Consider the following 1141206-nt stretch of genomic DNA (forward strand, 5'->3'; position numbering starts at 1 on the left):
GTCTGGGGGCCTGGATACCAGATGAAAATGGATATTAGCGGATGACTCTAGAGTTCCAAATATCCGCTCCTTCATCTTGAAGGCTCCCAATGTACTTTACAAAACTATATAGACAGAGGACCACTGATGTGCCACCACTGCTAGGCTGGAGAGAAGCAGGAAGTCAACTTGTACCGATGACAACCAGCTCAGTACATCTTGTGCAGCAAAGTGGAGCAATCAAAACTTTGGCTAAGGACACAGATAACAACACCTCCAGTGTTGACCCAAAGCAGGTATCTCAATAGAGGAGAAGTTCTCATCTGAAATTTTCCATGCACAGTGTAACATATGGAACAAATTTATCTGTCTAAGGAAGCTGAAGAGTTGAGCCAGCTCTGCAGAGATTTGAACTTGTGGTTCCAGAGAACTTAAGTATTTCCCTTCTGAGGACTTGGACTGCTGAATCACATAAGTTGGGGAATTAACATTATGATCATCATCTTTCTTACTCACCTTTACTTGTGAGAGGTGGCACAGTAAAGCACTGAGCATATGACTGGGAGCAGGGAAAGTGAAGATTCATAGATTTAAGGCCAGAAATGATCATTATGGTCATTAGCCTGAACTCTGTTTCCATCTAAGTCATTTCAGTTCTCTGCCTTATTTTTCCCATCTGTAAATTGGGGATAATATTAATAATAAGCACTCAGAAAGGTGCTCTAATAAGAGATGAGATCATGCATCCTACTGAAAAACTAACTACAACAATCCTCAAAAAAACAAAATGTGAACTTGAATAAGTTACAATTATCCTAATGAAATACATACAATATAACGTGTGAATAGGTGGTGGTGTGCTGATGGATACTACTGAGTTGGCAAGCAAAATGAGTATATTGATGATTTACTAGATTTGAGAGAATTATGGAAAATATTTTCTGAAAATCTCTCTTATGTGAAAATGAACGTTACTTCAATTGTGTTTGTAACCCTTTTACATCTACTTTTCACGAGCACATAAGCACTCAAGCTTTACTAGTACAAATACAGGGGTAAGGGTTTTTTTAAAAGTTTGAATGCTCAATTATTCACTAAAAGCACATTTCAAACCATGCATTCAATTGTAAATTTTGCAATTCTGTTAACTAACAGTTCAGCTTGTAAGTCAGTCACACGGAATTGTTTCTTCTGCCTGACTGGATAATCAATAGAACTGACACAGTATGAACAGCAAATATTACAATTGAACACAGTCTAAAATTCATGCCATATTGGTCTATTTCATATATCACTTGAACAGGTTTTTTTTTTTTTTTTTTTTTTTAAGTAAGTGCCAATGGCCCCTAGAGATACAGTGAAAAATCTTTTAAAAAACTAAAAATTGAGATAGTTACATAATTTACATGGGTTAGTGTGACTTGGGTATTAGATTGCAATACTTACAGTTTGATCCACAGGCCAAGAATTATTTACTGAAAAGACTCCTGAACATATCCAAAAAAAAGGGAATGCATTTGCACTGTCTGTGTTCTGTTCACAGACAGCTCCTGAGCATTTAAAAAAAAAAAGTGAAATTCCATGAATAAATTATTCACGCCTCTCTAAAACCTTCTTCACCAGGGTGAAGAGAAGTTCAGGTTTTAGGGAGGCAGCTTTGGTCTGGTGTCCAAGGTACAGAACTGGGAGCCACTTGGACAAGTCACTTTACTTTGCTTGTTTCCTCACCTCTTTGTAAAGCACTTGGACACTGACAGATGAAAATGTGCAATGTATGGGTTAGTTATTACAATGAATGTCTGTAAAGTGCTTGGAGAGCGGAAGGGTGATTGAAGGGTTACTGCACTAGCCTAGGTCTTGAGAGAACTGGGTTCAAGTTCCTGCTCTGCTACAGACTTTCTGTGGGACCTTGGGCATGTAATTTAGTCTCACTGTGCCTCTGTTTCCCCATCTGTAAAATGGGGCTAATAACACTACCCTGTCTCCCAGAGGGTTGTGAGGACAGAGATGTGGCAAAGCATGGGTGAGGTGTTCATTTTGCAGTGGATGTAACAATGCCGTTGTCATTATGGCAATGAAGAATAAATGTCTAGTATTTCTATATCACACTTAGATAGATTACGATTATAAACAGATTACAAATTTTTTTTTTTTAAAAAGGCATGAATCGCTTTTATTTCAAATTAACTGATCAGCGCCCCCTAGAAATTGTGAGGCACTTAGATACTACAGTAACAGAAGCTAAAGTACCACCTTAGACAGATATGAAAGGTACCACTGGCCCAATATTACAGATTAGCCCTCTTGTGAAAAGGGGCTGCAGGATTAGACCTTCTAGGCAGACAAATTATTGTTAATAAAAGAATGTTTGTGGGCAGAGCTCTCTGTAACAATTATTGTTTTATTTGAACTGATGCCTTAAAACCTGAATGGCATTTTTCTGCTAGGATGTGGGGTTGGTTGGGGTAAAGCAAATCAGGTTGTTATTTAAAAAAATTAGCCAGTAGAATGTCAATTTAATAAAGTGACATTTTACTAGGTTATTTTTTTAAAATGATAAATGTCCCCTATCTGGACAAAGCAAAGTAGCTGGCCAGATTCATCTTTCTGGTTTATAATACAGGAAAACAACAGGAAATGAATAGTCACAAAACAATTATGATTTCATGAATAAGATAATCAAAACATGGATATTTCATCTATAATATCACAGATGTCTTCTTGACAACTACCGTTTTAGCAATTACATTGCCTCCTGCAAATATTTTTTTTCCTCCACAAGCATTTTCCACATTTAGTAGAAGATTGAATCATCTAGATGTAGACAGTAAATAGCTACAATTCCATGAATGGTTGATTACTGTGTGTCTATGTGGTGGTGCAGTTTCACATCTCCAGGCAAAGCAGTAATGTTAATCTCAAGGGTAATTAACAATGGCAGGAAGCAAGCATCAAGAGTGAAATAAAAATGTTAGTTTTAACGAAATTTTTGAAAATTGTGACCATCTCAGTTCACAGGCTAGAACTCCACAAAAGCCTACATTTTAAATTTCTAATATTTATTGTCTATAAAAACCTTCCATTTGTTAGCCAGGAACTTTTATAGTAACAGTTACAATTAAAAAACCCTTAAATTCCAGAATCAGAGAGGTAGCCGTGTTAGTCTGGTTCTGTAAAAGCAACAAAGAATCCTGTGGCACCTTATAGACTAACAGACGTTTTGCAGCATGAGCTTTAGGATTCTTTGCTGCTTTTAAATTCCAGAGTAACACTGAAAGGTTTCATTAGTTCTGCAAATAGCTTCTACTCCATCTTTTTATCATCATCATCGTCTGTATTACCCTAGCTGGAGCCCAAGTCATGGGCTAGGACCCTGTGGTGCTAGGGCCTGGTGAATATTTACAAACATCTTGCATTTCAAAATGGTGTAAGGTAATTTAGTCCTCATAAAATGTTTCCAGCATGCATAAGACCCACATATGTGGAATGTTTTACTTTATGCAATGGCCAAGCTATAAAATGTGATATTGGAGCATATTACAACCCTTTATCAAGGTGGGAAAAAAATGGGTCTGATTCACCACTGCATAATTAATACCTGTGTAACGCCACTAAAATTATGGAGTATGGCAATATTGCTCCAGTTCCCAGTGGGCAGCTGTCCACAATAAAACCCCCCAAGATTAGCCCTGCCATAAGAAAACATGCCAAGAAACGAATGAACCATGGAGACTGAACCTGAGCCCCAAGGTAGTACATACTGAATTAACTGGTTAAACAATTAAAACTATATCTATTTGGGAAAAATAGGTCTTAAGACAGGATTCTCATTTCACACATGCGAATGATTTCAGAAGTTTGTACTACTTCCCATTTGTTACTTTGTCCAAAAAGCACCCTACATTTTTACAATATAGAGTTCTGCATTAGTGGCAAAATTAGTAGCGTTATACCAGTATTACACTGGTGTAACACAGTAGCAAATATTACCCATTATTAGGGCCCTACTTAATTCATGGACATGAAAAACGCATCATGGACCATGAAATCTGGTCTCCCCCCATGAAATCTGGTCTTTTGTGTGCTTTTACCCTATACTGGGGAGACCAGCGTTTCTCAAACTGGGGGTCCTGATGCAAAAGGGAGTTGCAGGGAGGTTACAAGTTTATTTTATGGGGGTCATGATATTGCCTCCTTTACTTCTGCACTGCTTTCACAGCTGGGCGGCCGGTGAATGGCGGCTGTTAGCCGGCTGCCTAGCTCTGAAGGCAGCGCCCCGCCAGCAGCAGTGCAGAAGTAAGGGCAGCAATACCATACCATGCCACACCTACTTCAGCGCTGCTGCCTTTAGAGTTGGGCAGCCAGAGTAGCGGCTGCTGACTGAGGGCCCAGCTCTGCAGGCATCAGCGCAGAAGTAAGGGTGGCAATACCATACCATACCATCCTTACTCCTGCACTGGTGCTGGTGGCAGCTCTGCCTTCAGAGCTGGGCTCCCGGCCAGCAGTTGCCGCTCTCCAGCTGCCCAGCTCTGAAGGCAGTGCCACCAGCAGCGCGGAAGTAAGGGTAGCAGTACCACAACCCGCTCACAACTCCTTTATGGGTCAGGACCCCTACAATTACAACACTGTGAAATTTCAGTTTTAAATAGCTGAAATCATGACATTTATGATTTTTTTAAATCCTATGACTGTGAAATTGACCAAAATGGACCGGTGGTAGGGCCCTACCTATTATCTTTTACTTAAACTGAGCAAGCGGGCATGCCTGTGACACCTATGAACCCTAATTACACAGCTTAGCTGCATTGCTAGTCTTGCGCCTTCACCTGTACAAGAAAGATCATAAAAGCACTTAGAGCAGTGAGATGAAAACTGAACCTAACCAGTAATGAATATAGAATCAGGAGGAGTATTCAGAAAAATCAAAATGATGTTTAATTCAAACAAAGCCAAAGAACAGGACTCAGTGGATAAGAAACAATTAGATGCTATTAAGGATGACTTTGACAATTTTCTTTCAAACCAGGAAAATTAGATAAATACAATAATTGCATCTGCATGGGAGAGTGAAGAGAAAGCACCCACTCAACTTGAAGAAAAGAAGGTTGATAGACTACCTGTCCTATGTCATGCCAGCAACGATGCATGGCTCAGAAACATGGGCACTTATGTAACGATACTTGGAATATGTATAAAGTAACTCAGAAATGAAGTGCATCGGGAGAGCCGCTCAGGTGGCCAAATCATCCACCATCATCTACATACACAGCCTGCCATCGGAGAATCTTAAGTCTTTATTGCTTCTAAAGCACATTAAGCTACACAATACTCCATAGAGCAGGCATTAGTATCCCTATATTGAACATAGTGGGGAAAACTAGCCAGGGGTAGACATAAGTGTAGTTGCCAGTGATGAAGATAAAGAGAAGACTATGGAGCCTTTCTTTGAGGGACAAGGATATGTGGTAAAACAAGATGTGCGTATTGCATAATGAAAACGTCAACAAAGCCATTTTCATGATGATGAATGTAATTCTTAATGAAAACTCAGAATGTCTCTTTGGTTTCTATATCAGCATATGACAATTACAGACTGAGACTCAGCGTCCTCCCATGTTACAGGCTACAGTCTGCCTATGCCAAAGTCCAGGAGATTCTGATAACCAGTACAAAGCTCATGGAGCATGCAATGACATTCCATTTATTACAGAAAAACAAAGCTGGGGTTATAAAGATTACACCAGTAAGTTAATTCATTTGCTTTGCGTTTCAGAGCTCAGCATTCATCTTAAATAACCCTGGCTTATTCACACCCTCTGTGCTCCCTATTTATTTTAACCTTCTAATTAACAACCCAGTAAGTTGCACACCTGCATTAAATGCATCCTCTGACCCTAGCACTGTAGGCATTAACCCTATTTTAGAGCCATTGGCATCCTATTGAGCTCACTTTACAAAATCGACTGAAGGGCTGATGAAAATAGGACAGCAAAGACAATGATTGAGGCATCACATCCTAGTAGACATAAAGCTATTCCCCCCTCCCCACCTACCCCTCAAAGATACCTATCAGAAAGTTCCCCTCTACTGGATTGTCAACTATTAATACCTAGCTCGTAAAATTCTTTAAAATACATGTCAAACAAAATGACATCAATTAAACTTAACATCTTCATTTTTTTTTAAACTTCTATTTTTTTTTTAAATATAGAATGGTAGGGGAAAAGGAAGTTCTTGGAAACATGTTACCTTTAATGCAGAGATTAATATGGAAATAAGTGTGATTTTAGCATCTCTGGTAGTTTAATTTTTCTTTAAAAAATTCTGATGACTCATTTGTGAAAATACACAGGAAAAGTGCTAGGTTCATCAAACTTAGCAGCAGCAGAACTATTCAGTGCAAAAAATGCTAACAAGATTTTCCATTCATATGCCTCGTGCTTACATATCACCACTCTTCCTGGTTTTTGCTCATTCCATAGCCTAACCTTCTCTCTCTCCCATCCTTTTCCCCCACCACTCTCGCTGCTTTTCATCACCAATCACTTTCCTTCTAGCACCCCTGCTGTCCCAAACCGCAACCCTTCACTTTTCCATCTGCCCAATCCCCTCCTTGTCCCACACCCACCTGTCCCCACTACACGCTCCTACGTTTTGTCTCTAACCTAGCATGTAAATAACGCCACCCCATACCTCCAACCTCGTCCTGCCACCGTGAAAGACAAACCATCACTATGCGTGACCAATGCTCTCAGTGTGGAATACTTGGGTTTTGTTGCAGGTCATGGAAGAACTGAAATGTTATAACAGTTTTTAAGTATAAAAGCTGATTTTAAAAATACTTTCTTACTCTAAATAAGCCAGCTTTGCAATCTGTTATACATTGGAGGGAGCTGGGGTTGTGAGGAAAGGAGAGTGCTCTTGTCTGGGACTTTCACGGGGCACAAGGAGAAGGTGGATTGGGGGATGGAAAGGTGGGTCCCTCCCATACACAATTAATGCTGGGGCTGGCAACCCTCTTCCCTCCCACCACAACTAGTTCAAGCAGATCTCAGAGCCTCTCCTGTCTGGGCTCCTCTGCTTCTGCGCCTCTCTCTTTGCGTTCCAAGAAGCAGGACAGGCCAGCGAGGGAGGGAGCCTAGTTTTCCAGGAGGGCAGAAAGAATTTAGAAAATAGAGGCTGAATTTTTCACAGAAGGAGGGCAACACCCCAGCCTGTTAAAAGCTGAAAAACCCGGGGAATGTTCAAACCCCACTCCCATCATATATATATATAGCGGTTCAGCCTGTTCCCTCTCTCATGCCTCACCTTCCCCCAAACCAGTCAGCTCTTGGGCTTCCTCCCTCAGAACCACTCTGTTGTTTGAGGGGCATGTGCCCCAGACCTGCCTCTAGCTCCTTCCTCTTTAGCTGTTGCTCCCTGTCCAGGGACTGCTACCTGGGTATGTGGTTCGTTGAGACAGGGTGCTTGAGGCAAAACAAACCACAAACAAGATATGTTTTATAATGCCAAGCAATCTCACTAACTTGTATTGCTTATTTCTGTTCCTATGTTCTCCCCACTTCTCTCTGTTGTCTGCCTGGTCACACCTTGTCCTTATTCACAGCCAGTTTGATTTCCTTATCCATGTTAAGCAGCATAGCAGAGTAGCCTTATTGACTCAGTGGGGTCACTCATGGGCAGGGTATCAGACTCTGGCCTTTCGACTGTAAGGCCCAGATGTTCAAAGCTGTTTAGGCATCTAAATCCCATTGAGATCAATAGAGTTAGGTAAACAAATACTCCTCAGGATGTGGGCCTAAGCTTCTTGGGACAGGGATCATCTCTCCCTATCATCTGACAAGTACTTAGTACACAGTTGGAGCATTGTATCAATAAAGATGTAATAATTCTGAAGCGGCTTCTAAAGGATTAACAGTACATGCAGCAAGTGAAGAGACCAGAATGTCTGTAAGCTGAATCTGTGCTTTATGATCTGCTTCAGCTCCCAAGAGGAGTCTTAGTGATGGATTGTAAAAGATGACGCAGCTGACAACAGCCAGATCTCTTTCAGCATTGATAATTATGATTGAGCCAACTGTTCTTAAACAGGGAGCACCAGAATAGCTGAAGAGCTTTTCAACTCAGGAGCCAGACAAATAGTTTCCTGTTTAAATTCCTGCTTACACTGAAGAAGGGTCTGTTTGGTCTCTTTCTAGTAGCCACCTGAGGACTTAGATTGCAGCTTTTTACTCTGTGGCCCTCGTACCCCGTTAAGTGTAATACATTGCACAACAGCAGTGTTCCACATGTGGTGTAAGCTACCCACTGCTTAATAAGGTGCGCCAAATCCGGGCCAGGGGCACACAGGGTCGAATCCTGCTCACATTCAAGTCAATGGCAAAATGTCATGTCATTTTATTGATGTAGGATCAGGCCCATAACTGCTTGTAAAATTAAGCAACTGGGGGATAGTAACCCAATTAATGTCCCCCTCCTTTCTAGATTTTGGCCACCCAAGATGCCCTCTCTTGGGTTTAACAGGCAATTAAGGCTACATTCCAGCAAAATGCTTAAGCACATACTTAAATTTAAACTTTTCTTCAATGGAATTACTCACATGCTTAAAATACTTTGCTGGATCAGGACCTTAAACTCCATCTTCGGTATTGGTCAGTAAAGTATTTCACCATAAAAATGGAGCCATTCTGATCAAGAAACATCTTTTTCTTTTTTGGAGAGTAACTACTGTATCTACAATACTTGGGCATCTCAGCTTCAGCCTTGAGAACTGGTTTCTGCATTTCCTACACATGCTTAAATATTAGGTTCAGGTAGCACACATTTTGTTTGTGTTCATTCTAAATGGACAAAAAATACTGAGTGATTTTCCATCACAGCTGAGACGAGCTATATAGTATAGGTCAATACAATGTGGACACAGCTCTGAAAAGACCCTGATTGGTGAACACATTAGGAACACTGAAGATTGTTATTATCCTCACTAGCTGAGTCACAGTGGTCTCGCATAAGAGTAACCATCAAGCTTTTTGTTTTCAATTATTCTCATCCCCCAATCATTCATTTTAGCAGTCTGTAGAACAAGTGGAAATAGTCTCTCAGAGGTGAGGCCAATTATGCCTTTGCTACATTCATTCATTCAAAATGAAAAGCTCGATAAAGCTATTATTTTAAAGCTTAGGGTGATCACAGGGAACAATGTACTTGAGAGCAACTTGAGCCGAGATTTGCAGACACCTCTCAGTATGACCTGTTAGAGAGACTAGACCTCTTTTCCATTATAAATATCACAAAGGGGACCTCATAAAGAGCAATTATATTAATACATCAAGTCTCTTGAAATGCTCACACATCATGGGCCAACATTTTCAAAGTTGTGCACATGGATTTGCACTTAATTTGTGTGCACAATCAATAATTGCATGCAATAATTACATTTTCACTTTATACGAATGCCTATCAGTTGACTTGCATAAGCAATTACAGCAACTGCATGTACAAATTAGCATACAAATAAGTATGCTTTTTCATAAAGAGGTCTCAAAATCTGGGCCCTGTTGTCCAAACTTGGGGAGGCTTCCATTAAGCTTACAGAAATATTTATGTGAAATGAGTTGGTGGCCCCAGCCTGGCTCCTATTCATCAGCTGTCCACATCATCAAAACCATCACCTTTACAACAAAAATTGGCATTAATTCAGTGTCTTACCAGCTGGCAGTTAAGAGGAGCCAGGGATGGAACAAACAAACATACTAACTATGGTTGGGTAGTGAAGGGAAACTTGCATGACTTTTGTCTGTTCTATGGATAAAGGAACGCAGTTTTCATGGCTGTCAATTCAACAGATGGCAAATGCTTTAAAATATTATGTGAAATGAAGTAAGTTTAGATAGGTATTTTGTTAGTAACACAAGATAAGAAATATGTAGGACTTAAGTACATTGAATACATATATTTTAACAAAGGCACTGCCAGAAATCTGACTTTTCCCTATCTTGATACTTGAAAAAGTATCATAATTTTCTGTATTTGTTTTTGAAGTAGTATTTCATGGCTGTTTTCTTTTTCAAACTTTACACCAACCCAACACTCATGAGCAATCTAGAACAACTCAGCGGGTTTGCACAAGGAATAAAGCAAGGAAACCGTCTGTTTCAGGTGCCTAGGGAATTATTGTAAATAGGGCAGGATGTAAAACCATTTTTAAAAATGACGAAAATAGTTTAATAGCGTACCAGAGGCAAATATCTAGCTTTCATGTAATTTGGTTCCTTCTCTAGGTTAATGTTCAAGCAGCAGCACTTATTCTCACTGTTGAAAGTCAATTGATAGTAAAAGATTTCAGCTTGGTCTCAAGCCTTATTATAATGAGCTCTGTATTGAACGCCTTTCACAGTCATAAGTTTTACCTTTTTGAAAGGTATCTTATAAAGTTGCATTATTTTACCCACCTATAGTCCCATTAACTTCCACAGAACTATGTACATGAGTAAGGGCTGCAACATCATGATCTACATGCATGCTGGTACTATAACCCTTGCCTTTTACCCTCAAAATGATTTACAAACATCAAGTGATAGTTCCTCCTAGCAATGAGTGACTGCCCCGTTTTTTCAAGCTGGGGAAATGGAAGCAAAGATAAACCCCTCTTCCAGAACCACAGGAATCCATATTAGAACCAGGATTACAACTCAAAAAATCCTGACTCCCTGTTCTCATCATAGTCCAGGCCTCTCTTTACAGCATGTCTTCACAAAAGGCCAATTGTCCAAGTTTAGAACAGCTTTTGAGACCATGTCGTTCGGCTGCTGAAGACATTCCCCCTTGGGTACATGTGCTACGCATACAGGGATAATTGTGTCCATTCAGAACAGCATTTCATTCGGCAACAGTACAAACAAGTTACTCACAATGCCCATGGAGAAACTAAACAAACCAGAAATTTAAAGCCGGCAAAACAGTAACAAAAATTAAAGAAGTAAATCTGTCTACAGCATTTTTTTATTAAAAAGTAGAAATCATTGCCAATCTACTGGATACTGTAAAATCATAGAATATCAGGGTTGGAAGGGAGTTCAGGAGGTCATCTAGTCCAACCCCCTGCTCAAAGCAGGATCAATCCCCAACTAAATCATCCCAGCCCCTATTTTCTTGAAATTATCTCATTTGTAGGAATTCAGCAAACTGCAGCAGTGTTAAATTGCACAGCACTTTAGGAAGCACATTCCTTCAAACAGTACTAAGTATGGCAGAGATTCTGCTAGCTCTCATTAGTTTCATATAAAGAACTAAAAGCTCATGCTAAACAGGGCTGGCAGATCATCTAGCTGGAAACTACTATTCTGTGACCTAGTTAAATTAGACAGGAGTAGCGAAATGTAGTTCCCTTGATTAAACGAGGAACCTAACCACTGAGCAAACACAGCAGCAAGGGGGAAGACAGGACTGCAAAAACTGAACAAAAATATGGCTTGTACTTAACTGCTCTTGCATTAATTTCTGTAGCCCTTCTGAAAAATTAAAAGGGAGACTAGCCATTAATATAAGTAAAATTGCAGAATGTTGAAACAAAATATATTTAAAGCTTTTCTAATATCAAATACTGCTTTAGTTACGACTTCAATTCACATTAAAAAGAGGGTCATTCTCAGAAGATGAAATAAGATCTCCATCTCTTCCATCCAGGTTCCTGTGAACTTGCAACATGGAGATAATAAGGTAGACTTCAAGGACTTCAGTGCGGAAAACAGTGAGATACAGGAGATCAGATACAGTAACTCCTTGCTTAAGGTTGTAGTTATGTTCCTGAAAAATGCGCCTTTAAGCAAAATGATGTTAAGCAAAGCCAATTTCCCCATAAGAATTAATGTAACTAGGGGGATTAGGTTCCAGGGAAAATTTTTTTCACCAGACCAAAAAAAACCTATATATTATACAGATATACACACAGTATATGCTTTAAACAATTTAATACTGTTCACAGCTATGATGATTGTGAAGCTTGGTTGAGGTGGTGAAGTTAGAGGGTGGAAGAGGGAGGGATATTTCCCAGGAAATGCCTTGCTGCTAAATGATGAACTAGCACTCGACTGAGCTCTCAAGGGTTAACACGTTGTTAATTTAGCCTCTCACACAAGTCAGCATGAACATGAGGGCAGGGAGACAGCATAGCAGACAGAGACAGACACACACACCTTGTGTGTAGGGGAGAGAGAGATACACACTGCCCCTTTAAGTAAGCTGACCCACTCTTAAGTGCATTGTCTTTTTAAGTGGATCAGGAAGTTGAGACAGCAGCTGCTGCCCAGGCTCTCTCTGTCTCTTTCCATCCCTGTCCCCTCCCTGCTCTATATGGAGAAGGGGTAAGCGGGGTGCAAGAGCAGGGGGGAGGGGAACACCCTGACATTAGCCCCCGCCTTCCTCCCTGCACAGCAAGCAGGAGTCTCTGGGAGCAGCTCCCAGGCAGAGGGCAGGAGCAGCACATGGCAGTGTGGGGAGGGACAGCTGAACTGCCCAGCAATTGATAGCCTGCTGGGTGGCTGCGGCACAGGGAATTTAGGGGAGTGGGGAGCTGATGGGGGGGCTGTTGGTCCACCCTGGTTACAAGCCCCCACCAGCTAGCTGCAATGGGCTGCTCTTCCTGCAAGTAGTGGACAAAACAGGCAGCTGCCAAATGACCTTAGAAGGAAGCATTGCACAACTTTAAACGAGCATGTTCCCTAATTGATCAGCAACGTAACAACGTTAACTGGGACGACTTTAAATGAGAAGTTACTGTAGTAGGAAAAGGGAGCAATGCAAGGACACCATGAAGTGAGACTGGGAGCAGATCTTGCAGTATGTGCCAACTTTGCAGATAGCATATTTTATTTGCAACAGTTCATTTTATTTTTCTTTCACCCGATCAGTTTTCTCCTACATTTCCACTGGTGAGACTAGTTTCCTTTGTGAACCTAGTATTTTCAGCTAAAACATGTAGATTACAGCACAGGTACCTTGGACATTGACTCTGCTGGAAGTTAGTTTCCATCACCAGTTCTTATCCAATATTTACCCTATTAACTCCATCATACTTTGTACACCTTGGGGATACTTTCTGATTTTCATTAGAGATGGGGCAAAGACTTGAAAGTTTTCTAGCCTCCTGATCACTGTTATACATTGCAAAGCATCACTTGTTCTACAAAGAGTCTAAATAAGTAAAATTTTCCTGACTGAATAAACTATTAGGGGCACCAGTATTTTGAATGCTCAGCTAATTTAGGGACCTATTCTGTCACCCTTAATAATACTTCACTCTACAAGGAGTCCCACTGAAATCAACAAAGCTGTTTGTGGAAAAAGATACTAAAGAAGCAAAGATGAGAGAAAATGGCCCTTAAAAAGTGTAATGTTTCTAGCCCAATGTTTTAAAATACCAACAGATTTAGGGCTATTGAGCACTTTTTTCTACTGGATGAAGGGAAACATGCCCTTATGAAACCACTCTGAAGCTAATCATATGAACACACAATGAAGAACATCACATTGGCATCTCAGAGCACAATCAGCTACTTGTTATAGACAAAAACTAATTTAGTCAGTATAATACCTTGTTAAACTACTTAGCAACCTTCTAGCACAGAAATAGGTTTCAGAGAAAGAATTTCTCAAAGGTGGGATTGCTCGTTATGCTCTGATTGCATATTACTATGCAGAATATTCATAAGAACTGGCGTTATGGAAAAAAGCTCCGATGTACACAGGCCTTAAAGGGTATGTCTCCACTGCAATGTAAGCCCAAGGTTTGAACTCAAGCTCAAGCCTAATCCTCCCAGTCTACACACAAATTGTGCTAACACAGAGCTCAGATCTAGGGGCCCAGGACCCCATGGTGGTGGAGGGTCCGATTCTGAGTCAAGCCAGAACCCAGGGTTCAAGCCCTACTACTTTGCACTATAGGCACAGCCTCACTGGACTTGCGCTCTGGGAATCCAACAAAAGTTAACCACAATCCCACAGACTGAACTTCTGTGTCCTCTGGACAGTCAAGTTTGCTAGACAGTTTTCCCACACTGCAGCACAAACAAAGTGCTTGAGTGGCCACATTCTGGGAGGGCACTAGGTCTTGGGCTGGCATAATGCAGTGCAGATGCTGAAGCCCCAGGTTGGGACCCAGTGTTTGACAATTCCTAACTTGGGGTTACAAATGAGTGTAGATGCTCAAGCCCTAGGTTAACAAACCCAGGATTTGCTAACTCCAGTTCTACTACTAACCCTGAGCTTACATTGCAGCACAGAACATACCTTAACAGGGACCCCATCAATTTAAAAGCTAGTCCATTAAGAACCCATCCAGAGCTAAAGTAGTTCCACTGCGCACCCCTGCCAACTTTGGTGGTCTGACAATATTTCCCTGTTTTTCTCGTGTTGCCGTGTGGAAAAACCCACACAAACAAAAGAGACAGTGAAACTATACACAAAGTACTATCAAGTACACAGAGCAAAAAAACAGAAAATAAAGGCAAAATAGTGTGTCTAATTTTTTTCAGTTACAGAAATATTAGGTGTTACTGAGAATAAATATATTTCAGAGAAATTAGATTCTAAGGTGAACCATATCCCTTCAAAGTGAGTATTACATTTAAACTTGATTCCACTTAAACTAGTTTCTGACACAGCTTACCTGGCCAACATGGACTGGACCAAGCTGTAAGATTAGTATTTTGAAGCCATGTTTCAAGCAGGATCATGATGAAACCAAGTTCAGAAGTGTTCCCAAATTCTGTTTAAAAGCTAGGGCAGAGTAGAACTTCAGGACCCATCTATTCTACAAGTGCAATCATAGCAGGAGATTCATAGTACAACATGGCTGCCCTTCAATAGGCCATTCAAAGCCTGAGTGTGGTTTGGGAAACAGCTAAAGTGTTTCCTGTAGACCAAAATCCTAGTTCGATTGAAGTCAATGGGAGTTTTGCCATTGAGCTGAATGGGACCTGTAAAGTTGTCCCTGCTTGCTTTGCCAGAAACAACTGGGGAGGTACATATACATGTAGCGTCTATACTTAAATTTTAGTATCTCTAACTGGAGCACGATGAGAAGGATTGAATGGTACCTTTCTTACCAAGAGACCAAGACAGCACACTAATATATGGGATGAAGTTGGCAGGGACAATTAAACAGTTCTTCCCTAAACAATTACACAAACCACAACCGCCACTACCCCACACTACTCGCTGCTAATGGAAGAATCCATTGAGTGTTCCATCACACGAGATTCACCTCTTTTCTTAAAAGGAGAGTGTAAAAGCTAATAGAGCAGGGATACAATTAACCCACCTTTTCCCCCCACTCCCAGATTTCTTAGGCCTTAAATTACAACTGTAGTTCACAAGATATACTGCGCTTTAAAGCACCTAAAAAGTGTTTGCGGAGCACATGTAGCACTGCTAAGTGGCATGGATTTGTACAATACAATGGTAACAGAAAGGGAGGCTTGGAAGTCCCTGTTTTGATATGACCAGAATACTGGTCAGCCAAAATCTGAATACTTAGTTTGCACAGCAGCAGTGACAAGTGGCTTTAAAATGACAGATTTGTACTTGATAGTGTCTAAAGCAATGTTTCTCAAATGTGGCCACAAGTGACTTTTCTTGCAGCCACAGCCTCCTGGGCAGTGATTGGGGGGCGGGGGGCAGTCAGCAAAGCAGCAGATCCCTCCCCTAGGGCTGCCAGCAATGGTTGGGCCCTGCCCACCTCTGGTGACAGAAAAGCTGGAGGAACAGATAGCCAGTGAGTTCCCCACCTTCCCAAGGCTGGTGAGGTCAGGCTCCAGCTCTGGGATGGTGGGTGGCAGGCTCCAGCCATGGGGCTTCAGGCTCCATATCCCAGCCATACAATGGTGGGCTCTGGCCCCAAGGTCACCGCTGCAGTCTGAGGCCACCAAAAAAAAAAAACTGTTGTGAGAACCCCTGGTCTAAAGTAATGTTAGCATACTGGTTCTTGACGTTAATCCCCATCCATTCCCTTCTCCTGAAGAACCCTACTAGCAAAGCCTGAAGTGGCTCCGCATCCAGCTGGGTGAAGTAGTGCCATACAGCTGCGCCCCACATTTAGACTGATGCTAATGTCGTAGTTGGACATGAAGGATGCAGGAAGTGAGAAAAAGTGTAAGGGGCACTTGGAGACATGGTCCACCTCTCTCTCATACGAGGATACATTTTTCACTTACCTTTCTTTGGCCTGTTTTCTTAATTTCACAAAAACATCTGGGTCTGTAATCATATTTAGCATACATATAGGTTCCATGCTTGGATCACTATATAGCCATTAATAATCCTCACAACGTGCATGTGAGGTAGGTAATTAAATGTTCTCCCTATTTTATAAGATAGGAAAACAGGCAGTGAGCTAAACAGATTTCACTGTGTCTCAGAATGAAAGAAAACATGATTGGAGGGAAGATTAAAAAAATTGGGTTTGTTCAGTCTGAAGAAGAGAAGACTGAGAGGGGACATGATAACAGTTTTCAAGTAGGTAAAAGGATATTACAAGGAGAGAGAAAAATTGTTCTCCTTAACTGCTGAGAATAGGACAAGAAGCAATGGGTTTAAATTGCAGCAAGGGCAGTTTAGGTTGGACAATAGGAAAAACTTCTTAACTATTAGGATGGTTAAGCACTGGAATAAATTGCCCAAGGAGGTTGTGGTATCTCCATCACTGGAGATGTTTAAAATCAGGTTAGACAAACACCTGTCAGGGACGGCCTAGGTCGGGGTGGGCAAACTTTTGGGCCTGAGGGTCACATTGGGGAATAGAAATTGTATGATGGGCCATGAATGCTCACAAAATTGGGGTTGGGGTGCAGGAGGGGGTGAGGGGTCCGGGGTGGGACTGAGGATGAGGAGTTTGGGGTGTAGGAGGGTGCTCTGGGCTGGGACAGAGGGGTTTGGAGGGGGAAATCAGGGCAGGGGCAAAGGTGCGGGAAGTGGTGCAGGTGCCGGTTGGGGGTGTGGGCTCTGGTGTGGGGCTGGGGATGAGAGGTTTGGGGTGCAGGAGGATGCTCTGTGCTGGGATCGAGGGGTTTGGAGAGCAGGACAGGGATCAGCACTGGGGCAGGGGTTTGGGGAGAGGCTCAGGGTGCAGGCTCCAAGCGGCGCTTACCTCTAGTGGCTCCCAGAAGCAGTGGCACGTCCCTTCTCTGGCTCCTAGGCTTGGGGCAGCGCCGGAGTGGGGCCGAGCCGCATGGCGCAGCCCCTGACACGGCGCTTCAGCAGGAGCTCATGGAGTGACTTCAAATGGCTCACAGGCCAGATCCGGCTTGCGGGCCGTAGTTTGCCCACCCCTGGTCTAGGTAATACTTAGTCCTGCCATGAGTGCAGGAGACTGGACTAAATGACCTCTCAAGGTCCCTTCCAGTCCTACGATTCTATAATTGTTTTGGATGAACAATAAGGGGCATAGCTCTTCTTTTACATTATATACATAGATCTTTGCACCGGAGTAACTAGGGACCTGATTCAAATCTGCTTCATACTAAATAGCAAAACAAGACCAGCAATGAAAATATGTGTAACTGAACCCAGCAACTGCCTCCATCATCAGCACCACTTTGGTTTTGATAGCTCTCTTTGGCTCAGATTTATTAGGATGGAAGACCAACAAATTACAAAGTGTGTTTACCAAGGAATATCAGTACATGGTTGGCAACCACATGGCTGCTAAGAGCTTCAGTGGCACAAAAAGACCACCAGGGATGGACACCAGTGAACACCCAGCAAGACTGTCTTAAGGGCATAGCTAGAGATTGATCCAGGTGGTACTCAATCTACAAGGAGGCTACATCTCAGATTTGCCTTGATTATTCTTCAAAGCCGATAGCCCCAAACCTTCCTGGTGTTTCCTAAAAAAAACATTTGTAAAAACAAAAAACAGCTGTTGATTCTGTATTTTGATATTACATTTTCCCCCCAAGTGACAGGTGACTGGCTGGGCAGTGTAGAAATGGTAATGGAGGAAGTGAGTCCATACACAAGATGATGACTGGGCTGAATGAGCCACTCTTGTAAGGATGTGCTCCTCATAAATGTTAGCCATGCTTGGGAATATACATATTATGCAAAATTTGTGTGCATATCAGTTGAAGTTCAGAGAATTGTCACCTTCCCTATAGTGGAGGGGGGAGTTATTAAAAAAGAGCACTGCAGCTGATTTTTATCCTCCTCAGTAACTCGCACTATTGCAGTTAGAGGAGAGGTGATGGCTGATGTTAAATTTAAACCTTAAAAATATCCGCAGCATGAAATCTTCACTGTCAGCTAAATAAGCTTAGTTAAAAACTAATACTATTTTAGGGAATAAATGTTTCCATTTGGTCTAATAAAATATATTATAAAAACATCCTCTAACTGTCCTTAAGACCTGTCCTTTTAATTCCTTGAAAAGTGAAGCTGTATATTATAAGATGGAATGTTTGCAAGCTCTGATGGTTGTCACTGTATTTTCTTGATATAATAAAAAAAATATAGGGTGTTCACAACTTCAGATTACTGGCCTGGAAGTAAAAAATTAATCTGATTCTTTTTATAGTCCATCATCCTTAGAAATAAATGCTGAACCAAGAACGATGGTCTCGCCTAACTTCTCATGTGTGTCTTATTCTCAGTATGCCAATAGCATATTAGAATTCTCTATGGAAAGAGATCAACACGTGGTCTCCCAGTGTAGGCTTTATAGAGGAACAGCAGCGTCTGCTCATAAAAGGCTACTTATACAAACAATCCATTTGGGGGAAACTGCTTCGCCGTTGAGATTAAAGGTCATCATTCTGCCTATGATGAACATGAAAGGATAGTACCATTACAGCAACTTCTGTTTCTCCTCTTGAGGCTCAACCATCAGGACAGCAATATTAATAGTCTCACAGACATACAAAAATATACCTGGGCAAAGTACATGCACAAGAGACTACTTCTGAGGAAGAAATGACTTAATGAAAGGCAAATGAACAGGAACACTGTCCACAAAAGAAAACAGGTGGAAAGAGAACATTTCCTGTCTGTGAAAATATAGCCCTAGCCGACTTTATTACAACCATCAGGCAGATATAGCTCCCAGTACAATTTGTGCAACCTATGATCACTTTAAAAGACTAGTTATCACTCCGGGACTAAAAAATTGTCTAGTATAACCTACTGTAAACCAGAATTTGTAAGCTAGTTTCCCTAGGTGATAGGCCAATTTGTTACGCACATCACCACTACAAGTCTCAAGCTTTTTCCAACAAAATTTAAAGGCCTCAAAAATAGGAGATGTTTATAGTTCAATTTGTTTGGTGCAGTAATCAAGAACAAATCTACAGCGTGTTGTGTCCTGTGCCCCATGCTTCTCGCACACATACATCATAAGAACAGCCATACTGGGTCAGACCAAAGGTCCATCTAGCCCAGTATCCTGTCTTCCGACAGTGGCCAATGCCAGGTGCCCCAGAGGGAATGAACAGAACAAGTAATCAAGTGATCCATTCCCTGTCTCCCATTCCCAGTTTCTGGCAAACAGAGGCTGAGGATATCATCCCTGCCTATTCTGGCTAAAAGCCATTGATGGACCTATCCTCCATTATCTAGTTATTTTTTAACCCTGTTATAGTCTTGGCCTTCACAACATCCTCTGGCAAAGAGTTCCACAGGTTGAACATCCTGCGATAAATGATGTTGTTTTCCTCCTCCATTCAGCCTAGGGCTCACGGGAGCACCGGTTCCTACCATTTGACTGGGTTTTGTCTACGTGATTGTTCAGTATTTACATAAGCATCATACAAATCTCTTAGGTGCAACAATAATGCCTCCAGATTGTCTCCTGTCAATGCAGATAGTGGGATGACTCTCTGCTCCACTCGCTCCTTAAGAAGTAATAAGTTAGCCTTCGACTGAGGAAGATCAATCTTATTCCCAATTACAGCATGAGGTCTCTTCGACAACCCCTCTTCATACTGCTCCAGTTCATATTTTAAGTCTTGGAGCTGAATCCATGGCTCAGACACAGACAGATCCACCACAAATAAGAGAAAGCGGCAGTGTTCTATGTGCCTCAGAAAGGCCAATCCAAGGCCCTTGTTTAGATGAGCTCCTCTTATTATACCAGGAACATCAGCAACTATAAATGAGAAAGAAGCGAATGTGAACACAACATGTTTAACTTAAAGAGGTTCTATTTGTCTGTCTGTCAGTCTAGCTATTTATATAGCTCCCTTTCAATGTAGTCTCTAAGAAGGCATTGCATGAGTTTGTCTGTCTGTCTCCTGCAGCCCTGAAAAAAAAATCAAGTAATTTTACCAGAGATGCTGAATTCAGCTCAGAAGTCTAAGGTCAAAAGTACATACATGAAATACAATACAAGGTTTAAAATTTATTTCACATTTACATCAGGTTTGTAGTTCCCTAGAACTAGTAAGCTCCTAGAGTGTCATTTTTACAGTTTTATTTTACTGTCTCAAGCAGGGACATAAAGGGAGACAATCAGATGTCTCAACTAAAAGTAGTAATTATTATATAAACAAAATCTTGTAACACATACCTGCCACTTGTTCATAGTCCTGGTAGTGAACAATGCCTACATGTGGATTTAAGGTTGTGAACGGGTAGGGAGCCACTGCAGGCTTTGCATTGGAGATTGCTCGCAAAAGTGATGACTTCCCAGCATTGGGGAATCCCACCTGGAACACAAATATTCAACAAGGCCACAATTCCAGATTAACCAAAATTGAGAGAGAGAGAGGGATTACTTGCAAATATATATCGAGGATTCTTTAGTAGTTCTCATAACTCAGAGACCTGTACAGCCATTTATGCACAAATGCATCAGTTTTGCATACTCACATCTAAAGATATCTGGGTGCCCATTTTTCTCTATTTTTAAGTTTTCCATTATATCATTAAAATATGAGCTTTCTATACAAGCATGAACAAGTCTTACTCATAACCTGCATTTATTACTTTAAAAGACCCATCTCCGGTGGGTCAACCACTTGTCAGGTATGTATTTATTTTCAAATTCCAAAAAATAGTGACCATACATTATAAAATCTACTTGATTCTGACATAAGGCTTGTCATTTTTAACATGGACAGGATTTTCCATGCCATGGATATTGGCGGACCTATCATACATCTGACTACTAGGAGTAATTATCACCCATGGGCCTTCCCCAGAATCAATCATCTCATTTGGACTGTAAGGTAACAGAACTACAATATGCTCTGTGGGTAAACTAACATTATTCTCTTTATTCTTCTATTGCAGTCTCTCTCGGAGTCTAGTTCCCCCTCACTCCTAAAGCCTACATCTTGAAATACTTTCCTAGGCAGTCTATGATTGCTGGGAGGAATGGCCTTAGAACAGCTTTAGGATATCCTGTCTGATACAGACAAGTGTGCGCAGAGTCAAAAGCACTTACACGAAACTGAATCACATTTTCCAGCCTGCTGGGGATAATCATTCTGAATAACTGCCATAATAAGTATAGTAGAGATCTGGACACTCATGGATTCACCTTGTCAATTTAAGGCCCGATAATGCTCCTATTAAAAGGCAGTGGCAAAATTCCCATTGGCTTCTATGGGCACAAGCTAGGACTCAAAATGCTGGATTAAGTGCTGCCAATTTAAGACCCAGAGTAGATTGTCCAGGCTTAGATACAGCTAAGTTTATTGAACCAGCCATGCTGGTTCATTTCTTTTTCTTTACAAAGCTCTTCTGGGCCAGACAAATGTTGCAAGATACATGCACTGTACGTACTGTTGTAAAATAAGGGTTTGTTCAACAGCTCCAACTATAAATTGACTTAGTATTAGCATACCATTCAAACATAAATACTAAGGCAAAATTTACATATCTGAAACCTATACAAAGTTTAAAACCAACAACAATGCAAAGTAAAGATAGACTGAAAGGTGATTATGTTTTTGTTAAAAAGGGATGTTATTTAAGAGCCATAAGTGTTCCTTGATGGTTTCTAGTTGTAACATGCTGTCTCAGTGCATGTCATCATGTCTCCCAGAAACCGCTTGTCCAATTACTTTAAAAGCAACATACAAAAGTTCTCCTTCAGTGGCAGAAGCCCTTAAGTGCCAAAGATTGGGGGTTTGATCCCTGATGATAACTTGGCTGCCTGTATACATTCAAGTCCTCTGTTATGTCAAGACATATTCTAGAGAGACATTTATGGGAGACTGTTTTATTATTGCAATGATTATTGAAGCCTGTACCTTGTTTCCTGTTGATTTGGCATGAAGCCTTTTACCAAATAGATATGGCATCAAGTTATATATAAAGCAGTAGCAAAAAAGTGACAGAAGGGCAAATCACTCAGGATACTCCTCTACTAAGTAATCATTGGCATTCATCTCCCACACAAACTTGCTGAGAGAACAACAAAATATAACAAAGCAACATTCTTTCGTCAGCTAGTCAAGTGACATCCTGGAAGTGTATACCAAAGGTTAATAAAACAAAAAAAGGCAATACCCACCAGCCCTGCATGTGCCATAGTCTTGAGCTCCAGATGGAGGACTCTTTCCTGACCTGATTCTCCTAGAGTAGCTGTCATTGGTGCTCGATTCTCATTGGACAGAAAGAACCGGTTACCCTTCCCTCCAGTTCCTCCATAGGCGGCAACATATTCTTCGCCATGCTGAGCAAGATCAGCCACAATTTTCCCATCCGCCTTAACTAGAGTGCCTAAAGGAACCTTGAAAAGAGAGATAATCCTAAGCAAAAACAAAACTATGAAAGTTCAAATACTTAACAGTACTATTCAGCTGTTCCCGGCAGCTGTGGATGTTTTCAGGGTCTAGCTAACACCACAACCCTCCATCTCCCAGCTGGATGAAAGTGTGAAAAGAGTCATTAGGACCCAGATCTAGCAGGAGAGGCCAAATAAGCACTCTCACTCTAGACCCAAACAGCACTGACAAACTGTTTAAATGTTGGATATTTAGAACTTTAATGGTACCATACTTTTTTTTTGGCCTTTTTGTGTTCCTAGTCCCAGGTATCACAAAGTGGTGGTGAACCAATTCAAGATACTAACATAAGCAGATTAGGGATCATACTGGGTAGCTAAAAAGGTAAGAATGATTTATATTTTAAAACAAATTAAAAAATAAGGAAGCTGCAACAGACATATAAGCAGACAGGGAATTTGTTTAATTAAAAAAACTGAACCAAGGTGATGCATTACTATTACCACCTTGCTGGGGTGTGCATGCGCGTGTGTGGTTTGTCTGGGTTTTGTCTTCCACTCTACTTGAAAAGTGCTTACTTGATTTTGGGCATGACCACAAATAAATAATCATCAATACATAAAGTCACACCCCAACAACTGATAGCTCCAAAACAGACTCTGCTGGTTGACTTTATGGATAACACTAAATACAGGTATAAATCTTAGGGCCGTATCTACCGTAGGCAAAAAAGGTGCTTTTTAATGTGTGTTAGCTAGTGTATTAAAGTCTTAGTGGAGACAAGGCAAGTTATAGTTTTAAATATAGTAGCTGGTCAACGTAAACCCTAGCTTATTAAAAAGATATATCTTTCTTTCTAGAAAAGACAAGGCTTAGAAGCAAGGAAAGCCTCCCTTAATTTGTGCTAATAAACCATACGATAAAGGGCGAAATCTGTTCTCACCTGGGATCTGCAGACAAACTGTCAGAACAAACAACATTGCTAGAATATATAGTCATGAGCTTGGAAAGCATAGTAGGGATTGGCATCAAAATGGACATGTCCCAAGTTGTGTGTGTGATTGCACTGCCTAAATGAATTCTAGAAGTGAGTATTTGTTTTAGCGAGATGCAGCATGCTCTTTCAGAGAGGTTCTGGTGTGTGAACAAGGAGAACAAAGCGGTTTGGTCATGCCTGTGTGTGAACTAGCCCAGATGCTATGAACACTCACTTTGACTAGTCCCACTAGGACTACTCACATGCATAAAGTTACTCACACAGGTAAGCTTTTGCAGGACTGAGGCCTGAATTCTCACATAAAACTTTCTAAGTAGTCAGCAACAGTATCTTACTTTAATATATGTGTATCCACCATTGACTCCGTAACAGTTTTTGCTTCTCCCTCTTTCTCCATCAAAGCCTCGATATAATGGGAGGACTGAAGCCAGTGATTTGATTTGCTGGTCAGCTATAAAGCAAAACACACGCTTTAAAAACATTCTTATGTTAAAAGAAAAACAGTAGAATTATCTTTTGACCACTTTATCCTTTTCAGTGTAGCACAGACAGAAGTATTCCATCAGCTAGTGTGAGAGTCCAAGGGAGGTATATTATGTCAATTCTATTAAAGTAAAACTCCACCGTTTTATTTATATGCTTGTTTATAAAGTATAGCAACAATGGAAGTTGCCCATCCAAAGCTCTGTAAACCCACTACAAAACAAATTTCTTAACCAATAAAGAACATTTCACAGTAATCAATCCATTGCTAGTCACTGAGTTCACAATGTGAGGACTAATAAAATCAATTTAAATTTCTCCCTTTGACAAGTTACTTTGTTTTTAACGGTTTCAGAGTAGTTTTTAAAATGTTTCACAAAGAGTCTGGACTTTTTTATTTTTTTAAATCATGCCACACAAGCTGTGATCTTATCAAGCTGTCTTATTCTGTTTATACAGGACCCATCACAATGGAGTCTACTCTAATACAACTAATAATAATTTCACAAGCTATCCTGGATCAGACTTGGTCTGTAGAAGACAAGGAAACTTCCAAGAAACATCCAAACCACTCTCCAAAGTAGTGCTGGCACTATATAGGTGCTATGTATTATTATCCAGTTGAAGGGAATCCCTTCTTAATCAGTAGTGATGAATCAGTAACTCAGTAGTGATGAATCAGTAATTAGTAACTCTACTAACGTAGAATGTGTAATTGGAATTGTTGCCTTTTGGAGGAGTACTAAAATCAGATCCTGATCACTTGCGGTCATTAGAAAGCACAGTATTAATGTTGGGCAAATTCCAATTTGCAAAATTACATTTTCTCTCATTGTAGTCTTCCTACAGCCCAGCCTCAATGGGATTTGGAATTCCTCACTGCCTGTTTTATGTTGTGTAGTGCTGATAAGGTCGTTTAAAAAAAAAAAAAGTTGTATTTCACAACAGAAGTGGAGGCATGTCTGTGATGGATGAAGTTACTGTTGTCAATGTAGTTTGTAAAACTCTTGAGATGCTTCAGAATGCAACATGCCATAGAAGTGTAAGGATGAAAGGAAGTATTGTAATGTGACTAAACACTAAAAAAAAAAAGTATTTTTAAGCTTAAATATCAAACTTTTAAAAAAAATGGATTCTTTACAAGCACCAGAAGGGAATGTCTGATTTATTTGATTTATTCTACAGCCTTCCAGTGCCAACACTGGTGCACACAGTGGAAACTAGTTTCTTCCATTTCCCTCTGCCATTTGTTGCTGCTTCCATCTGCTTTATGGTGTTGACAATGAGTGTTCTGCCCTCCCTGCCAAGGATTCTTCTTAAGGTTTCTCTTGGGCACTCATTTCCTCAAATCAGTTGGTATCCACTTGACAGCTTCGCTTCATAGGGGAATCTGTGTTGGTATCTGGAGTACATGCCCCAAATATATCCAAACACTTCCTTCTTATTCTGGTGGGAACGAGCAGCTGATTGCTGATTTCTCAGATCTCTTTGTTGGGGATGAAGTCTTTCCAACCAACCCCCAGAATCTTTCATAGGCACTTATTTTTAAAGGTGTCCAGTTTTCTATTTAATGTTTGATAGAAAATGTAAGCTCTTCAGCTCCGGGAGCCATGTTAGTGCTGAGACTGAGAATTTTCAATTCAAATCTAGTTTTCTTCTGGTGTTCTAGATCTTTGATTTCTACACATTGTCGAGGTTAGTAAATGCTGTGGAGGCCTTTCCTGGAGGTCACTTCCTTCTTGTGGACTCTATTGGACAATATGCTGCTGCCTAGGTAGGTGCATTTTCTACTTTCTTGATGGCTTTTGCCTTCTAATGTGATGTTACTATTTGACTTCTGGGTTTCAAGGAAGTTTTAGCATAACTAATTTTGAACCCTGGTAGTCTGCTATTTTTCCCAGGTTGTCTATCTTTGTAACTTCTTATGCGTTTCACTCAGTAGTGAAATATCATCAGCAAAGTCTAAGTCTTCTAGACACTTGCCATCTACCCATGCTATATCAGTGTGTGTTGCTAATACACTTCTTTATCCAGTCTCTGGCTATGCCAAACAAGAGAAGTGATAAAATGCAGCCCTGTTTCATGCCATGATGAACGACTCTGTTATCTGGCTATTCAACCTTACAGAGAATTTTGCACAGCTACACATGGCCTTGATGTTGACAACTTTAGCTGGGACTCCATAGGACTGAGGAATATTCTGCAATGTATTTCCCCCTCCCCCCCCAAGGCTATCAAATGCCTTTTGAAAAAAAAATCAAAAACTGATAAGGAGAGAACTTGCCAGTCTATTCATTCTTCTAAGAGGATTACTAGTGAGTATCTGATCAACACAGGATCTCCTGGGCCTTAGTTCTGCCTATTCTTCTAAACTTTGCATCCACTGCTGCTTCATCCTGGGTAGTGTCACAGCCGCCTTACCCTACAATAGAGAGTAGCATAACTCCTCTCTAGTTGTTAAAGTCAGTATGACGACACTTTTGGGGGTATTATGACAATGATTCCATGTTTCTGCTGGTCCCAAGGGATCTCTTTTCCCCAAACTTCATTAAATTATTCTGAACGTAATAATTTGCATTTCATTCAAAGTTAAGATACTGATTGGAAATTAAGCAGGAAGGTTTGTTTTCCTCTTTCAATCTATGAATAAAAACGAGGTGAGAGAGGATGAGCTCTACTACTTCTTAAATCTTGAAAGACATGGTGACCAAAAACAACCAGTTCAACTCACTAACTCCAGATACTTCCTTTTTTAAATAAATCAATTAGTTTTAAATGCAAAACCTGTTTTGATTAACTTCCTTTTTTCCTTATGTATCCAGCAAATTTCAGGTAGTTTTATTTAACTAATCAAAAACAAATGTTCAAATACTGTTTTTGTGCATTTTTAAATGAATTCTAATTTCCATCCAAATGCAACTTGACACAAATCATAAATAAAAAAGGAATCTAGTAAATAAGAAATGTCATTTTCCATTTTTATCATAAAAAGTGTTAAAAATGAATCTTAATAAATGTATGTTAAGCTATATAATTGCTTAAATAAATGTGTATAGATATAGTATATCCTGCTGGTTATCAAAAAGTACCCAATTTAGTGTCAAGGCTATATTTAGTTACAAATCAATATGTTTAATGTTTAGCAGCCAATCAGAATAAACCTTTCTTTAGGAAAATAACTACAAAGTACAAACGCAAAACAAGTTTAAAATCATCGATTTAAATCAACCTAGGGAAATTCTGTTTTGAGTGTTCCACAATGTTATGCCAATTAGTAGTTTCAAGTCTGTTTTAAAGGTCATACACACTTAAAAATGGATATAGTGTATTTTATTCTTCTCGGATTCTTACACCACTCTCATTCATACTGTAGTACCGGAGAGTCTTCCAGAAGTGTATTAAGAAACACGACTAGCATCTGTCATATTTGTTCTTTTTCTCCTCCAAGAGGTTATGTTAGATTTTTTTAGTATTTATCTAGCTTACACTTTTGTAGCATTTTATCTTTGCTGTGCCACACATTTTTATTACTAAAGGCAAGGTCAAAGAAGCGCACCTGGAATGTGTGTGTTTAGTTCTATAAAGAATAAATGTTGGCTTTACTCCCTGCGTCAGGAGCAATCTGTGTCAGTGTGGGACGATGACAGAGTACTTAAGCATTTTCCGAGGCATATGCTATGAGATATTAAAAAGGCATTAGATTTTCAAATCAGTTTGACCTAAAGTATTTTCTAGCTAGATCATGTAAGAATATCAGTGTCATTCACATCCCCTTTGCAGTGGCTATCCTTGGAAGTATTGCAAAGAACAGATGGAGTGAAGAAAAAGAAAAACATTTTCCTGTCATATATATTTATTAGTTCTATCATTCAAACTCAGTTTGCGGAAAGACATCAGAAATACCTTTAAACAAAAGGACAATATTTAACAAGCCATCCCTTAATCTGTGGTATACAAGACCAAAAGAATATGCAACTTTTACCTTTCAAAATAACATGGCCCCCATCTCCTCCGTTTCCACCATCAGGACCTCCAAACTCTTTTCTAGGCTCACTGTGGAAAGAGTTAATACCCTGTCCTCCGCGGCCTCCAATCACACACACTCTTCGATGATCTACAAAATATCGGGTCTGCAATGGAGAGATGGTTTCATATGATTTCTCTACAGTTTAGTGAAACATTATCAGACCTCTGTTTCAACAACCTGAAGGTTTCTACAAAACATAGCTATCTTTAAACGCCAGGAATTCCAATTTCCATTTGAAAATCAAAACCTATAGCATAGCTACAGTTCAGACATCAACCAAAGAAAGCCTATTAACCTAGCAATTATTTTGAAGGATGTACACAGAATCACACATGTTAAGAGACCCTTAAAACACAAACATCTAACATACATCTTTGAATTTCCACTGGCAAAGAATTCCAGAGAGAAGATGCTCAAAGATCATCCTCCTTAACTACGTATATTAGGAAACTATTAAAATGATAATGAACATCTACTGAAAAAAGAAAAAATGGGTGAGGTAATATCTGGACTAACTTCTGAAGGTGAAAGAGACAAGATCTGAAGCTTACACAGACCTCTTCTTTGACTGAAAGAAGCGAGGAAACTCAGTAACCTAGGTAGTTGGCAGTACATGGGAAATTTTTTAAAGACCAGTCTAAGCATATTTAAAAGTCTGTATGCTCCATACTGACTAAATTTAGAGAGTTTCCAGCCTCTGCTCTGACCTGGAATTTGTAAGAACTTTTCCAACAGAGTAGGAAAAACTGAAGGCATTTTGTGCATAGAGTCCAAAAAGAGTGCAGTGAACTATGGATGATACAAGGAAGATATGTGGGTCTCAGCAGCACTAGGATATAAAAATAGCAAGCTGTAATAATATTGTAAAGATGAAACTGTTCTCTGGCACAAGCTAGTGGAGACTGAACCTCAATATTTGGCATTAGATTTCTGCAATAATAAGCAGCTAAACTCCTTACTGCTTATCTGAAATATTTGAACCTCAAGCCTACAAACCTGGGCTGGAAATTTACAGGAGACTCTCTGAAGAGAACCTCTGGGCAGAGACTGAATCTTTCTTATATGATTGTACAGTAGCTAGCACAATCCTGATTTGGAAGCTCTGTGTACTTTTGCAATGCAAATAGTATCACCTAGCACTTTTGTTCTACTCATGAGCACAAAATGGAAGGAACGAGGCATTCAAATATTTGAGAAATGAGTAGATTTGGTTCTCATACAGTACATGAGCTAAAGTTTGCATAATGGATGAAGGGGAGGGCTATTTTCTGGTATCAGTTCACTACTCCCTACTCCAATGATGCTATTCTTCATGCAAACTTCAATCTTCATTTAATAAGACAGAACAGTCCGATGTTCCAACACATCGAGAATTTAAGGAAAGGTCTTTCTTGGGAAGGGAGCAGGGTGGGGATCACTAAATACTTCCCATAGGCAGTGGTACAATGGTTAAAGCAGGAAACAGCGTGAAGAGTCTTAGATTCTTAGAGTCCAAATCTGCCACTGATTTATTGCATTACCTTGGGCAAGTCATTTTAACTTCTCTATGTACAATAGGGTTAATTATACTTATCCACCAACCTTTGGAAAATTTTCTGGAGATCCTCAGATGAAAAGTGCTATAAAAGTATTGGCATGTACATACGTATTTTCTTGTGTGTCAAGATGTAGAGAAAAATTTACTTACAAATGGTAATACAAGAATCTAGTAACATGCCAAGGGACTTTACAATCAGATGGAGAATGGCAGATATTTTTTAAAATATTTAAATAGCTTGAGTGGTGAAAAATTGTTACTAGTAAAGTGACACACAAGCACCTGAGAAAAATCCAATTCTTCAATAACCAAAATTCCTTTTGCGCAGTCACCAGTACAGCAGAACCTCAGCATTACGAACACCAGAGTTACTTCCAGTTCCAAATGAGGTATCAGGCAGCAGCAGACACAAAATAAATAAATAAAATAAAAAGCAAACATAATAAACTAACAACAAAAATAAAGGGAAAAGTTTAAAAAAAGATTTGTCCAGGAAACTATTTCTCTACTTGTCATTTAAATTAAGATGGTTAAAAGCAGAATTTTTCTTCTGCATAGTAAAGTTTCAAAGCTCTATTAAGTCTGTTGTAAACTTTTGAAAGAACAACCAAAATGTTTTGTTCAGAGTTACGAACAACCTCCATTCTCGAGGGGTTTGTAACGCTGAGGTTCTATCATAAAAATGTGACCGTTGCTAAAAAGCCTTCTTTTTCAAATGTAGTTAGCACCACCAAATGGCAAAATTGCAAACTGCTGTTTTAAAATTAACTAGATGCAATTATTGATTATAAAAAATGAATTCATTTCCCTGCAGCTGAAATATAGAACCAAAAGGAAGCACCTAAACAAAAATGAGAAAGCCTATGATTAACTAGTCATTAAATCTAGGCAATTTGGGAGCTACATAATTTCTTTTACAAAAAACAAGCAAAACACTAATTGAACTTTAAAGTGGAAACTGTCTAAAAAAACAATAATGTTATTTTTCCAACCCAAAAGAGAATTATGATCATTAAAACCTCTACAGCAGTGGTTCTCAACCTTTCCAGACTACTGTACCCCTTTCAGGAGTCTGATTTGTCTTGCATACCCCCAAGTTTCACCTAATTTAAAAACTACTTGCTTACAAAACCAGCCATAAAAATACAAGTGTCTGAGCACACTATTACTGAAAAGTTGCTTACGTTCTCATTTTTGCCATATAATTATAAAATAAATCATTTGAAATATAAATATGGTACTTACATTTTAGTATACAGGAGTAGTATAAACAAGTCGTATGAAATTTTAGTTAGTATTGACTTCGCTAGTGCTTTTTATGTAGCCTGTTGTAAAACTAGGCAAATATCTAGATGAGTTGATGTACCCCCTGGAAGACCTCTGAGCACCCCCGGGGTACATGTAGCCCTGGTTGAGAACCACTGCTCTACAGTGAAGCAACTCCTATAGCTACTACTACCATTGAAGTCATCATGAATAATGTTCACTGTGAACTGAGATTTTTATTACACGAAATACTTATTTACAACTATTTTTTCCACTATTCAAAAAGTTAATTATATTTCATAAAAATATTTCCTTATAATGTCAACGGTAAGTGGGGAATATACACAAAACACTCATCTCTGGGAGTGGTGTATTCATTTAGCATACTGCAAGTTCTTTGAACATATGGTAGGTTAGCCATTCTGAATTTTAGTTTAGACTTTACCAGCTTCTTTTCTGATATTGCTCTTTTTTGTTTCAGCCGTTGATTTTTTGCACACTTTGCACAGCTTGTGGAAAGAATCCTCTGCCAGCTCTTAAACTGCTGCAATAAGTAAATCTGTATATGTGGTGAATATGCAGGTCTCCATTGCCGTAAGTGGTCCAACAAAGCCCATGTTCTTGATGACAAGATTTTAGATCCCAGCATATCCACCTAGAAAGTGAAAATTATAGACAAAGGAACACCACTAACTAAAATTTACCTTTGTGGCTCTAGAAACAACTGTTCCACATGCAAATCAAGAGATCAAAAAAATCAGTTTACATAATGAACACATAATGTGTTAGGAACACAAGGTCCAAGGATTGATAAATATTTAACAAATATTTTCTTACTCAAATCGCTGTAATATCCTTCTGAGAGTCAGACACCAAACACATATTACCACCCCTAAACTGATTTCCCATCACTAATGCCTGTGCACATGCATTCATTACTGCACGGCTGTTCAAAAGCATAGACTATATATAATATGCAGACCCTCTAGCGCAGTGGTTCTCAGACTTTTGTACTGGTGACCCCTTTCACAAGCAAGAATCTGAGTGTGACCCCCCCACACACACACACATTAAAAACACCTTTAAATATATTTAAGACCATTACAAATGCTGGAGGAAAAGCGGGGTCTGGGGTGGAGGCTGACAGCTTGTGACCCCGCCCCCATGTAATTACCTCACAACCCCCTGAGGGGTCCCAATCCCCAGTTTGAGAACCCCACTCAGCAGCAGAGAGCCAGCCCCTGCACCCCCTCTGCCGCCCCAGAGCCCCCCCCACTGCCCCAGAGCCCCCTCCGCCCCAGAGCCAGCCCCTGCACCCCCCCGCTACCCCAGAGCCCCGTCCGCCCCGAGAGCCAGCCCCTGCACCCCCCCGCTGTACCCCAGAGCCCCGTCTGCTCCAGAGCCCCCTCCACCCCAGAGCCAGCCCCTGCGCCCCCTGTACCCCAGAGCCCCCTCCACCCCAGAGCCAGCCCCTGCGCCCCCCTGTACCCCAGAGCCCCCTCCACCCCAGAGCCAGCCCCTGCGCCCCCCGTATCCCAGAGCCCCCTCCACCCCAGAGCCAGCCCCTGCTCCCCCCCACTGCCCCAGAGCCCCCTCCACCCCAGAGCCAGCCCCTACGCCCCCCCACTGCCCCAGAGCCCCCTCCGCCCCAGAGCCAGCCCCTACGCCCCCCCACTGCCCCAGAGCCCCCTCCGCCCCAGAGCCAGCCCCTACGCCCCCCCACTGCCCCAGAGCCAGCCCCATCCTCTCTTCCCCAAATCCAACCCCCCCCCCAGCACCCACCAACTGCGAGGAACGTCTCCGTGATGGACCCGCCCACTGGTATCACGTTTTCTTGGACGCAGAGGTCACGAGCTCACGCAAATTACGCCATCGCCCCTCAGTTTGGCGCACGCGCAGTTCTCTCCCTTTCCTCCCCCTCCCCTAGGTAAGAAAAGCGCGGGGAAAGGATTGCGGTCAAATGCGAGCCCCGCCTAACGGCGCCGGGCGGGTTCGAGCCGCGCGGTCCCTTCCCCTCTTGGCTTTCAGCCGGCGTAATGCTCCCCCCTCCGACATCGCGCCCGTAAGCACGCAGGAGCCTGGGGCTGGGCGAAGAACCAGCTCATTAGGTGGCCTCCAGTCCTGGCCCTGCCCACGGAGCTCGGGGTCTGGCCCCAGCCCTGGGGATGAGTCTGGGGGGACTGGCGGCTGGGCCCCAGGCACAAGCAGAGGGAGTCCTGTGGAGAGAGCAGCCGGCATGTTCTCTGCCCGGAGATGGCCCTGTGCGTGTTCAAAAGCAGCTGTACAAATTCCTTGCTGGGCAGACGCTGATTCTGCGTTAGAAACGACCTAGGGCAGTGGGTCCCAAACGGGGGTTTGCAAAATGTTACAGGGGGTTCTTGGGGGGGGGGGAATCCCTAATGGCAGACAGAGCTGTCCCTAGGGACCCCAGGCAGGAGGGGGCCAGCAGCCCAGAGCCCCTAGACGTCCAAGAGCCAAGCCGAGCAAAGCAAGCGTATCTGTCACGCTGAGGAGATTTAAACTTCAAGACGCCTTATAAGAAATGGAAAGGGAGGTGGATATTTTTTGCTGTTTTTAAAATTAAATAGGCAGCTAGTATTGTTTTTAAAATTATTATGAAGAACAAGTTTAAGCTTTGTTGTAATGTGTGTTGTTTGCCTGGACTGCTCAAGACCTGAATGCAGGGCTGGTGTAACCACTAGGCGGCTGCTTAGGATGCCAAGATTTGGGGGCACCAAAAAGCAGTGTCTGGCATCATGGCAGTCAACTGAGTGGGGCAGGGTGGGGAGAGAGGCCTCCATAACCTGCCCCCGCAGCGAGGGGCGCCACGCAGGATGGTCAGTGGGAGCCTGTCACGAAGCGAGGAGACAGCTGACCGGGCATGGCGACCAGCACGGCCAAGGGACAGAGCTGTTGGGGGAGGCAGGATGCAGTCCTGAGTTCAGGTGAGCTTTGCCCTCCAGTGCGCCGTGCCTGGGGCCGGGCGCAGGCACCTCCTGGCACGAGGGAAAGTGAAAGTAAACCCTGGAGGGGAAAGGGCTGGCGCAGGTGCCACTTCCAAACACCACCCCCCTCCCCGGTGGCACTGTACCAACGTGGGGAGCCAGCCCTGATCCCCAGGGAGATCCTCACCTGCTCCCTGGGAGAGCCGGGCTCTGCCCTCCTTGCCCCTGGGTCCCCCCCGCCGGAGGGTGAAGTACTCAGAGCCTGGGAACGTTTAGAGACCCTGCAAGCTGGGGGCAGTCTCAGCCTCTCTTGCTCATAGGTTCCCCCAGGCCAGAAGGGACCGTTGTGATCATCTCCTCTGACCCCCTTGTATGAATTCTAATGAACAATGCCACATTATGCAGTATTCATTTTTGAAAGTTTATAATAAGCGATGCTCTGGGAGTAGGGAGGGGGGCGCAAGGTGGAAGTTTTGCTTGGGCACAAAATATCCTTGCACCGGCCCTGCCTGAATGCTTCTGTAGGAGGAACTATGAGGTGGCTTCTTAAATACCTTCATGCTGTTTCACATCTGATACTCCTTGATGAAACATAGGAGCCTTGTCTTATAACAGACTTATTTAAAGTGATACAAGCTATGAAAGTGAGATCTTGGAAGAGTGTTGTCATTTTCATAATGTAATAAAAATACTGTAATGATAAATAATAGTGTGTAATAAGCATGTCACAAAAACAAATTTTCTATTTCCAAGATCACTGCTTTTATAATTTAGGCTCAGGTAAAGTAGAAAATCCCTGGAAATACATCTCTACCCTGATATAACGGTGTCCTCAGGAGCCAAAAAATCTTACCACGTTATAGGTGGAATCGTGTTATATTGAACTTGCTCTGATCTGCTGGAGTATGCAGCCCTGCCCCCCCCCCCCTCCCCCCGGAGCACTGCTTTACCGCATTATATCCAAATTTGTGTTATATCGGGTTGCATTATATTGGGGTAGAGGTGTATTCATTTTTAGGAGGGGGTTTGTGAGACTTGACATTTTAGTTAAAGGGGTTCATAGGTTGTTAAAGTTTGGGAACCACTGATCTAGAGCTTTGTCTGAGGGCCCTGAAATCGTCAGTGCTTTCTCTTGTGTTATCTTATCAGGCTCTTGAAATAGAGCCCTGGCCTGGCAAAGATGGGCTTAACTTCACTCCTGGGATATGATGACACAGCAGCTGGGAGGATGCTTCCCACCACATTAGATGCATGCTGGCTCCCAATAAGGTAGTGCACTTAAAAATAGCAGTGATACCAGGGTGGTTGGAACTAGCCACCTGAATCCAATCTTGCCTGCCCCCCAGGTATATATTTGGACACTAGCCTGAGCAACTGCCTGGCTGCCATGGCCACCCTGCTATTTTTAGTGTGCTAGCTAGAGTAGAGCTAGCACGTTTGTCTACCCAGGGTCAGAATTAACCTTTTGGTGCTGTGCAGACCTACCCATTGGAAGGACTGCCATTGACGTCACTAGATGGACTTGCAATGCATAAAGTTAAGCATGTGCATAAATCTTTGCAATATCAGAGCTTTCATCTTCATCTTTTGGGCCTGAGCCTGCTCCCATTAATATCATTAGGAGTTTTACCTTTGACATCAGTGAAAGCAGGGGACTTATCTGCAACATTAAGTTACAGTCTATCCTCCAGAGACAGCCTGCTTCTTGCTTGCATATATATATACCTGCCCCTGGAAATTTCCACTACATGTATCCGACGAAGTGGGTATTCACCCATGAAAGCTCATGCTCCAATACGTCTGTCAGTCTATAAGGTGCCACAGGACTCTCTGCTGCTTTTACAGATCCAGACTAACACGGCTACCCCTCTGATAGTGGAGGATATAACGCTGTCCTCAGGAGCCAAAAAATCTTACCACGTTATAGGTGAAACCGCGTTATACTGAACTTGCTTTGATCCACCAGAGCATGCAGCCCCACCCCCCTCCCCCCCAGGAGCGCTGCTTTACCGCGTTATATCCAAATTTGTGTTATATCTGGTTGCGTTATATCGGGGTAGAGGTGTATAATGCTTGATCTTTGCACATTGAACAAAATTTAGAAGGGATTCTCAAACGGGGTTGGGAACCCTCAGGGGGTGGTGAGGTTATTACATGGGGGGTTGCGAGCTGTCAGCCTCCACCCCAAACCCTGCTTTGCCTCTAACATGTATAATGGTGTTAAATAAATTAAAAAGTGTTTTTAATTTATAAGGGGGGTCGCACTCAGAGGCTTGCTATGTGAAAGGGGTCACCAGTACAAAAGTTTCAGAAACACTGACTTAGAACATCTGAAAACTGTAGTAAGTGTTTTTACATGCAATGAGCTTTACCTAAAGACTATCAGGGGAGGGAGTGTGATGAGGCATTGATTCCAAAAAGTCTGCAATAAAAACTGAATCTCCCATTGTTATTACACTGGTCCTTTTTTAAAAAGTCTTTGCATCATAGGAAAAGTACCATCAATAGGCTTCATAATCAGTTCATTTTAACCTAAACCAGTTTCAAGCATTCTGTATTACAAAACAGAAAATGATACAATTAATGAAAAAAGTCAAAATGCTGGCATCACTTTTTGTTTCCACATTAATACATAAAAATGGACAACACATTAAATAAACATTTTGTTATTAACAATTAGAAATATTAACACCAAAAATCATGTATAAATTAGGAAATAAATGTACAAACTATTTCCAAAGTGCTCTTTCAAATACAGTATATACACAACATTCAAGAAATTCTTAATGTAAGACATTTCAGATAGAAGTAATGTTGCTGTTTAATTTTTTTTAAATGTTGTTCATATTCTCTCAAAAGGATTATATTAGCACTTTCAAAAACCACATAAAAGGCATATTTCCAAGCTGGCAAGGAACAATATTGCATTTTCCTGGCTATCTGTAACATTAACATAGATTAAAAAAAAAATCCTCATACTTCTTTTCTGTGCCTTATCTGATATTTAAAAGTACTCAGTTGTATGAAAACACCAGCAGGAAGGAAAAGAGAAATAAAGAATGAATAAAAATGCTAACTCCATTTCACTGATCAGCAATTAGAAGTGTTAATGCTGCAAGGGCAGAGCTTGAACAACATTTAATAATAAACCATTTAGCTATCAAGTATTAAGATTTTCCTTTTCAAGAAAAACAAATCCAAACCTGAAGCGTGATATCTAAATTTTCTGGGTGGTGTTAGTTTTCAGAATATAAAAATTCCACAACTCAAAATATAATCCAATAAACACTTCAAAAGGAGAAAACTCACAGAAGATATATTTAACTCTATACTCTGAAAGTTCCAGTTAACCTTAAGTTAATATTTCACTTTTTAAAAAAATTTATATTAAATAAATTTTAGCCATTTTAACCCTTTAGTCACAGACAATTTAGACATATTTTACTCAGCAGTAAAAATCCCATTTTTTAAAAAAATGTAAAACTGAATATAAACTACTTTTTACTTTTATTGTTCATGTTGGCTTTTAAGTACCACTGTCCCTATATTTCTCATTCTCCCTCTATAGGTTTTCCTTTAATGGTTGAATCCCATTAACAATCACCTTTCCATATGCATAATGAATGTTCATTGTTAAAGCTGAATTACTGATTTTTCCTTTGAAACAAAGATGGATTTTTTACACCAATTCTAAATTACTTCTATCAAGCTACTAGAGAAAAGCAAAAGCGATGAATAACTGCAGAAAAAGTCAATTTGATAACCTGATTTTATTTACGGTTATAATGCTTGCTAGAAAATCTGAACTAGTAGGGCAATGGAAGAACCAGAAATTAAAGAGCAAACAACTGGCTACCTGGGAAATTTGGCATGAATATTTATAAGTTGTGATAAAATTTGGAGTAGCATATTTAAGACTGGAATGTGGTCACATATTTGTCAGCTAAACATGATATGAAGCAATACTGATTTCTAGTAGACTTACAGATTCATTCCCAGAGTTTTCTTTTATTTCTTTTACCCATGACATATACCATACTTAAACCATACTTTCATGGATCTATAAAAGGTGCTTCTGGATATTCATATTTCCTTGAAAACAGGTTTTGATCATCTCTTCACCTTTTACTACAAAAATGTGGAATTGTGCAGATATTACATTAGAAGACATGGGTAATTAGCGACATAAATTTGCTGAGCATAATGTCCTCAGCAAATGAAATATTACTTCAATTGTTTTTATTTTTGTCTTATAGTGTGGAAATTGATTCAACATAAAGAATGCCCCCGTCTCCATACCGTAAAGTAGTACATTTGAGAGCCATGGATTTCAGAGGCTCGCATATACAACAGGTAAACTGCAATGTATCCAGTTAAACATAGGTTCATAACCTACATTAGAATAACTGCATGGGCAGAGATGTGACTGAGTGATCTTTGTATTTAGCTGGATTGCAGAATATCCTAGCTGTTTCCCAGATCTGGGCACATCATAACTCTGATCAAATGACCCCTAAGCTATTTAGAAACATCAAGAATGGGAAAAAAAACCTCTGCATTGTATCAACATACATACTATACACAGCACCAAATATATCAAACCATTAAAGCATTGTCTTGTTACCAGTAGTGCACTGCTTCATATCCAGCATGAAATGAACACTGTTCACATACAGACGCTGCTTTGTGCTAAGGGGTAACCAACATATTACAATTAATCAAAACTGCCAGTACATCCAGTTCAAAAGATGGATATACTATTGAAATGAATCAGATACAGGAGCTTCTCCCTTTATTGCTGGTAGTTTCCATATTGACCCTGTTAAAAATTACAAAATACGACACATTAGAAGATAATATCATTTCTGTGTCATGCACTCAGGGGGACTGGATGAAACTATTATCTTTTGGCTTACAAAACTGGATGGGCCCAATAATGCATTGCCAATACTAGGGAATCCAATGTGAGTATATGACAATGGATCTGGGTCTTCAACCTCATAGCTTCTCTTGTGTGCAAGAAAAAGCTGATTTCTTCCAAGGCAGAGCTTCCTGAAAAAGGCTAATCCAGACCCTTTACGGCAGAAATTAAGATAATTTACCTGCTCATAGCCATAAGGCCTCTGTTGTTGGGCAGATGGTCCTGTCTGAGAAGCTCTGTAACTTCCATATTGCTGCCCCTGTCCCTGTTGGTAGCTGGAATACTGTGAAGAAGCTCCTTGTGCGGGACCTGCAAAGGAAAGATAGCAAGAACTGTAAGAGGCCAGTATGGCTCTATCAGAAGCTTTTTAATTACCTAAAAATCAAAAAGGAATCCTACAAAAAGTGGAAACATAGATGAATTGATCAGTACAAAAGAGTAGTACAAGCAGGTATGGACAAAATCAGAAAAGCGAAAGCACAAAATGAGTCACACCTTAAAAGGGACATAAAAGGCAATAAGAAGAGGTTCTTTAAATATATTAGAATCAAAAGAAAAAGGAAAGAAGGAAAGTTCAGGCCCTCTGCTTAACAGGGAAAGAGAGATAATAACTGACCACATCAAGAAGACTGAGGTGTTTAAAACCTATTTTGCTTGCTCCACTAAAAAGATTGATTAATGGTGATCAGATACTCAACCCAATTAATGTTAACAAGATGGAAGGAATGCAAGTCAAAATAGAGAAAGAACAGGTTAAAGAATATTTAGATAAGTTAAATGTATTAAAATAAGAAGGGCCTGATGAAATTCATCCTAGTGTATTTAAGAAACTAGTTGAAGCAATCTCAGAACTGTCACAATTATTTTCGAGATCTTATGGAAGATGGGTGACCTCCCAGAGGGCTGGCGAAGAGCAAACATACTACTTCTCTTTAAGAATGGGAGCAAAGAAGACACAGGGAATTATAGACCAGTCAGCCTAACTTTGATGCCTGGAAAGATACTGGAACAAATTAAACAATCAGTTTGTACTAGCCTAGTGGATGGAAACAATAGATGTGATATATCTTGATTTAAAGAAGACTGTTAACTCAGTCCCACATGCCATTCTAATAAGCAAACTAGAGAAATGTTGTCTAGATGAAATTTCTCTAAGGTGAGTACACAACTGTTGAAAGAATACTTGGAGAATAGTTATCAATGGTTTGCTATCAAATTGAGAGGACGTATCTAGTGGGATACCATGGGGTCAGTCCTGAGTCCAGTTTTATTTAATAATTTTCATTAATGACTTGGATAATGGAGTGGAGTATATGCTGATAAAATTTGCAGTGGGGCTCGGGCGGCGCTTTCATGTGTCCAGGGCTCCGGCTGCTGTGGGGAGCCCAGAGCCCTTTAGATCCTGCTGGAGCCCTGCTGCTGCTACCCTGGGGCTGCGGAAGTGGGGCTCCACCGGCGATTTAAAGGTCTGGGGCTCCCTGCAGCAGCTGGAGCCCGGAGCTCTTTAAATCACCGCCAGAGCCCTGCCGCCCCTCCCCCGATATAATGGGGTTTCAGCTATAACGCGGTAGGGATTTTTGGCTCCCCACGACTATGTTATAGTGGGGTAGAGGTGTACCTATAATGCTGCCAAGGTCAGCAAGACCCTGAAGTAATGTACGTTGTAAGTGCCAGTCAGGCAAATCAAAGCTGCTTTTTCCCACAAATGGTCCTTCACGTCCTTTCTCAAACCCTAGGGATATTTCTATTACTTATTGCTTTTTATGCCAATCTCAAAGCCCTGTGACGTGGTCACCATCCTGTGGCTGAGCATGTTCAGACCATTGCTCTTAGAGACCATGAACACCACTACTTGCTGATCAGCAATATGAAATGCTCTCTTCATTTGAGGGACTCAGAGTGCTGCTTCTAAAGTACCCTAATCTGAGTAGAGAGACCATGACCAGCTATCAAGCCTGGATTCTTTACATGGTAGTGGAGAGCATCATCATTTTGTGAGCAGAATGGCCCAAAAATTTCTCGTTTAGTGTGCTAGTGCAAGAATATTCAGATCACATTCAATCCTTTTTCCTCAGCAATTGACAGTAAAGCATATATGCTATTACAAGAAATCTATGTGAGGTGGCAGTGATTTTGTGGGATTCCTTCCATTTTACATTATATAAAAATTTCACATTTATGAAGCCTGAGCACTAGTATAATAACCCACCACCCAAACCTGTAAAAAAGGCAATAATGTGGGGAATAAACATGCTGTCTGTCTACCCAGCTTTCCCAGCCCTTGGTGTCAAGGAGTCAGAGATCCTGTATGATGTGTGATAACATCCACTGGGCTGAACCAGATACTACATGTGTTATAAGTTAAAGCTGGTGCCTTGAGCTACAAAGGGAGATAGACAATTTATCTGTTTGTTCCTAGGTACAGAATGGACAAATTTATACCAAGGATTGCAAACACAAGACATGCCAAAGAAGACTTCCTCACCATATCCAGGTTGTTGTCCTGGATAGTTTTGCTGATTTGGGTACTGTTGCTGTGAATATGTTTGCTGTTGCGCAGCTCCCTGTTGGTATCCTGCCTGTGGCTGGCTATACTGGGAATTTCCTAGAAAGGGGAAGATTGATATAGTTTATGTACAGACTCAGCAGCTGTCCCAATATAGTTGCTGTTCACGCTGAAAATAACTGAATGAGGTTTGTTGATATGAAAAGGGTATTCCTTTAAAAAAGAGCCTGCCTTCCACTATATTTTACTCATCAGTAAAGAGGAGGTTATTCCTCTAGTTATTTTTAGCTCATTTGAAGAGGCTGTGTTTGTTTCACGTATGAAAAAAGTTTTCTTTAAGAAGTCTACATGCACATTCTCCCCTCTCCCTCCCACCAGCTGCTCCCTTTTCCTCTTACATTTTAAACATCAGCTCTCTTTTAATCAAAAATTTAAAAATAAAATATATGTTTTAAAAGAGCACAATAACTTTGTTTCCACACATTACAAATTAGGAAAAATATACACTCCTAATTATATATTTTTCTTTTGATAACACATAAAGACCAAGTAAAGTCTATTCCAGGGGAGGCCAAACTGTGGCTTGTGAGCCTCATGCGGTTCTTTTACAGTTAAAATGCAGCTCTTGGAGCCTCTCATGTCTCCCCATTCTCTGCCTACCAGACTGATTGGGGGAGCTTGGGGCTTCAGCCCTTCGGCGAGGTGGTGGAGCTAGGGGCTTCTGTCCAGCAGAGAGTGGAGTCTAGGGGTCTCAGCCCCATGGGAGGCACCTGCCAGGGCTTGGGGCTTCAGCAGAAATGGGGCTGAAGTCCCGAGCTTTGGCAGGCAAGCCCTGCGGGGATGAAGCCCTGAGACCACCCCAGGCCCCACATGACAGAAGCCTCTAGCCCCACCACCCCGCTGAAAGGCTGCAGCCCCAGGCCCCGGCAGGCACACCCCAGCTCTCAAACTTCTGAAGATTGTAGTATGCAGCTCTGGTCAGTAAGTTTGGCCATCCCTGGTCTATTCAAGTGCACATCCTACAGTTTGTACACAGTCATATTCATGTATTTATTTGGATACTCATAGTATCTAGCATTCTTTAAGAAAACTGACTTTTAAATTTGTGGGTGATCAAAATTTCCCCAATATACCCCAGCCTATTTGAACTGCAAAGGCTTATCCTTAATTCACTAAATTTTATTTTCCATTAAGTTGATATTTTGGCTTTCCTCTAGTTTGTGGTAATCTACAAAAAGCAAGTGGGTTGAAAAGGAAACATTACCACACAAAGCTTCTGTGTGACCAAAACATTGGGCCTGAATCTTCACTCCTTTACAGCTGGTAGTCATTACACTGATGTAAAGTGGGTATAAAATGTTACCCAATCAGAACAGTAGCATTTAACGGCCATTTTATCCAGGTATAAAGAACTACACAAGGTGTGAGGCAAACAAGTATCAGGCGTGTTGACTTTTAAGGAAAATAAAACATAATAGAAGTTAAGGCTAAACCACTGTGGTTTGAATTAATTACTGCACAATGGAGAAACTCTGATCGCTTAAAATAATAAAGAAATTTACTTCATGTTCTATCTTCCTACGTGTTTTTGTAAGACAGATTTTCAGAAATGACATGTATTTTAGATTGCAGGGATCACTTACCTTCAGTACTGTGTTGAATTCTGACACTGGTTACCAGGTTTATTTTATTTTAATATATATATTAAAATTGTTGTAGCTTGGAAAGTTACAAGATTAATTGACTACTTCAGTTTAAGGTATATTTTATGGCGGTTTTTTGCCACTCTGTTTTTCTCACTGTTTTCTTTTGGAGATTAATATGTCTAATTCACTTAGTAATAACATGATGAATTTACTTTCTGTTTTGCAGCTTTTTCTATCCTTTCTTGAGTGCTGTCAATAGGGGGCAGCTGATAATGAATCACGCACAGGGGAATTCCAACTCTCATAATATAATTAACTCAAAATATGCTGGACATTGGAGAGTTGCCAGAGGCAGTTCCTTGTTCCTCAAAAGGAAGTCCTATACAGAATTGTTCATTACACACAAGCTAATTTTAGAATGTATAATTAATTTAAAAGGGACACTGTAAAATTTGGGTGGCCCAAAATTTGACCTGCCTTTTTATTTTTAAGTTAGAGGGGCTTCACCAACCAATTCTTCACAGGGAAAACCCTGACTCAAAGGTCTACACTGCAGTGTAAGCCCAGGGTTAGTAGAATTCGAATTAGCAGATCCTGGGTTTAATGTAGGGTTTGAGCATCTACACTCATTTGTAACTCATTGTTGAACCCTGGGCCCCAACATGGGGTCTGTCTACATTGTATTATGCAGGCCCGAATGCAACCACCCATATCTGAGACTTCCTAGTGCCCTCACAAAATGTGGCTGCTCTAGCCGTTTGTTCATAGTGAAGTGTGGGAAAACATGACCGTGCAGCAAACTTGACTGTCCAGAGGACAAAGGAAGTACGTCAGTGGGATGCTTTTGGTGGACTACCTGAGCATGAGTCCAGATTGCGTATACACTGCAAAGCAATAGGCTCGAACTGTGAGTCCCAGCTTGACTCAGGGTCAGACCCTCCATCCCCGTGGAGTCCTGGGTCCATGCTCTGGATTAGTGTGGTTTGTGTGTAGATGGAAGGAGGGTAGGCTTGAGCCTGAATTCAAACCCTGGTCTTACATTGCATGATAGACATACCCTAAGTCTCCACAACATAGAGCCCACCAAAACTGTGTGACCTGCCTGCTATGCAGGCAGATGTTAACAATTATATAGATTCTGAAAAGAAAGATCCCATCCTTCCCTGGAGTGGGTCTGTTAGCTAAGGAGCAGAACTAAGAGTGAACTGAAGAATTCCCAACAACCCCTCACACATGAAAATTTTGGGGATATGGTCCCTCTGTTCTTCCCACTTTTCACCACTGGAGCAGCCCTATTCTAAATAAACACAGTTAACAGTCTTAGGATGGACAGAGAAGGCTGAGACAACTACAAAGCTCAGCTGTTTTATGTGGCCAACAGGGTTTACATGATGTATATACCAGGAGTCAGGATTTGGCCCTGTATGATTTTGTTTTAAAGCAAATGTGCTTTCTCTTTAAAACAAGAAATTCAGTCACCCAGCATTCAGAGGATTAAATACTACCTTATAATGCACACTGTAATTCCTATATGCTTCAATAGGAGTTATACATTAGAATTTTATGGATGAAATTGATCCATAATGAACAACCCTATACTATGCAAATAGTCTAATAATAAAGAAAAATCAGTAAGGAAACACTTCATTTTCAAACTTCCACAGGGTTACTGTAAAACACAGTAGTGGGTTAAAAACTAAAATGATATTTTAGAAAACATTTCAGATACCTTGACAGAGTCCTCCTGAAATGACTTAGAGTAGTTACTATTTTCATTCAGATATTTAATTATATTCATAACTTTCAACCCAGCTCTATAAATAGATTATATTTAAAATCTGTTTTACTCTTTAGAATCAGATTTTGTTTTTCAAAAACATGCAAAGTGCATTGGCTTTAATTTGCAATTTGTTGAATCCTAGATCTGCATAAATCCCATTTCTTGTGGAGCTCACAGTAGGGGCAGATGGGATGTAAGGGGTTGTTTATTCATCTACATCACTGAACATGCAAATAACCAGCCTACCCCGAAATGGATAGCTTTTCTAATCAAAAACTGTCCCAAAGGTAAAAGAAGAGAGTCTCGATGACAAGAGTGCCAGGACACAACAGCTGGCGTCCCAAGAAGCCCTCCCACTGTATTTGCTTTCAGTTCATAAATAATAATATTCTTTATTCATATTTCCAAGGAAAATAAGGCATTTCATTGTTATGGGACCTACAATTTTTTATTGGAACTATTAAAACATTTAAAGGGAAATCCAGTTTGCAAATTTGCAAACAACAAAATGAACGAAGTCTCTACATAAAAGTTGGTTTCCTCAGATGAGATGTCGTAGTAATTTAATTTAAGTGATTCTAGTGATTGAGCTTCCAAAAATGTTCAGGCAATGGGGTCATTAAATTGGCTGAAAATTCTACCATTCCTTTCTGGAATAAATATGCTGAATCTTGCTGAAATGACATAGTGATATAGTGTCACTATTATCAAGGAGGAAAATAAACCTCATTATACTGAAATTAAATTATCTCAGCCAATCAGTAGTGCAGGAGGCTGTGGCACTACTGATGTGTGATATTCAGGTTTTTCTCATGCTTGATTTGCAAAATCACAGTGGTACAGATTTTCAAAGGCATTTAGGTGCCTGACTCCCATTAACTTTCAAGGGAAGTTAGATACCTACTTTAAAATCTTTCCCTATATGATAATTTCTCAATAACTGTACTGTGAATATACAAATCTTTCTACTCTAACTGCTATAATCCCTTTGCTCCAGGTGGTTCCTGTGGTAAAAAATTTGCCTGCAACAAAGGTACCTGCTACCGTCTCTTCATCTTAAACAGACTAACTCCAACATTTATATGAAAGAAAAAGCATATTAAAAAGCAAAGGAAATGTGGCTGTCATAGTGGTGACGGTGAAATTGTAAGGTTTCTTTTTAATGTTAAAATCCTTTGATTAATTTCACTCACAACCATTTCTCTCCTCTCTTATCCTCCCTCTTTGTTCCCTGTTGGCCAGCAAGGCGTTTATCCCCAGAATAACTGATATATATTTGTTTACTTGCCGTTTTGAAACATAATGAAACAAAAAATATTAGTTATTCAAGGGAGAAGAGCTTCCTTGACCTGTAAAAAGGGAGTGAGTCAGGGTAGGGAAATGAAATAAGAGAACAGGAGGAGGAAATGAGGAGAGAGAATAATACTTTGGAGCAGTTTGATAGCCTATACCAGTTTTTGTATTTTTTCCCTCTTTCTAATTTTAAGTTTGAATATTTAATTATACATTAAATAGTAATAACTCAAGTGCTTCCTGTTAACTTGATAGGAACAACAGGCCTGATTCCACAGCCTTTACTCATCTCAGTAGTCCCAATTATTTAAGCTGCTGGGTCTTCTTTATATTTACTTCTACTGCGCCTCATTATTTGCTCTGCTTCCAATTTTAGTGCTGTCTGAAAATTAAGAAATATGAGGCCATCATTTCATCTCAGTTACAGGTGTGAAACCCCATTCATTTGTGCTTTTGGCCAGTTGGCTTTTCACAATACCTAAAGACCAATATGCCTTCCCTCAATTTGAAAAAAAGTTTCTATCTATAGCGACTATTTGTTCCCTAATCTTAAGCCATTTTTCTAACTCTCGCACCTTAGTTTACTTCCCCCACAATGATCTCTGACCTTAACAATTAATATATTAAGAGCCACTTATATCTCAATTTAAAGTTAAATGAAAACACCATACAGCATGTTTTTTAAGAAAAGAAATAATTGTGGTATTATAGCTAATATTTCCTCACACATAAAAAACTTTCTAATATCTAACACTATAACTGCAGCTAGTTCAGCTACACATGTTCTGTTGTCAGCAATGTGTTGTTTAGTAGTGCACACAAGGCTTATATGTGAGCTAGTAATCATTAACCTACATAGTCACTAACATTATCTAATGTTGTGCATAGTGTTTTGAGATATATATAATATAAAAGTTGCTATACATAACTAAATTCTATTTTATAGACACTTCTGAGTAACGTTCAATATAGGAAAATATTTTAGTCTAGCAGCTGAGCAGTGTTTGAATTCTGCAGAAATGCTATAAAACAGTTTTCATATTTTTCCTAAGTAGACTTAGTACTTTATGTAGCTTAGAGCTTTTGTTTGCATAGATTGCAAATATATCTTCTCACCTCCTTCATAGTAATGCTGTGTGGAGTCCTCAAATGACCTGTCATAGCTCTGCTCGGTATAGGATGACTGCTGATATGCATAATCACCATGACCTGCAATCAGACAGTAAGAAAGAGACAAAATGGACAATGTTAATCAAAAAGGTTCATCTGAGCCATAGTTTGTTTTGGCACATGTATTATATAATTGTTTGTGTTTGTATTACAATGTAGAGAGTACCTATTATGTTTTATACATAATTAAATAATTACACACACACACACACACACACACACTTTAAAGTCAGATAGCTTCACAGATTAGGCCAAAAGAAAGAAAGAGCTCAAGTGGGCAAATCTGAGGTAGATAGCTTGCTGGTGAAAATGACAATGCATTTGCCAAGTCTGAAGTAGCACTCCTTGCTAAACTGAGTGTGTACCCTAGCCCAGGAATTCTCGGGTAGGCTTTCTGCTCTTTTCAGGATGCAGTTGATAATGGTGCTACGATGAACATGTGTACACAGAATCGTATGTATTGGGAACAGGAGTTGCTGGCATTTCAGGTTGGAAACAAATCTTATAGGTTATTTGGTTTCCAATTTTTTAACTCTTGGATGTGGCTGTCGTACAACTCAGTACCACATCAAGCTCTGCTGCATCAATTTTAGAGTTACTATTACTCAGCAAAATTACCATCTGGATAATATTGCTGGTTCATGGGCTCTGATGAGCCTTGTCCATGGCTGTACTGTTCACTGTAATACTCCTCCTGCCCCATGTACTGTTGAGAGGAACCTGTAAACCAAAAGGAAAGAGAGAGAGAGAGAGTTTTAAGTAGCCCATGAACCCAAAGGGAGATTTTTCATTATTTAGATATTCTTGAAGTGAACAGTGTTTTCTTCTGGGAGAAATCACTTGAGTTTTATATGTTCAGAACTGTTTCAAAGATGTTTTTTCTCATTGGAAAGGAAAACTGCTTTTGCTAAATCTGAGAATGAAAGTTTAATTTAATATTAGAATTGTATAGTTGTCATAATAGAGCAAGAAAAACCCTACCAGCTGACATAATTAATCTACTTGCCTGAGTTGCCCAATAGCATAAAACCTAAAGGAATCCTGTGCATAACAATATAGTTAGCATTAAATGTCTATGAGTATCCAATCAGAAAATAAACCAAAATGTCATAATTTAAATTCATTTTACATCAGAATTGGTCTAGCAGTTTCTTCACTTTATATAATGGTTTCCAAGATGTTTTCAGTCACGACTGATAGTGGTGAAATTATCCTTTGGTGCCTATTGGAAATAATTTTCATAATAATTTTATTAAGGCTTATCACCACTCAGTTTCCATACAAACATTCCTTTATTAATCCAAAGGCCACTTGATGTTGGTTATATCCAAAATATCAATACAAGCATACACACCCTAATATTCTATACCCTACTAACACTACAGTTATAAGCACTGGCCAAAACACTTACAACAGGTGCAAGCCCAGGAGGTACCTTCCTATCATGGCGTGACACGAGGGGTTAAAGAAAGTTCTGACAAAAACTACTAAAGATCCTTGCTTTTTATACACTATAACAAACAAGTGATGTCATTGCTGGTTATTGGACCTTACCCAAAGACAGAAAAGGGAGTCATAGGACTACACCTTGCACTTGGTTTCCAATTAACCATGCTTCCCTATTTCCAAGCCTTAAATAAGGTAATGCTGGTATTTAGGGTCACTACAAATTTAACCCAAACAATTCTTCTCTTTCTCATGTTTTTATTCTTTGAGCTTTTTGCTCATGCTAACATTCAAACTCAAAATCATAATTTACTTAGTTCCAATGTAGGCCCATATACAAAATATAAATCTATATTTATAACCGAAATCTCATTTGCAGAGACCTCTTCCTTATTAAGAACACTACCACATTGGGACTAATGGCCTGATCCAAAGCCCACTGCAGTAAACTGAAAGAATTTCATTGACTTTGTCGACTCAATCATTTCTGAACTTTAGAAATGGAAAGCTATGAAAATAAAACTAGAGCAAAACCTTATTGACATTCTACTTGCACCTTTCACCCTGTCTGGCATTTCCTGTCTTATCAACTTTCACTAAGGTCCCTCATTTCCAGATCATTATGGCTTCTGTGGCATATTTGTCTGTGACAGCAGGAATGGTGGGGTAGCCATCTTTCTGGAACTGAATAATACACCATACCTTGCTGAGAAGGTCTGTAAGGGCCCATGGGTCGCTGACCCATCATGCTGTTGCCTTGATTGCTCTGACTCATCATGGCAATGGAGGACTGTCCTTGGTAATGTTGGCTCCCTCCTTGTGCCGAGTTGTAGTGGGATGTTGCCGCTTGCTGGTGCATCATGGAGACTACATAGAACATAGGTAAAATTGTTTTCTAAAGGGATATCACAATTCTTTTCCTACTCTTTTTTGAAAATAACTAAAATCAGCCAGTTTAGTTTTAAAGTTGCATTCAGATCATCATTCAGTGAATCCTCCATGAGGGGGACAGGGGGAAAAAAAAAAGACAGAAATTGTTTACTTTTTCCCAGTGTGCATATTTAACTTTTCTACATTCTAATCTGAACCCATATGCTGATAACATAATCAATTCATACCATTATTTTTCTGTCAGGTATTTTAAAATACATCTGATCTCAATAAATAGCAGAAATAATTTCTGCAACATGACTACGGAAAAGGGCCCTGTACGAGGAAACTGAAATATTTATTCTTCTTCACCTGCACCCTTATCTTCAGCTGCATTTTTTCTTTAACCAACTTTCCCTTTCCTCTTCTACCTTATTTATAGGCCTGATGACTACAGAATTTAAGTAAATTGAAGTTATAGTATTTTTTTTTCTGATTTTCACATTACTTCCTTGAAATAATTCTTTAGTATCTGATATGCTATTCATTACTTGGTGGTGAACATTTTTAAGAGACAGGGACAGATTCTCCATTGCCCTCTGGCCCCTTTGTGCCACTCCAGCAATGTGAAAGGCCTGTAAAGGGAGTGGAAATATCCACTGAGGAATATCACCAGCATGGACAACTTCTTTAGCTGGCATAACTATTCTTTAACAGCTCCTCTCACAGCTCAGAACATATGGGCGATATGTGTTGGGTCCGTCACGGTATGACCAGAGTGCTGCTGCACTCTGGATATTCACTCCTTCCACCACACGCTGAGGGCCATAGGAAACAGAATGGAAGTTAGAGTGACACTGAGGCTATTTTGACTTATTGTGAGTCCAGAAAATACTGAACACAAAGGTAGCTTAAAACCACGTCTTCTCCTGCATCTCTGCTCCCGTGCAGGAATAGAGTTACAGAGAGTATTTACAGCACATTTTCACATGTTGTGCATCTTTGAAGCCACTGAAAAGTCCTTTCAATCCCAAAAGGAAAGGGAACCTTACCTGGGTTAGACTGCATGCTGATATTTGTTCGAGAGACGTAATTGCCTATTGACCCCTGGCCTTGCATTGGCACGTTCTGAGATGCAGGCACTGTATGGCTATAACCAGGCCCAGTTCCATGGCTGCTCACCGTCATACTCAGAGAGGTTGTGGGCATTGTATTCTGGCCTGACTGCTGCATAGACACATGATTAGGACCTAATAGATCACAACAAGAAGAGTGATGGTGTTATTGACAACCTACGCTGAGTATAAAAAAAATTAGTGCTTACCTGGATTCTTGTTATGGTACCTAGGAAGGGATATATATATATAAATATTTTATATACCAAAGGCCATAAAATAAAAAAATAATACTACCCCCCCAATCCCCAACATTAAAACCCCTGTTAGTTACAAACAGCCAAACCTACCACCTACTGTCTGTTATAAAGCTATGCTGAACCTTGTCCTAAAGATTACCAAACTTGGCTTTGCTGAATGGCAAGCAGGAACAAATTTCAGAAGTGAAGGCTCTCCAACTAGAAGGCTCTGCCAGCTTTTCCTAAGACAGAGGCAGCTCTAATAGTCGGCCTGGCTGACAAATGCCAGCTGTGGCTTCAGCCACTAAACTGAATCAAGAACTCTGGGAGTGTCCGAGCCCTTCAATAGCTCAGGTGTTCCCTGACTAGGTTCAACCCCTGCTTCCTGCTTCCCCTGAAGGTTATCAGCTAACCCTCTCTTGTAACGGGTGTTGTTGGGAGGACCCAACAGTGGCTGGCAGCTCCTCTATGCTGCTATTGCATCAAACACAACTGCTCTGTGCCCAGCAGCAGTACCAAACAGACTTTCTCCTCTGCGAGTGTTTAAAAAGATAGAAGAACATACCCAGGGACCCTGATGCCAGATGGGCAGTGGGAGAGAGGAGCTAGCTGGATCGGGAGGGAGGGTGGTGAGGTATCACAAGGCCCCATAAAGGGGGGAGTGGGAAGAGAGGAAATGGAGGAAGAGGTCCCTCAGCAAGCCCATCATATAAGGAGAAAGGGGGCCCCACCAAACCTAATTAGAGTAGAAAGGAAAGAAGGGATGATGGCACTCACCCTGCCTCTGTACTGCCTCTACAGCTATCACATCCTCTTCCTTCTCTCTTCCCCTAGCTTGATTGAAGATACCCAGTAGTTTCAGAGGGAAAATTCTCCAAAACACCATGCTAGCCCCTACTACCGTGACCATTGTCCTTCTCTTCCCAGTTCATTTGCTGACTTGACCCCTGCGCCAGGAGTTCAACCTTTGGGATTCATACTAACAGTATCTTGCTAATTGTGACTGGGACACTGTATGTGGTTGCTTGGCTGATTTTGCTTTTATAGAGGTCTGTAAAAGCCCAATCCAAAGTTCACTGAAGTCAACACAGAGACTCCTACTGACTTCAGTGGGTTTTGGATTGGGCCCTAAAGAAAGACAACAAGGTTTCATAGGGGCCTCTGAGCCAACCCATATACTAAATACAAGTTTTCTTCAGTGAACAACCAAAAATGTAGAGCTCTGTATTACCAGGCCTGTCCTTAAGCATAAACAACACAAAGTGATTTCCTGGCACCCACACTTTTTGGGGGTGATCCCACAGTTCTTTCCTGACTTGGCAATTTATGAATTCCTGATCTCCTCTCATGATGGTGAGAGGGGTAGAAACTCCCAGTTTTCCTTTGCAGTTGTATGATACAAGAAAGAAACTCATAACTTCATTCAACTCTCCAGCAGCATGGAGCCTCACTCTTGCTCAGGGTCACCCAGTTGATAAAGCTGACCTTGTTCTTTCATACACATAGCTGTAAGTTGTGGTCAATTATCTGTAGTCTAATAAAAGCCAACAGTCAATAAGCATAGCTATCAATATGCTGTGGTTGTACCCAGGGGCTGTAAGCACTGTCCTACTTACCTTATCATACGTTTAATTATCTTAGCTCTTACTGTTATTGGATAACTAACTTCAATGATGCAGAACCCCGTCCTTATTTCATATCCAGTATTGCTCTTAATTCTTTTAACAACTTTTTGCAAACTTAGTCATATTTATTGTGCACTGTTTCACGTTGTTGCAAGACCATTTAGATGGAGACACATGCAGGATCTCCAGATAAGAAAATGTTTTCATGTTATTTTGATTTAATTGATATTAATTTTATTTACAGTCTGAATGGCATCTTAAAGTTTTTTGAATACCAGTTTTCCTTAGGTATTCTTAAAGTATTTACAAATATTGAAATGAGAAAACTTGCTGGAGAATGTTTTATTTCATCCCTTATAGAGCGACTATGGGCCAGATTCTCAGCAAGAGTAAACTGGTATAGTTCTGTTGAAGTCAGTGGAGCTATTCCAATTTACGGCTGCTGAAGTCTGACCCTACAGTTATGTATGTCTTATAAAGCTGATACTTGTTCTTCAGCGGAACAGAAAACAACATGGAATTTGAATGAAGAATGGAGTTTGTAATCTCTCTGAATGAAAGTGCTTCTGCTGATGGATCTTACAAATACTGCAGGTTGAATTAACTACAGTATTGATAACTCTTGCAATATTTGTTGGTTTTCTTAAAGCCCAAGATCCCAGAGTTACGTTATTACATGAGAATCTCAGCTTTCATTTAAAAAACAGTGTTTCTGGCACTCATAGTTGCAGATAAAAACTTGAAAACATGACCCAAATGTACATGAAGCTTGAAAAACAGAAGGCAATAAAAAAAAAAGCACCTAACATTTTTTTTTAAATCTTGCGATTTTTGTAAACCAACCTTGTGATTTCTGGGGTCTGATTCAGGATTTTTGAAGGCATGGGATTAACAATACTGCGATTGACCACGAGTAGTAAGGCTGACAGACTTTACAAACTGCACCAGTAGAGCTTGTAGACTGGCTGTTTAAGTTTGGTGGTTTTAGCTGTACATCCAAGGCCTGAGAAATAACTAACTTCCAATTGGTGTATCAGGTGGCCTATCTGAAATGCTAGTGGTAGTTTCTGTCCATTTCCTAGTAGACTGTTGTCCCATCACCAAAATCAGCATCACACTTGGCACGCTTGCTAGCAGTCTTATGAGAGATGTTAAGGATTGAAGAGATGTTGGGAACTGAACTACCTTCTCACTTCTAGAGGGGATCCTTCTAAGACCTGACTGAGGATAATGGAGGGTCAGTGTGCAGAAGCTTGTATTGCTGCCCCCTATGCTGTACCTGTGATGCTAAGTAAACAGAGAACTTTAGTTCTATATTGCTGCCACTCAAACACTTTCAAAAATACTAGAGCTTCCATTTTCAGAATTGCATGTACATTTGTGTACCCAGTTCGCAAACATTACTATCAGTCAATGGTTGTTCAATGCCCTATAGGAAATTAATTTGTCAGTCTTAGTCTAGATCCCAATGGACTGGTGTTCTCATCACAATATCAACTGGCACTAATCAACTGCTTTGCTGACATTCTCAGCAGAGGCAAAGGATTGACTGGGCATTGAGACTAAACTACCTTCTCACCCCCGGAAGTGAGTCCCCTTAGGTCAGGGTTGACGCACTTTGGTGGGGCAACTCAGGGTAAGCTTACGCTGCTGCTGCCCTTGCTGATACCTGTTCTGTGGATAAATAGAGGACTTCAGTCTCCAGGGCTGTCAGACACACACACAAATGTAAGGAAAAAAACAACAACAATAATGAAAATGTAGATTCTTAGTGCACAGAACAATCCTCGCTGACTGAGGATTTCTGTTGTTACTGAGTACCACGCAGGAAGAACACTGCAATAGGAAGGCCCAGAATAAATTTTAAAAGTCCAGTTCTTTAAACTGCAAAACTATTCTAAGTAGGACTCTCATCCATTAATTTACAGAGACACTAGTAAGTTTAACAAAAAAAAAGTTGAGTAGTTTCATGACATACATCTGCCTAATAGTCCTCCTGCCAATGTTTGTGGAACAATCACGTTTTCCTATTTTTAAAAACTGTTCTTTTTCCTTTCTAACACTTTGTGAAAGACCAAAGCAAAGGGAGAAAACTAACTAAATGATTATGAAGTGGAATAGTGAAACTTACCATACATCAAATGTTAAATATATGAAGTAAACAAAATGCAAAATAGAAAAAAAATCTCTTTTCTTTCAGTTACATTCATTCATGGTGCTTTTGCAACAACATGGGTATAAAAAAATTCATACAGAAGTGCATTTTTTAAGTTTACAGTTTTCCATTAAAAGATCTATGTAAGCTATTTGGTTATACTATACAACATTTTAAAGGCTACTCTAAAAAAAAGAGAAGACTAATGTAACTGCATTTTATTTTTGAAAGGGTACTTATCTTAGAAAAACTCTGAAGTCTGAGGACTTTGATCTTGCAGTTTTTACTCATGCAAACAATCCCTGCTCACCCTATCCATCCCTTTGACCTTTATGGGGCTGCTTGCATGAGTGCAAAAGGGTTGCAACATACAACTCAATGTATGTTTATTATTAAAACTATTATGGTATTTAATTTTGAGATATCTTTTTATTGGTGATTTTCATTGCACGTTTTAAAATATTTTGTTTCATATTTATTTCCCCTACATAAATCAATTAAGTGGGCTGGAGCCCTTGCAGAATCCAAGCAGCAGTATAAACTGTAGCCATTTTGTGAATATTTCAGCATGTGCCTGAAATTCCCATGTGGCTGAAAGGTGAGTTACAGAGCTGTAAAAGACCTCTTCTAAGTATATTCTGCATTAATGATTTTGTTGCTGGGCAACCAAAAAGCAGCACAAAGGGGAACAGAGCTCACCATTGCTAATCTGACTCTGCATGAGGGAGGAAGGAGGAAGGCCTGTCCCAATTGCATCACTGAGATTGCTCTGTGAATGGAGAGATTGGTTGGATGCACTCTGAGTCATTCCTCCTGGGCCCAAATTCATGTTTTGCGTTGGTGGCTGCAAACAACAAGAAGGGGAAGCAGATTTTTGGTTAGGTTTTAATTAGAAAAATAATAACCCTGAAACTAACCTTTTTATGAATACAAAGTGACTCATCTGAACGTGTGCTTCCAGATTTTAATCTTACAGATTTGGGGCCTGATCCTTCAAACCTTTATCATATAAGTATTCCTTATAGATTAAATTCAGCCGGGTGCAGAGCTAGGGTGACCAGATGTCCTGATTTTATAGGGACAGTCCTGATTTTGGGGGCTTTTTTCTTATATAGGCACCTATTATCCCCGACCCCCGTCCCGGTTTTTTACACTTGCTATCTGGTCACCCTATGCAGAGCAGACTGCGTAAGGCACATGCCCCCTAGTGCCTAAATGAAGCACGGTCCTTGTGAATTTCATCCTATGCCAGTAGCATCACTGAAGTCAGTGAAACTACATACATGGGCAAGGACTACTCACATAAGAAAGGGTTTGCAGGAATTAACCTTTATAAAGCACATTTTTAGTTATGGTGCTGTGTATATGATACTTTCTAAATCAATTAGGTTAGCAAGAAATTCACTGCAGAATTAAAACACAAACAGAGAGCCTGATCCTGTCAATTTACTCAAACAAAACTCTCATTTAAATCAATGAGAATTTTGCCTGAGTAAGGGCATTAAATCTGACCACGAGTCTACAAAACATCTTCAGAACAATTCTAGTTTTGATCTTTGATTTATGTAAGAAATGCAAGTTATATTAAGGAAAACTGGCTTGATCAGTCTTAAGTATTTACTTACATGGAGAACAAAAATTTTATAAAAGAGAGCTCTTCAGCAGATAAAGGTATAACATGGTCCAGTGTCTGGAAGCTGAATCTAGACAAATTCAGACTTGAAATAAGGTGCAATTTTTAACAATAAGGGTAATTAGCCACTGGAACAATTTACCAAGGGTTATGGTGGATTTTCCATCATTGGAAATTTTTAAATCAAGATTAGATGCTTTTTCTAAAAGATGTTCTCTAGTTCAAACAGGAATTAACTCAAGGAAATCCTATGGCCTGTGTTATGCAGAAGGTCTACATGATCACAGTGGTCCCTTCTGGCTGCAAAATCTAAGAAAATATGGTCTCAATCCTCCAGTTCCTATGGAGGCAAAAATGCCTTTGAAGTTCGTGGGAGTTTTTCCTGCAAGAGTACTACAGAAACAAACCCCATATCTTTAGATCACAGCTGTCACTCTGGAATAGGCATTTTGCATGATTCTGTCACTGAAGTCAATGACAAAGCTGCTATGGATTTTGGTGGTGCAGGACCAGACCTTTACAGTAGGCTTATCACCATGCATGTGCCTTGCAAAAATCCAGGCTGATAGTTCATGAAGAAACATTATGCAACGTTTAATCATGAACTGGTGGCAGATTTAAGGACCAATGTATTGGTACCTTTCAGGACTAGAAATGGCAGCCTTGTACCACGAGAAAGGGAAGTTTCCAGTGACACACAGCACTTAGTTCAACCCTAAGAAGGTCCTGAGCACATACAATAGTGATATTTAAATACAGAAAACCCATTTTTGCTTATTTAGAGATTTTTACTAGATCCTGTTGAACCCTGTACAATTTGATTCACGGTAATGTAGGCACCTGGCTCTGCAGGTGGCAGGATTAAAAAAATAGTCCCGATAAACAATAAAACATGCATAGAGTAGTTTTTCTATTACTGTCCATTGAAATCCAGAACTTTTTTTTTTCAGTATTTTTTCCTAAAAACGTTTATTAAAAATGGCTAACTAGTAACAGCTTTTTGCCACGAATCAATACTCAAAATAATTGTCTCCTTGGTATAGTTAACATTGTATTTTATGTTAGTATTGGTACTTACTGCAGGAAGCAGGGACTGCATATTCTGGTTAGAATCTGCTATTGTTGCCAAGTAAACCAGGTTTCTGTGCAAGATTTGTTGGTATCTAAAAGATAAGGAATAGAGCTTACTTTGGGAAGAGTTAGCAATACCAACATATCCCATTTCATGAATTCATTTCAGCCTTGGCTTCTCTGCGCTATCTATAAATCACCAGTAAATGTAAATTAGCCCACTCTCTTCCCATCTTAATAAATAATAATAATGACCATGTCTGTATTCTCCTGCCTCTTTTCAGAAAGTCTCAAAATACTCAACAACCATTTGACAAATAGGTAAATTCCGCAAGTAAAGTTGGTGAGAGAGACAAGCTTTCAAGCTTACACAGAGATCTTCTTCGGGGCTCAATAAAAGATATTACCTCACCCACCTTGTCTCGCTAATACCTTGGGACCAGCATGTCTACTACAACCCTGCCTATTTTCTTGTTTGAAAACCCCACTGAATGAGTGGCAGAGACAGGAATTGAGTCACTTTCTTTATGTCAACACTGTCCTCAAGAGTATAAATTCTGGAGCTCTAGAAAACAGAACCCTTTGCCCTGCAAGCAAGCTCAGGAGAACAACACTCTTTCAAGAGTGCTTTAACTCGCATGCTTACTGCCATCCAATAAAACCATCTGAAACATTCATCCTTCCTCCCAGTCATCAGTGAACTTGAAAAGATCATGATGAGAAAGAAGCAGGAAGGAACCTAGAAACAAAACATTAAAAATTGTGCCACTGACCCAGAAGGAAATTCAAACTTTTGGAAGCTGGAGAGGCACCAAAACAACTAACTTCTTTTACTGTATGACTTTTCTTTTGGTGGAGGGTGGGGGTAAATGAGGTAGCAAAATGAATCCAGAATGGTGACAAGAATGAAAGTGATGGAAAGGAGGAGAAAAGCATGGTGCAGAGAAGGTACCTGAACTCCTAAGGCTTTGAGTTAATTTTTAGTGTTCAGGGTCTTTTGTGAGTAAATATCAGTGCAGGACGTAAATACACATCTCCCTACAGAAATGAATTCAGATCTCCTGTGATGAAGTCTTGAATCATTAGCACATAACAAGACAAATGCCTCCCTCTCCGTATACACACTTTCCCTTCTGAAAGAGTAACAGCTTTCTCATGCCTGTCCTCCCTCAACTTGACCCCTCATTGGGCAGGTTTGGCCTGTTCCTACTGAAATCTAATCCATGTTTACAGTAAAAGTACATTGCTTTCATGATTAAGAACAATAAGCAGTGATGGAAACTAACAAGCCTTTATTCAGTTTATTTTGGCATAGATCACAAAGATCCTAGATCTCTAAAAATTAAATCCCCTTCTGATAAAACTATATTATCAACTTTGTGTATACTAGAAAATAATTACCTACCTGCTGATATTTATCTCCTGAACAAATAGTGCCATAATACTAAATTTACACTTCCTTATAATTACTTTTGTAAGTGTGGAGAATATTCTAAAGACTAATCATTTTCTTTATGAATGTCAGAGCTTACAGATTTATATACAGACTTACAGTCTTATGTTATGTTGTGTCTCCCCTGACTGTACATGCATAACAGGAGTTACCTGTATATGCCTCATACGAGGAATCTACCCTTTAAAGGCAAAACAGATCCTAACTTTCATTTTCATATAGTAAAGGCTCTTCTCACACATTAATTGGGCATGTTTTTAAAAACAGCATAAATTTGGTATCATTCAATAATAGTCCAATCCTATAAGTTTTGCCTGCATCATGAGTGCATGATTGGGTCCTAAAAGAAAATACTGTCTTTTCCGGGCAGAACTCCAAATTTCCCACAATTCACTTCTCCTACTCCAGATATAGTCTATGGGGCCAGTCCTGCAGTTGATCCACACTCGATTTCAATGGGAGTTCTGCATGCGAAATAATTCAGGATCAGGTCGACATATAAATTTCAAGTTACTCGTCATGTTTTTAAAAAATCAAAACTGCCATGATCCTCATTCCCAGTGTTGCTCTTCCACTGAGGGTAGTGATGTGCAAGTAACAAACTATGGTCAGATTTAAATTTTTCCTTTGAAAACTGATGAAATATTCAACTTCCTTGCTTATTTTCAGATGTTCTTCACCTCTTATCACCAACACCACTACTGTCTTGATTTCTGCACAATTTTTCCTTTGCTTCGATATATTATTGATACTGATATTTTGTACAACTACATTGCTCAAAATATCCAAGTTGAAAAAAAAATACTGTGTCCCAAGAATAATTTATACTTATTGACTAATGGTAAATCTTAGAAAATTAGCACTCCAGGTACTCTTGCCAGTGGCAGTTGTGCAACACTATTCGGAGTATTCTTCTTGCACTTTGTGGTAAGAACAGGAATAATATCCAAAATATTCCAAAGTAAATAATACTCACTGAGTACATTCTGCTGTTTTGCCTTTGCTCTGATAGTCCATAATACACTGTATTAAGTGGTGATTTTCATCTAGCATCTGGATAAAAAAAATGATCAAAATACTTGTTACTATGCGATAAGACTAGAACACACCAAGTTCTGCTATCTGTTTCTTCCTTCTGTGATATTCCACTTTCACTCATTCTTAGCTTGACGGTTCTTTGTGCATGTCTGTTGCCTCCAGGTCATTATGAAGTTCCTAGACTGGCACAGGAATATTATTATGGAATCAAAACTTCCAACTACTCCCAAAAGTCAAATTTATTTATTGAACATTACTATAAAATAAACTCGGGGGGGGGGGGGAGGAGGTCCACTTTGTGTTAATCTTAGTCTGTAACTATTGTATTATGCCTGAATAGGAATAACAGAACAGAAAAATATGACAAAAAAAACTATACAAAACTTCCTTATTAAAATACTTAGTGCATTGCTCTGGTTTCTGAGGACAATTTTTATGAAAGGTTCACTAAACACAACCCACAAAATTTGAGTTCATTTTAAATGGAGGAAAAGTCAGAAATGAAAGATGATACAACTTATACGACTTAAAACATGTTTCTATAAAATTACAGCTCACAAAAGTTATATTGTAGGCTTACACATCTCATTGGTAGTTAATACTGTAAAGAATAAATATGTCAATAGTATTTCTGTATTTTAGGTAGTGATTATTATTACTTAACATTAATATTGTGGTGGAACTTAGAGGGCTCAAACAGGTGAGGTCCCCATCATGCTAGGTACTGTACAAAGATACAGTAAACAGTCCCTTCCCCAAAAGCTTACAGTATAAAATGTGTTGGATGTTTGATTTAAAAATACACACATGAATATAAACAAATTCCAACATTAACCTTTTTATGCCATGTCCCTTTTGCATTCCAGGACCATGGCCTCATGAATGCATTTCCGTTATCTCCTAAAGATGAGCAGAACATAGGTTGTACATCCATGTGAGCCCACTAAGACATATTGCTACAGTTTGCCAGAAAGATTCTTGAACAGTAGCAATCCCTGAGGCTAGTCTGGATCCTTCTATAAGATATGGAAAAAGGCAGATATGTAGATACCATGGGAGGAGTCTGGACTCTACGGGTAAAGGGAGCATTGAACCCCCACCCCCGCACATACTGGATTTAGCACCAATCACCAGCTCCAGATCTGAGCTCCAGAGTCCTATATGGGCATATCACAAGAACATATTTAAATTTTACATTTTTTGTTGAATTTGTGAAGTTTCCTTTCTTGCATTTAGTAACCATTACAAAATGCAAGAAATGAAACCTGACAGATATGACAGCTATAAAACCTAAACCGCATGGTATTTGCATATAAATCTATGTTTCATAGATGATGGGGACAGGCTAACAAGTTTGCAGGCACCGAAAACCCCCAAGGTGTTTGCCCTGTGCCTCACTGTTCTTTAAATCACAAAGGATCACCAAACAGATACTTCACAAAGGGCTGTGTAATTGGGCCATGGGGCACCCTGTAGCTTTTAAACCAAGTAGACCCACTGACTGATCCCCATCTGATCCCCAGAGCCTGCAGCTGCATACTGTGCAATCCTTCACAATTAGCACAGGAGGCCTCAGTTTAATAAATTAGGGGAGGTCCTTTTATCTGAATATGCAATTCCCCTGATCTGGGATATGAATCTCTCTCTCTCTCTCTCTCTCTCTCTCTCACACACACACACACACACACACACACACACTCTTTCAGAGCCCTTTCGAAAGTAACCATCTAAGAGCAGCTACTCCTGGTCTAGAGGAGACATAACTGCTAGATTCCCAAAAGATTGCACATCAGCCAGAGTACAGAGTTATCTCTGTATGGTCTCACCTCATTCCACCCCATTTCCAAAACGCCTTCGCGTGCTCCATAGGCCATGGAACAGGCCTGGTGCAATGCAGTGCAGTATGTGAAGTAACTTCTGCTACAATGATAGAAGTGGTCTGCAAGATACAATACTTACGGAGCAGCCATAAGAACCTCTGTTTAATATCTGGACCAAGAGTCATCTGAGCTCCCTTTGCCATGCATCACAAATCCATTAGTTCATATGCATGCTTTTCTAATAGACTTACAACATATGTATGAATTGAGCTATGTATTTTCTCCAAGTATTTCTCCTTCAGGAACACATTTCACGCAATGATTCCCACATTGATCCTTCTACACAAGAACATCAGGAAAACTGTGTAATTCCCCTGCCAGTTATGTACAATTGTTAAAGGTTCTATTCTGAAATATGGATCTTTCCTTTTCCATTTATTGGAAATATGAGCCCTGTCCATCATCACAGCAAAGAGTGGGTTAATAACCATTTTAATCAAATAAATTGATCTCCTTTATCTCAAACCTCTGAACCTAAGTAAAAAGCTTTGATCGGACCAATAATACAGTCTTTATACCTCCTCACTGTGGAGGCTGTTAAAAAATCTTATATGCTAGTAGTTAAAAGTCTGATGGTAGTTGTTTTAAATGGGCATCAAGCCACAGAGGGTTCTGTTCTAATTAAAAGTTATGTGCTGGATTTTAGAGAAGTTTAGCCAAAATACAGCTTTATCCACATATCTTTGTTGAGCCATTTGCGGTGCATTTTTATAGTACATTTATAGGCAGATGTATTTTGACAGGATTTAGCTAAAGTATACAACACTACAGAATCAATGGGTTTACTTTGTTAGTCCTTAACGCCAGAAAGATTGTTGCTGGGCAGAGGCACTTTCTCCACTAAATATCTGCATCTGATTCTAAAATACCTTTAAAAAATATCCGTGTAACCTTATCATTGCCAGACAGTAAACATACTTTTACAGAGATTAAGTTCACATAAAATAATTTCAGACTATCCAGCCCTGCAATACAGCAAATTAAGAAGCTAGCATGTGAAGCATATTGCACTTGAAGAAGCACAGTTTGAAATCTGCATCACTGACTAGATTGAAACTGCATTCACAGGAGAATTACATCCCTCAACGTATTTTTGCTCTTTGAAGTAGTTCTGAGATAGAGAAAAATTTTGAGTAACCATGCACCAGTGAGATGATGCATGCCAGTAGAATAGATCAAAAACTTCAATTGACTAGTCTATGCCTTAAGCAAGTTCTAGAGTGGTTAACTTGTTTCCAAAAAATGAGAGCAAAATGCAAGAGAGAGCATTTCATCATACAACTTACACTGCCTAAAATTCACATTTTGCTTATTTTAAAATGGTTTCAAAGACAGAATTTTTTTTGTCTCCACCAATTTCTTAGTGAGTTTAAGGTCTGCTATAGTATTTTTTATTATTTCCTTGATAATTTGTGGTGAACTTTCTACAAGTGAAAGAATGGAGAGATAAAAGAGTAAAGAAAGCAATATTTACAAAATTAGGGCCTGATCCAGCAAACAACTTAGGCCAAGATCCTCAAAGTATTTAGTTGCCTAACTCCCATTGAAATCAATGGCAGTTAGGCACCTAAATACCTTTGAGGATCTGCACCTTACTTATCATAGTCTATACTACTGTGAGCAGTCCCATTAAAGTCAATCATGAAGATGTGCATGGTTGTACGTACTACTCCTGATATTAAGTGCTTGCATGATTGTGCCTGTGTTTTTAAATTTATGTTATCATCAGGAAATGTGAAACATTCATTAAATATTTTCCACAAAAAGTTAGTATTAATTCAGCCATATATCTGCTTGTTCTATTTAAGGAATGATTCTTGACAAATTTACATACAAAGGACCAAACATGGAAAAATTGGCAAAAGCAGCATTATCATATTCCTGTATTCTAGCCAACAGCAACCTCACACACAGCTCAAGATTTCTCTTGCTTCCGTATTTGTGCAGACGGAAAGGGTGTGTCATAGGGGTGTGTCATTACCAGGCATGACGGTGTACTTGCAGACCATATACCCTGCCTGCTAGGATTCACAACAACCCTCTGTGACTCCTGTCATGAAGGGTCTGAGGAAAGGAGGTTCTGTTGTATCCTGATGTGGCAGACCTTCAGGGTATACCTACCTCCCGGAAGGTAATGGGAGGAGTCAGAGTCATGGCAGGAGTCAGAGTCATGATGATCCACATTTCTCCTTTATGTTTTTTAGTACGTACTTATGCACACATGGGAACCCAGATTTGGCACAGAATCTTTATGAGCAAAATACTCCTGTCCGATTCACAGTGAAGCTCTTTGTTTCATATTCTGCATTCATGATGTCAATGGAAATTCCCAGTGCAGAATTGGTGGAAAATAGAAAACAGAGCTCTGCAGAGCAGAATGCAGAGGGTAACTTTGTTGAAAAATATTATTTATCTTATAGGATGCTAGAAAACCTTTTAAAGTATCACTAATAAATGTCTCAGCTGATAGCAAACTCACATCTAGGACAGCAGGCTTAGAGATCAAGTCTCACCTATGGACATGTGTTCAAATCCAGTAGTGGCACTCTGGTGGTACTACAAAAGGTTGCTGCACAAATAAAAGGGCTCTTTGGATGGGATAATGAGAGTGGCAGGTTAGTGAGGGCAAGTATGTATCTCCCATTTTGCTCATTGCAAAAAGAATAGAGAATAGTTCTGGTGTCCTGACAGTTACTATGTTAAAAAAGGACAAAGTTCTAAACTCAGATGCAGGGGAGTACATATAGGGTTAACGTCAATGCCCAGGCCTGCTCATGAGCTAATGTTAAGTACACAATCCCAATTCTGCAATCCTGGTGGTTCAAAAACTCTCACTTTCTTCAAGGAAAGTTTTGTGTAAGTAATGTAGTATTGGCTTAGTAAAGGTTTTGAAGGAGCCATTGAAATTGAGTTAGTAACATGTCTGATGAAAATTAGTTGATTATGTATTTTAAACACAAGTAAAAATTACGCATTTTTGTGATTTTTTTTTATTTAACTGGTATACAATTTTGGCTCCTAAAGAGAACACTGTTGTGGATTCCCAAAATTAGTGTTGCACAATTCGTTTTGACCCCGACTTCTGATCAGTGATTATAAAACCCACTGAGTTATTTATGTGCTTGTTTCCAGACAAAAACTTCAGTGATTTTGAAAAAGAAAATTGTTCCATGAACAATTCAACAGCTCAACATACATGAGCAATCCTAAAGTAACAAGTCATTGAGTGTACCTGATAGAGGAAGTATTTTTTATATTTGCAACAAAACAAATTTCAGTTCCAAGATATTAATGCTTTGAAAATTGAGAGAATCATGAAAATTCTTTGATTGTCCTTTTTCATGGAAATTAATCAAGTCATTTTATGAATTGTGAAAGTCTATCTTAAATACACAAACATCCAGAGTTAAGGATAAAACTCCATCCTTAACCACTGGTGCCTAAATATTTCAGCATTTAAAAGTAAATGGGTGTGATCACAATATCACATGTGCGGCAAGACCAAGACACAAGTGGATGAATTTCAGATAGAATCTCCTGGTATTTACAGATGTACACCAGGCTCTTAACTCTCTTTAAGGTAGTTTGTCCTGCTTTCATTCTCCTGTACTTTGATCATATCCTCCATTGAGATGAATTCCCCTATAATTTATAAAACTGGCAATAGATGATGGCTTGGATCTGGAAGATATGCTGATGAGCAACTGATTACTCTCTTAGCACTGACACCTTTTGTGCGTGTGTTCGCCATTATAATTTACAAATGGGCCACAGACCTTTATTCCTTAGTTCCACTGCACTGACTAGACAAACTCCTGCACAGCCAGAATTTCTAAAGCAGAGCAAAGCATGACATAAAATACACAGTGGAGCTAGAAATTACAGGTACTGTTTAAGTAAACCAGATCGAGGACACAGACGTGTTCCTTATTGACATCGCCACACCTCTTCCATTGTTTACAGTTATCTCACAGGTATCTCACCCCAGGAGGGTGGAGGGTTAGTGAGGGCAAGTATGTATCTCCCCACCCTTCTGTTATTTTCTTACGAATACCCATCATAACTTCCAAACTCGGTACCCTCAGCTTTTGGCCTCCAGACGAAACCCAGGCTGAGTCTGCTGAGAAAATCCTTTAAAACCTTTGCCTGCTTAACATTATACATGAACAACTGCAATTCCTAATAAAAAACCTTTGGAGGATGGCAATAAGCATCTTTATTGCCACACTTCAGTACCTCCCTCCATATTTAAATTCCAACCATTAAAAAAAAAAACTTGTCAATTCACTGAGACAATTTTTTTTAAGAGCTGATATGCCATCCAAAATGTGCAGATCCCTGCTTGCAATTTATCCCGGGCGTTTTTTTCTTTGCAAGCACGAAAGAGAATATGCAATGAATCTTCTATTCTGCAGATCCTCCTCTGGCTGCTTTCCTTCTCTCTCTCTTTTCGCAGTGATCTGAACACCTCTGCTTTGTTCCACCTCCTCCTCCTACTCCCCCCCTCCAGCTGTCCATCTTACCAACCCTTGCAAATTCACTAGTTTTCGTGATCACTTTAGAATTAAGCCCCCTTCCCCAGCCACGGCACCATAGCGGGAATATATAAATAACATTTCCTTGTCTGTACAAAAAGCATGCTTTTTTACCTTCTGGATAGTTTGCTGGGTGACCTCCCCTTTGCCTCTCGGGCGAGCAGAAGCAAAGGCAACCGACATGGTGGGGTTTTTTAATGTGTCTATAATATATTGCTTCTAGGCGCTAATAATATTGTTATTATCGGGCTGCTATTGCTGTGCAAAGATTCTCCGCAGTGCATGGGGAGGGGAGCCGGCGCAGATGGTACAATCTGTGCCCTGCAATGAGCCAGGGGCACTGCACCACGAGCCTGCATGCACCACCCTCGCCCTGATGCCTCTGATCCCAATGCAAGGTGGGGAGCCCGCTGCTGAGATTTGGGGAGGAGGAGTAAAGTCAACCGCGCTGTCCCCCCCCTCTTCCCCTCCTCCCCTTTGATCTGCACATGGTGCATCCCTGCTGCTGGGTTTCCTGTCGCAGGCGAACAGCATCTTTCTGCCTTTGCCAACAGCGGCCAAGTGCGTCAAGTGCGTAGGAAAAGAAGCAGGGTTACGCCAAGCGCGTGGGGGAAACAGACACTATGTGCCTACGTCAAATGCGTACGGGAGGCAGACCGCAACTTGGTACGCCAAAGGCGTAGAGAGGCTGCCTGGCCCTTCGGCTTGCGCCTGCGCTCCTCCTGCCGAGTACGTACGCCAGGATGAAGATCCGCCTACGCATTTGGCGCAAGGGCCGCCTTCGGCGTGGCGCGTGCGTGGCGCGGCTCCGGAAGCGGCGCGCGCAGGGCGGGCGGGCGGATGAGTGTGCGGTTCTGAGGGAGGCAGGTAGCTGGGCCCGGGCGGTGCAGCTCGGCGGGCCGGAGTCATGAGCTACGATCGGGCCATCACCGTCTTCTCGCCGGACGGCCACCTCTTCCAGGTGGAGTACGCGCAGGAGGCGGTGAAGAAGGGCTCCACCGCGGTGAGTGAGGGCCGGGCCGCGCCGCGCCGCCGCGGGGAATGGCCGCCGCTCCCAGGGCCGAGGGCAGCGGGGCGAGCGTGGAGGGGGCGCACGCGGGCAGGGCTCGAGCGGGGCTCTGTGTGTGCAGAGAGGGGGGAACCTGAGGGGGAAGGGGCTGGGGGCAGTAGTGGGGGGCCTGAGGGAGGGGGGCTGGGTGAGGTGGGGGGAAGGGGCTGGGGGCCCTGAGGGAAGGGGGCTGGGAGAGGTGGGGGGGAGGGGCTGGGGGCAGTAGTGGGGGGCCTGAGGGAGGGGGGCTGGGAGAGGTGAGGTGGGGGCAAGCGGCTGGGGGCAGTAGTGGGGGCCCTGAGGGAGGGGCTGGGAGAGGTGAGGTGGGGGGAGGGGCGGGGGGCAGGAGTGGGGGGGCCTGAGGGAGGGGGGCTGGGAGAGGTGGGGGGAGGGGCTGGGGGCAGTAGTGGGGGGGCTGAGGGAGGGGGGCTGGGAGAGGTGAGGTGGGGGAGGGGCCGGGGGCAGTAGTGGGGGCCCTGAGGGAGGGGGGCTGGGAGAGGTGGGGGGGAGGGGCTGGGGGCAGTAGTGGGGGGGGCGGAGGGAGGGGGGGTGGGAGTGGTGAGGTGGGGGGGAGGGGCTGGGGGCAGTAGTGGGGGGGGCGGAGGGGGGGGGGCTGGGGGAGTTGGGGTGGGGGGAAGGGGCTGGGGGCAGTAGTGGGGGGCCTGAGGGAGGGGGGCTGGGAGAGGTGAGGTGGGGGGAAGGGGCTGGGGGCAGTAGTGGGGGGCCTGAGGGAGGGGGGCTGGGAGAGGTGAGGTGGGGGGAGGGGCTGGGGGCAGTAGTGGGGGGCCTGAGGGAGGGGGGCTGGGAGAGGTGAGGTGGGAGGGAAGGGCTGGGGGCAGTAGTGGGGGGCCTGAGGGAGGGGGGCTGGGAGAGGTGAGGTGGGGGGAAGGGGCTGGGGGCAGTAGTGGGGGGCCTGAGGGAGGGAGAGTTGGGGGTGTCTGAGGGAGCTCAGGAGTGTGGGGAGTGGATGCCTGGAGGTGTGGGAGGAATTGGGGAGTAGATGCCCAGCAGTGGTTGCATGTGGTGGGAGCATCCGTGGCAGGGTATGACAGGACAGGAAGCTCCCTTGAGCCAGAGCAGAGCTCGCCGCACCATGACACTTTCCCTGGGACACTGGCCCTTCTGCCATTTGGCCTTTAAGACTCTGCGCCTCCCCATCTCCCCAACCCTAAGTTGGACTGAGCTGGCATCACTGGGGGTGTCTGACCCTGCCATAGCGTGTGTAGTGTGGGCTGGTCTGTGTAGTAAAGCCCACTAGGCAGAAGGAGAGAGCTTTAAAAAAAAATGCTGGAGTTTGAAATATAATAGAAACAAAATTCCTCATCCTGGGAAGATAATTGAATGTAAAAATATCTCCACTCCAGAGCATAGGATCCAACCTTGCTCCAATAATAATAAAACTCCTGACATCTAATGAGAGTTTCCCACCATAAACTCTGCAGGAGCCCATTGTTTATGGCAAGTTACTAGAAGATTGCTCTTGGGGGTTGGGAGCTAAGATCTTTTAGAACATAAGAACGGCCGTACTGGGTCAGACTAAATGTCCATCTAGCCCAGTATCCTGTCTTCGGACAGTGGCCAATGCCAGGTGCTTGAGAAGAAATGAACAGAGCAGGTAATCCTTGAGTGATCCCAGCACCCGTTCCCAGCTTCTGGCAAACAGAGGCTAGGGATGCTTCAGAGCATGGTCTGATGAATTCTTCTTTCCGTGCTTCTCACTTGCCATGGGGCCTCGGGCACACAACTTAACATCCCTGACTCTATTTCCTCACTTGCAAGATGGGGATAATGCCTACTTCACAATGATTAAGTGTCTGTGCTGCTTGAAAACATGAAGTGCTGTGTAAATGCAAATTGATGGTGGTGTCTGTTTGCAAACTGGAAATTATGAAACAGACATTTTTCTAAAACTGTTTTTAAAAATGAATCCCAAATGAGTTTGATTTTGCCAGAGTGTATAATACTAACCTATACAGTGACATAGGTGTGTTTGGCACTTTACAGGTGCATTAGATATAAAGGCTTTTTTGGTAAAGTACATAACCTGTATCTAAAAAATTATTTGATGACAAACTTATTTTAAACACACTAGGGAGCTTATATTTTATTGAATAGTCGTATCTGGCGGTGATACTACTACAAACGTAAGCCCTAAACCAGCAGGTCAGTACAAGTCATTGAGGCAAATGGTGCGTGGAGAAATGAGTTCTGACAGTTGCTGCATGCCTTTTTGGCAACACACTATTTTCTACAAGCATTACCCTGGGCGGGGGAGGGGAGAAAGGGTGTAAAATTGTTCTGGGTGACAGCAATACAAAAAAATTGAAGGCCTGATTCACCAGAGCACTGAACCTTGTATAGCTCTTTACACCAGTGCACAGTGGTTGCAAAACATTATCACTTTATAAATTTCACAGTTATTGTTTAGAAAAAAGACAATGCTGAAAAACTGTGCATCTCTTTTTATCTCCTCAGTAACAAAATATTTGCATTGGGGATGAGAATAACAAACTTCAAGCCCAAAGGAGAATTTCAGAAAGCAATGAGAATGTGGAAGTGTCCAATGTAATCTTGGCTATAGCTCTCATTATGTGATAATCTGTAATATGGTAAAGTTGGAAAATCTATTGGATCATCATAAATCAGATTGCCAAGAAAGAACCAAATTTTCCAGTCCCCTGTATGAAAAGCGGTGAGAATATGGCTTTAAAAAACAAACAAACCCCATTTTCCTAACGTTGGGAAAGGGGAGGTGGGGGAAGGAGTGCATAGGATGATCTGAGAGTTTGGTATATAGAGGAAGCAACGTATGGATGGACTGCATTTATGGTAAGGACCATAGACTATGCAACAATCTTAGTATATTTTGGACCTGAGGAGCAATAGCTTGTATTTGGCTCTGACTTACTACCATAACAAGTATTCAGTTACAGCAGCAACAGTGTTCTTAATTCAGCTTGGAATTAAGTATAAAGATGCAACTACATTAGGTATAAAGTACAATTACATTATAAACACTAATGTATGCTCAGAGAATTATTCTGTGGCATATTCATGATAAAGCCTCATACTTGCTGGTACATGGACCACTTTCTGCTATCTTACATCAGTTAATTTCCAACTTGTTGCAGACTACAACATGAAGCAAAGCATTTGAAGCTTCAAATGGAATTAATACTTTTGTACTCGTTTCAAGAAAAGCCTATACCTATTATAGGTCTGTTGGGTGTATCTTAACTGTCATTGGTTTTGAATGCATTGAAGGTTGGAGTACGAGGAAAAGAGATTGTTGTTCTTGGTGTGGAAAAGAAATCTATGGCAAAACTTCAGGATGAAAGAACTGTGAGGAAGATCTGCGCCCTTGATGACAATGTCTGCATGGCTTTTGCAGGTATGCAGTGTCTGACAATTGGACTATTAAATACTCATCTATTAAGCTGGGAACAGGCACTGGAATTAAAAGCTATTTATTGGAACATTGCGATATTGCAAGGGTTCTCAAACTGGGGGTCGTGACCCCTCAGGAGGTCTCAAGGTTATTACATGGGGGGTCGCGAGCTGTCAGCCTCCACCTCAAACCCTGCTTTGCCGCCAGCATTTATAATGGTGTTAAATTTATAAACATGTGTTTTTAATTGATAAGGGGGGTCGCACTCAGAGGCTTGCTATGTGAAAGGGGGTCACCAGTAGAAAAGTTTGAGAACCATGGTGAAAATAAAATTCCTTTGGACAATTGGTGGAAGGGAGAAGAGGAGGGATTGTATTTAGGTGTTTACTTATTTCCTTTGAATAAGAATGCCTAAAGAGTAATTCTATAGAACCAGCAATTTAATGAGGAAAATGTCCTTATATTCAGAGCTTGTGTGATGCAATGGATTAAACATGAGGCTGAAAACTGGGAATTCCTGTATTTTAATTCCAGCTTTGGCAGAGGTGTACATTGTGGCTGAGGGGAGGTGAACAAACAGATACAGATAAAATTATTTGATCGTCCATAAACTGGACAATGTATATGAAAAGGCTAAATTAAAGGAACTCTCCCCGTTTGAATGTGACTTCAAGGTTAAATTTTACAAGCTATTATAAAACCAAGGATCAGAAGAAAAAGACTAGTTTTAAATGAATTACTGCCTACAATGATTGAAGCTCTAAGAACTTGAAAGTGACTTCATTGACTTTCATTGTCCGAGCTGAGAGTAATGAAAAATAAGCAGCATAAGTAAATGACAAGTCAAAATTCTTTCACTGTCAATGTAAGTTGTTAGTAACACAACTGTTCTAAAATACTAAACAGTTGTAAGTTATTACTCTTTGTGCAGATATCCAAATCAGTAGGCCAAGGTATTCCTCTTTAGATTTAGACACATCTGTCACTCTTGCAAACTAACTTTTACAGTTCTTAATCCTATATACCTATTATGGCAACAGCAGCATCAAGCTTTACCTCTAACCAGGAGGACTGGACAAGATTAATATGGATCCGTCACCTGTGCTCATTATGAGGCAGTACAGTATATAAGCAATATAGCAGATATCTTTTTGAGGATAGACATTTTGCTAAACTGTTTCTAGTTGGCCTACTGACACTCCGATAACAAATATTCTGGACACTTGTTTGAGCATTTGTCTCTAATTCACAAGCATGAAAGATAAAAACTAAAATTAAAATTTGGTTTAGCTACTTATAAAAAATTACTGTACCTTCATGACAAGCCGAACTAACTACATGATCTTGTCATTGTGACCCATGTCCCCTTTTTGTTACTCATCCCTCTTGTCTGAATTTAGATTCTGAGCCCCCTTTGGGCAGGGACTGTCTATCTTATTTATCTGTCTGGTGCCAAGTACACATTTGAGCACATAGTGAATCATATTATCATTGCAGGGCTCACAGCTGATGCCAGAATAGTGATAAATAGGGCTCGTGTGGAGTGTCAAAGCCATAGACTTACTGTGGAGGATCCTGTCACCGTGGAATACATCACACGTTACATCGCAAGCCTGAAACAGGTATATTAGGCAACTCTGTACTGTTTTTCTCCATTCATTGTAAAAATATGGTGCCAGAGAATCAGTGGGTAAATAAAACCTAACTTTGGTCCAAATTCTGCTGTTACACTAGTGAAAAGCCAGGATAACAGAGTAGAATCTCTTGGTTGGATATTATTGCTGTAGCTTCAGACAGAGGGGAGAAACGGTATGTCATTGGTTTCTCCCAAAGATGGGCAAATCCAGAAAGTTAGTTAATGCTTATTGGGACAGCATTATTGCACTTATTATGTATTAATAGTAGAAACATGCTGATCTGCCATCTTTAATTCACATAGATTGGTTTCTCCAGCTTACCAAGATTTACTAGCAGAACACTGTAGTGCGACCTATTAAGACATGTTTATAAAATACATTTAATACACTAGAACTTTTATTAATTTAAAATTAAATACAGTATCAAAATGGACAAATAGTACATTCCATGATGCATTTTTATTTAATCTCTTACTAATGCATTAATCTCAGTGATCTCCACTATTTAGTAAGAGTCCAGTTTATGCATAGTCCATCTTTAGTGTGAGCTCTGTTATGTATTGGAAAGGCAAACATGTTTACATTCTTTCCATGAAAGTTTATTTCAGATTTTTGTTTTATTACAAGGGAATAATCTCACATGTAATTATTTTTCATTCTGACAGACACACAAATATTTAAAAACTCGTTTTACAAGCAGCAAATCTGATTCTGTATTTCCTGTGGCCCAAATTCTTGCGAAAATAATTGGGCAAGAAATGCAGGATTGGGCCGCTATACTGACAGAGCTGGAATGTGGGTGCTCTTTAACATTGTGAAGCAACACCAGCTGTGGAGTAGTCTACTTCTCATCAGAGTATTTAAATTCTGAGAGACTTGGGATCTTGGCAGCTATTGGACTTATCACAAAAGTTACTGTTCTGTAAGAATGATCATGTTTCACCTTCACTTCCATGTCTTTGGGTTTTTTAAATGGGTTTTCTAAGCCTTCATGTCAGTACAGCTTGGTAAAGCTGCTTTTTTGCATTCTTTCTTTGCCCATCAATCTGCTAATCAATTTATACAAGGTTACATTCCTAGATACCTCTGAATGTCTTAACGTGAAACAAGAACAACAATATTTCACTTTTTTTTTTTAATGTGGTGGTAGTAGTAAATTCAGAAGTATCTAAGAAAGGCTGTTATTTTGGAACCATCCTCTTACATGCTTTAGTTTATGGGTGACCTGCAGTACAAGAAATATTATCTTGAAACCACAATAAGGGGAGAAAAGGTCCCAGTAACAAATTATAAGAAATACGATAAACTTTCTATGTAACTTTTGTACAACTACTACTTTTAGAAATCCATATGTGTTGTGGAGAAGTTTCTGAAATAAGCTCTGTCTTGATTCTCATCAGCGATATACTCAAAGTAATGGCCGCAGACCTTTTGGGATCTCTGCCCTTATTGTGGGATTTGACTTCGATGGAACTCCCAGACTCTATCAGACTGATCCTTCTGGCACTTACCATGCTTGGAAGGTGAGTCGACTCTTTCTACTGGCTGAGATTAAATGAAATGTCATTCAGCAGCTAATTTATCCTCTGGGGAGATCATATCTTGCTGGAAGATGGACTTGGTAGTTCTTATACCGGGGTAGGCAACCTATGGCACATGTGCCAAAGGCAGCACACAAACTGATTTTCAGTGGCACTCAGACTGCCCGGTTCCTGGCCATTGAGGGGGAGGGCTCTGCATTTTAATTTAATTTTAAATGAAGCTTTTTAAACATTTTAAAAATCTTATTTACTTTACATACAACAATAGTTTAGTTATATATTATAGACTTATAGAAAGAGACCTTCTAAAAACATTAAAATGTATTACTGGCACACAAAACCTTAAATTAGAGTGAATACATAAAGACTCGGCACACCACTTCTGAAGGGTTGCTGTCCCCTGTCTTATACTATGTGGTCTGAGAGCCAGTGAAGAGCTGTCTGTTGACATGGTGCTAGCTTGCCAGCTGCAAAAACGTTCTAAGACAGCAACAAATATATTTCTGTGGATGTTAGGTGACTACAAATAGGATGGAGGTGGTCTGCCCAACTGTGAATGGGAGCGAAAATGTCCATTAGACAGCAACAATGTCTGTTCAAATGTGGTCAAGGGGCAGAAAAGTTTGAATACCCCATACCCCCCTGGTATTAGAGTTGAGACTTAAAAGTAGTGACCAAAGTTTAGTAGGGCTAGCAGCACATAGGATAAAACTTTACTTTGGAAATCTTACCCCATCCTCCTGAAAACACACACGTGCTTGTGTGTCATTGAAGTATCTTTCAACACTTTTTTTATAGTGATTTGGCTTCACTTGTTTTTTATTGTGGGTGAGTGGCAATGATCTTCTGAATGGTTATTAATCCAGTCTTGGGATCATTATATGCACAACAGGGTATGCAGTCTGTTGGGTATTTGCATCATTTTCTGTTAGTATTTTCTCAGTGAAGTGTACTTTAAAAAGTATTAAATCCCCCCAAACTTGTTCTACCCTTTTCTGCAATTATTCTAGGCTAATGCCATTGGGAGAGGAGCCAAGTCTGTGCGTGAATTCCTGGAGAAAAACTATACTGATGAAGCCATTGAAACAGATGATCTGACCATTAAACTTGTCATCAAGGCTCTTCTTGAAGTAAGTCTGATTCAACAGCCTGCTGACAGTTTCCGCAGTTCATTCAAGTATACCCAGTTCATTCACCATAAGTCACCCATGACTTCTAGAATTTATCAGAAATGGTATTTTCCATTATAGGCTGAGGACACTAGATGCTGGCTGTAGGATTGAGCTACAAAACACTTCTTAAACAACCGATTTTTACCAGGACTATATGTAATAATCTACCAGTTTCCTTGTGAAGAATAATTTTTTAAAAATCAGACTTAAGCTTTGGATATTGGTGCACACATTCATTCTGAACATACTTAAACAATGTGCACTAGCTTATTCCTTGTGTTCTGTTGTATGCACTTAGAACTTGAGCTAAGTGAATAACCCTACAATTCAGTGCCTTGGGCTTTTAATTGGTGGAAGCGTACATAATCTATGCACTGAGTTGGAGTAGAGTTCATTAGACTGAAGAGGCTTATTGTTTTGCAGTGCTAATATTTGTAATGAAATACACAGCTCTCTGAGCTAACGGAAAGAGAAATTTAAAGTTCCCATCAGTGACTCTCTTAGGGAGACTTAATCAGAATTGATATATGGAATAGAATAGAATGTCTCATTCTAAGCCTTTCAACTTTTTGACTACTTCAGGTTGTGCAATCAGGTGGGAAAAACATTGAACTGGCGGTTATGAGAAGAGATCAGCCACTCAAGGTAACTGTTGTCGTTTTAATAATATTGTTCACCTTCACTACTCCTCTGATGCTTGTTTCTGTACTGCTCTCCATGTAGAATTCCCATTAACTTCTACAGCAGCTCTCCATTCAGGGCAGATGCAGAATTGTTTCTAACTAATATGAAGGCAAAAGCTTCCAAAACAGCTCAGCCTGTTCAGAGTATTTGTGTTTGCTTACAGACAGACACTCACCCCTGCACGATATTACAGTATTGATTTAATTTTCTCATCAGAAGTAGATCTTTCACATTCCAGTAAAGTCTGTTGGTATCTTAAGGGTCACCTATGTTGTTTTTTTTTTTTAAAGATTTTAACTCCTGAAGAAATTGAGAAGTACGTTGCTGAAATTGAAAAAGAAAAGGAAGAGAATGAAAAGAAAAAACAGAAGAAAACATCATGATGAATGAAATCCAGTTGCATAGCTGCTTGTTTTTAATTCAAATCATGGGTTATTCTGTATAGAGATGTAGGCATTCCATTTATTCATACTGTGCCCCTCTGAGACCTACAATAAACCTACTGATTTTTTTTAAGCTTTTTATTTTAAATAAATCTACCTGTTCCTTGGATTTTAAACTAGGCTCATGCAGCTGGTTACAAGAGAGTGATAGTAATCTATTAAAGGACACAAAGGTATCTTCACACCTTTCTTATTTATAATCTCTTGAACCTTGCCACTGATGTTCTTGTTCAATAATTATTTCCCACCATCACTCCTGCAAACTGGCTTGCTCATAATCCTAGATTGCTATCTCATAGCATAATTATAAAGCCATAACAGACAGGTCCCAACTCAGTGGTTCTTTTTTCTCATTTGACAATACTCTTAATTTTACAAAAGTTCCTCATACGTGGTAATATAAATTAGAAGTCGTATTTGACAGTCATTTCTATAATAAAAACAGTCAGCTAGGCTGAATAGATTTAGCTGCTGTATCAGCAGAGCAGGCACTGTCACACTTGAGTGTTGTGAAAGCATGTAACATGCCAGAGCGATCTTATGTGCTGGATTTGACCCTCATTTTGAGATAATGCAAGTTCTATTTATCTGAATGTGACTTGGAGTAAACAAGTGACTAGCCTGAACTGCCTGTTAGTGGATTTATAGCCCAATAATAGCATTTCTGTATTTAAATAGCTGCAAAAGTTTTTTTGCACATGATGCAATAACAAGCATCAAACATTTTCCAGAGATTGATTCTCAGTTACTTAAAGCCAGTCAGTCTCTACTTCTGAAAGGGAGCTGAGATTTTCCTCTAGTTTCTTACTACTCTTCCCTCCTGTCTATTCCCACTGTAGTTCCAGCAGCGTTCATATAGTTTGCTCAACTTTTCAGGCCACGTGTCCACTTTTTCCATTCTTGTACAAGCTCAGCTCAGTTGTATCTTCTGCCCTTCTGAAAGCGGTGTCCTTAGAAATGATATAACGTGATGTTGAATGTCCATGTGTGCAGCCACCACCCATCAAAACCATGCCATCATCATTTATGAAAGTAGCTTATTACACAGACTAATGAGCAATCATTGCTGTGTCCCTCAATCCGCTAAGTACCTAATGCAGCCCTGGAATGAAACTTGTGTTTAAACAAAGTCTAGGAATATAATCACAGGTGACAAGGTGGACTGAATGAAATATATTTAGACACAGAAAGAAATCTGTGTCTGCTTAACTAATAAAGGGTATTTTATTTCAGAGAGGAGAACAGCTATATTGATATACTTCTATTTATAAAAATCACCTCTAGAAAGAACAGGAAGATGGAACATCACACTAAATAAGATGAACTATCAAGCTACTTTCAGTTCTGTCTCAATAGAGCATGTTTTCATGTTTTTCATAACAATGCACTACACAATTGGGTATAGAAGTAATCTCATTGTTTTAATGGCACATGAACAAATGAGTTCTGAATTAGGAACAATAGCATTTGTATTGTTTGCCCAGTAAATGGAAAATAAAACTCCTCTCCCTCCACAATGCAATAGGGAGTAGCAGTTTAGATGAAGAAAGAGGAAAACAAGTGAGTGCCTCAAAAATGGAGGTGCAGGGACTAGAGAACTGTCTTTTTACATTGATCATAAAATGCAGCTTATCTTAAAACTATTACCTGATCCTGCAAACCATTGTGGAGTCAACTTGTAGAAGTACAGAATAAGAACTTAAGTTCTCTGCGGAACACCTTTAACAGCAATATTTGCTAAGGGAGGGGGGAAGTTAGGCTTGTTTCTTTGACACAAAGGCCTAAAATGCACTTTAAAAAAAAAATTCTTCATTTGTTTTTATTTTCAAGTCAGCCTTCAAGAAGTTATGCACCAGCTAGAAATTCCTGGTGCAAGATAATGCAACCACATCTTGGTGTCACCAACCATCTCTGTGCTTGCTGGGGGAATCCCCACCACAGGGGCTACAGAGCCAGTCTCCACTCCCTGTGCAGTCTAGTAACACAAAGGCAATGGAGCAGGTTGAAAATCCTACCCCTGTGACTAACACCAGATAAAGGAAACTTGCATTAAAGATTCAATACCCAACTCATTCAATGGTCTACAAAGTTCCACCAAAATAATGTGACGTGAAACCCATTAAATTGTTTTTGTGCAAGACTGTGTGCGAACATTCATCTTGGAGTAAAAAATGTGATTAAATTCACGTTAGCTAAGGCTGGTTTGTTACTGACCTTAGCTAAATTGACTAGCTCCTTAACGCTGAAGGGTCCAAAACTGGATTTACAGCAAAATCTGTTTCAGGAAGCTAACTGAGTTAAAGTCTGCAAGTTCGTATGTAAACTACCCCTTACAGCTCACAACAACCATGGTTTAAGAGCTTCCCCGGGGTTGTTCAGAAAACCAGGACAGACCAAACTTGAAATTCTTGATCTGTCTAAGGTAGAAACATGAGCAAAAAATGTTTGGTTCTTAACCCACTTCCCCACACCACTGCCGCCAAATTGCTGCTGAAGACTGAAGCGGCAGCGGTAGAGCTGCAGGTCGTGATCGTGGCTTTTTTTTTTTTTTTTTTTGCTGATTGGGGTGGCAAAAACTCTGGAGCCGGCCCTGTGTGTGAGGTCATGCCACATGGAGGATGCCATTTTAGAGAGCAAAATGGAGATCTTCATGCATTGTGATTTTGTACTCTCAGTACATTTGAGGTCACACTGTGCAGAGCAAAAATGGTGTCCTCCACACACTAAGGATCGCTGCAACTCCATCCACTGATGGCATAACCCCAAATGCCACAGTTTGGGAACTGCTAATAAGGGCCAGCTTTAGGCACTGCGGGGCCCGATTTGAAAGAGCTGCTACCAAAGACAGCAGCAGGACTTCGGCAGCAGCCCTACTAGCTGTCGGTGCCTTTGGTGGCACATCGGTGGAGAATCCTTAGGGGGTGCAGGGCCCGATTCAGGGGAATCGCCCTAAAGCCAGCCCTGCTGCTAATTATCCCCATAAAGCAGGTTTTCTTATCTTTTGATCATTCTCATAGCTCTTCCCTGGCCCTTCTCCAATTTATCAACATCCTTCTTGAATTATGGATACCAGAACTAGACACAGTATTCCAGCAGTGATCAGACCTGTGCCAAATACAGAGGCAAACTAACCTCTCTACTCTTAACTCGAGATTCCCCTTTTTAGCATCCTAGGATCGTGGTAGCTCTTTTGGCTGCAGCATCAAACCGGCAACTTACTTTCAGCTTATTATCCACCAAATCTCCTTCAGAGTCACTGCTTCCCAGGATAGTCTCCCATCATGCAAGTATGACCTGCATTCTTTGTTCCTAGATTTATACATATCCATTTACCCATATTAAAACACCCCTTCCCTACCCCTTTCGGGGACTGTCTGCATTATTTCCAGGAAACATAGAGCAGTATCACCAGCAAGAGATAGAAACTGGAACTAATAAAAAAATAGCATTTTATTCAATTCCAAAATAGTCCCACACCAACCCAACTTCCTCCCATCCCTTTTCAGGAACCTCTCTCATGAGAGTCTCCTTCAACAAGAAGTTCAGTTTCTATTGGCTCCTGGTGCTATAGAGGAGGTTCCACCCCAATATTAGGGAAAGGGTTCTACTGAGATTTTCTAGTCACCAAAAATTGGGAGGCTACAGTCCAATATTGGACCTGAGAGATCTGAATGTCTGTTAGCTAACTGAAATTACAAATGATAACCCTGTCCTCCCTACTTCCTTCCCTAGATCGCTTTGCAGCTCTCAGTCTACAACTACATGTTTCCATCCATCCAACACACAAGAAAAAATTTTGTTCTATAGTGGGCAATACACATTACCAATACAGGGTGCTGCCTTTCCGGGGGTCAATGGCCTTGAGAACTTGAACTAAAATGTCTGGCTATGGTCGCGGTACATGTTAGAAAGAGAAATGTATTGGTTTACCCATCTCCTGACAATCGGTTGGTGACAGGATAGTCTCCCAAACAGGTGATAAACTGTGTTCAGTACATAGGCATCTGTTCTCCAGACCGAGACTGAACTTGAAAATGTCATTTAATTCCAAAACAAAATATAGAGCCCCAGTAAATTCTAACAGATCACATAATGGCTCGAGCATACCTGCCACAGACCAGATTTCAGAACATACAAGAGTTGATAAATCAACAGCTAAACAGTCCATGTACTACAGCAAGAACATGTCTCTGTCTTTTAGTGTCATGGCTTCATGTACTCTGGTGATGCCATTTACCAGACTGCATCTTCACGGTCTTCAGGGATGGTTACAGATGGTCTATCACCCTGCTATTCACAAAATAGATACGGGAATACACATCACTCAAGAAGTTTTGAATTCCCACATCAGATCCACAAGGAGTTCCGTTCTCCTCAGCACTTCCCACCAAGTCAGTAGTAACCGATACTTCATTACTGGGTTGGGGAGCCCATCTCGACAAACTTTACAATATAGGATTGGCAGTCTCAAAAAGAGGCTCGGCTCATATAAATATTCTGGAGCTCAGAGTGACGTGGTTTGTCTGCATGACCTTTTACCTCATCTCAAAGATCAGAGTGTACAGATAAGAACTGACAATACCACTGCAATGTTTTATGTAAACAAAGATCAATGCTCTAATGTAAAGAAGCAATCCTGTGAAATTGGTACAACAAAAAAAAACACAACACTAACTGAGGTTCTCCTTCAAAACCTACACAATACACCGGCAGACCATCTAATTATGCATTTTTCTCAGAATCACAAATGGTCCATAAAAAAGATTCAATCCTCAAGTCCATTTTAAATTAGTGGGGTGCTCCCCACATAGATCTCTTTGTGAATGAATAGAAGATGAAATGCAAAATATTTTGTTCCAAGGTAGGACAGAGTCTAGGTACTCAAGGAGATGACTTCCTAATACTCTGAATTCAGGGGGCCTGTTGTATGCATATCCACCTATTTCCTCTGACCCCATGTATGTTAAAGGAGGTCAAACAGAACAAGGTCTCAATCATCCAAGTAGCCCCAGATAGGCCCAGGCACCACTAGTCCAGAGACATCAGAAATCTTAGTGATATCAATCTCTCTCTCTCTCTTCTACCAGACTTAATTACTCAGAACAGGACACCATCCAGATTTGTTTCTACCCCTACAGTTTTGGGAGAGAATTTTTAATTAAGGTTCCATGGCAGAATCTCTTACTTGCACCATGCAAGAGCTAGAAGACTGCTTGACTTTCAGAGCATGACAAGTTGCTGCACCATGTGTTAGGAAAATTGAACAAGTCAGGCACTGCAATCAGAAAGTGTGGAATTCCCCATTTATACAGATTCATTTCTCACCATGCAGCTGCACCTTACAGTCACTGAAATATGGGTCAGGACTATTAGCTGACCTAGTTAATTGACTCAACAGAAGGCATCCCCTCCAGAAGCACTGGACACCCTTTTCTTTCAATAGATGTGAGCAAAGGTCATTATGGTATATATGACTTAGGACCACCCTGACAGGGTTTTGAAAGACTTCTAACAGCGTAAGTTTTATTTTCTCAGGTGGATACTTCAACACCTCAAGCTTTTATACTAGGTAATATGTGTCAAATTACGTTTTAAATCCTGGGGTCTTTTTTTCAGGCTATAGTTAGAGCTAAATGACATCAAATGCCTAGGTAGACATCCTGGTCATCTCAGAGACTGAAGTTGGTGTAAGTTATCAGAAACCCTCCTGATCAGCAAGAACTTAGACTTTCAGAACATATGGTCGTTACTTCTCCCACTTACTCATTACCTTTCTTTAATGCTGAAAACTTGTACTTCACACAGGTTTGACAATCAGGGTCCAGAAAACCCAAGGGAGAACAGCAGGTCTGAACCCCCAGGTGTAAGCAATTGAAGCAACTGGTTGTTTAGAATGGTAGCATGTATATAAATATGCCAGGTTATGTTTTTTTCTGAAAACTTTTGAGATATGTATGATTATAGCTATGAATTTATGTATTTAGAATACTATCTTCATAACTTGTATTACAATTTCAAATACATCTTGCAGCAGGGAGGTGTTTATGCAAACTTAGGCACAAGTAACCATGCATGGCCCTACACAGGAGAAGACAAGTGATGGGCCATTACAGTTTAGTTTTGGTGCAAGTTGCATGTGTTTGCTTTTCCTTAGTATTTCATCTTTGAAGCTGTGATTTTTCTATTAGATGCTCTACTGGGGAAACTCCATGGAGTATGTCCCCCAAAGTGAACTGGTAACAGGGGGTTGTTTTCACACCTTTGAGGGTGATGAGCCAGAGAGGAAAAGTCTGAGTGCCTGGTAGTGAAGGATTAGGAAGACTTGGGACCAGAAGAGCTGCTGGTCACTCTGCAAGGAATAACTAGGCTGGTGGAAGCCAGGGTGGGGACTTTAATGCTTGTGGACTAACTCCTACTGTCAGGACTCAGAGCCATGGGAACATAGCATTAAGGAACCTACAGTTACTCAGCACATGGTGACACATGCTCAGGATTATCTAGACCAGTACCACGTACAATTAATAAGCAACAGAGCTGCTAGCTTATGCTTTTAAGCAGTCTCGAATCCTCCTGAAGCTTAGAAAGGATTCCCAACACGCTTCAGCTTTTTTTTTTTTTTTTAAAGTTTGGTTTTAACATACATACTGCTTTGGGACTATTATGAGTTTAGCTACTCCCAGTGAAGGGGCTAAAGATAGCTAGTGAAGCAATGCTCCTGAAATACATACAGTGTAAGTTCTGTATGTTAGCTGTGGAAGAGAGGACAACCTGTGGGGGTTGGAGAAGCTGTACTAGCACTGTGCCTTAAGTGATATGAAGGATGGTAGTAGCTAGTGGCATTATTAGCATGGTGTTGCTTAGTGACAGCTGGCTTGACTGGAGAAGGGTAGGGGATGAAATCTAGTCAAATGCATACATTCAGATCCTTAAGTGAGACAGCTGCAGTTAGTAGAATTCCGTAATTTTAGAAAGGTACAAACCCCCCCCAACCTCAAAAATGGTTTTAATTCTAGAGGTGTAATGGTGAAGTCATCTAGCCCACTTTCTAATACAAAATGCAAGAAAGCTAGGGCCAGCTGCCTGACATGTAAAAGTTATGCATTTAGATATGCCCCAGAAGAGGGTTTTGCTTTAAGTGCATAGAGTGCAATGAGCAAGTAAGTAAAATAATCCATATGCTATAGTACACAACACTAGCAGATGTTATATGTTAAATAATAACACTAGTCCAACCACAAGGTGAAAGATTTAAATTAGAATAGGACTGACATGTAGATTCCCTCTTTTGAGCCGATGGAGTTTAGTGCTAAGAAATAAGTTTAGCATAAGCCAGTCCAGGACATTCATAGCTAAGCTTAGCTGCTACTTCTCCTTCCTTTTTAATCAAAGGAATTCAATCTGGCATGAGGTTCCCACTCCAGGGTATTTGCATAAAGATAAATAATAAACATGATAGCTGAACACTTCAGGCTAAGCTCACAGGAAAATGCAAAGGAGAGATCTTAGATTTGTATGTTAACAGTAATATTTGATCCAGTACAGAAAATAAGTTCAGCTGCTGCTGCTAGTTGTTTCTCCCAGGAGAAAACGAGTGCTGAAATCTTCATTCCCACTGAAGCAAGCGAAGCAGCCATCCAAAATGAAGGAACTGAAGTATGAAGCTGTGGAGGAAGTACAGATTGGTCGAGTTTTTTCTTACAAATAAAAGTTAGACATTTCTGGCTGTGATTAACACCAAGCCCATCCTTCATTAGATACTAGGTCTCTGGCTTATTTGAAATGAGAGGTTTCAGCTATTAAGCCACTGAGTAACACTCCTGCAAACAAGCATTAGCCATTTACAGGAACAAAAATGGGAGACGTGTTAAACATGTACATGTTTATTTATTACAATTTACATTTCTCCATAGCAATGGGGCAGCTGTGTTCTAATTCTTACTGAAGTCCTAACAAAAAGAAAGCCAAGCTTTTACAGTAACTTAGTCAATGCATAAATTAAAATTCTGGCTATGTAATGGGTTCAGTTATCAAAGTGCTTTTTCAACAAAAATTTCCCATCAACCATGAAAGGAACACATGCCTAATAACTAAGCTTAACCCACTTATTCATGCAAACAAGTTTATAACCCCTCCTCCCAATTTGCCCCACACCTCTAACAAAAGAACTATGTACAGTTGGGGGGGTTAGAGAAAAATTACCACCCATCTGATAAGCTTCATTACATGGGCCACCCTTTTAGTTTAGGGAAAGCAACATTCTATAGTGTTCCATCACAGAGCCTATAAGTGTACATAAAGCTGTTTGCAGTGTCTACGGTTCACACAGTCTGGTACTGTTAGGGGCAATAAGTCATAAGCCATCTCTCAAATTGCTCCTTTTGAGAGGTTTCTCCATCTTTATTCTTGCTTAGTTTACAGGTAAGCTACTGCAAGAACATTTCATGGAGTATTTCACACCGCATGTAGGAGATCACTTGCTGTTCTAGCACTGTTTTATGAGTGAGGAAATACAACATAGCACTCTTCCCTACATAGAACCGGGCTAGTTAGAGGCTTTGGGCTTTTTCCTCCAAACAGGACTTCAGAGACAGCCCCAAGTGACTGATTTTGTGCCATTGCATGGAATCATGCAGTACCCCTGAAAGATTAGTGGACCTGCAAACAACTGTACACTTTTACACTATCACATGATCAGCAGCCACCCAGTATTCCCAAGTCACACTATACACAACCCCTTCAGCAGCAGAAATCTGTATTTCCAGACACCACGTGCTACTGAAGTTATGCTGCCTTAATGAGAGATCAGCAGCAGCAGCAAAGGGTACATTTGGTTGCTCAGAACAAAGTTAGCTGGTTTACTTCCAGTGAGCTTTGGTTCTGTTTTAAATAAAGTTAAAATAGCATGATGATCTTCAGGGTACAGAAAGGGAGTTTTACTTTGTTTCAATGACAGTAACTTTATAGAGTCCCAGAAAGAAGAACCATATTTTAAGTTGCCTGCACTTTGGGGGGGGGAGAAAAAAAAAAAAAGACTCCAAGAAGATAACCCTGAACACATTCCCGCTTCCAAAAATATTCCAGCTCTCAGATGCTGGTTCAAATTAAGCTGAAGCCCAAAATACAAGCAGTAGTACATGAACTTCTGTCATTGACTTTCAGACAGTAAACAAGGACTTCTTAGCCCACATTGGTACAGCAGTTTGTTTCATCCTATATACATAATTTTCATCTTCATGGCAGAGGAATTTAGAGCCTGCAGAGAAAGAGTATTAGGCATCAAATAAAGGAGACCAATCCCATCCTTTCCCATCCATGCCCACAGAAACACCAATCTGAGATTCGTTCCCCTGGTCAAGCTACACTTGCTCAACTAAATCACAAATGCAACCTCAAAGTTTTGCATTCTATTATCTTGAGAGGAAGGCAAAGGCCACTTTTATTCAGACTTGGTCAGAATGTCAAGCCCAGCAAAGAATAACCATGAGTGGCACAACAATGACATTAAGGCTGCTCTATCCTCATACCACCCAATATGAGGAGAGGATGAAAGGTGAATCCATAAGGAATCACCTCTGGTCTGCTTGCAAAACTAGCAGCCAAGGTAAAAATTGAACAGCTATTTAGACACAGCATTTGCTACAAAACTTGCCTCCATTACACTCTTCCAGTACCAGCTCTGTGAGTTGTTTGGTTTCGCCGTGCTGCTCCACTACCCCTTCCACCTCGAAATCCACCACGAAAGCTACGTCCACGAAGAAACCTGCCAGACACGCCAAATGTCTCTGTATTAAGCTTCCTTTCTTCAGCCCATGTTGTACGCCTGGAACTGAACAAGACTGCAGTCAGGCTTGAGTCAAGCATGACCATTATTCAGAAGATAGTTTTTGGGAAAGTCTGTCCCACTTGTGCAGGAGTGAAGAAATCATTTGTTTTACAGAGATCTAGAAAGACTGATATGCTGCACCCTGCTTTCTCTGCACCCTTACTGCCTTGGACTTGTCACATATGACTGTTGAGCTGTCCCTTAATATCTTGTTAGTTACCATTTCACCCTAACTGGAAGCAGGAACCACAAGTGCCTTAAAGGGACTGAACAGCAGTTTCAATAGTGCTGCAGTACCTGCCACCTGTTTTCCTGAAATGCTATTGGTACCTTCAGAGCAATTAAGTTCCACCAAGTTTCAATCATGACAACCAGGAAAGGAGTTCCTGTTTTAGACTAGCTTTAGTAACTAGAAAGCACTAGATTCCTCCTTCCCCACACAAAGGGCAACTGCATATCACTATATTACTTATAATAACTGTATGGAAGAATTATATTTCCTAGTTCCACTGTCAACAAATGAGACTATCGAAGTTGGGCTTGAGTGCAAAGTCTCATTGTTTAAAGATTCAGAATTACAGCAGCCCCTAGAATCAACCAAGATCAGGGCTTTTGTGCAAGCTGCTGTACAAAAACAGTTCCTGGACTCAAGAGCTTACAGTCTAAAATAGGGGAAACGAGTGTGCAAGGAAACCGATGAAGTGAGTTGCCTAAGACCCACACAAATTCAACAGCAGAGCCTGGATTAAAGCATAAGAGGTCTGACTTCTACAACAGAGCTCTACTGTACACCTTTCCCCCTCCCCTCGATAGATAAAGGTGTACATTGATTACTTTGCACAATTTATATAGGAAGAAAAAGAGTGCAATTAGTGACTTAGAAGGATAAAAATGCAACTGTTAGCCAAGGAAGTGCAGCATACAGTAATGGGAGAGGAGGGGGGTTTAGAACTTCAGAAACAAGTTAAGGGCAATCTAGCCACCATCTGTCTGGTAAGGAGACAGGAATGGATAGGTGATCAGGGGATTCAAAAAAGTTCTCTTGGGTTTTAAAATATTAAACAGACATTTAAAGGACACATAGTTTAGAGCCAATGTTTTAAATGAAATCCTTAAATTAAGCAATTATCTTTATGAAATTCTAAATCCAAGTTGTTCCATGCTTCCATTAGACTTTCCCCTACAAACACTGCAGCACTTGTGCATGGAAGAACAGCAAGCAACTCTCCATAATCTTAATGGAACGGATTCCGGCTTGGAGGACAAATGGTAAAGACTAAGTGGAAAAAATTGGGTAAAGAAGTTTAAGGATATTTTAAAACAGTTTCTAGAATGTCTAAAAGATATTGTAGTTTATGATATTCCAATAGTTCACCATTTGGATGTCTTGTGTTCAATCTGATATGCCAAAAGCATAACCTTAAGCACTTGTTCACATCTGAGTTTGTCAAGTGAATCCCACCCCTCCCCCCCCCAAAAAAAAGAAACACCCCCCAAGACTGCAATTTGTTCTAAAATCAGATACTACTAAACTTACAAATAGTGATATCGAGTGAGCTGTCAAATTCTAGGGCCACAGGCCTTCCAAAAACCTAGTTATTGATCATTCAAAACTTCAGAATAGAAGAAGCCTTTCAAGATGCAGTGTTTCATTTATCTGTGTTCGTATAAATGGCTAGGCATTGCCTAGCATAGAACCTCTCTAATATACTGCCAGCACTAAGGGGTGTAAGACAGACTGAGCTTCAAAAAGATAATTACCTGGATTTTAGTTCTGAAGAGATGTTGTCAAAGAATGACTTTGATTTATCATAATAGCAATTGGGTCCAAGGAGGTCTTCATCTGCATTGCCATCATTCTGAGTTGCTACTCCAGGATCACTCTTTTCTTCACCTGCCTCAGCTTTGTCATCTGAAGATAGAAGATTAATTACACACTTCCTTGCTGCGTATACTGAAGAGCCATCAATTTCTTGCTCCCTCAAACTAGATCTGAGATTCTTCCCTATTTTAATCAATCACGTAATTTCTCAGAGCAAGAGGTGGTCTGGTCTATACACCATCCTTAAAATTAATAAAGCCACTTACATTTAATAAAAGACACAAACCTTTAAAGTTCAGTTTCTTCTTGAATTCTTTATCAAGTTCCTCTCGGTTGAACTGTGCATTTGCACTTTCAAAATCAAAGTCACCTTCAAACTTTATTGTGTTTTCCTTCACAGTGGCTGGTCTATTTTGTCCTCTAGAACGGTTTCTGGTTCTCCTGTTTCCTGAAAGCAGGAGAGTTTAAACACTTGGTAACGCGTAGGAAGGTTAAATGACTTGGTCAAGGCCAGAGAAAACCAGGATTAGAACTCAGGAGTTTCTGGCTTCCAGTCCTGTGATTATGCCACACCTCTTTGAAAGAGACATCTGAACTTCACTGTAGAAACACATTAGAGCAATACTTTAACTTTTTGGAAAACATTCTTGGCAGTTAAGTCTAACTGTTAAGTTAGATTACTACAGCCAACTTTCCCTGACAGTGTTGCATTCAACTACTATAAAGATAATGCCAAGCAGTTGGGGCGGGGAATGAAACTTAAATTTTCCAAGGAATGTGAAGGAATTTCACCCCATAAACCCACACACATTGGGATATGTACAGATTTCAGGAAACTCACACAAGGCTAGAGCCAGTTAACATGGTTCTCTACAATACATGAGGAAGACAACTTAGACGAGTTGTAATAACATGGTCTGGCTGGTTATTGCTACCTCAAATCCCTTTTGAAGATTCTTACACAGTATGAGGGGTAGCCTGTGTAAAGACAGCAACAATTGATAACAAGTTTACATGAGTATACCGGAGTTTCAGGGGAGACGCAACAAAGCAATTCTCCCCTGGTATGTTCTCTATGGCTCTGCAAGGTTCTTGCAGAGGAACCTCTGGAGCTAAGGAAACATTACTTCTGCATGCCTGAATGCTCTTTTGGCTGTTTTGTCCCATGAATGTACCCTCTTTATTTTATTTTTTTTACTATTAACATGGTGCTGCTCATAAGCATCTTATGTTAGCCAGTATTCTCAATTATATGGAGCAGAGAATTGGAGTTCTATAAGGCAGTTTGCATATTTAAGGTCAAGTTAGCCTACCCGATCTTCTCCTTTGAGGTCTTCTGTTTTCATCATTCACCTGGCCTTGAGTTTGCACAGGTGGTGGCTGAACTGTATCTACAGCAAAGAAACAGGGAAAGGAAGACTCTTTATTCTTATATGCTTGGGTTATAAAGTTAACTTTCAACTTCTAAGGTACACTAACTTATCCAGCAGGCTTAAGGACTGTTCTAAGTTACTTCAACATTTTTCTGAAGGAAGCTCTACCAAATACCATTTGAAAACAAGACTTTGGTAATACCATTTGTCTTACTACTTTGTGGAATCTGCCTTCCGTTGCGTTGGATCCCGGAAACTACTTTTGCTGGGGGTGGCTTTTTTTGATTCATGTTATCAACTGGACCAGTCTGAACAGCCTGCTCCACCATGGGGCTTTTGCGTACTGGGTGAACCAATGGGAAGCCAGTACCTGGAAAAACAAAGGGGGTGATTACAATAGCTAGTTTTTTAGTTGCATTCCAGGAAGTACTGCATGAAAGAATTACATCAACAGTGCTCATGAACCCCAACTACCTCCATGATCAAAACAGATTTCAATACCTGCGCAGAACCTCCTAGGCACTTCCATTATTCTGCTATGGGGGTTTGGTATGCGTCTCACTACACATTTGAGTAAGTGTTGGCATACAAGTTTTTGGCCCATGAGCTCAGGTCCATAAATCAAGTAAACAATTTTACCCTTGAAGAATGCAAGTTAACTATTACTATAAAGGAGCAAATTGGTAAGGACAAAGTTAGGCATATCAAATGAAGACATTATATATACAATAAGCTTCCAAAATATACAAATTCCTATTTCTCTTCATTAGGTATTCTTGTTTGTGTATGATTTTACAGAATAAATATATTTTTTTAGCTAAAAGATGCTTGCTTCAGACTTTTCTTGAAAGTACTTCATTTTCAAAGCAGTTGTGAGTGTCTGTGTGCATAATCTTTACTGCATCAATAGCTTAGTCTTACTGTACACAGCTTTTTGATATGCAGAACCAGATTAATGTGGCATCAGTGTCAGATCTATTGGACCATAACTACTAGAGCCATTAAACATTTATTTTAACGGCTCTAGTAGTTAGGGTCCATCAAGTACAAGTCACGTTTATATGCATTTGGAAGTCCTTCCATAAGGACACTACATCAAGTAGTTTGGTACTGTTAAAAAACCACCAAGAAAACCCAGAAACAAGTTGAAACTAGTCCCGTCTCAATGTTTCCTAGATATTAAAGCACACAGTACAGGAGTTAGAGGGTAACATTTCAACCTTAAAAGTCCAGGAGGTTGGTTGTTTCAAGACTTTTTTTACACTATGACAGTTAGGCACTTATCTCAATGGTGTGAAGTATAACAAGCCATATTAGAAAGTTAAAATAAACGTTCAGACAAATATTCATTCCCTATGGTTGCAAAGAAGTTAATGTTTGGTACTTTGAGACATCTCACACTTAATTCTTTATATGAACATAAAATTTGATGAACAGAATGTTAGGTAGTTTTGCATAAGTGAGGACAGATATTTGCTTCCATGCAACTGGTTCAGTTTAAGATCAAGAAATGCATTACACCATTACACAAGCCAAGCCATTGCTTATTTTAGTGCATCCTGAATCTGCATTCTATTTCTAGAATTCTCTATTGTGCCACATACTAATCTAGTACACACTTTCACACGAATAAACCAGAAATACCACCCTTAGAGTATGTCTAGATATTAAGCCTTCCCAGTAGTTACTATCAGCAAGCATCATTTTGAAGCATACTTTAGTTTGATCTTTGATGTGGTACAGAGAGAGATAGATATGGGCCAAAAAGAGGGGGGGAAGCTACACACGTTTGCTTTCCAACTTGACCCAAGCATTTTTTTAAGTGTGGATTATAAACAGATTCATGACAGCTACCTGCACACGTGGATTGTACCCACACTATTTGCCTTGAAAACACTGAAAAGCTCTTCAATCTAGTTTTCCCTTGAACCTACTTTTGAACTGGATTCACTGTAGTGCATAAAATTTAAGATCAACCAACTGTCATGTCTTTGTTCAGATATGATAGTTTCCATGAATGCAGATTGTCAAACAAAAGGGTCAATCAGTAAAGCATGAATACTGCATTCATGCAACACCTACTGAAGCAGAGAGCTATTTACAGTGGCCCATGTCAAGTGTGGAATGCATTCAAAAATTGCTCTCCAATAACAAATGGGAGAAGGCTCAAGTATTTCTTTAAGGACCTAGCTAAAGCAGTTACTAAGTTCTGGGGTATCATTATAGCCCTAACCAGAAGCAAAATTTGTATCTGCATCTGATCCACAAAAATGATCTGTGGATATCCACAGATATAAAGCAGATATCCATGGATTTGCAGGGCTCTAAGCATCATTCCTTCCTCTACAGAAAGGAAAGGTCCATTTCATGCTATTCTGTAAGCTGGCAATAAATATCTATTGTTATGTCCCAACAAGCAAACATCTTCTGCAGCCAGCCTTCCCTACGAAGACTAACCACTATCCTGTACTTGTTCTCCTTCCCCAGCCCCCCAATCAATTCTTCTAGAGGAGCAGTAAGCCAGAGCTCTAACAAATGGTCAGAAACAAAGCAAGAACTACGAACGATGTATCAGTTTTGCTATAGTTACACATAAGTACTGTCATTTTGAGAGGGTTAACAAGCAGAATAGAATGTTCTGCAAACACCATGCAGGTTCTTCCAAATATTTGGAGTCCTCAAACTGCTGTTACCCTTGGAAGAGAGCTGATGTGGCTCGGAAGACATGTCAGGCTCTGAAACAGGTTGTGGAGACGGAGAAGAGCTAGGGCTGGAAGCAGCTGCTGATGTTGGAGGGCTTACCAGTTTCTCTAAAGAGACAGAGGGGAGAAGAGAAAGCAAAAAAGGTACACAAATAAGGCAAGGTAGTTGAGACACTGAGGGCTTGGAAAGAGATACAAGAAGTTACCTAGAATAGTATTGAGATGCTACATATTTGGAGTCCTTTCCTATGGTACTGAGAATTTTCTTTATCAGCGTGCAGAATATGCAGGGCATCTTAAACTAGAAACAGACTATGTCCTCATTGAGCCAATAACCAAATGGGTAAGCTTATATGTATAGTACTTTCAAACAGATGCTATTAGACTCATTTACTGTTCTTAGTGTCTATACAGACAAATTTCTTACTTTAACACTTTTTACAATTAAGCCTCATTTCATAAGGCTGGTTGTTTTAACTGCTGACAGAAGATACAGTCAATCAATTCAGAAAATGTAGTTATTAATAACACTAGGGCACAAACCGTTGTGAAACCATGCCTTAAAGACGGGGTACAATTTCAAAGAGCACATCTTCAAGCTTTTACTCACCTAAACCTAATGAAGCTGCATATTGCTGGCTAAGTAAAGAGCTGGCAGCAAGCTGGCTGTAGTGTTGCATGCCTCTAAATGGACTATAAGGCACATGTGGCTGGAAGGATGATGTAGAGGCAGAGCCCAGTGAAGACTGCATAACAAGAGAATAGTGTAAGTACATTTTCACTGACAGTTTCTGAACTCTTGTAATTTCCTGTTTCTCCACTATCCTCACAGTTGGGGATTTAGTGCTTTTAAGGTATTAAAAGTAACAAGACTGTTTAAAATGAAATTTATGAAAATATGTAAAGAACTTACACAGAGATTTCACCTGGGTCAATTAAAATCTGGACTGCTTACCAGGTTTTCAATGCTGCAATACTTTGGCCACAAAGACTGAAGGAAGTATTGGGTTGAAAACCAGTGTTTCCACTTGAATGATTAAAGTTCTTGGAAACATTTACACTGACCTTTAGTTTTTTAACACCGCCTTTTAACCCAAAGACTTGTGGTTTAGGTCAAGCTTGGAATTGCTAGTATTTTGCCTCAAAATAGTCTACCACCATTTCAAATTGAAATTCTTACTTGGACAATGGCAGGATCCTGAGGCAGAGTATGTTGAGCTTTAGGAGGTTCACATACAGTAATGTCTTTGATGTCACTTCCCCGGAAAATTATGTATTCATAAATCTCTTCTCTTGGAGGAGCAGGTCTGTCTGTGGGACGGTCTTCAGTACCAAATGACCGCACTTCAGCATTTAAGAGAGAAAGTAGTAGATATTAGCCTCTATTAGTACTGCAACTTGTTTCTCCAGCACTATATAGTTTCAGGTGAAGTTTAGCTTTATGCCACAGCAAAGGGCATGTACTCAAGGCTCTAAGGATCGCTGCTATATTTAACATACATATACAAACAACCCCCACCCCCCAGAAGTCAGGTCACAGTTAGAACGAACAACTCCTGACCCCCCACACACATCTGATTTTTCCAAAGCCCACCTCAGCAGTAGTCCATGTAAACAGGTGATTCTTAAAAAGTCAATGACTTGCGCTATTTTGCATTGATGAAGCCTGTTTCTAACATGCACCGCCGCCACCGCTCCCTTACCCGAGACTGCTCTACTGTCAGCCTCTTAAACTGGGGAATCCAGCTTGAGTTCCTCCAACCACAACTGTGGCAGAATAGCACAAGAAGAGGGGCTGTCTCAGGCAGCAAGGTCCCAACTACAGCTGAGTAAATAATGGACTTTTTTGTTCACTGGCAATGCCAAAAAAATTAAAAAATAGTTTGAGGCCAAACATTCTCATTTGCTGAATCTTTCCAAAGAGTCAAAAACATCTGCTTGATCCCCAGCCACAATTTGGGCAATCTGTCAAAAGCAAAGGAGAACTAGGTTCACATAACACCTATGAGCAGCAGCTCCTTTATAACCTTTAGTCCAGTGGTTTGGGTACTCACCTGGGCTGCTCTTACAATTGTCACTGGAATAGGGGAAAAAGCGAGGATGACTCGTCTGGTGGTTAATGCCCTCCCCTAGAATGTGAGATATTCAAGTTCTAGTTCCTGCTCCAATGACTAGTTTGTTTAGTAAAAAAGTGAAGAGCTGCTACACAAGAGACTGAGAAAGCCTCATATCAGAATCTGTCATAGCCCAGTGGCAAGGCCACTGGCCTGTAATGTGGAAGACAAGTTAACATCTCTCCTCCTACCCCTACAAGTATTTTGTTAAGCTAATTTTCCTTTGCTTTTGGCAAAAAATGCCCTTCCCCCCAAAAAAGGCATGTATAGTTGAAACAAAACATTTTGTTTTGACATTATCAAGATGGAGGTTTTTTTTTTTTAAATTACATGGTCAAAACTATTTGATGAACTCAGCACAAATTCACAAATACTTCTGGTCAATCCAAAATTGTTTTTCACAGAATAAGTTAATCACCAAAAAAATTTCATCCAGCTCTAGTCCCACTCCATTTAAAGCTTTAGAGTTCAAACCATGACATTATATTTAAATTTTTCATGAAAGTGTGGCAGGTACAGGTAAAGCACAAGTTAATACACATTATTCACCTCTCTCCACTCCCAGAGGTGAATGCCACTGGTTTCATGATTAATACATATACTGCCTGCCTTACATCTTAAGCACAGAACTCAAACACAGCTCAACTACATTTTGCAAACACTGAGCTATCACTAAACTGCAAAGTTGCACTGAATGGACTTCTGGATTTCCAGTTTCTTGAAGCTCAGACTAAGATGTTGCTCATATTTGAGCAGGACTAGTGTCATTCTCCTTACAGGTCAATGCAGAGCACTACATGATGTGCCACATCCTTGGACCAGGACTAGGACACTAGTAACTGATTAATGCTCCTCTCTGTTCCAGCACTGCTGAGTCTGCAAAAGCCTTTTAAGCTACCTCAACACCACAAGCTAGGGGTGCTCTGCGACCTGCAAAGGCTGCCCATCATTCTCCAGGTGGAGTTTAACACGTTTTGATATGTAAAAGCCTAAATGGCCTGAGACCAGGATATTTGAGGGACTGCCTCTCCCCATGCCATACTGCCATATTGGCAGTCAGCAAGGGCTACCCAAGCTGGATCCCCTCAGAGAGGTAGCAGCTGGCAGGGTGTTCTATGATAGCCGCAGAACTCTATAGCTTGGTTCTCCCTTGGTCTGAAATAGCCTAAATGTGGTGACCTCCAGGCACACTACAAAAGAAATGTCAATTTTAGAGAAAATTGAAAGTATACCTCTACCTCAATATAACGCTGTCCTTGGGAGCCAAAAATATCTTACCGCGTTGTAGGTGAAACCTCATTATATTGAGCTTGCTTTGGTCCGGAGTGCTCAGCCTCCCCCCCCCCCCCCAAGCGCTGCTTTACCACATTATATCTGAATTTGTGTTATATCAGGTCGTGTTATATTGGGGTAGAGGTGTATATGTACCAAAACGATAAGGGGATGGGAAAGGAGTTTCTATAGATGTTTGGATTAGTTCCTGCTGACATGATTATTACTGTGCTGCTGAGATCTTACTGTTCTAAAATGTTAGGCCACCTAGGACATTGGACAGCAGTCTGTTATTGCAAGTCTTTTAAATGGACATTGCTAGCTATCTGCAATTTGAGAGATTCTGTCTAGAATTCAAAATGCTTCTCTACTTCTCCAAACAAATCAAGGTCTTATTTATGAGCTACACTTCTGTTACAATGGCATGGGTCTAAGTATGACTGCAGCATTATTATTGTGGTCAGGCATCAGAAAGCACTTGACATAAATCCTGTAATTTAAGAAATCTTAGTCTTAGCAAAAAAGCAAAATTTGATTTGAAAAACCTATAAAGTAGCATTTTAATAATGGAATATGAATCTGCCAGTAAAGAAATTAAGTTACAACACAGATGGCAATATGCTGCAGGCAGTGCACCAAATTAAAAAAGTGACCAACATCCAAAATATTATAAGACTTATAGCTTTATTTCTAAGGCAAACAGCATGTATTTTTCCCTACTAATTTAATACATATGAAGACATTCTTCTAGTACAGAGGTCCTGTGAAAGGCACTCCACTTAAGCTCTGAAGTAGTGAGTGCTAGGTGGAAAACAAAGGCTACAGAGGAGACTGCTGTATCCCACTCATTACAAAGGAGGCTCTGAATCAGCAGTGTAGATAAGACATGGGTAAAAAAATTGCATTTGTGTATATATGGATGCAAGGACTTCTGCTTAAAGGAGCAAGCAGCCATAGCCCTGCTGTTTCAGCTGACAGACAGCCATGTTGGGATCCAACTGAATTCCATTCTCTTCTCCTAGCTTCCTTACATACAATCTGTTACTCAGGCTTTGTAAAGGATGTGATGAAGTACATAGCTTTAGACACATGTATGCCTATGTGGAGGTCAATCCCGATCAGCTACATCTCAATATTTGGTATTATTTTGAATTTCAGATATCTGACTAATTTTAAGTAGGTTTCAAACATCCTAGTTAGATTTTCTTTATCCACAGTTTGGCACATAGGTTTTGTGGACCAAGAATGACTGTCTGGATCCCCTGAATACTTCCCAGTATTGAAAGATGAAAAGATGAGGTCCTTGAATCTGATGCAGTAAGAGATTGCTAGTGGAAGGATTAAAATTTGAGAAACAGGCGGAGTTCAATGATTTTAGAAGTAACATTTTCAACAGACTGGAGAGGAAGAAGCGATGATGAGGAAAGTTAGACATTACGAAGGCACAAAGTCTTCCCCCCCATTAGGAAAATGAGGAGAGGGTGAAATGTATCTTTAATTTTGTTGCTTTCTCTATCTTCACAAGGAAGAGACGAAGAAAACCCAAGCTTACACTAAGACAAGAGGCTGGAAATACAAGAATAGTGGCAAGATGATTAGAAAAGCAGCATGGAAGAAATCTGGTTTGAGAGACTGTATGAGATGGCAAACAGAACTAAGATTCTAGACAGAAGCAAGTTTGGGAGTCACTTGTGTAGGTGGCAGATGAAAATAAGAGACAGCCAAAGACTAGGAGAGAATCAAGATCAGTATGCCCAAGGACAGATAGCAAAAAAGTGAAGAAGCAGTCTGCAAGATAGGAGAACCAGAAAAGCCCAAGTGTCAAACACTCAGGTAAACAGACTGAGGATTAATTATACATATGATGTAATGGCACTGCACAAGAGATTACTATTTCAGAGCATTATTCAGTTTGAACTTAGTCCAATTCTTGATCACAAGTATTAAAATGAGGAACCAAGATTTAGGGTTTGTATATTATTTTACACAAAAATGTAATAGAAATTTAGATTCTTCCATTTCACTCTGATCTGTTATTCACCCAATCCAAACACTGCAGAATTATTTTATCATCCAATAGAAAGTATATGAAGTAGGACAGTAAAAATCAAGTCAATTGTTAGAACAGAATTTTATGACTAAATTATTGAGAGAGAAAGAAGTGGGGCAGTTTAAGACTAACAGGTGAACTTAAGATACTAGCAGCGCTTTCACATATTTTCTTCACAAAAAAAGCTGAATTACTGCACTATATTTGAGAAATTAAACAGGTGTCCCAAAAAGGCCTTGTAATATTCCCACCAGCCTCCAAGTAAGGTGCAGTATATCCAGCAGTTAGTTCTCTTGTGAATATTTGACTTGCTTGCATTTGACCATTTGCTCTACAAGCCAGGCTCACTATACTGTACGAGGTAGCTCTGGCACTGAAGTAATTAATCAAACGCTGAATCATGAAAGAGGCCACAGCTAAATGAACCAACCCCGGCTGTAATTAAAGCTTTGCTCCTCCGTCTGCCTCCGCACTTGAGCTTGGGCAGGTTGGTATTTCAGAGCTGGAGTCAGTCAGCCCCAGACTGAAACAAGATGCGAGGTCCCTGGGGCTTTCGCCAGACCACCCCTGCAGAGCCGCTTAGCTCCAGCTGCTGCCTGTTTACACCTCCCTCGCCAGGAGGCTCGGCTCATTGTTCAGGCGTGTGGGGGGCGAAGGAGCATCCCAGACACGGGGAGAGAGTGAACCTGGACTGAAGCCGAGTTCCAGGCAACATCGGGAGGGCGCAGCCTCGGAGCCACGCCAGGGAGGCGCTGTCGGGGCCCACGGTCCCCGAGTCCGGGGGTGACCAGCCACGGCAGGTTTCCCGGCCCCAGCGCTGCCTTCTCCACGCCAGTGGGCCCGGGCACGTCGTTCCGCAGAGCCCAGGCGAGCCGACGCCGAGTGTCTCCGCTGTCCCGCCCCGTACCAGGCGTCGGAGGACCCCCCCCCCCAACCCAATTCTCCATCGAGCAGCGGGACGGTTGCCTAGGCCCGACTCCCCCGTCCCCCCCAGGGCCAGCCCCGCGGTCTGCGCTGTGGGGAGAAGCCTCCCCCGCCGCCTCCTTAGTGCGGAGGATGCCCGGCCCGGCCCGGCCGCCCCTCACCTTTGGCCAGCGCCACGGTGGAGTTCTCGGTGTCGATGGTGTAGAGGATGCCCTCGTAGCGGATCTGCGCCTTGGAGATGAGGCTGATTTTGCTCCCGATGTAGGGGGTGCCCGAGCTCATGGCTCCGCCGGGGCCGGCCGCGCGGCCTGGCGCGGGGCTGAGGAGAAAGCGGCGGGTGGCTCCGCTCGGCGGCGTAGGCCCTGGCTAGACGCGGGGGAGAGGCCGCTCAGGTAGCTGCACCGCCAGCCCAGCCTCGCCCCCTCACACACTGCGGAGTCGGGAGCCCCGCCGCCGCCGGCTGCGCCTTATATAGGGCAGAGAGTGACGGGCGCTGGGGCGAGATTGCGCATGCGCCTCTCTCCATCACTGACCAGACAGGAGAGGCAGGGTCAGACGGCAGTCACGTGATCCAGCTGGCCGTGGGTGGCACGTGCGCCTGCCCCCTGCGCCGCGGGGCAGAGAGCGCGTGCCGGGACCCCCCCGCCCGCCTGACCCCGCTCCGGTGCCGGCGCAGGGCAAAGCGTAGGGCTGTGAAGGAGCCCGCTGGCAGCCTGCACTCCTGCAGCGGCCACCCGCCGCGCTCCTCCTGTGCTCCAGGGCCGCAGGGTCAGAAGCCCACCCAGCCACCACAAGCATTGAACAATTACTAGTCAGCCCCCCCAGCTCATGAGATTCTTAAGATGATACGTTTTGGGCTCTCTTTGTTTGCCTTCTGGTGGTTAAGCTTTGAGGTGACACCCGGGTGACACCCTCCAGCTTGTCTGTACAACTGCAAAGGCTAGACCAGAGGTAGGCAAACTATGGCACGGGTGCCAAAGGTGGCACGCGAGCTGGTTTTCAGTGGCACTCACACTGCCCGGGTCCTGGCCACCGGTCGGGAGGGGAGGGGGTTCTGCATTTTAATTTAATTTTAAATGAAGCTTCTTAAACATTTCAAAAGCCTTATTTACTTTACATACAACAATAGTTTAGTTATATATTATAGACTTATAGAACGAGACCTTCTAAAAACGTTAAAATGTATTACTGGCACGCGAAAGCTTAAATTAGAGTGAATAAATGAAGATTCGGCACAGCACTTCTGAAAGGTTGCCAGTCCCTGGGCTAGACACTTCCTTCTGAACATTTAAATTCTCAGCTTTTGCCATCGCTCCAGAAGCTGCATCTTTAAGGATGTCACAAGACACGCTATGAGATTACCAGTGATAGCAACATGGACTGTAGGTACCTGGGCCCTGTGGACCCCATGCCAGCAGTGCACTCTGCTGCTGGGAATGCAGAGCACGCCACTTCCCACCCAGGGCCCCACAGTGTCCCCTTCCAGTTCTACAGCACAACAAGACCCTGAGAGCTCTGCAGTAGAGACAAAACAGAAGCCTCCCCCAAAGAGCTGCAGGGCCACAATAGGAAGACCCTTCCTTGCTTAGTCCTTCAGGATTCCAGTAGGCAAAGATTCCAGGGCTCTATAACAGGGGTTCCCAAATCCTGCTTTGCCTCCAGCATTTATAATAGTGTTAAATACAAAAAAAAGTGTTTTTAATTTATAAGGGGGAGGGGGGTTACACTCATAGGTTTGCTGTGTGAAAGGGGTCACCAATACAAAAGTTTGAGTAACACTGTTCTATAACAAAGAGAGCATGGACCTCACCTCCCTAGCCAAGGTCTGTAGTGACCCCCCATGCTCCCTTCAATGCCACAGTAAGCAGAGACCCACCCAGGGCCCTACAGCAGGAGGAGCTGTCCCCTCAGGGACTGTGGTGCCCCCTCCAGTGCCCTGTAATATGGAGTGACCTACAATATAGAGTGCACAGATCCCTCAAAGGTCTATGTGATCCCCTGCCCTCCACAAGCTCTACAACAGGGAAAGGTCCTATTGGACCACATTAAATGGCATGTACAGATTTCTTCCCCTTCCCCAAGGCACTGCAGTGCTGTGCTCCATGGCTTGGAGAACAGTTCTCCCCCTTTACCACAGTGCTTTATGGTTGATGTAGCATGGAGAGCAGAGATCTTTCAGCATGACAAGCACAGACATCTCTTTTCTGAGCCTGGAATACACATGTATGTGTGTGTGGGTACATGTACACACACACACACAAACACATTACATTTTCACTGATGAAGCCCTGTAATTAAATGTAAAAATGGACAAATTAAAAAACCTGAATATGATATGTGAATTAAAAAACAACATATTTGAAAATAAAAGTTGCTTTTAATTTTGATCAATGTTTTCTGGTATTAAAAACCTTTCCATTGATGTTTGGATTAGATTCCAATAACCTGGTTCTAAATAGAAGATATAACTATACTGAAGCACAACAAGGCTGATTTTAAATACCTATATCCTTGAAAGCTACCAACTAGAAACTTTCCTAAATGATAAAATTCATTTAACTCTCCTATTTAAGGTGCATCTAACTGAGGTCTCTGGAAAAGTTAAAACTGCAAAAATAGGGCAAGCAGAAATAATGAAAATGTAATTATGAAGTCAGTTCAGAGGCATCGGGGGCGGGGCTCATTATTCTGTATGAGATAGTGGAGAAAATGTAGCCAGGTCTGGAGAACCAAGTATTTCCTCTTTCAGTCTGTGTCCCCAGTCTTCACAATACTGTTGATCTAATAGTCCTCATTTCCAATCTTACATATTTGTAGAAATGTGATGATGGCTTATAGGCCTCCAGTTTCTTCAGTCCACCTCCTTTTGTTTCTCACGAACATGCAGACACGAGAAGACTCTTGCCATTGTGATTCCAGCCTTCATGGAAACTTGTGATTCCAGTTTTCCATCCTGTACCAGAAAAAGCGATCACAGTAGTTTTAAACTCCCTGTTTTAAAACAATAGAGAGGAAAAGACCATCACTCTCTGTCAGAGCAGGGATTGTCATGTGTGGGCAATAATTAAGGTAAAAAGGAATGGAACAAAGTGGCATAAGCTTCACACTGGAAGGGAAACACACAATAATAAACTCATGCACAATGTGGCCATAAATTTGTGCTATGTAATTACCTCAACAGCTTCTGGATGACAAAAGACAGAGATCATAGGAGATCAGTGAAAAGAAATATGACAGCTTGCACTTGTAATGCCCTTAGGCTTAGTTAAGGCTATGGCTACCTTAGAGAGCTTATGGCGGTGCAGCTGCGCCGCTGTAAGCTCTCTAGTGTAGCCGCTCTAAGCCGACAGGAGAGAGCTCTTCCCCAGCTCTTAAATTGGCATAAGTTATGTCGCTCGGGGATCTATAGTGTAGCCATTGGCCCCTTAAGTGTCAGAAGATTGGATGAAGCTCCCTCTCAGTGTGTGTGTTGACTGAATATATCTGTGTGGAAGTTTGTGTCAGTTAACAGGAGTTGCAGGGAAACCCATGATAGTGGCATTAGATGACAGTGGAGGGACAGTTATGGCAGATGTGAGTTTGACAGTATGGCATTTGGGACAGTAGGAGGACAACCAGTGGCAGCTGATGACAGAAGCAGTTGGAGACAGTGGAAGTTGGATATAAGTGGCAGTTGGTGACTGGTGGCAACTGGTGGCAAAGTTGAAAGGACTCGTGGCATTTGGTGACAGGAAGTGGTAGTTGGTGACTGTGTGGGTCACTAACAGTTGTTGGTGACAGCATCAGTTGAAGGAACACTTGTGGTAGCTGATGACAGTTAATGGCAGTTGGAGGGTAATCTGTGGCAGTTGGTGATAGTGGAAGTATGTAGGACATCTATGGCCACTGGTGTTAGTGGCAGTTGGAAGCAACCAGTGGCAGTTGGAGGGACACATGGTAGTTGATGACAATGGCATTTAGGAGGAAGTCTGTGGCAGTGTGAGTTGTTGGGACCTGGGAATTGCTGACAGAATGTCAATTGGAAAGAAATCTGTAACAGTGCCAGCTGGAGGAACACAAGTGGCAGCTGCTGGCTGTCTGCTGGAGAGACACTTGTGGTAGCTGAAGACAGTTGGAGGAAAACATATGGCAACTGGTGACCGTGGAAGCTGGTGATAGCAGAAGCTGAAGGGAAACCTGTGGCAATTGGAGGGAAATCTGTGGCAACTGGTAACAGTTATAGGCAGCTTGGCAGGACAACTGCAATAGAAGGACAATTGTAGCAGTTGGAAGAGAGAGGAAGGCTCTATATCATAGAGCCAGTCTCTTTCCAATGCTGCAGTATGGGGGTGAGAGAGAGGAGGCCCTAATTTCCTCAGTGCTGCTACATAGTGACTGGGAGGTGGCTGGGAGAAATTGTAGAGGTGGCCCAGGAAAGGCTGGTGGCTCGAGAAGGGATGGGAAAGAAGAGTTGAAAGTGAGAGGAAGAACTTTCTCTAGGGTGGGCGAGGGAAAAAGGGGACAGATAACATATAAAGGGGTATAAAGGAGTAAAGAGATGGGTGAGCCCAGGAAGTAGAACAGTGGGGGAATTGAGTAATGAGTTGAAAGAAATGAAGGTGCCTGAAGAGAAGAAGAGCAAGGATGGAGAAACAATGTTCAATAATTAGCTATGGAGTAGGGAATGGATAACAAAGTATAGGAGTGAGGGAGAGAAGAGAAGGGTGGAGGGTAATGAAGAGAGAAAGGAAAGATGAGAAGAAAAAAAGATGCTGTCAGTCTGTATAAAACTGAGGATTTTTTTTTTCAAAAAAGAAATGCAGGGGGTAAAGATGGAATAAATAAAATGTAGATATACAGAGAGAATAGTAGTAACTTGGAAGAAAAAGTGGAGGGAGAAGAAGACAATAGAAGAAGGAGATGAAAGGAAAGAAATAGAAAAGTTAATAAAGAAATGGAAAAAAGGGAAAGAAAAGCCTCAAACCACAGAGGCTATTAGTGTCAGAGCCAGGGTCATAACTGAGTGCTCAAACCACTTGGAATAATAATGCATTTAGGAAGGTGAAAACTTTTGTTTAATATAGGCTGATAACACAGTAATTGAAGTCATATAGGTACAGTCACCAGGCAGTAGGTTTTCAACACAGGGGATTAGATTTTGCCTCTAGAACAATAATATAGGATTCCAAAATTCTATTGTATTCTATTAGGTTCTTGTCCTGTGCTCATCATTGTAGTATCTGAGCACCTCTAAAGAAAAACAAATCTACAGCAGTTACAATTTGTAATTGTACAAACCCTACCCCTGCTCAAAAATATAATAAAAAAACAGGAGCATTAAACCAGATTACTATCCATACATGACATACTAAGAAAACATGGTAAACAAAAACTGCCTAACTGGGTACATGAAAATATAGCTAACCTTAAATAGCCCCACCACCTTCATCATTTTATTTATACAGCCACGGTTTATATAACATGCTAGCAGTTTTTTCAGTGCAACATTGGGCCCAGAAGAGGCTGGTTTTGCTAAGTTTACTGAGGTCTTACTGTGTGCATTCTCATTGTCCAGCTTGATTTTATGCAGAAATTCAGGGTGAGTCAAATTTCAGGTTCCTGACAATAGGAGCAAATAAGAGATTCGAGCTAATAAGAGCCCAGTTTCTCACCATAGCTTTCCCACAACTGTTTTTAAAAAACCTCAAAGGAGTATGAAAACAGCCCTTTCTTTCATAGGGCAGAGGGGATTGAGAGAACCAATCAGCAAAGAACTACTGGTTCTAGACTAGTTTGCTTGTAAAGCAGTGAGATAACAGTGATGAGTTTAATACCTAGATTAAAGAAGACAAGATAAATTTAGATAGATAAGAAGATGGTGGAATCTTGTCTGAGAGTGATTTTATTATCTATAAATAGGACATCAGTTGCCCCACAAGATAATTTATGTTGAGAGGAGATGGAAATAATGAAAACATGGGCAGGGAATTTTGGGACATGGTCAATTAAAAAAATTATTACAAATATTATTACAAATAAACCCAGAGATTAGAGAGAAAATATTTATTATTTTCTAGTTTGTTTAATTTGTGGTTTTGGTGCCAGTGTATATGTGTCTTTCACACACCAAGAGGTGAAAGAAAAAGTTTTATTAAAATAGAAAATGTGATTGTACAACTACGAACATTGGCAGGGGGAGGTGATTTTTGATACAGTGATTTTTTTTGACTTTGTATTTGTACAGTGCCTAGTACAATGGAGTCTCAATTCCAAACGGGGCCTCTACACGCTATGGTGCTATATATATTAAATAAGAATAGTGTCTGAAAATGGAGGTTACTCACCTGTAATTGGAGGTTTTTGTGATGGACTTTTCACATTCACAGGGTATGCCAATGGTGCATCCTAGACTGGTTCAGGCTGCACTTTTGGTGCATCTTATGAAAAGGAATATACAGAGACCATTCAACGAACTACTTTTAACTTCTTCTTTGAAACTGTTTAGATTTCAAGTTAACTATGGACCCCTAATGCAATGGGGAAAGGAGGGACCCTATATTTACTTCATTTAATAAAAATAATACTTTTTAGACATACGTAACTACCTTTTGTCAGATGATCTCACAGTGCTTTACAATAATTAATTAATTCATCCTAACACCACCTCTCTAACGTGTTTATATTTATATTACATACAGGGAGATGAGGTACAGAGTGACATACCCAACTTTAACTCAGTAGCAAAGCCAAGAACAGAACCCAGGAGTTCTGAGTCTCAAGTGTCTAAACAATGAACCATAACTGTTGTTAAAAGTATGCAAGAATATAACAGCCTGAGCATCTTTTATGCTGAAGTTGTTCTGAATCAGGTGAGGCAGGATTGACTAAACTATTTTGGATATTTAGATGATGATTGTTCACAGGACGGAAGGCTGTTAATTTAAAGAGATCCTTTCAAAAGGTGGGTTAATTGGTAAAATGAATGGGATATAAAAGATGACTCAGCTCAACCTTGCTGTTATAGTGATACAAACTGAAGACAAAGAACCTGAGGCTGGAAATAATTAGGGTACAGTGATAGCTTTTCAAGAACAGTGGGGAGTGCTAAGTCTAGGCCTAAAGCACCTGAGTTCAAGGTGGGAAAACTTGCAATTGTGTGTTTTGCTACATAATTTGCTTTGCTCTGCTCTTATGATCTTGGGCTGCAAAGCACTTGTGGTGTGAGTCTCAGTACACCTATGCTCCTCTCACAGCATTGCTGACTTAAAAGAAGATAGAATGAAGGCAGGATTTCATGAAGTTTTCAGGCAGAAAGTGAGTAAAGAAACAAGAATGAAAGAGAGATGTGGTACCTAAGGTTGAATGCTGAGAAGTTATAAGATGATAAAATAGAGATGGGATGGCCATAAACTCATCTGTGGGAAATGCAATACTACAGAAGATGAGTCTGTAAATAAAGTTTCTGAGCTTAAGATCCCCATTAACTGGGATGGCGAGAGTCCATGAATTTTTGCCCTACAGCCAGTTTCCAATAGCTCCACTCTCTAGTTAAGATATCTACAGTTTGTAACAGTGATAACTAATGCTCTAAATCCAATTCCTTGTGTATAAGTGTCCAGATTACAAACCCACTATCACACTGGACCAGCATTTAAATTGTGTGGGGGAGGTAGTGGGGTGTTATAAAGGGTCACAGGGCTGGCAAAAATGAAAAAGCAAAGTGGGTTGCTGAAGGGCTATCTTACCAAAGCTGCTACATCCTGATTATGAGAGGATGCCCCCACCACTTTTTTCAGACACCTTTAAACACTGCATTTGATGCTATCTAGTGACCTTATCAAGTAGCCTCAGTATAGAGACTAGGGAATAGAGGGGAGTGGAGAATGAAAACTCACTCCTTATAGATGATTCTACAGAACAAGTCAAAGACATGTTAGTGAGCACATATATATTAATCTCTGTGGAACATCAACAGAATAGAAAGCTTCAGTATTCCATATAAAGAAGCCTACATACCAAATTCTGAAAAACTTATTTATCATTTTATCTGAAAACTCAAAAACCTTTCAAAGAACTCTAAAATAATATTGCTACTTCTCTTTCTACATTAGACCAATTTTTTGAGCAGGATCAGTCACAGTTGCATTGAACACTAGTTCACTGGCACCAAGTTTTAAATAGAGGATGAAGTAGAATCCTGCCACCCATTCCTCTTGTTAGAAGAAAGCACTTCATACAATAAGTGTGAGTAAGGAGGACATAAGGGAAAGAGAGTTCTTTTGTTAAATATTTCAGTGTAGAGACCTGAATAGCATTAATTCTCTACAATAGACTCAGTGCTGGAGCCAGAGCTATTAATCTCTCTCACTTCACCTGCAAGTCACTAGTAGATTCTCTTCCTTTCTATTCAATGGGGGAGCAGACCATCTTATGTGGAACTAGGCATCATGCTTATGCTTTCCACGCATAACACCTGCTGCAAGATCCATAGATTGATTTTTCTCTACAATAGTTCGTGGATGTGTTGTAAAAGGTATGTTTCAAAAACGCCTTTGAGGATGTCAGTAAGTTCTCATTGTTTTTCTGCCACAGTGTTTTTTGTTTTTTTTGTATTTTATACTTCCTATAAAAATGCAGCTTATCTCTAAATGGGATGTGGGTTCAAATTGTTTCTCTGTTTCAAGGTGCTGGGAATAGCAATAACTCCCCAGCACAATAACCGTAATAACAGGAGGGTTTTAATGAAGCTTCAGGAGGCAGATTGTTTATTTTATTTAATTGTTATCTTGTAGAAGCCAAACTCTAGATCAGTCTCTGATTAGAATTCAATCCCTGCACTGTCCTTCTGAATTGTCAACTGTGGCTGTTGTTTCTCCCTAATGTAGTGGCACCTTAGAGTTTGCATGTGCATTTGTAAGTTGTGACCTTTACTTCTTCAAAGTGTTTTGTATTATTGCCCTTATTAATACCTCACATTACTCTTACAGCTGGACAAGGGTTTTGTGGTTAATGACCATTAAAGTGCAGTTCTGCCCTGAAAAGTGGCTCTAATAACATATGAGATTTAGTATTCATATTTTCTCACTGCTTTCCACATCAAATTTCCTTAGTTTACAAGTAAAAGGATTTTTCCCCCTAATTGCCACCCAAACAGACACATCCTGGGTTCTTTCCATCTCACTCATAATCATTAGCAGTAATTTACTATGCCCATAATGCTACCTGTGCCAACCTACTGAAAGCTCATTTGGATTCACAGTTGTCACTGAGGCATCGTATAAAGACACCTTTGCACAGGTGTAATCAAGGGCATTAATTGGCCTGAATAATCTTAATTACTGATGATGCATGAGCTAGAAAGAACCCAATTTGGCTTTGGAGGTGCACGGTGCTAATGTGAATTAGACTGAAAAGAAATCAGTGAGAAACAGTGACTTGGAACCCCATAATGATGTTGTATAGAATCACTGGTCAGGCTAGAACTGTCCTGTAATAGAATGGCAGTGTTCCTTACTGATGTCTACAGGTAAAAGGTTATATTGATTCTACTGTCTCATTGAATAGATGGCTCATTACTCCACCCAGGTATAATAGAGGAGGGGGTGTGGCACTACAAAAAAGAGAAGATATGATGCAGGTTGAGTAATCTTGAGATAGAAACCTCAGAAGAAATAGAGCATGGGAAAAAGCCTTGAGATGAACTTTATTTTATTAATTTCTTTAATAGAGCCAAACCTCAGGAAGAGGGTGAGTTTTTGATTCTATACAACTTATGTTTACCTGCCCAGGAACACTGAAAATCTCTGTATTATCAGAAGAAAAGTAATGATGAAGGGAGTTTGATGTAGTCTGTCAAGGTTTTTGCAGAACTAGCATTCCAGAGTTGATGGTGGTATATAGTGACTTCAGTTTCTAGCGGACTTGTGGTCCACATCATAATTTAGCATAATTGTTGGGAATCTCAGAGGGGGACCAAAGAATGGAGAGAAACTTATCCCCTCACCCTTTAAAGTGGTCCTTCCAGAGCTGTTGTGTTAGGCTGAATAGATAGGGGATAAGTAACAAGAGTAGATTAATTTAAGAAGTTTGTTTTTGTGCCAGTCTTCCCAGTGATATAAGCAAAATGGCTTACGAGAAAGTGTTGGTTTTTTTTAAGTTACCCAGGAGGGGTGTGAAGCTGTTAAAGGTAATTCAGACACTATCTAATACAATAAGTAATTCAAACTAAGTTTAAAATCCCCTTTGTTTACTTGTGTTCTACGTGTTTTGAAAACTTAAGATACTTGTCTTGGAAGCCTCTCTCTGCTTAATATTAAGTTCAAGGAATACTAATGGAACAATAAACTTCTTAGTTCACTGAACTGATTATTGCAGGAGAACTGGATGTTTGTTTTGCTCTGTGGACAATAATTAAGGGAAACAAAAACAATTTGACTTTCTGACAAAAGACTGAGGGTTATACTTACACATTCTGTATTGCTACCTCCATTACTATTCTTTTTAAAACAGTGTTCTATGCAAATTACCGCCTATCTAGTAACACATACATAGACTGTTTACACAAACACATGGGTTGGCTGTCCTCTCTGAAAAATTAACTAACAGTTACTACAGGTATTGTTGTGACTCTGCAGTCATGAAAGGGGTATCATGAGCAACCTCATGAAGAAAAGCACTACTATAAAGAGACAATTTAGAACATAAGAATCTAAATGTCCACCTGAGTGTATCATCTCCTTTGAATTGGCCTTTGTACCCCATTATGTATTTTGAGGGGTAAAATATTTGTTTGACTCCTTTTTAAACTTACACTAGGTTCTTCTTTTGCTGCCTATTGTATTTTATTCTATATTTCGATCAGTCCTTCCTTCTGGAGTTTTGAAAGTGTAGGGTGTGCTAAAGCATGAAAAATGGGGGAGGGAAACATGGGAAGATCCTCAGACTCCATCAGAAAAGGAGATTTCCTCTTAAAAAGATGGGGTGAAGGAGAGTTGTATGCCTAAATCTGCAAACTAACACATGCCTGTTTCTTCAGTAGGGACCGGCCTAGTGTTCTAAGTCTGACCTGCTTTGTTATAATTTACTTAGGGCCAGATTCAGCCACTGTTATTCTCAATGAACAGCACCTTACTCTGCAAGTTGGCCCACTGATTATTCTCCAACAGTCAAATTCTACCAGCCTGAAAGCACGAGTTGTTCTGGTTTTTATTTTTTAAGAAAGTTATTCCAACTATTATAAGTTAAGTAAGTCCACAAACATTTTAGACTGTTGCAACATTCATAAAAGCACCTGTTTAATAGCCCTCTTATACTATGATTTTTTCATTGTCTGAGCCAGCTCTGTGAAGGAGCTATGGTGCTATTATTTTAATCAATTTCATGTCATAATAACATTTACAAAGAGAAGGAAGGAAAAAAAGGCAGAGTCTCAAGAAAATTGGTATGACTTTGCCATTTACTTTTGGGGTTCCAAATTTAGAAAATTATTAGCTACAATTTAATACATTTCTCTCCCCCTCGCTTGCATCTTCTAGAATTGAGTAAATTGATACACACTACACTCTTTACCTTAGCTATATGGTTCAACACCTCTTGCATCCACTTCTCTTCATAATGTCACTGAAATCAGTCTGGTGCTGCCATGAAAGATTCTGTAGTGGCTCATAGTGTTTGATAAAACCATTTGGTAGGCTTATAGTTTGGGTCTTGAACATAGCAGATTGATGATTTAACCATCTCTGTCACCATCTAATAAAGGGTGAAAGGCCTGCTCACCCAATTGGCCAGTTCTTCCAGCTCAAAAACTAATGGAGTCTGGATTTTGATCTAAGCATTGTAGACATGCTGAAAGCTTTGACAAAAGCTCTTTGAGCCATTAGATACTATTGAAAGGTTCTGATGAGTAAGCCATAATGTGTATTTTCAGGTACAAGACTGTCCTGCATATACTGCCACCTATTGATCAATTTAATTATAAGATCATAAGGGCAGAGAATCTCTTATTTTATGTTTGTGCAATGTCTCTAAGTGTCCTAATCTTGATTAAGGTTCCTAGACACTGCTGTAATAGAAAAAATAAAATATCAGGTTCTGCTGAATGAATTTATTCATCTACAGCAACTGTTGGTTGATGCTGTCAGTTATGAAGCTATACCTGTTCTTAGACACTCACCTAGGAAAAGCAAGTCAACTCTTTACCTTCAATCTTTCCTAATTTTCCTCTTTTTTTTGGTTGGGAGATATGTGGGTGGGAATGGAGGATGGTAGAAAGCAAATGGAATAAAAGGATGACCATGATCTAGAACTGGCAAAATCAGTCACTGTAGGAGGGAGGCAGGCATGTTGAGTAGAAGCTTTTCTAGAGTGGGAGATTGGTCCAGTGGTTTAGGTACTAGCCTAGGACTTGGGAAACCTACTTTGAATTCGTGCTTTACCACATACTTCCTGTGTGACCTTGTGCCGCTTAGCTTTTCTGGGTATGTCTACATGGCTACTGGGAACTGCAGCCTGGGTTGACAGACTTACTGTAGCAGGCTTAAAAATAGCAATGTGGATGTTCTGGCTCAGGCTGGAGCTTGGGCACTGAAGCCTAGGGGAGGGAGCATGGACTTCCGAGCCTGAGCCCAAACATCAAAGCAAATGCCTCCACAGCTATGTTTGTACACTACCCTGAGCCCCACCAACACCAGTCTGTCCACCTGGGCTGTGAGACTTGCTCCCAGCAGCTATGGGTACGTCTACACTACGGGATTATTCCGAATTTACAAAAACCGGTTTAACAAAACAGATTGTATAAAATCGAGTGTGCGCGGCCACACTAAACACATTAAATCGGTGGTGTGCGTCCACGGTCCGAGGCTAGTGTCGATTTCTGGAGCATTGCACTGTGGGTAGCTATTCCATAGCTATCCCATAGTTCCCGCAGCCTCCCCCGCCCCTTGGAATTTCCGGGTTGAGATCCCAGTGCCTGATGCGGCAAAATCATTGTCGCGGGTGGTTCTGGGTAAATGTCGTCAGTCACTCCTTCCGCTGGGAAAGCAACGGCAGACAAGCATTTCGTGCCTTTTTTCCCTGGATTGCCCTGGCAGATGCCATAGCATGGCAATCATGGAGCCTGTTTAGCCTTTTGTGACTGTCACCGTATGTGTACTAGATGCCGCTCACATAGGCGATTCAGCAGCGCTACACAGCAGCATGCTTTTGCTTTTGCATGATAGCAGAGATGGTTACCAGCCATATTGTACCATCTACCATGCCATAAATTGGTAATAAGATGATCGTGGCTACCAGTCCTTTTGCACTGCACCATCTGTTGCTGTCATAAGTGCCCCTGGCTGCTCTTAGCCAGGGGCGCAAAAGCCAAAATTGGGAATGACTCCCTGAGTCAATCCCTCCTTTTTGGTATCTAAAAATAGAATCAGTCCTGCCTAGAATATGGGCAAGTGTACCAGAGAACCACTGTATCATAGAACCAGAGAGCACAGCTGCTCTGTGTCAGATCCTGCAGAAATTATGAGCTGTATGCTATTCACAGGGGGTGCTCCTGCAACAACCCCACCTGTTGATTCCGTTCTTTCCTCAGCCTTCCTGGGCTACCGTAGCATTGTCCCCCCACTTGTGTGATGAAGTAATAAAGAATGCAGGAATAAGACACAGTGACTTGTTAGTGAGATATGAGTGGAAGGCAGCCTCCAGCTGCTATGATAGTCCAGACAGGACAGTAAGGAGTGTGTAGGAGAGGAGCCCAGCATCCCTCTGCTAGTCCAGGGGCAATTGAATCTTTTCTTTACACATGAAGGGTGGGGGCTGATGGAGCTCAGCCCCCTGTTGCTATGATGACGATGGTTATCAGCCATACTGCACCATCTACCAGGAAAAATTAGGGCCAGGCGCCCTTGATTGACCTTACCGATGCTAGTCAGCATGGTTACCAGTCCTTTTGCACTGCCCCATGTGCCAATAGGCTGATGATGAGGACGGATACCAGCCATATTGCACCATCAGCCATCCATAGCGTGGGGGGAGCAAGGATGTTGGTGTTGAGTGCTGCACCATCGTGTCTATCTGCAGCATTCAGTAAAGATAGGGTGACATGTAAAAGAGTCAAGAGAGGATTGTTTTCCCTTTCACATCTGGGGGTGGGTGGGGGGTGCGTAAATTGCCTAGCTATGCCCTGACCCACCGCGGACACTGTTTTTGACCCTAGAAGCATTTGGAGCTCAGCCAAGAATGCAAATGCTTTTCAAAGACTGCAGGAACTGTGGGATAGCTTGAGTCCTCCAGTCCATGAGCGTCCATTTGATTCTTTGGCTTTCCGTTACGCTTGTCACGCAGCAGTGCGCTGAGTCCCTGCTATGGCATCTGTCTGGAGATTTTTTTAAAGTGATTTTGAATTTCGTCTTCTGTAACGGAGCTCTGATAGAACAGATTTGCCTGCCCTTACAGCGATCACGTCCGCATCGTCCATGCGGGAGCTCTTTCTTTATTTTGATTTTTAACTGCCTCGCCACACGTGCTGATCGGAGCTCCACGCTGGGCAAACAGGAAATATTCAAAAGTTCGCGGGGCTTTTCCTGTCTACCTGGCCACTGCATCCGAGTTCAGATTGCTGTCCAGAGCGGTCAGTGGTGCACTGTGGGATACCGCCCAGAGGCCAATACCGTCGATCTGCGGCCACACTAACCCCAATCCGATATGGTAATACCGATATTAGCGCTACTTCTCTCGTTAGGGAGGAGTACAGAAACCGGTTTAAAGAGCCCTTTATACCGATATAAAGGGCCTCTTAGTGTGGACGGGTGTGGCATTAAATCGGTTTTACGCTCCTAAAACCGGTTTAAACGCCTAGTGTAGACCAGGCTTATGTGAACATACTCTCTGTATCTCCGTTCCCCATCTGTAAAATGGGGATAATACTTCCCTAATACATTATTCCCTCTCTGTTGTACCTTTGCATCCAAAGACAAAGTTCAAGCATTTTGTCAATTATTGAAATAGTTTAAATTTTAAGGACATATTCTGCCCTTTTTAGGGAAGAAATGCAGAAAGGTTAAGATTGAGCTGGGTAAGGTATTGTATTGTTCTGTCCTGAGAACTTTTTTTCTGTGGCATGAGTAGAATCACAGAAGAGACTGTGGGAGGGGACATGCAGAAGCAGTACATAACTGTATGCTTAAGGTTGCTTAAGATGGTGCCTGATGACATCTAGGCAGCCACTTAAACCTTTTTATTTGGGTGCATCAAAGTTTGGATCTCTACCAATAGCAAGTTGATGGTATCATTAAAGTTATCAGTTTTAGGTAGTAACTTTGTTTTTTCCAGAGTAACATATGTAGTATTTTATCCTGACAAATCCCACATTTCTGTATTACACTTTTTGGGAGGGGCAGGGCATAGGAGGGGGAAATTACTGAATTTCTGCACCAAACCACTTTGATCGTTTTAATTGGTATGGCATCATGTAGGAAGTTCCAGTTTTTGTAAGAACTTGGAGGCACATTTTCTAATATACTGACACTCTTTAGCACAAAAGTAATAGGAGTGTAGCTATCCTAAGGTTTCATACTGGTGCTCATGACTGAGCTCCTTCCATGTAAAATCGATAGCAATAGTGAAATCCTTAGTGCACTTCATGGAATCTCTAGCAGTCTTCCTTTTTGGTGTAAATACTCTGCTTGGGGGTGGGGTGGAGTGGAGTGGGAGTGGGATTTCTGTTGTGGACTGACCACTTTGTAATAAAAAGTGACCACGTTCCATCTAGAGTTCACTTTTTTTTGCTGGCAGTCACTTTCTTGACAGTCAGACTTCCAGCAAGGTAGCCATAATGATTAAATGTTGTTCTAACAGAAAATAGGGATCTCTTTTTGGCCTTTATAGTACAGAGTGCAAATTGGATAATACCCTCCAATAATAAAGTGAGACCCAGTTGCGTGGGTGAGTGAATTCACTTCTTGTAAGATGTTATCAGTCAAGACAACATGGTTAAAGGATCACGGTTTGGCAAGACTGATTACTTAAAGTTACCAGAAATTATATGAATTAGCTCAGAGGCAAATATTTTCAGTTTGTCTAATACTGTAACTTGTTATCCACCACCAATAGCTGAAATTGTTGAAATCAGTGTTGGTGAGCTTGAGGACTATAAAATGTTGGCATAATTACCTGGATAATATTTTAATCACTTCCATGAAACATCTTGACTTCAGCAAGAATTCTTAGTTGTGGATAGAGGACTTTAAAGTACAAGATAAAACTCAAATCTTCAATGACACCACCTGCCTTCCATGGATAGAATGTAGGCTACTAGAAACGCACAACATTCCAGAATTGTTGAGACTTCTGAAACAAACAAAAATCCTAATGGCAGTTTGAATGTGTAGTTGGAATCCTTGGAATCTTCTCAGGCTGGCACTCCGCTTCTTTCATTAATATTCCCAGCTCTTCTCCTCTTGCCCTCTGCAGATGACTCCAGATCTTGATACTTCCTCCCTTGGCAAGCAATAAGAGAGCAGTGCGAGGAGTTAAATTAAGAGCAGGGCCGCCCAGAGGGGGGGCAAGTGAGGTAATTTGCCCTGGGCCCCACAGGGGCCCCCACGAGAATATAGTATTCTATAGTATTGCAACTTTTTTTTTTTATGGAAGGGGCCCCCAAAATTGCTTTGGCCCAGGCCCCCTGAATCCTCTGGGCAGCCCTGCTTAAGAGCTGTTAGAAAGGAGAAGACCCTCAGACATTTGTGAGAACTATAAATCCCTGAAAGCATTTAGGAACAGGTTAAAGGACCGCTCTCTAAATGAATTGCCTTTGTTAGAGAATTTGAGTTTTCTGAAGAAAAAGGTTCTTCTCATACTTTCAGGAAAAATGATTAGGTTGTTTTGTTAAACCACATCCCATCTTATACCCCTGCAACTAAATAGCCTTAATGTATAAGGAGGATGGTTCTTTTAATGTCATTGGTGGAGTTCCACTGAATCTTCTGTCACTTGTATGTAAGCTCAACTGGCATGAATGAATGATTATGATGTACTTGCTACATCATGGCATTATGCTATATCTGTTGTACCTGATGCATTCAGTTGCAATCTAAGGTGTGGTTCTATAGCTAGTAAAGTAGGCAAGTGTCAAGATAAATGCGGTCTCTAAAGGGCAAATTGGGATTGAGTGGGTGGGGTAAGAGTACAATAGAAAGGGATTGCACAGTTCACTTCCAGGAATCTTCTGTATGTTCATATGCTGTTTATTTCACAAATAAAAATTCAGCACCTCGATGGTTAAGAATGATTTGTCATATCCTAAAATATGGCAAGACTGGAAATCTGTCAGACCTAGGACAGTGCATAGAGAAGCATTCACCACACTTGCCTGGATCATATGTAGCTCTAACCATTGCTATTTATTAATCCATTATTAAGAGTGATAATTTGAATTATTTTCAAAGGGGGTTTAAAAAAAAAAGACTAGCCTAAAGACATTGTAAAACAAAAATTCCATACCCAGTTGAATCTACATAAGTTGATACAGAGAAACAAATCTTTAATGGTGGTTGTTTCTTGATTTTGCTATCTAATCAAGCTCTGCTCCCCATGGTTGGAGGTCACCAGAGAGCCTCCAGAGCCATTATATCTTTATAATTAAACAGTTGCTTGTTTGATCTTCATGGGCATATCTGTAGTGTGTGCATTTATTCCAAAATTGAAAGTAAAATAACTCTTTTCCTGTAATTTTTCCTCCTGTGTATCAGTATAGGGTTGTATTTCTAATATATGTATAATAATAATCTTGGTGTTTGCATGGAACTGATCTACACGCACCATACACTTATTTGTATAGAGACTGTCACTTGACTCATGCAGAAAAAATCAGCACGTGGACTTTCAGGTTGGCCAACATGTGGGCATATTGGTGTGCAGCTGCATCATCTTCAACAGGAGCTATATTCTTTTTGTCCCTCTTGTTGGCACAGCACACCTAAATTTGTCACTAGATCCTCTATCGTACTTGAAGTCATGAACAAAGTGTTAAGAATAAAGGTGGGAAAAAGAAGTATTTCTGCAAAAGTAGATCCCTAGTTCTGTAACAGCTGAACAGCATAAAAAAACTGGGACACTGAAATCAATAGGACAGAATATTCTCATACAGTCATGGTCTATTGTTGTTAGGTAAAATACAGAGGCTTTTATAGCACAAACATGCTGAAGTAAAGCAAACATTTATTTTGAAAACAGGAGACCTTAATTCTTAATTTTTTAAATTAAAAAAACCCACTTCTGTGCTGCCTGCAACTAGTGAGTTGTCCTCTTTTGTACTTATTTGCTGTAAATTGTGAAATAGTTATACTAGCCCAGTTTAGGAGAATGTTGTTACCTGGACTGATGGGCTGAACTTCTTCACACTAATATATAGCAGTAAATTCCAGCTAGGTTATCAGGAATCCTCTTAGTTGGCACCCATTCCATTTAGTATAATACAGCTTCTAAAGAATTCCATAAACCAATACACACATCAGCGGTGCAACATGTCTCAATCAGTGAGAAGCTGTATAATCTAATAGTCAAACTAGAGGACTGAGGCAGGAGACCCCCGCATTCTGTCTTCAGTTCTGTTGCTATCTCTGTGTGCAACCCTGGCCAAATCACTTGAGTGTGTTTTATGGTACTTATTTATACAGAGCACTTTAAGATAATCAGATTGTAAGTGCAAAGTCTGATTGACTCCATGATGTCAATATTAGTATACAGAGCTCATAATTTTTTAAATAGAATATCTTACTAGAATAATTACACGATATATAAAGTGCCTTGGAGTGGCTCAGATCCTTTCCGGTAGATGTCAGTTGGTATTTAATGAGTAACTAGTCATCAGAACCAACAAAGTTTTCCAAGCATTTGGCATATCACCCTTAGTGCTCAGTGTGTGTTTTGTAGCATGGTTTGAGTTGATACACTGATCCAGGTGGGTTACTATGATCTAATTAGGTTGAAATTCTGTCAACTTCAACTGCATTTATGGACTGAATGTGTCAATGGTTAAAACCCAACTTGTATATGTTGGAAGCACCAATGGGTGGGTTGTGTGTGTAAAACACAACCCATCAGTAGGAGGTTGGCTGTTCCACAACTCACCCATTTATTGATGGGGACTTTTGCTACAGCTATGATTGATCATGTGGGTCATTTTTCACTAGGCATTAACAGATATTCAATATGTTTATGATCAGAAATTACTCCCTCTCCATTGAAACACTTGAAAATTGCATCTTTTGCTCAGAGATGTTCTCTCTCCACTAATTGATCACTGTTATAAGATTGTTGTAGTGAGCTTTAGGCCCTGGTTAAGGATTCTTAAACAACTCCAACACCTTCAGCATCATATGGTAACACCTATGTGCTATGATCTTTGCAGGCTGTCTGAAGGGAACTTGCTTTTAATATTTAAAGCTTTAAATAATATAGGATCAGTCACTCTGTGCTATAACTGCAATTAAGAGGGGGAGTACATTATAAAGGTACACTTTTGTGAGCACAAAGCAAGGCTTTCGCTCAAAGATGCAGGACTGATATTCCAGTCCTTCCCATCAACAATTTCCATGGTTCACCTGTACGATTGATCCTTGCAGACTGAGGTGAAGATCTTTCCTTTTTAATTGTGAGGTGGATTGTGTAGTTCTTACTGTATGTAGAATTTTGGACTTTAGGCAGTGGCACCAAAAATTAGTAATGTATTACAAGGAAATTCCCACTGTGATACTGATTTTAAAGTCTGTTGATTGTTTTACAGCATCCAAAAGAGCAGTAGGCACATCACAGAACATAGAGAAGGCATGGTTCCCTACACTGAAGGATGTAATAAATGGCTTCCACTGAAAAATAAACCATGTGGGGAGAGTAAAAGGATAGGAGCTTGTAGGATTGCTTATAGCGTAATATACAAGTTAAATGGGTTTCTATCTAAATTTTGTATTGCTGTTACTTACCCAATAGGGTAGTTATTACCATGTGAGAGGAGCCTTGTCAAGTGTTTAAAACAAGGCTCTGAGAATGAAGACTTCTGGATTTTATTTCTAATTCACTATGGGTGGGATCCACAAAGGGATTTATGGGTTGCAGTACTGAACATAATGGTGCCTGTTAGGCACTTAGAAAAATCACATGAATACTGCAATCCACAGAGCCTGAGTTTAGGTGCATAGGCACCTAGGAATGTGATCCACAAAAGCCATTCCACTTGGTGAACTGCCTAAGCTAGCCAGCGGGAGATGCTGACCAGAGTGGGTATGTGCTAAGCCCGGCTCCTCTCTGAGATAGGCATCTAAGTCTAGACTGCAGGGGAAGCATCTGGCTCTGCCTAGCAATCCACAAATGGGAACCTGCTGGCTGGAATAAAGTGGCTTAGGTTCCTAAGATGTTTCTTGAGAGGAGTTAAGTGCCAGCCTTACTTTGCATAAAACAGCTGGTGTGTGTGTCCCACCTTAACTTTTAGTTAGAACACTTGCACAGTATGTTGGAGACCCAGGTTCAATTTCTTCCCTTTCTTCCAGAGGGGGTCCAATGCGCTCAATACTGAGCTAAAAGTTAAGGTGAGCAGCACCACCTCCTCTGGTCGGATTTTGAATGGGATCCACTCTGGTAAGCAGTCTCTGAGCATGCCTACTGGATTGGGCCCTGCCTGCAATTTAGGCAGTCATGAATCCTCGTGGGGTTTAGGGAAGAGACAGGCAGCCAGATGCCTAGAGGAAGGTACCTGTGTGTATGTCCAGAGACAAACACAGATGCCTAGGAAACTTTTACTTTGAAAACTTAAGTGCCTACATGATTTGACAGTAGTTTTGTGGAGTCAAAACAGGAACTTAGGCACCTATGTACCTTTTGTGGATCTGGGCCCATGTGAGCATAAGCTAGAGGGTCTAATTGCCCTAAAAACACTGGCAGTAGAAGAATGTAGAGTCCTGCTAGCTTGCCGTGTCCTTAAATCAGATGTCATCTGCTCCTCCCTATTGCTATTTTAGTTCTGCCTCTACTTAAGCTCTTCCCTCTTACCCCAATTCTCCCCTCCATTGCTCACTTTTGCCTTTTTCCATTATGGCTACAACCTGGGGCTCTACTCAGCCCAGGTAGGCAAAGAGGAAGAAAAGATGGCTTTTGGCTACCTTTGTCATCCTGATGTGATCAGGGCTGCTATAGTTTACATCTATCCTCTTATGTCCTTGGAGGCATTCTGGCAGCTGCTGTAAGATAATAATCACTATCCCATTTCTGGGTTGTACCTGGACCTCTACTCCAGATTTCCCGCCCCTTTTTGATTAACTGAATTGGAAAGCGCTTTAATGTGGGTAATGCCTAGATGGAGGTATGCCTACCTAAGGCAGCAGCATGGGAAGGTACCATTCACTTGTAAAAGAGGCGTTTAAAAGGAGAGCAGCCCTGCCACTGCATTGCTGTTGATAAATCCAAAGTAATGCACATTGGAAAACATAATCCCATCTATACATATAAAATGATGGGGTCTAAATTAGCTGTTACCACTCAAGAAAGATCTTGGAGTCACTGTGGATCGTTCTCTTGAAAACATCCACTCAATGTGCAGCGGTGGTCAAAACAGCAAACAGAATGTTGGGAATCATTAAGAAAGGGATAGATAAGACAGAAAATATCATATTGCCTCTATATAAATCTATGCTGCGTGCAGATGTGGTTGCCCCATCTAAAAAAAGATACATTGGAATTGGAAAAGGTCCAGAAAAAGGCAACAAATTATTAGGGGTTTGGAACGGCTGCCATGTGAGGAGAGATTAATAAAACTGGGACTTTTCAGCTTGGAAAGGGAGAAGATTTGATAGAGGACTATGAAATCATGATTGGTGTGGAGAAAGTAAATAAGGAAGTGTTATTTACTCCTTATAACACAAGAACTAGGGGTCACCAAATGAAATTAGGCAGCAGGTTTAAAACAAAAGGAAGTATTTTTTCACACAATGCAGTGTCAACCTGTGGAACTCCTTGCCAGAGGATGTTGTGAAGGCCAAGACTATAACATGGTTCAAAAAAAGAACTAGATAAGTTCCTGGATGGACAGGGATGGTGTCCCTAGCCTCTGTTTGCCAGAAGCTGGTGATGGGGATGGATCACTCAATTACCTGTTCTGTTCATTTCCTCTAGGGCACCTAGCATGGACCATTGTTGGAAGACGAGATACTGGGCTAGATGGACCTTTGGTCTGACCCAGTATGGCTATTTTTTTATTGCTGGAATTGAGCAACAAGCCCTAAGATGACACTTATCTTTAGAATACTACAGCTGTTCTGTTCAACCAATATTGATTAGAAATAAAGCATGGAAGATGTATGAAGAAGAAACAGGTCCTTTCTTTGCTCCTCCTTTCAGGCTGGTGTTGAAATGGTGGATGGCAAGTTTATATCAAATCACTGAAAACAAGGATAGAAAGATACATTATTCATTTTAAAGGCTAGTTAACTGACCTGTTCGGCTAGGGGAATTTAGACATGGATTAATACAATCAAATGTCTGAAGGAGTGAGAAAATCACTTAATACTTTTTAAAATTCTCTGTGAAGAGATTAGAATTCTAATAAGGGCTGTTTGGGAGGGAAGAATAAGAACGACAGCATAGAAAGTTCTGCAATATGAATATCTCCAACTATTAACAGGAAAAACTGGTGTCACTAATTCTGGAAGCAGAAGCAGCAAGACTTTACAATCATAAGCCGTGTATTCCTAAGAGATCCAGTACTTCTTAAGGCAAATATTAGTTGCAAACATGCTTACTTGGGAGTAAGACAGTTAATTGTCTGTCTTCCCTTCACATGAATTTGGATAGCTGACTTTACCGTTTTAGACTGGCCAGCTGATTTTAGGGAGGGGCATTTGTGACTAAGATACACGGGGGTTTTCTGTTTTCCTTCTTGCCTCCTAACAGCTAAACATTGCTCAAGTGACTCACTTCATGCAATAGAAGTGCTGGCTACATGGATCACAGGAGATGTATAATGCAGAAAGTAATGATATCCTAACACTGAGGAATTTGTGTTCAATACTGTCTCTATCCTATTTGAAGTAGAGAAGCCTGGGAGAATATTTGAGTGTCACTCTGACATGTCTCCATCTTTGCAGCCCATCGTGACTCATTAGGACATGAAGATCCATGCACTGTTAAACAATAATGAACTACACAGGATCTGAGTCCTATTCTACTGCAACAAATTTCAACATTAAGATCTAGCCACTCCAAGTGAACAACAAAACAGAGGTAAGGCAAACCTTGATCTGTAATATTTAAACAAGTTGTTACTACCTTAACTTGCCTACCATATACCTTTTAATGAGCAGTAGCATAAAAGTGACTGGACACTATAGCAGGAATCTTATCTTGCAATTAATATTTGTTACTCTGGACAGTGAAGGTAGTGTTAAGTAAATAACTTATCACAGTTAAAGGACAGTCTGCATTTTTACCTTAGCTGAGCTTCCTTGCTTATGATGATACACAATAATGTTCAAATGCAACTTCTAGTATCTCTGTAAGATTAGGGATCACTCAAGCATAGCTACTACGATTCAGTATTGCTAAAGACTACTGTCCCCTCCAAGCACTTGTGGGCAGGGTTTATAAACTAAATGGGTACTATCCTCTGTAGTACTGTTCAAAATAGAACTTAAGTTCAATGCATTTCTCTGGCTGTAATTTGGAACAGCATTTACAGTGTGTCACAATGGTGCATTCTTTGTTAAACTGTAGCTGCTCTGGATTCAAAGCTTTAGTTTCCTCTGAAAGGCTGAAGTTGTGGAGATGTTTTTTAACAGTTGAGACGTTTGACTAAGCCCGCCCCCACTTCGCTGTGGAGCTTTCAACACAGCCACCTCCCAGTTTCTTTTTCCAGGCTTTAAACCCAGTTACCCCAATCCCTTCCCCCTTGTATACGCATTCGCAGCGCTGATTTAGTCCAGCCTGTCTGGTTGAAGGGACTGCCCACCCCGAGGCCCCTAGGCTGCTGAGTCAGTTTCCTAAATTCACTTTCAGGGAAGCGCGACAGCACCTTGCCTTGCACATAGATTAGTGGCGCCCTCCTTCGCTCCGTCCCACTCCCAGCTCCAGTAGCCGGGAGCGCAGCTGGCCCAGCCAGCGGGGCAGGTAGCTGGGGCCGGGAGCGGAGCGCTCCAGTAGCCCCGAGAGGCGTTTGAAATCCCCGCGGAGCAGCGACACTTACTGAGCGAGGGGGAAAGGCCAGGGGCTGTCGCTTTCCTGTGGAGCCCCGGTGGGAAGCCGCAGCACAGCCCCGCGCCTGCAGCCAGGCTCGCCTTCTCCCCAGGGCCGCTCCGCAGCGCGGGGAGGCAGGCGGCACAGGCGCTAGGAAAGAGCCGGCCCCATCCCCGAGGAGAGGGGCGCAGGGTCGCGGCTACCCGCCCTTGCCCCCCAGGGCCCGCCTGGGCGACGCTGCCTCTGCGGGGGGCTCTTTGCCCCTGGCCCCCCACCGGCTGCTGCCCGCTGCCCCCTCCCGAGGCCGGGCGTGGGGCCCGAGGCCGCGTCTCCTCCCCCGCCCTCCCGGTGGATCAGTTACACGCAGCTGGCACAGGTGTGGGGCGCCCTTCAGACTCGCTCCAGCGACAAGGGCCAGACGCAGGGAGCAGCAGGGAAACGTGCAGCCATCTTGGGCTCAGGCGGACAAAGAGCTGCCGTCGCTACCCTGCGTCCCGTCCCCCCCCCGCGGCCCCCGTCCCCCCCCGCAGCTCGAACTAGCCTCGCCCCGCTCCCTGTCCAGCCACCCGCCACCTTCTGTCCCCGCTGCTCCTGCAGCGTCGCGTCCGGGCCGCCGCAGCCCGACTCCCAACTAAGCCTTCGCAGCCATTTGCCCGGGCTTTTATAGGCGGCTGGCGGCCAATCATCAGCGAGCGGAATCCCTCTCCGGCCGCTGATGTGAGCCCAGGCCTGCGCGCTTGCGCAGTGAGAGGGCAGCGTGTGTGGGGGGGTGGGAGGGAGGAGTGAAAGGGGAGGAGGGAGCAGCTCACAGGAACCCTCCAAAAAAAAGATGGCGGCGGGCTCGGATCTGCTGGATGAGGTTTTCCTGAACACGGAGGTGGATGAGAAGGTGGTGAGCGACCTGGTGGGCTCCCTGGAGTCCCAGCTGGCGGCCTCCGGTCATCACCACCAGCACCACAAGGCGCAGGAGCCCCTCAGGGCCGCTGGGGGGCTGCTGGGGAACCATGTTGTGAGCAGCAGTAGCAGCAGCAGCAGCCCTAGCCCTAGCCCTGGAGGAGTAGTAGTAGGAGGCAATGCTAATGTCCAAACAGAGAGCAGCAGCAGCAGCAAGATGGGACTCAGTGCCCCAGAGATCACAAAAGCAGGTAACCTGGGCAGGGGTGGGGGGCTCTCTGGGAAAGGGGCCTCCCCTCCCCCCACTCCCAAGCTCTGACTGCCTCCCTCCCTTACTGCTTTCCCCCCTTTTCCCTCTCTCCTCCGCCTTGTTGTTGTGACAAGAACTGGAGTGCAAGGGGTGGTATAAATCATATTGGGGAGAGCCCCCCCCCACACCAGGCCCTTTAGTATATGTCTGACTGTGCTTCTCCTCCCCCTTCTTGTTCCTGGGGTGTAGATGAGGTGTTTCTTGTCATATGGGGGTACTGCCCCCCATGATAGAGCCATAAACAGACACTGATGGGTTATCAGTCTCTCTCTTTTTCTTACCTTGTTGCTGGAGTGTAAAAGGGTGCTATTAATCATAGGGGTCAAGGGGGGGGAACTATCCCTTTGATAATGGCTTTCCCCCAGTTTGTTTGAATGTTCCTCTGCCTTCCCTGTTGCTGGTGTACATTGGATGGTGGGGTTTATTGGGGAGATTGCCACTTGATAGTGCCTTCCAATCTCTGTCTGAGTGCTCCTTCCCCTCCCCCTTCTCTGTTGCTGAAGTGCAAAGGGGTGTTATTAATCATGACACCAGTTTCCTGTAGAGGAGGAAGTGAGGAGGGATTTCAAGGGAAAGAAGCCCCTAAAAATGCCTCCCTCCATATCTATCTGGATATTCCCCCTTGCCCCTCTTGTAGCAGGAGCTTGGAGGGGGCATTCAACATCTTTCATTCCTCTTTCTCCCTCAAGGGGGTGTTGTGGCAACACAAGGTCCTGGTATTTTGTGTGTGTGGGGGGGGGGATTCAGGGCACAACCCCTATCCTCCTCCTTAGAATGTCTTCTCTATCTGTCTGTGAACGTTTGCCCCCTTGATGGAGGAGCTGGGTTATAAGGGAATGATGTTAATCGTAATATTAGGTCTCACTTTGAGAATAGGTGGGAGGTTTGTTTTTAGGAAAGGGAAAAATATCCTTATCTGCCCACTATCTGTGATTCTGCCCCCCCCCCCGCCTCCCCACACACACTTTTCTCTGCTTCTTGTTGCTGAAATGTAAGAGGATGCTGACATTAATAATAGCAGGTCTGTAATGAGGATCTTACAGGAGGGTCCTCTTAGCTACTGAGACACACATTATAAGGGTTATCTGTGACAGCTCCCTTCTCATTTCTTGCTCCTTAATTTGGGACCTGGACTGCCAAGGCTGGTGTTAATCATGATACCAGGCCTCATTAAAGTGGGATGAGGAGGTCTCAGGCAGGAGGCCACATTATAGTGTCCTCAGTGTCCAAGTCTGTTTTCTCCCCATATTTTTCTTTATGGTTGTGGGAGCTTGAGGAGCAGAATCACAACAGCAGGCCCTGGTATAGACGAAGTCCTCTTATGGAAACTTTCTGTCAGATTGACAGCTCTCACCCCCTACTTTTTACACTGTTGTACTAGTTGAACTCCATGATACTACTAGGTTCTACTATAGGAGATGAAAGGATTGGGGGTAGAGTGTGCAAGGTATAGAGGGCACAGGGAGAACTCTTTATTGATGTCTTTCCCACTCTTTTTCTCCTTTTCCCTCTAGTTGCAGGAACTGAAGTGCAAAGGATGTTGTTAAACATAATGTCAGGCCTGGAATGGTGGAGAGAAGAAAGTGTAGGGGAAAAAAAGCCCCCTCAACCCCCTTCATTGTCCAGATCCTATCTTGTTGTGTGTCTGTCTTCCCCTTTTTCTCTTGTTCATGGGGGTGCTATAATTAATATCACTGCTGCCAGGTGTCCGTATGGGGAATAAATGGGCCTCAGGATAACCTCTTTACACAGAGGAAGAGGACTTGTATTTTCAACCCCTTTTTTCTTGTCTCAATGCACACAGCATGGGGGGTGAAGAAGGCTTGGGAGGGTGGAGGAGCACACTCCCTCTATATTTTTCTCCTCCTGCACATTCTCTCCTTTGAACCTTGTTGTTGTTGTTGTTTCAGGAGCTGGAGGAGTGCAAGGGGGCGTTATTAATCATAACACCAGATCCCAGAGTTCAGCTCTGGATGGAGTCACTACAACCAGCACCAGCACCACCACCGCAGCAGCAGCAGCAGGAGGAGGATCTGAAGCTGCTGCTGCTCCAGGGACCCTCAGTCAGGGCAAATCAGTGGTTATCAGTACCATGGCAACTGCCTTATCCACCAGGAATGGCAAAATTGGGACCACAACGGTGCAAACTTTGAATGGGAGTAATGTGGTGATGAACTCTCACCATTCGGGAAGTGCTGCTTTCTCTGGGACTCCTGCAACTGCTAATCCTGCTGCTGCACCTGCTGTTGCCCCTCTAGTTAACAATGGACCTGGATCTGTGGGGAAAGGAAATACAGTTAATGCTGTTTTGCCATCAGCTTCTAACACTGTCATCCAGACTTCTTTCCTCAGCACTGCTGTGTCCTCCGCCTCATCCTCATCCCCCACAGTAATCTCTTCGCAACCGCCACCAAGCATTGTAGGTGGGGGGCCTACTGTAGCACTGGTGAGGCCACCAATTCACACAGCAGGACCCACGGTTGCTGCAGCTGCTGCAGCCACCCAGAATGGGAGCAATACTGTGATCAATTCAGCCATCGGTGTGGGGAGTTTTCCTGCTGTTGCTGCAGTCACTGTGGGTTCTGGAGTTTCCCTCCAGACATCACTTGTGAACAGCCAACCTGGTTCCAGTTTGCCGGCAGCACCCACCACACAGGTCATCAAATCAGAGTCTCCTAAAACTATAGTGCATGCAGTATCCCAGCAGCAGACACTAGTTGCTAGTGGCCAGCCCAGTACTACAGGGGGTAACATGATAATTGGGCAAACTATGCAAGCTGGGCTCTCCAATGTGGCCCCCAATCCCGGTGGGATACCTCCTGCAGCTCCTGGTACCCCTACAGGAATGGCTAAGGGCACTGCCAGTACAGTGGCACAAAGTCTGCCAAGGACTCCAACAGCAACTACAAGTGGTATCAGAGCAACTTTGACTCCTACAGTTTTAGCACCTCGTCTGCCTCAGGCACCTCAGAATCCAACTAATATTCAGAACTTTCAGTTACCACCAGGTAAGTAAAGACTAGAGATTTTTATTTTGTGGCTGTATATGTTGTTGAGAGGAAGATGAATATATCTACATTTAGTTGTAAATCATGGGGAAGCTTTTACTCTCAGATATCACTTGCTTTTGGACAGTGGCATGGGATGTGGCATGATTTTTATGCTGTTTCAGGTGACAAAGGCATGTTGACACAATTATTTGAGAAATCTTACTATTGTTTAGATTTTCCTTTTTACTAAAATGCAAGTGTGAACAAAGCCGCAAGCCAACACAAATGTGATTAAAGTGCTATTTTAATGCACCTTGCTGTTTCGTTTTCACATGATGCATTTTGATTTTAAAGCAGTTTTGTCAGTAATTCATCTAACCTAGCATGCTGCTCTTTTCCCTGTCCCTGTATGCCCCCCTGTACCATACAAGGAGCATTGCTTGGTAGTGCAGCAGCAGGTACAGCATAAGGAGAGAAGCTACCTTCTTTTACCATAAATACATTAAAATAGCATTAGAAATCTGAGTTATGCTCTCAAATTTGGAGCTCATGATGATGATTTTTTATCACTGGACCTTCAGTACAAAGGCAATCTTACGCTGTCCTTACCTTACCCTGTTGTGTGTAGGGTTGCAGCGCCTGTAGTAACTAACATCGCGCTTAGTCAGGGAACCAAGCCCGAGACCAGTAGGGAGTGAGTTAAAGGCAGAATAAAAAAAACCTTCTGTTCTGAGAACTGGTCTATGCTCTGTCAAATATCCTTGGTTGTTTTTTTTTGTCGTTTTGCTAGGTGATATTACTATACAAAGAACAGCCAATTAAATTTTATTATTACTACCTAATGAAATCAATGGGGTGCATATGCAATTCATTTCAATAGGTCTTAGAGTAGTAAAAATGATATCTGTTGAAACTACTACCCAACCTTAGATTGATGCACTTATTACTAAGATACCAGCAACCATATCTTACTGTACACTGTGTTTCTGTATAATACACCTCTACCTTGATATAATGCTGTCCTTGGGAGCCAAAAAATCTTACTGCGTTATAGGTGAAACCGTGGTATATTGAACTTGCTTTGATCCACCGGAGTGCGCAGCCCCGCTCCCCCCGGAGCACTGCTTTACCACGTTATACCCAAATTCGTGTTATATCGGGTGGTGTTATATCAAGGTAGCGGTGTACTCCATTTATAGTATGTGACACTGCATGGTTAAGTTAAGTCTGTCAAACATTCTGTATATTTAAATCACAATTGGGATATTAAAAATCTACATTTTTCTTGCATAGAAAGATATTGCTTGGCAAGAATATTTCATATGCTGAAGTTTCAAAACTGTTTTTAAATTTGTCAAAAAGTCTTAAACCTTTGGAATCCCTGTTTTTAAGTTGGAGCCTGTTTTAATAATAATAATAATAATAATAATAATAATAATAATTAAAAAAAACCCTAAACTAAAAATGCATCATACTTTTCAGAATTTGAAGATGTTATCCCTTTCTGCAATATTAATAAAATTTTCCCTTATGGTTTACAGTTGATGTTAGTAACATTTAGGTATATAGCTCCATAGTGGCAATATGGCAGTACTACATAGTATAACTAATTATGGAAAACATCTACTGGACATGATCAGCAGTTTCTAATAAAGTGGTTTTTAAACCACTAACATTTTTATCAACTTACTAAAATGTGCCCCATTTACCAACAAGGGCCCAATCTTTATGGTTGAGCATGCATAAGTTACTCCTGTGCATGGTCCCAGTGAAATCAAAGTAAGACTTTGCAGGATCTAGCCTTTAATTTTTAGGATTAAGTCCTTTAAATTTAAATTTGACAAAAATCCAAAATCTCAAAAGAACTATATTTTTGGTCAGCAGCTTCTGTTGAGCACACTGGGAGCTGCTGAATGCTGAGCTGTTTTGAAAATCTGGTCCCAGTTATGGGTGCTGAAAATCTAACCCTAGATGCTTAGGGTTCTCCCTCTCTTCCTCAGTATCCACTTAAGTGCCATTAACTTTAATGGAGTTTACATATATGTATGAGGGGAGAATAGACTAATACAAAAACATAATGAATTAATTGAATTTTGAAGTACAGCACAGTGACCAAATTTTCAAAGGAAGTTTTACCCATCTGTCAAGTTGCACCAGCAAAGTTTGTACATCCAAGTTTTTGCACGTACAAAACCTCAAATTAGTCTCTGCAAGCAACATTTGCATGTAAAAATTGGAGAGCTGTATGCTAATACAGTTTGCTCATGCAAATCTGAGGAGTTTATGCATGATATAACTAGAGAACAAAAGCTGCATGTGCAAACAGTAGTGTGCATAGAGTAACTACAATTTAGCATCCACTTTTGAAAAATTTGCCTGTTGTGTAGCACAGTGGCTCTCAACCTTTCCAAATTACTGTACCCCTTTTAGGAGTCTGATTTATCTTGCATACCCCTTAGTTTCACCTCACTTAAAAACTATTTGCTTACAGAATCAGACAAAAAAATACAAGTGCGTCACAGCACATTATTACTGAAAAATTGTTACTTTTCTTATTTTTACTGTGTAATTATAAAATCAATTAGAATATAAATATTGTACTTACATTTCAGTGTATACTATATACGGCAATATAAACAAGTTGTATGAAATTTTAGTTTTTACTGACTTCGCTAGTGCTTTTTATGTAGGCTGTTGTAAAACTAGGCAAAAATCAGATGAGTTGATGTACCCCCGGAAGACCTCTGGGGCACATGTACCTCAGTTGAGAACCACTGGTGTAGCGCATATTCTGTATTTATTTTCCAAACAAAAATAAACTAGTTTTTTAATTTCCAGTCCCCACCCCCAAATGTCCAATTACTGTTCCACATAAATGACACTGAATATAAAAATGTCAATATTTTTATTAATCTGGGGCTTTACAAAAAGATTCTTTAAAGAAGTGTTTTTGAGGTGGTCTACCTTTACCTTTACAAACAGTTTAGTTGATTTACACTTCTTAAAATATATTGCTGCTAGTGTGTCACCTGTATGGTGTATCAGTTTTTAGCTAGATGGAATTTAAAATGGCCAAATTAGAAATGTGTGAAAGCAGGGATATTAATTGTTGTGGTGCTGTTGGGTTCTGCCACATTATTTATTGTTTTTCCCCTCCCCAAGGAAACAGGGTTATCAGCATTAGTTTTGGTTAATAATGGGTTCATTTTTGTTTTACCAAGATCTTAAGAGGGTGGGAGAAGTGTGTGTATAATATATACAATGTGTATATTATGAAAAGCAGTATATCTGCACTTTCTCTTCTCCAGCAGCCCAGATTTGTAACTTGTAGCCTGAACATTTGGAGCACTGCTAAACAATTCCAAAAATTGCCTAAAAAACCATCTTTTTGGCTTTAGCAGAGATGCTGAAAATACTCTTGAATTGACTTTAGAAAGGATGATTCTGTCAAGTATGCAACAAGTTTATTTAAAGATAATTTCATAAAATGCACTATGAATCAAAATAAGTCATCTTATGTTTTTAACTACTTGCGTTCTGAAGTAAATAGTGTGAGGAGATCTTTTATGCACTCATCTGGTAATAGCTGGGACAATTGATATTAAAACATCATGGCAGTTGTTTCAGATACACAGAAAAGTATCTTAGTTGCTCATAGATGGAACAGAAGTCTGCAAGTAGAACAGAACTATGCACCATATATGAGATCATAATTGGCAGGTGCTGCAAATGTTTTTTAATGATTTTCACACTTCTATAAATTCCCCCCTCCCCCCCCCCCCCCCCCGAAAAAGTTAGTTTTAGGATTAGCAAAGCAGTATTTTCACTTGCACTGGTATATAACAGGTTCTCAAAACTGGCCACAACTGAAATCTACAATCTTCTTACCATAACTGTATTGTCAGCCCTGGGAATTTAACAAAAAAATTAAACAGGTTTCTCTGATCACAGGTATATTATACTGTTACTCTGTTCTGCTATCTTCTTATGGCATTATAGTCGACACTATGAGCTAGGGGTGTGGTTCCCAGCTCACAGGTACCTACTCGCAGTAGCTCAGTGACAGCTAGCACCGGTGTAATAAATGAAAGTGTAGCTGTGGTAGCATGGGCAGTAGCAGCGATGGCCCAGCTTAGCCATGCTGAGTATGTATTCAGAGGGGTCAGACAGGTTTGTACGTAGCACAGCTAAGCCATGCTCCTGCTGCCCATGCTACCATGGCTACACTACTATTTATACTTGAGCTAGCTCTCATTGAGCTACCATGAGTATGTCTGTGAGCTGGGGATCACACCCTAGCTTGTAGTGTAGACCGAGCCTAAGAAGCCTGCTAAAAGGTATGCAGCATAGTGGGGAGGGGGGAAGTACTATATGCATGTATTGAATTAAAACAGTACAGAGCTGGTAGATCAGGAGAATTTTTTTTCCCCTGCCATGTCCTCCTCCCCCCCCCACCCCCAAGCCTAGGCAAAAGTGAAATATAGAAACCCCACTTTTTTTCCTTTGAGTGAGTTTTAGTACTTATGAAAATTGCTGAAGACTAAAGGTCCTTCTTGTCCACAGAATAGTATAGTAAAATGTAGTAACCGTTAAAGCTTCCCTACACACCAATCTGCAGGGATCAGCCCTGGGTGATGGGAGTGTGGTAGATCGTTCTCTGTGTCCACTTAATCCTCTGTTCTTTAGGCTGAGACTGCCAACAAGGATATCACAGTTGTCCACTAGTCACTGAACTGATGCCACAAATTGATTTTTATATAGGTCATAGAACAACTGTCAGATGGTAATGGTAGAGGGTCTCTACAGCTTTACTCCTCCCCCAGTATTTCCTAGCATCTGCTAGTAGTTGGCTGTGGGAAATGGAGACACAAATGTGTATTGTATTCTATCACCTAGCTTCTGGGCTGTTTTTTTTTTTTTTGGGCTCCTCGTGCACTATGAATAACTCCAGTGGGCTGCCACCACTGGTAGCTTTCCCAAGCAATAGCAGGGCTTGGCAACACTTACAAATTTGCAGCGCTGCAGCAGGGTGTGAAAACACACCCTCTCCAGCGCTGCAAATTGAGGCGCTGCAAAGCGCCAGTGTGGTCAAAGCCCCAGCGCTGGGAGCGCGGCTCCCAGCGCTGTCCGTTATTCCCCACAGGGAGGTGGAGTACGGACAGCGCTGGGAGAGCTTTCTCCTAGTGCTGGCGCTTTGACTACACTTAGCGCTTCAAAGCGCTGCCGCGGCAGCGCTTTGAAGCGCTAAGTGTAGCCACAGCCTCAGTGTGAAACTGACCTGATTTGAGGAGTTTCATTGTTGTAGGGTTCTGAATAGCACTAGTGAAAATGACCAATGTTAATTTCACGCTGCTGCTGCTTGGTAGAGCTATAGCTCCAATGCTTCCACTGGCACCTGTGTAATCTGTATACTGAAGAGGACATTATCCATTTATATTTGTCTCACATTTGGATGGTTTTCTTCACAACCATAGAGGTTGGATACTTAATTTGTTTTAAATGGAGGTTTAAATTCTACAGCAATATATGGGTTTTGGCTCTGTCACTTGCTGGAGGAAGATTCTTACTTCTCTTGGTTTTGGTTTTTGGTGTTTTTTCCAACCTCTGCTTATTGTGGTCCCATTTAGAAAAGTATTTTATGCCTAACTTTAAGTATATACTCAAGTCTCATTGACTTGAATAGTGATGCTTTCCTGAACTGGAGCCATTAAAAGCAGCTTGCACACCTGTAGTGTGTGTATATATATATTTTGGCAAACAGTCTTCTTTGTATTTAAAAATCCAAATGTTTGTCACCAAAAATCAGCTGGGTGCACCACAATAATTGTCATAAAACTGGCATGAAGGCACAGAGAGAGACTTTGGTCCCAATCCTGTAAACCGTTTTATGTACATGTGATCGTACTCGGATGAATGGTCCCACTGACTTCAGTAAAGAGATGTATCTACTAATGTTTTTCCAGGGTTGGTATCCTAGATTAGTAAGCATAAGAGGTTGGAAAGAAAAAAGGGGAAGCTAACAGATTTTGAATAAAATGATCTAAATAGTTTTTTTTTATTGTAAAACTCTGATACTTGTTATAGCTGAGCACATTGCTTTTTGGGTCCATTCTCCTTTTTTTTTTTTTTTAAGTAGGCATCTCTGAAATGCTTAATTGTCTCTAAGTTTCTGTGAATGTGAATACACATGTGAAAACTTGCTGACTTTCAGATGAAATACACACAAAGTATCTGAAGGAAGAATGCTAAATATTGGAATGTATCTCCAATTCTAATTCCCACCAACTTGTGAGCAAGTCCAAATGTTCCCACCTGTTTACAGCTTTTGTGTACTATACTATAGCCTACCAGTGTTATGCTGCTAACTGTTAGCATGGCCATATTTTGTGTGGTTTAAAAAAAAAAAGGTATCTAACAAGCAAGGATAATAGCAGCTTATTGTAGTACTTTCACTTTCAAAGCATATTACAAATGTTAATCCTCTCATAACCCCTGTGTGGCTGGAAAGTGAATGTATTCTCTCAACTTGAAAGCTGGGGAAACTCAGGGTGAAAAGTTGTGACTTTCCCATGGCCATTAGGGGTGTCAATGTCAAATCCAAAATTAAAACTTGGAAGTTCTTTGCTCAGATCACTGGATGATATCTGTTTCCAAGAGAGAAAATTATGGATTTCCTCTGTTCTACATTTAAAAGGGTTGGGGGGGAAAACTGCTCAAATTATATATCAGCAAAAGGAACACTTTTGCTTGATTTGAAGTGTCTTTTTATATGTAGATCCATCAGGTTTACCATATATTTCAAGACTAAGGGGGGAAAAAGTTTTAGACTTGTTAAAAATTGAAAGATCTTACCTTATTATGACAACCTTAAATTTTGCCCCAGAAGAATTTAAGGTTGAGAGGGTGATTTTTATTTTTATTTTTTTTTAAACAGCATATTATGAGGCAGAGCAATACATTGTTTTACATTGACCAGTAAAATACAAATTGACACTTTCAGTGACCAGGCTTTATAGGATGTATAATTGTGATTCTTCAAAACCAATTTGTGGAAGCATTTAGTTATCTTGAGCTGTATATAATACAGTTCCATTTTAGAGTTAGAGTAGTTATGCAAAATTTTGTATTCATACCAGTCTTCATAACAAACTAGGATTCTCTTTTTAAAACATGCTTAATTTCAGTTGAAGTTTGGTGTTTTGGGGATTACTTACCCCTTCAGTTTAAGGGCCATGCAGATGCCAGTGATCAAGGCAGTTGCTGCTTCTGAGGCATTCTGCACACCACTACTAGCACAGGAACTGTCCAACAGTGTGTGTGCTCAGTGAGTCACCATAATTTTCTATTTCCACGAATCTAAGTGGGCCACTTTTGAAAGGCACTCAAACTCTTCTGGCCTGGGGACCAAACATTTGGATGCTGCTCTCAACTTGAGTTCACAACTCAACTGCCGTACTCTATTTTAGCTAAGCTGGCAATCGAAAATGTAAATGTGAGCACTTCATATTAATCAGAAAAAATGTGCATTGGTCAATCAACATGGTGATAAGACATATCAATTATTACAAAATACCCTTGAGATTGTTTTGATCTATTGAATATTTTGATCACTTTCAGTTCTAATTATTGAAAAGTGCTTCTTTTGATGCTTGTAAATAAAAATGTAAAGTTTTTTTTAATTGCATGAGCTATATATAGAATTATTTCAAATAAAGACCCAGAATGCCTTATTACACTACTTGAAGTTCTTCCATTAAAAATATTTTAATGTGAAAGGGCTTAGTTTAAAACACTCTTGACAGTTTTAGTCACCTGGGGTCAAACTCAGCCTTGGTGGGCTGGGCATATCTCTATTTGCCCATTTCTGAACATCCATGTTTGATTTTGAGATACTCAGTTACAAAGTTACTTGTCAGTCATGCTAATTAGTTTATATTTTGTTCTTGAAAAAGTAACTGAAGCGGTAGCATTATAGAAACAGTTGGTCACTTGAGAAATATAGTAAAAAAAATAAATGTTTACTAGTGATCTTAGTAGTGGAGAAAATATCTTTTGACAGTCTGTCAGCTAAAACACCTGATATTATCAACTGTTAAGATTCTGTGTATGGTTAGGTGTACCCCTGCGCCTGGTGGAGCCTCTGTGATGTCCAATGGAGTCTACCTGTGGCCACATGGGTACACTTGTGCCAAGTCAGTTGTGCAATCAGGACCTCAATGAGCATTAGTGAAATGAGGATCCTGTTAAAATCTCCTCCCTCCTTCTGAATACTTTCCTTCCCTGATGCATGTCTTAAATTTAAAACTAGGAATCCGTTCTGATATTTCACCTAAGTTCCCTCTAAGCTGCATGGCTGTGCAGCTGCCTATTGAGCCCTGCTCAGGGCTGTGGTAGGGAGAGGCGCCTCTCCCTCAGCACAGACCAGTCCCGGACTTGCTGTGGCCAGGGGAGAGGAGCTCTTCCCTCGGCTCGGCCCAGAGCAGCCTGGGAGAGGAGCTCCTCCCCTGGCCTAGCTCTGCTGGGACTGCCACAGCAGGAGAGAGGCCTCTACCCCGGCCCGAGTTGCTGCGGTTAGAGAGGGCTGGGAGGAGTCGTCTCTTCCCACTGCAGCAGCGGGGCAGCCTGCACTCCAAACCCTTCATCCCTGGTCCCACCCCAGAGCCTGCACCTCCCACATCCCAACCCTCTTCCCTAGCCCTGAATCCCTTCCCAAACTCTTCATCACCAGCCCCACCTTAGAGCCCTTACCCCCCCTGCACTCCAACCCTCTGCCCCAGCCTTGAGCCCCCTTCCACATTCCAAACCCCTGGGCCCCACCACCACCGCATGAATTTTATGTGCACCAACGTGGAGGTGATGTGTGACAAATCACCTCCATATTGGTGCACATAACAAAATTCATTCCACACCTGGATATAAACAATTAGAGGGAACACTGTATCTGACCCCTGTTACGGAACTTCTTGAGTAAAAATAATGCTCTACATGATATGTACACTAGTTTAATTTAAATTATTTTTTTAAACTGACTTAGATCTTGTCTAAATCCCCAAAGTTGTGCTTTATACCAGTACAGTTAAAGTAGTATAGCCTCCCTAGTGTGGGGCACTGTAAACCTAATTCCCGTAAGGAACGGGACAGGACTAAGCTGTACTATTTGTAAGGTACTTTTTATGGTATAACTACATCCACAGTAGGGATTGTACCAGTATAACCAGTTGGTTCTTTTTTTTTTTTTTTTTAAATCACACACTTAAATAGTTTGGTTATACCAGTATGAAAACTATGCAAACCAGGCTGTAGCAAAATCAGTGCAAAATGCTATGTGGACATGCTTATTTTGGTTAAGGCTTAAACTACACTTAAATAAGTTTGATTTAAATTAAAATAACTGTTCAGTCTTTTACACTGGTTTATCTAAATATGTTTAAAATGACACACTGAGCTAAACTGGTAAAACTTTCTCATGTATACAAACCCTTACTTTGACTAGCTCGATATGCTAAATGTTTTTTAAACTAAAGATACTAATTGATTTGAACTCAGATGGGATTGAAACCTATCGGTCCCAATCCTGCAATGAGATTTGCACAGAATGATCCCTGCAGTCTCCCAGATCCCCTCTGAAGGTAGTGTACAAATATAGAGTAAAAGACTGTTCCTGCCTCCTTATCAGTGTTAGATGACTACTAGATTATTAACATTCAAATGTAAAGGGTGACTTTCCTTTTCATTATTAATTTATTGCATTTTGATCATCTTGGGCAAACAAGTCAGTGTCACTTTTTGTTTCTGGTCTTTCACTTTCTGGTGAGCTGGCACTAGCATAGCGCTGCAATAGGTTAACACTGTAGGGAGGTGTTCAAATAAATTAAAGTTCTTCTGGGCAGAGACTGTCTTTACTCTTTGTGCAGCCTCTAGCACAGTGAGGGTTGGATCCTGATTTGGGTCTTTATGTAGTTCTGAACTACAAATAAATCCAAGCAAATAACCAAAGGTGGAAAATTGTATCAGTGACATTGGGTAATTTTTTCAAATAAAGAACCAAAAATGTAAGTTTTGAACCTCATCTACCTGGCAATCTCCCTTTTAACTTTACAGCATTGCTCCTTGACAAAGTATTGCTGAGAAACATTTTTCAGTGATACAGACAAAGCTCTCTTGAATTTGTATTAGGTACAATGTATCATTTTAAAACACTGTCATGCGTTGTGTGGAAGAGTTCATATGGATCCATATATAGTACTTCATTCTTCTAGTAAGAGCAATCTATATAACTTTTAAACATTACTATCCTAATATATGCCCTTGTGAGTTGCTGAATTATTAAACTCATAGCATCAGTTTATCATAGAGAATTAAAAGTATACTAGGTACTGTACAGACAGCTAAAATAATAATATCCTTGTCTCACAGGGCAACGTTTCCTAAATGGTGCGACCTGACCTACCGGTGGGTTGCCATATGCAGGGCTGGATTAACCTATCACTAGGCTCTAGGCAAACATCCACTTCTCCTCACTCAGTGTAGAAGTGAGGCCCGGAAAGGTAACTGGGGGTGGGGGTGGAGAGGTTGGAGAGCAAGCTTACCCCACAGCAGCACCTCCCATGCCATGGGGCATTCTGGGTGTTGAGACCTGTGGCACAGAGTTGCAGAACCAATCAGGTTTGTCCTGGCTGCCCCTCCATCTCACACACACACACACACACACGGGTGGCTGGGCCAAGCCTGAGTGGTGCTGTGACCTCATGCCCAGTCATCACACCAGGAGTAGGCAGGAGCCATCGCTGCAAGTTGAGTGCAGGGTGGGCTTCCTCTCTGCCTCCACCCCTCCCTGGGGCCTTTCCTTTACACTGGGCTGGGGTTAGGGTTTTGGTTCCTGGGATGAAAGGTGCACATGTGTAATGGCGGGTTGCAAAAAGAGAGAGAATGCAGTTGGTGGGTCGCCTTAGTAAAATGTTTGGGAATCTCAGCCATAGGGCATACCATCTAAATATCAGTGTAGAAAGAGAGGCTAGGTGATGGGACACAAACAAAAAGCAGATGACTGCCCAACAATGTTTAACTTTTGAAAAGTAACTATTAATAATCAAGTGTATATATTTCCATGAAGAAAAGCTAGGACTAGTAAACCTCCTGAAAGAAACGAGGGTGGGCCATGGTGGACCTGGTCAGGGAGTGGGTTCCAGCCATAAGGAGCAGCATAGAACAAATTGCAATGACAGGGGAGAGGAAAATCTAAAGAGGGTGATTAGTAGACTGTTTTGGAAAAAAGAATGAAGTGATAGAAATAAAGCCCCAGAGGAAGGAGATAAGTTGTGCAGCACATTGTAGAAGTAAAAGGAGCTCAAATTTGGTGTGGTGGTGGTTACTTTCTAATAAAGATATACACTGACACATGCAAAGGTCCTACCACAGGAAACCAAAAAGGGCTCCTATCCATACAATGTGTCATTCACAAATATATCGTCTTGTTCCTCTCTTCCTAGTATGCCACTACTTCTCTTTTTCCATGGTCCCTTTTAAAAAAAGAGAAAAAAATAAGTCTTTTTACTCATTACCCCACATTGTTCCCTTGTTAAATCTAGGTTAATTTTTTTTTTACGGTTTCTTAATTGATGAGTTGTTAGAACGAGAAACATATTTACAGATGTGGAGAGAAGATTTTACTTTTTTAGTGAGTTTTTTTGCTATATTAAAATTAGTTCTATTTGAAAAAGAGATGGTACTGAATAATGTTGCTATTATGATAGACATTTATGTATCATGTCCATGTAACAGTTTAATTTTACTTCTAATTGACAGAGGTCTTATTGGTCTCTCTTGTATCTGAACTTCCAGGAGCAGTATAGTGCTGTAAAAACCCTAAAATATGAAATTCTGCGCCTGCCTAGGGAACTTGAGGCGGGGAGGGAGACAGTGATGCCACCACTGGTTCAGCTATACGTTTATTTGGCACGGTGGTAAAAGTGCTACAAGTCAGAGGAATCTTGTCTACATTATGGTTCCTGCCACTGCAACAGAACAAGTAGCACTAGTGGAAATTTTTCCTAAAATTTTCTAATGTAGACAGGGCTTTAGCATGGAATGAAAACTAGCTGGCTTGCAAAACCACAGGTGCAATTTAACATATTAAAATACCCATTTGTGAATTAAATTCACCCTTCCTCAGAAGAAATTAGATTCATATACCACTGGGTCATATTCCCTCATGTAACTCTTTTGAAGTTAGTGGAGTTACACCAGGGATAAATTTAATCCACTTTGTTTATTGAGATCAAAATTATTGAAGTAAAAATTGGTTTACCTCTTGATAGTAGTTTGCCTTTTAAGTTCTTGCCTTCTTGGACTTTGCTAATAATGTACAACTAGGGCATGTTAAGCATGGATTTGTTACAGAAAAACCTGCTCTCTGAATTTCAGAATAAAACCAAACATGCATCAGTTTGTTTATAGCTTGACAGAAAGGTGTTTTGGTGTTTTGAAAGAAGACTTGAAATCATGTTAACAACTTTCCAGGTAACATAGCTTTCTAGAGAGGTGTTAACATAGTTTCAAAGCTGACTGTAATTGGGGCATTTGTTGAGTAACTGAGACCGCTGACCAAGGAAATAACCCACTTCCTTCCCTGACGCACCAAGGGACGCACCCCATCCATGTACTTATCCGTTACACCAATACTGACTTGGACTCCTTATTCATTCCATGGGTGGCGTACCTGAGCCCACTTATCCACTGACAGTTTAAAAACCTTTGCACCCCAATCTGGGTCTATTCCGGTTATGCGATATGTATGTATCTCTTCATCCTTACAACTGATACCTGTAACCCGCTCCCCCATAACCCAAGCCTGACCCCAGATGTACAGTACCTTCCCTTTTAACTTGTGTATTTCATTTTAAACATTCACTTTAATTGCAGTGGCTGGCTACCAACACTGCTCCCTCATCTTGGAAAGCAAAACTTTTCAAATGAGTCCACCATCAAGAGTGGTCATCATTTGGTGCTTTAACATTGACATTTGCTTCAACTGTTAATTCTTAAAATATTTTCATTAGCAGCCCATACTTGATTCATCTATTGAATTGGTAAGCGATATAGTAAATTGAGCTGTATGGATGCAATGAAGTTCTTGTGTAGGATTAGTGGGGAAAAAAAGCCTTTGGCATGAAATTAGTCTACTTTTATACATCGAGCAATTAGGAGAAACAAACTTATGAAAATGACTTTTGCATTATACAAACTTGTCTGTAATTAATTTACAAAAATTAGACTGAGAGTGAGCTATAGTTGGGGCCCTATGTAATCTGTGATTCTGAGGCCATGGAACTTGCTGCAGAAGTCATCCTAATGCCACAGAATTGTGCTCCAGAATCTCAGCTTTCATTTTTAAAGAGCTGTGTTTCCAGCCCTCACGGTTGTGAAATCTAAACTAGGGGCTTGTCTACACTGGCACTTTACAGCGCTGCAACTTTCTCGCTCAGGGGTGTGAAAAAACACCCCCTTGCGCGCAGCAAGTTTCAGCACTGTAAAGCGCCAGTGTAGACAGTGCACCATGGCAGCGCTTTAGCATTGTTAGTGAAGACCTGCCCTGAGTGTAAACTGATGTGGTCGTATCTTCCTGGGTTTGCATAGCACCTGAAACCATAGTTCTTAGGGGTGTGAATTGCCCCATTCATTTGTCAGTCACTCCAGTTTGCCTTGGATTTTTTCTTTTTGCTGTAGGCGGACACCTGATATCCTGTTTTTATATATATTTTTTGGTGTCGCTATCTTTCTGGGACTAGCTTGCAGCTTCCTTTTGCTCTCCAGGTTTCCCCATGAGGGAGAGTTAGATTCTAGTACATGCACCCTGCACTGTTCTATGTAACCAGGAAGAAGGAGGTTAAGGGGGAGCTGGGCTGCCTGGAAAATAGCTGAATAGTCAAGGCTCAGGGAGCTGGGGAGATAAGCTGCAGAAGCCAGCTATGAGTTTCCCCATTCCTTGGGGGATAGGGAGTGAAGCTAGGCTGTTTGGGGAGCATAATGGAAAAACATATCCTCAGAAATCACTGTGGAAAATATTTTTTTTATAACAATAAATATTTATTTCAATTATGAGCCACACTTGTGTATGTTTGCATGGATTGGGGGTATTTTGAGCAATACAATAGATTGATACTGCAGAATAATTTAGGAGGAGTTGCAAAATTTGGTCCTTTGTGGTGCCATACATGGAGTGCCTCGACCTACATAGCATTTTCAGGTTCTTCCCAAGCTACTTCAACATGCCCAGTGTAGTTCAGCTGCCATTTTATGCCAATGTGATGGCAAACTAGGTCTTGAAGGGTCCTTGAAAGCCTCTCATTGATCTGTTAAGTTAGAAAATTCACATTCTTAGAGAGCAAGACCTTATTTATCCAAGCAATTCAAGAGGAAGTTCAACCACAGAACTGACTGGCTAAGTACAAGACACTCCCAACTGGAGTTTGAGAACTTGACCAGGAAATGTCCTTTCATGTGTCAAAGATGTATGTTTCCTTCCACAATGCTTCCCAGGGTAAAAAAATCCAAATCTTTGGCTTGAGGCTATTGTAGAGCTAGATATACCATGGGTGGGTTTTTTTTTTTTTTTAAATGTCTATGTACTTTGCCTTCTAGCAAGAGTAGCTTGGAAAATCAAGGAAGGCAAGGCCATAGTCCCCAGTTCCCTTATTTGCTGATTGTGTCAATCTATGGTCCATGGCAACTTGCTGCTTATAAGGATCTGCTGAAGGAAAGCCCACTTGTTCCATGCCTCCAAAATCTCAACTTGTTGGCCTAGAACTTGAGGCAAAGGCTCCAAGAGCGTGGTTATTCATGAGAGCCAACTGACTTCCATCCTTCCTGGATTTCAGAAATAGTAGTTCTAGAGTAGTTCTGATGACTTTCAATTCATCTACCTTATCTAAATATTCTATGTGGTGCAGTAGGGACGAACAAATAATTTTATAGACCTCCCTGTCAAATATAGAGCATGCTCTTTTTCATGTTTAGAAAACCATCGTGTCTCCGCTGTTTTCAAGTTCCTGTGCACAGTCTTGGACACATCAAATAATTAAGTGACATCTTTGCTGTTTATCCTTGTATTTTCATGAATTCTTTACAAAAGTAGCCAGGCTTTGCTCCTTTCAGTACTCATCAGATGGCTAAGAAAACAAACCAATAGAATCTTAACTTGGTCCTCTGAGACCTGATGACATCTCCTTTTAAGCCATTTTGCACGGGTGTCAGACCATTTCTGAACTCTGAAAGTAACTTCTGATTTTGACTGGAGCTGGATGAAGTGGGGAAAAGACCCTCCCCATAAAACTTCATGAAAACTTTGTCACTGTTCTTGCACCCCATAGATTTTGGAAGACTCCAGTCTTTTTTTGCAGCAAAGCACACAGGACTTTGAAGTCCTTTGCCCAAAATTTCAACAAGGGAAATAGTGTAAGTTCTACAAAAGTCTTAATTTTTTAAAAGGAGTATTCTCTGTAGAAGATCTATAGCCCTAAAAGAATGATAGGACTGGCACATTAAGTGTATTGTGTATAAATAGTTATTTTAATGTTAAACTGCCCCATTCTATATGACTCCTTAGTAGGACCCTGATCTAATTCCAGGTACTTGTTAGTTTTACTCCGATGTGTGTGTAGCTGGATAGGTTTGACAGCAGGAGAATATGATTTGTGGACTACATGTTTAACTAATTCAGTGGTGTGTGTGGTGGTGTGTTGTTTTTTTTGTTTTTTTTTTTGTTTTTTTGTTTGCAGTAACAGTCTAGTGCAGGGGTCTCAAACTCAAATGACCCCGAGGGCCGCATGAGGACTAGTGCATTGGCCCGAGGGCCGCATCACTGACACGCCCCCTTGCTGCCCCTGGCCCCACCCCCAATCCACCCCTTCCATGAGGCCCCGCCCCTGCCCTGTCTCTTCTCCACCTCCTCCCCTAAGCGCGTGCAGTTTTAATAAATATATACACTCAGTAATGCACCTCACTCAAAGGACAAAACACGCACTTAGATTTACTGCCTAAGGCTCTGGGAGGGAGTTTGGGTGGGGGAGGGGGTCTGGATGCAGGCTCTGTGCTCGATGCAGGCTCCAGGCTGCGGCAGGGGGTGGGGGTGCAGGCTTTGGGACGGAGTTTGGGGATAGGAGGGAGTGCAGGGGTGAGGGCTGTGGGGCTGAGGGCGAGGGGTACATGATGCAGGAGGGGGCTCAGGGCTAGGGAAGAGGGTTGGGCTGTGGGGTGAGGGCTGTGGATGAGGGGTTCATGATGCGAGGGGGCTCAGGGCTAGGGAAGAGGGTTGGGCTGTGGGGTGAGGGCTGTGGATGAGGGGTTCATGATGTGAGGGGGCTCAGGGCTAGGGAAGAGGTTTGGAGTGTGGGGTGAGGGCTGTGGATGAGGGGTTCATGATGTGGGGGCGCTCAGGGCTGGGGCAGAGGATTAGGGTGCGGGGGGATGAGGGGTTCATGATGTGGGGGCGCTCAGGGCTGGGGCAGAGGATTAGGGTGTGGGGGGATGAGGGCTCTGGCTGGGGCTGAGGATTAGGGTGCAGGGGGGGATGAGGGGTTCATGATGTGGGCTGAGGGTTTGGGGTTGGAGAGGCTCAGGGTAAGGGAAGCCTGCCTTGCCAGTACTGGCGGAGGGCAGGCACTAGGACCCTGCACCCTAATCCTCAGCCCCAGCCAGAGCCCTCAGCCGCCCCGCACCCTAATCCTCTGCCCCATCCCTGAGCGCCCCCACATCATGAACCCCTCATCCCCCCGCACCCTAATCCTCTGCCCCAGCCCTGAGCGCTTCCCTTTTCCCCCCCCCCCCAGCCTGGCCCCGGCGGGTCCCGCTTCCCTCCCCCACCCCCCGGCCCGGCCCCGGCGGGTCCCGCTTCCCTCCCCCGGCCCCGGCCCCGGCCCCGGCGGGTCCCGCTTCCCCCCCCCCCTCTTACCCGAGCGCGTCTCCGGCGGTCCCGCTCAGAGCCGCGTGGTGAGGGGGCGGGGCTGGGAGCTCCACGCCGAGCGCAGCGCTCAGCCCAGAGCTCCCAGCCCCGCCCCCTCCCCACGCGGCTCGGATCGGGGCGGGGCTCAGGCGCTCGGACGGAGACTCGGCGCTCTATGCGCCGAGGCTCCAGGAGAGGGGCGGAGGCGGGAGCCTCCGCTCTTCTCTTGGGGGCCCCTGCGGAGCTCCCCTGGGGAGCTCCGCGGGCCGCAGGGAAGAGCTCCGCGGGCCGCATGCGGCCCGCGGGCCGCATGTTTGAGACCCCTGGTCTAGTGGTCAGATGTTTGTTTTTGTGAGGCTTTGGTAATATGGATATAGTTTTGTCATAATTAGTGCTTGAGAGCAAGACTCACTTTTTAATATGAAATTTGTGTGGGTTCTCTACACTATCTTGTCCTTTTGACTTTTTTTAATATTGGCTGGAGATGTAGCTTTAAACCCCCCCCCCCATCTGTTCCTCTGTGAATAGAAATCAAAGGTAGTTATTCATTTAAGCTGTTTAAAAGTCATGATACTCTTCCATTTTAAAATAGAAATGTAGGGCTGGAAGGGATCTCAAAAGGTCAACAAGTCCAGCTCCCTGCACTGAGGCAGGCTCAAGTAGACATAAGCTATCCCCGACAGGTGTTTGTCAAACCTGTTCTTAAAGTCCTCCAATGATGGGGATCTCACAGCCTTGCTTGGAAGCTTATTCCGGAGTTTAACTACCTTTATAGTTAAAGATTTGCTAATATCTAACCTTACTCTCCTTTACAGCAGATCAAGCCCATCACCTCCTGTCCTACCTTCAGTGGACATGGAGAACAATTGATTCCCTGTCCTCTTTAGAACAACCCTTTACATATTTGAAGACTATTATCAGGTCCCCCACCTCAGTCGTCTTTTCTCCAGACTAAACATGCACAGTTTTTTAACCTTTTCTCATAGGTCAAGTTTTCTAAACCTTTTATCATTTTTGTAGCTCTCGTCTGGACTCTCCAATTTCCCCACATCTTTCCTAAAAAGTAGTGCCCACAATTGGACACACTGGTCCAGCTGAGGCCTCACCAGTGCTGAGTTATCTCCTGTGTCTTACAACTCTGCTGTTAATACGCCACAGAATTCCATTAGCCTTTTTCACAGCTGCATAACATTATTGGCTCATTCAATTTGTGATCCATTTATAACTCCTAGATCCTCTTCAGCAATACTTTCACATAGCCAGTTATTCCTCTTCTTATAGCTATGCATTTGATTTTTTTTCTTTTACTTCCTAAGTGTAGTACTTTCACTTGTCCCGGTTGAATTTTGTTTTGTTGAATTCAGTCCAATTCTCCTTATTTGTCAAGGTCATTTTGAATTCTAATCTTATCCTCCAAAGTGCTTGTAACCCCTCCCAGCTTGGTGTTCTCTGCAAATTTTATAAGCATATTCTTCACTCAATTCTCAGTCATTAATCAAAATATTGAATAGTACCAGACTCAGGACTGACCCATGTGGGATCCCAGCAGATATGCCCTCTCAATTTGACAGTAAGCCATTGATTAACTATTCTTTGCGTGTTCAGTAATGCACCAACCTTATAGTAATTTCATCTAGATTGTTTGAGACTGTCATGTGGGATTGTGTCAAATCTTACTAAAATTCAACATATGATGTCTACTGCTTCCCCCACTTTCCATTAGGTCAATAACCATGTCAAGAAGGAAATTAGGTTTACGTGGAATGATTTGTTCTTGGCAAATCTGTGCTGGCTGCCCCTTATAACCCTATGATCCTCAAGGTGCTTACAAATTGATTGTGTAATAATTTGTTCCAGTATCTTTCCAGGTGTTGAAATTAGGCTGACTGGTCTATAATTCCCTGGGCCCTCTCTATTTTCCTTTTTAAAGATAGGTGCTATATTTTCCCTTCTCCATTCCTCTGGGACCTCACCCATTCGCCAAGAATTCTCACAGGTGACTGCTAACCATTCCAAGATTGTTTCAGCTGGCTCTTCAAGTATTCTAGGATGAATTTCATTCGACTGTGATGACTTGAATTCCTCTACCTTATCTTAACATTCTTTAATCTGTTCTTTCCCTATTGTGGCTTGAGTTCCTTGCCTCTTGTTAATGTTAATTTTATTGAGTATGTGGTCACCATTAACTGGGGGTCGGGACCCCTCGGGGTCATGAGGTTATTACATGGGGGGTCATGAGCTGTCAGCCTCCACCCCAAACCACACTTTGTCTCCAGCATTTATAATGGTGTTAAATATGTAAAGAAGTGTTTTTAATTTAAAAGGGGAGTCGTACACACAGGCGTGCTATGTGAAAGGGTTACCAGTACAAAAGTTTGAGAACCACTGCCATTAATCTTTTTAGTGAAGACTGAAGCAAAATAGTCAAACTTCTGAGCTTTCTTGATGTCATCAGTTATTAGCTCTTTCCCCCACTAAATATAGGGACCTACACTTTCCTTTATCTTTCTCTTGTGCCTATTTATTTAACGTGTGTTAATCGTCTAGCCAAGTGATGACAGTTCTTCTTGGCCACCGTTGAACGTAGTCTTGTACCTTATGTATCTAAAGAACCTCTTATTGTCTCTTAGGCTAAGGCACAAAATGAGGTACAGCTAGCAAGGGACCTTTCTGATTTTTGTCAATAATGCTAATAAAAGGTTGTGATTATAATATCAGGATACTAAAAAGTTGACGACATTGCTCCTTAATGTTATGGATTTCAGACTTGGTTTGAGTTCGATTAGTATAAATACTATTATAAATGGTTTAGTGCCTCTTGTTGAAAAGAATCTCAAGCACCTTACAAACCGTGGGCAAAATCCTTCTTGAAGAGCCCAAAATACCTATTGACCTTAGTGTGTGTGTGTGGGTTCTCTTTTATGGAAATCCACTGCTTTATCAGGAAAACTGTTGGGTTCCAAGTGTTTTGGGCAGAGCAGAAGGCTAGCCTTGTACCTTGTTTGACAGTGCTCTCTGGTCGTGTACCTACTGAACTGCTGTCATATTTCCAATCTTCTGCCTCCATGATCAGAAGCAGAGGTTCCTCTGAACTTACCTCAGGCTTCTTCCTTACGAGGCAGACTTTCATTTTTTTTCTTCCTCCTACTAGCTTGGCTTACCTCTGATAGGAGGACAGTCTTTACACATGCACCTATGACAGGGTTTGGGATTAGGCCCTGATCAACACTGGCAGTGGGTAAATTGTTCCAACAGCAACTTCAAAGGGCACACCTACTGTGTACAACTTAGCTTGTCATACAATATAGGTGCCTGGCTTTTTGCCAATGTTGAGCCAAGGTCTTGAAGGGAAAAAGATGTAAACAAACATCATGGACACCAGCACAGGCTGGTCAGTTACAGGACGAAGAAATGAGGGTTCTGTGGGACAACCTGGATTGCCACAGTGGCAGGTCCCTACTGCCCCTGCCACTGTTTCCCTGGGAAGCGCTCTAGTAACTCTGTCCTTTCTCTGATTCACTACATTGAATGTTCATCCATTGTGCAGCTCTGTATCGTGCTGTCAGGTCATGCTGTAGAAGAGACCATAGTGAAACACCTTGGCTTTGCGAGTAAAAATTGGACACTGCTCCATTATTGGCTCAAGTTTATTCAGTCATTCTTCAATCCGTCATTTTTTAACTCACTCTCTGCCCCCTCCCACTTCAAGGTGTGGTGTTTTTTTTTTACTTATCTCTAGCCTTCTCCATTCATGTAGGGATGTGTTCATCTCCATTCCTGAACATTATGGTTTGATGATGACTTTGTTTGTATTCCTTGTGTAATTCAGAATGCTGTTATTCCCCACCTCTGCTTTGTTCTCACATGCATGTTGCTGTTAGCCCTTTGTGGTGATTTCTTATAAAGTAGTTTTTTCTTAAACCTGGTCTATACTTAAATTAGACTGAACACCTATGTCACCCAGGGTGTGAAAAATGTTGTGCCCTAGCCGCTGTAGTTAGATCGGCCTAACCTCAAATGTAGATGGCATTCTTTTGTTAACATAGTTACCTCCTGTCGGAGACATGGATTAACTACGTTGATGGGAAAAACCCCTTTCTTTGATGTTGATAGGAAGCACATATGCTGTGGTACTACAGCTGCAGCGATGTAGCATAGACGTGTCCTTAGTTTAGACTAACAGGGGCTCTGTCTAAACTAGAAAAGGTTGGGTTTTTTTCCAATTAAGTTTGCTCTGTTGAGCCAATTTAACTTGATTGAAAACCACACTCTACACTTATGTAGACACAGTTTTACACCTTCAGCTTGATTTTTAGCAAGTTATAACAACTAGGGTCCTGTTTTGATTAGTTAAGCTGGTTCAATTGAAAATCCCCCCCCACTTTTCTCCTAGTCTAGACTCCATATGAACACCAGGTATGCTAGCGTTGTATTACTTAGTGTGGCTAAGATTTCCACACTAAAAGCTTTTTCTTTGAAACTACTTTGAATAATTTTGTCCATGTTCATAAATTATCAAAATACTAACAAGCAATTATTAGTAATTTCAGACACTTAGATTTTAGTATAGGATTGTAGCAAGGTTACAACCTGATTCATCTTACAATATTTTTCTAGTCTTATGTTGATACAGGCTGTTTCAGTAATTTGTTAATATTAACATTATTAATTTTTATAGCACCGTAGACGAACAGGACAATTTATAAATAATCCTGTAATAACCCAGATACAAGGAAGCTTAGCTTGTATCAATAGCACAGTATGTCTTTCTCTGGAGTAACCATCAACCAACTAGATCAACACACTAACTTTAGACCAGTAAGGTTATTTGAATTATTTTAAAAAGATAAACTATATTAAACTAATACAAAAACTATATTAAAATAATTTATATTGTTACATAAACAAGCCCTTTGAATTTGCAGTTAAGGATCAAGCTTTCAACAGCCAGGAAGAGTGGACTGTAATAGAAGAGGTAGTGCTTCTCCATTGTTCAGGTTCAAGGTTTTAATTGCCAAATGTGAATTTCTAGCCTTTTATACAAATTGCGCCTAAAATTATTTTTTCCTCCATGATGCCAGAAGTCAAACTTTCTTGGTATGCATTCTATTGCTTGTTTGTGGTATGCTTCACAACTGTTGGTTTCAGGCAGTTAATATAGTTATTCTATATAATGCATATGCATGTTCCAATTCTGCTGCTTGTTAGCTCTCAGAACAAGGAATTATACTAAATGGGCTTGATCTTCAGGTGAACCAGAGCTCCATTTGGTGTCTTTGTCTCTACCTCCCTTCTTTCACCACCTCTAGTCTTGGGAGTGTGAAACAGAGGAGTCTTAAGGCTGTTCTGACATAGGTTGACAGTAGGGCTGTCGTTTACTCGCAGTTAACTCATGCGATTAACTTAAAAAAAATTTACCGGTAATCGTGATAAAAAATTAATTGCAGTTTTAATCACACTGTTAAACAATAGAATACCAATTGAAATGTATTAAATATTTTTGGATGTTTTTCTACATTTTCAAATGTATGGATTTAAATTACAGCACAGAATACGAAGTGTGTACTGCTCACTTTATTACTTTTGATTACAAATATTTGCACTGTAAAATGATAAAAGAAATAGTGTTTTTCAATTCACCTCATACAAGTACTGTAGTGCAGTGATTCTCAAACTATTGTACTGGTGTGACCCCTCCCCCCATAAATTAAAAACACTTGTTTATATATTTAACACCATTATAAATGCTGGAGGCAAAGTGAGGTTTGGGATTGGTGGCTGACAGCTCGCAATCCCCTATGTAATAACCTCGCGACCCCCTGAGGGGTCCCGACCCCCAGTTTGAGAACTCCTGCTAGTGCAATCTCTTTATCATGAAAGTGCAGTTTACAAATTTATGCATTTTTTGTTACATAATTGTTTTGTTTTTGAGTGCAGTGTAAAACTTTAAAGCCTACAAGTCCACTCAGTCCTACTTCTTGTTCAGCCAATCACTAAGACAAACAAGTTTGTTTAGATTTGTGGGAAATAATGTTGCCCATTTCTTATTTACAATGTCACCAGAAAGTGAGAACAGGTGTTCGCATGACACTTTGGCAAGTAAATACACCTCTACCCCAATATAACACAAATTCGGATATAACGCGGTAAAGCAGCACTCCGGCGGAGCGAGGCTGCGCACTCCGGTGGATCAAAGCAAGTTCGGTATAATGCGGTTTTATCTATAATGCGGTAAGATTTTTTTGGCTCCCGAGGACAGCGTTATATTGGGGTATGCCCCTTCAGCCACCATTCCAGAGGACATGTTGATGACACTTGTTAAAGTTATGTGTTAATTAAATTTGTGACTGAACTCCTTGGGGGAGAATTGTATGTTTTCGGCTCTGTTTTACCCTCATTCTGCCATATATGTCATGTTCTGGTAGTCTTGGAAGATGACTCAGTACAAGTTCGTTTTAAGAACACTTTTACTGCAGATTTGACAAAATGCAAAGAAGGTACCAATGTGAGATTTCTAAAGATAGCTACAGCACTCGACCCAAGGTTTAAGAATCTGAAGTGCCTTCCAAAATCTGAGAGGGATGAGGTGTGGAGCATGCTTTTAGAAGTCTTAAAAGAGCAACACTCCAGTGCGGAAACTACAGAACCTGACCCACCAAAAAAGAAAATTAACCTTTTGTTGGTGGCATCTGACTCAGATGATGAACATGAGCATGCGTCAGTCTGCACTGCTTTGGATTGTTATTGAGCAGAACCCGTCCTCCTCATGGATTCATGTCCTCTGTAATGGTGGTTGAAGCATGAAGGGACATATGAATCTTTAGTGCATCTGGCATGTAAATATCTTGCGACGCTGGTTACACCAATTCCATGTGAATGCCTGTTCTCGCCTTCAGGTGACATTGTGAACCAGAAGCAGGCAGCATTGTCTCCTGCAAATGTAAACAAACTTGTTTATCTGAGCGATTGGCTGAACAAGAAGTAGGACTGAGTGGACTTCTAGGCTCTAAAACTTTACATTGTTTTATTTTTGAATGCAGTTATTTTTTTTGTATGTAATTCTACATTTGTAAGTTTAACTTTTGTGACAGAGATTGCACTACAGTACTGAGGTAAATTGAAAAATACTATTTCTTTTGTTTTTTACAGTGTAAATATTTGTAATAAAAATAAAGTGAGCACTGTACACGTTGTATTCTATGTTGTAATTGAAATCAATATATTTGAAAATGTAGAAAACAACCAAAAATATTTAATGTTCTAATATTAACAGTGCGATTAATCACACGATTACTTTTTTTAATTGCATGATTAATAGCGATTAATTTTTTTAGTCGCTTGACAGCCCTAGTTGACAATAAGGGATAGCTCAGTGGTTTGAGCATTGGCTTGCTAACCCCAGGGTTGTGAGTTCAATCCTTCAGGGGGCCATTTAGGGAAGTGGGGTAAAAATCTGTCTGGGGATTGGTCCTGCTTTGAGCAGGGGGTTGGACTAGATGACCTTCTGAGGTCCCTTCCAACCCTAATATTCTATGATAATGGTGTCCTAAGTGCAGTTCTGCCAGCCTAGGACCATAAAAGTACAGCACACTCCAGCCATGTAATGAGCATAGCACCTATACTGAGGTGGGGCCTGGAACAAGTTGGATAGAGCTGTCTATGTTGACTTTGTACTGTCTAGAGTAGGGTGACCAGATATCAAGTGTGAAAAATCGAGACGGTGGTGGGGGTCAATAGGCGCCTATATAAGAAAAAGCCCCAAATATCAGGACTGTCCCTATAAAACCGGGACATCTGGTCACCCTAGTCTAGAGAGCCCCCCATGCAAGGTGACAATCACCAGCTACCCCTTTAGGACTGTTTTAAACCCTCTTTGTACTAGTAGGGCAATGCCAAGAGGGCCTATTATAGGATGGAATCACTCACGGTTTCTCTTTCTGGGGGGAGGGGAACAGAAGTTAAACTTAATTTTATATTTTTTGGATGAGACACACAACCTAGGGAGTTCAAAAGTTGTGAATTTTAAGAACTAAGTCCATCACATGCACTTGCAAGGTAATGGCCTTTGTTACTGGAGGCTTTATAGTTTCATCTGGCCTTATCAGTTGGTAAAAAAAAAAAAAAATAAAAAATTAAATTTCATAATTTGTCACAAGACACTGTATTTGTCTTGAACGTGGCACTTGGTTTGTTTATAAAGTACAGCAGGAGTTTGATTATTTTCAGTTTTAATCTTATTCAGCTATACTGATTCAGTGCTTCTTTCCAGATCTGGTTAGTGTAAGATGTGACAAAGCAATGGGTGAAATGGATTTGTTGCCCATTATTTCACATTTACACACTGGAATAAAATGTCAAGTTCAGTTTGTGAAGTGACACTTGAATATATACATAATAATACTCATTGAGGATGTGAACAAGTTTGTATTGTATAATTTTTTACTCATTCAAAAACATTCTGAAGTTGTCCATTTTTGCAGTGATCAGTATTGTACATAAAGGGTGATAGAGAGAAAAAATTCAGTGGAGGTTCTGACAGCAGTTAAAGTGAACTGAGAATTTGACTTGGTTGAGTATTCAAAATTTCCTGTACCGAAGTAGCATTGCTTTTATAAGATATTACTTGTATGAAAGTTTAGCAGTTATTTTACCATCTCTCGAAGCTCCACAAGCATAAACATAAAACATGAGTTATGACACAAGTGAAAGGTTTTATGCTGCTTTTAATTAATTAGCTAGAAAATGTTTTTCCTTTGAAATCTCATGTAGAAACTAAATCCAATTAACTCCATGATTTGCAAGATTATAGCCGTGGAAAAAACTAGTAATTTTCCCTCTTCAGAAAAATACACTTAAAATATTCATATTCTGTGGTATAACTCGTGTGCAGTGGTCATAACTGGACACTAGTTGAGGGACGTCATTTAAATTGGCTCCTTGTTGATGTAAACTATCTTCAATTCTTTTTGTGCTGATTTGCTTCTATAAAGAGAGGTAACTACATAACTCTTGGAGATAAGTGGGTTTTTTTTAGTTTTTTAATTTCAGTGTGAGGATATATAGGGGAAAACCAGTCTGAATTCAATGTCATCTTTATCTTTGAAGTCACCTGGTGGAGAAATTAAACAAGTGTGTATAGTTTGAGAGCACTAGATTGGAAACATGCCAAGAAAATGTGACATGTTTGTCCATCTACATATGTGTTCAGTTGTTTAGAAAAGCAACCTAGAACATGACCATTTCAGAGTCTCATCTTCTAAAAGTGCCTTAGAACAGATCTTCAGCTATAGATGGAGATCTAGAATGCTCTAACTTATTTGCTGAGTGACACGTAAGGCTGAGTCTACACTACAAAATAAAGTTGACTTAAGTTATGTCAATGTATAGCCACCACAGTAATTAAATTGTTTTTGGCATGTCCACACTACACTCCTGTTGGCGGTGCGTATCCTCACCGTGAGTGTTTGCACTGATCTCACTGTCGGTGTGAGGTGCTGACAGTCTGAGCCCTGCCATTGTGGGGTGCTGACAGCCAGAACAGTCTGAAAGGGAGCAACATGATGTAAACAATGCGGTGTCTATACGGACACTGCATTGACCTAACTAAATCAACCTAAGCGCTTACACCTTTCACAGAGTAGAGTTATTATGTTGGTGTAGTGAGCGATTTATTGGTAGGGAGCTACATTTTAGTTAGGTTGATATAAGGCAGCTTATGTCAGCCCAACTTTTGTAGTGTAGATGAGGCCTAAGACTTAGTTTTCTGTTCTTAACACCTCTGTTTTTTTTGTGTGTGCAAATAAATGTAGGTGCAGTTTTTCACTTAAGCCAAAACTTTTAGAAATGTTAACTGTTTTGTTGTGTGTGATTTTTTGCCACTATTTTTGTGTCCCTAACTTGACTCCTTGGGTTTCTTCAGAGGTGCTGAGGACTTACAGCTCCCATTGGTCTGACTGGCACACAAAATTATTAAGCAGTTGGGAAAAGTTTTGGTTAGATATTCCAGGCCCTGGTTACAAAAACAAACACAACAGCTACTATCTGAAAATCTAACACTTACAATCTGGTTCTCCACAACTATCCAGTTGGGTTAAGTGTTTGGTTATGTGACTGAACAGGGAATGACTGCCTCATTGCCCTCTCTATTTTATTTATCTTTTGGGGTGTAATGCAGCACAGTACCATCTGCTACAGATGCACTTGAGAGAGATTATGATTTTATAACCATTCTCATTGCTAAATTTGTTATGGAAAATTAATTTAGAAGTTAGAGAAATGTGTTACTATTTCTGATAACTTTTTTTAAGCCAGGCTAATGGGAATCTGGTTTAATGGCAGGATTTTCTTTCAATTGAAGCCCTTCAAAAAAAGTGAACACCTTAAAGTCAGAAAAGAATAAGTAAGATGTTTTCAGGATTATTAGTTTTAACCCTTAGCCATGTGGAATGTTTATGGTATTGTATATTATGTGCATGTAATATTGTACCATAACTTGATAGACTTACTACAGAAATGTTCTTTACTTTTAATCAAGATTTTATGTTGAGTGTTGGGATATTTAATCTTTCTCTCTCTCAAATTTTATAGACCAATTTTGTGAAAATCCGACTATTCACAGTTGGATATACATTTCAGTGTACATGCTAATTTCAAATTTGTTGGTCTTTTTAATGCTACTTAGAGCGGCTCCCTTTTTGTTCTGTAGCCACTTGCATGTGCAGAATATTTCTTGACCCCTTTCTTTTTTCACAGGCATGGTCCTTGTGCGTAGCGAAAATGGACAGTTACTGATGATCCCTCAACAAGCCTTGGCACAGATGCAGGCGCAGGCACAGGCACAGGCACATGCCCAATCCCAGCCCCAAAATACCATGACTCCTCGTCCTGCAACACCTACCAGTGCACCACCAGTACAGATATCAACAGTGCCGGTGAGTTTATTAATTTACCTAAGTAAGAATCATTTTCCTTAAATATTTGGCTGTGAATTTAGTCATTAGGAAAGTCAGGGACTAATAATGCTGGTTTTAGGCAGTGATAGGTCAAGGCAGTGCTGTGCAAGCTTCACCACACAGCGCCACCACAGCACCCCAACCCTAATGTGTTACACTTTGGCTGTTCTTCATTGGAACTGATATTCACTTCAGTTGACTGGCAGTACATTTAAAACTAATTTAAAAAAATACTTAGACCATGCATAGTTAACCCATGGAGCTCATTGCCATAATACATCATTGAGGCCAAGAGCTTAGTATGAATTTTTTTTTTTGTTTCAAGGGTTAGGTATTTCTATATACGAGACCACCATGGTTACATTAAATAGGGTAAAAAAATCCTATTGGCAGGTAGTTCCATAATAGTCCGCTATGGGGTTTTGTGCACCTTCCTCTGAAATATCTTCTACTGGCTGCTATCAGAGGCAGGGTACCCGACTAGATGAACCGTTCCTCTGGTCTTATATTGCAATTCCTATGTTCAAACTCTAACATAGTTTGGATTCTTTTGTAGGCTCCTGGAACGCCTATAATTGCACGGCAGGTGACACCAACTACTATAATCAAGCAGGTGTCTCAGGCTCAGACAACTGTACAGCCCACAACAACGTTACAGCGTGCTCCTGTAGTGCAGGTGAGTTTGTAGAAACATACATATGAACAATGAAACTGAATTGCTAAAATAACTTGGAGTAAAATACTGTTTGGGAATATCTCTGGGTGAGCACTTAGAGTACACAGGACATTTTCCTCCACTCCCTAAAATGTCTGATAATCGTAAACTATGTCAGATTTTGGACTTCAGCTACTCAGCAACATTCCTTTCAAAGTCAGCTTTCTTTTTGAAAGTTCTGTGTTTGTTTAAAGTACCTCCTATGCTTTTCTCCAGAGGAATAGAGACACATTTCTCTTTGGATTTGAAACACTTTGATGCTACAGGACTATAGATCCATTATTGTCTCTGCTTAAGCTTTTTAAAGGGTTCTTATTATAAACTTCCTCCTCCCCTGTAATTCCTCTCTAACATTTTCATACCATTGCTTTATCTTCTCCTGCCTCCAGCTCTTCTGCTTTTGGTTTATATATCCACAGGGATTCAATATGTCTCATAGTGCCTCCTCAACTTGGGTTCGGGGACTCTGTCCTAAGTACAGTTCTGATAAATAGGGTGACCCACACTTTCTAACCACACCACCAAGAAAATCTGGAAGTAGGGATGGAGTGTTTTATATGCAGGACTGATACCATATGATTCCTACATCCTAACCTTCATTTTTTATGCTTTCTTTCCCCTTTAAGCTGACAACAGATGAATCATTGAAGGGTTTTCTTAACTGTTCCCCTTCTTTACACTGAGCACCAAGTGCACAGTTCTTGTTCTCCTTTAACCTAGTTTTAGCCTATACTGAGGGGGAAGACTCTGTAGTGACCTTTCCAGATTTGAGCCTTCTTTTATGCAATAGTGCCTCTCTCATTTTCACTACTCTTGTGCTGGATGTGCAAATTCACTCTGTCTTCATTGCCTTTTGGAGTGAACACACAATGGTTTTCACTTCATTTTTCTAGTCTCCCAACAGCAGTGTAAACTGGGTAATCCTCTCCTTCCCCTCCTTTGGCTTATGTGCATGTGCCTCCCAAAAAACACTGAAACATTGCTTTAAAAAGTCTAGAGTGCCTTCTCTTGTGTACCTTGTATAGTACAGAAGAGTCACTTTTTAATAAATGGGCTATTAGTGCAAGTGCTGAAAACTAGTCCTAATGTGTAATTATTTTCTTGATGCAAAGGGATTGTCATCAGTAGTTTAGGAATACACCTTGAAAGCCAACAGGCAAGTACTGTACATGAAAGAAGGGTCTAGTTATAACTTTAATTAAAGACATTATTTCTGCATTGTTTGGTGTTTTGTCTGTTTTTTAAAAAAATGCTTGGAACTATTAATTGTTTGAAAGAGCTCTTCTCCCTCTTCTGCATGTTCTCCCCAAACTTCAGAATCCAGCTGAAGGGTTCTACCACAGCAGCCATTTTTTTTTAAAGGAATGTTCAAATTAAAAATATTATACAAAAAAACCTTGCATTTTTCTGTTAGATTAATTTTAGAAGCATATTCAATGAGTTTTGTATAACTTTATGAAGAAAATTTATTCTCTCCAGCTATTCAACCAAAAAGTAATAGAAACAACTGAGAGCGAAGTCATTACCCATTATGCCTTGTTTAAAAAAATAAAATAAAAAAATCCTCCTTTTGGGAGGAATAGCAGTTGAGGGAAACAGGTAAACAACTTTGGATGTCTAGGTAGCAGAAATACAGCACTAGCTTAATAATGCTTTGGGATTTGAGCATGTTTTCTTGCTCAGTGTTATACTTTTATCCTGTAACCAAAAATCATGCATTCTTTAATCAACTTTCAGTATTTTCAATTTTAAATATGTAGTGTGTTCTGCCATCTGGTGGTTCTTTCTCTGAACTGCGACAGATAGTATCAGTACCAGTTTGGGTTTTTTGTAGCAGCTTTGAAGGATGTTCCATAGTTCAGTGATTCGGTTATTCCTTCTCCTTTGGTTATGTGGTACAAAAAGACAGATTTTTGCACACTCCAAAAGGGATAACCCATGTGTGTGTTCTCTACAGCCTCAGATTGTTCTGGGTGGTACCGCACAAACAACTGCGTTAGGTACAGCGACAGCTGTACAGACTGGAACTCAGAGAACTGTTCAAGGAGCAACAGCAACCTCTACAGCTGCCACAGTAAGATCATGGTTACATATGTTTAAAATCCTGTGCTACTGTTCTCATTGTACACCTGTTGTACATACATGTAAGTAAATTAACATCAAGGCTGAGTTTCCCATGAGTTAGTGGTCTCATAGAAAATAATGAAATTTAGGAGAAAAAAATATAATTTAGGATACATTTAAGCAAGCACGAGCTGAATTTTGATTTGTAACCACCTTTTTTATGGTTGGTAGTGTAGCATTTCTATAGAACTCTTCCTTTTTCAAAGCACTTTGACTGCCCTCTGGGACGTGGGCAAATCACTTGCTGTGACAATTTATTCAATGTCCGAATAGGATTAGAACTCAAGAATTACTGGTTCAAGATATGTAGCCTATATCTTCAAGACAGGCAGTGAGTGATGGCATAAGAGACAGAATCTATTGTTCCTTTGTTCTATAGGGAGATAATCACCAATACCTACTTGTTTCTCATATATAATACACTATTTAAGCATGAGGTTACATGATATGGTCTTGACTTCCATTCCCCAAATATCTTATGTGCACACCAATTTCAAACATCATTGTAAATTACTATGTTTTAATAATAGAAATATAAAATGTTTCATTGCGCCACACCTGCAAACATTCTGTCAATTTTATTCTACACTTCACGCTATCTAGTATGTAAAATCTTCGCTAATATTCTGTGTGTTGTGGGGTTATAGCAGAAAGATCTAAGGGGTCAGAGGACCTTGCGCCTCAGACCACAACCAGGTCATAAGCCAAAGGAGTTCTTTCTTTGTAAGCAACCATTAGAGCATGCCACCACTTTGGAAGCACCCTGCCTTTGAGAGTATCACCTGCATGGTGCTTTCATATTTCAGGGCAGCAGGAACTGGAAGACCCCAGGTCGCTTTGAAACCAGTGCTTCCCATATGACAGAACTTTTTAGTAGGAATAAAATATTTTCTGCTTGCTTTTTATTATTTTGTTTAAACCGTCATGTAAAAGAGCATGTCTGGTAAACTTCCAACTGAAGAGGCACATCTTCCCTTTCTCTTATCTTCCCTAACTTTCTTTTCCCTCCCCAATAGGAAACTATGGAGAATGTGAAGAAATGCAAGAATTTTCTATCCACGTTAATAAAACTGGCTTCATCTGGAAAACAGTCTTCAGAGACTACAGCTAACGTGAAAGAGCTAGTACAAAACTTGTTGGTAAGAAAAGCTCATTAAAACTACTGATAAATCAAGAGATGCTGGCTAAATTTAATTAATAAAGTTGTTTTATGAAACAGGGTTTTATAAAACCTAAGATGAATAGATATTCTGCATATGGTTTTTCTTATGAATTAAAATGGACATTTTTAAACCCAACAGTTTCCTGTGCATTTGCAATGCAGATGATATACCATTGTACTAGAACAGGGTTCTCAAACTGGGGGTCGGGACCCCTCGGGGTTTGCGAGGTTATTACATGGGGGAGGGGGGTTGCAAGCTGTCAGCCTTCACCTCAAACCCCGCTTTGCATCCAGCATTTATAATGGTGTTAAATAATATATAAAAAAGGGTTTTTAATTATAAGCGGGGGGAGGGGTCACACTCAGAGGCTTGCTATTTGAAAGGGGTCACCAGTACAAAAGTTTGAGAACCACTGTACTAGAATGTGCAACTGATTAGCCTAATGTCATGAGATGAGTGGAATGCAAAAAGAATGCAGTATGAATGGTGAATATTTAAATTAGAGTTTTAAATTCTAAACGCTTTACTGGTCTAAGGTGGTATTAAGTATAAGGATTTTTTTTAATTAAAGGCCCATTAGTATGCTGTATTTGAGTATGGAAAATTAACAATTTCTTAAGTATAGATGTATTTTTGGACAATAACATTGCATACTAATATTAAAAAATGAAATTTTTAGTATTTATATAGTACCTGGCAAAATTGTATAGCCTATGAATTTTAAAACTGGATGTGCTTTTTGTGGACCAAAAGGAAAGTTGTGTGTTAGGATCTATTTATTATAATAAAACTTTCAAGTAATGTTGCAATTCTGTTTCAACTCTCTAAATCAGGGCTGTGGCATTTTTGATCTTGCCTAGGTTAATTTAATTGTCTGAGACTGGTGTAACTTGTACTTCACAATTGGATTCTACAAAATGTATATGACCATAATACTTTTGATAAATAAAAATAGCCAGGCATGATGGAAATGACAACTTCTCTTTAATAAATTAGTGGACCTTTAGAAATAGGTGTGGGCCTTAACGTCCAAAGTTCATTTATTTGGTGAATTTGAATATCTATTTTGTTTCATAGGATGGAAAAATTGAAGCAGAAGATTTTACCAGTAGGCTGTACCGAGAACTTAATTCTTCACCTCAACCTTACCTTGTGCCTTTCCTGAAGGTAATTCATATGCCCCATATTCTTTTATTATCTTTCAGTGCTTACTCATCTGAGCAAGAGCACATGAATTTAATGAGAAAGATGCTCTTCTAGAACAATATGTGGGCATGTTTTAATAGTTACCTGATCAGATTTTTAAAAAGATCCTTTAAAATACATGTTTTGCTTCCCAGTCTCCTGAGATTCCCCCCCCCCCCAATGTTTTATTAACTGTACTAAATGAGCACAGGTTCCACTGTAATGGCTAAGTTAGTTTTGTGAGAAATCTGGATAATAAATATTCTTTACAATGATCAAAGCCATTTATCTCTCCACGGTGCAAAACCCTTCAAGCAATTCACCCCTTAGTGTGCAGCCTTGGCAGGTAGACCCAAGGATTGAATAGCATGGAGACTGATGTATTCTCTCATTCCTAGAAGTGATCTCAGAGGAACAAGCTTGAAGCACTCTGATGGAGCAGTATGGGGAAACTTGCACTGTTGGTGCCTCTGCTGTTGTGTTTTATGGACAAACAAGAACATTTACTTTCCAGGGCTGTCTAGCTGGTACTTTTAATAAATACTTACGTAATCATGATTGTCTCCGGAACCGAAAAGCGTGGTAGGCACCTCGCAAAACAAGTTGAACGTCACTATACTTGCCCCCAAGGAACTTGCAATCTAAAATTACACAAAGTGCACCAAGGAAAACTAGAAAAAGAGGAGGCTTGTGAAGATCAGGAGCACACAATAACAATGTCTGACTGTGTATAAATGGTTAAGAGGGGACAGAGTTAAGGTTGCATGTGCAACCTTCACTTTGACATTTCCTGTCTCTTAAGGCTGCATAGCTAAGCACTTAACCTTGTTATTACAGCCTTTTCCTGCCTTTGATATATAAGGAAATCTCTGACCTATGTAGCAAATGGAAAATTGTGGTTTGGGATTCTAAAATCTTCAAGGAGCATCCAGCGACTCAGCCTTCTGGCTGGGTCACCATCTTAAGTTTACCCCTTTTAGGGGGTCAGAACTGTCCAAACTAAAAATATCTCAAAAGTCTTAACACAAAACAGATCCTTCTGCCCTCTCTAGGGCGGTTTCTCAGCCTGTCTGAGGTTCAGCCTGCACCCTTTCACTGGGGTTGGTAGGGGGAACCCAGTTCCACCTTTTGACTCTGGGTTCCAGCCCAGGGCCCTGTACTGAACAGTGACGTCTGCTCCTTTACCTGTGTTGCAGTTTTTCCCGGGCCACTTCCTACCTCGAGGCTTCTTGCTTTCTGTCTGGGTCTCCCAGTCTCTTTCCTGTCTAGTCAGGCTCCGTCCCGGCTAGAGAGCTTTCCTCCCTGTCTGAGCTTCCTATCCTGCTCTGACTTTCTGTCCATCTCTTTCCCCAGCTGTGCTTTATTACTACTTTAAGCCTGGCTCCTTTTTACACAGGAATCACTTCATTCCTCTTGGGTGGGCCCATTCTTCAATCAGATTGGTTTAGCTCCAGGCTCACCAGCTCCTGGGGCAAGTCACCCTGTTAATCCGGGGTTGGTAATACCTTGCTACCACCTGCCCTTAGCACTGACAAGGCTTCCTCATACTGACTCCCCCACCCTCTGGCAACACATGCTCCACCTTCCAGGCCTCGCTATCTCTGTATCAGAAAGTGATTAGGCACACATGGACTCCTAAGTCCTCAGAGCATCCTTTTGGCATGCTCAGCCCCTGTTCCTCTGAATACTCTCAGATCCTCTCCTCCCAAAGGAATAGTACAGACTAGCTTGCAGGATTCAACTCTGGATCTATATAGTGAAAACAAGAATAAACTTTATTATCAAAGAACAGAGATTTAAATGATGAAAAGAATATTGGAAACAAATGGTTACATATAAAACAAAATCATAACAAGCTTTCTGGAACCTAAATTTAACTCATAAGACAATCTCCTGTCTTCTACAAGATACCTAAAGTCCTTTCCCAAGCATTTTCGACCAGAATGGCTGAGATTGCCCCCTTTGTCAGATCAATCCTGCTGGCACCTTGTCTTCACCAGTGGAAGTGTCTTCTTGTGCCCCCAGATACACTATATTAGCACTTTGATCTTCATCTGAAAAACTAGATTTCCCACACTCCCTATTTTACTCTTCCTGTTAATTTCCTTTTGAAGTTTTTGAAAGCTCTTCGTTAGCATTTGACTCAGTATGCTAATAAACTTCCATTGTGAGACATACTGTGGTCCACCAAGGACACGTGTCCCACTTCCTATCTGGAGAATTTTGTCTCAAGGTAGGCTACTGTTGAATGGTCTGCATTTAACTTCAAGGTCTAGAGTACATAATTTTCAGCATATATACGTAACTTCTCACATTTTCCATATATACATCTTGCAATGATTATGATGACCAGTATGACACAGGCTTTTATTAGACTTTACATTACATTTTCTTGATGAACCCAGAGGATCCTTGTACCCGTGTCTTCTGCTAGATGGTATCCAGAGGTCCTTGGGTCACACATACGATGTTTTAACTGTAAAACCAGACTCACATTTTTGACTGTTTGAGATTAAATGCACTGATTTCTTTTTTCTTTTTAATAATATCTGCATAATTCCCGTTAGAGCTCTATGGTGATCTAGGATTTCTGTACTCAGAAAAAGGTTAACTTAACCAGAATTCACCTTAGTTATGTGAAAGTAAATTCTTTCCTTCTCTTTTCTTCAGAGGAGTTTACCTGCCTTGAGACAGTTAACCCCAGACTCGGCAGCTTTCATTCAGCAAAGTCAACAGCAGCAGCCCACAACGCAAGCAACAACTGCGCTGACGGCAGTGATGCTGAGCAGCTCAGTTCAGCGCACAGCGGGGAAGGCCACTGCCACTGTAACAAGTACTCTCCAACAGCCTGTAATTAGTCTAACTCAGCCTACGCAAGTTGGGATTGGCAAACAAGGGCAACCTACACCACTGGTACGTAAACTGAAGTGCATCATCTATTGGCTTATGAAGTATAATGACTATTCTTCTTAAATTAACAGTTTAGCTCAGCCAGAGACCTTTCTGTGAACACTTAAAGAAGGTAACTGCTAAGAAGAAAATAATGTATTATTTTAAATACAACAGTGATTAAAGTCCTCTATCATTTTCTAATTATTAAAAAGGAAAGAATTTGCTGATTTTAAATCAATGCATAGCCAGGTTGTAAATTCTTAGAACGGTTTTAAACAAAAACTGACCCAGATTTTAGGCATGTGTAATAACAAAGTATTGTAGGGTTTTTTGTTTTTGTTTTTTTAAAATCTAGGTTACACAATTTGTGGCTTTTTTTTAGGAATGTAGATCATTTGGTAACTTGTATTAACCAGCAATAGGAAAGAATATTAATATTCCATTTAACAAAAGCCCATTATAACACAGTAATGATACCATTCTAAGGGACTTGATCAACATATTGCAATAGACCAGTTTGCCACATGTCCATGTTCAACTTTGAATTGTCCATAGAAAATACAAAAGCATTCACATCTATTTTGGGTACTAAAATGGCACTCATCACCATAGTATGTTTACAGTGATAAAATATTATCCTCACAATACTTCTGTGATGTAGCGAGGTGGTATTATCTCCGTTTTGCAGCTGGAGAACTGAGGCACAGAGGGTACGTCTACAGAGCCCGTGGGAGCATGCCTCCTCTGGTTTGACAAACTCTGCGCTTGTGGCCCTTGTGTTAGTGCTTTAAAAATAGCTCTGTAGACAGCACTTCGAAGTTGTGGGTTAGGTTGGTTGCAGCTTAGAGCCCGAGAACTTCAAAGTTCTGTCTACATAACTGTTTTTATGGTGCTACCGCGAGCCCCACTAGCCCAAGTCTGTCAAACTGGGCTGGGATGCTTGCTCTCGCAGGCTGTATAAACTTACCCAGAGAGAGGGATTTTGCCTAAGGTCACACAAGAAGTTTTGTGGCAGAGCACACAGACCCCGTCCACATTAACACTAATGACAAGGCCGTGCTTCCTCTTTTGCTTTGGTCAGTTTATTGGAATGCACACAAAGATAATACTAGTGAAAGCAGGATAGGAAGAAACAAAATCTGATGATGTAGACTCTCTTCTCCTTAAGGCAGCAAAGCATTTTTCTGTATTTATGGTTGCTTTTCCAGTTGCCTTCGCAGATTATTTATATAGATCATTTTTGTTTAGTAGTATTGGCCAGTATTGATATTTATTGTGATGTCTGCTTAGAATCTACTTCTGTCCAGAATTTGAGGGATGGGGAGGCAGGGGGCAGAAATGGTAATACTGATAGCATCTTTGTGTAAAGGCATTATTTGTTTATTTCCTTAGACAAATGAATTCATCTTGTCTCAGTGCAGGGCACTGGACTTGATGACTTCTCAAGGTCCCTTCCAAGCCTACGTTTCTATGATTCACTATGACCTGTCTGCACAGTCTGAGAAAGCAAAATGGAAATTAAGCATAAGCTGTGAATTATTTTCTTATTTTGTTTAATGGGATACTGACCATATTTGCTAGGATGAAACAATTTCTAGTTTACTAGAATATATGTGCATATCTTTTGTGTGGTCTTCACGCCAATATGTAGCAGTGTGGGATAACTTGTGGAGGACTTGAGCACATCTAGCAAAAGAAACGTGAAACTAATTATCTACAGGGGGTGCCTTTGCAGTGTTTCTTAAGATATGATTGAGTTTTTAGAAGCTATTCTGTAGATCAGTGGCAGTAGATTTTGATACTTAACCAAAGTCTCTGGAGAGGGCCGTGATAGACCATCATTCTCAAAAATTTTCATTTGATGATGGTGATGCCTTCTGATTTAAAATCCACTTTGCTTTTTGTGCCCTAGGTGGAAGCTATAGCAACTTCATCTTAACAAATAGGAAACTACCTCTTTCAGATGTTAGTTTGAATACCAAAAGCATCTCTTGCTGTGAGCTAGCTACACTCAAAAAAGGGAAAGATTATGAGTGGTTCTGGGAATAGGAAATATCTCCATATGGATGTTTTAGACTCTTACTAATATTTTCATAGATGGGTGGAAAATTAAAAAATAGGCTGGACCTACCATCCTAACCAGGTCATAGACATTCTGTCTTTATCTACCAAGTTGTTGGTGTATTGTCAAAATTAGCAATCCTATATAGTATAACTAAATGTATATTATGAAATAATTTTAGAACCCGTATGTGAATCAAATCCAAAAGGTTTACTCAACACTTCTCACTCCAGAGGAGGTTTTGGACTTTCAAGTTTGATGCAAGAACTGTAATTGTAAAGATTCCTGGTGTAAGTTTAACAGCTAGTATTCATGACAAGAATTTTGGAATGTATAGATGGCTTTCTCGCTGCTTAACTCCGAAGATTACTAAGAGGCAGATTGCAAAATTAGGGTATTGCACTCTCATCAGACCAGTATTTTCAGCAAATATGTCCCTCAAGTAATGATCTGCCTCCAGCTCTGTTGGCCTGTAGGCCAAACTTCCTTGCAGGAGAAAATGGTAAACTCCTAGAGTTCATCCAGAGGACTATAGATTTGTTGTGCGAGAGAAGAATCTTTGATCCTGCTATACTCTCTCCATTTAAATAACTGGTTTTCTTCTGTTCAAAAAAGGTCTGACTTAAATGTCTGGCACTTCACATTTTCAGAGAGATTTCTTAAATTAAGTAATCCTCAGAACTGACAAGGAAGTAAATTAGATTATAACTAGTTTTACACACCAGAAAACTGAGGCATAGTGATGTTAAATGACTTGTTGAAGATAATAGCAAATTTATGGTAGGACTAGGTAAGACTTTGAAGTTCCCAGGTATTAGACCTTCACTTGATACATTATAAGTCTTTGCTATTCAGAATTTTCAATAAGAAATCTAAAGGGGAGTTGCTTGTAACCATCCAGTAAAAAGTAGTGTTAAGATACCATCTCGAAAGAGAGATTTGGTGGCAGATGGGTTCAGTCTGAGTAACGTATAACCTGGTTGACTTTCTATTAAGGCATTTGGAGCCTACAGAAGAGAATGCTAAATTGACCATTTAGTCCTTAATACTTGTTGCTTGACTTACAAGAAGTCAGACTATATGTCCAGTAACTGTTTAGAAAGGAACATATAGGGGCAAAGCTAAAGCCAGAGTCACAGAATTATGGAAGTTACAATCTTGGGTCTGGAAGGAGTTTGTAAACTATCTTTTTGTGGCAGTTTGGTAGTAAAGGATTGCTGAAAACTGAAGAATTCTAGTTGCGACAAGAAAGCTCGTTCATGCTAAATCACTTTCTTTAGCATAGCATTCTACGGTAGCATTGAATGACAATTTGACAGGTTGCAGTTAGCAGGTGGGCTAAAAAGAGACGCTTCCTGTTAAATTTGTCTTCAGTTCACCACTTGAAATGTTTTCCCATCTATTTTTGAGGAGGAGACAGTGATTCTGAAAGGTAGACATGAATAACTATCTTAAAGTCAGGTTTTTATCTAAGGGTCAAATTTTCAGCTACTTTAACCCAAATCTGAACATGTACATGGAAATTTAGAGACTTTAGCTGACTATTTGACCCTAAATATCTCTAGAAATTGGCTATTTTTGACTTTTGCCTATAGAGAAGAAATTTAACCTGCAGCAACCACGCTGTTCATTTTCCATGAAATAGGGTATGTCTAAAGATGGTTTAAAAATAAATACTTCAAGATTGTATCACTTCTAATTTTGCTCTTGTTCAAACACGTCTATTCACCAGTCTAAAGGTTGGCATAAGGATTTGTATATCCATTTGATTAACATCTTCTGTATCATTGTTCCTCAAATAGTTTAACATTATTTTCTCTCAACTTATTGGCAGGTTATCCAACAGTCTCAAAAAGGAGGGGCATTGATAAGGCCTCCACAGGTAACATTGACACAAACCCCTATGGTAGCATTGCGGCAACCACATAATCGTATTATGCTTACAGCTCCTCAACAAATTCAACTGAACCAACTTCAGACAGGTAAGAAAAGATTTTTTTGTTGCTTGTTAAAGCCTCTGTCTAGGTAGAGAATAAAACTAGAAGTCAGCAAAGATCCTGGTTCCTAATATTGCACAAGGCACTGTAGTAAATTCATGTTGCCATAGCTAGTGGTTTGCTTTCATTTCCAATACATCTCAATCTTTTTTTTTTAAAAAAAAAGTGTATTTTGTGTAAGAACTTTTCTAGCAGTGTTGCCCGATCTTATTACACAGGAGGGCCACGTAAATCTATGCACAACCTTGTGTGAGCCAAACAGATTTTACATAGTTTAATAAGATTTAAAGTCACTGGTATTGATTTTTGTTTTAAGTTCAGCTTGTTTTGTATGTATTAGACAATACTGTGTGTGTAAACTAAGGCTATGGCTACACTTCGCAGCTTTTAGTTCACGGCTGTGCCACTACAGCCATGTTGCTAAAAGACACGCAGTGTAGCCGCTGTTTGTCGGCAAGAGAGACTCCTGCCGACGAAGCGCTGTTCACACTGGTGCTTGTCTTCGACAAAACTTTTGAGGAGATGTCCAGTTTTTTTTTTAAACACTTCTGAACGACAAAAGTTTTGTCTTTCACTTGCCAGTGTAGAGAAACCTGATGACAAAATGCTGATGAATTGGCTGTAGGTATATTGTGTTAAAGCAGGCTTCAGGACTTATAAAATGCTCTTTTGGGCCGTGTATGGCCCGCAGGCCATAGGATAGATACCTCTGATGATTTGTAGTATAAATAGGGCTTGTGGCAATTAAGTTTCTTGTGTGAACATCAGTTTAAATTCTTTGTGACTGAACTGAAATATCTGTTACTTCTAGACTGTTTCATGCATGATGCTTTAATGCTCGGGGTGGACACGCTTCAGAGGAGGGTTTTTAAATTCAGCAAAAATGGTTGGGAAAGAAGAATAACTAAAAATATCACTTTTTTTTACTTTTGTACTGCTGCCATTTTTAAAAACACCTTTGTGCCAAAGTTGACAATGAACCTACCCAAAAATAATTAAAATGTTGAGCTAAAATGTTTTATCTACGTCACTTGATGGAGCTTCACAAATATTGACTTTATTTTCTTGCAGTACCTGTGGTAAAACCAACAGTATTATCTGGAAACAAAGCTCTGTCCACTATTTCACCACAAGCAGCTGCCGCTCAAAAGAATAAACTGAAAGAACCTGGGGGAGGTTCTTTTAGGTAAGGAACCAAAATCCTTGTTTCTGTACACCAGGCCTGAACACTGAAACCACAGGCTTTGCAGTAACTTCAGTGGTGCATTGGGTCAGGGCTATATAAATTTGGAGGTGGCGGGGGGAGTATTTTGAGGAGGCCTCTTCTATGTGCTCGTTTGTTTCTTAAAGATTGTTTTCCCCTCCGAGCTGTTGTTGGCCTCTTAGCTTACTGGTACCTAAAACAACGCTCTCAAATGTTTTGTCTGGGCAGCAAATAGAAAGTATTCCTCCTTCTGTCTGCTATGCTCAGGCTTCCTCCACTCCACTTTATGCTGAACGCATCTGCCACCCAGCCTTTTCCATAGTAGTGGCTGCATTCTGTTGCTGTCTTATGGAAGCAATGTAATCTGAGTTTCTACAAGATGTGAAAACCTCCAGGATGGTGGAAGAGAGGACCTGTGAGAGCAGCAGAGCAAGGTTGTGAAAGCACACTCAGGGTTCTAGTTCTAAGCTGAATGACTATTTAAGGAACAAAAAAAAACATTTTGCAGCCTCTGTTTTTGTATGATCAAGCCAAATTTACAAATTTACTTTATTGACTGCAGATTTGCAATGTTCTTACTTCGGTAAATGTGAAGTGTATATCATTGTATGTACTCGTGGGGAAAAGACAGCTATAACTTTTGACCTATTTGTACATGCTTTGAAAGTTATTGCTACAGTGTCGCAATTCAGGCCAACTGCACCTGTATTTCTCCAGTCTATGGTCCTGAGGACACCCACTCCAGGCTCCCCAGCCATATCTGTTTTGGGCGGAGATGTATGCCTCTCTCCCTCTTGACTGGGGGTTTACCCTGGGGTTCCCTGCCTACATTGTCAGACTGCCAAAACCTGCTGTGCTTTTTCCCCCCCTCAGAGGCTATAAACAGCATAATTGCCCATAGGTATACGTTACCACAATTGCTTTTCCTAAGCAAGCACATTTATTCTTAAAGTGAATGCATTACGGGGAAAACATCTTAAAAACAATAAGAGACTACACACATGCTAATCTTACCAGCGGTCACTCCTCAGCTCCAGAATGGGTTCTGCCAGGTGATCAGTCCTTCAAATCCCACCAAGGGGTTTTTCTGTGGTTACAAGTTCATAACTTCCTGGGCCCAGAACAAGCATGCCAGTGGATTTGAGAGTTACTCCTTTATGCAGTTTGGGTTTTTGATCTGGGAATAGGTAGAGAGTAATTCTGAAGGATATGTTAATTCTAAGTTTGATTTCATTAAGCAGCAAAAAAATGAAGTCTTCTTCTAAAATTCTAACTTTATTTTGTGGGGTAGTAGAATTGATTGGGCATAGGTATTGACAACTGAAGAGCTTTTAAGTCAGTCTCTTATGCAGCAGCGTTGTAGAACTTGTGTTATATACAGTTGCATTGAGCAGCATGTCTATACATGTCCTAAATATGTTGTAACAATTTTTCTCTTTCCAAGGGATGATGATGATATTAATGATGTTGCATCAATGGCTGGAGTCAACCTATCAGAAGAGAGTGCACGGATATTGGCAACAAATTCTGAGTTAGTGGGCACGTTAACAAGGTCCTGTAAAGACGAAACCTTCCTACTTCCAGCATCTTTGCAAAGAAGGATACTAGAAATAGGTATGTTGACACCTGCTAGTTTAATTGTTATAAACACTAATTTCACTAAATCTGTTTTCTTAAAAATGGATTTAAAAATAATTAAATATGCTTGAATAGTTTTCTGCATTAGTATCTTCTGATATCTTCTGAATAGTTTTATGCATTGGTATCATTTGCAACTGCTATAACCTTGATATTAGAAAAAATAACACATGTGTTAGAAAAGCTCCTAAAACTGGTTCTTGGATAGGAGTTGCTTGTTTAATAGCAAAATAAATATATCACTAGATCTGACTGAAAACCTTTTGCTGAATTTTTTACACTATAAGCCAATCAAAAAACAGCAACAAATATTGGGGAAAAACTGGAAAAACATTTTCACCAGCTATATAATAATTCACACTAATTATAAATTGTAAATTACTTTTGTAATTAGTGAGTAAATAGAGCAATGATACTACATCATAAAACTTTATTAATTTTATTTATCTCTAATACTTCATAGCATACTGGTAAATCTTCTATGGCATAGTTTGCAGTGCTTATGAAAATTTAGTAGAGTGAAACCTTCTCTACAGAATCACATGTTAAATCTTGGCTGAGAAATACATAAAGGCCTCTATTTTTTGTTCATGAATTACTTTCAAATTTTTGAAGTTGGGTTAGCTGTACAGTAACGCCTCACTTTAACGTTGTAGTTAATGTTCCTGAAAAATGCAACTTTAAGCGAAACGACGTTAAGCGAATCCAGTTTTCCCATAAAAATTAATGTAAATGAGGGGGTTAGGTTCCAGGGACATTTTTTTCACCAGACAAGACTATATTTTACTCTCTCTCTCTCTCTCTCTCTCTCTTCCCCCCCCCCCTCTCGGTGGAGGAGTCAGAGGGTGGGATAGTTCCCTTACTGCTAAATGATGAACTAGCAATTGGCTGAGCCCTCAAGGGTTAACTCTCTCACTCTGCAAGGCAGAGGAATGGAGGGACATATGTGCATTTTGCTTAAGTACACTGCATTGTTAATTAGATCAGCTTGCTGAGACCACAACTGTTGCAAGCTCCCTCTGTCCTGAGCCCTGCTCTATGGAAAATGGGGTAAGCGTGGTGCAGGAGCAAGGGGGAGGGAGATACCCTGACATTAGCCCTCTTCTTCCCCGCACATCAAGCAGGAGGCTTGGGGAGCAGCTCCAAGGCAGAGGGCAGGAGCAGAACATGGCAGTAGGGGGAGGGACACAGCTGAACTGCAGGCAGCTGCTGCACAGGGAACTTAGCGGAGCAGGGAGCTGATGGGGGGGCTGCCGGTCCACCCTGGTTCCAAGCCCCCCCCACCAGCTAGCTGCAAGGGGCTGCTCTTCCTGCAAGCAGTAGACAAAGCAGGCGGCTGCCAAACGACGTTAGAAAGGAGTATTACACAACTTTAAATGAGCATGTTCCCTAATTGATCAGCAACGTAACAATGTTAACCAGGACGACTTTAAGTGAGGAGCTACTGTATTGTAAAATATGTCTTTGCAATAGAGTGGTACTAAAAGCATCATTTCAATTTTAACCACAGGTAAAAAACATGGGATAACGGAAATCCATCCTGACGTAGTTAGCTATGTATCGCATGCAACACAACAAAGGTTACAGAATCTTGTAGAAAAAGTATCGGAGACTGCCCAACAGAAGAATGTTTCTTATAAGGTAATTAAATTTTAATTGTGCAAATTGGTAGTGTTCTGCAAATTATGCTCTCACCTCTGGGCAAATGCACTCAGATCTGATCATGGACTGCACTGAAACTTGGGGCTGCTTATAAGGAGCATTTGCAGCCCCCAGATCAAGGGTGGGTCTAGACAAAATCTCTAAGTACACCTCTACCTCGATATGACGCTGTCCTCGGGAGCCAAAAAAAATCTTACCGTGTTATAGGTGAAACCGTGTTGTATCGAATTTGCTTTGATCTGCTAGAGCGTGCAGCCCTACCCCCCAGAGCACTGCTTTATCGCGTTATATCGGGTCGCGTTACCTCGAGGTACAGGTGTAGTAGTATTTTTGAGTGCCCAACCTTGTTGTACTACTATTACAGCCTTTGTGGGAACTGACATCACAGGCAGTAAAATGGCAGCTCCCAATACACAAAGGGGACAGAATGGAGGACAGACAGGAGGAAGTTTGCAGTGTGGTGATATTGCAAACTAGCTTGTCTAGGCTTTCGTGTTTTTTGAGGACATTGCCTTGAGAATTAGAGGTTTTCTCTTGGCCATATGCCATGGATCATTTGAGTGGACAAGATAGAAAGCTCTGTTGGTTGACTGAAATTTATTACAGAAAAGTTATCTATTGCAGTTCCTTTTGAAAGAATCATATATATTTTAGTGTACAAAAAGTTTAATTAGACCTGGCTTAATTATGAAAAAATTAAAGTTTGTGTTCACTGTGTAGACCCTGGTTTAATGTACCTGTCCAAAACAATCAAACATACTTATTCCATGCAATAGTCTTTCTATAGAATTTAAAAATAATGTTCTGCAGTAACTAACTTTTTTTAAAGTAGGAGGTTTAATATGAAGCCTGTCAGAGTTGAGATTTCCTCTTGAGAATCTAAATAAGATAGTGATATTTTCTATATTTTATAAAAAGATGTTATAAATTTAAGTTAATCAACAAAGGAGAATGAAGACCCAAACAAGATATGTGGGTGGATTTAAAGTAGCAGACTGCGACTTTATAAACTTTTTAAATGGATGGGAAACTGTCCCCCTTCCCACTTGTCACATATTAATAGAGTCCAGCGTGGGATTAACTGGCCATAAACCATGTGGCCACAAGGAAAGGAGAGAAGCCTTCCCTCAGCCTAACCCTCCATACCTGGACATGAGATTCAGTCTAGGTGCTGAATCCCAACAACCTCCCAACACAAGGGGGAATTATGGTACGGATGAGGTGCTCTAATCTGTACAAGATTTAAGACCTCACTTCCACCCCACAGGCTAACAAGGTCTATACAGTCATTTCCTAGGTCCCATGCTCAAGTAACTCTAGGAGTTAGCTTCCAGAAGCCTCTTCTCCACACTGGATGTTAGTTGCATGTTGCAAAAATAGCTGAGTTTATCAACTTCTGCCCCTTCTTTTCAAATGCTGATCCTTTATCCTTGCTATTCTAATCCGCCAGGCCCCCAAGATGCTGTGAGGAGTGTTGGGGGGGGGGGGGGAACACACTGGACACCTTTCTAATTTTGCCCAGGAGGGAAAACTTCATATTCTCCCATTGCTGTCTCCCCTCCCCCAAATAAAAGAAAGTAGCAGTCTGGACATACACCCTGGAAGCCTAGCACTTGCATCTACAACTTCCTGTAGGGCAAGGCAGATGGGGCAGCATCTTGGGGCACTAAAAATGATGGGCCTTCTCTGGAAGGACTGTGATGGAGCTATTCTGTTCCTTTGCTTTACCTCAGTTGGCCTCTGAGCAGCCAAGGGAGGTGAATATTCCTGTTTGTTCCCTCCCACCTCTACCCCTACCCACTCGTGCTCTAGGTAGGTGCTTGGAGGTTGAATGATCATCATGTTCCTTCCAAGCAAGTGATCATCCCCTGCTGGTCTGATCAACATCCTTCATCTGTCACTGCTGCAGTGGGGTTGGGAGTGGAGATAGCAGTCAGTCTCTTATGGAGAATTACAGACTCAGATAAATGTGAATTCCGTATATGATTCACGTAAGAACTGATAGAACACTGTGCCTCACAGAGCGCAATTTAAAAAAAACCACCTCTATGAAACATGTTTAAAAGGCCAAAGTTATGTGATATTACTTAAGTCAAACCCTGATGAGATCACAGAACAGTACAGAGTGCTTGGTTTTTGTTTTTTTAATGGATTTTAGCCAGTTTGACTGGTTTAAAGATAAACTTGGTGTTTGAAAAAGACTAAGTGAGCATTTGAACTTAAAAGCATGGGATCTTCTTAAACTGTACAGGACAAGCTACTAGCTTTGTTTTTAAGATTTGTAACGAAACGCATTTTTATTGCATTTTCAGGACGATGAAAGATATGAGCAAGCAAGTGATGTTCGGGCACAGCTCAAGTTCTTTGAACAACTCGATCAAATAGAAAAACAGAGAAAAGATGAACAAGAAAGGGAAATTTTAATGCGTGCAGCAAAGGCAAGTGCTTCAATTTTACTTATATTTGCAAAGTCACGTTTGACGTCAAAAGAATAGGGTGCCTTTTATTCTATAAGACATGCAGTGAAAGAGAAGACTCTGTTTCTAATCTCATCTTAGAGAGCACATACTTTAGCTAGAGCTCTGCTATGCTTTCCACTGTAAATCATGTAATGTAGCCCCCTCCCTGCCCCATTTCATTCCCATAAAAAAAAAAAATTAAATCTAAAATTTAAATCATGCTCTGAGCAATAGAGAGACCTCTACAATATTTTTATAGTCCTTGGTCCTCCACTGTGGACTAATCTCCTTGCTTGCTTTGAGAAAAGAAGAAACCAAGAGAATAAATCTGCATGAGGCAATATTTGAATTGGAAAATGAATATTTATAGTTAGTGGATAGAGGAAGGGATTTGCTGACTCTTAGACCCTGGTTTTTCTGTTTCTTTAAGCGAGCAGTTATCCAATTTGTGTAAGCAACTATAGTCACTGCTAGTGCAAATGGCCAGTTAGCCATTTAACTGGTCATTGTTCAAGAAGTTACCTGATTTGCATGGGCAGTTAGGTGGGTAATTGTACGCCAGAGGGGTAACATTTCCCAAAGGTCAAGGTCGAGTTCCCTTTTTGCAGGCATAGATTTAATCTGTGTTTGTGAATGAAATAAATCACAAGCTCCAGTCTGTGTAGTTTGGGCCCCTACACAGGTAGGTAGAGAGATGAATATTCAGATACTTGGGTGCCATTTATGTCCACCAGAAGAAGGATGCTCTTTTTCCTTGCTGCATATTGTTGATGCACAGTTACAGTGAAGTAGAATTTTTATGGAAGCAACTTGTCTACTTAAGTCAAATGCAAAATAGGAACTCTTCTGTATTAATTGGATGCTGATTCTGAATAAAGAAATGAAAGAACAGTGATTTTTTTCAGGTATCGAAGTGAAATACTGAAACAGTGAATGTAGCAATGACTTTTGGATTACTAAGTGAAATATTGAATTAATGTATATCATCAGTAACTGTACCTTCTGTGATGGGTGCCGTAGAAATCCATAGAATCTGGGTGCCATATGTGTAATGATTCATAAAGTCTTAGACTTGCATTAAGGGAAGAAATTCCAAACTTGGGTGCCCTAAGTTACCTAAAAATAACTTTACATATCTGTCTGCAAAGTGGTCTGATTTTTCAGAAGTGCTGAGCACCCTCTACTCCCATTGAAGCCAATGAAATAATTTAAAGAAACTACATATAGTTTAGTGTCTACTTCTTCTGCAATTTTATTAATTTATGTACTTCTTCCTCCTATATCCTTTACCAATATACAGTCTCGGTCTAGACAAGAAGACCCAGAACAGCTAAGGTTGAAACAGAAGGCCAAGGAGGTATGTGTTCAGATGAGCATGTCATTTAACAATCTAAATAGTCTCAGAAAATCAGAAGGGGAAAAAAAATTGAATTGTAACTTTGTTCTGAAAAACACAGATGCAGCAACAAGAGCTAGCACAAATGAGACAGAGGGATGCCAACTTAACTGCATTAGCTGCGATTGGTCCTAGAAAGAAAAGAAAAGTGGATTCTCCAGGATCTGGATCAGGGACAGAGGTACAGTATAATTATAACTTTTGTATGCAAATATGCTATGGTTTTGTTACCCTGGCCTCCTCAACAGTATTTCCCTTTATTATTTTTTTCCCTTGTTGCTGAAAGTTTCCTGAGCAGCAGAAATGATTTTAAAGTGCAGAAAGAATCATTTGATCCAAAGACTGGGGCTAATGTTAGCACTGCTTCCATGAGCAGAACATAGAACACAATAGATCAGGCCCAAGAGAGGAAACTTTGGAACTGTTGACCTTGCAGCATGCGTCCCTCCCAATCCCAGCCATGTTCAGCCTCCACAATGTTGGAGGAGGCAAACTGGCAAGAGGAGGTGGTAGTGGTTGCTTTCCGCATGGTAATTTCTCTCTCTACCAAGAGGCGTGTGCGTGTTAAATAAATAAAATCCTGTAACTTTATGGCTCTCCCATAGTAGGTTGGAATCCCCTGAAAGGGATTTGGGAAGGGGAATCTTCCAGAACTGAAGTCAGAGGTTAGGTCTCTAGGAGGATACATGTTCCAATGATGCAGAGAAGAGACCAGGAGAGACAGTGCAGTCAGTTACCTTGTTAACAGTAGCCAAACTGTAGACTTTCTTTACTGCTCACCTCTTTGGGTATGTCTACAAAACAGCTGGAAGTGTGCTTCCCGGTGCAGGTAGGCAGGCATGTTAGCTCTGCTTGAATTATGCTAAAAATACCAGTGCAGTCCAGGATGTGTATTTGGATGGCTAGCCCAAGGTACCATCCATTCCAGTCTGTCTACACTGCTACTCTCAGGGTGCTAGCTGGAGCAGAGCTAGTGTGTCTGCCTACCCACATGGAAAAGTGTGCTGTCAGCTACAGCTGATGCACCCCTCTTCTTTGAGTCCGTATGTGTATTCCATTGTGGGTATGCATATGTTCCATGTGCCTGGAGCTGGAGAATTTTGAAAGCAGTGTTCGTTGGTCCACACATGCACCTTGGCTCACATCATGCGTCTGACCGAGGAGATAAAGGAACCAGGCAGGCAGACCAGCCGCCTCTCCATTTCCTTCTCACCACCATAGGGTCCGGGTCAGAACCCCCAGTATCCAAAGCTTCAGCTTTCTCCTTTATCTGTGACTATTTAGATATCTGTAAATAGTCTTTATAGTTCTAAAGATTTAAAGATTTTTTTATCTGATAGTTTGAGTTTTACGGTTAGTCAGTCTCCCCGACCTGGTACCTCTTGGGTACCAGACTATGCCCATAACTCCAGGCTTCAAAATTTGTGCTTCCTGTCCATGATCCTTTTCAGTCAGTGACAACTATTAATGCTGCTCGTACTGCCTCGGGGAAGCCCATGTTGCAGCAAGGTGCAATATCTACCATTTGTTCCCCACCTGGAAAGGATGGAAACTTTGCCTTAGGAAGCACCTAATGGAAAAGGCCATGAAGCTGCACTCAGACCCAGGCTGGGGTACCCTTCAAAACTCCCCTCCCCCCCCATCAGCTTGACTCAGTAAGGAGTGGGCATTTCCTGCCACAAGGTTCAACTCAGGAGAGAGGGAGTCTACCCCCACAGATCCCTCGGTGAGGTTTTACCAGGAGAGCAAGGAGCAGTCTCACAAGCACAAGGCTAAGTCTCCAGATCCACTTTGAAAACGTTGGATTAAACCCTGCCTAAACCAATCAAGTCTTTTAAACTCAGCTCAAGAGAACTTAAGATGTATGAAGTCTCAGAGACATGACAAGAAAGCTCACATATCTAGGGCGCCATCAACACCGGATCACAATCCAGTGGCACTGGTGCCTCCAGTACATTGCAAACCCTGGTATCTGTGGACACCAGTGAAGACCGATTACCAAGAGCCTTGGTTATTTGCAGTACTGGTTTTGTCTTCAGTGGCTGTGGCAGAGACTGTCTCTACTGCATCTCCAGTGGTTCAGGCGAACAGGACCCCTCTCACTCCAGAAAGAGCAGAGACCTATGTTCTTCCTGAGGATGTTTTTGCTTTCCCAGACCTGGAGTTTCCTGCTTCACTGGGTCCCTCCCTGTTGAGAGAGGCTATAACTCCACCAGGGGAGCTGGCCTTTGGGAGGAGTTTGTCTCCCATTCCATCTTTGAGCTGTGATTTTTCCCTCCAGTGACACCGTCAGTACTACTGTTGGAACCAGAATTGGTTGTCACCTCACTGGGAGATTGTCTTGCCTGATGAACCATTATTCCCTCCTCCAAGACACACCTTCCCAGTCAGAAGACCTGGCCCAGTTTGGGACCTTCCTCCACCTCATCACCTGCCTCGTAGCCATTGATACCCCATAGTATGAGGAGCTCCTCGATCCCCATTTGATCCATCTTTTTGGCCATACTCAACACAAGCTCCTGGAAGTCCTTCAGTCCTCCGGCTCCAGTCTAATAGCACTCTCTGTTAACAAATCCATCATGGAGCTAGCTAGAGTGGCCTGGCATACTCCAGCTACTGCGCTCCTATTCCAAGATGGCAGGGAAACAGTATTGTGTCCCAGCCAAAGGGATGCAATTTCTGTGTTCTCACTGCTCCTAACTCTTTTTAGTCATCCAGGCTGCCGTGGAGAAATCTAGGCAAGACTGCCCCGATCTACTGTGACTGACAAGGAGGGCAAGCACCTTGACTTGTTGGGAAGAAAGGTCTTTTCTTGTTCTAGCCTCCAGTTCATGATAGCTATAAGTGCCTCATAGTTGGCTAAGTACGAGTTCCTTAACTATTCCAAATTCATGTACTTGACTGACATTCTCCCACAGCAGGACAGAGCTCATTTCCAGGCTCTCAAAGAGGAAGTCCAAATGGTTGCCAGGACCACTGTACAATCACAATAGATATGGCTGATGCATCGTTCAGGACAACGACTCCTGCAATTGTAATGCTCAGGGAGTCATGGCTCCATATCTTGGGGTTTCCCAAGGAGGTCCAGAACAAGGCTGATGACCTACCCTTCAATGAGACTCATCTATTTAATCACTAATTACACACTATTAAGGACTCCAGGACTACCCCTCTGCTCCCTAGGAATATTACACTTGCCCCAAAGAGAATCCTACCAGTAATCATACAAACCTAGACTAATGGTTTAACAGTTCTTCCATCAGAGACCTTAAGAGAGCCCATAAGAGACAAAGGGTTCAGAAGACTCACTTCCCCACACCATCTGCAACGGGTTCCTTATCCCAATCCCAGCTCTCAGCTAAATGTTTTTGATGGCAGCTCAAGAGATGCAAACCATTAAGTCCAACACTTCCTGATTCCTATGTACCCTTTGCGGGTAATCTAATACTCTTTCAACATCGGGAGTGCAATAACAATGGATGGGTGCTGAATGTCATCCATTCTTGCCATATGATAGAGTTTACGTTCCTACCCCCTCATCTCCACCTCCTCTCGGGGCTGTTCTCACAAGGACATTATCAGACAAGAAGTGGAATTTCTCTTATAGCAAGGAGTGACAGAGTGGGTTCCTCTTCAGTACTAAGGGAGTAGTTTTTACTCAACATACTTCCTATTACCCAGAAAGAAGGGTGGTAGCTGGAGACCCATTTCAACCTTTGCCATCTCAGCTACTTTATTTGCAAACTCAAGTTTTGCATGGTCACATTGGCATCTGTAATTTCATCCCTAAAAAAGGACCTGTGGTTTACTGCTCTCAACATGAGGAATACCTAATTTCACATGGTGGAAAGGCCTAATCAGAACCTTTCTGCCTATAAAAAGCCTGTTCCTCAATGGGACTTGAATCTTGTTCTCTCAGTACTCACTTAGCTTCCTTTTGAACCATTAGCTTTTTGCTCCATGTCTCTCCTGTTGATGGTCTCTTTCCTGGTAGCTGTCACCTCAGCCATGGGGTTGGTGAGCTTGGAGTGTTAATGGCAGATCCTCCTTATGCTATATTCCATAAGGATAAAGTCTCATAATGTTTTTACACTCTAAATTCACCCACAAAGAAGTCTGAACCCGTTAGTTCACCCTTGTGTTCTTTCAAAGACCTCTCTCATCCTCAGAAGAATGGAGGCTCCATTCCCTCAATGTTCAGTGAGTCTTAGCCTTTTACCTGCAGAGAACAAAACTGATCAGGAAGTCTCCTAAACTATTTGTCACTGTAGCGGAAAGGGTCAGGCTAGATGCTCTCAAGGAATCTCAAAATGCATCTCAAGCTGTATTTTGCTCTATCGACTGTCCTTTGTTGTACTCTGCCATTTACAATCTCACACCCTCCTCCTATTTGAGTACTGCTTGTCAATCACCCACAGTGGAATACATGCAGAGACTAGAACTTGAAGAGAAAGTTATTTACCTTTATAGTAACTGGAGGTTCTTTTGAGATGTGCGATCCCTATTTGTATTCCACTACCTGCTGCCTTTCCTATCTGTTTTGGATCTTCTCTGATTCGTGGTAGAGAAGGAACTGGAGAGGTGACTGGCCCACCGCACATCTTCATCTACTGAGTCAGAGGCATGAGGTGAGCCAGGGCATATGTGCAGACTGACGGACACTGCTTTCAAAATTCTCCAGCTGTGTGTGCATGTGGTGTGTGCGTACAGATAGGGAACTACACATCTTGAAGAACCTCCAGTTACTACAAGGTGAGTAACTTCCTCTTGGAGCAGTTAATGCCATTGGGAACCACTGCCATGCTAAAATGACTAAGCAAGGTAGTTTGAAATCATCACTGAATTAGGCAGCAGGAACATCTATAAAATCGATATGGTTTCTAAATATTTACTAGCCAATTTTTTTTAAACAATTTTGGACTAACCCTAGATTTTGCTGACCTTAAGGACAATCAATTCAATCATTTTTTTGTAGTTAAAACTTTAACTGTTGAGTTCCGTTTTCTGCCAGGCACAGTTGCACTAGGTTTTGGGGGGGGGGGGGGGAAGGAGAAGATGCTGGGGAGAATTATGTTTGCCTTTGTCAGCAGTGTACTCCATTTTTGGTAACTTTGTGTGCTCTATGCTCTGATGCATTTGCAGACTTGTTAATAAACAGGAAATAGTCAGTGTTTCCTGTTGAAAGTACAATTTCTGTCATTCTTTTAAGCATTACAACTTCTTGGAGTTGGCACAGTTTTAAGGGTTTGTGCTGTAATTTTTGACTTGTGGATGACAGAGGTTGCTCTCTAACTGATGATTCATGCAAAACTGAGAGCAGCATATAAACAGTTAAATAGATCTTCCTATATATCACTTTCTGTATTAAGCATCCTGTATTCTTTTTTTGGTAAGATAATTTGCATGAAAATAAGACCTTTGTTTAAGAATAGTTCATCTTCTTATATATTTTATTCAGCTCTTGATGTAATAATTCTATGACATACTAGGTTATAACATGGAATTGGTTATGCAACAAATATGATAGTAGTAAATGACATTTTGACCCATGAAAGCATACAAATAAAAGTTGCCTATCATGTTAAGCACCTTTTGACAGAAGTATGTTAGTGTACAGGATTATTAACATACATAAATTAGGGAGAAATGAATTATGTATATAAAAATCTAAGCCAATAAAGATGAGTCAATTATAACAGTATAAACACAACAGTAAAAATTGCAAGATGCTACATTCATATCTAAAACTATAAAAATTAATGTGCTCTGAGAAAAATGTAATTAAAGCATATGATTGTCATGATGTGCAGGAATAGAGTCACTGGCACATGCAGTTACAATGTTGGCACTATCTATTTCTACATGCTTGACTGTACAACCTTATCTCTTAGTACCATCTAGGTTATGGAATATATTTTACATTCACTGGGAATGCCTGATGTATTCTGACTAAATCTGGCTAATTTAGTTGTCTCAGATTAATCAGCTACTGGTTAACCAATTAGAAACAGGTTCCCTTAGAAATCTAATCTTTTGTCTGATTAATTAAGAACCAGCTGCTTTTGATGTGATAGAGTCACAGCTGTGCCTTTGCTGTGTTTCACGTGACATTTTTAAATTGAGCTCCACTTGTCACCATGTGTATACAGTTTGTAGTTAGGGCATATTACAAGAAATGTGGAAAATAAGGTTTGTCACTACTTAGACACAGATTTGTAAATGTGAGCTTTTGATGCCAAAGGAATTCTGAATCTTAATTACATGTAAAGTCACCTCTGCATAGTAATTGTGGTGTTACAGAATTCAATAATACAGTTTGCATTCGGTTGAGGTATTTCATACCTGACTAGTTCATTTAATTAAAAGTTAGCAAAAAGTTCCATTTAATGCCTTGTATGCCACAACTCAAACATTTGTGGCCACACATTTTACAGTGTTAACCTCCTATGTATTATGTAATACAGGTGTCACTTTCCTTACCTTTTAAAATGTGGTCCTAAGTATTTAAGAGCCTAAAGATGTAGGTAGGCACCTACTAGAACATCAGAAGTGTCTAATCTGCACTAGGTGCCTATCAGCATTTTAAGGCTCCTAAACACCACTGAAAATCTGGCTCTTTAGTCCTGTAATTAGGATAATTATTTATCTGGTGAGCCAATGAACATTGTTAACCTGCTTGGAAAACGCAAGTCTGATTTCATGATTAGAATTGTATGGAACTGGGAAGAGCTGCACTGAACAGTATAAAGTACCTGCTAGGGAACACTAATCTCAAACACATTAGTTTCTTAATTAATAATGTAGTCTGAGCATGAATATATTGCTTTACAGTCTAGAGGATTGTATTAAAGTCCATTTCTCAGTATCTCATTCACAAGCCTTTAAATTAGTGTAATTTTTCTTGAATCTTTATTGTACTACATTTTCTCCAGAACATACCCTATAGTTTCATTTAAAAAAAAAAAAAAGGTATAGCTGATACTTGAACGCACCAGTGGAACATACTTGAGACCTTTTGTGATGTGTCATTTGGTACTATAGTGATCTAGGAAAATATGACTATTTACCTATAAGCATGTTATAAACAGAATATGCTGTTTGCAGTATTACAATAAAACATTGCTGCCTTTCAAATAAAGTAAAATGAAATGGTAACAAAACATATAAAATGAAAATCCACTCTCTCTGCATTTTTAAAAAATAATTCTTCTAAAAGTGTAGTGCATTTCCATCCCACCTGCAAGGTTATTTTGACGTATTTTAGAAGCGTTTATTATAAAGCAGCAGTAGCAGTCAAGACAATAAAGCCTTTTTAAAATTAAGGCACAAGCAGACTACTTGGCCTATGAATGCCATCTGCTGGTCATAGTACTTCCCCACATATATCTGAATATTTTTAGCCTGTAACAAGGAAACACTTGACATCCATCCATATGCACTAGCTTGTTTTTCTAGTCCAGTTATTCACACAAGCTCTAGTATTTTATTTCCATAAAACTGGTAATATTAAATTCATTTGATAATTTTTTTTATTAGTAAGGCATTTTATGGAAAATGGTTTGCTTTTGCTGTTCATATTTGACAGCATAATGTAAATCGAGCTTTAAAATGATGTATTGCATTTTACTGTGGCTTGCTGTAACATTTTAAACACATGACTATTCTGGTCTCAGTATTATATTTAATTATAGCATAACATTTCCCCTAATTTTTTTCTCTACTGCTATATTTAATATAATTTTGCCTTTAAAGCCTCTTTACATTATAGCACTGGCACATGCTTTGCCATTTCCAGGCTTTCTCCAATGGGGTCCTTAATTTTTAACTGGCGTCATGCCCTTTTTTCTATTCTTATTGCTGTATGTGTCTTCATGTTGTCTTGGGTCGAAGAAACATGCTCTTCCCACTGCAGCCAAACCAGTATTTAATCACACAGAAACTCTCTATTGCAGAGAGTTAGCGCAACAGCCTCTTTTTTCCCTCTTTGGAGACTTGTCCGTAAAATAAACTGGTGTTCTTTGAATGTGTGTCAGCATGGATCCCAGGGTAGGTGTGCATGCGTGTCATGCATGTGAGATTGGATTGTTTTGAATAGCAGTGTCCGGTGGAGCCTGACATGCAGCCTCGTGTTTCCATTCAAGGGCCTAAGGGACAGAGCAGCCACAACCCTCCTGTGTTTCCCTTTTTCCATTGCACTGCCACAGGTGGTATCTGGTGAGTGTCCAATCGGCTACCTTTCCTTGCTTCAAACGGAATCTAGAAGATGAGGTTGAAGAAATACTACTTGACCCTCCTCTTTGATTTATTCGCCAATCTGAATGTTTTCCCCACACACAAAAAGTACTGGTATACCCTCTGATTACTTCCCTCGATTGCAGGGGCGGGGGGGTAAGGCATCTCATGCCAACTGCCAAGGTAGTCTCTGAACCATCAGTATTTAAGCCTGATCTGACGTAGAGTGGAGTCATTCCTCTCATTAAAGCATGTAGCCAATGCCTTTTCTGTCTGGGAGAGAAACACCTCCGTGAGAAGTGCTTGGTGTGTAAATCTTTCTCATTGAGGACTCGCAAGTCAAGGGACACATGGCTGAAACTACACCTGCTTGATCAATTGATGGATGTCACCTTAGACCCAGTTTCAAGAAACCCAAAGGGTTATCCTCAGCGAGTGCTCCTCCAAGCAGACAGACACCATGGCATGATCTAGCAATGAAAGGAAAGTAGGCAGGACAATTCTGGCAAAACTGATACCAGCCACATCCATGACGATCACACGGGTACCAGGGCTGTCAGCATCAGGCACTGCTGTCTCAAGACTGAAACAGGCTATCACTTCCACACTCGTACCATCAGAGTTGGCATTGGCCCCTCTGGGACCGATGACGACATCGGATCTGATGCTGGTGCTCAGTATAAGGGTGACACGCTGTGCCAAACATTTAAGGAGTGATGCATCGTTTGCTCTCTAAGGTTAGAGCACCTAAGTAATCTGCCAAAGGAGTGGGAGTGAGTAAGCTGGCACTGTAGGCATCAGCACCGATGAAAGCACCGGCAGCTGCAAGGAGTATGAGACTGAGGTTCATCCTTCAAGATCCCCATCCAGAGACATCAATGATATCAATGCAGCGGCGGGCCCACAACCGAAGCTGGACATTACTCCTCAGCACAACTATTTGAGGAATACTATTTCTCATCACCAGATGACTTTCTCCCCAGCATTGAGCAGGGATGTCTCCCCATTACAGTTTGAGAGCAACCTTAGACCAGGTACCAGAGAGCCTCTCCTAGCACAGCCACAAATGAGACACATGACTGCGCCAGTGAACAGTGTGAAGTTGCATATGAACATCCTGGAGCTCAGAGCTATTGGACTGGCCTGTGTAGGGCATGCCTGCCAGTCTGCTGAAATTCATTTGTGCCAATCTTCAGACAACACAATAACTATGCTCTACGTAAGCAAACAAGGGGACACCTGCGTTTTGTGTCTGGAGGCTATCAGGTTCATCAGAGTGGGTTGATCCATGATCTTTCATATCCCAGGAGTCGGCAACAATCTGGAGGACTTCCTGAGCAGACAATCTTTGACCAACCACAAATGGTTCCTGCACAGATCCCTCATGGAGCCATGTGATGGGGTGTCCCAGACCCTTGGAGGCCCTCTGGAAGGCCCTGTGGTCCTGCCATACCATGTCCCAGAGAGGAGTAGAAGAGAAGTCCTGAGAAGTCCAAGTGGCCTAGAGTGGTTGTGGGAAAGCAGTCAATTAGGGAGGACACAGGGAGCAGCAGATCAGGGCCCAGTAGCCTCATCTAAAAGGAGCTGTAGGGCCAGAGTCAGTCGGTTCCTGGCTGGAGCTGGAGGAGTATGGATTGTGTGGCTGGCTGAGGGAGCTACAGGACCTTGGACAGCACAGTGCTGGCAGAGACCGGGGGAAGCGAGAAGGACCTCCAGGCTGGCTGCTGGGACTCATCCAGAACAAGGCTCTGAGCTAAGGGTGAAGAATGTGCTAGGGCTGTGGGGAAATGGCCCAGGGAAGTGTAGCTGCCATGCAGCTTAGTTAAAGGAATGTGGTGGATGGCTGCTGTGTAGAGGACCCCTGGGCTGGGACCTGGAGTAGATGGTGAGCCTGTGTCCTCTTCTCCCCCCCCCACTTTGCCACACTAGCCACTGGGAAAGTGGCCTGGACCTTGATGCACCCCAGAAGGGGAACTGAAATCTTCTAGTGGTCCAGTGGGAGAGTTGGAACCCAAGATGCCAATGACATTGCCTCCAGGGGGGAAAGCCCTGGACTACAGCTCGATACCAGGGCCGAGATCATTTATAGCTGCCAGGATGTAGCCAGACATTCTAAAGGTCAAGCTATCTCTTCACAGAATGGCTAACACAATGTATCTTATTGTTACCAGCTGGCTGGTGCATCTTTCCTACTAAAATCAAGACCACTCCACCAGAGCACCAGCAACATTGTCTGCTTGCTTCTGGAATGTGCCAGTATTGGAGATCTGTAAGGCAATAGCATGGAGTAACCCACTGATTGTTTGTCAAATACTATGCCTTGGATTTAGCCTGTAGGTCAGATGCCAACCTTGGGAGAACAGTACTACAGTCATTGTTCAACTGATGCAGCTGGAGCTCCTCACTTCTACCATCCATAGGGCACATGTAATGCTCACTCACCACCCACTTCCAGTGGGATCCACCCTGACACCTACTCAAACTGTTACCCTACAGTAACTATGGTTCTTTGAGATGTTGTAGTCAGTGTGGATCCCACAACCTGCCCTCCATCGCCACTTCTTGGAGTCTTTGGCTACCATGGGCTTCTAATTGAAAGGGACCTGGGGGAGGGTCATGGTCATTTTGCTCTTTATGCCCTCAAGTGGGAGCAGGGGTAGCATCAGATGAAGGGGTGCCCTGCTGGATAGTGTTTAAAAAAAAAAAAAAAAAAACACAACCCCAATCTCATGCACCTGTGTTGCATGCACTCCAGCACGGGGAGCCGTACTGATTACAGCATCTTGAAGAACTGCAGGTACTGTAGGGTAAGTAACTGTTCTTTAGTTAAATCTGTCTTCTCTTCCCCACTTTTGTGTTTTAAATAAATTCCACCTGACTAATCTGTTCACAGGATACCAAGCAGGTTGTGATACCTGGTGGGAAGAGTTGAAGCTAACCTGACAGTGAACTTTCAAGAAAAGTTAATCTAAAAACCAAAAGCACCTGGGTGACTTGAGCCTAAATCCCATTGAAAGCCCATAGGAATTAATCTCCTAAGGGTGAGATTTTTGTGCTGCCCCTCAGGGGAGGAGGGTGGCAGCAGCAGTGGGCTAAGGTGCTTTGCCTTCCTGATCATGGGCTGTTCTGGTATCTCTGGCATAACATACACAGCCCTGGAGGCCTTTCTAAATTATACCCCGACACACCCTGCCTTCAGCACACCCAGGCTTGTGAAAGGGTCCTCAGAAGGCAGCTTTTATGGCAGACTTCTGTAGTCCCTGCATTGGGGGAATTCTCTCTGCCAGACACAAGTCTTTAGGGACCCTTTACCACAAAGGTCCTTTTACCCTGTGCAAAGGGGTTGGAGTGGGGGTTAGGATCTCATCCTAAGTCAATTTTTAAAATGGGACTGAGGAGCCTAAGTCACTCAGGCACTTCTGAAAACTTTATTTTATAGCTACATCTGTGCAGTACCAGTATCTACTAAAGAGGTGTTTAGGGACATGATTTGAATAGCTTTTCCCAGCAGATGATGTGGACGATAAAAGAACTAGATTTTTTTGCAGGTTGTATACTAGAACAATGGGTGCTTCAGTCTGCTTCAGTGCTTCAGAACAAAATATCTCCCGTCTAATTGTTACCCCAAATTTGACATTCCTGCATGTACCCCAGAATTTGAAAGTGCAGCAGTCAGCAACTTTGTATGTTTAGCAACTACCAGCTGAAAACCAAACATCACATAGCTAGGAAAGGCCAACTAGCAAAACTGCGAACATGCAGCTATCCGAATGGGAGCATGGGATAAAAAGTGAATGTATTGTGAGAATAGAAGGAATGTTTGGGTGGCCAACCTTGGTCTTGAGCGCCTCTGATACGTAAGTTGTTTTTTTTTATTGTTTTGATAAGCGAAGAATAGTTTTGCTGAAATTAGGAGAATTGGTGACTCTATAGGAGCCACTATAGGTTATATGCTTTGTTTGAAGTTAGTTATAAAAGATTAGATGAAAGAATTTGCTTTGGAGCAGTCTGAAGAAGTTTTCTTTGGGCAAGGATCTCACAGCTAAGTTCCCCAGCAGCTAGATGGAAGGAGGGTCCCCCTGAAGCCTGGCTGCTGATCCCTCAAAATCATCTAACTTTAGATAAATACAGATGTTTTGAAATCTCTATACCTACTGCAAGTGTGTGTGTGTGCGCGTGTGCTTAAGATCTAATAAAGCAATTTTAGGTAAAAACACTCTGGCTTGTATCAATTGTATATCAGATGGATGAGCTGTGCCCCTGTTGATTTATTCCTGACGACGCCTGGAGAGGAACAGTTACGTTACCACTGTTCTAGGTTCTGAAAACCTTGGGTAACATAATGGCACACAGTACTGGATAAATTCCTGTGAGAAGTCCCTTGCTTTATATCACACACGTCTGTTGTTTGTAGAACTGTCAGAAGTTCTGGTCACAAAACATTCGCTGTAGATGTTTAAATGTTCTGACTCTAGCTTCTCTTCTCACTTCCAGGGGTCCAGTACAAGTACACCAGTCCCAGGCAGCTCTGGAGTTGGAACAACCAGACCGTTTACGCGACAAAGGATAACGCGGGTGAACCTCAGGGACCTCATATTTTGTTTAGAAAATGAGCGAGAGACAAGCCATTCACTATTGCTATACAAAGCATTCCTTAAGTAAAATGGAAAAGATCAAGGTATTTTTGACAGAGAGACGCCTGAGGACATTTTTTATATATTTGCAGATTACGCCTTTTTGTAACAAGCAAATGGGATATTGTTTCAAAAACAACCACCTCTTTACATGGAACAGTTTTTTATTCTTGTTTATAAAAAAAACAAAACCAACTCTTCAGTACAAGAGAAATACATTTCTTTAACAGTGAGGATACTTACAAGGCCTGTGGATACTATAAATGGACAATTAAACTTAACTCATCTCTTGATTGAGTGGCCTTCTTGCCAAACAAGCCATATATAAAGACTGATGGAATCGTTTAGCAAATAACTAGCTACCCTTTGTCATACCTGTAGCAGTTTCAACATTAATTGTGCATTTTAGTTCAGTTTTACTTAACTAAATTGATTATATAGGTATATGTCTACAGCAGATGACCTCATTTCATTTAGCTTTTTTTAAACAGTCAGTTAGCAAAGCAAACTGATTTTTAAGAATATTTATCTTTCCCCAAAAGGTTCAAATTCTAGAGGGATATACAATTAATTGAAACATAACCTCAATTTTTAATCACATTGCTTATTAGAGGCCCTGAAATCCCATAAAGGAGGGTTACTTCTGAATGTTTTTATCAGCATCTGTAAAAATGCATTTTATTTGCTATAGTTTGTAAAGCTGTAAAGTTTGAAAAAAGAAAAAAGGAAAAAAAAAGAAAAAGAGAAAAACCTTTTCAGCATAAATATATTTTACTTGCACTGTGTTTTTAGCTAAAGTGAAAGCTTAGATTAAATAAAATCAAAGTTGAGAGGAATCATCAAAGACTCTTTCTCAGTGTGAATCAAGTGTTGAAAAATGGTTGGTGTATTTTGTCAGTAATTGTACATAATTTTTGGCACATAACATAAAAAATGGCTATGTAAACTATAATTATTTTGCTAAAAGACTGTATGCAAGCTGTGGGCCTACTTTAAAGATGTCCAGAGCAAAGTCCCTTCTTTGTACCTATTTTTTTATTACAAATATACTAATTGGTTCTTTATATTTTCAGAGGTTATTGTATTAAATTGTCTATTGATAGTACTTTTATGACTGTAAATACTTTGGCTTTCTTCGTGTGAACTCTCATGTTAGAATTTAACTCTCTTGCGTGTAAACTGAATGCTGATCAGTATTTTTATCAACACCTGACAACTGTTACACCTTTTATTTTGTCTTTTAGGAAATCCTGTCTTTCCATTTTTTTTCATGTAAATTTTGCACAGTTACTTGTTCATATGTAAATATTTTACTTTCAAAAATGAAGTTTTTAATTGCTATTGTTTTATATAGGATTGAAAGAAAATTAACTCCTTTATTAAAAACAAATTTATCTGTATTTGCTAATGCATTTTCACTCTCTACATCTTTCCTCCTCTTGGATTTATTTTTCTTAACACAGAAATAAGATCCCTCTATGGGAGGGGATGCTACCTTCCAATGATGCACTTTATTTCTTTTAAGCTTGCTTGCTTTAACCAATATTTTGAAGGCATATAACTACCCTCGCTACGAATCCAGAAATTTCACTGTCCGCCTAAGGCGTTCTGTGTAAAGATCAAGGGTAGAATATCTGTAGCAGGGAAGTCTTGTATAGAGACCGTGACATTTTGTTTTGACTTAGTATTTTATGAAGAACTTCATTATGTTCACATTGAGGGCCAGACTGCCCTCAGATGCACATGTGCTACGGTCATTGACATCAATGAGAGGCATGTGAAGTATCTCAAAAGAGAACGTGGTGCTAAATTTTAAAGGAACAGTGTCAGGGAATTTATTTTCAAATAGGTAGGTTTCTTTAAGTGTGTTTTCTATGCTGTAGGTTATTAAAATCTATTGTATTTTTCACTATTAATGCTGTCCATTCACTTTTTGAATTTTATTCAGATTGGACAGTGCAAAAAGATTGCTCACAAATTCCCTTTTGTTTCCATTAGTGAGGCCCACGTTCTGCCATCAAACCGATGCAGAGTCCTGTTCATTTCAGCAGGTATCTTTGCAGGTGGATGGAACTGTCAGTGCAGATATTGCAGGCTACTGTCCCAAACTCACTATTGGCTAATATCGACTTAGGACACCGCACTGCAGTAACTTAAGCCTGTGAGAAACTATATGCATGTGAGTGTAGTGCCATTGAACTCGATGGGATGACTCCCTGGAGTAAATTTACTCACCTGAGCAAGTGTCTGATTGGGGCTAAAGCATTTCCTCCTGGTTCTTGTGCTCTATTTCAATGCTGAGTTCACAAATACTGGTGGGAAATCAAACAAATCCAGACATCTGCTTTCACTGCAACTTTTTAAAAATTAGATTTTAAAAACTTTGAAACTGTTTTAGAGCCAAAGCAGTATCGTAACATTCCTTTAAACATAAAAACACCTATTTTAAATGTTAGATGCCATTTAGAGTTGCAAGGAAAAACATAGAAGCTGGAATTTAGGTCTTGGCAGGTAAGTGGAGAAGAAACTAATTTAAATATCACCTCAGTTTTCATGTTTAATTCTTAAAGCACAATATGGGATGGTAAGGCTTGGCCCAGAGGTTTTACTGGCAGGGGTTTGAGATGGCCACGTTATTTACAAGTGGCAGATCCGTATTTGAGTAATGAAAGTCATCACAAATGTACCTAACCCAATGCTGTAGCATATTTGTATATACCATATTTAGCAGCGAAAGTGTTGTAGAAATATTCTGGAGAGACTTAAGTTGTATTGGGGAGGGAAAAGAAATTACTTTATTTCTCTCCATCCATTGGGCTCCCTTAGTAGCGTGAGTCCACTTATACAGACTACTGAAGAGAAATTTTAAAACCCTCTTTAGAAAGGCCCCCAAATCCTTTTTCTATACGTACAAAGTAAATATTCTAGGACTTCTCAGGGCTTGTAAATGTGCTGTTTATCCCGCTGGCAATCTCCCCTTTCCAATAGTGCAAAGTGACCAGTGGGAGCTGTGAACTCTTGAGGTACCGGACCGTAAGGCTATCACGAGTGCAGAACTGAACACTACCTAATCCGGATGTTGGGTTCTTAGTCTTTTTTGGAGGGTGGGAGGGGCGGAAGGAGAAGAGGGGTTGTGGGCGTTTCCAGAATTGGGAGGAAATGTGTTTTAGTATGTTGATTATTTAAATAATGGGCAACTATGAAGTTGCTCAGAAGTCTGGGATATTAGGGGAAAAGTTCTGGTCGAGAGGGATTAATGGAGAAGCAAGCAGACAAAGTTGTCCGACTTGCTGAATGAATGTAACTTTAGCCCAGGGACCCTCAATTTAGCATATGGCTATCAGCCCATGTATGTGGCACGTGTGTGAGTGCATATGTGTATTTTGGGGATCATAAGTGGTTGAATGTTTTTTTAGAAGATTTTCTGCTCCCGTGTGGGGATTCCAGACACAATCTAAATAATGTCGTCTTCGCCCTTATGGGTGGCATCTACAATCTCAACAAAGGAATGATGCAAATAATTATATTTCAATGCATCCTTAAGTCTCTAGGTGTCATGTGATTGAGATGTAGGAAAAAATAAACCAGGGAAATCTGTGTTCAAGTGACTGCTATAGAGCAGTGGTTCCCAAATGTGTTCCGCCGCTTGTGCAGGGAAAGCCCCTGGCGGGCTGGGCCCGTTTGTTTACCTGCCGTGTCCACAGGTTTGGCCAATCACAGCTCCCCGTGGCCGTGGTTTGCTGCTCCAGGCCAATGGGAGCTGCTGGAAGTGGCTGCGGTTCGCTGCTCTAGGCCAATGGGAGCTGCTGGAAGCAGCCGCCACTTCCAGCAGCTCCCATTGGCCTGGAGCAGCAAACTGCGGCCACTGGCAGCCTCAGTCGGCCGAACCTGCAGACGCGGCAGGTAAACAAACCGGCCTGGCCCACCAGGGGTTTTCCCTGCACAAGTGGGGGAACAAGTTTGGGAACCACTGCTATAGAGAGATCTGCAATGCAATAAAGAAATGGGAGAATGACTTTGACTTTATTTTCTTAGCCCAAGCAGCACGGAAGGCAGTATGTAGTTGTAATAGACCTGAACTATTGATACTATTCATCTGGCATGAAAATTCAGCAAAACAATTAGAATTTAATAAAAGGAGTACTTGTGGCACCTTAGAGACTAACAAATTTATTTCAGCATGAGCTTTCGTGAGCTACAGCTCACTTCATAGATGTGTATGCATCCGAAGAAGTGAGCTGTAGCTCACGAAAGCTCATGCTGAAATAAATTTGTTAGTCTTTAAGGTGCCACAAGTACTCCTGTTCTTTTTGCGGATACAGACTAACACAGCTGCTACTCCGAAACCTGTCAGAATTTAATAAGGCGCTCTGAACTAACCTGTTTTCCTATAATAAAATAGGGGTCCCATGAACAAACCTCTCAGAATGTCCACAAAATTTGCAGTAGTCATTAGGCTTTTTAATATGATCCAGAAAATTTTTGTCTAAGTTAGACAATAGGTTGAGCTACTAAGTAATACAATGATTGTAATATGACTGTTATTTCCATGTTCAAATGTCTGCCCAGATAGTAAAGCCCTACTTTTCGTGTGTGCGTGTGTGTGTCCATCCGTCCTAAGGTACTATGACTTGGTTATTTGCTATTCGAGTTCCAGTGTGTGTGTGTGTATATATACTCAAGCACGGGTTTTTGGATGTGAAGATGGAGGCTCCTGAAAATGTACCAAGCTTCAATATTAAAATTGGTTATAACCTGCAGAACAAATTGTAAACGGAAGTGAGTTCAACCTGATCCTGTGGTTTTTGAAAATATAGCACAGCCCTACATTTTTATAGTTTCTTGTTTTTTAGTTAAGGGAGGCAGTGTGGTTGCATTGATGGAACACTGGAGTGGAACCTAGAAGAGAGGGTAGGCCTGGGCACTCCTCTGGTTGACTGGAAAAGGCAGTGCAGAAACCCTCTCATGCAAGAGGGAGAAAGACTACTGAGTTTGGAGCTAGGCCTCTAGGGAGAAAGCCCTGGGGGGCATAGCTCTGCCCAAAAGTGGCAGGATGACCCTGCAGAGTCTGGGACGGGGTGGAGTGTCTGTGGAGCAGTGAGCCCAGGTAAGGGGTGAAGTTAGGTTTGTTTGTGTTTAGTTTATTGGACTCCTTGTTTACCCCAGAATGGGTGGCACTAAATGTGACCTGGCTGAGTCACGAGTCTAGGCAGACCAATGCAGGGCTGGAGCAGCTGTTGGCACTTGTTACTAGAGGAGACGTACCTGCAACACCATGCCTAGCGACAAGGGGATGATCCAGCGGTGAGTCCACTTGTCACCCCTCTATGCACTGTACTTTGTAGGAGGAAGTGAGCAATGAGACAGTAAGACCAAATGCTGTGAAAATAAGTTTGTGCTGTTCCATCCAATAGCAAAATAAGCTACTGAGAGCAATCTTAATTGTAAGTAAATTTTCTCTAACTTATTTCAGCATGCACAGAGCACTATGATTTCTAGGACAAACCAAAACATTGCAGTTGGCTTGTAGGCTAAGCTGTTGAGAACAAATACCTTCAATATTTCAAGATCAACACTCCACAACAGTTAGAAGTTTGGCCCCTATCTCTATGGGAGAACACTGTTTTCAAAACAACATATCATCCACGCACACAACCTGATTCTTTTACTTTAAGGACATTTTACACCACCCTGGCATGGCAAAGGGGACTTAATGTGCATATAATACTCCTGAGGGCATTCTGCACCCCAAAAATGGATTCACCAACGGCAAGTCATGACTGACTAACCTGGTTTCCTCCTATGATATAACTGATGCTGGGGATATGGGGAAAGCAGTGGTGCTTGACTTTAGCAAAGCTTTTGATAGGGTCTCCCACAGTATTCTTGCCAGCAAGTTAAAGTAGTATGGATTGGCTGAATGGACTATAAAGTGGATAGAAAGTTGGCTAGAGCGTCAGGCTTAACAAGTAGTGATCAACGGCTTAATGTCTAGTTGGAAGCTGGTATCAAGCGGAATGCCCTAGGGGTTGGTCCTGGGGCCGGTTTTGCTTCAGATCTTCATTAATGATCTGGCTGCTGCGATGGATTGCCCCCTCAGGAAGTTTGCAGATGCCTCTAAGCTTGGGGGAGAGGTAGATACGCTGGAGGTTAGAGATAGAGTCGGGGCAGCTCCAAGCACCAGCGCTCCAAGCATGTGCCTGGGGTGGCAAGCCACAGGGGGGTGCTCTGCCGGTCGCCGCTAGTGCGGCAGGCAGGGTGCCTTCGGCTGCTTGCCTGTGGAGGGTCTACTGGTCCCACGGCTTTGGTGGACCTCCCGCAGGCATGCCTGCAGAGGGTCGGCTGGTCCCGCGGCTTCAGCGGACCTCCCCCAGGTGTGCCTGCGGGAGGTCCGCCGAAGCTGCGGGACCAGTGGACCCTCCATGCTTGGGGCGGCAAAATGTCTAGAGCCGCCCCTGGATAGGGTGCAGAAAGCCCAGGATGGGATGATTTAGTTGGGGTGGGTCCTGCTTTGAGCAGGGGGTTGGACTAGATGACCTCCTGAGGTCCCTTCCAACCCTGATATTCTATGACCCTGTGGCCAGCAGCTACTGTCTGCTGTCTGACTCCTCATTTCCTCCCTCCACTTCTTCCTATCTTGGCCTTCCTTCAGGCCCTTTCCCTCAGCTGTTTGCTGGACTTTTACTGTACAGCTGCCTCTCTCTAGGGGGTATCATTTCAGAAAATTCCAAGGGAGAGGGGTCAGCAGTTTATTATGTGATTATATTATATCCGGCATTTGTGGGAGGGGAGGAGTGGAAGACAGTGGATCATACAGACCTATGACATGGCAGGGGGCAACAGCTCCCCTTGCTCCATAGCAACCAATACTGCTGCTCTAGGCTTTTCCTCTACTCTGTCAACCAGCAAGGTACTGCTGACTCCTTCCCTTCTCCCTGTAGCCGCCTTCTCATCTAGGCTTCCTCCCTTTATCCCCAGCACCCAGCTCCACCCCACAACTGGGCTTCATCTTCAGCTGAGTCTAGCCCACCCGCCAGGTGCAACCAGCTGCACTAACTGTTCTCTCTCCCATTAACTCCTTTCCTTACCCACATGGAGTACGTACCGCGTCCCAAAGGAACCAAATGCCGCTCATTAATTCATACACATTGTCCTACTGATGTGTAACCAGGAAAGCTCCCAGGGACAAGCCAAACAGGATTTGACTCCAGCTGCTTTGTGGAAAACAGGAAGCAGTAGCAACTGTGCCACTGCAGAAAAAGGAAAGGGAAAATACCCTTTCATGAAGGGAGCTATTTCTGAAATAGCAGATCATTACGGGTTCAATCCTTGAGGGGGCCATTTGGGGATTGGTTCTGTTTTGAGCAGGGGGTTGGACTAGAGGATGTCTTGAGGTCCCTTCCAACGCTAATAATCTATGATTTTATGATTATGTAGAGTCTAGTACCAGCTTAAAAAAAAAAGTCCCTCCCCTCTCTCTTCCCCACGCCCCCCACCCAAATATTTGCTGTAACATAAGCAACAGCCCACATCTCTCACTAACCAAGAAAGCATGTGGCTCAAGACTGGTAATTCCTTAAACACATTTCACAAAGTCTGGAAGTTCTATTAAAGGGATAGGAGTGAAATTCGATAAAGGAATATTGGCTTTCACCTCTAGCTCTCTGGTTCAAATCTAGCCCAAAGCTGGTGGTGGGTGATAAGAGTTATGTGCCGGCTGTTTGGTGGCCTATGTGAAATGAGCTGGTTGTGACCTCTGTTCATTTACGATAGGGCACGAGTTCATAGCGTAGAAAGCCCCAGGGGGACGCTGTCCTGATCTGCACACCTAGGAATGGTCTCAGTAGAACCAGCAAGGAGTGATTGACAGTCACACCCACAGGTAATACCACCAGGGCAAGGATGAGGCAGAGGGACGGGGTAGTACAAGCTGTAATGCTACTGCCCCTGCTTTCCCCACTCTTTGAATAAATAAAATGCTGCCTGCTCCAGGTCTGACAATTGATTGTCTTTCACAGTCACCAAAGTCACTTACCAGTAATAATACCTAGCTCTGATATATTGCTTTTCCTCCGTGGTTCTCAAAGCACTTTAAAATGGGAATAGTGACACTGACCGCCTTTTATACAGATGGGGCATCTGAGAGTGTCTACACAGCACCAAAAACCAAAACCAAAACCTGGCAGCGAGTCTCAGAGCCCAGATCAGCACACTCAGACTCACTCAGGAGCAATGGGACAATAATACTTGCCATTCCTGTCTCCCGGGTGCAAGCTTACTTAATGCTGAGGAACCTGCGATGGAAAGTGCTATACAACTTTTTATTATTTTTTTATCCTTTTACCTCCCAGATAGAAAAAGAGAGGTACACAGAACCTATACACAGCTCTGCTTGTTTCACCCACATCTGGTATCCAAATGGCTTAGGAATCCAATATTGGCTGACATACTGATATGTGATCAGAGGAGAGAACAGAGGCCTGTGAATTTAAACACCAGCATTTCCTGTCAATCCGACAGCTCAGACTATAGTGATGAGCGCATTGTAAGAACCTATATAGACAAGAATGGGACATTTCCTCCTTTGGACAGCAGATGGTGCTGTCAGCCTATGTAAAATAATCATATTCAGTATCAGGGAATGAAGAAATAAATGTGATTTCACAATCCCTCTAGATCCGTCTTTGGCAAAAAAAAAAGTCCTTTTGAATTTGCATGCAAGGAAAAAGCTTTTCTACTTTATGCAAGATATAATGTAAATTATTCATCTACCTCACTCTAAATAATAGAAAATGGGAAGGGGAAAAAGGTGTGTGTGTGTGTGGGCAGGGGGAGATTAGTTTAGTTGGCAAAAATCTTCAAATAAATAAAAAGTAGAATGTCCCAAAGTATTTCAGCATGCTGGGATCAAAAGACTATTTATTTATGCATTTAAGTCTTTATGCAGGTTAGACTAGCTGAGTTTAGCAGATGTCTGCGAGTTTACAAGTGAAACCCAATTTAAAAGCGAGGCAGGGAATTGATAAGGGTGCAGAATAAAAGGAGTGCTACAAGAATACAAGCATCTAGAAAACAGGATGCAAACACTGAAAGGGGACACTTGGTGATCTAGAGATGTAAGGAAATCAATGTCATAATGCACAGTACTTACAAGATCAACATTTTAACCTCCACCTTTTAACACCTTGATTCCATTTTCTTTAAACGAATCTAATTTCTTCAAGTTTTGAATCTATCCGGTTGGAGAGAAGAAAATGCAAATTTCCCTTACAATGGTTTTTCAGAGGTTGGGTTTGAGCCAAATGGAGCATTTGTGGCCGTCAGAGATGGAATGTAATTTCTCTTCCAAATACCTCTGGACTATCGTTAATAAAGGCTTTTAAATGTAGAAGCAGACAAAGCCTAGACACCCAGGAAAGACAAACACGCTCCAGACTCAGTGCTACTGAGTGCAGCTTGGGGACTTTGGGGGAGTTTGGTCTTCTTGGAGCAAAGTTGCATTTTTCTTTCTGGTGACTGTTTTCAAGGTTCTTTGCAGGTTTAGATTAGCTGGGAAATACCAGCCACCCTCTGCTTATTTTGAGTTAGTTTAAATGCTTCTGTTTGCACTTACTGTGTAATTTGTGTGTGCATGTGTGTGTGTGTGTGTGTGTGAGAGAGAGAGAGAGAGTCACACAGTTATCTATAGGCTCTTTGCTGTACGTCTTGTTCAGATGAAAACAAAGATCTCTGTTCTCCCCTCTGTGGGAATAAACCCATGTAGGAAAGAAGCAACTCATTGGACTCTCCTCCACAGTTGTGCTGATTTATGTTCTGCAAAACTGACCAGTCTCCATTTTAAATGCCTTTTATGTCTTGGTTTTAATTCATTTTCTCGTGTGTAGCCTAATCAGTAAATTTCCAAACTTTGGCCTGAGTTGTCCAGGGTCTTTGCCATGGGGCTAAACAGGCTGAGGTGTCTTTACTTGAAAGCTGTGTTGTTAATGTGACCCTGTAGCTGTATGCCCTTGACGCTCTCGGCCCACTTAGTCCATCAGAACTCAGAGGTTCTCTCTGCCCCTTACCCAAGGATTCCCGAGTCCTGCAGAAGACAAGGGGTATCCATAAGTACTCCTGTTGCCTCTGCTCTGCTGCCCATTCCTCCCAGATCCTCCCAGTCCTACAGTTCCTGTAGGAATCGTGCTTTCAGGGGCTCCCTCTAGCACGGCTGTCTCCAAAACCACCTCCCAAAGCTTCCTCAGCACAGGGATGAAACAGCAAGTTACCACAGCGTTGTTGCTACCCAGCTGGCTGGTAAGGGGGAGAATTGGGAGGAGCCCAACTGGCTTAATATACCCTGGCATCCCTCTTCCAACAGCTGAGCTGGGACCCTGCAGAAGGGCTTCTGCCGAGAGAGAGCAAGGGGGAGCGGAGCATGCAGCAGAGATGACCCCGCTCCTCCTTCCATGGCTGCAGGATCCCATCCACACACACAGCTGGAGAGGAGCTGAGGCACAAGTGCTCCATCTTCCGTCTGCTCATGGGATTCCTGCCCTTCCAACACTGCTGACAACCTTCTGAGCATGCACAGCTCCTGCTGCGCAAGTGTGAATGCAGGTCAAAAAGATGAGAAAATACTGTGATATTACACAACTGCTTTAGGACTCTGGTCCACCTGGAGCTTTCTGACTGGCCGCAAATGCTGTCATGCCTACAGCCCTAATGCTCTGCAGATGCATCAATTCCAGTTCATAATAGCCCCAGGGTCAGTACATCGTTAGGGGATTATTTCATTCCCCAGGTTAAAGTCCATCAGCCTTTAGTTCTTTACCATATACATTCCCCCAAGGTGTGTTATAATCACCCCAAAATGCAAGGTCTACTGTGTCCTGTTCCTTTGCAGGTGGGGAAGAACAGAATCAGCGTAAATCACAGTAATCAAGATGTTCTCTAACAAATAAACTCCAGCATCTCTGGCGGTGAGGAGGCAAAGGCACCGTCTGGCTCTCTGTGAAGGGCCGTGTTCAGCAGTAATCTTATTTGTAACGTAATCAATATGTTTACTGAAGGGGAGAATATCATCAAGTATTACTTTAAGATACTTAGGAGATGTGACACAATCCAAAGTGGAACCCACAACTCGAAATGTAAAGGTATTAGCCTGACTGAATTTGCTAATAGAAAAAACCAGCTACAGTTTTATCAAGACTGACAGAGGAAGAGAGGTTTATTAAGCCCACTGATCACATAGGCTGTTTTAGAGAGGAAGGTAGTCGAGGGAGAAGGAACATCATTGACAGTAAGTGAAAGAGCATTGTCATCTGCATCCATAAATCATTTTCAGCAGGCCTGGAGCCTGCCGTTCCCCGGCCACAGCTTGAATCCTGTATGAGCAGAGCAACATGTGGCTGAGCGGGTGTAGAGGCAGATCTTGAGCTGTAAATTTCCATTCTTCTGTGGACTTCAATGGAGCAACACTGATTTACATCAGCTGAGGATACAGTCCATTACACCTGGAGCGGGGAACTAATTTCTGAAACTTGTTATCTTTTAACCAAGGAGATCTTGACTTCAGGTTTGGATCACGATTGGACAATTGGCTTCAATACGATCCTGGAAACACTTATGCGTGTGCTTAGCTTTGATTATGTGTCTTGTCTCATTGAAGTCAATGGGACTGCTCATATGAGTGAAGGAAACTCATGTGCTTACGTCGTCATAGGATTTAGGTACATCTTCATAGTCCCCTGGCTCAGATCCCCAGCCAGTGCGTGAAGAGACCAGTGTAACGCTTGTCTACAAGGCATTTTCTGCTTTCTCTAGTGCTTTGTCTACAGCTTGCATGGGAAGAATCCTTTGACTCATGTAAGAGCAAAAGATTTTGAACTGGGAAATTCACACTAGCCAGCCATTTTCATTGAGCTCTGTTGAGCAAAGAGGACTGCGATTTCTGGGGCACTTGGAAGAGCAAGCTCGTTAGGCGGGAGACCAGAGGCAAAGTGAAGAGGAGGTAGATATCCTATGATGTGGTGGGGACAAATGAGTGGGCATCTGGCGTGATGGACAAAATCTTCACTGGAAGCCAAAGAAAGTGCATGACCAGGGTTGTATGGGAGAGGTGGGTCACCTACATGAGAGGAACTAAGTTTAAATAACTTTCTCTTTTGAAGAAGTAGAATTGTTCCTACCGCTGAGAGGAAGAAGCACTTTTGAATGCGGAAAAAATCCTTAGAAAGTCCCTATGGAGATTTTCCGTAAGTGATTAGAGAGGAGAAATTCCGGTGGTATTTTAAAGTGAACTTTCCTAGTACATCTGTGTGTAACAGCCACTGCTGTTTAATCTGCTGGACAGCAGGACCAGAATTTTCAGAAAGGCTCAGCGTCCGCAATAAGTGTCACGATGGGAGCTGCTGGGTGCTGAGCTCTTCTGGAAATCTGGCCCTTATTTGGGTGCCTAAATGGGAACTCAGTTTGGAAAATTAGAGGTTTTCTGGAAAATCTGACTTCCACCGGCTTAGCACAGGCAAGGATAGTTGTCTGGGAAAGGCTAAGATGCCTCTTTATAAAAAGACCATATTTGTACAGTATGTCACAAATATACCTGAAACTACAAGGAACCTTGGTCAAGTAACTTCTACCAGGCTAAAACTGTTAATCTTAGAAAAGAGACAACTAAGGGGGGATATGATAGAGGTCTATACAATGGTGAATGGTGTGGAGAAAGTGAATAGGGGAGTGTTATTTACCCCTTCACATAACACAAGAACAAATGAAATTAAGGTTAGTTTTAAACCGGCTGCCTAGGGAAGTATTTCTCAGACAATGCGTCATCAAGCTGTGGAACTCATTGCCAGGGGGATGGTTGTGGAGGCCCAGAGTGTAACTGAGCTCACAAAAGACTTAGATCATTCATGGAGGATAAGTCCATCAAAGGCTTTTGGACAAGATGGTCAGGGATACCCAGCCTGGGCTCTGGCTGTCTCTAAACCTCTGCCTGCTAGAAGCTGGGACTGGATATCACGGGTTGCATCATTCAGTAATTGCTCAGTTCTGTTCATCTCTCTGAAGCCTCTGGCACTGGCCACTGTCAAAAGACCGATTATTGGGCTAGATGGACTATTGGTCTGACCCAGTATGACCATTCTTATGTTCTTATGCTACGTAAGAGCCATGTAATAATAATAATAATGCTAATAAACAATGATGTAAGCCCAAAAGAAACGATGCAAGTTCACCCCACCATTTTCCATCAGACTGACAGCAGGATTCATTTGTTCTGAACATTGAAGTGTACAGTCTGGCAGGTCTGACATATTGACACTGGCACAATTGATAATGGCAGCTGTGTCAAAATGTCAGTCTGGATACGATGGTTTTCAAATATAGATTCTTGCCTACAGGTTGGGAGGGTGCAACAGGGCTGAGGAAAAGGAGGAGGCTGTCTTGAACCTAACTTGCCAGTGCTATGTCCTTTGAATCACCTTGTGGTGCTATTTGGTTTATAGACATGTGATATGTCCTCACTCTGCTGGAGTATGTTTGGGTTCCAGACTGTGTTTCCATTTGACCTGTGAAAGTCTGGCCCCAGCTTCTTGTCCTTTCTCGAGTTTCAACTGCCATTCTTCTGCCTGAGTAACAGTGATTACGCTTGCATCTGTAAGATTTCTGGATCAGACTGTTAGAGACACGATACTAATAGAAGCAGCTGCTTCAAAGGAAGGTGTAAAACTTCCATAATGGACAAGCGTGCCCATGGAGGAAGTTTCTTCCTGACCCCAGTGAATTAGTAGTTGGCTTGTATCCTGAAGCATGAGAGTTTATATCCCTTATAATTTTTTATCTTATCTAATGCAGTGGTTCTCAAAGCCGGTCCGCTGCTTGTTCAGGAAAAGCTCCTGGCGGGCCAGGCCAGTTTGTTTGCCTGGTGCGTCCGCAGGTTCGGCCGATCACAGCAGTTCGCTGCTCCAGGCCACGGGGGGCTGCTGGAAGTGGTGTGGGCCGAGGGATGTGCTGGCCGGCCTTCCCGCAGCCCTATTGGCCTGGAGCAGTGAATTGCGGCCAGCGGGAGCCACGATCAGCCAAACCTGCGGACACAGCAGATAAACAAACCGGCCCGGCCCCCCCGGGGCTTTCCCTGAACAAGCGGTGGACCGGCTTTGAGAACCACTGATCTAATGGATCCCAAAGCTCTTTAAAAACTGAAATACAAACTTTGTAAGATTCAATCCAGTGGGTTACCTCCATGGTGAACCAGGCCAACTGTTTAAACACAATAGCTCAGGACAAGAAGTGAGATCCTGTATCCAGCTGAACATGCAGTGACTGAGAGGGCCTGGAAGTATTTGGGCAGGTGGAATTAAACCAGGAAACTGCGGTTAACACTCCGGCTCATGCAGAAAGTGCTCTAGGATTTTTCCTGGTCAAGAGGCCCTTGTGTTCACATCTCAGCTGGAGCACAGCACTTCCAGGAGCACAGAACTCCCTACCGCCATGCTGGGGTACTGAGCACCTTCTGCTTAACCATGCAGTTGGCCTCTGGGGTCACCCCAGAATGCCCCGGCAGCAGTAGCCAGTTCTATCCATGAGCAGAAGCAGGGCTGTACTCCTGCTCTATGATCCCAGGGCACCGGCTACTTTGGCGTGAAGGGTATGTCTGTGCTACCATAAAACACCCACAGCTGGCCTGGGTCAGCTGACCGAGGGTGCGGCGTTCAGGCTGTGGGGCTAAAAAACTGCAGTGTGGATGCTCAGGCTTGGGACCCTGTGAGAGGAGAGGGTCCTGAGCCTGAACATTTACACTGCAATGTTCTAGCTCTGCGAGCCTGCGTCAACTGCCCTGAGCCCACCAGGGGCGTTTTATTGCAGCGCAGACAGACCTAAAGTGTCTATAGGGCAACACTGACTCTGGGCCTAAGAGCGCAGGCTGAGCAATCAAAATCTGGTTTTGTTTGTGTCTGGGCAGAGCCTCCTACTACCACCCCCCTGCATGCAGCCTGCACCAAGCAACTTAAACCTGAGCTAAACTGACAAGAATGTTGGTAGGAAAATAAAAACAACACACCAAATAAATGGCACTCGTTTAATTATTTAAATTAAGACTTATTTGAAAGACGTGTTTCCAGCAAACACTCCCTCTTTACTTTTTAATGAGCTGCAGTGCATCGAAAGGAAAAAGCCAATAAACTTCCCACTGCAGTTTCTTAACATGTTTAATTAAACAGGTGCTGCGGGGGGAACCAGACACTGCTCCCAGAAATAATGGTACCACCATTCCTTCCCGCACAACCCGCTATGCCCAACCAGGGGCAACGGTGCCGTAGGGTGTTCCTTGCTCTGTCGAGCAGGGCAGAGCTCCCTCTCTTTATAGCTCCAGCTACCTCCTGTCTCATTGGCATGTTGTACAGTGGTAATTTAATCTGAGACATTTGCAAGCGCAGGGAGATTTGGGGTTTTTATGTATATTTATTTCTATGATTCACTGGCAGCTGAGCCTGGTAGGGGATGCTGGTTGGACTGCAATGGAAGCACTATTTGTAGGGATGAGAATACTGCACTTCTATAGCACCCTTCGAGGTAGGGATGTCTCCGTAAATAGATATAGGCCTCCCGGAGGAAGGAGGGAAAGGGAGCACAGATAAGGGCTTGTTTTCTACACTGAGAAATTAATTCGGATTAAGGTTGTGGTGTGAATTTAAAGTGGAAGAGCCTGTGTGGATGCTCTTATTCTGGCATAAGAATGCCTAATTCCAAATTATCTTAATCCATTTCAGTCAAAGCTGTCTTAATTTCCCTGGGTAGGAAGATAGTGAGCTTTCCTCCTAGGCCACTGAGTCTGGACATGGTGGGTTATGCACCCCAGTCCTCTGGGGCTAACCCTGTTATATCATATCCCAGAATAACACATCAAAAGAACTGTCTTCCTAGATTCCCACAATCAGAATCCCAGAGCCCAGGTGTCCATATTGACTTAGGCTATGGGCAGAGAGATGGGGTTCATCAGAGGAACTCTTACCTTTTACTCTTATTCTGGCGTAAAAGCGTCCACACAGGATGATAATCAGGAGTAGTTATTCTGGTATAACTCCCTATGTGGACAAGCCCTAAAATCCCTTCACCACTCCTGACATTAAAATCAATGGGACTACTCTCACGTTTAAAGTCAAGCATATTAAGTGCATTACTGGATTGGGCCCTTGGTGGAAGGGCCTGTGTGGGCAGCTGGTGCTGGGAAGGATTCTTTGAAGAAATGAGCATAAGGAGGGATCAGGAAGAGGAAGGAAGAGAGGGACAACTGGAGGTGGATGGGCCCGTAGAAAGGAGGCACCGAAGCAGAGGGCTGAGATGCTGGGAGAGGTTTGGCAGCAATATGTGGTTTAAGGGCAATGGAAAGATTGTGGTGTGGGGCTTAAGGAAGGAGGTGACATGATGGAAAAACTGGGCTTTCCTGAGAGCTCAGAGAAACCCCCCAGGAAAAAAGGCAGATTCAAGCTCAGCTGGTGGGAGTGAATCAGCGACATCTCCTCAGGGAGACTCCAGGTGCAGCCGGCCACGTCGCTCGAGCCACCTTTGAGGCCTTTGAAAGGAGTGTCACTGACAGGGCTCTGAAGGGTTGTGGCTGTGACATGCTGGGGCTGTAAAGTAGAGGAGAGGGCTCTCCAGGCTCCACCAGAGAGACAAAGTCTCTCCCATGGAAATAAAATACACCAATGGCCTGATTTGGGGGCAGCCAGAGGTTTTCAGTCATCCCTGACACCAACACTAGTGAGATGGGCTCATCCTCTGCCTTGACTAGGAAAAAACCCACTGCGGGAAACATATGTCAGCTCAATCCTCCTTTTGTCATTTTAATTGAATTGTGTCACATTGCTTTACTTTGCTAAAAATCATAATGGAGAGTTAATTAGCAGTTCACGTAGTCTGTGGGACGAGAGCAGCTTTCCAGCCGAAACAGGGAGATCTCATGCAGATGACATTAATGCAGTAACTGCAGGCTTCTCTAGCTGTCTAAAATGGGGGAGGAAAACACAATCACAAATAATCCAGGATAATAAAATCCTCCAACGTTGTCATGCACAAGGGAGAGGGAGGTGACACACACGATGGGGAGCCATGACCCTGCATGCTAAAGGTTACCACCAGTGTAACTGTGCAGAAATACCAGGGAGACATTTTTGGGTGCAGATTTGCAAAGGCAGTCAGGGTTGGCCTAGTGTTTGTCCCACTGAAGTCAGCGGTAATGGGAGTTTTACTGGGAGCAGAATATAGCCAATTCCGAGAGCTTTTGAACAATGTCGTCCTATGATTTGTGGTTTTCATCCCTTTTTTTAAAGCCTCCCGTGGATGGGGAAGAATGGATTGCTGAAGGGACTGTCTCTAACTATGTGTGGCCTGGTCTACAATGGGGTGGGGGGGGGGTGGGATTGATCTAAGTTACACAACTTCAGCTACGTGAATACGTACTTAGATCGACTTACCGTGGTGTCTTCACTGTGGTGAGCCGACTGCTGCTGCTCCCCTGTCGACTCCGCCTGCGCCTCTCGCCGAGCTGGAGTATAGGAGTCGACGGGAGCGCGCTTGGGGATTGATTTATCGCATCTAGACTAGAAGTGAGAAATCGATCCCTGCTGGATTGAAGGCTGCCCGCCGATCTGGCCAGTAGTGAAGACATATGAGTGTACAGTGCCTAGCACAAGGAAGCCTTGATCTTGGTTGAGGCTCTAGGCATTATTGTAATACAAACAATTAAACAGAAAAACTCCCTTGTGGTCTTGCCTTCCACTTTATCAAATGAAGAGGAGGGGTGAGTGGGTGCGGTTCTTTATTGGCCTGTGGACATGAAAAGCAAAGGAACATTCTATATACCCTACCTGCAAAGAAGCTCTTTATGTGGCACATGGTGGTTTAAAAGCCAGGTGAGAAAGAGTGGTTAAAAACCTGCAATCCACCAGCTTTTCAGCTCTGCTACAGCCCGTCTGCATGAATCTTTCTCTTATCCCCGTTAATCCCTGAGCCTTAGGTACTCCGTGTTGTGTGTTTAATTGAACTTGAGAGAAGGGGTATAAAATGTGGCAAAGGGCCAAATTATAAATGAAGTGCAACTCCATGGAGTTAAAGGGAGGTCACTCACCGCTTACACTATAGGCTGAACATGGAGCAGAGCGCTCAGCTGATTGGCTTGGAATGCAAACCTCAAACGTAGGAGCTGTAAAATGGAAAATGGGCTGAGGGAAGGTCATTTCCTCATGTCAGTCTGAATGGCAAAGACCTAAGGACAGTGCAGCACGGTTGTTGGTGCTGTATGGACAAAGGGACACAGCTGGCCCTAGTAGGATTCCATTAATCCCAGTGGAATTCCACTGGGGTGGATCTGGCCCAATAAGCCAATACAAAGCCTGCCCCTGTCCTTTCTGCACAGCTTCAGTATTGTGGGTTCTGGCTGCAGGTGTTCTGACCTGAGTGCAAGAAAAACCATCAGGTATAAGCGTGTGGCTGGGAGAGCCTTTACCTTAACGTTTCTCTAGCTAACCGTGCACAGCAGCACAGTGTGAACTGTGGTGTCCAGCTGTGTTAGACACTCTCATTACTCTCCCAAGTTGCATTGCAGCCATGTGGTTGTGATGGGAGTCAATGTGTGGCCTTGTCTTCACTATGGAGAAAGGAAGGGCTTTTCATCCCATGCAGGTGAAGGTGGGGTGGAATCCGACTGAGAAAGGCAGTTTTAGTTTTAACATATGTTAGCAGGTTGAAGTAAACACTAGAATGCTTCATCTAGATCATTTCCACATTGAAGGTCACAATGTCAACTATCTACTAGCGGAGGCTACACCTTTTCCAAAGGGCTCTCTGCTGCATAACTTTAGCTTCTGTGAGTAAAGCTGGGCTCATTGGGACAGTGAGAAGAGTGACCAGCAGTAACTCTGTTGCCATGTGTCCTTGTAATGGAAACTGGAGAGGGTGTAATGTCTCCTCAATAAAAGGAAATGAGAAATAAAAATGAACACACAGGTTTGACCATGTAGGCCCAATTCTGCAAACACATAGACGGAAGTTTGACTTTACCCAGGTGATTGGTCCCATTAAAGTCCGTGGGATTAGTCATGTAAGTAAAGTTAAGCACATGCTTAAGTATTTGCAGGATAAAGATCTTTTCTGTAGCATCCTGCTCTCTCACTATAATGAACAGAAACTGAAAATAAATCCCTCCCGTCTCCTCTCTTTTTCCCCATTCAATTTCCAACATTGCTGCAGAAATGGAGACAGGGGCCAAATGCCTCATGTTTTCTAGGGCAGAATCTGTGATGTTCCAAAGCCAAACACAACAGTTTCCTCTGGAGCATGGGGAGTGGTTTCTAGGAAAGACTGCTGTATCATGACACATGCTGAGGTCTTTCCCCCTGCTCTGCAGCTCCGTCTTGCTAATTGCGGACGAGGGAGCAAAGTGAGCATGATATGAAGGGGGATTAAGGAAGGATGTGATTGTGCCTAGGAGCTCTAAGTGTGGAGGTGTGTAGGAGTCATTTCACAGAGAGGACGGAGGCCCAGTGTTTAGGGACTCCATTTCCTATTTTGCCACAGGCTGCCTGTGTGACTTTGGGTAAGTCTCTTAGTCTCTCTGCCTTAGTTCCTCATCTGTAAAGTAGCCCTTACCTACCACCTGGGGATATTGTGAAGAGAAATACAGTACAGATTGTGAATGGCTCCGATGCCAGGGTACTGGGAGCCGTTATAAATACCCAAGATAGATAGCTGTATATCCATTTGCATGCTCTTGAAATGTGTGTGTGTTTAGAAAAACACAGAGGAATAAAAATAAAACCCACTTATAGTGGGTTGCAAAGCAATTTTAAGCTCCATTGTTTCAGCAAAACCGATCTTCCCAGGCAATAGAGAAAGCTGCTCAAAATAGAGTGGGCAGATCAAGTGGGCTGGGTGCCCAGCATGCAAACTGGGCCGCAAAGCCACTCTCTCATGCCAATTTATGGAGAAAGCAAAAAAAAAAGAAACCAGGCAGAATTTCTAGCCCCCGGTGTTGGAGATGAAACCCTAGCTGTGTGTGAGGGCTGATGCAGGGATGTCTTCATGTGAAACTCTGCTCATTAGGATGCTGTGTAATGCAGCCAGGGTGGTTCCCAACTCTCCTGCTAAGTCTAGTATCACAGGGTGATTTATGGACAGTTACTCGGGGCGGGCAGTAGTGATATGTGAGAAATGAGAGCTTGCTCGTTCAGTACATAGCATGTCAAATTAAAGCTGTGTTTGGTGTAGGATTGCATGGTGACCATCTCCTTCGGGCAATGTCCGTGCCACTTCAGGATTACTTGTCCCTGTTCATCACCACTGATTTATTCTGCAGTGTCGTCCCAAGCTGGATTTGCATGTTGAGTGCGGTGAACAGGTAGAGGAGCCTGGAAGCCCCCCTAGTGTCTGGATATGGTCATTACATTGTCAATGGCAAGGCCCTGCTCTGCTTTATTGCTCCTCTGGAGAATGAACATGAGAGAGCCACCCAGCAGATTTCCCAAGACTAGCCAATCACAGAAGAAAGCTGATGACAGGAATGATCACAGCTGCAGGCCCTCTGTCTGCAAAGGGAGGCAGGCTGAGGCGAGCTGTAGTGAATTATGCCAGCTTTCTAGGCACTGTAAAAGGGTCGGGATGTGTTCTGAGCAACCATTGCATTTGGAATCAGACATCCATAGAGATGTGGGTGAAGTCCCTTTCGAACCCTTGGCTTAAATGCCTGGTCCTGGGATGCTGCTTTCAGTGGGGTCTGGGAAAACCTGACTGTGCCTCATTCAACCCTGCACGTACAGGAATTGACCATGCCCTTTTTAGTAGGGGAGCTAAGTCTCCTGATGGCCCTGCTTTGGGAACATGGCTCTGCCTTCTAAGAGGAGAAACCAGGGCAAAGCACAGAGTCACACAGAGCAAAGGAATATCAAGAATGTTCTCCGTACCCTACAGCCAAGCTATAAAGGGATCAAGGAAGCAGCAACCTCTCTGATAAGCCAGTTATTTAAAATAGATATACTAGCACTGGCAGATAGACCGGCAGCACTCTACAGTCTCAGGTGGGAGTCTTGCTATAATTTATTTTATACAGCGTGACTTTTCAAGGACGCAGATCTTGAATACTGTGCGTTTCTCTAGATCCTATCCTCTCAGCTCCTCCAAGGGCTGCACATGCAGTAATGACTTATGTCTCCACATACAGAAGTGACTCGTGCGCTGTGGGAGGTAATCGGTTTTGTTATCCCCATTTTATAGAGCGGAAAATCAAGGAAAGGAAGCAACCAGGTCCCAGAGAGAATCTGTGGCAGATCCAGGAGGAGAACCCAGGCAGCCTAGTCCTGTGGTTCCGTCTCTCAGAAACACACTATTGCCAATAATGTCAGTGGGTCCAATAACAGAGAAACTTGGGTTCTAATAAAATGTCGGAATGGAGAAGAGGTGCTAGGAAGGGAGAACAAAACACTTGAACTTCAGGTGGTTGACAAGTTACAAGTATGAATTTGGCTTGGAACCAGCTAAGACAGCCAAATCTAAACACACAAGAGTGCCGTCCATCATCCAGGGCTCTTTAAAACTAACAATAACAAAAACTCAGCTGTAATTTACACAGTTGCTGTATTTCCCGTCTGCTGTCATGTTCCCTAACCCACAGGGATCCTGTAGGATCAAGCAGATAGAGCTGATTGTGTGGGTGACTCAGGCCCTGATTCACAAAGGTACCTAGGCACCTAAACCTGAGATTGAGGTGTCTAAAACTTGGGTTTTAGGCTCCACTCTGATCCACCAAAATTCCCTCATCGCCTGTAGGCACCTAAACTCACTCAGTGCCTACATTTGATGAGTGAAAGTTCCCTTGGTGCCTATGTGTCTGCCTTTGGGCATGAACGTTGCTGCCTCATCCTGGGCATCCGGTTTCCTGTTTCCTGCCTAAGCCCCAGGGTGATTCACGGATCAGGGGAAAGCAGGCGTTCAGCTGCGTAAATCATGTATTCAGAACACCTACCTGATCAGGTCCCATTCAAAATCTGGCTGCTGGAGGCGATGGTGCCATCGACCTGATAACTTTTAGCCCAGTGGTTAGAGCCCTTGCCTGAAGTGTGGGAGACCCGCCCCCACCACTTTCTCCAGCCATTTCTCTGTGGAGCAAGGCAGGCACCTAACTCAATCCCACAAGGAACGACTCAGGTGCCTAAGCCGTCTGGCTCCGGGACAGAGATATGCGTTCATGGATTGCTAAGCAGAGAGAGGCACCTCTCTCTGGCCTGGACCTAGGCGTCCATCTCTGAAGAGGCAGGGCTTAGGACACACCCCTCTTGCTGGCCACTCCGTTGGTTAGCTGAGGAGGCTCCCTGCCTAGCACGCTTGCTTTTGTGGATCACGTTGTACGGCATCTCTCTCTCGCTCCCCCATCCATTATACAGGGAGCGGGCTTTGTGAATCACAGTGTTCCTGTGATTTTCTAGGTGCCTAAAGGTAAGGAACCATGCCCCTGAGCGTTGCAACACTGCAGCCCTTTTACGGATCCAGGCCTCAGTGCTTATCCCAGATAAAGGAAGCTGTAAGTCTGGAGGCTTCTGGCCAGTGAGAATGGTATTGTTCTGAGGTCCAATATACAGTTATATTTACTCCCCAAATCCAAACAACGGGCACAGGCTTGTATCTAACCAGAGAGTACTAATTACAGGAAAGGTACAATAAGCTTAGCAGAGCTGGTCAGCTGCAGCTCCAGTTGTAGGCATTGTCAGGCAACCTAGCCAGCACTCAAACTCTGGGGGAATAACACCTGCTTGGATGAAAGCCCAAACCAAACCATCCCTTTCGGCCTCTAGCACACAGAGGCCTGTCTTTATACCTGGATAATTGACACAGATGTTATCGCTCATTAAATTGAGCATAGCTGGGATCTGAGTTATCAACCAGCTGACACCCATTCTTTCTGGTGCTTCCCTGTGCTATGCTAACTCAGGCAGCAAGCTGAGAACAAACCCACTGCCTTCCCTGGCACAAAAGGACTTAAGAAACATAACTAAGATCCAGGGCTCCCTATCCCATGTTATCTCCTCAGATGAGGAGGGGTTTGAACCCCACAGCTGCAACAGGTGGCCTAGCCCTGGACTCAGTAGATCCTCCAGGGATCTATGGTCTCTCCTGCAGATGCAGCCAGTGGCCTGTATATTGCCCAGGATTTGTGCAGACCTGTGCGATCTGCTAGAGGCACTGGGCCAATTCCTCTGCATTGGCTTTGCGATGCTTTGCCTCTCCCTGCACCAGCTCCCTGGCAGTACAACGGCAATTGAGCCTCTTGGTGCCGGTAGAACTGTCATAACAATAGTAGAGGGAACAATTGACAAGGAGTGACAAATCCGATTGGCTTAGCCTCTTTCCCTGCTCTCGGAATGTTGACTAGCAGCAAGTGGCTGCCTCACATTTATTTGTGGTTTTAAATAATTCAAATAGTTCTTTGTGCCAATTTTTTTCAACTCGGTGGGTTGATTGCAAACAGTTCTTCGTGAGTGTTCTCTGTTCCAGCTGTGCTGCTTGTTTGTGATAGGTCACGTCGACTTGTTTCTGCTCCCTGATTAGATGAGTGCACAAACACTTCCAGCGATAGTGCCCAACATGCAGTAATTTAAAATTTTGGCTTCTGCAAAACCTCACACTTGGATGTTCGCTGCGGGTGGAATTCACCCAGGTGCCTTGGGCCTGCTGCTGAATTTCTGCACAGAGATGAGTTCTACCCATGCTGCAAACATCTGGGCTAGTAAACCTCAGTGGCAGAAATGCTAAAGCATATTAATCTGCCTCATAGGGGTGTTTGCAAAGGTCTTTGATATCCCTGGGTAAATGGGGCTATGTAAGTGCCAACTAAGGCCTCCCGTCCTAGCAGCTGTTTCGGAGTGGGCAGATCCCCCTGCAGTTCCCCACCAAAGCCATGGGGTTCTGTGCTGGCACAGGAGAAAAGAGGTCTAAAGTAGAGATGTTAAGGGAATGACTTACTTAAATGAGATATATGGTAAAAACCCTGTCTGCTTGTTGAGTGGATTTCAAGGTTATTTTTGATGCTGTAGGTAGAATGTGCAACTCTCGGATAGTCTTGAAAAAGTTTTTAACCCCCATCCCCCAAATTTAAAACAATGCAAATTAAATCTAAAAATTCTAAATAGTATTTAGACGTGGACATATTTAGAACTGGAGATATTGCAATGTCAAGGTTATGAGAATGGAAGTTACTCCTTGCTCACTGAGAACTCTGCTCTTGGACTCTAGTTTTAGAGCATGTCAGCAAGCCCCCGGGGTGAAATCCTGGCACCAGTGAAGTTGATATCAGAATTCCCATTTCTGAGAATGGAGGTCAGGATTTCATCCATGGCATGTTCTGCGTACTCTGCTTTTGTCTCTGCAGGCTGTTCAGGTTATGCAAAGTATTTTGAAGACTATGGGCTCAGCACCCACATTTGGCACTAAGTTCTCAGAAGGGCTCAGCTCCCGTTTAGGCACCAAAATAAAGGCTGGGGTGAAATCTTGCCCCCACTGAAGTCAGAATTTCACTCCTGATTTTTCAGAAGAGCTCAGCTCTGCAAATCTTGCCCCTTAGGCCTATATAGGAAAGGGGCCCCTTGGTTCTCTCAGTTGTGCATGTACTTCACCCTATCTTCTCCCAAGAACTTATATCTGCTTCCACAGTAACTTCAGTGAGAGCAACATTGGCTCCAATAGGAGCTGTGCACCTGCCTATCAGGGTGGAATTTAACCCTGTCGCTTTACTCGTGCATCCTTAACTGGAAAGGATTTGCATGTGCAAAACAGTTTTAATTAGCACCCTTGGACCTGATTCTCATTTAAACAAAGGCCTCTTTACTCCACTCTGGCAGTGTAACGGGACCTTTAAGTAGGTGGCAATAATATGCACCTACTTTAAGGCAGACTTTACACTGCTACAGTGATGGAAAGAGCACTTTAAGCCTGGTCTACACTTGAAAGTTATACCATGTAACCATATTGGTCAAGGAAGAGATTATTTTTTATTTAAAATGATATAGTTATACTAGTACAAGCCCTAGTGTGGACACAGTTATAATGGTGCCAGTAGCTATATGGACAAACCCTCAGCGTAGGTCAGAGGTGGGCAAACTACAGCCCGCGGGACCCTCCTGCCCGGCCCCCAGCTCCTGGCCCAGGACGCTCACCCCCAACCCCTTCCCGGCAGCCTCAGCTCACTCGCTCCGCCGCCAGCACAATGCTCTGGGCTGTGAGCTCCTGGGGCAGCGCAGCTGCAGAGCCCAGCCTGCCCCGGTGCTCTGTGCTGCGCGGTGGCGTGGCTGGTTCCTGCTGCTCTCGGCTGCGCGGCTGTAGTGCCGCCAGCCACCGGTGCTCCAGGCAGCGCGGTAAGGGGGCAGTGAACAGGGTGGGTTGGATAGAGGGCAGGGGAGTCCGGGGGGGTGGTGGTCGGGGGCGGGAGTGTGGATAGGTGTTGGGGTGGGGAACAGGGGGGTTGCATGGGGGCAGAGGTCCCAGGGGGGCAGTCAGGAATGAGAGGAGGGGTTGGATGGGGCAGGGGGTTCTGGGGGGCAGTCAGGGGACAGGGAATGGGGTGTGTGTGGATGGAGCAGGGGTCCCAGGGGAGGCGCTGTCAGGGAACAGGGAGTGTTGGATTGGGCAGGAGTCCTGGGGAGGCTGTCAGGGGGCAAGAAGCCGGGGGGGGGGGGGTCAGATAGGGGGCAGGGCTGGGCCACACCTGGCTATTTGGGGAGGCACAGTCTTCCCTAACCGGCCCTCCATAAAATTTTGGAAACCCGATGTGGCCCTCAGGCCAAAAAGTTTGCCCGTCCCTAGTGTAGATGTTATATTGATATAAAAGCTTCTGCTGGAAAGCTTACACCTTGAGACACACAAGTAGTCTTGGCAGAATTCAATTTTTACTTTGTATAATTGACAGATAATATTGATTCTAAAGCTTTTTTAATTTAAATTTTCATAGTTGTACAAAATTATGGATTTTAAGTTGTTCCATCAATTTAAATTTTCACAGCTGCAGGAAATTATGGGGGAATCAGACCATGGGGATGAGGGGAGGTGTTCAGACAATTATTTAATGACAGGAGACATAGAGATTCAAAAAATTAAAGCTTTATAAAACAGTAATACACAAATTGTCAACATCATATGTCAAACTATACAAAGTAAATAGCAGTAAATCAGACTAATTAGTTCTCAAGCAACATTTTTCTTACTTTTCCTCTGTGTACATTTAAATTATTATTGATGGAACTATTTTTTCATCAGTTTGTGCATGTATGGTGAAATCAACACTCTTAAGCTGAGGGACCCTCTATGGCAGGAGTTGGCAACCTTTCAGAAGTGCTGTGCCGAGTCTTCATTTATTCACTCTAATTTAAGGTTTCGCGTGCCAGTCATACATTTTAACGTTTTTAGAAGGTCTCTTTCTAGAAGTCTATAATCTACAACTAAACTATTGTTGTATGTAAAGCAAATAAGGTTTTTGAAATGTTTAAGAAGCTTCATTTAAAATTAAATTAAAATGCAGAGCCTCCCCCCCCCCGACCGGTGGCCAGGACCCGGGCAGTCTGAGTGCCACTGAAAATCAGCTCGCGTGCTGCCTTTGGCACATGTGCCATAGGTTGCCTACCCCTGGTCTAGGGAAAGCTTAGGTGCTGCAGAATATGGAGTTGGCGGCTGACATGAGTAAGGGGCCTTCCTCCCTCTGATAGCAGTGACCAGCTCACTACCAGGGACAGCTAGGCTGCTAGGTGTCATCTTTTGAGATCCCTGATCTCTCATGGTCGTTACAAATCCCTCCTTGTAGCAGGGCCGGTGCAAGGATGTTTCGCACCCTAGGCGAAACTTCCACCTTGCACCCCCGCCCTGAGGCGCCCCCCCCCGCGGCAACTCCCCCCCTCCTCCCTGAGGCACCCCCCCCGCCCCAGCTCACCCCTGCTCCGTGCACGATCACCCCGAGCACCCCGAGCACGCCGTCGCTGCTTCACTTCTCCCACCTCCCAGGCTTGCGGCGCCTAAGCTGATTGGCGCCGCAAGCCTGGGAGGCGGGAGAAGTGAAAGAGCTCACCCCTGCCCCCGGCGTGCTCGGGGAGGAGGCAGGGCAGGGGTGAGCTGGGGCGGGGAGTTCCCCTGCGTGCCGCCCCCTCCTAACTTGCTGCAGGCGGCCCTCTCCGCACTCCCCTGCCCCAGCTCCCTCTGCCTAAATGCTGGCGGCAACCGGGGCAGCCGAAGATCCGGCCGCCGCGGTTGCTGCCGAAGAAAATGGCGCCCCCCCAAATCCCAGTGCTCTAGGCGGCTGCCTAGGTTGCCTAAATGGTTGCACCGGCCCTGCCTCTTAGGGAAGTATCAGAGGATCAGCCCTGGTGTCTTTGCCCAGTGGAATTCTGCAAGGGGGTAATTGGCCTCCCTACATTTCCAAATGGATACAGCAGAGGTCGGCAACCTTTCAGAAGTGCTGTGCCGAGTCTTCATTTATTCACTCTGATTTAAGGTTTCGCGTGCCAGTCATACATTTTAACATTTTTAGAAGGTCTCTTTCTATAAGTCTATAATATATAACTAAACTATTGTTGTATGTAAAGTAAATAAGGTTTTTAAAATGTTTAAGAAGCTTCATTTAAAATTAAATTCAAATGCAGAGCCCCCCCGGAGCAGTGGCCAGGACCCGGGCAGTGTGAGTGCCGCTGCAAATGAGCTTGCGTGCCACAGGTTGCCTATCCCTGCTCTATGGCTTATACAAAACGAAACAGTCTACACCAGTGATTCTCAAACTTTAGCAGCCCAAGGACCCCCATTTTGATTTAAAATTTTTCACGGACTCCCAAGCCTCCCACTTAGCCCCAGGCTCCGCCCATACTCCACCCCTTCTCCCAAGGCCCCACCTCTTCCCACCCCGGCTCCACCCTGCCCCTCCGCTTCCCTGCCTCTTTCTGCGCCCTCACCCAAGTGGGCCCTGTCTCCTGCTCCTCCCCCTCCCTCCCAGAGCCTCCCGCATACTGCGGAACAGCTATTCCATGGCGTGCAGGAGGCACTGGGAGGGAGGGGAAGGAATTGATCAGCGGGGCCAGCTCCAGACATGACTCATGGACCCCCTGGAGTACCCTTGGACCCCAATTTGAGAAACGCTGGTCTATACCAAAAAGGCTTTGCTGATATAGCTATGCCAACAGTGCCTGCTAGTGTAGACGCAGCTTATGCTATCGAAGGCATTCTTTTGGCAGTATAGTTAAACTACCTCTGAATAACAAACTGTGTTGGCCAAAAGATTCTTTTGTCGATACGTTGCATCTACACTGTGGAGTTTGCACACCCTTTGCTGACAGAGGTCTGCAAACAGAAATTTCTAGTGTAGACTTGGCCTCACCCCCACTCGACATAACTATACCAGTATAAGTTTTAAGTTCAGTACAGGCTTATATTGGTGTGATGATTCCTCTTCCTATACCGGTATAGTTAAAGCAATACAACTTCCTACTGTAGACAAGGCCTTAGTGTAAATGGAGGTCTTCACGAGAGTCTGGTCTATGTTTAACATTTAGCACAACATAGCTATCGTGCTCAGGGGTGTGAAAAAGCCATAACCCTGAGCACCGTCGCTATGGTGACATAACCCCCAGGGTTGACCTAGCTACTGTCACTCAGGGAGGTGGTGTTCCTGTAGTGATGGAAAGACCACTTCCCTTGCTGTAGGTTGTGTCTACACTACCGGGCTATGCCAGCAGAGCTACAGCCCCATAGATATACCACTAGTGTCCTCATAGTGTGGGCATCGTCTAGGAGTGCTTTGTTGCTACAGCTATCCTGCTATAGGCAAGCAGCACTTTTACCGGTATAGATTATTCCAGCCCCCTCTTGAGCAAAACTAGTTATACCAGTGTAAAAAGCCACGAGGCAGATTTACCCCATCTTGAATAGCCTCCTGTCGGTACAGTGAACAGCTGGGGGTTACATCAGTCTTCCCAGTATAATTGTGTCTGTGGTAGAGGCTCTTGCTAGCACAGCTCTCAGTCAGGGATCACACCAATTCACGCCACTGACTGACACGGCTATGCTGGCAAAAATCTGTAGCGTAGATGTGACCTAAATGAGACTCCGCACCCTCATCTGAAGTTTGTTTATTCAGAATATAAACAACCATGAGAATTAATGAAGTCTATTAAGACATATTATTTATAGATTTCAAGGTACATAGTATCTGGGGGCACCTTACAAAGATTAAAGCAAAAAAAAAATCCCAAGTCTGTGAAGTAACTATAAACAACATGCCCTCCCTCTGTGTAATTATGTTATAGTCTGTAATACACTGGCACCTAATTAAAGAAAATATTAAAATGCAAACATGTAATAAATATGCTGCAGCTATTTATGTATTTAAACCACTGGGAAATAAAATGATTACATTATGATGAATGTAATCAAGACACTGAGTAAGTGATATTAATTCACAACTACAGTAAGTAACATGAGGCTGTATTTGTTTTAAAAAGATTCATTTTAATGCTAACATTGCTAGCTGTCAAGATGCCTGGAAGAAACGTGTAGAATAGGAAGCAGACAATAACATACTGGGGGTTAAACATTTAAAAATATTTGCAGTTTTAATTTAAAGTTTTCATTGTGCATTACATATTTTCACTTAATTAAAAAAATCTTTTCAGCATCTTAATTATTACATATATTTATCATACGTAGTTTATATTTATTCTAAAATGCATGCAGTTTTTTTGGCTATATTTACTCCATATTGTAGTAGGATTCTGACACTGAAATCTCGTTAAACCAGAGAATATATTAAAAACAATTCTGACAGACATGCTTGTTGAGAATATTGTTTGTAGAATGTCTGAACATCTTTAAACACTCAGAGATTAGCCACTGCCTAGTGTTGAAATAAAAGAAATAAAACTTAAAGTGTTTTGTGTAATAAACAAGAGCATTACAGCTACTAAAATATAAAGCAAGTAAAATGTTGGTCAAGATTCTCAGCTGATAGGACCAGGCATTTAGGCCTCAATCCTGCAAAGATTTAAGCATGCCTGGTACCTTTAGTCATGTGAGTCGTCTTGTCAATGGGACTGTGGTTTAGGCTCATGTACTCGGGACAGCCAGTCGTTCCTGCTGGTTGTGCTGCTGTGGCTACCCCATATTTGTAGCCTGCTAGGTCAATGAGAGCTAGCACACTTATGTCTCCTTGAGCTGGGAATCTCACCCTCAGCTCCGAGTGTGAATGTGCCCTTATTCTCTGTTTCTTGGCTGTTTGCACAAATGCAGTAATGTCTGACACGTCCCCTCAAGCTCCATCCCCTTCCCACTCTTTACTTCCAGTTGATTTTAATAAATACAAATACTTAAGGGACAGTTTCCACAGCTCCCCCGCACTACTTTGGTCAGGGGCTGGCGTGTCGCCGTGACTGAGGAGGGCAACGCGCTAGATCTGTAATATGCCATCCTTCCTCTAGACAGATGTGTAATGGCTACGAAGCTGAATGAGTACAGGGCTCTGATTAGACTGCGGCTGGGGGATCGGTGGGGACGTCTGGGAGCCCCTGCCTTGAAAACAAAGGGAAGGGAAGTGTGACCCACGCTTACCAGGAGTCTCTGCCCTCCTCTAGTGGCTACTCCACATGTAGGAGTTTGACTCTATGGAAACAGGGATCTTTAGCTTCCACAGCAGAGGCTGGTGGTTTTATATCCAGAGGTCCTGGGTTCAACTGCTGACCTGTGCAGGTGTGTCGTGTTGCACGCGGGGACCTAGTCTACATTTTGAGCTGTGGTGGATCTCTGAAGCTTGGGAGGCATTTGCTAGAGGTACCTGTAAGCATGAGACTCCCCACCCGCTGCGCCCCCCAGTGGATTGGTCTGGTGTGACGGGTTGGGTCACAGAGACCCCCTTGGGACTGTCACCTGTCATGCTGAAATTACTTCTGAGCCTGTTTTCCCTGTCAGCTTGAGTGCCAGCAGTCCTGCTACATGGTTAGAACCGAGCTGAGTGGGCTGGAAACCAAAGCCCAGGGTGGGAGCTAGAGTCGGAAACCAGGAAGAAGGCTGGAGCCGAGGCAGGACAAGCACAAGAGAAGCCTGCTGCTGCTGTTCTGAGCTGAGGGGAGGCCAGCAGATCAGGTGGGCTGCCCAATCAGGCGCTCCTGCTGCAACCCAGCTGAGCTCATTAATCGGCCTGCAAGATGGGTTGGCTAGTCCTCAGGCTCATTTGGAGAGAGGTGCTCAGTCCTGACCCTGGGTTATAGAATGAGTCTTGCATTCCTGGGATTGACAGCGCGAGTGAGGAATAAAGTTGTATTTCTGGAGGCTGATGAGGGCCTGGGTAACAATATATTCAGCCCTTATGTGCGGGACAGTAGCTGCCTCTGTCTTTTGCGGTATCTAAATCTTTGTGAGATTACCTGTGGCATCTCTTTGAGACATGGGATCTTCCATCAGCCTGATGGTAGCTTAGTGAGGTCATAGACTTTTAGGGCAGAAGAGGGACCATTAATCAACTACTCTGACCTCCTATGTAACACATGCCTGTAGAATATCTCCAGTTGCTCCTGCATTGAGCGCATCACATGCGTTTAACTAAAGTAGATCTAAATGAATGAATTGTGAGCTATGCTATGTTTACTACCAAGCTACTTTTTCATCATAGATTTTTCTCTTAGTGAATGGTTGCCAGCTTGCTACTTAGAGATCAATATATTTTATTCACCCTGACAGGCATGTCATTCTTTCCTATTAGCCGTTTCCATTTTAAAGCCTAATTAAGGTCACCCAATCAGCAGAAGGCTACTTAGAGACAGATTTTTTTTTACTTGCCTAACTAATAACTTTGCAAGAGACATACCAAATATTCTGTGTTAGATCTTCCCACTACAGCAGTGTACTGTGACCCAGAAAAGAGTCCAAACATATGCTTCCTCCTACTGCAAGGGGAGACTGTACATATGCCAGCAAATACAGATCCAAATAAAGGAAATTACAGATGTGCCCTAGTAATGTGCTCCTGCCAGCTTGAGAAATGGGAGCTCAAGAAAACCCACTGAAAGATGCTCAGCTTTGATTCGCTCCTGTAGCCTGAATTGCTTCCCTCAGATCCAGAAAGGATAAAACGAGATGCATCTCGCACAGTCTTCCTCCGTTGTCTTTTTTCCCCAATGCAGTTTAGCTCAGGTTGGTGTCATATCTGATTTAGTTGTGAATAACTTTAAAATCCTTGGCAGGGCAAGACGTCTGCTGAACAGATTGTAGGACCTCCACCTACCTCTTGCCTAGATTTAAATCAAACTTCTTTGAATATATTACACCGCAGAGCCATTTGTTCAGTGCCACTTCCTTCTGTATAGCTTGTGTTTCATCATACAATAAGCTCTCTGAGATATATGGCTGTTGCCCAGAAAAGGAACAATGGACTCTCTGGATCTTGTCAGGCTGCAGTGAGAAATTGATTTTCAGATGGTTTGATTGAGTCAAAGGTGTAAATGTCACTGTTGTGGGGTTGGGGAGATGATTTCTATCAAATATCATTCATTAAGGAATAGAGGTGTTCCCTCCACCCCAAGGGCTTGGCCAATTCACCCCTTTTTATAAACCTTGCCAGGATTATAGCTGGGTTATACAACCCAGGGAATGACACCTACACTGACATTAACCAGTGCTAGATCGTGTGTGTGTGCGCAGTTTCCATAGTAACAACTTAAGAATGAAACAGATAAGAAATAAAGTTAGTCTTGGGATTTTTCTTTTCAAGGGAAAGTAAGGGAAGAGAAGGGGTTAAATCAAGAGTGAGTGGTGCACATCCTCCCTTCTCTGCATCAAAACCTGCAAAGATAATGGATATTCTGCAAAGAGATACACTTAAAAAAAAAAAAGCTTTTAATGTCCCATGTCCTTCATTCCTTAGGGACTTTCTAACAGCATGGGCTGAAGTTCATGTACATAAAAGGGGCTTGCTCTGCCACTGCACAAAATCAAAAGGCAGAGGCCTCCAAAAAGATGGCGAGATTCAGATGCAACCAGGTCATGTGCTGATGTACATACTTCTGCTTTCACGTTTCTCTTTGGCTTGGGCCATGTCCCCTGGCTTGCTTTGTCCCCTTGGTTATGCTATATGCGTCACTTGTATATGCACACACTGGAGGCGCCTGTGTAATGCAAACACTGTTCTTTTCAGGGGCATTAGCTTCCCTCCCCTCCAGCCCGCAATTTCCTTCTGCGAAAGGCCAGGATGATTTCAGGAGGATTCTGGAGAGTGTGAGAAAACAACAACCATGTTCGTCTCTACGGTCTCCCAACCGGAATATCTGCCCGCAGGAATCTTTTTTTACAGCACGTCCACACTTTGGTCTCCAATTTACACATTATTACTGGGTTTAATTTAGTACGGTGAGATTTACCCAGGCCCCAGAGCAGTGGGAACCTGCACTGAAATGTCTATAAAGCATGAACCACCTTGTAAAGTAAGGGTGAGAGTCAGGCTGTCACTGGATGGATGCTAAGAGGAGAGTTGGGGCAGCCCTGCAGTACTCGGTTCACTAAAAGCTTCTCATGGGAACAGATCCCTGCAGGTTTGCTTGGAGTTCAATAACTCAGGCCTCCATAAGATCCCTTCTCACTCCACAACAAGAAGCCCCACTGTGCCCTTCTGACTTTAGCTATCTTCGCAGCAGGAGTCCTAGGGTTTATTGGAAGAATCGGCTGTCTGGGAGGGGGAGGGAAACTATTGCATTCCAAGAACTGACAAACCAGGCTTGAATTATTAGTACCGGGATTTCATGCTCAATTGAGAAAAAATTCTCCTGGTGTTTCATTATAGATGTAAAGGTAAGTTTTCAGGTGCTGTGAGGTGCAACCTTCCTGTTGGCATGCATAGTCTGCACTAAAAAAAACCCCATGCAGACAATTTTTGGATGCCTGCAAATGAATTGCGGGCACAGATATTCACTTTTGGATAGCCGCAGATCAGGCTGTTCGCTGTCCAGATACTATTATTAATTCACAGCTACAGAAGAGAAGCCAGGTTTCTGAACATGTAGGGTCAGATTTTTGAAAGATTGGCACAACCAGCTGTGCCCATTTAGCCTAAATAACTGGCTGGACTTTCAAAAGAGCTCCAGCCCCCTTTTAGATACCTTGATGAAGCAGACAGACTTTAAAAAATGCTCAACATCTAGCCCTTCCATTGAGAACTTCTGAAAGTCTCTCCACTTTGCTTAGGAGCCTAAGTGGATTTTGGAAACTCGGGCTTCACTTGTGGGTGCTGGGCACTCTTTCAAAATCTGGCTATAAGCGAGTGACCCAAAGCCCATTGAAGTCAGTGGAAGTCTTTCCATTGACTTCAATGGGTATTGGATCAGACACTTGGTAATCAAAATATTAAAATATCAAAGTTTTTCAAGTTAAGACCATAATTATTAGGCAAGGCTGCTCTTTGTCTCTGTCTTGATAACTTCCATAGCTTTCCACTTTTGTCCTGATTTCAAAATCATGGGGGCCGTTTGAATCCTACAGGTAGCTTCTGGATCTTTGCCACCTCTTCTCAACAAGTGGGCGATTTTCCACCTCTTGCCCTGTAACATCCAGAAAAGACACCACAGCTGGGTTCTCCATGAAGCTGAGAGAATTTTTTCTGCTGATTTTTATTTTTTGGCCTAAACATGTGGAGTCAGGTTGACCAAAATGTTTTGTGAATTGTTTGGGTTGGGGAAAAAACATTTTTTTTAAACGGTTTTCAATTTACATTTCCGTGTAACACTTGGTTGCATAAAGAAACTGTGATGTGTAAGGCTAAATTCAGAAAGGGCATAAATATGTTACTGCCTGTCATGGGGGATAAATATGTTTCCTTCCTCTCTGAGTGCTAATGGAATCTGCTAAAGACTCACTACATCACACCTTCATTAATATTCGTGAGCCTCTCCTGCAGATCTGGGGATGGCGCTTAACCTATACTTGTGTCTGGCAGTTCAAATGAAGCCATGTTGGGTGCGTCTCCTCTCTCCTTTTACTTTGGCACTCCCATTGTTCCATGGGCTCTTCCGCACAAAGTGCTGCTGACAGACAGAGGAGCCGATTGAGAAAGGCGAGCCCGTGGCTGCACAAACCCTTCCAAAGCTGGGATGACATTTTAAAAGTTCAGGGCATCATAGTGCTAGGCGCTGTACAAATATACAATAAGAGGTGGTCCCTGTACCAAAGAGCTTACAATCGAAAAAGAGAGAGGGTGGGAGGAAATAAATTGAACAAGGTCAGAGGCAAAACCACTAATAGAACTCAGGTCTCCAGAGCCCTGGTCTACTGCTCAATCTACTGGACCAGGCTGTTTTTCCTGAAGTGTCTGTGCCTTAGTCATTGTACTGTTATATTAACAATGGCAGGCTGGTGGTCATTTTGGGTACTGCCTGTGCACCACCTGGATTCTTGAGGACAGTGACTTCTGCAAGCTCCCTCAATAGCTGCGAAGGTCTTACTCCTGCAATGGAAATTCTCTGTGTCCCCTGAGGATGAAGAGTTGGGTTGTAACCAGAGTAGACTGGCAGCCATAGTGTGGACGGCCTGCAAACAATTCTAACCTGAGCTCAGTGACTAGGGTGCGTGGATAATTCATTTGATGAGTTTTGCCCTTTTCTCTGCTCATGAATGGTCAGCGAGCAGACTGCGAGGTTCTCAAATATATTGGTTGTTGGAAGTAATTTGCTGAAGGGGTTCAGAGAGCAATTCTGGGCCTGTAGATTGTCAGCAAATAGTTTGTGGCAAGTATTTTGCATTCTAGCTGTTTTGTTTGGACACATGTAGGTCCCATGCCATGCTTCTGCTCCCCGATTGGCTCATTTGTTACGCTTACAATCAGTTTTCATGGGTGAATACTTCAGCTCTGCCCTCAAGACCCACCTCTGCTGTGTTGCCTCCAGGGACAGTTTGGTTGCGCATCAATGGGAAACAAAGGATTTTATTTACTAACAAAAAATGTCCTTAAAGAATCATCAAGCTGTGCAATAGCTACCCCTGGAATCATTCAATCTTATTTTCATGGTCTCCTCTCCATTCCCTCTTGTGTTTGTCAAACATACTTGTTGTATCTTGCCTCCAATTAGATTGCCTTTGGGTCAAGGAGTGTCCATTAGTAAGTGCTTAGCTCAGTGGAGCTGCTGGGCTACAAGATTCTTAAGTGTTTTCCTAACTTTAAGCTTGTGAGTAATCCCAGACAAGTCATGATGGTTAAATACTGTTGCTGAATCAGAGCGATTATTTGCAGTTATGAATCTAAAATTTACTTTTTGTGCCTATTCTCTAATATTGGCTTAAAATGCACTGTTTTTGGTAATGTTCCTGCCAGCAAATTCCCTGCTAGAATATTCACAAATAGTGAATGTGAAAAGGGGTACAAGCATAGATGAAATGAGTTCATTTAAAAATTCAAAGACTGTGACTGCAGTATTCATTTAAGCACTGGGTAATTTCTCTCTGCTCCTCCGTAATTGAATCTGTGAAGTTTGCAAGTGCATTAGTTTTGTGCACCAGAAAAACCCACCCTTCCACATTTGAACTTGCAATCAAAGGTTTGTTCTCTCTGACTATTATTTAAATTGTTCTGTCCTCACTTCTGTGTCTTTGCTTCAGCAAATGCCTTGGTACTGATCTGGGACTGAAATTGCTCTCGTTTAGGCACACTCGTACATGAACTTGTCAGAGGAATAAAGTGTGCTTGTAATTAAATGCCTATCACACCTACCTTAACCTCAGTCTTGTTAAGTCAAAGCACTAGAAAAGCCTCGAAGAGACAGGAAAGACTCGTAAATTTGCAACAAGCTTCATTTTGCACCTTGAAATGCCCTTGATTTGAGAGATCAGTGCTGCTCATGTGGAACAAAACTATATGGAATGTCAAATGCTTTTTATGTAGCATCTGTTTTACATACTGAATTTATGTGTGATCATATATTGATGCACATACAAACTAATGTGAAAGTGGCCTCTTTGATATATTAGTCCCTTTACACATGTAGCATATCTAACGTAATTATGACATGCTGTCTTTCTGTGTATATATTACATGGAAAAAGAAAAACTATGAAAAAAGAATGACGAAGTCCATCACCTGAAAGGAAGGAAATGCCAGGATTAAAGTTGTCTGTGCAACCTTAATTCAGGCCCCTTGTGCATACACATTGTGGTAAAGTCTTCAGTTACACTATCAAATTAGTGATCACATAAACACTTGCTCCCACAAATCTAGAGCTGGGAATAAGGCGCAGAACTCCTGGTTTCCAGTCAATGAGAAAAGCTGTTTTTTAAATAATATTTCCAGATCAGTTGGAAGTGGGCTCTATGGGAAATCTCACGAAAGCCTGTTCTTGCATGATATCTAACTCACTCTTGAACTACAATGTCTGGTTCGTGCGGAAAAAGTTGAAGTAAGCACCTGGCTACCAAATTAAACCAAACTTCTGAACACTGACATTCACTCATCACTACAGTTACACGCACTAAGCGTATTTCCCCGTTCATATTGTTTGATTCTCATATGTTTGTGTGTATTGCACAAGTGAAAATTTGTTAGAATGGAAGGAAAGGGCTACCATCTTGATTTGATTTAAAGAAAGCATTTGTTGCTGGAAGAATTGAATGCATAGATTTTGCTAGGGTTTCAAAAACATTCCCATGATAGTCTGTTAACTCTTAAGCACTGTTTTATATCTGAAGCACCAGGTAAAACAGGAAGTTTAATCCAAGTTATGGCTTTCCCTGCACAAGCGGCGGAACAAGTTTGGGAAACGCTGCCCTTCGGGACAGATTTTCAATATTGCTCCACACCCAGCAGCCCCCATTGCTGTCAGGTGGTGAGCAATTTTGCAAATCTGATCCGGACAAAAGCTGAGGCAGTTCATGGCTTGCTCTGTTTGTTGACGGGTTGGATCAGCTCAGTTGGGGGGTTTACTGTTTTTTCTAAAGAAACTATTGGATTAATACGACAGGCGCACTGAGCCTTGCCTAGGTATGTATTAACATAGGAATTGCCACACTGGACCAGACTGGGATTCAGCAAGTCCAGTATCATGCCTCTGACAGACGCCAGGACCAGATGCTGCAGAGCAAGGTGTAAGAATCCCCCAGCAGCAAATGTGGAATAATTGAAACCCCCTACATAGGTTTTATCCCAATTTCTAATAGAAATTGGCTTATATCATGAAGCATGAGGTTTAATTCCCATCCAAAATTTGATTCATCACTAATTAGGATTTTTCTGGGTATTTTTGCTCTCCATATACATGTCCAGTCCCTCTTTGGATCTTGCTTGTCTCTGCTCCCACTGAAGTCAATAGGAGATTTTTCTTTAGCTTGTGTGGTTGCAGGCCTTTAGTGATCAAACAACACTTCTTTTGTCAGTGGTAGGTTCTGAAAGCAGGGCTCTTACCTCTGATTGAAAGTTGTAAACCTCTCTGTTCTGTGGCTTTTCCAACCTACTGACAAGTTGGAATACAAAGCCCGGCAATCAGATTGCAAGATGGTCTATTATTAAGTCACTAACAAGCTACAGAAATGAAATTCTAGCCAGTTTGTTTATAAAACGAAGACTTTTAGGTAAGCTAGTCTTGCACTGGGTGGGAGTGGGGGAGGGGGCCAACACCTAAATGATGTCCAGAGCCTCATGTAGACACTCTGCAATAAAGTCAATTTCATCTTGGCTAAGGCACTATCTTAAGTGCTCCCATTATCTAGTTTCTAGGTGCCAGTGCATCTATTCTAATCAGAATTCTGGAAAATAATGAGCTACTCACCAGGGAGGTATGAGCAAGTACCAGTCTTCTGTGATCAAAATTCAGCTACTGAAATGACCGTGTCTATAGCAATAATTTGCTGTATCACAAATAGTGTCTTTGGAATGGCGCAATGTCAGAAGATCAGTGTCTCCTGCTCTTAAAATAGAGGCTTGGCTTTGCCTCAGCATTTATGTAACAGCAGAAAAAAATCATGACCCTGTGATAATGCTCTATTTCTTGCATGGACATTTTCTCAAATTAAATGTAGCTTGTGCAAGGTAGAAGTACAGCTCAAGGCTGTGAAAGTATGTATGCATACTTTGGAATTTTCTTAGGAAAGCAGTAACTAACTAGACTAAGATAGCAAAGGCAAAATCCTTAACAGACCAAGCTGGTAAAATTCAGAGAAGGATCAGTCGTGTAGAACAGGCAAAGAAATTTCTACTTAGACCCAGCTTGAATTATTGACTCATCCACAGCATTGGGGTGGGTGGGTTATTGACAAAATGGAAAATGTAGTCTTCAGGGATAATGAGATCTCAGCACTCATAACAATGAGTCAAAAGGAGGAACTATTGAATGGGTGAAGTCAGCCAGGTGTTTTCTGATACAGAAACCTTTTGAAGACTGGAGATGATTCCTGGGAGTTCGAATCTAAGTAGCACTCTTGCAGGGAGCTCTGCAGATGAGATATTGAAGATGACTTTGAGTCTTTAAGGAGATTCATTAACTTCTATGATGTACAGTTTTGCAAACCTAAGCGATTTCTACTCAGGGTCTTGACATTTCATTTAGAAATCTCTGAAGCTGAGAACTTTGGAGCTAGGTCTTGATTCCCAGAAATTTTGCCCTCTCAGAGAATTGATGAAATTCCATGGGGATAAACTAGATGTAAGTAACTCAGTAGTGGCTAGGTATCTTCCAACCATTCCTTTAGAACTGGATAGTTCAAGATGAGCTCACTGAAGTGGATTATACTTTTGTGCAACAATAAGCATGTAACTATGGTGTGTGTAGCTTGCACTGTGACAGGTTGTAACTTTGTGTTTGCTGACTTGCACTTCTAAATTTCTAAGTTGTCTGCAGAGGCAGCTGCCACTGGGTGATGAGGCAAAAAGCTGATGCAACATGCTGCAGGGACCCCACTCTGTGCTTTCTCATGGAGACTTCACATATGCTATTTCCCTGACTCTGAAATGGAAGCCATTTTGGACTCAAAGTATGGGATTGTTCTTGTGATAACAAGACAAGCGTGATAGGAACTGTTCTGAGAAGGACATTCAGACCATTTAGTTCAAAATACAGGCTTTTAAATGTCTGTATTGATGCCTTTGCCTCCAAGGAAGCAATTGAACAATGAAGACTGTTTAAATTATGCAATCTGCCTTATAAAATTTCTGCATAGTCATCTTTACTTACAAGTCTGTTTGTGGACCTTGCTTGCCTGCTCGTCAAGAGTTCTCTTTTATGACCTAGAACTTCTCTGGGAACAAACAGAGTGGTATGCTCTGTGCTATGCTTGTGGCACAAATCCTGCCCTCTCTAGCAGGATTGGTTCCCATGTTCCAGTGTGAGGGGGAGAAGGGAACCAGGTCTAGAAAGCTGATACATGGGGCTGCATACCCTGGGCACCGTGTAGAAGATGTGCTCCACTGGGGTTCCATCTAAAGTAGCATGTAGCTGAGTTCTTAGGAGAAGGTTTTTGGCATAGTCAATGGATACAAAGTAACCCCATGTAAGGGGGTGCCTGTTCCCAAGGGAACTCCTCTGTGCACCATTTTCTCAGTCGGGAAGCCGGTTGAAGCCTCATTTCTTTTCACTATGATTTATAGCAGGGGTAGGCAACCTATGGCATGCGTGTCAAAGGCGGCACGCGAGCTGATTTTCAGTGGCACTCACACTGCCTGGGTCCTGGCCACCGGTCCGGGGGATTCTGCATTTTAATTTAATTTTAAATGAAGCTTCTTAAACATTTAAAAAACTTTATTTACTTTACATACAATAATAGTTTAGTTATATATTATAGACTCATAGAAAGAGACCTTCTAAAAATGTTAAAATGTATGACTGGCATGCGAAACCTTAAATTAGAATGAATAAATGAAGACTCGCCACACCACCTCTGAAAGGTTGCCGACCCCTGATTTATAGGCTGGAATTGTCCTGTCAGGGCAAGAGTTGGGTTTAGAACTCAGGACATTAAGGCTCCCTCCTCTGAGCTCAGCTCTCTGGATCTTCCTGCCTATAACCCCTTATTCAAACTTCTGAATCATTAATATCAGACATGCTAACATGGGCTCCATTATCAAGGCTGTGTCCATCCATGCAGGCTTTGATGGCAGATTAAGATAAACAAGAAAGAAAGAGAAAACAAAACCCCAGAATGATAAAACGATCCATCTGCAGACGAGGAATGCCTGTGACAGCTGGCTTCAGCCTGGATTGTTTTATCTGAACACTGAATGGGCTTGATTTTGTTGTTTCAAGCCAAACTCCTGAAGTTATTCTCACGTCGTTCTTTCTTTGGTAGGTTGAATATGTAGCCAAGCCTGTGATGATAATTACAGGGGAAAAGACATCTCCGGGTATGGCTAACTTTCAATGCCAGACTCACAGGGGACCACTCAAGGCACCAAGAGCCTGGGACAGCACTATCAGCACAGGCATGTGCTTGTCACTTCCGGAGTGGAGATTGCTAATGACAGGCAGCTCTCTCTCTAATGGAGAACTGCTGTTCTCTTTGCTGCACTGCCTGATTTGCTTGTATAATTCCATAAAATCAAAATGATAGTATATTATTAACTAGATGGAGTTTGATGGATAGCTTTGATCCAGGCAGAGCTAAAAAGGACGGGGGGGGGGGGGGGGAGAAAAAAAGAATGAGACAGAAGGAGGAAAATAGAGAGAGGAAAAAAGATAAATGTCTAGACCCTAACTGACACATTAGAAGGAACTAATAAGTGTGGCAAAAAAGAATGAAAACTGTTCCCTGCACTTGCTCAAATAAGGGAGGATTTTAGACTGCTACTGAGTGAGGACTTGCTCTTAGACATATGCTGTGATTTCATTTGATATCATCAGATCAGTCGCAGAAAGGGAATTTTGACATCAATTACTGTAGTTCTGTTTTTTCCTTGCATTCACAGCAGCCCACATTTTAGAGAAATATATATTGGACTTGCCAGATGTTATATAAAGTAGAAAATTAAATGCAAGGTGCGTTGAATGACTCTCTTACTACTTGAGAGAAAAAGTTACCTAATCTACCTGTAGGCCTACTTTAACAAAACCCTGACGTTTCAAAGAAAACAGATTTTTTTAAAATAAAAAAATTCCATTTTGGTGGAAAACCATTTTTGGCAGAAAAAACATTGCCAGAAAACTTTTGACCAGCAATAATCCCGAGGGCTGATTATTTGGGCTATTCTCTGGAATTAACCACTAGCACTTTCTGTCTTCATTGCTCAGCTACATCAGTTTTCATGTACAATTGTAAGTAAATGAGCAAATGAGGCATGCAACTGTCCCCTGATTGCATTAAAATAAGCTCACAATGTATATGGTATGTGGGAGACAGTTATTATACCATTCCCTGTAATTAGCATAGGAAATAAAGGCCTGACATCAAAGGGAGTTTGTCTGTTTGAATTCCATGGGCTTTGGAATAGGCTGAAAGTGCAGGGTCTGATGTGTGGTCACCATTGGTAAATGCTGTCTTTAATGGCTGGCTGTGTGAGTGCATATCCACAATCCTCTGATTCTTCTTTCTCAAGTAGCACCCTCATTACTTCTGGGGTAATCCTGCGCCACTGCGCAATGCAGAATTTTGCAGAAATTAACGTGCACACAGAATTTCCTTTCCTCCACAGAAATGGGCTGCAGTGTTGCAGGCCACTACTAGGGGATTCTGGACCCATCAGAACCCAGCTCGCATATAGAAGACACTGCCGGGGAGAGGAGTGGGAACTAGAGGGCTCCTTGCTCCTGACAGCTGCAGTTCCCAGCATGCCCTGAGGGAAGGAGAGGGTGGCATGCAGGAAACTCCGTGCAAGCCTAGGACCGAGCATCAAACTGTTCCTTCTTCTGGATCCCTGGGCTCGGTGTGGGAGGGGGAAGAGGGTGTTTGGGATGGTGGGGTGCGGACACAGCTGGGCTCTGGGGGGGGGGGGAGGGGGTGTGGCTATCTGGGCAAGGGGGGGCCCTGTGGCTGGATCTGGGGGAGGGAGTGCTGGTATCTGGCCCAGGAGGGCCACGTGTCTGGGATCTGGGGGCAGAGGGTTTGGGTGTACTAGCTGGGGGGTGCACCATGGCTGGGCTATGCAGGGGAGGGATTGTCACTGTCAGGTGTCTGGCCCCACGGCTGGGCTCTGAGGGTGGCAGAAGAGGGCAGAGAAACAGGAACCGGATTGTCATAGAGGTTTTTTTAACTCTCTACTCCTGGGGGAATTTTTCTGTGTGGCTGTATTGTTACAGACATTCTTGCTGACAGGTATTCTGAAATAAATTACCAAAATAATTGACATTGGCGTGATTATGTAGTGTTGTTTTGACAATTAATGGAGAATTTTGCAGAATTTTTAGTTTTTTGGTGCAAAATTTCCCCAGGAGTACCTCAGTCTGGGCCCCCATCACTGTGTGAGCATCCCATAATCTTTAATGCATTTATCCTCAACACCCCTGTGTAGGGGATAGTGCTATTATCCCCATTTTACAGATTGCCTATCTGTGACTCAGGCCCCTGATTCGCCCAGGGTCACAAGGGAAGCTGGTGGCAGGACCCACTTCTCTTAAGTCCCAGGCTAGTGCAGTAACCACTGGCCCATCCTGCCTTACGCCAAGAAAGGTTGTTTTCGATGTAATCAAATACTAAACCTGATTCAAAACAAGCTGGGAGGGATGGACCCAGTGAGAAACAGAGCTGCTGAATTCTATGTTAGCGAAGGAGCGAGTGTAGCATGCCCTCGGGGGGCCCTGGAAATAATGAGCAACAATATTCAAGCCTTGCAGTAACAAAGGAGAAGTGTTGGTAGCCTGCCCGCTGCCTCCTCCTTCCCTCCCCAAAACAAATTCACCAGCATGTCTCCTGGACGATGCAACCACACGGTGTTATTACACAATTTTTAAGCTCAACTTCGCACATTTGGCGGTCTGCTGCTGCATAAGGGTTTTACAAGAGTACCTCCTGGTAGCCTGATGGGAGCTGTGTGTGTGTAAATTCCCTGTGTACTGAATGGAGAATAAAGCTGATATAATATAATTAATATGTGATATCCTCTTTGACCTCCCTGGAAAGCAATCTCATCCCTCTCAGGGGAGATCTGATTAGAGGTTTACATGAGAGGATAGCAATTTCATCTGCACCTCCCTCCAGTGTGAAGCCAGAGCACTATCCATTACTCAGCAGGTACCTCAGTCTAGCCAGCTGCCTCTGTTTTTGGCTTGGCTTCAGTTTCATGAAATGAAATACAATGCAGGAGAGAATGTCTCTGAGGCAGATAGTAAGTCAGATTTGCAGGCTGAAGCAAAGCGTCATCTGAATCAGATTTTTTAGTAAATGTAACCTCCACACACATTTACGTTACTACTGAGGTTCTGATTCTTCCCCTGGATGTTTAGTAGTGGAGGTGTCTAAAAAGGGGAGTTTCTGGCATTATTGACAGTGAAAAGGGCAGGTATTGACACATTTACAGCTTAGATAGTAAATGTAATTTATGGCAAACCAATTTACTGCATTTGTCTGAGACTCTCAGTTGCCAGGGATTTGACTGAAAATTGATGGTATTATTTGTTCTAGATACACCAGGGATCAGCAACCTTTGGCACGCGGCTTGCCAGATTAAGCCTCCTGGCGGGCTGGGCCAGTTTGTTTTCCTGCCGCGTTCGCAGGTTCAGCCGATCGCAGCTCCCACTGGCCACGGTTCGCCGCTCCAGGCCAATGGGTGTGGCAGCAGGGGCGGCTCCAGGCACCAGCACGCTAAGCGTGTGCTTGGGGCAGCAAGCCGCGGGGGGGCTCTGCCGGTTGCCGCGAGGGCGGCAGGCAGGTTGCCTTCGGCGGCATGCCTGTGGAGGGTCCACTGGTCCCGCTGCTTCGGCGGACCTCCCGCAGGCAAGCCGCTGAATCCGCGGGATCAGGGACCTCCCGCAGGCAAGCCGCCGAAGGCAACCTGCCTGCCGTGCTTGGGGGGGCAAAATACCTAGAGCCGCCCCTGGGTGGCGGGAAGGGCGGCCAGCACATCCCTCGTCCCGCGCCGCTTCCTGCCACCCCCATTGGCCTGGAGCGGCGAACCGCAGCCACTGGGAGCCGTGATCGGCTGAACCTGCGGACACAGCAAGTAAACAAACCAGCCCGGCCCACCAGGGGTTTTCCCTGGCGAGCCGCCTGCCAAAGGTTGCCGATCCCTGAGATACACTGAGGTCTGCATTCCACTGAGGTGACTAGATGGATGCTGACTCTGGGGTGGGGATGGGGGTGCAGGCAGCGGAATGACTGCCAGGGGCAAGTATCTGATTTCTGTGCACCACATTTCCAAAGGGGGGTGGTGGTGCAGATGCCCAATGGATAGAGCTAAAAAACTCATACTTGCCTCTTACACTCCTCTTGTTTGTGCACATAGGCATTTGCATATGCAAAATGGGTAACTGCGCATGCAGATTGGTAAGGGCATAACTGATGGTGGTATGTGTGTAGGCATATATAGATTTTGTCCGCATTTCTGTGAGTGCGTCCATTGCACCCACATCTGATATTAGCCCATGGTGTCTTGCCAGGCTAACACGCTAAGTTTACTGACAAAACTACATGTTTTAAATGCTGTCATTGCCCCTGAACTAGTGTGGATTTGTTGAATGCATCTAAGGTGACCAGATAGTATGAAAAATCAGGAAAATGGGTGGGGGTAATAGGCACCCATAAAGACAAAGCCCTGAATATCGGGACTGTCCCTATAAAATTGGGACATCTGATCACCCTAAACACATCCAGCTCTGGGGCTGAACATATCTCCATTACTGAATCCTGGAGAGCTGTTGCCAAAGAAATAAAGAGTAGAAACAGCTGCATAAACACATGGGTGACTATTTAATTGGCTTGGGTAGTAAGCAGGGCTAGGTCTGAGTGACCAAGCTCAGATCTAGGCTTTGCTCACAATTCTGCAATCAACTCTATGCAGGCAGCTACTAGATTCCCCACTGAAGTCAGTTGGGGCTCAATATGAGTACAAGGCACTGGCTACATGGAACTCAGTGTAGGGTCAGTGTTTTCCGGACGTTTGATTGGAGATTGAGGTCCAGTTTGGCCATCAAGGGAAGACTTTCAGAAGTGATTAATGATTCTCAGCAAGTGCTGGACAACCAATCTCTGAGAATCAGGCCCCCTCAAGGTGTTTCAAGCTGGGCACCCCAGAATGGAGGAACCCAGAATCACTAGTCACCTGTAAAAACCTTGGCCAGATGTAGGTTAGCCCAGGATATTTGGGCCTGGATGTGAGTTTCATTTAACTAAGGGGGCGTTGAGATGCAGGATTTCGAATAGGACTCCTCTTTACTAAGTAGGACATTTCCAGATATCCTCAAACTTGTTGGATTTATTTTGATTACTTTCTATCCTTCCCTTAGAGCCAAGTTTGATTTCTGTAAGCATGGAGTCCTAACCTGAATTTATCCTGCAAACACAAGAAGTATAGATCAGAAAAAAGAAAAGTTAGAAAAGGCAGCTTTATTTTTATTTATTTATTTTAGCTGATGGCAAGTGGTAAGCATGTTTTATTTATGCAGTCAGAGATCTGCCAATGTTATGGGTTTTTTCCGACTGATGCATAAGCTACAATGACAGCTTACACCGAACCGGCTGTGTGCTAGACTTATTTACCCTAGACAGAAGGCTTTTAAAGATTGACAGGGAAATATTCTGCACACTGAACTGCTGCTGTCTTAATGGAATGCAACTTTTTTCTTTTATTAACAGTTATTATTAAAAATGTGATTTAAAAAAAAAATCCCAGTGATGGAGGTTGGTTTTCTAGATGAAAAACAAATAATCCTTAAGAATATTATTAAATACTACCCCATGGATGTCCTGCATTCCATTAACTAGCTGTGCATGGATGTGTACACATTATCAGATAATTTTAATAATGGATGGTGCATTCCTTCTCCCCGCCCAATCCTTAATGGAAACAAGTCAGATTTTGCAGGGTCGAGCGTGCTGCATAGTGAGAGTAGTCCCATAAATTTCCAGTGTTCTGCTTGCTCATTCTCCACTTGTAATTGCTAAAAGTGTTTGTTCTGTGAAGCCTGGATATCATGTGCATCCCACAGAAAACTCTTTTGAGATTCTATCTTTGATGTATGCTTCAAAGGGAGCTCATGATACAGCCCAAACACTTATCAGGCACTGGTGCTCACATTACAACACTTTCCATTAATCCTCTATGGCACTGTTAAGATGTAGAAATTGACTAGCCATCCTATTTCTAAATTTGATAGGAAACTGCTTTGGCAAAATTATTGCTAATGAGGGTTTTTAGCAGCATGCAATATGGAAAGTAGCCAGGATTCATGTTTTTCAAGGTAACAGCTGAAAAAAAAATAGAGTAAAGATGTGACTGAGCCTTTGTTAAGTAATTAAGGAATTCAGTTTTGCTTAAAAGCCCTAAGGCTGTGCTTCTGTGTCTGATCTGGAGTTTTTGTATATAGGTAAACAATTTGCAATTCTTGGCATCAGAATTATAGTGTATAAAAAGGGAGCCATGAATGTTTGTTTGTTTTCTGCCACTGAACCAGAGGATCGGTATCATAACGTTCACGTTTTGTCATAGATTCGCTCTTACGACATTTTATTTAAGGAAATAATTGAAGTTCAGCTATTGCAGAGAATTCCAAATTAATCAGAGCTTGTGTTCCTTCCTTCAGAGGAGGTCTAGCCAGTGTGTTTAAACAGCGGGGCTTGATACACAAAACATTAATATGCTCCTTATGTATCCTCACTGTATGCTTAAAACCTAGAGATTTGCATACTAAATTTATACTCCTGGAGCCTGCACACCTCCATCTGTAATTAAGCAATGCCCTGGGTTTCTGTTCTATAGAATATGTGGATATGTGCACATTGTAATGTGCAGGAGATAATTTATACTGAATTTTCCTGTTTGTTTAACTGAGTATGAAATTAACTTTGTGGGTAAGTGTACTGCCATGATAAAATCCACATACTCTATTGTATTATAGCTATTTGTGTATGTTAACAAAAAGCTGCAATTGCTTAACTAGCAGCAATGGCCAAGACTGCTTTCCCCCTGAACTCTGCAAGCAAGGTGCAGCCATCTGGGTTACAATTGTGTACCTCTTTCTCCTCTTGTGACTAGCTCACCAGAATGAGGCTGTGCCTTGAACTCATTTGAACACCTGACCTGGTGCAGAATGTGCCTGCCCTCTGATTGCTTCAGGCAGACAGTGTGTTATACTGGTGCTTTGAGATCAGCATTAGTTTCTGGGTGCTGGCTTTAGACTTTTGGCCAGCAAAGTCCTAGATGCATTGAGAGACTTTCCTCTCTTTGCATGTGATACCCCCACAATCAGGGGAGGTGCTTGAGCAAACAACCCCTTAGTTTTAAAAGTGGGGAGGGGAATAGCAGCAGGGCATTCTGTTTGAGGGGGTGCAAGGGTCCAGAACTTACATCTCCCTTTTGCCTGATAGAGTCTGAATTTGTGGCTCTTTGTGGTATGCTACAATGCTTGTCTGTTCCCTTGAATGGGAATGTGGCTCACTCAAGCCAATAAACTTCATGCCACAGCCTCGGGCAATACGGACATGTTGAAATATATACTTCGGTGTGTGTTCAGCATACATATGGTGTGTGCTTTGTCCAGGCTTTAGCTAGTCACCTTGGAGTGGCTGAGAGGATAGAATGATGCTGCCATATACTGGGGTACGGGAGGGGGTGTGTATTTGGAGTTGCAAGGTCTCCTGTCCCTTGATTTCTGGGGTAGTGGCCAGGAGGAGAGAAGGTAGGAAAGGATTCAGCTCAACTCCTGAAACTGCTGCCATGCAGGCAGGGGGATAATTTCAAATTTTTTGGGGGTGGGGTAGGGAGGGTAAGATGGGTCAGCAAATAGAACATTATATGTCATATTATAGCCTGTGCAGTCGGGGGCAGCAGCTGCTCTCCTTGTCCAATAAGAAATTATGGCCCTGCATGGTTCCTCATTGACTTCCATTAGAAGGTGGTGATAATAGGCGGGTAGGTTTACATTATCCCAGACATCCTGCCTAGACTGGGAAAATTACATGTGTTTAGGAAATGTGATAGTGGTGCACATGCTAATTAACCACACAACAAACAAACACATTTTTACACATCAGAGTCTGTCTAGGCGCCCAGTGGTGTTTAAAAATGTGTTAAGTAACACCTGTTTACCAACATTTGCTAAACACATCTCATTTTCTTAGTCCAGACTGGGACACAGTAGCTTAAGAGAGGCTGTAGAAGTGCACCAACTTCACGGGCCTGCCAAAAATCTAATCTGAATTAGCAAGAGTTTCGTGGTTATTAAATGGAAACTTTGAATGGGAAGTAAATTCTGCAATGGCTGCTAAATTGCATCTCAGCAAAAAAAGGGAAAAAGCAACGTGTGCCATTCCTATTATCTTGAAATCCATCTCCCTTCTACGTGATGGCATGGTGCATAATCCTTGGTATGATTCCTGAATTGCTAATATTTGTAGTGACAGGATTCCTAGTTGGGAATTTTCTCTCTCCCTCTCCTGCCTTTTGAAAATATTGTTTCAGACAAGCTTAAACATTCACAGGTGGCGTCTGGGGTACAGTTTGCCATTCATTGCAGCAAACCAGCTTCTAAGTCAAAGGTTTCAAGAATGTATTTGAATGCTGAGTCACTTTTTGTGCATGCGGGAAATAGTGCTTTCTTTGTTGATGTTCGAATAAGTTGTCTTCGTTTGCGTGCTGTACGTACAGCTGCAGGGGATTAGGGTTGCTGACAAAGGAGGTTGGACATCTCACTGTAGAATACCGAGACTCAAGATGATACTTACAAATGACGGGGAAGTGGCAAGTGCACATACTCAGATTCCCAGTTAGCAGAAGTGCATACTATAAATAACCATGCCAGTTGTTTCTAATGAATCTGGTCTGTAGCTAGACATGGAAATAAAATGTAAATGCAAGAAAACAGACGGCACCAAACTTTGTAACACCCAGCATTGTATTGGTGCCTTGCCAGAAGCCCAAAGATGGCACTCAATATGTGTTTAATATCAAAGCTAGGTTCATACAACATAATGAGTTTAGACCGATCCTGGTCCGTTCATGATGGGCCTGGTTCTCATCTACATTGAAGCCCTTTACATTGCTCTGGCCGCGTAATGGGGCCTTAAAGTGGGTGTAACTTATTCCCACTTGAAGGCTGCTTTATGCTGCCAGAGTGCAGTAAAGGACCTTAACGTATATGTCCAATGAGTCCATTGCACCTGATCGATCTCTTATTGACATTGGTGTAACTTGAGAGTAACTCCATGGGAACGAGAGTCCAATTGGGCCCAATATTGGTTTGTACTTTGATCTTCCTAGATCAGCTTGTCGTAGGACTTCTCCAGCAGCAAACATCTGAAGTGAATTGGCTTAGGGCCCACAGCGATTCCCAGGGGAGGGTGGCTACAGCTCTCATCACACTGGGCCTATCTGCTGCTGCACTGTGGGCACCCGCACTGCACTCTACACAGATTACAATGGGAGCGATCAGCATTGTGCTGCTCGACTGAAGATATTCTAACCTTTCTGAATAGGCTACTTCAGTCCCCGGTATCCACAGTGCTCTCGGTAGATGGGCACCCAGTACTTTAGAGCCTTTACGCAGGATTGTGGCATTAACCTGGTGCCTGAGTTGCAGATGATTTGTGTCCCTGGAAACTCTAGTAGGCATTGGCCCAGAGGATAGGCATTAAGTGTCTGCTGGGGCTCCATGGAGAGCAGCCATAGAACCATCCTTGAAGAGGGTGCAGAATCTGTTTAGCATCATGGTCCTGTCCCTTTGCCAGGGACAAGCTGGGCCAGCTGCATTAGCCCACAGAGGCCTTGGGCTCGCTGGGTGTAAGGTGCATTGTGCCTGTTCCTGGGGGTGGGGTGGGGTAAAAGAAGGAGGCTCCCCTGTGCCCTGTATAGCAGCTGGGCAGAATCAGGCCCTTAAGGATACCGCAGATGGCAAGACTAATGTGAGAAAGTTTCATCCACAGAGCCTGGGTTTCTAACATTCCTGTTGACTTAAAGTCCATGGGGCATTGAAAGCCCATGTTCAGGTTATACTCCTCATTTCAACTAAGCAGGGGATTCCCCCTCCAGTCTGTTGGGGCAGTGACTTCACTGGCTAACATTCCCACAAGCTCAAATCCCAGCCTGATGCACTGACATCTTCATAAAGTATAATTACAGCCATAAGCCAAGTGGTGTTGGAAACAAAGTCCCAAGTCATGGGAATTAAATCAGGGACCTCATAATTAAACTTCAGTGTAACACAGTAGTCAGCTGAAGCAGCAGATTTGCTAATTCCAGGATTTGATACAGGCTCCTTCAGAACTCTGCTGGGGTATGGGACCTTTCGTTCTCTCTCTACTTGATAGAAGCTTTTCAAGTGCAAATGAAACTGTCCCTTTTATACTGACACTTGATCAGTATCATTTTGGTGCTAGTTTGGGGATTGATAATCCACTCCGTCTGCTGCTGAGCCGTTTCTCTTTGGAGTTCAGTTCTGCTCTTTATCGTACAGCAGAGTTGGTTGGACTTGCAGTGCTTTAGCTGATATCTCAGTTGCTTCCTGTGAGCTTGTTTTCTCTTGTATTTGCAGCGTTAGGGAAGAAAGTGAAGCAGTGAGGACCTTTATGAGCTTTGTAAGATTAGTAAGAAGGTAAACATCACAACCATGCCATTTCTCTTTAGCTAAGTGTTATTTAGAAGTTAGGACACAGGCCTTCCTTTAGAATGAAGTGGCGCTGCCTTTAGATGAGCAGATGCAAAAATAAATTCAGTGGAGGAGGTTGGGGAGCAGCATGCAGTGCTCTCTTCTAGACTGAAAATAAAACCAAGATATCTCCACCCTCAGTGGTCAAACTAGGAGGAACAAGTATGGTTGTTGGTGAGCTTTAGTGAGTCTAAACTTATTGGGTCAGGGAATTTCTCTTTGTATTTGTCATTTTCTTCTAGGGATGACAAGAAGAAATCCTGATCAGCTAAGCATTAAGATTTTTAAAGTTGCTCAGCACTGCAAGGCCTAAGGTCTGGATCCTTAAAGGTATTTAGGCACCAAACACTTATTGATTTCAATGGAAGTTAGGAAGCTAAATAGCTTTGAGGATCTGGGCCTAAGTGACTTAAACTACTAACTCCCATTTTCAAAAGGAGCCTAAGTCACTTTTGAAAATGGGACGTGGTGTTCTAAGTCACGTAGGCCTTGCAACACTGACTGGAGTGATACCTAAGTACCTCTTATAAATCTGAGCCTTATAGACTAGTACATCTCACCGCTGCCATTACCACCATTAGCCAGTCTCTGTGTAACAGAAACCTTCACTGGGGCAGAAGTTCATCCTCAATACAGGCAACTACCCTAGTCCTCACCATGTTCTTATCATACCTAACAAGTACTAATCCCTTACCTGGATATAGTCCCTTTCTTTGAGGCACTCAGATGGCTTCACAAAAATGGGTAAGTACCATTATCCTTATTTTAAAGTGATGAGGATACTCAGCTACATAGAGATTAGGGCTCAGATTTTCAGAATTACAAGTGCTGGGTGGGAAGAAATGCATACCTAATCTTGCATGCATGATTATTGTGACTGCATGTATAAATAGCAGTGAAGAGCCAGATTTTCAGACATAGGGGTATGCACATGCATTTGTGCACCTAATTTGTGCTTGCCTTGACTGGAGTTGCACTGCAGCAAAGAGCATCTGATGAGCTAAAGGTCTAACAGGACATTTTTGTTTGCAGTTCCAGTGGTAACAGATGTGGAAATTCGGTGCATTCTGAAAATACAGTCATAGACCATAACTGTTCATTTGTGTGTGCAGTGCCCATGTTTTTGTGCATGCAATTACGTGAACATGGTTCTGAAAAGCTGGGCCAAACAACTGGTACAAGGTCACCGTGTGAGTCAGCATCTGTGTTAATAGATTCCCATCTCCGATGACCCTTTCTCCCCTGCTGTACCAACTAGACCAGGGGTCCCCAACGCGGCGCCCGCGGGGGCATCTAAATATGCCCGTGTCCTGGCCGGCAGTTGAGCATCCGCCGAAATGCCGCCGAAATTCAGCGGCATTTCAGCGGTGATGCCTCTCGATGATGCCACTTGCCACCGACAAGCGACGTCATCGAGAGGTGTCGCCGCCGAAATGCCGCTGAAATTCGACGGCATTTCGGCGGATGCTCGACCACTGCCATGGTTGAGGACCACTGAACTAGACCATGATTGCCTCCTTAAGAAAGGGCTAAGAAAACAGGGGAGGTGGAAGATGACCAAAGAGAGAAATATTGGGGCGGGGCGGGGGGCGGTGTTCAGGGGAGAATGAGAAGGCAATAAGTCATGTGACAAGAAAAATCTGGTGGTAGGGGCTATAGAACTTTGTGCACGGATATTAAAAATGAAAATCCATAAGCAACACTGCAACCCCCCCTACACAGATACACACAGCTGTGCCAGGCAGAAAATAAATAAATAAGAAGAAAGTGACAGAGTAATTACTTGTACCTCAGTGTAGTATGTACAGATTCAACCTCTCAACAGCAGCCGTGTGAATAATACGTCCCCCTGGTACACTAGCAGCCCGAGAAACACAGAGCTTCTGCTATGATTCCTTGCCTAGGACAAAAAACAAAAGAGAGAGAGAGACTTCGTATTGTTTCTTAATAATATGGAATCAGCTTGGACTGTCTGGGCTGGGAGGGGGCAAGCATCAGTATCTGCGTAGGAGGAGGCGAGCGTAGCTTGGCATGTAGTTCTGACGGCTGCAGAATTGTGGTTCAATTCCCCTTACTAACCTCTCCAGTCAAGAGTCAGAAGTGTGGCGATCATGAAGTTTTCAACATGGCAGGCTGGTTTTATGCTCTGAAAAAGCAATAGTTCCCTAGTGCCCTTGTATAGTGGAAATTAAAGCGTGTGTGGTGTGGAATACTTACATTCCGCCTTTTCGGACAGGTCTCAAAGTGACTGGTGTGATGGTACGTTACCCTTAGAGGAAGGCGAATGTGGGCAGAAGTGGTGGGTGGTAGTCCTGAGAAGGAAGGCTGTCTGGTGAAAGGTGAGGGGCCAGGGGATGACTCTGAGTGTGTGCTGGGCAAGGGAAAGACAGGGAGAAATTAGCCCCCTCCGTTTTCTTAAAATAACTGAATAGAGAGAAGAGGGAATATTGGTGGCAATAATTTTGGAGCAATGTTTTCATTTAAAGCCATAACTGAAGGATTCCCCCCTCTAGATCTCCATATCTTTAAGCCAATTGCTTACCAGTCTGTGACTGACTTATTGTGATACACAACAGAACTGAAGTGCATTTACCTTAAAGCCTTCTTGGCAGGCTCTGCATCAGAGCAATTGGAGAATTGTGTTCAGTGCACCCCCACTGCTAGCTAGCTCTTAGCGTCTTAGTCTGAGTACAGTTAAAAAGGTGCAGTGCTTTCTGGCCTGGGAGGGTGCCCAAAAGACCAGCACGACCCAGTCGAGTGCATGTCACCATGAACTTGAGAAGGTGGAGTTTGGTGCCAGGTTGCCTCACTGGCTTGGCTGGAAATGGAAATCTTAGAACTTGGGGATTTGGGATCTTCTTTATTTCATTTTAAAAGACACGAATAAATTCTTCCTCCTAGCTCCCCCCAGGGTCTCAGCAAAGTAAAGGAAGTCAGTGAAGTTCTGGGGAGCTGGCACATGTGCCTGGACCTGTCTGCATTTTAAAGAAAGGTAGAGCAGCAGCATTTGCTTCTCACTACCTGGCAACACACAACCTGGAGGGGAAAGAGCGCTTTGTGTGGGATAAGATGCTGCACTCAAAGTGCAGGGGATTTCTACTGAACTTCACCAGACAGGGCATATTAGGCATTCTTAATAGGGTTCAAGGAACTGCTGAAAGGAGGAACACAAAGAGAATTTGGAGGCTCAGTCTAGTTCCTAGCAAATCATCCAACACTACAGCACCTCTGCAGAGAGAAGCAGGACCACGTGTGTGTTTGGGGCGGGAAGGAGGCGGCCTGAAGATGCAGCGTTGGGGAAGCTTGCCCAGCTGCTATCCATGTTGCACCTGTTCTGTGCACAAACAACAGGCTTCAGTTTGCTAGACTGCCAGTCTGCCACATTTTACCAGCACAAAATTCACATTTTTAATAAGTAACCCTTTGCTAGTTGGCGTGTGGAGCCGAGAGGGCATCCTGGGATTTGTTAACCTTGAGGATGCATTCTACAGCATTACCAGGTTTATCTGCACTAGAGCTCTGTGGTTTCCCGCCGGGTGTTGGGTGTTTCCTCCCAGGGAATACATCTCCTCTCACCCACACAGCCCTTGGGCTGTGGCCATCATCCTTCCAGTTATCCTTGAGCTCATCAATACACAGGAGTCACTGTCGAGTGACATAACGCTCTTTCTCCTCTTCAGGAGCTGAGTGTGCCATCTATAAAACTCCTAGTCCTTGCTGGGTCAGGTAGGAACTGGGACTGGGTCTAAGACCAGGACAGAAAATCAAACCTGGGTCTCCTACATGATGGTGCAGCGCTCAAATTGTTAGGCCATTGGGTTGGGTCTTAGATCTGGTTTAGAGCTTGCCAATATTGTAAACTATTCAAGGGCATAGACTTGACACCTACTGAAGTGTCACACAAGCACAGCAGCTCCTCCTCCCCCTTCAGGAGAGTGATGAAATCTGAAGCACCTTCCCCTTGCAATTGATTGGTGTTTATCAGCTCTCTTGCATCCTAAGCAGTTCTGTAAGCCCATGGCCAATTTTGCATCTCTGATATTGATGAAAACTCCAACTCAATCAGCTTTAAGCAAAAAGGAAGAGAGCCTTATACACTTGGGAAGGAGATTAAGGTTAAATGAGAGGCTGCACTTGAATAAAGGAGACTTGGCAAGTTTACAGTTTGCTGCAGGGGCTATCGTAATAACCTAATTTGATTAAAGGCCCTTTTAAAAAGATAGCTTTATGGCTTGACTGCCTTTACATGTTGCAAACAAGTTAGGAATATTCATTGTGTTACCTCCATTGCTGAAAGTGTGGCTAACAACTATAAAGTGCTGTCAGTTTTTGGCCGTGTGTATGTTCTCTCTGTGTGCTGCACCGACTCTGGCCAGATAGCCAATACAGCAGACTCCGCTCGAGCTGCCTAAGCAGACCACAGACTCAGTTCAGCGGCTAAAGTGCTCAGCGCGGTTTAGTGCCGATAAAGCATGGCACTGACTCGCTGGATCAAGGTCTACAGTTACTCTAGCACATGTATGCCAGTGACAGTGGAGCAGCTCAGTAAGCGGCAGGACTTTCCACTCCTCCTTGGCCAAAGACACCGCTTCTGTGACCCCTCTTTTATGCACTAAGTCCCATTGCCATTCAATGAGACTTTAGGAGCCCAAGTCTTATTTTCAAAAATGACATTAGATACTTGAGACCCTAAGTCAGTTAGGTGCATTTGAAAATTTACCCCACGCTGACCAGGCGTTACACTTGGTTTTTGGGAAGATCACCTTCCATGTGTGTCTGTGCGGATTCACGAGAGTGCGCTGTGAAGGTGTTACCACCTGTTGTGTGCTTTTTAAAAATTGTGCAAGGGTCAACACTGGCACCTGTAAAAAACCATGTGTGTAGATTTCAGGTTGGATCTTTGCTTCAGGCGCTTCCCCTTCAGCGCTGTGTCCCACTGACTCAATGCCAGACCTGCAATATGCAGGCTGCCTGAAGGATACGAGGGAAAAATAGAATGTGCAATAAAGACCAATACCATGACTACCCATGGGAATAAAGCTACGTGTGGTAATAACCATGTGACTAATCTAGCTTCAGTGGCCAATGGACAGCTCAGTTTTTGGGTACATGGGGATCACATTCCCATGTCATCACACCAAACCTTCACTGCACAATTTGTGTGGATAAATGATTTGATTGATTCTTCTGATAGGAAAATCCTTTCTCCTTGAGAAGGGTGAGGGACGTGATATCAGTGAGAGTGCCTGGTTACAGGGCTGGTGTTTCCTGGTATAATGCACTCTTCCTAAAACTCATCGCCTTACACCTTCATTTCTGAACAAGACTGAAAAATTGCAGGGCCAGCTGCTCTTGTCCTTTACACCATTGCACCAGATTCAAAGCTAGGAAAATTGAGCAATTTGTGTAAAATTTGTGCTGCTAGTGCCTTATGACTTGCACATTGCTTAGCTATGGAAGCAATGAGCGCGTGAGGCATCTTATGTGCTAATTAGAATGCTCTTTTTGGAGCAACAGGTACATTGTGGGAGCCGAGGGAACCCTCCAGCGAAATCAAGGACATGCCAAAACAACTGGTCCGTTATCTGAAGTGAACTCCTCTGCTTGCTGCTGATTTAATTTGGGAAATAACGATGCCAACAAAAGCACTTCAGCCAAAAATGGTCACACACAGATTCCCAGGAAAGTGGAGAATACAGAACAATGCTGTAGATGTAGACAGTGTCTGCTGGAAATGCTGGTGGTAAATACAATAACCTTTGAGGCTGTGTGTGGAGCTCCTGATGGCTGGATACCGCTGACAAGAAGTGGCATCTCTCCTTGCCTCATTGACTCCCCAGCTCTTTTCAAATCTCATCTGAAAATATATCTTTTTTTCTCTCTGGCCCCATTCGTTTCTCTTCCCCACTTTCCTATTTAATTGTATTATTTAACTTTGTGTGAGTGTTGTTTGAAAGAGCACAAGAAAACTCTATTGCATGGTGTGTAACTTTCAGAATATTGAATGTATCGTTTGTCAAAGGGGGATGCATGGACGTGACAGCCTGTTCAAACGGGTTAATGTGCAAACAAGTGCCTTGTTTGTGCCCATAGTTTCTGTGCATAATTAGGAGTGAAATTTCACCTTCCGTGCAGGGCCCAGGCACTACTTAAGTCCTCAATAGTGTTTAATGGAAGTTAAGTGGTGTATAGGTCTGTGCTGATCCTCTGATTGGGAGTGAATTTCACCCTTAAAGTATAGTTTATCTAAACCAGTGGTTCCCAAACTTGTTCTGCCGCTTGTTCAGGGAAAGCCCCTGGCGGGCCGGGCCAGTTTGTTTACCTGCCGTGTCCGCAGGTTCGGCCGATCGCGGCTCCCAGTGGCTGCGGTTCGCTGCTCCAGGCCAGTGGGAGCTGCTGGAAGTGGCGCAGGCTGAGGGACGTACTGGCCGCTGCTTCCCGCAGCCCCCATTGGCCTGGGGTGGTGAATCGCGGCCAGTGGGAGCCGTGATCGGCTGAACCTGCGGATGCGGCAGGTAAACAAGTCGGCCTGGCCCGCCAGGGGCTTTCCCTGCACAAGCGGCAGAACAAGTTTGGGAACCACTGATCTAAACTTATATTTGGAACAAAGCCATCATTTTCTGAACTGCCTGGAGGGACTAACTAATGTCTCAGACAGGGCTTCAACTTGGAACATGACAGGAGGTGTTGTGGAACTGACTAGTTAGCTCTTCTGAGTTTCTATGAAATATTTGGTTATATCATAAGTATGATTGTCTATTATTCCGATAACTGACCTTGTCATGATAGTACCAAGAGAATAGTGGCCCTCATCAAATCAGAGAAAGGAGAGGCTGAAAAGACCCAATTTTCAGCTGCTCTCTCTCAAATGCCACTGCAAAATTTGAAGGCACACTCTGAATGCTCATCAACTCCTGTGTGTATAAACCCATATTGAGTTGTAGGGCATGTAAGTTACCTGATCTATGTGTACAAATGACTATTTGCATATGCAAATGGCAATTGGTTTTAGGCATAAACAGGGGCAGTGCATAATGTGAGCATGCACAGGTCAAATGCCTTGGTAATCACTGGCCTTGGTAATCATCCCCTTAACAATGCAGGATTATTTCCTACATTGTCTTTAAGGTTCAGTTTTAGCCTGAAAAATGACTATGTAAAAATGGCAACAGCTTAGACTTGCACCTTGTGTACTCAGAATCTCATCTTGCTGTAGTGACCAAAAAATAAATTTTTGGTACTGTTACCATTCAGTGCTAGTCACAGAGTGTTTACACAAACACATCCCGATATCAAGTGGTACTAGAACATCCCAATATCAAGAATGATACAAAAAATATTCCCCAAGGATAACAGGAACATGCTGACGCCTCCTGAAAGATAAAGTCAGGATGACAGTACGCAACAGAGATGTTTTAATCAAACCAACATGTACAAGATGAAGGGTGATAACTAGCAACGTCAGGGAGCAGTAACTAACTACATCAAAAGGGAAGTACTAACTTGTTTGTATTGGGATATAAAGATGTATCTCAGAAGGAATATCTTTGGCCAGCCTAGGACCAGTGGAAAGTCCCACCACTGACTGAGCTGTGTCCATTGTCATGAGCATACATGTCTTAATATCCATGTAGAGTTCTGCCAGGTGTTATTAAAAAAATAATTGGAGCTATACCTATCTCTTAGGCCTGGAAGGGTCATTGAGTCCAGCCCCCTGCCTTCACTAGCAGGACCAAGTACTGATTTTTTGCCCCAAATCCCTAAGTTGCCCCCTCAAGGACTGAATTTACAACCCTGGGTTTAGCAGGCCAATGCTCAAACCACTGAGCTATCCCTCCCCCCAGCTTTACTTTGTTGACAATAAACCTGGCCAGGTGCCTTCACTGAAAATGGAGTCTGTGGATTTATTAGGCAGTTTAATTGCAGTCTGCTATCTCTGCTATCTGCACAGAGCTGGGACAGCACCTCAATGAACCCACACGCAACCAACAGCTGACCACATAGCCAATGCTGCAGAGAGAGAGGAAAGTGTGTTCCATTCTGTCTTGTGCGTCATCAGCAAGATTGTTTACCAAGTTCTAACCAGACAATGAGTTTGCACTGGCATTACTAAGAGTCTAATTCATTAGAATATATTGTGGGACAGCCCCCAAAGGCCCAGGTCTCCAGTTTGCTAGGTGCTCTACAAACACAGAACAAAACGATGGTTCCTGACCCAAATAACTTACAGTCTAAGTTAGAAATGTAGCCTGTGGAATCGTTCTGACGGGTGGTGCTATATTGTAAGCGAAGAACCCAGCTAGACTCTGAGCCCCAGCTGAGTTTGCAGGGCTGGCAATGAGAAAAACGATATTTTTACTTGCACAAGGATCGGTTTTGATACAGAAACCATCTAGAGGCAAAGTGGCAGGGAACTCCCCAATGTCATTTGTACAGAGTCACTTTCCAGCGTTGAAACACACTTTAATGCCTCCTCTTCTCAGGTCTAACCTCATTTCCCACCCTTTTCACTCAGCAATGCTTCAGTGGACACTGAAGGAAATGGTGAGGACACTAGTAATTTTGTTATGAGCCAGCAGCTCAGAACTCCCTTCAACAACCTTGACAACATGGAAACACTAAGTGAAGAGGGCTCTGACAATCAAAATGTTAATGCAGACACAAATGATAATATAACTGGATACCCTCGGAGTCTTTCAAGAAATGCCCCATTGACAAGTGCTGTCCCACGTCTGAAAAGAAATGTTCCTACATAAAAAAGCATGACAGACTGAATCAACATCTTCAGCAGTGACAAAATACAAACGGGGGAGAGGGCAGTGGGAGGGCGTGTGTACATGTGTGTGTGGTTTGAAAACAAGTAATTCAAGCAGCAAATAAGAGAACTGTCTTATGGACAAGGGAGTCATTCGACTGCACATCAGATCAGCTCCCACTCTGCTCTGAAGGAGCTGAGGCGCTGCTCTCAATACCTGAATGGTTGTTTTTAATGGTACATAGGAAGGAATTATTACAAGATTTTGAGAAGTGCACCAAAGACTAACAAAGGGATGGAAGGCCTTGTAATGCTGCACAGGTATTCCACGGGGGCACAAATCCTTCACTGTAGGTCACAGGGCAAAGGCCAAGAGCAGCCTTCGAGAAGCCACTACTTCCACTCTGTGTAGGCTGATGGATGAATGGGCAAATAGAGTCATAGCTTTGGCTCCACCCCGCCTTCCCCCACAAGGTGCTCAGTAGCACCGCTGAGCTGATACAGAGGGAGAAGTAATCTGCTCCTGGTATAGACTAGCAACATGTTACTATCCCCACCTCCTGGAGCAACACAGGGGACGATGGAAAAAATAGGGATTGAGCCACAGCTTTGCTCCTGGGGTACAGATGTGATAGTCACTTCCCAAAGTGGCATTAAAAAAGCAAGTCACCAGTGACAAAAGTTTGCAAGTGGTATCTATGGAAAGCAAATCTTTTATTTGTTTTGCATCTGCAATGTTCTGCTGGTCTTTTTCCTGCCTGTGGCTCTCTCACTCTGGGATCGGGGGAGGAGGAGGGAAAGTGTTTGAATATTGGAAATTGTCCGCAGGGCATGCAAAGGCTTCAGTAAGTGGGATACTTGCACCATACTGAGCAGAGCGAGAGAGATGCATGATCAGGGAAAAGCCCCACAAGTCAAAATCTGATACCGTACATGATCATGGAATAAGGCCATAAAAGAATTATTTTCAATCCCGCCAGTACAGCAATTTTCTGGAGGGTAGACATGACTTCGGTATCTTTCAAATGGCAATAAGTAGCTTGGTGTTATGGGACTGTTTTAATTTGTTTTTCTGGGGGAGGATTTGAGCTTTAACCTGTCCCATGACTTCCTGAATTCTGTATTACTAAACTTTCCACTCTCCCTCCTGATCATTTTTCTTTTCTTTTCTTTTTCTTTTCTTCAGCAGATGCTTTCTTTCATCCTGCCTTATCTGGCAGCATTTTGTCGCTGAGAAATGTTACCAGAAAACTTTAACTACCATCATCAGGGATAAGAATCATTAAACACCCTTAAATCCTTTATATATATATATTATGGTGCAGGCACCAAAGAGTCTTCAGATCTTTCACTCACTGCTGACTTTGGCCAGAGTTGAACCTATAACCCACAGGTCAAAGACTCTGTTTGCATCCTATTAACACTGTCCAGTAATCCTACGCTTTGCTCTGATACTCTAGTCTTATTTTGCACTGATGAAATCGTCCATAAAGAGGCTATTATACAAAAAAGGTTTGAAGACAGAACAAAAATAATTGGAAAATAGTCACTCCGTGTCATATTTCCTGAAGTTTTCATCCCATTCTCTGGCAAATTATCTGGGCAGAATTCAAGGTGGTTTCCTTAACTGCCTTTCTATTTACAACTGCAGTGCCAAGAGATCATTAATTCATTAGCAGTTTTCCTAAAATGGAGATCGGTTGCTATTACTGAAGTAAAGAGATCAAATCCATCGCTTTGTGTTGTCAGGTTGGATTATCTGCTAGAACACATCCATGGTAAATTCTCAGTTTGTAGTCTCCCTCTCTATGTAGGATTTTTGATAAATTGAAGGCACACTGAGGAGGAAAAGAGTAGCAAAAGCAACAAGCTACTTATTAATATTACTGCAACCCATTTGCAGGCAGAATAAAGCTTTTGTGGAGTAGAAGTACGTCTAATCCAAGGTGACCTTCAGTTTAGAGCAAGGGGATGACTTCTACTAGAGTCCAGTGCATAAACCTTGTTTTTTCTCTCCCTTTTTGCAGTTAAGACAGACCCCTAACATAAAAGCAATTGGTGTTTGTACCAGTTCAATCACTTTGCTGTTAAATGATCTACATGTGCTTTCCCAGCACATACATGAAAACTGGAGGCAGTAAAATTAAAATGAGTTCATAGCCTTGTGTAGCTCTCACTTTATGTATCCTGTTATGGTTGCGAGATAATGAAGAGTCATTTTCAAACTCACTCAGTGGAATGAGCTCAGCTGACATCTCCCTTCTGAAGCCCTTGTTTATAAAAGCACATGTAAAAGAAATCTAAGCATAATGTGTCTTTCTGGGAAGTTTTTCTGCAGCTAGCGCAGACACACACAGTCTGCTTATCTTAAGGCTTGGGCAAAGAACTAATTATTCAGACCTAAACTTAAATGTGTTTCCTCAAAGATGGATTTGTGACTCTTGCCAGCTTTCCTGAGAGGATTGCAACCTCATTTTGTTCACGGTGAACTTCTGCTGAGGTGTAAAATAACAGCAATCTTGAGAGCTAGAACCACTGAGGGCTAGATTAAATTATAATGCAACTGCTTCTGTCTGAGACTAGCCAGGACTGCTACACACTGAAGATGGGCATCCACTTCTAGATAGCATGGTAATACCAAGCCTGTGTCAGTGTTACTGTCTGAGCCAGGAGACAGTATTTCAAGGGAAGAGAGATTACATTGGCTACAAATAAATATTTATGGGTCTGTGGCCATTTTCCTAAAGAAGGAATGACATTAAAAAAAAAAATCAAATTGCCGCCTTTGTGGCAGTGGGGTGATTGAAGGGAAGAGGAATTTAAATCACAAACTGGGAAACGAAGATTGTCAACTTTTTGGGGCAAGGATTCTCTTGCTGTGCTGTGGCTGTGCATTGGGGTCCTGGTCCATGGCGCTACCGCAATACAAATAAATAATAATAAACAATGACTCTGACTTTCAAAGGCACAAAGGGTAGTACGGTGCCCTTTGAAAGCCAGTGGGAGTTGGTGGCCTGACTCCTATTTGTGCCTTTGAAAATCTCCCCCTCTGTCCCCAGTGCCGTATTGCCAACTTGTGATTTTCTTGCAGATTTGGGGATTTTTTTAATCTGTCTCATGATGAAAACATGACCACTGCCTCCTCTTACTGTCAATGAGGCTGAAGCCACCAAGATGGCTGCCATTTCCCTACAGTCTATCTGCACGTGGAAGTGAGGCTGCCCTTCATAAAGCTGGAGGCCACCTCCCACTGTTTTCAATGAGATTCAAGCCAAGAGGCAAAATGGCTGCCACTCTGTGGTTCAGGGGGCTGGACAGAACACAAGGACTGTGAGGAGCAGCCAGAGACACTGTGAAACGGGGATGGAGGAAGTGAGGGGATCAGGAGGCAGATTTAGGGGCTTCAGGGGAATGAGGTGTAAGGCGTGAGGAGGGGAGTTGGGGGAGTCAGCAGGGGACCCCAGAGCAGCAGGAGGCAGAGGAGCTCTGTGTGTGTGTGTGTGTATGTATATCTGTATATAATCTATATATATCTCTATATAGCTATCTATATCTATATCTAGTGCTGCCCACTTTCAGGCAGAGAAATTGGGGGGAGGGAGGAGTCAGGGTAGTGTTGGTTCTTGCAAATGGCTAAATCAATCCTATGTTGTATTTACTGTGATAATGTGATTTATATGCATGAGTGATATAAGTTTAAAGTTCTTTAATATATTTATCTGTAACTCGTCAACCTTGAAGAGTAATATAAGTTCTAGATACAAGTATGAATCATGATGAGTTAATTAGGTCAGTGGTTCTCAACCTATTTACCATCTAGCCCTTCTTTTATCAAAGGGAATAAACTAGGAGGGGAGAGAATCAAGACAGTAATCGGAACTGGATGGCAGTTTTCCTATTTAAGGGTGTTGGGAGGGAAAGTGGAGTCACCATCTGAGCAACCAGGGAGAGGCATTTTTGTGCACGTTGAAGGTTGATTTATCAGTCTGAAATTATCACACCCATATTGGCAGAGGAACAGAGGGGAGTCAAAAGACAGATTAAAAATCATGATTCAATGGTTTTTTAAATCTCATGACTTTTGAGGATCTAACTCATGAGTTTTGATCTCTTGAGGTTGGCAATACTGCCAGTGAGACCTAAACTGAAGTCCTCTTATTCCACAAAGTAGCAGCCCTGTTACTTACTTTATAGGATAATCCCTGGAGGGGAATAATGGCCAGTTCTGATGTAGGTCTCCTCTCCTGGGTCCCTGTACTGAGCTTTTGCTTGATCCATCCATCCAACTGAACAGTCCAGCTCTCAAGAAGCTGGTAGTCAAAGCTAGGGAAGATTATGAGAGACTATAAGGAAATGTTTCCCCCAGGAATGGCTGCTAAGTGCTACATACACCTATGGTGATGTAGAAATGAATAAAATTAATATAGTATAATTAGATGCACTCTGGATGATTTATTCCTTTTTCTAAAACAACTGATATTGGCCACCAGCAGACAAATAATTCCAGGGTTTGACGGGCTTTGATCTAGGATGGAGTGTCAACATCCCCATTTATAATTTCATTTTGTTCATGTTTTTTAAAATCCCATCTTATCGGTTGCTCAATTTTTAAAAATTGTTTCACAACCTTCTGTTTCTTTGTAAATGATGGAAAACAACAAATGTAGCAGTTTTTTGTCTTTTCAGTTTTTGGTTGTTTATTATTTATGTCCTGTCCCCCTTTTTCCCCCGACCCCTGTTTTCAGAGGAAAAAGGAAGAAGGGATGGAGAGAAGGGGAGGAAAAAAAGAAACGAAATAACTAAAATGCGCAATTAACTCACGCAATTATCTAAAAAAAATTAATCACCATGAAAACAATTAATTGCCGTTTTAATCACACTCTTAAACAGTAGAATATCAATTGAAATGTATTAAATATTATGGCAGTTTCTCTACATTTTCAAATATTTGATTTCAATTACAACACAGAATACAGAGTGTATAGTGCTCACTTTATATTATTTTTTATTACAGATATTTGCACTGTAAAAATGATAAACAAAAGAAATAGTATTTTTCAATTGACCTCAGACAAGTACTGCAGTGCAATCTCTAAGGTGAAAGTGCAACTTACAAATGTAGGGTTTTTTTTTGTTACATAACTGCACTCAAAAATAAAATAATGTAAAACTTTAGAGTCTATGAGTCCACTGAGTCCTACTTCTTGTTCAGCCAGTGACTAAGACAAAAAATTTGTTTACATTTACAGGAGATAATACTGCCAGCTTCTTATTTACAATGTCATCTGAAAGTGAGAACAGGCGTTAGCATGGCACTTTTGTAGATGCCATTGCTAAGTATTTACGTGCCAGATATGCTAAATATTTGCATGTGCCTTCATGCTTCGGCCACCATTCTGGAAGACATGCTTCCATGCTGATGATGCTTGTTAAATGTGTGACTGAACTCCTTGGGGGACATTTGTATGTCTCTTGCTCTGGTTTACCTGCATTCTGCCATATATTCGTGTTATGGCAATTTCGGATGATGACCCAGCACATATGCGATTTAAGAACACTTTCACTGCAGATTTGATAAAATGCAAAGAAGGTACCAATGTGAGGTTTCTAAAGATAGCTACAGCACTTGACCCAAGATTTAAGAATCTGAAGTGCCTTCCAAAATCTGAGAGGGATGAGGTGTGGAGCATGTTTTCAGAAGTCTTAAAAGAGCAACACTCAGATGCGGAAACTACAGAACCTGACCCACCAAAAAAGAAAATCAACCTTTTGTTGGTGGCATCTGAATCAGATGATGAAAATGAACGTGCATCAGCCCGCTTTGGATTGTTATTGAGCAGAACCCTTCTTCAGCATGGAAGCATGTATTCTGGAATGGTGGGCGAAACATGAAGGGACATATGAATCTTTAGCGCATCTGGCACGTAAATATCTTGTGTCGCCAACTACAACAATGCCAGGCGAACGCCTGTTCTCACTTTCAGGTAACACTGTAAATAAGAAGCAGGCAGCATTATCTCTTGCAAATGTAAACAAACGTGTTTGGCTGAGCAATTGGCTGAACAAGAAGTAGGACTGAGTTGACTTGAAGGCTCTAAAGTTTTACATTGTTTTATTTTTTAGTGCAGTTATTTTACGTACATAATTCTACATTTGTAAGTTCAACTTTCATGATAAAGCGATTGCACTACAGCATGTGTATTAGGTGAATTGAAAAATACTATTTATTTTTTCTCTTTTACAGAGCAAATATTTGTAATAAAAATATATAAAGTGAGCACTATATGTTTTGTCTTCTGTGCTGTAATTGAAATTAATATATTTGAAAGTATAGAAAACATCCAAAAATATTAAAATAAATGATATTCTAATATTGTTTAACAGAGTGATTAATTGTGTGATTTATCATGATTAATTTTTTTAAATTTTTGACAGCCCTAATATTTAGCAAAAATGATTTGAGTAAATGAAAAAGAGTGTCTGTTTTGACAGCTGCAGCATGCAAATTACTTTGAAATTCTGGAAACTTCTGGTGAAAATTAGTTTTGAATTTTTGATCTGCTGTACTGATGTTCTCCCTCCCCCTTCCAAGTTTCTCACCTCACCTTTGTCTCCGCTGCCTAATTAATTCCATCTTTTATCCCTACCAAACGCCTTTTTAATAGAGCTGGTTGAAAAATGTCAAAATTAGACATTTTTTGTACTGGGGTGGAAAAGGTAAAATTCTCATGAAAACCGTGTCTCTTTCCCCAACCAGCCCTGCTTTTTAATTTGGACTTACTGTTTCCATCTTCCTCTCAGTTCATGACTAACCTTGCTGTCATTAATTAGGCTGCCATTGAGTATTTACTAACAATCAAGACAAGTCTTTCTTCATTTATTGCATGATATCAAGTGAGTTCAGGAAGAGACGAAAAGAAAACAAAGAAAAAACCCCAACCAAACATCTCCCCTCCTCCAAACAAACCCCCTATTATCGCAGAACCAGGTGACATGATACTGGATTGGGGTAGGAGATCTCCTCCATTAGGCACAGTGTGGAAAACACTCCTGTCTGCAGTTTATTATAGGGTTCAGAAGTGAGGAGTTGTCCTCCTGCAAAGACCTAAATATAGGTAGTAAAGCCTTGCACTCAGTTTGCACCAATTTTCATTAGGAAAAGGGAATGTTGCAGTGTTTTGAAATGAGTCAAACGAATGGAACAGACCAGAATGAGAATGTTCTACAATTTCAATCAAATTCTTTTGTTCATGAGTATTTTAAGACCTCTCCTAGCCAGCATTTGGCAACAGTACATGCATTATTCACCCACTGGCCACAACTCTAGCACCAATTTCCACTCTAGGATTATGGGACCTTCTGGTCTTCAGGCGCAGGAGGTCAGGCAGACCTCATGTGAGACTTGTCCTGGGTCTCCTGAGTCAAAGCTGCCACTGTGCTGAAATGATGTGGGGTTGTTCTGTGATGGATATTTCTTCCTGATTGCATGTCTTTTACAAGGACACAGATATAATCTCAAAAGAAACCACTTTGCTAATGTTCTCCAAGGTTAAATATTTTATATTGTGCTATATTTATTCAATGCATTTCCATCCTGTTGTACTTTTATATTTGGTAAGATCTGCTGATTATGGCAAGGGCCTGTAAGTCTGGGGTCTGTTTCCAACTCTGCTACTGATCTTGGGCAAATCCCTTAATTTCTCTCTATCTCAATGAAATGGGGACAATAATACTTTACTATTCTCACTGGGCTGTTGTGAATCTTGGTTACTTAATGGTTATCAGGTGCCTTAAGACCTTGCATCAAGAGTGCCCTATTAGTGCAAGGTATTTATGGTAGTGTACCTTCCTGAGACGAAACATTGAGGTGTATGGTTATATCTTGGATATTAAAAGCTAAGGAGCTTAGACAGGTCAGGTCCTACCTACAAGACACACAGTCACATTTAAAAAAAATGATGGCTACTGAAATGCATACGTATTTGTGTCCAATTTGCACTTACAATTAGCACAGTTGTAGTAATTAGGTGGTAAATGACCTGTTAAGCGGCTGAGTGAGCAGACTCACAAGTGATCGTGTGTAATACTGAAAATCTGGGCTGTACAGCAAAGTGTCTCAGAGAGAGAAAATATATCAAGCACCTTTAAGGTATCAGTACCTGCCTTAAAAAAGTAAGTAGCAATGATATAATCCTGTTACAGGCACCTGGTAAAGTTATATCTTACCACACAAGTATATGTGTGACATGTCATTAAGGACATTGCGTGTCGCTCCATACGGCATTGGTTAAACCACAACCACCTGTACTGTAGTAATGAGGATATAAAATATCCCAAATAAAATGAAAAGATACAACACAGCCATTTATTGCTGGTGGACTGTCTTGTGAGGAAATTACATGGAATGGTTTATGTGTACGTTCTTGGTTAAATAAAGAATGATACAACATGCCCTGGTCAGACCTTGCCTATATCGATTCAGCATGTTTTTTTCTGACAGTAACATGGGATGTTTGGAGAGCAGGAAGTTCAGTAGCACTGTAAATTGATCTCAGTAATTACACACTTGGTTTACATTTAATAGGCTGGGTATTGTGAATTAAAAATAAATCACATGATTGATAAAAGCGTTCACTGAGGTAAATGCTCTCTACTTTACCTAGTGGTTGAATGCTAGCACACAAGGTTTTCACGATATGGAATTTGTTACGGCACCTTTCATACTCAAGGTAACTCAAAGTACTTTAGCAAATAATGAGTTATAGACAGTGTAGCATTTTAGAGATTAATGGCGTAGCCATTATGAACTCAGTATAAAGCATTCATGCAGCCTTGGATATTAACCCATTTTAATGAGAATGGAAATATTGGCAGGGACACGACAATTCTCTAGTCTTTCTGAAGAATCACATGAGACCTTGATTTTCTACAACGGTAGCTTCCAGGGATGGACAGAAAAGGATTTTAACCTTTCCATGGAAGACTGGCACCTTGAACAACACAGCCTCTCACTGCTTCCACATTGGGCATTAATCCTTGGATTTTTTACTTGCAACAATCTGTCTGAGGTTAAAGTGCCATCAACTGAGCCAGTGATACACAATCATAAACCAGAGGGGATGCCTTCATAGTCTGAACATTGGGTTTGAAATAATTGTGCTCCTTGAGATGACATGAATGTAATCCAGACATGGTCAACTCAGCTCATCATCCTCACAAGGTGGATAAATGGAGTTGCATACTTTTATTGAAAAAAATCTTGAAGATGGAAGTCCTGTCCTGTCTGCATGGACAGTAGAGATCTTATGATGCTTTTTAGAGAGTAGAAGGTTTGCAATTGTGTTCTTAACCAGCACTTTCCCTTTCCCCACTCTTGGGTATCATGCTGCCTACCCATTTATTTCCACCTCCCATCCCAGAGGGGCATGAGTTTCACTGACTCCATATGTATATAATGCCTATGAGATTCTTTGCTCAGGTGGCAAGGTAAGGCAGTATAACCAATCAATAATCAATGTAACAGAATGCACTTGCTTTATAGATAGGACAATTATTGCAACTCTGGTAGATGTATCTAAGTTTAATATTCATTTAGTGTTAGATTATGATTCTTAAAAGAATTTAGAAAGAACTAAGGGGAGATTTTCAGTGGAACAAAGAACAATCAGGAGCCCAACGCCCATTGCAAGTCAAAAGCACTGACTTCAAAAAGTGTACTCGTGAGATAGTCTATCATATAAAGTCATTTAATTAATAAAAAACTTTTAAAACTGATCATTTCAATTTTAAATTAAATTCTTGCATGAGATCCAAATACTACATTGTAAGCAGAAATTTTCATTTCTGAAATCCTGCCTATATGATATGTTTGAAATACGATGAGAAACAATCCTTAGTTAAAGTGCAGTTAGCAGCTTTCTTGGAGCATGTCTCACTATATATGAATGTTTCCTTGGAAGTTGGACACTATGATGAACAAGTTAGGCAGCCCTCATCCATCCCTTCAAAGTCAGACACTTTTGTAACCTTTCTTGTGCTGACCTGACGCTTCCTAGAGTGATTTGACTTATTGCCTTCAGAGAAAAATAACTCTCTGGTCTTGGATCTGACACCAAGTTCCCAGAGTGGCAGTCTGAACCGTACTGTATCAATCATACTGGTGTCCATGGTTGTGAAGCAGAGCAGCATCTAACCCGAGGAGAATGCCATGTTCCCTAGAGCAGCTATCACAACAGCTCGCCAATATCATTAAAAAATGTTCTTACTGATCTCCTTTTCCTTTTTGTTCTGGATAAGCACAGCATTTTAAAATGTGCTCCATCACATTTTGTGTAGAAGGTACCTGTGAAAGTGACTCTAAAAAAGACATTGAGGGTTTCCATATTTATTCTCCTAGTGACATGTGCACCTGTTAAATTGGCTCAGATGACAAGTCAAAGGTGATGTTTTTTCTCACTGTAGTCTTATAAACACCACCAGGTCTCTGAACAATCAAGCTATTATTCTGTTTGCTCCTGCTTCCTCACCAGGAATAAACAGTTTGCCAACTTTACTTAGGATCACATACTAACTCCTGGCTCAGGCTTATACACCTCTTTGAGCTTCTCAAGAGACAAAGGATGATCTAGCTGACCTGACGCTTCCTAGAGTGATTTGACTTATTGCCTTCAGAGAAAAATAACTCTCTGGTCTTGGATCTGACACCAAGTTCCCAGAGTGGCAGTCTGAACCGTACTGTATCAATCATACTGGTGTCCATGGTTGTGAAGCAGAGCAGCATCTAACCCGAGGAGAATGCCATGTTCCCTAGAGCAGCTATCACAACAGCTCGCCAATATCATTAAAAAATGTTCTTACTGATCTCCTTTTCCTTTTTGTTCTGGATAAGCACAGCATTTTAAAATGTGCTCCATCACATTTTGTGTAGAAGGTACCTGTGAAAGTGACTCTAAAAAAGACATTGAGGGTTTCCATATTTATTCTCCTAGTGACATGTGCACCTGTTAAATTGGCTCAGATGACAAGTCAAAGGTGATGTTTTTTCTCACTGTAGTCTTATAAACACCACCAGGTCTCTGAACAATCAAGCTATTATTCTGTTTGCTCCTGCTTCCTCACCAGGAATAAACAGTTTGCCAACTTTACTTAGGATCACATACTAACTCCTGGCTCAGGCTTATACACCTCTTTGAGCTTCTCAAGAGACAAAGGATGATCTAGCAGTTAGCAATAGCCTGGGAGTCAGGAGATCCAGGTTCAACAACCTGCCCTGCCACAGACTTCCTGTGTGATCTTTGGCAAGTCATTCAAGGTTAGAGCTACAAAGGGGATTTAAGCTCAGCATTGCGAGGACACCTGTCACTCACTGGAATCCCCAGAGCTGAGTTAGGCTCCCTGTAAAATACTAGAAAACGCTAATTGCCTACGCATGGCGTTCATAGAAGCCAGCAAGTTGAGAGGAGCGGTCACCCAGGATGTGCTACACCTGGGTCCAAGCTCTACTCCACCTGACTCAAAGTAGGGACTTGAGCCCAGGTCTCCCAGATTGCAGGGAGGAGGGTGCATTTGCTTGTCAGCAAACATCAGCCATGCTCTGGCTCCCACCAGTGCTCTGCCATTGACTTATCGCATCTTCACAACGCCTCCTGGGTCTTAGCGAGGAGCCGATTCCACTGTGCTGCAGCCACCCTGCCCCTCAGGGGCTCCACGTCCTCTGGATACAGGCAGCTTCTCCCCACCTTAAGGGGGCATGGTATACAGAGGCCAATGAACCCCTGGGAGGACAGAAAGGTGTACGAGGGTGATTTCATAACTTTACCTGAAAATGTTGCTATATACAGTTCACAATGATATTACTGACCAGTGAGTTAGTTTTCAAATGATACCATACCAGGAATATCTTGTACAAAGATTATTACAATAGTGTGTAGGGTGTGAATACAGGTGTGCATTCCATCACACAGGTATGCGCATTGGCTAACTTGAAGTTAGCCTCATGGTCATGATGTGAATAAATATGAATGTATGAAACCCAGGACTCATATTGGACAAAGACAGCCATGGTACCATGCTCACTGAAATGATAAGCATGGCCCCCACAGCAGATTACAACGTCAGGTGGGTGCTTAGCAGCAGGAGTAAATGAATTCTTCAGTAATAAAGAGCTACTTTTCATGCAGATATGCCTAGCAATAAAATCTGAGGCCAGACAAATCCCCAAGCATGGAACCACTATAAGCAAAATTGTTTTAAAATGGAATGTTTTATCAAACTTTTTCCCATCAAGGGCTGCTTGCTGCTTTTTAAGGAGTTGGGGGTGCATAACGACAACAATTACAGTGGCAGAATGTGAAAGCAGCTTATAAGAGCTGGGTGAGGTTGGCCCTTGATTCATTAACCCAGAATTAAACAGAATTAAAAGGTTTGTGATTTCATGCAGGAAAGACCCTTTGCAAAAGGAATGGTCTGCTAGTTAATTCAGAACCATGGAGCTTCTTGTGGCAAGGGTCCCCTTCGAGCCTTGTTGACTGACCACTGAAATTCCTTTAGTCTTTGGTGAGCAAAGACTGTCAGGTTAGGAGGCCATTTGGGTCGGGCTAGATTAAACCCACCTTTCTGAGTTGAACAGACAGCTGAAAGATGGCAATTTCAGGCTCCACTCCTCCCAGCACCCTCATCTTAGTCATTCAGGGATGGACGATGCACAAAGTTATTCCATTTCCCAAAGGTCAGGGAAAAATGCCTTGGCAAAAGAAGCAACCGCCTTGTGATGTGGCATTAAAAAACACAGCTGCTGGGTTAAAAAGGTCCTCATCCCTCATTACTACATAAAGAGATCTCCAACCAGATCCTGCGTCACTGACGGCCTGGTCAGATGTGGGAGAGGTTTGATTTCTTATGCCCGAATGCTTTCCCTACCCTTTGCTTTCCTTTCATTGCAGTCACCTGACTGGAGATTCAGCAGAAGTAACCGCCGCTTTGGAGACTTTCCCTTCATCCGAAAGAGTCATTTGGGTGAGCTGGGGGGCTTCTCGCAAGGATGCAATGCAGGGACCTCACAGACCGCTTGCGGGCTGGCTGCTTCCTCCATAGGTAGGCCAGCATGGGGCCTGCTGCTAACGTGCTGAAAGCTGTGTGCCGCAGACGATGGACCGAAGCCGGAAGCGGCTTTCTGTCATTACTCACAGCCACCAACATGCGGCTGCTTCCAAAAAAAGCATTACAGCAAAAAATAAAAATATTTTTCTCATTAAAGGGCCAGGGGGAGGAAGGCGGGGGAGGGGGGAAAAGGCCTACAAGCAGGCTAGATAGATTGGGCTGTGGAGCTGAGATGAACGCTGTGAAGCTGTGCATTAATCACCGGGGGGGGGGGGGCGGGAGGGGGAGATAATACAGCTCTATCAGGAGGAAACCGCGTGTTATAAAACAACGCAGCCATCTAAGCAACCAAACAGCCATATGCAATAGGGGAGTGGGCGTTTTTGTTCAGGTACGTGCCCCACTCTGTGGATGTTTTAATCCCCAATATGAGAGGCTGGGGAGAATCCAAAAAAAGGACTCATGGCTCGGGCTCTGACCCTGTGAGGATGCTATTTCTGTGAGCTTCCTGTAACCCCCCCCTCCCCCACGCACACACTTTGCGTCAAAATACAAATCTTTAATGTCTCATTAACTCTATCCCCCTGTGCAAGCTCTACAGCAATCAGGAGATGAGACAGTAATAAATAATAATCGTGGCTGAGGCATCGCCGCTGTAAGCTGGAGAGAGGCAAAAGCTTGCAAAAGAAGCTTGCAAATTCAGTCCCCTCTGAATACGCTCACTTGTCTTTGTTTCCTTTCAATCTACATTGGTATTAAGAGAGATGCTGCATCTCTCACTAATAAGTTGCATGAAACGTGTCACTTCCATTCCCGCAGCAAATGCACTGAATTAAAAACTAAGCAACTGAAAGCCTTTCTGTTAACGACGCAAAAGAGAGAGCACTTAAGAATTACCTCCGACACGATTTGCATTTTGAGCTATCACTTGCAGACAAGTTGGAATATGCCGATGAACAAGCCTATTTTCAGATGGGTTCATTCAGCCTGAACTTCAGCTTTGGTTTTCCTGACTCCCCGTTTCGCTAACCGATCATTTCACTAGCAGCTGTTCTAAAGGATGGGCCCTGGCTCTCTGTTGCCAGAGGCTGAGCTCAAGGATAGCACTGTAAATCTCAAGGCCAGTGACTGCAGTCAATGAATTTACAGTCAGGAGCCAGACTCTAGAAACACTGATGTGAATAGTAGGCAACTTGGTTTAACCCCCTCCCCCGCACGCCATGTGCTGAAGACTGAGAACGTCAAAAGTGGGCCAAAGGGCTCCACTTCCCACTAACTTTAAATGGAAGTTGGGCATCTCTCCCTCTCGCTCGCTCCTTGGCTACTTAGAAAATCCCAGCTACAGCCTTTAATTTGTCAGCTCTCCAACTGAAAAATGGGTGTTTTGGCTGCATAATCAAAGTGTGGCTTTCTCACAATTACCTACCTTGCACTTGAAAGGACCTTTCCATGGGGCTCATTATTTTCTTTCTTCACCCACTTTGGGCCTTCAGAAATTTGATTTTTTTTTAAATGTTAGGATTTCCTTGCAAGGGAGGGAAGAAACCAAACATCCTGATTTTTTTCTTTAATCAACAGAATAATCAATAATCGTCTCACTGCTCCTGCTAATAATGTCAGTGCTAATGACGGCTGAACGCGCCACATATAGAACACTGAGGCAGAAAAAAATTAAAAAAAATCTTCCTTTGGAGTGAGCTAAAGTTTTAGGGCCCACTCCAGAATTTTATGCACATGCTTAACTTTAAGCTTCAGTCAGCGCTTAAAGTTAAGCACGTCCACATCATTGCAGGGCCAGGGTTTTGGGGGGCTAAGAAGCTCTTACTATGGTGACGAAGCCCACACAAGTACCTAGAGACGGTGAAGAACTAGATTTTTGTGATACAACTGTTGCATAAATTCCTTAGGTAAAAATAATTCTAAGAAACTGAGCAGTGCAGTTTGAAAACCAGCGAACCAAGTATACACAGTTGACTCAGGGAAAGCAGATTGGTATATGTAGCATTTTTCAGTTTGCTTGTTTGCTTAAAAAAAATGAGCCAACTGGGTTCCACGCACTTGCCTGAAATAGCTCCTGAGAATGGTGGAAGCGCTGTCTTATCAAGGAGCTGAGTCAGCAAGGTTCTTAAGCACTTATGCAACTGCAGGCATGTGCCTCATCCTCCTGAAGGCAACAGAGTAAACTGGTGTACTGATCAATGGGGTAAAACTGGTGTGACAGCAGAGCTGGTCCAAGACTAGGCAAAGGGACCCTGTAACATCAGCTCATGCTTTGGTGGGTGAATAAAAGGTATCCCACCTTGAGCGTTTGTTGGGAAAATATTGGAGATAGTCCTGGATAAACTCTGGATTTAGCCATGTTGGCGTCGCTAAAAACGCAAATGGTTGGATTCAAACTTTGGCACTGGAGACCAGCTGCAAATGGGCCTGAGAACGTTGGAGGCGCTCAAGGCCTGATTTGGATCAGAATTTTGTAAATATGTGTGTGTGTGTGATTTTAGTGCTAGTTTGAAGCACGCATTGGCCATGCCCGAGAAGGACATTCAGGAACTTGGAGCAATGGTCTAAGCAGGTCTGACAAAGCCTATGGCCCGTAGTGCTGTTGCAGCTGTGTCGGTCCTAGGATATTAGCGACACAAGGTGGGTGAGGTAATAGCTTTTACTGGCCCAAAAGCTGGTGCGTCTGAGCTTACACAGAACACTACTTCAGGTCCTATGGTCACATTAGTAGCACAATTACAACAGCGTGTGTGTGTGTGTGTGTGTGTGTGTGTGCCCTTGGAAGAACAAAAGATACTTTGCCTTGCTGACTGCGGCTGCAGATTTGGGTAACATATTTACTATTTCTACTGAGCTCGTCTACGAGCCTGGGTCCTTCATACTGTACTTTATAGTTGGGCTAGTTTACCACCGGCACAGCCACTGGCGTCAACATATTGTCAACTGGGGCAACAGCACTTCACTTGTGCACATTCCTGCAACTAGGCAGCATCACAATGGTTTTACACCTTGTGACAACGCCACTAGTGTCTTTTGTGTGGGTTAGGTGAGCTCTGAGAATGTGAACTGGGTCAGGTCCTGCAGGCAAGATAGTCAGGGAACCACCTAACTTGAGACCCCCACAGGGGCTTATGTGTGAGCTAGGTACTGACCAGCTCAATGCCATCAGGACGCAGGCAACTGTGTGCGCACACGCAGGCAGCGGTATAGGCACCTATGGACTTTACGTGGTGAGGTGGCTGCCGAACAGGGGTTTTGAGGATCTCAATTTAAATGCTGGACTTTGCCACCTAACGTGACAGTTAGGTGCCTAAAGGCGTGTCTACACAGTAGGGCAATGCGCCCCACAGGGAGGTGATTTCTAAAGCCCACTAACATGTTGCACATTAACTGGTCTGCATAGACCCTGCTAGCATGCACTAAAGGGTCCCTAGTGCACGTCAGTGTCGTGCTATGTGGATCTAGCCCCAAATGCCTTAATATCATAGTAGCTGTGCTTGTGTGAGTTCGTGCACAGGAGTTCCTGAATGTCTCCTAGCACTGTCTCTCTCTGTTACTGACATACCAGACAAAAGGAACAGCTCTGTGTGTGTGTGCGCGCGCGTGCGGATGCAGAATAAGGGGTTGGTTGAATGTCTGTTGGAGGTTCTGCATTAACTGTGAGTATGAAGGCACCAGACGCTATGCAACCCACTGACCTCCATCCATTCCAAGTGACAATGTGTTTGCTGGCAGTGCCAAAACGTCTGCCCAATTAATGCTCAGTGAGAGGCCCAGGAGTGGGCTGGCAGGTTTGAAGGTCACAAGACTGTTGCCAGAACATGGTGGGAAAGGTTACACAGCCCCTGCCTGCGTTACGCCTTGTGCTAGCCCACTGTAAAGCCATCACTTTAATGAGCACTCAATGAGCACAACAAAACAAGGTTGGAATATCCTGAAAACCAGGGGTTTGCAAAAGAAGCGTTGACACCACCTTTACTATTGGCCCAGGGCAGCTGCCCAAGCACGGCAAGACATGGCCACAGTTAAGATCATTATTGCTTACCCTTATCTTCTTGCTTCAAGAGACGATTTGAACTCTCGTAGCTGCTGTATTTTTTTGCTAAATGAACAGGGGCTGTGTATATGAAAAAAAACACAAGTGAGACTATTAAAAGGGGGATTTTATTTATTACACCGGAGCTAGGCGCTAATGCACCAGTTCAGCTTTGATACACAATAAATCAGCAAAGCTGTTACTCAGTTTTGAACCAAGATTGCAGTGGCACTAAAAACACATTGAAAACATTTACTCTCGTCCCTTTTTTTTCCCTCTTTTGTTTTTGGTACAAAAATGGTACAAACAACAATACAAAATAGTTGTGCTGTTGACGGTTACAAAAAAGGGTTTTTGAACTTGTTTAACTGATGCACTTGCTTTTGCATTTCGGCGTGAATACATCAGAACACTAGAAGTCTTCTTGAAAACAACCACAATCATGCGGGCTGCTACACAGTTTGTCCATTTTAAAAGGAAACATGCAAAAAGAAAAGAAAAAAAAAGCGCTTCAATGATACATGTTTTTTTTGTTTCTTCCCCCACTTCATTTGTAGCTTTGAGCAAATAACGACATTATGTACACATTGCAGTGAGCAATTGTAGGTGGGTTTTGTGTGTACTTGAGATACCTGTTTCTTTCCCTGTGAAACTGAGAGGATTTTTGCTTGGGAGAAAACTACATTGGCTCGTAGCTGTTTTTAAACATATGCTTTTAACACATACATTGTTCCCCCCAACACTTTTACATTTACACTGAAGAGTTCCAAAAGACGTTACAAATAAAGGTCCCATAGCTTCAAGATAAGTTGTCTTCAATATTTTTTTTTAGGCCAATCAAAGTTGCCACTGCTGCATGTGTGTTCTACAGACCTTTCACAGACTATAGCAATTATGCATGGGTGAGATTCACCCCTGCGTGAGGGAACTATGGATTAATTAATTCCCACTGAAACCCTACGGGGTGAATTCAGATCTGCGCACCACTGAATCAGGCCTTAAGGGGTACATTGACCTTGTGCTGGCCTCTGCACATGAGTGAATTTCACCCCATTGCCTTAAAACAATCAAAGGTAGCTCTCCTGGTCCAAAAAACAGAAACAGAACTATGAGTAGTACATAAGGACAATTAATAGCACCAAAGGTTACCCATTTACTGTCAGTTTCCCGTAATCTCCCATTGAGGGCGTCTCTTGTTTTGCTTTGTTGCAAATTATTTCCTTGACTGATGCTTAATATTTACAAGCTACATAGTAAATACATTGGATACTGACAGTTATGCTTACTAATGCTATGTCACTGGCCATGAGGCAGTCCCAGGTCGGGGAGTGACCTCAGATATTGATGATCTCTGGCTCAGAGACTATATGTAACCTTGGTCTCTGGGAGGTAGGGCAGCTTCTACATTGCATTCAGCATGCCCCTTGCTGGCCTCTTCCCCTAGACAGAGGTGAGAGGTGCTACAGTTTATTGGCAGTTGTAAGAGTGGGGAAAATGGAAATCACAGAATGAGGATATCAGGAGGGGGTAATGCTCCATTCTTCCTGAAGCCAGCGCTCTTTCAATCATCTCCCATGTCACATGGGAAGTGGAGGATGAAGGAGCCCATGCTCGTATGTCTGGACTCCACGTCTTTCATTAATTAGCTTGGTATGTCTACTACTATTATGCAGATTATTCAGAGAATAAACTTTCTTGTCCCCAATACATTAGCTGTTAAAAAAACCAACAACTTACAAGTGCGTCTTGATAGCTGGTAACCTGTGCTTCTAACATCCTGCCTCTAAACAAAAATAGTATGTCCCATCATTGACCATCATCATAAAGTTTAGAGGAATGGTTTGGTACTAGGCTGGGTGGGAAATGTTTTTTCCCATCCCTGGGAAATGTTCACATATCCAAATTTTTTTCTTGTCCTGAATCAGAATGAAAAGTCAAAACTCACAGTTGCACGAACCAAAACTCTGACATTTTTTGGAGGGTGGGGGATGGGGGTGTTTGAAGTCAATAGGAATATTTTATTTGGACATTTTCCTCTTTTTAAAAAAAATAGTTTAACAAAGATTTTGAAACAAAAAGTTGTTTTTGACTCAAAAAATTGAAATTTTCCAGTTAAAAAATTTGGACTTTTTGCCCCCAAAACTTTTCACATCAGAAGATCTGTTGAACCCAAACCTGTATCGTGAACAGTATTGGTTTTGACAAATCAGAATTTTTTGGCAAAAGACAAAGTTTGTCAAAAAATTTCCAGTCAGGCCTCTTTGAGACAAACTTCTTTTTAAAGGGACACTGTGAGCTTAAATATAAGCAAATTTCCTTGCCTATCTTACAAACCTCAACTAACATAATAAAAGGTGAAGAACTGTAAAAAGTGAATTTATTTTTGCTATTTATGCTGCTTGCTTACCTTCTGCATGTCCCGCAGCTTGGACAATGGGTCAGATTCTTTCCACAGTTACCCTCATGGACGTCATTGGGGTCTTATGGGGAAAGTGTGAGTAGAATTTGGTCAGAAGACAACAGATTAATTTGTTTCATGAATGGGCTCATATGCACTAACATGGGCTGTAATATTTGGAGGGGCAAATGCTGTAGGGAAATGTTTGTTTATTTTTAAAATTTCCGATGGAAACAGGTTACTTTATTTTAAACCACTGAAAGATTTCTGTTAGTCTTTGGATTGGTAAACACTAAAAGGTGTTACACGCTTAACTCTAGCAATGTCCTTTTAACTGTTGGTGGATAAATATCTTGATCGTCTCTATTGTAAGTCCACTCATTGGGATAATCAAATTAACTTGTACATAGTTACATTGTACATTCTTCCTAACCTCAGCTTCTTGTTATCATAGTTCAGCAGTTTTACATATACCACTACCATACTGTTTTTATTTTGGAAAATCCACCACCACCACCAAAGACACAAGAGGCAACACCAACCCTTCCAGAACAGATTTTTAGACTATTTGCATTAGCCAACTGGTACCAAGTGGTTTGCATAGCATAACTTAGAACTGGGGACCCTCAGGTTTGACTCCTGGTTGGCTATTCACTTAGGCCTGGTCCACACTAAAAAGGGGGTTCGAATTAGGGTACGCAAATTCAGCTACGTGAATAGCGTAGCTGAATTCGAAGTACCCTAATTCGAACTACTCACCCGTCCAGACGCGGCGGGGTCGAACTCCGCGGCTCCAAGGTCGACTCCGCCACCGCCGTTTGCAGTGGTGGAGTACCGGAGTCGACCGCGGCGCTTCCGGAGTTCGAACTATCGCGTCTAGATCAGACGCGATAGTTCGAACTCCGAGAAGTCGAACTCACCGCGTCGACCCGGACGGTAAGTGTGGACTAGCCCTTAGACTTAAGCTTTCCAGGGACTGACTGTCTGCATAGAGGGAAAGAAACATGCTAGCTAGAGAGAACTGGGCACTGCTTGCATCTCATGTCTATAAACTGGATAACTCCCTCCACCCCTTTTTTTATTTCCTCCTCTGATGAAAAGGAGGTTACAATAATGGTTTCAAACAACTGACATGTACTAATCATTGAGAAACACTAAGTGCATGTTTTTTATTCATTAATTTTGTTGCAATTGGGCAGTTTCCATGCAGATGCATCCTCCATCCTGGTTATAATCTATTCAAGTCTAACACTTTTCTGGAAAGAAAGAGGATCAAGACAGTACATGGATAAAGACCATAGGCCCAATCTCTGCAAGGAGACTGCAATTCAAAATGGGCTGCTGTACAAGTGCTGTTATTTCCCCATGTATCAGAGCAGGTACAAACTACTTGATTTGCCAGATGCTGTATAGAAAAGTTTGCTAGTGTGTTACATTGGGCTGGAGGGGTGAGGTATTTGGTGCTAGTGAACTAAGGTTTTCATACTCTGCAAGTGGCAAGATGAAGAAGGCTGAGTTCCCAATTATGGAGTAAATATTTTTGAAAGGCATCAGATACTGAAATTGTCATGCACTGCACTTCATCCCAGATGAGGCATCTGCTGACAACCAGTACCTTTTGAACAACAGTGATGTGTTACCACTGGACTCCTCATTGTTTCCTGAGGTATTACCTGCCACAATTTTCTCTCCTCAAGAAACTTGTATGTACGCTTTTTGTTTTGTTTTCTTCCTGGATAGTGAAAGGATAAGCCAACCAAACCACCTTCCCCGCCCCCCCGGCATACATGGTAATTAATAATATAAAAGATAGAGATTGAGTCCTCTCAAGCATACTTTTACCACATTCCATTTCAGACAAGACACATTTCAAATGCTCATTCATTTACAGAAATTGCATTTTATAGAAAATATGATACAATGAAATATAAAATGCACTAGGAGCATTTTAAAAATCTATAGACACAATCCTGCAGCCCAGTATTCCCTCTTAAACAATGTCTATTCATTATCACACACACACTTTCTCTCCCGCTTCTCCCCCCCCGTTTAACTCTCAACATTCAATCTACATATCAAAAAAGCAGATCATCCCCTGGATAATCACCTTCTGATACTGTGCACATTCTTGGATTTAAATGAAAATATATCTAAGCACTTCTACAATTTTTTAGTGAACCCACTGCAAAATTGTCTGCAGAATATAAAACATAGGTAATCCAAGATTTCATAGCACATGAATTAAGTGGCTCATAATCCATTAAATGTGGTTTATATTACACATCCATGCAGTCTAAATCATTTTACAAACATTAGACATAAAGCCACTAGTCCAAATCAGTAAAGGAAAAATGTAATAATAATAATAATAATAATAAAAAAAGCTAATAACTATTTGTTATTGGTTAAACTGACCCTACATATAAACTAGGTAGTATGCTACCATTTATAATACTGACGTTGTGTCTGGATGCTGCAAAACCTCTTGCTTAATTGGCAACGTTTGAGCATGTTTACCACAAAATACTTACTAGGTCCTTGTTGCTTTTCTTCTCCAAAAGACATTTAATATAGATAGAAGTGCCGACCCATCAAATATAAAGGACACACATTAGTTGGGTTACATGATGCTGTTGAGCTTTGGCTACTGATGCTCAAAGGCATTAATATTGTACTAGACCTACTTTATTCTAATGTCATGGTAACGTACTGATAAACTGTCCCTGTTATTAACACTGCCCTAGTCTTGAGTTACTGATTATGCTACGTCCCTGTGTATGGTTAAGATAAAAATACAGCATTGATTTTCATACTAACAAGCATCATGATGGATGCATGACAGCAACATGTAACCCAGCTTTTATTTACACTACTCAAAAGGTTGGGGGAGCCAAGAACACATCGATAGCAAAAAACAAACAAATGGCCTTTGGTCATCTCATGATTTACTGTAGGGTTTATGCAAGGTCTGTTTAAGATTTTTTGTTGCAATAACCAAAGGCTTATCAATGCTATAGTTCTATGCAGCTACATCAAGTGTGACCAGGTTACAGGAGAAACCCCAGTCAATATTTTGCATCTGATAAAACTGAATTATATACAACAATATGACTAATTCACCACCTGCTTAGGCTTAACGATGGCTGTTAAGATTTTTTCCCCCCACCCCAAAACAAGTCACCCACTTAAAAAAAAAAAGGCAAAAAAGAAACAATCTCCACAGTTCCTTTTGTTAACTCCTTCCCAGCTAGAACTGGCTTAGGGTCATAGAGAGTGCTGCTCAAGATGGTTGAAACATTTGTTTTTGTATGTTTGTTTTGATCACTCCTGAGATTGAAGGGAATCTGATACATGTACCAAAAGGCACTTTCAAATATATATATATATATATTTTAAAAACAGTGCTTCTGTTCTAAGAAATTCAAGTTAAGACAGAGTGCCTTTCACTCTCTTTAGTCATAAAGCGGATAAATGAGTGATATCCCAGCTGACATTAAAAAAAAATGCAGCAGAGACAAGTGTTCATGCTAGAGAGCTCAATGTTCTAAAAAAACCCAACCAAACCCATTAAAAAAAAAAAAGAAAAAAAAAAAGAAAAACCTCCTAAATCACCACTAAAAATAATACAGTCAGCAGGGGATATTAATTAAAAAAGCTGCCACTTCTGTACAGTTCTTGCTTCTTCATTGTCTCTTTTTTTTCCTGTTTTCGTCTTTTTTTAAAATGTTTTTCTTCCTTTTTTTTTAAATAAGAACATGAGGTCAGTTTAATCTTCCTCGCCTCCCCCATACATGTCCGCCAGTTTCTTGAACCTAGGCCCCCAGTCGTTAAGGTAGTCGTAATCCTGATCGCCGGAGCTTGAGGAGTTGAGGGAGCTGACGGAGCCTGCAGTAGATCCACTCCCCTCGTAGTCGAAGACCAGCAGGGAATCGTATGGCGGGGCTGTAGGGTCATTATCTGCTGCTCTCAAGCCCTGGGATTACAAAGAAACTGTAGTAATAGATGCTGTTTGTTATGTTCAGGGTGTACACAGAGAGAAGTTAAATAAAAATATAAATATGCTTCCTGGAAGATTGTAATGGGACCCTGCTTAATTTCTTAGAATTCAGAATGATAACACACAAGAACCCAAAACCAGAGAGAGACAAAGCAGGCTGCTCCCTAAAAACGGAGAGACACAAGTCACCCCACTTAACTCTAGGCTTTCTGTCTGCAGAACTGAGTGCTTCTCTCATATCACACACTTCACTACAGAGCCCCTTTAGTCTGCAAGCAGGACCAGGAACATCACTTTCCCACAATTCATAAAGTGATACCTTGCAATTCTAACACTGTTCAATATACCACACTGTTAAACTTAACAGAACTCTTCAGGGACTGTGATAATGGGGACTGTAAGTACCTAGACAGACAGATTTCAACAGGGGTGGTGGCCTTGATCCAGCAAAACACTTAGGATGAGATTTTGTGCTTCACCTGTACTAGGTGAGTCTCTGGCACATTTTAGAAAGGTCTCTTCTCTGGTTCACTCTGCACAGATCCTTTTATATGGCTGAAGTTGGGGACAGGCTGGGCTAGGCTAGAAGTCCTGGGATATGGATACTGATTTAATTCCGGTCCAGTATAAGGGAAAACTAACATAATGGAAAGTACTTAATCTACAGCAAAAGTCCCTCTTTATTAATTATTTCCAGAAACTGCAGTCAAGGTACGAGTGGGTGGAATTCGATTTACTGGACTGAATAATAGTGGAAATGTGTCTGCACAAAGAGGTACGTAAACATCAGTGAAAAGAAGGGGAGAAAGAATTTAATGAGAAGAATAAGAAAAAACCCCAGCAGAAATTGGTATATGATAGAATTAAATTGCTGCCACATTTATATTTCTGACATAAAATGAATTGTGTTTTGTCTCAGAGGAAATAACACATTGATTGGTTCACAAACACACAATCATTCATTAAAAGAATTATCGGATAAACATTTAAAAAGAATTAAAAGTGCAGTAAAGTTGCAATAATCTAATGTGCTCTGCTCAGTTATGAGAAGCATTTCTCTTTTATGAAAAGGTTTTGGTGCTAAACAGTGTTTGATGGCAATGGAGGCATGCAAACTGATAGGGGTCTGGGAGGCAGGAGCTCCTGATAGCTTTAGTGGCTGTGAATAAATCATGTAACCCCTCTGCCACAGCTTCTCCATCTGTAAAAAACCCTCTCTTGGTCAGAACCAGATGCTGCTTTCATTTCAGGCAATTGCCAAAGTCCTAGGCACTGAAATGGGAGTAGGATTAGGGCACAGTTATTTGAAGATGAAAAGCTACATGCATTCTGGGTGAAAGTAGAAAATAAACCTTGGGCTTCATTGTTGCATTTTGGCTCATTTTGGCTTTAAAGTCTTTGCAGGACCAAGCCCAGTTTCCATCATATCCATTGACTTCTGTTTGATTACTTGCCTGAGTAATGGGAGCAGAATTTTGGCCCATGGCGAGAACTGAAAATGTGTTGGTAAATTTTACTCCAAGCATTTTGTATCAGCGGCATTAGATGACTGAACAAGCCTTGAGAAGTGATAGAGAAAGCCTAAAAGAACATACCTCATTAATAAAGTCACCAATGTCCCCAGGATGGGGGATTACTGGTCTTATAGGATACTGGGGTTCAGCACCAATGGGTCTCTCATCCACTCGTCTGACTCCAGGTGCCTTGTTCAGTACATGATCCATAGTCTCCGGCTGTTGAAGTTGGCTTAAATCATAATCCTGTAACAAATGGAGATGCACAGAGTGAAACCTAGAGCTTTGTGTTGAGATTTTCAAGAAGGGCTACACTACACTGGCAAATAAATAACTTGATGGCCCCAATCCTGTTTCAACTGAAGTCAATAGCAAAATTTCACCACCATCTATATGGCATCTCCAGTTGTGTTAATCTAATCTATAAACAGCTCATGAAACTGACCCATGTGTGCTCCATGAGACTAACCCCATTTACAACAAATTTTACACCTAAGTTAAATCAAATACATTTGAAACACTGTGCGTATTTAACTTCAATACCCTATATCTTTGTGATAACAACTTGGATTTATTGCACATGTGTGGCTGTGGCTATATGTGCAACATTTTGATCAAATATGTAATTTACTATAAGAAAATCAATATTGGTAGCTATATTATTGCAATAATGTTTCTGTATTTTAAAAGATTAAAAACAAGCTAGAATAGCATGTATGGATATAGATCTTTTGTAATGAATAGGTTCTTTTCCTATAGATCTATTACTGTAAAAATGAGTCTAAGATTTTACCACGTACCAAGAACTAGGTAATATTTCAAATTCATAACTGTAATGGTGTTTTGCTGCACTTCCTTTGCTGCTATTTTTAAAGAATTCTTCCTAAAACCACATTACAGTTGCTTGAAACCAGATTTTTCAGCTGGTTTGAATATTTATTACTTTGTTCTGTTGGTTAACCTGTTCCCACCACAGAGGACTGCCCTTGGATGTGGGATGCTTAAATCAACAGGAGCAGTATTTATAAATAATTTCTTCACGATATTAAAAACAAGAAAGAAGAAAGCGAGAAATGCTAATTATGAGGATTTTTGTGCTGAATAAGAGCTTGATTGTGAGAAGCTTCTTTCCCATGGATGTCAGAGGGGCTTCTGTAAATGTAGGGAGAGCAGACTATTGGAGTTGACTCTGGATTCTGTTAAATGGCTCTGATTGAGTTCATAAGTCCAGTGTTTTGACGTTAGTGCAGCACTGATGCCAACACTGTTTTATTGTTTCCTTGTATTCCCCTGTCTATCTGTACCTATGTATTGTCTCTTATACTTAGATTGGAAATTCTTTGGGGCAAGGATTGTCTTTTTATTCTGTGTTTTTACAGTACCTACCACAATGTGGTCCTGGTCCGTGACTGGGGATCTTAAGCACTACCATAATAGAAACCATAAAAATTCCCTTTATGATAAAAGTGATGCCAGAATAGTGATATACCTAAAGGAAAATGAGATTCTAGGGCAGTTCTGTTTGCCCTTTGTATTACAGTTCCTGGTCATACTCACTTCTGGAATAAATGAGCTCAGTTCCATTGACTCTGTTAGAGTTGAATACATTCACACCAACAGTTAATCTGTATGTATGAAGTTATGCAGCCCACAACAAACAAATGCTGATAAATCATTTATACCACCTCACAGCTTTATGTATTCTCTATGAACAACAGATTTTAGAGAAGATCTATTTTAGAAATGGTTTAGAGAGTTTTTAATGGGACTATTTCTTGTATATCTCCACCTGAAAAGCCAGGGACCTTAGTTGTGAGTGCAACTGTCCAGGGGTCGGAGAGAAGAAAATTAATACATTTCTAAAAGTCCCTAAAATAATCTGAGATAGGCAGGAACAAATGCATAAGCAATTTACAGCTGTACATTAGATCCATGATCTATGTACCATGATCATATTATACACACACAAATTGAAAATTCCACATACAGTATATATCAATATTTTCTTTTTATCTGTAACTCTCCCCCTTCTACACAATACAACATGACAGAAAAGGTGGAGGAGTTTCACTGTATGTAAGGGAGCAGTATGATTGCTCAGAGCTCCAGTATGAAACTGGAGAAAAGCCTGTTGAGTGTCTTTGGGTTAAGTTTAGAGGCGAGAGCAACAAGTGTGATGTCGTGGTGGGCGTCTGCTATAGACCACCAGACCAGGAGGATGAGGTAGATGTGGCTTTCTTAGGGCAACTAACAGAAGTTTCCAGATTACAGGCCCTGGTTCTCATGGGAGACTTCAATCACCCGGACATCTGCTGGGATAGCAAGACAGCAGTGCACAGACAACCTAGGAAGTTTTTGGAGAGTGTTGGGGACAACTTCCTGGTGCAAGTGCTGAAGGAACCAACTAGGGGCCATGCTCCTCTTGACCTGCTGTTCACAAACAGGGAAGAATTGGAAGGGGAAGTGGAAGTGGCTGGCAACCTAGGCAGCAGTGACCATGAGATGGTTGAGTTCAGGATCCTGACAAAAGGAAGAAAGGAGATCAGCAGAAATACGTACTCTGCTGGACTTCAGAAAAGCAGACTTTGACTCCCTCAGGGAACTGATGGGCAGGATCTCCTGGGAGGCTAATATGAGGGGGAAAGGAGTCCAGAAAAGCTGGCTATATTTTAAAGAAGCCTTATTGAGGGTGCAGGAACAAACCATCCCAATGTGCAGAAAGAATAGCAAATATGGCAGGTGACCAGCTTGGCTTAACAGAGAAATCTTCAGTGAGCTTAAACATAAAAAGGAAGCTTACAAGAAGTGGAAACTTGGACAGATGACTAGGGAGGAGTATAAGAATATTGCTCGAGCATGCAGGGGTGTAATCGGGAAGGCCAAAGCACAATTGGAGTTGCAGCTAGCAAGGGATGTGAAGGGTAAGAAGAAGGGTTTCTACAGGTATGTTAGCAACAAAAAGAAGGTCGGGGGAAGAGTGGGAATTTACAGATTGGGGGAGGCAATCTAGTGACAGATGATGTGGAAAAAGTTGAAGTACTCAATTATTTTTTTTGCCTCGGTCTTCACAGACAAGGTCAGCTCTCAGACTACTGCACTGGGCAGCACAGTATGGGGAGGAGGTGAACAGCCCTCAGTGAGGGACCTCAGAAAGGAACAGGTTAAGGACTATTTAGAAAAGCTGGACATACACAAGTCCATGGAGCCAGATGCAAGACATCCGAGGGTGCTGAGGGAGTTGGCTGATGTGATTGCAGAGCCATTGGCCGTTATCTTTGAAAACTCCTGGTGATCGGGGGAGGTCACAGATGATTGGAAAAAGACAAATATCTTTAAAAAAGGGAAGAAGGAGAATATGGGGGGAGGTCACAGATGATTGGAAAAAGGCAAATATCTTTAAAAAAGGGAAGAAGGAGAATATGGGGAACTACAGGCCAGTCAGTCTCACCTCAGTCCCTGGAAAAATCATGAAGCACATCCTCAAGGAATCCATTTTGAAGCACTTGGAGAGGAAGGTGATCAGGAACAGTCAACATGGATTCACCAAGGGCAAGTCATACCTGACCAACCTGATTGCTTTCTATGATGAGGTAACTGGCTCTGTGGATATGGGGAAAGCGGTGGATGTGATATATCTTGACTTTAGCAAAGCTTTTGATACAGTCTCCCACAGTATTCTGCCAGTAAGTTAAAGATGTATGGATTGGATGAATGGAGTATAAGGTGGATAGAAAGCTGGCTAGATCATTGGGCTCAACAGGTACTGATCAATGGCTCGATGTCTAGTTGGCAGCTGGTATCAAGCAGAGTGCCCCAGGGGTCGGTCCTGAGGTTCAACAAGGACAAGTGCACTTAGGACGGAAGAATCCCATGCACTGCTATAGGCTGGGGACTAACTGGCCAAGCGGCAGTTCTGCAGAAAAGGACTTCGGGATTACAGTGGACGAGAAGCTGGATATGAGTCAGCAGTGTGCCCTTGTAGCTAAGAAGGCTAATGGCATATTGGGCTGCATTAGCAGGTGCTCTGCCAGCAGATCAAGAGAAGTGATTATTCCTCTCTATTCAGCACTGGTGAAGCCACACATGGAGTATTGCGTCCAGTTTTGGGCCCCTCACTACAGAAAGGATGTGGAGAAATTGGAGAGAGTCCAGCGGAGAGCAATGAAAATGATTAGTGGGCTGGAGCACATGACTTATGAGGAGAGGCTGAGGGAACTGGGCTTATTTAGTCTGCAGAAGAGAAGAGTGAAGGGGGATTTGATAGCAGCCTTCAACTACCTGAAGGGGGGTCCCAAAGAGGATGGAGCTCAGCTGTTCTCAGTGGTTGCAGATGACTGAACAAGGAGTAATGGTCTCAAGTTGCAGTGGGGGAGGTCTAGGTTGGATATTAGGAAAAAACTATTTCACTAAGAGAGTGGTGAAGCACTGGAATGGGTTACCTAGGGAGGTGGTGGAATCTCCATCCGTAGAGGTTTTTAAGGCCCAGCTTGACAAAGCCCTGGCTGGGATGATTTAGTTGGGGTTGGTCCTGCTTTGAGCAGGGGGTTGGACTAGATGACCTCCTGAGGTCTCCTCCAACCCTAATCTTCTATGATTCTATGAACACAGCACACCACACCCACTCACCCATAAGGCTTACCTATGAAGCAAAGCTTTGTCATTATCAGCTTCACAGTAGAAAAGAAAACCCCCAAACATATTTAGGCATTTCTTACAAATTAAGGCCAGAAATTAAGAGAAATGAAAGGCACATTAGAGACTATTAAGGAAATACAGGAAAAGCCCAAGGCTCAAGCAAACCCTGGGGCCATGGAACCCAGGGGAGGGTGGTAGCTGCTATCTGATTTTATGCAGCCATCTAAATGTGAAATACACAGTTTTAATTATTGAAATAATAGAAATTTTGTTTATATGTTAGTGTCAATATGTTGGTTTGCCAGATTTACCCCAGCAGATAGGCTTATGTAGATAAATGCTGCATCTGACCCATATCACTGTCCAGCATGCCTGGAAATGTCCCATCCATGCTGCATTGTCCCAACTACATACAATGGAACATGTTGCTTCTTATATATGCTCATGCAACACCGCTGAAGCCAACAGAGTTGCACAGGCATAAATGAGGAAAGAACTTGAAGCTGTGCATATAAATCAATGACCCCCCCCCAATATAAACTGTAACTTCTAATACACCTCTGTAACAGCTAATATATATCTCGTGGCTACTCCCTGGCCAGGATGAGCCTGGCAGCCACTTCTTATCTAAAATATCACACTTGGGAGCAGAATGAAGATTTTGAGGTTTGTAAGATGCAGAGAAATGACTCTGGGCGATCCCAGGCCGAGTGTTCAGCTCTCCTCACCTGGTCTTCCTCTCCACCTCCCTCTTCATCGTATTTCAGAATGTTGTCCCGCACATCATCTTCGGGGTCGATCAGAAGTTGCTTCGTATGCCTCTCCTTTTCCCTGCGTTTCATCCACACCACAAACAGCAAGACCATGGCTGCAACAATGAATGACAGGAGCCAGAGTAGTGAGATTTCACATCGTACACGGACGAGCTGTGTCGGTTGAAGGTAGCATGTTAAAACACCCTAACCTTTCCCCTGCCCCGCTTCCATAACAGATGGGATGTGGCTGCCAATGAAGAGCCACATCCTGATTTATACACCCAGAAGCAGCAGAGGTATGTACCATCTCTGTGTGATTAGTTCCATTTTGCTAAGGCAACATTTATTTAGCAGTGTTAGCGGTTAATGCTGTTGTAAATAGAGCTGGGGGAACAAGCGACTTTTTGGTTTGCTGGCCATTCCAAAAAACTCAATGAAAAAAAAATCATTATGGGTGGAACTGAAACTCAAACTTTTCAGCATAATTTGTCAGTCAAAAATATCAGAAAAATTATATTCCTGGTTGAATGAAACTTTTCATTTCAGGTATTTTAAATAAAACCAAAGCAATTGAAGGGCTAGATTCAATACTCAATAGCCCAGTGGCTAGGGCTTTCTCCTGAGATGTGGGACAGTCAGCTTCAGATGCCCACTCTAGAACAAGGGCTGGAACTCCATTCCCAGGTGAGTGCCCCAAACAGGCTATAGGACGGACATCTTCCATGCTGTCCTGTTGAAGCTGTTCCACTTTGTATAAGTAATTAAATATCCAGAGGAGCAGGGACTGGACCCCCTGGTCTCCCCACACCATAAGTGCCCTCACCGCTGTGTGATAGTGTCATTCCTATTCTCTTTCTCTGGCACTATGACCACTGAAGTATTTTATACAAAATGGAACCGCTTCAGGAAGCCACCAAAATCCACACACCAAATGTCACCCAGCTCTTGTTGTGAATACCTCCAATGATAGAATCCTCTGCATGTTTCAAGGTGTACATTTTAACCAAACAAGCCTAGAATAAATTGCAAATACTGTAACTTTTAACATGGATTACAAATCCCAATATGATTGGGGAAGAAGACTTACATTCTACTAGTAAGCTTCATGCAATTCTAACCTGTTATTGCATGTTCAGAATATAAAAGGGATAGATCAATGGAGTGTGTGGGGCGTAGAGTCCTCCGAAAGCTCCTTGCTACCCATATTCCTTTCAGCATGTTGATGGAGGCCAAGGTTGAAAGGAGCCACATGCACAATCCAAAAGGAAATGAACAGAAAATGGGAGAACAGTAGCTTTCTCCAAGTGTTTATTCTAAAACACAAGTGACTGCAAGAGCTGGAGGAAGAAGGAACGGGGAAGAGGCATCAAGATGTTAAGAAGCAACCAAGCCACAGTTTAATGCCGAGCACTTTCCCATGGGTGGGTGATTTTCAGTGGCAGAACAATAATGCCCTTTGAGTTTATAAGACAACACTGCTGTGATCTTTTGTCCCCCTTCATGATCTGCAATTTACTCAGAAGGGATGTAATGGGGTGGATAACATTAGTCCATATAATTCAATTTGGACTCATTCTCATTCTTTTTTTGGGGGGTGGGTGGGAGGGGCTTTCTATATTTCCAAAATCACATTAACTAAAGCATTCAGATATGCTTTCTGGTGCCTGCTTGGAGAACGGATCTAAGGATCTTGCAAATCCTTTCAGGGAGTGGTGCTGGGTTTTGCAGCACAAGAAAGTGCAAGACCAATTCTGGTAACACAGAACTAAGTTCTTGAGGCATCAGTTTTTAATACGCCAGGCTGTAGTTAATCTCCCTGGTTCAGATGCTACAGTGACATAGGTAGGTAAATCATTCTTAAATCACAGGAAGATGTTTGCCACTTAAACAGCGTTACACAAACACGATGCCATAAGCCCCATCTCCCAGGGGCTGTACTTTCCAAAAAGGCTAACAGAGTGAGACACGTTAGCAGCACTAAGGACTCTCACAGGTCTCCACTAACACTAGGTAATGCAACCTCTCTTGTTGTTAGCTTTAAAAAAACTTCACCGTTATTCTAGTTTTTACTCAAATAATTGATATACAGCTGAGAAAAGAACAATCAGATTACGGCTCTGTCACATTATCTTCACTAGGAGAAAATGTGTTCTTAACTGGTGCTAGCTAACGTGCTAACTACTATGTGGTACAATTCTAGTGACGATAAGGCAGCTTGTAGTTTTAACACGAGTTAGCAGACTCAGATACACCCTAGGGTCCCTATTGTCCAGATGTGGGCAAACTACGGCCCGCGGGACCCTCCTGCCTGGCCCCTGAGCTCCTGCCCCTGGAGGCTGGCCCCTGGCCCCTCCCTGCTGTTCCCCCTCCCATGCAGCCTCAGCTCGCCCCGCCACCAGTGCAGTGCTCTGTGCGGTGGGGCTGTGAGCTCCTGGGGCGGTGCAGCTGCAGAGCCTGGCCTGACCCGGTGCTCTGTGCTGCGTGGTGGCATGGCTGGATCCAGCCGGGCGGCCTGGCTGCCTGTCCTGGTGCGCTGGGCGACGCGGCTGTAGTGCTGCCAGCCACCGGTGCTCCCGGCTGCGAGTTAAGGGGGCAGGGAGTGGGGGAGTTGGATAGAGGGCAGGGGAGTTTGGGATGGTGGTCAGAGGGCAGGGGTGTGGGTAGGGGTCGGGGCAGTCAGAGAGCAGGGAATGGGGGTTGAATGGGGGCAGGGGTCCCAGCTGGGGCAGTCAGGAAGGAGAGATGGGGTTGGATGGGGCGGTGGGGGGCAGTCAGGGGAAGGGGTTCTGGGGGCAGTCAGGGGACAGCGAAAAGGGCAGGGCCCCTGGGGGGGCAGTCAGGAACGGGGGGGGGGGTTGCATGGGGCAGTGGGGGGTCTGGGGGCTGTCAGGGAACAGGGGGTTGGATGGGGCAGTAGTCCCAGGGGGTGGGCATCAGGGGCAAGAAGTGTGGAGGGTGTCAGATAGGGGGCAGGGCTGGGCCACGCCTGACTGGGGAGGCACAGCCTCCCCTAACCGGCCCTCCATACAATTTTGGAAACCGGATGCGGCAGGCCAAAAAGTTTGCCCGCCCCTGCTATAGTCTTTGCCTCACCCTGCTAACTCATATTAAAACCACAGATCACCTTGTCATCACTAAAATTTTACCTCATGTTAGTTCCTACATAATAGCTAACTCGCCTTAAGAACACAGCTTTTTCTCAAGTGAAGAGACATCTGCAGGGAGAATGCAGGGTTTTCACATTCTATTTGGAGGCTCTAGCTCTCCCCGGGTATTTAGCTGAGCAATGGGAATGAACATTTCATATTTTGCTCAGTCTCGCTGTGGTTTTTAAAACATTTTTTCTCCTGGTCTCCTCATGGTGCCTCAGCATCACTTCACTGAGCACAAGAGGGAAAATGAGACACACTTGGGCTGTGTGGACTCCAAGGGACTTGCAATCAAGGCGAGCTATCCGACGTCCTTTCATCCAAAGTGGTTAGGAAGCTCTGAGTTCTTCCTCTTTCTTTTCTTCTGAGCGCTACAGTATTTATACCCAACAAGAATTCACTGAAGTGAAGAGAAGAGGACTGGACAACTAATTACTGCCATTGTGTGCCAACTGCCTGCCATCCCTGTCTGCTAGTTAACAGAACTACTTTCAGGTAGTTCTGTGTTTCTTTACAGCGTATCCCAGATCTGTTCTGGAGTAAAATAAAAATTGGAAAAAAATGTAACTCTTATCTCTCATGTAAAACCTCTTGACTATTTAGCAGATGACTGAAGTCCTTTACTTGTCCTTTTTTTTCAAGTCTCTCACAACAAGCTTCCTGCCTGGCACACAAAGACAATATTATAATGGTTAGCAGGGTCTTTTTTTTTAATGCTACTTTTCCATCGTGTTTTGGAAAAACGGTGCCATTAATGCCTTTACAGCTACCTTGAAAAAAAGACCTTCAAAGTGTCAATAGCAGATGTTGTGCGTTCTCTCTCTCCGTCCTTTTATTCACCTGACAGAATGGGAAGCCGTATTACTGCTGTTAGATCCATTTTAACTCTGCATGTAGTTTTTCTTGAAATCTATTGTCTTCACCCTTCACAATTTTTTACTGCATAGTTCTTTCCTCAAGTGTGTTATCCTGGCAGCTAATACGTCAGGTATGAAGGGAAAAAAACATTGCACCAAGGTAAAAGAAAGAAACTTTCTACTGCTTGCAACCACAGCTAGTGTATCCTATTCAGCTAGTCAGTGGCAGATTTAGGGTTAGTCGTGTCCTGTGCGCAGATTCTCTGTCAGCCCTGCCCCCCACTCGGGACCCACCCAAGAAAAAGAACATTCTCTCTTATTTCCCCCCCGACCCTGTTTTTCATTCTTTTTTTAATTCATCCTCCTCCTATATTATAAGTAGTGGGAAGTAAATGAAAATAAAGTGAGGTACCTTGACTGGGGCAGGGGGTTGGGATGCAGGAGGAGGTGTGGAGGGCAGGCTCCGGGAGGGAGTTTGGGTGCTGGGTGCAGGCTCTGGGCTGGAGCAGGGGGTTGGGGCGTGGGAGGTGAGGGGTGCGAGCTCTGGGAGGAAGTTTGGGTGCAGGATCTGGGCTGGGGCAGGGGGTTTGGGGTATGGGAGGGGGGCAGGGGGTGGCGCTTACCTCGGGCGGCCTGACTCCCAAAGCGACAGGCACACACACTCCTCTGGCAGTGGCTCCTAGGCGGGGTGGGCCAGGGCAGTCTCCACATGCTGTTGCCCGCAGGCGCCGCCCCCTGCAGCCAATAGGAGCTGCAGAGTTGGCGCTCAGGAAGAGGGCAGCGTGTGGAGACACCCCCCCAAGGGCCGCAGGGACATGCTGGCTGCTTCTGGGCGTGACATGGCATGGATGGAGGGAGGCAGAGTGAGCAGGGAGCCACCTTAGCCCTGCTGCTGGCACGTCTCTGTGTGCCCCTCGCGGGGAGGGGAGCAGCGGGTCTCCATGCACTGCCTGAGCTCTAGCTGCTTCCAGGAGCGGTGTGGGGCCACCGGTCGTGGCATGCAGGCAGCCTCCCTGAGCTCTGCTGCGCCGCTGGCCAGGACTCAGAGGCAGGTTGTCAGATATCTGGCCTGCATTTTGGGGGCCCCCCTGTCGTTGGGTGCCCCATGCCACCGCACGGTTTGTTTCATGGTAAATCCGCTCCTGCAGCTAGTGTATCCTATTCCTTGGTCTGACTTATAAAGCATGACCTGCCTGATTCCAGAATGGAATTACGGAGCAAAAAACCCACATGTGCCTTTTTCCACACCATCGTTCAGAGGTCACAGCATAAAATATATCTTTCAAAATAAAGAGGTGAGACAGTAGGACAATGTAACTGAAAAGCTCTTCTCATCGCAAATTACATTTTTCATCACTGATAGAGGCCTTTGCAGCTCTTGAACATTAAAAAAGTCAATTAGAATGACAATGAATGTAAAAATAAGCTTTTGTAATAAAAACCATAATTTAAAATGGGCTAATGTATCTGACAATGAAAAAGGAATATCTTAAATCAAGTGTCTGTCAGCTGAAGTTAATTTTAGTCAATAGAATTTTCAAGTGTTTAAATCACACTTTCTAGTTTGATTTATACGGGAGGCAGCAAAAGGAAAGTCCTGTGGTCTATTGCGTCTGTTACTTCTGGTTAAAAGTTTTACTATGCCCTCAGTCTTTTTTATGAAATCAACATTAAAGGCCAACATTTCAGCTGATGGGGCTTAAATCGGGCCTGCATACACACACACATCACGCACCTACAAAAAGCACACCTGCTTATTACAAAGGACAACCATGCTGCACACAGTGGCACTGTGCATGGACACACCACTGCCTGTCGCTATGTGCAAATGCAGGGGTAGCTCCCAGTACTTGCAGCTTATGTTTATGTTGGAAGAGGTGGCCATAAAAAAGCATTCATAATTTAGATGTAGGGACCAGATAAACCTTTGTACCCTGTGTAAATAATAAGGGACAGATTTTCAGAGATGAGTGTGACAAATCTGCATCACATTTTATTCTACAAATACCGCATTTTCATGAGACTGTTTTCCATGCACACGTGGACCGTTAGGTGCATAGCTGGGTATGTGCAGATGCAAATACCCTGCTTTAATGCTCCACCTTTGCATTTGCATGTATAAATTATATATACAACTGTATGCTCCCATCATTGAAACTCAAGCCCTAGAGGGTTGAGTGTATGGCCAATGGAATCCTACTCTCCTAATGTACCGTAGCATATATATATTAGGCAACATTCATGGCATAAGTTGCTCTGTCTGCTCTCCATTTAAACACATTGGGGGTAAATATTAAGTGTGATTTAGCACCAGAACTCCCATTAACTTTAATGGGAGTCCCACAGTTTCATCCTGTGTTTCCTGATGAATATTTACCTCATTGTACATTTCAGTGCTTCTTTTTATCTGTCCCTACTGTGCCAACTCCTGCTTGAAGTTATAATGATATTTTTATTTTTAAATGTGTATACATTTAGTTAATGTTAGTGCTCATGAAAGCCCAGGAATGATGGCACTGCTAGAAACAGGGCATCTTCCCCTTAAACCACTGTGATACAGCCTCTCTCAACTCTTTCAGCAGGCTTGTGAATAGCAAATGTTTCTTGCTGACAATATGACAACGGTGTTCAGATACTAGAGTGATAAGGGCTGTACGAGACCCTGAATTAGAATAGAACACAACGACAGAACTCCATTTTTACCATTCCTAGACCCAGCCACAAAACCTGTAACTCTGCAAATGAATGAAGGTGGTTAGCTTGCATGAGGAGTAAATGATAGTAGATAAAAATCAAGATTTTTGGAGGCATTTAGGTGTTGCTTCACTCAGCCTGAGTTAGGTGCCTAAGTCTCATTTTCAAAAGTGACTTAGGCACTTAGGAGCCTCTCACTGAAAGACAGTGGGATTTAAGCTTTTGAAAATGAGATTTAGCCTCCTAAATTAGTTAGGTGTTGCAATACTGAATGGCACAACACCTAAATACCTGTAAAATTCTGGGCCAAGTAGTTCAATCTTTTGCCAGATATATCAAGCTTAATTCTGTTATGAAATGATTAAGTTGTTTCCCTCCTAAAAAAAAGGTATGTACAAAGGAGTGATGTAAAGACTGGCTCTACTTGTACACTCGCGTCTTAAAAATGTGAGCTGGACCATTTTTATTTCGCTTGGTTCAGCCAGCTTGAGGGGGTGTATATTTATGTCTTTGTCTTAAAGAACCCAGTGTATGTTTCAACTCTCTTTCCTGAGTGTTCCTCAGACTTGAATTTTTACAAGTGATGGGAATATCTGTCATTCTTTTGAAATCCAACACCTGAAATAGGTACACCAATTCTTTATAATACATAAATAAATAATAAAGGCATCTGAAGTTCAGCATCACGTGGACCACGATTCACTGTAAATATTTTGCACAAGAGTTTGCTTCCAACCTGTTGCTTCTCATATTGTTTGATGACGCAGCTGTTAACTTAAAAGGAGACTATGTCACCTCAAATGACAGTCCTGGCTTTACAACCCATTTTCTTGGCCACAGCTGAATTGTTAAAGTGCAGTTAATTAGTCAAATCTCTAGGAAAGAATGGAATTTGGTTGCTCTGTGATCTACCGGAGGGATCTGCTCATAAACCTTCCATTTCACTCAGAATGATTCTGACTTAAGCTCTCTGCACATGTGTTATCTGGTGCAACACTTACTTAGTAAAATAATGATGCATATCAAGATCGCTATGATGGCACCTGTTCCCAGGCCAGCTGCAGCGACAGCCCCGATGGTAGTGCAGTCTCCATTCTCATCGCATGGACACACCTTCACTTTAATGATGGAAGTGTTGTACAAGGGAGGGTTCCCTGAATCCGTCACGACAATCGGGACATCATACATGCCAGCTTCCAGATACATTATTCGCAAACTGAGCTGGGCATAGTCACCTGGGGGCAACAGAAACAGACAGGTGACTGCAGCTCTGACAGGGGTGCTAAAAACAATACTGATCCACTGGAAACGTCACTATCAGATTAGCTCAGTGAAAGAGGCTAACCAGGCTACAATACCCTATTCCACATCCGAACCACTTGAGCTTCAGACTGGTTCCCTGAAGTCTTGTTGAAGGGGCAGCCTGCCACGACGAACAGGATGAACAAGAGGCGTCACGCATGCTTCATTTCAAAGTAATGCCAGTTCCCTGTACTATTAACCCTGCTTGATGTCGTTAGTAAACCAGTGGTCAGTGGCTTGAATTTAAAAACTGATGGCAAGGAACTAGTGAAGCACGGATGATAATGTTGAAAACTGGCTGGAGAGATTTGGGAAATCAGTGATAAAATGCCTTTGCCCCTCCCCAATTCTGGGCTGTAACAGGGCCACTATGCTGGGGCTCTGCTCATATACTCTCCTGCCCCAATATTTTTGCACAGCCTTATCCCAGACATCCTACCATCTTATTTCTTCCTGCCTTTCCCTTCTATTGCTACACATGTAATGACTGCAAGAGGTGCTGGATTGGCAGTTTAGGAGACTGAGTTTATGTCTACACTATGGAGACTACACCAGCCTAGGTACGGTACCATAGCTATGCCGGCATAACCCCTTAGTGGAGATGCAATCTACACACATGGAAGGGGTCTTTCTGTCATTGTAAAACACCACATCCCCGAGCAACAGCAGTTGCATCGACGGAAGCATTCTTCTGTTGACACAGCTGTGTCTACGCTGGGGGTTAGGCCAGCAGAGCTATGGCACTTGGGAGTGTGTTTTTTCACACCCCTGACCAACGATGTTGCCCTAACTTTTAAGTGTAGGCCAAGCCTGAATCCCTCTTTTCAGCCACTGAACAAGGACAGGGCAAGCAGCTGTCTTATGCCACCCTGGCAGAGTGTCTCAAACCTGGCCTGAGGGATCAGCTTTTAAGACAAGAGGACAGTTCGGTCTCCATGACACGTCCATTCCTTTCCTTCTACATGGAAACTGCCAGCAAGTGGGCCAATTAGAGCCAACTGAGGTTGCACACCGCAATTTAAAAATCCTTCACATACTGGAAATCTTCACACTTACCTAGCCCGCCTGGTTCCATGGTAAATTAAAAGGCTGCCTTTAAGCAATTATGGTCAGAGAAATGAACATTGATCGTGATTGTGGCTCATGACAATTACACTGGAGCATAAGGAAGACTGATAATAGCTTTTTTCCCCTTGGCCATCATGGATGATTTATACCCAGTTCAGTCCTGATAACTGTTCATAATTATGAACTGCATTAAAAAAGCCAAGTGCCAAAGCTCTTAGAATTATGCTACAGGTCTGATACAAATCATTTCTGATTAGCTATCTTGTCTATAATGTTGGGCATAATGTGTTTAAAAAAATCAGATGAAGAAGCAGGGAAGTTTGAAACTGTACACGGTCCTCATTAGTGCACTGGATTTCCAAATGTCCTCCGGATTGCCTGCCCCATTTACCATTTAGCCTTGTTATGGTCCAGTTCTTCCTGACTGCAGATGGCACACTTGGCAGCTCGAAGACAAAGGGCCCAACATTTGGATCGATGTCAGCATCTGCGGCTGTTATGTTGATGACATTCAGGTTTGGCTTTTCACAGATCTGTGCCTCCTTTGGCAGAAGCTCAGGAGCATTATCATTGATGTCAATTAGATAGATCTGCAGCGTGCCAGTGCCACTTGCTGGGGGGATACCTGAATGGGAGAGGCAGATTCAAACGAGTAATGACAAATACAGCACAACAAGTGGCATGCACAACTATGCTAGCTTCCACGCCCTTGGAAAACCTTACGGCCCCATGTACTAAAGCATGGATGAGGCCTGAGGGATTTTTTTTGTTTCCCCCTTAGATTCCTAGCGATTTCCTTGTCCCTGTGTGACATCTTGCAAGATGTATCATTAAAACCTGCCATGTTCTCATGAAAAATGCTGTTTTGTTCCACTGAGTAAAACGGAGCTGTTCCATGATTTTACACTAGACCCCCTGTTACACAATTCCCAGGTTAATTGTGTAGTTTCAGTGTGTCCCCGTCATACTGGGCAGGCAAGTCATTCAGTAAGAGGGAGGAAGAGTTAATGAGAAGGGAGGAGTCCCTAAGGCAAGACATTTGGTATTAACATGATAGCTATTCGTAGTAATTAGTTGGTAGGGGAACAGAGACGTTCCGAATTGTGCAAGCCAAAGTTCAGGGTCCAGGTCTCATTTTCTCCAAAGCCCTGAAGTTTGGAGACAGTCAAATCACTTGTTCCAGGTTCGGCTCAGTTCTCTAGAGAAGGGCTGAAACGGGAATGGTTTCATTCTGCATAACCTGGTTAGTTAGGTTTTAGTTTTGCTAAACCACACCCAGGATCTGGGTCTTATTTTATTCAACCCCAAACCAGTAGGAGGGTGGGACTGAATAACTTTTCCTAATTTCTGGTTGGGAGGAAAGAGGGGGAGGGCTGAAGGAAGACGGCGGGTGCAGGGAGGGGAATAAGAAAGAAGAAACAGATGTGGGGTCAAGGATGAAAAGAAGTGTCACCCACTGGTCAGGATGGATTGGGACTGGACAACAGGGGATGGATCACTTGATAATTGCCCTGTTCTGCTCATTCCCTTTGAAGCATCTGGCACTGGCCCCTGGTGGGAGACAGGATACTGGACTAGATGGGCTACTGGTCTGACCCAGTATGGCCATTCTTATGTTTTTAGTTCAAGCTGGAGAGACATCAGTGTTTAGGTATGAAGTCCTTGGTTCAATCCCCTGTGTGTTGGTCCAGATGGTCACTGTCACAAAAACACATTATGATTCTACCTGAACCATGCAAAAATAGATAGTCCCACTAAATATATCCTCCTCCTTTTCAATTCTAAACGTTGTTCCAAGTAGCAGGGGTGCTGTGCATCTTCCTGACACAGAGGTCCTAGTCCTGCAATCCTTACTCAGAGGAGCAGTCCCAGTGACTTCACTTGAACTATTTGCCTGAGTAAGGCTCCGTCATGTAAAATTATCTGGATCAGGCTCTTAGTTTTTGTTTTACTTTTTAACATTAAAAGCTGTCACTGTCCTGTGAAATCCTCTGCAAAGGTCTGGTTCTTCTGCTTTCCTAGCCTTGCATGCATCAATAACCGCCCCTCTAGCAAGAAAAACAGCTAGTTTTCTTTTAAATGGTTCAGTGTTTTTCATTTCCCTCCACCCCTGAACTGCAGGCGGTTTTGTTCCAGGCCTCTACACCACTTATTTTCTCAACCAGCTCTGCCTCAGTAATTTTTTTTAAGCTTATACTTTCAATTCATAGTCCCTTCTTCCTAGAGCTGGCATAAAAACATCATTCCATGATGCTTTCTGTTTGTTTAGGACTTCTCTATCAAACAAGTTTAGCCGCTCAAAAAATCAGCTCAAATAAGCCGCTCAAAATGCAAAATGAGCTGACTTTTCTATCAAACAAGTTTAGGACTCTATCAAACAAGGGTTTGCTCCCTGTTTGTTTTTGCTGACCGTGGGGTCTCAAAGTCCCTGGTGGAGCCCTGAAAATCCCTCTCCCATGATTCCTTCATTCTCCCTCCCTCCCAACCTTTTATCACAGACACCATCCTTTCACCCATGGAGCTCTGCATTGGTCTCCCTTTAGAACAAACATCCTTAATCAGCCCTGGAGTTTGCTGCAGAGAGATGCAAAGCCCATGGGGCTATTAAGGCTGTACATGCAACAGAGTCATGGTTAGTATCGTCTGTGGAAAAGCGTAGGTGATTTTTCCTCTTTACATGATGCCCAGAATATCTTTAGGACTGACTACAGACTCTGCATGTGCTTCTGCACCTTTAGGGACACGTTTTTAAAGGGTCTTTAAAATAAGCTTCCGATAGTAGGAGGCAGTAATGCAGACATGACTGACATAATCTTCATCTGCACATGCAAAACAGATACTTGCAAGTGCCTGCACAAATGCCGATTTATGCATGCAAGTGGGTGGCTCTGTGCCCATTTACTCATTCAGCTGGATCTTGATGTCCCTGAAGTGCATTCAGGAGCAACCCCAGGAGAGATTAAAACAGTCATCATAACGATTTAAAACAATTTATAGAAATTCCCTTTACCAAACAACAGATAGTTTCAAATTGTTTCAGCTACTCTAGGGGAAAGGGCAGGGAGGTGTTGATGCCCTAAAAGGATCATTGGGCTGAATCCTCAGCTGGTGTAAATCAAAACGGCTCATTTTACTTCAGTGGAGAATCTGGCTCCCTGGTTTGATCTGAGAGGTAAAATAGAAATGAGCTGGTATGGAAAAGATTTGGTACCTCTAAACATAAGAGTAGGGGTGACAACTCTACATCTAGCCACAGTGCGAGTGACCACTGTCTTTTCCTTTTCCTTGTAATGGGTGCTCTGAAAGGCCTGCTCTAGCTAACAGCATCAAGGCATTGGAAAAGCCTGCTCGACACAGGCAGCAGCTTCTGGAGTGAACAAAAAATGTGATGCTTCCCCATTATCATTTCATTGTACCTTTGGAGGTATTTTCTAGAGTATCCATAGATCTGCTGCCTGGTGGGTCTTCTCCATTCAGGAGAGGGCAAATGCCTTTAAAGTGCCCTCCTATGTACAAGGACGTTTCCCTGGGGCCTTGTAACACTGAGCTGACAAGTACTGATGGAAACAAATTAAACTGACCTGGTGCTGGGGAACCATTCACCCCCCTCTTTATCACTGCGTAATGGCAGACAACCCCAGAGGACCCCCAACAGAAGCACCTGAAACTAGATGGAGCAGAGGGGAGGCTGAAAAGGGAAACAACTTGCAATAAAAACATTAAACTGATTATGATTTTTTTAAATAGAAGCTGCACTTTTTGCTCCTTTGTGAACAGCTCCTTATTGTAGTTCAGGGAGAAATCATGTCCAATGAGTGGAACAGCTTATTAATCACATACAGAAAATATCCAAAAGGATTTAACGGAATGCTGTTTCTTCCTTCAGGGAAGGAAAAAAACCCAAACCTGCTTTGATAAGTATGTGATGACACAGCACATGGAACTTAGGAAGAAATCTGAAAGGAGTCAATTAACCTAGACAAAACTTTAGCCATTACCCGAAGCACTCAAAACAGCATTTTAAATCAGGGGGTGTTGTATGTGCATTTTGATGGCTGCACCAGAACAGGAACAGATTATTTTTTCAAAATAAAGGAATTAATTCAGATTTCAGCTCTTGGAGTTGCTGAATAATGGCTCGAGAGAAGAGAGAAGGTGAGGCGTTGAAGCCTGAAGAAGCTTGAAGAACTCCCTGCCAGTCAACTTTTAAAGGGGGGTGTCTGTGGCGGGGCAGGAAAGGCAAAATCTTTTGGTTCAGCAGCCCCAGAGAACCTGCTGATGGGGGTCGGAGCCGATATCAGAGCCACAAATTCTAACCTGGTATTGGGTATTTTAAAGCATGGGATGGGTGCCCAGGCATAAATTCACAAAAGTACTTAGCCACCCAGGAGCGCCGGCAGCCTTTTTGGCGCCCTAGGCGGCGGAAGGTCCTGCCCCCAAAATGGCACCCCCAACGGAAGCGGCGGAAGGTCCCGCCCCTGAAATACCGCCGATGACCGCGGCGGCCGAACATCCAGCTGCCGTGGTCGCTGCCCCACAAATGTTGGCGCCCTAGGAGACTGCCTAGGTCGCCTAATGGGTTGCGCCGGCCCTGTAGCCACCTAAACTCCAGATTAGGGGGCCTATGTCCCAGTTTTAGGTTCCACCTAAGTTTTTGCAGTAAAAAGTTCCCTAGGCAGCTATGTTTGGACTCTGCTGTCTCCCACTAGGCACCCCGGCACCTATCTCCCCGCTAAAGCCCCAAAGCAATTCACAAACCAAAGGAAGACAGGCATACATCACCTAACTCATGTGTGGGGCCCAATCTGATAGGCATGATCAGAGGCCAAATGCTACATCTGCCCAGGCAAGTTCACAGAAAACTGCCAGAGGTAGGGGGTTCCCCCATAACTTTTAGCCTAGGGTATGCAACTGGAAGTTTGGTGACAACTAGTTCAAGTCCCTGCTCCAGCTGATGAAGAGAAAGGATTTGAACAGGGATCTGCCATCTCTCAGGGGAGCACCATAGCCATAGGGCTATGGGATATTCTGAGGTGAGACCCCATCTGTCTTCCCTGTTGAAGCTGTTACACTGGACACTTAACTCACTGGAGCAGGGGGACTGGATCGGAGGTCTCCCACATCCTGGGTGAGTGCTCTAACCACCAGGCTACAGAGTCCTGCTCATGCGTGTGCTCTCTCTCTTTCCCTCACCCCAGTAACTAAGTGGTTATCCACAGTGGAGCAGGTGACAGAACCATTTGTGGCAGAGAGAGAGAAATGCCTGTAGCCTGGTGATTAGGGCACTCAACCAGGATGCTGGAGACCCAGGAGAGTACCCTAACCACCGGGCTAAAAGTTATGAGGGAGCTCCTCTTTCCCTTTCCCCACCCTCAATCCTCTGGCTTCTTGAAAAAAGAAGCCTAACCCCAAAGAGGGTTCACAGCTGAGCATGGCTAGCAGAACATCAGAATGGCCATATTAGGTCAGACCAAAGGTCCATCTAGCCCAGTATCCTGTCTTCCAGCAGTGGACAATGCCAGGTGTCCCAGAGGGAATGAACAGAACAAGTAATCATTAAGTAATTCATCTCGTCACCCATTCCCAGCTTCTGGCAGACAGAGGATAGGGACACCATCCCTGCCCATCTTGGCTAATAACTATTGATGGACCTATCCTCCATGAACTTGCCTAGTTCTTTTTTGAACCCTGTTATAGTCTTGGCCTTCACAACATCCTCTGGCAAGGAGTTCCAGAGGTTGACTGTGCATTGTGTGAAAAAATACTTCCTTTTTTTTGTTTTAAATTTGCTGCCTATTAATTTCATTTGGTGACCCCTAGTTCTTGTGTTATGAGAAGGAGTAAATACTTCCTTATTTACTTTCTCCACACCATTCATGATTTTATAGCTCTAATATATTCCCCCCTTAGTCATCTCTTTTCTAAGCTGAAAAGTCCCAGTTTTATTAATCTCTCCTCATATGGCAGCTGTTCCATACCCCTAATAATTTTTGTTGTCCTTTTCTGAACCTTTTCCAATTCCAATATATCTTTTTTTGAGATGGGACGACCACATCTGCACGCAGTATTCAAGATGTGGGCGTACCATGGATTTATATAGAGGCAATATGATATTTTCTGTCTTATTATATCTCCCTTTCTTAGTGATGCCCAACATTCTGTTCGCTATTTTGACTGCTGCTGAACATCGAGTGGATGATTTCAGATAAATATCCACAATGACTCCAAGATCTCTTTCTTGAGTGGTAACAGCTAATTTAGATTCCATCATTTTTTATGTGTAGTTGGGATTATGTTTTCCAAAGTGCATTACTTTGCATTTATCAACATTGAATTTCATCTGTCATTTTGTTGTCCAGTCACCCAGTTTTGTGAGATCCTTTTGTAGCTCTTCACAGTGTGCTTGGGACTTAACTATCGTGAGTAATTTTGTATCGTCTGCGAATTTTGCCACTTCACTGTTTACCCCTTTTTACTGACCATTTATGAATACGTTGAATAGGAATGGTCCTAGTGTAGACAACTGGGGGACACCACTATTTACCTCTCTCCATTCTGAAAACTGACCATTTATTCCTACCTTTTGTTTCATATATTTTAACCAGTCCGCAATCCATGAGAGGACCTTCCCTCTTATCCCATGACGACTTACTTTTCTTACAAGCCTCTGGTGAGGGACCTTGTCAAAGGCTTTCTGAAAATCTAAGTACACTATATTCAGTGGATCCCTCTTGTCCACATGCTTGTTGACCCCCTTAAAGAATTCTAGTAGATTGGTGAGGCATGATTTGCCTTTACGAAAACCATGTCGACTCTTCCCCAACAAATTACGTTCATCTATATGTCTGACTATAGTTTCATCCAGTTTGCACAGTACTGAAATCAGGCTTACCAGCCTGTAATTGCCTGGATCACCCTTGGAGCCCTTTTTAAAAATTGGTGTCACATTAGCCATCCTCCAATCATTTGGTACAGAAGCTGATTTAAATGATGGGTTACAAACTACAGTTAGTAGTTCTGCAATTTCACATTTGAGTTCCTTCAGAACTCTTGGGTGAAAAGCATCTGGTCCTGGTGACTTATTATTGTTTAGTTTATCAATTTGCTCCAAAACCTCCTTTAATGACACCTCAATCTGGGACAGTTCCTCAGATTTGTTACCTAAAAAGACTGGCTCAGGTTTGGGAATCTCCCTCACAGCCTCAGCCGTGAAGATCGATGCAAAGAATTCATTTAGTGTCTCCACAATGGCCTTATCCTTGAATGCTCCTTTAGCATCTCGATGGTCCAGTGGCCCCGCTGGTTGTTTAGCAGGCATCCTGATTCTGATGTACATAACATTTTTTTTGCTATTACTTTTTGAGTCTTTGGCTAGTTGGTCTTCAAATTCTTTTTTGGCCTTCCTAATTATATTTTTATACGTCATTTGCCAGAGTTAATGCTCCTTTCTATTTTCCTCACTAGGATTTAACAGTTTTAAGAAAGTTATAGCATCTTAACATTAAAACAGGTCAGTTTCTTTTTAATACCATCCCCTCTGTTCCCTCCAATTGTTTCTGATTTCCTGATGGAACGTTTCCTACATGTTCTCAGCTGCGGGTTTTGGATGATAATGAAGATCGGTGTGTTCTGCAGCACATGGAGTTCAGACCCCTTTGGTATTTCCTTAGATATAGGTTACACTGCTACACAGAACTTCCCAAATCAATTTTCCATTTGCCCTCACTTTCCCTTAATAACACTCTCTGAATGCTGTGCACATTTAATTTACTCCAGCAATTTCCTGTCCCACTTTCACATTTTTAACCATAAAACCTGGGAAAAAGATAACTTATACTGACAACTCTGTCAGGGCATCATTCCTGTTAATGCATCACATTAGAGTATTATTGAAGCATGAACAATGGGAAGCTTGGGCCCACCGTTGTCAGCCGCCAAGAACGTGGCCTCATAGACATTATTCTTAATGTAGACTGACTCTCGATCAAGGACAGCAGCAGTAGTGATCTGACCGTTTGTGGCATTAATGTTCAGCCAGTTTGCAGGATCTGACAGCTTGGAGTATCTACAGAGAAAGGAAATAAATACATGGCAGTCTTTTCAGTGACATGTCCTTAATACGGCTTGAAATAAGGGTTTTTTGGACTCCTGACCCTTGTTTTGAAGGAGCTTTGGATAACTGGTTTTGTTGACAAACAAAACACTAATTGGGTGTCTATTGCTGGCCATTTTTTTTGACCTCTGCAATTATTCAATTTTCCCATTTCCTTCCCATTAAAGGTTCTGCCTTCTGCTAAGTGCCACTTATGCTCCAGCTTCCTGCTACAGGCAACAAGCCTATTCTACAGCAAGTTGCTAATAAAGATAAAAGGGCCCTCGTTAGAGTACGAAATGGTCACTACATTCATGTGTTTGTTCCTCAAGAGCTCAGACTAAAGGAGAGATTATTTCCCCATTTCCTACTCCTGCCCTCCTACAATATAGATTGCTCCGAAACACTGGATATAACTCCCTGTCCACCCCGCACCCCATAAGGAATTAGCGTTGGAAGGACCATATCTACAAGGTGGTACTCCTAAGACTGACATCATGCTGGCCAATCAACATATTTTACATTAGAACCAGATACAATTACCTCAGTGGTGTATGATGGGAACTCACAGCTGTATTAGCCAATAGGCCCATGAGGCCAGGCTGAAGCAATTTTAGGTGTGCCATTTTGGAGTGGCTGCTGGGAGGTGTGTGTGTGTATATGTGTGTGCATGTATAGGGAATAGGGTGACCAGACAGCAAATGTGAAAAATTGGGACGGGGGTGGGGGGTATTTGGAGCCTATATAGGAAAAAGCCCCAAATATTAGAACTGTCCCTATTAAATCAGGACATCTGATCACTCTAGTAGGGAAATTGGAGAAGAATCTCAGACAGAGAGATGGATGGTCAGGTGCAGAGTGTCTAGCCAGTATGTGAGGACATGGTTAGCCGGTGCAGCTGTTCACTGGATGTGGAGAGTAGAGCATCAATGTAATAGCAGGCAGGGAATTTGGGATGAGAGCTACTGAGGAGCTGGCTCTGTGAGAAGAAAGAGTTGCAATGGAAGTGCTGAAATTCTGTGACCTTAGTAGCATGCAGGACCAACTTTTAGAGCCTATGGAAGCTGATAGGGTCAATATAGTCCTGAGAACAAAGAGTAATACTTTGTGGCAATCACAGAAGGTAGTGTATTTTGGTAGTTAGTGCGCATGACTGGAAATAGGAAAATCTATTCCTGGCTCTGGCTCTGAGACACTGCATCTCCTTCGGCAAGTTACATAATTTCTCTGTGCCTTAGTTTGCCCACATATAAGATGGGTATAACAACACTTACCTATGTATCTCAGGGGTATTATGAGGCTTACTTAATTGCCTGCCAGTATATGGGCAAATGATCGGTCCTAAAATATCTAGCTAAACAACGTGGTCGTACTAGATCCGAGAAGAGCATTAAAACAAATTCATTCTTTTTCACTAGATCAGTGCGGAAAGATTCACAGCAAAGCCAGGAACCATGCAGGGGTCCTCGGAGTTCCTCATAGCATTGCAGTCTTGAAATTCGGACCAGGTGGTTCAGCACAGCTTCATCTGAGGCACATTTTCTGGCAATCCCCAGGCCTGCTCTGGTAGGACCAGAGGCAGGGCAGTCTCAGCTGGAGGGCCCCCAACTGTGGAATTTATTCCCCCACGGGTGCTGGAACAATTTCTACAGTTGGGGGTGCTGAGAGCCATTGAACCGAACAGTAAATCCTGTATATGATGGGAGCCACTTCAAGCCAGGGGGTGCTGCAGCACCCCCCCGCACCCAAAGTCCCAGCACCAACGTACTCCCCTTGCCAATCTATCATAGCTCAAGTTTGTTAGCGTTCTACAGGGTTGGCTTTATAGTGCTTGGCACATTCTAGTCAAACCTTTTCCAAATGGTTCTAAACAGAGGCACTTTCTTTTAAAATCTCTCTTTATTGCTCATGATTGCTACTTGGCTTACTTTTCTAGCGTTTGTGTTAAAATGAATCGTCGTTGCTATCTCTCATGTGTTTAGGAGCGGTAGAAAGGACCATATTATATGTTATTGACATAAGCAAACACACCTGGGCTTATTTTAGAGACAACTTGGGCTTATTGATGGTTTTTGCATCAACATCCTGCAAAATTCAAGGTCCCCTGAAACGTAAGCAGGTGACACTCCATGGCTTTGGCTGAATTTCACTTTCAGGTTCTGGTTTGTTTGAAGTTGGAACTCAAAGTGAAAATTGAGCAGCCTGAGTCCAGTCTGGACTCAAACAACAACACATTGTCTGCACAAGCCCCTGCCAAGTGAAACTGTTACGTTGCATGGAGCTATGTGCTTTAAGGCGAGTGTTTTTTAATATCATTGTTGTCACTGTGCCCTTTCATTGTTGAAAATGATCAGTGATCCGGCCTGCAAAGCTGCCTTTATGGATTCGTTTGTGGCTAAAAAAGATAACTTGAGATGTGACATAGGCTATGAGCATTAACAAAAGCTGAGGCTTGTTGGGGGATGTTCTTAAGCCCGGATCTTTCCTTTGGGAAAATTATATTTAATAAAAGACTATAAAGGCTGCTTGCAAAGATATAGTGGCTGGATCCTGTTCTCAGTTAACTGAAAACTGTTCAGGAGATTAGTGAATACATATGTATCTCCCATTCATTTCACTGCTTTGAATATTTACCCTCTAGCAGGTTTTTTTTGGTCTAACTCAGCAGTGCCAGCTGGGAAGAGAAGACAAAAACAAACCAAAACATCATTTTGCATTGTTCACAAAAACTGCTGGGGAAAGTCTCAACTGAGCCTAACAATATTTTGTAGCTTCTGGCAAAGCCATGGAGTCACTCTGCCCTGATGAAACCCAGGTAAGAGAGAGCTACACTTACATTTAAAAATGTTGCTGGATCCGAATTTTCAATGAAATGTGTGTCCTGGGAACGCTATGAAGAACTGCTCAAGTAACTTGCTGTCGATATTTAGAGAAGATCATGCAAGGTCCTGTGTATGCGCCAGGCAGTCAGAAGCATGGCTCAGACCAGCCTGTCATTCTCCCAAAAACAGGAGAATGTTACACCTAGCAATTTTCATTCTGGATTACAGTCCAAACATCCACAGATCAGAGAGAGTATTTGATTGGAATGGGAACTGTTCTCCTCTATGGGCTTTAGTGGGGAAGGGAGGGAAACGAAGACCCTTCAAAGCAGTGGTGGGTAACCTGTGGCCCGCGAGCCGCATGCGGCCCATCAGGGTAATCTAACTGCGGGCCAGGAGACATTTTGCAGACGTTGACCGTCCGCAGGCACTGCCCCTGGCAGCTCCCAGTGGCCGCGGTTCTCTGTTCCCGGCCAATGGGTGCTGCGGGAAGCGGCAGCCAGCACGTCCCTGAGGCCTGCCACTTCCTGCAGCTCCCTTTGGCCGGGAACAGAGAACCGCGACCACTGGGAGCTGTGGGGGGCAGTGCCTGCGGACGGTCAATGTCTGCAAAATGTCTCCCGGCCCGCAATCAGATTACCCCGATGGGCCGCAGGCTGCCCACCACTGGCCTACTTTGTTTATGCAGAGCAGCAGGTGTAGGATGCAAGCCTAACTCTTTTAAAAGTCAGGCCCATACAGTTCAGTGGAATTTGAACATGCATCTGGAAGGTGCCCAGGTGCTCCTGAAAGGGGGATGAAGAATGGTCTTGTGATTCATTCACTAGAATGGTACTCTGGATTCAGTTCCCAGCTTTGCTACATGTTTTCTTTGTGACATTGGACAAGTCACTTGGGGCTGGATTTTCAAAGGTATTTAGGCACCCGAAGATGCAGAAGATAAGCCCTTTTGAAAATCCTGCCGATCTGCATCTTTAAGTGTCTAAATACCTTTGAAAATCTAGCCCTTAATCCTTCTGTGACACCTGTAAATTGGAATAATATTACTTCTTTCCACCTACCCTTTGTCTGTCTTGTCTATTTAGACTGTAAGCTCTTTGGGGCAGGGACTGTCTATGATCATGCATATGTACCTAGTACGGTGGGGCCTTGATCTGAGGAATAATAAATACGTTTTATACTGATAAGGGGACGTAGCTCCCCAAATGATTGATTTCAGTGGGGGTGGGTGAAGGCTCTCAGCATTGCTCAGAATTAGACCCTTTCTGAGATTCACTTATGTGACGCGGGGTCTGACAGTGTCTTACTCCACAAATAGCCCCATTCAGAATCTCACCCATTGGTATGGTCCTGAATATTAAAGGCTGCTAAGTGTGTTGAGAGCTTTGGATGGAGGGTGTTAGAGAAGTGCCAGGTATTACAATTACATTATATAGGATAGTTTATGCAGTAGATTCTGATTGGTGCACACTGTTGCTTTGATTGCTCTGACTGATGCATACCCCCAGTCTATATCCTAACTCTTGCTCTTGATTTTATACTACTTCCTTTGTCCATCTGGTTTCCCACCTTACTGCTTGCTGCATGAAGCGATCAGGATCCACAGCTGAAAATGTTGTCAATGCCGTCCCCGTGGGCACCCCTTCCTCCAGCCTGATCAACTTGTGGTTCGTTGGGAAATAGGGTGCCTCATTGAGATCCGTGACTGAAATGGTGACTCCTGCTGTAGACTGGAAGGACATCTGGATTCCGCTTGCTAGTGGAGCTTGGTTTGACACCATCACTGTCAGCATGAAAGCCCTGTTCATTTCGTAATCGACAGCCTACAACAAACAAGCACACAAGATAACCCCGTGTGAAGAATAAATCCCACCTGCTGGTGGAAAGCTGGAAGATTTAGAATGGGGACAATACCAGAGGTCACTGTGTAAGCTAATTTCTGGGTGTAGGGCCAGGTTCTGCTGTGAGTTGCAAAGGTGTAAATCCAAAGTAATAACCACTTCAGCAAACAAAGTTACTCCAGATTCACACTTGTGTAAATAAGGTCAGAATTTGGCCCTTAGATTTCTGGGAAATAAGAATACAGGATAAAGAAAATTAGAAAGACTAGGAAGGATTGTCTCTAAGTTTTGTTCAGGTGCTCAGTATTTTCCAGAAGGGAAGGAGACTGACTTTGCCAATGTTTAACTATCCCCGTATCAGGGGCGCCGGAACAGAGGGGGCCATGGGGCCCTGCCCCTCCCTTTTTACCAGCGATAAGGGCAAGCGACGTGGTGGTGGGGAGAGGGTGGAAAGGAGAGAGTGGGGGGCAGAGTCTTAGGGGGAAGAAGTAGGGTGACCAGACAGCAAATGTGAAAAATCGGGACGGGGGTGGGGGGTAATAGGAGCCTATGTAAGAAAAAGAGACTAAAAATTGGAACTGTCCCTATAAGATTGGGACATCTGGTCACCCTAGGAAGAAGCGGCATGGGAGTAGGGCCTCGGGGAGGAGTGGTGTGGGGGCGGGGCCTCAGGAGGAATGAGCAGTGTGGGGGCGGGGCCTCGGGGGAATGGGCGGCGTGAGGGCAGGGAGAGGAAGAAGGGCGGGGCCTTGAGGTGGTGCGGGGCCACTGTTCGGGCGCCTCTGACCCCCCGCCCCACTTTTAAGATGCTTCCGCCGCTCCTGCCCAGTATACTACACTGGCAAGGTGCTCCTAGTGTGGATGCAGCTTTTGTCAGCATAGCCGACTCCAGTCCCCCCAAGCAAATAATCTATACCAGCAAAAGCGCAGTTTTGCTGGTATAACTGTGTCTACACTAAGGGCTTCTGCGGGCACAGCTCTGTCGGTCAGGGCTCACACCTCCTCCCACCCTGTCCGACAGAACTATGCTACTAGACGTTTGTAGCATGGACCTGGCCTACCGCAGTATTCAGATTTCAGCAACCGCTCCCACCAAGGGCAGCTATAAAAGCAACAAGCGTAGCCATGTTCAAAGGAATCAGACAGGTACTTAACAGAGTTATTAGCATTTACAGCTGCTGGCTAAGTAACTGGGTCAGACTCAGTGGACGCCTGAGCCTGTAGCGTTCCTAGTTTCCTCTCAAGTAAGATTATATGTGAAGGTTGGGTCGCAAGTTACTAAAGCTGGTTTGGTAAATCATTCTGGCTCCCACTGGTGCCTTTGAAAGCTGGTCACGCATGATGCTTTACGGTTACTCACACATTTCCATAGGTATGTTTTGCCAGTGGGTGGCTGTAGCTCTCATTTCAACATACACAAAAGGAGTGAGAGGGAATAAAAAAGCTTTACCTGGCATAACTGATTGAACTGCAGAGTAATAATAATCTCTACACCGTCCCTGTGATTATTATGAGGGTAGCTTCTAATCATACGCCAGGGAGGCTTGAGTTATGCAGGATCACACCTCTGCCCATTAAAACACGCTTTGCCATAATTTATTAATTTAGAAGTATATTAATTCCCTCTAATGTGTCTTCTAATGTGATGACTATTGACTGGCTCTAGAGGCTGAGTGCCAGCGTCTCAGCTGGTGTAAACTGGCGAAACTCGAATGACTTCAGTAGAGCGATGCTGATTTGCACCAGCTGAGGCTCTGTCCCGTAAGTTCCATGTAAGACACAGGAATGCCAGGGCTGAATTCAAACCATGGAAAGGCTGGGCTGAGGCTAATGCCCACGAGGGAAAAACAAATTCCATGGAAGAAAAATGGCAAAAGGTAAAATATTGGAATCTGTGTTTGACTGAGGTGCTTGTGCAGGGTTCCCATTACTAAATGATTTCGTGACAGGCAGGTCCAACACTTCCTTAGTAAATAAAAGGAACTCACAGACTGATACCCAGAACACCCACCAGCACTGGCGCAGGGACTCACGCTGCTTTCAAGAAAGGAGGCACATTAAAACTTCTGACTTCAACACTATTTGAGGCCTTGGAACTGTTCAGCTAATGTGTTTCCAGCTCCGAACGCTCCTTCTAGTCCCCTTAATTCATATTCATTAATACTTCATTTTCCTCTGCACTTGCCTTCTGCTAAATATATCAAACTAAAAAAAATTATTTATACACATTCAACCCACCGTTCTGTGGGCTGTAGCTCATCGGATGAAGGTATGTTGAGGGACGGGGCCCATAAAGCAGAAGACACTGCACTGATATGCTATGAGAAGCAGAGATTTGTTAATGAATTCAGTTTTGGCCTGGCTCTTGGGTCCAGGGAACTACTTCAAATCTGTCTGTTCTCACTCATCCTCATCCTTGCCAAGGATTCCAGAGCATCCCTTTTAGAACCTTCTTCCCTACAAGGCCTAGTATTGTAGCCAAAACTTCCTTAGCCTGGGCTGGAGAGGATACCTTCAGAATGTGACAGTGATCAGACTTGATCCTCTATCAGTGCTGACACTAAAGGCCACTATCAGTTCTCTCTAATATTTCTTCCATTGTGCTAAGAATTTACTGATTCTGTGCTGTATTCCACACCCTTTGCACAAAGGGAGTGGAGACTGACTGCCAAATCCTAACCCTCCCCTGGAACGAGGGAGTCCTCAGCAGGTGCAGACGGGTGTAGCTGGTTCTTATGCCTCTCTCCCTGTGGCCCCCATGCCCAGCAGAGGGGTGCATTGGGGCTGGAGGGAGTTGTTCATGGGCAGAGAGAGGTGGGCAGGGAGGAGTGGCTGGACTGCGATACACTCTGGTAATCCCCAGCTGGTAGATGGTCCCTGGAGGATCAGGTTAGAACAGCCTCCAATCTGCACCTGAGGTTGGTCAGAGACTCAGAGAGCTGCAACTGGCTCCCTGACAGCCCTCTCAGTCTCCTGGCTTAGCAGAGAATCTGGCTTTGCTTGTTTTAGGTACGCAAAGGGAATGCTAGGCCCGAATTCAAACCACAGAAACACTGGGGCCAGTGGAGAAAATTCCATAGGGGGAAGAAAAAGGTGAAATATGGGCTCTGTATCTGACTGAAGTGCTTGTGCTAATCTTCCCATTGCTAAAGAATTCCATAGCAGTCCGGGCCATTTCAGCCCTACACAGACTTAATACAGCACATTCCCTGGACAGCATCCATCAGGGAGACTCTTACAGAGCTCTGACTTCAACTTAGAGCTGACCTCTGTGAAGAAACCCAGTGGCCCTTCCTCAGGGCTGCATACCCACCAGGATGGCAAGCTATGCAAACTGCACTTCCCTGCCTGAACGGAGGTCAATCCAGTTCTCAGTATAATAGCTGCGTGTAAACGGACTAATCTGCTACTATTGATATTAACCTCAAACTTTATTTCATTTATGTGTGTCTCTGGGGTACCATATGGTTTATCTGAGCATATGGATGGCAAATGGGTATGCAATGGGTGAGCATTAATCAGATGTGACGGGACAAACCTCGTAGTGGTTTGTTCCTCCAGTTCTCAATTCTTCACACTGGGCTAACACTTTCCATCTTCATGTCACTGAAAATGCTAGATACTGATTAGCCAAACAGCAGGAGCAATAGCCCAGAAATATGTAACATCTTGGATGAGAATATGTCTCAGGCAGAATCTGATTCCTCATGTATTTCTTTTATTACATATGTGTGTGCATGAGAAAGAGATGTATGTGTATTCATATGATATATTACACACACACACAAACACAATAAAGGAACATTTAAGACTGCAAAATCAAACACTCAAAACTTAAGGTTGCCTGTGCAACCTTAATTTAGCCCCCTTGTGTGTCTGCATTATCACAGTCTTTAATTACATGATCACATAGTATTTCTACCACAGGACCTCTGTCTCAGTCAGAGAACAAGACAGATAGTGCTCAATTAATGAGCAGCTATTGAATATTTTTTTCCTCCTTATTCAGATCTTGCTCTGAAGACAGAATTATTAATTTCATCAGAATTATTAATTCACTATCGCTTGAGTGCTTCACAAATATTAATGAATTTATTTTCACAACACCCTTGTGAAAGGAGGGGGTATTATTATCCACATTTTGCACATGGGGAACTAAATCACAGAGGAGTAAAGTCAAAAGTATTCACCAATTTTGGGTGCCCAATTTGAGCTGCCTAAGACCTGTTTTTTCAGAGGACTTAGCACTTCACACGTTTAAAGCACACCTCCCATTGACTTCAGCTGCTGCTGCAAGTGCTCAATACTTCTGCAAAAAAAATCAGGGTCTCAAGCTGGGTGCCCAGAAAGTGAGTAATGCACAATTATCGTCCACCTGTGAAACGTTTTGTTTAGGTGACTTGCCCAGCATTACATAGGAACTCTGTGGCTGAGACAGGGATAAAATCCAGTTCTCCAGGCTAGAATTCAACTGTCTTAACCATGAGACAATTTTCTTCTCTAGAGGACCCCAATGCATCCACAGAGCAAGCAGGTCCCTCTTGTGCAGTGAATGAGGCAGGGGTCCTGTGGGAAAATAGTAGGTGATCATGTAATTAAAAAACAACCACAACACATACACACAGGGGAGGGGTGTGATGGAAGGTTGCACAGGCAACTTTAATTCAGGCATTTCCCAACTTCTGAGTGCTTGACTTTGCAGCATTAATGCTTTTTAATGTAGGTTTTTGTGTGTAACTTCCTAGGTTTTTTAAAAAGCAAACTGAAAAAATCTCAAAATTCCATCACTTTGCCCGTGAGTTTCATGGATATTTGCTGACAGTAAAGTGAGAGTCTGGGATCTATGGTTCCATTCCAAGTTCTGGAAGGGACTGTGCTGTAGCAGGCATAGTCTCTTCTGCCAAATCCTCCCCTGAGCATAACCCCTTCTGCCTCATCCTCTCCAACTTGTCCTTGTCCCGTCTCTTTTCCACCCCTGGTTTCTCATCCTAGTCCCATTCTCCTCACCTAGTCAGGCTCAGTCTCCACTCCTCAAGTTTCTCATCCCAATCTCCTCGCCCAGTAGATCCTCGTTTCATCCCACTGTCCCCAGCCAGTGCCAGTTCCTTCCCTCCCAGCTTCTCATCTGATCTGTCTCTTCCCCCCACCCTGGCCTTCAGGTGCCTCCCTTCTGCTCATCCCCATCCTCGCTGGCTCCCAGCCCCAATCCCCCTTCCTAGGCACCTAGCCACTCTCATTGTCGTCCCTTCACTCCCTGCATTTTTGTCCAAGTCTCTTTGCCCTGCCCGTTCCAGTTCTCTCTCTGCACCCTAGCTCCTCACAGGGCCACCAAGGGGGGGGGGCAAGTGGGGCAATTTGCCCTGGGCCCCGCAGGGGCCCCCCCAACAGTTTTTCAGGGCCCCTGGAGCAGGGTCCTTCACTCACTCCGGGGGCCCCAGAAAACTCTTGCGGGGCCCAGGCCCCCGGAGCTTCTTCCGCTCCAGGTCTTCGGTGGTAATTCGGCAGCGGGGGCCCCCTGCCGCGGGTCTTCGGGGCACTTCGGCGGCGGGTCCCAGAGCGGAAGGACCCCTCGCCACCAAATTACCGCCGAAGCATTTCAAGCAGGTAGCTTCCTCCTCCACATTGCCTGGGCTCAGCCGCAGGTTACTGAGAGCACAGGAGAGACAGGCTTCCTGCTCCCAGTTCAGGTATCTGGACCTGGACAGGGCACAGACCGTAGCAGCCCAGAGCTGACACTGCAGGGAAAGTCCTGCTCAGTCCGAGGCTGGAGTATGCCCAGTGCAGATGGAATCTGACAGGAATTTAGCTTCTAATAGCCAAGACCTCTATATGCACGTGCAAACTGCAATTGTTCAGAGGTTTATAATGTGGCCAAATTTGGACAGACTTTCATGGGGATGACAAAAGGCACATCCCTGTCGGAAAGGCCAGTCCTCTGCTAAATTTCAAGTCCCTTCTCCAAAGCATGGGGGTGCTACAATTATTAAAAAAAACCAAAAACACAAAAAAGAAAACAAATCCCAGCCCACCCACCCCACATTTTTAACATTGGCAAAACAATGTATTTTTCCCAAGCCTTATTCCCACAAATGGCCAAACTGTTTTGGCTGAAATTTTCCAAAAAAATTTAGCCTGAGGCAGACATCCAGCATGGAAAATTTCAGCCTCTTAGACTTGGCAAAGTTATAAGCAACTAAAAACAGGGTCTTCTAATGGGAGCTATTGGGCAACCTTAATAATAGATACTGCTACCAGTCCTGCCTATAATATATTTACATTTCTCTTTGTGAGCTAGAATTAACAGCATGTGAATATAATAAATGATATTCACATTAGAACCTCCTTTATCCCTGAAGTTCTCTTATCCAAAACTGGGTTATGTCCCCAGACATTCATTAGTTAGATTATGAACTTCCACACTTACCTCAAATTTGTGAGAGTGACTCACCCTCACCCATTTGGTTAAACAGCATTCAGTTCTTCTCTAGTCCAGTGGAACATACAACAGCCCCGGTTTGGGGTTGCACTCACGTAACCACAGGCCGAATTAAGCCAAGTATATATTCTTTAACTCTCTATGACACTTATGATACCCAGGCCCAAATGTCCCAAAGCACAAGCAATTTATTTGCACCTGATTTGCACATGCACAACGATCAATGCTTCACATCAAATGTATGTGCACAGACAAACCTGACTTGCATGTGATTTGGGCGTTGAGCCTGAGCACTTTTGCAGGCATACTTACATTTTGATCCCACAGAAAAACACAAATGAAGCTCAGCATACATGCCAATGAGAGATCATAGACACACTACTATTGTATGTGCCAGACTGGGGTACTTATGGGGCTACCCTTCACTTTGCCATACCACCTTGGTTGTATTAAATCATTTTCAGTCTTGGCCTCTAACTTGCATGACAACTGTTTGCCACCACAAAAGTGGGTCTGCACCCGCTGTGTGCACACCAGTATTTAAATGTGCCAAGCAGGCAGTTGGGATCTATATATTAGGGGTGCGCCCACTTTTGCAGGCACTATCCGCTGTGTGCACAAAATTTGAGGCTGTCCAAAAATATGGCTCTGACATCTTGTCTTGGGACGCACAGCTCAGCCTCCTACGAGCACAGTGGCTCAAATTACCTAAGCACAGCTGGTTAAAACAGGGGGCTTACAATGTGTCCTTCTCTTCTCAACATACTTGTAACTGCTCTTAGAGATCACGTTCTGAGGCCTGGTCTACACTACGGGGTGGGGGGGGGGGGTTCGATCTAAGATACGCAACTTCAGCTACGTGAATAGCGTAGCTGAAGTCGAAGTACCTTAGCTCGAATTACTTACCTGTCCTCACGGCGTGGGATCGACGTCCACGGCTCCCCCGTTGACTCCGCTACCGCCACTCGCTCCAGTGGAGTTCCGGAGTTGACGGGAGCGCGTTTGGGGTTCGATATATCGCGTCTAAATGAGACACGATATATCGAACTCCGAAAAATCGATTGCTACCCGCCGATCCGGCGGGTAGTGAAGACATACCCTGACTCTGCTGTGTCACTGCTGAGCGGGAAGTTCCTCTCTCTCCATTTACAAGGCTTGCAGTGGAGAAAAGGGCCTTGCACCGTCACAGGAATGATATGAAAAGCAAAAATGAAACTGTCTCCTTTGGTGATCAGACTGGAAGGGCACAGCTGGTTTGCTGAGAGCTGGTTAAATGCTGCAGAAACAGCCTTCCCGGACATTCATTGGCGTTCTGACTGGCTGTTTGGTTTGAACAGCTTTATGCCCCTTTCGGTTTGTGAACATGCACAAAGCCGTGTGCAGGGGGGAGGAGTGTTCTTCACAAGAATACACCTACTGCATTATATCTGCTACTTCCTGTAGGCCAGGATGTGAACTCTTTTACTCACACAATTAGTCCCATAGGTGCCGACTCCATGGGTGCTCCGGGGCTGGAGCAGCCACACAAAAAAAAGTGGGTGCTCAGCACCCATTGGTGGGCCCCACTGATCAGCTCCTCCCCCCCAGCACCTCCTGCCCACTGCTGATCAGCAGCTCCTCCCCCCCGCTGCTGATCAGCAGCTCCTCCCCCCCGCTGCTGATCAGCAGCTCCTCCCCCCAGCACCTCCCACCCGCTGCTGATCAGCAGCTCCTCCCCCTCCAGCACCTCCCCCCCGCTGCTGATCAGCAGCTCCTCCCCCTCCAGCACCTCCCCCCCGCTGCTGATCAGCAGCTCCTCCCCCCAGCACCTCCCACCCGCTGCTGATCAGCAGCTCCTCCCCCTCCAGCACCTCCCGCCTGCTACTGAGCAGCTGTTTAGCTGGAGGTGCTGGGGGGAAGGGAGAAGAGCAGGGTTAGGAAGAGGTGGAGCGAGGGCGGGGTGTACTCAGGGGAGGGGGCAGAATGGGGCAGGGAGAGGCAGGACAGGGGCAGAGTGGGGGGCAGGAAGAGGCAGAGTGGGGTTGGGCAGTGGGGGGGAGGGGTGGATTGGGGGCAGGGACTGGGGCCGAGTCAGGCTCGAGCACCCCCAGGGAAATCAGAAAGTCGGTGCCTGTAATTAGCCCTGTTGAGTTCAAGGGGACATACATGTTCTAAACTAGTCACCATTGTGAGTATAAGGTTCACTATCTGGCTCTATTTGTTATTCTCTTGTTTAAAAAGTTTCACTGGTCCAACCAGGGAGTAGAAACAATGTAATGTGACCTAGGCGACCACTCAGCTGCTGTAGGATGTAATATGTAGAATGTATATTTTGGGTGTTGGGACATGCGAAAAGATGCCTGCTTGTCTGTCAAAGAAAGAGAACAGCTAGATAAAAAGATGAGCCAGCAATCAGGTAAACAACTGCGTTAACGAACTAATCTTAGTTCTAGGCAGAAAAAAAGTGTTTATACAATATATAACAAACAGCTTTGTAACAGCGTATGTAAGGCAAGCACCTGAATATGGGGGCACACTTACATTTAACTCCATGCTGTGCCCTGTTTTGGTGGACTGTTCACTCAATGAAGCAGCAAATCAATGACATACTTCTTCAGCCCAAGCCTCTGTTTGTGAGCCTGTGCCTTCGGGTGGTGGGAAAGAACTGGCCAATAGATGCCACAAGCAGTGATCACTGAGGGGTCTGAGGTCAGTTTGCACTCAGTCCCCCAACAGTAAAACATTTTGGGCAGGTCTACACTACGGGGGAAAATCGATCTAAGATACGCAACTTCAGCTACGTGAATAACCTAGCTGAAGTCGAAGTATCTTATATCGAATTACCTACAGTCCTCATGGCGCGGGATCGATGTCCGCGGCTCCCCATGTCGACTCCGCTACCGCCGTTCGGGTTGGTGGAGTTATGGAGTCGACATGAGCGCGTTCGGGGATCGACATATCGCGTCTAGATGAGACGCGATATATCGATCCCCGAGAAATCGATTGCTACCCGCCGATACGGCGGGTAGTGAAGACGTACCCTTTGTCTTAACTGAAAATGCTCAACAGTTTTCAAAGAAGGTGAAATCCAGAGTCTTTCCTTCCCCCCCCCAGGAACAGTTAGTCGGAGGCAGTTTTCTCGCACACTCTCCTGTTGAAGAGCACTGAGAAAGTCTTCCAGTTTGATAAGAGTGAGAAACTTAGGATGTACAGAAGAAGCAGGTGAGGGTATCTACTAAAGACATTCTATATAATTTCAGCCTTTGAGCTCAGTGTGACACGATAGGATTTTTGGTGTGATTCGTTGCATTGTGATCACTATTGGTTATATAGCAATGGAAAATCAGCATCAGCATCAATGGCATCTTGACAAATCTGTCCTGCTTTTTGCCCGCGGTTTCTGAATAAGGGATGGTTCATTATGCAAAAGTCCTGGTGTAGCAAGGATGATCATGTAAATCCCCTGGTTTTCACTTTGATGTAGCTCTAAAACTACAGTCATGACACTTTATGCTTTATTAGGAATAAAGGGCTTTTTTCTTTTAGTGAAAATTTTATGGGTATTGACATTTCTACTTCAGATCAGCTGCCGAGGTGGAAAAAAGTGAAATTGTTTCATTTTGCCATGTTGAGTTTTTGTTTTTCAAGCAGAATAACCCCCTCCCCCCAACCCAACCAAATCTGAAAAGGTATTTTGATGTTGCAGGAGATAAGGCTGTCAGTCATCGTTAGAGAGCAATAAGAGTGATAAATAAAAAGACCTGCTGAAATACCATCTAGCAGGTAAGATCATGCTTCCTTTAAAGTTTCAGCAAAGTGGCGTTTGCAGACACAAACACACAGCCTAAGGGGCAAAGAACAGGACAAGCTCACACATTCCTACCACAGTAATCTGAATGGCATTTCACTGATGTCATTTTTCCTAATAGTCGAAGTGTATGTATTAAGAATGACTGCAATTTGTTAGCTACGAGGGAGTGTTTTTTCACCCACAGAGTCATTCTTTAATTGTGCAGCTCTTTACACTTTAGTGCTGCCGCTACACTGTATTTATTAAAACTTTTTTGTTAAGAGAAGGTCACACTTTTCAAAAGGTAGAGGCTTTGTTCTTGACAGCATAAATACATCTTTTCAGGTGCAGCGCATGGTACATGTAGGGCAAGTTCCTTCAGATCACAGCAGCCTATTCATACTTCTTTCGCTTTCTTGAGAGTCAGTGGGAACATCCGTAGGAATCTTATCTACTAACTGATTCACTGAATGTTGAATGAATGTAGCTGTGTTCTGACTGCATTTAATATCTGCAGAGGCATTCACTGCCTGGGGTTGCTGGTCTTATGCAAGTGAATGTGACGCAAGCCCTCAAATGAAGACTGAACTCGTGTTCTTTGGAGGGGTAGGGGACGAAGGGAATGGAATTTGATACCTATTCCAAAAACTCTTCGGGTTCCAGGTTCCAAGCTGAAGCCTTTAGGAGATTGTAGAAACTGGATGAAAGTGGATGAGGCAGAGCTCTGAACTTCACATTGCTCACTTCCTACTTCTGCAGCAATATTGAAAGCAACAAGCTGTAGGTTAAGAATATCCAGGGACCTGTTTCTCAAGGAGTCTTTGGGCCAGATCCTCAGCTGGCATAAATGTGTATAAAGCCATTGATGTCAATGCAGCAGCTCTGAGTTACACCAGCTGCATATCTGGCCCACAAAGTGTGTTGATGGTTTGGTATCGGTAAAGCAATAGCTCCCAAACTTTTCAGGCAACTCTATTAGACTAAAACCTTCCCTGCACCAGCTACAGATGACTTTGTCCCCTTTCCTCTTTGCCACCAGCAACCTCATCCCTCCGTGTGACAACAATCCTCCTTCTCTCCCTGCTTTCATAAGATATCAAGTGTCCAGGTTTTGTGCTGCTGCCCATCTCACATGCAGATGGGTATGCTCCAACCTTCGATGGAGCGTGGTGCGCTCCAAATCCTAGAATACATCAGACCGGGCAAGGCTACAGAGTACAATCTCCACTATAGTTTGGAGCCAGAAAATGGTAAGACAAACAGGAGTAGTACCTTGAAGTGCAGCTCAGAGACTGGGTCCTATGTTCATCATGTGAGTGTTTGTGAGGGCTTGTGGTGGCGCAGTCAAAGAATGAGAGGGTGGTGAACCAAGAATTAGTGGCTTGTAGTACAGTATGCATGTCACGTGCTACAGAGAGAGATGGGAAACAGCAGGTGGAGGTTCAGGCACTGACATTCCCAGCCAAAGAAGACATGAAATAATGGCAGACTTCTGGGAATCCTCCTGGGAATAACAGCTTAGAGGGTCGCAAAGCCTGACTCGATTTGGCTCCCATTGAAGTCACCTACCTTCACCACAGTTACCATGCCTTCATTGGTAACTGGATCCGTCCGAATGGTGAAATGACCTGAAGGATCTCCACTGATAATGCGGTACACGGCGTTCCAGTTGGGGGAGTGAGGCTGGTCCCGGTCCATCACAGTCAAATTTGCAACCACAACTTCCACTCTGTTCTCAGGAACCTCCCCGGAATACTGCAGTGAAGAGACAGGAACTGTTATGAAGAGTTCTTAAGGATTGCAGGGCTAAATCCCCAGCTGGCTTAAATTAGCATAGCATCCTATGTTGATTTACATCAGCTGAGGAACTGGACCTCAGTGTTCAGAGACGGTACTTGTAGTAAAATAAAAGTTCAAAGTATTCTCAGTTACTACACCTGCCCCTGAGTCCCGTTGGCACTTGTGGGTTTACAATTCCATGTTTTTTTCTTTAAATGTTTTCCCCCATCCTGTTGCTGTCTGAAAGACCTACACAAACAAATGTGTGAAACTGACTAACTAGCCAAGAGAACAGCCAAACCGTTGTCAGATGTGCAAAGTAAGCAAATTGGGGGAAAAAAAGAGATTTCCCCCCCTTAGTAATCGTGTTCAGTTATAGTAATCGGAACTGTTAATTGTGACAACAGGAGATGAAAATTGTCAGATCAAAGTGATTTTTTTAAAAATTTGACTGTGTACCTTTAATGTAAAACAGGGGTAGGCAACCTATGGCACGTGTGCCGAAGGCGGCACGCAAGCTGATTTTCAGCGGCACTCACACTGCCCGGGTCGTGACCACCGGTCCGGGCGGCTCTGCGTTTTAATTTAATTTTAAATGAAGCTTCTTAAACATTTTAAAAACCTTATTTACTTTACATAAAACAGTAGTTTAGTTATATATTATAGACTTATAGAAAGAGACCTTCTAAAAATGTTAAATGTATGACTGGCACCTGAAACCTTAAATTAGAGTGAATAAATGAAGACTCGGCACAGCACTTCTGAAAGGTTGCCGACCCCTGATGTAAAACATTTTCAGATACTCAGCTTTCAAATGATGCAATCTTATAGCTTGATTTTATCTAATTTTTCTTCTTTCTGCTTTTGATTTGATTTTGCCTACTATTTTTCTAGTGATTTTTTGCATCAGCCTTTCCTATAGGTTAATTCTATTGTTTGTTTTCATGAACCACATCCAGTTTATGCATATTATGATGCATTATCTGCCTTCCTCTCAATTTTCTGCTTTCAAAACCTTGATTTATCATATATCTGGTCAAGGACCCTTGATAGTTCGTATTTCCTGCCTTTAGGGCCCAAAAGCTCCCACTAAGACACCTAAACAATGCCCAAATCTTCAAATGTGCTCAGCAGACTCAAGCTTCTATTGACAACAATTGCGAATCAACACTTAGATGGGCATACAGCAAATTAAACACTGGGCAAACAATGGAGCTGCTGGCCCCGGTTCTGAAATTGAAACTCAGGCCCCAACTGTGGGCTCAGAACACTTTTGAAAATCTGGCCCTTAATATGTATTTATGCAGAAGTATGCTAATTACAACAACTAATTATTTTGTTATTTATCTGAAGATTCCCTTTAAAGTACTATTGTTCTAGTCTGACACCATTCAACATTTTTGTTTAGATATACTTGCCACCAATATATAACATTTCACATCTGACAGCAAAAAGTCGTAATTTGCCATATGCCAATCTAAATGTAGTTTTGCCCTTTAGTGATATCTTTAATGGCATTTTGCGTTCTTTTCACTTATGCCCCTGTCCTAAATACGTTTTCATTATCAAATACAGATGGTATTTTTGCCTACGTCCATTAGGTAGTGGAGAAAACAGTGGGATGCCACTTATTAATTCTAGTTCCAAACTATATCATAGCTCCTCTACTTTTCTTTGTTTCCCACTATGTAGCCAGGTCTTTATGTATTCTCATGCCCAGTTTGGAATCTCTGCAGCATTCAGTTTAAGCAGGGGAATATATGGAAATTTATCAAAAGCCTTTTGAAAAATCCATTAGATCATGTCATCTGCACACTTCTATTATCAGTCTTGTCTGAAACCTGCTCAAAAGAACTCAAGGAGATTAGTTAGGCAGGAGCGTCTCTTGCTAAATCCATGATGGTTATATCCCACTGGATTAGATTAATGTTGTACTGCATGCCAGTGATGACAAGTTGATCGCTCTTTGGTTTGCTTGGGCAGTTGACTGCACTGTGTTAAAATCAAGGTATCATATTTGCTGTAATTCCAAGGGAACTAAGCATGTTAAATTGAGTAATATACATATCCCAGGTCACTGCCAATTCCTGTCTTGAGCCCATGTGAATCACATGAATTAAGAGAAATTTAAAGATTTAATCTATCCTATCGTTCAAATCTTAAAGCCCTCAGCCAACTTTTCTTTACTCAGGCTAAACTCCCATTGCCTTTAGAAAGAGTTTTGCTTGCTGTACAAGAAATAACTGTGGACTTCAGAATTTGGTCCGCTATTCATTTAACTCTTTGCGGGAGCAAGTAGGATGAACTCATTCAGAACAAATCATTGATAGAACTTTTTGCTATAACAGTGGACCAAATCCTGCAAGATACTGCACATCCTTTACTCCCAGTGGGCTACATCCTGTAAGGGGCTGAGCCTTTGTGCCATCCACTGAAGTCAGGCCTTTTGGGAAAAATCCTATGGAATTTAATAGGGATGAAATCGATAGAATTTTATAGAAATAACTCTAAAAGCCTTTAGACTTTGAGAGAGAACAATATTCTCTCTCAGGGTTATTTCAACCCATCAGATATAATTCTCTAGCATGTGTTTTAAAAGAAGCCTCCAGGAAGGTTATTATTTTCTGTAAGACTTTTCCATAAGGGTGAGAGTCACAATGCTCAGCAAGTATTAAGCGTCTTTCAGGATTTGGTCCATTCAGGTCATTGGGAGTTGATGGCATCTGAGGAAGCAATCAACCCTTTACAAGATCCAGGGGTTTCCGTGGAAATTGGTCATTATGCATACAGGGCCAGACCAGCATTATGCATACAGGGCCAGATCAGAGTAGCTGCACTGAAGTCAACAGAGCTATACCAACTGACACCAGCTGAGGAATGAATCCTGAAAGATACTTAACACTTTGAAGTCGACATCAATTTTTTATCAGCCGTGGCTCAGTACTCATTGTAACCCACTGCCTCAGCCCTCCGATCTACCTGACACTCTTCCATTGTTTATGTAAGCATGTGCTGTAACGTGCCCACAATTCTGTTTGCCTTTAATAAAATTAAGTAATGAAATTAAATGACATCTGGTACTGAACGGATGGGAGTTTGGAGATGCTCAAACATATTTAACATCATTTCCTCCCTATCCTGAAGTAACTGAGAATGATGAGCAGTGCGATATTTTACTGTGCTTTCCCCAGGCCTAGTAAATTTTCTTTAATGAAGAGTGCAAGGGATTTTCAAATAGCGAGAGGAGTATCTCTGCTCAAACACTGTAAAATAATGAGGGGTCCAGAGAGAAGTGCTGGAATAAACAACAACAACAACAACTCAGTAGTGCCTGCCCTATACTTGCTGCTTTATCGTGAGTGTGATTTTTATAATGTCAGGTAAAAGGTGTACAATAATTAGCAGACAAATGTTTTCGGAAAACAGACACCCTATTCCAGCTTGTCCCATGATCTCCATAATCCAGTGTGCTCTGCACGGACTCCACCTGACACACATGGGAGGCAACAGAGCTCATCCCTCTTGAAAGCACTTGCAAGATCAGGCCCTAAATGCACTCATCAGTGCCATTTTATGACTCTAGGCAAAATGAGGCAACTCAGACTTATCCACAATGAGAAAATTACAGAGAACCTGTTATTTAACCTATGAAGGGAATTGGTTTTTCTTAGCAACAAAACTTTGGTCTCCTCTTCCGGGCTAGTTTCTACAAGCAGTTGCCTCCTTCTAAGGACTGCAGCCCAAATGAGAATAGAGACAGGACATTCTAATATAATGTGAATCAACAGTGTGCATGAGCATAGTCTCTGCAACACCAATGTGTTCACACTGGATCCATGTAATTGCAGACCGCCTCCACCTCTTTCCTAGTGTTCTAATTGATACATTTTTCAGAAGAACAACACCAGAAAGAACTATACTACAAACAAAACAGAAAAGGAGATTTCTCAATGAGGAAGCAAAATTTCAGTCAGAAGGATGCTTGTGGGAATTGAAACAGGTCCTCATTCCCAGTGGCCACTGCTGAAATCCAAAAGTGCCTGCTCCTTCTTGTTCTGGGGTTTGCATCATCTCTGTTTGCAGGTATGAGGATGAGGTAAGACTATTTTTGAGCTGAGTTGATTGTTATGAAACAGCTGTTCAAAACTTTCATTATAGAACCTGAAACCACATGAAACACACCTACATTTTAGAGGTAAGGACAAACTTGATGCCCAGCTTAGGTGTGTTGAAAGCTAAGGTTTGGGAGCCTTTCAAATGAACCCAGGTACAGTTTTAATTGACCCCAGACTCATTTATGATTTTAACATGGAACCCAGTTGAAACGTATCTGTTTTGACTGAGGTTGACTTTGAGATTGTTTATGCCTGAAATTCAAGAGGTGCAAACCCATATGCACTGAAATCGAAGAAAAGGATGCATGTGGCCTCTTACAAAGCAAAACTGTAGAGTTTCACCCAGCTCTGCAACAAGCATCACGTCGGAGAGAAATCTCGTGTCAGTTTTGAGCAGGCATCACACAGGAATCATCTAAAATATTCACTGCTTAAGATATTTTATCATCATCTACATCTTCACTTTATCCTAATATTGTAACATTTACTTGTATTCATCTGTAATTTATTTTGCTTCATTTTCTGTTGCTGCATTATGAAGCTTTTCATCTTCTTAGTCCTTTTTTTAATCTCTCCCTCGCTAGTTATTTTGGAACTGATTGTTATTCAGTCTGAACGTACATTATGAGATAAATAATCGCTCTGCCAATTTACCATGATTTCTTAAACCTGCCCTATTCATCTGAAGTTATGTAGGTTCCATTTTTTTTCCATATTGGTATGATTGTGAAAGATCCTCGCACTGGTCTCTAGAGTTGGCCTGGCTGAAGTCATATGGTGCTGGAAAGGTACTAATTCATTTTGATTTCCAGGCTGCATAAAATTATACTGAAGTCGTTTAACCCTAGAGTTTATTTTTGTCTTGCTCAGTACTTGACAGCACATATGTACAAGCATCATTCAAAGGAGGAAAGGGAACGAAGCAGGGGAATGATAAGTTCACACGACTTTGCAGTATCTCCTAAGTCTAGTCTGAACTGCAGAACCAAGCACAGTGGAATAAAACCAAGCAGCTCCTTCCAGCCACTCCCAGTGTGTGCTGATGTGAGATAGCTGAATAGGGAGAAAAATTATTCAGGTTCATTTTGGTGACTGCTACAGGGAATTTCATTTCTTCCATGGTAGCCCCTCTTTCTCTTTGCCTTTCATGAAGATTTGCTATCACAAAGACTTGCTCATACGAATATTAGTAAAAATCTCGAACCATAATTACAACACAGAATTAGTTGTGGGTAGAAGCAGTTTAGATGGGTTAGGCTATCCACACAGAAACAATGCCCTGTCATGTAAGTGACCAACCATACACCCTGAATATCAAATCACACATACCTAATACCCATAGGAACGCTCGTAGGGAACAGTTTATGATCAGTCCAGAAGTTGAAATTTGTTTCCATAAAATATTTAGCAAAGAATTTTGAATATTAAATAAATTGATAAAAACTGTAGTTTGTTGGCAATTTGTGTAAAGGAAAAAGGGTTAGATTATCCTATACATCATTAACTGAGAGTTTTTTGCCCAGCTTCAGCACTGAAACAAGCAAATGCCATGCTAATTGACTGCTCCTATGCCATGTTTATATGCCTGCATTTTTACTGTTAGGATTAAATACGTCTTCTACATCTCAGAAAAGCCCAGAGAAGTAAAACAACTCCAGATTGTACTCTTTATCTGACAACTGGATATTTAGATCAATAATCCTCTATTTTTTTCTCTCTATTTCTACTACCAGTAATTTTGCTTCTCTTCCTAGCAGCCTAATTGCTGTTTTCTTAAGCCTTGCCATCAGTTCTCTGACCTTTAATTTTCAATATAATTTGCTGTATGGATGACTGCACTAGGTTCACAAGTTATCCTATCTAATCTGGTCTCTATGCAGATTGGGATCTCAATTTCTGTGCCAGTGTAAATCTGGAGCAACTCTCAAAATGGCTTCAAAATTGTTACTCTAAATTTACACTGGTGTAGCCATAATCAGAATCTGGCCTTAAATCTCCAAATTTTGAACAAGATGAGCAAGTCTTGTAAATAATATAAATCATATTTTTTGTGTAAACTGGGCAGACCTTGCAATTTTAAAATGTTAATCAGATTTTATTAAAGGCCTTCTCAGTGGCATGTGTTCTCTTTCTAACACTGATCGTGTTCTCTATCTCCACAGCCCTTCTCCTGCAGAGTAGCCCACTGAATACCTCCTGCCTACCCTATCATCAAGTGACCAATAAGCAAACGTCTTTTCCTTTCGGTGTTCATTCTTGGAGTCTCTCTCGCGCAAACACACACTGCACTACACTTCTGTGCGTATTCACTTGGATCAATTCAGTATTCATTTCATGGGTACATATGACACATCAGACTAGTTATATGCCATGTGGCAAATACCTTCCAATGCATAATCTGCAAAAGTCCAATACCATTCTTGCCAACTTGTAGTTTTGCTCCATTGGCCCAGCTGTCACATATCCCATTATGAAATGAATTACTTGGGCTGGATACATTTGCTCTCCACATGTTCTTTAATGATCTGCAGGAGTCAGCCTTGTTTTAATGATGTTCAGGAACATGGATTTGGTAGCTCACCAACTATTAAAGGCTGATCTGGAAGTGCTAGCTTTATCTTCACCATTTGGTGCTATTAAAATGCCCATCTGACTGAAAAGCTCTGAAACCTGTGAGTGAGGTTCTAAGGTCTATTAAAAGCATTATGTATGCATGCTACCATCTTGTTTATTTACAAATGTGTCTTGATTTAGGGCTTACAAAGAGAACAGTGAGTGACAGAATTTAAAGAGGAAAAAAAAAAGCCTAGGGAAGAAGCAAACTAGTCAGATATTGGTTCATTTGTTTACTTACAGATGTTTAGGGTATCTTTTCTCTTTCTCTTTCACTCAGACAGTGGCTTTGCTGGCAGGATCCCACTAGTATGTCAATATGCCTAGCACCAATAGGCTAAGCATGTCTTCCAATTGTTCAGGTCCATTCCCTGATCCTGTTTGATGCTGCCTGGTGTTTGCAGCTAGGACTGTGGGATGACTTTGTTTTCTGAGTACAGCACCTTTCAGTTTCTAAGACCCACCCCCTGACCGTGTGCAGAGGCAGCAACCATTTTGATCTCAGACTTGCTGAGAGCTGTTAACTTCACCGTTGTTCTTTGCCGGTGTTGCTTTCCTTAATCTCAAGTAACAACTACATTTAACTGAAACAACATGGTTTGCTCTTTGGATAAGGAATCATAAGTTCAAACTAAGAACTTGGAAAGAAGAAAATGTGCACTTGGGAATGGCACATCCTATCCTCCTTGCTCTGAACACTAGAAATGGAACTTGGTTAATCTCAGACTCTTACATTCAAGAGGGCCAAGCTTGGATCCAGCTTTAACCTTGCATCAATGACTCCCAGAGTAGTCGTCAAGGATTCACAGACAAGAGGACAGAATGGTGGAAGGCTTTTTTTTTTAAAAAAAAGCTTTGCATTTCTCATAACAAAAGTTTTTTTTTATCTTTAAGATGTTATATTCTTTTTACAGTATGAAAAGTTGTTATGAAAATGATGACACTGAGACACTGCTTTGCTTCAAGATAACCATTTCTGGATAAATATATCATATGAAATGAAGCCCACATATACATTTATACATGTAATAAAAATGCTTTACAACACAAAGGAGCTTTTAACAATGTTTGTATGAAAGGTTTAAAAAGAGATTAAAATTATGTCCTTGGAAAGGTGCACAGTCTTGTAGAAAGAAAATTCTACATTAACCCCATGCAGGAAAGTTGTATGTTATCTGTATTTAAAAGGCTACAAAGTACTACTTTAATCAATCTACTTGACTTTGGGGACTTTCATGTCTCACTGAAACTCACGAAGTCTGGCAGAGCGTGGCTTCTAGAACACAAAAGCCTTTAATCTGTAACCTGGCACTCCTGTACATTCAAATCCTGATACTATCACCTTGTTAGGAAGAAAAATTGTGAATTTATCCAAAATGGGATCTCATCCAGTCTAAATGATGTAGCCTTTGCAGCAATGACCTTTAACAACGGTTGTACTCAACAATAGAAGATCTTATCTCAAGATCCAATGGAAACAGTGTATGTTAAAATTCTGATCTGATAGCAGAGACTTCTATTTTCAAGTTTAGATGAGAAGCTCTTGAACAGTCCATTTGCTTTCTTGTCTAACCCACCTTTGTTTCTTGCCTGGGGAACAAATGGCATGAAAAAGAAACGGGTGCATTTCCGATAACTATTTGTCAGGTTTCATTAATAATGCTACCTTTTAAATAAGGGCATAGATGCTAAAACTGCGGGAACTGGCTACAGAAACCCACATAACTTAATTCTGCTAATAAAGCAAAATAGCAGTAACTCTTTGCACTGATATAGCACTTCTTTACAATGGTAGGCAAACACTAGAGCCTGCATTGAACTGAAGCACAGAGAGGCTGTGACTTGCCCGAGGTCACACAGGAAGGTAGTGGTTGCGCCAGGATTGGAACTCAGGTCCTGTGCTCAGCTGCCTAGACCAGAGCTGCCTCCTGAGAATATCATGAATTAAAGCACCTATTTTACAAACACATTCAGGTCAGTCCAGGTTAGTTTCTCCATCACCACAATGCATTGCCTTATAGCTCGCTGATAGCCATCAAGCTGTTGAGAAGCAAAAGACAAGATATGAAGCCTGGAAATGAATTGCATTAAACACTGTAAACCAATGCTGCAGATCAGCTGGCTCAGCAACACTTCAGTCAGCAATTTCCTCCTCAGAGTTTCACAAGGCATTGATTTCAAAGAAGAGAAACCAAAATGGTTTTACATCCCTAGAAAAAAAATCAACAGAATTAAAAACAGCCCTGGGTTAAAACCCAGCCCTGTAACAACTGGTTGTAAAGTTCTGTCTGTAGTGGCTGCAGGATCTTATCCTCCTGGACTCAGGAGCAGTGCTAATGTAACTTTCACCTTGCAACAGATGGTATAAGCAAAGCTCTTCAAAATACAGCATTAGGTCCAGATTCTGCCATTATTATTTATATAAAGCACTTACCTTCCTGAGACTTGGGCTTCCCATGTGCTCAGGACCATGGTGAAAGAAATGATCAAAGAGGAATGTTTTGGGGGCAGATTCCCATTCTAGTTACGCAGCTAAAAACTTTTGCTTTGGTGTAACTGAGATCAGAACCTGGCCCCCAAATTCAGGAAGGCACTTAAGCACATGCTTAACTTTAGGCATGTAAGCTGTCCCATTGTGCTTAAAGTTGAGCACATGGTAAAATACTTTCCTGAATTAGGGCTTTGGTCATTTGTGTGCAAACTTTCTTTTTACACAAGTCTAACATGAAAATCCTCCTTTAACTACCTTAAATCAATTTTAAACCTGATGAAATCTACTAATTTGTTGGAATGCATAATTAACAGGCCCCAAACCTTATTCTTCTTCCCTATACCTTAAAGTGGCAAATCAATATGCTTCATTTGCTCAGATTTTACAAAACCTCCCCCCCACCCCAATTTAGAATATAAACCCACTATGACAGAAAAAGATTCAGTGATAACAGTTCAAACCACAAGCCACTGAAATGCACCCCATAGATCTGAGTCAGTACTTCTTGGTGAAATTTGTATAGAACAAGCTGTTTTAATTCATGCAAGTTTAATAAAGTTTCACAAAGAAGGGCCTTAAGCTGATAAATCTAGTTTAGGATTTTCTTATTAACTGCCCACCTCTCATAATGAGTTTTTAATTTATTTTTTTCAGATTTTAAGGCATATAAAAACTGTTCATGTACGTTTGGGATCTGAAGGCAGCTATTTGGGAAAGGAAGACATTTAAGAGCACTGGAACTGAATTTTTCATCTACACCATAATCCTAGTATTGAGATTTATAACAAGTTTCCTCTGTAGCAAGGCTCAATCAGTCTGCATGGTGATTTCTTCTCAACCGTATTCCATACTGCAATGGAAAACTCTGTTGTTTCCAGATTAGTTTCAGAATTCACATATGGGATTTTTTTTTATGACTGGAACTGTACAGCAATACTAGACTGGAAAATCCATAAAATCTGCTATTTAGTGATAGAGCTCCCAATTCAGTGAAGTATCACTGTTCAAGACAGACACTTAAACACAAGCTAAAAGTAAAGCACATCCTTAGGTCCCATTGCCGTTAAAGGGACTTAAACACTATTTGCTTGTTGCTACAAAAAATGTAGTGTACCAACATGCAGCAGAAAAAAAATGTAGGCCCAGCTGCAAAATGCAAACATAAAGTGAACGTAAGGAAATGAAGTCAATGTTTTGATGGAGTGGCTAATATAAGGGGTAAAACAATAGTAAACATGAAGGTCTGGCTGCTTAGAGTAATGTGGAATAGTAAAGAATAAATATATAGATCAAATAAATGGCAAATAATGAATGGACCTTGGAATGAGAACGAGAGAGAGAGAGAGAGGACTAGAAAGAAAAGGAGGACGAGGACGGGGTCTTTTCTGAGAAAGAGAGAGAGACACATTTACATTGGAAGAGATGGGGAAGAAAGAGAAGAGAGGAAGGCTGTGTGTGTTGTGTCAGGGGTGTGTGTGTGCATATGTGTATCTGATGCTTGGTGCCAGGAGACTGGTACTTTCTCTTTTGCAGTTAGATTACTTTATTATTGCGTAAAGCTGAACAGTTTGAAAAGTTCTAGCGTACTTAAAAAAGTCACGTGAAACCTTTTGAAAGGCCTCTCCATTTCTAATTCTTCCTGTACTGTGTGTTCTGACCCTTTTCACTGCAATTGGGAAATGTTAAGGCATCCTGGACAGTTAGAAATATTTGATAAAAGAAAAGTCACAGCACTACTAAATCCTTGGCCAAGTTATTTTATTTAAGTATGTCACTGAAGATTTTATAACTGAGATGTGCTTAACAGAATTCTGACTATATATCCTCTTATAATGGCATCCCTGGGAAGCAACTGTTTTTAGGCCAGTTAGGTTTTAATACTAGGTCAACAGGATGCCGAAGAATTTTTTTTTTGTTAAAAAAAAAAAAAAAAAGCCCAGCCAAAGAAGTGAGCATATTTCAGAAAGAGAAGATTCATTTTTAGCCCTTTAAGACTATGGATTTACTATATGCATCCAGATTTCTCAGACTCAAATCAGAATTACTAAAATAATCTATTACAAATGGGTATTTGCCTTGAATCTGTTCTGTCAGTTGTGTCAAATCTAGGCCTATAATGCTACAGCATATTTTGGTGTGGTGCCCTGGTTTACAAAGCAAAGGAGCCAGGCATGGTGGAATATAAAGGATATAAAGCAACGCATCATAAAACCACAAGAGAGACAGTCGTTTTCAAAATTCCTAATTATGGATTGATGCTGAAGGTAGATTTAAAAAAAGGTCCAGGTGAGGGCTACATGGCATTTTTGACTAGGAAAATTAGGCTGATACTGTCCTCCTGAAACTGATCAAATGAGACAGTTTGGAAAGAAAACATCTGAAATCTCAACTGCTCTGTGGTTAAACTGCAAAGCAATATTTAAACACCTATGACAGTTGGAAGCACAAGGGGGTATTGAACTAAGATCTTAGCTGTTGACCCCATTTGAAAATCATTCTCTGACGAAGCCTGCTAACATTCAAAGGCATTTGTATTCAGGTCAATAGCGAACTCACCCTTTCATGGAAGGTCTAATGAACTATCAATGTTGTAGCATATATTGAGCAAGTTTCACACCTGTCTTTTGATCTGGTGAGCCTAACTTAACACATACAGTTGGACATATGCACAAAACCTGTGCATCTCTTTGGTGTGCAAACGAAGGTTTTGCACAAGCAACCTGAGCATTTAAGGACCCAACTATTTTGTGTTCTCAAAATGTGTCCAGTTTTGCCATCCTCATTTGCACACAAAACACTGGGTGCACAAAATCAGAGACCAGCTGAAAATGTTGTCCAAAATTTACTGAAGAATAATATAATATGGCATTCGAGAAATTAAGATTTTAAGAATCCTAATTTGTGACCCAAATTTCCAGGCCATGCCAACACTTAGGGTCAAGGTTCTAAAAACAGGTGTCTAAGTTACACATACACAAAATATGTGTGCATGTGCAAAATGGATAATTGAATGTATAGCTGAATGTAGCTATGTATTTTGCATGTCCAGATCCTCAGCTGGTGTAAACTGACTACTCTCTAATGCTTTAGAGGAGCCACGCCAATTTACACCCAAAACATGTAAGCACATGCTTAACTTTAAGCGTATAAGTAACTCCATCACATTCAGCAAAGTACTGTAAAACATGCTTAAATTCCAATGAAGTTAATGTGATTTAAACACATACCTGAAGGTAAGCATGTGAATAAATGCTTTGCTGAATTGGGGTCTAAATATCTATTTTTGCAAATCCCCATGATTTGGAGTTCTGAGACCCAGCAGGAAATATTGGCTTTATTCCTCCAATGAAACTTTTCAAAGGCTATTTTTTGATAGAAAGAATGCACCACACAGGGCCGGCTCTACTGTTTTCGCCGCCCCAAGCAGCGCACCGAATTGCCACTGTGGAAGGCGGGGACAGTCGGTGTGCCGTTAGGGCGGCTCACGCGTTCCGTGGCTGCTGAAGACAGAAGCTGCGCCGCCGCAGACAGCTGAACATAGAAGCTGCCACCGAATCTCCGCCGCCGCAGAAACGCGCGTGCCACCCTAAAGACACACGGACTGCTCCCGCCATCCGCGGCGGCAATTCGCGCGCTGCTTGGGGGCAAAAACACAGGGACTGCCGCCCCTTGCAGATTGCCCCCCAAGCACCTGCTTGGGATGCTGGTGCCTGGAGCCGGCTGTGCACCACGGGCTGTGGTAGTGGTGTCTAGTTGATACACATCAGTTGGATGGAGAACACTGGTGTTTTGCCTCAAGACTTACCACTCAACGTAGGTAGGGTGGCGATCATTTAATTTAATTGTGGACATTTTGTCGGCAACAACTGGTAATGTTACATCTCATTGCACTTTGGCACTGGCATCTTTTTTACACTCTGGACATTTCATCCACATTATTACATAATGCATATTACAAGGGTATGATTTTATGGTTTCTTACTCCAGACCCCATATATATATTAAATGGAGAAGGAAAATTGTGATGAGACACTATTAAATGAGCTATCACAGTAGGAGATGTAACACAGCCAGATGTTGCAAATGAAATAGCTCATGACAAATGGTCTATGACAAGATAATGTGAGTGCTGATACTATACTATATAGAATGTGTACGATCACTTCAATATACAGCTTTAGTGAGCAGGTTGATAATATTGAATATGTTGCATGAGCCAACAAAAAACATCATGCTAGAATATCAAACATCCCCAACAGATTATTGTGTGTTACTAGGGTACGTGCATGCAGTTCATTCCCATTAATGGGAATTAGATACAGGCACTGAGAGGGCAGAAACGCTCTTAGTATTGTAAACTACGGCTGAGCACATACTTATGATGTATCCATTCACTGAGGTTATGTTGTAATTTTTGGATTTTGACCACTTATGTGTTGTGAAGCAGGGAATGAATAGTGCCATGGGCTCTACCTCCTGTCTGGCATTGTAACGCTAATTGGCCGAAACTGTGCTTTCTAGTGTAGAAAGAGATGGTTGCATTATTCTTGATTTTAAACCAAGAAATACATGGGTCCAATTTAAGAGTGATCACTCAAGCATTTTTACTGCCTTTTTTGGGGAGTGGGGGAGAAGGGGTGCAACAGGGAATTGAAATCTGTAATGAAATTTGTTATTTCCATATTTTAAATGGTCTTTGGCAATTTACAACTCCAAGGTCTGAAAAATTCATTAACAACAACTTTCATCAAGGGTGTTCCTGAAACCAAAATTACTTAATCAACTCAATTTAGCTTCTTGCATAGACCTAATTCAGAAAAACTTTATCTTCCTGAATTGTTATTGCAATTAATTTCTTTCCCCTTTTCTTTTCTGCAGCAGACTACGTTACAGTAATTAGATATTTTATAAAAATGAGTTATATTCATTGAGGGTAGCTTCACTTTTACATTTGATTAATCATATTACCACCGAGGTCTGGGGTTTGTCTCCAAGGAAAGCTTAATGACCTCATTTTAATTCTTCTTTTAACCACAGAGCAGGTATAAATGAAAAGAAATAAAATTATCTCGCCCCCTGCCCAATCTCAAGATTACATTTGATGGTTTTGCTGTGTGACTGACCCATTTACAGGGAACAGTCTATCTGATTCTAATTTGATACAGGGCAGAATCAGGCTAAAGAGAGCCTTGAACTGTCTCTTAGTAACCTAAGCTCAGTATAGCGGTGAGGAATCAGTGCTCCTGGAGCAAAATGGCAGCCAGTTTTTAATACCTTGGATATCTAATTTAGGAATAATTGGGCAATAAATATACTAAAAACAAATAACCAAGCCAAAAGGCACTGAATTTAGATTTCAATTAAAGGCTTTTATTTGTAAGGAAAATATATCAGGGAGACCAGATGTTTGCGTGCGTGTAGAATGGGATCATTACACTTATATCACTTTAATTAGTTTGGAGGCACTCACAGCTGGGGCACCACCTTGTGGCTACATCTGGGGATTAGTGCTGCCCCAGTCTGACACCCCCTCCTTCAGTTGCTCACCCCTTGGTCTCTCTCTCTCTCTTAACTTGGGGTGATTCCTCTTTGTGACTCAGCCCTCTGGCCAGGTCACTATATTCCTTCCTTTCTGGGCTATCGAAATCTCACTGGACAAACTGTCTATCTGCAGTCTCTGGCAGTCTGCTGCTCCATTTCCAAATCTGTGCCACTTTCCCAGTGGCCAGTAGGGGAACCCAGGCCCCTGCATTACTCCGGGTTCCTGCCCATGAACCCTATGCTCAGCAACCACAGTCTGAGGGGCATTGCCCGGACAAACTAAATGCTTTCCTAAGGATGTCAGAGGAAGTGGACCCAAGTTCCAAAATGTGTGTTGATTTATGGAGTGTTGTTCATTCTGTTAAAAGGTGGGAACATCAGTGCAGGTCAGATCAGTGTATGCTTCAGATTTCCAAAGCTTTGGTGGTCAGACCTGGGGTTTTGGTTTGGGTCTGTCATAAATATAAAGGGAAGGGTAACAACCTTTATGTATGCAGTAACATAAATCGCTCCTGGCCAGAGGTACAGAATCACTTATCTGTAAAGTATCAGAGGGGTAGCCGTGTTAGTCTGGATCTGTAAAAGCAGCAAAGAATCCTGTGGCACCTTATAGACTAACAGACGTTTTGCAGCATGAGCTTTCGTGGGTGAATACCCACTTCTTCAGATGCAAGAAGAAGTGGGTATTCACCCACGAAAGCTCATGCTGCAAAACGTCTGTTAGTCTATAAGGTGCCACAGGATTCTTTGCTGCTTTTACTTATCTGTAAGGGGTTAATCCATTCAATTAACCTAGTTGGCACCTGACCAGAAGGACCAATGGGGAAAGAAGATACTTTCAAATTTGGGGGAGGGGGAGGAAGGTTTTGTTTATGCTCTTTTTGTTGGTTCCCTCTTGGGACAAAGAGAGAGACCAAACAGGTAACCCTGCTCCTAAAAAGATCCTGAACTGATACAGCTAAAAATTACAGAAATTGTAAGTAATAGAAAGGAAATGGGTTAGATTATCTTTTGTTTTAGCTTGTGAATTTTCCCTATGCTAAGAGGGAGGGTTATTCCTATTTTTGTAACTTTGAAGTTGAGCCTAGAGGGGAATCCTCTGTGTTTTAAATCTTTTTATTGACCCTGTAAAGTTATCTTCCATCCTGATTTTGCAGGTGTGATTCTTTTACTTTTATATATATATATAAAATTCTTTTAAGAACCCGATTGATTTTCAGTGTCCTAAAAAACAGGCATTTGGTATGTGCTCACTTTGTTAACCTATCGGTTGGTATATTATTCTCAAGCCCCTCACCCCCCTAGGAAAGGGAGTGAAGGGGCTTGGGGGGATATTTTGGGGGAGATAGGGCTCCAAGTGCTGCCACCCTGAATATCTGTTTAAATCACTTGGTGGTGGCAGAAATACCGTCCAAGGACAAGGAAAGGAATTTGTGCCTTGGGAAGTTTTTAACCTAACCTGGTAGAAATAAACTTAGGGGGTCTTTCATGTGGGTCCCCACATCTGCACCCCAGAGTTCAGAGTGGGGAGGGAACCCTGATAGGGTCCATCTCTAACTGTCCCCCCAAAAGCCAGTGTGCCAATATGAAAGCTATTGTGCAGCCCTGGATTTAAAGAACAATAAAGATATCCTATTGGCATTGGTCCAACGTTGCCCAGGCGAGGCTGTATGTCAGATAAGAGTCCACTCTCGCCTTTTGCTGCTGTTACTTCTGGACCAACAGCCTTGCTCTAATTAATTATTTATGACAAAGGTTTTCAGGGGCACCTGGAATATAATTAAGGGGAGAAAGACCATTTCCCTTTAAAAGCACTGAATTCTTATTCGGAAGAACTAACCTGATTTGCGGTTTCTAGACTTCATTGTTTGTATATTTAATTGAAATGCGCAGGAGATTAAGAATATATTCTGGTAGTAGCCTAACCACCTGGCATACTGGGTTCACTTGAATACAGTCATTTACTTAGGTTATAAGAGGACAGCTCCGTGACTGCATATACTTTACAGTGTACTTTGTTCCAACTTCATTTTGAGTGAAAAATGAGCTGAAGACTATAATCAGCTGGGACTTTCCATGAAAACGCAATTGATTTTTAATAATAAATCTCATTGGCAGAACCTTATAGAACTCCCTTGTTAGCTTTTATCTATAAATCAGTGCAATAATGTAGATTTCTTCATGAGGACAGAAGGTCTTTTTCCTTGTCAGTTTTGATCTGTGCTGTTCACCTCTATCTTCATTTTTGTCTCTTGTGATAACTGTTTCCAAGTTGTACTGGTGCCACTTTGGTGATATAAATTATTATTATTTATTATTATTTTAAAATCGATCCCCAAATTTAGTCCTACATTTTCTGAACAGTTGACCTGCAATCATGGTGAATGCATATGCAAATGGCCATATAGAGGGCTGCACCACAATTGCACATGCAGTCATGGTATAAGCACTAGCAAATAAGGCACGTTGTTCTGAATATCTAGGCTCTAAATCTTTTCCAAGTATGGACACAACTGTTTTCTACCATCCCAGTCTGGGGCAGACTGCTCTTTAGGATGAGACGCACCGGTCAGTGTCCTGAACCATCACTTCAGAGTTAGGTAAGTGTCGTTATCCCTGTTTTACAAATGGGGAACTCAGGGACACATATTAACTGAAAAGACCAAGGTCACACAGTGAGTCAGTAGCGGAGCCAAAAACAAAAGGTGGATCTGCTGATTCACCGTTCTCTGCCCTAACAGACCACATGGCTGCCTTTTTGATTCAGATGTCTCTTTTTGCCATCAGTCATACTTGACATTTGATTAATCTGATTGCTTCAGCCAAGTGTGAAAAACAGGTTACTAACATAATATTACTTAGCAGCCTGATATGATTCCAATCTGAAGCCATTAATTAAATATCCATGTGAAAAATCATCCAGTCAATTTGGCAGAACTGCCAGAGACTGCTTTTTCCCAATGAGATGTTTCAGTGCACTGGTAATGAATATAGTATCAGAGGGGTAGCCGTGTTAGTCTGGATCTGTAAAAGCAGCAAAGAGTCCTGTGGCACCTTATAGACTAACAGACGTATTGGAGCATGAGCTTTCGTGGGTGAATGCCCACTTTGTCGTGACGTCACATGCATCCGACGAAGTGGGTATTCACCGACGAAAGCTCATGCTCCAATACGTCTGTTAGTCTATAAGGTGCCACAGGACTCTTTGCTGCTGGTAATGAATATGTATGAATTCCCTTCTCCAGCTAGCCAACTCTTCTGCTCAAAGCAGAGTGGGATTGGGCCATGCCCTGCTCTCTGTCCTGTCCCTTTTGCAGAGGATAGAAGTGTTCAGCGTACTTACCTGAGGGCTTGTTGGTGTTATTCCAAAACAGCTCTTCCTGCTTTGAATTCACATCCTAACTTATTCCAGAATAACTTGCTTGTGTAGATAAGCCCTTATAACAGTCCTTGTGTTCCCCGAGTACAAGGATTCCCACTGTGAACGGTGCCTATGCTGGGCATGCAAAGTGGGAGAAAATCCTTTGTGCCCATTCCTTTTTCTTTTTTGCACCTTGTGCAGGAGACAGGCCGGTTTGGTGTATGGGCAGCCCCCGCCCAAACTGTAATCAGGGCTATGATTAGAGAGCGAACACTGAAAGGAAAATGGTTCCAGAGGCATCCGCTGCAAATATGCTCCTTTCTGCTTTGGATTCAGCACTGGAATAGCAGCTTCTTAAAGCAGTGCCAAAGGGTAAATTTTAAAGTAGCTTTAAATAAGACCTCCTAAGACTCAGGAGCTTAGAGAACTCGAATAGCCCAGTTTCTCTCTTTCTCTATTTTTTTCCTCCTAAAGGACATCTTGATTGCAAGGCAAGTTTTCCCAAGAATCCACAGCTCTGCTAATCACGAGCACTTCAGCCTTGCTAAATAATATTTCCCTTCCATGGGCTACTATAAAAACAAGTTCTGCACAGTAGGCAAATTTAAAATAACTTTTAATTAACATTTAAGTCACAGAAGTCTGATCATGCAAATTCATCTGCATCTCCACTTTGTGCCTGATTGTTCCTGATTGAATATGATAAAAATAGACTTCATGTGAGTGGAGTGTGGGCATGGAACTCCCTTTACTTCTCCTCCTCTCTGATTAAGCATTTACTTACTTAAAGTGGAAACCCTTGGATGGCTATTAACTGTGTCATGGGTAGAACGGCAGAAAGGCATACTGTCCAGTATGTAGTTATAGATTGCATTGTAATTAAATCAAGCTTTTCAGTGAGCAAATAGTGTTGTCTTCGAAAAGCCAACCATTTCAGTGATTTACATACATAAGGATCACCTGGGACTAGCCAACATTGTGCTCCCAAATCCCAATTCAGAAACACAGCACTCATCAATTTATCATTCCCAGAATCAATGCTAATTTCTGTGACATGATTCAATGCACCTCCCATATCTGAGAGGAGAGTCTGGCCAGAGGCATAGTTAAGGTTCTGTGGAACTGTGCTACAATTGTAACGTTTCTGATCATGAAGGATACTGGATAAGTGGGGATACTAAAGGTTTGGGATAATATAGGGAATTTTCCATATAATTAAAATATCTCAGGGAATATGACCTTGTTATGAGAACAGGAAGTTTGGATAACTGAGCTTATATTGTATATTGATTGCAATATCTCAGTTTACTGCAACTGTCTTTGTGTCAATTGTCCTGGTAAAACTCCCTACTGGATCTTTTCAGTCTTGTTACAACAGCCAGTGCTGTTCCCTTACATCTTTTGCAGACAGAAAACTTTAATCCCTAGGGCTAATTCTGTTAACCTTCCGCAAGCACTAAATTCACACGAAAAACTGTAGAAAAAAGAATGGGTTGCAAATATCCATCCCTTGGTCAGAAGAGTTTTCAGCAGCTCATGGTATTGCACAGCTCCAGAGCACTAAAAACTTAGTTGCCCAAAATGCCTTGGGTCAATTCTATCTAAGAAGATCAATAGTTGCACGAGGTGCCATATTGTTTCAACGTAGATCTGGCTGTTCCAAACGCAGAAGCATCCAACATGATGCACACCCACTGCCAGCTGCTTTCTGCTGCCACAATGCGAGATAAGATACAAGAGAAGCAGGTAGGGTAGGCTGTCCCCAACAATTACGAATATGCTAGTTAAAGAGTTCGTTCCTCCTGGAGATGGCAAATCCCTCTCCCATATGGCTTCAGAGCCCTTTACAAGAGAAGGCAAGGTTCTTTTTTTCTCATCATTCTACAGACCCTCGCCTAACGGTGATTTATTAAGGGATATGATAAATACTTTGGTCTGGTATTAACTTAGAAACCAATCGTTTCTGGGTTTTATAAAACCATTTCCACTTTATAGTTTTAAATCGCTCTTGCCTGACTTTACTACTACTCTTTCATTCCACATCTAGCACAAAGCTTTTATGACAGTGTAGCTGTGATTTTTTTTGGTGCTCTTTAACCAAAACCTTTTTTGATCATAATATAATACAACCTTTTTGGGCCTTGGTGTGTAATTCTGACATGCATAAATCTGTCACTTGGGTCTAAAACGTCATCTGATATATATTTATAGTAAAATCTGTCTTACAAGCAGACAATTTGCCTGATTTTTGACCACCACTGTGGTTGGTTTTCTCCTCCTTTCCAGTTGTTAAATTTTACATAGTAACATTAATTCCTGCTGCTGAACACATGAGCTGTAACACCAGCATGTTGCAGCATCCTCCTGGGCTACATTTATAGCCAGAAACTATTAAGTCTAAAACCACCCAGTTTGAATGACAGGTAATTTAGGAACACTATAGGGTGTGCTTTTGTATGGTTCTGTGCTGAATATCATCCTTGATTTCCTCTCATCTGGCAACTTTCCAAGAGCAAACCACCATTTCAATTGTTCAGCCTATTTTGTTTTTGATTATATTTTAGTGCAGAACTATCTTTTAAAAGGCATGGTATGCTTTCTTACCCTTAAAGAAGCTGTGGATTTAGTGGAACTTTTTTTTTTGTTTAAAGCACAAGGGAGGCATAAGAATACATTTCAGAGTTGGCAGGGGGAGCAAAGCAGTTCACTTCAGGTTTAATGAGAATTATCGGACTGATGATTTTACCTGTGGCAGCCAAAGGTAAAGATCAGATGGCATTTTTGTACCCACCAGTAATGGGATCTTTACTATACCCAGGAGGATACAGTATTAAAGATCAAATTTACTAGAGAATCATGAGGTAATATCACTATAAAATATCCTCAGGTTTGAATTATGCACAGTCCCACTTGGAACTGTATAAAGGCCCCTTTTTGCCCTTGCAAAACTCTTTCTCCAGTGATTGAAATTAGAGAAATGACAGTACAAATCATTCCTGCTTAGGGGAAGAGTCAAATTTTCTGATCCATTTAACCTGATTCTATGGATAATTGTCTTAGTAACTTTTATCCCTTCTGGATCTGATACATGCTGAGACTTTAAATACCCAGAATTTACCTGAATGCAATTTTCTATGAGCTCCCCTCTGTCAAATTCAGTTCTGGATAAATAAAGTCTTGGTAAGATTTTTAACATATGCTCCTTTATCTCACAAGTCTCACAATATAAATACACGGTTTCCTCCAGAAAACTGTAACAGAGCCATATGGTTACTCATAACATGGTTAATGTTAGCGCCAAGGAGTTACCAGTCACTTTAAATTTCCTCTATTAACTTTATCTGGAGACAAGTACCAGTTTTTCTGGTTTCAGAGTCGCAGCCGTGTTAGTCTGTATCCACAAAAAGAAAGGGAGGACTTGTGGCACCTTAGGCCTGGTCTACACTAGGGGGGGTCAAACTAAGGTACGCAACTTCAGCTATGTGAATAGCGTAGCTGAAGTTGAACTACCTTAGTTCGAACTACTTACCCGTCCTCACGGCGCGGGATCGACGTCCGCGGCTCCCCCGTCGACTCCGCCACCGCCGTTCGCGGCGGTGGAGTTCCGGAGTCGACGGGAGCGTGTTCGGAGTTCGATATATTGCGTCTAGATGAGACGCGATATATCGAACTCTGAGAAGTCGATTGCTACCCGCCGATCCGGGCGGGTAGTATGGACGTACCCTTAGAGACTAACACATTTATTTGAGCATAAGCTTTTGTGGGCTACAGCCCCACTTCATTGGATGCCTGCAGTGGAAAATACAGTAGGAAGATTTATATATATATATATACAGAGAATATGAAACAATGGGTGTTACCATACACACTCTAACGAGAGTGATCAGTTAAAGTGAGCTATTACCAGCAGGAGAGAAAAAAACTTTTTGTAGTGGTGATCAAAATGGTCCATTTGCAGCAGTTGACAAGAACTTGTGAGGAACAGCATGGAGGGGAAATAAACATGGGGAAACAGTTTTACTTTGTGTAATGACCCATCCACTCCCAGTCTTTATTCAAGCCTAATTTAATGGTGTCCATTTTGCAAATTAATTCCAATTTAGCAGTCACTATCTTTAAGACATTCACATCTGTGCTTAAACAACTTGGCCACTAGATGTCAGCACTTTTTCACTCAAATTAAGGTGGAAGAAGTATTTACCTGGCAGCATAAGGTTCCCCCAAAGCATTAGTATGCTGGGGCACATATATTTTTGTAGTGGAAAGACTCATTGCTTGGGATATTGAAAACCAGACTGGATAAAACTCTACAAATTGCATAGGAGGAAGCAATCCTACATTGGCATGAGAATGGACTAGATACCCCAAGATCCAGCTCTGCTTTCTATGGTTCTACTAGAACTGCATGTGTCATATGCTGAAATACATTCTTTAATACACTAAATGGAAAATACCCCAATAAATGTATTCCCATGACAAACATCATCACATACGCCCTATGGTGAGCCATACTCCGTATGCTCTGGGCTAACAACCTCAGATACTGAAAGCTGAGTTACTTCCATGGCAAATGCTGAGTTTCATCAGGTGTCTGTGAAACGCTCTCTTCCCTAACATCAGCGGAAGATGAAGGGACTCATCACTTTCTCTGAAACACTCAGCACCTTGCAGGTCTGGAATCATGAGCCAAATTGTGCTTTCAGTTACACCTGTAGAAGCCCAGTGAGTTCAGCAGAGTTTCATGGGTGTAACTGAGGCCAGAGTTCGGCTCTGTGCTAACAAATATTGATGTACCTTATAGAATAGTATCATTCAGTATCATACAGAAGTAGTACGAACCCACTCCATATACCTACAAGAGCACTCAGTGACATGATACACGGTACAATGCTGGCTTTCAGTGGTGCTGAAGAAAAGACACTGTTCCATCTCTCTGGACTCTATATTCCCATATCTACAGTGATGTTCATGTAGGATGCTCAAGATGATTTTTTAGAGCTTTGGATGCATTTTGAGACTTATTTTTCCTTTGTGACTGAAATTTTGCTTTTCTTAATAGCTGACCTTATTATTAATGTAAACAACCAAAAGCTAATAATTCATTATTTATCATTATTTCAGCATGACATCATTACGCACATTCAGAATACTTCATTTTTCTGAGTTCCTGATATATCATTAATTCCTGCATTTATTTTTGGTACAGAGATCAATTAAATTATTTTATTACTTTTTTATCTCCCACCCTCCCACCCCCCGTTCCTTACACTACCTTGTCCACTGCAATCTCTTTATTTTTCCCACTCAAAGAAGTTAGACCAACGGTCTTGGAGCAGAATCGGATAGACACATATTGTACTAGTATATGAAGGATTTTGAGCTAATTAAAAACAGATGCACTATGGTTTAATGCATTTACTGCCTGCACAACAAAGACATCTGTTACAGTTATCAGTGAAATACGTATGGATGACTAAGTGTTACCATTCAGACTATTTATTTCTTCTTTTGAAATTTAATCCAAGCTACAAAATATAGTTCAGGGTTTAGCTCATAAGTAATAAGTCTGATGTGTCTACAATCACTTGCTGTGACACCACTGCAACCTCCTTAGTGACAGTAGAAACTATCCTTGCCACATTCTTTTAGTTTCTTCAGTATCTCAGTGAAACTAGTAGCCAAACCAGCATTGCTAGTTCAGGAATCTCTCGCTCTCTCTCTTCCCTCTGAAAGTCTTTGTTACACAGTTATTTATCAAGTTTTTATTCTGTCTGCCAAACCAGCAAACAGAGACGAGGGATATGAAATGTCCATGAGTTACAAACACATTGTGTGTGCATGCATCATTGTGCTGATGCATTGATACTCACAGTGCTGGCAGTGAATTCTGGTGGGTTGTCATTCACATCTGTCACCGTAATGATTGCAGTTGCTGTGTTTGAGAGACCATAGTTAAGATTTCCTTCCATATCTGTAGCCTGAACGATGACTGTGTACTGCTGAACTTTCTGGAAGAGCAAGAGAGAAAAAAGAGACAAAAAATACCATTTAATATGTCTTGAGTTATTCCACCCCAAACATTTGTAGCTTAAAGGAATACCAAGAGATATTTGGACTCAAAATGTCAGTCACAGGGTTGGGCAAAATTTACCTTCAAAACTTTTTATTTTTATGAAAAATATGGTAGTTGACTAAGCAAAAATATTTTGCAAGTGTCTGCTTTTTAAATATTTTCACTTTGTCAGAAAGTGCCTTTTTTTTGGCTGAAAACAGAATATTTTCTTCAGTTTTTTAGCATTTTTTTGGCTACTGAAAACTGACATTTTTTCAGTTTTGACAGAAAAGTGAAGTTTTTCCACTGAAAGTTTTGCTGAAAACAAAACATTTAATGTTTGTTGAAATTTTCCACAGGGAACCTCTTCTCCCTCAATTTTCCAACCAGCTCTGATAAATTGGTTTTATAAAACCTAGGATTAGAAGAAATATTTTCATTACACACTTGAACGAAGTAAAACTCAATCACAATTGGTTTTTGGGAGTCAATCATTCTTCTGCAGGGTTTGAAACCTAAATGTTGCCACCACATGTTATTTCATGAGAAGCAGAAAGTGAAATGACTATAAATAAAAGTGCAAACAACCAGTCTGTTTTCATTGTCCAACACAAATGAAAAATACAAAGGAAACACATAGCATAAACATGGAAGAATAAATAAGATTTTTATAATCACTTCACTTTTGATAGCCTGGAAGGGGGAAACTGACCTCTCTTATGGAAAACCATGGGATGAGCTGTGGCCCAGACCTCCATCTTCCTACCCGTTTCGCATATGCAGTCTTCTGACCCACATGCAAAGGGGAAGATACAGTCACAGAGGGTCACCTCTATGTGCGGATCATGGGTGAATGATTTTCCTCCTATAGTCAAACCTTGGCATTCTTCCTAAGTTCTCATTTATCCCCTACTCAAGCCAAACTAAGTAAGGATTTCAGAACCAGACCCCTACTGAAGTGACAGTGACATGAGGAAAGAACTTAAAATGTGTTATTCTTAATCCAACATTTTCCCTACAATAAAACTAAAGCATTTCACAATGTATGTGAATAGCAGAGAGTGTTCCACACAGAACTGTTCTGTGTATACCTGTTTTCTGCAGTTCACCCTCTGTAAGTGCCCCATTAACACTGAAATGCAGCATAAGGAAGTTTGACTTGGTTATCATTTCAAAAGACTGGAGCATGGGAACCCAGAGCGGATTTAAAAATGTATAGTGACATTTGTATAAAGCAGCCTAGAAAAAGGAGCTTTTTTATTTACTCTTTTCATGGTAGAAATAATGTCAGCCTAAGATGCCCATTTCTTCTTAATCAAGGGAAGGGCAGTATTAAAGCAGTATAAAAAAAAAGGTATAGGACACAAAAATTTTGCCAGACAAATGACAAATGTGTGCTTAGCCAACTCAGCAAGGTCAGTGGGGAAAGCATGCTACATATGAAAAAGAAATTCAAGAAAAAGCTAACATTCCTGGTAAGGGGGACTTTAACATGGACAGAAAGTATAATGTAACAAATCACGTACTGGTTATTGTTTTACCTGTGCTATTTTTCATTAGCAATGTGCTTTCAGTCCCATCCACACTGGGAATCATTTAGAACTGAATTTCCACCAAGCACTGATCTGTTCCTTTACTAATACTCACAACAGTCATGGGTGGCCAGGGAGGAGTAGATTAACATTAATGAATAAAAATGAACCAATTCAATGCTTGCTGCAAACTCGAGTTAAACCAAACCTAAACTTTTTGGGTGTACCAAACAGTTTGGTTAATTTAAAGAACCACCTTTAAAGAACAAACTGTGAATATCAGCTGTTTGTCACTTAACAAACTCCTGGAAATCACTCATATTCTATGGTGGTGAGGTTGGTATAAGCAGGGCCAGCTCCAGACCCCAGCGTGCGCTTGGGGCGGCGTGCCGCGGGAGGGCGGCAGGCGGCTCCGGTGGACCTCCCGCAGGCGTGCCTGCGGAGGGTCCGTTGATCCCACTTCATCATCAGGCCCACGAAAGCTTATGCCCAAATAAATTTGTTAGTCTCTAAGGTGCCACAAGGACTCCTCGTTTTTTTTGTGTTAGTTCAGCTTCTCCCCTGATGCCACGCTCTCTTCCTAGCCCTGGTGCTTCCAGACACAGGGCTTCACCTGCCGAGCTGAGCACATGTGTGGGGCGGCTCAGAAAATGGCAGGGCAGAGCTGCTGGAGCGTAGCTTTCTGAAGGGTGGGTGCATAGCTCCGTCCTGGATTTCAGGTGCCCGAGTGATGCTCTGGGCTGCACTACACCCCTGCTCAGATTTGGGTGGGCTTGGATGCTAAGTGAGTGGGCCACAGGCCACCCAGACCCACCCGTGGCTACGCCTCTGTGCTGAATTATCTTTTTAATGAGGTTTAAGCAATGGAGAGAGTGGGAGGAGGAGGAGGATTGGGGGGAGGGAGATTTAAAAGTAATCAGATTTCACAAAAATTAGAAAAATCAGATGGAAGTCCATATTAAAGACCACAGTTCAACAATGTCTGCATTTAAAATGGTGACACCACTTCCAATGTTCATCACTGCAGCGAGATGTGAAGAAAGCAATTTAAAGCATTTCTTATTTGATGGCATAGCTGTTGCACACTATTATAAAGGCTTCAGTGCCTCAGTAACGTAGCAGAAGAAAAATGTTCCTCACTTTCCATGAAAGAACAGGGAGATAAAACATTCCTCATTCGTGGGTTCTCTCTCTCTTTCTTTTTTTTAAGTTGCAGTTTTCTATTTTACCTTGTTTGCAACCCGACCCTTTCAATAGCTGGTGGGCTTAGAGGCTACCACTTACAGGTTTATCCATTGGAACAACCTGGGACTGTCAGAGCCACTCACTGCTCTTGTCTTTCTGTCTTGCCTCCAGGTAGGGCACTACAAAGGCAGTTTGGTTTCTGTGTCAAAAGCAATTCAGAAACTCATGACACTGTTAATGCAAACTTTACTCTGAACTCCAAGAATGAACCAGACCTTGGATAAGGTCACACTAGGCTCCATGCTAGGCTGAAAATCTAGATGGTATAAATTCATATTAGGCCTAAACCTGCAAAACTCCTATTACCTTTAATTCTTGGTTTGTTTGTTTGTTAAACCAAAAGTTGCTTTGAAGAACATTTCTTGAGAAAAATCATCTGACAGAATACTAGATAAGGGACCAGAAAGTCTCATTTTAAAAAGTTTTGTTACTTCATTATCTTACTTTTCTTTTTGTAATATAGAGCTCGGAACCTGCCATTCATTTGAGATACCAAAAGACCCTCTCTTGATAACACCAGACTGATAGCACAGTTTATTTATTTAATAAGGTGCCTCTTGTGAAACATCTACCCATTGTATAAAACACACAAACAAAACCCCAGCACAGAATATTAAAGGAAGGAAAAATAAAAACAGGGAATAAACCAACTAAATACAATACAAAGCTGGACAATGAAAAAAATGCAGCACAAGCACAACAAATTCGACAGTGCGCAGTCAAACGACCCCACCCACAGAGAGATTATTCTCAAGCTAGGAAGAGGAAGAGAGAAAACAAAAGTGTAATGGATACAAAAACAAGGGTAGGGGATGCAAACCCAGTCAAAAACACTATACAGCAGCTAAAGTCAATGAGGCTTGAAGCATGTCCTAACGGCAGATAGTGAGAGACCCAGGGAATGAAAAAAAAAGACCTGTCTTGGATGTAGCTGTCAGTCAGGGACATAGGGTGAGAAGCAAACTGCTGGTATAAAGCTCTGTTGAAAATCAATAGGGGACACTGATTTCCACCAGCTGAGGATCTAGCCCACTGGGTCTAGGGTAGATAAGGAAACGTGTTGTCTGAACTACTAAAGAAAGTTTCTAAGGAATGGAAAATGCTACAGCACTATGGTGGGAACTTCGAGTTGTATTAAACCTACAGACAGACAAAATAGAGGAGCATGTGGTTTGTAAAACCTGAGGCCTTAGGTTTGGATCCACTTCCACTGGCTTCAATGGGACTACTAACATGCTTAAAGTTAAGCATATGCCTAAGTGATTTGCCTATATCTGAATTTCTCTACTGTGCAAAGGGCCAGCACAAGGCCGATTAGATCATTGAAGTCCCATTGTAAACCCTATTTTGAGGGTTTGGGAGGATTTAAGTGGTGCATAGCTTGGTCGTCTGCAAAGGGGTGAGACCATCTGCATCAGTAATAGGATAAACTATCACTTCCCATCAGCTTCATTCTGAAAATGTGAAATGTTTCATACTGCATATTATACCAATTCTGGATGCTTTCTTAGGCTTAATATGGCTCACTTTATATTCTGTTGGTAAAAGGTACAAGCTTTCAAGCTACACAGAGCTCTTTTTCAGGTCTGGGGAAGGAAATCCATGGTCCAGGGTTTTGGTGTCTAGCAGAGTTATGAATTTAATAAGTTCACAGGCTCGCATTTTGAGGGTGTTGAGCAGGTTTCCTCTAAGCATGAGTACTGAAAGTTCAGATATGGAGTGATCACTTTGTGAAAAGCTTTCATCCATGGGTGACAGAGTGTTTTTGTCGATTATCATTTTTCTATGCAAGCTTATTTGAAAGAGTATTGATTGCCTGGCTTAATCCACACAGTTGTTATGGGGGCAATTGGTGCACTGGATGACGTACTCCACATGTTGAGAGGCATGTGTAGGAACCCATGAATCTTGAAAGGTATGTTATGGGGGGTATTGATCATCATAGCAGTGGATCATGTCTGCAGGTTTTGCATCTGAAGTTCTGGCAGGGTCTAGCTTTGAGTTGGTGTGTCTTGGTCTATGAGGAGCTGACTTCTGATCATGAGCTTGGCAAGGCTGAGGTGTTGTGTAAAGGCTAGAATAGGGGGTATGGGAAAGATTTCTTTCAGTATGTGGTCCCCATCAAATATGGGATCTGTTTGATTATACCCCATAGGGGTTCCAATGACACAACAAGGACACTGGCTTTATGGATCATTACAATAATTTGTAACACAACATAATGCCTGGTACCTTTAATTGCCTACTTCAAACCCTCAGTAACAATCTAGCCCTCAATTTCCCACTTCACTTCAAGTGGCCACCTATAACCTGCATTACTCCTTAAGCTTAACAATCTGTCCCAACTTGTGTTTAACTCAGACACTCTGATTGCCTTCCCCAGACCTGAAGAAGCGCTCTGTGGAGCTCAAAAGCGTGCATCTTCCACCAAAAGAAGTTGGTCCAGTAAAAGATATTACCTCATCTACCTTGTCTCTCTCATATCTTGGAACCAACATGGCTACAACAACACTGCAAACAAACTTTGTATTTCCATCCCGGTAAAAATATCATAGATCTTATGTATTATTTTAATACGTGATTAAAAATATTAAAAATATAACAAAACAGAGTCTTTTTGGATCATGTTGAAATTACTTGTAAAGTAAGGGGATAGCAGAAAATCAGATCTCCTGGCATGCTCTATGTACAAACTATTTTGAAAAGAAAACAGAACAATTTTCTGTCCAAAAATCACTACATGTTTTTGCAACAAGGATTTAAGTGGAGAGTTTTTCTATTTTATGACCCCTTTTCTTAACACAAATCAATATCACTGAGCTGGCAAGTTACATGGCCAAAAACAAAGGAATCTGTGACCTGAACGAAATTACAGTTATTACATGTGGCGATCTCCATCAAGACGCAGACTGGCATGACAGAGACCTTTTCCAAGAACCTGGCAGCACAAGTTATTGTTGTGAGAGTTTATAAACAAGAGTAGAATATATTTACAAAGAGGCTCTAAAGGAATTGGGCATTTCTGAGGCAAACAGCAACAATAAATAAAACCTATATGTGATTTATGGTCCAAATTTTCAAAAGCGCGTGCACAGTTGTTTTATGCACACAACTGTGTTCCCAATATACACCTATAATGCATGCAAATTGGGAACTGTATGTCAAGGTCCAGAAATACAGTAATTATGTGATTAAATTAGTCCACATTAGTGGACAGAGTTTGCAAAATTCAGACCTACATTTTCAAAGCACAGTTCAAATATTTTCCAATTAATTACCACTTTCCTAGGAGTGGGTGTCTGGCTAAATTTACCACCTTGTTTGTTAAAGCAATATAAGGTTACAGGGGTATTGCTTCTGAGTGGGGAATTATTGGAGAAAGAAAGAGAAAATCTATAGGTGTTGAAATTTCCTATTTCTTCTCATATCTATCCTTACATCTTCTCTTCTGATATTTATGTATTTTTTCATTTGCTTCATGCTACTGCAGTAATGCTGAATGCCAATGAAAGTAAACCTAGTGTAATCCTCCTTGGCTAATTTATTTTTGCGCCAATAACAACTTGGTATTTGCTTTTCAGGTATAAGGTATCTTGCGTTATCCAATCACCTTGTGAATGTAATAAATATTGTAGCCCAATCAGGAAAGTCAGATTTTTTAAAAATTGTCTGTCTGTACTGAAAATAGTTTCTGCAGAGAGATCTAATTATCAACCACTTAAAGCTCAGGAGGACAGATTTTTAAAAGAGTTTAGCACACAACAGCTCCCACTTAGACACACCTCAATATATGGCCCGGTTTCCAAATTGCTTAACTCCCATTCAGGAAGCTAAACGAAGCAGGCAGATTTCAAAATATGCTCAGAGCATCCAGCACTCTCACTGTTCTGTCAATGAACGGGTAGGTTTGTGTGTTTTAAAATCTGATCCCTTCATTTAGAGGCATAAATGGGAACTGAGCTCCTTTTGAAATCTGCCCCAGGTTGTGGGCGCTAAGCGCTTTTGAAAATCTGCCCTTTTTCTTTTTCACTATGGTGACAGGGCATGTCTTTGGGTGGGTTGTTGGCAGGGGGGAATCAAACCTGGGACCGCTTGCTCTTAAAGCATAAGTCTCTAGTGCTTGAGCTAAAAGATACAGCCAGGTTTGCCAAGTCATGAGCAGGATCATCAACCTCTATATGTGGCCCAGCCCCTCCAGAGGTGTGTTTCATTTACCATGTGCTGGGTAATAACATGAGAGACTCCATGTTTCTAAAACTAAATTGGGTCTTTATTAAGGGAACTATTTACAGAGATGCTGCCACTGCAGCTAGCCTTAAAGCCATATGCAAACAGACTGACTTCCTGGTGCCGCCTTCAAACTCTTCCCTCCTGCAACCTGTGCTCCTCCCTCCAAGTTCCATGCTACAAGAGGGCTACAGAGTGTCACACTAGGTACCAGTGGTTTACGGTAATAATGTTATTTTTTATTCCCTAAAATTTCTACTCCCACAGGATAAAATTCACCCCTATGAAGGGGGCCAGTACAATACCTATGGACCACCTAAATCCAACTTCAATGAACACTCTCACATATTCTCTCTCCTCCTATTTGCCGCTTTTGTAAGTGAAGACCAAATCAGACTGATTTACATTGCTTTGTTACTCAATGCAATTCAATTACAATGTTGTTCAAACAGGTAATATTTCACCTACAGGAAGTACATGCGAAAAGCTGGCATAAACAGATCAGCTTTAAATGGGAAACTTTCTCTGCTATTCACGCACAGGCTGAAATTCACTCCTGCACACAGGACCAGCCCAGAGCCTAATCACCACTGAACGCCCACCTAAACTTTACTTTGAGGACTTAACGGGACTTAGAGGGGCCAATGCCTCCTTGTGCTAGCCTGCTGCACAGTGGTGAATTTCCACATTCAAGTGCTGATTTTTACTGTGACTCAAAAGAGACTAGAGACACAAAATATTTACTTAGAAATAATTCACATGAGCAATCCGAATGTTCACTCTGATTCACGGGCCAAAGCACAGGAGGGTTCTGCCCACAATACCACGTCAGTCAGAAAAAATGCTCCATAAATCTTGGTAAAGCATTGAAAACACTGTATGTCAGGGTTTCTTGAGACAGGTAGAATTCCAGAGGCCACAACCTAGCCCAGAATTTTCATTTTAACATTGCAAAGTTTTTGAGAGCTGACCTTCAATAAATAGGTTTCATCTATCAGTGTGACTAATAATCACAAGTTCTGCTTAAAAAAACCCAAACTCTCCCTTGATGCTTTAAATATGTAAAACACTCTCACACCTTATATTATACATCTCTGTTTGTTTCCTAAGCTATTACTCTTTGTCTTTTAAAATGCTGTGATATGCAAATACTTTCTTGTTTTAAAAAACACCTTTTGAATTGACAGATACTTGATCATTTCTTTTCCTACTTCAGCTTTTCTGGGAATAGGTGTCAAAAGCTTAAATATAAATGTGAATCCAGCTTAATACATGTGATTTAACATTAAGGATTTCTTGTGTGGTTACTTCTGAAAGCACAGTTCTTCATTCTGCTGGTGTTTATATCATCTCGATAATGTTATGTTAACTCCAGTGCTTTTGCATGAGGAAGTGCTTTAAGAGTTATCTGAAGGAAAGTGGAAATAATAATCTTTTTCACTATAGAGATTATAAAGTTAATAACACAGCAAAACTCTTGTTGGGTTCTGTTCTCTGGCTCCTGAGCAGGTTTGGACACAATGGAGCAGATTCTCTGCCCGTTTGTTCCCTTTGTGCTGTTCAGCTGATGTGGGAATGGCAACCTCCTTTTAGTACACAGATAGTAGAGGAGAGTCCCTGGCAGGCCTGGAGACAGCTTTGAGGGCTGCTATACCTCCCCTCCTGAAGTCCCCAGTACACAAGGCATGTCAGAGGCACAACGCTGCAAAATCTCCTGATTTTATCCTGAGATTTATTGGATTTGGTATTTTTCTTGAAGACCTGGTTCCAGGAATCATGTGAGCATGTGAAAAATCTCACCTCAAAAAAGTATCAGTAAGTTTCTAGCCCTTGTGGGTGTGGTAAAAGCTCAGAAACATGCTCACTAAAGGCTGGAAGACAAGAAGGGAAATAAAAAGAACTCCACATTTATTTTATGTATTTATGTATTTATTCATCATAAAATTGCATGGTTTTTAAGCCCATCAATGATTTGGGGGGGGTCTCACTCATGTTTTTACTGCTTGGGGTTGACAATCCTGAGGGTCTGTCCCCTGGGGAAGGGAAGTGGCTGGAGGGGGATGGACTCCAGCTATTCCCAGTTGGTACACTTCTTACACGTGGGTTGAATTTTTCCCCTGGAATTCCAGACAATAGATTAGTTCAGTGTTTCTCAAACTGGGGCTGCTGCTTGTGTAGGGAAAGCCCTGGGCGGGCCAGGTCAGTTTGCTTACCTGCCTGTCCACAGGTCAGCCAATCGCGGCTTCCACTCCCTCGGTCCGTGCCACTTCCTGCAGCCCCCATTGGCATGGAGCAGCGAACCGTGGCCAGTGGGAGCCGCGATCGGCTGAACCTGCGGACGGGGCAGGTAAACAAACCTGCCGGGGGCTTTCCCTACACAAGCGGCGGCCCCAGTCTGAGAAACACTGGATTAGTGTGATCAAAGTTTTGGAAAACAAACCAAAAAGTCAGCAGACACATCCTGTTCCTGTGAAACATACAAGCAATATATATAAAAAAGGCACTTCTCTGCTAGGAAGGGAGCCTGTTGAAAAATACACAGTAGTCAGTCAATCCCCACACACCCTCCAAGATATCTATCATGCTCTGACCTTGGGCAGGCACCATAGATGGTGAAAACATGTTTCAAAAATGCTCTGTATCTAAGGTTAATAGCGAAGCATGTTCTGTTTTTACCTGATCCTAGCTCTATATTATGAGTTGCAAAGGGTGGGGTTAGAGGCCACATCATTTTTTATTCTATTTGTTTGGTTTAGGAGAATGCCATTACTTGCACATGGCTGCCTGAAAAACAGTAGACTGTGTTGAAAAACAGAAGCTGTTAAACCCAAAGAATTTTTTCATCGCTAAATAGCACCTTTAAATTCATCTCATTCTTCAAAGTTGACACAAGCACCTACTTTCTAAATTGTGCCTCTATAGTTAAGTTTGTGTCAGCGTTTTCTATTTTCAGGGGTTTTATAACAAGGCCATACAATTTGTTTATTGACTGAAACTTGGCAAAAGGCACAGCAAGCATGGAGCAAATTGAAAATAAAAGTTTGGGCTGTTTTCAAATTATAGGTGTGTGTATGTGTGTGTTCAGGGAGGAGATGAAGAGAGAGAAAAGAAACTAGTGTTTTCAGATGCCTTTGTGTATCCCTTTAAAAATTAAGGCCCCAATCCTGCAGATGGGTTGCCACACCTGCACAGAGCCCTGCCAAAGTCATAGAATCATAGATTATTAGGGTTGGAAGGGACCTCAGGAGATCATCTAGTCCAACCCCTGCTCAAAGCAGGACCAATCCCCAAATGGCCCCCTCCAGGATTGAACTCAGAACCCTGGGTTTAGCAAGCCAATGCTCAAACCACTGAGGGTCTCTGTACAGTCAAATCAATTTGTCCAGGCACAATTGATTGCAAGATCTGGACCTAAACTAGTCTGGGTCCCAGACTAGTTTAGAAAACATCAAAGTTTTCAGACTTTGAAAATGCTGGAATTCCTTCCATGGCACTGTTTCCAATAGGAGAACCCAGCCATCTGTTTCATGACTTTCCAAAATAATTCCAAAATGAGCATATTAGAAAATATTCTGCTTTAGAAATCTGCACTGTGCATGTGGGCTGAGACTCAAAATAAGGCACCTGCAAAGTAATAGTGCAAGAGGCTTAAATGATGGTCAACTATATTTTGTGACCTTCTTACCTCAGCAGAAAGCAAAGAGCAATTTAAATCTAAGAGCTGCCACTTTCGACTGATGTCAATATTTTGTATGCTTTATGCTCAGAAGATTCCATTTTCATTTTAGAAACCACTTGAAAATAGGATTGAGGAACAAGATTCTGGCTGTGCAATTTTTGCAAAATTACAATATTATTTCCAGCTTTTCCAGGGCAGAAAAATACTCTACAAAAGTTTAATATCTAGGTGGCCATACAGCAACTGTTGTTGTCAGCTGATGCCCTTCAGTAAATATGTCAGAGTTGCATTCATGCTGCCGACAGTTTGCATTTGCCTTGTTATGACAATGGCAGTGAGTGTTAGAGAAAACCTAATCAGGTGCCATGAAGAAGGTAAAGGGAATGACGATATTTAAAAAAAAAATTGCCCTCCTTTGGAGTTCTGCAAAGCAAATCCTTCTTGCAGTATGTAACTTCTCGGAGATTACCCCAAGGCCATGCTTTAGTTTGAAAAAATCCTAGTTATGTCCCTTGCACTTTCATAATCTGCAAAACCTTTGCTGTCAAATGCTGCCAGAGCAATTTAATAAACAGGGAGAATGCCTTAATGTATTCTGAAACCTGAAAACCACCCATCATTATTCCCACATGCTGTTTCCCTATTTTCTCTGCTTTAAGCCATTTAGCTGCTACAGCTGTTTTCTTCGCAAATCTGACTCTGTTTTTATCAGCCTGATTTGTTTTCGGGTGTATCTGGTTTGATTAAAAAGGAAAAAAACCCGACACGATTCAGTTTTAGGGAAAATATATATATGTTTTCTATCTTGTTTCTAACAAAGCACCAAAGGGTCTAGGATTTTGGATCCTAAAGATTATGGCACTTTGGAGCGCACCACAAGCCTTGAGAAGCTAAGGAGCATTGACTCTGTATGGAATGAACAAACTATACTGCTGCAAATCTGGTGTCATCCAATATTTAATAAATTAGTTCACTCTGATTAAATAGCTTTGCTTGCTTCTTGCTAACGGCATATCACATATGCTTATACCTTATAACGAATGCAGGAGGAGGTCCAAAAAAAGAAGGAACAAGTTACATTGGAGAAAGCAACTGACTAATTTAAATTCAGCAAAATGAAAGGTTAGTGGGAAGTAGTAAAATAACTGAACAGACAATGTGAGGTTCTCCCTACTCTATTTCCCCTACAATTTGTTTTATACAGTATTGGCAGGCCCATGTTGGCTCCCTTGGTCGATTTGCTGAGAGAGACGGTGATTGACATTATTATTGGAAAAGAGACTAAAAGTCAGAAAAGACTAAGAGGAACTTCTGTCAAAGGAGAACTCTAAAGGCAAGGGACCGTTTCTCTGCCCATTGCGGGGAGCATAGCCTTCATGAGCCAAATTCTCTTCCAAATTCTTCTAGGGAAACACCATTGACATCAGTAAGGAGAAACCGGAGTAAGGTCCAGATCTAATTTGGTTCCTGACCAATGAGAGCTGTGGGAAGTGGCCTGGCCTGTGCCGCTTCCCGCAGCTCCCATTGGCTGGGAACAGCGAACCGCAGCCACTGGGGAGCTGCAAGCGGCCATACCTGCGGACGCTTAGGTAAACAAAGCATCTCATGGCCCGCTGGGGCTTACCCTGAAGAAGCTGCAAACTAAGTTTGGGAACCACTGCTCTAGAGGAAGACGTAGAAACAATGACCAACGATTTTAACACTGTAATGAATGAGGCAGCAATGTAATGTTGAAAGTCATATTGAACAGATTGAAGCTACAAGCGGAGAATATCATCGCTGAAGAACAGACTGGCTTTCATGCTGGAAGAAGTACCACAGGGATGTTTCCCTTGAGTCCTGCCCTTTGGCAGGGCCAACTGCAGGAGCTAGTCCTGGTTCTGTAGCCATACCCCTTTTCTTTCCCCATTGATCAGGTCCACATCCAGTCTCTCCTCCCTGGAGAACACTTCCTCTCTCACTGACTGCATTGCACTCTTACTTTTAAGTTCCTCCTTCAACCTAACCATGCCTTCCCCAGGTGTAACAGGTAAGGTCAATAGAAGTTTCAGGCTCATTTTAACCCTTTCTGGGGTGACGTGGGGTTTATACTTCCCATCAGAGTCATGTTGCAACTGAGAGATTTCTTCATGATGAACGGGACTTTTTTTTTCCCCAATATCGGCCCGTCAACTTTAACGATGTCCTCTTCTCTAGAATCACCCCAATGGACAGGTAAGATCGTTATTCAATGAGAGCAATTATTACTATACATGAAACAAACTGACCACGTCACTACAATAAAAGAACTTAGTGTGAACAATTTTTAAAAAAATACTCACTCCGTGTTGTGAGGTATAAAGAATTGGAGGCAAGGGTACATTTATTAATTTAAAAGGAAGAAGTAGATTTAGATGGGTTTCCTTTAATTCTAAAATGTTCCAAGCGTAAAGGGAGACTTTTGGCAGCATAAATTGGGCCCTTTTCATAAGTATAAAGAATCAAGCAGTAGCCACAAGCCATTTCAATAATTGAAGGCAGGATTTAATTTTCTCAGATCAGACCCTTAATCAAGCAGTATTTAATTTCCATACTTTTTGTAATCCAAGGGATGCATAGGATCTTTGCAAGTGTCAAAGGCTTTTAAGTGACCAGTAAGCAGGTTCCATCTTAGCAGGGCAAATTTCATAAAAGAATCAGCACCACGGCCATCCATTGACATGATCCCAGAGTCTCGTAATATGGAATTAATTTCACATTGCCACAAGGTACCAGAGAGGAACTTGCCAATCATATTTACATGATGAACTGTAATTCATGTGGATATAAGACTGGAGAAACACTGAAGTTTCCTGTTCAGTAGCTGCAAGGGGGAGTTTCTGTAGCTAAGCTTTCTGCAATTTTAGCTACCTTCCTTTATAAAAAATCTGAATTTCATATGGGAAGCAAAGTGTCTCTGAATTTTAAAGTTGAATTTAGCAGTATATATTCTAAGATAGTCAAACGTAGCAAGCCTAAACTGAAAAAAAATGTGCAAAATATAATTCTGACAAAATAATTAATTGAGGTTAACTCAAGACCTGATCATATTCAATGCTTCACTGAATGCTTATTAAAATGACATACATAATGGTGGTGTATTTTATTTTATTTATTTATAGATACAAGCATTAACAGTGTCATCATCATGATACTTCTGTGAGGCAGGGAAGTATTATCATGCTCATTTTTCAGATGGAGACCTGAGACACAGAGAGATTCAGGACCATATTTTTGAAAGTATCCACTAATTTGGGGAGCCCAGTTTGAGACACCCAGGCCTGATTTTCAGAGGTGCTGGAAATAGTCTTATTCGATGGTGGAATTTGCCTGGAAAGTTTGAGGCAAATTGTAAATGGTGATATGGAGACCAGAGGTCTTAAAGAATGTTTAATTGCAGTGTTGATGTTCTGGCTCAGGCTGCAGCCTGAGCTCTGGGATCTTCCCACCTCTCAGGGTCCGAGAGCCCAGGCTCCATATGAGCTCGGACGTCTACACTGCAACTAAACAGTAGCCTCAACCCTGCGAGTCCGAATTAGCTGGCATGGGCCAGCCGGGGGTGTCTAATTGCAGTGTAGACATATCATTTAAGTCTTGAATATTTTCCCATTGGTCAGGAGGTGAAACTGTGAATGAAATAATCTTCACCCTGGAGAATGCCAGTGTGGCATCCTCTCCCTCCAAATATATCTCATGTTCTGAAATCTCAACTCCCAGCATGCTAAGGGGTTAAATAAGCATAACCTTGACATCAGAAGTCTCAAAAACACATTGTTATTTTCTTTAGGATCTCTTTTTGTTTCCTAGCCCAACAGCAATTTTGGAAGGAGTTACCTGAACTCATTAGGATTAATTCTCTTCTCACACTCAGTTTACAATAATGTAACTCCATTCACTTTAATGAGGTTACTCCTGAGATGCACAGGTGTAAGAGGAGTATTAGGCCACCTTTGTAACCATACAAAAGCCTGCAAGCAATTTATACTGATGTGCCATTGACACTTTTTGAGAGGAAAATAAATAAATAAATAGTAATAATACTTTAATCTTCTATCGTGTTTTTCACATGTGGTTCTCGAAGAGTTTTACAAACAATACAGTGATTATACTTTATAACACCCATGTCAATTAGGTGCATGCTATATTTCCTCCATTTCTTGGACAAAATTATTTTGTGAAAGTACAGCGAATGAAAGCTTTACAGCAGTGCTATATGATCAGGTGCTATTCTGACCTGGTAGGACCACCCTCTTTAGGTAGGATGTGAGGGGATTTAGACCCTGGGCATGAGTCTCTCCTAAGTAGAAGCTGCAGGCTGTGATAAACTATGGGTCAAGGTTTTTGCGAAGCAGATTAGCCCCCTGCAAGGAATAAGGTGGGACCATGAAATGTATTTAGTTTTATCATGAGTTGCAGTCCGTTTTGTATCTCAAAGGTGAAAAGGTTTTATCTTTGCAGCAACTCAGCCCCACCAATCGCACTGCTTGCTTTAGTTCCGAGTTTATGGAAGCTATATAGATTTTTTTATTTCTCCTTTCTGGTAGCAAATGTCAGTACAGTCCAGGTTTTGAAATTTATTATGTGACAGAAGAAACAAAGCGCTAACTTAAATCAGCCATAACAGGTCCTTAGTCTGAGTCCTCGGGGTCTCTAACTAAACTGTTAGCCCATGGAGTCATTGATTTAGATGATACCACATAAAGTTCTGTCACTTTCAGGAAGCACAAGTGGAAAATACAATACATGTAACTACAATCCTATTTTCAACATTCAACAGGGGAGGCTATAATACAACTAAAAGTTTTACCGATGCCTATGAATGGTGGAAAACACAAAACAAAGATTAGACGGCAGTACCACAACTCAAGTTTTATTTTAATTTCCTTTGGAAATTACAAAACTCAGCCTGCGCCTGTGAGGTGCTACGACCCTCCCATGAGGTTGGAGTCTTTGGGAGTTGAGGGTGTTGCTGTAATAATGGGGCCTACGAATTTAGCCTAATTGCGAGCTCAACTGTAAAAAGTAAGTGAAAGTTCATAAAATATCACAATAACCTATAATAACAAATGCTGACGGGAAAAAGTACGAAAGAGAGACAGAGACGGAATTAGTCCAAACAAAAAGGCCCCCTGATCTAAGCATTAAGATCATGCCTGGTAAACAAGAGGAACTGAGGTCTGAAAATTAATACACCAAAATTGGTATGTTGGATGTTAGGACTAATTAGTGGACAGAATAATCAGGGGATGGACCATTCACCCATCGCTCCCTTTTGGGGTCCTTAAGAAAGAGACTTTGGGGAGAAAAATTGGCTACTGAAGCAAGCTTCACAATCACTGCTGCCACCCCTACCATCCCAGACCTTCTGCTTCCTAATCCTCAAAGATGTCCTGACCAGATCGGGCCAGAGAGAAGGACCCAGATGATACCATCAGGTCCACTAACTCCAGCTGAATCCTGAACACCACCTGGGATGTGAGACTTTGTCTTCCTTTACCCACCCTATGTCCTTTTCCTTTCCTACCTTATTTCTTCCCTTTCCTGTCCCTCTCCTTTTCCCTTCTGCCCAATAAAAATCTGGCTTAGCCAGCAAAGACTCTGTATTTTGCAACACTGCTGTAAGCCTGTGCCTGGAAAGAGACAACTAAAAGCAATGCCCTAAACATCCTGATGCTGGTACAAGTTTACCAAATACCAGAGTGGCAGATAAGACTGTGACCTGTGCTTGTTTTCCTCCATCAGTGAGGTTGCAAGAGAAAGTCAACACCAGAGACAGAAACTGCATTTTCTATCTTTGCTTTTCTTTTCTCTTCTCTAGTGTGTGTGTTTGTCTTGTTTTGTCTTCTAGGAAACAGGATCAGACTAACAATAATAGAACAACATCAGCTCTAGCCCATCATAACTAACTTCTTCTCTTTCCCCCCAAAAAGAACAGTTATTACCATCTATGATACCATCTAAAAGACCATCAAACAAGCTTTTAATTGTCTTCTAAAAACTCTCTCAGGCTATAGGGAAAGGGAACAAGGGATGTTGTTAAAATGAACGCCTTATTTAATACTTTACATTTCAAATGCTTTGATGGTTCTTTCTTTCTTTCTTTCTTTCTTTCTGTATTTTAATAGACATCTAAAAGGATTTTTAATTGTGTGTTTGCCACTGTGCTAAGCAGGCTGATGTCTCCATACTCCAACCCAACCTTGCTGATGTCTCCATACTCCAACCCAATCTTGCTGAATGTTGGACAGTGGTTGGGTTCTGTTAACATCTTTGGGCCCCTCCATTCCATCTAAATTAATTGAGATAGTGGTTTGTTTTTTTAAAATGTTTTATTGAAATACTTCTAAATGCTGGGCATGCTCCTCCGCTGTGTTAGGCTCATGTTTAGCACAGCTGATAGATATGGACAAAAGTGGTTCTAAGCAGTGGTGCAGAATCTAGGATGCTGGGGGTGCTGCTGCACCCCCTAGCTTGAAGTAGTAATAACAAATACATGGTTTCCATCGTCAGGCCTGGTCTACACTAGGCGTTTAAATCGGTTTTAGGAGCCTAAAACCGATTTAACGCCACAACCGTCCACACTAGGAGGCACCTTATATCGATTTTAATGGCTCTTTAAATCGGTTTCTGTACTCCTGCCCGACGAGAGGAGTAGCGCTAATATCGGTATTAACATATCGGAATAGGGTTAGTGTGGCCGCAATCGACGGTATTGGCCTCCGGGAGCTATCCCACAGTGCACCACTGACCACTCTGGACAGCATTCTCAACTCGGATGCACTGGCCAGGTAAACAGGAAAAGCCCCGCGAACTTTTGAATATTTCCTGTTTGCCCAGCGTGGAGCTCCGATCAGCACGGGTGGCGATGCAGTCCGAAATCAAAATAAAAAAAAGAGCTCCCGCATGGACCATGCGGATGTGATCGCTGTAAGGGCAGGCAAATCCGTTCTATCCGTTCTATCAGCGCTCCGTTACAGAAGATGAAATTCAGAATCCTTTTTTAAAAATCTCCAGACAGACGCCATAGCAGGGACTCAGCGCACTGCAGCGTGACAAGCGTAACGGAAAGCCAAAGAATCAAATGGATGCGCATGGACTGGAGGACTGAAGCTATCCCACAGTTCCTGCAGCCTCCTAAAATTATTTGCATTCTTGGCTGAGCTCCAAATGCTTCTAGGGTCAAACACAGTGCCCGCGGGTCAGGGCATAGCTTGGCAATCTACTCACCCACCCCCCACCCACCCCCAGAAGCGAAAGGTAAAACAATCCTCTGACTCTTTTACATGTCACCCTATCTTTACTGAATGCTGCAGATAGACGCGATAGTGCAGCACTCAACACCAACATCCTTGCTCCCCCCCCGTCATGGGCGGCTGATGGTACAAAATGATGGAAATCCATCCTCATCATCAGCATAAGCTGATCGTGCAAAAAGATGGAAATCCATCCTCATCATCAGCCTCAGCTGATGGTACAAAAGGACTGGTAACCATCCTTGTCATCAGCCTATTGGCCCTAATTTTTTCTGGTGGATGGATGGTGCAATATGGCTGGTAACCATCCTCATCATAGCAACAGGGGGCTGAGCTCCATCAGCCCCCACCCTTCATGTGTAAAGAAAAGATTCAGTTGCCCCTGGACTAGCAGTGGGATGCTGGGCTTCTCTCCTACACACTGCTTAATGTCCTGTCTGGACTATCATAGCAGCTGGAGGCTGCCTTCCACTCATTTCTCACTAACAAGTCAGTGTGTCTTATTCCTGCATTCTTTATTAATTCATCACACAAGTGGGGGGACAATGCTACGGTAGCCAAGAAAGGCTGGGGGAAGAACGGAATCAACAGGTGGGGTTGTTACAGGAGCACCCCCTGTGAATAGCATACAGATAATAATTTCTGCGGGCTCTGACACAGAGCAGGTGGTTCTCTAGCACACTTGCCTATATTAGGCAGCACTGATTCTATTTTTAGATACCAAAAAGGAGGGATTGACTCAGGGAGTCATTCCCAATTTTTGCTTTTGCGCCCCTGGCTGATCGGCCAGGGGCACTTATGACAGCAGCCAATGGTACAAAACGATGGCAGGTACAATATGGCTAGTAACCACTCTTGGCTTTTGCGCCCCTGGCTGATTGACCAGGGGCACTAGCAGCAAATGGTACAAAAGGACTGGTAGCCATGATCATCCTCAGTTCCAATTTATGGAAGGGTTTGGATGGTGCAATATGGCTAGTAACCATCTCTGCTGTCATGCAAAAGCAAAAGCATGCTTCTGTGTAGCGCTGCTGAATCGCCTGTGTGAGCGGCATCTAGTACACATACGGTGAGAGTCACAAACGGCAAAAAAAGCTCCATGATTGCCATGCTATGGCATCTGCCAGGGCAATCCAGGGGAAAAAGGCGCGAAATGCTTGTCTGCCGTTGCTTTCCCAGACGAAGGAGTGACTGACGACATTTACCCAGAACCACCCGCGACAATGATTTTTGCCCCATCAGGCACTGGGATCTCAACCCGGAAGTTCCAAGGGGCGGGGGAGGCTGCGGGAACTATGGGATAGCTAGGGAATAGCTACCCACAGTGCAACGCTCCAGAAATCGACGCTAGCCTCGGACCATGGACGCACACCACCGATTTAATGTGTTTAGTGTGGCCGCGCGCACTCGATTTTATAAAATCTGTTTTACAAAACCGGTTTATGCAAATTCGGAATAGTCCCGTAGTGTAGACGTACCCTCTGCAACCCCACTATAGAACTGTTCCAGCACACCTGCTTCTAAGCAATTTTTATCCCTCTCCCTATCCTGGGGGCTAAACAAGGTCAAACAAGCTCCTGGTTCAAGTGACAGCAGCCACATGGCAGCTCTAATATGTGCAGGTTTGGCAGAGTTCCAGAGAGCCCTATCCTCTCTTAGCTGCATCATGACCCCTTGTCTTGGGTCCCCGCATTGGTGGTCAGCCCCCAAAACAAGAGGAATTCTACTCACTCCTTTTAGGGCAGATTTAAGGTCCCTCTGCATTGCTCGCAGGAATATGCAGGGGCTGAGCATCTGGCGTGCTGTCATTCATCAGCTCCTTTTCAAGTGCAGTGGAGAACTAAAAACTAAACCCTGTCCCAAGAGCACACCCAATTCCTGCTGATTTCTGCTCAGCATCCTGCAGAATTGGGCCCTGATTTTTTCATAAAAAGAAACAATCAAACAAAATTGACAAACGGAAGCTTTCAGTTGGATTGTGATATATTCGGTATTTCTTTAAAAGCTGCTGATGTCTAATGGAAAATGTCCATTTAGAAGCAGTGAAGGTTTCTTTAGCCCATATTTTTTGCATTTCCTGTCCATTATTTTTCATAGCTAAGGACATTTGCTACTCTGCTCACTCCTGGCACCTTGAATTGTATCCTCTGTGGCCTCAAAGCTGGTTGCTGTGGAGATGACTGATGCCACAAACAACAGTTTACATCTTCGAGTGGAGAAGGAGTACTTCGGGAGACGATATGTTCTTCAGCAACAAAGGTCCACTTGTATTTTTCAAACCTTATATAGGAGAATGGAGGAGAAGATATAAGCATGGCATCTATTATGCAGGACCCTCTTTCTAAACAGAATGTTTTCCGCCAAGGTTTCTGAGAAGCGTCAGCTGCTTTTCATATCACACAGAAGCAAGGTACCGTACCTTTTTAGTTTTGACACCAAAGAACATTTTCTACCTGTATTTGAATAATGCGAATATATTAATTAAAGTTGATAATGGCTGATAATGATTTCCATCAGCAGTGGAATGAGGCTATATTTATCTTTAGCTATGAGATCCTTATGCCTAATTATAATTTATACAGAGAAGACTTGAAGTAATGTGAACTTGCCATTTTAACAAATTTCCTGAAAACACCCTTAAAGCAACAGAACATTGTTTTCACGAGCATCCTTTGCTGAAGATCTAGAGGGAAGAGGTTCCATGCAGGAGAGGAGCTCCAGGCAATGAGATTTTGCTGCAAGCAGGTACACTTGAAAAGGAGCTGATTTTGAGGCCTGTCACAGCTGGGACAAAAAATATTTGCCCACAGTTTAGCAAAAAATTATAGACATGGCTTTGCAGGCAGAACCGTACAGTGGTTTGCAGATGCAATCAGAGGTGAAAGTAAGAGGATATGAGGGAGCGAGGACCATTAGCTCAGCTAACTTTCTTCTGAAAAAATCGGAGGGGCATTCCCTCTTTTCCTCTGGACTTTGGTGAACAGCATTCCTCCACAGCTCCCACTCTTGCCCTGGCTTGAGTGGCAGCGGTCACCACCGCCTGCGACTCACTTTAGGATTAGCATCCCTCTACAGCTCCTCCAACTTGTTTAAGCAGCACTCTGCCATAGTCCCCCCTTCTCAAGCTCCATAGTGCCTCCTAATGTGGTGAAAACTCCCTCTCCTCTTTCAATCTGTTTTAACCTCTGGAACGCTCAGTGCCCAACAGAGTTCACACCTTGGCCAAAGTCTCCTGTTTTCCCCAAGTGCCATAAGGGGAAGCCGGATGTTGAAAATCTGTCCCGAAAATCCAAATCCTGTTCCTAGTGGAAGTTGATGGCAAAAGTCCTCTTGATTTGAGTGGAACCAGAATTCACTCGAAAGACAGAGAGTAAGCACAGAAACTTTCTTAAATATTTGTTAAGGTAAATCTAAAAAGACTGTCTAGGACAACATTAATTACATTGTACAGCAATCAAAACAGAGATATCGAGTCTAATGAATCCCTTCTCTTACCTTTGGAACAGAACTGGAGTGTCTTGTTCACCTCCTTATTAGTCCATAAATATTCTAATTAGGAAGCAACTCCAGATGAATAGGATTAGCAATAAGGATATTTTAGACTAGGTACACAAGAGATACTCAAAACTCTCATGTCTTATCTAACACTCTCCTGACATTTATAATCATGTAGAAATGCTACATTTACATAGCTCTGCCTAATTAGACATGGTTGCAATTATGTTTGTGGGCTTTTTTTCTGCCCAAGTATGACTTAGACAGTCAAAAGAGGAATCGGGAATTGAAAAGAAGTTGCAGCAGAAAAAATGACATTTTTTTTTCAATTTTAAATGTACATTTTAAAATCTAAGTTGTTTAAATCCTACACAAGACCTGGATGTCACCGATCCAATTTCAGAATCAGTTCCACGTTGCCAAATTTTCAGAATCAAGCACTAGGATGAACTAAATTTAAAGTGAGCTACAATAGACCAACTAGACAAGTCTGGTGGTTATCAGCACTTCAAGAGTAGGCATTAAGTTAGGCATTGATCCTGCCAAGACTTATACGTGTGAATAGTCCCACTGACTTCGATGGCACTCCTCCCATGCCTGAAGTTAATCATGTACAGAAGTGCTTGAGGGATTGGGGCCTGGTAGTGCTATGAAGATCTATAACCATGAAAAGGAACACTAACACAATAGGGAAGCTTCAGTTTCCTAATAAACTTTTTGTGGCACCGAGTGCTGATTTTACAGATCATTTGAAGCAGATAAGTTACTGTCAGAAAGCCATTTTTTCACCCATTCTGTGCAACTGAGTATTTGTGTCCAGTGAAGACCTGAATGGCCAATTAATACTGTCCTACTCTCTTTTGATTGCACCCCATTGGTTCCTGATAAAGGAATCACGAAGAACTGTTGATGTAACTCTTGGAAAAGATCCCACAATATGCTGCATGCTCTAAGCTCCCATTGAAGTCAGTAGGAATGGAAGCACCCTGCAGGATTCCACAGCATCCCACAGGATCAAACCCATTGGGCCCCATCCTATGATATGCCGAGCACCCTGAAAGCTCACCATGAGCACACCAGCAGGTCACTCTCTATGAGGCCCCTTTGACTCTACTACTTCCACTCCTCTCCCTGTTCTGAAATAGCCTGAATGTGTTGATGCACTAGGGATGCTGCAAAGTCCGTTTACTCTCCCTGGCTTTTGGAGAGGTGGTGAGTGGTGGAGAAATTTATCACTGTGCATTTTCTGTATGACAATTGTTGGCTGTATTGGGAGAGGAGTTAGCTAAATTAAGGGAGTGTGTATTACAACAGGGGTATTTCTATATATCATCAAAGGTTCCTAGAACCATGCATAGGTAGGCACTCTTACCTTATCTTGTAAGAACGTCAAAATAGATAATCTACACTAAAAAGAAAACACATTCCAAATGTCAATTTTCAGGATTAGATCTTGATCCTGCAAACTCATACCTCTAGGCAGATTGCTTACAATGGTATGGAGCTCCACTGGAGTCAATGGGACATCTACACAGACGGGCATCTGTGAATATGTCCATCCACATATATGAACTTACGCAATCCGGGCCGTAAACAATTCCTCTGCCAAACCACCAAAAATCCATTTTATTGTCTGTTCAAGATCTAACCCTTGCCTCTTCAAAATGCTTTGTTTATAAGAAAAACATCCTAGCTGACAACTTGCATGCCACAGTTTGGCCTCATGCGACTGACACCAGCTGAATTATAACGCTATGAAAAGCAGGGCTTTATGGTGCCAAAGGCAAGTGTCTTTAAAGCACAAACACCACTTTAATAAGCCATGCGAGGAATAAGAGCACGACTCAAGAATGTTATCAGAAACCTATTGCTCACAAACAGCTGCGGAATAGGGGAGGGAGAATGAACCAAAATGAAGTTCAGGCTGAGGTTTGTGCTGGTAAAAAAAGAGTCAATTAAAAATCCCTGATAATTAATGGAACATAACAAAATAATTTCTTCTTACCAAACTGCAGAAAAACACGTTGTTCCAGTGTCACGTCATTTAAATGAAAGCTTGGACCCGTAGCACATATCTGACAAACTAAAGGCCTGATCCAAAAGCCGCTGCATCTCAATGGAAGCCTTTCAGTGAGCTTCAGATCAGACTTTAAATGCAGAATTAATATCAAAATCCAATATATTTTTTTAATATTAGAGTTAAAAAAAATGCAACAATCAACTTCTAACAATGAATGTAGATTGCTTTCTCTTTGACTGGCACATTTACCTATCATTTACTTTGTTATTAGAGTTTTTAATCTAGAGCCTTGTAAATCAAGACAGCTGGATCCAAAAGCTCAGGATGGCATACCAAACAGCTGAAGATGAAATCAATAACTATTCACCCCCCAACCTCCTTCATATGCTCTGTTATATTTAAGATCAATCAATATGTACAAATGACTAGCACCAGGCACATTGGCACTAGCCTAGTGCATAATCAACTTTGTCTTGTCTCAGCTTAATATAATTTTCCACCATATTAGCAGTCTTTATGATATCCTGTCTTTTCAAATAGATATAATTCAGAATAACTACATAGTTCAATTGGATTATTTTAGTTGTGTGCATACACGCGCACACACGCAATCCTCTCTTCAGACACAGCTTCTCTTCATTTCATTACCCAATGGGATTATAACCATGATTAGAGTGCCTGTGATGGGGTGACACTCAAGGCAATAGCGAACCTTTACCAGTACCACTTCAGAAAAATTCTATGGGTTTAAAAGGATGGAAAAAGAAATGAACATAATATCAAACACTGTGCTGTAGCAGCCATTAAAAATGTCATACAGATTTAATGATTTGGGAGAGGGTTGCTGTTGCATAAATTAGCTTACCATTCATATGCTTTATTTGCTATAAATTTTACACTGTAAAATTATCAGGGCAACCCTGATGGAGTTGGAACATGCATTTAGGAAATAATTATGATCTCCACTGGGAAACCACAGAAGGTCCATTGGTTTCCAAACCACCTCCAGATTAGCTAATCAGTGATAAACTAATCAGAACTTTTCTTCATACCTGTGGGTGTCCATTTCAGATAGCATAAAATTAGCAGGATGCTTATGCTAACAAGATCTCCACCATCATAACTTTTATCTTGATTCAGGGGAGGAACCTCTGCAGCATCTGTTGCTTAGTCAAGTCAGCATGAAAATCATTTTGTCTCTTGAATTAGTATGAAACTTTGCTTAAGCCAACTTCTAACTCCTATGGGTAAGAAATGTCCACCCCAAGATATATCTCTGCACAGTTGTCCGTTATGGAGGTTTCACACCTTCCTCTGAAGCTCTTGTACTTGGCAAAGTCAGAGACTATATGGACCATTAATCTGATTTAGAATAGCGATTTCTATATTCATTTAAACATAGAGGTCACATCCTTTGATAGAATTCACGAGGAATGTGAGAAGGGGCAAAAGCTTTAGCTCGGTAGTATCTAGGACAAAGCGTGGGCCAAATTCTGTCCTCAGCTACTGTATAGTGCTACTTGACTAGTCTTTACTCAACTTCCTTTCTTCCAATCGTAGGGCACCCTTCACATTTCAGACGGGGCCCCGAGGACACTGTAAACCATCAATGCTTTAACTCTTCCTTCTACCCAGGACATCCCATACTGTAGCCACCATTCTGAGTCAGCACCATTCATGTATCAGCTGGAGGTCTTGCTCCCGTTGCTTTCAAAGCATTCCAAGCACCATCACAGAGAGCAAGGAAAGGGATGTTATGCCTACTTCTTTAATCCCTCACCCCCAGAAATCTCTCATTCTCTCCTTCCACCCCTCCAAACTCCCCCATTTCCTTCTACCTTTATCCTACCCCCTGCCATTTCCACAGTGTTTCTATTTCCCTCTATGGTCAGGAAGGTGAGTGGCAGATCTGGTCTCTTCCCTCATTTCTCTACATAGACAATAGGCTGCCTGGCAGCTAGGACTATCCCCATAGGCCAGTGGAGAGCACACTGCAAAGTTTTTTTAAGTACATCAGAAGCAGGAAGCCTGCCAAATAATCAGTGGGGCCCCTGGATGATGAAGGTATTAACAGAGCACTCAAAGAAGACAAGGCTGTTGCGGAAAAGCTAAATGAATTCTTTGCAGAGGATGTGAGGGAGATTCCCACATAGGAGCCATTCTCTTTGGGGGATAAATGTGAGGACCTGTCCCAAACTGGCCTCTGTCAATAGAGGAGGTTTTGGAACAAACTGATAAATTAAATAGTAATAAGGCACCAGGACCAGATGGTATTCACCAAGAGTTCTGAAGGAACTCAAATATGAAGTTGCAAAACTACTAATTGCAGTATGTAATTTATCATTTAAATCAGCTTTTGTACCAAATGACTGGAGGAGAGCTAATGTGACGCCAATTTTTAAAAAGGGCTCCAGAGGTGACCCTGGCAACTACAGGCCAGTAAGCCTCATTTCAGTACCGGGCAAATTGGTTGAAACTATCGTAAGGAACAAAATTGTCAGACACAGATGAACATAATTTGTTGGGAAATAGTCCACATGGTTTTTGTAAAGAGAAATCATGCCTCATCAGTCTACTAGAATTCTTTTAGGGGGTCAACAAGCAGGCGGACAAAGGAGAGCCAGTTGATATAATGTATTTAGATGTTCAGAAAGCCTTTGAGAAGGTCCCTCACCAAAGGCTCGTAAGCAAAATAAGCAGTCATGGGATAAGAGGGAAAGTTCTCTCATGGATTGGTAACTGGTTAAAAGATAGGAAACAAGGGGTAAGAATAAATGGTCAGTCTCTCTAGTATTTATCCATTGTGGGTAAGAAGAGGAGAAATATGAGAAGGCCTTTCTGCAGCTAAACAAAAATCAGTTAATGGCAGAGACATGCAGTATTTATTCATTAATCCATTATGCTTCACTCACAACATGTTGCAAAGTGCGCTTAAAACCCAATTTCCACCCCAGAACAAATTTCATTCTTATTTATAAAGAAACAAAGTACAGAACAGGGTATCTGATTTTGATAACTGCCTCTGTGATTATTCCTTCCATAAATGCCACAAGGTCCTTCAGATTGTTCTTTCATGTTTTATTTTGGTTTGGAACAGAGAAGAGAGAAGTCACAGACACAAGCACCTGCGCCTTGAATCACATCACTTGCTTTATTTTTTTATTTATAAAACCCAGGGAACCACTAGAGCATATTTCAGTGGTACTTAAGGAACTTTTGAACAGTGGCTTATACTTTGTGAACTGGACTCCCAGTGGAATATAACCAGTGCCCAGCTATAGAGAGTGTCACAATTTATCAGGTAATTGCATCCTGTTAGATGATAATGCACTAACAGTAGGCTTTCAATATTATCACCGCTGATCATGACACAGCACTCCCCTTGAATAGAAATAATCTTGCTTTCAAAATAAGCAGCAAGCCAGTCTGCTGCTGGAAAGTCCGTGAGCAAAATGCATGTACAGTAAAGCCAGCATACTCTAGACATTAGTTCACTGCACTGGAAGGGGGTGAAGAATGTTAAATGAAATGTAATCACCTCCTCTGACTTTTCTGCTTACATTCGCATGTCTCAAGCTAAAATGTACCATTTGTTTTGTTTACTGGATGTGCTTTTAAGGTACCCATCAACATAATATCTGGAAGCACAAAATATTAAGGATGGGATTTTCAAAGATGCACAAGGATGTCCAACTCCAACTGAAATTCACTGCATGTTGGGTACCTAATTCCCGTAATCTCCTCTGAGAACCCTAGCCTATATTCAGAGTGAACATACACTGTACATATTTGGTGGGGAAAAATCTGTGTTTATGCAATGATTCAAGACATTCCACAAACAAATGGCTGCTTAGACATGAAATGGCCTGATGTGACCATGCAGACAATAAATTATATATTAATGTCCAGACTATGCCTTGCTCAGAAATGGGAGAAAGAGTGCAAGGAACCTCAATCCCTCTCAGGCTGGGACAGTTCCCTGTTTAGCACACCTTTATGGGACAATGAAAGATGGCAAGGCTGTGGGATCAAGATTTCAGTCTTCCTGTCAAACTATCAGGATACAAAGGTGTATAATAATAATATCTGGCTCACATGTAGCCCAGTACATTTTCAATGGGCTGTCTAACAGGATGGCATATTCTAGAGAAATGTAGGACTTTTTGATGTCAGATGGTTGAAACCTTCATAGAGCTGCAATCACGTTTGCTGATTCTTTCTGAGGTCAGATCAAGATGGCCCTACTGGTTCCAGCCAGATATGAAAGAATTTGAGCAGCTCTTTAAGACAGAGGGGCATTCTAGAGAAAAACCCAGAAATAGTCACGGTTCAGGCCAGAGTGGGAAACCCAGCTGGTTACAGGCTGTACACACATTAACTGATTAATCTGTAAATGTAAGGGCGGGGGGGCTGAGAATATGGAAAAGGGGGAAGATTAGACACAAAGTTTGAAATCTTGGCCCCATTCAGATCAATGGGAGTTTTGACATTGATTTCAATGGGGCCAGGATTTCACCCAAATAATCCAGTTGCATCAATTCACAGAAGGATATACATTCTTTCTTATGTCCTTGGGTGAATAGGTTGAAGCTGCTTCAAGCTCATTTATTATCAAAAATTACAAGTAACACTTTTGTCATAACTATAAAGGGAAGGGTAACAACCCTCCTGTGTACAACACTATAAAATCCCTTCTGGCCAGAGGCATCAAAATCCTTTTACCTGTAAAGGGTTAAGAAGCTCAGGTAACCTGGCTGACACCTTACCCAAAGGACCAATAAGGGGACAAGATACTTTCAAATCTTGGGGGGGTGGGTGTGGGGAAAGGCTTTTGTTTGTGCTCTTTGTTTAGGGTTTGTTCGCTCTTGGGACCAGACATCAATCCATGCTTTCCAAATCTTTCTGAACAAGTCTCTCATATTTCAAACTTGTAAGTAACAGCCAGGCAAGGCGTGTTAGTTTTATCTTTGTTTTTCTCAACTTGTGAATGTTCCTTTGCTAGAGGGAGATATCCCTGTTTTGTTGTAACTTTGAAACTAAGGCTAGAGGGGGTTCCTCTGGGCTGTTTGAATCTGATTACCCTGTAAAGTTATTTTCCATCCTGATTTTACAGAGACCATTTTTGCCTTTTCTTTTTAATAAAACCATTCTTTTAAGAATCTGACTCATTTTTCCATTGTCCAAAGATCCAGGGATTTGGGTCTTTGGTCATTTTGTAGCCAATTGGTTAGGATATTACTCTCAAGCCTCTCCAGGAAAGGGGGTGTAAGGGCTTGGGGGGATATTTTGGGGGAAGAGGAACTCCAAGTGGTCCTTTCCCTTTTTCTTGTTAAATCACTTGGTGGTGGCAGAGTACCAGGCCTTAACCTAAGCTGGTAGAAATAAACGTAGGGGGCTTTCATGTGGGTCCCCACATCTGTACCCTAGAGTTCAGAGTGGGGAAGGAACCCTGACAACTTTCATCCTGGGTTCCTCTATAAATATGTCCCAATCCGAGGTCAGCAGCGTTATGCAGGAAATCATCTCCAAATCCATGAGAGTTCCTTCTAGATGCTAATACTAAAGGCAGTGGTCATTTAAGTGATATCAGTAGTTTCTTACTATGGACAATGGAATAGCTGTCTTCAGTTTGGCATGTGAATAATTTAGTGCTCATCTAAATATCATATGTGAAGTGGATCCACTGATAGGAGCAGCAGAAACCATGTATAAAGCAGCCAAGAGGGCATCGGGACAATCAATAAAAGCGGCCGATGTTAAGTTGTTGTCTTTCCCTGGGCTATGAAATCATTAATTCCAGTGCAGTATGTGCTGATGGAGGCTGCCTCTTTAGTTACCATGTAAAATATACAGTCAGTCTGGAGACATGGATTGTGATGACCACTGGAAATCCCTCTCCTATTTTCTCTTCAGTCTCTAATATGTGGTCAATCAAACCACATCCACTTGCTGGTTTACAAGGCAAATATCATGCTTTATCTTTTTGCTAAACATCACGTCTTCTGATGTCAAAGATCAATAGGGGAAAGAGGCATGAATTACAAATCTAATAATACATTTCCAAATCCCAGCATGCTCCTCAGCAATGCAATGGCCAAAAAACAGATGGAGTGAGCCAAGATCAAAGCATTTCTAAGGCTAGGAGTTAGTGGCTAAAAGAATTAGAAAAATACATATCTCCAAAACAAACCACTCGGAGAATGAGTATTGTGTAGAGGGCTCTTCTAGCTACTATTTCACCTTGGCATTAAGCTCCCATGGCAGTTAAACAAATAAATAGAGATACTTCAAACATAACAGAGCACTACAGCTACACCAATACCACTGCAATGCAAAGTAATCATTCTCCTGGTGGTGTGGACGGCACACAATGCATCATGAGAAGCATGTCCCAATGTTCGCTTCATCCTTATAAAGATCACTTATGGTAGAAAGGAAGATGATGCTTTTCAAATAAGAGTTTGTCTTTGGTACATGTTTTCTTATGCAATACTAGATCTTCTCTTTCGAAAGGCAGAAATTTACCAGCCATTAGCTATGACACAAGACTTACAAACTATTAATTTACAGACTCTGTGCCAGATCATCAGTTGGTGTAAATCAGATCTGCTGAATTACAACAGCTGAGGAATTGGCTCCTCTCCTCTTATTTAAACATTTAAAATTGTTTACTGTTCCTTCTAATGGACAGGCTTTCCATATTCATATACATGCGAAATTGCAATCCAGAAACAGATTAGCCTGCTTGATTTTTTTCCATAGATCCACAGAATTTAAGGCCAGAAGAGACCACTTGTCACAGAATTTCAACCATCTATTCTGCCATTGGAATTTGGCTGTTAGATTTAGGGTCAGCACCTGCGTCATATGGTTATTTGAACTGAAAACTACAGATGTGGCACTGGAAATATAAAATGTTATCAAGTGTGAATAAATGACCAATTTGAAACACCAACTCTGTGTGCCAAGTGCTATATATGCACATGGCATACATACCCATGATTTTTTGCATTACCTTCACACTGAACACTGGTTTTAAAAACAGGAATAATAGGATGATAATGGAAAAGAACAGATTTAGCTTAGATATTAGGGGAAAAATTGACTGTAAGGTCAAATGGACAACAGAACGGACTGCCTAATTGCCACTATAATTACTCCAATTCCTAGATCTCTAAGGAAAGATTACATGTGTTTATGGAAAAAGAAGTATAAGCACCTTCATGCTTACAGCAAAAGACTAGACTAGATTATCCATTTAAAACCTATTATCTATGGACAAATTTTTCAATCCCTGGTGCCTAATGTTAAATATTAGTGTTAATTACTTATACGCTAATAGTGCCTACAATTGTCCAGTGTGAACAGTTCTTTCCCTTCTTCAAAGGGCCAGATTCTGCCACTCTTTCCCATGTTGTACAATAATGTTATTCTTCAAAATCAGAGGCACTACTTGAGGAGTAAGGTACTACCCAGTGTGAGTAAAGAGTGGCAGAATCCGGCCCCATTATGGTTGTCAATTCACAACCATCATGTCCTCCACAACTGTATTTTTCATTTTTGTAAATAGGATAAAAAAATTCCATTTGGAAGGTCAAACTCCCCAGACATTGTGGAGTTGCAATTGCTCTTCTCTGTGCTTAAGCTGCCTTTCCCCTGCATTAGGCTGAGAAAAATGTCTGCTAAATGCTGACGTGGACTGTAAATTTATTCCTGTGCCACAGACAGAGTTGCAATGATAAGACCTCTATAAACCAGGTAGCCAAAGGGTACGTTTTAAATATTGTAACTCTGTATCCTTAAATATAGCTGTGGGCTACATTTTAAAGAGATTTACTATTAAAAATGAATGTACATAGCTCTAGAAAGTAAAGAGTTAACTTAGCTCCTCTTTAAAATGCTAATAAAATACAATGGTTTGTGGATAAGTTAATTAGCAGAGCCAGCTTGTGTTTAATTATTTCACTTGACCTGGTGCAGATTTATACAATAATCCCTTCTGAGAGGGGAAGGGGCTGTCGGAAACTATGTGATGTACCAGAGGAAAAACTTTAAATCTGTCTGAGCTGAGTAGGGACTCTTCTGACTAAAACTCGAATGCTACACTATTCTCCACTGTAAGACAAGTTCAAATGGAAAAAGAAATGCAGGTCTGAACCACAGAGATTATGCTAAGGACCTGGTATGCTTTCCACTCTGATACTTAACTCTCCCCGCCCCATAGTCTGCTGGGATCTTACTACTGAATAAGGCATGAAACAACCCACTTTAGCTGATGGTGGGATTTCATGAGCAACCTGAAACAAGTGCAACCGGACTTGCACCAGAGCTATCCGAGATCTTCTAGCAGAGTAGAAATGGAATGAGAACTGAATAGGCTATCTATTCAGTTCTCATTCAGAACTTGCTAATTGGAATCCAATTAGACTCAAAGGTGTATTTTGACTCAGTAGGTCACAGTACTTTTTGTCTGGCAAAAGAAATAGTAAGGTGCTTGAATATGAGTTTTCATGAAAAATTAATTACTCTAAAGACGTCATTACAGTTTAACATGCAAGAGCATGCACAGAGCCAAAGGATGCAATATCTTAATGCCAGCAAGACCTAAATGAGACCAGGTGCAGTGGAAGAGAGTCAAACTCAAAGAGAAAGGAGTGAAAAAACTGGGAAAACAACTCTGTTAGCCAGCAACTAGATTTAGACTCACTATGTGATTGGGAAGAAAATTCCCTCCATTTGAGCCAAGTACTAAGAAATCATCCTTGGTGGAGATTACTCAGGGTGGATGTACACTGGCTCTCAAGATACCTTTACATGCCATCTGTTTCTGTCCATTTTCAGATGTCACCATACTCCTCTGCTCATCATCAGAAATGACTTACAATGACCCAAACACCTGAGCTGAAAACTTTTCTATAGAACAATCAAACTCACCATCACCATGTGAGCAACAGCATTACCTCTGCTTTTTACTCTTAATTAAGACATCATTGATGTAGAGAGAGGTGGGGGAAAAGCAGGACCAAGGGTAAGGCAGACGATGACATGGGACAATCTCTGTTTTAGGGAAAGCAGTATGACCAGGAGGCAGATTACCCATTCGCTCCCATGGCAGCTGCATGTCACTGGAACACCCTTAAGAGTGAAACGCCTGATTGGAGGAGACAGAGCTTTCTTGGCAACTGGTCCACAACTAACTTCTCAAAGGGATCGGCATGCACTTCTTTGACCTAGCTATCCTTCAACAGAATTGCCAATTCTACCCTGCCTCCACACCTAAATAACAAGGAGAATTCCCACTGACTGCAGAATGGAAAGAGACCCTGAGAACACTGTGTGTTCACCTTGACACATGTAAAGTGCTCAGGTAGCACATTGATTGTATAAATACCTAGCTAGATAGACTGAATGTGGCAAGGAATTATTGAAGAAAAGTTCAAGATTAAAAAAAAAAGTTACAGCAGAACACAAAATGCACTGTGGGCTGGAGATTTTGCATAGACACTTCTTATTTGCTGTCTGGCTGGTGAGTGTTGTACCAATGTTGTGCCACTTCAGCAAGTTGCAGGCAGAGCGTATGATTGAAATAGCAAGAATGCATGTGATAATCCTATGGAAACCATCAGATTATGGATCACCCAGCATGGGTCCCATAAACCTAACAGCAGCTCTTCTAGCTAAACAGAATGGTTGATGTACTGTTGATTCAGCATGTCCAAAGTGTGCAGCCCCGCATCTCCTTTTCATCAGCATGACCACAGGAAGTCAAGGATTAAAATGTCACATGGACCTATTGATCTAGAACTGTTCCCAAAGATACAGGCTGGCATCTAAGTGATTTCCTCTCTCAGTGTGTCCAGAGTAGGTGATTGAATGTGTGTGCTTTGCTCTGTTTTACTTAGTCTTTATTAGTGTTTATCTGTGTTTGTCAGTATTATTTACTTCCTAAAACCTATAGTGACATTAGCAGCATGTGCATTTAAACACAGGTAGTATACTTAGTGAATGGAAGTAGGGCTGTGGTGAGCTATCTGCCTGAAATTCACACTTCCACGAGGGCTTTGTAGCTTATATGACTAACTGTTCTTTAGCCCATTAGGTTTGTGTCCAGCTCACCTTCTTCCTTCACTTGATTGCATGAGACTTGTGAAATGATAACTATTGATATTATAATTGAATGCGCCAGTGTGGCCTCCCTTATAGGCAGAAAGCGAAGTCAGGAGAAGTCCTGGGAACATTTCTTTTTTGAAGAAGGAGCCTAACTAATTTCTGTGGGTCCTTTCTCTCTCTGTTCATAGGGTTGACACAGTTTTTAAATCTCCTTTTCTCTATCCTTTCATTCTGCTTCAGTTGAATGATCTGCTTCTCCTATGATCTTCAAATCTCTTTTCTAGGGACACTTGTGCTCATGCTCCAGTTCTCTCTCTCTTTCTGACTACTTCCACGGCTGAAAGCTCCTCCAGTCTCTCTTTAAGTCACTGATAGGACAGCTATCATTGCAGTACATGTGAAACTTCACCATGGTAAGTGACAGACGGGGGTTTTCTAGGGCCATGGCCAGCACTCCTACCCCTACCACTTATTCTAATATTTCCAGACCAGACACACATCTTGTCAGATACTTTAGAATGATGTTTCTGTTACCTTACTTTCCTCCTCTTTACTTGATTCATCCAGGGGCTGGCTTGGTGAGTGGACAGTCACTTATCCTCCATCTTGCTCCCCCACCTGGTCTTTAAGGGGCCATTTTAAATTTGTCTTATTTAATAATGTATAAAATGTGTCCATCAGAAATATAACAAAGAAGATAATATATTGACCAATGTCAACTAAACTGTCTCCTCCAACACCATCTCAGCACATCATCTCCCTCATCAGGCAAAAGTCTAAATAAATAGATAATAAATGTGACTTCTTTAATTTCAACCAACACAGGGTTTTCTGGACCAACAGGGAGAGCTAAATCCAGATCTGAGGATTGGTATGCCCCAAATCCAGCCCTCTAGATTTAAAATATAGGGAAGACTTACAGAAGTGTCTCAGCATCTTCCATGATGGTTCATAGGAAAGATGCAGTCTCTCCATAAGGTAGTCAGAACCCAAACCACTCTGCAATCAAAATCCTCACCTTGAACTTCACCACAGGCAAACAGGAAGCCGGGACAGGCTTTGAAGGAAAGGTAAAACATAATCTTTATAACTAATATTGCTAAGTAAGATGGCAGGAGTCTGCCACCCTTGCTGAAGCTTCTAAATCATCTTCAAGGATGATCTCACATAGAGAGCCTTGCCGTGATCTAGTTCAGGGAGCACTAGGATGACTGGAAAGGGCTACATCAGAAAAAAAGAGTTGCACAGCTTGGACAAACACAGATGGTGGAAAATAACACTTCTGGGCACTGTGAACCCAGGAGTGCAAACTTCAGTGACATTCCCCCTGGTTAATAGGGGCAAACCGTATTCCGACGGAGCCTCCTTATACATCTTCCAAATATTGGAACTTCAGAGGGTTTGGTTCTGTGGAACAATGCTGAATGGAGAGTATTTGGAGTGGGTTCCTAACACTTGACATCTACAGATTACTATGAGTGGCTCTACACTGAGCGTACACTGTGCTTCCAAAGACACTAAATGGGGTTAATAAACTGACCCCTCTTCACTGAGGAGTAGCAGCACTCCTCGCAGTAATTTGCTGACTGAAGGTCATTCTGATCCCTAATGAGAAAATGAAATGCATGTTGGACTTGCGGAACAAGTTCAAATCAGCCCTGCATACAATGTAGAAATATAAGCTCGAATCAACTATACATTTACTGGCTAAATTCAGTTTACAGCTAATCAGCTCTTCCTTTGACAGATAATGCTGCTATGGAAGTGGGATAATTTCATAAATGAATAATTTAACCCGTTTTATCTTTTAAGTAATGATATTCAGACATATTAACATATAAAGCCTCAGTATTTACATTTTTGTTACATGGACCTGCAGAATTAAAATGTATCCAGAGTATTTGGTGATAAATGACATTTATAGAGTGGCTTTCATCACACAGGGCTTCTCCGTGCTTCACAAAAATCTCTCGGATGGAGCATGGCAGACAATTGGCACACAGCTCACCACATGACTGCATTAGGGGAGAACTTCTATTTTAACTTTTCTTCTTTCATAGGTTCACAGATTTTAAGGCCAGACGGGATCATTAGGTCATTCAGTCTAATCTCCTAACACTGGCCATAGAATTTCACCTATTTACCCCTGTTTTGAGTGCAATAACTTGTGAGCTCATCTTCCAGAGAGGCATCCAGGCTTGATCTGAGATGGATCATCCATTTCTTCCCTTGATAGTTTGTTCCAGTGGTTAGTCACAGCACTCAGAGATAAAGTGTCCTGGAAACCTTAAGGCCACATGTTCAAATACAGAGACTCAAGATCTAAACACACAGAAATACATGTGCATGTGCAAGAGTATACCAAGCAACATATTTGCAAATTTCCACCCTTGTGCATGCAACTGCAGGAGTATTTTTCTGCATGTGTTTTTAATGTCCTGACCTCAGGGCTCCATTTTTGAATACAGGTCTGTCACATCTTACGCTGGGGTTACATTCCGCAGTCAGCGCGTAAAGCGAAAATCGCGTATAGTCAAAATTACATTGAGTGTAATGGCGGGCGGAATCGCCCGCACCTCAGGTACAGTATTAAAATTATTTTTCTCTTTTTTTTGTTTTTGTTTTTGCCAACCGCGTAAAGCTGAAATCGCGCATGTTAAAGGCGCGTAAGATGCGACAGACCTGTAATGTCCTTTAGGCCCATGAAAATCAGACGGAGCCTAGTTGTTTTAGGTCTTGTTGAAAAGAAAACAACGGAGAGAAATAAAAAAGGAACTATTCGACAGCAATATCTCTTTATTTAAGGCAAAGGACTCAGATAGTACATGGAAAATACAGCTCATCTTTAATGGTGCTTGTCATAGAATGACAAGCCCTTACCAACTTTAGGTCAGCCATTGCTGCTCCTTTGAGAGGGCTAATTTTGATGAGAAAAATATGAAACAAATTCATATAACACAGACAAGCTAGTTAGATGTTATTTTCCTCTCTTTCATTGTCCACCCCTCTCTGTACACCCTTACCCATCTGATCTGCATAGATTTGCCGAGGTATACATTGTATCATGTCAAGATCCTTCAGTATCATGTTGCAGCAGATGTTATTATAGTCTTATTCAGAGAGGGAGGTGTAGGCTTGGATAGCAGCACACTGATAAGCAGGGCGAGAAATAAAAAACACAGATCCTAACTGCAGGCTAAATCCCTTTTGTGCTGTTCCAGTAGCATAAAGGGGGATTATAGCTGCCAATAAGGCTCTGCTCTGGATTGTCCTGTCACAGTGGATTCCCTGGTGTCGTAAAGCCAGTGAAGCCAGTCTAGGTTATCTACATCCTGTGCCTAGTGTAAAGAGCTGGCCAGGAGAGAAAAGGGCATGGCTGGAATGCACTGCATTTCGGCAAGCTTAGGCCAGTGGAATAGTGCCCAGGGCACCATTCCAGAGGGGGTAAATTAGAGCAGCTTTGTGGCTGCTCTAACTTGCCACAGAGGCTGAACTAGCCCCCAGCTGTCCCCAGGACTGGAGATATAATGTCCTTTCTCCCTCCTCCTTCTCCTTACAGGCACTGAGCAAAACTCTAGTGCACATGAGCATCCAGCCCAATAATTCTCCAAGGAAGTTACCAATGGGTTTCTAACAAAACGGCTCCTGCAGTTACCAGAAGACAATTGTTCTCATTCACCTACATACTCAGAATAGTTACAATGCAGGGCACAAATGAACCCTGGCACTGGCCTAGCTGAATTACACAAAGAAAGCAAGGACATTGTTTTTTAAATGCACCCTTCCAAAATTCTGTTCTCCCCAAAAATTCTAGTTTGAACAAAGACATACTGGGGAAGAGGTCAGCCACATTTTCCAACCAGGGAGAAGAACCTTTCTTCTCACACCCCGCAAAATCCTGCTGTTTCATTCATAAATAAAATAAGCCACAAGCTCAGTTGCTGGCAGGCACTCCCTTTTATCTTTCACTTGGTTGAGAAAGAGACTAACAACATCACATTTTCAGAAAGCCAAGGGTGGTAATCACAGAACTGGTTTTCATGTATTTTTAAAAGCATTTGCAGCAGCACTGCTCCAATCATTTTAAAAAGAATTAGAAGCATGCAGAAAATTCTGAAGAAGCAGCTTAACGCTCTTCTTTACTTATTTTAAGATGAGAAGAATGCACTGGAAAAAGACCACTTCCAAAAGGAGATTTCAAAAAGTTAGCACCATTTCACTACAATCAAGGCAGAGCTGAAATACTTATTATCTCAAATAAGTCCGGGTGACATTTGAGATGTCTCGACAATTATTGGCCTGCCAGCCGTGTGTGGAATCAGCCAGTTCCTTTTCTCTTTTTGGTATCTTTTTTTTACATGCTCAAAGACCTCATTCATAAAATATGTAGCGGGAGCTCTTCAGAGGATGCTATTGCCTATGCTGTAGACCTGATGAAGGTTACTGTGCTGCTGAGACAGATATTCTGCCAGAAGATAAATCAATGTAGCTGGTGGAGTTGAATTACTGCATCAAGAGCTCAGTGGTTGGCACACCGGCCTTCAGAGCGACAGTCTGGGTTTGATTCCTGGCTGGTGGGACAATTTTGAGCTTCAGTGAGAGTGTGGAATAAACACACGGTATGGTCCTGGTCACTAGCCCATGGGTGCAGGGAGAAATGCTACTTGTTAGAATCAGAAAGAGATGCGAGTTTGTGGCACACTCCCATGGGATGCACTTGGCCCATTTATCTCCTGGGTGGTGCAGACAAAGAGAGAACAACGAGGACTGGAATCTGGACATACTGCTAAATTAAGCAGATAAAATTATTAGCAATTGGCTAGCAGCTTTTGCAGCAGCTTGATATAAACCAAATAAAAGAGCATGGCTTTTCCCCTACAGTCCAGTTATATCCTGTCCGTCCCATGTCCATCTTTATGGCCTTTCTTGCAAATCCAAATATTCCATGCTCTAGTCACTGCCTGATTTTCTCTCGTCTTAACATGTTCTCCAACAGCCATTTACATGTGCTTCACTTTTGCCTATTTTAGAGCAAGTGTTTGATTTTAATCTGCTGATGTTAGCCTCAGTGTACCTTTGAATCTTTGGTTCTTCACTTTCTAAAACCCCATCATTCTCTCCTATTAGTTCAATAGGATAGATGCTCTTTTGTTCCACCTTTGGCATTTCTTACCCTTTTGCAGGCAGGAGTTTAAATCAGACTGTTACTAAACTGTCCTCTAATAATTTTTATGAAGTGCAGTCCAATTTTCTTTATCTTCCTTGGGGATCCATTCAATTAAGCACAGTCATAATGAATGAATGGACACAGAGCTTTGTAACCATATTTACATCCAGATTAATGGGAACCAGGTAAGATAACTTTAAAGCCATCAATATTTTAATACCTTTGCTTTTCATTTTGCTATCTTCAATGTCAGACACATTTAGAGGCTGAGTTTTTAATTTCCTCCTCAGTTTGTGAGAAATCCGAGTTTATACGTGGCTTTAAATTACCAGAATTCGCCTCAAAATGGATTTCTTGCAGGTCTTCCATCTTGATAGTCAGCTGAAAGACTGCACATGACACAAACTGAGTTGCAAAGCTGATCATTTATTGGCGACTGTAACAAATGTAATCTATTTATCTACATATTGCCAAGAAGCCAGTATTTATCAATATTAATATTTAAATGAAGGCTCTGAGAGAGCACTAAAAATATAATGTAGGGAACATTCAGGCAACAGAAATGCTGAACTAGATGAGCTAAAATGTCTTCTCCATCTCACCTTTACCACTCATGTTTAACTATTTTATCCAATGCAAGGTGTTGTTAGACCTCGAATATGAGCCTGATTCTCATTTACACTAAGGCTCAGACAGTTACATTTATAGAGCAGGGGGGCTGGATGGGTTGGAGGTTCTGAGGGGGGCAGCAAGTGGGAGGGGGAGGATAGGGGATGGGCCCCAGGCTGTTTGGGGAGGCACAGCCTTCCCTACCCGGCCCTCCATACAGTTTTGCAACCCCAATGTGGCCCTTGGGCCAAAAAGTTTTCCCATCCCCGCGCTAGCTGATAAAGGTGGGGGGTGGGAAGCAAAGATTCTGCATTTGTTTTTTTGATTGTTTTGGCCAGTGAGTTTTTAAGTTGATTTGCTCTTCCTTTGCCTTGCACCCCTGGCCCTAAGCCACTGAAATTACTAAAAAAACTAGGACCTCTAAGACCTAAAAGTCAGGAGGACAACTGGAGTTTTGCCATTGATTTCCACAGGATTTCATCCTTAGGATTTAGGATCCAGCTTTGGGTACCTGGTTGCTATCCTGTCATTTCTAGGAGGGGTACTAGTGATTCCTATGCTGCCTATAACTTCTCTTCTACCACAAGTCTGCAACAGGCTCCTGCATTGCCTGGGATAAGCTATCTGCTCATGATTCAGTTAAGTTTCTGATTGTGTAAATAGAGAGAGCGTGGAAATGCCTGCTGTCATGTTTGCAAAGTCGCCTAGATCAGACTGTGGAAGAGGCAAACCACAGTGCTATATTTTTAACTCGGCTCTGTTTCCTGTCTTCACATCCAATCTCTTGAAAGTTCTTCTTTCATGTGACCAGCTTCAAAGACAACAGTTTCATTGAGCCTTCTCCCGCAAGGTCAGCACTAGCTGACGCTGCGCCTTGGGGGAGCCCCAGTTCTGTGCCAGCTCCATCCAGCACCCCTTGTTTCTATTCCAAATCTTTCTGACTGCCACAGGGGCCCTCTTGTGCCTGCTGCTGCTGACTTGCTGTCAATGTTTCTATCCAGTTCTGTGTGTTCACCAGTGGCCACCTTCCCTTGCTCTGAGGCTCTGTTTAGGATTTCCGCTCCCAGGCTGAATTGAGATCCACGGAAGTGGCATGGAACCCTGAAGCCTCAGTGTAGCCTTGAAGCAAAAGGCAGCCTGAGGTATTTGAGTGAAACACTGGCAGTAAAGCGTTCAGCAGCCAACTCTCAACAGAGTACGTTGGAACCTCGATGCCTTGACACACAGTGAAGGCAGCTTGTAGTGACTGAATGAAATGGAGAAACAGTGATGGAAAATTTCAGCATCCTCCCATGCCTACAATTTTGGCATCTCAGACACCAATCAGTTCACCAGTCCTTTGAATGGATCTCTTACCTGCTTAGTCTCTATCCAGAGAGACAAATGGGTTGCATAGTTAAGGGAGGAAAAAGATGATAATTTAACTCATTTTTGGAAGGCATCCATTAAAAACATGGTACACTGGACTTGCACTGCAATATTTACCGCAGTGGTACTGCCACCTAGATTTAAAATGGAGAAAACCACGAACACCTTGGTAAATTTAACTATAGCAGGGTGTGGATCCTGTTGTGTTTTTTTTAAAGAGTGTTCATCATATTATCAGTGGGATATCACAGTACAGTAAACAACTAGCACTACCAATCACTTTTATATAGTTCAGAAAATAAGATTGCCGTGTTTGACATTTGAAAGGTGGTAACCCAACCAATCATAGGATGATGGAGAAAAAGACATGGCATAAATTCTTCCTCCACCATCAGCTAATCAGAATGGATTTTGAGGACAGGAATCTCCACTGCCCAGGCTAACCCAGTTGGTTTTAATTTAGGGGCAAGAAATTCCACTTCCTTTTCTGTTCCACTTAGTGTCTGATTCTGGGGACAGGAAATCCTAGCGTTTATGCTAATCTGATCATTTTTTCTGTGAGAGGTTGGAAAGCCTACCATTAGATTCACCCTGACTTTATCTAATAAGAAGCGCGTTTCCAAAGAAGGTGTGGGGAGGGGGCTTGTGAGACTCACTTTAGCTAATCTGTGCTGGTGGAGTGTAGTTTTTATAATTTAACATAGGTTTTTTTTCCCATTTGGAACATTTGCATATTCTATAATGACAGCAAGAAGATCTATTTAGAGTAGAGTGCTTCTCAGAACAAAAGCACACGTGCCTTAATATACAGCAGTAGACATTCTCCTAATGTTGTCAACATAATCACTATTGAGCGGGGACCACGCTGGTTCTCTAACACTAGTGGGGGAATTTTGTAATGCCCGATAATGAAGTAGTGTTTGGGATCTAGCATTATATTTAAGAAAATGTTCACAATGGTGCTCTAATTATTTCCAAAGATAAAATGTAAAGACCCATAGAAGGTAGAGATGGGAAAGGCCTTTGTCCATCCCCCTGCTGGTGAAGGACTGTTCTCTACAGTTTATTTTCCATGGCTTTTTTTAAGTTATCCAGGGATGAGGCTTTTTAAACTTTTAAGACTATCCCACAGTTTCATAGACTGCTGAGGATTAGGACAAAAGGCCCAAACCAGAACCCGAAGATCCCCAGCTCTGGACTTTGTGCAAGTCACATCCAGATCTGAACCTCATGGCTTCACTCTGAATACAAATGGCTCCAAACTTTAGAACATTTGGGTGTAAATCCGAATCTGGATTTTACAGTTCAGTAAATCAGTGACAACCAGAAACATCTATATTTTTTTCCTTTAAACTCACCTCTCTGTCAAGTCCAGCAGCCACTGTGACAATGTCTCCTGTTTCACTATTAATGGTAAACATATTTTGTGATGGACTCTGTGGGGTCTGAGTCACAATCCGGTATCTCACCATCCCATTGGCTGTAGTACTATCATCAGCATCATTTGCAGTCACCGTCATCACATAGGTCCCTTGAAATAAGAGAAAACAAAACATCAATATCGTTTCAATCAGCAGTAATGCATTGTTGGTGAGTTGGAAACCTGCACTTCATTCAGAAATGTTATAGGCAAGAACATCACATTTGAAATCTACCTAATTACCCAAGAAGCATATTGTGAAAACACTATCCCTGTTTGGATTGGATACGCTGGAAGGACAATGATCATATAGAACCAAGCTTCCCCTCTTTCATTATCAACTCCAGCCTTACAGTTTTTTCAAAGGATTGTATGATTTAAGACAACATTTGCCCTCTGCAGCTTCCTGTGCCTTCTCCCAGAGGTATAGATTTCTCCTTCCAAAAATCAGCCCAGTTACCTTGCTATGAGACTATTTCTAGAATTTAGCAGCACAAGGTCTTCTAGGGTTCTCAGCCACTTCAGAAGGATCCACCAACATGCACCACTGCAGCATGGCTTGCCCCATGCCTCCAAATCCTGCAATAAAAGAGTCCATCCCTCCAGTGCCAGCACCATTTCAGTGCAGAAACAAGGCTTATCTGCAGAGCAAACCAAACAGCTGCTGCCCAGCAGGGAGGGAAATCAGTGGTTTGGTATGTGTGGCCAGCAATGTATTGAATCGTTGGTTTGTTTCTTGCTAATCATCAGCTTCTTCATTTGCCTTGCAAAAAGCCTATTTTCCAGATATTGCTAGGAGCACAACGACAGGCTTATTATCACTGGAGTTTGGCAGCAGGGTGTTCTGTTAAAGAGGGAAATTATCATTATGATGGTAGAGGATGTTGCTTGATTGGATGGACTCCTGCAGCTGCATGGTCTTATGACCCCCCCACCCCCTCAATAGCTGATGCACCGCAGCCTAGCATTTGTTATTATTGGGTGGAAAGAATGACTTAAAAGATGGGCACACACTGCTTACAAATAACGATCTGCAATAATATATGTAACTGATGATAAGGTACCCAAACAAGAGAAAGGGGAAAGCAGGGCTGGACCAATTTTACTGGCCACAGCAACAAACAAGAATCAGTAGAAAGATGGAGGGCATCGCTATTACACTGCTCATTTGAGAGTCATGCGTAGTGAGGGACAGATTATGACTGGCAATCCATGGCCCACACTGGAGGCGGCGCTCAGGGTTCTCAGCAGGGATTCCAGCTCACTCTAAATGGGCACTCTTTCAATGGCGGCAGCACGCATGCCCTTCTGAACTCAGCCAGCTATACTAGCCACCGGAGCGTGTACCACAGTTAATCACACTGCTTTGCCCCACTTTTGGATAGCTACCACCTTTGGGGGTGCTACCAGGAAACTCCCCAACAGTATCACATCCTTGTGCAGTATCAGAGGGATAGCCGTGTTAGTCTGGATCTGTAAAAGCAGCAAAGAATCCTGTGGCACCTTATAGACTAACAGACGTTTTGCAGCATGAGCTTTCGTGGGTGAATACCCACTTCTTCAGATGCACATCTGAAGAAGTGGGTATTCACCCACGAAAGCTCATGCTGCAAAACGTCTGTTAGTCTATAAGGTGCCACAGGATCCTTGTGCAGGTGCACATAGTCCTACGGGACTCTTTCCAGCTTGCATAACCAAGCTGCCTTTGTTCTCTATGGTACTACAGATCCTTGTGAATTTTGCTATTTTAGCTTTTAAAAAAATGTATAAGGCAAATTCCTGTGATACATGCAAGTCCTATTTTTCTGCAATAAGCCTGGCTCTCATCTGTGAAATGAGAACAAAGTATTCAACAACCTTAACATTTTTCTGATCAATAAACTTGGGCTGAGGAAAGGAACATTGACTTGGAATAAGATTGCATGAGCATTCCCTTTTTTTCTCCTGTAAAAACAGTAATGATGAGAAAACTGATACAAGCAAAGAATCCATCCTTAGATAAATACCTAATAGGACAAATTTCAATAGAAAACATGTTGCACAAGATGTTTGATTTGAAATTTATGTTATCTTAATGCATTCCATAGAGATGATAATCTCTGAGCAGAATGTCAAAACTTATGGTTAATGAAAATGGAAGAGAAAATAAAATCTATTTTAGGAGATATAATACACACTGTAATACACTCATGAATCCAAAACACCAGGCTCTAGAGAAACAAATTTTATGATTTAGTTTTTGGTGTAAGAAAACATAACAGTTCAGAAATAAAAGTTGTTTGGTACACTATGTTGCCGATAGGAAGCAAAGGAGATTCTTTTATATTCGTGAGATGCGCCTAGGTGCAGGAATTTACAAAGTCCCAGACTCTGCAAATTCTTACTCATGTGAGTAATTCCATTGTTCTCCTTGAGACAGCTCCTGTGAAGAAGAACGACAACTCAGGTGAGGCTTTGTAGAATTGGGCCTCACGGCTTTTCTTTCCCTTCACCCTTGTTTCCCTTGATGCAGCACTTTGACCAATAAAATAACATTTTATACATGGCAGTTCTAGAAAACCAATTATCTCAATTGTCCTTGACCTGCAACCCCATAAGGACACACAAGACACGTTAAATGCCTCTTATGATGTGAACCGAGAACCAGGCAGCTGTGGCTCTTGCTGCAATCTGCTCTGATTCTCATGTGTGAATACGATAATTTTCCATTGTGAGATCCAAATTAGCAGGAAGCAAAAAGAGTTTGAGGAAGTTGACATTAATGCCTAGCTTGTAGTTGCCACATGTAAGGGCAGGGACGGCTCTAGCAATTTCGCCACCCCAAGCACGGCGGCACGCCACGGGGGGCGCTCTGCCAGTCGCCAGTCCCGCGGCTCCGGTGGACCTCCTGCAGACGTGCCTGCGGAGGGTCCGCTGGTCCTGAGTCTCCGGTGGACCTCCCGCAGGCGTGCCTGCGGATACTCCACCGAAGCCACGGGACCAGCGGACCCTCCGCAGGCACGCCTGCGGGAGGTCCACCGGAGCCGCCTGTCGCCCTCCCGGCGACCGGCAGAGCGCCCCCCGTGGCATGCCGCCCCAAGCACGCGCTTGGCGTGCTGGGGCCTGGAGCCGCCCCTGTGTAAGGGTGGCAAGTAGCTGGGGTGGGTTCTGTAGATTTTGAAAAAGTCACAGTTCCTTCCCTGGTTCCCTCTTTGCTCCAAGAAGGAAGTAAGCTGATAGCATTCCACCATCCAATACCTAGTATACATTAGTAGTGGATTACTTCCCCCTCCATGCCATCTCTGCTCTGCTACTTGGTATGTGGATGGGTGCAACCAATGTGCCCATTCCCTTCACCTGCCCACTTAATTCCTGCCTGGCTCTGTTGGAGGAGAGTAACAGCTTTACGGAATCTGCTCTGCTCTCCATGCTGTGACCTGTGTGCAAAGGTGCACTGTCTTAAGGGCAGGTGACAATTCTACCATTACTGTGTGTATTCTGTATTCAGTATTATACATATTTACTCCATCTTAACCAAGACACAGCTCTTGCTGGACACCTTCTCAGGGTACTGTAGTGTTCAGTTAAAAAAAGGTACATTGTTAAAATATGGCCTGCTGAAGTGAATAGCGCACACACACACACACATTCTGTATAAATCTAGGTGGAGTGGGATGGGCATAAACTGCTGTGGTACTGGGCATCTTTGTGACTGCAAATCTAACTACTGTCAGCTCATCTACATAGTTTGCATAGGGATACTTGTTTGTATAGTTTTAATTGAAATAAAATATCTCTCTTTCTACAGTACTCATCATTGTAGTATCTAGGCACATACATAGGGCTAGACTGCACAGCCCCTACTCAGGTGAGGATTCCTACTGATGTTAATGGGGCTACTCGTGTGAGTAAGGATTCACCAACTTAAGCACGGCCCAATCTAGCCCATATAATGTATACGTTTGAATTGGGCAGAAATGAAAATAACAGACTAACAGTGCTGGCTGTGTGCCACTGTGCATGCAAAGAAATGGCCATTATCATCCCACAGGTCTTTTCCACCTGATGTCATGGACGGACACTGTGAAAGCTGTTTCAAACAGCCTTGCTAAAGTGTTGCACGCCTGACTGTTCCACTTCTGGGTCAGCCACTGCCAACCATGATGAATTACAAGGTGGTTTTTAAGATGCAGGGCTAGAATGAGATAACCAAACCATTTTCCCTCATAACCCGAGACAGGATTTGAAGCTGTCATGGGTTTCTGATAATTAATACGACTACTCAGCACTTTACTTCTGCAAAGCACGGTATAGGCATGAACTTAGTGCATTTCTGATCTGAAGAGCTAGTGCAAGAACACAATGAACAAGCCAGACCTCATTAAAAGAGAACACATGAACTGATGAAGCACAGAACATTGACCAAACCCAGGTAGTGTATCACATGCTGAAACACATCACCTGAAAGATGTATTTGATATAACTGCACTAAAATATACACATGATCTATGAATACCAGTAGATTACCTGTTGAAATAGAAACATTTCTTATCACTTCAGGTACAATATATATTAAATAAAATATAGCACCTAGTAAATCATGTCAATATTAAATCAAGTTTGTTACACCTGTTGAACAACCCTCCCAAGCAACTGATTGAATTATCATGCACAGATAGTGCTGACAAGAGTACTGTACATTAGCGCTTCATTAACTAATGTGCCAAGTTCATATCTCAACTGCGTCAAAGTTAACATATGACATGGCATAGCTGATCTACCATTAAAAAGAAGATACCAAGAATCTGAACTTGAGAGTGCATGCCTTCCATTTTACAACGAATGCAGCCTTCTGGACATTACTTTGTCAAGTAATGCAAATTTATTTCAACCAGATGACAGTTGAATATATGAAATAGCAAGGCATCCGTTGCCCTTATCTCCTGCCTACCTGAGACAGAGGGTATGCGTACGGTAGTTCTGATAGGGTAATTCCAGCTCAGGTAGACATACCCACACTAGCTCTGATTGAGCTATCATGCTAAAAATAGTAATGCAGCCATGGCAGTGCAAGCAGCAGGTGCAAGCTAGCTGCCTACATATGATCCCATCTGAAATCCTGGGCACGTACTCGGGGCAGCTATCCCGTCCCACTGCTAGTGCTGCGGCAACTACAGATTGATCAGAGCAAGCATGGGTATGTTTTCCTGAGCTAAAAATTACATCTCCAGCCCCTGCCTAGACATACCCTATGAGTGTCACTATGTGAAAATGTCCCCTTCAGATTGATTGGGCTTTCTGTGGGATGTGCACACGATTAGAGGAAGTGATAAAGAAACCATTAAGTGTAAGATAGAGCCTTACAGAATATATTATGTCCAGAGGAGCGGGGGCTGGTAAAGATGATTAATCCACTTAGAGTTTCTACACAGGGAGTTAGTGCAGAATAGCTTTTGTGTTTCATATTCACATCCTAGAGACTTGGCACTAACTTTCCCAAGCCCTAAGATTGTTCGGTTTGGAAATGATTACTAAAGTGCAGTTCTGCATTGAAAAGTTACTATATAAAACTGGCTTTGTGGGGTTCCTTGTATCTCAGTGACTCAAGATCATACTGTATATACCCATTTGATAAGGAAAAATTAAATTAAAAAAAAGATTATATTTGTATCCCTAAATACATGCATGCACTCAAATGTTTAGCTCTGCAAAGTCATCCTAAGATCTGACTGGCAAGGTGGATTCTTTCTGGCTCAAATGTTAACAATAAAGAACTGCAGACTAATTGCTGCTCTCGCTTTCCCTTTGTCTTCAACCTCTGATCTCTCTCACATCTGTGCAACCTCATTTCTGTGCAGTAAAGATTGGGTTTTCACAGTGTTAAGATTTACAATTGTGCAACCAAATCTGAGAACAGTCGCACTCACACCTCTTTGAAAAGATGGCCTCTAATGCTTTCGTGTTACAACTGCATCATAATTACCTCTATTCTAAGCTGGATAAAGACAAGACTGATGTTTATTAGTTAGACTTAATGCAGAGTTAATGGGGCATTTATCAAAAAACAAAAAGCCTTCCACTCTGTCCTTTATGCCTCATACCAATGCAATAAATAAGTACATAAAATAACCCCCACCCTGTCTGTTCTTGTGTAGAAACAGACACGCTAAAACTTCATGCAGTTTTCAGTGATAACGTTAATTCTTTATTGAGCTGTGTCTTACAATTTATGTTTTTAAATGGCTGGTAAATGTTGCAGAATCATTAAAGGTTGGTTAACCTTCTCAGCCTAATTTTGTCTTACAAGATACTTAATTTAATCATCTCCCCATAGAAAAGGAATGAATCATTATGTGCAGACATGTAGTGATGACCATATTACATTAGATCTTCATTAACCCAAGTTAATAATGGCTTTGAACTGATGGAATCCTCCTCTTCCTCCTTATTTCCCCACCTCCCCCATTGCAAAGCTCATGTAGTGAATGCTCTACATACCAATGTTTGGTAGAAGAATAAAGTGATCACTGATGGAAAGTTCATGCTTTAAAAGTGGCACAAAATTTGTAATACTCTCCTAAAACTGACAGTTTCTCATTTAAAAGCATCCTGATAATTGCTGTCTTATACTCCCTGGGTGAGATTCTCAAACCCTTACACATGTTGAATAGTAATATACTCTTCAAACAATACCATTCATTCCAAGGAAACCTCTTGCAGAATAAGATATGGCTCGGAGAATAAGGACGGCAAAAACTGGTCCTATATTTGTACATACCGGGATCCCAAACCTGAATATGTTCTCTGGGTGCTACAGTTATATGAATACTTCTCCTCCGTTTACAATAATAACTTTTAAATATTGCTTCAGTGTTGAAGGCAGCAACCATCTGAAAATCTCAGGTTCCAGGCTGAATCAGTCCATTGTCCATCTTGAACTTGTGTATGAAAATTGCACTTTGCCTTTGTTCTCCTCTTCTTGATGATTTCATTGTGATTCCAGCAAGAAGTGAAATGGACAAGACTCTTGTTCTGAGAAGCAACTTGTCAAATTCTGCCAGTTTGCAGGACAAGAGCATGATTTTCATCCAGCCTCCATGCTGAGGGACAGATTCTTAATGTAAACAAAAGGCACCAATGGAGCCACAACAACTCACAGAGAATCTGGCATTGGCATTTTAGGTCCACTGAAGCTCTTGTTTTGGAGGGCTGATATTCTTTTAAACCAACAAGGGAATAGTTGAAAGCAGAAAACATGCTTATACAGTGGTAGGACATTTTGGGCCTTGCCACTTTTAACCATGATCCTTTACAACTGAAATAAGTGCACGAGTTACACTGGTTACTGCACATTACGGCTGTGACCAGCTGTGTTTGATACACCAAAATTCAGGTCCTTCATGAAGCATTGTAGAACCTGAGAACAACCTGTAGAGGGGTGGACCACCTGCTCCAGCCTGGAAGGTGCTGGAAAAGCCCTGCAGAGGGCTGGGGCTGGGCAAGGTAAAACTCTGGCTGATTGGGGGAAGTGGCTGCAGCTGGGGCCATGCCCCAAACTGAGCAACAGGGCCTTATAAGAAGGCCAGGGAAGCCAGAAGGAGGAGGCTCCCTCTGCCTGTAGAGGGAGAAGGGCCTGGTTGCAGGGAGCTGGACATAGGGTACCAGAGTGGAGCAGGGCTGGGGAAAGGCAGAGGAGCTGGGGAGCTCCTGCCTGGAAAACCCCAGGCTGCGGCCTAGCATATGGCCAAGAGGTCCTGGGGGTTGCAGAGGGCAGCCCAGGGGTAGGCCAAGGCAGCAGGTCCAAACCCAACCTTGCCAGTGATGAGTAGGCTGATACTGCAGCCTGCCCCAGGACGCAGGGGCTAGACAATGACTGGCAGTAGCCATATACTGAGGCAAGGTGGGAATAGTGGGTGGGGGTTCCCCTGGGTTGGGGGAGACCCAAAGAGAAAGGGGTTACTGCTTGGGGGGAGCACCCCAGCTAACAGGGCACCGGGGTCCTGGGAGGGACACGGGGGCCAGAGGACAGGCGGATCACCGGCTTGCAGAGGGCCCTCTGGAGCTGGAAGAGCTAATTCCCGGAAGTCACCAGCAGGAGGTGCCGCAGGGGTGAGTCAGCCCGTCTACACAACCCCAAACATATGACTATGAAACAATAATACCTCTTATACAGCACTTTTTAATCAGAAGATATTTTTAGAAGATGTTTTACAAGGTTGATCACTGATCATATCCCCATTTTACAGATGGGGAAACTGAGACACAGAATGGAGAAGCAACTAAGTCATCTAGAAGAAGAGCTGGGAATAGGACCCAGATCTCCTGAGTCCAGTCTGGTACTTTCTCCACTTGGAGTTAACAACGTATAAAATCAAATCAGAATCAGAATAGCCCTGGCTAAACTAAGCATTATATTTTGACCTAGAGACCCTCATGAGTTTGAAACTTTCTCAGGTGAAGGAACAGGAGTCTTGTCATTGATGTCAGTGGGGCCAGGATTTCACTCCTTGTATTTTGTCAGCTAAGGACGAGGGGGGCAAAAACTAAAACCATGATCACTCAAAGCTTTAAACATAGGAAAGGACGACAGACACGAGTGCAGAGCCGTAGCCTGCGAGAAGGAGAAGGAAACAAAATAAACCTACTATTTTAGTCAAATAGGGAGAGGCAAGACTTGGAAGCCGCTGAAATGCCAGAATAACTATTTTCAAATCAACGAAGTATTGTCTGGATAATCAATGTAATGAATGAAGAATAGGGAGAGCTGTCATAACTAAATGGAGAAGTAGTGAAGATGATAGAAGAGGCAATTTAGAAGATATGAACTTGAGGCCAGCCTAGAGACAACCGCTGTAGTATCTAAGACTAAAGCTCAACTGCGCACAAAAAATGGATTAAATAGATGATAAAAAGCCATTTTTACATTCTCATTACCCCAAATGCAAAATGAGAATCAGACCCACAAAATTTATGCAGTAGTGTCATCAAAATAAATAAATAGTGTCAACTAAATGAACAAGTGCAAGGCATGGAGATGAGACAGATGCTTGAAATTCTGTTGCAGATGTAATAAATTGCAAATATGTCTAATCTAAATTGTATCCTGCATCACATAGACAGAAAAGTAAAGTAGAAGCAGCACTTCTCTTTCAGATGCCGCTCCCTGGGGAGTAGCTGCTAGCTCCTGGCATGCGCTTTTACCATTATTTTTTTGTAATCAATGGCATATTTTGACCTTTCAAGCAATTAACCTAATTCACAGAGGATGTCACTCCCTAATTACTGGAGACATCAGATTGTCAACCTCAAACAAGGCACAAAGAGACAACCTAATGTGAATAAAGAGAACAAGTGGGTCTAGAGAGATGATAGAAAAAATCAGAAAGGGGGCTGTCATCTGGAACTGAAGAACAAAATAAATATCTTGGGGAAAAAAACTAATGAATGCACTGAGTACAAATCACACGGAGGTATAGCCAGATTTGAGGTTAACTCTTGTATGATTTGGGAATGTAGTCTGCAGCCTAGTGAGACTGAAAGCACCACAGAGAAGTTATATGAAGTAAAACCCGAAGACAGGCAAAACAGACTTCAGTACAAATGGATGAGCCTCAGCTTATGAGGCAGTTTAGTAAATGTAACCTCTTGCTTCTCACAGTAAATTCCAAAAAGTGGAATAAGAGAGATTTAGGACAAAATATTCAAAACTGTAGGCACCAACACAATTTGCATAAAAGCATGAATGTATTTACATGCCTAATTTACACACACATATATTGCCCAGCTATAACTGTGCATGCAAACAGAAATAAAGATGTCCGATGGCAAATGCATATGCAAATAGTGAAATTATGCAAACATTTCTCTACAAAATCTGGGCCTCCACACACACTGCACAATACCATTGTGTATCTTGAATTTTCACTGAGAAAGTGGTCTATACAATTATAACATATAGTTTCATAATTTCCAAAACAGAATTAAAAAGTGTTAGGCTTTTTTCATGACAGAGTGGAAATTAAAGTGCACAGCAGAAAATCTATCCACATTTCTCTGCAGAATTGAGCTATGAGAGAGGCCATTAATGCAACTAAAAAACAAAATATACAATGATGGTACTTAATATTCAACAGATTGAGAACTGGAAGAATGTATCAGGGCAACTGCACCAATGTTTTCCCTCCATGGTCCATCAAGAGCTCCCAGTCCCTATCTCTCTTGCTCCTGACTGGAGTTTTCCCCAACTGCACTGTTCAATACCTGCACTGTGATATTCTCAGCACGCCAGACTGCCTAAGCAGGCCAGTGTGTGTGCTTTACTTTCTCTCCAAAGGTTATGAACAGCTGTAATTGCCAGCAATCACAGCTTACCACGCATCTCTTTATAAGCAAGCACATTTATTCTTAAAGTGAAAGCATTACAGAGAAAACATGTTAAACATATTAAAAAAACCCCTACAAACATCCTAATAAGCTTACCAGAGATCACCTCCCAGTTCCAACAAGGGCTCAGTCCTTCAACCCACACAAAGGAGTTTTCTGTGGTTGCAAGCTTTCACAGCTTTAGCTCAGAAATGGCACACCAATGAATAGATAGTCTTTCCTTTATACAGCTTAGGCCTATGAGATTGGTCTCATGTAATAGGTGATCAGCAGACAAAAACAGTCTCCTTAGGGCATAGTTTCAAAAGACTGGATTTTTGCATAACCAGAGATGAGGGATTTGCATTAACCTCTCCTTAGGTATTTTCCAGGAACACATATATTGTCTGAAAAGACCATTCTTGTCTGGCACATTGTTCGATATAGTCCTTTGTTCATTCAGGCTTCTCATCACATCTCTCCCCTAGAGAAGTTGCATACAATCCTGGCCCAGAATAATATATAAACTTTGCATTTAGTACAGTAGACCCAAAGAGACAAACTTAAGACAATAAGGTTTTTCAAGGATATTGAAGGAAACTGCTGGATCTGTCACAGCAGCTGCACAGGATGTCTCCAGAAAAGATGCAAGATTTGTTTGACACCTGGTTCCATCTTTTCAAGCATATTTAGGTATTTTCATTTGCTGTAGTCTGATAAGACTTGATGATGCTAGGTGACCAGGTAGGGCCAAAGTTCACTGACTTCAATGCAGTTAGGTCAGCAGAAAATTTGTCCTTTAGTCTACAAGGGGAAACTGTGTAGACTGTGCATAGTTTTCTTGCACAATATGTTACAGACAGACAGACACACACACACACACACAACCAATGGCAGTTTCAACAAAGGACCAGATTCTTGATTGTTTTTGACTATTAACTACTTGCTGGAGGACCCCTGGAAGAATAGTTATAGCCTGGTTAGCATGATGCTTCACAACTCTCCACTGCTATCAACTTATTTGTTTCTATTCTTTTAAATAATGTGTCTTGATTATGTTTTCCCATAGGTATATGGTACATTATTTGTGGTTGTTTGATAAAAACATTGCAGTGGATGGGCTTCTGCATTGCTATAATTTATTTCCAGACTGGTCGCAGAAGACTATTTCAACCAATTTTTCTTTATATCAACTTGGCCATTTTCTTGGAGGGAAAAGTATCAGAGTTTTTGGATGTGGATTTTTTTCTTCTTGAGCCCTATAATTCACTGCATTGCTACTGGGACTGGCTGTTTCTATACTAAAAAATAAGTAAGCAAACTATTTCATAACTACCCAGTTTTGACACAAAATGGAAAGCAGTAAAATGTGGTTGCATATGAGCACTTTCTTATCTCAGACTGGTGCTTGGCTAACCAAAAGACTTGAAAGAAGATATTGTCTGTCCTAAATTTATGTGCAATGTGTCAAAGAGAGAAGAGGGTGGGTCGGATGAAGCCATTTTTAATAGTTTACAAAATGCAAGGATGAGATTAGCCTCTGTCCAAACTGAACAGACTGAGGCAGCATTAAGATATTTAAATCGGCTGTATGATGAACATAGTGATAATGCCTATGACTGAGAAAACTGCTGAATCATATTCTGTTAATAAGGCAATCAGATGAGTTTTTAAGTGTTATCCCTTTAAGGATGATGATACTTTTGCTATTTCTATGCTTTCCTAGCTCTAGTGCTGATTAGGAGGAAAATGCAATTAGAAAAACACACTCTCACGCAGGGTAGGATCCCCCACAAGATTTCACTGTATACATAGTAATGTGGAATTTGATCGTGAATGGTAATAATGACTGAAGTGAGTAAATCTGGGTCATGTTGAGAGAGGCAGATTCTTCTCTTGCTGCGTGACACTTAAATTGGATCCATTTTAGGTCTTTTTTTCATTTGGTAGAGAACAGGCTTAGATTTTTAAGGGTACAGGTATCATTAATTTTGTCCACAACTAATGAGAATAATACTCCACAATTTCAAGAGTCAAAGAAGCAGCTTATATGTTTGAGACACTTTCATCATATTTCTGCCTCTACACCCACTCACCCCACACATGTGCTTTGACATACAGTTTCAAGTATAAGTCTCTCTTTCACTGTGGATCAGATCCTCAGTTGTGTCATTCACTGTAGTTCCACTGAAATCAATATATCAATTTACATATGACGAAGACCTGGCCCTATATAGTCACATATACACATTGATGTTGGGATGTGGTAAGTGGTAACCCACTGTTTCCAGTTCATGAGTATGCTATGATTCTTTGACTTGTATTTTTCTGAATACTCCTCATTTACTAAGGCTCTGATAGGACAAAGCACTTGTAGATGTGCTTAACTTTAAGCACATATTTAAGTTCATCCTCATTCAGCAAATTACTTAAGCAAGTCTGATTGGCTTAAGCAAGATTTAAGCACACATTTAAGTGCCTTGCTGAATCAAGGCCTTAAATGAAGAATAACGAAAATGATTTGCCTCCAAGCTTGTAAAACAACAGTGACTGTATTAAAGTTGTGATTATTAGCTTCAACATAGTGGTTTTTGGATTAATTCAAATTCAAAAGGGAAGGAAGTGTTTTTCACTTACTGGCTCCTGCCAGCATTTAAAAATGATGGTTCTTATTGCCACTGACTCTGGAACTTTACCTTTGCCATTTTCATTTCCTCTCTCACAACAATTTTACCACCTACGGCACTCCCCCCACTTGTAATTTAAGTGGAAATACAACCTTCAGGATGATGAGCATCTCTTTGCTAACTGTGCTATCAGGTGAATGAGAGGAAAGAGCCAGGAATTCAGAACCTCAGTGCTTCATACAAGTCTATGTATAAATGCAACTCTATGCCTTAAAGGATTAATTTCACAAGCCTTAAATTGCAGTTTAATTTGAAAACTAATTCAGCCCCATAATTGGCTTTTCTGTTCAAATCATTGAGGCTAAAGATTTAAATTCTTAATATTCAGATGACTTTCAAGTATCTCGCCCCATCTGTGCATTAGTCCATGGTGTTAATCTCTCAAGGGAATCTCTGCTAGCATAGAAATAAAATAAATAAACAAACAACTGGGGCACTAATAGCATAAGCTGCTTTAAAAAAATCCCTGCTATTATACAGAATATTTATTTTTATGAGATTTCTTTAACTCAATTTGCTACATGTAGATTTTGCTCCCAGCTATTTAATTTTTTAGGTGACATCAATATCAAGAATCACACTATCAGAACTGCATGGAGTTAGGGGGAGGCAGCGAATTTTAATTACAACATTTTTCACTTAAGGAGTATCAATTATAATGTTCCGTTCCTTTGGAGGTTTACCCATGACGCTTAGAGCTTCTTCCAGTTCATTCAGGAGTAAGAAACTGGTGTCAACTCTGCCCTTCAGCTTAACAATGTGCTAAAAAATCAAATGAAGAATAGGGAGAGGTGAAATTCTGGCATCATGGAAGTCAATAGGAGTTTTGTTATGGACTTCAGAGGGTCCACTATTTCACCTAGGCCCTAGGTGGGGGGAGTTAAGGGATGGGTTAATATTAAAATGCCTCCCACATAGAGCTAGTAGGAAATCTTCCAATTGAAGGTTCTTCCAGAGGCAAATGTCAATTTGTCAAAAGTGAAACTTTTTTTTTTTTTACAAAATTTTGACAAAATTTCATTATGAAAAAACAAAAACAAAAAGCTGCTGGAGTGAAGCATTTGGATAAGGTTGGTACTTGTTAGATCTTTTTGGAGCAGAATGTTGGAGCAGAATGTTTTGATTTCCCATTTCAAAACATCTTTTCATTTCAATTTTTTAAAATATTATATTATATAATATAATATGTAAAGTCAAAATTGGAACGAAACATTTAGATTTTATCAAAACACAACATTCCGATCACACTGAAATTAAACTTTTGCCACAATTCCATTTCATGGGAAATTTCATTTTTTTGTTTTGTTTTCATTCTATTTTGGAAGGGAAAAAAATTCAAAATCACAGAATTTCCCACGAAATGGAAAATCCAATTCCCAGCCAATGTTACTCTCACAAGATATCCTTAGGATCCCGCAATCCTGTACAAGAACTGCTGTAAAACTCTAGTAGCTAAAGTTTGTGTCAGGCAGTAACTGGTAAAAATATTTGCAAGAGGATTCTGTGAAGCATGGGAAGAAGAAGAAGAAGGATTTTTTCCCCTGGCTATTACCCAGTAAGCTAGTTTGCCCTGGTTCACAGAAATAAGCTTTAAAGGTACAAGAGAATTCATGCAGCACGTACTACATTCAGAAAAGAAGCTGTGCAATCCATACAGCTTTATCAGCTCTTGAAAGGAAAGTTCTACAGTTATGAGGAACTAGAACTTCGCTGATTAAGGCTGCCGGAGGGACCAGGGGAATTTCAGCGCTAGCTTGCAGCAGCATTTTTTAAACTTAGCTGTGTTCTTCACATAGAGGCAAAGTTCAAAGAAGCAGAACATTATTCAATGCGAGTAAAACATGGCCTTTTAAGATATACTTTCAAACAGTGGTGCATTAAATCAAAAACAACTTGAGTGTCTGTGTGTGTGTGGGGGAGATGATTCTGTGGGGAAAAATATCACACATAACTATTCATGTTCTGTGTTTGTTTGGAAGGCCCTGCATTTTAAAAACTAAAGGGTTCATCTGCATACCCTTAGACTAAATAAACTAGAAACAGCAAGGAAGAATTTATTGCAAAGTATCAAAGAAGGGAAAAGAGATACATTTCAATACAGCATCTAGCACACATTTGGGGATTGTATAAGGACCAGAGAGTGACACCCCTATTCATACAGAGTAGTACATTACTCTGCAAGGGGTAATTCCATTAATTTCAAGGGGACTACTCATGGCATATGGTACTATTCAATATAAGGAGAACAGAATCTTACTCAATGATAATAATAGATTATAATTAATAATACAGCATTCCTGTCCAGGTCTGATTACAGTGGTGGCTGGCACCCCTGACAGTACATTCGCTGGAAACTTGGGCAGTCTGTTGGACTCAGAGTGCCATGAATTTCATTAAGATCTGTTCAACAAAAATCAGTTTGGACCGTCTTTGAATAAGTCTCTCCATCCTTCTGTACCTGCCTTCTCCTGGCTCTTGGTCGGTCTAGATGGCCAAGGAAGGCTATTTCTATGTTTTAAGGATGTGTAAGTTTTAAACCTGGGGTGACACACAGGGAGAACTAGCCACATCGCATATTGGCAATTCACCCACCCATCTGCATTCCCATCACCATGAAGCTCAGCACCTTCTTTTGGATCCTTGGCACAGAACTCTTCAGGCCATCTTTTGACTGGACCTCCACCACTCACAGCAAAGGCCAGGCACAGTTTGCAGTGCCTGGGCTCTCCTGACCATAGGGAATGTTCCCTCCTGCTTGTCTCACCAGGGGCAATAGCTACCCCACATGTGACAGGGAGTAAGCAAACGCTAGCTCCTCCTCACTCTGCTCACTGGAGCTTGCTGGCTGTTGAGAAGGGAGCATGCTGCACTTGGCAACTCTGTATATGCTGCAGCATCCTCCTGAGGCACAATCCCTTCTGCAGCTCCCCCTGGGCTGGGGCAGCTCCACTCTGCCCCTTACTCAGGGATGTGCTGTAACGGCACACCAGAGTTGTTTGTTGTCACTTCAGAGGTGATCCGCTCTAGTGATCCTGTTAATCAGCCTCACAGGGGCTTTCCCTTGTATTTCAAGGTCACTGTGCTCTGCTCATCTGCATATATTTTATTCTCGCTGGGAAATTTCCATTGGTCAGATCTTGAGTTCTTTACTATTTTCACTTGAGCAAAATTTCCACTAAGTTCAACAGGACTTTGGCCCATGGTAGTGGTTGCTATTAAAGTCAACGTTTATCCAGGATACTACAGTTACTTTCCTAAGTAGCAAGTGTCAGAAAGAGTAATCAAGGGGCTAGTCAGAGATGAATAGTCAAAGTCCTGAGAAGGAGTTCAATAGGAGTGAAATGTGCCTTTTATGGCAATGAATGCTGATCTGCTATATCACATAAGACTTTTTTTTTCAGCTTGCTTGAAGCAGAACTGTGTGAGTCTAAACATATTATGTAATAAACTGCTGAATCAATAGTGAACATATTTTGCCTTTTGTTTTCCGTAGGAATATTTGTTATACCTTTCATTTGTCGATCGTTGTGATGAATAATTAGCAATCCTGGCTGCAGTTTTTTTGCATTTATGAAGATCTAGTGTCGTACTCTCTTATTACTGTAATGTCCTGATATAATTTGAGTGAAAAAGTATGTTTTCAAGTCTCTGGGAGCTTCATGCTTAGCTAAATAAGCGGTGTACTTCATTTTAGCTATATATATGTCTCCAAACAAAACAGTGATGCCCTGGTTTGAAGTGGGTGAGGAGTGTACAGGTTCCACAACCTAACTCTATGACCTCTCCATCATTATCTCAAAGACATAATCTCACAATTATTGACATGTTTCGCAGACACCCAAGTCCCCAGATGGGTTTACAGAGGCAAGGAACAGGAATTCAATAACTATTACAAACCTTTAAAAGAATACTGATTAAACAAGAAAGGAGGGAAAACAAATACATCAAAGGCTAATGTAATTGCTTTTGAATAAAACAGACTGCTTCCCATTTACCTGCCTTAAAGGCAGGCATACTGGACTGGGATTCAGAATACCAAAAATCACTGGTATAACCAGAGGCACAAGTATTTTGTAGTCCTATTCTGATTTAATGGCTTATAGGCTTATCTGGATTTCAAACAAGAAAGGGCTGCAATTTATTCCTTCCCTCATCCTGATGAGCAGAGCTAGTTAAACATTTGGGAACACTTTCAATATTGATTTGTTTTAGAATAAGATGTGGGAAGTCTGATTTGTTATGGAAATGTCATGAGCATCATGGCTTATTTCAATCAGCACTTCAGATCTTGATAACTTGTATGTGGAAGCCCCTTGTATGTGGCCTTAGTGTAACTGAGGGGGGAAAAACCTTCTCTGTGAAAGAGTCATTAGAATGATCAGTTCAGTTTCTTTACAGCCCAACTCTGAGGATCAGAATCTGGATGAGAACTTTGAAGCTTTGGTGCATCTCTACCGCAAACATACCAAGAGGGAAGCTATGTAATGTTCTTTCCTCAAGAAATAATGTCACACTTTGTCCCCATGACATGTCACCACAAGAGCCATTCTTCACACTGCTGAAAGACAATCAATCAGGATTGCAATTCACCTTGTTAAAAACAGTGGTCTCCGGAGACTTCTCTATGACAACTACCTCAGGCAGCAGAGAAGTAATGATAAATGTTTGCTGACACAAACCAAAAGTCATGTGATGTTTAACCCTTCTACATGTAAACAACTGAAGATAAATTTATTCGGGGGGGGGGATCTCATTAAGGCTTTAGGAGCGTTGTATTTTATAGCAGTTTACCTAAAAATAGTGGCAATAGTTTTCACAACACAATCTCCACTTCTTCATTAAATAATGAATACATTCATATTGGTTATATTCAGCAATAAGCTAAAGCAAACCATTTACCATCTTGTAAACTGCCTATTTATGCTCTACCCCCAATAATGAATCAACAGTATATTTGGAAGGGAAATGTTAAAAAAGGTTACATTTTTCCAAAGACTTCTTAAATGTGCTAATGTTTGCACCATTACCTCAACTGTATACACAAATTAGGTACTCACCAATTTTGCATGAGAACTTGCACACTTAATTTTTTTGAAAATCTGGTCTCAGATCCCTGCATAATTCACGCTCAGCAGAAAAAACATGGTACGAGAGCAGACACCATGAAGTCAGTGGGAACCTTGTAATTTAGTACAATGATTTTTGGATCAAGTCCCATATGAGTAGTTTTTCCACAACTCGGGACACAGATCTTATTGGACTCATTACGTTTCAGTCAGCCAGATCTACAGTATTTCAAGCATACAGTCAGGTAAAAGTCAAGGTCACTGCAGGGTTTGCTTTTCTTTTTAGGATTCTATCATTATTACTGTACTGATTACATATTACTGTAGAACACTGCAAATGTAACAAACATTCGAGACAGGCAACACCAGGTTTGATTTTACAAAGCGTCAGCAGTTGCTTTTGCAAATAAAACTTCCAAGTAGTGTGATTTGGATGCAGCTCCCATTTTATCCAACTCACACCTCCTCCCCTTCAACGTTTATGGTAGTTCAGCTAAATTGTTCAAGTTTTCACCAATATTTTACAAAAAAACAACAATCCCTGAGCATCAAGAGGAGTCATGGAACATGTGATTAAACCAACTTGTGCTTTATATTTGAAGACTTAGACTTATCATAAGAGCTCTTCCAACTCTACCTGGTTTAGATCCTTCATCAACAGATCCATTATAGACTTGGTTTATAAACTCAGGCCTGTTGTCATTCATATCAATCACATAGATGTAGAGGTCAATGGGGTTCTCCACCTTGTTTCCATTCATATCCACTGCATGAGCCCTCAGCTGGAAATAAACACAGTGGAAGCATAATGTCAGTGACAGAATTCGTTGGATGAAAGATAGAGTTTGGTCAGCGTTGACTTCAGCATTTAAATTCTTTCCAAAAATTAAACTATAGGAATGCCATTTTTCCAGTAGAAACCAAATATCTGGTTTTCATCTGGGTGCTGCAGGATACATAACGTTTCACATGGGCCCAATATTAAAAATCATTTTCAAATAATAATAGTAAATAGAAACGCAAATAATTTTATCAGCTAAAAGAAACATTTCCTCCACGGCTAACAAATCACTACTTTTAAGTAGTTTAAGAAAAGTAGTAATTGTTGCTTGGCAATCTCCAAAGACTAAGTTTTGCTTAATGTTACTAATACCATGATGACATGGGTTTATTTTGCACTGGTCACAAGAACTTCAGCAATGTACCATGGAATCTCACATTGCTTTGTGGCCACAATGACATGTGGTAATTAATAAGTGAAGAGATCTCATAATTGTTGATTCTATTGTTATTATCATTATTTGTATTCTGTAGCACCCAAAGAGCACTAGTTATGTACAGCAACCATGGTCCTAGGTGTGATACAAACACTGAACAAAAAGATGGTCCCTGCCCAATGCTTATTCAATTTCTCCACAGGGGAGACCCATGTATAGTTAAGAATGGGAAACCTGTCTCAACATTAACTACAGCATCAGTGATGCAACATTATACTAGCCAGCACTGTACTGCTGAGTTCTCAGTTAAAATGGTACTGGGACCCCATCTTATTAGAACTAACTATTGATAATAATGCTGGAAACCGAGACCATCTGTTTTCAGAATAAAAGGGACAGATACAGCATGTCAAAATGAGTGATTAATAAAACAAAGCAATCAACAATACTCTGGAACAATCAGTAATCAGGTGAGAAAAAATGGATAGCTCCTTCATTATATGCAACAGATGGCTGCTCTAAATGGGTCGTGAGCTGAAGGTATTTATTGACGCTGGCTTGGAAGAAGGACTGGCTATGAAAGTCTTGTGTTGTGCCTGACTTAAGTTGACCAATGGAGAGACATCTGGCTCTGGGAGAGCACTGCAGCTTTAATTTTGTCACTTTCTCTCATTTCAGTACTAGTGAGCACTGCTGAATCCCTGCACTGACATAAAAATTAGAGGTTTCAGAGTAGCAGCCGTGTTAGTCTGTATCCGCAAAAAAAACAGGAGTACTTGTGGATGCATCCGAAGAAGTGAGCTTTAGCTCACGAAAGCTCATGCTAAAATAAATTTGTTAGTCTTTAAGGTGCCACAAGTACTCCTGTTTTTTTTGCGGATACAGACTAACACGGCTGCTACTCTGAAACCTGTCATTATGCAAGGCACTGCATTTAGCCGTATGGAGTGGAAATCCATCAACTTCATGAAAAAACTCGTACAGATACAGACTGACATCATCTTCCTTTCCATAAAAATTAGAGACAGTGTTCAAAACCTCAGGGGCAGATTCTGAAATACTGATGAATGAAGAATGAAAACGCCACATAAAAGGAGATTGGTGAAACTGCTGTCTAGAAAAACAGGACTGTCACTTTAACACCGGATACACAAGTAGGCTTGCCCAATCGGCCCTTAGTGAATTCCTCATATTATACCACCTGCTATCATGCTTTTCCCTACAAGATTCCTAATGCATAATGACCTAGATGTTGAGATGTGCTGGTATCTCCAGTTCCCATGCATTTCAATTGAAACTGCAGATGCTCAGCACTTCTAAAATTCAGGCCCAATGTGTCAAAGAAAGTATGTAGTTCTGATGCATAGCACGTAAGGGTGCTAATTGTATTAATATTGATTTCAGTCTTTTGCTTTTGCCGAGACTATGATTGATGGGATTTTACCGCTTTGTGTATGTTTTCCAAAGAAGGTTTAACGAACATAATCACGCTATATTTGATAGGCTGGACTGAGATTTAATCCAGGGAAGAGAGCAAACTGCCACACAGACTGAGGGTGGACATTTTTTTTTTTTTCAAAAAAAGGTTAAAAATCAATTTTTTTTAAATATTAAAAAGGCTGACTTCATTTTTAATACAGACTATCTCATTTGTGTTTCCTGATTCTTAGTGCTCTTAATATTTGCATTTCATGCCTACGTATAAACTGCTCTGACTTGTGTCAGCAGAGCTATCCTTCATTATGTCAGATGTAGCAATTCAATAACTTTTACAAGTCAAAGGTCAGATTGACTTTGAAAAAAAGTAATTCTGAGCTAAAATTAAAGTTATTATCTTCAAACTGAAGCCTCACTGGACTCCTTCTTGCTGCATTTTCAGGCGCGGAAACGGCTCTATTCAGAGATAAAGCAGAGTGCAAAGCCGGTATCTTTCTCTTTCAGATCTGGCTCCCCATCCCCCCAAATTTTAATTACATTTGATAGCTCTTGTTTGAAATCTCCAGGAGTAAGTAATTTCTCAGCACTGCACGTCTATCTTCTTGTCACACACATTTGCCCATGTACATATGCATATGTTACAGATTCACTCAAGAAAAAAATTCAATAAGCAAGACCGTAGTTATCTCACTAAACCTGCAGTGATACACACCCATGAGGCTCCCCTGCTCCATGGTAACATCAGCATTAGAGCCTCAAACCTGAATTCTGAAGGTGAGGACAGTACTTGAGAGTATGGACAGCTGAGCTCAGGCTTGCATGATGGATTGAATTTGGTGATACGCACCCTTTGATTTAACATGCAATCCAAACACAGAGCACCGCAGTCCCATTGCTGATCCCCCGGCACCCCTCCGGTTTGCATTGGTGACTAGGTGCCCTCACAGCTCCTCTTGTGTCATCCCCCTTGTGTGGTTGTTACTGCCTCCTTTCTGACCATTTTTTTCTCTCTCTCTCTCCCCCTCTTTTTTGCCTGTTTTCCTTGTCCTTTTTTGTGTATTTTTTAATTCTTTCTGTGCTCTTTTGGTTGTTCTCACCTGGCAATGACCTTCCTCCATATCCTTTTGTAGGCTATATGCGCCTTACCTGGGGGTCAGGACCATCTGCTAGCGTCAACTACAGTTGACATGAACTCCCTGGGAAAGAGATGCTCAGTCTAGCAGGCTGCTGTCTGAGTCTATAACAATGCACAACAAGAGTCACTCCTGGGGCTGGCTACATTAGAGTTCTTTGCAGGAGCAGGAGGGAAGGCAGGTGGCTTTCAAGAGGTCACCTGCAGCTTTGAGGCATGTTTAAAGAAGGGACAGGGTGGAGCAGATATTAGGGAGCTTTCCTTGCCCTCCTCCATCTTCTCTTCTGTCCTGCAATCCCTCCCACCCTCCACCCTCGAACTAGTGTGGAGCTCTCAAAATGGGAACACAGACATACCACATCACCATGAAGCCCAGCATATTTTAAATTTTCTTGCTCCACAAGTATATATGACTATGACTTATTTATTCAGTATGCATGATTTAGTCTCACACAGTGCTCAGCAGGCAGGGCAGCAATCAAGTTCCATCTGCTATATGATGGATGTTGTGATAAGACAACGGATGGGATTAGAAGTTGATACACTTAAGTGCTTTTTCATAGTATGCGAGCTGTTCAGGGGGGCCGGGCGAAGAAGGTGACTAAACAACCGTCATGTTTACTTCTGACAACTGGAACGGAGCACACTCAGATTCAGGAAGGGACTAAAGTCTTTTGGAACTGGAGAAACCATTGTTTGAAAAGCCAGTTACCACAGCCTTGGGTAGAAGAGAAGGTAGGAGCACACCAAAGCATTCAAATGAGAGACCATCAGGTGGAATTTCCATTGGGTTCTTGGAGGGGTATTTAGTAACCGTTTATTAAGGTTAAAATTAAACATTAAAGTTGTCGCAAAGTGAAGAGCATGGTCTTGGCTGAAGGTTAGAGAAATAATAAATAGGAACAATGGAAAATGTTGGAATCCAACAGCCATTGTATTGGATTCATAAATATAAATAAAGTCTAGCTAGTGGTCCAGATCCTCTGCTGGTGGAAGTAGTTATAGTTCCATTTTGTATCAGCCAAAGAGCTGGCCAGTCCCCTTGAACAAATATTTTTAAAAGTATGACAGTCTTCATTGACGTATTTAGGCAGCAGCTACCACTGGTCTCTGTGTTTTTTCCACAGACAATTTCTAGCGCAAATGTAGCTGTTCGCATACAAACGCTTCAGCATCATGATTATTGATGACACTGGAGGCTGATGCTATCTGAAGGTAGTTAGTCAAAGTCAACACAGTGAAATGTGTTAAATATAAATACTACTTCTGCACTAATACAATTAATATAAATATGTATGATCAATAAGTGACAGGTCTTTTTAAAAAATTAGGAATACAATTCTGTGCCTAATTTGCACACACTTTATCGTGATTAAACATGTAAATCAAGTTCTTATGGCACAAATGACCAGAATTACACATACGCTTTTGTAAACATGGTTCAAAATATTATTGCAATTAGTACTGGTTTCTCTAGGTCAAATTCCTTGTTTCTAATTGTCTTTTTGTCTCCCAGAGACAGGTGGGTGAGGTAATATCTTTTATTATACCAACGTCTGTTGGTGCAAAAGGCAAGCTTTCGAGCTACACAGACCCAAAGAAGAGCTCCATGTAAGCTTGCAAGTTTGTCTTTTTCACCAACAGAAGTTGGTCCAATAAAAGATATTCCCTCATCCCCCTTGTCTCTCTATTAACCTGGGACCAACATGGCTACAACACTGCAAATATTTTTTGTCTCCCACACAGTCTAAACGATTCCTGTCTCAGCCTGTAACCAATCTCCCCTTGTCCAGACATCTTTGACTGAATGATATTTCATAAAAGTGTTAATGGAAGCAAAGTGCTGGTTGGGACTATTCCAACCTATAACTGTATTTAAAAACAGGCATATAAATGAAGCATGTTAACTGAATATCGTTGCCTGACTGCTAAATATTACGTTTTATGGTGATGATGTTTTCTTAACAAAGCTTGAAAATACGTGAGAGACCAACCAGTCTGTTTGCCCATCACTACTGACTGCAGTTTGATAGGAAGTTCTGGCATCTGAAATAATCAGAAAAGCACCAGGAGGCACTGATTTGTCCCTGAGTGCAAGCACAGAGTCATCACCTACAACACAGAGAGCTGATGAGAACTCAGGTTGACCAGGGTCAAGAGAAGTGATCCAAATTAAACACTGATATCTCCTGAAAGTTATTTGGCACTGTTTAAAAACTGAGACACACAGACATCCATGTAACTGAGAACATACTGCTGCAACGAATCAGAGCCTTGGAAAATCCATCCCTCTGAAGCTCAAGAGAAATATTAAAAGCTGACAGGCGAGTTCTGCTTCAGAACTACCAAGATAATTAAAAATTGATACGGGCATCTCGGAAAAAAGGTGGGTTTCATCAGGCAAATGCTTCCTAATGTGGAGAATTAAAAGATGAGTGCTTTAGAAAGAGCAATCTTGATGCAATCAGGATAATTATACAAAAAAGTATACATGGAAAACATGGGAGTTAATGAAACAGAACTCTGGCATGTGTCCTCCCTAATTCTCAGGAAGATTTTTTTTATTGGCTTTTAGGTTATTTAGAAATAAAATAAACATGGACAGCATGTGATGCCAACAGAGGTGCTGAAAAGATTTAGCTCCAGGTGGGGCTGTAAAGAAATGGAGCTGCATATATCATACATAGCCATCACAGCTGAACTGCTAGCCTGTGGCACACAGAAGATAATCCAATATGTTACATGCTAAAAGCCCAAAGGCCAGATCTTTACCTGGTGTAGATCAGTATAGTTCCACTGATCTCAAGTGGATTTATACCAGCTGAAAATCTGGCCCCAGGACTCTACTATGTGAGCTAAGAAGAATCTTCATTAGGTATTAATAATACCCAGAGAATAACTGAGCTGTAAAATTCAGACCCAAACCTGAATCTGGATCCAAATTTTCCCAAAGTTCAGATGTGTCTGGATCCGAGGTCAGGCCTGTTTCTAGTAATATTGGTGCTTATTGGCAGGACCCTCAGATATGAGAAATTGGCATAAACCCACTCAGCTTCACTGGAGCCAAAGAGAAGCCAGCCATAGATGCCAGCAGGGGCAGAAGGAACCAAAGTAGGGACTGCTTTACTGCAGGGGAGGAGGAAACATGGGGTCCAGCCAGGGCCACTCCTCCCTCAGCATCTCCCTGGTCCCAGAACTGTGCACAGTAGCAGGGGCGCCAGAATAGAGAGGGCCAAGGGGCCATGACCCTCCCACTTTTCGCCACGGGCCCGGCTCCCTGTCCCTCCTCTTCCTCCGGAGGCCCCGCTCTCCAGCCAGGCTGGAAACTGGAGCCCGACCCGGGTAAGAGGGGCCTAGGGAGCCCTGGCAGCTGTGGGGAGCTGCGGACCCTCCACCTGCCCGAGGTGGGCTGGCCGGAGGGCAGCCCTTGGCCCATGTGCCCACCTCCTGGGCTCCCCACCCAACGCAGATGGAGGGTCCACTCTTACCACGGCCCGGCTGTGGATCTTTGGCCCTTGAGGCCCCACCCCCAGGCCAGCCCGGAAGCCAGAGCCGGGTTGGGGTAAGAGCCATGTGGGCAGTTGTGGGGAGTTGTGGACCCTCCACCTGCACTGGGCGGGGGACCTAGGGCTGCACTCAGCCCCCGCCCGCATCCTGGGCAGGTGGAGGGGCCCGGGCTCCCCGGCCTGGCTCCAGCTTGGCTGGGGGATGGGGCTTTGGGGGAAAGAGAAGAGGCCATGGAGGGGGCAAGGCCTCGTGCCCTCCGCCTCCTTTTAGAAAGAATCCATCACACCTGCACAGGAAACTTCCCCGCTCTGAGGGCACTAGGACCACACGCTGCCTCCCCTCCTCCCACAACATGTGGGGCGTGGCAGAAAACTACAGAGGGAAGCCAGCCAGACACACCCGCTGGTAGGGGCAGAAGCAGCCAAAGCAGGGACTGCTGGTCCTTTGGGAAACTTTCTCTAGTTTTGACTGGACTTTCTCTGCCCTGTGCTGATAGACTGTTCGCTTGAATCTTCCCCACCCCCTCCCTTTCAGTCTCTTCAACCGAGCTTCATTCCACACCTGCCCCCTTACCCTATTCTCCTCTGCCCACCCCCTTTCCTCCAATGCCCCATCTCCCTTCCGTTTTCCTCCCATTTAGCCTATCCTCTCCCCAGTATGCCCACCTAAAGGGAAAAATAAATCCTGCGTCTAACATGATGCTTGCGGCCATCACATTGCTTACTCTGCTGGGGGGGGGGTCACAGCTCTTCCCATACCCTATGTCTGTTGCCTACTTAGACTGTAAGCTCTTCAGAGACTCTTCAGACTCTTTTTGTTCTGAGTGTGTACAACACCAAGTGGAGTTCTGGGGCTCCTAGGAACCACAAGAATAGTAATGGAGCTATGCTGATTAACACCAGCTAAAGATCTGACCTCTGTCTTCATTGCTTAGTGAGAGAATCACGAACAGATCTAGTTATGTCCCATATAGGGAAGTCTTGCACATAAGCACCCGGTGTCTCTTCTGTCTTCCTGTAACTCTGGGACACTGGCCTCACCACAGTGTTTTGGGTTACCACTTTATATAAAGGTACATTTATAAATGGGTTACACAGGGTTAATAAATGCATAATCTATGGCTTAATAAATCACTAATCAATTGCTAAAAAGTCCAATAGGTCAAAAGTTTCTTTATAATTATCTATAAATACCTTCTTCTGATGTGCTTACCCCCATTTAAAACATAGAATCACAGAACCCTGGGATTAGAAGGGACTGCAAGTTTCATCTAGTCTAACCCCATGCTAAAATGCAGGATTTGTTGTGTCATATACTACTCCTGCCTGTAATAGGCTTATTATATCTACTAATCATTTATTAAGCCTTAATTTGGCTGTGGTTGTTTGGTTATGTCTAGGTCTCTTGCCTTCCAGAAAAGAGACTCCCATGAACGAGATTAAAAGAAGTCCTCATTGATTCCAGGTGTTAGAAATTAAAATTGTCTTTTGGGGAAGTGATACCAGTCACTTCATGGCAGCCTCTTCCAAGCTTTCCTGAAATTTCTGGTCTAAATATACTTATAGGATACATTTGTTATGTATTATGGATCACATAAGTCATTATTATGGGTGACTAAGTCATTTTTTTTGGCTCAGAGTGTCTTGTACTAGACATCATAATGGCTCCATCAAAGGGGTTAGCTGGTGAATTATATCAACTGAGCTATTATAACGACCCAGCAGCATTGAAAAAATATCGAAAACACTGAAGCGACATAGGCTCTATCTCAAATATTCCTTTTTCAAAATAATCCTCTTCATTATTTTCACGGGGCACAGCAGACAAAATAATTGTTCTTCTTCACAGAGGATAAAATAATTTTGCTTCAGATTCTTTTTTTCCCAGGGGAAATTTCTCTTTCCATCCAATTTAAGAGGTAATCTATTTTCTTTATCTCTCTACTCGTGGCCAGAAGCATTGTCACCCTGGTTAACTGGACACCTGATAAAGCTAACAAAGTGTGCATCTCTGACCGAGCAGTTAGGAATATGATAGCGGTGGAAGTAATCCAGACCACTGCATTGATAGTATAGCATCTCCAGCAATAACTATACCAAAGGATGTGTCCAATGCTGATACAAAGCAATCCATGAAACAACTTTTTGTAGCTGCTGTAGAAAAGAGCTAATGGATGGACGCAGGAAGTACTGAAGTTTTGTGCAACTGGCATGCAAGGAGTACTATCATTTTTTAATCAGTTTGTGTGACTATATTTACTATTTGGTTATACTTTGTAATACTTGTGACTGTAATTGTGTTGTAGATTATAATACAAAAACCAATTAAACTGTAATTACACTGCACATAGAACATTTTGTGAGACAGCAGAGTCTATGGAAGCATCTCTGGTGTTACTAATATTTATTAATTCCCTGGTATTTAATATTAGTCTATCTACCTACTTATGATCTCCTCACTGTACTGTCTGTGTCTGAACACCTCCAGAGGATTTAAAATGAAAAATGACTATAATTGTTACTGCATGTCCAACTGCAGTAATGAATCAGTAACTTCCTAGGACACCCTAATGTTGATATTGGTTTCTCACATTCTTTTAGGCCTGGTCTATACACAAACTTGACCAGCTCTCAGTTAAACCACTGCTACGCTATCAAGTTACATTGGCTAAACTACATCACTCAGGACTGTGAAAAATTTCACACCCTGTGTGATGCAGTTAAACTGACCTAAGCCCCAGTGTGGATATCGCTAGGTCAATGGAAGAATTCTTCTGTTGACTTAGCTAGTGCCTCTGGGAGAGATGGATTTACTGCAGCGACAGAAAACCTCCTGTTGCTGTAGTGTCTATCCTACAGCTGTGTCACAGCAGTTTTCTAGTGTAGATATGCGCTAAATCAGTGTAACATTGTGTGCGGACACTACATCAGTTTAAAGCAGGCTCAAGCTATGTGTTCACTAGAAACGCTATAGTGACACGGCTGCAGTGCTGTACACTACAGCGATAGAAGGGGTTCTTCCACTGGAGTAGCAAATCCACCTCTCAGAGAGGCGGAAGATGTTTACAATGGGGCTTAGGTTGGTTTAACCACATCACAAACAGCGTGACATTTTTCACAGCCCTACCCCCGGTGTAGACACAGCTAGATTGACGGAAGAATGCTTTGACCCATCACTCGGGGAGGTGGGGTTCCTACAGTGATGGAAAACCTCTTTCTGTTGCTCTACACTACCAGGCTTCAGTGGCAATAGCTCTGCTGCCTATTTAACAAGGGCCAACTGATATAAAGCACATTTAAAACAACACAGAGCGTCTACACATAAAGGGTATGTCTACACTAGAGCTGGAAGGTGTAAATTCCAGCTCAAGGAGACATATCCATGTCAATAGAACCAATGTGCTAAAAATAGAAGTGTAGCAGTAGCGAGTGGTGTGAGGAGATAGCTGCTTCAAGAGTGATGCTATCCAAGGTGCTAGGCATGTACTTGGGGAGGTTAGCCCCTCGCCCACTAGCACCACTATGGCAACATTTCTAATTTTAGGATGCTAGTTTGATCACAGCTAATGCAAGTCTGGCTCCTTGAACTGGAAATTACACCTTCCAGCTCCCATGTAGACATATACAAAATGCACCGATTTAACCAAATCAATGCGGAATCGCACCTTTAGTGAAAACCATGCAAATCTGTTATGAAAACCATGCCTTAGTCCTTTTCTCAGTCACACGGAAAGGAGTTGATCTGTGCAAAATATGTGATCAATAAATCCTGAACTGGGCAACACTCGCATGCTTTCTCATTTCCTCATAAACTGGAAATGCAAACCTGGGCCCTAATTCTGGGCAGACAAGTTGAATCCACAGTTCTACATCTAAATTGTACAAAAATTCAGTGATGAGGTGAAACCTGCTGAAATCTGGTAATTTTGATTGTTTTACTTTGACTTTGTGAGTTCAGACCCCAAACTCAGGGAAGGACCCAAATCTGTGTGTGTATTCTAGCTACAAAGTCCTTTTGCACTATTCTAGTGCAGAGGAGCTGTGGATTCGGTGATACATGTACAATGCATTAAAAAAAAAGATATTTTCATATTCTTACATGGTAGGAAGCTCTTTCTTCTCTGTCCATTGGACGTGTCACATACATTCTGCCAGACACGGGATCAATGCTGAAGACTTCCATAGGTGGCTGGTCAGCTCCTACTCCAGTGATGCTGTACCTAATATGGATCTCACTGTCCTTATCAGAACGAATCTGTATAAATAATTAAAGATAATCAGTAAGCTATGGACAATGGGTTAGTGACACTGATATTCATGCTATATAGTTAGGAGGACATTAAGGCCCAATCTTGCAAGCCTTCTACATGCAATGCTGTTAACTCTGATAGGAGATCTGAATACCCAGGGCCTGAAACTAGACTGCAGAAAAAAGATCCTTCATTTTTTTTTTCACTTTTGTTTACAATGATCCTTTGGAACCTAGAAAGCAGAACCGTGCAGAACCGACATTCTGGCCCTGATTCTCAGAAGTGCATCCGTTTGCATGCACAATTTATGCAATTGCACACGCATCCACGGTGATTAAATTATGTATGCAAATAATTAGGGCTGGGATTTTTTAGAGGAGTCTAATGGAGTTGGGCACCTAATTCCCTCAAGTTCTTTTGAAAATCTTAGCCTAGAATTCTAACAGGCTGACTAGGCATACAGACCCTACATTTTCAAAAGCAACTAGTGATTATAGGTACTTTAATTTGGGGGCATCTAAACTGAGACACCTTAAAGGGGGCCTGACTTTCACAAAGTGCCAAATTCTTGCCCTCTAAAAATCCAGCCCCTTTTAGGTGTCTGGAGCTGGGCATCTGTACATCACTAGACACCCACTAATCAATTTTGACAATTCTCTGTAATCACCAGGATTGCATTTCCAACCATTCTAACTGTGTATGTAAACACATGCATGCCATTCTGAAAACAGAAGCCTTTATTTCATTCCTAATACAAGCTTGTTGGCTTGTTAATGCAGGGTTACTAATGCCTGATGGACTGCTAGCGTTACATATAAACGTCTTCTTATGGAAAAGAGCATTACAGCATTGCTTTCAAAACCCATTCCTCCCAGCCTCCTTCCCACCTTGAGAAACACAAAAAAAAATCAGATATGACATGAAGAATTACATGAACTTTGGAAACAGATAAAAGAAAATAAAAAGGCAGGCTAAGATGTTACCCTAGCAACCTTGATTGTATTGCTTTAAATCTGAAGGTAATTTCTAGACCAGCCATTTAAAGAAGTTCTTGTAATGTCGGGCTATTTCTGAAGGAAAATGCAAGGTACAAGGTACAAATAAACAAACTACCAGCCCCCACACTGTCACAAACTGTCTTACAAGTGTCAACGTGAAAAACAGGCATTTATTTCTAGCCAGGTTTATGAATGCAATAAATTAGTGGGAACATCATATAAATCCATTTTATAGATGAGTGTACGTTAGTATCTTTTTGATATGGCGATGCATTTTCTGAAAAGTCTGCACACTCTGGAATACTATGGTGTAGGCACAAATAACTGAATTAAAAGAAGTTCCATTCTAGGTGAGGAAAGGTAGTTTCTGAAGGGGAGATGAGGGTTTGTTTATCAGATGCAGGAAATTGGGAGGGAGTGGCTACTATTCTGAAACCCTCCTTATGTGACCAATATATATGCATGCACTTCTTTCCATGGATTTCTTTCATTAGCATTAATGAGAGTTAAACTTTCTGTAAGTAAATCACTGCAGATCCAGGAAATGAAATATACTATGAGATACATATGAGTTATCAAGCTGTACTAAGAAAATCTATGAGATAATTATACTACATTGAGCAAAACAAATACACTGTGTTAAATCTTGCAAACATTTGGCAGTCACAGAGGTCCCCAGGATCCTCAGCGTTCTACCGTGCTAGGCACTGTATCAGTATGTATGAAGACCTGGTTAAAGTAATGTATACATTACATTACCATTAACTTATGGTGTTTGGTGATCATTGTAATGCATTCATTTTTTATAAAAGGGTTTTCACTCTCCACAAACACATGGGAAGGAATTTAGCCTTTGGGATTGTTAACCACATCAAGAAATGCACTATCAATGGGGAGTTCATCAGACTCAGAATCAGGACAAATGTTATAATTCTGTATATCTAGGTTCTGATATGGCTCTCCTCACCTTATCCTGAGCGCCTCACAAATACTAGTGGAGTTTTCCTCACATCACCCCAGTGAGGTAGAGAAACGTTATCTACATTTTACAGATGGGGAACTGAGGATGAGAGAGATTGAGTGACATGACCAAGGCCATAAAGGAAGCCTGTGGCGAATCAGGAACTGAACCCAGGTCTCCCGAGTCCCAATCAGACCACCCTGTTGGCTTAATGAGATGCGTCATTCAGTAAGCTGCAGCATGTTGTAGGTTCAACCCCTGCTGAGCCAGCCAAAATAAAGTCCAATAATTTAATTCCCAAATCATAACGGGAAAGAGTTTGAGTCTGATTCTGCTCTCTCATTTACACTATAATAAATCCAGAATAACTGGGGATCAATGGAATGACAGAGATGTAAAATCAGTGTAAGTAAAAACAGAAACAGCCCTTTCCCCTTTAAAGATTTTCGAACATAATGGCCAAAATACACAGAAATGTATGATTTAAAATTCATGTAATTCTGTCATCGGATATGATCTTGAGGTTTCTAGCATTGCTGAACTTTTATGGACTTTCCCTTTCACATGCTAACTATCCTTTACTGATATAGGACTTCATGTCACATTTTTAGGTAAAATCTTAAGGGACATAAACCTCCATCAAGATTTAACATCCAGCTGTATTGTTCCTATAAGTTTTACTATTGGGTGAAATTTCAATTTAAGAGCTTGTTCAAGGTAACAGACTTTATACATCTGTTTTGTTTCTACTGATCATATCCTTGTAGTTTTAGTATTCCTAATTCCTGCCCTGGGTCTTGCAGTTACTAACCTGTTGCTCTATGACTGGGGATAAAAGGAACAGTAGGCTCTTGAGAATTGTATAGTTGGCAATTCAGGGGACACCAAATAGCTGGTGAATTACCTGATCATGTATAATCCAAGATACCATGTAATGACACACAACTGTATTTCGCACAGAAGAGTTTCTGTGAAATATACTATATCATGATACAATATGAAGTTAACTTGGACTTATTTCGTCATTGTATAATATTTGCTATTTGATACAAAATGAGTCATTTACGGGTCACGGGCAAGGCGTACCCAGCTGGGGACGTATCTAGGCAAAGTAAAATGATCAATTTATCCCATTTCAGTTTCTACTAACAAACTGAAAAATAAGATGATAGATCATCCCACAAAACTCAGTGTAAAAGATGAAACTGTAACATTAATATTTGCATGACTTCCGGATACTTGAATCTGATTTTCTGTTTTACACAACACGGCATAATTATTAATGGCCATGTAGAACAATGTCAATGCTAAACAATAAATATCTTTTATTATTAAGCTCTGAGCTGTTTTTCCCATTACAAGGACCAAATGGAAAATAATTGAAGGCTATATCTCTCATGTATTCAAAGTGTTGCATGGATGCCAAGAAATGCCAACATATTCAAATCCTTTAAATTAGCACACTTAAGAGTCAATTTAAGCATTCTAAGTTTGGCTCATTAATTTTAGTGGAAATATTTTAATTCAGCTACATCTTATTGCTCATTGAGACTTCTACTAAGGGTATTTTTTTTATTAAACTGAATTTGCAGTATGTTTAAGAATCATTCATGTAAACATTTTCAGCTATAATGTCACAATCTCTTTACAAATCAGTAAAAAGGCAGATTTCTAACACTGCATCTCCAATCATATTACTGCCTGCTGACTTTTAAACACATTTTATTTCAGTAAACATGGCCGAAATAAAATGGACAGAGAATAATTAAGTGAGAGAAATGTGGAGAGCCATTGGGTTAAGATAATATTTATTAATTTCTGCCCTCTATTAGTACACCTTCCAGTGACCTCAAGCTGCTACCCAGGCAGCAAGGGAGACACTGGAAAGAAAGAAAGAAAAAATTGCAACTGTCTTCTAAGGAATTTGTCTTTGCTGGGACTTGAAAAAAGGACCCTCAGATCTGAAAGAAAAAGTGCTACCATACCTGAGCTAAAGGAGAATTCCCATTAACTACAGCAGAAGTAGTTTTAGAGGTAGCACTCAGGCCTTCAATCTCTAGAACATAAAGCTATTATCATATGTAGTGTGTTCCCAGTTTCCCGTAATGACAGTCTACAAACAAGCTGACTGGGAGGGGACCTTTACCCCTTTTAATTGGGCTGACAAACAGAGAAAGGTTGGAAATACCAAATGGAGTTGAGTTATTGATTTCTTCTGTCTCTATGTAGCTACTATCAACATTCCTAAGGAAGAGCTCAAAACACTTTAAAAAAAAACAACCCACAAAAACCTAACTGTGGAGGTCTTGTCCATTAGCCCGGTGTTCCCTTAGCCCTAGGGGCCTGATGCCTCTCATGTGAGGTTGAATCCTCTGGAAACTCTTGCCTATAAGATTTTTTAATTGATTTAGCTTAATGCAAAGGAGAGTAAAAATATTATACTGGAGGCCTTTGGGGCTCAAGAACCTCTTTCGCCTGCATTAAAACCTCTGCTTTTACATCTGACTTATATGATCTGTGTACGTGAAAGGAGATGCTTCAAAACACTAAAATACAAAGAAATAAACCTCATGGCCACTACCATACTTCTCTGCAGCTTTCAAGCTACTATAGGTACTCTCTGTAAGCACCGGTAATCTAACCACAAATCTGCTTGGCCTCCAAGCAGACACTTACCAGTAGAATTCTGTTTCTTTCTCATTGACTCTCTGAATGGGGTGGCAATGAAAATTTACTAAATTATGGAATTGCACCTGAGCTTCCAATGTTTTTCAGATTCTTTGGCTTCTGCCAATCTCTCCCCAACTCAGCCTCCCAGCAGGCCGGTTTCTGTTCGTGAGCAAGAGCCTGTGTGGATGTGCGTCCCTTGATTTCCACCCCTCCTAGTTATTCTTTTTATTCATGTCTTTCCCTCCAGATTTTTCTGGTTTGTTTATTTAGGTTTTGTCTTTCTTCCCTGTGTATGATATAGGGGAAGATGCGGAAGATGTAACACCAAGCAGAAGGGAAAAGGGAGCGTCTAAACCAGACTTAATAAAGAGACCTTAATGTGTTATTGAAAATCACCTTTTCCAATACAATCATGAGAGATATTACAAGGCCACAAGACTTTGTAAAGTGGCAATACTAATTGCACTGGCTATCAGCTGCATTTTAGCTTTTGCTGAAATACCGTTTGCAACTGCAGAGCACTTGTGTTTTAGCATGAGTTAGCAGTCTGGATGCTGCAGGACTAAGTGACTGTTGGATTCATATGGCATCTAAGCTTGCTGTACTCTTATCTACTGGTGCCAGAGTTTAGAGTGGAGATAGGGACCTGCAATGGCTGACAGTTGATGCCATTGCTATCAGGTCTCTTTTTCTTTCCTGGTGAAGATTCAATATACTGTAATTTGCTGCGTGGTCTTCATGATTAGCTAATTAAGCAACCTTCATTACTTGTTATTATGAAGGTCAAAAAGCTAATGCATCTGTAACAGGAAGTGGCCAAAGCTAATGGGTCTTCCACATGTAATCTTAATTGATGCAGAAGAGTAGTTTCTAAAGCAATATGCACTGTTCTCCAGTTCTTTTGCAACAGATTTAGTTTTCAAATTGAAAAACTGTACCACATTGCGGAAACAGTGAAAAATACGGGGGAGAGGGGGAGATGGATAGAAAAAGAACATTATTGAAAGATCTAGAACATAGCAGCATGTTACCAATATTTTTTACCACAGCAAGAATTTAGATACCCAAAACTGCCAATCCCACCTTTACTAGTCTGAGCTCTATCAAGGGAGTTACTAGGGCACAAAGTCCCTGGTGATGTAATTAGAGGCACCTCCAATGGTGCAACAGCCATTTCCAGGTGCAGAGAACTTGACCCTTTCTTAAGCTACTGGGGCTATTTCATTTAGTTTGATCTCCCATCATGCAAGATACCAGGGCTCCTTATTAAATGATGGGGGCCTGGAGACTCCATCCATTTAATTAGTGCCATCTTGCATGATGGAAGTTGAAACCAAATGAAATTACTCTGATAGCTCAGGAAAGAGCACTAGTACTGTCATGATGGGAAAGTCACTGGCCTGCGTGCTACTAGAGGACATTTTCCTTTATCTATTAATAATAGACTAAAACCTGACATCTTTGTTCATAATTCAGTCCTGCAACCCTTCCTCAAGCAGCTAGTCAGTGACAGCTATGCATGAGTGAGGACTAAGTAAAAACCAAGTAAGAATATTGGGATTTTTGCCTGAAGTCTTTTCAGAGTGTGTCCTTATTGTGGGTACATCCACGAGCCTTCCATTAGCTTCCATCACAAAGCCAATGTAGGACAGAGAGAGACCAGCACTCTCCTGGGAGTGGTACTGTGCGAAGAATAAAAGCACTTGTTACATGAGGTTAGAAGAATTAGCAAATATCAACCTTAACAGGGTTAACTATATCACTGTAACTAATGAGGCCAGTCCTCAGCTGGTGTAAATCAGTGTAGCTCCATTGGCTTCCACAGAATAACATCGATTCACCCCAGCTGAGGATCTGGTCCAAGTGGTTTAAAAAAATCAAATGGCACATCATATCAGTGAGGAAAGAACAGTCTTTGCACAACCAACATACAGGCATTTCAGCACAAGTAGCATTCCTCTTGGTATCACAGTGTGGGGGCAGCACAAAGGTAACCATTAAGAAACCGACACTGCTGTATCTTCATGAAGGGAAGTTTTTTCCACTCTCATGGGATATAATTTGTCTCGGTGTGACCTTTACTTTCATAATAAGCTATATCTTTTCCCCTGTTGTCTAGCTCTCCTGACCTTAAATAGCAGTGCATTTCAATTCACACTCTGTACCATGCCTACAGATATCACTGATCCCACACAGTGGGATTAGAGACACTATCCTCAGCCTTAAATGAAACTTTTAGACCTGTTTACAAGCAGATAACAATGTATAACACTGGAAACACAATAAAACTCTAAATTTCTAAGTTTTGGGCTAATAAATCTGCCTAGATTAATTTTTGGGATATTACTTCGTGGATGCTGGAAGGGCAGGGATTAAGAATCTTGTCATTGTATCAGCGTAGCAGCCGTGTTCGTCTGTATCAGCAAAAAGAACAGGAGTACTTGTGGCACCTTAGAGACTAACAAATTTATTTGAGCATAAGCTTTCATGGGCTACAGCCCATTTCTTTGGATGCATAGAATGGAACATACAGTAAGAAGATATTTATACATACAGAGAACATGAAAAGGTGGAAGTACCCACAGCAACTGCAGGATTGTCTGGCTATGTGGACTCTCTCTTCAGGCCCTATGCTACCAGCACTCCCAGCTATCTTCAAGACACCACTGACTTCCTGAGGAAACTACAATCCATCGGTGATCTTCCATGGCCACTATGGATGTAGAAGCCCTCTACACCAACATTCCACACAAAGATGGACTACAAGCCATCAGGAACAGTATCCCTGATAATGTCATGGCAAACGTGGTGGCTGAACTTTGTGATTTTGTCCTCACCTACAACTATTTCACATTTGGGGACAATATATACCTTCAAGTCAGTTAGGGTGACCAGACAGCAAGTGTGAAAAATCGGGATGGGGATGGGGGGTAATAGGAGCCTATATAAGAAAAAGACCCAAAAATCAGGACTGTCCCTATAAAATCGGGACATCTGGTCACCCTAAAGTCAGTGGCACTGCTATGGGTACCCACATGGCCACCCACATTTTTATGGCTGACTTAGAACAACGCTTCCTTAGCTCTCGTCCCCTAACGCCCCTACTCTACCTGCGCTACATTGATGACATCTTCATCATCTGGACCCATGGAAAAGAAGCCCTTGAGGAATTCCACCATGATTTCAACAGTTTCCACCCCACCAGCAACCTCAGCGTAGACCAGTCCACACAAGCGGTCCATTGCCTAGACACTACTGTGCTAATAAGCGATGGTCACATAAACACCACCCTATACCGGAAACCTACTGACCGCTATACTTACCTACATGCCTCCAGCTTCCATCCAGGACACACCACACGATCCACTGTCTACAGCCAAGCTCTAAGATACAACCGCATTTGTTCTAATCTCTCAGACAGAGACAAACACCTACAAGATCTCTATCAAGCATTCTTAAAACTACAATACCCACCTGCTGAAGTGAAAAAACAGATTGACAGAGCCAGAAGAGTACCCAGAAGTCACCTACTACAGGACAGGCCCAACAAAGAAAATAACAGAATGCCACTAGCCGTCACCTTCAGCCCCCAACTAAAACCTCTCCAGCGCATCATCAAAGATTTACAACCTATCCTGAAAGATGATCCCTCACACTCACAGATATTGGGAGACAGACCTGTCCTCGCTTACAGACAGCCCCCCAACCTGAAGCAAATACTTACCAGCCACCACACACCATACAACAAAAACACTAACCCAGGAACCTATCCTTGCAACAAAGCCCGATGCCAACTCTGTCCACATATCTATTCAAGTGACACCATCATAGGACCTAATCACATCAGTCACACCATCAGGGGCTCATTCACCTGCACATCTACCAATGTGATATATGCCATCATGTGCCAGCAATGCCCCTCTGCCATGTACATTGGCCAAACTGGACAGTCTCTATGCAAAAGAATAAATGGACACAAATCTGACATCAGGAATCATAACATTCAAAAACCATAGGAGAACACTTCAACCTCTCTGGCCATTCAGTAACAGACGTTAAGGTGGCAATTTTGCAACAGAAAAGCTTCAAAAACAGCCTCCAACGAGAAGCTGCTGAACTTGAATTAATATGCAAACTAGATACCATTAACTTAGGTTTAAACAGAGACTGGGAATGGCTTGGTCATTACACTAATTGAATCTATTTCCCCATGTAAAAGTATCCTCACACCTTCGTGTCAACTGTCCAAAATGGGCCATCTTGATTATCACTTCAAAAGTTTTTCTCCCCTGCTGATAAAAGCTTCTCTTAATTAATTAGCCTCTTACAGTTGATATGCATACTTCCACCTTTTCATGTTCTCTGTATGTATAAATATCTTCTTACTGTATGTTCCATTCTATGCATCTGATGAAGTGGGCTGTAGCCCACAAAAGCTTATGCTCAAATAAATTTGTTAGTCTCTAAGGTGCCACAAGTACTCCTGTTCTTTTTGTCATTGTATCGATACCCTCATCCCTAAGTGGTCTTTTACACTGAACATTGTATTAAGTCTCTAATGATCCCAGCTATATAACAAGATACTTTCCTCCTATAGCGTATATTACATTGTGTAGAGTATATGGAAAAGTGATTTCATTCATTAGCAAAGGGACGAGCTAAACTTGAAATGGTTGAAAGTGTAATTCTCCTTAAAAGAAAATATCTATCATAGGGACAATATTAGAGGGCATTAATGCATGTTTAAATCCTCCCTGTTTTATTCTTCATTGGTGCAGTTTCTGAGACATGGCTGTGATCTCAGTGTCCTTTCATTGAGATACTATACAACTTCTCAGATGAAATATTGTTTTTCATACCGTATCTCTTAGGGCCAAATTCTGCTCTTGGATGAACATTGTGCTTCTTTGTACCAAGGACAAAGGCTGCTGATCATGGACATCCAAGAGCAGCATTTCTTCCTTAAATTATACTGCCAAAAGAGTGTTGGGACTCCAGTAACTCTGAGAACAAAGTATAAAAAGTACTGACAAATGAGCAAACGTCAGACACGAGTCTACAAACACACATCCGTACATGTCATATGGACCAGACACGCACACTGTATGTATGGTGCATAAACACATGCACCCATATACCTCATGCACTGTGCAAAAACATACATACACACTGTCCGCATCTCACACATACCACACTTGTAAACATTATATGCACAGCGTACACTAATATACACATATGCCATTTGCACCACACACACATACGAGCATGCACATGTATGCACACCATATACATCAGAAGAACATATACATTGCAAATAAAACTGATCTCAGGTACACCATAAAGTATACTATGAGGTACATAATAAAACCAATTTTCAGTATGACCTCTTATATAGTGGTAGAGTGCCTCTTAGTCTGGGACAGGCAAACCATTTTGGGAATATCACTCTCCACGCATCTCCAAACTCTGGGCCAGACTCTCTCTCTTGCACCAGAGCTCTAACCATGGAAAGGGGGGGGGAGCATCAAAAAGCTGGTTACAGCTGATTCTGAATCACAGAACTGTAGGACTGGAAGGGACCTTGAGAGGTCATCTAGTCCAGTCCCCGGCACTCAGGGGAGGATTACATAATAATTAGACCATTCCTGATAGGTGTTTGCCTAGGGAGGTCGTGGAACCTCTGTCAGTGGAGGATTTAAGAACAGGTTAGACAATTTGTTCCCGTGCTTAACTACCCTGACAGTGAGGAAGTTTTTTCTAATGTCCAACCTAAACCTCCCTTGCTGCAACTAAAGCCCATTGCTTCTTGTCCTATCCTCAGAGGTTAACGAGAACAATTTTTCATCTTCCTCCTTGTAAAAACCTTTTATGTTCTTGAAAAGTGTTACGTCCTCCCCCGCCCCAGTCTTTTCTTCTCCAGACTAAACAAACTCATTTTTTTTCAATCTTTCCTCACAGGTTATGTTTTCTAGACCTTTAATCATTTTTGTTGCTCTACTCTGGACTTTTCCAATTTGTCCCTATCTTTCCTGTAATGTGGCGCCCAGAACTGGACACAATACTCCAGCTGAGGCTTTATCAGCATGGATTAGAGCAGAAGAATTGTCTTGCTAACAACATTCCTGCTAATAAATCCTAGAATGATGTTTGGTTTTTTTTTTTTTTTTTTTGCAACAGTGCAGTGTTACGCTGTTGACTCATATTTGGCTTGTGATACACTATAACCCCCAGATCCCTTTCCTCGATATTCCTTCCTAGGGAATCATTTCCCATTTTGCATGTGTGCAATTGACTGTTCCTTCCTAAGTGGAGTACTTTGCATTTGTCCTTATTGAATTTCATCCTATTTATTTCAGATCGTTTCTCCAGTTTGTCCAGATCATTTTGAATGTTAATCCTACCCTCCAAAGCACTTACAACCCCTCCTAACTTGGTATCATGTCTGCAAACTTTATAAGTGTTTGCTTCCAGATTACAGCTCCTTTGTAACAACTGAGTGGTGCAAAGGAACTGATTACAGAAATATTTACAGGTGTGGATAAGCAATGGGAATTTGTACGGCCTCTCTCCATCCCACTCACTTCCAGCTATCAACTCCTGCTCTCCTCTGAAGGCAACTGTTGCTGGATCTAGCCTAATCCCTTCTACCCATCTGCAAATTACATTTTCCTAAAATAATTTCCCCTTACTGATCTCTACCTCTTATTCCTCTCTCCTCTATGACCCTTTCTAGTACTATCCCACTTCAACAATCTAAAGTCAACAATTCTCTGCAAAACCCTCTTCCTTCCTCATCTTCACAGACCCTTTTGGTTCCTATTGCAGTTATCCCTCTTTGTCACAGACAATTGCCCCAGCTACCTTCCACTCACCGTGATGCTTCCTGGGGGTACCCAGGGCTGTGAGACACTTTGTCACCCGGGCCCTTAGCGTGGAAAACGTTGACTGTGCCTGGCATCGGTCAGCTACCCAACTCCACTGCCCACCGAAAACACAAGCACTCCCCTTTAGGCCTTGTAGGTCCTGCTGCCACCCTACAGTTTAGCAACTGGCACAATGCAACACTCAAGCCCTCTGAGCACCTCCCTCGAGTGTCTAGCCCCTTGTCCACTGGACACTCAGAGTATTTATAGATCTGATGCTTCCAAAGAAACAAGACGTCCCAGCTTACATGTTCCACCTCGGATCACTGCTCTGCTTAATGCCACAGCATTTAGAAATATTTATAGCGAAATCAGTTCTGTGCTTAACAAAGCCCAGAGATTTCAGTAGTAGCAAATAGAAGTACTGGCAACAAAGGGTTACATGTAAAATAAAACCATAACACACATTCTAGAGCCTAGTCTTAATTAATAGAATATTCTCGTGTCTGATAGAGTATTGCTCACCCAAAATCCTTGGCTGTGACCCTCCTTTCATGAGACAAGCACACTGTCACTTGCCTCCTAGGTGGAGGATCCTGTGTGTTTTCTTGCACCCCACAATATTCCTTGCATCCCTGCTGTTTGTTTCACCCTGAAAATTTCCTCTCTGGGACATTTCACAATCTTTCGTTCTGCCCCTTTCCAGTATGCGGATAGGCACGTATTGCGAGGCCCAGAATACACCTATGACCAGACAGGCAGATAGGCATCGTTTCCTGTCTGAAAGGAACATTTCCAAGGTATGTAACCTCCTGGTGACCTGCCTTAACTCCAAGACCTTACGAACATAATTTTTAGCATAGATACATAACTCTTTAAATACTATCCACACATACATTTCACAGTAATTATGACGATCAATGGGCTCTTGGCAGAGACCTCATATCCTACACTTCGGTGAACTATTGTGCATATATCTGACCCAGGGCATCCCTGAAGCCCCTGTGTATCCCCTGTGCCCTCTGCCAGTTGTCGTCCCCAAGGGGTCCCTGGGTCACACTCACCCAGCTGCAATTCTTACATTCATGGTCTACTTTTCAAAGGTATCTTTACCCAACCAATCCCCCTTATACAGATGTCCTCAGACTCCACCAGCCTCTGCTCCCTGTCTGCAGAACTGCTTCATTAATTAGGGGTGGGAGATTGCCTAGAAGTAAATTTCAAACTTAGCCGAACTTCATTGATTTGAAATGTATTCATATGATTGAATCTCTGGCAAATTCTTCTGTTTCGTTAACTAAGTTTCTGTTTTTTTATTCCCCCCCAGCTGGTGGTCCAGTTTGCTCTAACCTGAATTATCAGTTTGTTAGATTAGTTCATCTCTAGCAAGACTTACATTTTACTGTTATGGCCCCCATCTATTTGACTTTAATATGGGACACAGGACTGCTGTACCATACTGCAGCATACAGCCCTCTCCTTTTAAAAACACGGTGAGCCTACAGCTTTTAGAGTGTCTATACAACCCCCCGTATCACTTCCTTTTATGAGAGAATCTCAACATTTCCTTTTCAAATTTAGAGAGACAGATTTGCAAAAGATCAGAAGCCAAGGACCATGTGCAAAAAAGCCTAACTGTGTGCCTAAATAGTACATGCATTTCCCACTACTGTAGGAGCAAACCAGGTATCTGGACAAACAGATGGCCATTTAGACAAGTATTTGTTCATGAACAAGTATTTGTTCATGCAAGTACCCAAATTGCACATGCAGTTACAAGAAATGCACTTCCAAATGAGGCATGTGTTTGCACGTGCAGCTGTGTTTCACTAACAGGCACAGTAACATCCCTTACCTACAGCATGGTGTTTTGAAGCGTAGGGCTTCTCTACACCATAGGGCAATATGCTCTACAGGGGTGTGATTTCTAATGTGCACTAACATACTGTGCATTAACTGGTCTGTGTAGACTCTACTGGTGTGCTTTAATGGAGTGCTGTTTGAAACTGTACTATGTTAAAATTCACTAGGGAAACTTTAGTGCATGCCAGAAGGGTCTACATGGACCAATCAATGTGCAACATGATAGTACGATTTAGAAATCACACCCTTATAGAACACATTATCTCACCATGTAGACAAGCCTTTAGTTAATGTTTCAAAGATGCCTTGAGATCATTGAAAGAAAGATGCTTTAAAGTGGGAAGTGTTACTATTAATAAGATATTGAAAAAGGATATACAGTCATCTACTCACACCACCTACTTCTCAGAACTCTTCCAGGGAAAGGGCATTCCAAAAATGATGACTGCTAGAAGCAAAAAGCTTGCTTTGTGATTTTCCTTGCAAATCAGACATTTGATTGTTTTGTATATGTAGAGATCATACTGTTCAGTAAGATTCAAGATCCTAATGCATTGTCTTTATAATTCCAGATAATTGTACTCTGTCTGACAGACATGTTGACTCTCCTTGTTAATATTTTTGAAGTATTTTTGATATATTAACCGATCGTTTAATTTCAGAACTGGTAAATTACAGACAGTTCCTTCACCATCACTTAAATGCCATATTTAGAGCAGAATAGTTTAGGTAAGCAGATTGCAAGTGCTTAAGGCTGTAAAACATAATTACGTACAGCCAACTGTATAACATGCTTGAAAAAATTATAAGCCTAGTCACTGAAATTAAAATTATTTCAAGATGAAGTTGTACAAATACAACTGCAAAAAGCTGCAAAATCCTATTAATTTATTCCAACTGCAGTGGGCAATGCAATGAAATTTCAACCCCCTTCTTCCCTGCCAAAGGGAGTTTAAGTGTAACAAAAATAATCAAAGCATGAATTTTAAAATCCAAATGTGGCACCAGAAAATATTCAGATATCATTTTTGTACTTATTTAAACTCTTGGGCATCAGCTGGTAACTTGGCATGGTGCTGCTTTAGTGTGTCAGGGCAAACATGAAATGCTAAATTTCCATACGTCAGCTTAGAATAGTTAATGATTCTACCACATCTTGGACAGCATGAAGGTTTTTCTGAAACTGCTGTCAAACTGAATCTTTCCCCTGATCAATAAAGAAGCACAATTAAATGTGCTATTTGTGGTGTCTGTAAGAATGGATTAGCAAAATACAGGAAATGCAGCTGGCAGGGACTAATTCTAGTTCTTAGGCAGCAATCCTACAAAGACTTAAATATGGGACTAGTGCTATTGAGTTCAATGGGACTACTCTTGGATAAAAGTTACTCACATAACTATGCATAAGCAGCATCAGGCCTTCTGCATTACAGATCTCTCTATTACACAAACTTTACCTCAAAGTTCTCCTGCTAAACTTCCCTTCCAACTCATAGTCACATGTTAACTAGTATTCTAATCTAAGGGACAATGGTTAATTGTTTTAGGAATGTTTGATCCACAGTTAGATCTTTCTACCTCAGCTAGAAGAGGTACAAAGACAAAGACGGCCGGTAAAATGTTGAGAACAAAGGTGCATCACTGAGAACAACCTTGGAAGGTATGACAATAGAATGTCTACATGTCATAGTTAATGTAAAGGGACACTAACTTGGAAATCATATTTCCATCAGAATTGTTTTCTATTACTGTTACAACTGAATGTAATATTACTGTAAGTGAAAGAAATCATAGGAATAAAATATGTGCATTTGATAGCATGTGGGCCCAGATTTTCAAAACAACTGAGGGGTTCATATGTTCAAAAAAGCTCAGTTCCCCCTGAGGTGTCTGAACACAGGTCAGATTTTCAGAAGTGCTCATTTCTCAGCAGTTTCCACTGAGAGATTTATGGCCAGATTTTCAAGAGATCCCCACCCCCAAACATACTGAGCTCTTTTTATAATCTGGCTACTTATTTTGGTGCTTAAATGGAAGCTGAGCTCTTATTGTCTGATTGCTTCCTTGTGTTCCCCCCGTCTGTCTGTCTGCCATATCCACCTGCTGGCTATCATCTTATACTCACATTGTAAGCTTTTTGCACATTAGCCATATGTACCAAAACACAAATGAATAAATAAATAAATAAATGGTGCTCCATTCCCTTGCAAATCTGGCCCTTAGCGCAAAGCCTGTTTCATGATTTGTTGATGATCACTGGCACTTCCCAGTCTCAGGCACTAGCAAGATGAAATCACTCATGTATAGCTCTGGGTTTTTTCCAGGCACTGTAAGAGACTGCTTACTAGTAACAGCAGTGGTGAAATTGAAATTGAAGAGGAAGGGGAGGGGAAATGAGGCTTGACCAAATGTTTTGTTGTTGTTCTTGGGCGCACCTACTTTCTCCTGCTAAAAACAAAACAAAACAAAACCCTTAAAAACATCCGTGGGGGACAGAAAACCTCTTAGAGATTCTTTCTTTACAGGAATGCAGTAATGTGTGTGTGTGTTTGTTTAAATTCAGGTCATGCTATAAAAAGGGGGCTCGAGCACTGATTCATTTCTTTTGCAGATGTCTCCAGAAACATCTCTAGTTAGATGTTTAGTTATATCATTTGAACTGGAAGATCATGTGGGACTAAAGTCACGCAGGTGCATCAATCACTTGTTCTCACATCCACTCCCCAGAGCACACTAACAAGAAACAGATTTTTTTTTAATCACACTTCTCCTGAGATACAAGTTCAGAGATGATGGTCTGACACATGCTAGAATCCTCATGGGGACATTTAATAAGCTCCACAATGGGACTGATCCTCGGCTGTGGCAAATCAGCGTGGCTTCACTGACTTCAGCAGAGCTACATCAACTTACAATAGATGAGGATCCAGGCTGGTAATTTCGTGGTGCTTAGTGTTGGCTGTCCCTTCATGTTTATGTCTAGGAAAAAAACACAAAGACAGCCCTCGTGTCTTTGATCTGCTGTATGTGACATGCTGCTATTTGGGGATGATGTTTTCAAGTGCTCTTGTTTTTTCTTAAATAAGGGGGAGGGGGAGGGGGACACTTTTCTGACCCTCACACCTATCCGTGGTTTTGAATAAGCTACATGGTATGCCTGTAAACAGAAGAAAAAAGCTCTTACATGAAACTTTTTAAAATGCAGAGGAAGATGGACAGCAAATGGGCTGGAAGCCAAGGAACACAACAATTAGCACATAGAAAGTTTTCAGGTTTTATTTTGTCAGTCAGCACTTAAGGAGGCTTTAGAGAGGGGGGAAAAACAATCCATTTATATATTAATCCACTACTGCTGTACTCTTCCTCTGTTTCATGGATTTAGTGCTTAGTTGCTAAACAGCCATATGCAGAGCTTTAATAAAAGGAGGTTTGTTTATTTTAGAAATAGACTCCATGTCCATTAGTTGACACAAAGAAATTAAAATAAAAAAAGCTGCCATCATGTTGGCTGATGCAACATTCTGAGTTTCAGTGGCGTATGGCAGCTTTTCCCCACTGGAAACTGGGAATTTTACTTAAAAAGCAGGGTAACAAAAAGCTGACACCTCTGAATCTGCGACTGGTGGTCAGCAGTTTGCTAAAGCGTCAGGTTGTTTGCGTTGCCAACAGTAAGGAAACTCAGTGTAACCAATGGGGGAAAAAACTTGACATCCTGCTCCCCCCACCTTTTCTGCCTTAATAGACTTGTCAAACTTCTGAAGAACAGCTTTACTGTTTCAACATGAAATATTGCTTTTTTTTATTATTATTATGAAACAGTTCTTGAGCAAGAAGCTGGCCAGCAGCGGGAGGCTAAGCAATGCCAATATTAATTAACAACATCCCAAATGAATCACAGTTTATGCATAGCGGGATGTTTGTAAGCATGTGAACTTTTAAAATGCTGTGTTGAGCATAATGGTTGCAGTTGTTTTTTTTTAATCAGACAAAAATAAGTGTTGCTTTGGAAGGGCATCCTATTAATTCTTTTTTATGGCCCCATTCCCAGCCTTTTGAGCTTTTGGCCACCTCTTTATTCTGAGGATACCATCACCCTTTGATCATCCCTCTTGCTTAGAGACTATGGCTGTGGGATACTATTTTTCCTCTAATTAAGAGAATGGCATACACAGCTGCCCACACTGAACCTTATATCTTCCAGCAGGGAGTGTATTGCAGTAGATTAAACTTGTCATCTGTGTGACCTATTTGTTTTTCTGCTGGCCAAGAAATTAGGAGTCCACGGGCACTCCCGGATCTGCCTTCCCCTCAGTGGTGCAATGTACTGGTTCCCTGTTACCTGGCTGCCTTTCTATTTCACAGTTTTCATAACCATGCATTCTGGTCTTTTCTGCACATTGTGCGACAGCATGTGACTCCAGAAGCAGATAGCAGCTACGGTAATAGACTCTGTCTTGGCTTCAGGAATATATAGGGATTTAATGGAGAGGAGTTGTAATACAAAATAAGAATATGGTTTAAAAAGTGCTCCCTTTGCGGAGAGTTTGCTGCGGCTTCTTTTCAGTGCTCTGGGCACTCGGAAGGAGTGGAGAAAGAGGAAGAAAAGAGAGAGAGAGAGAGAGACTGTATGTATAAAACCCACACTACCATGCCCAGACTTCTCCCACTGTTTCTGAAAATCAGATAGGCCTGGACTACAACCCCAGATCCAAACGCCCCTGAGCACGGGGAAGTTCAGATCCAAACCTCACACACTCATCTCAGCTAAAACATTCCTTTTAATGTGTTAATTTAGTAAAACATGATTCATAAGGCATATGAGTCCATAACTGTAAACATCAAATAACATACAGTAAAATGGAAGTAAAGAAACTAGCAGACCAAATATGCAACCAACCAGAACCCAAGGATTTAGCACAACAGCAAACCAAACAACTCATGGGCAAACTATCACCTAATGAGAAGGATCAATCCCCATCTGATGCAAACATAAAATCAAAGAAGCTGGCTACAGCTCTTTAATCTGTGTCCAGTTGGTCAAGTTTACTGGCAGGTGGTTTTAACTGGTCTCCCGATGGCTAAATTTTGCTTTGTACTTCATGGGTGAGCTAGTGAAGAAAGGTCTTAGGAAGCCGCTGTGCTCCTGCAATGCAATTGGGCAGAATTACTACCAAGTGGTTCAAAGAGCACCAAGGAGGAGGCTGGGTACTGGGCTGGATGGCACAACGGGACTTAAAGGAATGTATTAAGCCAGACACGGGTTGGGCATGCCATCTATAGCAAGCATTAGCCAACGCTGAAGGCAGCTCCTTTTCCAAATGTGCATCCTCTCAGCCACTTATTTGCAATCCTCCATGGTAATCAGGACTGGAACAACAGAGACGGCAAAGGGCAGTGCCCCTGGATCCCCCTAGAGCACTAGCAGGGAGGATTTAGCTATAAGTAGTGACATCCTGAGTAACTCCTGGATTTTTGTATTATAGGATATAGAGGAGATAAGAGCTCAACCTTATGTATATTGCAGAAAAAACTCCTCTGACAGCATATTATTCAGCCTCACTGCAAAGTGCAATACCCTGAAAAGTCACAGGTTCAGGTTTAAAAATTGCTCAATGGAATGAGTCCAGGAGAAAATGTACGTGTTGTTCTATGTGTTTAGTTATTACATAGCAAAGTTTGGGAGCCACCACAACCTAAACAACACCGATTTCAGTTTCAGTGCTGTAAATTCAGAGTAACTTCATTAAATACAATGGAATTACGCCCAATTAAGAGCCTGTTGAAAATCCATTGAATCACTGAAAGATTTTCATTGATTTCAACAGGCTTTGGAACAGGCCTTTACAGCTGAGTAACCAAAATCAAAATCAGGTCTTTCGAGAGGGTCTCATATTGCATGAAAGATCACCAGGTGGGTTTTGATAGGGTTTTATTCTTGTTTAGGAAATTCAATAATTTTATAGAAATTATTATACATATTATACAAATCACCATGTATCAACATGGACAAAACAATGTAGGTTTCAGAATCTCTTTCTCAGAAACCACTGAACTGTTCTTGCTTGAAGTAGACACCAGGCACGGAGAAGTTCATGAATGGTTAAAGTTTAGCAAAGTTATAAGCAACTGAAAATAGAGTCTTATAATAGGAAGTGCTGGGAGAACTTAACTAAAGGTGCTGCTAACAGCTCTGCCTACAATACACGTATTAGGTAAAATCCTAGCTCCACTGAGGGTTAATGGCAAAGCTCCCTTTGTTTTCAGTGAAGCCAGTATGTCACCAATTACATTCATGTGGATAGACAGACATGCATGTACACATACTTATTTGTTTTCCATTTCCCACCCATACTTCCCATTTCTACAAGAAACAATAGAAATGTAAGCAAAATGTAAACAGAATTACAAATTTATGTAGCAAAATATTCATGTTTAATACTAAAATATAATAACATTTATCATATATCCCAACAGAACCTAATAACCTTTGAGATACATGAATGTAAATTCATGAATCAAAGCATCTCTTTAAAACATGCTTCACATGTCTTATAATGATTAGTTTTATTTAAAGGTATGTATTTATATGGAAGCCAGACATTCCATTAAAAAAACCCTACAGACTGGTGAGGTAGTAAAACAAAAGATTTCTTCTTTTAAATTTTATGTGGGAAAACTCAAACCTGAAGAGTGTCGAGGTGTGACTTTACTGCCCTTCATATTAGTGGATGCTTCACAGAGTTGGTGTAATTAAGTACTGAGTCTGTGAAAGGAAAGTTTATTTCCCATTAAAGAGGCTAAACTGAGTGAGCTCTTTAAATACCTGGTGGGGACTAGCTGGGCCTTATTGTTCTCAGCTCCAGAATCTCAGCCCCTGAGCCTTCATTGATTCAAGAGATTTAGCAGGTAAACAGATAAATCCCACTTGAAGTCTCTTGTGTTATCCTCCAATGATGGTGGAGGCTGCACTGGCATTCTTGGTCATGCTAGTGTGGAAGAAAATAAAGGCACTATTTGAAAACAACAAGTATTTTGGGTTTAGATTCTGTTATCTTTACCCATGTTGAATATATCCAGTGATTTCAATGAGACTTTTCACACAGGAAGGTGTGATCCAATCAGAGGGAGGCTATAAAAATCTGGCCTTTAGTATTTTTTAAGCTAACTGATCAAAAATTCTAGCAATATCATCTCATTCAAAGGACATTAGCAGATATAGCTATATATTACATATCTAGTTATCAGAGAATCTACCACAAGATCTCTTACAGCGCAACGGGACAGAATGGTGCTCATTCAAGATTTCAAGCTAAAACTTTTAAGTTGTCATCTAATAGCCCTGAAAGGCCCCTATGCCACAGGCTGACAAATGAGACCAGACACATAGGGCCCAAGTATTAAAATAGTCAGGTCCAAAATTGCACTAATGTAATGCACTGCGGTTGCACGCACAGACACAAAGCCTGTTTGCAAGTAGGAACTGAACCACGAGCTTCAGAACCCAAAGCACAAGCCTCTGCCACATGCACTAAAGGGAACCTAACAGCTCCACCACTGTAGTAGGTTATTTAGTTGCTGGGATAAGCCACTAAAAGAAAGAGGATCACACACACCAGGCCAAGCATATCATATAACAGTACTAGATCAGGATATTACACAAGCATGATGAAAAGGTGACTGCATAGCTGATTTGCACAAGCAAACACAATTCTGCTAGTTGAATGTGCATGTGTGTGTGTGTGTGCATGCGCACATGTATACATATACACCTCTACCCCGATATAACGCTGTCCTCGGGAGCCCCAAAAAATCTTATCGCTTTATAGGTGAAACCACTTTATATTGAACTTGCTTTGATCCGCCAGAGTGCGCAGCCCCGCCCCACCCCGAGCAACGCTTTACCGCGTTATATCCGAATTCGTGTTATATCGGGTCACGTTATATCAGGGTAGAGGTGTATTTAAAAATGATAACTATCAGTATTAGTCCCGTCTTGGTGTCTCTTATTTGGAAATGTTTGTTTATATGTTAATTTGATTTGATAGACAGAAGCCGTGACCCACCCCTTCCTCCCATCTCTCTGTGGCGGTTGCTTCTTAGGTTATCAGCAGGGGTCAAACTTTGTGGTTGCGGAAGAGAAAGAAAAGTTGCTGATTTTTGAAATAGGCAAGGAAAGCACCAAAGGGCTGGTGGCATGGTTTAAGGTCCATATCTCACCGGCCATAAGGGTTAGAAGGAAATGTTGCATAGTATTGTAAAACCAGGGTCCCCAGCTTGTCTAATGATTAACAGGATATGTTGCTGGTCAAGGTATTTGAACTTCCCCAGGGGGTCTCTCCCTGTTGAGGACAAAGAAACAACCTCTAGGGGAGGCTGGAGTTTCTACCGTGAATTAAAATGTGAGTGGGCGGGACCCAGGAATTAGAGCAGGGGGAACAGAGACAAATTACATTTTAAATAGCAGTCTAAAAATGGATCAAGACTGAGCTATAACTCACCACGCCCCTCAACTGTTAGGTAGCATAGTCTAGTGGATAGGGCACAAGAAAGGGAGTGAGGCTTCTACTCTTGGCTCCGCCACTGACTTGCTGCATGACCTTTGAGCAAATCACTTATCCTCCAATCCACTTTATACTCTCTGGCTCCTGCCCTTCCCTCTCCCCTGCCTCTTTCTAAGGCAACCTTCAGGGCTCCTGCCCCTCCCTTTCTGCTCTTATTTACCCACCTATTCTCCACCTCCTGCTCCTCTCCCTCCCTGTGCCTATACACTCCTCAGCAGCCCTCCCTTCCCCCTGTCTGCACCTATATACCCCACAACCCCCTTCCCCTCTGTATCTATATACTCCTCAGCTATATACCCACCCCCCAGCTATTTACCTCTCAGCCTTCTCTCCACTCTGCTCCTGTCCACACCCGTCCACTGACTCCCCCCCCCCCTGCAGTGTCTTCACCTGTCAAATGGTGACCAGGATGCCCATCCTCTTTTGTAAAGCACTCTGAGATGCACAGATGAAAAGAGCTACATAACTACAACGTGCTATTATCGGGGACATCAGTGATGCCAGCCATCCTGCCCTTTAAAACCTGGATGTCTTACAAATGTATTTGCTGTCTGTTAGTTTTCTTTGTGCCTCTCTCTCCTGAGAGATTTCATCTCAGTGAAAGTGATGGGGGTCTCTGTACAAAGTGCGCACAAGCTCCACGTGGCTTGGCATCCTTACAACCGGGACTGAAAAATACAGTTCAAACATCTCTTAACAACCTATTATCTATGGATCATTGACAGTGTTGATTGTAACGGTTCTAAATGACTCCACTGGACTATTGTGTCAATAGATACTTAGGGAGTTTATAATCTGTGGATGCTTCTGGAATAACTGCACACTAAAAACCCTTATGAAATTTCGGATGAAAAGCAGAGATTGCTGAAGCAGTTAAAAAAAAAAAAAGTTCAGTGCAAAAATAGAAAACCAGCCATTTTTCACATGCCAGGCATAAAAAAATAGTGTCTGAGACCAGAGATTCCCCTCCCCCATAATGTAAAAATGCTCCAAAATATTTATGCCACGATACTTGAATGACTTGTTTTCCAACTGAGCTATAATCTTGGTCAGCAGGAATGCTATTGGTGTGCCTTGAAATGAACTGTTGCTATACTATGAAGGAAAGAAGCGGGGAAACTGTCGTGATTCTTAGCTGCAACTTTCCCTGTTGGTACAATGTGTGAAAGTCTGAAAATAAGGAGTGACAGAAGCTCACAGAAATGTTCATTTTCTCTCTTTGAGAAGTAGCATCGTGCACGTGTGTTTTAGTTTTCAAGAAAAAGCAATTCACAGGTTCATAGCATCAGCATGTAGAAGGTAGAAAGTGACCAATACACAAGGGCTTCTGTGGTTAGACAAATACCAAGCATCATAGGCGGCGTGTGAGTCTTTCCTTTCGGGAGGCTACGGAGCGCTGGAAGCTTCCTAGAAGTGTGGGGTGGGGGTGGGGGGGGGAGGGGCATCAGCGCATAGACTGTGGCCCCACCCCCACTCAGATTCCTCCCCTGAGGCTTTACACCCATTCCACCTCTTCCCCCCTGGCTCTGCTGCCCAGCCCTGGCCTTACGCTCTGCTGTGGGGCTCCTCACTGTTCCTCCCCACCCCCCATGGGCTCCTCACTGCCCCGTCACCCACCCCCGGGTCCTTACCACCCTACCCACCCTTGGGATCCTTACTGCCCCCTCTCCAGGGTTCATTGCTGCCCCACCCCCCTGGGCTCCAACTGAGCTAAGGTAGCGCCACCTCCCCACCGAGTGACGCTGGGAATGGGCCCCTAGACTGCACTCACAGCCGTGCTGACACCGTCCCACCAGCATCCGGCCCTGGGCTCCCCCGGCAATGGGCTCCCCGAAGACGCCCGCGGGCAGGCAAAGCCGGAGCACCATGCTGAGAGCAGGCGGGGGGGGAGAGGAGGAGTGGGGGCAGGGCCTCATGGGAAGAGACTAAGCAGGGACAGGCCTCGGGACAGAGCGTGGCCAGGGCCATGGTCTGGGTGTCAGTGGCTCCCCCACTTCTAGGGAGCTTCTCACTCTTCTGGCCAGCGTAAAAGCAGCGGGCCAGCAGGCCTCCAAAGGGACGTGACCCATGTCGCATCTGGCATTTGGCCCCTGCATGGCCAGCCTTTTTTATTTCCCCAGGCCTATTATACGCACCACCCATGCCAAGCATCTCAACTTACGCGGACGTTTGGCACTTTGCAGGATCAGGCCCATATGAAAAAAATTACATAGTAATTTTGTGGAAAAAAAACCATATGTCCACTGCATAGTAGAGACCAAATCCTAGGCATCTTGCTCTTATTAACATCACATTGTTTTTGCTGCTTTCATCCAGACAGGATGAATCAAACGGACAAGACCTACAGGATTAGAACCTAAACTAAAAGTGCTATTGGCATGTTCATTTTTTACTTAAGGTAAAGAAGTACAGAAGCTGCATTGGTGTAATTCAGAGCAGATTGTGGTCCCTACATCTGCAGAGATCAAAGGCTGGCTCATGACTCCCCCAGAAGGTGCTAGCATTTAGTCAACAGGGAAATAACTTGTATGTTTAACGAAGACTTGACAGTATGTTGCAAAGCATTATTTAAATAGACTTCCATTCACGTTATTAATGTCTTTAATATGGATTCTCTTCCCCTTCTCTCTTTTTATTACTTTGTGTGTCTTTCTGATTATTTAGAGAGTTGTGAAAAGAGCTGGTCAGCACTTTGGAGTTCCCACTGATCATCAGCGACAGATGCAGACTATAATATTAAGCCAACCAAAAGAATCCCAGCATTGTCCTTTCTTACCTCTCTAGGGAGAGAAGGCAAACACATCAGTAACCTCTTCCAACTTCCTACTATGCAGCAATAACAAGTCTGCAATGACTTCACTGTGTTCTTTTGACTTGGAATATGGAAGCACCAATGGCCTTCTAATTACTGAACGATATATTAAGCTGACCAAATCTGAAGTCCTGGACGATTTTAGGGACAGAAGTCCCTGAGAACATCTTGCATCATCATCAGAAGGATCTGTGAACACTTCAAGAGTTTGTTTTTGGTTTTTTCCTTACGCTGGGCTGCCCTTTCCTTAGGCCAACAGCTGGTTTTGACAGCCGGGATGTTTGATGATGTAGATGTCACACATGGGAAAAGGGTCAGGGTTTCAAAATCATTTGGCAGGGTAATGGAAGGAGACAGCTCAGCAGCAGCAAAAGCCAGGACATTTCAGTGTTCAGACATAATGTCAGGACACCAGGACAGTTAAAGGAAATCCAGATTGTCTCAGACTCACTAGAACATCTGGTCATCTCCTAATACATTGGCAGAGTTTTCAGATGACTCCAAATTTATGTGGATTTTTTCCCTCTGGATGCAATTTGCTCTTCTTTATTTTGAATTCATTTAAATTATGGATCAATTTGGTGACTTTTTAGTGATTACGAAACCCAGGATCTTTATAGCTTTCACTAACATAGGCAGAAGGGTGGGCAGACACTGTCCAAGCTTCCATGTTAATGACCTATGGTCCTGGCTTTTAATACCCATACTATTTTAGTCCAAGGGCTCTCTTAATAATTGTTTCTAAGTAATGTTACTTAGCATTTAGGAAGCTCTGTATATCTTCATACTACTTCATGAACATTAAGGAACATCCTGTTGGTGAGCATTTACCTATGTGAGTAGTCCCAAGGACTTCAATGGGTCTACTCACAAGTGAATAATAAGAATCCCTAGCTCACATTTTTATCAGTGGGTCTCAAAGTCCTTTACAAAGGAGATCAGTATCATCATCCCTATCATGCAGATGAGGAAACTGAGGCACAAAGAGGTGAAGTAACATGCCAAGGTCACTCAGGAGGCAGAGCCAGGAATAGGACACAGATCTTTTAAGTCCTGGCACAGTGCTCTATCCGCTAGGAAACACTGCTAAATTCTTACCTGGGTGAGTAAGTGCTTCCCAGCCTGCCCCTAATTAATCCAGTTAGGATCTGAACCCAGACCTCAGGCAATGCTTTAACTTATTGCTCTATCAGCTTCCTATGTGTTTCCTAAGTCAGAACTTTTCCTACTAAAAGCAGGAAAATAGTAGGAAGGGATGTTACTAATGAACATTATGGTTGAATGAAAGAACATGCTTTGCACATCCACCTGCTACTGGATTACATCCCAATCTCTTTCTTTGACATCATCTTGTCACTTCATACCAAGTGACTTCCTTCCAAGTTCTCATGCTGGGTAATTCCAAATAAATTAATGACTACCATCTAAAATAAACATGTGTGACTTCTAGATCAGTGGGAGCTGAATGACAGGAATTTTATATTATTAGGATAAAACCACTAGCTACTTTATAACACTCATCATGCTGCTCCCAGATTTAATACCTGCCTTTTCAAACAGTATCAATTCACTGAACAAATGTCAGTAGGGAATGACATTATTTTATTTTATTTTCCTTTACAAGGATCATGAACCGTTTTCTCTTTTCAAAATGTACCAATTACCCACATGCCAGCTGCCATGGAGATGCTCTGATTCTATAGTACGGACATTCCGTTCAGACCCGTACAAAGCCTTTCCCATCACAAGTGCATCTGATGTCACAATGGAAACACAGTGGACTAAATTCAGGGCTGGCGTAAGCGGGCGCATTTCTGCTCACCTCAGTGGAACTGCGCTCCCTTACACAGGCTCTGAACAGGGGCGGCTCTAGGTATTTTGCTGCCCCAAGCATGGGACCAGCAGCCCCTCTGCAGGCAAGCCGCCGAAGGCAACCTGCTGCCCTCGCAGCGACCGGCAGAGCACCCCCCGTGGCTTGCCGCCCCAGGCACGCGCTTGACGTGCTGGTGTCTGGAGCCGCCCCGGCTCTGAATTTTGCCCTCTGCCCTAAAGAAGCTGATAAAGTTGGATGGACGTTAGAAAGAGATCTTTCATGTGAAAAATATGTCATTTAAAGAATTAACAGAGGAAAGCTCCCAGAGGCTAATACCATCGATTTGCGCCTGCATTACCCCAAATTCGACCCAGCAAGGTCGGTTTTAGTGCTACTCCCCTCGCCGGGGAGGAGTACAGAAGTCAATTTTAAGAGCCCTTTAGGTCGACGGAACGGGGTTGCTTGTGTAAACACATTCATTATAAAATCGACCTAACGCGGCTAAATTCGACCTAACCTTGTAGTGTAGACCAGGGCTAAGGAGTCATCCTTGGGGCAGGGCAGGCAAAGACTGATTCACCATCTTCCCCCAGGGAACATGTAGTGTGATGAGGGGAAATGGATAAAGCAGGTCAGGTTTCAGGAGGGACCTAGTTTGGCGAGACACCAAAGGTACAGGTGTGAACTGGGCCAGGCTGCTACCAGACAAGCCCAGGACTCTCAGCATGTAACACGGGTCTCAATGTGTGCTCAATAATAATCTCTTTCTTATAACTCTGCCCCGCCCTCTGCACCACTTATGGTTAAAAGAACAAGTTATACTAGGCAATGGTAGCTTAAATATTCTTAGGGTTCATTGCCTGATTAACTTGGCTATGTCCCCTTTTGTGCCAATACTACCAATTTGCATGCTGGCCTCCCGTGGATTCCTCAGCAGAGGGCAGGTCATACCATAGCTCTCTGTAACATGGCAATGCTGGGCACCCTGCAGCAGCATCCACATTATCTAGCTTCTGCCACTATAGACCCTGAAGTGAATTGGGCTAATTTCTGTTTCATTGGCAGGCTTACCGTGTGTGTGTGTGTGCGTGTGTGTGTAGTTCTCTCCCATGCTTGCAAAGAGCTTAGTCTGCATTGATTGAGTCACGCTGTGCAAAGTGCCACATTTACTTATCACAGAACATCATATTCCACTTCAGGAAGAGTTTACCCTGAATTTGCTAATGCTCTTCAGTAAAATATATTCACCTATTCTGCTGTTTGGAGCGGGGTGGGGGAAACGACCCTTAATAAATCCCAATTTAGGAGTAGGTTTATTATTCCAACAACACAGCCCTGGTTATGCTAATGGGAATAATGAACGCAAATGCTCAACATGCCAAGGGGAGATGCGAGCTGAGGATGCTCCTCTAAACACTAAGGGAATCATCCCCATCCTAAGGAAACAACAGAATTTTTATATTTCCAAGACATATTTCTGGCATATCAAATGGGACCCACATACTGAGCCCACAAGCAATGCCTCACTAAAAGGGCTTTGCCTGTGGGAATCAGGTAAGGGCTTGGTGATTTTAGCCAGGGATAACAAATAGATGCACTGTACTCACAGTTAGGGCCAAAACTACCAGCACACCTTATGGGGCTGAGTAGCAGGTATGACCCTCCAAGCCCTTCCTGGACCTTAGTGGTCTACTGGCTCTGGGCTGAGCACAGACCACTGGCTCCCATGACCCATGTTCTAGATCCCATTGTGATTTGCGGAAACCTGCTTTAGAGATGTGCTTGGTGGTGATGTGCAGGGGGGCTGCGAGATCCCACTGTGTGGCTGGAGACTTGGCTCCCATATGCAACAGACCCAGAGAACGTAAGGTGCTCTTGTCCTGAATGACCCCGCTTACTTGGGTTCAGGAACGGAGTATGAGCGAGCCCTACTTAAAAAAAAAAAGAAAGAAAATTATTCCATTGATTTTCAAATGTTCAGAGATTCCCCAGCAGTACAGACTGAATAGGCTGAATGGGAACAATATGGGGCTGATTGTGCCACCCTTACTCAAGTTAGTGGGGACTTACTCAGGGGACTATTCCTCCTTAGTGGCACTATTCCCCCTGAGTAAATGCTCCACAGGCTGAATAAGAGTCATACAATCTGACCCCTTGTATATAATTTCTGTATAAAAACAGGGTAAGTCCACTGAGGAAAGTGTAATATAACCCTTATGGGTTAGTGTAATGTAATATGAATACATAATAATAATAAATGTCGAGTGTAGTGTAACCCTTATTAAATCATCATAAAACTTCCTACCATATGGTGGCAGGGAAAAATAAGAGATAAGGAAAGAAAAAATAGAGGAAGAGAGGGAAAAGGAATGAGTTGAAGCAGCAAGTGAAAAGATCCCACTATTTCTGAAGGATGCAATACCAATGAAAGTCTGCTAACCAGTGGGAAAGTCATTAGTGAACATCAGATCAATTTAATAGGAAGTATCAAAGGCAGACAGAGAGGGTTGCATGTTATCAAAGACAGGGAAATGCAGTATTTTCATAGTAAGTGCAGTAGGAGAATAAGGTAATAAGAGGTGTTTTATTTCTCTTGGACTGCAAGTAATACTTTAATATGGTATGACCCTCAAGGAGCATTCATGAGTTTGAGTTCAACCAAACAGAGTACAGCTTTTCCTGTTATTCACGTGGCAGAGCTCCCACTTGTCGTTTCTTAGTTTTGGCTGAGAATGAGGGAGCTGGGCGACAGCCCCACTAAACCTGTCAGCCAGGCCTGGCATAACCCAGGTCAGGCAATGAAACCCACAACTTTGGAAGAGTCACCGCAGCTTCCACACTGTGCTGACAGTGCAGCTTATAGGCTATCCTGCAACCTGAGTGATTCCTGGCACATTATAGTCAGAGGCTTTCTAACAGGCTGATGCAATATCCACTGAAATCAGTAAGGATTGGATCGGATCCTAAACGCATTTGAATTAAATAAAAAGAACAGTTAAGAAGAAAGCTCGGGCCCTTTTCTCCCCCCACCAGAAGAGCCAACAGGATGGGGTATAAGGCTTTCCCTGTACTCCTCTGCTTCCATCACTATGCTTTAAAAAATAAACAGAGAACTCTACCTCAAAGAGTCCTGAGCCCATCTGCTTCCCCATCCATGGTGGCACAAAGAAAACATTGCCAAGAGATGGATTTCTGTCTAGCCGCAGATAGGGAGTTTGAAGGGCTGAGAACTAGGAGTAGACTCAGTTGGTGATCTCTCAACTTAGCTTCCCATTGACGGCTTCCTTCTGAACAGCCTGGCTTGTCCTGGCACTAGCAGCCAACTTTCCAGGGCATGTGGTTGGATTGGGCTCTTATCTGGTTTATCAGTCTTCATTTTGTTTTCATTATAATGGAAAAGTAAAATTTGTTATCTGAAAATCCAAACATGGTAATAATTTGAGCCATAAAAGTGCCTATCTTCTCACATTATTGCCACTGTCATATACTAGAGAGTAATATCCTCAACATTATACAAATCTGTTATTCTATTAAAATGATAAACCGGCAATGGTTTTATTACACGAGTGGTTTTCCAGGCACTGAGATGCCCTGTACTGCAGACAAGAATAATAAACACATGATTCACTATCACATTAGGGAACAATCCTGTGATTTTGGAAAACTTAGTTGTTGCAAACAAGTAAGTTATTACAGTGACGTCCTCAAGAATTCAAGTCCCAAATCTTACCTATTGTAACTAAATATTGCTAATGTCCAGAGAAAATACTTTGCACTTCATCACTTTGTTGTTGTTAAGTTAATAAACAACGTAAGAAAGGTACTAGGTACTGTTAATATATTCTTTGCAATGCCTTGTAAGCTAGGCTCTGATAGTTTCTTACTGAAATACATGGGAGTTGCTGGTGCTCAGCATCCTCCTGGATTGTGTCACTGCCGCAAAACCAGCACGGGGGGTGGAATCAAACTGACTAACAAACCCTATGCTCAAAATGGTGCTGACATTATTAGAGATGTTTGCACACTAGAAAGGAAGGAATCAAAGCAGTCATATTGGCTTCTTCCTCGGCAGAAAGAAAACGGAGAAAAATAATGTCATTGCTTGCCAAATCCTCCAGTTTCTGCCAACCAGACACAGTTCTTGCTGATTTATCTCTGAGAGGGCTATGGAGGGGACTTTCACTTTTCTGCACTGCCTTGCTATCCATGGGCATTGCTCAACCAATTGCTTAACCTTGATCCGTGAAGATAGGTTTATGTGGGAGTATGGCTTGCAAATAATATCTAGCACATATATAGTGTTTTACATCTTCAAAGCACTTTACAAGCATGTAATACAAACGAATATGCTTTGACTGGCAAACACTGAGTTCATATTTTATTCCCCTTCCTCCCCTAACCCAGCTGAATTCAAACCTATTTTCATCCTAAGGTACCTCATACAAAGACCTGGGGCACAGTTACTCCGTGTATGTGGCTAATGAATAATAGGGTCAAAAAAGTGTATTCAAATATATGTGTCTAAGAAGTCCCAGGTCACTGCATAGATGACTGAAGGCTAATGTTATAAAAGACTACACACAAAACCAATATAAGAAGTCTACATTATTCAAAGAAAAGCAAGGATCACATCAGAAAGAAAAAACATGCCATTCAGCTCTTAAACATTTTGTCCTTGTCATAAAATCAAGCACTGAACAAGGACCAAACCTTTGCTCGTACACAGTGCCTAGCTGAGAACAATTCAATAACACGCAATATGCCTCATACCCCTGAATGCGGCAATGTATGATTTATATTTGTCATTACGATCAACAATAGTTCACACACCACTGAAGCCACCTGACTCCTTGCTATGTGGTGAAGGTATTTCTCACCTGTGGCCAGTGGTGCCCAGATGTGCCTTTGAAGGTGTGAGGACATGGACTTTTCCCTGTGCTGGGAAGGGAGACCTATGGAAGCTAGACTACATATTTCACAAGCTGCCAAACTCATTTCATAGGGTCTTAGAGGGCATATAACCCGGGGAGAGTCCCCAAGCAACATGATGGTCTTGATGGCTAATGTTTGCTTTGTAACTTGAACACTGGTACAGCTATAGAACAGACATGTGACCATTCATTTGCCTTGTGCCTCCATGAAGGCGGATGCTTTTGAACAGCAGTTTATCTATGCTACAAGTGACAAAGGTTTTCTGCATGCACAGGCGGTGGTTTAAAAAAAAGGAACAGCAGGATGTGCATTTGTGGGCCATTTGGTTAAAAACACCGCTTTTGGACCAGATCACTTCCTCTTCTGGAGATTCTTTAGGGCCAATGAAGATGTGCAGGTGGCAGAACATATTCTTTAAAACAGGGGCGCTTCTTGGAAACTCCCGAATCAGTGCTGCAAATGAAATGAGCAGTTTTATTAGCTTCAGGTGTGCCCTACAGAACCCACAGGAGGACAGAGCCTTATGCCTGGTCTTGGTTTTCAATTTTTGTGATTGCTACTTTTCAAGTAAATACTAGTTGGCAGTTGACTGTGGTATTTACATGTTGCTTGAAATTATTAGAACTGGGAGCACTGGCTGTTGGGAGTCTGAAAGGACAGGAAACAGGAAGGAAGGGGGAGGAGTTGAGGAGGCAGAGTGAGAGTTACAGAGGGTGCAGCAGCAGCTTGGTAAAGAGGTTTCCACTGTAAAAATAAAGTCCTGTTGAAGTTTGTTAGTACCTTGCCTGGTTGATACAACATTTTGGCGACGAGGATGGGATCTTCTGCCTCTGAACCCACCTGCACCCTTTCTGCAAAGCCCAGGTGAGCCTTCAATTGCTTTTACTGTCTGGATCCATATGTTTGAGACTTATCTGCTTGCAATCAGTGCTACAGAGATTTCTGAAGTAAGAAAGCGTGTTCTACTAATCCATTGCCTTGCAGCAGAAGGGCAGCGTATATTTTACACTTTTCCTCTTGCCGATGATAAATATGAGACTGCACTCACGGCATTAAAGAACTTTTTTGTGCCAAAAGTGAATGTAGTAGTTAATTGCTACAGATTTCGCCAGTGTGAGCAGAAACCGGGGGAGACTATAATGCAGGATTTTGCTTCCCTGAGGAGTCTGATTGTAACTCGTGACTTTGGGAATATGGCAGATGAGAGGATTAGAGACCAGCTCATTGAGAAAACAACCATGCTTCGTGTAAGAGAACGCTTACTTCTAGAACCACAACTTACACTAAAAAAAGCGATAACTATTGCTACTCAGATTGAGTCAGCTACAGCTGAAGCCAAAATAATGAGCAGGGATACAGGAGGCACAGTCCAGGCTGTGACTCCTTTGCAGAAAAGTTCACTATCGCTGCAGACAAACAATTGCAGGAAGAAAACTAATGAAAAGCCACTGAATCAGCAAATGCAAAATACAGTAAAAGCATGCTTTCGCTGTGGATCCCCACAACATCCTGCAAGCTACACAGGATGTCCAGCAAAAGTAGCTCAGTGCAATCATTGCAAAAAGATTGGTCATTTTGCTAAAGTATGTCGCAGTAGCCAGTTCAATCAACAGGTGCATGCAGTTACAATACTAGATGTTACTGTGCTGAGCATGGACAAAACCACTATTGCACATATTCCAGAACAGATAAAGTGCACTGTAAACGTTTCCACCATACCCTCAGGCAAATCACACTCTATTCAGCTAATGTTGGACACTGGCTCAGCGGTATCTATACAACCTGATTCCATCTATTTGCATTACTTTAAAGATGTGCCTCTTACTGAACCCAAACTTCAGTTGGTGTGCTATTTGAAAAACCGTATCCCAGTACATGGCTGCCTGCCAGCAATAGTTACTTTTGGTGATTGCTGTGTAACTGCAGAGTTCTACATTGTCCACAAAGGCACTCCTATCCTTGGCAGAGATTTATTGGCTGCTTTAAATCTCAGGGTAGTTAATGGACGAATTGATCTTCCTCAGCAAAGCACTTTTGCGGTACACACACCAGTTTCAGCTGGGACCCAACACCAGGTTGAGGAGAAACTGTGCTGTGCTTATGGATTTCTGCATAAAGTTAAAACGCGGAATAATGTGATGCCTGTACGACAGAAATTACGGTGCTTACCATTTTCAGTCAGGGAAGCTGTTTCAGAGGAACTTAGAAAACTTGTTCAAAAGGACATTATTGAAGAGATTAACTCCTCAGAATGGGTTTCACCTACAGTAGTGACGCAGAAGAAGGGTGGAGGCATTCACCTTTGTGTGGACTTAAGGGACCCAAATAAAGCTATTGTGATTGACAGCCATCTTCTTCCTCACATAGAAGTATTTGCAGAACTCCATGGAGCAAAGATGCTTTCTACTCTTGATTTGCAGAGCGCATACCACCAGGTTATGTTGCATGAAGATAGCAGAGACCTCACAACATATATTACACATGAGGGACTATTTCGTTTTAAATGTGTTCCATATGGTCTTGCATCAGCCCCAAGTGCCTTCCAAAAAATGATGTAATTGATTCTGAAGGTCTTATGGACCTGATCCAAAGCCCACTGACATCAATGGGAGCCTTTCCATTGACTTTGATAAGCTTTTGGATCTGGCCCTAAGGCTCTATATATAGTGAGGTCTTAAGCACACGGCTAGCTTTAAGCACAGCTAACCTTGCTGAAGTCAATGGGAGAACTCACAAATGAAAAGTTAAACACATGCATAACCTGGTAGGATTGGGAAAGGTACTTGAACATCTACATGAATGTTATAAAATGAACCCACAGGAGAGAAATCAAAGGCTGAGCTCAAGCCTTGCTGAAAATTAAGGCCTTAATATTTTATTTGTTTTCTTGATCCTCATTTTTGAACATTGTGGACAGTGGAATTGTTTCCTTAATATGCCAATGTGCTGCGCGTTTACCGACTGCTGCAGCCATGCTCCCCTCAAGAACTAACATGCTGCAAAGCTGTGTGGCCCAGAGCTAATGTTAACAAAACAACATTTTTTTCTTCTCTCCTAGGCACAGCAACCTGCTCTTCACCGTGGATATCGATCTCTTCCAGCATTATTAAACCATGGGAACCTGGCCTGGGAAACCAAGTTCCAACTCCAGCAACATAAGCCACGTGAGTCATGCCACTAGCATAGCAATAAACTCTTCCCCTTTTATACATTATGCTTTACACTACTGTAATCTTGATGCTATTTATTCACTTTGTATTACTTTGGCTTTCCTGGCCCCTCGAGAATGCTTATCAGGAGAGACACTCTATGTAATAATGACTAAATAGCCGAGCACCCAAAAATGCATATGTATTTCATCAATATAACTAAAACAGCTTTTAAAAAAGTTTTTCCACACAAAGCTGGGAAAAAGGGTTTGTAATTATATGTGCATTCCAAGTAGTCTACACACAGTGGGGGGTTTAAGGCATTCATATAAATTATACCAATCAGCAATGAAAGGAGAAAAAATGAGGACATCAAATGTGACACTTTCTTAAAACTGATGTACACAAGTACTAAATCATGGCAAAACAGTGCCATAGAAAACAGGGACTAAAATATCATAAAATGAGTTTCTAGCTCCAGCTATGCTGCCTCTGTAAATGCATATGATCAACTTAATGATGTATTTTGAGAAGACATGATAAATCACCGAGTTAAAGGAGTTTGTAGAATATGAATACATTTGGAAATTTTCCTTTGAAGAAATGAATAGTGTATTGTAATGAATAGTGCACAGACTTTTTTGTGTTAAATCATGTGGTTAAACACCACGGTTCAGTGGCTTCTGGTTTGAAGGGGTTACACCAGATGAACCTTTTGGTCCCTTCTAACCCTATGATTCTATGAGATAAGAGCACTATTTTGTCAAATCCAGTCTAACCAGTCCTGGGGACACGTTGGAAGGGATTCTTCTTTTGACTCTGATGGTTGTGGAGCTCCTGCCATACTTGCCAGGGGAATCAGCATAACAAATGTTTTGTTAGGAAACCACAAGTCCTGGTGCCTTAGGATAAGGGACTTTAAGAGAAAATGTAGGATAATCTTCCAAGGCACAAGTGCCATAGCCACTCTTGATCGAACCCCAAAAGATTGCCAGGATGGGTGCATCTTATAACTGCTGCTCATCAGGAGATTTTCAGATACCATTATAAAATACCTTCTGTTGGGCTAGTGAGAGGAACCTTCTACATCAGTGGAGTACAGAAAAGACAACCATAAAATGTTATTTGTGGCTTCTATTATATTACCATCAAGCTTTATTATCACCAGCAAAGTTGCATATACATCATAAAACCATTTAGTGAAATGTCTGAACTTATATATATAATCCTACGATGGTAACCATTAAAATCTCACTTCTGGCAGCAGTATGTCTGTTGCTATTTATTATTGCACGATTCCATGAATACTGTGGTAATATTAACTAGCCCGAAGACATCAATAATGGTACATATTTTAATGGTGATCACCTGGAAATTATTGTGGATAGACACAACTAACATTGAGATGGTAACTTGTTGTTGTCTTTTTGTTCTGTGTTTGTGCCTAGCACAATGGGATCTAGATCCATGACTGGAGCTCCTAGGCACTACTCAATGCAAATAAAATAAGAATTAGAGATAGTAGCCCTAATGTGGACAGATGAAGTGCGTATTTTGTATATACCATTGTCATTTTGCACCCATGCATGCAACCTGCATTTTGCATTAGCAATTCAGGAGTCTGTTTTTGTAAACTGGATCCATGTTATATAGTAAGGAATTTAGATCTGCATTATAAGCAATGATACATAACACTGGGACAGCTTAAAAAAATGTACCGTGGCAAAGCAAATGCATTGCACTGGAGAATTCAGTATCGTTTTCTGCTGCTGCTACAGAGTAAAACAACTCTTAAATAGCCTTCATGGTAATACTACATTGGCTGTGTTATGGTTGTTTAAAAACACACATTTGATTTGCTATATTTTGTGCCTGTAAAATCCCTCACGATGTTGCACACTAGCATAGTTTTTGTTTTCTGGCTTGTAAAGATGGCTATTCCTCACTGATCAAGTTAAGGCATGTTATATAAAGTCCATTTGATTTTCTTGTCAGTTTACGGCATGCCATCTGAATGATACTTCTCTGTTTATTAGTGAGGTGATGATGAAAGTCAAGCCAGACCAATTATTGCAATGCCAGTTTGAGAAAGAAAAAAAAAATCTAGCTCTTTAATCCCTGCTGCTATTTCTGCCTCTTCCTTCCTCTTCTTATTTGTTTGCTTCTTTACTATTATAATTGTCTGGAGTTCAATAACTAACCACAAACTCCTAGCTTTCAACTCCTGCATCTAAACTCTAGTTTTGTGGGATGGCTCCAGTGCTTGGCATGCATGCTACATTAAACACCGGTTACAACAACCAGATGTGAGGAAGCATTCAAAAATGTTATAGCTTGCCCCAAGAATTGATTTGTGTGGTGTTCTTACACAGTTTATTCTATTTTAAGATTGCTTTGTGCAATGGCCAAAGAAAACAGCTTCTTTAAAACTTCTTTTGTAAATGAAGAGAAATTACAGGTTTGGGTAAACAAATAGAATTATAATAGAGTATAATGTAATTTTGAGGCTCCATTTATAGCAAGTGAAGGGGGCACAGACATCAGGTTTGACTTGACTTTCTGTTTGAAAGCTCGGATAGCCTGATCCCTTTATATCTATTTTTTGCATGTTTTCTGGTGATAATTTGGGACTAGGAGCTTTGAGAATCAAAACCTAGAAGAACCAAGTTGCTTCAGCTTAAATTTAATTCTGCAATGAATCTGGTTCAATGCCTTTGAACATTTGCCAGCTGTGGCAGAAATCATCACCGAGTGGAGTATCATTGAGTGATCTTTAAGGCCCTGCATTTTTTTTCCTTGCTGAAAAATAAAAAATAAAGGGTTAGAATTATTTGTGGCCTCACCATGTTTCAAAATATTTTACTCAGAGATACTTAAGCTATTGTACAACAAGGAGGGGTTTAATATTACAGGAGTTCATCCCTCTTCAGATCCACTAACACGATTATGTTTTAATACCGCATCATTGCAGTCTCCTGGGATATGAGAGAGATTGGGTCAACTCTTGGTCAGGAATTAGCAATATGATTGACAAGCATTCATGTAATGCACCGGTCAGTGACTTACAGGTATGCAATCTTTGATTCAGAAACTAACAGAATATAGAAACAAAATCTCTAAGAATCAATATAAAATAACATGTAACTCTAAGATATTGGTAAATTCGCATTTAATATACCAGTTTGCTATTGTAATCAATATAAAGCAAAAATTAAGCTAATTAATCATGCTAATCTTTGGCTGGGAAATTTTAGGTGAGTTGCTGATTTTTCTTACTAGTGTGCCACAGATGTGCATGATTATTTGAAGGCAAATGCGTTAAGAAAAGGTCCCTATCCTCAGGAGCGTACAAATCAATGGACCAGATTCTGTGAACGCTTGCACTAAAAAGTACCGTGCTCACCATCAGGGAGTGAGTACTCGGGGTAAGTACTATGGTTGGTAGTGAGTGTTTGCTGGTTAGAGCCCTATGTCAGTCAAAAGATTAGAGGAAGTGAAGTGACAAAAGGGGGGTGAAATTTGCATTTGGTTGGCAGTGGCATACATCTTGTACTTCCTTACACTCTTCCCATCTAAGCTATGGAGTGATTTACTGAACAGCTACTGTCTAGTCCTAAATCCTGGGACAAATCTCTTTTGCATTTTTCTCTGGAAATCTTTGCATGACTTACCACCCTCCCATCTGTACTAGGAACAGGCCTTTGCATGAAAAATAGATTATTTTCATGAGAAGAGCTGTAGAGAGAGCTGCAAACACAAACCTGCAATGCACAGAACCTTGTGGAGGGGAGATGCACACCTGCTGGGTTGTGCATACATGCACAGCAGATACGCTGGCAACAGCTGCACAGTGCAGTTAAAGTTGCACTGTGCTTGGAAGGATGCGCCAGCATCTGCACCCACTACCTGTTCATAAGGGTCTGCAACACTCAAAAGGGGGCATGTAAGTAGACACACATATACACTGGATGCTTCTGTTGCAGTGGTTCTAAGCCTTACGCACAGTATGCAAATAGGTACTCAGCTGCCATTACTTTGGAGAATGTGTCTACTAGGAGACATAGATAACGCAGTGCTGTGTTGTTCCCTCAACAACCTCCCTGGATGCTAAATTGTATTAAATGAGCTCCACCCACCCCCTAATGCATCATTTTCTGCCCCCAAGCAGAACTGAGCCCTGAGGTAGTAAGTGTTAAGTGAGTCTGGTCTATGACAAACACAAGACTATTTGATCCTGGAGCAGATGAAGATATAAGGGAGATTTAAATGTGAGCTGGGATACTACAGGAAGAAACCTTTTTCAAGTAGAATCAAGGCTAACCTTATTCCCAATGGTCATGTACTGCAGTTCCTACTGTAGAACAGAGGAAGGAATTGTACAAAGTGATGAGGTAAAGCAGTGCCAGCTAGTTGTGCTAGCAAAAGCCAGTGCTATGTATTAGAGGGAGGGGAAAAAAAGCATTAAAACTGTAAAATGAAGAGTGAACATTTTTTTATTAAAACCATCAATGCATGGAAAATATAGGATTAATATAGCCCAACTGACCTAAGCACTGTATAATCCCATAAATGGTGAAAATAAGGAAATATTTGAAGGTTTCTTCTCTTTTCAATATAACATTTCTCACCATGGACTATTTAAATACTATTTTATCAAATCCACATCACTCAAATGTAGGAGCTATTCCATTTCCAGAATAATACAGAATCATAAATCCATAAAGATAGTAATTACAAATAGCTTCAATCCTGTAAACATTTTAGGAAAAATATTCTTTATGTCATTTCTAAACATGATTTAAGTGCTTATAGCAAATGTTCTAGAAATATGGGAGCTTTGTCTTTGCTCTGCCTTGCAAACACAGGACTCATGTTTTATTCTGAGACTGCCCAACAGGAACAGAAACAGATCCCTGCCCAGCTCCTTCCTCTGCACCTCAAAACAAAGGAAAAACAAATGAAACAAAAATCTAATTTCATCTGAGAAGAATTCTTATTTAATTTAGCCCTTTCCCATTTGGATGAGCAGTCAGGCAGGAGATCACTTCTGGGGATACACGGGTTAATTTAGCTTTAAACATTACTATGACTCAAACCTGCCAAAACCAAGTTTTTAATGCATGTGCCAGCCACTTTGACTTTGTGGCCAACATACATCCACAAACAAACAAAAAACCACCTGGCTCTAATTTCTTCCTTCCTTCCCAGGAGATAACACCTCTCTTTTTGATAGAAAAAGTGTTTCACTAAGACCAGATCCAAAAGTGATACCACTTCTCAGAGTCACTGTTCAGCTACCAGTGTTCTCAGGCAGTACTGGGATTTCAGCCAGTGTGGTGACCTCAATCTATAGTAGCAGCAAAGAATCCTGTGGCACCTTATAGACTAACAGACGTTTTGCAGCATGAGCTTTCGTGGGTGAATACCCACTTCTTCGGATGCAAGTGGTGGAAATTTCCTGGGGCAGGTATATATAAGCAAGCAAGAAGCAAGCTAGAGATAACGAGGTTAGATCAATCAGGGTGGATGAGGCCCTGTTCTAGCAGTTGAGGTGTGAAAACCAAGGGAGGAGAAACTGGTTCTGTAATTGGCAAGCCATTCACAGTCTTTGTTTAGTCCTGAGCTGATGGTGTCAAATTTGCAGATGAACTGGATCAATCTATAGTGTTGTTGACACTCCAGAGCAGTTGACACTGGCTATTGAGAAGATCTGCAGACATAAAAGGTAATGCACATAAAGGCTAAGCCACCAGGTCCCAGATTTTTAAATGTATTTAGGTCTTGCTGCACTCAGCATTGCAAGGCCTAACTGATGTAAGAGTCTAAGGTTATGGCTACACTACAGGAGTTTACAGCGGTGGGGCGCTGCTATCATCGCGGGTGATTCCTTGATTCAAGGATGATCTCTACCGCAGATTTACATATGGGTCCTCAGATGACTCAGGAGTCCGATCCTGGAACCACAGATCCACCCGCAGTAGGTACAGACATTTCCTGGTGGGTCAGCTGCCTGCTGGGAGAAAGTTCTCTCTTTTTTCCATCTTCCTCTCTCTCTTTTCAGCTTTGAGGGCAAGGTGCTTCTCCTCAAAGTGGGCCACTGCCTGATGGAGGATGTGGCACCACTGAGGTCGGTTAATGGCTTGCTCCTCCCAGCTTGCGATGTCCACATCAGTTTTCTTAAGATAGGCTTTCAGTGTGTCTTTGTAGCATTTCCTCTGACCCCCCGCGGGATCTCTGACCATAGGAGAGCTGAGAGTAGAGGACTTGTTTTGGAAGGCAAGAGTCTGGCATCTGCACACAATGTCCAGCCCAGTGGAGTTGGTGCATGAGGATCTTTGCTTCTATGCTGGTGACATTGGCTTCAGTGAAGATGCTGGCGTTAGTGCTAGTGCAGACACTCTAAGCCGATGGGAGAGAGCTCTCCCGTTGACTTTATCACTCCAGCCCCCACAAGCAGCGGTAGCTATATCAGTAGCAGAAGCTCTCCCACTGAACTAGCACTGTCCACACCGCCACTTAGGTCATTTTAACTTACATCGCCCAAGGGGTGGCTTATTCACACCCCTGAACGATACAACTTATACCAACATAAGCTGTAGTGTGCACATAGCCTCAATTTCATTTCCAAAAGAAATGTAGGAACTTTGGGAGTCAAAATCCCATTGACAGTCGATGGGATTTAGGCTCAAAGTGCCTAAACTCCTTTTGAAAATGAGACTTAGGTTCCTCACTTGGTTAGGTGCCGCATTGCTGCGCACAACAGTGCCTAAATACCTTTAAATATGTGGGCCTAGGTTTATGTTTAGTGGCCATCAGCTTCAGGTTGCTTTTCAGCAGGATATAGGCTTAAAAGCCTTTTATTCATGTTCTTCGTTCTCCTCCTCTTTGCGAACATTTGAAGTGAATCAAAAGCCAAGCAGCCAAACAAAGAACATTGTTCCGATGCAAGTACTGTAATGTTGTGTGAGTTTGGTTGTTTTTAACATAATCAAAGAAAGCTTCTAACAGTTCTAAAGACTGTGATCACAGTTCTGGGGGAAAATCCAGAGCCTTTGGTATCTAGTTATAAAAATCTGCCAAAGCGGACTTAGGCTGACTGGTAAATATTGATTTATATCGAACCCTCATTAACTTTTATATATGTGATTCTAACATTTCTGTTTTCATTGGCCAGATTCACATTGCTACAATGAGGTTTTGATGTTCATTTTAACAGTTTGTTTAGTTAAATATATTCTTTTAACGCTTTATATTTGCACAGGCTACAGCACTCATTTAAAGGGTTTCTTCAGCATTAAAACTGTATTCATTAGCAGGGACTAGATTACAACTGCCCCTTAGGCCAAGATACAGTTCAGGAGGGGAAATAAGCCAGCTAGAAGTGCAAATTCCATTGCAGGGTTGTGCCTGAACGGTATAACCTGGCCCTAAATAATTATATGTGAGAATGCCCAGCTACTGCTGCTGTGATAGTAAAATAAGGAAGGATTCTCTGTATCTGTACACATGGCCTCTGCTCTCATTACATCAGTGTAGCAGGGATCAAAATCTGGCTCAAGGGATGAAATGATTGCAACAACATGATAAGCTTTGCAGTTATACTGAATATACCCCCTGCCTGAAATGTGCTGCGATGCATGAATTCAAGTATTTAAACTGCTAACTGCACTTGGGAAAAATGAGTTACCGACTTAACAGGTATGTTATGTTCTACTTTTGACTGCTGTAACTATTTGTTTACATACGTCCCAACTAGAGCAAGTCAGAACATTGCAGACTAAATGTATTTTTGTCAAAATCTGCTGTTTTGTTGAAGCTGAAATGTTTGCAGAGGCATATCCATTTCAATGACATTTTTGATGGGAGGGTTTCTGAGATCTAGGGCTCTCTGGTCACTTCTGACCAGAGAGAGAAGGGGAAAAAAATCAAATACTTGATCTCTTTGATCCAAAAATGTACGTTTGGACACAAATCCAGTTCACAAAAGTGTTTGATAAGTTTTGTTTTCATTCCAACTTGTAACAAAGACAAATTTTGAAACCTCAAAAGTTGCTGCTGTGACAAACGCGGCGCTGCTATGTAATAAGCTGAGAATACGGACATGTAACCATTTGATGACCATGGTATGGATCTGCTCAGTGAGGAGACGTTATTGAATATGGGGTTATAAGACTTTCCTGCATGAATCTATTGATCTAGCTTAACAGGGAGCAATGGGAAAAAAAACAAGCAGGAAAGCAACAGTCTAGCTAGAGATAAACAAGCCTCCCACAAACACTGAGGGACAGTTACAGGGCAATGATTTACTTCTACACTCCGGCCCAAAGTGGCACAGCTGTGTTACCATGCAGGGAGCCTACACATCCAGTTAAAAAGCCTTGTCAGGAGAGGAGTTGGGGGGAGTTCAGATTTCAAGGGCTGTCCAGGGTGACAGGCTGACAGAGAATGTTCTATGAAGGGAGGGAGAAGAAGCTGGATGTTCCCCCAGAGCCAGGGAATGGGTAGCCGCAGGGCAAGGCAAACGTGTTGAGATTGGTTTCTTGTTTTACGATGTTTTCTCTTAAATGCTTTGGTTCTAAATAAATAACACGTTGCTTTAAAGAGGCTGTTGGGTCACCGGTTTCCACTGTCATTGCTCCTGACGAGAACACCACTGTGGAATTGGAGCTGAAGTCAGACCTGCTGAGATCATCATGATCGGTACCAGGAGACTGCAGCCCAAGGGCCGCTCCGTGAGTGGGAGAATTGCATGATTCCATCCCAAGAGAGGTGGTGGCTAGGGGTGCAACACCTGAGGGGAGTGCACTGAAAGAGGTCAGAAGTGCTGCTAGCCTTGTAACTGAGACAGTCACAGAACGGAATTGTGATCCTCCAGCTGCCTCTAGTCCCAACCATTATATCAGGCGCTGAGATAATGCAAAGTGCTGTAGGGAAACCATTCCCTCATATCTATAAATCTGTAAATAAAAATCCATACTTAGCAGTGCAAGTGGTTATATTAAAAAGGAGGACAAAATCCAACATAACCAACTGCTTCTTTTATGGCCTGAAATCAGTGGGAGGTTTTCCACTGACCTCAATGAAGGTTGGATTAGGCCTTAAAGAGAGGTCACAGTTCTGAAGTTCATCTCTGTTGCAGTGCAGTTCTTCTTTTGTTTCATGTCACATTAAAGATTCAGCACCTCTTCTCCTAATGCTCTGAAATATAGTACAATCTATAGGAGGGCAGAAAACAGAACTAAGCAGGAGGGGGGAACACACACCTACTCCTCATTAAGATCTAAAGTTTGTCCTTAATGTGCCTGTGAACTCAAAACGTGTGTCTAAATGGAGATATTTTTTTCTGCTACAGGGTAAAATGATTACAAATGTCTCTTTGTGCAAGAGCTTAGTGGTATTTTATGCAGCTGGCATTGCAAAGCTTGAAACAAATCCAAGAAAACAGATTGTATCTTTAAGGTTAGAAATCAAACTTTCTACTGCTAAAGTGCAGATTTCCTGGTAACGGGCTAAGCCGTGATACTAGAAGCTATAGCAAACAGAATATCTACTGCTATATTAAGTGAAGTGTATTGCTCTCTTTATTCCCTATTGCCTTTTTATCCATTCATTCCATTCCCAATCTATCATTAAATGGATACTATCATGTAATTTTTTTTGTTATAGTTTTTCATATTGTATATTTCTCAACATTATTTCTAATACCTACTCAGAAGGCTTATAGGGAAAACCATAAGTTAAAAATGACTAACTTTTCAAACAGACCTGAAAGCCACCTGGTAGTTTTTATCAAGCAGTAACAATAGCTTCAGTTTATATATAGGAATATCAGATCTGCCATAGTGGATCAAATCATTGGCCCACCAAGCTTGGGGACCCCCATCTAGGGTGACCAGATGTCCCGATTTTATAGGGACAGTCCCGATTTTTGGGTCTTTTTCTTATATGGGCTCCTCTTATTCCCCGTCCCACTCCGTCCCGATTTTTCACACTTGCTGTCTGGTGACCCTGCCCCACATCCAGTACAGCTAGACAATGTATTTATTTTATAAACTTCTCTGGCACCTCCCAAGAACTGGAGAGAAACATAATACTTTGTATGCATTTCTATTATTGCAGTTAACAGACTCCCACAAAAGCTCAAGAAACTCCAGCCCCTCCACTTCTGAACCACTAACCTTACCAATAGCCTATAAGAAAGGATGGGTTTTCAGCATGCCCGGAAGGTTAACACATTTGGCTTTGTCTCACTAAGGAAGGAAACATATTCCAAAGAGGAGGACATATGCTCGCAGAATGTCCAGCCAGCAGCACACACTCATTTAAATACACTGGGCTCCAGGCTTTGTTGATCTCAGCCTTGGCAGCATGGTACAGGAAGGGGGACTGTCCTTCAGGTGATTGGGGTCCCAAACCATTTAGTGCTTTGTAGGTTAAAATCAGCCCCTTCAACGCCACCGGAATCCAGCACAGCTGTGGGAGCCATGGTGTTATCTACTCTCCACGCAATGCACTGCCGCATTCTAGTTTGAGCGCTTGAGTAGTCCTAAAGCACAGCCTGTATCAGAGAGAAAAGGCTGCCTGCTCTTAGCCAGAGACAGATGAAAAATGCCCGGTTTTGGCTACACCTGCTGCTGTTTGATCTTTCATGAACAGCCCTGGATCTAATACAACTCCAAACTCAATCCTACGCAGTGGGAACCCTGCAGTGGGAAGCAGAAGGCATGGAAGATGCAGGCCAGAAGAATGGCAAATGAGTCCATGAACTGAGTCTCTTCGTGACCCACAGTCCCGTGTACAGGGTTCGTGGCCAGTATTTCCTGCCCATATGCTATTGGACCTGCTGGCTGCCTTCTGCAGGTTGAAGATGCTTTTTCAGCTCCATGAATATATGACTGAGAAGCTTCTTTGCTGGTGCTGTGAGCTCATTTGCGGAATAGTAACCCACGTGAACAGCACCTCTTGCATATTTCAGTGTGAGGGGGTAGTCTGCCATCTAGGACAGTACTGCCTAGTGTCAACCCACCCCACCACCTGGCATGTTTCTTTGAGAGACCTAATGGAGATAGGGATAGGGAGGAAGCAAGCCCAAGAATGAGTAATGCTTGGAGAAAGAAAACTGGTATTGTACTTTAAGGGCCCAGAGCCTTTCAGAATGGGCAGGGCAAGGCTCCCCTCTCACCCAGCCAATTAGAGAGGAGTTGGGGGATGTGGAACAGCATAAAAGCTGCCTTCTTCTTCCCAACAGGGGAGACACTACCTGGAGAAGGCTGGCCCGCTGAGCCCTCCAGACTGGAAAGTAATTGGGAAGGGTGCTCAGCTGGAAAGTTCTGGCAAAAGCTTTGCAGCTGGCTAACCTAAGGCAAGACGCCTGAGACACGAACCCCACAAAAAGGGCAGAGAGGGAACTCCTGTTTCAAGGAGAGAGATACTGACTGTCTTAAAGCAAGGGGCAGAGAAAGTCGCCAGCAGGACAATACAGCTGCTGCAGTGAAGAGCTGAGACTGGCTTTTAGGAAACGCCTCCAGAGCTGGCCCCAGGAGAAGCTGCAAGGAACCACAAAGTCAAAGTGGGGGCAGCAGAGTCTGCACATCTTGTGAAGATGCTGGTGAGCGAGGTAAAGGTAGAAGCAGCCGAGGGAAAATGGTGGAAGGATTGAATAAAAGAATAAAAGTAGGCGAGAATGGCAAGTACCACATAAAGGCCAGGAGATGGGCTTGAAGGCCATTAGATTTTGAGTTTCCTATTTTCTGTGACCCAGACAGAGGGCTAGGCTACATACGACAAAGGCCTGTTGTGGCACCAGAACACCTAAAGGGAGCATTAGATGGAGCAAACCTTGGCAACACTCCACTTGAACACTAGGAGGCACTCCGGAGGTGAGAGGCATGATTACAGTCCAGTATATTGTATCCAGCACAAGTACATACTATATCCACTACACAGTCATATTGCATATAATTTATACTGAACTCACAATATTAGAAACAATCCATTACATAGTCATGTAGGACCAGATTCTGATACATTTACTCATACAGAGTAGTATATAACTCCATGTTTAGTCTAACTGAAGTCAATGGAACTAACCTGATGAAGAAGATATGACAGTGTAAGCCCTGGTCTACACTGGGGGGGGGGAAATCGATCTAAGTTACGCAACTTCAGCTACGTGAATAACGTAGCTGAGGTCGATGTACTTAGATCGATTTACCGTGGTGTCTTTACTGCGGTGTGTCGACTGCTGCTGCTCCCCAGTCGACTCTGCTTGTGCCTCTCGTGGCGCTGGAGTACAGGAGTCGATGGGAGAGGGCTAGGGGGTCAATTTATCACGTCTAGAATAGACGCAATAAGTCAGTCCTCTCTGGATCGATTGCTGTCTGCCGATCCAGCGGGTAGTGTAGACATATCCTAAGTCAGGGTTTCAGAATCCGGCTCATACTGTATATGGAGTTTGAGTATATACCCAGCATATGCACAAACTGTGTCCATTATATATTTAATATATGATATATATTTTGGTATTAATCCTATTGTCCTGCAACCTCTGTCCTAAGAACTCAATTGATCCCCATTAGCCCAAACTTCCATATTTAGAGTTGAACCTGAAGAAAACAGATTATTTTTAAAGATTCCCCATTTGGCTGGTGACCAACCATGCTAGAAAGCTTGGGGCAAAAATATTGTTACGAAATTCTAGGTCACGAATACCTGCTCAAATATGACCTTGACTTGATCTTTGGCAGGCATGTGCTGTTAATAACAAAAAGACAAACAGTTGCGCATATTTACATTGTTTACCTTTCTCTTTACCTCTGTTCCTGGGGCTCATGCTGCTGGAACTAGGCCCCGATTAGTTTTGCTGAATGCAAAACCTTGTGGCATTCATTAAAGAGACACATGGGGGAGGGGAGGAGAGAAGAAACGAAAAGGTCCATTCCATTTTTTGTCATCGGGCATGATATACCATCACAAAAGAGGGACTGAAGACACTTTGGTGGTAAGCTTACCTCTCCCAGAGGTGAAACACAAAGAGAGGGAATGATTCTTACTCACAGACAGAGCAAATGATTAAATGACAGAGAGGGGAAGATGAAATGTTGTCTTTAAAGAGATGCTCCTGGATAAACGTTGGAATTTTTCACATTCCGAGAGACACTTTGTTTTGTTTTCTGCTTCAAGAAAAACAGAACCTATGGTACCAAAAGCTACAGCATGAATTAACCTGTTAGCATTTGGCAATCAGAGAGAATACCCTGCAGATTCGAATATGCTGCTGGTGGTGGGAATTTTGCTTGTCCTACTAATGCATATCACGCATAAGGACTTTGCAGTCATATTTTCTATTTGCATAAATTGACGTTCTGTTAAAAAAAAAGTATGGAGGGAATGTACATTAAAGATAGATTGTTAGTCTGGCTCAGCCTAGTTTGTATTTTCACTCAAATGAGTGGAGTGTGTATAAATAACACTTTTGATTGCTTTCAGAGATGGGGCTGGTTTCAGCATGGCATTCCAATCACTGTACTTTCTTTTTTGATTCCCTCTGCAGTCAAGAACAATATGGAACCTTTTTGTTAAAGAAGTCTTTAATTTCACATAGTAATTACCTATTTGATCAGACAAAAGGTACCACGAATGAAAGCCATTTACTTGTTTGATGCGAGTGAGATGAGAAGTGTCACTACAGCTGTGAGCCTGTCAAAGAGAAAACACTAGTGGTTGATTAGATAAGCAATGTTGTACAAAGAAAGAGGAGTGGTGGGAGGGAACAAAAGGAGAAAAATTCCAAGTTTTACTCCATTTAAATACATGGAAGGGAGTTAATGAGAAATCCTTCCAAACATAATTAGCATAATTATCCTGAGATACAGCTCCTACAACTTCACTGGGGTCAACCTTCCACCGAGTGAGCGAAACACGCGCACATGCGCAAACACACACACACACAAAACTGGCTTATAAAACAACTAACAGTCTGGAGGCAACTTGCCCTAACACCTGCTGCAGTTTCTCAGACTCATTCATGTAGCAATAGAAATTGTGCTACAAGGATGTGAAAAGTATCATTTGCTTAAGCTGATCCACTACTATTCAGACAATGATTTGCACGGCTTGAAATCAGAGCTACAGTTTGCTTTGCAGAGGGATTTTTTATTTTTTTAAAATTACTGTATCCAGGAACCTGATAACAGAACGTTGAAAACAGTTGCAGAAAGATGCTTTTGAGGGGGGAAATTGTAGTATTTATTAGAAATGGGATGAGGAGATGGTATTTGTATCTAGATACGTTGTTTGATTGTAGAAATAATTTAAGAATGAACTGAGGATGAGGGGTGGATTTCAATCTGTTGACACTGAAATCTCACTAGCAGTCCCCATAAGAATTCCTCCCAAAATGTGGAAATCTATCATGCTTAGCAAGTCTTCAGTCCCATCCAGACCAATACCAGAAGCTGCTCCAGGGACCAACCATTGGACCAAAACAGGGGAGGTGAGGGAGAACGGGTGTTCAGATCTATGGATTCTGATCTCACTACCCCTGCACCAACACTCAGAGTTGCTCAGACCTGAGATTCCCAGTCTGGCCCATCTCTATTCTTTTATGCTATTATCTGAATTTTAGAAGGACAGAACAATGTCCTAGATGGAATACCAATATCATGCCAACAAGGCAGCACTGTATTCTCTGTTTTACACACACAGTATGAGGACTGGTGATTTGAGCTTTCTTTTCCACCCAACTTCCCTCTCCTCCTTTGCTGCAGCTAGCATAGGAGGTGGAAAGTGAAAGGCACTGCAATTTCCAGGAGTCTCTTCACAAAGTACATTTAAAATTGAACCAGTTTTGGATGCAGTCTGTCTCATCTGTGCTGGCCTCTTGGTACCGGCTGGTTAGAGCAAGACATGTTTTTAACATTAACTGGAAATATTTTATTCTGTTGGATGACATATCAAACAACACAGCCCTGACACTTTCATTGCTTAGAAACTGTGCCTGGAGGTACTTGAGGGTTCTTGTGGTCTCTTTCACCAGCATGATATCTGAGTGCTACATCAGAACACCAGAAACCTCAGGATACTTTTTTCATGTCTTTATTTGACTCATAACAGTGACTCATGTAGCGTGAAAGTTGAATACTGGTATTGCTTTCCTTGACACTCCTCACCAAGATAACACATACGAAAAAAGGAAAGCACCCAGATAGCTGACCCCAATTGAATGCCATCACTGGTTCACCCCAAATGCTGAGATACTATCAATACTACACTTACAGCAAAAATGTTTAGTGCCAGAGCAGGGCTGTGGCTTAAAGGCTTTGTGAGAGCCGAAAAAGAATTCCTCCACCTCCATGTGCCACTAAACCTCATAGCTCCTGTACGCACACATCCTCCACACACACCCCTGCGCCTGGCCTGGAGGGAGGAATGGAACCCGCTGCTCGTGCTCTGCCCCCTAACCACCACCTCCATGCACAAGAGCTCCTGCACAGCTGGGCTTCACGGTGAAATAAGAGTTGGCATCCTTGTATGTTGTGTCCTCTCCCACTCCCACCCATGTTCATGGGTGGAGGAAGGCTTTGCCCTACAATGCACGTTCTTTCTTTGCTGGTATAGATGTGCGTGGGGGGGAGGGGGCAGTACTTCTGCTGTTGCTGCACTTGTCACTACTGCTGTACCATCAAGCAGGAGGGTTTCCCTAGATCTGCAAGCAGCCACTGCAGATGCAATGGTAATAAATATGCCTCAGGAGCAGCCGTTCTCTAACAAAGCGAATAGGTCCATTACGGTATCCCATAGTCCTCTTTAAACTTTGCCATCAAAACCTAATTTCACAGCCTGATCAGTTCCTGTGGCCGAATAATTCTCTATATTATTTAAATCATGCTAAAATGAATACATTAACAAATAACACTAATAAAATTCATGGGATCACACAGTGGAAAAAAATTACACTGCATGGAGAATTGGGTTACAGCAGTTACATCACCTGTTGAATCAGATACACTATACATCAAATCAGATAGATGATTACTTTAATTCTATATACAGGCTATTTAATTCGATGCATCCCCTAGTGCGTGTAACTGCTAAATGAAATGCACTGGATGATCTGCAAACACATAATCACCTTGTAAATGAAATACCTATGATATTAAAATGGATATAACATTTATTAAAGCCATTATGCAAAGAATCAGTTTTGAGATTTGAATGGCTGGATATGATGACTGCCTATGGTTTTTTCAAATGCTCTGAGTGTTCCCAGACTAAGCAACTATGCTTTTCTAAAACCGCAAACTCAGAGGTCCCGTATAAAGGTGGGAGAATGTTGTCTTGTGCATTCCAACTAGAGAGACGTCCCCGCTCAGCAAGGCACTTAAAAAACATGCTGAAATTTAAGCAAGTTCAGACCTTTAGATGGTTAGGATGAATATTATTATTCTCCCGGGGGCGCACCAATGTGTCTGACTTGTTCTATGGGAAGTTGATTTAACAGTATGTTAAATCCCTCACAAAGCTGAAGTGTTTGGGTTGACATTGTTTGTCCCTTGCCCATCTATTCCCCCAGGAAAAATAAGAAAGTTCAATTTCTACCAGAACACATGTTTTTAGGACCAGACTGTGAATGGCCTATGTGGGGAGGTGGGAGAATCAGTCCCGCCTTCTTGTAAACCTTGCGTGATGGCTAGGAAGAAATGCGGACACTAGATTCAGGGACTGCTTCATCCGTGAGCCCTAAGGTGGGCCGCAAGGGGCAAGGAGACCAGATGCAGTGGGGAGACAGGACAGCTCTGCACACATCTGGGATGGTGCAGCCTTCTCAATAGGCTGGCGTGGAGAAAAGGAGAGAGAGAGAGAGAGAGAGAGAGAGAGTGTGTGTGGCTAGCGGCTATCATGACACTCCCGTGCACAGCTGGCTACCCAGGGTGGGTTTTCCATCCTCATATTTACAATGCATTTTCAAGTTGTTTACTGTGTCAATTTCACACCACCTTTTAATTTTTTTAATCAAGAGTTCAACTAGTCATGAACCTGCAGGAGCTGGAGCTGAATATTCTAAACCCAGGAAGTTTTATATAGAAACCACTTGTATTTTTAAGGGAAAGTCTCAGCATTTTACTGTACATTTGTCTCTTGTTTCTAGCCTCTGACATTTTTAGCTTTGCACAAAGGATGCCTCTCTGCAGAACGTTAGCAGTTGAGCTAATTTACACACTACACACAAGCTTCTATTTGTCATCACATTTAAGGCTTTACAAAATTAATTTTGGTTAGATGTGAACGCAAAATTCTCCTTTTCCCCCCTAATGAGCCACTTTGAAATGCACTTTAAGAGGAGTTTGACTTTATCCTCACTTAGGGCTTGTCTACACTACCCGCCGGATCAGCAGGCAGCGATCGATCCAGCGGGGGTCGATTTATCGCATCTAGTATAGACGTGACTAATCAACTGCTGAACGCTCTCCCGTCGACTCTGGTACTCCACCAGAACGAGGAGCACAAGTGAAGTTGATGAGAGAGCGTCAGCTGTCGACTTACCACAGTGAAGACATCGCGGTAAGTAGATCTAAGTACATCGACTTCAGCTACGCTATTCACATAGCTGAAGGTGCATATCTTAGATCGACCCCGCATGGTAGTGTAGACAAGCCCTTCGAGACCAAGTGGAGTTCCTACATTTAAACCATCCTGAGGGATGGACTTTGGACAAACCACTTAAAACCAAAGGATACCAATTCAATCCAGTGGGGAACTGCAAACTCCCTTTCCTATGCCTTTCAAAAGTCAATCTAGAATAGTGTAAATAAAATGAGTTTCCAGTAGAAAGGAATTGAATGTACTAAGTTCCCCCTCTTCCCCCCCACCCCGCCCTTTCAGAACAGTTCTTCCAGAAAAGAATAAATATTAAGCACCATCATCCACTGGTTTTTAGTCCCCAAAAGAAGCATGGAGCCTGAAACAGAGGAAAAATTAAACCTAAATATTGTTTGATGGCACATCCCTAGTATGTTCCAGAAAATGGAATTATAAGCATGGAAGCAATTCCTAATACTTACATACTTATGGAACTTATCATCGCAATCAATAACCGAACACCCCACAATAAGGTATTGCAGCTGATTTCTGTTTCCTGTCTGAAAAGTGTGTCAAAAACATATTCTGTTCATAGGCAATAACACCACCAAATCTTTCGGTCTAGTATAATCTCAGAATGTTGGGTGACCTGCTAGAAGAGGATGCATTTTTGCTGCTCAGGTACATTTGGTACCTGCAAGTATCTCACTGCTAAGTATTAGAGACCAACCTGAACAGCAAAATTTGCTTCCAGGTTATTGATTTGGGAATAATAAATGATATAGTAACACCTAGATGCTGCAATCAAGAACCAGGGCTTTATTGTGCTATATACTGTGTGTGTATATAGATTAAAAAGACCTCAAATGTTACAATCTATGTCCTTGTTTATATTCGAAATTGCATGGGATTAACTAAAGATGTGCTTTAAAATCCATTTAATTAAACTGGCGCAAAACCCAGCATGGAGACACTTACTACAGATTTAACCTGGCATATATTCATTTAGCATAATTTGGTTAGGAACTGAATTAGGTTAAATTGATTTAAGAGCATCCACACTGGATTTTGCAAGAGTGCAACTTTGAATATAGATAGACCAGGGCTTAGGACAATGACAAGATGCAATAGTTGGATGAAATAAACTCACAGATGAAGCCAGAGAGAAGGAAGCTGAGATAAGAGTTATATAAGCATGTTATTGCATAGCCTTGCAGAGAGTATAAGGTAGCCTACAAAGGTACTAAACTCACCCTTCTTTTCTTCAATCTTTCTTGACTATGTTGCTTGGGAGAAAATTCTGAAGACCTCACTTGCCCTCTCTTCTTTTTGTTTCTCTCTCTTTCACTGGCTACCCAATCTTTATTCTTTTGCTCTTTGGTGCTCTAAGGGTTTTTGGGTGATGGGGGATGTTCATGCCAGCACGTACCATTTCCTGCATCCTTTGTCCACCATCTTGGAAGTGCTGAAAGTACATCTCAGTTGGTATCAGCTTTATACAAATTGACACCAAAGCAGACTCACCAGGTTTGCACACTAGTACCTCCAGCCAGGACAGAGTCTTCTATACATTACTCATCATTCCAAGCTAATTTTACTTGTAATTAAATTAGAGTTTCATATTTCCAAGTAAAGCTGAGCAACAGAACTAAAGTGTCTCATTTGGGGTTTCAAACTAAATTTCAGTATTGCACGTATAAAAGGTTTTTTAAAATTTCAAATATCTAAGCATCTGGAAATGATATCATAGAGAACTCACACTGCCTGTATCCTCCTATAGAGCCACTATTAATTGCTAGCTTTAATGAATCACACAATGCACCCTGAAATTTTGGACACTTTATGGTCAGACAGCATTTCTAAAAAAGGCTTCAAATCTGTTCTGGAGTATGACAAGAAAACTCTGTGTCATTCCATACACAAAGTGTTAATAAAGACTCTCTCACACTTCATTAAATAGATATTAAATACCTGGCAATTAATGAATTAAAATAAAGAAACAAGGTGTTGCAGCAATCAGATTTTTTCCTTCTGTTACCCAATAAAAAAAAATCTTCTAAAAATAACTGTTTTTTACGTGGTATATAACGGATAGCTTTAGATGCACCATAGGATTCTACATTAGGTATGAAATCAAAGAGCTGAAGGTCAAACAATGCCTCACTGCAGAGAGTATGTATCTGAGTTGTGTTATCCCTTCATAACCTTCTGCCATTCAAACATGGCAAACATATATTCAAAACGTAGTGAAGCCGTGAATGCAGCAACCTGTTCAAATACAGGTCTGCCAGTAGATAAATCTGAAGGAAATTAGCTATGCATGCAGAAGCAGGACAAAGACATAAGAGCACACTGAAATCCTCATACAGTCACGGAAAATAAAAACGTGCACCCAAATGAACAAACTGATAGTGGCTGAGAATTTTAAAAATCCTTACATCCAGTGACAGTTACTGTCCCTTAAAGAAGGCTCCAGGCTGCCTAGCCTTTTGCGTGACACATTGCAGCTCTGAAGTAGTCTTCTCCAATTTGAAGGCAGGATTTTTAAAAGTGCTCAGCCTGGGCCTAACTCTGCTCCTACTGAAGTCAATGAAAGTTTTACCATCAACTTCAGCTGAAGCAGAATTAGCCCAACACCGAGAACTTTTTTGAAAATCCCATTCACAATTGCTGTACCATTTCACTCCATGATCTGCTGTGATCAGAGAAAGAGAAAATTAATTTTTAATTCAGAATGTATCGAATAAAGGGACTCTCAACCAGTTTAAACAGAAAACTTTCAAGTAGCCCTACTCAAGAGACCTATTATTTACCCACGCCTCAATGCCCAAAATCAAATACTGGATCTGGGGGTTCGGGTACCAGCCTAGAACTTGGGAAACCTGTGTCTGTCACAGACTTCCTGTGTGACTTTGGGCAAGTCACGCAGATTGTCTACACGAACAATTAGACCACAGCAAGCTGGGGATGTGAATCTATCCTGCACTTAGGTACCAGATGAGAGGAAGAAAGTGGGGGAATGCTGTCCAACATTTTCAAGGATGGCTAGTGATTTTGTGTGCCTCCATTTTGGTGTGCCCAATGTGAGGCATCTTAAAGGAGTCTGATTTTCAGAGAATGTGTGCTTGGCATTTTCTGAAAATCAGATCCCTTTAAGGCAGGGGTGGCAAACTATGGCCCACAAGCTCCTGCTGGGGAGCGGGATCTGGGGCTTGCCCTGCTCTGGCACTCCAGCCAGGGCACTGGGTTGGGGGACGCACCAGGCAGCTCCTGGAAGCCATGGCATGGCCCCGCTCTGGCTCTTAAGGACTCCAATGGGAGCTGCAGGGGCGGTGCCTGCGGATGGGGCAACATGCAGAACCGCCGGCTGTGCCTCTGCATAGGAGCCAGAGAAGGGACATGCCACTGTTTCCATGAGACGCTTGAGGTAAGCGCCGCTTGGAGCCTGCACCCCTGAGCCTCTGCCCACACCCCAAACCCCTGCCCCAGCCCTGATCCCGCTCTCCAAATTCCTTGATCCCAGCCCGGAGCACCCTCCTGCACCCCAAACCTCTCATCTCCAGCCCCACCCCAGAGCCTGCACCTCCAGCCGGAACCTGTTCCCCTTCCTGCACCCCTGCCTCAGCCCTGATCCCCCTCCTGCCCTCTGAACCCCTTGGTCTCAGCCCAGAGCACCCTCCCACACCCCAAACTCCTCATCCCCAGCCCCACCCCAGAGCCCGCACCCCCAACCAGAGCCCTCACCCCCTCCCGCACTCCAACCCCAATTTTGTGAGCATTCATGGCCCGCCATACAATTTCGGTTTCCCGATCTGACCCTCAGACAAAAAAAATGTGCCCACCCCTGCTTTAAGGGGTCTCAAGTTGGGCATCCAAAAAGCAGGCATCCAGAATCACTAGTTGCTTTTGGAAATCTTGGACAATGTAGGTTTAGTCTGGCTCATGAAAAATTTTGTGCCTGAAGTGCCTAACACCTTAGCTAGCCAAGGCCAAAAGTCAGGTTGCTAGAGCCCCAAGTAGTCATTCTTAGCTCCACAGCTCAAGCAGCAAGTGAAATTTGCAGTTACAAAGGGAGGCTGGACCTCAAGCACGTTGGAAAATTTACAGCTGAATTTCTATTAATTCCTCATTTTATATTTTCCCAGGTGTCAGCCATAATTCAGTTGCAATAGGTTTTGTGTACTTGTATTATGAATGTGCTAGGCACCGTTTACAACTCAAGAACAGTAACAGCTACTTGGATTTATATAACATTTTAGCACATCTAGTGCTTCAAAGAGCTTAACAAAAGGAGATAACTCCCTGGGATGGCAAGCTAACCTATCTATTACAGAATAAATAAATCAGTTTTAAGTTCAGACTTGAAAAGGGAAGCAGTAGATGTCCTACTAAAATCTCTGTGGGCAGGGAATTCCACAGAGCAGGAACATAATGGCTAAAAGAGCAGCCTCCCAACATGACACATCATGGTCCTTTCCCAGTATAGATTAATGAACAGCGGGAATGGAAATGTTAATCATTAAGAAAAGGTTAAAATGTTCTTACTGTGCGTGAACGATGCATAAAAGGATACGACTGTTAAGAAAACACCAAATCAGCACAGAGATCTTTCGCAAACTAAATTCCAACTGGGAATATATTAAGAATGAGAAACAGCAACAGAAAAGGAAACCTCAGAGTAAAAAGTCAATGCAAAAACAGCAAGTGAAAATCAGTTGGAACTGTGGCATCAGGGCACCTTGCACTTTGTAACTTAAAGCACCGTTCTCGCCCAAAAGCCAGTCATTTAGGGATTGGAAATCTAATACAGTGAAACATCTGGACATGCCAAACCCAACAAATACTGTCTGAAAAATCTGATATTTTCTATATAAAATGACTATGTCAAAGAAATGATATTGCATTAAAGTTCACCAGATATGCATTTTAATGTATGGTAAGTAACATAGGTCCAGATTTTCAATTCATGCCATTATACGTGCATTTATTATGACTGCACACCCAATCATGCCAAATGCTCACACAAGTAACCCGCTGCACATCTGACATGTCCCTCTTGTTCCATTGGGTTTGGTGCTCCATAAAGACCTGGCCCTCAATAAATATGTGACAGTCATCTGTTACAGTCCCCTTGACATTCCTCCCTGCCTCAAACTTATCTCCTGTCTGAGGTCATTAGACCTTTCCTACGTTTCTGGCCAAGTACAATGAGAACAGCATCAAGAACTCCGGGCTCATCCTTTTTAGTCAGCACCTGAGTGTGGCTGACCGGCTGTCTCTCCTCAGAGGTGTCTGCTTCGGATAGGCCAGAGAGATCTAAGTTCCTTCAATAAAATATATTCAAAAGCAAAGAGAAGATCAAATCAAGCAGTACAAATAACCCCACAAAACCCTAGGCCTCAGCCTGCACCTAGACCCACCTCAGAAGGCCAACACCCTTTTAGCCACAGGAGAGAAAACAAACATGTCATATCTTTAAAAAGCTTGTGTTTCAGTTGCCCACCTCTCAAGGATTCTGCATGTCAACATTTCAGCCTATCCAAGCTCCAGTCCCCTGATGCCAGCAAATCACTTGGTCTCTCCTCTTGGCTCTGCAGGGCTGTCAGTTATACTCGCTGGATGCTCAGCTGTTGCCAGTATCCATGTACTCATTACCATACTCACCTTGGTTTGTGCATCTTGACAAAAAGCTTGTAGTGGGACAAATGCATTAAGCTTTGTCCCCTTTCTTGATAAAATAGCCAATTATAGACCATATTTATTGGGGGACTCCCTAGGACTGCAATTATCTTCTCAGTTTTCCTCTGATGACCGCTAAAATTTTTTAGAGCCTTTTCCATCAACAATTCCTAGGCGCATAAAGCCTAATCAGAATAAAGTTTGTTGGTATTAAAGGGGCCTCTTGGTGTGTGTGGGGGCGCGCAAAGCAGAGAATATGTATAGCTTTGAAGTGTTAGTGGAAGGGGCATCCCCTCCTCAGTTCCAGTCTTCATTGTACAGTAATGATATTTCCCCATTGCTCAGTAATACCCTCCTGTGTCAAATATGATTCATATAAATGAAAGCATCTAATGAATAACAGACAGTTTTTAGCCTCAACATCTGCGCATAGCAAACATTTAGACACTAATTTTTTACTTGTGTACATAATTTACTATAAATTAACCCTCAATGAAAATATTTTGAATAGCTAGCTAGTATTTAACATACACAAAGGGAGTGTCTCTATAAATTACCATTCTATTCCTGGTTCTGCCACTGACTTGTGTGACCCTAAATAAGCCATGTAACACATCTGAACCTCAGTTTACCCAAGAATGCATCCGAAGAAGTGGGTATTCACCCACGAAAGCTCATGCTGCAAAACGTCTGTTAGTCTATAAGGTGCCACAGGATTCTTTGCTGCTTCTACAGAACCAGACTAACATGGCTACCCCTCTGATACTCAGTTTACCCAGAGACTGAATGGGAATAATAGTTCTTTGGACAGTGCTTTGAGAAATATGAATGAAAATATTTATTATATAAATGCAAGTAAACAAGAATAAATACTAATATAAAATATAAAGATTAACCTAATAATCTCACTCCTCTTTAGCATTCCTCAGGTGGGTTTGTAAGGATTATTTAATCATAGAATCATAGACTTTAAGGTCAGAAGGGACCATCATGATCATCTAATCTGACCTTCTGCACAACGCAGGCTACAGAATCTCACCCACCCACTCCTGTATCAAACCTGTGTCTGAGCCATTGAAGTCCTCAAATCGTGGTTTAAAGACTTCAAGGTGCAGCGAATCTTCCAGCAAGTGACCCATGCCCCACACTACAGAGGAAGGCGAAAAATCCCCAGGGCCTCTGCCAATCTGCCCTGGAGGAAAATTCCTTCCTGACCTCAAATATGCTGATCAGTTAAACCCTGAGCATGTGGACAAGATTCACCAGCCAGACACCCAGGAAAGAATTCTCTGTAGTAACTCAGATCCCACCCCACCCCATCTAACATCCCATCACAAGCCATTGGGCATATTTACCGCTAATAGTCAAAGACCAGTCTCATTATACCATCCCCTCCATAAGCTTATCAAGCTTAGACTTGAAGCCAGATATGTCTTTTGCCCCTATTACTTCCCTTGGAAGGCTGTTCCAGAACTTCACTACTCTGAAGGTTAGAAACCTTCGTCTAATTTCAAGTCTAAACTTCCTGATGGCCAGTTTATATCCATTTGTTCTTGTGTCCACATTGGTACTGAGCTTAAATAATTCCTCTCCCTCCCTGGTATTTATTCCTCTGATATATTTGTAGAGAGAAAGCATATCTCCCCTCAGCCTTCTTTTGATTAGGCTAAATAAGCAAAGCTCTTTGAGTCTCCTTTCATAAGACAGGTTTTCCATTCCTCGGATCATCCTAGTAGCCCTTCTCTGTACCTCTTCCAGTTTGAATTCATCCTTCTTAAACATGGGAGACCAGAACTGCACACAGTATTCCAGATGAGGTCTCACCAGTGCCTTGTATAATGGTACTAACATCTCTTTATCTCTCCTGGAAATACCTTGCCTGATGCATCCCAAGACCGCATTAGCTTTCTTCACGGCCATATCACATTGGCGGCTCATAGTCATCCTGTGATCAACCAATACTCCAAAGTCCTTCTCCTCCTCTGTTACTGTTAATGTTTGAGAAGTTTATAGCATTACCAAAAACACATGGGGAATCAATGCATAAACTGCATCACACCCATATTTCACATTTTTAACTGTGGAATAAGTGCAGTATGGCTAATAAATCAAGTGATCCTAGAGATATTTTTGTCCATGGTACATTATCCTGTAAAATACTGCAAACATTCTCACTGCTGCACATTAGCAGTTTTGGGAAAATTACATCGGTTTACGAGAAAGCTTACCACTTCTACTAGAAAGGTATAAATTAAAGAGAGTGATGTTACCTATCTGGATTTGCACATTGTGCATTTACAGCTATGCACCTTCTCACTGTGGTATTTTCATATACCTGTTTGCTTAGCTGAGATTACACAATGAACCAAATATCTTCTTTTTCAGTCTTGACTGTTAATATCCACCCTTATGGACATTATCAGTTGCAAGCCTCTATTTAGGAAGGACATAAAGAGAAGTCTGTGAATAGTTCTCTTTCGAGCTGACACTAGCGTCACATTAATGAACGTCCAAAAAGAGGACATGACCTCTAGGATATGAACAGGTCATAAGGACTCTGCTATCAAATGGGTTCCCAATCACCAGACTGGCAATTCAGAATTCCACCCTCCCCTCAATGTGCTGCAAGGATGCTGTTGAAACCTGCTGATCTATTCCCCCCCTTATTAAAAATGAATTCCATTTAGAATATCTACTGCAGAAAGTAGTACTGCAATACGGTTCAAAGAAACAAAACAATTTCACTACTCATGCACTCTTATTCATAATATCACATCAAACTGCTGAAGTAGTACCATATGGCACTTGAGCACCAAGCCAGAACAAGTTGTTCAGCTTGTCATAATCTGGAAAGCTGCATGAAACTTAAATAATCTCTCTATGAAGTGGAAGATCTTTGGCTTTAGTATAACTCACTGAAAATGGTTTCTGCATTTGCCTCCTATTATTCCCCATGTTTTCTCTGATTCACATTCCATTTTCTAGCTCTTGCCATCAGTACAAGTGGATGCTAGTAGCAACGGGGCTGAAAGGCTGCTAAAAGCATCTTGCCCATAGGAGCTGCTTGATCCTTCATCAGCAAACTGAATGGAATAAATATCTTCCCCAATCACATTCATATATATCTGAATAAAAGAATTAAAGGGGCATTGTCAAGTCGCACATTTCAACACCCCTTAGAAGCAATTTGTTCACTTGTAAAGCATGTACCCCAAAGTCATGGACTGCTGAGACATTTTAATGTGATATGCTCGGCCATTAAGACTGAGAAAGGAAGTCTTTAAGGCCCATACTGAGGTGTTGCCAGCTTTCATATTTTGCCCCAAGTCAGGTGAATATGTGACAATCTCAGCCTTTTCTTTTTAAAAGAAGTAAGTTTCTAGCCTTTGAGGCAGAGGAGAAAAGAGGAGAAATTATTTTTAAGCAAATCTCATGATTTTGGTGAGGGGCCTGACTCATGTTTTTGAATGATTGGGGTTGGCAGGATTGATACCTTCCCATTCCAGGGAGGAGATTGAGAGAATTTGACATACATTAGTGGGGAGCTGGTCCTATACATATAGGTAACAAGAATGGAAGTTTGGAGATGGAAATGGGTAAGAATACTAAATGAGGGAAGAGACAGGAGCCAAGCCTAGAATGACCATAGGGAATAGGAGGAGGATGGATAGGGGTAAGACCAGAGGAGGGCAAAGATGTAGGCAGAAGCAGAGTTATGGGAGAGATTAATGTGGAAGAACACTGCAGAAGTGAGTGGGTCAGAATGACTGGAGAGAATTATTATTTTAGCAGCTGCATGTTTAATCAATTGAAGAGAGATTAGTGCTGAGCCAGATATCCCAGCAAGGTTTTCTAATCTTTGCTGGCACATACATTCAAGCCTCGTTTATGCATCCAAATAGGATCCTGAATTCATTTTCAAAGGCCCATCTTGAACGCCCGGATAAACTGGAGAACAGTATTGTACAACCATTTCCTTGGGGAAAAAAATGTTGTGACCTAACTTGGGCCAACCCTGTTTAGCAAAACCACACTACCGGAAACCATCCTCAAGAATGGTTCTTCAAACCTGATTCAGATCATAGCTCATTTTGTAGTGTAACTAGAGCCAAAGGGACATATTCTGTCCTCAGTAAGGGGATAACCTTCCATCGACTTCAACGGGCATTAGATCAGGCCCCGAATAGTTTTGTACAAAGACTGACTTCTACAAACTCTCCCTGCAACCCTCCAAATATATATGATTTCTCCTGCATTTTAAAAATAACGTGAATAAAAAGGAACTAATCCAGGAAATTTATCTCAGGAATGAGTAGAAAAGAGCCCTCATGCATGGGAAAAAGAGAGAAATTGTTATGCCTGTAGTTTTGATGGAGGCAAGGGAGAGCTCTTGAAACAACTGGGACATATGGAGACAGCCTAAAATAAATAAATAAATAAATAAAATCAGTCCCACTCCCTGGATGAAACAATTGAAGTGAAAATAGATATTTTCCCAGTGATGCATGCACATTAACAGCGAACAAAAGGAAAGCTGCAGCTAGACACATCACTGTCATGTAGATACAAAGTTACAGAGGGGACGAGGAGTGGTGGAAAATCAATGTAAAATCCCTTGCTGGAGAAAAGATGGAATCTAGTGTCAGTGGAACAAGAGAGCCACAAGCCTTTTGTTTAAAGTAGCAAGCAATGGTTTTTGCAACTGCATGAAGTTCTGCCCATCCCCCAAGATGCTTAGCTTGGGAGCACTGACAGCACGGTCTTGCTTTCAACTGTGGCTGTATGAACTCATCATAGCTGTACTGACATTCTTGCATTCCCCCTACTCCTCCCATGCTCTATGAACTTGCCACTTGGCAGGTTTTACATACTGATTTTGCTCTCTGTGTCAGGACCGAAGGGATGGTGGCAGCAAAGGAAACCAACGTGCGGACGCCGCATGGCGTTTTCTTGTTCGCGGCCATTATTATTTTTGAGAGGTTTGTGTTTGAATCCTTCTCCTTTCATATTCAATGTTCCAGGATGGATTGGGAGAACAGACACTAGCTCCATGACAAACGGTGGGGAAGTATCCTCAGGAAATATGATCCAGGGTGCGGGGGAGAGAGCCTTTACACTGGGATTCACTCCTGCTTTGTGGCTGGATGTGGTATATTTTCCATTAAAAAAAAAAAGACCTTTTGAAATTTTAAAATCTGACAACAAAAATATCAAGAAAAGCTGGTCCTGGATTTCATTTTAAACGCTAAGGGCCAATTCCCTCTCCTCTCACATAAGGAGAGCAGGTGGGAAAGATGACCCGAAGCCACACAGGCCTGGACCTTTCAAAGTATTTAAGAGCCTAATGGGATTTTGAACAGCACCCACTAGTCATCTACCTGCACCATTAGATGGGTAAATGCCTTTAAAACTCTAGCCCAGAGATGATAAGGAAATCTGTGCTGGCTAAAGATCAGCACTGAGCAATGTCCCTTTCCCCACGCTGTTCTGTCTAGCTAAGGTACGGATGTGGTCTCCATTACCATAGTATCTAGGCTCCTCACAATCTTTTATGTATTTATCCTCCCAACACCCCTGTGAGGGAGGACAGTGTTACTAGCCTCATTAAAAAAAACGAGGAGAACTTATGGCACCTTAGAGACTAACAGATTTATTTGGGCATAAGCTTTCGTGGGATAAAACCCACTTCATTGGATGCATGCAGTGGAAAATACAGTAGGAAGATATATATACATGGAGAACATGAAAAAACAGGTGTTGCCATACCAACTCTAACAAGGCTAATCAATTCAGGTGGGCTATCATCAGCAGTAGAAAAAAAACTTTTGTAGTGATAATCAGGATGGCCCATTTCAAATAGTTGACAAGAAGGTGTGAGTAATGGTAGGGGAAAAAAATTAGCATGGGGAATTAGTTTTTACTTTGTGTAATGACCCATCTGCTCCCAGGCTTTATTCAAGCCTAATTTAATGTGTCCAATTTGCAAATTAATTCCAGTTCTGCAGTTTCTCGTTGGAATCTGTTTTTGAAGTTTTTTTTGCTGGAGAATTGCGACTTTTAGGTCTGTAACTGAGTGACCAGGGAGGTTGAAGTGTTCTCCAACTGGTTTTTGAATATTATAATTCTTGACATCTGATTTGTGTCCATTTATTCTTTTGCATAGAGACTGTCCGGTCTGGCCAATGTACATGGCAGAGGGGCATTGCTGGCACATATCACATTGGTAGATGTGCAGGTGAACGAGCCTCTGATGGTGTGGCTGATGTGATTAGGTCCTATGATGATGCCCCTTGAATAGATATGTGGACAGAGTTGGCAACGGGCTTTGTTGCAAGGATAGGTTCCTGGGTTAGTGTTTTTGTTGTGTGGTTGCTGGTGAGTATTTGCTTAAGGCTGGGGGGCTGTCTGTAAGCGAGGACTGGCCTGTCTCCCAAGATCTGTGAGAGTGAGGGATCATCCTTCAGGATAGGTTGCAGATCCTTGATGATGTGCTGGAGAGGTTTTAGTTGGGGGCTGAAGGTGACGGCTAGTGGTGTTCTGTTACTTTCTTTGTTGGGCCTGTCCTGGAGTGTTACAGATGGGAAACTGAGACACAAAGAAGCTAAGTGTCTTGCCCAAGGTCGCACACAGGAAATCTGTGGCACAGCAGGGACATAAATCCATGTCTCTCATGCCTCAGGCTAGTGCCCTAACCATGGGTCCATCCTTCTTCCCACATGGCCCATCTTGTCCCCAACTCCTCCATTCATGGTTTCTTCAAGATAATGAACAGCTTCAAGAAGATGAAATGATTTTTATTTAGACAGAGAGGAGAAACGGGACAGCAGAAGTAAGTGTTTTACAGTGGCTGTTCGGAGGTGTCTGGGTATAGGTTTTCCCAGGACATAACCTCAAGCTAGTATTATGAGCAATCCAAATAACTAAATGGTTGACCTGAATAGCCTCCATACCTGGGAGTCTTCATTAGGCCAGTTTACCAGGATCAGAAATTCAGTCATTATAGCATTTGTGGATATTTTAAATAATCTGTCAAGTCTCTTATCTCAGGGAAAAAAAATTGAAATGAAAAATCTGTTGTGTGCAATTAGCAGCTCCCTTTGATGAATCCATTCCAGCATTACCACCTTTATGAGAACAGTTTGCTGCCTGAGAAATGATTTGAAGTTGCCAGCACAGGCAGAACTTCAGTGAAGGATCACAGTGGAGAAGAGGAGGAATTGTAAGTGAGAACACTCATTAACCTGGCCCAGAAAACACACTCAGATCTTGATTAACTCCTTGGGATCCTAGAGTGTATTTGTGCCAGGAAAATAAAGTTTCCCTGACTTTAGTTTCAATATTATACCATTCAGCATTTGTTCTTTTCCCTCATCAACATACTCTGTGCTCTGTACTTATGAATACCCACTATCCAATTAATACCCCCATTAAGCTGCACACCTGCAGTGACTTTTTCCTCACACCACTGCACAGTAACTCCATAATTACCTGACATTATTATAATGCTAGAATACAAGGGTCTGATCCAAATAGGGTGACCAGATGTCCCAATTTTATAGGGACAGTCCCAATATTTGGGGCTTTGTCTTATACAGGTTCCTATTACCCCCCTACCCCCATCCCAATTTTTCAAACTTGCTATCTGGTCACCCTAGACCCAAAGCTGAAACTGATGGGAGCTCATCAGCTTTGGATCAGGTCCTAAAGGCTCAGCATACACACAGTGAAGTGAAACAAGATCAGGAAACAAGATTCAGGAAAAAGATCTTGGAGTCGTCGTGGATAGTTCTCTGAAGATGTTCACGCAGTGTGCAGAGGCGGTCAAAAAAGCAAACAGGATGTTAGGAATCATTAAAAAGGGGATAAAGAATAAGACTGAGAATATATTATTGCCCTTATATAAATCGATGGTACGCCCACATCTTGAATACTGCGTACAGATGTGGTCTCCTCATCTCAAAAAAGATATACTGGCACTAGAAAAGGTTCAGAAAAGAGCAACTAAAATGATTAGGGGATTGGAATGGGTCCCATATGAGGAGAGATTAAAGAGGCTAGGACTCTTCAGCTTGGAAAAGAGGAGACTAAGGGAGGATATGATAGAGGTATATATGATCATGAGTGATCTGGAGAAAGTGGATAAGGAAAAGTTTTTTACTTATTCCCATAATACAAGAACTAGGGGTCACCAAATGAAATTAATAGGCAGCAGGTTTAAAACAAATACAAAGAAGTTCTTCACACAGCGCACAGTCAACTTGTGGAACTCCTCACCTGAGGAGGTTGTGAAGGCTAGGACTATAACAGCGTTTAAAAGAGAACTGGATAAATTCATGGTGGTTGTCCATTAATGGCTATTAGCCAGGATGGGTAAGGAATGGTGTCCCTAGCCTCTGTTTGTCAGAGGATGGAGATGGATGGCAGGAGAGAGATCACTTGATCATTGCCTGTTAGGTCCTCTCCCTCTGGGGCACCTGGCATTGGCCACTGTCGGTAGACAGGATACTGGGCTAGATGGACCTTTGGTCTGACCCAGTACGGCTGTTCTTATGTTCTTATGTTAAACAGTACTTATTCTTTTAATCAGCTAGGATAAGGATGGACTAAGACACCAGCAGAAATATTGAATGCTTATTTGGAGAGAACAAGGCAGCAGTGAAAACAAGAGAGATGGTGGGAGAATTATGAGTGTTATATGATATAATACCACATGAGATGAGTTAAATTTGAGCCTATATATTGCCTGATCTGACTCGGCTCTGAAGGCAGAATCATATGCTTAGAAATGGTGTAATATTGATAACCTGGCTTGCCTTTACATTTTAGTCTTGAATTTCACTTGAAAAGTAGGATACTAGAGGCTCAAAATCAGTGTGACTCCTTCTCTAATTACTGATTAATCAAGAGCTAAGTTTGCTTAAATAAAGAATCATGGGGAGAAGGAGGAAGTCTCATTAGGAACAAGAGGTAAAAAAGGGGGTGTCTTTTAACAACTGTATGGCTAGAGAAGGAGAAGGAAGTGGCTGATTTCCTAAAAGCATGCTATCTCCTAATGTTAAATTTTGAATTCATGTCTAATCAAAAAGTGATAAGAAAATATTCTCTCTAATGCTTGCGGATTCTGTATGAGATGCAATTCAAAGGGAATAATGGAGAAATTATTTCCCTTTAATAACTTCAGAAATATATATAGTGTCATTCTGTCCCCTGCATGCTCCAAAGGCCCAGCAGCTGTTTCATAAATTCCAAATTGCCTTTTTCTTTAATGTACAGAAAACTGCACCATAAACCTAATGCTGGGTGCAAAATATTTGGTAAACCTAGACAGTTGTTGTAACGTTTGCTCTGATGTTTAAGTTCCTCTCTAATGGGAACTTTTCTGCAAAAACAGATGCTACCCAATAGCGCTTTTTGCCATCAAGCTGAATCTGAATGTTTTCTTGCAATATTTTTTCACAGACACATTAGAATATATTTTCCATCACTGAAAGAAAACTGGCACCTTACTTCTCAATTCTTTGCTGTCAAATGCGTAAATAACTATTATAGCCTGCAGTAAATGATTTATGTTCTGATGATGTCTGATTTTTCTACCCTGGAAATGATTTTTTTTGTTAGACACTGGGGAATGCTATTACCAATAAGTAAATTGTATCATCATTTCCCTGTAAATCACCAGGCTTCAAATGTAAGATAACTGAACAGATATTTTCCCCAACTACAGGAACTTCCAAATAGGATTGTATGGGGACATGTGGCTGAAGCAAATATTTTGTCCATCTACTTTACCACAGCTTCTCTTAAATTCTTGTGCTCACTCGCCTACGAGCTCTTCCACCAATAAAGTTCAGAGAACGATGGTCAATTCTGGATAGCCAATGATGTAACCAGAAGTATTGGCTTTTACCTGCTAAACTTTCAGGAGTGACTTGCAAATATAGCAACCAGACCATATTCTTGCAGGTACGACCCTAAGTATTCACAGATAAGTTCCATTCTGAGGATGGACATCCAGGCGAGCTGCATTTTTAGCTCTCAGATTACTGTGACTGTAAATGCCAAATGAAAATCCATTTGGTTTTGTATGAGCCAGAAGATTGTACCACCTTACTCAAGTCGAGTAGTACCTTATTTTGTGAGTGGCTCATTGGAACTACTAGGAGAATAAGAAACTATTCCCTGTGGGTAAGAGGCATAATCTTGTCTTGCAGTCAAATCTTTTCAGAAATGCAATGCCTGGCTGTGTTTCTCAGGGACAAACAATGAGACCATTTCTTGCATTTCTTCCTGCTTTATTATTTTTAATCACCCCACACATTCTGAAAATAAAATTAGCTTCTTTGTTTAAATAAATGTTATAACTCATGAAGCCTTGAAGCCCAAATCCTACAAATAAGTCAATTGCAAAAACGCCTGAAAGGATTATAGAACTGAATGCAGACGCAAATGCATCTTAAGGCCATTTAATGTTTTGATTTAGAAAAAACAATGGATATCAAGACTAAAAAACAGATTCCCTTTTATAGACAGCTAAAGAAGCCCGGGATTGGAGGAGGTGGGCTTAACCTGACATAGCTGAGTCTGAACTCCAACAGTCTTCAAGGGCCAGCTCACCCTGTGACAGTATTACAAGGATCTCCAGACATGGGGATTCCATCGACATGCTGCTAAACATACACAAACCTTCTATAGGTTAATGGCAACATTCTACACTTAGCTTTTCATAACTTTATGGGCATAAATCACAGCCTTAGGGCCAAATTTTCATTGCCGGCTTCTGATTTTGTGTGTCCATTTTTGGAAATGAAACTAAAGTCACTTGCTAAAGCGGGTGCATGTTTACACTGTGTATGCAAACATCCCCCCTTGCATGTGCAAATTTGGCAACGTGGTCCCTAAATCCTTGAAATCCATGGGCAAGTTATTTTGTGCACAACATAGAATGTGCTTGTAAAGAGCTCAATCCTGCCATAGTGCTGACCACATTGGCTCCATCGAGGAAAGCATTTAACACATGGTTAACTTTCAGCCCTGGAGTTGTCCTGAAGGAGTCAATGGGACTTCGTAAGGGATGAAAGTTAAGAAGGTGTTTAAAAGCTTTACTGACTCATGACCAGCATGTTTAGCACTGTGCAGGATCAAGCCCCAGTTGCCTTGAGGTTGGCCACAAATGTGTCCCTTAATATAATGCAGTTGCCTGATTATTCAGTGTGTGCATATAAAGTGTCTCAAGTGGACAACATGACCAAATACCAAATTTCATCAAAAATGTGATCAGCTGTCCCACTGGGACTTTCATCAAGAACAACTGCAAAAAGAGGGAGGGCTTGTCTACACTTAAAATGCTGCCATGGCACAGGACAGTTGCGACACTGTAACACTTGTGAAGACAATATCTACCGAGAGGTGGAGCTACATCATCGGGAGAAGCCCTCCCATTGAGATAGCACTGTCTACACCAAGGGTTAGGATTTTCCACACCCCCGAGTGACATAGTTATACCTACATAAGTTCCTAGTGTAGACCAGGCCAGAGTTTTTAATCAAACCATGGCAAATGCTAGACAGCCACACTTCAGTGGCCCGTCATCTAACCACCTGGCTTACAAACCTCAACCAGCCTGCATTAGGAAAGGCTGTAAAAGGATTTACACCTTCACAACTGAAAATCTCAACTGCTAAAAATAAAACAATTAACTCCAGTAGCGAAGGCTTAAAATTAACCCAAGAGTAAGTTCTTTGAATCCTAAACGCTGACATCTGAAATTCCAAGGTGCTGGATTTAATTCGTCAGCAATACAGATTAGAAAGAAGAAACGGATATAATAGAAAAAAGGTGGGTGGTCTCTTCTGGTCTCCCTAAGCTATACAGACACAAATGAGCACATTTCAGAAACAGTCTTGCCGGCGAGGTTATAACTGCACCATCTTTCAGGTTCCACCGTTTCTTTAAGAATCCATTTCAGATCAGCAAAGAAATCTAATACCACAGCAACCTGCCACCAAAGTGAGTGAGGGGTGTTAAGAAATGAATTATTCCAACAAAGGGACAGATTGAGAGTTCTTTGCCTCATCTTGTGTCTCAGCCTTTTTATTTATTTATTATTTGGCAATGCATCAGCAAAACAAAATCCTTTGTCTTATCGAATTAACCTACCCTCCGTCTATACACTTTGACTTTATACATTTTGAATAGCTTTTATGAGCAGTGCACATTATCACGGACTATGCCTTCCTGTCTTTGTCTCTACACATAATGACAGCTGTACTGAATGATTATTAGACTTGTCTCGCTTTCTTTAAAGGATGGGGAATATAATGATATGTTGCAATATATGCTATGGACTACTACATCCAACTGCTTCTCAGAGTGATTGATAAACTCTTTACAATACGCCTGATATGATTTTCTTGAGGGAGGGGTATTTATCTTTCAGCTCTTCCCACTTTTCCTTTTTTTCAGTGTGAACTCATCTGGAACTGGATCTACCAGGCAGGGTGTGAGTGTATGAATCAGTTCGGAATAATCAAGGAATAGGCACTGGGCACTTAGTCATTGATCATGCTGGATGGACAGCTTTGACCTCTCAGTGAAAGCCACCCTTCTGCATTAGAGGAGCAGATAGACAGACCTAGCAGTCAGCTTCAAAACAGAATGAGATAAATAACTGGATATACCAATTGTAAACCCAGAATTGCTCTTATCCAAAGTTCTCAGAGTGCTTAACAATAAACAAACCCATCCTGAGATGGATGTGATCTAGGAAGCTGAGCATAGAACCGGGAGCCAATACTCAGAGAGTTGTCACCACAGGCTTGATAATAAATGTGTCTGTGGCCTTGAGCAAATCATTCAGTCTTTCTGCCTCAGTTTCCTCATCTACAAAACAAGGATAATAATTGTTATTTATGGAGGCAGGTTGGGAAGATCAGCCCCTGGAGTGGAACCCTGCCCCATCCAATGAAACAGACAAAAAAGTGATAGAAGGGTGATAATTTTCAGCCAGCAAGAGTGCGCAGGGTGGGGATGGCATACCAGTCTATACCCACCAATCCCAGTTTTGCTGAGGATCATTAGGGGGTGTAAAGCACTTTGTAAATGAATCCCAAATTTTCAGTGCCCTGCCCCTTTCCCGCATGGCATTATTTGTACTTGCAACATTTAGGCCCATAGTTTGCCTTGGCAATGACTTTCAGGCACATATATTAGCCCTTGCATGGCATATTACTGGATTTATACCAACAAGTTGGTTGTTAGTCATGCAAATGGATATATATGTGCCCACAAGTCATTTGCAGACACGAAAATTATGTAGGTTAAATTTTGTAGGGACACCAAAGTAAGCTCTCTTGGGCAATGACTGTCCTCTTTCCCAATTTGTCTGTACAGTGCCTAGCACATTGGAGCCCTGAGCTGAGAGCAGGGTTCCTAAATGCTACCTTAATAATAATAGGAAAAATGAAATTCTGCAATAATACATAGCCAAATTTGGAACCTCACCTCATTTATCTTTTCCCCAGACTGAACTTTGATCCACAAATAAATATGATATTGCATGTATTTCTCCTTGAAGATATTATTCCATTCTGCAATTATGGAAAATTCAGTGCCCCAGAAAGATTTAATGTCTAGGTTTCTGCCGGAAGACTTGTGTTAGTGGAAAAGCATTTGTGCTCTTGGGAATCAAACTGAGAGTCACCCATTTGTGGCAGGTGTTTTAAGCACTCAACCTAACAACTCACCCCCGCATGGCACTACAGCAATTCAACGACTAAATTAAATCTCTGAATATTAAATTAATGATGGAAATCTGAAATATTAATATATTCTAATTGAATATTCTCCAATAAATTATCTAGGCATTCTCAGCAATTTGATTTTACTTTCATTTCTTAAGGAACTTTCAGCTGCATAAATACAGCTATTAAAGCAATTCAAAAAAGGAACATTCTCTGCTCAGACAAGAGAACTCTAAACACAAAGGGTCTAAAAATTTCTTTCATATGATTGATTAAATCATAGAGCCCAAGACAGCTGAATCATTAAATGACTGCTTTTTTCCAGTCCCTCTGGCGTTAGCAAGGACAATATAAATTCCCCAAAGGTCTGAATACAAGGAAATACAATATGTATAATTACAGTATAGGCTTGAATGCTGAAAATTTCAAATGGAGCATTTATGCTGTAGTTGCACTTTTCAATCGCTACCGCTGCGTGTGTGTACATGTAATGCCCGCCCGAACACTGGGCTTCTGCTTTCTTCAGCCCAGATTCTAATTCCCAAAGTGGTGTAAATTGGTGTAGCTCCATCAATTTAAACGGAGCTATGCTGCTTTGCATCAGCTGAGGATCCGGCCTCATACTTCTGTGAAATGACGGGAAATGTAAAATGACATCTAGTCTTTGTACTCTGGGGAGAATGCAAATGGAGGAACATATTGTAGTTTTATGAATATATATTATGGTGCATATTTAGGAACCTACTTTCTTCTGTCTTTCTTGTTTTTTTTTATGAGGAGTTTTGAATGGACATGTCAAAAGAAGAGCAGTATGTTGAATCATTTTTCTCTCTTCATTCAGTCAGGGTACGGCGGGTCCTATTCTGGTAACAAAACATGCACGGTACAATCCCACACCATAGCTTGGGGCTATGGCTGCCTGTGCTTAACAAAACTGAAATCCTGCTGCTATTAATCTTTTTCTGTATAGACTTTGGGCTGGATGGTGCCAGGAAGGCAGAGCCCCGAGCAGCAGACGGTTAGGCTCTGCATTGCCGCTACAACAGCAGCAGGAGAGACATCGCAGCACAGGAAGATGCCTGCTGGAGCGTCTCCTATAGGGAGGTGCAGCACATGCTTCCCTCCATGTCCAGCCAGACTGTGCATAGGCTTGGTGTGAAAATGGCCCTGCCTCCTCCTCACCCAGTCAGTCTGTCATAACTCAGTGATGAGATCAAGTTCTTCTCACTCTAAGGAATTTTCATGAGAAGATCTATCGGGTCTGGACTGAGCTGGCTGCCTCTAGACTCCACAACAGAGACTGGAGTGGCCAAATGCATGAGTTTCAGCTGGTGACACTCACTGAGCTTACAGAAGTGCTGGGGTAGTTCCTGGCTGCAACCGGAGAGCTGGATCCATGTTTTTTCATGGCTGGCAAATAGTAGCGAGAAAGTACTGGGTCTACTTTCTTGACTGAGACCATCAATACCCTCCCTCAAGGGAAGCACGGTCTGATGTCTCTTTGGAAAGCCCTTCCTCGGCCTCTGTTCAAAAAACCTTCTCTTGACTGCAGACAAATGCCATGTGTTGTGTAGCCCTCTTACAGCTAGAAGTTAATGGATTCTGAATAGTCAATTTCACAGTGATAAGAAACCTAGCTAATATAGGGTCTATTAGGAATCTGTACAACAAAAAATCTACTTCACAAGAAGGTGCAGGGTATAAAGTGAAGTGTAGGCTGGGGAAAAGACAATGTTAATGTTGTCTGCCCAAATTAGGGCAGATTCTTGGGTGTGATACAACCACTTTGCACCACAGATACTGGTGGAATCGGGAGTTAGAGTTAAATTAAAGCTTAAAATCAGGATCTTACACCCTGGAGGAACACTCCAGTACTGGCAGTTACTGAGGTGGCATGGACATGACACACAAGCTCTAACACCACCCGCTCTGCTGCTGGTGTAGCAGATAAATGAGAGTGAGGTCAGGAGACCTCTCTGCCACACCAGACCCCAGATGCATTTGTGGACTGTTGGGGCTCTCTGCAGCAGATGTTTCCACTGAAACAAGGGGACTGGGCTGTCAAACAGGATCAAGGGAGATCAAAGATGAGCTTTAATACATTGACAGTGTATGTAGTTCAGTTGAACCCCAGAAATGGGCAGCTTAATTCGACTCCCTTGTACACATACATTATGAGACAGTCTTTTATTACACAGTAACATACTATTTTTTCCATAGACCTCATTCAGTGCACAGAGGAGAGAGCACTCAGGGAACGAGGCAACTGTTTAATACTTTCTCCTCCTTGTTCAGCGTGTGGCCCCATGCCTCATTTACCACACATCATCCACATATTGTTCGGAATGGAGAGTTCTTTTCTTTACAGGTTTTACTACGCCTCCCAGTGCCATAGCATCCAAGCCCCTCACAAACACTAAAGAATTTATCCTCACAGCATCCCTGTGAGAGAGGGAAGAATTATCCCTATTACAGAGGGGGAAGCAAGGCACAGAGATTAAAGTCAAGATTTTCATCAACAGGCATCTACAAAATAAATGCACCGATGATTAGAGGCTGCCCAGACACAAATTGGTCTGTAAAAGTAACCGTACAGGTTACGAATAAGAGTTAATAATACATCTATGGAAAGCTGACAAATGTTAATAATGTTAATACCAATACAAGTTTATTTTTTAAACGTGCTCCTAAATCTACATTCAGGCCCCTAAACAAGCTTTGGTCGCTTGTGGTAGGTCACACAGGAAGCCTGCGTCAAAGGCAGGAATACAACCCAAATTTCATGGGTCTCCGTTCAGTACATTAAGCACAAGACCAACCATCTTCTAGAACCCCCCAGCCTCGCTCACTATACACGAGACACTTTCTACAGAAAATGAGGTTTGGTGCTACAAAGACTAACCTGCTTCATGACACACAATGCAAAAACTGAAGCATATGAGGAAAGCGTGCCCTGGTCTCCAGGCCATTTCACTAAGCAGCACTGCCTCAGTCTTTATCCAACATACACAGTGAATACAGCCTGGATCCAGTGGAGAAAAAAGCACATGATCAAGCAATAAAAGGTTGCACTACAGTGCATATACACACGGGGGCAGAGTTAACAGTGTCCAATGTTCTAATAAGGGAAAGAGGCAGGGCTCTATATAAAAATGTTTGTGGATTTGGAGGAGTCAGGGATCTGGAGTTCTGCTTTCTGTATGATGCACTCTTATGTGTGCCTCGTTTCTAATTTGAACTAGTCTGGCTTCAGCTTCCAGTCACTGGTTCTTGTTATGCCTTTCTTCGCTGCATTAAAGAGCCCTCTAATACCCAGGATTTTCTCCCCATGAAGGTATACACACATATCTAGCCACCTCTCAATCTTCTTTCTGAGAAATGAAACAGAACGATCTCTTTACATCTCTCCTTGTAAGGCATTTCTCTAGCCCTCAAATAATGTTTCTGGCTTTTTTCTGCGCACACTACAATTTTTCAACATTTTTTTAAAAAATGTGTACACCAGAACTGTACGCAGTATTCCAGTATCTGTTTCACTCATGCCATATATGGAGGAAAAACCATCTCCCTACTCTTACTCCCTTCTCTCCTGTTTATACATCCAAGGATCACATTAGCTCTTTTTGCCATAGCACCACATTGTGCACGTAGAGATGCTTGTCCACAATGACCCTTAGAGCCTTTTCAGAGTCACTACTTTCCAGGATACAGCCCCCCCCGCACCCCATTCTGTACATACTATCTGCATTCCTTGTTCCGAGATGTATAACTTTGCATTTGGCTGTCTTGCAACGCATTTGATTTGAGTGGACTCAGCTTACCAATTGATCCAGATTGCTCTGTATAACTACCCTTTCCTCATAATTATTTACCATTCCACCAATCTTTGTGTCACCTGCAAATTTAATCGGCAGTGATTTTATATTTACTTTCAGATCATTGATGAAAATGTTAAATATTGTCAGGCCCTGCAGAGCCCCACCAGAAACACCCTCATTCCATGATGTTTCCCTGTTGACAACTTCTTTATTGAGTAGCCAGTTCTTAATCCATTTAACGGGTTCCTTTATTGATATTGTATAGTGCTAATTTTTTAATCAGAATGTTGTGCAATACTAAGTTAAATGTTCATATTACATCTATGCAGTTACCTTTAGTTGTCCAAACTTGTCATCTAATCAAAGAATCAAATCCTGTTTGCCAAGACCTATTTTTAATAAAACCATATTGACCATATATTAAAGGATAAGAATATAATTAATTCTCTATTAATTGAATCTCATATCAGCTTTTCCATTATTTTGTCCAATACTGATGTCAGGCTAACCAGTCTATAGCTACCGGGTCATCCCACTTGCCCATTTTGAATTTTGGCACAATGTTAGCACTCTTCCATTCTTCTGCAATTTCCTTGATATTCCAAGGTATATTAAAAATCACTGGGCCACAAATCTCCCTTATCCAGCTCTTTTAGAACTCTTGGGTGCAAGTTATCTGGGTTTGCTGATTTAAAAATCGTTATCGCTAGTAAAAGTTATTTAATATCCTCTTTGGTTAGTAATGGGCTAGAAAGTACTTCATCAATCTCATGGGATACCATTAGGTTTGAGTTCTGTCAAATGACAGTCCCTTCCCATACAACTGGAGGAATATTCATATTCCACGACTGTACTTTCCTAGTACCAGGGTTTACTCACTCCTTGTTGGCCAATACGCAAAAGACGGTAGCTAGGAACTGTATTCAGTTCTTTTGTATGGTATTGCAGAGCGCAAACAGGGAATGACATGGGCTGGAATTTTGAATTCATTGTGATCTGCAAGTACCTACACAAAAAGAATGTAGTTAATATTATGAGGGTTCTTCAAGGTGACAAACTAAATAGTAAGATGCAATGGCTAGAAGCTGAAATTAGAAACTATCAAATTGGAAATAAGATCCAGCTTAAACAGTGATCGTATTTAACAACTGGAACAGATTACCCAGAGATGTGGTAAATTCATCATCATCTGGAGTTTTTAAATTGAGACTGGATGCTTTCAAACAGATATGCTCTACTTCCAGCCCCAGTTATTGGGTTCAATAGTGTTTGCTTACATAGAATGAAAGGATGATTCCCTTCACTGCATGAAGGACCAGTTGAAATTCTATGGGCTATGACACAATAGTCCTGGTGGTCTATTCTGGCCTTAACATCTGCGAATTATATTCACACATTCACACAGGATCAGATTTACACCAGCTCAGGATCTGGCCTACAATTTGCTTCTATATTCCTAATGTTTTCTTAACAGCCAGACCCAAACTAGGGTGACCAGATGTCCCGATTTTATAGGGACAGTCCTGATATTTGGGGCTTTGTGTTATATAGGTGCCTATTACCCCCCACTCTCTGTCCCGATTTTCCATACTTGCTGTCTGGTCACTCTAACCCAAACAGATATTTGTTCTCTTTTTTATTGTATTCCCCTCGACCGAAACACAATCAAACTTCTAGTGGTTGACACATATGAACAGACATGATGTTGTTTGAAAGAAACAAAACCAAACCCCGTAGCTACCAGAAAGAATTCTATTCCCTCCTCCAGCCCTCCCCAGGAATAACTTTGTAGAAGTTTTGGGGGGGGGGTGCGGTTCTTTTTTGTTTTACTTTTTCATTTTGCCAGAATGAAACGCTTTAACGAGCAGAGAATTACAGCTGATCCCAACTGAACCAGATAGCTCGAAATGCAGCCCTACATGGCTCCCATCAAGCTGCATTCACCTTTGCTATGATTTAAACTTCATTCAGGCACAGCCTTGCTAAATATACTGACAAGTAACTAATCAACTTCCATAAAATGGAATTTTCCCCTTCACAATAGCAAGCAGGAGTAGGAGAGCACATGAAAGATTTGCCTATGCATTTCAAATTAGTCTGACCTATAAAAATGCAAACAGAATCCAGCAAGCAGTGGGATAAAAATGTACATCTAGTAGGTTGGGTCTTTTTTAATGTTCAGGTTTTCATATCATTCGACACCTCATCTTGGATGTACAAGACTACTCATAGATATCATAATGGATGGACAACTTTTCATTAGCTATATTTGCATCTAAAATGTAAGCTCAGATAGCGCTCTCTAGACCAAAGGGAAGTGCAGGGTCTAGGAACTACTGCTAGTTTTTAAAGCTTTACAAAACCGATCGCATTCTCTTTTTTCACACGTTGGACTCAATGCTGTATTTCTTCATGTGCTCTTTCTGCTCTAGTATGTGAACAGATGGGACAGAAAAACCCAACACCCAATCAGCAGGAGTGTTTGAAATCAGACCAGAACTGTTCACCTAGCTCCATTAGACAGCAGAATGCCTTAGGGCAATCTGAAGATCATGCGGATTGAAATAAGCACCCAGTTCTGGTCTTTGAAAACATGGGGTTGTCCTATTCTCGCCAATTAAAGGGCAGAGTCTAACCTTTACCACATGCTAGCACTCACTTCACTCAACCCCCACTTATAGGGGCTATCAAATGGGTCGAGGGACTGGATGCCACAGATGAGACCGAACACCATCAAATATCAAACACACAAACCAGAAACACCAGGCATTCTCATGTTCAATCAAGCTGTGCCATTTGTGCTAGGCTGTGACTTTCCCTTCCATTATAATTCCTTCTTCACTGCATGAGGCAGAACAAAAAAATCACAGTATTTTAAATCATTTCCTCCCCTCCCTGTCCAAATTTTGATTTCATTTATTTTATTTTATTTTTATTTTTGTACTAATGTCTGCACAGCAGATCTTGAAGCCATGAGGGGGTTTGCTGTGTCTAGCTGGTTCTCCCCAAGACTGGTGTTTCTTTAAGGTGTGAATATTTACTCCTCTGTACCTATATAAAAGATAACAATTGCCTTCCCCATTTGTGAACATGACTTCCCATTCTGGAGTTCTACAATCTTATCTCCAGACCATGACAACAAGTATGTGGGAGATATTAGCCACGATGAACCTATACATTTGCAGTAGGTAACCTGATAACATTAACATATGCCAAGGTTTAATAAGCTGGAGCCAACGCCTCCTGTCACTCTTCAGCCAAAACTCATAAAGAAGGCAATGTGGGGGGACCTCTTTTTGCAATTAGCCTGCCTGCTGAGTAGCACTCAAATACTGACAGGAATTCAGAAGTAACCCAAACTATCCATTTTGCTTAGTGAGGTTTTTGAGTTATTGAGTTTTTCTCCCTTTAATTCATTTGGGGAACTCAAATTACAATCAATAGGACATCACATTAAAAGGCCAGAGTGTGCCCGGATGCTGAATGCCAGGGAAGGCTTCTTGCACCCTTCCCCCACTCATGCACCTCAGCAGTTGACAGGCACAATTTGGTCCTTAATACTGTGTTGTACATCATGGACCTGATTTTCACAAAGAGAGGCCTGTGCTCTAAATGTCCTCTGCACCTACATTCATATGTGCAACAAATACCATTGCACACACGTATGGCTACATAAATCCTTGAGTACTATTTTTACCTCACATCACAGTAACTGCAGCGTGACAGTATCTGCAAAAGTGTGCAGCAAAGTGAAGGAAATTAAAGCCTCTTTTTAAAAAAGAAAATCAGGTATTAAAATATCTGACTGTCAATAATATTCTGTCCCAAATCATCTCTGTGCTCCTTGCAGAGATATTGTACCAACAACACAACTGCACCTGATATTTGGTGGGTTGTGAATGCGCTTCTTTCAGAATTATGTGATTTATCAAGTTTCCTGATACTTCTGTGGGATTGAGCAAACTACTCTCTCTTTCCAAGTATCATGCAAAGTATCAGCTAATCAGTGTGGAACAGGTAATGACAGCAATTCATTTTAATCCAGGAAAGGGCTCGGCAAGCATTGTTTCAAGAAGAGAGGGGTGAATTTCCTGACAAGGGATGTAAATTACACACCACTGCTTTTTCAAAATTAGTTCTTAAATTCTGCAATTATGTCACAATTTTTTTCTAAAGGAAGAATTATAAAATATCAGTCAGTGAGGCTTCATTTTATTTACATTTTTTTTGACAGCTAGTATTTTTCCTTTCCGGAAACCAAAATCAGAGCTCATAAAACAAACAGTCACATGCATTTGTAATTTTGCTACATTTATCAACAGCAATCAAATGCATCCTGTAGTCCATATTTTTGTCATCCAAATGTCAACATAATGTCCCCTGGGGCTATGAGATGATCTCTATGAACACCATAGTAAGGGAAGAAACAAGCAACATGTAGTGTAGGAGCTAGTTAATGAAGGATTTCATATAGCTTTGTACATCAATACCCTTCTCAGACAGGCAAACGTACATCTGGATCCTGACTCTGACTGATAGCTGAGAAAGGATGTTCAGGATCTAACACCCTTTCATACTTAGGAGTCACCATTCCTGGCTTCACACCTGCAGTCATTATCCAGTTGAGAGGGTTGGCAACCTGCCATTTTGGAGAGTGGAGCCAACTTCTCCCCCCAGGATTAGCTAGAAGGAGGTGATTAAACTCCATCTGAGTTGGATTTGAGGGGAGGGAAGACATGAATTTGCTTCAGATCGTAAGTGCTTTACCTCCAGGACAGACGTTGGCTCAGGAAGAGAGAGAAATGAGGCTGTGTTTGATGCCAGATCTCCTGTGTTACAGACTTGGAGTGCACCTGTTATTGTACCAGACCAACCACATTATTATTATTATTATTTCAATAGTTGCACTTACCCTAACCAGCTGCTGAGGGAAGGGCCCTCTTGAATTTTCTGGCACATTGATTGGTGGGATGACCCAGTCTCTCTTTTGCCTTCTCAGCCCGTTAGAGTTCTGGGGCTGGCGCCACGGTATTAATGTGTCACTCGGTTGAGGTGCAAAATCTGTAGATGCATTTTTCTTCCCTTTTTGCTGCTTTTGAGGAAAAAGAAAGCAAGATACAGTTAGTTTTTTTCCAAGTGGGGAAAAAAAAATCACCTCTTGGGACTATTGCCACGGTGACGCTTGCTTGCATGGAATGTTCATGCGTCGCTGTAAAAATTATTGTTATTAAAATGAAGTAAACATTTCTGCATCACAGAGGCATAATAGACTTTATTGGCATCTTTGCTGCCACTTCATTTTCAATAATGTATAGAACGGTCATTACCAAATCAAACTGCTTTCCAGAATGTATTGTCTTCATTATACCAATTGCAGAAAGCTTTATGAGCGTCTTGGATAAAGAAGTGTGCAATTTTTGAGTAAATATAATCTACTGGAAAAACAAAACACAAAAATAACAAAACTCCTCAGAGGTGTTTTAACTCCACTGTACCACGTTAACCTGCTCATTGGCTTTAAGAGAGTACCAATACCTTTCAGTATATGGTTTTGTGGAAGTAAGCTGTCTGTCCTAACTAATCAGGGCTCGACAATTCTGCTCTGGTGTTGAAAAGGTTAATTATCACAGCTCCTTCTTTCTGTACATAAAATAACATTTTTTAAACAGAACTTGATTTGGAATATATACATACGTCTTCAGTGAAGGTGTGTGCGAAATGTTGTAATATTTCACAGCCTGTAAATCATTTTCTTTTTCACTGCGTGTGGCAGTTCTCAAGGTTTTGTGAGGGGTGTTTTGTTTTATTGCAGGTTTTTGTAAAGACAAAAGGTAGCTGAGATAAAGATTGAAGGATTTTGCATTTGGCCAATTTAGGAAAATTACTGATTTTCCTTCTGGCAAACACTGGCCTTTTATTTTATTTATTTATCTATTTATTTATTTATTTTACAGAAAATGCCATTGCCATTGGGAACTAGGTGGAATCACACCTGAGCTTTACAAATTCTCATTAACATCTCAGAGGGGCCACATGTGGATGTTTGTGAAGACAAAAATGATCGTTTCCCCAGCCTCTCAATCTTTTTGCCATCCTCACTGCAAAAAATCAAATTGTAGAAAAATTATCAGAACCAGGAAAGTGTGCGAGTTCTGAGAACAAAGCAAAGAACTTTGTTATCTTGTGCATCTAGCTATTTTCTATAACAGGGATCGGCAACCTTTGGCACGCAGGCCTGTTTGTTCACCTGCCGCGTCCGCAGGTTCTGCCAATCGCGGCTCCCACTGGCCGCGGTTCGCCGCTCCGGACCAATGGGGGCGGTGGGAAGTGGCGGACAGCACATCCCTTGGCCCGCGCCGCTTCCCGCAGCCCCCATTGGCAGCAGTGGCGAACCGCGGCCAGTGGGAGCCGCGATCGGCCGAACCTGTGGATGCGGCTGGTAAACAAACCAGCCCGGCCCACCAGGGGGCTTACCCTGGCGGGCCGCGTGCCGAAGGTTGCCGATCCCTGTTCTATAATGTGTATCAGGCTTTCTTAAGAAGTGACTCAGGCCCAATCCTACAAACATGCACATGCTTAACTTTAAGCACATAAGCAGCCTCACTGACTTCAGTGGGACTAATTACATGCAAAAAGTTAAGCAAATGCTTAAGTGCCTTTTTGGACTGGGGCCACAGAATATATTTACACATTAGTGATGAGTAGCACAATAATTTTACTCTTGCCACAAAAGTTACATTGATCGGTTTACTTAATTTTCCTCACTGTGGGATGCTGCATGGAATAAGATATATAAGGAAAGATTATAATTAATTATGTGGGCAAATTAAATTATTTAGACATCACACTACTAGATTACAGGTGCACAGTGAGTTGGATTTGCACCTGCAAGTCACTGCTGGCTCAAAAAATATGAGTGCAAATTTGAATGATGCAAATAGTGCCTAAAAATAGGTTACCATTTGTGATAAACTCAGGACAGACAGTTACAAGAGGGGGGTAGGAGTCAGTCCCAGAGGGTTAAAAGGCCCTCCTCCTTATCAACTGAGAGACAACTACAGGTCAATCAGGTTCAGCTGAGAAAGGGTTACCAAGGTAGCAAATTAGAATCAGCTGAGGGGGAGCTACCTGAAGGTAATTAGGACCAGGTGATTTCAACTTGGGGCTGCCTGAGACCTTTTTAAACCCCCTTCCTGGGAGGAAGGAGGGGGGGAAGCAGAGAGAGAGAGAAGGAGCCTGGCTGCCAGGAGTGTTGGAGCAGCAAGCCTCCCCAGGAGGAGCGGCAGTACGCTCTCTCACAAGGCAGGGAAAAGACTTACTTTAAATAAGGCTGGTGGGAAGACAGGGAACAGACTTCCCCTGAGTCCTAAGGGGGACTGCAATTGCCCAAGCCTGTCTCCCCAGGGCTAAAAACAGCAGAGGCTGGGGAGACTGAGAAGGTACTTTGCCACACATTTTAAAATCTGGGCCTTAATGCTGGGTGGATACTGACTTTGGCTGTGATGCTGTATTCCTTGTGCACCCAAAATGCCCTCTGACCTCAATGACGTTTGACGTATTTGAGAGAAATTTGGAAAAAATGTTTAGCACAAACCTTAACGATGAGCTAATTTTTCAAAATATTTAGCCCATTTTCCTTCAAAAAATTTCAGAGTGAGAAAATTTTCAACCAACTCTAACCCTAATCCTGGTAACTATAGTGATCAGCCTTAGGACTTGACATGGTCATGAGACATGGTGCCTTTACTCAAAAGCACCACCACTATTGTAGCATCAGTACTTTGCCGATCACTACTGGGATACATTTGCAAGAGCACTAACTTTTGCAAGTGATGAATAAGAGAACAGCATCATAGTATGGCTCTTGGAGGCACTTCCAGTATGTTTTAATATAAAATAGGTGCCGTTGACATTACCACTAGTAAACCATTCATAAAGTACAATATTTCCAAGAGGGTCCCTTCTACTTTAACACCACAGATGCTTTCCCTCAACCACTGATAAGAGGCAGCATTAAATAAAGAAAATATTCAGAAATGTGTGTCTTTAGAATAGGCCTATCAGATGCTAGCTATGAGGAAGTCTATAGTTCTTTTTTTTCTTTAATTTTTAATTGGTTTGCAGTTCCCAAGTGGGATTCCTCTGAGGAGCAGGTATTTGGATCCGTTTACATAATTGGCATGTGAGTGTGGGGACAGATTATGAAGGAACGGTCAAATAATTTGTGCTCTGCTGAGTTCACACAGTGGAACGCGTCTGAACTAAAGACAGACTTGAGAATTAACACGAATCCCAAAGCTCTGTGTATACTGAAATAATTAGTGTCAGCTCGGCAAGGCAGTACCAGCCTTTTTAGTCTTTGCTGGCAGGTGACTAGACAGTGACTGGCTTCCTTGTTGCCCTGATGATGTTTTCCTACACTAGAATACATTGTCAACATGTCTCTGAATTTGGTATGCAGAATTTCAAAAAGGGCCTCACAACAACAATCTTATTTATAAAAACCCAACAACTCTTTTTCATCTTCATTTGTTGATGTGTTCTAACGGCCTTAATTTCTCTTGTGTTGTTTAAATAAGTTGAACATGTTTTTCTGCTGTTTCAAAAACTGTGAGACAAATGTTGTAACAAAGTCTGGTGAGAATGAATGCCAGACCTGTTCATTCTTCTGACTGAAATATCCAAGAATTTCTCAGGAATAGCAACAACGATCAATTATAAACACCAGCAATATATCGTGTTCTTTTGAACGTGCAAGGATCTAATGCCCAACTCAAATGTGGAATGTAAATATAGAAGCTTAATTATACTAATTGCTAATCCAGCTCACAATTTGATTTTTTCGCTGTGAAACAGTTTTCGTTTAGCTAACCCCTTGGGCTCAGAGATATATGATCTATCTATCTAGATACTTACACAGGACTCATTGCCATGGCATCTGAGCACCTCACGATCAGTAGTGTATTTATCCTCACAACATCCATGTGAGACACTGTTACTCCCATTTTACACATGGAGAACGAAGGGACAGAGACTCTTGCCTGATGTCATGCGGAGAGTCTGTACCAGAGGAGGAGCTTGAACACAGCTAATGACCTAACCACTGGACCATCCTTCCTTCCTACTCTCTTAATACTGAGAGTTCCATTTGAATCTCCCCACCACCTCATTTTCTTTCAGGGCATATTCTGAGCCTGGCTCTCTGTTCTACCTGAGATGTGTTTGTCGCAGGAAGGGGGGAAGGTGTGATGGTGGTTGCAATGTGGCTATTTGTACTATCAGCCAACCCCCAGCAAAATTTATGCTACTCTACTCCAGGACCTGCTGGAAGGCAACAGCATTCCACCCATATTCCCTCCCCTTGCTACATTCCCTGGAGCAGGATAAAGGGCCAGAATGGAATGCAGATTTGGGCCCTCCTGTCTTTTATTTATGTAGGGCCAAATTACGCTGAGGGCAGAGGAAGCTGCACAGCTATAAACACAGGGAGAGACACTGCCTCAGGAGCTGCTTCTTCAGCGTGCTGTCCTCTCCTACAACCAACCAGCTCTGTGGTTCAGCGTGGCTGGGATGTGTGAGGGGCATCACTCCACTTTATCATCCTTTATGGAGTGATGTATGCCTTGTGCAATCCCTGTGTTCCCCCAAAAGCAGGGACTATGCATGTCCTTAACCTTTGTGCTTGGGGTGAATATAGGCAGATGGTCACCTTGTGCTCTCCCTACTCCCATGCAATTGAATAAGGGACAGGCACAATGTGCCACTTACTTTGGGGCCTACACTTGCAATAGTATCATTTTTTCTCCTGCTGATTCTCTACACACTTAGTGGATACAAACTCAGCGTGACATTTGCCCTTTGCAGATCATTACTCTGTAATCGCTGGATCTATTTTAGCTGTTTCTAGAGTCCCTAGCGGGTTGGCATGAGTGGGATACCCCAGGGTGTATTTCAGACAGATGTAGGGGAATTCCCTGTATCATGACCACGTGAGGAATGAAAACAAAGTCCGCTGGACTATATTTACACTGCACCTCATTCTGCAACAGGAGGGAAAACACATGCCAAACCAGGAATCTAATTCTACTTTCTGCCAGTGGTTTCTACGTGTAGTTAGTACAAAGGTATCAGGGAAGATTTATTAAGAACTGTTCCTGAAAGGACTCTAAAGTTAGCAATGTTATCTGTATTATTTAGCTAGTATGTTCTTTTGGGCAGAGACCATCTTTTTGTTCTGTGTTTGGACGAAGGGGTCCTGGCCCATGACTGGGGCTCCTAGGAGCTACTGCACTACAGGTAATATTTGTTAATAAAGTAACATTTCTTCCCATGAAAAGCCAAATACCAAAAAAATCATGTGTTCAGTATTCACTGTGCGCTCCCGTTATTTTAAAATGGAGCAATGGTTCCCCTTCTCTTCTAGAGCTTGATCAGGGAGGCCAGAGTCCCACATCCTTACGCTGAGTAGCCCCCTAACTTTTCAAGCAGTCCTAGTAAAGTCAGTGTGTTTGTGTAGCAGTTGCCATCCCAGCCCACCCCCTTGTGTTCACATGTAGCGCTGCAGCAACTTTTGCCTCAGTTTCCCCCACAGTGCTTTGTCCTACCTCAGTTGTAGGAGCGGCCTGGCCCTCCAACCAGACCACTTTACAGTGTCCAGCCCCTTGTTGGGCATCGGAGCCGGTTACTAAAGTCCATCTAAAACTATGGAAACAACCAAACCCTCAGCCCAGCCACCTCTTCCTCACAGACACACCTCAAACGCGGTAGTCTTTCCATGCCTCGTCACAGGTTCCTGTGCCTGAAACATCCCCACTACCCAGGGGCTGGCATACTCCTCCCCTTTCTAAGCAGGTCAGGCAGGTGCCGCTCATCAGGGTTCCTGCCTCCAGTCAGACCCAGTTCATTCTGGGAGTAGCTTCTCTGCTCTTCTCCCCTTTCTGAAGTTCTGCCTTCTTCCAGGCCGCTCCTAGAAAATAAGAACTCCTCACTTCCAGCTGGGCTCACCCAGCTCTTTATGGAAAGCCCCCAGCACTGCCTCACCTGAGTCTGATAACTAAGTTGAGCCACCTGATCTCCAGCAGATGTGTGTACATGTGTGGGTGGGGGAGATCGATGATCCATTACAGGCTAAACCCTTAAAGGGCCAGCCAGCCTGTGACAGTGCATAAAGGTGGCAGAACCTGGCCCTACATTTGTAACAAGGAGAAATGTCCTCTACATTCTGTGTTTTCCTTGCAGCATATTTACTGTTAATAGGTTTATAAATTATCCCACAATATTTTCACTTTTACTTGTTACTTGATCCAATGCCCATTGAAGTCAACCTGTGTCCTTCGATTGACGTCAATGGATACTGGGTGAAGTCCTTCGTGCTAACAGGGTGCTCAGAACTGAATGAGATACAGAAGGCAGTGTCCCTGCTTTCAATCTTTAATATTAGACAAACTCCCTTTGTTCCCAGGACAATCCATGTGTCAGTGCCTGGTCTCATTGAAGTCCATAACTGGAGCTTTGTTATTGACTTCAGTGGGAGTAAGCCTGGGACCCATGTTTCCTGGTTCATTCTTACCATGAACTTAAATGACTGCGGGCTGGATAGCCTTGTCTACACTAGGTGTTCTTCTGAATACTGGTATTTAATGCTTGTGTAGACGAGACTCTGGGTGACTTCCAGAGTTTAAAACTAATTTGTCTACACTACGGACCTTACAGTGGCACAGCTGTACAGCTGCAGCTGTGCCTCTGTAAGGTCTCCTGTGTGGCCACTCTATGCTGGTGGGAGAGAGCTCTCCTGCTGGCATAATTAAACCACCCCTAACGAGTGGTGGTAGCTATGTCAGCAGCAGAGCGTCTCCTGCTGACATAGCGCTGTCCTCACCGGTGCTTTTGTCAGTGAAAGTTTTGTTTGTCAGGGCAGGTGTGTTTTTTCACACCCCTGACTGGCAACACTTTTACTGACAAATGTGCTAATGTAGACAAAGTCTAAGCAAGTTTAGATGATGATGCTTAAAACACCAGAGGTTCCTTGGAGCTCTGGCTTTACTGGGCTTCTGCCTGTTTATCTCCTGACTTCAATAACTCAGAGATTCCTCATTTCCATTTTGCATTGGCTGCAAAGGCCAGGAGTACCCTGTATTTAAATGCTTGCTATTGTTAGTTTGTGGCTTGTCAAACTTTAATGGGTGGCCTGTTGTGCTAAGCTCAACTCCCATTTACAAAATAGACCTAAGAAGGAAATAACTCACATAAGATGAATGTCTCTAAGGATTCCAATAACCACAATTACCATCTCAGATAGCAAAGAGAAAGCTGCGCCACAATCTTTTCACTAGTCCACAAATAAAATCAGTGTGTGTGAAGTAACACCAGCTTTCGCCTTCCGCTACACTTAGCAGTAACCAGTCCAGCCAGCTGGCACCTCTCCCCTTCCAGCCAACCTGTCTTTGATATCTGTCAGCCTCTGGCTACAGAGACATCTGGAAGTTATTATCCAGCAGAGCGTATCACAATCCCATTTACATAATATAATATAATATATTTTGTGTTCCTGCTTAGCTGAACATTTTGGATCGCACTAACATTTGGGTAAATAAGCCGCCATTCTCTGCATATAAATAATATTGTGTCTTTAGGTGTATTCTTTAAAGATTATTAATTTTATAGCGATCAGCCCTGGAAATGAAACATTTCCCATTCAATGCTGAAATATATTACTCTTGCTTCGTGAATAAACAATAACCACAGTGGGAGGAAAGGGAAAAGTGTTTTCATTTCCAAAATATCAATATTATTTATGACTTGCTTGTGTTTTTCTGATTTGTTAGTCTTATTATTTTCATTGCTTTGGGTCAGACACATTTCAGAAGATAAATAATCTGTTTTTTGTTTTGTTTTTATTGTCAGACCCAATATTTTACTGAGGTTAGATTTTTTTTAAATAAATGACAAATCTCTAGAGAACAATCTTCAATCCCATCCTCCAACATATCTCTCTTCTTCCTGCACACCAATACACATTTTGAAAGGTGGCACCATTTCCTTCCTCCCAGCATATTTATTTAAAAGTATTTATTCTGAAGCATTTTAGCTGGTTTCCATGGTAGCTATGGGAATGACAGCAGAAAATGCTATTTACCAAACCACAAAATAAAACAATGAAAATATATCTAAGTTCTTTAACAAAGAGAACACGAGAATGGTGCTGAATAAACATTTGCATGAATTCTGTTCTGAGGAGACAACAGTTTGCTGACATCAGTGATGGTAACAGAGGGAGAATAAGGCCCTTTTCTCCAAAATACACCTTTTTTCTACTTTTGATCTCTTAGCAGTGAGAGTGATTTCATTTTGTGTTTTCACGCAGCATAATGAAAGGTTTTCAGAACAAAAGGAGAATTTATTTTAGGGTAATTGATTCTTTTGTATTTAGGTCATTGCTGAATTTGCCAAAGTTGAAGGCAGGGAGGAAAATGTGGTAGACGGATGACCCTTTTTATTTTAGATCTCCTTTTACTGCAGTCAGTTTAGTTTAAGCTGTTGTGTTAGAACTGTGCAGGTGACAGGGCCGGCTCACGGCACCAGCAAAGGAAGCAGGTGCTTGGGGCGGCCAATGGAAAGGGGCGGCACATCCGGGTCGTCGGTGGCAATTCAGCGGCAAGTCCTTTGGTCCCTCTCAGAGCGAAGGACCCACCGCCAAATAGCCGCCGAAGAATGAAGCGGCGCAGTAGAGCTCCCGCCAAATTGCCGCCGATCACGGCTTTATCTCCCCCCGCACACACTTCGCTGCTTGGTGCAGCAAAGAAGCTGGAGCCAGCCCTGGTAGGTGAGGAATCCATAATCTGTTTTTCTCTGTTGTTTTCCTATTGGAAGTCTATTATGGCTACTTATCAGCCATATTTACAAATAGTTGTAAGCTCTGTGGTGAATTTAATCAAAGATAGCTTCACGTCACATCCCATTAGCATCAAAGCATAAATTGCTATTCATGAATGATTTGTGTCAAAGTGCTCTGAAAACTGGCATTTTAGCAGCAAGATGTTCCAATGTGCACAGTACTTCAGCAGGGGCATTAAATTAATGTGTTTGCAGAGAAGCCACTAATTGACAATAAGACGTGATTTTGGCAGTGTATTTCCACTTTAAAGATAATGAACAGTGTTCGGATACAGAGAAGATCCCCCTCTGCTCCTAAAACTATATTAATAATTTCTGGTGCAAACAGGAATAGGGGGAACCAATCCAGCCCGGATATTTCTAATGCCAAATCAAGCTGTTTGATCACGGCTATTTACAAAGGCAAACAGTGGAATCTGAGTATTTGTGACCTTTATCAAATCTGGCTACACACAGTCAAGAATGTTATGTTTGGTTAGGAACTCATTAAACAAAATTACCTCTCAGTTTATGGAAACCGTACAATTACAGTATAAAACATTTTAAATTAAATCAGCTAGTTAGGCAAAAATTCATTACTTTCTTTTTTTTATCAGTTAACAGTGTGGCTGTATAGAACAGATCACATTAGAGTCAATTAGTAAGAAAAACTGTCAGATTTGGCAAGCCACACAGACTTCCAGAATACATCAGCTGACAGACAAGAAAAAGTTTGAGCGAGATTCTAATGGAGCCATCTTCCCTTAAAGAAGGAGACTGTGCCCTGCAAAACGCGCACACATGTATTATGCATGCCAAATCCATCACTGGCATGAGGAAACTGGTGCGCTTATGTGACCAAACTGTGCAACCGGCTGTATGCATGTGCTGTTTGTGCTGTGCATGAAAAATGCCGTGTGCATGCAAATGTAGGATTCTGCAGTCACAACAAGTGTGTGAGCATATTATGCATCTGGTGGGTTGGGTAGGCTCTTGAAAATTTGGTTCCCTCTAACTATTATTCAAATACAATCATTTTTGTGGAGAACTACAAAAGCTTCTTAACACTGTAAACCAGTTCAGGAAAGAAAAGAAAGCAGGATATCAGACACATCTGAAAGCACAAGAGAATTTTTAGGGAGGCAGAATGCCCCTCAGCCAGTCCATGATTCAAACCTGCCCCCATCCAATGGCAGGAGTGGGCAGGACAAGTTTCACTACCTTGCTGCCGTGTGAGTTAGCCCATCCCCTGTGCATGGGGGAAGAGACTGGTATGGGAGGGAGGGAAAGAGAATGAAGCAGCATTTCCCCCATGTTCCATATACACATTCTGCAGCCCAGCAGGAGGGGGAGGGGAAAATATGCAGCACGTATAGCGCTACCCCTGCTTGGGATCTTCCCCCTGTACTCTCCCCCGCTCCACACAGAGAATAGAGAAAGGTGTATTTCATTGCCCCCAGACTCATCAAAGGCACACCCTGGCTGGCGATGGCGTAAACAAGCCTTATTCTGAACAAGTCTCTTTTTTCTTGTTGAGGTATTTCAATCTTTTATATATGTGATCCCAGGGGTGGAAAACACGTTCGACAGTTAGCAAGGGTAAAACTCCACAGGTGATAACGGAAGAGCTGTAACTTGGGAAAATAGCCTTAACAGTCAATTGGCACTGATTCCACAAGATTTTCATGTTCATGGTGTGTAGCAGCTGATTCTACATCTGGTTCCTGAAAGAACGTCAAAATGAGATGGGATGTAGCACAACGTAGGCAGGGCTTACGTGAGTATTGATTTTTTAGACACAGATATCTCTACTTTTTTGCTTGTGCTGGTGGATATGCATGTATTTGCGAGGTTTTACTTGCACAATTTCCATTGACTTCACAAAATCCCTCTTCAGTTATGAGAACTGGGGAGGACAGGGCAGGAAGACAGTAGGATTTACAAAGAGAATAACTGAAGTAAAAACAGATCTCTCCTTGGATAAGTTACTGACAGCAACAAAGGTTGCCATAACACCTCTTGTATCCCCAACCCCTTCTGCTGTGAACTCTCTTCTCTGTTTCCGTGATATCAATATTAACGTATAGAGTGATAAATACAGTCATGAAGAGAAAACAGTTGGTCACAACTGATTTAATGTGTTTCAGCACATATGTATAAGGGGGAAAAAAGTTCAGTTTGCCCTTTATAGGCCAAATCCTCAGCTGGTGAAAATCAACACAGGTCCACTGACTTCAAGGGATTCAAAGAAGTGGGTGGAGAGGATTGGTGTGATAGACAGTGATTAGGATCTCAGTAACTGCACTTTGTATAGACTGGAAGGGGAGGTATGGAAGGCTAGGAAGTAGATGGATACAGAATCATCCATAGTCTTTAGGAAGATTTCATGGTGTGCACATGAAACATGGGGTATTCTGAAGACTGACATCTTCAACTCTATCACTGTTTACAAGCCTATAGTTTTCATCCTTTGCATTTGGTTAATTGAATATGCATTTGATAGAAAACCACAGTACGTGTTCTTAGCAAAGCCAACAATGCATAGCTAATTCCAGATAAGTAAAGCCAGCAAGCTGACTTTGTTTTCTTCTAGAATATTATCCCACTCAAGTTTATCTTTTCATAAATGCTGACGTGAGCTATAAGGGCCTAATATTAGTTCCATAAACAACAATTTCTTGTTTGCAAACTATACCCACAGGTCCCATTGACACTTTCAATTGCAACAACAGCCAGTCAGATGAGAACAGTGTGAAAAACTTTATCTTAAGTATTTACTGTTATGCTAGAATATCGCTCAGTTTCCTCTGGGGTAATTCAGCACTCCAGTGGGAAATATGTGACCTCATTTGCATTTTCTAATTGAATTGCTATCAGGTTTCCTGCAAGACTGAACAAAAAAAAGTTCCTACAGTTACTAACACCACTTGTACTCACCAGAAAAAAGTTTACTTTCAAGTAGTTGCTAGGAGAAAAAAAAATCTCTATGACTCATAAAATGGGTTTTATACTTACCCTGACTTTTATCATAATCTAATGAAACTTAGATTCTGTAGTTAAAATCCTTCTATTACAGTGGTGAACACTGAAAATTTGTCAGGCCAGCTATGCCTAGGATAAATAGCTGTTACCTCATGTTTATGTAGCATTCCTTATTGATCCTTCAAGAATGAGGTTACGTTATCTCTAAGGTAATTAGCAAATTTTATGGGTGTAGAACAAAAGAGAGGAAACAGAGCCATAGTGTAAGCGTTGCTCAGCTTTAAAAATGTCAGTTTTCAGCAAGAGTAACCATGCTGCTGTTACTGAGATACCTGGGTAATAACAAAATCTCTAATTCTCCAGGGAACAGCTTGCAGGTAGACTGCTGCAGCAGCACAGAGCCCTTGTGAATTCAATGGCAGAGCAGCAGTCTACCAGCACGCTACCCATTGTGAAGGCTTCTCAAATACCATGCTGTTTCTGTCTAAGCTCCATCTATTGCCTCTGTTTCACAATATCTGAGAGCCTCCCAATCTTGAATGAATGCATCCTGACAACAGTACAGAGAGGTAGGGCCATGCAATTATCTCTATTTTAAGTAACTTGCCCAAGACCCCACACCCCGAGAGTGCATGGCAGAGCAGGGATCTAATCCTATGTCTCCTCAGTTCCAGGCTAGTGCCCTAACCACTGGATCAGCCTTCTTCTCTGTAAGGGTTGCACTGTAGGAAGCATTAGGACAAGTTAACTTTTGACTGGTGCCCACTCCAGCCAGGTAGGCCAATAATTTCCTTATGGAATTTTAATTCATTGATAATTCTGAACCAAATTTTGTTTCCCCCTTCAATGAATAGGCAGGTGGGTGGGGTGGGGAAGCAGAGGAATATGACACTTCTCTTTTGCCCAGTATATCTCTGCAAGAGTCAGCCATAGTTGGTCTGCAATCCCCCAGGAGCAGGAGGAATTACAGGTGAGTGCTAACCAGCCCCAAAGGGGATGTCTGTGGTAGGGACAAATGGCAGCAAACTCTGACAGCAGAGGGCTGGGTGAGAGACTTAATGCCAGCAATTTTTAATGATCCAGGAGCTACAGATCACCTACACAAAATCGCTCACAGATTTACAAAGTAAAATGGATGATTTTGATTGTCTACACCAGTGTTTCTCAACAATTGGTCCATTGATCCGCGTCGGTCCCTAAAATCTCCCTGACACAATTTAGGAAGGCAGCAAGCTGGTCCCTAGTATCAAAGAGGTTGAGAAACACTCGTCTATACCGCAACACAGATCACACATAATGGTTTGTTGCTCTCAGGAAACATTATTGATATTTATTTGAAGTCTTGCAGGTGAATCAGAAAAGTCCCTAAAACAGTTTTTGTAAAAGCATTTTTGCTTGAGTCGTATTATACCTTATAAAAATACATTTCAAATCTTTTCCTGTAAAAGCCATGAAATGCTCTATATTAGGGTCGTGGCCTGAAACTGGATAGTGTTGGTTTTTAGCGCCACGTTGTTATCTTTGAAAATAATCTCATGATGTTGTTCCTTTCTTTGGTAAACAAAGTCTTATTTTGCTTGCAAAAAGCATAAGGGTTTAAATAAAACACAAGTCAGATGCCTGCGATGTGGCACAATAAAACTGTCTATGACCTTGTCATTAGTCTTGTTTTCCACAATTTTTCAGCCTCAAACTATACACTAATAAGGCTTTTAGAAAGGAACGATATGAATTTTAAAAAGCTGTGGCTCAGTCTATCTTGAACCACAGTTCAGTTTATATTAACATTAGAGGAATTTCCAGTCAAATATTTTACTAAAGCAGAAATGTGCATTCTCTGGGTTTTTCCAGAGTGAGAAGAAACTGCAGTACAGAGGTTGCATTACTTTGTTCCCCAATATTTAAATCTACTGTTAAAGAGAAATGGGCTTTCTTTTGCAGAGCTTTGTGATTAATAGATTTTTTTTTCAATTCATTGGCAACTCTGAATTTTTTTAAATCGCTTTTAAGCTCAAACACAAAATGAATTTTTTCAGAATTTTTAGCGAATCAAAAAGTAAAACAAAATTTGTGCATCTCCAAAATGAAACATTTCAAGAGTTTTATATATTTTTGTTTGGATTTTCTAAAATAAAATTAAAGGACATTCTTGAAAGAAAAAGTCATTTTGAACCAAAACATTTAAAATATATTAGGAAAAATGTCAAAATGAAAGAGTTTGATTTCTTAGGATTATTTTTTTTTCCAACTGAAACAATTCAGTGAAACCAACAAAAATTCGTGGAACATTGAGGTGTATCTGCATTTTTCTCTGAAAAATGTTGCCTAGCTGGATTCTTTTGATATAATGTACAGGGCTTAATTATGTCTTGTACAAGACAGAGCAATGCTGCAGAAGATGGAGGAGGCGGTATATGTACATGGCTCAAAGCCTTGTAAAAGTTCTGAGGTGAAAACATTGGGTGGCTACAGAAAACAACTCCATTTAAGTGCTTTCTACCATGTCTCCCAGCAGGTGAAAACTGTCCCAAAAAGGATGGGAAGGAAGCAGGACTGTGACCGCCCAGCAGGGCCAACTCCAGGCACCAGGGCAGCAAGCAGGTGCTTGGGGCGGCCAACGGAGAGGGGCGGCAAGTCCGGCTCTTTGGCGGCAATTCTGTGGCGGGTCCCGCAGTCCCTCTCGGAGCGAAGAACTGGCCGCCGAATTGCCACCGAAGAATGAAGCGGCAGCGGTAGAGCTGCCGCCAAAGTGCCGCTAATTGCAGCTTATTTTTTATTTTCCGCCGCTTGGGTGTGGCCTCCCTGAGCTGCCCCTTTGGTGGGCTGGCGCTGTACCACTGTCGTCTACACTATGAGGTAGGGTTGTGAGTCCATTGCTCATGTACACTTACTCGTGCTAGCTCTCATCGAGTTAGCGCACGTGTAAATAGCAGTGTTGCCACAGTAGCACTGGTAATGGCAGTGGAGGCTCAGCTGAGCCATGCGTGAAACCGGTAGGTATGTACTCAATACGGCTCAGCCATGCCTCTGCTCCTGTGGCTACACTGCTAGTTATACTCACAGTAGTCACAGAGTCTGCGTACACAAGCAGGAGAAATCACCCCCCTCTCTCATACTGTAGACATAGCCTAAATTCCATGACGTAGCCCTCAGACTGCAGGGCAGGGACTGTTTCTTCGTTTTTAGTCACCATGCACATCTATGATGTTAAATATATAATAATTAATACACTGGAGATGCGATGTCTCATGAAATTTCCCCTATGTAATGGTGGTTTTTCTAAGGCTTTGGAACTGGCTTGGGTTGTTTAACTCCAGGGAGAAAGGACATTGATACTCAGCAGACTGAATGCCTGCCACAAAGGTGCCATGTTGTGCCTGGTTGCCCTTTTGGCCACTGAGGGCACTAGAGTGTTGCTTATGAGCCAGAAACAATGCTCCAGCCCTTGCTGTCTTTGAAGAAAACAAGCTAAAATCTCCTCTTTTGATCTTCACTGTGGGAGCACGCTGCATTTCCATGGGGCTTTAGAGAGGGACAGACATTGTTCGTTGCAAGAAATTTATTATTATAAAATCACTGTAGAAAACTTCATGGGTCAAATTCCCCTCTCAGCTGCACCAGCGGAAACAGAGTCAGTGGTGTTATTCCAGATTTACATCACTGCAACAGAGCAAAATGTGACCCTGGGTGTTTTGAGAAAAGGTTGCAGTTAAGTTCTGGAAGGCAGTCGGTCACAGGGTCTTATTGCTATTCATTCATTCGAGGGCTTTATTTCCAGTGGAGGAACAATATTAACTGTAAACAGCAAAGAAATTCTAATAGGAAAAATTCTATAGACTAAAAAGCTTCACTATATACCAGTATATCAGAACCAGGTGATCACTCAAGACTATAAAAGTATGAACTGAGAAGTTTATTCTCCTCTCTAGTAACACTAAGTGAAAGCACATATGTCAGCAGGAGAATATACTGCTTAAGAATTGTTCACAAGATGTTGGCCATGGCTTGTGGCACTTCCTATTTGAAAACCTGCCCTTTAAATACAGTTGTACAATACATGTAGTTCACATTCATATTATGTGCAACTTCTTTGAGAAACAGGCATATTTAATCCTGCCTTAGTGCATGGAGATGGCCTAGATGACCTCTTGAGGTCCGTTCCAGCTCTACATTTCTATGATTCTATGAAACACCACAAGAGGCAATTTTAATCAAGGAAAGACAGCCTTAAAGGCCTTTACCTTGTGTCCATTGTGCTGTGTTTTCTCCCCAACCAGTAATCTGACCATTGTCTCCCATCTCTCTAGGGTCTGGCGGTCCCATGCAGTTACCATAAACACTGTCTGCTTCAAGGGGATTTGCACCTGGCGGGCAGCATATATGGTCCCATCTGTCCTCACTTTGAAGTCCAAGTTGTTGGTTTCGAACCGAATTCCGTTGTTCCCAGGACAGTCACTAAATTTCACTAGAATAGGAGGCAAGAGACAGAGAACATGCATATCAGATTAAAAAAAAAGCAATCAAACACAAGTTTCAGACATTTAATTTTCAGCCGCATGCTCTATATCTCTAATAACCATCAAGGAAATGATTTAACTGTTTCTTTGACCTTTCAGGAATGCTCTTGTGCTTTATCTCCATCCCCAGGGAAGAAGCTGTGGGCCATTTTTAAAGTATTTGATACAGTTTCATTCGATCTAAAACACAGCTGTTCCCCATTTCTACAAGTGGATTTCTCCCTTGTCACCATTATCTTTTACATTCAACTAGAGTCTATTACCTCACTGTGGGTTTTCTTTAGACAAAATGTAGTTTTTTTGCCCAACCCTTGAACAATTTACCTACGAGACAGAAATGTATAGATGCTCAACTAAAATTTAGACACCTGTAACAATTCCATTATCAGAATAATAAAAAATATTTTGTACACAAAGAAAAATTTTAAATGTATCCCTCTGCTGGAGTCAGATACACAGATAGAACTGTAATCTCTCACTGATCTGGCTGTTCGGCATATTACAGTTAAGTGAAAGAGTTGGAACTCTGAAACAAGCTACAAACTGCAATGTACAGTCTCTCTCTCTCTCTCTATATATATAGATAAAATCAGATCAAAGTTCTCTTACTGATAAATCTTTGTGTATTTTTAAGTAGAATTAATTTAAAGATGAGATTGAGAAGCACTTTTTATGCATGCCATGCTGAATATCACAAACGTTAGGTTAAAAACAAAACAAATCATCCCATATTAATTAAGCAACACAATTGACAGATTAGATAAGTTTTGAACCAGCAAAGCACAGTATTTTTGACTGCTCCAAGAAGCCACCAGAAAAAAAACCATACACGCTATCAAAAGAAACACATTACAGCAGTGAAAACATTTCATGTGTTTGCAAATGGATATACAGCTATCTGTCTTAGGTACTTATATGGCTGCCATCACTGTCCTATGTGAGCACCTTGCAATCTTTTATGTATCTATCCTCCTAATACCCTCCAAGAGGTCGGACAGTGCTATTATAACCCCTTTTTACACAGTGAATAGAGACAGAGAGACACTTAAGATATGTCTTCATAGCAAAGAAAAATCCATGCCCCTGGCCCATTGCTGCATAGACTTCTGGGCTCAGGCTGGAGCCTGAGCTCCAGGTCCCTGGTGGGAGGGTCTTGCTGAGTCAGCTGGCATGGGCCAGCCGCAGGTTCTTCTTTGCTGTGTAGACATACCCTTAGGATTTTGTCTAGACAGGGACACTCAGGAAAATTAATCCAAATTAACTAAAGGTATGAATTTAAAGTGGATTAGCTCAGCGGCATTAAACCCCTGTGTGGATACTCCCATTCAGAATTAAATTGGCTTGAATTCACTATAACTTAATTCATTTTGGAAGTGAATTAAACTAAACCAAATTGAGGACACTAATTCTGAACTAGAGCATTCAAACAGGGGCTTTAACTAATCCACTTTAAATTCAGACCTTTAGTTAATTCAAATTAATTATCCTGAGCATCCCTGCGTAGACAAGCCCTAAGTGACTTGCCCAAGGTCACAAACAAAGCCTGTGATGGAGCAATGAACTGAATCTAGGTCTCCTGAGTCCTAGACTAACACTCCAACCACTGGACCATCCTTCTGCTGCATTATGCAAAGTGTATCTCTAAATGGGTTTAGTATTGAGATCATTTCACAACTGTGCTGCTTACAAAGGCTTTCCAGATTATATATTTATTTAAACCATTTTAGTACATTTTAAAATCTATATGCTGTTGGAACAGTCAGCCAATGCTGCCATAAATTATGAGGCACCAACAGCAAGTGTCACATTTTGCTGATAGAAACACTGGATAAAGTTACCTAGTATTTAAAAAAAATGTGGGTATCAAAGCAATTATAGTGGGAGGATTTTTTTTAAGCAATTTCACTGTCACATTTTACATGATTTAATTACTGTTTATTCCAAAACCCAGGGGAAAAAAGCTCTTCACTGTTTTGTTTTATAAAGTGTGTTATTCTATGACTTCACCTTTCATTGTTGCTTGGTTTGCAGTAAATGACTTCTACGCCTGTCTCATCTGGAATATTTCAATTTAAATCTCTCCCCAGTTATCTGTGCCTCCCACCTCCAACACACTGAATATTTTTTACATGATAGGAATGGTCATCTTCTGCATTGCTAGAAGTTCAAACAAAAAATAATGACTTGGTTTGTCTATACAGTATTACATTATTGTTATCTTTATTTTGGTTATGATGAGTACGTAACTTTGAACAGCTCTCTACAGAGGTTTGGAAAGGGAGGCACAATCCCTGCCTTTAAGAGTTCACAGTCTGCATCAAACATAGACACTGAGGGACACGACACAGGAACCAAATACAGGAATTTTCTGTGGCCGTGGCTCTGAAGTTCTTGGTAGTCTCAGGTCCAGTCACTGATGCCGTAGAAAATGGAAGATGTGCAGTAGCTTGAAGCTTAGTTCTTACTAAGGCAAAACTTCTGTTGAGATGAACAGGAGTTTTGCTGGGGTAAGGGATGAGGAACGACTACAGAATTAGGCCTTACATGATGTCAATAAAAATTGGAGGTTGCCTCAAGCTGCAAAGTTCTGATGTGGAACTGAATCACAACGTTCTCAAAGGCTGTGGCTCTTTGGAGTGAGAGTTCTAATTCAGGCCCATTACATCTTGTTAAAATCCTGGGATCACTTTGAATTACTGCATATACATATAGAGACTGAGCCAAACCCCACTGAAATCAAGAAGAGTCTGTCCACTGGTTTTAGACTAGGCCCATAATGAGGAATCTCTAAAGTCTGAATAAGTATAAACATGTAAGGTTTGCATGGCATCACTCACAAGCCAAGCTACTGTTGTGTATTTGGTTGTCATGGTTTTTGTTGCTATGGCAACTGAGTTAGATTATTATGGGTTAGCTCAACCGGTTTCAACCGGCTGAGTGAGCTCTCTGTATATCTGTAAATAAAATGGAGGTTTTGGTTAGCTGCCTGCTCTCTGGCCTCAAGTGATTGCTTCCTACACCGGCTGCCCCAAGGATATAACAGCTACGTTATCACCAGAAAACTATGAAGTATTTAGCATTTTAGGGAGAGATTTCAATGCCACTATGGGATTTAGAGACTGACTTTCAATGGAACTCCTGGTCCTAAATCCTTAGGAGCTTTTGACAATCTTCCCCCAACTCTCAGCCATGGTAAATATGTAAGAACACACTCCAGGCGTGTCTATATATTTAGTTTGCAGCATGCTGGAGTGTGAATCTACCCCTCACTAAGTGTCCGTGTAGACCCTGTGGACTAGGGTGACCAGACAGCAAATGTGAAAAGTTGGGATGGGGGTGGGGGGGGTAGTAGGTGCCTATATAAGAAAAAGACACAAAAATCCGGACTGTCCCTATAAAATCGGGACATCTGGTCACCCTACTGTGGACGTGCACTAACAGTTCCTTAGTGCACTTTAATCTACTCCTGTTTCAAAGCACTATTAGTGCTCAGCTGGGCCCACATAGGCAGTTAGTGAGTGGCAGGCTAGTATAGGGTAGACTTGCACTCCATCTTGCTGCAAACTCAGGCTATGTCTACACTAGAGAGCTTACAGCAGCACAGCTGTACCGATGCAGCTCCACCACTGTAAGAGCTCTTGTGTAGCCGCTCTACACCGATGGGAGAGAGCTCTCCTATCAACATTATTTAACCATCCCAATGAGTGGTGGTAGCTATGCGGGTAGAAGAAGCTCTCCCACCGACGTAGCACTGTGCACACTACCATTTATGCTGGCAGAACTTATGTCCTCCCGGGGGTGTTTTTTTCACACCCCTAAGTGACATAAATTTTGCTGACATAAGCGGTAGTGTAGACATGGCTTAAATGTTTGTGTAGGCAAGCCCTGAGTGTCCTATAGCTGTATTATTGCCATTTATTTTTATACTGCTCCCACCCAGCACTCTATGTACTGTACAAACGAAATCTGGGAGCATTATTAGCCCCTGATTTACGTATCACAGAATCATAGAATATCAGGGTTGGAAGGGACCTCAGGAGGTCACAGTAATGGAACTGTAAACTCTAAAATCCAAACAGGCACAGTGATAAAATTGATATATAAGAAAGACAAACAGACAGACAGACAGAAAGAAGCTGTAGTGGTTGCCTTTTATAAACAATTCAACGCTTAGTTTGATTTCATTTAAATTAAAAAAAACGCAATGTACAATGTGAACAATCCCTTCCTATATGTACATATTGATTCAATATTCAAAATACTTAAACATCTGTTTAAGACACAGTGCACTGCTCCAATATGCTGCTCTAGTGTCATATGTCACTGTGCCGACTTTTATGCTCCATTATCTGAAAATGGCTACCTCTTAGACAAAGTCCCTCTGTGATTCACTAATTGCTTCCATTAGTTTAAAACAAACTCGACTAGACAGAGAGAATCCTGAGAGAAATTAAGACTAATTTTTTAAACAAGCAACCTCTCTGCTCCACTTTGTTCCTCTCAGATACAACAGGTAGACAAATACACAGAGATTTATTAAATACAAGGAATTCCTCCCCAACTGAGATCTTAGAAGGGCAAAAAGACAGAAGACTTCAAGGAGAGTATGTGGACCTCAGCCCAGCAAAACAGCCTGAGTAATAAGTAAGTATATTAGGCCAAGTTCATCCTTACTATCAGTTTATTAGCTTCAGAGGAGAGACACTAGGGCTGCAGTTACCCTATTGTGAGGACTATACTGTGCATCCTTCACTCAGACTGGTGAACAGTTACTGACTCCATTGGGGCTATAGAGGTACCTGTTTACCAATGTCGGGGGGGGGAGGGGGTCACCATCTGGCCCATTTGTGTCTCTCTTATGACTACTTACGTATGCCCTAAAGTGCTGATCTAGGGTAGATCTGAGAGATGCCAAGGACACTGACTTATGAGAGGTGTAGCCACTCAGCCCCTCTCAGGATCAGGCCCTGAGTGACTCAGTACACTAATGCTTTTGGTAGCACTTTCATGGCTCACCTATGCATCATGCCCTTTGATACATACCAATGTATTGATGCCCTACATCTGATGACACATGATGATTGTGACAATCTACACTATTATGGTCACCATTTTTACAAAATTATGATAAATCTTGTGAAAATTTAAATTCTCAATGATTATTTCCCAGAGGACCGCCCCCCTCAAATTCAGAGCTCCAGGTTTTAGCCCCTGTGGGGGGAAGGGGAGGTGCCGGGGCTCAGGACTTCAGCTCCTGCGTTGTGCACCACAGGGGCTGAAGCTCCGAAACCCAGCGCCTCCCACAGGTTTCAAAATATTTACTGGAGGTCTGCTCTGGTGGACTTCAGCTAAATTTAAGCCCTGAATCTTGTGCAAAGTGTGCCCTGTGAGGTATCATTGGAAAAGTTATAATCTGTTGAGCATCATCATCCAGCTAAAATGTGTGTATCATCATTGCATTTGAAGTTATGAAATTTTGTTCTATATTTGTTACTGAAACATGTTGTGGGTCTGAAGAATGCATGTAGACCAGCCCCTCAGAGGTAATAAATGATAGTGAACAAAAACCTTACATGTCAAGCCTCACATACACAAAAGGTGTTAGCAAAAGATTTGCAATTCACCTGAGAGATGTTACAAATCTCACATATACCACAGACTGAGTGTCTGCACCCAAGTCAGGGGATATTCCTAAATGCCAGGTGGAGAGTATGAATAAGCGACAATGACATCACCACTTCACATCTCCTTCCCCACCTATACTGAAGACAACAAGATCGTTTGGAAGACAAAAATATTTGAATTTAGGGAGTGGTCCAAATTGGAAAAGCTTTCCAGTTGGCACAGACTTCTGTAGGCTTTTAGGTAAGAGAAGCCTTGTTGCTTCAAATTTGACTTAACCTGATAAAGTTTAGGAAATAGCTTGCGTTTTTTAAATCTTTTATTTCCTTTTGTAACCAATTCTGAATGTCTATGCTTATACCACTTATAATTGCTTAAAATCTATCTTTTTGTAGTTGTTAAACTTATTTTAATGTTTTATCTAAGCCAGTGTGGTTTTGATTGAAGGTTGGTTACAGGTTTGGTACTCAGGTTACAAAGGCTGTTGCATATTTGTACCCTTTGATGGTATGATGAACTAATTAATGAGCTTACTCTAGTCAAGGGGGTCTTGAGCAGTGTAAGATGCATATTTCTGGGGTGCAAGGCTCGGGTTGGGGGAATTTGCAGGTGTCTCCCTGTATACAGGTTTCGGAGTGGTAGCCATGTTAGTCTGTATCAGCAAAAACAACGAGGCGTCCTCGTGGCACCTTAGAGACTAACAAATTTATTTGGGCATAAGCTTCATGGGCTAGAACCCACTTCATCAGATGCAACCTGATGCATCTGATGAAGTGGTTTCTAGTCCACGAAAGCTTATGCCCAAATAAATTTGTTAGTCTCTAAGGCTGACACAAGGACTCCTCGTTGTTTTCCTGTGTACAGTTTGTGAGTGGCTGAGAGAGCCTGCATGTAACTTTGGGTGTGCCTTCACATACTAATGGCTGTGTGAGAACAAAACCTGAAGGAGCTGCTTGCCACTAGCAGAGCAGTGAGAGAAGTACTCTGAGCAAGATAGTTAAGGGGCACAGCAATTCCACAGTCCAGATTGTACCTTGGGGCATGTCACAATTGTACATTACAAAAACTGCTTCAATAAATTATGGAAAGCACAAACAACGTTGCTGGGAAAAAATCCTCTCTTGGATTGTTTTATCCGCTATTTAGATCACAATTGCTGTATAATCTCTGCTGTGGACTCTCAGGTACCTTTTCAAACGGGAGTAGAGGGATTCAGCCAGACAAGTCAAACTTTAATGAGAGTTATACAGCTAAATACTTTGAAAATTTATCTCACAACAATTAAATCCAAATGTCTTTAATGGAAAAGCCCATCACACAGACTCATTAAGATTGAAAGGAAGGTATTAATGTTTTATGGTCGCTAAGGAGACAAACTTGCGTGGGGGATGGATAAGATTGTCTCCGAGTTTTTGCATTCACCTTAGGTGGAGGTTGTCATATTGGGCCAGAGTTTTGTGTATTTTGTGCCACAAGGACTCCTCGTTTTTTATTAGATATATATTACAAATTACAGTCAATTAAAGTTAAGCACTGGTTTGATTTCTTTCCTGAATCAGGATGTCTGTATATACTGTATGAAATAATATTACATTTCAAATAAAAAATACAGCATGCACCTTATAAAATGCACTTTACATGATGCTCCTATGGAACACTGCCTCATTCAGGGTGCACTTTAGGAGACAAGCAGTGAATGCTACAATGCACTGCTCCATTCAAAGTGCACGTTACTCACAAATGAATGCAGCAGGGTGCCACAGAATCCACACAGTCCCTAGGATTTGCAGAGTTTGTGGGTGGATATCATTTTTTTGCAGGACAACAACCTTTGGCCACCAATAAAATACTGTGGGGGAATCTCCGGGAGTAGATCCTTTTGGATATTTCCTCCCCATGCCCAATTTTCACAGAATTTACAGCAGAAGGAAGGAACTGCCTCATTTGTAGGAAGTTTCAGGGAGCCAGGAGGAAATGTTTCACAGGTCATTGGTGACTGAAAGCTGGAGACTACAATGGAAACGCTTAAGCGACCTTCACCATAGCTGATGCTACTGCTCCAGTCACACTATACATACTAGCACACAAAAATGCAAATATGCTTCCACGTGGTATAGCAGAATTGCTAGCATTCCACTCAAACCCTATTATCATTACACATACACACACTCCTCACCGCACAAAAAGCATGCTTTTACAGGATTTTACAGAATTTCTACAGCATTTATCTTGGGGGAAAAAGCACATTACTCTATTGTAATAAATACGACACCAATCCATCTTTTTAAATTCCTGCCTCCCCATTTTGCTTTAATTTATACAGAATTAAACTTTAAAATGTACATAGTGCCCAATAACATTGATCTTTTTTTTTCTATAGATAGCTCTACATTTATGTCATTTGCAGTTGATGCAAATCTTGAATTAAAAAAGCAATCAAAAGACCAGTGGCTATGTTTACCAAGCTCAGATCTCTGTGGACTTGGATCTATCTTTCTTTGACCAGTTTGAAGTCTAAGGAAGACTGCATGAATTTAACATTCAAATGCAGCGGCATCAGTAATTAGGATTTCAGATAAACAGCAGAGCCCCACATCTATCATTTTTACAGGATGGAATTTTTTTTTAATATACTGTGGATAAATGTTCAGTGATGCTTATCGAAAGCTTATGCTGAAAACACCATCAAATGCTGGATGAAAAGAAAACCAGTAAGGCATCCTCATTAGCAGGCTTTTAGGTTTAACCCTTTACCCTCATCATTTTTAATTGCTTGCTCTATGAAAGGAGGCAATATGACAAATCTGATATGGCGAAATAGGTACTGAATGCCAGGCAGAGAAGTTGCAGCAGACTGCCTGGCATCTAAGGAAGAAAAAAGTTGTATCTTTCTTCAAACAGGAAATGGTGTAAAAATTCAACAAGTTCATGAACTGTCCTTTTTTAAAAAATTATTATTTAGCTTGTTAGGCTAACTGGACAGGCTCAAATGATCACACAATGAACACGCAAGATATTCTGTCTACACATTGAACTCGTTGGGCACCAAAATGCCTCAGACTTAGTTTTATGGGGGAAGGTCTGCTTGCATTTAATTTGGCCATGGACACTATTCACCAAAAAATCAGAGTTAAGCCTTATCCTTCTGACTTCAAAGCAGGATACATTTTTTCTCATTTAATCCTATTTAACCAACAACAGCCACTTTTTGATAAGCCAGACAGTGCCACATGTCCAGGAATGACTCTGCTCCTTTGCCAGGAGTTGGACCATGGTATAACGGCAACCTGCAGTTCAGGGCACTGTCCCCCAGGGGGCACTACTGTCCACCATACTGCCCAGTAAAGGCAACCATATTATCAATGTAAACAGGTCCCTTGGTTTTAGCCAAAAGGCTGAACAATGCTAAGGTAAAGCAGTCTCCTTTCTCCTGGACTTGAAAGAGTCATCTTACAAAGTTTCCTACCTACACTAATATGCAAAAGTACACTCTATATTAGGACTCAAACTCTGATCCATGAACTGTCCCGCAAACACCCCACTTTCCCTACCAGTGACAATGGAACAGTCCATTAGCCATTTCATTGTATTTGCCGCCTTTTCTTTTCAGAAGATAGGGCTTAGAAGCCAGAAGATACAACTGACAAGTTCATCTCTGTACAAACGGTGCCTTTATTTAGCACTACATATATAGCAATCTGCATGGAACTTGCAGGAAGGAGCACCGTTTCAAGGAGGGAAAAAATTGGAGACCAGCAAGCCAGTCTGTTTGCACAAGGCTTGAATGCTAGCTGAAGTTGCAGCACCTGTGTAACGAAGTTCTTTTAATGTAGGCCAGTTTAGTTTTACAGGCATGGAGTGCTCTCGCGTTACTACCCAGCACAAGGTGCATAAGACACTTTATAGTGTAAAGGTGTCTCTTTTCATAGTCATTCTTTGTGAGATCTTTAGCAAATCACTTGCTCTCTTGCTTTGATACTTGTGGCCCAATGCTACAATGCATCTGCATTCAAACCTCCTATTGATTTCAATGAATCTTTGTACAAGGAATGATGGCAGAACTGAGTCTTTAGGAAATACATTAACAGCCTTTGTTTTTCATATTCCCATAAGCCATTTTCTTATTTTCATAAGCCATTTGGAGGAGACTACACTAAGACTCCGTAATCAGAAAAGAGGTCACCAGACATAATTTTAATCTCCCCTTATAAGTATTAGTGGGCAATGTATTGCCCCAGCCAGCATCTATCTTCTGAAAAAAGGTGTGAGACCATTCAGTCAGACAGGCAATCTAGCTAGCAAATATTCTTGAGTATTTTGTAAGTAAATACATTGTATTTATGGGTGGTGTTCTTACAATCTAGCAATGTTAATTAATCAGTAATGTTAAAAAATGGAATATGTCTCATTGTAAAGTTTTATTTGTTTGAAAACAATGAGTGTGTAATACATTTTTGGGCCAAATTTTCACAGGTTGCTTGATCAGACCTTTATTGGTGTTCATGCAATGACATGGTACCTGTATGACTAAGTAGTATTACACCCATCTTAAATATGAGCAAACTGAGATCAAGTGAATTCCCCAAGGCTCAGATGTGAGCCTATGGCAAAGCTAGGAACAGAACCCTGAAATTCTGACTCCCAGTTTCCCGTTCAAATTGGTAGATCACATGGCCTCATTAACCCCTTTATGATTATACCAAACCTAGGAAATGAACATGTTAACTGACTTCCCCCCGCATGCCACAAAGCAAGGGGAGCAGATTTTTGCATACCGATCCCTCTCCCTGAAAAACACATTCCTTACTTAGCCTAGGAAAAAAGGGAAATGGACAAACACTAAATATATGTTGTTTTACCCACCCTATTGTTAAGAAATCTTGTGGATAAATATGAGAAGTTTAGTTTTCTGGAGCCCTTCTGGGATTGTTTGGTGTGAATTACAAAAGCTAATGGTGCCAGGTTGAACAGAAGATGAGAACTTTGGAATGAGATTCTGTTTCCCTTTAGGCTGAGAGAATGCATTTAGCTGTATGCAATTTTTATTATCTCTAAAAAGTACTTTGTACAGGTGGGACAGTCTTCTTTATAGCATTCAGAGATCTGACTAGTAATACTAGGTTTTTAAAACAAAATACAAATACTCAGCAATGCCATTCCATTTACAGCAGCTGCAACGTAAAAGCAAAATAAAAAAACCTCTTTCTCCCTGGATTGTTTGTAATGAGTCTAATGCTATAATCTAATACCATAACTGGATTTGTTTCTCACACAGACAATGAAATACCCAAAGCCCTCCTTGCTTTGTAGCAGACAAATCATGCATAAATAGAAAAAAATGATAGCACTAAAACCCGATAAAAACAATGGTTTGTTGGTTTTTTTTTTGCAAGATATCAATCTGATGTTACTAATTTTATGCATTACATTTTCAAGAATGTCCCCATTAAAATATTGCACTAATAAACTCTGAGTGTCTTTATTTAATATTTATAGCACTGTGGGCAAAACAAAGTCTACTGGTAAAAGGAAAAGCAGCAATTCAAACAATGTTGTTGGTAAGTGTGTGTAATGATCATATCCCTGGTGATCAGGTTTGACAGCATGCAGTTTAAGAACAGTTTTTTATATGGCATATACAGTTGTGTGTGTGTGTGTGTGTGTGTGTGTGTGTGTGTGTGTGTGTGTGTGTAAGAGAGAGTTTGGATTATTAACTGTCCTGAGTTTACAAAACACAAATGAAATATCATTGGGTAGGGAAAAAGAGCAGTTTATGGAAGGTTATATCTATAATTGGTCTCCTTCTGAAATTGTATTTCTATTTGAAATGTATAACTCTTATTAGGAAATCTCACTATTTTCCCATCCTAATGAACCCTCCATCGCTCCCAAAATCAAAAAGCTGTGCATCTTAATTTAGGTGAGTGTTTATGGAGCCCCAGTCACCGCTCTATCTACTAATGTGACAGGCGAGAATTCCAGATGCTGATCACAGAGGCCGATCTGAAACGGCTCCATCATTTACAGGGAGAACATGGTTAATTCCTAATAACTTGCTCTTGATGGGCCCAATCCAATGCCCAGTACAGTCACTGAAATTGATCAACTGCAACAAATGTTGAATCTGTTTTTTTTTCTTTCTAATTTTTCTTCTTGAGTGGTGGTTTAAGTCAAAGATTTTTGTTACCTGTTAGAAGAAAATATGGGTTCATGCTTTTCACTTGTAGGTCCAGCGGTATCCGAAAGCTGTCCCTATCTGATGGGAGGCCTGTATGAAAAAAGTCAATTTCCAAAAGGACAAGTGCTTCCACTCACACAATCCTGTGCTGGGAACCACAGCTGGAAAGCGAAGAACTGCTCAGTCTATCCTCTGACCCTACAGATGGTCGCTCTAAGAGCTAGCCTACGCCAGAAGCGCTACAGTGTGAAGCGCTCCCGTCCGCACAATAAAACCACCTCCCTGAGAGGTGGTAGCTATGTCGGTGGGAGAAGCTCTCCTGCCGACGTAGCGCTGTCCACACCAGCGCGTAGGTTGGTGTAAATAACGTCTCTCAGGGGGTGGCTTAGTCACACCCCCGAATGACATAAATTAGACTGATATAATCTGTAATCTAGAGAAGCCCAAAGTCATTGCTGAGACACATTCACTGGCAGGGTGGGGACCCTCCCGCTGCTGCAGTCTATGCTGCTCCTGGTCTGTGAATCATCCTCTCCAGCTGTCAATCTAGAACTTTCCACAGATAGTCAACTGATTTAAACAAATAAATGTGATGAAAAAAACATATCCCAGTGTCTGATTTGAAGAAAACATTTGTGTGATAAGCAAGGAAGTTCCTACTCTTTGCTCTGTGGGAGTCAATAATATTGTAACCTGGGGCAATTTTAACTAATCTCCTTGATCAATCTTTCTTTCTCTGTCTCTTGACAATCTCTTCCACATATGTCAATATAGGCTTGAAATATTGCATACTAGCAGCTGTCACAATGAATAATGCTTACTTTACATATAAATGGCTAGACAGCAAATTGCAAAAGGTGGCAATATGCACCTTGTCATGTCTTCATTTTGGCAGTTAATTGTGGACATTACGCATACTGTCCCAGTAGATTATATAAAATCTTTGTGTTTATGGTCACTAATATTTGCCGGTCTGGAGTCAGATTAAACCTCCTTTACACTTTAGTGTACGACCTTGTACACTCTTATTTATGTTCTTGTAGTCTTCAGCTATAATGAATCCACATATACAGTATGTACAACAGCACAAATTGCATCACATTTGTAACATATAGTAAACTTGGTTAAAGTGATTTCACCCACTTCTCAACTGGCTCCACCAGTGTTTCTCAACCAGAGATACGTGTATCCCTGAGGGCACGCAAGGCTCTTCCAAGGGTTACTCAACTTATCTAGATCAGTGTTTCTCAACCTGTAGGTGGCAACCCCCAGGGGGGTTGTGGGATGGGTTTAGGGGGATCACAAGTTCAGGGCCGGCATTAGGAAGTGGCAAGAGGGGCAAACTGCCTGAGGCCCCACAGCACAGGGGGCCCGGCAAAGCTAAGTTACATGCTTCAGCCCCAGGCGTCGGGCTTCAGACAAGGCTCACAAGTGAAAAATCTGCTCAACTATCACAGTGAAATGTAAGTACAATATTTATATTCCAGTCGATTTATTTTATAATTATATTGGAAAAGTGACAAAGTAAGCAGCAATCGTGTGCTGTGACACTCTTGTATTTTTATGTCTGATTTTGTAAGCAAGTAGTTTTTAAATGAGGTGAAACTTGGGGTATGCAAGACAAATCAGACTCCTGAAAGGGGTACACTAGTCTTGAAAGGTTGAGAACCACTGGGCTACGCCACTGAAACAGTAAACAAGCAACAAGTAAAGGCAAAACTTATTCCAGTTCACATGGCTGGTAAAAAAAAACATTTTTTTCTGATTATAGAGAATTAAAAAAAATTAGATTTAAAATTTCAAAGATCATCCTCTGTTTTGAGCACACACATTTGTGTACTCACTTTGCAGGTGCAAACATGGATGCACACCCTATACAATTTCTAAGAACCCTGTGTGCATTTTACTAAGATAAAGTATGTTTTGCACCAACAAAAACCAATGCCTTTCATAGGTTTTATGGATGCAAGTTGTAACCCCTGCTTATGCACAGGTGTGAAACTATAACAAAGGAATTGTGAGAGCTGGATAGAGGCCCCACTGCCTAAATCCCTACAACACCTTCTCTAGCTTTATAACGACTTTGGACAGCTCTTGCCTATACAGGATTTCAGTTCCCACTGGAATACTGTGACCAGATGCAAAGAACAGGCACAACACACTTTATCACATTGAAATCTGGATTTTGAAAGGAAACTGAACCATCCTGTTGCTCTTGTAGTTAGCCAACAGCTATGAAGAGCTGGGAGTGCATTTAAAAAACAGCGGATATAGTATCAAATCTAATTCCCACTTAAACAAAACCAAGCCAGCCTTATAGTAAACAAAAATTAATTCCCAGAAGGTGCCCACCTGTCTCTCATTCTCACCTGTGCTATTTTCCATTTATTCTAAGACAGTTCAACTAAAATAGGCGCTTTTAATGAAGGAAATGTATATTTCACTTTGGGTTTTGGAACTGGAGGGAAATAAAGGCACCCTGGAGAGAGTGACTATAGTACATAATAGAAAAGATGAATCACAGTAGCAGCAGCCAGACATCCTCTAACTAATTTTCAGCAAGCCAGGAGTTGGTCCAGTTAAGCCAGGCTCCTTGCTGTACATTAACATGCTTTATTCAGGTTTTGTTCCAGAGCTAACGTATCAGCTGTAGACCCCAAAGGCTTTTCTATTTAGGATCAATCAATCTACCTCACTGCAGTGCAAAACATACGCTGTCAGCTCTGGGGCTAGCTCAGAAAAGAACAACAGTAGAAGAATTTCTATATAAAAATTGACATGTTCTAGTAGTCGATATGGGGATGCTTTCAACAGTATCATTTATTTTTATGGGATTAGAACTGAGCACTGGCAAAGACAATATTTCCCAAGGCCCACACTCACAGACTGGTATTTAGGATTCCTCTAGATCTGTGCTTCAGTTCCAACCTGTGGAGCATTGAAACCAAGGGGGATAAGAAGCTTTACTCAGAGGACATCAGTGTAGTATTAATTTAAATCAAAGGGTCACTAACACATTGTGCTGGGAAACTGTTCAAGGACAATAGGTAACATTGTGCTGGTGACAGATCCGTAAGGGGTTCTGTTACTCCCCGCCTTGTAACTTTGGGGTGCCTTAAGCCTGTGTTGCGAGGCTCAGATCCTTGATGCCAGCAGCCAGCCTACAAGCATGAAGGTCCCACCATCAACCTAGTTATTCCTTGCAGCATGACCCTCAACAGTCCTTCCAGTCCTGAGTCTCCCCAAATCCTTCTACCCCGAGTTCTTAAATACCAGCACTCAGACTTTCCCCTCTGGTTCATCACCCACGCAGGAGGGAGACCTACCCCATTATCAGTTCACTTTGGGATACACACTCCACACAGTTTGGACTCCAGAGTACTGCTAGAGGTTTAAAAAAAAGTTTACTTAATAGAAAAATCACAGATTCAAAGATGAACTAGTAAGGAAAAACAAACATATACAACTTACACTTAAAATAAACAAATACGCAACCTCAGGCTTCACACTTCTATATTAGACAAATTCCCTTTTCTAACAGTCGTTACCTATTGCCCCTGAACAATTTCCCAGTGTACCCCTGTCAAATAGGGTGGGAAAATTAGAGGGAACACTGCTGGCCACCAGATGCTCCAGAACGGGGGGGTCAGGGGGCCATGTGTCATCACTTTTTACTGGCCATAAGGGCAAGCGACGGGGGGGGGGGGGAATAGGTGGCATGGGGGTATAGCCTACAGAGCTTGATCAGATGAGCTCCTGCAGATGAAGTGTTTGGGAAAAATACTTCAGTTTCTCTGAAGAAAGATACATCAAGTCACAGTTCATGTCATGGTACAATGAGCATAAATGACACACAAGGGCCTGATTTGCCACTGCACGGATCTCATTTCATGCAGGTGTAAGTCCACCATAGTCCATGGGAGTTCCATTGCCATAAAGCTAGAGTAACCAGTGGTGAATCAGGCTCAGCAAATATGGTGGGCGCCATCAAAGAATCAACACATGCCTAACAGTTACCACATAATGGTACCATATAACACATTTTCCCCTCTAGCCTGGTTTGATTTCATCCTTAGAATAGGAAAGATCTCGGTAATTCTGTGCTAGTTGTTGGCAAACGCTGACATTTTATGGCCAATCACTGTATGAACCTGGCTCTTCTTAAAATTCCACACCTTCATGCCATAGTATTGAAATTTACTACAGCACTAATGAGGTCATTTTGTTAAGTAGAAACAAATCTCTGTCCGCTGTACAGGACAGTTTGGGTTCTTCGATTAAGCAGCAGTAAATGAACCCACATTCCTTTTGGCCTTGTTGCAGGAACTCTCTATGATTAACTCTCCAGATAAGATGGACTGATTAACCTCATGGATTAATCAATGAGTTTTCTCTGCTTCAGAGCAAAGGGCAAGATGTGAGAGCTACCTGCAGTGGCATGTGTTTTAATTAATATTACTACAGCACAGAGTAAATAAATCCCTGCACAGTTAATTTGCAGGAAAAGACTTGAAGTTCTATTTCTTAACACTAATTTTCATAACACTTGGTTTGTCAAGCTATCTATGCAGGGGAATGTTATAAACGTCAATAGATGTTGCAGGGTGAGAAACTCAGACAGTATGGAGATGCATACTTGGGAAATAACAATTTTAATACTCTGTGGGTAAACGAAAGTAATTTAACCACAAACATCCCATGCAAAGCGTGACACCCTGTACCCCACGTTCATCACTTTTGTATGGTTATGATATATTTTGTGCAAAGCATGCCTTGTGAGGTATCATTTGAAAACTCATGATCTACTGAACATCACAGTCCTGTTAAAATGTGTGCAAAAACGTTGTATATGGAGTTATGAGACTCTGCTATATGTTTGTTACTGAAACGTATTGTGAGTCTGGGGGATGCCCACAAACTAGCCCCTGAGAGACACAAAGGACTGCCCACAGGTGTTAGAAAACTATTGCCTGCTAACTGCAAACAAAGGATTTACACATCACTTCCGAGACAGCACAAACTGCACGTACACAGAAAGTGTAAACAAGAATTTGCAAGTCATCGAAGGATGGTTTGCAGAGTATTTAGGCAATGACCCCAGGACCCAGCAAGGATTTTTCCAGCACAAGGAGTAGGGGAATAAAAAGGAGGAATAAGGGCTTCGGTTCCCTGTGCTCCCCCCATCTCAACATATAAAAGCAAGATTGTTTGGAAGACGAAGAGAAGCATCATTGAACCGTGGGAGAAGCGGTTCCAGGCTGAAAAGAGACAGCCTGTGAAATGTATTGCAGCTTGTGGTGAGAGAAATTGTTTTGCTTTTCGAATTATTAGCCTTGGTAAAGTTTAGGAACTGGATTGTGATTTTATCCTTTTATTTTTGTTTGTAACCAAGTCTGACTTGTAATCACTTAAAACCAATCTTTCTCTAGTTAATAAACTTCTTTTAGTATTTTATCTAAACCAGTGTGTTTTGACTGAAATGTGTTTAGGGAATCTCAACTCAGGTTAACAAAGGCTGGTGTATACCCATTACCCTTTGATGGCCTGGTGGACTGATTATTGAGCTTACATTGATCATGGTGGTCTTGAGCATTGTAAGACTCACATTTCTGGGGTGCAAGACTGGGACTCAGGGATATGCGGGTTTTGCCCTGTATCTGTTCATGAATGGCTGGAGGAGCATTCATTTAACTTTGCTGGGGTACCTTTACATGCTTATGGCCGTGTGAGCGGAGCCTGGAGAGGCTGCTTTTCACTAGCACAGCAGTGTAAGAGGCACCCTGGTCTGGACAATTAAGGGGACACTGATGTTCAAAAGTCCAGCTTGTACCATGGGGATGTCACACAAAGTTATCTGCAACAGTAACATCACAGTGTCTAGACCCTGACTTGTCTGAGACCTCATTTGCTAACCTGATGGAGATTTATCTTGGATGCCACAGATGTACACCTTTTCCATCTGGTTAGTATATAAAATAAAGCAATAGAGTGCTGTAGGAACTTTTAAGAAAGGGAGGGTTGATAGAGACCCATTTCCAGCACAGGAGTTCGGAGAAAGGGAGAGTGAAAATATGGTCCTGAGAAGGTATCCAAGTCAGGTAGCTTCATGCTTTCCTCTCTGCATCCTCTTCAAAACACACACACACACACACACCCACCTGGAAATAGAGGATGCACAAGTCACTGAAGAAAAAATAGAGATCCAAGTAAAGAAACTGAATTCCTAGTAGATTTGTTCTACAAATAAGTTCTGAGAACAATGGGCCTGATGCTCTTCTCACTTACACTAGTCTGAATCAGGATCAACTTCATTCAAATCAATGGAGTTACACTTGTTTAAATCATAATAAGCTAGAAGAAAATCAGGCCTTGTGTTCCCACCTGAAAAGGGAATACCGACTAATTTGGTTTAAGCACGAATACCAGTATTTGCAAACCGCCTTATCAAATGAATTAGGATAGAGTGCCTACATTTGCCATGCTGTTCAACTTGACTATGTGCACAGCGCGTAATAGTATTCTTTGACTTTCACTATAAAGCATGTACAAAATCTTCAGGTTTCAGTGGAAATTAATAGTGCTCAGCATCCACTGGATTTAGCTATTTTGACATTTAAGACAACCATGCCCATAGAGCTTGCAGATTTCTTTCTGACCCAGTTGGGTTCAATTTCAGGCACGCAGTCAGCAACCCAGAGCATTACAAAGGCCAACTTTGCTTTACCACTCTGTCAGAGACTAGTTCATGGATTTCAGATTGCACAGAAGAGGCTGCCTCTATCTACAAAAGGTCTATCATATTGACAGCAGTCCAAACCTTACTATTTCGGGACCATACCATGAGTAAGGATTCAGCCTATTGGCCTTAATCTCACTTGTTGGATGTTGCAGAACCTAATATAACATCGTCAGCTACACCCAGGGGGTGCCAAAGCAGTGAATTAGAGGATGTGATAAATGTGGCACAAAGCAGTGAGATCACAGAAGGTATCAAGTAAAGAAACAATAGGAAAATCCAAGACATTTCTGAGAGTAGTGAATCAAATTAAACTGCCTGAAATTCCACATGGAATTTATTTGACAAATTTCTTTCTCCCTCTTCAGTTTTCTGTTTGAGATGAACTGTCGTCTGGCAGCTTCAAACGTCTGGCACAGTTTCAGCTTCAGTTTGCTGGGGTTGAATCCAAACAGGAACTTGAACTTTACCAGTTCTGCTCTTTTTGTAAACATATTTGCTGTGGCTGCCAAGTGCTTTCCAAAAGTACACAAACCCAGAATCCAAAAGGAAAACATTGTTTTCTCTCAATAAAGATGCATGTAAATACCTACTGGTAGCGTCTACCACATATTGCATTGTGCAGCCTGGTTATATCCTGCCTCATCCTGCATTCTTTGCATGCTCAAAACAGGAATTCAGCAGGAGTTCTGGGTGCAAAAAACTGCTGGATTGGGTTCATTACTGAGCCGTGGCTGTAGTCAGATACCACTTCCAATCCTGGCTTTCCAGGCTACGTTGTTTGCAAATTTTCTCCATAAGGCTGTGTGTTCAGCCAATAATATAACAATTAGCACCAGGCTCATTCAGGCATACTGGAGGAGACAAGCTGCAGCATATCATTCACAGGTTTGATGGCAAAGACCACTATGGATAACCTTAGTTTCCTGTTCAACTCTTATTTTTAGGTAGATGACTTCAGGTTGAGTAAAACCAGACATATAAATAGTGAGACGTGGTCAGGAAATCCCGAGAGAGTAATAAGTCACCATAAACCAGGCAGATTCTCTCTTTTCCTTTAAAAATGAATGACTGATTCTTTTTAACAACAAACATAACACACATTCATACATTTCTACTTGCAGGGCTGGCTCCAGCTTTTTTGCTGCCTCAAGTAGCGAAGCGAAAAAAAACAAAAACAAAAACAAAAGATAAAGCTGCGATCAGCGGCACTTCGGCGGCAGCTCTACCGCACCGCTTCATTCTTTGGTGGCGGATCCTTTGCTCCAAGAGGGACTGAGGGACCCGCCGCCGAAGACCCGGACATGCCGCCCCTTTCCATTGGCCACCCCAAGCACCTGCTTCCTTCACTGGTGCCTGGAGCCAGCCCTGTCTACTTGGTAGGATGAATGCAATTCTTCACGACTGTAGAGGAGCTCTGTGTGGCAAAAGCTTCTCTCTCTCTCCAACAGAAGTTGGTCCAATAAAAGATATTACCTCCTCCACCTTGTCTGTTCTTCATAACAGCCAGCCATTATTCAGCAATATTCCGCCTTGCAGTGCATGGCCTCTTACAAAAAACGTGCATTCTTTCTCCACCATTTTAACCTGATGAAACCAAAACATCGTATACCACTTGAGTTCCATAAACTGCATAAAGTACAGCAGCACTGAAATGCTGTCAGTGGAGAGCAGCAGACAACGCCTTATACAGCTGTGGGAGTACACATTCTGGCACTGGACAAAGGGTCAAATAACTGTTGTTGGGAAAACGTCCATAAAAACTTTATTACACATAAAGGGCAGGCCTTATCTGTAAGATTCACATACAATGCACAAAATACACAATGTGTAGGCCATATTTATTTTATTACACATTTATTTTTTCCTCCTTAGATTCTAATTATCTCTAGATTTTGTAATTACCATCTTACTAAAGTTTCTATCCATCCAGTAATATTTTAAAGCTATTTCCTAAAAACTGAAAGATTTGCAGGGAAAAACATAGAATCTATCTTAGGGTTTTGGGATGTCACCCATCACCATAGTATCTGAGCATCTTTCATGTAAAATCGGTTGCAATAGAGAAGTCTCTAGTAGACTTCATGGAGTCTGTCTCTTCTCACTTTTGGGGGTAAACACTTGGCTTGGGGTATGTTTTTTCCCTTTGTGTTGGTTGGTTGATATGATTTGTTGATTTATTTTGAAGGTTAAATACATGCAATGCACAATGCTGGGGAGAGTGTTATCAAGTCTTACTACTTTGCTCAAAAAATGGCAACAGGCAAAGGTCACTGCCTCCCTGAAACTATGGAGAGCAGCTGATGATCCGAAAAACTACCAGCCAAAGTCATTACAATGTGTAATGCACAAGCTCTTGGTAAGGATGCTACTGCAGAGAATTACCCTCATCTTTGAAGACTATAGTTCTAAAAAGCAATCTAGGTTTAGACTGAGATGAAGCACCTGCAATTGGGTAATTGCACGAACAACCTATATCAAACCCGGCTATCAATGCAGTGGCCTTTGTGCACTGTCTTTGGCATATGACATGGATTGTCAGACTGCCTGCTTCTACCAGTGTCAAAAATAGCACAAAGCAGAACAACACTGCGCCTACTGACAGTCATGCTCGCCAACCACAAATTACATCTAATGGAACAGATCAGCAAACCTCGTTCACTGAGCTGTGGGCTTCCACAGGGATCTGTCTTGGCACCATTGCTCTTGACTATTTATATCAGTGGCATGGACATTTGGATGTGTGGATTATCGCAGGCTTGCCATCAAGGGAGCACTTTTACCCCCACGGAATGCATCCTCAGAGAAGATATGAAAAAAATGGCGGAGCACTGTTATGGTGGATCCTCACCTCAGGATCACCCTTGTACCTAGTTGTTCCGGTGCAGGGGGACCTTGTCTCTAATGCCTCTGCTGGCCATTTCCTTGGCCCTTCCATGGCCTTTTCTCACCTGTCTTTTCTCCTGAGTCTCTATCTGGTTGCTCTGTGGCCTGTTCCCCTGGCTAAGTCACATAAAAGTTTAAACCCCTTTCCGAGTAATGAAAAGTCCATTTATATCTTTCAACTAATAACATCTTCTGCCTTGCCTCTATTCCTGGGCCCTGCAGAGCTCCTTCTAGGTGGCTTCTTCCCAAGCAGCATTTCCAACTTTGCTCCTTTCTTCCCCAGGGACGCTGGCAATTTACTCAGGGATCTCCCTGTCACTTACAAACCCAACTCCCTATCTCAGGACTTCTCCAACAGGAGTCTAATATGCTCCCTGTGGCTCTCTTCCAGTCTGACATCCCCAGGCCTTTTCCAGAAAGGACACCATCCTTCTTCCTCTTACCTGGGTCTCCTCCCTCTGACTGAGTTCAGTTCCATTTAAGTAGTCCTCCACATCTGGGGTCAGTCATTCTAATTAAGCTCCATCACACCCATTTAGGATTACAAATTTCTGCTAAATTGCTACATCACGGGCCAGGCTGAGGGACTGCTGCTAAGTCACAACCAAGGCTGAGCTCAGCTTGTCTTCATGGGACAGCCAGCTTATTGGTTATGGTAACTATAACCAAAACCTCAAAAAACAGCTGTCTCCATGTTCCACCTGAGCAACAAACATGCAAAGAAGTGCCTTAGTATCACCTTCTGCAATATCAAGCTCAGGCATGAGGATTTCCTGAAACATCTCAATGTGGTTCTAGATTGCAGCCTCACATACCGCCAACATCTGATGAAGACTGCTGCCAAAATAACAGCTACAAGCAATGTAATTCACCAACTAACCGGGACCAGTTGGTGAGCAGATGCTCACACCTTACAGTCAGCCATCTTGGCCTTTGTCTTCTAAGAAGCTCCATGTTGTGTGCCAAAATAGGCAATACATACAAAGTTTATCAACATGCATTTGAACACTGCTATGAGAATTGTCACAGGAAAGCTGAAGTTAACACCAACAGTCTGGCTTCCTGTCCTAGCACATACCTTATCACCATCCCTCAAAAATTGAAGAAGCAATAATACATGAATACAATAACAAACCCAGTCTCGTCCACCTATGAAGATCACCAACCTCTCCGCTCCAAGATACCACCTGAAGTCCAGGAACCCCTTCTGGTTAGCAGCCAAAGCTCTTAAAACCTTGGGTCTGTCAACAAAAGAGAAGTAGCAAAGGCTGTGGGAAAATGGCGGGGGCAACAATCAAGACCTGATCACGGATCCTACAGACCAATCACTGGGCTTCACCATGCCTTGTAAGATATGGATTAGAGCAAACTGCATGAGAACATCACACAGGCACTGGAACTGCCTACTACACAAAAGGAAAATGAAGGTTCACCTGATATGTGAATGTGGAGAAGACATTCACACCATGGAATATGTACTGAACCACTGCCCTTGAAGATCTTCCTCCGGAGGGACATCCCTGCTTCAATATACGTCATCAGAAGCCACAGAGTGGATGACAAATTTGGATGGCAACCTTTAATGGTGTTTTGCATGTTGCCATATGAAAGAAGATTATTTTGCAGTGATGTCTTTATGTACTTCCCTCTTGGTTCCATGTCTGATGTGAGATATAAAGTCATTTCTAATATGGGCCCTGAATCGTACTCTTATTTCCTGTTCCAAATACAGAGAATTAAGGCCCCAATCCTGCAAACACTTCAGCATTAATTTAGGTGCTTAACTTTACGCTTTGACGGCAATGAGAGGACTCACCTGGTTAGAGTTCAACATATTAGTGTTTGCAGGATCAGAGGTGTATCAGATATTAGCGCTGTGTATATATCCTGGTATATCTCGACTGTTCAGTGGAACCACTGTGTTTCTAACAACATGGATATAAGCTGTATGGCATACTCTCACTACTAAACATTTTTTTTATACAGGACATGTACACATTAATTTTTGCTGCAGTTTTATTTACTTTATTCTGATTTTTGATATTTAATTATTCATTCTGGACCAGTTCTCAGTTTGCACTACTATGCAAAGATAAGGAAAAATGGAGAGTTTCTTTCCACTGGGGTTTACATCACCAATTAATTCAAGTTTTTCATTAATCACACTGTTTTTCTAGAGTGAAATGGTGGTAAAAAACCCACCTGGGTTTCCTTTGTAGACAAATCAGGACCTTGATTCTGCAACCCTTACTTGCATGAGTAGACTCAGTAAAGTCAGTGACTGTGCTCGTGTGTGTAAAAACTACATGGGTGAGTAAGGATTGCAAGACTGAGCCAATCTGGGATTTATTTTTTTAATTACAGGATTATGAGTGAATTAATCAGTTGGCAGAGTTAATGCTGATGTAATCAATACATGTCTCGTGAAGAACTTTGACCAAAAATTTGAAACCTTCCAAGTATTTGTCTCATGTTCCATACTTCCAGCCACAGGAAATGGTAGCATAGCTAACAATGTCTTTTCTACTGGAAGATGCTATGCATGATCTATTTATTTTTCTAAACACAAATGAAATGTTTATTTCAAGGTAATTATCCTCTGGAAATTTTTGACATAAAACTCTCATTAAAGATTTCACAAAGAAGCAGGGACAGTATCACCCAGTCCATAAAATGTTGTAGAATTTTATTGACATTTTACTTCTGCATGTAAATTAAAATTTCAAAAAGTCAAAAGAACTAAAATAGATTATTGAATAAATAAAAGAGTTAAAAAAGAAAAGCAGGAGGATTTGGATGCTTGCCAGCAAAGGACACAACTGAAAAGCCATCAGTATCTTCTCAAGCTTTTACTGGTTTCTAACATGACAAAATTCCCACTCTGAAAAAAATGCAGCACAAACCATTGATTCAATCTTCATTTAAGTAAAACACTCTCTTGTCTGAATCATGATTATGTCCCCCAGTGTGAATTACTCACCCAGTTGTCCTTTGATTACTCAAATGTCCCAGAAACATTTCAGTTAAGTAGGCTTCCAGGGCATGTATGTTATTTCTCTAAATGGGGGTAGGGAAACAACCCTTTTCTTTTGGGCATGTGTAAATGACTGTAATAGCCCACAGCCTGTAGCTTGAAGTAATGAGTTACTGATTGATAGTCAAAAGCAGCCACAATCTTCATCCAACTATTCAGATTAGTCCTCACTGACATCACAATTGTATCCTGACTTATGCCATGCCTTGGTACTGCACATTTATGGATATATCCTATCACATTTTAAAGATTCAGAACTTGATATTTATGTGCCTAATATCACGCACTATCATCAGGATTATATGCACAAATCAGATAATTACACTACAAATGAATCTATTAGCCATTCATTATCATCACCTGATTTTCACATACAGCTGGTATGCCTAACTTGTCTGAATATCAGGCCTTTAAATAAGGAATGGGCAAATCAACTCTGATTAGCCATAACTAGCTCTGATGTTGGCCCAAACCTCAAGGAATTTTGAAGGTGCAGATCTGTGTGGCTAATTTTAAGGTTTTGCTAACCTTTATAAAAGCAAACCATTTAAAAACAATAGCTGTTCAATTGGCATCTTGAATCCCTGCACTGTGCCATATATACATCCTCCCAACTATCACCTCCATCCTTCCCTTTCACGTATCTCCTCTGGCAAGCAGATGCTGGTCAGAAAGTGGTGGGCTAATCTGATAAGTAAAGCTGTTCAGAGCTGGTTTACAGAAGTGGGTAAAGAGTAATACTGTTCTACCCTGAGGAGCTCCCATGCACTGAACCTTCCTTCCCTCAGAGAATAAACTCTTGATTTGGATCCATTTTTTATTGCCTGCCATTGTTCCCTCTGTTGCCTCATTTCCTCATCTAGCCCTTTTCTTCACCCATCCTGCCTTCCCTCTTGCTCACACCTGGCACATGCTGTTTTTGTTAACATTCATCACAGAGTCTCAGTGGTGAGTCTAGCAGATAGTTGCAAATCCTGGTACCTACCAAGACCTTCCCAGAACAGATGTACCCCCAAAATACAGGGGATTGTATCCTCTGCTTTGCCCATTTACACGAGCTGAGAACATCACACTTTGCAGGTAGAAGGGATGCTCTGGACATTTGAGAAGAGCGGACGGACCCACAATGCTGAGATGCCGCCTTTGTAAGAGACTCATTCAGGATGAATGCACCTATTGGTTTGGAGTGTGCCTGGGTTGGTGCATTTATTTCCTCATTTTCATGAGCAACAAAAGTTACTTGAAATAATAAAAAATAAATAAAAAGGGAAGAACACAAGTAACATGGGAAGATTCCCCCCACCTACTGATTTCTGAAAAGAAAAACATAGGCTGTCTTGCTTATTACTGCTGTCAAGTGTTTAAGCTGTCCTCCTTCCAGTGTATTTGTGCTGCACAATGCACCTGTGGAGTGGTGATATTAGATGTTATCACTATTCCCTGTTGTGTCTGATTGCTTAAGCAGCAAGTGACCGAACATCCTCTTTCATCTGTGCTCCGTTATTAGCGGAGCGGTCACTAGGCTTTCTCCCTGCTACCCCACATGACTCCTGTTGCCCAAATGGAGTTCTCACATGAGGTGATTATTTGCTCTTGACATGATTAACTGAGGATTTGCATTTGGGTCTCCTGGATTCTGTATTGCTGTAAATCTGAAAGGATATTTTCAGCGAGCTAACCCTCAAGTTCGCAAAATCTAGTGTAGACTTCGTGGAAAGAAAGCTTATTCTCCAGGTGAATTTTCTCAAGTTTACTCACCTCCACATAAAACACCTTCTCCATTTTTCAATTATTTCCTGGTTGCTTATCTTTAGTGGATGGCTGATATTTCAGAGTTATTTATGCACTCAAGTAATTTCAGATCCTTTATAACAGAGGTCCCCAACGTGGTGCCCGCAGGTGCCATGGCGCCCGCAGGGGCATCTAAATGCGTCCGCGTCCTGGCCGGCGGTGGAGCATCTGCCAAAATGCCGCCGAATTTCTGTGGCGTTTCGGCAGCGATGCCTCTCGATGACGACACTTGTCGGCGGCAAGTGATGTCATCGAAAGACGTTGCCACCGAAACGCCGCAGAAATTCGGCGGCATTTTGGTGGATGCTCCACCACCGCCACGATCCTTCGTCTGGCTCCCGCCAGATGAAAAGGTTGGGGACCACTGCTTTATAATAAAGCTGAGGAAACACTAACAATGAAAAGCCAATGCTCCCACTTGCCCATTAGCAATTCTTAGCTCACAGATGAAGGGCTGTATCATCCAAAACTGTTCACTAAAACTTCATTTAAAATTAATATTATTTAAATCAGAGAGGAATGAGTAATGCTTCTGGCTTCTATCACCTCTTCTTCAATGAGAGCCATTAATTAACAGCTGTCCCTCACCACATAATCCTATTTGTGAGATCCAGACAGATTCAGATGTATAGCTCCCATTGATGCTAACATGAGCTGTGCATACAGATCTCGGAGGATGTCTGGCCCAGAAAACGAGTCACACCTCCACCACAAATTGCACAATGGAGACCTGTTCAAATATGAAAAATGATCATTTGTGCTTGTTTTCTTAATGCTGAATACGGTATCAATCAGGCCATTATGAATCCGTTCTTTATTTATGAACATAGGACTCAGAAGATAAGCAATTTGATCTTTTTAACTTAAAAGTAAACTTTTTTTTTCAAATCCAGATTACACAGCAACAAAAATATACATAACATAGAGGGCCAAATAGCCAAAGGATGGCAGGGGATTGCTTGCATGATTATTAACATATATTCAAAATAGTGGGACCAAATTTTTAATATCCCATGCAATAGATGAACCACAGTGTCCAGGTGCCTATTGCATAGGCAAAACCCTGAACTCTGGAGACACTCGGTATTCCTGGGAGTCTTAGAGACGAGTCTGGGTTCAAATATCTCTCTGTTACATTTTGCATTCGTAATTGTCCACAGCTCTCTCGATTTCAAACTGAAATTATATTAGTGGGAGGGGGTATGGAAGAGGGAAGAAAAAATGCCTCATCCTCTGGTTAAGCTCTGCTCAGTGTGGAACACGAAGAGAGGGAAACAAGTTCTGTCCCATCACCTTTCCAAACTCTGCCCACTTCATCCTGGGCGCAGACTGGAGCCAATCCAGTGACCAGTACAATTTAGACCCACCTCAGGGCTAGTCTACACAAGCTAATAATGAACCCCAAGGGGGTGTTATGCAGCTAGAGATCAATCCTTACTGCCAGCAACACTGGTTCTGCTGCACCTGGGTATATTCCCATGCCAGGGGAATCCTCAGCCTTCTAATTAAGGCAGCTTTCCGACACTGGCATAGGTGGGGGTCAGGAGCTGGCCCAAAGGATGCAAGAAGATTTCAGGATGGCCAGAAAAGGAAGCAGAAATCCTTCTAAAATTGTTGCATGTTTCCACTTCCAATTCCCCTCACATTTCAGTACGTTCTATTCCCTGTCTCAGGGTGAAGGCTGGGGTGAGGTCAAATTGTGTCTGCTTACACAAAGCCTGAATATGGCTTATTAAGACCACTAGCATCAATAGAATTATACCTGGGATGAATTTGTCCTATCGATTTTTTTAGAAACAAGAAGTTAAACAATTCCAAAAAGCTTTAAGGCTTTCTAATATATTTGAGAACGTTGCTGTGTTTTTGACCAGGGGAAAAAAACCAACATCTTCATACCTGAAGCAACAAAACTGTGTTTCTTCTATTAATGAACAGTAAAAGCTTGTCTGGGGGGGAAATCTAGTGATTAGATTTCAACCGCGTATTGCTTCCAAACTTAAAGCCATTTTGCCTGAGACAATATTAAGATGCTAGGATGCAAAGTTTGATCATTAATTTTGGCTAACACTACACATTAATGCTGCTGCTGCAGCCTTAGATGTTTTCTTCTCTCCCTCCCGTTTTAGACAGCCTTAATGATGCTTAAAGCCAATTCTAATTGCTGAATCATATCACTCTCCACCTTCTCTAAAATGCTTGGGGCAAAAGAAATAGTGAAGATTAATGACACACGTATAATTAGAAGAAAATGTACAAATCTTTTGTTAATCATTCAGAAATAATTTGATAAATATGAATTTCTGAAAAGCTTACAGAATAAAAGATGATAAAATGAGTGCTGCAGCACACAGCTGAGCTCAGCTACAGTGCGGAGGGGAGGGGAGAATGGGGATGTATTAACATAACAGAATTCAGCATGGAAGACCATCTGTTTTAATTGAGCAAACTTATTCATACAATGCTTTGCACCACTAATCTTGTTTAGATTAATGTTAATGTTCTATTAAAAGGTAGTTTATCATCTCACAATACTGAGTTAAAGTAATCAAACCCATAGCAATATCCTGCAGCTTATATAAAGGCAGAAAGCTAGATCATTACTGGGCTATTGATCTTCCTACAACACAACTATTAGGCTGGGAGCCTTTGTTGAAAAGTAACCAGGGTTCCTCTTTTTGTGTTATGGGTGAGTAGACAGATGAAAACTTTTGTTTTCTTAGTTTAGAGAGGTTACTCTGTAAAAGATATATAATTATGTGTTTGGAAAAATACAGGAATGATCTTTGGGCTGTTGATGTCTTTCAAGTCATAAAAGGATAGAATACGCATTGTGTGTGCATTTTCCTGTGATAGCTTATGGCAAGAAAACATTCAATCTTTCCCTAGCCTGTGCATTTAATGAGAAAGCAAAAAGTTGAGCGTTACTTGGAAGCATGCCTATCATTAAAAACACAGCCAGAAGGGGGAGGGATAGCTCAGTGGTTTGAGCATTAGCCTGCTAAACCCAGGGTTCTGAGTTCAATCCTCAAGGAGCTAGGGTACAATCTAGTACTTGGTTCTGCTAGTGAAAGCAGGGGGCTGGACTCAATGACCTTTCAAGGCCCCTTTCAGCTCGATGAGATAGGTATATCTCCATATATTATTATTAAGGGTAAGCCAAAGGAATCATAGCAAGTGCTGTGTCTGTGCTGCAAAGCACATCTGAGCTTGAACCAAAACAATAAAAATGTAGGAGGCACCAGTATTTCTTGCAAATGTGGCAGATCCTGAAAATGTGCTCCCTCATAGTCCCTCACAGGAGAAGACTGGTACCTAAAGATTTATGGGTATTATTATGTGGTTGCCTTTATGTAACAGGACTATCCTTGCACCAGCCAATAAATAGAGTGATTTGATAGGTGGGGGCTAGCATCAACAAAGAGGGAAGTAGCTCATTGGCAAAGCAGCCATCAGGAAGCAATATGTTTCCAAAAAAAAAAAGGGGTATTGATGGAAAAAACATAGTCTATACCAGTGTTTCTCAAACTGGGGTCGCTGCTTGTGTTTGGAAAGCCTCTGGCAGGCCAGGCTAGTTTGTTTACCTGCCCTGTCCACAGGTCCGGCCGATCGCAGCTCCCACTGGCCACGGTTCACTGTGCAGGCCAATTGGGCTGCTCGAAGTTGCGGCCAGTATGTCCCTCGGCCCGTGCCGCTTCCAGCAGCTCCCATTGGCCGGGAGCAGCAAACCGCAGCCACTGTGTCGACCTAACTATATCTACTTAAGCACTATGCCTCTCGTGGAGGTAGAGTTATTAACTCAGTGTAGTGGGTGAGTTACACGGGAGGGAGCTACATTTTAGTGCTGATGCTTACAGAGTTACGTCGATGTAAGCTGTCTTACACCAATCTAACTGTAGGGTAGACCAGGGATAAGCGTCTTATGAGAGTAAAACTCTGAAGCTTTGTCTTCACTGCTAAAAAACGTTCATTTTTTACCTCAGAGTAACTAGTGCACATGAAGGATCCCATAGTAAAACAGTGAAAACTAGGCATGGTTAACACTATACCCCCACCTAGGGTTGACCTCACCTAATTTACCGCAGGATAAAACGAAAATGCCTGTTCTCACTGTGTTTTTACCTGGAAATAGTTTACAGATGTTAGTTACCCTGAGGTTAAAAACAAAACAAAACAAAACAAGAAACCATTTTTTTTCTCAAAGCAGTGAAAGACAGGATCCGAGGAAGTGAGGGAGGTGGCTGGGTAGTGTGAAAATGAAAGGGCAGTTCAGGGGCAACAATCTTGAAGAATCACACTTACAAAGCACTTAGCCACTTTGCTTCCTTCAAGTGGGGTCTCTATGGTAGGAAAGAGAAAGAACCAATTATTGATTTCATTGTCAGGTGTATTCAAAGTTAAGATATTATAATTGTTTTACTAAACTAAATTAAGCCATGATGATCCCAATTCAGCAAGGTACTTAAGCATATGGCTAACTTTAAGCACATATAGATTCCTTGGGATGACACACACGCACCTAAAAAGTTAGGCACATGCCTAAATACCTTGCTGAATTGGGGCTTATACGAGGAAGATAATTTACATCCGAAGAAGTGAGCTGTAGCTCACGAAAGTTCATGCTGAAATAAATTTGTTAGTCTCTAAGGTGCCACAAGTACTCCTGTTCAATTTACAGTGTGACTCATTTTTCCTTTCAAGACAGAAATGTCTTTGGAAATATGGAGTTAGCTACATAGACAATGAACCAATGCATTGTATTTACACATGACAAATTATGCATTCATCCATTGTTTGAAAGTTTGGAATTCACTGTTGGTGGTAAACTTTTTACTAGAACACACAGATGGTCCTGCCTGATCTTGTTAATGAAAAAACTCTCACACCGCTACAAAAACAGACGTGATCATCTGTTTTTCAATATTCTGGAAAAAAAATCTACAGAGGTGTAAGGTGCTATACAAATGAGAATAATTAGCTTGTGCCATCTGTGGACATTAAAAAAAAGGAGAGTATATGTATTCCTATGTTTTATAATGATAAGCTTTATATCTCCAGCAAAGTATGAAGTTAATAACTTTTCAATTTATGGTGACCTTCTGCTCTAATTTACTTAAGGAACTATAATACTAGCTGCCTCTCACGCCTTTTCACCTTATAATTAGCAAGTAATAAAAAATGCCATTAAAAAGTAATAGGTCTGTAGCTGTCTGACAATCCACTGATTAATTTTGCAGATTGTAAAGCACTTTGGAACTTACTTGGCTGAAGTATCAGTTTTATCCAATTGTCAATTTGCTGGTGAACATTGTTCATGAGTGACCAAGTCCTCTAGCACATCTCTCGGTAACTGACAGTGGTGGGATGTATCAGCAGCCATTGGATCCCGGTCATTGATAATACTATCTGAGGACACAATAATACTTTCGTGCATGGGATTTTGTCCTAATTTATATTTTGTCCCTGCACATGGGGATATTTTCCTCCTCTGCTCTTTGATATGGGAGGATGGGTACATACAATACAAGGCAGTGTGATAAGCTGATGATAAATGCAGAATCTGCCCAATGCACCAGCATCAGGGTGTGGTTGGTATGCGAGAGTATAAATGTTTATATATTCAGTGAAGGGGCATTAGAAATAAATTGTCAATGTCTAGGAATAGATTTCACCTGGTTCTATTAAAACTCCTCAAGGGACACCTAGAAACAGGGATGTGCATGGGTCAAATTCAGATGTGTGTTCCATTATATTTGGAGTAATTGGGCTGCCAAGGCACTGAAATCTTCAAAACACAGGTCTGGTTGTCTCTCTCTTTACCTCCTGCCTCACCTCTGGTTGTCAGGGTGCCATGGGTCATTCCTACATTCACTCTCAGGGTGAAATAAAACTCTCTGAATAAAAAGCCTATATCCGTAGCCACATGAAGAGTTTGAGAACTTGTAAGCCAAGCCAGAGGACACGCCCCCAATCTTTATTGAAAGGAGGGGAACCTAAAGCCCCAGTACTGCAAGTGGACTCCTGCACCCATGTAGAGCTCCTTGGAGTTCAAGTGTGTCTGTGAGGATTCTTTGCTCCCACTCTGTCTAGAGAGGTTTAAAGGATGGAAAGGGTTTGCCAGGTCAAATGCAGTCAGGTCTTTTGGAGGAAAAAGTAGGGAGCATGATAACTAGCACTCTGCTGGTTCAACCTGGTCTCTCATCTGGCCTGGGACCAGGCTGAGCAAATGGAACACCAGTAGGAATGCAGAGCTTGGATCACACACACCTCATCTGAATATCAGAATTGGGAAACTCAGAAAGAGTGTTCATTTTCATTCCCACCCATTATAACAACAGACTGTCATGTGGAAAAAATTCTTCCTTGTGCCATTCAGCTTCTCTCTCTGAGGTGTCATCGTATTAATGGTTTTCACCTCATATTAAATGAAAACAAATAGTATGCAATGAAAAAATGCCAGTACTATGAAATGTGGAGAACAAGAATGCCATTGCTTTTGTGACGCAGCGGTAACATGATTCACAATTCTGTATTCAGGCACTGGATCATACATTGTTCGCCTGAGGACAATTGCACATACCTTTCAAATCCAAAAAAACACCCCCAAACCCAGATTTTTTTCTTTACAGCACACGTTTTCTACACAAATCTTCACGGTGGGCCATAAACACTGGTATAGGAGTCACTCGATACTGCATTTCATTTATGAATTAACATTACCATTATTTTGTCAAGAGCTGATAGCGTGCTCCATGTTGTACAACGCAAGATAAAAGGCAAACTCCTTGCCCCCCAAAATTTACAGCATACGGATTACGATATAACGTGTTTACTGTTTACCTTACAATCCTAACATGCATCTTTATAAACACATGTACAATAACCAAACCCAACCAATCAACCCAGTCTGGATTCACACACATCCCCCGTTACACAAGTTTTACCACAGTATAACTCTATTGTTATCCATGATGTTAAGTAAAGCCAGGATAATGAAACAGATAATTAGGCACAAAACAAATTGGGGACTTTTTTTATGATACCAAGGTTTCAATCTTGCAGTCCTGACATAGGTAAAAACCCCACTGACTTCAGTGGGATTTTTGCCAGGGTCAGGTGTGCACAATTTAGCATTAATATGACTGCTTCTATATCCTGATTTAGATTTAATAATAATGTAATAATAGTACATCCACCCAATGTGTTTAGAAAACACTGGTTGGCCATGATGGGCCAGACTAACTTGATAATGGAATGTTTGCCTTTAAAAGTTCCAAAAGGGGCAGGCCTTGTTTATGTTACAGATCTCTTGAGCCTCCTCTTGACATGCATCACTCAACTTCTAGGCATCCCATAATCACATGGAAGATCAGTCATCCTTTGCTGTGCTGGCCCTAGGATATAGAACTCTTTGACCCTGGCATCCATCTCTTCCCTCTGTTGGCCCATCTTTCCTTCTAAATTATTGTCATTGTTGATCCCTTCCATTGATTTTATTTGGTTGAAATTTAAGGTTTTATTTCTTCTTAACATAATATAGTTATAGAATCATAGATTATTAGGGTTGGAAGGGACCTCAGGAGGTCATCTAGTCCAACCCCCTACTCAAAGCAGGACCAATCCCCAAATGGCTCCCTCCAGGATTGAGCTCACAACCGTGGGTTTAGCAGGCCAATGCTCAAACCACTGAGCTATCCATCTCCCCCCAATACAGTATTGTATTTTATTTTATTTTATTTTATTTTATTTTATTTTACTGCACAGCATCTTGAGTACCCGGGTGAGCTGATCTTTAATTTATTATTATTTCACCTTTTTTAAAAATATGCTTGTGTTAGGTGTTAAGTGGCTTAGCATTAGTCTGAGATGACCGGGTACAGCTCGTACATCCTGCAATCTTGTAAGTGCACTCAAGAAGGCAAATTGACTCACAACGTCATCATCTTAAAATAGGAAGTCATGAGAAAGGAAAGAGTTCTGTTATACAAATGACAAGATATTCAATATGGTGCTCTAATGTAACTCTTTTCAGTTCAACCATGTCACTGAATGTACCATGCAATTAAATGCCTATATGAAATTAAAATACTAAAAGTCAGATGCTTACTGCTATATTGTTAAAGAACCTCATAAACGTCAGTGGTTTTTATTGCGTGCACACTTTAGCTTCTAGAGATACCAAGAAACATTTGATTCTAATGGGAAAATGATGTTCACTTCAGAATTGGACTGGCCATTAGTATCCCACCTGAGTGATGTTTTCATGGAAGTCTGAACTGCTGTACACACTGAACTACAAGGACTGGGCATAAAAGAGATTTTAGTTTCTATGTTGTTTTAAATGTCAGCGAGACGGAGCAATTCATGTGTTATTCAAAAACATAGCACGTAAAGGCTTCGTGCCTCTTAATACTGGCAGGCGTAGGCAATTTTCAGTTTAGTTCAATTTTTTGGCAGTAGAAACTGAAAAGTCCATTTGCCAGCATAGTTTTACCCTCCTCTTCTAGCTTTTGATACTTTAGTGGAGTTTAACCATTAGGGTCTCCTTCTACCAATTAATGGTCAGAGAGTTGGACTCATCTAAGCTGTGGAGCAGAGAAGAGCGGCAGAAGGGGTTGGAAGAGCTGTGGAAACCTGGATCCTCTCCAACATCTCTCTGGAAATGGGCTTCCATGGCTAGAGCATTTGGCAGACTCTTGTAACCTACCTCCCTGCATTGCTTCTGCGGTGGGGCCTCCTAACACCACTGGTCACAGGAGCAGTTGATCCAGACATGCTACAGGCTCAGCAAACACCTCGCTAGCCTACTTTCTGTGCTCTCTCTGCACACAGATCAGATATGTGAGCATAGCTCCCCCAATAAACCCACCAATGCCACCACCGCTCCCCCAGCCCGGATAGTGTACAGGTAGTCCTCGACTTTATGACGTTCGACTTAAGACAAACAGCACTTACGATGTTTCTGAATTGACACCCTGATTTGACTTACGACCATTGGTTTCGACTTATGACACTCTGTCCCACAATGGAGTGGATTGCGGTTCTGAGTTACAACGTTTCCACTTACAATGCAATTTTCAGGAACCAATTGTGTCATAAGTCTGAGAACTGCCTGTAGAGCCTTTTACTGAATGAATGAACAGGTGGAAAGACCAACCAAGGGATTGGGGAGAGGCATAGGTGCCTTTTTACTTTTACTTTTACCCTGGAGTGCTCCAGCCCTGCTCTACCCTGAGGCCCCACCCCCAATCTGCCTCTTCCCTCAAAGCCCCCCCTTCCCTGATGCTCCTGCCCACCCACCACTCACTGCTCTCTGCCCTTCCCCAAACCCCTTCCTGAGCCGCCAAACAGATGTTTGGTGGCGCCTCCAAACTGCTGATCAGCTGTGCCACTGAACGGCCGTGCCTGGTGGGTGCTGAGCCTATGAGGGGATACATGCCAAAAAGAGAAAGAAAAGTTTAGGGGGTGTTTAGTAGTTGTGGTATGGTAAAGTGTCTGACTGTGGGAAGAGGAGTAAATGGTGTTGATTGCTGGTGACACAACTTTTCATTCCTTTTGTGGCTTAGTGTCAGGCATGTTGTATCTGTGACAGCCTCCACTCATTCACAAGGTATTTTTGGTGTGTATGAATTAAAACTTCAGTGCTTCCCAATGTCTTCTAAGCTGAATACCCTTATTAAAACAACAGGGTTTATCTCACATGATTTCCAAATCTCCTGGTCTTTGCCAGTACAATATAGGCCTACTGCAGACACTTGGGGCCAGATTGTCAAGAGATCAGAGCTCCAGCAGCTCCTACTGTGTCACTTCCGTCATCTAAGTGAGGGTCAGATTTTCAAAAGCGCTCCGTGTTCCATTGTGACGTACATGGCCAGTTGGTCAAAAGAGCTCAGTCCCCTGTGTCCTGAGTTCTTGCGAAAAACCTGGCCACTAAATTAGGTGCCTAAATGGGAGCTCAGTGCTTTGAAAATCTGGCCCCCAACTGTGGGCACTGAGCCCTTCTGTAAATGTAGCCCTGGTTGTGAATGCTGAGCCCCTTCTGAAAATCCTGACCCTAAACCAGAGAAGGAAGAAAAAGAGCTTTCAAGCTAGTGTCTGGTATGTTTGAAGATGGGAGTTTGTCTTTCCAAGACAGTTTCTGCCAGGCAAAGCCGACATAGGCTTAATGGTGTGTTTTTCAGCCTTGGAAATGTTAACAAGATTTTAGTGTTTGATTTGGGGCTTCAAATGAATGAAAACAAAATTATGGGATTTTCATGTGTGGTATTGAACACATACACTTTTGCATAAGAGATTTGTGTTTTGTAAATTATACCCTTTAGCCATATCACTAGTCATTAGCCTAATTTAAATTTCAATACGATTCTAAACTTCTATCATTAAAACTAACTAGCTCTTCACTAGGAAGTTGCAATCCAGAGGGTGAAGTGAGAGTGATATTATGAAGTCAGACTATGATTAAATCCAACTTTTATTTAGCGCACCTCCTTGTTCTCCCCTGCAGTGATACAAAAGCAGCCCTTTTCTGATGGATAGCATGTCAGAGTGTCCCTTTTTTTAAGTGTCCCACAGGCCACTTGCTGCCTGCTGTTTCAGCTAACTGCTGTCTGTCATGTATTGCTAAGATTTATAAAGACACCGCAGGGATCATCTTACAAGCACCTTACTTACAACGTGCTCCAATGCAAAAGGTCCAGGAATTACCTGTGCAAGCGGCAAATGTAATCCTTAGAACCAAATACAGAAAGAAGCTTTCCTACTGTATTATTCTTTGATTTGTCTTTGTATTCTTGATGTTATGGGAACAGAAAGTTGCAACCACAGGAGCTGGGTGCAATCATAGGAGCTGGGTGCTCATCTAATGTGAGGCAGAGAAGGAGGACTAAGGACAATATGCTTTCCATTGAAGCCAACAGGCCAGACTCTGCTCCATGGCAGCTCTTCTACCACTGGAATGGCACTGGCTGGATCTTCCCCAGGAATAAGGAGTATTTCAGTGGTACAGAGGGTGCTGGAGGTGAGGATGGGAAGGAAAGGGCTGAGTTGGCAGCAAAGGATGTGGCTGGAGCAGACTGCACTCCAACTATTCCTGGCAGCACAGCAGCCCATTGGGGGCTGTCGTTAGCTGCTCTAACCTAGAGCAAGCAGCTCTCAGCAGGGCCCAGTGTTTCGGAGATGAAATAGTGGCTTTGCTCCATCCCCTTTTCCAAGACAGGAAAGGAGTGTCACAGAATTTGGACAATTGTCTTTAGTGGGAGCAGGATAAAGCTCCCAGTGTTATCAGAGGAAAGAATAAAAATCCCAACGTCAAATGAGAAGATAAAAACATGAAAGTTAAAGAGAAAAGTAAGCATCAGGATTTCAGGTGTGCATAAAACTTGAAGTTATTGGGATCTGTTCTTATCTAGCTTAATCATGGAAAATGAAGCCCCATCACTATAATAAGTTAATGACTGATGCTAGGCAGATCGCAAAAAGGAAAACAACTCTCCTACACAGATCTTGATTGTAAAGGCCCAATTCTGCAGAGTGGGCCCTCAGCTTCATGCCCTCAATTCCCCCTCCCACATAGGACACATGCAACACCTTGCAGGACAGGTAGCCTAGAAGACACAGGACACTAAAAGCTCATTTGTTTAGGAAAGGATGTCCTTATTGCAAGCTTCTGTCTTCTAACAAGTAGTGCTGGAACCACCGTTGCCAATGTTGGCAGCAACAGCTTGTGGACAGATTGTCTGTCCTCTTTGTCTGACTGATTGGGCATATGTATAGGTAAGACTTTACTAGAGCTTTAGATGAAAAATGTCGTCTCTACAAAATTGTCTGAAGTGACACAGGATTCCATGGGTTCTAGTTATATATTACAACATTAACAGGATTGCTTATGTCATAGAGAACAGTGGGAATTTTTTTTTAATGTTCATTTAATTGGATAGTCTTGTTCCCTTGATATCTTAAGCACGTCAACAATGCCCGTACCATTAAAGATCTACCCAGAATTAACAGTGCTGCATTTCTTCGATTCTATTCTTGATTGAAACTTATACTAGAAATACCTTTATTCTTAAGAATAGCATATATACCAGAGTACATAAAGGACATGTTATGTTAAATGCTGTCCTGTATATTTGCTTTATGCAACAAGTGAGAGATGTAGATCAAGAATTCTAAATTCCCATCAAATGAAACTGAAGATTAATTGCAAAATCCTTCAAAGTACTTTTTTTTGGGGGAAAAAATGGTAAACTGTAAATAAGCATTATGAGATTTTTCCAAATTTCCATAGCCTATAATTAGAGTTACTGAACACTATCAAATCTGCGGCACCAGTCCAAACAAAGAGTTTTTCTTGATTTAAGATACATACACAGATATATGAAATTTGTGTAATTATCAACAGTGGTTTTGCCTCCCTGTTTAATTTCAACAGCACTAAATCAAGGCTGTGCAAGACTTTCATATACAGTGGAATAATTAATTGCAAAATCAGAATGCCTACAAGGTTAAGCAATAAAATACAAAATGGGAAAATATTCATAAACACAGGATTAAGTAGTTCTGCCTGCAGTCTCGGGATAGGGATGGGCATGTCTTCTCATTTAAAAGGAGTGATGCAACTGGATTTAACTGGATTCTAATTTGAATTTTTGCATACAGGTTTGACAAATTCTCAAGTTCTGTTTTCCAATTACAAACAGGTGTAAACAAAGGCCCCAATCAGGCAATCAAATCTATGGGAGAAGACCCCTTGTGTTTACACAGAGCTTGGTTGACTTTAGTGGAGGTCTACATAGGTGCACAAGTCCACCTGCATGGATCTGATTGCAGGGTCAGAGCTAAAACAGATAATTCCTAGGATCATGGGAACTTCTGGGAAATGTCAAATTCTGCAGAACTTTTTTGTGGGGGAATTTTTTGAAGCTATTTTTTTTTCAAGGAAATTCACTCAAACCTGCTCACCTTCCTTGTGTGAGTTGTCCCGCTCACCTGGAGTCAATGGGAGTGCTGGCATTAACTTCAATGGGTGTAATATCAGATCCAAGACCCAATCACTACTGTACTTCTCTATTATAGAGATAAAAGACATTTTACCCCATCAGAACACTTAGATGGGAATCAGGTACTGTAAAATACCCAGATTCTCTGTTCCAGACCTAAGTAGGAGACTTATGGTTTAATATATATATCCCATGTCTGCATCCATATGAGTTAGTACTTTTGTATTTTTCTGTAAATGCATAATTATATATGATCATGAAACTAGAACTCTCAGCATTAAAAAAAACCCTCACACACATACAACTGGCAGCGACAATGTTCAGTTTCTATTGTTCTATGGAAAATATTTGCCGCTCTTGCAAAAATAACACTAATCTGTTCAATAGCTGGATTATTTTAGAATTAGCCAGAACACTTGCTTTTTGTATTATTATTGGTACTTGAATGTTTAATTTTAGAAGTGTGAATCATAGAATTAAAGCTCTGTTTTGAGAAATTATGTTTCAAACATAGCTCTCCATGCCATAAGAAAATACAAAGGGCAAGATGAACAAGTGGCCTCCTGCCAGGTAGCCCCTCATAGCCTCGGGCCACCCTACAAGTATCCCCTGGCCTCAGTTTTCCTCTTGGGTCCCCAAGCCAGCTTATCCTCTAGCCCATTAACTTAGTTTATTATCAAAACATAGTGCAGAGAGTCCCTAAAAAAAGTCCCCAAACATAGTCCATATTACCCCCAGTGCATGGAATCCTCAAAATCTGACCTTGTTCTTACCATACCCTGGTGTCTTCTACCACACCTCCATCCCCCTGCCAAGACAACCATCCCAGCCCTTCCTTCTGGGGTGCAAACCTACTATTCACAGCTGGAACTCCCACAGTCTCTGTGCTGGGAGCATCCCACACTACTCCAGGTTCTCTCACGGCCTCACGGTCCTGGTCTCTGCTGCTGTCCCTTCCATAAGCCCTCTCTAGCCCTTGACTTTGGCTCTCCAGCTTAGGTCTATCAGGCATCTCCTTCTGCTGTTCCTCCTGCCTTCAGCCCTCTTCAGCCGTCTGCCCCTGGCTCTCTGGCCTGGGGACGCCAGCCAGCAGATACTGGGCAACATTGTGGTCCATATGATAGCCTGGGTGGGCTTCTGTAACTTAGACAGGACCCCAGGACTATTTCATAGATTTTAAGGCCAGAAGGGACCATCATGATCATCTAGTCTGACCTCCTGAACATTGCAGGCCACCTCCCCATCCACTTCTGTAATAGACCCATACCTTCTGGCTGAGTTACTGAAGTCCTCAAATCATGATTTAAAGACTTCAAGTTACAGAGAATCGACCATTTACTCTACTTTAAACCAGCAAGTAACCTGTGCCCCAGGCTCTAAAGGTCTCTGTCAATCTGACCGGGGGAAAAAATTCCTTCCCGACCCCACATATGGTGGATCAGTTAGACCCTGAGCATGTCAGCAAGACCCATCAGCCAGACACATGGTAAAGACTTCACTGTACTAAGTCAGAGCCCTCCCCATCTAGTGTCTCATCTCTGGTGGTTGGAGATATTTGCTTCTAGCAGACACAGATGGGCCACATGCCACTGTAGGCAATCTCATCATAGCATCTCTTCCATAAATGTATCAAGCTCAGTCTTGAAACCAATTGGAGTTTTGCCCCCACTGGTCGCCCCGGAAGGTTGTTCCAGAACTTTACTCCTCTGAGGGTTAGAAACCTTTGTCTAAATTCAAGCCTCATCTAAGTTATGCTGAGGGCCTCTCCAGACCCCAGAGCTTCCCATGATCAATAAGGATCAAGGGTGGCTTAAAAGCACAATGCCTACCCTTTCCCCTATCATCAGGCTGCAGGTTCTGTGCTGCACCTCTTAGGGCAGGTCTACACTGGGGGGGGATCGATCTAAGATACGCAACTTCAGCTACGTGAATAGCATAGCTGAAGTCGAAGTACCTTAGATCGAATTACTTACCGTCCTCACGGTGCGGGATCGACGTCCGCGGCTCCTCATGTCGACTCCGCTACCGCTGTTCGCGTTGGTGGAGTTCTGGAGTCGACAGGAGTGCATTCGGGGATCGATATATCGCGTCTAGATGAGACGCGATATATCGATCCCCGAGAAATCGATTGCTACCCGCCGATCCGGCCGGTAGTGAAGATGTACCCTTAGAGAACAGAATTGCACCCAGAATTTTTTTAAAGAGTAAACCTATCTCTACCATTTTCTTCAGGCCCTGCCCCCAACTAGAGATTTTCAGAAGCATCTTTAAGAAGAAATAAATTAACAATTTGAGTCACAATATTTTGTAAAAGCAGCAAAGAGTCCTGTGGCACCTTATAGACTAACAGACGTATTGGTGCATGAGCTTTCATGGATGAATACCCACTTCGTCGGATGCAGACTAACATGGCTACCCCTCTGATACAATATTTTGTGTGTGCTACAAAAATTATGATTATTTATTATTATTATAGTGCCTAGGAGATCTAGTCAAGGCCAGGACCCCATTGTGTAAGGTGCTGTAAAAAGGCAGAACAGACAGACAGCCCCATCCCAAAGAGCTTAACATTTAAATATAAAACACAAGACAATACATAGATACAGTCAGACATAGGCACACATGGAAACACTGAAGCAGTTGTCTCAACACACACCAACAGCCTAACCATTAAAATTAATCATGGGCCCAAATCAGAGTTCTTGCCCTGATATCTACCTGCGTTGTGCCCATCCTTCAGACTCACATATGTTTTGCAGGTTAAATTCCCATTTTTAGAGAGAAACATTTATGGCCCATAAAAACACTTTAAAGGAGCAAAGTAGAAATAATCTATTTTATATCTGATCAACAGATGTACAGCACCTAGAATGAGGTTAACATCTAACTTACACAGCAGAAGATGCTGGCACAAACGTGTCCTAATGAGAGTGAGAGCAACACTGGTCAATAGTCAGGGCTTATTTTTGGTACCATAACATGCTGAAGGCTATTGCAGGAAACCTCACTGTGATTCAGCAGATTACAAATACCACTACTCCTGTCCTATGAAATGGACATTATAAAATATAGATGTGAAATTATAATTTGTGGTGTATTGATTTCTTTTTCACTGTAAAATTTCAGCTGTACTGTTGCTTTTCCTGTGTTTATTTTGCTTTCTGCATTTGCTCCTCATGTTCTTTCTCCGTCATGTTCTGAAACATCATCCCATGCTTGCATGGCTATTGTGTCTGCAAAAGCTTGGTATCTAGCTCACTTCAAAAGAAACCTCAGCCAGCCAAATGCACACTTGACCTATAATGTTTCTAGTAATATTGGCATTACAGAGCATCAGTTGATCATGAGCCAATCAAGGTAACTCCTTCATCGGCTACCTGGACTGCAGTTCTACCTGTGTGTGGTCCTTAAACAAAACAATAGTAAACACATATTAAAACATACAATGGGTTCTATGACTTTGGTTTCATTCTGAAGCAAGCAAGCCAACGTTAATATCCTGAAATAGCTAGTGCACAAGGCTGCTAACAAGAAAAGATTATATTGGTACCACGGACAGTTCCAAACTCCGGAAAGGACGTTTGCATCATATCTGGAATTTTTCTCCTATATAATGACAAAATCATGGTGGTACAAGAAAAGGGGGTGGGAATGTCTAATGGCTGATTTGACTCTCTTCCCCCATGTGGCCATGGCTAGGCTGGCAGAGTAAGCTGCTAATGACTCTAAGCAGGTATCAATTGTGTTATCATTAACATTACCAATCTGGATGTATGACTTCAAAGCATTACATTTCTGGTCTCAGAAAACATGGCTGGTTTGATCTTGCTATGCAGCCAAGCAGTAAAAATGTTGCACACATTTTCTGCGCCTATCCAAAGAAATTTATCTTTCACACCCTACTTCATGCCATATGTTGGAAGCTGAAAGAATGAAGGATTTAGCTGTCAGTCTCTGAAGGCAGTACAGGCCTTATTCCAACTCTAGAGCGCATCGGATCTGAAAGTATGACATTTCGCTTTCGCTTCTGTCAGCACTATCTGCAGTGTATCACTGGTGCACTGCTGAAAATATTCTTGATAGGCAGTTCATATGCACTGAATAAAGTGCTTGTTAATCTCTCTTTTAAAAAAAAAGAATTGAGAAGAGGGGTGGCTAAACTCTTTAAGTGAATCTGGAATGTTTCCAAAATATGAAAAATATACAAGAGGTATCCACACTATATTTCTTAGCCAGTGATGAAATGAAACGTAATGTTGTAGCTTCAAAAAGCAGCCAACAAAGTCATTTACAAGTTTTTTTTATTTTAGCTACACTTTTTTCCTCCCCTCCTATTGATCTTGGTATCACATAGACTTAGCCATGCAAATAACACCTGCTAATGACTGCCATAGTGAACTGCATAAGATAAAATGGGCTAATATTGAGGACTGAAATGCCATGTCACAGATCACTTTGGAAAGACAGAAGTATTTTACTGCTCTTGTAAACTACTATTCAATGAGGCTGGTTCATATGGGTTATGAGTCTACTACAGCTAGCAGACAATGGAATTAATCCTTTGGCTCAAGCTGTAGAAGTTGATGCTTCTAAGTGCTAGAGGTCCTGGAGTCTAGGTGCTAGCGTCTAAGTGCAAGAGCTAGTAAAAAAACATTTTTCCCCCTGGAAAGTTTGAACAGAATTAATAATTAAAAATGTGTTTCCTCTAAATTTTCCACAGAAAATTTTCAGCTGAAATTCAAATACTGAAATATTTCAGTTTTGGGGCATTCGGTCTTCTGACAAAACACCGCATTTCCCACAAAAAGCAGACACTTTCCATTAAACATTTTTTTGGTCAAAGAACCAATGTTCCAAAAAAAGAATTCTGATGGCAAATTTTCAGCCAGCCCTAGTCTTGAGTTCAATCCCAGTGATGACCCATGATCATGGTTCTTATCCCTGCCCTCATCTTCACTACAGATAACATAACTTTATTTTTCTTCCCCCACAGCTAGTACAACAGATTCCTGCACCAAGTCAGTCATGTTTAAGGAGTCACACGAAACCAAGAAAATGAAATGGAATAATGTATTTAATTAGACCGCCCACTGCCCTAAGAATAAAATCTTTGAACATGAAACCCTTGAGATATGAAATTACTCATGAAAAGAGGCCACTGATCCCTTCCGGTAGCGATCCCCTTGTCTATATCTTACCATTTTCTCTTTGTAAGCGCATTCCTTTTGTAGGACCTGGCACATCAACAGAAGGCTACACTAACGATTTCAGAAACACTTGAAATGCTGCCTTCTGCAGTGAAACCAAATCTGTGTTTTGGATATAACATTCCATTAGGATCAAAAAGCTAAAGTAATTTTAAAAATCAGGCACCCTCACCTAGGAGGAATTTACACTCTAAACAGCATCCATGTCAAAATCGTTTAGACGCCACATATTTTGTGTCTACTAATCTTTGCAATCAGTGCTCATCATTTATCCCACCTCACACAGCAGCGGGATGTGCAGGGCAGAACCAGACATAACTACCTGCAAAGGAAACCAGAGTAAAGGAGATAAAAGCCTCTCTTACTCCAGCAGACAGGCAGAATCTACTTGTATAAGAACAACACATTTGCGCACAAAATCACAGCAAGTGCAAGCACAATTTTGCATGGATTTTTACATGCAAAATTACACACATGACCTATTGAAAATCAGGGCCTAAATGTTCACAGCAGATAATAGTCTGCCTATAGCATACAGCTAGCTCCAGTCCCACCCAGAGATGGGTCCGATAGATGAGATTACAAAATAAGTTTTCTCCTTAACTTGCCTTCTCAGGGAGGGTATAGAGGAAAGTCATTGTGGGGCATTCGGAAAAAGCACCTGTGTGAAAGATGCATACTGGGTGGGCCTAACTTGCCTGGGACAATTTAATTGTAAGACACAAAATGAATAGCACTCTCTGCCATGTCAAAGTGTGTAGCTTCATTTATCGGCACCTAAGCCATTTTCAGTGAAGCAGAACTGAAGTGTTTACGGGAAAGCTGCTTATGTGGCCAGCTACTCCAGACTTCTCACTTTAAAGCACCGTGAAATATACACCCTATAATGTTATTTTCAACCTGTGTTCCAGTCACTCTAACCAGGGCTGGGAGTTAAGGACATTTCTCAACAGCTCCGGCTGGCAATCACAGGGAGACCTTGTTTCATTTGGGATTTGATTGACTTTGTGTGCCTAGCCCTGGCATGCTACATGGATCTTTGGAAATGCAGAGAATGTTCATCACCAGTAGCACATTATGACTGTAGTCAGTGACGTTGTAGTTATAGGGTGAGGAGAGACTTTCATTACTAAGCCTCTGTTAAAAGGCATGCATCCGACAAAGTGGGTATTCACCCACGAAAGTTCATGCTCCAATACGTCTGTTAGTCTATAAGGTGCCACAGGACTCTCTGCTGCTTTTACAGATCCAGACTAACATGGCTACCCCTCTGATACTTGTTAAAAGGCAGTTATAGTTGTATGAAAACATTACCCTTTGGGTTTAATCTCAGCCCAAAGGTGAGTGCTATTGGCATGTTTGGAAATATGTTATATGGTTATGTCTAAAGCTACCTGATTCTATTTATGAGACATTAATTTGCTTGGTTAATTCACAATTAGATATTTTTTTTAAACTTCTCACTCTTTTCCCTGATTTGGTTCTTAATGAAGGCAGGTGCCTTTGACATATTCAAAAATGTTTAATTTTTCAATCATGAACTTACAAGTGTTGGAATATTCACTGCAAGACCTGTTCACAATTCTCTGCCAACTTCCCAATATATAGCTGCGCTCCAGCTAAATGCTTTAATATACAGAAGATTCTGTTACATTTACTTCAGGGATGAGGTGTTCATATTAATATATTAAGTAGAGGTGGTAAAAAATTTCTGACAGAACAGTTCAATATCAGATCAGGTCACATAATAGATAAAGTTGAAAGAAAGTGCTTTGATCTTATTGAAATGAACCATTTTATTAAGGTTTTGATGATTCCAAAATGAAATTTTTTGGAAATTTAGTTTTGTGGGAAATTTTGACTTTTCATTGAAATTTGGGATGAAAGAAAATTTTAAAATATCAGAATTTTCTGTGGAACAGAAATTCTGAGTTTCCAACTCTAATACAAGGTCCAGTTCTGCCCTGATTTATCTGTATCACTGCTATTTGTATCAAGCCAATACATATTAATGAAAGATGAACATACATGTTGGAGAGCAGTCAGACTTCTGAAGGCAATTTCATCTCTGGTGTAAGTCTACTGGGCACAATAAATTCCCATGGAGCCCCGTGCCTGCACAGCCCGGTACTAAGACATAAGATTGGTGGACACATGTTGAAATAGATCATAATGTACGTGGGCATGGAAAAAAAAAGGTCTATTTTCAGCCCTTTGTATTCCCACGTTTTTCTTCAGCATTCAGAGGCACGTTAATCCAGTGTCTGGGGCACTGAGCCAACTATGCCAAAAGCCTGCTCTGTGACACTGGGCAAATTCTCTTACCTTTCTTTGTCTGTTTCCTTATCTGTAAAATGGGAATATTGCAACTCTCCTTTACAATGTGTTTTGATAGCTATGGATGAAAACTGCAATGTGAGAGCTCAGTATTATTAATTTCCCTCCATTTTCAGGTGTGTTTCTTCCCCGTTTATCTGGATCTAAGGGAGTAATATGTTTAATGAAGGGAAAATAGCAGATTTAACAGTACTTTAAAAATATTAATACTACTCTGGTCTCAGAGTATTTTTGTCTAGTGATTTTTGTGTAAATTCAATCAATTAAGTATTACAGAATCTGTGGGAAGCAGGTAATCATTTTTTCCATTTTACAAACTGGGGAGCTGGCACAGGGTGGAGACTGACCCAAGGGACACAGTAAGTAGGAACACAGAAATCACCACACGGGGTCAGACTTGTGGTCAGTCTAGTCCCAGTATCCTGTCTTCTACAGTGGCCAATACCAGATGCTACAGAAGAAGGTACAAGAAAAATCCTTGTAGTAGAAACCAGGAGGGGTCAGAGATACAGTTAACTTCGGAGTTTTATAGATTGTGTCAAGAAATAAAAGAAGGTCAGTAACAAAGTTGAGAATAGAAGGCAGGAGTCTTGGCCCTTTTATCTAACCGTTAAGTACAATACAGACAACTTTATAAGTCATTGCTATTACTGTCGTATTAAACACAGAAGAATTTTTGAGAACGCAGGATCTTGCAAATTTGCCCTCCCCTCCACTCCTTGAATGAACTGGGCCTCTGAAGTCTGTAAACACGGCCTCAGAAGTTTCCTAGTTCAATATGTGAAGATTTGCAACGTTGGCCGAAAATACATCTAAGCAAATAATTTGGGATTGGAGGGACTCAAATAATTTTCTTATCCTTATTTCTCATTCTTCCTTTTGTAGGCTAAAAAGGGATTAGGGCATGTCCAGTTATCTAAAGCAAATCCTTTCAGCAAAACACTGACAAAGGGGAGCTGATACTTTTTAAAGCCCTGAAATGCATGCAGAAAATAAGTGTTCCCTGCAATATCGTAACTGCCAATAGTATTTGATGAGGCAAAAATCAATTTACCTTTGCTGCATTTCATTTCATTCTGTTCTAGAATTTTCTCTTTTAGGCTGTGTCTACACTGGTGTTGTGTTGTTTCTGTATTCGGTTTAAAAATCTCTAAGGACTGACCCCAAGCCCATTGCAGTCAATGACAGGCTTTCCATGTATTCAGTGGGCTTTGGAATCAGGCCATTAGAGAGCCCTAAAGAGAACCGTCCTGTGCAATGATGAATTCAGTACCCGAACAAGTGCAAGTGCATAGTCTACTTAAGTTCCCTGTTTTATACAGTTCATAATAGGTTGAAGATGAAATGCTATATAGTATAAATATAAATCTGGAAGTCTCACACTCAGGGCCGCCCAGAGGAGGGGGCAAGAGGGGCAATTTGCCCCAGGCCCTGAGCCCCACAGGGGCCCCAACCGGAGTTTTTCGGGGCCCCTGGAGCGGGGTCCTTCACTCGCTCCGGGGGGCCCGGAAAACTCTTGCGGGGCCGGGTGCAGGAGCTTCTTCTGCTCCCGGTCTTCGCCGGCGAGGGGGTCCTTCCGCTCCGGGGCGGAAGGACCCCCCGCTGGCGAATTACCACCGAAGACGGAGCGGGACCCGCCGCCAAAGTTCAGCTCGGTCTTTGGCGGTAATTCGGCGGCGGGGGGCCCTTCCCTTCTGGGACCCGCCGCCGAAGTGCCCCGAAGACCCGCGGCGGGGGCCCCCCTCCGCCAAATTACCACCGAAGACCGGGCTGCACTTCGGTGGCGGGTCCGGCTTCGGCGGTAATTCGGCGGCGGGGGGAGGGGAGGGGGGCCCGCCGCGGGTCTTCGGGGCACTTCGGCGGCAGGTCCCAGAATGGAAGGGCCCCCCGCTGCTGAAGACCCCGGGCCCCCAGAATCCTCTGGGCGGCCCTGCTCACACTGCTAGGAAGCCAAGACTGCTGTAGATCTCTGCTGGAAAACATTAGTTTGCTTTCTGTTCCAGATCTATTATGAATGTAGTCAACCTCTTAAATAAGATAGCAAGAATTTTAAAAGCCAGATTGCTCAATGGGTGCATGACTCTAGGGACGATGCTCATCCCCATGTCTATGAGCCCATCCACACATTTACTTGGGAGCAACAAGCCTGAACTGCTTAAATAATTGACTTGAATATTTCATCATATTAGTGAACCAGTTAAATAAGAACAACTTTTGAAGAGGCACAAGGACTAGTGTCAGGAATGATTTGTTCTCCTTTGGGACGCACTCAGTTATACTGGAATACATTGGGAATACCAGCGTTGGCAGTCTATTCCATGCCAGGATTCAACTGTGAAAAAAAATCCAACAGTGTTACCCACCTAAGCTCCACCCCCAAATGAGGCTACACCCATAGACCAGGCTTCACCCATTTGACATGTTCATATCAGGCCTCCGCTCATGGGAGACTGCAGAAGTTCACAGGTGAATTCTGCTGGGGTAACTTGGGCTTGACTCTCTTCAGTTGCATTCAGATGCCCTGCTGGGCTCCTTGGGCCTTCTCCAACCTTGGGCTCCCTTTGTATTCACTGCTGGGCTCTACCAGGCTCCTTGACTGAGGGGAAATAAAGTAAGTGCACTCAAAGGAGGAGATAGCACTTAAAATAAAATGGGAAGATCTTCTTATCTTCGTTCCTCTCCTTTTCTACTAGCTTTGTTAGCAAGGAAATAGCATTTAAATGATCATTGTTGGGTATCGGCACTAACACTCATTAAGGTGAATGAGGGTATTTCTCATCTCTGAGAGCTATTGTTTCAGGCTTTCTGCAGACTCAAGCAGACCTCACTGCATTAGTGACACGTAATTTGTATTCTGAAGGTTTCCTTCAAAAACATAAGGGCTAGAGATTTACTTTAAAAAAAGAAATAAAAGCTTATATTCTAGAGCACAATATACCAGCTCCAGAGAAGTGGACATATGCCATATATTCATGTACATCCCCAATTTGTCCACCCTGATGTCTCTTGGCTCAATCCTGCTCCCACTGAAATTACTCCAGATTTACATGCATGTCAAAGAGGAGAATCTGGCCTTCTGTGTAAGATCTGAAAGAAGAAATGAGCTGTGTGGAGCAGTAGTTTGCTGATTGTAACAGAGAATACCTAAAAATACAGGACAATAAATTGAGAATTGCACAGATGAAGAATGATTTTGAACAGATAAATGTCTTGTCTTAGTTTCAAGATATGTAAAGTTATGAGACTATAGGGATAAAGCCAAGAAAAGGATTTTAATGGGCATATCCTAAAAAGCACTGGGGAAGGGGAAGTATCCAGGTTTAATAAGAAACTTGAAACCTTCTGGCACAGACCTGGAGAACATTAACACAAAGAAAATTACAGGATGTATAAGTATAGGTATCAAATCCAGTTCAACTGAAGTGATTATCACATTGGAGAAAGCGCAAGTGAAGTCACATTGTGAATATTTGTGCTGGCAAGTTGATAATAAAATATTTTCTTTAGAAATGGGGAGGAGTAGGAGAGGCCAGCTCCAGTACAAGCCTATTCTTTTCCAAAGAGTTTTAAAAGGAATCTCTTCACACACATCCCTATTTTACTTCTATTGAAAGCAGCGGTAAAACCTCCAGAGACTTAAATGGGAGCAGAATTCCACTTGCAGAGAAGAGCAGACAACATGTGGAGTAAAATGCCGAAGACAGCAGCTGAAGCAAAGAATACGAAGTTATATTAAAAGGAGAAACCAGTGCAGTGCCCTCACTTGAAGAGTGCACCATTTCATGAAATACTCTGCCAAGATCTCATGCATCACTTAGCTCACAGGTCGATGGCAAATTTATTGGATTGGCTCATCAGAAAAGCAAATCAATTCAACTGAATATTAAGGCAAAATGACCAAACTCCATTTCCTAAAGTTTGGCACCTAAATACAAGCGGCCCAATTTCTAAAGATGCTGAATCCCTGCAGCTCTCATAGTGATTAATGGGAGCTGTGGATGCTCAGCACCTTGGATGATCAGGTGACTTTTATTTAGGTGCCTACATCTGCAAAAGAAAAAGCTGACCCAAAAGCTTCATTTTTCATTGCAAATGCATTCTGGAGTTTTTGAGTGCAGCTACTAGTCTAGACTCACTCCTCTGAAGAGTGAAGTCTTGCAACCTATAGCAAAAATGTTAAAAGCATAGCAAGGATAATGCTCATATATGCAACTTCCAACCACATCTCCCTAACCATTTTAAATCTTTAACATCAGTTATGGGCATAGGTGCCCAGAGTAATGTACGCAGGACATTGTGGTTTCCACACTGCATATTCCCATGGGATTCAAACAGCAGACAGCTCTTTACTGTATTTGAGAGGATTTGCGGAGGGTGGGGAGAGAAAGAGAGAACGGCTGTTTGGAGACTATCAGTTCTGAACGGTGGAGCAGAAAGGGAAATTTTCCTGCTCTAAATAGAATTTTCACAAGTCCGATACACTAACGTGGTGCCCACTGAGAGTGTGCATTATAACTGCATTAGAGGTGGGTTTGTAGTGTCAGATATGGTCAATAAACCTTTTGTTCAACTTATCCTATTTATTTTAAGACTAGGCTGTTCAGTGAAATGTGGAGAAAAATCACTTCTCAGCAGGAAAAATATAATCAGCATACTTTGTTCTGAGACCCAGCCCTTCATCCATGGAGAGGAATGCCCATTAGTCAAGATTGGTGGATCTGATAAGTTGAAATAGGGATTTTTGGACACCTTCCATATACTGCACCTATATTTTATAACCATTCACAATACCCACAAAATGTTAACAGTGCTTTTCTTAAACTCGCATACTTTTGATCCAGAGGGTCATGATTAGCTGCACACCATTAATCTGCTATAAAAGGCTAAAGTCAGGGGGTGAAATTCTGATACCAGTTATGCTGCTATGAATCCACAGTAATTGCACTGAATTCAACACAGACTTACTCCAGATTTACTGCACTGTAAATTAAATCAGAATATGCCTCTACACCAACTTATTTTTTAGGAAAATAAGGTGAGAGTTCTAAGCAAACTATCAATTCAGAAATGTTTTAAAAAACAACAGAGGCCCTTCTAATTCCACATCAGCTTACTTTAGTTTATATGATCCAGCTATCAAAGAGTCAGGTTACGTCTAGCATCAATTTTTAGGGCTTCCCTACACAGGGATGCTCAAGAAAATTAATCTGAATTAACTTTAACAGTGGATTCATTAAACTGCATTAAATCCCATGTGTGGGGTGCTCTTATTCAGAAATAAGGTGGCCTTAATTCTTTAATTCTGAATAAGGGCATCCAAATGGGGTTTAATGTAGTTTAACTTATCCACTGCAAAGGTTAATTCAGATTAGTGTGTTCTCATGTACACTAGCCCTTATACTTAAAAAAAAATAATGTGAAAAAATATTGATCTGAGGGCAGGGGATACCCTGGTGCTAATATTGAGTATTGAGTCAACACCTGAGACTATTGAGGAATTAAAAAAAAAAAAGAGAGAGAACAAACTGAATATATGGGCAGCACCCGTAAATAGCTATACCTAATAGTCATGGGATGAAATCAATTAAGGGAAATGTAGGAAAAAGTTTCCTAGCAAGTTAGCCTCTAATCAACAAGGCACTAAAGCAAGTGGTTAACTTTAGTGGGAGATTTACAAAGGCACAAATGGGAGTTTGGTGTCCAACTTCCATTGACTTTCAAAGAGAGTTAGATGCCTATCTATCCTTTAGGCCTTTGAAAATTTTCTCCTAAATCTTTAAGGAGACTTCAACAGGACGGTTCACAGGCTTAAAGTTAAGCACTCGCTTAAGTGCTTTGCTGGATGAGGGCATTAGACTGTGGAATGGTCTCCCAAAAGCAATGACGGAAGCCCAATCACATGGGACATTAAAAACTAGATTGGTCAAGGCACTAGCAAATAAACTGTAGTGACCAATCAGTCCTGCACTGGAAGACAGGATGGACAACATGACCTCATGGTGCTTTTCCATTTCTAATTTTTACAATTCTGGGTACTTGAAATTCAGTTGTGTAACAACAACTTGAGCATTTCAAAACATTGCAAGTTGCAGCTTCAATACAAATTGAGTTCTTTCTCTAAAGTCTCCTTTTTATGCTCTAAATACAATAGCTAGTCATGTAACTATGAACCACTGTTTTAATTTTTTTTCTTTTGCTTCATCGAGTACCTACTGAGCAGAAGGTACTACCTGTGATAAATGCTACCTGTCAAGATTTTACTTTGATCATGCTTCAAGAGGGAAGTCTTTCCAAATCATTTGCTTGGAAATTTTTAATTCTTAAGTGGGTTGTTTGTTTGCCTCAAAGGTAGCACTAACCTATTTTACACAGTCAAAATCTATTTTTAAACCAAGTTCTCCTTTGTACTTTAAACCTTCTCTACAAATATTTGTTAGGCTCATTTTGCAAAATTAAAATAAAATGGATGATTAAACTATCCCCTGAATCAGCAATTTGGTAGCTCACTGTTTATCCACTGGCTAAGGAAATAGGAACAAATCTTGCCAATGGCTCTGTTCACCTGAGTTAGAGTGTTGCGCTAATACTGTAATTTTTCATGGGCAATGAAGCCCCTCTAAGTGTGTCAAACCACAGACAGGAAAGATTCCTAGTTGGGCTTAAAATTCTATTTAAAGAGTTGAGTACGGAGCGAAAATGTAAGAGCCCTTTCACCAATGCTTCCACTGGCTTCTATCAGGTGTCAGAAATAAAAAGCAGGAAGTTTGGTGTGGGAGATGGTTTTAGAGGTCACCTCTACAGCTTACAGAAAGGATTTGCCTTGCTTCACTAAATCCCAGACACTGTATTTCAATTTTACCAGTTAAATGTCACTTCCCTGGACTAAAAGGAAGGGGTGCAAATTATCTACTGTGGTCAGCAGAATCTATGGCACAATGCATCGCAGCATAGCAAATGCAGGAACCTCATTGAGCTTGTTGGCTGATAGGACAAATTTTACAAGACGGAAAGTAAAGCTGACCATTTTCTGTTAAAGGGAAACACTTGGAGATATGCCGATTTTCTGGCTTGTGTTCTTCCATTGCAAATGATTGATAGACTTTCTATTCAGAATCAAAAATTATTTTTCCAAGGCTCTACTTATGCACAAATAACAGCAGTTAGTGTGATGGACTCATTCCTTAAAAGAAATTCTACTTCTAGTATGTCTGGTTTAATCAGAATTCAGTGGAGTAGGAGAATGCTTCTCCTGGTACTGTAGCATTTGGCATATGCTCCCCCATCTCTATGCATGTCATCCATGTTAATGTCAATGGGAATTACATTAAGAGAGAAGGAACAGGCCCCCTACTTTGCACTGCTGTGCATGGACTTAAAGATTTGATTAAAATTCTTTTATGTGAAAAGAAAAATCTCTATAAAGGGGGCAAATAAGGCTGTTTTTTCATTTTATTTACAGACGTTTGTAAGTCTCCTTGAAACCTTAAGCTACTTTCACTTGATGTCTCATACCTCAGCGAAGCAGATGTGAAGAAGGCAGATATATAGCACTACAGCATGCACAGCAGGGTTGCCAACTGTCAATAAATTTATGAACAGTTTGCATATCTACGGGAGTTTTGTGAAAATTCTTATTCTTTTAATAAAATCTGGCAAGCCCTCCCGCATCTTGGCAGAAAATGCATAAAATTACAATCTGAGACCACACTAGTCTATTTCCACCTGGAAAACCTCCCTCGTCTTCTCCCCCCGCAAAACAAAACAAAACAAAAACCCACTCCTGATGCTGTTGGATTAGATCATTTTCACTTGCTGTTCTTAAATCTCCTATTTAAATTTCTCTACTGTTGTGAAGGATAACTGATGTTAGAAACTGGCAAATGAATTCTGCAATACATTGAATACTCTGGACAATGTGAAATATGATGCAAACAGATTTTAACTAGCCATGAAAAACAGCAAAGCTTTTTATTATTAAAAACAATTATCCTAAATTACTATTTTTTTAAATCTATGGGCACCAGGAATTTAAAAATTATCATCTAAGATTGTCTTTATGATTAAATGCATTGGGGAAAAAACCCCTAATTTTAGCCCAAATACTGAATAGGCAGACTTTAAATGCTCAGTTTTTCACATGCAGTTATGCATTTTGTTTACACAAATCAGATGAACACAGGAAACGTGTACTTACAAAATTTAAAGGCTGGGTTGAAACCATTCTGAACACTTGATCCTATACGTATAAAATTATAAAAGGGCAAATTTGCACATATAGCCTACCAATTTATCTGGCATTGTTTTGTAAATGTGCCTGTTAACCAGTGTCCAACTGGGCATTTCCTTGTATTAATCAGTCAAGCTAAACTGCACAGTTGTATACCCAATGTACAGGCACAATCAGCAGACACCCACAGAGACAGGTGCAATTGCTGAGGCTGGTTTGAAAATCCAAATCCAAGTACATTTAAAATATAGGATACTCAGCTCCTTCCTTTTCCAGTTAAATCCTAAATGCAGAATTCTTTGCTTCTCCTGTACATTCCAGACATTGCAAAGGCTTAAATTAGTGTAGACAATAAAGCAGGGAGACAATTGGTAGGCAGCCTTGAGCATAACCATCCTCATAGCCAGGCCTATAAATTACTATTGTAGTAGGGTGGAATTAACTCCCACTGTCTTCGCAAATGAAAGTAGGAAGACTGAAGATCCTTACAATTAGGAGCAGTGGTACACAAAGGCAGGGAGCTCATTTACATGTGCCATCCTCCCAGGAGGCTCAACTACTTGCTCACACGGTTGAAGGGGTTGTGGAGTAGCTGTAAGGGGACGTCCTGAACAGGTCGACCCACCACAGATCTAGGATCTGAGGCCCTCCAGGATTAGAAAAGGTTATTTTTGTATGATTTATTAACTATTTGTTGTCATCATTAGATTACTACAACTACTATTACCATCATCACCGGGGGACCTAATATGACAAACGTAAGGAAGTTCAGCGTTAAGATTGCCACGGGACCCTCATTCAGGCATTCCAGGGTTTCCCATTAGCATGTGATGTTACAGTTCCTATATACTACATAAGCTATATGGAAAAAGTTAAGGATGGAGTCATAGCCTGTACCTTGCTTTGTTTGCCTGTGTCATGTAAAATGAGATTTTCATAATACATTTTATTATTTTCTAACTTCCTAAGCCTGAACATTAATATGAATTTAATCAACTGTAGAACTCTTTATATTTAGTATACAATATAGTTATATACACCTTCCTCCTCCTTACACAGCATATATACCCAGACTATTATTTTTTGTGGGAAGAAAAATGTATATAACATGAAACTGAGATTAAATGAATTTCTGCCACTGCTGAATGAATCAGGAACTGTACTCGCTTTAATGTACTATGCGCTATCTTTCCCATCTTTATAAAAAGACACTGAGTTTCTCAAGAGCTGCATGAAAAGTATTCCACATTTTTTGTACTTTCCCATATTTAGCTGTATATTTTTTTTCCAGGGAAAAGATACTGCTGAACATTAGCAGGAGCAATAGAGCACTCTCGCTCTACTCCTCCCCCTCTCTCTTTATATATATTATTTATAAGGAGAGCTGGTACCAACCCCGACATTTAGGTTGCCTGACCATTTCCATTATAAAAGATTCTTGTGACCTTTTTTATGAGCTCTGCCACCTCCATTGTTTGCAGCAGGCCTTTGAAATTCAGCAGGCAAAAAACCCTGAAGGCACAGAAGTGCATTTACTTGGCCCATGAAATTCTGTTTAGATTTGGCTGAGCTACAAGCATTTAAAAATTGCCATTCCCTTTCTATTACGTTATCAGCAAAAGTTTGGTAAATGCCAAAATAACAACTGTACAGGAACTTTCTAAAGCGCTGGGCCACTCCCAAAGCAGAAGCGCACTGCAGTGGGGAATCTCAAAGCAGAGAGTTTGTCTAGGAGGTGGTGAGAAAGAGTGCTAAACATTGTAACCTAACTAACTTTCTTTTAACATTGTTTTTTGTAGATAATGGTTACAAATAAAAGAACATACGACTATGACGACACAGTTCTGCAATGAATACAGTTGTTTGTAGAGGCTAATGAGAGAGGAAATTATTGAGAGACAACACTCATCACTGAAGTAGGATATTACAAACCTGCAGTAACAAATGCCTTAAATACCAGTAGCCAAGTGTGTACCAGTGGTTCTCCCTGTGTCGGTATGCATACAGTGATATTACAAAGTACAGCCGTTTCATTCACAGAGGGTTCAATTTAATTTGCCAGAAGAGGAAATTGTTTCATATAGTTTTGCACCTTCTGACTTTGGGACAAGCCCAAAAGCAAAACTCAGCCAACACTGCCAAGTTTCATATGTTTTGAAACAAAAATAACAAATCCCTTCTGGCAACCTATGGAGAGACAAGTAATCACCCAAAACTCAGCGTGGGCTCATGAACCTTTCAGCAATCCTGGGCTAGGCTTTATATTTGTAATGAAAACTGAGAAAACTTGAGTTTCAATGGGTATTGAGCCTTGAAATGGAAAGTTCTCACAACTCTATTTATTATGGAAGTGCACTAAGTGAACTTGCAATGTGATTCCTAGGAACTGGTCTTCTAATATTGCCCTCTCCAGTGTTTCAGAGGGGAGTTTTTTTACTGGTCATGTGACTACACCAAGACTTTTTACTCATGCCAATTCTGTCCTCAGTTGTACCCCTTCCAACTCCTGGCTTCACATTATAAAGCGTGCGTGCTATGCAATGCCTCAGACCTGACATATTTCAGCACAGAGCCTGTGAGGTAAGTATTACCACTGCACAAATGGAGAGAACACAAATGACTTGTTTGATTACATGGGATTCAGGTCAGTGTGCAACATATCAGGGTACAATCTAGACCAATAAGTGGCTGTGTCACCCCTGTCCTATAAATTAGGGTGCTGTAGCCTCCAACCTGGACTGCTCAAAAACAGCCTCCAGCATGTAAATCATTCCAAGCTATGTCTCTGTGTGTTACAGCCAGCTGTGAGTCCTACCAGCCTTAAAGATTAACGCAGGCTGACCCCAGCACATTCCCAGTCCCAGATTTCCCCCCATGTCCTGGCCAGCACAAACACATTAAGTCTATTATTCCTCTAAGGGGATAATATTCACACAACTTGTTACCCCAAATGGAGTTACCTAGACACTTCAATTTAAACACACTGGATTAGCTAAAACCATAAAACAAGTCTACTAACTACAAAGAGATAGATAATGAGTGAGCACAATTAATGAGGCATAAAAGTCAGAAATGGTTACAAGAAAAATAAAGATAAGATGCTTACTGGCGCCTAACAAACTATATTAGCTTGCTGCCATAATGTCAAAGTTAATTCCCCACTCTGGTACTCCAAGTGCAGGGGCCTGCAAGGATTCTAAAAATTAATACTGGCCACTCCAGGCTTGTATTAAACTCCCAAGGTTACAGCTTTTCTCTGACCTTGGATTGGTAGATGCTGCCACCACTCAAGTGCAGAACCCCTTTGAGAGCCCAGGAAGGTGCACTTGGGAATTCCTTCCTGTGGAGTACCCTCAAGCCCTTTCGCCCACCCCCTTTTCCGGGGAAGAGCTGAGAAACAAAAAAAAAAAAAGAAATCAGCTGTTGCCACCAGCTAATCAAGCAACATGCACAAACCTCTTAAGACACAAAAGTCCAATTCCGTTCTTAAAAAAGGTAAATTTGATTAATAATTAAAAAAAGAAAATACATCTGGAAACTCAGGCTATTGCTAGATTTTAAAAGAGCAACTACAAGTATTAACCACCAAGAATGGCTTTCTTGAGGTTCAGCTTAAAGCTTACAAGCAAAACAAAAGCACCTGGGGTTCGCACAGAGGAATCCACAAGCCATAACGAAACAAAAGGGATAAACCTAATCACGTCTTCCTAGACATTTCCTGATCTACTTACATATCTGGGGTTTTAAATGAGTAGTTTCTAGGTATGATACTGATGATTTTTTCACACTTGGCCAAGCTTCTTACAGCATAGCTGCTGCCCTGTCCGCCTCTCCCCAGGAGAACAACAGACAGAGTCTTTTTTTTCAATTTAAAAAAGTTCTAGCCTTCCCATTGGCTCTTTTAGCCAGGTGCCCAGTCCCTTCCTTTTACCTATGCAGAGCAGTGAGACTTTTTAACCCTTTGCAGGTAGAGCAATTAGAGAACAGCTACTAAGAGGGACTTTATAGCTCCTGGCTGTATGGGTGTCCATAAAAGGGAGCTCCCCCCCTTTCATTTATCACCGCTTCAAAGCAAAGTTTTCTCACCACACGTTTCAGCAGGTTACTGACCAAACTCTCAGGTCAGGAGCCCTTCCCCAGAGTCCCATGGCTGCTTCCTTTATCTTTTCAGGGCAGAGAATGTGATGGGCAGGGAGAAAGAGAGAGAGAGATCTTGTGGTGTTTGTCCCTCTTCTTTATAATTTCAGTCCCCCTCTTCAAAACATTTCCACCTGGGAACCAGGAGCCAAAGAGTCTCTGTGGAAAGACATTCCAAGCTGTTTCTTTGCTAAAAGGAAGATTTTTGCTCCTAGCCCCATTGCTGCCAAAGAATAGCCACTTAGCAGGTAATGGTTCCTCAATCTTATTTACACCAGGCTTAGCCATCAGCTTGTCCTTTGGCTCTGAGGAACTGGTTTGGCCACTCCCCAGACTTATATGGAAACATACTTTTAGTCACAATCTCAACTTGTGTTCATAATTTACATATAATGTTGCTACATGCCTTTTGCCATGACATTACTGATCAGGAAGTTATGAGTTTTTAAATGATACCTCGCAAGGCACACCTTGTACAAACATTACAGTAGTATGTAAGGTGTGAAAATGGGAGCATATTCTGTTACACAGTGGAAATGAGATTATAGCTCAGGAGTGAATCCTTGTCCTGTGATCAGACCACTAGACCTCATCACACTCTTAATAAGAACTGAGTCTGAATCAAGGGTTAGCTGTAGTTCTGAGTACATCAGTCATTTACAGAATAGATTCAGGAAAGAACAAGCAGCACTAAAGCTGGATCACAGCTGCTGTACACCTATGACAAGAACACTTTCAACTCCAATAATTCTTTCATATAGCAATAGGGACAAAATGACAAATCTGATTATGTTAAAATGCATCTCTTTCCTAGCTTCCCAATGTTTACAAATTTACCAGGTGATTTAATAAAAGAACAACTATAACTACAACTAACTATTGTCTCCATTGTAATGGAGTCAGTTCTGCCTGCAAACGTGTATCACTTTGTATCTTGTGAAGTCAGCTACTGCATATTCATGTGCAAGCATAACTGCTTTCCCAAGGTCGAGTATTGTATCCACGTGTATCAAAGGGTAAGACTTTAGGTAAAATTTTCCAAAGCACCAAAGTGACTTAGGAGCATAAATCCTAACTTCCATTTTCAAAAGTGACTTAGGCTCCTAGGGGAGAAATTTTTAAAGGTATTCATGTGCGTAGGTGCTTTTGAAAATACCACTACGTGCCTAAATACTTTAAAAAATTTGGCCCTTTGTCTTTAAAAATAATAATATTGCACTAACATAGCATTACTGACCTGAGAGTGATGTATAACTTTTCCATGTGCTAGAGACATTTTTGATTTTGGTAGACAACACTGATATTATTCTCCCTTCCCCCTCCCCCTGAAGGACAAGGGTTTTCCAAGTAAATGATTCATTTATGTTATATAATGTGCGCGTATACACACACACACACCCCATTTATGAAAATTCAGGAATTGTCTAACACATTTTGTCATCCTCATAGTAACTTAACCTTATTCTTATATGTCAGAGTAAATCTTAAAAATTCAGAGAGAACATGCTGTATGGTTTGTCAAAAGGAGAAAATTCAAACTGAGCACTGAAAAGAGCTACTTAGTTGCACTGTATACAATTTGTAGGTAATTCACATCACATTAAATCACATCAAATTGTACACAGAACAAAAAGTATGCCTGGAAGCATGACAATATTACTTTTTCATGGAGAATAATAATGCACGCTCTTTCCACATATGACTTCTGGTGAAATGAACATACTAATAAAGGGTCAAATCTTGGTCACACTTAAGGGAGTTTTGCCACCGACTACAATAAAATTGAGACTTGGCTTCAGATGCTAATGTTATGTCCATAGTTGGCCTGAGATTTTGGAAAAAAAGTTCTCTTTCTGCAGTGGAAAATTAGTGCACTATTCTGATCCTTTTTTACTTGTATGTGGGTGTAAGGACGTCAGTATCAGAGGACCTTCTTCACCTCACATCTATTGTTATTGTTAGCCAAAACCCTTGTTGAGTTAAAACCTCATTGAGATTGATGCATGTGATCACACCCTTCAGTTAATATAACTGTAAGGGTAAAATAATCACAATCCCCCACCTAAAACAAAAGAGTTACGCTAGCCTTCCCAGGAGTTTTGGACATAGTTGTGCTGATTACTGTTTTGGGTGAGTGTATGTGTGTGTAGGGTGGTGATTGAAGGAGGGAGGGTGGAGAGAGAACACAGAACAAGAGAGACTCAAGAAGGCAGCAAGAAAGCCAAGCGGAAGCCTATAATTATGGTAGCAAAGAGTCCTGTGGCACCTTATAGACTAACAGACGTATTGGAGCATGAACTTTCGTGGGTGAGCCTGAGAGAAACCTAAAGAGAGGTTTCTAGGTTGGAGGTGTTGGCTGAAAAGAAGCTTTGGCCAATAAACTAAGAAACTACTCTTTTTGCCTTTCATTCCGCCTGCATTCTGAGAAGCAGGGCTTTGTACTTCCCTTGTAAATAACCAAGATTGCTTCAGAGAAAATACCAGACTCCATCATCAATTTCTACTCCCAACTAAAACATCCTCAGGGCCCTAAATTTTGACTAGCCACTCAGGTCAAAAAGGGATAATATTATATATATTGTTTGGTATACTTCCCTCCCAATAATAAGAAGGCAAGGTGAGTGATTACATACTGGCTTCTAGGAAGGGTTTGAAGTCCTACTCATTTTAATAACAAATTCAAGTGCGGTCTTGAGGAAGAATCTGGTTTATCCTTAAAGAGGGATGGCTCTTCAATCTCAGTTTGCACATACCTTCATCTGCACTTTGCATGTGCACTAACATTTGTGAGAGCCCTTTAAAGAGTGCAGGTGTCAGCATTACCACTTGCAAAATTAATGTGTTTTGCTAACCCACGTGAAGACTTTCCCACATGTAGGTGTTAAACTATTTAAAAGGATGCAGACAAGTGTTAGATATTAGCAAGTGTTTGCATCTGCAAAGTGCTGGCACAGATTTGTGCATGTGTAATTTTCAGCACACACATGGAGGCTGGGTAAGGGCACATTTCGCCCGTAGGTCAATGTTCAGTTCCAGGTTAAGATTCTTTTTGTCCTTCTATGCAGAAAAAAACATTGCCTCATGAACAACCTGAACTAACTTAACTCTCTCCAAGCAGGATTTCATAAGCAGAAATATAAAGTGATGTTGCTCATATTTGCACCTGGCTTGAATTTGGTCCTAAATGTCCCGTACATTGCCTTCATCAAACATAAATCAAATCAAATATGTAATTATAGTACATGTGTACATGTATATCCCTACATTAATGAGTGTTTTGTTTCAACATCCTAATCTGAAAGAACCAATTCTCCGAAGAGCTCTCTCAACTGGCAGATGTCTTCTGGTGTCTGATTTTCCTCCATCATGATTTTTGTACACAATAAGTTATTAATTTCTATTATGAGACCCCAATCCTGCAGTAAGCTCTATGGGCCAGATTTTTAAAGGTATTTCAATGGGCTTTAGGTGTCTAGCTGCTTTTGAAAATCCCTTTAGGTGCCTAAATACTTTCTAAAATCTCACTGTATCTGCTTGCATCTGCACAGACCTCATAGCAGGATTGAGGCCACAGAGATCATGTATGAAATTTTTGCCCAAAACATCATCCTTTTACATGTAGTTAAGCATTTCCCACTGTCTCAGTGTTAAACTTCTACATGGTACAATGATGTCTAGTCTTAATTGAATGTTAAAAGAAATATTTCTACTATATGGCTGCTTAATGTACACAATGGGAAAAGACAACCCTGATATAGATAATTATGTCCTACTATGGTCTGGAGTCTATTTCAATCACAATGTGCACTCTCAGCATAGGAATGGACATATTTTTCAGCCAGAATTGTATGTATACTCATATATAATTAATAAGGGCCCTAACAAATTTGGATTCCAGACTCCTTGAATGTTTGAGCTGAGGCAGAAGATAATGTGTCTAATTGGTTTAAATGGACAAGCTGCATTCTATCAAGGCAACCTTCACTGTCTCTGTTGGATGCTCCTTCTGTATCCTGGCATATCATATATTTATTTTGGCCCAAGACACAAGCATTTTTTTGGATGGCAGAAAACAGATGAGATGTAATATATAAACAAGTGAGAGCAACAAAATGCCCAGCACTTGAATGCAAATCAGAGATATGTAGCATCTAGTACAGGGATCAGCAACTTTTGGGATGTGGCCTGTCAGGGTAAGCCCCCTGGCGGGCCGGCCTGGTTTGTTTACTTGCCGCGTCTGCAGGTTTGGCTTTGCCGTCCCAGGCCAATGGGGGCTGCGGGAAGTGGCATGGGATGTGCTGGCCGCGGCTTCCCGCAGCCCCCATGGGCCTGCAGCAGCAAACCGCGGCCAGTGGGAGCCGCGATCAGCCTAGCAGGCTGCGCGCCAAAGGTTGCCGATCCCTGATCTAGTACAAAGTATGCCTTGCGGTGTAAATGTTCCACATTTGTCAATGAGATAGCCCTAGAGATCACTTTCAGATAAGCCTCTATGGGCCCAATCATGCTACCAGGTGCAGGTGTCCAATCAGGCCATATTTGATTGACCACATATTTCTTCACTCTATTCTCTACAATAGACAGTGCTTAAACCATCACAAAACGTTATACATCCTGGCCATTACAGAACTTATAGCCTCCAGACTTCAAGCTTACTGTACATCTCTCTAACCAGGGGGCTCCCAAACTGTGATCCATGTATCTCTGGTGGTACGTAAGCTTGATGTTCTATCCATTCACTTCACAACAATTATTTCAATAAGATGATACATGAACCAATAGGGTATGGGAACCTCGGCATCTAAATCAAAACCTATCTACATAACTAGTAACCACACTGGGTAAAACTTCAAAGACAAACTATGGTGCATAGGGATCATTTTCAAATTAATTAGACATAGCAACACTCACAGAGGTACATTCTTACTTAAAATCCTCCAGCTGTCAAATGGATAACACTTAGAAACATAAATAGTACAATATATTAACAAGTTCACCAGTATGGAGTTTGCTGGAATTCAGAAGAGAATTATAAATGAGCAAGCAAAATACATGACAAGTTCACAGTCTTAGGAAGCATTCGTTTTTCAAGGCTTCAACGTGTTTCCGCAGTGTTTAGCTCTTTAGGGGTTTTTTTTCCCCTTTGAAAATTGTACACTTTAAAAAAGTATACTGGTAATGGGTTCTGCTGCTTTAATTCAAAATCTGAATTGTGCATTAGTGTGCAATATTTACAGGAGATTCCCCCCTACATACTACCCTATTTTGTCATATTGTCTGCAGTAGACATGTAATTTTTATTTCCCCCTTAGCAGTGAGATAATTTGCCCATGTTATTTGCTCTGTGGGCATCCTCCTAACACATTCTGAATTTATATCATGATGTCTCTTGAAAGCACTATGAATCCAAGACATGCTGAATCAAACTAATGAAGTAACCTTCATACTAACAAACCCTCCCTGCCTCAACCCCAGAAGAAGCAGAGAGGATGTAAAACTGATAGACAAATATTTAAACTATAATTCTTTTGGACTCGGTCCACATGCTCTCTAGATAACGAGACCTTAACAAAGATGTAGATGCTCATATGGAATATTAGAGCTGACATTTCATTTGAGGTGCAAATTGCTAAGTCTTCTTAATGACATCTTTTCTTGCCAGGTACAAGAAGCAAAACTATAAAAAAAACTTACTGTTTTCACACCAGTGAGCATGATGTCAACATGTTGCATTTCACTGAAGAGGTTTTAAATGAATACAATGGAAAGTTAGCTAAAAAAGAAAGATGCTAGTTACAATATTCACCCACATTTCTGGTTATTTTAAAAAGAGTCACCAAGATAAAGGTGACATTGATGGGGTTCTGTCAATTTGGGGGTGGCCCAGGGCCACATCATTAAAAGCAGTCCTTTTACAGACAGAATGCACTGACAGTGACAAAGTGCTTTCTCCAAGTCAATGCTACTTGTCCTGAGGTACTCAGGGGGTTAAAAACAGTTTACATCAACCTAGATATTTTCATACTTCAAGTTCTATCTTCAGCTCAGTTTGTGACCTTACAATGAAATGTGTCAAAATGAAGAGGCATATGGATATTTTATTTCAGTTGTAGTACTGGGTCGTGCACATATTTATAAATTTTGTTTATGTGGCAATGTCACATCCTGTTCCATATTGGTCACTCAAACACAGCTGCCAAAAAGTATAAAAGTATTTTCATTAAAAACTTTCTGTAATTGGAGTTGGGGAGGGGACTGACAATCCTGATTGTTAAAAAAAAAGAAAAAAAGAAAAAAATAATACTGAGAATGCATATGAAAAAAAAAACAACTTTCTAGACGACATAGCATAACTAAATTCTATGGTACATGCAATCTCTGTGAAAATAAAGAGATGGCTACCTGGAAAGTGCTAGTTCCTTTAGTTATTGTTCAAGAGGTTATCAAAGTTCTAAAGAAATAATTGTGACTTTCCAGAACCCTGTAGTTTTATCTCAGTAAAAAGATGGGTTCCCTGCTGAAAACATCATCGGAGAAAGACATGAGATATCCCACAATTGGCAGCTTTTCTAATATATATCCAGACTGTAGCATTTAGTCACTGGGATCTGGGTGGAGCTGCTGAGCACCATGGCCTGATCCAGCAAAGCATATTTGCATGTGTTGACTTTAATCATATGAGATTTTAAATCAACAGGGTTATTCATGGCAAACACTTAAATATATGTTTAAAGTTAAGCACATGCTTAACTTTCATTGATTTCAATAGGATTTAAAACATGCTTAAAGTCAAGCATGTATTTAAGTGCTTTCTTGAATGGGCTGAAAGTTATGCATGTGCTCAAACACTCTGCTGGATAAGACTAGTGCTCAATGCCTTGCATGCACCCATAGTTTCCAGAGTGGTGCAATCAGCGACAGAGAGTGATGCAACATTAGATGAAATTCTCTTATTTGAAAGATCTCAAGAGAGCAATTTCCAAAGTTACAGCTCCATCACTCTAATTTTTGGGTTAAAATTAGGGCTGTCGATTAATCGCAGTTAACTCACAGGAGGAAAATGAAACACGATTAAAAAAATTAATCGCGATTAATCACAGTTTTAATCACTGCCTTAAATAATAGAATACCAATTGAAATGTGTTAAATGTTTTTGGATGTTTTTCTACATTTTGATATATATTGTGTTCTGTGTTGTAATTGAAATCAAAGTGTATATTATTTTGATTACAAATATTTGCACTGTAAAAATGATAAACAAAAGAAATAGTATTTTTCAATTCACTTCGTACAAGTACTGTAGTGCAATCTCTTTGTCATGCAAGTACAACTTACAAAAGTTAATTTTTTTTGTTAAATAACTGCATTCAAAACCAAAACAATATAAAACTTCAGAGCCTATAAGTCCACTTAGTCCTACTTCTTGTTCAGCCAATCACTAAGACAAACAAGTTTGTTTACATGTACAGGAGATAATGCTGTCCACTTCTTATTTACAATGTCACGAGAAAGTGAGAACAGGCATTCGCATGGCACTTCTGTAGCTGGTATTGCAAGGTATTTACATGCCAGATATGCTAAACATTTGTATGCCCCTTCATGCTTCAGCCACCATTCCAGAGGACATGCTTCCATGCTGATGACACTTGTTTTAAAAAAATGTGTTAATTACATTTGTTACTGAATTAATTGGGAGAGAATTGTATTTCCCCTGCTCTGTTTTACCTACATTCTGCCATATATTTCATGTTATAGCAGTCTCGGATGATGACCCGGCACATGTTGTTCATTTTAAGAACACTTTCACTGCAGATTTCATAAATCGCAAAGAAGGTACCAATGTGAGATTTCTAAAGATAGCTACAGCACTCCACCCAAGGTTTAAGAATCTGAAATGCCTTCCAAAATCTGATAGGGACAAGGAGTGGAGCATGCTTTCAGAAGTCTTAAAAGAGCAACTACAGAACCTGAACCACCAAAAAAGGAAATCAACCTTCTGCTGGTGGCATCTGACTCGGATCGTGAAAATGAACATGCGTCGGTCTGCACTGCTTTAGACTGTTATCGAGCAGAACCCATCATCAGCATGGACGCATGTCCCCTGGAATGGTGGTTGAAGCAGGAAGGGACAGCTGAATCTTTAGCACACCTGGCACGTAAATATCTTGCAACACCGGCTACAACAGTGCCAGGAGAATGCCTGTTCTTACTTTCAGGTGACACTGCAAACAAGAAGCGGACAGCATTATCTCCAGGGTCGGCTCTAGGCACCAGTGTCCCAAGCATGTGCTTGGGGCAGCACTTTTCAAGGGGCAGCACTCCGGCTTTTTCTTTTTTGCTTGGGGCAGCAAAAAACCTGGAGACGGCCCTGATTATCTCCTACAAATGTAAACAACCTTGTCTGTCTGAGTGATTGGCTGAACAAGGGGTAGGACTGGGTGGACCTGCAGGCTCTAAAATTTGTCATTGTTGTATTTTTGAATGCAGTTTTTTTGTACATAATTCTACATTTGTAAGTTCAACTTTCATGATGAAGAGATTGCAGTACCTGTATTAGGCGAATTGAAAAATACTATTTCTTTTGTTTATTTACAGTGCAAATACTTTTAATCAAAAATAAATATAAAGTGAGCACTGTACACTTTGTATTTTGTGTTTTAATTGAAATTAATATATTTGAAAATGTAGAAAACATCCAAAAATATTTAAATAAATGGTATTCTATAATTTACAGTGTGGTTAATCACGATTAATATTTTTAATCACATGATTAATCACAATTAATTTTTTTAATCGCTTGACAGCCCTAGTTAAAATCACTTTTCTGTCATGCCCACTACCCTAATATGATTGCCTGGATCAATCTCGTCCCTCTGTAGCTGCCCCGCATCATTATTCCTTTTGTTCAAAAGTAATGCTTATTGTCGGCCAATGTGATCTTAGAGGATTAAAAAAAAAAGGGGGAGAGGAGGAAAAATGATTGCAGCCAATGTCCGTTCACAGTATAGTCTTTGAACATAGTAATAGTGCAGCCTTCACATTATACACTCAAAGGTCATGGACACATTTGATATTATATGACCCCAGTGGATCATAAGACAACCTTGCTCTCCTTGGCTACACACATGCCTCATAAAAGATGAATAAACATAGGCTTGTCTGCTAGCTCTTACATACCCTCAATGTAATCTTGAGGTATTATTGCGAATCTCTCCAGACTGCCTAAGCCCCTGGAAAGGACATTTTATAAAAGGCATTCATCATTTGATAAGAGGATACATCTGGGATATTCCCTCTCTGAGGTAGCTACTGGTACTGTTTAACAGAGGGAAGTGAGAATCAGCAAAACAATCAACAGTACCACCCAGGAGAGAAATAGCCAATTCTACATCTGAGCATTCATGTCTTTTTACAAAGATTAAAATCAGAGTTGATTTTTAACTAATGCCACACACACATCACTGTGATAAAAATATATTCTCAATCTGTTCCAGAAAATATGTAGACAATATGATCTGGCAAAAGCAACATCAATGAGAAACAAAAGCAGTTTTATCGGTGATGAAATGCTGGACTTTAATTTACTAAATTGGAGAAGTTCAGAAAAGTGATAACTTTTCATGAAAAGTAATAGCATCACCCCCCAAGGTAACCATAAATATTACCATTGTCACTGGCCCTGATATAAGTCAGTATCCCTATTCAGGAGAACATTAAGCATGTGCTTAAAATTAAGTGCTTGCTTCTTAAGTGCTGTTGCAAATCAGGATGGACTTAAGTTTGTGCTTAATGTTCTCTTGAATTAGGGCCCTTAAAAACAACATCCCCACCATAACTAATATTTGAAAGACTTTCGACCAACATTTATTTGATAATAATAGATTTACCTTTCTAAATAGATCCATGGTATCAAAAAATACGAATGGTTATTTATTTTTTACAACCTAGCAATATTCCATTGCATTTCAACGTTTATTATGGGAAAATTGTTTATCCAAAATTATAAATGTTGTTGTGAACAGCAATTTTGATCTATAGGCAAATAGCAACTTTATTTATTCATTCAGTACCAAAATGAACAGGCTTACAAAAGTAATTTTAATTACCAAGCCTTTGTTCAGCAATTACTTTTTTTGTTCAAATTTGATTTCTTTTGTTAATTTGAATAAGAAGTCCATTCTTTGCTTGCTGTGTCCCTCTTTCACATGCACATTTAAAAGATTAGTCTTAATTATGGATTTCAATATACAGTGCTAAAAACAGCAATAGATGCAATTAATAGCTTTCTGCTAATTTCTCAGCAGGAACTAACATTCTGGCATAGGAAAATAAAGGATGAAAATTACTTCTAAAGTTACAGAGAAGAAAACTTCAGCTAACAGCAAATAGTGCTATATTTAGCTTACAGAGTGTGTGTTCATTTTTCAAAACTACCTTAAGATTTTTAAAAGTATTTAGGCATTGCTCTGCTCAATGTTACAAGGGCTAAGTGACTTAGGAACACAAGTCTTATTTTCAAAAGTGACTGTGGCACTTGGGAGCCTAAGTCTAACAGAAAATCAATGGGAGTTAGTTGCCTACTGGGATTTTCAGAAGCACGTAGGCACCTATCTGCATCGTGCCTAAATACCTCTAAAAATCTGGCCCCTAGACACTTCTGAAAATTTTACCCTTTACGTTTATGTGTCTGATCTCTTTTCAGGGTAAGAACTCTATTAGTTAAGTGTTTGCAAAAGCACTCTGAAGATGTATTATTTATAACAATTCATCAATATGTGTGAATTAGAATGGGTCAAATGATGGGAATTTTTTCCATGAAAAAGTGCCCCTTTTTTACTACAAAATTTAAACTTTGAAAAATTTCAACCAGTTCTAGTATGTATTTACCACACACACACACACACACACTATACATATATACACATTTACATATTATACATACATAGATATCTATTTCTCCTGGTGACAATTTCTAGAAAGTGGTGGCTGTCCTTGAAGACCTACACTGTCCCGCTCTTCCCCCTACCTCCAAGTCATTTAATTTATGGAGCCTGCATGTACATTTTACACTGAGAGATGTCACATTCTTCCCTCTCTCTCTCACACCAAATCCCTGTGAGTTCAGTAGCCACGCTGCCTGCTTGAATTAAACGATTCATCAGCCCCTCTCTATTTGTCCAGGATCTGAATGTGTTCATTCTTTTTTTTCCTCTCTGCCCTTTTCTCCAATTCAGTCCAGTTTGAATTTCATTACAGCCTTTCTTCCCAGGAGTCTTTGTACATCCACATTCATCCACATTCATTCGGAATGGCAAAGTCTCACTATCTGCTGGGAATGCTGACAACAGATTGTTTCATAATTAATTGAAAAGCAAAACCTGGACATTCTCAGTCACCTGCTGATGGGAATTACTTTGTACAACTTCAGTAAATCAACAGTGTGCTGCAAAGAAAAACCACAGGTCAAGTTAACTACCAGCCATTTGACTGTGAGTTAACTGTACAGTTTAAATTAGTACTTATTTTAAGGAACACTTTAAAAAGAACAGCTTCTACAAAAATGAGAAATATAGAAATTTGGAGGTAGATTACATCTAGTTAGTTTAGCTAATACTTGCCTTCAGGACAAGCTTGCATAAGAGTATGGATTCCACTTCGAACCACTAAGAGCAGGTCACTGCAGATGTGCAAAATGTGTCACATGTATTTTGCCCACTGTTGTCCCCAACAAAAAACAAGTCTCAAACATTGTACTATATTTATAGTACTGAATTAATTAAAAGAATTGCTGGATCACTTCAGTGTGTAATGGAGGAAAAAAATACATATCCCACAAAGTAACACCTGTATGGTATTTTGTATGCAGGATTTTTAATCTCATGTTCTTCTGATTTTGGACCAGTCTTTGGTCTCAGATACACAGGGTGTAAATCTGGACTAAATTGATAGAGAGTTAACCCAGATTTACATGAGTTTATGTCAGATCAGGATCTGCCAAATAAGAATTGCTACACCAGATTAGACCCGTGGTCCATCTAGTTCAGAATCTTATTTCCAACAGTAGCCCGCACCAGCTGCTTCAGAGGAAGGGTAAGAAAGCGGCTTTCAGTAGTCAATTATGAAATAATCTGCCTACTAGGGAATGTTGTTCCTAGCCCCCCTCTTTAATTAAAGGTTGATCTGAACATGAGGATTTATTTAAAAACTCTTTTTTTTAATCTTTACTGCTGTAACTTTGCCTGTTCTCGTTATCCATATAAATATCTGGTTCCTTTTTGAACCAGACTAATCTTTTTATTATATAGGAATTTCCAGACTGGACCAGACCAGATGTCGCTATAGTCCAGTGTCCAGTCCCTGACAGTGGCCAGGACCACATACTTCAGAGGCGGGTGTATGAACAAAGGTGTTCCACAAAGGGTAATTTCAAGTGCCATAGTAATTCACCACACGTTCAGAAAAGGAGCAACTAGCTATCCCTTTGAACAGGGCCGGCTCCAGGCACCAGCTAAGCAAGCTCATGCTTGGGGTGGCAGATTCTAAGGGGGGGCATTCCGTTCAATCCTAGGGCGGCATGACTGCCCTTTTTTCCCCTTTTTTTTTGTTCACCGCTCTGGTCGCCCTGTAGGGGGCGGCAGCGTGGAGGAGGGGAGCGCCCTGCTGGGAGCCGGCTGCGTGCTCTGTCTGCCCCAGCCGGTGTCAGGTCTGCAGCAAGCCTGGCAGCCGGCATCCTTCCCTCCCCGCCGACCGGAGCGGCGCGGAGCCCTCCCAGCAGGTGCCGCAGCGGGAGGGGCCGAGCGGTGAGCGCCCTGGCTGAAGGAACCCCTGGCCGCCCCCCTTCTCTCTCTCCCCCCGCTCCCTCCCCTTCCCTGCTGCTAGCCGGGGCGCGCACTCCACTGCCCGGGGCATGTCTGCAGCGCAGGGAGTCCTGCTAGCCGAAAGTTTGCACCCTGGCTCCGGCCGCCCCGCAGGTTTTTTTTGTTTTGTTTTGTTTTTTACTTGAGGCGGCAAAAAAGCCAGAGCCAGCCCTGCCTTTGAATATATACTGCACTCCACTGAAGTTTCAAACCAGGTGTAAAGACCTATATTTACAGATTTTTGATTCGCAACAACTGACTCTTTTGATTCATTATTACATTCTAAAGAAGTGGTACTAAAGACCGCTTCCTCTGCCTGCAACTCTGGATTCCAATTAGTGCTCTGCTCACTCCTCCTAAACTTGTCATGAGGAGGCACCAATACAATACACTGCATCATCATGACATTGTAATATGTTGTGGTTGTATCATGGCTCTTTATGACTCCATTCAGAGAAGGAAAGATTCTCCAGCTGTAAAAGGTGATGGTCTAGACAAAATTCCATTTGCTTGGACGTTCTGTAACTGCACATTCATTCCACATGGAAACAAACCATAATTTAGTTTGGTGACTTTAGAAATTATTGTATTAGCTTCACTAGCCATTAAACAGTTCCTTTTAAAGTCAAACTCCATTCTCCCAGTGTCCTCAAAAATCTCATGTAAGTAGGATATAAAACAGAGTTCCTTTTTGCCTGCAAAGCCTTCTGAACGACATATAGCTGAAACTGTATGAATCCTAGAAGGTTGTAGAAGTACTACAGCTTCCACAAGAAGTAAGTTTTTGTAGGAGGCCCAGTTCTGAAATATTTAATGCTTTGAAAGACAAAGGCATCACTCTTTTGTTGAGCATGAGCTCAAAAAAACTACTGCAAAGTTGGCTTCAACACCAAAAACAAAACAAACAAACAAAAGATGAATATTCTTAACTTCTGGGATCACCAAACTGACAAAGCTAATGGCTAATAGTTTAAAAATGCTTCCTTTGTTCTGTTCAAGATGCTTTATTAAAATAAGAGTTAATCTCATACTATGTATTAAAGCATTGTGCCTAGTGACAGTGTAGTAAAGGATCTGTCAGGCATTCCATTACAAAACCCCATTTTCAGCCATAAAAAGTCCCTCTGGGCTGAAACTTGGCATACAAGAAAACTTGAAAGAAATCCATTTTGTGGGTTTTGAATTATAAGAGTGAAAAGAAAATTGATTTAAAATGTTTAAGGGACATTTTATGCTTTTATAACTCAAAAATAAGATTCATGTTTTTAAACAAATTTTTTCTGGTCCCTAGTGGGAAGCACTCATATTTGCTACTTAAAACAAGTAAAAAGAAAGAGTTTTGATTGTAAAAAAATCATCAACAACAACAACAAAATTGTGTGTCTGTGTGACAACTTAAGATTGCACAAACACTATCTCTCCAGTCTCAGTTGGACATCTGCTGTTTCTAAGTCACATTAAGGACACTCTCAAATAGGTAGGCATATATGTATGACAAAAGAAAATAAATGGAGGGGAGGTAGAAGAAAGAAAAAATATAATTACTCTGGGAGCCATATGAAAGCAGACTTGATTTCTGCCTCTAAGTGAAGAGCATATAACTTGGGTAGCCAAAGATACAGCCCATGAAGTTGTGGCCTGTTGTGGACCTTTGGTCTCAACAAACCTATCAAAGAAAAGTGTGTTGCAAAATGGATCCATTATATGCAAATTAGGTGTTTGTTACTGTTCTTTCTCTTGGGGTACGTCTTCACTACCCGCCGGATCGGCGGGTAGCAATCGAATTCTCAGAGTTCGATATATCGCGTCTCATCTAGACGCGATATATCGAACTCCGAACGCGCTCCCGTCGACTCCGGAACTCCACCACCGCGAACGGCGGTGGCGGAGTCGACGGGGGAGCCGCGGACTTCGATCCCGCGCCATGAGGACGGGTAAGTAACTCGAACTAAGGTAGTTCGACTTCAGCTACGCTATTTGCGTAGCTGAAGTGGCGTACCTTAGTTCGACCCCCCCACCTAGTGTAGACCAGGCCTTGGACTCATAGGAAGTTTCTCTGTGTGCTTTGGTCCGATTCAATATACATACTGAGTGCACACAATGTCCACACTTTAGGGGAAGGAATTGCATTTGTGCCTAGCAGAACTCAAAGGCAAATAAAAACTTCTATAAAAACTGTCAACACGAATAACAATTATGCCTCCTCTCTGAAGTTTCAAAGCATTTGGAGTGACCAGATTAAAAGATAAAGACACTGGTTATCCTCAGTGGCCCAAGAGTGGAGGTCCTGACTCAGCCCTTACACAGGCAAATTCTTGCTGAAGTCAATGGAATTTTTTCTGAAAAAGGATCAAGTAAAAATGGAATCAGGACTTCAGGAGCTGGCTCTTTACAGTCGCAAACCGAAAGTCTTTACTGAATTCTCTCTCAATCAAAACACTAATTAAAATCACTGGGCCCAACATTGAGTTGCTTATTCCGTTTTTACTGTGTCCTTACTGAAGCAAATGCTCATGGACTTAAACAGCTTATCTGAGAAAGCAGCTGGAAGAAACTGAGTAAAAACTGAGCGAGGACGTTCAGGATTTGACCCAGTGGGAGCTTTGCCTGAGTAAGGACTTGAGGAGCTGGCCCAGTATCGTCTTCCCTCAGTAAGTTAAAAAAAAAAAAGGGATGCGCCATGGCTGATTGCAAAATTATTTCCCTCAAGGAGTTGCTAACCCTTGCCTAGCTCTGGGTCTTTCTTCAGCTCACTGTGTCTATGCCAGTCCTGTTACTGGTTCATGTAATGCTCTCTTTTCATTCAGTATGAATTTAGGTATATTCCTCTGTCATTTTTTTCTTCAGGCCTAGAAGCTCTCTCAGTGGGGAAGATCTGTAGCTGCTACTGAGACTCTGGTTCTTCTTTCAGCGTTTGATTACCGCAGTGTGCTCTCTTCTCCTCTCGTTCTCCTCTCACAGCTTCACTGTGCAGCGAGAAGTCTTGAGGTTTTTGTAGTCCTTTATTGTATTTTCCTGTTATTGCTGCCTTACACTCCCTTCAGGCTTTTTTCACCCAGGCCAGGATAGGTTATTCTTTGAGAGCGTGGAAGGCCAGCAGTAGGCTTTGACCATTTTCCTCAGTCCTGTCACATTTTACCTGCCTGTGTCTTGGGGACTGGGAGTTTGTCCCCTCTGAAATCCACTGTCCTCCTTCATGCTCGTCTGTCTTTATTTCCCACTAGCAAGGACATTAGTCTCCTGATACCTCAGGTATATGATGGGGCTTACAACGCCTACTGTGTCATATCCTTTCCACCACTTCTTCTATGGGCCCTGGCAGCTACTGAGAATGTCCTGCTGCTTCACACCACTGACTGTACCATATTAGATATCAGCCCCATGGGGATGCTAGCAGAAATCTGCACTACAGGCTCTCTCTCACTTAGTTTATCCCCTCTCCCAAACCCCCAAAACAAACAAAAAATCCCTTCTCCTCTCTTCATGTACTGCATGATCACTGGATTAGCTGATTTGGAATTTACCTTAAACAACAAAATTCTGTTTCTGTTATCGTACAATATGAGCATGGCCCTGCTCCCAGTGGGGAGCAGACTTGTCCCCTATGTGGGACAGTATCTATGTGTGATGAGCTGAAGGGTGGCATTCTTCAACTCAAAGGACATTTTAAACTCACATTGTTACTAAGTGACGGAAAAAGTGAAAGAATGTAGCAACATAAAATAGTGCCAAGGGAATATCAGCATATTTTTAGGGGAGAGTCCATTCTGAAATAAAACAACTAGTCTGTGTCAGGCAATAGCACTCTTCACATTATCCACTTTAATTTTCCACTGGTTAAGAGGATCATAAAACAAAATGATTGAAATAACCTTCTGCCATGTTTACACCTCTCCCCTCCCCCAGAAATCAATAAGGAGTTTTGATTTACCTTGAATTCTTTCTCTGTAATGTATAATGAACATATAAATCAAATACTCACAGACACACACATTTCACACAGCATGCAACGCCAGTGTTTTGGTTTGCGTGATTTTTGACTGAATATTCTTTCCCATATTGGCTAGACAGCAGGAATTCTACGTTACCTGTGTTATTTTGAATGTCGATATTATGAGACAAATAGACCATCTTTATGTTCTTTGTATGCTTTCTAATTTATTTTATCACTGAAGGACTCTTTCCATAAAATTCTCTCTTCAGTGAGAATACAAACAACTCCTCACAGGTTAAGAAATGGGGAATATTAATTTGTGGATTGGTTAGCTTTTATATTTTTTGAGCTCTTGCAAATAGTTGCTTTTTTATTTTAAAGTGAAGAGGAGAATGAGCTGTATTGGAGTACTGTCCATTTTATGAAGGAGCCAGGACTAGACAAAACAGTAAATGTCTGTGAGGATACCAGGTTATACGACCTTGCATGACAATAGAGACTATTCTCCTGACTCACCTTGTCAGTAAGACCAGATGTGTCTGATTAGTTCCCAAACCAAGAATATAAGTGGTTGACAGTCTGTCTAAGGCAACATACTAGGAGCAGGGAATGGAGGCTTCTGCAAGGTGAAACATTAGACATAGCCAATCACACATCGATGTTTGTGGTTACTTATGTTACAATAAAAGAAACCTCAGGAAATGTGTACATTTGGCCCCTACTCAGTGTGGTGTGTTAGGGGCATAGGAGAAACTAGTAACTGAATGATTTCTTTTCCCTATTTATTGGTGACTTAGGCATGGTCTATGCTTATTATTCAGTATTTATATTTTAAGTGCATTGAGAGGCCCCAATATAGAATCTAGGCCCAATTATGCTCAGCACTGTAGACAGAACTGGTCCAGAAAGTATCTTATGGTGTAAAACAAGAGTGTTTCTTTTAACCGTCATGGTGGATGAACTAAGCCTCCCAGAGCCTTCCACTTAGAGTTAAATATGTATTAAATAAACAATAAGTTAAACATGGAAAAATTGCATCCCATAAGCTGCTGCTTCTTGGTTAGGGTCTCCAAAAGCCCCTATCATGGGCTTAATTACAGAAAATAAATGATAATTCAGAATTCAGGAATAATTTTTTTATTCAAAAACTCAAAATAACTAACAACTTCAAAGTGTGTATGAGTGAGAGAGTGAGTCAGAGACTGAATGTCCATCTGGAAATAGTGTCAAGTGTATATCACTGGAGAGAAAGGTCCAGTGGTTAGTTACTAGCAAGAGACTATGAACACTTGAATTCAATGTCCTGCTCCCCCAAAGATTTCCTGCATGAGCACGTCAATTCTTCTCTCTGTATCCCACTTTCCCATCTATAAAATGGGGATGACAGTACTTCCCTACCTCATGATACTGCAGTAATGCAGGCCATATAATCATCTCTAGCTTGAAACAAAAGCTGCTCATAGGAGTGCCAAGATTCTAACTGACTGGAAACGTTTTTTGTGACTCTGAATAGCCTCATGAATATCAATACTACAATTGGACAAATTAGTTCAAATCTATGTAGATACAATGTGATAACTCCATGACAGGAAGTCTCTTCCATTGATGTTTTATTTTATAAAGTGTTCCAGTGCATCACAGATAAGATACCATTGTTCTCTGATTTTCTTTTGCAGCCACTTACACACAATGCTATACAAATCTGTCAATTCCACTTTCTCTAATTGTTGTTCCACTTACTATTCTTTTCAGCTGCCTTCAGTCCTGAATGACAGAGAGATTACAGAGTATGCAGACACACTGCATGAAAGAGGTATATTTGGAAAAAGGTACGTAGGAATTTAGCTGCATGACTCTCACTAACCTCCTGGAGGAACAGGTGGCTATATCCTTAAGACCAGTTTTGAAAGCTTACCCCTTAAAAATACTCAGACTTATGATCTCACACCAATTTTATATATATTTACTTGAGTGGAGTTACTTCAGATTTACAACTGTGTAAATGACAGAAAAATCAGGCTTTTTTGTGTCTAATAACCACAACTACTTAGGGAGCTTTACTGTCATCATCTTCCCTAAATCACATTATCACAAATGTGTGTGCATATGACCAAATCTACTCTAGGTTGTCAGAGAATTTTGTAAGGGGTATGAACTCAGGTAAATTGTAACAACTCCCCGCATTTCAGGTAATGATTAATTATCAATAATATTTTGTACTTACAAACCTTTCATCCAAGCTTCTCAAAGCAATTTACAAAGATGGATGTTATCATGTCCAGTTTAGATAGATTTGCCCAAGCAGCACAATGCAAAACAGTAACAGTGAGAACAGAATCCAGGTGACCTCTGGATCAAACACTACACATATTGCCTTCCCTTAGGCACACAAGTACCCAACCATGTATATTTTACACATTTTCAATGCTACTGGGATTTTAATTCCAGTGTAATCCATAATCTATATGGTAAAGATATACTGGCTGCAGCAGTGTAAAGAATCAATGGCAGTTTTATTGCAACCACGGCCACCCATGTGCATATTTATATAGGGGAGGAGGTCAGTGGGAAGGATGCAAACTCCTGGAGTGAAAAAAATTTACAACATAGTAATGGGTAGGCTGATAGTCATTTCTTTTTTTTCCTTCACAGAACACGTATAATCTTCAATAATTATAAAGTTATATAAATAATTTGTCCAGTATTAATACAATTTTTATATTTATCTCTGACAAGCCATCAAATCTGATGTTTTTACCATGACCAACCGTGACATTTGTCAACTGTGCCCATGATTTACATAGGGATCTATTTATAAAACGGTATTAAATAAAAAGGAGCACATCATCAGTGCTATCTGTAAACCAATTTAGAGGAGCCTGTGTCAATATCTGATATTTACTAGATTTTATGTTTATTTTTTAAAAGGCACTGGCTTCTAGTTATTTTATTTTGCCTGCCTTTTTAGCATACATATAATACCCTTAATAAGGTCTTCTCAAAGAGCTGGAATCTGAAAGGAAACCAGCAATTGACTGTTACTGTTTATCTTTTAATTTATTTAAAGATTCTGACGTATTTTGGTCTTCCAAATAATAATGATAATGTAAAGAATTCAACATGAAAACAATAGCGCTTGATGTGTTACCAGCTCTTACAGTTTATCATTTGTTTTTTGAGTTTTCTGTTTATGTAGAGCGATATACACACATCATACATTTTTTAAACATGTGGCCAAAGCATCAAAATATTGAAATGCTACATAAATAGGCATCATTCAGGTCATGACCCTGCACCTATTAAAGACACTGGCAAATATCCCTCTGATTTCAGAGATACAGGACCAGGGTTTCAATGTATTTGATTTAGAGGCTGAATTGACTGTGTGCACAGGACTGGGATCCAGGCTTTCCTGAATGCTAATCTCAGCTCTGCCATTGCTAAATCAGAGCCTGATCCAGAGCCCACTGAGGTTAACGATCTTTCCACCAGCTTCAATATGTGCAAGATGAAGCCTCTTTTCACGAGATTTATGATATTTGGTGTTCTTCTTTGGGCCCCAGCTCCAGGAGTCAAGGAATTATATGAGACCTACAGCTGTCATAAAAAAAAAGGGAAATTTCTAGCGCTCTTGGCAAGGGGGTTGGAGCCTTCCAAAAAGTGAGGGGGTTGGGGGTCCCCACCCCTCCAAGGTCCCACCCCCAGCCAAGCCAGAAGCCAGAGCAGGGCTGGAGAGTCCGGCCTTTGCCACCCGACCAGGGTGTATGAGGGGCCTGAAAGCAGCCCCCTGCCCATGTCCCCGCCCCCCAGGGCAGATGGAGGGACCCAGGCTCCTCACAGCTGCCCACACAGCTCTCCTGAACCTGGCTCTGGTTGAGGGGGGGAGCCCTTGGAACCAGAGCCCAGACATGATAAAAGCCGCACAGGCAGCTGTGGGGAGCCGCCGTGGACTCTGCACCTGTCCACGGTGTGGGGAACCCTCCAAGAGCAGCCCCCGGCCTGTGTCCCTGCCCTCCAGGCCCCGCAGCCAGGGCAAATGGAGGGTCCGCGGCGCCCCACAGCTGCTCATGGCGTGGCTCTTACTGTGGATGGGCCATGGCTCCAAGCCCCCTCCCCCAGCTGGAGCCAGGTCGGGGAGAGCTACACAGGCAACTGTAGGGAGCCAGCATGGAGTCATGGACCCTCCACCTGTTCTAGGTCGGGTGGGGACACAGGCTGGGGGCTGCTCTCAGCCTTTGTGCACCATGGGCAGGTGGAGGGTCCATGCGGCTCCCACAACTGCCTGGCCTCCCTGGCTGGGCTCTGTGCTGGCCTAGGCAGGGGATGGGTCCTCATGGGGTCTGACCCGGCAAAAAGCAGATGGACTAGGCCTGTCCACTTTCGAAAAGCGGGAGGGCTATGGCCCCCCTGGCCCGGCACCCCAGACTCTTGGTTGTGTAGAAAAGCTTGAAAATGTGACTCATAAAGGCGCAAAAGCCAGAAGACAAATAAAAATAAGCTCAAATTTATTATTTTTAAAATCTCAATACTTCTAAGCCAACCTCATGATTTTGGGGGGACTTGACTCGTGACTTCTGAATGCTTGGAAGTTGGCAATACTGTAGCTCATTTTCTCCATCTGCAAAATGAGGTTAAATAATAATTACAGTATTTACCTACTCCCCAAGGATGTTGCAAGGATTAATGTAAATGTTTCCACAGTGTTTTGAATATGTAAAGCATTATATATGTTAAGTATTATTCCCATTTGCATGTTGCAGAGCAAACAAACTAGATCCTGGATCTCTATTAAAAAAGAAATCTAACAAACCTGAACTTCAGTTAAAGCAGCCTCATCAATAACAAATGAACCATCCGTTATTAGTACTGCATAATGTTATGGATAGCTGGACAAAAGTCACTTAAAAGAACATATCAGAGTGCCTGAACAATCTTCATCGTCATTTTTAATGATCTCAGAAGTATTTTCTTCAACATTAGGGAATTTATCACAACAACAGTGCCATACGCCACTACTAAACACTGGTGAATCTGTGGAAATAAGGCAGAGCTCTGCCGTGTGCCACTGCATAGAGGAGAACAAGTTAAAGACTGAAGACTTGCCTCTAGCACATCAATCAGAGGAAAATCTTTCTGTGTGACATTCTTCCCTCTTTAAAACGTTAAAAATGTTTTTAAATAGGGTGCAATTTATCAGCTGGCCCTTGTTTTCTTTTTCCATTGCAGGAGATCAACAATTGTCTAGCACCACTGTCTTGTCTGTGGCAAGAATGAAAAGAAAGAGCTCCAGGGACTGTATATATCACAAAAGGCCCCATTCTGACTTTGGATGTGCATGTACTTCAGTAGAAAACACATGTGGGTAGCTAAAGCAAGAATATGTTTCCCACCCTGGATATATATGAACTTCAAAGTCAGAATTCTTGGCAGAGTTCTTCTCTGCTTACATATATTTTACCACAATGTAGACGAAGGCTAAAGTGGAGCTAGAGCTGCAACATTTGGATCTGGACTTCCCTGAATTTCAGGGGTGGCTGTATCTTGGGGTTTGGCTTAGGCTCTCCTCAAATGATTAAATATTTCTCTCTCTCAGCAACTGTGCCTTCGGGGTGCGAGTGTAGAGGAAAACGAGGCGTCCCGGTACACCACCACCATTACACACAGTTCAAAGGGAGGTGGTGAGCCGGAGTGAGGGTGGGAACAATGTGTGGGTTTTGGTTACAACAGGACACAACGCAACGCTCTAAAGTGTCAGTGGGGGAAGGGTCACAAAAGGGAAAAGGCCCTGGGGAAGCATCTGCAAGCAGTGCTAGTGATTCCATGAAACCAAACGTGGTGCTTCAACAAGCAGGCCCTTGAATACAGAACCCCAGCACTAATTCTGTACACTGAAGCTTAGCGGGATCTGGCCCTCAAGCCGACCCAATCTAACAGCTTGGATGAGGAAAAACAGAGCATGTGTGATACAGAGCATTGTGTGATGATGGTCTTCCTGGTAAGAAAACTCAACTCCCTATGTCTGTTTCAGCTTTACCTCTTTCTGTGAATATATTTTCATTTATTTATTTTTAATTACTCTTCTTTCCATAATTGGGACAGAGACATTATGGACCTGATCCCTAGTTCTGGTTGAACGCTGCTTGGTGTAGGACCCAAGAAGGAGGCAAAAATGACTGTATATCACCTTTGGACTTCCACAAACCCCAGGTCTACCAGGTGGAAAGGCAGTTTGGCACCCAGCTTAATTACAGCAGCCTCAATGCTGCTCTAACTTACTGTATGTAATAATAGCCCCCTAAAAGGGCCATTATGCCAGCTGGGAATCTCTGGGATTCATTGTGCTCTGGCCACACCTCTTCCCTCTGGCATGCCCCCAGTACATCCTTTCTGGTGGCATGTGTACCATAAAGCCACTTATGTTGGGTATAGGCCAGACAGAGATCCTCCCACCCCAGGTGAATCCTCAAGCTGCCTAGTTAGGGCAGCTTTCCAACCCCTTTGCTCCAGCACAGACAGAAAACTCATCCTCATACTTGTGGGGTGGTCTTTCCATATGAAAACGGCAGCAACATGTGAGTGTTCTTCTTGTGTAGATTACACAAACAGGAGGCAGGCTGGGGAGCACCTGCTCTGAGAAGCTACATGTAAAATAATTATAAAATGTACGTAAAATAATTAAAACTGAAAAAAAAATCTGCCATCTGTACCCACTCCCCAGCAGTGTTATACTGTAGGCAAGAGAGGGAAAGAGAAAGGGAGAGGCAGAGAGAGAGAGACACACACACAAAGGGTTGTTTAGAGACAGACACTCTCGGGAATGGCACAACCACTGTGCGCACACACGGGGATTCTCTCTTCCCTCAGACAGGAAAATTTCATGCCCACTAAGCTGCGTCCATCAGCAAGCAGCATTCTGCAAGTCTAGAATGGAAAATCCCACACTGCAGTGAATGTGCCAGAGAAGCTCACTGGTAAGATTGACAGGTAGCCTACAATATCATTTCTCCCCCGTGTTTTCATTTCTGATAATGGGGTGAATGTGGTGAGTGCTATTAAGGCTGAGGACTTGCTCTACCAGCCATGTTTTACAAAAGGCTTAATCAGGGCATCCATGATTTTTCAGGCAAACACAATCATGCAGGAACCTCTGCCACATTTAAATTAGTAGGGTGTGTGTATCTTGCTTACTAGCTGCACAAAACTGAGCTACTGACAATTCTGTATGAAAAATCCCACATTTTGGAGAAATACAGTTCCATAACAGCACCTCAAGGCTTGTACGATGTATATATAATAGGTTGAGCCTTACTCCTGGATACAAACATATGATCTCTGGATTCCGATTCAAATCAAAATTTTGCGGCTAGGACCATCTCTAGATCAACTGAATATCCCACAAACCAGGAATTCTGTGGTAGTTCTTGAACTCAGGTCACTCTCCCAAGAATTAATTCTTATAATATGCAAACCTATTACTGTATTTTACATTCACGTCTCTCAAAGGCTAGAAGTGGGGTGATTACATTTGATTCAGAGACCCAAAATGAAGAACAGAGACTAAGACTTAACAGGATCTGGGATTAATCTCTTAGCATAAATAAGAGTTTCTGTAATCTCAATTTGATGAATCAAACAGTTCTAATGTAAATAATTCACACAGTAAAAGAGAGAGAACATCAGTCCCCAGTTAAAAAAAGAATAGATAAGGGGTGCAGAAGGATAAGGAATTGGCAGCAGATAGACTTTAGATGTTCACATTGTGCAGCCATAAATCAAGATGGAGAAAACTGCCCTTGTGTTTGATCACTTGCAATGGTACTTCATTGTTTCTTATTTAGCCAACGATTTGGTTTCATTTGCAAAGGGCAGTGGCAGAAGGGTAGAACAAAAAAGAACCCCTGTATCAGATACATTGTGGCTCCTCTTTATTTCCACCAGCCCCCAATTTCTTATTTATGATTTCTATAACAGTAGCACATGAAGGCTCCAAATTGAGATCAGAGCCCCATTGTGCTAAATATTATACTCCAACATAGTAAGAAACAGTCCCTGACCTGAAAAGTTTACAATCTAAATAGATAAAAGGTGGGAGAAAGGAATTTTATTTTACAAATGGGAAAATGAGTCATAGATTCATTTGATTTGCGAAAGGTCACATGGGAAGCTTGTGGAAGAGATTGGAATTTAACCCTGATTTCCTGAGGTCCAGTCCTATACATTGACCACAGGTCCAGCTGTCTCTATTTTCCAAAGTTTATCTAACTTTTTACTATATTCTGCACATCGGCATAGCGATCAATACTAAGTTTTTTAGTATTGTATATTACATTTAAATAGCCTTTCAAATGGAAGGATCCGAAAGCCCTTCGTATTCCAAAACATTTGATGTATACACAAAGTAAAAAAAAAAAAAAGGATCACTGCTCACACAACTGAAATGCAGCCACCTCTGTGATAAAATGTAGCAGCTGTATAACCATGCAATGCAAATTAAATTAAAAATTTTAAAATTAAAAGTTTAAGCCAGGAATTAAAGAAGGAGAAGATTGCACTGAGCTGAAACTATGGTAAGAATTTAGAAAACAGAGTGCAGAATATAATTACACAAGTTGGAATCTGGCCAGCAGGCATGAACATTTTTTTCAGTGTTTTCCATTTAACTGTTATTAATTTATTTTCTTATAAATGTTATTACAAAAATCATTAAAAAAGGAAGAGACTTTTGTTAAACTATGAGCTCTAAACAACTGAAAAACATGTGAATATGTTATACCAAGAGAATTCTGTAGAATGTGCAAAAGGTCACATATTATTGAGTGTTGTGGTTTTTTTTTTTTTTTTTTAAGTAAACACAAAGTCCAATAACCAATCACTGACTGTCACATGTTGCTCAGACTGATTTGTTCAGACTCGTTTTTTCCTCTGTATGTTTAGTAAAATCTGTAACTACCTTTGACTTCAAGGGATTTTGGATCAGACCCTATGTGCTTAGTTCATTTGGGAGCTTAATTTATGAATCCTCCTGTCTGCACTTTCTTGCAATGCTCTTTTATTTTTTCCAGTAACTCAACATACTGCTTCAGTTCAAGGACTATACTTCTGTACTCAAAGGCTCATCTTTCATTGGGACATAAAAGTACCCCATACAACCTGATGTAACCTCTTGTCCCCCTCTGTGCAGGTGTAATTAATTATATTTTCCTGTGCATCTCCTGATTCTAGAAGTATCATTATAGAACAACACAAAGCTATATCTCCCTCTTCAAGCTAATTGCACCACCTCTCTAATGTTCTTGGCTCATATCATTTTAGGTACAGAGAGACCGCACCTGGAGTTTGAACAGAGATCTCCTTGGTAGTAGTTTCTGGCTTTCACTTTAGGCCACTGCACTAATACTGTAACGCAAATTTTTTTTGCTCTAAATGTAATGTTAGGTTTTGACCACCCTGTTGGTAACTGGTCATGCAGCAGACTGAATTTGATACAGGCTTCATGGCATTGCTTCCTACATTTGTCCAGCTTTAACTCATGAGCCAATGGATGTGTGGATCATTTCAGTGAAAAAAAGTAAAAGATGGCTGCATTATTTTTCCTGGGATCTGTTTTGAACTGATTTAGATATTCTTTTACTATTATTTTTAAGTGCACAATTTCTTTCTGTCACATAGAAAATGAGAGTCCCTCTCATTCTTTACACTGGGCCAAATTCTGAAGTCCTTATTTAGACAAAACACTGTGCTGGTAGAATTCCATTCTTCGTGATCCTCGTATCAGTGATTTTACTCATTTTTAGAAATTGCTTTTTCTAAATACAGTGCAACAGGTCCACCCTTCTAAAAGCCTGTATTTGCATGCAAAACCCCAATGCTTGTGCCCTTAAGTGGCCACACAAGCTCACAATAATCCATTTTACCCTTGCAACATACATGCTTGAACCACCTTTAGCGGTTTTGTAATGCTGTTTGCTGCTGCAATTGTACAGTACTTTGATATATATGAATGGCACTTTATAAATCAGCAAATAAGAACATATCTGTATGATGAACAACATGAAATACATTATTGATGTTGCTCAGGTTCTCCTAGTAGCTTTCACATTTTCCATTCATGTGGTGGCCTTGCTAATATATGCCCCCTCTGTCCCAAGGTTACCTGTCCATTTAAAGAATTCCATTGCTTAAAAGATAAGCAGGAAGGATTGCTCTCCATGATCCCAGTTTTTAGGGTCTGTCAGCAGAATGTCCTCATGGCCCACTTCTCACCTTTCCTCCTGGATATATATATGAAAGACCTCGAATGCCACCGGCATGCTCAGGCAATTCAATTAACTTGCTTTCAGGGTTATATTTTCACACAGACGTGAAATCAGGGGAACAAGCCTGGAATTTGTGTGATGTCAGCACCTGATAAAAAAAGAGGCTGTTTTGGTGGTGGGCCTCTTCCCCTCCCTCATCATCTTCATGAGTTCTCATTCTTCCTGCATTCTCACCGAAGAACATAACAGAAGGCAGAATGGGCCCGACCCAGTTCCCAATGACATCCAAATGACTGAATTCAGTGGGAGTGGGATCTGGCTCTGAGTGGCTTTTCTTACTTTTTGCCAGTAGCCCCATGGGAATTCCAACCTGGTCTGGTAATGCCAACTGTCTGGGACCAAATGCACCCCAGTATTCACACTCTACACACTATTATAATAACCTTTGTACAATATATGTCTTGTGAGGTATCATTTGAAAACTAACAACTCACTGGTCAATAATATCATGGCAAAATGTATGCAACAATATTACATGTGAAGTTATGAACATAAGCTGAAATCATGACAGAAGTGTATTTACAGGTCTGTTTCTCAAAGACAAAGCAGCAAAGAATCCTGTGGCACCTTATAGACTAACAGATGTTTTTGCAGCATGAGCTTTCGTGGGTGAATACCCACTTCTTCGGATGCAACTTCTTGTTGCATCCGAAGAAGTGGGTATTCACCCACGAAAGCTCATGCTGCAAAAACATCTGTTAGTCTATAAGGTGCCACAGGATTCTTTGCTGCTTCTACAGAACCAGACTAACACGGCTACCCCTCTGATACTCAAAGACAAAGGACAAGCTGACGCCTGACCAGGTGTCATCAAAGCTGATGGGCCATTACCTATCAAGTAGCCATTTTCTGGCAAGGAAAAGGGGCAGGAACAAACAGGTCTGCATCTTGGCAAACAACTTAACAAACCTCCCCGCACCAGACTCCCTGGCTCCTTGCTCTCAGCTGGAAAGAACTTTATCTAGAGGCCACTCTCAGGAAGATGCATTTCAAAGGGTGACTGAATTATAAGAATGAGGGGCAAACACACCCCAAGTTGTCTCTCCTCCATCCATCTCCCTCTTTGTACCTAAGACGACAAAAGAAAGAGTCATGGGATTTTGGGCGAGGGGTCCTGACCTGAAAAGTTTGGTCAGTATTGCTGTCAGAAGGACGTGGTAAGGACTTTTACTTTGTATCGAGTATAGGTGGTTAAGTTAGGCACTAGGAAGCATTTTAGCTTTATTTTTCTGGTAACCATTTCTAACTTTTATGCCTCATTACTTGTACTCACTTAAAATCTCTCTCTTTGTAGTTAAATAAACTTGTTGTATCCTTTAATTGAAACTAATCCAGTGTTTTTAAGTTAAATTGTCTGAGTAGCAAGTTGTTGTGTATTGTCCCCTTAAAGGGACAACAGACCTAATATCTCCGGATTGCCCAGGAGAGGGCTGGACAGTACGGAACATACATTTTTGGGGGGCAAATCAGGGACTGGGAGTATGTTGGAATCACCCTGCAGAAGTAACCCAGGCTGGTAAAAGCCAGAGTGTAAGCCAAGTGAGCGATCCAGGTTTGGAGCTACTGCAGCAAGGCATTACAGGGCAGGTGATGACACAGTCCCCAGAATGTCACACTGACCCATAATAATTTAGCTAATACTGTTCACCGTGCTCCAAAAATAATTAATTGTACTTGGAACCAAAGTCATAAGCTAAGTTATTATTTCACTGGGCTATCTTGCCTTCCCTTCACTTTATTTCTGGTTTCTATCTTTACAGCCATATAGCCATAATCATGCACAAGTGCCCCGTTACTGCAGCTCGCTGAGGCTGCTTTTCATCCTCCTTAAAATGGTTGTTGATTTCTGCTAATTCAGAGCTGAACTATAAAATATTAAGAAGTTATTAGTTAAAATATAGAACTGAGAGTCTCTGAAAATAGACCAATCCTTTAGCCACAGCTTTCACTGCTCTTCATACATTAATCAATGGTTCATATTTAATTAATTAGCACCACGTTCACTTGGTGATGAAAGAATTTCTATGAATAGGAAAATATCTGAATATGAAAACCCAGCTACCAGACTGTTCTAAAGAGTCTCTCCCACTGACTTACATGTGATAATGGATGTCTCTTCTTTATATTATTTGGCATTTTGAGCTGCTTTTTTTCCAAGGGGAAACGAAAAGCATCTTTTTTCCAGCTAGGTAAGAAATAACAAACTCTTCCTGTAGAAAAGCCACGTGCCTGTGCTGGTAATAGTTGATTTATTTGGATACACTTGTGGATGTGCTCTAAAAACGTATCAGCACTGATTAAAAAAAAATTAGAATTTTTACTCAACCAAATCTTACCTTCTCAAAAGAGTACTCAGTTCTAAAATTATTGAATATTTGCCAATTAAAGTGCCAAGCCATGGAGTTTATTTAAAAAAAACATGTCTATATGCCATGAAATAAACATTTCTCTGGCTGAGCAAAGTAAGTTTAATCTCAAGAGTCTGTCAGCTATTTTAAGGTCTTCTCCCTCTCTCTGCAACACAAGGGCTAAGTTCAGCTCTGTTGAGTACCACTTACTCACGTGAGTCATTGCATTGACTTTAACAGGTCTGTTTGCATGAGTAAGTGCTACTCAGTGTAACCGCAACTGGGTTCCCAGCCGCTAGCTGCTCTTCTCAAAACTGAGTTCTTCGTGTAACACAAAAATAAAAACCACCACAGAGCTATTTGTCAGACAGAGAAAGGGAAGAACACCATGTGCTAAGGGTGATATATGTAAGGAAGAGAAGCAAAGGTGCCTCCATGATAAGGCAGCCTGCTCCCCAACTCCTCTAACATCCCTCAGTACAGGGATGTATTTTCCAAAACACTAAAAAAATAGTAGTAGCTAGGACAACTAGGGCACACGCTGGGAGAGAACGGACAGTTATAACATCCCCTCCTTCAGGTATCAGTGCTAATGCTTCCCAAGGGACCCAGAAGCATCTTCTGTTAAGACTTAGGAAGTTAATAGATCATCAAACTGATTTGTTGAGGACTGAGCTTTCAGTATCGACCTCATTTGTTTTCTAGGGATTTGCCCTCAAGCTCTCTCTTATGTCAGCTTTATACTTATAGTTGTAACTCTGTGTAGTAATAGCCTTTATTTTCTTAACTAGAAGATACAGGAAGGTTTATAGAAACTGTTAAGGAATTTCATTCAGACTAAATGTGCCATAATATTGGAATATTTTTAAAGACTATAAAGGCAACAGTTTAAAAGATTATTTTTAAAAACAATTATTATAGAGGGAAAGATAGTAAAGTTTTTACTTTAAATCCCACCATCACTTCTAATGTAAATTAGATTAAAGTAGATGTGTGAGGTGGGGTATTTGTAAATGTTTGTGGGCTACGGAAGAGGGCAAGGCTACTAAAAATTCTCAGATTAAGTTGTATGTTACTGCAGTGAGAAAGCAGTTGTCTACAACCCACCTTAAGTCTACATTTTTGGTTTGGAAATTCAGAGTTTGGGGACACAGAGTTAGAGTTCCAATAAATCTCTAGCTTTATAAAGAAAAAATATATAAGTCCTTTAAGTAAGTCAGAAAGGAATTAATATGTTTTGGCAAGCAAACCAGTTTAGCAAGCTAATTGCTGTATGTTATTTTTTTCAGGGACTATTTTTGAAAAGGTGGCTTTCATCACCAAGTACCCCTGAGAAATGTCTAATGTGACTGATTAGTACTGCAAATGCTGGCCTTTGAGATCCATTGATTCCCTGTGATTACTTAGGGATCTTGCCATTCCCTAATTTTTGTGTACAAGGTACAAGAGTTTCAAAAATGTTCAGAAACCAGTAAACATCTGAGGAGGCTAAAATGGTTTTAGGTGAAATTGAGATACATAGCTCTCTCTTCCCACCAGCTCTCCCAAAGTTTTCCATCCAACATGATAACACATCCCATATTCCTTTAGGAAGATACTGACTTCAGAAAAGATTTAAGTTTGCTTGGCTAAAGTAACTGACCTAACAGCTGAACAGTACAAAGATGATGCTGGATAAGTGTGGACCTTTCCAACCACAGTACGCCTGCCATCTTTCTAATGGCTGGTAACCGGATCCCTGAGGCCCCGCCCCTGCTCCACCTCTCCTTCAAAGCCTTGTCCCCTGGCTCTCCCTCCCAAGGCCCCGCACCTGCTTTGCCTCTTCCCCTAAGATTAAAAAAAAAAAAACAGACATCAGGGCTTGTCAAATGGCCCCCAGACACACAAGCTGAAACCCAGAGTGCTCAGGTAAAAACCGAAAGTGTGGCAACCCTAAACCAAAACCTGATTCTGACATTTTAAAAACAACCCCAAGTTACTGAGAGAGAAAAAAAGAACTTATACCTCTCTGAAGATTCACTACAAGATCCTTTCCTTTAGCTTGGCAAAATAAATAGGCAAGAGCAGACCAGGCCAGGAACATAGTTCTTTTCATGTGATGCAGATGAACTGCCCACCAGCTTTGTTTCACTTTGATATATTAACTGTAACATATTATTTATTGGTTAATGTTTGTAAAGTGCTTTGAAGATTAAAAGCATTATATTATAGGTTTGGGATTTTTCAAAAACACAATTTTTCTAAGAAGTTAGTTAACAAACCCTGGTTTCTTCACACAAAGGACTCATCTATGCCATGTGCTAATCCACATCAGAGGAGTGTAAATTCTAGTATGTGCTAGGATGTCACGCTCTAACTGACCCATGTGGACCCTGCTGGAGCACACCAGAAGTTCACTGGCATGTGTTAATGCAGCACTGTTTGAAGACTGTTGAAAAAACTTGGCACTAAGGTATTACATGGGCATGGCCTGTGTGAGTGTGAAGGGTGGAAAATTTTCACCCAGCAAATGGAGAGCAGGAACAGGCACATTCATGTGCAGCTGGGCAATGGTCACTATTACCATGTGTCAGAGATGTAGTAGAAATTCACCCTGCCATTTCGTTAGCTGGCAATTCCCCTTCCATCATCCCATGGAGAAAGCTGCAGTGGAAAAGCGCCTCTGCAGGATACAACAGCGGCAGAGACCCTTTGCTAAGCAGCATCTCTGCTGAATCGTGAACACTGTACATCCTCAGACATGTGGCTGACGTCTGACCCATATTTTTCAGTACATATTAAAGACAGAGTTGTCCACTTGATAGAGCAGGGGGCTGGGAGTCAGGACACCCAGATATGAGCTCTGAGATCTCAGATGAGAGTTGCTTCAGCAGTGAATCACATTATTAATGTAGTAAAGGCTATTATAGTATAAAATACCATTCATTCCTTTTTTCAAGCGTTTACACTTCAATTAACAGTGATTTTTCTTTTACTACAGTATAGTGGAAACTGCAAGGCTCAAAGTATCTCACCAGGACACAAAGAAAATAATAAAACACAGAAAATTATATACAGCCATAGTGAGAAATCCATTAATTCAGGGAGACATAAGATGTTAAATTACCACACCAGTAGATAATGCCACTGGTTATTATCAATAGCCTGTTGAGAAACTGCCTATGCTACTGTTAGATTAGGATGGCACAAAATGCACATTATATATTTTAGACACTTTACAGTCTGGATCATAATTGTATTGATTACTCCAAGTGTGGTAGGGGTCAGCTAGCTGTATTATAAATTAATGTTGATCTAGCATATTCAATTCATTGCTTTTGATGAACTCCATGAACACTTGCCAAATTTTATAGAAGGTAGTAAATCTACTTAGAAATGTGCTGTGTGTCTATAATTTTTTCTGATAGTAACAACATTCTATATCCACAATCCATTCTTAAGCAATGCGCAGCTTAACTTCAAACACATTACAAGAAGCAGACCTTTTTTTTCGTTTCTATCAGTGGAGCCAGACATGATGGTGTCATTGACATTAGAGGGGAAAGCAGACGCTGCAATCAACTTTATGCTGATGTTGATTTCTTTATCAGAAAATCTAAGGAATTGCTTCAGTATCTAGCAAAGAGGGTCATCAAACCCAGTGTGATATTTGGATTACATTAAAGTATACAGAAGAAAGTGGCATCTGTGGAAGGGAAAGTAGTCAGCTGAAGAACTGGAAATTAAGAGGCAAAAAAGAGGGACAGGTTTTTTCCTAGCTGTACTTACGAGACTGAAGACTATTTGGAGACAGTAGCCACTACACGTGATTGATGAGTATAGCTATGATCATAGGTCCCATAAATCAGAATATAAAAATTAAAATCTGTATAGAAGTCCTACTGAAAATATCATGGACACATGCCATTCCCTTTCCCATTCCTTCTGAGTTAATCAACAATGTGGTTGAAAGCCTCCTCCAGTGTGGCTTGAAGTGGGATACATGAAGCTTGGAACTGGAAGGGAAGTACTTCCTGGATGTTTCACTCCCTTTAAGACATAAAGGGGGAGGGCAGGAATAGCTCAGTGGTTTGAGCATTGGCCTACTAAACCCAGGGTTGTGAGTTCAATCCTTGAGGGGGCCACTTAGGGATCTGGGGCAAAATCAGTACTTGGTCCCCCTAGTGAAGGCAGGGGGCTGGACTGGCTGACCTATCAGGGTCCCTTCCAGCTCTATGAGATAGGTGTATCTCCATTTACAGTCCTGTTCCTCTGAACTCTCCTGTTCTGCCAAGTTCATGGGATGCTATGGCTGTCCAAAGCACAGCCTCATAGTCCTCTGAATCCAACCTGTGCTTGTTCTCTCAGTATGTGGTCTCAGACCCTGACAGCTGGCTCTCCTTCCAGGAGTATGCAAATTTTCTTCAGCTGTGTTGCCCTGCTTTAGCTTTGCCTCTTCTCAGCGGACTGTTGTTCATAGTTGCATAGATTCCCAGGCCAGAAGGGACCATTGCAATCACCTAGTTTGACCTCCCATATAACACAGGCCATAGAACTTCCCCAAAATAACTCCTAGAGCAGAGCTTTTAGAAAAGCATCTTGATATAAAATTGGTCAGCAATGGAAAATCCATCACAACTCTTGGTAAATTGTTGCAATGGTTAATTAATGACTGTAAAAAATGTACACCTTATTTCCAGTCTGAATTTTTCTAGTTTCAGCTTCCTGCCGTTGGATTGTGTTATACCTATCTCTATAGATTGAAGAAGTTATCAAATATTTGTTCCCAATGTAGATACTTATAAACCCCTTAACCTTCTGTTAAGCTAAATAGATCAAGCTCTTTGAGTCTATCACTAGAAGGCATGTTTTCTAATTCTTTAATTTTTCTAGTGGCTCTTCTCTGAACCCTCTCCAATTTACCAACATCCTTTTTGAATTGTAGGATGGACACAGTATTTCAGCAGTGGACACACCAGTGGCAAACATAGAGGTAAAATAACCTCTGTACTACTACTCAAGATTCCCCTTTTTATGCATCCCAGGATCATGTTAGCTCTTTTGGTCACATCATCATCCTGGAAGTGCATGTTCAGCTGATCATGCACCACAGCCCCCAAATCTTTTTCAGGGTTACTACTTCTCAGGATAGAGTCCCCCCACCCTGTAAGTATGGCCTACATTCTTTATTCCAAGATGTATATATTTACCCATATTAAAAACACATATTGTTTGCTTGCACCCAGTTTACCAAGCAATCCAGATTGTTCTGAATTAGTGACCTGTCCTACCACTCCCCCAATTTTTCGGTTGCCTACAAACTTTATCAGTGATGATTTTATGTTTTCTTCAAGGACACTGATAAAAATATGAAATAATGTTTGGCCAAAAAATGATCCCTGTGGGACCACATTGGAAACAGATCCACTGAATGACCATTTCCCATTTACAATTCTATTTTGAGACCTATCAGTTAGCCAGTTTTTAATCCATTTAATATGTGCCACGTGAATTTTGTATAATTCTAGTTTTTAATCAAGAAGTCATGCAGTACCAACAAAATGCCTTACAGAAGTCTAAATATGTTATGTCAACACTCTTACCTTTATCAACCAAATTTGTAATCTCAATCTAGTTAGTTTGGCAGGATTTATTTGCTATAAACCCAAGTTAATTTGCATTAATTACATTACCTTCCTTTAATTCTTTATTAATTGAGTTCTGTATCAGCCATTCCCTTATCTTGCCCAGGACCAATGTCATTACCCGAGTTATCCAAAATACTCTTCTTAAATACCGGCACAAGATTACCTTTCTTCCAGTCTTCTGGAATTTCCCCAATGCACCAACGTTTATTGAATATCAACATTAGCAGTCCGGGAAGCTCCTCAGCCAGCTCTTTTAAAACTCTGGGCAAGTTATCTGGGCCTGATGATTTAAAAATGTCTACCACTATAGCTTCTTTTTAACATCCTCCAGAGATGTTAGTGGAAAGAAAAGAGTGTGATCACCATGATATGAAGTGACTGCATCATCTGCCTTTTCCCTAATACAGAACAGATAGTGATTGAACACTTCTGCCTTTTCTGCATTGTTATTGATAATTTTAATATTTCCATCAGATAATTGTCAGGATTCCATTTGTTCCTAATATATTTTAAAAACTGCTTCTTGTCCTTAACTCTGCTGGCCACACATTTCTCCTTGTGTCCCTTTGCTTCCCTTATCAGTTGTGACCTGCTGTGCTTAGTTGGGGCCTCCAAGGATGACGAATCAAAGGAGGAATTCCTGAAATCATCTGTGTGTATGTGTGTTTCTGTGACTAAAGCCTTACTTAGTCACTGAGGTTCCTGGATGGACTCAGAGGAACAGAAAATGGCAAATGCACCTTCCTTCTTCATTTCTTAGGAAATATAAAGGAAGATTTCTCCCTTTCCCCCCTTTTTTTCCCTTTCAGCTGGAGCATTTGTCCCTAGAGAGTGGAAAATGGGACTCAGGGATCCTTCTAAGGCTTTTTCTGCGAAAATGAGATCTCTTTGTGCCCTGTGACTCAGTGGTTCAACAGACTGGATTATTCAGCGGTAAATAAGACTGACTTTAGTTCAGCTTGGTCCATGATACTTCACTTAACCAGGCACAGTCAGGATGTCCTGTTCCTCAGTCTGTTGAGCAGTTACCCCTTTCCTACAGCTTTATCAGTGTGGCCTGGCTGATGAAAGAAAATATTTTCGGCCTTTTTGGCAGAATGTGAGTCCCCTCACATTCCATTTTACCTCTCCAGGAGCCCTTTTATTAGCTAGAAAACTCATCATTTGAAGTACAGGATAATCAGTTTAAAACAAAGAGAAGGCAGCAGAGGCCAAACTATGCATAGAGAATTTGTAATATCCATTAGACCAGTTTACCACAAAATGAAGGGCTGGAAGACCCTATTTATATTGGAGACAAGCTACCACAGAGAGCTGGGGGGAGGGAAGTCTTAAGAATGGCAATAAATGCAACATACTGTATTCATTATCTCTACATTTCTTTTTCATCATTTTCTATCCTTTCTTTTCATTATAAAAATACATTTGCATAGAAACCAGCCCTTAGCTTGCCTCCAGGTACTCTAGGTAGTAAGGTTTTATCATACAATTCTAACTAGAGCTAGTTGACTAATATTAGTTGAATTGCGTATTTCTTGAATAATATTTTATGGATTAAATATGTTTTTGAATTCAAAATTTCATCCATTATTTAGTAATCTGGAAGGCTCTAGCTCAAACACAGGTCACAAACAGATATATCCCTATCCAAGCTGGTCAGAAAAGACAAGCTAAAAACCTACTAGCAAGAAATATATTTACACATGATTGCAGCTAGCACGGTTCTGATCCTAGTAGCAGCAAGGATCAAAGGGTTTATATGATCTTTCAGCATATTCCGCACAGAATGTTCTCATACCTCTGTTTGAGACATCATAATACCCGTTGTCACAGCAGCCAATGAATATGTCACAAAAAAGGAGAATGATGATTTAGTGAGGCAAGTCTAGCAGGAACAGTTGAACTCTTAGGAAATACAAATATTGCTCTTTTGCAGACATCCATTGAAATCAGAGATGAGATTAAGCTTTATGATTTAAAGTGTGTGTGTGTGTGTGTGTGTGTGTGTGTGTGTGTGTGTGTGTGTGTGTGTGTGTGTGTGTGTGAGAGAGAGAGAGCGAGAAAGTAACTGAGCACGTGGCACAAATTTGGCTTGTCTCTACTAGTAATAAAATATTAATAGAGGAAAAAAAATTCAGAAATATATCTAGCTAAGAATCCCAGGTAAATTGTTAATCTTCTGGTTCATGTAAGGCTCATGCAACCAATAGTGATGGGTTTAGAAGAGCCTGGGATACAGACATGAAGGGAAAATTCACAAATAATTACAAAAAGTTGGCCCTAATGATTTATTTTTAATAGTACGGCTGCTATTCCTAGCATATTAATAAATAACATAGAATATGAATAATTAACCCTTCAAACTTCTCTCCTGAGCACTAGACAGGAGACCTGGGTTCCACTCTTGTCACAAGGCTGGTGGGTGACCTTGGGCAGGACATTTGCATCTCTGTGACTCTGTTTTCCCTTCTGTGAAACAGTGATCATGATACTGACCTCTTTGAGAAAGTGTTTTGAGATCTACTGATGAAAACAGCCACGTATTATTATTGGTCTCGGAGCCATCCACTGTAAACCGGCGAAATGAACCAATTGGCTCAGCAATAGGAAGTAGAAGTCAGTTTTTCTCCTCAAAGTTTTATTCTTGGGAGTGTGTTGCTTGAAGAATGTTGGGCCAGAATTTCAAAAGAGCTCAACACCCAACAGCTGCCAATTTAGGCAACTAATAAGTGCTGGATTTTCAAACAAGCTTGCAGCAGTTCCCATCATTCTCAGTGAGAACACTTTTGAAAACCTGGTAATTTCTTTTAGGAGCCTAAACAGGAGCTGAGCTTCTTCTGAAAATCCATTGCCAATTGTGGCTGTTGAACATTTTTGAAAACATGGAGCAACATGTCTTTATATTTAAAAAAAAGAAAAACACCCCCTAGTTTGGCGAGAAAACCAGCTGTGCGACAAATGAGCATGGACCTCTACCTTCTCAAAAGCCATCCTCTGCCTCCTTTAACAATTTTATACCATTTCCTGTTCACACTCAGAAAGCCTAATTAGAACTTCAGTTCTCTTTCTGCCACTCCACTCTGCCCTGTAACACCTATGTGAAATCTAAGCAAGGAGTTAACACCTTGCTTGCTTGAAAACAATAACCTCTGGATCATGTTACAAGAACAGAGGTCCAAAGTAAAATGTCTGTCCCTTCCAGAAAGCACAGTAGTAGAAGGCCATGGAGTGAAATGCTTTGCTTTGTAAGGACTGTAAACATTTCATTAGCTGCCTTCTCAAAAGCAGTGCTACCGGGAATGCGTAATTCTGAGAGGGAAAAGGAGTGAAGACAATATTAAGACAAACATTAATTAGAAAAAATTTAAACAAAGACACAAGAGCAAGGTAGGACTTTTACCTGTACAGTCTACAGAAGCGAGTAGCACATTTTATGCCAAGGGTAGGCAACCTATGGCATGCGTGCCAAAGGTGGCATGCGAGCTGATTTTCAGTGACACTCACACTGCCCAGGTCCTGGCCACTGTTCCAGGGGCTCTGCATTTTAATTTAATTTTAAATGAAGGTTCTTAACCATTTTAAAAACCTTATTTACTTTTCATACAACAATAGTTTAGTTATATATTATAGACTTAGAGAAAGAGACCTTCTAAAAACGTTAAAATGTATTACTGGCACGCAAAACCTTAAATTAGAGTGAATAAATGAAGACTCGGCACAGCACTTCTGAAAGGTTGCCGACCCCTGCCTTATGCCCTTGAGTATCTGTACCACATAGCTCCCCCTTATTTCTGCTCTGACTAGAAAGGGTTTTATCCTGGAATGGAATCTAGTCTGATGAAGAAGTCTAACATCCTTGGCGGACAGGATGTATGAGAGTCCAGGCATGTGTGAATATTTGAGGCTGTCAGCAAAACTTGCTATTACTCTGACAGACACCCTGTGCAGCCTTCAAAATTCCTTCAGTCGATTCTCGTCTGTCAGACTGAAAAATAACCTACGCTGGTTCAAAGCTACTCGCTCCCGTCCTTTTTAAACATAAAAATAATAAAAAACAAAGGTAAGATTGCACATTTCCAAATGGTGCAGTCTCTCGCCATGGTGCTCTGTGATGCTGAGGACTTATTTTAAGCCTGTTTATCTTACAGATCGCTATCTGAAAAATGCTACACATAAATCCGAATGAAGGGAATAACTTTTTCTGCAAGTATTTGTATTATTGCAGTCCACTGCTGCTGTTTGTGCTACTGCTGCAGGCGTACTTGAGCATGGCAATAGCAGTAGATTTTAGGCGCCTTTATAGGATACCACTGCTAACAGTAATCTGTTGATTTTCCTCCCTGTGTTGACCATCTTTCTGGGGGGACAGGAGGCGTTCTTTTTTGTTGTGGATGCATGTATATATAATTATCAAAGAAGCACTTAATGTTCACTAAGACAGATCACATCACTGAACAATTCATTTTCTACCAATGTAGCCTGGTATGACTGGGCCTTTCGGTAGTAATTGAATCCAGTCTACTGCTGTCAAAACAGAGAATTTATGAATAATAAATTGATTGTAGCCAACAAAGCTAAGTTTGAGATGGCAGGATACATCAAGGAATCAGAGGAAATTTAAGAACACAATAAAGATTAATTTAGAATCAAACCTGTAATGCTTCCACAATGGACAGTAAAAGCAAGTAAAGCTGTCACTCTTCTCTAACATAATCTATAGTGTCTCAAGGTAAATAAGCTTTTGGCTAAAATAGGGCAGCAAAAACTTATGTATCTATAAAGTGTGTATGCTAATGTAATACAAAATGTATAAGTACGCTAGGAACATTTTGGTCTAGAATGAGACGCAATTCAAGCTTTCATAACCAATTTCACTTTAATGTACATGTATCTTCACAGGGAAAAAATACCAGGTACTAACAGGCTCTTTAAGCCAGCAGACAAAGGCATAGCAAGAACCACTAGCTGGAAGTGAAAGTCAGACACATTCAAATGAAATAAGGCACACATTTTTAACAGTGAAGGTGACTGTAGAATCATAGAAATGAAAGGCTGGAAGGGACCATCCCCCTGTGCTGAGGCAGGACGAAGTAAACCTAGATCATCCCTGACAGGTGTTTGTTTAACCTGTTCTTAAAAATCTCCAATGACTGGGATTCCACACTCTCACTTGGTAGCCTGTGGAGCCTTTGATTAACCATAACACTACAAGGATGTGGATAAATTGGAGAGAGTCCAGCGGAGGGCAACAAAAATGATTAGGGGGCTGGAGCACATGACTTATGAGGAGAGGCTGAGGGAACTGGGATTGTTTAGTCTGCAGAAGAGAAGAATGAGGGGGGATTTGATAGCTGCTTTCAACTACCTGAAAGGGGGTTCCAAAGAGGATGGATCTAGACTCTTCTCAGTGGTAGAAGATGACAGAACAAGGAGTAATGGTCTCAAGTTGCAGAGGGGGAGGTTTAGGTTGGACATTAGGAAAAACTTTTTCACTAGTAGGGTGGTGAAGAATTGGAATGGGTTACCTAGGGAGGTAGTGGAATCTCCTTCCTTAGAGGTTTTTAAGGTCAGGCTTGACAAAGCCCTGGCTGGGATGATTTAGTGGGGTTTGGTCCTGCTTTGAGCAGGGGGTTGGACTAGATGACCTCCTGAGGTCCCTTCCAACCCTGAGAGTCTATGAGTCTATGAGAACAAACTACCAAGGGAAGTGGTGGATCCTCCATCTCTTCATGTCTCAAATCCAGACAGGATGCCTTGCTGAAAGATGTGCTTTGGTCACACACAACTTATGGGGTTCCATACAGGAGTACCTGGGTGAAATTCTACGGCCTGTGTTATACAGGAGGTCAGACTACATGATTGAATAGTCCCTTCCAGCCTTAAAATCTATAAATATATTAGCCAAATGGGGCTCCTTTGAGCAGAGGTCCCCAAACTGTGGGACATCCCCCCACTAGGGGGAGTAGAGGAAAGTTCAGGGAGGTGTGGGTGGGGCCCGGGCCAGCCCCCACGGGGATTTGGGAGGGAGTGCCACCCAGCTCTGCTCCTGGCTTCGACCCTGGCTGCCGGCCTCCCACTTCCTGCTGGCCATGCACCCAGGGGCCTGGCTGCTGGCCTCAGCCTCGGCACTGCTCCCACCCCTGCCTCCAGCTGTGGCCCCAGCCTTGGCCTCCTAACCCCGTCTATGTCCCCCCCACTCCAGGAGCTGCAGCTCTGATCCCAGCTGTGGGGGAGGGGGACACTGACAAGGGAAGGGGGGGGTGTTTGAGGTAAAAAGTTTGAGGACCACTGCCTTAAAGAAACCAGCCCAGATTCTGCAGTACAGCTGCTGGCACAAGATCTTAACAACGACATAGCTTAGTGATTGTATGATTGCCCTAATGTAAATGAATCCTCCACTAGTGTAGGACCATTATATCTTCCAGCTCCTATGCCATCCCCTCTCTCCTGCTCCCAATGAATTGGGCATGGCTGACGCTCTCTTCTGTCTGACTGCCGCAATAAGCACTAAATGATCACATCTGAGCCAGTTAATGCATTGGTATTGAACAGAGATCTATGGGTTTGCTACCTGGACTGTGTTAGCTCAGTGAGTTGCTGAGAAGTATCTATTTCTGGAGCCCTTGTGAGTTCAGTACTGGGTGAACTGGTGTTTTTTCAGTGTCTCTTGGACAGCTGTAGTATTTATTTTAGTACGGTCAGTTCTATAAGGCTATACTTATTCAAACCTCTAACTCTTGACACTGCTTTTGTCACACACTAGCCAAAATCCCTGCATGCAGCCCCTAAGGTTAAACAAGAGGAATGGCATACGTGGACTGAGGGCAGTGCATGGCCTTATATCTTAATGGTACCCAGGAGGCCAATGGGAGGGTTAGACAAAATGCTGCATTAGCAACATATTACCTAGGTTTCACAAGAAGCTGTCCTCCCCTGGACTGAGAAGCAGAAAAAGGGATCAAGCCCTGTCTTTTCTAGTTAGTCATTAACAACTGGTCAATTATTCTACTTTTAAATTAAAGGGGATAAATGAAACTCAATTTAAAGCAGTAGATAAACCTTAAAAATTGATAGCTGTCTCCAATTCAACTTTCACTTACAAAAGAAAGATCAACTCAACTCTATGCTCAGGATACTGAATCTACTCTTTGTTACACCAGAAAATCAGAAAACAGTGCACTGAAGTCAATGGACTTACACAGATTTAAAGTAGGTGTAAGTGAAGGGGGGAAAATTGCACCCCAGCATAGAGATAACACCACACATTGGCTTTGAATACTATTCATTTTTTAACTTGGGGAAATTTTGTCTAATTTCTCCAAGCATGGTGCAACAGGAACACCTGCAAAAATGCGCAGTCATTCACTATGTCTGCAAAACTCTGCCTTTGCGCATACAAACTTGGTAACTGCACATGTTAATGAATGCAATCATAAATTTTGTTGGCAACACTGTCAGAAGCTTTGTAAAGCTTTGGCCCTATGTTATGAAGCAGCAGATGCTTGTAATACAGACATGAAATGGCTGCTGCAAGACAGCAAAGTCACCACTTCCCCATGTTTGTTTTCTGGATTATTCTGAGAACACAGATGAAAAGATACGGCTCTCTTCTGGTAGGCCCAGTCCTGTGAGTTATGGGAACCTTGTCTCTCCCACTGAGTGCACTCAGCACTTTGGGGGCCATATGAAAGCTGGGACTGAGAAGGCGGGTAGGCCTATGTCTCTCTTCTCTAATTTGAGAAGTTCAAGGTTCATTCTGAGGGTGAAATTCACATTTCCTGGGAAGTCACAACTACAAAGAAGCCTTCTACCATCCACCGTGGACTTTGCTAAGAACAAACACTTCTGTCATAGGAAATAATGAGACCTAAACTCACTGCATTTGTAGGGAAGTATGCATAACAGTCAGACCATTTTTCTCCCGTCCCGATCTCTTATTTTCCCTGATCTTATTATATTCATTGTAATCGTTTTGTAATACTAGTGAGTGGTTCTGTCATTATTAAAAAAACACATTAAGTGAATCCTCCAGCATTCCACCTTACAGAATACTGAGTAGCTGTTGGGGCATTATTCCTCCTGAAAGGTGCCCTTTTCTTATGGCGCGGGTGGTGAAATCTTCCCCTGCCAAATGTTTTCTCTCCACTCTCCTATGAAGTATGGAGATAAGCAGGACGACGCATGGTGTATTGATTGCACAGCCCTATGAATCTGCCTTCAATTGTTTTCTCCTCTCAATATTAGGATGCAGCAGTGACAAGGCATATAGAACCCTGGGGAGGGAGGTTATAGAGCAGCACACCTCTCTCACACACACAAACACGTTTGTCTTCACTGCAGAGAATACCAGGGAACCCAGCCATAATGGAAAAGTGGCTGGGCGCAGCTGGAGGGAAGATGTGTGTCCGGAGGGACTATAACAGTAATAACACTTGGTACATTTACAGCATCATTTGGCCGAGGATCTTAAAGTGCTTTGACAAACAAATTAAGCCTCACAAGACCGATCTCGGTTAGCTAAGTAGTACTGTGCCTATTTTTTATGGTTCCAGTCTAGTGCTCTATCCACTAGGCCATACACACTCATGCCTCCTGGAGACTGTGGACTATATGCCTTTAAAAATACATGTAACCTTTACTCAGCAAGATTCTGAGAGGTCTTTTGTGTCCTCTCAGTCAAACAGCTCTCCTTTGCTACTTGCCACCTGGTTACCTCGCTGCCTAGTGCTTAAAGTAGATGGAAACAGATAGGGAGCTCTCACTGCTTCATACAAGGAGGAGGAGAGCTGTGGAGAAATGCTGCTACTCCAAGCCAAGGAGTGGAGAGTGAACTTTCCTCTGCTTTTAGCAAAAGGGGGGGTTCCCTTCCCCCCTTACTTTTAGCTCTGCTTCTTCCAGGAGCTAATGCCTCATCTCAGCTCATGGGTCTTTCTTATTAATTATTACTTGTATGACAGAGCTGGAAGGTCCCATTGTCCTTGGTACTGTACAGTCATATAGCTGGTGAATCTTAACTAGCTGTTCACAAGTTCTCCCAAACACACAGATTGATTTCTAGTAGAGGCCTTGTCATGTTCTCTCTCAGCTGCCCATGGTATTTGTTCATATTACTAAATGCTGCCCAAGTAGCTGTATTAAGTCTGTGTAAATCAGTACTCCGCCTTACCACAGGATATCTAAAATGTACCTTCTGTAAATGTTCTTAATGCACTGCACCAACTGAAAACAATCACACATAATATCGCTTTCCATTAGATTAACATTCATCTCTTTTTGTATGCTTTAACTATGTAATCACATTGTTAGTAGTTCAGTTTGTACCCATTAAGATTTGTTTTAGTGTAATGATATTTTGAGGTCCTTGAGAAAAGGTGAACAATGAAGATAGTCTGGTAATATATCAGCCTCCTTATTACCTGCCCAGAATTGCAGTATAAAAGCATTAAGTGCAAAAAAAAAATGATACGTTCTTACTGTATGAGAATGATCACAGGGGCTCATCCTTGTATGAACAATGGAAAATAGAAATGTAGAATTTCTTTACAAGAAAATAAAACTATTCCATAATAACAAAAAAAAATAAAAGTCAGTGGAACTCAGCTTTACCTTAGCTCATCATATATCTGTCCATGAACTACAATGTTGCTTGCAATGTTACTGTAGTCTGGAAACTCAAATTCATAATTCTGCTAGACACTAAAAACCATGCACTCATTACAGAGACTGGTTTGATGGCTCATTATGACAATCTAACACACTGCACTGTCTGCTAACCCTTAATTGCCCACTTCATTTTAAGTGGTCTCCTACAGCATGTGTAAACTCTTATGCTTAACAATCTAGCCCTCAATCGCCCACTTCAAGTGGCCTCCCACAACAGGTGTTAACCCCTTATGCTTTGAACAATCTGTCTCAACTTGTATTTAGTTCAGACAGCCTAGCTGTCTTCTCCAGACCTGAAGAAGAGTTCTTGGAAGCTTGAAACCTTATACCTTCCACCAACAGATGGCCTAATAGAAGATATTACCTCACCTACCTTGTGTCTCTCGTGAACTACAACGTTCAATTAACTTATTAACCTATTTCATCATGGACTCATTATCTTTACTTTGAAATCTGATCTAAGTAGTAGTACACACCTGGAGGCATTCTGCGCCAGAAAATTAAAAATTCTGCAATATTCTCCAAATTTTATTTGTCAAAACAACACTACATAATCATGCCAGTTTCAATTATTTTGGTAATTTGTTTCAAAATATCTGTCAGCAAGTATGTCTGTAACAATACAGACACACACACAAATTCCCCAGGGAGTAGAGAGTTAAAGAAACGCCTATGACAACCCGGTTCCTGTTTCTCTGCCCTCTTTCCCCCTTCCAGAGCCCAGACATGGGACCAGACAACTGACAAACAATCCCCCACGTAGCCCAGCCGTGATGTGCCCCCCACAGCCAGTACACCCAAACCCTCTCTCCACAGAGCCTAGCCGTGGGCCCCCCCGGGCCAGATACCTATAACCTCTCCCCCCCCAGAGCCCAGACATCCACCCTCCTTTTCCCAAAGCCCAGGGATCCAGAGGGAGGAACAGCCTGATGCTTGATCCCAGGCATGGAGTTTCCTGTGTGCTGCCCTCTCCTTCCCTCAGGGCATTCTGAGAACTGCAGCTGCCAGGAACCCTCTAACTCCCCTCTTCCCCCCAGCAGTGTCTTCTATGTGTGAGCTGGGCTCTGCCAAGTCCTGTGGCCATAGGGATGGTCAGCATCACTGCAGCCCATTTCTGTGGGAGAAAGGAAATTCTGCACACATGTTAATTTCTGCAAAATTCTGCATTGCGCAGTGGCGCATAATTCCTCCAGGAGTAGCATACTGTATGCTAAATGGTGACACATTATATATATATATATATATATATATATATATATATATATATATAATGTATATATATTAAGCAGCAGCATTAGCATTTATTCTGGCAGTGTAATCACTTGAAAATCATAGGCCAGTTTTTCAAAGGAGCATTCTAGATTGCATCCACAAATTTGCACACGCAAAAATACTAGTAAATATGCACATAAAAGAGCACTTCTGTGTACAACTGCATATTGTGCATGTGCAGATGTGCATTTGCACGTGTATCTGTGTTTTCACATGCATAAACAACACAAACAAATTTCACTGGAAACATTTCAAAGTCTTTGTTAAAAATCTGGCTCAGTAATTCTCAACACAGGTGAAAAATATACAAACAGTTTCTTAATTAAGGATTCTACCAGCCGAAGCACTCCCCTTCAACGTTAAGTTCTACACTTGTGACTATGATAGGTCGATTCTGCTCTGACTCACCCCAATGTACAGTAAATCTAAGGTAAGTGCACTGACCTAGCAGATTCACTTCAGTTTTACACCAGTGACATGAGCATAACATAGCCCTATGTGTATCAAAATAAAGTTATTCTACTCCTGCCTCCATTATCACTTGATGCATTTCTGACATATAACAAATATTGGCTTTAGTCACCATACACACTGCTGATGAGAGAAATGCAGCAGACGATTGGAACCTAATTGTTAAATGATGTTTTTGATTGTCAGAAAATTAATGGCACACTACAGGCGGTGTAGTTCACATCTTTGAAATATGGATGAAAGTTCCAAGCTTTTACACAAAGCTTGTTTTAATAAATTTGGTCTATACATTTAATTTTTTTTTGAAAGAAAGAAAGAAAGAAAGAAAACTTTATATGCACATGCACACACAAATTTCAAAGAGGGTGCTGTTTTCCAGCAAATTATATGAAACGTAAAATTAACAAAATGTAAATAATATAAACAACCTAAATTAAATATTAAAACAATACCATAGCTGAACGAGTGAATTTTATTTTCATAAGAGGCTGAAACATAAAACCATTCTTACCAATGCAACACCCAGCTGTTTGGTGTTTAGCATCAGAATAACATTATTCTAGTGCAGCTGCTGTTATTGTTTGCTGTATTTCTGCCAACTTGTGGAAGCCAGAGATGTTAGTCTAGCAGAGAGGGACAGCTCTGATGAAAGCTACAGTTTGACAGATGCTCCCATCAACAACTTTGTTACTCTGATTGACTACATGGTATTTTAGGCAAATTAACCTGTCCAAAAAATTCTTTATTGCTATGCTTGTGCACAGATGGAAATATGAACTTCACAATTCTGGGTATGAGCTTAGCAATTAACTGAAATGTTTCAATAGACTAATGAACTTTCATTCAAAGCATGCTCTCTGTCAGGAGGAGAGACAGGCTGTGTTTGAGGAAGTGTTATAGAATGTCAAATAGATCTTGACAGCAATGCTACTATGAAATTTGAAATATGAGAAAAATCACAGAAAGAAAATCATTTAACACCTTAGTAATCCAGAGGGATCCAAGCTAAGCCTTTATTATCTAAATCTGAAATTGTAATACATTATACATTCACTCACTGTAATTCATAACGTATATAATCACAGTGCTGCAATCACTAACATTGCTCAGTTTTTAATGGTCACCCTTTATTACCACAGGAAAAAATATCAAGTGGTGACATTTCTAAGAAAGTTATTGGAGATGATGTTAACAATCCAACCTTAAAATTGCAGTAATCACTGTCTGAGTCCTAAGAAACTATTAAATAGAAAACCCAATTAAAGCATAACAATCCTGTGCACTGAAATGGAGGAAGAGAGAACTAGCGTTATCACCGCTCCACATGGATACATTTTAAAAAATGTGCTATCTGGGAAATAAATGTAACCTTTTAGGGTGCGCTGGAGAAGAAAGTGTACAAAAAAAATGGGGGTGGGATCGAAACTTGGTTTGGAAAACCCAGAATGACATTTCTGGGAACATGTTTAAATTATGCATCAAGCACTCTTTATAGAGTAGCACAGCACCAGTCCAGTGTCCTATATAGGCATTCCACCCTCCCCCAAAATAAAAGCCACTGGGCCAGATTCTGAAGCCTAGTTACAACCCTTTCGCACCAATCTACTGGCACAAGGGGGGCATAATCTGGTTGCAAATCACCATCAGAGAAATCCCATGCTGGTGCAAATCTAAATCCAGATGTAGGGAGTATGTTGGGGTGTGGTAGTGTAGAAAGGGGCAAAGGCAGAGTTCTGCTCCATTCTCACTATACGGACCCTTCCCTGTGGCAGTAAAGGACCCCTCAGGACTACCCAGGGCCATTCATAAAGCCTTGGCTGAATCTGGCCATGATTCTGCAAAGCTCTTAAATTTGTGTTTAACTTTAAGCACATGCTTAAATCCTGTTAACATCAATTTAAGTGCATGTTTAAATACATTGCAGGATCAGGTTTGTAAAAGTTTTTCTTTTTCTCTCAACACTGTCAATATACAATCAGGATGTATAACATATACGTGTTTATATGTATTAAATATGGCATATATTACACAGGCTGTATTAATACTCTCAATCTTTGGATCAATAAAAACCGGAGCATGCTATAACTTTAAAATAGGACGTGTCCAACGGAAATATTTCCAGTGCACTTTGATTCAAATTACAGAACATGCAATTTTTCCTCAATTGTGTTATTTTGTCTTTGTTAGAGAGGAGCTAAATTCTCCATTCCATTATGTACAGCCTTGTACTTAATCTTGGGGGAAACACTGCACTGTGACAAAATACACTTTTGCTACACAGCTTGTAAACAGCTTGACTCTTTCATAATAAAATATTAAAACCTAATGTTGTAGTTTGTTCCCTCTAAGGATCAGGACTCAGAATAGCCCCAAGCATGTCAAACATGGATTGGAAATACTACATTTTAAAACCAAAACAAGGTGTTAACTCATGTACTTTGTAATAACATGATCTAAAACCCTTGCAGAAATCTTTATAATATTAACTATCCGGTGAGTTAATAGCTCTAAAATAATCGCTGACGTTTAAAGGAAGCATTTGGAAGACTAATGAATCTTAGAATGTAAAACTACTGTAAAGCTTCTGATATTTAACCTTACAATGAACATACTGCTGTTCTTACACATGATGTGCAATACTCCCATTGACTTCAAAGGAAATAGGTTGGGGACCACCATTTATTAACTTCTAACACGGACAACTCCATAGCACAGTGGTCTTTGTTAACATCAGAGAAATTGAGTCAAATTTTGCCCCAATACGCAGGGCCGGTGCAAGGATGTTTCGCGCCCTAGGCGAAACTTCCACCTTGCACCCCCCCACACCTCTGCCCTGAGGCACCACCCCCCGCGGCAGCTCCTCACCCTCCGCCCTGAGGCACCCCCCCGCCCCAGCTCACCCCTGCTCTGCACACGAGCACCCCGAGCACGCCATGGCTGCTTCACTTCTCCCACCTCCCAGGCTTGCGGTGCCTAACCTGATTGGCGCCGCAAGCCTGGGAGGCGGGAGAAGTGAAGCGGCCACAGCGTGCTTGGGGAGGAGGCGGGGCAGGGGTGAGCTGGGGCGGGGAGTTCCCCTACGTGCCGCCCCCCCCCCCTTACTTGCTGCAGGCGGCCCTTCCCGCGCTCCCCTGCCCCAGCTCCCTCCGCCTAAATGCCGGCGGTGACCGGGGTGGCCGAAGATCCGGCCGCCGTGGTCACTGCCGAAGAAAATGGCGCCCCCCAAATGCCAGTGCCATAGGCGACCGCCTAGGTCGCCTAAATGGTTGCACCGGCCCTGCCAATACGTAACTCCACTCTGCTTGCACTGGTTTAACTGAGGGCAGAATTTGAACTTTACTTCAGTGTACTCCCTCAGCTGCAATCTTTCAGTGCCTGGGATATAATTCAAGGCAGCTTTTGGCTTGGATATAAATCATTTGATGAAGTTTTTATGTCAATGTTCTTACTGAATTGACATATGCATCTTATTTCTGTTCTTCCTGACGTTATGCCCATACCAATAGTTTCTGGTAGCATCGTAATTAGGTAGACCATTATTGTGAGCAAGACAAGCAGCATACTTACTTATCAAATTTTATGTAAAGAGCAAGTTGGTTATATGTGACAAACTTATACATGTTCCCAATTTGTGCCATCAAACTCTGGATAGAATTATGCAAATTTTGCAATTTCTGTTTCACAGAAGTTTGTATGAACTTGTTCGCACCAATTAATTCCAGGTAGTTTCGCACAATGCTCCTGTCCACCCAGTGGAATTAGCAGTAACTTTGCCTGAGCAAGGAGCAGAGTTCAGGCACCTTATACCTAACAAATTCTGTACTATTCCTACTAAACTACTAAGATTTAACAAACAGCTAAAACCTTATTTCAGCCAAATCCAAATTCTGAATATTTCTTAGACTCCTGGGACATGATCCAGTGCACAGTGAAGTCAATGTAAAGACTTCCATATACTTAATGGGTCACTGGATCAGGCCCATGGACAGTGTTCACATGAATCTTCCCGACACCCATTCTGGAAAGCTGGTTTAAAATATTTGCTCAAATTTCTTAACAACTTGGCCAAGTTTATAAACTTAATTTTTAACTCCTGACAATGACTTTTTGCTCCCTGCGCCTGTCTCATGATCTGTAGCATGAACTCCTATGTCCACACAGAGTCCCAGTAACTCCACACTGGCTTCTCCTGATGCAGGATTGGGGTCTAAATAGTCACTCAAAATAAGATCAAGTGTTTTTCAGTGAGCATTCAAAGTGGCACTTGCAAAATATATTTGTGCATGCCTTTGCATTTTTCACTCTCTCTGAAAATTTAGTACAGACGAATCTTGGACGATGTAATGACATTGCTCCGGATCCTTCACTATCATCATTGCAAAGCAGCCTGAAAGCTAGCTAAACCAGCTCCCTGGTGGTTCTGCCCAGTTGGATGGCGCTGAGTTGACATTATGGCTCCACACTGCCTCTTCTCCTAGCATACTGGCCAGGGCTGGAGAAAAAGGGAGTAGAGAACACAACTATAACAGAAATAGTACAGAGCTTCACTAGCAGAAAGTATAAGGTCATCTTATGCTAAGATCAGGATGATATTCCTGGAAACACATGTGGCTGACAAAAAAAAGATCCTGCATCCTGGAATTCAGCTAGGCCTGTGAACACGGTATTAATACTAGTTAGCTAGAATCTCTTTGTCTGTCAAGGCCGGGTCATAAAACAGGGGGAAATGGACAGATAGCTTCTTGACTGAGCAGGTCAATTACTTTTGTTACCTAGGCTCATACACCCAGCAGTATATCAGTATTTGTGGTCAGATATCCCCTCTTAATTCCGGAATGAACAGCTTGTTTTCTGAAACAATATATTATAGTAGAAGTTAATGGAAATAGTTATTGGAGCAACTCTCAGGCAGCTAAGATGGATGCTGTTAAGGGGCTGGGAAAAAGCCCTGCTTGCAGTGAAGTGGAGGTAAGAGGGTTGCTGAGGTAACTGCAATCAGATAGCTTGATCAGAGGCATGACTGGGTTCGCTAAAGTCCACAGAAATTCTCAAGAAGGCCTCTGCGAAGACAATGAGTCAGCTGCTGCTTTTATTCTGACTGTTCCAGGAGTTTTCCTATTTCTTCCTCTATTTTACTCACATTCCACAGATGGAAGGCTTGGTGAAAGTCCGGAGTCTGGTATTTCCTGCACTACTGGGTACACAAGAGTGTACAAAATATTTTACACTCCCATAATATAGAAGGTAAATAAAGACTAGAGATTTGCTGCCAGCAGAAGAATTGAGCGGAACTAGTCGGAACATTTTCAGTGAAATGAAATTTCACCAAATTATGCTCTTTCATGAAGATGTATCAGTTTTGACAAAGTTTCTGTTGGAGATGGGGGGTGGGGGAAAGAGGGAGGAGAAAGACCCCCCCACACACACACCGCACTCAGCACATCCCAGGCCAATGTCCTAATCATCATGCTACCTACCCACACATCTTCCCAAACAGGAAAATTCAGGATTCAGTCAGAAAAGATACAACTCTGTTTTTGCAAATATGTTCAAAAGGTTTTGGAACAAAAACAAATTCTGAAACCTTAAAAGTTGACATGACACTGAATTGTCATCATCTGGTCAACTGTAGACTTAAGACCTCATTTCAAATAGATGGAACAAAAGTACCAATAGGGGAAGTCCTGCATGTATTTTATCATGTTTTGGGTTGTTGGATGGGGGGAGCATATGGAACAAATTACTTAAATGAACTAGGTATAGCCAAAAAGGTTTTAAAATAGTGGCTAGACGTTTTCTTAAATCAATCTGGATTTACTCTTCAGGAGTCTGAGAGCAGTGTACTCTAAACCTGTAGAACATTTTTCCTAGTTTCAACTATTACTTAATTGATACTTCTGCCTCATTCTCAAACTTCTCTATTCTCTTTAAAAATGACAGATGTAACTTCCATAAAACCTTGATTTGATTCAAGCCACTTGCTAAATTTATTGCTAGCATTTCCAAAACAAGATTAAGGAACACCCTGCCAACCTGTTCATAGCTTAAACATAAATTGTACTTCCCGACACAGAAATTAAATGTGCTTGCTGGATAAGGTGGCCAATTGTAACAAGATTTATATTAAGTGCAAATCTGTGACAGACCAGCATAATGAGCAGTCTTAAGTATTTATTGCTTTTTTTAGGACACCTCGCCAATTTCACCTTTGCATTTGATAATAATTCATAAAATCTACCAGATTCCATTTTCCTGTATGAACAATATAACGTGAAGAAAAATAGCTTTGAGCTTCTATTTGAAAATAAATCTGATCTGTATCTCTTTACTCGAACTATTAACTAGCTAAACAAAACTCAGCTAGTATTTAAAATTGCCTCACTAAAAATACTTTCATTTGATTCCTTTCTCACAACAGAGTTTTTAATTTGCTTTATACATTATTTCAATTATTGCATCCACATTTACACCGCAATGATTATCACGACTATTTGTAAAGAAAGTTTCCTGCTGACGGTAAGAGTGAAATTGTAAATCTGGCAACTCTTTCTTGGCTATTATCAGTGTCCAGAGAGGCTGTTTTAACTAAAGATCTGACAATGTAAACTTTTTTTTTTAATGTTGAATTTGTTTAAATCAAATATTTTTACTAAACTTTTAGCAGCCAGATCCTGAAGTCTGAACCCACACCAAGTTCCCTTCAGAGCAACATGGTCACTGTTAGACCCACGGGACTTTGCTCAGACCCTGCTCCTCCTCTGACATGCCTCTGCATCAACTCTACATCTTATGATATCAGGATGAGCAGCTTGCAGAGCTACAAAATTATCCTGCCCCTCTGGGGCAGAACTGCAGCTCTGCCCCTACATTTAGGGTCCTCCACAGCTGCAGAGGAGAGAACGTGGTTGTAGCCCAGGAAATCCACCCGCTGTATCTCCATCATCTTATTTGGAGACTTGCCATTTGCTCCTTTCCCAGTATTGTGCAGAAAGTACCTATTATAGATGCGGTACAAATTACTGGGGGCTTCTCTTTTACTATTTACCACTATTTATGGTATTTGCAGTATTCCTTACCCTTGGAATGGAGAATTATTACAAACAAAGAATCAGTTAGGGCAGTAAACGACACATTTTTAAGGACACCTGCTGCATTACATTTATTGAAATGTATGTTTTGTTTGGAGAGTCTGTTTTTGTCCACTGTAAATGACTGTCTCTAATAAGCCAATCCCTGTCCATAGACTACAATAAAAATTTTCCTCATTAGTGTAAAGTGAGTGGCATTTTTAACTTTCGTGGGGAGAGGCATTGCAAGAAATAAGAGATCAGTGTCTGAGAGCTAACTGCCTGCTCATTACTGCTGCCCTCACTGTGCTGCTGTGTGGTAGCTCAGCAGCAGCTCTGAGAACGGACCTGTGATAGGATGCACAGGAACCAAACCTTCCTGTTGGCTAAACGAGAGCTTGAAATATATACCAGAAGAGAGTTATGGACCCAATCACTGAGGCCTAGTAGCAATGCCCCATCACTGCCATGCCAGGGCCAAAGAAGAGGGATTTGTACCAAATCCTAGCCTCTTCTTTGGCCCTGGCATGGCAGTGATGGGGCATTGCTACTAGGCCTCAGTGATTGGGTCCATAACTCTCTTCTCTTCTCCCAGATGTACCACTGGGAGAAGAGAAGAGTGCAGGCATCTGGTATATATTTCAAGCTCTCATTTAGCCAACAGGAAGGTTTGGTTCCTGTGCATCCTATCACAGGTCCGTTCTCAGAGCTGCTGCTCTTTCTGTTTGCTCTTTCTCTGAACCGCATTTGAGGGCTTTGCATAGAATAGCCACTTCTGGCTAGCTGATTTCTGATACTTCTGAAGCCCCATCCCTCTGTCAGCTGGAAAGGAGAAAGAACTTTCTGTTGGTACTCCCTCCTCCATGGATACTGAAAGGCAAAATGTAATTATTCAAATTGCACTTTTGCCAAAATGCCCAGGGCTAATATCTCTCCATTTGCAAAATGTTGCCCTTAACAATTCCGAGGGCATTCATCTCTTGACAGAGAGAAATGTCTTTGGAGAGTCATGCAGCTTGTACAACTCAAAAGCAAATTGAAAATTATTATAAAACCTGTTCCACATTTTTCATTCATTAAAACCGTGTGCGCCACGTTATTTCTCGGCATGATCAACTCTGCCTGGAAGAGCGAATTCTGTGACCATTAGCTCCATCTCCTTATCTTTCCACACTGGACACAGTAGTTGTCTGGCTTTCCTCCACTTTGCCAGATGTCCTGGGGACAAGACAGGATTCCATTTTGGCAAGGATCATGACTGAGGGAGGAAAGCTTGGGTGAGCAGCAGTGAAAGAGCAGAGAACGTGTGGGGGATGGGAGGGAGTTTAGGAGGAAGAGTTGCCATTGCTACCTCCTGCCCTTCCCGGAAAAAACAGAAGCAATGGCTGGACAGGCACCAACCTAGGGGACCACATTTCAGAGCTGTGGCTCTTGGAAGTAGCCAACAACACAGGAGACATCATGCTGTGTGAGCCTGCCTTTTAATCACAAGTACCCAAAGCCTTCCCTTATATCCAGACACCCAGATCCCAGGACAATATCACTGGGAGTGTGGAAAGAGGTTAGTAACCACAGAACAAGCTCTGTAATCTACAGCAGGAGAAGAACAGAAGTATGGGAGGAGGGAGCTGAGGAATGAAAGAGAGAGTCAGCTTTGACTTCGGTTGCACCAAAAAACAGTTAATTTCTTAGGATCCCAACACCTACAGCCAAGCACCACGAAAACTACAGGATGACTCATTTTCCTTGCATTTTACCAGATTAAATCACATTTCTCTCTACCAACAGATCAAAAAAGAGCCGAATGACTCACTCAAAGGAGCATAGCGGGAACAATGAAAACAACAGGCCAACACCAACCAGCATCTTGAACAACGGTCTGGAGAACTAAGAAGCTCAGTTACATTTTTTCCTTTGTAAGAGGAGAGCTACAAGCGTACCTTAAAGGCGGCTTCTCATAGCAGAGGAAATGGCAAACGTCCCATGCTGCAGCTTGGCTGGCCTCTGTGATTAAAGTAAGCTCCCCTTTGGGCCAGTTAAGTGGGCAGGACTGCACCTGGGCTATAAGGGATCAGAGGGAGTTTCAGTGAGGACAGAACTGGAAGGGAACAGACCTGGCTGAGACAGAGCCAGGAAACTGGAGGGAGTGAGAAAGGCTCCTGCAAGAAAGACCCCTTACATCGGGGGAGTTTGGAGACAGGAGCCCAGTGAGCAAGAGGCTCCTGTGGCAGGGCTGCCAACTTTCTAATTGCACAAAACTGAATACCCTAGCCCCGCCCCTTCCCCAAGGCCCTGCCCCCACTCACTACATTCCCCCCCTCGGTGCTCACTCTCCCACACCCTCACTCACCTTCACTGGTCTGGGGAAGGGAGTTCGGGTGGGGGAGAGGGTGTGGGTTCTGGGATGGGGCTGCAGGCTCTGGGGTACAGGAGGGGGGTCCAGGCTGCAGAGCGGGGCTGAGGAATTTGTGGTGCAGGAGGGGACTGCAGGTTAAGGTAGGGGGTTGGGGTACAGGAGGGCGTATGGGCTCTGAGCTGGGGGTGCAGAATCTGGGGTGGGGAAGGGGAAGAGGGGTTCAGGGTATGGGAGGGGGTTCTAGGCTGGGAGTTGGGGTGTGGGGGGGTGAGGGCTCCGTCTAGGGGTGTCGGCTCTGAGGTGGGTCTAGGGATGAATGGTTTGTGGTGCAGGATGGGGTTCTAGGCTGGGGGTTGGGATGCGGGGGGTGAGGGCTCCAGCTAGGGGTGTAGGCTCTGGGGTGGGTCTAGGGATGAGTGGTTTGTGGTGCAGGATGGGGTTCTAGGCTGGGGGTTGGGATGCGGGGGGTGAGGGCTCCGGCTAGGGGTGTAGGCTCTGGGGTGGGTCTATGGATGAGTGGTTTGTGGTGCAGGAGAGTTCGCTGGGCTGGGATCGAGGGGTTCCAAGGGCAGGAGGGGGATCAGGGCTGGGGCAGGGGTTTGGGGTGTAGGAGGGTGCTCTGGGCTGGGATCGAGGGGTTCCCAGGGCAGGGGGGGATCAGGGCTGGGGCAGGGGGTTGAGGTGCGGGAGGGGGTGTGGGTTTTGGCTGGGGGTGAGGAGTTTGGGGTGCAGGACTGGGCTCTGGGTTTGGGGGGGCTCAGGGCTGGGGCAGGGAGTTGGGGTGTGGGTTTGGGGCGCGGGCTTACCTCAGGCGGCTCCCGATCACCGGCGCAGGCTTCCTACCTCTCCTGGCTCTGTGCTGCGCCCTGGAAGCAGCCAGCAGCAGGTCCAGCTCCTAGGTGGGGGGGCAGGAGGCTCTACGCGCTGCTCTTGCCCGCAAGCACTGCTCCGCCCAGCCCCCATTGTCCACGATTCCCAGCCAACGGGAGTGTGGAGCCGGGGCTCGGGGTGGGGACGGTGTGCAGAGCCCCGTCACCCCCTCGCCTAGGAGCCAGACCTGCTGGCCGCTTCTGGGGCACAGCGTAGTGCCAAAACTGGTAGGGACTAGCCTGCCTGAGACCCTCTGCGCTGCTGACCAGACTTAACGGCCCGATTGGTGGTGCTGACCAGAGCCACCAAGGTCCCTTTTCGACCAGGCATTCCAGTTGAAAACCAGACACCTGGCAACCCTATCCTGTAGGAAGCCCTGACTGGGTTTGGGCCTAGGGGCCAGAGCCTAAAGGCTGAGCTCCAGCTAGGAAGAGCTGGTAGGACTGGCTATGGGAACAGAGTTAGTCACAGGAAGAGCTCTGGTAGTGATAAATGCCAGAGCCAAGTACAAACTTTGTGTTGTGGTGATGGACTTTATTTTGGGACCCTGAGGATTATTTTGAACTGTTTCTGTTATTAAACTAGCCCCAGGCCAGAGAGAAGACTGCATGCAGTTCTTAAGGGGGGAAACAGAGGCAGGGTACCGCAGAGCGACCTCTGGCCACAAGAGGGCACTCAGGAGATGACCTGCTCTCTTACGAACCAATATTTCAGCTTCCTGTGGCTTTCACTGTTTTTCTTGCCACTGTTCCCAGTGACCGAAAATATTTTTTTAAAAGCAAGCAGTAGGAATTGCCAGACTGGATCAAACCCAGGGTCCATCTAGTCCACTAACCTTTCTCCCACAATGGCCAGAACTAGATATTCCAGAAGACGCCATAAACTCTGTTGTAGGCAGTTACGGAACAATCTGCCAACAGGGAAAGTTTCTTCCTAACCCCCATTAATTAAAGTTTGTCTTATGCACTGAAGTATGAGGATTTATTTCCCTTCCAAAACTCCAGTGGCGGGGGAGGGGAAGGATATTTTATTTTTTAGTACTTTCTGTTCTACCTCTGGATGTTCTTATTGTCCATTTAAAATGGCCAATAGCTTTTGGAATCTTGCCGGTGACATATTGTGTCAGTGAGTTCCACAGGCTAATTATGCACTGTAGAAAATCATTTCCTTTGGGCTACCTGAATATCCCCTTATTCACAACCCAGGGAAAATAATCCATTATAAGTGTCAGGCATTCATTATCCGCCTCCTAAATGAGCTGGCTGTAGTTAGAAACATGGAATTAAAATAATTAGCTAATATAGAGGCAATGTGTTCTTAAATTCCATCTAAAAGATTTACTGAAGGTATTTTTTGGAGGGCTACATACATCTTGGTTGCATAGACCCCCCTCCCCTTTCCACAGCATTGTTGCACCTAGGGTGACCAGACAGCAAATGTGAAAAATCGGGACAGGTGGTGGGGGGGCAATAGGAGCCTATTTAAGAAAAAAGACCCAAAAATCGGGACTGTCCCTATAAAATCAGGACATCTGGTCACCCTAGTTGCACCACACTGAATCACCAAGCTGTTCTAACAGCCAAGTTTTAAAGTGCATTTTTGGACTCGACATTCTGCCTTCCTAGCTAGTACATGTAGCTCAATCATAGCTTCCTCGGGCTACTTGCAAATAGATACTAACCAGAATATGAACTCTGGTGAACAGGCTCTTTTCAGGCTCACTTGGAAAAATCTCACAAGCTCACTGCTGTTTTCCCCCAAGATTCAGGAGCAAAAGGAAGTCTTAACACTGCCAATACTTATACATTAACTCCAGTTGTTTTATGTGAAACAGAGAAACACACACACACAAGTGGGAACACACAAGTACATCCCAGAACAAAAATAGCATATTTAAGGGATTAATTTCATTTTTGATCCTAGTGATTTCTGTGTTACATTCATTAATGTTCCATCTCAGCTACCGTGCATGGACAGACTCCTTCGTTATTTTTAAATAAAAAGATGCAGCTTGAACACCATGTGGAGTTTCCCAGCCACTCACTCCTCCATGAGCTAAGTGTAGCGACATCACTTAAAGCAAATTGTGCCCTCTCTCTGCCCTCAGCCAACAGACACTGAATTTTTATGTGAAAACATTTTCAGGGCTGTTCTGCATTTATTGCCCTCCTGTCAAAGAACAGGGGAAATCCAGACCCCAACAAAGTTCAGTCTTTTCCACAATTCACTCTCTGAATTCAGTCAACAAAATTAATCCATGCCCAGCAATTCTGCAGAGTACAATAACAACAAGCTGGTTACACAGATGGGGATGCATTTGGAATTTAAATGAGTTCCCGTTACTCTTGCTCTCTCGAAAACTACACAGTGCTGAAGGACCCTATCTAATGCTTTTTAAACACTGGAAAAAATATCAATTTTTATAAAGTATTTTAACCCCTCTTCTGTTCCTATGATTTGTCCTCCCAAAGGAAAGAATATTTCTTGGAATTTCTTTTGCCACAAATAAAGGCATTCATCAAAGATACATTTTACTCTGGTTGTCTTGACAATCCCTTGTGATTAAATGGCTCAGAAATAAATACCTGCAGTTTATCATACATTTAGAAAAATAATGAAAACATGAAATTTTTGCAATAGGCTCAATTATTCCATCTTAGACTCATAGACTTTAAGGTCAGAAGAGACCATTATGATCATCTAGTCTGACCTCCTGCACAATGCAGGCCACAGAATCTCACGCACCCACTCCTGTAACAAACCCCTAACCTACGTCTGAGTTAATGAAGTCCTCAAATCGTGGTTTGAAGACCTCAAGCTGCAGAGAATCCTCCAGCAAGTGACCCGTGCCCCACGCTGCAGAGGAAGGTGAAAAACCTCCAGGGCCTCTGCCAATCTGCCCTGGAGGAAAATTCCTTCCCGACCCCAAATATGGTGATCAGTTAAACCCTGAGCATGTGGGCAAGACTTACTAGCCAGCACCCAGGAAAGAATTCTCTGTAGTAACTCAGATCCCACCCCAACTAACATCCCATCACAGACCACTGGGCATATTTACCTGCTAATAATCAAAGATGAATTAATTGCCAAAATTAGGCTATCCCATCATACCATCTCCTACATAAATTTATCAAGCTTAGTCTTAATTCAGTCTGTTCTGCATTTTTTGGTAGTAGTATTTATAGTGTGGTAGTAGCAAGCAGCCCCACTCATGGAGCAGCAACCCCACTGTTCTACCCACCGTACAAACACAGAACAGAATTATTGTGTGTTTTCTTCTTTAAGTTGCTTTCGTATCACGTATTTCTCCCACTTTGAACCCATGATATTTAATATTAGCAGGAATGGCTGGCAGTCAGACTGTAGTAGCTTTTTTACTGCGGAATAAGCTTGAGCCAGTTACTAAAGAGCTCCTTTTTATTTACAATGTTCACTAAAGTACAATATATTATTCCCTTGTTTTCCCCTGCCTCCAACCAGTGAAAAGATTATTCAGAATCTCACCTTAAAAAAGGCAACCATGGTCCATTCACATGGAAACTTCTGTTCAGTTACATTTTGAACCCAAGTCCATTCATCCACCTCTAAGACCTCCTGAACTGCAACATCAGGTTGTATATAATTAACATGCCTTAGACTCCCTTACTTCCTGTTTCGCTAGGGAACTACTAAAACAGTGTTCATAAGGTAGGTTCTCACTCTGTTCCCAGTCATTCTTACTCCTTACATTCTTCTTTGAGCACTGGCCTGCTAAACCCTTGGTTGTGAGTTCAATCCTTGAGGTATCCACTTAGAGATCTGGGGCAAAAATCTGTCTGGGGATTGGTCCTGCTTTGAGCAGTGGGTTGGACTAGATGACCTCCTGAGATCCCTTCTAATCCTGATATTCTGTTCTATTCTAAGGCATGGTATAAGTTTTACAGATAGATGAAGGAGTCTTCCCATTGAGTTCAATAGGAATTGGGTCAGCTCTTTAAATAGATCATTCAGATATATCTGTACACAGACAGACCCATAACAAACAAATACACAGCCTGATCTCAAGAGGGGACAGCTACTTACAAATCCCATTGACCTTGGTGTATTTTGAGAGAGAAGTAAAATACGGGATTGAAATGAAAAATTAAATAGGAGAGATCTGAAATAATGCCATTAGCTCTCCTGGTGAAGCTAAATCTTGCAGCTTTTATTCCTGTTGGTCAAGCAAAACTCCCATTAGTATCTGCAGAATTTGGCCCTAAAATTATGCCCCCCCCCAAAGAAAGAAAAAGCATCCCACAATTTACAGCCAGCATTTTTATAGTAAAAGCTGAGCACCACTCATGGTGGCAGCAGAATGCTTTCCAAAACCAAAATATTAAATCACATTTTCTCTGAAATCTTGGCTTTGGCAATGAAAGGGATCCTCACTCTCATTTGCTTGGTTCTTCCTCATGGGATCCTAGCGCTCCTTTCCACATTTCCTTGTAAAGAAAAAAGGAAGAATTGTGGTAATTTAATACTTCTTTATGAACCAATCTCAGCTTTTCTGTATAAATAACTAAATGCTCTTATTAGGCCTAACACAGAGAGAAATACATGACAATACTGTGTCAGTGTGAAATCTTTGGAAAAATCAACTTCTGTCTCTCACTCTTAGTTTTCCAACAAGACTCTGGTATTTTCCCCTGCACTGTTGTTTTGACAGCAGGGCCACCAAAGAATCAAAAACAGAAGAGGACTGCCCTCCCCCCTTGGGTGTCGGCACCCGTCTTTCCTTCCATAACCAACATATCCAACTATTGCATTCATTTCAGTACAGCACATACCTATCAGACAAATTCTGCTGCTCCACTGGGGCTGTTAATTCAATTCCAGCAATCAATCAGCAGGAGCAGAGCTGCTATCACTAATACCTCTAGGAAGTCTGGAGGTATATACCTTCCTAGAGCTGAGAGTCTTGACAAACCCAATACATCATGCCACCATTTTTGTGTCACCGGGCTAGTCCTTTCCTTATATTTCTAATGCACCTCCATTGCTTTTAACCGAAGATTGGTCCAGGAGTTATCTGAAGAAAACTGCATTTCTCCAAAGCACCTATGACAATGGGTCAATTGTGTTCTTGCCTAGACCTGCAACTTCCACTGAAATCACTAGGAAATTGCATGAAGACAGGGACAGAACTTGACCTAATGCATATTGTTTTCCTGCAGTTTTATAAATTAAGTACAATAAAGGGTCATGCACTAGTGGTCTGAGCACAGGACTGAGAATCTAGAACACCTGAGTTTGAATCACAGCTCGCGCAATGCCCGCTTGTCTTGGGAAAATCACAATCCTGCCTCTGTTTTGCCAACTGTGAAACAATGATGATAATATCCATTATCTATCTGAAATTAATATGTTGGGGGTTATGTATTAGTTTCATAAATAAAACAACACATTTGAGTAGGACCTACAGAAATGTTTGAGCTATTGTTATCCTTTTCCATGATGTTATCCTTTCCTATAAGCACCCGAAACCCAGTCCTGCAAGCACTCGTTCTTGATTCTCCCATTGATTTCAATGGCATTTCTATTCACAGAGTGCTTTCGGGAAGTCTCCGCGCCTAGATCTACAATTAGCATCATCAATGGTGTTGATCATCAGAGCAGCACATCATCAATGGGCAAACACATAAGTATACAGTGGAAAATAAAACTTGCAAAGTGTGTTGGAAAAATCCTATAATGGAGGAACAAATCAACATTTGCCAGCAATGCTAAAGGATAAAACCAATGAAGAAAAAACGTTATTTAAGTTTCCCATCCTATATTACAAACAGGAATTTAACAGAAAAACACACAGGTCTATATTCATATATAAATGTGACTCCCTCCTTTTAAACCCACATTTTCAATGAGGAAGAAAGACCACAAGTGAGTGACTTGCTGATTGCAGTGTGAATTTAAGACTTGTCTAATCATTGCTGATAGGGACGCTTGTAATTTCAACAGCTTCAATTAAAACAAAAAACAAACCCAAAACTTGACAATGATCATTGGGTCTTCCAGAGTCGCTTGTAATGTGCACTATTAACCGGCAGAATTTTTGCTTGGTTTGTTTTTATTTTTGTTTATTTAACTGGCTTCAATGGTGATGATAATACATAATAAGGATAAAGAGTATTCTGCATCAGGACAAGACATGAGTGGTACAGTATACAAGAGACATGGTGTTAAGCTCAAGCAGAACCCTATCAGCTCGAGACATTTTAAATGGCTTTCTGGAGAACCTTAGCCCCATGAAGGAGCCTATGCTGGCTACCCAAAAGACCCAACGTGCATGTAGGGGACACTTCCCTGACTGCACAGGATGGAGTTGCAGAATGGCTTATGCATATGTACACTTTGCTCCTGGTCCCTCCCTATCCCTTCTGCTTGAGTGACACAGGGAGCAGGAGTTATCATGGCTCTAAAGCTGCTTAGCAACTTCAAGAAAAAAGCAGGAGACACCCCCAGCCTAGGCTATAATCAACCCTGTTGGCTAACTTATTTCCTCAGGAATCCAGCCTTCAAGTACTGCAAATGTGGATAACAGTTTGGACTAAACTGAACTTTTAGGAGTAGACTGGGGCCCTTGGATTCTACGCCAGGTACATTCCGCATGTAGAAGCAGCAGCCCCTGTGACACTGACTCCACTTTTCTTGGCCCAGAACACAGAGTCTTTTGCAGAGTGAGTGATCCACACAGAGATAGGAAGTGACAGGGGTGTTACCGGACTGCTCTCTTTGTATATATGTAAACAGTTAGTTAAAAGATAAGGTACCAATAGATAGTGCTCAAGAACATGTTGTGGTTTTGTAGGACCAACCCCCACCCCCCAAAACCTTATTGTGCACCCTAAATAGAGAATGGGAGAGGGGGACAATCTTGCCCTACCAGTGTTGAAAGGAATTGCTTAGACACTCCTTTAAGAGGGCACATTGCAGTATAGCTTAACAGGTATAATTAAAATAAAATGTTACTAAACATGGTGCAAAAATACATTTTTACTGGAAGTTTCTATTTAAAAAAATCTTCCCCTTCCCCAGTTTCTTTTGCTTCTTTTTTAAGCAAGGCATGAGTCTCTGAAGCATTTTAACTGGACTGGATCGGGGATGGAAAGGGTGAAGAACTGTGAGCTGACAGTCTTGTTCTGGGCATGATGCAACATGTACAGAATGGACTGGATGAACCTCAAGTGCGCAGCTGTTTACTTTACAATTTTATTTTTTAGATTCTGAAAGTTTGTGATCTAATTAGCCATTTTATTTTATAAAAATACTTTTTGGCACCAGCAGACTGTAAATGACTCAAATGTGGGAGGATGGATGAGTGTGCTAGTATGAGTGGGGAGTAATGTGTGTTCAACATGAGCATTCCATTTCATTTTCACAGAAATTTCAACCTGAAGGCAGAGGCAGATTATGGGTTTGTGGGGCCCTGGGCCAGAGAAGGTGGGGGCCCCTCCCCACCCCTTCAACCTGCAGTCCCCGCTGACCCTCCCAGCGCTCCTGCCAGGGAGCTGGGTCGGGGCACGGGGGAGCATCGGGTAGGTGGAGCAGGGCAAACCCCTGTGACCTGACCCCGCTCCCCAGGAGTGCTGGGTGGGTGTGGGGAATGGGGCCAGCCCCCACACCCTGACCCCACTCCCTATGTGAAATGAGTAGATGGTCTCAGATCCCATTCCTGGCACAGAAGAGTCTTCAAAACAAAAGGCCCGTGTGCTTTTTGATGGTGTTAGTTACCAATCTTGGCAAAGAGGCCAGGGATAAAATAGGCATAAAGACTAACATATCTTCTTGCACCTAGAGCTGTTCTCTGATAAATATCCAGAAGAGGTGAAATCCTTCAAGTCAATGTCAAAACTCTCACTGACTTCACTGGGTCCTGGATTTCACCCAAGATGTCTGGATAAACAGAAACTTTTTGTCTCCAGTGCAGTCCAGACAACTACTTTTACATATCACCAAGATAAAACTTTCTCCTGTGTGCAAAGAACTTGCACATGGCGTGGACAATGCTTAAGTCCCACTTAAGCTCAAAATAAAGTTTAAGTGGGACTTAAGAGACACACAAGCCCTGGACAGGGTCTCTGCAGAGTAACAGCATGCCCAATGGATTAAAACCTGCTCATCACGCCCTCTAAGCACAACACATACATCAACAAGGAAAACCATCTCAATTAAAACAAATGATCTGACTTTGGTGCATATTTTATTCATTATTTTCACATGATAAAAGCAATGCATTAAAGTGTAAATTAGCTATAGATCTTCTGCATAGTTAAAATAATATATCTGATCTTAATTCACAGGGTCATTCCCATTGGCTGAAATCCTAGATTTATCTAGAAGGGAAAAAAGTTAATTTTAGAGTGAGAGTTTATAGGTTTATTTATATCCCAATGGTCTGTAGAAAATATAATTATATCATATAATGATCAGAAACACTAATTATGCTGGGATACATGTCCCAGGGCTGCAGAATTCCATTGGGAATGCAGTATTATTATCACTCAGTGACATAATATGATTGCATTAAAAGCCTAATTCATGTAACCTGAGGCAAAATCATTACATTGGAGAGCACCTTGAAAATGAGTAAGAAGCACTTTTTAAAAGGCTATTTAATGCAAAAAGTGCTGAACCTTGTCTGTTTGCTCTTGTGAGCGACAGACAGAAAATGTGGCTTAGCTTCAACTGACAGTGGTTGATAATGGGGATAGAGAACTTTTTCACTTCAAATAACCATCTCTCTATATAATATATATACACTTTGATGACACACAAGCATAATTCTTCATATTTTTAAAAAAAATCTTAGTATGTTACTTAGTACTATTATTATTTGTATTACAGTAGCACTCCAACTGAGATCAGGTCCTCGCTGAACAGGACACCGCACAGCCGTATAGTCCTTGCAAACTAAATAGGCAAGCCAAGGAAAGAAATAGTTCCGTTTTGCAGGTAGGCAACTGAAGCACAGGCAGTAATCGGTAGAGCTGGTAGAAAAAAAGCGGAATTTTCAAAATTTCCCAATGAGAAACGTGACAAATTTTTGTGAAAATCTTTCCCATCTTTTGATGAGCTCTGGTAACTGATTTGCTGTACATCACACGTGGAATCCGTGCCTGAGCCAGGAACTGATCCCCAGGCAGCACCTTAACTACAAGCTTCATCTCAAGCTTCTTATTAAGGCCAGTGACCCTTCGTTACTGTTAAGAAATAAAATATATTTCATAATATGCTTTAATGTCTTGATCGTGATTGGCAACAGCTATGCTGTGTGGGTGCACATGTATTCTCTCCAGGGTTCTGCTGAGACAGATGAACAGGGTAAGGAAGCTTGCACAATCGCTTTCCAAGGGGTACAAGCTTTCTGGATAAACTGAGGCTCTCAATCTCCAGCACCCTCAAGCCAGCCCCAGGGTTCTCATTGCTTAATGAGGCTAAGCATCAATTCACACTTACTTCCTCCACTTTCACAAAGCCTGGTGGGCAAAGCTCTCAAAACTGCAATGAAAACAAAGCACTTTATTGTTAGATGCCAAGGGCATCTGAGATAGGATGTTCCGTAAACTGATACACGTTTTTTCTTTCAGAGTGTAGGGGTGTGTGATGTGTGGGCAAATAAACCTTTTATTGAAATTCTTATGTTCTTAAAACAGACAAGTAATTCTCTGTACTGTGAATCCACGGGAACTGGAATACATTTCTCTGAGGTGCATTAATGATGCCATATCTGCTCTCATATATGCTGTGTAAGAGTGACTTCCAGCTGAGAAAAGCAGAGCATGCTGCAGCTCCTGCTGGTAAAGTCAGATGGAGGATTTCCTTTAGCTCATTTGGCAGAGATGAAGGCCCTGATTTTCAATTTCAGTTGAGGTGGCACGCAGATCATACGTAAAGGGTCAAATGATCAAAACCAGGGCCTGAACTGCCTGCTCAAATGTGCATTGAACACTGTGCTCATGCCCACTGCAAACTTGCCATGTTCTGAAATAGTTTTCCAGAACCGGTCTTGAAAACGGCTTCAAGTAGCATGGTCAGGGTGCCTAGTCAGCTTGTCTTGAGGTGAGTTTTCAACAGTGGTTCTCAAACTTTTGTACTGGTGACCCCTTTCACATCGCAAGCCTCTGAGCGCAACCCCCCTTATAAATTAAAAACACCTTTTTATATATTTAACACCATTATAAATGCTGGAGGCAAAGCGGGGTTTGGGGTGGAGGTTGACAGCTCGCAACCCCCCATGTAATAACCTCGCAACCCCAAGGGGTCCCGACCCCCAGTTTGAGAACCCCTGGTTTCAGGGCCGCCCAGGGGGGGGGCAAAGGGGGCAATTTGCCCCAGGCCACGCGCTCCGCAGGGGCCCCCAAGAGAACAGCGGAGGCTCCCGCCTCCGCCCCTCTCCTGGAGCCCTAGCGCATCAAGTGGCGTCCTCAGACAGCGCCGCAGCGTGTCTCCGCCGGGGCCCCTGAGCCCCGCCCCGCTCAGGGCTGCGTGGTCAGGGGGTGGGGCTGGGAGCTCCGGGCTGAGCTCAGCTGCCTCCGCTCGGTGTGGAGCTCCCAGCCCCGCCCCCTCCCCACGCGGCTCTGAGCGGGGCGGAGCTCAGGCCCCTCCGGAGACACGCTGCAGCTGTCGGGCGAGGCGCTGAGACTCCAGGTGAGGAGGGAGCCGGGGGTAAGAGGCCGGGGCCGGGGGGGTTGGCTAAGGGACAGGGAGTCCTGCAGACAGTCAGGGCACAGGGAGGGGGCAGAGGTTGGGGGAGCGGTCAGGGGGCAGGGAATGGGGGGGGTGGATAGGGTCAGGGCCGCCCAGAGGGGGTGGGGCAAGAGGGCGCAGGAGCTTCTTCACTCCTGGTCTTCGCCAGCGGGGGGTCCTTCTGCTCCGGGGCGGAAGGACCCCCCCACTGGCGAATTACCGCCGAAGCGGGACCCGCCGCCGACGTGCAGCCCGGTCTTCGGCGGTAATTCGGCGGCGGGGGGCCCTTCCGTTCCGGGACCTGCCGCCGAAGTGCCCCGAAGACCCGCGGCGGGGACCCCCCCCCGCTGCCGAATTACCGCCGAAGACCTGGCTTCGGCGGTAATTCGGCGGCGGGGGGCTCCTGCCATGGGTCTTCAGGGCACTTCGGCAGCGGGTCCTGGAACGGAAGGGCCTCCCACCGCCGAAGACCCCGGGCCCCCGGAATCCTCTGGGCGGCCCTGCCTGGTTTTCAACAACCTTCTGTCAAATACAAAGCACTGTACATCCTGGCTGGCACCTGCTAGCAGTGCTGTGTTACCTGATACCATTCTCAAGATCAGTTGTTGGAAACTGACTGCAGAACCAGGGCCAGTTTCCCAGTGGGGATGCAGCCTTAGGCACACAATTAATTGCATTGCATGGGTTTACATGCACAAGTTCAGCAGCCAGTTTTGGCCCACACCAGCTCCTGCCAACAGCTGGATTTCTGCCCACCATTTGGCAAATGCACTTTCTGTCATGGGTGAATCCAGTACATGCTTCTTATGTAGCACTGTGCCTTTTAATTTAAGAAACCAACAACACATTACTCTCCCACAAAAACATCATGAGCTGTATTCAGTATTCAGATACTAATTCTGGACTGAATTTAATCAACTGTCTTGATTTACTAAGCTGTAATGCCTTCTAAAGGAGAGTAATACATTCTATTCTATAAAAGGTTTTTAAACCACACTCATCACCGTAGTATCCGAGCGCCTTTCAGAAGTGCATTAAGCAACGTGACTAAACATCTGTCACATGTTGTTTGTTCTCTCCGTCTCTTCCCAGAGGGAGAAACATGTGCGGTGGGGTGTCTTGTTTGGTAGGTTCTGGGTTTATTTTTAAATATATAAATATACCTGTTGTGTGTCTATGTTAGAGAAGGCAGGGGCAAAGAAATGTGCTATGCATTTGGAGTGAAAAGAGGTGAGATTTGCGATGGCCCTTGGGGGAGTTCATTCCACAGTCTCAGATCACCTCCAGAGAAAGCTTTGTCTCCCACTGCGGTCTGGGAATTAGCTTTTCCCTCATCTGGTGCCCCCTTCCATCAATTGCTCATGCTATGGCTCCTCTCTCCATGACTTGGAATGCTTCCTCTTTGTGACCTGGCCGGAACTAGATAGCCCCTCCCTTCTGGGGTAACTGTGTCCCACTGGACGAGCTGTCTGTATGCCGGCTCAGGCAGTCTTCTGTTCCAGCTCCAGATATATGCCACTTTGCCAGTGGAGGGTAGGGGAAGCTGGGCCCACCCACAACTCTCGGTTCCAGCTCAGGGACCCCATGACTCGCAACTTAGGTCTTCTCAGTCTCAGTCCTGGTTGCTGTTGCTCTGGACTCCTTCCTACCCCGCCTCTCCATCCCTGGGTCTACCACTGGAGCATCTTCTGCTTCATGTGGCTACTTCAGCTTCTTGTAAATGTTCCTAGTCCAGGGCAGGACCCCGGGGCTTATGCTTTCCCTGCATCTCCTGCTTCTCCCCTTAGGGAATGACTGCAGACCTCCTCCCGGCAGCGTCTTCCTGCTCTCACTTCCTGGCTTTATACTCTTATCCCAGCTGCTCCTCCAGCCGGCCTTCATCTGCCATTAGTGCTCATCAATCCCTGGCTTCCCTCCAGGTGCAGCATTAAGGTTAGTTGGCTCCTTCTGGCCTACGTTAAGCTGCTCAGAGCTTGTGTGCTAGGGATACCCCATCACATCTGCATTACTCTGATTGTTGAGAGTTCCATTGTGCCAGACGAGCACAGTTGTTGAACAGGGTCTTCATCTGGAAGCTTTAGATGGTCTTTTAGATGGATTACAAAACTTTCAATCCATCTTTAGAAAACTTGATCATTTACCTTGTTAAATCAGGAAAATATACAGGGCTGCTAGTTGGAGCACTGGCTGATTCTTACATGCAAGCGCATGACAGTGAAACATGCCATAAAAAATGCATTTACTGTTTCAGGTGAAACACTTAACACAATATTCTGAATGACAATATTAGCTACAACCAATGAAAGGTGCTCTCAAATTTAGTACATGCAATAAGCTAAGAAGAAAAATATTCCAAATATACCAGAAGATTTTATACGTCAGTGATCTGCTTATGAGAAACGGAGGCCTATTCATGCAAGCTGCAGTCTTACTGATAAAAAACGGATATCCCATAGCATTGCCAATAGCAGTGGGAACTAATTGGCCTGAGTTTACTCCTGCTGACTATCCTCTGTTCAGTTTGGCTCTCTCTGGAGGACCCAATCAATCTCAAGCCCAAGCTACATATGACCCATAGGCAGCTGCAATTAAAAAACAACTCCTGCTTGCTTAAAGGTAGGAAGTGAATGAATTTAAGATGATCTGCGCGAGGAGAGGGGACTTCAGGCTTCTCATAGTGCATAAGAGGTTATATCACTACAGACAACCCTGTTCCTTCTATCTAGTGTTTCATTTTACCTAAGACATTTTGGTAAGTAAATATAGCCGTTTAGATGGCAATTGTCCACTGAAACGACTCCATTCATACAGATATAAGCAGATATAGTTCCATCGTGGTTTACAGCAGCTGAGCACCTGACCCATCATTTTAAAAGAATTCACTGATACCCAGTTTAATGGAACAATACTTCCTTGACCTAAAACTGAAAGTAATGTTTGTGCCCATAGGACATTGACCAATAAATCGCCAAATGGATATCAAAGTGCTACAGGAAGGCAATCCAAAAGGAAAGATCTCGGAATAAACAGCATATTATGATATATTTAGGAGATGACATTGCAAAGCACAGAAAAGACACAGGGATATATACATTTTCTGGTGGGAAATCAATGTCTAGTTAATCTTCTCATGGTAGGCCAGATTTTGTTTGGCAGTGCAAAAGAGAGAGGGCGGATAAGGGTTATTACTTAAGGCAGAACTGTCTCATGGTTAGAGCAGGAATTGAGGCTTTAGCACACTTGTGTTTTATTCCCAACTCTGCCACCGACTCACTGTGGATCTTAGTCATTTCATATATCTTCTTTATGCCTCTGTTTTCTTATTTATAAAAGAGGGCTAATAATCCCCACTTTTGTAAATTGCTTGAAATCACTGGATAAGAGACACCGTATAATTGCAAAGCATTATCATCACCACATAAGTTTGGGGGAGGGGTGTTTGATTGGTTTTTTATTTCTTTTTTCATGTTGGCATCCACAAAACAAATGATCAGGACTGAGGATCCGCAGACATTTACAAACCAATTCTGCTTTTAATGGAATATAGCTGCCTCTATGCCATTTGGAGGTAACCCTTACAGAACGGGACGGGGTTGAGGTGGATTAAAGCATTCACAGTGGGCCCTAGGATCTGGCATAACCTGTCTGCCCTGCACTGGTGCTGACACAGACCACCTGCTTTTCATTAAGGGCCTGATCCAAAGCCCACTGAAATATCTTGCAAAGACTCCTATTAATTTCACTAAGGTTTGGATCAGATCTTTAATGGTTTCCATAAAAGATCCTTTTGCTATTATCACTCACTGATTTGCTTTTGCAGCCCCGCTTCATTTCACTCTCACTTTGGCAAATTCAAGTGGCAAAGATTGTCACTTTCCAGTTGCCCGTTACACACAAACAGATAATCCTCTGCCCCTTTTTTCTTTAGGTCTTTAAAAATGCTTAGTGAGGAAAGGTGTTTTGTTCAATTAGCTTCCGTTACAATTTACTTCTGCAAGGCCTATAGAACCTTGTAGGGGGAAAACAAGCCTGTGCTTTATTTGGCTTTCACCTGTTAAGAGGCCTTCGGGACCTCAAATTATTATTAATACTAGTAACATTTATAGTGTGACAGCTCCCAAAAATTCCAAAGTTAGATCCCAGTCTTGAAAACGCTTCATTTTATGCACTGTGTGTAGCCTCACTGCCTTCAACACAATGGGTGCAGATAAAAGATAATCTCTGCCCTGAATGGCCTAGATCGTGCACTGCTGTGCTCACATGAAGCCCTACTGAAGTCAATGGATGGATCTAGCGACAGGATCTAGCCCTAAAATACAAATAAGTTTAAGTCGGGGGAGGGAGGTGTTTGGTTGGTTGCTTGGCTGGCTATGTGATATGTTGTTTTGTTGTTGTTTTATTAGCACAGTATCAATCTATGGGCAAAATCCCGCAGTCTTCAGTTCTTACTCACACTTTGGCCATGTAGTGATACACCATGAAGATGCATTCATTAATAAGCATTTCACCAATACGGTCTGACTGCAAATATCCAATCCTCTCTTAAACTTCTTCCTGGTTGGTACAAATAGTCCTGAGTTTATTAGCGCTGGGCACCGTGGGTCAAAGTGATCAGCTTGCCATCAAAGAGATGTGCGTGAGACTACCACAAACCTAAAAACTCACAGAACCCCCGCAACATTCTATTCTCCAGCCCTATTGCCCTTTCCATTAATAGAAATCTGCCTTACAGGTCTGTCGCATCTTGCGCTAGAGTTACGTTCCGCGGTCAGCACGTAAAGCGAAAATCGCATATAGTCAAAATTACACTGAGTGTAATGGCGGGTGGAATTGCCCGCACTACAGGTACAGTATTAAAATTGTTATTTTTCTCTTTTTTGTTTTGTTTTTGCCGACCGCATAAAGCTGAAATTATGCATGTTAAATGCGTGTAAGAGGCGACAGACCTGTATTTAGCTGTTCTTTGTGCTTAAATCCCTTGGGCTTCTCAGCAGTGACTGCTAAATTATAAAATGATTTAGAGATGTTTTGTTATAGGAACCATTCATACACTTATATGGGTATCATATGGGAAATATCAGGGCCTAAGAATAACAAATGTTACCCTCGCTCTCAGTGCTTACAGAATGCTCCGATACAGAAGACGTATAAGAAGTATTCACTGTGAAAAAATGTTGGGCTCTTTCTTTTATTTAAATTGATGAGTAGTGTCACATTAGATCTCAAAGCAGAGTGATGTGAAACGTCATACACTAAAAATAATGTGTTGGAAATGGGTCAGTGCTGAAATGTTCATGCTGTCTGCAAACCACAGATTATCAGCTTCTCCACTTCACCACCCTTTTAAAACCTAATTTTTGGGCACAAGCATGAAAAGCAAAATGTGGGCTAAAATCTGTCCTCTGCCACGGGGCAGTAATGCAGGGGGCGTTGCACCCACGTGACTGAACAGGATTAGGGCCACTTGTGGGGAAATGATTTTGGATAGACCTGGCTGAAAACTTTTCCAACATAACAGTTTTCCATTGGAAAATGCTGATTCGAGTAAATCAAAATGGTTCATAGGAAGTCTCTACTTCTTGCACACACTCATTTTGAAATGCTTAGTTTCAATAAGGTCAAAACTTTTCATTTCGACTTTATCATTTCTATTATTATATTATATAAACTATATATTATAGTAGGAATCCCTGTGATGTAGGGGTGTTCTTTTGTCCCACATAAGCACCCTTCGCTGGGGAAAGGGAGCTGGAATATAGCTGCCTCTGTGCCACTCAGGGAGTCCCCTTACAGAAGAGGATTGGTTAAAACGGATTAAATAAAGCATGTGTAGAGGGGTCAAGGATCTAGCTCAATGTGTTTAACATGCATAGGTGCTGATACAGACAATCATTGTGTTACAGCGAGTCCATTGGAAAACTCATCTCCAAAATCACCGATCCCAGCACAGGCGTGGGGGAGAGTTTACCGAAGAAACAAGAACAAATGAATGAGGTCAAGGTTGGTTGTGAAGACATGTCTTCTGTGAGAGCAGAAATCAGGGTAGCAGGGTGGGGCGTGAGAGGGAAGGGAGCTGGTTCAAGCTGAGGAGAAGGGGAAGAGTGGGCTTCACAAGGTACAGAGAAGGAGAGAGTCAGGTAAAGAAAGACCTCTAAGAAGAGGGAGATGATTCCGATGATCTGAGGGAAGGAACAAAAAACTGCTTTAGTACTTTATTTACCAAATGAGCTACTGATATGACAAATGGCCCATTCAAATAAAAGTAGTGCAGGTGGCTGCCTAATGCTGGCTCTATATACATGACACAATGTACACTGAAAATATGATTCACATGGACAAAATTAAAAATACATATTGGCAAATTTGCCTAGGTAATACAAACACGCATCTATGTGACGGACAAAGAGGCAGTAATGGAAAAGCACCAGTTATACAATGTAAGGAATGTGTGCAATTTACCAGAATAAAACACAGATTATCATATTCAACAATCAACAATATCCAAATAGCTATCATCTTTCCATAAATAATTAGCACCATCCTCTAGTAACACTCCAGGAAGTAGCTGGCATATGGATGGTGTTCAGTAACCAAACAATGACATATCCAATCCTCAGCAATAAGGACTTGTGCCCATTCTAAATTATTTATTCTCTTCCCCTGCACATGCATATCCTTCAAGGAAAGGCTTTCATCCACCTGGCACCCAGAAGCATAGGAAACAATGTCATAACATTTTAGAGTTTAAAGTCCAGGCACAAAGTGCCAAATGGAGGTAGCAGATGGGGATCCAGACATTGCCAACCACCACCTAGCAATACAACATATGCAGCTCCTGGAAATCATGACATCATCTAATGAATACCGAAAATTTGTACCAATGATGGAATTGCACAATTTACCAAGAGAAAAACTGAGAATAAGCAAAATGCCACAGTGCCCAGTTCAGGGAAATGAAGGAGAAAAGTGACCCAAAACTGCCACTGGTATCTCAGTGGCAAGGAGAGAGTGGGTAGTTGAGGATCAGCAATTTTTCGTGCTGTTCCAACATTCTTTGGCAGGCAAGCAGAGCCAACCTGAGAGATAGTTTGTAGATACCTTTAACAGGGTAAGCCTTCATTCATTGCATCACCTAAATATAAGTAGATTTGCAAAATGTATTTTTCTTTTAGAAGACAAATGGCTATTGTGCATCTAGATCTTACAGAGTCTGGTATCAGACAACAACTTATGCTGTAAAAATAGTAAACCAAACCCCCCCAAAGAAACCTCTGTTCATTGTCACTGTTACCTGTTAGTTATTATTTTATTTTCCTTGGAAAATAAGGAGAAGAGAAAAAAGAGGTGTCATAAACAGATAGTTAAGGGTTAAGGTCTCTTTTCCCTGGAAAGGGTTAACATGTAGTACCTGGTGACCACCTGACCAGAGGACCAATCAGAGATAAGATTTTTTCAAATCTCTGTGGAGGGAAGCCTTTGTCTGGGTGAGAACTGGTTTTGGTTTTAACAGAAGACAGTCATGTCTCCAAGTTCTCCTGGAGTAGTTTCTACTAATTAATAGTGAGTATTAATTAGAAAGGCGAATTAGTCTTATGATTTGATTTCTATATTTGCAATTGTGTGTTTGCTAAAGGAAATGCTTTATTCCTGTTTGCTGATATTGCTTTTACTGAGAAAAGGGGGAGAGGGGATTCTCTCCAGAGATTGATAAGGTTATACCCTATGAGTGCCCAGCTTGGATTCATAGAGATTCTGTATTTTCTTTTGTTCTCTTAATAAATTCTTTTCTTTTCTTTGGACTTGGTTAATTCCTTCCCTTGGGGAAATTCAGGGGAAGGGGAGGGGGAAGTGGGCTGCTTCCCTGTGTGTAGAGATTCAAGGCGTTTGAATCCAGGCACCTCTGTCTCCAGAGCAGGCTGGAGAGAGGGAGGAGGGGGGAGGTTCCTCCTCTGTGAATTGATCTGTGTTCCCAAGGGGGGAAACAGGGGTGTCCCGGCCCACGGAATTGACCGGGTGGTGGCAGCCGAAGGGGAGACCTACCCTAGGATTTTGGGGTGGGGGGAAGACATGCGGGTCCTCACTTTGAAACCGCCCAGTTTCAAGTGAGGGTAGACTCCTGACATGGTGGCAGCGGCGTTTCGAACCCATTGTTACAAGGAGTTTTTTTCAGCTAGGCTACGCTGAAGGGAGCTATTCTCTTCTTCTATAGCAGGAAAGCAACCTGACAGAAGAGGGAGTTTACAGTTTCAGCCAGGTTGGCTGGAGGAAATTAAGTTTCCAGCAGGCTTTGTTGGGAAACAGATTTTCTTTCTTGAAGCAGTTTTCAGGGTTAGGAGTTTTTTTTTCTCTGCTGGCTATGCTGAGGAAAAACTCTTCCCTAGAGGTGTGTCCTTCCTTTGTGATATCAGGTATCACTCAGGATTCCTAAGGTGGGGGGAAGTGCTCGACAAAGTACATTCCCATCCAACAGGAAAGACAGGTTTGGGGGGGGAAGAGACAAACCCTCCAGCCAGGTTTTTTTTTTCTCCCTGTGTCTTTTGAAAGGATCAGAAGACAGGAGAACACAAATCCCTGAGGAATAGACCAGATTTTTCTCAGGGGTATTGTTAGCAGCAGCCTTTCAGCTGGGCTGCTGAGTACAGCAACTCAGAGCAGAGGCAGTTTACAGTTTCAGCCAGGTTGGCTGGAGGCAATTTAGTTTTCCAGCAGGTTCCTAAGGTGGGGGGAAGTGCTCGACAAAGTACATTCCCATCCAACAGGGAAAATAGGTTTGGGGGGGGGAGACAGAAACCCTCCAGCCAGATTTTTTTTCCCTGTGTCTTTTCAAATCCTCTGGAGCCAGGGAATACAAATCTCTCAGAGGATTTACTACACTTTTCTGCAGGTACTAAGTAGCACCAGCCGCTCAGCTGGGCTTATTAGGAAGATTGTTTTTTTGGAAACAGATTTTCAGCTGGGTTTAGCTGAGGCATAAGGTTTCTAACAGGCTGTGTTAGAAAAGGATTTTTTTCCTTCTTCTTTTCTTTTTTCTCCTTTTTTCTTTCTGTCTGCTTAAAAACAGCTAGAAAAGAGGTGCAAGTTTTTCTAGGAGGCTTGTTACAAAGGACCCCCACTGTGAGGTACTTAGCAAGTGCTAGAAACAGGACAAACCAGTTTTTTGGGTCTTCTCAGTATATCAGCAAACAGCAACTACACATTTGCAAATGAAAAGGTTTTGTTTCTTTTCTATTCAGTCTCTCGGAAATAGAGAGGGTTAGGAATTGGGGAAACCAATTCCCTGACTGCAAAGGGGTGTGGCCAGCACCAAAAAGCAACACCAGCAAGCCACACATAAAATTCACTGACTGCAGAGGGGTGTGGCCAGCACCAAAAAGCAACACCAGCAAGCCACACATAAAATTCACTGACTGCAGAGGGGTGTGGCCAGCACCAGAAGGCACTGTTCCCCATCCCAAGAAATTTCCCACCTACATGGCAGGTGAGGACACTAAGGCCTTCTTCAAAAAGGTTAAAAGGACCTGCCATGGGTACAGCATCCCTGAAGACCAGTACAAGGACTGGTCAGAAAAGTGGACTTTCGCTGTCTATAACAATTATTCCATCCCCATGCTACTGGGGGAAGACTTGGCCAACCATGTGCAGCTGGCCAAGAGGGGGGGAGTGGTCACCCGCGGCCAGGCCAAACAAGCAGGCACTCCCATCCCTGTTCCTCAGCCATCCACCAGGACCCTGTCTGTGTTACCAGAGACCCAGACAGAGGTGGTGGAACCGGATCCCATGCCAACAACTACAGCAGCCATAGTACATCCAGTCCCAGGACCGGAACTGAAAAAGCAACCAGCGGCAGAACCAGCGCCAGCACTGACGCCAGCGCTTGCAACTCCACCGCCAGGGGGCGCCAACGGGCCTAAACTGGCAGAAGCAGCAAACAACTCTACCCAAGAGGCTCAGCCAGAGCCTGAAATATCACCTTGTGCACCAGCGAAGAGCGGTCCACAGTCAATGGAAACAACCTCATCACCTACATCGCTCCCAGAGGAACTGGTGTCTCCCGCCTCAAGGGAACAGTTCCAGACAGAGCAGGAAGCCGATGACAGCCTTAAGAAAGCTTTGGGCGGCGGCACGCAGCAACCCACCGCCTCTCAGCTCTTCTACCCAATTCCAGTTTGTTGTAAAACAAGGACTTTTATATAAGGACATTCTTTCTGGTGAACACCAGGAAGGCCAGCATCCTCAAAGACAGTTGGTAGTTCCAACTAAGTACTGGGACAAGCTCTTAAGCTTGGGCCCTGACATCCCAGTGGGCATTCTGGGATCAACAAAGCAAAAACAGATTAAAAACATTCCTTCCACTGGGAGGGGATGGGCAAGGACGTGGCCAAGTATGTCCGCTCAAATACATACAAAGTGTTCTTCAGTGTCAAATATCTTGTTGTTTACATACTTAGTAGTATATGTAATAGTGCATGTGTTTTGTTTATCTGTTTATTTTACAGTTCTAGGAGGAAATCACCACCAGTAGTTCCCACTGTTGGCGATTTGGGGGGCGTGTCATAAACAGATAGTTAAGGGTTAAGGTCTCTTTTCCCTGGAAAGGGTTAACATGTAGTACCTGGTGACCACCTGACCAGAGGACCAATCAGAGATAAGATTTTTTCAAATCTCTGTGGAGGGAAGCCTTTGTCTGGGTGAGAACTGGTTTTGGTTTTAACAGAAGACAGTCATGTCTCCAAGTTCTCCTGGAGTAGTTTCTACTAATTAATAGTGAGTATTAATTAGAAAGGCGAATTAGTCTTATGATTTGATTTCTATATTTGCAATTGTGTGTTTGCTAAAGGAAATGCTTTATTCCTGTTTGCTGATATTGCTTTTACTGAGAAAAGGGGGAGAGGGGATTCTCTCCAGAGATTGATAAGGTTATACCCTATGAGTGCCCAGCTTGGATTCATAGAGATTCTGTATTTTCTTTTGTTCTCTTAATAAATTCTTTTCTTTTCTTTGGACTTGGTTAATTCCTTCCCTTGGGGAAATTCAGGGGAAGGGGAGGGGGAAGTGGGCTGCTTCCCTGTGTGTAGAGATTCAAGGCGTTTGAATCCAGGCACCTCTGTCTCCAGAGCAGGCTGGAGAGAGGGAGGAGGGGGGAGGTTCCTCCTCTGTGAATTGATCTGTGTTCCCAAGGGGGGAAACAGGGGTGTCCCGGCCCACGGAATTGACCGGGTGGTGGCAGCCGAAGGGGAGACCTACCCTAGGATTTTGGGGTGGGGGGAAGACATGCGGGTCCTCACTTTGAAACCGCCCAGTTTCAAGTGAGGGTAGACTCCTGACAAGAGGGTACAGAACACTGGGTCCCCTTTAGTCTTGGCATAAAAATACATTATTCTGACTCAACTTTCACTTTAGAATCATGTAGTTTAATCAGATATGTTCACAGTTAATGGAACTGAAAATCCTTCCTGGCAGTGTAGCAGCTAAAACTTCAGCACTACCCAGATAATTTTTTATTACATTATGTGGGACAGTTAGAATATGCTCTTGTATAGTACAAATACAGAGTATGGCCAGATTTTTAAAAAGTGTGAATATGCAACTGCATGTGTAAAAATATATAATGCATGCCTACTTTGCCCAAGTAAGAAATTGGTATAAAACATGCAAATCAGATAACTGCAATGACTGACCAAGCAAATGACACGTGCAAATGTGTGCACAATGTTGTGCACCTAAATTTTTGAAAGTCTACCCATACTATGGGAATTTAGAAGAGATTTGTGATATTCTGTTGTTACGACCTCAGACCAGAAAATAGGTATTCAATTGTATTTTGTGTTACAGAATTGAACTAACTACCAATGCTACTTTTTTAGTTACGAAGACAGTAACATTTAACTTTTTAATTAAAACTTAAAAACCTTTAATTAAAATCCATAAATCAGAGCCAACCATTGCAGACTAAAGTGTGTTTAGTACACAGAGGGAATTTTATTTTTAAATTCTTTATTGGCCTGTAAGAGAACAAAGCAATATAAATGCCATTCACACTTCATAATTGAGACTTTTAAGAGGGTTTTTTTGTTTTTGTTTTTTGTATTCTGCAGAACAAGCAAGGGCACTGATTAGAAAGTACCAGATTCAAGATGTGTTTGGATCCTGTAAACTTCAGTCCAAGAATTCCATTATGCCACATGATGGACAACAGTTTCCCTAGAGTTCACCTAGTAAAGGAGTTCTAGGCTCTGGAAGTGCCTAAAGCATACCTAAGGTTTGAATTTCATTCTACTCCATATTGTATTTCCTTCCACCTATAGAATTGTATTTATTTATTTATTTAAGAAAGGAAGTTTGATTGGCTCCCCTGACATGGCTGTGTTATTACAAACTGAGATTACATGGCAAGAGAGCCCTTTTGGATAGAAAGCAGGAAACAGAACTGTGCTTCCCTGTGTGCTGAAGGGCAGCATAACCCTTATCTCCTATCTCTCTCTCTCTCTCTGCTCTGAACCGTTGTCACACACTATAGCTCAATAGGGCTCAACATAGCTGTATATGGCTAAAAACCATGCCTTTAAAAGAATTTCACTGAAGAAAACTACAGAATGGTAAATGCAACTAAATTTACAGATATAGCTGAAACTAATGTACTCTGATTCCATATATATACTTAAGACACAATAAAAATGATAGCTGGAGAAAGAGAAAAAAATGGTATTTAAATTTGAAAACAAATTTCCAATTCAGCCACATTCATGACAGTTATTTTCTTTCCACAAACATTTAAATGCTCATGCTTTATAGCTAATGCGCACCAAAAAAAGCAAATTTTGAGCCTGAATAAAATGCAGGTTATAGATTTGATTTTAAATTCCACAGTTTGCTTTGTACTGGTTAATTATATAAACATCTAATCCAGTAAAAGAAACAACAGTACGTGATTTGCACAGTGACCCAACAATACACAAATTGGCAATATTCACAATCCACAAATAATTTGAAAACCAGACTTATGCACTAACAAAATTTGCAAATAATTTTGAACACTGACCAACTGTTGGAATTTTACTGTTTGCTCGAGGTCAATTCTTCCATGAGGAAATAAAACAGAAATGGGTCAAACAAAAATATTTGTTATGAATTATTCACTCAGCTCTGATAAAAATGAATTTAAGGTAGGATATTTGAAGATAAATATTATGTTTTACTCTTTACTGAAAATACCATTATTTAGTTTGCTTTCAAATCATAGATTATTTTCTAGGTGATTTGAATTAATATGCTGCTAACTGTTAAACCTCCTGCTATCTAAGCAAGCACAATATGGGTTTACATCTGGTCTCGAGCAGTGATGGGCAGACTTTAAACAGTTTGGCTGTTCAGTTCAGATAAGTGCCCAGAAGCCTGGATTATTATCCAAAGCTTATTCAACCTACCTGAACAACTTGGTTCTACAAAATTAGACTGGCAGTCTGGTGAGAACAGGCTCTCTCCTAACATTTCTGGCACTTCCTGCTTCCAGTTGGGCTGGAAATCCTGCAAGAACAGTCTCTCGCTTTTGACATTTCATGTTGTGGTAAGCTGGAAGCGCAGAGATGCACAACATTGAAAATGAAGGAGAAAACCATTTTAATTAAACTGCACTGAAAGGCTAGTTGCAGTTTGAGGGGAAGATTTAGCCTCAGATAAAAGATAAATCCTGGCTATGTCTACACTAGCGCTTTTGTTGGTAAAACTTTTGTTGGTCAGGAGTGTGAATAAAACACACTCCTGACCAACAAAGTTTCACCGACAGAAGCGCCGGTGTGGAATGTGCTATGTCTGCAGGAGATGCTCTACCGCCGACATAACCACTCATTGCGGGTGGTTTAATTATGCCAGCAGGAGAGCTCTCTCCCATCGGCGTAGAGCGGCTACACAGTAGATCTTACAGCCGTGCAGCTGCACCATTACAGCTGTGCCACTGTAAGGTCCGTAGTGTAGACACAACCTCAATCGCTTCACGTGTCGCTAATCAGGATCTACATTCCACAGCTCATAACCTGTGGATGGAATGAGAACTGACTAACAACATATTTTCGGAAAGGAGATATCTAGCTACATGCTGTGCTGTTGTAGCCATGTTGGTCCCAGGATATTAGAGAGACTAGATGGGTGCGGTAATATCTTTTATTGGACCAACTTCTGTTCGAGAGAGAGACAAGCTTTAGAGCAGAGGTGGGCAAACTACAGCTCGCGGGACCCTCCTGCCCGGCCTCTGAGCTTCTGGTCCGAGAGGCTGGCCCCCGGCCCCTCCCCTACTGTTCCCCCTCCTCTGCAGCCTCAGCTCGCTCCACCGCTGGCACAATGCTCTGGGCTGCGAGCTCCTGGGGCAGCGCAGCTGCAGAGCCTGGCCTGACCCGGTGCTCTGTGCTGCGCGGTGGCGACAGCGCGGCTGCGACAGCGCGGCTATAGCGCCACCAGTGCTCCAGGCAGCGCGGTAAGGGGGCAGGGAGTGGGGGGGTTCGATAGAGGGCAGGGGAGTTTGGGGGGGTAGGCAGGGGGCAGGGGTGTGACTAGGGGTCGGGACGATCAGAGGGCAGGGAATACGGGGGGTTGAAAGGGAGCAGAGGTCCCGGGGGGGCAGTCAGGAATGAGAGGAGTGGTTGGATGGGGCAGTGGGGGGCAGTCAGGGGCAGGGGTTACTGGGGCGATCAGGGGACAGAGCGACGGAGTGGTTGGATGGGGCAGGGGTTCTGGGGGGGCCATCAGGATTGAGAGGAGGGGTTGGATGGGGTGGCAGGGGACAGTCAGGGGCGGAGGTTCCAGGGATGGTCAGGGGACGGGGATCCGGGGCGTGTGTGGATGGGGCAGGGGTCCTGGGGGCGGGGGAGAAAGGGGGTTGGGGCCAGGCCATGACCCCCTCCCCTAACCAGCCCTCCATACAATTTCCAAAACCCGATGCGGCCCTCAGGCCAAAAAGTTTGCCTGTCCCTGCTTTAGAGCTACACAGAGCTCTTCCTCAGGTCTGGGAAAGGTACCCAGAGTGTCACAGCTAAATACAAGGTCAAACATAGTTCAGTATAAGTAGTTAGCACATATACTAAGGGACCATTTAAGGTGAAGTGGCCTTGAATGGCCCTTTACAATGTGTGCTAACCACTTAATGCACACTCTACTGACTTGGCTTGCGCTATATAACTAAAAATAACTGTGTAGACTTTCGGGTTAACATGGGAGCTTGGGCTCTGAAGCCTGGTGGCATGGGAGGGTGGCTTCAGAGCCCAGGCCCAAACATCTACACTGTAGCACGAGCCCGAGTCTGTAGGCCTGGGCTTTAAGACTTGCTGCCATGGGTCTCTGCTTGGCGTGTAGGCTGTAGCCAGATTGCGCAGAAGAGCGCACTGGGTAGTGCTGCTAACATCTGCATCAAAAAGGTGCAGCATACATTTCTCCTGATCCTGTGTCTGTTTCTAGGCAGTAGCTTGGCCGGTCATGCCTTTTCGGGATCTCAGAACCCTAACTGTGCTAATCTGTGTGGCCAGAAGGGATGCTAGAGAAATTCTGCCCGAGTCCACTGTGTGTGTGGTGAAGTTGGGAAAGGCTCCCCACACTGTCCCTGGGGCAACCTGGCAGGACCAGTTGGCATACAGGTCTGAATGAGTCGAAATTTAACGGGCAAAGCACTATATGACCTTTTAACGGTGGGAAGTTGCCTCTTTAGCAGGAAACATCTATGAAAAATATCCATTTCTTTAGGCAAGGTTGATATTTGTGTCAGCATCACTGAGCGTACAGACATACCCAACCTCCCCTCACAAACCCCTGGGGAATGTGCACGTAATGAACTGCCCCTTGGCTGGCCTGAAATGACACTAATGGAATGCTGCAGAGAAGGATCTGAAATAGCATACAAACACCGCAGTCCATTCCGCACCACTAGGCTTTACAAGTAGCGCATTAACAACCAACTACCCTGTGTGACCAACTAGCTGATCCTGAAAATATACGAGAGTACAAGGTGTCTGGCTAACATTTTATGCCTGCTGTCTCTGGCAGCTCCTGCTGCTGGAGCTTTCCCCTGCCACAGGTTGCTACTAAGCCTTTTCCTGCCATGGGGAAAGATTCTAGCAGTAGGGAGGCAGCCTTTCACTGATGCGTGTAGCTGCACACTGAGTGTGGAGACAGCTTGCTTTTCGCTGTGGCCTGTAGCTACATATATCCTACACACCAGCATGTACAGTGTAGATGGAACTTAATACGCTAATGGTTATGGAATCTTCAACAAAAATATAATCCTTCTTTAGCTTTTCACCAGTTATGGTCCTGTTGAAATAGATGTTCATGGCCTTAAATATTTATACAGCTACTTAGAATAAAAGATACCCAGATATATAAATAGATATACAAGTGCATCTTGGAATAAATGTACAAGTGATTGCATACGTTGCAAGGACAACTTCTTTGTTTACCAGAAAGAAAAGGCTATTCTACATGCTATTTATCATCTCTACATTACCAAAGAAGGTAGTGAAGACACAGCAGTTATAAATTACCCCCTAAAACCGTGAGTAAACTTTGTTTAAAACATCTGGATCTAGAACTAGAGATTAAACAAGATATGAGGTTCCAACATAGAGCTGTATAAGTGACTTATCTTTAATTTTTTTTTTTTACTACAGTCCCATTGGTCTTTCTGACCTTTCGCTATGACAAATCCATTTATGTTTTCCAAAAATCAAACATGCCCAGAAATACATCCATATCCATGACTGATCTACAAAAATGAGATTGCTTTGGTTCAGAAAGCTCCTGTGTCAGAAAGACCCTGCAATACATGTCTATTGCTATTGCTGCACTTCAGTCACATGTGATGAAATATTGAAGTCTTTACTCAGAACTTACTCAAGTAAAACTTTAGTGGGAGACAGTGGTAGTTTGACCCTAATAAACACTGAGCAGGATTTGGCTCACAATTTGCACAATTACTTCCCTCGTGTTTGTATCCTATGATGTGGGTAATGAAGTAATGTTTAAACTCAATTAGAGTATTTAAAATGTATATATCTATTTTAATATGCAGACATTTGTGGTAACTTAGATTTAATATGGTAATGGCTGAACAGATGTTTAGGAAATTGTGTTCATAAATTGATGGTGACTGACAAAGGATCCATATTTTAAAAGGTTAGCTTCCATGGTTTACGATGTGCTGCTGCTGAGAGTCTGTGTTTTGTCTGTATTTTATCTGGAAATGAGTAAACTGGCTTTACACTAAAGAGGGCAGTTCTTTGCCTTTATAGAAATGAAAGAAGAAGTGGACAAATCAAATACAGAACCGGTCCATTACACATAATTAGTTTCAATGGCCCAGATTTTCTCAACTCATTTCCACCACTGCAAATCCAGAGAAACCATTGACTTCAAGGAAGTTACTCCAGATTTGCACTAGTGTAATGAATGTCAGAGAATATATCAGCTATTTTTAAATACCTCATCATTTACAGATTTGACTACCTTTTCCTATACTCAGTGATATGTACCACTGAACTCCATAAGACTACTCCGAATAGTAAGTACTGCTCCCTATAACAAACGGTGGCAGAATTGACTCCATATTGATCAAGAAGCTTTAACATCAGATTGACAATATCCCTAAGGAGCAAGCCAGGGAATGCAGGCATACTCTGGTTTCCTGCTACACCGCACTAAATGATGACCATCAGTATTCCAATCAGTGGCTGATGGTTTTATTTCCCTGCTGAGTTTCTCCAGGTCATCCCTGACAGTTAGAAAAGTGCCGAGTCATTAAAGTTGCATTGAACAGATGGTTACTGATCAGATATTAGTACCAGAGTCCGGGGTCATCTGGCTGCCAAAAGACACTCATCTGAAGCCTGTCTATTTCAGTCACCTCTGGGAGAGCAGTTTGCTGACTGCTAGAGACAGGTGACTCACTAGGCAATGTTATTGTTCACGTTCAGATCGCTCTATGTACAACCAAAGCACACTTGATACATAATTTATAGCCCTGTGATTTCAGTGACTGGTGCTACAATATCACTTTTGGCTCCAGGTCACTCAATATAGACTTTTGAAGGGAGGGAGGGCAAAGGTAGGAGAGAAAGAAAACGGTTTGATTTTTGTAGTCATTCTTCACGGAATCATAAACATAAGGCTGGAAGGGGCCTTGAGAGGTTGTCATGCCCAGCCCCCTGTGCTGAGGCAGGACAAGCTAACCTAGACCAGGGGTGGGCAAACTTTTTGGCCCAAGGGCCACATCTGGGTTGTAAAACTGTATGGCAGGCCGGGTAGGGAAGGCTGTGCCTCCCCAAACAGCCTGGCCCCTGCCCCCATCCACCCCCTGACTGCCCCCCTCAGAACCCCCGACCCATCCAACGCCCCTGCTCCCTGTCCCCTGACTGCCCCATCCCGGGACCCCACCTCCTATCCAACTTCCCCGGTTCCGTGTCCCAACTGCCCCGACCCCTATCCACACCCCCGCCCCCTGCCTCCTCCGCCCCCCCCCCGAATCCCATACCTATCCAACCACCCCCTGCTCCCTGTCCCCTGACCACCACCCCATCTAACCGCCCCCTGCTCCCTGTCCCCTGACTGCCCCCCGGAACCCACTGCCCCTTATCCAACCCCCCTCTCTCCTGCTCCCCACCCATTTACCAGCCATTCAGAGCGGCAGGCGCTCGCAGCCGCGCGGCCCGGCCAGAGCCAGCCACGCTGCCCAGAGGCTGCAGGGGAGAGGGGACAGCAGGGGAGGGGCCGGAGACTAGCCTCCCCGGCCAGGAGCTCAGGGACTAGGCAGGACGGTCCCACGGGCCACTGCCCACCTCTGATCTAGACCATTCCTGACAGATGTTTGTCCAACCTGTTCTTAAAAAACCTCCAGTGATGGGGATTCCACACCTTCCCTTGAAAGCCTATTCCAGAACTCAACTACCCTTATAATTAGTAATTTTTTCCTAATATTCTTATCTAAATCTCCCCTGGCGCAAATTAAGCCCATTATTTTGTCCTACTTTCAGTGGACATTGAGAACAATTGATCACCATCCACTTTATATCAGCCCTTAATATAGTTGAAGACTATTTTCAGGTCCTCCCTCAATCTTCTTTTCTGAATACTAAACGTGCCCAATTTTTGAAAACCTTTCCTCCAGGGTCAGGTTTCTATACCTTTGATCATTTTTGTTGCTCTCCTCTATATTCTCTCCCATTTGTCAACATAATTCCTAAAGTGTGGAGCCAAGAATAGGACACAGCTCTCCAGCTGAAGCCTCACCAGTGTCGAGAACAGTGGGACAATTACTTCCTGTGTCTTATATGCAACACTCCTGTTAATGCACCCCAAAATAAGGTTAGCCTTTTTCACAATGGGATCACACTCCCGACTCATCTTCCATTTGTGAGCCACTATAACTCGCCAGATCCTTTCAAGTAGTACTACCATCTACCCAGTTATTCTCCATTTTGCAGTTGTTGTGCATTTTTTTCCTTCGTATCTATAGTACCTTTCGTTTGTCTTTATTGAATTTCATCTTGTTTATTTTGGACCAATTCTCTAATTTTCAAAGTCATTTTGAATTCTACTCCTGTCCTCCAACAAAGTGATTGCAACCCCTTCGAGCCTGTTGATACCCTCCAAATGTTATGAACACACTATATTGCATTATCCAAGTCATTAAGGAAAATATTGATTAGTACCAAATCCAGGATAGACCCCTTCATGATGCCTCTAGATATACCCTGACCCAGTGTGGCGGCAAACCATTGATAACTATTCTTTGAATATGGTCTTTCAACCAGTTGTGCAACCACCCTCTAGCTATGAAGGACTATAATTCCTCACAATCTCATTAAAGTATCAGAGGGGTAGCCGTGTTAGTCTGGATCTGTAAAAAGTGACAAAGAGTCCTGTGGCACCTTATAGACTAACAGACGTATTCGAGCATAAGCTTTCGTGGGTGAATACCCATTTCGTCAGATGCGCATGCATCTGACGAAGTGGGTATTCACCCACAAAAGCTTATGCTCGAATACGTCTGTCAATCTCATTAAAGCCTCCTTTTCAAAACTTCTGATCAGCATGTCTCTTTTCATAGGTTTTATTTATTATGCTTTCAGCCAGAAAAGGGGGGGGAAATCAACCTCTCCCCACCACAACAAATAGACATTAGTTTTCTATTTTAATTACCCTTCCAATTTGGACCTTACTTTCTGAATGCTGTTTATTTCCAGTAAAACACTGGGGGGGAAGGGCTCAGATTTCCAGCATTGTACCCTGATCACTGTGCTGTGATAAAATTCATGCCTAAAAACACTTTTTGTTGCTAAAGATGCCGAGGGATTGGGGGGGGGGGGCGCGAGTGGAATGGAGCTTCTTTACTTAGCTAGTGGAAGAGGTAGGTTGGGAGTCACTGCCAGTGCAACACTGCTGCAATTCTTATTATTATTTATATTACCCAAGGGCCTACAGACTCAAACTGAGATTGGGGTCTCAGTGTTCTAGAGACTGTACAAATGGATAGTGAGAGGAAGTATCTGTCTCTACCTAAACGAGAGAGACAAAAGGTAGAAGGGGCAACAGAGAGAGGAAGTGACTTGCCTAAGGTCACACAACAAGTCAGTGTCAGAGCCAGAAATACAACCCAGGTCAGGTCTCCTGAATCCCAGTCCAATATCCTATCAGTCAGATCATGCCGCATTAGCAATAACTTCTTATGTAATGGGTTTGCCATCACTCAGTTGCAGGTAACTGAAATAGAAAGGCGTATATATATATATATATATATATATATATATATATATATATATATATAAATTCTTTTGAGACTTTCAAATGAGATACCTTGTTTACTTCCATTAAATCCTCTAGAGCAGTGCTTCTCAAAGCCGGTCCGCCGCTTGTTCAGGGAAAGCCTCTGGTGGTCCAGGCCGGTTTGTTTACCTGCCGTGTCCGCAGGTTCGGACGATTGCGGCTCCCAGTGGCTGCGGTTCGCTGCTCCAGGCCAACGGGGGCTGCAGGAAGGGTGACCAGCACATCCCTCGGCCTGCGCCGCTTCCTGCAGTCCCCATTGGCCTGGAGTGGCGAACCGTGGCCAGTGGGAGATGCGATCGGCTGAACCTGCAGACGCAGCAGGTAAACAAACTGGCCCGGACCACCAGGGGCTTTCCCTGAACAAGCAACGGCCCAACTTTGAGAAGCACTGCTCTAGAACATGGACATTGTCTACCGTATTGAAGAACTAGATGTGCTATTTCAAATTCAGGATTAAACAACAGAGTATATTGGGATATTTAACGATATAGTTTTCTCATTACCATGTTCATTCTACTTTCTTGTGTTTTAATTTCTCTGTGTGTTGAATTGCATATTTCTGTGATATGTGAATTTTTTTTAGGCCCTGAACCTGCAAACACTTACACGTCTGCTTAGCTTTATACACGCATAGTCTCGCTGAATTTCGCGTGACCACTCATATATTGAAACTTAAGTGATCAGCATCTAATTCATTTTTCTATTTTATTCTGAGGTTTTCCTCCTGAATCATTTCTATTATTTTTCAATATTCTGTCATTGCAGAATTTTGATGTTCATGCATTTATTTCAAAACAAATATATTATTATATGTTAAAAGGTAACTTGTTCAGGAGTTTAATGAAATGAAATATTAATACACCAGCATTCTCAAACAGAAATGTCTAGTCGTTGTCCTCATTTCAAACCAGCCAATTTAAAAAATCATGTCTAACCTACTAGAAGAACAATTTTATGGTCACAGCTTGAAATTTGTTTTGAATTACCTTGGTGCTAATATAGCCATTCATTTAGCAACAGTTGTTTTACATGGCTAATATATCTCTAAGGCCTGATTTCTAAATCTCATTCCAACTTTATCACATTATTAAAAACAGTAATATTCCCTATCAGGAAACTGTAGCTGGAGTTAATCTCTCCATCACATATGTTTGTACAGAGCCTAGCACAAGGAGATAAAACTTAGCTGGAGCCTTTAGGTGCTACTGCAATACAAATGTTAAACAACAATAATTAAAATGTAGATACGTGCACAGTAAAATCTTGATCCTGAAAACACACACATCAGGAACTACTCATGTGCATGAAGTTGAGTTCAATGGGATAACTCACATGCATAACATATTCTTGGGTAAGTGTTGAGATTCGAGTGTTCTTACCCAACCCCCTTGGCTGTGGGGAGGCTTCCGCGTGTGTTTTTGCTTGTATTTAGGTGGGCGCTTGTATTTCAAGTATATAACAAAGGTGTTTAGATGTCAAGATAGGCACTTTTTCACATTTTACATAAATTGGAGGGAACAAACAAAAATGACCACTGAGGACTAATTTCACATTACAGGAATCTGCTAAAAATGTCTCAGCATTTACGAGACAGACAAGGTGTGTGGGTAATATCTTTTACTGGACCTACTTTTGTTGGCGAAAGAGACTAGCTTTTGAGCTATAGAGAGCTTGGTCCAATAAAAGATATTACCTTACCCACCTTGTCTAATATCCTGGGACCAACATGGCTACAACGACACTGCAACCAGCATTTAATGTAATTTTAACCCCTTCATGACAATTTTCAGTGCAAATAAATATATACACATTTTGCACCTTACTCTATTACTATACTTCTGCTTGGTCTGGATTCTTAAAAACTCTTAGTAAAACTTACTGCATCTGTTTCTAAACACTGGACCAGAAAAACAGAATGTCGCATGTGACCGATTGGATGGTTTCCACACTGTCCAGTAAACATTGTGTTAAAACTCTGTCCTCTAAAGATAGCTCTGCAAACACTGCTAAGAATCCAGGGGCATTCAGCTAGCTAACACTGTGGCTTCAAACAACTGTATAGCAAAGCCTATGGTCACTGATCAGCGGGAGTTTTTTGGGAGAATGTTGATGAACTTTAATAGGCAACATGCAGCAGTAGTACAGAAAACACGCAGGTAGTTGGAAAACTGACAGAACTCCCTAGTATATTCCCACACTGGGTTTTGGCTGCACAATCTCTTTCTTTCCTTCAGCCTTTGAACTACATGAATCCTTCCCCATTTACTTTTGGGGCTTTGACTTCAAGAAGATTTTTCCTTTTGCAGTCAGTTCTTAGATAAACCACACATCCTTCAACTTCTGAACTATGAGTCCCCAGTAAATTCTTTTTCTACCTGCCAGCTGACCCACACCAGCTGCTGTGTTACTTTGCAGCAGCTAACAACATGTTATAATACTATAATTACACAGTAACTGGCACTAATTCTAATGCATAATCTCCCAATAAATGAACTATTTGCTTCTGTTGTCATGACGTGCTCACTGGACCAGACAGGGGCTACTTCAGTTACAAGTTCATAGAGCACTTAAGAAATTAATTGCCATTCTCCAGATAATATGGGGCAGATTTTCAAAACTCTAGCTCTAAACAGTGCCCATATGTACGCCCATATGCACTAAACCAGCACCTCGGTGTGCACACTGAGTGACAGAATCTATAAGAGTGACTTGTGTGCACAAAAGTGGCTTTTGTACATACAAAAGTTACTCAAAGCATATTCCGCAGATCTTCATAATATTATTGTGCCACCTGTTTCTTGTGCGATTAGAACAGCAGTGAAATAGTAAACAATGCTGACATTTCAATTCCCATCATTATTCTTCAGAATTAAAACCCAAATGAAATGAAAAGAAGAAACACTTTTCTGTAATTTGGCTGTAATGTATTGAATACACCACTGGTAACATTTGGTTCACATTTTGAAATCAAAATCAAAATAACTAGTAACTTTTAAAAAAAATTGTACATGAAAACTTTAAAATGACAAGTTGTCAAAAAAGTCAAAGTCCACCCCAAGCTGCATTTGGCTTATCGGGCTCACGTGATTCAGGCAAGTCAGTTTCTATAGCCAACTGTACACAAGGATGCAATGTGGCCAGTGCCAACATCTGGCCTCCTTTGATTCTCCTAATCTGATGTATCAAGTACTCATTTGCCGCTGGTTTGACTGGAGGTAGCCTTGCTGTGTGAGATGAAATAAGACTCAACTTCCAGAATTGCTGCTGAACACTTGAACCGTGTGGCCACCACCCATTACAGCACAAGCCTTAGTATGTGGAGAAAAAAGTACCAGCTCATTGAATCACTGTGAATGGCCCAATGTGACCAACATAGCAAATTATTTGCTAGAACTATTACTTTTGAGTATGTCCTGTTTATATTTGGAGCTATGTAGCTGGCCACTTAATGGCATATGGTATTGTTTCTGCTGCCTCACTGGATGATCCCCTAGCCCCAGAAAGAGATATCAAAGTGACTAAACACTTCTGATGCAAATACTCAGGCAAATGTATATTTGCAACACTTTCTTGTGCAGGAATTATCTTATAAGCGACTTGTTTGAACAAATGTTCCTGCAAGTGAATAAACGGGGGTTAGAAATATGATCGTTGATGAATATTTTTTGTTAGGTGCAATATTTACACAACTTTGCTCTCAAAGCTGTTCTGAGAGTTGATTCATTCATGTTTGTACAGCACTCCAAAGACGTAAAGCTATATATAAGTGCTAAGTATTATTATTACTGGTATTTACTGCATGTGACCCCTATGAAATATGCATGATGAATGCTTGTATTTTTGAAAGGGAGAAAGCAAAAGTGTAGCTACAAGGAGCAGAAAAAGACACACAAATATCTACGTGCTATCTTCTTTTAATAGCGCTCCAAATGTATAATCAATCTTTACGGCCTGTGGCTGCAGGGAAGGCATAATAGCATCAAGTTGTGTCATACAATTGCAAATCATGTGAATCCCCTTAAAAAACAAGATTATGCCACTCTTCATTCCAAATCAATACTGACTATTCCTTAAGGTTTATATAAACTGTTTTTAAAAGTATACATTTCATGTGATAAAAATACATTTAATGTGGGACAAAATGCTTTCTACCATACTAAAAATGCCATTTATCAGTCTTCATTCATGAAAAACACCATTATATTTACTACTTATGTGCAATTTTTTAAATCACGGTTATATTTTAGTCAGCTGTTGCCTCTGTTTTACTCTGTGCCACAATGACCCAGTGTACAACGTAAGAAAATCAGTGCCCAACTCCAGGTGGACACTGGGCCTGAGACGAAGCTCACGGTATTCAATGGAAAGGCTCCCTTGGCTTTCAAAGGGACCAGGCTGTCTGTGAAGAAGCATGAGTGAAAAGTGAAGGTTCTCACAATGACCATCTGGAGCCCCATCAGCAGTGAGCTGGATTTATATTTAATATTTTTTAAAAATTCATCCGGGAATGATTTTTGCTGTCATGAATCAAACAGGAAGTTTAAAAATTAGTCTCTTGATGTGCCCCTAATTGTTCTAAGCGGTAGGTGCGGGGATCTAGCCATTGCTTCCATTAAAATCCATGGAAATTTTATTATTTAAAATCCCTTGCACTGCTTAGCAAGTTTGGGGGTACATAAAACCTGTGCGCCATTTAAACTCTCTGCAGTTCTCTCTCAACTTTTGAAATTTACAAAGAAGAAGAAAAAAATCCACAACACAGCTATATTTGTGCTCTCAACAGGCTGGAGAAAAGTTACAGTAGAGTCTAGCACAGCAAGCAAAAAGTCTCTTTTATAAAGAAAGAAAATATAGAAATTATTAATTCACCAGTTTCCTCCTTGGTATGCTAATCAGCTAGAATTGTGCAGTTTGCTGAATTTAATCTAGTATTCTGCACTTGTAGCTTTATATGTGACCAATCACAGAGTCTGTTTGATCATCAGTTATTAGACAGAATGTACTTCTGCAAAAGGAAATATGGTTTCCATTGCAATAAACCTTTCAACTGTTTTATATCATTTTTTCTCTCAGTATTTAATGTACCATAAGTTTACATTTGACTTTTGATTATTAATTTTAGGACACAAAGAAATTTGTATGGGCTTTTTACCCAGTCAGGACACTTACTGTTTCAAAACATAACTGCATACATGGTGGGGGGCTGTTTCATTGTAAAAGAAAGACCACTAGGTGCATTAAACCTCATTTTCCAATCTTGTCATATATTGTAAATATACTTTAAGAGGCAGTGTTAAGATGACAGCCCAATATTCAAACAGACACAAAGACACACTCCTTAAGATAATGATAGCAATCAGATGCAAACAAAATTAAAAATAAACAAATGAAATAATCACTGTTTGGAGTCCAAAACAAATTGGTACAAGTACTATCAAGAATTAGTTTCGAGATTTCTTTTTAAACGGGATATCATCTACTTAGTCAGGAACAAAGAACTTAGTTTTTCTTATTACAAGAACTATTCTTAAAGCTAGGGCTTAATATCTGTAGTACAGTCACCTCCTGCAACTCAAAGCACAATGATTTAGAGCTCTATTCATCTGAAACAATTCTCAGCCTTCCATGCAACATAAATCCATGGACCCTGGCTTTGCACCAGAACAACCTATTCATAAGGAATTTGGCCAGGCCACAGAGTCTTTTCATGCTTTGTTATGTGGGTTGGACAGTAGAGAGGTAATCAGGAGGTGAACTTTCAATGTCAACAAGTCTCTCTAATTCACCCATGATTGAGGAAAGTCAGAAATTGGCTGGAGACGGCTAGGTTTTGGGTGGGTTAGTTTGTTTGTTTGTTTATTTTTAACCTTGAACATTAATCCACCTCCGGCATGGATTAACTGCAATGGCAGCCTCTGTCACCAGTCCGGGGGGGATGTGGAGACCTGCCAATATGCTGCAGTACTTTTTTTTGTTTTTTAAAATAATGGCAAAGCATACTTGACCAGCATTTTCTTCCTTCCTTTCTTTTTACATTTGTATCAGAGAGACAGTTAAGGGTTTATGTGAATGATCTTCTTTATGGTCCTTGCTGCTCATACTTAGAGATCCTGCTCATGCTCTAATTATAAGTGAGAATGTCGAACAATACTGTGATATTTCATACCATTATGACCATAAAAGGGGACACTAGTTGGAAGAAGTGAAGTGGGGAGCATATGGTCACATCCAGCATTTGGTGGAGCCAGTGCCAAAGACACAATTAGGACCCAAAGTCCTCTATGACCAACACCCACGGAGTCCGGGAGCCTGATGGTCTTCTGATGTAACCACTGATTTTACCTCTGAGGTAACAAAGTGGTCAGGGGCGGCTCTAGACATTTTGCCGCCCCAAGCACGGCAGGCAGGCTGCCTTCGGCGGCTTGCCTGTGGAAGGTCCGCTGGTCCCGCAGCTTCGGCGGACCTCCTGCAGGCGTGCCTGCCTCCCGCCCTTGCGGCGACCGGCAGAGCGCCCCCAGTGGCTTGCCGCCCCAAACACGCGCTTGGCGTGCTGGTGCCTGGAGCCGCCCCTGAAAGCGGTAAATCAGATACAGGAGCTTTAGATATGGCCCTTTGGTAGAAAAAGGAAGAGAACTATCTCACCATCAGATATAAATATTTGTGCACTGGAAATGATCAGGGCCAATTTTTTTGTGCATCCAGCCTATACCTTTTCAGTGTCACATGACAATTTTTTCCATTTTTTTTTTGCTTTCAATAAAATTTGTAAACAGAATAATTACAGAAAGACGGATTTTATATTTTCAGGTATGGAAGGACAGAATCATTTACCCTGTGGTATGCAATCATACAGTACCATAAAAGGGCCAGAAAGATCATGGGTTCTCACCGATAAAAAATATTTTGAAGAACAGTATCATCATGGCTTCCGAATGGGGATGGATTCTCCCATGTCTCCTTGTAGTTTATTCTTATTTTTCTCCTCCTCCTCTTAAAAAAATTGTGACCTCTAATTTAAAATATGGTCTTGCAATGATACAGAAACTATATTTGACATTTTACTGACTGCTTTCAAATAATTTTCCTTAAGAATTTCTAGTACAGAATTTTGCAACCATACAGTTTTAAATGTTCTTTCTTTTCTGAACAGACATAAGATGGATTAAATCGTTTCTAATCAACATTTTCTCCAGCAACAAGGAACAAAAATGTAAAACACTTTACCGTGTCATAAAATGGGAGAACAACATATAAAGTGATCCCATTTGTTGCCTCACACAGTACATGTTTGGTTCCCTTAGTCTACTCTTTAACCATATGAACCTTTTTTCACAATTACTCAAAATTGCTTCTGATATGTACTTGCATTTGAAACTTTTGCAGGTCTAAGTCTAACCAGCCATTTTACTGATCCAGTCTGATGCCATCTCTTCCCATAGAAAATTGGATCCATTTGTAAATTTGAACAAGATTAATCTCTTCTATTTTCTGAAATACCTCAACTCTATAACCATTCTCATTCATTATTACAAATAAGCCATACTGCTCAACTTGTTAAATGATAATGTCCCACATAGTTATTATTTATCTAGCATCACATGACTCGGTGACATTTGGTCTTTAAAAAGTTTCCCAAGTTGAGGTATTTAGTTGGCAGATTATGTACTTCTCACTTCCAAGGGTCTTAAAATATGGGTCATTTTAAAAGAATACACTCTATTTGCTGAGCCTCCATTACCCATCTTTAAACTTTAAATAAAAATGTGGAGAGGGAATGGGGAGGTGACAGAGGGATTGCATATTGCAATAAGTAAATTGCTGGGTCCTGAAAAGCAAGATATGGGGAAAGAACAATTGAAACGATAAAAACATCTCACGAGGGGGAGGGAGAGATAAAGTTCTCTTATCCTATTTGTCACCTTCCATATTTTATATTGATCTAAATTTTATATTTAATCCAGTAAACAACAAACAAGAGTGTTCCTGATGCTTTGAATAATCATTTCCCTCTCCTATTCTGCTGGATCAGATCTGTTACTTAAAACACAAATTACGGGCTCTATCTTAGCTGGTGTAAATCAGTATAGACCATTGGTGCCACTAACTGATGACCCAGCCCATCAGGGGAAACCACTTCTAGCTTGTTTAGTGTTTTCCTGCTGTCTCGTTTTCCCTTTTCCCATCATTCCTTTTGGATATACAGGCAGCGGGTAATCTGGTTTTATAGACATTGGCACTGCATGGTTCATGGAATTGAAAATGGGATACAAGGCCCTTTTCAACTTTAGGTCAGTAGCTCAGATGCTAGCTAGGCCAGTCACGACCACAAGAGGTTACTTGCTGACAGTGAGTTCGGTACATTAAGAAATTCATCACCATAACTGGCTCTAATTGACACTCGTATTGGTGCACTCATCACAGCTAAATGGACCACAGATGGGATAAAATAAGCTTTTATTTTTAAAAAGGATCAGGATAGATTTCATTTGAGCTCTGATCCCAAGCTAATAGTTGCTATAATCTCAATGAAAATACATCCTTAAGCATTGTGGACTATTGTGCCAGTTTCATGCCAGAGGTGCAAATGAGTTGGGGTGAGACATTAAAATAAGCTGCAAGATGGCATTAATTCATTTGGAATTCACTGCACTAATACTAATTATGGTGTGCTAATGGGGTATTACTGAGAACATAATATACACTTCTACAGGAAATCCACTGTAATGCACCAATTAACGTACTACTATTGTGAAATGTGCTTTATCATTAGTAGTAGTATTTGAAACCCTCATTTAAAACTTCAGATTAGTGGTGTGTTTTCTGGGGGAAAAAAAGTGAGGTTTTTTTTTATTTTTTTTTGAAAACAGAGTTGAAGTCAAACATTTTGGCATAAGATACAGAACAGAGATACTGGTCTACAAAACCTGTGGGCATTGGAACCTGTGTTTTTTCTCAATATTTCAATTACTATAAATATTTTTTCCATAAGGCTTATTCTGCACCTTATACCTACTCACAAGGATCTTACAACAACAACAAAAACCCTACTTTAAATAAAATACTTTGCCTACTCCCCCATTGTTACTGCCCATTTTAGAGCCACAATCCCTCTCAATATGGAAAGGTACAGATGGCTTCTTGTAGTACTTGTCAATACACCTTAAGCAACCACCAGGCTCCTTCCCAATCCCTGTGCAGTGTATGGTGACTGAGGCTATGAAGAATGCATTTTCTTAGGCACAAAACGTTACCTAGAGGCAACAAAGTTAATTTTAACACAACTACCACCCCACAAAGTAAATCTCTTACTTTGCCTTTGCCCATCTGATTGCAAGATAAATTCTTAGAAACAGCGAAGAAAGGGAAACTAGCATTCTGATGAATGGTGAATTGCACGAGTCCAGAAACCATTAGTCAAAATTACTAACTGTGTACAGTTAAAGAATCGAGTTACATTTTTACCTATCAGAACTAACTCTTTTTTTCTGCCTCTAATAGTTACAATAATGAGAGAGTGTAATCCTGTCTCTGAAATTCCTTTACTAGGTTTAAAGGCTAAACTGTGGAAAACAAAGAAACGAAGAGATTACTTTATTTCATTATTTCTTTAGACCCACTGCTAGATTTGCTAGCATAAAATTACAACATTTGATCTCAGATCGCAAGAGTGAAGAGTTCTGCTCAACTCTTCTCTCTTTTTCATGTAGTTTATGAAAAGGGCAATGCCGATCATCTACATCTCCCTTGCCAAAAAGCTCTGTGTAGCTCCAGCTGACATTTCTGTCTTTTCAGGCAAATGGACCATTTTCCTAACCTTACCTCACAGGAATAAATGCCAATATGGCTGAAGTCTGGAACCTCACCGCTTGATACTAGGAACAATGTACTGAAATGACAAGTAGTGCCAAGGTTTTTTTTTAAAAAAACAACAACCCCCCTCCCCAAACAAATAGATCTTCAGGAGCAGAGAGAATAACAGTCTCATTTATTTTTGTTCTCGGCAACACTACCAGTTCCCTACACACTAACTTCATATCTGCAGCACTCCTAGAAATGTACGCTCTTTTCTAAAACATGACCTTAAAAATAGCAGATATCTAAGGCTCAAGGAACAGAGTCTCCTCTTCTCTCAAAAGAGAAATGCCTCTTCTCTGAGTGGCTTAGTATTGCCAACACCAAGAGTTGTTAACCCGTGAGTCAGGCTCTAAAACTCATGAGACTGGCTTAAAAATAATGAATAAAAAAATAATAAATATGTGCCTCTTTTTATTTGCCTTCTAGTTTTTGAGCACTTGAGCCACATTTTCAACCTTTCACCACAATCATGAGGGCAAGAGTCTCGCCTTTCTTAAGGAAAGCTGAGATTATCACATAATCAAAGGACTCCAGGAGCTGGAGCTTTGAGGTCAAACATCATATACTGTGAGACTCTCAATAAATTCATGAGAGTTGGCAACACTGCAAGATGACCCTACAGTCTGTGAAAAGAGCAGTAAATGATCCAGTAGTTAGGTTGCTGTCCTGGGACTTGAAAGACCTGGGTTCAATTCCCTGCTCTGCCACATACTTCCAGTGTGGCCTTGGTCTAGACACTTGGTCCAGTTAGGTATTGCAATACTGAGTGAAGCAATCCTTAAATACCACTAAAAATCTGGGGCTTACTCTTTCTGTATCTCAGTTTTCCATGTGTAAAATGGGGATGACACACTTGCCCTACACCTCCTGCACACTAAATATTGCGAGATGTTCAGATACCATGGTAATTAGTTCTATATGAGCACCTAACACGGATGGAAACGCGAGGCTCTGGGATGAGAGTACAAGCTGTAACTGTTTTTCTCTCTACTTCAGAAAAAGCAGACTGGGATTGCAAAGTAGGTTGCGTCTTCCAGAGACACCGTGGAAGGCAAACTCAACATACATTTTTACTACCAGATTTTCTCAGCACACTGCTAACAGAAAAGTTGCCCCATAGCCTTTTGGAGAATTTTCCTCTTTTGCTCAATATTTTAGATAGGCAAATTTATCATATTCAAGGCTGGGCCTGGAAGCAGGATGAAATCATTTTTACCAGCTCAGCTGTGATGTATTTAATAACTTACTCGCAGTTGTAGGAGGGGGTAAAAAGTTAGCTTATATGGAGTGGGGGGGGGGGGTAGAGAAGGGGATTCACCATTATTTCCTAGAGTTATACAGGACTTTCCATAAATACTCTGATTCATAGGTGCCGGCTTCCTCTGGGCCTGGGGGTGCTCAAACCCCCTGCTCTGCCCCCACCCACCACCTTTGCCCAAGCCTCCACCCCCATCCTGCCTCTTCCTGCCCCCACTCCACCCCTTCTCTCAAGTCTCCACTCCACCCTGCCTTTTCCCACCCAGTTCTGCCCCCTACTCTGAGTGTGCCCTGTCCCTGCTCCTCCCCCTTCCTCCCAGAGGCTCCTGCACACCACAAAACAGCCGATTGCAGTGGGCGGCAGGTTCTGGGAGGGAGGGAGGGAGAGGATTTGATCAGCAGGCTGGAGATGCTGGGGGGGTGGGGTGGGGCTGGCTGCCAGTGGGTGCTAAGCACCCACTAATTCTTTTCAAGGGGTGTTCCAACCCTGGAGCACCCACGGAGTCGGCATCTATGCTCTGATCAACTGAGTGAGGTCTTTATACAGTAGGACCTCAGAGTTACGAACACCAGAGTTACAAACTTACCAGTCAACCACACACCTCATTTGGAACCGGAAGTACGCAGTCAGGAAGCAGCAGAGACAGAAAAAAAAAAGAAAAAGAAAATGCAAATACAGTACGGTACTGTGTTAAAGATAAACTACTAAAAAAAGGAAAGTTTAAAAACAGATTAGACATGGTAAGAAAACTGTTTCCGTGCTTGTTTAATTTAAATTTGAATTTAAATTAAGATGGTTAAAAGCAGCATTTTTCTTCTTCACAGTAAAGTTTCAAAGCTGTATTAAGTCAATGTTCAACTGTAAACTTTTAAAGAACCACCATAATGTTTTGTTCAGAATTACGAACAACCTCCATGACCGACATGTTCATAACTCTGAGGTTCTACTGTAACATTTTCTATAGGCTAAATTCAGAGGCTGAGTTTAAATTATGATGGTGATGGCTAATGTGTCTTGCAAGTGAACAGTGTCTGTTATTAAAAAATGAAAGAATGAAAAACAGAAGTCAGTTTGCTGAGAAAAGCTTTTGTTTGTAGGCAAGAACTGTACTCTTGACTGCAAATGCCAACTGCAGATTTGTCAAATGACATGTCAAGCACCTGATGCAGTTGTCAATTGTTCCAGTGGCCAAAAATATACAGGATGACATGTGAAATGAATTTGTACAGGACTTGTGTGATGGAAATGCTTCTAGTCCTTTTTGGCGAGAAACTGTGAACGGAATGAGGGGGCGAGGAGGGAAGCCCTACTATAGTAATAGAATGATTGACCTAATATTGGATAACCCAGTACCCAAGTGCTGATATGAAATAAAAAGCCTGGCTCCTAAGTAATTATTAAACACAATGAATTACTAAATCCTAGCATTGTACATATTCTACAATAAATTAATCATTGTGAACTCTGGAGAATACAGTTTTATAATACGAGCAGAAATAGAAGAGTGCACAATAGGGTATTTAAACGCTAATACAGTCAGGACAGTGTAAAGCATAGCATACATTTTAACACTGGTTTAGTGAATACTAATTATGCTCCACTAAGTAGCCATAAGTGCCATTTCTATGGTTTGCTGCAAGTATTGATCCAGCTTGTAACAAGCATAATTTGCCATAGTGTATATATCTTTAAAAAAATATATCTATTATCAGATTACCAGCCCCTTTTCAAATTTGCTTTCCCTTGGATTTCCTATTAAAACAAGCAGTGGCAGTGTAATACATGGCAGTTTAGAATCATTTTAGCTCAGCAGTATGAAATAGAGACTGAACATTAGTGTTTCCCCTTTTTGACCTGAGTGGCTAGTCAAATTTCAGGGCCCTGGGGATGTTCCAGTTGGAAGTAGAAATTGATAGAGTCTGGTATTTTCTTTGATGCAATCTTGGTTATCTACAAGGAATGTATAAAGTCCTGCTTCTCCGAATGCAGGAGAAACCAAAAACGAAAGGAGCAGTCTCTTGGTTTACAGCCCCAAGCCTCTTTAGCCAACTGACCCAAAAGCTCACTCTCTGGCTTTTCCCAGGCTCAAACTGTACTCACAAGCTACTGCTTGGCTTTCTTGCTTATTTGTCTCTGCCTCCCTCCATTCTTAGATAGAAAAGGAGGGTGAGATAATATCTTTTATTGGCCCATTTCTATATAGAAGATATTGCCTCACCCTCCTTGTGACGAACATCCTGCAACTGACATGGCTACAACAATAATCTCTCTTTTCTTGTCTGTTCCCATTTCTGTGTGTTCTCTCATACCCACACACTAGGGTTGCCAACTTTCTACTAGCACAAAACTGAACAGCCTTGCCCCGCCCCTCTTCCTAGGCCCCGCCCCTGCCCAGCCCCTTTTCCAATGTTCCGCCCCTCACTCACTCCATCCCTCCTCCCTCTGTCGATGTCCCCACCCTCACTCACTTGCTCTTTTTCACTGGGCTTGCTCAGGGGGTGGGAGTACGGGAGGGGGTGAAGGCTCCAGTTGGGGGTGCGAGCTCTGGGGTGAGGCCAGAAATGAGGGTTTCAGAGTGTGGGAAGGGGCTCTGGGCTGCCCCTATGCCTAGGAGCTGAAGGGGGGACATGCTGCTGCTTCCAGGCGCCGCGCGGAGCCATAGCAGGCAGGGAGCCTGCCTTAGCCCCACAGCGCCGCTGATCGGACTTTTAACAGCCTGGTCAGTGGTGCTGGCAACCCTACCATCCACCCACCCACCCACACACACTATGGACAGACTCTTTTAGGCCTTGTTTTAAGTGTTACCTTTTAACTGTCTCTATGAAGGGTGCCTTCACACATCAGTTTGAATGAGGTTTTAACTCAACCCCTAACAAGGTTATTTCAATCACAAACCCATTCTGCTTTACCAGACATAGCCCCCTACTTTCCATAATTTCACAACTGGCCACAGAGTATACTACATGGACTACAGCCAAAACCAAATGGCTCTACCCCAATATGTACATGGATCACCCCACATCCATCAACATTTTGCTGGTGTGTTGCTCTATAGGGCCAAATTCAAGCACGGAGTCACATGCATTTCAGCAAGTCCATATATGTAAGTGGTGGAGGCATTGTGTTACCTTACCCTCACCCAGGTCGAGCAGTCCTTTGGGGGTCATTGGGATTATTCCTGGATATGGTATTAATCAGCATGAAAACAGGGGGGCAGAATCAGGCCCATAGCCACTAAATTTAGCTTAGCTGGGGTGGAGGTCAGCACAGAATTTGGCTCCGTGTCACAAATAAGATCACATCAAAATTTGTCAGGTCACCCCTGACAAACATGAAGATGGTAAGCCTCAGTAAATATATTTTACTGATAATCTCCCATTTAATTAACATACAATAACTACTGCATTAAATGCAAATTAAATATGCATACAGGAGATTTAATTTAAAACTTTGCCATTTTCTTTTATCTGCTACATCAAAGAATATCAAAAGAGTAGTGGCTTATTTTATTTTTTTTGTCTTTAAAATATAATGTTAATAGAACTGACTTAACGGGAACATGAATGCAAATGCAGATTCAACTACATTAACTTTTGCAATTTTGCTCCAGAAATTGTTTTGCTTGATATTTTAATTTTAACTTGGCTGATCACGGAAAGGAAGTGAGGTCAAAACCCCTTGCTGAAGTTTCTCCAACTGCATAGGAATACTGAGTATAATTCAAGTAGTTGTGAAAAATTAGCACAGCAAGCCATGACAAATGGGTTTGTTTGTCTTTTTAATGTAACAGCATTAGGTAAAAGAAAGTGCCATTTCTGTAGCTCAACTGAAATAAACATTACAAAAGGCCAATTTACACTTCCAAGATTACTTGTAATCACACAATGTTAAGGAAAGCAGCATTTTAAGGAAATTATGTGTGAGGTTAGTGTTATTTTGCTGTACAGCTGTAAAGATGCCATTTTACTTAGTTATTTAAAATGTATTTCTTAGCTGTTTTTCTTCGCACCAACAAATACAGATGTGCTGTGATCTACTTTTTTAGATTTATTTTTATCTCTAAAGTTAAACAGAGAATAGTGCTAGACATGCAGTGTCATAAAGATAACATATTAGGGCTTTGAAATTAACAGAAGGAAGTGACACTGAGTAAAATTAGCATTTTCCCCCACCCACTAGAAGTAGCTTATTGCTAAAAACTTTACCACTGGAAGGAAGTTCCACATTTCTTTTGCTTCTCCTGGTCATATTGAACTATACTGACACTCACATAACACCATTTGCTATTTGAAAACAGAATATAATTACTTTTTTAATCATTGCAAATGTCATTTAATTTGAATATCTTCAGCTCAACATGTAGTCACTAAAATATGAAAATTGGCTCTTAGTTAATGTGGTAATTTCAAAAAAATCAAACTTTAAAATATTCTCCAATTATTTACTGTTGTATCTCACTGGAATACCTATGGAACTACTCAGCAATTCTGTATTAACCCAGATGAATGTGTCCAGATTAGTATAATTACAGTAAATAGCAAAGAAATCTAGATGAGCAGGTCACTTAATTTTTTTCCAGTTTTTCTTGATACTTTTTCAATTTGATAACAGCCTTTTTAAACTTTCAAAGTACCTGAATATACTGCAATTAACTTGGTACAACAGAAAATGGCCAAATTCCCCTCCTCTCCTCCCACACTCACTTGCTTTTTGACAGGCCCCTTGATGTAACTCATTGCATAAGAAATTCAGAGATGTAATGGGTTTCAAGAGCCTGGAAAAAAGCTTTTAATGGAATGGCCTGTTTGTTTGATTATTACTATAATAGTGCAACAAAGTCAATGTAATCATCTGGAAGCCACTTAATTCTGGTACTAATGGGGAACTGCCAAACCAATTAAGGTTACTGATTTAGCCGCTGGCACTGAAGACATATAAAATAATCCTGTACCCAGTCGCACTGTTCTTATGGGTACACACTACTGAGGGAATAATATCCAAAAAACATGTTTTAAATTAGCAGCTAGAACATCTGCTGAGAGTAGATAGTTTTGTTTGGGAGACAAAAGCTGCAATCAGAAATCCATTTGTGAAAATGGTGTGAAGTCTTAGGTCCTGCTGGACTCATCGCTAACTGGGCACCTAGGTGGTATCAGCGGCAAGAGATGTCTTCTTCCACATTCACCTAGGATATGTCTACACTAGAAATGCTACAGAGGCACAGCCATAGTGTAGACTCTTACTGCTGCGATGGGAGGGGTTCTTCCATTGCTGTAGTGAATCCACTTCTCCAAGACGTGGTCACTAGGTTGACAGAAAAATTCTCCCATTGCCCTAGTGGTGTGCACACTGCGACTTAGGTCAGCTTAATTACATTACACATGAAATTTTTCACAGCAATCAAGCGATGTAGTTAAGCTGACCTAACTGCTGTGTAGACCAGCCTCTAGAGGAGACTTTGCCTCTTCCTCTCTGAGGAGCCTCTGACTACAGTGGCTTAAAAGTTCACCATCTCCAGACTCGAGACTGTAATTCACTATATCTAGGACTGTGGATGGAATTGCTACAGAAGCTTCAGCTTGTGCAGAAAATAGCAGATCACACATTCCAGTGGCTCTCAATAGCTTCCATTGCTCATCCCAACCCTGAGTCCTAATCTTCAAAAACTGTTAGTAGGCCAGGAGCTGGTTATAACAGCAATGACATCTCCAACAAGACAGCTGCACTCCTCTGGGACAGAGGCTGTGAAGCACCATTTAAAATAGGGGGACCTGCCTAACCCTCATCTTCCCTCCTCAGGCACCTCACCACCACCAGCAGACTGACACCTTCCCCGCCCGTCCCAGGAGCCCCTGCACTCAACTCCTCCAACTCTGAGCATGTGGCATTATGACCGGGCACACAGGATCGCAGCACCACTCTGCTACTCCACATGTGAGGTCACAACGGGTCTCACTCAAATTTGGTTCAGCCACCCGTTCGTCAAATCTGAGTGAGTGGCAGCCGGGCTAAATTTGAATGAGTGGTGTTGCAGCCTGGTGCCCAGGGTCATAGCACCACTTAGGTCTAACCCAGCCAAAAAGTGGCCCTCTGGCTCCGCTGACTATGTTCTGAGACAATGCAGCTAACAAAGCCATGGAAAAGTCCTGGAGAGCCGGAGATAAAAAGTTCTAAGTCAAGGAGACTTCAGCACTACAGTGAAAGTTCAGATGCTGAAGCAGCTTTTAGAATATGCTTCAAGACCCTTTCAACATAGCTGGATGATTAAAAAAACAAACAAACAGAATACACAAACACAAACAAAAAAATTTAAAAATATGCCCCACACATATGCCCCATACAGTTTCCTAGAAGATGGGATGGGTGGAGAACAGAATCCTCTATGAAATCCATTACAAGTCCCCAGTGCTAGTCCAATTTACTTGTGCAGTGCTTGCATACTACAGCGATGGCTGGATGATGTAGAAAGCACTAAGACAGACAAGATCCTAGCTCAGCTGCATAAAACACAAGTATTTAATTTAAATGTGGGCAAAATGGGTTAGGTTAAAGAGCCAAATTCTGACAATTCCAAACCAATTTTCATTCTCTTCAATAGCATTGGTTTAAAATTGCTTACGGGTTTATTCATCCTTACCCTCTCAATCTGTTCTGTTCTGATGGGGATATGGAAAGTTATACCCTGCCATCAAATTCCCAGCCTGAATCCTTTCTCCTAATGTTGCTAAAATTCTTATGATCTCTGCTTTGGCTCCTCTTTGAACGTATCAAGGTTCTTTACTTAGCACTCACTCTTTTTGGATTGCTTCTCATTTACACAAAGGTCACTTTACCCCATACCAGCAGTGACAGGAGGCCTTAAAAGGAGAGCAAACATAATTTATGCATCATGAGAATCAGGCCCTTTTAGTTTATATATGGACAGAAACGCACAGAATCTGAAACTATCGCTACCAGATTAGTAGATCATCCCAGAACAACAACATCAAGTGGGGTACAATCACACACAGAAGATCCCGAAAATACTGTGATACTTTCAGAGGGTCTCCTTCAATGAGCCCACAGTATTTGCGAGTACATCTATTTGTGCATGCATGCAAAAACCTGCATTTGCCTACACAAATGGGCATGCAAGCACATAACACAGTTAAATCATATTCAAATAGGGGAGCGCACTGCATTACACATTCTGGCTTCAATATTTGGAATTATTCTGCCTATACACCCAAGCCAGTGCAAGTTTTGGCAAGCATTTAAATGAATGCCCTTGCAGATATAATTCAGGAAGCCCTACAAATCTTAAATAATAATGAAAGATGCCTTGGATTCAGCAGGACAGCATGCATGGGACAAATGAGCAGGTGTATGAGGGAACATAAGGAATTACTTAGGATTTAAAAATAATGTCTTTCTATTTTTAGACTGAGCATAAAACAGTAACAGGTCAGGGCTGGAGAATAGTGGTGGGGAATGGCCACATGACCAAAAAAAAATCGTAAACACACACATTCATTTTGTAGTTGAATATTGCACAGGGCTACATGACTAGCAGGACCCTTCGAAGAAAGAAGCGGTGCGACCGGGCAGCATAAGAAGCCAGTCTGCTGCCAAAAATAATGGATTGTATTTTAAAAACTGTGGGTGCAGAGTGTGCTGCAGCTCCAGGGCAGTAATACAAATATGCACCAACAAGCAGGCTTTACACTGTGCTTAATATAATTATCAAAAAGGAAAAAAAAGTAAATGAGGTGTTGCCATAGCAACCGTTACCTCCTCAGGACTATGAAAGATAGGGGACTACCCTCACCCAGGGAATGCTTTTATTTACTGCTTCATATTTTGAAGGTTCAGCAAAAGCTATGCTGCAGGACATTGCTGTGCACTTGGTCTGCAGACCTTCATTTGCTAGCACTTGGATTGTCCCTGGCTCGGGGTGAGAGAGGGCCCTTGTTGCCATTACCATGAAGCAGGAACAGAGGGATACCTATTGACCCTTCCAGTCTGATATCCTGCCTCTATCAGCGTCCCATCCCTGGCTTCACAGGAAGGCCAAAAACAAAACAAACAACCCCCCACCTAAGGACCTAAATAACTGAAAAGATGAGGGGGTAGGCGGAAACCGAGGCCCTTTTTGATAATCAATTTTTTCGCTGGACTCGTCAGGTTTTAGTTCCCTTATCTTGGCCTAAAATCATCCAGCTTTTTACAAATCTAACTATGGTATTTGGGGTCCAGCAAAACTGTGCTCTGTGTAGAACCTGTGGGGAGGTGCACTCAAGGGGGCAACCGCCTGTGCAAATCAAAGGGCCATTCTAGCACATGGAGATAGCTGGAGTAGAGTAGCTCTCTGGCCACACCCTGGTGTTCCAGCCACAACCCTCACCCCAGCTTCACCACCAACATCCCCCCTACACCAGAGGCTGCCACCAGGGGAAACCTCAAGAAGCTGGTTAAGCAAGCTTTATGGCCCATTTTTGCCATCAGAGCACCACACTGGGGCCAATAATCTGGCCCTTTCATTCACTGAAGACCTGTGGTCATGAATTCCACCAGCTGGCTTCCCACATTTTCTTTCAGTTGTTACAATTTCACTTGCCAATAATTTCATTTTTCATGCTCTGGTGCTAGATAAATAACACACACTGCAACAGAATGAGAACAACCAACACGTCTAATGGGATCCAGGTAAAGCAGAAAAAGTGAGGGATAAAGGAAATAGACAAAATCATCAGAAAGCTGGGAGAGCAATGGTCAAGCATAGACCCCAGCCTATACTCCCCTTCACAGGAGCAGAAATACCCACTCTACAGCAATGAAGCTGCTCCATGGCAACAACAAATTGTTCCAGTGTTTCCTTTATTCTGTGCCCTATGAATGTGGCATGTATTAAAGAGAGAACTACTTCTTACTACCACTGGTGTGGACATTCTGTAGCCCTACTGCTGTTCACTAAAGGATTTGAGCATGTTTTACTTATAGGAATGTTTCTACCTTCCACTGACATCAACTGGACGTAAGCTTGTGCCAGTATGTTTTGCTGAACAAGAACTGATTTAAGGTTGGGCTTAAAATTAAGCATGTGCTTAAGTGCTTTGCAGAATTGTGGCCTTGAACAATCAGATCTGGGTGTCAAATGTAGACATGAAGAAGGGCAATGAAAGGCCACTATCAATTACTGTGAGGACAAAAATATAAGGCATAAAAGGATGCTGTACTTCAAGACCATAATCAGTTTCTAGGCATGTTCCTCTTACTATTGAAGGAGATGTGGATGCTTGTAACATACCAACTTCAGTGGTATGATAAAATACAGGAGGTCATCTGAAGATGGCACCACATTTTCTGAATGCTTTATATTTAAGTGATGGACTTCCAGGGCAGAAAAGGAATGTAAAGGGAAAGTTTCACATTTTACAAGAAAATAAAAATCATCCCAATAGCATCTAGCCTCTCTCTCAAGTCACAATCTGGTCTTCACAAAATTTGAAAATTTCTTTCACTTCAGACTTATTTGTGCTATCAAAACAGGCTGATACATGTTGTTACTTGTAGTAATTGAATTCCACCCAGACTCACAGTGAGCAGTGCCTTATTCTAGGAGCATTCTCCTCCATCTTTGCCTGTACTGTATCTCATACTCAACATCTGTATTGTCACTTTTCATTCCTGCTGCAGTACTCTTCTTAGATCCACTGCTAATTCAGCCAACATAGACAGTTTCACATTTCTTCTTATTATCCACCATTTGCTTGAATACCAACCTAAACAGGTTTTCTAATCCACACACTAATATTGCACTGGCACAGTGCAAATACATTTACATCTAATGTGTAATACTCATGTCTTCAAAAAATCCAGTATGTCCAGCTGGAAGTACAAACAGGGTGATTATGTTCAAACACTAGATAAAGCAATTTTATTTTATTTTTTAGAAAAAAACAATAACTTGCATTATTTCATGCCTTCCTAAAGTTGAACATGCTAATAGACTTAATTTAAATCAACCTAAACTTCTAGCAAATTACTAAACAAACAAAAATCCCTCTGTCTTTTGCAATAGAAACTGCATTCATGCTTCCAAAAATTCCAATTTTAAGCACAGTATACATTGAATATAAAGAGCAGGAAAAAAACCCTCTTGACATTAGCCACATAATATTCACATCATTAGGTTATGCCATATAAAAGAAAGAAATTCACCCTATTTTCCACCATGAAAAACAGAGATTTTTTTTCTAGCTCTATGTGATGCCTACTCAATAATGTAATAGAAGGAGACAGAAATTATGCATGTATAGAATGTAGCAAACATCAGAGAAGAGATGGTAACAGTTTCGCCACCAAGTACAGTCATCTTAAAGAAAGGAAGAGAGAGACAAGAAGCAGAAGTGGGGGAAGGTGGGAAGAGAGAAGGGTTTTATGCAAGAAGGATGAGTTACAGGATTGTAATACAACATGCTCTTCCCTCTAGGCAGGAGACCGTCTGGGTGTAGCAATAACAAATGTCTTGTATTGCTACAGCAGCTGTAGAAGTAAAAGCTGCAGCTTTAATATCACCCCAATCCTGTTCTCCCTCTTCCCAGCAGGTTCCTTTCTAACTTTTTAGCCGGCTTTGCTGCCATGGCTAAAATAGTATCACTCTCTACATCCCATTATCTTTTTACAGAGCACTATTAACTCCTACTGTGTCATGCAAGATGGGAGACATGGATCTGAATATGTAAGCAATGGGGGAATCTCAGCTGAATTTTCTGAGGGGGAATCTTAACTCTCCTATGGCACACTATGCTCATAAGTTAAGGACTCGTTAGACAGTGTCCCTCTTGCAGCTTGAATGTTCAATTAATTCAGTTGCAGGTGCCCATCTGGAAGTGCTCTAGGTGTGTGGAAGCCTCTTAGCAGAGAGTTTACAGTCTATACAGTGTGGAGGACTAGAAAAACTGCCTTGCCTGGACACTTCCTTTGCAAGTGTTATCCCGATAAACTAACAGCTGTGAAGTGCACGTAGATTTAGGGAGGCCCATTGACTTCAATCCAAGTTTATTTGTCATATTGCTAAATGGGGGAGTGTTCCTGATGCCTGGATAGAAAACATCACCACCACCACTACTCTTTAGCACTCGTATAGCCACATGGTGTATGTCTACACTGTAGGAGTTGTGGGGTTTTGTTTTATTTTGAAAACTTGAATCTTCTGCTGTAGTTGTAAAAGCCCTCAGCTGGAAGCAGGTTTCACTCCAGTGAAGCCATCTGCAGCTTTTTACAGGTGAAGGACTGAAACATCCTCAAGTTTCCACGCTTGAGCAACACTACGGATTAGAATAAACTTTAAAATCCCAGATAATCCTTAGTTTACTAATAAGCAATTTTATCTAAATCCTTTCTTAAAAGTTGTGCTTCCCTGACTCATGCGAGTGGAAGAAAGTTACTATGTCCAATTTACAGACTCTATTTGGCAAGTAGGCTGCCGAGTCATGAGGCTCAATGGACCTCTCTACCTCAGCAGCTCTGAAGCCTTCTCTTGATCCCTCTTAGAATTCCAGCTTCCAGTCACTCCAGGGCCCATCCTGAGAAGGGCTGGGTAACCTGAACTCCCGCTGGCAATGATGGCGCTATCTTTTCCAGGAACTTCTATGGCCCTATGCCACAGTGTCTGAATGCATCACAATGTTTAATGCATTTATCCTCACAACATCCTTAGGACATAGGGAAGTGCTGTTATCCCCATTATACAGATGGGTAACCGAGACAAAGAGAGCAAGTAACTTGCCCAAGGTTACGCTGGAAGTCTGAAGCAAAGTAGGGACGTGAACCTCCATCTCCTGAGTCCTAGGGGAGCATCCTTAGCACTGGACCATCTCTTTCCTCTGCTAGCAACGGGATCTAAGTGTGCTTTTCAAGAGGGACCCTATATCAAATTTAACCAAGTCACTGCATGCACAAGAAAGGTAGTAGCATATGCTAATATGACTAATTAGGTATATTTGTGTACAGAATTACCTGAATTTGCACATGCAGCCATAATGATGGTGCATGCTAATCTAGAGCACACTTGGAGCATGTCTATGTTGCAGCAAAACAAAACCAACCAACTTGCGGCATCAAGTCTCAGAGCCTGGGTCTGCGGACTCACACTCATGATACGGCACTAAAAATAGCAGTGTAGATGTTCCCACTCAAGTTCTGAGACCTACCCACCCTTGCTGGGTTTCAGAGCCCAAGCAGGAATGTCTACACTGCTATTATTAGCACATTAGAGCAAGTCCAAGTCTGTAGGCCTGGTTTTAAGACTCACTGTCACAAGTGTTTATTTGCAGTGACGTGACATATCCTTCCACGCCTAACTTTTCTATTAAACTTTTATAGCAATACATGGAATCACTCTTAGGCAGCATAGTATGAAGAAAGAGGGTCTTCAAGGAGGAGAGTCAGGCACCTCCCTGCAAGTATCTCTGGAGAGCTGTAAATGTGATTATATTGACCCTACTTACACTGCAGAGACATGTATTGACCTGCAGCAGCCTTCACTGTGTAGCTGCTTAATACATTTGCTCAAAGTATGGTAGTTGGCCTACCATCACAGCTTGAAAATGTTTTCATTGTGGTAACACTGCCTGGTTTCAATTTTTATTGTCTGTCCTGTTTGGGAGATTAACTGTGAGCCACAAGGTCGTATACCAACTGGCTCTGCTCTGAAGGAGCCAATCCAAGAGCGATAGAGGACTTCCGATCTAATCCAGCTCGGAACTATAATACTTCCTACACCACAGGTACAGCTGTATTTTAAAACTGTGTACCTAATTTGTGAAATCAAAGTAATCGCAGGCAACAGACAAGGTAACTGCATATATAAACATGGCTAATTGGGTGTATTTGTGCACAGAACGACCCTAATTTGCACTTGGAGCCACAATGACTGTGCATATAAATCTGGGGCATACTTTCTCACCTAACTTTGCCATTAAATCTGGCCCATAAAGAAATTATTGCAGCATGTAGTTGTAATGCAGGGTTTGAAATACACTTTCTGCTAGGGAGTATAGCATACAATTATTTTGTATACTGTAATACTCAATTAGAAAATAAAAAGCAGAGGAATGGTTCATTCCTTTCCTCCTTTGGGAACAATGGAACCTGGATCTACAGAAGAGTAAATTACTGGAGTTGTAAGTGATGTGGCAAGTTATATTGCTGAGCAGAACCATTGATAGGATGGGAAAATCAATTAATAAAGAAAGTTCTTTCCCTATCAAAATATGCCTGTTTCCCAGTGTACAGGGAAATTTGGAATTCTACATTAAAACTTTATGCAAACATTTCCCTGAAATCAGGGTGACTGTGAAGTCTTTGTGCCAAATCTTTGCCTTGCTCCTCTGTATCTAAAGTTGGGCACATGGTATTGGTACTGCAGTGTTGCCAGCCGCAAGTAATCAAATATCATGAGTCAGCTTCCTCTCCATTCCCTCCCATAGACCATTAGATAAGCCAAAAAATAAGATAAAAAGAACACCAATTTTTTTAATTTGCCTTCTGGATTTCAAGTTTTTCTCCACAATCACAGAGGTAAGAAACTTACATTTTTTAAAAATGAAAACTGAGTTAATCACCTGACTCCAAAACCTGGGTCTTTAAGAAAAAACACCAAATACCATGAGACTCATGATAAAATCATAAGAGTTGGCAACCTGATGGTTCTTTGATTGTCAGAGTAAGGAGAAGATTTATTATCTGTGAGGGCTCAGAAATAAAATGGCAGCAGGGAGTGGCTTGGTACTATTTCATGTCGATATCAGTGGAGGTGGCAGAAGGGAGATGGGGGGGCACTTTTCACCTTAACCTTCCATGTTTTCAGAGCAATAATGGTTCTAATTGGTCGCTACTTGGTGTACGGGCCAGTTTATCAACCAAAGATGACAGAGGAGGGAGCAGACCACCAGTTGTTCCTAGCAAACACAAAACAAAGGAAGGGCAAGGTGGGATTGTCTGAGGACAGACTGCAGTGCAGCCTAGTGGGGTCTTCTACACATGGCTTAGATAAGCCTCCGCACTGCCCTTTTGAAATTCTTTTGTCACTGGCTTTACAGTTTCCCTTCACTTCTATTTACAGTGATCTTGTTTGGCCATGAGATTGCTGTGCTTTGCATGGCTTTTATTTTATTCTAAGGTCACCGGAATGAGTTAGTATTTGCTATGCTGTGAGATCCCAGTGGAAAACAGATTGGCCTACCAACGAATTGCCATAAGAGCAATGCCAGCAATAATAGACAAACAACACGCAGCCTCAGACTTGCTTCCCTCACTTCAGTTGCTAAAATTATTGTTTAAGGTCACATGACTCCTCAATGGCCACCTTTTGGGTGACTGCTGGATTCCGAGGTACTGTAGGGCAGATGGAGCAGACAGGACCAGAGGAGAAACTACTCATGATGATGCAGGAGAGGAAATACCCACATCCTGTGCCTCAGTCTCCATGGATATTCAGTCAACTGCATCATTAGCTGTGCAGTGCTTGGATAGGTCTGTGCCTTTGATGAGCAGCCAAACTCCTTGGTCATTCAAGACCCATTCACGGTACTCAGTGCTCCACTCACGTTGAGTGACAGCAGCCTCAAAACAAAGGAGACTTCACTCATCTGGGCCTAGGCCTAATCCCACTTTGTGGGAAAACTCCTCCTTGTGGCTGCATCTCAGCATGGCCCACAGAACTGGCTGAAAAGTGATGGGGATTCCTAAGGCACACCAGCATGCAAATGCGCTTGGTAGCTTCCATCCCCACTTGACTGGGTGTGTGTTTGTGGGTGTGAGTGCGGGTTTGTCTCTTTAGATATTTTAATTAATTAATTTTATTCATAGACATCTCCACAGTACCCGTCAGTGCAATATCCATTAGCCATTGCGTCCTGATCTGCCATGCTGCTTCACAGTGTGAATTTTTGAATGCACGAATCTGTGAGAGGTAGATTTCATAAGCTGGTCTGCAAAATAATGACATTCCCTCAAAATTACACAAATAAGAGTGCTGAGGGCTCACAAAGCATATGAAAAACTGGTGGAAAGATCCGTAGGACTTTTTTTTTATTTTTAAATGTCAATTATTTCCAATCTTCTCAGTGGGCAAAAACCCACAGCTCTCTCCTTGCAAGAATAAGCTTAAATGATGCAAAAGGTTACACAGATATCTGCGCAGAGCCTTAAGATATCGCCATATTATTTTGTTTATTTCAAAAATAGATAAGCTGGGGTTGAAAAAATTCTATCTAACTATTTACTCTATAGTCTGTTGGACAGCAACATAAAAAAGCCCTCCAGATTTCTTATAGATACAATGCATAGTATTGACACAATAAGTTAATATGACAGCATAAAATCCAATAGTCACCCTGGGATCATACAATAAATAGAATCTGTTAAAGAAATCTGTAAACTCTCCTGTGAGATATTTCTCTTTGATCCAGACTTTAACAGGAATTATTTAATCATAATGAGATGGTAATAAAACAGCAGCACCTGAATAATCTCTTTTATTACCTATTTCTTAATTAGCTCCTGTTCATTATAATTCTTTCAGATATTTAAAACTTATGATGTAAGTGACACAGTGTAAAAATATTAGAAACCATATATATCTATGCTAAAACAGCCTTTGTATATTATCCAAAGTGTCTGAATATCTCAAAAGTGTATCGTTTTGGATCTACCAAAGTATTACACAAAAAATAGAGAAGTCAAAAAGTAGTATACATTTATATTATATCCAACAAAATGATATTAAAAGAATGTTAAGATTGCAAAATTGAGCAAGCAAAAATTAGGAAATGCCAGAATTAAGGTTGCCACAGTGGTCCCTGTTGGACAGGAGGAGAAACTGCAGTGAAAGCCTGCTCACCTGACACAGCTCCAGGATGGAGCATGCTCAGTTCAGGGGTGAAAGTAGAAATAGGGACTTACTAGGTTGGGGCCACTCTGGCCCCTGGAAGGGGTAGTGCCTCAGGTGGAAGGGGCAGGGATGGGGGGGGGTCAGAGCCATCCCTGGCCCACCCTGTACCGGTAAGTTCCCTCCCTCTGCCGGGGTAGCAGCAGCACCTGGGGACTCCAGGGGCTATTTAAAGGGTCCAGGGCAGTAGAGGCAGAGGGAGCCCCGGCCCTTTAAATAACCTCTGCAGCCCCGCTGCCGCTACTCCAAGGCTCCACTGCTGGGAGCCCCAGGCCCTGGGAGCCCCAGGCCACTTGGGGAAGCTGGGCCGCCCTGGTACGGCACACCGGCTTACTTTCACTTCTGGCTCAGTTGCTCTGTGTGGACAACACATGCACAATCTGGTCACACACTGGAGCTCTGAGGGAATGCAGCATGCTTAGTACAGATGGAATCTTTGGAGAATTTAGCAACCAAACTCTAACAAATCTGTATAGAGCATGTGTGAATTCAGATTTTTTCAGAGGCTCACAGTTGCCCCTGTTTGTCCAGTTTCCCTAGAAATGGGAAAAGGCACATTCTGTTATCAGGGCAACCTCCCTGCCAAACTTACAATCCATGCAAAAGTTTCTCAACAAAATGGTTGTAACTTCATGTAAGGAAATTAGTTAGTTCCACTATTAATTTTCTTTCTTTTTGGCTTTATAAAACTCCCAAGTATTTCTGTACATATGCTACAAAAACTAAGATGATTAGCACAATTATATAAAATACATTTTGATATTTCTTAATTTCCTATAGCTAAACACGTTGTAAAGTCCACCCAGTTCTGTTCTGAAGACTCTCTTTGAGACTACAAAAAAGTAATAACTGATAATTTGACAGGCCTTTGAACACTGTTGAGTTTTTAATAAAAAATTCATGCCAGGGACCAAAGCTTTAGCTGTATACATGCTAAGTCTAAGGCAAGTTTCACTCTACTGAGAGTGTAATTGGATTAAAACACATCATTTGATAATTTTTTGAACTCAGTCACTGAAATGTACATGTAAGTAATTTCAATTTCACAGAAAACTAGTCATCTTGGTACAGTTGTGCAGTTTGGTGAAAAGTTATTTTTAGAAAGTTTGGAAATAATACACTATTTTAAAATGTCAAATATGCAACAAAAGTGGATTCTACTCTGTTTTTCCCTCATATGTGTTCCGGTATTTCCTATATTACGTGTAACGGGGTTTTTTTTTCAAAACACCACTTGCGCTTAGCAATTTTTATAATTTAATTCTGCAAAATGTGTAGATAATTACAGTATTAATGAAAACGAAAGCTCCACAGATTTCTCTACAAATCTCTACTACAGTATCTCAATCTGGAACTAACACACCCTTATTATTTCAGTCTTGTGTAGAATGGCACTTGTGACCTATTATATGATGACTATGGGCTGGGACCAAATAGGGACTAGGGTGAGATGCAGAAAGTCATTCTCTTTGGTGCTAATAGAAATTATAAAATATGAATGAAATGTTAAAACTAAATGTAGACAAATAATCAATGACAACAAACTATTATAGGCCATTTAACACCCTTTACACAAATTCTGAAAGGACACTGCCAATGCCTTTATGCCTTAAATGTAGTTCTTTCGGTTACCAAATACTAACGTGTCAAATTTTCAAAACAGCGTCCAACTTTGACCTCACAGTTTTACCTTTGCCAGTCCAAATTTAAAGGTTAAGGCCCCTTTGAAAATCTGTCTAAGCAGGGGGAAAAAAATGAAAACAAATTTTCTTTTTCATTTAAATATTCCCTGCAGAGCTCTAAATCCAACCACAATATGTAGTTATTTATTTGGATCCATATCACTGCCACTACAAAAAGAACTCATCCCAGATTCTGGGTCAGTTTGGCAATCTTTTACAATATACTATTACACCAATTGTCTATTTCAATTTGTATGCGCTTTAGGGTTCTAAATCTGTTCCTATGTGTTTTCACAATGCTTCGCACAATGGAACCCTGATCTCCGAGGGTGTCTCTAGATGCTACCATAATAAAAATACAACTATTACTACTAATTATAACAACAAACAGTACCATTGTTTTAACAGAAATAGGACAATATTTTGTGTTAAAATATTATATTCATTTTTGACACTGTTTCTGCAAGTATAATCAATGGCTTATAATTAAAAGATATGTAATCCTTTTTTCTATGCTACCGCTAAGTTTTCCTACATCTATGACTGTCAATTCCCAGTAGAAGTGCCTATTCTGTACTGCTTCTGCAATTGTCCTCATAGCAGAGTCTTGCTAATGCAAGGCATTGATCCAGCAGCAATTACTAGCATGGTAGTGAAAAGTTACTCTAATTCCCTGTCTTTATTCTCCCCACCCTCACCCCCCAAGCTGCAGGGTATCAGTTTCCAAGTCTGAGAGACTGTGTGCAATACTAGTTGCTAACATTGCCTTGTTCATCAGGAATCAGGGCAAACATCACAGCCTGGGTAGTAGACTCTAGGGAGGAGAAGAATTAAGAAGCGGAAGAAGGATCTTGTAGCTATAACACAGGCTTGGGAGTCAGAGGAACTCTGTTTAATTCCCAGCTCTGGCACAGGCTCTCTCTCCGTGAGCCAAATTCAGAGGCGAGTCTAAATGAGTTGAGAGGTAGTCTAACACAGGGGTCATGCTTCAAACATTTCAATTGCTTTGACTAGATATGTTGCCTCAGTATTTGGATCATTATAAGCATTCCCTATACCAAACTCACTTCAGAGGTAAGCTTATCTAAGGCAAACTTGGTACATACTAAAGGATGACCACTGTCCACCTCCTTCTTGTGCCACAAATCTGTACATTGCAGAAACTTAGACTCATGCCCACTTACAGTGTGTCATTTCCCCTCCCGTTGCCCTTCACCTAGAATTTGGCCCACTGAGTGAGAGTGTAAGGGAGTCTAACTTGGGCCACGACCCAGTCACACATTGGTAAGAAGGTGTAAGTAGATACAAGAGAGTCTAGTTGCATCACCTTACAGTACATCACTTATGAACTGGATTGCCTCGGTTGCTCCTTCTGCAAACTGGAGAGTATAATACTTGGCCTGCTTCTGCTACCTATTATTTGTGCTCATACATGTCCACAGTGAGAATAAATCAGAACGAGGTAAAGCCTTCTGTATCAGTACCGACGCATTTTCTCTCCCAACAAGAAAGTAACCAATTAGAATTCAAATCTCCTCATTCCCTTGCAGAAGCCTTGACTACCCTAAGAGCTCATCAGTTGTACCAGTCACTCCTGAACAGTTTACAGTAGCCTAGCTCAGGCACCGGGCAATCTTAAAGGTTGTCATTCAACAGCTTGTTAACAATGGGTGCTGTCCAGGACTAGAAAGTATTCTGAAATTTATCACAGGTTATTTGGCTTGTATCAATTCCTGTTCAATATGTGTACCATATATCAGGATATCATTCAGATATAACCAGCTGAATAAAGCATGCAATACTCTGCCTCGAAGCTTACAGGACATGTAATGGCAGGTGAATTCTTGCAGCCGTGGATCCCCAGAGCCCACACCAACAAGAGCTGGCCTCAATATTGGCTTGAAACGATGTTGGTGTTTAGAAAGGATCAGCACACAGAAGGTTAGGTGTTACCTATCTATCTCCTGTATCTTCTGTGTTACAGAGAATCTCAGACGGGGCGCAGTGAAGCAGGTTATAAGGGCACAGAGGCACCAAGACAGTCAATTAAAACAACTACTGCAGACAGTAGCGAGGAAAAAGGTGAAAAGTGCAGAAAGCTCATGGCTTTCAGCAAAACATTTTTATACACGTGCGATATTCAAGCAAGGCTCTGTTACAGACTGAGGGGTGGGGGGAAATGATTCCATTAATACAAATAAATTACCTTTTACCATGTTAAATAAAAGCTAATAAAAATGAAGCAGCGATGTACATGGCAGATTTATGCTAACTATAATCGCGTCATTCCAAGATGGAAACACTTTAACATGATATTAAAAAAGATCAAATTAAACTTTAATGAATACTATACTAGGTGTCAGAAACTGTGCTTTCCCTTTTACACATTTTATATTGTAAAGCATATACTTTAATTCTGCCTGAACTCCACCTTGTTAAAAAGTTGATCGGCCCCTTTGGAGAAAACGAACTACCATTACTGCCACTTTTTTTTTTAAACACTGAAAACGGTGCACACAAGCTAACAATCACTCTGGAGCATTTTAGGTGGCATTCCAAAATCAGAGCACAGGTTGCTAAATAAGGGAAATACTGTATTTCCGCAGAATAATATGCTGCAACACCTGAAGTTGGGCCTTAATAACATATATGTGATGAAAACAGAAAACCATCAAAGAAGCCTGTTGTTTAAACACTACAAAGCCAGCTTGACATCTTTCCTTTAGCAGAACAATAAGAGCATTTTTAGTGGTAGAAAAGTCATAGAGATGTCGAAAACAGTAAGATTCCTTATTGCATGACCACTACCTGGGAAAAACAGTTTAACGTTAACAACAGCAGGTGCTGCAAATTTAGCTGCGTGGGGTAGAAAGCTTTTGGTTATTATTTGATGGCAAACTATTGTTACTTTCAGTTTATTTACATGTATGTATTTATATATATGTGTGCACTGTATTCTTATTTTGAGCAAAAACAAATCAGCAAGCAAATTCTAGGGACCAGGAATGTGGTTGCCAGGAATCCATGCAGACTGCCTTTTGAAAAACAATGAAATCTTCACTCCCTAAAATTACAATGGTCTGAGTTTCTGAGGAGCACAGTGGGCAGTGTCAGTCTAGGATCAATTCAAGGCAGTGAACAATTTGAGATCTCATAGGGCTGGAAACAGACAGAGGGAGGTTTTTCAAAAGCACAAAGGAGAGAGAGGCTTTCAGCACCCAATGACTTTCAATGACAACTGGGAGCCTAGCTCCCCTTTGCAGATCTCCCTCCCACCCCCTGCAGCTTTATACCAAACTGGAGATTCCAAACTTTCTAACGGGATATGTGACATTTTGCTCGTTTCTGCTGAAGGGCTGGAGGTAGCAGGTCTTAAAATTACAATATTAGGCTTCAATTCTGCAATGTGCTTAGTGGGGAACTGCACAGAGCCTCATTGACTTCATGCAGAGCTCATTGCAGGATCAGAGCACTGATTTCTGTGGAAGTGCTATTTCTGATCATTAGTAGAAGTTTCTAAAATTCTCTCTCTCTTCCTCTAAGGCTTGTACAGTTGGATTTGCACTGTACCAAAGGCATCTTGGCTTTGCTCTGCATCAGTAAAACCTGATTGCTCCAACACTTGTAGAAAGCAAACACCAAAGGGATGCAATCATGGCCAAAGTGAATTCTTTTAAAAATTCAAATGAATACTTGAACTTTTTTTTTTTTGCCCTATTCACCCAAGTCTACTGCCAACCCTGTCTCCAGCAAGACGTGCAATGGGACTTTTGACTACTGAAGGGGGTGAGAAATCCACCAATTTAATTTTTATTAGCATTTATAGCATGAGAGGAAACAATGGAAAAAAGCAAGAGTTTTTGACCAACGCCAGATCCAGCACAACATTTAGGCATGGGTTTATCTTTTAACATGGGGTAGTCAATATACTAAGACTCAAGATGATAAGCAGAGGATGCTCACTTTGCACACTTTAAGGCCACTTTACTAACTGCTTTCCAAATTTGGCCAGAATATGCATGATCTCTTCATTTCAATAGGTAATTACAGATACAAATGCGAATTTACTAATGCAAAAAAGCAATCGTTATGCCTAAATCAGGCACTGAGCACTTACATATCACCCAATATGTGCAAATGTTATGTGCTACATTGGCACATAAAATGCCTATTATATGGGTGATCAAATTCTACCACCCCCAATAGTATGGGATGGTGCAAACTTCACAACCTCAAGGTAGTGAATTTTTCTACACTGTGTATGACTCTCACATGTTCTCCTCCCTCACCCCCCCCCCCGCCATGACCTCAATCCAGATTGGGACCAGTCTTCAGTTGCCCATCTGCCTCCGTCCCAATGGATACAGGTGTGAAAGGAATATCCAAATTTTGGAAGGGTATATACTGAGGGCAAAACTGCTGGCAAAAAATAGGCCACTATTCACCTTCCTTTCCAGGATACAAAAAGTCAAATGCAATTATGTTTCATTTATTTATAATTGCAAGTAGAGCTTTTATTTTTCCCACTGGTGACAGAAAAGAGGGATTCTGTGACCTGTATCAGGCAGGCACTGTAACTTGCTTCTGAATCAGGTGCATTGATATAGAAGTGTCCATGAAATTTCAGTGCCAGTGACATCTCTACCTAAAACATACAGCTCAATTATATCTGCACAAAGAATACCTAATACTGAGGAAAATGTTACTTATAATTGGCGGGCATTTGCAGACAAATGGGGGAAGGGGGAAACGTGGAAATTATAGCAAATCACCATTCCTCAATATATTGTGAGGTTGTTTACATTTTTGTTCATTTGTTTTGCTGATAGGAAAAAAACCACCTGAATCAACAGACTATGATTTCGATGTCACATTCTATATTTCAAGAAACACTTTGTAGTCCAGAATGGTCTGGAATACACAGGCATCATTTACTGCATCTTGAGAAAATGATGTAAGGATCATCCTGAATTACACAGTTACCATTGCTGCCAATGGTTTGTTCAGTCACTGCAATGTATAGTCTGCTGGCAAAATTTTAACTGAAGATTTATGAGCAAATTCACAGTGACTTAAACAGGAAGTGCGGGTGCATTATTCTTCTATGGCAAAATTTAATCCAAACTGTGGGGGGAAGAAGATCAGTAGCACAAAAAATAGCCCAGTGGCATTTTGTTCCACTGCCATTTTGCACCATCATCAGAGGTATGTCTACACTGCGACCAGGAGACACAATGGTAGCATGTGTAGACATGCCTAAGCTACCTTTGACTGAATTAGCTCACTAAAAATAGCAGCAAAGCCATGGTGGGACAGGCTAGCTTCCCAAATACATAACTAGGTCCTGGGTGGGATTGAACTTGGGGGGCTAATCTGTGCCCCCTGTGGCTATACTGCTATTTTTAGCAAGCTTGCTCAGTCAAGCTAGCTAGGGTTTGCCTATATGTTCTGCAATTGCACTTCCCAACTGCAGAGCAGACATACCCACTGCGTCAAATCCTGCCTGGCAATATGCATGCACAGCTGCTGTTGTAATCAACAGGCTTTTGCATATACATATTTGAGGGCAGAATTTGGCCCTCGGACTTCACAAACGGAATCATTAGTGATCCCACTGAAAGCAATGGGAATTGTGCAATCTCTGGGGATCTGATTTGCTTGTTTCATCATTGATATGATAAATGGCTTAAAGCAATTAATTAGAAACTGTGCCGCTATGACATTTGACCAGATTTACTGCATTCAGATTCATAGAGTTGGATTTGTATTATAGGTATCTGCCTCTGACTTAAACTGCTTCAAGCCCTAGTTGGCCCACACAGTTATGATGACTGCATGCCCCCAGTCAGGATCTGTGCACACAAAACCAATTGTTTGTACACACACTTACTATGACACGCAAGTATGGTATGTGCAGTAATTAAGCATGTACAGGGGAATGAAATAGCATGCATTTTGTGTGTGGAATTATACATGTGGAGTTACAAAAATTTAAACCACATGGGCCTTGCAGGACATGAACAATCCCATGGGCTTTGTGTTATTTTAAAATGAAAATGAAAAATGTATTTTGTGTAATTTAAAAAAGCCTAAATATGCACATATTCTTTAGAAGTGAAATTCCCACATCCCACACAAACCGTCTAGCCCACTCCTTCTGTGGAACGAGTGGTGAGTGGGTGAGCAAAGCTCTCAGATCTAGCGGCCAAAACAATACAACTCCTTCAACCTAAGCAAACAGTCTTTCCAATGATATATGCTCCTGCTCACTGGGTCACTGTGGAGTCTGGCAGCAGGGCATGCAGGGGTTACAGAGAGCCCCTACACAGCCCCTCTGCTTCCTGGCTCTTCTATGCAATGAGGATGAGCAGGGTTTCTTCTTAGCAGAGTCAGACTAGAGACTTAATCAACATTTTCTATTAAAGATAGTAAGGGCCAGATTCTGCCACCCTTGTAGAGTAAAGTGCTATTCAACAGGGCTAACAGCATCAGAGATCATGCCTGAATGATTTTAGGAGAATTGTGCACAATACATTTTAAATAATAGCCAGTTTGTAGAAGATGAGTAACAAAGAACAAATTCTTCATCTCTGTTCTACAGTATTTCTCTTCCACATGGTAATAATATTTTGCGCTTATAAAGAGCTTTGCATGTTCAAAGCACTGTCCAAACATTAACCAGTTAATCCTCAGATCATCCCAAAGAGTCGCTGTTATCATCACAATTGCATAGTTGGGGAAACTGAGGCACATAACAGTGAAGTAACTTACTTGGGGCCAAAGAATGAGTCATTGACAGAGCCAATAGTAGAATGCAGGGCCCAGCTCAACCCTCTAGACTACCATATTGTTCAAAGAAGCAAATACAAGTAATTTCTTTCAAGTCATACTTCTATAATAAGCTGCATGATGTATTTCTTCATTTACCTTTTTAACTGAGATTTACTATTAAAAAACTGCTTAAGTCCATTTAATTAATCTTCTGCCAACATAAGAAATCTTAAAATGATTATGAACACATTCATTATTACTTCATCCAACCTGTCTCCAGCTGAACGCCTACTTTTGTCTTTCATAAGGCTCGCAAGAGCAGAACTGGATCATAACACAAGTAACACTGTCGTAATGTGCATTTTAGTCGACCCTGTTATTTAACCTCTCATTCTTGTGTGCCCTAGACAAAATGAAGCCTATTACATGAATTGGACATGTACTGCTTGGATGAACATATGGTCAATTGAATTGATTGAATCTCATTTTTACAAAGTCTTAGTCTTTTGTATTCATTGTATCATATCCATCTATGGAATCATCAGACTGTTCTTTTCCTTAAAGTCTCTCTCTCTCTCTCTCTCACACACACACACACACACACACACACACACAACTCTCTCTCTCTCTCTCTCTCTCACATCAGGTCCTTAATTTTTGCCTTTTTATAATCTGAGGACTGATTAATCTTCATAACAGTCATCACCACCAACAGGTTCCCCGGTAAAGATATGTCAGTGCAGAGAACGCAGCTTTGTCAAACTTTGGTATGACTATGAAGTAAAGGAAATTCAGTGGATGTGAAGGGTGTTGTTTGGTTTACTGTTATGTTTTGAAGTTCCAGAAGACAAGTCTTGCAGCTCTGAAATCAAGATAAAATGAACTATATCTACTTTGCTACAGGCAGCTTATCAGCAGTGTGGAAACATTCCAGATACTCATTATATATGATATACATAAGAAAAGTGAAAATAGTTCTTTCCAATGTATTGTAATATCAATGTCCTGAGGTTATAGATTTGGTCTTTGTGAGCACTATTAAGAGCAACAGCATATGATTCTGCTGTAGATTTTTTTCCCAGGTGAAATCTCCCCCAATTAACTCAATCAGGGTAGGTAGAAAGATACTGGTGGTTATTCAGTAGCTGCTTAAATTTACTCTCTGATGGAAATTCATCATTATGGGTGAAATTCACCCGAGTATGGAAGGTCAACACAAGGCATATGTACAGTTAGAGCCCTCTCTCCATTTAAGGTTCTGGTGAACGCTATAAGTGGGCTGAAGTTTTGCATAAATCCTTATTCTGCACTGGAGTGAAATTCACTTGACAGGGTCTTTACATTATTTTTCATGCATGAGGTATGAAAGCATTCTGTGATGTGTCATTCCATATTATTTATGAAAATATGCTTATGATCTGAATATGCCATTACTGAGATCTACTTAATGCCAGATGGATCATGTGAGATATCATTGAAAAGGTTATGGTTTACTGAATACAATTATCCAATTTGTATGCCTATATCCTTCCTGTATCTGAAGTTACGAATATTGACTATGTATCTGTATTTCAACTATGCTACTTTGCGTGATGCTCACTGCTAACACTTCAGGTACAACAATGGAAAAGCCAGACAGAGCGGATGCATAGGCGCTGATTCCGTGGGTGCTCCGGGGCTGGAGCACCCATGGGGAAAAAAATCAGTGGGTGCTCTGCACCCACTGGCAGCCAAACTCTCCGCCCCACCTCACCTCCTCCTCCGCCTCCTCCCCTGAGCGTGCCGGGTCCCCGCTCCTCCCCCCTCCCTCTCAGCACTTGCCGGCGCCAAACAGCTGTAGCAAGCTCTGGGAGGGAGGGGGAGGAGTGGGAACATGGCGCGCTCAGGGGAGGGGGCAGAGTGGGGGTGGGGACTTTGGGGAAGGGGGTGGGAGGGGGCGTGGCAGGGGTGGAGTCGGGGCAGGACTGGGAGTAAAGGGGGGGTCGAGCACCCTCGGCACCAGAAGAAGTCGGCTCCTATGGGCGGATGGCCAATCAGCGAGGGCAATAGATGTGAAAATCTTGGCCTTCTTCTGGACACTCCATACTGCCACTGACTCATGGACGCTGTGATCCTACAGAGTCAGGTGGGCTTGTCACCTGATACTAAAACATTACCTGGGACTTCTTGTAACTTTCCACTGTAAGGGAAGGGGGGCTCAAGTTTGGAAAACAAAGGATTCCTGCCTTGTGTAAATCCTATTTAAGGATGGGGAGGAAGGCAAACAGGACACCACCTCTCCATGGCCTGTCTGCCCAAGAAGAAAAACTGAAGGCAAGGGGGGAGTCCGGACTGAGACAGGGGTCCAGTTTGAAAAGGAATATAACTGGTCCTCTAAATCACAGAAACTTTGCAACATGCCTGCAATATCATCTATGGTGAGAAAAACTATTTGTAACCAATTTATTTCGTGAAACTAGCTTATTTTGCGTGTTTCATTTCATTTGCTTAGTAATCTGCTTTGTTTTGTTTGTTACCCCTTTTTACTACTTAAAATCTGCCTTTTATAGCTAATAAAATTTGTTTTGTTTATTATTAAACCCAGTTTCTGTAATTTCTAATGGGGCAGGGGCAAGAAGTGTGCAGACTTCTCTCCAAACTGAGGAAAGGGGCGAATTTCATACTCTGCAGTCCAAGGGAGGTGGACATCTGAGTGCTGGATCAAGTCCCAGAAGCTGAGTCTTCCCAGAGCTGAGCTGCCGCTGGATGTGGCCCTGCCTGTGTGTGTGTTAGAGGAGGTTTTAAGAGCCTGGCTCAGCAAGACAGGTTAAAGGGGGCTCATGCTGGCAGAACAGGTAGACTCAGTGGTATCTCAGCACATCAGGTGGCATCCCAAGGAGTCCAACCTGTCACACATTCATAAATTAATAAGTTGGTAGATGATATTTAAATGTAAGGAACATGCTTAAAAATTATTAGTTCTAAAACTTAATATATTCTCCAAATGTTCATGTATTACATGTTTGGCTTTCATTGTTCCAACAGTGCATTCATAATTTTATTATTTAACAACAACAACAACACAGATGATCTGGGATGCCTTTCATCTTTAAACACTAGCTAACAAAGCCTCACATCATGCTATGGAGAGACAATATTTTAACTATAATTATCCTCTTTAAAAACAGAGAAGGAACCTGAGGCAGAGATGTTAAAGTCTGGGCCTTAAGAAGTGTACGTTTCACAGCACATAGGCATGGAAATGTGCAATCCCACCTTGAAGCACTTGCATGCATCTGCCCTGTTTGCACAAAATAGACACATACATGGGTGTGCTTTTGAATATTTGAGCCTATGAGATTTTTCCGAGGCTGCAGGACGGGTTAGTGTCAAAGCTGGGATTAACACGCAGTTATTTCTGGTTTCTAGACCTAGTCTCAGACCACCAGATCCCCTTCCTTAGCCATCCTACAAATCCCTGTCCATGGACACTCTAGTAGAGATATCAAAGCACACAGGTCTATGGACTCTCCACACACTATATTTCCCTCACACAAAAGAGCCACACCACTTCCACTGGTTATCAGGTATTCCAATTGCATAAAGAGGAGGAGGGAGCAGTTACTTATCCCCAGTTGATCAAATTCAATTTTACATCAAGTACATCCAAACTCATGCATAGCTACTTTGCCCCACAGATTTATCAATGGGGCCAGCAAATGCAATCAACTTAACTTGTCATTATCCCTTAAGTACATTCTCCAAGATCATATCATAGCGCAGTACTTCTGGGTACAATGTTAAAAACAGAACTGCCCCCTATTTTATGTTATCTCTGATTTATAACACAGTTTTAGGGACTGATGCAAAACCCACTGAATTTAATGAGCATCTTTTTAATTCACTCCATTGGGCTTTGGGTCAGGGCCTTTTAAACACCAAACAAGCTAATATAACTTCTTTCATGTGCCCTCGATTCACAAAAAAACAATTTTTTAAAAAAAGAATTAAAAACTCACAGAATCTGTGATTGTCTCTTAATCTATTTAACTGCTTAAAAATGTATCTTTTTCCCATGGAAAAACATCCACACTGCAGTCTTCCCCCGTTATCATTGGTTAACCAAATATGTTTACATGAAGATGCACTTTTTAAATCTACCTTTTTGGTCAATTTTAGCCATGCAAATTCTAAAAAGCCTCATATTGCCAGACATGTAGGAAAAACTAATGCTACAGGTGTTCGCAAAACCCAGTGATAATGCATGACAGATAATGTAGAGAAATTCCTGAAATAATAATGCCACAGGAGGGCCCAGCAAAATATGAATCACACATAATCAATTCTAATCTACTACAGGTGTGACTGTCTCATTATTATTCAATAAAACCAAGCTGGGTGTGGAAAAGAAAACATGTTTTGCATTGGAAAGGGAAATAGAAGCTGGCACTTTATGCTGGACTGTATTTCAGGATAGAGTCATAACTCTTAATCAGCTACAGCCTACATCCAATCCAACCAATTGTGTAATTAGAATAATAAATATACCAATCAATTCTTTTCATAGAGATAAGAAAGCAAAGACCTTGCCAAATTTAACTTTCATTGCACACTAATGTGCACTGAACATCTGCTCTCACAGTTAAGTCAGGTTTCTATCAGCTTGTTTTTTTATGCAACATAACTCATTTAAACAAAAAAATTTTATTTTGCAAACAGTCTAGTCCATATTTCATGCATATTGTACCTTTCCCAATGAATCTTGTACACTTTAGGCCTGGGTGTAAGTGCCGTAAATGGGGCTTGTAGCACTCCCTATCAAGATGGCTCAACACCATTATAAAATGCTATTCAGTTGCAAATAACTTTGCCAACACTTAACTGCTTGGGCTGAAATTTTCCATGCTGATTGCCTGCTGCAGATGAATATTTTTGTTAGCTGCAAAATTTCAGCCAAAATGGTTCAGCTGTTTCCTAGAATGAGGTTAGCGAGATATAGGTTTTGCCCACGTTAAAAAAATTCTGGCCAATATTTCTTTGAAACCGTCTAGTGCCTGAATGGTTTGGAACAGGTACTTGAAATTGGGGGAGGGTAGGGGGTGCTTTTTGCTGTTCCTGTGAATATCTGCTCAAATTTGGTCAAGTTATGAACCTTTGAAAAATCTCAGCCTGCTCTCAGTAGAGACTTCCTAGAGTTTAAACTACAAACCCTGAAGATTCTATCTGCACTGAGCATGCTCCAGCCTGGAGCTAAGTGGGACTTTCCCTGAAATTGCTGGTTTGGGCTGCTGTGGGCCATGCCAGGGCGAAGCCCTGGAACTGTAAAAAGGGAGACTCTCTTTCCTGTGCTCTAAATACCCTCAGGCTGGCACCCAGACAGTGCTCAGGAGCTTGATTCAAATGCAGAGGGGACACGAGAATGACCTGGGGGGAAATGGACAAAGTAGATTGGGACAAGAAGCGTAAGGCCAGGACTGGAGGCAGGTGATGGGACAAGAGGGAAACAGACTGGGAGTTGATGTGTGTGTGTGTCAGGTGACTAGGAATGGCTGGCAAAGACACAGGGACAAAGGGCTGGGGGGCGGGTCATTAAGACTGGACAAAGTGCCTGGGGAGCAACGCTAGGCCTGGGAGTCAATGGGAATGGGGAACATGGCGGGTGCAACTGGAGGCAGGGAAGGAGAGAGACAGATTGGATGATGTATCCCTAAAGGGCTAGAATCTTCTGACAGTTACATAGTGGTAAATCCTGGGTAACCCAGTCTACAGGGCTGACTTAGTTTGGCTCATGATTTATTCTGATGCAAGGCTCCAAAGACCCCTGTACAATAGTAGATTTTCTGATCAGCTGATCAAACTCCTCTAGACACGTAAAGCTCCCCTGAATGCACACAAATACATCTAGAGTACTTCTGATAAGACGTAGGCACCACAGACAGGGTCAATTTGATGCAAATAGTATTTTACACTAAAATGCTTTATGCCTGAATTAGATTTTGCAAAAACTTGCCTGTGCAAAGTTATATGTAAAAGACATGCCAGTGAAGATATTCCTGACTTCTGAACTTGATAATTCACCCCTTAGTATGGTCATGGCATTATATTTTTTAAAATGGAAATCTATTTCAAAGAGATTGCCTGAAGGCTATGGAATATGTCACTAGGCTAATCATAGTAAAGTAATACAGCAGACACTATTAAACATTCAGCGATGACTGACTCTCCCGGGGTTTTTGAGGTAACTGCAGCATTTTGCTGTACTGCAATCAATATAGAAAGGCCGTGTTACGTCTTAAATGGAAACCACCCCGTACCTTTTTCTCCCAGTATTTAAGAGCATTGTGACAGTCCACGCCCCTAGGGTCAGGGCAGCGTGGCCTATCAGTCACAGTCTATAAAGCAGCCCTTCCGTGAAGGGCAGCGTGGCCTACCGGCCAGAGACTATAAAGCCACCCTTTGGCGTGGGGCAGCAGGGCCTAGCGGCAGAGTCTGTAGCGCCACCCTTCGGTGCAGGGTAGTGTGGCCTAGCAGCCAGAGTCTATAGAGCTGCTCTTTGGCACAGGGCAGCATGGCCTAGTGGCCAGAGCCTATAGCATTAGGGCACCCCTTATGGGGTGTGGCAGCCCTGGTAGGGGGGCCCAGGCCCACCCAATTCCACCAGGCCCCGACCCAGGCCCTAACAGTGGCATAGCAGCTTGCCACTGACTCAGCAGGGGGGTCCTACCAAAACACACTGAGTTTCCCCGGGTGGGAGGTACCATTCCGTCACCCTCCCTGGGTCACTTCCTACCAGAGTCTGTGTTGGGGTTTCCCATGAGATGTCGGGTCCTCTGTGCTCAGCAGGGCCAGTCGTCTCCAGGGTTTCCTCCAGCCGCCGGGGTGCAGGCGGGCCATGGATGGCTTCGATTCCCGGCGCAGTCAGGGGTTGTGGCTGGCCCTCCGCAGGAGCTTCCCAGACAGGTCCTTCCCCGGCAGCTTCCAGCCCAGAATGAGCTGGTCTCCCTCCCTTTATACTACTAGAGCATTTGGAGCATGCCCAGTCTTGCTAGGAAGGCGGGACTTCTGCTGTCAATACCATGGGCTTAACCCTGTCTGGGCTAGTGCGGGGTAAACAGACCCCGTCACAAGCATATTTTGTAAGGTGCTCAGCACTCTGGACCCAGTCCAGCAAAGTACTTAACCATGTGCTTATCTTTTATGGGACTTCCCAGTGCTTAAGTTTAATCACGTGCTTTAGCAGATCATGACCTAGAACACTCAGTGTCTGGGAAGGATCAAGGCCTAAATGAACTAATGCTTGCAGAATTCATTGCACAGTGAACCCTGGAGAATGAAATCCTCTGTTTATCCACAGGAAAAACCACAGCATGGATGGTGGGCATGTCAAATTTCAGCCTTGCACACCCCAAACCACCATCTAGATAGGATCTTCCTGCTTGCTGAAGTGAACAGCCCATTCAATTCCTGGTCTCTGCTGAGACTGCCACTTATGTTACCACCAAAGAACCAGTAGTGGGCAAATTTTACTCATTAACCCACACTGCATTTAAACCAGTGATGTAGTGGTGAACGGCTCTGTGCTCCACTATCAGATGTAAAAAAGCAATATTTAACTAATACTGAACTGTGTCCCAGTAATACTTCAGAAATTATATATATTAGTATCAGGAGAGCCCAAACCAAAAACAAGCAGAGAAAATGTGCACAAATTTGAAGGTCTCCCAGAGTTCCAAGAATGGACCATGGCTTAGAACTCCTCTGAAACTGACCACATAAAGCCTTATGAAACCGAATAACTTTCATAGAATCAAAGGACTGGAAGGGATCTCGAGAGGTCATCTAGTCCCGTCCCCTGCACTCATGGCAGGACCAAGTATTATCTAGACCATCCCTGACAGGTGTTTGTCTAACCTGCTCTTAAAAATCTCCAATGATGGAGATTCCACAACCTCCCTAAGCAATTTATTCCAGTGTTTAATCATGCTGACAGTTAGGAAGATTTTCCTAATGTCCAACCTAAACCTCCTTTGCTGCAATTTAAGCCCATTGCTTCTTGTCCTATCCTCAGAGGTTAAGAACAATATTTTTTCTCCCTCCTCCTTGTAACAATCTTTTATGTACTTGAAAACTGTTATTATGTCCCCTCAGTCTTTTTTTTTCAAGACTAAACAAACCTAATTTTTTCAATCCTCCCTGGTAGTCATGTTTTCTAGACCTTTAATGATTTTTGTTCCTCTTCTCTAGACTTTTTCCAGTTTGTCCATATCTTTCCTGAAATGTGGCACCCAGAACCGGACACAATACTCCAGTTGAGGCCTAATCAGCACAGAGTATAGCGGAAGAATTACTACTCATGTCTTGCTTACAACACTCCTGCTAATAAATCCCAGAATTAGTTTTGCTTTTTTTGCAACCATATTACACTGTTGACTCATATTTAGATTGTGGTCCACTATGACCCCCAGATCTCTTTCCTCAGTACTTCTTCCTAGGCAGTCATTTCCCATTTTGTATGTGTCCAACTCACTGTTCCTTCCTAAGTGGAATACTTTGCATTTGTCCTTATTGAATTTCATCCTATTTACTTCAGATCATTTCTCCAGTTTATCCAGATCATTTTGAATTATAATCCTATCCTCCAAAGCACTTGCAATCCCTCCCAGCTTGGTATCATCTGCAAACTTTACAAGTGTTCTCTCTATGCCATTATCTAAATCACTGATGAAGATATTTAACAGAACCGGACCCAGAACCGATCCCTGTGGGATCCCACTCGTTATGCCCTTCCAGCATGACTGGGAACCACTTATAACTACTCTCTGGGAACGGTTTTCCAACCAGTTATGCACCCACCTTATAGTAGCTCCATCTAGGTTGCATTTCCCTAGTTTGTTTATGAGAAGGTCATGCGAAACAGTATCAAAAGCTTTACTAAAGTCAAGATATACCACATCTACCATTTATTCCCTATCCACAAGGCTTGTTGCCCTGTCAAAGAAAGCTATCAGGTTGGTTTGACACGATTTGTTTAACAAATCCCTGCTGTTACTTATCACCTTATTATCTTCTAGATGTTCGCAAACTGATTGCTTAATTATTTGCTCCATTATCTTTCTGGGTACAGAAATTAAGCTGACTGGTCTGTAATTCCCCGGGTTGTCCTTATTTCCCTTTTTATAGATTGACACTGTATTTGCCCTTTTCTAACCTTCTGGAATCTCTCCCGTCTTCCATGACTTTTCAAAGATAATCGCTAATGGCTCAGATATCTCCTTAGTCAGCTCCTTGAGTATTCTAGGATGCATTTCATCAGGCCCTGGTGACTTGAAAACATCTAACTTCTCTAAGTATTTTTTAACTTGTTCTTTCCCTATTTTAGCCTCTGATCCTACCTCATTTTCATTGGCATTCACTATGTTAGATGTCCAATCGCCACCAACCTTCTTGGTGAAAACCGAAACAAAGAAGTCGTTAAGCACCTCTGCCATTTCCACATTTTTCTGTTATTGTTTTTCTCCCTTCACTAAGAAATGGGCCTACCCTGTCCTTGGTCTTCCTCTTACTTCTAATTTATTTGTAGAATGTTTTCTTGTTACCCTTTTATATCTCTAGCTAGTTTGATCTCGTTTTGTGCTTTGGCCTTTCTAAGTTTATCCCTATGTACTTGTTTATAGTCATCCTTTGTAATTTGACCTAGTTTCCCCTTTTTGTAGGGCTCTTTTTTGAGTTTTAGATCATTGAAGATCTCCTGGGTAAGCCATACTTCCTATCTTTCCTACGCAGAGGGATAGTTTGTTCTTGTGCCCTTAATAAATGTCTTCAAAAACCAGCCAACTGTCTTCAATTATTTTCCCCCTTAGACTTGCTTCCCATGGAATCTTACCTACTAACTCCAAGTTTGCTAAAGTCTGCCTTCTTGAAATCCATTGTCTTTATTTTTCTGTTCTCCCTCCTACCATTCCTTAGAATCATGAACTCTGTCATTTCGTGATCACTTTCAAGCTGCCTTCCACTTTCTAATTCTCACCCAGTTCCTCCATAGTTGTCAAGATAAAATCTAGAACAGCCTCTCACCCCTAGTAGCTTTCTCCACCTTCTAAAATTAAAAATGGTCTCCAATACATTCCAAGAACTTGTTGGATAATCTGTGCCCTGCTGTGTTATTTTCCAACAGATGTCTGAGGCCTGGTCTACACTAAGAAGGGGGTTCGAATTAGGGTACGCAAATTCAGCTACGTGAATAGCGTAGCTGAATTCGAAGTACCCTAATCCGAACAACTCACCCGTCCACACGCGGCGGGGTCGAACTCCGCGGCTCCCCCGTCGACTCCGCCAACTCCTTCTGCCGAGGTGGAGTACCGGAGTCGACCGCGGCGCTTCCGGAGTTCGAACTATCGCGTCTAGATCAGACGCGATAGTTCGAACTCCAAAAAGTCGAACTCTCCGCGTCGAACCGGCAGGTAAGTGTAGACGTACCCTGAGTAGTTGAAGTCCCCCATCACCACCAAGTCCTGTGCTTTGGATGATTTTGTTAGTTGTTTAAAAAAAGCCTCATCCACTTCTTCCTGGTTAGGTGGTGTGTAGTAGACCTCTACCATGACATCACCCTTGTTTTTTACCCCTTTTATCCTTACCCAGAGACTTTCAACAAGTCTGTCTCCTATTTCCATCTCAACCTCAGTTCAAGTGTATACATTTTTAATATATAATATAAGGCAACACCTCCTCCCTTTTTTCCCTCCCTGTCCTTCCTGAGCAAGCTGTACCCTTCTATACCAATATTCCAGTCATGCATATTATCCCACCAAGTCTCTGTGATGCCAACTATGTCATAGTTGTGTTTATTTATTAGCATTTCACGTTCTTCCTGCTTATTTCTCATACTTCTTGCATTAGTATGCAGACATCTAAGACACTGATTTGACACCCGCCCCCCAGTTCTGTCTTGTCTTTCCTTTATCCCTGCTATGACAGCCCATGCTCCCCCTCAATTTCTGACCCTTCTCCCAGGTCTCCATGTTTTGATCATTTACAACTGCTCAGATATCAGACACACACCATCTGAGCCCCAGCTAAATGACAATGAAGGAAATTGCTGCCAAAAGTATCTGTAGATGCTGAATACTCAACAGCACTAATAAGTATTTACAGAAAGGTCAGGAAATGTTCTATCCCCATCTGCCATTATATTTGCTATAGAAAGAGCTGTCCATCTTTCTGGAGATAAAAGGTCTACCTGGCTACATTTTCCATGTCAGTGTCTACTGTGTCAGTTACTGATGGCTTCCCCCCAACAGCATCACAAACTTTGTACTTGAGGCAGCCATTCGAACAGAGAAAAACAGCAGCATTTCTTTGTCATAGTCAAAAGCGCAGACCATTTTCGTTTAGATTTCAGACTTCAGTGAAGAACTAAAAATAAAATAAAAATAATAAAAAAAATCTACTTACAAAACAGAATTGTAAAGTGCTAATGTAATGCTGCATTATCTGAAAGATAGTTATTATAATCAAGACAGCTCTGCTTTGCTCTACAATCTTTCTAATGAGATGCACTGGCAAATACTATTCCAATTTTTATATAAAAATTACCTTTACTTGTTTTCACATCTGCTAATTTTTTTAAAATATATAACCAGACAGCACAAGAGCTCACACAACCACCAGCTTTATTAGTTGTGCTTCTAAAAGTATAAGCAGGCAGGCTCCTGAAATGGGTGATATTTACAAATCCTTTAATGTATTGTCAGCGACTGTTGTTATTGTGATTAAAGGCTGACTGATTTACAGTACAGCTGTGTTTAGGCAGTTAGAGGCATTTGTCTCATCACAAAAGACACTATCAGTGTTTGGTAAACTTCTAACCTAGTTTGACAAAGACTCCTTTTGCAGCTTGCTAAAATAAGATTGAAAAACAAACATTTAAAAACATCTTTAAATAAGGCTAAACAACATGGCGGCTTGATTATAGCATTCTGCTAGAATGATCACTCTTATAATCTTAGAACTGACAGTATATTTAGCATGCTGAGTTACAAATTATTTTGGTCTTGTTGCACATATACTCAAGGATGATTCTGACAATGTTATAAAGAAGTCAGAGAAATTGTTGCTGGAAATACCCTGTGATGAGCTCCCAAAATCCTAATAACTGGTTCCCTACCAGGTCCTTGGCAGCACTTCGGTGGTGGTGGTGGTGGGGTCTTCACTTGCTCCAGGTTTTCGGCGGCATTTCGGCAGCAGGTCCTTCACCCAGAGCGAGTGAAGACACACACACCCCCACCCCGCCACCGAAGTGCCGCCGAAGACCCAGTAGGGAACCGTATGATGAGTACAAGCCCCACGTGCCTGTCTCCCCCCTCCCATCCGACCCCAACCCACGTCCTGCCCCCAACTGCCCCCCAGGACCCCACCCCCTACCCAACTTGCCCCACTCCCTGTCCCCTGACTGCCCCGACCCCATGCACCACCACCCCGAAAAAGCCCCAGAACTCCGCCTACCCAATCCCCCCCATTCCCCGTCCCCTGACCACCCCCCCAGAACCACCACCCCCCAGAACCACCACCCCCTCCAACTGCTCCCTGCCCCTTATCCAACCCCTCAAAGTGGCAGGAGCTGCAGAGCTGTGCTGGCGCCAGCAGCACGGCACACTGGGGCTCTGTGGGGGGTGGTGGGGGAATTGGGGGAGGGGCCAGGGAAGCCTCCCCAGCTGGGAGCTCAGGCGGGCCGGACAGGAAGGTCCCGCAGGCCAGATGTGGCCCGCGGACCGGAGTTTGCCCACCCACCAGCCCCTTTAATAATCGGTTCTACACCAGCTTCTAAATTTAACAACCGGTTCTTCTGAACCGGCGTGAACTGGCTCCAACTCACCACTGGAAATACCTGCAAATCAGCAGCACAGACTGGAAAAAGGAGAAAAGGAACAAAATGTTCAACAACTCTACAGTTTTTAATCTAATACTTTCAAAGATCTCTGTTGTTGATATCTACCAAGAAGAATGTCATTTAACTATAGCAGGAACGTGTTCTGCAGAAGTTCCTAGCAGGGACAATCTATTTTGAAGTTCAAGTTCCATTTATCAAGCTCTATCTTCTAGATTGGTGATTAGAGAGAGTTTTAGTGATAGTTAACTCTCCTCCCCAATCCTCTCTACTAGTAAACTGGACCACAACAGGTGTAGGAATATCTCTACAGTTTTGTAATGAGGATTTTTACTTCCGGGGTGAGAGGAGAGCATGCAAAACTGATATCTCCAAAGTGGACAGTTATCTTTTGTATTTTCCAAGTAATTATTGCATGGGGGTGAAAATAAACTGCGACAATCACATTTTATATCCTAGGGTATAGAAATCAGAAGTATCCTGTATTTAGTCATTTGTCCAATATTAATATCTACACGTGGCAATAATATGCAGCAGGCCAATATTGATCTAATGCGGCTTTATTAAACTGTAATACTTCTGTGACTATATTTTTGGTGTTTTCTAGACTTTCAAGTAATTACTAGTCAGGCAGTCATTGTTTTTAATACAACGGAGAATGGTCTTGTGGTTCAGGTTCTGGAATGGCCCTCAAGAGATCTGGATTCAATTTGTGTGATGGGTCTTTCTGACTGATCTCAGTCCACACTGAAATTTAACAGGAGTTAATCTTTTGATTATCCCAGCCTTAAATCTCAGTGCCCCGTTTCCCACTGTAAAATGAGCTGATGGAAATTTTGAAAAATTTCAGCAACAGCAAAAGTTTTTGTTTCACTGGAGATTTTTCATTAGGTATTTTGTTTTTCAATAAAAAAATTTGAAAACAACTTTCATTTCATTCTGGTGGGAAAAAAATCCCACTCTCTTTTATTTTAATTCCTCCCAGAAAAAGGTGAAGGAGATGAAAAGGAAAGTAACTGACGGGAGAAAAGCATTTTCTCTCCCTGTGCCCCTTCCTATCTTTCACTTGTGCAGGATAAAAGGGGGGAAGAAAAAAAAATCAAGTGTGATAAAGTGGGATTGTCTCACAATTCTGAAATGGAAAACTCAACAAAAATGGTTTGTGGCTCTTGTGAAAGTTGTCATCATCAGTGGAACCCCATTGTTCAATATAAAAAAAATGAAAAATGTTGACTAGTTCTAGAGAAGAATTATACTTCCTTTCTCACATAGTATGTGTCTTGTCTGTTTAGATTATAAAATCTCTGTGCATGTACAACACCACACACAATAGGGCCCCAATTTTAGCTTGAGATAATAGGTTCTACAATGCAGTACAATAATAACAATAAAAACAACAACAATTTCCCACCTTTAAGAAAACACATGCAGAGGCAAACAAAGAGGCAAACTTCCTCTTTCAGGTGGCCGAGTCTACTAGCAGAGGTATGTTCAACGGCCTATTATTGCTTTTTCATAATGGTTTTGTGACTATCACATAAAACAGTATTTGTCCCATTACAGCAGATATAATTCAGTCTGGTCTGCTGAAATGTATCAGTATTTTTGCACTGTTAGAAAGTAGATTCTCAGACCGCCTCAGCTGTTATGTTAACTAGACCTTATGTGTCACTAAAAACAAAAGCAACTGAGAATGTGAAATTTGCATGCACTTGAGAATGTGAAATTTGCATGCACTTGAGAATGTGAAATTTGCATGCACTTTGAGTTACCTGCAACTTTTACATTCTCTTTGGTCTGCCCACAGAATTTACCATGAAAGGCCAAGCTACTAGGGGAGGTTGAGAGCAGTAATTCTGAAAACATCTATGTTGTACCCATGATTAGTTCTGATTTTTATGACTCAAATTTGCCAGTAGTAAAATTGCTATTTCCAAGGTTCCCATGTCCAATTTCTACCCTTCCTTAGAAAAGCTCTTTTCAGTTTGCTCACCTGATGGGAACTTTAAAGTGTGATAGGTTAAATCAAATCTGTTCAATATGCCTTAACGTCAGTAATAGTCCCTCCAAGAATGAAAGCAGATATACATTTAAAAATAATTTCAGCAATGAAAATAGCCCAAGGTCATATTTATTAAGCAAAATATTAAAATATAAAACAATGAATTCTGAGCAGCATAATCAAAAAGAAACACCTTCTTTTACATTAGGAATGCTCTGAACTGCTGTCTTTGTCGTTTCATCTTTTTTTTCCCCCCATTAAATCAGACACTTCTAAATCAAGCCCCCAGGGAGTAAGAGACAAAAGTGATGAGAATGAAGTGCGTGAATATAAAAGTGGAGCATGTGTTTTATAACTAACTCTGTTCAGAGATCAAGGGAAATGTCACTGTTTATAGCCATCAGTAAAGAATCAATGTAATTATATTTGTAGTGTCAATTCAGGTCAATATTCTAATACATACACTGTAAAGCCACAATTACAATTTACATCGGAGCTGAACTAGGGTATTTATCTCTCAGCTCTTTCTTTGTGTAAAATAATATCCCAAAGCCCATTTTAAATTACTGCCGCCTGATTTTAACTGTAAAATACAAAGGGTCAGTACTGCACCTGGATCTGTTATACAGCTTGAGTGCAAACTGTACTGACCCATCTCAGAAATCTGGGTTCAAAAGCAAATGGAGAGCTTCTGCTCTTTAATCTTCTAAAGTACTAGAGCAACCATGAACTCAGTCTCAGGGTGAAGGAAGGAAATGCTCCATCCTTGGAGCAACCCCTGTCAGATCATTCATGCTGCAGTGAATTTAAGAGCACTGGCACCAGGATCCTCCCCTCGCCCCCATTATTGGTTAGTAATATTTTGTGGAGAGGCTGAATTTTGGGAGCGGGGGCATGTGAGAGTAGTGGTATTGTTGCCCCGCTCTGCTCAGAAACCAACTTCTGCCACTTGTGACACCAGAATGAGCAGATTGTGCAGATATCAATAATATGTTCATCCTCTGGTTTTACTGTGTGCTTCAGTCAGCAGTAAAACAATTGAAAGTGTTGACACTTAGATTGTAATAATTAGGCTGCATTGTTAATGACCCACACAGAGGATTCAGAACCATGCACACCTCTCAGAGATATTGTTTCAGGCTGATTGAAGACTAAGGTAGACGTCATTATATCACTTATACTCAGTTTACATTTGGTGTTATCTTTGCAACCACAAGGGCTAAAGACTCACACTCTTACATGAAAGCTCAGGTGTTGTAGCACCAGGTGGCAACCTCCACAGAAAAGTAGCATCTCAGTGAGCCACTGTTTACTGGACCAGTTCAGCCCCTACTTTTTCATCACCAATACAATAAATATCATCAGTGTTTCGGTATGGCAGTTGGGCTGCTTGTATTTGAGTGAACACGTTGTCTTTGGCCCAAGCACAGTGGAAGATGGAGGGACTAACATTCTCATAAACAACATTCTTCACTGCAGTGACAGATGGAGTTATCTACACTCACGTTAGCCTACCTTGAGCGAGGGTGTTGGTATCAGCAGAAACCAGTAGCTGAGTCCCCACTGCAATCCTAACTCCAGCATCAGCAGCACTTGACCTTCAACCCCCACCACCTGATGGGACAGCCAGCTCGAATTTAAAGCAGCACTTAATTTAAGATAGAGCCTTTTGTGGGTGCACATAAATTGGGTCAGAGGCAACAGCTGAGTTATACTTTGGGCTAACAGTGCACTGAAGGCAAGCCCTCACAGTGCAAATGAAAGAGGACGAATTGGCTGTGAACGCACTGTTTCTCTGGAAAAAAACAACAGCAATCCGAGATGGCAACTACCACATGGCACCCTACAAAATCCTGAAATTAATTTTTTGGGGATGAACTTCTCCAGTTAATCTACCCTGGAACAAACAGTACATCTCAGCACTGAAAAAAAATACTCACAGGCAGCATGCAAAAACTTTGTATGCCTCTATCATAATTAATTGCCACCAGTGAAAATGATAATAGTTAATATTTCAGTGGTTGTCTAACAGAAAACCCTAATGCTAGCAGCACAGCTCAGGTGAGTCACCCTGCAATAACAAACATATGATACACTGTGGAAAAAATAAACACTAGATAGACGTTCCCCCAGAGGTTATTATAGATATTGATAACATAGTGCTAATAGCTTGCTTTGATTGTTTCTAAGATAGGACAGTCAACATCAATTGTTTTTTCTTGTTCACTGACCATTTTTCTACTCCATTTGCTTTAACCAAGGAGACTACAGAAGCATTATCTTTCATTCACAATGGCTTGATTCTTGCTGCGTGGATCTCAGAGCACCTGCAGGGCTGTGGTGAGGACCTCGTAGAGCAGCACATAAACCAAAGCCCACCCATGCAACAGAGGACAGGTGATGCATGCAACACAGAGGAGCTCATGGCTCTGCAACAGTGCAGGGTGGGGGATTCTGTCTGGGGTCAGTTCTCCAGCTTGCTGAGGTGGGGACAACATGGGCCTCTACTACATGGCAGCAGAATGCGTAGCTTTCCAAACGGTGCAACTGGGGATCTGCACCAGTGAATCCAGTGTGTGTTCAGAACAGCTGTGGATTCCATCTATGTAGTAGCATCACCACTTGCCCACTGGTAGGATTAAGCCCCGAAACACGTGTACACCCGTCCCTCCCACCTCCTCCCTCTAACATCGGAGGTAGAGCTGGTCGGGAATTTTCTGACGGAAAATGCAGTTTCCACAAAACAAACATTCCCATAGGAAAATTTTGATTTTGCTGAACATCTTCAATTTTCTGTCAGGAAAATCAAAACGAAATATGCCTATTCAACCCAAACTGGAATTTTGTTTTATTAATTGGACTGGAAATGTTTCAAATCAGTTCCAAAAAAAAAATTAAAGCTGTATTTTCCTAATGTATTGCCTTATGGGAGTTGTAGTTCAAGCCCACATTGTCTCCTAGAGACCAGGCTCCCTGAAGAACAACACCTCCCACAATGCAATGTGGACCCAGTACACCAATCTGTGTGGTGCATCATAGGAGACCCAGTCAGAGAGCCTGATGTCCCCATACTCCAGGCTCCTGTTTAATGTTGACTTGACTCAAAAGGAAGCCTTTCGAGTCAATTCAACAAAGTGAAAAATATCAATATCCAGAATAGCAAAATGTTTTGATTCAGAAACACCAAAACATTTCAAATCAAAACAAAATTTTTCAGAATTTCTGTTCCAAATTTTTTTACATTTCAACTTTTCATCCTGTTTTGGGATGAAAACAAATTCCAAAGTTTGTTCCGCTCTAATTAAAGGCCCCATTTTCAGCCAGCATCAAGCTGGGCTCTGAATTTACATGTCCACTTTTCACAAGCTATTCCCTCAAAAAGCATTTGTGTGGAGAATACAAAACCTACAAGCTTTTGCCTGGGCACAAAATTGGAGATGAACATGTGGTCACAAACTCAGAAAATACTGAAAAACCATAATAAAAGTATATAAAAACTGAGGATAATACAGGCCTTACTTCTCCACAGGGTATCCAACCTTCCAGTGCTCAGAGAACTGGAACAGCGAAGTATGTTCTTATATCTTTTGATTTACCGTACATAAGGAAACTTCCATACTCTTTAAGACCTGAGACACTTACCTAGAAATAAAGAAGAGTGCACATTAAGCAGAGCTACATTTTTTGTTCACTTTTGCTTTTTAAAATGACAAAGAAACTTTGGTCAAACTTTATATTATACTTTATAATTCTATGTTATAAATACTTCATATGCATTATATTAATATTGCATTTATAAATGATTTATATAGTGTTAATAAATTATTAGTGGTTGTTCTAATGAATGCTTAATCAATTGTTATATTGTTCTGAAGCCCAACAAATCAGTAGGCTTCTTATAATTCTGGCGTATAACCATCATTACTTGCGTGTTACATACTTATAATATTTATAAGTTTTATTAAATCTTTACTCATCATTTGTAAATGGAACCTTAATGTCAGTGCGACCAAGACTTTCTTAACTGGTACGAAGCCATATACACTAAAACAATATACAAAAAGATGGAGCTTCATTAATAGATAAGGCTGCGATTCAGGAGGCAACCCTATTCACGACAACACTTTAAAGGTGCTTAGAGTTAAGCATTTACTTAAACTTCCACCTTTACGCCAAGACTTGACAATAGCAGATTTAATCATGTTATGATGTTCTTTCCCAAACTGAGGCCTGCATTTGGAGATCATATAAAAAGTTGAGAGAGACTAATGTGGGAGGATAAACTAAGGAACAAAACAATATTTGGATTATACTTCTGATTATTTATTTTAATGAAAACAGGATTCAGGGCCCAATTCTACAGTCTTTGCTCATGTGAGTAGACCTTACTTTCAAGAATACTTCCATCAATTTCAGTAGCACATGTGCGGATATGGGCTGCATGACCAGGCCCAAGCTTTGTATTCTGGGATTATGGCTTGTAGAACACTAAAAATGAATACAGCATTTTTGGCTTCCGTTCACAAAGCCCACTATTCAGGCGAGCACTTAAGTACCTGCTTAAGTGCTGTCCAAAATAGCAGCGCTTCCTAAAATTGGGGGCAAAGTGTTTCTATTAGGGCTCTCTAGCGATTTAAAAAACATGATTAATCGTGCTGTTAAACAATAATAGAACACCATTTATTTATATATTTTTGAATGTTTTCCACATTTTCAAATATATTTATTTCAATTTCAACACAGAATACAAAGTGTACAGTGCTCATCTTATATATTTTATTGTAAATATTTGCACTGTAAAAATAAAAGAAATAGTATTTTTCAATCACTTAATACAAGTACTGTAGTGTAATCTCTTTACCATGAAAGTTAAACTTACAAATGTAGAATTATGCACAAAAAATAACTGTATTCAAAAATAAAACGTCAAACTTTAGAGCCTACAAGTGCACTCAGCCCTACTTCTTGTTCAGCCAATTGCTCAGACAAACAAGACTGTTTACATGCACAGGAGATAATGCTGCCCACTTCTTGTTTACAATGTTACCTGAAAGTGAATGTAAATGTAAAACTTGTTTGTCTTAGCGACTGGTTGAACAAGAAGTAGGACTCGGTGGACTTGTGGGCTCTGAAGTTTTACATTGTTTTGTTTTTGAGTACAGCTATGTAACAAAAAAAATCGACATTTGTAAGCTGCACTTTCACAATAAAGAGATTGCACTACAGTACTTGTATGAGGTGAATTGAAAAACATAATTTCTTTTGTTTATCATTTTACAGTGCAAATATTTGTAATACAAATAATATACAGTGAGTACTGTTCACTTTGTATTCTGTGTTGTAATTGAAATCAATATATTTGAAAAAGTAGAAAAACATCCAAAATATTTAATAAATTTCAATTGGTATTCTATTGTTTAACAGTACAATTAAAACTGGGATTAATCACGATTAATTTTTTTAATTGCGATTAATTTTTTGAGTTAATCGCGTGAGTTAACTGCGATTAATTAACAGCCCTAGTTTTTATATATATTTCCCATGACATATATATATATATTTCTTAAACAAGTTTATAATATTTCCCCATAAAGTACTCTGTGGTACCAACTCTACTATATTTTTATCCTTCTAAGATTGCAGGACAAGCCTTTTACAGACCAGTTATTCCTACAAAATGCAATCTATAAAGATTAAAGATTAACATTTGTTGAAAAATGCCTCTTCCTAATACTATAGAGATGCCATAAAAAATAATACTTTTCATTATTATATCATTTTATGGTACAAGAGCTTTAGTATCCCACAGTACCAGTATCTCCTTCTCAATATCTAAATGAAAAAGAACACATATTACAAAAAGTGGTCACTTCTTTTCTCTGCCTACTCAGCTCAGCAAATATATATTAAGTCTCTTCAAAGTGAGCTGTGTTGTGGAATGAGATAAGACCCACAGTAAAGACAAGGTTTAAACAAAATTAGTCATTGTGGATGCATTTTTACCCATTTTGACAATGTGGAATTTTAATGAGAGAACGCTGTAAGGACTTTGTACTGAAACAAGCAGTTTAATTCACTCAGCAATTCAGAAAGCAAGCCTGAGTAATGACTTTGTAATTTTTAATTATCACGGAAGAACCCTTGTTTGTGCGCTCTTTTTCTTTATTACTACTGTATATCCTATTAAAATTTAATTTCCATTCTCAAACTAGGCCAATAATATTTTCGTTGTTTGGCAAATAAAAACAATAATGTAAACAAATTACTGAGGGGCACACACAGAGTGTTCACAGAATGGCATTGTCGGGTTTGTGTTTATTGTTTTGGTTTAGCATTCAAACCATCTTATAATCGTTCCGAAATTTCTAATGGATACATGTAGAGTGAAATTCATTCATTGATATAAGGAACATGGAAGACCTCCAATGAAAACCACAGTGGTGTGAAGTTGAGAATGGGAACAAATGGGGAGCCTACGTCTCCTGTGAATGACACAGATGGCTTAGGGCTTCATAGTCAAGTACTGGGGTGGTGATGGCTTCAAGGTAGGGCCAGTGGGCTTCTAATTATGCAGGTAAAGTGTTCACAATGCACACCCATCTGCAGGGTTACGTCTCCAATTATTGTCAAAGCACCGGAGAGTAGCAGACTTGTCACCCCAAGCACCTGAGAAGTTTCCTACACAAAGGCTGCTATTTTGGGGTTTTCTACGAGGAGGTGGAGTTTAAACTATAGCCTCGATTTTCAAAGAAAGGTGCATCTAGATAAGCCATTTAAGGCCCAAATTTCAAAAGCAGCCTCTGATTTTGAGTGCATCAATTATTGGGTGCCCATCCTGAGTCACCTGAGCACCCTCGGCTCCCATTGATGTCAGCTGGAGTTGTGGTTGTTCAACCTATTCTGACAACCAGGCCCAAGATGTCTCAGTTTGGGTTCCAGAACTGAGACACTCAAAATCAGTGAGCAATTTGGGAAATTTTGGCCCTAACGTCCATTGGTTCTCCACTTACCTTTTGTGAAATGGGTAAAATAATTCAATAAAATGAATTAGAGTAAGTAATAGCAATAATATTTACTTATCTCACAGGGGTGATGTGAGGTTTAATAGCTTGGGGACTCCTGAACAAAAGGTGGCACATAAGTGGGAATTATTATACAACACCATTAGCAATTTTGCCTCCACAACTTTTTAATAAGACCTTTTTTCACTCGCATGAGTGTATTATATACATCTGAGTTAAACAGCTGTAGATAACAGACAATCCGTGGTTTATTTTCTCCCTGCTTCTGTCCAAATGGAAGATGGACAGAGTTTAGCACAAAAGCAGTGGATAACTGAGAACTAATATAAAGGACAGTAGTATTAATATTCATTAACTATTTGACTTACACCAGGATAAAGCTTTCTGGCATTCATTTCATAGCACAATGGGCCTGATCCAAAGCTCACTGAATAAAGGTGAGTCTTTTGATTCGTTTTACTAGGCTCTGAATCAGACCCAGCGTTAGCTTGTATCATACTGAAATCAATAACAGAAAATGTTAAAATCTATCCTAAATATAAAATTTTAAAAATTGTTTAAATATTTTACTGAACTGTTTTTTGGGGTTTTTTTTGCAAAATGTTTCCTTATTTTTTATATAATTTTGGAATTTACTGCTAAAATACTACTTCATAAATAAATAGATTTGCTTCCTGTATACACATCTGTTACCACAGCAACTCATTATTTCCTCAGCAGACAATGAAAACCTCCATTTGGAACTCATTTAGAAGCTGTTTTTTCTGAATTTCATACAGAAAGGGACACGCTTAAAAGTGAAGATGAACAATGATGCATTTGTCAGAAACCCATAAAGATTTGGGTGCAAGATTTATCTAGGGCTTTGATACTCCAAATGTGGTACAGATTTTATAGACTCCAATGCTATATGCACAGTGAGGGAAATTCACCACTGCTCCCACCCTGCATGAAAACAAAGTAAGTGAGACTAAACCGTGACTCAAATTCAGCTGAGCAGTTCATTAGGTCACCTGAAGCTACTCCTCTGATATCATATACAGGAGTTTTGAGACATACAGTCAGTTTATGTGAAGGTCAGAGCTGGTCAGAACATTCAAATTCCATTCTTATTTTATTTGACAAAAAAGGACTTTTTTTTTTTTTGCAAAAACTCTCTCACACAAAAAAGTTGCTATTTTTTTTTACCAGCTCTTGTAGTGATCCAGTGATTGGTGCCTGGGCTTGCACCCAGCAATGACCTCTATTTTGTACTATTCTCCTTATTAAGGTACAGAAAGTTTGCAAGTCTGTACCCTGCACTTGGAGTTTGCCAGCTCCTGGAACTCTGGACTGAGGGCTTGTCTACACACAGAGTGCTGCAGCTGCCCCGCTATAGGCTTAAGGTACGTCTACACTACGGGATTATTCCGAATTTACATAAACTGGTTTAGCAAAACAGATTGTATAAAATCGAGTGTGCGCGGCCACACTAAACACATTAAATCGGTGGTGTGCGTCCACGGTCCGAGGCTAGCGTCGATTTCTGGAGCATTGCACTGTGGGTAGCTATTCCGTAGCTATCCCATAGTTCCTGCAGCCTCCCCCGCCCCTTGGAATTTCCGGGTTGAGATCCCAGTGCCTGATGGGGCAAAAATCATTGTCGCGGATGGTTCTGGGTAAATGTCGTCAGTCACTCCTTCCGCTGGGAAAGCAACGGCAGACAAGCATTTTGTGCCTTTTTTTCCTGGATTGCCCTAGCAGATGCCATAGCATGGCAATCATGGAGCCTGTTTTTCCTTTTGTGACTGTCACCGTATGTGTACTAGATGCCGCTCACAGAGGCGATTCAGCAGCGCTACACAGCAGCATGCTTTTGCTTTTGCATGACAGCAGAGATGGTTACCAGCCATATTGCACCATCTACCATACCATAAATTGGTAATAAGATGATCGTGGCTACCAGTCCTTTTGCACTGCACCATCTGTTGCTGTCATAAGTGCCCCTGGCTGCTCTTAGCCAGGGGCGCAAAAGCCAAAATTGGGAATGACTCCCTGAGTCAATCCCTCCTTTTTGGTATCTAAAAATAGAATCAGTCCTGCATAGAATATGGGCAAGTGTACTAGAGAACCACTGTATATCATAACCAGAGAGCACAGCTGCTCTGTGTCAGATCCTGCAGAAATTATGAGCTGTATGCTATTCACAGGGGGTGCTCCTGCAACAACCCCACCTGTTCATTCTGTTTTTCCCCCAGCCTTCCTGGGCTACCATAGCATTGTCCCCCCACTTGTGTGATGACACAGTGACTTGTTAGTGAGAAATGAGTGGAAGGCAGCCTCCAGCTGCTATGATAGTCCAGACAGGACATTAAGCAGTGTGTAGGAGAGGAGCCCAGCATCCCACTGCTAGTCCAGGGGCAACTGAATCTTTTCTTTACACATGAAGGGTGGGGGCTGATGGAGCTCAGCCCCCTGTTGCTATGATGAAGACGGTTACCAGCCATATTGCACCATCTACCAGGAAAAATTAGGGGCAGGCACACTTGATCGACCTAACTGATGCTAGTCGGCATGGTTACCAGTCCTTTTGCACTGCCCCATGTGCCAATAGGCTGATGATGACGATGGGTATCGGTCTTATTGTACCATCAGCCACCCATGGCAGGGGGGGAGCAAGGATGTTGGTGTTGAGTGCTGCAGCATCGTGTCTATCTGCAGCATTCAGTAAAGATAGGGTGACATGTAAAAGAGTCAAGAGAGGATTGTTTTCCCTTTCACTTCTGGGGGTGGGTGGGGGGGGGTGTAAATTGCCGAGCTATGCCCTGACCCACCGCGGACACTGTGTTTGACCCTAGAAGCATTTGGAGCTCAGCCAAGAATGCAAATACTTTTTGGAGACTGCAAGAACTGTGGGATAGCTTGAGTCCTCCAGTCCATGAGCGTCCATTTGATTCTTTGGCTTTCCGTTACGCTTGTCACGCAGCAGTGAGCTGAGTCCCTGCTATGGCGTCTGTCTGGAGATTTTTTAAAAATGATTTTGAATTTTGTCTTCTGTAACGGAGCGCTGATAGAACAGATTTGCCTGCCCTTACAGCAATCACATCCGCATGGTCCATGCTGGAGCTCTTTCTTTATTTTGATTTTTAACTGCCTCGCCACACGTGCTGATCGGAGCTCCACGCTGGGGAAACAGGAAATATTCAAAAGTTCGTGGGGCTTTTCCTGTCTACCTGGCCACTGCATCCGAGTTCAGATTGCTGTCCAGAGCGGTCAGTGGTGCACTATGGGATACCGCCCGGAGGCCAATACCGTCGATCTGCGGCCACACTAACCCTAATCCTATATCGTAATACCGATACTAGCGCTACTCCTCTCGTTAGGGAGGAGTACAGAAACCGGTTTAAAGAGCCCTTTATATCGATATAAAGGGCCTCTTAGTGTGGACGGGTGTGGCGTTAAATCGGTTTAACGCTCCTAAAACCGGTTTAAACGCGTAGTGTAGACCAGGCCTTAGTGAAGACATTACCTATACTGACAGGAGAGTGTCTTCTGTTGGCGTAGGTACTCCACCTCTCTGAAAGGCGGTAGGTATGTTGACGGGAAAAACCCTCCCAGCAACAAAGCACTGTCTGCACAGGGGGTTAGGTCAGTATAACTGCATCTGCGTCTGTTAGTCTATAAGGTGCCACAGGATTCTTTGCTGCTTTTACAGAACCAGACTAACACGGCTACCCCTCTGATACTATAACTGCATCGTTCAGGGATGTGGATTTTCCATACCCCTGAGCAACATAGTTATCCTGACATAAATCTGTAGTGTAGACAAAGGCTGAGCCTCTAGGGGTTCGTATTCGATGGACTGTAACAATAATGGCTACCAGAGCCCTCTGACACCATTTCCCAGCAAATTTGGAGTCAGAGGTGAGGGCAGAATGGACTAGAAACTCCTGCTGAGGCCAACTGGGAGGCTTAAGCATGGGGTGCTCTGGCCAAGCAGTTTGATGGGCCAGTGATGAGCTAGGCAGTCTCACTTGGGGACAAAGAGACTAGTTATACTAAGTTTTCTGAGTTCGGGAGCTGTGAGAAGCAGAGAAGCTCAGGGAGTCTTTGGTTGACTCCCCCTAGCCCCTTGCACAAAGAGGGTCTTTCTGGGATCCAGTACATGGTCCAAGCAGCTCCCAGCCCAGGAGAGACCAGCATCAGAGTGGCAGAGAACCAACCCAGGATGCCAGGCCAGGAAACCAGCAGAGAACCCTGCCCCACCAGGGTCAGACACACTGTAAGAGGGACCCTTTTTGCTTAAGCCGTTCACTGTGCTACAGCAGCATTCATCTCCAGCTCCCATCTGCCTGGGAAGGTGCTGGGACGGGTGGGGGTTGGGGAGAAAAAGCTGGGGCCTGGAAAGAGTTGTGGATGCTGGGAGGTGGGGAATTTGTTGATGCTCAGTACCTACTAGTTATCCATAACCCTAACCCTGACCTACTAGTTATCCCTAACCCTTTCCTTCCCCAGATTCTACGTTTCTGCTCCAAATAAAGGCCCTTTTGTTAAACTGTTAATTTGGGTGTGTCATTCTTTTGCGAGGGTTTGTGTTGATGTACTTTGTTGTTTCTTGTGGACTGGATTTTATACTCCTTGCCCATTAGCAGCATTGTTCAGTATCCCCAGGGACAGCACCCCTTGTGTCCTGGCTCAGAGGTCACCGTGGGTGGAGGTGCCGGGCGTCAGAAAAAGAGCCCAGGACCCAGGCCAGGCAAGGAGCGGGGAGAACTCACTGCAATAGCACATGCCAGGGAGGGAGCTTGAGCTGTGTTCCGCGGAACACTCACAGAACTCTCAGATCCTCCATAGGCATAGCTAGATTCAGCTCAGGGTCCCCACTCTACTTAACACACGGCACTTGGATATATTCATAGCAAAAACAAGAATTAGTTTATTAGCAAAGAACAAAGATTCGAGTAATAGTAAGAGAGAATATTGGAAACAAATGGTTACATGTCAAACAAAATCATAACATGCTTTCCAGAGCCCAAACTTAACTCACGAGACATTCCACCGTCTTCTACATGATAGCTTGCCCCAAGTTCTTTTCCCATTTATGTTCAACCAGAGAGCTGAGATCCTCCTGAGATCAAGTCCAGCGGCAGCTTTTCTTCCCAGACTGAAGCATGCCTGGTACACCACCAAACATTCATTGTCTTTACTCACAGGCAGGATAACCTCTGCTGTGTTTGTTTTTTTCCTGCAGCACTTGCAATCTATTAATTAGCATTTGACTCAATATGCAGGCAGTCTTCCACTGCAAGATACGCAATGGTCAACCAGGGAAAGAAGTGTCTCCTATATCCTCTCTGGAGATGTCTGTCTCTAGGCACACTACCTCTGAGTGACCTGCCTTTATCTGCCAGGCCTTAAGAACATAATTTTCAGTATACATACATAACTCCTGACACATTATCTGCACATATATCTCACAATGATTATGATGACCAGTGTGACTCATGCTTTCAGCAGAGATCTTACATGGCCCCTTTTGGTGAACTCAGGAGATCCCTGTACCCCTATGACCTCTGCCAGTGGACATCAAGAGATCCTTGAATCACACCTCCCAATGTGGAGGGACCTTTGGTTTCTCCAGTCACCTCCAGTCCTTTGGAGTCTCCAGGAATTAAAATATTAATCTTTAATTAAAGACTATTCATGCGATGAAACCTCCAGGAATACGTCCAACCAAAATTGGCAACCGGTGTCACACCTCATATTTACATAACACTAGCAGCTACTCCATGCATTCTCCAGCCTACTTGGGTCCACTATAGACTCCCTTTCTCAGCAGTGCAGTGTCTACATTTAGGTAGGTAATAGCAGTCATATAAATCATCCCCATTTTACAGATGGGTAACAGACACATGGGCTATGTCTATACTTTGATCCAGGGGTGTGATCCCTACCTCAAGAAGACATATTGCAGTAGCTCCCATCAAGTTAGGAGGCTAAAAATAGAGTGGCAGCAAGACCTGTGTACCCATCCAAGACCCTTGACAGGTACTTGGGGTGACCAGTCCCTCCCCCTTCTGCCACAGCTTCACTCAATCTTAGCACACAAGCTTGATGAGAGCTATGAGTGTATCTCCTTGAGCGGAGAATCACACTCATAGAATCACACTTCTGCCTCTCATTGTACCCATTCTAACCGACCAACCCCAGGTCACGCAGGAAATCTGAGGTGGAGCAGGGAACTGAACTCTGGTCTTCCTAACGCCCTATCCATGGAACAACCCCTTCCCGCAACATGGCCACTACACTTGGCTTTGCCCCCACGAGCACATTGCTCACATGTAATGCAGGGCACCTCACATGTGGGTCCTCTTCACCCAGTCTGTAGAAATGGAGGATCATGTTAACATGCAAGAATGATGGAAAACGACAGAGATGTTTACACAACCTGCCCAATGCCATAGATGGAGTTTGCATCACTTCCTGCAGAATTACTAACTCAGAGGGATATTCCACCATTATGTCTGCACTGATCTGCTGTCCACCAAAGATGAAGGTAGGTGCCTTATCAAACACCTTGAAAGGTTGGAAAAGTACACAGAGTTGTATTTTGTTGCAAGTTTTCACTGCTCTATCCTGAACAAACCTTTTTGTTTTTCTTTCCTCTGTACAAAGTGGAGTCAGATGCAGTATTCAAGTTTTTTCTCTTCATAAGAGCTTGACCACAGGCTCAGAAGTGAAAACACAGACACACATCCTGTCCAGAGATGCTGCTATGCATGAAATTTTATTGAGACAAACCCCACAGGGAAAAGAAGCTACGTGGAACACAGCTAACTTGGCCTAAAAATGTAAGTGATAAATATCAGAGCTGTTTACAGTCCAATAGCAATCCAAATGGTGCTGAACATCTCCTGTCTGGGCTATACCCAGCCTCACTCAAGCTTGTCAAACTGAAAACTTGCATAAGGATCTGTGTGCAGCATCCAAGATTATGCTCAAGATTGTAGAAATGCTCATGGCTTTGGATGGATAGTTACAGCACCATGGCAAAGTTTTACAGGCAATGACTGGAAACCTTTTAGAGTCAAAGCACATATAGCAAATCTAAGGTACATAAAACGCCCTTTTAAAGAATCAAGTTAAAGCGCTATGCAGCCTGCAGCATAAAAAAATACTAATTACACTTAAAATGTCTAAATAATCCCACATTTCTAGAATTTCCTGTTCCAGCTAAAACACAGTTTCTGCTGTAAAGCCAGCCTCCCTCGGCCTTCAACCACATAATCTCCTTTTTAATAGAACTGTAATGAACTAAGCTTTGGTGCTACTGCATGTTAGAGCTGATTTGTCCCGGAGCCTACAAACGGTCAGAAGAGCAGAGCGTAAGGAGACTAACTCCCAATGAAATCGAAGATAGCATTGGCTGAGAACTGCAGGTTTGGGCTCTATATTTGTAAGGCAGTTCTCAAGTTAAAGTACACAGATCAGAGATGAATCAGAGAACACTGTCTTGCAGCTTTGAAGGTGTTCTAGCATCTGAGATAGCAACTAAAGCATGAGGGGAAAGCAAAGCCTTCAGTAGTCCTACCATCAGCCAAAAGGGAATCATCATCAAACACAACTGATAGGAACCCAAGTCTGGCCAGGATGAACAAGAATGATCTATGTTAACCTCCGCTAGTTCTGAAACATTGCTGAGCAAAGTTTAAAAGGTGGAGACACACAGAGGTGCGTGTGTTATATGGAAAAAAGCTCCAGCCAGGAAACAAAGCAGAGACTAACCCATTCTCTGAAGCTGCAAAGTCTGAAGAAACAAATCAATGAGAATTAAAGCAATCCTTTATTCTAATTCTTCAAATTTGTTTTTCCTAACAATGGGAGATTTTGCTAGCAAGAAAAAAAAATCTTATTCGGATGTGTCTCTGCCCTGGAAGATCTTAATTCCCATTGTGACATGTTTATTTTTATCTAGAAAGGGCAAGGTCTCTAAAAAGATTTTATTTCAACAGTAATGTAGTTTCTTCCTCTAAGGAACATTATACATGAGTCCTGCTCCATTACTCTGCTTTCCTTGTGCTGACGTTTTAAGTTTAAAAGACTGTGCCCACTGTACATGCATTAGATATAGATTTAAGATCAAATACAGGCAAAGGTTGAGCACGATTAGCAGTTGGGAAGAAGCAGAGAAGAGTAACTGAAGTGGTAGAAACCTGGATGAGTAACAAACTTAGTAGCATCAGGTGGTATCAGTAAAATGTATCCACATGTTCTTTTAGGATTGAGTATTAAACGATATTGAAGGATATTGGAACAAAATATTATACCACAAATACAATGTATTTTGTTACCTAGAAACGTTAACTTTACAACATGCCATTAAGAAAAACAACAACAACAAAAAAACCACCTTACACTTACCATCTGTTAAAATTACCACAATTACAAAACCATAACAGCTTTTAGTACTGTACTTAAGAAGAGATCCTTAAAATGAACTCATATTCCTTAAAATGGAAAGCCATCAAAACAGAACCATTTGTAATGAAACATTTAATACATTTACATTCTACCATAGCTACTCGGATTCCCTATGAAATGCACGTAACAAAAATGAGCCAAATTATAATGGAGCTTTGTGTAGCTGGGTAACATAACATACAATTATTGTAACCTTGCCCTGAGGCATTTCACAAGGAGATGAAAAGAGAATAATAGCCTGTATTTAAGTATTTAATTTTTTTTAAGGGAAAAGATAACATGTTGGTTTCCTTAGCCCTTCCTAAAAGGACAGTGGACAGTATTAATTAGGACACATCTCCATTCCTACAAAGGCAGACAAAATTATGGACTTTCTTTGGTAAGTTATTAGACGTTTGCACAAGACATCCCCATGCCTGCCATTTAGGATGTTTGTTCCAGTTATAAAAAGTGTGAGCATCAAGAAGGTGACTCATAGCAAGGAATAAAGAAAGGACACAAGCCATGCCACTCAGGTCAGTCACTGCACACTGGCTTCTGCTTCAGAAGCAGCTTTGTAAAGCACATGACTGGAGAGAAGTGCAGCGCAGTAGTGTAGCGTCACGATTAGTAAGTGAAAGACGCAGAAAGCAGCTACCATTCTACTGCACTGGACCAACAAGAAACTGAACTGGCTCATCGAGTAACTTAAAACTGATGGCTGTTTTAAGATATTCTGGATAGATTGGCTCCCTAGAGACTATCCTATGGATCTGGCACTGTCCTTGCCACTCCCCATGGCGCATACATTCAATCACTGTCATGTCTTCAGCCAAGTTCAGAATTGCCCCATATAGCTGAGGGGTGGGAGAATGGATGGCACAGAGTCAACAGTGCAGCTTTATGCAGGGGATTTGTGTACAAGAGGGAATTCTCAGCTGCCCAGAATGGACCAAAGAAACTGGAAGACTTAGGCCTTGCCTACTGCTTAAATTGCTGGTCCTCTTTTTCAGATCAAACCCCATTTTTTGTTTCCTAATTGACCAGATGCTATCACTTCTATTAAAGTTAACATTTTGTATAAAACTGGTTTTCTAGAAAGCTGAGAAACATAGTGCCCGACTTGAAAGTACTGGTATCAGGGCAGGGAGAGTGGGCCAGCTAAAATTAGTTTTGGTCTCTAAATAAGTTAGAAAAGCTTCTTTACTGAATAGCTGACTCGCCGTGTCTCCCCCATGGCTCTCCCAATCTTTGAAACTCTCTGGTTTGTGATTTGGGTTAAGATCTTGATTATTTGCAATGGGCCGCACTGGTGAGGGAAAAGAACTGATCTTATCTCACACTAATAATTTTGAGTGAGTATTTGTGGAGACCCTTATGCAAGACTCCTCCTAATTCAGCATGTATTGTATAAGAACACAACATCTAGGAGAGCGAGCAATTAAGTGTTTGCTACAACAATCAGTTGTGGGGCATAAAAAAGGGCTGGAAGTAGACAGGAAGCTGGCATTTGTCCCATTTGCTGAGACAAGAAAAAATGCAGAGCACAACTTGGTATCTCAGGCATCTCAGCATTAGCAGCTGTCACACACATCAATGACAAAGTCCTATAAAGGACATGCCAATTCATTTTGAAAATTGCACTGCTATTTAGACAAGTAAGATCTATATTGGATAACCATCACCTAAAAACATATCTGTGGACATCTGAGATTGCAATAATGTTGCAGTACAAAATCTCTTTAGCTAAAAAGCACATACCCGTGGAGGCAGTCAACACCAAACCATAAGTGGATATAAGAAAACAGAGGATGACCACAGCCTGGATGATTTTCCCAATCAGGCCTAATTATTAAAATTAAATTGAAAATAATTGTTTTTAAGAGAACAAATCTTTTTGACTCAAGTAACTTCCACATATAGCCTATGTGTCCACAGGTGATCACTTCACTGCTGAAGAACAAATTTTTGCCAGAGTCATCAAAATAAAATTAAATGTTGCCAGCTTATTCTGTATAATTGAGCTGCTCTCTGGAATAAAAGAGCTATAACTAGAGAGATCTAGTGTGGCCATTCTCAGATACAGCAGCTTTAGTGTAGAGCCTTGCCATGATGTGTTTAAAATAAGACCTTCTATGGAGAGTTCCCTCCCACAGAGAAGCTCAAAAAAAAATCTCACCTCCTTCAAGAGGAAGAAGAGGAGAAGGAAGTGTCTGAAAATGCCTGATAACTTTTCATGCAGCATGGTTCACCAAGAACGTGTGTATGTTGAGATACGGTAGAGTGAAGTAGGAATGAAGAGGACAAAATTAACTGGCGATACTGGATACTATTTCCTCACAGTCAATCTTATGGTTCCAGTTTTAACGATAATTTTGGATTCATTTTAACCTGTACTGTCTCAGGGTATGTTGATTAAGTAAAAAGCAAAAATGGGAAGTTCTTAATGGAGGCCACTGTAGGTAAGTCTTTCATATGAGATGCATACCAGCAGCTCTAACCACCTCGCTCATAAAACTGTTAGCCCCAAGTTTAAGGTACAGATCTGGGACATGGGAAACCCCTGGTTCAATCTCCCCTCCAGCGGAGGGGGAAGAGTGATTTGAAGAGGAATCTGCCACCCCTCAGGTGAGTACTCTGACCATTGGGGCTACAGGATATTCTGACACTGGGTTCCCTCAATCTCTTTGCTGAAGCTGTTTCACTAGAAACATAATTAAAGTGTCATTTGGGCCAGAGAGAGAGAGAGAGAGAGAACACATGCACAAGCATGAGAATGACTCTACAGCCTGGTGGTGAGAGCACACTCAGGTTGTTGGAGACCCAGGATTGAGTCCCTCTGCTCCAGCGACTCATTATCCACAGTGGAAGAGCTTCAGCAGGCTTCAACAGCTCTGAGGCAGAGGAGGGGGAGAAAGGCATCCAGATGCCAAGAGGGAAGCAGCAGCATGCATGCCCACTGGCAGAAAGGTAGGTGCCTAGTGTGTAAGCAGAGTTAGGCAGCGGGGGGAGGTCATGCTTTGCAGTGGTGCCAAAACTGGGACTTAAATGCCTAAACAGAGTTTAGATGCCTAACTCCCTTTATGTATCCAGTCGATTCTGCCCAGAGTACATAAAGTTATCCCTGCAGTTTTAACTAGATAAAGTTTACATTTTCTTTCCTGAACTGTCATGTAATGTTCCTGTGGCCTTATCGGTGACTTCAACCCTTTATCCCTGAGGTGACTGCATTTTAGTCTAAGTGAAGTTATTCCTATAAAGCCCTACACTCCTGTATTTGTTAACCGTGAGTGGAAATTCCACTGACATTAATAGGAGAGTCACAAATGAAAAGAATGAAGAATTTGATCCTACTTGGAAATCACATCATCAGATACTTAAAGATTTTTGAAAATAGCTATTTTTTCCAGATGTCAGTTATTAACAACTCTGAATTCCAAGCTGCTGTTACTTTTAAATGTGACACCAAATTTGTTTAGCGTCACATCTGCAAATTTCCGGTGGAAGCCCCATTTTAATACAGTCTTGAGTTTTACAAAGCATCATGTAATATATCTAATGATCAATATTTTTGCTGAGTTAATTAAGAACCACACAGAGGTAATTTTTATTATACATGTCAGAAACAAACAGCTAAAGTAGTATTATACTGAACTTACATTTTGAAATTTATACATTATGTTGAGATTTGCAAAGAAGCCTGGGGGATTTAGAAACATATTTCTATTATTGGATTTAATGGAAGGTGTATCAAAGACCCCCAATTGCTTTGAAAATCTCATTCTATACTGTTAAATTCTGCAGATTTGCTATTTCAGGTATAATCTGAGGAAGAAACATCAGTTTCTATAAAAATATTTTTCATAGCATTCATCATTAATTAAAGGTGTATTAAAAGGAATTTAAAATGTTAATCATTTGCCTATTTTCTTAGTGATCAGACATTTTCTCACTTACTATTGTAGGAAATCAAAATCTGATCCTCTGTGCCTGTATATGTCGTTTTTACAATATGAGCTTATCAGACAGACAATCAATTGTATGGAAAGTGAAGAGTACTCTGTTTTAAATGTCTGTGCTAGGAAAATTGCAGATACCAGCCCTACTGAGCATTCCTAAACCTGTTAGTAACAGAGCAGGATATTTCTCCGTTTTTTTTCCAGCTCTACTGCTGTGAATATATTGAGCCTGCTGTGGATAAATAACAGAAATGTTGAATCATCAGCACACTCTGGATGATCTCCTTTTAACCTAATCAGCCTAAACTGGGTACAGGATTGTCAAAAAGTGGATATTAATATAACTGAAGCATCCTCATGCATATCAGGTCCTGCAGATAAAATGGCTCTGAGGCACATGGTTCTACAGGAAATGAAACATCATTGATGAACATCAGTTTTTCATTTTAAATATTAAAACAGGCCACAGGACTTTGCCCTTTTAGAGTGGGACTGAAGAGACATTTGAAAGGTTAATTAAATGACTGACATGCATGAGGGACAATAAGCAATTCTTGTAGAGAAAGGTCTACTCATAGAAGGCTCCTGTTTGAACGGAATGTAAACATTAGGAACAAAGTTTTAGTTGTGTGGGTTTCCCCGGTGCTATCTTTGCTTTATCTTTTCATATATGTCTCAGCTTTAGGTTTCTTTATTATTAAGTTTAGCTTCATTTGTTTAGATTTAGGTTTTCTTTATTTCTTGAATTTTATTTTGGATTTGAAATAATGCTGAATAATGAAATAATGAACTGGGGGTGAGAAAAAGTGGGTTCAGGCCCAACAAAATGGCTCCTCCCTCACCCTCATAACGGGGCCTCTCGTTTTCCCTCCTGTGCTGCTACCTGCTATGTTGCCTCAGCTTCAGGTATCCCTTTGTCTACAGGGCTCCCATCTCCACAGATCATAAAAGCCATTGCCACAAATGGCAGCCTTGGGGGCAACGTGAAAAGACAGAGCAAGGACTAAATGAATCACAGAGATGGAACTCCTGCTCCCATCCTCTGGTCAGGGTTGAGGCCCATTTGCAGGACAGTGATGAGGAAGCTTCCATTCCAAATATCCAGACTGCACATGTGTTGGTGGCACCAGGCATGGCCCAGTGTTAACAGAGGGGTGGAAAATGACAGTGCCAATAAGGCCTCCCTGTATCAGGCCTTTGGCCGGCTTGCTTGCCCGAACCGCTTCCATGTTTAGACTTTAATTAACCCCACAGGCCAGATGGAAAGAATGGAATGTGTGGCAACTAGTTATCAGTACCAGGAGGCAATTATACAGCCTGCTTGCACCTGGCTGAAGGGAGTGAAACAGAATGACCGGTCAAGAAAAGTTACTAACAAAATGATGTATTTTCTGCCAAGTATGATTTAACCTGTTTAGAGTAATTGCTACTTTATCATGTATTTGCTGTATGGGAACTAAAAGGGAGGGAGAAGGGGGGGGAAGGGGGAGCTGGGCAGTGGGGGGTAATAAAGATGCTTAGTTGAAATCATGTATAAAAAAAGAGAGCTGCTTGTATGGAGTGTGCTTGATTTGAGACGTGTCTGTGTCTCCAAGCACCGCTTTGAGATCTCAAATAAACCTTTTTTTTTGCTTCTCCACCCTGGTGTGTCTATTGGAGCGAGGCACTCCGGGCAACGAACCACTGTTGCTGTCGCCTCGGGCCTCTGTGCCGGCAACAGATGTTTAGGGCCAGACTGTGAATCCCTTACTCCCACTGGTAAGCACTTACTCAGAGGAGCAGCCCTCACTGAAGTCAATTACAACTACTCAATGGGAGCATGCACAGAGTAAGATGCAATTTGTGATGAGTAAGGGTATAAGAATCTAGTCCTCAGTGGAAAGTCAGTTTCTGCAACAAGAGCTATTAGCTCCCCATCCTTCACAAGCCCTTAATTTACTCCAGAGCAGTGGTTCCCAAATTTAACAACCTGTGAATCCCTTTCACTAAAATGTCACGTCTCGTGAAACCCCTGCTAAAAATGAATATTTCCAGGGATTTCTCCTTTACCTGAGTATAAATTATAAAAGCAGTAATCTTGGAAATATAAAATGTGTTTTTATGACATGCTTATTGCACACTATTTATTATTAATTATTTATCATTACAGTATTTTTATTACATTATGAAAACGGCAACACTCTTCCAAGATCTCACTTTTGTAGCTTGTATCACTTTGAATATGTCTGTTACAAGACAAGGCTCCGATGTTTCATCAAAGAGTATCAGATGTGAAATAGCATGAAGGTATTTAAGAAGCCAACTCAAAGAGTTCCTCCTACACAAGCATTCCAGTCTTGAACAGTCCAGGCAGACAACACACGTTACAACAAAGCTTAAACTTGTTCTTCATAATAATTTAAAAACAATGCTAGTTGCCTATTTAATTTTAAAAACAGCAAAAAATATCTACCTCCCTTTCCATTTCTTATAAGGAGTCTTGAAGTTTAAATCTCCTCACTGTGATCAATATGCTTGCTTTGATCTGCTTAACTCTTGGAAGTCCAGGAGCTCTGGGCTGCTGGCCCCGTGCTGCCCGAGGTCTCTAGGGACAGCTCTGTCTGCCATTTGGGAATTTTTCCCTGAGAACCCCCTGTAACATTTTGTGAACCCCCATTTGCTAACCACTGCTCCATAGGTATGTAATAATGGGACATGAACCATTCACCTGACTTTACCATCTTTTGGGAAAATGGCGGAGTAAGGAAAATGCTTGGAGCCATAAGCTTAGGGCTAGTCTACACTTACCTGCCGGGTCGATGCGGTGAGTTCGACTTCTCGGAGTTCGAACTATCGCGTCTAATCTGGACGCGATAGTTCGAACTCCCCGCGCGCTCCGGTCAACTCCGGTACTCCACCACTGCAAACGGCGGTGGCGGAGTCAACCTTGGAGCCGCGGACTTCGATCCCGCGGCGTCTGGACGGGTAAGTAGTTCGAACTAGGGTACTTCGAGTTCAGCTACGCTATTCACGTAGCTGAACTTGCGTACCCTAGTTTGACCCCCGCCCTTAGTGTAGACCTGCCCTTAGAGGAGGCCTCTTTGTGTCTAAAAAAGGAGGTGAAACCCTGGTTCCATTGACTTCAATGGGAATTTTGCAATTGACTTCAGTAGGATCAGGATTTCATCCACAGACTAAGTGCGTTGAAGGATCCCCCTCCAGCAATAGGGGAGGATCAGGTTTGTGGGGCAAACACCTGTGCCCACCACTATTTATGAGTGCATAGTCAGAAGCCAAAATTAGGTACTCTTGAAATGCAGGATCTTAATATTTTAAATTATATTGAAACCCCCAACAAATGTATAGATATAAATATATATACACACACACACATAAGTTCCCCATCAGATTTGTGCCTGTAGTTCTTTTACACCATTTATTAAAACATCTATCAATTTTTAGAGTAGGCAGCCTACAGCATTTAAACAGCTGCAAATATGCTTTAATTTTTTTGCCTGCTGGTCATGAACATTTTTAACATATGTTCTAGGTACCAGAAACGAATACTGAAAAGATTCGTGTTCTTTGCCCTACACATTTACTGGGAGAGAACAAATCTATACATTTCCTGCTGGCTTGAATTCCTGCTGTGACATCTTGAAGTGCTTAATAATTTCATTAAAGCTTTGCAGAAAAAAAATATAATAAAAATCTGCCATACAGCTACCAAGACTTTGCACTCTTGCAGCATTGGTCATAGAAGTTTTGTTAACAGCAGATATAAAAAATGCTCAAGGCATTCAAAAGAATATTTTCAGGGAGGAAAAAAGTGAATGAAATGTTGGAGGCAATCATAATTATGTTTTAAAGAGAGATTTTGATTGCTTAACCTGAGTCACCTAGGGCATAATGATTACAAAATTCATAACTCTTCCCATCTTACAGTAAATGGAAACGTCTTAATAATCTAAAAAATATTGCAGTATCTTTCTCTAGTCTGTGTGAATCAATGATATTTATAACCCTGGAGGTATTGAATTTCTTTTGTATCAAGGAACACCAATAATAATGTACTATTCCATTATAAAAGAACATCTCAGAAAAGTGAACATTTTCCAAGACCAAGAGAGTGGAGAAAGTTAAAGCCTAGTATCTATGATCCCAAGAAACATGATGGTCTTTTTCAACCAGTTAGAAAGATCTAATGTTCTCAGCAGTTTATAGTACAGAATGTAAAAATAAGATAAAAAATGTGGACTGGAAGCGAATTAGCAAGATCTGTAACTGAGTTTATTTGACAAATTAGTGGACAGCTTTACAGTCTAAAACTAAAGCAGCATTTTGACCCAAGCTAAATAAACAGAATCGCTTAAAAAAATGAGTGAACAAAAGCCAACATAGGTTTGCAGTGTGATGTGATGGATAAAAGTAATCCTTTGAGAAACTGAATGGGATTAGGTGGCCCACAGAAAAGGGAAGCAGTGGGAGTCTGGCCTCATAACCTCATAGACTTCCCAGGGTGTGATTCCTCTGCTCATGTAAACATACTCATGGGAGCTCAACGAGAGCTACAGCAAGTATAAATAGTAGTGTAGTCACAGTAGGATGGGCAGCGGCAGTGGAGATAAGGCTGGAGTGTGCCGAGTACAAACCCACCTGGAAACAATGGGCAGTAGCTCAGCCAGGCCTCAGCTGCTGCTGCCCATGCTACTGAGAGCCTGGGTTTCAGCCTAAGTCCAAATGCCTACCCTGCAATTTTAAAGCCCTGCAGCCCAAGCCTGCCGACACGGGCCAACTGCGGGTGTTTAATTGAAGTGTAGACCTACCCATTGAGGTTACCTGCACACATGCTTTGTGTAGTCTCTACCTTGGACCTGCCAGGTGTTTATCCCCACCAACCACTCCATAAGTGGGGGGTACATTAACTAATTAGGCACAAGGGCAGAGGGACCATTCCCACAGCATGGGATATAATTTTTTATAATTTACTGTTAATATTGTGTATTAATTATACAAAACATAGCAGAGGAGACCCCCCGAAGACACAATATCATAATATGCATGGTGACCATGATAAAGGCATATATGAATGGCATTTTAAATGATCCAGTTTCGTTGCTGAATATCTTGTATCTTTACGTACCAAGGGTGGGATTTTCAAAAGCATTCAGGATTGGCCTAACTCTGTTCCTATTCAAGTGAATGGGAGTTTTTCCATGGACTTTAACAGAAGAGACGTTAGACCAATGGCTCAGTACTTTTGAGAATCCCACTTTATGTGTATTGTTACAATTAAATATGTACCTTGCTTCCTGGCCATTAGTGTGAAATTCATCCCCAAGACCATCAAAAGCACAACGTGCGTCCTGAAAATAAAGACTTAAATTATTATTATTTGTATTACCGGTGCACCTAGGAACCCTAGTTATGGGCCAGGAGGCTCTTTTGTGCTGGGTCCTGTACAAACACAGAAAAAAACAGATGGCCCCTGCCCCAGAGAGCTTACAATCTACATATAAGGCAAGAGACTACAGATGACTACAAAGTGACAGTTGGGGGAGTACAAAGAAATATTTACACAATACGGATCAATTAACATAGTGCATAGGCCTTATACTGATCCCTTGCAGAGAGCAAGTTTCAATCTAATTTTTTGGAAGGAGAGTGAAACCTTTTATTTATTACAGAGAGGTGTGTTGCAAAGAGGGACGTTATGATGGGTTTCAGTGGAGTTTTGAGATAGATTACAGGAGTCTACTGCAAAGGGTAGCTTATTACTTTGGGAGCCTTATAAAGAAGCAATTCCGTCAGCGTATACTTTGGCCCAGCTAAATAGAGGACGATGCTTATATCACTGCTATATAAGTAAGTCTAAAAGGTGTATCTGGTGCTTTACAGCTATAAGGAGACAGGGTCCTTGCCCCAAAGTGTTTACAGTCTAACTATTAAAGAAGCACATGAAGTGTAGGGGAAGGGATGCAAGAAAACAAGCAAATGAGTGGTGGAGTAAAGAAGTAATCTTGCTAGTTCCTCTGCAGCACCAGGGAATGAGAACTAAAATAAAATTGTGTGTAAAGCCATTATATTATAGGGGAAGATAAAGCATGGCTTTTCAGAAGACAAACACTTCAATCTATATGCACTAGGTATTCATATTGTCTCTTGTTATACTTTTCTACCCTTGGAAATGACACCTGATTTCTCATCCCTATGCATCAAACTAGGAATGTGCTCTTATGTTTTGAGGCATTAAATAAGATTTACTCCACAGTAACTTCATTCTGACTTACCGAAGGAGGATTTGCCATGCCCAGCGCTTCTGTCATAATGGAAAATCTTCTCCAAGAAATGCAGAGCTTAGTGAAAAAGTTACTATTACAAATGTCTTGATACTTCGTTTTGACAGTCCAGACCATCAAACACAACTACTCTAGAACTACTTGTAGAAAATAAGGGATTAAAGAGTTAGCACCAGCTAGACATGTGAAGAAAGATGCAGGTGCTCCTCTCAGGCTTGTTACATGTTTAATATGTCACTTGTAGGTATGCTTAGTAGATAAAAAGAATACTCTACATTCAGGGTTTTGTTCTGGATCATTGCCAACACTATGGGGTACATATTCACCACAAAGTACTTGTGAATAAAATGTGCCAATCATCTTACATTTAACACTGGCTCTAATCCTCCATACAGTGCACTGCAAATTCAACCCTATCTGGGTGTATCAATTTCAAAATTAGCCTTTTTGATATAGAGAGTCAATGTTGGTCCATCATTTCTTGCATCTTGGAGTGGTAAAGGTCAATCCTGCAGAAATGCTCTCCCCTATGCACACAGCATTGTTTAATTGGCTGGGTTCATTATAGTTTTGTTTTGTTTTTCCTTCTCCTCACAAGCATTAAATATTGACCAATATCAGAGGCAAGATACTAGAAAAGATGGACAAACCGCTTGATCCTATGTCCCTCGGATACAGAGCTTCCTTTCCATAGAACTAATTTTGACAGCCTCGTGCTTTGCATGTCATAATAGGATACAATAATGCTTGATTTTATCCAGTTACTTTCATACGCGTGTTACTTTAAAGGGCTTTATATAGCAATGAATGGAGTAGCTAATATGTTCTTAACAATAGCTGGCACAGCCTCAGACACTGGGGTTATCACCTTCATTTGACAATTTTCATGGGAATCTTTGACTTTCACCTGAACTGTCACCAAAGAATGGCTCATAGGAGAATGAAGTCCTACTGAGGACTGTATTAAAAAGGGAGACTTTATGATACACATTAATGGAGGTCAGAGACAAGGCCACCCTTCTCATTTATGAAGGGAGAGCACTAGATTGTAACGATGGCATCGGGATGGGAAAACTAATAAAGTCATTCCCATGGTTCAGGCAGAATTAGCACATCTGGCCCCATTAAGTAAAATCTTTTTTTCCTTAAATATACAGCCTGCGGCTGCCTGTACATGTGATTCTGCAGACAGTGTAAGGCTACTAACACGCAGAGCACCATTTGGAGCAGGTAGCTTTTGTGTGAGAATCACAGGCAACAGACATTCCACCCAGGGAAGAAAGATTGATTCATGATTCCTAGCAGTCCTTGATTAAAAGGACACCGTTCTTCATAGTAAAAAGAAAACTAAAGGTTACGTGGCAGTGATCATAGGTTGTAATTCTGGGATTATATTGAGGAATTCACTAAATATACTCTAAGAGATCATCTTTCCTGTTTAATTCAAACAGGACTAAGGTTGGACCAAGGATGGTCATACTTGAATATCTTATTTTCAATGGCAGCACTGATGCCTGGCCAGAATAGGAAATCCTGGGCTCTGTTCTTATGAGTCTCGCAACCCAACTGAACACTGTAGATTATGCTCAGCATTTCGGACCTCATGCGCGTGCTCATTCATGAATGAATACCTTTGCTGGCACAGGAGTAAAAATATCTTTCCAAACAACAGCCACTCCCCACATACTCTCACAATCAAAAACCTGTTTGCACTAATATTTGGGAAGAGTGAATCCCAGGGAGGATGAACGTGGTAATGTAAACAAATTTGCAAAACTCCTTTTTGGAACGTTCAACCAGCTATCCTGGATACAGACCTGTTTATCCTGGACAGCCTACGAGATATAAAAGATACCTGAAACCTTTTCCAAAATTGCATATGTATTGATGCTTGTGGTTCCACACTCAAGAATCCATTACCCCAATTCCTTTCCATGTTCAGAAATCTAATCTGAAACTATCCAGGTTAGCAATTAGAAGCCTTATATTTAGGAAGAGTCAACCAGCTATCAAAATAGCTTAAAAACCTGCCTTTCACTGTAAGTGTTAAGCATTATAGTAAAAAAACAAAACCCCTTCAGTCCAGAATAACACAACTGGCCATGAACAGCTGAAGACATTTCAGAATTAAAAAAAAAAAAGGGGGGGGGCGGCGCAGGGAGTAGTAACTAAAGAGGGCTCAGGGTTATGTTTACACTATGATAAAAGACTCCGTGCCTGAGAGTCCCTGAGCCCAAACATCTACCCTGCAATTTTTAGTGCCCCCGTCCCTGCTGACTGAGCTCCATGAGCCTGCGTTAGCAGACCTGGGCTCTGAGACTCAGTCCCGTGGGTTTTTTAATCTCAGTGTAGACATACCCAAGGAGTCCCCTCCTTAATTATTACTCCACCTTCCCCTCCCCACCCCTGCGGGGTTTTTTGGATTTTGAAGTGTCTTCAGTGGTTTGTGGCCAGCTGTGTCATTCTGGATTGAAGTGCTGGTTTAGTTATTTATTTAAACTATAATGCCGAATGCTTACCGTGAAAAGCAAGTTTTTCAGCTATTTTGATAGCGTAGGGTATGTCTACACTACAACGAGAGCTCAGGGCTCAAATTAAGACTCAAGCCTAACTCCCTTCCATCTAAACACAAACTGTGCCAGCCCAGGGCTCTGTTCCTGGATCCCAGGAAGCCACAGGGGTGGAAGGTCCCACCTGGACAGTCAGGTTTGGTGTTACTACTTTTGAAGGGGAACTTTAAACAACGGCCCCTCCACCCCCATACCAGGTCCCCACTGCCTCCCCGGGCTCACCTCCTTTCTCCCAGGGCCCCGCTGCCTCCCCTCCCATTGTCCCAAACTCCCTCCTGCGCACCCCAGGCAGGAGTGGTGGAAGCTCCCTAAAGTGAAGGTGCTACCAGCACCCGAACTGTGGCCTCGCACCACCCATTTCCCCCAAGGCCCTGCCCTCACACTGTCCCTTCCCCCAAGGATCTGCCCACGCCGCCTCTTCCCCCCAGACCTCGCCCCCCACTTGCTCCTGTATGCCCCTTCCCCCTCATCTCTCACTCTTAAGGCCAGTAAAAAGTGGGAGCACATAGCCTTCCCACTTTTAAAAGTGATGGGGCCACAGCCCCCTGTCCTCCCCGGTTCCGGGCTTCAAACACTCACTGGAGGCTGCGGGGGAGGAAGGGACAGGACTGGCTTCCTCGTGCCCCTGCTGGCAGAGCTGTGCTGCTAGCCTGGCTTCCCTGCTCCAGTGGGATCACCAGCTGCAGTGCCTTTCCCAGGCATGTCTCTTCAGCCACACTCAGCCCAGCTCCCACCCTGGCAGAAATGGGGGGGGGAGGATGAGCTCAGGGGAGGGAATCCCAGGGTGGGGAACCAGGGCAGAAGCTGGGTGGTGGTGGTGGAGGTGGAGATGATTATTGGGCAGGGGCATGCCCCTGTTTATCCCCCCTTGTGCACACCCCTGCTGTGGACCCAGAGTTCAACAATTCTTAATGTGGGGTTACAAATGAGTGTAGACACCTAAGCCCTAGGTTAACAAACATAGGGCCTGCTAACTCCAGTTCTACTAACTCTGGGCTTACACTGCAGTGCAGATATATCCTTACTGTTCTGACAGAGCGTAGTATCTCTGCCAGTACTTTGAGCTCAGTCATGCCTTGCAAGAGTGTACATGAGATTTCCCTGATGTAGTCTCTCATAAATATACATTTTTTTCTCTAAAGGGATTTAAATTCAAGATGCCAGCATGCAGCTTCTACCCCACTTAAAAACAAAGCAAAAAAATACCTGCTTCCACAGCCTTCTTGCTGGGCATTCAACTTCATGCTCCAGAAGAAAAGCCCTAATGTTGTCTCTAAACAAACATTCTTGTTAACGTTCAATGCCTAAAATCAAAGTTCCTCTTGGGGCTCAATGGGGATTCAGAAGTACATTTTTTTTAGATTTGAAGGCATAAAAATACATTTTTGAAGACTTACATGAACTCTGAGAACTTGCCTAATAGGGGAATCGAATTCTACATCTCCAAGCTTTAGCTTATTAAATAGGGGGAAACGTAAAATGCACGACTGGGATAAAAGAACCACTCTTTTTTGCTGATTAATTCCTAAGTTTCTGAAGTCAGTATCTTTGTTCTGAGTAAAATATGTCTGGTAGCAGCTCAGCCTCAGTGGATGCCAAGCTACATCAAAAACCGATCAAACACAAGTTGGCAAGACTGTCCAGTTCCGCTCAAGAGGTTCCTGACTAAGCTTGCATTGAGGCAGAATCATAGAAATGGAGAGCTGGAAGGAACCTGAGCAGGTCATCTAGTCCACCCCTCCAATCTGAGGTAAGACCAAATACACTCCTGACTCCTTAGGATGGTAAATGGCCTAAATCGGGTATTAGATCTTTAACAAGGCTGGATACAAACATCTCACAGTACAACTCTCTATCCTAATTCAAACTAGTAGATACATCAAGGACTTTAGTTTCTAGCTTTACCCAAACCAATTAGCTCTTGGCAGCATTATTCACTTCAGAGAACAAAATATAATATAACATTTTAAAGTACAGTTTAACTCATAATAAGAGTAGTTCCTCTAAGGTAATTACAAACCGATATATTCTGAGTCCCAGCATGTTACTATGCTTCTCTTTACTGCTTTCTACAGTTTACATTTGATTTGCCACAAGAAAAAAAAAAGTGGTACCAAACCCTAGAGCCAACAGCTTATATGACAGCTGTGTCCTCGGCAGATAAGACCCATATATATTTTAAGTGGAAGGCGCAACTTGTGAGACTCATCTAGGTCAGTGTCAGATAGGGACTCTTATAAAACCCTAACGGTAGCTATACTCCATGGAATATTTTTTCTTTTAAAAAATGAACAACAAATTTTCTGGCCAAGGCTTTGCATATTCTTTGGTCTTGCACAATATGCTGTAGAGGATGGTCTGCAGTGCTCATGAATGGATGACATTCATATTTGTTTATATATTCTTCCCAATTTTTGGCCTCCAGTATCAGAAGTAACAATTATTACACACAAAGCTTGAATATGTTTATCTATGTAGGGAGAATACATGATGTCTGGTAGAAAAGTTTTACTGGCATGAGTATGAGGTGACCATGCTGCTCAAAAGTGGCAAAGCCCATTTATGCCTAATATCTGGATGAGTTAGGGTAAAACCTTTATACCACACTATCAATATTCTCTGTTTTCCAGTTTTGCAGGAAAAGAGTACATATTTTTGGCTGTTTTTAAAAAATCTGATTTGTTTAACGATACTCAAGGGCATCAAACATTAGAATAAGTCCTTGCAAGTGCAAGAGATGAGGTAAAAGGTGCACGATAAATGGAATTTACCACGCAGCTATCACAACTGTAGATGTAATATGTGTGGGCCATCTCAAGGAAGCTTGCTGACCAAGTGCACTTTTCAGTGCAGCCAAATGAAGTAAAGTCTGCACACACCATGAAAGAAAACCAGAGGCAGAAGTCAGATTTGCATTTGCAAAAATAAATAAATAAATAAAGGGGGGAGGCAGGGGGAAAAGATTTGGTCTCAGCCCTTTCAAAAATCTACCTCCTTAAAGAATACTGGGTTTTTTTTAATTATTTTATTTTATTTTTGTAAGGGGCTGAGTCTAAGATTGGGATCCTGTCAACCTTGTTGTATTCCTTTAAAGCTATTTTGTTAATTTTTTCTATGATATTTCAGTTGTTCTTTCAACCCTACCACTGAGTGGCAAAGACATATATGCATGTATAAGTTAAATATGGAAAACATTAAATCAAATTGATTTTAAGTGCAGTGGTAGTAATATACATATACAGACATGGGCGGCACATGAACCGCCCATTCGGGGAGGGTAGGCCCCATCCCCGCCTCTTCTGCTCCCCACCAGAGCCCTGCATCGTGGCCACCCCATGTGTGGCCCCAGCCAGCGGCCCCAGCCTTGGAGCACCAAGCAGGCAGGCAGTGTGTCCCCAGTCCCAGAGCACCGGGTGGGGGGGGGGGGTGGCGTGAGCTGTGCCAGCCCCAGCCCGGGCCACACCCATGGCAAGGGGGAGGAAGAGCTGCAGAGCAGGAAGCAGGAGGGTGCCTGGGGGCGGAGTGTGGGTGGGGCGATGCCTGGCTGTTTGGGGAGGCTCAGTCTTCACTGGCCTTTGATACCCACCTCCCATGTATATAGAGGATATATAGAAATCTACCAGATACTCTATATCAGTGATACTCAGACCTCAGTACTTCAGGAGCCAAATTAGCTATCAACATTACCCGAAAGAGCCATAGTACGGTGAATTCATTGTTTCATCTGCTATTTTTTAATATCTCATAGCAAAATGACTGATCAAGTATTCTACAATTGGTTAATAACATAGTAAAAGCATCCTGATTGGTTAATAATTAAATCACACAGTGTTTTAATATCACGTGCTGCAAAGCGTCACCGGAGACACATTAAAGAGGCACTTGCAGCTACCGAGCCTCAGTCTGAGTATCACTGCTCTTTATGCATCTAGATACGTCATATACAATAGCTATAACTAGACAAAGTTCTGTGTGTGTGTGTGTGTGTGTGCGCGTGCAAAAAATATGCACTAAATAGATGACAGACAGTGATCCTTCCTTGCTTTATGTTTTTTCAGGTCAATGCTCATATTTTAAATCTGATACCTTCTAATGATACATGTGGCTGGGATAATCCATTTAGGACATTCTGGGTTTTTTGTTTAAGTCAGCTTTAAAGTTGAATTTCCAACATGCAACAACCCATTCAGCTTTCTACAGAAAATAAAATCAAGTTTCCAGCTGACCACACAGGCACAGCTAATATTAAGGGAAAAGGTGAATCCTACATGACATGTACTTTTTTCTTAGGGTTGCTGTGAAGCCTGAGGGAGTCAGAAGGACAGAACAAAATCCTTAATAAACCTGTAAACTGAAAAAAGCAATATCTGCCCCTGGAGAGAGAGGGTCTAATCAGACTGACACATCCTAACCAGTGTTTATGTATATTTCCAAAACCACTGTTCTCTGAATTTCTAAGTAAATTTCAAATTTCTTCACTTTATCAGTTTAGTATTCTGTTCTTGTCCAACTGTCTTGTCAAAAAACATTACCATAGTCTAAAAACTTTAAGTTCACAGGAGCAGGGGGGAAGCTGAAAGAGCATCTATTGGAAAGGACATTTATTATCTTCATTTTAAAACAGATTCTACTTTTATGACTGAGGGTAAAGAGCTCTGCGCCCTCAAAATTCACCCCACCTCTCAAGGCTTGGGATAGGAAAGCATGCTGAATAATTCCTCCCTTATCAATTACTAGTGAAGTGTAAAGTAAATCTGCTGCCGTTCAATAAAATCCTTCAACGAAATCACAAGTCTCTCAGTTACTGTTTCTGTCTCAGTGGCGTTGAGTATTCCAGGTCATTGCACAGGTTAAGTGAACAACCTCACAAATGCAGAAATAACACAAACCGTGATTGTTCCAATTTCCTCACAGCAGCACGTTAAAGAAGAGCGTAATCAAACCTGCCCTCTCCCTATGCTGACCTGCCCCTCCTTTTTATTTACTTTTCAGCACTGTATTGCCTCTTTTATACAACCAACTCCCCCACAACCATACATCCCCTAGTCAAACTGCTTTCTTACATAGCATTTCCATACTTCTCTAGCATTCACTTCAGAAGACCCCTTATCTCAGAGCTTGTCGAGGTTTACTCTTTTCAGGGGAATGAAAGTCACTTTTCATTTTTGGTAGAAGATATTCTAAAGAAGCTTTCTCCAACGACTGATTTGTCAAGTTCTGACACTCGGTATGTTATTTTTTTACACTAATGTAGTTCATTAACCCTGCATAACTGCCAATTAAGAGATTCTCTCTTTGAGAAGCAACATCCTCTCTCTGAAACCCATTTAATTACCGAAAAATGAATAGCTTAAATATAACACCCTCCTCTCCTGTTAGTTCAGCTGTGGTGAATTTTACATACTCTTACTATTTTTGGCTTCTGGTTGCAATGAAAAGTAAGGTTGGGAAAAATACCCGACTTTTTCAAAAAAAATATTTTTTTCTGTAATGTTACTCTGAATGAGCTAAATCCTGAAGGACTTACTCACATGGGGCCTGTGCCCTTCCAGACCTACAAGCAGAGGGGGACTCTCTGTGCCTTTCTATCTATTTGAGGTACTTCCTTGGCCCCCATTATCACGGTATCTGAGCACCTCACAATCTAATGCATTTATCCTCACAACACCCTTCTAAGGTAGTGAAGTGTTATCCCCATTTTACAAATAGAGAACTGAGGCACCGAGAGATTAAGGATATGTCTACACCGCAGCTGAGACTAACTCCCAGCTCAGATAGACACATATTGGGTCACATTCTCATCAGATATAAACAGGCAGTGTTCCATTGCTCCTCTGTATCTTTGTTTCTCTTTCTGTTGAAAACCCTACCAGCAGTAAGCCATGGCATTCATACATCTCTACAGAAAGGGAAAGGACAAGCATTTAATTGTTATCAAGAGCTGAGTGGAGAAATTAAAACTCATATTTGGTGTCCTGAACTCTGGGATGAGCTGTACAAAGTTCAGTCATCATCAAAATGCGTTCTCTAAAGGAAGAAAAGAGAATTTAATTTAAATGTATTTATTCATAGGCATTGCCACTCATTATCGTACTCTCTCATTGTATGAGAAGGTACAAGGGAGGCATGGTATAAACTGTTCAGCAATTTAATAAACAATATACAATGGATTTTTCCCCTTTGCTTAAGGAACAAAAATTACACTCCCTGTCATTCCTCTGGCTGCTTATTTCCATTACATACTTTCCAATATTTTGCATCTCACCACTATGCTCACCTTCCTCTGAGACTCTCCTTCCTTGCTGTTCCATCAGTCAGGGGCTAGGGGACACTCAAAGTGATGTCTGGTCAGCATGGTCTCACTTAGAGATAAAGTAAATGAGTTGCTCAACCATGTTTAGTATGCATCCTATCAGAGAGTCCTAAGACAGTCCCTGAACTCAGGTTTCCTACAGAGCAATGCAACACAGAAATCACCAGGTGGCTCTATTATGTAGCAGTCATTAGTGAAGAACCCCAGCCACACAAGGCCTGGCTTTCATGTTTTGTAATGTTGCTTGATTACTTGAATAAAAAATGCCCTACTCTCCCTGGAGACTGCTCACGGTGACTTACACCCTGGTGGGGACAATAGAAATTAATTGACGACATTGTTAACCTCTGAAGGATGTGAGAAAGCCCAACTGAGGACATATAGAGAAGCAGATGACAGTGAAGACTAATTGTTTAGAGAAAGATTCCCTGAGGTTGTTTGAAAACGGACTCTCATTTCAGGAAATTCATATACATCTTTATTGTCTTCAAGATACTCAAGTTCAGATGAGGGCCAGATTCTGACTTGAACAGAGTTCACACTGTAGTAACTGAGATCAGAACAGACCCTAAACACATATTTAAGACGAGCCCCATCTCAAAAAGACTGCACCTGTACAAAGACTATCTTGCCAATTAGTAATCTACTGATGAACTGAGGTAGTGTGTCCTAGTGGCTAGAGCAGTGGAGTGGGACTTAAGAGACCTGGGTTTTAGACCTTTAGAGCATTAGACTTTAATGATCTGTGCCTCAGTTTCCCCATCAATAAAATGAAGATGCAACAACAGTGACCTTCTTTGTAACATGCTTTCAGCTTTACAGATGAAAAATGCTATATAAAAATCTAAGTGTCACTACTATTATTAAAGCGGTTTTATTTTTAATTTTACTCTGTTAATTAGATTTTAAACTTTTCGCTCATTGCTACTGCAGAAGACAGGAGTTCTCATTCTGAAATGTCAGTCACGTAACTGTCCAAAGCTGCCCAGGAGATTCTCACCTTCATTTTAAAAATTATTTCTCTCAACCCTCACCACCAGCCACAGAAAGAGCCTAATTTTCAAACAAATAGACTATTTTGTGGATCCAACCTGTGTCTGCAATATCGGCAGTCACAACTGAATTGCAGGCACATATCTGAATATATGTGGGTTTAACTACCTAACTGTGAATGCAAATCAGGTAGCTAGAATCAAAAGTAATCAGATTTGCATTCAAAGATTGTTTTGGGGTTGCAGAAACATAGGCATAAATTTTGCAGGTACAAAATTACCTCAGCCTTAGGACATGAGCATAAACAGAGTTACACACATGCTTAACTTAATGCACTGCAAGTACTTCCACTGAGATCATGGCACTAGTGCAGTGAGTAAAGTTAAGCATGTGCATAAATCTTTGCAGGACTGGGGTCTGTGACATTGATATTATTGTTCTAGGGCAGAGGTGGGCAAACTACAGCCCGCGGGCCACATCCAGCCCACAAGACCGTCCTGCCTGGTTCCTGAGCTCCGGGCCTGGGCTAGCTCCCGGCCCCTCTCCCGCTGTTTCCCCTCACCCGCAGTCTCAGCTCGCTCGCTCCACCGCCGGTGCAATGCTCTAGGTGGCAGGGCTGTGAGCTCCTGGGGCAGTGCAGCTGCAGAGCCCGGTCTGACCCGCTGCTCTGTGCTGTGCGGTGGCGCGGCCTGGCTCCAGCTGGGCGGCGCGGCTGTAGTGCCGCCAGCCACTGGTGCTCCAGGCAGCACGGTAAGGGGGCTGGGGGCACAGAGCAGGGGGGGTTGCATAGAGGGCAGGTAGTTCGGGGTGGTGGTGAAGGGGCAGGGGTGTGGATAGGGGTCGGGGCAGTCATGGGGGGGCAGAAGGTTGAATGGGGCAGGGGTCCCCGTGGGGCAGTCAGGAAGGAGAGGAGGGGTTGGATGGGGAGGCAGGGGGCAGTCAGGGGCAGGGGTTCTGAGGGCAGTCAGGGGACAGGGAGAAGGGGTGGTTGGATGGGGCAGGAGTCCTGCGGGGGCCATCAGGAATGAGAGGAGGGGTTGGATGGGGTAGTGGAGGTCCGGGGGCAGTCAGGGGACAGGGAGTGGGTGTGAGTGGATGGGGCAGGGGTCCTGGGGTGGGGCCATCAGGGAACAGGGGAGTTGGATGGGGCAGGAGTCCCGGGAGGGACACGGGGGGGCAGATAGGAGATGGGGGCCAGGCCACGACCCCCTCCCCTAACCAGCCCTCCATACAATTTACGAAACCCGATGTGGCCCCCAGGCCAAAAAGTTTGCCCACCCCTGTTCTAGGGGGAAAGTACCTTACAGTTACTGCCTCCTGACAGAGTGAAGAACGCACAATTGCATAGCATCTTATACTAGGAAGGGGACACGCTTGTAACTCAAGGAGTTCTCCCAGGGAGAGAGTGTATGTATACTTACATATAAAAACTTTTTAAAGACCACCATAATACTCAAGGATAATAAACTATTGTTGGATATTTTTAAAATATATTGCACCCCAATGAATTGGCATGTACTAACAAGTTAAGCCAATTTTCCACCAATCAGTAGGCATGGTTATTTAAGGGAAAAGCCACTATATTTATTCTAAATATAAAAGAATCCTCTAAAGACCAGAGACTAAATTATTTTGCCTTCAGTCAAAGATCTACCTTAGTTCCTAGTGAGTTTGTGCACATCACAAAGCCACCATACAGTTCAGGATGATGACAGTCTAAGGAAGACTAATTCTAAAGAGAAAAACATCATGTAGTTACGATTCCCACCTTTATGTTAAGAGATGATTACCAGAGCTAAAAATGAAAAAAAATTGTTCCACTGAAAGATAGCAAACCAACTGAGTTACTTTGCATTTACACTGATATAACTGAGATGAGAATCTGGCCCTAGATTTATAAATATAAATAACTAATTTTCTCTGATATTAAAGTGACATATAAATTGCTTAGTGTATTATAATATCCTCAATTTGATTTTTAGCTGAGCAGACTATATTTTTCAATTTCCTTTTGGCATTAAGTGGTTTATTATAAATTGACATGGTTAGTTCTCAGAAAATTTCATTTTCGCATTTTGATTTGCTTTCTTAATAAAATCTTTTTTACAGAGATGTCTTCATTTGACATATTAGAAAAGTTTCATTTTAAAAGAATTTTTAAATGAAAGATAAAGAGCTTTATTTTCAGAGTCCAGGCTCCACTTGGGCATATGCAATTTTATAAATGTACACATGCATGTGTATTCACTTCCACATGGAGATAACAGAACTAGCACACAATAAATGCAAGTGTTAATGCAACAAAGTGCAGGCACAAGTCTGCATGTGAGCAAAACAAAAACAACCGATAGTAAACTTTAAATAAATAGTTTAACATCTATGCAACGCTGAATTTGTTTGCACCATGACATTTGTGCAGGGATTAAACAATTAAAAATTCACATTAGCAATTTTTACTATGTGTATGCACGTGTTTTGCTCCTGAAATTTTCGTGTGAAAGAATGCTTGTCCAATGGATAGATGTCTGTCAATGGAGAGAGGACATTCTCATCCTCCTGAACCTCTCTGCAGTGTTTGACACTGTTGATCATGAGATACTGCTGTCTTGGCTGAGAGAGATGGCAGAAGTCCAGAGTAATATACTAAAATGGTCTGAGTCCTTCCAAGAGTGATGCACCCGAAGAGTAGTGATAAGAAACTGCCTCTCCAGCACTAAACCCCTCATCTGTTGAGTTTAGGGTGGCTAGATACCCGGTTTTCAACCAGAAAGTCCGGTCAAAGATGGGACCAGACAGTGTCTGGTCAGATCTGCTGACTGGACACCAAAAGTCTGGTTACTGTGGACGGGGCAAGGGGGGGTGAGCACTGGGTCATAACCTGCACCAGCCCCTACTCAGCTGGGACTGCCTCTTACCTGCATCAGGCAGCTGCAGCTTCCAGCCCTGGCACCACAGGCGAGTCTAGAGTGACTAGATCAAAAGAATAAAATATCGGGACACATTCGGGGGGGGAGGGGAGGCGGAGGCATGGGTGACAGGTGGACCCCCCCTTTGGAGAGGCTAGTCACGCAGCCCTGCGAGGCCCCACTGCCAGAGGAACCCCGGGCCAGCCCAAGCCAGCTGGTCGGTCGGAGTAGCCCCAGCTGTGGGTCGGGGGCGCATGGTCCCAGCTCCAGTTCCCGCTCCTAGGAGGGGGCAGGGGCAGGGGCGTGAGTTCAGGGTGCTGGCTCCAGGAGGGAGTTTGGTATGGGAGGGGCTCAGGGCTGGGGGTTGGGGTATAGAAGGGGGTGCGGGCTCCGGGAGGGACTTTGGGTGCAGGAGGGGGCTCAGGGCTGGGGCAGGGCATGGGAGGGGCTGTGGGCTCCATGCAGGGCCTACCTTGGGTGGCTCCCCGGAAGCAGCAACATCTTCCTCTGGGTCTTAGGCAGCGGCATCGGAGGCATGGCCAGGCGGCTCCGTGTGCTGCCTCCACCCACAGGCGCTGCCCCCGCAGTTCGTGGCAAGGGCAGCGCGTCAGGACGCAGGACAAAGAGTTAAATATCGCGACAGTCTCGATTTTATCGGAATGTCTGGTCACCCATGGTGGGGGAGAAGAGCAGCACGTGATGAGAGGAGGATGGAAGAGGAGCAACCAGGGGGCAGGCCTCGGGGGAAAGAGGCAGGGCCGGGGCGAGGAAGCAGAGGTTTCGGCACTTCTGCTAGAGTGTCCGGTTTTTAAATATTACAAAGCTGTCAACCCTAGGGAGTTCCACAACCAAGGCCTGGGCCTAGGATACCTAAAAGAACATTTAAAGCCCCGGGATGAAGACTGTGGTCAACAACTTCGCACCTCTGGAATACTGGAACGCTCAACAATAGAGTAAAGCTCATCTGTGCAGGAGACAGCACCTTCTCTGGGGTTGGTCCAAGATTGTGGCATTAACTCCCCAAGGAACAAAGAACTATGACCAGGCCGGCTCCAGCGTTTTTGCCGCCCCAAACGGCATACAAAAAATGTAAAAAAAAAAAATCCGTAATCGGCAGCACTTCGGTGGCAGCTCTACCATTTTGTTTTTCGGCGGCAATTCAGCAGCGGGTCCTTCCCTCCGAGTGGGACTGAGGGACCTGCCGCCGAATTGCCACCGAAGAGCCGGATGTGCTGCCCCTTTCCATTGGCCGCCCCAAGCACCTGCTTGGTGTGCTGGTGCCTGGAGCCGGCCCTGACTATGACAAACCTCACAGCTTTCTGCTCCAAGTGCAAAGGACATTTCTTTGACCTTGCCTTATGTAATATCATCACATAGCATCAGGTATATTTAACAACCCTCCCCACCTCAAACGACTAAAACAAGGCACTTCAAATGTTTTTCCCCCTGAGGAGAGGAGAGAACAAACAAGACAGATGTGCAGTCACCTTGCTTACTGAACTGAAGGAAAGTGGTCCGATACTACAGTGATTAGCGCAGTATGAAAACCTATAGAATAGAATAGTATAGAAAATATTCTAACTCTGCGCTTAGAGAGTTATTCATTTTAGCCCCCTAAGTGGCTGTCAAAATCAAGTCCTAAACAAAAAGCTTACACCTTTCAAATGCTCAGGAAGAGAAGCGGTGTTTTCTTAATTTTACTGTGCAATTCCTCAGGTTTCCTTCTCACATTGTGCAACAGGAATAAGGCTCCTACCACTGGAGTGTATACGTAATAAATTACTTTTGCAGCTTAGAAAATATCTGTGTTTCATACTTTCATTTTGTCATTTAATCATCATCAAAAGCTGTTTGTAGCCTCATATACTCCTCCACGATGAACAATAGCCCTTAAATATTCATATTTTCATGCAAAGATACAAAAAGAGCCCAGAAGCTCTTTAAAAAGTGGCAATAAGGATCAACATGAGTAGACACAGTGCAAGAACTTATAGTAACCACTAGCTCATTTATCAATCATAACTCAATCATCTCAGGCATCGCTCCAACTAATGTGCCTTGATTATCTGTGCCAAATAAGGGCTAGAACTAATCGCATGGCTCTAATTGTTGGTTTTTGGTTAACCACCTCTGCTGCTCCTTTATTTCAGACACTGAGCTAAATATTCTTAGATGTTAGCTACATTCCAGACTAGTTTTGAGGTTCATACTCATTCTAATCTGTGCTCATCCACCACCCACTGTTAGGGATCTTATCATCATTTGCACACAATTCATGCTTTATTGTGGTTGGTCCCAAAGTGTGGAAATGGCTTCTCTTTGAAATACATCTCAGTCTCTCTCCCTTTTACAGAAGTGCCTTTAGAATGACCACCATTGGTTAAATACTTATTAATTTCCTCTGTTATGCTTTTGGGTATTTTGCATGTTCAGGGTGTGTAAATGTATGTAAATATCTGATTCGCAAACACACTAAGATACTTGCACATGCAAAGTAAATGTGCTCCATTGCATGGAAGCCTGTGGGACAGCAGCCATCTGGACCAACACAATGGGGACTGAACTGGGGACCCGCAAAGCTAAAACATACAAACTGTTACACAGCACTTAGAGAGATTTTGCTCAAGATGTAACAGATTAATATTCTCTATGGACTGGGCACAGCGGGGTACCTGTAATGTACACTGACCAGAGGGTTGCACCTATGCTTCAGTCATTTTGAATATATGACTTTAAGGAGGGTCATTTCCAATTGTTGTTGAAAGTAGGATTTTCAAAACTGCTTGGTGATAGTGTAACTTTGCACCACTGAAATCAATGAGATTTCACCATTAGCTTCAACGGGAACAGAATTAGGCCAGCGCCAAACAATTTTGAAAATCCCACCATTTATTCATTTTGATTATGTTGTACAATGTCCTGAACACCATGGCAGGAAGTGTGCGATAGGGAACAACCTCACAGAAGGTTTTCAAAAGGGGCTGGATAGCCATCTGTCTTAGATGGTTTAGACGCAACAAATACTGCATCTTAGCAGGGAGTTACACTAGATGACCCTTGTGGCCCCTTCTAACCCTATATTCTAAATAAATTACACACCCTACGCTTACAACGGGGCTTGGCTTTGCTCCCAGGACAGAACATCACAGTGTAATAAGCACAATAAATTGCTTCAAAAATTGTTCTTTAGAGGAAAAAAAGTGGTTTACTGTATTATAGAGAATGCTAGAAATGAGGGTACACCAAATATAATTAACATTTGTCAGAAACATTAAAAACAAAACCTAGGCCGAGCAATTTAAAATCAAACAACTAATAGGAGGGACAGTGCAATCTTTATTTAAAGAGTTGTTCATGCTGTGCATGTTCTGTTAACGTAACGGGGAAAAATAAGGGAAGCAGAAAATGGTCCTTGTCAAAGAACTTGGAAAAAGGGAGAGTTCTATAACATGATTATTAAGAATTTTAATTATTTCATCTCCTCTCAGTCTGATGGCAACCACCTATAGCAATCTAAAGTGACCTTCTGTTAAATCCGTCCTTTCCCCGTGCATCGTCCTCATGTCTGCTCCTGAGTGTGAAACCTCCTAAGGAGCTTACTAATTTTGCAGCAGACGCTAGCCAGGCTAGCATTAGGCTGAACTCATTGCTACACTGTATTAAGCTTGGCATATTATTCTGTGGAACCAGTAGAAATTGACTCAATGCTGCAGCATAGCAGTCGAGCAGGCTGCGTAGACCCCTAACTTTGTACGGTTTTCCTAATAGTAGGGCTAGCTGGAAATCAACAGTTTTGTTTTACAAATCGGGGACTTGAAACTCTGTCTCCTGTGACCCAATCCAAAGCATTGGGTTTTTGGCTATTCTGGGGTGGTAAATCGCTCTCTTCTCCCCACACTCCATTTTCAGATAATTTTTATCACTCATACCACTGAAATAGTCTTACACAAGCTACCCCCATACTGCAATTTTCTTATTAAGGCTTTTTGATCCTAGAGTTCACGCTTTGACAGGGACATTCTTCCAGAATAAATGTAATAATGTAGAAATGAAAATATTTTGTTGGCACTGAAAATTATGGTGCATTCTATTAACAAAGGGGTGAGGTGGGGGGAAGCTTTAAAACATTATCTTTGATTAAATCAAATCAATTGCTTTGTCCCTTTTAAAATACTAACAGAATTTCCAGAGAACATAATAGATGTTTGTAGCCAGACAAACTATGCAAGTATAAATGTAAATACAATAACTTTATACACACTATAGGAGATTAGAAAGGAAGAAAGGCATGTATGATGAATCAGATCTGGACAGTAACCACAAGTAACTCCATGATGCCTTTGTGTTTAGTTCTTTTGAATTGTTATTTTGTGTGTTCTGCTCATAAAACATAGTCACGGGAAATATATACCACATTTCTGCTGTGGAAGAGAACATCATTGCTTACTGAAACCACTTAGGGAAACAATAACCAAAAAAACCTATTTAAATTATGCAGCAGAAAGATAAAATGTGTTGGATTGGAGTCAGCCACAGCAATTTATGGGTTTGCAAGACTTAAAAGTAAACTTTTGTTTAGTCTGTGGCTTAACAGCAATGAGTTAAATGCACACACAGCCAAAAATAATCCTAACAAAAATTTCCCCAAAGCAATCCATTTTAAGAACCGTTACTTTAACTTATGCCACAAAACTCATTCATTTACCCAGGGGACTCAGCGATGTTGGCATCGACGAAGGATGCCAATGCCACTTAAATAACTTTGACAGCAAAATCATGGTTCCCTGGAAAGCGTTCAAGAATACACAGAAAAAAGTAAAAGGAAAGAAAAAATCAAGTTAATTCAGAGTTATCATTTTTCAGAGGAGGAGAGGCAGAAATTTAAAGAAGTGGGTGAAGGAGGGAGTAGGATTGGCCTGGAGTCTCCCGGAACTGGCTTCAATCTCCCAGTGACTATTAAAAGCAATCTGGGAGACTTTAATAGGACATTTAAAGAAAATGACATCAAGTCATGTTGGAAAAAAAGATCTCCCGAAATAGCTTCAGAGCTGGCAACCCTAGGAAGGAGGCAAAGGCCAATATTAGGAAAGCACTTGTGTGTATCATGGAATAAGATATATTTCTCGTTCTTTTTCAATTGTAGAAATGACATAATCTCCCCCATAGATAAACGGTCTTTAGACACTAAACAGCACTAGGCCTCAGTTCATCAAAGTACTTAAGCATGTGCTTAAATCTATCCCCAGTGAGCAAAGCATTTAAGTATTTGGGTAAGTGCCATTAAAGTCAATGGGACTTAAGAACATGCTTCAGCACTTTGCTGAACAGGGATGGTTTGCCACATTAGGGCTTTGACAAGCAGGATAATGAAGTCTGCTTGTCATCTTTCATTTCTCCCTCGGTATGCACCTGATCTGGAAGGTGCTGATCACTTCCTGAGATGTGCCAATAGTTCCTGGTTCCCATGAAAATCAATGGAAGATGGAAGTGCCCAGTGCCCTGCAAGGGTCATGTGTTGTCTGGTTGTCTGCACCAAAGTGCATCAGAATAGGATTTTCAGGATTCCTTTATTGTTTCAGCCATATCGCCGGGCCTTATAAGTTGTAACCTATTCTCTCTCTTGTCCCAGGATGCCAATGAAAATGAGATGCTCAGTCTCAGAGGGAAGAAAATAAAGGAGAAGCAAATGTGTTTACATCTAAAGCCCCTTGTATCAGGCACAATAGGCACAAAAGGCCATTTCAGGGCACCCATACAGTCTTGGTGCCACTGTGAATGAGAGTAATTGATGGGGAAATGCTAAAGCCCAGCAAAAAGGGAAGGATGTTGATTTTACACCCAATGCAGTTAGCACAAATTCAAGACTAGGGGTGGGGGGGGAGTTTGTTATTTCATTACCACTTAACACTACGCTATCTCTCTCTCAATGGGAAAAATACCTTTTTAAAAAAAGAAAGAGCAATTCAATACAACATGGAATATTTTGAAAGCTGTAAAAGAACCTCATTCTCCTGAGTTGATGCAGTGGAATTAGATAGGCAGGACTTGGGGTGTGTCAGAAAGGTTTTCAGGAGATGATAAAATAAATAAATAAAATCAGACACCTGAACTGTCAAGAGATACCACAGCCGCTCTTTGCTATAAATCAAATGAATTTGAGTCTTCAGATATTTTTATTTTAATAACTTTGCCAGCAGGGTCTTCTTTTGAAATTAATATATCTGCTCTAGTCGTTTCAGTTTTCCTTGTAAAATAATGACAGCTAATAGGAAAGCACTGTCATGTATTCTGACTAAAGGTAATGTATATGACAGCTGTGTGATCATTAGAAGAAAGGTATTTCCAAAAGACAAAAAGAATAATTAAAATGAGCCTGCAGACCTAGTCTTGGATTTAAATGTTTAAATGTTTTAATTTGAAAGAACAATGGCTGCTTGATGCAACTTCACAACCAGTACTGACAGCCTGCCATTTATTAATCACTGTTAAATAACAGTCGTGCAGGTTTCAACACTAAAGAGTAGATTATGTCTGAGGATCTTTAAAATAGCAGTGAAGTTTCAAAGCTGGTGTATCAAATGAATGGAGTTTTCAAGGGAACCTTTTGAAATATTGACTCTAGAGATGAAGCATCTTTGGAAATGCAACTGATATGACAAGTGTGGCAAGTGCGTATCATATTTTTTTCTGTTTAATTCTCTTGTCTGAAGTGTGGCCTTTCATGTGTCTCAGAGTAATTAGCTGACCTAGGTGTGTCTCTGAAAATAACCAGTGGACCACAATGATGAATGCCTCTTTATCAGTTGACCTGATTAATCAGTCAAAGTAAATTTTCAGCTATTTAATAAATTTCCCAATCAGCAATCACAGTGTAATTCCTCTTTCTCCCAAAAGCAGTATGTATAGCTATTTAAGGGAACACCGATGAATCAGTTGGTACAACTATAAATTTCTGGCAGAATGAAGACAGCAAGGCATACAGTTAGATTATCGCTGTGTACTCAGTACTCAGGGTTTAAGCCAATGTCTGACTTTTAGGGGTTAGAATGACACCTGCACGGGGAACAGATTGTGTGAGGGTTCTGGGCCCTTCCTCTGAAGCATTCGGGCTGGAGATTGGACTAGAGGGATCATGGGTCTGGCAATTCCGACATACCTTGTCTCAGTGCATTTCGAAAATGTTGCTTATTGGCTATTCTCTTCGGAATAAAATCACGTCTAAGTGTGTTCAGGTTGTTTTGAATAAAAATTGGAGGGTTGAGGGACAAAATGCAGAAAGAGTCCTTCCACTTTAGGGCCCAAATCCGGAATCCTTCCTCTTCTGAATAGTTTCATAGGAGTCAATAGGCCCAATAAGAAAAAATTGTCTCTAATTCTAAAAACTGAGGCACCAGTTTGAAGTCCACTTTTGAAAATCAGAGCCAGCCTGATAATTCAGGTGATTATGACCTATAATGGATGTCAAAGGACCAAATTTTTAGCTGTGGGTGCCTAACTGAGGAATCATACCTATAACTACTCAACTCACATGTGTAAGGGCAGGTCTTCAGTGTGGACAAGACGTAAAACGACACATCCAGGAGCTTTCTTTACATCTGGTGGAATGTTGGATCTAAATATCTACATATGATTTCAACCATAATTCTAGATCATAGGAGAGGTCTGAGCTTGAAAAGTATTACATTGTCTTTCTTCTTAATTGTGTAGCATTTATCAATAGAAAACACATATCTGTTTTGCTGCCAATATCTTCAATGTGATGTTTTCATAGGAAAACTTGTGCCAGAATATATATATATTCTCAGGCAGAAGTGAAGGGATTAAATGAGTCAATTCCACTTACTTTATGGCATGTAAACTATTATTCATCATCTGGCGAGCAGTGGCAGAGAACTTGGCTCTAGAGCTGGGCAAAACATTTTTTGACAAAGTTTCTTCATTGAAAAATTTGGCTTAATTTAACAAATATTTTTGATGAAATTATTAAAAACCAAAGTAACTTCTGTTTGTTATGCAAATCTGAGACTTTTCTCTAAGAATAACGTTTGTGTTGTTTTAATCTCAGTTTTGTAGAGGGTGGGGGCAGAAATAACTTATCAAACAGCTCCGCCGGACAAGACAGAGGAAATGAGATCCGGGTCCCAAGACAACAGAGCAGATAAGGATGACACTACATACAGTAGCCATTCCTCTAAAGGCCTCTTCCCTTACTCCAGTATAAATCACCATCCTTATATTTAAACTACTAGCTCCAAAGCCACAAAGAGATGTGCACCTATTTCAGAGGAGAGGAAGATGTTATTTCTATCCGACTGGCCTGTCACAGGCTGGCTAACCCCTTAAGGCAAGCTGGGCCCAGCGTTGTCTGTGACCTAGCACCTCAGCGATAATCAAGGTATGTCTACACAGTGAATGGCAGCGAGTCTCAAACTGAGTCTCTCCTGGGCCGAGAGACTCACGCTTGTGAGGCTGGGGCTACTACACTAAAAAGAGCTCTGTAGACATTGCAGCTCAAGCTCTCAAGCCCACACCCCCTCCCTAAGCTTCTGAGCCTGAGCCACAAAGTCTACACACTATTCTTTGCACGCTAGCCCGAGCACCACAAGCATGAGTCTGTTGACCTAGGCTCTGAGACTCGGTGCCACAGGCTGCTGCTCCCTATGTAGACGTACCCTTAGTGACCCCAGCTGAAGGTTAGGGAGGTTTAAGTACAATAACTAACCCCAGCTCTGGGGAGGGAATCAGGAAGGGCTATATAAACAAAGTTAAGAACTCAGAAGAATGGTGAGGGTCCGGAGCAGCAGCGGAGAACTTCTGGGGACAGGCAGAACCAGCTGGAGAGTTGACTGAGCTCCTGAGACAAGTACAGACGCTCCCTGGGTTACACAAGACCCAACTTACACAAATTTGACCATACGCAAAAAGTTCCATAAGGCATAAATAAAATTTTTGAGTTGCGGAAAATATTGTGTAGCGTACGGGAACGCAAAGTACTGTAGTGCGGTGTGCAGAGGAATACAGAAGTAGCATCTCCTACAAGGGAAGGCTTTGAGCTCTCACAGCCTCTCAGGCTCGTGTTATTTCAGTGATACTGTAGTTCTGTTATTTCACCCTATTATTTCATTCAAATTATGCCTGTCTCCTCCTTTCCTTTCTCATCTACAAATTAAGCCCATTGTCATCCACCACCAAAATGCAGCCTTGAGTTACCAGGGTAACAATAGGATTAAGGTAAATGCAATATTTTTGTTGTAATTTTTTTTTATGCTTGTACAATATGCGTTTCCGACTTATGTAAAATTCGGGTTATGCAAGGATTTCCGGAACGGAACGATTGCGTAAGTTGAGGAGCATCTGTAGTATGGTAAACCTTCAAGGAGCAGCCTGACATGTAGAGACTATAGTCCCAGGAAGAGAGTCTTGGGAAACTCCAGCAAAAAGAGCTGAGGGAGTAGGGCGGAGACTGAGGTTTTATGTTTGGCTGTGGACAACTGACCTCAGGAAGAAGGAATGGTAGCTGCCTGGTGGGAGCCATGGAAAGACTGTTTGTCCAGTGGGAGGCTGGGAAGAAAAAGATGGGTTGAAAGGGTAAAGTGTCCAGGTCACAGAAGACCAAGAGACACAGGCCATAAGAGGGCTGAGGAAGTGGTCAAAAGGTGGCACAAGAGGTGAAGTTCCTTTTAACACCACAACTTGAAACCAGAGGCACTATGGCAATAAGAGCAATCGCTTACACACCTCCTCTTGTATGTGTAGACAGCTCTTGGCAAGGATTTACCCTGTGCAGGACTTTCCTATGGGATGTCTGGTCCTTCCACATATTACCACCACTAAAAAGTGAGGAAAAAGGGAATCAATAAGGCTGAAGATAGAAATGTTAATTTCATTTCAACAGCCATGTGTGTCATTATAAGAGTTGTGGTTCCAGCTCCAAGCATTTTGGGGTTTTCCTCCCTTGCATCACTTCACAACAGAAGAGCACGACAGAGATTTTTAATATAGCTGACGCCTATGAATGCACATTCACAAGGTCAAGTATTCAAAGAATGAGATTGATCTTCATGTCAGAAAGGCAATGCATCACTCCTGTCAAACAGAATGAAGTGTTCCAACATTATTTAATTGGCTTTAACCGCTAGTTCAAAACAATTTTCGAGGTATTTTCCCTCCATTTTAGATTTTATGATTTTACAAACGTTGTGTTAACATTCCTGTAATTTTTTTACACAAACATATTCTGATTTAGAAGAATTACGGGTGACTGAAATAAATCCATCATACCAAAGTAAGGAGGAAAAAAATTAATTGTAAATTTGTTAATTAATTTTTCATGAGCTTTGATTTTGACTTCAATAGATGTTTTAATTTTTGAAGCGTCTCTCAATCATTTATTTCTTTTCCCCTCAACGCATACAGATCATTTTTCAAAGAACAAAAAGACAAGAAACTTTTTTTTCTTACTAAACTGAGAGTCTTCTATGCTGGAACACACAATAGTCAATTAAAAAAAGCAGCAAATTCACTTTTAATTAACTAGTAAGTGCACTAGTATTTCTACAGCCCTGTTGGAAAACCACTAGACAGTAATAGCTTATTATTCATTTTTTAATTTGAGCTTTGTAAATTGTAAATAGTCTATAGTTCCCATGAAATAATTTCTTCATGTAACCAACGTGTGTAATGCAACTAAAATAAGCGCAGCTGAATAGCTAATTTATCTGACTTGTAACGAACCTGCAGTTTTCTGTCATATATGTTCAAAAGTAGATAACTATTCTTTGTGAGGTCATCTGTCTTTCTACAAAAAATAGGGAGAACGCAGACCTCAAGGTCTATCCTATCTAGGTTCAAATGTTGGGTCCTTCATTTTACAGATGGGGAAGATAAAACTAAAATGCTGGCCCCGTTGACTTCAATGGGTCCCGAAAAGTCACTCTAAGTGCCAAATTCATTCCTGGTATAACAATTATTAAGTCAATGGTTTTACATCAGGCATGAGCATGGCCATGAATGCTTTGCCCAAAGGTTTGTTGCAAAAGCCAGATTATAGCTCAGGAACTCCTGCCCCCCCCCCCCCCCATGAAAAATTCTTTAAACCACGCTGCTTTTAGACTCATCTCATGTGATTCTTAGAAGTTAATAATTGATAAAGTCATTGGAATCACATACAGAAGCAGCCGGTACGTCCGGCTCCTAGCCACAGGGGTGGCTACTGGGGCTCCGTGCACTGCCCCCATCCTGAGCACCGGCTCTGTAGTTCCCATTGGCCGGGAACTGCAGCCAATGGGAGCTGCAGGGGTGGCGCTTGCAGGCGCAGGCAGCACGCTGAGCCCACTGGCCCCTCTGCCTTGGAGCCAGTTATGCCAGCCGCTTCCAAGAGCTGCCTGAGGTAAGCGCCGTCCAGAGCCTGCACTCCAACCCCCTCCCATACCCAAACTCGCTCCCACACCTAACCCCTTGCCCCCTTCTTCACCCCAACCCCCTCATCCCCAGCCCCACCCCAGAGCCCTCACCCCCCAGCCAGAGCCAACACCCCCTTCTACACCCCAACCACCTGCCCCAGCCCTGATCCCCCGCTGCACTCCAAACCCCTTGGCCCAGCCCCCCAAACCCTTCATCCCAGAGCCCGCACTCCCAGATGGAGCCCTCACCCCCTCCTGCACCCCAACACCCTGCCTCAGCCCGGTGAAAGCGAGTTAGGGTAGGAGAGAGCGAGCAGCGGGGGCGGGGGGGCATGGAGTGAGCAGAGAAGGGGCAGGGAAAGGGTGTTCAGTTTTGTGGGATTAGAAAGTTGGCATTCCTAGGTGTGTCTCCAGGAGTGTGAAACTCCACTAAATTCCACCTAGAGCTGAGTTTGGCCTAGACTGTAATATCTGTGTGTACGTGTGCACACATGCATGTGACTAGAGAAAGATATACCTATAAAGGATTAGTTAATCAGTTAATGCCTGTAAAGTACTTTGATATGTGAAGCACTGTGGGCAACACCCACAGAATGCTAAATTCTGCACTCAGAGCGCCCACTCAGGTCAATGGGAACCTGTTCATAACAACTAAGGTCTCTTTAGCCCACAGGGCGAACACACACAGAGAATGTATAAAAGCAAAGCTACAGTGCCAAAAATATATGTAAATAGGTCTTTAAACACATTGAGATACATTAAGTAATGAAAGGTTTCAGAGTGGTAGCTATGTTAGTCTGTATCAGCAAAAACAACGAGGAATCCTTGTGGCACCTTAGAGACTAACAAATTTATTTGGACATAAGCTTTCATGGGCTAGAACCCACTTCATAAGATTCATGAAGTGAAAAATACAGGAGCAGGTACAAATACATGAAAGGATGGGGGTTGCTTTACCAAGTGTGAGGTCAGTCTAACAAGATAAATCAATAACAGCAGGATACCAAGGGAGGAAAAATAACTTTTGAAGTGGTAAGAGTGTGGCCCATTACGGACAAGGATTCCTTGTTGTTTTTATTAAGTAATGAAAGACATATACAACCCCTCCCCACAATTCTGTTTTTTATTCTTCTCTTACAAATGCAAATAAAATCAAAAGATCAGTAATGATATAATTCCAGTTTACTCTAACATTCCCACCACACGGCTTGCAATAGCACTCACTGCATACTGAGGCTTCCTTCACAAAATCTTCTTTACTCTCTCACAAGATCTGGGGACAGGCATTTGAGTTAAATATTGATATTACTTTAGCAGCCTGACTGTCCCACAACGCTGACATAAAATACAGGGTAAAATCCTAGGCCCAATACAAGTCAATATCAAAACTTCCATTGACTACAACACGGCCACAATTTAAAAGACATGTTTCCAATATCTTATTTTATTCCTCTGACTTTCCAAATTTATCTGACCTACTCCCAGCCAAGTATGTGGCTTAATTTACAGCATAGGACAATTCCCTCCATAAAGCATATTTTCAGGATGTGTAATTTTAAATATAAATACCAGGTTCTACAATGAAGTTTCCACAGGAAATGATATACAGTAATACAAGGCAGCATTGATAGGAAGCTATTACCATAAGCATGCCATTTTGCAACTTTGCAAGTGCCCAATAAAAGTCTTCCAGAGAGCACTTCACAAATAAAATATTTTCTTTTACAATAAAATGTGTCCTATTGGTTTATTATGTACTTTCAAGAAGAACAAAACCTAACCTATAAAACTAAAGTATCACAGAAAGTCTGACTAGCATCTTTAAAGAAAACACTACACAAATATCATGAGATTTCCATAATTTCTAATGGGAATTCTTTGCAGAAGATATATTTTTTCCACTTGTGTTCACACCACCATAAAAAGAAATAAAAGACAAAATGGAACCACCATCTTCAAAGGAATCAATACTTCTAACGCGAGGCATAATCTAAGGTAAGTTTTATTCATTAAAGAAATGCAACCTGCTAAAATGCATTTCATAAAGTATTAGAGATTAGGATCTAAAACCTAAAAATAGATGTCTGGGGAAACTAGCTTCTATATTCAATATCATGAATTTGATTTTCCACTAAAAATAGAAGTTGTTCAATATTATAGTTAGCCAGGAATATAAATGAAGTTTGAATATCCAGGGAACAATGTCCATGCTGTTCTTCTGGACAGTAATTTCTTTTTAAGTATATTATCATCTGCTGGTACTGTTAGGTCAAGATAGGAATGCAAAGAAATTGCCAACATTTGGGAAGAGAAAAAAATCTTTTCATGTTCTTGTTATTTGATCAAAGCCAAGTTTATAACGGTAGAAAACTCCAAAAAATACCCCTTATAGCATGGAAAGACGTGATCCGTATTGCTGTTTTTGAGATTTATAATGTGATTACAATTGCTCTTATGATAAGAGAAGTAGAACCTGTTAATCTTGTTTAGCAAATCAGTGTGAAATTGCAAAGGATTTGTGTACCAAAAAAAGTAAAACACCCCAGAGCTTTTCTATATATTCTCACTTTGCTGCAGACAGACTGAGTAGATAATATGCTACTATTGTATCTTCAAGTGAAAACTGGGATGAAAAAGGGACATGCCTTTGGACCAAAGTTTTTATGTAGATAAGTTATAAAGGCCAGCTGCAGCACCGCTTTACATATAAAATGCCCAATTATGACTTTGGTGGGAGGAATTTAGCTGTCACCACAGAGATTCAAGATGGCTAATGCATGACTTTTGGCTCTGTTGATAATGTAGAACTCAGTGTGCATTCCCGCATTTGCTGCTTGGGTACTAATTTTAACAAGCCATTTAGATCTATATACTTCTTGATTACCTGCCCTCTGATTTCCGATGTCTTTTTGGACACAATAATTTATGGCCAATGCAGGATGGGAGAGAAGTCTTCAAAACCCTAAACTACCTACACCCAGTGGGGAATTGATAGTGTCAAGACATACTATTAGCAGATTGTGACAATTTGCTGCCAGTTGTGCCTTTCCTCAGACAGTAAGTACCCTGCTATGTAACGGTGGATGTTTGGGGGAGGCCCAACACTGTTGAGATTTCTGCTGATGTCTTTTGGAAACTGTGCTGCCTCCACTCCAGGCTGTAGAGCTAACGATTGACTTCTTTGCTTCCCAGCTGGTAAAAGTGAATGCTTCTTATCAAGCCTAATAATGAAAAACTGCAAGTAAAGAGTAAATCAGTCAGCAGCACTGCTCCAGAGCTAAGCTTAAGAATGCAAAAGCACATTATCTTGTATTGGCTGAAGCAATAGTTTTGCTCCTTTACCTAAATAAATAAATAAATATTTGGAAAATGGTGCCAAGAGCAGAAACCTTTGAGTCTTTGAGATAAAGTAGAAGCTGCCTCTTTTGGAACCTCCAGACAGCACAGAGGAATTAATGTAAAAACAACACTAGAAGCCTGATTGCTCTATAAAGATTTACAAAGTTTACAGGATGCCTTCTTTGCAAATAAAATTCTGAGTGCATATCCCACACCAGCAGGGTGAAGCACTATTGAGAGAGGGGGGGGTTGTGCAGTTCTTTGACAGGGATGGAGATAGACATAAACAAGGAAAAAAAGATAGGTCTGTAACTCAGGTTCATGTGATCTCCAGCCTGGGAAGGACACACACAAGAAGGCAAGAGAGAGGACTTGGGTGTAAATTTTCAAAAGTGCTTGAGCGACGTGAATTCCCAAGTCCCATTTTCAAAAGTGACTTCGGCTTTTGATGAGATTCAGACTCTTAAGTGCCCTACTCACTTTTGAAAATGGGACTTATACACTTTTGAAAATTTTTCCTTTGGTCAAGAAAGAATGTTGATGTATTGGATTCAATGTTACTGTAATTCTCATGGGTAAAAGATACAACTGATAACTTAAGTTCCTAACAATGGTATTAATTGCTTAGTTAATAGTAACATTCTCAATTCAAAGATGAAATTCACAGGGCTGTTGGGTGAGTTATGCAATGAAAAAATTGTTTATGGTGAATATTCAAGATTCACCTTTGGTTTTTGCATGTATTCATAACTATAAAACTTATTCACTAGAATAAAGTATTCTTAGATGAAGAACAAAACTGAATCAAGTTTATTTGAAAGATACAAATGAATACTCATGGCATTTATTATTATTTTCAGTATTCACCTATGTCTCTTATGAGATGGTAAAAATTATTTTGGATTGCAAAGTGACCCTCCCAGTCCACCCATTTTCACGATACATACAACTGAATTGCAGGTGTAAAAATGTAGATAAATTTTGTGGGTTCAACTTGGGCTTCTTTGAAAATTTGGCTCTAAATAGCCCAGGAAAAATACAAACTAACACTTAGAGCCGATGGGCCAAATTCTGATCACAGATACTCTAGTGTAAAACAGGGGGTAACTCCACTGCCAATTCCAGATCTACACCAAAATAACTTCAGTGAAGCCATATTTACACTGCAGTAATTCAGTTCAGAAGTTGATCTAATTAGCTCTCCTAAGCACTGATTGGCCAATGACCTTCATGCAGGTGCCCCTTGCAGTCTATTTAATTTTAAGTGTATTTGTAGATTCCCAATGTAAGTTGGAAATTTGTTATGTCTCTCAGTATGCCACGTGTGTTCCATCCCAAGGGTGTGGCAACGTGGGTCTTCTGGGGCCACTGCCGACACATTCCCATCACTTTCTCTCTTTGCTCTTCCTCTCTAGCAGCCAGGTGCTTCCTAGTACTGCCTGATATATTTTTCCATGCTTCTGATAACTTCTTGGGTGCCTTGGCTCTCCTATGATACCTGGTATGTACCTACATTAACACTTTGCTTTCTGGATAAGGTCTTATCCCATGGGATTGCACAGGTGTAACAGAGAAAAAAAAATGACCCTAAATATTTTTGATACATATACTTTAAATTCTAAAAAAACACTTGCACTTCCAATTATGGAAGTTTCAATTACAAAATATTTGCAACAACTCTCCGTTGCTTGAGTATCCTTATTGTAACCAGACGGTTCTGTGGTTAATTATGCATTATTAATTATGTATTTTTGGACATATTGGTGCATTTAAGGGAGAAATATAATTCAGATAACAATCCTGGTTGATCAGAAGCAAAACAATGTTGGACAGTGAACAGCAGATTAGGATATACGGGAATGTGCACAGCTCAGATATTTTCTCAGTACCTTCTTTTTTCCAAACATATGGTTCATGATTCCAACAATTAGATTTGTAGATACAGAAGATCATAAACAGCAAGTTATTTACAGTGGTCTTTTTTTAATAAAAATGAAATGCTCAGTGGAAGGAGGATTCTATCTTAACTGTTTTCTCATCTGTTACCAACTGTTACCTCATCCATTACCAAAATTCCTTAGTTTACTCTCTCTGCTTTACATGAAATACTCGACAGCCATTCATTCTCTTTGTGTATGAAAAGTAGCCTGTATTTTTAAGCCTCAGTATTCAGATTCAGTGCATTAATTACTATAGAGAGATGATATTCAAATACATCATGTGCTTACTCTAGAATGGACAGTTCTTGTCAATAACGTATTCAAGCAGCTTAAAACTTCAATAGCCTGGTTCTTATATACCGTAAGTGGTGCCGAATGTTCAGTTTTATTTCTCTGTTTCCCTGCCAGAAGCAAATAAAGAACACACTTTTAGCTAAATGAGAACTGAAGTGCATTGGAGAGTGCTATAAATTATATGCAGGCCACCAAATAAAATTCAATTTTCAGGTAATGTGAAGGTGTAATGCGTCTGGAGAAGCTGTTTTGCATATCACACAAGACAGCAGGCAATAAGGAATGGGGAATGACTAAAAACTGATCTGTCACATGCAACTCTTTGATTGTTTCCCCTCCTTTACCTACTCTAATCGCACTGTTGCAGTGTTGATTCAGAACACGGCGGCCCATGAAAAATGTCACCGTTCTGTCGATGTTGCGGATCCGCTGGCAATTTCAGCAAGCATTGGATGCACATAAAGGGTGATAAGGCACTACATCCTGCCATGCTCAGCAGGTTTTCCATTTCCTCCTGCAATTACACATCAAACTGTTTTAGCTTCACAAGCTTCCGCACTATGAATGGCCTCAAGGCAGAAGTCTGCTTCGCACACTGATGAGCCTATCTTCAAAGCAGAGTGCAAACTCAGGTTTTGGGGAGGGATTTAAAAAAAAAAAAAAGCAACCCATACAAACACCCTTTTTCCAGAGCTTTTAAGAATTTATTTAGAGATTAATCCTATCATTTCCCCCAGGTACTCCAATTAACAGGCAGTTTTATATCAACCTTAACTGGAGTTGCCGCTAAGAGGAGACGAAAGTCATGCATGAGCTAAGAGTGAACCACGATTTGCTTTGGAATTCTGTTTATAGTATTACATCTTTACATACCCCCTTTTTTAAAAATGAGTTTACTTGAAATTCTAGACTGACCAGGAAAATTGGCTGAAGAGACTGTTTTTCAGATATACCAAAGCCTCACAGTCACAATGCTACTAATGCTGGATCTCTCTCAGGCTGCTCCATTGCAAGCAGAATTTTTTCAATACATCTCAGGCCGTTCCCTTCCTCCTGCACTGCTGCATTTCATTTATAAGTGTTCTAGTAGGATGCTGCCCTTAATCTAGGCACAAGAAGAGAGTAAAACCGATGTATCGTGAGGGAGTGGCTCTGGCAAATCTCCTATCAGTTGTGGAAGGAGAAGAGAATTTGCAGCCAATTCTTTCCTTTCCCCGCCAAATGAGAGAGAAAATGTCTCCAACATAGAGGCCTCAGGAGGTATGCAGATGGCACCAAAGAGATTACACTAGGTGATACATGCACAACACTGTACTTCGATTTCAGAGCCTGCTCACACAGAATGCCAACGTTTTGCTATTATAAAAGCAGTTCTCTCCTGCATTGTGGGCTAAGGTCTTTGCAACTTTCAAAATGTATGGAGCATCTGAATTCCCATCATGCAGGCTGAAGGCTGGGTTTGATGTGGACATAAGCTGGTTCATTTATAAGCTGACCCCCCAAGATGGATAAGTAAAAATAGACATTTTTATGACCCGTTCATAAGCCGACCCTATAATTCAGGGGTCAGCAAACTTTGGCTCCCGGGCCATCTGGATAAGCCGCTGGCGGGCCGAGTTGGTTTATCTCGAGCATTCGCAGGCATGGAGGTAAACCTAAGTAAACAAAGTGTCCCGGTGCCTCAGCTGCTTACTCTGACAGGCCAGGACAGCAACTGGTGGGGAAATTTTTTTTGGGGGGGGAGAAGTTGGAGGTCAAGGGAGTAACCCCTGTGACCACCCCCCACATTGGCCTGCTAAACCCAGGGTTGTGAGTTCAATCCTTAAGGGGGCCACTTAGGAATCTGGGGCAAAAATTGGTCCTGCTAGTGAAGGCAGGGGGCTGGACTCAATGACCTTTCAAGGTCCCTTCCAGTTCTAGGAGATTGGTATATCTCCAATTATTACCTTATTACCTTTTATTGCTCCTTGCTCTAATTTGAACAGAATTTACCACACACTGTTCACAATGAAATTATTATTTCCTTCTTTCTTGGCACCTTCTCTAGGTGGCACTGTTACATTTGCTGTAACTCTCAAGTGTCACTCCAGAGTTCAATCCCATCTTTGATAAAGAGTTCTTCAACTTCCAGAAAAATAACTGAATGTCAAAGCATGTTCTTTCCAATGCAACGTGGCCCCGGTCCTCCCAACGTGAGCTGAAAAGTACATAATGGGGGAAAATGAGCACCAGACTAGGCCAGAAAGCAGGTGCACATCACGAATGCCATGACATGGAGTGCAACCATCAAAGGGAAGAATCCCATGGAATGCAACGTGCCCAAATCAGCTGGACCTCTGAATTAATATATTTTCTTTAAATAGCACCAAAGCGTGCTCAGTGCTGTACATATGTAACGGCCACCAGCTTGATTAACCAGGGTTCCTCTGGAGCTAAAAGCCTATGTCTCTGCGGCTGGAACTAAAGAGCCAGGCTCTCTCTAGCTAAGAGCAGTAACAGGCTTGCATTCTCTGTGGACTCGTTACAGAAGGGGACAGGTAGCACATGCTGACTAGTAGGTTACACATATACAGAGGAAGACGTGGTCCCTGCCCCAAAGAGATATGCAGCCCAACAAGGAGAAAAGAGAAGAAGGCTGGGGGAAAACATAAAAGCAAGCATATGCAGAGTAAGCCAAGATGTACTGGCTTTTTGCAGCAGGACAATACAGACACATTAAGTAAGAGAGCATTATTCTGTGGTTCTCACATGTGCAGTAGGTGAAATTCAAAGCGATGCAGTACACCTGGGACATAGCAGAGCAGGAGCCGGAGCTTGTCACTGGGCTGCTGAACACTAAGAGTTCACATTTCTCAAGCATTGCATAAGAAGTGACCCTAAGCCACAAGCCTATTGACAGAGCTTCTTGGGCTAGGTTGTAATTTTAAATCTACCCTGAATGGAGGGCAGCACATCGATTCCTCACCCTAGGAGCAGACGGGAGAACAATCTCAGACACAGAGGATTTGTCTGCATTGCAATAAAACACCCACAGTTGGCTCGTGTCAGCTGACTTTGGTTTGGGGGGCTTAGGCTATAAAATTGCAGTGTAGACATCTGGGCTCAGGCTGGAGCCCGGGGCTCTGGCATCCTTGGGCACACTGCAGCTTTATGGCCCCTCAGCCCGAGCCCTGCAAGCCCAAGCGAGGTGACATGAGCCAACCGTGGGCGTTTTATTGCAATGTAGACATACCCTGAGAGTCCCCATTCCTTCCCTGCTCCCGGCTTGGGAGAATAAATTACTTCAATGCTTTTGGTGGAGCAGTTTATTCCTTCCTGTACAACCAACCTGCTACTCTGGCTGGTGAGTAGGAGGGACAAAGCCAGGGTTCCTCCTATTTTTTTGCCTCCTTCCACCCACTTGCTTGCAGGGGGAAATAATAGGAAAGCAACCTCATCTCTCCCCACAACACATACAGAAAGAGCAAGAGTTGAATGCAATCTGAGCGGGGGGGAGCAGAAAACCTTACAAGCCAAGGAACGTCTGTGACAATCCAGCCCCAAGTGAATAAGCAGTCTGCAATTAGCCAATTTAAGAAGAGCATTAAGAGATATAAAATAAACCTAAGGATAAGACTAAAATGAGACTAATGTTGGGAATAAAACCATACGAGGAAATAAAAATATTACAGGCAGTAAGATACATACCATGAGAGAGAGAGAGAGAGAGATCTCCTATGACAAACACAGCTGACAAACAAATACAGATACTGTGACAAATATTTCCATCAAGTTAAATACCGTAAGAAAACTGTCAAATACAGAGAGCATCAAACACAAATGTATTACCAACCTGCAGACATAAAGGGCACGTACCATAGAGAAGGAAAATAAAAAAGTAGGGGAGGAAGAGGAAACAGATATCCCTAATGGAAACCCAAATCTTGGTCAGATTTAGATTAGCAGTAGCAGAAACAAGTTCAGCAGTGACAAAGAGACTTTAGCAGTGGCAGTAAAAAAGTAACAAGAAGAACATAGGTGGGAAAAAGCAGATTGTCTAACAAGGGAGAGGAAAATAACTGCTCAGCCACTGAACCGGCATGAAGCCCACTTGCACGTGGCTGAAAGAGTCAGAAATCATCTTGTGAAATGTTTGTTATAAAATCCCCTTGCAAAAGTTTGCATGGTATTGTGGAGTCTGCTAATCAGTGGTTACATGCTATAAATGATTGAAACCAATTCAGAATCTTGCCTTCCTGGGTTTGATCCTGCATAGTGGCACAGCACTGCAGAGGAAACTTAAATCATAATCCACAGGTATCAGCTCTCACAGGTGTTGACGGAAAGCCTCTGGATAGCTGCCTAAAGAGGAAAAGTGCTGAGCTCTGAAATTGTCCTAACAAACAGTATCATCAAACACTGCTGCAATGTGGTTGGAACTTAAGTGGGCATGACTCAATTCATAATATATCACCTCTAAACAATCCCTCTTCTGCTGCAGGATAATGAGTTGCGTTGAGATATTGCAACAGTAAAAGTTCTACTATACGAATTTCCATTGTAAGTGGTTTTAATTGTGGATACTGGTTGAGTTAATATCAATCAGCTGGAAAACCAGAACTGTTCTTTCGCCTTTAGAACCTAAGAAAAGCCAAAAACTCAGAAAAGCCTTTTTGAAGACTATGAAATTGCCGCCAGCAGATTGAGGGACGTGATCGTTCCTCTCTATTCGACATTGGTGAGGCCTCATCTGGAGTACTGTGTCCAGTTTTGGGCCCCACACTACAAGAAGGATGTGGAAAAATTGGAAAGAGTCCAGCAGAGGGCAACAAAAATGATTAGGGGGCTGGAGCACATGACTTATGAGGAGAGGCTGAGGGAACTGGGATTGTTTAGTCTGCAGAAGAGAAGAATGAGGGGGGATTTGATAGCTGCCTTCAACTAGCTGAAAAGGGGTTCCAAAGAGGATGGATCTAGATTGTTCTCAGTGGTACCAGATGACAGAACAAGGAGTAATGGTCTCAAGCTGCAGTGGGGGAGGTTTAGGTTGGATATTAGGAAAAACTTTTTCATTTGCAGGGTGGCGAAGCACTGGAATGGGTTACCTAGGGAGGTGGTGGAATCTCCTCCCTTAGAGGTTTTTAAGGTCAGGCTTGACAAAGCCCTGGCGGGGATGATTTAGTTGGGGTTTGGTCCTGCTTTGAGCAGGGGGTTGGACTAGATGACCTCCTGAGGTCCCTTCCAACCCTGATATTCTATGAAATACTGGGTGCAATGTAACCGTGGTCATTTGTTTCTCCAAGAAACTATCAATATTGTCAGTTAAATTATTAATTGTGGTTACTTATCACATTCATGTCAATAAATGTTTTCAGCGAGTAGCACCACGGTAGTTGAATGTGAGATTTCAAAAATCTACCTGCAGCATATTTTGTCGGGCATATTCCATCGTTCTGGACAGCAACATCAAACATACCAACATCAAATTTGAGACAGAGAAACAATCCAAATTAGCCAGACTTGGTGCGATGATGTGTTAATGGCTCCTTGTCATAAACAGATAGTTAAGGGTTAAAGTCTGTTTTACCTGTAAAGGGTTAACATGTAGTACCTGGTGACCACCTGACCAGAGGACCAATCAGAGATAAGATTTTTTCAAATCTCTGTGGAGGGAAGCCTTTGTCTGTGTGAGAACTGTTTTTGGATCTAACAGAGGACAGTCATGTCTCCAAGTTCTCCTGGAGTAGTTTCTACTAATTAATAGTGAGTATTAATTAGAAAGCCGAATTAGTCTTATGATTTGATTTCTATATTTGCAATTGTGTGGTTGCTAAAGGAAATGCTTTATTCCTGTCTGCTGATATTGCTTTTACTGAGAAAAGGGGGAGAGGGGATTCTCTCCAGAGATTGATAAGGTTATACCCTATGAGTGTCCAGCTTGGGCTCATAGAGATTCTGTACTTTCTTTTTGTTCTCTTAATAAATTCTTTTCTATTAAGGACTTGTTGGTCTTTCCTTGGGTGGATTCTCAGGGAAAGGGGAGGGGGAGGTATCCCTCTGTAGTTGGATCCCGGTAGCTCTCCTAGGAAAAGGGAGGGGGGGAGGAAGCAGGGGGAATGGTTTGTTTCTCCTGGGTGTGAGAACTCCATGGATTTGGGGCTCTTGGAATCCCCTAGGATTTTGGGGAAGGACTGTGTCTCAATTCACATTTCTTAATTGAGTGGTGGCAGCGAGAAGGAACCCCACCCTAAGGGTTAGGGTGGTGGCAGAATACCTGCGGGTCCCCATCTTTGAACCCACAAGCTCAAAGTGGGGGTGAGATCCCATAGGACATGGTGGCAGAATACATGCGGGTCCCCATCTTTGAACCCACAAGCTCAAAGTGGGGGTGAGATCCCATGACATGGTGGCAGCGGAGTTTCGAACCCATTGTTACAAGGAGTTTTTTTCAGCTGGGCTACGCTGAAGGGAGCTATTCTCTTCTTCTAGAGCAGGAAAGCAACCTGAGAGAAGAGGGAGTTTACAGTTTCAGCCAGGTTGGCTGGAGGAAATTAAGTTTTCCAGCAGGCTTTGTTGGAAGCAGTTTTTCTTCTGTTTGCTTGGACAGGCAGCTGGAGGAAAAGGCAGTTTAAAGCAGTTTTCAGGGTTAGGAGGTTTTTTCTCTGCTGGCTATGCTGAGGAAAAACTCTTCCCTAGGAGGTGTGTGCATTCCTTAGGTGGGGGGAAGTGCCCTCACAGGTTTGCTGGGGAGATAACGATTCTCAAGCCAGAGGTTTTTAACAGTTCAGAGCGAAACATTTTTAGCTCTGGTTGCAAGGAGGTGTGTCCCTCCTTTGTGTGATCAGGATTCCTTGGGTGGGGGGAGGTGCTCCTCGGAGCTCATCCCGTCCAACAGGGAAAACAGGTTTGGGGGTTGGAGAGAGAAACCCTCCAGCCAGGTTTTCTTTCCCTGTGTCTTTTGAAATCCTCTGGAGCCAGGGAATACAAATCCCTGAGAGGATTTACTAGACTTTTCTCGCAGGTACTAAGTAGCACCAGCTTCTTCTTTTTTTTCTTTTTTCTTTGTCTGCTTGAAAACAGCTAGGAAAGAGGTGCAAGTTTTTCTAACAGGCTGTTAGAAGGACCCCCACTGTGAGGTACTTAGCAAGTGCTAGAAACAGGACAAACCAGTTTTGTTTTTTTTGGTCTTCTCAGTATATCAGCAAACAGCAACTACACATTTGCAAATGAAAAGGTTTTGTTTCTTTTCTATTCAGTCTCTCGGGAATAGAAAGGGTTAGGAATTGGGAAGCAAGCAACCCAATTCCCTGACTGCAGAGGGGTGTGGCCAGCACCAAAGAGCAACACCAGCAAGCCACACATAAAATTCACTGACTGCAGAGGGGTGTGGCCAACACCAGAAGGCACTGTTCCCCATCCCAAGAAATTTCCCACCTACATGGCAGGTGAGAACACTGAGGCCTTCTTCAAAAAGGTTAAAAGGACCTGCCATGGGTACAGCATCCCTGAAGACCAGTACAAGGACTGGTCAGGAAAGTGGACTTTTGCTGTCTATGACAATTATTCCATCCCCATGCTATTGGGGGAAGACTTGGCCAACCATGTGCAGCTGGCCAAGAGGGGGGGAGTGGTCACCCGCGGCCAGGCCAAACAAGCAGGCACTCCCATCCCTGTTCCTGAGCCATCCACCAGGACCCTGTCTGTGTTACCAGAGACCCAGACAGAGGTGGTGGAACCGGATCTCATGCCAACAACTACAGCAACCATAGTACATCCAGTCCCAGGACCGGAACTGGAAAAGCAACCAGCGGCAGAACCAGCGCCAGCACTGATGCCAGCGCTTGCAACTCCACCGCCAGGGGGCGCCAACGGGCCTAAACTGGCAGAAGCAGCAGACAACTCTACCCAAGAGGCTCAGCCAGAGCCTGAAATATCACCTTGTGCACCAGCGGAGAGCGGTCCACAGTCAATGGAAACAACCTCATCACCTACATCGCTCCCAGAGGAACTGGTGTCTCCCGCCTCAAGGGAACAGTTCCAGACAGAGCAGGAAGCCGATGACAGCCTTAAGAAAGCTTGGGCGGTGGCACGAAGCAACCCACCGCCTCTCAGCTCTTCTACCCAATTCCAGTTTGTTGTAAAACAAGGACTTTTATATAAGGACATTCTTTCTGGTGAACACCAGGAAGGCCAGCATCCTCAAAGACAGTTGGTAGTTCCAACTAAGTACTGGGACAAGCTCTTAAGCTTGGGCCCTGACATCCCAGTGGGCATTCTGGGGTCAACAAAGCAAAAACAGGTTAAACACATTCCTTCCACTGGGAGGGGATGGGCAAGGACGTTGCCAAGTATGTCCGCTCAAATGCATACAAAGTGTTCTTCAGTGTCAAATATCTTGTTGTTTACATACTTAGTAGTATATGTAATAGTGCATGTGTTTTGTTTATCTGTTTATTTTACAGTTCTAGGAGGAAATCACCACCAGTAGTTCCCACTGTTGGCGATTTGGGGGGCGTGTCATAAACAGATAGTTAAGGGTTAAAGTCTGTTTTACCTGTAAAGGGTTAACATGTAGTACCTGGTGACCACCTGACCAGAGGACCAATCAGAGATAAGATTTTTTCAAATCTCTGTGGAGGGAAGCCTTTGTCTGTGTGAGAACTGTTTTTGGATCTAACAGAGGACAGTCATGTCTCCAAGTTCTCCTGGAGTAGTTTCTACTAATTAATAGTGAGTATTAATTAGAAAGGCGAATTAGTCTTATGATTTGATTTCTATATTTGCAATTGTGTGGTTGCTAAAGGAAATGCTTTATTCCTGTTTGCTGATATTGCTTTTACTGAGAAAAGGGGGAGAGGGGATTCTCTCCAGAGATTGATAAGGTTATACCCTATGAGTGTCCAGCTTGGGCTCATAGAGATTCTGTACTTTCTTTTTGTTCTCTTAATAAATTCTTTTCTATTAAGGACTTGTTGGTCTTTCCTTGGGTGGATTCTCAGGAAAAGGGGATGGGGAGGTATCCCTCTGTAGTTGGATCCCGGTAGCTCTCCTAGGAAAAGGGAGGGGGTGGGAGGAAGCAGGGGGAATGGTTTGTTTCTCCTGGGTGTGAGAACTCCATGGATTTGGGGCTCTTGGAATCCCCTAGGATTTTGGGGAAGGACTGTGTCTCAATTCACATTTCTTAATTGAGTGGTGGCAGCGAGAAGGAACCCCACCCTAAGGGTTAGGGTGGTGGCAGAATACCTGCGGGTCCCCATCTTTGAACCCACAAGCTCAAAGTGGGGGTGAGATCCCATAGGACATGGTGGCAGAATACATGCGGGTCCCCATCTTTGAACCCACAAGCTCAAAGTGGGGGTGAGATCCCATGACACTCCTCTATGAATATAACATGTTAGGGACAAACCAGCACAGATTCTGTAAAGGAAAATGGGGCCATCTCTAATCTATTAGAATTCTTTGAGAGCTTAAATATGGTGCATCACATGCAACAAAGCTGTGGTATAGTTATTGCTCCTTCAAACCACAACTTGTGGTTACTTCTGCGCCCTATTACCCTGACCCAGCTGACACCATGCACCACTGAAAGCTTTTATCATCATACAACCCTATCTGAGCCAACAGAATACCACTGATATCACAAAGAGCACTTTATGTAATAGTAGGGCATGTGAAATTCAAAATCTGGCATGCTTTCTCTCTCACTACTATCCTGTATATAAGTTAACCTTGTAGAGCATATTCATAACATGGTACATCTCCAGCATTTTTGGACACCATATGATGTCACTAACTAAGCATGTGTAATTAGTAAAATTCCAGAAGAGCTAACAGTGCAAAAGGTGAACATAAAATATTAATAAATAACAATAATGATAATAATACCATCACTTAACTCTTTCATTCCATCTCCCAAGCCCACCGTGTGCTCCTTTGCTGCTGTGTTAGATATTGATGTGAATTCTGACAGGCAGTGAAGATTGGTATGTGTTGACAGCTGAAAATGAAAATTAATGTGGAAGGATTTCCTGTTTAAACATATGTTTTGTAACAAAGTTAAACAGCATTTCATTCCACTCAGCTGTGGCTTACAGTAATGCTTATAAAAATATTGGTTCATACACATTTTCAGTATTTTGCATACTGGGCAATTTATATTTTCCTTACTAAGAGCTAACTGCAAATGATCAATGTGTAAATTATGTACCGTACTTGTGTAAACTTCAGTTTTAAGAAGAACTCTCAGATTCCCAAATTTGCTAAGGGTGCGTCTGTGTGCTAGGAAGAAAAACAGGGGCCAAAAAAAAAAAAAAAGAGGAAAATGGTGGGTCCAAATTTCAGGGGGGGTCCAACAAGCAGAGCCAGTGTTAGACTTAGTGGGGCCCAGAGCAGGAAGCCGAAGCCTCACCGCATGGGGCTGAAGCCTGGGGCCCTGAGTCCTGCCACTCCGGGCTGAAGCCAAAGCCTGAGCAACTTAGCTTCGCAGGGGCCCTTGTGGCATGCAGCCTCAGGCAACTGCATTGCTTGCTAACACCGGACCTGGCTTTTATATGCAGAAAAACAGTTGCTGTGGCACAGGTGGGCCATGGGGTTTTTATAGAATGTTGGGGGGGAGGCGGAGCTCAGAAAGAAAAAGGTTGAGAACCCCCAATCTAACACACCCTTCTGGTCTTAAAAATGTATAAATCCTTAATATATTTCTCAAAAGCTGGTGAACTATTACTATTCCTTTTAAAATGTCTAGGCATACATATCATTTGGAATTAGAGAGTTATGATGTTTCATTTACTTAAAACTATAGATCCCCAATCATTTGAAATCACATTTGAGGGTGGAGGGAGGAGTTGGGAGCAGGTTCCATCTCATATGCCCAGTCAATTAAATTCTAAGCACAATGTATTAACTTCATTAAAACGAAACACTTTAAATTAGAGTATTTAAAAAGTTAAACAGTCTTTCTGAAATTGATCCAAGGGAAACTGCACTATGCCCTCTCCCTGTCTGTCTCAACCATGAGAATCTGCTGTGATTGACTGAATGCACCCAGGAGTCAATCAGTCATTTGACCTAGTGCTCAGGGATAGGTTACAGAGAAGAGAAGGCTGCAGCATATTGTGTTTCACACAGAGGTGTTTCACTTTCACACACAGATATCTTATTGATGTGATGATGGGTCGTGATAGGCTCCTAAGCTAAACATTGATCTTCAGAAAAAGATAAGCGTGTTTCAAAGACGGACTGAAGTGCACATTTTATTGAAGAAAACAACAGTATATAAATGAGATCTGCATCCCTTTATCTTTCATTTGGTAAGAATACCTGTATTTGACCTGGAATTGACTTTGGAATTTGCAAGTTAAAAGTAAGTCTCTGTTACAGTGAAAAACAAGCAGCAAGGCCACATTTACTAAACCAGTCATCTCCTTTGCTACTAGCGCTGTACAGTAACATACTGATGTACTTATAACACTTTAGGGTTATTAATATTTCAGCTGCACAAAGAGAAATTACTCTACCTGGTGTCTGAATTGAAGTTACCTATTAGAGGGTCATTTTTATTAACAAACCGTCAATGAAGGGAATTGATAACAAGGTGAATTAGAGATGTGCTGAATGATTTTCTAGTGAGTCTTTGCAGCATTAACTACTGACTTCTTTCCAAGATTGTCCAGGGCAAACTGCACATTTAAATTTAATCTGTAATAAACTGCAGCTATCCACAAGCACAAAAACCCCATGAATATGACATGGCAGGTAATGGGAATCTTTCACCTACAATCAAAATTACACTCAGCTTTTCTTTTCTCATAGCTAAAGTTGCTTTCTGTGATCAGCAGTTGCCATGCGCGACTAAACATGAATTTTTATATCGCACAAAAGCAAAATACATTGCCTCTAAATATCTGATTTTAATGGCAATGTGCTATAAAGCTCAAACACTGAGAATATTTTAAAATTCAACCTTGAGATTCATTTCAAACATACCCAATGGCCAACTGGACGCTTGTAAGACATTTCCACTTTACCTTTAGGATTTACATTTTTAAATCCATTGTTATCGGCACTCCCACATTTGTAGAGCAGTCATCTCCCATGAAGAGTGGCAGTCAATGGAAGAAACAGGACACCACAGCAGTAAGCTACCTCACAGGAGCCTTGTTAATGCAAACTGTGTTTCCAGGAGAATAAAACAGCTTAAAGGATTTTCTCCCTTTGCCTATGTGACCATAATTCCGTAAAAAGGCTATTTCTCACATATTTATATCAGAGTCTCTCTTCCACTTGGGGCTTGTCACTTGAGGAACTGCTTCAGTTTAATTAAACTCCTCTCTTTTTTTGCAGGGGGAGGGTAATGGAGTAGCTCCAAATCACATTCCTCCTTTTCTCTATTTTATGTTAGGAGATGCTCTCAAAACACAGAGATAGCAGTTAGATGATGTCACAGAGGAGCTCAGTAAATCCTCATCCAAAGCATAGAAGGAGGTGGGGAAGAAGGAAGTTGTTCTTAGTGGGGAGAGACAAAAACCAATTTGCCCTTAGGTTTGAGAGACAACTGGGGGGGGGGCAAATAGAGATCAGAATTAGGCTCTCTCTTATTATGAATCCACAGCCAGCATTTGGATTTTAATGTATAGCCCCAGACCAAGTGTCATCAATTCAACTCTTACAGTACTGTCCTTCCCCATAAGGGTATTTTTCCTAAATGGGTTTTCCAGATTTTGAAAATGACTATATAGTATTTTCAACAGAGTATCCTGTACCCAGAACAGAAACTAGCTCCAGAAGCTTTCTCATGGAGCTCATTGTGAAACGATTTTTTTCCAACCGGGCACCTGAGTCTGATGAGCTATGTACAAAGCTTTCTGAAAGACCCAGGAGAATTCTATTGTTTTGAGGCTTAATTTTCAATTTGCATCTTTAAAAAGGTATGATTTCATGCAAATTCACTGGCCTACTCATTTATATTTATCAGTAAGAGACCACATTTTAGTTCCTTTGAAAAGAAACACAGTAACAAATCTGATGTTCAAAATTATTCTAAGAGCACTACTCCAGTTTTACTGCCATCTATTTGGATAAAGATGTGACTAATTTATTCTACCCATAACTAAGGGCTTGATTTTGTAGCCACTCTATGTGCGATAATCTCACTGAGTTCCACATGTGAAGCTACTAAATACAGGATGAGATGATGTAACCTGGCACAGCTCTATTGAAATCAATGGAGCTCAGCTGATTTACATCAATGGAAAATCTGACTCCTCATTCTGTAATGGAAAATATTTGCACCCTAAAATATTTTGTCCCATGCCAGCCAAGTCTCTCTTTAACAGTGACAAGCTGAAAACTAACTGCAATTGGAATAAGTTTAAATTAATCGCAACTAAAAGTTGTGCCTTGCAGCTTACAAGATCTTGAAAATGTTCAAGCCTGATCCCTTCAGATGAAGGCTCTCTACTAATTTTCTCTAATGAACTACTTTAGAACTCTAAATGCAATGTTAACTAGTGATGAAGCCTTCCGGATTCACAATGGTTTTGAAAGAGAGCAATCAAATAGCTAGTTATTTTGAATCCATATCCCTTTTTAAACTGTTTTCCATGTAGTCCATCTGGCAGAGAGCCTTTAAGGCAACCAAGAAGATGTAATGCCAATCATAAAGAGCTTTCATTACACTAACACTTTCAAAAGACCTGCACTGTTGACTATCACGAGTCCCATTAAGAAAATGCAAGTTGCTCCACTATCTTAAAACGTATTAGTTCCATGGGCATTGTGCACATAAATGAAACTGAACAGATACAGCAAGTGCAATGAAGGGAGAACTTCAGAGCTATCCACCCCTGCTGTTCTCATCACACATCTTTAGATAAATTCAGGGTCCTGCTAATGGGAGCCCAGTCCCATCTTGGCTATTTGTTTCTTTTCTCACTAAAACTGTTGGATTGAAACAAAACAGGAGGGGGAGTGGGGGAAAGAACCCTCATAGTTCACTCAGCAGGAATGAGAAGTTTGTCTTAGTTTCACCCATGATTACCAGATGGCAAAACTAATTCTTCAAGGAAGATAAATTTTAAGGCTGAAGTATTTTCAATATACACATATGACAAAAGAGTATATAGAACGGTAAAGTAATAGTTTAACTCCAGGGTGATTTTCCCAGCACAAAATAATTTGGGAATTTATTTGATCCACTGTATATAAAGACAGAGGAAGATAGACAAAAAATGTTACTCTATAAAAAGTATAGATATTAATTTCATTCACAGTTGATTATGCGTGCCACAGTTCAGGGCAACTGCACCTGTATTCCCCCTCTATGATCCAGCAAGGGTGCTCGCTCTTAGCGTATGGCTCCCAGCCATTGTGTCTCTTGAGTGGAGACACACGTCTCTCTCTCTTTTCTGACCAAGGTATTCCCAGGCCACACAGTCCCCTCTCTATACTGTGATAACCCCAGCAACAGACAGGCTGCCTAAGCAGACTTCTCTTGCCTTCTCATCAGAGACAGTGTAAAGACCATAGTTAATCTATCTCACAGCTCTTTCTGAGCAAGCACATATTATTCTTAAGGTAACAGCGATAGAGAGAAAACATACTACAACAATAAATAAATCTACATGCATGCTAATTAATTTGCCAGGGATCACCCCAACTCCAACATGGGCTCTGGCAGGTGAGCACTCCTTCACACCCCAATATGGTTTTCCTGTTTCAATTTCATAACATCCTTTGCTCAGAACAAGAACACTCATGACTCTGAGTCACTCACTTATTCAGTTTGGGTCCTTGATGAGACCATGAATAGGCAATGAGTCAGACAATGGGTGTCTGCTCAAAGCACAGCTTCCGAAGGACCCCTCTGCCAGAATGGGTAATTTGCATTCCCCTCACCTGAAGTATTTCCAAGGAAATCCATTTCAGACGTCTTGTCCCCAGAAGTCCACTGCAGTGCCTAATACTTCCCAGAGATTGCATTAATCCTGTCCTTTCTCCTAAAGAAGTTCTATGCAATCCCACAACAGTAAATAAACAACTGCATTTTTAAAACAATGGATTCCTAAAATACTTCAACTTAATTCAGTGAGGTTTACCTTAATTCCATAAGGTTTGTCCCAGGATATTGTCATATCCATCATAATGACAGAAACACAATTTCCCAGAGTTTACGGCCAAAAGAGACCATTTTATCATCTGGGTCTGACTTCCTGTATATCACAGGTCATTAAGTTTCACCCAGATATCCCTATATTGAACCCAATAATTTGAGTTAAGGATTTCGTTACTCAGGAGATAAAACTGTTGTGTTGCCATAGGCAGAACAGACAAGACCGAGGTGGCACTAATGCCCAAGGCCCCTGCCTTGGTGAGGAATTGATTAAGTGAGAGATGCCCAGATGATCCTAGCAGGAGATGCATACTCCATGCTGAAGAGGAAGGTGATGCCCCTGCCCTCCCCGCCCAAGGTCCCTGAATCAATGTTACCCCATACAAGATATTTGCATCAAAGCTCAAATCCATTCTAATGGAGCATTAGGGTAAAATCCTGGCCCTACTGAAGTCAATGGGGGTTTGGCCACCAACGTCCCTCTGGCCAGGATTTGAGGTTCAATATACCTGTGCTCGTGAAACATTAGATCTGGGGTTGTTCCTAAAATTGGGAAACCAGTGACTCTCTCTCCTTGCAGCTAGCCTTTTTCCATCCACAGACCACTGTCCACTCCTTTCCAACACATCTGAGGACAATCCCTCTCCAAAGACATCTCAAAAAAAAAAAAAAAGAGGCCCTGGGGCTTGTTACAAACTCAGCTATCCAATGAAAGCTAAAAGGACTAGTTTGTCTCCAGGCCCTGAAAATACAACTGCAGGGTTTGGTTCAGAAAACCATTTAAAGAACTGAATTCCAGAGAATTCCGTTAGCCGTATTGAATATCAGTATTGTCAACTCTCTTGTAGTGAGTGTCACAACAGCTCATGAACGTGACAGATTGCATGAGAATCTTATCTTTCTTTCTTTCATTCTTTTTTTTTAAAGTACATTTCTAGGCCTTCTGAATTATGAAGGAAGGCTTTAGAACAGTGTTTCCCAAACCTGGGATGATGCTTGTGTAGGGAAAGCCCCTGTCCGGCCAGGCTGGTTTGTTTACCTGCTGCGTCTGCAGGTCCGGCCGATCGCGGTTCTCACTGGCCGCGGATCGCTGCTCCAGGCCAATGGGAGCTGCTGGAAGTTGCACAGGCTGAGGGAGGAACTGTCCGCCATTTCCTGCAGCTCCCATTGGCCTGGAGCAGCTTTCCCTACACAAGTGGCGTTCCAAGTTTGGGAAACACTGCTTTAGAACATGAAGTGACCACACCCTGAAGACTTGGAAACCAGGAAACAAATAAGAATCACTCCAAATTTATTATTAAAATAATCTTTAAATGAATCTCATGATTTTTGAAATCTTGAGGTTGGCCATACTGGAATATATATTACAGGTGTGTGTTATATGTCATGTCAGAATTAAGGTTCTGGTCAAAAACAAAATAAAGCAAAATAGAACAAAGATCGGTAAGATGAAATAAAACTTCTACTACTTCTCAAAATTTATTTTAAAAACTATTTTATCAACTCTCCCAGTCTATGCTGCAGCTGTGAGGCCTGCCAAATTGAGACTTTCAAGCAGATCTCAAACATAATGACATTAAAGTAGGTGAGAACTGAATTAACAGAATTGAAGCGATCAGCAAAACCTAGCACTTAAGTCTGCCCCATCTGCTTTTACTTATTTAGGAAACAGCAGGTTTCACATATTTTAGATGAAACGAATGAGAAAACATTACAGCAACATAAGTATATATTTTCTGTTGAAGGAAGTTAACAGATTTTAAAACAGATTTCTAATACATGTAGGAAGGGTTCCCTGCTTTTTCTTTTTCTTTGTTTTTTTTAATTGGCTCGGTGAAGTACAAAGAAAATGGTTTTATTTTTCACAGGTTTACTTCTATAACAGACATTTGCTTAACAGTTTTGCAGTGGGAATGGTGCTGCCAAATCCTGATACTTCTTTCTACATAATATTGCTGAAATGTATCCCTTCTTCTAAAAGTTTGGTCCTGATCTTGCAAAGAGCTACACGTGTGTTTAACTTTACACACAAGTTACTACACTGAGTAATTCCATAAGAGCCTCACCACTTCCCCTGACCTGCTCCCACCTTAACTACTGCAGCCACTCTTGCATCTCTGATACTCAATTTGTACCAATTCACCTAACATGCTGCTCCTAGAGTCAACTCTGCCCATTGCTCTGATCACATCAGATCTGCTGCAACAAATTCTACCCCCAACTTCACCCTCCAGATTCCCCACAGCTCTGCCCTGCCTACATCTTTTCTCTGGTTTTCTGTCATTTTCCTGCTTGTCTCCTCCACCCTGTGAACTTGAGACTCTTTGTTTCCTAGATTTTCCCCAGAAGTGATTTGGTGCCTCTTTTTCCATGCTGTCTGCTACAGCTGGGTGCCAGGAAAACGTACTCCCCTCCTTCAAACCCCTTTTCTTTTGATTAGCCTTCCAATGATAACCTCTCCACCAATATGCCCTTTCGGCTGATTTTGCTCTGTCTATCATATTGCTGCCCTTTTGGCCTGGGCAGTCAGCCAATATTCAGAGCCTTGTTTCCATTAGGATGAGATATCGATGATGATGTGAGTCAGGAATATTTTTGGTGTAATCTTGTTGGTTTCCAGAAAATGTACACGAAGTCCTGTTCCCCGAACACATAAGAAACAAACAAAAAGGCACTTTCCTTACTCAGAAATCCCAAAGGTTGCCACTCCATCGAGTTACGTGCCCAAGAAGTTTTGTCTCTCTGTTTCCTATCAGGGTCATGTTCACAACTACTTCTGCTGGCTTTCAGCTTCTAACACACAAGCATGCAAACCAACATCCAAGCCCCTGCATTTCCAACCAGGTAAACTCCTCCATCTTGACCTGCCATGCAAACCAGTGCCCGAGGCAAGGGTTGCCATTGTTCGCAGCCCTTTCACTACATAAAAAGGACTTAATTGCTTCTTCCACAGAACCTGAAAGAGAATGTTTGGCACCCATTGTATTAAATGAGATCTGCGAGTATCTTCCAATCAAAGATCCTCTTGCCAGTGGCATAGTTAGAATTGGAAATTTGGGTAGGCCCCAACTTTCGGGTGGACGGGCAATGACAGACTGTGCTCGCTCAGCTTCTCCCCTGACGCCACCCTCTCCTCCTAGCCCTGGTGCCTCCAGACACAGGGCTTCACCTGCTGAGCTGAGCACATGCACGGGGCGGCTCAGAAAATGGCAGGGCAGAGCTGCTGGAGCGTAGCTTTCTGAAGGGCAGGCGCATAGCTCCGTCCTGGGTTTCAGGTGCCCGGGTGACACTCTGGGCTGCTGTGGCAGCACTACACCCCTGCTCAGATTTGAGCCTGGATGCTAAATGGGTGGGCCGCCCACCCATGGCTATGCCCCTGCCTCTTGATGGCAGCCATTAGCCCCTTTCAGCATAACATATTGACAGAAGACAGGGGACACAAGAACAAGAAGATCCAAGAAGAAAACCTCACAGTCCTTCACTACCATAATCCACGTCCTCTCCACATGCTGCCTCTCTCCTTTGCTCCGCTCTAACATGGGTCCAAACTCTACTGGCTTTACTCACCAACGTAGTTCCACTGAAGTTCCAGTGAGCAAGATGAAGGGATTTGCTACTTCTTATTTTTACTGTGGTGGGGCCTAGGAGCCCCAGTCAGGGACCAGGGCTAAGTGCTGTACAAACAGAACAAGAGAGACGATTCCCACCCATCGGAGCTTTCTAAGATGACTTCCATGCAGGGTTTTGTTGACTTTAATGGGTGTTTCCGTGGGTGCAGGGATCCATGTACTTGGAGCTCATTGCAAGACTGGGGCCTTAAAGCCCAGTCCTGTGAAAATTGTCTGTGTGCATTCCTTTGGCAGGACTGTCCATACATGTAATGTTAAACACTATACAGTTTTTGCAGGACAGGGAAGTTTGATTATAAACTCTACTGAGTAATGCCTCTTTGTTGACCTGTGAAAGAGCACTCACACCTAGTGATTCCAAGAAACCAGGTGAAGACAAAGCAACATTTTCCCCCAATCCATCCCACACCTGACAGCATTGCCATTTCTTTCTGTCAAGAATAATCTTTTTTTTTTTTTTTGCAACCCTCATAATTACAATCAAGTCTCAAAGAATGAACTCAAAACCAGGTGGTATGCACTGTTTTAATGTCACTGGTCATTTCCGAAATGTTAAAAAGTGTGAAATGTATCTGATGCTTTGATGCAAAAGCAAACCACCACTGTAGCAGAGTGATGGGTGTGAAAATTAAACAAATTAACCCAACCTTCAAAAGAGACAGTGTTGTTAAGGAATTTCAACAGCTGTCAGCATTGTTTTTTTAGATATTAAAATAAAAAGTGACTCAAAGGGAAAAAAAATGTCTTATTGTTAGTACCATGTAGAAAATGGAAGAATGAACAAGACGACAAATCAGAGGACAAAAATAAAGCTAGTGAGCTTATAAATAATGTGCTTCTGATTTTTGAACCTGTAGATTTCTGAGGTCCTGGTATACATCACAACTCTGCAGGCATTCTGGTCAATAATAATGAAATCACCATGTCCCTATTACTTCAGTTTAACCGTGGTTATAAGTCACTTAATTGCATCAATAAAATTTAATTAATTAAAAATAACATGGAGATATTTACATTAACTGAAGACTACACACAATAATTTCCAGATTTCACTGATTTTTATTAAGAATCCTTCCTAACATATTTAATTATTGCTAAAACTATCAAGAGGTATTGTACAATAAACATTATTTTCTGGTTAAACAAAATGTATAACTCCCTAATAGTAAATTTTTTCATTATGTTTTAGATCTACAAAAGTTTGTTTTAATTTACAATTTACCTATACAAATACACTGCGTGCAAAACATCTAATATGAAAATTAATTTTGAGGTAGGAAAATTTATAAATGCATTTAAATTAGATCTGAATAAGCTGCATTTCTGTATGATACTATACCTGAAGCACAAATATGTGACCCTGGAAAATTGAAATGATGCAATCTGACTCTACAGTTTTGTGCTCTGAATTTTAAACTAGATCTTTCACTATATATATGTAGAGGATTCTACAACTGCTATTTCTAGATCTTTGACAAAATACTCTGAATCCTGAGTTGGAAGGTTTGCAACTGGGTGCCACTGGCTAAAGAAATCTGATGTAAATAGCTTGGCCAATTTATTAGAGCTGGTCAAAACATACAATTTCCATCCCATGGAAATTTACAATATTTTGATATTTGGATTCCTCTTAAATTGGGATGGAAAACTGAAATGTTGGAATTTTACATGAAATGAAATATTCCAAAAATATTTTGTTTCAACCTAATTTTAATATTTTGTTTTGATAGGGTCAAAACATATAGCTTCCACTTTACCATTTTGGCTTTGTTGTATTACATTTCATAATATAATGTAACAGAAAACTTAAAAAGATCAAGTCAAAGCAAAAAATTTAGACCTTACCGAACTAAAACATTTTGACCTCATGTACAGTCAACTTTATCAAAAGGTCAAAGTAAATGTTTCAATAATTTGCTGTGAAAATTTTGACAAAATACATATGCTTCCGCATAACATTTTTATTTAATCAAATTAGCATTTTCCAGCAGAAAAAACTGTTCTGATGGAACATTTTCAACCAGCTTTACAATATAGCTATATCTATCCAACCATCCTGCATGTGGATGGATCGATGCCCTTTTTTGAAAATGTCTCTTTAATTCACTCCCACAATCTTCTAGCAAAATCAAATGGCTAATTCAAGAAAACCCCAAATGTATTGGCAAAACCTCAATGTCAATGTAATGTGAAGCTTTCTGGTGAGTCCTATTTTTATTTCAAAGAACCAAGAATAAAAAAAATATTTGAATTGTAGAAAACACAGTAACATTAAAGACTCCCTTTGAACAATAAATCAAACAACTTCTTGGGGAGAACAACACTGTATTGTCTAAAGCCCCAAAACTTCACAGGGAATCATTCTGGTGAACACACAAACCATGTGGGTCATCACTGAAGTACTTCCAGTGTGGTTTAGGTGTAGGACTGAGGCCTGGCTGATTGGAAACATGTCTAGTGTCTACCCTATGCTACAGTCACCATGCTTGCAAAATGTCACAACCCCCTCTGTCTAAAACGGCCCCCACCCCAAGCATCTGCTCTGCACTTCCATTGGCCAGTTCCCGACCAATGGCTGCTGGGAGCGGGGGGCGGTGCCTGCAGGCGAGAGCCACGCGGAGCTGCTTGCACACCTCCACCTAGGAGCTGGACCTGCTGCTGGACACTTCCGGGGTGCAGCATGGTCCACGGTGCCAGGACAGGCAGGAAGCCTGCCTTAGGCCCTCCCCCTCTCCCCACGCTGCACTGCTGACCAGGAGCCGCCCGAGGTAAGCCGGCGTCCCAATCCCCTGCCTGAGCCCCTCCCAAACCCGGAGCCCCTTCCTGCAACCCAAACCCCTCATCCCTGGCCCCACCCAGAGCCTGTACCCCAAGCCCAGAGCCCCCTCCCACACCACAAACCCCTCATCCTCAGCTTCGTTGGGTCACGGGCATCAACAATTTTCTTCAACTCGGGCGCCAGAAAAAAAAGTTTGAAAACCGCTGCCCTAGACTACAGGGCGTCACCATTCATTCACACACACAGCTAGTACATTACACACTCCTCCATAGTTAACCAGCATCCATCCTAAGCAGCAGCTAAAGAGCTATGTCTCTCAAACACATACAAAGCCAGTAGTGCACTGTTGTCCAGTTTTGTTCTGCCATTTTCTGCATAATCAGTAAGTTTCAACATATATTCATCCTCCCCTTGAAATACCTTGCTAAAGGCTAAAACTCATATTTATTTGTACAGACAGATACATTTCCCCACAACTGATAAACATATTAGAGGTTCAGAAATGCATTAGTACCAAGGAAAGGGCAATTGGTTGATAAAAGAATTATGTACAGCATCAAATTTAATTGCTAAATACATTTTACTCTTTGCGAAAGGCATTAAATGGATATAATGGCAATTGATGAACTGGACAATTATTTTTTTCTCTCCTGTACAATGGGCAAAGTTCAAATTTCTAAAGCAAACTTTAATCATTTTTCTGGGGGGAGGAAATGGCTGTAAATCAAGTTCCATGTGACTTCCTAGATGAAATGGATCATTATGTCGAGTGAAACGAGACTAAGTTCATATACCAATCCTCTCTATTAGATACACTAAATTCTCATCAAACAGAATTTAAAATTATAATGTTTCTAAGCCAGCACTCTGGCAAACCTCACAGCCTCATGTACAGTTCATCTGAAGCAAATCTATTAGCTTAAAGGAATGCTGAAAAATTACATGTAAAGTAATATAAACTCCCTCATCCCCCACCACCTTCATTTTTTTTTAAGCTGAAGGCAGGTCTAATGGATAAATGTATTAATTTATTTGGAATGTCAGAAGCAGAAGCAATTACGGTGAATTAAACAGTCATAGTACTTAAGAAAGGAGAAAGTGCTTTTTTTTTTTTCACATCAACCATTCCTGGGTTTCTGTAACCTTCACTCATGCCTCTCAGACCCCATCCACATCTGAAGTGGGAAGTTCCAAGCAGTTTCTCTGCATGGTAGAGCACTGAGTGGGATTTTCAGGAGCATTCATTTTTGGCTTAATTGCTCAGACTGAATAATGGCCAAATGTCCATTGATTGCAACAGGAACAGCCTTCAGAATCCCCTTGAGCAACAAATCAAACAGCTTCTTGGGTGGAAATTACATTGTATTGTCTAAGGCTCCAAACCTGTATGCAGAATTGCAACAGTGGACTGCACACAAACACGTGGGTCACCACTGAAGTAGTTTCCATGTAATTCTGCATTTAAAACATGAAAATGTGTGCGCTTTGTCATCGTTCCAAAGTAAAAACGATCACTTACTAAAATGGCAAATAAAGCGAGATTTGACGGGATGTGTGGAATTGCACAAACATAAGAAGTGCAACCTGTCATCTTACATTCCACACACAGTAGCTACAGGAGTGACAAAGAAAGATGGGGAAATTGCTCCCATGCTAACAAAATGCATAACATTATGTGTCATGGATATTACAGAAAGGAAAAATACGTTTGTACCCATTCTGCCCAACATCTCAGTCAATCGCGAGCATTGGTAAAAATGAAAAATGACATCATAAAAAGCTTCAGCCACATTCACAAGCACATGACAGTAAATAACATGATGGACAACTAGAAATAGCCTTGAAAATACAGGTCAATGAACCCTATACGCAGAAAGTTCATAGGAACATGCAACTGGATGTCACAGAGTGAGAAGCTCTTCTATCCAATGCGGCCAGCTACAAGATTGACCAATGCGAGCCACTCACAAGGGGCATGTAGCGCTGGCCAATGGCATCTCACTCTTCTACAAGGCTAAACACTATTGGCTGGTGCCAAATTGAAGGGGCAAACCGTTCTTGTAAGCCCCCTCAACTGTCAGCCAACTGAATTCCACAGACCCTTATAAAACCCTTATAAGATCAGGAAGAGCAATTAAGACATAGGCATTAATGGCCCAATCTTGGTAGGTGCTGAGAGCCTGATCCCACACTTGCTGAAATCAAAGAACCCACTGACAGCTGGATCAAGCCCCAAAGAGTTTAGCACCTTCCAGGATTGGGCCACTGCAGCAATGGTATTCTGAAGTGACAGCACTTGAATGTTTAAGAAATAAGAACAGCAACTAAACGTCACACAACAAAACCTTCAGAATCACTTTGGTGTCTTACATAGGGCCCACATCTTACCCAATGAACTAAGGAGGAGATATGAATGTTTACAATCACAATATTGAAACAATTTAGACTGCCACACAGTGCTTTTGTCACAAAAAATGTAACATCTGATTAATATATGAAATTTCCAAGGGAGATGTATATTCAAATGTTCAAAATAATTTATATTTACAAATGAGAACCCTCAGTTCAGTGAAGTGGAAGTAAATAAAGCATATAAGAAACATAACTGCTAACAATACACAGTAGAATCTCAAATGGGAACATGTCATGATATTTGCAATTCATTTTGTTCTAGTTTTCATAACGAGTAGATTATTCCTGGGTTCCCAATTAAATATTTTTATAGTAGTTATCAGCCTGGGGCAGCTATTCATTTAAAGGAGAAATCCTCTTTCACTTAAGCAGTAAGTTTGGAGAATGGATGCATACAATCTGACCCAAAGGCAAGGCTACACAACTTTGACAACATACAGTTTTCATCTTTATTTTAATTGCTTTGATTAACCACTATTTTTCTATCCAAAGCAAACTCCATCTTTTGCATCCGGCTATCACAAACCTACCTAATAGGATCTCTTCCCACTGCACAACTGGGTATGAGTCTGGACTTGTCAGTTATAATCAGGCAGTTGCAAAGGCAGAAAACACAGCAACAGTTTAAATTTTCTAGCCAAGCCAGAGTAGGCCGCATAGTAAATTTGAGAGCCTGCAAACTCATCAGCAGCTGCTACTGCAAAACACTATTTGATAACAAAAGAGGGAAAACAAGGCCAACTAAAAAGCCTCAGTCAAATAGTTCAAAGGCAGTTATTTTTGCAAAACAAATGATAGTTTAATTTGCCAGCCAAGCCAGAGTAAATTTTGTAGTGAAATAAACTACAATTTGATTACTTGCTGCAAAACACAATTTCATTTGATTTTAGAGGAAGGGCCTTTCTCTAATTCTTTGTTATAGTCTTGGAATTGAACGCTTTGCTGCTTCTGCCAGGGGCTCACAATTTAATTTTCAAATCAACCCTTGATTTACACACTAGTAATTTTACATACATCGGTATAAAAGCTATATACACCCAAACTTGGTTGATATACAAATATATATTTGAAAAGTGTCTGGAACGCACTTCAAACCACTCAATTGGATCTTAGGGCAAACAAACAAACAAAAAACCCTCCATCAACTTGAATAAATAGAGGGTAATATTGAAAGCTCTGGGCTAACTAAAAGTAAAGAACATGGCATAGAAAATTTACACTAATGAATATTAAAAACTTAGAAGTAAACATACTTTCCAGAACTTGTGGAAAGCTAAATATCCATGGGTTTCATGTCAGAAAGATTAAATGTTTTATATAATTTGCAGAAACCATGAGCAGCTAATGGCAGTCTTTTGTAACTGGAACTGATTCCTTACATGCACATGACTGTTCTGATGCTCATGTGAAATGCATAGAAGCAGAAAATGTGTAATTTTGTCCATAAGAAGAGTGCTTACAAGAGTGCTCTGTAAAATGCATGATGAAGAGATCCCAAAATTTGCCACTTCATTTAAAATTACTTACACGGTCATGGAACGCAATTTTAGTTTTAAAAATTTTGAAATAGCCTTTATACTGGATCAAACTATAGAGACAATTGCGGAGTCTTGGGGAAGTGTCTCAGGTTTTTTATTGTGCTTGCAGAGAGATCTACTGAGAGATCTAGGGATAAGCAAGAGTCTGCGTACATCAGTTTTGTGCAAGGTGGGAAATGTACCCTCTTTGTTCACACAATAGACTCAAAATATGGCACAGCTGGTGGCACCACACAAGGAATAAAGGCCACTTAAGGAATGGGATAGAGGCTGAAGAATTCATTGGAGCTTCTTGTATTTGGCTGATGCAGCAACCAACAATGGGTATTTAATTGGCCAAGGTATTACTGTGAATACAGTCTTGAGGTTGGTATTCGGGCTTCCAAAACACAAGATCATCCCTACTTTTAAAAGTTGAATCTAATTTGAAACACATTTTCAAAGTCTAATTATCCAAGTCCCAAAAGGTTATGTCAACTTTCTGATGCCACAACGTCAGCTTTGAATTAGGTGTCCATCATGTATGGCGGGTTGTTTCTCAGGCCAGAGGTAATGCTCAGAATTGTGAGTGCCACCCATTTGTAGCAGACTGAGAACACTGAGGCAGAGGTGAAGTACCTTGAGCTAGGGGAATTCTTAAGAAGCTCAAGATATAGAAGTTTAATTAAATACATTGTATACACAAATAATTAAGCTTCACTGTGACTGAAGTTTCCCTTACTTTGTAAGAAGATGATCTCTTGTTTGACGCTTTGCAAAAGCTAGAAAATGCTATGCCAAAAGACACACCAAAAAAAGACAAACCTGGTCTCTGTGTCTGAAAACTTACCTCTGGGGATGGCAAATTGCAAGTTGGAAACATTTCCATGTCTACAGGCAAAGCTGCAGAAAAATCAGATCTACACGTGCAGATCTATAGACCCCCAGTGCCAGATTCACCAGTTTTCAGTAATGCATTCGTATGGGTCCAGAGCTTCAGCTTTAAACAATGATTAAGTGATAAAAAAAAAAAGAATTGGCCCTTCATTACAATGAACTACTGATTATCTGGTAGACCACTTTACACAGGTGTTTACTGAATGGGGACAAAAATAAGAGAACCATATTCCAGTGGCTGTCTATAAAATTGCCTCATATAAAAATAAAATCCACAATAAGTGACAGCATGCATGCATATCCAACAAAGCCTTTAACCACCAGGCCACCTATATTTCAGGATAGATACCTCTGGGTGGAAATATTCTTCTCAATGACCCTGTAGCATTGCTGTGATAGAAAGTGGATCTACCATGAACTTCATTAAAAGAAGCCTATGAACAAAGAACATTCTAGGATTTACTGAAGTGTTCCTCAACCCCATCAGACTATTCTCTATTAGCCTGTAGAGGAACCAGGAATGTCTATGCACACATCCTCAGGGAATGCTCAACAGCAACAGCACACAACACTAGTAGAGGATCAGGTTAGAATTACTCTCTGTGACCAGACAGATTACAAACCATGTGGGCATTACCCAAACTATTCTTTGGGGATTAGAATTTTTACTTGAATTTGAAATAATATCACAGTCTCAGTTCTGATTCCCAGTCTCACTCTTATAATAAAGTGAGAACAACTTTAAATATGCAAAATTAAGAGAGATCAGACACACTGACAACAAGAGAATAAAAAGGAGAAACCCTGGCATACAACAGTCTGCAAGAAAAGAAATGCAGAGAAATGCCTTTAAGACAATCACAGTAGAATAATATTTCGTATCACTCAGTTTGAGAGAATGAGAGCACAACTGGAAGATTTGGACAGCTCAGATTTTGTGCTGAACAGTCAAATCTGAAGTTTAAGCTGCTTGTGGACAAGTGATCAAAAAGTTGTTTTCCCCCTAGACTGAAATACAGGCAATCCCTTTCTGTAATATACAAGGGTTGTAGCATTTCCAAAATCAGCTTGCAGGTAAACAAAATTATAACATTGTGGTTGTCACAAAGAATGAGCAATGTGAATGAAATGAACATCCCCCACCTTATTAAATGAGCTGATAAAGAGGACTTTCCAAGGGAGATTCAAATGTGCTCTGTGAGAAACTATAAGTAAAATAAATGGCAAATATCATAGCCTAATCATGCTGGAAAGCATAATCTGGGTTTTTTTTAAATCGTCTATTGTATTTTGTTAATGCTTCAACAGAATGAAAAATGTTCTTGGTTCAAGAAGGCTCAATTTTTGGTAGCAGATATATATTAACTTCTCAGAATTCTCCCTACACCGACAATAGGGAAAGCTTTTCTGGTGGACAACTAGTTTTCAGTAAATAAAGTGACATGGTAAAATGGTAGCTGGATAAATGGAGGAGATTAATGCACTTGACATTTCAGAAGAGCCATTGGCTGAAGTGGAATTTTCCCCCCATCTGAAATGAATGTGCCATATTGAATTTCTGGTGAATGCTTTGAGAAACAGTCCGAGATTCTTTGAAAATGTCAAATTTAACAGCATGAGGAAATGTCTTTTGAATCAGAAGATGAGAACTCAGGGGAGTTAAATTAACAACATAGCACAACATTTTACCAAGTAATAGCCCTATATTTTTTCTTTTAAGGAGCGCTGCTCAGAGCAATATTTAATCTCTTGAGTTTAATGAACTTTTAAAACTACTCAATAAATACTCAAGGCCATGACAAGTACAATCATAAGATAAATTCAGCTCTACTTCAATGGACTATATCACTTTTTGTTATGAAAAATGATAATTTTAATATTCATGGGGACTTCATTTCCTAAAAATAAGGTGTCAGATTTTCTAAATTCACATCATGATGATTGGCTTTCATTAAGTACAATGTAATTTTTAATAAAAATACACGGTGATCCCTTCTTTCTAGGCTATTAATGGGGATTTGTATAAATAGCCCTATCTATAAAATGGTTCTAGCTCTCTGGAAGGCTTTCTTTAATCACACAGGAGGTGAAGATTTTGGGAAGCAGCTTAATGAATAAAATTCACACAAGAGAAGAATTTGTGATGATCCTTCAGATGAGTAACACCATACTAATTGTATATTCGGGCTCCTCAGTGGGGGAAAAAAAGTGTATATAGATGATCTGAGAACTAGCATTAAATTAAAAGACTAAGTGACCAGATAACTAGAGACATGTACAATATAAGATCCTACATCAATTAAATGTATAGAATCAGAGCCAAAACTGTGACTAGGAAAACTTAATTCATCTGACAGGATTGCCATGACTGCAGTAGTTCTGGCATGTGGATACTGAATACTGGTTTAAAAGCTGGTATTTTTTTCCTGCCAAATTTTTACTGGAAAAACTGTTTCTCAGAATTTTCCAGTCAGCAATCACGGGGAAAAAATCTTTTTCTGTATAAAGTGTCACTGGAAAAATTTCACAGTTTTTCCGACATAGTTTATTTTTGTATTATATAGTATGTTAAAAGAACATTATTAATGTTGCAAAGTCAAGCACACAAAAGTTAGGAAAGGTCAGAATTTCGATTGTCTCTGCTCCCTTATGTGTATGCATTATGATACAGTCTGCAATTACACGTTCACATATTTTTTTTCCCCAGAAACCCACTTCATTCAGTGCACAAGATCGAATCCGGGTTTTGTAGTACAAGAAGCTGTTGGCCACAGAACCTCTACCTCATTTCTTGCAGAAGTTACAAGGCATGTAGTGAATGATGCAGGGGACTGTGGGAAGAGAAAGGACTGTCTCGTGGTCAGAACAGAATATTCTGGAGCATGCTTAGTGGCGATGGAATCTTAAGGGAATTTAGCTTCCACAAGCTAAGAAGTCTCTAGTAAGCATGTGCAAACCACAATTTTTCAAAGGCTTATAACTTGGACAAATGAGGATGGATTTTCATGAGGACAGCAAAAGGCAAATAGGGCTGCCTGAATAACTCAATATTTGGTTCAGGTGCAGGTCCAAAAAACAAAAAATTGGGGAGGGATCAACAAACCTTTTTTAATCTGAAATGAAACATTTTGTTTGAGAGCTTTTTAAAAAAAAAACAACAACAAAAAGAAAAAACTTTCCCTCAATTTTATTTAAAAAAGAATTAAAATTCCAGAACAAAACATCTTTCAAAAAAAGTAAAAATGTTTCATTTCAGAAATACTTAAGCAAATCGTTTAGATTTTCCTACCCCCAAACATGGAAATTTTCAGCCCAAAAAGTTAAAGTTTGACGAAGTCATAACTGAAAACAGGGTCTTATTAATGAGATGTCAAGCAACCTTAATAATAGGCAGAACTTCCTGCCCCACCTATAATGCATGTTTTTAACTAACATTTTCTGATTTGCTCTAACAGTAATCATTTGCTCTAACATGATTTTATGAGTATTAATTGCAAGTTATTTGCATGCTATTAATCAACTAAACTCTTCAGAGTTTAAATTCTGTGAAATCCTATCCACACTGAAGTCAGTTTTGCCATTGACGTTAGAAGAGCCAGGATTTTGCCCTATATCCCTCTTCATCTTGCCACTGATTAGAATAGGCCCCCCACTTGACCATCCGCTGTGTGCTGATAAAATAATGCTTAACTGTGCCATAGGATTATAACTCAATGATACTGCTTCAAAGGACTGTGCAAGAAAAGAATAATAAGATTGCAAAGTCAAGCTCTTGGAAGTTAGGACATACCACCAAAATTAAGGTTGTGAATGTCTATGTTGGCAATTACCAATATTAAATACTCTTTTGAAATTAGAAAGTTAAATCTGTATCAGGGTCACAATGGGGAATCTTTTACCAGTCTGCCAATAACAAGTTACAGTTGTCTGTGCATCTCTCCTCTTGGTATAGGGAGGAGACATTGGACAGGGAGACAAAACAACAGGGACTTGTGTCTTACGACAGTGACAGAAGAGTGCCATGAGAAATGGAATTCTCAGTGGTTACTAGATTAACCCCCAAAATGTTACTACAATGCACATAAGGAGGCCTTAGATCTTAGCAAATATTAGGAACATCCCTGAATGTACTGGTATATAAATTTACATAGTGCCCCTTACATTCCCCGCAATTTTGGATATGCTTATCCCTAAATGCTTTCAGAACCTACCCTAGGTGTGTGCATATGTCCTCTGAGTTATCATAACTGAAGTGTTAAGTAGTTTTTCCATTTATTTTCCATTACCTTTCTAGAAAATGAAAAAAAAAACTGCTGCAATTCTTCCTGAAATAGATTTCTGAAAAACCTGTATATTGATTTAACCTCTTCCATGCCACATTTCTTTGCACCCAGGAGCATGTCTCAGTAAAAATGTACCTATTCGTTTAAAATAGCAAGCCAGATGTGTGATGTGGGTTGGACAAGCACCATACTCCGTGTTATAGTCTGACATGCCAAGGCACTGAATAATTCCTTATACAGTATGAGCAGCAAAGAGTCCTATGGCACCTTATAGACTAACAGACGTATTGGAGCATGAGCTTTCGTGGGTGAATAGCCACTTCGTCGGATGCATGTCATACAGTATTGTGTAATACTTTTAACATTTTACATAGAGAAGACATTTCTATTTTCCCTTTGGAGCACACACTGAGCTGCACTGACCACTCAGACCCACCAGACACAAACACATAAACCATTTAAAAAACTCCATCATCTATATATTTCTTTTGTCTTCAAGAAGGAAAAGGAGCTCTGCCACAGACTGCTATTGAGTTTCCAGTGCCATATAGGTCATTTGTCCTGAAAGGTTATATGAACAGCATCCAGGTTTTCAGAGAACTCATTTCATTGCTTCCTAAATGTTTCTCAGTCTGATAAAAACGTTTAACTGTTTTTTTATGGGACACAGGAGGCTGTCATTCTGGTCCATTACAGGACGTGACAGAAGTGCCGTGCCTAATCAGTCACCAATGAAAACTGTTGTTATTCCCAGCAGGGTTCATTCAACAATCCAGTGGGGCCACATACTTGCACCTGGGCCTTCTTTATCAGCTGCAGTTGTCAGATTTAATGAGTTTTGCAGGTACCCAAGCAAAGCACTGAGAGTTTCCATTTTCCTTTAATAAATGTGCTCTGCACCTTCCCCCACTCTAAATGATGTTGGTTCTATTTGGATGAACTGTTTTACCAGATACACTTAGGCTGCAAATTGCCAAGGTAATAGAGTAACTACGTCAACCTATGCCTCTTTTGGGGTGCTCTGGTTTGTGCTGGATCACATGGGGTTTTAGCTGATCTTTAGATATAAAGCTATGAAATAGTCAAGTTAGCTTTAAAACAACAATGTGCTGACAACAACCCGGCAAAATAACTGGGACTTTTCTGTGACCACAAAAAAGTATATACTTTCCCCAGTGCCAGACTGAAAGTAGAATTTAAGGCTGGCTCAAAAGACCTCCCTCCAACCCAAGCGGTCAGAGGCTGATTCTATGCTATTGGAAGTCAAGAGTAACTCCATTTACTTCAGTGGAGCTATACTTAATTTACACCATCTTAAGTGAGAACAAAATGAATCGAGCTCAAGGTCACAGATCCTGATTCTGCAGCAGGTAGATTTAGGCAGGGAGAATCCTACTCCCACTGAAATTAGTGGGAGTTTGGTCATTGATTTAAGTTTTAAATAACCTGGATCGTTGCTCAGTGACTGGGGTCAGCCTGTAGTTGGTCTCTGAAAGGAGGGGAAAGCTGCAAGGAGCCTTCCTTCCATACTCTCCCCTACATGCAGGGTCCAGGCACAATTGCAGTCTTTGTCCTTACCTAAGTGCAAGGACTGCTAGGGTTGCCAAGCATCCGGTTTTTGACCGGACTGCCCGGTCGAAAAGGGACCCTGGCGGCTCTGGTTAGCACCACTGACCAGGCCGTTAAAAGTCTGATTGGCGGTGCAGTGGGGCTAAGGCACGCTCCCTGCCTGCCCTGGCTCCGTGCAGCTTCCAGAAGCAGCCACCATGTCCCTAAGACTCCTAGCTCCGTACCTCAACTCCCTGACCCAGCCCTGAGATCCTTCCCGCACCCAAACTCCCTCCCAGAGCCTGCACCCCAACCAGGGCCAGCTCCAGGCACCAGCTAAAGAAGCAGGTGCTTGGGGCAGCAATTCTGCAGAGGGTCCCTCTCGGAACAATCGCGCTGCCGCAGCTTTTTTTTTTTTTTTTGGCGCCACTTGGGGCGGCAGAAAACCTGGAGCCGGCCCTGACCCCAACCCCCTGCCCCTGCTCCATTCCTGAGCCCCTTCCCGCACCCAAAACCCCTCATCCCTGGCCTCACCCCAGAGCCCACACCTCCAGCTGGAGTCCACACTCCCTCCCGCATCCCAACTCCCCACCCCCGCCTGGAGCCCCCTCTAGCACCTCATCCCCAGCCCCACCCCAGAGCCTGCACCCCCGGCCAGAGCCCTCACCCCCTCCTTCACCCCAACCTCCTGCCTGCCCCAGCCCAGAGCCCTCTCCCATATCCTGAGCCCCTCACTTCTGGCCCCACCCCAGAGCCCTCACCCCCAGCTGGAGCCCTCACTCCCTCCCATACCCAAACCCTCTGAAAGTGATGGGGTGGGGGAGAGCAAGCGACAGATGCGGGGGCTGGGGTGAGTGGGAGCAGGGCCTCGGGGAAGGGGAGGGGCAGAGATATTCGATTTTGTGCGAATAGAAAGTTGTCAACCCTACCCCCTGCTAGCGACACAGGACAGCGAACCACTCCAAAAGCAGGGGCGGGGAGGAAGTGGGCTATGGCCTTGAAGCCCTATCTCACCAGGCAGCAAAGTTGGGGTAACCACAAAAGGGAGTGCCCATTTTAGGGGGTGTAGCCATGGGGATGGGCCCCACTGAAGCACACCTACTGTTTGACTCTGAACAGTCTTCAGTAGACCTGTGCCCAATAGTTATGAACGCATCCTTGGAAAGGGAGGATGGTTCATGGCCCTATTGGCCATTTAAAACTAGGGCTGCTTGAAAGCTATTGCTGGATGATTGATGTTAAAAACAACCTTTGAAAGAACCCAGCACCCACCAATTCACTGCATGATCATCTGTCACACATTCTCCAAGTGCCAGCATTATCCTCAAGAGACATTGATTTGAATGAGCATTCTACATTCTGCTTTCACTTATCCTGCTCTAAATCAGGAGGGATTCCATTGACTTCAGGGGCCTTGCACTAGTGCAACTGAGATGAATTTGGTCCAGACTTTTTGCTGTGGAGATGACGATTGCTTAAAGTCCCTATGACACTGTCCCTGTGTGAGCAGAAGAGAGAATATTTCCCACTTGAGCATCAGGAGTAACATTCACATCCGTGGGGCACAGAAGCAGCATGGAGTAGCCATGAAAGCTATTTGCAAAAATGCAAGACTCTCCATTTGAAAGTGAGGAAAGAATAAAAGTGAGATGGCAGATTTTTTACCTCTATGTTCCTGGTTTAGGTTGCAGAAATATACTAATTTTCATAAAATAAATGAATAAACAAAAGAAAAAAAAACAAGGATGTTTAATTAGAAAAAAGGTTGCCAAACATGACAAACCTGCCTTCCACATTAGGGACTGACCTGTGGGTTTGCCACAAGCCCTGAGCAAGGGGCAGCACATGTTGCACTGCTCCAAGAGCAGACCAGGGACCAATCTGTGATTCGGAGTCACAATCCAATTCCCGGTTCCCTGCTTGTTCTAAAATGGCGTAATCTGTGCCATCCTTTGCCTAGTGCAGATTAGTTCCCCAAGCACACCAGCTGAGCTACATGGGCCAGTGGATGGGGGAAGGGAAAAGGACTCCCCACTCACCTACACAAGATGAGGAGTATCACAAAGGCTATTTTTGATCTAGGTAGTCAACACAGGGCAGCAAATGGGAGCTAAATGTTCTCTTGCTCCCCTTTCTTTGTTGCCTGGTTACTGGTAACAATCTGGCACGAAATTTTCAAATTAAAAAAAAAAGTGTCAGAATACATACACCATTTAACATAGACTCATGGATTGTAAATCCAGAAGGGACCATCTTGATCATATAGTCTGATCTAGACTTGATCATCTAGTCTGGCACATCACAAGCCATAGAACCTCATCCACTCGCTCTTGTAATAGGTCCATAACCTCTGGCTGAGTTACTGAAGTCCTCAAAACATGATTAAAAGACTTCAAGTTACAGAGAATCCACCTTTTATTCTAGTTTAAAACAGGAAGTGACACGCCCCATGCTGCAGAGGAAAGTGACCCAGACCTGCATATCGCGTGCACTCAAATTTCCTATTGAAATCACTGATGTCAAGGAGTTCAGGATCAGGTCCAGGGACACAACAGGTAGAACTTTAAGGAAATCAGCTAACTAGTTCTAGGCTATGTCACTACTGTGCCACTACAGCCGTGCCGCTAAACGGTGCGCAGTGTAGCCGCTGTTTGTCAACTCTCCTGATAACAAAAAACTTCCAACCCCAACAAGTGGCATTAGCGTTGTGAGCAGGAGAGCACTCCTGCCGATAAAGAGCTGTTTGCACCGGCGCTTGTCCTGGGCAAAACTTTTGTCTTTCGTGGGTAGTAGTGGGTTTGGTTTTTTTTTTTGTTGGTTTTTTTTTAACACCTCTGAAAGATAAAAGCTTTGTTGTTCAGTTGCCAGTATAGACATAGCCCTATAGAAAGAAATTTCCACCCATCCAAGGTTGGTTTTAATTACTCAATTGAAACAGGTTCTCAGACCTGCTCTTATTTATCTGTTTAGCACTACACATCCCCCCCCCCCCCAAGATTTTAAAGAACTATGGTTTTGATTTTTTTTTCAATTCATAATTTTTTATTCTTACCATTTACATGTAATATCCACTTTGCTAACAGAACTCTCCTCCCTTTTCATTGCTGTTTTAATGGATAGCCAGCTCAAATGTTGATAATGGGTCTTTCAAGAGATTCAACATACTGTGCATCTATGTAGTATTAATTCTGGCAGCTTGTTCTAATATAGGCAATAAAGAATTAGTCTGCCGTTACCTCAGCCAATCCAGAGCAAATCATAACAACTGCTAATAAACATACATAGAACGTTCATGTTCAAAACAATTACGGTTAGATCCTGCTACCTTTGCATTGAGTAGTCCCTTACTTCATGCACAGCCCTTTGCAATGGGACTATCTGTGGAGCAAGGTACTTCTTAGCATGAGTAAGGGTGGTAGGATTTGGCCTTCAGATAATATCTTCTTATCCCTCACAATACCCGTCAGCTTTGAAAGTATCACCCCAATTTGACAGAAGGGGGCAGATTGTGGAAGAGGGATTATATCTGGCCCAAGGCCACAGTAGAAATTAGTATCAGAGCCATCATTTGAACTCGTGTTCCCATCAGTGTTCCCATCTCTCAGATCCCATTACTCAAACCACTAAATACCACCTCAGATAGCAAAATGTAGATACTGTTTTAAATACATTTCCCCTCCAGACCTAAAAAGAGAGAATTCTCACATAGCTGACAAGATGTGTTTTTGAAAAAAGCCAATTATTTCTGTTTAATGCGATGCACACCAACAATAATCGTGTATAGTCGGTGCAATTTTCTAAAGAACTTTCTTCTCTTAATTACATAGGTAAGGGTTTCTGATTGTAACTGGTGATACGAGATAGTCAAATTGTTGGTGCACCATCAACTGTAGGTCACAAAGAAGCAAGTTAACCTTTTTGCTCCAGATGTAGCAAAGAGCCTAAATGAAACAAATCACATAGAAAACATGAGACCTAAAAATCCATTCCATAATAATTACAATCATGCAACCCTTTTGAAAATGCATGCATGAAGCCTGTATTTCTGATTTTCTTTCAAACACAGGACCCAATCTCAGCAGAAAATACATCCCACATTTTGTTGGCAAACTGCCGCAGCAGAAATCTCTGTACCTCCCACTGAGCTAAACAAACTCCTTTGTTTGTGGACTGCAGCATTGGTTGCTGAATAAATTCATCTCTGGGGAAAACTAATGACTTGTATTCTCAGCACTTGAATTCATGTAGGTTCTACGCCGTGTGGTGAGCTTTTTTTTTTCTTAAATCACTTAGGGCCAAATTGTGCACTGACTTACACTCAGTGCAACCCAAATGAAGTTAATGGAGCTGCACAGGGTGAATGTGAACACAAATTTTGGCCCTTTCCCCTTAAAACTTTTCTTCCCATTTCAAATGCAGGTTTCCAATCTCATAAGATTAATGGGACACAAAAATTGACATTATAATTCAATAAAGCAAAAAGAAATTTTATCCATCACTCCATCTTCAGGCCACATAACCTCTTTTTTGCTCTTCTTAGCTGACCTCTGAACAAAGCTGTCAGCTTGGAAGAGGACCATATTTTGAGATGCTACCTCCTTCACATTTCTTCCCTGGCTCACTGACATTCTGTCACCTAGGGAAGAACTTTTCCCAGTGATAGGATTTCTGGGAAATCCCTGACCATGCTCAGTGGAATGCCAATGCTACATGCAGTTGTCCTATACAAATTCCCCCTCTGAAAGCCTGGTCCTGCAAGGTGCTGAGAGTCCTAAAACCCCATTAATGGAACTTTACAGAACTGCTTTTATATCAGGAGTAGCCTAGCAAGAGTGCAGGGGCAAATTTTTGCAGTATCTGGCCTTTAATAAATAAGTAACAATGGTTCTAACTTACCTCACCCTCTCTCTAGGTTTTTACACTGGGTCCATCATCAGTGTATCCGTACACTTCACAAATACACTAAGGAGAACACAACATCATCTTCCTTTCCTGATGGGAGGGATTTTCTTGGACTCTTTGGTGGCATTACTGAAAGAAGACTAGGACAAAGGGGGAAGAAAGGCTCACACTTCATTTGGAAAGTGCTGAGGGTTCATGGTTGTTTTTATCTAAACTCTGATAGGCCATCATACTGACATCCCTAGCTGACAAGCTAGAGTTGGAGGTAAATCAGAGCTTTAATGAGTATCAAGCTATTTTGGAAGGGTTAGGGTTTCAGGGTTCAATAGATAGCTGGAGTTAAGAGAAATTTTTATCAGCCTGTAATTTAAACCCATGTTTGTTACATTTCCCCATCCCTGAAAAGAAAATGACTTGATTTTAAGAGCTTTTCTAGATACAGGAGGGCCTATTAGGCATTAGGGAGAGAAAAAGCCTCCAAAAAGTTGAGTTGGTACAGACTGGAGTCCTACATAGAGCAAACATAGTCTAGTGCAGGGGCGGGCAAACTTTTGGCCTGAGGGCTGCATCAGGTTTCGTAAATTGTATGGAGGGCCGGTTAGGGGAGGGGGTCGTGGCTCACCTCCTATCTGCCCTCCCCTGTCCCCTGACTGCCCCCTGCTGCCCCATCCAACCCCTCTCTCCTTCCTTCCTGACTGCCCCACCAGAACCCATGCACCCATTCAACCTCCTGCTCCCCCCAACTCCCATCCACACCCCCGCCCCATGAGCACCACCCCCCAAACTCCCTTGCCCTCTATCCAACTCCCCCTGCTCCGTGCCCTGTTACCGCACTGCCTGGAGCACTGGTGCCTGGATGAAAGAAGCATCCTGTTTCTCAGATTGCGGTTAAATATAAGGAATTTCCTGCCTACATTTCTACATTGTTACTTTTACTCAGTTAAATTACATTTTTAAAGGAAAAATGCCTTTATTTTTATAAGTATGTGCTACATAGAAAAATTATTCACAGTCATTAAATGAACAATTATGAAATGCAAAAATGTAGCAATAATGAGGCTGAGAACATTATAGGAGAGACTTTACTTTTTCTGAGAACATTTGAGTGCACAATTTTACTACTATCAATGCTAGGTTTTTTGCATTTAATTTCCTTGAGTTTTCAATGACAAAAACCAGGAGATAATCAGATTATTCAGCATACAGAACCTTTCCCCTGAAGACCTTGTACCGTCTTGGAACTGCAGCTATAGTCAACCCTCGATTATCTGAAGCCTAGTCAACAAAAACTCTGATTTTTTCAATCAAATAGTGCTTTACCTCTCTCTCTGGCTCTCTCTTATTTTTAATCTTCATCTGAACTATTTCATATAATCTCTTATATAGTCCCAGTATTTCCAGTGCCGTTCTGAGTGGATGAAAGAGAACCAGTCTTAAACGCCAAGGAAGGAAGTGACAATCAAAAACACATTAGTTACACCTCTACCCCAATATAATGCTGTCCCGGGGAGCCAAAAAATCTTACCGTGTTATAGGTGGAACCACGTTTTATCGAACTTGGTTTGATCCGCTGGAGCGCTCAGCCCCCGCCTCTCCACCCCCCCCCGGAGCGCTGCTTTATCACGTTATATCCGAATTCGTGTTATATCAGATCGCGTTATATCAGGGTAGAGGTATATTACAATTGTATTAACGTAACACTTTTTTTGCACCAATACAGTCACACCAGCTGACATCTGCCCCCTTTTTGGAATGTTAACAATTAATATGGTACACTACCCATGCCAGCCACCCAGATTTTGGCATTTAACAGATTATATGTTTTTAAAAATGCATATAATTTGCTGATCAGATTGGATTTATGAATGACAGAATTTTATTTGAACAGCCTAATATCCTGCAATAAGATATTATCACCTGTCTGCTGTGTGCAGACAACATTTGAAAGGATTTGGGCAGAGGACTGCAGATTTCACTTGAAGAATCAGTTGCACTTTTTTTGTAAGGTGAAGTGAAACGCCATATCTTTTGTGGATCTGGTGATGCCTGAATGACACACGATTACTGGCTTCAGAAAGTTGGCTGTACACGCAAAAGCCAAGACAGCTAGATTATTATATCTGTATCACAAAATGCAGCAGTACAAACTTTAGCACAGAAGGAGTGGGTGAAGCTGAGACAACTATGATTAATGTACAAACAGTGTCCACTCAACCATTGAGGCAGTAATAAAGGTATTAATTTGGCTGCAAACATTAAAATATGTACAGTAAGATGGATTTTTGAACAGTGCAGCATGGCATAACCCTAATGCAGTACATTAAAATCATTCATTACAATGAATAAATAGCTTAATGAGATTTGAAACATCTAGCAGTCTCTGTACACGCGGGTGATGAAATGAAGCATGCTATCAGCATCAATGAACACAAATTATACAAAAGTAACACTTTTAATGTAAACTATTCACTTGTATTGTTGCTATTGTTAAATATTCAAATGTACATCTTTCTAAATTATCAAATTAGTCTGTACAATAAAAAGTCTAATCTTATATGTATTTTAGATATAGTGTGATTTTTTTCAACTGATTTATTCTTGTAGAGAAATGCTTCTAACCAAGCTTCTTCTTTTTTTTTTTTTAAATTAAAATCTTTGTTGGCATTTTACTTCCAAAAGTTCAACTGTCAAATTAAACATGGTATGTGTATGTTCAACAGCAGGTATTTGTAATATACTATGTTAAACTGAAAGGGTATTAAAAGAACCACTGGAGCATTTTTTTCCTATTAATTTAAATAATTTATTAACAAATCAAGCAATTTTATTTAAATTAGGCATCTAACTATGTAATTACTTAAGTAAAAACACTTAAGGCACATTTATCTTCCCATTTTAGACCGTGATGTTAAAGCAGATATATGCTAAAGCAGGGGGGGAAAAACCAATTACTCTACCAATGATTTTAAAAAAGGCGAGCACAGAAGTTCCCTGCCGCATAGATGGAGCCTTGAATTTTGTTTAACAATCATCTATTTCTTCCCTGTGCACAGACACAGTTTTGAATTTTGGATTAATTTCAATAAATATAAAAATCTTTACTAACTGTTCCGAAGCACTTGTGATTTACATTTGGAAGTGCTGGATCACTCATGCATGGCTGGCTGTCAATTAATCCAATATCACCCTGCGGATTCTCCCATTTGTAATTGGAAAATAGAGAGTTTCTAGTGCTCTGCAGAGAACAGCAATCATTTAACTCCAGGTGGCATTTGCAGTGGCAATATGCACATTCATCCAATGCAACACACACACAATTAAAAAAATCAAGAATTTTTTCAGAGATGGAAAATGGCTTTGTTGTTATTTTTCTAGTCTTTATTCTCAAACTTTTATAAGTGCTTGAAAAGCAGAAATTAGAAGAACAGCAAGGGGTGTGAAGTGAAAAGATTAAAAATCTTAATTGATCTTAACTTTTTGAAATGGAGCAAGTGAATATACGTTGCCAGGTATTAAAAGGAGGATTTTACAATTATTTAAACATATATCAAGTATATATCATACATTGTTTTGGACATGATTTTATTAATAATAATTTATGTTTCTCTTTCACATTTATCCACAATACTCCTCTGTAGGAGGGAAGCACTAGCCCCATTTTACAGATGGAAAACTGAGGCATAGCAAGATTAAGGGCTAGGTTGTGAACCCCTTATCTTGGGCTGATCAGTTACATAGGCTGAACAGTTATGTGGATGCGGTGTCTGACTATTTGTGGAATAAGACATTTTTCCGCATGAGTAAGGATATCATGACTTGGCCCTAAGTGACTTGCCTAAGGTCACACAAGAAGTCGGTTGTGCAGCTGGGAATTAAACCCAGGTCTCAAGGCACCATCCAGCACCATAACCACAAGACATCCTCCCTCACCAAACAGACTTAACTGCAGGATCAAATCACAGGACAAGCGGAATTGTGAGGAGCAAAACTCATTCAAACAGATAAGAGCAATAGTTTCCAAAGCAGTTTGGAAAGATATTGTCCAAGTGCAGGGCATTTCTCTTAAATATAAGATTAATTTCATACCAATGTGCTTCAAGGTGAAAGTTCCTCTTAAGAAGAGGCTGTGCATTTGGTGAGACCCAGAGATTCATTGACCATGCCTTCCTAAGGTTGCCAACTTTCTAATTGCACAAAACCGAATACTCTAGCCCCACCCCCTTCCTGAGGCCCTGCCCCTTCCCCAAGGCCCCGCCCCCACACACCACATTCCCCCTCCCTTGGTGGCTCACTCTCCCTCACCCTCACTCACTTTCCCTGGGCTGGGGTAGGGAGTTTGGGTTCTGGAGGGTCTGAGGGCTCCAACTGGGTGTGCGGGCTCTGGGGTTGTACTGGGGATGAGGGATTTGGATGCAGGAGGGGGCTCCAGTCTGGGGAGCGGGGCTGAGGGATTCAGAGCGTGGAAAGGGGCTGTGGGTTGAGGCAGGGGGCTGGGGTGCAGGAGGGGGCTCTGGGTTGGGGCGCAGGCTTACCTCAGGCAGCTCCCGGTCAGTGGCACAGCAGGTCTAAGGCAGGCTCCCTCCCTGTCCTGGCTCCACGCTGTGCCCCAGAAGTGGTCAGCCAGTCCGACTCCTAGGCGGGAGGGCCAAGAGGCTCCGTGCACTGCTCTCGCCTGCAAGCACTGCCCCCCCAGCTCCCATTGACCGCGGCACCCAGCCAATGTGAGTGCGAAGCTGGTGTTCAGGGCAGGGGCAGCGCGCAGAGCCCCATGCCCCCCCACCACCACCTAGCAGCCGGACCTGCTGAACACTTCTGGGGTGCAGTGTGGAGACAGGACAGGTAGGGACTAGCCTGCCTCAGTCCCGCAGCACCACCAACAGGACTTTTAACGGTCTGGTCAGCGGTGCTGACCCGAGACATCAGGGTCCCTTTTTGACCAGGCTTCCAGTCAAAAAACGGACAGTTGGTAACCCTATGCCTTCCCTACACCCAATAACCTCCCTGCAGTGGGATTCCCCACATAGAGCTATCTTCCAAGGTGCATGGGGGATACATACCCCTTTCAGGGGCTCCCCATGAATTTTGGGGGTGATGGGAAAACTGACCCAGAGGAGCCAAGAGAGAGATAAGCTCTGAAAATGAAAGTGCAGAGGGCAGAAACCGCAGACAGCCACAGAGCCAGGCTGTTGTATCAAATCGAATGGAGTACGCTGATTGCTTTGAACACTGGCTCCCAGAAGCACTACATAGTCAATGCAAAAAGGGAATGAAATAATGATAAAACAAGCATATATTCCCCCCAATGTCCCACAGAACCTGGTATTTTTACAAGTTTAGAATGCAATGTGTAAAGTTTTATTGTATGGTGCCCAGCCCATTCAGCAGCTATAAAATGGCTTGCAAAATGCATAAGTAACCCTTTCCAGCTGCCTCTGTTTGCTCTTCTGAATCTTGTGGATTTAATAGAATTTTTTTATATATACACACACTAATCCATTACAACTAGGACTGTCAAACGATTAAAAACATTAATCAAGATGAATTGCACGATTAAAAAAATTAATCACGATTAATCGCACCGTTAAGCAATAATACAATACCATTTATATACATATTTTTGGATGTTTTCTACATTTTAAAATATTGATTTCAATTACAGCACAGAATATAAAGTGTACAGTGCTCACTTTATATTTATTTGCACTGTAAAACAAAATAAATAGTATTTTTCAATTCTCCTAATACAAGTACTGTAGTGCAATCTCTTTATCATGAAAGTTGAATTTACAAATGCAGAATTATTTAAAAAAAACTGCATTAAAAAATAAAGTAAAATTTTAGATCCTTCAAGGGCACTCAGTCCCACTTCTCATTCAGCCAGTTGCTCAGAGAAACAAGTTTGTTTACATTTGCATGTGATAATGCTGCCCCCTTCTTGTTTACAATGTCACCTGAAAGTCAAAACAGGTGTTCACATGGCACTGTTGTAGCTGGTGTTGCAAGATATTTACATGCCAGATGCACTAAAGATTCATATGTCCCTTTTTGCTTCAACCACCATTCCAGGGGTCATGCATCCAGGCTGATGATGGGTTCTGCTTGATAAGAATCCAAAGCAGTGCGGACCAACGCATGTTCATTTTCCTTATCTAAGCCAGATGACACCAGCAGAAGATTGTTTTTTTCTTTCTTGGTGGTTCAAGTTCTGTGGTGTTGCTCTTTTAAGACTTCTGAAAGCATGCTCCACTCCTTGTCTCACTCAGATTTTGGAAGGCACTTCAGATTCTTAAACCTTGGGTCAAGTGCTGTAGCTATTTTTAGAAATCTCACATTAGTACCTTCTTTGCATTTTGTCAAATCTGCAGTGAAAGTGTTCTTAAAATGAACAACATGTGCTGTGTCATCATCTGAGACTGCTATAACATGAAATATATGGCAGAATGTGGGTAAAACAGAGCAGAGGACATACAATTCTCCCCCAAGGAGTTCAGTCACAAATTTAATTAACACATTATTTTTTAAATGAGCATCAGTAGCATGTCCTCTTGAATGGTGGCCAAAGCATGGAGGGGCATACAAATGTTTAGCATATCTGGCATGTAAATACCTTGCAATGTCAGCTACAAAAGTGCCATGGAAATCCCTGTTCTCACTTTCAGATGACACTGTAAACAAGAAGAGGGCAGCATTATCTCTTGTAAATGTAAACAAACTTGTTTGTCTTAGTGATTGTCTGAACAAGAAGTAGGACTGAGTGGACTTGTAGGCGCTGAAGTTTTACATCGTTTTGTTTTTGAGTGCAGTTATGTAACCAAAAAAAAAATCTACATTTGTATATTGCACTTTCATGACAAAAAGATTGCACTACAGTATTTGTACAAGGTGAATTGAAAAATGCTATTTCTTTTATCATTTTTACAGTGCAAACAGTTGTAATAAAAACTAATATACACTTTGATTTCAATTACTACACAGAATACGATATATATGAAAAAGTAGAGAAACATCCAAAATATTTAATAAATGTCAATTGGTATTCTATTGTTCAATAGTGATTAAAACTGCTATTAATTGTGATAAATTTTTTAAATCATGATTACTTTTTTTGAGTAAATCGCGTGAGTTAACTGCAATTAATCGACAGCCCTAGTTACAACTCATTCTTGTTGGAAAGGCTTGTAGCAGCAGCATGATGATCACTGGATATTCCGCAAATGAAATTCAGTTACAGTAAGCACCATTAACAATGGACATTTACCACGTGCAGTCATTCAGTTAACCACAATTTTTGCTGTACTTCCCATTCTAAGTATAGGAAATATTGCTGAGAATGCCAACAAGGTTACCAATTAGTTTTAATTGTGACGTGAGTACATGTTTACTGAGAACAGACAGAGGCCACTAAACTCATTTAACATAGATTACTAGCTATCAAATGGCACTAACATTCAGTCACTCCTAGCCTGACTGGATTTAAAGCAGTTACCTAGAGCAGGGGTTCTCAGCCTTTTTCTTTCTAAGGTGCCGCCCCTACACCAACATGCTATAAAATTGCACAGCCCATCTGTTCCACAACAACTGGTTTTCTGTATATAAAAGCCAGGGCCAGGATTAGGAGGTAGTAAGCAGGGCAATTCCCCATGAAGTTACGTTGCTCAGGTTACGGCTTCAGCGCAGAGCACTGGGCTTCAGCCCCATACGGTGAGTCTTCGGCTTTCTGCCTTAGGCTCCAGTGAGTCTAATGCCAGCCCTGCTTGGCGGACCTCCTGAAACCTGCTCGCAGCCCCCACGGGGGCCTCCGGACGTTTGGTTGAGAAACCCTGACCTAGAAGAGGACATTTCTCTATCCCTTGAGCCATCCAGTTCTCCTTCCAAGCAATTTCTGAATACAAACAAGCATCTGAACAATTGAACGAAAGCGTGGAAGAAAGTATTTTCCACATTCAACATACGTCAAATGCAGCTTTAATGGGTTTTCTTCAAACTAAAAAAAATATATATATGTCACTTCTGGAAGGAGGCTTAGCATTAGAATTTTCAGCCCAAAAGGTGAGTTTGGGAAAAATTTATGAGCCATTGGAGATCAGAACATGGAGTTTGATTCTTACTCTATTTATGCCCCTTTCCAGTCTGAATGGTACACACATGCAGGGGTGGCTCCAGGCACCAGCACGCCAAGCACGTGCTTGGGGCGGCAAGCCGCGGGGGGCTCTCTGCTGTCGCCGCGAGGGCGGCAGGCAGGTTGCCTTCAGCGGCATGCCTGCGGAGGGTCCGCTGGTCCCGCGGCTTCGGCGGACCTCCCGCAGGCGTGTCGCTGAATCCGTGGGACCAGGGACCTCCCGCAGCCAAGCCATCCAGGGCAGCCTGCCTGACGTGCTTGGGGCGGCAAAATACCTAGAGCCACCCCTGCACACATGCATCCAAAGGCAGAGCCTTCTCAACACTAATGAGACAGTAATGGCAACACCACCCTGACGTTAGTGCAATGCAACAAGTGAAGCAAGTTGACAAACACCTTTGCTTTCTTCTACCTTTATATTACCTTTAAAGAACAGTGAGAAACACAGGGCCACTCCAATAACTGTTGGACTACACAGCATTACACTCTTGTTCCAAGAATACACCAAAAACAGATTATATGCTTCAGCAGCCATCCTGTTTTTTGTTTTTTTAATGAAATACAAACTAATTCTTTAACAACTAGGGCAGTTAAAAGGTGTGTATATTGTAAAGTAAGAATGCCCGTTGACTTTTTTTCTCCACAGTGGCACATGTTGGGTTAAAGCCGACAGGGCCATAAACTGACTAAGCTGAGATTCAGGGATACATATAAAACGAAGAAAATTGCAATAACCTCCTTCCACAGCTCTGATGAGGAGGCAGTTAATCTGTTTAATGAAAAACTTACTAGTTTAATGTAGTATTAATTCCAACACAGCTTGTTTTACACTAGGTTTTATGTAGTAATTACATTTTGTCCTCTCATTAAAGGGTTTAATGTCTAGTTAAAAAAATACTCTCATTATATTCCTGGTAAAACAATATTGTTAAAACGCATGACTGAATTATGCTCTAAATAACTGATGCAATCGGTATTTTGGACCTTACTTGTAATCATGACCACACCATTCAACATCAGTGATTTCAAACTAAAATCATTTTAAACACTGAAACAAAAAATAAGTCATTTTGGAAAAACTATGTTGGTGAGTCAATCCCTTAACACCACAATGTTTACAGAGAGCAGTCAGGTAGTTAGGAGTCATTATAAAGGATCCCACAGTATGAACAATTTCACTGACTCCCCTTTTCGGGGGGAAATGTCATTTGTATTTTACTTAATTATTGCACAGACAATAAATGACTGATGAATCAATGACATGCATCAACAAAATCCCCCCATTTTCTTCTATCAAAGTGCGGGAGAGGCAATTTAAGGAGAGGAATACTGGTTTGTTGAGTCAACCAGCTTGGGCCTTTAGAGCCATTCAGACAGGAAGTCACGTAAAAGCTCTGCTCTAGGAATTATTTTGGGGAAGTTCTATGGCTTGGGTTATACAGGAGGTCAGACTCGATGATCACAATGGTCCCTTCTGGTCTTGGAATGTACAAATGGATGAAAGTATTCCAACAAGCACAGATGCATAAAATGGGCATCTGTGCACTAAAAGTGGAATTAATGTCCAAGTGAGTTAGACGCACAAGACTCATTAATGTCAATAGGACTTGTGCACTTCAGTCTAGTGCTTTTGAAAGTCCTCTTAAATGCTGATGTAAGCATTCAAGAATAGGATCCTATTAATGCACCTCTATTTAAATACTGCCCCCCCAGTGTTCTCCATCAAGTCAAATCATTTCCACTTGGGAAATACCTGATAATGCCTCAAATTTCCTGTAAGGATGTAACTTGCAGACCTTTGGCTTTTGGACTCTCTCATAACCTCTCGCCCAAGAACCCTAGAGGGAAAGATCCCAGTGTAATAAGGCCAAAAACTGGCTTTAACTAAACTGCAGTTACTGAACAAGCTAGAGCAGGTGTGGAATGTGTGAGGGAAACTTGGTAGCATGCAGATAAATGAAAATACCAGCTTCCTGCAGCTAACAATCACGCAGAACAGTGTATGCACTGGCTTGCATAATACAGTCAAAACAAAAACCGCAGGATATAATCAGAATTCTTGTACAGTTGACATGGTGGTTTTCCTCCCACAACAGCTTTACTAAGCAGCTTTCAGACCATATCTGCCGTTGCTAGAGCCACACACACAAGCACACTGTATATGGCAGATCCTTGGACACATGTTAAGCCATTAAATCAAAATAAATCTTTTCTGTTGCAAGTTCTCATTTTGGGGGAATTAACCAAGATGTAGCCTTTTTCTCAAGAACAGGAGTAAACAAATCATGGTTTTTATTGTTCTTCTTTGGAGGTTCAACGGTTTTTGGCATTTGATCGGCAATCTTGATGCCATGGTTGTATCTCAGTTTCTTGTGTATCTTTTATATGTAGTCAATCTGTAATGTTATGAAAACATTAAGATAGGGAGGAAAGACCACTCTAGGGTGGTCAGAAATGATTCCCAGGGCTAAAGACTGCAAGAGGCATCTGACAACGTGTGCGTTTACGGTGGATGGAGTGAGGGTTGAGTGCTCACAAGCGTCCACGGTCCGCAATCCTTGTAGTTACTGTGACCTAGGGCTGTGCCTGTGACTCATCGTATTACCTTCTGCCTCCCACACAAGGGTGTTAGCTCCCTAACACAACCAGCCTGTCAGCGGCTCAAGCACTCTCTGTGCTACACCAGCCTTGTCTTTGCCTTACAGATCAACAATAGATGCATCCTAGTCCCCTCACCACCAAAGGGTCCCCCCTCTGGTATCCAGTCCCTGATCACTGAATACACATAGCAATCCCAGGTCCTCTGTTTCAAAGGAAGAGTGAACCTGTTTTACCTTAGACCTTTGCTCTGGTATTTCGCACAGCACTTGAGTTCAATTATAAAACAGAAAATTCGTTTAAGAAATAATAGAGATTCAAATAAAACCCAGTGTGAGAGATGGGAAACAAATGATTATATATAAAACAAAATTATAACACGGATTTTTGAGCCTAAATTTAACTAACAAGTTTATGCTCCTGTCTAAAGAAATTTCTCTCTCCCAAAGTGCTTTCCAGCATTTTCAACCAAGCCTGGCTGAGATCCCTTTTTCTGGAAGCAAACCTGCCATCAACTTCTTAGATAAAGGATGCTAGGGAGTCTCTCTGCACCCCCAAATATACCAGAACAGACCTTTGATGTTCACTTCAAAACAGGGTCCCCCATTGTTTACCCATTGATTACTAGGAATTCTTAAGTAATCAATATAAATAATACATAATCTAAAGACTGGGCAACAAGAGTTATGAGATAGTTTTATATAAATGAGAAAAAGAGCACTGCCATTATGGGATTACAGTGTAGCCCTATGGGAATTCAAGTGGTGAGGAGTATATAACACTGCGCTGACAATACCCAGCATAGACACTTTATTGTTCTCATATTTTTCTTTGCAGCATCTACACATCGAATACCAAAATATTATTTTTAATATGTGTGCAAAATATATACCCTGAAGTGAGGAAAATTCTTTCATTTTTGTTGAAGGAATAGAAGACCAAGTGCTAGACTGAGGCAGTGCATGTGTGCAAAGAACAAGGAGAGCTGAAGAAGCCTCTCTTTCTGAAGTACCTCTCTACTCCAACTGCAATCCATCATAGCTGCCTCTGGGACACTAGCCACTGGGAAGGGTGTGGGGAATGGCTCCACCCTTCAGCCAGGGAGTGCACGTTACACACTTGGAAGAAGTATAATAGTGGGTATACTCTGCTCCCTCTACCCCCTTAACTCTCTCTGCACCACCACCTACTCAGAGCTCCAGCTAAAAGCTATGATGCAGCCCAAAGAAAATTAAGCCTGAACTTTGGTATGCTGCACAGTGACTGTTTCTGAACTAGGGAATATAGTTTGAACATTAGTTTTTAAGCAACTTATTTTTGATATTTCCGTTGCATTCACAGGGCTTCTCCTTCTGTCTGTTAATTTACTATGAATTCCCCACCCCTTTGTTTAAGATTATTTAGCCTACATGATATGGCACCTTGTTTTAGTACAGAAGATGGTGCTGGGGTTTGAATCCATTCTAACTCTTATGGTATTAAACATCTGTTTATACACCTCTACCTCAATATAACGCTGTCCTCGGGAGCCAATAAATCTTACCGCGTTATAGGTGAAACCGCGTTATATCGAACTTGCTTTGACCCGCCGGAGTGCGGAGCCCCGCCCCCTGGAGCACGGCTTTACCGCGTTATATCTGAATTCATGTTATGTCGGGGTAGACGTGTACCAGTATTTCCTCTGACTGGGATATGGAAGAACATAATTCCGTCACTTACTTATGTTCTAAACCAAAACAAGAGAGTGTAATATCAATAAAAAACATCAAGCATCTGATTTTTTTCCAAATGGACAGAAGCCCAAGTACACACCTAATTAGCAAGTACGGTTACTGAAATTGCACACCCAGATTAGGTGTGCCTAAGTGTAACTGGGCATTTCTCAAACTCAGTTAAATGCTCCAGTGCTTCTTCAGTATTTTTTCTTCTGGTCACTGTAAACAGATCTGTACAAACAGAAGCTTTTGCTTTTAAATCAGACTTTTTCTCCTGTCCTATTTCTTTAATTATATTGCCGTTGTTTGTTTATGAATTTATTTTGACACAACAGCACACTGCTATGTAAATGACTGTGATGAACCAAACTGTGGATTTCAGAATTCTGAGGTATAAAGATCATGCAGCATGGGACATTACAGTCTTCCCTCCTACTCACCCACCTACACATAATGCTTCAGGGTCCTTTCATTACCTTATTTTTTCAATTTTCATATTCAATTTTTTTCCTCTCTCCAAGAATCAGATAAATGCATAAATGTAATAGATAAATGTAAAGAAAAAATTGACTTCAGAAGTTTAGCTTAAGCTAAGCAACAAGCCAATATTTTCATTTTATAATAGTGCTAGCTCATTAATTCCAAGTGAAACCAGACTTCAGGTCAGTGACTTTCTACTCTCCATCTTTTCATCTCATTAAAAAAAAAATACCCTGAATCGCCCACTGGACAGGAATTTTTTTTAAAGATACTGAGTACCGTATTTATCGGCGTATAACACGCACTTTTTTCCCCTGAAAATAGGGGGCAAATGATGTGTGCGTGTTATACGCCGATATAACCTTGGGAGCTATGACAGTAACCTCCAATAGGGTCCCCGGGTCCCCGCCCGACCCTCACCGGCCTCCCTGGCCGCGTCCTCCCCCCCCCCCCCCGCGTTCCCGGCCCCGCGTTCGCGGCCCTGCCCGGCCCCCCCCCCCGGCCCCGGGTCCCCGCCCGACCCTCAGCGGCCTCCCTGGCCGCGTCCCCCCCCCCCCCCCCCCCCCCCCCCCCCGCGTTCCGGCCGCGGCCCTGCCCGGCCCGGCCCCGGTTCCCGACTCCCCGCCCGACCCTCCCTGGCCGCGTCCCCCCCCCCCCCCCCCCGCGTTCCCGGGCCCGCGTTCGCGGCCCTGCCCGGCCCCGGGTCCCCGCCCGACTCTCAGCGGCCTCCCTGGCCGCGTCCCCCCCCCCCCCCCCGCGTTCCCGGCCCCGCATTCGCGGCCCGGCCCGGCCCCGGGTCCCCGCCCGACCCTCCGCGGCCTCCCTGGCCGCGTCCCCCCCCCCCGCGTTCCCGGCCGCGGCCCTGCCCGGCCCGTCCCCGGGTCCCGACTCCCCGCCCGACCCTCCCTGGCCGCGTCCCCCCCCCCCGCGTTCCCGGGCCCGCGTTCGCGGCCCTGCCCGGCCCCGGGTCCCCGCCCGACCCCCCCGGGCCGCGTCCCCCCCCCCCCCGCGGCCCTGCCTGCCCCCCCCCAGTCCCCGGGTCCCCCCCCGACCCTCCCTGGCCGCATCCCCCCCCCCGCGGCCCTGCCGGGTCCCCGCCCGCCCCTCCCTGGCCGCGTCCCCCCCCCGCGTTCCCGGCCCCGGGTTCGCGGCCCGGCCCCCCCCCCCCCCCCGTCCCGGTCCCCGCCCCCGCCCGACCCTCACCGGCTGCGGCACGGCCCCGCGTCCCCGACCCCCCCCAACCCCTCCCCGGCCGCCCGGCTCCGGCCGCACCCCCCCCCCGGCCCTGCCGTGCCCCCACCTACCGGGATGCTCGGCTCCAGCTCTGGCCGCAGCCCTCCCTGGCTCCACCCGGCCAGCCACCTGGCTCCGGCCGCTGGGCTCCCGCTGCATCCTCCGGCCGCGTGACTCCTGTCCTGGCCCGGCCACGTCCAGGCAGCGCGGTAAGGGGGCAGGGAGGGGGTGTTGGAGAGAGGGTAGGGGAGTTCAAAGTCCTTTATTTGAAATTTAAGTTTTTGTCCTGAAATTTCCCCCTTAAAATGAAGGTGCGTGTTATACGCCTGTGCGTGTTATACGCCGATAAATACGGTAATTAAATGTGTCTTTTGTAAGCATCCATCCGGGAAAACTACAGTTCACCCAACTGTTGTGTTTTGGAGGTTTTGGTTTTGGTTTTCCTTTTTCCAAGCTAACTCAAGGAGATTCTTTTACTCACATTCTATTCAGAGTCCCATTTGCAAGAAATAGGATACCTGAAACCGAACAAACCTGGGCTCATATTGCACGATTCCTCTACAAGCATTTGTCTTTAAACCACCTTAATTCCCAGTTCACTGCTCTATTGTAAACACTGGGCTCGTTGCTTTCACTCTGCCTACAGCGCAATGGGTTGTGAGGACACCAAGGGGGCCTAAACTAAGTTCTTTGTTGCATCTACACAAAGTAGTAAATGAAGCATGCGGCTCAAATTTCTCCTGCATTGGCCAGGCCCTTAGTGCTTTTCCTCATGCAGGTGAGGGGTTTAAAGCTATCGTTTTCTTTCCCAAATGCTTCATCTTTCAACTTTATCAAGCAAGGCAAAAAACTAAGGCTCCGTTTTGCACTAACTGTTCCCATCAGATTCTGACGCATATCTTGATGAAAGCTAGGCTGTGATGGAGCAAAATCAAAAGAGGAAGAAATTTCACCCCTGTGAAATGATGCTTAAAAGGAAAACAGCCTTGGGAAAAAAAGTTCCTCATTGAGTAATTAGCCATAATAAGCTTAGACAGACAACAGATCAAATGAGTGCTCTTAAAAAAGAGTTTTTGGGGGAATAAAAGAGAGATTTTCTGCAAGGGACTACAAACAACTCTAAAAATTTAGAAGGTGGAAAAGTTGGCAAATTTCTCCGTTTAAATTATAACAAACTACACATGGCTGTCTGTCTCGCAGATCGGTTTCATGATTCCAACTTGAGCTAGAAGGGGAGAACAGCCTTTTGTGCAAGTACACCTCTTTCTTTCTTTCTTTCTCAAAGCTAGATATATCTCTAAAGCAGAAACCAATCCACCTATTGTACATCCAGGGCCCATTCCTGTAAGTTCACCCTGCTGTGAGATGTCAATGGGAGTTGAGAATGCTCAACCCTTTGTACTAATCTTCTTCAGGGTTGAAAGTCAGCACCTCTTTCTCTCTCCTTCTCTGCTGAAAGGTCTTGCTCTCACAATGAACAATCAGATTTCCAAATATAAATATTAACAGCTTAGAAATCCCTTCATCGATGCAGCAAGGTCTCAAAAGCTTTCAAGAGATACTTAGGTACTTAAGGTCTCCATTTTCCTAGTGCCTGAGCCCATCACACTCTTTAAGGTATTTATCCTCACAACACTCTGTGATGTAGGGAAGCACTATTATCCCCATTTTACAGATGGGGAACTGAGGCACAGAGAGATGCACTCAGCATTTGACACCTTCAAAGATTTGGGCCTACATGACTTGTCCAAGGCTATGCAGGAAGTCTGTGCCAGAGCAGATGACTGAACCAGGGTCTCCAAGATCTATGCCAGCATCCTAACTGCTGAACAATTCTTCCTCTCCAATTCTAATTAACACTCAGAGATGTTTTTGGTAGCACGATGGGACACTCAACAAAACACTGCACTTCAGTACTCATGCCGTACTTTAAAAAAGAAAAGCAAAGTGGCAGTTGCAGAAAATTTTTCCTTCCGGGGGAGTTTCAATTATTGGATCGTTGGCTCTTTGCCGACTGCCAGACTGTAAATGAAGGCACATGTAACGCGAGGTCGAACTGACTGCCGTTTTATTAAAAACAACTATTTGAACCAAATCAACCAAACTTAAGCCAATCAACAAATCCAGGCCAAACTGGAGCCAGACTAATTTCAGTTAGTAATTTGGGAAGAGTCCTGGGGACAGCCTCTCCCTGTCTCAGCTGATACATTGGCCCAACTGCAGACAATGGCAAAATTCTCATTGACTTACTGCCACCAGGATTTCACTCATGTAGTTTTCAACGCTATGACTATAGAAACTTTCTATTGCACTCAACTGATAAACGTTAACTGAGTTTCTTTTTTGCATGTATTCACAATAGAATTATGTTCTGGAGGCTGGTAGCGTCCAATTTTGGATCACCAACCCATGCCTATAATGAAGTATTGGGAAAACACAGGGATGAAACAAAGTCACTGGTTCTAGTCAGACTTGTAGACTGCTGGCCTGTCTCTCCAGCCCAGGAAGGATTGGGATCATAGCTAAAAAGTCTGCTGCAAGCTCTTTTTTCTCCAGGCTTCAGCTTTATTTCCTCTATACACCACAATTTCAGCATATCGATTGTCCCTTCACCCCTAACTCAGGGTCTATCTATTCCCTACACGTGTACCCACCCTATCAGTCATTTGATGAGGGTATGTCTACACAGCAGCTGGGAGATGCGATTCCCAGCTCAAATAGGCAAACATGCTAGCTCTGCTTGAGCTTGTGCCTAACAGTAGCAGTGTGGCCACGGCAGCACAGCAGTGGCTTGGGCTAGCCCCCGAGTATGTATCTAGGCATCAGGCAGGACTGTACTAGCCATCATCCATGGTACCATGGCCACTCTGCTACTTTAGGCACTAGCTTGTGCAGAGCTAGCGCATGTACGTCTACTTGAGCTGATACACCTCCCAGTTGCCGTGGAGACAGTCCAAGTCATCATGCTCCAGGGCCTGCCACAAGTGCCAGTCTGCTTCCTGTAGCTCTTTCCTCTTGACCCAAGAGCTTTTTAACACGGCCTCCCTGCTCTTGATAGCTCTCTGCCCCAGCTGAGACACTTGCTGCTTTTATAATCCTTTGCTCCCTAGCTGATCAGTCTCAGCTGGCAGGTAGCTGATCCCTCATAGGTGATGCTGGGCCCAGCTCTCCTTAAAGGGCCAGCCAGCCCGTGACACACACACTTTGATTTTAAATGGTACACCCCATAATTCACAGGTAATAACCTCAGCAGGCTTTATTCCAATGTTTGCACAATAATTTTCTTCGAAGATCATTTGATCACACTTTTTCGGAATTCAAGATACTGCATTTCTCTCTAGAGAAAGCAGTAGTCCAGATGTTAAGAGATGTAAATAAACCATAATGCAAATTCTAAATTTACTTTTCATCTCTAAAACACTGAAATTTGTAGTCAGGACTAAATCTGAGTTCTCTCTCACTCTCAAGATAGCTGACTATACAAGATTTGGTTCATGAACTCATTTTTTTTTTTCACATTTACTAAATTGAACCTGGAAGCTTTACCTAAAATGACTAATTCTGTTTTGCATTTGTGATGAAGAAAGATTCAAACAGGAAACAACCATAAATATGTTAGTGCTAGACTCATCATTTAAATATAAAAGCCTAATTAAAAGGTGAGTAAGCATTGTCTAAAGCTGGTGTCTTTTTGCCCTGTGCTTGTTATAAACCCAAGCCAAAGAATCAACCTCGGCTTCCAACATACACGTTGCTTGCTTTACTCTTATAAAGGTTAGGCTGAGAGTGTGTCTAATGGATCTGTAATGGTGATCATCTGACAATGAGTTTATTTAGACTGCTGGGCTTTGGGCAGATATGCTGAAACAAAGTCATTGTGTCATGGTGCGGGTAAGTTAGCTGCACCCACTAGATAACAAAGAAGATTCAGGAGAATTGAAACTATTGTTGCTGGCAAACTAAATGCAGGCCTCATGCATGGCAGAAGTGCTGACAATACCATGGTATTGACAGTACAATGGAATCAAGCAAAAAAAAAAATTTTAAACCCTGCATTGCCTCTTTTCCCCTGATCAAGTTATCTATGCTTTTTGTGAGCCTGATTCACTACAAATTGTTCTAATTCTTTTCAGTCTTTTGCACTGTTAGTTTATTTGTAAGTATTTATTTCAGACATCTAGAAGGAACATGCATGCAGAGACAGATACGGTCACCCAAGAATTTGGGGTGAAATTCTGGTGCTATCAAATTCAATGGTATCTCTCCCATTAACTCCAGTAGGGCCCAGAATTCAGCCCTGGAAACAAAAATGGATTTGTTTAAGCAGCAAAATATTTTTCTTTATAACCATGGCATTTCATTTCAAAGGAGATCAAATTAAATATAGAATTGAAACAAATGGCAAATAATTACATTTCACTTTTGTAAATATTAAAATTCTTACTTCAAAACCGGCATGTGCAAAATCAGATTTGTTTTAATTAAATTCAAAACTTTATCATATAAACATGTTATCCATTCCACCAAAAAACTTTCATGAAATGAACCATTGTGCTTCCAGACCCACAAAGACAAGCTTTCTATTAAAATGGTTTTTGTTCTTCAAGGCAAGTTAATTACCCTGAATTAAAATATACAACACAGTGCAAATTATGTTTTAAACAAGTATAAATAAATAGTAAATCCATGTAATAGAATAGAATTACAATGTCTAGGACATCTTTTTTTATTTCAGGTACAGTCCTACCACTTACATACTTTAAAGGGAATGAGTTAGATAATAGGGTGGAAGTACCTACGCAACCATTATGCATTCAGCAACACATGCAGAGCACCATACCTGTTGTGCATGCACAGGCCAGGATTGAACTAGGACTAGATCTGCAAAGAGATATAGGCACATCACAGCCACTTCAGGCACCTACATCAAAAATTGAGATCCTCATTACCCTGGCTCAGCTGCCATCTAACTCTGCAGGTGCCCATGCTTCTACCGATAAAATTCCCTAGATGCCTAGAAACCATTGGATCAAGGACTTAACTTGAGTCTCCCACACCTCAGGTGAGTGCCCTAACCACTGGGCTATAGGGTCATTCTCTCTCTCTCTCTCTCCCTGGCCCTATGTGTATATAAATAGTTATACAAAGCAGAATGGCTTCAACAGAAGATACGGAGGAGATCCATCCACCCAAGAATATCCCATATCTCAGTGGTTAGAGCACTCACCTAAGGGGTCTAAACCCCTGCTCCAAATGAAGCAGAGTGGAGATCTGGGTTCAGGTCTCCCACACGTTGGGCAAGTGCTCTTATCATTGGGCTAATGGTTATAAGACTGCCTCCTCCTCCTCCACTGTAGGCTCCTCCCCACCAAAGAAAGGGTGTTACTCATCGTCCCAGAGCACCCTCTTGCAGCAAGATTCATGGCACTTCTGCCTCAATTTCCCCACAACGATCTTCAGCCCACTCCTGCTGTAGAGATGACCTGACCCTCCAGCCAAGGCACTTTAAAGCATTCAACCCCTTTTGGGGTAATAGATTCCCTTAGTCCAAGTCCAGCACAACAACAAAACAAAGAGTCGTTGGCCCCTCACTGGGCTCAGCCTTCAGCCCCCTTCCTTACAGGTGAGCTCCCCATAGCAACAACTTGTCTCACTGCCAGCTCCTCCTGGGCTCTAATCCTCCCACCCATCCAGTCAGGTCTATCTCCTACCAAGGACCTCTGGCAGGCCACAGCCTCAGCGAGTTCCTAGCTCAATCCCAGCTTCTTGCCTCACATCCGTGCAGCCTGTCCACTCTCCTCCACAGCCAGCACTCAACGGCAGCACTTTCCTCCTTTTAAGTCCTAACCCCTGCACATATGTACTAGAGGATGGGGGTCTACTGAACAGAGCTGAATGACCCAAGGCATCTTGGCCCTTAAAGGCAGGCTGCCTTGTTACAGGCACTTCACTCCAACAGAGGTTCACAACTGTGAATTCCAAATGGAGACAGATGCCCAAATCCCTCAAGAGATCGGGCCACACCCCTCTTGTTGGCATTTCCCATTGGCAGCTCCCCACTCAACTTGCTGGCTGGCTTTTGCAGATTACATTCTTCAGTGCCTAAACTACAACCCCAGGGAATTATGCAAGGAAAAAAAATCAAAATTTTGCAAAATTAAACACTTTTACTATTATTAACAAATTATAGCACTACGTGAACCTTCTTTAGAAATATCTGCAGGTATTTTGTATTTATATAGCACATCGAGCCCATTTTATCACAAAATCAGTAGTGTTTTATCATTCCTTGAACAAAAAGAAGTGACCCAGCAGGTGTGATTTTGAAAACTAAATAAAGTTGTTAAATAAAGGACTTGTTAAATTGAGATTAGTTTTTATAATTTTCAGCAAAATGACCATTTTCCTGCAGTAAATTAGAGGCTCACATCTTTTCAAAGTCCATATGGAAAACAACAAACCAATGCTTTAAGTCCTGGTACTAGCTCAAGTGCTGCGTAATGTAACAAAATTATTGTGTAGCTATATTGGGTTCTTCTCTCATAGTGCTTATCAAAATACTAGCACCATCAGCAAAAATAAAATAAAATAAAGCATCAATAAGACTAAACCAATGGATTTTTTGTTAACAAAGTCTTTTTAAATTCCAAGATCGATATAAAGGAACACCAGCTCTTTCAGTTTGTCTTCTGAAAGAAAACGACTGACTGTAGAGGCCAAGATTATGCAGCGAGTTGGTGCGTTCAGGATCAGCTATGTTTGTTACAGCATTTATGTATCTGAAAGCTAAATGTTTTCAAATTCAGAAGACAGTCGGCCATTGAGGAACAAAACATGGCGATGTCAACATCCCAGATTTCTGTGTGAGCAACAGGTACTGCACATGTGCAAAAAGGCATTCACACTTCTGGAAATCTGTTTCTGCAGTTGGTTTTACTGGAAGATAAAATGCTGACCTGGGATCTGGGGGTTATCGTCTAAACTTCCATGTGGTCTTTAACACAGAAGAGTACTCCAAAGCTGGGCTGGGATTTTCAAATCGACCATTCAAGGATTTACACACATGGGCATTCAAATCCCATAGCTGACTTTGATAATCTGAGTCATAAACTATATTGAGACAGAACATATTTATGGTGCCAATCTAGTCTGTTCACTATTACACACTGCATTATTTAAATCAATATAACTCCATTTAAAGGTGAAATTCTAAAATTGGTTTGTCTGCCATCTCTTCTTGTACAGTTCACAAATACTCAAAGTCAAGGACTCTTTTAGGTTTCTGATAATGTGTCCATCTATCTACCAATGCCTGAAAAAAATAAATCAGCAGTTTGATGAAATGCATCTGGCATAAGTTCAGCCCAGAAGAGTCAGCAATGACGTGGGCCGGAAGGGACAAACATTCTGAGAAACATGGCAATGTGTGTCCACAAGTCAACAAGGGAATCAGACCACACAGAGTCAAGATGGTGTGGAGCTTCTTGGTTTTGTTGGACTCACCAATAACCCTCAGCTAGAGCAGGTCAAAATTTCTGGATCAAAATTTTGTTGTTCTTGAAATAAAAATATTTTGCAAACATTGCTCAGTTTTGGTACATTTTTATATGTTGATGAAAGAGCTCTAAACAAAAAAAGAGGAAAATGTCATTGTGTGTTGAATTTAAAATTTATTTCCTTTCGAAGTTAATTTTTTTTCAATGTTTTTCCATCAAAAAGTCAACATTTGCTGACAAAAATGTTGAATGAAATTGTTCTGTTCAAAATTCTGTGAAAATAGAACTGGATTTTTCAAACAGCTCTACCATGGACACAAAGATTGCCACAATACTGTATTTTTTTTCTTTAGTCAAACACAAGTTATTAGTCTCAACACAGGAGTAACTGGTGAAATTCCATGGCTTGTGTTATGCAGGAGGTCAGACTAGATAACCCAATAGTCCCTTCAGGCCTTAGAATCTATTCACCTTATTTCTCCTTCACTCAGCTTGCAGGCTGCACCTACCCTTCTGGGTTGAGGACTTAGCCACAGGGATCCAGTCCATCATTGTTCCAGGTTAAAGGATTGTTAGTCACTCAACACATCAGGCCACAACTCAGTTAGAAAAGCTGACCACATAATAGCAAACCACAATAGTGACAAAAGATGATATAGACACATAACATGTGTGTTTTGCAAACTCTACTGACTCTTCATTTGCTTCAGAGCAGGTTTCAAAGGCCTGATCCTAAACCACAAAAGTCTAGAACGAAACACATCTCAGAGCCCCTCCACGATCCCTGAAGCTACGATGCAGCCAAGGTCTGGCTGTTAGGCACTGAGAACAGAGTATTCCTGGTGGTACAACCCAGAATATGGAGCTTCTTGCAGAGGATTGGACTGAGCATGGCACGCTCTCTCTCACTCACTCTCTCTCTCTCTCTAACACACACACACACACACACACACAGAGGCTCCTATGCTTAGAGAAGCAGAAATAGGAAAAGTACCTCTTAGTTGTAGGCTTTTGTACTCTTCGGTTTTATGCAACATTTAGATACCAAGTGCTACATGTAAACCTTAGGTAATTACATTACTTTATATTAAGAGCCAGCAGAGGGAGCACAAGCGCACCAAACAATTTTGTGTAAGTCCTACAATAACTGTTAGCTCGGTGAGTACATTGCATTTTCACTTTCCCAGTGACGGAGTTGTGAATTTCCAAACAATTCTTTAATCAGAATTGTTGTTTATTATATTTTTGATTCCGTGAAAATGCCTAGAAACCTGGTAGAGATATATGTAAAGTGTACATGCAATGCTATTTGCCTTGTGTGGGCAAGCATCATGGCTGTATTCACAAATGGAGTAACTCCAACCACAGACAGCTGGTTGCGGTCATTTGCTCATTCTGCGATTCCCAAACGGGGCACATCAGCATAATAACATTGGGCACAAGTTACAACTCTTTGGAAGTCTGGCCCATACTGTCGCTTATTTGGGATATTAAACATTAAGAAGAACAGGATGAATATTTTTTTGCTCGTCTTTTTGTCAAACATTTTTGATGCACATTTTCCAACCGGCACTAACATATATTTAAATAAAGTTTCACTTCACCAGAAAATGTTTTCTTAGAAATTTATTAACATAGTATAATATACTTTATAGTACAATTAATGCATCAAAACAGATAGGATTTATTTAAAATCAAATCAGACTTTTCCCACTATATCATTTAAAGCCAAAACTCGCAGTTTTCCAGGGCTCAAGCTATGGAATTAGCCACTGTTCTATTTAGTTTTATTTGAATACCAACTTGTCTTCACTGAAAGATGTAGAAAATCTCTGTTCAAGGCCATCTGAAGGTAGGAAATCTTTAGGAAAAACCCCAGCAATTAATTAGCGCTCAGCAAGGTTCTCTCCAGTCTATGATGTGAAGTAAAAGTACGTCACATATGCAGTCCCTCACATCTGTTACAGGTCACATCTTTACGTGAGCACAATCTCTTATTTGCCATTTCAGCACCTCAAGGTTTCTTTCTAGCAGCACTGCTATGTTGACTTCATTTCTTGAACATGACTCTATTAAAGTAGGCAGTGGAACATTTCCTTTGGGAAGTTACAAAACTGCAAAATTATTAAAATTAAAAAGTTTTGTGGCTTTGTTTTAATTTTGGAATTATGAGCCAGATCCTCAACTGATATGTCTGCAGAGCTTCCTCCAGCCGGCTAAATGGGTAGGATCTTTTGGTAAAGTCAGCATGTTACTGTTTTTACTCTTTTTCCGACAGTGATGTCTTTTTAACATGCACATTTTCTTAATTCCAGGTTTTGTCCTCCCAAAGCATATTTAGTTTATACATGAAACATCGTGACTTGCTATTTCTTTTGTGTGGGCTGTTTTTAAACTTAATTGTGTAGTACTTGCATAATAACAATAGCTTACTATTACAGAGGAGTAACAAAACCCAATACCTTGAATGAAGGGGTAACATGTTCAAGGAAAAGAAGCATTAACTCTTTCATTCTCAAAAAGCCTTCTGGACAAAAATAAACCCATTTGGATCTAGTGCAGCCACTCAGCCAGCCCTGCAGTCACACAACACTCATCGTCTTCAGTGGGAGCTGCAGGCAGGTTGACAACTAGGACTTGGAGAAGAGAGGCTTTGGGGGAGTTTCTCTCTTTTTACTTTACTGCTGGCCGAAGTAAACTATTGATCCTTTTGATTATTTAAGGCTGCTGGCTGGTGGCGTTAATATATTGTGCATTAGTATTGCTGTTGCTGGATGGCTATTGTAAGTGTAATGATCAGTGCAGGCTGAGCTATGGGATGGGAGTTCTTTTATCAATGTCAAATCTAAAGTAAAAATAATAAATAAGTGTAAGTGGGACTGTGACATAATAGTCCCTCTCCACCACTCTTCTGCTCTGCGCCTCTGCTCTCGGTTTCTCCTACTTCCTAGTGCCAGCTCGACAAGGGGAGCATTTTCAGATCTGTAGGTGGCAAGCGGGAGGTCTCTTCCATCCCCTTTCCCCCCCTTTATGATGTTGGTATGGTCCTGACAAGACTATTAGGATGTGTTTCATTGAAGGATCAGCATAAAGACCTAGTCCTGCATTTGTTTTCTGGGTTCCCATCTCCACTACTCTAACCAGTGACTGCGACTGCCATATCTGGAGTTGAGAAGGAATTTCTCCTACCTGGTAGATTTGCCCAGCTTTCTGCCTTTCCCCAAACAGCCTAATTAGCAGGTGTCTCAGTTGTCAGACTGAAAGGCTGGGGATTATCCAGTATGTACGAGGGACACACCGAAGTTGGTGAGTAGGCAGCAGGAAAGCTGAAGAGTCATGACTTGTCTGACCATGTTCCTCTTGTGAGACTGGGTGGTTTAATAGCCATAGACTGTGCTCAGTCAAAGAAAGGAAAGTTGGTCAATGGTTAAGGCATTAGCCTAGGACTTGGGAAACCAGAGCTCAATTTCCTGCTTTGTCACAGACTCCCTACGCGACCTTGGAGAAGTCACTTAGCCTCTTTGTGCCTCAGTTCCCCATTTGCAAAATGGGGATAATAATAATACCTAGTTCTTATACCGCGCTTCTTCTCATCAGTAGGTCTCAAAGTGCTTTATAAAGGAAGTCAGTATCATTATCCCCATTTCCCAGATGGGGAAAATTGAGGCATAGAGAGGTGAGGTGAGTGGTGCAAAGTCACCCAGCAGGCCTCTGGCCAAGCCATCAAGAGAACCCAGGTCTCCTTAGTCCCAGTCCAGCGCTCTATCTATTTGGCAACACTTTCCTACCTCCCAGGAATATTGTGAGTATACTAGACACCCACAGCTGGCCTGTGCCAGTTGATTCGGGCTCACGGGGCTCGGGCTCAGAGGTGTGGTAAGATGTTCGGCTGCGTGTGTGTGGTTTTGTTTTAGGCTCTCTTCCTAGTACAAGAGGCTGTTTAACTGAGGTGCTGAAGTTCTGGTGTGGGCTGCAGCCCAAGCTCCGGGAACCTCCCATCTCCCACGGTCCTACAGCCCAAGCTCCAGCCTGAGCCCAAACGTCTCCATTGCAACTGAACACACCCATAGCCTGAGTCCCGTGAGCCCAAAGCAGCTGGCACAGGCCAGCTGCGGGGTTTTAACTGCAGTGTAGATATACACCAAAGGTACAATATGGGTCAGCTGGATTTGAGCAGACATCATATGTCATTTTGCCAGATGTCCCAAAAGTATGTATGTTGGCGGTGGTAGGGAGAAACACCCTCAATCTATGGAAACTACTTATTCAGGGGAGCAACTGCAAGATACAGAGAGAAGACGATTTCCAGCAGAGAGTTAAAAAAAATTATCCTGAAGAGCAAGATTTAATACAGCTACTGCCATTTTTTTATTGCTCTGCTATTACTTACGATTTTTGAATATATAAATGAGAATTACTTGACTGACAGCCTCTTTATCAATAGTATAATCAGCTTTCTTTTGTTGGAATAAGTCATTTATTTCCACAGGAGCAACATTTATTTTAACTGTAGAAATATAATCTATTTATTTCCAGTGTGTGCAAGTAACTCTCAGTGGTATAAAGGAACTGAGAAAGATAATTTTTCTTATCTGCACAAAGAATAATAATAATATTAATAATAATAATAATAAAAAGACTATGGAATACACTGTTAGTGATCTAAAGACTAAGTTTATATTTCCACACTAATATTGGTTTGTGAGCAGAAATTTGAAAGTCTACAATGGAATTAAATTTGTGATAATTCAGTTTTACTAAATGTAACTTTAATAGACAAATGTCTTGGCCTTTATCTGTTATTTTATCTCCATGCTGTGAATATTCTCAGTATGGCTATGCCATTTAAGGGTAATGCTGCTCTACTACTGTTGGTGTTATTAAAATAAATTCTTCTATTTTATTTCCAAAGAAAATACAAAATAATAAAAGTATGTCACAAGAGCTGGATACAGAACGTGTTTCTGCATACAGATGTGTGCTGATTCCTCCTTGACTGAACATGATCATATTTTTAGGTACTATAATTAATAGCTAACAGCTTTAAAATTCTCTCTAAATATTCATTATTAGAGGGAAAACTGAAAAGGTCTAATCCATTTTAAACATCTCTGACAACTGCCATTAAAGCATCCTTGCGCAAGTTGTGGTAGATATTTATATTTAGTCAGCACAGAGATGGATCGTGGGAGTCCACAGCCTATGTTACATTTTTCCCTCTCTATTAGACATGTGAATTGGAAGAGATGTCAGGTACATTTTAAAGAAACAACATATTCTTAAACCTTCCCTCAAACATATAGGTTAGCTGTAGTCTTCCATTTCAAAAAGATTATGGGCTATATTGTGCCTGTCAGGCACAGCCAAGAGTAAAGCACAATGCCTCTTAGCATTCCTAACATGCATGGGAGGAAATAATTTGTGATACCATTTTAAAGGATCATCCTATTCCTTCTCCCTCCCAGTGGCTGGCATGCAGAGCTGAGCAGCAATACAGGGAGAAGCAGAGCCATTGCTCCACCTATTTTCATTCCTCCCTTCCCTCTTATCCATTGAGATCCTGACACCGTAACTCAGGCAAAGCTTTCTTTACTGACTTACATGGGAGAGTAAAACTGCTATTCTTTCCTACAAGGGCTACAAGGCTGATTATTTTAAAGGTCTAAGACGCTATTGCAAATGTCACTTCTGCCCCCTAATCTGCCTGCATTTTCATATCAACTAATACCTTTTATTTTCCTTGCTAAATATAGGTTTCAAAGTCAAGGGTTAAGGAATGCATTTTATGACTTATTAGGATTCTTTCTGCCTTCAGTGATAATCTTCGCTTGGCCTCGTAAAATGCCGACTTGCGAGTCTCAGGGAACAATAAACAGGAAAACCATTGGATGTAAGCAACTGTGTACATGCTCGTTTGCATATACATTCATTTGGGGACTACAATTTTATTTTTATTCCTTCTTTTATGAAATCATTTGAGAGTTATGCTGAAAACGGTAACTGCAGAGTGTGGTTAATCAGAATCAGGGAGCCTTTTTTCACAACACTGATATAAGTCGTATAAGTGATATGGCCTGACCTTACAATCGATGTGCTCCCAGAAAGTTACAATTAACAATTTTTCAGACTGAAATGCACGACTGGCAGCAATCCATAATCCTGACACAATGTCGCTGGTGCCAAAGGGCATCCACTGAGTGCTGCCTTTGCATTTTAAAAATGTTTTATGAGCTCAAGACTCCAGGATTAAATATCTTCACTTTGGCAAGCACCCTGCCATCTACTGATGCTGTGGGCACAAAAAACAAACCAAAACCTGCTTAGCCCTTATGTCAAGTCTCCTTATCCTGAAATTCTCCAATTCAAGGGTTCTGAATGTTATAATCTAAGCTCTCAGCTTCAGATCCATTACTGTTGACTATTCTTTACCCTTGCACTAACTTTTTTTTTTGGGGGGGAGGGGGGTGTTTGCTGCAAACAGTCAAAAAGAGAGAGAGAGAGAGAGAGAGAGAAGCCGATGAGTCTAGCACACATATTGTGGGTTTTTTCTATTTACGAGTCTCCTATTAACAGTACTGTAGAATTAAGCAGCATGAAGATATTTACAGTCATGGAAAAAGACAGTGTGTGTCAATTCCATAGTTGTCAGTCTGCAGTATTTACCAAACTTATTCCACAGTTTCTTAATTCCCTGCTCCCGGTAAAAATATAAAACAGCTCATCTTTTATTTGTCTGAAAACACATGAAGAAAATGCCATACTCCAGCACTTCCACTTAGAGAGATTGTACAATTCCCACAATCTCAGAGTCAGGAAACCGAGAACCTATGAGAAAGGGTAAGCATGCAGCAGCCTAATCAGGATTCCCCCTCCACACAACTCTATAAAAAAACCCAAACCCATACACTGCTTTTAAAGAGAGTCATTGCTATAATCCCGAATGAGGGAAGTACAGAGTTAGCCACAATCTCTGTTTTGTAAACATCTCACAAGGAACTGTATTCTGGAAGGATTTCTCCATTTAAACTGTGTGCTAAGTTTCTTCATATAAGAGTTTACTGAAAACCAGAACACCACCATAGCATCAGGTGTTTTCCCAGCTATAGAATTTTTGCTTAAAATGGTACGTAGAGGCTTGAATTCTTTTTGTCTGTCTTGCTATTAAAAGACCATATTAAAAAACCTCAGCTTGCAGCCATATGGATGAACACACAAAACTAAGCTAGGCTGAGTTAGAGCCGTAACTGGATCGGAAACCTTTAGGGAGCATCTAGTCTGTATCTACACTAGCAAAATATCCATATGACTGAGTCAGTGCAATTAGCAATGGGATAGAGAGCTTACACTATTCATCCAATTTTGGGCGCACCACATCCACACATAGCATTCCCTGAGAGCACTACGTGGGCTGTGCACTGTTGTGTGGGTGTCTCTGTTTCTGCCTGGCATAGCATCCTAGAGAAGGTGCAGAATACCTGTAAGTTTACACTACACTGAGGTAAAAATGTTAGGAGTCAGTCTACCCTAATACTCCTGCAGTTACTAGGCCTGGCTGAGCTGTTCCACAGGAATGGTGGGAGACACTCCGAAACACCTGAGTAGACAAGGCCATATCTGTTTAGTTGGCACAATAATGGTTGCAACAGGCAGAACTGTAGGAAAGATCTTTATTGAACATGCTGGGAAGCCAGTGTTACATGCTAAGAGGCCTGTGTTTGTTCAGTAGCAGCCTGGCTATCAGCTATTATTCTTGAGCTCCTGGTATCACATCAGACTAGGTACCTCCTGAAACCTGACCCTCTTTCTCCAGTCCCATTTATCACGCGAAAAAATGAGACAAAAAACATCCAACGTGTTGCACTCATTTAAGATTCCATTTAAGATTTCACAACAGCAAAACCATTCATTCCTATTAGGGTAATTACTTTAAGGAACCAATAAAATTTAATGACACTCAGAAACACTAACTAATGCAGGCATATGTATATAGCTGATATTTGAAAGAGATTGATTGTTTCTTACACAAACCAACAGACACAGGAAATCTTTCAGCTTCAACAGCTGATCAAAATTGGGTTAAGTACTTACAGGGAAAGCTGTATATCCCCAAGTATTCCCCCTGATTGTTAAAGAACGCAGACATTGTCAACGGATTTCACTCACACAGGCAATCTAGAAAAAGTGCACGAACGGTATATAGATTTTGGGGGCAAGGTGTGGAATCTGTAAGTGAGATCCATGAAAGCCTCCCCCCACAATCCAGCTGAGGGTGATTTATTACATTGTAGTGCCACGTCTTGAAAAAAGCAATTTTAGGTAACCATTGATTAAGTCTTCCAGTGTATCAGTGGATTACAAGTCACTATAATCAATTTCTATTGCTTTCCTGCAACTCTAGACTAAAGCCCTCTCTCTCCAGCTCCACAATCTTTTTCCAACTCTTCCAGAGGTGGCCCAATGTGAATGAAGGAAAACACGAATGTATTAGGAAAGCTGAAATTCCAAATCATCATTGGGCTTCTTAAAGTGCCTTCCCATCCCCCTAAGAATAAGCCTCTTAGAGAAGCCTCCTACTGAAGGGTCTGAGGCTTTGAGCAGTTTCCCAGATGATAAAAATTATCCCCGTATCACTTGAACAATAAAATCCAACAGCACAGAAACTCATATATTTCAATATTGTCTCATTTTCTCCTCTTGTGTACCATCATCTGTCTGTTGTCTCGTGTCTTATACTTAGATTGAAAGCTCTTTGGGGTTCGGTGTTTGTACAGAACCATGGGGTCCATGACTGTGGCTCCTAGGTGCTACTGCAATACAAATTAATAATAAATAATAATAATTTAAAAACTAGGAGGTGACAAATTATGTATTTATTATTAAAACACTGAAGGTGAACTTCTGTATTCCTCTCATCTGGGTGGCCCAATATTCAGCACGTTAATTTGGAAAGCAAGAAATGGGAAGTGACATTATTCAGCACGTTAATTTGGAAAGCAAGAAATGGGAAACATTAAAAAAATAAAGAACATGATAGAATAAAAATGGTATATGAATAAAATGTAAGATGAGAGAGAACTATTGGTCCCAGAACAGAATTTAAGAGTAGTCTAGCAGCTGGCATGTAAAGTTCCAGCCCATTAACATTTTAAATACCCAAGTTATCATAAAACCAGAGAAATTAAAAAATAGAAAGAGCTATTAGATAAAATAGCCCATCCTTCAGCCAAGGCTGGATTGTTATCTCAAAGAAAAAGTCAAAATATGTAGTGATAAATGGCCATGACCTTTAAATTCGATAATATAACATCCCCCGAAACATGCCATAAAGCAGTTACCAACTAGTTTTCCCTAATAATAGTGTGTAAACTTGGTAAGAGGAGGAAATACAATTGAACATTCCTGTGTTCTCTGTATTCTGACACATCTACCTGTCGAAAGAAATTTTTCCTCAGAAGTTCTCAAACGATGACTATAATTTTTATTCTTTATTAATAGCAGCCATACTTCCTTACAAAAATGAAAGCAATAAATGTCAGTTTAAATATACTAAACTTGCAGTACTGAATGCAAGAAAAGTTATTCAGTGACTATATACAGCATTCCAGTATAGGAAATGTAAAATATACCAGAAATTATTTTATCTAAAAATATACCAGAAATTATTTTATCTAAAAAACATTCAAAGATTTTTTTAGAAATAACTAGTATAATAGGGATTTATATTGTTGTATTTCCACATTAGGAAACTAAAACAATGAAATAAAAATGACAACAAATCCATATAGTAGTTAGACCCTCAATAAAAAAATTGCTGAGGCAGCTTCTAAGATATCTTCTCAGTAAGAAGTTTTAAGATGACATAAAAGCATTTGACATGGTGCCACATGGAAAATTATTTGTTATATTCAGGAAGATGGGGATCAGTACAAGCATTGGAAGGTTGGTACGGTATTGGTTAAAGGAGAGAAGGCAACAAGTTGTGTTGAAAAGTGAATTATCAGACTGAAGGGTGGTTACTAGCAGAGTTCCTCAAGGATCAGTTTGGGGACCAACCTTATTATTTTTATTAAATACCTTGGCACAAAAATTAGGAGTGTGCTAATGAAATCTATTGATGATACAAAATTGGGAGGCATCACGAATACAGAGGAGGATTGGAATATTATAGAGAAAAATCTGGATGAAAAGTATTAATCCCAGTGTTTCTCAAACAGGGGTCACCGTTTGTGTAGGGAAAGCCCCTGGCAGGCCAGGCTGGTGTGTTTACCTGCCCCATCTGCAGGTCCAGCCGATCGCGGCTCCCACTGGCCGTGGATCGCTGCTCTGGGCCAATGGGGGCTGCGGGAAGCAATGTGGCCGAGGGACATACTGGCATCCACTTCCAGCAGCTCCCATTGGCCCAGAGCAGCGATCTGCGGCCAATGGGAGCCGCGATCGGCCGGACCTGCAGATGGGGCAGGTAAACACACCAGCCCGGCCCGCCAGGGGCTTTCCCTACACAAGCGGTGGCCCCTGTTTGAAAAACCCTGATTAATCTCATTGTACAGATCAGTGGTAAGACCGCATTTGGAATATTGTGTACAATTCTGCTCACCCAAGTTCAGTAAAGATGAATTTAGAACAGGTGCAGAGAAGAGCTACTAAAATGATCAATGAAATGGCAGCCCTATTTTATGAGAGAAGACTGGAAGAGCTTGAGTTGTTCAGTTTATCAAAAAGAAGGATGAGAGGGGATAAGATTGCTCTCTATAAATACACTAGGGGTAAATACAAGAACTATTCTAGTTAAAGGACAAAGTTGGTACAAGAATAAATGGCTATAAAGTATCATGGACAAATTCAGGTCGGAAATTAGAAAGTAGCTCCTAGCTATCAGAGGGGTGGGGAACAGCCTCCCAATAGGAATTGTGAGGGCAAACAACTTAATTAGTTTTAAGAGATAGTTGGATAAATTTATGAGTGCAATTGTATGAGGGGGTTTCTTGTGATGGTCGGGGGCAGACTCAACAGCCCTGGGGCTCACTGCTGGTTTATGTCTTATGTTCCTAAAGCTCATGAGTCAGAGTTTCAGCTGGCAACTGGCAAGGGTCAGGAAGGGAATTCTAAGAGAGTTTTTTATTACTCTCCTTCCTCTGAAGCATCGCGGATGGCCACAGAGATGGGACATTGGGTGGGGTGGGACAGGGCTGTATGGTGGTACCATGCATTCTCTCTCTAGATGCTTGGCTGGCTGGTTCTTGAACTGCTCCCCTCTTGCAAAAAGTGCTACAGGATCTGTAATGCTCATAACTGGTCAAGAGTTTGGTTTCAGGGCTCAGTAATAAAGGCATTAATTTAATTGAGAATTGTGTGGCTAAGTCCCATAGTCCACTTTAAACATCTCAATTAGTGCCTCTAGCTGCATGAATATAACACCACATTGGAGCACAGACAGCAGGAAGAGGTCTATCTAGTGTCTCAATAATTTCTTTTGGTGTGTTCCCTGGAAATGTCCCATCAAAATACAGACCTGGACCAACACCACTTACACTGTGAAATCCATTAGGATTACAGTATAAAGTGGCACAAGCTGCAGTTGAAAATATGCTAACATATTGAAATAGCTGACAGATAAGAACACAAAATAAGGAAAAACTCCAGCAAGTATCTGAATAGACAAAAATATCCCTCTGCAACATTTCTGGAGTCTGCAGTATGCAATGTGACATTAGGGTTTTCCAGTCAACAGGGAGCAGAATGCTTGATTGAAAATAGTAATTTTTGCTCCATTGTACTGTGTGTCAACGCAATAAAAGCTTGATATTCTATAATTGGCACCCAGAGAAATGCTTTCTTCAACATAAACAATGTAATGCAGTGTAATTACAAATGAACATAGGATACAGTTTTGGGCACTGAGGTCTGCACAAGCATTCTTAATAGACTCATATCAGAAAGATCTATTTCAAATCACTGTGGTGGAAGTGTTCTGGACATCTGACTTTACCAACAAGAAACTAATACAAAGAAAGAAGCCACAACGAAGAGGAACAATTGACAAGATGTCTTAAGAAAGAGAAATTTGATCGTTACCAAGTATGGACCAGGTTTATAGTTTAGAAAAATGTGGATTTATACTTCTGCATAATGCCCATATAGGCCATACTCCTATCAAGATGTGAGGTCAGTGATGAGATGGACTTGGCTAAGATCTGCACACCTCTGTTGGATAAATACTAAATAGAACGGAACATTTGTAAAGAGACTTTTGCTCGCACTACACTAAGAATGGAAGTTTGGCCTTCTCTGCATAGGAAAGTTGTAGCAGTTAATTTACCTGTTTTAAAACCAATGTAGTTAAACCAATGCCAACCCCATGTGGGTACTCCTCATTCAGTTTAGGAGTGGCTTATTTTGGTCTAGTTTAAACCTGTTCCCAAATGATTTAAGCAAACCTAAAAAAGCCACTACTAAACCAAAATAAAAGTGTCCATATAGGGGTTTGCATCAATTTAAGTAAACTGGTTTAATTTCACACTTTAGGTGAAAATGATGCAACATTCTCATGTAGACAAGTCCTTAACCCTAATCCTTTGTCAGTGTGAGGAAAATGCGACAGAGCACCCCACACTCATTAATAAAAACAACTTCTATAGATGCCTAAACAAAGGAATTTTGAGTTTCCTGTCCCAGGTATTCATTTGTACATGGTTAACTTTTGGTACATTTCTTGAGGACAATTTTTTTAAACTGCTGTTTTTTGAATTATCACAGTGTTTTATTTAATTCCTTTGTATAATAAAGAAACAATAACTGTATTGTTACACACTGGACTGGGTATTGTTATTCACAGACAACCACACCTGTGGAAGATCAGAAGTGTTCCAGCTGTTTCCCATGCCTGGTAATCTCCCAGAGGTGTGATTTTTCCAGGATACCAATAATCACATTTTATGTGTTCATATAAAAGGTGCTATTTATCATCAAATCAAAAATTCGCCAACCTTGCCATGCTGAGTTTGTGACTTAATCCTAAAACCACACCTAAATAAAAAAAATGTAAGTCTGATTTGCTGTAACTAAGTAAACTGTAACCTTTTATTCAATATATTAATTATATAATAAAACCTAATCTTGTAGTTATTGTACTGGCCATTTTCTTGATAGTTATCCATTAATAAATTGTCTAAAACATTACATAGTACATACCATATATAAATAAATATCAAATCACATAAATACAATGACATTTTTCAACAGTCATATCTGTCTAGTGTTGCTGACTTTCCAAGATATATTTATTATGGTGACTAATACATCATCATAACATTAAGCAACAAAATCTCTTTATCTCATTAGCTTTTAGTATCAGCCATCAGGTTTATTAGCACAGGGACTATTTGTGTGTCCCCTTGAAGACCATAAGAGATTTGCCTTGGTAAAATCTGCAGCATTTGGACTTTTCACCCCAGATGCTAAGCCTCTCGAGGTTAACGTTATGTGAAAACTCAGGCACTTCCCAGATCTTTTCTGCATCTGGCAGTAACAAGCTTTGCATAAGTCTTCATATTCAAAGGCATCAAAATAGTATGCAGTGAAGATCTGCTATTTTAATAGAGTGAATGACCAGTTTTTCCAGATCAGGGCAAAAAACCCCACGTAACACAAGTGATGTCGGTCGCCAAAGAACAAAATGACATCCGTTTGCATTCCAATACCTTCAATGCATTGGAAATTGCTTTGCAGTGGCCCAAAGAACAACAAGAAAGCAATGTCGTATACCATGCCTACTTTAATTTTGAGATGTACACTTATTATTTTTTTGATTTGATGAACACCTCAATTAGTTTGTAAAACAGGGGTTCTACTGTAGCTTCAGAAAAACAATAACAATAGATTAGATAAGATGAATCACTGCATTGTTCTGGTATTAGCATTTCCTATGCTCCTGACTTGTTGGTTGAGTCCTTGCCAGTTCACAAGAACTCAGCAGAGCTTGCAGGAATTTAGACCTGATGGTTCTCAGAATCAAGATATTCCAAAACCAACCATTAAACTAGTTCCCTCTGGTTTCATCAGGAAAATATTAATTTCAGTGGAGCTAGGTTGATTTACACCAGCTGAGGATATGGCCCACAATGTAACAGAGAATAGGTAACAGAAAGCCTTTACTTTTGGGTTGTTCCACAGCACCATGCTATGGGACTGTCTTGTAAATTTGTTTTTCCACTTTTCAGAACTCGGCCTTTGTTCTGAATAGGTCAGTTTCCTACAGAGGCAGAATCTACAGCTTATGCAGCTAGGAAAGTTGCATATAGACCATGCTGGGCAAAAGACTACTGCATTTTTTTTAAATCTCAAGACAAATACAGTTCTGTATTGTAAGAACAACAATATCTAATACCAGGCATCCAAGGAAGATAGTCCTTAAAACAACTGATTAGATTTCCTAATATTATGAAGTGCTGTGTGTGTGCACTGAGCAACTGGCAATCATGCACTGGGTTCATTCAGCTAATTTAATGCCCTCTGCTACCATGTCGTTCTTATATTAATTAATTTCACCTAATACACACGAATACCACATGCAATGTTGTGATGGCCTCTATCTTGACTGACACCCTAAGAATTGAACTGAAGACACACAGCGCTCATCTTCATAACTTATCACTCCAAAACCACAGTCAAGACTTGGTGGTGTCTCTTATCTTGAATAGTTCCTCGGGGGTGCAGGAAGCTGAAAGAGCGTTCTACATCAGGCAACGTTCAAGCATTTGCTTACGCTTTCCACATTCACATCAGGGGTTATTCCTCAGCTTCAGCTTGAGAATATTGCCTCTCAATCTTTGCCACCCAACCTCTTGTTCAGTTTAGAGTATCCCAGTGTTTTCATTTGAGGTCTGTGTCTGAGGGGGTTGTTCTGAAGAAAACAAGTTCTCCAGGCAGGGATTTCCTGCCATTTTGTTACTTTGTAGCCTTCTACAGTGGTATTTTGGGGTTAAGAGATTTTCAGAGGCAAAGCTGTTTCTGGACTTCAGCCTCTTAGGTAACAGAATGTGTCCATGTAGTGGATGTCCTGGATTATGCACCTGTTTCTGTCTCTCCATCTTATTAAAGGCCTCCCACCTCACTGATGATGGTGCAGTCCCCATCAGGCAGTAGAATGGCAGCGTGGGAGTCAGTTTCAAAGTCCCTCTGATGATCCTACAGGATTGATTGAGTTCAGTATTAATTTTGTGTGCAGTGCACATCTGCAAAGCTAAATGCATGAGCTAAAGAGCCATGGTTCTCTAGCTAGGGTTGTAACAGAGTCATATGTTCTGTAGAACAAGCACACTCCTAATGGGTAGAATTTTAGTCATATGCAGTAATGCTTTCACACCAGGCTTCCCCAACAGCCCAGAGTTTAATTTTTAGTCACTTTGATACAGGGACTATAAAACTTTATAATATTATACATTTCCACTGAAATATCAACCTGGGACCTGGACAGAATCATGGGTGGCACTTTGTTTCCTGCACTTTGATATGCTATCCAAGCACAGCACATAACAGCTGCTTCCATTTTTCTAGTTTAACAGTTCAGCCCCTTTAACTCCTAATTCTGCATCAACTAGCATACATTGCCAGAGTAATCTAACCACAAGGGCAGGTCTGTGCATAAAATTATTTTTCAATGGTTGCACTGCAACAGGAGCATTTATCACCTGATTTTAACCAACCTAAACTGCATTTTGACATTGCACTAAGCATTTCCTAATTACTCAATGACCTTTTTTGTAGAATAGTTTACTATTAGTGTTCCATTAATCTATGGCTCATAGGTACCAATTTATTGCTTATACTCTTGGAATTTTAATAATAGCATCCAGGAATTGTCACAACGGTAGCTTCATTTATTCCAATGTTTCCTCTGATAAAAAATCAGTATTAAAAATACGTACAAATGAAAAAGCTATAAAGCCGTGAAGAGAATTTCTTCAGTTTGAGGGGGCTTGTTTGGTTTTAGGAGCAATAAACTTCTATATTCCAAATAGAGTATTTTATTCAAGTGATTGACATCTCAATTTATTGCTAGACATCATGAAGAATGTTTAATAACAAGGCCAATTAATGTCTAAACACTATAATTCAGAACGGCAGTGCCACTAAAGTTCCAATAAATACATCTTTAAAGAAATATCTGGGTCTCTTCAAATATTTCCTGGTAGCATGTTCATGTCTTTTTTTGGTGCTATCTAAACTTTGAACTCCTCTGATCAGTCTGATGATTATAAAAATATCAGCGTTACTTATCTCTCTAAAGATCATTAGTATTTTTCTATATTTGGTGGCAGGAAGGATTTACTGCACCACAGCTCAGAGTCAAATCCAAAATCTGTATCTACAACATCTTCTGTACTCATGGAGGAGTTTATGAGGACAACGTACAGGATACATTTTCCATGCTGAAAATGTGGAGAAAGCTGGTTGCAGTAGTAAAGCATGAACTAATACAAGAAATGGAATTTAACAGCTGCAGAAGTGAACAAAGAGCATGGGAAGAATTCCATGTAGTGTATGCAATTTGGCAAAAATAGTACATGTGATTCTAAATAAGAGACCTGGTTAAGAAACAGGGACCTTCTGTTTACACATACTTTCTGCATTTCTTGATAAATTTCTTTTTACATGTCCTGGTCCCATTGAAGGGAATGGGAGTTTTGCCATTGATTTCAATGGAATTAGGATTTCACTCTTACGTCTGTATTGGTACTGAAGAGTCATACAAAGGTCTGCAAGTTTTTCCCACTGAAAGGGAATGGGTCAAATCATAATTACTTGATGTACACTCCCTTTCCTCCAGTCATACTGCATAGCATCCCAAGGAAAACTTGTAATTACTTCTGTTTTATATTGCCATTTTGACCCACCAATAAGAGAGAAATGTAAGATATTTTGTTGTTACAGTTAAAAATAATAAAGGTAATAATTGGAGATATACCAATCTCCTAGAACTGGAAGGGACCTTGAAAGGTCATTGAGTCCAGCCCCCTGCCTTCACTAGCAGGAACAATTTTTGCCCTAGATCCCTAAGTGGCCCCCTCAAGGATTGAACTCACAACCCTGGGTTTAGCAGGCCAATGCTCAAACCACTGAGCTATCCCTCCCCCCTTTAAATAAAATATAATGAAGCCATGTCCAATGCTGGCTATCAAAATTACACTTATCTTATGTGAAATAGTGTGGACCATCAGTTAATGATGGGGATCAGGCACTTGAAGGATAACAGCAGACAACATCAAGAATGACAGCCCTAAATATTAGACACTTCTACCTCCTAAAATCTGATAATGCCTCTCTTTGCTCTTTTGCTAAATTAATCGCAATAAATTTTGTGACCAACAGGAATGTAACAGTGTCTTCTTTTTATAAAGCACTTGAAAACAGCAGGAAAAAAATCACTGTACATAGTATCAATTATTACTGTTAGCTCTACAAAAACTCAGTGTAACTAACTCTCTAGGAATTTTACTGACTAAAATCTCACCCCTTCTAATAGATATTTTCAGTTTGAGATTGTCTTTTAATTACTTGTGCTACTCAGATCAGATGTTTTCAAGAAGTATTGAATCAAGACATTAGACTAACAAGGATCCCTGGATGTAGTCCAATAGGAAATTGAGCTCAGACAAGCTAAACTAGCCATCTGTCCTGAGCACCACAAATCAAGACTAATATTTTACATTATTTCAACCTGATCTTAATTGCAAGAAGAAACTTACAAAGAAAGGTGACTGTGATAAGGCAGAGCCCTGAGAAGTTTACATGTGTTACAATCTATTTCAATTTTAACTTCATAAACACAAGAAAAGTCCTAGATACTGCATCAAATGGGCACGCAATAACAACCAAAATTGCAGTCTTTAAATTGTCATAAGAATGAATTAATGAATTACATTTGTACCAGTTACTGTTCTAGTTACAATTATCACCAGGAGAATGGATTTATAATGTGGTGGTTCCTGTTCTCATTACAATCATTCTCATGAGAACATATAATCAGAATTTTAATGACTCATCCATTCTGTGAGAGATGGCTGTAAAAATTGGACCTTTTCAACGTTTTGTTATTTGATTTGTTGGTTATTCTTATTCTCTCCTGTCTCTAGCATGTATAAATTGTCAAAAAATATAGGCATGGTCAGTGAGTCAAAGCTTGTCAGTTTATTTTTTTCTTCCAGTGTGGAGACTGTGCTCTTATGGCCCTCTTTAGACACCACACACAGACTGAGTACAGCAATTCATTGCTTTAAGCTAACGTTACAATTGTTGAATTTCTTCTTCAGTATTAAAGGAATAGTCAGACCCTAAAAGTAAATATTCAGAGCAGGAATGATAAAAACATATTTACAATGGACAGAATACATTACAAATGATCAGTTTTAATAAGCAGCCACTTACCATTATCTTCAATGTGTTTTCCAAAATATACAAAGTAACTGAAGCATATAGAACTACCAAGAGTACAACACTTACCCTAATATAGTTTAATGCACAGATCCTTCAGACTAGCTGAACTGTGATTGGGCATATCTGGAGTGGGGAGAGGGCAAAAGTGGCATTAAGTTACCTACAGGCCGCTCTAATTTATGCCAGCTGCCAGCAGTCTTCAGGGACTGTTCCTGAGCACAGACCTTGGGGGTGACATATGAGCTGCTACACCAATTCTATGCCACCAGAATAGTCCCTTCTGCATTCCTTTAAACCAGTTTTAAGTTTGCTTTGTACCACCAGCATAATGCAAAGCACACTTAAAAGGCTACAGAATCTAGTCCTCGGTCTGCAAGCCTTGTTAGAAAAGTTACTTCACGGTTCTATTTACACATAATACCATGAGATGCTACAAAGCTATTGTTCAATATTGTGGATTATCCAGAACTCCAGTCTAGACACGTGAAATTTAGTTACCAGCTCCCGGCCAAGCTTCTGACCTGCACTTTAAAATGCTGGTTGCACCCAGTGACTTGTGCATCTGACCAGAAACTTAAAATGGAATTTGGTCTCCTGCCTCCATTTCTTTGCAAACATCATTGAGGGAATGGGTAAGTCACCTTCCTGGCCTACTTTGCTGAACACCTCAATGGTTCCACTCAGCCAGTGCACATAGCTAATTATATACATCCTCTACAGGAAACTCAGTACTACAATTACTGTTGTGATATGTACCACAAACTCATGTGAGAGGCCACATGTTACTTTCGGTATCCGATCAGACATGGCAATCAATGCACCCAGGAAATATCAGACCAAAAGACTGTCCCTCCAGGGAAATAAGTGACAAACAAATTAGACAAGCAACTTTCTTCTGCCCAAGCATCAGGTGGAGTTTTTAGATTTTGCTCATCCTAACATGGACCTCCATTCTCTTGCCTTCACAATAGTTTCAGTCTTAACTTCCCCCTCCCCTCCTCCTCTTCGTACTGCTCATTCTCTGGGTGAAGCCTTCCCACACAGCCCTGGAGCATGAATGGGCGTAGGGCATTAGTACTGACACATACACCCTTTCACACTTAGGATACTAGTTGAATTCCAGACCAAGTTGGAAGGAACCCAAAATTGTTGTAGTGTCAAATTTTCAAAAGCCATTAAGTGACTTAGGAGCCTAAATCCCACTGACCCAGGTCCCACTTGACACTGCATCCATCAAGTGGACATCAGAAAAGACACTGCCACATCTGGTACTACATGCCACTTTTGTTAGAAGTCTTGTCAGAGAAATCAGGGACTGACTGGGCAATGGAAACTGAACAAGCCCACTCACCCTGAGAGGTCCCTCCAAGACAAGGTTGTGACATATTTGAGGGGAAGCCCACACCGCCTTGGTCTGTGCTGCACCTGCTCTGCGGATAAATAGACAACTTCAATCCAGTCTGAAAAGGAATAGAACTGGAACTTGAACCCAGAAACTTTGCAATCTGCCTAAAATAACATTAAGGGTAAGAAATTACATTTTGCAACCTGTTTCTTAAGTATATTGAGCTTAGCTTGCATATTTTGCTTTATTTGGTCAGTAATCTGCTTTGTTCTGTCTGTTTTCTCTTATATTCACTTAAAATTCACTTTTGGTATTTAATAAACATATTGCTTGTTCAGAACAGAACCCAGTTTATATAATTTCCAACTGGCGGGAGGGGACACAAGAAGTTGTGCATATCTCCCTCCACATTGAGGGAGGGGGCAAACTGCATGAAACCTGTGGGTTTGTACCCCTCCAAGGGAGCGGGCACATGAGTGCTGGGGGAGCCCTCTCACACAGAGTTGCCTTCAGTGTGTTGACTTCTGTGTCTGCAGCGGGGTGTGGCCCTACCTGTGTGCTTGGCTGTAAGAGGCTGGAAAGCCTAACCCAGCAAGGCCGGGTAAAAGGGACCCGGGCTGGAAGAATAGGCTGATTGAGCAGGGGAGGCTCAGTTAAACCCCAGCACAACACGTGACACTCCAAAGGGCCCAAACCTGTCACAGCACCCGTTGACCTTGGGGATAAAGAAAAATGGTGGAGGAAAAATTTCTCCACAAAGCCTATTTGAAAGAAGTCACCAAAGACACAGATAGCACTGTTGTAGTGAAATGAACCCTTTCTGATAGCGAGCAGACCATTCGTTATGAAATACATCTTCACGAATCTAAGATTTACGGTGTTAAGTATTAGGAAATGAAGAAGGACAAGCATAGTGTTCAGCTAAACAACAATAAAAACATAGGTCTTTACAGAGCAAGATGACTTACATGCAATGCAGCTTAAAATACAGCTACTTTGGCTACAACAAGTTGAAGCAACCATATTTACCTGTTGGACAATGGATTTTAGGATCCTTCTTGTCTGTGACAGTGTCACCTTAATTATTTTTTCTTTCCCCCTAGTCTGGATGCTTTGAACAAAGCTTTGACCCATATTTAGCCTTTTAATTTTTTTTTAAACAATGCAAGTGTCTCATTTGTAATGGTAGCGACACACAGGTATTGTCTGACCTCATTTATGTAGCTAATGAGCCATCCTTGAAGAGAGTTGTGTTGTGCTATAATTTTCAAAATCCTGGGTCATTATATTGCTGACCTGACACACGTAGGAGCATGTTATGCTGGTGAAGTTGTTGTATACAACTGACCTTGGAACAGTAATTCCCAGGAACATTAGGGACGTGGCATATCCAAGCAGCAATGTTTTCGGCTTCCACAGAGGATGCAATATGCTCACTGCTCTGCTCTTACAGCAACCCCTACAGTTTAATACATGGAGTGGAACCAACAGCAGCCTCTCAGGAGGCTTTGTGTCCTGCTTCTGGAAACTGGAGGAAAATGCGACAACAAACCAATTTAGGGGATTAGAAGTAAACAGGTGAGCAGTCAGCCCACGTTACAGAATGAGACTGAACCCATTTTGGATGGTCTGCACCTATATCTGATGACAGTGACAGATTTGCAGCATGCAGTAGTCATAATATTTATCCAAACTACAGCACTGCCGTCAAAGCTGACGCTTATTGTGGTAAAAGCACAGGATTATGAATCATGAGATCTGGGCTGGGTCTACACTGCTTTGCTGCAGATTCACAGATAGACCCAAGGAAGTCATTTCACCCCAGTCTGTGCCTTGGCTTCCCCACTTATACAATCGCAATACCCAGCGCACAGTATTACCACCAGCCCATGCCGTCATCTTCCTGCTCTTAAGACAAGGCTGCAACACATGAAAAATTTTAAAGCAATAAATGTGGGTGTCAGAAACTCTTCACAGCACATCTTTCATCAAAGCTGATTTTCTGTGGGAGAACAGAGGCCGTGCAAACCCATTGGTATGGACAGGAATCTTAATTTGCAGCGAGGAAGCAGCCCCGATGTTCTTCAGGATGTAGGTAGGGGATGGCTTCAGAAATGCAGAGCTAGCAGGTTGAATCCTACCTTTGGATATACTGAGGTGGAAATCCCACCTGCCATAGATTTAGATAAAGGCAAGTTGATTGAGACGATTTACTCTGGGGAGTAAATCTTGTTCACAGCAGAACTCACCCAGGATACAGGGGTCTTCGGGAACACGGTCTATGGCTTGCTGAATGGCATGTCAGTGTCAGATACAGTTTTCTAAGGGACAGGATAAGCTGGTTTTATATGCACATTTTTAGTTTGTGTGAATCATGCCTCTATAAAGCTGTGCACTTTTCCTACCAAAGAAAACACCTATGGTGCCATTATTCAGGTGTCTCTCTTTCGGCAATGCAGCAACCTAAAATAAGTCCTAACAGACACAGAAAGGCAAGTGTTCTCTGACACAGAGTTTTCTATTTCTCAGCACTACCTCTCCATAAATATCAGTACTTGATATTTGCTCTTTTGATGTTTAGCCATTTCACCAACACCACCAAATACATTTCATTAGTGTTTACTAGCTTTTCAGTCACACACAGCTTTTCAGTCACATGCACCCGCATGTGCACACGCACATATCACAGTCTGTGGTTGAGTGGATCATCCATCGTTAAATCTCTTAGTCTTCCCAGTTTTACGCACACAGGAAAAAAAAAATTGATAGTTCTGAAGCATTGTATTGTCCAGAACCAGAATGTGCACAGAAACATTTTGTGCTCATTAGGTTATCAGCAATTAAGACTCTTGTTCCCATTTTCTTGGACACATTCTTTCAGAAGTTTGCAATAGAATCTCTTTGACTGCACTGACAGATTCTGGCACACAGAAATATACTCTCCATGGTGAAATCCTTGAGACAGCAATGGAGAGAGACTACAGCTAATGAGGTCAACCGGGCAATACGCTTCATTGTTCTGGTATGCCGTCCCCAACATTGTTTTGTCCAGTCAGACCCCACGATCTCAGCTTGCTAATAGACATTGCAGTCCAAGTACTGTTTGAAAGAATTTAGGGCAAGGGAGCCTAGAGACTTGCCAGAACACATACCATATTTTATTCAGCTTTCATAAAATAACAAAGGGGAGGAAGAACGGATTAGGTGGTGTGACAAGGTGTAAAGATACTATATAGCCCCAGGGAGCAAGAGGTTAATTTAAATGAAGCTTCTCTCCTCCCTGCCCAAGTATTCAAGGGAAGGGCTGCAGGAGAGGCTATTTGGGAGAATGCCTTTAGGAAGGCAGGACTGCACTCCCAGGGTCATGTGACTGGGTTAAACCCCAACATGGGGAATTGCCAGGGTTTGTTTACTATAACAATAAAAGCAGCAGGAACTAGGTTCTTCTATGGTAGTATCCGAGCACCTTGCAGGCATGCATGAATTGTATCCTCTCCATTTTACAGACAGAACTGATGCATAGAAAGAACTTGCCTGAGGTCTGTTTGTTGCACAGCTGGGAACGCAGACCCAGATCTTCCGAATCCAGACCCTTGCCTTAGCCACAAAGCCATTCTCACGCCTTACGTTAACATACTCGGATTTCTCATTAAAAGCATTCCTAGGAGAGAGAGTCCTTGCCGACTGCGACCATGTTTGTTGTTTTTCTGCAGAGTCATTCCGGCAGCTCACAAGGATACATTCCCTTTTAGTTAAGATGCATGCTACGTGCTCTTCCCTGCCCTCAAAATCACAGCCTCAGAAGTGGCCCCTCTACAGTTTGGTTCAGTCACCGCAGGAATAATTTGAGTATACTTCCCAATAACTCTAAAATGATCTATGTCTTCAAGTGTTCAATGCTCTGCTCCCCTTATGTCAGCAGAGGGCAAAGCACTGGGCTGGAGAGACCCATCTGGAGTGGAGAAGCAGCAGCTTAGTAAGTAACTGTCCCAAACCTGCCCACTGTTCCAATACTGTGCACTGGATGCTCCAGAGGCAATGGACAGCAGAGTGGTCAACTGCTCTACACAATATGAACCCTTGGGAAAGGGCTGAAAGTCTGTGAACATTCATGCTTCTAGGACACACAACTCTCCCTTCACATTAGCAACGTAGGGGTGACCATGTGCAGCCATGGTGGAGAACAGAGCATGGGAGTCAGCAATGATGTTAGAACCAAGAGGTATGCCCAGAGAGCACATCAAGAAACCTACAAGATTTGAGCTAGATTCCTAACCACATCTCTCTGCCGCGGGAGCTACATTTCCATTCATCTGATGGGATGATGAGAAAGAAAAACTACGGCAAGAAGCTTTTGGTATCTGAGAATACTTTTTTCTGCTTGGCTCAGGTAGGGGGCTTGAGCTCATGCCTTTAACCCTCTCCTTCCCCCAGTCTTTAACAAATGCTTATAGAATGTTTCTAGGCATTTTTCTCTCTCGGTTAACCCAACCGTATAATCAGCCACATAATTTCCATGATCTAATGAAAAACTCAAGCAAAATCCTGTATACAGTTTTGGCCTTGATCCAAAGTCCACTGGAGTGAACAGAAAAACTTCTGTTGACTTCAATAGGCTTTGGATTAAGGCCCGTCTCATTGTTTTCGCTAATTTCTTCAACAAGGAAAAAAGCACATGCTGCTGCATTGCCTCACTCTAATGCTGTAGTTTAGCACTGAACTGTACTTATGAACCAGTCTGTTTCAACCAAATCCCAGTACCATCACTCAGCAACATTCCTGGCCTACTAAATTACCATAGCCAGAGACAACGTGCTCTACCTCTAACAGGCAAAGCGATTCATTTCCTCACAAGAGGCAGCATATATTAGATGAAAAAGGATAATCTTTAAAAAACCCAATAGCTCAGAGGCTGATGAGTTCGTCGTCGTCCTCCTTCCCCCCCCCCCCCAACCAAAGATGTATTCAGTCTCACTTGAAACAATAAATTTGTTTTGTCACCCTAGACTTGATTTAGGAGGACAAACTTCCTTTCTTTGTAACACTCGACAATTGTGTTGAGTCGTAAACGTTGTTAATTACAGGCTTTTTTAACCATGAAGGTCAGCTTTTGATTACACACACTCTCGTCCTCTCCTCTGGTATACAAGACTTTTCCCTCCCTTCAGAGGATGATTTTGGCGGAGCAACCTAGATAATAGCAGCCATAATCTGTAAAAATATCCTTTCATAAAGTAAAGAGGGAAATATGAATTTAATATTTCACTTGTGGGTTTATGCTTGAGTGTCACCGAGACTCTCCCAAGGATCTTGGCCTGTATTATCTAATCCACAGAAATCACAGAGGAAGAATGACCTGCATGATGCCTTTTTAAGAATGACCTTGTGACATGTTAGCTCATGCAGATATCAATGGGACTTACTCATGGAGTAATATACTACTCACCTTGCATAAGAATGGAAGAATTTTCCTCTATCCAAAGTACCTGAACGGCCCTTATCACCACAGTATCTGAGCACCTCACAATCTTTAAAGTATTTATCCTCATAACATCCCTGTGAGGAAAGGAAATGCTATTATCCCCATTTTTCAGAGAGGGAACAGGTGTACAGAAAGACCAAGTCCAAGACTAAGTGACTTGCCTAAGGACACCCAGCAAATCTGTGGCAGAGCAGGGAACTGAACCCGCATCTCCCAAGTCCCAGGCTGTTATGATTACTAGTAACTGAAAGCCCATGCTGCCACACAGGTGTAATCAGTAAAGTCATGGCTGTAAAAAAAGCCAGAAATGGCTGAGAACTTAAAACCTGGATAGTAAAAGACTGCAAAACCCAGTGGTGATTAAACCTTACGATAATGTGAATGAAAAGAACTCTCAGCCATGGTTGTAGCTAGGGTGACCAGATGTCCCGATTTTATAGGGACAGTCCTGATTTTCGGGTCTTTTTCTTATATAGGCTCCTGGTACCCCCCACCCCTGTCCCGATTTTTCACACTTGCTGTCTGGTCACCCTAGCTGTAGCTGTTTCCATCACTCAGCACTTACCGTATAGACATTTTAGGCTTCAGCATGACATTCCTGGAATCGTATTACACACACTATTTATTTGTATGATTGTAGCACCTAGGAGCCCCAGTTATGAACCAAGACTGCACTGTGCTAGGCACTCTAACACCACAGCACAAAAAGACAGTCCCTGGCAGGCCTGCACCTTAGCAACCAGACAATCCTTCCTTTCTACATGATTATGAACCTATTTCACTCAGGTCAATGGGAGCTTTGGGTAATTAAAAAATGGAAGATCAAGCTCTACATCTGGTCACCAAACTGTTTAGAGATACCAGACAGTCCAGTTTAAGTGACGGACCAGGGCCGTCACTCGGGGACAAAACAGGAAGTAGTACCTCACTATCATACCCCTGCAGGCCTTCCTGTGTCTATGAGTATAGGGGAAAGTGGGTTTGTGCACCCCCTACTCTCCCGTGTGAGAGGAGTAGCAGCAAAGAACAGAGCTCCTGATGTCCTTGGTAGCATGGCTGAGCCACCATAGTGAAGGGGGAAAAGAGAGACTTGGTAACAAACTGCTGTTGGTCAGTTTATCCCTTGGAACAAGAGTGGGAGGCAGAGAAGGACTCATGCCTGCATAAAACACGATTTATTCCCTGCATTGCTGCTGAGGCATCACTTCTATGCACTGACCCTTCAAATGCACAACTGGGCCCTAAATAATTCCCCAAGGGTATTTTGACAGTACTTCCGGGCTACCTTGCAGGTTAGATACTTTAGACATAACACTCTGCTAATTCATGTAAATTAGGCAATTTTCACTCTACAGTAAATAAGACCAATGATGCTGAAAGGTATTATGGGCCATCATGGGCACCTTGCACTTCTTAAGAGCAATGAGACATCTACGGTCTATGGAGGAAACTGGAATAGTATAATTTCCACACTAAAAAATAGCTCATTCCCTAAGAACAAGGGCTTGTCTTCCACGATTTATGCCAATTGATTTGCGATTAACCACCACCATAATAGTGAGATTGGCTGCAGTTTGTACTCTACTCTAATTGGAAGTGGACTGACCGCTCACAATAACAAAAAAATATTGAAAATAATAAAATTACCCATAATAAAATCGGGCTTACATGGCATTTACTCAGAGCTTTCATGAACAATATGCGTTTGTCTTGCCAATCAGATGACTGCGTTTTATTGTCAATTCACACATCATATTAACAGCTTTCTCCATTTTGCTCAGTAAACATGCATTTATTTAGAGAAGAGTTTATGGAGGGTAGGGAATGTGTGCTCGACTCCCAAGAGGATCTCTGTGCACTGAAAAATTGAGAAAGCCAATATTTATCTAACGATGGGTGAAAATCTGAGACAAATGCTTTCTTTAATGAGGGAAAAGAAATAATAGCAAGCTGGTTTAATGGATTGGCTTAGACTGCTGATGCACCTAACCAGGAGCAGCTCTATGTATTTTGCCGCCCCAAGCACGGCAGTCAGGCGGCTTTCAGCGGCATGCCTGTGGGAGGACCGCCGTTCCCGCGCCTTCGGCATACCCGCCGCCAAATTGCCACCGAAACCGCAGGACCGGTGGACCTCCCGCAGGCATGCCGCCGAAGGCAGCCTGACTGCTGCTTTCACGGACACCGGCAGGCCACCCCCCGCGGCTTGCCGCCCCAGGCACGCGATTGGTGCGCTGGTGCCTGGAGACACCCCTGCACCTAACATACTCCTCAAGTAAAGTCTAGTGTAACATTAACATGAATCTAAGGCTTGCAGAGATTATTGTATGTCTTAGCTCTCAATCTGCTGGAGAGAGACAATTGCATATTCTCCGTCCTACTTTTCTCCCTTTGCCCTCACCTTTGCATCGGTTTATAGATTCATAGTGCATCATTAACACTGGCCTCATGCCCTAGTTAATCTTCCATTCTCCTACTTATAGACAGAAGCACATGCATCCACATGGACACTGCAGGGGTAAGGAAATACAGAGGCATATGTGAATGAATGGTAGAAAGCCAACTGTCTTGATATGCCAAGAACACACCCCGGACAAAAAACAAACAAACAAACAATAATAATATAATGGGCCAAATTGTCAGTGGGTGCAAATCAGCATAGCTCCATTGACAAAACTGGAGCAATGCCAATGTCTGTCAGCTAAGGAGCTATATACATATGTTTAACTTACTTCATGCAATTGACCTACAAAGGATGCAGAATTCACATTGTGATTTAAATGCACAACATGCTTTTTGTCTGTTTGCAAATCAACCTCTCTTATGCGCACAAGCAAAATAGCTAAATCTGAGACTGAGGGTGAAAGTAGGTAAGATGTGCATGAATATAAAATGCAGCAAATCCCCAAACACAGTACAAATAGTAGAAGGGGAATCAATAAGGATAGCATATGTATGTTAATGAAGCCCAAGGGCAGCTTTAGTTAATGCATCAGCAAGTTGCACAGGTCTGACGTGACTATTTACTTTACAATTCTATAATGATGGAGTAATTATAGTACAATAACAACTCCCAGACCACACGCTACTTATGCTTTTACCCTGACATACAGACCACTTTTCTCAAACTAAATATTTTCTGGTATGACTCATAAGGGAAAAAAATACAGGTAGAATGGTGCTATTTACAACGCCTATTGGCAGTAGCGCTGTCAAGCGATGAAAAAAGTTATCGTGATTAATCGCACTGTTAAACCATAATAGAATACCATTTATTTAAATATTTTTGGTTCTTTTCTACATTTTCAAATATAGTGATTTCAATTACAACACAGAATATAAAAGTGTACAGTGCTCACTTTATATTTATTTTTATTACAAATATTTGTGCTGTAAAAATAGTATTTTTCAATTCACCTCATACAAGTACTGTAGTGCAATCTCTTTATCATGAAAGTTGAACTTACAAAGGTAGAATTATGTACAAAAAATAACTGGATTCAAAAATAAAACAATGCAAAACTTTAGAGCCTATAAGTCCACTCAGTCCTACTTCTTGTTCAGACAGTCACTCAGACAAACAAGTTTGATTACATTTGCAGGAGATAATGCTGCCTGCTTATTGTTTACAGGGTCACCTGAAAGTGAAAACAGACATTCATATGGCACTGTTTAAGAGGCGTTGCAAGATATTTATGCACCAGATGCGCTAAAGATTCATTTGTCCCTTCATGCTTCAATCATCATTCCAGAGGACATGCGTCCATGCTGATGGGTTCTCCTCAATAATGATCCAAAGCAGTGCAGACCGAAGCACGTTCATTTTCATCATCTGAGTCAGATGCCACCAGAAGAAGGTTGATTTTCTTTTTTGACAGTTCGGGTTCTGTAGTTTCCGCATCAGAGTATTGCTCTTTTAAGACTTCTGAAAGCATGCTCCACACTTCGTCCATCTCAGATTTTGGAAGGCACTTCAGATTCTTAAACTTTGGGCTGAGTGCTGTAGGTATCTTTAGAACTCTCACATTGGTACCTTCTTTGCGTTTTGTCAAATCTGCAGTGAAAGTGTTCTTAAAATAAACAACATGTGCTGGGTCATCATCCGAGACTGCTATAATATGAAATACATTGCAGATTGCTCTTTTTTACCCGCATGAGACATACTATTCTTCCCCAAGGAGTTCAGTCAAAATATAATTAATGCATTATTTTTTTTAACGAGAGTCATCAGCATGGAAGCATGTCCTCTGGAATGGTGGCCGAAGCATGAAGCGGTAAATGAATGTTTAGCATATCTGGCACATAAATACCTCGCAATGCCAGCTACAAAAGTGCCATGCTAACACCTGTTCTCACTTTCAGGTGACATTGTAAATAAGAAGCAGGCAGCATTATCTCCTGTAAATGTAAACAAACTTGTTTGTCTTAGCGATTGGCTGAACAAGAAGTAGGACTGAGTAGACTTATAGGCTCTAAAGTTTTAAAAAATTTTGTTTTTGAGTGTAGTTATGTAACAAAAAAATCTACATTTATAAGTTGCACTTTCACGATAAAGAGACTGTATTATGGTACTTGTCTGAGGTGAACTGAAAAATACTATTTCTTTTACCATTTTTACAGTGCAAATATTTGTAATCAAAATAATAATGTAAAGAGAGCACTATACACTTTGTATTCTGTGTTGTAATTTAAATCAATATATTTGAAAATGTAGAAAAACATCCAAAAATAGTTAATACATTTCAACTGGTATTCTATTGTTTAGCAATGCGATCAAAACTGCGATTAATCGCAATTAATTTTTTGAGTTTATCGCGTGAGTTAACAGCCCTAATTGGCACAATTTTCTATTGGCGATATTGTCAACTCTCATTCTTCCTATGAGTTGGCTTTTAAAAACTGACTAAGAACTTTTTTTTTTTTGGTTAAAGTTAACCCTATTTAATTAAATTAACTAGAAATATTAATAATCTGGGGATAAATTAATAGACCAAGGAAATTTAAAAATAATGTTATAAATAGAGGCAAAGGCGGAGGAAATTCTGCCCTCATTTACCTTCTGTGAAGTTGACTGGGACTGCATAAGGTATTCCAGTACACAATTTGGCCTACAATCCTTAATCTACCCCACTATGCACATACTGTATTTTAATAGAGAACAATCAGGATGTAAAGATACCTACTACTTAAAGGCCTCTGGACATGTTGCAAGTTGTCCTTACTTTATACTGACATTATGGGCTTGTCATAGTCCCTAATGAAAGTTTTAGTTGCATAAGGGCTGCAGGATTTGTCCCTAAACCAAAATTATTTTTGCTTTTCTCTGTTTATGGGGTTTTAGCCCTATTTAAGAATAGGGACTTAATTCTCTGGTCATGTAAACTGGCCCAGCTCCACTGAAGTCAGATAAACCGCCACATTACACTCACATGGAATCTGGCTGTAAGGTTTGTGGAGTATTAAAATCTGCAGGGCTTTACCTAAATTACAATATTTGTCTTCATATTAGTGCCCCTTTTCCAGGTGTTGTGATTTAATGGACCATATGTTGGGGTTCTCCTGTCCCTGCACCTGAGTTGCTGTTGCCCTATTCCTGCCCCTTCATCACTGCTTGTTTTGTAAGGGAAGAACAGGTGATGGATTATACTTATGGGACGGAGAGACATATGAAGAGTGGACAAATGCAACAGCTTATGTTGCAATTCTCTTTCTCACAAGTATTTTGTTGCTGGTGAGAACGTACAGAAAATGTGGTCTAATATTTACTGAACCAAGATCCGAGAACCTTCCTAGAGCAAACCATGGGGTCAATACATGAGTGGGCACAAGAGATGTGTCTTAGGGTCTGCATTTGAGTACCATGCTTCAGAAGACTGTCATCCCTGCTAATATCAATTCTTGTCTGCCTAAGACCTTGGGACATCATAATATGTGAGCTCACTTCAGCAAAGAAAATACCAGTAACAATTTCAATGACACCTGCTCATTCTGTAGTCATGGAAATACTGAAAGCTGATGCACCTGCTTTATTGTCCCACAACAACAAGGGATGCTTACTGTCCAGCACATCCAAACGTGATGGTTACTTTATTTCACAACAGATTTTTGATGATCACGGGTTTATATTTAAAAAAAAACAACCTAGCATAAAGACGACATTAAAATACATTTTGTAACATATATGGGTAAACAAACATTTTAAATTTAGTTTTCTTACTGTGTAATATATTAAAACAGCTTCCCCGCAACTCACATGAACAAAAGTACATCCCATTCTCATCTCCTTAAACCGTTTTTCCACAGGTGTAACTCCACTGACATTACACGGTGTAAGTGAGATCAGAATGGAGCCCAACAGGATGCTAATTTTAGGCCAGTGAGTCCCTCTAAAATTCTGTTACAGAAATAAGTTCATGACCTAGAAGGAACGTTGCACTCAAAAGTAATAACATTTATGCTAGTGTAAACGTAGCTCTCCTTTTGGTATAAAGTGACTGCTTTACCCAAAAATGGATGGAGCGCTAGGGCTACCACAATGGTACTTTTAAAAAAGAGGCTGAACATTCTTAGCTTGCAATCTTCCAAAATAATTCATTCAACTGTGGCTCAGAAATAAAAATCCTTCCAAACTGCCTCCAAAACTCTCCAAAGTCAATGTAAGAAAATGATGGACTTAACCTAGGGAGAATAGGAGTGGGATAGCTTGCCATGCATTCCTGACAGAAACAGCAGCTAAAACAAAATTCACAGCAGCTGGAATTAAAATGCCTGACAGTGTAATGAAAATAAAATATCTAAGAAAAAACTTTGTGCAATGAATGTTATTAAGGCAAGGTTTACGAAGTTTGAGTATAATTACAGATAATGTGTATTTATTACTCCTACAGGATCAACCTGTGGCACAGATTTTTATATTTGAAACCAAATGTACAGATACTTACCATATCTGTAGTTATCTCCAGCGCTGAACTCCCACACGTCTCCCTAGCGACACATTTACTGTATCCATTTGTGATATATCAGCATCCTTCATTTTATTTATTTCTGTCTTCTCTTTGCAAAAAAGGAAAATACACAATGGCTTATTTAAATCTTTGATATGGCTCCTAGATTTCTGAAAGGGGCAAACCCGAATAGTCAAAGGGGATATCCAGATTGTCACAGTAGCTGCTTAAAAGCCTTTTATAAAATCAGAGAATAAAAGCTTATATTTAAAGATGTGCTCAGAAATGTTACATGATCTATTCACTGGTCACCTGCCAATTAAAAGGAAACTGTGGCCTACCTTCTCCCTTCCCAGAGTACATTCAATAGACAACTGAGCTGTATGGGAACACGATATCATTTCCCTCTGTGCTTTGAGTGCGGAGCAATCTAAGCAAGAATGTAAAGGAGTAAGGGGTATAAAGCAGTGATGAAAGCTAAATAAAAATGCTTCATGAGGCTGAAGCATCTGTATATGACAAACAGAGTGAGCCGGAAGCATTATCACAACTTCCTCAAACCACGCTGTCAAATCCAGATAGAAATGACTGCTCGCTGCATCACTGCAATGCGGATACATTCCACTCCATGCAGTCCATTGTACAAGGGTCTTTACGGCAAGATATTCTATTCCAATATTGCATCTGTTCTATGTTGACATTGAAGATGCCATGGTGCTTTTTTTTAGGGTTTGCACTGGGGCTCTCAGCCAAAATGGTCCCCCCATAGAGTGCTGGGGAAGAAGGGGCATATAGGCAAGTCTTTCTCCCACTCGTGCTTCCATGCAGGAAGCACCCATTATATGGCTAAATGAACTCCCTCTGTGCAGCGTGTATGGGCAATAGCACTGCTGACAGCTCACAGTGCCCCACAAGTGGTCACGTTTTGATTGGGGTGTATCCAAAGCTTTCCCCGCACCAGTCTGTCTCTGGAAGCTGGCACAGGGGAAGCACATTATACCTTTTACAAAGGGAGCAGACAGCAGCAAGCATTTCCTCCGTGCAACTACAAACATTATGTTTCAATCTCCCATATACAGGGGTACTGCCTCCAGCCACGTCTGCTTGCACAGTGTGTTTTTCCCCTACCCTTACTGTGGCTCTAGGTCTAACAGCTGTAACTGAGCTTGTCATTTTTAAAGCATCCTTCATAAGAAATCCCTATATAACTGTAAAATACTAGTTAACTGCAGTCATCAGACAAGGACAGGATAGTGGGGAACTATACAAACAGAAGGAGGGAGAGTATGTCTTGGCCTAGGGATGCTAGATAATAATAGGGATGGTCTAGGTAACATTTAGTCCTGCCATGAGTGCAGAGGACTGGACTGGATGACCTCTCGAGGTCCCTTCCAGTCCTACAATTCTATGCTGTGAGAACTCAGCAGCTCTGAAAATCAAGCCACTCTTACACTGGTGCCCAACGATCGATGTAGGTGGCTAACTTTAATTTTGAAAACGTTGGCCCTGATCCATAGCAAAAACTAGCTGGTGCCCTAATAAGATTGTAGGTGTCACTATTCACACAGCAAAACCCCAATATATATGAAAAAAATAAAATACATTTACAAACTTTTGTCCTCATCATTTCACATACGAGAACACATTACTTAATGGTATCGGCTTGTTTAGAAAAGGACTATCTCAGAGAAAGTCCATATTTCATGGAATGGAGGACTCCAGTGCTACCTACAAATGTTCACTGAATAGCAAAGTATCACGCATTTGTGCCCAGTGTCCCCCGTCAATAGCTAAAATTCTAGTCTAGGTGCCCCAGGTGACAGAACTCTGCTTACACTTTGTGTTGAATAGAAAGACCGTGTTTCCTTCTTGAAAGCAGAGCTTGTCTCTTTTGAGTGATCCTGTCACCTCTTGTTTCCACTAAGACAAATGATGGAGGAAGGGATAGAGAATGACTTGCATTCACTTGAACAGAATGGTGTTCTGCAGTCAAACTGCACAATCGCCTTGGTGCTTGAATGTTCCCCTATGCACTCACAAATGTGGACCGAAAACCCAGGCAAAGGGAGAGGAAACAAAATCTTGATTATCCAGTGCCAGGAATGTCATTTTTTAAACATCCTATGTCAAGAACTGGTATAACAATAACTAATGCATTAAGAAAAAGTTACATTATTTTTCAGTCATTTTGACATACTGTCCTAAAACTCATCAAGGGCAGAACATATCATGTATGTCCAGTGCACCCCTGAGCCTTACACCAAATCTCTCCTAGAGTTGATCTTGTTAAATATTTCAGAGAGGAACATCATCTCCCTAAACATCACTCTTGTTTCTGAAAATATTTTCTCTCCACTTGTTGCAAGTCACACCATGGATCAGTGGAACTAGGGAGTTGAGAGAGAAAATATTGCTCTCTATTTTCAGTCTGTATATTTTATGCATTTGAGAGCACTTGTGTACAGTCATTTTCATGTCACCCTGCAGTTTGTTTGGGGCTTTCAACCAGTAATAGAGGAGGAGAAAGTGTTTTAAAAAACCTAGGGCTTGTCCATATTTAAAATCCTGTAGTGCTTCAGGGTAGATACTACCTGTGCTGACAGGAGGGATTCTCTCATCAGTGTAGGTCGACAGAAGAAATCTTCTATTGACCTAGCACGGCCTACACCAGGGGGTTAGATTGGTATAGCTTCATCTCTCCGGGGGGTGGATTTTTCACACTCTTAGAAGATGGCTACACTGATGTAAATTCCTAATGTAGGCCAGGCATAAGAAAATGTATCTCCGAAGCCACAACAGTTGGCAGGATGACTCGGGGCAAGTGACCTTTTTTTTTTTTTAAGTCAGATTTCAAGTTGACTGCCTCCTTTTAAATATTCAGTACGAAACGTTGATAAGTCTCAAAAATATCTGTGCAAAAAGGAATAGCTGATGTGTAACACTCTCTCTCTCTCTCTCTCTCACACACACACACACACACACACACTCAGTGAAGAGAAACTTGGTGTTCTGATGGTGGTATTAAGGAAGGGAAGTGTGATGGAAACCTCTGTATAATGTCACAAAATGGACTAGTATAAGATCTCATGCCTGTTTGAATACATAGCATCCTATTTCCAAACGAACCAAACACAAAAAATTCCTGCCACTGATGAAGGCAAGCAACAAAAAAAAAATGTTTTCAGAGCTTTCAAAATAGTAAAGCACCCGCACTGGAAATAAAGTCATGTTTAATAGGATACTGTTTCATATTCAACAGCCTCACCTACACCCCACTTCTCCTCCCTAAAAATATTTTAAAATAAAACCCAAACTTGTAACAAACAAAATCAACCAAGCCAAAGAAAAATACCCCATACATAATTTTTACCCCAGAAAGGGTAAAGAGCTTCCCACAAGGGACATTGCTTCATCTTTTTTCATGGAAGGCGATCAGAAGCTATGGTGATGGGCAGAAGTATAAACTCCCAAGATAGATGGATAGATTTTACAGAAGTAGGATAAGATTATACAGCTCTTCTAGAAGAATATTTCTTCAGACTGACTGCATCATTAAGGCTAGTTCCTGCCCTCCACAGATTGGGTGCAAGCAGGGCCGGCTCCAGGCACCAGCAAAAGAAGCAGGTGCTTGGGGCGGCCAATGGAAAGGGGCGGCACGTCTGGGTCTTCGGCAGCGGGTCCCTCACTCCCTCTTAGAGCGAAGGACCCGCCGCTGAATTGCCGCCAAAGAATTAAGCGGCCCGGTACAGCTGCCGCCAAAGTGCCGCCAATCGCGGCTTTATCTTTTTTTTGTTGGCTTCGCCGCTTGGGGCGGAAAAAAAGCTGAAGCCGGCCCCGGGTGCAAGGGGAGGGGATGAAGAAGAAAGCATAGAACTCATAGTGGTGCATGGAAAGAACTTCCATTCCTGCCCACACTGACCTCACTGGGCTTTAGATCAGGCTCCTGTTGCAGTCTGGGACAGTTTAGGGCGTCAGCCAAAACCAGTGTGCAATGAGAGCACATTCCAAGGTGTCTTTCACTTCACTTATTTGAAATTGTTGGTGCCAAAGCATGTGAAACCTCTCACTGAAAACAGAAAGACAACTGGGGTGGGGAAGAGAATAAAAACTGAGGTTCTTTTTAACCCAGAATTTTTTTTAAAGACTTACTCTTGAGGAATTAATGGAAATTAACTTTTTTTTTATACACAGCATTAAGTGATTAAAAGCTTGTTCATCACTTTGCTTAATTTTAGAAAGGCCTACTTGCAGATCCTTTGAAATGCATAATTAATTAATAGCAACGTGGTTACATGTCTACTGAAGCAAACAGTAGGTGCAAAGTTCTGTCGCCAAAGGGAAAAAAAAATGCACAGAGCATAGGCAGCAACTAGGATATTCCAAAAAACTTTCCTTAGCTTTCCAGTGGAATCCTATCGCCTTCTGCACAGCTATTGCACATCATTGACAAATCTCACTTACATTGTGATATTTATTGGTCCACATCTCATTTCTACATACACAAGATTTTTTTGTCAATTGGATCTGACAGAGAAAATTAAAATAAGCCTCTTTTACTTCTGCATTATCCTTTAAGTGCTTAAGTTTTAATTATATCTCAGTCTACCTGAAGACATTTTGGGAAACTTCCAATAATGTGCATAAGCAGTTGAATACAGTGTAAAAGTGCATGTAATTTCCAAGTCCCCAGTTGTTAATGAAATCCCAAACATTCAGATTTTAATTGAACTAGATAAAGATTAAGAAGCTTAGCAGCAGCTGGCATTGCGAATTAGTTCTCAGCAGATTTTTATGTTGTACTCTAAATCATTGCTTTTGTAATCTTCCTAAATTGTCCTTTATCTTGCTAATGCAGATATGATTCTCAGAAAGCATTAGACTTCCACTGTTCCCATTGCCTGTAAAATCTTGAACTGTAAAATCTTAATAGTCTTTTTTTAATAAGTATTATGATCTATATGTATAATGTGCATTCAATAAAATCTTACTGTAATTAGAAGAAAAGTTTTTAGTTTTTACGTGACCTGTTTTGCAGATTAGATTTATTAAACAGCATAAACCGTTGGAGCTGCATTGAGATCTATTGAGAGCCGTCTGGCACCAAGTGGAAAAACAGTACTGAATTTAATATTTGGAGGTTTATCTGCTCCTATTCTCTAACAGGGCATTAGAAGACTTCCTCATTCTTGAGGTTCAAGGAGTTATGTATAAAATGTGGTTACCGTACTTAAACGTTATGATATTGTACACCAGGGTGAGCAAATAATATTTTCCTTGAAAACGTTTTCTAGCAATCAGAGGGAATCCTCTGCTTACTGCCTCTTTACCTGATCTTTGTGCACTGCTTCCCCGGGTGTTGGTCTCTCTTTTCTAACTTAGATCCTGATCCTGCAACAGATCCTCCCCACAAAGGCCCATTTTTCAGGATCCAGGCCTTAGACCATAAACTCTGTGGGGCAAGGATCTATGTTTGCAAAAGCTTCAACACTACTCTCACAGTACTTTAGAGACACAAGGTGGGTGAGGTAATATATTTTATTGGACCAACTTCTGTTGGTGAAAGAGACAAGCTTTTGAGCTGCACAGAGCTCTTCTTCAAATCTGTGTAGCTTGAAAGCTTGTCTCTTACAAACAGAAGTTGGTCTAATAAAAGATATTGCCTCACTCACCTTGTCTGTCTTATATGGTGGGACCATCATGGCTACAACACTGCAAGCTCACAGTACTTTGTCATCCACAGCAGTAGCTCATAGTACCATTATAGATGTAATTATTTATATCACCGTAAGTTCATATAAAGCTTACTTAGTTGCATGTGTTGTGCATTTTTTCCTCATGCTGATGTAAATGTGTAGTTCCTCCATGTAACACACGGGTGTAAAAAATGGATGAGAAAAGAACAAGGCCCACTGATTCCATCATCCAGAACCGTGAAGCACTTTCATTCATTTTGTCTTTATTGTAAAATACACTAGTGATTTTCCAGACTGGTTTAGGAATCTCTAACACTTTAAGGCAGTTGTATGTGGTTTACAGGAGAAAATTACAAGTGGCTAACACAGCCACCTGGCTTTAGGGTTTGGGGTATCTGAGATACTCTTTGGGGCAATTAATCAAACTCAGACTTCAACAAAGATGCCTAAGTATTATTAACCATGGCTGTCCAGAGTAAGGGAATCCAGCCTATAGAATTTTCCATAGGAGTGGCAGTATCCAGATCTAATTAATTGCATTTCAGTACATTCTGCCTCCAAAGCTTTCTCCTACAGTTTCAGCTGAATAGATTATTCTCCTGCACTTCATGTCTTGAGCTGTTGTGCTGTAATGATGTCTGCTGCCGAACGGTTATGCCCCACCACAGAGCTGGCTGCACTTCGGGTGAATGAAGTGATTATTAACCTTTACCTACCTTCAAGGATGATGACTGGCTCATCTAGCTGTGTGATTCTTGAAAGAAAGATGCCATAAGTGGTGCTAAGCAATTTTTTCCTATCTCAAAGTAAAATGAAACCACTAACTTTTCATGTCTCTTTAGGTCCCTTATTACTTGCCAATTCCCCCTTAGTAATCTTCTCATTTCAAATACTGACATTCTGGCAGACCTGTTATTTTCAGAAATTATCTCAAAGTTTCAGATGGTGACATTCTGCTGAATCTTTTCAAGCATTTTCACTATCTGAACTTAAGCAAACTTACCTATTGATTCAGATGCTCACAACTCTACTTTCTTTTGTTACTATAAAACAAAGAGCAATCACTGTTCTCATTCAATTTCTTAAAGCATTACAGTTTCTCCCCCCCCCCTTGCATTTTAGTGCTTTCATGGACATTAGCCAAGATTTTTTAAAAAAGTGTCCCCTCACTTTGGGTACCTCATTTTTTGGGTGCCCAACAAGAGACACCATCGAAGGGCTTGATTCTCAGGGGACAGGTGCTCTGATCTATCTAAAAATCAGACTTCTTTAAGGTGTCTCAAATTAGGCAACCAGAGGCAAAAGCCACTTTTGAAAATTTTGACCATCATGTATGTGGAAGATACTCCTGGGTGAATAGCAGTAGCCACCATGTTGGTTCTAGTGCTGAGACTACCATGAACCACTCTTGCAAAATGCATCATACAAACCAAATCCTGACTCTGTTGAAGTTAATAGGAGCTTTGCTATTGACTTTAGTGTGCCAGGATTTCATCCACATCTGTCTTTATGGGAGGTATTTTCTCTGGTACACATAAAACCATATCACTGTCTCCCAAAAACTACCAACATAGTGTTTGACCCAAAGTTAAAAAAAAGGAAACCTTTAGAGTACAATGAAATACAGTTCACACACACGGGCAATCAATCATTCAACAAAATATTTATATTATTGCAGGAAAATACACAGAGGGGAAAAGAACTACAAAGAGATTCTAATTATTTGGAGTACTGTTAAATGGACTAGTGAGCCTGATAATTAGAAGCATAATAATCACTTTAAGACAAATAAAAATAATGGTTATTTTGTACTACACGGCATGATAATTGTAACAGTACTTTTCAACGGTTTATTAGTTATTGATATTAGCTTGTTGTCCTATCAACTTTTAGAATTCTGAAACACAGTAAATTATAATCACTGCTGGCCAGACTCAAGATATGCATGAAATAACCAGGGGAAAAAAAATAACTTCTGGGGGTGGTGGTAGGGAATGTTAATTGTACAAGACAACTGATCATTCAAGTTCATGTACTTTAAACTGACCCTGGCAACCCACACACACGGATTAATTGTCTCTCTGCCAGCTAATAACCAAACCAGACACTAGTAGGCTTAAGAAAGGTTGCCCAGCGCTAAAAGCAATTGTGCTCATGTCCACAGAAATATAGTGACTGAATACAGTAGGAAAATATCATTTCCTAGTACATAACCACAGATGTTAAATTATATTCCGTCTATTACTTGAATCATAGGCAAAGGATGCTTCATTGAATACGTGAGCTATTGGAATCACTGGTACAGGTACCACTTTCTGATGTAAAAATTCTTACTAGAATTTCATATATGTGCAACATTATATGCCAACACTGAAGCAACAAAGCAGAATAATATTGTATTGCCTCTTGTATTTAACCTGTAACTCAGAGTAGAGCTAAATAAATGAACTAGGAATTTACTGACAGCAGAGGAATCTCAGGAGTCCCAGATTAATACTCCTTAATTATTATTCATATCACATCTGCTTTAATATATTCACTCTGTTTTCCCTACAGATAAATGCAAAGTTCATCCATGTGCACATATTAGTTGGCTTTCGAAACTCACCAAAACATTGGGAAACGCCCAATAAAGATTATACCATAAACTACTGTTGTAGTTATCACACAAAAAATGCACACCAGAATAAAGTAATAATTAGTAGTGCATTAAAATGCTTTACTTAATATAGTTGTGATTCTGCAGGATGTAATGTAACGTATCAGCATTTTCAAACCTTTATTATTATTTTTTATTCCAATGGCGACAAAAAGTGTGTTAGGTTTACCTCGAGGTAAAAAGATAAGGGGCCCAATTCTCAGCTGTAGACAAGGAGCGCTAGACACAGCTGAGGAAGAAAAGCATCAAAGGGTCCTTCTTGATCCCCCCCCCGATCTTGGGGACAATCTACATAAGCCTGGTCATTCCCAAATGGCTCATACAGCATCTGGGAATTGCTACGGTACAGGGACAGCGGTGCAGTAGAGGATCACTGTGTTAGCTGCCTAAGGCAGGAAAGACCCTCCAGGGGAAAAGAATACAAAGTTTAGGGCCACTTTGTGGAACAGAATAAAGTGGCCAGAGTCCAGGCCAGGATAAAGGGCAAACTCTCCATCAGAGGAGCTCAAACTAAAGCTCTTCTCCTGCAATGAGCTCTGCATGTGTGGGTCCCTTGAGCCTGTGCAGCGCTCCCATGACTTCAGTGAAGCTCCACACAGAAGCAGGGAGACAAGTGTCAAAGCCATCACAAACTTGAAAGGATGTTCAATCCTTCAAACTGCAGAGGGTATCGGGCCCTTTGTACAGGTTCCCATATGCAGCAGGGACTGAACCATGTGCCCTCATGGGCCTACAGATATGGGTGAAGGAGAGTGCCCAGTGTGATCGAGAACTTTACATGTCTGATGTTTTATCATAGCCATTAATTTACATGAGGAAAAAATATCTGATAGCTATAAAACACCTTTGCATGTATTGATCACTAAATGATTCTGACTGTAACTTGGAAAAAAAAGAGATACATCACTTTTTAATGCAATTAAAAATATTAGCTCTGCCTTATGGCAAGATTTAAATTTTTGCTGAGAGGGCAATTTCAGGCATTGATATTTTAAGCATGACTTTGATTTTCTTAATGCTAGCGGTTAACACACAATTGGCTATAGACCTCACTATTTTCATTAGACTTTTTTTTTTAAACCATCTTCAGACAGGGAAAGGTAAGCAACTCATTCACAGCAATACTACTGCCTCACTCATTCTGCCATACACAATGATGACACCTGGATACAATCCATAATCTGACCACTCTCTCTTTTTTTTTTTTTTTTTTAGCTGAGTGGGGAAAATCTTAAAATCCACAGGAGCTTTCCTTTTACTTTTCTGACTCAAATGCATTATTTTGCTTTCCCTTGCTTACATAAGAAAACAGTGTACCTGCCTTCCGTCACTGGCTGAGATGGCTTTGTTTTCCCTTCATCTGAATACAATGAATAACTTTGGACATTGCAATACAGATAAAGCTGAGCTAGCTTATATTTTCAATTGTTGTGTAGTGCAGCTGTATATTATTTCAGCTACCTGTAATGTCAGCAATGTAAACACAAGCCGAAGATAAAGCTCCACAAATGAAGCAGGTTGTAACATACCAGTCTTTCAAATCCACTTCACTAATTTTTCAAACAATAATATTACTTCTATGGACAGCAAGTACACATAACCTGGTCAGAACAGATCTATTCTGACAAGCAAGGCAAATTGTATAATGCTGCCTAAGTGGCAATGAGATTCATTAATTAGGTGGCTGCTTTAGAGTGTTGTTCCCCTGCAGCTATATTCTGCTCCAGGGTGTTTTCAATAGTATTGAATAGATGAAGCAATTACTAAATAAAATCCACTAACTGATGGCTACTGTCAGCTTCCTCTGGCTGCAGTTTCAGAGGGGTTTATGTATTTCCTGGACTATATGACTGAACTTAGAAAAATCAGCGTGATAGCATTAAAGTTATTCACATTTAAGGTGTGATTTTTAAGAATAGCCTCTACTTTTGTCAGCACAAAATTGAGGCAGAATTAATTTGCTGTTGCAAATGCTAGCTGGAGGTTATCTAACTGCCTGACTGCACATGCAAACCAGGCTGTCTGATACCTAAAGGCTAGTATTTGTGCTCACTATTAACTGCAGGCACAAAACTACACAAGTAGCAACTGGTCCTTCTTTGATTGCAATTGCCTAGTTTGTATCTGTATTTGCGATAACAGCATATGTACACACGACTTTTAAAAAGAATAACCTTGTGGCCAGCCAAAATGTTCTTGTTCTGTTTCATGTGCTACTCATCAGTGCACTGTAATGCTGCCACTGTTTTATGGTTCCCATAAGGAGACAAAATCCTGAGCATGTAAGCAAAAGAAATATAGTACAAATGAGTCTTCATTAATAACAAACATTGTTTCATATTAAAGATGTGTTAACGTGCTTTTGTGTCTGTGTTGTTTCAGTTATTATGATGTTTATATTGTGCCTCATTAAAGTTGGGAGCAAAAGTAAAACAGTCTTCAGTCAGGAACATTTCACTGAAAGTTTAGGGTATCTGTAATTGTAACCAATCTTCTGCTCCACATTAAATCTTCAAAGAATGTCAAAGAGTGTCTTAAAAACTAGAGATGCTTGACTCTATATAGATGAGGAACAGATGCACCTCTGTAATTTGCCCATAAACAAGTAAAAAATGAACCCATCAGCTATCCAGGGATACTTGCATGCAATCTGGCAGACACATCCTTTTTTTCATTGTTTTTTTGTTACAGTTTTTAATGTCTCCCGAACCAAGCCAATGCGCAGTGCTGTTAAAAAGCTTTTACACCGTCATGTGTTTGTTTTCATAAACTTACTAAACAGAAGTGCCATCTCAGAACTCTTGCCCTTAAATAAAAACGTTACCGTCAGAACTCAACAGAACCCACCTCTCAGTGTAAAATGGGCACACACAACGTACATTTATTTTCTGAGAAATGGAGATCACCTACCCTAAAAGTTTTCTTTAAGGTCACATCAATGGGTTTGCAGAAAAGAAGTCTACATCAGCAATTAAACCAGCTCTCAAATGCAAGAAACACATTTAACTGAGCTCTTCTAGCTATTTTTTTAAAAGTGTCTCTAGAGTCAGGTCTGGCTTTGCAGATAACTGCACACACTTACTGCTAAGTATTGATCTAATAGTGCAAAAAAAAAGGTGGGGGGAGGGGGCAGGAGACAACCCACAAATCTGAATTACTTTCAGCGAAAGCTTTCAATAAAAAGCACGTTTCAAATAAAGGTTCCAAAAATCAGGTTTTGGTCAATCCACTACACTTTAGGGTGCCCAATTTTCGATCTGATTTTCAACCTACACTTTAAGATTAGTAGGCACTTACTAAATGACACATTTACCACGATGAATCCATATCCCATTGTTCTGACTGATTGCAAACACCTTGCTATGAGGCACGTACACAACCTGTCACTGACATGTTAACGGAAATGGTCAGCAAGATGTAAACTAACACCTAATGCAAAGTAATCAGCACAGAAATGACGGCTAATGTCTGGACTGTATTCAAAACAAAATCAGTCACAGGCCTCAGATCCAGGTAAGGCTTTCAAACCTCTGGAAATCCTATTTCCCTTCAGACTAAGGATGCTTCCGTGCTTGATAAAGGCACGGCTGAGCAGGTGATCAGAATAGTATCACTCTGATAGTCTACTAAAAAGTACAAACCGTGCGCTGGTTTCTCTAATAAGCCAGAACATTGACACTTGGATTACATGTCTATGAAGTAATCCTTTCATTTCCTCATCTAGAAAGAGCAGAGAGAAAAGGAATAGAAAAACCAGCTCATTTTTAACTAAAGATTTTCAGTTACAAATCATTAAATGGGACTGAGTAAGATGTACATCAGAGGCTGATAACATGTGAGCTCTTACTTTGTTGAACTTTGCTAATGATCTCCTGCCTTGACTACTGCAACTTTCTCTGGTCTGCCTTCCCTGCCCTTGGCCATGCCCTACTCATGTCTCCAAAATGTGACTGCTAAAGTCATCTCTAACTGCTACTGCTTCACCTGTGTCAGGCTTCCTTATTCCTCATCCTCACTCACAAAGCCCTGAATACCTCTCTATGCCCCCTGTGCCCACCCACCTAACATTGCCAGGTGTCCAGTTTTTAACCGGAACTCCTGGTCGAAAAGGGACCCTGGTGGCTCCCTGCTGACGAGGCCGTTAAAAGTCCACTTGGTGTGGGGCTAAAAGGCTCCCTACCCGGCTCCACATGGCTCCTGGGAAGTGGCCAAAAGGGCCAGCCCAAAACATTTTGGCACATGAGGCGGGGAGCTCAAATGACACCTCCATGTCCCCTCAGTTGGGCCAAAAACTTTGAAAGATCTCAATACTGTCTTCTTCCTATTCTACTCCTCTCCTGGTACTGCTCTGCTACCTACCCCAATAAAGGAGAGCTAACAACTTAAAATATCTTGTTCAAAAATTTTAAGTAACACAACTTCCAAATGCCTGAACAGAAAAAGTAACTTTTCTTGTCTGCATTGTAAACACTGGCATTTTTTGAATAATCAAAGTGGTGCTTTCTGTGCCTTCTTGATTGTAAAGATTTGAACTGCTTCCTGAAGGTCCACAATCTGGGCCAGCTCATGGTCTATTGAGATGGTTGCAAGGCCGACCAGCCTCTTCTGTGTCATTGTGGAGCGTAGATGTGTTTTTATTAACGTCAGTTTGGAGAAGCTGCACTCTCCACTGGCAACTGTTACAGGAAGTGTTAGAAGTATGCACAGAGCAACAAAAGCATTTGGGAAGAGGCTGGTCATCTTATTTGTGCACATATATTCCAGAACAGCCTTTGGAGCTGATCCTGCTGACATGTATCTTGAAACGGCTTTCAGTTCATCACCTAGATCACTCGCATCAATATCGCGCATGTCATCATGTGTCAACACTGTCTCTAGTGCCCTGCATTGCTGGTGTAGGTCTTCTTTAGGTATAGGGAGGAGTTTTGGAATATCATACAACATCCCAAATATACTGCTGTGTTCCTTGAGCTGCATGAAATGTTCTTCAACTGACTGTATAGCACAATCTAGCACCTGGTTAAAGAATTCAGCTTTGAATTGTTGCTTGGGGTCTCTTATGGGATTATTCCACGCCTAGTGACTCTTCTTCTTCAGTGACTCTTGTATTCTTGAATGGGTGGGAAAATAGCTTCAGTGTGAAGTTCCTCTGCCAACTTCTGTGCATTCTTCAGAATGTTTTGAAATCCCTCATCTGACCGGTAAGACTGTAGGTATGACTTTGCTTTGTCCAGTTGTTCCATTGCTCCAGATATATCAAGGTCAACACCTTGGAGTTTCTTGCTTACATTTATTTCAAACAGTATGTCATGCCACAACACCTCCCACACCCCAACTTCCTGCCTCAGCCCTGAGTCCCCGCCACACTCTGAACCCCATGGCCCTAGCCTGGAGCCCCCTCCTGCATCTCAAACCCATCATCCCCAGCCCCACCGCAGAGCCTACACCCCCAGCCGGAGCCCTCACCCAGCTTGCACCCCAAACCCCTGCTCTAGCCTGATGAAAATGAGAGAGTGAGTAAGGGGGGGAGTGAGCGGGGGCGAGGCAAGGGTGTTCAGTTTTCCATGATTAGAAAGTTGGCAACCCTACCCCTACCCATTTCTACGCTCTTGACAATCTTTGAGCCTTATCCTCTCTTCATCTTTTCCCATTCTCAGTGCTTACTACCAAGCCAACTGAGAGAGTCTTCCTGTCCTCACGCATCAAGCCAAACGGGCTCTCTCTCCTGCTACAAATCCCTTCGTAAAACTGACCCCTTTCAGATCTTCCTCTGGAGAGGTGCCTTTCCCAAAGGCAGCTAAAAAAGTCTAAACCCTGCACCGTCCACAGTCGAACATAAAAAAAAACAAGAACAGCCAGACTGGGTCAGAACAATGGTCCATCTAGCCCAGTAACCTGTTTTCTGACAGTGGCCAGTGCTAGATGTGTCAGAGGGAATGAACAGAACAGGGCAATTATCGAGTGAACCATCCCCTGTTGTCCAGTCCCAGCTCCTGGCAATCAGAGGTTTAGGGACACCCAGATCATTGGGTTGTGTCCCTGATTATCTTTGCTAATAGCCATTGATGGACCGATCCTTCATGAATGTATCGAATTCTTTTTTGAACCCAGTTATACTTTGGATCTTCACAACACCCCCCAGCATGGAGTTCCACAGGCTGTGTGGTGTGAAGAAGTACTTCCTTCTGGTTGTTTTAAACCTGTTGCCTATTAATTTCACTGGGTGACGCCTAGTTTGTGTGTCATGTGAAGGCATAAATAACACTTCCTTATTCATTTTCTCCACAATGAATGGAGTGTGTGTGTGTTCTTAGCCGTTTGGAATTACAAGGGTCCAGACGTTTTAATCAAGTCTCTACCAGTTCCACCTTTCTGAACTAATTTCTTCTAGTCAAGATAGTGAGTATTAGAAAGATACTTTGTGTCCTCATCTAATAATCCTATGTTTGCAATTCTGTGTGTTTGTTATTGATTATTCTTAATTCTGCCTGTACTGTTGTACTGAGAAGGAGAGAGGATTCTCTCCAGATCTTAGCAAGGTTATACCCTATGAGTGTCCAGCTTGGGCTCATAGAGATTCTGTATTTTCTTGTTTTTCTTTTAATAAATTCTTCTATAAAGATTTGATCAAGTCCCTTCTACTGTGGATACAGGGGGAGGGAGCTAAGAGACACTCTCTCGGTGGTGAGACAGGCTTATCTCTGGGCAGAGAAGGGGGGGGGGGAAGGAGAGGCTTCTCCCTCTGTGAGTTGATCTGTGCTCCCCAGGGAACGTCTTTGGAAAGAGGCAGGGGAATACAGGGGTGTCCCGGCCCACGTAAATTGACCGAGGTGGTGGCAGCAACAAGGAGACCTACCCTAGGATTTTAGGGTGGGGGGGGATACATGCGGGTCCCCACATTGGAGCCCAATAGTTCCAAGTCGGGGGGGAACCCATGACAGTCCCATTGCGTTGAATTGCAGGGTTGGTCCTTTGCATTGACCATTGGTTCTCTTGTAATGCATCTACATCATCTTGTAAACGTGTGAGATTATCAATTGTTAGAATTTTAAAAAGACAGGGAAGGCAAGAACCACATCTCAAGGCCACTCCCATAATTAATATAACAAACATTATTATTTTCCATTGTGGTAGCACCTAGGACTAAGGCTCTACTGCACTAGGCGTTGTACAGACACTGAACAAACAGATGGTCCCTGCCCCAAAAGAACTTACAACCTAAACGTAAGACAAGAGACAAAAGATGTATACAGACAAATGGAAGACCATATAGAAACAATGAGACAACATTAGTCACATGATAGGCGCTGGTCTCAGTCCACCAACAGCCTAACTACTGTCAAGTGATATTTTTCTTAAAGTGCTCCTCAAGATCTAATTGGAATCTTTTTTATTATGATAAAAAAGACCAAAGTCATCACTATGTCACATTATCCACCCCTTTATCCTAAAGCTAAAGGAAATATCTGAGTTGTGAAGGACATCCTTTCACTGACTCCTTTCCAACCACATTAGTTACACAGAAGCTAAAACAGAGAAGCTGTCCCAAATCCATACTTGATGGCTTATTCAAAAGGAAAATGTTTGTAGCAAGCAGTATTTTCCCCTCACTCACTTCTGTGACCATGCAGATGAAAAAGTAAGTTTCACAAGTCTTTGATTTGGTTTGTATTTTGTTAAAAGGGGTCATTAAAGAGGACAGGCCAAAAGCAAACTTATGATATAGAAATGCATCATTTTCTTCAAGTTTCTGGTCAATTCAAAAACTCTACTGTGTTTCCTAACACAGTTATGGTACTCTGCATTAACCAGTGCCCCAACGTTAGCATGCAAAGCACCCATCCTTCCCAAGCCACACTGTCTACTTTCTCTTCCATTCCTATGTGGAAGCAAGGTACTGACATTTGCAGGACTCTGAACTCTCAGGTGACAAGAGGCAGGCAGGCAGGCAAATTCAGAATTTAAGGCCACAAGAGACCATTAGATCATCGAGTCTGACCTGCTGAATAGGTGACAGGCCATTAAATTTCACCCAGACTCCTGTATTGAGCTCAATAACTTACGCCTGGCGAAAGCATAACTTCCAGAAATATACGCAGGCTTGATTTGAAGACTTAGGGAATCCACCACTGCCCTTGGTAGTTTATTCCAGTAGTTAATCACCCCTACTGTTAAAAAAAAAAGTGCCTAATTTCAGTTTATCTGACTTCAGCTTTTAGCCATTGGTTCTTGTTATAACTTTCTCCGTTAGACTGAAGAGTGGAGAGACACAGCAAGCAGCAACATGGTATGTGAACCTGAACTCAGAGACTAGATACAATTTTATGATAATGAGCTTCTTACACCTTACTTCATCATGATGGCTTCTTTGCAAACTTTACTAACTGATTGCACGAAATGTAAAACAAATCGCGTCACCCACAGTTGCAATGCAGCCACCTCTGGAGTGAAACATGGCAGCAGCTTATCAGCACAATGATAGGTTAGGTCTGGAAATGAGGAATACCATACGCAGTTGAAACACCAGAGGGCATTTAGGTCTGCAGAATATACTGAAACATTACTAGTAAATCAAATTAGAGTATGACAGTGCAACCCCTTTATACTTGTAAACATTGCCATAGGATTCCTTTTAAAATGAATGCTCATTAAAGACCCATGGTTTTTTCCCAATAAACACTGGTGGCAAGAACTTTGGTTTTATGCCTCATTTGGAAAATGGCACCTCCAACATTGGTGCAGTGGTTTAATTAGATGTATTAGTCCTGCGTCCCTTTCACAATAGATTTAATACTTACATAGGTCTAAACCCTCTGGCCCTTACACAGCAAATCTCCCACTGGAATTAATGGAACGAATGATCTGAAAGTTTTGCCTGGCCGAGGAACAGTCGCTTACCGTTTTCCTTTGCCATTCCCTATGGTCACTCATGGCATAAGTACTCTGTGTGCTACTGGAGATGGGCAATTGTATCAAACAAGCTGGATATGAACCCTGTTCCTTCTGCTCCACAAATGTAGGTCTGTAGTATTTCAGCTGCAGTCCTATAGCTATCAGTAGTATTAGGTCCTATAGTTTGTCTGGGTGTCCATTAGTGGAGGGCAACATCATGTTCAAAAGCAGCTTATATCTGTTTGCATTATTATTTATCATTTCTATTGCAGTAGTGCCAAAGGATCAGAGCCCTGTTGCACTAGGCACTGTACACACACAGTCCCTTTCTCAATGAGTTTACAATAAAAAAAAACCAACAAAAACAGACAAAGGGGGTTTCACCATAGAGCTGCATAAGACACAGGCTTGCCAGCAGGTTGATAAAACACCTGAGATAAAGTAGTATAATCAATAAGAATAGTGTAGATTTAAAAAACGATTGAGTACGACATGATCAATTCATACCACAGTAAACTAGTAGAACAGAACATCTGCAGCTACAATAAGCTAATTTAATGATACTTCATCAAGTGCTCACACTTTCAACTACTGTTGTTCATGGTACAATGAAGCCTGTGTAAAAATATGTCATGAGTCAATATGGCATTGTGGAGAAAAGAAAAGACCCACACATCATTAAAATTTTAAGTAAGCCTTCATTAAATAAAATACACCAAATTAGCTCCTTCAGAAGAATTTAATTAGTCAATACATGCAGGTTGAACTCACAATATGCCATTGTTATTTTGTGAAGCCATTCATTTTCTTAAAGATGTGCCATAAAAAGGATTTTAAAAAAAAAGAAAGAAAAACCCTAGTAAAACACCACAATTCTTTTACGAAAAAGACAAAGTATCCCTTGTAGATCATGCAAACATCTCAAAACATTTCCATGTGAAAACATTTTTCATTGGTACTGTGTATAGAATGCTGCCTTATTAAGTTGATTTCAACCATGTCAGCCATCTTCATTAAAAAGGTCAGGGATAATATTCCACTTTTTACAGCAAGAAAACCTCAACAGCTGCACAGTAAAGGAGGGACAACAGATTCTTAAACAGAAAAGAGGAATTACCAGCTACCTAGCTTGAACTGAAACCTTGGGAAGCCCCATCTGCAGTTTCAGTCATTACAAATCATGATAATTATGTGAGTTTGCAAGCCCATATATAAAATTTCAATACCTATGAGGAACTGCAATGCTGCAATGTCCACAATACAAAAACATTGCCAGCTCATTTTGAGCGGCTTCAGGCTACTTGTAACAGAGAGAGGAGATGAATCAATAAAATGTTATCAGTAAAACAGTTTGATTCCTGCACAGTTAAGCGCATGGCCACTTCTATATCTCAATCCCCTCCGGTCAATATAATTTCACACAGTTACCCAGTTCTCAGCAGTGAAATGATACTGGTGGATGTTTCAGAAATTCTAAAGCACTTATTTCTACATGGGGGAAGGGAAAAAACAGAATACATTTTTTTTTATTTTGGTTCAGAACCACAGATCTTTAGCACAATCTTAAATGCTAAAAGTTCTCTGCCCCAGCTCTGGTAAATTAAGTTATTCTGAAAAGGTTCAGTAGGACTAATCCTGCATGATTTATTCTCCCCGTCCCCAACTTCAACAGGAGATTTGGGTGAGTAAAGCAAGCAAGGTTTGGATTTGATCTTTCACTGCATGTAAAGATGAGTCTTATAATAAGGGTTAGTTTCTGCCCACTTTACTCAAGCACTTCTTAAGAAAAGGGGAAAATGCTGTTGAGTAAAGCAAACAGAACTTGGCCCTCTCACAAGGATTTAAGAAACACAAAATAATACTGACATAGACAAACTCTAAAGTTAATCTAATATTCCATCATATATGCATGTAATTCCTCATGCATACCCTTAATTTCCAGCTTCCCATCTGAGCATGTAATATAATAATGCCTACGGTTAATCACACATCTTCAAAGAGTTGCATTTCCTGGATAAATAAAACAGCAAATATACCTCCAAACACAGGAAGAAATCATTGTCATTGCTAACCAACTACAGTACTCCAGAGGCAGGTAATGTTCACAAGGAAGCTCATTTTAGACACAAATCCACTTTCCTTGATTTAATTTGATAATGGCTTAATAAATGAGTATAATCCTATTAAGGGCCCAATCCTGCTCCGACTGAAGTGAAAGGCAAATCTCCAATAGACTTTAATGGGAGAAGGACTGAGCCCCAACACCTGTGCAAGGTTAAAAATATTTCTGCTTTTTCATTTTGTCCCCATTTTCATCCAATTATCTCTCATCTATTTTCTTCTGCTAGTCAGCACCCTGCACAGCACCCAAGAGGCTAAGATAACAGCTGATCCCACAGCCATTAAAAGACAAAAGGCATTTGCTATGAGTATTTGCTGTAGTGAAATAACTCCTACTCTTACACTCAATTCCAATTAATGCAGGATTATGTCGCTAACAAAATTTCACTAAAACCAAGATCAAGCTACTTATTCTCCCTCTACCTCATAGTAAATCTGTTCTGAACGGTTTCGTTTACAAATATTTTAAGATCATTTTAAAAATGCGCAAAGCCTATAGAATTTATGCATGGTATTTTTTTCTCCCTTTGCTATACCTTTACACTAGGAAACATGTATAGCTACATTGTTGGCACAAAATTCTAACATAATGGTTAAAACATAAGCATGATGGTTTTTTTCTGTTGAAAAAACAAAAAATAAACCAGATTTCTATGATACAATCCAAGCTGTTCTAGCATGTTTGGGTTTTTGTGTGACAGAGATTGGTTTTACAACTTTCCCCTAAACAGGCTAGTATTTTAGCATTGTAAAACATTAAACTTACATTTAAATAGCAAACCTGTAGTGCTCATCACATGTCCTATATCACCGTTCTGCACTGTTCATCCACAACAAACCAGGATGAAGAAAGCAGTTGACCATACTAGAAGATTAAACTTGCCAAAATACAAACAAATCAGTCCCTTTAAAAAAAAAACACTTCAGAAATCAAATAACTTGCTGGGGGAAGGTTAGAGCTTCCCGAATAGAGATTCCATTGGGAGGAGTTTTAGATTACCACTACAATACATTCAGAAATAAATAGATAAGCCTTTTGCTCTGCAACACTAGCTGATATTGCAAGACTGGAACTAAGTCTTAGAAAACAGAGGGAACGGTTAAAAAGCATTTTTTCCCCCGATCTGTCCGCTTTTGTTTTGTAATCGAAACCATCAAATGAACCACATTTCTATATCGCATGAGGGATTATCACAATGAAAAATATTCTGACTTGATAACACTTTTTAATTGTAAAATTTTGGTCAGCTTTGTACTTAAGCTAAGAGAAAAAATGATTTTTTTCACTACACCGATAGAGCTGAAATATAATAAGGGAACACCAAGATAACCACAAGTCTGGGCTGTCTTTCTGATATAATACAAGTCCATTAAAGTGAGAAAACAATGTGATTAGATACTTGTGCTGGGGAAGAAAGATACAGTTAGTTTTACTTCATCTGTGAAAATTCCTGAAGCCTGGTTTTCACTTCATTTGCATATGTGGATTAAGCAGCAACTACTTAGATTCACCTTCAGGCTGGAAGGAGCCCAGTTTTCACTATCATTACTAATGCCTCTAGCCACGGTTTGTGTGTTTTCACTAACAGTGTTTCTCTCCTCGTTCACCAGGGTTGGGTTTTCTTTCAGACTAGTGGGGAACCCAGGTAACAGGCGAGTAGGTCACAGCAGCAACCATGCCCAGCTAATGAGAATGTGCAAAATTTTGCTATGAGCCCATAGATTCCAAGACTAAAAGGCACCATTGTGATCTAGTCTGACCTCCTGTAAAACAGACCATAGAACAGCCCCAAAACAATTTCCAGAGAGCAGATATTTTAGAAAAACATCCATTCTTGATTTAGAAATTGCTCGTGATGGAGAAACCACCACAACCCTTGGTAAACTGTTCCAGTGGTTAATTACCCTCATTGTTAAAAAAGGTATGCCTTATTTCTAGCCTGAATTTGTCTAGCTTCACTTTCCATCCACTGAATCATGTTATACCTTTCTCTGCAACACTGAAGAACCCATTATAAAATAGTTGTTCCCCATGTAGGTATTTACAAAGTGTGATCAAGTCACCCCTTGACCTTCTCTTTGTTAAACTAAATAGATTGAGCTCCTTGAGTATCACCATAAGGCATGTTTTCTAATCCTTTCAACTTTCTGCTGGCTCTTCTCTGAACCCTCTCCAACATACCAACATTCTTCTCGAACTATGGATATCAGAACTGGATGCAATATTCCAGCAGCGATTGCGCTACTGCCAAAGAACAGAGGTAAAATAACCTCTCTACTTCTACTTGAGAGTCTCCTGTTTACTCATCCAAGGATACATTCACCCTTTTGGCCACAGCATTGCACTGGGAGCTCATGTTCAGAGGATTATCCATCATTATCCTCAAATCTTTTTCAGTCACTGCTTCCCAGATTTGAGTCCCCCATCCTGTAAGTATGGCTTACATTCTTTGTTCCTAGATGTATAATTTATATTTACCCATATTAAAACACATACTGTTGCTCAGTTTACAAAGCAATCCAGATCACTCTACATCAGTGACAAGAACTCTTTATAATAAACCACTCACTCAATTTCTGCAAACTTTATCAGTAATTATTTTATGTTTTCTTCCAAGTCAGTGATAAAAATATTAAATAGCATGGGCCAAGAACAACCCCTGCAGCACTCCACTAGAAAGACAGAGGCTCAATGATAATTCCCTGTTTACAGTTACATTTGGAGATCGATCAGTTAGCCAGTTTTTAATCCATTTAATATGTGCCAAGTTAATTTTATATTGATCTAGCTTTTTATTCAAAATGTAATGTATTACCAAGTCAAATGGCTTACAGAAGTCTGAGTATATTACATCAACGCTATTACTTTTAATCAACCAAACTTGTAATCTCAACCCAAAAAAATCAAATTTATGCTCATAAATGAGCAATTCCAATTCCTCTTTTGTTACCCAAGCTCCTAGCATCGGTGTATAGGCAATTAAAGCATTTCTTCTCTTCATGTCCGTTGGTTCCTTGACTAACTTTGTTCTCAACATCTTGATTCTGTGCTAAATGAATGCTCATATCTACCCTCTTTTTACCCTCCCCTTTTGTTATTGGGTTAACATCCTTCTGACTACCCAAGCCGGCCTGTTCCTGAGGAGACTGGCTCTTCTTCTACTGAGGTGGAAGCCACCCAGATTATACAGCCCCCTCTACCTATGGCAGGTGGACCAATGTTCCACAAAACCCAAACTCTACAGCACTTACCTAGCCAGCAGGTCTCTTCTGTCTTCTAGCTTCCTGTGTTCGCAGTACAGGAAGGATCTCAGACAAGATCACTTGGCCATTATTCTTCTTCAGCATGCTTCTGAGGTCGTCTGTTATTTGTGAGCTATCCCACGATGCCATATCATTAGGGCTGATTATGAACCATCACCAATGGAGACTTGCCCGCTGACTTCAGAAGCCTATCCAATCTTAGAATGACATCTCATGTCTTGGCAGTGGAGCTTGATACACCCTAAAATAAATTAGCCAGCACTCCTGCCAGTGCACAAAAGAATGTGGCCCTACCCAAATCCATACAGTTATTTCTGGGGCCATTAGCCAACCCCACTAACCCTTACTCCCTAGATACTGTACTGTACAGCTGTAATTTATAGCAAAAATTGCCCAAGTGTTTTATTAATGTTGCTTTGATGATAAATCTAGCCTGAGTGGACAACAAACCACCACTGAGATTTTCAAAGCCACGTACGAGATTTGGAAGCCCATTTCCCATTAATTTTAGACAATGGCTCCAATATCAAACATACAATAGCTTTCATATATGCCAGAGGAGTAGCTCATCAGTAGTGATGTTGCACTTCACATATGAAATATCATAACACCAAGTAGCTTCCATTAACTCTCTGCATTCTTTATTATCTTATAATTTCCAAAAAGGAAATCTAAAGATAAGACTATCACGAGAACCAAATCCCAATGGCGTTCTCACGTTAACCACAACCCTTTTATGGTCCCTTGTTCAATTAATAGATCATTTTATCGAGTATTCACTGGACTATCAAACTATTTTTAATAATTCTAAGCTTTATGTTTATAATGAGACTGACACACAAATTCTAAAGATTATGTGCAATAAAATTAAGCTTTTTAAACAAGTAGGGAGATGCGCTTAGATGCCCTGGGCTAGAATACTATATTGTAAAACTGTAGCCCATGGCTCCAATCCAGCCTGCAGAGTAATTTAATCCAGCACACACAGAAATCAGCAAAATGGCCTTTGCTGTATCGAATCAGCAATGCTGGTAACCATGCTGCCTTCTATCAGATACTAAGAGGAAGAACTGTTAGTCATGCCAACTTAGCATAGAGTAACTATTAGGACAAAATACCAGCAGGAATATTATAGTCCAAATTTTCCATGTATGTAAAGTGACTTAATTCCACTGATAGCAGGAACTACACTGATTTACATCACCTGAGAATCTGGCCTTATAATTTCATATTTTTATTTTTGTTTTAAATTAACAGAGTGATCTAGCTTTGGGATGTTTCAGGAAACCAAGGTTTGGGAGGGATGGTGGATGAGTTTTGGAGTGCAAAGGGAAGGGCAATGAGCCATTTGTAATTTTGACAGTCTGTTGGATGAGAGAATTCTGAAGATTATGAGAAAAGAAAGCATAAAAGGAAGCCCTTTAAAATACATTTGAACCACATTTACAGCAGGTTCCAATGCATACATGATCATACCAAAGACGCAAGAGGAACAACCGTTGTTCTTGGGCAAATTAAGCCTGTGAACTTTCAGTTTTGCAATAAATCCCTCCCTCCTTCAACACAGAGAGGAAAAAAATCTCTCTTGAAAAACATTCTTAATGAATTTCTTCATCCAATCTGGTTGTATAGAATGAAAAATCATCAGCATACATGCTATCAATAGTAATGAGTCATACTTGGGGCCAACACAAAGGTCACAGGTTGCTTGATTTTTTTTCCTAATTGCAATGGCTAGTGCTTCCACAAAATTGCCAAAAAATGGGATTGCCATTGGGCAAAAAAGGGGAATTTGAAATACAACTATTTGTCATGTGTCAAGCCAACCAGGGCAAAGTCTTGTCACCAACTGATGATTCTTCAGTGAGCTCTGTGACATGTGTGGCTGGTTATAGCCCAGTTACTAATTGCCCATATCTCAGACTGCCACTAATACTGGCATTCCTTTTTGAAGTTCGCAGCGGAGCAGTCAAGAAACAAGTGCCCAATTCAGCCCCCAGAAACATGCATGCATCTCCTACCGACCGCAGTGAGAACCATGCATGTATATGTGAGAGAAAAAAACAAGTAAAAAAAAAAGTTTAGTATGCACAAAACTTTTAAATGATCAACACAGCTACAGCTGAGGGTAACAGGGCTCATTGGCAGGGCACGGCAAGAAATATTGCACAACCATTGTTCATGCGGCTCCTGTTGGGTAATGGCTTAGTCCAAAACCCACTGAAGTCAATGGGAGTCTTTCCGTCGGCTTCAACATGTTTTGGATCACACCCCTGATAGATCGGGCAATTCATTTACTAGTCCTGTATGTCTGACACAGTTCATAAGCGCTTAAAATAAGTGATTAAAAATTATACCCAAAGAAGAATTTAAGCCAAATTTCCTTGTCACTCAAATGTGTAGACTCATTCCATCCATTGTTAGCATCCAACAACGAACAGGTAACATGAGCATTTAAGTCCCCTCCTTCCAATGTATTAATTTAAATTGGCTTCAAAGGCTTCTCTAATTTTAAGGGCATTAAATTTTATGCCTCCGGAGGTATTTTTATTAGCTGGGGTTGCATTAAATTGACATTTACAAGGTATTCACTTTTTTTGAGCATGTGACTTAGGTTTTTTGGATGCACGCTTGAGCTGGCCAATTTTTAAAAAAAAACAAGTGTTTGTATCGTTTCATAAAGCTTCTCTATGCTTAGACTGTAAACTCTTTGGGGCAAGAACATTTGTCCTACAACTAGCCTATCACGGAGTTGTATCACGCTAAGTGCTAAATTCTTGCTCTTAGAAGATAGAGCTGGGCTTGGAAGGGGCACCACTCAAGCTACAGTGAATAGGGTGACCAGGTATCCGGTTTCGGACTGGAACACCTGGTCGAAAAGGGATCCTGGCGGCTCCAGTCAGCACTGCTGACCGGGCCATGCACTGTCCGGTTGGCGGTGGCACCATGCAGCTCCCTGCTGGCCTCTGCTCCGCGTGGCTCCCAGGAAACAGCCAGCATGTCCCCCCTCCGGCTCCTACACATAGGGCAGGAGTGGGGAACCAAGGGCCCATGGGCCAGATCAGGCCCCGTGGTTAATTTAATCCAGCCCATGGCACGCACCCGCCGCCCCACATCCCACCCCCACACACACCCCCGCAGGGCAGGAGCCACACGCCCCGGCTCACCCTGTTGCGGTGGGGAAACCCTGACTCTCGGCACCCTCTTCACCCTCATGGGGCTGGAGCCACAAGCACTAACCCACCCCGCAGCAAGGGGAAGCCCCGAGCCTCTGCCCACCCCCCCAAGCAGGTGAGTGGCCTGCGATTGATTATTTTCTGTGGGTCAATAGCCCATGACAGAAAAAAGGTTCTTCACCCCAGAGCCCGCACCCCCAACCAGAGCCATCACTCCTCCCCACACACACCCCCCAATCCCCTGCCCCAGTCCTGATTCCACTCCCACCCTCCGAACCCCTCAGTCCCAGCCCAGAGAACCCTCCTGCATCCCAAACCCCTCATCTCTGCCCTCACATCAGAGCCCACAACCCCAGCCACAGCCCTCACCACCACCACCCCACATCTCAACCCCCTGCCCCAGCTCAGAGCCCCCTCCTGCACCCTGAACTCATTTCTGGCCCCACCCCAGAACTTGCACCCCCAGCCCAGAGCCTGTACCTCCTCCCACACCCCAACCCCCAATGCCTCAGCCCAGAGCACCCTCCCATACTTCAAACCCCTGGCCTGGAGCCCCCCTCCTCCACTTCAAACGCCTCATCCCTGGCCCCACCCCAGAGCCTGCACCACCAGGCGGAGCCCTCACCCCCTCCCGCACCCCAGCTCCCTGAACCAGCCCGGTGAAAATGAGAGAGGGAGTGAAGGTGGGGAGAGCAAGCGAGGGGGAGAGGGGGATAAAGTGAGCGGGTGTGGGGCCTCAGAGAAGGGGCGGGGCATGGGCAGGGCCTCCGAGGAGGGGAGGGGCCGGGGATGAGGCAAGAGTGTTTGGTTTTGTGTGAGTAGAAAGCTGGCAACCCTAATAGTGAATGGGGGAATGACTACTCTAAGTCATAAACATTCATAGGTACCGGGAGGAGAACTTAGAACAGTGGAACTTGCTACCCCGTCACAAAGATGAAGCGAGCACCTCCACCAGTGCTCTGCTCTGGGGTGGAACATGGCAGCTATTTAACAGCACACAGCAGCATTGTGTAGGAGTTTAGGGCAGGAAGTGAAAAGAATACCACACCCTATTGAAAATGGAGGGAGAATTCAGAGAGAGAAAATGCCATTATCTGCCATGGGGTTCTGCCAGGGCATTGGAGTTAATATCCATACTGCCGTAATAATTGTAGTGGGCTCGTAAATGACCATATGTGGTCAGGACCCCGCTCTATGTCTCACCACAAAGGCAGCACTTCTGATGGAACACTGACCCCTACCACTCTATTCGAATGCTGGTTCAGTACCTGAGGCTGAGCCATGAGCCCCACTTACTGAATCACTTTCACAGGGTTTTCCTCTATGTGTCAAGTGCATAGCTTCCAAAATGGGACAAGATTCGAGTCTGCGCTAGCCTCATTCAGAGGCTGACGTTTGTATTTTGCAAGCTGATAGCCTGGCAGGGGCCCTCTGTGCCAGACCACACCTAAACCAGTTGGGAAGTTTCTGCTTGGGATGGGTCAGAGGAAAACGCTCTGCATCTATCTACATGGAAATTCCCACCCTCCTTGTGGATTCACAAAGACAGTGACCTCTATTCCAGTGTAGAATAGTGGAGATGCAGCCACAAGAGAGTTAGGATGCAGTCAAGTCTCTGAACCCCTCCAAGCTCCCTACCCAAAACACTCAACTACTTAGGCGTTTATGCAGGAGGGGTCAAATTCTCCCTTGAGGAATGGAATGCGCTATCTTTCATGGTATATAGCATCTGTCCATTATGTAGCTTTTTTACAACTCATTTGAATGAGTCATTTGGAAAGTCCCATAATTCACTTCACTGAGCTAAACACTAAAAGCTCTCTGGTTTAGTCTCTTGCTGTAGTCCGGCTGTTCCATCAAGAAACATTTTGGTGCATTCTGACAATTTTCAATGGCAACCTTCTTTCAGGGAAGAAGGATTTCACCACTACATTCAACCCAACCCTGATCTTTACGCTCATCATTATATTAGTAACTCTTCACTACATCTTCCTTCAGCCTCAAACAAAAAACAAAACAAAACCCAAACTCAAACAAAAATGAGATATTCTTTTTATGTCATTTACCCACATTCCTCTATCCTTCTGGGAGGGTCACAAGCCAAAAGGGACGTGGAGTCAACCAAAAAAGAAAACCGTTTAGAGTCCCATGGTAGGAGAAACAAATAAAAGAATAATTCACCCCTGTAATGTAGGAACAAAAAATTAAGCCTTCTGGAGACAAGCGTAACAGTTGCCTTTTACATGTAATTGTGTAAACCTTCTGTTTTCAGGGGAGTGAAGCAACCAGCCAGCAAAAATTAGGCTCTTGAAAGACAAGTAGTAATACTTTCAGGACCTGAAACGCTGCCTTCTCCCATTCCCCTAGGAGAGTATTTTTAGTGGGAGCGGGAGAATGCTATAATTTTCCATCTGGAAAACCACTTTCCCTACTTTTTTCTCCTCAAATGATCAGCTCTAGATCTCAACGACAGGGGGAGTTTTTCCCCTTTAACAGAGCAATGAGCTTCTGCTAAAAAACAAAAAACCAGTCTCTAGAACACACTTACAACAGGTGAATGAGACACAGGCACAAATCAGTGTAATGGTGAAACACAGGCAGGAACATTATAAAGCTTACAGAATATAAAGCTCTGATGAGAACAAGCAACACAACAGATAATTGGTCCAATGCAGAGAAAACACCTTGCCATCAAGACACTACATTGCATATATGTTTCTCTGATGCTCAATATTCTATATTATTGGCATACATCAAAGTCCCCAGTGACCCATTTCTCATTGCTGTGCCCTTCACTCCTCCAGTGGGTACCTCCGACTGTTTGTATATAGAGACATACATGCTCCCGGCCCGCACACTATCATGGGACCTGGCTTTGATTTAATCCCATGGCTATCAGTGGATGTTGAGATAAATAATGGCTCCTTCAATCCAAATATCCTCCCCTGGTTAGGCTTTGATTCTGATTTGGGGAAAGTGAAAAACCCAGACTTGGGAAAGGCCTGCATAATGTCAAACTGGCAATCCGCTAAACCAGAGCGCTTTAAGAAATTAGGCAGCGAGGTAGGACAGCCTGGACAACCATCCAGAACCCACACCCATCAGAGGTGAAGGCAATTGGAACTGGTCAGAATGGTGCCCGATGCCAGAACAGCTGTTCTTATGCTCTCAGAGAAGCAATCAGTGGAGCCCCTGCAGCATCCAAACTGGCCAATCAAGACAGAGTGGGACTGCTCTTCCCTTCCCACCAGCAAGAGAGGAAGCTCCACATGTAGCCTCAGGCAAAGGGGGACGAGAACGGGGAGCAAGGGGCAGCCCCTCCCTAGGCCCCATAAGGACACAGAGAGAGAGATGTCTTCCCCTGCTGGCTCAGCCAAAGGCCAATCCTAGGGAACAGGCTGGGCCCTGTGATAGCTAATTATCTCCACATATTTGTACAGGATTATTTGAGCTCTAATCCTCAGTATGGCCCAGTATGGTGAGCAAAGGCTCAAAAGCAGCCTTCCTTATGCACACTCCCTCCCCCACGCACACAATCCCAGTCTTTGCCTGTGCTCTCATCTCCCCTAAGTGCACAGACTGCTCCTTGCTCATGGAAAAATAAGGTGTGGAGCAGGCACGACCACTGCTACCGTAGCCCTCTGAACCAGCTAAGAGTTGCACCTCTTTTAGAAATATCACTACTATATAACAGATATTGCGGTAGCGCCTAGAGGCTAATCAGGCTGGGGCCCCCTGGTGGTAGGTGCTGTGCAAACATATAGTGCACGTAGCGGTGGGAATGCTTTCTCTGCACACCTGGCAGCTAGGGTGAGGGGGTACAACGGCTCCCAGAATTCCAGCCGCAGCTTTGCACCCCGCTGAAGGGGCCATGTAGAGAAGGCACAACTTAATTCTGTTGCTCCCCTTTGACAGAAGGGGATCGCAGGGTGAGAACAAATGTTGCCTGCACACCTTCCTGACAGTGGAATTGTTTTATGCCATTCTTTGTAATACAAAATGCCACATACACTGCCACCCGAATGTCTCCTTTGCCGTTTGGGTAGAAGGGAAATGCTTTGCTTTGTTCCACTCTTCTCACCTGAACTCCACTTAAGACACCAATTGTATCATAAAACAGATCCTCCCAAGGATCGTATACATTTGTACCAGCAGTACAACACCATCCTAGTGTGTCTTCGCTATTCATTTACAATCTCAGAATGATGAAAGTGCAAGTACATTGATTCTTTATTAATAGAAAAATGCTCACAATATCACCCTCACAGTGAAGTGTTTTGTGTATGTCTTCATGAATAAAGTAATGTGCATATTAGGAGGGTGTACTCACATTGCAAATATTTGCATCTGTTTTTAGGTTTTCTGCAGGCATTTTAAAAGCTGAGAGTACAATTCATGAGACTGAAATGAAAATCTGGGCCCTCTCATGGATGTGTGTTTCTAGATGGTGAAATTTCAATGCGAAGATCACATTTTGTGTCACTCTGGCCCTACAAAAGCCGGGAAAAGCAAAGACAAATGCAACTTGACATTTGGATTTATTTCAGTTCAAGTGGAGCTCATATACAAGGCCTAGCACATGTTCTAGTTAAGGATCTGCACTGTTCCTATCTAAGTGAGGTTGCATTTCCCACTTTCTACGATTTGTATCTCTCTCTAAAAGCTTACCTTCAGTCTACCTAAATCCAAGCATAAGTTGGTGCACCAAGGTACTATGAGTTGGTACAGAGAAATACTAACGCACATTAAAAGCAACATGGTCTAGTTGAAATTGACCAAACATAAAATTCAGCAGACAGCGGATTAAACCCCATTCTTTACCAACCCAGCAACACTGAGATATTGATGGGTCCCAGGAATGCAGGCTTAAGCAAAGAAAGAAAAAGAAAAGCCATACAGCAATTACTGTGGTTTCTCAGAGGTGGTAAAACAGGGCATACTTTGGATGGAGTTTTTTCTTGAACTCTGAATTTCCTGATTTCCCAGTTTAGATCAAACACCTAATGTTTGGCCTGATGGTGGGCTCTCTGACTTGGAGTCAGCTGGTGTTTTCCCTATACAAATAGCTCAGATTTGGGTTCATTATTTTAAGATCCGTTTCTTCAATATACACTTGCTTGCATTCTTTAAGTCAGCTCAGAATTGTTTGGTGGCTCCTATAATGGAAGTGCAGAGAGTGATCTGTTCACCCACCATTGTGCAGGGGATTTGTAGCTGTATGGTAACACACATTCTCATTAATTTCCTACTTAGGCCAATTTACTAGAAATGGGATAACTACTCAGAGATGGGGGAGCAGAATTAACTTGATAAACAGCTATCCCCAAATCAAATTATTCCCACACACCATAGTCAGATAAACATTTGTATACCTTTCCCAGACTAGGCATATGGCTCCAACTTCCCACTGAAGAATCTGGGGCAGAGCCCAGAAATCCTGAAAGCCAGTCTCTGCTGAATTCAAATCTGGCATACTCTGGGAAAAGCAGTGGTCATTAGGGAGTGCAGCCTTAGAGACCACTAAATCCAAATGTGTGTGGTCTAGGGGAAGATAGGGAGAATCTGTTCAATTGCCCACTATGATCAGACACCTCCCCTCCCACCAGGGCATATACGGCCCAATATTCATTGTGAAAAGTTCCCCATTCCCTCTTTACCAAACTTCTCTGTCATGCCAAATAAGCAGGTGGGGAATTAGTCCCACCTGTGTGTTTGGGGACAGGGGTGTGATGCAATAAGGAAGGCGTCTGGGACTGGCAAATGTGTTTATGGAGGAAGCTGGAGAACTAGTTGATAGAGGTTTCCTGTGAAAGAGGGAGGTGGACAGGAATATGCAAGGGCAACAATAAAGAGAAAAGTGGTCTTGATCCAAGCTGTTGAACAAGCCAGAGCTCAGTTAACGAGGTGCAGCTCCCACCGCATACCCCATGGCACCGGAGCACAAGACAAACACCACATGAACATTTCAGCCTGTCCACAGTGGGATGGGCCACCAGGTGGCGGCACATTTAGCAGCATTATCCAAATCACCCCAGCATTTCACAAGGCAAAGAGCCACCAGATGGTAACAACTTGCTGTCATACTAAGAGCCTGATCCTGCACATGAATAGTCTCTCTGAAGTCAACAGGACTTCTCACAGTAGGACTGGCCACAGCAGCGACTGTATGTAGGAGCAAGCACTTAGGGTTGATTTATATCACAGCTATTTTATTTATTTACTTCCTGAATAAGTTGATCCTGGATAAATAGCTTGTTACATTTTATGCCGTAAATCAGTACTGATTTGGACTTATTCAAGTGCAACCGCTTAGTCAAGTGTTTGGGTTTTCACATTTATACAAACACAGAATTGCTAAACCATGATTCTGTATTTAATTAAAGCACTTGCTACTATATTTCTTGGTGGTTTTGCTTTGCATGCCAAGAATCCCAAATTACATTACTCTCTAAGACAAGAAACAGTTTTATTTGCTTCTTTGACATGCCTTTGTGGTGTCTTTCTGTCGACTTTCCATAGCAGGGATTGACTGATTGGTTTAGCCGATTAATAGCTTTGTAAGTGACAATTTTTGTAATCCTGGCTTTTTATCTTTGACTAATTGCTATGTTTATAATTATTTCAAAGGAAAAATAAAAGGGCTGATCGCTACTAGACAAACTCAGGACAGCAAAGTTTTAGGCTGGAACTCATTTTTATGCCTAATCTATAAACAGCTACAAAATTGTGGTTTATAAAGGAAATGGCAAAAGCCTTAGTGATAGCAATGCTTCTGAATACCAATGTAACACACAGATTGGCTCTTGATTTAAATGGAAAGGATTTATACTTTTATTTTTCTGCTGCATGGGTGACACAAATGGATTCCCAGGCCCTACATGAGTACTTCCAGCCCTTCAACTGGGCCTTCCAGAAAATGACTGCTACACCAGTAGAAATTTTAACAGGCTGTAGCATACCTGACCCTCGGCATAGCACCTAGCCCCAACATAGCAAATGGAGCATTGAACTAGTCCCTGTTATTGGCTCTTGGTGTTACCAAAGGGTGACAAATAGGAGCTGAGGCAGGAGACAGGTGATGGTAAAGCAGAAATAATTGAGCATTTGCACCAGATGGGAACAGAGGATAAGCAAGAGACAGGGCTGGCATGCAAAGAGTCAGTGTCCTGGAGTTATGTGATGTGTTGGGAACGGAGAGCAGCAGCAGTAGCTGAAAATCTCAGCTTCTAATGACTGTATGGTCCAGATGCCAAAACATTTGTTTCTCCTCTCTCCCTCCATGCACTTGCAATTTAAAATAAATAAATAAGCAACATTAAGAGGCCATGAATGCAGTTCTATTGCAGACAAATATCAGCAAGAACAACATTAAAGTCTGCAGCAGAAAGGAATTTTGCTCAACTAACAACTTTATGCATTTCACAGAAATTCTCTTGGGAATAATTCTGCTGAAGGAAATAAAGCAGCCAGTATTACTGACAAATATTTGGAGAAAAACAGATGTTTTCCTTTTAATTCAGTTCAAAACAAAATCTTTATGCTGCATGCTCTTGATTAAGTCTGATGTTTCTTTTACTCTGGGAGACAAATCATGCCCACAGTTACGCCTGGACTTTAGTGGTGATGCACGGCAGAATTTTAGTCCCTTGTGTTTTAATTATTACCTCGTTAGAAGTTACCCTTGCTAGAAGCTAGACAAGTACCATTCGCCTGCTAGCATCCATCTTTGCAGGCTGTTCCAATATTTCTATTTAAAACTATTTGATCTACACAAAGCCCTTCTGCCAATTTAAAAAAACAAACAAACAAACAAAAAACAAAAAAAAACTTTAACTGTCTCATAGTATCAGGAAAAACAAACAAACTGACATTACATGATACAAGGGTGATGTGGGCCATGGAAGTACCTAGATACAATCAAAAAGTTAACCACAGGGTTTTTACAATTACAAAATACAGTTCCTTATAGAGAAAATACACCGAGATAGATCCTTCTGCCTCTGAGTCAGTGTGAAGACTCCCATTGACTTCAATTGCTCAGGATCAGGCCCATAGAGAATTTCATTTCTAGTCATTGACCCTTATAAAGGATAACTCATTGAGCCATTGCAAAATTGGAGTTTTACAAATTCTATCCAAAGCATGTTCTGGACACAGTCCTGTAAACACTTAGGACTAGGCATAGCGCTTCAACGTGTTACCAGTATCCATGAACTGAACTAAATGTAGGTACCCCTCTTCCTCTGTATTATTAAATTCTAGGTCTATGGAAAAAATAAAATGATTGAGGCTCCTCTAGAAAATCCCATCATCAATACTCCTTCTGAATCAGACTTTTAAGCCTAGTAACACTAGTAAATTGACTCACTGGTGACTATCTATCTAAGGTACTCATATGGCCCCCATTGTGACGGCATTCAAGTGCCTCACAATCTTTAATGCATTTATCTTCACAACACTTCTCGGAGGCAGAGTTGTGCTATTAACCCCAGTGAGCAGATGGGGTACCAAAAGACTACACGACTTGCCCAACGTCCCACAGGATGTCTGTGGAGGAGACAATAGGAATCAGCAATGGGTCCATGTGAACTGGTGGGGGAGGAAAGTGTTTAACTATTAGTGTGGATAGATTAAACAATAACATTTTAAACACTATTTGAGAAAGCATTCAAGAGATTCCGCACTGTTTGCAGCAGTTCAATGGGACCACTGCTTAGCAGCATGGCCAGCAACAGGTCACTTGGCTAATATAGATGTAGCTTTATGGTAACCATGTCTTCTTGAGACTAGAAGATGTTGATGTCAGTGACTTGGACATCCAAAAAACCCATGTATTATAAAGGTTAACATAAAATCCCAAATTTGTCCCGATATTGTCCCAGACATAACTAAACCCCATCTCAGCATACCAGGAAAAAAAATGCTGCAAACAGAACTTTCTTCACTAGAATTTGCTGTTTCATTTCATTCTTCTCCTAAATATCACCTAGTCGGGCATGACTACTTTGAAGCAGTGCAATTCTTGAAATAGTCAAATTACAGAAAAAAAGGAAAAGCTGAGTCTGTGGTTAAAAAAGCAAAGTCATTCAGATAAGGATCAGTTGCTTTGAATTTGAGCAAAATTGATTTTACTTAGATTTGAAACTCTGATCTGGAAAGTAACATTCATTTAACAATAAAAGAGGCTTAATCTGCAGGCTCTTAATAAATAATCTGGTCTCATTAAATTGATATACAATTTTCATATTAGGTCTATGAGCTGAAGCATAATGTGCAATATGGATAAAATGCAATGGCAGCCTCCATCCTGAAATAGTCAGTGAATCAATGTATTGGCCCCAGCCTTGGGTCTTCCCTTGAATTCCCTACTTGTGTGGTGCATTCTGACTTGCAACAAATCCCAGGTAAAGATAAATACCTTTATCTTCCAGCATTTCCTGGGTAGGATAGATGGGGAGAACCTTTTTCTGGAAAACCCTGGGCTTGAAGGAGGAGAGGATCTGCCTATTGGAATGTGCCTTGAAGATTGCAGGAGAAGAAGTGGCCATCCAACTGCCCACCAGTTAGACCAAGAAAGAGGGGGATGAACAAACAGTCCCCTTCCCAAAATGTAAAGGTAGAAGACTAGTCAACATGTAGGAAAGAGTCCTGAGGCCCACGGAGCATTCACCTGGTTTCAGGTTTTAATATAAAACCTTGTAAAATGTATTAGGACGGGGTATGATCTTCTTCAATAATTCTCACTTACGTTTGGATTCTTTTCTGTTCAAATACACTCCAAGTGGGGAGCATGCAGCCTAGTCCACTAGGAAGGTAAGGTCACAGTAAACCAGATGGGGTATCGGAAACAGAACAGGCAGTAGTGGAATTCCCCACTGAACACACTAGGGCAGACTGTGGCTAGTACTGAATAGGGGACCAAGTAGCCCTCCCCTTGCTTCCTGGAAATTCTAGCACCAGACACATCAAGGGGACATAATATGACACGGCAGTAGATGGGGCGATGGCTGTGTACCCGTCTGTACGAATTGATGGCATGGAGGGGGAAAGAGGCTGCACTTCCAGAAGGTGATGTGGAAGTTGCCTCTAAGGACCCACCCTCAGTGGCACTAAAGGCATTCTACCTGCCTTCAGCTTCATGGGCAGAACATCTCCAGAGACTGACAGTGGGCCAGGACTCCCTCTTCCCCACTAAGCTTTAGAAGCCAAAAAGCCACCAAGGAGGCCACAATGCACATGAACAACTTCAAATCCCAGGAGTCATTTTGGAGATGCTGCATTCACAGGGTTTTATTTTTTTTAGTACAAAGCATTCACGACAAGTCTAAAAGCCTCAGCTAAACAATTGTTTCCATTTTTTAAAAAACATTGGTCAAATTCATCTCTCTCTTTACCCCAAAGAGGCATGGAAGAAACCACTGCTTTAAGTGCCTCCAGCATACCATGTTCATAGAATATCAGGGTTGGAAGGGACCTTGGGTGGTCATCTAGTCCAACCCCCTGCTCACAGCAGGACCAATCCCCAGATAGATTTTTGCCCTAAGTGGCCCCCTAAAGGATTGAACTCACAACCCTGGGTTTAGCAGGCCAATGCTCAAACTACTGAGCTATGTTGGTAGTTTCCTTTCAGCAATGAGCAGATTCATAAAATTGCCTGCGATAAAAAGTAATTAATCTGAGCCCCTCAAAACAGGAGGTTATGGCCTGGGGACTCCTATGAAGCCAAGTCCTTTAAATGTTAAACATTTCAGGGGCTATGGAATATTACAGCTGCAATCCTTATCGCTCTTATTATCTCTCCAGCAGCAGCTAGATGTGACTGATAGTGAACAAAAGAGTTGGGGGGGCGGGAGGCTGTTTTTGAAAGAAAGAACTAATCCAAAGGATTTAGGCAAAAATACAGCAACCCCAGTCAAGCCAGAAAATCCTAAAGCAGAGTCAGCTCACAGGTTAGGGAGTGTTGTGATCCAGGGACAACTGTCCTTTGAGAACTGAAAAGCCAGCACTGTTAAGTAAACGGTAGGAGCATGTCCCTTGCAATACCTTATCCAGTTGAACTGGAAATTTAGGGGCAGGGACCCATGCAAGACCCAAGCATTAGTTTTCAGCCAGACTGACTGGCTCACTGATGTCTAAACCAGGCAATTGGGCACTGGGAATGAATATAAATTAAATTCAGACTGGACTAAAGTGACTGACAGTAGAATGGACTTCAGTGAACTAAATTAAATTCGGAGTAATAGGAAAGATATGTATGTCACCTATTCACGTTCAGAGCATAAAATTATAAAAGCCTTGTAAACTCTAAGAGTACGTCTACAGTACACCGGAGCTGGAGGGTAATTTCCAGCTCAAGCAGACATGTTAGAAGTAGAAGCGTAGCCACAGCAGTGCAAGCGGCAGAAGGGGCTAGCTGCCTGAGTACTCACGTGGGGTCAGACAGGATAGTATCTGGGGCAGCTAGCCCCTCCTGCTGCCATCAGTAAGAGCAAATGTGTGTATGTCTATCCAAGCTCCAAATTCCACCTCTAGCTCCAGTTTACACCCACCCTAAGACAATGGAGCAGAAATGATTGAGTTTTGACAAGAACGTCTTCATCAATGTTTGTCGTGTAACAAGGCCACCAGACATTTAAACACACACTCCCTCTCACTATGCCCAGTAAACCCTTAGGCATATACTCGTTGCTATATATTTCACCCCAAGAATACTGTTCTGTTCCATCCAGGTTCTTATACCATCAGTATCTTAGCTCCTTCCAGTGGCGCATTTAGCACCATGTCTAACATTTGCTGTGTGAGGCTGTTTCCCCTTCCCCCCCCATACCCTTTCCCCCAGAGGAGAAATGTGTCTGCTCTGCCTTATGCAGCTGGGTGAGAAGTGGTTCTCTCACTCACAGAAAATTTAAGAGTTCAAAATTATTCCTCATTCCACACCGGGAAAAAACTGAGGTTACCTTTCAACATTTTTTATGAAAAACAAGAGAGAGCCAGAAAGACAGACAAACCCTCGAACAGCTAATAATGGTTAATGCTCACCTGGGAAGTGGGAGTCTCAGCTTCAAATCCCGGCATCACTTACACAACAGGTGAGTGATCTAACCAATGGATTATGAGACCCCTCACCCCATGCCAGAATAGACAAAAGCCTGATAATTAGGGGAAACCCCTGGCATGTGGAAGATGCAAGTTCCCTGCCTTGAATCAAGCAGAGCTGGGTCTTGAACCTGGATCTCGCACTTTGTTCATGAGTGCCCTGACTAGCCACATGTTTTGCCCTGGTGAAATGCTAACTGAAACTTGATTCGTTGTCATAGAAATGTTTTCATTTTGACAAACTGGCATTGTGTGTCAAAAAATTCTCAACCAATTCTAGTAGCGTTTTGTTTTGGTAGGGTTTTGTTTTGTGTACAAGCACTAGAGTACCCACCTTCTCTTCCCCATATCTATTATATACACAGGAGCTTGGAGCAAGCACATTACAGGCTGGTCTGAAATGTGACCTGGAAATTTTTTAACTGGGAATTTGCTCATTTTTGCTTTTTACTATTACTTAAAGGAGGCCTGATGGGTTTGTTATGTTTTCTCTCTCTTGCTTGTTTTACACCTTGAAAATATCAGGAATGTGAATTCTGATCTTCCCTGGTTTAGCAGAAGACATCTGGGGGTGGGGGTGGCTTAGAGATGTTTATTAGGAGCTCTTAAACCTTAAATGAGTGTGTGAAGAGTAAGAGTCTTTAAGAAAAACACACTTTATCCAAAATTTTAATTAGGCCAGGCCTGCACACAGATTTTGTATTGGTTTAAATTATTTCAGGTAGCGGTGTGGTTTTAAAAACAAATCAAAATAATTATACCAGTCAAAGGCCTGGTATGGATCCAGTTATACTGGTCTTGTAGTGGTACAGCTTATTCCTCTTCCCGCATGGATATAAGCAAGACCTGTATAAGGCGACGTCTACACGTACAGCGCTACTGCAGCACAGCCGCACCAATCCAGGTGCATCGCTGCAGCGTGTCTAGTGAAGATGTGCTACACCAACGGGAGAGAGCTCTCACCCACGGGCATACAAAGAACACCTCCGTGAGTGGCAGAAGCTGTGTCGGGGGAGAGAAGCTCTCCCGTCGACATAGCACTGTGTACACGAGCATTTGTGTCGATGTACCTTATGCAGTTCACAGGAGTGGTCTATTCATGCCGCTGAGCGACATAAATTATACTGACATAGGCTGTAATGTAGACAGTCTAAGCACTCTTTTTTTTTTAACCAATGTAAGTATGGGATTTATACCACTTTAACTGTGCCAAAATAGGTAAAGCACTGCCACTGTGGTGTGTGGACAGGACATAAGTCATTGAAGTTAACTAGATGTGAACAACAACAAACAGAAAGGAGTTTTAAACAGTCTCACTAAAAATCCTGTTCTTTCTCAATTGCTCCGCTTTCAGCCTCCTGACTCTTGTGAGAACCACACATGGCAGACACTAGTCGTGAAACTTATCGTGCTTCTGGGAGGTGTTCAGATGCTACCGGGGTGCAGGCTGTGTAAGAACCTAAATAGACTAGAATTGTGATGTCATCATTCCACTAGTTCCCGAGGCATCAGAGTCTTCACAGTGCAGACAATGCCTGAATTTTTAATGTAAAAACCCAGATGTTTAAAAAAAAAAAAAAAGGCAGCAGCACAATTCAACCTTTCAGACTTTATAAAGAAGCATAAAAAAGGGCACCAGACCAATTTGTTAATTTACTTTTGCAAGTCACCTTTCAATGACACAGCCCACTATTACCAGCACCCTACTCGCTACCCACGCTTCCTGCTCTATCAGGCTAAAAGATTACCACCCCAATACACCTGACCCCCCACTATCCCAGGGATCAAACCCCTATGGTTGCTCCTGAACTCAGCCTCCAGGGTAGCAGTGCATCTCAGTGCCGCCAAACCCTCCGGATAGATGTTCTCACCAGTTTAAGTTAACATTAATTATTAACAAAGCAGAGAAAAAGATACCAGCACAGTAATTGTCCTCTGCTACACTGCAGCTTTGAGATGGTTCAGTTTTAGCCTAAGGAAAAATACTTTAACCATCCTATTTTAGACATTACCATGCATCAGTGATCATGACTGTAAGTTTATTATCCTGAAAACAAAAACAACAGACAAAAATATATATGATTACATCTAAACAACTCGTAAAAAAAAAAGAGGAAGGAGCAGCATTTCTAAGGGAACCACTGGCTTTACAGATCACATCAGCTAATACCCCATATTAAGCTACGGCATTTGCAATGGGGTGCCATATAGAGTATTTGCAGCCCTATTGGGGAAAACTATTTAAAGCCTAATTAGCATGAAATTTTTAGAATGCAAATGCTTTTCATTTAGACATAAAACAAAATGCCATGGCATTTCTTCCATCCATTTATCATAAACATGTTAATTACTGTGTAACAAATAATTCCTGCTGGAATCCATGTGTTTTGAGGAAGTCAGAGAGCTGACTCAGGCAAATAAGATGAGCCACAAAGTAGTAGTTAATATCTTATGACATACTGATAATAAAACAAGGACTCTGTTAAAGCTTTTGTTGTCAAATTAAGGCTAAGCTATTTCCATTGGAATAACTCAATTATAAGTAGTCATTATCTAATTAACTTTATTCAACCCAGGAATGCTAGGAGCACTTTTATTTTGATACATGTATTCATAACATATATATTTGTGGGTCATGCACTACAAAGCTTACCATGTAAATGCTGTATTTATCATCTCACTGTTTTTAAGTAGCCTGGAATAGGCTTCATTTATTAACACTGAATCTTATTAAAGTTGGCTGAAATTCATTCCCGTCCTGAGGTCCAGCACAAGGCCTATTGGACCACATAAATCCTTTGGGGGTAAATCCTCAGCTGGTGTAAATTGTCAGAGCTCCAGGGAAGTCAAGTGCAAACTACATCAGTTGATAATCTACCCCCTGGGAATAAGTAGAATTTGTGTTGGTCGTCACAGAAGTACATTTCATGTTTTGAAAGTCACTTGAAAAGAAAAAAAAAACCTTTCTTTTCCTCCCCTGAATCCCCAAAAATCTTGGCAGGCCAAAATCTACATGCCTTTCTCACACAAACAGTCCCACTGAGCCTGAAGAGAAATTGCTGAATACTGTTGACAAGATGGTGGTAACTGGCAGAAAAGCTTTGCTTGGCTAGATAGTGTGAAATAGTACATATGCCAATCCATCAAACACATTAATATAAGCAACATGAACCCATTTTTGGGCTGAACTATTGTGGAATACTTCACCCAGATGGAAAGAAAGAGGTAAACATTTTATGTTGCAGACACAGAGTGTTAGGAAGTAAAATTAAATGAAAACTGGAAAACTACCAATTTTGCATGCTTGAGTATATATAAGAACAACATAAGCACAAAGTGGAATTTTATGTAGCAGATTTTTCCCCCCAATTATACAAATTAATTAGATATATTTGTTTCTCTATGATAAACAGCAGCATGTATTTGAGTGTACAATTCCAAAGGTGTAAAGAAGACACTTTAACTATTGGCAAACACAATATTTGCACTTTTTTCTCTCTCCTACAGTTGACAAAATGTTCTGCAACTGACATAACACCTGGCAATGTTACATGGCACACATTTTACATATGATGTGTATATATGTTTACATATATATTTAAATAACATATTGAGGGCCAATTCTCCTCCAAGTCAATGGAAGTTTTACCATGACTGCAGTGGGAGCTCAACTGGACTCTAACGGACAAAACCAGGGTTCATTCTATACATGTTTTTATTCAACTCAACTAGACTGACTGTGTAAATATAATTTCATATTTATTTAGAGATGATATCTGTTATTGAAATGAAATGACAGCTACTCCATTGGCTTAGCTGGCAATAGCTTTGCACTCTTCTAAACAGACCTTCTGCACCATCTCTGTTGTCCACCTACACGATACGCAGCACAATCCATCAACAGCCAAATTGTCATAAATACTCCTCCAAAGTAGCAGACTAATGACATTATTATTTAGTAAGATGAAAAGTAGAGAGAAATATTTGGAAAACACTGTAATGTTCCCATAGCCAAAGGGTCAAAATCTAAATGCTCAGCTCACAGACTGATCAGCAAAATCCTACAGTTTTGGTAGCAGGGGAAAAAAAGAAAAAAAGGATTTTAACTATGTAAACACCTGGTGGCATTTCTCTATTACTTTGTGCCTTATGGTATTCCTGGATTTGCCTATGTGACGTTTCTGTATAGTTATCCTTCAAATTAAAAATAATAAAGTTTTTTTAAAAATCTGCTAATTGATGCCAGGGTCAGCCAGGTAAATTCCAGCACAGCGGAACTAAGACAACTAGGCTGAAAAACCAAACTGATTGCCAGACCATGGAGAGAGAAAAGGGTTATATCACTGAAGCAAAATGCTCAGTTCCAGATGATGAAGCCAGAAAGAGAATTACAGCTATCCCGTATCTCTACTGAATCCAAGTGGTAGAGCTATTTGCGGGGGTGGGGGGAGGGAATAGAAGAGGACATAATTCCCACCATACTGGGAAAAGACCACAAAAGTGAGATCATAAACTTGTAAGAAAGTTTACAAATCTATTCAGTATAAATCTATTCAGTATAAAATCCCTGTGTGCTGTTTAGCCCTTTTCAATGTATCGTGATTACAAAACTCCTATATAGCATCTGTTAGAGATTACCAGTGTACAGAGGTGTCATATTTTGTCTTAAAAAAATTGCCACAGCAGTAAAACAAGGATACATTCCCTATATCATGCAAATATAAAGTTTAATTATTTTTAACTTGAAAGGGAAACAGATCAATACACAGGATAATCTATTGTCATTTGGATTATGAAGATGTTTTAGAGTTTACAATCACAAAAGTGGTTATAATCCTGCAATTACTATCAAGCTAATCGGTAGTTTCTTCCTGCTTGTGTTTTCATGTTGTCAGTGGGGCAGTAATGAAAATGAATGCCACATTTGTGAACAGAATGTCTGTAGGCTTGTTTACCACATTTCCAACAACAACGTCTGCTTTATCATGCATTTCAAAGTAGGGATAATTTAAGGATCTTTGAATTTCATACATAAAAATACTCTGTAAAAAACAAATCTAAAGCTTCTTCAAAATGATGGGGGAGTGAGAGATAAAGATGTGAAAAGGATGACATCCAATAATTCACCTGAGTCAGACAATATGTGGACATGGAATGATTCATCTAATTCACAAACTACTACTCTCAGGTAAATCACTTCATGCTTCATCCTCCTACAAACATTATTCTATGGATATTCTAATTTCACCAGCAAAACCAGAAAATTCTGGCCTTTTGCCTCTCAGATCTCTAAGCGCCTCTCCCCCGCAAAGGAAAGAAAAAAAAAAGAATGAGCATAAAAGATTTTCACTACAGCACCTAGGAATCATTTCATTCCACTTACCTTTGAGTAACTTCTGCCCTTCCATGATATTTTGCGAAATCAAAGCTGTGTAATCTTCTTCTGAAAAGCCAGGCTTGCAAGTGGGTCTGACTGTAAGATCCCCATTGTGCGCCTGCAGAGAACAACCAAAGGGAAACAAACAACATGACTTGTGTTTGTTATGATATTGTTGTTCAGGTGTTGAGGAGCAGGGGAACCTGAACAACAAAGCAATGTGCAATAAAAGATGGATCCGGTGAACCTGACAAGGAGTCTATAGGAGTGGATCCAGACCGTATTAGAAAAATTAAGCTGAACAGAAAATAGTGGCATGAAATACAGTAAGGAATCGTTATTCATAGGAAGCCTGGTTTACTGGGTATGATTAAAAGCGGTGGAGAAGACGATCAGCAATTCATCAATGACAACAGTGCTCCTATATTGCAGGCATCCTTTGCCCTGATCTTGCAACCTTAAAAATCAGTGGGAGTTTTGCTGTCCTTAAGGAGGATCGGGGCCCCACACTATCGGGCTGGAATGTGATTAAAAATAATTCAGCGAGACCTGGGAAGAGCAGCACCCGTCTGAATTTGACAGTTACCCTGCCCACCAACTCCACCCCATCCCCCGAAAGGCTCTTGAAGTTCCAGCGAAGCTACAGTGCGCGGCTGCTCTGCATTTGAGACGTTGAGCACCGGGCACCTCGCCTAGCAAATCAGGGCCGAACTGCTGAGCAATAACCAGCTGGCAGGGAGCGAGGGTGCACGCAAGCCTGAAACACAAGCACATGCACAGGCAGGTTAATCGAGAACAGACCCCCTAAGGATGACCCCACACCTGCTGCCCCGAGCCAAGGCAGCCTATTAGCATTGCGCAGCCCCCCACCTGCCTGCCTTAAAGGGAAAGCTTGGCTGCTGCAAGCAACTTTCTCGTCCCTTCACTCCTCTTTGCAGAGCGAAGGACTGGGCTCCAGACGCGGTGCTCCCCGCATTACCCCGAACCTAGGGCAGGGAAGGGGGCTATGTGATGCCCTCGGACTGCTGGATAACTGCCCCTGCTCAGCTTCGGCCACAGCATCAAGCATCGGCCGGGACAACTCCCCCCTAAAGCTCCTTGTCTGGGAATAAATGCTGGTGGCAAGGGACGGTCTGAAGCTCTGGGGCAAAGAAAAGCTCTCTCCCGAGCATTAGCTAATGGATACGGATTTCACATGGTAAGAACCCAGTGGGCTCTCGGCTCTCACTGATCAGGGCTACAGACCAACTAATCAGATACCCAGAGAACGTGTAACTTTTAACCCAGGGAGGGTTTCCATCCAAACACAGACACACCATCCCACGCAGACAGAGCCCCTCAAGCCAGGAAATGAGATCAGCTGCACTCAGGTGGATTTTAAAATAATTATGAACTGAGAGAAAGCTGCATTGAAAAAGAAGGGGGGGGACACACCCGGCTTGTCCTTTCAGATGAGCTTACTAAGCAGAAAGAAAAGCCAATGTAATCTCTGCTAGAAATCACGCTTGGGAGACAGATGCCAGCTCCTGTCTGGGAAGTGCAAGAAAGCAGCAGCTCTGTGGACTCTGACGGTCTCCGGCAAGATGTTGCAATTAGGAAACATTTCAAAGGGGCTGACTGAAGTGAAGAGAGAATAGCTTTTGAATTTAAAATCGCCCAGTTGTTAGAAGTGTGCCCGCTAGTGCCGCTGCAGTGGGGAGTACGCCAGTGTCCTCCCTTCCTCTTCCCCACCCCCTGGGCTGATAACTGGGACATGATGGACATTTCCCACAGATTGAACTTGGCACACAGGCGCTCAGCCTGAAATATAAGCAATGCCACTGGCTTCTAGAACCAGCCCGACCCCACACCAACAACATTGTCCAGGCAACATTGTAAGAACGCATCCATGGGATCGATAGATGGTTTATATATTATATAGTCTGGGGGGTTCGTTTGTTTTGTCTATTTGATAGGATTGCATTAAAAAATTGAAAACAAAAACTTTTCAAGCCATTAGCCCGAAGGACACCCCAGGCCCAGTTAAAATATACCGTAAATGACACCGCCGGCATAGGGAGGTTTTAAAAACAGCTCCCGTGCAGGCAAAGGAACGACTCGTGAGGATTTGTACTCCGGAGCCACAACATTCAATTCGGAAGGCTCCATTACAGAGTCTACTGCAAATCATGTGCATTAAAAATGCTACGGAGTACGAGTACCCCGAGAAGTGAGCTCTGTGCTGCAGATCCGGAGCACAGAATGAAGCCTGTTTCACAACACGGCGCCCATCATGACAGTAACGCGCACACAAGCCACGAAAGTTTATTCGTAGGAAATGCACGTTAAATCGTGTACAAGTTGTGTCAACCCCCCCCGCCCCCCAACAGCTCCACTGACAGGAGCCCTTTAATGACACCAAATGGGAGATGTGGAATTAAGCGAAGTACGCCATAAAAATGGCACACCGCAAACGCGGTAAGGCAGCGGACATCGCTCCAGCGAAGCCGCGGAACTCCGAAGTTAAAGGATGCGGCTCCACGCCGCGGTTAGCCCACCCGGCTGTGCCTGGTCCTCTCTCTGCCGCTGAGCACTGCGAGCCTTTTACTCTCTCAGGAGTCGCTGCAACACCCAGGCACACACCGTGAGGGGGAGATGCCGGGGGTCAAGCGCCCCTTTGAGCCTCAATTCTGAAGTTCCCGCATTTGGTCGCCTGACAACAGAGCCGTCCCCTTATTGCAAAATTAAAGCAACACTCCCCCTCCCCCGGAGAAGAACTGGCCGCACTGAGCTGTAAGTGATGGGGATCTGCGTCTCGGCTGGCCCGAGGGGTGCCGCGTTACCCCTCTGCCAGACACGTTAGTTTCCATGTAGTCTCTCCCTAGAGGTTTTGTCTGCCAGTGCCGATGAATGGCTCGGGAGAGCTGTGTGTGTGTGTGTGTGTGTGTGTGTGTGTGTGTGTGTGTGTGTGTGTGTGTGTGTGTGTGTGTGTGTGTGTGTGTGTGTGTGTGTGTGTGTGTGTGTGTGTGTTTTCGCTCCGGCACGAGACACACAGACCTGACATTGTTGCACACACACACACTCTGCAACAAGCGAGGAAATAACGCAGGTGCCGCCACTGGCTCCGAACATGAGCGGAACCCCCCCCCACACACACACACAATCACACACAGAGACGTGTGGGATTCTCTAGCTGCAGGCAGCTCTGTGCCTGGATAGCCAGACGCTCATCTCCCCAGCTGTATGCAGATAGATAGATATGTGTGTGTGTGTGTGTGTGTGTGTGTGTGTGTGTGTTTTCCCACAGGCTCCCCCCGCCCCCCATGGCACAAGGAGGCGAGCCCACCCCGGGGCGAGCCCCCGCTCCCCAGCTGCACCCCCTGGGCCACTCGGCGGCGCGGGAGCCGGGCACCCAACTTACCCTCGCCGAGCCGCAGAAGGGAAGCAGCAGCAGAAGTAGCATTCCGGAGCCAATGGTCATTTCCCCGGCTGCGCTCGGACTCCGGGCTGGCGCGCCCCGCTCGCCGCTCGCCCAGCGCCCGGGCTGCCTCCCTCCAGCCTGCCCGGGCCAGTCCCAGCGCCCCTGCCTCGCTTCCCCCGTCCCCCCTGCCGCTCGCCCGCTCTGAACGGCAGGTGAAGCGCGCTCGGTGCAGCGCTGCCGAGTCCCCGCCTCCCGGGCTCCGAGTGACAGGCAGCCTTAAAGGAGCCGCCTCGCTCTGACGTGCAGCAGGAGCGAAGAGCCAGGACCACGCGCCGCAGCCCCCTTCTGCTCCCGGCACAGGCGGGGGTAGCACGGGGCAGCTTCCGACCTGCACCGAGGCCCAGGCTGCCCCCTGCAGGAGGCACCCCTGTCCCACGTGTGCATTGCACTAGATACAGGGCGTGCTGTGTCTCACCAGGATCAGCTGGGTAAGCGAAGGGAGGAAGAATAAAGAGAGGAAGTGATCACCATGGGAGCGCCAGCCGCCAAGCAGGAGCCCCAGAGGACTTCATTATCCGAATGGCTATCACACAGTCACTGAGCATTATGAAACCACTGGTATTTAAAGGATGGATCTGCAGCGTCCCTAAGTTCGCTTCAGTGTACTTGGGCACAAGTGCCTTTGGTCTGGTAGAGGTGATACCTTCAATACAAGTCGACTAGTACTTCGAAGTTAGGCAGTATCCTAAACGGAAGTACAATGTACTTCTGTCTTGGCTGTTACAAAAGTCTAGGACCACTTTAAAAGCATCTGCACTGTGTAAAGAAAAGAAAAAAAAGAACCACACAATTGCGTTCACAGAAGTCCAGCTTGCATCTGAGAAAGGATTAGGTTAACCTGCCCTCCTTAATGGTTATGCACCACACTGTAATGTTCTCTACAAGAAAACAGAAGAAAAACCAACAGACCCAGAAATCGCAGTACAAATACCAGTTGGGAATAGCTTCCCTTCCTGCAAAGCTGGGAGAGTGGTTGCTTATACTGAAATATTTTGAGAGTGGAAAAAATGTTATATAGGTACGGTTAGATAATGTGGTAATGGCCATATTAGAAATTCCAAAAGAAAAGAGACTTAATGAAAAAAGAAAGGCTGAGTTTACAAATGAGTAAAGTTGTCTGTGTTCAGTTTTAGCAAAGGGATAAACACATTACTATTAACTCAGGTATTCTGAGGTTTCATCTATTGTGTTTGGCTGGAGACTCAGGTCTAGAGGAACCATAGGTCCTATTTTTGTTCTAATTACATTTATGGTAGAGAGGGGAGGATTGAATAAAATAGGCATGTGCATTCCTGTGATCAAAGTAATTTGTGTGAAAGCCAGTTCTAAAACCAGGTATTTAAAGTAATAAGTCTTGAGCCAGATTCTCAGCTGGTCTGATTGGGCCCAACTCCAACAAGCCCCTTATTTATTTACTTAATTTTAAGGGAAACTGATACATTTGGTCTAATTCGGATATCACAGCAGTGTAAATTAGCATTCAGTGGAGTTACCTTGCTGTAAAACTAGAATTTAATCAGGCCCTGGGAGCCTCCCTCAGAGGAGGGAAACTTTGTAGGGCATTTTGAAAATGTAAAGCAATGATAAGCACCATCATTTATTATTTTCAGCCAGCTTGAACCAAGCATCCAATTGTGGTCATTCTTTTTTGTGCATGCAGTTCAACTGCACATAAAATGAAAGTTATCAGACACACATTTTGAGCAGATCTGACCAGTGTTTGCAAGATCAAATTGGATAGCTGGGCACTCGACCTCCTGATTTGCACACATAGTTGCATACCAATAGCTATTTGTGCAAAATGCAGGCTTCAAAGTCTAGTCCTTAAACAGTTCTGCTAGATACACGTATAAGAATGAGACACACATGTCCACTTAGTGCATCCTTTGCTATTGGGTATGTTTATTAGTATCATGGTAATCAAAGACCAGGGCCTTGTTAGGTTAACTTCTGTGTGTGTGTGTAAATATATATATATATATATATATATATATATATATATATATATATAAATGAAAATTAGTCCCTTCCTCCCATCTTAGTAGGTTATAGCCTTTACCGTGCTTGAAGGAGATAATCTGAATATATTTTGTAACATCAAGTAAATATCCACTGCTACTTTAAATTTGCACTTGCTATTACTACCTTTTGGCAGACTATTCCATAATCACATGACCCCGTGGTAGGGGAAAAAAATAAAATCTCACCTAACATACGCAGTCTAAATTTGCCCTTCCATAATTTCACCCTGAGCTCCAAAGTTTGTCATGGGCTGTTGTCATGGATTTAAGGGCAGCTGTTGCTGCTACATAAAGTTTAAAGAGCCCTGCAGACAAGCTTGTTTTTACTTCTAAGATTTTAAGAAAGTGGATTTGTATCATGGCTAAAATGTGAATATTCTCTTGTGAACATCTACATACTGTTGTCTCTAACTGGACTGCAGCTGTTGCTGTGTCCATATTCCTTCCTCCCTCCCCGCAGCATATTATTAACATTTGAAGTTCCACAGTATTATCAAAATAAGTCTAACACCACAACTCATCATGAAGAAAAGGAGAGCAGATTTTTTCCCCCAATATGGTTAGAGAAGATTTCTAATCTGATGGCATGATGCATTTTTTTTAATCTACTGCTGCTTCTTTAATTTATACCTTGAAGTAACAGGTAGTTTTTCTTCTTTGCTTTTAACAAAGTGTCTTCTGCTCTTTCCAATGACTTGAGAAAATATTTCTCTAACTTCCTTGCATTTTGGATCTGGAAGAATGCAGTGCCCCACTGTTTCAATTTGTGCACTATTACACTGCTTGCAAAGCCTGGCCTCTTTTCATATCCCATTTAATTCATGTTTGCCAAGCCTCATTTCTAAGCAGTGGCCACTGTCTCTATACTTGGGGAATAGAGACAGTGACTGGAATTCCTGTGACTGGAATTTTTCATTAACTCACCCAACAATGTTTGGAATAGTATCAGAGGGGTAGCCGTGTTCGTCTGGATCTGTAAAAGCAGCAAAGAGTCTTGTGGCACCTTATAGACTAACAGACGTTTGGGAGCATGAGCTTTCGTGGGTGAATACCCACTTCGTTGGATGAGACATATATCCGACGAAGTGGGTATTCACCCACGAAAGCTCATGCTCCCAAACGTCTGTTAGTCTATAAGGTGCCACAAGACTCTTTGCTGTTTGGAATAGTTTCCATTTAGGGATCTATAACTCTGACTTGTGTGATCTATTCTTTATCTTGGCTCTAAGGGCCATATTTAGTGTTTTCAGAGGGATCATGGAAGGAGAATGCAGATAGTGTCTGGGTCCTCTCCCCCGCTCCCATTTCCCTACCTCAAATTTCTTTAGTAAGTTTTAGAACCAGATTATCTGTTTTTACCTCCATTCCTCTCTGTTAATTTTAAAGTGTCCATAAAAAGGTGACCCTTCAGATCTTTACAAAAATGGAATCATCCGGTTAAGTTGTTTATATCTATTGAACTGCGATCAATTATTTGAATCTAAGGGTTAGAGAGGAGAGTGATAGTGTGCAATTTCAGGGGGTTGTTCTCAGCTGTACTAACTATATTTTTGTATTATCCTCCTTTTTCTCCCTTCCCCCCTCACTTTCAGTCTGTTGCAGGGAACTAGTTAAGAAGACTTCTGTGTAAAAAGGAAATAGGAAAAATCTATCATCTGATGTGTGAACGCTACAAGAGGTGGGTTTGGCTGGATGAAGGTATTCAAGAATGTACACGTGCACATTAAATTAACTTGCTAAACACCTCAGGAGCAAGACTGCTGATCCTGAGAGTCAGCTTGCTACACTACACAACACTCAAGAGAATAAAAGACTCAGAGATGAGACATTTACAGAACTGACTGTGCCAAGATAATGAGGAGAATGGAGTACACAGGGGATCTGTCTCCCCTTGATGCCCACGTGTAATTCCTATTGACAGCAATGGGAGTCACACGTGCATCTCAAGGGGACAATGGAACCTTGAGTAAAGAAGATGAGTATCAGCTGTAAGCTGCATTACTGAGGGCAGAAAATGAGATACAGGAAGGTGTGATCGCCAAGGAGGGACAGCACTGTGCACAATTACATTGTCAAGCAGGCATCGAATATGTGAAAGCACGAGAACAACAAATTAAATGGACAGGAGGAGCCAAGAGGCATACGCTGTCCCAACCCAGGCACCCAGCTCTGAATTCCTTACTCAGGAAAGACTTCCACCCAGTTAATTCGTTTACTTCCATGGGAGGTTGAGTTCAATGAGAGGTTTCCTTGAGTAAGAAGTTCAAGCTAGGTGCTAGCAGGAAAATAGCCTACACTAAAAAGAAAGTGACATATGGAGAGAAATGAAATTAATACAATGTGCAATCATGACCTTGGGTCTCATATAAATTTGATGTTTTCAGGTTCTGAAAGTAGGAGACAGGTGGCTGAGTCCTGATGTGATCTGGAGAGGCATCGCTACCAACCTTGGTCCATGTCAAAAGCAATAACAAAGGAAGGAGGAGTTTGGAGATCCAGAGAAACAACCATGCCAAGGACTGATGGTGGCCTTCCATTAGGAGTAGCACTATGGTCTCCTTACTGAACAGTACAGGCAGGGCCGGATTAACTCTCCTGTGGGCCTGGGGCTATTAGATTTTGTGGAGCCCCCGTATACAAGTCTTGTTCCTAACTTAAAACAAAATGATCATAATTATGGCATTGAGGATATTAATGCTATACTAAACTTGCCTTTTAATTAACATAAAGCTATTCTGTAGTTACATTTCAGTCTGAAAACATATAGAATATAGTGAAGTTAAATCAAAATAGCCGACTTCTTACCTTAGAACAGCTGTTATATTAGTTTCTTTCTGGGAGGGAGTTTGGGTGCAAGAGGGGATTCTGACCTGGGACAGGGGTTTCGGGGGTGCGAGGTGCAGGCTCTGGCTTATTACAGGCGGCTCCCGGCCAGCGGCACAGCAGGGGTTAGGCAGGCTGCCTGCCTGCATGCCATGGCCTCACGCCAATCCCGGAAGCGTCCGGCTGCTGGCACGTCTCTGCGTGCCCCTGGCAGGAGAGGGACAGCATGTCTCTGTGCTCTGCCCACGCCCGCAAACGCCATCCCGATAGCTCCTATTAGCCAGGCTGCAGGGATGGTGCTGGGGGCAGGGCCAGCACATGGAGACAGGCTGTCCCCCTCCCACCAGGGGCTGCAGAGATGTGCCAGCAGCTGGCCTCTTCTGGGAGCGGCATTGGGCCACGGCATGCAGGCAGCCTGCCTGAGCCCTGCTGTGCTGCTGGACTTTTAGCAGCCGGAGATTGCGATCGACTGGCAGAGGCTTCAGGATCGACCAGTCGATCGCGATCAACAGGTTGGTGACTCCCTTCCTCCTTCTCTGACCCCCCCCCCCCCCCAAAAACCCAGTAATAAGCCAAAGGCAGACAAAACAGTACTTGTTTCAGGTCTGTAACCTTATGACAGATTATAGTTTAAAGCAGTGATATTTTTACAAGCCAGCTATTCTATTTGTTTTGCTCTCCGAAGGTAAGTTGTTAGGCTATTTTTATCACCATGTCCCTCTAGCACTGGGGATGAAATAAAAGTTTTGGAAAAGATTCCTCTGCAAGCCACCCAGGCAAACCTGAATATGCTCACTACAGCCAGACATTGATATAACATGACTGAAAAGAAAATGGCCATGTAGGTAATTTTCATTCGTGTTAGTGCACCTGGTCATGTTGCTAAGAGCTAGATTATGGCTGGGCTTGTGCCACTGTGCAAGGGAATAAAGGGGAGTAAGGCACCCTTCTACACCAGCTACCTGGAGCCACTCCACTATGTTTGCTATGATCCCCATTCCCTGTGTGAATGGGCAGGATGGGGAAGGGAATGGCTGGAGCTTTGACTCCGCTCCCCATGCCCCAAATGCTGTCTAAGGTAGCTATACCAGCACACTGGGAGAAATATATTGCTACAGGCAGGGGCGGCTCTAGTAATTTCGCCGCCCCAAGCAAGGCGGCACGCCGCAGGGGGCGCTCTGGCGTTCACCGGTCCCGCGGCTCCGGTGGATCTCCTGCAGACGTGCCTGCGGGGGGTCTGCTGGTCCTGCGGCTCCGGTGGAGCATCCACAGGCACGCCTGCGGGAGGTCCACCAGAACCGCGGACCAGCGGACCCTCCGCAGGCACGCCTGCGGGAGGTCCACCGGAACCGCCTGCCGCCCTCCCGGCGACAGGCAGAGCGCCCCACACAGCATGCCGCCCCAAGCGCGCGCTTGGCGCGCTGGAGTCTGGAGCCGGCCCTGGCTACAGGTATACACCATGCAACAGGTTACAACCTGCTTCCTGGGCTGCTCAGGGATGCTCTTCTCTTCCCTTTACTCAGGACGACAATTAAGATGTTCAGCCAGTAAACAGAATAATACCTGTGAATTTATTTTAAAGAGATGTCTTGATTATCTCAAATATCACCAAAAAAACTGACTCAGCATAAACTGTGCTTGATAGAAAAAGTGTGTTTTCAAGTAGGCTGCAGGAAGGAATTGCTTGTGCCGTCACCTCAGAAACAAAGCTGCATCAGAATAGCTAATCACCACATAGGCCTAAAACTCTGGGAATCCAAGGTAGCTTTCATGTTGTAACAATAGCCTGAGTGGGGAAGGATATTTATCAAGATAACATACAATTGTTTAATTGATCTTTTCCCCTAAGCGAAAAGGACTTTGAGGATCAAGCTCAGTACGCAGACATGGCTGTCAACCAGCCTCTTCCACCTCCATCATGGGAAATTACAGTCTTCCCCTGCCCCGAGTTATGGTCAAACTGCAAGTTTCAATAAAAAGTAGCAATAGAAAAGAGAAGGACATTGTGACGGGTTTGGGCCCTTTGGGGTGTCACCTGATGTGCAGGGATTCCACTGAGTCAGTCTGTTCTGCCAGCCTGGGTCCCCTTTACGTGGCCTTGCTGGGTTAGCCTCACAAGCCTCTTCCAGCCAATCCCATGAAGTGTTAGCAGCGGGTGTCACCCAAAGTATCATAGTTGAAATACAGATACGCAGTCAATATTCCTAACTTCAGATACAGAAATGATACAGGCATTGAATTGAATAATCACATTCAGTAAATTATAACCTTTCCAATAAAAAGCAACAAAGAGTCCTGTGGCACCTTATAGACTAACAGACATATTGGAGCATGAGCTTTCCTGGGTGAATACCCACTTCGTCAGATACATAAGGTGCTACAGGACTCTTTGTTGCTTTTTACAGATCCAGACTAACACAGCTACCCCTCTGATACTTGAAACCTTTCCAGTGATATCTTACAAGACCGATTTTGCATGAAGTACATCTCAGTTATGTCATATTCATATCATAAGTATATTTTTGTAAAGACTATGGAGCGAAACCTCATACCTTCCCCCAGAGATTACTGCCAGAGTATTGGTCACTGACCAATGTGGAGGCAGTATGCCTAGAATCCCTTTTTGGCTTGGATTATACAATCCCAAGTGTTACCCAACACTGTAATGTTATCCATAGGTGCTTTTGCAAAGTCCTGGGTTTCTGTTCCCAGGTTGCCTGAAACCATTTTGGTGTGTAGCATTGTGAACATTAAAATACATTGATATCTGCATTAAGTGTAGGTGTCTTGGCATTTACCCACCAATGCCAAGGTGGAGTGCCTCAGTTTCCCCATCCACACAGCAGTCTAGATTGGTTATGCTTTCTCTGCTGTGCCAGGCTCTAAGCCTGTATAGAGGTACTAGCTGAGAAGCAGTGTTCTTATAGTGCTGTGCCAGGCTCTAAGCCTGTATAGAGGTACTAGCTGAGAAGCAGTGTTTTATACAAACCACTCCCAGTTAGTATAAAAGATTCTTCCAAAAATCATGCATGTCGCATGTCTTGAACATATAATAGATTCAGCTAGGAGAATAAGAACCAGTATATACTTAAAAGTTTTGCTTCTTTAACTTTGCTGGTATAGTTGAAGTGGTAAAGCTATCTAGTGTGGACATGGTTTACCAGCATAAGAATTCTCATATGGGTATAATTTATTCCAGTTTGGAAACTGAAATAAGCTCTGCTGGTATAAGGCACTTTTATACCAGTATAACTGTGCCTAGACTAGGGCTTTTAACAAGATAGCTGTATTGGCAAAGAATCACACCACTAACCAATATCAAATTGTAAGTGTAGACCAGACCTAGAATATCCATGACAAATATTTTTTTTCCTCTCTGAAAATTATATGTTGTTTCTCAGGGAGATTTTCAAAGCCGCACATGGGAGTTAGGTGTCCAGCAACTCACTGGCTTTTAAGCCTTAACATCTTTCCCTCTGTGAACATCAATCAATTTAGCACCAGGGCAGGGTTTCTAAATGTATTTATTGTGAAGAGCTGATGTTAAGAGCTGCACAGAAGAAGCTACCATTATCTGGTTTGATATGAAGTAATTTTCTGAAGCTGTCAACATCATTAGCCCAAAACAATATGGAAGACAAGGTACTTCACAGGAAGGAACTTATAAGCCTAAGGGTTTGAAGGGCACAACTGAAAATAAAATGTGGGTAATATGCCTTTGTAAGAGATCCACGGACAGCCACTAGAAAGTTGGGACTCCCAAGAGATGAGAGGAAGTTCAAAATGTGTGTTTGCAAGCTCAAGAGGAAACTGTTTGTACCAGCAACATAAGGGGAGCTGCCTCTGTACCCTCTTACTGTAATAAATACAGGTGATTCTGTTACGTGGAGCTCAGGCCACTCTCAGTATTCTTGGGACTCTGCTTGGCTGTGCTAACCAATAAGGAGACCATAGGGACACAAAAATACTTTACAGCACTTTAGCCTTTGAGAATGCATATTATTTTAGATGAGAAAATTATATTCTTTGCTTTTAACTATGATCCGAAATTTTCTTTGGTTCAAGCCAAAGGTTGGATCCTGGAATCCATCTATTAGTCATTTGGGGATTTTGATATTATTTTATTTTAGCAGTTTATTCTGAATTCTCTTGCAACAGTTAGAGCCTAAATCTTGTTCTGAAAACAATTGCAGGTTGCGGTCATTGGGATGATCCATATGCAAGCCACTGTATATTCTTAGACAACTAAATTGTTGTATTCCAAATGTGTTGCAGCCTTTATTTGTTAAATGAGAGAGGGTTTTTAATATATATTAGCTACATAATTTGCATGCAGAATTGTCATGAATATGCATGCAAATAGGAAGGTAAATGTACAAATGACTAATTAGTTGCATTTGTGTGAGAATTTACCCAGTGCATGCATGGAATCTGAGTAATTGTACACACAAATCTGTGTACAATTGCATTTGTATTTTGTTCATCTAACTAATTTTAAAAATTGGCTCTGCAAGTTTATTACTGCGTAGGAACAATTGATGCATAGCACAGGATTGGAAATGCAGTATGTTGATAGGAATTATTAAAAGACTATGAGCTGTACAACAAGACTGGGATTTACAGTACAGTATCTTCTACTACTGTTTTCCCAATTTATTTACAATCATAATGTGATCTATTGAAGTGATGAACCGATAGTGCCATCACTAAAGGGAAAAAAAGTCTGGAATGTAATGAGACCTTTTTGTTCAAGGGGTGCAGAAGCAAATATTTTACTTGCTACTCAGCACAGCAAACTGAAAGCTCACATGACAAGAAGCATTTTTCACTAAGCAGAAACGGAGGGAAAAACAGGGCTTTTGAGCTGCAAAGTTTAAATGAGTGAGAATATAAATGTCAGAGACACACTTTATCAGAGAAGGCTATTTTAAAACTGGCTTAAAATGACTCCAAAACTGTTTTCTCCTCCTTAGAAAACCTGAACAAAAAATGGCAGCGAAAGGCATAAAAAGATCCAATGGATGAAAGTTGAAATTGGAAAATAAGCACTTTGGAAATAATGTACATTTTAAAATTTTAACCGTGTGGGTAATTTACAAGTGAAACATCTTACCAAGGAATGTGATATCTTTTCCATCAGGTCTTTAAATCAAGATCACATATCTTTCTAAAGATGTGTGCTAGAACAACTAGAACTTACTGGGCTTGATGGAGGCATTACTGGGTGAAGTCCTATGGCCTATATTATACACAAGGTCAGATGAAATTATCATAATGATTCCTCCTGGCCTTAAAATCTATACATCTCTGAACCTGACAATGATTTTAATTTAAATCAATGTTTCTTATCCTTTAGCTGGTGACATTGATGTGCCTGATTGCAAAACAATTTTGATATTGCTTTGGCTCTGTTTTTAAAAAGAGATTTGTTTTGTGCTATCTAAAAATAAAGTTTACATATATTTATATTTTCAGGCATTAAAGTTCTCTCCTGATTGTAAAACTAGTTGTAAAGAATGCTGGAATATGTTTGCAATGTTTCCCGAAGGGTTCCCCCCGGTGGCTCCCTTGTTGCTAAAGCTATAAATGATGCAGTTTGTCAAGAAGTTGGCTGCTGTCAGCAGGAAGTTCAAAAGGGCCAATTCTAATTTCAAATGTAGTTCATGGGGACCGGCTAGCCAAGGGCATTGAGAATGGGCTATACAGCATTTCACTTGTAGAATGGTTCACAGCCTGCCCAGGGGACTCACTAGTCACGTGCACAAAGGATGAAATTCACCTTTCTGCACCTGTGCACCACCTAACTTCAAAATAGGGTGCAAATGGGACTGAAGTGGTGCATAGGACTTTTGCGTAAAGGGTAAAATTCAGACCTATGCAGAAGGTCAGCACAAGTAGTTCCAGTCAACTCAGTAGGATTTTAAGGGCTAGATCCACAAAGGGAGTTAGGTATTGTAACACCGAAATTTTAGGCGCCTTGCCACCCACTGGAATCCACTGCCCTGAGTTCTCTGCCGAGGCTCTGTACGCAATACATGGGGAGAGTTAGGACACACATCCCCATACACCCTTTGTATCTTTTATCTCGCTGGTTAGAGCATTCACCTGAATGTGGGGGACACCCCCTATCCTGATGTAGAGAAGAGATTTAAACTTGGGTGTCCCATCCCTCCACAGGAATAGCAAATAGCTCAGTGGTTAGAGCACTCTCCTAGGAGGGAAAAGGAAGGGGATGCCAAGTTTAAATACCTTCTCCACATCAGGTGGGGGGCATGTCCTACACTCCAGGTGAGTGATCTAACCACTAGGCTAAAAGGCATAATAATGGGAGCAGCGGCACTACCTCCTCCTCTGACCATTGTGTGTGGAGATAGGCATGGCCTGAGAACACCAACCTGCACAGAGCTTTAGGCGAGACCGGATCCCATGAGGGCTTAGGGGTGAGATAGGCACCCAAACACCTAGACTGAGGCAGCTGTGCACATGCTCCATGACAGAAACCTTGGTGCCTAGGGGACTGTAACAGTGGAAGTTTAGGTGCTTAGAGACTTTAGGTGCCTACAGAGTTAGGCAGCAGCTGAGCAGGGGTTTTGAGGATCTCAGTGGTACCTGGAGTAGCAGTGAGGTGCCAAAGTCCTTTCGTGGATCTAGCCCCACATGCCTAAGTGTTTGCAGGATCTGGATCCAATTTGGTAGTTGCTGAAATAAAGGACCACTTGCCCTTTGTTCACTTCCTAGTGGACAAAAAGTCCACATCACCACACCAGGAATCTTTCTGGTAGCTCCAGCAGAGACGACATGAAGATTGTAAGGAAGCGGGGTGCTTGTACACGTGCAGTTGGACGTGACTAAAGCTACGTCTACACGGCCCACTCCTTTTGGCAGTGTGCAGAGCATGCCCCCCTCCCCAGCCTGGGTATAAATAGCAGTGTAGATGGCGAGGCATTCCTTAGGCAAGTAGAGCAAGGACAGCCTGAACCCTGTGGGTACATACCCAGATATGTACCCTACTCATCCAAGCAGCGCCTCCCCCATCTACACTGCTATTTTTAGCAGGATCATATCCTATGCCCCTCCCCCACCCACACACGCTGCTGGAGCTTTTCTCTGCCTCAGGAAAAGGCTGCAGCAGTGGGGAAAGACTCAGGTGGTTAGGGAAGGCACTGGGGAAAGGTTCTGGCAGCTTCTCACTGCAGGAGCTTTTCCCCGCCTCAAGGAAAGAGTCGAATAGTAAGGAAAGTCTCAACAGAGGAGGTGTGGGGAGGAGGGAAGCAGTGGGGAAAAGGTCCAGTGAGGTCCCTGCTGCTGAGCTCTTTCTCACTGCCAGAGCCTTTCACTGACACATGTAGCTACATATGGCGGTGCGGATGCACACATCCCTCTGCATGCCACCGCCAGCAGTATGCAGTGTAGACCTAGCCTAAACAGGGCAGCGATGCCATGCTAGCCCACCTCAAGGATCTGAATAGATAGGGATTAAATTACTCTTTCTCCCCAGAGATGTTCCCTCCAGCTCAGGCTGAAGGCACATTAGGCAGGGCATTGTGGGGAAGCATGCACTGCTATTGCCTGTGCTGCAGATAACTAGACAATTTACCTCACTTAATTTACCTCAAATTACCTCAATTAATCCAGCATCTTTCCCACATTCAAAAAAAAAAGTACCATTTTTTCTTTACTTCCCAGTCTTTGTATAGCAACAAGAACATCTCCCCTTTGGAAGGCTAAGATGGATCTGAGGAGAATACGGGTGTGTGTCTAACATTTCAACTATTGAAATTCATGCCTCTTCCCTGGCCCATAACTGTGGTTAGTTCACTCTGTTCCCAACAGATAGCAAGCTTATTATGTAAAATATTTAAAAATGCAACAGTGTAATACAAGGAAATTCTCTCAAGGTTGGACCTTAAACCATTTGAGTTCTGTCCCTGAACAGCGTCAATATCCTGCAATGAAAATGTATCTTTTCTGATCATGTTTGTTTATTTTATGTCTTTTCTACTCTATTTTGTGGCTATAGGACAGAATGTTGAGCCTGCATTAAGTCAGCTTCCAATTTCCTACTCTTTGTGCAATTGACCATACTGGCAACGAACGAGGCTAGTGTCCCTGTAGCGTGTGCAAGACACAGAATGGCACAACCAAGTGTTTGGATCACAAACGTGTGCAGGCAAAAATGGTGCTTTGGGAGAACAACATTGTGTTCACAAAAGCGGACATGCAACATTAGAGCTCGGGGCTGAAAATATACTATATGTTGCTCAAATACGCATATTGCTTCTGCTACTGTGAGTTTCCCTTTCACACATTTTGCAGCATTAATCTCAGTGTGAAAAACCAGTTGTTTTTTTAAACTTAAACCTTTTTAGACTAGATTCCAGAAAGGAGGATTTGAAATAGGCTTTCTGCCACTAAGTGGTGCTGTATACAGTACAGCATCTTTATGATACCACAACTGAGAAGAAAAACAGAGCATTGTCAGGCTGATTAGGCTGATGCACGCACTTAACAAGTGTCCATTATACTGATTTAATCTCTCTGTGGTACTGGATAAATCAGGAGGAAAAACAGACAATCCAGATGAATAAAGAAATGCAAAGATTGGGGCATAGCATTTAACATCAGAGGCAGAGAACTACAGAAAATTGCTTAAAAGCATTTTTTTTTAAAGAAAAACCTGTCTTGGATAATCCTATTCTGCTTTTTCCATTGTTTCAAGTCTAATGTTTGTAAGGCCTTGTCCACATACAAAATCACACTGACAATTACATTTTAATCCCTGTTTGTTATTTCTAAATCAGTCAAAAAAATCTCATTTTTAAATATGCAAAAATTGAAATAGGTGATTTAAGTTGGCAAAAAAAAATCCAGTTAAAGAAAATCAGAAAGGACACTTGGAGTGTATACACAGACTTATACCGACACAACTAAATGTGTCAGTTAAAAGCAATTTAATTATTTTAGTCTACATATAATGTTGCCCCAGTCCAAAACTATTTTAGTGACATTAGTTTTTTTGCAGGCTGTTTATAATTACAAATTTATGCAGATACTACTGACTCTAATTAGAAAATTTTGCTCTGATGAATTTGGTATTTGTTTGAGTGGATACATCCCTTTAGGAGTTTGGACTAGAACTTTGGTAACTTCTAGTTGCGTTAAACATTGCTTGGATTACCCTACAAGCATTTGATCCCAGAATTAAGTTCTTAGCACCATGATGAGGAGTGTGACAATTTCTTTGCATGAGTGCATTCTCATGTAAATCTGGCCTTCTTTCTCCTCTCTGTTGAGGATGTCAAGTCCACAAGGAAAAGGCAGCTGGATATAGAATTCTTATGCCATTTGCTAATGTGCTGTAACATCTTCCTCTGGAAGTTTAAATTCCTGTTACCTGACAATCTGGAGTTGGTTGCTATTGGAGAACAATGCTTATTTTCCATGTGTATTGTATAGCACCGATAGCCCCTGTGAAGGCAAAGAGCTTAGCTGTAATAAACAAAGAAAGGTAGTCAAAATACTTTCCTTACCAAAATGGCTTTTAAAAGTAATGGCTAAGGAACTGTCAGGAAGATTTTAGATTAACCCAGGGTTTGTTTTCAGGGTCATTAGGGATGCTAAAGGAGATGTCGATCCTTTGTGTGATGACCAGCAGGTTTTAGTCAAGAGATTCTCCGCAACCTTGCACAGTGTTGTCATTAACCCCAGTGAGTGTCAGCACTTTGCAGTATGCCCTGAGTAAGGGCAGCATGTAAGTGTGCTGCCCCAGAAGCAGAATAGTGACTGGATTACGTCACAAGTCCTCCCCGTACCCGTCTTACTCTAGGGAAGAAGTTATTTCACTCCTTCTTTTGTGAAGCAGCTTACTCCCCATTGTGTGCCCTACCAGCCATTCTGTCCATTAGTGAGCTGGGTTAACAGGGACAGAACACATCTCTCCCCTCTGCCTACTCTTCCCTCCCCCTCCCCCAGGGCCGCCCAGAGGATTCCGGGGGCCCGGGGTCTTCGGCAGCGGGGGGCCCTTCTGTTCCGGGACCCGCCGCCGAAGTGCCCCGAAGACCCGCGGCGGGGGCCCCCCCGCCGCCGAATTACCGCCAAAGCGGGACCCGCCGCCGAAGTGCAGCCTGGTCTTCAGTGGTAATTCGGCGGAGGAGGGCTCCCGCCGCGGGTCTTCGGGGCACTTCGGCGGCGGGTCCCAGAAGGGAAGGGCCCCCCGCCGCTGAATTACCGCCGAAGACCGAGCTGAACTTAGCGGCGGGTCCCGCTCCGTCTTTGGCGGTAATTCGCCAGCGGGGGGTCCTTCCGCCCCGGAGCGGAAGGACCCCCCCGCCGGCGAAGACCGGGAGCGAAGAAGCTCCTGCGCCCAGCCCCGCAAGAGTTTTCTGGGGCCCCCCGGAGTGAGAGAAGGACCCCGCTCCAGGGGCCCCAAAAAACTCTCGTGGGGGCCCCTGTGGGGCCCAGGGCCTGGGGCAAATTGCCCCTCTTGCCCCCCCCTCTGGGCGGCCCTGCCCTCCCCAACTAATTGCTTGCTATGAGGAGCATTGGGAGAGTAGTCCCTGCTCTCCCAACCATGGCTGCAATTGCAATCTGAGCAAGGGCAAGCCAAGAAAGGAAGGCCTGACTCCCCCTTAACCCTCCTGCACACCTGAGTAAGGGCTGTGACAATGTAGCCCAATGGTGTGATGCATGAAAGAACTGATGGGGCTCACAGATGTCACACTCCCTCTCAAACATTTCTTCAACAAGGAAAGAGGAGTTCCTCTTTATTTTGCATTTTCATTCCATGTGATTATTTTTGGTGCTTTGTATTAATTCCATTCTTGAACAGGCAGAGGTTTCAGATTCTCTTTGTCTATAAATCATCCCTCTATTCTCAAACAATGATAAAATATATAAAACCACAAAACTAATATTTTTTTCAATGTTTGTACATGAAGGTGAGGACAGAGTAGGCACAAACACATAGTAGGAGACAGTACCTGTTCCAAGCTTTCTGTCTAAAATAGGCAAAGCATGGTCCAGGAAAGAGAGGCAAAGGTGAAGTGACTTGTTCAAGGTCACAAAGCAGGTCAGTGGAAGAACTAGGAATAGAATGCAGCTCTGACCCCCAGTTCAGTGTCCTAGCCACTAGACAGCATTACCTTAGGGAGTTCCATTAAAGCCTCTTGGATGATAACTTGGGAGGTTTCCAATGAAGTGAATCTGAATCCATCAAATGTCACTTACATCAGTGGTTCTCAAAGCCAGTCTGCCGCTTGTTCAGAGAAAGCCCCTGGCAGGCTGGGCCGGTTTGTTTACCTGCCGTGTCTGCAGGTTTGGCCGATTGTGGCTCCCACTGGCCGCGGTTCGCCGCTCCAGGCCAATGGAGCGGCTTTGAGACCCACTGTTCTAGTGTGCTCTTATAACACAGTGATTGCATAGCTCATTTGTCTAACTTTTTTCTCATAATGAATCAATTGCAATGCCAAACAGAGAATGCATCCCTGTTTGACACCAGTGTCCGTGGTGAAACATTCACTCAAGACTAATTTACTTTAACTGTGGAAGCCGCATCTTGATAATTATTTTTGTTGGCGTACTGTAATACTCAGGATGTTCCAGAGTGACTCACAATGCGGGTAGTCAAATGCTTTCATAAATCTGTGAAGTTTGGAGTGGCTCTTGCCATTCAGTGCTCTCTCTGATAATTATTCTGAGGATGAAAATCTAGTCAACACATGATCTTCCAGGTTGCCCTCCTTTTAGCCTTGCCTCATATCACTTCCTTTATTCTGTTTGAGATGATATTGCAGAAGACATTGACTATAACTGAAAGGGAAGGTACACTTTTGACTCTAATGCCATTTCTCTCTGGAGGCTTCCTTGGTCCCATACTTGGCTGAAAAATGTGGTGATTTTAAATTGCTGGTCTCATCATCGCAAGCTTTCAAAATTTCTGTGGTGACTTGGTCTTCATCTGTAGTCTTCTCAGATCTTAAATGTTTTTTTATTGCACCTTTCACTTCTTTGTGATGTGGGATGTTATGATGTTTAGTTCTGGGTTCTTTATTTCTTTGTCAACATCAATCCAGTACACACTAATTTGGATAACAAGTGTTTGGATGCACAGCACTGCTGTTCACTAACATAGGGCTTCACAGGGGACTCAGTGTGGATTTGGATAACTAGTATTTTCAGACAAAGGGAATTCAGATAATGGGAATTATACTGTAGTCTCTTGTGGTGTTGGTCTGCTTAGCACCTTATGAAAATGCTCTTCCCATCACTCTGTTTTTTGTGTTGCTAAGGGCAAACAAGGAAAGACCCTAACAGGTTCTCTGGCTGATGTAAGCTTCCCAGTTACAACTTGGGTGAGCTAATAGCATTTTTACTATCACCGCTTTGAGCAGTAGTGTCAGTTTCTTTGGCCATGTTATCCATCTATTTTCTCTTCTCATGCTGCTTTGTACTACTTTGTCCTTTATTCTATAAAGATCTTTTTAATTCTTTTTCAAAAAGGTGTCTGAGTGGTTGAGGTTTCCTTTGGCTTGTTTCCTTTCTTTCACACAGTTCCATATTTCCTCACTTATCCAGTCTTTAGGTTTCTTTTGTCTGGAAACCAGGTACAGTTATTGCAGCATCTAAGATACTTTCAGCAGAAAGGGCCATGACATGTCAACATGGATGTCTTTTTGTGAAACTAAAGTATTGTAGCACCTGATATCTGTTCAGTTCACTTCGAAATTGCTGGTATAACGTCTTGTCTGTTAGCCTTTGCTGTTAATTTTTCCCAGTGCTTTTGGAATTTTTGTTTTTTAAGTTTGATTCTTCTGTCTTGCCACACGTATTGTGGTCACTTCCAACTTTGCTCCGACATCCTGGTGAGTTGATCTAAGCTTCCTTACAATCCATGGATGGTCAGTCTGGATATATTTATGGGGGAATAGTATTCCACCAAATATGAGCAATGATGCTAGGTCTGATTCTATCAGTCTTTCCATCATTTTGATTTTGGGAACCAGAACCCTGCTTGCCAGTTGTTCTCCCCACTCGGTTGTTATCCCCAAACCAGGCACTGAATTCCGCCTTTGTAAAGCAAATGTCACACTTACACATTGTCAGAATTTGCCGGCAACAGTAGAACTGACCTTTTTGTTCATCATTATAGTTATCTTTTGGTGCAAAACACTGTATAATTCTTATCATTGTGTATTGTGTTTGAAACTTAGCTCGGAGCAACCAGCTGTTAATTGGCTCCTAGTCTATAAGCAATTTTTCTGCTTTGGAAATAATTAATTCTACTCCCTCTGAGTGGTAACCATTTTGCTTCTGTGAATATATTATGACTTTATTTTCAATGTTTAATTGCTTTTCATCAGCTTGTCACCATTGACATTCATTTACTCCACAAATTTTCGACATTATATTCTTCCATTGCTTTCATCACCTGTGTGGCTTTTGTTGTGGCAGCCATTGTTCTAATGTTCCAGAAACCAACTTTCATAGTTTGTTTAACCTTTAGTAATGAATAAGAGAAAGGCAAATGCAACTACTTATGTTTAAGGAGGAATCTAGAGAAGATCCCAGGAAGCTAAAGACCTTCATGGTTTTACACTACTAAGAGACTCAGATATTACTTATCAAACAGTGCTAGTCTCACTTACTAAAACTTATTTAAACAGTCGACATAATTCCTGCTACAGTGACTGAAATGGATAAAAAACTTGAAAGCTTTAGTTTAAAATTGCAAGAAGCTTAAAGTAAGAAAAACAGAGATAATGAGTTTGAATTATGAATAGGACATGAAGTGGATATTTTTCCTTTGTAGAATGTATATATTTTATATGCAATTCATCTCTGTACCATACTACAAGATACTGCACGAAAAATTGATTACAATTTGGAAGATACAATATAAAAAATGCCATGCTGTCAAATATCAAACCATATCTATCCAATACCCCTTTCATGTATCTGGCTTTATGAATAATGGGGATATTGTTACTGTAACAATAATGGGGATATTGTTACTGTACCTCCTCGGTTGTCTGTTGACCGGACACACTGCTGAGTTAGAAAGTGTCCAAGAGAAACTTCCAGCCCCAAACGACATAAGGCTCGTAGTAACATAAATGGGAAAGTTTTCTCTGTTGGCTAGAGCTGAAAAGGTGCTTCACACGACCTTGCAATAGGATCTCTACTAATAGGCTAACTCAGCTGTGTGTCTGGTCATCAGACAACTGAGGAGTTTGTACAGATTTTGAAGGATGAATTCAGTTTCACACTTTTCCATACTGGGAATGTGGATATTAATGGGATTTGCAGCCAGCGAGCTTAATGACCTCAGTAGCTCTACTGCATTGAAAGTACATTTGAGCATTATTTTTTAAGTGGGCCAGGTTTTCAAAGACTGATGCCTAAATTGTGGGCACAAATCCTGCCCAAGGACCTGTGCCCTGAAAACCCACATTTAAATATGTAAATCCAGTATCTAATTGCACAAAATTGTGCAATTAGCTAACATTTGCAGGTGCCTTTACTTGTTCATACATGTATTCCATATTTTGTACAAATCATTTATTTGATGAGGAGAAAGGATGGACCACTGGTTAGGGTGCCAGCCTTGTAATTCACAGACTTGGGTTCAACTATCTGTTCTGCCACACAGACTTGCTATGTGATCTTGATCAAGGTACCTAGTCTCTGACTCATTTCCCCATCTATAAAATGGAGATAATAGCACTTCTCTACCTCACAGGGATGTTGCATGGATAAATACATTCGAGTAAAGCACTCAGACCCTATGGTAATGAGGGCTATATAAGTACTTAAGAGATATTTAGGCTCTGTGCCTTCAAAATTTGGTGAGGGAGCATGGAAGAATACAACACATGCATAAAGAAGACAGGGGTACCTAGTATTGCTTTATAAATCATGTCTTGTATTTTATAGTGTGATGGCATGAACATAAAAAAATATCTGGCCACAAGATACCAGAACTGGCCACATATAATCTCCTTCTCAGGGCCAACAGTTCTTGAGCCAAAGCACCATGCACGGTGACTTCCGCTCCACAAACTTTATGCAGAATAATTTTGCACTTTACCTTTTCAGAACACTGTACATACATCAAAGGACACTGGGAGTGCCACATGCAGAGCACTTGGTCTATGTAATAAAGGTTTGCTTCCCAGTGCCCACAAATCCCATACTGAATTCACAAACAGCATGACACATTTCTGGGCAGGAAGGGTACCACATTCTAAGGAATGCTAAACTAATAAAAAGTATATATTTTGACCTTGTTTATTATTAATCAAATAGCTCTTAAATGTCTGAAACAATTACATCACAGCTGATAAACAGCACTTGTCAAATATACTAGTTATCTAGCTCTATAGTTAAGGAAATTATTTATTGAAGATGCAGCCTGCTAATGTTAACATTACTTACTTAACAGTGCAGTATTATTTAATAAACCAAATTAAAAAAATGATACTGGAAAATAGGAGGAGACTTCCATTATTGTTAATGGTTGTTGCACACCTAATTCCCTGTTTGATGTGCAAAAAAAAGGTTAACGCTTCCACTCCTCCTAGTTAGAGCAATGAGTTATCATCACCGTAGGTTATATAACTAAATCCTTAACGTAGATAATTGCAGTGCTTCATCTTCGCATTATTATCATAGCAACAGGAACTAGCCACAGTGCTAACAATATCAGAGATACACCAAGCTAAGGTAGGAAGGTCATTGAAGTCATGGGCTCAGTGATTTCCTGAAGTTGTTTGTGACCCTTACGACTTCTAGTTTCAAGCCATCCATCTTATGTAATCAATTCCATCTATTTATATGGTCTGTCTTACTTTGTTATCCAAGTGAGAGTATGTTGTGCTCCTTCTACTCTCCTCCTCCAGCAGGGGCTAATTTGCTTTCATTTTGCAGGAACAAATATTGTGGGTGGAAACTGTTCTGCAAAAGTTAAAGTTTAAGGCACCCTTAAAAAAAAGTCTCACTTTTTAACACCACATTTTTTCTTAACGTTAAGTGCTCTGCTCAGAAGAAAAAAAACCATGAAAGAAGTCACAAATTAATTGGATTAAGAACTGGTTAATGGACTGATCTCAAAAAGTAATTATCAATGGGGAATCATCATCAAATGGAGTTGTTTCTAGTGGGTTCCACACTAGGCCTGACGTTAGTCAACATTTTCATCATTGCCTGGAAGTAAATAGAAAAATCACTGCAGATGGGACAAAGTTTGGCAGAATGGTAAATGATGGAAGTCTGGAGGCATATAGAGTGCTTTGTAAGCAGGCCCTATTAAAAGAAAATGCAAAGTTATACCTGTAGCAATAAGAAAGGCAGGCCATACCTACCAAATGGAAGACTGTGTCCTGGAAAGAAGTGACCCTGAAAAAGATTTAGGGGTTACGGTAGAATAGAAGCTCAACATGAACTCCTGGTGCAAGGCTGTGGCAAAAAGGGCTAACACGCATCCTTGGATATATAAACAGGGGACTAGCGAGTAGGAGTAAGGAGGCAATTTTACCTCTGTGTAGAGCATTGGTGAGACTGATACTGGAATACTGTGTACGGTTCTGGTGTCCACATTTTTAAAAGGATGTGGAAAAATAGAATGGGTCCAGAAGAGCCACACAATGATTTGTGGACTGGAGAAAATGCCTTACTGTGAGAGAGTTAGGTTTTGTCTACATTGCTTTTATACACTGCGGCTGACCCATGCTGATTGACTCAGACTTAGGCTAAGGGACTGTTTAATTGTGGTGTAGACATTCCGACTCAGCCTGCAGTCCAAGCTCTGGGACGCTCCCACTCTGCAAGGTTCTAGAGCCCAGGCTCCAGCCCGAGCGTCTAACCAGCAATTAAACAGCCCCTTAAGCCTGAGAGCCTGAATCAGCTGACAGACACCCACAGCTGGCCTAATTGCAGTGTAGACGAACCCTGCTCCATCTGCTCAGCTTATCAAAAAGACTGAGCAATGACTTGATTTCAGGGTATAAATACCTTCACTGAGAGAAAACAGGAGTAAGGGACTAATTAAACAGAGAAAGGCATAAGAATCACTGGATTGATGCCGAGGCCGATCAAATTCAAAGTTAAAAATGTGTGCCTAACTTCTACAATAAGGGAGATTAATCAATGGAACCAGCTACCAAAAGAGTGGTGGATTCTCCATCTCTTGGAGTCTTCACTTCAAGACTGGATGCCTTTCTGGAAGAAAAGCTATAGCCAAACAGACATTATTGGGCTCAATACAAGAGTACCTGGGTGAAATTCAATGATCTGACATTCTGTATATCGCAGACTAGATTACCTAATGGTCTCTTCTGGCCTTAAACTATGATTAAAAAAGCAGGCATGCTGTTGTGAATGACAGAGTTGCATTGACAAATTCTGAGGGGAATCATAGAAGATTAGGGTTGGAAGAGACCTCAGGAGGTCATATAATCCATCAACCTTCCTTGACTCAAGATAGTGGTGGTATTAGTCCTTCACCTTTTTGTGCACTCAGGGTTTTATCCTGCACCCCTTGAAATCAATGGCACAGAATCAGGCACTGAATTCACTGACAAGTAGGTGATAAAGGGAAAATATATGGCCTTAATGATTTTTTTCCATGATGCTAATATCATGATAAATATGATGGAGGCATGTAGGTTATTTTCATGCACTTCCCCTTTTCCTTTAGTTGATACTAGATAGCATGGACAGACATCTTTAGTCACATTAAACAGAGATAATCTTGCTTATCCCTCCTCACCTCTTTTTCCTACTTCCTAATGCCCTTCTGGTGTAGTTTAGGTTTTTATTGCATTCAGCTTCTCTACTACTATTGAGAAGGCTAGCTGCTGTTGACTACGAGTCATTTCTAATTTTTTCCTATAGCTAACATTATCGTCTACATTGCTGTGCAAAATAAGCAGAATTGCGTGGTGACATTCAGACTTTGCGCTATGGATTATGTATTCCTCAAGTTACACTCAAAGTGTTATGAGTTTCATTTGCCATAGTTTGAACACCAAGAGTTCTGAAGGTTGGTTTTCAAAAAGGTTAGGAATTCTGTTTGGCAAATAGAGTGATTCCATGATGTCTGGCTATTTTATTCCTCAAAAGGCATTAGTGTTGCTTTACTGTCTAATTCTTTAACATGTATTTTTCAAGGTATTTGAAGTACAGTGTTACACAAATTGTTAGTGGTTTGGACAGTGGTACATTACAGCGAAGAATAACAGCAGAACTCAGCTCTTACATATTTCAATTCTGCATGGGTTTTGGTCAGTCTAAATTTACTCAGAAAATTGACTGCTTTACAATAGGGCAGCATTTGCACCCAATCCTCTAGATATTAAGCAAGAAAAACCTCCCATGCATGACTTTATAATTTCTGCATAGATTGCTCAGCATATACACACTGACAGAGATAGGCACTGGAAAGAACATGCCCCAAAAATGCTCACGTGGGTTTGATTAATGAAGCAACACGAAATAAAATAACTATGCTGAAAATCTGGAGAGCAATGCAAACTTTTTATAGCATTATCAAAATATTTAATCATAAAATTGCTCTTGAATTTGTTTGATGTGAAACTTCATTACAGCCTAGAATGTTAAGGTGGAGTTGCAACTGCATCGTAAATTACTAACTTCTTCAGTGATGCATGGCTCTGTCCTGCTATGGCCAACTGCAATTTTAATAACTCTCTCAAAAAGTAAGAAATTTACAAATAATTGCATGAACTTTAAATTAAGTTACTGTTCTAGAGATCATAAAATATAAATTGGTTAAAAGGAATAAAAACATTGCTAGTTCCACATAAGCAAATGATGCAGTTCTTTACTGTTGAAGCAAATTCTAGATTCTAAATGTTTATTTTTGAATGGCTCCATTAATAACCAATTCAACTGACCTAGCTTTCTGCTACATGACATGCCTGACAGACAGTGAATGAATTACTACACGTAACTGGCAATTTTACCATTGGAAACATTATTGTGTGTACAACTAGTAGCTTGCAGTATCTTAAAAAAAAATAGTATTCAATTTTTGACAAGTCTAAAGTACCAAATTGCAGCAATGTTTATTGACAGACATCCTTGTTTAGAGCTTAATATTTAACAATACAGCTGGATAGACGAATCAGTTGAGTATTTTTATGGTTTGTAAAAGGCAGGTGAACAGAACTGCCATGCCGTTGTGCTTTTCACCTTCACAGCAAATTTCGCAACAAGTTTCTAGTAGCATTTTTTAAAAATAAACTGACGTCGCCACAACATTTTGGAATGCAAAAAACCCACAAACAAATAAAACCCCGCAACTTGCTTAAGGTGGAAGATTATTACGATAAACGTAATCCAGAGTCCACTGTAGTGGATGCAAAGATTCCCACTGATTTCAGTGGGCTTTGGACCAGGCCCTACTATCATTTCAGCTCAAAGCTAAATCAGCACCGAAAGGGAGGCAAGGAGAAACAGTTAGTCTGGATGTGGTGGTCAGAGGGCCAAAGATCTCAGTGAAAACAGGCAGTGTTGAAGTTGGCGATATGAAATGAAAGGATTTATAGGCCAGTTCTGTTTGGTCCTGGACAAGGATACTGAGCATCTTTTTTGTGATGCCTTTGCCTAAATATTCAAATGAAGTGGTCAAAATGATTGAACTTATCTTGAAAGTGACTTTTATTATATATTCAACCTGGTCAAAATTTTCCAGGTTTCAAGTTTGATTCAGTTTGTCAAAATTTTGGATTTTTTCAAGAGATATTTTCCTCCCCCCACCCCCCAAAAAAATTGTTATCAGTAATACAGCTGTTTAAAATTCTTCAATAATGGAAGGAAGGGTCAAATTTTTGAAAAAAAGTAAGTTACAAACATTTTTATTAGATCAATTGGATACAAGACTATCCCCAGTGGCTCCTCAGCCCTGCCATTTATTAGACAGCTGAATTCTTGTAGTCATCACTAGAAATGGGTCTTCATTATACAGCACTTTTGTTAATAACATAAACCACATGAAAGTAACATAAATGTTAGGGAGAGCTATGGCTTTCCGAATTCCATAGGAAGACTGACCCAGAGAATCCAAGGGTCCACAAGATGTAAGAACAGCAACCAGCATGTGCCCAAGAAGAAATGCCAGCTCCATTGTGAATATTCTTGTGAATATCCTTTCCTCATAGCCTTTGGGTGACTTATGGTTGTAAGCTCTTTGGGACCAGAACCATGCCTCCTTATGTGTACAATGCCTAGTATGCAGTGGCTGTGATAGTTTAAAAAAACACAAGGGGACTAGGTTCCCCTTCAGCATCTCTGTGAAGGCGAGTGGGAAGATGCCGGACACAAGAGGCCAGGACTATTGGGCCTGATGTGAGGCCCTGCAACTACTGAGTGAAAATCCTGCTTTACCCCAAAAGGGGAGAGACCAAAGGTGCAGTAGCGTAGCTAGCGGGGTTCAGGGGAAGCAGCTGCTTCCCCTCAGCATGTTTCAAAAAGCGGCGCCTGCCGGCAGCACGGCCGGAGGAGCCATGGGGGGGCGGCAGGTGCAGCCGGAGGAGCGAGGGGGCCGGCTCCTTGGCCATCGCGCCCCACGCTCGGCACGGCCCCAACATCGCCGCAGCTCCCTTCTGCGGCGGCTCAGGGCTCAGCGGCCAAGCGCTCCCCGCCCCTTGCTAATGCGGCCGGCAGGGGGAGGCGAAAGAGCCCCTGCGCCTTTAAGGCTGCCTAGCTGGCGAGCCCTGCGTGGAGCGCACCGAGTGTTGGGAGCAGGCCGGGGACAGGCAGTGGCACAGGACGGAAGGTGAGCGGGGGGGGGGGTCCGGGTGAGGGGCTCCCCGGGGCTGGGCCTGCAGGGCAGGGGCACAGGCTGTGCTGTCTGGACGGGGGGCCCTGGCATGGCGCAGGAGCTTGGAGGGGGGGGGACGGGACCTCGCGGGTGGGGCCAGGTGGCACAGCCTGGCAGGGGATACCTGCAGAGCGTGCTGGGCAGGAGACTCTCTCCCGGGACCGTGGGAGGATGGGGGGGTATCTGCACCCCTGGGAAGCCTGCAGGAGTCCTAAACCAGCCCCGGGGTTAATCTGGGGGGGGAATGGGAGGAGCCAATGGGGGCGTGGCCAGGGGAGGAGCCAGGGGGCATGGCCAGGGGAGGAGCCAAGGGGCGCCTTTTTTATGTTTGCTCCCCTACACTTAAAACCTGGCTACGCCACTGCAAAGGTGAACTGGCTAGAGAGCTAAGTCCACAAGGCAAAAGGATACCACCAGCACACCTGGTTGGCATGATGACAAAGGAACAACCCCGCAACTCCACTAGCCAAAGCAGCGCAGTGTCTGCTGAGTCACTTTGTCACAAGTGGATGACAAACCCCACCCCCCCAAAAAACCAAAAACCTCACTTCTCACAGCTATCTGGGTTTTCCCTGAAGATCTTTCATTCAAGTATTATCCAAATCAAATTTTGCTTAGCTAATGAGATCACAGCCCAAAATAATGACTGCTCAACATCCAGCCACCCGTTCCACAACACTTCCACAACCACTTCCACAACATATTGAAGAACGAAAATACTGAATATATTGCACATCAGAAACAACTACAATCCAGTCTCTTATATTTCGATATTTTTGTCATGTATGCATCTCCAAACTTGTGATTTTTAAAAAGAAAGGAATTTGTAAAGAAACCAAGTCAACTTATGAATAATTTCTGAATAGGAAGAGACTGTATTCACTGAATAACTACATTCAGCACTACTTAAGTTTCGGGCCAAACACCACAAGTAGTGCAATGTGTTGATTGCAAAGGTCAGAATTAAAGCGGCAGATAGAGATAGTTAGGTGGGTTAATGGGAAACCCATCTCTTGACGGTTACAGTTGAGGTGAAAATTCAATGCCTCCTGCTTAGGAACTGTTTTTATGATTATTCATCATGATGAAAATTATATCTTAGATCTCAAACTTCAGCTCCAAAGAAGTGCAAGTTGTAGAATGTTAACAAAAAATTTAACTGCACTATAATTATTCAGGTTCTTTATTTAAAACAAGGACCAGGATGAGAACAGTGGTGTCAGACTTCATAACAAATCATTTGAATTTAATTGAATCCTTAGCATTTAATGTGAAGTATAAAGAATTAACTTTTACTTTTGTTTCCCTTTGGTATAATGTATAATGACCTGCCCTGTGATATGAACAGCCACTCAGAGCTCACTTGTGGCTTTGCCCATTAATCTTCACCTATCATCTAAGATGTAGTTTACTTTATGGATGCTCATTATGTATGTTACTCACACCCAGCAGAGAGCTAGAAGTCCATACTTACTCAATCACAATCTACCAAAAAGATACTGAAAAACTGAATTCTATTCACTAAAAATCCTCATGCTCCTGAACAGCTTGTCAGTCTATCTGGCTGTGCAAGGATCTGTTTCCCCATTAGTGCACGTTTCCCCAGTTGAAGCTTTAAGATTTTCACCCACTCTCTCTCTCTCTCTCTCACACACACACAGCAGGAGGTGTCATTTCTAAAGACCAAGCGTTTAAGGATTGTTGAGTTGAGTATTTTATTAAGTGAAGAAATTACATTTCTGATTGAAGTCAGAAAATGGTGAGCCATTTGCAGATCAGCCTCTGAACTTTTGCAATTAATACATATTTTTTCTTATATAAGGCATACACCAGATTTCAATATTAATTATACACAGGTCTTTTTAGGTCACAGGCTAATTTGTCTCTTTGTCACCAAGGTGCTGTCATTGTGTCCTGTTAAATATTTTATTTTTATTTCCCTGAGGCATAAAAAAGCAAAACAATGAATCTGAAAGTGTTGGCAAGAGGTATCCATTTTAACATGGGGGCGGAGGGGCTGTGCTAGTCCAATGCTCATTGAAATCAGTGGGAGATCTTACCTTAACTGTAATGGGAGGTGCATTGGGCCTGAAGGTGTCTCTCTGCAGTACATCATCATGGACTATCTGCAGCTTTCAGAATTTTGCCACGATGAGTGAATTACACCCATTTGTAAACAATCATGGAAACATTAAGAATTATCAGTGCAACTGAGCAGGTGTGCCTGCAAAGGTGACTCAAAGCTTCCCTGATTCTGGGTTGGTTGGAATGGCACTAAGTGGCTGTAATGAGGAGAAGAATCAGCGCCTCTGTCCCCTAACAACTCAAATATAATTGTTCTACATGCTACTGCGCAGCATTTCATTTACACCACAAATGTATCACGTGACAAATATATTAGAGAAGTTATCTTTTAAAAAGCCTACTATTAATTGAGACACAAGGAGGGTGAGGGCTAACTTTCATTGGTGAGACACAAGCTTTATGAGCTCTGTGTAAGTTCGAAAGCTTGTCTCTCACCAACAGAAGTTGGTCCAATAAAAGATATTGCCTCACCCATCTTGTGTCTCCAATATCCTGGGACTGACACAATTACAACACCGTATGCTATTGGTTGAATCAAATGTAATTTAAAAAGCTAGAATAAGGATTTATCACTAATTTGATGGTACGTTTATGCCACTAAAGGTTTTCAGTATGTTTGCCAGATATATATGCTGTGTTTAAAGTTTCTTTTTACAATAGTCAGTATTAAAAGCTCCATATTCCATGCCACGGAAATCGACCGTGTGAGTATTGCTTCAAACCTTTTAATGTGAGTTACAATGAAATAATTAGTGATGCTCCCTGTATGCTACCCCGATGAACACAGAGGTTCAGATTTTCAGCACAGATCCTTACTGCATCTGCAAAATTGAGAGTGTGTTCATTATCTATGCCCAAAGCCTGTTTTTCCACTCAAGAAATAGGGGATGACAAGACCAAATGTGCACATAAAGCACACACTTGAAAAAAATCTTACAGGCACAGTTAAGAATATCAGACAAAAAACTGGCTACCCAAGTACTTATCCACTTCCAGAAATAATCTTATAAAATACAAACTTCAAATAGTATTTACAATTTTCTCTTTAGAGCAATGTGATTTTTTATTTATAAGAAGATGTTTTGGAGGGAGAAGAAAATCTGACACTTAGCCACAAAAAACCCCCAGGTTTTTATGAGTCTCATTGGGAAACAGACTGATTTTCAAGTACATAAAGTGAATTACCCAAAGCCAAATGTGATTTGAGTTTGATGGGGCAAGACTCAGCAGACTTTGTGTGAAATAGTTTTAACAGTAACCCCAACTTCACTTCAAATATTTGTTGCCATTGTTGAAATATGCTTTAAAATAATCATTTATGATGAGGTAACGTCTTACATTTTCTCTATTTTCTTTCTTGACTATCATGCACAAGGTGTTTCTTGAGACAATTGCTCTGTGATGGCCAATGGCATGTTGTGGAATCAAGAGGAACTTCAGGTTACCTTCAACACTACAGACTGTAAAGCAGCACAGGACCTGGAAGCAGCATGTTGTTCCTACAGACACTGGCCCAGATGTTCAGAAGTGCCTGTGCAAATGAAGTGCACAGGTGTGTGCACTTTTCTGAACATTTTCTGAACAGGCCATAAGCCTGTGTAAAAACTTGGGAGAGGGGAGCAGAGAGGCAGATGACTGAGTTTCATTTCAGAGTGTTCCAACATGCATCCTCTCAACAGGGTCCAGGGCCCATTAAGTTGGCAAGTAGCCAGGCTGAAGAACCCAGAAATTTCACCCCCAGATCCATGGACATAGGAGCCATTCAGCTTGGCCCCACTCCCTCCAGACAATAAAAGCTCCTGTGGGAGCCCTGCAACTATTAGCTGTCTCCTGAAGCTGAGCAGGGGATGGTGCCCCAGAAAGGCTGTCAGCTTCTTTGGTGTATCCTTCTGGCCTCTTCCTCAAACTTATGGAGCCTCTTCTGCACAGAATCCAGCAGAGAGTGTGTGTGCCGGGAGTGTGTGTGGGAGGGATGTAGCATTCCTATCTGCATGTTTGGTAGGAGGCAATCCTACCTAGTCGTCATAAGCAATGATCTAAATTCAACTTTCCAAATATCCAAGTCAATAACTAGTCCTAGAAACATTCCAGAATCTCAGCTTTCATCCTTTCTCTACCCTACCAGGGTGATCAAGTGTATTGCAAGTGGATCTTCATATTCACAAGAGATTGAGGCAGATTTCAAATTAAGTCTCAAGGTAGGAAAAGCCTAGTGTGAACAGATTTTCTGTTAACACCTCTAAAGACTGAAAGTTACATCTTTGCAATTTGGTTTCTGACTCGGCAAAAACATGCCTATTTTAATATTAAATTGTTATGAGTTTTAATGAGGGCTCAGAGAAGCAGAAAGATTTACAGGTCAAAGTAGTATGCCAAGCTGATCCATATCTGTGCACGGACTTAAGCAAATGAACTAGTGAAACAGCCTTGAGAAGAATCTTCTAACAAGCTGAGATGTTAATTAGGTTCAAAATGAGCTCAGCGGCAAAACCTTTGGTTCTCTTAGTGGGAGACTTCTGAGAAACTAAACACACCTGAGGGCTAAAGGAACACAATTGTCTCTCTGCTCTTGGACTCTTTTGAAAGGATGAATATTCTCCTCTTTTGGGGGACTCTTGGCACTTGGAAGATGCCTTGTGACACTCATGGAGTGTTATATACTCAATGATAGGCAAAAATTATGAAACCCTCCTCTCCGTATTTGTCTATTATAAAAACAGCCTTTTGAGAAAATGGGTAGTACAATGAAAGGATCAATGAAATGGGGGAAGGAGATGAGATAAAGGGCACATTTTTTCCAAAGCACCTAAGTGACTTAGGAACTCAAATCCCATTGATTTTCAATGGGAGTTAGGGTCCTATGTCTCAGATGCTTTTGATTTACCCAAAGCCCATTCTGCTCAGAGTTCTCCCCATGAAGATCACAAAAAGTGATCAATTTTCCGTAATTCATTCTTCTGAAAGAAACAATATTTTTCAAGTATCTGGGAGAACTTCCAAAAACTACCAGAGAAACCTTAGATGCCATTCTTCTTTCAAAGAAATGCTATTCTTTTATAGTAAGGCAAAAAATCTTTTGAAGAATGTTCAAACAAAATAAACTCTTAGCCTTGTGGGTTGTTGGGAGAATAGCAATTCCTTTTGCTACAAACCTCTCCTAAAGGTAATCCTACATTAAGTATTCAGTATAAATGGCACAAATCTACTGAACATAGAGAAGACTAAGGTCGATCCTGCAGTACAACTAGCAAAGGTCACAAAAAATAAGTAGAGGAAAATATTCTGAATATTCTTCACACAATTTAAAATAAAAAGAAGAATTCACTTCTGGCTGAGGGCAAGGCTTTTTAAAAATTAATTAATTAAGGAAAAATCCTGTCAGACCTATCCATCCAGAAGCATTGCATTACACCTGGGGACTTTATAGGAGTAACATCCCATCAAAAGATTTAAAATTCTAGATAGGTGCAAGCTTGTTTAATTTGAGATGACAGTCTTCAGACAGTGAATAGCCAAGAGAAAGGGTTTGAAATGGAAAATAAATCCATGCAAGTGTTTCAGCCATTATGGGCAATAATATTGAAGACAGGAAGTTGGATGTTCATGAACAAAGTCTAGAAGCACAGACAAGTTATTTGGGCATTAAACACATGCATCTTCTGTTAGTGAGTATTGGCAGGGCCTGATTTTCAGATGATATCTGTGAGCAAACACACTAAGTTCTTGATTCTCTTCTCATTTATCACGGTGCAAATCTGGAGCAATCCCACTACAATTTGTGGTGATTCCCTTGATGTGAACACATGAGGGAAGGATCTGGCCCTCTTCACAGAAAGATTTCTCTGTTCTTTCTTGTGAAAGTTGTTCTTTGTATCAAATTCAAAACAAACAATATAGTTGGAGAACTAGTTACATGTTGCCACAATAAGTTGGAAAAATCAAATAATGACTGGTCAAGCACTTTTTGCTAGTGTAGATTGTATGCTCTTCCAATTTCTGTTGATGTGTACCTTCCCATGCTGGTGAATTTGAACCACTTCACCACAATCTTGTTGATAGCAAAGGGTGAGTAAACATTTTCAGAACACATCTCTAGCCCTCAGGATTCACAGTTGATTTTGATATAAAATGTTATTAACTTTGGCTCCTAGTACAAAAGGTCTTGATCAATAATTGCTTCTATCTTCTAAGACACTTTTGGGCTGCTGCCAAGGCATTTCAGTTCATAAGCACATAATGTATCCCATGCTACAAGTCTAGGAGGGTTTCTCTCACAGTTTCATTAGCTTGAAGATTTTTTTTTTATCTACATAGATTAGAATTCTCCATAACTGTTTAAGGTCACCCTGGAAAAAAAAAAAGAATACTCCTCCACCCCCCTCAGTAAACTCCAGCTACCTTTCAACAGAAGCAATAGCCTACCATTGCATGTAAAGACCTCTTCGTATCAGTGGTTTTTAAACTCTGGGAGTGAGACACACAATCCAAACTATATAAACTAATAGACTGCTGTTCACAAAGCCTTCCTTAAAAAAACAAAACATGCTGCCACCATTTTGTTACGGGATTTAAGGGACAGATGGGAGACAGGTGGTCCTAAATACTGCAGCACTTAGAGAAGAATCTTCTGTAACTATGACTTACAGCACTCCATCTCCAGGCCACACTGGAAACACTTGTGGGCAATGAGACATATGAGACATGATTTTTCCTTCAATGCTTAGAGCTAGATCGACACTGTCCCGCAGTTTGGAGGATGTTTGAAGGAGATTATATTAATGTGAAATAGGAACCTTTTAGTTCACACATGCAGTGCCCATGAATGGGAGTTACAGCACAGAACTTTGGTGTGCACTGCTGTCCGTTTCCCTGTGGTCAGAACTCCAGGGCAGTGAAGACAAGCCCTTAGATCGGGGCAGGCAAAGTTTTTGGCCTGAGGGCCGCATCGGGTTTCAGAAATTGTATGGAGGGCTGGTTAGGGGAGGCTGTGCCTCCCCAAACAGCCAGGCATGGCCCAGCTCCTGGCCCCTATCCCACCCCCCTGCTTCTTGCCCCCTGACGTTCCCCCGGACTCCTGCCCCATCCACCCCCCTGCTCCCTGTCCCCTGACCCCTTCCGGAACCCCCACCCCGACTTCCCCCTGCTGCCCCATCCAAGGCCCCCCTTCCTAACTGCCCCCAAGACCTCTGCCCCCATTCAACTCCCCTGTTCCCTGCCCTCTGACTGCCCTGACCCCTATCCACACCCCAAACTCCCCTGCCCTCTATCCAAAGCCTCCTGCTCCCTGCCCCCTGACCGCTCCCAGAACCTCTGCCTCCCGCCGCCCCTACCCCTTCCTGACTGCCCCCAGGACCCCTGCCCCCATTCAACCCCCCTGTTCCCTCGCCTCTGACTGCCCCAACCCCTATCCACACCCTGAACTCCCCTGCTCTCTATCCAACCCCTCCTGCTCCCTTACCGCAGTGCCTGGAGCACCGGTGGCTGGCGACACTACAGCTGCGCCGCCTGGCTGGAGCCAGCCACGCCACAGCCCAGCACAGAGCACCGAGTCAGGCCGGGCTCTGCAGCTGCGCTGCCCGGCAGCCCAGAGCATTGTGCTGGTGGCGCAGCGCACTGAGGCTGTGGGGGAGGGGGAACCGCCGAGGAGGGGCTGGGGGCGAGCCTCCTGGGCCAGGAGCTCAGGGGCCGGGCAGGAGGGTCCCGCAGGCCGGATGTGGCCCGCGGGCCATAGTTTGCCCATCTCTGCCTTAGATTCTATCCACAGAAGGGATGCAGCACAGGCACTGGCAGGACAAGCAGCACTGTGCAAGTCTGGCTGGGGCATTGCAGCTCATGGCTTCCCCTCTTTGAGGGGGTTTATTAGGCAGATCTCCTAATATGGTTAATGAGGAGGCCACAGCAGCAGGAGAAAACCCTCCCTCTCCCACTGACATCAGAGGCAGGCACTAAGGTCTAGTATGGTAGCTAGGGAACCCTTAGGAGTTCCTCGCAACTATGTGCTCCAATTATGAGGCTTCACCTAGTAGCATATGGTTGCTAGGGAACCCGGAGGGATGGGTAAGTCAGGCACTTTTCTGGCTTCTGATTCAGAAGACTCTCCCAGGCCGAGCCCCGAAGACAGGAGATGTGGAAGCAATGACCAAATGCGCCCTGAAGGCCCAGGTATTAGTAGGAGGAGCGGGGAAAACTGGCTTATTTTTAGCATACCAGATCTGAATCTGGTGTCACCGGAGTCAGTGAAAAGTACCAATAGGCTTCAATGGGAGTAGGGTCAGGATCCTGTATATCAGCAGTATCCTCAGCTCAAAACGTAAAAACATTTATAAAAACCACTTGCTGGAATCCTTCACTTTTTAAGATTGAAATGACAAATTAAGCTAATCAACAACACATGCCTGATTACCTCAGTATGTCCGCACTGGCAATGGAGCAGAACCACCAGCATGGTTCAAACTTGTAGCTTCAAAATATGACAGTTTGCTGAAAGCTATGATAAAAATATGCCAGGCTACATTAAAAATAAATGTATTTTTAAAACAATTATCCCCATCCTTTGGCTAGTGAAGATGTATATGGGCAGAGAGAGCATGAGCTGTTTTGCCACCTAGATGCATTTAAACCTTTATCTCCAAAGGACTGAGCAGGGACTCCAAAATGGAATGAATCACAATCAGTCAAAAGCCTTTTTTTGTTCATAAGAAGTATTTTCTGGTACACAATATTTTTTTTTACAGTTATACTGTAGCTAATTCCAAGAGAGATTATTTCTTCCTTGTGATCTGCTTTTAGAACGTAAGTAAAAGATTAAAACCCTTGGAGGCAAAAAAAAAAATTCAAAGGAGTTGTTAATGTTCAGAAAGTAGTAAACAAAAGGCGGGGGGGAGAAGGAAAAAGAAACATATCTGGAGGTGTTGTGAAAGTAGTTTGGATGTAGCTTCACTGTCATACACAGTTTTACAGTTCACTCTGTATACAGTTAGCCTTTGAAGCAGCATTTTGAGAACAAATCTACCATCATTCTTTGTTTCTCCATTACCGAGAGCTGTTTTTTATTACAGCAGAATGAGCAAAGAGACTCATTATGAAGAACATTACAAAGCAAAATTCAAAGACTAATTTGGCTAATTTGGGTGAGGAAGTGTTGTGAAAACAGTAGATGAGTTTCTATAGCTCTCATCACTGGACTGAGTGCCTCACAGACAGTGAATTTCTCCTCACAATCCCTTTTGGAGGTAGAAAAATAGCATTGGTCTCATTTTACAGTTGGAAACTGAGGCAAGAAGAGACATGTTATTTGTTCAAAGTCACACAGCCAGGAACTACATTCCTTTCTCTCCTCAAACAAAGATTTAAGTGGGATTTAATTGATGCATAGGCCTCATACCGGCCCAGAAATGAATTTCACCCAAGGTGAATAAACATATGGCATCAATACATCTTGAGACCATGTTGGGTATAAGGCAGCAAAAAAACCCAACAACAACCCACAAACAAAAAAATATAATGAAGTATTAATGTAGGGTTCCGAAGGGTACAGCTATTCAGCAAAAAAACCAAACCAAAACAAAAAAACCTGCAGGAGCAAGTCTCAGAGCCCAGGTCAACTGACTTGGACTCCTGCTGAGGGGTTACAAATAGCAATGGAGACATTCGGCTTCTGGCTGGAGCCCAGGCTCTGAAACCTTCCCTCCTCGCCAGGCTTCAGAACCCAGGGTCCAGCACAAACTGGAATGTTTACACTGCTATTTTTAACCCCGCAGCAGGAGCCCAAGTCAGTTGACCTGGGCTCTGAGACTTGCTCCTGCAGGTTTTTTTTTTTTTTTGGTGAATAGCTGTACCCTTCAGAATCCTACATTAATACTTCATTATATTTATTTTATTTACAGTTTATTTAAAATCAGCAATGAAAATATGCAAATTTGGTCTTTGCAATCTACACAGGCTCGCAGCTGATTGGGACCACATTGTAAAAGTGTGGTCTGCAGTGCCTCTCTGTGCTCCCTGCTCATGCCTGCACCACCATCTGACAGCAATCTGTCACCATCTGACAGCAACCCCCTCCTCTAAATAGGGCAATGTTTCACTGCAAAAGGTTGCAATCTACTTTTATCCCATGCTTTTCTTACAAGTTCACAGATATTTGTGAGATGCCTGTAATTGCTGTTCCCTTATGCTGATGGCATGGATTAACACCCACACAAGGTCTGTAATCCCTTAATAACACTTTGCACTTAGCATCTTTCACCCAGACACTTGGAAATGTTAATTAATGAAGGCTGGAGCTGACCAAAATTCAAAATTTCCGTTCCATGAAAAATCCCAACATTTTAAAAATTTCCTTCTGTACTAAATTATCCAAATTGCCCATGAAAAGAAATTTCTAAAATAAATAATAAAGGTGTTTCAGAAATATCAAAACAACCTTATCAAACCATTTCATCTTTATCATTTTGACATCTATTATGACTAATATAAATGATAATGTGATATCAAAGTTGAAACAAAAAGCACCTCAATAATTTCACATTGAAAATGTTGATGAAATTGATAAATTCCCATGAAATGTTTTGATTTCATCAAATCAAGCATTTTCCAATGGAAAAAACTGTTCTGTTGGGAATTTTTTTCAACTAGCTCTCATGAGGATCTACACCACTACTGGGAGGCAGGTGGCGTTATAACCATTTTACAGATGGTGAAAACAAGACAGTTGGCTCCATTCTACCATCCTTACTTGTACTGAGCAGTCCCTTATTTCATAGAATCATATAGACTTTAAGGTCAGAAGGGATCATTATGATCATGAAAAATCTATTAAATTCAGTGGGACTACTTGCAAAATAAAAGGCCTTTGTGAGAAGCGGGGCAGGGCAGAAACTGGTCAGAAACCAGGACAAGGGCAGATGTGCCTAGTGGTAGAAGCAGGAGTCAAGCCTAGTGGTTGGAACAGGAGTTGGTAGCCAGAAATAGGAGCCCAAGGTCAGATGCCAAAGCCAAGGGTCAGAGTCAAAGCCAGAAGTTAGGAATTGGAGCCAAGGGTCAGAGACGGGTTACCTTGGAGTGAGGCACGGAAGACAGGAGCAGGGCTGGAACAAGGATGGGGACAAGCAGGTGCAGGAGCTAACAGCCATGGGCAAAAGCTTTGAACAGCCAGTGAACTGCTGCTGCTGCTGCTGCTGCTGAGTTTAAGAACTGGTCAGCTAACTCTGGTTACACTACCTGAGTGGTGGGAAATCAGGCAGCTGGTGTACTACAGGCCAGCTGTGCACATAAGATGGACTCTACTGCAGGCCCTGATTCCTGGACTCTTTTAGAGATTAAGTGAGTGGACACAAGTCAGAGTCAATGGCACAGCCAGAAACAGATAATAGGAAACATACTTTGTCTGGGGATCTAACCACAGTGAAAATGAATCCGCTTCCACGTTCACCAGTGAGAGTCCACTGATTATAGTGAAATGACTCCTGATTTACACTTGTGTGATGCCACACAAGTGTTTGGGCATATGGCTATCAAAGGGAAAAGAAATCCCCAATATCAGTGCAACTCGTTATTCTGGCCCTCTTTTTGATTTCATAAATGCAAATTAAAAATACTTATCTGCTGTAAAAAGACTTGGCATGTTTAAATAACTATTATCCTTTAAATATATTCCAGTGATGTAGGAATCATTATTCTAACAGATAGAATAGGCATTAAATCCACAGGGGAGTCATTAAAAGATGGCTATTTCTCTCTGTTTGACCAAAGCAGCAGTTATAATGTATTTATTCAGGATTTACCAAATGGAATTCAATTAGAAATGAAACAGCATTAAACTGAGTAATTCCTATTGTATTTATCTGACAGACAGGAATGGCATGACCTGAAAAGTTAAAAGGAACAGTATTCATCTGAGCCATCCGGATTCTGTAGCACTTGTTGACAGAATGTCACTAAACTGGTGTATATCCTGCTTAACTTCTTAATCACCTGCTTAACACCTGTAGTAAAAATAGGGACCACATAGGTTTATTGATATTATGTGGTGAAGTCATACCTTAATATGAATAATCCCCTAACATTCACTGTATTACAGTCATGGTTGAGTCAGGTGCTCAGATATAATTGTATTTTAAATAACAAGGAAGAATTATGTACTGTACAGTAACTTGTTTTTCTGGTACTTCCCCCCACCCCCCGCCAAATGATAGTGAGATTTCATGGGACTTAAAGCAATTTGCTCTGTTTTGGTTTGGTGCTGGAATGAGTGTGTGTGTTTATACAATATTTATATTTATACACACACACAAAATATACACAATACGTAAGCAGGTCACATGTCTAAAACATTGTATATTGACAATGTAGGAGTGTATGAGTGAGAGTCACAAAATTATTATTCACAAAATAAATAGCTTCACTATTTTTCATACCACCTCTTTGAAGAGAGCAGATTGTGGGAATTTCCCCTTGACGATCCGAGAGGAATATGTATTCACCTCACTGAGCACAAGATGTCACTATTAATCAACAAAATTCCACCCATAAGGGCATTTACCTGGCTGTAACTAGGCTGTGTCTTTTAAAAAAGGACAACAATTTAGAGATGTTATCTGGCATATGTTAAATATGCAGGAAAACAAAGTGGCAGTATTGGGCCATCAGATGAAGCGAGTGTTCTGGTAGATTTATGACCTCTATTAAAGAACTGGCCAGCACTCAGTTACCTTACCCATTACTGCAATACTTCTGCAATAAAATATTGTATTCAAGTAGTAATTATAGTAGCAGACCTCATACAATGCAAATATACCGAGGCGGATTAAGATTTACTGGGGCCCTGAGCACAAAGAACATTTGGGGCCCCCACACCTCATTACAAACCCATGCCCACCCACTTTTTAACCTGGGCATAGTTTTGGGGGCAGGAGGCCGCATTGCTCCCCCAAACTGCAAGCCCCGGGTAGGTGCAGAGTAGTGCTGGCAGCCGGGGGGGAGGGGGAGGAGGGATGCTCGTTCCCTCTCTGTGGACCCACCTTCCCCTTCCCCCTGAGGCACTGCCCCCTGGGGCCAGGTAGTGGTAAGGGCTGCCCAGGGAGCCCAGGCCCCTGTGGGGAGCCCCAGACCCTCCACATGTCCTGGGTGGTGTGTCCTGGGAGCCAGGACATGGACTGGGGGCCCCTCTTGGGCCCCCTGGCCCCCCACTCAGGATAGGTGGAGGATCTGGGGCTCCTTACAGCAGCCCGGGTGGGTCTCACCACTCACAGCTTTGAGCATGGCCGGGGGCAGGGCCTCGGGGGGGGGGGGGAAGAGGAGGGTGGGGCCACAGAGAGGGGTGGGGCAAGATTCCAGTGCTCCTGCCAGGGACCCCCAAATTGGCTGGGGCCCTTGGGCGCAGGCCCCAATGGCCAGTGCATTAATCTGCCACTGCAAATATGAGTTTCATTTTTTAAAAGCAGCAAGTCATATTTCTTATTTATGTATCTGGAGCACAGAATTACATCAAGGCTCCCTTAGTTTTACTTTTTACTCTTTCCTGTAAGCAGTGCTGATTATCTCCAGAGACCTGATCCTGGCAGACCTTAAGCACATATATAACTTTACTCAGTCCAATTAGTCTCCAAAGCTCCAGTTCAGCAAGACATTAAGCACATGCTTAAATTCACTGTTGAATATGAATGAGATGCTGAAATGAAGCCTTATTATAGTGGGATTACTTATGTGAGGAATGTTATGCCCAGGCCTAAGTGTTTGCAGGATTGGGACCCAACTAACAACAAGATGACAATATAAGAACTTGATCCTTCAAACTCTTCCTCACTCTACAGCTTCAAGAATAATTAGGTTTGGTTCCTGGCAATTCTGAAAAATGGAACGAAAAATTAGCTGCAGATCAACCCATAACAAAACATTTGATTTTCAAGCTTTTTAAAAACTATTGAAATGAAGAGTCATTTTGAATTGAAATATTAAAATATTTCCAAAATGCATAAATGAAATCTTAGATCTTTTCAGCTTTTTAATTAGGTCCCCCCCAAAAATATTTTGCATATTTTTGGATCAACCGAATCTGCATTTATTGATGGGAAAAAATTCAGCTGAATAATATTGCCCAGCTCTCCCCTGCATAAATATTCTTTACATAAGAAGTCCCATTGAAATCAGTGAGAGTAAGGGATATTCATGTGAATAAAGGTTGCAGAATCAGTCCCAAAATGCGCAATTGAATACAATTGCATTTTGAAAAAAATCTGGATGAAATTGGTGGTACCAAAAGATACATTAAATAGTATGGGAACACTTTTAAAAAGTCAAGAGACATTCAGTTTTGATAAGGATCAAACTGTAGTAGATTCAAAAGGAAAATAATGCTTTAGACCAATATTTTCATAATAATAGGAGATATACTTATCTCCTAGAACTGGAAGGGACCTTGAAAGGTCATTGAGTCCAGCCCCCTGCCAGGACCAAGTACTGATTTTTGCCCCTGATCCCTAAGTGGCCCCCTCAAGGATTGAACTCACAACCACCCTGGGTTTAGCAGGCCAATGCTCAAACCACTGAGCTATCCCTCCCCCCACAAAAGTAGCTAATATTTTTGAGTACTCACTTGATTTCCCTCACTTAAAGGAACTGATTTTCACAGAGTACTGAGTACTCACATGCTGAAAACTGGGTTTGCTTGAAGTATCTCAGATTAGGCACCTAAAATCACTAGTCACCTCTGAAAATCTTGACTTCAGATTAGAATACAATAAGTGCCCGGCCTTATATATGAAAGGATAAAATTGTCAGAAAACTTCATAACCACCACCTAGCAACCCCAAGATTTTTTAAAAAACATGTATAAATGAAAGCATTAGTTTAAGGACAAAAATAGATGCACTTGGCTGTTATCCAACTATTTAGATGTTCATAAAAAAGGCAAACATATGATAAAAATCCCACTGGACAGTGATGTCCCCTTTGGAGTGTTGAGAAGCAGATGGTGGGTTTTTTTGTTTGTTAGTTTTAAACAAAAAACAGGGCAAGGAGGCAGATGCTGTACAGTTTCCACAAAAGAACAGTGGTAACCAATAAGTTGAGACAAACTTTTGCTGACTAGTGGAATATATTATTTTTGTGTAAAAATAATTACTTTAAAAATGTGTCTAGGAAATAGCCAGCAGTTTGATTAAATTATTTTTATAACCATCATCCTCTTCACATCAATCCAAAAGCACCTCCAAGTCAAAACATGAAACAAAAGCTCATGGGGGTGTAACCATCATGTGGAAACACAGGATAGAAAAACAAATTCTGTACTGAAATGTTTAAGTCAAAACAAATGTGGTTGTGAAACACATAATTTCAAAGCATTAAGAGATGCAATTTTAGATACCTAAAATGCATGTTAATTAGAATTTATTCTTTGTCTATAGGGTTAACTGCTGCAGAAATACCAAGATAATTGCTGAACGTTATGTATTATCACCACAAATCTTGCTCATAGACCTTTTTATGCACAATTCATGCTTAGAAGCTGTCTGACATACAGAGAGACCAGAATGACATTTCCTATGTATAATTTAAGAATAAAAAAAACCACACACTTTTTTGCTTTTATAGATCAGCTTGAAGAATTCACTATGGCAAAAGTTTATGGAGTCATACATGGCAAGATAGGGGTAATCACGTTATGCTTTGAGGTGTATCTGATCACAGCAGGAATTCTGCACCTCTCATCGTATGGACAGCAACTCATAATTGGCCCGGTGAATTATTGTAAGGGAGGAATTTTCCTCTGGAGCATGAGGCATTGACATGGTATTTGTCACACAATTCCATGAGCAGATATGCTTGGTATAAACTGGTGCAGTTCTATTCATGTCAATGGAACTCTGCCAACTGACACCAAGAATTTGGCCCTATAGTCCTAACATCAAAATTTGATAATGTCACAAACAAGTCATCCTTTTGGTTTCCGTCACAATTGAAATTTAGTTACTACCATTCCAAAACATTCAGGGCAGGAAATGAAGAGTAGCAAATACCACTGAAAGTACAGTGGGGAATTTAATGAGACAAATATACTACTGACCAAATACAGTTAAAACCTCTCTCCTAGAAAAATGTGGCAGGGGTTTTGCATGTTCAGAAGCCATCAAGGCCTCATTTTGAGGCCTGATCTGAATGCTGGCACTTCTACCAGCACAGGGCCTATATGATGATACCATCTGGGTCAACACCAGGAATTCAAGCAGGGGCCTTCAGAGATGAACACATGAGTGTCTCTACAACTTGAGCTAAAGAGCCAAGTCTGACATTTGTAACAGATCTATCCTCCTCTGTGGATCAGGCACAGAGAGGGGGACACATATACGCACTAACCAATGGGGGTACACCTGCATGCGTCATACTGGGGCAATTTTGTCAAAGAAGGAAGACTTCCACCTACTGAATCCACAGAACCCTGATATTTCCTGAAGGCTTCTTAAAAAGTACATCAGATCTGACCCCCTCAAAGGAGTTTGTGCAATCTAGCAGGATCCAAATCTGAGGTGCTGTTGCTGCACGCTATTCCTACTACATATTTTTCATTCAAATTGTATAAACAAATATATTTTGCTTTTGGGCACCACCACTTCTACCCAGGCACGGTGAAGCCTGGTCCCAATAGCTTTTAGAGTCCAGGACTGGAAACCACCTCAAGACATCAGAAAGGGAGGGTTTCTAGAAGATATCAGAAGGGGAGGATTTCTTCTGCTATAGTGTTTTCAGCACCCAAAGGCCTTCTGAAACTTCAGATACAGAGTTCCTTGAAGGAGACTTTAAGAAACAAAAGAGGAGCAGTCATTGAGGTCTTTTGCTTCTGGCTTTCTCCATTCCTAGAGTGGATCTTCCCAGAAGGGCCAACAGTTTTCAGGCTGCCCTGGGGGCAGATTTCAAACAATTTATGTTTGATTCTGAAAATGCCAGAGACAATCCCCACTTTTGAGCTCTATTTGGACCTGAACGCAGAACACCCCTAAGAAGAAGGCTGGTTAATCGAACCATTGAGTCATCCTGTGGACTTCTGAATTAGTCATGGGACTTGTGTGGACCTGAGGCACTTAAACAGTCAGATTAAGACCACAGCCTGAACATGAGGTGCTACTGCTGAGCTGAGCCTTTCCAGGCTAACAAGTTAGAAAAAACATACAGAAGGGGGATTTGGGCCCTGGATAGGGACTCAAGAGAGCTAGATTTAATTCCCCCTTCAGCCACAGACTCCCTGTGTGACCCCGGGGCAAGTCGCAATCTCTGGGTACATCGACATAGTCTGCAGCAGCCGGCCTTCCAGCCCAGGTCGAGAGGCTCAAGCTATCATGTTAACAATAGCTGCGCAGACAGTGCTTTGAAATTGCAGCTCAGGCTGGAGCCTGGACTCTGAAGTCCACCAGCCTTGCTAGGCCACAGAGCTCGAGCCACAGCAGCAACACAGCTTTTTTAGCATGGTAGCATGAGCCCGAGTCTGTCAACCCAGCCTGGGAGGCTCGCTGCCATGGATTTTGTAGACATACCCTCTGTGTTCCAGTTCCCCATCTGTAAAATGGGGAGGACAATAATTCCTGGTCTCACAGGGAGGTTGTGAAGATAAACTCATTAATATGCGAGGGGCTTAGAGACTGAAGTGATGGGTATATAGGGAGAGTACATTAGAAAAGGTGCATTTATTAGCCTGGATCACAGAAAGAATGTACAGATGAGGAGCACAATTTTCATGACAGCCGCCCGGCTGCTGCACTCCAACACGAGACTGGTAATTTAAATCGAAAAACATTCCCATTCTAAATTTTAAACTAGGTCTTTTACAGGGCTCGTTTTAGCTTTCCTCCAACAATGCTCTAGTTGGTTGGAATTCTTTTTTTCCTTTCTTTCTTTTAAATCCCAGTCAAACTTAGATAATAAGAAAGTTGAAAATAGAAAGATAAAGACTTTCTGCTACATTTTTCTTATTCAGGTTGGAAGATAATTTTGTTTACTTGGTTCAGGTAATATTCCAGTTGTATTGCGAGCTGTTCCGGTGGAATGAAAAATTGATTTTCTCCTTTTAAAGTATAGTGTGCACAAACACCTATAATCTTTATACATTTACAATAATATAAAAAAAGGTCATAGTACATAAACATGTCAAAACCATAAAAATTCTATGGGACAAATTTTCCACATTCTCTCTAAAATATAGCTGTCGCTTTTGCATGTGCAGTGGCAAAACACACTCATTTGCATGTGCAAATGAGGCACTGGTCTATGCATAAAGTACATTTTGTATACCTGTAAGTGCCTGCTCACACAGAGAAATGCAGGGCAACCAATAGGCAAAAAAACTATTTTTGTATTCTCATTGAAAATTTAGCACCCTCTTCTAAGGGTGCCCCTTCCACTGCCCAGTGTGGTAACTCTAACCTGCCTGTTTCCACCACCACCCACTCATAAACACACCCAGGCTGTTTTCTCTTCACCACATGTACCTTTTACGCCACAGTTCTTTTTCAAACAGAACATGATACAGCCATATTCCAGCAAGAATTTTCCATACCATGTCTCTTCTTCACACTGTTCACTCCCTGAGCTCCTTTCTCATACTTCCTGTTCTTCCCACTTCTGTCCTCCCAATTACTGCGGGTTGTATCAATAGCCTAGTAATTACCACCCAGATGCTTGTAATCCCCCAACAGAAAGTGGTTAACTGCTTCCAGCTCAGCCTGCAGCCTTCTCAGTGGGGAAACAATCAGGGTGCTGCTGCTAGCACTGTGTCTCACATCCAATGTTTGTCAAGATTTTCAAAAGCGACTAATGAAGTTGGGTGCCCAACGTGAGATTCCTTAAAGGAAACTGATTTTCAGAAAGTGCTGAGATCTCACCCTCTGAAAATCCAGCCCCTGTAAACTGTCTCAGGTTAGGCACCCAAAACCGAGACACAAAATCACAGTCGTTTCTGAAAATGGTGGTTACGGACTATATTGTTTCTTAAGCGTTTTATCCAAAAGCAACCAAATATTGTTTATCAGCTTAACCACGCAGAAACAATATAACAGATTTTTTCCCCTGACCTGCCAGATTAATTGCTTTGGAAAAAATATGGTGAGGGTAGCACTAGATTTTGCATATTACATATTTGAGCTTTTTATTAATATTTAGTGTGCTTCTGGTTGTCAAGTCGGCTGCTTTTGACGAATCACCTGAAGTAACAATCTACTTCATGATTTGGCACTGAATCTTTACATAATGCTGCTTAAATTATTTATCTTTTAGGTTTGCTCTAGATGTATTTTACAAGTAAACTGAGACTTGGAAGCAGTGCAGATGGAAAAACTGGTTCAGATAAAACAAGAACCTCGTTTGGAACCTAGCATTTTTAAAGTTCTGAATCATCTGCTAAGGCTTTGTCTACATACAAAAATGGTACTGGTTTAATTACACTGGTGTAATTAAAGCAGGACAACCGCATGGGGTGGAAGACACTATACCGATATAGCTTATTTCTGTAAGAGAAGAGGAAATGAGCTATACTGGTATATAAGAGTATACATGCACCCACACTAACGTTGTAGCAATAAAACTATTTCAGTAAAAAAAAACCACTCATACACCTAACTGAAGTACAGTAGTTAGAGCAGATATAGATCAGCTTTTAGAGTTTGTTCACTGTCTGCAGTGGGAAATGAAAATGCTTTTTTTATGGCATTCCACAACAGCTCCAAGAAATGCACATTCCTTAAAGAAATCCAAACACTAAGAAATCCAAACACTCGAGCATAGGTGCTGGAACTAGGGGTGCTGCTGCACCCCCTGGCTTGAAGTGGTTTCCATTATATACAGGGTTTACAGTTTGGTTCAATGGGTCTCAGAACCCCCACTATAGAAATTGTTCCAACACCCTTGCCTAGGAGCGACTGAATTCTCCAATACAGTGACTTTGCCTCTGGTACCATGGCAAGGCAAATGTACGTAAGCTATCATATTACATATGCAGATTCTGTGGCTTTGGATGGTTCAGATCAACTTTCAAGCTTTCCAATCCTTACCTAAACTGGTAATTTTTTAAGGTTCGCTCATTCCTAGGACTGAAATCCTGCATCAATAAAGTCCATGGCAATTTTGCCACTGATCACAATCACATAGGAAAAGATTTTGGATGGTCCTCATGCAGGTGAATAGCAATGGGGGAAGAAGTAAGGAGCCTACCTTCACTTTCTGCGGGGCATGTGAGATCCAGACAGAACTGCAATCCGTGTGTGTGTGTGTGAGTGTGAGTGTGTGTGAGTGTGAGTGTGAGAGTGTGAGAGAGAGAGAGAGAGAGAGAGAGAGAGAGAGAGAGACGGGAGGTGGGGTGGCATAGATCTATTACCAAGATGCTCCCAAAGGAAAGGGACAGGAGTAGACAGAGCCACGTTCTTGTCTCCTCACATGCCAGCTCGCTGAAGTACATTGCACCTCTTTAAAGGGTGTAAGAGTATGTATGTTTGGCCACACACCAGGAAACTCCCGGAGTGTCCAGTGGCAGAACGCTGCCAGTCTTTCCTTTGAGTGATGCAGCTCTGCCTTATCCCCAGCACAGATATGTTCCTAAATGATACAACCTACCCAATGGGAACAGGAGCAGGCCTAAGTAGTAGACAGAGAACCTGATACTTTGTCTAGAGAGGAAAATTAGCTGGCATAATTATACCACTAAAGTTATACGGGCCTAATTCCCCACGATTCACTTGTATTCCAGAAAAGGAACGCCTTTTTCCAGTGTCACTTCTGTCACTTTCAAAGGTTCAATTATCCTAGGATAGTTATGCCCGTAAATTTGCCCCATGTAGACAAGCCCGTACTCTACATAGGCTTGTTTATTTCAGGACCAAACATTACGACTCTAGGGGTATGTCTTCCCAGCCCACGTCAGCGAGCCTCCCAGCTCGGGTCAACAGACTTGGGTTAGCGGGGCTCGCCCTGGCGCTCTAAAGGGAGCTGGGTAGGCAGCACCTGGAAGTCGTGGAGCTCAAGTGCTGAAGCCTCGGGAGGTGGGTGGGCTTCAGAGCCGGAGTTGCTACTTTAGAGTGCTGTCTGCGCAGCTATTTTTAGAGTGCTCCCGTGAATCCCACATGCCCCCGTCTGTTGACTCGGGCTGCGAGGCTCGCTACTGCAGACACATACCCGAAAAAGTATCATTCTTTCATGTCCTTGTTTAGCAGGTACTGCGGGTTTGATGTGAATATTGCTTGACATATTATTCAATCAATCAGTCTAAAATGCAATTGTTTTCCTTGAACTCCACTATTAGTGCCATGTATTTTCTTTGTTAAATTCTTTGAGTCACAAATATTAACTACCCAATCAACTAATATTGCAGCTACTTTGCATTTCACTGCCAGATGATATACGCTGGCACCAACCACAAGACAAACACCTATCCTGTTTCCCAGAAAACTGGTCGCTTTTCCTGCTGACTAATATTCGTTGCCTTTCTTTTCTATTCTAATCCCACAAGTGAATTCATTTGATTCATTCACCAAAAGGTAAGTATTATACAGTTTGGGGGTCTGTTATTTTTCAAATAGCATCAAGTTATATAAAGTACATACCCAAATGTAGGCACTACATAGACAATTTTAAAGAATTTCCTTATAAATTATCCATGGAGATATGGAATGAAACCGGTGACATAAATTGCCTGTGGCAGCAGCTTCTTTTTGTGCCTATTTGTTTCAGCAAATAGAGGCTGCAATATAAAATCAGATGCTTAAAATTTGTGCATTGCAAGCAATTTTATATCCAGGCTCCTTCAGTATTTTGGATGCTGGAGAGAGCTGATTGAAGGGAGAAAAAATTGATCGTTCTGTTAAAGATCTGTAAATTCTAAACACAAAGTGAATACCCTGCAACCTTAAGCAAAAAGGAAACTAAGAGTGTATATGTCTGAAAGAAGTCAAAGGAAATTAATGCAATCTGACCAAGATAGAACATGCTTGAGGTCTTTTTCCCCCTTAACCAAGGTATTCATAAAATTCATGTGCTACCAGTCATAGTGCATGGATGCCACATTGATTTTGTTAATCTGAAATATTTTACTTTCACCGAAACCACACAACTATATTAAGATAATGTTAAAGGTCTGACTTTCCATAAAAGCAATGATTGCTAAACGGCTTCCTGAACTCACCTCATCATCAGGTCAGCAAATGAAATAGTAATGCTGACACTTTGCACTTATGCCTTTCATCAGAGGAGCTCAAAGAGTTTTATAATTTTGGGCAGCTCTTGCTATCCCCATTTTGCAGGTGGGAAAAAATGAGGCACAAAGTGAGAAGATCTTATTCTCAGTAGCAGAGCTGGGAAGAGTGTCCTGGCTCCCAGTACCCTGCTATAAGCAGTGGGCCACATTGTTTCTCTGACAAACCCTCCCTTCTCCCCACCATGTATGTAAATGAGGAGGGTGGGACAACCCTTTACCTGATAGCTAGCTAAGGAACAGCCTTTCTCCCACACAAGTTTGTATCTCAAGTTTCCCCGACCTTGCATTTCAATAAGTCAGGTACAGCACATTCCCTCACTTGAAAGGGGAGAGAGCTCCGCAGCAAACCTTTGCTCTCCCTTGCTGCTGCACCTCCTCCTCACTGCACGGAAGAAAAGAATATAGGGGAGCTGTAGTGTATAGTAATAGGGTAGCATGCCTTTAAATAGTTTGAACACACCACAAATGATTTAAAGGGATATCACACAATTCCTATACACTACAGGAGAGGATGCAGGCTGGATGTATTCTGGGGAGAGTTCCAAGAGAGGGCAGTAGGAGGAAAAGACAAATGAGGGTGAGAAAGAGATGAGAGAGGGAAAGGAGGCGGGGAATGAATATAGGACAGAGAGGGAGAGGTCTTAAAGAAGAAAAGAAAGAAGTTGCATGAGGAAGAAAGAGTAGAAGGAGAGAAAGGGAGAACAGAGAAATAATCATGTTTATTAAAAAAACCCTTTGTTTAATATGTTTCAACTGGCCTATCTATTCTATGATTTACAGTGAGGGAGTGATAAAAGACAAAATATCCTGGCCTTTGGCTGGGGTGGTAGTGACTCCCTGTCCCTTGACCCACCTCCCATTGAATACCACCTATCACTCTCATTTTCAGCCCTACTCACCTGCCTTTCCAGCAGCTACTTTCCAGGACTTTGAGGAGACTTAATTCCCTGTTGTTTGTAAAGTGGTCTGGATGAGAGGCAAATGTCGGAGAAACACAAACAATGTAGGCTGCTTGCATACATCCTTCAAGCAGACTGAGGTAATGAGTGGGAGATGGAAAAGACCACTGGGTCCTCCAAGAATAACTGCATTTGTGATTCTCTGGAACCCTAAAGCCAGCCCTTACACTGTGGGCCTGACCTGCAATAGGAGCAGTGTGATGTGATGCATTAGCAGCAACTTCAGTGCAAATGCTCATTTTTTAATCTGGCATCCAGGGGAACGCACATTGTGACAACACAAAGAGAGGGTGACGGAGAGCCTCAACATTTTATTAATTTTTTTGCAAATATTATTTGTTCTCCAAGTCTCAAGTGCTACATTTTCTTCCTCTGGAGAAGCTATTCTAGCTTTTGGGAAGCCTAGCTTTGTATAGCATGCCCTTCCACATCCCTAATTGGATCTTTCAATGGAAAGAAATGTTACAGCCATTTTACAATTTCAGCAAGGTGAGAAGTAACATTTTATGATTTAGCATCTTCCTTAGCAGTGTAGCGTAACCACAAGTAAGTGCCATCCATCTCTGGCATATAGACTATAATAGTCGCACCTGCTTGGATATGAATTCATGACCTTCTCTATACATTAGATATTAGGAGTTCTTGAGTGTTACTGTACTTTGTCAAAATAAAACCATCTCCCCATAGAAAAGGGACATTGTAAATTAATATGAAAATAAAAGAGCTCAGCAGCTTTCCAAAGCCAGGACATTGTGACCACAATACACAGTTTCTTGCAACAATAACACTACAAAATAATAGCCCTTTTATATTCAAGGAATTAATAGCATTCAACATGTAGTAACCTCTGTCAATGTGGCTTGTCAGGTATTCTTCCAAAGGCTTACCAGGCAATCTGTGATAGGTTTCAGAGTGACTTTATTTAACACCACAATCACTCAAGCATGGTCTGTCATGAGTTGCTTCTTACTTTTTACTGCGGATGGTTCAACCTCATGGAGTTTGATGTTTTGCAAACTTCTGAAATGCTATATCTAAACAATCTTGATGACAACAATCTTTTTTTTCTTTCTCCAAAGATGAATCACTTAACTCCCCATTTCCATTAAAAAGAAGACGAAGAACAACAACAAAACCCACTGCATTAGAAAAGAAACCTGTGCAATTTACCTATCTAGCTTAAGTAATTATATGGTCCCCATTACCACACTTTCTGAGCACCTCACAATCTTTCATGTATTTATTAGGAATACTGGTGTTATGTTCAAAGCAGACACACAGAGAAGTTGGATAAAAACATAATATAATCTTTCTGGAAGGTTGCAATGTAACCATACTTCTTAGAATCCAGAACCCTAACATACAAGAACCAAAAACAGAGAGAGGCAAAGCAGGCTGCTCCCTAAGGCAAAAAGGCACTCTCAACCCACCTCGCTCTTGACTGGCTCTTTGCAGACTGACTGCTGAAGACCCAGAGTTCCAGAACCTGTAAGGAATCCCCTTAACTTAAAGTGATGCACAGTTTTCAATATACAGGAACTGTTTCAAAGCTAGGATATCACAGATTAGTTCTGTCTCCCTTTCTCTGTATATAAGGTCAGATTTTTAAATACTCAGCACCCAAAACTGAGGCCAGAGTTTCAAAAGTGCTCAGCACCCAGCCAGGGGCGGCTCTAGGATTTCCGCCGCCCCAAGCAGGGCGGCATGCCGCGGGGGGCGCTCTAGCGGTCGTCGGTCCCGCGGCTCTGGTGGACCTCCCGCAGACGTGCCTGTGGAGAGTCCGCTGGCCCCGCGGCTCCGGTGGACCTCCCGCAGGCACGTCTGCAGGAGGTTCACCGGAACCGCGGGACCAGCGGACTCTCCACAGGCACGTCTGCGGGAGGTCCATCAGAGCCGCGGGACTGACGACCGCTAGGACGCCACCCCAAGTGCGTTCTTGGCGCGCCGGGGTCTGGAGCCGGCCCTGCACCCAGCAGCAACCATTGGCACCAAATTTTCAAGATCACAGCACCCACAATGGATAGCTTTCTAGGAACCTAATCCAAAGACCATTTAATCAATGGAAAAACTCAATTGACTTCAATGGGCTTTGGATTCAGTCCTGGGTCTTCTTCCTTAAAGAATGCTGTAGTTACTGTAACAGTGAAATTCACAGCTATTCTAGTTAGTAAATTTGTGAGTTTATCCTGCTTTAACCTGAACTTGCCCTTTGAAATCCACATCGAGTGCTAGATTTCAGAACAAACCTCTCTCAGAACTGGTGGACTAGCAGCATTGATTTATGGGGGTTTGTATGGTGATATACAGTGGTGATATTTATGGGCATGGATGGCCGACAGAGATACAAGCACATAGCTGAAGGTGAGCAGCACTGATTAATGGCATGGATTATTAAAGCAGGTCAGGCAGCAATATTCATAATCAGTAACAACATAAACTATCTTCTGGAAAAGCATGAGGCTAGGAATCAGTGTAAAGATGGGTTTCTTTATTTCTATCTACATAAGAAGTAAAATTGTCCTAGCTTCTCATGCATCAGTTTGCCAACAAGCGATAGCTGGATAGTCTGGTCTGAGGTCAAACACAGCTATGGTAAGCTGCTTCTCCTCTCTTGCTACAGTAATAAAAAAGGGTCTGGAGTAAGAGCTGAATTTTCCAGATTTTCAAAAGAGCTCAGTTCCCATTTACACTCAGCTCTTTTGAAAATTTGGCTACCTAGTTTGTTGCCTAAATGGGAGCTGACCCTATTTATCTGATCTGAGATATATCTATCTCGCTATATATCGTGTACCTTCCAGTCAAATGTGTTTTAAAACACATTTTTTAAAAAAATGGTTTGCCCTAAAACCTCAAAAATGCGGTGTACATTTCTTGGATATAATCATGTATAATTTGACAGGAAAAAACGTATGTTTAAATTGTCTAGAGCTCCATCTGGATTTTCTTTAAACACAGGCACAACAGAGGCAGATGCCTCTAGAGAATGTTAAAGTCACTTTTGCCTCGCCTCTCTGAATTATTCTGAGTGCATCATGGATAGATCTGAGGCTCTGATGCATACTAAAGGAAGGAAGGCCTCCTTTCGGGAAACGGTGGATAAAAGAGCTCTCAAGTGGCCAAGTCTCTGGTTCTGAATGAAAAAGAAAGAAAAAGCTCATTAATCATCTATCTGCAACTTTGTCAATAACAATCATTCTTGGGCCATGGATCAATAGGCAGGGTCACAGCACTTAGGTCACTCATCACCGTCTTCCTTTCCAAATACTGGTCTACAAATGTTACTTCCAGAAAACTTGGTTAAAAAGAGTAATTAATTGTGATTTGAGAGTGCATCCAACCTGGCATTTATTGTGTTATGGGACACACACCTCTACTATTGTATCTTATGTAGCAAAATTACAAAGTGCCCAGGACTGGCTCTATCCGCTCTAGACTAAAACCTGTACTCTGAGGAGCCCTCCCTTCCTACTTTCTTTCTTTTGTTCTTGTCTGAGGGCAAATCTTGGGTAGTAGATCCAGAAGAGTGGGCCCCGAATGCTCTTGTTTCTTTTCCACAAGTGACATATGGGTGCGGGCCTTGCACTCCCCATTGATGTGGGATGATATAATTGCTATGTGCCAGTTCCCAAATGATACTGCACATTCTTTACTTTTTTTTTCTTTTTTTCTTTTTGGTGCTTCAACAATGAAATGTTGCCACATCGCTCACAATACATGGCCCACAGCAATTTACCAGTGTCACTTATATAGCAGTATGAATTTGCATGATGATTTACAAGACAAAAGCCGAGTGCATCCCCCCAGTAAATGGAGAGAACATGCAGTAGGGGAGAATGACAGTGAGAGTGAAGGCAATATAAGAATGCAGTAACTTTGAAGGCTGAATCATGTCTTGATGGTTACATGGTAGGGTTATTTTACACACACACACACACACACACACACACACACACACACACACACACACACACACACACACACACACACACACACACACACACACACACACACACACACACACACACACACACACCCCTATGGCCTCAGTTGCACTCCACCATGATATAAATGGCTATAATTATATGTGTACTAACAAGCATGAAGGGACAAAAATCAGAAAAAGCTAAGGCACAAACTGAGTTACAGCTAGCAAGGGACATAAATGGCCAAAAGAAGCGGATTTATAAATACATTAAAAGCAAGAGAAAGATGAAGGGAAGTGTAGGTCCACTACTTAGTGGGACAGGAGAGTTAATAACATGACACGAAGAAGGCTGAGGCGTTTAATGTCTATTTTGCTTCAATCTTCACTAGGAAAGTTAATTGTGGTCAGATGCTTAACACAATATGAACAAGGGGGGAGTAACACAAGCCAGAATAGGAAAAGAACAGGTTAAAGGTTATTTAGATAAGTTAGATGTATTCAGTTAGGCAAATCCTGATGAAATTCACTCTAGGATTCTTAAAGAATGACCTGAAGCAATCTTAGAGCTGTCAGTGATTGTCTTCAACAACTGATAGATATGGGTGGTGGGTGGCTTCGGGGAGGCTAGCCCCTGGCTCCACCCCTTCTGCTCACCCCCCTCAGTGGCTGGAGCCACAAGCTCCCCTTCCCCCCCCCCCTCAAAGGAGCCGCGAGCACCCCTCAGCCGGAGGAGCCCAGGGCCAGCTGCAGCTGCGCTGCACCTCCCCTCTCCAGACCCCAAGCTGCCCCAGGGAAAAGTGTCTCACTCTCGTCCTGACGAAGCACATGCAGGTTCTGGAGCAGCTGTGGAGGCGTATTTGCTACTCAGCTTCCTGGGTTCATCAATAATCTCTCTGGAGTCCAGGAAGATTACTGATGAACCCAGGAAGCTGAATAGCACACACTGCCACCTCAACTGCCCGGGAACTTGAACGGGGCATAATAAAGCAAAATCTTCCCCCAACAAACCCGCAAACAGGGATCCGGCTGAGCTTTCACTGGCTTAATATACCCACCGCCCAGTCTCATGGAGAACTAGTGTAGTCCCAGAGGATTGGAGAAGCACAAACATAGTACTTGTCTTTAAAAAGGGGAACAGAAAGGATCTGGGGCATTATAGCTCATGCAGCCTAATGTCGATACCTGGAAAGATATTGGAACCAAAGAATAAAAAATTTGCAAGCACTCTGAGGATTATAGGTTGATAAATAAATAGTTTTTGACTTAATCTGTAGCAAGGGAGGTTTGGGTTAGATGTTAGGAACCCCTTTATTACTGTAAAGATAGTTAAATACTGGAATAGGCTACCAAAGAAGGCTGGGGAATCCCCATCATTGGAGGTTTTTAAGAACAGTAAGAAAAACACCTGTCAGGGATGGTCAATGTTTATTCAGTCCTACCTCAGGACTGGGGGATGGACTAGACAGTCTCTCGAGGTCCCTTCCAGCCCCATATTTCTAAGATTCTATGTATATATAAACATATATATCTATATATACATATATATATCTATATATGTGTGTGTGTGTGTGACTAGAATGTATTCATTATTTTACACTCCTTGATTCTGTTCTATTCTATATATATTGCTCTCATTACTATAGTATCTGAGCACATATAAGTGAGTTGGAGTCAATCATGGAAGGAGATGCATTTGCACTGCCACAGACAGTGACATGCATTGTTTATGGAATCTTTCCTGTCAAAGTATGCTGTTTTTGAATAGCCTGTTTTAATGAATGCAACCATTACCTGTCAGATAAGACACAGACCTACATGCTACTTCCTTGAGGGAATACAGCTTAATTATTATCATGGTGAAAAAACAACTCTACATTGTAAAAAACAGAGTTGGCATGTGCTAGGCTAGGGTCCGATAAAAATGAAGCTTTGATTTTAAAAGAAAATTGGAGGCGTGACTGTGCATCTAGTGTATGCAAGAATTTATACAATTTCCATCCTGGGGAATCATTAAATTAGTCACACAGAAGTCTGAATTTTTAAAAAAATGCAGGCTGTGTGGTTTTGACTGGTGATGGGGATGAAGAAGGTAGAGAGCTCACTGTCAAAGCTGGAAAGCAGTAATGCCAAAATGAAGTCATTCTCTTGTTATTTGTTGAAAAATATAAGGTTTAGCTGCATCTTACCATGGAGACAGTGCCTTATTTTGAGTCCTAGTCTTTTTCTAGCAGTTAAAGACTGTTACACTAATTAAGGAAAGTTGGAAATCAGTAAACCTGGGCAGGAACTGGATTTTCCATTTTATGAGTTTTTCCATAATTCTGAAGTTTTTTCTGTTCCGAAAAAGAACAAAAAAAGCATTTTTTTCAAGAAACAAAGAAAAAAGTCCTTTTTGTATTGATGGAAATGTCTTCTTTTGATAAAACAAAGATTTCATCCTGATTTTGATTTTTTAATATTTTAATAATGCTCCATTCTGATTTTTTTGTCATTACAAAATTTTGTCTAAATTGACATGTTTTGTTTTTGATTAATCCACTTTTTTGTTCTTTTTTTACAGAAGAATGTTTTTCCATTGGAAAATTTCTGACCAGCGCTAGAATTTAGTTAAAATGATAAATGAAAAACTAGATTCAAATCTCAGTTACAGAAGTGCATAACTGAATTTTTTAAGCTCAGTGACTTCAGTAGGCTTACTCTGGATTTTCACCAGTGTAGCTGGGAGCAATATTTTGCCCTAGATTTATAATAAAAAATACCAATTAGATCAAGTTCAAACAATCCTCTGAGTTCCAGGTAAGAAAGATAAATAATTGGCATAAAGCGCTGAATAATATTGCAAAAAGAGAGAGAACTAAATATGAACCTTTGTGGAAAATTTCTCATGGAGTTTAATGAAGTTAACAGTAGTGATTTTAAAAGATGGCACAATCATTTATTATTATTTATTTGTACTACTTTAGTGCCTAGAGATCCCAACTGAGATCAGAGACCTAGTGTGCTAAGAACTGTGAACACACTAGAGCTGGTAAGGGACTGATTTTTTTTCCCTTCAAAAAGTTTGGGTTTTTGTAAAAAAATCAAATGCTCAAATTTTTCAATGTTTGGCAATGAAAATGTTTCCAGTTTTGGCATTACAAAATATATTTTTTTTTGGTTTTCAGGTTTTTTTAATGGAAGTGCAAACATTGTCAATGGAATGGAGATTTTGGGGGGGAGAAAATTCCTGTTTAATCAAATAGCCATTTTCTCATTGAAAGAAAATATTTTTGACCAGCTCTAAGAAACACACAGTAAAAGACAGTCCTACCCCGAATTACACACAGTCTAAATAGGCTAGGTAGACAAAGTGTGGGAGGAGAAACAGAAGCACAGAGAGGTGACTTTACCAAGGTTGCAAAGCGGGTCAATGGGAGACCCAGGAATAGAACCCAGGTGTACTTCCTTCAAGTCTGGTGCCCTGACCACTGAAGCTTGCTTCTGATTAAAATGAGGAAAAATATCTTTCTAGAAAAAGTGGCAGTGAAGTGGATTTTTTTCTCAAGCTTTCAAGAAATGTAATGCAAAAACTGTCTTCAATCTTCTGTAACTATAGGGAATTTCACAGTAATTCTAATGAGGCTGAATGGAGTTTTATCAGAAATATTTCTAAATGTTCAGTAAAGTGCTTCTCTGAGAATTTTTAGCCATGTAGTTTGAAAGCAAGTCACTAGGCTAAATTCTGCCCTTAAACTACAGTGGCATGACACCAGAACGACTCACATCAATCTGGGTGAGAGCAGAACTTGTCCCAGAAACTTCACAACCATAGTTTAGATCCAGGATTTGGGCTTCAGTCTTTTCAAAACCACATCTTGGGCCTGAATCTCCTCCCACTTAAACTAGTTTTACACTCAACTCCAAAGGAGTTACTCCTGGCTTACATACACCTATGTAAGAGGAGACTCAGGACTGTCATAGTCAGGTAAATTTCATTCTGGTGTCTCAGTCTCAGTCTGACACAACATCCTGTTATTCCAGTTTTACACTGTTATAATTTCAAAGTTGCTACGCTGAGATACAATTGGAATAACATAGTCGTTAATCAGGCCCTTGATATTTGAGTGGACTCAGCAACTCCAGCTCCCCCCACCATTCTGTTCATTTATCCTTAGATCACAGAAGTCAGTGATGGAAAACACTTTTTTTAGCTCATGTACTCCCTGTGCAAGGTGCATCTTCAAAAATCCTTATATCACAGTTTGACAATGATATGGTAGTGTTTTCATACGGAACTGAGAGTGGGGCCAGTTTTGAAAGCCATTGCTTTACAGGTGTCAGAAGGAACATAAGAACAGCCATACTGGGTCAGACCAAAGGTCCATCTAGCCCAGTATCCTGTCTTCCAACAGTGGCCAATGCCAGGTGCCCAAGAGCGGATGAACGGAACAGGTAATTATCAAGTGATCCATCCCCTGTCACCCAGTCCCAATTTGTGCAAACAGAGGCTAGGGACACCATCCCTGCCCATCCTGGCTAATAGCCATTGATGGATCTATCCTCCATGAATTTATCTAGTTCTTTTTTGAACACTGTTATTGTCTTGGTCTTCACAACATCCTCTGGCAAGGAGTTCCACAGGTTGACTGTGTGTTGATAAGGAACATGCTAAAACATCCTCCCATGATGATGGTTCATTGGAATTAAAATGAAAGCACATAAAAATGTCTCTTTGGTTTATAATATCCTGTTCTAAGTCCATTCAGCAACAAAAACATTCAATTTTCTGATTCATAATTCATGTGTTTTGTAAATGAGGCCAGTTCTTATGACCACAATTGTCTTATCTCCCTCCTTCTGGACTTTGAGATTAACCAATAATCAATCATTTTTGGGTTAATTTGTTAGGTATAATGTGTATATTAGATTGCAAGAAAAGGAAGATTCATGCTAAAATCATGATTTGAATGTGAAGATTAGTGGATGTGGGAGTATTCGGTGTTGCTTTATGTTTCATGGAAGTGATTGCCCAGAAATATTAAAAATACAAAAGGTAACAATCTGTTCTAATATTGCAGTCACAAACTTGCTATTATCTAATAACATACAGAGGCTCTTAATGGTGTGATGCACTGACTGCTTGAGATAATTAATTTCCATGTTCCCGCTCAGCTAGAATCCTGAAATTTGGTTCAGTCATTCATTATGGACTGCTGAGTACAGGATTTTTTTTCCAAATTTGAAAACACATCTTGCCATTAGAAGTCAGTCAGTTTTATCAATGGCTTTCAATTTTTAAGTGCTTTTATTTGCACATTGGGATGGGGAGGAAATCAAGTGTCCATTTTGAAGAAATAAAAGTAATAGGAGGCGATCTAAGGATCAGATAAGAAAATTGTAGAAGATGAGAAAGTATCTCAGTTGTCCACATGCCTAAATAACATACAGACTTATGAACTAATGCAAAATGAGATGAAAACAAAGCAAAAATTGGCAGTGTATTTAACGAACAGATACTGGAGAAAGCCAAGAGCTACTGTAGCTCTGTTTAATTTTGCATTTGCTTGCCAAAAATGATGACAGCAAAAGTGGGAGCCATTAAAAGTTGCCATTTACCTAGAAAATCCTTTAATCCTTCTTTGCAATACTTCTTCATTCTAAATAAAAGGAATATATCAAATACCATAAACAAGGTAAAAAAAAATTCAGGGTGCTCACTTTATTCAGATTAATTTCCACAGCATGTATAAACTCAGCCAGCAAAATTTATAAAATTTTCACCGTGGGGAGAAAAAAATGTCATGGGACAAATCCATAGCATACTAGTGATGAAAATATTTCTATTTCTGCAGTGTACTAAGAGATCATACTTTGTTAAGGTGATGCTAAGGCCAAGAATACATACCACTAACTTAAAGGAAAAATCATTCTGAGAACATTATATTTTAATAATAAATAATGATACCTAGGAAAATATAGAGATAAGGTTAAACCCATTTGAAAATTGGGCTTTTGTGCTGTTAGCTTAAATAGAATAGTGAAAGCATACTCCAAAGCATGTCAGATTGCAAGCAAATGTCTTGCAGCTGCTAGGATGGGATAAGCAAGTTATTGCTAGGTACCGTAGGTTATGATAGTACATTGTACATCTCAAACAAGGTCAGTAATGATCATTCCTTTTTTTTTTATGTCGGATGCTATCGCCACAAAATGTTGGCTTCATACATTATCCAAACTGGTATTAAAACTTCAGTCAGCCTCCTTTGATGAGCTGACCCATGCTCAAATGCTGACTCTTGGCAGTGGGCCCGCATCAGTGTTCTAGCAATCTAATTTTAAAAACACACTTTGAAACAGTGCAGTGGGAAATGGCTTCCATCAGCTGAAGAACACGAATGTGCATGATAAACATTACTAGTAGGCTGGGCTCTAAGCACCCAATTTCCGCTGAAGCTTCAAAAACCAGGTGGAGACACTGAACTATTTCCCATGGGATAATCATGATGCGGATTAGTCCCTCCTGAAGGCAGCAGAGGCATGGCTTTGACATGATCTTAGAGCCTTAAAAATGCAGCAGTGTAAAAATTGTAGACGTTTGTTAGCTTCTTTTTCCAGCCCTCTCTTCAAAGCTTGCAATAGTAGCTCAGTGGGTGTCAATTGCTGGTAAATAGCAGCCCCTGGCTCAGGAGCAACAGGACATGGAGAAATGGGTAATTGTCTCACCCCTGCATATCCGGAGATCAAGATTTGTTACCAGGGCAGTTTGAGGAAACTGTGCCACAGGTAGGCAAGATACACTGAAGTATGTAGATAACATTGCGCAAAATCAGCAGCTTCTGTCCAAGAAAATATAGCAAGCCAGGATTCAGCTGTATTTTAAGAAATGCTTAGAGAGCACTAAGAATTGCACTACGCTTCACTCTAGGCTTCTATTTCAGGCCCTGCTTTTAAAAGCTTTATCCATGAGTAGTGTCATAGCTATAGGGTTAGCTGCACCTACCTCTCCTTCCTCTCAGGATGCATCCCCTTTGGTGTCTGGGCTTACACCTTGAGCTATCCTGGGGTGGAATTTTGCAATTCCCCCAGTCTTAGATTGAGCCCTGGGCTTCAGATCCCCGTGTATTGATTGTTCTTACCCAGCAGGTCCAACTGATTTCAGGTGCCTGCAGTTCTTTCCTTCAGGAATCTGTGATCACTGGTATACAGTGGTCTGGCAACCTTCTTAAGGCAAAGTACTGGTTATTTCAACAGTAAGAACAAAGCATTTAGAGAAGAAAGGATTTAAAAACAACAACAGTCTACATGCATGTCTATCTTCCCCAGCGCTTAATTTGTGCCAGGCCTTGCCGGGGCTAGATTTGACAGTTCATAGTCCTGGCATCTCTGGGTTTGCTGAGGCAGTTATGAAAGTAAAAAAAAAAAAAAAATTGCTTGAGCCCCAGCACCTCTTTCATTCCAAATTAAGCACGGATCTTCCGTAATGGCTTAACACCAAGAAGGTGACTTTGGCAGGCCTAGCTTCTTCAGACACCCCCCTTTGGGCGCTGTGTCTCAGTTCGGTACTCCCCAACAACTACTACCCTTCTCTTGAGAGACTGTCCCTTTTAAAACTGATATAGTCTTTGTTTCTTCTGTGTTCCTGGGCCTTGGCCTTTCTGGAGAAAACCAGACCTATAGGCTCAGCAGGAGATTGAGTCAGAGAGTCCCCAGAGCCAATGGCTTTGCCATTGTCACTTAACAGCCCTGAAGTGTTTGCTGATTAGTGGCTTATCTTGAAACATTCTTTCCCCTTCCTCACAACCCCTTCTTAAACTAAACCAATATGTTCATACAGTAAACTTCCCAATTAATAGGTAACAAAGAGCAATGACAAATTTTTACAGAGCAGCTCCACTTCCATCACAAGTAATACCTTAATCTGTGAGCAGTTCATTAAGGTTAGATGGGGCTATTAGAGATTACAGAATCTGGCCTGCCAATGTTAAATCAAAAGAAAAAGAAGCCTAACTATAAATAAAAAATGTGCCATATCCTGATCTGTTATATTTATCCAAATTTCAAGGAATTCCACTGAAGTCAATGGAGTTACGCCACATTTATAATGGTATAACTAAGATCAGGGCTTGCTCTATGGTTTAACATTGAATTAAGTCAATACTAGATGTAATATTTTACTTCTCCTTTCTCTTTTCTGACTTTAGATCATAGGTTCTGTAAAAGAAATTCATATACCAACATTACAGGCTCTATACTATATACTATATCATAATAAATGCTATTACTGTGTGGCAGTAGTGGAAATGCTGTTACAATGAATAGCTGAGCAAATAAAAACAACCAATAGGTGGGAAATTAAAATGGGACTTCTGTGTCATTTCTGGAATTCTCCCAATGGTGCAGCAGACAAGGCAGGCTACTTTTTATTGAAAGGGGGATGGAACAAGTCTCGGTTGTTTGAGTTAGCCATGGCACATGTAACAACAGCTTCACATGCTTACAGGGTACAGTTGTACTTTAATTTTAGGAGGATGTAGGTGAGAAGTCTCTTCGGTGAATGGATTATTACTTAGGAAGAACCAATTAAACCACCCTTATGTTGAATAGTACCTTTTCCACTGGGGTCCTTCTCCTGGAAGCAGTGAAACAATTCATGGAATAAGGTACTGCTCAGAGGAACTGGGTCAGAATCTGGCATATAATAAATAACCTTTGATCAAAGGTTCCCCCCACCACACCCACTGCTAGTCTCCTCGGAGTACTATAGAACTTCAGTGAAACCAACCTAAAAAGCAACATTATTGTTATAGTCCTTGCGTGAGCACACACGCACACGTATTCACTGTCAGTTTAGATATTTACCTATGTATATCTTGCCAAAATCCTGTCTGAGTCAAAACTCGCATTGAAGCCTCTGGGCAAAATTTTACCCTTACTTGTGCATATAGACGTAAACCTGAAGTAACTCCGTTGGATTCAGTGGCAACCCTTCACATATGCGTCAACTATCTGAGAGGAGAGTCTAGCCCACATGGAGTATTCGAGATTTGGCCCATGATTTGTAACATCCTCTCAGTGGCCTGAAGAACCACATTTCCCCCCTTAGCTTGGTCCTGTTCTACGTGGAGAATATTCATTTTTTCTTCTCTGTTTTTCTCACAGTGCACAGCGAATACTACTCCTTGTTCCTGCATTTCTCTTTATCTTCCAGACTATTCAATAAAGGGCTTTGTTGTCATTTTGTGCTCCATATCCCAAGCTGTAATCCTCTGGTTGGCCTAGTTCCAAACCATTCTGGACTATCCCTGTCCTTGACAGTTACAGCTTCAATACTGTATTCTCTAACCAGACAGAGAAGACTATTGTTGCCTCGCTCAGGAATATGGGTCTTGAGCTAAAGCCCATTGAAGTTAGTGGGAAAATTGATTTTCCTGTCCATTTGGGCATATGCTTTGGAGTATATATATGATGGTTTGCAGAGGGAAGTGAAGATTTTTATTTGATTACATTCAGGACTGTTTATGCCACAGCAACACAAGGGGGTACACGCTCAGTTGTGCAGCTGTTCCACATTCCGAAGGCGAAAATGCTGCAGGAATGGTTGAAAGATAGGGCCCATAATGGCACCAGATTGGGTTCATAATGGCGGAGCATTCTCCACAATTACAAATAAAGCCATTATGTGATCTCAGATGAGCTACGCAAACAGCAGCTTTGATTGACAACCACAAAACAGGGTTAAGCCTTGAAAATTACTTTTAAAAAGAAAAAGTCTTGGCAGAAATGAGGACTATGGGTCAAACCTCTGGAATCACAATTTATGCCAAAACCAACCAAATAAAAGAACAGGCATGTATGTGCAATAATAGCAGCATTAATGTGTGCCCATATTCTGGATGTAGGCAGCCCATGACCAGAGTAGAAATATTCTGTCTATGGGGCTGTGGGAAGCCAACCATTTTCACGTCAAGGAGAATATGAGTATTACAAAGACGTGGACCATGACTCCTTGGCAGACCCACAACAATGCCTTTTAGCCCTAAGTGCCTACAGAGAGATCTCTTCACAGGCCTGAACCTCTAACAGCCTTGAATCTCATATAGTCATTTATACCTGTGCAAAGCGAGTCTAAAATCATAGAACCACAGAACTGGAAGGGACGTCGAGAGGTCATCTAGTCCAGTCCCCTGCACTCGAGGCAGGACTAAGTACTATCTAGACCATCCCTGACAGGTGTCTGTCTAACCTATTCTTTAAAATCTCCAATGATGGAGATTCCACAACCTCCCTAGCAGGGCCAGCTCCAGGCATCAGCGAAGGAAGCAGGTGCTTGGGGCGGCCAATGGAAAGGGGCTGCACGTCCGGATCTTTAGCGGCAATTCAGCGGCGGGTCCCTCAGTCCCTCTCGGAAGGAAGGACCTGCTGCTGAATTGCCATCGAAGAATGAAGTGGCATGGTAGAGCTGCTGTCGAAGTGCCGCTGATTACGTCTTTATCTTTTTTTATTTTTTCCGCTTCACCACTTGAGGCAGCAAAAAAGCTGGAGCCGGCCCTGCTCCCTAGGAAATTTATTCCAGTGCTTAACCACCCTGACAGTTAGGAAGCTTTTCCTAATGTCCAACCTAAACTGCCCTTGCTGCAATTTAAGACCATTGCTTCTTGTCCTATCCTCAGAGGTTAAGTAGAACAATTAAAAAATGCTACCTCTGTATGATTGGAAGCACTGTATACCAATTTCACACTCAGCAGTAAATGAAAACACCAGGTGCAAGGCAGTGGAGGACTTTAGGCCCAATGGGTTTTTACAACTGCCAGGGCTGAGGCAGTCATCCTTTTCCAAGCATTGTAGCAACACCATTGGTATTCATGCCATTTAGGAGACACACACAGAGGAGGGCATGTGAAACAGAATTTGACCCCAAGGCTGCACATTTTCAGCCTGTGTAATATTTTACAAATTCCTCTTTTTTTACGACTGTGTTATTTTTTCCCTGGTGCCAATGACTACATTTGGCTTTTTATTTTTATCCTGGCATGATAATTTTGCAGTAATCGTTCATAAATCTCAGTGTGCTCCTTGAAAGTAAATGATGGCATAATTTATCACAATTGAAAATGCATTTTGTAGCATGACAGTATAATTAGGCATTCTTTTCAGGAGACATATTAAGTATATACCAATGTATTAAAGCTACTGTGCTGCAGATCTGTTTTGTTGATTTACTCCTTGTCTTTGGCTAGCTTGCTTTATCATGATAGCCACACAATTGTGCCTTTTCACGGAGGAAAGGGGAAAAAAGCATGAACAAAATTAAAAAGGGTTTCTACGTGTTAACTAATTCATGCTGGAATTGAATGCAATTCAACTGCATTTTTGTACCAATTCATTGCACATTAATTATGCAGTGATCAAAATAATTTCACATGCATAATGCTGACCTCATTCACTAGAGGGCAACAAAACCCTAGCTTAAAAAGCCTCCACCTTCTACTTTCAATGACAGAGCACATTTAATAAGATGCTGCATGGATTTTATAATGAATACCCTATTAATTTTACATAAGTGCAAAGTTACTTTTGAAAAGCTAGTTAGGCTGTTTAATATACATGTTCTAGCCAGGTGCCAGGAAGACATTCTTGCAGTAACTCCCCCCTTCCCTCCCCCCCGACTCCACAGCAGCATGTCAGTGGGTGTGTTCATTTGTTTGAGTATTATTGTTTGACTGAAGTTACCCCACTGAGCTCCATTTAATAAAGCCCTCTCGGAATGTTTTTGTAGATCAAAACATGTGGGTTTAAATGCAGATCACAATGTTGAAACTACTTAAAATTGTAGCAAACGAAAAGTTCCTGTTTACTTGACTGGGTTTTCTATTTGAACTGGGGGGTTCTTTCCTCTTTTTCAGCTGCCTCTTATGGTGTCACCTTAGCATTGTTGCCTTAGGAGAATGCAGATTTTCATAAAGCAGGTGTTTGCTTAACTAACATACAACATCCGACGAAGTGGGTATTTGCTTGCATCCGACGAAGTGGGTATTCACCCACGAAAGCTCATGCTGCAAAGCGTCTGTTAGTCTATAAGGTGCCACAGGATTCTTTGCTGCTTTTACAGATCCAGACTAACACGGCTACCCCTCTGATACTTAACATACAACAGTAAACTTTTGCCTGAAATTTTTTGAAGAGAGATGTTATGAAATCTAAAACAGTTGATATCATCCCTTCCAAGAATCTGAGAACTAATTAATTTACTATGAGCCACCACATTAGTCCTGCTAATTTAATTTTTAAAAGTTCACTCTGCATAATAAAATCTGGTTGCTGGACCTTCTTCCTGAGTTGTAAATAAGAAGTAGCTATTACTGCTACGGTCTATTGAGAAAGGGTTTTATATACTATGAAAAAATCATTACACACACACAGTCCCATCCAGTTGGAAAATAATTATGTGAATTTGTCTTTTGTCCTTAGATGCAAATAATAGCTAATGCAAACAAAGCCCCCAGTGAACTATTTTCACATTGTTTTTAATAGGACATCTAATACTATAGTTAGTCCATTTGTAATAAATATGTTAAGTGTCGTTTTTTCCCTTGTTACTTGTTATCAGAGGAAATCATTAAGACCAGCTGAAAACATCCATATTATAAAGGGATTTCTTCCATAAACATGTCCCTGGCCTTTCCTTTAAAGTGATTTCTTCCCAAGGGGTGACTGGATAGCTAGAAATGCATTGTTCTGTTTCAGAGCAGCGTGAGGTGCGGGGGGGAAGAGATGTACAAATACATTTTTCTATTACACAGTTGACAGCGCCTTGGGAAAACAAGTCTAAGAAATGTGTAACCTTGAAATGTGTGCATGCTGCGAGGGATATTTTCAATGTGAACCCTGTGTTCTTATTTTCAAAGTCCTTAATCATTTGGCTGTGCTGTGCAGGAAGAGCCTACTGAAGATCCTAAAACACACACAGAGTCTGGATTTAGTGTCTTTGGTGTGTGAGAGTCATTTTATCCTTGTGGAAAGGCAGAATGAAGCATCTATGCTGCACCATCTTGCCGATGCAGCGAAGCCTACACGTTGCATGCCTAGTTAGCAGTATTCTCTTCCCCAAACATGCGTGACATGTTCCCCTTCCTGCCGACGTGTTTAACAATTTCTTTTGAAATGGAACTCATTATACAAAAGCAGAACTAAATAAAAAATACTCCAGAGAGGGAACAGATTGCTAGATATAGATTAGATGTGTAGCTTAATCCTTCACAAGAATTAAATATTTAACATAATCACACCGCAGGTGACAGGAAGAAGTATACATTGTTTCATTAGACTTAATTAAGCATAAGGAAAAAACCTAATACTCATTCAGATCTAGGTTTTAAATTGATTACAAAAAGCTCCTCCCTTTTTGAAGTACCTTTGTATTGAGAGAAATGCATTCTTGCTTTCATTAACTGGGTGGGTCTTAGCCTTATAGTGTTCAAAAGCTATGAAGAGACAGTCTGTTATGTTCAAAAGCCCAAAAGACTGTGGCTTTACGTCACCAGGTTAAGGACAAGGCAAAAGACCTGACATTTCTAGCATTGCTGACTTATAATGCTGTGATCCTTTTGCTATAGCTGTATAAACAATTATGCTCAGACATTTTTTCCCTATGATCTTTGTATGTACTTATTATTTACAAGAAAATAGATAGAGCATTTAATTATGAGATGGAGCTAATATTCTATAAAAACCATTGCATGCATGGCACTGACTCTGGAATTCTGCTTACAATTCACGTTAATGCTACTAATAGGAAAAAACAGTTTAGAAGAGATGCTGCTTTGTAATACTGGGCTAGCATTTAATATTATGAATCATTTGCTGATAGCATTCTGCACCTCTCCCAGTTAATATTACATTTCAGAACTATACTAAAGTGCAGAGGAGTACATCTGCAATGTACAAGAACTAGAGAAACGTCATGGTGTATTACTTAATTTTACAATCATCTCATTTAATGACACTAGTTGGAACAGCTGGGCGAGGGCCCAAATCCAGCCAGTTTTTACATTCATTGGCTCAAGGCCTAAGCTATTATTTATTCACACACTAGACATGAAATATGTAAAGAAAATACACTAGACGGGATATATGAAAAGAAAAGCAACTACACAAACCCTCATGTTCATACAGGTAAACTATCCAATTCAGTGATCTTCAGCTTTGCAGAACGAAAGCCATTCAGTTTTGAAGGGGAGCTGCAAATTGCTACAAAGTCACTACTATGGAAGGTCCTTCTGACATTACAATGCCGCCTTCACACTTTTATTGTCCAGTGTCATCTTGCTGATGCACTGTTACAGCACAAGCACTGCAACTCCATGAGACATTGCTCCACTCTATTTCAAGGCTCTCTCGGACTCCTTTTGTCCCTCCCTCCCTCTTATGTCGTCCTCCTTGGGCTTCTGGGCTGCAACTCTTTGCATTTATTTATTTATTTATTGAAGAGCAGGAGAACTTGTGTATCTGCTTTTGGGTTCCCGCTTTGACTTATCCAGACAACCTAACCCAGACAACAGGGTTAAAAAACGTACACGGTAGACTCTTATTTTATTAAGTTGAAGCTAGTGGTCCATGCACATTTCTGTGCATCTGTTTGCATATGGAAAACGCACAACTGGATGCACAAGTGAGGCATATGTGTGCACACAAATGAATATTAAGAACCATTTGCACGTGCAAATATCTAATTTGCATGCATAATTATTGCTGTATTTTCACATGTGAGACAGAACCTGGAGCCTCAGTTTATGAAAATAGGTCACAAATGCACTAGAGATGTGCCCAAGATGCACATTTGAGATCCAGATTTCAAACACTTGAAAATTCAGGGCATTTCAACTCAGAGTTTTTGGTTCAGCCATTCCTCAGACTCTGCAAAAACTTGGCAATGGGCCTCCATGATAACTGGCTTGTGTATCTGGGGAGGGGGCAGGGTGTGGGGGAGTGAGTGTCTGGGAGGTCTGTGAGGGGGGGCGTTCTGGACTGTGAGGGGTGGAGGGCACTGGGTAGTGGGGGAGGTTTGTGTGTTTTGGGGTGCTAGGCAGTGGGGGGGCTTTGGAAGGGGCGCTGGGCAGTGGGGGAGATCTGTGTGTGTCGGGGCACTGGGGGTCTGTGTGGGGCACTGTGTAGTAATGTGGTGGGGCTGTGGGGAAGGGCACTGGGTAGTGGGAGGGGGAGATCTGTATGTGTGGTGCGGAACTAGGGAATGGGGGGTTCTGTGTGGGGTGCTGGACAGTTGTGGTGGGACTGTGGGAGGGGGGGAACTGTGCAGGGTGGTGGTGTGCAGACCACTGTGCATTTGTGATGGTGGGGTTATGGAAGGGCAATGGACATAGCGGGTCTGGGGGGTGTTAGGCGAGGGAGCTGTGTGGTGTAGCATGGGCCCACCCCCAACAGGAAGAGGCATGCTGGCAGCACACGGCCAGGCGGACCAATATGCATCTGGCCATGCCATGCATGCCCATTGACCCTGGATGCCCCCCCCCCAATTCGCTTCCTCACCTGAGGGCTGGGGCAGGGGAAGGAGGTGCGGGGTAGTGGTCCAGGTGGTGTTTACCTGAGGCAGCGCCCGAGAAGCAGCCGGAGGTCCCTCTGGCTCCAAGGGTCAGGGGTGGCCAGGAGGGTCTCTGCATGCTGTACCCACAATGAGCGCCACCCCTGCAGTTCCTATTGTCCGTGGTTCCCAGCCAATGGGAGCTGTGGAGCCAGTGCTCGTGGTGGGAACCCCCTGGCCACCCCTCCGCCTAGGGGCCGCAGGGTCCTGCCGGCTGCTTCCCGGTAGCTGCATGGAGCCAGGTAGGTAGCCTGCCAGCTAGGGTGCGCAGTCCAGCCCTGTGCCAAATATCGGGACAAATAGCATCCTGACCGTACATCAGTCGGGACTCAGGACAAACAGCTAAATATCAGGACATTCCCATTTGTATTGGGACATCTGGTCACCCAAATAAGTAAATGATAATCTCAATCCCTACCCCTCATTTGAGGAGAAGGTGAAAGAGATCAAGACTGTTTGGATCCTGATCTCTAGGTTAAATTGACAGGAGGGAGCTTAGAGTTTCTCTTCCTCTTCAGCACTAGGGTTGGCCTTTGTGGTCCTGTATTGGTGAACCACACTAGACTTAACCTGCTGAGGTGTTAGTGGGCCAGAGCTGTCTGGGATTTTTCCCTCACTTCTGTCCATTAAACACCTGATCAAATTTACAGACATATTTCTCTGTGTGATGTCTCATTCACTGTGGTGTCCTGGCCAAATCAGTATTTATCTGCAGTGAATAATTTGACCTGCTGTAAATATAATACAAACTAGAAGCCTCTGTAAACACTGTAGAGAATAGAGTGGAAGTGTACATGGGCGACAAGAATTTAAAACAATGAACAGTGGAATGAAAACTTAGGCCTAATTTTTCTAATATGGAGAATACACATGAAGGGAAAATCCCTCCAAACAGAAAGTTCAAATGAGAGAGTGGGGATATCAGCAGGAAATTAAACATCAACGCAGAGTGTGAACCTGTAGCATAATGCTAATCTGGGGGTTACATTAAGACCAACCTTGTGAGGTGCTGAGCACCCTCAACTCCCAGTAAACTCAGTGGGAGGTGAGGGCATTCAGCCCCTGACAGGAGGTTGTGGTCAGCACCGTGAAGCCTCTGGACTAGTGTTTGTAAGACCCTGGAGGTCATAATTCTTACTTACGTGAACTTAGCCCAGAGCTGACATGGTATCTTTGTGTTAGGGCGCTTCATTGTAGAAGGAGCATCGATAAACTAGAGACCGTTCGAAAAAGGGCAATGAAAATGATAAAGTGGATACCTCGCATGTCCTAGCAAGACAGGCTGAAGGAAATGGATATGCACATATCTATGTAAGTGCAGAAAAGCAGTGACAAAGAGGGGATAAGAGAACTATCAATAACTGAAGGTGAGTAACTGACACCCAAGGGAGAGCGTAGGGCATTTAAAGGGGGCAAGATACAGATTCCTTAGCGCTAGACTGTAGCCCTATGCAAAGCCCTGAGTAAGGGATGCTACCTAAGCTAGTTGCAGGACGTACAGTGACTCTCAGACCCTCTTACCTCCAAATCACAATTCCTCCCCTCCTCATTACTTTGGAGGGAGGGGAACAGCAATTTGCTCCTGGCCTTTACCAGGAGGAAATTATAATACCCCCTCTGCCCTGTCACATTGGCTCAGCTGCGCTAGCTAGTGAATATCGGGGCAGGAGAGAGGCAGAGCTAAGTTTCCATCCATTTTTGCCCCGCTTTCTACCTGCTCCACACAGAGATTGAGTGGGTGTGCAGCACCTACTTACTCTTACACGCCTAGATGCAAGACACAGGACTGTAATGGGAGTAATTATTTTCCCTTACTCTCCTGGGTGGACAGGAAAGACACAATCTGGCCCTTAATTTTAAATCAGAAAAGGGAAAATTCAGATACACTATCAGAAAAACAATCCTATATATATTTCCCTGTGGTCAATCAAGCAACAGAACAATTCACTCAGGGAAGTCATTGCATCTAAGGGTACGACTACACTACCCGACGGATTGGCGGGTAACGATCGATCTATCGGGGATCAATTTATTGTGTGTAGTGTAGATGCAATAAATTGATCCCCGATCGCTCTCCCGTCGACTGCTGAACTCCAGCTCGGAGAGAGGTGGAAGCAAAGTCGACGGGGGAGTGGCGGCCGTTGATCCCGCGCCGCAAGGACGCAAAGTAAGTGATTCTAAGTCAATCTAAGATACGTCGACTTCAGCTACGCTATTCTCGTACCTTAGATCGATTACCCCCCAGTGTAGACCAGGCCTTAGTGTGTTCTAGGGAACATTAGATGTAACACATGCCTGGCTAACAAGCCAGATGTAACCCTTGCATTCATGGCTGGGAGTGAGTGTCCCTTGGAGAGTATCCCGTTAGATATAAACTTTTGTAAAAAAAAAAAAGACTGACACATCAATAAAATGATTCATCTTTTCACATCAGTATGTACCTTGGTATTTTTTGCTTTCTACTCTAAACAAATCATTCCCTGATGGAGACATCAGAGGAGCACATACTGCAGATAAACATTAACTGACCTAGCACATTCTTTTAGAAAACGGTGTCTGTTGACATTTTTTCTTGTCTTTTAAAGACAAGAAACAAGATTGGATTATCTACTAATCTATAAAGCCAGAAATGTTTAATTAGAATATATTAAAATAAATATTTCTGCTCACAATTATATAATTACAGTAGTGTAACTGAATGTTTAACCCAATCTCACTAAACGTTCTGGTTGTCTTAACAACAGCCTCTAGATTCAGGTAATAATTTTAATAATTAGGTGATTTTTTGATATTTTAAAATGTTTAGAAAGTGAGTCCCTATCCTGCAGTCCTTACAGGAGGCTAAAATCCCATCCAATGGAAATTAAAATGGCAGAATAATTTGATTACTACTAAGGGCTCAGCTGTGCCAATTACAGATCTTTTTAAACCTTTCATTCCTTACCAGTGTTAGACTGTGAGGCATGAACTATGCATAGCATGAACTATTTCAAGTCTGCATATAACTAAAAAATAAGATTGTCATCAAACCCTAGTCTTTTAGGTCTCACAGGTAAAGCTCCCATTGACTTCATAGAAGTCAGGATTTCCCCCTTTATGACACTTTATGGCATCACTTTATGGCATCAGCTGAAATGGAACCCACAACCACCAGTGACACTCAGTCGTACAGTTCTGATTTCTTCCAGTCAATAGCGGTGATGCACAAAGAGACTGAACAATTTCTTATAATGTAATTCCATTTCACTGTTAAGAGATGTGCTTTAATAGCTATATTTTAAATATGTCCAACATGTTTGCATAGGAGAGAGGGAACTTAGTAATGGTAATGCTTTTCAAATGTGAATGCAAATACTCATCAGTTATTTAATTTCCAGATAAGTCAGAGTGAGAATGTCAAGGATTAGCTGTCATATTTATACCTGGTCTCTTGCTATAATAATAAACAGCACACTTACATGCCTCTCAGACTACTTCCTCTTATTCCAAAGACTCCATTTGTTTAGCATTTCAGAACAATTTAGTTGAATCAGAAAAATAAAAATATAAAAAAGCTTCTATTTCAGACTTAGTCACACAGAAAGGAATTTGTACATATTATACAACATACTAACGGATTCTGACATCTTTAGCAACTGAAATGCTGGGGAAAAAAACAGTCAGTGGAATAGGAATACAAAATAAAATATATAAATTCTGATGTCTCCACTACGATAAAGGATTCTCATCTATTATACATGATGTACTAGAAAAAGTCTGCAATAATAATGACATCCACACTACAGAACTTGTTTTGATTACTTGAAAATAGCAAATAGCTCAGAACTTCTTGCTCACCGTATCTATGTGAGTTTTCGCTTCTCCCTAAATTTTAACTTCAGTCATAATTCTCTTCCTGGTTTGTTCAAGAGCTTGAATTCCATCTCCAGTTGCTTTGGATTTCCTGGAAATAGAAATGCCAGCTAAAATAGAATATAATAGCCTAACCATGGGCTCAGCCAATGGTCTCTGATAGTACAGTGACTTGTTTTAAGCTTTAAACCTGCAGGGCAAAGGAATAAAGCTCACAAAAGCGAGACATCTTTAAAGCCTCCCATTTTAAGCATTTTAGTCACTTAGTTTTCAACCATATTTCAACTGTTGAGTTTTGCACGTACTAGGACAGATTTTCAAGAGGGCTTAGTAGCCACAAATGGGGGCAGAAATTCGAAAGAACTTAGCTCTCATTTAGACACCTAGATTTTCAAATTTGCTCACCAGACATCATCTGTATGCAATTCAAAAATGTATTGAGGTTTGTAAAGAACGTAATAAACTCACAGAACATTGCGATGAGGCTATGCATAACGAACCTGATCCAATGCCCACTGAAGTCACTGGGAGACTTTCCATTGACTTCACTTGTTATACAATCAGACACTGTATCATTTTGATTTAACATGGCACTTTGCAATCCAGAATCTCTTTTAATCCCCATTCTTTCCCCCAAGTGATACAATTCTAACAACGCTGTCAAATGAAAATTCTGTTCAAAACATGATGTGTGTTTGAAAGAGAAAAATAAATCATTGTTAAACAAACTAGCATGTTAGCATTTCTAAAGCTGTTGAAAAAATGCATGAAGTGTGTGTGTTTTGGGGGGGGGGGGGGGTTTCCCCTCCAAGAAAAAGTAGCACAACATTATTTTGATGCAGCCACTGAAAGTAGACTGACCTTTCATATTTAGTTTTCTTCTTGGAACTAAGGGCAAAGTGAACTTGAAATAATGTGCCAGAAGGCGCACAGTGTTGTGAACATATGTAACTTGATAGCAAAGACGCTTCCTTTATAGACAATGGGTGCATTGAATAGACAAGCAGATAGCACATTTACATGAAGACCAAACTGAAGATATAACACAAAGCTCAGCACAGTAAAATGATGAGACAGAACATCATTACCTCAGGAATTTTTGGTTCGTTTGCATCTCTAGATTCCTCCCCACCCAACAACAACAAACAATGGTTCTTACCTCGGAGACCAAAACACAGCCCCTCTCTAAAAAGACAGGGGAACCCACCAAAGAAGTGATTTTGACAGGAGCCTCAAAGCTCCAGTGCAGAAGGGAATTTCTAGCACCTGGTGATGAATCAGTAAACTGAAACTACAAATAAGCCCATTGACTCTTATAGAGAGACAGGAGTGAGGAGCATGGCCTGTACAATAGGTAGATTAATATTACCCAATAACCACTGCAGAGAAACTTGGCTAACAAAACTCATTCCACCAGACAAATGAGCTGACAGAAATTTCAAAGGGTGAAGCGATGTTGCCTATTGTAAAATAACTCTTGCATAGATGAGGTATCAAAGCAGCCAAAACACATGGGAATACACAGATAGCATGGTGGAGATATGTAATGCACACCAATGCCTTACACAGCCAATATCTGCACAAATGTCAAATATGGAGGAGGAATTAGTGTATTTAGTCATATTATTTTGTTTTGTTTGTTAAGGATGTAACTAAAGTTAGTTTAAAGCAGCTGAAAAGAGCAGCCCAAGGCTTTTTACTTGCCAGGGCAGAAAATGTTTTAGGCAGAATGGCTGAGCAAAAAACCCAAAAACAAAATGGGGAGGTGGGAGGAGTGGCAGGCTGGCCAATCCAGATAAAAAAATAAAACTAATCAGTGACTGAGACAAAAAAAGATACGAAGCTGGTGACCAGGACAACTGCCCTTGCCCAGCCCTAGAACGGGCCCTGGCAGCTGAGGAGAGAATGAAATACGCTCGGGGAGTAGAAATAATTAGAAGTTATACATAATACAATGATCACAGTAGAACCAAATAATTTCCCGGCTGACAAAAAACATCAGAAAATATAAAGTACGAGACTTCTAGACCTCAGCATACCCACCAATCCCCATGCTCAGGCCAATGATGCAGTTTGCTCTAGAAGAGCACAGATGAGCCATGCATCTCTAGAAGGATATGCATTAGTCACAAAGGATATCTTAATACTGTGGTTTCTATAAGGGCCTGGTCCAATGCCCATTGTGATCAGTGGGAGTTTTTCCATTTACATCAGTGGATTTTGGTTCAAGCCTTGTATAAATAAATGAGTCAAAGCAAGCATTTAAGGGGTATATTTTCAGCCAGGCCGTCCTTTGCAGGTACAAGTTTTAGGGTGTAAATTGTGCCAGCAACAGAGAACGGCCCATCTGAAAATATCATTTAAAGAACTGGAGTCCTGTAACAATCTGCACATCATGGATTTACTGCAAAGATAAGTGGTATTCTATGCTGTCACTGATAACTAATTATGAAACTGAATATAAAACACAGTTATATTATCTCACTGTAAAGCTTTATGAACCATTTCCAAAATGCCCAAATTCTCCCTCCTGCCCAAAAAACCTGAAGTAAATCTAGGGCTAATCTTATTCTTGACCTGGAGCTCCTTCTGTTTGACTGCCTTTGACATCAGAATCCAAAAAAATTCTTGAAAAGCAAAGGACTGATATTGCTTTATTGTGTTTATTGCCTTGAGCAGCATTTTACTGTTATCAATACACTAAGTGTATTATTTGTCATAAATCTGACACACAAATCTCACCTAAATGAAGATGATTTCCTCTGAATGGAACACAGAACTATTCACATTTTTAATACAAATAGTAAACTGATTACATACATTCAATAATGTTAGACGTTAAAATCAACCATCTTAGCTGCAAATGATCTGTTCCTCACCATGGGCACGATTACAGGCATAACAGGTATAATGGTTCCCATTTCAACAGAAAAGGTAAGTTGCTGATGCTCAGAAAAGTTAAGTGATTTGTCCAAGGTCATACAGTGAGTTGCTCTTACTGTCTACTGACAATCATTTTCAGCCACAGATTTACTTCTTGAGAAAGACACACTGGCATGGATTTTCCCATGCACGACAGCCCCGTAGCCAGCTGACAGAGAACGTCCCCAGCACACACCGCACAGGATGGATGTAGGGCGCACACATGCAAGCCCCCCTCACAAGCCTCAACACAGGGAGCAGGCCAAGGGTGGGGCTAGGAGTAGGAGGAGTTTGTTGGCAGCATAAAGAGCTGTGGTCATTCTGGGCAGCTCTTGGTTCTGGAGCTGCCCACATGTAGCCCAGGTCTCAGGCTGTTTCAGCACCTACTGCAGCCCAGAATCAGAAAGACACAAAGACAGTTTAAAACTGCCCTTGCTCCAGATCCCCTGGGGCTGTGAGTTCTGCACTGCACCACCTGAAATTACAGCACAGAATCCCATTCACTCTTTTTATTTCTTCAACATCAAATCACTACTGGACTCCTTAACTGTCTCCCTAACTGAGGATTGCAGGGATTTGGGGATGTCCTGATTGCTCTCTCTGCACCTTTGTTATGATTTCCATATATCCCAACTCTTTGATTTTTGCATGGTATGATAGATGGTGGTTTGCCCACTAAGCCATAAGGGGAAATTAGAAAACATAACATCCATCTTCAGAAACTGAAGCTTCTCTGAGAATGTCCATGGTAGAAATAAATACAAAATCTCCCTTATAGACTTAATGATTTGCCCTGTTCTATTCTTCCTCTCCATTCCGTTCCGCTATGCTCCTTCATATTGCTCTCTGCCACCCCATTCAGGACTTGGGTCCTTCTTCTACTCCTAAAACAGTCTCCCTACATCACAGGGCATTCAGTGGGTTTACAGATCTACACACATAGATTTTGCACAAGGACTGATTTGTGCATGCAGAATTCACATATGTGCACTCACATTGGGTAGTAAAGTGTGCAATTACTCAATCTCTAACTATAAATACTGGCTTGTATGCTCAGCTGAGGGTTTTTGCACATACAAATGGATATATATGCAAATGTAGAGGAAGCAATTAACAATATTGGCTAGATAGGGCAAATGTAAACTTGGCATAAGCAGCTGAAACTCTGACAAATCAATGAATATGGACCAGGGCATTTAATTTATTTATAGATATTAGCTCACCAATATTTGCATGTAGAGACTGCAATTAATATAAATAATTCCACAATAGTTTTATTGGAATATCAGAATAAATTAAAATGTATATGGCACAAGAGTATTGAATACCAGACTTGACTGTTCAAGTAATTAATGAGCCAAGTTATCTGAGTAAGAAAAAACAGAATGATGATTATTAGAAATATTTCATGACTTTGCTACCTGCTGTTTAGATGTACTTACAGGTAGCATTTATAATTAAAACCTTCTCTGTGCTTAGGCATCCATCTCTCTCTCTCTCTATTATTTCTTGCATATGTGGAATCCCTTAACCATAGAAAAATAATAGAAAAAGTTACTTGTAATTAAATTCTTTATGGGGTTTCTGATCAGCAATTCATATAAGGAAATCAGCTGCAGGTGTGAAGATGTAATCTAATGTTCATTATCAGCTGGGTCAGTTTAATCATTGATTTGACTTGTTGAGAGAACACCGGGGAAGACTTACGAGGTTAGGAAAGAATTTTCAAAGGAGCCTAACGGAGTTAAGTGAATTTCAGAGGGAGCTCCCTTAGGCACCTTTGAAAATTCATCTTAATGTGACTGGTGTAGGGGAAAATCAGACTGAATGATTCTACTTAGATTTATATGAAGCCACCATGTGAGACTGTGGCCTATGTCTCAAGCACAGGATTTTTCAAAACTAAGCCGAGTACCAGTAACCTTTGACTAAGTCCTATCCTAAGTTACAAGCTTGCAATGAGTAGACTGTTCAAGAACCTTCCTTTCAAACTATTTTCCAGATGTTTGCTTTCCATGGGAAGTATTGATTTTTCATCAGAAAACAAAGGTCCAAAACCCAAAATATTTCAGCCAAAAGTGTATATTTGAAAATGCTGCTGCAGAGCCTCACGGGACTTATAGTTCATGTGCCTTATGTTCCCATTCTCCCCAGACAAGGCCTACCATCTTACACGGTGCACCATGCCCAGGGACTCCCATGATGCACTGCCTTCACTCTCCAAGAGGGGAGAATGTGATGCATCAGGGGAGGTGTAGTCCAATTAGGGAGCATGGCCTGGAGAAGAGAAAGGGAGCATAGCACTGGAACTACAAGTCCTATGAGGCACTGTAGCAACATTTCCACATCGAAATATTTTGATTTTCAGCCTAAAAATTTCAATATTTGTATTTCCAGTGAAAACTCAAATTTGTTGTTTTTGTGGAGAAATAGTTTTTAACCACTTCTAGCAATGAGTTTTGCCTACTTTCAGGACTTGTGGTGAAAGTTTCGTAAGTAGGGCCCTACCAAATTCACAGTCATAGATTTTAAAAATCGTAAATTTCATGATTTCAGCTATTTAAATTTGAAATTTCACCGTGTTGTAATTGTAGGAGTCCTGACCCAAAAAGGAGTTGGGAGGGGGGTTACAAGGCTATTGTAGGGGGGTGGGGTTGTGGTACTGCTACCCTTAGTTCTGCACAGCTGAGGGCAGTGGTGCTGCCTTCAGAGATGGGCAGCTGGAGAGCGGCAGCTGCTGGCTGGGAATCCAGCTCTGAAGGCAGAACCACTGCCAGAGCAGTACAGAAGTAAGGATGGCATGGTATGGTATTGCCAACCTTACTTCTGTGCTGCTGCGGGCGGGGCACTGCCTTCAGAGCTGGGCGCCTGGCCAACAGCAGCCACTCTCCATCCGCCCAGCTCTGAAGGGAGCATAGAAGTAGTGGTGGCAATACTGTGACTCCCCTAAACTAACTTTGTGACCCCCTGCAACTCCCTTTTTGGTCAGGACCCACAATTTGGTCTCACCCATGAAATCAGTATAGTACAGGGTAAAAGTACAGAAAAGAACAGATTTCACGGAGGGAGATCAGATTTCGTGCTCCATGATGCGTTTTTCATGACCATGAATTTGGTAGGGCCCTATTCATAAGCTCTGGTAAGGAGAGATTTCTCTTTGGCGAATGCCCTAACATGAACTGACATTTCTTGTGTCAAGGTCTGGGTCTTTTAAATTTGGATGGTTGTCCCTGGAACTAATATTATTGCTATAGACATAATTGTATTCCTGAAACTGGCTAAGCAGAAACACACTGTGGACCAGATCCTTATTTCATGTAAATCAACATAGTTCTATTGACTTTTTTGGAAATATGGTGGTTTACACCAGCTGAGGATCTGACCCTGCAATTAACAGATTGTTCTCCTTTGTGAATATAAACACTAACATTCCTCCTCATTTACCTCAAGAAATGGTAAATTCTGCTCTCCCTTTCACTGGTGCTCAAAGCCCAACTGGACACAGCAGAGCTGGTTGGAAATGTCATTAAACTTGTAATTTCCTGCAAAAATGATTTGGGTTCCACGAACTTTCAGCAAATCACAGGAATCCCGCTTGGTTCCCTGCCAGCTCATCTGGCCTGAGCCCAGCCATGCGGACAGCCACGAGCCAGGCACCCTGGGCTTCCATGGCCTGCAGTTCCAGAATAGCCCTGCCACACTAGGGCTTCCAGGATCCCTACCTTGGGCCTGGGAGCTTGGCAGATCTAGGAGACACCGCTTGAGCCAGGGCTCTCAGGATTTCCCAGCTCTACAGCTGTGAGCCTCAACTCTAACTGGTGTCCCTGGTTTGCCAGAAGCTGGGAATGAGCGACAGGTTATGGATCACTTGATGATTACCCATTATGTTCATTCCCTCTGGGGCACCTGGCACTGGATACTGTCAGAAGACAGGATACTGGGTTAGATGGACCTTTGGTCTGACCTTATGGCCGTTCTTATTTTCTTATGGGAGCCTGGAAGCCCCGGGGTTCTCTGGGCTTCCCAGCTCCCTGCTGTGGTGCTGGGAACCTGGAGGGATGGGACAGGCTTCAGAGTCTGTTGATTCAGGGCAGACTTTCCATACAGCCTGCCCTGGGGTTGGGGACCCCAGAGCTTCGAGATTCCCAGGCCAGCTGAATCTCATGGCTGCCTGCTTGACAGAATGGATCACAAAAATATCAACTTGACACAGCAGCTGCTGGCCCTGGGGAGCAAAGTTCATTTCAGAAACACCATGGATCGGGATAAGGCCCTAAATTTGGAGGAAACAAACCCAACTCCCCTTTCCATGTGCAAGAGGATTTTCACCCAGTCATTACAATCAGTCAACTGGGGACATTATTTATGAAGAATCATATTTGCTATTTTGAGAGAAATTCTTAAAAAGGCACTGGGAACAACTGATGTGACTTTGAACATGCAGTCCAGAGCCCAAGACTGTGTGCTGGTATCTTCCAAATCACCTGGCATGGCAAACAGAAGGATCACAGTGTGCAGTGAGAGAACCTATTCACTTGATACCGGACACCTGGTTGTTTAGTGTTTGTGCATCCCCACAGTGGTGGACTGGATTCACAAAGAACAGTAACGGGTTGCAAGAAAAGTCAGAAAGTTTGAGGGGAAAGCAAAAGGAAAAATAAATGAAACAACGTTACTAGAACTTTTCAGGGACAGTCTTATGGAAAAGAACAATGATCGAATAAAGGCGCCCTACTAAGTTTAAAGAGTTCTGCTTGCTTTTCATGTCAAACATGCCACTTCCTCATGTGTCAAGAATGAGCAAAGCCAAAGCTCTGAAGATCTTAATGCTGATTTTAAGGGTTGGGTTTTGCAGCCTAACGATAAAACTTTATAATTATTTTTGTTCCTCCTGGCAAATTACAGAGTGGCAGAATGGTTCTGATTCAGGGCCAGAAATTCTGGGGGTAGGCTGGGTTGACTTGACTCAAACAAGTCAGTGTAGCACAGTGTGGGAAATATATAGACTGGATTTTTTAAAAAAAATTCCTTTAAGAATATTAGGACCAAAAGACTGATTTTAAAAATGGCTTGATTAATTTAGGGGTCTCTATTTTAGAGGCTCAATAGGAAGAGTCTGGCAGATCTGAATTCCATGGAAGACACTTGTTTGGTACCAAAATCTAACCCCTTTTGGGCCAGAATCTTGGTATTTTGTTTTATGAGCCACTTCAGAGGCAAAGTCCCTTTTTTAAAGCCCTCAGTTCCTTGGGCTGCCTTGTCCTCTTCCTTTGAGCTCCTGAAAGGAATCCTTTGGGTCCAAGCTTCTCCATCTCTGCCAGATGTTATCTCATTTTGTTAGGGAGTACCAAGACCAAGAGGGCCCACATCTAGGTCCTGAGGATTCTGCAGTACCCATCACAGAGCCAGTTCAGTCTAAATAGACAAGTCTTAACAGATCATTATTCCTCTTGCCTACAAACAATACAAGCTCAGAAAGGGATGATTTGGGGATAACTTTTCACTGCCTGACCTCCCTTTTGTAGGCATAATTGGTGCCTGTAAAAAACATGCTCCTACATCTTTTGTGCCTGCAGTACAAATCTAACCAGTCACACATCTAATTCTCTGGTGGTGGATGCAAATGAAGGTTACTGGAGTAAGGCCAGAGCCACAAACTTCAGATCAAGTTCTTGTGGGATATTTTGATCCAGGATCTTGATTCACCTCATTGTACACAAAGAAGCAAAACACAAGTTTGGATACAAATCTGGAGCTGAACTTCCTCAAAATTTGGTGATGTTTAGAGCTGGAGTTCTGGTCCAATTACGTCTCATGCATTCTCAAGGGATTCTCTGTGAAACTATTGGGAGCTGAAGGTACATATGCAAGATCAGAATGTGGTCTAATTAAACATATAACTTAGAGTACCATGAAAATTCAAGAATTGAAACTGCTTTACAAAGAGATATTACCAAATGTGTCAAGAGTGTGTATGTTACACGAAAAAGATTTACAGTGGTAATCACTATAAAGTTAATTTCTCTAAAATGTACTAACCTGATGTTTGTTTATCACGGTTTGACCCACGATTCTAACAAATGGATAGCAAATACAACAGGCCACCTTACAAGACAGCCAGGGTCTCAAAGATTATTGCTTGTGTAAGCCACTACATATCATGCCAACCACTTTAATAAAGATGCAGCCTATTTGCATAACACTCATTTGCATTATGTTGCTAGTTTGCATACTAGCTCCACCTCTTAACCTCATTCTCTTTTCATTGCAAAAACTTACATCTGCTACGGCAACAGATATCCAAAACTGTAGTTAGGAGCTTAGAATTATGTTCTTGCTGAACATTTTATGACCTTGGCTTTTGCTACTGCAACTGCTATATTTAAAGTGTGAAGTTTTCAGCCAAATGTCTATTTTTTCTTGCATCATATGAAATATGTTCCCTTATAATCTATATCATTTTGGTTTCATCCAATTTGCATGTGCAAACCAGACAGTGGTGCCTAGCTTCCCAGCATATGAATAGATGCACATGCAAAACAGGATTCTTGCCTACTTTTATGCATATTGCCAGTTGTGTATGAAACTCACTGTGCAAAATAATAAAAATTGAACCCAATAAATGCACTTGTATAGTATTCACTGTATATTTAAATTTAAATCCAAGTTAAGCAACACTGGCATGAAAATGTTTTAACTTAGGACTAATTGAAAAGAAAACTAACAAATAAAAATGTAGTGTAAAATGCAGTATTCTATGTCTGCTTTGCATAACTTTTTTCTGTTTATTTACAAAAGAGTATATACCACTTGGAGTGATTACTTCATTTGTGTGGCACTGGGTTACAGCCCTGAGTACAGGATGTGGGTGTTGGAAAGTTTTACAAAAGAAAAACAAACACACCATGAATGACGTAGCTAGAAGATGTCACCTAAAAGTGCAGCAATTGGAAAGCTACTGAGATTTGTTACCCACCAACCACTGATATCTGATATCCATTGGTCACCTACCTTTTTGCTACCCACTATGATCTGAATTCCTAGGCTCTTACATGTGTAAAGATGGAACTCACCCATTAATCTTCATATGCTCCTTCAAGTCCTCCTGTACTTCTAGAGTACCCTATCAGGTTGATAGCCTAGAAGTCAGGAGAGAGACAGAAAAAGTAAATACGATTTGCCCCCGTTTCAACTTCCTCAGCCTCTAATTATTAAATCTTTTCCAACTCCTAAAGTTATATTATACTATCCATCAGGCATTGACTGGGGATTCAGCATCACTGGAAAAACCTAATAAATCTGAAGACCCTGGTCACTTGTTCTGGATCAGGGCCCAGGTAAGTGGATAGAATGCTTTCCCTACCTTGATTTGTATGCTTGTGAGAACCTCATGAAAAGCTGTGCAGTGACAGAGATCAGCACTGGTTTAAACAGCTGGTACAGCTTTTCCAGGGGTCACATTCTTGCCCCCTTCCTGCTTTACTGCTTCAGCCACAAAAATCAAACTCAGAACTGAACTTTCCTATAAGGCACAAGGGTTCGGACCAGCTCATTAAAGAGACTGAGGAGAACCATGACATTTGCATGGGCATACAGATTTTTTGAAAGTTTGGTTTCAGGTCTTTCTTTGGAAGGAAGTCTCCAAGGCAAATGGGGAGGCGATCTGAATGACGGTGAGGCTGGACAAGCGGGCAGAGAAAAAATGACTATTGTATTATGCACAATTCAAATGATAACCCCTCTCTTGCCAATATGACCTTTCTCTTTAAAGCATGTTAATTTCCCAGGGGGCGTGCGAGTGATTGCCAAATGCACACTTGACTTAACTACCAGTATCTCATTCCTTACTTCCCAGAATACCTAGAGCTACTCAAACATAGAGCTTCCTCAATCTTCCATAGCACACAGGTGCATGCACCTTGAGTGTGAATTGAAGTGAAAGCATAATGCTTTATTCAGACCAACTGGCAGCAACCTATGGCTACATCACCAGTAGGAATATCCATTCAAAATATCCCATACATTAGCGTCTCAGGAACACATCCTTTCTGGGATAAGGATTTAGCTATAATCAACAAAACTCTTTTCAAACACCACCAAATATAATACCTTCTCTGGTTAGTAAGGAGGCTGAGTTGCAGTGTATATGCACCCTGTGCAGTTGGATATTAAATGTGGGGTCTTTGATTTCAGGGGGAAAAAAAGAACAGGAGAAACAAAGGTGATTTTGATCTAAGTTTATATGAAAAATGCAACACAGAACATAATTAATCAAGGATATAGCATCCAATATAACAATAAAGGATTTAATCCCCTAAGAAACCAAGTCAAGACAAACTAAAACCAGTTCATCATGCTGATCTGTCTGGTAATCTGAGTTCAGGGCCAAGTCTTTAGGTAAAAGGCTAGTTCATTAATCTGCTGTTTTTCAGAACAGGCTTAAATTCAGAGTTCAGATTTTTACAAGCCGATTCAAAGAAGTCAGCAAGAGAAACTCCCCTTTGAAATTATTTTTCATTTGAGGCAGCACTGAATTATACCTTTCATGACATTGCACAGCTGTGTTAATAACAGAATTCAGTGTGAGTTCCCTACACTGTTCATTTCCTGGAGAGCTTCTTTTTGTTTGTATGAATGTCCAACTAGTAACGAAGAAAAGGAACAGACTTCTTTTGTAGTGTGGCTAATGAAACCTAGAAACTATACACCATAGTTTCAAGTGGATTTCAGAAGCATACTGAAAAGTTCCTGGAGAGTAATGAGGCATGTGACAGTCAACCATAATGACAACACCGCTCCCAATTGGCAAGAACAGTAATCATAGCAATCCATCAAAATTCGTCCCTTGATAGAGATGGAACTTGAAAGACAAAGCGTTCATAACATTTCTGTGGGGAAGGTAGAGCTGGGCTTAACATAGTTAAAAATACAGTAATTAACGAAAGGAAAGATTTGGTGTGGTGTTGAGTGACCACATCCGTCCATGACATCAGTGGGAATTGTGGGCTCTCAAAACCTCACAGGATCAACTAGAAAGGGCTAATGTGCACATCACTGATCTCATTATGGGGAAACATTTTCCAATGAGAAAAGACTTGGCTGGCTTTTTAATGGGGTCAGTTGGAATCCACAAAATGAATTGTGGGTGCAATTTTGAGAACTTGTGCTTGCGCCTACATGATTTGCATATGCAGCCAAATGGTTAGAGGTGTCAGCACTTGGATGGGGGCCTGCAACTCAGTTACATGAGCAGACAACACCTGCAAGAGGGAGGCAGCTTTGTGGAAGTGATGCCCTTTATGCGTGGAAGTAAATGCTAAAAGCATTCAGATGGCAACAATACACTTTCCCACCTTGGAGCTTGATATCGGCAGAGCTGGTAGTGCTGCCTAGAGTTAAGTTTGCCCAACACTTTCCATTATAACTAAGATCCAGTTTTCAGTTGCTTATAACTTTGACAACATTTAACATGTGGGCTCAAATTTTCCACGATTGGTGTCTTTCTCAGGCTAATTCATTTGCATATTTTTAAATTTCAGCTAACATGGCTCAACTGTTTCCAAGGCTAAAATTAGGGGAAAAAATACATAAAAATCTTCCCAAATTTTGCCTCCAAAAAAAAAAACCCAACAAAAACCAAACACCATAGTTCACATGTGCTCAGAATTTGGTACCTATATTCTCTGAAGTTTCTTTTCATGCTCCAGTCCAGGACTTGAGGGGTTGAACAGGACTTTCCTAGTGACTGCCAGGGACAACAGTGGCTCCAGGAAGACTATGGAAGAGAAAGTAAGGAGATTGTCTGTCGTGTCCTCTCAAGGCTCCCCTTTCTGGAGCCTGGTTCACCGAGGGTAACAACCTACTACTGTTACTCTGTTAGCCCATGTGGTAGAGGACTGTGCTGTGGAACTAAAGGTCCAAACCCTTCTAATGACTCAAGTTGGGGGTCAATATGATTCCATGACGGAATTGTTTCTTCATTTTTTTTAAATTAGCAATCACTTAATTAAAGACTTTATCATAATGCATATGCACAAGGGGGCCAAATTAAGGTTACACATATGCCCGAATATTTCATTCTGGAATGTCCTAACTTTCGAGTGCTTGACTTTGCAACTTTAATGTTGTTTTAATGTAGAGCTTTTTTACTGTAATTTAGCATTTATTTTGATGAATGGAAATCATTGAGCATTAGTTACAGTATGTTTTTTGGGCATATAACAGCACAGCATGTATGACTGCATATTATTATCACAGCAACACAATGCTGCTTTTCAGATATAGATGGTACATGCAATCAGCCCTGAGAGTTTTGCCAATGTTTGATAATATGTTGTGATGATTTTATGGAAGAACAGCAGGACATCAACACAAGTTATCAACCAATATTTGATATTTTCAACAGTAGAAAAGGAAGAAGTAATTTTTAGTGGAAGAGAGGGAGAATATAAACAATGTAGCTTTGGAATGGATTAATTGTAAAAAAAAAACCCAACATTTTTCAGGTACTTAGAACTAACCTGATTTTCAGAGGTGGAACTGGGGCTATGTAGCACTTCTGAAAAATCAAGGCGGTTGAATTTCACTGCCTAAATAATGGTTTTTGGAAATTAATTTTAAGTACTACATTTGAAAATTTGGGGCAGAGATCTTAGAGTAGCTTTCAACATTTAAAAGAGTTGGTCATACTTTAAATTGAGGTTCTGTTTATAAAAGGACATGATTAATGGATGTTATAAACATATTGCAGACATGAGTGGTGTGTGTTATAAATGGTTGTAAAAACAAGAAAGTGTTATAGATGGTTTTAAGCAACCTATTGACCAGTTGGACTCTAACTCAATTAAACAACCATCTATTAAAACATTAGTCATTTATTAAACCTTTGTAAGCCTTTTGTAAATAGACCCTTAATATCAAGTATGACCAAACAGTTTTTGAAAGTGTAGTGAATCCTTTTAATCCACTATGGATTCAGTGTTATACAGGTGCTAACGTTGTGCACTGAGTCATTAACACTGACTGATTTATGAAGTTTCCAAAGACACTAGTAAGATTTTCATGAATTCCAGCGTATTATTATTTATTGTTTGTATTGTGGTAGCTCCTAGGAGACCCAGTCATGAACCAGGGCTCCGTTGTGCTAGACACTACATACTCAGAAACAAAAGAAACTAACCCTGACTCAAAGAACTTATAAACTAAGAAAGTTTCTGATATATGCTATTATTTTCCTAACTCTATTAACATGGATAGGGTTTTACAGACACTTCCACTGTACTATGACAAGAATGATGTGAACATACTGAACATTTTGTGGTAGCATTTGGAATTAAACAAAGGCATTCTAGTGACATCATAAAAGGGCTCAGATTATGACCTGATTGTGCAATATAGCATAGGCACCAGCAGTGGAAGCCATAGCATGTGTAGGCAACACCTTCATATGAACAGGATAAGCAGCAGCATATCCATCAGCAGCAGAAGTGAGAACAAGCAGATTACCAACATCAGCTGGATACATTGTAACATTTCACATTTTTTGTCACTAAGCCATATGAAGCATTTGCTGTGGAATTATTCTTACATCTCTGCGGTTCATAAGCTACTTAGCAAGGTAGAGTTGAAGCTAATCCGAGTCCTACATGAGAACTGAGATGGGTTTTTTTTTTGCACCACTATTTGATATTTGGTTACAGCTTTCTGTGCACTCACTGTAAGTTACAGATGTTCCATTAAGGCCCAAATAATGGCCAAGCCAGGCTCACACAAAGGCCCCGTGAATGGGGTATAATTCTCCTGCACGGAAGCAGGAGAGGTGAGGCGATATATGCCTATAATGTGCATCAGGGAGTTGATTTGCCTCCTTCAAACAGATCCCTCCTTAAGTCCCCCTGGGACAATGAGACACTGTGGTGTGCCCAATGTGGGTCTATGCCTTAATGGCACAATTATCATAAATCTTGTTTTGAGAGAGAGTTTATCATTTCTGCAAATACCATTGTTGTGGCCACATGATAGAAATTCCATGGGGCAGCCAGCATGTTTCTGTTGTAAGTAATTTTACAAAGTTTAAAATAAACTGGATAGTTTTAAAACTCTGATTGAGTTATAATTTCAAGGGGCTTTCATTTCTAATCAACAGTTTTATAACCTAGTGATCTCTCTTCAACAAGAGACGTGTTTATTCCAAACCATTTAAGAAAGCAGCTGTTTATTAAAGTGCCAACACCAGTGATTGATTTCTGATGCTCGAGTGCATCTGTTTTCTAGCTAATGACATCACTGCAAGCAAGCAGATACAGTATTGCAGGCTGGGACTCTAATGAAGAAATAAAGCAGGCATGCCTTTTCTGTAAAAAAATCGATTTCATTGAGAAAAAGATCTATTAATAAGTCAAATGTTCAAGTAACATTCATGCCAACTGGCATTCTTATACACAACTGGCATTTCTTGAGAAAGAATTTGTGGGTTAACAGTGTTTATACTAAAATCTCTAAAGACGACATCTGTTAACTTACATTCCAAAAGTGGTGATTGATTTATGATCTATTAAATCACATCTGTACAAGAAAAAATGGCCTGTAGGATGACATCTGTCAGTCAAATACATAACATAGGTTTCTATGATAGTGTATGAAACACTTGAGTTTATTTATCTATTTGTTCATTCACTTTAACATTTTTGGGGGGTGGGATAGGGGCGGGGAATAAAAATGAACTTATTCTAAACCCCATTCAACAGTTGGAGAAGTTACAGAATTTCTAATTTCGCTTTCCTGGACCAGGTCCTGTGCTGATGTAAAGGAGCAGAGCTCTACTGGCTCTGATGGAGCTACACAGCTGAAGATCTGACCCCTCCAATCTCTAGAGAATGCCTATGCACACAGCCTCTTTACTGTGGCAGTGCCCGGGAGCCCAGAATACGCTCCTTCCTGAGAAACTGTTTATGGTCTCTGTGGATGTTCTCTTTTTAATCCTATGTGCTCTTCGTTAATTAAAATGTAATCAATTTCCTAAGTAAATCCTAGTGCACACAAATAAATAAGCACTGATTTGCTCCAGATGGGGCCTATTATTAATTTATTATTTGTGTTACATGTGGATTGAGTGGGGACAGAGCAGGGCCATGAACTAGCCTTCCGCAGGCTTGGGCACTCCTGGCCTGGATAGAACGTTAGCTATACCAGGGGCTCTCAAACTGGGGGTCAGGAGGTTATTACATGGGGGGGTTTGCAAGCTGTCAGCCTCCACCCCAAACCCCGCTTTGAATCTAGCATTTATAATGGTGTTAAATATATTAAAAAAATGTTTTTAATGTATAAGGGGGGGTCGTACTCAGAGGCTTGCTATGTGAAAGGGGTCATCAGTACGAAAGTTTGAGAACCACTGGGCTATACTTTTCCAAAGGTGTATCAAGAGCCGCGTAGCAGTGCACTCCCCCCACTGCTAGCAGAGATAAAATACCTCCCCAGGCTGTTCAGGGGCTGCCCCTACTGCTTCCAAGGAGACATAATTGTCCCCTAAGACAGTTTTTCCCTTTGGATGCATGTGTGTTGAGTGAGTGTGCAGTACTGCACATCAGTACAGTGAGGAGGGATTTGAAGAAAAGCAGCACCAGACCTAATAAACCAGCAGTTTAAAATTCTGTACCTTTAAAAACCAATATAAATACCAGGGAAAGTGAGATCACAGCTTGAGCCCCGAAATAAATCTTCCACGTTTCTTGGCTTTTGAGTTCTTTCCTTGGCTCCTGACCTTAGTAACAGAAGTTTCCCAAATTTGGAAACACTGCTTGGTAGCTAGGCCCTGCTTTCTTACTATCATCTCATGGTCTACTCTTCTCTTTCCAGCTCCTGTCTTCCACTGAAGCACCAGGCAGGGAGCATCACGGTTCTCATTTCAAAAAGCAAGAGATGACCTATTCAGAACCCAATGAGCTTCCTCATCCAGGCTTACATGTTTAGCTTGAACACTAACCCTAACCCTACCCACACGCTTTTCACCCTTGTTATTTCCAAAGTTTTCTTACATATCATAGATTTATATATTTTTTTCCCTCTCAGCTTCTTTGACAGGGTTACTGGCTTAGTGGATGTGGGGAAGCAGAGATCTCATGATTTTAGTAAGGCTTTTGACACAGTCCTACATTACATTCTCATAAGCAAACTAGGGAAATGTGGTTGAGATGAAATAAGTATATTGTGGGTGCACAACTGGTTGAAAGACAGTACTCAAAGATAAATCATCAATGGTTCAGTGTCAAAGTGAAGGACATATTTAGTTGGGTCATACAGAGATCAGTCCTGGTCTGGTACTATTCAATAATTTCATTAATGACGGATAATGGAGTGAAGAATATGATTATAAAATCTGTGGATGACACCAAGCAGGGAGGGGTTACAAGCACTTTGGAGGACAGAATTAGAATCAAAACAACCTTGACAAATTGTATAATGGGTCTCAAATCAACAAGATGAAATTCAATAAAGACAAGGGTGAAGTCTTCACTTTGAAAGGAAAAATCAAAAGCAGAGTTACAAAATAGGGACTAGCTGGCCAGGTGATAGTACCACTGACAAGGACTTGAGAGTTATAGTTCATCATAATATGCAATAACAATGTGATGCACTTGCGGAAAAGGCTGATGTTCCGGGGTGCATTAAGAGGATTGTCTTATGTAAGACACGGGAATTAATTGTCCATCTTTTCTTGGCACTGAGGCCTCAGCTGGAGTACTGTGTCCTATTCCAGACACCACACTTTTGGAAACCTGTGGACAAATAAGAGAAAGGCCAGAGGACAGCAACACAAATGATAAAAGGTTTACAAAACCTGACCTCTAAGGAAATTAAAAAAACAAACAAACTGAGAAAAGACGATTGAGGGGGGACCTGACCACAGTCTTCAACTATGTTAAAGGCTGTTACAAAGAGGATGGTGATCAGCTGTTCTCCATGTCACCAAAGGAAGGACAAGTAGTAAAAGGCTTAATTTGCAGTAAGGACAAGTTAGAAAGTTTTTCCTAATATCTAACCTAACTATAAGGATAGTTAAACTCTGGAATAGACTTCCAAGTGAGGTTGCAGAATCTCCATCATTGGAGCTTTTTAAGAACGGGTTGGACAAACACCTCTCAGGCATGGTCTGTGTTTATTGGTCCTGCCTCTGTGCAGAGGGCTGGATTGGATCACTTATCGAAGTCCCTTCCAGCCCTACATTTCCATGGTTCTAGCCCAGCATAATTACAACACACTAGTGTCAGTCCCAATTCCCACTAACTTTATGGACCCAATTCTCCACAGCCTTGCACCTTGTACAGTCATTTACACCTTTGTAAAGTGGGTATAAAATGCTACCATATCAGAATGGTAGTATTTTCCATTCACACCTTCTACAGATGCAACTGATACCACAAGGTGAAAGGCTTTGGAAAATCAGGCCCTATGACTCCAACCATCTATCCTCTCCCCAGTTAAGGGGCCATCACATTAGGTTTTTTGGCTCGGATTTTACGCAATACCTTAACGATGCCTTCCTAGGTCAGGAATTTTTTAATTAAACTTTTTTTATAATTGAAAATTGCTAATTCTTCAAAACCAAAATGATTGTAAATCAGGGTTTGTTTTGATGAATCTCCCGTTTAAAAAAAATGATTTTTTTTTCAAATTTGTCAGAACATTATGACATTTCAAAATGAAAAAAAAATAATTTTTCCAATTCAAAATTACTTTTTATTTCAAAATTTAAACTAATAAGACTGAAGAAGGTTAAATAAGAAAACAGGTAAAAATCAAAATGAAACACTTTGATTTACCTGAACCAAAAATTGTTTTGTTTTTTCAGTTAATAAAAATTTGAGATTTTGACTTTTTGTCCCAATTCAAGACAGGAGAAAATTTCAAACTCTCAAAAACATTAAATGGATGAGGAAACTATATTCTACACAGAGTTAATCTATATCCCACTGAAGAAAGTAGAAAGATTCCTATTGACTTCAATGGGCTTTGGATCAGCCCTTTATTGCTCCATGAGAGAGATCATAGAACTTAAGTCTACTTTCACTCACAGACTGGAACTTTATTAATGCATTTATTTATCCATTACAATCAATAACAGAATAATACAAAGTCTGTTAGTTTCAGAGGTCTCACAGAGTATGTGAAAACATCTAAGAATGTACAAAAAATGTTGTGTGCACTGGAACAAAAATATTTTACTAAATCTGGATCGCGGGTCATGGATTTGACCTTTTGTCATTTTTTCCCTTGTAAACTAAAATACAATGCACCTTCTTCAGGAGAGATGTTGCTCACAATATCACAGTTACTCTAGAGCCTAGAGGCATTTGTTTACTCGTGTGGATATTGTTGACCGACCCTTCGCTTTTTCACTCTGGCTATTTGGATGGGGAGTATTACCTAGTTGTTTAGAGCTAATAGATATAAACAGGATAGGGATTTCCAAAAAGGAAGTTACTCTGTTTGGGAAATTACTTCATTTTTAATCCTGTTGGTCTATGTCTGAAACAGGCAAAATTTGAGTTATACAGAGAGTTTGGATGGAGAGGTGGGGAGATGATAATTTTCCTAGATATTAAATGGTACACAAATGAAGGTAAAAGAAGGACCAATTTTCAAGTGTGGGTTTCTTAAGATGCCCACATCCCATTTTAAGTAGGGCGTTGCAATCAATACTCTACCATACCATAACATGTATCAGCCACAATGTTCAAATGTGGGGCCAAAGGATAGTTGTTTCAAAAGTGCGTAGCGATGGCTTAACTCTGCATCCATTGACTTCGAGGCCAAAGCCACGGTTGAGCATTTATGAAAACTGTTCAACCTTGGGTACCTAACTTTAAGCACCAAAAACCTTATTTAGGCACTTAAATAAATGGCCTGATTTTTTTTTGGAGGTGCCACATCTGCAGCTCCCATTGATTTGTGAGATATCTTAAAATTTTGGTGCCTAAATGGGAGCTGAGCTCTTGAAAATCTGGCCCTACATATTCAGGAAAGTTTAAGTCCACTAAAGCTCCCCTCTGATCACAGTATAAATATTTAAATAAAAATATCCAAGAAAACTGAAGAAATACATTACTTTATAAACAATTTTGATCACTTGTGCTGCTGTCAAAATCAGTGCAGCAACTTGGCAATCTTTGGATACTATTCCATCTTGTTTATTAGACCAGCTATTCAATAATGAAAGACAAACTTCTAAAAGCTTTTGAATCAGCAATAATCAGTGTAATTTCCCCATGCTTGTGTTCTGCTTTTTCATAAGTATTTGCACTTCATGATACTCTTTGTGGAAAATACTTCTAAATGTGGACTTTTTCTATGGCAACATACTCCATGGGTAAAATGTTTTTGTAAGGATCCTTGACGTTGAATTTGATATCCTAAACATTTTCATTAAGCTCATTCTTTTGGGCATGCATTATCACTTCAGGCAGCAAGTAGCAGTGAATTTCCTGCTGTGGTTATACAAAGTAAGCCATCCAAGGAGTCCATGTTATATATGGTACTGATGCCAGTTGCACAACACTGAGGCAAATCCTTTTTCAAGTTGATTTGGAGAGACTTATTGAACAGCTTGTGAATGTGGACATAACTAGTAATAGAAATAGGAAGGCCACTAAAACCAAGTAGATAACCATTTCAAAAAGTTATCAATATCTGTAGCCCTTTGCAGTGTAGCATAGGATACATTACGTGGGACTGCAGAAGTATGTCCAAAGGACAGCCACACTTAAAAACAACAGCTGCAGACAGAGCTATAATTCTGGGCAAGTATGTCTTTTGTTAAACTTCTTCTGGGTTTCCAGAATTGACTCCAAAATGAGTGACATCGATGTACATAACCACAGACATAAACTGACTCACTGTGAACATAAGAAGTTTCTGACAGCCTTTATTTATATTTTTATGTGAAGCCACAGTGATGGGTACCAACATTTTCCACAAGATAAAAGATGTAATATTTCTCTAGGGAATCACACTGCATTTTTTATACATACATGGATGGCATCTGGCTAGCTACTCTAAATATATCCTGCATTTCAACACTGCCTATAGAGAGAAGAACTAATTCCGTCATTTCAAAGCTTTAGGGAGGATAATTTTGATGCCCAGTTTCATCTGATGTTGAGGTGAGGAACTGCCAATTGCTCGTAAAGCAGCTGATCGGCATATGCAAACAGATGAATTCAGCGTTAGCGCTGTATGCAAGCTTTTGATGTAGCATGTTAAATCTTGAAATAGAAAATGTGAAGGGATATATTGTTGTAATTACTAATTAGTATGTTTTTTGTTAAATGTCAAATAAGGAGAATGTGTAACTTCAAAATGAGAAGAATGTACAACAAGGTAAACATTGGTTTGATCCCTAAAGCACCTAGCACCATATGTACATGTTTCTGAGACATTCCGCTTCAGTGAGCAACTTGAACAACACATAATTTCTTTGATCCTGTTTTGGTCCCTGGAGTAACACTTGCAGGTCACTGTTTAAATGAGGAGAAAATTGGTTATAGATCAACTTAATTTTCAAATGTATTAATTCAAAGAGAACCCAATTTTGTGCATAACTGTGCACTTTGAAAAGAGTACAGGAGAGTAGTAGGAAGAAAGCCACTTGACTTAAGCTTGAGTCACAGTCCCATTGAAGTAATTTCACCTCTCTTTTCTTTTCCAGGTTTCTGTATATGTGAAATGCCACAGAATGTTAGAATTACCTTTAAACACAGGGCTTTAGAAAAAGTAAAGCTGTTCAGACATTGTTTCTTTATATTTTCTGTGAAAATTAATGTGATGAAGGGTTGAGCCTCTTTGCCATATAGCTTCAGGTTAAAGTACACTTTAATGAGACCTGAAATCAGACTTATTGTTGCTTGTAATTTCTGAGATCTTGCTTTTCTTCTGACAAGAGATTATTTTGAACAGGAGCAAGGTGACATGGTAGGTTTCAACTACCATGAACCTGGGTTTGATTTTAGTTAAAAGAAGAGCAACCTTTTCATCTCTGATCTGTCACATGAGCCTCTCTTGCATGTCCCTCAGTTGGAAACACCTCTTCCCCTATCATCACCACCATGAGAGTTCTGCCAATGGAACAAAGGCAGAATATGTCAGTTCTGCACTGTGGAACAGCAAGGAGAACGTTGCCACGTAGTAAACTTGGTAGCATCATCTATATTCCTAGGAGGCCACTGCCCACATCACAAAACCACCACACGTAATTCCTCACAATTGACAGTCTGCGCTCAAGAGAAATGACTTGCTTTGACATGATTTCAGAATTTCTCATTGTATTTTCCCTCCATGGACTCAGCAGGGAAGAATTAGTTAATTCCTTGAGGACTGCCTACAATTAATCCAGAACAACAGCTTTTTCAACTATCTTTTAGGCCCTTACACTTGTGCTTTCAGTTACAGAGAGGGATTTTCACAGGTAAATTCATGCAAGGTGCTGACTCCAATGGGAGTGGAGGGGACTGTGCTCAGCATTCCACATGATAAGGATGCTCTACCTAGGAGAACTGAACCAGACTAGGTCAATCCAAGCTTCAAGCCTCCTTTTTATATGCCATTTGCCTGTAGTGCTGAGAATCTGGCCCAACACTTTCATAGTCATTTTTTAGAAATGCAGAAAAAAGCCATTATCAGCAGAGCTACCAAATAAATAAAATATAAAGTCCAAGGAAATAAAACTGAGAATTTAAGTCAACACATATATTCAGTTATAAGTAATTTAGATTATGTTGTTAGAGGTCAAATTCTGCTGTCTCTTACACTCATGCAACAGCATCAAAAAATCAGTGGGTTTGTAGTCATATAAGCGGCAGTAGAATTGGTTCAATAAATCCTTCATTATTTTGTACTAATTACAATTTGTTTTTACCTCCAAACACAGTTCCATCCCAGGAATATCTAAAAATGACCTCCATCTATGCTTGTGTAACCCATGCCTGCTTGGCATGGCACTCTGTCCCCTCTAATGGTAGCTAGACCAGCTAGAGATTGACGAGTGCTACAGGCTTGGCTAAGAGACGTATCTTTTAGCCAGGGCTGCCCAGAGGATTCAGGGGGCCTGGGGCAGGGCCGGGTCTTCGGCAGCAATGCAGCAGCAAGTCCCTCTCTGAGGGAAGGACCCGCCGCCGAATTGCAGCCGAAGAATGAAGCGGCGGCGGTAGAGCTGCCGCCGACCACAGCTTTTTTTTTTTTTTTTCCCCGCCGCTTGTGGTGCTTGTACTCACCTGGCGGCGCTCCGAGGCTTCGGCAGCACTTCAGTGGCGGGTCCTTCACTTGCTCTGAGTCTTCCGCTGCACTGAAGGACCCGCCTCCGAAGACCCGGAGCGAGTGAAGGGCCTGTGGCTGAAGTGCTGCTGAACACCCAGAGCGGCTCACGGGGCCCCTGTGGGGCCTGGGGCAAATTGCCTCACTTGCCCCCCCGCTCTGGGCGGCCCTGTTTTTAGCTCATGTGCTAAGCTCCAGAGGTCCCAGGATTGATCCTGGCTGCCAATGACCGGGATCTGTCGGTATTACCTTGGACGAAAAAAGAAAACCTACTCATGAAAATCCAAAAGACCCAGGAGGAAAAGGAAAACGAAGGGCCTGATTTTTAGAAGTCCTGGACAACCATAAATCCAAGTTTAGTGAATGGGAGCCGTGGGTGTTCAGCCCCTCTGAAATCTGGCTCCCAATGTCTGAGAGGAGATACAGAAAAGGACACAAAGGAAATATAGATGGAGAGAACACTGGTTTCTCTGAATGAGCCCCAATGGAAATGCCCACAGCAAAATTGCCCAATAGATTTTCTGCTGAGTGAATTGGCAAACTGTGTATTCTTCAGCAGCCTTTGTATATTGCATATTGTATTGAGAGCTCTCTGTACAGGGACTTTGTTTTATTTGTACAATGCCTGGTACAATGGGATTCTAAACCCTGTTTCACTTCCTTCAGTTCCCACATGTTAGAAATAAGAAATAATACCATCAGGAAAAAAATGGTGCTATACTCTGCTAATGAATAGTGTCTTCCTTGGCTTTTATATTTTATCATTGTGTTAAGATCATATGGTATCTTGGTACCTTAACATTCAAACCCTTTAGAAAAAGCTGTTTTCTTGAACGATCATCCTGTAGTCTTTATCCTACCATTGATCCACAGGCAAATCTCCCTACTTAAATCAATGGAGCATTCTGCATACAAATCCATGGTAGAATGTTGCAATTGAGTTCTTGCCAGAGACAAGTACATGCAGAGATTTACCTCATACTGGGTCTCATTCTGGAGGTTGTGACAGCAAGGCGAGTGATACAACTGTTTTCTGCGAGTGTCCTATTTTACTGTTTTCATTTCTTGCCTCCTGTTCCAATAGGCAGCATAGGCTAGTTGTTAAAGCACAGGACTATGAGTTAGATGACGATTTCTAGTTCTAGTTCTACCACTGCCTTACTATGTCATTCTGGGCAAGTCATTTCATCTCTCTGATTTAGTTTCCCTATTGAAAATGGGGATAGTACTACCCACTCATATACCTACCGCATGGGGTTGTAAGGACGAATTAGGGATTGTAAAGGTCTTTGAACATGTACTAAATGAGTGCTCCTAGTAAGAGTAAACATTATGGGTTCCTACTTTTCATAACCCAGCACTGCTCAGCCAAGTGTGTGTCCACTGAAGACAATCAAGTCCCTTTGAACACATGTTGTCATCCCTCTATCACATCTCTCATGCAAACAAAATAGTGATAGGTATTTAGAAAATTTTTAGCGAAATCATAGGAGGGCTCTCCCGCCAGCAAGCTAGAATCTTTAGCCAGGTTCTTTGAATATTAACCTGATCCTGAATACGTAATGCACGATATAGTATGTTAGCGTTTTATTGTAGCTTTTTCTTAATAAAAAAAGTTTTAAATAAGTGTGCTTCTTCCACAGATTTGTAAAACACAATGTACCAGACAAGTTTAAAATTCTTTGGTAAAAACATCTCCTGTTCATAGATGAATTATGAATTACGAAGTTATTTTCTTGAGCATTTGCATTTACAACACTTTCATCTGATTCAGAGCATTCAAATAAAGATTGTCTAGCATACCTGGGGTAATTATGTCTATCAAAGTACATTAGCAGCTATACAAAATGCTTGGAATAGCATGCAGTCTGTGTGTACGAAGTGTGATAGAGAAGTCAGGTATCTATGGTAACAACATGCAGATACTTTAATGTCACTGTACTTTCTGATAATGGGTCCATTAATGAAATAGTTGTTTGATGTTCAATTACATATAATGATAGCTTTTTGCACAATAACTATTCAGCTATACAGATGTGTGCAGATAACTTGTTACAGAAAAGAACACCCCAACCACCCCAACCCCCCTCCGAAAAAAACCCCAAACCCAAAACACCACAGGCATAATCATTAGGAAACGTATCATTCTATCCTTGCTTTCTTTGATTTATAGTTCAAATATTTGCAATGCATGTTCAATAACAAAAACAAACAACCCACCCTGTAATTTTAAGGACATTGTGGTTTTCCATATGCTACAGTGTAAAAAAGTTGATTAAACTGCTGGCAAGGATTTATTTGAGCTATGAAAAGAGATTTTTTGTGATGGAAATAGTTGCTTGATTTTACAAATTAATGCTCCAGTCAAAAATTTCCAGTGGAAATAATGATTTATTGTCCCCGGTTATGAAATGAAAACACTTGCCGCTTTCACCTTGTAAACCTGAGTACTAAACCTGTTAAGACAGTTCAAAGTTTAGTCATTTGATGAGTATGATTTCATGAACACACACTGCAGCACATATAGAAGCAGGTTTATAACATTCACTTAAATACTCTTGATCACCTTGGATGAATCTTTCAACTTTAGAACTCGTTTGGCCCTGAAATTCTCTCTGTTTCCCTTAACACATTGGCTCACACTGCATTAAATTACTCACAGCATGGCTAAATAAGCACAAGTTAGCAAATTATTTTTATAAATGGGTTTTAAGTGATTCTGGAAGGGCTTTCCAAACGAGTGTTCTATGCATTTGGATTTTCCTTTTCCTAAACCATTATAAATCCAATCACAATTTTACCTGCTGCAAAGGAAAATTTATCTTCAAAGACATAGGCCAAGTCTTCAGCTAATGTAAACTGATGGCGCTTCATTTACTATAACAAAGATAGGCCAATTTACATCATCTGATAATCTGGCTGATACTTTGGGGCGGGATTTTATTTAACACAAGATTTTTATCTTGTTTTACAATGATTCTTATTATTTTCTCCCATTCCATCAGACCATAATTTACCTGTTGGTAAATTCAACTAAAAGATACTCACATTCTGATCAGAATGCTTGGCTGTTTGCGGTTGTTTAGTCAGCTCCTAGACATGATGGGGCCAGGACATGAGGAAAACAAAGATCCTCCTCTCTTTCTTTTTATATTTTTTAATATTGAAGGAGGAAGAAGCCTAGCTTCTTAAAGTTTTGCTCAGCACTGTCCCTGGTCTACAGGGGAAGCAGCATTGAAATTCTCAATGGTCGCTTGCTTTTGAATCAATATACATTAACCAAAATGTTAGAGGATGAGTTCATTTTCACTTTTCTCCGCCCCCAGAGCCAATGCCCTCATTTTTCAAAGAGAAGGCGTTTCCTAACTCCTCAAGCTCTACTATTGAGGAACAGAGAGGCTCATTATGTATTAAGACAGCGATCCTGATGTGTAAAGCATAGCAGCTTCTTATCCTCTTCTTCAAATGGACTTAGAACCTCTGTGACAGGCTTTCAAGTGTTTGGAAGTGTTATCACAATGATTTGAGAATCTGGTTTGTTGCAAGAGAAAGGAAAGTTTTGAATGACACAATGCAGATGGTGAAGTCTGAGGGTTATGAAAACACTTTATAAGCTGCCTTTTACAAACATCTGATTTGTGACCTATTTTCCACAAGACACGTTGATAAGGAAGAATTTCCAAGAAATATGTGCAAGTTTTGAAATTTTAGTATGATTTTAAAATTTCAACTTCCACATTTTGTTTCCCATTTTATCCACGTCCCTTCACATCCAGTATGTTATTATCATCCAAAGTGAAACTAGTCACTACTGGCTGACACCAAACCCTCATTGTTAGTGAGGTCCCATAGCTCCGAACAGGAAGCTGAAGCTTGCAAACAACAGACTTCAAGAGATAAAACAAAAAGCCAAGGATTGAATGAAATCCGACGTCAACAGCTATTTGTAGAAATGTGTTACGGGGAAGTGCTAAACAATCCGTTCCACCTTGTATTTAGCTGTGACACACTGGGTACAGGTCCCAGACCTGATGAAGAGCTCTGTGTAAGCTCAAAAGCTTACAGAAGTTGGCCCAATAAAAGATATTGCCTCATCCACCTTGTCTCTACTATTCTGGGACCAACATAGTTGCCACAACACGTGCTATCCTTTTAACTGCATAAGGACACAATAAAACTTGGCATGCCATTCCATAGTAACCACAAGCCAGTATTCCCTGTAAGAACACGCACTGAAATTGCTAAGTCATACTGGTCTATGTCACACCAGGGCTACTAATGGTTTCTAAAATGCATGCAGGCCTTTATAATTGCAACCACAGACTTCATTAATGCAGCACTTTAGTACTGGGTCAAATGAAAAACTTCTCAAAGAAAATACTCACATTCACACAGATAAATTATTTGCAATAAATAATTTGACCAGCTCTAGTGGCAATGCACATAATTCTAAAGCGCTTTTGGACAACATGTTCAATGATCCAACAATGAATAATTTAGACATTCTCAAGCCAACCCCTAACTAAAGCAGTGATGGGAAGTAAACATGCAGCCTATGCATGATACAAGCAGGCAGACTAGAGTTCCACACATTTGGTGCACTTAGCAGCAGCAATATGCATCCCCAGATAGTGCTACCAGCTAACAGTAAAACATGCATTAACTGACAATTAAGCAGGGTGCAACCTTTGAAATATAGGTAACATCCCCTGGCGGATAGAGTGCATAGACAGATTTCTCATCTGCAGTTCTTTTGGCAACTTCGGAGATGTCACATTCTGTTGCTTGTATAAAAGAAAAAGCTCTGTATATTTTACTTCCCACTTCCCACACCAGAGCTAGAAAGAGGCCACATATATTTGCATTTGAACTATGGCACTGTATAATGTTTGTGTGATACAACATTCATTAAGAAAGGACATGGAAATAAAACAATGCTCTTTGTGTTTGAAGGAGAAAATGCTTTAAAAAAAAAAAAAGCATCAGATACGTGTCAATGGTCCACAGGCAAGAAGGGTATGGCTCTCCTGCTAACATCAAAATATCTGCAGTGTTTGTAAATGAACAAAAGGTGGATGGCCTTACAATGAATCCATTTTCACCATCAAGTCCATCAACCTTGACTTTGAGCCTAATACTGTAATTGTTTGTAAACACTCAAACACCAAAAAACGCTTCATACTTCTACAATTTTATAACTATCAGTCCTTGACCTATGTCTACAGGAAGCAACAGAACTAGTAAACACACACACACACACAGCATTTCTTTTGTGGTCTGAATTTAAGTTGAAATGAGTCAATCTCATTTGAGTAATTACAAAAGACTCTTTTGCAAACCTTTTTATGACGTACCCCAGAATGTGATTTATCGCACAGAAATAATAATAAAAAATGCCTCCAAAAATTTATAGCTTCCTGCATGCTGTAAAAACGCTTTTCACTTTTATTATATCTCCCACTAGAAAATGGTTTCCGAGGCATGATTTACTGGAGATGGTTACAACACCTAGACTACTGAGAAGCCTGACTATCATTTGCCCAATTGACAAATTCAGATGTTTCTTGCTACTTGTAAATATTCAGCCATATCGCATTTGGAACATTCTCACATTTGAGCCTGAACAACACATTTGCCACACAGGGCAAAGCTAAAGAATAATAGTTCAAAGATATAGTTACATTTGTTGCAAAATCTTGAATTTTAAATTTATTTTTTCCAAATGCTGCATTGAGCTACTCAAAACAGGACTTTCCAGAGAACGGTCGTTGGGCTACTGACTTGACTCCAAATACGATTTTTTTTAAAGAATGTGTCATAGAAACAGGAAAGAAACTGAGGCCAGACTGGCAATCTCTTTAAAAACACTGGAGTAGACAAGAGATTGAACCACTACTTTGTTTTTAAGTATGAAAATCATCACACTAACCTGCTATCCTTAACGACAGAGTAGTTAGTCTACAAGCAGCTCCACAACGGGGCTACTCGAGGAGTAAGTGTACATGGGGTAAAGAGCTACTTAGCATGATCAGGAGTGGCAGAATTGGGCCATATGTGAGTTGGGTAGATCTCAATACAGTATCTAGCAAAAAGTGTTCACACAGCTCACTAAATGCCAGCATGAGCAGCCCCTCTGTTGAAAGAGAAGCCAAGAAACGAATGAGCCTTGGAGATTGAGCTACCTTCTCATCTACAGGAGGTCTCATTCAGGTCAGAGCTGATGCCTTCTGCAGAAGCCCTTTCAGCTGCAGGCCATGCCATGGGTTGTGCCTTAGACACTTTGCACTGTTGTCTTTTTGGCTAGACAAAGTTGCAGCAGTGTTTACCCTGTTCCATGAATTAAGCAGTATTTTTGTTACTCTCATTACTTCATCTAAGGACATTCTGTGACTACAGAACTTACATTAACAGACCTGGTTAAAAACGGCAAAAAAAAGTTCACAATATTTTGCCAATTTTTTAGCCCAATTTTTTTTTTTTAAAAATCAACTAGTTCCAAGCATTATCATTAAAAGTTGTGATGAAAGGTGTGAGAGTGACAAACCATTAATTTTCATCGGAACTAAGTTACCTCTTGGGGAACAAAAAGCTTATTTTTCTAAGCCCAGAAACAGCTACTTTAAGTATTTCTTTGGAGATTAATTGTAATTAAAGCTTTATTCAGAGACTTTATCTGAGCTAAAACAAACCTAACCACCACTCAAATGCCTTTCTTTATAGCAACTTACATCACTTTCTTTACAATACTCTACCCTAAACTCTAATAGTCAGTACTTTACCCTAAACTCTAATCAGGGGCTGCTCTAGCTTTTTTGCCGCTCCAAGCATGGCAGTCAGGCAGCCTTCGGCAGCATGCCTGAGGGAGGTTCGCCCCGGTCTCGTGGATTCGGCGGCTTGCCTGTGGGAGGTCCGTGGGTCCTGTGGCTTTGGCGTACCCACTGCCGAATCCGTGGGACCGGGGACCTCCCGCAGGCAAGCTGCCAAAGACTGCCGCCCTCGCAGGGACCAGCAGGCCGCCCCGCACGGCTTGCCACCCCAGGCATGCGCTTGGAATGTTGGTGCCTGGAGCCGCTGCTGACTCTAATAGGGAGGTGACAAATTTGGATGCTGTTGGTTTTAAGTCCGGTACATAGCTTAGATCCAGACTATTAAATCAAAGCTTTATTAAAGTTTCAGTGCAGCCACACTTATGGGCCTCATTCAGCTAGGCTCAGCATGGTCTGGCTGTAGTAGCGAAGACTACTCAGTGATGACCTTCCAAGTCTTGCCCTTACTGGGTGGCTCAAACCTGCAAAATGGAGAACCTGACCCAGATGCACTGCCCTCTCTTCCCATGTATGTGCATACATTGGGTTGTATGCACACATCATGGGTTTTATGCGTCTCAGGCAGGTGCATGTTGAAATGTGCTCAAAAATAGGCCTGGCATCACTTTGAATATTTGGGATTCAGAGTGAGCAACAAGGAAATGCTAGCCTAATGGCAAGGGAACGGATAGCTACCAAATATATCCTTTTCACTCCATCGCTGCTGCTAAAACCCTTGTTTATCACGTCTTTGCTCTCTGTTGCCTTGTGACCTCTAAATCGCTGTTCTTCCCCACACCTCGCATCGCCTTTCCTGATCTGTCCAAATTCCCTGCTGCTAATTGTCTCTTTCACCAGAACTTGATCATATCAACCTCCGATGCATCACTGCCTTCCTGTCTTTTCCGGCACTATAGAAATAATTAATATTAGTATTATTAATAATATATATATGTACATCTTGATGAATTATTCATAACAAGTGGAACTGCTTAAATTGTTAGACATTATATTCATAATCATATATATCCAAGTAAGATTACCATATATCTTTCAAAGTCAGCTTATTTTTTCTGTTAGCCAGAGAGATTTTAATTTTCATACAGTTTAGGCATACAATTTCATGTGCAGAATGCACACAAAACTGTACCTGTACTTTGCATGTGTTTATCACAATTTTTCCCAATTGGGCAGCTGAGCATACAAAGAGGGAGTTAGATTTACTTGTGCATATAACCAGAGTAATTGTGCATGCAAATTACTCAATTGCATGTACACTTGTGAGGCTATAAAGATATCGTGCCCAGTTTAATTTTTTCTTCCATGAATGCCATTTTACCTCATCTAAGTCATCAATCTTTTAACATCTGAAACATTCACCTCACTCATTTTTGTACAACCGTAATTTCGGAAACTTCTTCAGTACTTGAAATGTTTTTCCCCCATCCGCTTCAATTATATTGGGATCCTTTAAATGAACAAAAAAAAAGTGACACTTCCTGCTTCCCTTCTTCTCTGTCTTGTGTTTCAAATCACAGTTGGACTCACTGAGTCTAAAAATGGACTCGGGGGCCAGAATCTCAGCTGTTGAAATTGGCATAGCTCCACTGATTTCAGTGGAACTATAGTTTAGATCAACTGACAATCTAGCACATAGAGTTTCTGTTTATGTCAATGCTTTCACATAAAAATACTTAGTTTCCAAGTCCAAAGATCTTATCTACCGGCCCTGCAAACAAAACATGTGAACTTAAAGTCAAGTAGAGGCCTTGCTGGTTCTAACAGCAACTATCAATGATTTTGTAATCAGAACTGAGTTAACACTTCTATTAATTATGTCTGACCCAAAATCGAAGCAAGCTCCCTTCCCACAGTGGTCTCTGAAGTGCTAACAGGAGTAAGACATAGCACAAACTTGTTTGGCACAGAAAACCACGCAAATATGACTGAATACACACAGGAAGCAGGACTGTTGAGCAATGAAAGTGTCATTGTGCCAGAAGCAACCCAAGATGCGAGGGATGTGGTTTAATGGGGCTGCAACTTTATTAATTTAACTCATCTGGGAACTATCCAGCAGTTACACACTGTGCGGGTCAGCATTCCTTTGTCACTCATTTTCATTTATTTGGGAGGGCTTCCATGAGCCCCAACCCTTCCAACCCTGCTGGGACCCTAATGCCCTCCCCTCCTATGAACGTTTAGGGGCTGGTAAAGGGGGTTATTCTCCACTTTATTTGGATCCCCATCCCTTTCCCCCACTTTTTCAGGGGATACCTTCCCCTAAGTCAACTTCCAACTCTGGTTTATCAGGGAACTCCCACAATGGAACAGGTACCTGCACTGGAAACCTGCCCCCTGCTAAGTTTCAACAGCTTGCATTGTATCTCCTAACCTACCCAACCAGGTCCTGGAGCTGCTACGGAGAAGTCAACCCTTCCCCACCCATCCCAGCCAATCTGGGGGGAGGTGAAAATTGCTTCCCAGAAAAAGGCAACTAGTGCAATGCCTACAGCAGACCACAAATATTCAGTCTTACTCTAATCCCATGGGTGAGAGGATGGGGGCTGCTGATCCAAGCATGAGAGGGCTCCATCCTGCAGAACAGGGCATATATACCCTCCTTTAGGTGTGCAGAGGAGCCAATGGCTTACCTGAACCACTCCAGCCAGCCCCCAGTTCACGTGATGCATTGGAGAGGAAACCCCTAAAGGAATCTTGACACCTTTCTTCCTGCTTGCCCAGACACAAAGCCCCTGTACCTTTGAGATTGTGAGGATTTGCAAATTTTCTATTGGGTTTGGGGCTGCCCTGCCTTGTAGACAGCAAGTGCCACAGAATTGCCATTCGAAGGGCACTTAAACAACAATCCACCTGTTGCTATAGAGAACAGCGATGGAGACACAATCTATAGGTTCAATTTTCCTATTGGGTTAATTAACTCTCAGTTGGGGACATTTTTTCCAACAGCCTAGCACAGTGGATAATACAGCCTGGCTCATCATAATTGGGTCAACCAATGTAAAATAAGTCGGCCTGAAATCTTTGCGGAGCCAACATTTGTTCAATCACATTGGCAAATCTAATAGATTCCTGTAGTTCTAGTGTTTCTGACAGGTGTCAATTTACTTGTGTGTGTGAGCTCACTCTTGCACACTTTGATTTTCTATTACTGAGTTTCTGGCTTTCAGATGTGTATAGCATTCAAGCCTCAAGCTTGGATTTAGCTTTTGGAGGATATTTTACTATTAATTCAAACAAACTTAGAACAAACTCAGATGAGCATCAGCAATTTCACATACTTCTCATTTCTGCTTTGAAAAGGAATCACACAGACCTACAGTATCTAGCTGTCAGTGGATAATAAGAAAAGGGAGAAGTCACTGGGCCAAATTAATCTCTAGTGTACTGGTGATATACCAGTGATGAATATTAGGGTCAAATGTTCACATCGTACAACTGATGTAGGTCCACTGAAGGCAATGGAGCTATGTTGACTTACATCAGTTGAGAATTGGGGCCTTGTAAGTCTTTGTCTGTTGGTGGATTTAATCAAGTGAAGAGTATTTGTTGACATATAGAAAACTTTACTGGGTTACTTTTAGAGGGTGACTCCATTCTTTTATCAGTGTTCATTTCAGGAACTGTATTAACATGACTTATCAAAACAAAGAGCTCTGTTTTTTAATAATTTCTCTTATTACTATAGAAACAGAAGCAAAACAAACAGAAATTATCTATAATTTCCCATTGCTGAAGTTCACACACATGATTATACTGCTGAAGTAAATCCCTAGGAATACTTGAAAAATTATATAATTATCTCCAAAGTGTGCTAATGGCACTAAAGCAAATGGCTTTTCATCGCATTTGCTACTCATGACCTCTTAGCTGAATAATTCAGGAGAAGGTGATTGTAGCCACTTTCAGACTAATGGCTAGGGGTAACTGCTGTGTGATTTGTAGTTATTTCTGGCAATCCCCGACAATTAATTCTCTCAAACAGAGAAAGTGATACCAAATGGAAAGATAGATGGTTAAAGTACTACTTGGCGCTGGGAAAGCATTACGAGATTAGACTGTGCTTTAATTCAAAGCAGAAAAGAATGACAGCTTTGTGCGGTGGAGTTTAAATATTGCATCTACCTCCAGCACCATGAGAAAGTGAAGTTGACGGAAGAAGCACTTTTTTCTGGGTCTGACAAATTCAGCGACCTTCAGGGTGCCTCCTGAAGAAATCTTCAGAGAGGCTGCATAGTCCAGTACATGGTCGATAGCATCAAGAAAGTTGGATTCTATTCCAAGCACCTGCCGTGGGAAGTCACTTGACCTGGCAAGTCACTTCACTTCTCTATGCCTCTGTTTTCCTGTCCATGATTTTTCTTTCTTGTCTATTGAGATTTTAAGCAGGGACAATCTCTCACTATGTGCCTGTACAATGCCTCGCACAATGGGCCCCCGATATCAGTTGGGGCTTTTAGAGGCTACCACAATACAGATAATAAATGATGGAGCATAGTAAATCTTTGACACTGGTAGGTCAGAGCAGGGAGAAATGTGACAAATCATCCTACTGACTTCTATTTTCTTTTTTTACTACAGTGATCCAAATGCTCTGCATACACAACCCTACAGCAAGTTAAGCTGCAGCCAATGAAACTATAGCTGCAAGTGTGTCTTTGATCTAGAGGCAAACACACACCTGGTTAGAGCCATGCTAGCCACCTTACATTCTGGCTAAATGGAAAAGCCAGTTAAACTGCTTTATGGAGTAACATAGTTGGAAACATTAAGAAGCCACCAGCCAAGACTCTGTACTGAATGACAAGGACTGAGGAAGAACTAATTCATCAGGGAGAATGAGGGGTTTCCCTGAGTGAAAACAAGGGCACCGGGGCATTGACTGGTGGAGCTGTGTGTGCCAGAAGCAAAAAGCAGTGAGTAATCCAGAAGAAAGCTGGAGTAGCACTGGCAGTGTAATCCTGGGAGGGTGTAGAAACAGAGGAAACACAGGAAAGCAAGTTTGCGTTTCTGAACTAGGAAACTGCCTCCTGCTTTTTGTTCTTACTGTTTTCAGAGAAACAGGCCTTTGTGAGCATACTTTGTAAATAAACATGGTTGAACCAAAGAAACACCCGATTCCTATCATCAATTTCTCCTCCTAACAGAAACAACCCAGCAAGGCCCCCAAATATTGGCTAAACCGCTTGAGCCAAGGGGCAATACTTCAGAGTGCTGTATTCATTGACTGAATGTGTAGAACGGACGGTACATTCATTCCTTCTTGCTTAGGTTGTCAGTTGGTCTCCAGCCCCCAACCCATCCTGCACCCTAAAAACAGCAGTGTCAACATGAAACTATGGCACAACAATTGGACTTCATTCTTCTTCTTAATTATTATTGCCTCACGATCAATTCTAAAACTCAAGCTTTACCCAGCGTTCTGAAGTCCACTTATCTGGTGATATTTCAAGGTGCCAATATAAAGGAAAGCATCCCATTTTGTAGGGCTAAAAAAAAAAGGTAATAATTGGAGATATACCAATCTCCTAGAACTGGAAGGGACCTTGAAAGGTCATCAAGTCCAGCCCCCTGCCTTCACTAGCAGGACCAATTTTTGCCCCAGATCCCTAAGTGGCCCCCTCAAGGATTGAACTCACAACCCTGGGTTTAGCAGGCCAATGCTCAAACCACTGAGCTATCCCTCCCCGATAGCTCTCAGATTAGCACAGGATCTTTGCTGGTTAGTTCTCAATGGAACATTTCATTATAGGAGAGAGATACTCCACAAATTGGAAATGCAAAAAATGCTAACTATTGCCATAAATGTGGGACTAATTACAGTAAATTAGTGTGCATGTGTATATATCTATCACTGTAAAGGTGAGATAGCTATAACAGTATAAATTGGTCCTTTCCTTTGGGATATAGAGGACACACCATTCATCTTTGGGTCGCAGGTAGTAGCAGTGTAAACTGATCTACGTCAGGGTGTGGTTGTCCCTGCCCACATGAGTCTTGGATCTGTCTGGCCACAGTTGGTAGTATTTGATAAGGGCCCCTGCTCAGGATACTAGCAAAGGGCAACAACGGATCCAGCAGATGAGGGCCAAGTTCTCCTAGCAGTGGTGAAGGTGGATAAGCCATGACTGTGGATGCAGTGACTGTGTGATGGACAGTGTTTTCTGGTGGCACCACCTGGTGGCTAGGGGGTTAGGCCTCTGTTCACCACACCTCTACTCTTTAACCTGGGCCACCTTCATGCCTACTAGAGGTCTGTCTTTTAAAATGGTTTGATTCGACCCTACAGTCAGGTTACCTCTCAGTCTTTTCTGTACCCGGTGTGGCAGGTTCTTAGGAAGATATGGGGTTCAACTATTCACCCCCGAGGAGTGTCCAATGGCTGACAGGGGGTTCAAAAGATATTTACCCTCTCCTTCCTTCATCCTTCAACCAATGGTATGTGGCAGGAGAGTTCCTGGGAAGGGGAAAACTGTCCCCCTTTTTTGCCTCTCCAGTCCCAAGGAAGCAGAATGAATTGAAGGGGCAACCAACCATGACATACCGGAACAACAGCACCAGGGTTAAAGCCCCCACTATTACTGACTCCAGGAGGACAGGCATGTTCAACATGCATAGGATGGGCATGACCCAAACCCGACTTAGGAAAGACAGAACCCCAAGGACTGCAACTTCCTGGAAGTCCAAATCAGACCACAGAGGTGTGTTCCATGTCATCACATAGACTACGTTAACACTCAGGGACACTGGGTACAAGACAGCTCTTATCTAAGAATTCACCTGTCTCAAGTTTGTAATCGCTTGTATCACAGAGGCCCATCTATGGAAGGAGCAGCCTCTCTCCATCCCGGTTGTCCACACTGAACTCAAAGCGTGGCATTTATTACTGGATAACCTTTAGCACAGATTTTCTCCACAGAGAACTCCATCTCTCCATGCTTACTCTATGTTCAGTGCCAAAATTATCATGGACACTTATCTGTCATGGTGGCCTATGCACCAACAGAAGATGCAACAGAAGATGCGGAAAAGGATACATCCTAGCATCAACTAACAGCAAAGATTTTGTCAACTCCACTATATGACACACTGCGCGTGCTCAGAGATTTCAATGCCATGACTATCTGAAATCAAACTGGATATAAAACTGTGATAGGTCCCTTTAGTTGAGGTACTCCAAATGACACGACCACTTGTCATTTGACATTATGTGATTGAAAATACATTATGAAAGTGTGCTGAACCATGCAGCTGCTGACGACTGTCCAGAGCTACACACAAACTGCATGGCTGCAGACTCAGAGACAAACACTGATCCTCCATCACTCAAGGAAGTATGAAAGGCCATCCAAAAGTTATGGAATCGATACACTGCTGAACCTGCTGGTATTCCACCCAAGCTACTCAGAGGTGCCTTGTAACCAGTGAGCACTGGCCTGTATCAACTGTTCTTAAAAGTGTGGGCATCAAGCAAAGTACCATCGGAATGGAAAGACAGCATCACATTGTACAAGCACAAAGGATTTTGCACCTAGTGTAGGAATTACAGATTGATCTCATCATCATCAGTCCTTGGAAAGGTCTTTGCTCATGTTCTGCTTGGTAGGATATAGCCTCTCCTTAACAGACATCATCATCCATTGCAATCAGGTTTCACTGGTGAGCAGATGACTATGGATGCTGTCCTCACCTCCCAGCTTCTGGCTAAGTTGCACTGAGAATTTAACTGACAGCTTCATGTGGCATATATCAACATCAAAGCGGCGTTTGATTCAGTCAACAAGTCAGCACTTTGAGTGGCTGAAAGGAGTTGGCATTCCAGATGTTATGATTTCTCATATGGAACTCATGTGGGTACTTTGTGATTCCTCAATGCACAAAAGCAGCCAAACTTACACCACGGAACAAGCTTTTTAGTTAAATGGCCTCAGAGCACATGAGTTTGGATTCACTTAAGCTTGCTGGCAGGGCACTCGCTTTGCTGCAACTCTGCTGTAGACCAGTAAAAGCCATTATAGCTTTATGACAAAATGATACGAAACGTGTGAAGTCTGACCCTGCTAATTATGTTGCATTGAATATGCTGACAAAAGACACGATCAGCACAATTAATGTCTCTTGCAATCTCTTCTAACCTGTTTTTAAATGCAAAGAACACAGATAAACATTAAGGGCAACCAAGTTATAGTTAAGCCTTGACATCCACATTTAACCTTAGTGTATTGGTAAACAAGTCCAGAGACTGCCATGTAAAGATAATGAGACAGCTGTCAATGGCACAAAATCACTATAATCACTTAAGATGACATGGAAGGATGGAGCAATCAGCAGAACCTCTGAGCTAATCTTAATAAAAGATCCCAGTGTCTTTAATTATGTGCAAAATAAAAAGGCCACTGAAAGCGGATTTTTCCTCCCTTCAATTGCTTAATGAAGTGTGAATAAACAACTTATTAGGTCTGTTCCACTGAAGAGATTATTTTCTGTGTTTGTGGTTTTAGATAAGAAATTGAAACCCAATATTAGCAAGATGCAGTTAACACACATATAGGAAGCTAAGGTTTATTTTCTGGACAGAATATTTATCTGAAGTAAAAACACATACACACAATTCAGGAAGCAGTTCTCCTATATTGCTTGATCCTATAAAGCCTGGAGCATCCTCAGCTCCCAATGAAGTTAATGTAAGTAGAGGGAACTTACCACCAAGCAGAACTAGCTCTCAATTGCTGAGTGGCAATTTCATAATGACACCAGGAAAGCTCCTTCTATGCAGATACTGAAGGAGTAGTACAATTTCAGTGGTGCCCAAACTGATCATTATTGCTGCAGAGAGTATGTAGCAATTAGAGGGAGCTAGTCAAATTATTCATGGCAAATTACATGTATTGTGAATTTAGGGTCCCCTCCTCCCGCCACATTTGAAAGTCATTTGCAACTAATCCTGATTTCCAAGAATGTATTTTGAAGTATTGGCCAGATAATGTTTAGGACCAGTTTTCAGTCTATGGCTTGTCTGAACAGTTTGCTTCAGCTCTTCTCATTGATTATCCTACTCCTTCCCCTCTCCCCCTTGTATCAGGGGTTGTGACTGCAGGTCTCTGTTACCAGCTCCCTGGCTTTATAGAAGCCCTGCTTGTTTCTGCCCAGGTGAACTTCATCCTCAATTAAGCCTCATTGCATCCTAGCTCCCCTCCAGGTGCAGTCTATGGCTAATTAGCCTCTCGTGCTTCTAGTAACCCTGTCAGGGCTAGTGTGGGGTGAATGCCCCATCACACTGCTGCAAAGAGTTTACAATCTGAAAAGACAAAAAAGTATTGTCAAAGCGAAGAGGACTGGGGTAGAGGTTACAGGCAAAGAGATCAAAGTGATGGTTGGAAGGGCTTGATAATTCTATGTATCAATTATTATTATTAACAAGGGACTGTCCCTCTATTAAGCCATTGTTACCTGGCTAAATTCTTACAGGTGTTACACTAGGGCAACGTCTACACTATGAGCGAGGGGTGTAATTCCCAGCTCATGTGCATAAACTCATGCTAGCTCTCATCTGAGCACAGGCTTGCCATCCCGCGTGCAAACCCTCGTGAATCCCGTGGGTGCTTACTTGGCATGGCTAAGCCATGCTGCTGCTGCTGTTGCCCATGCTACCATGGCTACAGGCTGTAAGGAAAAACAAGAAGGAAGAAAACAAACTGGATCAAGGTAAGCTGCTTCTCCACAAACACTTGGGGGTTGTTGAGAGACAATGCCAAGACAAGAAGAGGCAGAATAAACAATACTTTTCTTTTCAGAAGACTGTTTGGTCATTATATACACTACTGATCATAGAGTCCCAAAGATGCTAAACCCAGTTGGGCCTGCAGGTAAGCACAGATACACAGAGAAAATCATATGATTCCACCCTGAGATAGGGATAGGGCTGAGATCTGAGATGGTGCACTCAGAGATACCAGAAAGGGGACAGAAGGGCAGTTAACCATGCAACTGTGACATATAAACTTTCACATTAGTTGCCTTTTACGATTAATCATGACTAACTAGCACACTTTCAATCACCACTGTCTTGACACTGGGTACTAAGTGGTCTTTAACAGATGTCTAACAGCATTTTAACTGAACATGTTTTCTAACACAACTCATTTTCCCACTGTAAAAAAACTTGAGGTGAGTCTTGAAGTGGGTGGACTTGTGAACCCATTCAGGACGGAATAATCAACAACTGTTGAAAATGGATAGGAGATGGTTGTGGGAGAAGTGGACAAACTTGAGGTGGGTATTACTGGTGGAGTGGGAGAGGTAGGGGTAAAACTCCTATGATCTCCTTAATGGACCAGGATGTTAGTGGATGCATTGTGTTGTTGCGATTCCCCCTGAGACTTCTTTCCACTTTGTGTCCCAAGAACTTAGTTTGACTTCAGATTTTGTCATTCCGGCATTTTTATTTGGCAAAAGCTATGCTGAGTTGATCAGAATGAAATGCAAGGGGTAGATAGCCAGTATATCACAAATCCAAAATTACACAAAAAAACCCTCTTCCTTTATACACATTTACCCACACACATTGGATTACTATACATTACATCACCTACTTTGGGATTGGCTTGGTTATTTTGTAGGAACAAATCCCTGTCCAGCATGTTCTGTCCCTGTACTGTCCACGCACAACCTCCTCTTAACCTCGTTTTATCCTATGTTGTTCATTGTTATCTAGACCCTTGTAAATGCTTCCCTGAGATGCGCAATGGGTGGAAGAGATAGGTAAACAGGGACTTTCATGAGTCATCCCTATCGAATGGGAACAAGAAGTTAAAGCCACGTGAGAGGATGTCACTGAAAGACCAGATGCAGAGAGAAAAAAGAAGGGAAGTCAGAGCACTCTGGGGGCTCCAGGAAAGACAGGCGAAGGAAAGCTATTGTGTAATATTGTCAAACAGTATATTCCAGGAGGGTAGGGAATTTTATCTCATAAAATAAAAAGTCATTCAGTAATTAAAAAGATTGGAATGAAGAAATGTGATTTTCCGCTAAAATATGCATAACATTTCTCTCTCTGTCTCTGCTTATAATTTTCTACCACATCAGATTCAGTTTCAATGTCTCCTTTTTCTAATAAATAGAGATCTGTGGAAGTTAGAAATTTGGGGACTTCTGTCAAGAACTAACATGCACAATAATCAGGGATAATTTGGGAAAAAAGTGTTTTGATTTTAACTTCTCTTTCATAAGCACTTTGTCTATATTACTAAATTCACTCTATTATACTAAAGAAAACTCTCTTGAAGTTCATCCTTTGTGTTATTTAACCCAACTTTTGGACACTGCAAATATGTGCTTTGGAAAATTGTCTCTCACATCATTATAACATTCAGTTTTCACACATCATATATTTTTCAGGTGCAGTTCTTAATGACAAGATTTGTATCATAGACAATAGCCTTTCCTAATGTCATACATGTCACAGTCATTATTCTTTAAATTCACAAATATAAATCAAGTTATTATTGTAGCTTGGATATTACATATATTTTCATTAAAAAAGGGGACTTCACTAAAGCAGGATTCAGATAGGTTGCTAAAACCTCCACTTCAATCGAGTGCCTAAGAGTCATGGTAACTAGAGCTGGTCATAAAACAGAAAAGCATTCCATGAACATTTTAACAAAAATGGTGTCCCTGTTCTCCAGTGAAAACTTTTGAAAATTTTCAGCCAGCTATAAAAAATATAGAAATTTGTTCTTCAGAAAATATGTTTAACAGGCAGATGTTTTAGGCCATTTCACACACAAATGCTGATATAATCCCTGTATTTTATGGACTCTTGAATATCTTGCCCTAAATAATTAATCATTTGATGCCACAAATAAACACAATGTGAAATTTAGAGGTCCAAATTTGAGGTTCTCTCTCAGGCAAAGTGGAAGATAGCCTGAGTGAAGACCTCGGGATTTGGCCCTAGAAGAATAAGAGTGACCAGTCAAATCCAAACATATTCTATTCTTTCAACTATTTACAGAATCTCTTCTTTTCTGAACTGGCTCATAGCTAAGAGAAGTATGGGATGCTGTTGACATAAAAACTCAGCATCAAAGGTCTATTACCTTAACACTCGGCTTCTTGTACAGTGGGAAGCCTATTTAAATCATAATGTAATGCTAACAGAATAGAAAGGCCTATTTGTATATTTGGTTTCTAAAATGAAAGCAGCGGTCTGCCTCTCCTATAATTGCTGTCAGGTTTTAAGCTATCCTCCTTTCAGAACACACAGTTTAGTGCAGCTGTGAAAAATTGTTACCAGGCAACGAGCAAGTTCTGAGTCCTGAGAATTCAACAATGATTGACATGAAGACTTCTCAACTAGAGCATGTGAGGCTCTTGCTACTACAATGGGAACCACAACAAGGCCTAATATGATGGTGAGGAGTGGTGTGTAATATCAGTGGGGGATCAGAGGCTAAAAAGCCTCAAAGAATCCTCTGAACATGAATACTGGCACTTAACATTTCTAACTCGTCTGACTGTGAGCTGACCACATAAAAGGCCAGGCATTCATTTATTGTCAAACAGGTTATTTTGTCAGTACTGGGAAAGAGGACTGTGGCTGAGCTAAGATGAAGGGAGTTAGAGGACAGTACGTTACACACAATACTTTTTCCACTCGTATCAGTGAATCTCAAGTGATCTAGTACAAACAAGCCCTCGGTATATCTGGTTTGTCAGGGAAGCTATCTCACTGTAGTTCCAACAGGATATCCCCCATCAGGAGCATGTCCTATGTCTTACCACATTGCTTACGATTGGTGCTAGACTCAATTGTCCCCTCCTGCTTTCAACTGCTATGTCCTAGAGTGGCCTCAAGAGGAATATGTGTCTTCTTTCAGTTCTGCCTTGCAGCCGGTGCACTGATGCTCTAGAGCATGGAAACTTACCTAATAAACCTACTTCTGAGAGGCGACTTATGAACACTCTCTACACTGCACAGACTTTTCATTATAAATGGGTAGAAAACGGTGAAAAGACATGGAAGACTAGTCATGATGATATATTTTACGCTAAAAGGAGTGTTTTTAAAATAGGAGCTACAAGGAGTTTAAATCATGTCGATAACAACAGGAGTCACAACCATGGCTCTATAATAGTTCTCTCTCTCATTCACACTATCTTTTTGTTCACTTGTACGAATGAAAATATATACGGCCTGATTTTCAGAGGTGCTGAGCACTAACAACTCCAGCTAAAATCAATTGGAACCATAGATACTCAGCAGCACCTCTGAAAATCAGACCCATAAAGTTATAGATGGATATATATCAATAGTTTGTTCCTTAGAAAATATATACCACATAAGGGCCAGTCCCGTAGTTCAGTAGAATTATTTCTCAGCATCTCTGGTATGATGTTGGATAGCTTTTTGAAGCTATGTTTTAGCCTTCAAAAGAGTTTTGACATCCGTGTTTCTGTGTAGATTGCCTTAACTGAGATCAAAGTTCATGCATTGTATTATGTTAGTAAGAGATTGTTTTGCCCTGACCATTTTCAAAGTATTGTACGGGACTTTGCTGGACAACTTGAGATGCTGCCTAATTCTCACTCTAACCGCCATTGGTGGAAATCAGCAGTAACACAGTTGAAATCAATAAAGTTAAAATGGTGTAAGGGATAGGAGAATCCAACCCTCGGTTTTTATTTCTTTCTCTGCTTGCTGTTTACAGAATGCCTAAAGAAGAAGGGGCTGAAAAGATGTGACTGTTCTGAACTGTTTCCATTACTGCATCATCTTCTACTGGCCTTGCTTTTCAGACTAATGACTTTCAGGGTAATTCTGACTTCAATGCCCTTTACACTTATCGTACATGCAGCAGTCTCCACAAGGGAATTATTCTATGCAGGGGATAATTAAGCATCTTTGCTGATGCTAGTTTTTGACTATGGTAGGAATTCCTATACCAGAAGCCTTATTTTCTGACCACTTTGCGTCATTCTTGAATTAGAATTGGGCCCTAAGGTCTTTCAAAAACTCTCTTAAACCCATCTTATTGTCAAGAACTTTTTCTGTATTTCTTTGCCCATCAGACCTCAGCTATTTAGCAAAGTATGTGCCTGTCAACCACAGCTGTCTCTTGAATGACCAGTCTCCTGCTATTGTTTGATTAGCAATGGGAAGCTGAGACCTGTTGCATAGGGGAGTACAGAGCACTGACTTACTGTAGAAGAAAAGGGAATATTGCTGCCATTTTGGAAGTCATGGGCTTGACTCTGGAGATGCTATGTGTTTCCTAAAGCCTTATATTCACTGAGATCTATGGAAATTGAGGACGCTCTCAGCTTCTTGGAGAGGTTAATTATACCTCAGAGGATCAGATCCAAGGAGAAGTCATGACCCAATCTGTCTCTGAAAAATGGCTGGGGCATAAATCAGGGTACAGAATTGGTTTTAGAGTTCGATCCTGCGAAGTGTGTGCTTTGCTTTATGCACATAAGCAGTCCCAGTGAAGACAAGACCACTACTAACACGCATAAACTTAAGCACATTGTTAAGTGTTTTGCTGGATTGGGCCAGAATGGTCAGCAATTCATAGGATTACGTCTCTAAAGTGGTTTTTTTATGTTTTATACACCAGTTTGTCTATCCCTGACAAATCATTTCTTGATTCTGTTCTGAACTTTCTTTCATCAATTTCACATAATATTTTTGTAGGCTAAAATGACCATTCTGACACCTTTTAACCACTTTTAACATCCAAAGCTGCAGCCCAGGGTAGAGTTTAATGCAACTTCACTGCAGAATCAAGCTCCATATATGTCTGTGTCAATATCGCAACGTGTTGAAGAGGGTCTGGGAAATAAGTGCATGGCAGCACAATCTCAACCAAACATTTGCAGAGGAGGGAAAAAATATAAAATTGCAACTGGGGGAAAAATGAGTCAACCACCTTTCGACTTTATCACAACAGAACCTTTCTATCCTGCTCATAAAAACAAACACAGGAGGATATGAAGGAAAATCACCCACTAACAGGCTTATATGCTTCATAAACAGATACCTGAGAGAACTGCAGCTCTTCAACCAATCTGCCTATGACTGACAATGAGTTTATTAAATCAAACAAGATGCTCTTGGCACTTCCAAAACAATTTAAATGAGAGGGAAAAACGGAGGTGAAAGGAACAGAAATACGCAAGCCAAAAAGCCCTGTAAAAACTGTTGTTTTTTCCTATCATCTAGCAATTCATTTTGCTTTAAGATAGGAGAATTTTTTTTTTGGACAGCCTGGCCATTCTTACCCACTAATGACGTCTCATGATAAAATACAATTCTCCATTAGCCCCTGCCTGCCCCCACCATCCTCAAAAACTAAAATCATTCTGACAGATACAAGAGACATCACCATATTCCTGAGAGAAAACATTGTCTAGACAAACAACAAAATCTTTACTACCAGTGGCTACCCATAAACTTAACATACCAAGGCCCTGATGACACTTTTTAACACACAAAAAAATGTGCACACGGAAAAGAGATGTGTGCAACAAATTTACCACAATCAAGCAGCAATAATTACATCTCCTTATTCCACCCCACTAACCACCGCCTTCACTGCAGAGACTGCATTTGGAAGAGTTAGCAACAGTGTTTCATGCATGATAAGATGAAGTCAGGGAGCAGAACTATCGTAAAGCCATTTATGGAAGCTATTGGAAGAAAAAAGAGCAGAAGCATGGTGCCGGAAAATGCCTTATTGTTAAGGTTAAGATTCTATCACAGGTATTTTTAGTAAAAGTCAGGGACAGGTCATGGGAAATAAACAAAAGTTCACAGAAGCCCATGACCTGTCCCTGACTCATACTAAAAATAGCCTGGGGACTGGGGGTGGGGAGACAAATAGAGTGCTGCTGGGGGCTTGCAGCTGCTCCAACCCTGTTGCAGGGGCTGACCACTGCTGCTCCAGCCTCAGGAGTACTGGCCCAACCCTGGTCACTGCTCTGTCGGGCCCAGGAGCTGCTACTCTGTCAGACCCAGGGCAGGCCATTGGCTGCTGTTCCGGTGGCCTTGGGGCCACTGCTCTGTCAGCCCCAGGGCTGACCACTGGTTAGCTGTTCTGGCAGGCCTGGGGCTGGCTACCAGCCGTTGCACCGGTGGCCTGGGGATTGCTGCTCTGTCAGCCCCAGGGCTGACCACTGGTTAGCTGTTCTTGCAGGCCCGGGGCTGGCTACCAGCCATTGCACCGATGGCCTGGGGTTTACTGCTTTTGCTCTGGAAGTACTGGGGCTGACTCCCTGCAGCTGATCCAACCCCAACCACGGCTCCAGCCCCAGGGGTACTCACCCAACCCCAGCCACTGCTTCAGCCCATGGAATCTGGGACCTCCGTGACAGATTCGTATCCTTACTGATTGTCTAACAAGGAGTCCTTCGGTGACAGGGATATCACTGAAATGACAGGGCATAGGACCACATATATCAGTGTGAAGGCAGCTCAACAAAATCATACTCCTGCTGTAACAAGGAGTCGGTTTCAGTAATACACATGGGCATTGGCACTCCCTAAGTGTCTACTGCAGCATGTGATAGACATTGCACAATTGCTGCCAGAACACCCTTTACAAAACTTAGATTCATAGATTCCAAGGTCAGAAGGGACCACTGCGGTCATCTAGTTTGACCTCCTGTATGACACAGGCCAGAGAACTTCCCCAAATAACTCCTAGAGTAGAGCTTTTAGGAAAACACCTAATGTTGATTTAAAAATTGCCATTGATGAACTGTGTCACATCCCAAGATGGCTTAGGCACTGTGCCACATTTCTCAATCATGTGTCATGGAGGGTCTTATTGTGGTCCAGTCACACTCATACAAATTAGTGCCCAATGGCAACGGTCAGTTTTGGACATCACCTTGTAATCCACCCTAGCTGGTGTGGCAAGATCCCATGTGCCAGTGCCAACCAGTGTATGATATACTTTACTGCGGTGTTAGCCTGCTTTAAATTGAAACATGAGGTTTCAGGAAAGATAGAAGCTTAAGAATATCCTCTCTCCCCTCAAAGGACAATCATCAACACCATCTGCCCCACCCCTTGGAAGTAGTAGCAAATTCCTTTCTGGTAGCGGCTGACTGCAGAAGAATCTAAACACTTTAAAATATTCATTTTCTTCACTTTCAATGAGGATTATAATAGTTAAATTGGTTTGGCTTTTAAATTGGTTTGTTTTTACACCTCTAGCTCCCTTAACTGGTCCTTATCCAACTGATAAAAGTTGGCAATGTCTTCGATAAATAGATTGAAAAACACTATATTTAATCATCATAGTGTAAATGGGAGATGTGTCATCATAGCCTGAGTTTTGCCCAGATGCTAGTACAAATACATAAAATAAAGTGGTAGCAATGTGAACATATAGTCCAACATATGGCAGCTTGTTCAAAACTGCCTGTCATCAGCTTCCAATGAAATAATCCCACCACATGATATATTTTTCAGGAGAAGTATGTTAAATGCATGGTCACGACACACATTTGTCAAAACAAGGAAACATTTTGTCTGGATTACAGCAAGGAAATAACTTGCTGAAGCACCATCTGAAGCAGAAGGTTCCAGCTCACTGAAACTACTGTACATTCATTAGATGCATGAACAACTCCCGGAACAACAAAAATTAGCGCATGACTATACAGGCAAATATAAAACAGATTTTGTACTTCCATTCACTGGAACCTGAGAGTGTCTTTTCAAAATTGTCTCTTGGGAATTTGGCACCAATGATGCATCTTTAAGTCAGTACTTCAAGATACCAGGTATCTTACAGGAGCAAACATCAACTTCATGCTGGAAAACAAAGAAGAAGCTGTTGTCAGGGCAATATCAGAATGCATATCATGCATAAACTCCATAACAAGTGAAAAGTAGGACAGAGATAAAGATTAATTCCCATATTAAAAGAGATGGACCAATCTCCTATATCTTCTGTCCACATTGAGAGTAATAATAGTTGGATGAATTTGGTCCCTTGCAAGCATTCAATTTGTGGCATTCTTTTGAATTATTTCTGCTATAGAACGTGAAAGGAGCTTCCTGGAGAAAGAGATATTGTAATACTGAATGACACTTTATATTTTTGGCACACAACTGGCACTTAGTTATTTTAAGTTATCGCATTACAGCATGTAATGGCAGAATGAGCCAAGATGATAAAACACCAGCTTCCAGTTACAAATTTGCAGACCTATTCTGTACATCTATTTTTAGGTATTAGAATTGTTATCAGCTCTTATACCATTACTAGGAGAAATAACATGACAGACCAACAATTCAGTGAAAAGACTTATACTAGCGTGTCATGCTCTGACTGTCAAAATCAGCCAGTTTGTTGGTATTCAAATGACTGGCAAACTGAATGGCCTGAATGCAACTCAAAAAGGAAAAAATGAAACCACATATCCTTAGTAACCAGAAGAAAGTCACTGGAAAGAAGATTTTGTAAGGAAACTAAGATAGACCATGTCATCTACTGCTCATTCACTTCTTCCACTCTGAAGTGGACACTTTACATACATAATCTTAGTTCATTTCACAGCAGACTATATTGATATCATGTACACTTATGCTGAATGTAGAATAACTATAAGTTATTAACAATGAGTCAGCAACAGGAAAGAAATAATCATTGTATGTTAAATCATGACCATGAGGCAAAACCGCTTTACTCTTCTAAAAAGCAAGTAGTGGTTAGCTGTGCCAATGACGCTCATACAACTGAGTTTAATTTTCAGGCCCCGGATGCAAATTTGCTCCCGTGCATGTACACATCCAGATACCTCTGTGCAAATTCCTATTTCTTTACACACAGTTAGTTAGGTGAGCATTAGTCATGTGTGGGCACAGACTGGGGGACTTGCATGCACACATCTGGACATGCACGCACAAAATAGGTGGATATTTGCAGATGATGGGGAGGGGTTGAAAAATCAGGTCCTATATGTCACTTTCTTAAAAAACTATAATCTGGTAATTGATTCTTACTAAGAGACAACTTTTCCTATATGTTACTCTGCAGTGAGCACAGTGGCGATTGAATGGGAAAGAAGTATGTTGACATCAGTGGGAGATGTGTAAATTTATCTGCAAGTATGAGGAAGCCTATGACTCAGCTGGACCACAAACGTTAAAAGCAGAAGAACCCTTGAGAAACAAAGGTCTCTTCCTATCCAAATATCCATCACACCCAAACAATGGAAGCAAACAACCCCGTCTCCATAGAAAATACCAGATTTTCAAATAGATCCTTATATGCACCCTCGCTTACTACAGTATTTGAGCACCTCATAACCTTTACTGTATTCATCCTCACAACACCCATGTGAGGTAGGGCAGTGCTATTATTCCCATTTTACAGATGGTGAACTAAGGCACCATGGCTATGTCTACACTGCAATTAAACATCCGTTGGTGGCCTGTGTCAGCTGGTGTGGGCTCATGGGGCTCAGTCTACAGGGCTGTTTAACTGAGGTGTAGACGTTTGGACTTGGGGTGGAGCCCGGGATTCAGGAGAGCCTGGGCTCCCTCCCAAGCCCAAATATCTTCACTTCAATTAAACAGCCCTGTAGACTAGGCTAGCTGACACAGGCCAGCCACAGGTGTTTACTTGCAGTGTCAACATGCCCAGAGAGACCGAGTGACTTGTCCAAGGTGACACAAAAAGCTTGTTGCAGAGCAGGGAATTGAATCGTCTTCTCCTAAGTCCCAAGCTAATGCCTTAACCACTAGACCACCCTTCTTTTCAAAATGTCAGCATTTCTTCTCTTCTTCAAGGAAGGGAATCATTAAGAGAGGAAAAAAGGAAGGAGGCATCAGAGTATCACAATGTACAGAAAAAGCAGAAGTGCAAGCATATACAAATATCAGTGCAATACAATGCAGGAAAATAATATAAATGGCTTTTAATAAAGGCAACGCTCAATTACTCAACAGGTAGAGGGAGAAAAAATATTTTAAATATTATATTAAAAGGGGAAAGCAGATTAGCCTTCTTTTATAAAAATAAATCAAACATCATTACTCATTCCCAAGGAGGAGGTTTGGAAGAAGTAAAGGAATGTGGTGTGGTAAGCGCCTTTGTTGTATGTAAGCCTAGGAACAGGAAAGAACTAAAGACATCACATTGTCATTTGAAAAGGCTATTCTATTTTCTTCAGGATCTAACACAGCACCCCACTACTGTAGTATCTCAGCATATTCAACTTTCCACTCCCAACCATGAGAAGCCTATGAAATATATATAGTTAGTTTTTATCCTTGTGCAAATGCTAACAGGTTAAGAAATTACTTTGTGGGAAAGTAAGGTTGCAGATGGGAATTCTGAACATGGACCTGGAACTGGTGAGGTTTGTGATCAATCTTATTTCCTCCAGGAATGAATTCCACAGTCCTGATCCATGCACTATTTGAAGCCCCAGATTCACCCAGGTAGTTAAGCATATGCCAGACTTTAAGCATATGATTAGTCTCACTGAAACTTGAGCCTCGGTCCCCGCCCATGTCAGCTTTACTTTTGATGTTCAAAGTTCCATTATTGCCGAAGTGCGGTGCTCTCGGGTGTGGTCAAGGTACCACAGACTGAGGCAGTCATGTAGACATCCATGGTCCAGAGGACGGCTTTGGAAAGAAGGATTGACACGTGCCCCGTGGGAGCTAGTGGAGTGAGCAGCACTCTGAGGCGACATGCACATGGTAGTTTGTACTGCTGAGGAGATGAGCTTCCCACATTCAGCACCACTTCTTTTCCAAGATGGGCTCTATGTATGTGATCATTTCCAATCAGAATACTTGCACGCAACACACACTACTTGTAGACTATGTGTGCGCACCCGCTGTGTGTGCGGGGGTCTATTTTCTTGGTAAGTTATCCTGATGCGGATGCCACCTTGTCCCTTCAGGGGATACTTCCTGCAATGGTGTTGAAGCATGAGGAGCATAGAGAGCTGACGCTTAAAGTTTCCCCGCTTTGTACCATCTCTGGAGCTGTTAATCCCAGCTGTTGCGTGTATCTGTGGGATGGCTGGTACATGCCTTGAGGAAAATGTGAGCACTACAGAAATTAGCAACTTGGCCAGTCTCCAAGTTTCCCCTCCAGCAAATATTTTCAGTTTGCTTCATTATTCTTCTGCAGCTATCTCCTCTGCTATAACTTAATTCATGTGGAAGGGTTTAGGTTTGTCATTGTGTTAGATGACTAAAATTAAAAACTTTTGCAGCTAATGATGTTTTCACCATTGTGTGTTAACCAAACACACTCTGTGGCTGAATGTCAAGGGTGGGGGCGGAGAAACACATGTACCTGTTTTCTCTTGCTTCAGAAAAGAAAAAAACTGGAAGCACTTTTCTTCCCTCTGAATTTATGAAAAGAACATAAAATCCCACAGGAACTAAGGGAATCATTACTACTTAGCTAGGAGCTTACATTGGTAAACTGGGTGAAATCTTTTTTCTTATCGGGTTTTAATTTAGATGTTAAACCAGCTTGCAATGCATTTTGGATTCTCCAAATGTACATTTAAAATGGGTATGACATAGGGAAAAAATCTGCATGTAAGGCTTCATTGTTTGAAGAAGATTTTTTTTCCAAGCGGTATTCAGAATAGGTGTACCCATGAGAGAAACTGTGTTCATCATCTAAATGACTGTAATTAATTGGTGGGGCGGGGAATAACTGAAGGCGATTACTAGGAAACACATGGGAAGTGAGATAGACTATTACCTTGTGTTCCAAGTGGAGAAAGTATTACATTTCCCTGTCCAAATAACCTTAGTTAATATACATTGATCAATCATTGCTTCACATATATGCACTATTTATCAGTTTATCAACCCCTCGGACTTTAGTCCCAACAATTCTGACATGTTCTCGATAAATATTATAATAGAGAAAGGACAAAAAGAAAATGGGGAGATCCATCTTTCAATGACTACTACCATCTTAGCAGATCAATTCATGTCATAATGTCCTTATCATTCTGGAAACAGAAATCCTATTATGGCAATCAAGCTCTAGTATTTTAGTTGTTAATTTAGATCAGTCATGACAGACCCAGGATATTTCAGGTTGCTGCAGGAAATAAGAATACAAAATTTGGCTGGAGTAATTGTTAAATTCATTTTCTTTCAGGAAAGCACCGTTACTGTGTTTTGTATTTGGCTGCATTACTGCCGCAACATCTTTGGCATGGGGCAGAACTGTCATGTCAGATAAACTCCAGCCGTCCTTTGCACCTGTCATTTGCTTCATCTTCAAGTGTGTGTGTGTTTGTGAAGGTGGTGGTGAGGGGTGAGGCACAGAGGGAGACAAAGGAAGGAGGAACTAGGTAGAATAGCAGGGCTGGCCTTACCATGAGGTGAACTGAGGCGGCTGCCTCAGGTGCCAGACTGGTGGGGGGGTGCCACTAGGACCCAGAGTGTAGAAAATTGTGTCTGCTGCTGGTGCATATGTATTCTCTCTGCTCTAGATGCATAGAGATGGTGGAGTGCTGTGCTGGGGGCAGAGAGGCTTCCCCATACCAGCACTGTGCGGGGCTTGGGCACATGCCCGGCTCCGCTCCTCCTGGCCAGCGCCCCGGGCCAGAGAGTCGTGGGCTTTCCTAGGGCGCCGGCCCAACCAGAGGCAGTGGGGGAAGGAAGCAGCCTGCCAGCCAGGCTGTTGGCAAGCTGAGTGCTCTGACCAGGGGCTAGTTCTCTGCACAGCGCTGGGAATGGGACATGCCCCGCCAGGGGAGATATGGAGGAGCAGCAGAGCTTGGGGGGGGGGGATGATGAAGGGGCAAAGCAGGGAGAGGACAGCGAGAGGAGGAACACATAAGAGGCACATGGGTGGGCAGCAGAGGCAACATGTAACTGGTCACCGCCTCCTCAACCACCGCAGCTTGCAGCGTGCAGCCAGAACCAGGACCCTGCTGGTTGAGAGCTGGCAGGCAGCCGGGGCTCTGCTGATGGGTCAGCAGGAAGAACAGCTGTCCCACGTGCTGCATCTTCACCCCGCCACTAGCCTTGCACACCCACCTCTGCATCGGCCACTGGACACCCCCCCCACACACACTCACGCTGGATGGCTGGCAAGCAGAGATCCAGCCAGTAGCAAGACCTGCCTTACTGATGAGGTGGGAGACAGAAAATACAGGGTAATTTGCCTGTTCCTAAGAAAAAGTTGGGACACCTGCAGGAGGACTTGAATACGGCACTGTCCTTTTAAAAATGGGTCCCCCAAACTAAGGGAAAGAGAAAAAGGAAATAGGGCATCAATAGGAGGCTTGAGTGAGACTTGTCATTTGCTCTTTGATGAGCATATGCACTCTGATGAGAATGTGCATTTGATTTACATATACTTATAAATGTCCTCAAATGTACAGGCTCTTTTAAGGTGAGCCTGTATGACAGCTGGCTTGCTGTCATTTAGCACTGGAAAGAGTCCCCCCTTGAGTAATGACATCAAGGCATGCATGATAGAATCCACCTGATGTCATCAAGCATGACCTTCCGCCATGGGGCTAAAAATGGTGGGAGTCTATTCAGAGAGAAGGGCAGAGTACATTTCAGGAGCAGACCTAGTTGTCTCCTGAATCAGGACAGATCCCCCTTGGGCACATGCACTTTGTGGAAAACAAAATCCTCAACTTTTTACATCCATAAATATTGTGGGTTAATTAACGTAAAATAAATGCAGTATCTTCCACTGTTGTTTGCAGTGTTGTAACTGTGTTGGTCCCAGGATATTAGGGAGACAAGGTGGGTGAAGTAACATATTTTATTGAACCAACTTCTTTTGGTGAGAGAGACAAGCTTTCATGCTTACAGAGAGCTCTTCTTCAGGTCTGGGAAAGGTAATCAGAGTGTCACAGCTAAATACAAGATGGAACAGATAAGGAGTTAACACATCCTGCAAGAGACCATTCAAGGCAAACGCGGCAGTTAACACCTCTGTGGTTGTAGAATAAAGGAGGGTGTGTAAATTACAGATTGCTGTACTGAGCCATATTGCCAGTGCTTTTATTAAATCCATTGTTTTTGGTGTCTAGGGGAGTTATGAATTTAAATTCCTACACTCTTCTTTTGAAGGTGTGGTGCAGGTTTCCTTTGAAAATGAGCAGGGAGAAGTCGGATGTGGAGTAATTGTTCTGTGAAAAGTGCTCACCCTTGGACAACATGGTGTTTTTGTCTTTTATCATTTATTCTGTGTGTTCATCCGAGAGCTTAGTGATTGTCTCGTTTCACCCACATAAATTGTTATTGGGGCATTTAGTGCACTGGATGAGGTGCACCACATGCTGTGTTAAGCATGTGTAGGACCCACAGATCTTGAAAGGTTTGTTGTAGAGGGTGTTGATCATGTCTGCAGGTTTTGCCTCTGTTGTTATGGCAGGGCGGGTGCCATTTTGAGTTGGTGTGTCCTGGTCTGTGAGCTTGCTTCTAATGATGAGTTTGGTGAGGTTGTGGGGTTGTTTGAAGGGCAGAAGAGAAGGGTCAGGAAAGAATTGGACCTGTACTAACTGAAAATGTGGGATTAGAATGTGATTTGAGACGGTCTCAGCAAGGTATGCTGCATAAATTACACTACCCATTGTACCTCAGACACTCAGCCCTGAGTGACAATTCCTCCTCCACTTTCTCCTTGTTTTCGGAAGGGGCAATTTGCTCCTGGCAGGGAATTATGATACACACTGCTGCTGGTTTCGCTGCACTTGCCAGTGAATGGGAGGGGCCAAGGTAAGGCTTTACCCTTCCCAGACCAACTATCCTTGGGGGAGGAGTTAGCAAGCGTGCAGCACCTGCTTACTCCTGTGCACAGGGTTTAGGTAGCCTGAACAGGAGTTTATGGAGAGTTTCTTACTCATATAATCCAAGTGATAATCTAACCCTAATGGATTTTTTCTAAAACCAGGATATTAACCCACTGTTAGTCCAGAAAAAAGTGTTTTACAAATGAGCTCTCACTCTCTAGTGAGTATGAAGAATTATTTTTCATTACTGTCTTTTCTTTACTTTTGGATAGCAGTGGGTATAATGTCCACACACAATCCAGTGCATCTCTATCACAGATAATGGAACGAGTAGCCCAAATGCTGTCATTTCTATGCACTTCTTATCACTGGTTCTGCAGCTGGTGTTTCTTTGAAAGTTTGCTCGCCTTTGTTCGAGTTTTTAAACCAGTGAACATTCTCTGCAGTCATATTTGGGTACTTTATAGTCTTCTTAATCTTGACAAATCCTTGGTCCATGATTTAATGCCCACAGATTCACCCCAGTTTTCAGAGGTTTAGAATATACTGCCATGTGGCATTTGGCCTCTTGGGAAATTTTAAATTCTCTCCTAGTCTTTAGATATGAGAAATATGTCCTGTACTCTCTAGTATATTCTTGTTGTTTAAACTGCATAGTCCTATAATGGAGATTTTCTTTTCCAAAGCCCAATATGAAAGATTATTTCTTGGAGAATAATCTGAACAATTAGGTCCGATATTTTTCTTTCAAAAAGGGGGTTCCTTTGCTTTTGGTTGATTTCTGAAAACTGAGGCCCAAGATTTTCAAACATTCAAATATACAATATTTAAAGCATGAGCCTGAATCTTTTCTGATTATGCCATCAATTGATCTTCCCCTCATACTTAATGAGATTGATATTGTAGGCTAACAGCCAGATTATCTGTGAAATTATGAACATGAGAATCATCATGTGTGTCTATGACACAGACATTTTATGTTGCGGCAAAAATGGATGTCCTTTTTATTGCAAAGGAAAGCAGTGCGTTGTCTTCCTATGAGATTTCTATTCCTTTTGACAGTACAGAGCAGGCTAATCTGTAGAAGAGGCAGTGACTACCTGCTATGGGCCATTCTGTGCAGTGTTGGGTCATGGTTTCCTATAGTTGCAAGAGCAGTCTCAATGAGCCGAATACTTTGTGGGCCCCCTGGGAATGAAGAGATGAATCTGGGATACCGACCATTCCTAGTCTGGGAGAGTTTAAGCAAGGCAGAGGAATGTACCACAACCACCCACATCTCACAACAATGACAATAAAACATTCCACTGCAGTATTTTTTTCATCTCTCCAAGTATGTCCGTGTTTATTTTTCAGTAGCTTCATAAAATCCAAGACTGTCTGAATCCTTTCATTTTGCATTTCACTAAAATATCCAGGTCAATTACTGAATGTTTAAGATAATTGTAGGACAGGTGCTGTGTTTCTATGGAATTCCATTAAAGCTCACTGCAGGTATGCTAAAACTTTGCAACTTTGGGTATGTCCAGACTATCTGCCGAATCGGCGGATAGTGATCGATCTATCGGGGATCAATATATCGCGTCTCATATAGACGCAAAATATCAATCCCCCAACGCGCTCCCATCGACTCCGGAACTTCACCAGGGCAAGCGGTGGAGGCGGAGTTGACGGGGGAGCTGCGGCCGTTGATCCCGTGCCTGAGGACGGGAGGTAAGTCGATCTAAGATACGTCGACTTCAGCTACGGTAGTCTTGTAGCTGAAGTTGCGTATCTTACATCGCCCTCCACCGCCCCCCCCCCAGTGTAGACCAAACCTTTGTATAGTAAAATTATTTTTTAACTGATGTGTCAGTCACAGAAACGGACACAGTAAGCCAAGGAAAGGTTCCTTCAGCAAAAAAAAAGTTTTGCCAGCTCTGAGGATTTAAAGCACAACAGGTTTCCATAGCTCAGCACGGAGTCTGACCCTGACTGAGACACCCTTTACCACCCTTACAGAACATTGTGATTAGCTCTGTATTCTTGATGCCATCCCTGAGATTCTGATTAGAAGGGTTTGCACCTCTCTGCCAGCAGAAAGATAGTCTTCTGGTTAAAACACCAAGGTCGGCTTCAGCAGATTAGGTGCGAACTCTGCAGTAAACCGAGGTGTGGGCCGCAACAGGCTATTGTCCCCTTTTGACAGATGGGCACCTGAGGCACAGAGAGAACTCTTCAAAGTCACAGAGGAAGTATGTGGCAGACCTTGGACCTGAACCCTAATCTGCTGAGGCCCCAGGAGGGTATTTTTTTCTCGGATAAAGAGGTAATCTGAAAGGAAATTAATTCTAACCAAGTAAGAGGCACAATAAAATAAAGTGAAGTCTCGGTGGGAAAGCGCAGCACACGTGTGTCTCTTCTGCACTAAACTGAACACAAGAGATATGGAGACAGCAAAGTTCTTAGAGATCTGCAGGCCCCGCACGCAGAATAAAAAGTTTTACCTGTTACATAGCTAAATAGCTACCTAGGGAACTCAGGACCCTGCAGAATTGGACTGGAGCTCTTTACATTAAAGGAGCATTGAAGAAACTGAACTGTTATGCGCTGTCATGGGCAATTGAATCCTGCCTACTGATATGTTAACTTTATCCTTATTATCAAGCACCTTTGCCATCTGACTAGTGCTGCTTCCCAAGCTGCTTCGGTGCTGCCATCTCTAAGATGAATCTTTGGGCTCAGTAAAAGTCATTACATAAACTTAATATAGAAAAAGCCAATAAGTTTTCTTTCACAACTTTTCAAATATCCCCAGTTTAAGTTAAACTTCAAACTTCACAGGCTGCAAAGTGCCCCGGGCTTGCACAGCTACATCTGTGTCTATGGGAGGAAGCAATTGTTTCTTGAGAAAGGATAATGGAATCTTTAGTGACACAAAGGCAGCGAATAGGAGTGGATTAGAATGCCCAACATGGAGCAGGAGCACTTTTACGTTTTTACAGCTTGCTCCTCAGGATGTTTCTCTTTCTGCACTGGTCTGAACAGCGTATGAACCACAGAAGTTGAAAAGAAAATATACAGACACTCTATAAATGGGGGAAAAAAATCCCTTGATGCAGCCTTTTACTTTCAGGTCTCCACCAAATTCAAACAATGAGCCAGCAAAGCATGTCAAAAGACAATTCTTGGGGCTTTTTCATGTACCATCCTTTCCACTAACAGAATTACAGTGATGGCAAGACTGGATTGTGCACAGTTCTCCAAGGGAAATCCAGTCTCCTCTCTTTAAGATGTCAATAGAGTCACAGAAGGAACAGTCTAGTCTGACCTCCTGTACTCCACAGGCCACCAACAAAACCCAGCATCCACACACTAAACCTAACAATGGAAATGAGACCAAAGTGTATGTCACGTCTTATTCTGCCTCTGTCTTACTAAATCACCAGATGGTAGATGCGGGAGGGGGAGGGATCTGCAGACAGCCCATCTTCTGATCTGTGTAGACCAGTGTTTCCCAAACTTGGGACGCTGTTTGTTTAGGGAAAGCCCCTGGGGGGCCGGGATGGTTTGTTTACCTGCGGTTCACTGCTCCAGGCCAGTGGGAGCTGCTGGAAGCGGCGGCAAGTACATCCCAGCTCCCATTGGCCTGGAGCAGCGAACCGTGGCCAGCGGGAGCTGCGATTGGCCAAACGTGCGGACGCGGCAGGTAAACAAACCGGCCCACCAGGGGCTTTCCCTAAACAAGCAGCGACCCAAGTTTGGGAAACACTGGTGTAGACCACAGTTAAAATGTTTTGGGCTAAAACTTTCTTCTAATTTCCAGACTGAATTTGTTGATAGCCAGTTTATATCCATTTGTTCTTATGCCAACACTGTCCTTTATCTTAAACAGCTCTTCACTGTCCCTCGTATTTACCCCCCCCAGTGTATTTATAGAGAGCAATAATATCCCCTCTCAGCCTTCTTTTTGCAAGACTAAACAACCCAAGCTCTTCCAGTCTCCTCTCATAAGAGAGGCCCTCTGGTCCCCGATAATTCTAGTAGCTAGTCTCTGGACTTGTTCCAGTTTAATTTAATCTTTGTTGTACATGACCAGAATGTACACAGTATTCCAAATGATGTCTTACCAATGCCTTATATAATGGCATTAATACTTCTCTCTCTCTACTGGAAATGCCTTACCTAATACAGCCTAGGAGTGCATTTGTGAATACGAGTGAGTATTAAACTATTCAACATGAACCAAACAGAAGAATCTTGCATAGGTAAAGGCATAGGCATTGGAGCATATATTCTTCTTGTAGTCCTTTGTCACAGCCATAAATGCATATATTGCTGCCCCTTTAATTATTTAATCTGCAAAGAATAGATCCTGCATTCCCTTACTCATGAATAGAGTGCCACTAAAATGAGCTTGCAAAGATTAACTTGCATAAGGAAATGTTTGCAGGATCAAGACCTTAGATAGCACTGTTAGGATCACTGGACTACCAAAGACTGTGCTATGATGAGGTTAAGCGTTACCAAAATGGCTAGAGTTACGTTAGCTTGGAAATGACTGCTGACCTTCCTGTTTCCTTCAATCAATGTTTGCAACATAGAATTGTGTGAGAAAGCAGCTTGCAAGCTCTCAGTGGGTTGCTTGAATTTCATCAACATGTTCTTCAATATACTTGGATATTGTCTTTGCTGATTATTGTTTACATCTTGTTTGGAGGGTTTGGCCAGAATATAACATAGTGCTCAATTCCAGCTTCAAAGATATCCTTTATAATCCTTTCGAGTACTTCAGTTAGCACACACAGACACACAGCCTTACTTCAGCTTCCACATACTTTCCTGATATAGGAATCAAATTCATAAAATACTTCTATGTCTAGCCTACTAATATCACTCATTCCCCACTTGGGAAATTCACTAGCAAGAGAGCATTATCATTTCATTTGACTTAGTGCTACACAGCCTTATTTGGTGGAAATAGGACACGTGTAGTGTTTTCAGATATGCCTTGAAATATCTGAGCAAGATATTAGAGAGATCATTTCTTGTCATACCTATTTCAACATTCCAAGTGTCTAATTATCAGCTGAGCTCCTGCAACTTTCACTGAAATCAACAAGAAATTCAGATTCTTAGCCCCTCTGAAAATGAGGTCCTAAGAGCACCATTATTTATTGAGTTCTTACTTCCCTGACACACTGAAACTCATTCCCTACCTGGCACAAAAAAAAGGATTGCTTCTACCACCCTCTTTAGTATGATGCAGGAGATTACGTTAGCCCCTTCTGCAAGTTGGTTGTGGCGTATATGGATATACAACAATATATGTACAACATCTTTAGGTCAAATTCTCCCCGCACCAGAGCTATGCAGGGCCAGCACACTGTTTAAAGCCCATTTCAGCAAAGCATTTAAGCACATGCTTAACTTCAAGGAGATGAATAATCTCATTGACTTCAATGCAGCCATGAAGAAATATTGACTTCAGAGGGGCTACTCGTGTTTAAAGCTAAGCACATGCTTATTGGCTTTGCTGGACTGGGGCCTACAAGAACAAATGGAAACTGGCTTATTTTATGCTGTTGTTTTATTTACAGTGCAGGGGTGACATGTATTACCGGTTGTTTGAATTTGTCCCCCATACTGTAGCTTTCTATTTCTTTTCTACTCCTCCCTCCTCCATTTATATCTTGTTCCCTCTACATCGCCTGAGTTGTTCTTAGCTATTGAGCCCCTTCTTCCCAAAGTCACAAAACTGCCTCAGGAATTCCTACTGATATTATAGCTCCTGAACTCAGCTTCTAACACCCTCCAAATCCTCACCTCGCCCTCCCCTTCTTACCCAACACCCTCACATGCAACCTAATTTCTGCTCACACAGACTCTAATCTTCACTACACTGTAACACCCTCAAGCTGTACGCTGATCGGCTCTACACTTGCACCCTAGGTGATGGCCGGGGAAGCTTTGTATCATAAGCTCCCCTCCTTTTTGGCTCTCCATAGAAGGTGTGCTCTGATCTGAAGGAAAAATAATTTAGTCCAGAGCAGAACAGCAACCTTCTGCAGTCTTCTGTACTATAGGAGGTTGGAGATGGCTGACCAGTGCCTCAAAGCTGTATGCACTTGACGAAAGAGGTTCCACAAGTTAGAATATATGAACACCAGCATGTGGATGGGAGAACAAGAGCATGAGAGAAGAAAGAAGCATTTCTAACCTGCAGCATTCCTGCAGACCAATGAAACCTTGCTAACGTAATGGTGATAAACACCTGCTGTAGAAAAAGCTGGGTAAACAAAATGTAATCTGAAAATCTGTTTTGCTTGAATCTGATCCAACCGAGTAGGGAAGATGGTGCCCAGACCATAAAGGAATATATGGATTAGTCACACACTTTGTTCATGCTATGCCTCTGTTCAGTTAAACTTGGCCTTCCTGACCTGCCTTCAAGATGTGTTATCATATTTTCTCTGAGTATTATTCTGGGGAAAAAACAAGACAAGCAATTCCTTTTTTATTGATTTCTTCTGTCAGCTTTCTTGATGCAGAAGTGTATTTTATGATCAAACCTCATTCTTTTCTTTTAGTAGTAAACAATAAATGGTGCATCTTTAGTTTTTCCTTTTTAAAAAAAATGTGTTACGAGAAATAAAGGTGCTGGGAGGGCGGTGGGGGGAGAAGAGATTGTTTCAAATTATTCAAAAGTTCATCCTCCATATATTTCCTATTCCATTACTTTCAATCTACCATGAAATCACTTGCACTAGTGGTTACAGTTTATTCCTGCTCAGTAGCTGGAAGAGATGGATACCAATTCCTATATACAATTGCTACCTCCTAATTACCAATTAAATTCAATATAGTCTTATGTTATTATACACTTGTAAGACAACTGAAATTCTGCCAGAGTACAAATTAGGGCATTGTATTCTTTTGATCATTTACTACTAGTAATCTACACATGAACTACATCTACTTTATGTAAATCACCAGGGATGTTTCCCTCATGAGAAGCAAATCATATCTATTTATATTGACTGACAAAAAATACTTAAAATTCCCAACCTGTACTTGGAGACATGTGCACACATTGCAATATATCTTACTCAAACTCAGGAATTGTGCACCTGTTCCAAGGCACTGCAGGGAGGAGGAGAAAGACATGGGGTTTCTGGCCCCATTTGGAAAGAAAAAGCTTAACTACAAAAAAAGGTGTAGCACATACGTGCAGCCATCTTTGTCTGAAGAAAGGATTTCTATTCCTCCTGGGAGAATTTCTTAGGAAAGTTATTTAAAAGGGGAAAAGAAAAAGAAAATCTGCACTTCCTTTTACAGCTGACCATCTGTATTGTATTAAGTGCAAGAGCCGTTGACAATAGGCTGCTATTGATCTGTAGGTTACATTTATAAAGTAAAGAGATTATTTGAAAAAATACACTACCGTGTGTTGAGGGCTCAAATCTGAAATCCCTGTGCCCCCGAGGGAAGGATCAGGTCCAGTTTTTGAATTGGTTGAGTTTTAAATCTGAATTCTGCAGAATATGGAGCCAAACTTTCATTCAGTAAGGCCTGAGGGTCAAAGGCAGAAACGTAAGTGCTACTGTATACAGGCATTCTCTGAACAATGATTGTGACTGTGTATGCATATCAGGTGACTGCATGAACAAATGACTGGCTGGGTGCTTAAAGATACCTTGATAAATATGAGGTGCAAATATAGTAGCAGTGTTACATATGGAACTTGGGCCTCTCTGAATGAAAATTTATCCCACAGTATATATATTCTCATGCCTTTTTTACATGGTGGGCAGCCTGGAAAATATCAGCATGCTATGGGTTAAGTGCCCTTAAAATATTATTGTAGGGTTGTATAGAAACCTAGGAACTACCATTTGCATCAGCCCAGGTCCTTGTAGTTTAGTATCTTACCTGCAGCTTGAGCTGCTTCAGAGGAAGATGTAAGAACCCCTCAATAAGCAGATCTGAGATAATCTGCCCTCCCGCCCCCATGTTTCATTCTGATCTGTAATAGAGACTGTCTTAAACCATAAATCACAAGGTTTAATAATTCCTCCAAAACTATTATTGTCACTAATTATAACAACTCTTGATATTCTTGGGTATAGGTAAACAGCAGTCTTTTGAGATGATTTCAAATCCATGGAGTTCTTATACAAAGAGATGACTCTGCCTTATGAAGGAAGAAACTCAAAGAAATAGCTAAGGTTCGAAAGAGGAGTAGCTTTAAGGGCAAGACATAAAAAGGGCATTATTCAGTTTTATATTTGAAGCTGAGTTGGCAATTTGGAGTAAAGAAAGGATATATTCTGCTGCCTTGAGTGCAATTAAAAATGGTTCCAATATTATACGCTGTCATCTCTGAAGTACGAGCGAAAGACTGGAAGGGAATTTGCCACGTACATTACCCAGCTTATGTGGCTGTTTCATGTACAGATTTGCCGGTCAGCTAGTGGCTGAGTTTTATAATGAGGAATTAGCCCACAAGGACTCAAGCAATATTCTCAACAATGTTACTGATTTTTATAGTGTGCTTTTTAATAGGACAAATATTGATGTTACCCAGAATAAGTCTTTCTTGGACTGCATCCAGTTCCCTGGAGTTTTAGCAATGGAGTCTATAGCTCTATTTCTTTAATTTCACAGGACAAGCTCAAGAAGCAATTGCCTCTTTAAATTACCAAAGATCTCTAGGGATGGACAGCCACATAGCAGAATTTAAAGGGGAAAAAAAGAGAGGTCTTCTACTAAAAACTTTAATGTAAAATGCATTAAATCATTATTTGATTTCATTTTAAATTGCCCTTTAAGAAGAATCCTGGGGAGCAGTTTCGGAGGAACATGGGTGAAACAATCAGTAACTCGAAAGCTGGATTTTTTACTTAACAGCAGTTGTTGAATGGTGTAAAAAGCCTTGCTCAGCAGCTTGACGTTGGTTGTGCCTTTCCTATAATTAAGAAGAAATGTGAGCCATGAAGTGTGGGCTAAAAGCTTCTCATTCTAAACAGAAAGACATGGATTCTCTGCAACAAATATCTGGGGAAAAGAAGCTCTGGTGTCAAAACCTGAGCAGCTAATCAATATGCAATGCAAAGTGGATAGAAGTACTCTAAAACTCTGCACGTAAGCACCTATGAAAATTGAGCCTCCGGGTGCTCAGTTTTCCCATCTGTAAAAGGAATGTAAAATTCCTGACCTCAACGGCAGCTGTTGGGTGCTCAACAGTTGCAAAAATCAGGCCTCACTTAGGCATTTTAAACCTTGCACCCCTCATCTAAACAGCTCCCAAGCCTCAGTACTAGCAGCTTTCTATCCGTGCTATGGTAAGGAATGCTCACTGTATAATTACTCTCTAAACAACTCATGAAGTTGGGCTGGTTTGGATATTTTTCTAGCTTTAAATTTTTTATTTTATGCCTCATTGACTACACAGAAGGAAATAAATAGAGAAGACGACAGTTTTCATAGCTTTTTCTTTTTATAAACATATACAGCAGAAAAGACATGAAATGTGTTCCCTGGATTCTCCATCACAAATTTAATACAATCCAATTTTTCACCCTAGACTAAGACGTGTTAGTACCATTATATAAGGCACAGGTGAGACCTCATCTGGAATACTGTGTGCAGTTCTGGTCTCCCATGTTTAAGAAGGATGAATTCAAACTGGAACAGGTTCAGAGACGGGCTACTAGGATGATCCGAGGAATGGAAAACTTGTCTTATGAAAGGAGACTCGAAGAACTTGGCTTGTTTAGCCTAACCAAAAGAAGGTTGAGAGGGGATATGATTGCTCTTTATAAATATATCCGAGGGATTAATATTAGGGAGGGAGAGGAATTATTTAAGATTAGTACCAATGTGGACACAAGAACAAATGGGTATAAACTGGACACAAGGAAGTTTAGATTTGAAATTAGACGAAGGTTTCTAACCATCAGAGGAGTGAAGTTCTGGAACAGCCTTCCAAGGGGAGTAGTGGGGGCAAAAGACATATCTGGCTTTAAGACTAAGCTTGATAAGTTTATGGAAGGGATGGTATGATGGGATAGCCTAATTTTGGCAATTAATTTTGGCAATTGATCTTTGATTATCAGCAGGTAAGTATGCCCAATGGTCTGTGATGGGATGTTAGATGGGATGGGATCTGAGTATTGCAGAGAATTCTTTCCTGGGTGCTGGCTAGTGAGTCTTGCCCACATGCTCAGGGTTTAACTGATCGCCATATTTGGGGTCGGGAAGGAATTTTCCTCCAGGGCAGATTGGCAGAGGCCCTGGAGGTTTTTCACCTTCCTCTGCAGCGTGGGGCATGAGTCACTTGCTGGAGGATTCTCTGCAGCTTGAGGTCTTCAAACCACAATTTGAAGACTTCAGTAACTCAGACATAGGTTAGGGGTTTGTAATAGAAGTGGATGGGTAGGATTCTGTGGCCTGCGTTGTGCAGGAGGTCAGACTAGATGATCATAATGGTCCCTTCTGACCTTAGAGTCTATGAGACTCAGTTTGCTAAAGAATTCCCACCATAGGTACTTTGTTGGCTCCTCTGTTTAATTCTAGGATTTTAGAATGCTTTTAGCTTTTAACAAAACATTATGCCTTTTCAAGAGCCAGGGCATTTATTTCTATATCTCAACCTGGGTCCAACTAGAAAGCAGCAGTTCTGCAAATAATTGGCTCAGGCCTGCTCACTTCTGTGACCTCAGGAATTAAGCCTGATGTTCTTATCCTCTGGATGAAATGGCTGGTATGAGATGAAGTAGGGAAAGCTGATGGAATTAGTTTGGATAAAAGGGTAGGTGAAATCATCATATGCCCCCTCCAGTTCATACATGCCAAATGATCCCCTCTTCTGAATGTGTCTCACTGGGATGTAATGGCCTCTGTAAGAAAAAAAACACACCAAATATCATGAGACTTGCAACAGAATTATGAGCATGGACAACACTGGGGTTAGCTTGCACAAATCCCCTTGCCAGTACACTACTCCTGCAGCATATCTGCACTGTTATCCTTTGGTCATTGGGTTTAAGTCACCATTCTTCCTGCTTCTTCTAGCAGCCTGCGATAGTGTTGGTGGAGAACATGCTAAAGATTAATTTCCAGTCTCCAGATTGCTCCAGACTGTAGCACCTAGAAGTCCCAGGAACCCATTGTGCTAGGCACTGTACAGACTCAGAACAAAAAGCTGGTGTGTGCCCTGATGAGCTTACAGACCAGTCCAAACTATGCCATTGATTGGTGTTCTGAGCTGGCTTTTGTTCTGGCTAATAATCAAAGCAGGATACATGTCTGGGTTTGGATTTTGGTTTGGGCCCATCTCTAATATTTTTGTGCTTCGCAGATCTTTTTGTACTTATTGGCATGGAAGGACGAATTATGGCCCTTGGTGCTACTGGCTTTGCATTCTCTTGTCTGATCACTATTCCTTGCTGTATGAACATGCTCCTTGCCAGTATTCAAAAGATAAGTCTTCCTGAGGAAGGCGTGTTTCCTCCTCTCGTGTTGTATAACATCAAGTAGTCTGACAGCCTTCAATAGCTACTAAATTCTAGATCAGTCAGTCACATACTTTAACTTTTTCTCTAAAGTAAATGATGCAAAATTACTGAAGAATGATGGCATTCAGTATCAGCATTAACCACAGAGACAAGATGAAAGGAAAAATAAGTGATGCCTCCAGAATTAACAGCACACTCATCAACTTCCTGAACAGCTGCTCTCCTGCATCCTCCTTCAGCTAGCACCCAAGCCACAAAGAACAGACCCAGATCTGTGCATTCTCAAAGCTCCAGGGTATTCAGATCAGGGACTGTGTGTTGGGGAGCTTCCCAGGAAGACTCAACGCTGCGATGAGATTCCCTACTTTTGTGCTGCACAGTCACCCAGCGTGACATACCAGAGATATCACAAAGATAACCTGGAAGTGAATTCATATCAACTGCTGCAGGTATGTCACCACAGCATCTGGAGGAGCTCTATCGTCTCACTCTCTTCCGCCTAGCTGCGGATTGCTATCGAGCTGTGCTGTCACAGTACAGATGCCAGTGGTACGCTTTCAAAACAATTTCAAGTTAACCTGGAAGCTACTTGACCTACTTTCCAACCAAATTATTCTTTGGAGACAATTAAGATCCAGATCACTATCGACTGGCAAATGGCGGGTTCAACCCCTTGAACATTTTTTTTTAAATTAAAAACAAGCCAAATGCAAACTGAGGTTAATACAATATGTACAAGAAGAAATAGAAATAGATTAGAAGTGATGTGTGTGCCAAGAGGCCTTCTGCAGGCAGTGGAAACAAGCGAACAAGGTTAACATCTTTGATTTTTTCCCCCCTGAAGAGCCGGGAGAAGTCCTCATAGCAGCAAGGTCAATTCTAATCTTATTTCCTTATTTCCCACAGAAATTTCATTACCTTCCTCCCCATTTTTAAATTTCACAGAAGAAACGGTTTTGTTGAAGCAGAAACCAATTTTGTTTCCAGAAACTTCTGCATTTCAGGATCAGTTAAATATCATTTTAAATAATTAATATGAGACAGATACAGGAGCAATGACTCCTTTTAAACAATAGCCACCTGCGGCAAACTGTTTAAGGAACCACAAATCTTTTCTTGTCCTGAATAGCTGCTGCCTCGCTCATGCAGACATTAACATGTTGCACACAAAAAATCGTGTAATTATCAAGCACTTTCTCTATTTCTGTTTTCATTATTGCTGATTACCAGAAATTACTGGGCAAATAGGAGCTTTCTCCTTTATAATCAACCTATTTCTCCTCCAGCTGATTCCTTTGATGATACACCAGAGTCTGGATTATTGTTTCTATGGAGCTTATTTTGGCAGGGGATGGGGTGCGGGAGACGATAGGGAATATGTGAGAGGTATTAGACTGTGTTTGAGTTACCAGTGTTACCAGCTTTCAGGATTTTATCATGTGCTTTGTGACATTTTTGGTGTTTTTCTTCGAACCCCAGTGCCTGGAAAGTTATGATCAGGTTAGTATCTCAGCTTTCGTTTAAAAATTAAAAAAGCAAGTTTCTCAACCTCATGGTTGCAGAGAAAACTTGAAAATGTGACCCGAGTGCAGGCTAAAGGCTCAGACACAAGAAATCAAATAAAAAGACCACAAAATGTATTTTTTAAAAATCTCATGAGCTGTAAACCAATCGCGTCATTTTGGGGGCCTGACTGATGATTTTTGAATGCTTGAAATTGGCAATATTCAGTTACCATGGTAGCTGACTGCAGTTTGGGAGGCCCTCTGCTGACTTACTCTTAGTTCCCATGAGAGGCAAGAAAATGCTTCTCTTGCCTTCTCTGAACCAGCACCAGGATTCCAGGAGGAGGAGCAGCAACCCAGAAAATAGTCCTCTGTTTCAGGGCTCCAGACAATGATTAGGATGAGGTATAATATGCACCCCCTCCAACTATCTAAAAATAACATCTGCCACCACAGGCCTGCCCCTCCTGGCACAACTGCAGGTTCTTGCTCAACTGTGCTAAAACCAATTGCGTATGCACTTTCACTGCTAGTTGATGGGTTTCCAGCTCACTACATGCGTGGATGAGGTCTAACATGGAAAAGTGGCACTTTCTTACCCAACACATCTACCTCCTGTGCGAGTCACAGCTGCTCATTCCACTGACCAAAGCCAGCATTCAGTCTTGTTCCTAGTATTCTTCCCAAGAACAAGTTGCAGACAACTTTGGTTTGTGTACAATGAACAATGTTGGCCAGCAAAATTCTGAGTTGCGGTGATAAAAGATTCAGGAAAAATGCTCAAGCCCTCTATAGAAATTCCCAGTGAAAATGGCCCTCTATCCTCCAGGAAGGAAAACCTGAGGAGCAGCAGCTGCTAGCAGTGCTGTGGGCTGAGGGCCAGCCAATCCCTCTGCCTTCTCACCTCTTCCATGGTGCCAGGACATAAGAGGCGCTGATCCAGTGCAAGCTCTCCATGCCCAGAAGCAGCAGAGGCTTCATAGTCTCGGGTGCCTTGATAATGTCAGGAGCTCTGGACTCGATAAGCTGTTCTGGTGGGGTTGGGAAATTGTTTCTTAAGTGTAGGCAAGAGGGGTAATCAACTGTGGGTGAGGTAGGCAGGGCCTGGCAGCCAGGGCCGGCTCCAGGCAACCAGCTTAGCAAGGAGGTGCTTGGGGCGGCCACTCCGGAAAGGGGCGGCACGTCCAGGTATTTGGCGGCAATTCGGTGGAGGGTCCCTCGCTCCCGCTGAATTGCTGCAGATCGTGATGGCCGCTTTTTTTTTTTTTTTTTTTTTGGGCTGTTTGGGGTGGCAAAACCCCTGGAGCCGGCCCTGCTGGCTGCACCTTCACATCCCTGGACTATAGTGACATCTGAACATAAACACCCCAGCTGATCAATGGACTTTCTACCCTTCTTGCACTTGACACCTGTCCAGGGCTTCTCCTACTCCTGACACAGCAGGAAAAAGAGTGGGAGAAATCCTGGACTCCTGATGGCTTCCCAGGCCCCATTTAACTGCAGTTGTTTGTGAACTAAATGAATGCAAAAGAGGAGGAAGTGATCATTTTTTGGTCTTGCTCATGTATCTCACCCTTCAGAGTGGGCAAAATTATTTGCTTTTCAAAACGGAGAAAAAAGAAATACTATCTCAGGCTGAGACTTTGCATTTTAAGTTTTAGCCTGGAGCAAATTATTAAGGCTGAGTTACTGTCTAAATCCCTGGAAATAGGGGTTTATAGTGAAAACACTGACAGATCCACAACTATAGCCATGCAAATACAGCAGATAAAAATATGTATAAATGATAATGTGATTTAATAGCTTAAAGAGTGTTTAAGGGAGGAAAAATGTCTGCTTTATTTTGACAGTGCAAAATGTCAGAGCAGAATCCTGTGGATGTAGCAGAGTCTGGCTCTATACTTCTTGGAGATTATTTGACAAGAACAATTTCAATGTTCTATTTAATGCGCTTACGACAAATTTAAGTGATGAATTGATGCCTGAGACACCATGTGACTAGAATTAGGAGAACAAATTCCCTTGTTATGGGAGCAACTAGAGGCCACTTCAGTGCTGATAGGCATACTAAAAGTTAGATAAAGGAAACCTAAAAAGAATATTATGTCAGTGGAAGAGAAAATGGAAACTATATATTTATTAAGCTTTAATATCACCCAGGTTATACTTTGAAGTACCTCACAGACAATAACTCCTTAAAGTCTCTAGTTACAAGAAAAGGATCAGAGCCGTTTTGGAAAAGTTGCTCTGCTGAAAAAAGCAAACATTACTATACAATTTCAGATGTCGCTCATAGTCAAATGTGCTATTATTCTGTAAGCTCCTCTAATGGGGAGTGGAACCGAGCAAGCCATTCAGTAAAAATGAGCCTTCTCTTATCTTAATAAAGGGGAATGCAGCCAGACATCTCTCAGACAGATCTAGGAAACCTAAGATTATCTCCCTTTTCATACTCAGTAAATAGCTAGTCACTCAGCACAATCTATACTCAGGGAGCTTGGATCTTGCCAACCTTTCATACATGTAATTTAGGCACACGTAAGGGATGCAAGACTGGGCCACATTTGAGAACCCTGATGAACGTTCTTTAAAGCACAATAATAATTAAAGGGAAAAAGTCATGTGGAATGAATTAGCCTGAAATAAGTCAGCTTCCAAGGATTTTCTCTGCTGACACCTTTTAACTGAGGCTTCTAGTTTATCAGTTGCACTGAACGTGTCATGACCTCGTTGGTGGGTTGAGAGGGGAGACTGAAATTGGAGACCTCTTGATCCCACAGGATAAGCTTGAGCTAAAGGACTGCATCTATTTGGTGGGAACAGTAGATTGCTCAGGCAGGCCAGCCACTAGACAGGGACAAAAACCTATACCTGTGTTCAACTGCATTACAAAAGGATGAGGATCTGAACAAACACAGGCATATTTTCCCTGAAAAGTGTTTCAAAATGCAGTTTGAAAGAAAGAAGATGCCAATTATCTGAACTGGGTCCTCCCTGCTCTAACATGTTTTCCTCACTATCCCCATTGTGAGCCACAACACTGAAACAAGCATGTGAAACAAGATATGATTCAGGATAATGTGCGGTATTGCTGGGATTTAGAAGTTCTTACATCATAGGGCCAGATTGAGCATAGACTGAGCCTAACTTCTGGCTAGCATATATCCTGCAGGGGGAAGAAATTGGTGTAAATGTGTTGCATCTCCCCATCACCTTACTCCACAATAAGGGGAGGACAGAAGTATCCCATACTCCCTAAAAAGTGGGCGATGTTGGCCTGAAAGGGAACTGAGAAGGCAGCTACCGTTTGCACTACTTCAGCACATCCCATCAGCAGTCTCAAATGGTGTGGCTCCGGAGTCACTCCAGGTGTAAACTTGAGCTACTTCACCCAGCACAAAATTCCACAGAATGGCATCAGAAGCAAAACTGCCTGTTCTCTGGGGCAGTGAATCCCTCTGGGGGAAATCAGACTGACCAATCAGTGTAATTCAAACTCCCACTTTGGTCAGTTTGGCCCTTGGAATCTAGAGATGGGATGGATCTATTGAGGAATTGCACCTCCATTGTATATTTAATAATCTAAGTCTTCCCTTTAGTGTCCAAAATGACTGGGCTTTCACTGATTCCTGTGGATTCCACCAGTCCCCAGGGCAATACATCTGACTGACGGAAGCTTTCCTCTTGAACTTTTTCATTCTTCATACAAACCCAGGACTCCTAGTTATAACCCCCTTTATTATGCTAAATACAGAGGTGGCAAGAATCCCTTAAAATGTTTTGTTGAAACTGGCTCTTTAAGCTCTCCACACTTTTCATTTTTAACCAGCTGCTCTTTGTAAATATTCTGTGTTTGTATCCTTGACCTTTCCCTTTCTCCTAACTCGTCTCTAAGTTTGCTGTACACCAGCGGTTTGCAAACGTGCACCGTGATCTCCCTTCTGACAATAAAAATTACTACATGACCCCAGAAGGGGGAACCGAAGCCTGAGCCCACCCCAGCCCTGCCACCCCGCGCTGGGGTGGGTGCGTGGGTGGGAGAGGCAAAGCTGGGGCTGGAGGCATGTAACCTTAGCGCCCCTTCCCAGGGGCCAGTGATGAGCTGCCAAAATCTTAACAACCGGTTCCCTATAAAAAGTTCTGATTTAAGGGGGGGAGCGGGGGAGGGGGCCAGGGAGAGATCGTCGTGGGGCCAGAGGCCCCTGCAGGGCCTGGGCCAATTGCCCCACTTGCCCCCTCCCCTCCCCTCCCCTCTGGCCAGCCCTGGAGCTTGCAGCAGCCCCAGCCCGCCCACCTTGCTGGGCCATTCAAAAAGTGGCAGCAGGACGACTCCGGAGCTCAGCTGAGCTGCCCAGCTGGTGCCGGTGGCTGGCCATGCTGTAGCTGGGGGGAAGCGGGGGAAGGGCTGGGGGAGCCTCAGCCTCCCCAGCTGGGAATCCTGGGAGCAACAGGATGGTCCGGCCCACAGACCGGAGTTCTTTGCCCACCCTCTGGCCCTTTAACAACCGGTTCTCCACGGAGGTCTAATTTTAGCAACCGGTTCTTGAGAACCTGTGGGAACCTGCTCCAGCTCACCACTGGCTTTGGCCCTGGGCAGTGGAGCTTGGACTTTGGCCTCAGCCCTAGGCCCCAGCGAGTCTAAAACCAGCCTTGGTGACCCCATTAAAATGGGGTCCCGACCCACAGTTTGAGAACCCCTGCTGTACACATTAAATGCTTTTGATCACCTCAGGATATATATTTAAGACTGAAAGAGAGAGACCTGCAGATCTCTTATTGTTTCCATTCATCTCAAGAACAAGTAAAGAAAATACCCTTATTTAGGCCATATCCTTTGTGACAGGATGGGGGAGGTAACTAATAAAAAATCGTGATTCACATTACTACTCTATTCTGTCTGAAGAACACCCTTCACTCTGCAGACAAAAGCAACAGTACTTGGTTACATAGTGATTAGAGGACTCTCCCGTTACCCTGATATCACACTGTATCATCAGGTCTGAAATTACTGCCTCCAGTGGAGGTCATAAACTTTTGCCTAGCATGGATGCTCAAAATGGCCCACAGTTTCAAGCTGCAGTGGGGAAAGAAGGATGGTGGTTTGGTTAAAGCGTTGGAGTGGGACTCTCGAAGAGAGCTGAGTGGGCAATGATTGAATAGGAAATGAGATGGACATTTCTGAGATATCAAAAAGGTTTTCTTATTCCACATTAGGATGAAACTGAAACCTTTCAAAATTTTGCATGAAAATCAAGCCCGACACCCACCCCTGAACAGGCCAGTGGTTAAGGAAGTCTCTTAGGATGTATAGACCTAGGTTCATGTCCCTGTATCATCCATCTTCCAGGGGACTGCCCTAAACCTTGGGCTACAGTGTTAGTCTTGTTCTAGTCCAGTGAACCTTTAATTATTTATACAAAATGGAACAGCCCCAGCAGGAGAGATTGTCTGGTCATGGAGGCCCTCACTGGGATAGGGGAGACCCAGGTTCAAGTCTGTACTCAAAGGCAGCCCCTCTCTCATATCCTGGACCTGAGAAATCTTTCCCAATGGAAGCTTAATTGAAACAGATATAGTCCTACAAAAACTTATCTGCATTTACCAACAACAACAACAACAAACATTTGGTCAAAATATTCCTGACCAGCTCTGCTTAGGACATCTGGGCTCAATCCCTAGCTCTTTCAGGGTGGTCTTGGATAAATTACTTAATCACCCTATGCCTCAGTTTGCCCATTTGTAAAATGGAAATGATACTTCCTTTGTACCTCTTGTACAATGTGTGTGCAGTTGCAAGAGCACACATATAGTTAGATAGGGGACATCTCCAAAATGCATATGCAATATTGCATGGGCAAATTAGCAGTGGACCCATCAGTACAGCTTCTTTCTTAAAATCAGACCCTCTGAGTTAAAAAATGAGTGTGATAACAAAATACTGTTTTGTTAGTGTTTATGGTCTCAAGTGCCTTCCCAGTCCTGGAACATCTCTAATCTTTGTATATTCATAAATGAAAGGTTGTTAGATGGCATGAAGCAGATTGTATATGCTTCACTAAGGACAGATATTATTCTTTTTAGAATATGAAAAGTCCTCATTCCCATATGAAACTCTATGATATGCTTCACAGGAAATGCCTGAATTCAGAGATATCAAGGGTTGGCTTGTTATGCTAACACTTATATAATTCAGGGATTAAACCAAATAGATGCACATGATGTACATTTTTTCCACATCTTCCATATTCAGGGTTCATTTTAGTGGAAAAGTTAAGCCAGACAATAAAGAGAAAATAAATGCTAATGCAGTGATTTCTCTCTCTCCTCCTCTCTCTCTTTTGGTCAAGGAATCAACTAAATTTTCTTTTTTGAAAATTTAGCCAGGAGCCCTGTGAAATCAGAACAAATAAACTGTTGTTGGAGCCCTGAAATCATATATGCTCGAGGACTTCTTGCAGATCTATATTGCTCTGAGAGTTGGTGGCCTGGCCTATTTTCCTTCGTAAAGAACTCTGTCTGGCTCAGGGCACTCGGATCAGAGAGTCTAACCACATTCTATGGGGAAATGCACCAGAAGTTTGCTTATGCTGTTTGTTTTCAGCTACGAGCAACCCCTGATTGCACTGTTAGGTGATGACTCCAGATCCCAAATTTAAGCCACAATTAAACTCCTGTGTGCCAGCTGTGTTCCCATGTAAGTTTCTCACTGCTGATCCATTAGCAGAAAATATCAGATGGACAAGGAGGAGGGGATCCATTGGAGAGAAAGTCTAAACATAATGAACCAAATACGGACCAAATCCAGCTTTTTTCTCTGAAGTCAATGGGGCAGGAGGGATGTTATTGAAAGGAGAATTTGGCTGGTTTTTTCCAGCTCTTGTTTTCTTTTGTTTCACCCTTTGTTGTCTGTTGAGTTCCTCTAGCTCTCATAAATATTTAGGGCCAAATTTTACTTGCCTTGAAGTCAATAGTTTTCTCCCCATAAATAAGGCAAGTGGGATTTGGCCTTTATTATATTCTAAAAGTCTTTTTTCCCTGTGTTTGTTAAATCACACAGTGGAATTCTCCCTTCCTGGAATGAGCCAATTAATCTAGGGCATATTATAAGAAGGGGCCATGTGGTTGCCTGAAAAATATAGGTTGTTTGCAATAATTTGGACATGGGCAAGTAGCCAAAGGACTGCTCACAAACATATGGTTATTTAGTTCCTCTACTCAAGCACTAATACAGCCTGTTTGCTACATTACTTTGCAACTGTAACAAGCTTTAAAAAGAAAAAGGACCACAAATGCACAAAACAATTAATGGGAATGGCCAAAAGCAGTGCTCAGGCACACAAAATCACTGACTGATTAAAAAACTCTCCTTCACTTTCACTCAACAAATCCCCAAAGATCGACTCAAGCTTAATCTGCTGTAGCATGTCTGACGCCTTTGTTTAGCCAAATCTGAAATGGCATCTTTTCAGTGTGACACGTCAGCTGAAATAGTGTAACTATTGCTTGGAGAAAGCTACGATGTGGGTTTAATTTTGAAGGCTGAGAGAAGCATTTGTGCGTGTGTGCATGTGTGGGTGAAAGCAATAGGAGACACGGTGAACGCAATGTAAGGTGACCGACTATTTGTCACCATCCTCATGCTGGTTCTGGTGTGACGGCCTCACTTCACAGACCCAGAAGGTCCCCCCTTTGTGATTTTTAAGGAAGTGGAGGTGGGCCCTACTGAAATAGCCGGTTATTGAGAGGGCCAGACTTTAATGACTCAAGGAGTCTGGGAGTGGGACACAGTTCAGGGGTTTCACTGATTTACAGAGGGTTCCCCTCTGGGTAACTTCATCTAAAGAGCTATCTGAGATGCAAGTAAGGAAGACTCAGCTGAAAACCATGGAAAAGTGTTCTTTTAAAAAAGGTGGGGAGACGGAAAAAACGGGTGAAAAGATTTTTTTTTAGATGAGACAATCTCAGATACGTCTCTGAACTCTTGTACACTTATGTGAACCGAATCACTAGACTTATTAAAATTCTTCCATCACCAGTTACAGCTCGTATTTTCTTTCAGAAGTGTGTGATCACCCAAGAATTCCATTCTCTGAGGTATATCATTGCCTTTCTCAGCTTCCTGGGCATACTCTAGACAATGGTCATAAAACAGCTTTAGAGCAACCAGGATCCCCTTCCTTTGCCCCCACTCTCTGTGGCTGACCTGCCCTTGCAAAGCATATACTCTCCTTTCATCTGGAAGAAGCCAGTATTCCCCAAGGATATTTTAGTCTTAGTGGGACGGACAACTAGGTTCTGCCTATATCAAAGTAGCACTAACCTGTGGCCCAAATAACAAAGTCTTTATCTGGTGTTTACTGCACAAAACTCCCATTGATATCAATAGTTCTTTTGAATAAGGACGTCAACCCTTTATGTGGTGCAATATTTAGCTGCAACGGTGTGATTTAAGATTGTAGAGTAGGCGCCTTACCCTGGAATGTCCATGCTTGTATATGTTTGGAGATGGCTGGAAACCTGGGACAATATACATTATGGCAAATTCTACTTGTGTGTGTGTGCACAAATCTTGATATAAGTGGGTGAGGATGGGGAGGAATGCTTAAATTATACTCAAAAGAAGACTAAATGCCATTGATGGGACATAGTAAATTGCATTAATATACCTATTATTGTCATGAAATAAGAAAGGTTTCTACAGGCATGCTAGCAAAAGGTGGTGGTCAGGGAAAGTGTGGGGCTCTTACTGAATGAGGGAGGCAACCTAGTGACAGATGTGGATAAAGCTGAAGTAGTCAATGCTTTTTTGCTTTGGTCTTCACAGACAAGGTCAGCTCCCAGACTGCTGCACTGGGCGGCACAGTATGGGGAAGAGCTGAGGAGCCCTCAGCGATGAATAACTGGTTAAGGGCTATTTATAAAAGCTGGACATGCACAAGTCCATGGGGCTGGATGCAATACATCCGAGGGTGCTGAGGGAGTTGGCTGATCTGACTGCAGAGCCATTGGCCATTATCTTTGGAAACTTGTGGCGATCAGGGGAGGTCCTGGATGATTGGAAAAAGGCAGTTATAGCACCCATCTTTAAAAAAGGGAAGAAGGAAAATCTGGGGAACTACAGCCTCACCTGTGTCCCTGGAAAAATCATGGAGCAGGTCCTCAAGGAAGCACTTGGAAGAGTGATCAGGAACAGTCAACGTGGATTCACCAAGGCCAAGTCATGCCTGACCAACCTGACTGCCTTCTATGATGAGATAACTGGCTCTGTGGATATGGGGAAAGCAGTGGACATGATATACCTTGACTTTAGCAAAGCTTTTGATTTGGTCTCCCACAGAATTCTTGCCAGCAAGTTAAAAAAGTATGGATTGGATGAATGGACTATAAGGTGGATAGAAAGCTGGCTAGATCGTCAGGCTCAATGAGTAGTGATCAATGGCTCGATGTTCAGTTGGCAGTCAGTATCAAGCAGAGTGCCCCAGGGCCTCTGGCGCTGGTTTTGTTCAATATCTTCATTAATGATCTGGAGGATGGGAGGGATTGCATCCTCAGCAAGTTCGCAGATGGCACAAAGCTGGGGGGAAAGATAGATATGCTGGAGGGTAGGGATAGGGTCCCAAGTGACCTATCCCAGTTTGGAGGATTGGGCCAGAAGAAATTTGATGAGGTTCAACAAGGACAGTGCAGAGTCCTGCACTTAGGATGGAAGAATCCCATGCACTGCTACAGGCTGGGGACCAACTGGCTAAGGGGCAGTTCTGCAGAAAAGGACCTGCGGATTACAGTGGACAAGAAGCTGGATATGAGTCAACAGTGTGCCCTTGTTGCCAAGAAGGCTAATGGCATATTGGGCTGCATTAGTAGGAGCATTGCCAGCAGATCGAGGGAAATGATTATTCCTCTCTATTCGGCACTGGTGAGGCCACAACTGGAATACTGCATCCAATTTTGGGCCCCCCATTATGGAAAGGATGTGGACAAATTGGAAAGGATCCAGCGGAGGGTAATGGAAATGGTTAGGGGGCTGGGGCACATGACTTATGAGGAGAGGTTGAGGGAACTGGGCTTATTTAGTCTGCAGAAGAGAAGAGTGAGGGGGGGATTTGATAGCAACCTTCAATTACCTGAAGTGGAGTTTCAAAGGGGAAGGAGTGTGGCTGTGCTCAGTGGTGGCAGATGATTTTATGATGAGATTCTATGACATATACTAACAAACAGTGTGGGTTTAATAATTCATTGATTAATGTCTAAATAATATTACTCGTAACCAGTAGATCAATGATATGATCACTGTTGAAACCATGTTGATGTATTATATCAGCATAGTATATGGATCTGGTACAATACAGATAAACATTTAAGCAGCAATGAATAGGAGAAAGCTACTGTGCATATGCAGAATATTCCATGACCTAACAGTCAAAATCTAATTCCTCAATATAATTATTTAGTCTTATGTAATATACTAATAGTTATTATCAAATAATGGCCAAATAATTCATTTTTTTAAAAATGGATTTTTTTTAAGAGGAACTAAAACAGCATGCAAAATTGGCAGGCATAACATTCTTTTGCCTTCTTCTAATGAAAAATAGCTGAACTGGTTTTGAACCAAATAATATAAAGTATTCAGTCCTTAGCTATGAATATACACATAGAGCTTTGGCATGAATCGATTTTTTTTCTGAGTTACAAGCGTCTCGGAAAAAGTTTACTGTATATAAGAATCACTGACACCAGCTTATCTATAGTAGCACAAATGGTGTTAGTTAATTGTACTGGAGGACATGCTGTAATTTTTGAATTTGCATATACAGTAGGCTCATTAATACTGATTGCTAATTTTCATTTATCAGGCATCCCCTGAACAAATTCCATGTCTTTCTGAAATAGGAAAATGAAGGCAAAACAAGAAAGGATAGGGAGGATATCAGGCTTTCAACCCTGAGCTAGGACTGATACTGCTGTCGTAGTAGCTAGGTCATTAGAAATATGCAGGTAAATTGTACTGAGGGGGTATATTGCACAGAACTGGCATTATGTAGGCAGCTTCTGTAATTGTGTAACAGATGTGTGACAAACCCCTGCACATCCTCAGGAAAGCATGAATTACTATCACAAGAAAACAGACAATGTCTGTCACTGGATGCACCAGTAATATTGGCGAGATCAGGTCCTGTTCCTAGATAGTAGGACTTCAGAGGAAATATCTATAAGGTACTGCAGGGAGGCACAGTACATAAGCTACACATACTGGAGAGGATTAATTTAATTGGACATAAACCCAGAAAATGACTACAGTTCTTTGAATGCAGAGTAAGATACTAGAGTGAAAACAGACAGGGTCTATGACCTTTCTAATTATTCTAAAAGTATCTGTTTGTTTGCACTCTGTCAACCCAGTTGAAACTTAGAGAGATTTGAAGTCCAAATTCTCCTTTGATAAAAAACTCATTTTTTACAACTGGATACGCCTAATTTGGATCCTACTGTTGAGCTCTCAGCTAATCAATCCACTGGGTATTTTCTTCCACCTGTTTTAAAACATTATTAGTAATGGGCTTATTTAGTCTGGAGAAGACAAGACTGAGAGGGGACATTATAACAGTTTGCAAGTACATAAAAGGTTGTTGCAAGGAGGGAGAAATTTTTTTCTCCTTAACCTCTGAGGATAGGGCAAGAAGTAATGGTCTTAAGTTGCAGCAAAGGCAGTTTAGGTTGGACATTAGGAAAAACTTCCTGTCAGGGTGGTTTCGCACTGGAATAAATTGCCTAGGGAGGTTGTAGAACCTCCATCCTTGCAGATTTTTAAGAGCAGATTAAACAAACACCTGCCAAGAACAGTGATAATACTTAGTCCTGCTATGAGTACATGGGACTGGACTAGATGACTTCTCAAAATCCCTTCCAGTCCCACGATTCTATGATTGTCTACGTTCTGCCACTCCTATAAGCACAAATTACGCCCTTAACTACCTATATTATTTGTCAGATAAATAAAGCAACAGGAAAACAATCAGTGTGGTTTTAATAATATATCCTTGTATATCCAAATATGTATAATAATATATCCTTGTATATCCAAATATGTATATCCAAAGTTGCACTGCTAGAAGACATAACAAATACACTATTAAATGAAAAAAAAAATGCTAATATGATTATATGGTTGCAAATTTTAATAACCACCAGAAGTCAGAAGAGGCAAAAGTTAAAGTTCCACCATTAACGGTAACCATAGCTATAGTTTAGTTAAGACATGAAGAGCTACACGTTTAATAAGAAAAACAAGAATAGAATGTATGATATTTTCTATAACGCAGCCACACGGCTTCACTGAACAACACAACAAAACTCTGAAGGATTCATTCAGAAGTGCCAAAATCAACAGTGTCATGGACACAGTATTGTCAGTACCAAGCATTCAAAAATCATGAATCAGGCCTAAAAAAAGTATTGTGAGATCAGTAAAAACATTTTGGGTTTCTTTCCTTTTGTGGCCTGGTCTTTGAGCTTGGGGGTGTATATTCCAGTTACATTTCCAAGCTTTTCTCTGGAAACTGCAAACTTTTTTTCAAATGAAAGCTCATGTTCTCATATAATCAAATAACTCCAGATTCATGGGAAAAAAATACCAAATATCAGAAGACTTTTAATAAAAATTGTGAGAGCTGGCAAGGCTGGGTACAGCAATGGCAAGTTACAGTGGCCTGTTTTATATTTTGACCTAAAGCTGCATATGTTAATAGGTGCTGATAACATCTCTGGGGTCAAATCCTGAAGTTCTTACTCAGGCAAAATTCCCATTTTAGACAATGGGCCTTTTGCCAAATTAGACCTGAGTGTTTGACTCTGTTTGAAGCTATAACAACTTGTCAATGCACTGCGGTTCTGCTTGTGATATCCAGCTCTCCCCCCTTCCTCACAGATCTGTGCCTGAGCCAATGCCCGTCATCAGAACATCTTGATTCTTGTTTGGACCATAAGTGTACCTTCTCTTCATTGTCATGCACTGTTACTGGAAGAAACCATATGTAAGTTTGCTTTTTTGGTGGCAGAGGTTTGCCAATATATGTTTCTTTACTAATTAGCAATTACTAGTGTCTTTACAAACACATTTCTGTTGAGCTCAACATTTAACATTCATAACACGGATGCAGTGCCAAATATATACAGCACTTTATTGCGTGCCAAGCTATAAAACATAATTTACTAACATTTCATTCCTTTTATGCTAACTTGAAAATTCAATCCAAGGTTGGGGTTTTTTGCACCTTAAAAGGCATGATTAGTTTAAATTTTTGGAAGTGTTTTTTCATTATTGATATTTAAATTAAGTTCTCTTGAGATGGAGGAAAAGCAAGGAATTTATATCAAGAGACTAATAATATAACCAGTGAAAAATCTGAGCTTTTTTATATTGAATTTATAAATCAAGTTAGCAGTAACCAAACTGTTTAAATAATATATAGAGTTTAACTATAATATACTTATTGGTATAAGTAATTTTGGAGCTCTTTAATATAACAAATCACTCATAGAAAATATTCTCATTTAATCACTAGTCTACTCAAGTCTAGAGAGAGGTATATGTATCATTCATTTTATAATTTGGTAGGAATAACACTACTATATAACTTTCTATTGTATGCCAGTTGATGCAGCATTTATTAAAGACATTCATGGTCATTAATAAAGTATCAATTTCTTTCTGCATTGTAAAGACACTATCTACAGATATCAGAGGGGTAGCTGTGTTAGTCTGTATCTACAAAAACAACAAGGAGTCTGGTGGCACCCTAAAGACTAACATATGCCCAAACAAATCTTTTAGTCTTTAAGGTGCCACCGGACTCCTCGTTGTTTTTATCTACAGATAGGCCAGTGGATAATTAAAACCCAAAGCAAGAGTAATTAAAATGAACATGCAGTAGAGTGCAGAAACATCTATTGTGTATTTAGTCAAGACACATCAGAAAATACCTGCTGGCCTCTTTAAAGGTGAACTTCACTTTTCCTGCACTCTCACCCCAACCATCACAAAGCTGGAGTATGAAAGCTTTGTGCGGGGAGCTACACAAGGATACTGGGTTATAAATTTCAGGTTGGTAGAAAGGCTGGCTGCAACCCTTGCATATTCCTCCTTGCACATAATGGTACATACCTATTGCCATGCCACTGCTCATTCTAGCCCTCTCCAAACTGCCAGGTCTGTGGTTGCCTACAAGGGTGCAGGTCTGCAATGTGTATGGAATTTGGCTCTGCAGCTCCCCTCACTCCTTCATACAGTGGAGCTGGGGGGAGGGATAGCTCAGTATTTTGAGCATTGGCCTGCTAAACCCAGGGTTGTGAGTTCAATCCTTGAGGGGGCCACTTAGGGATCTGGGCAAAAATCAGTACTTGGTCCTGCTAGTGAAGGCAGTAGGCTGGACTTGATGACCTTTCAAGGTCCCTTCCAGTTCTAGGAGATAGGTATATCTCCAATTATATTCTATTCTTATATTGGAGCTGCTACAAAGGTGCACAATTTGTAACTCAGAGAGTGTTTGATGAACAACTCTGTCGACTCAAGAAAGAGCTCTGGCTACACCTTGGTAGGTGGACTGTTCTACTTTCTTGAAATTTTCACCTTCTAATCATAGAATCATAAAAGATTAGGGTTGGAAGAGACCTCAGGAGGTCATCTAGTCCAACCCCCTGCTCAAAGCAGAACCAACCCCAACTAAATCATCCCAGCAAGGGGTTGTCAAGCAGGGCCTCAAAAACCTCTAAGGATGGGGATTCCACCACCTCCCTAGGTAACCCATTCCAGTGCTTCACCACTCTCCTAGTGAAATAGTTTTTCCTAATATGAAACCTAGACCTCCGCCACTGCAACTTGAGACCATTTCTCCTTGTTCTGTCATCTGCCACCACTAAGAACAGCCATGCTCCTTCCCCTTTGGAACCCCACTTCAGATAGTTGAAGGCTGCTATCAAATCCCCCCTCACTCTTCTCTTCTGCAGACTAAATAAGCCCAGTTCCCTCAACCTCTCCTCATAATTCATGTGCCCCAGCCCCCTAACCATTTCCGTTGCCCTCCAATAGACTCTCCAATTTGTCCACATCCTTTCTGTAGTGGGAGCCCCAAAACTGGATGCAATACTCCAGATGTGGCCTCACCAGTGCCGAATAGAGGGGAATAATCACCTCCCTCGATCTGCTGGCAATGCTCCTACTAATGCAGCCCAATATGCCATTAGCCTTCTTGGCAACAAGGGCACACTGCTGACTCATATCCAGCTTCTTGTCCACTGTAACTCCTAGGTCCTTTTCTGCAGAACTGCCGCATAGCCAGTCGGTCCCCAGACTGTAACAGTGAATGGGATTCTTCCATCCTAAGTGCAGGACTCTGCACTGTCCTTGTTGAACCTCATCAAATTTCTTTTGGCCCAATCCTCCAAACTGGGATAGGTCACTTGGGACCTTATCCCTACCCTCCAGTGTATCTACCTCTCCCCCGCAGCTTTGTGTCATCTGCGAACTTGCTGAGGATGCAATCTATGCCAGCATTCAGATCATTAATGAAGATGTTGAACAAAACCAGTGCCAGTGCCCTGAGGCACTCTGCTTGATACTGGCTGCCAACTAAACATCGAGCCATTGATCACTACTCATCGAGCCCGATCTAGCCAGCTTTCTATCCATCTTTTAGTCCATTCATCCTATCCATACTTCTTGAGGACCTGCTCCATGATTTTTCCAGGGACAGAGGTGAAGCTCACCAGTCTGCAGTTCTCCTGATTCTCCTTCTTCCCTTTTTAAAGATGGGCACTATATTTGCCTTTTTCCAATCATATGGGACCTCCCTTGATTGCCACGAGTTTCCAAAGATAATGGCTAATGACTCTGCAGTCACATCAGCCAACTCCCTCAGCACTCTCGGATGCATTGCATCTGGCCCCATGGACTTGTGCATGACCAGCTTTTCTAAATATAATGTGATGCTACTGCTTGACTTCTGGGTTTCAAGGATCTTTGTTTTAGCACAACTAATTCTGAGTCTGTTTGGCTAGGTTGTCTCTCTTTGGTTATAATTTTGGCATCCATAGGCTCTTTCATTCTGTGTAGTATCTTAAATAAGGATTAATTTGCATGAAAAGACACATTTTTGGAAATGCTTGAGATGATCTGACCTTTGCAAAACAGCCCCCAAACTACATAAATAGTCTTCTAGCAATTATCCTCAAAGTAATGTTTCAGAAGAAAAACAGTTGCCATCAGCAAGGTCTTTTCTTTAGGGTTACTGTCAATAACAGGGGAGCGAATCCATTCACTTAATAGGAAAGGAAGCAGAAATCTTCTTTAGGTTGAGCGCCATCCCTGTCCCATGACTTTGCAGTGTGTAGCCTGTGTAGGCCTGAGATCTAATCAATCCCCCAACCCCCAATATTAAACCAGCCTTCGGTGGAACTCAGGGAGTTCACCAGTAAAACTGAAAAAAAAAACTGATAAAGCACCCCTGCCTCAGTAATGTCCCTAACGAGCGTTATAGCCCCCAAGATTGTAAAGTAGAGACACCCAGGCACTGGGAAATTAGGGCGGGATATAGAAAGAGCCTCAATCAATGGTAAGATAAGATCTGACCAGCCTTTTTATGCCGACCATCTGCATAAACAGAGAAGGTCACAACTAATTGGGCATGAAAGATAAAATGTAAAACACTTGTGCTGGAAGGAGAAGACGTAGGGGCCAGTGTGTAATTGATTAAAATGTCTGTTATTTAGGAATGTGGATAATGAGATAGATTTAGTACATTTGAAGGACGGAGCTAGTTTACCTATATAATGTAAATGAAAAACAACGCTCTTTGGGAGCTATTTCTGGACTGCAGTTCAACATCAAGCTGCTGGAACTCTTACCCCTCTGCACAACTGTGATGTGCAGAGGCATCGCCGGGAACCCCCAGAAGAGTGGATCCCGACTGGCATCGGGGGAAATTTGTCTGTATATTAGGAGTGGTGAGCACAAGAGGTTTGCTTGGTATATGTATTCTGTGTTTGTGGCTAATAAATAGATGTTTAGAGCATGGCAGTGTAAGGTCGTGCAGACCCATATAGCCCAAAGCCCCATAGGAAAGGGTGGGTACTTACATGGATCAGGTTTCTCCCTGAGCCCCATGGGAAAGGGTAGGTGCCTTACACAGGGCTGCCCAGAGGGGGGGGGCAAGTGGGGCAATTTGCCTCGGGCCCCACAGGGGCCCCCACGAGAATATCGTATTCTATAGGATTGCAACTTTTTTTTATGGAAGGGGCCCCAAAAATTGCTTTGCCCCAGGCCCCCTGAATCCTCTGGGCGGCCCTGCCCTTACACCCTGAGCCCTCAGTAGGGAACGGGTGGGGGATGCCCACATTGACCTGATCACACCCTCGGTAGGGTATAGTTGGGGTGCCCTAGATTGTGTGAGTAACACCTGACTTTCCCTAAAAAACTCTATCTACCATCTATGTCCCAAGAAACCATTCTTCCAGTCTCTCCCCTTAGGTAAGTACAGAGGCAGAAGGAAGCAGAGATGGAGTAAACCAGTGGTGGGCAACCCACGGCTCCTGCAGCTCCCATTGGCCGAGAACAGCGAACCACGGCCACTGGGAGCTACGGGCGGCCATGCCTGTGGACGGTCAATGTAAACAAACTGTCTTGCGGCCTGCCAGCAGATTCCCCTGATGGGCCGCAGGCTGCCCACCGCTGGGGTAAACCGTTATTCGCCAGAGACTAGGATAGCATCCTTCTACTTCGCCACAAGTCAAAATGAAGCAAAGCAAGGCCCTGATCCTGAATAAACCCCACTAGTATTCACTGGAGTTTTTGCTTACTTTTTCATGGCTTGTGGGAATGTGGGAAGGGAGACAGGGCTCCTTAGGGATCAGCACATAAGGGCCTCACTGTAGGATTGGGGCCTCAGTAAGGAAAATCATTATCAACACATTTTTCTGTGTTGTAATGATGTTTTTCAGTGTACGGTTAGTGATCTATGGACTGTTTACACACAAAAAAACAGTGCACATCCATACAATGAAAATTACCAAATCCAAGCAAGATAAGTCATTGTCACAAGGATAATATTTTAGAAGCTGCTAGGGTCTACAACAAATTAAGTAACATCTGGAGGTACAAAGAAAACTGAAAAAAATTAAATGTAGCACAGTGTGAGCTTTCTATGAAAGCGAAATCTCAGCTGTTCTGTTCCTGAATTTTTTCTCCCCCATCTGGAGCAGAAGCAAATAAATAACCCTTATAAGGCAACAGATCAAAGGCACTTAAGTGCAGATGAAGAGATGAAATATTGATGCAGTTCTTTGTTATGGGATTTGGTCAGGAGGCAATAGCAGAATGAAGAGGGGAAGGTTAAACAAAGAAAAAATGAAACAGATAGAAAGTGTTGAAAATTCACCTGTAAATAAAGACATCTAAAGATAAGCAGAGCAGAATTGCTGGGAACTTTTAAAATCCTTGCAGGAGAAAGTTGAATGTCTGAATCTAATTCCAGAGTATGCTGGGTTAAACTCAGATGTACTGGTACACAGGATGTAGCATGAATCCATAAAGGAGTTTTTCCCCGTGATTTCAATATTTCAGCTGAAGTGTGCATCTTTTTCAAAGTGATGACCTCTTAAAAATATGTTCCATTGTAATTGGCAGCTTAAAGGAAACCCTGCTGTTCTTCAGGGTCCACAGTAAGGCGTAATTCACTGTGGATGATGCAGATGTTGCATTGGAAATTTATTAATCATGAGTAGTTAACAGTCAAGCTGAAACTGTGCCCTCTCACCCTTATGCTATTATGTGACTATTGTGCACCTGGTGTGAAATATGCACACTCCCAAAACAGCCACCTCTCCCTACCACTTTAACTTTCTTCCCCTTGCCCTATCTCCTCACCATTCCCCCTTATGATTTGTGGTCTTCTCCCCTCTTGCCATTATAAGGTTTGATTAACTGATGTTGTAAGTTCCATTGGGCAGGGAGCTTATCTTACTTTTATGCTTTAAAGCATCATGCATACACGTGATGCTCTACAAATAAACATCTTAAATCGATGGGGCCAATAGAAATATGACAAGGCAGAGGGTTAGCAGAATGATGCTCTCCCTTTTATCTCTTATCTAGCTAGGAGGCGAACACATTGAAAATGTGCATCATTCCTACAAAGACGCATCTTTCAACTGTCCTTGACTGGACAATCTTATTCATATCAACCGTGAACTTCCCCATCCTTCAATTTACATCGATAGCTCCAACAAGTGTGGTCAGCCACTTGAGGTTAGATTGTACAAGGTGCTCAGCGCTCTCCCCTCTATTGTCCTCAGTGCAACTGTAATCTCTTTGTGGCAGGGACTACTTCTTGGTATGCATCTGTACAGCTCCAGCACAATGGGGCCTTAATGTCATTATGTAATATAACTGAATATTTAGGATTATGCTATAGCTATGCAATGTTTGAAATAAGTAATGCACAATCTATTTGCTATGCAGATTATTTTAGTTTACTATGCATTGCTGTTTAAATAATCATTGAAACAGATTACCCGTATCTGATTGTTTTTACCTGAAAATTCATGTTGATATTTTATTTAGGTCTACATACAAAGGAGAAACCATTTCACTTCTAGCCCAGAATAATCCTGGATGTGTAAAATACAACTTTACTCATAAATTTAATCTTAGGTTAGCGTCCTTTTGCATCGCACTACTGGCTATAACACCATATATACAGTGGGAATCTAGACATAAAATCTATGCTTTCAGTCATCCACCTGACCTATAAGAAGAACACATTCCTTAAAACAAGCACAATCTATTCCTAAATGCCCTCTAAACTTTTATGTCATTCAGTAATGTAAATCCCAAGCAAAGATCCGACTAGTTCCAGAACCTAGCTAAACCATTATCATACATGGTGGGTGAGGTTCCCATCTCTCCTCTCTAATGTCCTGGAACCCACACAGCTATAACAACACGGCAAACTACTGTCATGCACGTCCCACTAACACAAGGCTAATGCATTTCTGTGCCTTAAAACTTACAAATTTTTTTCATGGAAAGTTTTCAAAATTAGTGACCAGCAGGAGACAGCTCCGGTTGCCAAACTAAAGGGAAATGTGGGGTGATTTTACTGCTTTTGATGGAGTTTACCTACTCTGTAGCTTCTGCTTATTAATCCTTTGCACAAATGGCAAGGCTGAGCTGGTTTATATACTTAAGAGTATGGGGTGTTTTTTTTTACCTTTGGAATGCAATTGATAGCACTAAATGGCAGATATTTTAAAATAATATCCTGAGGGAGATTAATTCCAGATTCTATGAGGTCTTCAGAACTGCCAGCAAATGATGCTACATTATCCATCTGCTATTGGTGGGATTTTCAAAAGGGATTGATTTAACTCTCATTGAAGTCACTGATAAAACTCCAATTGATTTAGTGGGAGTCAGGCCAGCACTGAGCAATTTTGAAATCCCTCCCTCTGTGTATTTAGGCAGAATTCGATTTTTATTTTTTCATAATTTTGACAAATATTGATGTTTATTTTTAAGCATTTATCCTATTTGTATCATTTAATTTTTTACGGTTGTGTGAAATTATGGGTTTTAAGCTAATTTTTAGAGTTGTGGAAAATTCTGGAGGGGGTCAGACAATTTAATGACAATAGTCATTGAGATTCAGAAAATTAAACCCTTCTAACCATTAAAACACAAATTGTCAACACAATTTAAGATATACAAAGTAAATATCCTTAAATCAAACTGTAATAATTTCTCACACAGCATTTTTCTTACTTTGACTATCTGTAGATTTTGCCTATTGATGGAAATCGTTTTGGTGAAACTGACATTTACTGATAAAACGTTACCCTTCCAAGCATAAGTATATTTTTCAGAAAAAGTACAAATGTGTCAGCCAAGTCCTTTTTTTTTCTTTTGAAGTCCTGGTTTGGTTTTGATCTTGGGAAAACATTTTAACGTTTTTAATTGTGTGTGTGTGTGTGGAGGGTGGTGGGCAGAGTGAAAATATTCCCCAGACCCTCTCTCACTTTCCCTGCAAGTCCCTGCACCCTGGGGACACAGGATTTATTACAGGCTAAAGGGGAACACTTTTGTGGGGGGCCCATGGCAAGGTGTTCTCAGCACAACAGTGCATAGAGACAAATTGATAGTTTACCCTCTTGCTAACCTGCAAGAAAAGAGGTTAAAGTGGAGATTATTGAGTTTTTATTCCTAGAGCTCAACTCAAAAGCAGGATTAACTCGGAGAGGTTGTTGGTATCCATTGAATAAGATCTACAGCTGCCTTTTGTATTGTATTAGTTTTCAGCAACAGAACAGTAGCCAGGAGGATTAAAAGAGCAACTGGAATGTTTCTATAAGAGATGACCCCAACAGTTGACATCCTTATGAAACTGAGGTGACTGCCTACCAGAGATCGCAAATGTGCATTAAAAATGTTGAAACGTGAAATACAATGCTTCCTAGGTCTGACTGCTGGAGTGCCATTCTGCCCTGCCTAGCAACCATTAAACAACCCCAGATGGCTAAACATATATCTTAGGATAAAAACTCTTAAAGAACTTCTCCTGACTGAGAGCTGTGGTCTGACAGCCTTGCAAACCTCTCTGGAGAGAGACGCTGGGGCTTCTGTCAGTGCTGTAAAATATTTAAAGGCAGATGTGCTTCAAGGTCATCTCTCAAATGAGGTCCCTGTACCTAGAAGAAGACACAACTCACTAAGTACTCATAAAAGATACAGCTGGTGAGGGACTCTTTGGTTTACTTGCTTTGATAACTCAGAGGTGAAGTTAGAGTGCCTGGATTTGGAAGTGATATTACAAAGTGGCAGAAGAGAGACAACAAGTAATTATTAAAACAACAGGGCAATAACAGCAGCGAGAATAGAATGGGGGAAACTCATTGTCTAGTAACTAAGTCTAAGAGAACATACCCGCTTTGAATACGAACTTTGACCATCAGATAGGACATCAGACAGGACAGATGCATCATGAAAAGCGTTGCTTTACAGCTCTCCCCCGCCCCCATTTTAAAATATATTTCAACATATTAAAACACACTGTCATACAGAAATGACAATATTTCTTATTTTTATTAAGCAGTTACTTCCTTTCCCTCCCTGTTTTCTCGGGCCAAGAGTTTCCAAATACAGTAGTGATTTTGGGTGCCCAATTTTGGACACGTTAAAAGGGCTTCGTTTTGAGAGGGTCCCAATCTTGTCTGGAAATTAGACCCCTTTAACAATTTCCATATGAGGCACAAAAAAATGGAGACACCCAAAATTACTAGTCTCTTCTAAAATCATGGCCCAAGAAAACAGGAAGGGAAAGGAGGTAATAGCTTTTTAAGAGCAAGAAACACATTTACTTATGTATTTATCTGATTCCAGAAAGTTGGTGAAGTGAAGAATTTTAAACCATGTAGTATTTTGCAAAGTACATATTCTGTTTCAGCAAGTTCTTTGAGTCCCAAACTCAAATCACTAACTTTAGTGTAACCCTTCTGCCGGGCCGAAACGATAGCAGCAAGGGCCGGGTTCAATACATAGGGGTCCCTTCCCCACAACATAATGCAAAACCAGCTCGAGCCCCCACCCAGTGACCTGGGAAAATCTTACACTCACCCCTGGGCGCCTCGAAGAGGCAATACTTCCCCTCTCGCAAGCACAGAGTCTTGGTGTAGCAGAAAAGGTTTAATTACATGACAAACAACAAGCATTAAACTGGGAAAATACCTCAGCTAGAGTTCATAGGTCAAACCATGAGCAAAGACCCACTCCAGCAAATTGGGCCATGTTCTTCTCTCGGGGCCCTTGAGTCCAGCAACCCCCAAATCACCCACAGTCCCAAAAGTCCCACAATCCAAAAGTCTCTGACCCAGGTCAGTGCAGCCCCAGAGCTCAAGAGTCTCTCTGCAGAGGTCCCCCTCCCCAGCCTGGGTAAAAAGGGGCACCTTATGTGGTTTCGGGGCCAACTGCCCTGCCTCTTCGTGGGGTTCTGCTTCCACTAGTCGTCCCCGCAAACAGCTCAGCTCCGCTTGCTCTGTGGGCTGCTCCGCTCTGCCAGCTGCTCTGGTCCACCAGCTGTCCTGTGAGCCACTCCAGCCATCCTCACGAGCTGCTTGGCTCCACTCACCCAGTGGCTGCACAAACTGCTCCACTCTGCTCTGCCAGCTGCTTTGCTCCACAGTATGGCTTCAGGCTCCCCCACTCATTAGCACAGTACTCAGTGCTCTCAGCTCATCAAGTCCAGCTCTTCAGTGATTTCAGCTCTTAGTGATTCCAGCTCTTAGTAGGGGAGCCCCAGTGAGTTCAGCTCAGTAACCTGTATCTAGATTCTTAAGGGAATCAGAAATTAACTCTGACATTCCACAGTGGAGAGAGGCACAGGTGGAACTGGTGCTTCTGGCTCACACAAAGAGCCTGCACCACCAAGTACAGATCTCTGTCCCCAGCCTCTCTCTTTTCAATGGGTTTTGGAACCCATGTGCCCCATCTAGCAAGCGCTATCCAGCTGACAATGAAACCCCCCATCACAAGACAATTTTGTAGTTCCCCATTTACCCAATCAGGGTGACAACATTTCATTCCTCCTGCCCCAATAACAACGAAATTGGGGCTCCCACAGCTGTGAAAATAACCATCCCATGCTGCTTTGCGGTATGCTAAGTGGGGTGGGAGTGCCCATGCAAATAACCAAAATACCAATGCAACACTTTCCGCACTCCCCATAATTTACCACCAGATGTCAGGGTGGGGCTCATCCTGACTCTGCTTACATCAGGATACACAATGATTTATATCTCATTGAAACTTCTTTGTCATGAAGGAAGCTCAGAAAGCTATTTTTGTCATCTTTGGAGCTATCACCTTTGGACATTTGATAGGTTTCCTTGGTAAAATATGCAAGTCTCATGCTATTTTTACAGCCATCTTTAATTAGATCCCAATGATGGGTCCCAAATAGTTTTTGCTACAAGTGATCATTCCAAAAAAACCCAAACGCATTAATTTATAGCCTTCCAATATTATGTATAATGGCACTTGCTAATCATTCAGTAGCTAGGCGAGTTGCATGATTCAGATCACTACTGTTTGTAAACATACATAGTAGAAGTCTTCATATTGGAAGTCCTTGTGCTGATTTTTTAGCCCATTTTCAGAACTAGAATGACTCAAGGCAGAAAAAAATGCCGATCAGCTTCTCTCATGAGCCTTTTGCTGTAGTTACAAGACCACATTGCCTCCCGTGGCTACTATTTCTCATCCATACAATCAAGAAAACAAACCTGTGTTTTAGACTACCCGTGTTGGGAGCAACTTCAAGGAGCATATGCCTGCTAGGTCACATTAGCCTAGATTCTCTATTTAAGTGAAAAGACAAAGACCCGAGCCAAATGCATTTGCCGAGTGCAATAACAATTTTCACAAAGTGCTGTGTGGATGATTTTCTCATGAGTTCCTTGCAATGTTATATTAACAGAATGGGGTCTGTGAACAAAACGAGCGATGTTATATTTTTCCTGCCAGCACGTTGGCTTTCTTACTCTTGGATTCTTAGAAAGCTTGTACACAGATCTGCTTTTCTTTTATCTTCTTCTAGAGACAGGCTGATATCATGGCAGTTACTCAGTCTATATACACCTTCTCATTGAAAGGTTTTATATAGTAAGCAGCTCTGCCTTATGGACTTCCATTATGTTGCAGCTTTTGTGAAGATTGCACTGAGATTGCCATTTATCTCATACCTGAAAGGATGTGGTTCCTGTAAAATAGGTGAATTTTAAGCATCCTCTTTTGGTCTCTAATGCTTTCAACTCAGCAGCTGAACACTTTTGCCAGATACTGGAAATTATTAAGAGTAGTCTTCAAAAAAAAGGGATGTGCAGGGGACTAGGAAAACTCAAAAAAATCCAGAGCCTGATATAGCAAGGAACTGAACGCTCCTGAGAGGTGCAGAAAGCCCTCAACTCCCACTAGTGTAAATGGGATTTGAGGGCACTCAGTACATTGCAGAATCAAGGTCTTAATGCGTCCCAGGATGAGAATACATTCTTGTTGATATTGGAACAGGTGGAAACAAATTCCCCTTCCTGACCCTCCAATTGTTGTTGGTATATATTTTTAGAATAGAAACATCCACTAACCATGTGGCTTACAATTCTTAAACCATAAAAAAAAATTAAGCAATTATTTGTGTATGTATGTTAACCATTTGCCATATGCAAATAGCTACCATGTATTTTTAAAATTACAGTATTAGCCCACTATGTACAGTGAGTGCATCAGTTTGATAGAGATTACTGGCTCTATCTTCCCCATTTAAATTATAGGGAAGATTCAAGAAACTGTCAGAATCTTTAAAAAAAAACAACAGAAGAAACTTTAGTTGCAACCACAGTAGCATGAAACTAAATATACTCAATCAACCATCCTCTTTGTATTCAGGTCCCTTTTGCAAAACATATTTCCTCCATGAAGCTTTTCAAAGAATAAACAAAGCAAGGCATATATTTTCTGTACATTTATATATGTATGAATGCCACACATTTTGTACTGGTACTTATCTGATTCTTTAGTACTTTGTGCATGTTATCTGTCTTATAGAGACAAAGCTCTTTGGAGCAAGGCCAGTGTTTCCTATGTATTGAACTGTGCTGGGCTTGCTGTCAGTACTCAGTGAATAATAGCAGCATAATTATAGAAAATATCAATAAAAGCACTTTCCATTATAAGTATAATTACAGTACATATGATTATATTTTGTACTTTGATAGCACCGTTCACCTACGGAAGAATCTTAAAGAGATTTACACATACTAATTAAGCTCACAATACTTTGTGAGGCAGGCAGAATTATTACCAGAATTTGGTAAACGGAGACACAGAGTGAATAAGTGACTTGCCCAAGGTTACCGAATAAGCATCTGGTCCTGCAATCAAATCAGCATGGCTGGACCCCTAAGCCCCATCCAAGTCAATGGGGCTTCACATTGGCCCAAAAGTCTGTCCACACAGATTCAGTTGTGGAAGCAGGGTTCACATTGGCTGCCAAGTTTGGAAGAGAATCCAAGGGTTCTGACATCCCATTCCCAGTTTTAATGGCTAGCCTGTGTTCCCGCATGTTAATACGAAGCCTTTGAAAAATAGTCATAGATTTGCTTTTATAATATGAACACATTGGCCTGAAAGAGTGAATGTCAAAGTTTAACATGTGTGCTGTAAACCTGTGAGCAACATCTCTGATTTGAATGGAAAATAACCTGACTTACACCCACAAATCCAGTGGCTAACCAGGCAAGTACTAAGATCTGCTCCCACAAGTCATTTTAGGGCAGCAAAAATCCAGTGAGGCTGGGTCTCAGCCAGGATGAACTTTGCTCTTTAATAACTTCTGACAGAAACGACTAATATCTGTAATCTTTGACTCTAGGAGGTTAGTTCAATGGCAGGGAACAGTTTATTTTCAAGTACAAATCATCAAGCTTTGGCACATGTAAATGTCATCAGCAATACTTTGGCACTGATTTCCAATAGAGGAGAAATTAGATTCAGAGGATACAGATTCAGAAACATCAGCACTTTCCATTCCAACTGCCCTGGACTGTAATGTCGTTCTATTATGAATGATTTGTAGTGTTGATTTTTTTAAATCTGTTGACTGCTCCATCTTTTGCAGCTTATGATAATAGTGCTTTGCACTTCCATAGCATCCTTCATCCCAAGTTCTCATAGCACTTTATCAATAATGAAACAGGCCCTTTGTGAGATTTGGTCAAATGATGTGTATTTACTTGTTAGATAAACTGGGCAGAGAATGGCTAAGTGAATTGTCCAAAGAGAGGCAGTGAAGCAGATAACAGAACCCAGATATTCCAATTCTCAGTCTCCTCCAGTATTAGGGATCACAAAATGTTAGTTTCGCAGAATGCTTGATAATTGTTAGGGGAAAGTTGCCATTACTACACAACTGGAATTCAAGCTCTCACCCTCCTTTGAAGACCAAATACTTTTAAGCAATAAAATCCAGGCCCAGAATTGCATGAACCTATGAGACTAACAACTATGCTTGACAGAAAGACAACTTTCAGCCTCTCACAGAAGAGAGAGTTGAACACGGGGCCATCAGTGTGGCAATGGAGAGGATGCAACATACAGTTAAGCATATGCAAAAGTCAAGCTGGTTGGATAGAAACAACAGGAAGTGAGGGAAGAAGTGCATGGTATCTCAGTACCTGTGCCATTGAGGAGAGGAATACAGGGCAGTTCACTCTAGTAGCAGAAGGTCAACAAGTGGCTGAGAGTTGTGTGCACACACAAAAGGTAGAGAGAAGAGTGCAAATTTGCAGAGATTTGGGGGACTGATTTTTTTTAAAATAGAAAATGTTCTTGCAGCAGGTTTTGCACGTTTTCACAGCATTTTACTTATACTGTTACCAAAGTCATGCTCTTCAAATCTTCCACATGTGGTTATCCAGGAACAGCACGAGGACAAGGCATGTCTTAATATCCCAAAGAACTGGAGATGGTCAGCAAGACTCCTTACTGCTAACCTGAAGCACAGAATGCATTCATCACAGCCTATCACAGCACTAGCCTTTCCTGTGAAACGACAGCATTGGACATGGGGACAATAAAAACATAAGAAAATACATCAGAACGGACATACTGGGTCAGGCCAAAGGTCCATCTAGCCAAGTATCCTGTCTAAAGATGGTGATCAATGCCAGGTGTTTCAGAGGGAATGAACAGAACAGGTAATCATCAAGTGATCCATCCCATCACCCATTCCCAGCTTCTGGAAATCCTTTTCCAATTATACTCCTGAACGATAGAATTACTAAACCCATTTATGCCAACAACATATGTAGTTTTTTTTAATTATTAGATTAACAATCTGGTGACAGTTTTTCAATTAAGAAATTAGAAGCCTGCCAATAAAACAAACAACTAAAACCAAAAAGACATGGCTACGGTAAATAGCTTTCACAGATGTTTAACACTCTAACGATGCAATAAAGCCAATTACTGAACTGGCAACCTCTTCAGCTAGACTTAGGGCTTGTCTACATTACCCGACAGATTGGCGGACAGTGATCGATCCATCAGTGGTCGATTTATCGTGTCTAGTATAGACGCGATAAATCGACTGGTGAGCACTCTCCCGTCGACTCCGGTACTCCACCAGAATGAGAAGCGCAAGCGGAGTTGACGGGAGAGCATCAGCTGTCAACTTACCGCAGTGAAGACACAACAGTAAATAGATCTAAGTACGTCGACTTCAGCTATGCTATTCACATAGCTGAAGTTGCGTATCTTAGATGGACCCCGCGCGGTAGTGTAGACAAGCCCTTAGAAAGCAATGACAATGGGATGCAGCTATCCCTTGTACTGTTTAGGGTTTCACATATGATTTGTGGCTTCCTTTTTGGTTTTAACAAGTTAATTAAGAAGGGCAGGATTGCAAGAGTAAGTGATGCATAAATATTAGTATAGGAACAGAAAGAATCTCATAGGAACTTCCTAAGGAATCCTGACTCTTCCCTTTGTATGATTGTTTCATTTTTGTTTGAGCATCCAGAGGCATGGGCAACCAGACCTTCATAGTAATTGAGATCATTGAGTCCTGCATGGTATCATTTGTGTTGCTCATTTACCATAATGATGGAAAGAAAGGGGAGTATGTTGAAATCTGAGGATCTCAGGAATTTTGTCTCTTTTGCTGTGTTACCCAACAAATTTCATAAGCCTGTATCACCCTTCAGTTGTTGTCAGCTGCAGAATTGCATTTAACCCCCCAAAACTCACTCCCACTGATCCTGATGTCTCATAAATGCACGATGAAAGATCTACATAAGAGATCATGTTGCTTCACTGGCAAATGAGCAACTCAAAGGTGATCTTTTTAGAAAACTCTTTATATTATAGTAGCATCTAGGGCCTCTAACTGAGTTTCGAGTCCCACTGTGCTGTGAACTTTAATATACATAATAAAAGGCAGTCCCTGCCTCTGGGAGATTACAATCTTACTGTAAAAAGAGGAAGGAAGGAAGGATTATATTATTATCCCTATTTTATAGATGGGTCATTGAGGCACAGAGAGATTAAATCATTTGACAAAGGTCAAACAGGCAGTCTGTGGCAGAGCCACAAAATAAGCCTAGATCTCAAGACCCAGTCGAGCACTTTAACGACAAGACTGATCTATCTCTCTGTAACAACAAGAACAATTTTTCCAGGAATTAAGGCAGCATGGGATTTTCTACTTGGTATGATCCAAAATTCAAATGAATGATCTCAAATGCCTCTTTTTGCCATTCATAGAGTGCTTGGGCACCTAGTCAGGCTTTCTTGGCAGGGCTCTATGAGTCTGAAGCTAGCAGTCATGTCCTAGGATTATGCCTCAGTGCTTTCTGTTCTCAGAAATGTTTAATTTCATAAATAACTGTCATGACCTGAATTTAAGGGTCACACCAGATACAGCAGCTTCAAAGGAAATTGTCTCCACGGTGTTCCTGCAAATGTTGAGAATGGCAGATATTTTGTAACCAGAGCCTTAAAAATAGATTAACTAAATGGAAAGACACTTTCCTTCCTTCACAAAATGGTTTAAATCAAGGCCACTTAATTAATACCATTGAAATGTCATTGGCTATGAGAAATAGAATATGATGACCTGCCCCAAAATTTGGAGAATGAATTTCACTGAAGATATTCCATAATTGGTATTAATGCTGGGGACTGTTCATCTCAGTTTTCATCTTTTATCCTGCTATCCTTGATACACACACACACTAGATATACAGAATCCCAACTCAGTTATTTTGTTCAGCTTTGAATTTTAATAATACTTTAGATTTCTTGAGAATTGTTAGAGATGTATAGTTATACTATCTATTGAAGCATTCATATAAAAATAATATCAACTGAATGACCAGCCAAAAAGGTTTTTAGGACTGAGAACAAATTCTTGATCCAGTAACATCTGAGACACACTTGTTTGTAATTTACAAATGGAGATTTATTATTATCTATTGATGGAAAAATCCTTTGTGTTGAACTTTCCTCTTCTGATGTTCTCCTAGGTATCTGAAGATATGGCCAATTATTATAATCAGAATTTATAGCACTTTTAATCTTCAAAGCATTTTCAAACATTAATCAATTAATCCTCACAACACTCCCGAGTACTAGACGTTATTCTATAAATGGAAAGATAAGGCAAAGGGGCTGAGTTTCCCAAAGCCAAAGGGAATCGAGTGTCAGACCAGAGATGAGAACACAGAAGTTCCTGGCTCCCAGTCTTGTGTCAACCCTCACTTATTGTGCTTGTTTCACTTTGTTCAACTCAGGTATACAGCTATGATCAATATACTTCAAGTAGGGATGATATCTATGTGGATAAACACTATACAGTTATACAATCAGCTTTGGCCTAAATTAATACATTCTTCTAGATAAAAGATTTTGCCATAATAAAAGTCTTCAAAATGACTTGGTTATTTTCTTAGAAATATTAGTTATTAAAATTAATGATTAAGAACCATTGAATGTATTTTGAGATATTTTCTAATATGAAGTTCATTTTATAGCTACTTGCTGCACATCCTAATAATCAAAGAATCATATTTCTTATCTCTAGATATTTTTCAGTTACAGAAATGCATAGCCCTCTTTGAAGCAAATATTGGTGTGGTCTCTTTTTAAAGGCACCAGTTCAAATTGAGCCTTACTATAGTTATCAACAAATCCTATGGACATCAATGGGAAATCACACCCAATTACTCCTAAACTGAATTTTATGTGCAGCATTGCCAACTGTTTAAAAAAAAATCTGATTCAATTCTCCAAGTATTAAATAGCTCTGTGTTCTGTATGTCTAATATATGTACCAGCACTGTCGGAGGCAGATTTCAGAAGTTATCTCCTATCGCCCTACTCAGAATCAAGAACAATTTACCTTTCTTTCTGCTCTGCAACAATTTGGCAATTAACTAGTGAAATGTGACTGTACATTCTGATTCACTCCTTCTACAGATAAGACCCAGTGAACGTTTTTCATCACTTCCCAAACTCTGTGCATTAAGTCTGACATGCACTGGTAATTCCCCGCCCCCGCACCCCCGTTTTAAAACAAAGGAAGGAAGTTATAAATAAAGGACAGTGAAATTCATCCATTTTCATTGGGAGAAGGAGGCAGAATGTATTTTCAACTATCATATGGTGATTTTAAGTAAACACCAATGATTTGTGTTTGCTGTAACCTGTAGGAGGGAAAAACATCCCTAATGGGCTATATTGTGCATCCCTTACTCATCCTGGTAAACTTTCAGATGAGTCAGGGTGTTTATCAAGGTAAGAGTGACACAATCAGATCCAAAAATGAATTGTTCTCATTATATTGTAGCAACTAGAAATGAGCTGAATGAGTCACAAAGACTAGAACTGGATCTGAATTTCCCCAGTGTTTGGAACTGTTGGCACTGGCTTTTCATTTCAGCCAGTTCGTGAGATTGGAGCTGCCCATGAAGTTTGGGTTCAGATTCCAGGTCTTTCGATCTGTTTGGGTTTGGGAAAATCTCTAGTAACACAAAGCAAACTAGGAACGAAACCATCTGCATGTTTCTACCGAATAATCTTTATTTGGCTAATATAGTCTGAATTCTCCAGTGCTGTAAAAATTGGACTAGTTCCTTTGGCTTTATTTGGTCTATGCCAAAATATACTATCTGATGACCTGGCCCTACAAACTGGAAAAAGAAAAAGCAACATTAAAGTGAATGTTAGTGAAAGGTACCAAAGAGAATCTTTTGAGACTTCAGTCTTCCATTTGTACAGAATAGGAACATATCTGGCATGGACAGTATCAACTTCTCTCCGCCTCCCTGCCAACACGCTTCCATGCTGACCTAAGAGACCCTCTATATGAGTGAAAGTGTAGTTCATTATTTCTCTCTATTCAGTCCTTGGCCTCTCTGCTGAGAATGGCATCATTCATGTTGTTGGATTTTGTGATACAGACACGTGTCTACTATGAACTGGATTGAGACCAGCAACCCAATCCACTATTGGCCACTGAGCATTTTTGTGGTGGACCAATAGGAAGAAAAAGGATTTTATTTAATCTGATCCAGTTCACCCACGCCCACTTTCAAATCACTCAGTAAACAATTTTTACAACAGGAAACTCAAGAGGAATACATATCTCCATATAGTGTTCCATATTCTTGGCCTGCATTACATTAAGTATGATTAGCTGTATCCATTCAGTAAGCAGAATAAAAGATGCCATTGCATCTTGAGGAACTATCCATTTGAATTAGCACTTGGGCTATCAGACAGCGCAGGTGAATTTATCAAATCAGCTTGAAATCCCGCCATGACTAGCTTTCCCCGGACTCCCTGATAATCAACAACCTACTCTTGGAGATTTTGGCAGTCTCACCTGGTTACACCAGTAAATCTGAGTGAATAGCGGCTTGATTTGTTATTGATTTCCCTGAGGATATATCTGAAGCAGCAATTTTAGTGATAGGTCTTCAGAGTGGAAATGCAGGGTAAAGAAAAAGCTTTGCCCATGAAAGGGGATTCAAGTGGGCACAATCTAATAGCAACGGAAGATTCACTGTCAGTAATAAGCTGAACTTTGGTTTCTTTTTCAACTGACTGAGGCAAAGGGGTGGGAAGGAAAATCAACCCTAGCATAAAATCTGCAGTTTAGGGAAAAAATTGGAAATATGTTCAGTTACATTTTCTGCTTTACTGACTATCTGGACTTGTTCAAACCTCTGACACATGACGGTTATCAGATATGATAACTGGTATTTGAGCCTCTACTCGGTGTATTTGTGACAACCATCATCTTGCCTGACACCCTGCGGATTGCACTGGGGACCGCCAAAGCTAAAAGTGTGAGCTTTTACAGTTGGAGCTAAAGCTTTGTAGGAGGGGCTGTAACAGACTCATATCCTGTGTGGATTGAGCACACTGGGGGACCTGTAACACATACTCACCAGTGGGTTACATGTTCACTTAGTAGTTTCAGATATTTCCATATTAAGTTGGGTAAAACATCTGGATTCTGTGGAACATGAACATTTGGCAGCATGTACGGAATGGCAGAAAATTATAAATCAGTGGGATAGGCATGTCCGTGAGGATTTCAGGGCCACGCTCTTGGTCTTATGATCTGCTTGTGAACATTAATGGAATGTAAATAAATTCCCTGAAACCTCATTTTCAGGGCAAGCAAATGGTTGTGGCTGGGCAAGGGAAAGAGAATACTGTAAGAGCAGGTATCAGATCACTGTTTGGGATTCATACAGCAATGAAGTTTGCTTTTTTTTTTTTTTTTTTTTTTTTTTTTTACATACACCTCACTGGCAGAATTTTCATTATTTCTGCTTTTTGTAAGTCAGAAATTCTGTCCTCTTAGCTCTGTAGTAAGGGTTCTATTATTTTTATGTGAATGAACAATTGTGTAATCCTTAAAATGTGTTGCTCCTCTTGGCTGATAATTAGGCTTGGTATACTTTTTATTCTTTATACAATTTTAATGGTGATCTATTTTTAAGCAATTTTCTATTTTTAATCAATTTAAATTTTCACAGTTGTGCAAAAGAAGATACTTGACACTTCTTTTCAATTGTTATCAATTTACATTTTCACAGTTGAAGTATATTGGGGGGCCAGACAGTAATTATTTAATGACAGCAGATGTGAAGATTCAAAAAGTTAAAGTTTTATAGCCATTAAAACACAAATTATGAACATTAAATGTCAAAACATATGAAGTAAATAGCCTCAAATCAAACTCCAATAAATTCTCAAGCAGCGTTTTTCTTTTTTTGCCTTTCTATAAATTTCTATCATCATCATCATCATCAATGGAAATATTATTTTGTTGGTTTGTGTGTGTACAGTGAACTCAACATTTACTAATAAAAGGCCAATCCTTCCCAAGCGTATGGACAATCCAGGCTTAACACTAAAACAGTCTGCTCCAAAGCTCATTAAAATCAAGGGGTGTTATCCTACAGTGCCAACTCTCCATGCACTTATGAACATGCGTAGCTTAAATGGGGGTGGTTCACTTATACTACTATACTTGGAAAGCTCAAGGTTGCAAGTTTAGAATGCTGGATCTGTGGTACACCTGAAAGAGTATCAAATTTGATGACACCAGAAATATGGGAGACCTGCGTCTAGAAAATACCTTAAAAAGGTGATGTTTACACTCTGAATCTCCAGTTCCCACATCTCGGTGGAGCCTGAGAAATGTACTTTAAACTTTCAATCCTGGCACATTCATTAAGGACACAACCAAACAATTTTAACAGATGGTGGCTAACCCATTAGAATCATTTGCAATACAAGGATAACAAGAGTTGGTGAAATGGATACACTAAACAAGTCCTTCCTGTTCTACCATGCTTCCCATATTATACCACACAACCAGCAACTCCGTTTTCTTTTTTCTACCAAGTTCAAGCATCCTGACTTTTTCTTTTATATTTTGCATCATGAAAGATCCATGGGATTTGAAGAATGTACTTTTCCTTAAATTAATTTATTCAGACATCTGATTTGTCGTGGTTTCAGATGTCATTGTGTCCAAGTTGAATCAATATGAAAGAAATAGGATTCAAAACCCAGTGGCATTCTCCCTATTCAAAGAATATAACCAAGAATATAACTTAAATCAAGCTAATGCAGAGCTTTCATCAACATTGTTTGTTGCGACTTTAGCAGAAGCAATGTTTTTCTACAAAAATCCACCGTTTGGGCAGGCTGTTAAAAACAAATGAACTCTCTCCCCAACAGCTGTGTCTACTATGTTTTCCCAAATGGTGAAATATTTCCTCTTCATTTTGCACTGACTAATAAGCCAGTACATCTACCCACTTTGCAACAGCATATACATGTTCTCACCTACAAAAGAAGCAAAAGAAAGAAATGTGTGTTGTGGTTCACTTGTCTCCAATTACCAAACTTTTACATGACAACATTTGCAGAGTGCGCTCTCTCCTCTGACATAAGACTTGTCTTTCTTCAGAGAAAGACAAAATGTATCTGAATACACAACTCCCACTATGCTCAATTTCACGACAATCACCACTTTTGGTGGATGCCTGGGTCACACTGTTCAGTGGTTGATGAAAAAGTATAAATATACCGGTATATCTCTATTAGAAATGCACAAGAATGTTGTCACTTCCAGAGCTAAGATGTTCAGTAATATTCATGATGAAGTTTGTGATGCAGGGTAATTTGATTTGATGTGAAATTCTGTTTTGCTCCATCATAACCACTTTATTGGTGTCATACTGCCTAGACATTTTATCAAGCTGTCTACTTTCTCTGATGTTCATGTTAAAACCTATTTTGAAGTACAAAGAATATCACAGCGCGCCTATTATACCACTACTCAGTGAACAATTTCAGCTTCATATACTTTAAGGAAATGCTTTAAGATTTCTGCAAAATTGAGTTAAGGTTGCTCTGAAATTAAAAGACATGGATTTTACTCTTTTCTACCAAGAGACTGTTTAACTGGTGTAAATCCACTCATTTAAATGGAGTTACTCTTGGTTTGCAACTGTGAGATCAGAATCAGTTCCCCCAAAAGACCAGGGACATGCAGTGGATAATGGCTTATTTTCTTTCTCAGCAATGTGAGCTTTTCGTACAACTCACTGAAAGCAGCTTTCCTCTTCGAGTAGTAGATTCTTACAACTTGGGTTTTCTTTGGAGAACAACAAATTAGCTCAAAACTTAAGATGAAGACTCACATTTTGGTATGTGATGTCAGGTTGCATCAGTCATGTTTCAATATATAACAATTCACCAGGAGTGACACTGTTGGAAGTACCTTTGCACAACACATGTCTGATAAAACCATTAAAACAAATTGCTTTGTCACCACTGTGGTTTAGACAAATATACTTTAAAGAACAATAATTTACTACCTGTAAACAAAAAAAAAAGGGTATAGGTAAAGCATTTGCAAACCATACACTTTGAAGATACAGCAGAGACGGCTGGGAATTTCATTCTGCACTGTGTAGGGTAACAAAATGCATTGTGTTGTGGTACAAAACTTAGGCAGCATAAACATAGCTGTACTCTACCAACCTACCACCTGCCCTTGCACATACTGAAGTCAATGACAGTTTACTTCACAGAAATGTTGGGCCGGACAAGAAGTCATCAAATCCACCCCCCTGTGCTGAGGCAGGACTGAGTAAACCAAGACCATGCCTGACAGGTGTTTGTCCAACCTGTTCTTAAACCCCTCCAATGATGGGGATTTCACAACCTCCCCCGGAAGCCTATTCCAGAGCTTCTCTACCCTATAGGTAGAAAGTTTTTTTCCAAATATCTAACCTAAATCTCTCGCTGCAGATTAAGCACTTTCAGGAGAACAATTGATCACTGTCCTCTTTTTAACTGCCCTTAACATACTTGATGACTATTATCAGATCCCCCTTAGTTTTCTTTTCTCAAGATTAAACATGCCCAGTTTTTTAAAATCTTTCCTCATAGGTCAGGTTTTCTAAACCTTTTTATCATTTTTGTTGCTCTCCTCTGGACTGTCTTCCATTTGTCCTCATCTTTCCTAAAGTTCGGCACCCAGAACCGGGCACAGCACTCTAGCTGAAGCTTCACCAGTGCCAAGTAGAGCAGGCCAATTATCTCCTGTGTCTTAGGCCTGTTAATACATCCCAGAATATTTGCCTTTTTCACAACTGCTTTACACTGTTAACTCATTCAATTTGTTAAATTGCACTGCAACCCCTGGATTCTTTTCAGCAGTACTACAACCTACTTCCCTATTTTGTAGCTGTTCATTTGATTTTTTTCCTTCCTACGTGAAGTACTTAACACTTATCTTTACTGAATTTAATTTTGTGGATGTCAGACGAATTCTCCAATTTGTCAAGGTTGTTTTGAATTCTAATCCTGTCCTATAAAGGGTTTGCAACCGTCCCAGCTTTCGTGTCATCTGCAAATTTTATAGGCATACTCTCCACTTCATTATCCAAGTCATTTCAATGGGAAAAGGATCAAACCTAGCAGTTACTTCACATCTAACTCCATCTTGTAATCCACCCCCCACCACCACCCCATGCAAACACACAAGAAATTAGATCCTGTTGGATTTGAATTTGATTAAAGATCATTTCTCTCAGTGGGCAGATTCAGATCAAGGGTCACCTCAGATACCTCCTATCAATGGAGGTTCAACATGCACCAATCTCTACTGAGGGCTACTTGGGAATCCCAAGCATACCACATCCCAAACACAGATGTAGCTTTTTCTAGGCCCTGTTGCCTCCAATTTTTAAAACAGGAAGTTTGCATTCATATTTTTATCACTTTCTGCTACTGAGTCATACTGCTACAAATTCAGTGATCATGATGCAGATACAGTAGCGTGTTTCACAAGAGGGCTGCTGAAACTGAATATCATTTCATGCATTGACAACTAGTTTAAGAATTTCATTATAGCTTAAAAATGTCTGTTCTTTACTCTCTCACTAAAAAAAGAGTCAGTGTCAAACTTCCCTTCGTGCCCCGCCCCCCACCCACTCACATAAGTTCTCCAATGAGAAGTATCAACTGATGCAAAATTCAAAGTTAGTTCATCAGCATGGGTTGTCATTCTGTTGCAAGTAGATGTAATGGGCATTAGGTCAAATGTTGAGTTGAATTGTGTTTGACACTTCCCAGAGACTTTCTTGCACATCTGAATTGCAGAATGTGCTCTTGGCAGAGCTAATTCAATTGGAAATGAATGCTTAATGTGAACCACTACACATTCCACATGTACAATTATTTAAGCTGTAGTGGGGTTTTTTTCAGATAGCTTTATGCCACTCTAATACTAGCTTTTTGGAAACACATAACTATTCATATAATATATCAAGAAAATGGTTTAAGCGTAATATTTGAAGAACTTGAACTACCTGAAACCAGAGGTTCACGTCCTGTCATTTATACTGTTCACCATTCTCCTGAGACAAATTAAATTCAGGGTATTTTAGCATGTAGGTCCTTCAGCAAAGTTCTTAAAACAACAATGTCCTCTCTAAAAGCAGCAAAGAGTCCTGTGGCACCTTATAGACTAACAGACGTTTTGGAGCATGAGCTTTCGTGGGTGAATACCCACTTCGTCGGATGCATGTTTTTCCACTACATGCATCTGACGAAGTGAGTATTCACCCACGAAAGCTCATGCTGCAAAACGTCTGTTAGTCTATAAGGTGCCACAGGACTCTTTGCTGCTTTTACAGATCCAGACTAACACGGCTACCCTTCTGATAATGTCCTCTCTGTACTGTGTGAACACTGAAGACCCTATAAGACTTCCTGTGAAAGTTGGAATTTGCCTAGGGTGAACAGATGTCCCAATTTTATAGGGACAGTCCTGATATTCAGGGCTTTTTCTTATATTAGCACCTATTACCTCCCACCCCCGTCCTGATTTTTCACACTTTCTATCTGGTCACCCTAAATTTGCCCCGATGTACTTAGCCATTTATGGTAGTTGGACACATAGGAAGCTGTGGTATTTTCTGTAAACTAATTGGATTCAGGAGTAGTAAATGCCCTAACAGAGTATAGTATTTCTGGATACTAATGATCAACATGCGAGAAGCCATAGTCAGAATCTACACATCTACACCCCACCTATACTTTTTATTTAAAAAAAAGGACTAGAAACTACTAGTTACATACCCTCCAGCAAAGAAAGCATTGTACAGACTGTTAATTCTTATAAAGAATTGTATACCTTTTAAATTACTATCCCCAACTTCTCTCCCACCTATAAATCACAAAACTGGAAAATGTAGCAATATTTTATGCTGCACACAGTAAAAATTTAAAATCAGATTAGAAAACATGGTTGCCATGGCACCTGAGAACTATACTTTCATGCAAAGCAATTTAACAGATGTGAAAGAATTGAACCTTATAGCAGGCACAGTACAATTCTTAGATTAAATTAAAAAACACTGCAGTAGAGGCTGGTGTGGAATGGCCCTTGTTCCATGTTTCAAGGGGTTACCCCTCTCTTACCTAATGTTTGTAACTGGACCAGTCTGGCCCTGAGGGATGACATACTCCTGGGATGAGTCCCCTCTCCTGGGCTGCAATATTAGCCACCTTTAAGTCAATGGGAGCTTTGCCACTGACTTCAGTGATGCCAGATTTTCACCCCTGGTTTTATGAGAGTAGATTGCAAAAAGTAACATTTAGGGAGAAGAGCACTCTCCTAGAAAAGAAGGCAGCTGGAACTGCAGTCTGATATGCCATCTTGGCTCCAAGGGACAGTTCAGATAGCCTCTCCTGTTACAAATGCAGTTACTGTGGGTCTCCTGCATTAAATTTAAACGGGAAAAACCATATCGGTACATGCATGAGGCTAGGCATGCTTTCCATTTCCAATGTGTGTGTGTGTTGCATGCATTCCCTTCCTTTCCATTAAGTGGTAATATTGAACATCATTTGGAAGAGAAAAAAAGTAACAGCGGAAATACTAAGAATGCAGCGCGGCCAAATGGGAACCTGGGATAATAGTGAATAGCAAATGAGATACTAGCTTTTCATGCTATTTGTTGCACAATTCCTAACTCTACTTTGGGCTGCATTTACAGAGACCTCATATTAGGGAACAGTGAGTTGATGATCTCTCGCTATATGACACTGATGAACTTTCATGTACAGATATATCGAGGTTGTCTAGAAGAAATCCTATTGTCTACCAACTGAGGAGAACCCAGATTCTGAGCTAAACATACTATTAACCTGCACTGAAAGATTGTGGGGCAGACTTTAAAAATTGCTCTATACCCAACAGCTCCTATTAAGCAAGCTGAGTAAGCAGCCAGTAGAGCTGGTTGAAAAATGCTCCTGTTAGAAGAAACAGGTTAAGGACTATTTAGAAAAGCTGGACATACCCAAGTCCATGGGGCTGGATGCAAGGCATCGAAGGGTACTGTGGGAGTTGGCTGATGAGTTAGAGATTTTCAGAAGGAGTTGAAAACCCACTAGTTCCCATTTAAATCTGGCCATTTCATGTCTGTAACTAAACTGTAGGGAGTTCTTTTTGAAATCTGCCCTAACTGTGGGTGCTGGGCAATTTTGAAAACTTGTTCCTCTGTGTATACATTAACAGACTAGTAAGACCAGAGGCTAACCATGAAATATGGCCTCCTATCTTGAAACACCACAAATGGCAGAATAAACAATCAATTTTTCCAATTAGCCCATGTCATTAAAGTCTTTCTGTGTCCCAGACACCACTCCTGAAAGACAGCACATGGTTAATGTGCAGCTAGGGAAAAGAAAAATTGGGACAACTATAGTTAGTGGTTGGGCAACCAGATTTGATCCCCCCTTGGAGACTGCACCTTGATGGGGGAAGGCTTCTATATTCCAATGAATCTGAAAGCTAGGCTAGCAGGAGTTTTAACTCCTGGTAGGCAGGGCCACCTCCAGGTTTTCTGCCACCCCAAGTGGGGAAAAAAAGGGGGGCAGCGCGATTGCGCCGCTCCACTCTTCGGCGGCAATTCAGCGGCAGGTCCTTCACTCCAAGAGGGACCCGCCACCGAACTGCCGCCGAAGACCCGGACGTACTACCCCTTGATATTGGCTGCCCCAAGCACCTGCTTCTTTAGCTGGTGCCTGGAGCCAGCCCTGCTGGTAGGGCCACCCAAGCCGGACAGGCCAAAGGATAGGGACCAGCTGAATGTCCATGTCCTCCAGATTGGGGGTTGAGTGATAGGCCAACAACCTATCCCCTGAAAAAAAAATATAGAAACTACTAGGTATCCATTCCGACAAACATATGATAGACAGAGCCTTGTTTGTTCCCTAAGCAATGTCTGACATCTTGGGAAGGATTCAGATTCAGAATCAGATTTGATAGCCAGCCTATCCATGAGGACGTTTATCCTTTCTCAGGTGGACTCCTACTTATATCATACCACAGTGGGATTCACAAATGGAAGAAATTCAGAGAAAATAAACAAAATAAATGATTGTCCCAGGTAGGTGGGATGGGCAAGATGATTGGATTTCCACGATTCTCTGACCCTAAGGGATTCCAGGGAAATCCTGGAAAGGGAAAACAGGGAAAGTTAATGGAGCAGTGAGAAGATGCTTGCAGTTGCAGGACATGTATGTGTGGGAGGCCCGCATGACAGCTGACTCTGGGGTATTCTCTCCCTTTAAGTTACTTGGCGATCATTTTGGTTTAGAGGTAAAGCTCTCATGTAGCTTTAATTGCCATTAAAAAAAAATAGCTTTGTAACACACATTGGAGACTAAACAGATTTATCAGGGAGTCCCTCTCCCTCCATAAATTAAATGTTTAATTTTGCAGTGAAAAAATTAGATACTGTATTGGGACAGCAGGATAATATGTTGCGCCAAGTATGTGAATACATGAACTACTGGAACAATAACTTGATATAAAACTTGATGAACTGCGTTGTCCTCTGCTGCTTACAAAAGTGAACACCTTGTCACACGTTATACTGCCAGCGAGAGCGTAACTCCCACAGAAACACTTTCTGCTCAAAGTTTCACTTTCCCTTAAAGAGGGAGTATCTCAAGGAAAACAAAAAACAATTAGTAATAGACAGCAAACAGAATGTGTTCCAGGACAGGAGAACATATGGGAAATCACCATGCAAGTACTTTAACAAAACACTATTTTGTATGCCTAAATCATTTATTCTTCAAGGAAATTGAAAATGTAAAAGAAAACACAGATAAATTACTTTAATGCCACATCTGCAATGGCAGTCACAGCTCAGGTATTCTCCTAACTAAACCAGGAGATAATCTTTTCCCTCATTTTAAATGTTTTACACTGTTCTTTGGAGTATACAATGGAAAGTATAGTACTAGCTCTCAGACAAATGTTGCTCTCTGATCTGATATGCTGTTTTCATTATATGGCTCTGATCCAGCAAAGCCCTTAAGCACATGCTTAGTTTTAGTTACATAAGTGGTCGCATTGAAGTCATATGGCTGCATATCTCCCACATGCGATCTTTCCCAATGGCCCTAATCCATTAAAGACCTTAGGCACATGCTTAACTTTAAGCATGTCAGCAATCCCATTGAACTCAAGGGAAAGGCTCCCATGGTTTCATATGAAATACAAACTTAAGTGCTTTGATAGATCAGGGCAAATGATATCAGACTCATCTTCACTAAAGCCTTTATCTGCATAGTGGGACAGTTAAGAGCTCGCCTTTGAGATGCTAGGAACCCTTCTGAAAATATCTGGCAAAAATACTGAATAGTGAAAAAAAATGTCAACAAGGTTTGCATGCAGGAAAGAGAACAGTGTCCTTTAAAATTACTGTGCTATACACAGTATAAATATTAATAAATACTTTGCAATATGGAAAACAGCCACCATGGAACTCATTTTGTCTAATTTTGAACCTAATGGAAAATCACGTATATTTCAGTTCAGCTATAACTCAGACGTCATTAGGTTATTGCTCAGCTCAGGAGAGACTGAGAAAAGGAGTATGAGAAGGAGGGAGAAAAACAGTACAGACTACGGGCCAGATTTGCAGCTGGTGTAAATCAATGTAACTCCATTAAAGTCAATGGAGATGCACCCCAGCTGAGGATCTGGCCCTATATATCGTAAACAAGCTACTCTTTCATGCCAACTTAATTCGGGGAGTGGGTGGAGGGGTTCTTCTATCCTGCCAGCAATGTATTGTCACAGATTTCTTTTTAGCACAATAAACATTCAGTTAAGAGAGAAACCAGTGTGATATTAAAAAATGAATCCAAATTACAGGAAACTAGAGGTTTATGACCTTGAACTTTTTTTTAAATGTATGTAGAGAAGAGTCCAGGTTTCTCTCAAAGCCCACTCCTGGTTTGCAATCTCTGTACAGACAGTTTCAAATGAAAGGCAAAGGGCCAAAATTTGCAAGGTATTTAGGCACCTAAAGACACAAATAGACTCCTGGTGGGATTTTCAAAAGTCCAAGGGGAGTTAGGTGCCTAGGTGGTTTGAAAATCCCATGAAGTGCATACCTGCAACTTTAAGGACCCACATACTTTAAAAACTTGGCCCAAAGTACTTTATAAATAGGCTTGGCAGAATTCAATTTGATTTTTTTTATTATTTTGACAGATATTGATGTTTATTTTTAAGAACTTTCTTTGATTATTATCAATTTCACTTTCACAGTTGTACAAAATTTCACTTTCACAGCTGTACAAAATTATGGGTTTTAATCATTTCTTTGGATTTTTTCCATTTACATTTGCACAATTTCTGGAAATTGTGTAGGGCATCAGACAATAGAGGGAGTCAGACAATACTTACTCAGTCATAGCAGACACAGATGCAAAAAGTTAAAATGCTATAATCATCAAGAACACAAATTGTCAACATCACATGTCAATATATACTAAGTAAATATCCTTAAATCAATTTCTAATAAGATCTCAAGCAGCATTTCTTACTTTGCTTAACTGTATATTTCAATTATCGATAGAGATTTTTTCATCAGTTTGTCTATGTAGAGTGAAATCAACATTAACTGACATTTACCAATAAAAATCAAATCCTTCTAAGCCTATTTATAAATGTTGAGTCAAAAATCCAATTGACCTCAATGGAACTGGGATTTGGCCCACGAATTATGCCGTACGGCTCCTCTGTGAGATAGATATTCATGTTGGAATGTATAAAATAACCCGTTACAAGTAATAAAATAAATTACTTTTACACCAATTTTTGGGAAAAAATTGTTTGGGAGAAGAGCAGGTTACAATATAGGAGAGAGAGAATTTTGTATAATAGCCTGTGATATTAGCTGATATTAGCATTAGCTGAGTTGTGATAGGATGTATTTTCCATTTGGAGTAAGAAGGAACAGTAAAGGTTTGAGTAATGAATAGACTTCATTAAGTTAGACTGAAATCCATAAATGCTTTGTCCGAAAGCCTCTGTATTTCATCCAGATCTCTCTTGTTTTTTACTGATGCACCCTGTGATACTGACCTTGATCAATAAGGTTCCATGTCAAGAAATGCTCAGTATTAGGGGAATGCAAGAAACAGTTCAATATTTTTCTCATCCTTTATTTTGCTTGGCCCTCTCACGAAGACAAAAGTTTGGCGCAAGCGTAACCCATGCCTGCTTGGTGTGGCATTCTGTCCCCATCTCGTGGCACTTAGACCAGCTAGAGAGTGATGAGTTTGCTACAATCTTGGCTAAAGGACACATGCATTTTAGCTCATGCCTTAAGCTCCAGAGATCCCAGGTTTGATCCCGACAGATGACGACTGGGGTCTGTCGGCATTACACAAGGTTCTGATGATTTAATTCCATTTCTAAGACTGCATTCAACATCACTTAAAGAGTGATACCATTAGCTGTTCATATTATCCAATACATTTCTTATTAACAATAATCTATCACACTGTATGACGATTATTACAATCTGAGCAATAAGAGCTTTAGAATAAATGAACTGGCATACTTGACTAACCTTGAAACCTGCTTTATACATTAAAAATGCTTTTTTCCCCATGAACACTTCAGTCACTTCACTTTCCTTATGTTCTTCAAACCTGAATTGTATTTCTTTCTTTCTTAACTCTTGCCATTGATTCACGTGAATCTATTCAAGCATGTGGAACATTTTTTTTAAAGATAAACCATCATATGAAACTAAAAACACCCACTTTCTCCCTTCTTTTTAGCCATCAAAAGTGGGTCCTTACTTGCCCCAATGCTCAGGTCAAGACAATAGTAAAGACAAATTTACTTTGTCCCTAAAGCATGAAGATAAACATTGCTCAAAGCAGAGATCATGGGATTTTCCCCTACCTCACTCCCATGCAGTCATATTTCATACAGATATTTAAACTGAAGTCATCACATGATTAAAAAACATCAACAAAAGCTTGGAAGGGATATAAGTCATTATTCTAGGATGATGGATTTCTTAATGAATACTCAACCAGAAAGAGGTGGTCTGCAACACTAGGACTTAGTGAAAAGGAAGGGAAAGGTAGCACAATTTGTAAGAGAGGATCATTATGTGGTTAAGATACCAGACTGAGATTCAGGAGTACCATGTTCAGTTCTCAATGCTGCCATATATTTCCTATGTGACCCTGGGCAAGACTCTCCATGCCTCAGCTCTAAGTTTGCTGCTTGAATGTTGCATACTATTATCTAGCTTGTTCAGAGCATAAACTATTCTACACGGACTGTCTCTTACTCTATGTCCATAAAACACCTAGCCCTGCCTCCCAGCAATCCTCCCAGCACAGGTTGACCGACTTGGCCTAGTGGGACTTGCACGAATGCTTTAAAAATAGCTGTCGGACAGCGCTTTAAAGCTACGGCTCAAAATGGAGACTGAACTCTGAAGAATACGGAGTGAGATGGGCTTTAGCGCCCAAGCTCCAGCTCTCGTTGCAACTTCAAAGTGCTACCTATACAGCTATTTTTAGGGCCCTAGAGTGAACCCTACTATCCTGAATCTGGTGACCCGGGCTAGGAAGCTGACTACCATGAGCTGTGTAGACATATCTACAGAGTCTTAACGTAGGTTGCAGCCTCCAGGTGCTACTTCAATGTGAACAGGGCTTCTGTTTCGCAGGGAATATTAATTTCATTTTACAAGGTTTATTTTCAGCAGTTTGAGTTTTATGTAGATGCCCTAACTGGGGGGTTCCAAGACTCTCTTTGTATACACCAGGGATCAGCAACCTTCAGCATGCAGCCCACCAGGGTAATCCACTGACGGGCCACGAGACATTTCGTTTACATTGACTATCCACAGGCACCCCCCTCCCCTGCAGCTCCCAGTGGCCACGGTTCGCCATTCCCGGCCAATGGGAGCTGCGGGAAGCAGTGCGAGCCACAGGGACATGCTGGCTGCCACTTCCCACAGATCCCATTGGCCACTGGGAGCTGTGAGGGGCCGGGCCTGTGGATGGTCAATGTAAACAAAATGTCTCATGGCCCGCCAGAGGATTACCCTGATGGGTAACACGCTGGTATAGACTGTAATGAGTAATGTATGTTATAGACGTTATTTATTACAGTAGTATGCACTGCAATGAGTCGTCTCTTTGTAATTTTCCCTACTATGCTTTAACTCGGTACTGTTTCAGACTACGCTATGTTAAAGTGCACTAGAGATTCTCTCTAAGGAAAGTTTACAATTCACACCAGTTAACCCCTAATTCTAATGCAGACCAACTCCACTTTAATACTAAAATTAATTTGCTATATATAAATTGTATCTTCTAAATAACCGCAATGTAGACTGACTGGCAATAAGAGTGTGTCTGTTCAATACACTAATTCTTCTCTCTATTAAATTTTGCTAAGATGACTAGGGAAGAGTTAATAGTAAAATATATTCCAAAGTGAATGATTTGATGCTAATAAAGTTAACACTTTCCACCGGGCATAGGACAAATTGGAATATCAGGCTTTAATCTTGCACTATTGAAATCAATGTCAGTGTGTGCAATTGCTACAATTGCATGCATCACTCTGAAAACTGCTACTCCAAGTGGCTAATTAGGCACAACTGTGCATGCAGCTCACCAATTAGGCTGTTAATGCTTAGCATTTTTGAAAGTCTCGTCCTTAATTGCATGTATATATCTGAATTTCTAATTCTGTGAAGGAGAAAGGAACTGAACTGACAAATATTCTAAAAATGAGATTAATTAAAGGAAAATAACAAGCACAAGATCATCAGGAAAAGAACCAGCAACTAGGAGTCAAAAGGCAGAGAACAAGATGTTGCAAAAGGTCCATAATGTAGAACAGGACATAGATGAGAGATAGGAATTCGAAAATAACATGAATAGGATATGATAATAAACAGAGTGATAGCAACAGAAATAAAACTGGGAGACGAAAGGGAAAAGAAGTGAAAATAAACCCAAGCTGTGCACTTCATACTCACAAAAACGTGGAGCGTAACGAACCAAAATGACATGAAAATCAAAATAAACACAGAGGCAATTGAAACCGGATGACAAGCAAAATCAAAGTTAAGTCACTTAAAACCACAAATCTAAATGGTGAAGAATGGAACAAAACCAATGAGTACGCCAAAGAACTCAAAACAAGAGAGATATGCAAATAATGAGACCAACGGGTTCTTGGTTTATTTAATTTAACGTCTAGAGCTGAGGAAGGTGGGTCCCAATGCTGCAGATGTCTGCATGGTCACATTTCTGAGCAATTTCTCTGCAGATCTGTTAATTTTTCTCATTACAAAAGCAAACAATTTTATTGGGGCTGGATGCAGAAAGCACTGGCATTGTGAGTGAGGAGCAAAGCTATGGGATTTAGTGTCCAATATATAGATTTAAGGAGCCAGAAGAGACTGTGCTTTAGTGACATAGTTAATATGCCTTCTTCTGAAGGAGGTAAAGATAGACCCAAATCCAACCAGCCAAACTTGGAAGCCTTTAGGCCATAAAATTCCATGGTGTCAGTAGCTGCATTGTGGGGACTGCTGTAGAACTTTCTGTCCAAGGAGGGGAAAGGCCAATGGATCCAGATAACAGTAGATCCATTGCCCTTTTCTCTGTTTTTGCTCCAACCCAGTCTTGCCACCCACTCCAAGCACCAATACGTCCATGTAAGCAGGGAGTCTCCATGAAACATCCATGCAGGGCATACCCCGTGTTCCTGTTTTACAAATTCTGCCACCCTCTTCCCCCAGGCAGCAGAAGTGCACTAGTTCCATTAGGCAGATATAGCGCGAGGAGGAATTGTAAAAGGAAGAGCCAAAGCTAGTTTTCTTAATTCATAAATGAAATGCTGTAGGTTCTCTCTGACCAGAAATATTCTCCCATGTTTGGAGACCCATGTTCTGTGCTAGAATAAAATTTCCCTTGTCTTACACTCAGCCTCAGCTTATTTGCAAGTCTGCATCGACACTTGATTTCTGGCACTGTCTGGCTAAACAATGTCTAATTGTTACTGACTTCCCAGATGGTCATTCTAAGTATCAGGAGAAGGGCAACCAAGCTAGCAATCAGGTCTCATTTAGTTTAAGTCAGTACCTAACAGCTGTCTTTTTCTTTCTTATACACTCATGCAGAGCTTTGTGTTTTTCCAAGACTCTCCTGAGCATGCAGCAAATAGAGTTTCAGTGAGGTGGAAAGGCCTGCTTCAGATGATGTTTTAGTAAATTGTCCCTATTCTTCTCCTCCTTCTCCTCATTTTGCTATGTGTATGTGTGTCTGCTACAGTTGCGCACACAACTTTAAACTAGGGAGGAAGCGACCTGATTTCTGTGCTCTCTTCAGCCTATTTAAGGGGTTTAGGTTCACATGCAGGAGACGCATCATGAAATATGTAGCTGCTCAAATCACACAGAAAGCGTGAAATAGTCAAAGTGCACACAAACAATTAACTCTGTTTATGATACGTATCACACTGACACTGCTGGATAGCGTCATAAAACCAGAAAGGAATGTCAGAAACCACCTCTAGCTTACAGAGAATTACGCTGTTAGTGGATGCTCTCAGTAAGAATCATCACATAACAGATTAAGTAGTTGTTGCAAAACCAAAAACCATGTGTATCAGGTGCATGAGGCATGAAGCCAGAGGTCAAACGCCACCAGCATCAGAGAAGGGGTGCTCTTGTTCTCACTGTAATCATGAATCCAAGGAAATGTGTGTCAGATGTATGGCAGCAACAGCTGTGCCAAAATGGATACCCATCTCATTGCTCCTGTACAAACCACTCATTCAGCATCTCTTGTGGTGACTACTTCCTCATCACTCCACCCCCCTACCAGGCAAATATCCTTTAGAATATCCCCATACCTTCCCTTACAAAGGTTTTGTGATCTGTTATAATTCCATAATTGGCTAATGTTACCTTTGTAGGCCATGTAATGCAAGGCTTTTTCTCTCATCAACGTTTCATTTATATGGATGCGTCATTTTTTGAGATCCACTAGGTGTAACCTTTTCTGCACTGGTCAATTTTTACATCCATGATAGGCAGAAACACAAACATCTGGTAGGTGTTCAATTAGTTGTTTACTTAAGCCTGGGAACCATGTACAGATACAGAAAAACGCTTTTGACTGTGTAAGTGTGAATCTGAGCTTACGCCTCTAAACCATAGCCATTGGGCCAGAAAAATCTCAACAACAAAACTAATTAGCTGGCCTCTATAGCAACATGTTTACAGCAACCAGAAGGGCATTAAGTCTGTCTGTAGCTACAGTTCCTCTAGCTATCCTCTGTCACTACATCATAACTAGGCTCAGATGATGTGTCAGAGCAGCCTGAGCGCATTCTAATTTTCATGCCATTGCACATTTAGGCCTTATCTGGCTTACATTTTTTTTTCTTTTTGGTGCCTTAAGAACCTTTTGGAAAAAGGATTCATGTTAAATTTCTGTCTGCAGCATGAGTTGGGTGTCACATTATTAAAACTTTAAAAATGTCTTCGTTTAATTACTTTATAAGCAAAAATCATACCTTAACCACACCATTGGCCCAACCTTGTTAGCAAAGTAATGGCAGAACATACAACATAGATAGATTTACAGTGTCTCTTGCTCTTCAGAGCATTTACACTCCCTCAAGGAAACACTCAAGGGGCATCATTCATATGCCAAGAAGAGGAAATGCAATCTCAATCCCTCCCAAACGGATCTATTGCAAAACAGAAAGGTGCAGCTGTGGAATAATGGACTGGGCATGGGGCTAGGAGGCAGATACCTGGGTACTGTTCATGATTCTGTGTCTGCCTTGGCAAGTGATCTTGGGCAAATCACTCTGTCTTCCTGAGTTTCTCCATCTCTGGGGATACCAGCATTGTAAACCCTTGTAAAGAGCTTTGCTAATTTTGGATGAAAAGCTCTGTAACTACAAAAATGTCATGATGATGGTCACTAATGACAATATATAGTTAAATACAGTTGTAAGCAAAAAAGCGTTTCGAACAGGTTTTATATGAAAGGGGAGCTGATTCACTGACAGGAGTCCCACAGAATCATGGGGGTAAACTGGTGCTTGTACGTTCATTGTGACAACGAGGAGTCCTCGTGGCACCTTAGAGACTAACAAATGTATTTGGGCATAAGTTTTTGTGGGCTAAAACCCACTTATCAGATGCATGGAGTGGAAAATACAGTAGCAGATATATTTATACATAGCACATGAAAAGATGGCAGGTGTCTTACCAGGTCGGGGGTCAGTCTAACGAGACAATTTAATTATCAGTAGAATACCAAGGGAGGAAAAATCACTTTTGTAGTGGTAATGAGGATGACCCATTTCAAACAGTTGACAAGAAGGTGTGCGTAACAGTAGTGGGAAATTAGTATTGGAAAATTAGGTTTTGTAATGACTCATCCACTCTAAGTCTTTATTCAGGCCTAATTTGATGGTGTCCAGTTTGCAAATTAATTCCAGTTCTGCAGTTTCATGTTGGAGTCTGTTTTTGAAATTTTTGTTAAAAATTTGCCACTCTCAAGTCTGTTATTGAGTGACCAGGAAGACTGAAGTGTTTTCCTACTGTTTTTTTAATGTTGTAATTCCTGATGTCAGATTTGTGTCCATTTATTGCATACAGACTGTCCGGTATGGCCAATGTATATGGCAGAGGGGCATTGCTGGCACATGATAGCAGATATTACATTGGTAGATGTGTAGGTGAATGAGCCTCTAATGGTATGGCTGATGTGGTTAGGTCCTATGATGGTGTCCCTTCAATAGATATGCAGACAGAGTTGGCACCAGGGTTTGCTGAAGGGTTTGGTTCCTGGGTTAGTGTTTTTGTTGTGTGATCTGTAGTTGCTGGTGAGTATTTGCTGCTGTCTGTAAGCGAGGACTGGCCTGTCTCCCAAGGTCTGAGAGAGTAAAGGATCATCCTTCAGGATAGGTTGATCTACAACAAGTCCTTCAGGATAGGTTGATCTACAGTCTCCCAACTCCATGCATCTAATGTAGTGGGTGTTAGCCCACGAAAGCTTATGCCCAAATAAATGTGTTAGTCTCTAAGGTGCCACAAGGATTCCTCGTTGTTTTTGCTAATACAGACTAACATGGCTACCACTCTGAAACTAAAGGCAATGTAAAACAAAAGATGCCAAATCCTCACCTCTGTGGAAGTCAATAAAGCTATGCCAATTTATACTGGGGGAGGATCTGGCCTGAGGAGTAAGGGACACAGCTGAGCCTTTGAAGCAGAGACCTTCTGCACCTCTCTCTGGTGTAAACACTGAAAACAGTTTATATTTCAGTATTAGCCCCTTCAGTCTAACTCTGACCCTTGTCACCATGGCAGAATCAGACCTCTTTGTGATGGCCACAGAAACTCTGTTTTAATTTTAAAAAAAAACAGTTGAAAATAGAAAAATGTGTTTCATGGTTATAAAACAACGTTGTGCTACATACAATGGCTACCATAATGAATAGTTCTGTTTTAGCAAAGTGCTAACACCATGAGGTTGCTAGTTACTGAAACTCTGCCGTTACCAGGCATGGCAGATCTGATTTCCAACCTACTTTCTTTTTTGGTCACATTTCATTTCCTTCCTTCTTAGATTATTTTAGACTTGTGCACCTTTCCCCCTCCACTCAGACTAGCCATTTGTAGAAATAGTGATACACGACAGCAATGTGTAATCCCAGCCACACAGCCCTCCCCTCTTTACCCATTCCGCCACAAAACGACACAGACCAGCGAGGTCAATGCTTTTAATAAAACAAAATACCACAGCACTTCTTTCCTCATAGTGCGTTGACTGTGGCCACGCTGTAAATATAAGACAATGGCAATACAAATTGTGACTGACAATTCACCATTGAAACAAGACTAATTAAGAGTCCGGAGAGGAATTAGACAAGGGTTGTTTTTGAAGAATACACATTACATATGCAGGGAAATTGAACAGTTATGTCCAATTCAGCCTTTGTTAATTTTTTTTAAGACGCGTAGGAAACTCTGACAGCCAACCAAGTTACAAATATATCAAATGAGCCAACTCTCACAGGTGAATTATACCACAGGGGCAGGATACTGAAAGATGACTGAGCCTTTTTTGTGTGTCATATACCACACTACAGCCATCCAAACTCAGTGATGCCAACTCCTACAATTTGATCACTTATCTTACAATACTTGGTGTCTTGCTTAAAGCCCCAATCCTGGAGTCAGGTAACCGTGAGAATCTCGGCTTTCATTTAAAAAAAAAATGTTTTTAGCTCTCATTGTGGAGAATAGCTCAAAAATTTAACATAACTCTACTTGAAAGGCTCAGAACAAGGCGGCAAATAAATGGAACCTAAAATATATTGATTTTTAAGATCTCAGTTTTTAAACCCATCTTAATTTTTGGTGTTGGCAATACTGCAAACTATTTATTATTAATCATGCTCATTACAAATTGTAGCCACTTTATTTTTGCTAGCTAGTCATTTGCCACCTAGCTCTAAAAGTCTGTTATCTGGCTGCCAGCTGGTTTCGATTAGTAAATTTTCAGCCTATGGGTTCTTTAGAGGCTATTTGTTTCAAATATTTGTTCACTATGAGTTAGTCGTGGTGTGTGATTGGTGAAACCAAGACACATGGGTGAATAATGCACGTATAGCTACACACTTTTGGAAAAATAAACTGATCAAAAATTGTGAAACTTTTGGGATTCACAAATGTTTCCACACCTACCCAGTGATTATCCAAATACTGGTGAATAGTAACCAGCAGGCACCCAACTCAGCATAAAAATATTTATGGATCAGTGTTTTTACTATTTGGCTAGCTGTATACACTACAACATTTGGCTTGTATCTGTTTTCAGGACTGAATACAAAGCTCCTTGGGCTGGATTTGTACTATTCTGCATGCTTGCATGACAACTGCATTTTGGTCATGACCAGGGATTGAAGCAGGGACCTCCAGAATTAAAGCACAAGACTCCATAGTTTGAGGTAAAGGATAAAATTAGAAACAATGGAGCTGTAACAGACTCATAAGCTCTATAAATTGGGCACAGAAAGTGGACACAAAACTGACCAATGGGTTATATTTGCATAGCACTAGGCAGGCTATCAATGCACAATAAATATTTATTCCCACAAAATGTTTCAAAGTAGGAGCCTAACTGAGGTCGAACATAGCTGGATTTGAATATGAGCATAACCTAATGATGTGTTTTTATTTTTAAATTATACATTGCATTCAGGATTTTAGACTACATTAAAAATTCCCTTTGTTAACTTGGATTAATATTTTAAAGCAAGAAATATGACAAGGAGACAAAGAGAGCATTGTAGCAGATTAAACTAAAAACACCCCTGCCACATTAAAATAGCTTTAGAAATAAAAGGACAGCTGTTCACAGGATGAAAAGGAGTCAGAATAAATGAAACAACTACATGATGTGTTTATAGTCTTACACATCCTCTCCTAATGCAACACATCTCTCTTTGTACAGTATTTATATTTGTTTCTCAGTAAGATTAACTAAGTCTCTATTATTCAGTTGCATTTATGAGTCAGTTACAAAACCAGCTAAAAAAAATCCTTAACAAAAATCATCTTTCTGAGTTTAGCCTCCAAGCACGATACATGAAGAAAAACACCACCTGTGCCCTGCAAAAGAACACAATGTTCTTTTAGAAAACACACTAATGAGAGGTCAGGCCATATTCTTTAGTGTATACTCTCTGATTGCTGGGCATGTTTTCTAATTCTTTTGCTACAGCAAAAGAGAATTGTGGGTAGTGTTGGTTGAAAAATAATAATTTAGTTTTACGAAAAACTGAGATTTCAAAATGTGTTCATGCCACATCAGAACAAAAATGAACCCTTTCCAAATGTGTGTGAAAAAACAACAGAAACACCCACCATCCTAGTAGTTACAGCACTCAGATGGGATGTGGAAGACCTGAATCAGGAAGAGCAAGGACTTGAGCATGGGTCTTCTATATCCCAGGTGAGTGCCGTAACATCTGGGCTACTGTGGAGTCTCTCCGTGTCTCATCTGTACATCATACACTTGATAAACCTTCCTGGTGAAAGATTAGTTGAAACCAAATCATTTCTGTGAAAAAGTTATGGTTTGACAAATTGACATTTTCCAATGAAAATCGTTGTCAAACATTCCCAACACAGCTCTAGTTGTGGTGATTTTCCGGAAGCTAAATCAGATAAGTGGAAAAAAAAAAGGCAATATTGTAACTAGCAATTGGGCTTGATTGACTAGGGGATCCCCACAAAGACCCATCTCAAGCTAGTGACAGTTTACGTCACCAAGACCGCAACTTTATTAAAACACACAACCAACAAGAATGTAAACAAATGCAACAGAGAAAAGAAGGTAGTCTCTGCAGCAAGGCACTTATATCAAGCATGAGCCATCATTTGTCCTGATTGGCTGAATAGCCATTTGACTTAAGGGTCTGCCAGAGATATCATTCAGCTCATGCAGACCTACATGTGAACCAACCAGTGCTTCACCCCCCAAAAGGGGCTTAGACCAATCACTGGGATAGATGCCAAACACTTTCCGCTGGTGAGTTTTTCAGTCTCACCCACCTTGTCATAGAATATCAGGATTGGAAAGGACCTCAGGAAGCAGGGCTGGCTCCAGACCCCAGCGCGACAAGCACGCGCATGGGGCGGCATTTGCCGGCAGGGGCGGCAGATTGGGCCGGCGGACCTGCCGCAGTCATGCCTGCGGGGGGTCCACCAGAGCCCCGGGACGACCGGACCTGCCGCAGGCATGACTGCGGAGGGGGCGCTCCTCCCGCGGCTCCAGTGGACCTCCCGCAGGCATGACTGCAGATGGTTCACTGGTCGCGCGGCTCGGCTGGACCTCCTGCAGGCGTGCCTGCGGCAGCTCAACTGAAGCTACCGGACCAGCCAACCGTCCGCAGCTGCAGGAGGTCCAGCCGAGCCGCGCGACTAGCGGACCCTCACCAGTCAAGCCAGCGGGAGGTCCGCTGCTCCCGGGGCTCCGGGGCGTCTCCCGTGCATGACTGCTTGGGGCGGCCGAATATGTAGAGCCGGCCCTGTCAGGAAGTCATCTAGTCCAACCCCCTGCTAAAAGCAGGACAAATCCCTAAACCTTTTTTTTTTTCCTTTCTTTTACTCCAGCTCCCTAAATGGCCCCCTCAAGGATTGAACTCACAACCCTAGCTTTAGCAAGCCAATGCTCAAACTACTGAGCTATTGGCAGCCATGCAGGCAAATTACCAAAAAACCTGACCCAACCAGCCACTGTCCTGCGAGTCTGCTTGGTTTATTAGTTTTCAAATGATCTCTCACAAGGCATATTTTGTACAAAGATATTACAATGGTGTGTAAGGTGTGAATACAACGTACATTCAGTCACACACATACACACACAACTATGTACCCACACAAGGGCAGACCATACACTGATTGTTCTCCAAGCCCCGTTCCGGGGAAGTACATCTCCACACTGCCTCCTATGCAATATAGTTCAGACAAATGTTTTAGGGAGGAAAAGTGTTGAAACTGCAAGAATAATTTTAACTTTTGAGTACAGTTCTGGGCCTCAGTTCTATGTCTTTATCTGTACAATAAAGAATGGCTGTACGTCAAATGCTTCAGGCCTTTATCTATTCGTACCGATCTATATTTCATTAAAGCAGTACAGTATATTTGGCTATATCCTTTAGTTCACAGCAAATGGAATTTCATTCTGTGCATCTCTTCTAACTAGCATTTCATCAGTTCATCCTTCAGAAACATGTCATTTTGTTTGCTTACAAAATTGCTACTTAGAATATTGATCTTCCCAGGCAGTGTTTTACGCTGCACTCACTCATTAGAAAAGGATAAGAGTAGCACATAGGGGTGTATAGTAGCATGCGAGTAAACACTACCAAAGTGAGTCAGAGGATAGAATGGATCGATGGTAAAATTCAGATGAAAGCACTTGCAGCTAACAGTGATCTAGGGATGCGGATTCTCACTGCAGGGCAAGTGATGTGTTTTAAGGAAAATAAAACAAAAATGAATTTATCATACAATTCTTCACTCGAGGCAAAGTATGAATACTTGATAAGAAAAATGCGTAAGGTTGATTAATATAAAGCAATTCTGCCTCTCTTTTAGTCCTCCTGTTCACAGTGAAGCAGTGCTCTAGAAATTATTAGCTCTATATCAAAGAAGAAAAGTTTCAGGTCTCTAGAGTGGACTTGGAGGCAGTAAGTTGAAAAAATATTCAACCGATTTTCTGCCTTTTGCTGGGCCCCCGTCTACTTATATCTAGTATCAGACACTGGTTGGCAGGGGATGTGGCCCACTATTGCCTCCATGGGTGGTGTTATATCCTTGGGGCAGCCGGTGTAGGAAACAATCACTTGAGGCCAGAGAGCAGGCAGCTAACCAAAACCTCCATTTTATTTACATATATACAGAGAGCTCCTCAGCCGGTTGAAACCGGTTGAGCTAACCCATAATAATCTAACTCAGTTGCCATAGCAACAAAACCATGACAACCAAATACACAACATATTCCTCCCCCCCTAATAAGAACATCCCCTAAATAAAACACACACTAGACTAGAGAAGGAGGGTAGACTGCCTCCATTCCCAGCTAAACCCTGGGGATTATTTTGCCCCATAACCGTGGGTTCGCCCTAGCTAAAGATCCAGCCGATGAGGAGGCCTTCTGTCTCTAGGTGGATTACGGCGAACTCCTGGTGTTATTGCACCCGAAAGCACTAGGGGCTCAGGGTCCGCAGCATGAACAGGTGAGGAGGTGGTATCAGCTCGTGCTGGGCAAAGGGGTATCTCAGCCGCCGGCAGTAATGGAGGAGAACAGTCAGGAACAGGTGACTCGTGATTCGGTCCCTCACCAGAAGAGGTGAAGTCAGACCCCTCAACTGCAGATGGGTCCTGAGGACTGGCATGACCTGGCAACAGCTGATCTACATGTCGCCGCCAGGTAAGATTCTCTGCAGTCCGGACTGTGTAGGAAACAGGTCCTGTTTGAGTGATGACTGTGGCCGGAACCCATTTAGCTCTGGAAGTATAATTCCGAGCCAAAACTGGCTGTCCCGGGCTAAAGGTTCGGTCTTTTGCTCTGGGTGCCCGTCTGATGACTTGATATTGCTGCTGATGTTGCACAATTTGTTGGGGTTCAGAAGGTTTCAGCAGATCAAAGCAAGTGCGCAGCTGTCGTCCCATCATTAGAAAGGCCGGAGATGCGTGGGTCGTAGCATGAGGTGTGTTTCTGTAGGAAAGTAAAAAGGTATCCAGACGCTTTTGAATGGAGTGTTGTCCCCTTGCTGATTTCAAAGCGTTTTTCATTGTCTGCACAAATCTTTCAGCTAATCCGTTGGTGGACGGATGATATGGTGCTGACGTGATGTGGTGTATCCCATTTGCTTTCATAAAATTTTGAAACTCCTGAGAAACGAACTGCAGTCCATTGTCGCTCACAAGTTGTTCTGGCAGACCAAAACGACTAAAGAGTCCTCGTAGTTTTTGGATAGTACTCTCTGCAGAAGTGGACTGCATTATAGAGACTTCTGGCCATTTAGAATGGGCATCTATTGCCACCAAGAACATGCTTCCTTCAAGGGGGCCAGCAAAGTCAACGTGAATACGTTGCCACGGGTTTTCAGGCCAGTCCCATGGGTGTAGGGGTGCCCACTGGGGTGCATTCCTCACACCCTGACATGACATACAAGCTTTTGCCTTCTCTTCAATAGCGCTGTCCAGTCCAGGCCACCAAAAATAGCTTCGTGCAATTTCCTTCATGCGCACTATTCCACAGTGACCGGAATGTAGCTGTTCTAACATCTGTGATCTCAGGGGTGGTGGAATAATGACACGTCTCCCCCACAACAAACAACCAGATTGGACCGATAACTCTGTCCGCTTGGACATGTAGGGAACAAGGTCGGATGAGACCGGAGAGGTTTGTCGAGATGTTCCATGCATCACCAGGTCCATAACGTGGGACAATACTGGGTCAACGCGAGTTGCCTTCTTTATCTGAGTAGCAGTGATGGGTGTATTCTCTACCTGTTCAAAGTAGAAGATTTCCTTGTGGGCACTATCTTGGTGTTTGACCGGCAAAGGCAACCTTGAGAGGCCATCTGCATTGCCGTGTAGAGTGGATTTCCGATATTTGATTTCATATGTGTGTGCTGAAAGTAACAATGCCCAACGTTGCATACGACTAGCAGCTAATGGGGGAATGCCTGTGTAAGGTCCAAAAATTGATGTCAGAGGTCGATGGTCTGTGAGAAGAGTAAATTTTCGCCCAAACAGGTACTGATGAAACTTCCGAATTCCAAAAACAATTCCTAATGCCTCACGTTCGATTTGGGCGTAGTTAGTTTCTGCTTTGCTTAGAGTGCGTGAAGCAAAAGCAATAGGTCTCTCTTCTCCTGAAGGCATAATATGTGACACGACTGCTCCCACTCCATAAGGGGAGGCATCGCAGGCCAATTGCAGTGGTAAGGATGGATCAAAGTGCGTTAGAACTTCAGAATTTAGCAATGCATCCTTAGCTTTGTTAAACGCAACATCACAGGCTTCAGTCCACTTCCAGGCCTTGTTCTGCCCAAGGAGCTCATGAAGTGGTTTTAGCAGTGTGGCTAACTGTGAGATGAACTTTCCATAATAGTTCAGTAGTCCTAGAAACGAGCGCAGCTGGCTTACATTTCGAGGTGGGGGAGCCTCCACAATAGCTTTAACTTTTGCAGGGGCCTTATGAAGACCTGCAGAATCAATGATGTGTCCCAAATATTCAACAGAGGGCTTGAAGAATTCACACTTGTCTTTGCGAACTCGTAGGCCATACTCTTCCAGTCTTTGTAGGGTAGCCTCTAAATTCTTTAAGTGATCCTCTTCATTTCTTCCAGTGACCAGGATATCATCCAGATAGCACTGAACTCCTGACAAGCCACACAAGATCTGGTCCATAGCCCTCTGGAACAGGGCGGGAGCAGATGTTATTCCGAAGGGTAGACGACAGTATCGATAAAGCCCCTTATGAGTCACAATAGTCAACAGCTCTTGGGACTTTTCATCGACGTGCATCTGTAAATATGCTTGACTCAGATCAATCTTACTGAACTTTTGTCCCCCAGCCAGGCCTGCGAAGAGGTCATCGATGCGGGGAAGCGGGTATTGCTCTGCACACAACACTGGGTTGACAGTGACTTTAAAATCACCGCAAATCCGGAGAGAGCCATCTTTCTTCACGATTGGAATGATAGGAGTGGCCCATGAGCTATGGGTAACTGGTATTAGGACTCCATTGGTGACCAGGCGCTCCAGGTCTGCTTCAACTTTTGGCCTGATGGCATATGGCACAGTTCGGGCTTTCAGATATTTTGGTGGACTGCCAGGTTTAATGTTCAATGTCACAGTGATTCCCTTCATACTTCCCAAATCATCTCCAAAAACAGCAGCATGTTTCCTTAGTATAGGGGTTAGACTGGTTTCTTCTTTAGTCATCCGGTGCACTTCTGCCCAGTTCAGTTGAATCTTCCCAAGCCAAGACCTACCCATTAAGGCTGGGTAGTTACCTCTCACCACAAACAGTGGCAATTTAGCCACCTGTCCATTGAGCTCCACCTTAACATCAATAGTGCCCAGCATAGGCACAGCTTCTCCCGTATACGTCTTCAGAACAGTTTTTGTTGCCTTAAGCGGAAGATGCTGTAGCTTTTCTTTATACACAGTCTCGGAGATCAGTGAGACGGCTGCACCGGTGTCCAGTTCCATGCGTATACGTTTGCCATCCAATAACGGGGTTACCCAGTATTCATGTGAGCCCATTGCCAAAGACAAAACATGCAGTGGCACTTCCTCTTGCGATGAGGTGTCACCTTGATCGTCCTGGGTCTGCTCTAGGGTATGCAGGGTTCCTCTTTTTGTCGGCCAGACCACAGGCCTCTTTTTCTTTTGTTTACAGGCACACTCAATGTGTCCCTTTTTGCCACAGTGTCGACACACCAGGTCCTTACACCAGCATTCTGATGCCTGGTGACCTGGCTTACCACAGCGGTAACATTCTTGACTCTGCACCGTTTTGTGGGTCAGTTCTTGTGACACTTTTTGCACCCTAGGGGGTGCACCGATGTATTGTGCCTCCCTTGTAGCCAGTTCCATGGAGACAGCAATATCAACAGCCTTCTGTAAGGTAAGCTGAGCCTCTGTCAGTAGGCGCTTCCGTATAGCTTCACTGTACAGGCCACACACTAACCTGTCACGCAGGGCATCATGTAACATTTCTTTAAATTCACAGTGTTCTGCTAGCTTTTTTAAAATGGCTACAAATTGTACAACTGTTTCATCTTCCTTTTGGTCTCTTTTGTGGAACCTATATCTTTCAGCAATTACCAGTGGTTTTGGGGAGAAATGAGACCCCAGGATTTCCACAATGTCACTATAAGATTTAGTCTCAGGCTTAACAGGGTGTAGTAAGCTGCGTAGCAGAGAGTAGGTTTTAGCCCCTACAACAGTTAAGAATATTGGCACCTTCTTCGCTTCTGTAATGTCATTTGCAATACCAAAAAGCTCAAAACGCTCAGTATACACATGCCACTGCTCTGTATTCTCATCAAAAGGCTCCAGGGGCCTGGTCAGAGTAGCCATGATTTTTAGTTTCACTTTCACAGTCAGTGCAAACAAGCAGCTTTTTTGTTTGTTTGTTCTTTACCTTAACTTCTACTTCCTTCTGTTACTGGAGCAGCACCGGAGTCTCACCCTCGTCGCCAGTGTTATATCCTTGGGGCAGCCGGTGTAGGAAACAATCACTTGAGGCCAGAGAGCAGGCAGCTAACCAAAACCTCCATTTTATTTACATATATACAGAGAGCTCCTCAGCCGGTTGAAACCGGTTGAGCTAACCCATAATAATCTAACTCAGTTGCCATAGCAACAAAACCATGACAACCAAATACACAACAGGTGGGAATCGTGGTAGGTGTTAAGAGACTGTTATGTCCATTGTTACATGGAGCTCCTTAAATCGTGTGGAAGCAGCAAAGAATCCTGTGGCACCTTATAGATTAACAGACGTTTTGCAGCATGAGCTTTCGTGGGTGAATACCCACTTCTTCGGATGCAAGTAGTGGAAATTTCCAGGGGCAGGTATATATAAGCAAGCAAGAAGCAAGCTAGAGATAACGAGGTTAGATCAATCAGGGAGGATGAGGCCCTGTTCTAGCAGTTGAGGTGTGAAAACCAAGGGAGGAGAAACTGGTTCTGTAATTGGCAATCGTGTGGTTGAGATTGTATAGTGAGATATCTAAATTACGAGCTTTATGAATTCACTACATATGCATTCACACATACTCCAAGTATGCTCCCAGAAATCCAATCCCAACATGTGCTGGGCTCAATGGAAATCCTACAGGATCCTCTACTTGGGTTGTTCCAAATCCTGGTCAGGAATCTGGAGCATTGCAACAGGAGCAGAACTTTCTTTGGAGTGGGGTGATATTTATTTTAATAATTATGTTCAAATGCATTCAGCCATGCCAGTGGATTTAGAATGTGTCTGGGAGTCAAAACATCCCAAACTCTGTTCCCCCCACGTGACAGGCCTTAATATTATTTCACACTGATTCCACTTCCACAAATATTGGGCTCAATCCTGGGCCCTGCTATCACCTCTTTGCACCACCAGGCTGAGGATTCTCTCATCATGGAGGATGTTTCTGGGTGGTGGAGAACCAGCTACGTTGGTTCTGTGCCAACTCCTCTCACGGCCTCTAGGGCAAGGGGCGTTTTCAGGGATGTGGCTGGTGTGTTGGTGCATTCTGACTAACCCTAACTACTAGAACAGCCAGGTCTGGCTTTAGGCTGATTCCCCCGATTCTTCCGAATCAGGCCCCACGCCTAAGATGGCCCCGTGCCCTAAAGAAGAGCACCTAACTTTTTAATTTTTACTCACCTGGCGGCAGTCCAGGTCTTCGGCAGCACTTCAGTGGCGGGTCCTTCACTCGCTCCGGGTCTTTGGCGGCATTTTGGCAGCAGGTCCTTCAATGCTGCGGAAGACCCAGAGCAAGTGAAGGACCCGCTGCTGAAGAGCCACCGAAGACCCGGACCGCCGCCGGGTATTCGAATCGGGCCCGGCACTTCCTAAATCCGGCCCTGAGAACAGCCCTTTGGTTGTGGCTGCTGGTACCATTTAAAGCATCCCTAAAGTTGTTCTAAATTGCACCAGGGGCTGAAGTTGCATTGGCAAGTCACAAAGGCAGTCTAGAGTCGCCTTTTCCCACCTTACGTTTGCAACAGCCCATTATTTATTTACAGGTAAGCAAATGTCATTATCCCCATTTATAGATAGTGAAACTGAAGCTCAGAACAGTTAAGTGTCTTGCCCAAGGACTCACTGAGACAGTGCCAAAACCAGACTATTAAACAACTGACTAATTATGGCAATTTGCATGCAGAATTACTTCATTTGCACTAACTGCTTTTGCCTTTTTCTGAAAACGTAGGCAGTCGTTTTAAAGGACTGTGTGATTTTTGGGGCAGAACCTGTGTGATTTTACCTGTGTTTTTCCCAGAGGTGTTTAACATCCCACACTTGTCACAACAATCATATACACTTACAAGCCAGTCAGTGTTATTGTTTGTCATCACCATGCTCACCTTGCTAAATGGGAAATGTAACTGGGGAGTCCAAAAGCAGTGGGGATACATGTGCCACCACTTCTCTCCCTGGATTTGGGTGTGAGAATAGAAGAGGAGGGGAACATAGCTCCCTCTGGTCCCCTCTTCCCCGATGGCCTGCAATCTGGGGGAGGGGAAGAAGAGGAGGAGGCACTGCTTTCATCTCATCTCATTCCCATCTCTCCTCTCACTTTTCCCCTGTTAAGAGGGGAGGGTGGCCTATCTCTCACCACACAGAGCACTGGGTCTGTCCTGCCCACTCCAGCTGCCATTGGATAGCTGGGGCCATGACAGGCAAGCTACCTGACTCTTGCCTGCTGAGGGGAGCTAGGAAGGATTGGGTCCGCTTCCTGCTGGCTTGTAGCCATGTTGGCTTAGCTTGCTAAATTTTATTTGGGGTCTTGAAAGATGGCAAAATTGGCAAATGTCTATGTGGGTTATTTCACCCTCCATCCAGCATGCTGGAGCTTTGGATAGGGGGTTTATATTACATTTACCACAACTTTGGTTGGGGATAGTGCGGTCGATAGGTTAAAAAGAGTCCAATGTGAGGTTCTGGTAACCCAATGGGCTCAGAACATGACATTGCACTGTGAAGGGGTCATTCCTCCATGTTGCAGGCTGCCCCCTCAGCTCCTCTCTCCTACTTCTGGTGTGGAGGAGGGGAATGGGTTGGGACAGCTTTCAGCCAAGGTCCACAGACAGGCCTGGTGTGCAGAAGGGGCACCGTCCTTGTATCAATGCTCAGGTTTGTAGAACCCAGGGCCATTGGTGCCCAGGTGAATTCTTCAGCCCTGCCGAGTAGTTCGGGGAGGGGTTCCCTAGTGGTTCCCTAGTCTAATAAAGTGGCAGTCTTTGCATTTACCCGTACTCTGGTTTGTGTTTCTCATTGTGTTCATGTCTGCATCAATAAGGAACATGATAAACACCTCACTTTTTCAGATCTGTTTTCTAAGTAGGATTGACAGCGGTTTTTTTCCTGTTTTCAGATTAAGTTCTTTTGCTTCCGATATGCTAGGAATGAGTAGCAGACATCAAAATGAATCCCAGACTGTTCTGACTGTCTAAGCTTTTTCTTCCATCTAATAACAACAGTGCATTGTTTTTTTTAGCCAATCATCCTAGCTTGATGGTTTCCAGTAATTTCCCTCATATCGCTTTTGGCATGTTTCAGAAAATTATATGATCGGTCGAGCTCAACAGAACTTTCATAACAAAATTTAAAACTAGGCGAACTATCACTAAACTAATTTGACACAAACCTGACCAAAGCAGAAATCGTGTGAAACACTGTGGTTTGAAGACATTATGTGCAATTGTTCAATGAGTGCACAAAACAGGTGCAACTGAATAGCTAAACACAACTGTACATCTAAACTATCTGCAAACCTAATGTCAGATCAAGTTAAACAAAATCTACAAATGTAAAATGCCAACTTAAATCTATTAATCTAAGACCAAAAGGAACCTTTTTAATAATCTAATCTTATCTTCTGGATAACACAGGCAATATAATTTCATCAAGTGATTCCTGCATCAAGCCCATGTTTTCTGGTTGACCTACCGCTATATCTTTTATTAAGACACCCAATCTTGGTTTAAGGATTCCATGTGATAGAGAATCCACAACGTCTCTAGGTAAATTGTTCCAAATGTTAGTTACCCTCATTGTTAAAAATGTGTACCTTATTTCCAGTCAGAGTTTGTCAATTTTAAGATTACAATCACTGGACAGTGACATGTTTTTGTCTATTATCAGAAATTATCCCCCTATTGAGTTTGCCAGTTTTTAGTCCTGGATTTCTTAAATGGGCAAATCACAGATACTTTATTTATTTAATTTGCACTGTTGAGTGCAGAAAACAAACATTTCACAGTCATCACATCAAACAAAATACTACTTTATGTTAATCTGAGTTTGAAACCAAACCCTGCATACAAATATCCCCAAACTCTGGGGGTGGATGGAAACCATGTGAAAAATTTTGAGCCAAGGAGTCAATAGAAGACCCACAAGAACCACATCATAAATTCATTGTTTATTATTGCTTGACTCTGTTTATATCCTTACAGTGTGATACCTTAATCATTATTGTTGAGCAAGAGATATTTATGAAAGACTCAGGATAAGAAACTAAAAGTGGATGTGGTCAATGCATACACTGTGTACCATATATATTACAGAAACAATTTGAATAAAACAGAAGGGAAGCCATAATGAAGACACTACACAGTATTTGAGCGCTGGTAATTTTCTGCATGGCTGGACTTGTCCAGGAATGTTGTCTCCTGATTACGTTTCATTTTTAATTATCAGTTTATCCATGGAGTGGCATGAACAAAATGTCCACAGGAGCCCAAGAATTCTCAGCAACGCGGGGGTTTGTCCACATTACAATCCTTAAACCTGCGTGTATTTTTTAAAGCCAAAAATAATTCACTAAATACATTTTAAAATGATCTAATTTTCATCAGGCATCGAGTTGCAAACACACTTGTTCTGCATTATAAATATTACATTCAATCAATATTTGGTCTTTGCAAAATCTTGGAGAAAGTTTCTTTCAGAATCATGAGAAGTAATCACATGGTGGGTTGCAGCTTGAAAGCTTTCACAAGTGTGTTCATGCTAAGTTTTTCATGGCTTGATTTTTTTTTTAAATTTCCCTTTCAGCAAAGAGTTTCTTTTAAAAATTAGTCCAATTGTGTGACTATGAAACAAAGACAAATGGTCAACATGTGTATATAGAATACATGCACATGAAGAATAATATATTTATATATATGCACATGACTATAAATCGCAGTTAACTCACTTGACTAACTCAAAAAAATTAACTAATTAAAAAAATTATTGTGATTAATCACACTGTTAAACAATAGAATATCAATTGAAATTTATTAAATATTTTTGGATGTTTTTCTATATTTTCAAATATAATGATTTTTATTACAACATAAAATACATGTACAGTGCTCACTTTATATTATTTTTATTACAAATATTTGCACTGTAAAAATGACAAACAAAAGAAGTATTTTTCAATTCACCTCAGAAGTACTGTAGTGCAATCTCTTTATTGTGAAAGTGTAACTCACAACTGTAGAATTTTTTTGTTACATAACTGCACTCAAAAACAAAATAATGTAAAACTTTAGAGCCTACAAGTCCACTCAGTCCTACTTCTTGTTCAGCCAATTGCTAAGACAAACAAATTTGTTTACATTTATGGGAAATACTGCTGGCTACTTCTTTACGTCACCTGAAAGTGAGAACAGGCATTCACATGGCACTTCTGTAGCTGACGTTGCAAGGTATTTACATGCCAGATATGCTAAACATTTGTATGCCCCTTCATGCTTTGGCCACCATTCCGGACAACATACTTCCATGCTGATAATGCTTGTTAAAAAATAATGGGTTAATTAAATTTGTGACTGAACTCCTTCGGGAAGAATTGTATGTCTCCGGTTCTGTTTTACCAACATTCTGCCACATATTTCATGTTATAGCAGTCTCAGATGATGACCCAGCACATGCTTGTTTTCAGAACACTTTCACAGCAGATTTGACAAAACACAAAGAGGTACCAATGTGAGATTTCTAAGGATAGATACAGCACTCACCCAAAGTTTAAGACTCTGAAGTGCCTTCCAAAATCTGAGAGGGATGAGATGTGGCGCATGCTTTCAGATGTCTTAAAAGAACAACACTCCAATTCAGAAATTACAGAACCTGAACCACCAAAAAAGAAAATCAACCTTCTGGTGGTGGCATATGACTCAGATGATGAAAATGAACATGCATTGATCCACTCTGCTTTGGATCCTTATCGAGCAGAACCAGTCATCAGCATGTACGCATATCTTCTGGAATGGTGGTTGAAGCATATAGGGACATATGAATCTTTAGCGCATCTGGCACGTAAATATCTTGTGATGCCAGCTACAACCATGCCACGTGAACACCTGTTCTCACTTTCAGGTGACACTGTAAACAAGATGTGGGCAGCATTATCTCTTGCAAATTGTAACCAAACTTGTTTCTCTGAGCGACTGGCTGAAATAGGACTGAGTGGACTTATAGGTTCTAAAGTTTTACTTTGTTTTATTTTTGAATGCAGTTATTTTTTGTACATACTTCTACATTTGTAAGTTCAACTTTCATTATAAAGAGATTGCACTACAGTACTTGTATTAGGTGAATTGAAATATATGATTTCTTTAGTTTTTTACAGTGCAAATATTTGTAATAAAAATAAATATAAAGTGAGCACTGTACACTTTGTATTCTGTGCTGTAATTGAAATAAATACATTTGAAAATGTAGAAAACATCCATAAACATATATATTCTATTGCTGTTTAACAGTGCAATTAATCGTGTGATTAATCGTGATACATTTTTTTAAATGTGTAACAGCCCTAATTTTGACAAATACCAATAAGAAAACATATACTGAATTTTCAGACAGGTTTGCTTGTGTTATTATGAGAGATAACTAGGCCTCATTTTCCACTGCATCACACCTTGATTAGTCATTTGCACATGTAGAAAGTAGGTATAAATGCCATCAAATCAGCAGAGGTTGGCTTATAGAACTCCGTAAGACATATGGTGCCATAATTGATATGAACCCTATGAAGCAGACAAAAGCAGACTTACTCACTTCTCTTATAACTGAATAATTTATCCACTTTAAACGTATGGCTTTTTTCCACCCAAAGACCCTTCTTTGTGCTGGCTACTGTTTCTGCAGATCTGGGCCTTGATGTAACCCTCTCTGGAGACTGCCCGTGCATTTTGTGGTTTGGCTGGATGGACTCCTTTGGGAGTGAAATGAGGCACCCCTTCCAAGGACTGAGTAAACTGCCTGCACTTGCATTCGCTCGCAAACCTCGTTAGCCATGCAGCAGTATGTTCCTCTGCCACCGCTCCAAAGATACTACAAGCAGTCACATTTTGACTTAAGTGCTCATAAGTGTACTCATCTCTTATTGACTTCAGTGGGAATTGCGCATTCTTATTTGAGGGCAGAATTTAGTTCCGTGAGATTGCTGCAATTTCCCATTTCACTCCCATTATACTGCCTTTAAAAATCATTGACCAATTTTGAGCGTTCTTTCCCAGACACCCAGGAAGGTTCAGGGGGAGATATGTATTGGAAATAAAAATAATCCCATGGGCACATTAGAAATGCATAGAAAGACAGGCAACATTTAACACTTATATACCATCTTCCATTTGTTCCTTCTCAAAGTGTTTCACGCAGATTAATTCTGAATGGAAATGTCATTATTCAAACTTCAAGGGCCTTGTATGAAAATGTATTCAAATATTTAAAATATTTGTTCAGCTCACGGACTGTAGAATACATCTCTATTCCATTCAGAAGCTATGGAAAGACCACGTCTACACAGTAAGTGTCAATACATATTTTATTTGGGCTCTATATGTGTTTAAATATTGTTATGTTTAACGTTATGTTGCCATAGATACTGTTTTCCCAAGTGGGAAAGCTTTTCACAAAGAAAAATAGTGATTAGTTGTAGCACTGATTGATTATTTAAAGAAATAATTCCATTTCTGTGAGAAGGAACAAATCTTTAAAATATCATATCTGTGTATGCGTTGATTTAAGCTGTTCATGGGGTGGTGGGGAGGGTAATACCCCAAATTGACATCGGTTTAAGCAACCAAATCCCTTTCCACCATGAGAATGGCTCACTAACACTGAAACCCCCTTCTGATCCCTAAACCCCAACAACAAACAAGAAGGAAATTAATACCTTTAAAGCAAAAAACTCCCAAACAAAAATCCCCAAACCCTGCCCCAAGCCAAGTTTTGACTTCAAATAGGTAGATATGCCACAGACCCCATGAAGTCCACTGTAGTCTTTGCTTTTGCTATCAATTTTACATTGAAGGTGCTCAGATACTATGGTGATGGGGGGCATACGGAACCCTATGACAGATGGATAGATCCAAAGAATGGCAAGGAGCACACTTTATGTTTATTTAGTTCCATTTTTCCTAAGGACTCACTCACCCATCACAGAAATAGCAGTCACTTCTGCAGTAGAGCAAAGGCAACCACTTCTGTCACAAAAAAAGTTCCATGGGGACGTTAATGGACACAGGTGGTCAAGACTTTGGTTTTATCATTCACATCCTAAAGCTATCATTCACACTTCCAGCCTCATCGTGCCCCCATAAGAAAGTTGTGTCACAGAGAAGTCCAGAGAAGAGATTGAACTTTATCACCTGATCCTAGTGACATAGCATGGGTCATGGGTACAAAAGCTTATGCCCTTGTTACATAGATCCACAAACCCTGGGACTACTTTTACACCCCCCGACACCATATGGTGGTATTTGTTTCAGAAATGACTCCTATGACAGCACTCCTTCCTGACGTGTCTGAGCTATTCTTAGCTACCTCATATCAAAATACTAACCATAAGCATAGTAGCTATTTCTGAATGTGTAGATTACCTGGTATATTTATGTACAAGACTGCCTCAATTACCCATGAATCAAGGTTTCCAATAAGGCTGAGCCAGTTCATTCCAATAAATCACATGAATAAAATAAACACTCACTTTGGTGTAGATCCAGATTAGCAACAAAATAACTATGCTGACAAATGGAAATACTAACGTGCATTCCACACTGTAAACCTCGATATAGGTCACAATTATATTCCAATTGTGCAGTAATAACCACCAAATAATCAATACTTAGTTAAATCATCTTGCTTTAGATATTGTACCACAGGGATCCCGAACACTTATATGTATCTAATTTAAAGACCTATTTATTGGTTGATCAATAAGTTAGGATTAGAAACTGAAATTCTTGCTTCCAGTCAAGGTTATATATGTCTGCCTTTTCCATCTCTCCTCTGTTTGCCTTTGTAATCAAGATCTCCCTTTCTCTTACATACCCAGCTCTCTGCAGAAGAGGCATGGTCAGCTTTTGATTATTGTGAAGATTTTTGCACTTGCTGAAGCATGGCCTTTATGAAATGGAGAATGGACTTCTTAGTCTCCCAAATGATCTTAGACAACACCCCAATCACTCTAATCATTTTATCATTAGTCCCATGCTGGTATGCTTTGAAAATGAATCTGGAAACTAGAGATGACCAACCTCACCTGTTTTGGATAATCACCCAAAACTCTGGAAATGTATTTGAATTATCTGAATAATTACATTCCCTATCCTACACCCATACTTTTATCCTATTGTTTCATTGGGTAGAATCCCAGAAGCTTTCTTCCAATGTCCTGTCTCATTCATTAGGGTATGGCTAGACAAGCCAGTTCCTCCAGCCTAGCTTACTTCCAGTTCTGGTGTAGTATTATCCAGTAATCACTACAAACATGCAAATTTAGCAGCACTTCAGACAGTGGCATAAATGCTGCTGAACTGAGTCCAGTACTATCTAATTATGGATACAAATCAGTTTACATGGAATAAAAGTACTCAGATTTATGCCCACAAAAAGGAGGCTGTCTCTCAGTCTGGCTGAAAATATGCCCTTAAATGTAATTACCATGATGCATGTGAGTATCAAAATCCCTGTAAAGGGAAAGCATATGAGAATCCCTTAGAAATTATATACATTTCAAAGATCAAAAGGCCAACTTTCTATTCAGTTCTTACAGGGCAATCCATGGGGTCCTGTGATGAGTCTCTGAAATATCTAATATTATATTACTGTTGACAAAAGTCTTTACAGATATTCTAAGACATACTGCCATATCACAGAAATGCACATGAATAAGATTATGACAGAGGCTCCTGCAATGCCTAATTCACCAGAGAGCTCTAAGGTATAGAACTTTTGTTTGTTTTCCCTTTTATTTCTTTCCAATTTGAGAATGGCTGGATAAAGAATGCACACTCTCTATTACCTCTCGCCATGTCTTACCTTGCCCTCTCTTTGTTCTTTCTTCCTCTGTTCCCTTTGTCTTTTCTCTGGATACACTAACCTCCTGCTGGCTTTTTCTAGAGCATGAACTGTGTTTGTTTGTAGGAGAGAATTCAAAATGGAGGCCAGTGTATTTACAGATTAGTCTCCACCCGCAGTAGAGGTTATGCTAATTAGGGGGCAAAAACCAAAGTCCTTTACACTGAGCTTTGGCCCTTTGGCAAAACTTGGTTTCTGCAAAAAGGAGGATTTGGGTTTACCCTGGCTATGTGTACTTCTCTCACAGTGGTTAAAGCAATTGGATATAGAACCCATAGGAGCACATGTGTTAATATTAAATGTAATGATCATGTGCTCAATAGCAATAATTTCCAGTAAAATTCTACACACATGTAAGGTTAAAGAAATCTGGATGCAGCATTGTTATGTACCAACCTCTGCTTGCCTGTGTAACAAACATGGTGCCTTTAAAAAATGTTGCTATACGGTTCAGAATCCTGGGCTTCTTACACCTTCCTCTGACACAGCAGGTCCTGGCTGCTATGTGACTAGATGGGCTGCTGCTCTGATCCAGGATAGTAATTCCTTTGGGACCCTTGCATTAAACATAAGAGTACTCTAGAAATCAGATTTTATGATTTAGCCACAGCTAAACTGCAGTATGGATACCCACGTATCTAAAAGTGTACACTGTCAGCAAAGAGGATTGAACCTAGGACCTCTCAGTTTAAAAGCATGTATTGCTATGACTTAAGCTGAGAGACCCAGCTCTAGAAACTATGAGTTTAGCAGACTCATCAACCTCTATATGTAGTACAGTCACTACTGCGCTCCACAAAGAAGGGGTTACAACTAGTGCACCATCTTATAGCACCACTAACACATTCTCTCTATGGCGCCTCTGCTTCCCAGTATGGGGTGACAGGCCCCTCACTTCTCCCCGCCCCCATGTTATCTTGCACCTAAAGGGGTACCAGAAAGATGAGGAGACTGCATTCATCAACAGCCCAGAATCTGCAATTCTGCATGCCCCTTGTGCAGAGGGGCAGAACGGTCAAGATGGGTGAAAGACTTCCTCTCTCTCCCTGCATGTGAGGTAGCACAAAATAACAGGAAACATTCACAATTTCCATTCTAATGTAATGTAACATGGGCAGGAAATAAAATAACAATTCAGAAGCAACGTTTGCAACAGAAACCATAGCTCATCAATAATCCCTGTGCTTTGTGGTTGCATTCAGTGTTTCCATGACACATTGTTAAGGCTACGATTTAATCATGGGTATTTTTAGTAAAAGTCATGGGCAATAAACAAAAATTAATTGCCTGTGACCTGTACTATAAATATCCCTAACTAAATCTTAGCTGGGGGGCTGCTGCTCTGGGGGTCCCCAGGGGTATGCTGCTGGGGTGGGGTAGGGCTGACCACCCGCCACTGCTCCAGCCTTCCCTGGGACTGCTGCCGGGGGCCACTGCGGCCAGTGGCACCAGCTGCTGGGGGCCGCCAAACAACAGCTGCTCCAGCTACCCCTGGGGCCATCCACCCACCACTGCTCCGGCCGCACTCAGGACTGTTGCTCAGCCAGTCCTCAGGCCAGCCTCACTGGCTGCTAGTTGGGTGGCCCCAGGGGTGGCTGGCTGTGGGGGCCGCCCAAGCGGCTGGTTGCAGAACTGCTCTAACAGCAGCTTGTGTGGCTGTCCCCAGATCCCTGGGGTCAACCACACTGGCAGCTGCAGAAGTCATGGAGGTCACAGAAAGTCATAGAATCTGTGACAGACCTGGAGCCCTACACATTGCCTACTGGAAGTGATAATTGAAGTGAAACTGACATCCAGTAGGAGCCAACTACCATGGCACTGTAAGAAAGTGTTCCAATTTCTATTGGTGAAAGAGCTGAATTCTTGATCTTACACAGAGCTCTTCTTCAGGTCTGGGAAAGGTAGGAGGGATAGCTCAGTGGTTTGAGCATTAGCTTACTAAACCCAGAGTTGTGGGTTTAATCCTTGAGGGGGCCACTTAGGGATCTGGGGCAAAAATCAGTACTTGGTTCTGCTAGTGAAGGCAGGGGGCTGGACTCCATGACCTTTCAAGGTCCCTTCCAGTTCTAGGAAATTGGTATATCTCCTATTACTTTACTCAGCGTGTCACAGCTAAATACTATGTATTTATCATAAGTAGTTAGTGACCATTCTACATGAAGTGGCCAGTTTACACCTGTGCAGTCATAACACAAAATAGGGGGGAGGTTTGTAGGTTATAGATTGTGATAAGAAGTCATAAATCCAGTGACATTATTAAGTCCATATTTTTTAGTGTCCAGCAAAGTTAAGAATTTAAGCTCCCAGGCTTATCTTTTGGAGGTGTTGTGCAGGTTTCCTTTGAGGATGAAGACTCAGAGATGGAGTGACCACTTTGTGAAAAGTATTCCTCCACTTGTGATATGGTGTCCTTATCTTTTTTCATTTTTCTGTGTGAATTCATTAATGAGCACAGGTATTGTCTTGTTTCACCCACATAATTGTTATTCGGGCATTTAGTGCACTGAATGAGGTACACCACATGTTGTGATTGGCATGTGTAGGACCCAGGGATCTTGAAAGCTGTGTTTTGGAGGATATTGATCATCATAGCAGTGGAAATATGTCTGTAGGTTTTGCCTCTGTTGTTATGGCAAAGTCTAGTGCCACTTTGAGCTTGTGGGTCCTGGTCTGTGGGGAGCTTGCTTCTGATGATGAGCTTGAAGAGGTTGGGGGGGTGTTGGAAGGCCAGAAGAGCAGATTCAGGAAAGATTTCAGGATGAGGGTCCCCATCGAGTATGGGTTGTAATTATTTAATGACACCTCATATGGGTTCCAGTATGGAGTGGTTGGTAACAATTAGGTGTATGCACTGGGAAGATATTTTTCCCCATATTGAAGCAGGCTCTCTTGGGGCATTTGGGTGGCCCGCTCCATGATCAACTTCTCTGGTGGACTGTCCTTGTTCGGTGAAGGTGATTTTAAGTGTGTCAAGTTGTGTATCCCAGGCACAATCAATGTGTCTCGGGCATATCATTGGTTTTGTGGTGCACTGTAGGAAATTGCTGTTTGTTTAAGTTTAATTTTCTTCCATTCACCACCTTGGACTGCTGCTGTGCTTCATCACTGATGGAGGATTATTTTTCTTCTTTTCTTGGGCCTTTGAGAGGTAAGCAATTTTGCTACAAACCAAATATCAAGAGAGAATGTAATTCCCTTTCAATTGTAACACTTTTTCTTTTAGTGTTTTCATCCAACAATATTTCACAACATGTAATTCCTTTGAAAGAGGTAGATGGTTCATTGGGTTACTAACTCATGGCGGTGGTGTTGCTGTTGCTTAGATCTTGGTTAAATTCCAACTGATAGATAAGAGAATGAATTGTCAATGGATGTAATATAGCATCCTAGATGTAATGAGTTTGGGGAACTCAGCACATTCTTTTAAGGCTATAAACTACTCACATTTTATAGAATATAAAAGCAGAGCTGTAGATGAGAGTCATACTTTGTAATGCCAAATGGGACCATTATTATCATCTGCTCTGTCCTCCCATATAGGAGGAGAGCTCTGGGTAAGCTCAAAAGCTTGTCTCTCTCATCAACAGAAGCTGGTCCAATAAAATATATTACCTCTGTAGTAGGAAGAGAGCCTGAGACATAAGCCCTTGTATCAGAGGCCTAGTATGAGGTCTGAGACCTGGGCTAAAGTAGTGGTCAAAGCTTTGCTAATATAAAGCAAATACAGGCTGTGACTTAGAGGCCGGGCTGCTCACAGAATCTGGCAAGAACAGAGATGATATTGCAGAAAGATGCATTCCAAAGTAGTTCTAGTCACACAAATACACACACACAAACACATTCCAGAAAGGTGGTACCAGAACAACTCGATAACAACACATTCCTCAAAAAAGACAGAAACCCCTTGACCCATCCTAAAGATAAGGCCAGGATGACAGCATGATGGATAGAGATGTTTTGGTCAAAGGGTGGACCGGCAGCCCCCCATCAGTTTCCTGTTCCCCTAAGTTCCCTGTGTGGCAGTCGCCCAGCAGGCTATCATTTGCCGGCAGTTCAGCTGTCCCTTCCCACACTGCCATGTGCTACTCCTGCCCTATGCCTTGGAGCTGCTCCCCGGACTCTCCTGTTTGCTGTGCAGAAGAAAGCTAATGTCAGGGCGTCCCCTTCCCTCCTGTTTCTGCACACCGCTTACCCCATCTTCCATAGAGCGGGGGGGAGTGGAATACGACAGGGCTCAGGATGGAGGGAGCTTCGTGGCAGCAGCTACCATCTCAACTTGCTCAGTCTGCTGTGCCAACTGTCTGCACAGAGCTGGGACAGCACACAGAGCAAACACCTTGTCTCTCTAACATCCTGGGACCAACACCACTGCCTACTCCTATATAACACTGGCCAAAGAACCTCATCAAGTACATTAACTCCTCGTCTAATGTTGTAGTTATGTTCCTGAAAAATGTGACTTTACGTGAAACGATGTTACGTGAATCTAATTTCCCCCTCAGAATTAATGTAAATGGCGGGGTTAGGTTCCAGGGAAATTTTTTTCACCAGACAAAAGACTACACACACACACACACACACACACACACACACACACACACACACACACACACACACACACACACACACACACACACACACACACACACACACACACACAATAAGTTTTAAACAAACAATTTAATACTGGTACACAGCAATGATGATTGTGAAGCTTGGTTGAGGTGGTGAAGTCAGAAGGTGGGTTATTTCCCAGGGAATGCCTTATTGCAAAATGATGAACTAGCAATTGGCTGAGTCCTTGAGGGTTAACTCATTGTTGTTAATGTAGCCTCACACTGTACAAGGCAGCACAAATGGAAGGAGAGGAGACAGCATGGTAGACAGAGAGACACACCCTGTGTACTTGGTTTGTGACAAATTAAGCGGGATTTGAACCTGCCACCACATATACACACACAGCCATGCTCCACCAAGTCCCTACATGAGACAGACAAGGATGTTGGTTCTGCAAGGAACCAGTGAGGTGTGCTTAAGGGGCAAATATTCAAAAAGTTCAGCTCCTATATAGGCATCTTAAATAAGGGCTGGCTTTTCAGATGAGTTAAGCACCCCACCAGCCCATTACACCTACTGTGCTAAATTCTATGTAAATCTACGGCTGTGACTGCACAGAGCTCAGTAAAAAGGTCAGAACCTAAGGTGCTAATCCTGTAGAAAGATCAGGATTTTGGCCAGGGCGCCAGCTTGCAGGATCACAGCACAAGTGCTATCCATTTTACAAAGGTTTATGGAAGCTCAGTTTCTTAGAACAAGGGAAATTTACCAGGACAGCTAGTATTTCATATTTAGCATCTCCCCCAAATTTACATTTATGTTGCACCAGTACTTCAAATAAAATAGTAAAGTGCATAGTGTCAGAGGAATCTGCTCAGTGGAGAATAGTAGAAAATAAAAATATCGAGATGTTGAGCCTTAAACACATCATTATCCTTTGCTGGCTTCTTTTATGTCTCAAGTTTATGTTCTATAGGACACCCATAGGCTGTAGCCTTTTTGTTAATTATCTTGCTTTTTTTCTACTTGCTTTCAGGTTCTTCAGTTGATTTGGGAGAAAAGCAAGTTTTTAAAGATTTTTTTCCTGCCCTAGAGACAGTCATTTTTCTTTATATATTCAATTAACTGTTTTCAAGTTGCAACCTCTCTCTTGTATGTGTCTGTTCTCCTCATTTCTTTTCCCTTGTCCATTTCAAGCTGGGACTGAGATTAGTTGAATCTTCCCTGGTCTCTTCCTCATCCATTAATCCATGAGACTCAGAAAAACGAAGAATTAAATGGTAGAATTTGGATTCTTGTCCTCTATAAAATGAGCTTCAGAGGTGAGTTTATTTTCATCATTGGAAAAACTGTTGGAAGGTAGCACCTGACTGTAGTAGAAAGAGAGCCTGAGACATAAGGCCTCGTATCAGAGGCCTGGTATGAGGCCTGAGGCCTGAACTAAAGTAGTGGTCAAAACTTTGCTGATATAAAGCAAAGTCAAGTTGTGAGCAAGAAGCAGGCCCTGCTCAGAGAATCTGGCAAGAACAGGGCTGATATTGCAGAAACACACCTTTCCAAGTAGTTCTAGGCACAAGAATACACACCAAACACATTCCAGAAAGGTGGTATCAGACCACCTCAATACCAATACATTCCCTAAAGATAACAGGAATACCCTGACTCATCCTAAAGATAAGGTCAGGATGACAGCATGATGGATAGAGATTTTTGATCTAACCAACAGGTACAAGGTAATGTACAAGGCACCCAGAAATGTTAGAGGCTGGCACCTAGATACGTCAGAGGGGTAATATGTAACTTCTTGTATCGGTCTATAAAGAGGTATCTCAGAGGGAGTATCTTTGGCCAGCTGAGGGGATAGTGAAAAGTCCTGCCACTAATTCAGCTGTGTCCATTGTCACAGGCATACATGCATTAAGTATACTTGTGGCAAGCATAAGGCACCAATACCATGCTTCATCGACAATAAATCTAATCAAGTGCCTTTGTACTTTAACGGATCTTGTAGTCATTGGGCGGTTTGCTCAAGATCTGCTGTGCCAGCTATCTGCGCAGAGCTGGGATGGCACACAGAGATAACACACACAGAGCCAACATCTGACAACACTGAACAAAGAAAACTTAATGCTGATTGTCAAATGTTGTCCAGAAAAAATCTTTCCTTCACATCTAGTATTTTCACATATGCACAATAAGGGATGAATGTCTGCATTTTACATTGAAGTAGGGGCCAGTCGGAGGACTGAGTCTTAGCCATCATGCATTTCTCACAGCTGACTTGATTCATTCTGGTGAACAGGAAAAAGTAAAGTGAGGCTGGTGAGGTGTGCGAAAGTCCAACAAATAAAAGCATTTTGATTTAGGCCCCATTCCTGTAATTGCATCTGCATAAGTGGATCCCTGAGCTACTCCAGATTTTTACCATCATAACTGAGATCAGAATCTGGTGCTTAAGTCTATGAGATCTGGGGGAGGGGAATGATAATATGCAACCTTTGTAGTATTCTCTACTCTAGTGTGTCCAGAAAAAAAATGATAATGAGGTTATGTTTTCTAAACCAAGATGAAAGATTTTTAAAAATTGGGAATATTTAGTCTTGAGAAAAGAAGAATGAAGGGGAGAAGATAATCTTCAACTGTGTTAAGGACTGTTATAAAGAGGATGGTGATCAATTGTTCTCCATGTCCACTGAAGGTAGGACAAGAAATAATGGGCTTAATATGCAACAAGGGAGATTTAGGTTAGAGGTCAGGAAAAATGTTCTAATTATGGGGGTAGTTAAAATCTGGAATAAGCTTCCAAGGGAGGTTGTGGAATCTCCATCACTGGAGGTTTTTCAGAACACTGTTGGACAAACACTTGTCAGGGTTTACTTGGTCCTGACTCAGCAATGGGGAATGGACCGTATGACCTTCTGAGGGCCCTTCCAGTCCTATATTTCTATGATATTTGCTAAGGTTTTTAATGCGTGTTCCCCTCATCTTTTTCTGACTTCTCTTCTAACCAGCCGTCCCCTTTTGCTACTGTTCCATGCTATCACTACAACACTCTACTGATCCTGTCTCTCTATTGCACAGCAGAAGTCCCTAGACAAATCAGAACCACAGCAGTTTCACCAGATAGGGGAAAACAGGTCAGACAGGGTCGTGAGCTTTAAAATGGTGACAGATTTCAAGTTGCTCGTAGTGCCCCACAAGGCATAGAGGTACATTACCAGACAGAGTAAAATTTTCAGAAAACCCTGAGTGATTTAGGACCCCAAGTCCCATCATCTTTCAATGGGATTTAGGTGCTTTTGAAAACCCTACCCATAATCTCTGGAGCACTGAAAGTAAGGCCTCACTTTGCAAATGCTTTCACAAGGATTTACAGTGAAACACCTGCATATTTGTTTGCAGGATTGGAGTCTAAAAGTCTAAATCTTCACTAAACTATGTAAAGAGAATTCAGGGCATAGGAAATGTTTTCACTCATTAGGAATGAAATTCCATAACTTACTGTACCTGTGTTTATGCTTTCTCATTCCTGAAAGTATAAGGTCAACCCCGTCTTGCTAAAAAAAACAACAAAAAAACCTTTAGTTTTTTCTGATTCCTACAGTTTGCCATACAGAACCCTATAACATTAAGAGAATTAAATGTGCAAGCTGACGAAGAGAAAAAAATTGGCGTAGCAATATTTAAATGATCACAAATGTAAGTTTAATATAAAACCATAGCAGAACAACTGAGAATCATGAGAGCTGATTTATTATTTATATAGCACACTAAAAATTATCTGTAAAGGAAATTGTGTAATATGCAGTAAATTAGACAAAGCTGCACTATAAATTGGGATTAAATCTTAAACTGATTTTAATATTTAATATGCCAGCATGACTCACATTTTCATTTATGGTTGTTCAGACTTCAAAAAAAGACAAGTCGAATCAACAGGAGGTCTGGTTCCTCAACTTTGCCTATGGACAATTCTAGCTCAACTTTGTTCTTCATTGAAGAAAACAAACAAAATCACCAGGGATCTTTAGACTGGGCTTGATCCAAAGCGCACTGAAGTCAATGGAAAGACTCCCATTGACTTTAACAGGTTTAGGCTTAAGCCCAGGAAGAATTATATTGTTACTTGAAATAAACAAGCTATTGGCCAGGAGAACAAAATATTTACATTTTGAACTGATTTATTTGTGATTTAGGGGCTGATCTTGTTCCCAGTGGACTCAATGGCAGACCTCTCGCTTACTTCAGTGGAAGCAGAACTGGGCCATTGTGTGTGTGTGTTTATATATATGTGCCTTCACACCAGAAGTGGGTCAGAGCTACAAAGATTCTGGTTTGGCCAGGTTCAGAATTAAGGGCCAGCTGCAAATTTTGATCTGGACTCAAACTGCCCCCAAATGTAGGGGTGTTTCAATATGGAGCATTGGCCCATCTCCTTTTCTAAATTTAGAGGGCGCTATATGCGTAACTCCATGCATATTGCATGGAATTTTACTAAGTGGAGACCAATTTATGGCCTTTTACATTAAGACTCCCATAAGGAATCTGCATTTCAGAGTTTCTGATTTGACTATCTTAGTGTAGCCCTAGACATAGCTCCAGGTACATTGTCATATTTATATGTTTCCATTGTAATATAAGGGCCTGTTGAAAACACTGTCAGATGCTTAACCACATCTACATGTGGAATAATTCTATCAAAGCTACTAGCAATATAATTAGATGGATCCAAATTAAGCCATTTTTTTAGCCTTAGTTGCTTAAGGCAGATGCTTATGTGCTTTTTTGAACTGTGGGCAAAGTTCATAGCCACGGCGCTCCACTTATTGTCTACATTTCTATTTGGATACAACACTAAAATGCATATAATAGCCAAGTATGGAATAGGCACTACCATGTTGTGCTGAGACCAATGCCTATCATGCTGCTCAACTTCGTCTCATTGCTTCCTTGTACTCCACCTGTCAGTCTGTCTTTATCCACCTGCTGTGTCTTGTCTTACATTTAGATTGTAAGATCCTTGGGGGCAGGGAGTGTTTTTTGTTTTGTGTTTGTACAGTACCCAGCACAATGGGGTCCACATCCCTGATTAGGGTTGCTAGGTGCTACAATAATGCACATAATAAAACCTAGTTCTTTTTATCCATATATTTCAAAACACTCTACATAGGAGGGTCAGTTGCATTAGCCCCATTTTACAGATGGAGAAACCGAGGCACAGAGCAGTGACTTGACTTGCCCAAGGTCACCCAGCAGAGCTGGGAATAGAATGCAGGTCTCTTTCATGGGAGTCCAGGGCGCAAGTCATCTAGTCTCATTTTGACTCACCTTTAATGCTGCCCATACATTTTATTTTTAGCTGTTCTCCAGTGGTAATCATATGCAAATGTCTAGCAGGTCATAAAGTGGCTTAAACTGCTTATCTGTCATTTTGATTGAGCTAAAACAGGCGCAAGGATGATAAATTTGGCCCACAGTGAATTGACATTACAAATAATGGTTCTTTTCAGGGCTGCTGCTGCTAGCAAAAGGCTCAGAAATGCCAATTTTAATTAAAAACTTTATTTTAAAATATATTGTTTTGCACATTGTGAATTGTGAAATGCCTCTTGCTCGGTGAGAGCTTTCAGCCGGATGTGCTAAGCAGCATGGTTCGAGTTCTCTTTCAAGTCCATATACACATTGTCCTCTTGTCTACAGTCACTTGTTTCAAATATGGAGACATTCCAATGAAAGGTGTTTCTATCATACAAGAAAGCTGCCTTCTTGAATCCACTTAGCTGCTGACGTTTATTCCTTGACTGTAGAGATAAATCCAAGGTCTGTCCAGAGCTAGTTATGACCCTAATCCAAGTCTGAAATAAATTCCAAGGTTTAATGTATGAATTGAATATATTATTATTATTCTGACATTTGTCAGGACTGAGAAATTCATACAAAAATAGTACATCATAAAAGCCAAACATATAGCGCAAGAGATGGGCCCAAGCCTTCTCCCATAGAAGCCAGCAGGAGTTTTGCCAGTGACTTTAGTGAGAGCAGGAATAGTCTTTAACCGAGTATAGTGTTGTCATTATGTATGAGGGAGATTCTCCAAGGTAAAAAGTGCAGTTAGCCAGCCAACTCCCATTGCAAGTCTATGGGAGTTTGGCATCTAACTCACATTTGCACCTTTAAACATCTCCCCTTAAAACTTTTATTTATTATGCCAGGCCTGAAGTGCTGCAGAGGTTAGGCGCTTCACTCCCGGTAATGAGGGGTTTGGCTGGTTCGCTTTTCATTCAGTAGGGAAGCTAGTAATAGATATGAGGATAGCGTTAATTTCTGAAACTGCCCCAAATCCTCGGTTCTCAAGGGAAAGACAGATTAGCAAGAGAAGGATTCCATGAAATGTGGGCTATTCAGTTTCTGTCCCTATTGCAGTGGTTCCCAAACTTGTTCCACCGCTTGTTCAGGGAAAGCCCCTGGCGGGCCGGGCCGGTTTGTTTACCTGCCGCATCCACAGGTTTGGCTGATTGTGGCTCCCAGTGCAAATCAAAACAGCTTCACTGACTTCAAAATTGGCTAGGTTGATTTACACTAGCTATGGATCTGGCTGTGACTTGACCCCTATGAAGGACAAAATTTGGGAGTCAAATAATTGTGTAGCTTTCATCTGAGGGGGAAGCCGCTCCATGAAATTGGAAGAGGATAGAGTTGGTTGGGAATTTTTGACAAAATGGATGGCAGGTGAGGGGACAGGGCATGCCCAGAATAGCCTGATTTAGTGCACACAGTTGTTGAACCTGCATCTCCCACATCCCAGGTGAGCACCCTAACTACCAGGCCATTGGCTGGTCTGCGGGGGGGGTCCCTCTCAATGGCTCCTGTTGGAGCTGTCCCACTTTGTAATATTCATTGGGCCAGAGAGCAAAAGACTAATTCTACAGGCTGGTAGTCATGGCACTCATCTGGGAGATGCAGGTTCTACTCTGAATCAGACTTGAACACCGTTATCCCACTTCCCACATGAGTGCCCTAAACACTGGGGAAACTGTTTTATGACCAGCTGTAGAAGAGAAATCAGGGTTGGCTTGTTCCCCAGGCCAGTTTCTGTAAACCCCACTGGATACAACCTGCAGATTACAGACATATCCTATAATTCACCAAAATATTTCCAAGTCTACACCAATGTCTATATTATTTTTACTTTATTATTGAGAAAAGTATCTCACAGGCAAATGTGGCCCAACTTCCTTACTGAAGAGCATGTTATGAAAATTATTTCCGGTGCTAAATATAAATGCCTCTAAAAATAATTCCCTTCAAGAATTTTTTTTGTTACTTAAAGCAAATACTAAAATTTTCATGGTGTAAAAAAGCATTATGGTCCTAGCCTAGTGTTATTTTTGTGATCATGTTCCATTTAAAAAAAAATAGAAACTTGAATACAAACTGGACTTGTCTGGCCAAACCTCTCTATTTTATTTCTTTTTATTGTAACCATTAAGTCAGTTTTTATTTCATTACTCTAATGTGCCTCGGAGCAGCAACTGGTACCTTAAAGCAAATAACCTCATTTAAAACGTTCACACCTCATTCCACCTTAAAATATATTGCACCACTTACAATCAACACAGCAGGTCAAACCATACAACAGCAGTGTTCTGATCAGAGGGCATTCTGGCAGCTAAATCAACTAAAAGAAAGACTGAGGCAATGTAAAAAGTAACATTTCTCTTGCTTAAAAGATACACAGAAGTTGACATAACCATTTTTTCATTTCTATCTTTGTGTCTCCAGAGCATTTTTATTTAGGTAGAGATTTCTTACATGACATACAGTTCTCGGCACAGCACACAAACAATTCACTAGGGTGATTTTACCATGGTGATTACGTAAAGGAAGAGCTAGCTACTTTACCTGTGAGGGAAAAATATCATTATGAGGCATATATTTATCTGTGGTGTTTATATGGCCCTCCCACTCCCATAGTATCTGAGCACCTTACACTTTAATTTATTTCTCCTTACAACATCTCTATGAGCTCTGGTTTACCCCCATTTTACACCTGGAGTACTAGGGTAAAGGAGCTAAATGATTTGCTCAAGGTCACATCACCACTGGACTATCCATCCGCTTCTGTATGGCTGAGAGAACTGTTTAAAAATGGATTCAGCCATTCAGCTAAAAGGGATATTGGACCCATTTCATAAACAGTCTGCTCAGACAAAAGAAGGGAAGATTTTCACTTGCTTACAGGGCACTTACAGGTCCAAGTTCCACTGAAAGACAAGGTCAAAGGCACACATATAAGTTCGGCTCCCCAGCTCCCATTGAAAGGTAATGGAATTGTGGGCATCTAACTTATATTTGTGCCTCTGAGTCTCTCTCCCTAAACTGTTATACAGTCAGACAAATTGAGTAGATTGGTAACCCTAAATAATACCCATTAAATAATTAGACATAATCCATAGCATTTCTATAAGGTTTTTCAACTGCAAGATTCAAAGCATTATACAGTGGTGAGTAATCCACCATTTAAAAGGCTGGGAAACCGAGGCACAGAGCTTTTGTAGAAACAATGTCTTACTTTGCATCTCCATGCAAATAATCCTTATCAGTCTTCTTGTAAACAGAAATATTAGCCACAGTATGAATCTGGAAAAAACAGAGTCAGATTCAGCCCAGTTCAATGGCACAGCACGTCATCTAAGACTTGACAACATGACTCACTACCCAGATAGTGTACAGACAATGAAATGCTGATATATGTCAGAAACATGCAAAAAAACAAAATTCACAATGTTTTTAGCAGTTTGATGTAAAGAGGAAAGGGGATTTTTATATAGCCTTTTTTGCCTTTAAAAAAAAATCAGTATTTTTTTTTTAAAAATCTCCATTTTTTTAGCATCATTGCTGTAATACTCCAGGCTTGGTAACTTCTCTGTGTTACAAAAATGATTTAGCTGAGCGCTTAGACATTTCAAAATGACAGTTAAAAAAAACCACCTCAATGCCACTTTTATAATACAATGAAATGATTGAGTGACATGTGGCTATCCTATTGTTATGACATATTGTATCATTTTCCAAGTCAATAAAATAAGAATTTGAAAAAGGCAGTCGTTTAAACACATCAACTTTATATATAAGCATGATACCAATTATATCTGACACCTCTTTAAACTGCTTGGTGTGTAAAGAGGTGAATATTCATTAATGACACAGGGTGTTCCTATCAGTGAAATTGCTGAATGCCTCCTGCATGGTGCAGGGGCTGTAAGGCCTTCTGAGGAATTGAGATAGCCATTCAGACTGTTCCAAACAGTTCAGTGAATTCATGGAAATTAGGGACCTGATTCTCCATTGCTCTGCACCTTGCAAAGTAATTTACATTAGTTCAAAGCAAGTGTAAAATGTGATCGAAAGCACTTTTCTATTGCAGGATTGTTAAGCATGTGTTTGCTTGCCCTGTGCAATCTGCTGGGAGTGACATCTTTTTCATTGTGTAAAAATGAAGCGAATGTGAAATATCATGAGGTTTCATGATAAGTGTCATTACGACTTCTGTGATAACCATGTACCTACTGCAGGGTAGCTCTGTTGAGGCAGGAGCATGTGGAGGAGGCTGATACTATCTTCCAATGACCCATCAGCAGGCATTTGTACATTTCCACAGACAGTGACTTGGCACAACTCTATTCTACCTGTTTTACCTATTATGGAGGCTCATATTTTCATTCACATTCTCTTTGCTTTGTTGTAATAATTTCGTCACTGGCACTCCCAAATTTTAGTTTCACTAGCTCCCAAATCTGAACCAGAATTTCACCATGATTTGCAAGGACAGGGCACTGCTGGTTTTTTGTAATACGTGTTGGAGACCTAAAAAGACCAGATTTGCAAATTAGCCTCTAAGTTTGTGCCCACTGTTTTGTATGTAGAACTGATAGAAATTCAGATCTTCAACTAGTCTATAATTGATGTAGCTCCTCGGCTGACTTCAGTGGAGCTATGCTGATTTATACTAGCTAAGCATCTGGCCTGATAATTTTACTTGCTGCGTGGATCCAAGCTTGTGCCCTGATCCTTCAAACACTATTGAACACTACGGATGGTAGTTCCATTTGTTATGCAATTTGCTCATTCACTATGGAGCTGATGATGCACTATGAGTAGCAAGCACGATGCCGCATAGTGTTTGCAGCATCAGCGACTTGGTCCATACTCAGGTTAAATTCCCAGTCACCTTATGCTTCTATGATCTAATAACCTTTTGGTGCATATTGGTTGTTCGCTTCTCAATTACTCACTTTGAAACACCAGAATTCTGGCGTGTTCAGAACTGTAGATGTATCTTTTGAGAACTTGCAGTATTTGCCAGGAAGAGAATATGATATTAATATGGTCAATTCTGAATTTTAAACCTGAGATGGACATACAAGGACTCCGAGGGCTTGTACACACTACCACTTATGTCGTTGTATAACTTATGTCACTCACTCCCCCCTGAGCGACGTAAGTTACACCGACCTAAGTGCTGATGTGGACAGCGCTACGTCAGTGGGAAAGCTTCTCCTGCCAATACCACCACTCGCAGAGGTGGTTTTATTACGCTACTGGGAGAGCTTGATGCTCTTGAGTGGTGCAGCTGCTCCAGTGTAGCGCTTCTAGTGTAGACTAGCCCTCAACCTGACGAAAGAGTTGGCTGACTAGCTCATATAGGGAGATGCATTCCCTTGAATATCTACAGTAGATACACTGAATAATAATCATATCCTAGTAGTAGTGAGAACGTTATCTGCATATTGTAAGCTTCTATTCGCCTTAGTTTGTAAGTTCCTCGGGGCAAGGGATCACTTTTTGCAATATGGCATGTAAAGTGCCAAGCACAATGAAGGCCGAGCCCCTGATTGGAGCCTGCATGATGCTACTGCAATACAAATAATAGATGAACATTGTTCATTATAGCAATTGCTGTAAAAGCTCTAACATTTCATAGGATGTTACTGTTGATAAATCTCCATAGTGACATTATTTTCATGATGGCAAGATTTCACAATGTAGCAGGGACTGTGCTCAGTGTTCCTATCATTGCCATTGTTGTGAAGTGACATGCTAGAGAATGGCAAAAACATTATGCTGTCTCCTAAATAATTATAATATAGGGGTGAGCAACAGCTTGCGGCATAGTAAGCTTTGTGGTACTGTGCTACTCAATCTGCTCCAAGCACCACCACTATAATTCTTCCTGAGACCCAATAAAAGTTCCTATAAATTCATTATCAATTATAAACATCTTAATGCCTTACAACAGGGGAATGTTTCTCATGGGGAGGAAGAGCCTCTTAATTCCTGACCCTCGTCACTTTTGTAGCTTTATTAGATACCTGGTCTAGCACCAGGAACATCATGATTGGTAACGCACTCTGGAGCCACCCCATCTGCAATTGCCTTAGAAGAGGACATTGGAGTAATTCCATCAGTTTTGCTAGTCTGATTAGTACTGATCATTGCTCATCACTGGACAGTCAAACATTTCAATATAGAGTTTGCTTCTGTTCAATAGTATTATTTTTTGCAGTGAACAAAAATATAAAATACAAAAATCCCATAACCTTCAATCGTTTTGAAGTCTTGTAACAGAAGTTAACACATAATGTATGTTCAGATAGAGATGTTATTCTTTACTATTTTGTAGTGAGATAGAGGCCCCAAAAGAACCTGAGTCCCCATTGTGTCAGGTGCTGTACAAATATGTAGTGAGACAATCTCTGCCTTGAAGAGTTTATGAGTAAATAGCCAAGATATTTTCAATCTTTTTTTCATAGCCAGTTAGAGAGATTGTGACATGCTAGTTAAATGCCTAGATTTTTCCTTCTTCTTTTATTTCTCTTCCTCCCTTACATTTTTCCTTCATTGTGTTATCAGACTCACTCACAGCCACAGCCTATGATTCACCCTTTGTGGAAAATAAGGATAACACTGAAATATGGGTTCATTTTCCGTCCATTTTCTCATCAAAGGTAGTGTAAGAAGAGGAACAGCTGCAGAAGAAACAGGGACATTTTACCAATTATCAGGCACTTCTCCTGACATTGTTTTCTTCCAGCCCCAGTTAAGCTGCCTCCATCTCCCCGCTACCCCAGGTTGAATCTAAGTGATAATACCTGCAGATTTAGCTTGTGAAAATGTCACAGTAAATAGAATTTATGCTTTGAACATCAGTCCCCCTCCCCTCCCTGCTGTGCTGCATGTTTCATTTCCAGGAGGTGCAAAAAACATACTGATTATAATGTCCTTCTGCTGCTTCTGAAAAGAATCAATGTCTTAAAACCACTTCAACAAAATATCTCCCAGCTTAACATCCAACAGAATAAATGTAAATTCTTAGGGCTGTGCTTTAAGGGGCAGACAAGTATTTCTGCTTAGCGTAGCTGGAAAAATCAAGGATCCTAGCCTTGAAATCTTCCTTCTGGTGGCATCCAGCCTATGAACAGAGTCACGTCTAGAGTGGATAGAGTAAGTATGGGATAAAGAGTTGTCTGAAAAAAAATGCAGATTTAAAAAACTTCCTATTTTAATTATTTCATTCTGAAGTGGGATTTTTTTTATTTTTTTCCAATACATTTTCCACTCTTTTTTGGGACCAAATGCCATAAAACATATTCTGTTCAGATTTCTTTTCTAGCTTCTTTGTTTTTCATTCTCCTCCCCACCCCAAAACTTCCTCAGCTTTGGAAAAGTTCCAGCATGGCAAAAGGAATAATGAAGAAAAAGAAAGAAAAGTGAAAAGGTTGAAAGGGGAACTTCCAAAACCTCGATATCATGTACTCTCTCGCATTCAGTAGCAAACAGGGGTTGGGAGAAGGGAGGATAGGGTGGGAAAGAAGGAAAAAACCCTAAATTTCAAAATATTGGAAATTCGAACAGTCTCTTTTTATTTTTAAAAATATCAAAGCTTTGGAAGCACAAGTTTCTTGTTAAAAAAAATCATTCAGAGTGAAAAAGATTTGACCACGTCTAACTTGCCAAACAGAGCAGACACGTTGAGGGACCTGTGTACCTCCTGCGAAGTTCTGAGGGTCTCTGTGCCAGTCCCATAGAGGCCAGTGCAGAGGGTAACATTGGTTGGAGGGTCTGGTGCAGCCAGAGGATGGGCCATGGTGAGGTCTGTGATTATGTGGACCTAGTAGCCCTAACATTATATGCAAGTACTGTGGGAGGCCCATGCTAGCCCATAGGCTAGGAGCAGCAGTTGTGTGCATATGTACAGAGGGATGGGGAGAAAGGGTTTTTTTCCCCCTCAGACCTGGTCCCTATTTTGTGGGCAATATTTCACTGATTATTTGAGCTGTATGAAGTGACTTTCATCTTATGAGAGTAAAATGTCTCATTTGATTAAAATACATACCAAATGTCAACATTAAAAACTCAGCATTCACCAGATTTTATCACACTGTTATATCTATTATGCCATAGTTATTTCCTTTTTTTTTAACTCATACAGGACAGCTATTACGGGGTTGACTCTTCAGGTATGTCCACACTGCAATTAAACACCCACGGCTGGCCCAGGTCAGCTGACCAGGGTTTGCGAGGCTCGGGCTATGGGCTGTTTATTGTGGTGTAGTCATTCGGGCTGGAGCCCAGGCTCTGGGACCCTGCAAGCCCCAACATCTACGCTGCAATTAAACAGCCCCATAGTCCAAGCTTCACTAACCCAAGTCAGCTGACCCAGGCCAGCCATGGGTGTTTAGCTGCAGTGCAGACATATTCTTCAAGTCCTTCTTCTCCATTCCAGTCTGTCTTGAAGCAGTTCCTCAGAAACACCACAGCTAATCAAATCCTTTAGGATGACTTCCATCCACTTAGTTTTGGATCTTCCCTTCCTACTCTTCCCTTCCATTTCTAAGTTTAACACCCTGTTTCCTATATAGTTTTTCATTCTTATATAGTCTTCTATTCTTTTCACATGCCCAAACCATCTAAACCTGGAATCCCTCAGCTTTTCTACAATTCATACCACCTCCATACTTCCTCTAATTCATTTGTTTAGAACACGGTCCATCCTTATAGTGCCAAACATCCATTTAAACATTTTAATTCTATTAAAGATCTGCTCCTACCTCTCCCTCAGTGCCCAGCATTCAGAGCCATCTTGGAACATATCCTGCTGGATAATATTCTGAGGCTCCTGTAGGATGCTGCGGCATCCAGAGAATATCTAACATGTGGCACTCTAACAGAGATCTCATAGAGCTCTCTAGAGAGGTGTGGCTGTTGAGCAAGGGGAAAACATTAACTTAAATGCTTTTAGAAAAAAAGAATTAATGGTGACAAAGTGGTAAAGGGACTAAGTTGGATAGAACCAATTATTCATGTTAGGGGATGTGAGCAAGGACTTACTTCAGCAATAAATGCAGTTACTGAAAGCAAGGAAAAGTAATAAGCCCAAATATGTGCTTGCTTAGGGGAAAGATTTTCAAAATTCAATGTATGGAAGTAATTGGACTGAGGGAGAATTTGAGCCAGAAGAAAATTTATGGCAATAAGTTGTTCGAGAAACAATATAAAAAAATGTATCTAGAGTCTATTTAACCCGTGACACACACAGTGGATTAAACCTCTTCCTTTCTAATAAATGTTGCAGGGATTATAGTGATGCTGTTAATGTTTATGGATAAATGATTGAGTTCAATTAAAATAAACCAGACCACAGACCTTAACAAACTGATATAACTCAAATGTAAGTTGTTTTGACCTTCAGGAGTGTTTTTGATAAGGACCTCTCCCCATTTCCCACCCCAGGCCCCAACACCTCAAGCCTGTTCAGTATTGCTCAGCATATGTAATTTGAAGTATATTAAATGAGACCACTTTAATGCTCAGCTGGCCTCAGTATGTTAGCATATATATTTTATTACTGGGATTAATACAAAATTTGCTATGACTATTGCCCTATTGGGGGTTAATTTAGAGAAAGAGAAAAATGATAGTCCTTTCAGATCTCTTAGGATTTTTGCTTCTAGTAGCACATATTACAATAGCAGCACAATGGAGAGTCTCAGGAGTATCATCAATTATGGGCTGACTTAATAAGGCAATGGGACATACCATCCCCGAAAAAAAGTGTACAAGTAATAAGTGAGATTCTTTGCTTCAGATCCCCTTTCATTCGATGCATTGGTATAGCCTCAGCCACCCATTCAAATGGGCATAGTAACTTAATCTAACTCATTTAAATAATTTTTTGTTAAATTTTAAATGATTTCTAGTCTTTAGTTTGGTGCACATCTCCTCGTGTAAGGCATATTATAATAAGTAAGCTTAGAATTAATACCCACCAATATAGATACTATACTCACAATACATTGTTTCCTTATGTGTTTGAATTTAAATACATATCAAAGCATTCTTAAATCTCTCTTTCTGGGAGTGGATGACAGAATTTTCTCTCTCAGTTCCACGGGAAATACAATTTTACAGGTAACTAGAGACTCAGCCCATTCCTACATTTCCCTCATCTATGGCATCTTTCTGCTTCTAAGGGCTTGTAAGGTGTGGCATGGTTTCTGAAGAGGCCAGTTTACACACAACTCCCACTGCTGGGAGTTCCTGCTCCCACCAACATCAATGGGAGATTTGCTTTTAACTTCAATAGCGTCAGGGTAGGGCACATCAGTAGGAGTTGAAGGAATTCAGTACCCCTCAAGAGGTGCTCAGTCCCTTGCAGGATTTAGTCCACTTCAATAGCAATGCCACAAGGACTAATCAATGTGAGCTTATTGGTCCAGATCCTCAAAAGGTATTTAGGAGCTTAAATACTGATGAAGATCTGGGCCGTTGACACTTTTATGGTGGCCTTTCCAGCCATCAGGAAGCAGGGCTATGATTCCATGGCTAACATTAATTGTGAACAGGTCAACGGTTTTGGAAAATTGTCTGATGTTGAACTTTTTTTTTTTAAAACACAAAACCAAACCAAGCCCATAATGTCACTTCAGTTTGCCCTGTTTTTACCTTTTCTTGTGTATTTGACGGGATTATTCTTTATTACATTCATTCTTCTATTGATTTGGGAAAAAAAAAAGAAAAACCAGAGGAAAACTGACAAGTAGGCTGCATTTGTCCCAGCTCCTCTGTCATTTGTTTCATGGGTAAGTGAGTAGAAATGAAGACAGCACGTTCCATGTCGAATACTGAGAGCACAGAACATGGCCTCCAGCTAGAGCGCAAATAATTTCTATGCATGATGAATCCTTTCAATAACAAGAGCCCTGCAAATGTAGGATCAAATCACAGTCATTAGCTCTTGGCACTGTTCTTAAATAGATGATATAGAAATCCTAACAGCATCCAGCCTTAGTCAAGTGTCACACAAACTAGGCCATATTTAAGTTAGTAATTTACTTCTCTCATGAATGTACTGGTGTAATTAGAAAAAAAATCAATCTGATGAGATACAATCCTCCAAAAGCCACAGTCATTTTACGAAAATGGTGGAACGTATTAAAATAAGAGACTATGATGGCACTCCATTGATGGCTAAATTGGCCCACTGAATATGATAAGGAAATCTCAGTTTTTTTATGTGAATGCTTTTTCTATTGCAGGTAGCATGAGTTTGAAAAAATATGTCCGTTTTTCGCTCTCCTTTTTATTTGGCAGGGAGCAGGGGGAGTTTATAACACCAAACCTAGGAATTAATCATGTATATGGAGTGTGCTAAATGTTTAAGGGGTATTAAGGGTTGACTCACAACTAGAGCCTCCTTGTGGCTGAGCATAGTGTGGCATCTCTCTCCCTGTCACGTATCTCCTGCTGATGGTTGCTCTGACACTTTGGTGGCCTGCCTCTTCCTGTGACTTAGACCTCCGACTTTAAAGTCTCTCCCTTTCCAGGGTAGCCAATGAACAGAAACAAGGGGAATTAACACAAATGAATCACAAAGCTGGATTAAGACTTTCTTCCTTCAGAGGGTGCTAATCAGGCTCTGGGCCCAATCTGAGTTTACAAGTTATAGAGGGGAATGGTTCCTGCTCAAAGTTAGTCGGAAGCTGGTCCTCCTTGGTCGTCAGACAGCAGCCATCTTGAGAGCTTTTGCCTTCACTCAGCCCTCCCTCCAGAGGCTGAGGATTAAAGATCTGCTCTCCTCCCTGGTCTGCCATCAACTGAGCTGGGTTTCTCCCTGTTAAACTCCTCCCCCCAAATCTAATATTTCTCAAAGGTCTGATGGGGTGGAGCCATCTGAGCCTACATTAGCTCATCAACCTTAACCCTGTGTTTCCCAGTGTAGGGTTTGTACACTCCAAAACAGGGAGCGTTTCTCCTTTGAATGGAGGGTTATATTTGTAACTTCATTGGGATGCTGAGCAGGTTGCTTTCTTTGAATTGTGACAGCAGACAGGGATACAGTTAGTAAAGGGCAGGATGGATAGAAGAACATTGGAGGTGGAAGAGACCTCAGGAGGTCATCTAGTTCAACCCCCTGCTCAAAGCAGGGCCAACCCCAACTAAATCATCCCAGCCAAGGCTTTGTCAAGCCAGGCCTTAAAAACCTTTAAGGATGGAGATTCCACCACTCCCTAGGTAACCCACTCAAGTGCTTCACCACCCTCCTAGTGAAATAGTTTTTCCTAATATCCAACCTAGACCTCCCACACTGCAACTTCAAACCATTGCTCCTTGTTCTGTCATCTGCCACCACTGAGAACAGCCTAGCTCCATCCTCTTTGGAACCCCCCTTCAGGTAATGTGCTACCCAGTGCAGCAGTCTGAGAGCTGACCTGGTCTATGAAGACTGAGGCAAAAAAAGCATTGAGTATTTCAGGTTTTTCCACATCCTCTGTCACTAGGTTGCCTCCCCCATTCAGTAAGGGTGCCACACTTTCCCTGACCTTCTTCTTGTTGCTAACATAGCTGTAGAAACTCTTCTTGTTACCTTCACATCCCGTGCTAGCTGCAACTCCAGTGTGTGCTTTGGACTTCCTGACTGCTCGAGCAATATTTTTATATTCCTCCCTAGTCATCTGTCCAAGTTTCCACTTCTTGTAAGCTTCCTTTTTGTGTCTAAGCTCACCGAAGATTTCTCTGTTAAGCGAAGATGGTCACCTGCCATATTTTCTATATGATGTCTGGATTTTATGTGGCAAGAAATTGAAATGTATCTGTGGATAGGGATAAGTGAGGGATGATTGAGGTTATGGTTTAGGGTTATGACTCTGCAAAGTCTTACTTCCTGGGGTGGGAGGAGTATTTGAATCCTCAGACCCTGCACTGAGGGGAAAGCAGTTTCAGTCATGCTAGTATTCTTCCTACCTCATGCAGTTGGAAAACAAAGGCAAAGCCCCACCCCATTCAAGCTCAACTGGTATGGGAGGTCTAAGCTGCTCCAGGACAATTGGTGGCACAGCTGACTTTCCCAATGGAACAGAGAAGCAGGGACATAGCTATTACTCTCAGAGTCACAACCAAATTGGCTCCTTCCCTGCTACCTTATTCAAGGTCAACTGTATAGAACCACATGTTATTCCAGTTGCATACCTTTTGCTATAATTGCCATATACAATGGAAACAAAATAAACCTTACTTTGTGACTGAAGGAAAAACAAAACCACAAATCCGCTTTATTGTCCTGTACTGTGCTTTAGAAGTTACAGCTAATTCCAGTGCAGCACATTATTTAGGAGCCCAACAGTAGTAGAACTAGTAGCCTATCCACAAGAGCAAGAGGTTCAGTCACCTTCTACAAGAGTCCCTGTTGTGAACCAAGCTCCAAACCTACAAAATTGTCTTATCACCAAAGCTTCCTTTGAAGTCACTGCAGATTTGAAACTCCATGTGCCAGCTATTCTAGTTCTTCTTATTTTCAAACAACAGTATCTTTTGAAAGCATGGTCACACTTCTTGAAACAAAATGCCTTAGAGCTGAGTTCAGCCTCTTTGTCAAGATCCAGAATTTTATCCTAGTCCTTAAGTAATCGTTTGGAAAAAGCTTCTCTGTGCTTAAAACTATGGTTTTGTCTTTTGACACTATGATTTTTGACAGGAGTTATTTTCCAATTTTTATTCTCTGTTCTGTAATTCACTCTTCTATCCACTGGTAATTATAGTTCCTAACAGCAGATTTATATATAAACTTAAAATAAACAAAAACAAAACAAAAAAAAACTAGCTTTTCTCCAATACCCTAAGCAAGCCATGTCCTTTATAAAAATGCTTTCTTTCTATTTCCTTCGTCTTAAATCATTCACACTCCATCTCATAACTGCATGTGTATGCAGAGATACTTGGAAATTTATTATTAACAAATATTTCTATGGAACGGAAAACTGGTGAAAGATTACATTTGGCAGGTTGCTTCCGTGTCCTCCTGTTATTGCTCCTGTGGGAACACTGTATAGCAAAGTAGCTATTACTATTTTAGTAAACGAGGGTCCATGTAAAATTAAATTGCAATCTGTATCCCCATTCCTTCAGCTCAGATAAGGGATGCTTCCCTATGTCTGTATTTTCCACCAGTAAATGCACTGCGCTGGCACTGCATTCACAGAAATTGTCAAATAAGATTGGAATATGGCCACTAATTAATAATTTACACACTGATTTCTGGCCACTAAGCATACTTAGCTGACTCAAGCATGTTCAAGTACCCCTCTGACACCATACCAAATTTCTGGCTCTTCTGAGTACTTTATTCTGCATCCCTCAGTCCATTGGACTCAAAGTCAGCTTGACAACACAACTGACACCCTAGATTGGTTACAGCAAACCACATGATAAATAGCTCCATAAATTTTGATGCTTTTCCAGCTCCCAAATTGGCAATATCAACAAAAATCAACTATTTGATCAAAGAAGGGAAAACGTCTGTTGAACCAATATATTTTCTTGTTTACGGAAATGAAAGCAATGCACATAGCCCATACTCCTATGGGAGTTGTACCCAGTAGACCATCTAGGAATGCTTAGACTAGAGCCATTCCTCTGGCACAAAGTAGGACACAAGTCTTGCCTTACTGAAATCAATCTTCAGTTACATAATGGAAGAGATAAAGGGTGGAGATGCCATTAGTAGGACTGGAGTTCTACTAGCTAGGAATAAACCAGTCTAATTGATATTAACATAATCCTCAAACTGTTTGACAAATAGGGTCAAATGGAATCATATATTTTAAAGTTGAACGAATACATTTTTTTTTATCATGACCAGCAGACCTTTATGACGCAGCATGATCTGATGAATTGGAGGATGAAGAAACCTGCGGTTTATTCCCAGTTCTGCCACTGACTTTCTGCATGGCCTTAGGTAGTAGCATAGATGGAAAGTCAACATCCACTGACTTTGACATTTTTTAAATGTTTCGCCTTACGCTTTCCATGCCTCAACTTCTTCCTCATCTATAAAATAGCATAACTCAGTTTGCAACTCATTATGAGATCTGTCACTGAAAGGTTCTAGGTAAGTACTCAATAGAAATAACAAATATATTATGACTCCACATGATATATAAGTCAGTGTCATTTCTTGCTCAAATCTTCTCACGCTAATCACATACTATGTTAGGGGCCAAGTTCTGGTCTCATTTACACTGAATTAACTCAATTTGAGCCATTTTTCATCTGTGAAGTTAATTATCATCTGTGAAGCTAAGAACAGATTTTATCCCTAAGTGCAATATTAAAATAATCAAAACAAAACAGTTTTGATCCTTCTCTTTGCTACAATTGAAAGAAATCCTGAAGATCAACAATAAAGATTATATAAAGGCTTTGTACTTTTCGTGATGCAGTTTTGTTACATAAAATACATGAATCAAAAGGGATTCTAAACAAGAGATTAGAAAAACATTGTCTCTAGCCAGTTGATCCATGGTTGATTTATAACATTAGCATTTAGGGAAATATAACTGATGCCATATTTATTTGTTATAATGTAATTTGGAGATCAAAGTCAGAGCACTAGTTAGCTAATGCCAGATTGTCTTGAGTAAAAGAAAAAAAACAGCTTGACCTATGATGTCTCAGGGAATGGTGCATAAACCTGAACATGACCAGGTTTATTATGTATTGAGACTTGCTGGCAACTTGCTTGGCTGAATTAAACTCAGACACTCATCTCTCCCTTTTTTGTGACAATTCATGTCATGACATTAAAGGGCATGTCCTTTCTGTTACTTTAGATTATGCCATCAATACCCTGAAATGATGCAAAGGAGAATTTAGTAAGTGCTGCAGAATTGCTGAAAGCCATCCTAGGTGGTTGTTTTTCAGACATCCATGCAGTTCCATTTATGATTTCAATGACTTCAGCTAATATTTTGCATCCTTAAAAGGAAGAACAGGTGGCTTGAATATAATAGGGAGTAAGTTGAGGATGCAGGTCTTGGGAGTAGTAGTAATTTAAATTCCAGTCACGCCATTCCTACAATCATAGCAATAACACCATACATGCATTCATTAAGGAAACATTCAGTTACTTTCTTTGCAATCAGGTTTAAAATGATTTAGCTCAACACTCTATCCCCAAAAGCATACATCTGTGCTAAAATCAGAAATAAATAATTTAAAAGAATAAATGTTTATTGAAAACATTTGGATCTAACTCAATCAAGTGCTTACTTGTATACTTTTCAATGACTATTTTCCTTCTGCTTTTTTATTTTTAAAATGAGAAGTAAAGTTTCATTTTTCAAACAAAGCACCTTTCTCTTTTCCCCACCTTCTGGCATGTAGTTCGAAAGTAGTTGTTAGAAAATGACTTGGAGTCCCCCACTGGAAACATGAATTGAAGGTATAATGTAACTTGTAAACACACCATTTATCTTAATAGTTACAACGAACCAACCTGGAGAATGAACTGCCAAGCAGTGACATATCATGTGTGCTTCCCATTTCTGATAAAGCCATGAGTGCTCCAGGAGAAGGAAATAAAATCTTTTTTTTTTTTTTTTTGCTATGTGGTTTATACTTATGGTATGGTTTTCTCCTGCAGGTTTAATTATTACAATGCCTAAAATTCTCATTTAGTAATTTCTCTTCCTTAATTTTAGTCAGATTTCTAAATTTAGATAAAAACCTTCCCACCAGCTCCCACAAACTGCATCCAGTATTAGTGACCCAGGCAGCAAAACCAATGTGGTTCGAAGGAGTAGTGGGGCATAATGGAAATCCATATCTCCTGTGCAGCACACTGTGCCCCATACTGGAGGGGATGGGGCATAGGTGGACTAGCTGTAGGATGAATCCTCCCACCCAGCTCCCCACTGTATAAACATCCAAAGTAAGACACTTGGACCATTGGCCTGGAGTAACCTCTGCAGAGAGTTGTGGAGGCAATTTCTAAACTAGGGCATATGATTATCTGCCACCTGCATAACTGCCCAGTACAAGGCCTAGCCCTCAGATTTTAGTCTCAGTGGTGATTGGAAGAAATTATTATTTGGATTAAAATTAGTAAGTGATAGGGTGGAGACAAGAAAAGAGACACCATTTTTCTAAATGGTCTCTGGGTTTGTCTACATGACGAGTTTGTGTCTGGCAGGTCAGGGTGTGAATCTGTAGCACACCAGCCTACCACACACTAACTGGCCACAGTTTCTATTATCCAATAAGAGGACAAGAAACTCCAACAGTCAAACTAACCCAGTGCTGTTAGCTTACAACAGGACTGTAACAGGCCTAAGCACAATCAGGGCCCAAGTTGGCCCCAGCCAATGAGATATGGCTCAAGACCAAAATTATGCAGCCAGTCCTTTCCTCATATGAAGAACTGGGCACAACCAAAGGGCACCTCTAATCTGTGCTCAGGGTGAAAGGTCCCCCCCCCCATCCTAACATTCCCTGCATCCTGTGACTTACCGACAGCCAGCTCTGTACACAGATTTGAGATAAATTATTGGCACCATGCCCCATCACTGCAGAGGACTCCTCTCATTCTGACAAATACTTAAGTGCTGCCTATAGACCCTGAACAATGCAACATCTACAGAACCATCCACGCCAGACAACTCTGATCTACCCCCTAATTACATCTACCAGATGCTTAAGTGAAGGTGAAATACTTGTCTGACAGACCTGATCAGCAGTGAAGGGAAAATACCTTCCTGACCACAAAAGGCAGCGGCCAGGGGTAGCTCAGAACTTGCCAAAACCTTAATGCCAACAGAGCCGAACCAAAGCCGTGGCCACGAGGGCAGGTGCTGTGCGGGAATGCCAGATTCTTTCTTTCGGTGGCAAGTATCCTGCCCCTGCTCACACCAGCCTCTCTATATCATGTCAAAAGTGGGCCGGGGGAGAGAGGGGACAGCCAATTGGCAGGCAACAAGCTTGCTACTCAGGAATCAGGCCCAGGGCCTACTAAAAACTGTCCCCAGTAAGTCAGGGGCTTGCATGTCTAAACATGATTTCTATTCTGACCTTTCCCTAACCATTTCAAGTGACAGATGGAATGTTCAGCTTGGATTTCCTTAGTGGATTCAATATTTAGGCTGTCAACTCAATCTTCTGTTTTTCCTGCAGGGTAACAGGCAGCACCTCAGGTGAAACAGTTACAAGCACCAAACCACAGAAATAGATCATTCATGATACGACATCCTCAGCTTCTATTTTTAATGGGTTGCAAGTTTTTAAAAATTTACTTTTTTCTTTCCTGTGGCACTTCCTCCCCACTCTAATCTATCATACACAACCACAGCCAGAATACTGTCACTCTGCAATGTGCCAGAGAAGCCCAGCTTCTCAATACAATGATCAGTTATTTATTACTGTTATGATAGTGCCCATGTTTATTTTGTCTGGGGTATTATGTCAAGAGCAGGCCCTGTTTTGCTAGGCTACGGGCAAACACATAGTAAGATGAAGATGGGGGAGAGAAGAAGGACTGAGGGAGAGAATGGTGGAGTGCAGCATGGACATAAGAACATAAGAACATAAGAAAGGCCGTACCGGGTCAGACCAAAGGTCCATCTAGCCCAGTATCTGTCTACCGACAGTGGCCAATGCCAGGTGCCCCTGAGGGAGTGAACCTAAAAGGCAACGATCAAGTGATCTCTCTCCTGCCATCCATCTCCATCCTCTGACGAACAGAGGCTAGGGACACCATTCTTACCCATCCTGGCTAATAGCCATTTATGGACTTAGCCACCATGAATTTATCCAGTCCCCTTTTAAACATTGTTATAGTCCTAGCCTTCACAACCTCCTCAGGTAAGGAGTTCCACAAGTTGACTGTGCGCTGCGTGAAGAAGAACTTCCTTTTATTTGTTTTAAACCTGCTGCCTATTAATTTCATTTGGTGACCCCTAGTTCTTGTATTATGGGAATAAGTAAATAACTTTTCCTTATCCACTTTCTCAACATCACTCATGATTTTATATACCTCTATCATGTCCCCCCTTAGTCTTCTCTTTTCCAAACTGAAGAGTCCTAGCCTCTTTAATCTTTCCTCATATGGGACCCTCTCTAAACCCCTAATCATTTTAGTTGCTCTTTTCTGAACCTTTTCTAGTGCTAGAATATCTTTTTTGAGGTGAGGAGACCACATCTGTACACAGTATTCGAGATGTGGGCGTACCATGGATTTATATAAGGGCAATAATATATTCTCAGTCTTATTCTCTATCCCCTTTTTAATGATTCCTAACATCCTGTTTGCTTTTTTGACCGCCTCTGCACACTGCGTGGACATCTTCAGAGAACTATCCACGATAACTCCAAGATCTTTTTCCTGACTCGTTGTAGCTAAATTAGCCCCCATGATGTTGTATGTATAGTTGGGGTTATTTTTTCCAATGTGCATTACTTTACATTTGCGGTAGAAAGACCGAGGCTGGCAGCAGAGGGACAATGAAGGAAGGGTATGCGGGGAGGTGGGGGATGGAACTTGGAGCTAGCAGGTAATTAGACACTAAAAAAATGCCAAGAACTCACTTTGTACACGGCAATCAGCTGACATCACTGATGGCAACGGGTTCTTCATCTGCTTCAGCTCTGCCCCACTACTGCTTCTGACTGAACCTCACCTCCTGTCACTGCTACTTCCAGCTAGGCCTCTTCCTATGACCCACTGCTGGTGCTGACTTTGTTACTGGGGACATATCTGCAGCTCCTGGGGACAGAGTCCATTCTGGAATCTCTCTCTTCCTATCCAGGGGGCTCAGTGTGAGGAAATGGAAGGGGTGGAACAAGAAGAGAGGTGCTTAGGACCTGCTTATCCCTAAAGAAGGGGTTCATGTTCTTGTCTGGGTCCTTGGTGGGGGGGATGCAGGGGGCCGGAGGAGATGAATGGCCCAGCTGGGCCTCTCCCTGCCTCCAAGCTGTTTGTTGCTAGGGAACTCCCTCACTCCTGGGGTTGGCACCTGTTTAAGTGCTTCTCCTTTACATATGTTGTTTGAATATTTGTCGTTCAGACTGTGGATTATATGGCTCTTCATTTGCCTGGACAGGACAGATGACCATATACTGGGTCTGTTACCACAACCCTTACTCATATTGACCAGGCCTTACTCAGACAAGGAGTCTCATCATGGTCAATGGAGCTACTCATGTGTGCAGGTACTCAGCACAATGTAAGTAAAGGATGCTCAAACAGGCACTGGTGCTTTAGAAATCAAAAGGGGCAGATGCAACACAATCCTCCTCCCCAAAAAACACTCCATGGTTGGACTCCAGTGCAAACCCAGGAAGCTGACTTTAAGTCAAGGCTTGAGTGGAGCATGAGGCAGAGATTTTGTTTAACCGACTCCTGAAGTATATAAGCCACCTCCCCCCACAATCACTGTTGCCTAGAGTTTCATTTTTAGATTAATCTAGTAGCAGTTGAAAAATTGCCCAATATTATTAAAAATGGGGAACATAGTACTGTATGTAACAGTAACTGTCAAAATCTGTAACTGTCAGCTCTTCTATAGTTCAGATCTTACTTTTTATACCTGCTACAGAATGCATAATTGCCACCTCTCAGATCACACCTCGCAGCCTGGCATACTGATATTTGACTCAGTAGTCAAAAATTCCACACAGGTAATTTGTAGCTCTTATAGTAAACGTCATTGTTTTCATTCAAAGCTGCATTGCTGATTATCCAGCTTCAAATCTAATGGTCATAACTACAAACTGAAGTAGCTATAGGAGGCTGCATGTCTCATTAATCTTTTCTGCCTGAATTATTATTATTAAAGGGCCGCATTTAATTTTTCTCCTGATTTAAAAAAGGAGATTAGATAGTTTTAATAATAATTTGAAACTCAATTTCTTTGAATTCAAATTTTTTTAGCCACATCCATTATAGTATAGTGCAAGCTTTATATATATAATATTCATATATTCATGCTTGTAATCCTCTCAAAAGCATGTAGTTGGATAATTTTTAGTGCACTCAGTTGCCTTCTAAAGTGCATTAGGCAGAAAGGCAATCAGATTTTTCCTTATATTTATGTTTTCTCCTAGCTAGAAAACAATGTCTTTAATACTGACCCACGTCTGGCTGCCTCCTGATTGTAGGCCTTGTCATTCTGTTCTGGAAAGCCAGGAATTAGCATAAAGTACATTATCTTCACTGTTTTATTGTCAGACCTATTCTCCAAACCTAGACCCTGATCCTGCAAACCCTTACTCAAAGAAGCAGCTTTTTCTTACACAAGTAGCCCCAATAAAATCAATACGTCACCTATAAAGGCAATGAGACTACCTGCAAGAGTAAGAGCTAATCACTTGTGTAAGGGTTTGCAGTACTGTGCTCATAAATCTCAGATTAAAAGAGCATTTTCCACCCAAATTAAACTTAGATAAAAAGTTTTATGATGATTTTATACACATGCCAAACTTCTCAGTGACTCAGGACAATCCAGTAGTAGGTACTGTATTGCAAGCTTACATTCCAAAACATTGTCTTCTTAACACCAGCTCTGCTATTATTGAGTTTGGGAATGCTTTTCTGATGATTGTTTGAGTAATGCAAGCTCAGAATTCACTGCATTTGTACCTGTACCTTTCATTCTTTCATTGAGAAGAGGCAGAGCCTAGGGCACATGATTCAGGTGTAGAAAAAGGATTGTGTCTGGGATGAAACCCCATGCTCTGGGTGTCCCAAAGTCTCTGACTGCCAGACACTGGGACTGAATATCAGCAGATGGATCACTTGACATTGCCCTGTTCTGTTCATTCCCTTTGAATCATCTGGCACTGGCCACTGTCAGAAGACAGGATACTGGATTGGATGGACCATTGGCATTCTGGGTCAGACCATTCTGATCATCGTTAAAGGGATATTATATATAAACCTGCACAGAGTTTTGGGCCTCAAGAAAAATTCAAGAGATGCTCAATGGATGGTTAAACTCTACAGGGAATCTTACACAACTGAAGAGGAGAAAGTCTGAATAATTTACCTTAAAATCTGCTTGATTTACAGCCTTCTGTTCTCCCCTATCACCAGGGGAGACTGTATATGGGAATGAATCCTCATGGTAAATCTACTTTTTTAACACAAGAAAAAAGTTACAAAGCTCAAAAAGACTGACCAAGACAACTTAAATAACTATGACAATAAAGTACCCGGAATCCCACAACTTCCAAGTGAGAAAATAGAGCCAGAACTCATATAATGGGCATCTCACACACCTTGTTTTATTAATATTTATTATTTGTATTAGCATATCACCTAAGAACCCCAGTTATGGGACAGGACCCCACTCTACTAGGCAAACACAGAACAAAAAGACAGACTAAAAGCTTTTGGGCCAGGAATTAAGACAAGAGACAACAGGTGTATACAGACAGATAGATGGTGCGGTAAAGGGAAGCAATATTGGTCAACACGATAGGCACTGGTTTCAGGACATGAACAGCCTAGCCACTGTCAATTTTTCTTGTAGTCATCATAACAAAGGAGAGTTTTAGGTAAGGGTTTTAAGGAGAACTTGAAGGAGCTTTGTGAATGTTTTTGGAGAGACCCTTCTAAGCATGAGGGGCAGCGGAGGAGAAACCACAAAGGTGCAGATTGGAAAGTTGAACAGGAGGGCAATAGAGGCTGGCATCCCTGGCCATTTGTAGAAGGCAAACTACTGGTTTGCTCACTTCCATCCATTCTAGAGGCAAAACCCAAAGATCCTGACACAGGCAAAACTCTCATTGATAAAATGAAGCCTTGGACAGCAACAATAACTTTAGACAACCATATTTGTTTTCTTCAACTTTCTTTTTCACAGTTGGGATCTTACCAGCTCTCCCTCTTCTCCCCCCTGTCTGCATGGCCCTAGGATCATTGCTGACTGACTAGTGGCCGAGAAATGCACAGACACAGGGGCACAATGATTTGTCCATAATGATCTCTTTTAAGAAATAGCTTTTGCCAAATGCATAATGGTGGTTCAGAAAAACTGGTAAAATCACTAATTTAGAATCATGTCTTTGTTGGAGACCCTTCTGGAGCAGAGTAGAGGCCAGATGGAGAAAGGAAAGTTGGAAGATTTTGATAAGGGGATAGGGTATGACAATGTCCTGGCTTCACCATTATAGTTCAAACAAACATATGCACACAGAGCAATGCATGGCCTGTTATCCAGGGAGAAGTCAGCGCACATACCTACAAATGCAGCTGATCTTAAAATCATGAATGTGCCACCAGAGGAAAAGGGAAGATTAGCGGAGAGGGTGGGGGGCCGTTGTAACTTACCAGACTTGGGTTCTGGTTCCTGCTGTTCCACATGTTCATTGTGGGAGGCTTCCTCAACCAGCTCCTTTGGGTGAAGGTGAAGATTCACATGCTCCTTGTCCTCTGGATCTCCTGCAGCATCCTCTGTAGTCTATGTTGCCTTCTCCCCGGCCCTCATCAGACAATGAGGCCAGAGGGGTTGGACAGGGGATAATGAGACACTTAAGGCTCAGTACTGGGAGTCCTGGACAGCATCAGGTCAAGCTCCTTGTAGAAGGGGCATGTATGATGAGCCCTCCTGGAGTCACTGTTTGAGTCTTTGGCCTTCCTGTTCAGGACCCTCAAGTGCTTGCTGTGCTCCTGGCACTGGGCCACAGGCCGCTGAATGCCCACTGCCTCCAGCCTTTCTGAAATTTCCTGGCACAGGTGAAGGAGTGGGTTTGTGTCACAGCTAAAGACTTTGTAACTGTGCACAGTTATGGATTTTGCATAGCTTTAAAGTCAATAAAAATATGTGTGTGTGTGTGTGTGTGTGTGTGTGTGTGTGTGTGTGTGTGTGTATGTGTGTGTGTGTGTGTGTGTGAGTGTGAGAGAAGACCTGCATTCTGTATGTCTGATGAAGACAGTTATTTTAAGGCTCTTGATTACAGGTCCCGTTATCCTTGTATTGAGCCCAATAACTTGTGTGTGCTGTCATTGCCCCTTCCTCCTCGCAGCACTCTAAGTAACTATAAGGACACTGACATCTGTGTACAAAAGAGATATATCCTGATTTTGCAGAAGCACCATAACAATCTTCCCTTTCAAAACTTTTCCAGAATAATATGTAAAGAAACATCAAATATTTC

At 41.8% G+C, this 1141206-nt stretch overlaps 6 protein-coding genes and 6 long non-coding RNA genes across 29 annotated transcripts; 6 read left to right on the forward strand and 6 right to left on the reverse strand.

Annotated features, from left to right (window-relative positions):
- Positions 1-19019: 19019 nt before the first annotated feature.
- MTG2 (mitochondrial ribosome associated GTPase 2) lies at positions 19020-32908 on the reverse strand. 4 transcript variants are annotated; one of them, XM_044985378.1, is made up of 7 exons: positions 32793-32908; positions 31456-31665; positions 28163-28310; positions 24033-24148; positions 22487-22705; positions 20534-20672; positions 19020-20113 (listed from the first exon to the last, which is right to left on the reverse strand). In XM_044985378.1, exons 2-7 carry the CDS (start codon positions 31657-31659, stop codon positions 19719-19721), a joined length of 1221 nt encoding a protein of 406 aa, XP_044841313.1. In that variant the 5' UTR covers positions 31660-31665; positions 32793-32908; the 3' UTR covers positions 19020-19718. The 4 variants fall into 4 exon arrangements, with proteins under 4 accessions (XP_044841313.1, XP_044841314.1, XP_044841312.1 ...); XM_044985379.1 differs by lacking the exon at positions 32793-32908 and adding an exon at positions 32185-32201; XM_044985377.1 differs by lacking the exon at positions 32793-32908 and adding an exon at positions 31848-32111.
- Positions 32909-32952: 44 nt separating this feature from the next.
- LOC123348075 lies at positions 32953-48047 on the forward strand. 2 transcript variants are annotated; one of them, XR_006573160.1, is made up of 6 exons: positions 32953-33072; positions 33695-33955; positions 38212-38308; positions 41296-41370; positions 45806-45841; positions 47229-48047. It is a non-coding gene; the product is annotated as an uncharacterized LOC123348075 (long non-coding RNA). The 2 variants fall into 2 exon arrangements; XR_006573159.1 differs by lacking the exons at positions 45806-45841; positions 47229-48047 and having other exon boundaries at positions 41296-43042.
- On the reverse strand, positions 36439-66738 carry SS18L1 (SS18L1 subunit of BAF chromatin remodeling complex). Of its 2 annotated transcripts, XM_044985381.1 has the most exons (11): positions 66446-66738; positions 59855-59931; positions 57433-57517; positions 55421-55565; positions 50640-50837; positions 49420-49584; positions 47890-47991; positions 47218-47310; positions 41362-41481; positions 39058-39185; positions 36439-38774 (listed from the first exon to the last, which is right to left on the reverse strand). In XM_044985381.1, exons 1-11 carry the CDS (start codon positions 66512-66514, stop codon positions 38748-38750), a joined length of 1209 nt encoding a protein of 402 aa, XP_044841316.1. In that variant the 5' UTR covers positions 66515-66738; the 3' UTR covers positions 36439-38747. The 2 variants fall into 2 exon arrangements, with proteins under 2 accessions (XP_044841316.1, XP_044841317.1); XM_044985382.1 differs by lacking the exon at positions 47890-47991.
- Positions 66739-67164: 426 nt separating this feature from the next.
- Positions 67165-76317, forward strand: PSMA7 (proteasome 20S subunit alpha 7). The gene is made up of 7 exons (XM_044986410.1): positions 67165-67334; positions 70644-70770; positions 72265-72389; positions 73805-73927; positions 74956-75075; positions 75700-75762; positions 76092-76317. The coding sequence occupies exons 1-7, from the start codon at positions 67239-67241 to the stop codon at positions 76182-76184; spliced, it is 747 nt and encodes a 248-aa protein (XP_044842345.1). The 5' UTR covers positions 67165-67238; the 3' UTR covers positions 76185-76317.
- Positions 76318-84108: 7791 nt separating this feature from the next.
- Positions 84109-98792, reverse strand: LSM14B (LSM family member 14B). 3 transcript variants are annotated; one of them, XM_044986018.1, is made up of 10 exons: positions 98486-98792; positions 93145-93308; positions 92575-92710; positions 91956-92072; positions 89477-89632; positions 89203-89280; positions 88176-88337; positions 87829-87979; positions 85894-86070; positions 84109-85497 (listed from the first exon to the last, which is right to left on the reverse strand). In XM_044986018.1, exons 1-9 carry the CDS (start codon positions 98604-98606, stop codon positions 85899-85901), a joined length of 1257 nt encoding a protein of 418 aa, XP_044841953.1. In that variant the 5' UTR covers positions 98607-98792; the 3' UTR covers positions 84109-85497; positions 85894-85898. The 3 variants fall into 3 exon arrangements, with proteins under 3 accessions (XP_044841953.1, XP_044841952.1, XP_044841954.1); XM_044986017.1 differs by having other exon boundaries at positions 89465-89632; positions 98486-98781; XM_044986019.1 differs by lacking the exon at positions 91956-92072 and having other exon boundaries at positions 89465-89632; positions 98486-98776.
- A 3331-nt stretch (positions 98793-102123) lies between these two features.
- On the forward strand, positions 102124-189767 carry TAF4 (TATA-box binding protein associated factor 4). 8 transcript variants are annotated; one of them, XM_044986251.1, is made up of 18 exons: positions 102124-102533; positions 105557-105617; positions 121427-121562; positions 125625-126722; positions 154396-154574; positions 155152-155271; positions 157268-157384; positions 158451-158573; positions 159675-159764; positions 162453-162695; positions 166571-166718; positions 167805-167919; positions 169382-169551; positions 171086-171216; positions 173550-173675; positions 174997-175053; positions 175154-175273; positions 187819-189765. In XM_044986251.1, the coding sequence occupies exons 4-18, from the start codon at positions 125807-125809 to the stop codon at positions 187984-187986; spliced, it is 2823 nt and encodes a 940-aa protein (XP_044842186.1). In that variant the 5' UTR covers positions 102124-102533; positions 105557-105617; positions 121427-121562; positions 125625-125806; the 3' UTR covers positions 187987-189765. The 8 variants fall into 8 exon arrangements, with proteins under 8 accessions (XP_044842186.1, XP_044842185.1, XP_044842184.1 ...); XM_044986250.1 differs by lacking the exon at positions 105557-105617; XM_044986249.1 differs by lacking the exon at positions 105557-105617 and having other exon boundaries at positions 102124-102302.
- Positions 120439-130358, reverse strand: LOC123348661. Its single transcript, XR_006573230.1, has 3 exons — positions 130235-130358; positions 125897-125990; positions 120439-120721 (listed from the first exon to the last, which is right to left on the reverse strand). It is a non-coding gene; the product is annotated as an uncharacterized LOC123348661 (long non-coding RNA).
- A 79182-nt stretch (positions 189768-268949) lies between the features above and the next one.
- Positions 268950-896405, reverse strand: CDH4 (cadherin 4). 4 transcript variants are annotated; one of them, XM_044986659.1, is made up of 16 exons: positions 896275-896405; positions 892881-892992; positions 505172-505395; positions 488989-489165; positions 408488-408643; positions 397734-397878; positions 378941-379113; positions 336678-336815; positions 312477-312662; positions 300431-300684; positions 295870-296012; positions 288339-288572; positions 286579-286812; positions 278851-278990; positions 273569-273733; positions 268950-271949 (listed from the first exon to the last, which is right to left on the reverse strand). In XM_044986659.1, exons 1-16 carry the CDS (start codon positions 896332-896334, stop codon positions 271743-271745), a joined length of 2748 nt encoding a protein of 915 aa, XP_044842594.1. In that variant the 5' UTR covers positions 896335-896405; the 3' UTR covers positions 268950-271742. The 4 variants fall into 4 exon arrangements, with proteins under 4 accessions (XP_044842594.1, XP_044842593.1, XP_044842595.1 ...); XM_044986658.1 differs by having other exon boundaries at positions 488989-489168; XM_044986660.1 differs by lacking the exons at positions 892881-892992; positions 896275-896405 and adding an exon at positions 529850-529919 and having other exon boundaries at positions 488989-489168.
- Positions 633898-648616, forward strand: LOC123348953. The gene is made up of 4 exons (XR_006573289.1): positions 633898-634014; positions 637986-638082; positions 644178-644341; positions 648525-648616. It is a non-coding gene; the product is annotated as an uncharacterized LOC123348953 (long non-coding RNA).
- A 222-nt stretch (positions 896406-896627) lies between the features above and the next one.
- Positions 896628-900856, forward strand: LOC123347983. The gene is made up of 3 exons (XR_006573134.1): positions 896628-896762; positions 899948-900033; positions 900740-900856. It is a non-coding gene; the product is annotated as an uncharacterized LOC123347983 (long non-coding RNA).
- A 21002-nt stretch (positions 900857-921858) lies between these two features.
- Positions 921859-937648, forward strand: LOC123348600. The gene is made up of 4 exons (XR_006573218.1): positions 921859-921972; positions 925478-925654; positions 926228-926300; positions 937506-937648. It is a non-coding gene; the product is annotated as an uncharacterized LOC123348600 (long non-coding RNA).
- Positions 937649-947271: 9623 nt separating this feature from the next.
- On the reverse strand, positions 947272-1107281 carry LOC123348599. Its single transcript, XR_006573217.1, has 5 exons — positions 1107124-1107281; positions 981236-981336; positions 978635-978700; positions 968625-968730; positions 947272-948418 (listed from the first exon to the last, which is right to left on the reverse strand). It is a non-coding gene; the product is annotated as an uncharacterized LOC123348599 (long non-coding RNA).
- Between the last annotated feature and the right edge of the window lie 33925 nt (positions 1107282-1141206).

The sequence above is a fragment of the Mauremys mutica genome, chromosome 13, assembly GCF_020497125.1.
Source record: "Mauremys mutica isolate MM-2020 ecotype Southern chromosome 13, ASM2049712v1, whole genome shotgun sequence".
Classification (NCBI taxonomy): domain Eukaryota; kingdom Metazoa; phylum Chordata; order Testudines; family Geoemydidae; genus Mauremys; species Mauremys mutica.

Excerpts from the sequence above, each read along its gene's own strand:
- MTG2 (XM_044985378.1), bottom strand. The coding sequence starts at position 31,659 with ATGCTGGGATCTAAAATCTTGTCATCAAGAACATGGGCTTTGTTGGAC. Across the intron at positions 20,673-22,486 it reads CTATGGCACATGCAGGGCTG|GTGGGATTCCCCAATGCTGG; the intron begins GTGGGTATTGCC and ends TTTGTGTTCCAG. Across the intron at positions 20,114-20,533 it reads GGACTATGAACAAGTGGCAG|TTGCTGATGTTCCTGGTATA; the intron begins GTATGTGTTACA and ends TCTCATTTATAG.
- SS18L1 (XM_044985381.1), bottom strand. The coding sequence starts at position 66,514 with ATGTCGGTTGCCTTTGCTTCTGCTCGCCCGAGAGGCAAAGGGGAGGTC. Across the intron at positions 50,838-55,420 it reads GCAGAGTCAGATTAGCAATG|GTCCTAATCATGTGTCTATG; the intron begins GTGAGCTCTGTT and ends GTGATCTATTAG. Across the intron at positions 38,775-39,057 it reads GGCCTTATGGCTATGAGCAG|GGTCAATATGGAAACTACCA; the intron begins GTAAATTATCTT and ends AATTTTTAACAG.
- PSMA7 (XM_044986410.1), top strand. The coding sequence starts at position 67,239 with ATGAGCTACGATCGGGCCATCACCGTCTTCTCGCCGGACGGCCACCTC. Across the intron at positions 70,771-72,264 it reads TGTCTGCATGGCTTTTGCAG|GGCTCACAGCTGATGCCAGA; the intron begins GTATGCAGTGTC and ends TTATCATTGCAG. Across the intron at positions 73,928-74,955 it reads GCACTTACCATGCTTGGAAG|GCTAATGCCATTGGGAGAGG; the intron begins GTGAGTCGACTC and ends CAATTATTCTAG.
- LSM14B (XM_044986017.1), bottom strand. The coding sequence starts at position 98,606 with ATGAGCTCGGGCACCCCCTACATCGGGAGCAAAATCAGCCTCATCTCC. Across the intron at positions 93,309-98,485 it reads CACCGTGGCGCTGGCCAAAG|TGCGGTCATTTGGTACTGAA; the intron begins GTGAGGGGCGGC and ends TAAATGCTGAAG. Across the intron at positions 92,073-92,574 it reads TGCAGCTTCATTAGGTTTAG|AGAAACTGGTAAGCCCTCCA; the intron begins GTGAGTAAAAGC and ends CTGTCTCTTTAG.
- TAF4 (XM_044986245.1), top strand. The coding sequence starts at position 123,340 with ATGGCGGCGGGCTCGGATCTGCTGGATGAGGTTTTCCTGAACACGGAG. Across the intron at positions 123,656-125,624 it reads CCCAGAGATCACAAAAGCAG|GAGCTGGAGGAGTGCAAGGG; the intron begins GTAACCTGGGCA and ends TTGTTGTTTCAG. Across the intron at positions 159,765-162,452 it reads ACCTTGTGCCTTTCCTGAAG|AGGAGTTTACCTGCCTTGAG; the intron begins GTAATTCATATG and ends TCTTTTCTTCAG.
- CDH4 (XM_044986658.1), bottom strand. The coding sequence starts at position 896,334 with ATGACCATTGGCTCCGGAATGCTACTTCTGCTGCTGCTTCCCTTCTGC. Across the intron at positions 408,644-488,988 it reads TCCCTCAGCAGCTGGTTAGG|ATTCGTTCTGATAAGGACAG; the intron begins GTAAGTGCAACT and ends TTATTTATACAG. Across the intron at positions 397,879-408,487 it reads AAGAAAGAGCTTCCTACCAT|CTGAGGGCTCATGCAGTGGA; the intron begins GTAAGAATATGA and ends GTTTATTTCCAG.